General features: G+C 37.0%; 4 protein-coding genes, 3 long non-coding RNA genes, 1 other non-coding gene and 2 pseudogenes across 28 annotated transcripts; 5 read left to right on the forward strand and 5 right to left on the reverse strand.

Moving 5' to 3' along the window:
• Positions 1-1,444: 1,444 nt before the first annotated feature.
• On the reverse strand, positions 1,445-94,508 carry Pals1 (protein associated with LIN7 1, MAGUK p55 family member). Of its 4 annotated transcripts, none has more exons than XM_074067746.1 (15): positions 94,369-94,508; positions 51,816-51,899; positions 45,189-45,476; positions 32,164-32,372; positions 23,814-23,891; positions 23,161-23,307; positions 21,779-21,940; positions 20,303-20,380; positions 14,188-14,371; positions 13,299-13,370; positions 12,802-12,873; positions 10,022-10,189; positions 8,957-9,159; positions 6,803-6,913; positions 1,445-1,621 (listed from the first exon to the last, which is right to left on the reverse strand). In XM_074067746.1, the coding sequence occupies exons 3-15, from the start codon at positions 45,451-45,453 to the stop codon at positions 1,445-1,447; spliced, it is 1,926 nt and encodes a 641-aa protein (XP_073923847.1). In that variant the 5' UTR covers positions 45,454-45,476; positions 51,816-51,899; positions 94,369-94,508. The 4 variants fall into 4 exon arrangements, with proteins under 4 accessions (XP_073923847.1, XP_073923846.1, XP_020039791.2 ...); XM_074067745.1 differs by having other exon boundaries at positions 45,189-45,715; XM_020184202.2 differs by lacking the exon at positions 94,369-94,508 and adding an exon at positions 93,852-94,006.
• On the forward strand, positions 1,617-19,395 carry LOC141421549 (uncharacterized). The gene is made up of 2 exons (XR_012446133.1): positions 1,617-6,374; positions 18,710-19,395. It is a non-coding gene; the product is annotated as an uncharacterized lncRNA (long non-coding RNA).
• Positions 90,474-90,565, forward strand: LOC141422084 (U6 spliceosomal RNA; annotated as a pseudogene).
• Positions 94,509-94,586: 78 nt separating the features above from the next.
• Positions 94,587-103,104, forward strand: LOC141421548 (uncharacterized). The gene is made up of 4 exons (XR_012446132.1): positions 94,587-94,791; positions 95,320-95,466; positions 98,292-98,345; positions 100,712-103,104. It is a non-coding gene; the product is annotated as an uncharacterized lncRNA (long non-coding RNA).
• Positions 103,105-120,431: 17,327 nt separating this feature from the next.
• Garin2 (golgi associated RAB2 interactor family member 2) lies at positions 120,432-128,611 on the reverse strand. The gene is made up of 5 exons (XM_074066964.1): positions 128,465-128,611; positions 124,692-124,891; positions 123,621-124,155; positions 122,690-122,698; positions 120,432-120,875 (listed from the first exon to the last, which is right to left on the reverse strand). The coding sequence occupies exons 1-5, from the start codon at positions 128,609-128,611 to the stop codon at positions 120,432-120,434; spliced, it is 1,335 nt and encodes a 444-aa protein (XP_073923065.1).
• A 647-nt stretch (positions 128,612-129,258) lies between these two features.
• LOC141421953 (small nucleolar RNA U3) lies at positions 129,259-129,472 on the reverse strand. Its single transcript, XR_012446629.1, has one exon. It is a non-coding gene; the product is annotated as a small nucleolar RNA U3 (small nucleolar RNA).
• A 17,686-nt stretch (positions 129,473-147,158) lies between these two features.
• Positions 147,159-719,079, reverse strand: Gphn (gephyrin). 18 transcript variants are annotated; one of them, XM_074067749.1, is made up of 26 exons: positions 718,610-719,078; positions 578,483-578,561; positions 471,057-471,114; positions 426,995-427,087; positions 407,031-407,069; positions 385,601-385,695; positions 361,327-361,393; positions 357,348-357,620; positions 355,922-356,029; positions 349,941-350,075; positions 332,118-332,174; positions 320,662-320,703; positions 293,702-293,744; positions 261,218-261,355; positions 236,415-236,507; positions 226,684-226,739; positions 222,686-222,805; positions 221,492-221,550; positions 220,305-220,458; positions 198,187-198,308; positions 176,304-176,391; positions 164,600-164,673; positions 160,442-160,506; positions 157,355-157,458; positions 149,484-149,580; positions 147,159-148,156 (listed from the first exon to the last, which is right to left on the reverse strand). In XM_074067749.1, the coding sequence occupies exons 1-26, from the start codon at positions 718,671-718,673 to the stop codon at positions 148,023-148,025; spliced, it is 2,457 nt and encodes an 818-aa protein (XP_073923850.1). In that variant the 5' UTR covers positions 718,674-719,078; the 3' UTR covers positions 147,159-148,022. The 18 variants fall into 18 exon arrangements, with proteins under 18 accessions (XP_073923850.1, XP_073923849.1, XP_073923865.1 ...); XM_074067748.1 differs by lacking the exon at positions 320,662-320,703 and adding an exon at positions 329,971-330,042; XM_074067764.1 differs by lacking the exons at positions 320,662-320,703; positions 355,922-356,029 and adding an exon at positions 295,776-295,838 and having other exon boundaries at positions 718,610-719,079.
• Positions 506,391-506,873, forward strand: LOC109699465 (selenoprotein F-like; annotated as a pseudogene).
• Positions 719,080-730,245: 11,166 nt separating the features above from the next.
• Positions 730,246-741,843, reverse strand: Ccdc196 (coiled-coil domain containing 196). The gene is made up of 10 exons (XM_020184183.2): positions 741,797-741,843; positions 741,549-741,701; positions 740,133-740,229; positions 739,945-739,995; positions 738,280-738,357; positions 738,006-738,089; positions 737,418-737,477; positions 736,552-736,693; positions 730,845-730,903; positions 730,246-730,596 (listed from the first exon to the last, which is right to left on the reverse strand). The coding sequence occupies exons 1-10, from the start codon at positions 741,841-741,843 to the stop codon at positions 730,510-730,512; spliced, it is 858 nt and encodes a 285-aa protein (XP_020039772.1). The 3' UTR covers positions 730,246-730,509.
• A 195,977-nt stretch (positions 741,844-937,820) lies between these two features.
• LOC141421280 (uncharacterized) lies at positions 937,821-954,459 on the forward strand. Its single transcript, XR_012445888.1, has 3 exons — positions 937,821-937,984; positions 940,109-940,163; positions 953,942-954,459. It is a non-coding gene; the product is annotated as an uncharacterized lncRNA (long non-coding RNA).
• Positions 954,460-1,153,433: the final 198,974 nt, after the last annotated feature.

Below are 1,153,433 nucleotides of genomic sequence, written 5' to 3' on the forward strand. Positions count from 1 at the left end.
TTAAGTGAAAGTCAGTATGATTCCAGTGTTCAGCTCTGGGAGCACAAAATGCTGTAGCTAAAGTCATAAAAATAAAAAAGCATTCACATTTGAGGTTGTTTGTCACGCATCACACTATTCCTTAAAAGCTTGAAAAGACTACAAATTAACTTTTCATGCCAATTACAGACATTGAATTTTAAAGCTACAGCTATAGAGACAGTACAAAATCCCATCAGCTTAAACATTTCTTTTACGATTTAGCAAACTGTTGCATTCTGGTCATGAGGTGGTCCTTGTAGGATAAAAACCTGTTTGTATATGCTTAATACTTTTCCTCCATTGTTCTTTTCCTAAAATGTTCAAATGACTTTCATTCAGGTCTTTCTTCTGATCTCAAAGTCAAATGTCGTAGTATTCCCCTAGTATATATATTTTTATTCCAATGCTGGACAAATGTTATCAATGACCATTTGTTGATCTATTAAATATTAGTATACAGTACAGCAGCTATTTCAATAGAATTCCAGTTTGTTACCTACATGGCACAATCATAGACTTAATACTGTGCTCATGTATAAAAACGCAAAAACCATCAAATGTGCTATGTCCTTCCATGTATATAAAAAACTATGTGCATCATGAAGAAACTTTTTAACAGTCAACACAGTTGTCTGAGTGCTTGCCATTCAAAAAAATAAAACTTACACATTCTACTGTACTATGAAGATCAGAGAAAGGAAGCACGGCTATCAAATCACTTGAGACAACTTAGGAAAAAATCAGAAAATTATTACAGCTTTAAAAAGATTAGCATATTTTGCTTACTTTTAACTACATAAGTCTGCTGACTGTGCAATCTGATCTATAAAGTTTGAGCTAAAAAACTGGTGCTTCTAATGGAATGTTTTTTAAAATTAAAAGATACACAAGTTGTTTCAAACCAAAGTGGCCCCATTTTTTTTCTTTTTCTTTTTTAGGAAAGTTTTTCTGATGACTAAGCCAGTCTCCTGAGCAAAATACTGTTTTGCCCAGTGCACAGAAGCAGCATTTCCCCCAAATATTCCCACAAAATCTGTGCGTGTTAAATGTTAGCATTTATAATTGCGTGAGGCATGGAGTACTGTGTACACAGACATGTTTTTCATAGAAATATGACCAAGCAGGAAAGATTTAGGTAGGTGAAAACGAAACGTTTTAACAGGATACAGGAAACAGTTCTGTTTCCATTTAAAATCTCCAAATGAGGCAAAAATCCCTAAAGCCATGTGTACAGAATAAAGAACGTAGTGCACAAATTGCCTAAGTGGCTTTCTTCTCACTGGTTTGAGGGGTCTAAGAATAGGTCTGTAGTTTACTCTGCTACCTTCCACTTTCTCTTCAACCTTGCTGAAGTATTGGGGCCATCTTCCTATTGGCAATTTACCAGATCAAGTCTAATCATGCCACAGAATGGATGTTTCCTTCACCTCAGCCAAGTGGAGGGCACCCACTGAGGTTCCGTATCAAGTTTGTTAATTAACCTAAGTAATTCCTGATAGGCTTTATCAAGATCTGAATTCACAATTGCTGTGTCAAAGTAGTGGCCATTGTTCTGCTCCATCTCTCTAGTCTTCTCAATGATTTCTCTTAATTCTTCAGGCTGCAAAGAAAAGATAAAAACCATGAGGTAATTCCTATCCTATCAAACTACAGATTGAATCAGATGCCCAAGATGCCCTTACATCACTTTCTATCTCTCAACCTCAAGAGAAGCACAAGAGCTGCTTTTCTACCCCACTATGGTTTTCTGTGGCACGTTAGGACTTAGAAATCATTTGAGACTCAATATGTCCTGTTTTATACCACTATTTAGGTTTTCATGTATTTCTGTCTTATCAAGACTATAGGCTTCAAAGTGCAAACTGTTACTCTGAATTCCTTACATTGTTTTCCAGCATAGCCTCTTGCTGAAAATAACGTCTTATGTAAGGTGGAAGCAGCTTTTTAGTCAGAGTAGGGACTCAGTGCTTCTGCTCTCAGCTCTAGTGAAGTCCACTTGCTCTTTGTATGTGCGACAGTACTAGGTAGAATACACATTGTGGGAAAGGAAAAGTGGTTATAGAAAGGGTTATCTTTTTCTAAGAAAATCTTGGGTCAACCCAAGGTCTAACAACCTAATATATATTTCTGGGGGAAACATGCAGTTTAATACTTTAAATTACTGCTGTTTTCAAAGGATTTCTTATTTTTTAGACAGGGTTTTGCTATGTATATAGCCCAAGCTGGCCTTAAACTCAGGATCCTCCTGCCTCAGCCTCCCACCTGCTGGGATTCCAGTCACAGGCTACCATGCCTGGTCCAACAAAGGACACTTTAAAGATGCAAACAATTATCTTAACAGTTTGGGAAAGTATAGAGAGCAGGTGACTTTAAAATACTGAGTAAAGGATTGTTTTCACACAGACAAGCAGATGGCGAGGCCATGTGCAAAATTTATCCAGAGCTTATCCACACCCCTCATTATTAGGCACACATGTTCAATAAAAAGAAACTGCCCCCAAAACACCTAGTCAATGAAAATAAGTAATAAAACCTAAGACTAAGTATCTCAAATATAAAAGTCACACAGCACTATACTGGACCCACAAAGCAATTTATATTATTTAGCTGAATTTCTAACAGGAAGAAAACACATTAAAAATATATCCACTGTGGCCTTTCCTGAAGCAGCTTCTTGTATAGCTATCTAATTTTATTCTGGAATGCTGTGCATCTGAATATGGTACACAGAATCCTTTGTTCCCAGCAGGGGCTCTACTTCATTGTAACCCAACACAGTGTGACATGTTTTGTTAAAACTTATGTCCATTCACAGCTTCAGATTAGGTCTTTTAAAAATTAATTTCATGACATTTCATTTTATATTACTTAACTAGTACTTTGTGTCTGATTTTCTTGTTCAAATTATAATTCATGACTAGGATGAAACAAAATGTTTTGGCTCCAAATATTTTGAACTGAAAAAATTAGCTTACAGGCAAAACTATTACTTCATACTCTCAGCTAAGCACTCTCAAGCCCCCATACTAGCAAAACAGATTCAGAAATTTGTAGAACAATTAGTTAAGTGAGTGGTTACTTTTTCATCCAGTGAGTAACACCATCACTTTTTTTAACACAATTCCAGAGTTAAAGATTTGTATTTACTCACTTCTTATATGTGAGTAATTATGTATTAGAAGCTAATGGAGGTAAAAACATAAGTGGATGGAAAAAGATATACCAACAACTGTAGAATATACATTTTTACAGGTATGGATGGAATATTCACCCAGAACAGATGACAGGCCATAAAATAAGGCTGAAGAAATTTTAAAAGATTAACATCATCTGTCAGGGTCTATTCTCTGATCATAATGGAGTTATAAATCAGTAAGATCTGTTTTTAAAATTGATTAAAAACAAAACGAGGCAGAGATCAGGAGGATTGTGGTTCAAAGCGAGCAAATAGTTTGTAAGACCCTATAAAAAAACCCTTCACAAAAAAGGGCTGGTGGAGTGGTTCAAGGTGTAGGCCCTGAGTTCAAACCCCAGTACCACAAAAACAATTAAACAACAAAAAAACACCTCTCCTGTTACTTCATTACCTCATAGTTAGACTAAGTTTGTGATAGATCATAGGCCAAAACATAAAAGCTAAAACTGGACAGCTTTAAGAAGAAAACATAAGATAAAATCTTTACAATCTTGGAGGTAAATTTTTTTAGACAGGCACAAAATCATTAACCATATGAAAAGTAAAAAGCAAAATTTATTAAAATCAAACATTTCTGCTATAAGCAGTAGTGTATGCCTTTAATGCCAGCCTAAGCTTTCAAAAAAAAAAAGAAAAAAGTAAACACTTGTGATCTTCATAGGATACTGTTTTTAATAAAAGAGAAGATATAAAGACTTGGAGAAAATAATTATAATATGTAAATCTAGTAAGGGACTTATATCTAGAATACATTAAAAAAACTCTTACAACTAAATATTAAAATCAACCCAATTTTTAAAAAATGCATTTAACAAAAGAATATGCCCAAGTAGCCACATGAAAAGATTATGATTAGTCATCACTATGAAAACCATAATGAAGCGTGAGGCCCTGAGTTCAAACCCCAGAACTGCCAAAAAAAGAAAAAAGTGAAAACCATAATAACACGTCACATCTATTAGGCAAGTGCTCTTATTACTTCCCCACCTCAACACTTCATATCTATTAGAAACCACTACAAGTTACAAAGAGACAACAGTAAATTGGTAAGGAGATGGATCAGCTGGAAACATCACACATTGTGTGTGGGGAGCATAAAATGGCAAGTCTTTCATAAGAGTTGAGAGTTTTTGGTTTTTTTTTTTTTTTTTTTAAAGTTAGGTCTCGCTATGTAGCCCAGCTGGCCTCAAACTCAAGATCTTCCTGCCTCATTCTTTTTAGCTTACATTTTTTGTTAAACTGATTTTTTGTAATTGTTGTACTGGGGCTACACTGTGACATTTGGAAAAGTTCTTACTGGATAAACAATTTTGAGTTTGTTCATTTATTTACAGGTGACTGGATTTTTTATCTATCTATCTATCTATCTGTTTAATTTGTGGTGCTGAGCCTTGCATATGCTAGGGAAGTACTCTATCATGAGCTACATCACCAGCCCTTCATAAATTTGGGTATATGTATATCATATTATATATTACACAGCATCAAGAAGGAATGAACTACTGTTAGATGCAATATAGATGAATCTTAAATTGTGTGTTGATCAAAAGCCAGATACAAACTTAAGTATACAATATGGTTCCATTTTTATAAACGTCTAGAACAGAAAAAATTGGTAGGGACAAGAAGTGGACTAGTGACTGCTCAGGGAAGGATTAAGGAGCATTAACTGCAAAGGGGCAAACAGAACTTTCTAAAGTAAAAAAATGTTCTAAATCTTGATTGGTGTGGTGGTTATACAGGTATACATTTTGCCAAAATGCACTGAATAAGTAAGCAAGTTATAAAATTAAATGCATACATATTGAGATAAAAACGTTAGGACAATGAAGCTAAAGAAGAAACAAGAAGTTCTAATTAGAAAATCAAATATACTATATATTGTTGAAGTACTTTGGTATTAAGTTTTTGCTTTAAAAACATGTATAACCAGCATCTTTCTAGATCTTGCTCAATTCAGGATAACAAATTCAATATAAAAAAGATACCACTTTCACATGGAATACTGCCAGAGACCAATTAAAAAAAATTGGTTAACATGTTTTGGAAGTGAAAGGCCCTTGGTATGACAGTGAATCCTTGCTGGAAAAAAACAGCCGTAACAAAAATGCTTATTCTAAAAATGAGGCTGAACAAGCACAATGGAGTCCACCCTGGTGGACATCCTTTTCCTTGGGCAGCCATGATGTTTCTGGTCTACCTAAGTAGTTACTGGGCACTGAGTTTTATACAGTATTAAGCTTGTTTCCTTTACTACGCAGCGATCCTCCTTTAAAAGAGCCAGTAATCATGTCTTGAATCTTTTTTTTGCATCACCCTAAGTACAAAGGACAACAGATATCCTGACACCTGCTACTGAAATTTCTAAGTAGGCTACAAAGGTGAAAAAGTGGTGAAGCACTACTTTGTGCTAGAGCACTACTAAGGTAGAACACTTAGCCTAGACAAAGCAACCAGAATTATGCTTAATATGAAGTATGGGAACACCTAAGATGTTTATAGTTTAAGACATAGAAGAATACTACCTTGTGCCAGGTGCAGTGGCTTGTGCCTATCATCCCAGCTACTAAGGAGGTAGAAATGGAGAGGATCATGGTTTAAGGCCAGCCCAAGGCAAAAAAAAAAAGTTTTCAAGACTGCAATTTCAACCAATAAAAAGCTGGGTGTGGTGGTACATGCCAGCCATCCTGCCTATTCATGAAGCATAAATAGAAGAATTGAGGTCTAGGCCAGCTTGGTATAAAATCAATACCTTATTCAAAAAATAGCTAAAGCAAAAAGAGCTGGGGGCATGGCTCAAATGGTACAATGCTTGCCTAATAAGCATAGGGCCCTGTGTTCAAACCCCAGTAACCTTAAAAAAGTACCTGGGATTACAGGCATGAACCACTGCACCTGGAAATAATGTTTTTTTGGGTGGTATTTGGGTTTTGAATTTAGGGCACTGTGTTTTACTAGGCAGGTACTCTATCACCCAAGCCACAACCTGTGCCGAAATCTAAAATAATTAAAAAAAAAATTTTTTTTTTCTGTTCCAGACCATGTAAGAAGACCAAAAGGAGGAGAAGAAAAATAGAATAAAGTTTTAATAAAAAACCCAAAAAACCAAGATTCTCATCTTTGGCACCCTGAACATGTGAAACAGCTAAAGAAAAAAGTGGGTAACCCCTAAGAGTTTTGCTGAAAATTTTGGGGCAAGGTGCAGGAGATGGGGTGGGGTTGAGGGGAGAGTGGTCCATGCAATCCCCTTGGAAATGTTACCAGGCCTATGTGAAGAAGATTGAAGGAGTTTTAAGAAACCCAGTTGTTATTGTATACTTGGGATTAATAGTATGAAATGTTTGGGGGGAACAGCCATTTGCTTTGGAGAGCTGCCACAGTCCAACCAGTGGCAACTATGGAGATTTTTGGGCAAGTGATATAATAGAAAGAATAGTTTGAAAACTGAAGCTCGTTCAAACCCAGCACTGCCAAAAGAAATACAACATAAGAAAACTGAAGCTAATGTAGCTCTGCAGCACTGATAGATTAAGTCAGGATGCTGTCATGTTTTTCAATAGTAGTACAATAATACAGTAACTTTACCTTTGGATTCTTGCCCTCTTTGGCCAATAATGCCCGCAGCCTTTCTTGGGAAGGGGGTGCAATGAATATAATATATGGTTTCAAATCTGAATTCCGGAGGGTCTTCAAAGACTGTAAAGAAAAGGTATATGGACTTCAAAAATAATTTCAATCACTGAACTACTTCTCAATAATATACATGGAATATAATGGTGTCACTGTCTATAAATGCTTCCAAACATCTTCATAACAAATTCACAATAATTTAAGATCATATTATTCACTCTTAAGAATGTAGCTACAAATTCATGTAATTATGTTACCTTGCTCTTTTATATAATGAAATATAAATGAAAGCCACTTAAAGGATCACAACTATGTGATGCCAAAATACCCTGCTAAGACTGCATACAGATTATTAGAGCCTTATGAAAAATTCAGAGAGAAACATTTCACCTACACATGCCAAAGAAAATTCTGTACACATCCAAGAAAAAGCAGACTGAATAAAGAGATTATAGTTTTCACACTGTCTTTATCACTGCCATTAGTAAATATCCTCAAACTGAATTGCTCTACCAAACTGGAAACTATAGGACATGTACTTTTCTATCTAAAAATGTTAAAATAATATGCTCAATTACTTTACTCCTGAGTTCTTTGATAAAATCTGTTAGCCTAAATATAAAGAATTTTGAAAGAATTTAGTAAAAACATCTACACTTTTCTTAAATCAAATGTTCAGAACTGAAACAGTACAGTCTTATCTACTAAAAAAGACAAACGAACAAACAAACAAAAAAAACTCCTAACTATGATTTTAGGAAGTCACTTGAGAGTCAGTTTTCTTCTATGTACATTCTTTAATGACCACTGATTATGTGGCCTGAGTTCAATACCACCACTTTAAAGACTCTTAAATCCTAGCTACTTGGAGATTGGAAGGATCAAGATTCAAAGCCAGCCGGACAAATAGTTCTTTAGATTCCACCTCCAAAATAACCAGAGAAATATTGACTGGAAGTGTGGCTCAAGCAATTGAGTGCCTGATTTGCAAACCCAAAGATCTGAGTTCAAATCCCAGTCCCACCAACAAAAAAAGAAAGTTCTCTGAAGCTGAATAGTCTAGAAAAAGTTTTCTACCATAAATACAATCTTTAAAACCCCAAATTTCCAAAATCACTTTTTGTTTTTAAATAGAAATCTAAGAGGCATTGAGTTGTAATTTTAAATATTTTTAGCCTGCCAAATAAGTGAAACTGACAGAGGTTTTATTATTTACATAAAATCAAGCATTCACTTGTGACATCTTGTTAATAATTGGAGCAATGGCATTTAAAACCCTAAGAATGATCTTTAGATTTTCTAATTTTTCTCAGTTGGAATCAGACAAGGGGAACTTTTATAGTCTCTAAAATACTTAATGAATTATCAATACCATAGTTACTGTATTTTAAGTTTCAGAAAACATATACATGTGAAAAGTGAAAGAGATTAAGCAACCTGTTAGCTTACATTGTGAGTTAAGTGGGAAAATTGAGAACTTTATTAGGTTTTGCCATTCTTGAACCAAAATACAGTTTTCACCAGATTACTTTTCTTTTTTTTTCTTTTATTATTCATATGTGCATACAAGGCTTGGTTCATTTCTCCCCCCTGCCCCCACCCCCTCCCTTACCACCCACTCCAGCCCCCTCCCTCTCCCCCCCACCCCCTCAATACCCAGCAGAAACTATTTTGCCCTTATCTCTAATTTTGTTGTAGAGAGAGTATAAGCAATAATAGGAAGGAACAAGGGGTTTTGCTGGTTGAGATAAGGATAGCTATACAGGGCATTGACTCACATTGATTTCCTGTGCGTGGGTGTTACCTTCTAGGTTAATTCTTTTTGATCTAACCTTTTCTCTAGTTCCTGGTCCCCTTTTCCTATTGGCCTCAGTTGCTTTAAGGTATCTGCTTTAGTTTCTCTGCGTTAGGGCAACAAATGCTAGCTAGTTTTTTAGGTGTCTTACCTATCCTTACCCCTCCCTTGTGTGCTCTCGCTTTTATCATGTGCTCATAGTCCAATCCCCTTGTTGTGTTTGCCCTTGATCTAATGTCCACATATGAGGGAGAACATACTTTTCAAAACATGCACTCAAAGTTCAACATCCTAAACCAAAATCCTAGCTTTACCTGTGTACGAAGACTTAAAAGACATATCTTGCCAGAGTTGATCACTTGCCGTACAGAATCTATGCTGGTTCCATACAAATTTTTCTCAAATTCACCATGCTCAATGAACTTTCCAGCTGCTATATCTGCCTCAAATGCTTGCCGTGAAACAAAGTGGTAATCTCTGCCAGCTACTTCGTGGTCTCGTCTACTCCGAGTTGTATCTAGGCAAAAAAAATCAGAAAAATAATGAGCATGGATGAGAGTAGGGAGGGGAGGATAATTCATCTAGTCAGAAAGAAATTTTAGGGCTGGCAGAGTGACTCAAATGGTAGAGCTGCCTAGCAAATGTGAGGCCCTGAGGTCAAACCCCAGTACCGCCCCCCACCTCCCCCAAAAAAGGGAAGAATTTTTATTTTGTAACACAGATTATGAAGTAATAAATTGAGGAAATGTTAAGGGCCCATGTGTTTAACACTGTTCTGATTTCTAGGTTGACTCAGGACCAAAAAATAATTCTTGGACTAGGGGAGTGGCCCAAGTGGTAGAGCAACTGCCTTGCAAGCGTGAAACCCTGACTTCAAACCCCTATACTGCCAAAAACAACAACAAAACTTCCTTATAGAAACTTTATAGTTACATTTCATTTCCTTAATCCATTTTACATTCAAACTCTAAATTACTTCATCTTGCATTTAAAGCACTACCATTCATCTTTTCCTAAAGTTTATCTCCATAAGATTAGGAACTATATAAACAGAATTTGTTTTTTAGAGATTAGATCTAAATTTCTATCTTCAGCATCAGTTTAAAGAACCAGGAGATAGATGATTCCCTATGGAACACAGAATTATAAAGGGCTCAAACTGAAAAGTATTTAGGAAATAATTAGTACCATACTACTAGGAAAAATTTAAGTTTCAAAGAACTACTTTTAATAAAAAATTGTCAAAATATTTGGCTAACCAAAGTTGTCTTTCATTGACAACACTGTTTCGATGAAATGGATGAAAAATTTCCCCACATAATTAGGTGCTGAGTGGTAAATTCAAGAGCATGGGAAAATGGGAATGTGTCCAAACTTACGAGGAACTGCAGATGCAAAGCGGTCTTTTTCTTTGTTCATAAGCCTCTGACGCAATTCATTCTGGCCACAGTTCTGTGGACCGATCAAGATGATAGGTCTTTTCCTATTTGCTGGTTGATGATAAAGTGACATTTCCTCATAAGTTAAGATCTCCTCATTGTCATAATCTTTTGGAAAGAAAAAAGTTAATACCATCAGACAGCATGCCATTTCACAAAGATATTTTCATAGACTTTTCCAAAAAATGAAAAGAAGCATAATCTATTATGCTATCCATAATCATTAAAATGCTTAACTTTTTTGCATCAAGGTAGAAATAAGTGGGTATTATTAACCATAAGCATTTTCGTATGTCATTATATCCTTGCCAGGGTACTATGAAATGAATAAGACAACAAAAATAAGTAATCCTTCAAGGGATTTTTACTGCTTATTTTGTTTCATCCTGTTTATCTAATATAATACAATTATATTGCTTCTTATATAAAACAGCTCATTTGCAGTAAATACTATGACAACAGGTGGGGTTTCCAGAAGATAAACTTATGGGAATATCTGTCATTTTTATATTCTACTTAAGAAGTTTGTTTTAAGGATCAAACATAATGCATAGGCTTAGCACAAAAGCAGGTAAACAATTACATATAGTGGCTATAAAACTAGTGGAATCAAAGACTGCTGGAATATGTTCCTGTAGTTATATAATTTGAAAACAAGTTGTACTTGTGCTAGCCATACTTTCTGCATTTATGTTTACTTTATTCTGGGGCACTAACCCGAGTCATGACTCGGGATGAAGTATAAATTATGATGGGTGGGATAACATTCCTAAAGCCCATAATCCAGATGAAAGCAGAAGTCAAGTGGTAAGAACAAAAATAGATAACTAGCAGCCTGCAATGTCCTCTCATATTTCACCTGACTGGGAAGGGGTACAGGGGGTGTAGTTACACTCTCTCAGCTATTAAGTTCCATGATGGCAGGGGACCATCTTAGTCTTGCCAGTGCTCAGCAGAGAGCCTGACACAGAGTAGAAGCTCAAATTACATTTGTTTGAATTCTAGCTTAACTGTTTATTAGCTGTGATAACTTAAGCACATCACTTTAATAGAAGAACTTGAACCTATTAATTCAACCTCAGGGAACTTATTGCATGAATGAAGCATATAGCTACTGCCATGGAACAGAATAGGTATTATAAATGGTATTACAAAATGTTAATGATACCATTATGAATAACAATTATAATTCCTTCCTTTCTCAAAATAGTTGTCTCTATTCTGAGTTCCTTCTAACACATACAACCAGACTGGTGGCATTTTGATTTACAGACCTATTATTTTATATGTTTATAGAGTTCAGATTTGTCAAGTTTTCTTCTCTCTCTCTCTCTCTCACACACACACACACACACACACACACACACACACACACACACACACACCCCCCAGTACTGAGGTTTGAACTCAGAGCTTGGTAGGCAGGCACTCCCAGTCCTTTTTTTGCTTTAGTTGTTTTTCAGGTAGGATTTTATGATTTGCCCAGGGCTGGCCTCAGACCATGATCCTTCTACCTATGGCCTACCACATAGCTGGGATCACAGGTATGAGCCACCATACTCACTTTACTGGTTTAGATGGGCTGACCTTAAACCCCAATCCTCCCAATCTCCACCTCCTGGAGTAGGTGGAATTACAGGTGTTAGCCACCATGCCCAGCCAAGTTTTTTATAGTATATAATTTTAAGACTTGGACCAGTTAATTTTAGTCTGTTTCAAGAAATGAAACAGATATTAATCACAACCATAAAGAATAAGATAAAGAAGTCAATAAATATTAGTTATATAATCTGTCAATTAGCATTAAAGGATATTTATTTTACAGAAAAATGATTAAAGTTAGTTGAATTTCAGATCTGGAATTTCAGATATGGAATATTTCAGTAATCTATGTTTTACTTTCATTAGTTTAATTTGGACTGTTATTCTTAGATAATAATCCCTATAAGTTATATAAGAATGAGAGCCTCTGATTTATTATTTGACTTGTTTTTAATATGAACCAAAGCAGAGTTAGCAAATTCAAATGCCCATGAAGACATATTAAGAAGATAATGAAATCAGAAAATCAGGTGGGGTTTATTAAAAACCAGGAGTGGTGTAGACCACTGAATTAGACAGCAGGTTATCCCTCCCCAAAAAAGGGGTAACAGTCATCATTCAGGCCTAGCAGACTGTTGCCACTTGGGAATACAAACCCAATGTTATTGATCCTAACAGGACCTGTGTACTTTAAAACTGTTAATTTTAGCAATCAATCAATCAACCAACCAATCAAAATAAAACAAATCCTTAGCCAGAAAGTACCAAGCTCTGTGGAATAAGTTTGCCTCTATGACATGAGATACTGTAGATGAACTATTCATTTTTTACTTCAAACACATCTGATTTGTAAGAATGCACTGGAAGCAAGTAATAATTTTGCAAAGAATTTAAATAGAAAAATTAGAAGAAATCATCAATCTAACACTATCTATGATAAATAGTACTTTATATTTTATTCTAGTTTTTCCCAGAATTTCAAACACTGTATTACTCATAGGAATGCAAAAGAAAGTAATTTCTAATAAGTTACTTTCTGAAGCACAATTATGTTGTATGTCTAGTCAAAACATGACTAGAAATAAAGCTCCCTGAAAATACTAGTTCAATTTCTACCTAGCAACAGACTTACACAGCTTTTAGAAATAACTCCAGCTATACCTGAGAGTAGAGCTTACCATCATTTTTACTGGCATTATATAACACCTTTTTCCTCTTCTTTTTATTCTTCTTTGCACACCAAAGTTTTCCTGTTGAGCAATCAAAAATAACTATAAATGTGGTATTTGTTTCCTTGAACAAAGCTACATAGTTTGAATTGAAGAATGTAAATTGTTTTTATTTTGTTTTGTTTGTCTTTTGAGACAGGGTCTTACTGTGTATATCCCAAGCTGGCCTCAAACTCACTTCAAATTGTTTTTAATTTAAATTTATAAATACTTATTACATCATTCATAGAACTATTTTTCAGTGAAGTATTTATAATTTTCCAATTATATAGTATAGACAGATAATCCTTAATATTTTAATCTTTCTTTACTATTCTAAGATAATCAGTTTTGCCTTTTTATCTTTCCATAAATATATATAGTATTCTAACTGATTTGCAAATTTAACATGGTTCCAGATGAAAACCCAAGAAACATCCTATTAATGTCAAAAGTAAGTGTCTAACCTGATTTTTCTGGCTCCTTGTCTTCTTCTATGGTTTGCTTCATGGCTTCTCTTTGCTGCTGAAAGCTTTTCCCTTAATAGCAGAAAGAAAAAGGGAGGTATAATATTTAAGATAAAAGGATAAAACATTTTTAAATCAAAGGGGAAACACTAGAAGTAATTCTTCATATATATTTGTCTTCCAAGTTCTGCCACCACAAGAGTAACGTCAGCTATGATACATCAGTTTCCAAATGTTTTAAGTATTAAACTTCAACCCTGCTCAATCCTATCATATGTCTTACCAAACTATACATCATTATAAAAGGATAGATCGTAAACCAGTATTAGAAAATATAATAACTCAACTTTTAAAAAGTTTTTATTGAGTACTTAACTATGTTGAAAGTACTATACTAGTTCTGGTCACTGAGAATTATCTCAAATCAAGCATATCAATTCTAGGCATTACTTTTCAAAGTAATATATGGGCACTGATCATTTTTCAACTATCAGACACCATTCAACATATTCCCTTACAATTATTATTTGCAATCCCTCCTTTTGTTTGCATGTATGTATATATGCTAATGACTTTTGATTTCCATCTTAAAGTTACTGATGATACAAATAAATTGGAAAGATGGTTTTCCTTGCAACATTAACATTTTCATATTAGAGGTGTTCAAGGTAACTGATCATCATCTTCTTTTTAGATCTCTATTTTAAATTAAATTTGTGTGTGTGTATGTATGTGTGTGTGTGTGCGTGTGTGTGTGTGTGTGTGCACGCGCTAGGGATAGATTCCAGGACCTTGCATATGCTAAGTATATGCTCTACCACTAAGCTATGTCCCCAGCTCCCTAAATATTCTTTTAATGTTATATATATTCTAGTGTATTGTCTCTTACCTGGAACAAGCCCAGCTAGAGGCTGGTTATCTTCGTCCCCCTCCCTGTAGGCCTGCCACCAGTTTGGATCTTCTTGACTGATCACATGAAGTATATCCCCTTTTTGAAAAGACAGACCTAACTCTCGACATGGAACATAAGGGTCATCTGATGGGTCATAGTCAAAATGGGCTTTCACATGGATCTAAAACATAAAAAGGGTAAAAAAAAGGAGCAACAATAATAAAATGCTAGTACAAAATATTTGGCATGAATATAATTTAAATGCTTTAAATTTTTCATCACTGCCAAGAAATGAGTTGAAAGTAGTTAAATAACAGTATTTGGGGCAGTATATACTCAAGCTCATCTGTTTGTTGTCTTCTCTCTGTTGACTGCAAACATGTATGAAAGTATCCAAACTAAGTTATTATTAACAGCTAACAAGCTGGGTTGCAAAGGTGTTTCAAAGGCTTGAGAAGCAGAAGAAAGGTAACAGAAACTGTCTGACTCATGAAAACAATGACTCCACATGCAATAAGGTATGTGAGTTTTAAACCACTGCTACCAGAAAAGGTAGCCTCTAAAACCTTATCATGTAAGTGGGTGTCAGTTCCCCACTCTTGACCCCACTGTCAATCCAACACAGCTGGATGGTCAACGCAGTTGGATGGGTGGAATGGCTCAATTGGTAGATCGCCTACCTAGCAAGTCTGAGGTCCTGAGTTCAAACCCCAGTACTTCAAAAAAAAATTAATTCCAGCTATGGTGTTTATTCTAACATTCATGAAATAAGCACACCCAAACTGCTAAGCTTTAAGACTATTAATCTATTCCTATTTATAAAGTAAGTAGGCTTAATCACCACAAGAAAGGGACTAAGGTAGAAAGGAGAAAAATAGAGGGATGAATCAATTTGGGTTATAATACATATGTATACATGGAAATGTCTAAAAGGAAACTCCCTGTATAGATATCCTAAACAAACAAAAATATCATTTTTCCCCCACAAAAACAGAGAACAGAAGGGCATAAAAGGTCCCATCTGGGGGCATGGTACAAGTGGGAGCAGAGAGGAGGTGGGGAAAACGTGTAGGAGGGTGTTTATGGTGCCAATATTGTGTACACATGTATGTAAATGGAAAAATGAGACCTGTTGAAACTATTCCAGGAATGGGAGGGGATGAATTCAACTATGATAAATAGTAAGAAAGTTTGTAAATGTCACAATGTACCCCCAGTACAATAATAAAAAACAATCTATATTAACCAATGAGAATACACTTTAAAAAAAGTAGGTTTTGAAATATTATTAGTAGTACAAGTTATCATACTTTTTTAAACAATGTGTTTTTGCATTTGAGAATAAAAGAATGTGCCATGCTATGTAGTATTAAAGGTAGTTAAGAGCTCACATGAACTTTGTAGAAATCTAAGTTATTTCCTATGCGGTTCCAATATGCCTCTGTAAAATACAACAAAGAATTCTTACTTCTAAGAGGGTAGGAAGGGATTAATATTCTCTTTAATTTTTATTGAACCTAGACATGTAGCATTTCCCAAGTCTGCAAGAAACCTACCTTCATTTAATGAAACCCAACATCTATATACAATGAGTATTTCTGCCCCACAGAAGTTAAATTGCAAGTGCAGATTCAATGAACCTAGCAACAGATTAACAGCCTAAGAATTTTATAATTTTGAGTCCATTTCTACCAAATGCTATCTGGCTTTTCTTGTCTTTTATTGTCACCATAGTTGCAGATATGTATTATAAAGATAATAATGGTCTGCTTTAAAAATCACTTTAGAGAAGACAGTATCTTTTTGCAAGTGATCTGCTATTGGGCTACAGGGTAGCCCTTTGGAGACAGGGCCTCATTATGTAGTCCAAGTTTGAGGCTGGCAAACATGCAATCCTTTTGCTTTAACCTCCCAGGTACTAGGATTACAGGCATTCTCAGTCTTAAATGAAGTTTAACAAAGCACTTTCTGATAAAGACTATTAGAAGCCAAGTGCCAGTAGCCCACAACTGTATTGTAGCTACTTGGGAGGTTGAGATTGGGAGGATGGAGTTGTAAAACCAGCTTGGGCAAACTGTGAGACCCCATTTCCAAACTCACCAGAGCAAAATGGACTGGAGGTGTGGCTCAAGTTGTAGAGCTTTGCAAGTATGAATCCCTGAGTTCAAACTCCAGTTCCAGGAAAAAGGCCCACAAAAGATTATTAGATGTATTTTCACATAGCCCCATTCTTGATGATAGCAAAATAACCTTTCAGAAATTTTTCTCTCTCTCTCTGTGTGTGTGTGTGTGTGTGTGTGTGTGTGTGTTTGTGTGTATGGGACTGGGGTTTGAATATAGGGCTTTGAACTTGCTTGAGCCGCCCCTCAGGTCCATTTTGTTCTGGTTATTTTGGGAGATGGGGTCTCAAGCTATTTCCCTGGTCTGGCCTCAAACTGTGATCTTTCTGATCTCAGTAGGATTACAGACAGATTTGAGCCCCTCGCTCCTGGCTAACAACATTTAAAATTTTTTTGAGACAGGATCTCACTACATATCCCAGGTTGGCCTCAAATTCATGCTCCTCCTGCCTTTACCTCCCCAATGCTGGGATTACAAGAACACAACACCATTCCTGGCTTAAAGAATATTAAACTCTCTATATACTAATAGTAACACTGAAGCTGTAAAAGTGATTCAGTTAAAGATGTAAAAACAGCTAAGTAGGACTCAAATGTTAGTCTTCTCTTGGGAAGTAATGTTCATTGATGTGTTTATACAAGTACAAAAAATACACATGATCCTAAATACGTAGCACAATGAATTTTCACAAACTGAACACACCTGTGTAACTAGCACCCAATTCAAGAACCAGTATATCATCAGCATCTCAGAAACCCCACCCCATGTCTCTTTCAGTTACTATTCATCTCATTCCCTCCATGGGTAGACACCATTATGATTTCTAGAAAAACTGCTTCCTTTATATTTTACTTCATATAAATAGAATTACATATAGTTTTGAATCAAATATGGTTAAGATACTTTGCTCAGCCAGGCATGGTGGCTCAAGTCTGTAATCCTAGCTATGTGGGAGGCAGAGACTGGAATGATTATGGTTGAGACCAACCTTGGTAAAAAGTTCATGAGAGCCTATTTCAGCTATGTGGAGAAACACAAAACAGGCATAAAACAAGACCGTATCTAAAAAATACCCAATATAAAAAGCGCTGGTAGAGTGGCTCAAGTGGTAGAATGCCCACCTATCAAGTGCAAGGCCCTGACTTCAAGTCCCAGTTTAAAAAAAAAATTTGCCCAATTTGACAGTGTTTTAATGCATCTAACTAGACAGTGCTCTAGAAAGTTTTATTCTTACTTTTTTTGGTGGGACTGGGATTTGCAATTAGGGCTTTGTGCTTGTAAAGCAGGTGCTCTACTGTTGGAGCCACACCCCCAGTCTATTATGCTCTGATTATTTTGGAGATAGGGTCTTGAGAATTATTGGCCTGGGCTGGCTTCTAACCACTATCCTCCTGATCTTAGCCTCCCAAGTGGCTAGGATTATAGGTGTGAGCCACTGGGGCTGGCTGGAAGCCTTAGTCTTGATGTGCAAACAGTTTTAATTAAAATCTTGAATACTTACTATCAAAACTGAATTTTAGTAAGTTATATGGGATAGGAATGAATCAAAACACAGTTGGGAGACTGGCTAAAAAGATTAGAAATAAAAATTTATGATCTTTGTAAGAGAAAAGTAATTTGTAGGGTGATCTAAAAGTATGCTTTTAAAAAAACTAAGCTTGAGTACTATCCCTGTCAATTACTAATACTTCAAAACCTGTTTTAAATTGTTACTTTTTTGCCACAACACCTTGGAAATCTAAAAATCGAATTTTAAAAGTCTCGAAGTAGTGGAGAAATAATTTTTATCAGGCTTTTCAGAGATCAAATTGAACTACTTGTCTGCCCAACTAATGGTTTTATCAAATTGCTTTCTGGAAGCAATTCCCAAATGTTTTTCAAAGTGTTTAACTACATCAGCTGCCTAATGTTTATTAAAATGCTGAATTCTTATGCCACACCTCAGACTTGCAAACTCTGTATTTTAATCATATTCCTTGTGTAGTTGCTAGGTAAAGAGATCTTGGAGAACTATTTCCCTGAGAGAAATTAAAACAAGTGAGGAGGGAGTGTCTAGGTTATGATCTTTGCCAAAGGCCAACAAAATCACCCAGAGATGCTTTTCCATTTACTCTTACCTAGGCAGTTCTCATTCCACTATACTGATTTAAATGGCTTGTGATATGGGGTACTGCTGTGAGTAAGCTGGGAAGATGAATACAGGGACATGCTTTGCTTATGTACCAAGTTCATCTAGTCCTATTTAAAATGTACTTTAAAAGTTCTTAATTTTTCTTAAGCAAAATTCATAACAGATTAACCACATGAATGAGCTAAAGTCTGTGTACTGCCTTAAAATGTTCTATGTAACTTATCTATGTATTCCACTGACCAATTCTTTTTTTTTTTTTTCTTTCAGTACTGGGGCTTGAACTCAGGGCCTACACCTTAAGCTACTCTACCAGCAGCCCTTTTTTTGTGAAGGTTTTTTTCGAGACAGGGTCTTGAGAGAACTATTTGCCTGGGCTGGCTTCAAATCATGATGATGTGTTCTACATTACTTCAATATTATGATTTTACATACATTGAGAAGCAGCAAGTATCAACATTTTTTAATAAAAAAGAATTCTAGACTCTACAGGATAACAGGAAAAATGTTGATCTGTATTTCTTAATGTCAGGCTCTCATTCTCAAAAGACAAAAGTCATTTACTCAGAAGGGCTGGATTATTATAAACATTTAAATAAGAATATATTCCAGCCCTTCTCATGTGTCTCCTTAGTTTGCAGAGCTGCTTTTGAAGCTCAGAGCTTTTCCATAGGAAAGATAAATGAGAAAGCACAGTGCACAGAGAATCAGGCTTGTTGAATTCAGAGACCAAGTCTGTTTCCTCATTTCTCTTTCTGCAAAGAATTAGAAACAGAAGGAAGGCTAGAGATGCAACATCAACGTCAATATGTTCCATAAACAATAACAGGAAAACATGGAGTGACAGACAAAATATAAAGCATACCTGTGATGAAATATTGAGGAAAATAAAACTGTTGTGGTTTGATAAAAGAATAATAGTATATGTAATAAAATGAGGCTTCCATGTTAATCCAGCACTTTAAAGTCTATCATTTTTTTAACAGTTTGAGATATAGTTCAAATGCTAGGCAGTTTATCCATGTACACAACTGGACGCTATTCAGTATATTCACAGTTACACAACTATCATCACAAACAATTTTAGAACATTTTTTCCACCCCACAAAAAGACCTGGTACTGATTAACAACTATTCCCATTCTCTCCTAACTTCCGACCCCCACATCTAAGGAACCAGTAGTCTATTTCCTGTTTCTATGTATTTACCTATTCTGAATATTTCATAAATGAGCCAACATACAGCCTTTTGACTGCTCTCTTTTATTTAGCATAATGTTGTCAAATTCATCCATGTTGCATATAGACATGCATCAGTTCTTTTTATTATCAAATAATATCTCATTGTATGTTTTCCATTTATTAGCTGGTGGCTATTTGGGTTGTTTCTGCTATTTGGCTATGAACATTCATGTACCAGCTCTTCTGTGAATGTATGTTTTCAATTCTCTTGGATATATACCTAAGAGAGGAATTGCTAGTAATCCAGGCTATCTTTTAATAGAGCTGCGTAAATGTTTAACATACAGCAATATACTGTAAAGTAAAAGTTGCACAGACTTTGTAAAAGCAACTTTTCTTGTATACTAAGTATGTCTAAATTAAATAAACCCACCTATAACTATAGCAAAAGACTAGGTACAATTTCAGAAGTCACAAAGATTCTGAAACTGAAGTATTTCCTTTTTAAGGTTCAGAGTTTGCTAAACTTGAAATGTTGATATTTTATATTTGTGTAAATAAAAATGATGAGTTTATTTCTTTTTACCTGAGTTCAAGAAATATTTACAGTGACGTGTCTGATACAGGTAAGTACATAGTAATAATGGAACAATAAATAATGAACATCAAAAAAATCACTTACTACTGTTTCCTTGGCAGGAGGAGGCTTAATTTGTTGACTTGGAATCAGAACAAATGTCAAAGTACCATGCATATCAGACTGTAATAGAAAGATAAAAGTTATTTTTTAAATCTGTATTTACAAAAATAATTCCATGGTTCTATGATCAGTATTCCAAAAACTGGACTATTCCAAAACTCCTCTATAGTCTTGTATGCAAATATTCTCAGTTCCCAGATGCATTATCTTTGCCATCCAGTCTATGTGTGGAAGTGTGTGTGAGTATATTTTGGTGGTACTGGGGTTTGAACTCAGAGCTTCCTGCTTGCAAAGCAGGTGCTCTATTGCTTGAGCCACACCTTCAGTCCAATTTGCTCTGGTTATTTTGGAGATGGGGGTGTCTGCCTCCCAAATAACTAGGATTACAGGTATGAGCCGCTGATGCTGGCTCAATTTTTTTTTAACTATATATAGTCTTACTGCCAGGTTCACTATTATTGTCCAGTACACCACTGTTTGCTTCAGTCAGATACCTCCAGCCTAAACAGTAATCATTATCCTCCCTGGTACAACAGGGAGGAGTGTTCAACTTAAAGACAGCAGCCAATAAAATGAGCTAAAATTTATAATCAATGGTACTTTGGTCTACCAAAGCAATGAACCGGGGTTGAATAGATATAGGGATATGAAGGTGTTTTCTAGATTTTACAGTGGACATCAGCAGATAGGAGAGATTCTACTGTAGCAACAGATACTAAATAATGAAGAATATAAATCTTGGTTTGCGGGTATGTACAAAATGATCATAAAATGCCTTCAAAAGATAACTACAAGGGACTTCTTGATTATATTAGCAATATCCAATAGGACTGTTCTATAATAGAAATATGCTATATCTACATCTTAATATGGTAGTCATTAGCTACATATTGAATTGCTTAAATTTAGCACTTAAAGCTAGTGTGAATGAGGAAATAAATTTTAAAATTAATTTAAATAAAAAGAGCTGCATGTAGCTAGTGGCACTCCTACTATCTTATATTAAGGAAATAATCAATTATAGATAAGAAAACACAAAGAATATAAAATCATGAGGACACGAACTTCGTTTTATTACTGTTCCCCAGTGGCTAGCATATAGCCACTTATTTCAGAGACACATAAAATATACTTGGGAAGCTGGGTGTGGTGGTGCACTCAGATAGCTGAGGCAAGAGGATCATACAGTCAAGTCTGGGCTACATAGTGAAACTCTGTCTCTAACTTAAAAAGAAAAATTGGTAGTAATAAAGTTCAAAGTAATAAAACCAGTGGTACCCACTCCCAAATAAAACTCTACTAACAAATACTATGGAGCAATTATATTATAGGAAAATTAGGCTAGAAATTGTCTTATGTTAATAGTTATTCAAAATGTTTTAAAAACATTTTATTCCGCATTTACTAACAAAAGTTTTTAAAAAGGTATTGATTATTCTTCTACCTATGTCAACTTACCAATATGTCAAAAACCTCATTGACATCTTTCCCCCGAATTTCAATACCATTAATCTCCAGAACTTCATCTCCTTCATGTAAGAGACCACTTTTCTCTGCAGCACCTCCTTTTACTATCCGGCTAATGATGACAGACTCCATTTCATTACGAACTGTAGCACCCTAAAAACAAAACAAATGAAACAAAAAAAACCAGCATCTAATTTATACATAAAATGTTGTATTTTTGTCAAGCAATTCTTCATTTTTAAATTCTTATTTTTTCCATTCAACAATACTAGCCTTCAACTACCTTGAGAAAGAATTTGCTTACACAGCTGGAGTAAGAACTATAATTAGATCTGAAAGATGACCATTTTCCTCATGTTTTCTGCTTTAGAATCACTCTATCCATTTGTCTTCTGAAGTCAAGCAAACTTTTGAAACATACAACAGCTGAAAACTGTACTTACTGAAAAACAATGTGTGAAGACCTATAATCAAATTTGTTTTCTATATGCTAGATCCTATTCAAATGGCTACAACTATATTTAGGCATGATTACTGAACATGGCTTTTAACTATAAAGAACTTTTTAAAATTCAGAATATGATGAAGGGATGAATACCAATATGGCTGGTTATTTAAATGTTAAATATTATAGCTGCATCCAATTCATACTAAAATGTATGAAATGCTAATATTTATTGTACAAATTGAAAACACAATGAAAAAATGTATGGTCAGAAGCTAGAAATGTAAAATACAGAAGAAATCTTATTTTTTGAAGGCTTTACTTAACATTTTGTCACAGATTTCTCAATTTCTATTTTTTTTCATGAGGGGAATTAGTTACAAAACTGCCTATGAAACACATTCTTTATTCCGTGTGCCATATTAGACAAGATATGATCTGGGACACAAAGAATATATATTAAGACTATTTCTCTGAAAATAAAGGAAAGAAACTTAAGTCAATGGAAGACTGAGAAAAAAAGAGATTAGAAAAGCTTTACATATAAAAACTATAAATAAGAAATATATACCCTTTCAAGCATATCTCAAGTACTGAAGTAATTACACTTCAATAAATTAAACTGAATTAGAATATCAGAATTTCTAGTTTTTTTTTTAAGTTGGGAGAATAGGGAAATATATTACTTATCCTTTCTTTGATTCTCAACAAATATTTCACAAGCTATTATTTTCATCAAATTATGGGTGAGAGAAGGTAAAGAACAAATTTTTCTCAACTAAGTGGTAGGAACAAGGCCACAGAAAAACTCCCAACAAATTAACCTCAAAAGAGAAAAGCTACTAAGATGTAATGGGTTCTTCAACTATCTGTCACACATGAAATCTTTGTGTAGAAGGAACCTCAGATCAGAGATTGGGACACTTACCAATGGAATATCACGAGCCTTTTCTATGCGAACTATCTTTACAGTTTCTCCTCCATACTGGCCAATGCTTTCATAAACTCTTTCATCTGTAATGGGCTCTAGCTGCATTTCCTGCTCAGCCACTTTATCATGGGCCAGTAAAAGTGCCTGTTTCAAAGAAACCCATAGCATTTTAATTAAAAGCATGATTTATTTACTAACTCAAGTACAGTTGCTATCCTGTATCTTTTGGAACTATTGATAACTAAAGATATGCTAAGTTTATCAATGTATAATCTTAAATGTTATTAAATCTGAATGTTTACTAAACTTTATAAAAAGAAAAACAGATTGAAGGACTAAACATCCTAGATAATTAAAATTTACAGAAAACAAATAACCAAAGAAGCAAGGAATTTGTGTCTAGTTTTAAAAGAAAAGGAAATTGTTTAAAAAATAATTTGTATAATTTAGATATGTGAATTTATAATCCAACAATAATAATTATCTTGCAGAGGGGATTGTGAACATCAAGACTAGCTAGATAATGTTTGAGGTCTCTTACAACTCTGGAAGACCTTGATTTAATGGGGAAAAAAAAGGAAAGATAAATGCTCAGAAAACTACATATATAAACCACTGTCCATTTTTTTTTTCCACTATTCATTTTCTACCTGAATATGTGGAGCATTTAGCAAGGCAGTTAGTTCTTGTCCTTCCTTCTGATGGAATGACTTCAAAACAGTTTGCACCTAAGAAGTAAAAACAAAGATCATGCTTTCTGAAATTGGGAATATCATTAGTACCTATGCTCCTATGCAGGTGGAGATTACAGCAAAAAAAAAAAAAAATACTTGTAAGAAAGAAAACTACTGAAGAAAATTATGAGAAAAAAATTAGTACTTCCCCCATAATTTTCAAACTTGTTATCATAGGCAAGAACAGTATTTCTAAATTTAAAACCAAAAACACTAGATAAGATTTTGTTATTTATGCCTATGAATGAATTACTTCCATCTTGAAAGTTTCTCCCAACAGAGCATAAAATATAGTAATAATGACTACATAAGGGAAAAAAACTGTTCTAATAGTTACTTTGTTATTGTATAGTTTTCTAATCCCATGTTTACATAATTGCATTTAAAACCAAGATGACACCTTTAAGAGTTACAGACTAACAAGGTAATTTTATAAGGGTCACCATAATGTAGTGAATTGCACTAACATGTTTTCCTGATGTTGGAAACTCTTTGTATTCCTAGGATAAACTCCCACAATTATGATGAATTTTTTTGGCCTCTGTTTCCTTATCTGTAGGATGGCCCCTACCATTTAAGGCTTTTCAAAGACTGGTAAAATTGAGATAACCTCAATCTGGGTTTGCATTCCAGCTCTTCCTAATCTTTCCTAGTGCAATTGTTTTCTTTAAATTTTTTATATTCATCTAATTTGTCAAAGGTTTTGTCTACTTTTTTGTTCTCTTCAAAGAATCAGCTTCTAATGTAAGAAATATATTGTTCTTTCCATTTAAGTAATTTAATTCCTCTATTCTACTTTAGTCCCTTTTCAGTTTCTAATTACTTAAGCTGTAAATTCAGTTCATCAATTGGCAATCTTTTCAGCTCCCATAAATGTTCAAAACTACAATTTTTCTCTGCACACTACTTTTCCCAAGGCTGATCTGTGTGCTCTTACCATCATATCTGTTTTTTTTTCTCCTTTTTAATCCCCAAACCCAATTGTACTTTGCAATATTGTGGATAACAACAACAAAAAAATCACTTTTGATGAAATTATACTAAAGTAAATCCACATACAGATTTTTTTAAAGAATAAATGATTAAAATAGGAACCTAGTAATTCTATACCCTTATGGCTACTTTATTAGTAATTCCCCAATCAAACCTAAGAAATAATCATTTTGGGATTAATTTGCCTCAAGTATATCAAAGCAATGATGGTATCAAAACCAATCCTTTCCCTGGTTTTGAACAGTGGAGATCTATACGTATAAATAGGATGGCACCACAAATGTTATCTTCTTAACTCCCCTAAAACCTTATTAATGGCCAAGAGCTGTGATTTGAAACTAAGGGTAACTGAAAGCTGAGTTTTTAGAATATTGTGTTTTCCTTTTTAAAATTTATCAAATCTGTATTAATTTAAAATGAAATATAAAATGAAATCTATAGTCCCTGACTATACAACTTTTTGGTGGTACTGGGATTTGAACTCAGGTCTTCTAGGTAGGAGCTCTACTGTTTGAGCCACTCTGCCAACCCCTGGACTTTTGATTGTTGGAAAAAGCAACTATGAGGGGGAAAGACAATTTTGGATTAAAAAATATACAAAGGGGAGCCAGGTGTAATGGTTCATGTCTGTAATCCTAAACTACTCTGGAGTTGGAATCAGGAGATCATGGTTTGAGGCCAGACAGGCAGAAACTTTTTTTTTTTTTTTTAAGTAGTACCGGGGTTTGAACTTGCTTCACACTTGCTAGGCAGAAGCTCTAACACTTCAGTCATCCCACCAGCCCTGGGCAAAAACTTTAGAGAGACTCCCATTTCAACCAAAAGCTTGGCACGGTGGTGTGGGCTTGCCTGTCATCCCAATAACAGAGGAAGCATAAATAAGAGGATTTGAATCAAGTCTGCCTGGCCATGAATGTGAAACCCTATTCGGAAAGATAACTGAAGCAAAGGTATGTGGGTCAAGTGGTAGAGCACCTGCCTAATAAGTGCACGGCCTGAGTTCATATCCTAATACTGACAACCCCCCCAAAAGTACAAAGGGTATATAACAACCACAAGTAACTCAATATTAATTTTCTGGATTAGGCAATTTTTATATTTCTACTGTTAAGTTAGCTCTTAAACATCTCTAAGATCTTCTAAAGGAATTTAGAATTCCTGTAAGTATTTACTCTATTTTCCTACTAGCCTAGGTGTTATCTATTCTAGTGTCAACACACACCAGCTACTTTTACAAAGGCCTAAGGAATTAAAAGACTTACTTTCACATGCTATTGGCTCTTTCCACTGGCCTATAAAAATGTTCTAATCACTTTAAAAATACTCTTTCCTAACACTGTACTCTTCTCTAGCTATACTATGTTTTCCTTCAGAGGCAAGCTCCCTCTATTCAAAAAAAATATAGGTATATAGATATTCATTGTGGTGCACATCTGTAATCCCAGCATGTGGAAAGCTGAGGCAGGAGGATCCCAAGTTCAAAGGGCTAAGCTACACAGTAAGACCCTGTCTGAAAAAATAATAAAAACAAAACAAAAAATATATATTATATATTTTTGTTTCCAGGAGGAGGGGTGGGAGAAAGAGAGAGAGAGAGAGAAAGAGAGAAAGAGAGAGAGAGAGAGAGAGAGAGAGAGAGAGAGAGAGAGAGAAAGAGAGAGTGTATTTGTTATTTTTTTTTTTTTGAGATAGGGTCTCATTACATAGTCTAGCCCTTTGAACTTGGAATTCTGCATCAGCCTCTCAAGTGCTGTGATTACATAACATTTTATTTATTTATTTTCATAAAAATTTTTTTTTTTTTTGCGGTACTGGGGTTTGAACTCAGGGCCTCATGCTTGCTAGGTAGGCGTTCTGCCACTTGAGCCACTCTGCCAGCCCAACATAACATTTTAAATTACAGAAATGGTACATATTAAATGTGAAAAATCAAAAAACAGAAATCAAAAGAAATAAAAGTAAAGATTTTTACTATACCTAAAATCAACTTGGCATATAGCCTTCCTGTATTTTCACCCTGGATATGTTTCTGATAAAGGACTTGTAATAGAAATATATTAAGAACTCTTACAATGGATGGAATTGGAGAACATCATTCTGAGTGAGGTTAGCCTGGCCCAAAAGACCAAAAATCATATGTTCTCCCTCATATGCGGACATTAGATCAAGGGCAAACACAACAAGGGGACTGGACTTTGAGCACATAATTAAAAAAAAAGAACTCTTACAACACATTAAGTCTAACAATCTAATTTTTACCATGAAGAAAGATCTGATCAGATATTTCACAAAAGACAGAGAAAAGGCCAATAAACATATGAACAAATGATTAAAATCAGTAATAACTGTGAAAATGCAAATTAAACTGTTTTCTATGTCATTAAATATTTTCAATTCTAAGACAGAACTATGGCCATTCTAGCTCTCAGGGGCTCACTGTCACTTACAGATCAAGTCTAAGCCCTTAGCATTCAGGGTCCTTCATCACCTGATTCTTGCTCTTTTCTTTTGTTGTTCCTTCTATATGCCACACTGTCTCTCCTCTGTAGCTGTCTCAGCTACCTTAATTGCCTTATTCTATTTGCCTACATAACATGTACTCATTAGACTGAACACATTTAAAATTGTGGAGAGCAATATGATATATTGTGAGAACTTTTTTAAGTATCACAATGTACCCCCAGCACAATAATGAAAAATAAATAAAAATAAAATCGAGGACTGTGTTGTCAGTAGACGGAATTCACTGAAGATGAAATGGTAAATTATTCAGCTTTGTATCAGTCTGTGGACACAATGCCACACGAACAGGAAGTCATCCTTAATGTCGCCTTTACCTTTATTCTCCACATCAGGACAGTATGTCCTATTAATTTTCCACTTACATATGTCTTTTTCATATCCAAATGCTACTTGAAATCTTGTATCTGAAAAACTACAATAGCTTCATATTACTCTATGCCTCTACTCTTGACCTCACACATCTTCTATAATGTTACCAGAATAATATTTTAAGTCAGAAGTTTGTTACTATCAAACTCGTTTAAAATTTTTCAATAGGTCTGCAATCACATATAAATTTACTGCTTTTAACCTTTTAGAGTGACTTTGTCCTACTGAAGAAACATATAAAAATCTAAATAGGAAAAGAAAATTACCTATTCACCCACCACTCATATATAGCCTTGTTATATCATGTTTGAAGAGGGTATGTATGTGCATGTGTACAAATTATTTAGGAGGCAACAGGTTAAATATAAAAATTAATCAAATTTTGTTTTGTTTTGTTTTCAAAGTGACAAATTCAACTCATTCAAATTGGGACTAACTTATACTTTCCCTATTCCTCTCCAGACAAATGCTGAATACTAGTGGTGATAATCTGGAGCCTATCTTATTACAGCCTTAAATGGTAATGTGTTGGCTGTTTCACCACGCAATAAGACATTATTGTTTTCTGGTATTATTTTTTTGGTCAAGTTAACAAAATCTGCCTAACTTTCCAAGAATTTTCATCACCAAGACAGAGGTGCTGAATTTTTTCAGATGCCTTTTCTGCAAATTGTTTTCTCCTTTCATCTATTTATGGAAGTTAATTTTAAAACCATTACCAAAGTGGATCCATCATAAGATAAATTAAAAATTATTAATTCAACAATTGGTCTTTAGGCTGTAGAGATTTATTTATTGATTGATTGATTGATTGATTGGAGGCTCTAGAGTTTGAACTCAGGCATTCTCATCACTTGAGCCACTCCACTAGCTCTAGTGTTTATTTTTAAAGATCACATCCTACCCTTTACTCATTGCTCAAGAAATATGCCAGGCTTTCTGAGTCACTATCACCTGTGTACACTTTGACAACAGAATGTCTTCTTCTCTTTCTTATGCTTCATGGTAAATACTCAATTATCTTATAAAACTCAGCAAATTAAATTTCCTTCTATGTTTCTTCTTTTCTGTCAGCCTCCTCCCCACCCCTCCCACATCACATTATGCTTTTGGCACCTTTCCCACACAACCACCACAGCACTTTATATTGTAATGGTTTACTCGTTCATTGTTCCTCCACAGTGACAGTCTAATTCAACTTTCACAAATTGAAGGATGCCTGGGCTGTAGCCACTTTCTGTTACCTTGATTGCTGTGAACATTTGCTCTTAAGCATTTTGTGTAGCTGTGTTTTCATTTCTCTTGAGTATAGACTTAGTGGACTTACTGTATAGGTACATTAGCTTTAACAGATATTGTCACATGTCTTTCCAAAGTGGTAGTACTAATTTATACTCCACCTGCAATGTATGAGAGTTTCTATTGCTCCATGAGTTCACCAACATTTAATATTATTGGTGTTTTTATAGTCATCCTTGTGTCTAAGCAGTGGTTACCTCATTTTGTTTTAATTTGCATCTCTCTATTGGCTAATGATGCTGAACATTTTTTCATATTTTTTGGGCATTTGGATTTCGTTTTTTTTGTAAAGTGTCTGTTCTTTGTCAATTTTTTAAAGTTTAATAGTCTTATTAATTTGCAAATTTTAAAATATATCCTTGGCAAAAATTTTTGTCATATGTATGCTTATACATTTAGCTCAATATCTGAAATTAAATATTATTTCCTGGTGTGTTACATTGTATTTTACTCTCTTAAAGATGTTTTTTGGGGTGTGTGTAAACTCCAGTACCAGCAAAAAGAAAAAGGTGTTTTGGGTAAGAAAAAGTTTGCTTAAAAGTTCAAATTCCCAAACTTTATTTAAAAAAAGCACTACACTAATCATAAATTGTGCTTATTAATAAAGATTCTAGATCAAAGATTTAATGTGAATCTTAATATTTGAATTTTCACAGGTTTTATTATCTACTATATAATACTTAATATTTAACTGATCCTCCTTCCCTCCTTTTTTCCTTCCTTTCAGCAGCTTTGAGGATTGGACCCAGGGCCTCATAAATACTAAGCAAGAACCCTAGTAACACCCACGCACAGGAAATCAATGTGAGTCAATGCCCTGTATAGCTATCCTTATCTCAACCAGCAAAAACCCTTGTTCCTTCCTATTATTGCTTATACTCTCTCTACAACAAAATTAGAAATAAGGGCAAAATAGTTTCTGCTGGGTATTGAGGGGGGAGAGGGAGGGGGCGGAGTGGGTGGTAAGGGAGGGGGTGGGGGCAGGGGGGAGAAATGAACCAAGCCTTGTATGCACATATGAATAATAAAAGCAAAATGAAAAAAAAAAAAGAACCCTAGTATTGAGTGCTACCCTCAGACCTTAACTGGTATTTTAAAAATTAGAAAACAAAGAATGCTTTCTAATGTTTCACTAAATTCCTTCAAATTTAAATTTTTCTATTTAAAAATGATATAACTGAAGCATGATGTAATTTCTTCTGTTATGTAATTTATGCTTTTTATTTGATTGAGATACATAGATATATATTTTTGGTGGTACTGCCATTTGAACTCAGGTCCTTGCATTTGCTAGACAGGCAACTCTACCACTTGAACCATGTCCCCAGCCCTATTTTTGGTTGTTTTTGAGACAGGGTCTCACTACGTAGCTTGTTCGAGGCTAGCTATGTAGACCAGCCTTTGTCTCAAACTCACTCTCAGTCCACCTGTGTGCTAGGACTACAGGTATATGCCACCATACCCCATAGGTTTCTTCTTTTAAATACTGCTTATTAAATTTGCTGGAATTATGAAGGGTAAAAAAGTAGAACATGGACATTTGAACAGCCTAGTTTATCTTGTTGGTCACAAAACCTCATTTGACTTTAATATTCAAAAATATAAACAGAGGGATTAGATTACATTATGGCTAAGATTTTTCTCCCAGTAAAATAAAGGCGATGGGTCTATTTAACATTTAGAATGTTGTTATTAAACTTAACCCTTCTCTTTGATGAGCTCTGATTATGTGCTTCTCTCACAAGTGTAGCGTATTGAAAGTCTGGGCTACCTCATAGCCATGAGCTACACAACTCCAAGGAAACCATTAAAACTGAAGTACAACCTTTTACTGCAGCTCTGATGAGGATAGTCATTTTGCATTCATTTTAAGACGAGTTTCAACCCAATGACCCTATCACTCACACCACCACCACCACAATACAATTTTCAATTATTTTCCCTGCTCTCTGTTAGCTTTTCTCAAATAGCTATTATAAACTCTCTTTTCTCATTCTCTTCTCTAACCATTGTTCTACTCAACAAAAAAAGGTCCAGTAACTAGACAAACCTTCTTCCTGCTACCTGGGGGCAAGGGAATGAATGATGACAATGATTTATTTGGTATTCCTCCCAAACCCATGAAATAAAAATTACACTAGGTTTGTAATATAAGATCGAAATAATGTTGGTATTTTTTTTATCTGTTAAAAAACTGTACTTTTCAGAAAAACTATTTAAGTAATCCTGAGTAAATCTAAATGTTTAAATACTCTCCCAGGTAGGGTCTTTGCCATCCAACTTTGGCAAATATTTCCCTTTGGAATCACTCTGTGCTAATCAGAAAAGTATCTCCAAAACTAATTTAGGAGCCTGTAGCTCTCAAGTTCTGCCCAACCTCCAGCCGATTTTTTTGTCTCACGTGTGGATTCAATGAAATACATTCATTTGATAGATTTCCAGGATTATTATTTTCAAATAAATTAAAATAACTAAAAATCTTACAATAATGACAGAATGTGCAACCCATAACCTTTTTAAATCTTCAATTTAAAAAGTGTTCTCAGACACATTAAATACTGAACATCAAGTAACATCAGAACCAAGAACTTTAAAGTTACCAGGTTAACAGAAAAAACTTTCACAGTACATTAAAAGTAATCTGGAACATCTACACAGTTTTTATAGGGAAAAAACTTCAAAACAGATAGAAATAATAAGTCTTAGGGTTACATATTTATGGTCCCTGATTAGGTCATAAGTTTATCTCATCAGTACTAATTTATCTGAGTTTACAATGTATAATTCACTTAAATAAAACCGTATTAAACAACTAAAAATTTTTCCCTCTGGCAACTGAAATATTTTTTGCTATCCCAACATATAGTTTATATGCAAAGTTAACTCTCTTTGTGAAACAGAACTGACTGGAGTAAGTATATATTTTTTCAGCAAATTTTTTCTATTATAATAAATTATTAATGTGATTACTAGTAATTAATTCAAACAAGCCTTATAGTCACATTGGTATTTTCCAATAACACTGCCTAATTACCACTAATAATTACCTTGTAGATGTCAACAAGATATTCAGAACACCTACCTCTTGTGCAAGATCTTGTGCATTGGCAGTAAGAGGAAACGGAGGACTGGCCTTGTTCATGTGTACCGTGACAGCATTGTGTATCTTAAATGCATTCTGGAAATCTTTATTTTGTACAAGTTGTAAAAGCAATGAAATATCCTCCTGGCTCTGAGAATCTACCAAAGTATGTTGGATATGTTTAAGTGAAGAAAACAAGTCTTCAACTTCTGGTAGGAGAAGAAAAGATACCGAAAATTAATTGCTTGTGTCTTAATTCAACATGTATCTTAAGATCAAATTTCTCGAACCAGTAACAATTTACAATTTTAGGAAAAAAAACAAACCTGCGTGTGTATATATATATATATATATATATATATATATATATATATATGTAATTTTTTTGGTAAGACTGGGGTTTCAATTTAGGGCTTTGAGCTTGCAAAGCAGGGCACCCTATAGCTTGAGCCACATCTCAGTTCATTTTGTTCTGGTTATTTTGGAGATGAGTTTCAAGAACTATTTGCCTGGGCTGCCTGGAAATGTGATCCTCCTGATCCTAAGCCTCCCAAGAACTAGGAGTACAGATGTGAACCACTAGCACCCACCTCTGCATATATTTTTTGAATGCCAATCCATGCTGTTTTACTGATATTTAAGTAAAACTCTAAAAATTATAGAACAGAATAACTTGGTTTTTCTTTTTGGCTATACTAGGGCCTTGTGCTTGCCAGGCAAACAGATGCCTCTAGACCAATAACTTGCCTTTTTAAAAAAAAATCTTAATTATAAAATGAATACATACTATAAAAACAAACGAGGAGAAGAATACAGAAATAAAATTAAAACCACCAATAATCCCATTACCTAGAAACATTTTTCTTCCCTTACCATTTCGGGGTATTTCTTTTCTTTTTTTTTTTTTTTTATTAACAGTATATTGTAGTTGTTTTCCCACATCACTAGTCTTTTAAAACATTGTACATAATGGCTCCATGGTATTTTACATGACTAGGCCATAACTTGTAACATCATTGCACTAAAGTTGGACATTTAGATTGCTTCTATTTTTTATTACCATAAATAACAAATACTTCAGTATGTAATAATCATTGCTGTACATAAGTTTGTCTGTGATTTTGATGTTTTCTGAGCGCTTCTTCTGTGATCCTTAAAATGCTAATGATTAGGTGTGGCTCCTAACAACGCACTGAAAGTTCTGGGCATGTGTACGTGTACTGTGCCTAACAGCGTGCATACACAGCACATGCTTTATTATGGGAAACCGTTATTCCAAAATGATAAAGAATCATTGGTTGTCTCTTCCCTGCTCCTAAGAGGGTTGTGTGGAAGAGCATTAAAAGACATTACAAAAAGTCATCATTTTTTAAGAAATTTCCTGACTTCTATAATTAGTTACAATTTTGGGGGGAGGAGACCTACATTCTATTCCTTTTTACCCATTCTTCCAAAAAGAAAAATCCTATTGTGATTCTGACTGAAATTAAAACCTATCAATTAGTCTGGGAAAAACTTAAGAGTGGATACTACCTGTCATATACATAGTCACATAGGAAAAAAGTCTCCTTATTGAAGTCTTTTTGTTAGGTTTTTTTCATATAAATTCTGCAGAGGGAGAGAGGCGGAGGTGGCCCAAACAATACATACACATGTGAGTAAATGTAAAAAAAGTAAAATTTTAAAAATAATCAGAAATAGAAAAGAAAAAAAATTCTGCAGAAAAGCTGTTGATTCTTATTCTTTTATGCTTGTATCTCATGCCCCCAGTACTCCTGGGACCGCAATCCTCCTACCTCAACTTCCCAAGTAGCTGGGAGGGATTACAGATGTGACTCACCATGTCCAGCTTGTTCTCGAAACAGGGTCTCGAAAACGTTTTGTCCAGGCTACCCTCAAACTGGGATCCTTCTCTCTCCACCTTCTGGGTAGCTGGGATTATAGACATCTACCTCTAGCCTGGCTCCTGCCTTTCAGACTTTTAAAATGCTGGTCTAACCACACTGTAAGTTTTATTCTGCAATCTAATACTTTCCAATTACTTTCTAGAATAAATTCCCAGGATAAGATTGCTCATCAGGTAATAAAAACATTTTAAACTTTGATACATATTGCCAGACTGCCTTCCAGATTTGTACCAACTCATACTCTTACCAGGAATAAATGTGAGTGCCTGTTTTCTTTTTCTTTTTTTTTTTAATTATTCATATGTGCATATAAGGCTTGAGTCATTTCTCCCCCCTACCCCCCCCCTTAGAGTGCCTGTTTTCAAACAGATTAAATTAAGGAATATCAATCTTAATTTTTTAGTGTTCTGGTGAGGCTGAACATTTATTTTTTCCTTTTTCTTTTTTTTTTTGTGGGGGCACTGAACATAGTCATTTGTATTTCTTCTTTCAGTTACTTTGTTTATCCTTAATAACTGGAATTATACTTATTAGACAGATATTACTGCAGACTTAAGCAGAACATATCAAATATAATTTCATTTTTTCTTGTTATATTAGGATGACTTTTAATCAAAGGTATTTATGAGAAGTCACAGAAAATTTAAGAGACACTTTAAGTATAAACCAGATGCTTGTTAATCATAAGCCAACAAGAAGAACTGGGGAAAGTGAGATAGGATAACCTAAAGTAGGAATTTTTATTGAGAGATAAAGCTAGAGATCAAGCTTAGTTCAGGAGATTAGCTAAGAGTTGAGATATTGCTCAGATAGGAAACAGGAAATTGGGTGGTTAGTTCAAAAGGAATGATAGCTTTAAAGTTCTAAGAAATAAGTACACTCCTTTTTTTGATAAGACTTAAGGTAAAGAGTACAGGTTCCAGAGAAAGATGAAATCTGGTCAATATGTGTTAATACTGAGGAGTTCTAAAGCTATAAAAACCATCTAGGCCAGTTTAAAATTTAAGAGGAAAAAGTGTCAAACTGGAGCTGTCTTTCACACATGAGGTCTGGGAGCAAGACAAGATCCACAGGAATAGGATATCAAAGCAGAGTAACAATACACTGAGTCCCAGTGAAGCTGATGATTTGGTACCTCCCCACATTCAGGAATAAAACTAACTAATGGTAGTGGGAGAACTTGAGAACCATGTCAATTCTACAAATACCAACAAGTTTAAAGGGGGAATAAGGCTCAAGTTTTTTAGGTAAGCATTAAAACCAATTTAAACTTGTTCCAAGTATCAATGCTCACCTCCATAAAGTTCCATTCATGTTTTTGTTCTTTAATTAGTAAAAACTGTTTTTACTAAAACTCCAGGTGCATTATGTTAATTCTGCCATACTAAATTGAGACCACTTGTACTTAAGCCCAGCTTTATAATTAGGTATCACCAACCAATACTGAAAAACTAATGGAATGTAGCTCAGTAGTAAAGCACTTGCCTAGCATGCATGAGGTGCCACAAAAACACGTGAGCATGTTTGTGCACAATCACAATATAATACACAGACTTCTGTTTTAATGTACCTTCCTCCAAGTTCTATTTTATAATATGTTTGCATTTTGCTTCTTATATTTTCACCAAGACTTATCTTTAAATACTTTCGCAGAATATTTTATCTCTAACATCACAATAGTATGCTAGGTAATACAATGGAGAAACTCAGCAACATAAACCAAAGCTGCAATTTCTGTGATCATAGAAACTATGCACCATTTTAAGAAATGTGGTGAAGGAGTTCTAATACTGTTGCACAAGCCCAGGTAGCTGAGTTGTACAGAAAAATTGACAACTATGGTTTAAATGAAGTTTTCAGATAAATTCCACAGCTTCTTTCATTACCAGTTTAACTGGGAAAGTTTCCAGATAGGAAGGAAAGCTGCCCAAAGTACTCTCATTTTTAGGCTCAAAAGTCTCCATTAAAAATGCTTAATGAGCAAGTAGAATAGACCAAACACTCAGAAGTTTTCAAAATTTCATGAAATATACACAGCTCACAAGATATGATATGATATTAAATCACATTTAGCTGAAACACATAAAAACTTAAGAAAATCTAAACTATCCAAATGACAGAAGCCCTCTTAATGGAATTAGTATGCCTCTAATGCAATTAGTATGTACTTACAAATAAGTTTATCAACTTAAAGAACATTAAAAATGCTGCTGCTTCTGCTCATAATAGTTCATGGTCACATGGAAAGTAATAAATCCCTATGGCATTAGTCTTGAAATACTGGTTATGATAATCACTGTCTTTTCTCAATTATTCATTATTAAATTTTGACAAAGGGTTTATTCTCTGATGCTAGGAATAATGCCATAATGAATAACTGTTGACAACATCACTCAGGGATTCTTGTTTTGATCCATTCTCACTCATATTTTGACTTCATATAAAAACCTTAATTTCAAAGGCTAGAATATTTTGTTAAAGATTTTTAAAAACTTTGCTCCTAAATGGTACATCTTGAAAAGTACTTCACAAATACATACTCTTCAAGACAGAGCAATTAATTTTCCACCCACTCAAAGAAGTGTTCCATTCTCTGACTGCTGTATCTGTAACTTAAAACACAAATTTACTTAAGGCATCTCTCTACTCCCACCTCCTGTATGCAGGGAGTTCTTCTCTCTCCCTTTCTATTTCTCCCTGCTTTGCCCTGCTTTACTAAAAAAAAAAAAAATCCACCTAAGTTCTTCAACATTCCACACAATTCCAGAGAATTAAAAAAAAACTAATCAGATGAAACTAAATCAGTCCTGTTAAATATCCATTTCTTCTGCAATAAAGAAGACAAGGGGCTGGGGATGTAGCACTTGCCTAGAATATGTTTATATGGGTTCAATCCCCAACACCAAAAAAAAAAAAAAAAGACACAGAGACAACAGAGATGGACTACCAAAAGAATAGATTCCCTTCTGTATCCTATACACAGACAACTGACAAAAGGAGAAAGAACCACATGTACAGAGAAATACATGAAGGGAGAAGATAGGGCTAGTGAGAAAGACTGACATAAATTCTAGGGAGTGGGTAAAGAAGGGGAGTACTGAGGCAGAGATACCCAGAGTATGGCAGGGTGGGGATATTCTGTAAAGGGGAAGCAGAGCAGGCAAAGCAAATCTGGTTTTTGTAATAAATAAATTCCAGTCTGCAGATACTTTCTTACAAGGAAGTTCTTTATGTCTAGGTCAAAATCCTTGCCCTGCAGTTTGATATATTTCTTCTTACTTGATTTTCATTAGAAATTGTTTCAAGTTCTCATCATCATCATCTCTACCATTTCATACAACACTTAAATCTTGATTATATTAAAAGACAGGATATATGATCTTAAAGAAAAAAATCAATTATGTTGGCTTTGGGATATGATTAATTAGATAAATACAAATGCACACACAAGCCTCCAAATTAGATAAATACAAACATACATAAAGGCCCCCAAAATCCACCCCCCTGAACTTTTCTTTAACCTTGGCCCTCTCCCAAGAATCTAAAATATGAGTGAAGACTCTAAAATTGGCAACAGGGAACAGTCACCAAGACTGTGTTATCTGAAAAGTATTTTCAAATATGTAAGACTCTGGACAAGGATGTGGGAGAATTTTTTTGTATGTAAGGTAAACACTAAAATTACCTAAGAAGCTAAAGAAGCTCCATCTCTAGTGATGGTTTGATGTAATGTAAACAGTCTTCTGCTTGGAATTAGCTTTACTTTCACCTATTGGTTTAATTTACTCCATAAAAAGACAGTTTCTAGATTTATTCCAGCATTAATATTTATGGGGCGTGAACCTAAGGCCCTGTGCATGCTAAGTAGGCACTCTACCACTGAGCTACATCTCCAGTCCCTTTTTTTCTCTTTTTAAATTTAAGAACATAAAATTCAGATCCTTGAACTTTTGTTTGTAGTGCACTAGATCAGTATGAATTTGTTAAAAGTAATCAAAGGCTCATGAAAGATCCTAAACTCTAATTACTCATTAACAAGCTGAGTTAACAAATAGCAAACAAAAGCCAGGAGTGGTAGCACGCATCTGTGATTTCAGCATTTGAGATTATGAAATGTTACTAGTACTTTGGAGAGTTTCAGATGTCCCTTGGTCCTTGGATTCAGTGCCTAAGATTAGGATGAAGATTAGGACACTGCTCCAGGTGCATAACAGAACAATACAGTGAAAGACCCACGAAAAGTAGAAAGATAGTAAATGGTAATTTAATTAGCAAAATGTAAGTGCACCTTGAGGTAGGCAGTTGAGTGAGAGTCGACTGCCTAAATGGGGACAATACACCTCAAAGGGGTAGAGTGGGCACTTGGGGAAGGACAAGCTAGTGTGGGAGGACTGAGTACAAGATCAGTTGGGCTACATAGGAAGACCATGTCTCAAAAACCAAATAAATAAAACAAATTATAAAAAAAATTAAAAACAAATACTAAGGCTGGAGGTTTTAGCGCAGGAATAATGGTGCTTGCCTAGTAAGCAAAGGCCTTGGATTTGATTCCCAGCATCACACACAGAAAAAAGTCTCAACTAATACTAGACAAAGTATACAAGTAAGGATAGTTGAGAGATAACAGAGCAAAAATCTAACTACAAAATGTAGTAAGACAATGGAACACTATCTTGAAATGACTTCTATTTTCAAAAGAATACAAAAGCTTCATGGTTTTTTTCTCTTGGACACAACTAAAAATACAGGCTGAAAAAGAGAAATGCTCTAAATCTGGCATCAGAATTCCTGAGTCTCAAAAATGTCTTGATTATTCTTTAGGTATATTATGTGTCATTATAACATAACCCACCTCAAGTCTCTGAACTTTCTATAAAATGACCGAGTTTGACTAGAATGGTATTTCTCAAATATTTGTTGGTGACTCATTAAAGAGATACACTTTATTTCTCAACCCAATATATACATTATCCTTTGAAGTAAAACAATTAGGAAGGAGCTGGAGTATAGCTCAGTGGTAGAACACTTGCCCAGCATACACAAGGCCCTGGGTTCATTCCCCAGCACTGGAAAATATTTATGTGTACTTATATGCAACATATTTAGTATTTTTTACTTTATAAAGATTACTGGTTATAGGATGGCTAAAATTAAAATGGCAACAAGAAGTGGTGGCAAGCATACTGTGTGAATGTCAAACAGTACAGCCACTGTGGAAAACAGTATGGCAGTTCCTCAGTAAATTAAACATAGAATTACAAGACAGCAATACACTCCTAGATATATATCCCAAAGAATTTAAAACGGATCTTCAAACAAAAAATTGTACACACACATTCCTAACAGTACTATCTATAACAGCCAAACAAGGAAATAACCTAAATGTTTTTATCAACAGATGAACTGAAAAATGAATATGATATATCTATATAATGGGATATTATTCAGCCATAAAAAAGGAGTAAGTACTGATACTATAACATGGATGAATCCTGAAAACATGATGCTAAGTTACAAAAGGGTATGTATTGTGTGATTCCATTCCTATGAAATGTCCACAACAAATGAATCCAGAGAGACAGAAAGTATATTAGTGATTATCAGTGGCTAGGAGGGAGAATAAGGGGTAAGGAATGGGTACAGGATTTCTTTTAGGGTGATGAAAACATTTTATAATTATATAGTGGTGATGATTACACAATCTTGTGGATATACTAAAAACTAATGAATTATTAAATTTAAAAGAGTGAATTTTATGGTATGTGACTTATATCTTAATAAATTATATCTTAATAAATAAGTTATTTAAAAATGAAACAAAAATTACTGGCTAAGATCCATAAGTTAATTTTATTAAATGATCTCTGATAGCTTCTGGATTTTATAAACATTAAATTTTAGGCCTGGGGTTTAGCTCAGCGGTAGAGCACTTATCTAGCCTGCACAAGGCCCTAGGTTTGATCCCTAGTACCCCAAAATAAGTTAATTTTATTTAAACTTGCAGTCTGTCACTTGCTTACATATTTTTTTTTTCATCTAATCCTCAAGAAAATCCTGAAAATCAGAAAAATTAAGCAATATGCCCAAGGTCAGTGGTTATTAAGTGATGATTAAGTATATATTTAAACACAGTTCTGTCTCTTATATTACTGCAATTGCGAATATGCAATTATGTCAAGTATTTTTAACATGCCATAAAATAATGAAGCAAGCCTTTGCTAGAGGGAAAAAGTTAAAAATTATTATTACTTAAAATTATTATTACTTATAATTACTTTATTAGTGGAATGAAGTTTTGATATATTGTGTCAAAGAATGAATGATGTAGCAGTGTCTATATATATTTAACAACAAAAATGTACATGACTACACACATATTCCAATGCACTTTTTAATATTTGCTTTAGGTTAGCTCTGATTTTTAGCAATTTGACTAAATCAGAAAATTCTCAAATGGCCCCAAAACTTTAAACATCAACCTAGTACCAACAGGTTTAATCATTTTACTTCCAAGAAAAAAAAAATAATGGCTGAAATAATGGCTAATAAAGTCTGTTTAGATCTAACTATATCAGTTAAGCAGAAATTTGATAGTGAAAATAATTTTCCCAGAAGTAGGCTAAAATGACTGTCAAGATTTACTGGCCTTGGAATTTTATTTGTTGGCTTTAAATACATTTTCTTTATTAAAAAAATTTATATGAATGCAGTGGCTTACACCTCTAATCTCAGCTACTCAGGAGGTGATGAGGAAGGTCTCGGTTCAAAGCCAGCCCCTGGCAAAAAGTTAGTCAAGACCCCATCTCAACCAATAAAAGAGGGTATGGTGCCTCGAGTCTGTCATCTCAGCTATGTGGGAAATAGGAGGATGATAGCCCAGGCCAACCCAGGCATAAACACAAGACCCTATTGGAAAAATAACTAAAAGCAAAAAGGGCTCAAGCAGTATAGCACCTGCCTAGCAAGCACAAGGCCCTGAGTTCAAACCCTAGTTACACACACACACACACAAAGTATCACAATCAGAGAAAATTCCTGTACATCCCATGGACAATCAAAAGTCAGTTAATGTCAGAAAGAAATGTGCAAGAGATGTTTCAATTTTAATTGTCAATACTCTTTTGAGTTAATAGTTTGAATATTCAGAGACATTTGGCAAAATACAAAGACACTAATTAACATCAAAACATGCTATTATTAATATTATGGAAATGTTTCATTCTTTTTATTCAGCCTAGTTTTCTTCCCATTTGTGTGTCTTATTTTTTTCACAATAAAGTATCTGGTGTAAATTAGAAGCCCCTAATCACAAATTTCAAGAGTTTCCTTATTAAACATAAAACAGCTAACCATGGGTGTGTATATCCTTTCTAGATGTCTCTTTAAAAGCATAACATTATATAATCACATACATAAAATGGACAGCAGTCCTCCTTAGCTTATTCCCTATAAACATCCTGTTTATTATATTTACTTGTCCATGTCCCTGTCCCCAAATGCTTACCTATGAGACAAAAACAGTGAAATCTAAAACCTGAAAATTACCCTATCTTTTCATCCCACTTTAATCTGCATTTTTCTTTTTTCAGGATTTCTTTTACAAAGTAGTTTGCTTTAAGTATGAAAGAGAATAAAGACAATACTTTATTTGTAATAAAGCAAGGTTTAAAACCAATGCCAATTTTAAGGAAGTCTCCTTAACATATTAAAATTTCTGTAATTTATAATTAGTATTCATTTGAAATTAAGTTCTCAAATCACTACTTTCTAATATTTGATAAGATTCTAACTGCTTTTAAACAAAATTCAGTTTACCCTAAGTATTTTCTATCAATTCCAGTTTTGTGCTTTTACAATACATATAATAATAGACAAATTTACAAATACTTTCATTAAAAACCACACACAGTTAAAGTATCTAATCTTTTCAGTCACAGTTTAAATTCTTAGAGTGCTTTACTCACAGATAAAAAAATTTACAAATACTTTCATTAAAAACCACACACAAAGTATCTAATCTTTTCAGTCACAGTTTAAATTCTTAGAATGCTTTACTCACAGATAAATGATGTATCATTTAGAAACTGAAGGCTCCCTCTCAAAGAAATAAATCAGTTGTCCCATCTTTCCATCACTTAAAGCCAGCAGCAGTTGTTGCTGCTGGCTATGAAAAAGGCTGAGAGGCTGTCTCCTGGTCATGTGTGTTAATAAAAATACTGGCAAGGAGACACTACAATTTTAAGGGAGTACTATTGTAGTTTGATGTGTTAGCAGATTATGAATAGGAAAAAATGTTTGGTAGAAGCTGTTACACTTTATTTTAAATGAAAACTTAAAACTGCATCTAAAAACAGGCTATAAATGACAATTTACAACTCATGCTAGTTTCTCATGTTTCCTATCATTAACAGACACTTGCACTGAATGCATTAACACTAAATCTTTCACTTATTTCTCTCCAAGAAATGAATTTCAGATACCTGGTACTACATTTCAAATTACTCTAAAATATGTAAAACAATCTTATGTTCAAGGACCACACAAAAATATGAGCCAGGTGCCAATGGCTCACCTGTAATCCTAGCTACTCAGGAGGCAGAGATCAGGAGGATCATGGTTCAAAGCCGGCCCTGGCAAATGGTTCGGGAGACCCTATCTGGAAAAATCCTTCACAAACAAGGGCTGGTGGAGTGGCTCAAGGTGTAGGTCCTGAGTTCAAGTCCCAGTTCCACCAAAAAAAAAACTTAGGAAAACCACAGTGGATTACAACTTGGAAGAAAATACAGCTGTCCTTTAAACTTGCAGAAAAGTCAGCAACAGACAAACAGAAGAGAAAACAGTGGGACCTGGGAATGTAGTTTAGTGGCAGAGTATTTGCCTAGCCTGTGTGAAGCCCTGGCTTTCTATCCCCAGCACAAAGAAGGAGAAAGAGGAAGAAGAGGAGGTAGTGGAGGAAGAGGAAGAAGAAAAGGAAGAAGAAAAAGGGAAAGAGGAAAAGCAGCAGAACCTAGGAGCTCACTAGAAAGGCTGGGGTAGAAAGATCACTTGAGCTCAAGAAGGAATTCGAGATTAGTCTGGGCAACACAATAAAAACCTGGTTCAAAAATTTTTTTAAAAAGCTGGATATGGTGGTATACACCTGGAATCCCAGCACTCAGGGAGCTGAGGCAAAAAGATTGTTAGTTCTAACCCAGCTTGGGCAACATAGTGAAACCCTGTATCAAAAAAAAGGAAAATTTAAAAATAAATAGGAAAAGCAAATGAATGAATGAATGATCTTGTTTATGGTGCTCCAGTAAAACTAAACCAAAACCAAATAAATAAATAAATAAATAAATAAAACAATATTTCCTCTAAGCTAAAGCTGTATTTTTTTAACTAGGTTATATAAATAATAACTATTAGGTAAACATTTATGCCTGGTTCTAAATAATACAAGTAGACAAATACATTAATCTTAAGAAATTTAAACAGAAAAACAGAAGAATTAATCCAGGCTGGATATATTATAATACAAACTTTCTTAAAGAATATTTACAGAATATTATAGGGTGGAAAGGAAAAAAAGGAAGGAAAGAGTGGTAGAAAATGAAGAGGTAGTATGAACCAATTGGGAACAAAGTATTTCTACTCTAATAAAACCCTGAGGAAAAAAGTGCATTAAAGTTTCCTCATATAAATGTATTAAATCTGTCATCTTTTGGTTTTTACTGTAATTAGAACACTTGCAGGCATCTGGCAGACTTTACTACCCTTGAGCACATTATCTATAGTTTCTTAAAACATTTGAAATGTGGGGCAGCACCTATTTATCTTAATGATGGTTATTAAAGAAACAGATTTTAAGATGAAGTTAATAATTTCACTACTATTTTACAAACCTTAAGAAAATTAGAACTAGTACAACCACTCTGGAAAAAAATTTGGAGGCTACTTAAAAAGATGGACATCGATCTACCATTTGATCCAGCAATACCACTCTTGGGGATATACCCAAAAGACTGTTACTCCAGAGGCACCTGCACATCCATGTTTATTGCGGCACTATTCACAATAGCCAAGTTATGGAAACAGCCAAGATGTCCCAGCACTGACGAATGGATTAAGAAAATGTGGTATCTATACACAATGGAATTTTATGCAGCCATGAAGAAGAACGAAATGTTATCATTCGCTGGTAAATGGATGGAATTGGAGAACATCATTCTGAGTGAGGTTAGCCTGGCTCAAAAGACCAAAAATCGTATGTTCTCCCTCATATGTGGACATTAGATCAAGGGCAAACACAACAAGGGGATTGGACTATGAGCACATGATAAAAGCGAGAGCACACAAGGGAGGGGTGAGGATAGGTAAGACACCTAAAAAACTAGCTAGCATTTGTTGCCCTTAACGCAGAGAAACTAAAGCAGATACCTTAAAGCAACTGAGGCCAATAGGAAAAGGGGACCAGAAACTAGAGAAAAGGTTAGATCAAAAAGAATTAACCTAGAAGGTAACACCCACACACAGGAAATCAATGTGAGTCAATGCCCTGTATAGCTATCCTTATCTCAACCAGCAAAACCCCTTGTTCCTTCCTATTATTGCTTATACTCTCTCTACAACAAAATTAGAGATAAGGGCAAAATAGTTTCTGCTGGGTATTGAGGGGGGGAGCGGGAGGGGGTGGAGTGGGTGGTAAGGGAGGGGGTGGGGGCAGGGGGGAGAAATGAACCAATCCTTGTATGCCTATATGAATAATAAAAGAAAAATGAAAAAAAAAAAAAAAAAAAAAGAAAATTAGAAATTCAAAATCTGACAATTATTTTCAATTAATTTTGTTATAAAATTTTTCAAATTTGATATAAAGATGAATTTCAAAACTTTCAATGTTAGGCCACATATAAAACTTTCTATACTTTAAAAACATTTTGTAGTAACTGAACAATGAAGCCACATGTTTTCATTCTTCCTGACTTAAAAGTAAACAATGATAGTTATTTGGCCTTTCCAAGAAAAGAACTGGTCTTGGTTTGGAATTTGAGTTGCTTCTACTTATATGGTCCTTTCCATACACATTTATATTAAGGCATACAAAAAATAAAGATAAGCCTTTTTTATTCCATTTTTACTTACCTAGTATTTTCACAGCATAATGAGGACTTTCTAAGACAATTCCTTCTTCTGTATCAAATATAGGGTTATCTATTCCAGTCTTTGGAGGAATTTGGGCTAGTTTCTTAAGTCTCATGGAAGAATTAAGGTCAAGTTCTTGCTTTTTCCCTTCTTCTTCTCGCCTACGTCTCATATCCTCCTGTTGCTGTCGAATACGCTCCAACTGCGCACTTCGTCGCACTGGCATCATCCTGGTGCCCAAATCTCCAGGGCAGTCAACAGCCATCTCTCGGTGCTTCTGATGTTCCTCTGGTGATGCAAGATCAACATTTTTTACTTCGATGTCTGACTCCTCTGTAACATGCCCATTCATATGGGATGTTGTCATGGTTATCTACAAAAACCTGTACCACTTTATATAAATCAATTTTTCCTATAAAGCCAATTCTCTTGATTCTGTAGTATAAAATCCATGTTACTTCAAAAAAAAAAAAAAACAACTTCTCATATCACATAAAATGCTATGAAAAAGTATCCATGAGGGAAATCTAAGGGGAAAAATGGGGGGAAAAAAATATAAGAATTACAACATAAATGCACTTTCCATAGCCCACTTCTAATCTCCACACAATACAGAAAATATCTAATAAGTATATCCGATAATTTTGCTATGCAGATTAAGTATATGTCTTTCATTTTATAGATAATGCTGAGAAAATCAAGGTATTTCAAAAACAAAAACCCGAAAGTCCCCTCTCAAGAATTTTAGGCATACTATTCAATTTTATAGCTAAGAAAAGTGATACATTAGAAAGTTTAGCCAAGTGGGAAAGTAAAAAGTTTGGGGTTCTAATTTATGGAAAACAGGTGCTTAAATTAGCTCTTTAAAACTGACAGAGCAATTGATGGCATCCATCTGGTACATAGCAAGCCATGCTGGCCGCTGACTTTGAAATACAGGAAGTATTTTAAGGGAAAATTAATTTATCTTTAGGAGGCTTTGAGATGAGTAAGATACCCAAAGAACAAAAAACTTTATCAGGAAAACATCTAAGGATAAAACTACATATGAAAAGCAATATGTAGATTATCAGTCTTTGTAATTGGTATCATCTATTTAAATAATTAAGATGTATTCTTTATAAGGATTCATTGTGACAAAATGATACTGACAAAATGTGGCACTAGGGCTTGAAATCAGGGCCTACAACCTTGAGCCACTCCACCAGCCCTTTTTTATGATGGGTTTATTCAAGATAGGGTCTTGCAAACTATTTGTCCTGGCTGACAAAAACAAACAAACATGGAGACAAGAAATCTGAAATTTCATTTTGGCTCTGCTACTTCCCTTAGCTTTATCATTTAAGACCTGTTTCTCTTTCTGAACCTCAGATTCACTTAGAAAATTTATTACTAGGGTTGTTCTGCATTTTAAGTAAAATAATGTATGCAAGTTATAAAGTGAATATATATGTACTTACTAATTTTTAGTATTAATTTGATTCTCTTAAAAATCCTCCACATTTTTTTAGAAAAATATTTTCCTGGATGGCTCTGGCTTTTCTTCAAGCTATTTCTTAGGCATAAATGGGCAGATTGTTTACATTTGCAAACCCACACACTAAATCTAATTAGTCTTCTTCTACTCATGCTTTAAAAATATTTACAATAATAAACTTATTACCTCCTTGAGTTGAGCACCATTAAGTAAATAAGGTAGTTAGAGCACAATGCTGACTAAGCAAAATCCCAATGCCAATCTTTCAAATGTAAACTCACAGTCAAAATGGGGACAGAAGACAAATGCTTCATACTAAATACAAACCTATGTAGGCTAACAGGAAAATCACTAAATACAACAATCAGAACAATAGATATAAACTGTTTTCATGGCCAGGTGTTGCAGATCAACATATAATCCTAGCTACTCGGGAGACAGAGACTGAGAGGATCATAGTTTGAGGCAATTAGGGAGGAGTTTTCAAGACCTCATCTTAACCAATGGCCTGGTGGTGCACACCTATTATCCCAGCTAGCGGGGAGGCACAAATAGGAGGATTGCAGTGCAGGCCAGCCTGGGCATATGAAGTACCCTATCTCAAAAATAATCAATGCAATAAGGGCTGGGAGTGGCTCAAGTGGTAAAGTACCTGCCTGGCAAGCATGAAATCCTTGTTCAACCCTTTTTAAAACCTGTAAAAAATTATATTTTCACAAGAATTCTGGGAGACTGTCTTCTACCCAAATTTTAGTTCATTTATAACCACATAACCTACATAAGTACCTTACTTACCAGTAGTTTGCCTTTTTTTCATTAAAATGAGAGCTATTAGATTTATGTTAAGTGATTAAGCTTTATATGTTGATTATAAACAAATGCAAATCCAGCTTATTTAATGTTTTCATTACAAGTAAGCAGAAATTTGTGTAGGAGTTACTGTAGTGTTAAAATCTAGGAAAGTACGTATTTTGAAAAAATTAACTCTCAATCTTCTTTATTTACAATTATTAGATACTAAAAAATCAAATTTAATAAAGACTAATTATTTTAAAACTTAATACATATGCTAGTCTACAAAAATTAGGACTGGAAATTAAAATAGCTTAAAAACATTTAAGAATGTGTGCATATTACTATACTAAACTATGAGAGAAAATTATATATCATGCATGTGAGACTGGGTCAGAACTCTCATGCTTGGGCTACTGTCATCATGCTTATCTATCTATCTGGATCCAGTCTTTTACCCTCTGCAACCTGTATTAATCCACTTAAAATTCCATGTTGGTTATCTCCCTTGGAGTGTTAGGTCTAGTGGAGGAGAAAGTAAAGAAAGTAAATGATTCTTCTTCTCTAGCTGATCTCTCCTCATCAGATTTCAAATGTGTTAGTGACATAGGTCATGTCTTATTTTTATACTCTCAGTACTTAGCACAATACATATCATATAGAAAATACCCGAGAAATATCTGTTCAATTAAACTTGGACTATTACATATTCAAAGATGATACACAGATGTCTAGAACTTAGTCTGTAGTAAAAAGTGACAGAAAACACTGAAAACAAGGATGTATTTTTCTGTTCTGCATTTCAAAGGGCAACGAAAAACCAGCCTCATAGAAGATGGGTCTGTTTTAGACAGATGGAATCACATGATCAATAGGAAGGAATAGTCTGAGAGAATGGCACCTTCAGAAAACAATATAATGCAGCAAAGCTGGATGGGACAATGAGAACATGTCCTACACAAATAACCACAGAACTGGGAAGGCAACAGGAGGCTAGACTGAGAAGAGTTTCCAAAGAACTTCACCCAGAAAGTAGTAAGACTCATAAAAGGACTTTAAGCAGGGACGATAGCAATCACATTCAGTTTTATAGAAATATTACTTCCGTAGAAGTATAGAGGATCGACTAAATGATGGCAATGAGACCAATTTGAAAGCACTTGTAAGAAAGGGAGTCCTGAACTAAGACAGTGAGAATGAAGAAAAGTTATCCTCAAGGAACTTGGTAGGTTACTGCTGGCAGGGTGGCTCAAGTGGTAAGAGTGCCTGCCAAGGCCCTGAGTTCAATCCCCATGATTGCCAAAAAAATGCTTTTAAAATAAATAAAAATTAATGTACATTTAAAAAGTAAATATGTAGGATCAGTGGAACTTGGTGTCTGTTTCATATATTAGGGCAAAAAGAGAAGAGTAGAAAAGAGGTAAAGGACTGCTTTATGTGCCAGACAATACAGTAGTCCTCTCCTTATTCAGCTTTGCTTTCTGCAGTTTCACTTTTTGTTTTTGTTACCTGCAGCCTGAATATATCAAAGGGAAAATTACAGAAATAATACATAAATTTTAAATGGAATGCTAGTCTGAGTAGTATGATGAAATCTTGTGCCAACTTGCTCTATTTTGCCTAGAATGTAAGTCATACTTTTGTTCAGCGTATTCATACTCTATGTACACCACTCGCCATTACCACTAGTAGATATAGGGAAAAAAACAGCACATATGGGCTTTGATACCATCCTTGGTTTCAGGCATCCACTGTGGGGTTGGAGAATGGATCCCCAGGGATAAGCAGAGACTATTGTACTGAAAGCACTTCACACAATGTTCACTCATCTAATGCTGCTGACAACTCTAAACATAGGTCAAAGTACTGCCCATTTTGTAAATGAGGAATAGGAATTGAAGTAAGCCTTGAAGACAAGATGGAAGAATAAAGCAGGGCCATTTGAACCAAGGCAGGAAGATAAAAGACAAGGAGAAAAATACAAATAAGGCTAGTTAACGAAAACAGGTAGAAGACTAGTGGAAGATATAACTAGAAAGTATGACTGGGTCCAGCTTATGAAATGTCTTAAATATAAATCCTTAATTCTGAAGGCAGGAAGAGAACCATTAAAAGTTTAGCAATGAGGACTGATTTATACATAAATTTAATTGAACATTTACCCTTGCTAGGGTTCTAGAGGCAAGATCCCTGCCCATTATGGTATCTATCAAAATTTCCATCAGGGATTTAGAAATTAACATGTCCAAAATTAAACCCGTGCTTCCCTTTACCCCACTCTCTCTTTGATCGTCTTCATTTCCAATTCTAATTGATGTCACTATACCCATCCAGTTACTCAGGATAGTATAATGCTTAGGTAAACAGCTTCCAGATTGAGATTCCTAGGATCTAGTCTTTGCCTGCTCTCCTTTTAAGTCTTAGCTCAACTATATCCTAGTGTGGAATCCTATAATCCACATCACATTCTTGGGTTAAACAGATTGCAACTATCTTTGACTTTCTGTTCTATCAGTCTAGAAGCTCCTTGAGGTCAGGAACCAAGCTGACTCATCTCTAGATCCATGACTTGCACAGTACTGGACCAAGGAAACACTAGGCTTCAGAATATGAACCCAGGCAATGTAACCCCAGTTCCATAACTCTTGACCATTACCCTTGCTTGGGTCACTAGGTAGATGCCAATATTATTAACTATGTTGGAAAAACATAAAGAGAATCAGACAGAAAGGAAGAGAAATGAAAGGGAAATATTAATTTTAGTTTCAGACATGTTAACTTCAAGGTGACTAAAGATCACACAGGTAATCAATCTAACTGACAGGGGTCTGTGTTGTTCATCTGTATAGCCATGACACCTAGTAAGGGATAAATACTTTAACAAGTATTACTTGTTAAGCATCTACTTAATACTTTAAGTAGATAAGCAAAGCATTCCTCTTTTCAGAACCTCTGATGGTTTTCAATACTATCTAGAGAAAAAAGTCCAGTCTCACATAGTGAATCCAACTTTTCTGTCTTCTACTACTCTCCTGCATGAGCCTTTTCATTTAACCTCCTTATTTGTACTTACCAATCTCTTTTTCCTTCCTGCCCAAATACTTATGAACTATCCCTCCTTCTGCCTTCAAGACCTACGTCAAGGAGCAACACATGGAGGTTCACACCTCTAATCCCAGCTACTAAGGAGGCAGTGATCAGGAGGATCATGGTTTGAGGCCAGCCTGGGCATAAAGTTAGTGAGCCCTCATCTCAACCAATAGGCTGGGCATGATGGTTCATGCCTGTCATCCCAGTTACAGAGGAGGCATAGGTAGGAAGATCATAGTCCAGGCTGGCCCAAGGAGAAATGCAAGACCATATCTGAAAATACCAAAAGCAAAAAGGGCTGGGAGCATGGATCAAGTGGTAGAGCACTTGTCTAGGAAACTCAAAGTCCTGAATTCAAACCCCAGTGTCTCTAGCTCCTTCAAATCTTTCCAGATGTCCTTGATTAAATAACAACTCACTACAGAACAATCCAAAGGACTCTATCATGTTCACAAGTTAATACATAAGGACCATGAAAGTTCTTAAAGTTCTTCCAGAATAAAAATTACATTTACATTATGCTGTGTCCCATCATTTCAGCATTAAGTTCATCATAATTTTTAAGCAGCCAATATCCGAATAGTCTAGTATATCCTAACAATAATTTTACATGTGGATGGTACATGAGTTATACCTTCTCATCAGAATGCCTGCTCCTATTTCTTCCAGAAAGCAAAAATAATAAAAATGTTAAAATCTTTACATCATTCACAAAGCAAGAAAATAAATTTTCAGTTGTCAGGCCAAAGTTGTTTCAATGCTAACCTCAAACAAAAGGGGAAGCAATGACTTTGCTTATGTGAATTGGCTACGGGAAGCAGGTAAAAAGAAGCTAAATAAACTTCAACAAGTGCAATTGAATGAGACTGGGGAAACTGAAATAACCTTTCAGGTATAGGCCCACTGAAAACAGTACCAAGAAACAGAACCATTTATGTTAAGAGTTGAGAAACAAGACAGGTTAGCAGGAAAACAATTTCCTATGTAATGTGTATCCTAAGTTTTAGGCAGAGGGAGACAATAGATACATACTTCATAGCATAAACATGTTTATAGTCTACACTAGTGTCCAGAATTCTAAAATTTTTTTCAATTCATCCTTCCTCCCTTTCTCCAGCAAGTAATGCCCTTTGACCAGCAGCTGGGAAGTCTCAATTTAAGTAATCAGCATTCCTCTGACATTCTAAGAGGTTGAACTATTTGTTTCCATAGAAACAGCTTTGTCAGCTAACACAGGATTCAGGCCAAGAATAGTGAAAAGAACTTACATTATGCAAACTGGAAAAACCTTGTCTTCTATCCTTAGTTTCTCTTGTCTGGTTTTTCACAAAATTCAAGCTAACTTTCTTACTCTGCAAAATAGAAAAATAAGATGATGATTAATCAAGTGTAAAAAGTCTAGTGTTTTTTAGGAAGGTGGGAAGGAGAGAAAGGTTACTTTAATATGATATCCAATACTTTTTTGCAGATAGCTAGGACTTCTTAGTACAAAGTTGTAAAAATGCACCACCATCAACTCATTCTCTAATGAATACCAATTAAAATCAATACTGTTGCGTATTAATGCTGTTGGAAAAGTCAAATGGTTCAGTCGCATTAAAAACAGTCTGGCAGGTCCTCAAAAGGTTAAACAGAGAAATTGTATGTGCCAGCAATTCCACTCTTAGGTACATACCAAGAGAAATTAAAACACAGACACACACAAATACTGGGCAAAAATGTCCATAGATTTTGCATATGAAATATCTAGAATAGACAAATCTGTAGAGATAAAAGGTAGATTAGTGCTTGCTTAGGGCTGGGGGTAGGTGGGTGGGCAGCAGAATTATGACTAAGGTGCACAGGTTTCTTTGGGAGATGACACAAATTCACTGTGGTGATGTTCACATAATTCTGCATATACTAAAGCCATTGAATTATACATGTGGATGGCATATGAATTATACCACACTAAAGCTTTTTTAAAAAAAAAACAATAAAATGGTTAAAATTAAAAGGCTGACAATACTAAGCAATGAAGAAGCTATGAAGAAACTGGCACCCCCATACAATATTGGTTCAAATCCCAGTACCACTATCCCCTCAAGAATATAAAATGGTAGAGCCTTTTTGGTGGTTTCTTAAAATATTAAATACGCACTTAATGTATGACCCAGTGATTCCACATAAGAGAAATAAAAATATTTTACTTGCAAAAAAATCACAAAGATTCATAAGAATGTGCATCATCATTACCAGCAGCTTAAAACTGGACACAATATGGTCTACTGGTGAACAGAAAAACAAAATGTGATTTTCTATTAATAAAAAAGAAGGAACTGCTGACATGCAACATGGATGGGCTCAAAAACCTAATGCCAGATTCCTGAGCACATATTGTAGGATTCCATTTATAAAAATTTCTAGAAAAGGCAAAACTGAGGCTTTTACAGAAATAAATGTGGTGGTTTCCTAGGCTACGATGGTAGCAAAGACTGCAAAAGGACAGATAGGTCAAAGAACAGTTCTAAAACTGGATTCGATATAAATTTACTAAAACTCAAAGTGTACCCCTGAAATATGTGAATTTTATGGAATATGAACTACACTTCAATAAGGCTGTTTTTAAAACTCATTAAATTGAATACTGAAAAATTAGTGAATTTTAATAGATATTATACCAATTCACAATTCATCTGATTTTAAAAGAAAATATAACTTCAAATTATAAACTTAATGACATCTTGTTACATGTAACTCATAACTCACAGAAAAAAATTTAAAAGACTACTGCATATTCCAAAAGTAAGACTATATACTGACATCATATAAAAGACACTATTTGCTTGCTGGAGGTGTAACCCAGCATGTACTTAGCATACACAAGCCTTGGGGTTCACTCCTAAACATACCCACATGTGTATGTACCCAATTTACTCAACATTCAATTAATGCATAAATTTCAGTTTCATAAAGAAGAAAATATAAATTTCCATTCAATAGAAGTGACCCAAAGATCACAGAAGGAACTAATCATATCCAAAACAAAGTAAATACAGGTTGAAATTGAAATATAGTTGGGCTAGTCATGTAAGACATTAAGCCAGAAATTACTACTCAGTAAAAAAAAAAATTTTAAACAAAAATAAGACTCCTTAATGTAGGGCATGGAGGCTCATACCTGCAATCCTACTCCTTGGGGGTAGAGATCAGGAGGATCAAGGTTCAAGTCAACCTGGGCAAAAAGTTCAAGAAACCCCATTTCAACCACTGGCTGGGCACTGTGGCATATACCAGTTATCCCAGCTACTTGGGGAAGCACAAATAGGAGAACTGGTGTCCAGGCCAGCACTGGCATAGAGTAAGACCCTAACTCAAAAATGACCAATATAAAAAGGCCTGGCGGAGTGGCTTAAGTGGTAGAATACCTGTTCAGCAAGTTTAAAGCCCTGAGTTCAACGCCTAGTACTGCCAAAAAAAACAAGATTTAACTGAAAAACTAGGTCCTTAAATTGTAGAACTAAGAAAACTTTCTTAAAGATTTATTTTAAGTCCAGTGCCAGTAGCTAACACCTCACTACATGGGAGGCTGAGATTGGAAGAATCGCAGTTCGCCTAGCCCAGGCAAAAAGTTCCAGCAACTCTATCTCAACCAATACCTGGACACAGTGGTGAGCACCTGTCATCCCAGCCATGTGGGAGGCTGAGATAGGGAGGAAAGGGCTGGAGGCAGGGCTCAAGCAGTAGGCACTTGCCTATAAAGTACAGCCTGGAGTTCAAAACTCAGTACTGCCCCTTCCCAAAAGAATTATTTTTAAAATTAAAAGCCATAAACTTTAAGTCAGTTGAACTTGTTTAACTCAAAAGGTACGATATAAATTAAAGGACCAGTGCAAATGTCCTGAGTTTACTTTTGAGTGGAACGCCCTCACAAGTACTATTAAGAGCATTTCTAAAACTCCACACAGTTGGTTTAAGTTTTATCATCCAGATAACTGCATTTCCAAAGCAGCCACTGCTTTTCACATAGCTTTAAACTAACTGTATTTAAAATAAACAATGCCAGATAAATTAGTAGAGGGGAAGCAAAAACCACCTTAATTAAAAAAACATCTGGCTGGGTGTGGTAGCGCATGCCAATAGTTACAGCACTCGGAAGACACAAGCAGGAGGATAAAGAGTTCGGGGCCAACCTGGAGCAAGACCTTGTGCTCACCAAAAAGAAAAAAAATTCTAAGTAAGAATTCAGTAACTAAAGATGTTAAAGAGGACCAAGGTTAACATATAACTTAATGTCACATAAATCAGCTGTCCTCATGGACAGAAATAAATGGTAAGATTCATGACAATCAGTTGGATATCAATACAGCAATGTCATAGGCCTGGTAGAGTGGCTCAAATGGTAGCGTGCCTGCCTAGCAAGCACGAGGCCCTGAGTTGAAATTCCAGCACTGCCAAAAAAACAGTATTAAAAAAACAAAAAAAGGAATATCATTAGTGTAAGACTTATCTTTCTCAGATGTAAACTCTCATAGACTTAGCACTTGCTGCATTCCTGGAGAAAAATTATATATAAAACACATCTACAACAGAAAGATTTAGTTTACAAGTTCCTATTCTCATCCTATGATTCCAGGCCACACAACTGCCTTGAGACAAAATTAAAAATAAGATAATATTGACAGAATACTGCTACGTTTACAGATTGTTAACCAGCTATGTACTGGTTTGATATAATTTACCAAATTATATCAAAGATTTATTTCCAAAATGGCTATTCATATGAGGAATGAAAGTGGACTCATCTCAAACTATATACAAAATTCAATGCAAAATGAATTAACAATTTAACTGTAAGACCAGAAACTGTAAACCAGTAGTAGAAAACATAGGGAGAAAACCATACATTAGTATAGGCATTTTTTTTTGGATTTGATCCCAAAAGCACAGACAACAAAAGCAAAAATAGACAAGTGGGATTACATCAAACAAAAAAGCTTGACATAGCAAAAGGAAACAAAAGTGTACAGAGACAACCTAAGGGTTGAAAAAAAAATTTGCAAGCCACACATTGATAAGGAGTTAATATCCAAAATAAATAAGGAGTTTAACTGACTAGACAGTGAGAAAACATAAAACTCAAAAAATGGCTAAGGGACCTGAATAGACAGACATTTCTCAAAAGAAGACACACAAAGGGGCAACAGATACATTGAAAAAAAAAAAAAAAAGCTCAACACTGCTAATCACTGGGGAAATGCACATTAAAATTACATTGAGATATTATTTCCTATCTGTCAGAATGACTTCTCAGAACAAGGAAATATACTAAGTGTTGGTAAGGATGTGGGATAAAAGGAGCTCTTGTATACTGTTGGTGGGAATATAAATTACTATAGCCATTATGGTGTCTCTGTGGAGACACCTCAAAAACTTAAAATAGAATTACCATATGATCCAGTATTCCTATTTCTGTGTATTTACCCAAAAGATTTAGTATCAGTTTGTCACAGATGTCTGCACTGTCATATATTCATCCTAGGACTATTCACAAAAGTTATAGAATCAATCCTAGTGTCCAACAAGAGATAAATCTGTAAAGAAAATACAGTATATATACACAACAGAATATCATTTGACCTTTAAAAAGAAAGACATTCTCACTTTTATAAACATGGATAGAATTAGAGAATATTATGCTGAAATAAGCCAGGCACAGAAAGAAGAGTATCACATGTTCTCACCTAGATGTGGCAGAGTGCAGAATGATAGAACCTAGAGGGTAGGTGGGAAATGATGGTCAAAATCTTAGACAGGATGAGTAGGAGAGGAATTCTGTACAGCATGGCAAATAAAGCTAATAATAGAGTATCATACATTGCAAACAATTGCTTAGAAAATAAATGTCAAATGTTTTCACCACAAAAAATGTTAAGCACTCAGGGGTTAGCTTAGCAGCAGAGTACTTGCCTAGCATGTGCAAGGACCTAGGTTGGATCCCCAGCACCATGCCAAAATAAAACAAAAAAAGGAAAATGAAAAAATGTTAACTCTTTGAGGTGATAGATATGTTAATTAGCTTGATTTAATTATCCTACATTGTATTTATATATCATAACATCCTTTTGTACCCCAGATACACAATTATAAACTGTCAATTTACATTTTAAAACAAAGAGTATTTAGTGCCTTTAAAAAATTTTATTCCCAGGACCATGTGATCAGAGAGCTGAGTGGACAGATGGCGGATTGGAAGTAAGCAGTGTCTTTCAGCTTCTCTGTGAGTGTGTTACTCAGAGAACACACTGAAGTTGACAGAGACATAGGTACTCTGGTTATCAGCCCTGAGCTCACTGCAGTCCAAGGGCATGGCAGAGGGGAGAAACAAAGGGAAAGAGGAAGAGAACTAGTGCGGGAAAACTAGCAGCAAAACACATGGGAAAACAGAAAGGCAGTCTGAGCTTAGCTGATCTGGGAGCTGCACAGCATGCTGGCACTTGAGAGATGCTCTGCAGTTCCCTATGTAAAAGCACGCTGCTGGAATGGGGAGTCATGGTGAAAAGGTTGTGCCCAAGGTTGCTGCTATGGCAAACTTAAGTCCTTACATTGTTTTCCCTTTTCTTGGAACTCACAGCAAGCACTGCCATGCTGTCCCTGCCAGCATCTATCTAGTGGCCCAGTGTGGCCCTAGTGGACCAACACTGATGCAAGCGCATTGAAAAATATATGCAATAGGATTCATCAGTGACACAGAATGGAGCAAGCTGGGCTTGCTTTCCCTTTTGGAACTGGTGGCTTGGGTGGCTGCCTAAAGAGGGTCCAGAGATTGAGCAGGCATAAGTGACTGTGGCCAGGGATTAGGCCTCAGAAAACCATAGTCATGGGTAGTGGTGAAAAGCACAGGACCTACTGTAACCCCTCCACCTTGCACAATTTGTCAACTTGCCTTCTGTGTGGGCTCACAGGGGCCTGAGATCTTGAAGTGTAGTGGAGCTCAATGTCAGGCTGGCCTTGGCCAGTAAATCAAGTTAATCTGTCAGAAGTAAACTCCAGCTGGGGGAACTTTGGTTCTGTGCTACCTTGAACTAGTGAGCAAGGAAAACTGAAAGCCATTCCAACCAGCTTAAGACCCAAACCATGGCTACTGACCAACTGGTGAGCAAAATAAACAAACAAACAAAAAGGAGCGAATATCCCTCCATCTCTGCTCTCTCCAAGGGGTGCAAAGCCTAAGAAGACACAGAAAAAAATGCAGATTGGCAGAGGTAGTATACATTAATTCTTGCCTGCATAAACATTTCAGCAGAGACAATACTCAATACCTTTTTTTTTCTCTTGTAGTACTGGGCTTTGAACTCAGGGCTTCATACTTGCTAGGCAGGCACTCTATGGCTTGAGCCACTCCACCAGCCCTGGTTTTTGTGTGTGTGTGTGTGTGTGTGTGTGTGTATGTGTTGGACATTTTCAAGACAGGGTCTCGTGAAATATTTGCCCAGGCTGGCTTCGAACTACGATCCTCCTGATTTCTGCCTCCTGAGTAGGTAGGATTACAAGTGTGATCTGTATTTTTTTTTTTTAACATTAAGATCCTTCTACACTGGGTGTGATCGTGTACACGTGTAAATTCAGCACTAAGGAAGCTGAAATAGGATGACTGAGCTTTTAAGGTCAACCTGGGCCACACAGTAAGTTGAAGGCCAGCCTGAGGTACATTAATAGCAAGGCCCTGCTCCCATCCCACCAAAAAATGATCTTTCTTTTTTCTTTCATATTTGCTGACTGGTTGACTAGTGTATGTGTGTGTATATATACAAACACACACACACATATATATACACATACACACATGCATATATTTCATGTACATTTATATATATTTTATCTACATTTTAATTTTATTTATGTAGTATTTACTATATTATAAATTATATATTTATTTTACATAAATTTAATCTATTTTATATATGTTTTAATATGTATATATGTTTTTATTATTCTGTTTTTTTGTTATCCTTTCTCTTCATTTCCTTCTAATAGTACAATTACTTTATTCATTCTAATTATGGCCTTCATTTTCCACCATCTTTTTGCTTTCTTCCTCTTCACATTTTGAATATTCTAACTTTTCTTTTGCTTTCCACTCCTCATTTTCTTCTCTTTTATTTATTATTTTTCTTTATTACATTTTAAAACTTTTTGGTTTATACAACACCACCATTCCTGTTGTTGTTGGAGTGGTGGATGCTGGAGTTGGTACTTGGTTTTACTTTATTTCCATATATAGCTCACTACTATTTGTTGCTGTTAACAGTTATTTGTTTTCCCCTTACTATGCAGTGCTGGGATCAAGCAGGACACTTCAAGCACACTGTGTAGATGCTGTGCTACTGAACTCTACTCCAAGTCCAGCTAAGAATCAGCAACATGTTGTTCTACACATAATCTACCCCTGCTCAAACTTCGGCCAATTTTTTTAATTCAAAGAATAGGGAGATAAAAGCCCAAAGATGATGACCAGGCTCCACGTAAGCAGAGCTAAGGGGTTGGAAGGCAGGGTGTGTGTGTTCTAAATACCTGTTCCTATAGCAATAGTGGAGAGAAACAAGAAGACTATGGGCACCACAATTACAAGGGATCATAACATAGGGGGTTCCCATATCCTTTCAGACTGTAAACTGTTGCTAAGACTAGAGGAGTAAACACAAAGGGCGTACCCTATATACTCTGCCTGATCACCTTGAAGTACCCCATTCTTGTGAAATCTAAAAAGAAAGCAGGACCTTTAGGTTTCAACACAATATGCACTGTGTCAAAACCCCCACAGGGAAACTATACTACAAAATACAACACTTCACAACAATCTAATACCTTAGAACACATCATTAACAGAAGGCTGCTCCCTAAAAGGGCTCTCACATAAAAGTGGAAGAGATATCCATTCCAAAAGATGTGCAAATCTCAACAGAGAAATACAATAAATATGAAAAAAAAACAAAGGCAACATGATTTCCCCAAAGATTAGTAATTCTCTAGCAAGTGACTGCAAAGATAATAAAATGGATGAAATGCTGGGTAAATAAATCAAAAAGTGTTTTTAAAAAAGATCAATGAATTCCAAGAAAATATAGAAAAACAATTGGACAAATTAAGGAAGACAAAATTCCAAGAAAATATAGAAAAACAATTGGACAAAATATGAATGAGTAGCTCAAATTTTGAAAAAACCTAACAGGAATCTTGGAAACAAAAAATTCAGTAAGTTCAAATAAAAAGCTCAATGGAAAGCCTCACCAATAGACTAGATCAAGCAGAAGAGAAAATCTAAGGGTTTGAAGATAAGTTTGATGAACTAGAACAATCAGACAGTAATAAAGAAAAAAAGAGTAAAATTCTGAACAGAACATGCAAGATTTCTGAGATGTGAGTAAAAGATCAAACCTACATTATTTTTGGCATATAAGAAAGTACAAAGGTATAGTGTAAGGCATAGAAAACCTATTCAGTGAAATAATAAAAGAAAATTTCCCAAGTCTTGTGAAAGATATGATCATCCAAGTACAAGAGGCATTTAGAACACCAAACAGACATGACAAGAAAATAACCACTCATGCCATATTACAGTTAAAATGCCAAAAGTAAAGAACAAAAAAGAATATCAAAAGTTTTGAGAAAGAAGTACCAACTCACTTATAAAGGCAAACTCATTAGACTTCTTACAGCCAGGAAATCGTAGGATGATGTATTTTATGCTCTGAAAGAAAATAACTGCCAACCTAAATTACCATATCCAGTGAAGTTATCCTTCAGAATTGAAGGAGGAAATGAAGACCTTTCAAGATAAGCATATGCATATATGGAACTATCACAACAAAACCCCTAGTACAATTAATATATAATAATAAAAACATTTTTAAAAAGTCTAAAAAAGTTAGTGTAAACTAATGCACTTCACATCTATTAAGTCAGCTTTGCAGAAGATAGTTGAAGGAATCCTACACTTATGACCACTCAGCCAGCACTGCAGGAAACACAGGGAAGAGGACAATAAACCACAAGAGCACAAGGAAGAATAAATCTCACCAGAAGAGTAGATAAACAAATAAGATCCTAGAAAAAAAATCAAACATTACAAAAACAACAAAATGACAGGAATTAGTCATTTTGGTCATTTATAACTATTATAAACCTGAATGTAAATAGTCTTAATTCTCCAATTAAAAAAGACATTGAATGGTCAATTGTATTAAAAAAAACAAGATCTGATTGTGTGCTGTCTTCAGGAAACACACCAAACTGGCAAAGACATACACAGACTGAAAGTGAAAGGATGGAAAATGATATTCCAAGCAAGTGATTCTGAAAGTAAACAGGAGTAGTTATATTCCTATCTGATAAATCAGATGTCAAGCCAAATTAGTCAGAAGAGAGGAAGACCAGTTATTACATACTTGTAAAGAAAATAATACATCAAGAAGATACAATAATAACTGTATGAACGAATGTTGGTACACTCAATTTCATAAAACAAACACTACTAAACATAAAGTGAGAGACAGGCCCTGATGCAGTTATACTGGATGACTTTAATACCTACCCCATTCTTACCAAAAGATGGATCATCCACACCCCCAAAAAACAAAGAAACTTCAAATTAAACTATGCTCTTACATACATCTATAGAATGTTCCATATAACCACTACAGAATACACATTCTTTTCAGTAGTTCATGGAAAATCTTTCTCTAAAATAGATACTTTAGAACATAAGGCAACTCTTAATAAATATAAAAAAAAACTGAAATAATTAAGTTACATCTAATCAGATCATAATAGAGTTGAAAACAGAAATCAACAACAAGAGAAACTGCAGAAACTATACAAACATAAAGAATGGACAATACACTTTTGACTGATCAGTGTGACTCACTGAAGGAATCAGGAGGAAATAAAAAAAATTCCTAGAATCAAATGAGAATGGAAACATGACATATCAGAGTCTGTGGGATACAGCAAAGGCAGTTTTAAGATGGAAGCTCATAGCTACAAGTGCTTACACTAAAAAAATCATAGAAAGCAGGGCGCTGGTGGCTCATGCCTATTATCCTAGCCACTCAGGAGGCAGAGATCAGGAGGATGGTGGTTTGAAGCCAGCCCAAGCAAACAGTTTGCCAGATCTTATCTTAAAAAAACCGTTCACAAAAAAGGACTGGGAAGTGGCTCAGGGTGTAGAACCTGGGTTCAAACCCCAGTTCTGCAAAAAAAAAAAAAAAAAAAAAATCATGGAAGCCAGGCATGGTAGTGCATGTCTATAATCCCAGCACTTGAGAGGCTGAGGCAGTAGGATCACAAGTTTGAGGCTGGCCTGGGCTACATAGTAAGTTCCAGGCCAGTCTGGGCTGCATACTCTCAATTTAAAAAAAAAAAAAAAAAGGTCCAAACAAAGAAAAGCTAAAAAAACAGATACAGATTAAATAGTCAATGGTCAGCATCAGAATTTATAGACACTCTTTGTGTGATGAACACTGCACTGTGCTATATACTTTAAATGCAGTTAATCAATCCTCAAACAAAACTAAAAGTTTAAGTCTACTGCTATCCTCAATGACAAATAAGGAAACAAGTTTAAAAAACACCTCAAAATAAACATTCAAGCCAGGTGTGATGCTTCATTCCTGCAGCCCCAGCTATTTGGAAGGCAGAGAGAGGAGGATCATGGTCTAAAGACAGTCCAGGCAAAAAAGTCAGCAAGACCCTATCTGAAAAACAATCTAGCCAGGCACTGGTGAGTCACAGCTGTAATCCTAGTAACTTGAGAGGCTGAGATCAGAATGATCATGATTCATGTCATTTGCCTAGGCAAATAGTTTGGGAGACTCCCCCATCTCCAAACTACCCACAGCAAAATGAACTGGAGGTGTGGCTCAAGTAGTAGAGTGCCGGCTTTGCAAGTGTGAAGCCCTGAGTTTAAAGCCCAGTCTCAGTCTCTCTCTCTCTCTCTCTCTCTCTCTCTCTCTCTCTCTCTCTCTCTCTCCCTCCCACCCTCCCTCTCTCTCTCTCTCTCTCTCTCTCTCTCTCTCTCACACACACACACACACACACACAGAGATACAACCTAAAGCAAAAAGGGAGTGTGGCTCAAGTGGTAAAGCACTTGCATAGCCAAGTACAAGGCCATGAGTTCAAGCGCCAGTACCACCAAAAAACAAAAAATAAAAAAATAAACATTCAACAATTTTAACAGGTACTCCTATGTTGTGTGTGTGTGTAAATATATATATATATATATATATATACATGTAGTCCGTTATATCATCTAACCCTCACAATCCTTGTTGTATGCTAATTTAAAAGGAATTTTTATACTTATTTTCTAGACCAAAAAAAGCAGGGAAATTATTTAAATAACTTAAGCAGTGATGGAGGCAGTGGTAGTAGGAAAAGTAAAAGCAGTAGCACTACTTACCAGGCACAGTGCCAAGAATTATCTATTCTCTCATTTAAATCCTTTTAACTCCTCAAAGTGAGCCTGAGATTACAGATGAGGAAAACAAGTAGAGAGAGGTTAAGGTGCTTCTCAAGTTTAGAATTCTAAGTGGCAGAGCCAAGACTCGTGTCAAGTCTGTATGAGTTCAAAATAAAGGTTCTGAACTTTTGCCACTTTTTGTTAGTCTTATTCAATGCTGCAAGAAAAGAAAGAAAAACTTCATCATTAAGATTAATTCTCAGAGTTTAGTGTTTTGGGTATCTTCCTAAGATTTTCTTTTACTTGTCCACAGACATTCTCTCTTTTAAACAAAATTCTGTAACAAAATACCTAATAGCGTTTTCTAATAGCGTTTTCTTGCTTTTTTAAGCCTAAGATTTAGCTTTGGTCTTAAGTGTTTCCAGAGAAAAATTGGGGCTGCATATAGGATCATCCCTCATCATATTCTTTGCAAATGTAGATATCCCTCTGTTACAGCAGTCACTCAATTTAAAGATGTGAGGGAATAAAAGATCATGATTCTTTTCTTTTCTTCTAGTGCTGGAGATTGAATACAGAGCCCCTTGCATACTAAAGCAAGCCTTACACCACTGAGCTACATCCTGGCCCTCATAACTTTTTTTAACCAAATAATTAGGGTCCTCATACACACACACACACACACACACATATATACTGAAGTTTTTAATGTTTTTAATCATTTAATCTATTTGCTCATATTAAACACAAAGTTCAAAGTCTTTGGAGATACTTAAGACCACATACTCATGGAAGGAATTGGTTAAGAGCCAAATGGTATTGAAGGTATCAAATGGTTGGTTACTTGAACTGCCCCATTATCACCTTAAACTCCTTAGTAATAAAAGATTAAATGTATCCAAAAGGTTAGTTACATTTTTGAAAAAGGAACTAGGAGAAAAGGTAATTTATACCATTTTCAAACTGTCTAGAAACAATTCAAACATGTAGTTTAAACTCCCTTGGAATGTGGCCTTTCTGTATATAGCTAGCAATCAAGAGCATACAAGGCATGTTTGGAGAATAAGAACAGTTAAGATAAGGAACAGAACCAATGTAAGAGATAGAAGATAAAGCCAGAGTTGACTCTGACTGCTAAGTTAAATTGCTTGAATTTTTTTCCTGTAAGCCATGAGAAGATAGGTTTCTGAGAAAACAAAACAAAACAAAACAGCTTTTTAGAAAGCTAAATCTATACTGTAACCAAAGTTGACTAGCAGAAAAATGTAAGTAGAGTAGTCAATAAAAATAATGTTGTGATACTTTATACATGGGAAGATAAAGGAAGTAGCAGAAGGAATGAAAAGGCCTAATTTCAAAGAATGGTTATTACAAAGAATGATATGAGAGGACTGGAGACAATAAGGTAAATTTAATTCTAAAGTACTGACTAATAATTGAACCTGAGAGAATTATATAATCTTAAAATAGGAAAACCCAGAGAATCAGGGTTCCCCTATACCCATCCCTGGGAAGAGTAAGGTGGGGATAAGTATTAGAAAGGAGATAAAAAATGTCATTTTTAAAGTACTGTATTTAAAGTTAGAGTTTTCTCAGACTGTAAGTTGCTAGACAGAACACTAAGAGGATGGACTAGAAATGATTGTTTCCAAGTAATTAACATATTCCTATCTTATATTTGTAAAGTGTTTTGGTCTCTACAGCAGATTTTTCAAGTATATTTCCTAGTTTGAGCTCCGCAATTTCCCAGGAAGGTAGGCAGGTCAAATATTTCCATTTTCCAAATATAAAGGCATAAAAAGCTAAGTCGCATAGCTAGTGGTAATAGGACAGAAACAAAAATCTAGGTAGGTGGATCCAATAGTGCTATGCTACATTTCTATAACATGATACCATGGTGACTCCATGCTTCCTTAAAAAGTCACACAATTACATCATTCTGTTGCTTTTAAAATGTGATCAGAGAAAATCAGCATTTTCCGCTCAACTGTTTCACATCATATATGTTAATGGACTACAAGTTTATTTTATCACTTGATTGCAGCACACCTATTGCTCCAAGTTCCTAAAAACTGAGTTAAACTAAGCAGGAAAGACAGTCAAGTGGAGAAATGTCAGACATGTGTGTGAACTTTCCTATTACATATGAAAAATGAAACCAAGCGACAAACATTCCAGTTTCCTAGTGATATTATATAAATTATATTATTCTCTATTCTGTATTGCTCCAATTTCAGTATGTGTTGCCAAAGTGAGCTACATGTCTTAACTGGGCAAACTGTTTTTAACAAATAAAATACTGACAGCTGGAAAAAGTACACCCTAAAAGTATAACAGACCAGTCCCTGTTGAATATATTAGCTATCTTCCTGTGGTAAAATTTATGTAGTTTGAAAATTATCTCTGCAATATCCCTAAATATATTTACAACTAATTATATCAATTCCCATTAATTTTATCCCATGAAATCTCACACTCCGGCTTCTCTCTTCTCACACCACTATCTTAAGTCTTATGTACATCATCTCTTGCATGGGTTTTCCTATGAGCTGCTTAATTGGGCTCTCCAACCTCAGCATGTCTCTTTGCAGATTATTTTATACAGTACTGTCAGATTAACTTTCCTCACGCACCCATTACCATGACAATGTCCTTTTAGAAGTCTTTGTTCCTTTCTCCTTTTTAAAGCTGAGGGTTTACTATGCAGCATCCATATACTGGGCATGCATTATCTCATTTAACCCTCACAACAGTCTCCTTGTTTAATTTTAAGTATCTTACTTAGCAAGGTACAAAATTTGTTCCATATCAAAGACAACACTGGGCCTGGAGCCTGGTTGACACCTGGGCACTTTAACATTCTGTAGGACACATTACAAATTCCTTAGCCTGATATACCTATGGTTCCCTGTAACTTAGTCTTAGAATACTTTTCCCACTTTATTCTCCCTTTCTGATCTCCTGAATCATACTACTTGCTTTTTCTCATACAAGATCTGCAATTTCTCACTATTGTACCTTGATTTATTGTTTCTTGTACCCAGAAAAAAAAAATCCTTTCTGCTCAATTTTTTAATCTGTTAAATTTTCCTCTTCCATTGAGTATCTTATAAAATCTTCTTTAAACCTGTCTGCTTCCACAACCTACCCTGCGATGGTACTTAACCTATGCTTCTTATGCACCATTTTTCTTTTTTGTTTTTTTAAATTATGGATATAAATTTTTTTAAACTTTTATTTTATTCATATGAGCATACAATGTTTGGGTCATTTCTCCCCCCTTCCACCCGCCCACTCCCTTACCCCCACCTCCACTCCCTCCCTTACCCCCCCTTACCCCTCGCTACCTGGCAGAAACTATTTTGCCCTTATCTCTAATTTCGTTGAAGAGAGAGTATAAGCAATAATAGGAAGGAGCAACGGTTTTTGCTAGTTGAGATAAGGATAGCTATACAGGGAGTTGACTCGCATTGATTTCCTGTGCATGTGGGTTACCTTCTAATTTAATTCTTCTTGAACTAACCTTTTCTCTAGTTCCTGGTCCCCTTCTCCTATTGGACTCAGTAGCTTTTAAGGTATCTGCTTTAGTTTCTCTGCGTTGAGGGCAACAAATGCTAGCTAGTTTTTTGGGTGTCTTAACTATCCTCATACCTCCCTTGTGTGCTCTCGCTTTTATCTTGTGATCAAAGTTCAATCCCCTTGTTGTGTTTGCCCTTGATCTAATGCCCGCATATGAGGGAGAACATACGATTTTTGGTCTTTTGGGCCAGGCTAACCTCACTCAGAATGATGTTCTCCAATTCCATCCATTTACCTGAGAATGATAACATTTCGTTCTTCTTCATGGCTGCATAAAATTCCATTGTGTATAGATACCACATTTTCTTAATCCATTCGTCAGTAGTGGGGCATCTTGGCTGTTTCCATAACATGGCTATTGTGAACAGTGCTGCAATAAACATGGGTGTGCAGGTGCCTCTGGAGTAACCTGAGTCACATTCTTTTGGGTATATCCCAAGAGTGGTATTTGAATATAGGTTCTCGAAGTAGTCTCTGATGATTTTCTGGACTTCCATGGTGTTTGTTATCTCCCCTTTTGCATTCCTGATTTTACTAATTTGAGTTTTTTCTCTCCTCATTTTAGTCAGGTTTGCCAGGAGTCTGTCGATCTTATTTTTTTAAAGAAACAACTTTTTGTTTCATTAATTCTTTGTACGGGTTTTTTGGTTTCTATTTCATTGATTTCAGCTTTTATTTTTATTATTTCTCTCCTATTTGTTTTGGGATTTGCTTGTTCTTGTTTTTCTAGGAGTTTGAGATATATCATTAGTTCATTGATTTGGCATCTTTCAGTCTTTTTAATATATGTACTCATGGCTATAAACTTTCCTCTCAGAACTGCCTTTGCTGTGTCCCACAGATTCCAATAGGTTGTGTTTTCATTTTCATTGACTTCCAAGAACTGTTTAATTTCTTTTTTTTTTTTTCATTTTTCTTTTATTATTCATATGTGCATACAAGGCTTGGTTCATTTCTCCCCCCTGCCCCCACCCCCTCCCTCTCCCCCCCCCAATAACCAGCAGAAACTATTTTGCCCTTATTTCTAATTTTGTTGTAGAGAAAGTATAAGCAATAATAGGAAGGAACAAGGGTTTTTGCTGGTTGAGATAAGGATAGCTATACAGGGCATTGACTCACATTGATTTCCTGTGCGTGGGTGTTACCTTCTAGATTAATTCTTTTTGATCTAACCTTTTCTCTAGTACCTGTTCCCCTTTTCCTATTGGCCTCAGTTGCTTTAAGGTATCTGCTTTAGTTTCTCTGTGTTAAGGGCAACAAATGCTAGCTAGTTTTTTAGGTGTCTTACCTATTCTCACCCCTCCCTTGTGTGCTCTCGCTTTTATCATGTGCTCATAGTCCAATCCCCTTGTTGTGTTTGCCCTTGATCTAATGTCCACATATGAGGGAGAACATATGATTTTTGGTTTTTTGAGCCAGGCTAACCTCACTCAGAATGATGTTCTCCAATTCCATCCATTTACCAGCGAATGATAACATTTCGTTCTTCTTCATGGCTGTATAAAATTCCATTGTGTATAGATACCACATTTTCTTAATCCATTCGTCAGTGGTGGGGCATTTTGGCTGTTTCCATAACTTGGCTATTGTGAATAGTGCCGCAATAAACATGGATGTGCAGGTGCCTCTGGATGGGTTAATTCTTTTTGATCTAACCTTTTCTCTAGTTCCTGGTCCCCTTTTCCTATTGGCCTCAGTTGCTTTTAAGATAACTGCTTTAGTTTCTCTGCGTTAAGGGCAACAAATGCTAGCTAATTTTTTAGGTGTCTTACCTATCCTCATCCCTCCCTTGTGTGCTAAATCTTTTATCATGTACTCAAAGTCCAATCCCCTTGTTGTGTTTGCCCTTGATCTCATGTCCACATATGAGGGAGAACATACGATTTTTGGTCTTTTGGGCCAGGCTAACCTCACTCAGAATGATGTTCTCCAATTCCATCCATTTACCAGCGAATGATAACATTTCGTTCTTCTTCATGGCTGCATAAAATTTCATTGTGTATAGATACCACATTTTCTTAATCCATTCATCAGTGCTGGGGCATCTTGGCTGTTTCCATAACTTGACTATTGTGAATAGTGCCGCAATAAACATGGATGTGCAGGTGCCTCTGGAGTAACAGTCTTTTGGGTATATCCCCAAGAGTGGTATTGCTGGATCAAATGGTAGATCGATGTCTAGCTTTTTAAGTAGCCTCCAAATTTATTTCCAGAGTGGTTGTACTAGTCTACATTCCCACCAACAGTGTAAGAGGGTTCCTTTTTCCCCGCATCCTCGCCAACACCTGTTGTTGGTGGTGTTGCTGATGATGGCTATTCTAACAGGGGTGAGGTGGAATCTTAGCGTGGTTTTAATTTGCATTTCCTTTATTGCTAGAGATGGTGAGCATTTTTTCATGTGTTTTCTGGCCATTTGAATTTCTTCTTTTGAGAAAGTTCTGTTTAGTTCACGTGCCCATTTCTTTATTGGTTCATTAGTTTTGGGAGAATTTAGTTTTTTAAGTTCCCTGTATATTCTGGTTATCAGTCCTTTATCTGATGTATAGTTGGCAAATATTTTCCCCCACTCTGTGGGTGAAGAAATGTTTAATTTCCTCTTTTATTTCATCGATGATCCATTGTTCATTAAGTAATGAGTTATTCAGTTTCCAGCTGTTTGCATGTTTTTTGTCTTTATTTTTGTTGTTGAGTTGTAGTTTTACCGCATTGTGATCAGACAGAATGCATGGTATAATTTCTATTTTCTTTTATTTGCTGAGGCTTGCTTTGTGCCCTAGGATATGATCTATTTTGGAGAAGGTTCCATGGGCTGCTGAGAAGAATGTCTATTGTGTAGAAGTTGGATGAAATGTTCTGTAGACATCAACTAGGTCCATTTGATCTATAGTATATTTTAGATCTAGAATTTCTTATTGATTTTTTGTTTGGATGACCTAACGCACCATTTTTCTACTTTGAAATCAAAATGTTTATTAGTCTTATTCATCCAAGTTAACTGCAAGCCCTCTGAGGCAGAATTAATATCTAATTCATATCTGATAAGCTCATACCCTGTACAATAGTCCTCCCTTAGCCAGTTTCACTTTCTACTGTTTCAGCTACCCAATGTCAAAAAGGATGAGTTCAGGATTAAAATGTGTATATATATATATAAAGAGAACATTCATCCAACTTTTATTACAGTATACTGTCATATTTACTTTATCAGTTAATATTAATCTCCTCCTGTGCCTCAATTTATAAACTAAACTTCATCACAAGTATGTATGTATATACAGGAAAAACCATAGGCTTGGTACTATCCACAGTTTTAAGCATCCACTGGGAGACACAGAAAGGGGAACTATACACATACATTCAATTATTATTTTTTTTAAAGACAATCTTTTTGCTTAAAGAACTACTCATTTCTACTATGAATATACTCACAATTTTACAAATACAGTTAAATAAATATGAATTTGCTGGGGAACGGTAAAAATGGCCATTAAACCTAAAATTCATTGTAAGGACAGAATGCCATTTGTCAGAGATACACATAGGAGGCTGGGTTATGGCCATTCTTCCATCAAGTATACACTTTCCTTTAAAGTCATGCAGAGTGATCCTCATCACCACAAAAGTAAAGTAATGAGGAGGAGTAAGTGTTTAAATACCTCTCCTAGGGACAATGTTCCCAAGGGAGGAAGAACTATAAATTCTGGAAGAATGAAGACATGAAATAAAATAGGAACCTTAAGGTCCAAAAATGTTTACAAAATACAGATACTTCTAAATTGATGTGAATTAGAAGATCATTTAATGGAGTATATTAGGACTCGAGTAGTCCACACCCCTCTTTAAAAAGTCATTATTATTTACCTTGGGCTAAAATAAAACTAAGACTATAGCAAACAGAAAGAGTATATGCATAGGTATAAGGTGTATGGCTAGGGGGGTAGCTCAATGGCAAAGAAAAGAAAAAAAAAAAGAAATAGGGTAAAAATATACACATACATTATATATACAGAGAACACCTAGCATACTATTTATGACAGTGTTAAAAGTTAAAACACCCAAACTCATTACTTACCAAAGGAAAGAATCATTAAAGTAAATGATTTAAAACAAAATAATTTAATATGATCTACTACTTTGTTATTAAAGAATTAACAATATCAAGCCAGTAATCTGAAATCACGCAAATTTATATATGGGTCTGGGCCTACTTATCCTCATCAAAATCTTTTCCATACTGTTATATACAGCTCAATCCAGAAGGACCCAGTGATACCTCAGACTTAATAATCATCTTTTCTTTTTTTTATCAGCGCATATTAATTTTACAGAACAGATTTCATTATGACATTTTCATACATGTGTATGTTTTTTATCATATTCACATCTCCATTACAAACCAGTCTTAAAGCACTTTTCTGTATTACTTATTTTAGCATTAATCTGTCCTGCCTGGCACTGTCATCTACTATTAATTTTTTATGTCTGAGTACTTTCCCAATTAGGCTGCAAATACTCTGTAGGAACTCCAATCTATTGATAGCAACTCTTCTCACCCCTGCACAGTGCCACGTATGCTCATATTAGAAACTTAATACCTGCTGCCTTAAGTTTGAATGAGCAATTAAATAGTAAATATAAGGGAAAGAGAAAAAACATTATTAACTTATTACAAAAAAATATTTAAAACCCAAGGAGAGAAGATCTCCCAAATAATTTAATGACAATTATAAGGAACTAGTTAAGTGATGCAAATAAACACTATCATAATGACAGCAATGTTTTACAATTACTTTGTATCTTGGGCCCTTGATACACAACTTTTGTGTTGTGTAAGTGGTGTTTGCATAGTTGTATTATACTACATATGCATCTGAATACAGTAATAAGATTCCATAAAACTTACTGCAAAGAATTCAATGCCTCCCCACTCTACCTAAGTTCTACCTAGAAACAACCACTTTTTGTCTTTCACCTGTTTCATTTTGAATTTACCTTATTTGTAGTAACATGTATAGAAACAGGCTATATGTACACTTCAGGTAATTCACATACATTTTATATGTATACATACATGCTACTTCTTGGGTGTTTTTTAGTCATAGATATCTGCTGGCCATCTATAGAAAATGAGAATTAACTCATATTACAATTCCCTCTACCCATGTTGTATTTCAACTTTTAATTAAATCACTGCAAATACATCCCTACATTCCCTGGTAGAAGAATCAATCTTTCTTATAAATGAACACAAACAAATCTACCTGTCATTTTCTTGTGTGTGTGGATAGAGAGGGAAATGAAGGGAAGAAAGAAGGGAGTGGAAGGGATGGAGAAAGAGAGAGAGAGCAAGAGAGCGCTAGCTTCCAGAGCTATTTATCCTCCTGCTCTTTGCAGGAAAGGTCTTTCCTTTCTGCCTAGACTCACCTTTCACCCTTCCATCTGCTCCAGGTTTCTACAAGACTGACTTTACAAACTTCATTACCTATGTTCTCTTGTCCTCTTATCTTCCAGAGGGTGTAGACAGTCGGAAGTACCCAGTGGAAAGAAACAAAGAGTGGTTGGGTTCTTTATTCTCCCAGCTACCTCATGTGGACTGGCAAGGGTTTATAATCCTCTAAGGCACAGTTCCCATCAGGTGGCCCCACTTCTACTACTTCTAGGTAAATTCCAGGAACTAGTTCTCCCTCTCCTTCAGGCTTAGGCATAATAGGCATCCTGCTGTTGCTAAGCTTAGGCTGTTTCATCATCCCTTGCTAATTCCCTTATCTTGGCCCATAGCTTTGTAAACTTCCATTAAACTCTGTCATTACTGGGGTTTTGTCCTCCATTTCCTGCATGGAACCTAACAGAACCATGCTCTAATTTAAATTCCTTCTCTAAGTGTATCATCTCTTCATCCTTATCCCAGGAAATTTGCCTCAGATCTACTCCCGTCTTGTCCAATAGTTTCTAAGGAAGGGTACGTGGGGGCAAATTTTTTGAAATCTTGACTTACTTGATACTAAAACAGATCACATCCTGGAGATGCTCTTTTCCTTCCCTGCCCCCAACCTTCTCCTAGCTTCTTCACCACTATACCTCACAAATGCTAGGCAAACACTCCACCACCAAGCTATATTCCCAGTCCCATCTCACAGCTTCTAATGACTTCTGGCCATCTTGTTCTCAAGGAAATACGGTGAGAATGACTACAATAGAAGCAAAAAGTGTGGTACTGATATGTAAAAATAGTTACTTTGGTATAAGTCTTTTGTGTATCTGTATGAGTAACCAATAATGTCCAGTGTTGGGAACTGTACAGACTTTATGTGTTGCTGATTCTATAGAACAATACAATGTTTTGGGGGGACAATTTTGTAATAGCTACCAAAATTTTAAACCAAATAATGGGTTTATTAATTTCTCTTCTAGAAATCTACCTAATATGACGCATTTCTAGAAGTTAAGTCATTGTAGAATTATTTGCAACAGATGGGAGGGGTATCTAAGTGTCCATTAATAGGAAATTGAATAAATTATAGGAAATCCATATAATAGAATACCGTGAGGCTATTAAAGCTACACTGTCAAACATGGTAGTTTCTAGCTACATGTGGATACTTAGTACAAGAAATATGGCTATATTTTGGTAAGATTCAACACCAGCTCATGATTAAAGCTCTAAGAAAACTCGGACTAGAAGGAATGTACTTCAACAATATAAAGGCTATATAGGACAAACCTACAGCCAACATCATACTTAATGGGGAAAAATTGAAACCATTCCCCCTTTACTCAGGAACGAGACAAGGGTGCCCACTCTCCCCACTCCTATTCAACATAGTCCTGGAATTCCTAGCCAAAGCAATAAGGCAAGAAGAAGAAATAAAAGGAATACAAATAGGTAAAGAAACAGTCAAAATATCCCTATTTGTAGACGACATTGTTCTATACCTCAAAAATCCAAAACACTCCACCCAAAAACTTCTAGACATCATAAACAGCTTCAGCAATGTAGCAGAATACAAAAATCAACTTACAAAAATCAGTAGCCTTTCTATATATCGATAATGAACAAATTGAGAAAGAATACAAGAAAACAATTCCATTTACAATAGCCTTAAAAAAATTAAATACTTAGGAGTAAACTTAATGAAGGACACGAGTGACCTCTTCAAGGAGAACTACAAATCACTGAAGAAAGAGATCAAGGAAGACTGCAGAAGATAGAAAGATCTCCTATGCTCATGGATTGGTAGAATCAACATAGTAAAAATGGCTATACTACCAAAAGCAATCTACATATTCAATGCAATACCCATCAAAATTCCAATGACATTCATCACAGATTGAAACATCTACCCTAAAGTTCATTTGGAAACACAAAAGACTGCAAATAGCCAAGGCAATACTGAGCAAAGAATAATGCTGGAGGTATCACAATACCTGACTTCAAACTATACTACAGAGCTATAGCAATAAAAACAGCATGGTACTGGCACAAAAACAGATATGAAGACCAGTGGAACAGAACAGAGAAGCAGGATATGAATCCACACAGCTATGCCCATCTTTTTTTGACAAAGGTGCCAAAAACATACTATGGAGAAAAGAGAGTGTCTTCAACAAATGTTGCTGGGCAAAGTGGCTATCTGCATGCAGAAAACTGAAAGTAGATCCATGCCTGTCACCCTGCACTCGTATCAACTCAAAGTGGATTAAGGACCTCAATATCAGACCCAAAACTTTGCAGCTGGTACACAAAAGAGCAGGGAATACCCTAGAAACAATAGATATAGGCAAGGACTTCCTCAGTAGAACTCCATCAGCCCAGCAACTAAGAGAAAGGATGGACAAATGGAACTATATGAAATTAAAAAGCTTCTGCACAACAGAAGAAATGGTTTCTAAATTGAAGAGACCACCCACAGAGTGGGAAAATATTTGCTAGCTATACATCAGAGAAAAGGACTGATAACTAGAATATACAGAGAGCTCAAAAACCTACACTCCCCAAAAATCAATGAATCAATAAAGAAGTGGGCAACTGAACTAAACAGAACTTTTTCTAAGGAAGAAATCCAAATGGCCAAAAAACACATGAAAAAATGCTCACCATCCCTGGCCATAAAGGAAATGCAAATCAAAACCACATTAAGAGTCCACCTCACCCCTGTTAGAATAGCTATCATCAAGCACACCGCCATGAACATATGTTGGAAAGGATGCAGGAGATAAAGGAACCTTCATATGCTGCTGGTGGCAATGTAAGCTAGTACAACCACTTTGGAAAACATTATGGAGACTCTAAACACAGATCTGCCATATGATCCAGCTATACCACTCCTAGGGATATACCTGAAGGAATGCGACTCAAGTTATTACAAAAGCACCCGCACACCCATGTTTATTGCAGCACTATTCACAATAGCCAAGCTATGGAAACAGCCAAGATGCTCCACAACTGACGAATGGATCAAGAAAATGTATTTATACACAATGGAATTTTATTCCGCCAAAGAATAAAATTTTGTCATTCGCAAGTAAATGGATGGAACTAGAGAATATCATCTTAAGCAAAGTTAGCCAAACTCATAAGGCCAAAAATCGCATGTTCTCCTTCATATGCAGATTATAGGCCCAAAATAAATGCAGTAGTATTATTGGTCATGGGTCACACACTAAGGGGAGAACACACATGGGAGAAATAGGGAAAGGAAAGGAAACCTAAACCTTGAATGTACTTGATGTGCTCCCTGTTGAGGAGGGAATAAAGTAATCTTAAATCGGCAGAGGCCACTATGGGAAGGGGACCAGGAAGTACCAAAGAGGTCTGGTAGAAATGAACCAGTGTGGGTTGTAATACACATGTGCATGGAAGCAATGCCAGGAATCTCTCTGTATAGCTATCTTTATCCCAAACTAGCAAAAATGATGTCTTTCTTATTATCTCTTATGTTTTCTCTTCAATAAATTGGGGAAGAAGAGAGCAGAACAGGTTCTGCCTGGAAGCTGGGGATTGAAGGGGTGAGGGAGGAGGTGGCACAAACAATGTATACACATGTAAGTAAATTAAAAAAAGAAAAGAAAAATACACCTATAATAACTGAAGAACTAAGTTTGAAATTTTATTTAGAATAATTTTAATTTAATAACAGATACTTGATTTAATTATCAGAAAACATTTAGATATTTTTGGAACAATCTGGTTATGTGAATCTATTTTTTCAACTGTAAATCTAATAAAATCTAAATACAGATCAATCACAGCCATGCCTCAATGAGGGGGATAGGTTCAGAAAAATGCATCATTAGGCAGTTCTGTCATGTGAAGAATGTACACACAAATTCAGATGATACAGGTTAGTTGAATGAGGTCTTCTCATGAAACCAAGATATGCAGTAAATATGAGATGTATGAGGCTGCTGCTGGTATAAAATGGCATACTGTTTTATAGTACACTTTTTTTTAACAAGTGAAAGTACACACAAATAATTCTAAAAGTACAGTATAGCTCACAGCAAATAAAGGAATTTGCACTTCACATAATTGTATTGCTATACTTCATAATATCACTAAGTAATAGGAATTTTTCAGCTCTATCATTATAATCTTCTGAGACAACTATCAAATTGACCAAGACATTGTTACACAGTGAATGAATTATTTCTAATGAAAATTTATTATTCTAATTGAGATGTGTATCAGTGTAAAATATGCACTGGATGTGAAACTCACTACAAAAAGATTTAAAATATCTCAATTATTTTTTATATTTAATAGACATCAAATGGTCATAATCTTTATTAATCACACAAAATAATGTTTCATTATGGGATTTTCATACTTCATACTATGTATTTCAATCATATTTACTCCTCCATTATCCTCTCAACCTCCCCTTCCCAACAGTTCCTTTCTGATTTTTTTATTTTTATTTTGTAATCTGGATTCCAAATATGAGAGAAAAACATATGCTTGTCTTATTTTGGCTTGTTTCACTTAACATGATGATCTCTAATTTATTTTCCTATAAATGACATAATTTTGTTCTTTACTGCTAAAAAATCTTCATTGTGTATATATACAATATTTTCTTTATCCATTCATCTGTTGATGAGCACCTAGGCTGATTCCATGACTTGGCTATTGTAAATAGTGCTGCAATAAATATGGGTGTGCAATATGCTGACTTACGTTCCTTTGGGTAGACATCCAACAGTGGTATAGCTGAATAATATGGCAGTTTCATTTTTAGTTTTTTGAGGATCCTCCATACTGATTTCTTTTACAGCTAGACTAATTTACATTCCTGTCAATAGTGTATATGGGTTTCCTTTTCCCTGAATCCTTGACAGCATTTGTTGTTTTCCCGATGATAGCCACTCTGACTGGAGTAAGATGAAATCTCAGTGTCATGTTTTATTTTGTTTGGCGGTACTGGGGTTTGAACTCAGGGCTTCATGTTTGTTAGGCAGGCACTATGTCATTTGTGTCATGCCTTCAGCCCTCAATGTCATTTTGATTTACATTCTATTTATGGCTAAGGATGCTGGAGATTTTAAAAAGGTATTTATTGGCCATTTGTACTTCTTTTGAAAACCATCTGTTCAATTCATTTGCCCCTCTATTGATTGGATTATTTGTTCTTTGTGTTTAATTTTCTGAGTTCTTTATATATTCTGGATATTAACTCCTTGACTCTTCACTTTGCTTCCTTTGCTATGCAAAAGCCTTTTAATCTGATCAAATCTTGTTATTTCTTGTCATTATTTCATGAGCTATTAAGAGTCCTATTCAAGTCGTTGGCTACACCTATACCTTAAAGTGTTTTCCCCTAGTAGTTTCAAAGATTCAAGTCTTAAATTAAGATCTTTGGTCCATTTTGAACTGATTTTGGTACAGGGTGAGAATTAGGGATCTAGTTTCAGTCTTCTAAAGATGGATGCCCAGTTTTCCCCATACCATTTTTTAAAGAGGTTGTCTTTTCCCCAAAGTATGTTTTTGGCACCTTTGTCAAGATTCAGACTGCTAAAGCTGCGTGGGTTATTTCTTGAGGCTCTACTTTTTTTTTTTATTCATATGTGCGTACAATGCTTGGGTCATTTCTCCCCCCTCCCCCCCATCCCCTCCCTTACCACCACCCCCTGCCCCCTCCCTCTCCCCGCTTACCCCCACGATATCTGGCAGAAATTATTTTGTCCTTATCTCTAATTTTGTTGAAGAGAGAGTCTAAGCAATAACAGGAAGGAACAAGGGTTTTTGCTAGTTGAGATAAGGATAGCTATACAGGGCATTGACTCACATTAATTTCCTGTGCATGTGTATTACCTTCTAGGTTAATTCTTCTTGATCTAACCTTTTCTCTAGTTCCTGGTTCCCTTCTCCTATTGGCCTCAGTTGCTTTTAAGGTATCTGCTTTAGTTTCTCTGCGTTGAGGACAACAAATGCTATCTATTTTTTTTAGGTGTTTTACCTATCCTCATATCTCCCTTGTGTGCTCTCGCTTTTATCATGTGCTCAAAGTCCAATCCCCTTGTTGTGTTTGCCCTTTATCTAATGTCCGCATATGAGGGAGAACATATGATTTTTGGTCTTTTGGGCCAGGCTAACCTCACTCAGAATGATGTTCTCCAATTCCATCCATTTACCAGCGAATGATAACATTTCGTTCTTCTTCATGGCTGCATAAAATTCCATTGTGTATAGATATTGATCCTCTATTTTAATCCATGGGTCTACACATCTGTGTTTGTGCCAGTACCTTGCTTTCAGTTACTATAGCTCTGTAATATAATATGAAGTTAGACATTATGATAGGAAATTATAATTTTGATACAAGTAATATATACTACTAAAGTTAATTTTGTTTCTAACACTAGAGTCCAAACCCAAGGCCTCATACATGCTAAGCATGTAACACATGCTCTACTACTAAGCTACTCCTCCAGCCCTTTCTCTTTTTTTTTTTTTGGTGGCACAGAGGTTTGAACTCAAGGCCTTGCACTTACTAGGCAGTGACTCTACTACTTGAGCCACGTTACTAGCTCTTTTTTGCTGTACTTGTGTTTCAGATAGGGTCTTGCTTTTTGATGGAACCAGCCTCGGACCACAATCCTCCTACCCTTGCTTCCCCAGTTGCTAGGATCATAGGTACATGCTTATTTGAGTATGGGGTCTCACTAACTTCTGGCCAGGACTGGCCTAAAACCACGATCCTCCTGATCTCTGCCTCTGAGTACCTAAGCGTACAGGCTTGCACCACTAGCCTTTTATTTTAATGTGGGTATGAAGCTCTGTATGAGCTGCTATGAAACAAAGACAAGTTAAAGAGCAAGTTTAGGATGAGTACTTGAATATTGCCTACTCTTATAAAGAGACATAAAATATATGTTTATAAAGTTATTAACAAAGAATATACACAATATTGTTTTCAATTACTATTTCTGAAAAGTGAGGATAACAGATCTCACAGTTCTTACCTTGTAACTTCTGTACTGTCTGGATACCTTACAAAATATTCACCCCCCCCACAAAAAATAAAATGTGTTGCCTTTATAATATTTTTGAGAGGGAAGGAACCACAAAGATACCAAAAGCAACATAGAAACTTAAAATACCAGGGAGGGCACCAACACTTTAAAATACAATGCCAGGGCTGGGGACATGGTTCAGTGGCAGAGTGATGGCCTAATATGTGTGAGGCCTTGGGTTTGATCCTTAGCACTGCAAAAAAAAAAAAAAAGTCAGGTTCATAATTCTGATGGCCTTAATTCTTTTACCATGTTAATAACTCACAATGACAAATACTCAAAAAAAAAAAAAATGCTAACTACCAAACTCAGACAGCCATTGCTTTGCTTTCACTATATCCCACATAGATTTTCTCCATCCCCTCTAATCAATTATTTTCCTCAATACACGTCTGAAGTTTCAAGCATCTAAAGATATTCCAGCTTCAGACCCACAGTTTACTATAGGAAAAGACAAGATCCAAAGATCAGCAAATTAGCAGATGATTATCTCTACCTAGATGGCTTATTGGTATGCAAATCAAAAACACTGGGGGAGAGAGGATATTGCTTTGTCACTTAAAAAATACCAAATAAGCACTTTATAGAATTATCAGAACAGGAATATTAATCAAAATTAAAACCAATAAAGACATATCTGGAGTTACCTGTAAATTAGACTGAAGTAGCCATACAATATTTTTTTGGCGGTATTGGAGTTTGAATTGAGGGCCTCATGCTTGCTAAGCTCTATCAGTTGAGCCACTCCACCAGCCCTGGGTATTTTCAATATTTTCCTGTTCAATGTCACTAGAACAGGAAAGGAAAATAATCTGACAACAAAGACTGATGAGAATATAAATGTCACCTAATTTAGAATCCAATGAACTTTTAGTATTGTGATATTGCTAAGGGTATGAATAACATTCAAATTTGACCAGTCTTAAAGGGGAGGAAAACATATGGGGAGATTCTAAATAACAACGGATTAGAATAAAAGGTCAATGTGGGCTACTATATGGCAAACCCTACAGTTAAGAAGGGTTAACTAAACTATATTTTTCTTCAACAGTGTAAGTTCTCATGTGAAACAAAATACTTGGACAGTCAGCGAAAAGGTTGCTAAGTCCTTCCTTATCCTTAAGAAAAAATGTGTCATGACAATACAAAGCTATTTGGTAAGTGCTATACCAGTACTGTAGAACGCGCTGAGAGTTAACTGTAGAGGAAGAGCATCCTAAGAGAATTTACATAAAGGGAAAAATACAAGGTCCAAAATAGAATGAAAACTATCCAATACACAAAAGGAAAAAAGTAAAGAATTAACACAAACACATTAACATTGATAAAATTAAACAAATGTTTAATCCAAACATATGACTTTAATCACCATAATGAAACTCAACTCTGGAAACTAGCCATTTTTAAAAATCATTTAAAAATGTGTAGGGTGGGGCAAGGCATTACACACACAACGTAATCCCAGCTACTGGGGAGATGGAAACAGGAAGACTACAGTCAGAAGCCAGCCTGGGCAAAAGTTAGCAAGCCCCATTTCAAGAAACAAGCTGAGCAAGGTGGTATATGCTTATAGTCCCACTGATTCAGAAAGTGGAGGTAGGAGGATCAGGGTTCAAGACCAACCTGGGCAAAGTTAGCATGAGACCTACATGAAAAACAAAACAGCAAAAGAGCTGAGATCATGGCTCAAGGGTAGCACTTGCACAGCAATCTCAAGACCCTCAGTTCAATTCCCAGGCCGGGGGTGGGGCCAGAGGTGTGCTGGGATGTAGCTCAGCGATATAGAACTTGGTTAGCATGCACAAGGCCCTAGGATCAATTCCCAGCACTGCAAAAAAAAAAAAAAAAAAAAAAGGAAAATCATAGTTAGAAACAATATAGTGAAAACTCAGAATAATGCTTGAGAAACTAGTAAAGCTGAATAATTTGATCTCACTACATAAGCTATTTAAAGTAGGGCAACAAACTTATTTTCCCCCACTGACTTTCACTATTATTGCAAAAATGAAAAAGTTGACCTCAATATACAATTACAATTATTCATCCCTGACTCAGACTATGACAACCAATTCACACACACCTATAAAATTCCAAATTATTGACAATCATATGCTCTATTAAAAATATACTTAAATTCACACTGGGTGTGGTGGCATGCAGCTGAAATTTCGGCACTTGGGAGGTAAAGGCAGAAAAACCATGAATTCAAGACTATCCTGAGCTACGTAGTAAGACCCTGGCTCTAAAAAAAAAAAAAAACCCCAAAAAACAAAATAATAATAATATATATCTAAATAATTCATCATTACCTACTTCAATGGCACAACTCAGGTTTCTATTTATTTACCTTGTAGTTAACATTATGGAGCCATCACGCCTTCATTCCTGATGCACTATTTCCAGTCTCAAAATAAAACCCACTGAATTAGGCACTGATACTATTCCCATACTATAGATAAGGAGTCCAGATAAATTAACTGGCCCAGAGCCACAGAGAAGTCTAAAGTATTTCAACAAAGTCTGACTTGACAGTCTATAAAAGTATAGTAAGTCAGTGTAAACACTGACTGTGCTGCACTATGACACCTCCTAGTGTGTGCCCATGGAAAAGATAAAGCCATTAGCAAATACATCTGTGTAAGTTTATGTCTTTGTACAGAAGTTTATCAAGAACATACAAAAGTTAGATTTCCTCCCAATTCTATTTATGACCAACCTAAAATAAACAGAATTGCATTTTAAATCTCCAATTTTCAACTTATCAGAGGTAACTAAGATATAACAGTCTCTGATATTAAGTTCATGATCAACATAAAGTTTAAACAAATATATTATAAAAGTACAAATTGGAACCAAGCATCTAGTATGTGCCATACTGAGTTGATTTTCATTCAATACATCTGACACCAAATGTGTACGTCTTCCCCACACCTGCAGAAGATTCCTGGAGAATCTCCAATTCTCCAGACAGCAACTGAGTAGCCTATACAATTCATCTCAATTCTGACACCATGTACCTGGAGTTTGCCTCAGATCTCACAAGACTGCCAACCCCCCTCAAATACCAATCACAAGTCCTTGGCCTCTAATACTTCCAACCAACACTATTAATCAGGGGTTTCCATGACCGCCTTCTCATGTTCAATAATTTGCTAGAATGGCTCAGGAACTAAGGAAGGCACTTTACTTAATATTACTGGCCTATTAGAAAGGGTACAACTCAAGAACATCCAAAGTCAGGCACTGGTGGCTCACTCCTGTAATACTAGCTATTCAAGAGGCAGAGATCAGGAGGATTGTGGTTTGAAGTCAGCCCAGACAAATAGTTCCGCAAGACCCTATCTTGAAAAACCCTTCACAAAAAAGGCTGGAGGAGTGGCTCAAGGTGAAGGCCCTGTGTTCAAGCTCCATTACTGCCAAAAAAAAGAACAACCAAATGGAGGAGATACATAGGACAAAGCATGGGGGACTGAGGTTGGAGCTTCCATGCCTTCTCTAGGTTCACCACCCTCCCCACACTTTAATATTTATACCAACCCAGATCTCTAAGCATCAGCATCGTCATTTAAGGTCTTTATGGAAGCTTCATTTCACAGGCATGATTAATTAAATCACTGGCCATTGGTGACTATCTCTAGCCTTTTTTTACCTGTCCAAAACAGAAGTAAGAGATGGAACTGAAAGTTCTAGCTTCTAAATCATGCCTTGATTTTTCTGGTGACCAGTCCTTAATCTGAAGCTATCTAGGGACCCAAGCAAGAAACGCCTCATTGCAACAAAAGACACCCTTATCATTCCTATCACTAAGGAAATTCCAAGGGAATTTAAAGCTCTGTCAGAAACAGTGGACAAAGACCAAATATATATTTCATATTGCATCACAGCCATATTAAGCTCTGAGATACTAAGATATAACTCCTATCCTCAAGGAGCTAATTCACAACCTATCTGCTCAAGATTCTTCACTTTGATTAAAGTATATTTAAACACTTAAGTAAAGGTGAGGATGATTTTCCTCAAAACGATTCTAGTCTTACCAAAAAGAAAATGTTGAACAAAATAAGTCTTTATTAAGGCTGGCTATAATAAAGACAAAGTAGAAAGACCAAGGCTTGAGAGTCAAATAAACTGAATTCCAATCCTTGATATCACTTACAATAGGACTCTGGATAAAATAATTTCTTTGAGTCTCAATTTCCTCATTTGTAAAAGGGAGAATACTGATAAAGACTTTGTAATATAGTTGGCAACATTACATAACACATTAAGAGATAGGGCAAGAGGTATAATTCTGTGTAAGAGTTAGGGGAAAGCAAAAGGTATCTTGATTTAGTCAAATAACTATCAATCTTGCTCTAAATGATATAAAATTATAAAGTATTACAAAGATTCCTTTTACGATGCCTACAAAAAAAAAAAAAACCCTACCAAATTTCCTTTCATTAACTGTTAAGTATCTACTGATTACCCTTAAGTGAATCATTTTGTAAAACATTTGTAGGTCACCCGTATAGTTCATAGATGAATATCTAGATCAAAGGATCATTAGCTAATTTCCATAAATCCTCCTGACAGTATCTACAGAACAGCATGTGTTTCAGAGGAAAGGGCCAAAGGACCATCAGGTTCACAATATTAGAATCTTTTATTTAATGCTGAACAGTTAAATGTTTATGTCCAGTATATATATTACAGTGGAATTTATATAGTTTTTCAATGTAAGACAATTTCTAATACTATGATAATAGAACTATTGTTTAATGCTTAACTTACTTTTTTTTATATTTTTTGGTCAGGAGACATTGTGCCTGATAATTCAGAGCTCAGTTAAATGAACACGAACAGCTCTTAATACCTTATAAACTAGCTATGATGAAAAAATATATAAATAGTTAATGCATACTTTTCTAGGGTAACATATTAAGAATTAAAATGTATTGGAAAGATCTGCCAATGACAGGGGTATGGAAATTTCTGCAGAATGGACAAGCTGAATTTACTTCTTTCTTTCTCTCTCTCCCTCTCCCTCCCCCCTCCTCCCTCTCCCTCTCTCTTTTTTGGGATGCTGGAGATTGAACCCAGGGTCTCATGCATGCCAGGCAAGCACTATACCACAAAGCCACATCACCAGCTACAAGCTGAATTTTAAGTCAAATGATGATCATAGATCCTTGGAGAAGGGTTTCTCTAGTATAGTTTTTAAGTTGCAGGATACAACTCATTTGTGAGCCATGAAATGGACTTAAAAGGATCTCAACCAACTTTAAAAAAAAAAATAGAATACAAAATCATAGTGTACCATGTATAACAAAAGATGCTGCTTCGAGAAACTTTAATGCAAAAACATATAAATGTATTGGTTCCCAGTGTAAAGTGTACTTCTTGCAATGGAGTCTAGTCAAAAGAGTTGGCATACCAAAATTTTATGTAAAGGACATGACACAAAGTCTGAGACGAAGAAACAATTACGGTCAGCTTTCCATAATCATGGGTTCACATCCATGGATTAAATCAACTGTGAATAGGAAACATTCGAAAGAAAAATATTCTGTCTTTACTGAACATGTACAGACTTTTTCCTTTTCATTATCTCCTAAACAATGCAGTATGACAACTATTTATACTGCATGTGAATAGTACTAGGTATCAAAAGTAATTTAGAAGTAATTTAAAGCACAAAAGAAAATGGGCATAGGTTATATGCAAATACTACACCATTTTACATAAAAGACCTGAGAACCTACAGATTGTGGACACCAATTCCCTGTGGATACCAAAGAATTACTGCACATGAAAAGAACAAGTAGATTAACAGGACTGCACAAATGGTCTGATAAACAAGCAACCAAAGAGATGGTGACCTGGTAGGGCATAGTTCTCTAAGTGCCCAGGTGTTAGACCAAGGCTTTGAAGCTACCACTGGGCTTTTGAATAGTGTTTAACTTAACAAAACCATGATCAAAACACACACAAAAAAAGGTTGCTTTCTATCTTATGTACTTAAGTATTCATTATGCAACACTGTGGACTGTAAAATAGTAGAAACCAACAATACATTCTTATTTATTTTAGTTCATCTTCTTTCTACAATCCTTTGAGAATCAGTTTTATTATATATTTGTTACCTTTAAATATTATGAGTTTGTATAATTCCTATTTATACAGAATTTTATAGAGATCAGTCTTATTCTAAAATTTAGACTAAAATAGTCAAAAAATATTTTTTACAGAATAAGGCTGGAGAACTCGATACCTAATTGTAAGACTTACTTAGCTCCAGTAGCCAAGACTTGCAGTATTGACAAAAGAACAGACACACAGATCAGTGGAACACAGTAGATCAGGGGACTCAAACAGTTAATGATTTCTGATAAAGAGACAAGGGCAATTCAGTGAAGAAAAGACAGTCTCTTCAACAAATGATTATGGAACTGGACAAATGGAATGAAACCAAACCCATACCTCAAACATTATGCAAAAATTTGCTCAAAATGGGTCATTAAATCAAATATAAAATATAAAACTACGAAACTTACAAGAGAAAGTGTAAGAGAAACACTTTATGACCTTGGGTTAGGCAAATAGTTCTTAGATGTAATACCAAACATAAAATTAACAAAATTAGACTTCATCAAAAGTTAAACTTCTATACCTTACTATAATATTGTCATTTCCCTATTGATTTTTGCCTTAAAACAGAGGTAAGCAAACTAAGCCCAAAGGTCAAATTAGGCACACCCTATTTTTATAAGTACAGAAATGCAGTGCATAAGGACATTTCAGTCGAGGAGACAGTGAGCCCACAAGAATCTACTAGATCACATTTATGGTGATACTGACGTAAATAAAACCTACTACATATAAAAATATATGGGCATACAACTGTGTACAGTACTTAATACTTGGTAATGACAACAAATGATACGACCAGTTTATGTATTCACTATCCTGTACTACAGTTTTATCATTATTTTAGAGTATACTCCTTATTAAAAAAAAAAGTTTACTATGAAACAGTGTGCTGTGTTAAACAGCAGCATATGCCTCACATTTTCTGCATCTCTTGACTTTCAAGAGGCCACCATCCAGTGATTGACCTATGCCATCTAGGTTCGTGTAAGCACACTATAATGTTCACACAGTGACAAAAATCATCCTAAAGATTTATCACATTTCTCAGAACATATCTGTCATTAAATGACACATGACTGTGAAGTTTTATTGGGACACAACCATGTTCATTTGTGTAGCTAGCTTTGCACTCTAACCGCAGAACTGAGCACTTGCAACAGAGAAGATACGGTCTACAAGGCTTAAAATACAGAAAGTAGTCAACTACTGTCTTAAAAGACCAAAAAGCCAAGAACCTAAGAGACCTCAAAACTTTAATGTTGAGGATTTTGAGACAATTGAAAAAAAATTAAAAATTAATTGTAAAATTATGAAACAAAAGGCCAAACAATAGAATTCTTACAATGCTAAATTATTTGATAAGCTCAAACTTACAAAAATTATAAAATTAAATAGCTTGGTCATGAAGTTACTGAAACCTTATTCTTCACAAATAATCTGATGGAGGAAAAACCTCACAATTCTTAATATACCTTAATCAGGATGCATATTTTTACCATGCACTCACATTTTTCATGATGATATTCAATTCAAAATAAAACAGAGCTTGGCCTTTTCTAATAGGCACTTTATTTTATATTTTACTTCATGAATTCTAATTTGATGCTGTCACTGGAAATCGTTGCATTCTGACCAAGTCAAACATTTATGCAATCAAGGGTCTACAGTTGATTTCCTGGTATGGAAGGAGTTTGGTTTTTGCTTTAAAAAAAAAAAAAAAAAAAACTTCTATAAATGTTCTTTCTAAATAAAAACCTCCAGATTAAATAATTTTCTCTTCATTCAAAATACAATTCACAAGCCAGGCTTGGTGGCATGAGGGAAAAGACTGAGGAATGAAGACAGTAAATTCCAGGACAGCTTGGGATACTGTCTCAAAAATAAATAAATCACTATTTAAATGGAGCGCTCAGGGCTGGTGTAGTGGCTCAAGTGGTAGAGCACCTGCCTAGTAAGCGTGAGGCCCTGAGTACCATCACATACACACACACACAAAGACAGCTCTTCATTCTGTACTTGGTCTTTAGAGAATCTCATCCTTACCCACAGACTGAATTAAGATTTCCACACCAATCCTTCTCAAATTTTATGTCTCTGCACTGCAGCCGCACTGGTCTTTCAATTCTTCAAATGCACATTTGGTCTCTCTATACTTTTGCACAAACTATCATCCTATGGAGATTAGGTTCACTCCATGAATTTTTACTCAGCTTTCAGATCTCAATTGAATTTCTTACAAGAAACTTTTCTCCGTATCATCCTAGGTCAGGTCCATTTGCTTTCCAATCACATAAAAGTCTATCAGAGCACTTAATATTCGGTTACACTTTTGTTCCATGTATTCTCTTCTTTTGGATGATTTCAACACTTCTGACCTATGATGAGGGCAGGGAAAACTGTTAAAAAAAAAAAAAAGTATCAGCTGATTTAATTGGTCCCCACTTTCTCAGTCTGAGGTCTCTTTCAGACAGAAGAGGCAACATGTATGTGGGACTATTTATATACTGACTGGATTGTAGTGTGACGAGTGGGAGAAATAAAAGTCTGCAGTATCTCCAGAAATTCTCAGGTGCAAATTCACCTAAAATTCTTCTCTCAAGGCCTCATCCCTTATAGGGAACACAATTCCTTCCAAGACATGTCACCAGATCCTCCATCTCCAAGATAAATCTAATAAACCATTATTCTGTCTTTAAGTAACTTTGTTATTTTTTCTAAATTAAACTTTTTTGAGATAATTTTAAATTCACACGTAGTTGTAACAAATAATAGAGATCCCAGTTATCATTTACAAGTTATGATATTAACTTGAAAATTAAGAGATTACAAGGAAGCTGACAGTGATAGTAAAGATAAAAGAAGATCTCCATCATCATAATGACTCCTCACATAGATATTTTATACTCACACCCACTTCCCCCTCCTCTGCTACTTCCATAACCGCTGGCAACAACTTATCTGATCATCACCTCTATAATTTTGTTACAACAAAATGTATGTAAATGGAATCACAGAGACCATTTGAGATTATTATTTCTCACTCAATATTATCTCTGGAGATTCACCCAGGTTATGGCATGTATCAATAATTTGTTTCTTTTTATTGCTCTGTATTATTTCATGGAATGGATACACCAGTTTAACCATTTGTCCATTGAAAGATATATAGGATTTGTTTATTATTATGAATGGGGCTTCTATGAACATTTGTGTAAAAATAAAAAGCAAACAAAAAAATTCATTATCCAAATCCATTTAAACTTGTCTATAAACCCAGTCTGAGGAATGTTTGATTACAGCAATACAATTAACATTTTCTTTACTCATTTAGTGATTTTTTTGGTGGTATGGGGTTTGAACTCAGGGCCTCACGCTTGCTAGAGCACTCAGGTGCTCTATCACTTGAGCTACGTCATTTGGTAATTTTAAACAACAGTCCTTTGATCTTCAACCTCTAGTATTACGTCAAGAAAATTTAAGTCAAGATATGAATGAATATCTTGACTCTTCTGATTTTTATAAAGTACTTTAGGCAGAACCTTATATTTAGTTTCCGCACTTTTTTTTGGGGGGGAGGGGTCAGTGCTGTGGGTTGAACGCAGGGCGTCACACATACTAGGCAAACACTCTATCACTGAACTACATCCTCAGCTCTGTTGCTTCTTCATTTTATTTTGGCAGTACTTGGATTTGAACTCAGGACTTTAAGCCTGCTAGGCATGTGTGCCACACGTGACCTATGACTCCAGCCCTGTTTGCTCTCATTATCTTGGAAATAAGGTTTTGCTTTTTGCCTGGGCTGGCCTTGAACCACACCCTCCCAATCTCAGTCTCCCAAGTAACTAGGATTATAGGTGTGAGCCATTGGCAGCTGGCTAAAAGACATTGTTATGAATATAAAAAGGTAAGTCACAGACTTGGCAAACCACTTATTTGGCAAAAGACAAAGGACTATAAAGAACTCTCAAAAATTAGGCTGGGGATATAACTTAGTGTCAGAGTGCCTGTCTAGCATGCACAAGGTCCTGATTAAATTCCTACACTCATGCACACACGTGTGCACACACACACACACACACACACACACACACAAATCTCTCAAAACTCAGTAAGAAGAAAACAATCTAAGCCAAGTGAGCTGGTGCATGCATATGGACTTCTGAAAGTGAGGCAGGAGGATCATTTAAGCACAGGAATTTAAGGCCAAACTACTAGGCAACACAGTAAGAAACTGTCTCTAAATAAATTATGGGCCAAAGACTTGGACACTTCACAAAAATGACATAAGGTGACAGAAGCACATGAAAAAATTCTCAACATTATTAGTCATAAGGGAACTGCAATTAAAATCCACAATGTGATACTATTATATGCCTATCAGAATGGCTAATAAGCGCTGATAAGGATGTAAAACTATTAGAACTCTCAGACATTCTTGGTGGGAATGCAAAGTCATTCAGTCATCGTCAAAACAGTTTGATACTGTATTAGTTTCCTACGCTGCTATAACAAATTACCACCAACTTAATAGCTTAAAACAATACAGATTTATGAGTTTACAAATCTGGAAGTTAGAAGTCTGACACAGATCTCTCTGGACTAAAATCAAGGTGTTGGCAGGGCTGCTTTCTTTTCTGCAGGTGCTAAAGATTAATCCATTTTCTACCACTTCCACCTTCTAGAGACCACCGACATTCCTTGGCTTGGGGCTTCCTCTCCTCTATCTTCAAAGCCACCATCCCTCCATGAATCTTTCTGATCCTGCTTCCATTGCTGCATCTTTTTTTCTGACTCTATTCTTCTGCCTTTTCTCTTTCCTTTTTAAAGACTCTGTGATACCTGTGTCTACCTAGATACGTAGGATAGTCTATTTTAAAGCCAGCTGATTAACAACTTTAATTAAATTTTGCCACATAGCTAAATATATTCACAGATTCTAGTTATTAGTATCTCTTTGAGAGTGATTATTCTGCCTACCACAAATAGGTTTCTTTTTTAAATAAAATTAATCATACACTTGGCCCATATGACCCAGCAATCCCACCTACAAGAGAAATGAAGACATGTTCACACAAAAAACTATTCATACAGATTTATAGCAGCTTTATTATAGTCATAAAAACACCTGAAACAACCCAAGTGTCCTTCAACTGGTGGTTAGATACAAAAGAATACTATATTCAGCAATAAGATCCAAGAACTGTGGGCATATTCAACATGGATGAACCTCAAACATAGCATGCTAAATGAAAAAAAGCAGACACTTCAATAGCATATACACTAAAATTGGAATGATACAGAAATTAGCATGGCAAAGATGACATGCAAACTCATGAAACATTCCACATTTAAGACCTCAATAAAACAGTGAAAGGAAGGCAAGAATGGAGTACAGAAAGTCAAGAGGACTGCAAAGGCCAATGCTGGTGCTGGCAAAAAAGGAGTAAAGATTCTGCAATACTTTTATCTGTAGTGTTTATGTGAATTTTTTACCATAGGATTAACAAACTGTAAAAAAACTTCACAGACACAAAATGCTAAATAATATATAATTCTATTTAAGTGGTATTCAAGAAAAGACAAATTACTGGAGGGACAACAGATCACTGGTTGCCAGGGGTGACAGGTGAGGGAAGGCTAACTAAAAAAGGTCAGTACAAGGGAATTTTAAGTGATAAAACTGTTCTGTATCTTGACTGTGGTAGTATACAAAGTTAAAAACTTTTTCGAAGACAGGAAATATAATTTCTCATCCAAACTGGCAGAAATTTTAAAATCTGACAATGTCAACTGTGGCAAAGATGAAACTATTGCCATTCATTCACCTGTAGAGGATAATTTGGCTATAGATGGTAAGCTGAAAACACGTATCAACCTATTATCAGCAAATTCCCCAAACAGGTGGTATGCATTCTAGGAAACCACATGTGTTCAAGAAGACAAGCACAAAGATATTTATTAAGCATTGTTTGCAAAATTGAAAAACTGGAAACTACCCTTCGGTAGAGGAGTAACTGAGGTTAGTTGTTACCATAAAATAGGGAAAAATGTGTAAAAAAAAAAGAAAAATACCCTGCCAGTTACTTATATGATTTGGAGAAAGTAACTTAGTGGTTTAACAACAAGATAGTGAGAAGCCTGGGCCTGGTGGTACACATCTGTAATCTCAGCACTCTAGAGGCTAAAGCAGGAGGATAGGAAGTTTGAGGCCAGTCTGGACTACATAGCAAGTTTAAGGTCAGCTTGGGCATGTACACATGAAGACCCTGAGTTAAGGAAAAAAAAAAAAAAAAAGTAGAGATACAATGAGAAGATCACTAAAATTATAATGAGAAAAGCTTTTTAGCTTTTATAAGTAAGTAATCTTACATAGTCTAACTTCTTCATTTGCCAGGAAAAAATGAGGTTTAGAGATGTTAAGTGGCTCATAGTCTGACTGCTAGATAGTGATGGTGTTCCACTATGGTCCACTCCACGTTTATGACGTTCACTTTCTTTTTTCCTATAAAGGGTACAGGTTAAACTACTAAGATGACGTCTAACTCAATGATTCAATAAGTATATAGTAAAAAGTTATACTCTAAAGCACATACATCAGTATATAATTTCTTCTAGGTGCCCTGAAATCAGAGAACAAGGACATCTTAGTGGACTGATACGCATAACAGACCAAATTTCTTGGAATGTCTGTGACGAGTTTTTTTTTTCCTCCCAGAAAGTTTCAACATACTTATTGTACCATTTCCACTAGTGTACATTAAGATAGAACTGAATTTTACTTGAGGACAAATTACAGAAGACAACCTAATCACTAGTTATGAATTCAATATGCAGCTGTAGTATAGAAATATTATCTTAAATATTTAAGTCTGATTATTGTGATGTATTAATTTGGCAAGACTATGGTGCCCAGTTTGGTCAAACATGAGTTTATTTTGTGGATGTGATTAACATCTATGGTCAACTGACTTTAAGTAAAAGAAGTTATCCTTAATAATGTGGGTTGTGATAAGATTTTTAATCAAGATTATAATTCAGGAAGACCATACAAACAACCACTGTTCTGAGTTTAGCCGCCCTAAGGTAGAATTTATCTAAACTCTCCCATTTTAACATTCTAAAACAAGTTAATATTATGAGTCCACCTTTACTTAGTCAAGGCTGTCTAGCCAGAAGTCTTTCAAGTAAATAATTCACGGTTAAGATCTACTTGTTTTAAACAGATAAAATAATGAATCGCTGTTCATAGTTTTGCCTATTTCATTTACAAAGCTCTTACATTTTAATAATGTCAGCCTGCTACGACAGTTTAGATAGACTATTTTTGGTGGGGCTAGGATTTGAACTCAGGGTTTTATGTTTGTAAAGGAAGTACTCTACCACTTGAGCCACACCTCCAGTCCATTTTTGCTCTGGTTATTTTGAGAATGAACTAGTTGCCTGGGCTGGCCTCCAACCCCTTTCCTCCTGATCTCTGACTCCAGAATAGCTAAGATTACAGGCGTGAGCCACCAGCGCCCAGCTCTTAGATGGCCTTTTAAAACTTGCAATATGTTATGTCCACAGGGCTCATAAAAAAAAAAATCAGCTCATATTCAAGAAAGCTTATTTAATAATTTTCATTACCACCAATACTTATACTTCAAAGACACCAATAACCATCACGTCATTTGTTCCTTTTGCAGGATTTAATAGGTTATTAACTTCAAAAGCATAATTAAAACGCTGTCATTAAAACATGATACTTTTTTTAAACTCAGAAATATGAACACCTGTCACCTTGTCAGGCAAATCAAAACTCCAAAAGTTGTTATACAGGCTTTCCAAATCTAAATTCTTAAAAGTTCTCAAGGAGTACGCAGACAAAACACACACTATTTATACTACTAAAAACCTCTTAGCTATCAGATTTTAATTTTAGCGTAAACTGCCTTGAAAAAAACCTCCGACTGAAACTTAATCTCCATTCACATTACGATGTGTCAATCAGTTAAACAGAAGGTGAGTTACCACTATGAAGTTACATAATTTACAACAAAGATCGTTGAAAGCGCTTTTCACTGTAGCTCACGACAATTTACAGGCTTCAAAGTTCAACTGGCAAACTCGGAGCAAACGATCAGAAAAAATCACCAGCGAAATAAGACTTTTTCGTTACAAGTAGTCACAAGGAAGCAAGAACTGCTTCCCTGGAACGCGAAGTAGCAGAATTCGAGGAGGTGACTCAGGCGCAGGAGCCCCGACCGCATTCCGTCTTCTAAAGGAAAGTATTTCTCCCCACCGCAGATTTTGCGACCCCGCCAACAGGGAGTCCCCGAAGTCGCGAACGCCCTGCCGCGCCCCCCACGACTCAGACCGGGCCCGCAGGAACCCGCGCCGAGATGCGTGCCTGGCCAAGGCGCGGGGAGCGGGCACAGCGCACACAACGCTCCTTCAAGGGACAAAGGTTGGGCTCGCAACCCGCCGGGCCACCGATCCAGCTGCTGGGGACAGCCCGCGGAGAGCCCGGGGTCCCGCCGCGGCCCCGCGCGCGGCGTGTGGGGGAGGGGACGCCCCCTGCCGCCCCTCCCCCGCCGCGCTCCCCTGGACCTGTTGATTAAGATCTCCACAACCCAGCCGCCACCGGTCCGTCTCTTACCTCCACGCCACGACGGCCGCCAATCCGGGGTCCCCCGCCCCAGCAGCTTCCTCAACACTGCAAAAGAAATAGCCGGCGGCCCTCAAAATACCGGATAAAGAATCCAGAAACTCCCGATTCCCCACCTCAGAATCTTTAGTCTCCGCCCCCTCCCCACCGCCAGCCTCCTCCGTCGCCGCCGTCGCCGCCGCAGCCACCGCCGCCGCCGCCGCCGCCGCCGCCGCCGCCGCCGCCGCCGCCGCCGCCAGCAACTCCACCTCGAGACCGCGCGAGACCAGCCCCCGCGGCCGCCGCGAGACCGCGCACGCGCCCCCGGGACTCTGGCGCAGCGGACGCGCCTACTCCAGTCCCTCCCCGGCGCGCCCCGCCCACTGCCAGGCTGAGAGGCTGGCGCGGCTCGTCCAATCCGGAGCCCGCGCGAAGAGAGTGCCCGCTCATTGGTCGGCTCTGTACCTCCGGGCCGTCGGGCGCGCGCGCTCGCGCGCCTCTCACTATAAAATGCGAACCTTGTACTCACCAGTAAGGTGGGATCTCTTTGGGGGCCGAGCCCGCCGGGTTCTTGATGTAGGGACGGTATGTTTCCCTGAGGCAGAGTCAAAAGCGAGCTCTATGGCTCTTGGGCCCTTCTACCTCTGGATGACTGTCATCTCCTGAGGAAAATCCTACTCCCCTTGAAGAGACTCCTCGTGTCTGGTTAGGCACGTGACGCAGTCTTGTTTAAAAACAACTATGACGCAAACACCTGGAGTGGGTCGTGTGCCACACAACTCCCTGATTCCACAGATGACTCCAAAAAGCTACCAAGGCAGGATGCCAAGGGCCACAGCTGTTTCTCTAAACCCTGCAGAGTGGGGATAGCGTCACGGAGGCCAACCGTACCTGCGCCCCCCACACCCACGCGAGACCACCGTCTGAAGACAGAGCCCACCGGGACGGCGAGGTCTGTTTGAACAGAAAGCAAGAACTTTACTTCCTGAGGCTTCCTGGCCTGTCTTTGAATAGCTCTAATGTTGGTTAATCATCCCCTCTTTATTGAGCCAAAGTCTACTGTTGAGTTTCCCCTAGAGTGCACTCTGCATAGACAGGCCTCCCTCTCAAAGCCTTCTGGTGTCATGTCTTTATTTCCTCCCACTGTGAGCTTTGTTTCTGAGGTTTTTTTAATTGTCCTTCCCAGTATCCTCCAGGTCTGTCCTTTCCAGTTTTTTCACATTCTTTCCCTCCTCTCCTCTGGACACCATATGGGTTGTTAGTGTTCCTGGTGAACTGTGGTGCTCTGAATCACATTGTTGCAGGTGGTCAGTATCTTTTGGGATACTTACCCTTCCTGGATCGTCACCTGCAAATCTGATCAGCATTCTATCCAGGTCTTTATTCAAGTTCTTTGTAAGTGTTTAGTAAGAGAGCCAAGAACAGAACTCTGCCCCATGCCATAGAGACTTTAATCCTGTTGTCAAATATTCCTCTGTAGACTTGGAGTACAGAAGGACAACCAGTTCCAACCAGATCTACATAACCAAACTGTCTTCATGGCCCACATTCCTCCATAAAGATGCCATGAAAATTTGTGAACTGCAAGTAAAAGAAACTGTTAGCCAAACACAAAAAGGAACAAAAGGTTAGTGTGTGACTTCATTTTCTAAACCCTTAATTTCAAAGTAATAAGTCAAGAAGCTTCCTCAAGCTCCCAACAATTTTTTCTGCCTCTAGCTTAGCTCCTCAACCTTGGGCCTATTGCCATTTAGACTAGATAATTCTTGCTGTGGGGACTGTCCTGTGCATTGTAGGATGCTTGGTAGCACACTCAGCTTCTGCCCACCAGATGCCAGTTAGACCTCCCTTTCCAATTATGACAATCAAAAATATCTCCAAATATTGTCTCTGAGGGGCAAAAATCTCCTCCAATTATGGATCGCTACTACAGCTGTTCAAAGAAGTGGTCTCTTTAGAGAGTATCTCTTTATCATACTTTCCAATAGCCTCGTCCAAGCAGTTTTCCAAAACACCTTCAACCAAATGGACCCCCCAGGTGCCTACCCTTGCTTCCCTAGGTGCTTAGATTCCCCTGTTGTAGGATCACATTCTAATAAAATTAGGATCACTGCTAGTGTGAAATAACAGAGCCTGTGCATAGGCTATACCACTAAGCTATATATGCCCAGCCCTATCATAGCATTCCTTATCACTCACTTCCTCAATGATTTCATCTGATCTCATGGCTTCAAATTCCACCTGTACATTGCTGAGTTTAAGTCTGTAATCCCAGCTACACAGGAAGTGAAGGTCAGGAAGATAATAGCTTGGGGACAGCCCCTGTAAAAAGTTAGCGAGACCTCATCTCAACCAATAAACCAGGTGTGGTGAGTTCCTTCTGTAACCCCAGCTATGCAGGAAACCAGAGGACGGAGGATCACAGTCCGGGCTGGCCCCAAGGAAAAATGCAAGACCCTATCTAAAGCATAAAGAGATGGAGGTGTGGCTCAAGGGAAGAGCACTTGCCTAGCAAACAGAAGCCCCGAGTTAGCACTCTAGTACTGAAAAAAAAAATCCTGATTCCCAAATACTTATCTCTTCTCCCAACCCCAGTGCTACATCATCTTTTTTCTGGATTGCTGCAACAACCTCCTTTCCACTTCTACTTTCTCTTCCTGATATAGCAGCCAGAATGGTTCTCCTAGACAAGAATGAGATTGTCACTCCTCTACTCAGTAGTCCATGGCCCAGAAGATCTTGATTTCCCTGACCTCAGCTCTTACCACTGTTTTCATTGCTCCTTTCATTTCAAATACACCACCACTATACCCCTTGCTATTACATGTTCTAACAGCTTCTGCAAAAAGCCTTTGCACTTGCTATTTCTTATGCCTGAAATACCTTTTTTTTTTTTAAAGCAACACTGGGATTTTTTTTTTTAGCTCCGGGCCTTGCACTTGCTAAGCAAGAATTACTCTAAGCCTTAGGTTATTAAGATAGACTCTCATGCATTTTGCCAGGGCTAGCCTCAGGCTTTCATCCTCCTTCCTATGCCTCCTGTATAGCTGGGACTACAGGCATGAGCCACCATACCTGATTTGTTTGTTGACATGGGAGTCTCAGTAATTTTTTTTTTTTTGACCTGGGCTGGCCCAGAACCACAGTTCTCCCAAACTCTGTATCCTAAATAGTTGGAATTACAAGCATGAGCCACTGTGCCCAGCTCCACATGGCTACCTCACTTTCTTTAGATCTCATTTCAAACATTATGCTGAGGCCTGTCCCACTCTAGATAAATAATATCTCCCACACTCTGCCTTCCAGCACTCTCATGCCTACTGCTGAGTGTTATTTTTCATTGCACATAGTGACCGACTGATTACTATGTGTTTATTATCTATCTCCCCAAACTAGAATGTAAGCTCCATAAACACAAAGACTTTGTCTATTTTATTCACCACTATTTATTTTTAGATTCCTCAGCATCTGACACAGTACTTGAAACCTAGGTATTACTCAACAAATATTTGTTGAATGAATGAATGAGATAGACATGAGTAGGTGGAACAGGGATGATGAAAGGTCAAAGACAAACTTAAGTATTGTCAAATGTTTGGCCCATGACTATCTCACTTCAGGAAAAATTCTGCCTAAGGATGGTTTCCTTCCTTCCTCCTTTCCCCCTTGCTTCTCTTGTTCAATACTAACCAGGAGTTACCCTGATTAGTTTCCAAGATCAAGCAAAACTGGCTGCATTCAGGTTGGGACAACTGTGCAGACTGCCCTCTGCTTCTGTGTGGCAGGAAGGAGATGGAAGAAACAAATGCCCAAAAACCTCCCTCCTGTGCTTCAGGCGTCACTCTAGCTACTATGATAGTTCCTTATCAATTTGATACAGCCAAGAACTAAAAAGCAAAAAGTCCCCTCAAAAAACAAAACAGATATTATCAGTTATGTGCACTTAACTTTTACTCTTGAACTTACACAAATTTCTGATAAGCTGAGATATTTCGTCTCTAACATGTAACAGACTTAAAGGCTTACGTATATGAACATGTGAATGTTTACTGGTCCTTGACAAGAGGCAGACTGGGGCAAGCCAGCCCGAGAGTGGGAATTTCAGATGGAAGTTACAGATCATGAACAAGAAGTAGTTCTAACTAGGAATTTATAGAAGCCGTCCTTGGAAAGGTCTATCATGGAGTGAGAGACTCCAACAGAGCTGGATAGGATTGGCCCTCTGCCAGGTTTTTAGTGTGTTGGTGGAGTGGGAGATCTAGAGCATCGAAGTGCATCCCTTTAGAGTCATTGAGCTAAAAAGTTTGCTTTCTTTTCCTTTTTCTAGAGTAATTTTTAGAAGAATGTTTCAAATCATATTTGGGACCATAAACTGCTTTAAATCAAGTAAATGTAAACAATGCATAATTGGTGCCAGGGCCTGACTAACCACATATTTACTAACACTTTCAGGCCTCTTGATCGCTGAGTAATATTCCAAGCCAATGCAGGAAGGCTGACCAACGAGTGAGTCTCCCAAACTTTTAAATCTCTGTCCAGGGTGCAGGAGGGCCCAAAACAACTTGGCAACAGGAATAAAAATGTATTGATTTTTTTTCCCTTTTATATTTAGGATGGATATTGGAAATGCGTATACCTAGGATCTTGGTGAAATGAGTGAATTTGCTTTAATGAGGAAACAAAGTGGCTTCAAAGGGTGTCCAAAACTTCAGTTAATATTAATTTATAAAGCAGTTGAGGTTGGTTGTGGTGGCTCATGTCTGTAATCCCAGCTACTTGGGAGGCAGAGATAAGGAGGAATATGGTTTAAGGCAAGCCAAGGCAAAATTTAGCCCATCTCAAAAAGCAAGCTGGTTGTGGTGGTTCATGCCTGTAATCTCAGCTACACAGGAAGCACAGGTAGGAGGATCACAGTCCTGGGCTGGCCCCAGGGGGAAAAGATATAAGACCCTATCTGAAATATAACCTAAAAAGGAAAAAAGGCTGTGCATATGGCTCAAGTGGTAGAGTGCTTACCCCGAGTTCAAACCCCAGGACAGCCAAAAAAAAGCAGCTGACATGCTATTCTATTAGAATTAGGATAAATGAGACTTTGTGATCCATGACTGTATGCAAATGTAAACTCATCATTTCTGTGGGTCAAGAAAAGCAGGTGGCTCTGGCTTAGGGTTTCTCTCAAGGTTATGCATTAGGGCCCTGACTTCAAACCCCAGTACCACCAAAAACAAAACATGAGGATGTCAGCTGGGCCCGTGGCTATCTGGAACTGGAGGCTCGGCTTCCTGGGAATTTGGCTTTGGGGCAAGCTCACTCACAGGACTGTTAACCAGAGGCTTCATGTCCTTGTTTTACCTCTTTGTAGGATAAGGCAGCTGACTTACCCTAGAGCAAAGGATCCAAGAGAGTAACCAAGACAGAAACTATAGGGTCTTTTTATGATTTAATCCCTAAAGCCACACATCAGCACTGCCACTTTAGAAGCAAATCGATAAATCTAGTGCACAGTCAAGGAAAGGGATGGACTCTACAATTTGAAGGGAGAAATAGCAAGTATTTGTGTGTGTGTGTGTGTGTGTGTGTGTGTGTGTGTGTGTGTGTGTGTTAGGATTGTTTTTGGTGTTTTTGTTTACAATGCTAGAGATTAAACTCAGGACCAGTACTTTTACCACTAAGCTATACCCCCATCACTGAGGAATATTATTTTATCTGTGACCTTGGAGTTTTTTATTCCCCTCCAAGCAAATGACCACTGGGACTAGATAGATAAGATCAAATAATCCAAATTATTGTCACGATTTGTTGTCTTTTTCCACATTCACACTAATAGCTATATTATAAACTTCCCTTCCAAGCCCTCTGAACCCCACCCAACTGCCTACTTCAGTTCTTGCAGAAAATCCTTACCCATTTCTTTCTTATGGGTGGTGTAGAAAATGCCACACTCCCACCTGGGGTTTTCTTCCATAGCAAAACATACAACACTGTCAAAAGGTGCCAAGAGTTCCAAAAAATTCATAATCTGAATTTCTCTACAATTGCCATTATCTCCAGACTTAGTCCTCAACAAACTGATAGATCCCAGTAGCCTGAGTTTTCCTTTCAGAAGTTGTGTTGCTTTTCCTCTAGAAAGCAGTAGAAACTCTGCCCTTCAAATTCTAAATCTGCTTGATGTGTTTAAGGGTACAAGAGCCCCCAAACAAGTGATGATTTATGGCAAAATTCTTTTTTATGGGTTTTATTATTCAATTTCCACACGTATGAAGTAGTTTGATCATATTCAACCCCCTTTACCCTCTCCTTTGCCCTCTTCCCTCCTTCTGGTTCCTACCCCCAAACCATCTCCCCATTTTATATTCGTGTCATTCATTTTTTTAGGTCTAGTTTTCACATATGTGGACAATATGTGATATTTGTCTTTCTCAGTCAGGCTTATTTCATATAACAGGATGATTTCCAGTTCTACTCATTTTCCTGCAAATGACATAATTTTATCCTTCATGACTGAATAATACTCCATTGTGTATGTATTCCACATTTTCTTCATCCATTCATTGGCTAATGGACACCTAGATTGATTTCATAGTTTTGCTATTGTAAATAATGCTGCTATTCAAAGGTATCTCTCTTGCATGCTGTCTTTTGTATATATGCCCAAGAGTGGTATAGCAGAGTGATAAAGTAATTTTTTGATGAACCTCCATACTGACTTTTGTAGTGGTCACACTAATTTACATTCCCGCCAACAACATGTGAGGGTCCCCCAACCATCCTTAATGATTGACACTCTCACTGGGATGAGATGGAATCTCAATGTTGTTTGCTTTGCTTTTTTTTCCTTTTGTTTTGAAACAGTGTCTTATTACATTCCTCAGGCTGGTCGTGAACTCCTGGACTCAAGTGATACTCCTGCCTCAGTCTCCCAAGTGCTAGGACTACAGATGTGCATCATAGCACCCAGCCTAAAGGTGATATTCTTATAACCAGTTCCAAAATAAATAATAAAGAAAGAAAGAAAAAGCCAAAGATGTATTTGATCTGTATGATAGCTCCTATAATACTTCACTAACAGTCCATTGGAAAATATGTAACCAAGTTGAATGCTCACAATGGGAATTGGTCCCTTCCTTCCTGTTCCGATGCAGCACTGGCAGCCACATTTCCAGCAGTGTGGTAGGTTAGCACAGCCTCTGCATCACAGCTCCCGTAACAGTAGCAGGGCTGAAAGAAGAGTGCGCTGTAATGTGTTAGTCGTTTACATCTCAGCACTCTTCTTTTACAGCTGGGGACTGACTATATGCAAGTCATGGAGACCTTCTATTTCCTAAGAAGATAGTACTTTGCACCCATTTGGAACAGTTTATTGGTCTTTAGTTGAATTTTTCTATAGTACTGATTTTAGTCAGACCATTCCATGTAATTTGATAGCCAGCTACACTCAACATTAATGTCTGGCATTTATTTGTATGTACCATGTGTTATAGATTCACATGGAAAAGCATCTTCATTTTATTGAGAGATTTCCAATATGTAGATTGGATTTTTGGTTTAAAGTAGAATAAGTAATGAATATATTTTCATTATAGTGTGTCCAAAGGATTACATTCTAAAGCTACGGTTTCCTATTGGACTGCACAGATATTGAGCACATTCCTAAGCATATGCACTCTGTTGGATAGCATGCTTCCAAGAAATCGATATGCTAGCCTATGGGTTGTTTTTACAACAGGCTGATGTGGAAAATAACATAAAGGAGTACTGGTACAAGCTGTAAAGGTTTAGGTAAACTTAAATGGAAAATGCAATAAACCTGTTCTGTGCAATTCAGTTATAAAGAATTATGAATATTGCAAGAAGTCAAAACAACCTAGTTATAAAGGATTTATGTTTTCTTTTATCATAAAGCTTATTTAAAAAAAAAATCCAAGGGCTGGAGGCTTGGCTCAAGTGATAGAGCGCTTGCCTAGCAAACATGAGTCTTTGAGTTCAAACGCTAGTACCACAAAAAAGACAAAAAACTCAGCACATCATTAAGAGCAGTCAGGTTTGGCATGTATCTGTATACCTTTTTTTTTTTTTTTTTTGCAGCATTGGGGTTTGAACTCAGGGCCTCACAGTTGCTAGAAAAGCCCTCTACCACTTGAGCCACTCTACTAGCTTTTTTTTTTTTTAAGTAAGGTTTTGGGAACTATTTGCATGGGGGCTGATTTCGTAACTGCCATCCTCCTGATCACTACCTCCTGAGTAACTAGGATTACAGATGTGGGCCACTGGCACCCAGCTCATTTTTTAAACCTAATAAAATTATGTTAGCCTTCTGGCATGACAAAATACCTGAGAACAACCAATTAATAAAGGTAAAGGTTTATTTTGTCTCATGGTTTCAGAAGTTTCAGTCCATGGTTGCTTGGCTCTGTTGCTCTGGATATGTGATGTACAGTACATCGTGAGAGAGCATGAGGCAAAGGTATTGTTCACCTCATAATAGCCATGAAGCAAAGAGAGAGAGGAAGATGGAGCTAGGGTCCTGATATCCCCTTCAAGAGCACACCCCCAATAACCTAATTTCCTTCTACAAGGCCCCACCATGTAAATGTTCTACAACCTACAGGTTGGGACCAAGCCTTCAAGGTTGGAACCTTTGAACACTCAAGATCCAAACTATAGAATTTCAAGGTACTATCCATAAATATATTTTCTTTTAAATATTTATTGAGGTATAATTTATATGTAATAAAATATACCCATTTTAAGTATTTAGTTTGGTAAATGTGTATACCAATGTAACCACCACCCCAATCAAGAGATAGAATGTTTCTGTCTCTACCATTTGGCAATCAATACCCTCGCACTTAATTCTACTCCAGACAGCCATTTATCTATCTATAAATTAATTTTGTCTTTATATTCATACAAATCATTTACCAACTATTTTTTCTATCTAGCTTCTTTCACTCAACATGTTTATAAGATTCAACTATGTGTTGCAGCATTTATTAGTGATTTCTTTTTGTTGCTAAGTAGTATTGTTGTATGAACATACCACAATTTGTTTAACTACTCATCTGTTGATGGACATTTGGGTTGTTTCCAGATTTTTGCTATTATGAATAAAACCCCTATGAGCATTTGTGTATGAGGCTTGTTTTGAACATATGTCTTGATATGAACATGTTTTCTTTTTTCTTGGGTAAATATGTGGGAGTAGAACTGTTTGGTCATCTTATAAGAATGTCTTAACTTTGCAGTCAAATGCTCTAACCCTGAGCTACACCCCAAAGAATATCTTAACTTTGTAAGAATCTTCCAAACTATTTTTCAAAGTGCTGCATACCAACTACCTGCAGAGATCTTTCTAAATAATAATACTCGTAATTATGACTTTTTCCCCAAAGAATCAAATTTTTTTTTTACAGATAATCTGTATCAAGAGAATTTCTGGAAGGGAACAACTCTCTTCAAATTACAAACTGTTGGTTTATGTATATTCCTGATTTTAACACGTTCCCAATAGAGGTCTGTTGTTGGTTTCATGGGAATCTTTTTACACTCCTGATTGCGGAGGTGGAAAAGAAATTCTTTCCAACTTTGACGCATCAGGGAAAGGAGGAGGAGGATCTCCCTGGGCTGTGAGCCAAGAAAATGAGTAGATTTTTCTCTAAAGCAGTGCTGTACAATGGAAATATACTATGAATCACATATAGTTATTCACATAGGTATTTTGTAACAAATTGTTTAATAGCCTCATTTTAAAAGTAAAAAAGAAACAAATGACATTAAATCTTTATTTTATTTAGCCAAATATATGGAAAATATTTAAATAAATAATACAAAGCTTATTAGTGAGGTATAACGTACATATTTTCATACAACGATTTCAAAAACCTGATGTATATTTTGTATTTAGTATATCTTAAATTGGACACTAAATTGTAGTAGATCTGGTTCTATGGATACTGCCTTTGAAGAAAAATGATGAATATTCAATATGCTTGATTCATTTTTCCAAAACACCACCCAACTTCTGCTAAAAACATGCTGCTTTTCAACAAATCTAAAATTTTCACTTTATCACTTAAATTAAGCACATTAAGTACGTGCCCATTTTGGCTTGAGAGGATTACCATAAATTTGACCTGCTTTTTTGGTCACCATTTGCTTTTTGCAGGCAGATTTTCACCAAATGAAGGGCAGGGAAACAGCACACAATAGTTGATAATGTGGGACTGACTGAGAGCTTCAAAGCACAACTGAGAAATGTGTGTGGATATTGGGAATAGTTTTTTTTTTTTTTTGACCGTAGTTGGTCAAAAACACATGGAATAAATCCACATATAAGGCAGGCTTACCATATCAACAGGTGACATGAAAAAGTACAGCCCTACTAGGATGGGGGTACAGCTCAGTGGTACAGTGCTTACCTACCATGCATGAGGCCCTCGGTTCCATTCCCAACATGGAAAGAAAAACAAAACAAAACAAAACTAGCTCTACCAAAACAATAAAGTTGTAGTTGAAGTGAGAAATATTCTACAGTTCTTCAGTTTTTAAGTTTGAATTTGAATTAAACAGATTCTAAAATTCAGTTTCTCGTCATACTAGCCACATTTCAAGTGCTCAGCTAATGGCTACCATATTGGACGGCACAGTTCTAGAAGGTTGCCTTACAGAAAAGGGCAAATGGGACTTACAACTAAGTACCAATGTTATTTCTGTGAAATGTAAGTTAAATTGATTTCTATAGCCTTTTAAGATTGTATGTACCCTCCTCTCTGTCTGCTTGAGTTCTAATGAGAATTGCATATTTGCTTTTAGCTTGGCTCTAGGGCTTGGGTTCAAATGCCATGTCCATTTTGTAGCTGTATGATCTTGAAGAAATACCATCTAAGATTCACGCTTACCATTTATAAACCAGAGAAAATAATAGTACTCTTTGGATTACCGTGGAAATCAAGAGATAGTGCATGCAAAGCAGGTGGAATGACCAGCAGCTTTTAGAAAATTAGTGGTTGGCTTTAAAAAATACAAACCACTGTGTTGGGTGTGTGGCTCAAGTGGTAGAACTCCAGGCCCTGGGTTCAATCCCTGGTACTGTAAACTAGAACAACTGTGTGTAGTTTTTTGCTTTTCTTCTTTGTTCTTACAGTGCTGGGGATTGAACCCGTGGCTTTGCACATGATACACAACTGCCTTACCACTGAGCTATATGCCCAGTCCCATAGTTTCCTTTATATCTTTAAAAAATACATGGAGTGTTTTTTAAATTCCATGTATTTTTAAAATTACATTAAAAAATAATAATAAAAAACCTGTTTGAAAATGATACTCATTACTTAATAAATATTATCCCTTACCAGCAGGTGCTCAGCTAAGTATGCAAAGATGTAAACAACACAGTCTCCACAGCACCCAGTGTTGGAAAGAACACAGTGTTGGACTAATGTTCAAATGAGAAAAATAAAACTAAACAGAAGAGCAAGTTTTTCTAACAACCCCAAATCAAAGATACCTCATAAATACTGAGTTTATGAATTGAATATCCTTCAGTTTTGCATAGTTCTCTAGCTTCCTTTAAAATAAATATCTGTACTTAAAACAGTTAAGATTTAAGAAATTTTAGGTTGACATGGATTTGAATTCTTAATGATTATTAGCCTTTATTTCTGCCAAGTGGAAGACACTGCTCTGCTTTCCTCCTGCATCAATTGTCTTTCCTGAGTGGTGCTTGTTTTTTAGCGTAGTAGTTTGTATTAATCTGACAAAAAAGAAAAGAAGATGAAGTCATTCCATTTAATTCAAAGATCTGAAATACAGAATATATTTTTTTAAATATGGAATATTTTAAAGTTATTGCTTTTAAGTATAAGACTAAAAACATACAAGTAAAATAAGTGATTAAAAAAAAATTCATGAACCAGGGATATAGCTCAGTGATAGAGTACTTGCCTAGCATGAGCAAGGCCCTAGGTTTGAGTCCCAATACTGCTAAGGAAAAAAAAGTCAAAGCAATTGGATTTACAATACAATTTTTCTTTATAATATAAAAATAAAGATCCTTTGGCCAGATTGGATTTATTTATTTATGTACTTTTATGTATTTATTTATCGTGCTGCTCATGAGTGCTAAGCAGGTGCTTTACCACTGAGCTACATATTCAGGCTTCATTTTTTAAATTTGGAGGTTGAAGCAATATTAAAAACCTCTAAAATGGAGGGGTGGGGTGCCTGTAATCTCAGGACATGAGAGGTGGAAGCAGGCAGATCTTGAGTTTGAAGTCAGCCTGAGCTACATAGTGAAACTGTCTTAAAAAACAAAATAATAACACAAAATCCATCTTAATTTCTTAAAATTTTTTTAGATTTTTTTGGGGGGGGGGGTTGGTTTAGTTTTGCTTTTGCTATGGGGTCTTGCTATGTGGCCCAGGCTGGCCTCAAACTCCTAGGCTCAAGTCATCCTTCTGCCTCAGCCACGATGCCACACTAAAAACTATTTTTACTCATGACCAGTTTGCGCATGATTTTGTATGCCTGTAATCCTAGCACTCAGGAGGCTGAGGCAGGAGGATTGTGAATTTGAGGCCAACCTGGGCTATATAACCACACAGTGTCTCAAAGCCAAAACAAAAAACCCCACACCTTACCACTTAATATACTAAGATTATAGATTTTTTTTGGAAAAAAAAAGATAGTAGGTTTTTATTACACAAATGTCACTGAATTATTTGTACATTTTTTTTTTTTTTTTTTTTTTTGAGCCAAGGTCTTACTGTGTGGCCTAAGGTGGCCCTGTCTCAGCCTTCTGAGTTCTAGAATTACAGTGTGCACCACCAGGACAGGCTTCTAGCTGCAAAATTCTTAATCTGTGAGTCCTAAAATTTGATCATGAGACTTACTGATTCTATAATTTGATCAAATAACTTTCACATTATTTGGGTCATAATAATCTGATGGTTTTCATATTATTTCATCTGTAATAATAGGACGTATTTATCAATAGCAAACTTTTTTACATAATTAAAAATTTTTTCTTGCCCCATATATTAGCAATTCACAGTTTAAGTATTGGGATTTTTTTTTCAATTCTGGGGACTGAACCCAGGGCCTTGTACAATAGTTTAAGTATTGGAAGTACCTTTTCAACTTCAGAAGTCAAGATTTAAGTATGACATGTAAATCATCATTTTGTTTGTATTTATATTCGTCAATTTCTTTTGATAAGACCCTACTACATGAACTTTCATTGTTACAGAATATACCAATCATAGGACAAAATCATTGTAAAATACTGAGTTATCTCTGATCTCTTGAAAATTTCTCTCTCCTAATTCTAAACTATTGAGCTGGAGGTGTGGCTCAAGTGGTAGAGCACCATCTGCCTAGCAAGCACAAAGCCCTGAGTTCAAACCCCAGTACCCAACCCCTTCTCCCAAAATTCTGAACTATACTGAGAGATGGCAGGTCATAGATGGACATGGGAGTTGATATACTTGACCCTGTATGCCACCCCATCTGCCACCACCAAACAAGCTACACGGAATCTTAAGAATGTTCTTAAGGGGGAAAAGAAGTGACAAAAGAACAGGCACAGACAAAGGAGTATATCTGGAGGCCAAGGGATTATTGCATGTGAGCATTTGGTGTTTTTTGACCACATTTTACCTTTTAGCTGTGGCGTGTATCTTGGTAGGGACACCTTGGTAGGGACCTAGTAATAAGGGCTCAAGTGCTAGGCTTACTTTGGTCACTAAGTGACAAGGGTAGACAGAAGGATGGGCACCTTAATTCCATCAGTGAAATCATGACAAGATGTGCAAGTAGTTCCTGCCAAGGCCATCCCTGGTTCACTAGTCTCTCCTTCAATTCTGTGAACTCAATGTTTGAGCACACACATGCCACAATCACAGCATCAGCTATCATTTAAGTTTATAGAGACATATACTTTTATAAAGTTACTTACCTTTAGGTGATCTTACATGTTTTTCCATCAATTTTGTTTTTTTGTTTTACTTTTCCTTTCCCAACATACGTTCCCCTGAGAAAGGGGGAGCACAAGGTTGAGGAAGTTAGAACAGAATTCGATGAGAGGGAAAGAACCAGAGGAGAAAAGGAAAGAGTGGGAAAAAATGGAAGAGAGACTATTAGAAAGAGAGGAAGTAAGACAGAAAGAAAGAGAGAAAGAAAGCAAGCCAAAAGCAGGAGAGAAAAAGGCACAGAAGGAGAAAGATCTTAATTTGGGTCTTAAAATTATGTTCTAACCACCTGGTCAGAATGTCTGTATTTTCTCCAGTGAAACTCATTGGTAGATTTCACAAACCGTACGCTTTAGAAAGGAGCCATCCTCTTTTTATTTTTATTTTATTTTTTTAAGCATGTGTTTCACAAACAGGGAATTAATCTGGCTACTTAGGATTCCAAAGAATTTGATTTGTAATATTTTAGAGGAAAGTGGGGAAAAAAAAACAGGTGGGTGTGGGATGGAAACTAAATATTTCTAAGTAATTTTCCTCTTCTCAAATCTTTATCTCTTGTCTCATTCCTTCCCTCTTGGAAAAATACCTTTGGATCACAAATAAGCCTATCATTTGGGCTCACTGTAAAGAAATCAGAAAATTTCATGGGAATAAAGCCTAAAAATGTAAGAAATTAAAGGTCAAGAAAAGAAAGAGATAGCTTCAGATCCAAAAAGAGAAGTTTAGTCTGTGTTCTGCCACATAGGTACATAGCCTTGTCATAAAAATAGTGCATTTCAAGCAGTGCCACTTTACCCAAAACTTACCTATGCAGAGGGGAGAAAAAGTTACTCTCTCAAACTGTGGAGAGGTGTAAAAGATGAATTTAGAGATCTTGATCTCCAGCTGGCATTACCCAGGAGCTGGGTGAATACGAATCAGACACGCTTAATAGTGCCAGCAATTTGTTTTAGTACTTTGGGGAGTGGTTATTTTCTGGTTTATGTAGACTAGAAATTGGAATTACAGACACATTTTTAGTCTATGCTTAGACTGAAGTATTAAGATTTGGCTAGTCTTTGCTTTTCTAAGGGTGAGGAGTTAAGGGTAAGAGTGTGTAAAAGGGGAAAATGATTTAGAGGAGCTTGAAAGGGGGGATAGAAATGCTGATCAGGGGGAAAACTGAAAAACTATATAAGGCTAAGTAAGAAAACAGGGGAAGACACGGGAGAGAGTAGTGGAAAGAAATGAGAAAACACGTGAAAAAAAAACAGGGAAAGTAGTTAATACTTGATGGAAAACTGCATGCCAATTTGTATATTGTACCATCCTTGTAATTTAACAAGCTTGCAGTAGAATTTTGCTACTCAGTGGCTGCATCTTAGCTCCTGATTTCCAAAGCCCCATTTTATACTGCCTGCTAGATTTCCAAAGATGGGTTGCCAGGAGCATAAAAATATCAGCTTGTAGAATCATAACTGCCCCAAAGGCCTTGAGACAGTTCACCATGTCCTCCTCATCCCAGCCCCATGCACACATGTTTTACAGCTGAGGAAATTGAAGTCCAGAGAAATTAAATGACATATTAATTAATGTAACAGAGGAAATACAGTTAGAACTCAAACCCAGGGTTTTTGATTCTAACTTCTGTGTTTAATAGCTGACTTTTTCATCTTTTTTTTTTAGTTCCTTTTCCCAGCTCATTTCATGGACTTATACCTCAGTCATGTTGCCTCCCCAGCTGTTATCCCCAGGTTTTTTCCTTTGTTCCCACAGGTAGGCTATCAATAATTCTTTTTAAAATTAACAATGTACATTGATTATGCAAAATATGTCACTAACTCTTGTTGACTGTTTATTCATGTCTTTGTTTCCATTCTTACTGCTTCTTACCTGGTTGAAGACTTTGGCACCCTCCACCTGAACTATGATAATAGCTTTCTAATTTGTCTCTCTACTTCTTAGCCTCCTGTAGCTTCTCTTAGACAAAACATCATGGTGTCATCCTACAACATGATATTAATCCTGTCATATGTCTTTCTTCCAGCAATTCCTGTTTTAGTACCTAAGAGCTGTAGCCAAACTTAGCATGATCTAAGTTTTCTGTAGCTGGCTCCTGCCTTGCTGTCCAGCTGCATCTCACTACTCCTAAATCAAAGTGACCAGTACTTTCCTGTGTAACTCACACCATTCCCTATATCAGGGAGACCCTCATTTCTACTTTCCTTTGACAATTGCCTCCTTCGCAGAATCTTCTGTGATTTACTGTCCTGAGGTAAATATACCCTTTACTTTTCTCTTAAAGTATATACAATATTCTGATTTGTGTTATTTGTGTACATGTCTTAAGGCCAGGTAACACATTTTATTTTATTTTTTTTATCTTGAACTAAGGGCCTCTTGCTTGGTAGGCAGGCACTCAACCTGAGCCACACCCCCAGCCCTTTTCACTTTAGTTATTCTTTGAAGAGGGTCTTGCAGTTATCCCCAGGACTGCAGTCCTCCTTTCTATGCCTCCTTCATAGCTGGGATGACAGGCATGTGCTTCAGTGCCCAGCTTTTTATTAGTTGAGATGAGGGTCTCCTGAACTTTTTGCCTGGGCTGGCCTTGGACCAAGATCCTCCCAACCTCTTCCTCTTGAGTAGCTAGGATTGCAGGCATAAGCTACTGTACCTGGCTTCCTTTTTTTTTCATATATCTCTTCCAGAGCCCGCCAAAGTGCCTCATGTATAATACACAGGCACCAAATGCTTGTTCAATTGAGAACAATTTCCCAGAAGACAGGGAAAGAATTAGCCACATATAGGATTAAAGACAACAGTATCAGTGTCCTAATTTCCCATTTCCATTACTGAATGAATGCCTCAGAATGTATGATGTCATAATTATAGACAACATTAATAATAAGGCTGCTAATGGATTTATCCTTTCTTTTAGCAAACCAGAAAAAAATATTTGTCTGTGTTGAATATCATCTACTTGGGGTGAATGCAAATGAGATTTTGCATTTTTCTTATAAGCGATAATAGCATTTCCCAACAGTGTTCTCAGGTTTGATGCTCTAGGTTGGGATATAACTACCACATTACGGTGAAGCTCAGCTGGCACTTTTGGACAGTAATGCCCAATGGGAAAGTCTAAAGACAAATCCCATCTGTGTAAAAACTTATCTTCTAAACATTGTTTTGTGTTTTTTTTGTAGATTGACTTTTATAAATGTGACTATAAATGCCTTCAAGTATCCTTGCTTTTTGAAGTAGTATTTTTTTCTCTTCTCTTAAGACAAGTTAAATGTCCCCTGTGTCTTTTTCATAATACTTTTATGTGCATGAGTATAACTGGGCCTATTCTATCTACTAGGTTAGAAAGTAACTTAGAGATGAGTCAGCAGCCAGTCAAGGGAGGCTTCTCCACATGTGTCTGTAAAGACAACCTCTGTGTCAGATAAAGCTAAAGATTTTTACACATGAGAATATGTAAAGAAAAAACTGTTCCTCCCTCCCAAACATTAAATAGTGTCACCTGTCAGTGAGTAAGAGGCTAAAGATGTAAGCAGGAAGAAAAGAGGAGCTAAATTATTTTAGATTTACTAAACTTTTCGTTGTGGACAAACCCTCAAGGATGCGGAGGAGGTCCTATTATTGTTGTAGTTTGGATTCTGCCTGCGGGCAGGATGAATCCACATGGAGTGCTCCATGCCTGATGAGTTAGATCTAGAGAACTGGGAAACCAAACGCTACAGGTGCAGAGAAGGAAACGTGAAGTAATGCTTGCCACCTGAAAGAGAGTGTGAGGATGGGCTTCGAGGGAGAATTTCCCAAGTTAGGACCCTCAGAGCACAGCAAACTCAAGAAAGTCTAGCTGGATCCCTTTGCTCTTAGCTGCTCTACCACTCCAAGAACCAGAGGTGACTCCTGGACACCAAGGATCACAATACAACATGCAGTGGAATTTGTGCCATACCTGAAGTATCTGCATGGGTTTTCATGTTCCTGTAAAAATAAACAGTGCATTTCAAAGAATTACCACTGTGACCACAAATATTTAGAAGAGTTACTAGGTATGAGGTAAGTAGTCATTCTCTAAATGCTTTGTGGGCAGTAAAGAATCATGTTTATCAAGCCTCGGCTGTTGCTGTCTACAATATTAGAAACTGTTTGCAGGCATCTAATCTGTAAAACCATACAAGTGAAGTGTAGGTAATAACACATAATCTATTTTTATTGTATTTTTCACCAGTTACTCAATGAGGCTCTCTAGCATCCCCAACCCTTCTGCATCTCAGCCCTTCCCTCTAGGTGGGGAGGGAGAGAAGCTGACTGCTGCTGCTCAGGGCTTAAGCAAATGAGGTTAATTGTGTTGAGAATATAGCGCTCATGGAGACTGAATAAATTCTGGAATGGGTGGATTAGGAAAAGTCACCAACCTTTACCACCATCTCTATGGCCTTGTAGGGGTAACTCCACTTGAGATAGGTTCTTTTTTTGGTGGTGCTGGGTTTTGAACTCAGGGCTTCACACTTGAGGGGCAGACACTCTACCACTTGTGCCAAAACCCCAGCCTTTTTGGGTTTAATTATTTTTTTAATAGGGTCTCACATTTATGGCCAGGCCTACCTGGACTATGGTCCTCCTATTTAATGCTTCCCACTGTAGCTGAGGTGACAGGAACATGCCACCGTGCCCAGCTTTTTTCTTCCCGGCACACTTTTTGCCTGGGTGACCTCAAGCCCTGATCTTCCAGATCTCAGCCTCCCAAGTAGCTAGGATTGCAGGTGTGAGCTGGCACACCACACCTGTGGTAATTTTATAGGCAAAGATCATACCTCACTGACTTCTATTAACATTTCTGTGACTTATTGGATAAAACAAGAGACTAGCAGTCAGTTTTTCAGGTAATTTAACCTGAAGAAATGTCTTTGGAAAAAAGCTTTCAGTACTAATTTTTTTAAAATTAACAATGATAATTAAAATATTATCTATTTAAGAAGTGGGACTGGGGTTTGAACTCAGGGCTTCAAGCTTGCAAAGCAGGTGCTCTACCACTTGAGCCACAACTTCAATCCAAAATACTTACTTTCTTAACCTTATTGGTATGCTAAAGTGTAAACCTAAGTCATTTAATTTTCACCAGATCCTTGTTTCTTGGCCACTTTTTCCATAAATACTTTTGACATATTGCTGTTTGAGTAAAATAGTGTGGGAAGAATAATTGTCCTTGGACATTATCTTCCCAGGTGATTGTGCAAAGACATACTAAAGAGTCAGGCAAAGTACATTTAGTTCAAGTTCTACAATTGATCTTTCAGGAAGCAAATTTAAAATAGCAGTTTTCTAGAGAGTTTGTAAAGAAGTGTTCATTGAGCCTGTGCCAAATAAGTCTGGTGATTTAAATGAAGGCTAAGATTAGTGATAACCTTTTTCAAGAGACTGAGTAATTGAAAGTAAATGCACTTTAAAAGATAGTTGCAAATTACAATAAAGCTTGCTTTTATCCTCTTTAAAACCAAGGGAAGAGTCATGGTAGCACTGTAGTCAGAGTAGGAGAAGGAATATAAATGTGTTGTAGACCTAATCTTTCATTTCTAAAAGACCTAAAGTGACAGTAGAGAAAAGTTAAGTACCTTCATCTCCTCTGGATTGAAATTGCTTACTTTACATTTTAAAGACTAGTGAATCTGAGGGCAGAATATTTAACGAGGTCATTGTTTCATTTTTTTTCTGTGTTCCAAAGTACACAGTTATAAAGTGACACTGAAATATATAGTCTTGAAGAAGAAAAATAGTATCTAGAACTTATTCATTATCCTGGCTAAATCCTATAGCTGTCCCTGGAATAAAGCAGTAGTGAATTCCACTCTGTTCTTAGAATCCAGCCGCATTCTCAAATTGGATTCTAGCTTGTAATTATCTTCCTAAGGCAAATAGGCAACAAAAAGGTACCCATTCAATTGAGCTTAAGTAGATTACTAATAGAACGAAATTGGTTTTCTTTTGTTTTTCATCATCTGTTTGTCCCAGCAGCCAGTAGATCAATGACACAGGAATCTAAGAGATAGAGTCTTAGAAATTTGAGATTTGCTAAGCTACAAGATCCTTTATATCTTTAAAATTCTAAGATTTTTGCTATTTACATAGGGATTCTCATTTTCTGGGGGGTGGGGTAGGATGGGACTGGGCTTTGAACTCAGGGCTTTGCTCTATTACTTGAGCCACACCTCCAGTTCATTTTGCTCTGGTTATTTTGGAGATGGAGGCTTCAGAACTATTTGCTGGAACTGGCCTTGAACCAAGATCCTCCCAATCTCAGTTTCCCAAGTAGATAGGATTATAGGTTGGAGCCATCGGTGCCCAGCTGATTTTCATTTCTAACTTATTTGCTCTCATTTTGAAAGATCTTTGTCCTTTTTTCTCTAACACATCAGACTTACCAGTAGCCCTCCAGGTCATTCATTCCACTGAAAGAATTCAGTGATTACCATTGAGAAATAATAGATCATTGCACTGGGCATGGCGGTGCACAGCTGTAATTCCAGCACTTGGGAGGCTGAGGCAGGAGGACTGCATGTTTGAGGCAATGTGGGCAACATAGTGAGACCTTATCTCAAAATAAAAAATAAAAAGGGCTGGAGAATGTAGCTCAGTAGTAACATACTTGCCTAGCAGGCACTAGGGGATTCATTTGATTTTCAGTATGTCAAAGAAAGAAGTATCAGTGGGCTGGGGGAAATTTACCTATTTCAGCTACTTCTGTGCCTTCAATACAGGAAATTTTCTGTGGGTGATAACAGCAATTCCCACATCGAGCCGTGTGTAGGTATGAGTTTATGTGTGTGCATGTCAGTGTGTGGCGTGTATGTATGCAGATTCCTAGTCATAAGGGAAATTCCAGAAGGCTCCCTGGAGTGTGAGCTGATGTGGTGATTCTTCTTAGGGTTATAAAGGGGAATCCTTATTTTGACTCTGTTCTGTACATTGGACTGGCTTCTCAATAAAGCAATGGTTCTCGAATTTGGGCATGCAGTAGAATCACTTGGCTGTCTATTAACACACAACACTATGCTCTGTCTTCAGAGTTTATGATTCAGTAAGATGGGGTGGGGCCCGAGCACTTACATGTATTTATCTATCTATCTGTCTGTCTATCCACCCATTTTTGTTCCCATAGCTAGTGAGTGAATTTACTTCTCTGCCAAGTTCCCAACTGCTGCTACTACTGAAGCTGGTCCAGCAGCCCCACTTGGAGAACCACTGGTGTGAGAACCCTTTTTTTTTTTTCATTTTTCTTTTATTATTCATATGTGCATACAAGGCTTGGTTCATTTCTCCCCCCTGCCCCCACCCCCTCCCTTACCACCCTCTCCCCCCCTCCCTCTCCCCCCCCAATACCCAGCAGAAACTATTTTGCCCTTATTTCTAATTTTGTTGTAGAGAGAGTATAAGCAATAATAGGAAGGAACAAGGGTTTTTGCTGGTTGAGATAAGGATAGCTATACAGGGCATTGACTCACATTGATTTCCTGTGCGTGGGTGTTACCTTCTAGGTTAATTCTTTTTGATCTAACCTTTTCTCTAGTACCTGTTCCCCTTTTCCTATTGGCCTCAGTTGCTTTAAGGTATCTGCTTTAGTTTCTCTGAGTTAAGGGCAACAAATGCTAGCTAGTTGTGAGAACCCTTGATAGCAAACAGTGTTTCTCCTGAGCAGACATTCAAGCTCCCACACCTTGACCGTGTTGGCACTTAGACCTGGAGCCTCTGGAATTGGGAGAAGTGTGTGCCTACCAGCTAAAACCAACATTCCTCTGATTTCAAGTCCCTGGCTCTCCTAAGGATCACTTATGTTCCTTTGCTTTCCTTGACCCCTACTTTGCTAGGAAAGAAGATTGAAAATAAACCCAGGGCTCACTTTGTCTCTTCCTACACTATGCCTATACTGTGAAATAAACCTTTTTCTGCACTTCAAAAAAAATAAATAAATAAACCCAGATTGGAGTAATTAATCTTCATTTGGTTAAGATGTTTTTAAGAAAGATTTTTTCAGGGCCTCATGCTTGCCAGGCAGGCGCTTTTATCACTTCAGCCACTCCACCTGGCCTTTTTTGTATTGGACATTTTCGAGATAGGGTCTCTCTCTTGAGCTGTTTGCCTGGGCTGGCCTCAAACTACAATCCTTCTGATCTCTGTCTCCTGAGTAGCTAGGATTACAGACATGAGCCACCAGTGCCTGGCTCATTCCAATTTTTTATTAAATTAAAATAATAAGTTTTGTTCTTCCCCCAGTTCTTCTCTAGCTTCAGTTTACTGGGTGGTATAGTGGAAAGATTACTTTAGCAGTCCTGCATGATATAGAACCATCTTTGTACTGTATTCAGTGTGAATCAAATGTAGAATCTGAACCTACCTTCCTTCCTTCCCTCCCTGCCTCTGTCCCTCTGTCCCTTCCTTCCTTCCCTTCTTCTCACCGTATATGTATATGACAGTTGTGAGCTATTTAATCTCTATGATAACTCAAATGACTGGGATTATTCCCATTTTAAAAATGAGGAAACTGAGACCTGCAGAAGTAACTTGAATAAGATCAAAGAGCTAGTAGAGGAGCCAGGATTTGAACCCAGGGATCTAACTGCAAAGCTCATCCTGTAGTTGCTATGTGAAACTCTCCCCCGGTTAATGCATCCTAACATCAAAATTTTATATGTAATCTGTTGTGTAATAAAAGTTTAATAGAAACATCTATCAATAGTTGCAACAAATATCAATTCCTTTAATCAACTATGCTCAAACTGGTTCTTAGCATCCTATTGTAGAAACAGAATATCATCACATACACATATTTGGAACTTTCCTCTTCTAGTCCTTATTGGTCACATAGACCTTGTCATTGAAATTCTGCACATTGCTGTTTCTGAGAACAGTCTCCAGTATCAATGCTACTCTTCCTCCAGGGGTCATTTAGATTACTTGCGGGTTTTAACTATGCAGCACTATGCTCAAACAAGTTACCTCCCCCTTTGTGTTATCACTCTGACATGCATTTCTACAAGCTCAGGGGAATACCATTTATAATATGAACCCCAAGTCACCCCATAGAAAACTTGCCACCAGGTACAGTGACATCATGAATGTTATGGACATCCAGTGGAAAGCCAAGTGTAATTGATTAACTTGTACTTCTTTATTATTAGTGAGGTCACTCCCTCTTCAACTATTTGTCTGTGGAATAAATTTGCTATTCTTGTCTTAAACCATTTTTTAACTGGATCTTTTACAAATTCCCACCAATGACTTAAAGCTGAATCTTCTTCTTTTCCCATTCTGTTGTTGTGCATGCATGCATGTGTGCATTAAAATCACTTATTTAGCAAATGTTTGTAACAGCTTGGAAATCTATTCCTCTAGAACGTCATACATTCTCAGTTCTCTGCTCAAATGGCCCTTTCTCAGAGAGTGTCTTGACCCCCCATGTAAAATATCTTTATCTCTTTCTGTTTCTGTCTCTCTCAGTTTTTATCACAGTACATTTTGATAGGCATAATATGTTTTGTTAATGATCTATCTTCTCCATCAGAAAATAGAAGACTTCAACAGATAGGGACTTGGTTACTTGTATGGCTATATCCTTAGTGCCATGCTTGGTAAATATTACTGAGTGAATAAATCAAACTTGGCTGTGGAAAATTATGTTTTTTGTGCTAGGCATGGTGGTATATACCTGTAATCCCAGCTATTTAGGAGGTGGAGATCAGGAGGATCAAGGTTCAAGGCCAGCCTAGGCAAAAAGTTAGTGAGATCCATGACAACCAACAAACTGGGCATGGTGAGAAGTGCCTGTGATCCCAGCTATGTAGAAGATATAGGCAGGAATATCTTCAGGCTGGCTCCAGCCCAAAACATGAGATCCTATCAGAAATATAACTAAAGTGTAGAAGGGCTGGGGGGGGTGGGTGGCTCAAGTAGAGTGCCAAGTGCAAGGCCCTAAGTTGAAACCCCAGTACCAAAAAATAAGTAAAGAAAATTGTGTTTGTTGCTTCAGTGGACAAGAAATGAACTTTCTCTGTAACTGAGACAATGACCCCATTCTGTTTTCTTCTAGCTTATTTTAGTTTTTAAAATAACTTATTCTTTTCCCATCTGACATTAATTTTTGTTGGTACAACATAAAGTTTGACTAACATTTTCTTTCTACTTTTTCTGTGCCTCTTTTGAACTGATATCAGTTTTAATACACTTTTGCTTCTTTATTTCTATATTGTAAACTTTGCATTTTCGGGGTATATTGGGGTCAAACCTGGGGCCTTGCAGATGCTAAGCTTGCACTCTGCTACTGAGCTACAGCCAACCATTAAGCTTTGTAATTCTATTTGTATATGTCTCTTATCATCCTCACTAAATAATTGATTCTGTTGCTGTTAAAAATGTATTTATATAAAAATATCTTTTGCCCAGTATACTTTTGGTTTTTTAAAAAATTTTGTGAATTTATCTTTCCTAAACTTGTTTACAAATAACATTTTGTTGATTCTCACATTTTTTAATCACAAATTGCCATTTTCCAAGAGTATTTTTAAAATTTTATTTTATTTTTTTATTTACTTATCTATTATAATTGCTAGAACTTGTTAAATTATATTACATAGGAATGTTACTTGGAACATTCTTAGTTTGTTCTAAGTTTTAAATAAAATATTTCTAGAATGTATTAAAAATAATATTGCCAAAAAAGGAAAGAATAAAGAAAACAACAACAAAAAATACTGCCATGTTTGTGGTATATGTCTGTAATCCCGGCACTTGGGAGGCTTAGGCAAGGAGTATTTAGAGTTTAAGTCTAGGCTATGGAGTGAGACCCTGCCTCAAAAAACAAGAAACAAGCCAGACACTGGTGCTCACACCTATAATACTAGATACTTGGCAAGCTGAGATCAGGAGACTCATGGTTCAAGGCCAGTCCTGGCAAAAAGTTCATAAGACTTCATTTCAATTGAAAAAACTGTGCAGTAGTGCATTCCTGTCATCCCAGGTACAGTGAAAAGTGTAAAATAGGAAAATTGCACTCCATGCCAGCCTGGGCAAAAAGTGAGACCCAATCTTCAAAATAACCAGAGCAAAAAGGGCTAGGCAAGTGACTCAAATGGTAGAGCTTCCATCTGGCAAGCATGAAACCCTGAATTCAAACCCAGTACTGCCAGAAAAACATCTTGCTCTGGTTTGCAGTGACTATTCTTTATTGTGATAGAGGGAGACTCACTACCACAAGAGTCTTTCCTGTGATCAGGAATAGAAAATCTTCAAAAGTGTCAAAAGCGTAGTGAATTTTCTGTTCTTCTATATTTGTATGATTAAATGAACAGTTTCCCTAATTTTATACTGAACTTGCAACATTTTGCCTGCTGAGATTCTAAGAAATTAGCCTTTATAGTCATAAGTAGGATTATTTTGAAATTTTCTTTCTTATATTGATTTTTTTGTCTTTATGAAAAGCAAACAAAAGAGAAAATAAAACATAATATTTTTCTAAATTTCAAATGAGACATACAAAATAGAGACAATTCTTGGAGCGTCTAAAATACTGTCCAAGAAACAGACTGTATCTGAGTCTTTAAGGGGAGCTCTGTTTCTTTTTTAAGTTCTTTAAGTTCTAATTGTGACAGTTTTGCCATTTTGCTTTATTTTTTTAATTTAAGTCATTTACTTCGAGTTTTTAAGTTTTTAAAGCAAAATTGAATATATCATTTCTCAATAAGTTTACTATTCTTTCTATTCATTGATGTATCTTTTAAGTTTTCAATTTTACTCTTTAAAAAAAAATAGCCATCCCAATAGTTTGCCAGTTTGTTGTTCTTTTTTTGAAGAATCAGCCAAGGTCTTAGCACTTCAAGTTATTTAACGATTTTCAAGTTAATTTCATTTTTAGATTAATTTTTCCAGTTTCCCCTGTTCTTACATACTCACACACACACAAGCACACATACACATGCACATGGTATGCACACACATGTACCTGTGCACACACATGCACACACATGCATGTGTACACATACACACATGTGCACACACTGTTTTTAGGAAGTGCTGAGGATGGAACACAGGGCCTTATGCATGCTAGGCAAGTGCTTACCCCTGAGCTATATTGCCAGCCTTTCTTTTTAAAATATATTTTGAAAAAGTAGACATAATTACATTCCTTATTTTAATTCTTGCTAATATTGTAAACATGGGGTCTTGCTCTGTTTCCCAGGCTGGTCTGGAATTCTCAGGCTCAAGGGATGCTCCTGCCTTTGCTTCCAGTGTAACTGAGACTACAGGTATGCACCAAACACTCAGCTGAATAGTAAGCATTTAGATATGGTTTCTATTTAGGTGTTACTCCAGAGTGATCTGATTGACTTTTATCTTTATTACACTACCATACTCACATTCAGTTTGCAATCAAATTTGCAATGAAGCTATTAAAATTGTGAAAGTAGTTTTTTCAGATTATTGGCAATATAGAGACGTATAAGGGATCTATAAAGGGTATGGAAATGAGAAAATATAGAGAAGTGTAAAAATAAAGGGAAAGTGCCCACAATCACTCTAGATCTCAGTGCGCCAACTCTAAAATACAAGCACTGTGATTCTGTTATATTTTCTAAAGTGCGCAAAATCAGCACAGGCCCACAGCCGAACACTGAGGTGTGGAATAATCTGGTGTGGAAATGAAAGCTGACCAAGGGTGAGCCGAATGTGCATAATTAGGAGTTGTCTGCATTATCTTTGGGGACAAATGCCCAAGTCCCAGGACTTCGAAGCACCTGCCTGTTTCATTTCTGCACACTAGGAATGCCCACACGCTTTCCTGCCTCACGTACCTGGGTTCTGTAGCCTTGAGAGCAGTGTTTTTAAAATCAGTCGTCTTTTCTTCACAGTTTTTATCAGACTTCTCTTTGGATAAGTTTTCCTCACTTTTCACAGGAGTCAACGTAGTCTGAAAGCATCTTTCACCTTGGAAAGTCAGTGTTACATTTGAGATGGTGAGACATTTTGGGGAATCTTTGATCTCATTCTTCATTTTTGTATCCTGTAGACACCCGTGCTTCAGAACATTTTCCTTTGAAGGTAACAAAAGCAGCAGCAAACCAGGTGTTAGAAAGCACCACACAGAAGGGTATCACTCATATTCACTGAGTGTCTGTGAGTACTGGGGAGCCAGGCACGGTGCTGCGTGGTCTTGGGGAACAGCGCAGGCTGGCCTTGGAGGCAGCAGTGTGGGAACCAAGGACTGACACCACATTCATTCACAAGATTGCCTTGTCACATAGATCAATGTCACAGCAACAAGACAACTGGCACTGATTACAGCCAACACTTCTTGTCTCTGAGTCTTCCTAGAAATGCCTCACACCTGCAGTCCAGCCTAAGGTTGCTCCTCAGTAAGAGTACCTAATGTGGCGTGGGCTCAAAATAATATGAAAGAGTTTGTTTTTCAAAATTACCTAAAGTGTAACCCCCTAAAATCTAGCCCTGTCTCCTAACTTCCTAGTATCTGTCGGTGGACCACTTCTCCCAGTCACTCACTCATCAGAACACCTCAGCCTGGAGCAGTCAGTCAGTGAGACCCAAAGCCTGAGCTTCTAACACCTCACATCTGTGCCTTCCTCCTGACACTCACTGCCGAGCCCGTTACTCCTGTCACATTTCCTTGAAAACAATACAATTGACTAGTTCTTTTAAGATAAACCTCCATTTTAAATTTTTTTGGCAATATAGGGATTTGAACTTAGGGCCTCATACTTGCCATGCAAATGCTCTGCAACTTGAGCCATACCCTAGCACCAAATTTAATTTAATTTTTTTTTTTTTTTTTGCTGTACTAGGGTTTGAATTCAGGGCCTACACCTTGATCCACTCTACCAGCCCTTTTTTTGTGATCGGTATTTCCCAGATAGGGTCTCACAAACTATTTGCCTGGGCTGGCCTCAAACCGTGATCCTCCTGATCTCTGCCTCCTGAGTAGCTAGGATTATAGGTGTGATCCACTGGCACCCAGCTACAAATTTCATTTTTTTGACAATGATATTAATTCATATTTACATAGAATATTTACAAAATTCTCTAAAAAATAAAGAAGTGAAATGTAGAAACTACTCTCGCCACTGCCCAGAAGCAACTGAGCACATTTAAGTTCCATCTTTTTTTCATTTATACCATTTGTATATATCTGTTTTGAGATCATTTTGAAGTTATCACCTACATTTTTTACCTAGCATTTTGTAATAAATAAGCATTTTCCTCTCATCATTAAATAGTGTGTAAAACTACTTGAATGTTTCCAAATTAAAAATGACTTTTTCATATGAAACAGAATTCAAAAAGGGTACATAAGACACAAATTGCCCATAATCCTACTATCTAGAAATAAGCTACTCACAACGTGGATATTTTCTTTTAGTGTATGTATGAAAATGTACTTTTACATCTAGGGATCGTATTCATGTTTCACTCAAATTTATATCATGAACATTTTTCCAGGCCAAGAAACACATTTCAACAATTTTAATAACTACAAAATAGTAAGTTATTTAGCAAAGTTTTACTCTGTGCTCACCAAATACTACGGCAGCACCTAAACAAATTAAGGGGCTCCTGCCCTTCATAGGTCTAAATTTGTTTAGCCATTTTTGGTGGATATTTTGGTTGCTTTCATTATTTCCTTATGGTAGGACTGCTACAGATATGGCATGATTGACATCTTTTATGTGTGTGTGGTGCTGGGGATTGAACCTAGGGCCTCCTGAGTGCTAAGCACATGCTCCACCCCTGAGCTAGATCTTTCTTCCTGTGAAAGGGCATAAATGTTACGGTTCTTGATTCTAATAATTTCAAGTTCTTGTCTACACTATGAACTTTTGACTGCACTTTCACTAGCCTTGACTGGTTTTACTCTATTTAACAGATACACGTATCACCTTTTTTGGGGGGCTGTGGTAGGTGGAGAAGAGGGAGATATGTCAACAGCTAGACGGGAGGAGCGTGTTCCGGTGCTGTATTGCACAATGCAGTGACCATAGATTTAAAAATACATAAAAGGATTTTAAATGTTCCTAATATTATTTATTACAGGTTTCTTCTGTGAAATGCCTATCCTCTATGGTGGACCTAGTGGAGATTTTTCAACAATTGTCTTCAAACTGATCTCTGTTTTATAATTCATCTTGTCATCAGATTAATCATTAAAACAACCCAGCTCCTTCGTCCCCTTATACAGGATCCCTTAGTTGCTAAGGTTTGCCCAAAGAGTGAAGTGCCTGCTTCTTAATTTGGCCCCCAGGTGCTCTATCACTTGAGGCACTCTACCAGCCTTTTTTGTGATGGGTTTTGTTTTGTTTTTTTTTTGAGATAGAGTCTCTCAAACTATTTGCCTGGAACTGACTTTGAATCGTGATCCTCCTGATCTCTGCCTCCTGAGTAGCTGGGATTACAGGCGTGAGCCACTGGGGCCCAGCACATCATAGCTTTCTGATACTGGGTTAAGCTTGATGGTAAGGATGGTCCCTGCCTATTTCACTAGACATTGTTATTATTATTATTATTATTGGCAGTGCTGGGGATTAAACTCAGGGACTAATGCTTGCTAGGCCGGTGCTCTACCATGTAGGCCACTCTGCCAGCCCTGTCAGGAGATGTCTTACAACTCCTTTGCACCAGGGATCAGGGCCTGGATCTCATTGCTAATATTAGGTACCTCAGATTCCATAGCGTTTTGATAATCAGCATCAGCTAACTGAGAACCATAACCTTGGTTATGGCCCCAGGGCTACATTATTAAAGAATGAAAGTCTTCCGTGTCACATACCTGTTCCTCTTGCTTGGCCCTTATTATGTCATCATTTTCAAATACCACTGTGACCCCTGAGAAGTTTGTGGCATCAGAGTTATCTGAGACTTCTGTTGCTTCTATGACTTCTGTGACTTCTGTGACAATTCTTACATCTGGGACTTCTGGGACCTCATTTTCTGGAACATCTGTGACATCAGTGATATCGGTGACATCTGTGATTTCTGAGAAGTCTATGCTTTCCATGACATGTATGTTGTCTGCGTATGTGTACCTGTGCAGGGTCTGTAGAGCTGTGAGCCCTGTAATATCCATGATGTCCCTGGAGCCTGTGATTTCTGACAGGCTTGAGATCTCTGACACTTCGGACACCTTGGCTTTCTCCTGACTCAAGAGGGAGATGAGGTCCAGCCATTGGGAAAATAAGGCATCCTGTTTATAGGCAGGGGCGCAGAGCTGTAAGTAGTAGACCCGGCCACTTACTAGCTTTACTTTGAGGCACATTTTCTTAGCATCGTGCACAGAAAGAGTCACAAACTGAAGAGGGAGAAACCTGCAAACAAACCAAATGTAATATCATCCGGCAACCTGGTTGAGATTATTAAAAACACCTTCTCTTTTACAGTTTATAGCAGCTTGAAGAATGAGACTCAGGACAACAGGCTTGTTTGTGTCCCAGGTAGGTCTGGGAAGGGGCTTCTGGCAGCCATCTCATCATAGCTATTTGTCCAAGACTCTGATGTCCCAAAAAGACATAGAAATTGCCCTAACAAGTTGAGGCTTAGAGAAGTGGAGTGATTTGCTCAAGACCATAGAGCAAGCTGGTGGCTGGGGCAAGAACAGAGCTAATTCTTGTGGAAGTGAGGATGTGGGGGGAGAGAAGGCATGCTCCTAGAAGCGGTCTGTTAGGAGCCTTCAGCTCCTGTTTGACTGGGTTTGTCCTAAACCATTTTCCTGGACTGTAAGGACACCACTTGAGAATTTGCAAGCAGGATACCCCTTTAGAGCAGTGTTCATCAGTATTTCCATGATCGGCTCCCCAGGGATAAAGATATTTTCTGAGAGACTCTTAACCTCTTTGTGACTCACCTGGTGAGCACCAGCTTCTCTGTAGAGGGAGATTCCAGCAGGCTTTTAAAGAGGGCTCCTGAACCTTTTTGAGCAGCAGGCGTTAGGTATGCCAGCAGCATCACATTGGGGATCTTGTGAGTGGGACTGGAAGAACACATGCCGACGGTCACCCAGTTGGCTCGGTTATGAAGGTAAATGGATTCACCTCTCCTGTTGACCTGAAGGCAGAGCAGGAAGGGGAGTTTTTGATAAAAGGTGTGGCCCCAGAGCAGTGTAAGGGAGGTCAGGATATAAAGGGGAAATGAACTGTGTTGCTTGTTCATGTCAGGGTTTGAACATATCACAGTCCCTGACTTATAGGGCTCCACCTCAGAGGGCAAACATTAAATGACTAAAGTATCTAATTACTCTTGTATAGTGTTACCAAGTCCAAGTTCAGGATGCTATAGGACCATAACAGGGTACTTGACCTAGTTTAGGGTGGGGCTACAGTCAGTGATGTGCAGTAAACATTTGACAGCCAGCTCTTGGACGATACTTTTACACATAAGTTTATTCAAAATATTTACTGATACAGGGCTGGAGGAGTGGCTCAAGCAGCAAGAGGCCTGCCTAGCAAGTGTGAGGTCCTGAGTTCAAACCCCAGTACTGCCAAAACAGAATGCTTATTGATAAAAAAGATGAGTAGCATACAATTTACATACAACATTCAGTATTCTTTAGCTTACATTTCACTTATGATACATTCCATAGATAATAGTATAGTTAAAAATAGGGATTTTGAGGTTTGAATATTTATTGCTTTGTTTTAGATATAATCTTAATTGTAAGCTTATATTATTATTATTAGTTATTGTTGTACTGGGGATTGAACCCAGAGCCTTGTGTGTGCAAAGCATACACTGTACCACTGAGCTACATCCCTGGCAATATAATTTAATTTTAAGCAATGGCTGTGTTAAGCTTGGTGTGGTAGTATATGCCTGTAGTCCCAGCTACTCAAGAGTCTGAGGCAGGATGATTGCTTGAGCCCAGGAGTTTGTGGCAAGCTTGGGCACAACAGAGTGAGCCCTTGTTTCTAAAATAAGAATAAGAATAAGAATAATGGCTGTGTTTCACAACCAACTTTCAAGCTTCCTGAACACTTGCCAATAGGCCTGCTAACTAATAGCCCATCCCTGAATGTGGAGTCAGGGAAGTCTCCTGGAGGAAGGGACCCTTAGCTGAGACCTGAACAAAGTGGGAGATAAAACTGGCTGGGTGGAAGACAGGTTTCTGTGCATATGAACACACAAATAAAACCCCCAAAGTCCAAGAAACTCAGGCAATACAGTCTCTACTAGTTGGCAAAAGAAGACACTGGAAAATGAGTAGACAGATGTGAAGGAAATCAGACCAGCGCTCTACTTTGGTTTCTCAGTTGTATAATAACTGGTTCAATTTAAAAACATAAGCCACCTAAGGGGTTAGGAGCATAGCTCAATGGGAAAGAGCTTGCCTAGCATGTGCAAAGTCCTAGCACTATCCCCACTCCTCCGTAAAAAACCCACCACTTAAAAGCAAATATATTCAAAAGAGGATGTGGTCCACAGTATTGATCAGATATTTTTCTTGTATTGCTAGCAGTTGTTGGTGTCCTGTTCTGATGTTATGTCCTGCTCAAGGGTGACAGAGCAAAAAGAGAGAACCTAAGTCCCTGGGAGTGAGTTGGTACCTGGAGGGCTCTCTCACTCCATTTAAGTTTTTCTTTCTCATTTGAAACTGTTGAGTCAGGAATATTTGTAGGTTGCTACCAAAGACTAACCAGGAAAGGCTGTACATCTTGAAGGGGATGACTTATCAATTACGCTATAGGGCTTTGTATGATCTGTAGACTGTTAACAAACTACCTTCCCAGTGTGTACAAAAAGATAATTTGAGAAGGACACAGGAAAAACAGTGAAAATTAAGATTACTAGCAGGAAAGAAGTATTTGGAAGGCAAAGAACATGAATTAGGACTTGTCATATGTTTTGGTCATTACCGAAGCAGGTGTTTCCTGAGGCGTCCCTTCCTGCCTATGGTGCTCTGGCGGTCATGCTGGCGCTCGGATATTAGTCAGAACGTGTTTGTGAAGGACGAGTGTCCTTACCTTTTAAGAAGTGTCTGCTTTCCCGTTACCCTCCCTGACATTCTCTGTGGAATCAGCCAAGGAGCTGCTTGAATGTGGGAGTTAGAGGCAATGACTCGGTATTCAGTGCTAGACACTGCTGTGGTGTTTCTGTGAAGTGACAGGTACGGCCCATACTAATGACATTCCCCCATTTCTTTGTCTAAATATTCAAAGACTTGGGCTTTGAATTCAGGGCTTCACACTGGCTAAGCAGGTGCTCTACCTCATGTGCTATATCCCTAGCTCTTTTTTTGCTTTATTTTTCAGGTAGGGTGTCTCATTTTGCCCAGGATTAACCTCAGATCATAAACCCCCTACCTTATAGCTGGGATCACAGACATGAGCCATTACACCTGAAATGTTTGTTGAGATGGAGTTTTGTTAACTTTTTGCCCAGATTGGCCTTGAACCATGATCCTCCTAAACTCTGCCTTCTGATCTTTGCCTGAATATTCTAATGTTGAATGTTTAAAGGGAAGTGAGTACTGTTTCTAGATGTGCTGAAATGGTTTCATTTATAATGTAGGTACATTCTTTTTTTTTTCCTTTTAACGTTTATTGTGTGGGTTTTCTTATATATATATATGTATATATGTATTATATATATTTATATATATATATATATATACATATAAATTTTAAAAATTAGGATACATTCATTATTTGGGAGGGATTCGTAGTGACAATTTTGATTAGACTTATATTGCACATTATTTACATTGCCCTCATCGTGTCTCCCCCTCAACCTCCTCCCCACCCCACTTAAAGCAATTGTAAGAGATTTCTTAGTTCTTTTTCGTATAGGTATATGGAGTCCATCAACCATATACACTTACCTTAATCTCCTTCCTTCACCCTCCCCCTCCCACTAGTACTCCCCACCATACATACACACTGTACCTATTTCACAGTCCTGGTTTTCATTATTAATTTTTAAGTTGATGTTCAAAAGGGTGTCTCAGTGTATGTCCACTGTGGGTGTACTTTACTTTAGTCCATTCAACCCCTTCCATTTCTCTCTTACCCCTTTACCTCTCACCCTCCATTTTTCAACAGCTTTCAGTGCTCATCCTTGTATTTGTAGGTACATTCTTATGAGAAGGAAGCTATTCTCCCCGATGCTGTCTGACAGTTAGGTTTTTCCCTCAGAACTAAGAGCTAAGATTCATTTTAACCTCTAGTTTGTCATGAATGCCCTCCTTCCTCCCTTCCTCCCTCTTTCCCTCCCTCCTTCCCTCCTTCCTTCCTTCCTTTCCTGTGGTACTGGGGTAGGCAGGTGATCTACCACTTAGCTATACATCCAGCCCTAGATGTTTTTCTTTAAAATGTCTTCTAGGTCAAAGAATGCTTTCCTGTGTCAGGGTGTTTTAAAATCACTTGTGTAGCTTTTGGGAAGGTTTTGTTAGAATGAGGCAGAATTCCTACCTAATATTTTTTGGAACATTTGAAATAAATGTCCCTTTAACATTGCAATTATTTTGGGTTGTATAATGTTCCAAAATTGTTCTTCTTAATGAGCTCACACAGAGATCATTTAAATGTCACTTATCACATTTAAAACAACTCTCTTCCCAGCCTTTTCAGTTGTCTTTGAGAAAGTTAAATATTGAACTTAATTCAGGCCTCTAGTATTATTTACCTGAATAAAATTGCTCTCTAGCACGGGAAGAGAAACAAAAGGGGCATACTCTCCTCCATCCAACATTGTAAGATCTTCTGATCTGTGAGACTGTGGACCGCAGAGGGCAACTTGCTTATTTATTGACTTCTGGCTCTTCTTCTTCATCGTGCTAGGTACAGACATCAGAAAATTGAGGGAATAGAAGTATAATTAATGAATACAGGGAGAATATCACAACTAAGTTGCCTCATTTATTCATTAATTTGACAACTTTTATCAACACCAAGCAGATATATCTAAACAGGACTGGTAAGACCCTGTCCTCATGCACCTTACACTCTATAGGGTCAGCAAGCAACAAAAAATGTTGGATAATAGGGACTATGACACTAAAACAGATGCCATAATAAAAAAAGCGACTGGGGTGTGTGACTGGCAACACTTACTAGGACAGTTAGGATAGATAGACCTCTACAGGAGACTTCTTAATACATGCCCTCTCCCCAGACCGTTATTTTCTATCTTCCTAATTAATGATACCACCACCCTTTATATAATGCAGGTCTCAAATCCTTTTGTGTAAGTGGGATATCAGAACTATGCTAAACTGAGAACACTTCTTCCACACTATTCACCATGACTGAGCCTTAGCTCTTGATTGGAAGATAATAGATAGTTCATCTCCGGCTGTCCAACTCTGGCTCTCTTTCTAAAGACAGCTTCAACAGACGACAATGACTCTATGTCCTTGGTTTTCATCTTTTATCTGTCAGAAATGATGATTCTTTTTTTTTTTTTTGAGGAAGAAGAAAACCACTCAGACTGTGCTCTCTCCTTCTTACTTTTCTGAAAGAGTAAGAATGATCCTCAATAGCAAGTAGCAGTTTCAGTGAAGCAACACTAAGAGCTGTCTTCACAACTCAGGAGAGAACCTGTGCCTCTTCCTCATGGTTTCTGGTACTCTACATAATCAGAGAAACTTCTCTACTAATGAACTATAGAAATAATCTCTGAAAGTATAGTCTTTAGAAATGCCAGTTGTAAGAAGGAAACAAAACCCCTAAATGTAGTGTGTTCATGCATTCAAAAGATTACCCTTTCTACTTAGATATTTCACCAAAGAATATGTACAAATGGACAATAGCCACACGAAAGATGCTAAATATCACTAATAATTAGGGAATTGCCAATCACAGCTGCAGGGATCATCTGACACCCATAGGATGGCTACTGTTTTTATAGAAGATAATAAGCGTTGGCAAGGATGTAGAGAAATTTGAATTCTTGTGTGCTCTTGTTGGTCAGAGTGTCAGTTGGTACATATGGAAAACAGTATGGTGGTCTCTCAAAAAATTAAACAGAGAAATGTCATATGACATAGCAATTCCACTTCTGGATATATACTCAAAAGAATTAAAAGCAGAGTCCTGAAGAGCTATTTGTACCCCCACAATTGTAGCAACATTATTCAGAGTAGCTAAAATGTGGAACAACCTTAATGTTCATTGATAGATGACTATATAAACAAAATGTGGTATACACATATAATGGAATATTATTTAGCCTTAAAAAGGAAGGAAATTCTGACAGAATCTTGAGGGCATTATACTAAGTGAAATAAGCTATTCACAAAAAAGACAAGTACTCTATGATCCCACTCGTAAGGTATGTGGAGTAGTGCATTCACAGAGGCAAAGCAGAATGGTCTTTTCCAGGGGCTAAGTTGATGGAAGAATGTGGAGTTAGTGTTTAATGGGTACAGAGTTTGTTTTACAAGATGAAAAAGTTCTGGAAATGAATGGCAGTATGAGTGTATTTATTATCACTTAACTATGTGCTTGAAATGGTTGAGATGGTAAATTTTAGGGTATGTGTATTTTACCGCAATAAAAATAATTGGAAAAACATTTTCTTTCTCTCCTCACAATCTGCACACCAGTTAGAGGAAAGGCACTGAACTGGCAGAAGTAGGTCTTGTGTGTACATCTCCTCCTTAGTCCTTCCTAGGAGACCCAAGCCAAGCAAAAGGGTGAGCAGTGAGCATGTCCTGTTGCATTTCCAGCCATGGCTGTGGGATGCAGATACCCCCTACCTGACATGCTATGGCCACAACAAGCTGTGGGAATTCCAACTCTGAGCACAGTTATCCCCATCAGACCTTTCACTGGTGCCAACTCAATGGTTTCCTTAATGCCATTTTATGCATGTACACAGGGAAAGTAAAATGAGTCAGGAAGAATAAGAACAAAAGAAATTGGAATAGTTCACAGAAGCTAAAATGTGGGAAGAATAAGATTTTAAAAAATTGCATTCAGGACTGGGTGCAGTGACATCACCTATTCTTGAGATGGAGCTTGGGAGGATCGAGGTTCAGTGCCTGGGCAAAAAGTTAGCAAGATCCCATCTTGACAAAGAAGCTGGTGTGATGGTTCACACTTGTAATCCCAGGTACATGGGAGGTATAGGTAGGAGGACTGTGGTGTGAGTCTAGCCCTGGGCAAAAAAGTGTGAGACCCTCTCTGAAAAATAAGTAAAGCCAAAAAGACTAAGGTGGCTCAAGTGGTAGTGCTTGCCCAGCATGTGCAAGGCATGGGGTTCAAACTCCAATACTACCAAAAAAAATAAAGTAAAATAAAACGAAGCTAATTACCAACACCTAAGACAGAATGGAAATAATAATGAAATCTAATTAGTGCTTGTTATGCGTCAGGCTTTACGCACCCTTTCTTATTCAACTTGGCTCACACTGTGAAGCAACACTAGTAAGACAGACTGAGGCGAATGAGGTTTAGATAGGGGAAAGTAACTTTTCTAAGGTTACTCAGCTCCCGAGTCACCAAGCCAGGATTCAATCTTACAGCTCACTAGAGAAGCTGAGGTTTGTTGGCCAAGGTTCAGTCCTTTGTCACATGCTTGGAAAGACGAGTGAGAGGGCTGGCAAGGGTGGGAGGCATCAGGATAGGTCAGTGATGGTGGGAAAAAAGAAAAAGGAGAGGAGCGAAATAATACAGAAAATGCCCTTCCTCCTTCTCGCTTTAGCCCAGAATGCGTTGGTAGGACAGAGAGAAGTGGGAATCTGCACTGTTGGGAATCTGCACTGGGAGAAGTGGGAAGCTGCGGCTCAGAACTCAAGAAAGACGCAACCATCTCCATCCCTTTACCCTTGTGTGCCTCTCAGCTCAGACTGTCACATCAGCTCACAGGTTTCCTCTAGGAGTCTAGAAAAGTTGCTCACTGTAGGCAGCATCTTTAGTACACTGAATCCTCAGGAGAGAGAAAGAGAGCTAGGCATGTGAAGGAAGTAGAAGAGGAAGGGAGGAGGAGAGTTCAGCAGAGTGTGTGGCTATGCCTTGCACATGGTCTCATCTTTTAGACCATGGCTCAGCTCAGGCACCAGCCACAGTCCTCTGTTGGAAATGAAGTTTGTAATTCACTTCAGTTTGAGCTTCCTCCTTTTCATGATGAAACCTTTTGTGTGAGCAATGAAAACAGAAAATAAAGTATGACACAAAGGAAGCTAATTTTAGAACCCTTTGTTCTGTTTCAAGGTCTCCATGCCTTAGTGTCTTATCATAGGTGGGTGTTATAGTTTCCCCAAAAGTGTTCATCTGTTGAAGGCTTGGTCCCCAGCTCTTGGATCCAATCACTGAGTGGTCATTGGCTCATGATCAATCAATGGATTAATCCACTGATGGACTCACTATTTTTGTGTATGTATTTTAATGGGTTTCCTTTGGACATTTTTATATGTGTATATAGTGTGCTTTGGATCACATTCCCCCCATTACCCTTCTTATCCCTCTTCCCCTTTCTCTGCTCCCCTTCTTCTTCCCAATTACTCATAATTTAATTGCATTATTGAGAGATGGTGGAAACATTTGGGGGGGGAGGTTTAGTAGGAGGAAGTAGGTCACTGGAGGTGGGTTCTGGGGGCTATGTCTTGTCCCAGGCCCCTTCCATTATGGCTTCCCAGCCACCAAATTGTGAGTCACTCTGCTCCGCTGCTGCCTTCCATTATAATGCTGCGTCTTACTGCAGGCCCCAAAACACAGAGCCAAATGACCAGGGAATGAAACCTCTTAAACTGTGAGCCCAAATAGATCTTTCCTCCTTTTAAGTTAGTTATGTCAGGTATTTTGTCACAGTGATGAAAAACTAATACAGTGAGTGAAGCATGGGGGATGGGATTGCTGTCAACATTGGAGCCCAGCCACTGTTGACAAGTCTCATTATGGTCATCTGTGAGCTGAGCCAGAGTCACGAGTCCATAGCTAACAAGCCTGAAACAGCCAGACAGTGAAATCCTGTGCTCCTGTGGCCAAGGAAGATGTGTGATAATGTGGCAAAGGAAGTAATATGGGTTGTACTGCCATTTCAAATGTGCTTCTGCAGTTACCTGGAGCTTTTTGTTGACATCTTTTGTTATGATTAAGAAAAGTCCCAGTAAAAACTAGCAGAATGCATGTCAGAGGGTTGAAAGAAAGTCCTGAATACTCCATGAGAAATGTGCAGAAAATGTCAGCATAGAGGAACAAGTAGCTGTTGTGTGGGAAAAGTCTAAGTAATGAGAGGGCATTGAGTTACACAATTAGCATTTTTCTCTCTTAGGGATTCATAAGGTAATGTTATATCAGAGGTGGGTGGTGGAGTACACTTTTTCTGCTTTTGGCAGTACTAGGGTTTGAATTTAGGGACTTGTGCTTGCTAGCCAGGAGCTCTACCACCTGAGCCACACCCCTCACCCTTTTTGCTTTAGTTCTTTTTCAAATAGGGGCTCACTTTTATGTCCAGGCTGGTCTGGACTGAGATTCTCCTATTTATGCTTCCCAAGTAGCTGGGATGACAGGTGCCTGCCACCACGTCCAGCTTTATTGGTTGAGATGGAGTCTCACAAACTTTTTGCCCAGGCTGGCCTCAAATCACAATCCTGATCTCTGTCTCCCAAGTAGCTAGGATTACAAGCATGAGCCACTGTGCCTGGCTGAAACTGCACTATTTTTAAGACAGATGAATGGCTCTAAAACAAATCCTCCTCCCCATACCACTACACACTTTGTCAATGGTTCAGAATTAAACCATGAAATTAACTTTTTACCAGGTTCAATACCTGGAGACAGAATTAAGATTTTGTTTTTTTCCAGTTTTACAATAGATTCTCCTACTTCAGTCTTCTGAGTGCTGGAACTACGAGGGAGACTACTGTGCTCAGCTTAGATCAGGTGTTTTTTTTGTGGGACTGGCATTTGAACTCAAGGCTTTGCACTTGCAAAGCAGGCACTCTACCACTTGAGCCACACCTCTAACTAATTATGCTCTAGCTATTGGAGATGGCCTCAAACCAGAAAAATCTTCCTGACTTCAGCCTCCCAAGTCACTAGGATTATAGGTATGAGATTGGTGCCCAGTTTTAAAAATAGCTTTGTGGAGAAATAATATACCATCCATTTCCCTTCATGAATGCACAGAATTTTTTGTTATAATTTGTTCTATCAGGATTATGTATTAATTTGCCGAGTCTTAGCTTATCTTTTTCCAATAATTTATGCGGTTCACTAGGGCCATCCAGTGCCTATACATTAGGTTGAGCAGGCAAGATGCAGAAAAATGGTGGACGTAACAGCTTTCAATGTAGTGTAAGGAAGCAGGAAGAACTCTGGTCCTATTTGAGATGGCCTTCCCTTGTCCTATCACAAGCAGACCCTTTACAGCCTTTGTTTTCTTTTCATCAGCTTTTCCTCCCCTCAGACATTTTCTCTGTTCTTTCGGTACCAATTGAATGGGCATTAATTCAGCAGAAAGTTGTATCAGGCTGTACTTTTTTGCAGAATTACAGTATCATTTTCATCTGAAAAAGCCGTATTGTTGGCTACTTCTAAAAGAAGAGGCAGAGAAATTCCATTTTAAATCTGATTATGATCCAGAAATTACTGTCACTCATACAACTGGGAAACCAAGCACAGAGAAGCAGCGTGCTGGGTACCATCAGGTGGAGTGCGGCAGTCTCCCCCATGTTGCCCTCAGGACAGTGTGAAGATGGGTGTGTTCACGCTGTGTTTGGGCATTTTTCTAGGAATAAATGCAATCATCTGGAACATTTGGAAATGTGACAGCTTGAATGTTAATGGAAATTGGGAAAAGGAGAGAATTTGGACCCTAGGAGCCATGGAAGTATCTCAGTTGGCTTTCTGACTGCCCAATTCAAAGGGCTGTCTGTATGTGCCCTCAGATGGGTGCTATATGTAAATGTGTGCTGTTGGCCATTCCCCCGGGGTCTTTACCCTCCAATATTTTATTATAATTTTCAAACTTATGACAGAGTAGTTGAAAGAAGTCTACAGTGAACACCCATACCCTACCACTTCAGTTCTCATGTGGGCTTCTATTTAGTGTGCTATTTCTGGTCTGTAATTATATGATAGCTTTTAAATGATGGTGTTTCCCTGTTCTTGGTAATTCTTGGTGTTTGAGGTTAATTCTTCACAGCATTTTGGAACTTAGTATTTATCTGGAGGATTTTTGCATAAGATTCTTTTGTTTTTAAAATTTAGTCAGGTCTCACTATGTTGCTTAGGGTGGCCTTGAACTCTCTATTTTCCTACCTCAGCCTCTTAGGTGGCTGAGATTATAGGCATATGGCACCACACCTGGTTTTGCTAACCTTTTATCCTTCGTTCCTTCCTGCCTTATTTTCTTCTTCTTTTTTTTGCAGTACTGGGATTGAACCCATGGCTTTGTGCTTGGTAGGCAAGCACTCTACCACTTGAGTTACACCCCCATTATTTCTAAGATTTTTAACACACTAATAAGCATATTTTTATGACTGGTCCATCACAATTCTAGGTAGCAATTCTGGTTGTGTCTTGGAGAAGATCTAACTGTGGCCTTATCTCTTTTCACAATGGTGCCCCCCCCCCACTCCAACCTTTCAGCTTTGAACAGCAGGCCCTGTGTTATAGACCTTTTCTTCCATTTGAGTAATTAAAAATGATGGTCTTTCAACTAATTTATTCAATTCTCAGTCACTGATGGAAGAAAATTATGGTAATAGTTTGAAAACTCAAAAATTAAAAGTCATCCAGAAAGCATGCTATCATTTCAAACTCAAACTGTCAGTGAAATTATTTTTAAGAAAACAAAATCCAGTCACTAGGTATCAAGTCTCTGAGTTTCCTGATGGTTCAGGTTGAGATACAAAAAATAAAATGAGAAAGAAAAGAGGAAGAAGGAAAGTAGACCCTCTGCCCTCAAATGACTGGCATTAATCCAAGTACCCACTCCCTTCTCCCTTAGTCTCATCCACAGGCTGCAGTAACCCAGCTCTCACTTGCACAGAGGTGTTGCTGAAACAAGTCTCTGGAAACCTTCTGGATGTTGCCTGGGAGAACAATCTTCAGACAGCATGTTTCCACTCTTTTCACATTTCTTTGGCAGAAGATGGTTTTGTCTACTGGACAGGCAACTAACCACTTGGCAAAAGGAGCACAGGGCAGGCTGCCTAGCATTGTTCTAATTGCACTTGCATCATAATATGCTGACATAGCCCTGAAGTAAGAGAAAAGCACCGGGAAGGGGCTGCCTGAAGAGCGATCCCCAGGGTGGTCATTGCAGCATTCCTGTGGACCCAGGCCGCTGGCCGACAGGAGTTCTGGTGGCATGTGATGTTTCCAGGATTTCCTGGGGGAGAAAAGACAACCTAGCAAAAGTATGACGGGAAAGGATCTGTTAAAGGAAAGTTGAAACTCTTCTTTACTATTCAAATGGTGATGTAGCTCTCAGTCTCCCTGTATCTTCATTGTCAGTGACAAGCAGATTTAAGGCATTAAATATGTGAAGAAAAGCTTCAAAAGAATGTTCCATTCTTAAAGGGAAACTCTGCTGAGAAACAGCCAAGGGCCAGATGTATACAGCTTGACAATATTAGCTTTGTGTCTTCATTTACTGTATTCTGGACGCAGTAGTCTGGACTCAGTAGTCGTTTTTTGGATGAATGAAAGAATATAAATAAACACACGGTATTGTTACGTGCTGGTGTGAAACACTGCAGGCCGGCTGAGGTTTCTTACCTTCACAGCCCAGAGAACTGGCTCATGAGGCAGCTGACTGACTTGTGAGCCAAGGCCGGAACACAAAGTAGGGTTTATTAGAGAGAAAGGAAAGGCTGCAGCTAGAGCAGTGCAGTGGAGCCTGGAAGCCGGTAGCTCGCTGCTCATGTGAAGTCTGGGGCTTTTATGGATGCTTTCATTCTGGGTTAGGGTAAGGGTTAGGTGGGATTTTTCTGTTGGCCGTGGATTTGTGCATGCAGTCTCTCTTAGATGAGCTGGTCTGTTTGCCCCTTATGGGGAGTGGGGAACAACCTTGAGAGCATCCTATCTGTCAGCCCTGTGGCAGGTGTATGAGACCCTGCATCTCCTCCTCGGAGTGCAGGAATGCAGATTTATGAGCTCGTTAGGGTGCAGGGCCCATAGTGCTCTCCATGGGGTATGGGGTACTGACTCACTCATCTATCCTTTAGGTCCCCAGACCCAACAGCATCGTCTTCTGAAGGCATCCCCTCTTGACAAGATTTAGGTTGTCCTTGCTGTATGTGTTAGGAGATTCTCCCTGTCCTAATCATTTGTCACTTTTTTGTTTTAGTGAAGTGCCACAGCTGTTCCGCTGTCTAGCTACCTCTGGGTGACCCCAGGCCTGAGAGGGGGCATTTCCTTGGTGAATTCACTTCACTTGGGTCACTGGGTTCTAGATTCAAGTGCTTTTGACAGGGCCCAGAGAGTGTTTGGTTTCTCAGAATAAACATGAACTATCCAAGTGATGGTGCTCCTATGACAAGAATTGTAACTGCCATTTAGGACCAGGTGTGGATGACAGGGGCCAAGGGCATCTACTCTTATAAGATCTGAATCAGGAAACTTCCCTGGAGGCAGAATCGAGGAGGATGTATAGCTTGAGTATTTAATGGCACAGGCTCTGGTAACAGCTCCACACATATAACTGGTTGTCTTCAGACAAAGGCAGCCTTTCCCTGTGTAGGCCTGAGGGGCCCCTGCTATTTTTGCCTCAGATGCTCAGTTTCCCATATTTTATGCTCTGCATCATCTTTCAGATGGACCATTTCTTCCTGTGTTCATACCTCTGGTACCACTGAGTGGATTTCTAGTCATTCATGTCTTCATCAGCATACTTACTGCATGATTGCTACTTGCTAGGGTCCTGTTCTTCCTGCCCCAGGGCTAGGAAATGTTTTTACATGAATATGATTTCATTTCTTCATTGTTGATGACATTAATTTAATTTTGAAGTTGCTCAACGAAATACTTTGGTATTACTTCCGTTTTTGAGGCTACTGATACATTAGTGAAAAAATAGAAAGAGAGGAACATAAAAGTTATGGTATATCTTCAATATTTATACCTTTAAAAATTAACGCACTTTAACATGTATAAAATATAAAACCATATTTACTGCTTCATTTGGAGATAATAAGTGTGAATTTGAAGGACTTTGCCAAAATGAGTCCCATGACCAACTAGTCTTCTACCCTGGCCCCTCTTGACATGGGCCTGCTGTTCAGGTCTGTGTGGGGTCCTCTCAGCTGTGGGTTCTATGTTCTAAGCTTGGGTACAGAGGTTTCTTTTCATGCTGTTTCTGGCTCTCTGGTGAGTGCTATGTGAGCTCAGTTCTGTTGGTCAGTTCAATAGTGAGTGCCTGCTGCTTACTTACTGGCACCATACCATGCTGGCTACACAGATGAACAGTCTGTCCCTGCTAGCAAGTAATTTACCATCAAGAAGGGGAGGGAGCATGTGAACAGATTATTTTAGTGTGATGCAGTGATAGGAGAGAGGGGTGCCCACGGGACCCTTGAGAGCAAGGATGAAGGGCATTTTGTCCAATTTGGGGATTTAGGGAGACTTCCTAGAGGAGGTAATGCCTAAACTTATTTTTTTTGTGTGGTGCTGGAGAACAAACTCAGGAGCTTTGAGCCTGCTAGGCAAGCACTCTACCACTGAACTACACTCCTATCCCCTCAGCAAAATCTTGAAAGATCAGTCAGCTTGAGCAAAGATAGAGGCATCAGATGACAGGGTTTGAGTGAGTGTGACAAATGGTCTGGTCTTACATAAAGTTGGGAGAGGAGAAAAGATGAAGTTGGAGGAGGGAGATACTAGATCATGGAGGGCTTTGAAAGCAATAACTGGGCACTGGGATCTTACCTGTGGCAGATGTTTTCTAGTAGAGTTTTAGCAGTGTAAAGGGTAGATCTGGGGAGAGTGATTCTGGATGCAATGACTAAGGTGATGGCAGCAGGAGAGGAAAGGAAGGGGTTAATTTGGGAACTGTTAGTAGAGTCAGAATTGGTGACTCACTGGAGGTGGTGGGTGAGAAGTAGGATGACTCAGAGATTTCTGTTTTGCAGAAATGGATGCATGATGGTGCCATTTACCAGGAAACAAAATCTAGGCAAAGGAACAAGTGTGGGAGGCAGAGAATGAGTTGCTTGTTGCTGAAAACCTTGTTTAGTAGGGCACCTTGCATTCCACTGGTGTTTACTAAATAACTGACTTCTGTCTTAGCTCTTCACTGGCTTCCCAGTGCTCACAGACTTTGTGACAGACACATACCATGTGGTGTGGGTGTTTGGCATTGCACTCCAAAGCCTCACACTGGTGTGGCCAGTTCCATCCAACAGCGTTCAGTCCACTTCCTCCCTCTCTCAGACGTCACACACTTGTCTCCTTCCTGAGGTTATCTTCTTTAGCCTCTCCTCTGTCTGCTCCTTTTCCAACATGTAAAGACATGTGGAGCTTGTATTCATTTTCCAGAACCGAGCTTGAATGTCACCTGTGTGGTTGTCCCTTTCTCCATCCAGACTTGACAAATGATCTCTTAGCTCCAAACCCACCATGACACTGCATTCTGATGCTGTGGCTGGAGTGCTGAGCCTCTTGGCTCTCTGCTAGATTCAGTAGGATGCATTAGACTACAGAGAGCTCAGAAAAGGGTAGGAGGTGGGGAGGGATTTATGTTCCTTCTGGATGGCTTGTTGTTTCTGTCAGTGTCACTTGGCAACAGCAACTGACTTTAGCCTGCTTTTTTTTTTTTTTTTTGCATTCTCCCAATCTGCAGTTGGGCATCTCACTCCTCAGAGGGATGAGCCCTGGCTCCAAGGGTCTGACCTCTGAGGTTCTAGGTCTGGTCATCTTAACCTCTCCCTCCCAAGCCCCAGCCCCAATTGTAATAGTTGATTTCTCTTGCTATGTATTCTCTCTCATATCTGTGTTTTCTTTGTTCTTTTCCAGGCCTCCAACATCTGTTTAACCTCTTCCTACATCAACAACTCTTTATTGGATTACTTGCGATTTCTACCTTTAAAAAATGTCTGTGCTCTGACACCACCACAGAATCTAATTTAGGACTACTCAGTCACTCTCTAACAATACAGAGTTTTCTTAGTGTATATTAAAATTTTTTTTCTCATAATCTAGCTCTTCCACTTGGAAATCAGAAATGTAGCCTCACTAATGTATCCCTCACTGCCTACTACCTAGTCTGGCATACTGTACTAACTTAATATTTGTTAATTAGGTTGATTTATTGTAACAGACTAAATGAGAAATATTGATTACTTCCCAAAAAAACAAACAATGGTCAGAATCAAGCAATTCTTTAACCTTTTGGTTTTTAGACCATGTTATCAATGAACTCTGTAACAATGTAATTCTCTTAGCAAATCAAGCAAATCCTTCTTATAAGCATGTTAGAATAAAATTCATTACTTACTCTTGACCCACTGTTATTGGAACAATAAGATACATAGTTTACTTGCTTTGAATTCTGTACTTACACAACCCATTTTCTATATTTGGGAATGATAACGACTTACCTTGTAAGGGTTTCATGAAGATCAACAATTAATTAATTAGTTATGGCTACAAAGTTTTGTTTGTTAATAATTAATTTAAAAAATAAAAGCCAGTTGCTTACAGGAGACCCATCTAATTGATAGAAATAAGCATAGGCTTAGGATGAAAGGCTGGAAGATTTACCAAGCCAATGGCCCCGAAAACATGCAGGAGTAGCAATACTTAATCTCAGACAAAGTAGACTTCAAACCCACACTGATTAAATGACATAAAGGACATTCCATACGAATAAAGGGGAAATAGACCAAAAGGAAATAACAAATATCAACCTATATGCACCCAATGTCAACGCACCCAATATCATCAAACATACTCTGAAGGACCTAAAAGCATATATTAACTCCAACACAGTGGTCGTGGGAGACTTTAACACCCCATTATCATCAATAGATAGGTTATCCAAACAAAAAATCAATAAAGAAATCCTAGATCTAAAATATACAATAGATCAAATGGACCTAGTTGATGTCCATAGAACATTTCATCCAACTTCTACACAATATACATTCTTCTCAGCAGCCCATGGAACCTTCTCCAAAATAGATCATATCCTAGGGCACAAAGCAAATCTCAGCAAATATGAGAAAGTAGAAATTATACCGTGCATACTATCTGATCACAATGCAATAAAACTAGAACTCAACAACAAAAATAAAGACAAAAAACATGCAAACAGCTGGAAACTGAATAACTCATTGCTTAATGAACAATGGGTCATTGATGAAATAAAAGAGGAAATTAAAAGGTTCCTGGAAGTCAATGAAAATGAAAACATAACCTACCGGAACCTATGGGACACAGTAAAGGCAGTCCTGAGAGGAAAGTTTATAGCCATGAGTGCATATATCAAAAAGACTGAAAGATCTCAAATCAATGACCTAATGGTACATCTCAAACTCCTAGAAAAACAAGAACAAGCAAGTCCCAAAACAAATAGAAGGAGAAAATAATAAAAATAAGAGCTGAAATCAATGAAATAGAAACCAAAAAAACCATACAAAGAATTAATGAAACAAAAAGTTGGTTCTTTGAAAAAATAAACAAGATCGATAGACTCTGGCAAACCTGACTAAAATGAGGTGAGAAAAAACCCAAATCAGTAACATCAGGAATGCAAAAGGAGAGATAACAACAAACAGCATGGATGTCCAGGAAATCATCAGAGACTACTTCGAGAACTTATATTCAACTAAATTTGAAAATCTTGAAGAAATGGACAGATTTCTAGATATTATGATCATCTAAAACTGAACCAAGAGGACATTAATCACCTGAATAGATCTATAACACAAAATGAAATTGAAGCAGCAATCAAGAGTCTCCCCAAAAAGAAAAGTCCAGGACCTGATGGATTCTCTGCTGAATTCTACCAGACCTTTAAAGAAGAACTGATACCAACCCTCCTTAAACTGTTCCACGAAATAGAAAGGGAAGGAAAACTGCTGAACACATTTTATGAAGCCAGTATTACACTTATCCCAAAACCAGGCAAAGACACCTCCAAAAAGGAGAACTATAGGCCAATCTCCTTAATGAACATTGATGCAAAAATCCTCAACAAAATAATGGCAAACTGAATTCAACAACACATTAAAAAGATCATTCATGACGACCAAGTCAGCTTCATCCCAGGAATGCAGGGGTGGTTCAACATACGAAAATCAATAAACGTAATAAACCACATTAACAGAAGCAAAGACAAAAACCACTTGATCATCTCAATAGATGCAGAAAAAGCCTTTGATAAGATCCAACATCATTTCATGATAAAAGCTCTAAGAAAACTAGGAATAGAAGGAAAGTACCTCAACATTATAAAAGCTATATATGACAAACCCACAGCCAGCATTATACTTAATGGAGAAAAACTGAAACCATTCCCTCTAAAATCAGGAACCAGACAAGGATGCCCACTATCTCCACTCCTATTCAACATAGCACTGGAATTCCTAGCCAGAGCAATTAGGCAAGAAGAAGGAATAAAAGGAATACAAATAGATAAAGAAACTGTCAAAATATCCCTATTTGCAGACGACATGATCCTATACCTTAAAGACCCAAAAAACTCTACTCAGAAGCTTCTAGACATCATCAATAGCTATAGCAAGGTAGCAGGATATAAAATCAACATAGAAAAATCATTAGCATTTCTATACACTAAAAATGAACAAACTGAGAAAGAATATATGAAAACAATTCCATTTACAATAGCCTCAAAAAAAATCAAATACCTAGGTGTAAACCTAACAAAAGATGTGAATGACCTCTACAAGGAAAACTACAAACTTCTGAAGAAAGAGATTGAGGAAGACTATAGAAAGTGGAGAGATCTGCCATGCTCATGGATTGGTAGAATCAACATAGTAAAAATGTCTATACTCCCAAAAGTAATCAACATGTTTAATGCAATTCCCATCAGAATTCCAATGACATTCATTAAAGAGATTGAAAAAATCTACCGTGAAATTTATATGGAAACACAAGAGGCCACGAATAGCCAAGGCAATACTCAGTCAAAAGAACAATGCTGGAGGTATCACGATACCTGACTTCAAACTATATTACAAAGCAATAACAATAAAAACAGCATGGTACTGGCACAAAAACAGACATGAAGACCAGTGGAACAGAATAGAGGACCCAGATATGAAGCCACACAACTATAACCAACTTGTCTTTGACAAAGGAGCTAAAAATATACGATGGAGAAATAGCAGCCTCTTCAACAAAAAATGCCGGGAAAACTGGCTAGCAGTCTGCAAAAAACTGAAACTAGATCCATGCTTATCACCCTATACCAAAATTAACTCTAAATGGATCAAGGATCTTAATATCAGACCACAAACTCTAAAGTTTGTACAGGAAAGAGTAGGAAATACTCTGGAACTAATAGGTATAGGCAAGGACTTCCTCAATGGAACCCCAGCAGCTCAGCAACTAAGAGGTAGCATAGATAAGTGGGACATCATAGAACTAAAAAGCTTCTGCTCAACAAAAGAAATGGTCTCTAAATTGAAGAGAACACCCACAGAGTGGGAGAAAATACTTGCCAGCTACACATCAGACAAAGAACTATAACCAGAATAAATAGGGAACTCAAAAAATTAAATTCTCCCAAAATTAATGAACCAATAAAGAAATGGGCAAGTGAACTAAACAGAACTTTCTCAAAAGAAGAAATTCAAATGGCCAAAAAACACATGAAAAAATGCTCACCATCTCTAGCCATAAAGGAAATACAAATTAAAACCACACTGAGATTCCACCTCACCCGTTAGAATAGCCATCATTAGTAACACCACTAACAACAGGTGTTGGCGAGGATGCGGGGGAAAAAGGAACCCTCTTACACTGTTGGTGGGAATGTAGACTAGTACAACCACTCTGGAAAACAATTTGGAGGCTACTTAAAAATCTAAACAAACATTGATTTACCATTTGATCCAGCAATACCACTCTTGGGGATATTCCCAAAAGAATGTGACTCAGGTTACTCCAGAGGCACTTGCACACCCATGTTTATTGCAGCACTATTCACAATAGCCAAGTTATGGAAACAGCCAAGATGCCCCACTACTGATGAATGGATTAAGCAAATGTGGTATTTATACACAATGGAATTTTATGCAGTCATGAAGAAGACTGAAATTTTATCATTCGCAAGTAAATGGATGGAACTGGAGAACATCATTCTGAGTGAGGTTAGCCTGGGCCAAAAGACCAAAAATCGTATGTTCTCCCTCATATGCAGACATTAGATCAAGGGCAAACACAACAAGGGGATTGGACTTTGATCACATGATAAAGCGACAGCAAAGGGAAGTATGAGGATAGGTAGGACACACAAAAAACCAGATAGCATTTGTTGCCCTCAGTATAGAGAAACTAATGCAGCTACTTTAAAGCAACTGAGTACAATAGGAGAAGGGGACCAGGAACTAGACAAAAGGTTAGATCAAGAAGAATTAACCTAGAAGGTAACACACATGCACAGGAAATCAATGTGAGTCAATGCCCTGTATAGCTATCCTTATCTCAACCAGCAAAAACCCTTGTTCCTTCCTATTATTGCTTATACTCTCTCTTCAACAAAATTAGAGATAAGGGCAAAATAGTTTCTTCCTGGTAGCGAGGGTGTAAGGGGGGAGAGGGAAGGGGTGGGGAAGGTTAGGGAGGGGGTGGGGGAAGGGGGGAGAAATGACCCAAACATTGTATGCACATATGAATAAAAGAAAAAATTAAAAAATAAAAATAAAAATAAATAAAAGCCATCCAAAGAATCCACTTGCTGTAGCAAGGAACATCACTTAACATTTACTTGGTAAACATAATCTGTTTTGTCTTTTTTTTCATTGTGTGACATGGTTTGAAACAACCAAAACAATGAGCCCAAAAATCTGGTTACCTTCTGTACAGCTATAAGTAAGAATCTGAAAACATTTTCTATAGTTTTCAAATATGAGCTATTAAGACAGAGAATATTTGTAATATGTCATATATGCTTAATTCTTAAATAAAATTTTTGTCAAATAAATGTGACTATGTAAAATGATACTGATGTTCACTGTGCCAAGTAGAATCATTTCATCAATACCTAACTTTACATTTCCTTTATATCCACCTTGAATGTCTTTTTTCTAACTGAGAAGGAAAAATGTTCTTCTCTTTCCTAGATTTATTGGGCTACTTGGGTCCTTAAATTCGGCCCTTCTTTCCTTTTCTTTCTCCATTTAGGACACTACTGTTACATTTGTTTCATCCTTTTTCAAAACCCACAAACAAAAATCTTCCTTTTACCTCATTAACAGTTTGAGACACCATCTTGTATCTTTCTTTTCTCATGTAGAAATTCCAAAGAGTTTATATTCAGTTTTTATTTTGCAATCTGGCTTTTGTTAGCAATCCACTAGTCTCTCAGCTCACAAATGATTGCACAATTAATAGATATTCTTGAGGCTTCATCCTTTTTGGTATTTCTTTTGAGTCTCTCCTCCTTGGTTTGTGGGATGTACGCTCCCATTTCTTCTCTCCTGTCTTTCTTCCCCTAGTTCCACTTACAGTTTCTTCTTCCAACACATGAAGGCTCTGTCCTCCTCTCTCGGCAAGAGTTTCCTTGATAATCTTGTTCTCTCAGCCTTACAGATAATTTATGTGAATGAACCCCAAGGTATCCAGTCAATATCTTTTTGTGAACTCCTAACCTGAACTGTCAAATTCTCCTCCACAAAATCTACTTTTCCGACTTTATTAGTGATTTAACATTTTCTCAATCAGTCAAGACTAAAGACATATTAACTTTCTGTTTCTATGGTTTAGTATTTTAAGGGTACGTACTCCATCCAGATTGCTAAACTTGAATACTTGCTCCTTCCCTAGACTAGCAGTATGACTGGACAAGCTTCTTAATCCCACTGTTCCAGTTTCCTTATCTGTAATAATCACAGCAGTGTTGTGAAAATTGAACATGGAAAGTGCCTGGCATATAGTAAGTACCACATAACGTGTTTTATTAGACAAATGTTTACTAATGCCTACCTATTTGTACATATGCCAGGAACTTTTCTAGGGACTTGGGGCAATATCAATGAACCCCTGCCTTTGTGGAGCTTACTTTCTGTAATAATAATTATTGGGACTGGATACTTAGCTCAGTGGTAGAATGCTTGCCTAGCAAGCATGAGGCCCTGCTTTCAATTCCCAGCACCAAAACAAAATAACTGATAGTCCATAATTCTGCTTTTGTAATATCCTTTTTCCTGCATCACGACCTTCAAAATCCTACCCCTCCTTCAAGACCTACTAGAATACCATCTTCCCCTTTGAAACCTTACTCTAAAGGAAACTCTCATTTAAACTTTTCCTTTCAGTTAATTATGGTACTTGTTATATTTTATATACTCTATTATGTATTACAAGGCATATGAGATATTATGGGTACTTGTTCATTTTTGTTATCTCCTGGGTGGAGTGCAATATTGCTACTGTGTCTTATTTATTTCTATAGGTAGTAGCATAATGTACTTTGTTCAAGCACATGGTAGATGCTTAATGAGTATTTCTTGAATAAATGTAGGTAAAGAACACAGTATGTACTTTCATTTGACCTCCATTAACTAATCTTTTCTTCAGTTATACAAATAAAATTTAAAAGAACATTTTATTTTCAACTCTGGAAATGTCTGATATTGGTAAAAATATTTCTTGTTTACTACTTGCCTTTGTCACTGTCATTTGGCATCTTGCTTCCTCGTAGGCCACTTTTTTTAGTTTGGTTTACTAAGTACACTTACAGCATACATGTCTCCCCGTTACCACAATGTGAAAAGTGCTCCTCGTTTTTTATTAAAAGAGCCAATGTGGATGAAGTGTATCTTATTTGCTGTATTTTCTATGGTCAGCACAAGTTTTCTTTCAAACATGATTTAAAAAAAAACAACCTTCCAGGTACTCAATTGCAATTTTCTGGTTTATTATTTATTTTTTCTTTATTTCAGAGAACTGAAGATATTTGAAATTTGCTTTTATGACATCTAAAATAAGAATTAACCTTTTAATTAACTAAATAATCAAGTAGCTAAATGTACTTACTATTCTCCAACTAGCACTGGAGACAGCAGACTAACTGGAGGTTCTTATTTTCTGGTTTGTCTCTTTGCAGTGCTGTAGAACCTGATGTCACTTTCCCAAACACCATGGCAGGGCAGATATGGACCAAACCACATTTTAAATCTCCTGCACCAAACTAGCATGACAATCTTCTCTTTTTTAATAAAAAGGCCAACACAATAGGATTTTAAATAATGATCAAGGATTTTTTTATTCATTAAGTTTCAGTATCATTACAGAAAATGTTATGGTACAGAGTTTAACATTATTTTGTCTTTGCTCTTGATTTCCACATGAATGCTGGTAACACTAATATCTGTACAAGATCAGTCTTTGATTTATTTTTTTTTGTTCTGTACAATTTTAAATGTGTTGGTTAAAAAGGCCGTCAGTACCAGTACTTAAGGAAGCATTTTTCCCCCAGTTTGTTTGTTCAAATAAAAGGTATCCAGTTACTGCCCAAGAGTACTGTGCCATGAGGCTGCTAGGGTGAGAAAGGTCCCGACGCTCTGCAGGGATGGTTCTCAAGGCAGGGCAGGGCCTCCACCCAGTCACTCTTCTTTTGGCACAGTGCACATAAACACGAGATACATGATAAGGAACAAGCAAAAGCTCTCTGTAAAGCGATTATGAAGCATACTAAGAAGGGAAATCCAAGTGTTGTCTACGCTAGTATAAATAAGCAGACAGCCTTGATTTAAGAGCATAAGTAGTTGTATTTTAAAGATGAGAAAAACACAAGTTCTGCAGGCACCTACTGCTGTCTACTAAAAGCTATCGCTATCAGACCTAGCATTGAACACACAAAGCAATTTGCAAGAAAGGAAAAATTTGCTTTGATATAATCAGAATAGAGTTGTCTGTTAAGATTTATTCTTAGGTGTTTTTTTCTTTAAAAGGTATTTAAATTCATTTGAAATATAGTTCAAGATGTTGACTATACAGATCAACTTTTTTCCAAATCAGAAAAACTAGCTGTGCCATTGCATATTACAGGATACAGTCAATGATATGTGGACATGCATCAAAGCTTTCTCTGCTGGTGACCATCATAGCCGTCCAATAACCATGACATCCACCACCTCGCCCTTGTGGAGCTCCACGTACTGCTCTGTCTTTGGAGGTAGCATCAGTAACCCATTGGCGCTGCGCATGCTCATCAGACGGCTGCTCATTTGGTTACCTGGGAAGAGACTCTCGTTACGGCAGCCAAAGCAGCATGGGGCACATTTGTAGCCCTGTGGACTTTTCCCTTTTTCTTTTCTTTTTTTTTTTGTGGCACTGGATTTGAACTCATGATCTTGCATTTTCTGGGCAGGTGCTCTACCACTTGAGCCCTGTCCCCAGCCCTTTTTGCTTTAATTATTTTCCAGGCTGGGTCTCACATTTTTTGCCTTGGCTGTTCTGGACTGTGATCTTCCTACTTAAACTTCCTGTGGAGCAGGGATGGCAGGTGTGCACCAGTAAGCCCAGCTTATTCACTGAGGTGGGGCCTTGCTATCTTTTTGCCTGGGGTTAGCCTCAAACCATGATCCTCCCAATCTCCACCTCTCAATAGCTGGGGTTACAGGTGTGAGCCACCATGCTTCGTCCACTCTCTTGTAGACTTTATTAAAGCAAAAACACAGGGCTTCGAGAGGAAGAGAGATGATCAAACTTCCCAGAATTTCAACAGAATTTCTCAATTTAGGCTTGAATGTTGTGTCTGAAAAGAGAAGCTTTAACAATTTATTAAAATAACAAAGATAATAGCAGCAGCTACCACTTTTTTTAAACTAAGTGTCAGAAATGGTACTAGGTACCTAACTCTTTTATTTGACTTTCACAAGATTCAAAAAGGTCTTAGGCAACCTGCCCAAGGTCCTGGTAACTAAGTTGGTGGCAGTTTGAACACAGGACTCTTTGATAACAAAGCCTATGTCTTAGTCACTGAATTATCACTATGGTTCCTCTGCGCCTAACAAGAACCTAAGGCAGTAGAGTCTACATAGATCACACTATAAATTGGGTGTTTGTCTCACATTTCAGGGTGACATATTCACAGTGCCTTCCTTTTCTTAAAAGGAAATACTCAAAAGTTATACTCAGAATGTTGCTTGAACTAACAGATCAAAATCTTTAATTCTAGGAAGAAGACTTTACAGAACATTGTAGGTTTTTTTTTTTTTTTGGTGGGTACTGGGGTTTGAACTTGCCTTTCCCTTTTTTTTTTTTTTTGCTTTAGTTATTTTTTAGATAGGGTCTCATACTTTTTTGCCTGGAGCCAGCCTACCATGATCCTCCTACTTCTACCTCTCGCATAGCTGGGATTACAGATATGTAACACTATGACTGGCTTGTTTGTTGAGACAGGGGCTTGCTAACTTTTTTTGCCCAGATTGGACTTGAATGGAGATTCTCCTACCTCCCATATAGCTGGGATTATATGCATATCTCACCACACCCAGCTTTTAACTTTATGTTTCAAAAGAATGATTGCACAGGGACACCTGGAGGTGTGAATGACTGACCTGTACTCTGTGCCCAAGGCAGTGGTTCTTGGTGATGCCATGTCAATATACACCGATGGTATTCTGGGCGAGGGTCTAGTTTCACATCGCATGATAACTGTGGAACAGACAGGAAAAGAAAGCAAATTTGGTCACCTGATCATTTCTCAAAATTACAGGGTAGTGAAGATTGTGCAGAGAATAATGGGCACGTAAATATTATCGGCATTCTACTGTTCCCATCACTCCCTTCTTGTTTTTAGTGCAGGATGTCCACGGGCTGAATTGCTCTGGTGAGGAGAGAAAGCGAGGCTAAGAAGCCATGTTCATGGTGGGGAAAAGGACAGGTGAAAAAGTTAAGGTCTATTTCTGAAGTCTATTTTTATGGGTTGTGAAGAGAGAGACCCTTGACCTATGAAATGAGAAATCAATGCAGTTACTTTAATATTAAAAAGTGAAGGTAGATATAAACAAATTCAGTTTTCAATTATCAGCCCATCCAGGAAATAGTGAGGACCTAATATGTGCTAGGCACTATTCAGCTACGCATTTATAGAACTCCTTTCAACATGACAAGATGGGTTCGTTCTTTTTTCTCTCTCTCTCGATGCTTATGTTTATATTTGCTGATAGGGTAACCTGCTATTATGCCTAAGTCATTTTGTGCTTCTCTCTCAATGTCTCTGTGTATGTTCTCCAGGAGTAAACTACGAGAGCTGCTCACCTGGCTGGTGTTTATGTTGTTTTTCAGAGCTAGAGATCAAATTTGGGGCCTCACGCGTGCCAGGCAAGTGTTCTACCACTGAGTTACACCTCCAGCCCTCATGTGGTTGTTTTATTTGCTGTGTTTCAGTAAGATTTTTCCCCTAGCAATGACACTTAAGAGTTGATGGTTCACCTGCACACCCATATTTATTGCAGCACTATTCACAATAGCCAAGTTATGGAAACAGCCAAGATGCCCCACCACTGACGAATGGATTAAGAAAATGTGGTATCTATATACAATGGAATTCTATGCAGCCATGAAGAAGAACAAAATGTTATCATTCGCTGGTAAATGGATGGAATTGGAGAACATCATTCTGAGTGAGGTTAGCCTGGCCCAAAAGACCAAAAATCGTATGTTCTTCCTCATATGTGGACATTAGATCAAGGGCAAACACAACAAAGGGATTGGACTATGAGCACATGATAAAAGCTTTAGCACACAAGGGAGGGGTGAGGATAGGTAAGACACCTAAAAAACTAGATAGCATTTGTTGCCCTTAATGCAGAGAAACTAAAGCAGATACCTTAAAAGCAACTGAGGCCAATAGGAAAAGGGGACCAGGAACTGGAGAAAAGGTGAGATCAAAAAGAATTAACCTAGAAGGTAACACACACGCACAGGAAATTAATGTGAGTCAACTCCCTGTATAGCTATCCTTATCTCAACTAGCAAAAACCTTTGTTCCTTCCTATTATTGCTTATACTCTCTCTTCAACAAAATTAGAGTTAAGGGCAAAATAGTTTCTGCCGGGTATTGAGGGGATGGGGGGAGAGGGAGGGGGCGGAGTAGGTGGAAAGGGAGGGGGAGGGGGTGGGGGCAGGGGGGAGAAATGACCCAAGCCTTGTATGCACATATGAATAATAAAATAAAAAAAAATGGAAAAAAAAAAAGAGTTGATGGTAAAATTTTTCCACGAAACAGAAAGGGCAGGAATGCTGCCTAACTCATTTTATGAAGCCAGCATTACACTCATCCCAAAACCAGACAAAAGACACATCCAAAAAAGGAGAACTATAGGCCAATTTCCTTAATGAATGTCGACGTAAAAATCCTCATCAGAATAATGGCAAACAAAATCCAACAACATATCAGAAAGATCATTCACCATGACCAAGTCAGCTTCAACCCAGGGATGCAGGGGTGGTTCAACATATGCAAATCAATAAATGTAATATAGCACATCAATAGAAGCAAAGTCAAAAACCATTTGATCATCTCAGTAGATACAGAAAAAGCCTTTGGTAAGATCCAACACCATTTCATGATAAAAACTCTAAGAAAACTAGGAATAGAAGGAATGGACCTTAACATTGTAAAGGCTTCATATGACAAACCTATATCAAACCTCATACTTAATGGAGAAAAACTGAAACCATTTCCCCTAATATCAGGATCGAGACAAAGGTGCCCACTATCTCCACTCCTATTCAACATAGTCCTGGAATTCCTAGCCAGAGCAATTAGCCAAGAAGAAGAAATAAAAGGAATACAAATAGGTAAAGAAACTGTCAAAATATCCCTATTTGCAGATGACATGATCCTATATCTTAAAGACCCAAAAAACTCTACCCAAAAACTCCTAGACAACATAAACAGCTACAGGAAGAAGACAGGCTACAAAATCAACTTACAAAAATTATTAGCTTCTCTATACACAAACAATGAATGAATTGAGAAAGAATATATGGAAACAATTCCATTACAATAGCCTCAAAAAAAATCAAATACCTAGGAGTAAACTTAACAAAGGATGTGAATGATCTCTACAAGGAGAACTACAAACCCCTGAAGAAGGAGATTGAGGAAGATTACAGAAGATGGAAAGATCTTCCATGCTCATGGATTGCTAGAAACAACGTAGTAAAAATGGCTACACTACCAAAAGTAATCTACATGTTCAGTGAAATTCCCATCAAAATCCCAATGACTTTGATCACAGAGATTGAAAAATCTACCTTAAAGTTCATTTGGAAACACAAAAGGACTGCGAATAGCCAAGGCGATACTCAGCAAAAAGAGCAATCCTGGAGGTATCACAATACCTAACTTTAAACTATAGTACAAAGCCATAGCAATAAAAACAGCATGGTACTGGCACAAAAACAGATATGAAGACTAGTGGAACAAAACAGAGGACCAGGATATGAACCCACACAGCTACACACCTTATTTTTGACAAAGGCACCAAAGATATATGATGGAGAAAAGACAGCCTCTTCAACAAATGTTGCTGGGAAAAGTGGTTATCTGCCTGCAGAAAACTGAAACTAGATCCATGTTTATCACCCTGTACTAGTGTCAACTCAAAATGGGTTAAGGACCTTAATATCTGACCCGAAACTCTAAAGTTAGTACAGGAAAGACCAGGGAATACTCTGGAAGCAATAGGTATAGGCAAGGAGTTCCTCAATAGAGCCCCAGCAGCCCAGCAACTAAGAGAAAGGATGGACAAATGGGACTACATGAAATTAAAAAGCTTCTGCACAACAAAAGAAACTGAAGAGAACACCCACAGAGTGGGAGAAAATATTTGCCAGCTATACATCAGACAAAGGACTGATAACCAGAATATACAGGTAACTTAAAAAAACTAAACTCTCCCAAAATCAATGAACCAATAAAGAAATGGGCAACTGAACTAAAGAGAACTTTTTCAAAAGAAGAAATTCAAATGGCCAAAAAAACACATGAAAAAATGTTCACCATCTCTGGCCATAAAGGAAATGCAAATCAAAGCCACACTAAGATTCCACCTCACACCTGTTAGAATAGCCACCATCAAAAACACCACCACCAACAGGTGTTGGCGAGGATGTGGGGAAAAAGGAACCCTCGTACACTGCTTGTGGGGATGCAAACTAGTACAACCACTCTGGAAAACAATATGGAGGCTTCTTAAAAAACTAAACATAGATCTGTCATATGATCCAGCAATCCCACTCCTAGGGATATACCCAAAGGAATGTGACACAGGTTACTCCAGAGGCACCTGCACACCCATGTTTACTGCAGCGCTATTCACAGTAGCCAAGTTATGGAAACAGCCAAGATGCCCCACTACCAATGAATGGATTAAGAAAATGTGGTACTTGTACACAATGGAATTTTACTCAGCCATGAAGACGAATGAAATGTTATCATTCACAAGTAAGCGGATGGAACTGGAGAACATCATCCTGAGCGAGGTTAGCCAGGCTCAGAAGACCAAAAATCGTACGTTCTCTCTCATATGCAGACTTTAGATCTAGGGCAAAGGCAGTAATGTTGTCGGACTTGGGTCACACGCTAAGGGGAGAGTACATACGGGAGGAATGGGGATAGGTAGGAAACCCAAAACTTGAAAGTGTTTGATGTCCCCACTGCAGAGGGGCTAATACAGAAACCTTAAAATGACAGTTCAATATAGGAAGGTGACCAGGAAGTAGTGAAGAGGTCTAGTAGAGATGAATCAATTTGGGTTGTAATACACTTGTGCATGGAAGTGATGCTAGGACTCTCTCTGTATAGCTATCCTTATCTCAACTAGCAAAAACGCTTTGTCTTTCTTATTATTGCTTATGTCTTCTTTTCAACAAAATTGGAGAAAAGGACAAAACAGATTCTGCCTGGAAGCAAGGGGGGTGGGGGAAGAGGGAGGGGGTGAGGGGTAGAGGGGAGAAATGATCCAAACAGTGTATGTATATATGAATATATTAATAAAGAGAAAAAAAAGATGAATACAGATCCAGATAGCTCTATTAAGAAATAACTTTCATAAAAATATTAGTGTAAACAAGATCATTTCAATGCTCAGAGTGTTACTGATGTTTTCAACCAGTAGCAAATTTTAATAGTTCCAAGAATAGATCCAGAGGGTATAGATAATCTGAAGGCAAATAGGTATTCAAGAATCAACTAATAAAGATAAATTATTAAAAAAAAAAGAGTTGACGGTAGTATAGTGAAACAAGCTCTGGAACGGGATGACATCAGACACCTAGGTTCTTCTCCCAGCTTTATTGTTAACTGGAGATCTATATTAGCTAAGTTATTTTGCTTTCCTATACCTGCTTGTTCATCCATAAAATGCAGTACAACAGTTGCAATATAACAGTTAAATTATCTTTAAACTTTATGGTCCTAATGTTTTTGAACTGTTACGTTTCAGCCAACCTAAAAATGTGAATTTATCTTGTTTTAAAGGAAAATAGTTATGTAAATGTAAGAAACAAATGTATCAAATTTAAGTCAATGAATTTTTTTCATAGCCTTTTGCAATTACAAATGAAACTGACTGGACTTTTTGGGGGTAATTTACTGAAATGCAGAATATTTTATTAGCTAATATACTTACTTGTAGTGACATTATTGTTGTGAGGTATTATACCACTCAATTTAAGTAAGCACTTGCTTACTATGAACTTGAATGCACTTTTTGGTGAATAAAGCATTGTAAATGGTTGATGTTTCACACTGATGTTTTCTTTTAGTCATTAAAAACTAGGCAGTACATGAAGAAGAACGAAATGTTATCATTCGCTGGTAAATGGATGGAATTGGAGAACATCATTCTGAGTGAGGTTAGCCTGGCCCAAAAGACCAAAAATCGTATGTTCTCCCTCATATGTGGACATTAGATCAAGGGCAATCACAACAAGGGGATTGGACTTTGAGCACATGATAAAAGCAAGAGCACACAAGGGAGGGGTGAGGATAGGTAAGACACCTAAAAAACTAGCTAGCATTTGTTGCCCTTAACGCAGAGAAACTAAAGCAGATACCTTAAAGCAACTGAGGCCAATAGGAAAAGGGGAACAGGTACTAGAGAAAAGGTAAGATCAAAAAGAATTAACCTAGAAGGTAACACCCACGCACAGGACATCAATGTGAGTCAATGCCCTGTATAGCTATCCTTATCTCAACCAGCAAAAACCCTTGTTCCTTCCTATTATTGCTTATACTCTCTCTATGACAAAATTAGAGATAAGGGCAAAATAGTTTCTGCTGGGTATTGGGGGGGGGAGAAGGAGGGGGCGGAGTGGGTGGTAAGGTGGGGGCAGGGGGGAGAAATGAACCAAGCCTTGTATGCACATATGAATAATAAAAGAAAAATGAAAAAAAAAAACTAGGCAGTAGACTGTGAATTCTAGGAATGTTACTTCTGGCTTCTTTGAATATTTCCTGGCATATGCTAATCACTTGAGATAAAAAATGTATTGCTTGCTACAGTATTATATGAAATAGTACATATAAATGTGAAAGAGAGAGAAGTTACATAAAGGTCTAGAGATGAGAAGACAAGTCATAGACTGAGAGAAAAATTTTGCCCAGGAAACATCTGATAAAGAACTGTTATTTAAGATAAATAGAGAACTTTTAAAATTCAACAATAAGAAAATGAATAATTCAATTTCAAATATTGGGCAAAAGACCTGAATAGATACTTTGCCAAAGAAGAGATACAGATGTCAAATATACAGAAGTAAGCATATGAAAATATGCCCAATGTCATGTCATTATGGGATTGTACATTAATACAACAATGACATACCAACACACATCTATTAGAATGGCCAACATCGAAAGTACTGATAACACCAAATGCAGACAAGGATGTGCAGAAAGACGAACGTGCATTCATATCTCGTGGAAATGCAAAATGGCAGAGTCACTTTGGAGGACTGTGTGGTGTGTCTTACAAAAATAAGCATCTTCTTACCATATGATCCAGCAATTATACTACTTGGTATTTACACAAATGAAGTGAGAACTGTGTCGACAGAAAAGTCTCCACATGGATGTTTATAACAGCTTTCCTCAAAATTGCCAAAACTTGGAAGTAACCAAGATGTCCATCAGTAAGTGAATGGATAAATAAACTATGACACAGCCAGACAATGATATATTATTCAGCACTAAAAGGAAATGAGTTATGAAGCCATGAAAAGACATGGGGGAAATTTAAATGCATATTGCTGAGTGAAAGAAATCAATCTGAAAAGGCTACATGCTGTATGGTTCCAACTATATGACATTCTGGAAAAAACAAAACTATGGAGACAAAAGAATGATCAATGGTTGACAGGGTTTGGGAGAGGGAAGGATGTGTAGGCAGAGCACAAAGTGAATACAGAATAGTGAAACTATTCTGTATGATATTGTAATGGGGATACAAACCATTATATATTTGTCAAAATTTATATAACGTATACCAAGAATGAACACTAATGTAAATTTTTGACTCTGGGTGATAGTGGTAGTCAATTTAGATTAATCAACTGTAACAAATGTACCAGACTAGTGCCAGATATTGATAGAAGGGGAGGTTGGGTGTGTGGGTGGAGAGGGAGGATAGGTGGAATTTTCTATTCTTCCTGCTCAATTTTGCTAAAAGTACTCTAAAACTAAAGTTAATAAAGAAGGGAGAATATTCTATCTTTTCTCTTTGCTTGGCTTATTTTAAAGAGAAGTGATCTCAAAGTGGCTTTGAGAAAGGCTTCTCAGGGGATGTGATGCTATTATCTGACAAGTATGGATTTGCCAAGACAAGAAAGGAGATGGTGGTAGTGAAGAGAGAACCTTCCAGGAAGGAGAAGAATCACAGCTACAGGGAGGGAACCTCTTGTTCATTCTGGAAGCTGCAAATAGCTTGGTATGGTCAGAGTGCAGAATGGAAAAAAAAAACTGGAGAGGAAAACTGAGGCCTTGGGATGGAGGGCCTCCTTCCTCCTTTGAGGAGTTTGGATTTGACCATGGCATTGTGGGAGGCAATGAAGGGTTTTAACTGGAAATAGATGATTGAGCAGAGTTGGACATAAAAGGGATTTAAGAGACACAGATTAGAATAGAAATCATTAAGTATGCTGAAAATTACAATACTTTTAACTGTTGAAGCCATCATTCAAACACAAGCTTATTTGGCACAAACCTCAGGAGATCTGGATGGGAGAGGGACTTGAGGAGAATGGTAATTATTTGGAAGACTGCAGTAAGGAATGGAAGAAATTGACTGATAGGATATAAAAGGACAGGTAAGGTGAATTTTGGTCCCTGTTGAATTTGTAGATTCCCTTTCCCATCCAGATCTTCTTAATTGTTAGCAGGCTTCCATTTTGGTTTCTGGTCATTAGAAAACATTACCCTGGCTTTGATGATGGTTGGCCGAGGATCCAAGATGCCCTGCATCTTTCTCAGTGCAGGCACAACGAAGAGATTGCAGGTGACCACAGCTGATACAGGATTCCCTGAAAGTCAACCATGCAGTTATTTATATCATACCACATAAAAATTTGCCAAACAATTACATCTGTTTAGATCTTCAGGTATCATAGACTGTGACAGAGGTAATTAACCACCAGTCCTCTTCTTCTGAATCACCTTGAATTCAATAGGATAACAGTACAGAGATATGGTTAACCACATGCCATAAAGGGTTTGAACATTTGGGTCTTCCAGGAAACAGAGAATTCTGATACTCAGAAGCTCTTCAACATTATTTATTTCTGCTTTCCCAAGAGTAATGCATTGAAAATTATTACTAACCTTGATTAAGTTTTTTTTTTGGGGGGGGTGTTGCTGGGAATCGAACCAGGGCCTTGTGCATGTGAAGCACACACTCTACCATCTTGATATGTTTTAGAGCAGTTTAAATGTTTTATGTATCTTCTTGTTATTTATTTTATCGATTAATTTTCTATCAAAATTACTATCGAAATATAAGCTTGGGCCAGGTGTGGTGGCTCATGCCTGTATTCTCAGCTGGTTTGAGACCAGCCTGGGCAAAAAGTTAGTGAGATCCTATTTCGACCAATAAAAGCTGGGTGTGATGGCATACACCTGTTACCCAAGCTACATGGGAGGCCACAGGTAGGAGTATCACAATTGAGGCAAAAATATAAGACCCTACCAGATAAATAACTATAGTGGCTATGGCTCAAGTGGTAGAGTGTCTGCCTAGCAAGTGTGGGGCCTGAGTTCAAATCCCAGTACTGAGAAAAAAAATATATACGTGAGCTTGGTACCAAAAATTTAGAAAATATTGATAGCACAAGGACATTTATCTATAATCATCTCTACCCATAAATGTCTTTAAATTAAAAAAAATAGCACCAAATGACTTAAGATGTAAAGGGCTTAAGATGAATACTGCTGTGGACTGAATTCATATGACGATGCCTTAACTTCCAATGTGGCTGGATTAGGTTAATATAGTTAAAGTTAAATGAGGACTTAGGGTTGGGCCCTAATCCAACAGAACTGGTGTCCTTATAAAGCGAGGAAGAGACACCAGAAGTGAGTGTGCACAGAGGAAAGGCCATGTGCAGGAAGAAGGAGGCTGACTGCAGGCCAGGAAGGAGGGCCTCACTAGGGACCAATGCTGTGGGCACCTTGATTTTGGACTTTCAGCCTCCAGAACTGTGAGAAAATAATTTTCTGTTGTTTTGGCTACCCAATCATTATGGCAGGTGGAGCAAACTACTTTTAAAGTTATAAGAAGAATATGAGAAATTTAATTATACTTCTCCAAGAAAAAAATCTAGGCATGTCATGTTCTTCAAAGGGAGAGGGGGCTATGAAAAAAAACTGGGCTATAATTAACACTTTGTTGCTTATGTGATATTATTAAATAATTAGCCCAGACATACAACTTTGGTAAGTTCCAAACCTCTTTATGTCTAACTTTACTCATCCACAAAATGAAGGGTTGGGGCTACCTGATTCTCAAATTCCATCTAGTTTTAAAATTCTAATTTTGTTAATTCTTTTTAGACATCAGAGTGTGTGCATATCCCTTTTCCCAAGTGCAGCTAATTATATCCTCAAAATCAAGGGCAACTGTAAATTCAGCCCACTAGATAAAACCATACCTTTATACCTTCAATTCTCTTCTACCAAAAAGTGATGAGGTGTTCAACAGAATACCAGATTTTTGTCCTCATCCTCCTCCACCTCTTCCTCCTCTCCCCTTCTCCTTCTTCTTCTATCTTCGTCTTTTTTTCTTTTTGAGGTTGGGTCTCACTATTGACTGGGCTGGTACTTGCTATATAGCCCAGGCCAGTCTTGAACTCAGATCCTCCTGCCTCAGCCTTCAGAGTGATGGGATTACAGTGGTGCACCACCATGCCTCATAGAAGAGCAGATTCTTAGTCTTAACTACTTTTCCCCTGTCTCAGAATATCTCACCAATGATTACAAAAATTCCTGTAATACCACTATTTTATACAATTACTTTTAAAGATGAATTGCTCTGTGTAAGAAAAAGAACTGAAGGACTAATACCAAAAAGTTGTAAATAGTTGCTATTTTGGATGGTGATGGGGATTATAGATAACAATTCTTTATACTTTATTTTTCTAATTTTTTATAGCAAACATGTTACTATAATAATTTTAACCAGTTAAACATATCAAGTAAGTACACAAAACTATTATTGGTTAAATTTTGTGAAGATTATTGAAAATCTTTAAGTTTCAAGGAAAGCAGAAATAGTTTAGAAATTGAAAATCCTTGTAAACGAAACCACTTGGCTGTTCCCAGAATCTGAACATGTGAGTTGTTGCTGCCCTCTTTTGGTTCATTCATGCTAAGCAGAGAAAGTTCAAATAAAAGTAGCAATTTGAAGACAGGTTTCAATTTTGTAGTCTTTTGGCTAACATTTCATTAGAAATGGTGAAATAGGTTTCCACAAAAATATTCTTTGCTATACTATAACTGATGGATTCATGTCTTCTGAAAGAGACAAAGAGTCTCTTTCAGGCAAAATGAAGCTAAGAAGAGGAGCCCATTTCTTTATATTGCATGGTTTCCATTATGTCCAGCTGTATTTTTCAATTTAATATGTTCACAGGTGACTCAAGTCCCTCTGGCCCCTGGAGCACAATAGTTCTTGTGAGAGATCGTTAGACTGCTGAATGTGACCAATTTTGTTTAAGGAAAAGACAGATTATCTAGTAACTGCTAACATTTGATTATCATCTTAGGGCTTGGAATGTGCTCTGGACATGTAGTTTGACTTCCACACTACTTTATGAAGCAGATAGTCCCATTTTCTAGGTGTAGAAAGAGCCTGAGAGAATTAAGTGATTTGTTAGTAAAGCTGGGACTTCAGTCCAGGTCTTTCAGGTTCCAAATCAAGTGATCTGATTGGTGACTGGACATCTGAGAAGCCCCTCAAAATTTTGAGTGATGTTTCCAGAAAAAGCAGAGAGCAGTTTCAATGATTCTTACCTGGTAGTGCAAAAATAATTTTTCTTACACCATCAATGTCCAAAGTTGCAAATGTTGTTGGCAAGCTAGAGGAAAATAGAGGTTACTTGTTAGTGATTGCTAAGTAACATGACAGGTAAATTATGTGCTCCAGTTTTCTTGTTATGTGGCTGTCCGTACAGATCACTAATTATATAAAAACACTTTTCTGTTGACTTGCCTTTAAACCTTTATACTCTGAAGTATTTCAGGAACATATTTAAATAATTTTGGTTTTGGTGGTACTGGGATTTGAACTCAGGACCTCACGCTTGGTAGGCAGATTCTCTATCACTTGTGCAGCTCACTTTTCCCCTCCCTCTTGCCAGTGCTATAGAAGCATACCCCAAATTCAGGAGTTTCCAAGTTTTCCCAGCCTTCTACTATGTAACAATGTCTATAATATTTTTTGCTGGAGATTTACAACAGTCATTCTTAGTATCAGACGACTTCTTGATAATATCATCTAACTGCCTCTTGTTTGAGATTAGTATTTTTTATCCTTTTAAAACTATACCCAGCCGTATTTATAAAATTTCCACCCTATCAAAGAAACATTTGAACTATCCAAATAAATAAAATACCATGATGAGAACAAAGTTAAAAACAACAGTATTATATTATCAGATCGTGACGTGAGCTCTCACAGAGAATGTGAGAGGGGTGAGTGGTGTGGATGGAGTGGGCATGAGAACGGTGATTTTTTTCCTACTAATTACTCTGAAGTAGAATTTTAGCTATAAGTCTCATATTAATGAAACTTGAGTATGCAAAATCCTTACGGAATGCTGAAACTTCTATATCGGTGAAAATTTATCCTTTTAAGCACTCTGATTATGTTTATTTTTATCATTTTTGCTGGCTGAACTTTCAAAAATGGAATCATTGCCTCTTGCAATAATGACACTGGCATTTTTGAACTATAAGTATCATTATTAATAAAATTGACTCTGCCTTAATACAGTGATGTTAGATCACAAGGGTACTATGTGTTGTTTTCATCTATAAATCATACTCCACGTTGCTGCGTTCCTAGGTTCTCAAATTGTTTTCTGCCCTCCTTTTTCTTGTGGCTTCCCTTAATGCCAGACTGCCTGCCATCAGAGAGCAGTAATAGCTGTGTTGTTAGAATGTCAATATTAATCACAATTAAAAAAATAACATCTTTGTATTACATCCATTATTTCATTTAAGTCTCAGAACAACACTAAGAGATGACAATTATCATTCCATTTAATAGGTGAGAAAACTGAAATGCAGAGATATTAAGCAATGTGGTTGAATACCACTCAGCTACTAAGTGGAGAAACAAAGATTTGAATCAAGGTTGTCTTAACTTTATGGTTCATGTTGGATAAAGCTCTTAGGATGGTATGTCTATGAAGTGTTGGTTTTTGGACTTTGTAACCTCTATTTTGGTTACTTCTGAGGCTTTTTTCCTACTTCCTGATTCTTTGGTATGTTTTAGAAAAATGAGATTAGACAGTCTTATCAATTTATGGATAGGTAATTTGGCATTGAATATTACTGTGTATTGAAAATAATTTCTAAGACACATTCTTCCTAACAGTGGTGCTCAGTATACATGAACCATACAAACAGTGATTGTAGTATTGGTTGATAATACTCCAAATGCTTTTCTAAGTATCTTTGACTATAAAATGAAAGAGGTAATTATATTTGGAGTATGCTGTATGTGGGTAAAGCATAGCTAAACTGTATTTGAGTTTTTTATATTTCCTTTTGTTCTACCAGTAAGTAGCAATTACCTCCAAGTTCTTACCTTTACACAAGTATAAAATTCTGGCCAATTAAAGGAACCCATTTAAACTTCTAAACTGCTTCATTATAGCAAACTAGCACACAGTTAATAGGAGTGAAGACTAAATGCATAATACTTTCTTCCTTTTACTGTACTTAAAGCTAATATAAATTATAAAATCACTTTATATCATCTTTTGCATCTTACAGATAGGTAATATGATTTCACTTTAAAAGATTCTATTTACAGCAAAACATTTTGTTAGCATGCATCGTTATCACAGATGTTCTACTGCTAGGCTGTGAAGTTTTTGTTTAAGCTCTGGAAAGCCATTTTCTTGGAATTCAACACCCGCTGTTCAATTCTCCTCTTGAGATCAGAATGTAATAGCATTTGTACAGTGACTGAAGTACCAAAGTGTTACGAATTTAGGGTATAAGAATATAAACATCAGGAACTAAAGAACTACTAAAATTGAAGGAAGTGGTAAATAATAAACTGAAGAGAAAAAGAGTCCAAAAAGTATCATCATAGGTGCTGTATTTTAAATAATAGATATTATACAAGTAATTCTTCCATAGAGGTCAGACCAAGTAATAACTGCTTCCTTTCTATCACAAAAGGAAAAATCAATTTAAGTTTGAGATTAGCGGGAAGCATACTGACATACTTTTGGGATGCCCTCTGTTTTCTAATTGAGTTAGTACTATCCAAAGAAACAGTGAAAAAAGATTATTATAATATTATTTGCTTATGACAAAATATTATTTTTAATAGAATGATCCAAATCCCATAGTTTCAATAACCAAAGAGCTTGTCAGAGAAGCCATAGTGGGGCACACTCAACAGGCAACTACAGAAATATACTACCAAAAATTACAAATTCTTTCAAATTGTGAAGCAAACTTTTGGGATAATCTTAACTCTATGGAGGTAGAGCCTAATCTCCATACTAGACCTGAAACCAAGTGCTCAGTAAGTCAAGGACATTAGGAGGGCTGGCTTGACACTTAAAAGGTTTTGGGAAACAGGTTGCTGTTTCCCATAGCTCATGGGGATCTATATATAACAACAGGGAAGCCCCCACTCTACTCTCTCTTAGCATTCATATGAGCATCCATCAGAGTACAATTCTGGACTGAAACATCATTACTGACAGCATGGATGTGAGCTAGAATGCTCACCCACCTATACACTGAGGTCTTTGAACAGGGAATCAAAAGTTCATTTAGCAGTAGGGGTTTGAGCAGGCAGATTACTGTTGGGAGACATGGTTATTCAATAACACCAATGGCATTCTTTGAGGATTTATAGCTAATTAGAGAACTTCCCTCCATAAGCCTTTCTTTAAGGAGTGGTTATTAGTTTTTAGGAAATATGCAAAATCTTGGTATGTGGTTATTTTTCTTTCCTCTTAGAAAATAGTAAGAAGTAGTGTTAAACCTTACTTATGAAGTAGACTTGTGAAGGAAAAAAAATTAAGTCTGGACCTAACTAAGCCTTTAGATCTAATATTTAATTTACAGAATATACTGAAGATAAATGAACATGTTAAATAATCCAAGGAAGCAATCAGTCAAATCTATTTGTCAGGACAAGTGATCCGGTTTCTCCAAGAAGTCAATGGCATAATAAATAAATAAAAAGATAAAGAAAGAAATAAAAAATTTAAAAGAGGTAAGGAAGAGTAAATATTCTCATTTAGCAGAGACGTAACAACTAAATATGATGAATGGACCTTGCCTGGTTTTTGGGTCAAACAAAACAATTGCAAAAAGGCATTCTTCTTCTTGATATTTGGGAGAACTTGAATATGATTGGGCCATTCAATGATATTAAAGTATTATTAATTTTGTTAGGTGAGACAACACAATTGTGTTTTTGTATCTTATTACTTATCAAAATGACACAATATCTGGAATTTGATGTAGATCAATCTAGCTTTCACTCTCCCCAAAGAGGCAGGGGTTGGGGATGGTGAAAATAAGTATAGATACATGTTGATAGTTACTGAAGTTGGGTAATGGGTACCTCTGCTTTTATGTGTATTTGAGAATTGTTATACCAAACTGTTTTTTAAAAGCAAGAATAAAGTAGTAAGGAGAGAAAAAAAGAAGACGAAGAAACAAGACATGGAAATTAAAAAGGAAAAAAAAAAAGGTTGGAAAGTTGCTTTGCTTTGTTTTACACCAAACTCACTGATTTTTCATAAGTAAGATGAATTTTTATTTCAAATAGGAACTGCACTTATGCAAAGGATTCTTTCTTTTATTAGAATAGTTAACCCAAACAGAAAAATGTAAAAAGAAAGCATTTAATATTTATTAGTTAAAGCAATCCAAACCAATCCCATATATGAAATAAGGTTATTTTCATACCCTGGTTTCATAAAAACCCTGCCAAAATGGATCTGTGCATGAAGATCAATGTCCAGCACCTGCTTGAGATAGTCCTGCAAACATTAAGAATAGTCACTTTACTTTCAAACATTTTACTATCACACTTCCAACATGTTAAATTAAAGATCGATAAGATAAAAAAAGAGACATTTTTCTTATCTTAGTGAGGTTGATTTGCTTAACACAAATATTACTTCATTGCTTATTCATTCATTTATTTATTTAATAACTATTTTTTGGTACCTGGTATATTGCTGTATGCCAATCTAGGTGTTAGCAGGGGAATATAGCCTTGAACAAAAGAGACAATGTTTCTGCACTCACAGAAAGTACATTCTAGAAGAAGAAGTTAGATAATAAGCAAAGTAACTATATTAATGTACAATATCCTTCCTTGATGGGTTTTTATTTCTCTTCAGACAGAATTTTATATCTGAAAAAGACTGTTAACGAATATGTCTAAAGAATTTGTGCCTACTATTCACAATAGCCAAGTTATGGAAACAGCCAAGATGCCCCACCACTGACGAATGGATTAAGAAAATGTGGTATCTATACACAATGGAATTTTATGCAGCCATGAAGAACGAAATGTTATCATTCACTGGTAAATGGATGGAATTGGAGAACATCATTCTGAGTGAGGTTAGCCTGGCCCAAAAGACCAAAAATCGTATGTTCTCCCTCATATGTGGACATTAGATCAAGGGCAAACACAACAAGGGGATTGACTATGAGCACATGATAAAAGCGAGAGCACACAAGGGAGGGGTGAGGATAGGTAAGACACCTAAAAAATTAGCTAGCATTTGTTGCCCTCAACGCAGAGAAACTAAAGCAGATACCTTAAAGCAACTGAGACCAATAGGAAAAGGGGAACAGGAACTAGAGAAAAGGTGAGATCAAAAAGAATTAACCTAGAAGGTAACACCCACGCACAGGAAATCAATGTGAGTCAACTCCCTGTATAGCTATCCTTATCTCAACCAGCAAAAACCCTTGTTCCTTCCTATTATTGCTTATACTCTCTCTACAACAAAATTAGAAATAAGGGCAAAATAGTTTCTGCTGGGTATTGAGGGGGTGGGGGGAGAGGGAGGGGGTGGAGTGGGTGGTAAGGGAGGGGGTGGGGGCAGTGGGGAGAAATGAACCAAGCCTTGTATGCACATATGAATAATAAAAGAAAAAGGAAAAAAAATAAAGAAAAAAAAAAAGAATTTGTGCCTAGATCAGGAGGATCATGAGTTTGAGGTAGCCTGAGCTACACAGCCAGATCCTGTTGCAAATAAATAAATAAATAAAGAACTAAATAAATAAATTTAAAAAAATGTTGTACCTGGTCAGGGAAGCCACATGTATGTGTCCTACACTATTCTGCTTAACGGACTTAAAGCAATATACCTTCCTTGAAGAGAGACTTGGTAAACTGAACTCCAAAACAGACATTCTGCTCATAAAAACACAATTTTTTTTAAACAGTACTGGGGTTTGAACACATGGCCTCATACTTACTAGGCAGAAGAAAGAATATTTTCAAAGAGTTGAAGCAACAGAACTTAAGGAACTAAAAGCACTATAATCTGCAAGAATTCTGTCTGAAGAGAAATAAAAAGAGAGTTGACTGGAGACGGTGTTATGAAATGGCAGAAAACACAGGATTCTTAACTAGGATATTTTAAAAATAAGGCTTTTTACTAAACCTGTGGGGTGCCAGTGGCTCACACCTGTAATCCTAGCTACTTGGGAAGCTGAGATCAGGAGGCTTGCGGTTCAAGGCCACCTTGGGCAACTCCATCTCAACTAATAGTTGGGTGCAGTGGTCAATAGCTGGGCTCTGGGGTGCACACCTATTATTTCAGCAACAGTGGAAAGCCTCAAATAAGAGGATAGTGGTCCAGGCTGCCTTGGCCAAAAACAGAGACCCTATTTCCAAAATAACCGGAGAAAACAGGGCTAGAGGTATGGCTCAAGTGGTAGAGTACTCACCTAGCAAGCTCAAGGCTCTGATTCCAAACTGCGATACTGCCCAACATCCCCACCCCCCCCCCAAAAAAAAAAAACCAACCAAACAAACCTAAACTCAAACACAGAAACAACAACAATAGGGGCTGGGACTATAGCTCAGTGATAGCCCTGAGTTCAAATCCTAGCACTGAAAAAAAATCTCCCCCCATTGCTGGAGATCAAACCCAGGGCTTCAAGCATACTAGAAGAATGCTCTACTGAACTATGATCCCCCAGCCCTCTTTTTTTGTTTTGTTTTCAACAGAAAGTTAATTTTATTTAGGGTAATTAGGCCTTCAATCTGGGAAAGCACAGATTTAAGCAACCTTGATAATGTGCTAATTTTCTCTGATAGTGATATAGTAGAGCCAGCTTTCTTTTGTTACAACTTTTTTCCTAATCTCCTACTTTCTATTGTCTGTATCCTCATATTTCAGGTGTTTCTTATGAGCAGGAAATAATTGGCTTTTTAAAAAAATCTAAAATGACAATTTTTAATCAGAGGATTCAGACTATTTATATTTAGTGTGATTACTGCTATATTCTGAGTTAAAATGATCACGGTTTGTTTTCTACTTGTCACTTCAGTTTTCTTTTCCTTTTATTTTTCCTTCCAGGCCTTCCTTATGATTCATCAAGTATTTGTTAGTTTTCTTTCCCTTCTACTAGTTTCTTAGTTAAATGAATTCTTATTATTTTAGAAGTTATTTTGGAGGTTACAACATGCATCTTTGCTTTATATGCTGACCATAATTTGGTAATTTAAAATCATTTCCCAGGCAATACAAGGATCTTAAAACATGTTAATTCCATTTATCCCTCTCTACTTTTTAATGCCATTTTATATATATAAAACATATATATATATCTTACACACTTCATGTATATATGTATGTTTTTAGGTATTATAAGTTTTAAGTATGTATGTTATAATGATATATTTTACATATTCTATGTAATTTATATATTTAACATATATATATTAAACCTCACAAGATATTTTTATTTTATGCAATCAACACTCATGTACATCTACTGGCATACTAACTCTTTCTTTAGTTCTGTTGTCCTTTCTGCATTTCTGTTTCCAGAATCCTGCTGCCTAAAAAATCTCCCTTCAGTGTAAGTATGTTCAGTTTTTGTTTGAGTGAAAATGTCTTTATTTTGTATTAGTTTTAAAGGAAATTTTTGGTGGATATGCAGTTCCGTATTCACACATGCTGTTTTGTGATTTTCTGAGTTCTTTTATGTTAAGTCACTTCTTTTAGTATTATTGCCCTTTGAAGGTAATATGTTCTGGTAAGATTTTCTCTGTACTTGGTTTTGCCATGATTTAGATGTGGTTTCTTTGTATTCATTCTGTTTCAGATCAGTAAAGCTCCTTGAATCTCTGGCTTGCTGTCTTTCACTGGTTTTGAAAAACTTGGTCAATATTTCTTAAATGTGGCTTTTGTTCACTCTCCTCTTGAACTTCAATTACACAGAGTTTTCATCATGTTCCATATGTGTTTTATGCTCTTTTCCATATTTTCTATCATGTTGCTAAAGTTTTCATTTGATTCTTATAAACAGATTCCAGTTTTCTAGTAAATTTCTCCATGTTGTTATTTTTCTTAAGTATATAACAGTCATGCAAAGTCCATGTGATGCATCAGCATCACTTTTAGGGTTGCCTTTATAAATTTTTCTTCTTTTAATTTTTAGTCATTTTGTTTTATCTGGTAATTTTAAAATCTAAGCCTAAATATGGCATATGAAAAAAAAAACAATGAGGGTCTGAATGATGATTTATTCCTACAGAAAGTACTTAATTTCTTTTGGTAGTTACCTTGCTCTAATTAGGGATTGAGGAAATTTGATACTGGATTTCAGTCCTTGTAAAGGCTGGCTTATTTCTAATTTGTCCTTCTTTCTAGAGCACAGCCCTTTAATGGTTTAACTCAGAAGTGTGACATATCTGCCAGGACCCCTCCTTCATGGCCTGAACTCCTAAGAATGATGAAAACTGCTTATTTTATTAGCTCCCCAGCTACTGTTTTAAGCTTGGCTTCTTGGTCTCTTATACCATTATACCCCTTCCTCCTGCCCTTCTCTTGTACCATTACAACCCATTCACCCCTGACCCCTGCTCCTCCCTTTATAAATTAGTAAATTCTTTTTTTTTTTTTTTGAGACAGGATCTCACTGTGTACCCCCAGCTGGCCTCAAACTCCAGGTCTTTCTGTCTTAGCCTCCCTAGTGTGGGATTACAACTGTGCACTACCACACCTGGCTTTAACAAATATTTTTTAGTACTTATAACGTATCAGGAATCCTGTGTCCTGAGGATTTAATGGTAAACAAGACAGATATAGTCCCTGAAACTAGGTCTTTTTATATTTTACAGAAAAACCATCCATAATAAGTAAACCAACAAATAAGATAATTGCCATTTTTGGTATATGCTCTGAAGAAATAGGCAGGTACTGAAATAGAGAATAATGGGGGAGGGTAGAGAATAAAAAACTCCATTTTAGAAAAGGAAGTGATGTATTAGCTAAGGCCTGAAGGATAAGAAGGATCCAGGCATGTAAAATATGTGTGTAGAGAGAGAACTCCACAGAGAGGTAAGTACTTATGAAACCTCTTAACACAGTGAGTGTGTCTGGAGTGAAAACACAATGAGAGGCAGTGAACGAGCAGGAGGGAGGTATAAACTGAGGCTGCAAAGGTAGGCAGAGGCCTTTCCTACAGGGCCCTAAAGGTTATGATACAGTTTGCAAAGCAGACACATTATTTGGAAAGCAGTGTATTAACTAAATGAATGGAGATATTCTACTTTTCTTGTAAAAAATCATTTGTTTAAAAAAAATGCCCATTGTAGTTCTTTTTGAACATGAAGAAATGCTTCATGTCCCTTGTGACAGGAAAAGCTTCTATCAGACATAGTGATAAAGGCTAAGCATCATCATTGCTCTTAAACTCTTGTCTATCAATTGAAACTGTGAGATCTTTGTCTGATAGTCAGAAACTCAGAGTCAGATACAAAGAAGAGATACAGTAGACCTTAAAGAGTTAAGGACAAATACCACTATCAGAAAAACTATGAAAGACCTTGAAATAGGCAAGAAAGATTTCTGGGTATGCACTGTAATACAACCATCGGGTTGTTTGTGTCTCTGAGCTGTTTTACCTGAATTAAGCTTTTGGAAAACTATCAGTGAATGCAATGGAGTCTCCTACCTCTTCCCAAATGCCTATGTTGAAACTGTGACCCCCATATGATGGTGGGGCTTTCCGCAGGTAATTAGATCACGAGTGTGGAGCCCTGCTGAATGGGATTACTGCCCTTAGAAGAAAGAGGCCAGAGAATCAGCTAGATCTCTTTTTGCCATGTGAAGATCCGAGGCGCAGCCTGGAGGAGAAGCCTCACCAGAACCAGTCCATGCTGTCACCATGACTGCAGAATTCCCAGGCTCCAGAGTTGTGAGGAAGGTTTGTTGTTTAAATCACTGAATTTAAGGTATTTTGATATAGCAGCCAAGCTAAGACAGTGAATATAATGTTTATTCAAAGAAATGCAACAAATTGTGTCTGATGGAGATATAACTGATTACTTCCCTGTAGGTATAGATGAGTATTTCATCTATTAGCAAATTTATTTCAGCATTCCTGATTAGCTGTGTGTGTGTGATCTTTGAATTCTCCTTTGAATCACTTGTATTAATATTTTACTGGTTCCCACATTAGTGAGTTAAATAAGAACATTTTATACATGTTCATTTATATGGTTATGATATACATGTGGCTTCATTGGGCGGCCACACTGATTTATTGGACTGAGCCAGTTAAACATCATTACCATAAGTGTACTTTATGGGTGGTTTAAACCTGGGCACATCTTTCATTGGTTCTTGTTGTGAATTCCAAGTAGCAATAAAACTGCAATTTTGGTAACTTTTGGTATTCTTGCCCCTGTGCTGATTTTGGTTGTTTTGCTTTTGCACACGACAAAGGATTCATTCCCTTTAGTGGCATCAATGATTGGGAAATCTAGTTTTATGGTCTAATCATTTGGAGTCTGTAAATAGACGACACAAATTATTATTTTTTGGGCGGTGGTACAGGAGTTTGAACTCAGGGCCTCAAGCTTGGTAGGCAGGTGCTCTACCACTTGGGCACTCAGCCCTTTTGTGCTTTAGTTTTTATTCAGGTAGGGTCTTAAAATTTTGTCTGAGGCTGGCCTCAGATCAATATCCTCCTGCCTACCACCTCTGGAGTAGCTGGGACTACAAAAATGCCCCATCAGGCCCAGCCCTTGGTCAAGATGGGGTTTTGCTAACTTTTTGCCCTAGTCAGCCTTGTACTTTGATCCCCCAGATCTCTGCCTCTCAAGTAGCTGGGATTACAGGCATGAATCACTGCACTTGGTATATATAAACCTATTCTTAAGACAAGACAGAGGCTCTGCTTTATTAGTCTTTCTTGTTTATTTCTCTTATTATACATTTTGAGGCCAAATCAAAATGCCCTTCCCTTCCCTTTAGAAGGAAAATAGCTCTCTAGTAGTAGATTGTTGAATTCATCAGTGGCTGAAGTTGTAGAACTGAAGCTATTAGGTTCCTTATATGTCTGTGTGTATCCATGTGTCTGAAATCCAGAAAAGAATTCACACTGCTTTGTGAATGTGAAATGTTTATTCATGAGCTGAATTTTTTTGTGTCTTAAAGGTGCTCTATTCTGATTGGCTTAGAGAGATTAAAAAAAAAAGGCTTATATAAACAGAATATTTCTAAATTTCCCAGATAATAAGGAAATTTATCTTATAATATTTATTTATTTTTAAGAGCTGAGGTCTCACTATGCTGCCTTGCTATGGTCTCAGACCCCACCCCAGCCTCCTGGGTATGTGAGACTTCAGACGCACCACCACGCCTGGCACTCACAGTATTATAATGAGCAGCATTAGAAAAACCTTCTTCTTGTAATTTTAAGAATCTATGTTCATATAGTTAAGGTAAATTTTTGGCCAGTGAGACTAGCATAATAATTTTATTTATTAAGGAAACCCAGCCATGTTTTTTCCTCTTATTTTTCAGTGTTAAGTATAATAAAAGTATACATTTTATTTCATGTGGGCTTTACCTCTCCAAACTTACAAAGGTTAACTTATCAAATAAGCTAACACTGTTCCTACATAGTATTTAAGATTATAAAATATAAAACTGAGATATATAATCAAATAATTATTCTGAGGAATTTTTAACTATAGCAGTAATTATATTTTATAGTATGCCACATTGAAAATAATTTTCAAGATTATTAAGCTAAAATCTTGAAGTAAGCTAAAATCTTGAACTGATTTTAAGTTAATTAGTGAATAACTATCAGAAACCATCAGATACCTAGATAATTTCTAAGTAAAATAGATTAGGTCATTGATTACTAAGTATAATTTTTAGTATAATAATATACTAAAGTATATTAACTTAAAAATTATGCTTTGCTTCTAATTTTTATATGCTACAGAGAGGATTTATCTTTGGGTTATGTTAATGGTTGTATTTATTTATTTTTGCTATATTAAGATGGTGTAAAAGGGATGTGTGTGTTTATAGAAAGCTGTATTATGGCCAGGTGTGGTGAAGCATACATGTAATCCCAGCACTTGGGAGGCAGGGGCAGGAGGAGTGTGAATTTGAGGCCAGCTTGGGCTACACAAAAACAAAAAACAGGGCTGGGAGTGGTGGTACACACTTATAATCCAAGCTACTCAGGAGATGATGGTCAGGAGGATCATGGTTCAGGGCTAGCCTGGGCAAAAAGCTGGAGACCCCCTATCTCAACAAATAAGCTGGGTGTGGTGATGCATGCCTATAATCCCAGCTAGATAGGATGCATCAATAGGAGGATCTCTGTCCGAAACCACCACCTCAACCCCAGTGGGGAAAAAAATGTGAGACCCTATCTGGAAATAATTAAAGCAAAAAGAGTTGGGGGCATGGCTCAAGTGATAGAACACTGGCCTAGCAAGCACAAAACCCTATTTTGTGTTTGAGTTTTGCCAGTCTGCTAAAAGAATTACATATGATTTATTAATTACCTATGCTCCTTAATTTTCTCCATAAAGTAGATATTAGCTTTTGCTGTTGTTTTGAGATAGGGTCTTGCTTTATAGACCAGGCCTTGATCTTCTGATCCTTCTGCCTCAGCCTCCTGAGTGTTGGGATGACAAGCATGTGCCACCTTGCCTGGGTTAGTAAAATTTTTATGAAGTTTGGCTTGCTTAGCTTGCCTGAGGTTCTGGGTTTGAGCCTCAGCACTGCAAAAACAAACAAACCCATAAAACCCTCACAACTTTTATGAATAGTTACATACTGTATCCCAATTGTTAATTTTACTGTCTTATAATATTATATATTACAGTAGTAAGTTAAACACAGTCATTAAGAATCTGTGATCTATAGAAAGTTTATGTTCTACTCTGATGCTTGTCTGAGGCTCTGTATAAACACAAACAATAACTAGGCAGGTTCAGAGCACTAGGGAAAAGGACTGTAACCTATGGCTTCAGCAGTGATATAGCTTGGATAACTTTCATCCTGTCCCAGTGCACTGAGTCAGGGATTCCAGAACTCTTTAGTTTGGAAGCAGGTAGTTTGGGGAAAGCAGAGTGCTAACCCAAGATTTAGCAGAACAAAAATATCATAGGATTGAATGAAATGATAAGGAAAACTTCTTTGTGTCTATTTATTTGGGATATTGTTGATTTATTGTAAATATGCATGTGGCTGCATGGCTCTAGATTTGCAAAACAAATTTAAGAGGGCTCATGATTAACATTCTTGTGTTCAGATTAGGACAAACCTATCTGCAATAACTTTGGTCATATGAGTGGTAGAGAAAACATCATATGAAAATGAGCAAAAGGAAAAATGAAAAATGAAAGAGATTTTGAAATAGGCAAAGATTGCTACTATTACTATGCCATTTTGTGTATCCTTCTATGTTATTGGCACTTTTCATTGTCTTTGAACTATTTTATAATTTTGTAGGTTGTGAAAAACTTAATAGAAATGCATATGATTCTTTGGTTTTCAGGACAAAATGCGGTGTTTAACTACAACTTTTAGTGTTTTTAAGATGAAAATTCTTTGAAAAAGATAGGAAGAAGTGGAGGTGTGGAGAGATCTTTAGATAAACAACTGTGGAAGAGTTATTTATCCTTGGCAGAGGAGAGAGGTCTGTGGGTCCTACAAGTGGCAGGGGTCCCTCCTTCCACTCTGCTTAGCAGGCAATACACTGTGGAGATGGCCAGACTTCCCAGGAGATACAAAGAAGCAAGCTGGCTGCCCAGACACTCCCAGCCTCCCCATAAGTCCCAGCAGCTCGTATGGTCCAAAGGAGCAAAGACCTGAAATCTAATGGTGCAACTAGAATTCTCCGGGTATAACCAGTGCAAACTAGCGACCACATGTGGCTCCTTGCTGCTTTTGTGCTGCTTAAGCCCCTCCAGGTTCCTTGGCATACTACTTGGAGGGAATAGGCCTCAGCTGTGGCTTAAATAAAATTTCCTGACTGTTTTGTAGCACAGGTGCTCAGATTATGACTTACATTGAGTCAGATAAATTTCTGGCATATCTGAGTTTTTTCACTTAAAATTCATGTCTGCTGCATAACGCCTCTGGATCTTTCCTTGATCTTCCTGTCTTTTCAATAACTATTTTTCAGGTTTAGCTCCTGGGCTTAAGCAGATATTTTATCTTTCATGCTTTTCCTTCCTTCTGCTTGTAAAGTATATGAAATTCTTTTGGGGACTATAACTGGCTGGCTGGCTGGCAGGAATTTACTGTATGTTTTACCTCTTTTTTTTTGGTGATGGTGATAGGGTTGAATCCTGGGCCTTCCACATGCCATGCAAACGCTCTGCCACTGAGCTATATCCCCAGTCCTGCCTCTTTCTTTCTGGTTACTCTATCATCTCACTCCACTGCAGAGGTAAGAAGGACAATTACTGGTTCCCAGGGAATGCTTTGGATGCTCCACATCCTAAAATCTCTTTATTAGTAAATTAAAGGTAGAGTGTAAGTATCTCTCTACCCAGAGAGTAAGATAAATAAAATCAGTATACTGAAGGATATTGGCCTTGTTTACTTGTAAGCAAACCCCTAAGATAACTGACATCTTTGTTAGCACTAATAAAGAAGTTTTGGAAATGTACTTTCCTTACCACAACTGAGCCACAACTGCCAACCTTGAGTACTGTAAGCTTGTTGCCTCTCTAGAAGTCTACCAAGTAGATATTATTCCATAATTAACTTCATTAGGAACTAAGGTTAAGTTTTACATGAAGCAATCCCTAGAAAGAATAAATGTTAAATTTGAATAGTCTTGATTTCAGGATGTGCTCTTGTGATTCTGGGAGCAATTTCATGGCAATGAAAAGAGATTTGTTGCAAACTATTTCGTATAGTTCTACCACAGTGCAGATCTCAGCCCTAGCCTTTGGATCTCAAGAGGTCTGTAGCAATTTGCTCTACCTGGGGCTAAAGTCTTCTGGGAGACTTTCAGAAAGCACTTACCTAGCTATCTGTCTGTTATAAGAATATCTATCCACATTTCAACATTATCACTCCTGGAGGTAATTTGAGATTCTTTTCCTTCTATGTTTTTTGTTAGTTTAAGTGCTATTCTCAGACACTGTAAAACTGAAGTCTGAATGGAAGGCAGGAATTCTCTGTTCAGGGTTCTGAATTCTAACATTTGTTCTTGGAGCCAATAAAGTTTACTGACCAAAAAATCAGATTACAAATTTAGGCAATTTTATATCTAGAAAGGGCAGGTACCAAGAACAATCATATATAGGTAAATGATTTAGCTTAAATAAACTTCTTGGAAAATATGAAATCTTAGTAAAACTGATATCATGAATAATATTGTTTTAATATTCTCATTAATATGAGATAAAATAAAACATGGAAATGGATTATAGGCTGGCATAACATTTTATACTTTAAAATATTTTTGAGCAAAAACATAGGGTTGATTATTGTAGCAAGGGATATTTTACCTTAATAACATTGTCTGATAGACCCAATAATCATAAACACATTTCATTAAGATGTATAAGCTTAATGATACTACAGTATTCAAATTGAAGTTTTTATAGGAGTAAGCACACACCATGCTCAAATAGACTTTGTTCTGTAAAATCATGCATCTGTGTGGATATTTTCATTGTTATTATTATTTTATTATTTACTTTTATAAAGAAGGGCAAAAGGAATGCCTGATCCTCTCTTTCTTCCCTGAGGGAAGGGTAGTTGAAAGATCTTGGTAAGCTTTGGAGTATATGGTTGGCTACGGGAGGTCACTGTTTAAGAAGGAAGGCTCTTGGTGCTTTACCTTGTGCACAAATATATAAAAAGGAAGTCCCAGTGTAGTAAAATTGAGTGAAAGACAAAACAGAAGTCTCCAGGAACACAGCAAAGAACATTCTGCAAATTGTGGGATTCTTTAACTCAGTTCCCCAAGCTGCCCACACCGCATCCTTTTTAGAGACCAATAGCTTCTGAAGCCCCAGGGTTCTCAGCTTTGTGGAGGCCTAGTTATGAATATAAGATCCCTATAGACACAGTCAACTGACCACACACAAGGACATGAGAATAGATAAATCTTCATGCGCCCCAAGTTGTCATACCTTCTCCCCCATGGATACACCCCCTGATGTGATGATGACATCAGCACGACTGATACCCTCATTCAAGGCATTGAGTAAGTCATCTGGGCTGGAAAAAATAAAGACAAATAAATTAACACACAAGGGAAATATTTTAGATATAGTACTAACTTAAATCTAAACCACCTGTTCCTCTGAGTAGACATTAACACGAGTACAGCAATATATTCTGTGTGAAGTGGGAATTAGTGGGGGTCTCTGCCCAACAGAATAGGCCTTAATGTTGAAAAAGAACCTTGTCAGTGCTATAGTGACAACTGATGCTTTCATAGGGCTCATTTGGGCTAACAACACAGTATAATGAGGGGAGGTGTTGAAGGATATTTTACCTGTCTTGGTTTGCCTAGGAATATCCTAGTTTTAGTACTGAAAGTCTCATGGCTTCAGAAATCCTAGACACACCAGGACAGTTGGTCACCCTAGGTGTTGGGAAGGTCATATAAGACTCTGTAGAGCTTATGACTTAAGTGAGAAATAGGCTGGATTTTGATAGGTGGAAAGGAGTGGGAAAGGCAAGAGGATCTGCACTAGGAAAAGTTTGATCAGTGGTTAAGCCTGTGGTGTTTTTGAATCAGTGTGGCCTGGCCTACCTAGACTGAAGGACTTGCCTAGAAATGACTGGAATAGGTAGGACAAGACATGATTTTGGAGGGCTCTCAAGTTTAAGAACATGGAATTCATCTAATAGGAAATGGATGGGAGCCCTAAAAAGATGAAGAGCCAGTAGATATTTATTGGGAAAAGAGAGGGTAGAGAAAAAAGCAGAAGAAAGGAAGAGAATATGAATTATTCTGAGAAGGTAAAAGGACAGGATTAGGGCGGGGCGTGTGACTCAAGTTGTAGAGTGCTTGCAAGCATGTGTGAGGCTCTGGGTTCAATCCCCAGTAACACAAAAGAAAACAACAAAAACAACAAGAACCCCAAACAAACAAACAAACAAAAACAACCAGAACAGGACAGAATCAATACTAGGGACTGAAACTAGGCATATTCCTGACTGTCATCAGGCCCTTTGATGGTACATATAAAAGGCCTTGGGAGAAGTGATGGAAAGAAAGAAATCAAGGGCCTCATCCTCTGGAGGTTAGAAAGGTTGCAAAGGCCTATCTTGGTATAGACTGAATGAGAATTAAACAAAAGGCCAATCATCAGAGCTTGAGAAGGTGCTGGTATCTCATGCCTGTAATCTCTCAGCTACTCAGGAGGCACAGATCAGGAGAACTGGAGTTCGAGGATAGCCTGGGTAAATAGGTTGTGAGACCCTATCTCAAAAATACCTAACAAAAAAAGGGCTGACTCAAGTAGTAGAGCCCCTGCCTAGCAAATGTGGGACCCTGAGTTGAAGCCTCAGTGCTCCCAAAAGAAAAAAGAAGAACTTGAGTAGGGACAGGATGTCAGGGAGTAGCCAAAAGGGACTATTTAGTCACTACTTTAAATCCATATAGAGTTAACTTTAAAATCCACATAAAGTTAATGATCTGCACTTGGCATTTCCCATCAATTGATGGAGTACAGAAACCGTGCTTTTGAGGAGTTTATGTCAGCCCACTTTCATGTTTTCTGAGAACTTATTACCAATGGAGGAGAAGGGTGCTTCTTTGCTTTTATATTGCCTGATTCTTCTTTTGCCCTTTTCCCTCATGGATATTAACAGGGATATCTTAAAAGGGAGTAATACTGGCTTCTGATTTTCTAGGTCCTGCTTTTAGTGCCTCTGGAGGCTCGGCTGGATTCTTGCTCTTGGTTTTGTGAGATAACCTTATATCCTCCCACAAATCCCTCTTTTGCTTCAGCAGGTGTTTGTTAAGTTGAAATCACATGCTATCTCAGTAAGACAGCATGTGTTTCTCAACTCACTCATGATTATGAAGCTGAATGCCCTTCACCTTAATGTACTACTTGACAAGAGAGGAAGGAAAGTTAGAGACTTCACATGGCAAGAATTATAGCTAGCATATAACTTTTCACTTTTTTATCTAGGCATAAGAGAAGTGAGGAGAGGAGCCTAATATCTACCAGGCTTGATAAGACAAGCTAGTTGGGAGGTGGTATAGCACAGAGTATGAACTCTAAGGGCTGGGCATGGCTCAAGTGTTAGAGTGCTTGGCTAGGAAGGCAATGTCCTGAGTTCAAACCCCATTAACCAAAAAAACAAAAACAAACAAAAAGTTCTGACCACCTGAGCTTAAATCCCGACACTACTATTTGTTAGATGTGAACTACTGACAAGTTGCTTAACTACCCCTTGCCTCAGTTTTCTATCTATAAAGTAGAGATGACAGAATTGTTATGAGGATTAAATGCCACAGTGCATATAAAACACTTGGGATAACACCCAAAACAAGCTAAGTTTTTTTTTTTTTAATAAAAGGTTAGTTGTCGTTGAGTAGTATTGCTGTAGTACTGATAGAAGTTAATCACTCAAACATAACCAACAACCTGGAAAAGTACAACTTTAGTATGCTGAGCAGTTTTTATTTTGGAAAAACATCTATGACTAGAAAGAAATCATAGATTGGGACTTAAAAACAATAAAGGGGAACATGTGAAAGATCCAAATGGTAAGACAAGCCATTTCCAGCATCAAACGTTTCATTTACTATTAGGTTCTACTATAGGATCTGGTTAAAATTTCTTTTTTCTTTAGCACTGACCTGTCCATGAGTGCACTGGGATTGTTCTAGCTCTGGGAAGCAACCTCCCAAGGAGAAGGGATTAAAGTAAAAGTTTGAAAATGGTTCACAAGGAGGTTCAGCCTATCAACACAGAGACCCTTTGGAGTTATTCAGTTATGTGGTTTGTATCACTTGTGCAGAAAGAAAAATACCCAGGTATTTATTGAAAGTAGAATCTACTTGTAAAAAAAAATTAACAAAATCTCTGAAACAGATTACAAAGCTAAACTGGTTGTGCAAACATCTAAGAGGATTTGATTATATTGAATAAGTATTGAACTAAGTATTTTGAATAGATTTCTCATCAGTCCTTTCATTTTGCTTCAGGGAAGAAGACAGAAAATTATTGTGGTGTGGAAATACTATATAATATGTATGTTGTTGGTTCCCAATGCCCAGAGTTCTGGGATCCTTGCCTTGCTGGATCATATTTTCATTAGGTTGAGCCAAATGGCTGACCTATGGAGTAAATGGGGAAAGCATCAAACAGCACCATGTAAAACATGGTTCAGGTGAATGGATGATGAATATTATTAGCAAATACAATTTTGCTATTTCGCTAATCTAACATAACATTTGTCAACTCTACAGATTATCACAGGACCATGAGAAACAAACCATCAGTGACTTTCACATCACTATGGAACTAATTATCTTTGTAGGTGGTTAAAATCTTGACCAGCTGATGACAGCAAATAAACATACTTTTCAGTGATTTTTTTTTCTTATTCGTTGTTTTCATATTATCTAGGTATTTTTTCCCATTTTGTAAAACTGTGGAATCATTAATTGTCTACATGAAAATTTCCAATTTGCTGAAATAAATTACAAGAGATTTTGTTCTATATCCTTAGTGTGATTTAACATATTTTAAAGAATATGCTCAAGGTCACCTATTACTCTGTGGCTAGTAGATTAACAAAATCACTGCATCTCAAGTTGGAAGTGTCATCTTATCCAGTAGCACAGGTGGGCCTGCTGTTTGGGTCCTTCCCTTCTCTGTCCTCTTTGCTCTGACTCTATTTTCTTACATACTTCTTGCATACTTCTGATGTCTGAGGATCTGGTCAAAGATCATGGGCTTTCTAGAGATTCAGGTATGACAATAGTCAGAGGACCTATAACTTCATTTATGTTGCATGTTAGGTCTCTATTTATTACTATATAGTAAATCTGTGAGGTAGACTGGATGGATACTATTATGTCCAAAGTGGTACATTTAAAGTCAAGACAGAGCAGTAAGTGGCAGAACTGGCCAGAATCAGAACTTCTAGCTCCTCATTAACGGTTTTTTCCACTCTTACCTAATCAGAAGTGATTGTACAGTTTAAGGCAAATACATAATCAAAGGAAGGTTCTCATGAGATTGGAACCTTGTGCAAAAGCATGAAAAATAGAGGATGCTGAGATCACAAGTTGGGATTTGTCTGAGATGACCAGCAGAAGATTGCATATGTAGATGTGTTAGTTTAGTTCTGGGAAACAAAGCAACATGATTCTGAATCCTAAATTCAGATGGAAACTAAATTTGCATTCTTTTTAGGACTCATCTTTTAAATTATAATACAGTTCTAACATAAGATAGTAGTAATAACCAGTACTCATGTATTCATCTCTCAGATTTGACCAAGGGAATATTTTTCCATATTTTCTTCATATTTCCCTCCTCCAGACTATTTTACTTTTAACAAATAAAACTGAGTTTGCTAAGACTAAGAGATTAGTTTAAATAGTGATAAAAGGTACTAATAATCATGTTTGTTATAGTAGAAAGAAAACACTAATTTTCTCAGTTTTATTAAACAAAGACAGCAAAGTATATTAATTTTCTCAAGGATAGCAGAGTTAAACTGCAAAACATAATCTGACCTTACATTTAAGAAATAATTCTATAAAAGATCAATTGACACTTAAGAAATAATTAGTGACAGTAATGCTCATGTATATGTGTAAATTTGTGTATGCCAAATACTAATGAAGGGGCAAAAAACCTGTACCACTGACATCTGAAATATTTCCTCACCATTGCTAATGGAGGGCTTGCTGGGCTAAGCAGATTAGGTTTTCTGGGTGTATAGCAGTTGTTTCCCTTTACTCAAATAACAGCATATCTTTAAGGGATATTGTAATATCATTTAAATCTTCATTAAAACTATAGTTTTAATTAAATCTGGATGGTAAGTAACCATTTCTTTAAAGATATTTCTAATACTAATATTAAACTTGATTTACTTATATTTTCTATTCATTTTACTTGAATTAAGTACCTATTTAATGTTCTTTTAGAGTTCACCTATTACCTGAAAGCATTGTACAGAAAGTTGCTTTAGAATTAAATGTTAAGAATCTAAGTGCTGGGTGATACGAAGTCAGAGCCATTAATTAAAGTCCTGAATGTCACAAAGTCTAAAGTCCAGTTTTGTCTCTTTTGGTAACTACCTATGTGAAGAGAGAAAACTAAAAAAAAGTTTTGGTGGGTTTCATTCTCTTTATCTGTAAAATGAGGACATTGGGATCAGGTCCTTTCCATCACTAACATTTACTGATTCCAAGCACTTGAGGATACTTGGGATATAGTTCAGGTGAGAAGGTATCACTTTAAAGTTTACCTGGATGTCTATTTAAATTACTAAGACTGCTCTACACCTAAAGGCTGGGGAAGTCCAGTTTTTACAATGAAATAGTCCAGGAAGCACAGAGGCCTTTTTAATAATTGCCATTGGTGCTTTGCCAATTCAGCAGTTGAAGCTTTTATGCCTTTTATCACTTGTGATCCTCTTTACAACTCTCACTCCATGCCCACTAGCTCCAAATTACCCTAGCATCTTCTTGAGCCCTGAGGGTGAATAGGACTCTCAGTAGGCAAAAGAAAATACCAAGAATATTAGAAGCAAGAAACTGGAGAGTGGAATAATAATAAATGTGAAATTTAGGACAACTCCTATTTTTAGGACAGCTCCTTGTGAGATAAAACTGCTAAAAGAAAAGATAATTTTAATGATAACAATAACTACAACAATGACAATAAGATCATACACAGAACACTGATGGATATTCAATTACAACATTAAAAGTGTATTCAAAAAAAAAAAACATGGCTGGGGGTGTAACTCAGGCTTCTCTAGCATGTACCAAACTATGCTAGGTTCGATCCCTAGCACTGAAAAGAAAAAGTAGATAAGGTGACACATGCCTATAATCTAGCACTTGGAAGGCTGAGGTAGAAGGTTTACAAGTTCAAAGCCAGCCCAGGAAAAACAGTTAGTTCCAGATAAGCCTGTACTACATACTGAGAACATATATCAAACAAAACCAGACATTTCTGGGTGGGGCAAGATGATGGATTACAAGTATCCTCTGCTTGACTCTGTGAATGAGAAGAATTAAGGTAGCAAAGGAGAGAATTTACTCTGAATAGAGAAAGCACAGCATGGGGAATCAGGAGAGGGGTGACAGGACAGCTGAAAAGCATGAAGAAACATAAAGGCAAGTTCAGTTCCTCCTCCCTGAGGGGAGGGTAGCCAGCGTAACAAGACAAGGTAAGCCAGACCACCCTGACAAAAGACTGGAAACTCTAGCTGTAGTATAAGCCCACACGTACCACAAGCCTTAAGCCAACTGTGGATATTTGCTGCTACAGTGACTCCTCCTGTATGGCAGGGTAAAGAAAGACATGATGTCACTCATCTTCCCTCAGAGAGCTAAAGCAAGATACCATCTTGAGAGATGTCTTATTGTTTGAGACTGAGCTACTCTGGGGACTTGAAAATAAGGAACAATCATGGCTCAGGGAATCTGAGGACACCCTACCACATTGTCTAGGTGGGAGAGGGCCACAAGAGAGTAGTTGTGGAGGAGATGGTCTGATGTGGACCTGCTGAGAAATTTAAGGAGTAAGGAGCCCAAACAGCAAAAGGCATGGTGGTTGGTGGCCCCAGTATTCCTTGTGAGAAGAGTCCCAGCTCCTCAGGATTAATGAGGAAACGGAGCATGAAGCCTAAGGTTGGCAGAGAGGTGAGACTTTGGAAGCTGCCTCTGGGCTATATGTGTTTGTTGTTGGGTGAGAAGGAGAGCTCTGAGAACCAGGCTCTTTAAGTCACATGATTTCCCTGTCCTTGCTCCCCCTCCGTTGGCTGGTGAAATGTTGGGTGAGGTCTGAAAACACAGAAAATAGACTGTGGGAGGTGCATCCTGGAATTCTCATGAATGCCATGAAAATATAAGCAAAAATAAGAACAACAATGCAGGATTTGAAAGAGGTATTCAATAAAGATATAGAAATTCCAAAAAATTCAAATAGAAATTCTGGAAATGAAAAGCTGAATAAGTCAAAGGCTATTGAAAAACCTTGTCAAGTTGAATCAAGTTGAAGATAGAATGCTGGGACTTGAAGAGAAGGTAAATGAATTAGAACATTCAGATAAAGAAAAAATAAAGTATGAATGGAACATACAAGACTTCTGGGACACCATCAAAAGATAAAACCTACGAATTATGGACAAAGAAGAAAATGTGGTATTTATACACAATGGAATTTTACTCAGCCATGAAGAAGAACGAAATCTTATCATTCGCAAGTAAATGGATGGAACTGGAGAACATCATCTTAAGCCAAGCTCAGAAAGCCAAAAAATCGTATGTTCTCCCTCATATGCAGACTTTAGTTCTAAAACAAATGCGGTAATATTATTAGACTTGAGTCACACGCTAAGGGGAGGACACATACAGGAGGAATAGGGAAAGGCACGAAATCCAAAACTTGAAAGTGTTTGATGTGCCCACTGCAGAGGAGCTAATACAGTAACCTTAAAACGACAGAGGTCAATATGGGATGGTGACTGGGAAGTAGTGAAGAGGTCTGGTAGAGATGAATCAATTTGGGTTGTAATACACTTGTGCATGGAAGCAATGGTAGGAATCTCTCTGTACAGCTATCCATATCTCACCTAGCAAAATCGCTTTGTCTTTCTTATTATTTCTTATATCTACTCTTAAACAAAATTGGAGAAAAGGGAATAACAGATTCCACCTGGAAGTGAGGAGATTTGGGGGGAGAAGGAGGGAGAGGGAGGGAAATGGATGCACATGTGAATAAATGAATAAAGAAAAAAATTAAAGTAATTCATGACCACTAAGCCATTACTACAGAAGATACCTAAAGGAATCCTACACAAAGAAGAAGATAAATGCAGCCTTGAAAATATGTCAAAGAATAAACTGTGATAGTAGAAAAGCAAATGAGGAGTAGGGAAGAAGAATCTAACAGAAAAAACAACAAAATTATGAGAATTACTATATAGTAGTAACTCTTAAATAATAACTCTGGATGTTCATGGTCTCAATTCTCCAACCAAAAGACACAGACTGGAGAACAGACTTAAAAAAAAGACCAACATTTGTTGTCTACAGACAGTGCAACTCACTGGCAAAGACAAACACAGACTTAAAGTGAGAGGATGGAAAGGATAGTTTAAGCTAATAGAGCCTGAGAGTAAGCAGGAGTAGTGACAAAGCAGATTTAATTAGAAGAGACAAAGAAGGTTACTTCATATTGATAAAGGGAACAGTCAATTCAGAGTATATAACAAATGCACCAAACATCAGCACACCAAATTTCATAAAGCAAACACTCTGAACATAAAAGCACAGATAGATTCCAACACAGTAATAGTGGGTGACTTTAATACCCTACTTTTACCAATAGATAGGTTATCCATACAAAAAAATAAACTTCAGAGTTAGATGAAATGATAGATCAAATGGACTTAACAAAACATCTACAGAATATTCTATTCAACATATGTATTTTCCATAGAATATACATTCTTTTCAGCAGCCCACAGAACTTCCTCCAAACTAGATCATATTTTAGCACTTAAAGCAAGTCTTAGCAAATACAAGAAAAATAAAATAACTCACTGTATTTTATCAGACCACAACAGGAAAAAAAACCTAGAAATCGACAAGATAAACTACAGAAAATATTGAAACACATGGAGACTGAACAAATACACTTTTGAATTATTATCAAAGAAATAGGGGAGAAAATGAAAAAAAATCCTAGAATCAAATGAAAACACAACTTATCAGAACCTTTGAAACATGGCAAAAGCAGTGTTAAGAGGAGTGTTTATACTATGAGAGCCTACATTAAAAAATCAGAGAGATCTCAAATAACATATTGATGCATCTCTCAAGCTCTTGGAGACACAAGAACAAGTTAAAGCCAAAATCAGGAAGTAGAAAGAAATAATAAAGAGTAGGGCAGGAAAAAAAAAAAAGAATAAGGGCAGAAATTAAGGAAACAAAGACTAAAAGCACAATACAAAGAATCAATAGAATACAGAGAAAAGATAAATATGACTGACAAATCCTTAGCTAAATTAACTAAAAGAAAGAGGGAGAAGACCTAAATTAATAAAATTAGAGATGAAAAAGGGGTATCATAAAAATACTAATGAAATTCAGATGATCTTAGGGAATACTTCAAAAACTTATAATCTAATAAACTGGAAAATCTAGAAGACATGGATAAATTTCTAGATCTATACCCATACTTTACTAAGAGGATATAAACCACTTAAGTAGATTTATAACTAACAATGAAACTGAAGCAATTATAAAGTCTCTCAAAAAAGAAAAGCCCAGGAACAGATGGATTCACTGCTGAATTCTACCAAACCTTAAAGAAGAACTAACAACAATGCTCCTCAAACTATTCAATAAAACAGAAAGGAAAGGAATGCTTCCAAACTCATTCTATGAACACAGTATTATTCTGATACCACAACCAGATAAGGACATAACAGAAAAGAAAATTATAGATTAATTTCCTTGATGAACATAGACCACAAAGATTCTCAGTAAAATACTTGCAAAGTGAATTAAAGAATACATTAAAAAAGATCATGCAGCAAGATCAAATTGGTTTCACTCAAGGAATGTAATGATAGCTTGACATATGTAAATCAATAAATGTAATAGAGCAGATAAACAGAATAAAGGACAAAAATCATATGATCATCTCAATAGATGCACAAAAAGACTTTGACAAAATACAATATCCCTTTTCATGATAAAAACCCTGAAGAAAACAGGAATAGAAGGAATGTACCTCAACATATTAAAGACTATATATGATAAACCTATGGCTAACATTGTACTGGGGAGGGAAAAAATGAAACCATTTCCTCTAAAGTCAGAAATGTCCACTCTCTCCATTTTTATTCAATATAGTGCTCAAATTCTTAGCCAGAGAATAAAGGCAAAAGAAAATAAAAGGGATAAAAATAAGAAAGGAAGAAGTCAAATTTTCCCTATACTTAAGACCTTACAGACTCTTTTTTGTTGTACAAGCCTCAAATCCTATACCCAGTCAGACATCATTCACCAATCAGGATGACCAAATAATATGTGTAAAAATGCAAACATTCAGATAACAAATTACTAAGTAATGTTCTGGAAAAGTTGGAGTAAATGAAAAAGTGAATCAGAACACAACACAAGATAGGAAAAATGGAAGAGAAAAAATAGTAGAGAAACAGAAACACACATTCACTTATAAAACTAATGACTAATGATTGAAAATATTGGGGAGTTATAATTCTGTATTAAATATGAATCCCCGAAGTTACAGACATTCACTGTAAAAGAAAATTTAATAATAGTCTAGATTTTTTTAAGCATTTAATTAAAGCATTTCTCAGCATTATCTGAATATTGAGGGGTTGGAAGGAAAACAGGGGAAGTAAAAGTATTCTAAAGATGTCATCTTATTGGTACAAGGGGTGCTTGGGAAAAATGAGAATATCTTGTAGGAGGGATATGGTTAGGGGCTTCTTTTTATATAATAGTGAATAAATATATATTTGGTTATGGGCAGCACTAATTGAAAGACAAACATTAGGTGAATGATAAGGGGATAAAAGAGAGCAAGTAGCACCTGGATCCAACCAACAATAGAGAAAGGAAAAGGAAACATAATAAAGTTGTATAAACAGTGATAATAAGTAAGATGGAATAAGTAAATAAATAAAAACCTCATGGGACTATTTATAGCAAAATTTTTGGTAAAGGAAAAAATTTATGCCAGGATCAGTGTTAGAGTAATTTAAGACAGATGTAAGATTGAGCCTTTTTGTTTTAAGCTCAAATTTCATTTTAATGTTATTTATAAGGGACTTAATTAAAGACATAAAAGGCTGAAGAAAACAGGTAGGGCAAAAAGCCACCAGGCAAATGCAAATAAGTCAAAAAAAAAAAAAAAAGCAGGAGTAACAATGTTAATGCCAAAATGGGACTTAAAAGAAAACCTGGGTAGTGAGTAGGAACTTGTCTGGCCTATAAACTAAAAAGCACTGTGTAGCCAGCCATGGCTTCCAGTACACAAAGAAGAGAAGCTTCTAAGGTGGAAGCAACACAGCAGTGGATGACTGACCCTTGACCAGCCCTGACCTCAACACACATGTAACACCATCCTATACACAAGGAAAGATAAGAGACTCTAGCTAATTCTCCTCTATCTCAGTGGTGCTTGGGGAACAGAGCTGGTGTCTTGGACATGTGGGCTAAAGCATGCCTATGAAGCTACCCTCCCACTTCCTACCATTCCCCACGTCCAGTGGTGAGAAACTACACTGCAACTTTCTACTACATGGTCCTGCCTAAACACCGAGAATACTTCTATTGCAGACCTCTGGTGATTAAAACTTCCAATCAATGAACTTGGCTTCAGATGCATAAATCTCAATGTAGAAATACAAGAAATATGGAAAAAAAACAATGAAACATGATGCCTCAAAGGTCAACAAACCTACAGTAACAAACATTAAGGATAGCTAAGTGGAAAAAAGCCCAGATAAAGAACCCAAAGGCATGATTATAACAGTGATCAATGAAATGAAAAAAGACACTTACAAAAAAGCTGAATTTAAAGAGGATAAAAATAAACAATTGACAGTAATTAGGAAAACTGCAGGAAAGAATTAAAAAAAGACATCCTTTTTTGATTCTTAAAGAAATCCTTAAGAATCAGACTTCAAGTACTATATTGAATAAGAATGGAGAAAGCGAATACCTGTGTCTCATTCCTGACATTAGAGGAAATGGTTTCAGTTTTTCCCCATTTTGTACAATGTTGGCTGTTGATTTATTGTATATAGCCATTATTATGTTGAGGTACATTCCTTTTATTCCTACTATCCTCAGCGCTTTTATCATGAAGGGAGGCTGAATTTTGTCAGAGGCTTTTTCTGCATCTGTTAACATTATCATGTGATTTTTATACTTTATTTTGTTTATGTGCTGTATTATGTGTATTGATTTGTATTTGTCAAACTATCCTTACATCCCTGGAATTAAAACAACTTTATCATGGTGTATGATCTTTTTAATGTGTTCTTGAATTCAGTTTGAAAGTATTTTATTGGTAATTTTTGCATCTGTGTTCATTGGAGAGGTTGTTCTATAATTCTTTTTTGTTGTTTCCTTGTCCAGTTTTGTAATGAGTGGAATGATGCCTTTATTGAATGAGTTTGGTAGTATTCCTTCCTTTTCTATTTGCAGGAAAAGTTTGAAGAGTATTGATGTTAGATCTTCTTTAAAGGTCTTGTAGAATCAGCAGTGAATCTATCTGGTCCTGGGCTTTTCTCTGTTGGGAGATTCATTATTCCTTCTTCAGTCTCACTGATTGTTATAGTTTTACTTAAGTGATTTATATTCTTTTGGTTCAGTTTTGGTAGATGAAAATCTAGCATAACCACTCCTGACCTTTTTGGGGATCCATTTGCTTGGAAAAATTTTTCCACCCATTCACCCTAAGCCAGTGTTTGTTTTTAATATCAGTGAGATGAGTTTCTCATAGACAACAAATGGCCATGCCTTGCTTTTTAATCCTACCTGCTATGTTTTTTGATTGGAGAATTGAGACCATTAACATTGTGTTAATAGTAAAAGATATGCAGTAATTCCTTCCATTTTGTTGTTTTTGTAGTGTTTGATTCTTTTCTGTTCTTAATTTTTGCTTATGTACTCATAAGCCAGAGTAATATGGCAAGAGGCTGAAGTAAAGGGGATACAAATAAGAAAGAAATCAAATTATCTCTATTTGCCAATTATTCTAAACTTAAAAAAATCCAAGATTTTGCCAAAAAAACTCCTAGATCTGAAAAATACTTTCAGTATTGTAGCAGTATATAAAATAAACATGCAATAATCAGTAGTGCTTCTATATACCAACAGTGAACAGGCTGAGAAAGAAATCAGGAAAACAGTACTATTTGCAATAACCTAAAAACAAATACCTAGGTATAAACTTTATCAGGGAGGTGAAAGACTTCTATAATGAAAACTATCAACTTTGAAGAAAGAAATTGAAGAAGACACCAAAAGATGGAAAGACCTGCCATGTTCATGGATTGACAGAAGTAACAGAATTAACATTGCAAAAATGGCTAACTAAAGCAAGCTAAAGTTTCAACGCAAAATGTCCATCAAAATCCCTATGTCATTCTTCACAGGAAAATCAATCCTAAAATTCAAATGGAAACATAAAAGACTGCAAATATTGAAAGCATTCCTGAGCAAAAAGAACAACACTGAGGGTATCACAATATTAGACTTCAAATTGTACCACAGAGTCACAGTAACAAAAACAGCATAGTACTGGCACAAAAACAGACATGAGGACCAATAGAACAGAAGACCCAGAAATAAAGTCACACACCTACAGCCACCTGATCTTTAACAAAGGAGCCAAATTTGTACACTATAGAAAAGCAAACCTATTCAACAAATGGTGCTTGGAAAACTGAGGATTGCAACTAGACCCCTATCTCTCACTCTGTAAAAAACTAAACTCCAAATGGACCAAAGATCTTAATGTAAGACCTGAAACATTCAAACTACAGGAAAACAATAGGGAAAGATCTGGAAGATAAGCCATAGGTAATTATTTTCTGAATAGGACTCCAATTGCCCAGGAAATAAGAACAAGAGTTGACAAATAGAACTCTATTACATTAAAAAGTTTGTGCACATCAAAAGAAACAGTACCAGAATCAAGAGCTAACAATGGAATGGAAGAAAATCTTTGCCAGCTATTTAACAGATAAGGGATTAATATCCAGAATATACAAAGAGCTAAAAAACTAAACACCAAGAGAGCAAATAATCCAAATAAATGGGCAAATAAATTGAACAGACAGTTCCCAGAAGAACTAAAAATGGATAATAAATACATCCTTAATCATAAAGGAAATGCAAATACAAACTACATTAAGATCCCATCTTACCCCAGCCAGACTGTCAATCATCAAGAAAACAAACAATAAATGCTGGTGAGGATGTGGGAGATGTCACTGTTGGTGGGAATGTAAACTAATCAGAGAACCAATGTGACTTTCTCAAACCTATATGTACTAATCAGTTTCTGTGAGAGAAGAATTATACTATCTATAGGATATGGCATCTTTTTGCTCTGCAAATCAGCAAATCTGATTGTATAGGGAGCCCACTTCATTAAGACTCTTTTGCTTTTTAAAATTTACATCTGCCTTAAATGACTACACTCCTGATTCTGGCACAAAATTCTTTTTGCTTTACCATGAATTCTGCTACACAATTTAAGACCAAGACAGAACCTTTACCCAAGTTTCAGAGAATGTAGAATGCAAACATACTTTTATTTTAAATATTTAATGCAAACAGAGGGACAACAGCTGCTAATTAGTTTTCTGTTTATATAAACTTCAAGCTGTATTCATTTTAAGATGAGTGAAGATGATAGATAGTAGAAAAATCTTTAGGAAATAATAGCAGTTAATCATAACAAAACACTAAAAGATAGCTTGGGAAATATACTAATGTCTTCAGAAGTCACAGATAAATTCCTTAATTATAAATATTTTGGGGGGGTGTCCATTTCATGTATGGAATATTTACATATTATATATAGCTATCATTCTGTCCTTCAGTACCACTGGGTGTTTGGCACTATGGAGTCATATAAGTAGAGGGGCTGGGAGCGTGGCTCAAGTGGTAGAAAGCCTGCCTAGCATTGTGAGGCCCTGAGTTGCAACCCTAGTAACCTCCCCCCGCAAAAATAGAACACAGTTGGTGAGAGAAAGGGGGGGATGGGAGAGAGAGAGAGAGAAAGATAGAGCTAGAGAGAGAAAGAGAGAGAGAGAGAGAGAGAGAGAGAGAGAAAGTATAGTCTCAGCCTGTAAGTTAACCAGCCAGTATAGATAACATTTTTAAAAAAATTAAGAAAATGAATGAAATAAGCAATGAAAATATCATTGATTGAGTTCAAATATGTTAATTAAAATGAAGGCACATATAGTAATTAAAATGAAAATTCAGAAAAATACATATAAGGAGAGTGAGATAGAATGGTAAGAGTTGGTTTGAGGGTGATTAGGAAAGGCTTTCTGAAGAAAACTACTTTTTATGAGGGTAGGGTAGGGAAATAATTTTCTAGAGGTACAATAATACCTAAAAGTTATTTTTAGAAGAAACAGAAACATCCATTGTAGCAGTAACTCTTAAGGATTAAGAAGTCAACTGTAATAGCTACTAAAGAAGTCTCTCATTAAGAGTGGGGTCATTAATGTTTAATCTCTTGTCATTAAACGTGTATTAAGATAGGTAGAATATCCTTTGTTAGTCAATTGAAAATAAGATAATTTTGCTGATAAATAATCAGAAAACAAATCTATTATATTGATTCAAAAATGAAAACTGTGCATTTTGAGCATAAAAGGATGTTTATTACATAAGGAAAGCAGGTAGTTTATAAAGAAGACAAGAACCAATTAAATTCAAATTTAAATTCTCCTTGATGATTAGAAAATTACTTCTTTAAGAACATTAGGTTAGCACTAAAAAGTTAGGATATGTTTGGTTCACAAATTGGAAGTTGTAAGATACTGGCATTGCCCAAGAATCACTATACTGTTAAGTCTATTTTGGTAATTCCTGCTAAATGTGCCAGTTTTATAAGAATCCAGTTTACTATCTCAGTGCCTGCTAATCTTCTACTTCACACTTTAATGTGAAGAGGCAGCTTCACAAATTGGCAGCATCAAGAGCAGGCAGTTCAAATCCAGAACATCAATCTATGACAGAGCCAAGCAAGCTGAGCGTGATTCCAGTGGTGCAGGCTTCTGTGATGGCTGAAGGGGTACCATTTTCTTGATTATGGGAATTTCCCAGCCCTTCAGTTCTTAAAAGGTTGCAATGTCCAAATCAGCAGACAGGAAGCTTTATTACCAAGCTGTGTTACAGCTGAGGTAGAAATACAAACAGCTCCATTAGTTTGTCCCTGTCTTTAAGGAGATTATCACTACTACCACCACCACCACCACCACCACCACCACTACTACTACTACTACTACTACTACTACTACTACTACTATTATTTTGGTGGTTAGAACTCAGGGCTCCTCACTTGCTATGTTTGAGCCACGCCTCCAGCCCTTTTTGGAAATGGGGTCTTGCTTTCTGCCTAGCCTGGACTGCCACCCTCCTATTTTATGCTCTCCACCGTTGCTAGGTGATAAGCACATGTTACCACCCCAGTTTTTTTTTGTTTTTCTTTTGCATTGAGATGAGTTTTCACAAATATTTTTGCCCAACCTGGCTTTGGAACCTTGATTCTCCAGATCTCAGCTTCCCATGTAGCTGGGATGACAAGGAAATGCTCCCACATCCAGCTATTGGTTGAGATGGAGGTCTCATGAACTTTTTCCCCAGGCTGTCCTCAAACCACAATCCCTGTAATCTCAGCCTCTCAAGTAGCTAGGATTACAGATATGACCCACTGGTGCCCACCTATGGAGCTTATAATTATCAAGTGGGAAATAACATACCTTGTTCCAATATAAACAAATCCTTTTTTCCACCCTATTTAGGCTATAAACGATGGCAATTTTTAAAAGAAATTTTACCAGGAAATCGGAAAAAAGGAAAGAAAATGCAAATGCAGGGAAGCACATATACTGATATGACCAATATCTAACTAAGTTCTGGCCACAAATGTATTAGCTGGCACATATAGCACTCTGTACTTATTAAACTATCCAAACATCCTCATTTTCCTTAGACCTTTTCCCCACAGTAGCTCATGCTGCTTAGGAACACAAACGAAGGCCAGGAGGTGACTGAATCAGCCTTGGGAAAAAGAAAACTAGGACTTCTACTGTCCCATATTAAGGTAGAAATGGTAGGGTGCTTAAAAGTGTGTAAACTCATATACATTTGTGGCTACTTTCATTTTCAGGGTGGGGACATAAGATATGGGACTCATTGGCAAAAGGAATTAGAAGGACAGAAAGCCAATGGTGAGCCATATTTAGGGAAGGAGCAAAGAAAGAAGAGCTGCAAACACCAAGAAAGCATAGATTACAAATGGAGGATAAAGATGTGGAAATAGTGAGTTACTAGAGAGGTATGTAAAATTGTGGTGATGAGGCCTAACAGCTGGGTTTTATGGCATTTTATTTGTGTTTCAATACATACAACATTTCAACAAGGTGGTGTATCAGCAGTGATACTACTCTGTTCTGTGTAAGAGCCTTCACAGTTTCTTTTAATTTAATCTCTTTTTAATTTTACTTCCAAATCTGGGTTTAAGTACTGGAACTTTCTGAATATTTTTACTACTAGGCTGTAATTCCTCAGTGGCAGGATAAGCTTTTAGAAATGCAAAACCTCAGGCCACCAGATTTACTGAATCATAATCAGCACTTTCAGTAAGATTAGGTTATTTTCATAGGTACACAATATTTCTTGGTGATTCACTAAACAATGAATAAACAAATTGTATTGTTGTTCTTATTTCCAGTCTCCATCATTAGCCCATCTGATCTATCTCAAATTATCTTTCTCTAATAATGTTTATTATATTGTTTATGTTTTTCTTTTTAAAAAAACTTCAGATCGAACTGATTTAGGTACTTCTATCTGGCTTGCAAAGCCTTTTAAAATGTGACCTCCTCAAATTTATACCATATTTACTTGCATTTTTTTTCCTTTATTCATTTATTCATATGTGCACACATTGTTTGGGCCATTTTTTACTTGCTTTTTTTTTTTAAACCTAAATCTTTTGTTCTAATCAGTCTGTCTTGGTATGAGAAACTATCCTTTTAGTCTCATTTGTTTCTACTTCTCTGTTTTTGCTCATCCCATGTTTCCTACTTGGATTAACACATCCTCTTTCCTACCTAAAACCTACTAATCCTTCAAGTTCTAGATGAAATTGTACCTTTATGAAACTGCGACCACTCCAGCCCATGTTCCTACTGTTCTTCTAACATACTATGTAATATCCTCTCTTCATGATTCTAGCAGATTCCATTTCTACTTCTGCACTACCTAGTTGGGAAATACTGCACAAGCTACTTAACATCTCTGGTTTCCAAAATTTGTCTTTAAAAGAAAAATACTAGAAACCTCAATAGTACTGTGTTCCATATGGTGTGAGAAAATATGTCTTTGGGAATATATTTTAATACAGATGTAATATTTGTGATAAGTGATTTTCAAATATGTTGTTAACTCTCAGGTATTTAAAGCACCCCTCCTGTAATATTTACTGTACTATTAAATTATTCTGTTTTAAAATAAAAGGTACAATAGCAAGGCAAACTGTCTCAACTCAATCTACATAGTGACAAAGTCTGTTTTACATTGACAGTTAAAATTAAGGTAGCTAATAAGAACAAGAGTTGAGAAGTAGAATCATAGAATTTAAAAACCAGATTTAAGTCCTCTTTTTTGTGGTACTGGGGATTGAACCCAGGGTCTGGTGCTTGCTAGGCAAACACTTTGTACTTGAGCTGAGCCCCCAGTCCTTTTGCTTTTACTTTGTTTTTCAGATAGGGCCTGATGCTTTTGCCAGGGCTATCCTTAGACTGTGATTTTCCTACCTCTGCGTCCTGAGTGGTAGAGACCACAAGTATGCACCACCACATCTGGCAGACATAAAAAACAATTTTTTTCTTTGCAGTGCTGGGGGGTTTAAACTCAGGGCCTCATACTTGCTAGGCTGGTGCTCTACCACTTGAGCTACATCCTCCTACCTACAGACTTCTGCATAGTTAGGATCATGCCACCGCAGCAGCTTCTTGATTGAGATGGGGGTCTCACTACTTTTTGTCCAGTCTGGTCTTGAATCATGATCCTTCTAATCTCTGCCTCCTGAGTAGCTGGGATTATAGGTATGACCTACCATGCCCAGCACTTAAGCCTTTTTTTTTTTGTGGGTCTGGGGGTTGAACTTAGGGCTTCACACTTGTAAAAGGCAGGTGTTCTACCACTTGAGTCACATCTACAGTCCATTTTACTCTGGTTATTTTGGAGATGTGGGGATCTCACAAACTATTTGCCTGGGCTGGTCTTGAACTGAGATCCTACCTGTCTCAGTTTCCCAAGTAGCCAGGATTATAGGTGTGAGCCACCAGCACTTGGCCACTTAAGCTTTTCTAAATAGAAAAGCTACCCTTATCTTTCATAGCTTAGTAAAGATTCTGGGCTTGAGAATATTCTTCCTGGAGAGCTTCTCACAGAGGCTTCTGTATAAAAACATCTGCTTTTATTAGCAAAGGGCTACACTGGAAGAAGAGAATGCAGAGGGAGGCAACCTGCGCAGAGCATCAATAGTCTGTACCTTGTTTCCTTTGCTAAATTCCTAGTACAGATTTCCATTAGAATACCTATAAATTCTTTCCTCCCACATTTCACCTCTGTGTTCTAAACTATTCACTCTGGGCTTCATTAATAGAGCACGCTAAGACCAAGAAAGCCTAGATTTGCATCAATCACTTAAAGACAATGTTTTCAGCTTGACAGAAGGTATTGTTATCAAATAGAAGGACACACACTAGAAATCTGCATATTTCTCTGAATTGCCTATACCTATTTATAGTTTGTTGTTCTTTATGCTGCTTACAAGATATATTTTGGAGTTAAATATAACATCAACATTAATAGGAAATGTCCATTACAAGTCAACAGGGTGGACTCCATACAATTAAACATTAGCAAGGCAACGTGAGAGCCTTTCAATAGTGTTTTGACCTTTATAATAAGATAATGTCTCTCTCTCGCTCTCTCTATCTCTCTCTCTCTCACATACACACACAATATTGTATTAAGTACCTTTAATAAAATACAAAGCTGAGCATGGTGGCAAAAGAGGTTGGGGCAGGAGGATCTTGAATTCAAGCGAATTCAGGGCAGCCTGGACTATACAGTGAGATCCTGTCTCAAAAAATCCAAACCAAAAAAAAAAAAAAAAAAAAAAGAAGGGAAGGATGGAAAAATAGGTTTTATCAAGGGGTGGGTACTAGTGGGAGGTGGGCACAAGGAAAGGGGGGAATAAGGGTGAATATGGTGGATATATTTTGCATCATATGTGAAAATAGAAGAATGAAACCTGTTGAAATTATTCTAAGAAGAGGGGAGGAAGGAAGAAAGAGAGCCATAAAGGGGGGTGAATCCAAGATATATTGTAAGCACACATGTAGATATCACAATGTATCCCCTGTACAGCTATTATATGCTAATAAAAAATTTAAAAACCCAAACCAAACAAAACCAAACACAAAAGTGTAACAATAGTCGTGAGAATGGAAAGAATTATAGTTCACAGCAGATTAAGGTAAAATGTTCCCCCCCAAAAAAAAGCTCCATTTACCTGATATGTTTTAGAGCTCATTAATGCCCTTGGAAGGCAGGGCCAGCACCATTGTAGGGTGGAAACCATTCCTACTGAATCTGGTGAGTTTGTTTCCTGGAGTTTCAGGCCTGATTGCTTGATCTCTGTGTTTTAAAAACTCTTAAATTCATCCTATTTCTTCTCAGAAGTTAATTTTAGTCTTCTTTAAAGCTGTGGCTATATCAGGATAGGTTTTAAGGTACTTAAACCTTATATGAAAGGAAGTTACTACTGTGGTCCAAATTCAAAGAACTGGATTTTTTTTCTCTTATAGTGGGTCCTTTCCTACTCTTCCTGGGACAGGGAACCCTGACACCAGGTAATGCACATGGCTTCATCACATGTGTTTTAAAATGGCTGGTTACTTAGTCACGAACTTCTCTAGAGCTAAACGTCCAGGTAGATAAAAATGGTGAAGATTTTAAAGAGATATCTGAAAATACATTAAACAACTTCTACTTGAATATCCTCAAGAAGAAAAAAATCAGGAGGAAGAAAAGAACTTTAAAACGTTATTGGAAAGATGCTGATTATGCCCAAGGATTGCACTGTGTCCACTTTGCATCTAACATGGGTTGATAACACACTGTGTCAGAGCATACCTTGTGAAATGGAGGGCAGAGCTTCTTTGAAAGCACAGTTGATCTGGGGATCCATGCATAATAAGCTTCACTCAATGACAAAGTGGTGATAAACAAGAAAGAGGTAATTATGGGTGCAGGTACATCATGTATCTATCAGTCAGGTAGATTTCCTAGTTTTGTCTCCACAAAGCTAATAAAAAATGGCTGAGCAGCAGTGTTGTGTAGTAGTGGGATGCTCAGAAAGCACAGACTTTCTTTTAATTACATGTGAGACACCACTAGAGATTCCAGAAATATTTAGGGAATGTACTGGAGGGCTGAGTTAATTTGCTACGTGGGAGCAATAAGCTCTTAAAGATGAGCATTTATAGTGAATATGCCTCCCTTTGTACTTTAAAGTGGGTGAAACGGAGGAATTTGGGTTATGCAGTGATACAAAAATCAGTATGAAAAACCTAGAAAACAATTGTACATCACCATCAAAGAATCAGGTAGTGTTAACTTTGACAAATCTCTCTGTCTCTGCTCACCTATGCTTTTCTTGAGACAAGCAGAAGTGTGAATAGGAATAACACCATCACCTTTAATTCCACTGGGGTAAAGTCAATGATATGAAAAGAGATCTCTGTAAACTTAACACACTCATAGTAAAGTAAAACATTTCTCCTGTTGTAATACCCGTTCTAAAAAAATGTCTATTTTTAAAGTATATACGCACCTGTATAATTATCTGGCTTCTGAAGAATATGATTAATTAAAATTTTGGTATAAAATTTGTCTCTCTTAGCAGCAACTTCGCCTACTTAGTATTCCAAAACTTCGTATTTGTACAATAACAACTTTTCAAAATAAAATGCCATACTTACTTGTCTCCCACAATTCCCAAGTTGATTGTGGGATAACCATGTTCCTGAATTGTTGCTAGGAGGGTTGAACGATTGCTGTCTCGAATCTTTCCTGGTAAGAGGTCATCTTCGGGATTTAGCAGCTACAAAGCCAAAAAACCACCACTAATTATTTTCTTAGGATAATGTTGCCTATTTCTAGTGGAAAAAACAGATTTCAGTTTTTCTTTCTTTCTTTTTTTGAGGTGCTGGGGCTTGAACTTTGGGCCTCACACTTGCTAGCAGGTGCTCTATAGCTTAAGCTACTCCTCCAGCAGATTTCAGTATTCTAGAGCTACAATAGTATTTGGCATATAGAAAGTATGTGCTGCAAGAATCTTTGAGTAAGTATTGCAAGTAAAGGAGGGTGAGAAAATGTTCCTACAGAATTAAAAGAGATATGAAGAAATTTCAATTATGATTGAAAAACAGGCCAAATATCACACAAGCAATGGCTATAATTTGATAATAGTGCCATGGAAATAATTGTTACTAGTCCAATGAAAGGATCTAAAAAGTATCTTTCTTTTTTGCCTCCAATTTATCTTTCAAAGAGAACATCTGGGGTAGAGACTCTGTGAAATGATATTCCCAAGTCTGAGGAGAATGATCATTTTTTTTAATTTCAAGCTTTTTGGTCCCTTTTCTGAAGTGGATCAACAGTATTAAAGAAGTTAAACATCTCTGAAGGAGAAGACAAATATTTTGTCTCTGAGACTAACAAGCTTACAGTGTTACTTAGCTACACAAACCCAAAATTCCACCATTCTGAATGGAATTGACCTTACATTTACTAATCTTATGTCTATGAGGCAAACCAAAAGGCGCTTATTCTATGTCAGGAGATTCCAATGAGGCAGTCAAAGTTTACTATAGGAAGAGTTTTGGATTCAAGTTCAAGTTATCCAAACTTTGCCTTAATTTTCTCATTTGTAAAATCCAATTATAACAACTACCCTGCAAGGTACTTATTAGCATTGAGATAATAAACATTTATTTATGTAAATAAATAATTTTTATGTAGAAATATATAAAAAATGCAATTCTCTTTATGATATTTGTTGTTGAAAGAGGACTTATTCCCCCCACCCACAATAGTTCTCATATTGTTACTCCAGGATGCTAGTATACATCACATTAGCTTACAGTGTAAACAAAGACTGTTAGATTATAAAATACTTAAGAAAGGGGATACTTAACATCCACACATTTAAAAATATAAGGTTAAGCCAGGCACCAGGTATCTCATGTCTATACTGCTAAATTAATTGGGAGGCTGAGATCAAGAGGGCTGTGGTTTGAGGCCAGATTGGTCAAAACATTTGCAAGACTCCATCTCAACCAATAGCTGGGTGCGATGGTGTGTGCCTGTCACCCAGCTATGGCTGGAAGTGTAAAATAGGAGGATTGTGGGCCAGACTGGCCTGGGCAAAAAGCAAGACCCTATCTCCAAAAATACCCAGAGCAAAAAAAGCTGGACGTGTGGCTTAGGTGACAGAGTGCCTGACTAGCAAGCACAAAGCTCTGGGTTCAAACTCTAGTACCTTCAAAATATACATATATATATATATATGCAATACATATTAAAAAATTTATACATATACACATGACTATTTCACTTATACATTAGATTTAAGACTATTATAAAGCTAAAAAGTCCATTTTTCCTTTTTGTGGTACTGAAGATCGGTAACCCAGGGCCTCACATATGCTAAGCACGTGCTTTACCATTAAGTTACACCTACAGCCCAAAAAGTACTGGTTTGAAGTGAGAAAATCTAAACATTACTTCAGGAGGTTGAAGGCAAGCCTGCACATCTCAGATGCTTAGGCTATTCATATGGTCAATACCCAGGGCTTTGTATATCTCCTCTTCTAAATAACCACCAGCCCCTTTAGTCTTCCTTCTGACTCATTAGCGATAGCATGTCATCCGAGTTTTGTCTTTAGGTTGAAAAAGCAGTAGCTTTGCAACTGACCTTTCACAATAGGTGGAGAAAAACCTCTGACCATCTTATCTTTTTCTTCAAAACTGAACCCACTATTGTGCTTAGTCACTAACAGTGCTTAGAAAATTGCTTTTGCAGTGCTAATGTAAATTAATTTTCTCTTCTTAATGCAGTCATTGAAGTCATTATTATTTTATAAAGGCCAAGGCTTACAGCTCTTTAACTTCATCAGACAAGTTGCTTTAGAATGAATACTGTGTGTTTCTGTATGTATTTTTTTTTACACCACAGTAGTGACCACCAAAAAAACAAGACTCCCTTTGAATTAGGGTGTTTTCTTTGCAATTCATGTTCCCTCTCTTTATTTTGCTGTAAACAGGTCCAGAAATAACAGAACAATTAGAGATCATTGGAGAATCAGTTATTTGTCTGGAAAACTGACATAATGAAATAATAGCTAGTTAAATGAGGGTATGGATTTTGCAGTGCATTTTAAGCATAGTCAAAGATAACATAAAATTAAAATGGAAGATTGATTATAAGGCTAAATATACAAATATAAATACTAATATAAACATACAATTTTCCTGTTATTTTCTACATTTAGTCATGTCCAGAATGATGCCTAAAAGTTAGTACAGTTCAATTACAAAAGAAAGAAAAATTACAAAGTAAAACACAACCTACCCTTCTCCAAAACGTTAAATTTCAATCTACTGGTTATGATATTATCAATGGTACCACTACTTTCTCAGCTTTAAAACATTCAATATTTTTTTAATTTTTATTTTTTTATTATTCATATGTGCATACAATGCTTGGGTCATTTCTCCCCCCTGCCCCCACCCCCTCCCTTACCACCCACTCCATCCCCTCCCTCTCCCTCCCAACCACCTCGATACCTGGCAGAAACTATTTTGAACTTATCTCTAATTTTGTTATAGAGAGAGTATAAGCAATAATAGGAAGGAACAAGGGTGTTTGCTAGTTGAGATAAGGATAGCTATACAGGGAGTTGATTCACATTAATTTCATGTGCATGTATGTTACCTTCTAGGTTAATTCTTTTTGATCTAATCTTTTCTCTAGTTCCTGGTCCCCTTCTCCTATTGGCCTCAGTTGCTTTTAAGGTATCTGCTTTAGTTTCTCTGCGTTGAGGGCAACAAATGCTAGCTAACTTTTTAGGTGTCTTACCTATCCTCACCCCTCCCCTGTGTGCTCTTGTTTTTCTCATGTGCTCAAAGTCCAATCCCCTTGTTGTGTTTGCCCTTGATCTAATGCCCGCATATGAGAGAGAACATATGATTTTTGGTCTTTTGGGCCAGGCTAACCTCACTCAGAATGATGTTCTCCAATTCCATCCATTTACCAGCGAATGATAACATTTCGTTCTTCTTCATGGCTGCATAAAATTCCATTGTGTATAGATACCACATTTTCTTAATCCATTCATCGGTGGTGGGGCATCTTGGCTGTTTCCGTAACTTGGCTATTGTGAATATGCTGCAATAAACATGGGTGTGCAGGTGCCTCTGGAGTAACCTGTGTCACAGTCTTTTGGGTATATCCCCAAGAGTGGTATTGCTGGATCAAATGGTAGAGCAATGTCTAGCTTTTTAAGTAGCCTCCAAATTTTTTTCCAGAGTGGTTGTACTAGTTTACATTACCACCAACAGTGTAAGAGGGTTCTTTTTTGCCCGAATCCTCGTCAACACCTGTCGTTGGTGGTGTTGCTAATGATGGCTATTCTAACAGGGGTGAGGTGGAATCTTAGTGTGGTTTTAATTTGCATTTCCTTTATTGCTAGAGATGGTGAGCATTTTTTCATGTGTTTTTTGGCCATTTGAATTTCTTCTTTTGAGAAAGTTCTGTTTAGTTCACTTGCCCATTTCTTTATTGGTTCATTAGTTTGGGGAGAATTTAGTTTTTTAAGTTCCCTATATATTCTGGTTATCAGTCCTTTGTCTGATGTATAGTTGGCAAATATTTTCTCCCACTCTGTGGGTGTTCTCTTCAGTTTAGAGACCATTTCTTTTGATGAACAGAAGCTTTTTAGTTTTATGAGGTCCCATTTATCTATGCTATCTCTTAGTTGCTGTGCTGCTGGGGCTTCGTTGAGAAAGTTCTTACCCATACTTACTAACTCCAGAGTAGTTCGTACTCTTTACTGTATCAACTTTAGAGTTTGTGGTCTAATATTAAGATCCTTGATCCATTTTGAGTTAATATTGGTATAGGGTGATATAAACAGATCTGGTTTCAGTTTTTTGCAGACTGCTAACCAGTTTTCCCAGCAGTTTTTCTTGAAGAGGCTGCTATTTCTCCATCGTATATTTTTAGCTCCTTTGTCAAAGACAAGTTGGTTTTAGTTGTGTGGCTTCATATCTGAGTCCTCTATTCTGTTCCACTGGTCTTCATGTCTGTTTTTGTGCCAGTACCATGCTGTTTTTATTGTTATTGCTTTGTAATATAGTTTGAAGCCAGGTATCGTGATACCTCCTGCATTGTTCTTTTGACTGAGTATTGCCTTGGCTATTCATGGCTTCCTGTGTTTCCATATAAATTTCATGGTAGATTTTTCGATCTCTTTAATGAATGTCATTGGAATTTTGATGGGAATTGCATTAAACATGTAGATTACTTTTGGGAGTATCGACATTTTTACTATGTTGATTCTACAAATCCATGAGCATGGGAGATCTCTCCACTTTCTACAGTCTTCCTCAATCTCTTTCTTCAGAAGTGTATAGTTTTCCTTGTAGAGAACTTTCACATCTTTTGTTAGGTTTACACCTAGGTATTTGATTTTTTTTGAGGCTATTGTAAATGGAATTGTTTTCATACATTCTTTTTCAGTTTGTTCATTGTTAGTGTATAGAAATGCTGATTTTTCTATGTTGATTTTATATCCTGCTACCTTGCTGTACCTATTGATGATGTCTAGAAGCTTCTGAGTACAGTTTTTTGGGTCTTTAAGGTATAGGATCATATCATCTGCAAATAGGGATATTCTGACAGTTTCTTTACCTATTTGTATTCCTTTTATTCCTTCTTCTTGCCTAATTACTTTGGCTAGGAATTCCAGTATTATGTTGAATAGGAGTGGATTTAGTGGGCATCCTTGTCTGGTTCCTGAGTTTAGAGGGAATGGTTTCAGTTTTTCTCCATTAAGTATAATGTTGGCTGTAGGTTTGTCATATATAGCTTTTATAATGTTGAGGTACTTTCCTTCTATTCCTAGTTTTCTTAGAGCTTTTATCATGAAATGATGTTGGATCTTATCAAAGGCTTTTTCTGCATCTATTGAGATGATCAAGTGGTTTTTGTCTTTGCTTCTGTTAATGTGGTTTATTACGTTTATTGATTTTCGTATGTTGAACCACCCCTGCATCCCTGGGATGAAGCCTACTTAGTCGTGGTGAATAATCTTTTTGATGTGTTGTTGAATTCGGGGTTGCCATTATTTTGTTGAGGTTTTTTGCGTCAATGTTCATTAAGGAGATTGGCCTATAGTTCTCCTTTTTGGAGGTGTCTTTGCCTGGTTTTGAGATAAGTGTAATACTGGCTTCATAAAATGTGTTTGGCAGTTTTCCTTCCCTTTCTATTTCGTGGAATACTTTAAGGAGGGTTGGTATCAGTTCTTCTTTAAAGGTCTGATAGAGTTCAGCAGAGAATCCATCAGGTCCTGGACTTTTCTTTTTTGGGACTCTTGATTGCTGCTTCAATTTCATTTTGTGTTAGAGATCTATTCAGGTGATTAATTTCCTCTTGGTTCAGTTTTGGATGGTCATATGTATCTAGAAATCTGTCCATTTCTTTAAGATTTTCAAATTTATTTGAATATAGGTTCTCAAAGTAGGCTATGATGATTTCCTTCCAGGAACTTTTTAAGTTCTTCTTTTATTTCATGAATGACCCATTGTTCATTAAGTAATGAGTTATTTAGTTTCCAGCTGTTTGCATGGTTTTTGTCTTTACTTTTGTTGTTGAGTTCTAGTTTTATTGCATTGTGATGAGATAGTATGCATGGTATAATTTCTATTTTCTTATATTTGCTGAGGCTTGCTTTGTGCCCTAGGATATGATCTATTTTGGAGAAGGTTCCATGGGCTGCTGAGAAGAATGTATATTGTGTAGAAGTTGGATGAAATGTTCTGTAGACATCAAGTCTGTCCATATTGTATATTTTAGATCTTGGATTTCTTTATTGATTTTTAATTTGGATGAACTATCTATTGATGACAATGGGGTGTTAAAGTCTTCCACAACCACTGTGTTGGAGTTAATATATACTTTTAGGTCTTTCAGGGTATGTTTGATGAAATTGGGTGTGTTGACATTGGGTGCATATAGGTCGATAATCATTATTTCCTTTTGGTCTATTTCCCCTTTTATTAGTATGGAATGTCCTTCTTTATCTCATTTGATCAATGTAGGTTTGAAGTCTACTTTGTCAGAGATAAGTATTGCTACTCCTGCCGTTTTTCGGGGGCCATTGGCTTGGTAAAGCTTCTTCCAGCCTTTCATCCTAAGGCTATGCTTATTTCTGTTGGTGAGATGGGTCTCCTGTAAGCAAGAAATTGTTGGATCTTCCTTTTTAATCCATTTCGTCAAATGGTGCCTTTTGATGGGTGAATTAAGTCTGTTAACATTAAGTGTTAGTACTGATAGATATGTGGTGATTCCTGTAATTTAGTTGTCTTAGTTGTTCGAAGGTTTGATTGTGTATACCTAAGTTGAGGTTAGTCTCTACTTACTTGCTTTTTCTTTTCTTGTAGTTTGGTGCTGCCTGTCCTTTCATGGTTATGTTGGGTTTCACTTTCTGCGTGCAGAATCCCTTGAAGAATCTTTTGTAGTGGTGGCTTTGTGGTCACATATTGTTTTAGTTTCTGGTTATCATGGAAGACTTTTATTGCTCCATCTATTTTGAATGATAGTTTTGCTGGGTAGAGTATCCTGGGGTTGAAGTTATTTTCATTCAGTGCCTGGCAGATCTCACCCCACGCTCTTCTTGCTTTTAATGTTTCTGTTGAGAAGTCTCCTGTGATTTTGATGGGTTTACCTTTGTGTGTTGTTTGTTTTTTCTCTCTTACAGCCTTCAATATTCTTTCCCTAGTTTCTGAACTTGTTGTTTTAATGATGACATGCCGTGGGGTAGTTCTGTTTTGATCTGGTCTGTTTGATGTTCTGGAGGTCTCTTGGATCTGTATGGGAATATCTTTCTCTAGATTTGGGAAATTCTTTGTTATTATTTTGTTGAATATATTACGCATTCCCTTTGCTTACACTTCTCCTTCTTTGATGCCCATGATTCTCAAGTTTGGTCTTTTGATGGAGTCAGTGAGTTCTTGCATTTTCTTTTCACAGGTCTTGAGTTGTTTAATTAATAGTTCTTCGGGTTTTCCTTTAATTACCATTTCATCTTCGAGTTCTGAGATTCTGTCTTCTGTTTGTTCTATTCTGCTGGATTGGCCTTCCGTTTTGTTTTGCATTTCTGTTTCGATCTTTTTTCTGAGGTTTTCCATATCCTGGGTTGTTTCCTCTGTAATGTTGTCTATTTTTGTCCTGAGTTCATTTATCTGTTTATTAATTGTGTCCTCTGTTTCACTTTGGTGTTTATACAGTGCTTCTATGGTTTCCTTTATTTCTTCTTTTGCTTTTTCAAATTCTCTAGCTTTGTTGTCTTGGAATTTCTTGAGTGTCTCCTGTACATTTTGGTTGATCATATCCAGTATCATCTCTATAAAATTCCCATTGAGTACCTGTAGTATGTCTTCTTTTAAATTATTCTTGTGGGCTTCATTTGGTTCTTTGGCATAGTTTATCTTCATTTTGTTGGAGTCTGGATCTGAGTATCTGTTTTTTTCATTTTCCTCTGGTTCCTGTACTAATTTTTTGCTGTGGGGAAACTGGTTTCCCTGTTTTTTCTGTCTTCCTGTCATTGCCCTTGGTGTTGTTACTGTCCCTGTACTGTGTGCAATTATTTTCTGGCTTGTAATAATAGCACTAGTGGATATTTAGAATGGAAGGGTGAGAGGGGATGGAAAGCAAAGAAGTTAAAGGAAAATGGAAAAACAAACAATCAAGTAGAAAAAACAAAACAAAGAAATAAACAAAAAAAGTTTCAAAGATATAAACAGGGAGAGATAGTGTACTAATCAACTGTAAACTTAAAAGGCATTAGAGAGACAGAGAGGATTGAAAACAAAAAATAAAAAGAATAAAGATAAGAATAAAAATAAAAAATAAGTAAATGAAAGGAAAAAAATAAATACAATAAAACAAACAAAAAAAAATAATAACCCCCCCCCCCAAAACCTCCAAGTCCAAATGCAATGAAGTTTCAGTCTTAATAATTTTGGTGTTCGTCCCTCAGCCTCCAATCCTGGAGATGGTGCCTCAGATGTTGTTCTTTAGTTGTCCTATCAAAGGGGAAACATAAAGTAGAACAAAACCGCACAAAACAAAAACAAAAACAAAAAACTCCCCACAAAGTGTCCCAAGTTCAAATGCAATACAGTTTCAGTGAGTTTTTCAGCATGCAGGTGTAGTTCGGTTGTTTTCTCATCAAAGGTAGGGAGAGAGAAAAAAAAGAGTCTGGAGACAGGTCTGTGAATGGTATCTGCGGCTGTGGCTTGCCTGCCCACTGCTGTCAGCCTGCTGTTGCTGGCGGCGTTATTCATGCAGATCTCAGGAGTGAGCTTAACACTCACCTGACCCTGCAGACTTTGTTTACTCAGAGTTCTGTGCATGAGCTGCTGCTACAAGCTTTCCCCTTTCCAAGCACACTGGGGGAGGTGACACTGCGTCCGCATTCTCAGGCCTGCGTGTTTATTTACAGCTCACGTGGGAAGTGGGTCTTCCCCCTTCTCCTGTGGAGTTTTCCTCCCTCTGCCACTCTCACAAGCTTTCCTGCTCCTGGTTGCTGGGCACGCACCTCCGCGCCCGCCTTCTTTGGCCAGGCCCAGCTTGTTTATTTACAGTTGTGGGAGGGATTCCCCTTTCCCCCTCTATGGCACTCAGGGTGCCCCACCGTCTTTGCTATGTGACTTTGTTCTTATTGCTTATTACTCAGTTTCTCTTTTTTCCCCTGGTGGGGTTGGTCTGTCCAGGGGGCTATGCTGATCTGGCCCAGGGTTGTCTGTGGAAGTACTGCATACCGCTTAGCTCACCTTGCCCATGTCTTCCCAAGCCATCTGGGGGCAGGCATCTGGCAGCGGCCCGGGGGCCCTCCTGGTTTCTCCCTTTAATGTGAAGTGGAGATGCTCTGTGCCGGCTGGAGGTGTGGAGGGGTCAAAGTTTTGCCTCTTCTCGGTGGTCTTGCCTGCAAGGTGTGTCTCCAGCGTCTCTCCAAGATTTCACTTTAGGAGGCACGCTTTCTGCTTCCTCCCTCTAGCCACCATCTTGGAATCTCCAAACATTCAATTTTTTAATCTTCCCCTCCCTTTGTAGTCCACTCTTTCCTAAAGACCTCAGTCATTAAGAGCATTCTAATTTTTTCTTCTTTTTGGTGGAACTGAAGTTTAAATTCAGGGCCTCACACTGGTTGGGCAGTTCTACCACTTGAGCCACACTCCAGCCCTTTATTGCTTTAATTATTCTTGGATAGGGTCTAGTGGTTTTTTTTTTTTTTTTTTTTTTGTTAGGGCCTGCCTTGCAGTGTGATACTCCCACCTATGACCTCCTGAGTAGCTAGGATTACCACCATACTAGGGTTAATGGTTGAGATGAGGTCTTGCTAGCTGGGATTATAGAGGTGAGCCACCATACCTGGCCCAAGAGCATTCTAATTTATCATATCCATCATCCTACATTTTTGTTCACTCTGTTAGCATCTAGCCCCACTTTTATTTATTTATTTAATTTTTATTTTATTCATATATGCATGCATACAATGTTTGGGTCATTTCTCTCCCCTTCCCCCCACCTCCTCTTTTACCCCGCCAACCTCTCGCTACCAGGCAGAAACTATTTTGCCCTTATCTCTAGTTTTGTTGAAGAAAGAGTAAAAGGAATAATAGGAAGGACCAAGGGTTTTTGCTAGGTGAGATAAGGATAGCTATACAGGGAGTTGACTTGCATTGCTTTCCTGTACATGTGTATTACCTTCTAAGTTAATTCTTCTCAAACTAACCTTTTCTCTAGTTCCTGGTCCCCTTCTCCTATTGGACTCAGTTGCTTTAAAGTATCTGCTTTAGTTTCTCTGCGTTGAGGGCAACAAATGCTAGCTAATTTTTTGGGTGTCTTACCTATCCTCATACCTTCCTTGTATTTTTTCGCTTTATCATGTGATGAAAGTCTAATCCCCTTGTGTTTGCTCTTGATCTAATGTCCACATATGAGGGAGAACATACGAATTTTGGTCTTTTGGGCCAGTTAACTCAGAATAATGTTCTCCAGTTCCATCCATGAATGATAACATTTCATTCTTCTTCATGGCTGCATAAAACTCCATTTTGTATAAATACCACATTTTCTTAATCCATTCGTCAGTGGTGGGGCATCTTGGCTGTTTCCATAACTTGGCTATTGTGAATAGTGTTTCAATAAACATGGGTGTGCAGCTGCCTCTGGAGTAAACTGTGTCACAGTCTTTTGGGTGTATCCCCAAGAGTGGTATTGCTGGATCATATGGTAGATCAATGTTTAGATATTTAAGAAGCCTCCAAATTTTTTTCCAGAGTGGTTGTACTAGTTTACATTCCCACCAACAGTGTAAGAGGGTTCCTTTTTCCCCGCATCCTCGCCAACACCTGTTGTTAGTGGTGTTGCTAATGATTAGCCCCAATTTTATATTAACAGTTTAAGTCATCAGTTCTAGGCATTCATTGTATTTGAGTTTCTGCAAAAGTCTTACAATTCACTGCTTTGCTTACAGACTCTTTCCTTCTGAGAAATTAAATGAACTTGCAAAACAATACTATTACTTCCATAACAGGTAAATAGTACCAAACCATGACTGATAATTCAAACTATCTTAAGTAAAATTGTTTTTAATGCAAGCTTATTCAGATTCATATATTCCAAGATAGGACTATGCACAAACAGATTTAACAGTAACTCCATATGAGTTTATGTGCTTCAAAGGTAAGACAACTTGTTCTATCAATTGTGAATTGATCAATTATCAATTATGAATTCTGACCAGTCTCTTCCTGGACCTTGTTTACTAACATTTACCTTAAAACAGCCCAGAACCAAAGCCAGTTTTCAAAATCCTTTAAGTACTCTCTGTAACTTTCTCCTTTTGAGACACTATTGAGACTCTGTTCAAGGGTAGCAGAAGATGCTACTTCAAAGTATACCACTTTGGTATAAGGATAATTTTTGAGCTGAGGGAAAATGGGAAGAATCAGGTACAAAAACCTCTGTCTTCCCTTTAGTTGCCTAAAAGCAGGACATAAATTCACAGACTACTCCCCCATAACCAGGAAGGACAAAACTGTAGACCCTTACCAGCCTGGAGATGGCTCCAAAGGAATCTACATAACATACTCACCATTAACTGGCTTTTATCTATAATTAGTTTCCCATAGATTTGCTTTCCCACAGATGCAACCACTGGAGACTCAAGGTTCTTTTCCCTTGTCTTGTCACAAGTTTAAGATTTTATTGATTTTTTTGGAAGATTTTATATAAGCCAGAGTCCTAACTACCTCTTTGAAAAGTGTCATACATGTTCATAAGTTCTTTCTTTTTTTATTTTTTAAAACACATATTGTTAATCTGTCTCTTGTTATAGGGGACTCCAGCTAAGAACTCAGAAGAGTAGAGGAAAAATAGTTTTTCCTCCCCTATACTGTCAAGGTTATGTTCTCCCTTGCTCAGAAATGTTAAAATATATCCAGATTGGTATGATCAACAGGTTTCCCTGGTGGTCTTAGGACTTTGATAGGTACAGAGGTGAGGTTCCATCACTAGAAGTCTTGCCATTAGAAACTCATGTTGGTTGCACTGCACTTCATGGAATTCTCGTAGCCTCTTTGGGGGATTCTTTATGATGATGTGATAAATCTGGCACTTCTTTTGAACTCTGATCCTTTTTTGTTGAGCTCATAAAGCTAGCTGATACTTATTTTGTTTGTCATAAGAATATGGTTCTCAGGACTTTTTAGTTATTTGATCAGATTTGTACTAAGTTTTGTTTTCTTGTGAAGATATGCTAAGGCAGTAATTTGATAATAACGGTTCTGTCAATTGGCTACATTGTGTGCCTTTAAGAATCTTTCTTATTTTTGCCTATATTTCAGAAATTTAGAATCTCCTTTCTACCCATTCTGGACTGTAAACTTTTAGGGTAAAATGTCAGGAGTTCAGTGTTTGGATTTAGCTAATGACTTCATGGATGTATTAAGTAATAAACCTGTGTTACCTCCTGGCATAACTCTGGCTTCTGTTTTGTTTTTCTTGCATATGTCTTTCTAAAAGAGCATAATTTCATCAAGTACAACTCAGAATTGCAGTGACCATTTTGGAATACTTTTGACATGACTAAAATTATTCACTTGGAAGTACTTTTAGAACAAAAGGGGAAACAATTCTGAATATTTAGTGATTAGCATTTTAATTATTAGGTAAAGCTTCAACATAAAATTCTGCAAAAAAGTAAAAGCTCTTTTGTTAAACCCACTGAAGAGATTTTCTGTCTTACTTGTGTAAAAGAGAAATCACTTATTTTAAGAGACCATCCTCTTCATTTCAGCTTATCAAAGATTTAATCCCATGGTCTTGATGGAATTGTCAGGTCCTAATACAGTATCTGAACTGGTTGCAATGACTCGCTTTCTCTCTTTTTCATGTATTGAAATGGAATTGTCTACTTCTAAGACTTCTTTCTTGCAAAGGGAAGGTGATTAAACTTTTATAGTGGTCAGTAACTCCATATCCATTGCAAGCAACTCTCTTAAACATATTCACTTTCCTTTCTCCTTTTTCTGGAAAATTAATTGATTGAAAACCATCTGGTCATACATACACAACCTAGTATACCCAAATTGTCTAGATAAACAGACTGAACACACAAAAAAAGGAAGAACAGTCAGTCAGTCTATAAACTCTAATGGAGCATATTCCTACTTCAAATAGCTTTTTGAAAGTTACTACTATGAAAAAGAAAGGTTAACTGAGAGTTAAGCTAATTGTCTTGGTTACTTGGTTATAACATCATGAATAAAGAGGAACATTCAGAGTTTCTAAACACAATTTAAGAAGTCTTAAAAGTTGGTTTATAAATATAGGATTTACAAATTACATTAGAAAAGACAATAATTCTCTTAAGATGACTCTTTGAATGAACTAAGACTGATTTAATAGTTTTGGTTTAAAAACTGTTCTGTGTTTTCTTTCTAATTGAATGATGATATGGAATGTCTGAAAAGAAATGAATTCTTCTTTTTTCTTTTGGTGGCACTGGAGTTTGAAGTCAGGGTCTCACACTTGCTAGGTGGGCACTCTACCACTTGAGGAGCTCCACCAGCCCATGTTTTGTTTTTTTTAATGTGGTGCTGGGGATGAACCCCAAGGCCTCATGCCTGTTAGGTAAGTGCTCTACCACTGAATTATATCCCTGTCCAGGATGAATTCTTGTAATGTTTCTAAAGTCATTGAATTTTATCATGACCCTAAGTTTTACATTTCAGATCCTTAGTTAATGCTAAGACCTTAAATGAACATTAATTTGAGAAAATGATAGATTGTCTTGGATGTGTACACAGTAGAATGTAATATTTTATATGCCAGAGCTCCTGTTAAATACATTATAAAGCAATCATTACTAAAAGGTTAAAAAGGATACACGAAGGTAGAAGAATATTTGTGCAAGGCAATAAATCTGTTTTATGTGTACTTGGAAAAAAGAGAATGATATTTTTCCTAGTGTAAAAATTGTGTGATTTGTGTCAGAATATAATAAAGGATAAATTTGAAAAGCATTGTACAATAAACAGCACTTCTGAAGGGAAATGTTGTTCATTTGCATGGGAATAATCATTTCATATAACGAATTTACAGTAAGAATAATAAATGTGCTCTGATCTGAATGTTTGTGTCCCCCTCAAATAAACGTGTTGAAATCCTAACCCTCACAGAGCTGTCAATAGAGGCAGGGTCTTCTGGGAGGTGATTATATCACGGGGGTGGAGCTCTTATGCTTGGGATTAGTGACTGCCCTTATGAAATAAGCCCCTGGAAGCTTGCTCACTCCTCATCATGTGAGGATGCAGAGAGATAGTGTCTTGATCTCAAAATTCTTAGTGTTCAGAACTGTGAGAAATAAATTTCTGTTGTTTATAAAGTACCTAGTTTATGGCAATATATTATAGCAACCTGAGTAGACTAAGATAATATGTTAAAATTATTACGAAAATTGGCTACATAAGGGAAAAAAAACCATATAAAACCTGCAAATCATTACTGGAATTTTTTTGGTTGTTGTTAAAAATGGCCAAGTTAGCCTGGTATGGTGGATCATGCCTTTAATCTCAGCACTCAGGAGGCTAAAGCAGGAGAACTGAGAGCTCGAGGTGAGCCTGGACTCTGTAGAGACCCCTGTCTTATAAAAGGGTTATCCCAGATAATAAAGGTATCTTTTCTCTCTCTGTTTTTTTTTTTTTTTAAACTCAGGGCCTTGTGCTTGCTAGACAAGTGCTCCAATACTTGAGCCATGTTCCAAGCCCCCAGCCCTTTTCTTTAGGTATTTTTCAGATAGGGTATTGTGGTTTTCTCAAGGCTGGTATGGACCAAGATCCTACTACCTAAGGACTCTGGAGTAGTTGGGATTATAGGCTTGAATTACCATGCCTAGCTTTTTTGTTAAGATGGAATCTCACCAACTTTTTTGTCTAGGTTGGCTTTGAACTGCTGTCCTCTCATATCTACCTCCCTTGCAGCTGGATCCTCTCTCTTTTTTTTTTTTTATTCTCTTTCTTTTTCTTGCCTTGTTGATTACTTAAACTTTATTCTTTAGTGTTTTTGAGTGTATCTGTTATAGACTTTTTAGTAGTTACTATAGATATTACATTATAACACATAATTATCAACTAGATTATAAACTTATTTCTATCCATTAAAAATTTCCTATATTACCCATGTGGTATAGGTAACAAATGATTGCTAAATGTTTATAGAATATTATGCCCACAGTCCAGTTCCTAGGCTGAAGAATAAAGAGAAGGAAAATCTCTTCTCAAACATCCTTAAGGGAAAGACAAGGAATTTAAAGAGGCAGGGTTTGGGGCTACACCTAGCACTGGTGGCTGGCCTCATGTTAGCACCTTGACGCACAATACACCTTCATTCCTTGGTCTGCAAATCCAGTAGTAGCATATATATTTAGTTCTAGGTAGTACATTATGGAACACTTATTGCTGTTATTATGAAGAGGCATCTGCCACCTACATACTGCAGAACAGTGCAGTAAAAATTAATGTGATAATATTAATTAGATACCATTAAATCCCTAGAATAGAAGCACTATGTACATGCATGTTGCTATTGATTTGCACATGTGACTAAAACATCTTTTTATGATCATCTTTATAAATATAATAATTTTTAGAAATAAATAAAATAAGGTATCTAAGAATGGATTAATTGAAGCTATTCTCTCATTATGACAAATCAAATACAATTTAATAGAAAACATTTATCTAATATAAAATTTAAATTCCATATCTGACTTTTTTTGGTTATAAATATAAATTTACAGACTGAACCTTGGGTTCAATCTCCAGTACCAAAAAAAAAAAAAAAAAAAAGGAAAAGAAAATATATTTAATTACTTTAATGATAAAAGCAGTTTTGGTATCTGTCTGTCTACCTATCTATCTGGATATGGATATAATATATTGGTAATTATCTGTATACATATATATATATATATGTATACAGATGATAGATAACCAGATATAGATATGGATAGATTAATATAAATATATGAGATAGGTAGCATACATGTGTTACATTTACAGCTCTAAACTAGGATTGTTAAAAATTAATAGAAACTTATTCTTGATGCACCATTGGTTGCTTAATCACCAGAAAAGGTACTATAAACTATGGAGAGCTGAAAGTGGAAAAAGAATACATTCCAGTTAGTTTATCTATCAGTTTTTTGAGTACTGGGAAGGAAAAATGGAGAACTGAGAGAAGGGTTGGAAGATGGAGGGAGAATGGTGGTGAGAAAATAGAACTCCTTGAAGTAGAGGGGTGGGAATGGAGGTAGGATTGAACAGTTGGGTAGAAAAAGACATAAGAAGGTCCCCCTTCCAAGAAACTGCCCCTCACCCCTGCAATTCTTTCAAATAGAGCAACAGGGCAACTACTCTTCTGTTGCACGTATGAGTTTTAAATCCTATAATGTAATCTTTAATGAGTCTATAAAGGAAGGAAAAGTACAGATGCTCACAAAATAGAATACTATGCAGTTAATAAAACAAATTTTAAGAAGACAAGGTAATAAAAAGCTTTCATAGAATGTTACATTTCTAAAGGATATAAAATTATACATATTATGATATTAGCCATATGATAACAAAACAATATGAACCTATACTCAGTTCTAAGTATAGAATTTCAGTTCTACAGAACTGAAGTGCTAAGATGTTTGAGTTTAGCACAGTAAATTTATGTATGATTTTCTCCTTTTGCTCTATTTTCAAAATATTTGATAACAAAAAATATTTTAAAGCTTTCCCAGGTATTCAAAACAGGAAGAGAACAATATGGTTAGTGTACTAATGGAAGGCTTCATGTAGAAAGAAAGATCTAAACTGGATTTGAAGATCGATAAATATTTTAAAGTGACTGGATTTTAGCAAGAAGAAAGCTCAGACATGGATTGATGTAGAGGACACTTTACTATGTAAAATAAGCCAATTACAAAAAACAAAACAAAACAAAAAAACCTCAAACCAAACAACAACAAATTCTGCATGATTCCACTTATATGAAGTACTTAGACTAGTCAAATTCAGAGACAGAAAGCAGAATAGTGGTTTTCAAGGGCTGGTGGGAGGGCAGATGGAGAGTTATTAAATGAGAATAGAGTTTCAGTTTTCAAGAAGAGTTCTGGTAATTGATTGAATAAGAATGTGAATATAGTTAACACTACTGAATTTATCCTTAAAATTAGGTTAGAATGGTGAATTTTATATTATGAGTATTTTTTATTTGCTGAACTCAGGGCCTTGTGCTTGCTAGTCAGATTGCTCTACTACTTGTGCCATAACCCCAGCCCTGTTTTCTGAGTATTTTACCAAAAAAAAAATTCTAAAATATTTAAAAGGCCACTGATGACATTGGCAAAAAATAGTTTCAAAGAGGCAAGTCAAGAAGGAGGTATTTTTGGGATGGTAAGAAGGGAAAGATGGTAAGATTAGATAATGGTGGAACAGCAGGTGGAAAACCCAAAAGAAGTTGAAAATGGAGGCTTGAAAAAATTCTATGTATAGAGAGAAAGTATTATCAAGGGTCAAAATTAGAAAATGAAACTGGGAAATATAAAAACTGGGGAAAGAGGATGAAGGTACAGTTGCCTTCTAAGTGTAAAACTTGCATCTCTTGTCTTCTATGTATTCCCATTTCCTAGGTGACTTTATTTACTTTCATGATCTTAAATAATGAATATGCTGAGACCTTTCATCTGTATATCTTTAGCTCAAATCTCCTAAGCTCTATGGACAACTGTGTTCAGTTGCCTCCTCAATACTTCTAGTGGAATTTCTAATAGGTGCTTCAAACTTAACATGTTCAATATAGAATCCCTGATTTCTACCACCTCCATCTTTCTCACTTCGGTAAATATCTATACTTAGATTTGTTTAGGTTAAAACCTTACAGTTCATTTTGACTCTTCACGTTCTTTCATCTTTTACTTTTAATTCCCTAGCAAGACCCGTTAGTTTTACCTTCAAAATATATCCTGGATCCTGGATCTCTCATCATCTCCACTGCTACCTCTCTGGCCCACATCTCTTTGGAGTACTGATAGCTTTCTAAGTAGTCTTCCTAGGTTTTCTCCTTGTCCCTTCTATATGCCATGCCATATAGATCCAGAGTACATTAAATATGTAAGACCTGTTATATTCCCTTATGTTCCATGCTATGTTTCCCTTCCTCACAGTTGGGCATTTAGAATAAAATGACCTTGCTTCTGCTGTTTCTCCAACCTGACCACCTTTGACTTTGCTTCCTGCCACATAGACCTTGCTATTCCTCAAACATGAGACCCATGTGTACTGCGTCAGGAATTTTCCTTTAGTTGTTCCCTCTGTCTACATTTCAACCATATGGCATACTCCCAGTGCCTTCAGATCTCCACTCAAATTTTACCTCATCATTGAGGCTCAATTACCCTACCTATAACAGAAGATTTTGTCAGGTCCAGACAGGAAAATCAACCCTTCTAGGGCAGGGGCGTCTGCCTGAAGCACTAAGTTCAACCCCTAGCACTGCCCAAATTCTTCTAGGTATTTCAAATGGAGGGAGGTGGAAGAAGGGAGTTTTACAAGTGATGTAAAGTTGAAGGAGCAAAAGGAGAAAATTGTGTTGTGAAAGATCCGTGACTGGAAGTTGCTGTTGTCTCTAAGGCTATCAGAGGAAAATGATGTTACTGAGAGTTGAGGGGCTTGTACTTCTGCTAATGCTTTTACCTTCTTTTCACCTTCTAATATCACATGAATGCATTCCAACGGCAAAACTAAAGGCCAGAAGGGGTAGTACATGACCATAATTGCAGTACTCGGGAGGCTGAGGCAGGAGGATCACAAGTTTGAGGACAGCTTTGATTCTGTAGTAAGACCATCTCAAAAAAACAAAACAAAAAATCTAGTTAGACTACAACTTGCAAGACAGCCTGAGACATCTAGTTTTTAGGCTTCCAGCCTAACTGCAGTAGGGGAGAATATAACAAGGCTGATGTGGGATAAGTTTCAACAGATAATATCTGGCATATACCTCCTCTACTGCTGATTGCTATCACTTTACCTCTCTTTATTTTTATTCATATCATTTATCGTTATTTGTTTATTGACTATCTCCAATTGGAATTTAACTTCTATATGAACTGGGAACTTGCCTCTCTTGCTTGCTGTTGATCTGTAGCATCAGAACACTGTCTGGCATCAGTAGCATACTAAATGGGGAGGAGTGGCCTGCCTCAGCGGAGAGGAATAGTTTATCACTGATATTGTTTAGAATTGCCAGTGCATGGTGATTATAAAAGCAGATGGAGTTTTAGTCAGTTTTATTACTGTTTTCTAATTTTCCACAGACAGTGCATTCTCTCTGGTTTCTAGCTCTGTTCCCCTGGAAATTTGATAAATATGAAATGTCAACTTGTTACTAGGCATCATTCCTTATGGTAAAATGATCTCCGGTATCATGCATGTGGACTAGGGTGTAATATAAATGAACTATAAATACTTAATGAGAACTCATAGCTTTGATTATGGTAACACTTATAACTGGGCATTTACTCTATGGGAACCCTAGAAGCTACCTAAGATTTTTATAAGAAATATTGATTTCTATATAGGATATGGGCTTCTAAGTTAGGGTGGCTCCCACACTTTCCTACTACAAGTCTTATTTCCTTGTACCTGAGCTGTTACTTGAAGAATAAACAGTAGCTAGGGATGGCTATAAGGACTACTAAAAGCTCTAGTTCCAGTGAAAAAACAATCCTTATGTTACCCTGCTGGATGCTAAGATTCCTGTTCAATATCTTTCTAAGTAAATTGGTTCAAGGTATTTTCTATTCACATCTTGTCACTCTGATTTTTTTTTTCCCCAGTGGTGAAAATCAAACCTAGGGTCTTGTACATGTTAGCAAATGCTCTAACACTTAGCTACATGCCCTAGCCCTCAAGACTCTATGTTTAATTAAGAGAATACCCTGGTGGGCATTCCAGTCATGTAACAGATGCTTATATACTAATTGAACAAGTTCATGAGGTTGGGAATGTTATGCCTACAATCACTTGGTATTAATCTAAATTTTAATATGTATAGTTTGCTGAAATCAACAAATATCTAAATCAGCTACTGTGTGTTAGTTTTATTTCTTTAATTTTATAAAAATTCCCTTGTCTTTTTTTTTTTTTCCTGGTTTGAACTCAGGACTTCATGGTGGCTAGGCAGCCACTCTACTGCTTGAGCCACACCTCTAGCCCTTTTTGTTCAGGTTATTTTGGAGATAGGGTCTTGCTTTTTGCCCAGGCCAGCTTGGATTGTAATCATATTTTAGGTTTCTTGCCATTGCTGGGATGATAGGCACAAGCCACCATGCCCGGATTTTTCCCTTGGGCTGGCCTGGAACTGTGATCCTCCCTATCTCAGCCTTCCAAGCAGCTACAGCCAGCCTCCCATTATCCTTAACAAAGTTATATCATCAGCAAATATTGGGCAGGTGTTAAACAGTATACAGACACATTTTATGGTATACTTTGGGTTGCTTACGGAAACTGTCCTGCTTACCAATACATTACATTGGAAGAAATGGACATATATTAATTCATTAATTGAAATCCAAATACTTAAGGGGAGCTTGTATTGTGACTGGCTAAATTATAGCCTTGCCACATTAATAAAGTGTAAATTCTTTTGGTCTAAAAAATGATTTTTTTTTTTTTTTAGTTATTGTTTCTGAGAATCTCAAGCCTTCAGAAGATACTACACTTTACTTATCTCTTTTAACACCAATTACCAGTATAGTGCCTGGCATAGAGGTACCCAATAAACATTTGCTGAATGAAACTAAACTATGTGGTCACAGAGAGTCATAACAACACCTGATTTTGGAAAGGAGTAAAGGAAGAATGTCAAGTAATATGAAACCAGAGATTATAAAATTGAGAAGTTGATTTCTTTCTTTCTCTGTTTATTTGTTTTTCAGGTGGTACTGGGTTTGAACTCAGGGCCTTATTATGCTTGCTAAGCAGGTAGTTCTACCACTTGAGTTCCAACCCCAGCCCAAAGATAATTTCTTTATGATGTTAAATATAGTATCAGTCAATGTAAGGGTATTAAAATCACCAATATACAGATCAAAATGAAAAGAATGTTTGCTTTGGGTCAATCAATAGTTTTAGGGAATGACTAGTATACATATACTGGGAAATATGCAAATCTGGGATGTCGGTTTAGTTCTTCATTAGCAAAACAAAAGATTCTATTCCTTTGTCCTAACCAAAAGAACAATAAGGGTCATAGAAAGATCCTTGAAAATTTTCATGATGAAGATTTTTAAGAAACTAAAAATAATGCTAATAATAGGATCTACTTTCATAATGAAGTGGGAGAGAAAAAAAAAGAAGTCATATTAATCTTTTCTTTAATAGTATGGTCTAAAGGAAATTACTTTTAAAATCTCAGTAGTTTCTGATTCTGCTACAAGGCATTAAATTTCTAGCAGATTTGCTACTTAGTATTTACCATATAACCTGAGAGTCCCTTATGCCATCTTGCAGGAAAAGCAGTGAGCAGGAAGTTTTTCAGGAGTTCTCAAACAAAACAAAACAAAACTAAAAAAACAACAAAAAAACCGTAAGTTCTTCTTTCTGAATTAGGCTTGAAATGACATTTAGACCCATTTTGGACAGCAAGCCCCGAGAGATGCTATCAGTAGAGACAAAAACTACGCAAAACAAAACAAAAAAAACAAATACAGATTATCAAACCCCTCTTGGTGAATAAAGTTTACATGGAACTTTTAACAAAAACAGGGACTAGCCATGGTATCCTGATTCATTGATTTATTTCCCATACAGAGGTGGTCCATCATTTCAGCAACAGGATAGTCCCAAGTCATTGTCCTAATAGACTAAATATTGTGTTTCCAAAGTTTGATACCTAAAGCTTGCAGCTAACATTTTTTATGTCACTGAGTGTATCAAAAAGTCATTGGTTATAATATTTCATGCTAATAAATGGAAGGGAACACTTCTTAATATGTGATCTCTAGTTCTTTCTTCTCATCTTCTGTACTTGAACTATCCAGAGGCCAAATTATAACTTCTCTGTTACAGAAATGTGGTCCCATTGGTAAGATTCATAATTTCTTTTCAATACCAAATAGATGTCAGAAATACCTTTATCTTGTTAGCCCTACCTACCACTTTTTAATTATTATTATTATTATTATTATTATTTTACCTCATTCCCTGTTGACATGACGGCAACCACTGGAAACTTATTAACTTCAACCTCTGTGACTCCTACAGTTGCCAGGAGACCAATCTCTGAAGGGCCCATGTGGGTTCCTTTGGCCAAAACACATTCTCCTCTTTTAATGTCATGGCCGATGGGTCTGAAAGTCAAAGCAGAACCATAAGCAGAATGACTAAGAAAAACATTTCTCTCAACTCAGAGGGAAACTTTATTTTCAGAGAAGGAAGACACTCAGGAGAAAACAGAACACAGATGAGAAAGGAGCAAAATAATGAAATTCTAAAAACTCTAAGCTTTTGTAATTTTAAGTTATATCACACTACAGAAGATGGAAACATGATTTGTATCTGTTACTGTTAAACAGGAATATGTTATGTCAATATTTGAAAATTAAAGATTTCTTTGCATTACATTATAGTTTAAAATACCAATTTCAAACTGCAAATATTTGTATAAAAATATCTAGTGGCATTAATAGAGTTTCTTAACTAGTTAGCTTTATGTTCAGGAGAATGTTTGAGTTTATTGTTGTAGAGGTAATTTCCATCTAGACCACTTAGGTTGACCCTGACCTGAGGCCATTCACTTTAGGTACATGCATCTTAGTCTGCTGCCATTGTGATGGGAGAAGCACAGATCTGTTATGAAGGGATGTTAGGCAAGTAAATATTAATAGAATCCAGGTAAACATGTCCTATTGTAAGAAAAATAATTTAAAGTATGTGTGCTGTTTATAGTAGGACAGAAGCTTCATTTGTATATAGAAAGAGTAGAAATTATTCTATTATTAAGGGTAGTTGGTTGGATATGCTATCAGCTAATTGTGTTAATATCTGAGACTGGGATCATCTGGACAATCTATAGGTTGGGGTTGAGTAATTTTGGATTATAAGGGGTAGAATTACCTGTGGGTTATATGGACTAGGATTTTACTTTATTTTCATGTTGCTTTTGACTATATTACTTACTTTTACCATTTTCACTAAAAAGTAAGCAAGACAGATATGGGATGTAAAATTCAGAAAACTGATTTTGCTTTGTGTTAAAGCTTAAAAGCAAATGGCTAATTGACATAGCTGACATAGCTGTGGATTTGTAATAGCTATGTTTTCCTGATTTTATGATCCTGTAGAAACAAAAACGGGCTATACTTCTATATGTTATGAACTTACCTGATATCTTGGCCTGGCCGAGCCTGCACCAGAATTCGTACTTCAAGTTCTTCAGTGCCCTATAAAAAGAACAGGCCACATAATTTCAAACAGAACTATCTAACAGAATTTCTGATCTGTAGTATTTAGCTTCTGTTTAGAGAAACAGGTTCCCAAATACATGCAGATTTTTCAGTGAAGGACTTACAGTGTGCCTGATAGATTTCTGTAAAGTAATGGCGATCATCTACTTTACATTTATAGGCTGTGAATAATATTGTGTCATTAGAACTGTGTATTGTCATCTGGCAGTCTAAGAATGCATGTATTCTGGATTTCAATGCGCTGTTGACTTCCCTGATGCCAATAAATCTCTGTTTGGACAGTTTTAATAGCAGGGAATGTGATCTGTATGCCAAGAGTTGAATTTTATAGGTCCTGTATGTGAGAAGGTTATTAAAAAGAAAATTTCAGATTAAGAAAAGTGACTGTCTCTCAGCATGGCCCATAATCTATGAGAATTAAGATACCTTAAACTTTTTCACTAATCATATAAAAGGATGACTTCCAGTCATTAAAATCTCAGCTGAATCTTTCCTACTTTTAGGGTGGCTAATACTTTGCTTTCAATAACTGCCATTAGTTTCAGTGAGAAAAAAAGGCATACTCAAACCCCAAGATTCCTGTGCTTTTTTAGACAGTGAAAAGAGGATTGACATACATTTACTATTTCAGGATGTTATTTAGTGGCACAGCTTTTTCCTGAGTTACAGAAAACCAGAGGTGAGAAGGTAATTTGGTTGGCTTGGCTATTTAAGAACTTCTCCAAATGTTTTTGTTTTTTGCTAAATTCTTCTTTACTAAATTCTGATTTCATTAACTCATTCACATTTTATTAGAAGCTAGTCTCAGTGACAGATTTCTCAGCTAGAAGGCATGTCAATTGTTAATACCACAGTTCTATCATGAGGTATTTTCTTTTCCTTGTTTTCATGTGAAATTTCTCATGTTAAACATGATTCAAATTCTAATAACAACAGCAAAAAACCTACTCCTATGACAAAAGATTTTCAAGCCTATGACAATTTGTTATTTACTATAGACCCCACACATTATAATGTAAGACCCAAATGTAACAACAACAACAACAAAAAGCCCTTAGGTTAATCTCATAAACACTGCAGACATTATGCAGGTGACCTGATGGTGACATACATCATCTGATTCCCTGATAAGTTCAGTATCTTCCACTTGCACTACTGCATCAGCACCGCAGGGGATTGGAGCACCTGTTGTAACACGCATGACTTGTCCTGGCATTACAGTCTGAGTTGGCTGGAAGTACAAACATGAAAGAGACAGCTGATTACCTTGCTGCTGCATCTGCAGGAGATGTACCATTCTTAGAAACAAATAATGAAGTAGTCTTAACAGTTTTACTGCTTTTGGACCAATGTAATACCAATTACTCATGAATGAGTACAATCACAACCAAGAGGTTAACTTGATTTAAGTTGACGTTAAATTTATTGTTAAGGTAATGACTATTAGATGTCCATATTTTGGAAATAGTCTTTGTGTTAAACCTCTTTAACCTCTCCTTTTCCAGATACCTTGTTCTATCATCCCAATGTCTTGACAGTGGCTGATATAAACTGGTAGTAAATAAACATCTCCAAGTGAATAAATGAATATGTATTAGTTTCCCTTATTATCACAACAATTACATGAAGCATTCATTGCTTCTTGTCTTACAACTCCAATCTTGCTGTTTTTCTTCCATATTTATTGGAGAAAGAGACTTGGGATAAGACATGGCATTAAGCTACGTGCCTTATATCCTTATATTTTGTTATCTGAATAAAAGTCATTCATAATTGTTACAGATCAATGTAATTTTCCACTAAAATAATGCATAGAATTAAAAATGTTGAGGACATGTCTTTATCTCTTAATCTATCATGCACAATCATTTTTTAGTATAGTGACTTTTTTTTTACCTTGTTGTTGTGATGGGTGGGGGCACACTGTGGCATTTGCACAGGTTCTTACAATGCATCAAATATATCATATATGAATTCACCTCCTCAACCATTCTCCTTCTTCTCTCCCTCCCTCTATTACTGGAGTAGTTTCAACACATATCATTTTTGCATTTACTTACATGTGTACACATTTTATTGCACTGTATTCATCCTTCTACCCCTTTTCCCCCACACTTACCCCCCTCCCACTGGTGCCAGCCCTCCCACCCTGGGCAGGACTTTTTCCAACCTCTTGTTCTCCGATTTTGTAGGAGAAAAAAAGAGAAAACATAAGACGAAAAACATGACATTTTAGCTTAAGATAAAGGTAGCAACACAGGGAGTTTCCTTGTGATATTTCCATGTATGTATGTATTAACCCCAATTAGTTTATCTCTTCTAATTTTCTTCATTTTATGTTTATTCTTGTATAGTGAGTATATCAACCCTATTCAAGTTCTTAGTTTCCCTATTCCTCTCATGTGTGACTTCCCCTTAGTGTGAACAGTGTTTCATAATATTGCTACATTTGCTTTATCAAAGCAGGGTTTCCTAAGTAACTCAGGCTGGTCTAGAAACTTACTATGTGGTCCAGGATGGCTTTGAACTTGCAATCCTCCTGCTTCAGTCTCCTGAGTACTGGGATTATAGGCATGTACCCCATTACTGGCTAGTGTAATCATCTTTCTAGCAATATATGAATCACCATTCTAGCAATATATGAACTAGTTTTCTTAGATTGTTAAGGTTAGCACTTATATTTTCTGTTCATTTTTTCATTGAAATTCTTTATATTAGTTACTTTTTTTTGGCAGTGCTGGTGTGTGAACTCAGGGCTTTGCACTTTATAAGCAGGGGCTCTACTGACTGAATCACGCCTCAAATTATATATACTTTATATTAGTAAAAACAGTTCAAATCTTGACTTTTCCTTAATGGAGATACTGAGCTTGATTATTTGACCTTTGTATAATTATAACAAATTATAATTATAATTATAATAAATTATATAATTTATAATTATATAATATTTTATTTGAAAGTGTCCAGTGCTAATCATTGGGACCAAACCATAAGTGATTTAAGGTCAAGGATTTAGTATACAAATACATTATTTTATAAATCACCACCTCAGTGTATACAATGGCATCTCAATGCTCAAGTGTAAGTATTTTCAGTAAGTGAGTAATTTGGCTCTTGAAAGATAGCTGAGATTGTTATAATGTATGTGTGACACATCAGTAATTTGAAGACAACTCTACTTTTCTGGTATAATTTTGATCTTTTCCTCATTAAACTTTTATAAGAACTTAGAAGAAATTAGCAACATTTAAGTTTCACAACTATTCTTGTTCTCCTAGTTCTCTAGTAGGTTGGAGGTCTTAATTGATGGTAAAGAAAGTTGAAGAGGCTCACAAACCCTTCATCTGCTTTGTTGTGGCTTCCACAAACTGTTTATAGTTCCCTTAAGTATCCCAAGTAATAATAATAAAAAAACCCCAAAAAACAAAACTTGTTGGTCTTTGACTTATCCTGTTTTCTCTATCTAGAATGAATGCCCCTTTCCCTTTCCTGTTTTTGCAAAACTCTCTAAGGCCAGTTGCAAGTTATCCCCCAAAGCCCTCAGGCTGAGATGTCAACTTCTCTTTTGTGGCCACAGCACTTGATTGATGCTCTTAGTTTAATATCTGCTATATTATATCTAGTTGTTTATATTGTCTGCTCCACTAAACTCCTCAAGAGTAGAAATTATATATTATTTTATATCCTGGAACCTAGCACCTGGTACACATGTAGGTGTGCTTGATAAAGAAATTCTGTACTCAATCAAAGAGCAGTAAGTACTCCGTGAATAATTGCTATGTTGTGGTTTTGTTATAAAAATGGATGCTTTAGATGTCCATTGCTAATGGAAATAGATAGAAAGAAGTAAATAAATTATGAGTCACAGGGTAAGTCATATATAATGAACAATCAAGACTAGCTATTCTTTTCTTCAGGAAAACAGTCATGGAGACCATAGCAGGGCTGTGTGCAACGTGGACAAAATCTTAGCTTCCTCTTCCTAGGCTAGGATACTCAACTGCTACTCCCAAGCACTCATAAACACTATATAAGAATAAAAATGGTTGGACTGGAGGCGTGGCTCAAGTGGTAGAGCACCTGCTTTGCAAGTGCAAAGACCTGAATTCAAGCTCCAATACCACCAAAAAAATGGCAATAAATAAATATTTATTTTAAAACATGGAAGTTTTGGAAAAAGCTATTCCCATGTCTTTTCTTCCTTGGTTTATCATGTACTTCCATATGTATTGACAACAGAAAGGGGTTAAGAAAATTATGTAGGAGAAGGATGATGCCAATGGTAGTGATCCTAGACTCTAGTTTCCTTATTTCAGCATCCAAGCATTGAAGAGATACATGTAGTTCTATTCAGAAAAAACAATAAATGGATATTTCTAGCTGCATTGGGGATTGAATTCACTTTTTAGGCAAGCACTCTACTATTTGAGTCATGCCCTTATACTTTTGCTTTTAGTTTGCTTTTCACATACAGCCGCATGCTTTCGCCCAAGCTGGCACCAAACCATGATCCTTCTACCTCTGCTTTGGAGGTACTGAAGTTTGAACTCATGGCCTTGTGCTTGTTAGGCAGGTGCTCTACTACTTTGAGGCACACCTCCAGCCCTTTTTGTTTCAGTTAATTTTTGAATAGGGTCTTGTGTTTAAGCCCAGACTTACCTGGACCATGATCTTCCTATTTATGGTTTCTTTGTGCACCACCATGCCCAGCTTTTATTAGATGAGATGGGGTCTAGTGAACTTTTTGCCCTCCAGTGATCCTCCTGATCTCCACTTCCTGAGTAGCTAGGATTACAAGTGTGCATCACTACTCCTGGCCAGAAAAATGAGTATTTTTATAAAAAGAAAGAATTACTCAAATGCAGGGCTTGCTTGTGAGGCACGTCTGTGGGGGGCATACCAATATGCCATATATTAATAGAAGGAGGTTCTTTAAATTAAGAAACAATTATTTTGGTTTTCATGGGAACCATCCCTTCATATCTTTAATAGCCTTCTGACTAATCTTTCTCTTAACATTTCCACAACACTAACAGAAGTTTAGAATTAGCTGCCCAAAGTCTGTGAAGCTGAAATTCTCAGTGCCTTCAGGACTATGAATCTCACCTGTTCACCAGCTTGAGATTCCCCAATGATGAAACGATCTCCTGGACCATCAGCAGCTGTAAGATGGAACAGAGCCAAGAATAAACATCAGTATGGACCTATAGCAAGGAATAAGAACCTAATAATGGAATTCTAAAATTTCACTCAAATAATTTGAAAAGGCTTCAGAAAATGGGGATATTTTCTGATATCACAGACTACACAATAACTTTGTTACTACTGGTTTGATTTGGTATCCAACAATTTCCGAGGATCAGTAGAAGTGGAACTAACTGTGCCCTTTCTTGGTGTCACTAGAGATGGATTTTCTGTCACCTTATAATTTCCACACTTGTGCTTTTTTAATAGGACGCTCTTTTAGCTTAGCCTCCTATTATATCATCTTATCTGTGTGCATGTTATTTTTGATATGTGTGTACACATTCATGGATGTATCACTATGCGTATCTATACTTCATTTTTCTGTAAAATTTTTACTGTTTATTGTCTAGACCAGTCCTACTGGCAAGATAATGCCTATCTAATAAGTTTTATGATCACAACCATTTCTTCTATAACAAAGGTTAGGGGACATATATACAAAGAAGACAACATGAATTATATTTGCAATAACACTGATAGATAATGAAAAAATTCCCCTTTTAAAGGACATATGAAATTAATCCTTTTTCCATTTTTGTGAGACAGGGTTTCATTATAGCCTAGGTCTACCCTGAACTCATGATCCTCTTGCCTCAGTCTCCCAAGTTCTGGGATTACAGAGGTATAGTACCATGCCCAGCTTTATGTAAGTAAAAGTAGTAATTATTTTCTAAAAGCTTGAATAAAATATTGTTATATAACGAGTCATTTTTTTACACAGATGGCTTTGGTTAATCTAATTTGGGTCCCTTCTATCACTACATATTGTATGTTGTACTTTTAGATATTATCTCAGTTAATAAACTCTGATTCTTTGTATTTTTTGGAAATCTATGATAGTTCCAATGTTTACTTGCTCAAATTAGAATTTTCTGGAATTGCTGTTTTTTTATTCTGCCACTTTTGTAGTTTCTTTTCTTAAAAAAACTTTTTAAAAGGAACAGTTTAAAATAGAGAAGTCATTATTTAAACAATTATGAACATTTTACAAATGTTATTTAATGTATCCCTCCAGTTCTTTTTGCAGTATTTTAAAAGCAAATGATTTTTTTCTGATTGCAGAAAACTAATACATCAATTATCTTTTAAAATTCCATACTAACTTCACCTCAAATGTGAACAAACTTATTTTTAATGATTTCTTTATTACAGAAATAAAATTATCAGATTGTCACTTCCCAAAGCAATCTAGACATTTTCTCTTTCTAATTCTTGCACAAGTACAAATTTGAACAATTTAAAGTACAGCGAAATTGAATCTGAATCATGATTCTGCTATTATTAGCATCAGGATGTTCAGTGAAATTATTAAACCTCTAACATTTAGTTTTCTTGTTGATACAATGAAGATAATCATACTATAAAATAATACCTTTCAAAGCTATTCATTTCCTTTATTTATTCAGCAAATTTCTACTAAGTGTTTTCTATGCCCTAAATGTTATTCTAGGGGCTGAGGACAGTGTAGAGAGTAAAACAAGACATTACTTCCATTCTAATGCTGTGCCAGTCTGTTGCAAGGTTTTTCAAATTCTGGAGCAAGATGGAAGTAGACTATCAAATCAACTTGTAAACACTTTTCTAGTCAAAAAGCATACAAAATATATTTCCTAGGCCAGGTAGTGCCATGAGCCTGTAGTCCCAGCTATTCCACAGGCGGAGGCAGGAAGATCACTTTGAGTCCTAGAGTTTTGAGACCAGAGACCAGCCTGCAAAACATAGTTAGACTGTCATCTTAAAAAAGTAAATATATATCTTATCATGCATGGTAAGGAGGCTGTTTTTTCATAAAATTTGTTTTTGCTTATATATGTGTGTATGCATATTTATATGTATTGTATATGTTGTGTGTGTGTGTGCATACCACTGACTTGTGATGTAAAATGAATTTAATGTATTTCTTCCCATGGGTATGGTTAAAACAATACAAAGTCACTGATGAAGTAGGGAAAATAGATATTAGCCAAATAATCACATTCATAAATATATAAATACAAATTAGGAAAACCACTCTAAAGAAAAGGAACATGAGAGGTTTTTGGTTTTGTTTTGTTTTGTAGAGACAGGGTTTCACTATGTAGCATAGGCTGGTCTCAAACTCACAACCCTCTTGCCTCTGTGTTCTGAGTGCTGAGATTACAGGTGCACACTATCACCTAGCTAAGAACATGATTTTATGAGAATATACAGTGAAAGCACCTGTACAAAAGGATTTCTGATTTGAATATGAAGGATAAGTAAGAGCTACATAAGTGTGTGTTATGAAGTGGAAATGCTCCATTATTATGTGCAAAGGCCTGTGATTATGTGTTCTACCCCTTACACTCTAGTTATTCTTAAGTTTCCAGAGAGTATCAAGATGACTCAAATTTCAGCTCCATGGCATGCCACTTCTACTACTCACAGTGTCTTTTCGTTATCACTGTCTTCTCATTAAAGACTTCTTAGCTTTTAAGACTCAGCTCTAATATCACCTTCCTTATAAAGTCAGATCAGATTCCCCTCACCTCAAGAGTCACCTACTTTCCCGGTGTAGCCTCAATTAACTCTAAGTATGGCTTCTGAATTTATTTGCAGCTATGTGTTTACTTATCTCAGAAGAATCCCTAGCCTTTGTCATATAATAGGTATTAAATAAATGTCCAATATGTGAAGTGTTCAAAATGTTGAATAAATGAGCGAATATTGTTTCTAAGAATCTTTTAGAAAGATGTATACATGAATGAACAGATGGTATTTTCCAAAATAAAATTTCATATGTATACTGTATGTGTTTTCTGCTGATCCATGCATATTTTCTTTGAAACTTGAATCAACATATACATCTTAAGAATGTTTAGAAAGACTGCTCTGATTGATTTGATATAACTTAGATTATGTCATTTTATCTATCATGGTGTCTAGATCATTGTTGATATTCAGTATTTGTAAAAAGAATAAAGAAATAAATTTGGAATTTCCACACTACTTAAGAGGGAAGTTTGTAAACTGCCTAGTACTTATTACTATTATGCCTTGCAAATTTTCTTAAAAATTCCATAAATGTATGTATTTGATCTCTTTAGCTAGAGAAGCAGGGACTACTTCCTTTATTTCTCTTTTGAAACCCTCTGTTCTTCATTCTTCTTCCCTTCTCCAGTCTTGATCCTCCGTAAACTCAAAAAGCTTACGTCAATGTTGTGTGTAAATGCTCTGTAAATGTCGTGGAATGATGAGTGGCTGGTAATCATCTAAAGCAATATAGAAGCAAGCCTGTATAGCACCTCAAAGACCTAAATATCTGAAAGAGTTCTTTTATGTGATTCTAGAAGCAAGCAAGGTCCTTTATCGTCAGGCATGGTACACCACATGGGGAGAGAATACCTTCTCACTTGATGATGTTCTCTATCTTTCCCTGACTCTATATGGTGGTAAAGGGAGGCTTAGCCAACTAACAATATAGAAAGTTCTTGGTACCAACAGAGGAGTCAGATTTATTATTTCCTTTTTACAACACTGTTTCCCAAACTTTAATGTGTATCCAAATAATCTGGAGAGTTTGTAAAATAGATTATGATTCAGTAGGTCTGGGATTGACAAGCTAATGCTGATACTGCTGGTCCTCGGACTATCTTTTCTAGGAGCAGAGCACTGTAAGATCAAATGAATACAGAAAATTCAGAATAAGAGAAAACTTACGGAATAAAAACTAGTGAACCACCTAAGATCAGATTTTACAATTTCTTACAGGCAGAAAAATAATGATCAATCAATCTAAAACTCAGTATTTATTTAAAAATCTATTTTAAAAGGTGCCATTTTTTCAAAATAAATTCTATAATCTTAGACAGGAAGAGGCAGAAGTGGAGGGAGGCATGGTGGCACATGAGCCTAAAGCTCGGAAACAAACTATGTAAGCCAAAGTATTAGAAAAGATAGATGGATTCCAAGGATTTTGGTAAAGGCTTGAATTTTCCTCTTCTTCATTCTGACATATCTGATCCTGAGCTTTCTTTTTCTCCTTTGTAACTGTAGAATTTAATTTGAAGGAATAAAAACAATGTAAACCAAACCCTAGCAGCACATGCATTATGTAAACAATTCATAGAGCTTGATGCTAGACCTCGAAACTGTTTTCTCTTCTTCCTTGTTTTCTTAATGCTCATCTGTTTATTTGAAGATTTATGGTTACAGAATTTGATATGAAATTGAAACCAGTGGATAACTATTCATTGTGGCACTGAAAATGATCATCCTCAAACCATTTGCCACAGAAGTACCCTTCATTTTCATTTCCCAGTCATCTGTGATGACTCCTTAAGCCCCTTTAAGTACTGTATGGCTATTCATTTATTTTAAATAGTAAGGAGTTTCATCATTACCAGGTCTAAATAAACTGAGGCCTATATAAATAGCATAACTTTCAGTGATCCTAGGAAATATCTTTGGCAAAGGCATAACATTGAGACATTAACAATTTGTCTACTCTACTTATAAAACTACACTAAAGCTGGATGGTAGACACAGGATAACAGTACTTAGGTGTATACTAAAACTAAGATTATAGGAAGGTTTAGGGTGGGGAGTGTGAAAAGAAAAGATAACAAGGCTGGAATAAGAGGATTAATACTTACAGCAATTATATTGAGGGGTTAAATTGCTTGGAATTTAAAATCTGCTGCCTTTTCTTATGGGCAGATAAGTGAGAAGGTCTTTTCTAGTCTTTTCCAGGGAGAATGCCCATTTATTGCTACTATTGAGAAATGGGATATTTCTTTGCTTAACTATAATATTTTAACTGTTTTGCAATTAACTAAAATTAATTATTTCAAATTATCTATCTGCTCACATGAGCATACTCTCCATATCATACGTATCCTTCATCTAAAGTATCCTACAGTGGAAGGCAATAATCACAGGCTGTCAATGAGCTGAAGAACCAGCTATGGGGGGAAGATCCATGAAGAACAGAAACTCAGAAACACTGAAAGAATAAGAACACTTGAAATCAAAATGGCTGTGGATTGTCTATATTGAATTTTAGTGCACTTCAACACACTTGATATGTATTAAACTCTATGAACTATTAATAATGGCCAGGCCATTAGTGGGTAGTTTTAAAACATTCTTTTTGATTTTCTATAAGTATTTTGAATCAGAATATAAAAAAGGAAAAAAACTTTAAAAAATCACTTTACTCCAACTGAGGCCAATAGGAGAAGGGGACCAGGAACTAGAGAAAAGGTTAGATCAAGAAGAATTAATCTAACCTTAAAAGCAACTGAGGCCAATAGGAAAAGGGGACCAGGAACTAGAGAAAAGGTTAGATCAAAAAGAATTAACCTAGAAGGTAACACACATGCACAGGAAAGTAATGTGAGTCAACTCCTTGTATAGCTATCCTTATCTCAACCAGCAAAAACCCTTGTTCCTTCCTATTATTGCTTATACTCTCTCTACAACAAAATTAGAAATAAGGGCAAAATAGTTTCTGCTGGGTATTGAGGGGGAGGGGGAGAGAGGGAGGGGGCAGAGTGGGTGGTAAGGGAGGGGGTGGGGGCAGGGGGGAGAAATGACCCAAGCCTTGTATGCACATATGAATAATAAAATAAAAAAAATAAATAAAATTTTACCCTGTTTAAAAAAAAAAAAGAAGAATTAATCTAGAAGGTAACATACATGCGCAGGAAATCAATGTGAGCCAACTCCCTCTATAGCTATCCTTATCTCAACTAGCAAAAACACTTGGTCCTTCCTATTACTGCTTATACTCTCTCTACAACAAAATTAGAGATAAGGGCAAAATAGTTTCTGCCGGGTATTGAGGGGGTGGGGGGGAGAGGGAGGGGGTTGGTGGGAGTAAAGGAGGGGGTGGGAGGTGGGAGGAGAAATGACCCAAACATTGTATGCACATATGAATAAAAAAAAAATCTCTTTACTCAAGTGGTAAGGATTTCTCTTAATATATCCTTTAAAAAATTATGTTATACATGGCTCTCAAAATAATTCCTAGCTTGTTTGAAATATTTCCTTTTTCTAAATGATTCCCGAACAAGTTTTGAAGGGACAAGTCTTTCAAATTAAACTTTTTCAGGAAAGTTGAACTTGGAATTCTGAGATATTTTTGCTTTTATTAACATCTAGGAAAAAATGGTAAAATCATGGGTGCCCATATGGTGAGAATACAACAAAAGGATAAGTAGTTTGATTTGTATGAGGGGAGAAATAAAATTTAAAAAACATGAATAAAAAATATTTTATTGATTCTTTCCCACCCTGAAGGAAGTTCTAGTTTTAGGTCTTCATGTTATTTATATCATTATCACTTGATCTCTGTATTTCTTCTATTTTATTCTTTCTTGTTTGTTTAAAAGTTGTTTCTACTTATTTTTTATTTTCTTAGTCACTTTATTACTATCTTGATTTTTCAACTCACATATCTTAAAGCAAGTGATCCTCCAACTGGTTTGGAGTTTTATCCCATATGTTTCTGAAGGATACTGGCTAATGCTTAGTGATCCAGAGCAAGTTAGCAACCTCTTTACACCTAGAAGGTTATCAATGCTCATGAGTGCCACTGGTTATTACTGGAAGGCCTAAGGCAAAGGCAGAGGAGAAGAAAAAAGGGAGAATAAAGGGAGTGGGGAGAAAGGAGCTGAGTAATGGAAGATAGGTGGGCAGAAGGGGATACATGAAGTAGAAGGTGGTAGAGAGCCACAATTGCCTCAAATATATATATATATATATATATATATATATATACTGATAGAGTTTAACTTCCTGAATTAAAGGTGATGGGGTGCAAACTGAAAAACTCAGCATGGTTCTAAGACCATGTCTTTTTGTCTACTGAGGACTTTTGCTACTTCAACTATGTTACATATCTTAGAGAACTAGCAATATTTGTAGGAGAGAAAGTGTGTGAATTAGCAGCATGCTAGAGAATCTCAAAGACTTTTTATACTGTGAGAAATCATTTGAGTTTTCTTTTGTGAAATAATAACACCATTTGAAACAAAATAATAAATAATATACTATAATTTTTGTGTAATATTATACAAAAATTTCTTGAATAGATTCTGTTGTAGCAGAAATGCTCTCTATGGCTCATATGGACTAATTTTTTGGCAATGAGAAAAACTAAGAACAATAGTTTCTTTTTATCAAACTACTGCTACCTCATGTAAAAGATCACAGAACACCATTCTCTTTGAGAGAAATTCTGCATCACATAACTTATTTTCTCTCTCCTACTTTACATCCCAAGAACATAAAAAACAGATTTTCTTGTCACTAATATTTCATCCACTGTAGCTATTTGTTTTACTCTGCAAGGATTCTTTGTCATTTTATAGAGATCCTGCATGACTACAAACTATAAGATCAAAATAAGAATTTACTTTTTAGAGTCAAGAAGAGCCAATGAGACTACCAAAATAATAAAATAATTTTCCTTCTGGACAAGGTTCATTCTCATAAACATTACAGAAGGAATCAATTTGGAAGAAAAAATACAGGAGGCATTAGGGATTTCTTTATGTTTTGGCTTTGCCAGTTTCAGAAATAGTCTAATCTTGTGAGATCATGCTAAATGAGGCACATTCAAGATACATTTCCTGAGAAATAATACACTAACAGAAATAAAAGGATGTACTAGTAGAAATTAAAACATAGTATCAATCTCTCCACTATTTTATTTACACAAGTATATAAGAATAACGATTCATTTAATGTTACTCTCTCTTTTTGTTGATTTTTTGAGACAGGGTCTTACTATGTAGCCCAGGCTGCCTTGAACCTGTGATGCTCCTTCCTCAGCCTCTGGAATACTTGGATATAGCCATGAGCCCCCACACTAAGCTCTAAGTGTTATTCTTTTATTTTCCAAGATGGTCTAAGAAAATGTGTTTACAATAATAATAATAATAATAGTGATAATAATAATTATGATCTTGAACATTTAGAAAAATGATAATTGAATTTCTTTTGTGTGTGCCAGATTCTTTATTAAGGCTTTCTATGGCCTTATAATTTTTACAACAACCTGCTGGAGTAATTATAATTATTGCCATTTTAAAGATGAGAAAACTGAGGGCATTAGTGGGAGGGGAAGGTAAATGAAGAGGGTAAAAGAGGGTGAATATGGCTGATGTACTTTCTATCCATGTATGAATATGGAACATTGAAACCTGCTGGAATTAATCTAAGAAGGGGAGTGGGTAGGAGGGAGAAAAATAGAAAGGATGAACCAAACCGGGGTATAATATATGTATATATGGAAATGTTACAATGACACTCCCTGTATAACTATTAGATATTAATAAAAATGATAAAAAAGCTTTAAGTAATGTGTTCCAAGTTATATAAGTGAAACTAGTACTAGAACCCATATCACTTGACTTTGTTCAAAGTCCACACCTATCCTTAACCATTTGCTACACTGCTAAGAGATGATAATGGAACATAGAGAAGATTAATTAATGTTTTTAATTATAAAACAAAGGCAGACTCTATAACTGATCATTAAAAAGGAATTGGCCTTTGAGGAGACATGTTTAACCTGATTTAAATATTATACAATGTATATATGTACTGAAACATTACATGGTGCTCTATTAATATGTATAATTTTACGTTTTTATATTTCAGTTAAAAAGTAAGTAAAAGCACTTGGTATTTTAAACAATCCTGATAAATTGGAAAATGATTTTTCAGACTTTTTAAAAAATATTGGCCTTCAGTTAATAACCAATACTATAATATGTTGCATTTTAAAAATTGTTAAGAGAGTAGATTTCAAAAGTTCTCACAAGAAATAAGTATGTGAAGTAATGCATATGTTAATTAGCTCAATGGAACTGTACCACAATGTATGCATATTTCAAAACAGGTTGTACATGGAAAAACTAAACCAAAAAATCCAGTAATAGTTTTAAGCAATTTAGTTGCATTTTCATCTTGGATACTTAGATTAGACTTTGGGCAGGAAAATGCTATTTAGAATTTGCTTTTAAACTTTATGGGTCTTGGGCAACTCAGTGTGTGACCTGCCTGCTCCAGGTTTTCAGAGCTTTGAATTATGGCATCTTCTAAAGAGAATTAAAGGTTTCCCTCATGCTTGCTTTTCATCAAGTCCTTCACTGATGTTTGAGCATAAGGCAAGACTGCCTCACTTAATCCCTGTGTTGGCAATCTGTTCATTTTTTAATAGGGCCATATAGATGTTTTCAACTAAAAGAAATTTGGAAGACTACCAAACAAAGACTGTATATGTCTTTGGCCATATGTAATGGTCAAAACAATAAATTAAAGTGTTGTATGCACATATGAATAATAAAACAATAAAAAATATACACAAAAAACAATAAATTATAGCAATGCTGGGCTTTTTGTAAGTAAGAATTCTCATATACCTATCATAATTTCACTGATGTATTAATCAACATTGTGCCAGCATATATAAGTATAGGTGTAGATTAGCATGATTACCTGTGAATGAAGTTATTCTGACAATCATGTGGGAAACAGATATAACAGTAATCAGGCTGAGCCAAAAATCTGAAGAGAAAAAAGTGGAGTCTGATGATATTTAAGAAAACTAAAATATTTACCTCGGACAGCATAGCCATCTTTTACTGATGCTGGGAAGGGGGGTAGATTATCTTTTGCATATACATCTTGAGCAAGGACTCGGCCCATTCCATCTGAAAGAAAAGAAGGATTTGTGAATATTGAGGGCAATGGGGTAAGAAAGTAGTCATAAGCAAAATGAGCATGAGTGCTTGTCTCCCAAGGACTAGGAGACAGAAAAAAAAGATGCATCCTGGTGCCTAAAATAAAAAATTACATACAGTCAATTTATAGTAATGCTTGCAGCAATTATCCGAATCAGTTGTTTGTTACACAGTCATCAAAGATGTGTTCACTGTGTCAATAATCCTTTAATAACCAAAATTATAATTTTCTTTAAAAGCAAAGCCAAATCTTAAACATTTGATATGCACTAACCCGGTTATTTCCTCACTAAAATCTATCCTAAGAGATCAATTATTATGTATTTCAGAGTTGCTTACATTACTAAAAAAATGGAAAGAAACCAAAAGACCAATAATATAGGTATTTAAATAAACAATTACCTATTCTTATGATGAAATATTATGCAAAGTAATATTTATGAAGAGTATTCATGGACAAGGGAAAGGCTTGAAATATACATTTTAAAACATGCAAAAATGCAATGCAGTGTCTAATCTTGACTACATTAATATGCATGTGTATATATTAATAGAAAAGATAAAAAGGACATACATGAAAATATAAAGCATTTGTTCTATCAGCTTGCTCACAGTTAACCTCCTTGAATGGCTCCTTAACTAGAACTAATCTTAACTGGGGTAGTCCATCAAAATGTAAGCTCTACACTAACTGAGATTCTAAGAGAATGACTTTGCTGGGATTTTGAAAAGCTCATTAGTAGTGGTTAATAATCAAAAACAGCACAGATAACACAAAGAATTTTTCTGGCAGCTGGCCCTTAACAGGCTCACTGACATTTACTAAACGTTTACTAACATTTCATAAATTACTAAGTAATACCACATACATAATATCATTTAATTCAATAAAATCTAGTGAAATATTATGTTCACTTTGTACATGACGAAAGGGAGGTTTAAATGAGGTACATCAATTACTCAAGATCACATGTGGATAAAGTGTAATTTGAAAACATAGTTATGCCTTGTGCCTTAATCCTAGCTACTCAGGAGGGAGAAATTGGGATGATCAAAATTTGAGGCCAGCCTGGACAAAAAGTTCACAAGACCTCATCTTGATCAGTAGAAGTTAGCTGTGGTAGCATATGTCTGTCATACAGCAACATAGAGAGCTTAAATAGGAGGACCAGACTGGCCTGGGCATAAAGTGAGATCCTATCTCAAAACTGACCAAAGCAAAAAGAGCTGGGGAGCATTGTTCAAGTTGCAGAGTGCTTGGCTAGCAAGCACAAGGCCCTAAGTTCAACCCCCAATACTGTCAAAATAAAGAAAAAAAATTGCTCTTAGAGTCATATTATCATCATAATAGCTATTACCACTCATGTCCATACTACCTACAGTTCTTCCCATATGTCCCTCACATTTCAAGGAGTTACAAGGCAGTTTTTCAAAAAATTAAATAATTACTTTATGAATCAGTAATTCCATTTGTGGGTATATATCCAACAGAACTCACAGCAGGAACTTAAATACTCATGTTCACAACAGCATCATTAACATTCATCTGGTAGAAGATTTAAGATAGATGGTCAATAAACAAAATGTGGCTTGAAATGTGTATGAATGAATGAACATAATGCTCTGAAAATAGGAGTATTTTTCAGTCTTCAAAAAGAAGGAAATTCTGAACATGTTATCCCACAGACAAACTTTGAAGATATTATGCTGAGTGAATTAAGCCAGTCATAAAAGGACAAATACTGAATGACTCCACTTATGTACAGTACCTAGAGTAATCAAATCATAGAGACAGAAAGTAGAATGGTAGTAACTACTGATTTGGAGGAAGGAACAGAAATAAAAGACTTGATTTACATGACATATTTCTTAATGTTTGTTTAATGAGTACAGAGTTTCAATTTGGGAAGACCAAAATGTTCTGGAGCTGGATGGTAGTGATAGCTATAGAATAATGTAAATATACTTAATGTCATTTTTCTGTATATTTAAAAATGAACCCCAGCAGAGCAGCCCAGCAACTAAGAGAAAGGATGGACAAATGGGACTTCATAAAATTAAAAAGCATCTGCACAACAAAAGAAATGGTCTCTAAACTGAAGAGACCACCCACAGAGTGGGAGAAAATATTTTGCCAGCTACACATCAGACAAAGGACTGATAACCAGAATATACAGGGAGCTCAAAAAACTAAACTCTCCCAAAAATCAATGAACCAATAAAGAAATGGGCAACTGAACTAAGTAGAACTTTCTCAAAAGAAGAAATTCAAACGGCAAAAAAACACATGAAAAAATGCTCACCATTTCTAGCCATAAAGGAAATGCAAATCAAAACCACACTAAGATTCCACCTCACCCCTGTTAGAATAGCCATCATCAAAAACACCACCACCAACATGTGTTGGTGAGGATCTGGGGAAAAAGAAACCCTAATCCTCTGCTGGTGGGAATGCAAGGTGGTACAACCATTCTGGAAAAAAATTTGGAGACTCCTTAAAAACCTAAACATAGACCTGCCATATAATCCAGCAATCCCACTTCTGGGGATATACCCAAAGAAATACAACACAGATTACTCCACAGGCAACTGTACACCCATGTTTATTGCAGCACTATTCACAATAGCCAAGTTATGGAAACAACCAAGATGCCCCACTACTGATGGATGGATCAAGAACACGTGGTACTTGTACACAATGGAATTTTAGTTAGCCATGAAGAATGAAATCTTATCATTTGCAGGTAAATGGATGGAACTAGAGAACATCATTTTGAGTGAGGTCAGCCAAGCTCAGAAGACCAAAAATCGTATGTTCTCCCTCATATGCGGACTTTAGATCTAGGGCAAATGCAGCAATGTGGTTGAATTTGGATCACATGATAAGGGGAGAGCACATTTCGGTGATATAGAAATAGGTAGAAAACATCAAAACATGAAAGTGTTTGATGCCTCCACTCCAGAAGAACTAATACAGAAACCTTAAAGCAACACAGGTTATCATGAGAAGGGAATCAGTAACCATGGTAAAGATCAATTAGAGATGAATCAACATGGGTCATAACACGTATACACGAAAGCAATGCTAGGAATATTTCTGTATAGCTATCCTCAACTCAACTAGCAAAAAAACTTTGCCTTCCTTATTAGGCTTGTCTCTTTTCTTCAACAAAACTAGTGATAAAGGCAGAACATGACCTGCCCGGAACAGAGCGGGGAAGTGGAGAAGAGAGTGGGGGAGGGGGGCAGGGGGAAGAAATGACTCAAATAATGTATGCACATGTGAATAAAAAAATGAAAAAAAAAAGATTAAAATGGTAAATGTATACGTTATCACTACCATCAACAAAAAAGCTACAAAGAACTGTTGGCTATAGGCATCAAGTTTGTACACAGCCATTTTTTCCACCCTAAATCCTTGTCAGTAGCCCAAAAGAAACAGCACATGCTTAGTATGGCTCTCTTGATTTCCATATTCCAAGAAGACAGGGCTGAGCACTTAGAATGCTGAGTCTGATGGACAACTGAAACAGAGAGCTGTAGATCTGCTTTTTTAAGATTTGGGTTCATGGGAGTAGAAGGAAGTTGATTAAGGTCTCACAGACAATCTAAAGAAAAGATTATTACCTGATTTGCCTTCTCTCTGTAATGCCTGAGTTCCTCATCTTATTGTGCAATTGTATTCTAAAAGGTTACTATGGTATAGAATCTAGACGCTACTCAATCAAAATTTGATAAAATGTGGCTCAGGAAAAGTAAAAACTTTTTACCCCTATCCAAACATACACATAAATACAAGAAAATAGCCCTCAAATTTCTGAGGCTGAAATAATAACTTCAGATGGAGAAAAATGTATGCATTAAAAAGAATAATGGTTATTTAACTGCTACTGAAAATTCATTAGACTGAAAAGTAAAAAACATATCCCATTATAAGAATTCTGCAGTGCTAGCCTAAAACTCATCTAGTACAATGTGGAAATGTTTATATTAAGAATGAGCTTTATTTATAATAAATGCCCAGTTTCTGAAATAAAGTATAATTTGTCAAATTATAACTAATGCTGGGCTTTTTCTTGTCTCTGTGCCCTTGCAGATTAATACTGCCTTGGACAGGAAAGTCTTTTTCTTTTTTTCTTTTCTCCTCCTCATAAATCTCATGCATCCTTCAAGGCTTGCCTCAGATGTCATCTCTTTAGTCTTCTGTCTCTTACCAAGGCAAATTAATTTATTCATTTATTTATCAAACATTGGGAAACTACCATTTACTAGACACTGAGGGCAAAAGTAACATTAAGACCTGGCTGATGTCCTCAAGGAGTTCATGTGTACAGTACATGTGAGAAAGAGGAACAGGAGAAATATTGAGAGGATTACAAGATGGGATAATATGGATAATCACAGAGATATGTATAGGGTGATATGGGAGACATACAGAGTATCACCTAATCAAGAAGTTGTAGAACATTTAGAAAAATCTTCCTAGATGAGGTAACACCTGAGTTGAATATTGAAGGATAAGTCAGCAACAGGTAGGAGGGGAGCATTTCAGACAAATGTGATGGTGCATGCTTGAAATCCCAGCATTTGGAAGGCTGAGGTCAGAAGAATGTGAGGTAGAATTCAATCTGGATTACACAGTGAGACCCATTCTCAAAAACAAAACAAAACTCAAAACACCTAAAACTTATGAAAGTACCAGAAGAAAATAGGAAAATGTTTAGGACATCCACCTTGGCAATGATTTCTTAAATATCATACTAAAAGTGCAGATCACTAAAGTAAACATAGACTAATAGGGCCATGTCAAACTTGAATATTTTGCTCATCAAAGAACTTACAGAGTGAAAAGGCAGTGAATGGAAGAAACCAACTGCAAGTCATATATATGATAAAGGACTAATATCCAGAATATATGAAGAAACTCTTACAACTCAACAAAGATAAAATAACCCAATTAAAATGTGAAAAAGACTTACAGCCATTTCTCCAAACATGATATATAAAAAGCCAATAAAGATATGAAAAGATGTTCAACATCAATAATCATCAGAGAAATGGAAATTAAAATCACAATGAGATATTATCTCATACCCAGTAGGAGTTATTTATCAATAAAACAAAACAAAACAAAATAGTTTTTGGTGAGGTGGAGTAATTAGAACTCTTGTACACTCTTGGTAGGATTATAAAATGGTGTGACCACTATGGAAAATACTATGGCAGTTCCTCAAAAAATTAGAACTAGAACTAACTACCATTTGACACAACAAGCTCACTGCTGGGTATATGTTCAAAAGAGCTGAGAGCTGAGTCTTGAAGTCAAGTCAAGAGATGGAAGCAACTCAAATATTCATCAGTGGATGAATGGATGAACAAAATATGGTATATACGTACACACACACACACATATATGGACAGAAAGAAATAGAGAATTATTTTGTTTTTTTCCCCTGTTGAGATGGAGTCTCATGAACTTTTTTTTTTTGCCCAGGTGGTCCTCTAATCACAATCCTCCTGATTTCAGCATCTTGAGTGGCTAGGATTATAGGCATGAGTCACTGGCACCCAGCTGATGCCAATTTTTTTTGGTGTGATGGTTCATATATCTGTGGATATACTAAAAACCTTTGCACCATAATATTGTTTTCCTTTCTTCATATATCCAGAATATATGAGGGCTAGGTTGGCCTCAAACTCCTGACTTTCTGCCTCGGCCAATTGAGTGCTGTGATTATAGGTATGTACCACTATGTCTGGTTGCACTATACACTTCAGTGGGTGAATTGTGTGGTATATGAATTTAGCTTCATAAAGTTATTTTTTTAAAAAAGGCAAGGATAAGAGATTCTTTTAAAAAAGATTATTTCTTTCATCTATATTTATACCAGCTGGTCTTTATCGATCTTCACATATCATAGGGAAAGACACAAAACATACATATGTGTGTGTGTGTGTGTGTGTGTGTGTGTGTGTGTGTGTGTGGCCAGCTTTTAATTTTCAACTCATGTTAAATACAGGGGTTATTAGCTTTAAAATAAATTAGATCCTTACTGGATTACTTCTGCTTTTGGATTTGATATCAAAAAAGTAGACTTTAAGTCTCTTCAAAGAGAAAAGCATGTTTTATCTCAAGTTTTGGTTTAAAAGCATACGGGAAAGAAAAAAGATCAGAAATATACAGTCTAGTTGAAAATGGTACGAGATCCCAGATGGCAGCAGATAGAAAAGAACTGAAGGAATAAATGTCACATACACCTCTCTGTTATATCTAGAATTATACCCATGTCTCTCAGTAGAGTTAGGATTAAATAACTGGAGAGCTATTATATGCAGTCAGAATTAGAGTTCATTCAATGTCTGACCAGATGATCCATTTGGGAATGTAAAAAGTATAAAGTACTGTTGCAAATTACTTCACTACAGGAGACAGTCTCTCTTGCATACATAGATACTTACATAGATGTTAAGCAATCCTTTCATTTTGCCTATCAGGAAGAGCTTAAGCATTAGTGTTTTATGAACTATGGGAATGCAATTTTATTTATTTTTACCCTTTATTCATTTTTTTTGAGACAAAGTCTTGCTATGTAACTCAGGCTGATCTTGAACTCATAATTTTCCTGTCTTGGCTTTCCAGGTTCTGATTACAGGTATAAACCACAATGCTAGACTGGGCATGTAATTTTAGGACGGTAGCCTCAATCTTTAAACCTAAGTGGAAACCAGTAACTTCATACTTGAATATCGTGACTATTTTAAGTTTAGCATTTGGTCAAAAAACAATAGTGAGCAGCTGAGGCAGTGGCAACCAAAGGACTTACAGAATGAAATTTCAGGAAAACATAAGCAAAATTTCTTTCCCCTAGTTGCTCCATCCCAATGAGAACTTCATTTATAATAAGCAAAAAACAAATTTCCCCAGTAGGTAATTAGTATAACTAATATGTGTACATAGGAACATTTGGTGGTGGAAGTTTTTAGCTCTTTCCAGAATGCAGTGAGCACTTCATTTTGGTAGACTGCATGCCAAGAAGCTATGTTTTGCTTTCAGAGTCTGAGGAGATAATGCCCATTTTGTTCCACTTTTTCCACACATTGTAGTTCCTAAGTTCTGCCAAACAATTTCTTCAATTTGATGAAAAGGAAGATCATACAATAAATATGTATATTTCTGGATTAGGCAAAGTATCAGAAATCGTAAAAGCAGGGCTATATAACACCAGGGACCCTGGGCCACATATACAGAAGGCTGACAAGAAAGGACCAATGGAAAAACTGAATGATACACTGCTTTGTGTATGCTTACTTGTGCTATAAGAAGACAGTGGCAGAGTGGTGGATCAAAACAGGGTGGTCTTTTTAGGTTGTAAACAGGACTTTCAATAAAAGTGTTAGTTTTCCACATGATAAAAGTGATGAACAAATTCCCTAGTAGCCTGAATGCTAGTGTTTTTAAACTGAGATGACTGGCCTAATTTTAGAGAGTTCTTAGAGATTCAAATGGCTAACAATGGTCATACATAAGAACAAAATCAAGAGGTTCTGACGTTAAGAACATTTGTGAGAATTGAACTCGTGTATTCTTAAGAGTAAAATTTAAACTCTTAATTTGTTTGGCTTGGCTTTTATTCTGACTCAGATAATATTTTTTTCTTGTTATTCAACTTAAGATGTTAGGAAAACTGAGTGGTTTCCCAGTGTAAGTCTGAAAAGCAATCTAATGATTCCATGGTTATAAAGTTCCCTGTGTAGTTATCTCTAAGAAGGCTTTAGGGGAAGTCAAGGGAAAGCTATAAATTTAGTGGTCTAGGAAACTGATTTCTTGTTCTCATTTTGGCTAATCAAGACTGTCATTTGTATGAATCAGGAGTACAGGAAGAGTGGTAGGTAACAGAATGTTGAAAAGATACTATTGTTGACTTACTAATATAAAGCACAATGTAAGACTGCTTGCTATTAAATATAAGCTCCTTAAAAGGTTTACTTATGTTCATTGTGATGACATTGATACTGCAACATTTTAAAAACACCTTTATAACTAATATATGTGAGAGGTTACTGAAAGATCTTTTTCACTTAATAGCTATTCACAAAAGTAGCTGAGAAATTGGTCTTGATATACTTACCTGGCCAAATGACCATTGGGAGAACAGTATTAACTAAGACCAAGGATTAAGAGGGTGACTAGGAAAGGTGAAACATACGCAGATTTGAGTCTTTAAATCATTTAAAAAACTTTTTTTGATTTTGCAGTACTGGAGTTTGAACTCAGAGCCTACATCTTGAGCCACTCTGCCAGCCCTTTTAGTGAAGGGTTTTCTTGAAATAGGGTCTTGTGAACTTTTTGTCTGCGATGGCTTCAAACTGCAACCCTCCTGATCTCTGCTTCCTGAGTAGCTAGGATAATAGGCTTGAGACACCAGCACTTGACAAAAACTTTTAAAAGGAATATAACATACTTAAAGAAAGCTTAGTAACCAAATCAATGACCTAATGATACATCTCAAATTCCTAGAAAAACAAGAACAAGCAAATCCCTAAACAAATAGGAGAGAAATAATAAAAATAACAGCTGAAATCAACGAAATAGAAACCAAAAAAAAAAAAAAATACAAAGAATTAATGAAACAAAAAGTTGGTTCTTTGAAAAAATAAACAAGAGTGACAGACCCCTGGCAAACCTGACTAAAATGAGGAGAGAAAAAACCCAAGTTAGTAGAATCAAGAATGCAAAAGGGGAGATAACAACAAACACCATCGAAGTCCAGGAAATCACCAGAGAATTTATTTTTCAAATAAATTCAAAAATCTTAAAGAAATGGACAGATTTCTAGATACATATGATATCCAAAACTGAACCAAGAGGGTATTAATCACCTGAATAGATCTATAACACAAAATGAAATTGAAGCAGCAATCAAGAGTCTCCCAAAAAAGAAAAGTCCAGGACTTGATGGATTCTCTGCTGAATTCTATCAGACTTTTAAAGAAGAACTGACACCAACCCTCCTTAAACTGTCCATGAAATAGAAAGGGAAGGAAACTGCCTAACACATTTTATGAAGCCAGTATTACACTTATCACAAAACCAGGCAAAGATACCTCCAAAAAGGAGAACTATAGGCCAATCTCCTTAATGAACATTGATGCAAAAATCCTCAATAAAATAATGGCAAACCAAATTCAACAACACATTAAAAAGATCATTCACCACACCCAAGTAGGCTTCATCCCAGGGATGCAGGGGTGGTTCAACATACGAAAATCAATATATGTAATAAACCACATTAACAGAAGCAAAGACAAAAACCACTTGATCATCTCAATAGATGCAGAAAAAGCCTTTGATAAGCTCCAACACCATTTCATGATAAAAGCTCTAAGAAAACTAGGAATAGAAGGAAAGTACCTCAACATTATAAAAGCTATATATGACAAACCTACAGCCAGCATTATACTTAACGGAGAAAAACTGAAACCATTCCCTCTAAAATCAGGAACCAGACAAGGATGCCCACTATTTCCACTCCTATTCAACACAGTACTGGAATTCCTAGCCAGACCAATTAGGCAAGAAGAAGGAATAAAAGGAATACAAATAGGTAAAGAAGCTGTCAAAATATCCCTATTTGCAGATGATATGATCCTATACCTTAAAGACCCAAAAACTCTACTCAAAAGCTCCTAGACACCATCAATAGCTATAGCAAGACAGCAGGATATAAAATCAACATAGAAAAATCGTTAGCATTTCTATACACTAACAATGAACAAACTCAGAAAGAATATATGAAAACAATTCCATTTACAATAGCCTCAAAAAAAAAATCAAATACCTAGGTGTAAACCTAACAAAGGATATGAATGACCTCTACAAGGTAAACTATAAACTTCTGAAGAAAGAGATTGAAGAAGAAAGTGGAGAGATCTCCCATGCTCATGGATTGGTAGAATCAACATAGTAAAAATGTCGATACTCCCAAAAGTAATCTACATGTTTAATGCAATTCCCATCAAAATTCCAATGACATTCATTAAAGAGATTGAAAAATCTACTGTGAAATTTATATGGAAACACATGAGGCCACTAATACCCAAGGCAATACTCAGTCAAAAGTACAATGCAGGAGGTATCACAATACCTGACTTCAAACTATATTACAAAGCAATAACGATAAAAACAGCATGGTACTGGCACAAAAACAGACATGAAGACCAGTGGAACAGAATAGAGAACCCAGATATGAAGCCACACAACTATAACCAACTTGTCTTTGACAAAGGCACTAAAAATATACATTGGAGAAAAAGGAGCCTCTTCAACAAAAACAGTTGGGAAAACTGGTTAGCAGTCTGCAAAAAACTGAAACTAGATCCATGTATATCACTCTATACCAATATTAACTCAAAATGGATCAAGGAGCTTAATATCAGACCACAAACTCTAAAGTTGATACAGGAAAGAGTAGGAAACACTCTGGAGTTAGTAGGTATAGGTAAGAACTTTCTCAACAAAACCCCAGCAGCACAGCAACTAAGACATAGCATAGATAAATGGGACCTCATAAAACTAAAAAGCTTCTGCTCAACAAAAGAAATGGTCTCTAAACTGAAGAGAATACCCACAGAGTGGGAGAAAATATTTGCCAGCTACACATCAAAGGACTGATAACCAGAATATATAGGGAACTTAAAAAACTAAATTCTCCTAAAACTAATGAACCAATAAAAATATGGGCAAGTGAACTAAAAAGAACTTTCTCAAAAGAAGAAATTCAAATGGCCAAAAAACACATGAAAGAATGCTCACCATCTCTAGTAATAAAGGAAATGCAAATTAAAACCACATTAAGATTCCACCTCACCCCTGTTAGAATAGCCATCATTAGCAACACTACCAACAACAGGTGTTGGTGAGGATGCGGGGAAAAGGAACCCTCTTACACTGCTGGTGGGAATGTAAACTAGTACAACCACTCTGGAAAAAAATTTGGAGGCTACTTAAAAAGCTAAACATTGATTTACCATTTGATCCAGCAATACCACTCTTGGGGATATACCCAAAAGACTGTGTGACACAGGTTACTCTAGACGCACCTGCAGCACACCCATGTTTATTGTGCACTATTCACAATAGCCAAGTTATGGAAACAGCCAAGATGCCCCACCACTGACGAATGGATTAAGAAAATGTGGTATCTATACACAATGGAATTTTATGTAGCCATGAAGAAGAACGAAATGTTATCATTCACTGGTAAATGGATGGAATTGGAGAACATCATTCTGAGTGAGGTTAGCCTGGCCCAAAAGACCAAAAATAGTATGTTCTCCCTCATATGTGGACATTAGATCAAGGGCAAACACAACAAGGGGATTGGACTTTGAGCTCATGATAAAAGCGAGAGCACACAAGGGAGGGGTGAGGATAGGTAAGACACCTAAAAAATGAGCTAGCATTTGTTGCCCTTAATCCAGAGAAACTAAAGCAGATACCTTAAAAGCAACTGAGGCCAATAGGAAAAGGGGACCAGGAACTAGAGAAAAGGTTAGATCAAAAAGAATTAACCTAGAAGGTAACACACACGCACAGGAAATTAATGTGAGTCAACTCCCTGTATAGCTATCCTTATCTCAACCAGCAAAAACCCTTGTTCCTTCCTATTATTGCTTATACTCTCTCTACAACAAAATTAGAAATAAGGGCAAAATAGTTTCTGCTGGGTATTGAGGGGGTGGGGGGGAGAGGGAGGGCGCGGAGTGGGTGGTAAGGGAGGGGGTGGGGGCAGGGGGGAGAAATGACCCAAGCCTTGCATGCACATATGAATAAAAAAAAATATCTAAAATGTTCTTGAGGTCATAGAAAATGCTCCAATTGAGTACTAAATGATGGAATTCTTGCTATACTCAGGTCAAATAAGTAAATGGGTATCGCTTATGTCCAAGATGGGAATTTGTCAGGCTTTAAGGCAAACAAACAAAACCCAAAAGTTCATAATTGCATAGTTTAAATAATTAAGATTCTTCTTTAATGGTAATCTCATAATCACTGTTCTATAAACTGTCTTATGCTCCACAGGGAGAGTATTTTCTTATTATAATTTCCTTAATTTTGAACCACATTGTCTAGTATTATAAAAATAGTTTCTAACTTTTCCAATCAGTGTTGGTTGGTCCAATGTTAGGATATCACCATGGCTATTGAAGAAAAAAAAAGACTTATCTAGGAAATTTTCATAATTGCAGGAGTAAGGGATTTTGATGCTATTCATTTTTAGAGAATTTCTATTTTCTTTCAATTTAACAGCTACATTTTTTCATTCATTGTGCTCTGAGTAGTAATTGTATGGTATTAATATAGTTTATGGCACTTCAAAATAGACACTGAAGAGAAAGATTGCTAAAGAAACTATTTAACTATATCAAATAAGACATGTATATTGAAAATGTGAAAATGTAATGAGAAAACTTCAAAGACTGGAAAGACTAAGAACCATTTTTTTTCTTTTTCTTTTATTATTCATATGTGCATACAAGGCTTGGTTCATTTCTCCCCCCTGCCCCCACCCCCTCCCTTACCACCCACTCTGGCCCCTCCCTCCCCCCTACCCACTCAATACCCAGCAGAAACTATTTTGCCCTTATTTCTAATTTTGTTGTAGAGAGAGTATAAGCAATAACAGGAAGGGACAAGGGTTTTTGCTGGTTGAGATAAGGATAGCTATACAGGGTATTGACTCACATTGATTTCCTGTGCGTGTGTGTTACCTTCTAGGTTAATTCTTTTTGATCTAACCTTTTCTCTAGTTCCTGGTCCCCTTCTCCTATTGGCCTCAGTTGCTTTTAAGGTATCTGCTTTAGTTTCTCTGCGTTAAGGGCAACAAATGCTAGCTAGTTTTTTAGGTGTCTTACCTATCCTCACCCCTCCCTTGTGTGCTCTCGCTTTTATCATGTGCTCATAGTCCAATCCCCTTGTTGTGCTTGCCCTTGATCTAATGTCCACAACATGAGGGAGAACATACGATTTTTGGTCTTTTGGGCCAGGCTAACCTCACTCAAATGATGTTCTCCAATTCCATCCATTTACCAGCAAATGATAACATTTCGTTCTTCTTCATGGCTGCATAAAATTCCATTGTGTATAGATACCACATTTCTAAGAACCATTTTTAAAGACTGTACATTGTTTTAGCCATAGATGTAGTCAATAAAAACTATGTATATTAACTTTGAAAAACCTATGGAAAAATTAATTCCCCCATATATATATATTTATATATATATATATTTTTTGAGACAGGGCCTCACTATGTAGCCTTGGCTTATCTCTTACTCAGTGTATAGCTGAAGCTGGCCTTGAACTCATGATCCTCCCACCTCAGCTTCCTGAGTGCTGGGATTACAGGTGTGTATCACTTCACCTAGCCTACCTTACTTTTTAGATAAAAACGAACTCTAACATATCAAAATTGTTTAAGGTGAGATACATTTAAAATATGCTTTAAGTTTTAAAAAGAGAGGATGTGTGTGTGTATGTGTGTGTGTGTATATGTATATACATCTATGTAAACATATAGTTGTATACACAGAAGGAAGTGTGAAATAGAAAGAGCAGTCTACCTGGTTGTGATATAGGGCAATTAGGCCAAAGTTATAGCTGTTTTCATATCTGAATAAATTAATTTTACTTAAAACAATCTCCCTACACAAGAGAGTTTAGGGAGTACTATGATGAAAGCATATTTTTGGTACTTTCCATAGTGGGGAAAAGCAACTGAAAGCACCTATACAGAGAGCTTATTGGAAATATAATTTTTGGATATGAAGAGTATCACAATTATTTACGGCTGTGATTATATACACACAGATCACGAACATATATACATTCATTTTCTCTTTTTTTTATTCTTTTATTCACATGTGCATACATTGTTTGGGTTTTCTCTTTTCTGCAGTTTTGCTTTTCTTTTTTTTCAGCTTCAGTTACCCCTTCCCCAATCAACTATGGGTAATATTAAATGGAAAATTCCAGAAATAAACAATTCAAAAGTTTAAAATTTTGCTTTGTTCTGAGTGAAATGATGAAATCTCACATCATTCCACTCTATGCCACCTGGGGTATCATTTATACCTGTCTGCAGAGTTTTCACACTGTATGTACTGCTTGCTCCTTATTCACTTAGCAGTCATCTTGGTAATCAGATTGGCTGTCAAGGAATTGAAGGTTTATATTCAAATAGCATTCATTTTTACTTAATAATGACCCCAAATGACAAGATGATGCAAAGGAGGCACCAGAGCATAAAACATGGAAGGCAAGTTAGCTTTGGTACTATGTGGCAATAATGAAAGACCTATATGAAAAAAAAATAGTACATAGGTTTAATACTATCAGCAGCATCCTTTGAGGGTCTTAGAACATATCTTCTGTGGACAAGAGGGAGACAAACTTAAACATTAAATTAGACATTAAAGACATTTTATGAGATGTAGACAGAAGTATAAAAATAATGCTATTAAGATGCATAAATAGAAGCATATAATAAGGTGCACATATTTTAAGAGGTATGATAATGTTTGTGGACTAAGGAGATAAGAGTACTTGAAGAGAATTATGAGTAAGTTCAAGTGGCTACACTCCATGGAAAACTGGAAAGATCTATCACAAATGCCAAAGCAGACCAATATCCCAGGAGATATACTCAAGTAGACAGGCTCATTCTACGTGAAAGCTTTACTAGACTGTAGAGATTGGAAATAGCAATTTGGGTAATAAAAATATACACTTTCACTTGAAATATCAGAACTCTTTGCTTCAATTTTGTAAAGTTCAACCAGGAATAAACAGAGAAGCAACAAAAACTGTTCGATTAAATTTTCTAATGAGACAGGAAGCACATATCCGAATAACATGGGAGGGTGGATTGTAAATTTGATTAAATCAAAATGCATACAGTATCCAAGGACTGTTAATGTGGACCAGAAAACAGAACTGAGCCAGGGAATTTTAGCTTTGATTCTGTAACTTATAAGTGCTTATCATAGTGCTACTATCTTAAAATCTCCATGTAGGAAAAAAAAGGGAAGGGACTTCTAAATTACTAAATTTCAAGCACAATAGCCTAATGAAAGCTAGATTATTCATACATATTGTCCTTCAATAGTATCCTACAATAGTCATATATTGGCTGAACATTATTTCCACTTTACATAGGAGAGAGTTAAGGCTCAGAAAGGTTACATAACTTGTCTAAATTTTCTCAGCTAAAAGGTAAAGGTGTGTCTGATGGGAAAACTTCCACTAAACCTTGCTTCCTTTTTCCTTATTCTATTAGTCCTTAGCCCTGAACAATGAGGAGGAATTAATGAACTCCCAGAATAACTTGTGAGCCACATAGGTGAGGACTTCTTACTGCTTCAAACCAGGAGCTTATGAGTTTCTTCTAGAGGAGAATCTCTGATAAAGATAACTAACTGCCCATTAGCAGCTAACAAGCTAGAAGTCAGAGAAAGGAAGATGTGTTTTTGTGTGTTGGTCAGCATTTTGGAGAGATACTTCACTTTCAAATTGAATTCCAACATGAAACCTTCAAGTTTCCACAGCTAGAACTGCTGAAGCTTTTTGCAGAAAAACAAACAACACAGGTGTTTGTTGAAGTCTTTGATCATGTGATCTTAAACAAGGAAGCTTAGTGTTTGTAATCTAAGATAAAGTTCCCAAGACAGAATTTTTTTCTTTCAACAGCTCATAGTTTCTCCATTGTGAACTGAAAAAGACTGGAAATTTCGGGGAATAATGCCAGAATATTTGTTTGCCTTACAATAGCTAGTATCATACCAAGTGTGAAGTTGTAATTTATTCATGTATGCATTTTACCAGTAAAGAAGATGAATCATAAATAGTAGTCTTATAAATATTATCATTCATTATGCTAGGTATGTTAGTCAGTTTTACATAGCTGTGACAAAATACCTAAGAGAAACAACTTAAGGGAAGAAAGATTTATTTTGGCTCCTAATTTCAGAAGTTTTAATCCATCATCAGCTGACTTCATTGTTTCTGGGTTGTTGTGAGGCAGAACATCATGGTATTAGGGCATAGCAAAAGAAAATGTTCACCTCATGAGAGCTAGCAAGCAAAGAGGAGACAGAAAGGGGCCAGGAACAAGATACAGCCCCAGGAACATGCTTCCAACTGACCTACTTCCTTCAGTAGGGCTGCACCAACTAACTTTCTATTACCTCTCCAAATAGTGTCCCCAGCCAGGGACAACACATGAGCCTATGGGAAGACATTTCACATTCAAACCATAACACTATGCATCCCTCACTCAAGAAACCAAAGGAAAGTTGTTTGTATCAATGGAAGACTTGCTCCTTAAAAGCAATACTTACAAATAGGAACTAAAAATGGTAGATAAGCTAAAGGATAGATCACAGACAATAGAAGACTCATCCATAGTTAAGATGGACTAAAACCAAACAAGTTTACATATGTATGCACATGTAGGCACTAGCTTTGGAAGAATAATTTTCAGATTTGACTTAAGAAGCAATTTTTTATATTGAAATGGACATCAGACTGGGAGTTGACAATCCTGAGTTCTAATTGTTTTAATCATAACTATTTTGCTCACAACTGTTTGGTATTAAACTTCCTGATCTTTAAAGTAAAAGAGATTATGCAATCCCCAAGTTCCCTCTTACTATTATGTTCTAAGTATTTCATGTACATATTCTAAAGTTTCTTCACAGAATTATGTCTAATGACCTTCACAACAATAACTCCCAGCATTTCTGTGTATGTTATGTCCTTAGTTTTCTGGGCTTATTGTTGAAATTTCTAAGATACACAAAAAACATTTTAGAGAAATCACACTTCCAAACTTGTCACAGATTCAGTGGTTCTGTATTTCCCTTATAAACATAGGTGTTCCTTTAAGTGCCTTTGCAATTATAAATGTCAGAGTATTTGGAGAGGCAAAATATTTGAGATTTTGGAGAATTATGAAGGCCTTTCAGTTTCCCCAAAGTACTTTTAGTACTCAGTCATTAATGGAAGAAATGAAATAGTTTAGAGATTCATCTGACTGAAATCAAAATGAAAATTTAAAGTTTGCTCATTAAAATGCAAGTAAAATGCCTGTAATCCCAGCTACTTGGGAAGCAGACATTGGGAGAATGGCAGTTTGAGGACAGCCCAAGCATAAAGTTAGTGAGATCCCACCTCAACCAATTAGCTGGAGGTGGTGGTGTGTGCTGACAGTCCCAGCTATACAGGATGCATAAACAGGAGGATCATAGTCCAGGTTGACCCAGTCAACAATACGAGACCCTGTCAAAAAAAAAAAAAAAAGCACAAAAGACTGGAGGATATGGCTCAAGTGGTAGAGTTCCTGACTAGCAAGTGAGAAGTCTTGGGTTTAAACCCCAGTACTACAAAAAAAATTACAAATATACTAGGTAAATAAAACATTTTATTAGAGTATATTAATTGTATAAAAGTGATGATTCCATAAATGTGTATAGTGTACTTTGGTCAAATTCATCCCTCTATTACTCTTTCATCCCCCTCATCCCCTACTTTTTAAAAAAAGTTTTTAATGTTTCATTATATTATTTTCATACATGCATATATTCAACCTATTTATCCCCTACCCTCTCCTTTCATATTCCTGTTGGTTCCCACTGCCAAAACAGCCCTTCTTTTACATTCATGTCAGTTTTTTAAAATTATTATTTTTAGGTCTAGATTCTGCAATATTTGTCTGAGTCTGGCTTATTTTGCTTAACATTGTAATCTCCAGACCATCTATTTTTCTTTAAAGGACATAATTTCATTCTTCTTTATAGCTATGGTTGTTGGGACTTAGGTTGGTTCCATAGCTTAGGTATTATAAATAGTGCTGCTAAACATAAGTGTGCAGGTATTGCTATTGTATGCCAACTTACATTCCTTTAGGTATATGCCCCAAAGTGACATAGGATCATATGGTAGTTCTACTTTTACTTTTTGAGGAATTTCTACACTGATTTCCATAATGGCTACACTAAGTCACATTCCTACCAACAGTGTGTAATAGCCACTCAGACTGTGTTTAGATGGAATCTCAATGTCATGTTTATTGATTTGCATTTATGTTATGGCTAAGGTTGCTGAACATTCATTCATGCAACATTTGCTATTTGTACTTCTTCTACTGAGAAATGTCTGTTCAATTCATTTGGCCATTTATTAATTGTTGTTTCGGGTTTAAGTTTTTGAGCTCTTTATATATTCTGGATCTCAATCTATTGTCTCATGAATACCTGGCAAAACTTTCTCCCATTCTGTAGGTTGTTTCTTTGTTCTGATAATTATTTCCTTTGATGTGCAGAAGTTTTTTAATTTGACAATGATGGAAGGGATGAATTCAACTACGATATATTGTAAGAACTTTTGTAAATGTTACAGTGTACCCTTAGTACAAAAATAAAAAATTAAAAATTTGATATAATCCCATTTGTCAGTTCCTACTCTTAATACCTGAGTAACTGAAGCCCTATTCAGAAAACTGTTGCCTGTGCTTACATCTTCATGTGTTCCCCCTGTTTTCTCACAGTAGTTTCAAAGTTTTGGGTCTTAGATTAAGATATTTGATTCATCCAGAATTGATTTTTATAAAGGGTGAGAGATAGGGATCTAGTTAGTTTTGAAAATGTGGATGTTCAGTTTTTGTAACATCATTTGTTGAAAAGGCTGTCTTTTCTCCAACAGATGCTTTTGGCATGTTGTCTTTAATTTTCTTGATCATTCTTCTAATCATTATTTTGAATTATTTGTCTGGGATTTCATTCACTTCTTTATCATTACTGTCTTTTATTGTGGCGCTCTTGACTTTTGGAGGACTCATATTGCCTTGTTTTTCATATTTCTTATGTTTGTGTGTTGGGATTTGCACATACGATGTCAAGTCAGTTGGAAGTTTTAATCACCTGTAGTCTTTCAGTCAATGTATTCTTAATTTTTAGGCAAAATTGTGTAGTGGTAGGATTGAGATGCAATTTCTTACCACTGGTCTGGCTACAGCTCAGTAGACAAACATTTGCCCACATGCTCCATAGGGCTCCAGGATTTATCCACAGCACCCCTGAGATAGAAGAAAACTATCTGGAGTCTCTCATAATTCCTGGTACACAGGTTCTTACTATATGTGGCCTGTGGGAGGGGTGGTTAAGACTTTCACTTAGAAGTTCCCTTTGTGTACTGGGAGACACTGCTGCTGGCTGGAAGGAGCTTTGCAACCAATCAGCCAGGCAGGTTTCTACTCGGTCCACAAGTTCCCAATTTGTGCCTCCAGTGGCAGCAAGTATCCAAGTCTAGGGATGTCCCAAGAATGCACTGGACTGTAGGGCTAGCCAACAGAGCACTGAGCAATGCACTTGTGGGGACTTAGGCACTCTGCCTTCTGGTCTCAGTAGTTTCAGACCCTATCCAGAAGTTCATCTCTTTGTGGGAGAGAGATGGCTGGGGGAAATCAAAGGATCCAGGGGCCCTAGACTCAGAGCTCTTAGTCCTGCATGGTAGCAAACGTATGTTGCTGTGATACAGCTCCCAGAGGCAAGTCTCAGCGCTTTCACTCTCTGCCCACGAGTTCACCACCTTGTGGGAGAGAGGAAGCTAGGGAAATCACATGGTTCTCAGGACCTGGGTTTAGAGTTCTTAGTTCCACCTGGCAGCAAACACATGCAGCTGGGAGGCAGATTCCAGAGGCCAGTCTCAATGCTTTCATACCCTACCTAGGAGTTCACCATATGTGAGTGGGACGAGGCTGGGGAAATTATGTGATTTGTGATACCTGGACTCAGAGCTCTTTGTCCCACCTGGCAGTAAATACTTGTAGCTAGGGGGCTGAGCACTCTGCCAGCATTGGTTTGTTGCTCTGTTTCTATAGTGACCCTCAGGTGATGGGATTCATTCTTCACTAGGGAACCCTTCACTTCTGAGTTCCCTGCTGTTTAAACTTCTTGGTGGGTCCACATCAGTACTCTCTTTCTCCACAACTACCTCTATGGCTGTCTGCCACCCAGACAATATGTCGGGTTGTAGTTCCCTGAGCCATGATTGTTTCTTTTTTCAATTGCCCAAGGTCAGTCTCAAATAATAGGCCTACTCTCAAGATAGTACTCCACTATAGTTCTCCAAACTAAAGGGAATGACAAGATGTCTTTCTTCTTTAAGCTTGCTGTATGGAAACAGTCATTATTATACCAAATCCCCACACTGCACTTAAAGCTTGTAGGAAGTGCGGCCTTATCCTGAGGTTAGAATTGCCAGTCTGTCACCAGGATCATCTGGCTTACCTTGTGGTTGTGTCTTCAGCTCCCCCACAGGAAGCTGGGGTTGGAACTTTCACCTTTCTGTTTCTTTATCCCTTTTAGCCTACCTAAAATGCCTTCATTACCTTCCTAATGCTCTTCCTCTATCTCTTTATTCAGAATATAGTCTCTCCCTCGTTACCATGACTGTTCTTATTCATGGAGTCAAACAGGATGCTTCCAATTTTCCTGCCCCATCCCCTAGTAAATACAACATTTTAAGGTATAGTGAGAATAAGTTCCTAACCCTTTTTCTGGGGAGAATTCTCTTCAGTAATAAAATCACAGGCTACATTAAACTTCTGGCAATTTAATTTATGGTAACTCACACTTATAGCACTCTACTTTTATATGCCCATGTTATTTATTATAGCATTCTCCACAGATCACAAACAAATATGTCAGTCTGTTCTATCATAAAACATAAGAACACAAGGAAAGGGTAGTTAAGCCAGCTATGGAAAGGCAGAGCAGACATGAGGAAAGTCTTCATGGAGAAGCTTCTTAAGCCTGCTTTTTAAAAAATATGTAGTAGTTACCAGGCAGAGAAATAAGATAAAGCTTCAATTAAAAGACAATATAAGTAAAGTCTCAGAGGTAAGAGAAAATAAGAGGCAAGAAACACAGCATTTCAGGTTTGTGGAGAAGCAAGTTCTGAGGATAAGGTAGTTAAGATAAGAAGCTGAAACAAAGATATGTCAAGAGTTTAGTTTTAACTTGTATTATATTCATTTTCATTGTACTGGAGAATTGTAGGAAGTGTTAATAACAAATTTGCCATGTGAATAGATTATTTTGGCATTTTGGAGAATGGATTGGAAAGATGTCAATTGGAGGGAGCTTGTTATAATAATCCAGGAAGTTGGTAACAAAGACCTAAACAAAAATAATAGCAGTGAGGACGGAGATCAAGGGATGAGTTCTAGAGGATATAGAAGAAACATGTACTTCAGAGGTAGAGAAAAAAGCTTAGCATTGTCAAGTTAAACTTATTAGCAGCAGATATGTAATCCATATGACATGTGAATTTGTCATGCAAACTCTGGGCCGTGACAGACTTCAAAATCACTTTATAAGTGGTATCTGAAACCACCAGAATGTGTAAGGTCATGTAAAGCTTGTGTACAAGATATAAAAGGGGCAAAGAAAAAACTCTAAAGCAAAATAGTTTCTGCTGGGTATTGAGGAGGTGGGGGGGAGAGGGCGCGGAGTGGGGGGAGAGTGAGGGCGCGGAGTGGGTGGTCAGGGAGGGGGTGGGGGCAGGGGGGAGAAATGACCCAAGCGTTGTATGCACATATGAATAATAAAACAATAAAAAAAGGAAAAAAAATTCACAAAGGTAGGGATGCTTGCAAAAGACACAATAAAGGAGACAAGTATCACAATGCTTACCTAACTCTCTTCTGCATTAGAGTATGAGATACATGGAATGGGAATTTTATTTCCTTCATCTTTTTATAAAAATACCTTCACATAGTAATTTAGTAGATGCTTAATCAATATTTTTTGAACAAAATAAATTATCTTTTTATATATGATGTTTCCTAAGCACTTAACTAAACTGGTTAAGAATTCTAATTCTAATACTCTTTCACATTAAAAATTGAATTTGATCCAACTCAAGGGCTTATTGCAAATCTCATCATTATTTTTCATCATTATTGGTGGAAACACTTGAGAAAAAAGTTAACCATCCATGAAGAGTTTGCTTCCTTACAAGTGACAACTGCTCTGATGAACAAATAAAGGGGAAATAACACAAGAAGGGAAAAGAGAATACACTTGACAGCAATTTTCTGCTAGAGGAAAAATGAATGGCCATTCCCAAATCTCTTTTCCTAAAAAGACTGAAATTTTTGTCTAAAAATGATTTGAAAGATCAGATTGGTTTCTCTAAGGATCAATGCTAAAGGGAAGTCTGCTGAAATTATGAGACTAGAGATGATAATTTGTTTTTATGCTAGGTGAGGTGTCATTAAATTTTTTACAACTTCTTTTTATTTTTGGCAGTACTGGGTTTGAACTTGGGGCCTAACACTTAAGAGGCAAGCCCTCTACCACTTGATCCATACCTCAATTTCAAATTTTTTAAAACTTAAATTCACATTCATATGTTCTAAAAATATCTTGGTTTAGACTGATATCCATAGATAGCTGCAACTTACATTTATTTATTTAGTATTGGGATTTGAACTCAGGACCTTGTGTGCTCTACCACTTGAGGTACACCTCCAGTCCCTGAATATTTACATTTAAAGTAGAGAAAACAAGTTAATTATAGTTGATTTCTGAGATAACAGTTAATTCCTAACAAATTTCCTACTCTAGTGATTTTTCTGAGTTTTATTTCCTTTAATAAGAAGTAAAACAGAAACAAAAGAAAAAGTTTAAGCCTAAAAGAATGTGAGTCAAAGATGTAAGATTTAGAAACTATACAACTAATTTTAGGTTTTTATCATAATTTGTTAGCTACCATTGTTTTTTAATATCTTAATGCTGGAAGAAAACTACCATGTAGAAAAAGACTATGTCTTTTTCATTTTCATCTGTTCTGAGTATCCTTACAGAAAAATTAGGGTGTTTGTTTTCATTTCAGTTTGAATATTTTAAGATTCTATGAATAAAGTGTTTTACTTATAAAACCAATTCTTTTGTGTTGCTCTATCTGCTATAACAAAAATAATTAGGAACTACATTTTATTAAGACATTTTATTAAGACTACATTTATTAAGACCACAAATGTTATTGGCTGGAAGTTCTCCTCAGGAGCCTAGTCTGCTGAGACTCAATGTCTAAATACAATCTATGGTGAATTGTTAGACATGGAAGTTGTTGATTAAAAACTAACTATAATCATGAACACTGCTGTTATAGTTTGACTGCTGAATGTTCTCCTAAGGCCTGTGTCTTAAAGGCTTAGAACCCAGAGTGGTGCTATTGGGAGACACTATGGACCTTTAGAAGGATGGGACTTGTGGAGGTTCTTAGGTCTGTGTCCTCAGAGCAGACTGTGAAACCCCAGATCCTTCCCCCCACCTCCTGGCTCATGAGGTAAGTGGTTTGCTCTGCCACGTGCTCTTGCCATGATGTGCTATCTCATCAGAGGTTCAAAGTCATGGCCTGGAAGTGCTAGAAACATGAGGCCAAACAGCCTTTCTCTTTATAAGTTAATTGTCTCTGTTATTTTGTTATATTGATAAAGAGTTGACTTAATACAACTACCTTTCAATTGTCTATCTATAAATTGCTCTCAATGTGCTACTAGACTAAAAGTGAAATAACGAAAACTAGATTAAGTAGAAAGTTTAATATCAGACGGATTGCTTAGTGATTCATGGATAAATTAGTGTGTTTCTTATAGGTTTCATTTAAATACAGATCCTCCTTAACATATGAAGGTGTTATGTCCTAATGAACCCATTGTAAGTTGAAAATATCATCAAGTCAAAGATGCATTTAAGCCAGGTGTGGTGGTATATGCCTGTAATCCCAGCACTTAGGAGTCTGAAGCAGGACAATCATGTGCTCAAGGCCAACCTGAGCTCCACAGTGAAACCCTGTTGCAAAACAAACAAACGAACAAACAAATAAACACATGCTTGATATACCCAACATACTGCACATTATAGCTCTTAACACAATACACTGTGTAGCCTGGTGACCATGTGGCCAACCAGAAGCTGCAGATTGCTGCTGTTGCCCAGCATCACCAGACAGTATCATACCACATATTGTTAGCCCAGGAAAATAACAAAGTGTACAATTAGAAAGGCAGCTTTATTAACTATGTAAATGTTTGCATTATCATAAAGTTGAAAATAATTTTTTGGGGGTGGTATTAGGGTGTGAACTCAGGGCTCTGCACTTGCTAAGCAGGTGCTCTATCACTTGAGTCATACCTCTAGCCCAAGTTGGAAAATTTTAAGTAAAACCACTGCAAATTATAGACTGTGTTTTCTACAATAGCTAAGCGTGATTATAAGACACATTAGTTACCTCCCACTTCTGATAGAAAAGTCATCAACCAGACTCAAAGTTAACTATTTCCCCACTAACTGCTGACAGCCCTCTCTTGAGGGCTTGAATTAGAAATACAGCTAGCTTTTCCTCCTTTTTTAATGGAAAAAAAAAAAAGCTTTGTGGTGTTATACTCTGTATTGTTAAGGATGATCCTATAGTTGAGTAGAAAAAAGAAACAGGATAATTATAATTGTGACAATAGCTAATTACCTTTCTCATTCAAGAAAACTGCACATTTATGTTACATGAATCTTACTTAGAAAATGAAGAAAAGAAAAGGCAATGGGCAAATAAGTACCTCGGTAATTGATGATTTCTGTCCCAAGCACCGGAGTCATCTCCAGGACTGTAATAAAGGCTTTGTCCATAGATGTCAGAGGAAAAGGAGACATACGGTGTCTTCTAGCCACCTTGGTGATATCAACAGCACTGTGACCTAAACAGGAACATAATTAACTGAGAATACGGTGTTGAAACACTGATTTACAAGTGGGAATGACTTAAAAATATCAACAACCTCCAACGTCTACTAAAATGTTATTTTTTCTGTTTCCAAAACATGCCTGCTCTGGTGGAATATTAAATCAAGTTAGTAATGTTATATCATGTGCCAAAACTTGTTAGATTTAATGATGATACTAGCCAATCTTTTTAAAATGCTTACTATGTGCCAAAGAACTGTACTAAATTAATCAACTAATTAACTGTTAATTAACTAATTAACTAACTGTGCTAAATTAACTCATAACAACCTTATGGAAAGGCACCATTATTATCCTTAGTTGCACAAGATAAATGAAAGGCTATATAGATTTGTATAAATCATACAGCTAGTAACAGAAGAGCCAGGCTACAAACCAAGGTAGTCTTGGCTTTAGTGTTCATGTCTTCAACCATTACACTAAAATTCTGAACAGTTACTGAGCTAGTTAGTAAAATGAAGTTCCCAAATGTGAATTTATTTAGAATTTCCTAGGAAATTTTCTTTCCTCTGTAAAAAGTCATGGACAAAGATTATTATTTAGCTATCCACTCCCTAAGTGATACCATCTATCCCTTGGCATTAATATCAGTTTTAATTTTACATCTCCAATCTCAATCTCTATCCTCAACTCTAGATTTGCATATCATCCAATAGCTAGTAGATAACATGTATGTATTTCCATACTTGTAGACATCCAGCATCTATTTGGATGTGTAACAGGCAACTCAAATTTACTATGTTCAAAATTAAACTCTTGATTCTCCACCCTCTTATCCTACTCATAGGATGTCTGTATGACTGTCTGTCTGTCACTGTCTCTCTCGTGCATGTTTGCACGTGGTACTGGGGTTTGAACTCAGGGCCCCACGCTTGCTAGGCATTCTATCACTTGAGCCACACCCCACCCCTCGGATGTCTTATTCTCTTGTCATTCCTATCTCAGTAAATCACAGTTCCATTCTACTAGTTGGAGACATCCTTGTGTCTTCTCTTTTTGTCAGAACTATATCTAAACTATCTTTTGAAATATATCTATCAGGTTGGAGGCATGTCTCAAGTGGTAGAGCGTCTGCTTAGCAAGCATAAGGCCTGAGTTCAAACCCCCAGTACTACCAACAAACAAAAAACTAAAACAAAACTAAAAATAGAACTACCATATGATCCTGCTATACCACTCTTGGGCATATATATGCAAAGAATAGAAGTCAACATATAACAGATACCCACATACTCAAGTTTATGACAGTGCTGTTCACAACAGAATCAGCCTAGATGCCCAACAACTAATGAATGGATAAAGAAAATGTGGTACATATACGCAATGGAGTGTTATTTAGTAATAAAGAATGAAATTATGTCTTTTGTGGGAAAAGGGATGGAACTGGTGATCATCATGTTAAGCGAGACAAGCCAAGCTCAGAAAGACAAAATATCACCATGGTTTCAATCATATGTGGAATCTAGAGCTAAAAAAATTAATCAGAACAATATGACATGATTGTAAAAGGAGGACAGTTGAGGGAAACCAGTGGGTGGGGAGAGGGAAAGAAGGAAGTGATGGGGGTTAATATGATCAAGATTATATATATGCATGAAAATAGCACAATGAAACACATTAAAAGCTGTTAAAAGAGGAGGGAGGGGCATTGAACAAGGGTAATAAAGCTGGTGCCTGTGGCTCATGCCAGTCATCCTAGTTACTCAGGAAGCAGAGATCAGGAGGATCATGGTTTGAAGCCGGCCTGGGCAAATAGTTTGTGAGGCACTATCTTGAAAATAATCAATGCTAGAAAGGGCTGGAGGAGTGGCTCATGTGATAGATTGCCTGTCTAGCAAGCCTGAGATCCTGAATTCAAACCCCAATAACAACAACAACAACAAAAAAGTAATACAGATGGGGTGAATTATATGTATGTATATAAATATCATAATTAAGTCCCTTTGTACAAATAAATTTGTAATTTATGCTGATAAAAAAATTTAAAAACAAAATTATAGGTGAATACTGAAAAAGGGAGTATGTGTGGTTTATCACTCATCTACAAGTGAAATGTAAATTTATTATAACTCACTTTCATTGAGGTCTGGGTCTAATCAATCAAATATCATAAAAACATAGTCATAACCAGTATAATTGGAAGAGAATGATAGAGATAGTTGCATCTCCTTTCTATTCAGCTATATAAGAGTACAGGTCTCAGATCTGATCATTCTGTGATATGATGTGCAAACTGTGTATAATCTTAGGAGAACTGCCCTTTTAGTTTCTGAGAAGAAAAGTGTATTTGACTATCAGTGATAACATAAATCCATCCACACCTATTTATCAAGAATACTTTATGAACTGGGCAGTTATGGAGTTGGGATACGCAGAGTAATATGTGCCATGCTACAAACATTACAGCTCAGCAGAAAGGAAAGACATGCAAGTAAGTAAGTAGCAGGAGCAAAATGATAGTAAATTATCTGATGGTTCTCTAACTATAGAGACTGGTGGTTCTCATTTTTTGTTTGTAAATTGCAGTACGGGTATCTACTAACCAGAAAAAAAATCTCTAAATACTTTTGTATCTTGTTTATTATCTTCAGGCACTCGGCCACTCTCCTTTTTATATTTAAGACATTTAAATACCTACTTTACTTTGCAGACTTGAAGACAGAGCCTGTATCTTATTAATCTTTGTATCCCTTGCCACTTTTAGAACAGTGCCTTCCTCATACTTTCAGTGAGTACTCAGTAAATAGTTGAGGTGTGAATGAATGCGAAACCTTTTAAACAAAGTCCAAAGTTGGGAAGTAAAAAAAAAACAAGTGGTGTCTTTTGCGCTAATCTTTTACTTCTCTTAGCCTTGAATGTTTACAAACTCTATATCACAAAGTGAATATATTATTGGATAAATAATTCACTTTTTAACAGATCTATAGAATTAAATTTTTATTTTAAATGTATTTTAACGATACATGGAAGCATAAAATTGTACATATTAACAGGATACCATGTGATGTTTCAATACATGTATGCACATTGTATAATACTTAAATAAAGATATCTGTCTCATTTCGTACTTCTTTGTGGTAAAAAAACACTTAGAACCCTGTCTTCTGCCTTTCTGAAATATGTAGTATATTATTGTTATGAATAGTCATCCCACTGTGCAACAGCACACCAGAACTTCTTAATCTTATCTAACTGCAACTTAGTACCCACTGATCAATCTTTCCTGGTCTTTCCCTTCCACCTATTTTTAGCAGCTTCTGGTAAGCACCATTCTACTCTCAACTTCTAAGACTGATTTTTCCAGATTCAATGTATGAGTAAGATCATGCAATACTTGTCTTACTGTGTTGTTATGGTGTGGATCTTAAGTGTTTGTCCAAAAGCTTCTATGTTGAAGGCTTGGTTATCAATGCAGCAGTGTTCAAACTTGGGGTGGGGGTGAGCGGATCATGAGGGTTCTGACTTCATGAATGGATTAATCCACCTATGTATTCATAGCTTAATAGGATATTACGAGGTGGTAGAAATTTAGAAGATGAGACCTACTTGGGGAAGCAGGTCATTGGGGACACACCTTTGAAGGGTGTATTTTGTCCCCTTTCCCCACTGCTATCTGACTGACATGAGGTGAGCATTTTTATACCACATATGCTCCCCACCATGGTGATTCTGCCTCATCACAGGCCCAGAAACAACATGGCCAAGTGACCATGTACTGAAGTCTCTGAAACTGTGAGCTAAAAAATCCTTCCTCTAAATTGATTTCTCAGGTATTTTGTCACAAGGACAAAAAACTTACTAATATAAAAAAAATCTGGCTAATTTCATACAACATAATGATCTCTAGTTCCATCCGTGTTGCTGCAAATGACAGGATTTAATTTTTATGGCTGGATAATATTCCACTTTGCATATATACTACTTTTTCTTTATTGATTTATTGTTGATGGACACTTCAGTTTACTTTCATTTCTTGGCTATTGTGAATAGGGCTGCAAAGAATATGAGGGTGCAGATTCCATTCAACAGACTGATTTAATTTCCTTTGGATATATACCCAGTTAGAGGGGTGTCTGGATCATATGATAATTGTATTCTTAATTTCTTGAGGAACCTCCATACTGTATAATGACTGCTCTAATATACATTTCCACCAGAAGGGGACAAGGTTTCTTTCTTTTTTTTTTTTTTTTCTTCACATCCTCACCAGCACCTGTTATCTTTACTTTTTTTGATAATAGCCATTTTTGTTTTATTGGACTGGGGTGTTAGAATATTTCATTGTAGTTTTAATTTGAATTTTCATGATTATTAGTGATGTTAAGCATTTTTTCACGTAAGTGTTGATTACATGTATGTCATCTTTTTAGAAATGTCCATTTATGTCTATTGCCCATTTTAAATTGGGTTGCATTTTTTATTGACACTGAGATTTTTTATTTTATTCTTAACTGATAAATAAAAATTGTACATATTTATTATGTACAATATGTTTTGAAATTTTATACATTACAGAATGGCTAAGCTGAATTCATTAACATACTCTGATGTTAATGGGTTAAATTAGTGTTTGTTCATACTATTGGCATGTTAGCACAGGCATCTTTTGCACATAAAATAAATTAACTGAAAGGAATGGCTCAAAGGAGTATTTTAATTCTCTGATCTATTTGCAGGCAGAGGGGTGTGTGTATGCTTTTGAACTCAAGGCTTTGTTTGCTAGGCAGGTACTCTACCACTTGAGCCACTCTGCTAGCCCTTTATACTTCAGTTATTTTTCAGATAGGCTTTTGCATTTTTGCGTGGGCTGATTCTCCTATTTATACTTCCTATGTAGCCATGCAGCTAGGATGACAGGCACATACCACCATGACCAGCTTACTTATTAAGATGGGGTGTTGCTGACTTTTTGTCCAGGCTGGCTTCAAACCATGATCCTGTCCATCTTCACCTCCTGTGTAGATGGCATTACAGAAGTGAGGCACATGCTTGGCCTTTACAAATTCTTAATTTTGGCAGTACTGGAGTTTGAACTCAGGACTTTGCACTTGCTAGGCAAGCACTCTAGCACTTGAGCTTTGCCTTTAGCTCTTTTTGCTTTAGTTATTTTTCAAATAAGATCTTGTATTTTTGCCTGGGTTGTCTTGGACCATGACTCTATTTATGTATACAGTGTAGCTGGGATGACAAATGTGTACCACCACACCCAGCTTTTTATTGGTTGAGATAGGGTCTATCTTTTAGCCTGGGCTGGCCTCAAAATGAAATCCTCCCAATATCTGCCTCCTTAGTAGCTCAGATTATGAATATGACCACTGTGCTTGCCCTGAAAGATTTATTTTTTAAATTACAAGTAAATGAAGAAAAGACGCTTTTACCTCACAAAATAGATGGTAGTAGAAACAAAATGTTTATGCAGGTTCTTATTGATTAAATCACAATCTCAAGAGGAAAGTTTATTCTCCACAGCAGTCAGTAAGAGCTTCCTAAGCTACCTAAGTACAAATCATTATTCATTCTTTGGACCATACTAAATATCTCAAGGAACAGCCTTCTTCTGTCCCTGTTAATACTGCTCCCTCTATTTCACATAATATTTGCAGCTGCTATCCCTTATATTTCTACTTTCTGAATCTTTCTGAACAGCAAACCACTTATGACAAGTTCCCTGGGAAACTAAAAGAGCAAAGAGGATGGTAATATCTATATATCTATATATACTTATCTTAAATAGTTCAGGCCTTTAGTAATTCAAAAAAATGTGTGGTTCAGATATAGGAAAGCATTAAGAGAAACTGGTTCCAAAGCTCAGGGAAACACTGGCAATGGTGGAGTTAACAGACTCGGGATTCCAGGGTACTTTGTATCTCTGAAAATAATTTCTCATATTTTCCATTTAATAGTTTTACAAGGTTTTCTACTTGATGATTCAAGGTGAGTCTCATAGCATTTCTGATAAAATTAGAAAGCATGAATGAAAAGATTGCTTATTTTCTAGGGCTGAATAAAAATATTAAAGTTCCAGGATTTCTGTGCAATGAGATTATAAAACAGAGCATTGTTGTCACAAAATGATAGCTCTAGAATTTATATTAATGGTTTACTATCACTTATAAGACAAAATTTCAATTCCTTAGAATATATAATACTATATAAAACTCTTCCTTGCTTCCTTTTCAGCTTCATCGCTCACTAATGTATCACTTAAATATTGACAATATTATATATTATCAGAATACATGGTATTATTTCATATTTTTCTGCCACACTATAATGATAGTCTTTCTGCCTAGAGTAACTTTTCTCTCACCACTTTGTTTCCTCAGAAATTACTACTCTTCCTTCACAACTTTTTTCATTAAGGAAGTACTCAAATAGTGAAGGGAATATGTCAAAAAGACCTTGGAAGAGCCTGAAGAGACTCCAGTTGGCCAAATCTGGTACAACCTGATCATCAAAATAAAGGATAGTAACAGACTTTAATCTATTTAATAAAATGAAAATAAGACTCCATGAACATACAGTAGTATAAAGAAGTAATTAAAAGTTCTTGTAACAGAATGCCAACTAAAGAGTGAAGAAATGTTGGAATTAGAAAGCAGCACTTTGGCAACCATCATAGTGATAACTGGTTCAGGTAAAAAAAAAATCATCAATTAATACTAAAACTAGAAGGCAAAGCCTCAACAAAAACAATATGTTTATATGGTCTCAAAGTATGCCTCCATAAGGTACTTATTAAGTAAAAAGCAAAAAAAGTATTTCTCAGTGGAAAAGCTAGCAGACACTAACTTAGCCAAGTAATCAAAGTTAATATCACCAGTGATGAAGAAATCAACACACAGGCCCCCGATTATGATGTACTGAGAGTGAGACAATACCACATCTGAGGTATTCCTGATAAATTGCATAATGAATTGAATCACTATGAAACATCAGAAAAATCTAACTTTGAGGGACATTGTACAAAATAACTGATCTATATGCTCCAAAAATATTAAGGTCATAGCTGGGTGCTGGTGGCTCACACCTGTAATCCTGACTAGTCAGGAGGCAGAGATCAGGAGGATTGCAGTTCTAAGCCAGCCTGGGCAAATAGTTCCACATGACCCTATCTAGAAAGAACCCTTTGCAAAAAAGGGCTGGAGGAGTGGCTAAAGGTGTAGGCCTGAGTTTAAGCCCCAGTACCATTAAAAAAAAGTCATGAAAAACAAAGAAAATTTTGAGGAATTGTTCTAGATTAAAGGAGTCCAAAGTGACATCATAGCTAAATGCACTGCATGATTCTGGGTTAGATCCCAATCAGAACAAAATATTTTTTCCTTTTGCAATAAAGAATATTATTAGAAAAGCTGGCAAATTTTAATTGGTATAATATTACATAATAGAATTGTGGAAATGTTCATTTCTTGATTTTCATAATTGTACTGAGGTTATATAAGAGAATATATTTTTATTTCCTCCCTACTTTACCGCTAATTCAAATATATGTTGCAAGCAGTTTAGGAAAGTATGCATTTTAATACATAGGGATAAATGATAAAGCAAATGTGTCAAAATGTTAATATTTGGGGAAGCCTGTATGAAAGGGATACAGGAATTCTTTGTTCTATTCTTGTGACACTTCTGAAGTTTGAAATTATTAACAAACTAAAACAAAAACCAAAATATTTTCTTCAGTGGTACCTTCTTTATGAAGTAATGTATGACCCTTACACTCTTGCTGCACTTAGGTACTATAAAACACTCTATCTTAGGATTTTTATTGCATATTGCATTATAACCACATATCTCAGTCTTTATACTTATTTATATATGCCTGTCCTTATACTTATTTATGTATGTCTGTTATTTTAACTAGATTCCCAACTCTTCAAGAAAAGAAAAAGTGTCTTAATGTCAAGGCACAAGGATTCTTTGCTCACAGTACAGTCTAAAATTTACTGATTGATCAAGATGGGCTGTATAGATAAACACTACATCTAACTTCAAACCTTATTCTGGTCAATAAATTCAATGCTTTTTTTACTAGACCTGCCCATTAAAAAAAATTGTGAACATTTGTTAAGAACTGAACAAATGTAGTGTGAAAGAATAAAATTTCCTAGGCAAAAGAGAAAGGAGAATAAGTGAATACAGTGATAACTTTTAGCTAAGGTCAAGTAATCAGGGAAATGGAAAGTTAGCTTTGCTCAATGTATATACTGCCTAAAGATTACATGGTAGTACTATAAGCACTATAAGCAACACTGTACTATAAGCAACACTGTATATAAATCCTTGAAGTTTACATTTATGCTCAGGAGATTTATTTCTTAGAAAAGTTCTAAAGCTAAAAGGAGGAAATAATAATTCATTTTCTCTTCTTTTGCCTTTATCTTTAATTTGTCAGATATAAGTAGCCAAAAATGTAGTATTAAAACAATTGGTAAATTAGAATGAGATATCATGGTAAAAAAGATAGTGCATAAAGAAAATGGTATTAGAAGATATGATACTAAAAATTCATCAAAATAACACTCAAAAAGGATAAAAAATTTAAATAGCTACAAATATAGGAGTTAAATGCTAATACTCCCTCAAAGGCAAGCAAAGTCTGACCTGAGGTGGCTTCAAGTGATTAACAGGAGCATTTCCTGATTGTCTTTACAGTGCTTCTCTATAAGGTGTTCTTAAGGACTTTGGGCCCTGGAACATGGACTGCAGCAGCAGTACTAGTAATACATAAACACATTAATAATTGTGGGTACTGGTTAGAGCCATGATAGCAAAAGACCAGCTGTCAGACACAATCCTCACCCTTCCTGAACCGTTTTCATGGATCTTTCTCCTCTTTGCTCCTTCTACCTTTTGCTCTGCAGTCATTCTGGTTCAAGAATACAAACCTCAAAGCTTTTATATCACCGGACTTGGAATCCCTTGGATCTAGGAGTCCCTTGGATCCTCTTGTCCTGCTGTCTGATTTCTATTTAGTGTCCCTTTTCTGGGGTGTTTTTAAGGTCTAGCTTGCTTTGTCTTGCTGCCAGGACTCCTTATTAAACCTCAGACAGCCAAAAGAATGTCTGACAATTCTCATGCTTGAAAGAAAGAAACTGCCAATATGTAATTTCAGCAACATTTACATAGATATATATTTTTTGGCTAGTCTCTATTTGGAATATTTTCATTATAAAATGCCATTGGCATTAAAATACAAAATTAGAATTTTCTTTTCTTTAGTAGACTCTTGTTCCAAACATTCTGTAAACAGGCATAGAGAAATTGTAATTTTTCAAGCGTAGAGAAATTATGTGCTTTGAATCACTAAAAGCAGAACCTGACAAGTACCCTTTAAAGTCCTTTCCAAACATTATCTAGTTTCTATAATGATTTGGGAAAAATGACCAGGAGAAGTTCAAAGTCTTCTTTATAGGTAAAGGTTATCAGCTCATGAAGTTTGCATTTATCTTAGTCAATCTTAGTTACCTCACATGGTAGTGTTTCCCATATTATTAGGTTTCCCATATTATTAGTACAAAAAGCTTCAACTTCTAAAATGTCTACTCTAAATATTAACATCAATAACTAATAAAAAGTAAATTTCAGTTAATATCTTTCACAAGATATGTTAAATATGATCTTTAGGCACATGGTAGATGCTAATTTGTATTGGAAAAGGAAATCTTAACAATAGGTGATCATAGAGAATTAGGCTTAGTCTCTTTCAAATGTGAAGACTGAGTCAGTGCCACTGGTGAAAATAGAAATTTAGTTTTTAAGGTATTTTTGGCATATAAGTGGATAGAAGCTAGATAGTTACTTTATTCTGTATTTTTTGGGCTCTGGATATAATCCAGGTCTCTCTCCAGGCCTATAAAAAATGGGGTTAATTTTACAACTGATTTTGCTGATATGATTGCTATTGCTAAATAAAGTATAAATTACAGTGTGATGATAAATGTAAAGAGAAAAACATAACACATTATGTACATACTGAAAGGAAAAACTGTATTAGCCATAGTTGTTTTCAAAGTAAAAGGGATGAGGATGACTTTTTCTCTCTACTTTTCTGTATTATTCAGATTCAACAATGACAACAAATCGCTTAAAATTTAATACATACTTTAAGATATGAAAACTTCTTTTCTTTTTTATTATTCATATGTGCATACAATGCTTGGGTCATTTCTCCCTCCTGCCCCCACCCCCTCTCTTACCACCCACTCCGCCCCATCCCTCTCCCCTCCAACCACCTCAATACCCAGCAGACACTATTTTGCCCTTATCTCTAATTTTGTTGAAGAGAGAGTATAAGCAATAATAGGAAGGAACAAGGATTTTTGCTAGTTAAGATAAGGATAGCTATACAGGGAGTTGACTCACATTAATTTCCTGTGCATGTGTGTTACCTTCTAGGTTAATTCTTCTTGATCTAAACTTTTCTCTAGTTCCTGGTCCCCTTCTCCTATTGGCCTCAGTTGCTTTTAAGATATCTGCTTTAGTTTCTCTGCATTGAGGGCAACAAATGCTAGCTAAGTTTTTAGGTGTCTTACCTATCCTCATATCTCCCTTGTGTGCTCTCGCTTTTATCTTGTGATCAAAAAACTTATTTTCTTATTCAACCCAGCCACTTTCTTCCAAAGTTGTCCAAATTTGGGGGATTCTAGGGAAATTTCTCAACCATATCTGGTTTAATTGTTTTAGCCACCAAAAGCTTCTTACTACCTAGGGATAAAGTTCAGCCTGTGTAGGGTGATACACTAGAGCTTTCATAATCTGACTTTTCTTTTCAATTTCATCTTCCTTTGATTTTATACAAACCCTTATTCGAACTAGAGCAAACTTACTAATTCCCAGGACATGGCATAATTTTTTTTCACACCTGTTTCAACTGCCCTTCTCCTTCCAGCCCAACTCACAAACACCTTTCAAGACTATGAACATAAGATATAGGTCTTAGAATAAGGTACTGCAATTCAGACAGTGCTTAAGTTAGAAACTATGGATCACTCTTAACTCTTTTTGTAGTTTTATTGTTGCTGTTACCAAATACCTGACAGAAATAACTTAGGGGAGGAAGGATTTATTTTGGCTCATGGTTTCAGAGGTGTCAGTTCATCATGGTGGGGAGGGTCACATCATCACAGTCAGGAAACAGAGAGAGGGAGACAGGAAGTGGCAAGGAACATGATACTCCCAAGGACTGCCCCATTCATCTTCACACTTCCTCCAACTAGTCCCTACCTCCTAAAGTTTTCAGAACCTCCCCAAATAGCACAACCAGCTAGGAACCCAGGTGTGTGTGTGTGTGTGTGTGTGTGTGTGTGTGTGTGTGTGTGTGTGTGTGTGTGTGTTACATTTCAAATTTAAACCAGTGGTTCTCAATCCTGGTTTCTTAATAGTTTAGAAATCTGCTTTATTTTTCTACTGCTTCAGATTCTTGCTTCTGGTCTTGTCCAGATTCAATTCCATATTCCACATAATATTAAATATTCTTTCTAAAGGTCAAATTTGATCTTGCTATTTCCATGGCACTTAGGAGGTTCATATACAAAACTATATGGTCGATTAGAGGTCAAGGTCTGGTATCTTCTCTAGCCTCTTCTTTCCCTTCATCCTCTTCCAATCACCTTAAGGCCTGGAGCGCTGTTAGCTTTCCATAAATATTTTCAATTATGAGCTTAATCTGAGATACATAGACTGTACTTAATTTTCCATATTTGCTTCTCCACATCATGTTCCACTTTTCTCCACTCTGCACTGTGCCAGAAGTGACTAGCATTTATAGATAGATAGGATCACATCACCACAGATGTGACAGGATCAAATCTCCCTCTTTCTGTGACATCTACTTGAAGGCATTGGTAGAATGGAAAGAATACAGAATTTATTCCTTTGACTCTCTGTCTGCTGGTTGGCAGTACCCATTAGCATGTGGTAGCATTTTCTTTTAAGGTCAAATAACATTCCATTTTATGTATATACCTCATTTTGCTTATCCATTCACTTTTTGGTGGAAATTTAGGTTGCTTCTACTCTTGGCTGTTGTGAATAGTACAAAGAACAGAGGTGTGCAAATATATCTTTGAGATCCTGTTTTCAGTTAGTTTGGATATACACCCAGACATAGGACTGCTGGATTATATGATAGTTCTATTTTTAATTTTTTCAGAAATCTACCTAGTATTTTCAATAGCAGCAATGCCATTTCACAATCCCACCAACAGTGTTCCAATTTCTATCCATTCTTGGCAACATTTGCTATTTTCCATTAAAAAATAGTAGCCTTCTAATAGGTGTGAAGTTTATTTTTGTTAATGCGGTATGTTACATTCCTGTTCATACATTGAATCGTCCTTCCATTCCAGGGACAAATCTCGTATGGTCATAGTATATAATTCTTTTAATGTGATATTCAACTTGGTTTGCTAGTATTTTGCTAGGGATTTTTGCACCAATATACTTTTACTTATTTACTTATTGTGGTATGGGGGTTTGAACTCAAGGCCAGTAAAGGTCTCCTGATATATTCAATGATATCCTTATGAGAGCTCGCTTGAATGTAATATGCTACTTCTCTTTTGCTCCTTTTGAAGTTTCTCATTTTTGTTGATTTTTTCACAGTTTGGTATGTCTTGGTGTGTGCCTCTATGATACATCCTAGTTGTAGTCCTTTGACCTTCATGTATTTGGATGTACATTTCTTTCTTCATATTTGGGATGCTTTTTATCATTATTTTTTCAAACAGGTTTTGTGTCCCTTTCTCCCTCTCTTCTTTGGGAACTTCCATGACATATGTGTGTGTGTGTGTGTGTATATATACACACACACACACACACATATACATATACACACACATATGTATGTATATACATACTTATGGGATAGAATCAAGTTGATTTATATACATATATGTACGATATGAGTGCATCCCGTAAGTCCTTTGGCTTTCTTTATTTGTATTTTTCCTTTTGTTTCCTTGATTCCACAAGCTGTAACACTTGAGCCACACCTCCAGCCCATTTTGCTCTTTTTTTTTTTTTTTTGTGGTGCTGGGGTTTGAACTCAGAGCCTCACATGTGCTAGGCAGGCACTCTACCACTTGAGTCACTCTACCAGCTGTTCATGCAGCATTTTCCTGATTTCATTTAGTTTTCTGTGTTCTCTTTTAGGTAACTGGGCCTCCTCTATCAGGGATCGTGGTCCTTTTAATGATCTGTGCAGCTGACTGTGCAGCTTCAGGAGGCAGGAAGGGGACACCCGCCTAGTCAGTCAGATCAGCCAAATCAACCCTTGTGATCAATGGGATGACAGAGGTTGCAATCAGATCACCCTCACATTTGATAAAACAGCCACATCTCTCAGTCTTTAAAAAAAATTTTTTTTCTTTTGCAATAGTGGGGTCTGAACTAAGGGCCTCACACTTGCTAGATAGTTACACTACCACTTGAGCCACTCTGCCAGTCCTCCTAGTCTTTATAGATTAGCTTTATATAGGGGAAGACTCTCAGCAATTAGTTTGCTAGATTCTGGGGACCCCGAGACCATTTTCTGGGGATGTGTCTTCTCTGGGCCTGTGCACAAAATTTTCCAATTAGAGAGGTTTGCAGGTTTCTCAGGAATTCGTTATTCATTGCTCCCTGTGGTGTTTGTCTTCAGTACTGCAGACTCTCCGATGTTGCAGCAAGCTGCACCTGCTCTCTGTCCTTAGTAACCCCCACAGCATCCATACTCTTTCCAGTATCTTGTCTGCACCAGTTAGGCAAGGCAGAAACCAGTCCCTTGAGCATCTCTCCAAAATGCTGGAACACTGAATGCATGCTTTATTCTTCTCCCTTCCTCCTGAGGGAAAAGCCAAGAGTTGGGTACCTTCTCCTGATTGCAATGAGAGGTGCTGGCATCCATGTGTGGCACTATAGGCCCTCTGGTACCTTAAAAAGCCACCTCCCAATCTCTCTTGTTTTCAGTAACCCCCAAGATCCAAACCATGCTTGTTCTGCCAGTGCAGTGACACAGAAAGCAGTTCATCGAAATGTCACAGGGTTGACTGCACATTCTGTATACCCCTTGCAAGGAAATTCATCAGTCTGGTGTTCTCTCCTGATCAAGCTGAGCTGTGATGGCTTGGAGATGGGTGATTATAGGTAAAATGAACCATCTCTTTTCATCCATCTCAATGTGGCAGTTCTCAGCTTTGTGCCTGTTCAGGGTAATGCAACTTCTTATCTGTTTTCTGGAGTTCTCACAAAGATATCGTCAGCCATATATCATTGTTGAGTTGGTGTCTGTGGGGGAATGAGGGAGGCAGGGACTTCCTATTCTGCCATCTAGAAACAATGTTGTTTGGTATACCAGGTACAATACTGACAATGAAAAAGGTAAAAAGATTGATTGAAAGTAATAAATGATGCAATTTTCATATAAAATAAAAATGTAGTAATCTAAGAAAATAAGACAAATGACAACAAACAAATTAAAAGCAAATACTGCTTATAGAATTATTATTTGGTTTCACAAATAAAACAATAACAAAAGTATTTGAGAACTTGGTAGATAAATAAGGATATATTAAAGAAAACTCATTAAATAAAGTCGGTTATTTAGGAAATTAAACGAGACAGTTGAGGTACAGTACTTATAAACAGTACTTCAATAAATATTTATAGAGTCAGCTGCTAATTATCTTTAGTTATATAAAAAAAGACTGCGTAAGTGATGACAATCAATTGTCTGATTCACTGAATGCCAATCGAGAAGATACGGGATTAGATTGCAGTAGGGAGAATCAGGAAAAATTTTCTAAAAATAAAAACTATAAAAATTAGCATACTTCTCCAGGCATTATTTCAAAGTTCTCTTTCCTAGGGATCATCAAAAGAGAAAGCTTCTTGTTTCTTAATAGTAAGGTGCAAGAAAATTAACTAGAAAACCTACTTATCTAGAATAGATTGAAGGGCATAGGACAAGAACCATTAAGTCTGAAAATATATTCCAAGCAAGTGGTAGTTATAGATCTTCACAGTAGGTTGCAGTGGTGAGAATAAATGAAGGGATAAGGGCCAAAGTGAAAACATTAAGTACAGTGAAGTTAAGAAAAATTGTGTTTTAAATAAACAGAATGATTTTTTTTTTATTATTCATATGTGCATATAAGGCTTGGGTCATTTCTCCCCCCTGCCCCCAACCCCTCCCTTACCACCCACTCCATCCCCTCCCTCTCCCCCCTACCCCCTCAATACCCAGCAGAAACTATTTTGCCCTTATTTCTAATTTTGTTGTAGAGAGAGTATAAGCAATAATAGGAAGGAACAAGGGTTTTTGCTGGTTGAGATAAGGATAGCTATACAGGGAGTTGACTCACATTGATTTCCTGTGCGTGGGTGTTACCTTCTAGGTTAATTCTTTTTGATCTAACCTTTTCTCTAGTTCCTGGTCCCCTTTTCCTATTGGCCTCAGTTGCTTTTAAGGTATCTGCTTTAGTTTCTCTGCGTTAGGGGCAACAAATGCTAGCTAATTTTTTAGGTGTCTTACCTATCCTCACCCCTCCCTTGTGTGCTCTCGCTTTTATCATGTGCTCAAAGTCCAATCCCACTGTTGTGTTTGCCCTTGACCTAATGTCCACATATGAGGGAGAACATACGATTTTTGGTCTTTTGGGCCAGGCTAACCTCACTCAGAATGATGTTCTCCAATTCCATCTATTTACCAGCGAATGGTAACATTTCGTTCTTCTTCATGCCTGCATAAAATTCCATTGTGTATAGATACCACATTTTCTTAATCCATTCGTCAGTGGTGGGGCATCTTGGCTGTTTCCATAACTTGGCTATTGTGAATAGTGCCGCAATAAACATGGGTAAACAGAATGATTTGATAATGCTTATTGTTTTCCTTCGCTGCTTCCATCTGGTTTCTTATTCAGCTATTCAGTTCCTTGTCTGCTCTGCCTGCCCAAGGTCTTTCTCTCGTTTATTTACTCACTCATCCATTCAATCCGTTTATCAAGACAGTCACTAATAGATTCTGGGAATAGTATCAATTAACAAGATAGTACATAGTAACAAGATGTACCATACTGTAAATAGGCTTGGAACAAATTAGGGAAACTACAGGGCATTACAGAAAAACACAAAGGGGCATTTTGCTGATATGATATAATATGACATGATATGATATGGGGAAGTGTTAGATAAGTAAGAGTTATCCAATTTTTAGACTTCTTTTCTTGGGGGGGGGGCAGTACCAGGCTTTGAACTCAGAGCCTCATGCTTGCTAGGTAGGTGCTCTACTTCTTGAGTCATTCCGCCAGCTCCCAAGTTTCAGAAGAGATAGGAAATCAACATTTTAGGAAATAGGAAACTATTCAAAAGTTGAAAGTGATATATGGCTGATGGACTAAATTCAAGGTGGGGGGAGCACTAAAGATAAAATTAGAGCTAATCTGAAGCCTGCTTATAAGCAATTTGAAGGAGTTGGGCCATTACAGGAGAACAACCAGGTTAATATAAAGGAGTATTTAGATTTTCATTTTACAAAGATAAAAATGCTTGTAGGAAGAAGGGTGAAAAACATTGTAAATATTTTTGTGTTGGAGACAACTAGGTAGTTAGTGATGTCATTCCCTGAGATATGAGAAGAAGAGCAGGTTGAAATGATAAATTTAGTTATGGTCATGTGGAATATGGGATATCTGTGGAATATCCAAGAAGAGATCTATGGTGGATGATTAGAAATAGAAGTATGAAGTTCAGAGCAAAGGTATGGTTTGGGGTAATAGATTTGGTTTACTTGAAAGTCTTGTGAGGGATGATCTTGCTAATGCAAAATACAGGGTGTGAATGGAAGGTCTAATAGACAACTCTGAATAGCACAGACATTTAATGAATGGGTCAAAAAAAGGAGCCTTTAAAGAAAGCTTAAGAAAAAGCATATAGTTTAAAAAGGAACATTAGGAGGAAGAAATGTCAAGAGAGACACAATTGTTTCAAGAAGGAGGGAGTAGTTAGAAAAGGTACCCAACTCTGACATGCTTTCCTTTAGGCTTTTCCTTCCTCTTATAACTTAATAATAGTCCTGTATGCAACCATTTTCTTAAAACTGCTCCCAGAGGTGACAGCCAGATTATCTAACAAATTTATGCAAAATTAATGGATCATTGAAGCAATAATTTTTGGAGACTTCTTTGACCCTAAAGAATGATGATATTAGATTGGCATGGTGGTATGTATCTGTAGTCCCAGCTCTTGAGAGCCTGAGGAGGAAGACTGCTTGGCCTCAGGAGTTCAAGACAGCCTAGGCAACACAGTGAAACCATGGCTCCAAAGGAAAAAAAAAAAAGAGTGACTACATTACAGTGGTTAATATTAGTAGCAGTACTAGTAGTACTAATAACAATGATAGTAGTTAACACTTATTGAATGATTATTATATATACCAAACATTACACTAATTAATACAACAACCTTATTATTCTCATTTTACAGATGAGGAGACTGAGGTACAGAGTTTCATTAGTGTTCAGGAACACTAATGAAAGTTCACACAGCTTGTAAGTAGAGAAACCAAAATTTGAGTGTTATCTTTTATAAAGTGAGCCAGTGAGGGCAGGAGTTTGAAGGATACAGATTTTTATTGTATCCCAAAATATACTACAAAGTTAGCCCCTTGCTTTGCTATGTGTAAGCTTGAATTTGGCCAATGTGTTAGATTTAGAGAGCATAAGCTTTTTATGTAACCAAGCTTGGGTAACTGAAAATTGTTTTAATGCTTCGTTAAATAACAGTGAACATTTGTGACCTGTAATATTTTAAATGCTAAGGGATTTTAATTGACTGGCTCTATCATGATTGATAGGTGATACTCATCAAACCTGGTGTTAGCAGAATGATGAACAGGTTTCCTAAAGGTATTTTAGTCCAATAACATTAAAATGTGGCTGGCAAAACCCAAATATCTGATATTTACGTATGTGAATAAGGAAAACATGCAAGATAAGTAGGGTCATTAACAGAAAAATTTCAGCATATTATAATTTTTAATCAATTCTGTTTTCTGAAACCATTGTCTGGAGTGTTAAATATCATTTCATGTGACTAGAAAAAGACTGGGAAAATCTTACAGAAGTACAAAAAGCACACAGTGTCATGGAACATTAGGAGATGTAGCTAAACTTCTACAATTGGCCCTCCATGTTCTTCCATGAGTTCAATGAAGCACAGACCAGAAATAGTTATAAGAAATACTTCTGGGCTGGGCACAATAGCTCACACCTATCATTCCAACTTATAGGAGGCAGAGATCAGGATTGTAGATCAATGCCAGTGTAGACAAAAAATTAGCAAGACTCCTATCTGAACAAACAAGCTGGGTGTGGTGGCACACTGCAATCCCAGTTATGTAGGAGACATAGGTAGGAGGATCATGGTCCAGGTTGGCCCAGGCAAAAAACCTTATCTGAAAAATAACTAAACCAAAAAAGGTCTGGGGGCTTGCTCAACTGGCAGAGTGCATGAGGCCCCGAGTCATTCTTTCCCCTTTTCTCCTCTTCCCCCTTTCTTTCTCTTGTTTTTTGAGACAGGGTCTTGCTATATAGCCTAGTCTGGCCTGGAACTCACTACGTAGCTGAGGATGGCTTCAAAACTCATGATCTTTCTGTCTCAACCTCTGGAGTGCTGGGATTAAAGGCACGCACAACCATATGTAGCCTTAATTTCTTATCCTTATTCCCTAAGCAATACAAGATAATGAATATTTAGGTATCAGTTGCATAGTATTAGATATAATTAATTTGGAGATGATTTAAAGCATATAGAAGAATGTATGGTTATAGGAAAATGTAAATTTTTTAAATAACAAAATTAATTTTTCATTTATAATTAAGTAGAATTACTTTCATTTTAAAATTACTAATGTAAACATATTAACTTAAAGCTATGAGACACCAAAGACACAATAACACTTTTTAAAAAAAATACAAAGAAAGAGTAAAAAAGTTTACTCTTTACAGTAAAAAAAAAGGGTAAATTTAATCATAATATAATTTCTTAAAAGCCTGATATAAGCCAATAAATAGCCTGCAGTGATTTCTAGTATGGCAGAGTGGCAATGTATTTTTAATCATCTTTGGGTCTTATTTTATATGCTCCTGTTGTTTTCAAGGTAGACGTGGGGTGCTTCCCTTTATTTACTGGTATTTTCCTTAATTACTCCATAACAGAAACACTATAGGTCAGTATGGGTCTAAGAATCTTGTAAGGGTGTTTGTTGGTGTGGCTGTATAATACAAACAACAGAGAATATATTCTGCTTTCCTCAGTTATTATAAAGTCATCTGTCTCTCTTCAGGTACAGCCATAACAATGCTGATATCATGAATCTAAAATTTCCAACCTGATGGCACATAAAATGTTGTTTCCTCTCAAATGAAACACTAATTCATTTAAGCATTCACAAATTTTGGTATTTGTGGAGGGCCCTGGTGCCAATCCAGAGGCAGGACAGCTGGGGTAAGGAGGCAGAAGAATTAGAAAATATATAAGAAATTAAGACAGGTTCAGGAGCTGAGACAGAACCAGAAATTAAGGCTGAAAAATCACTAGAACAGCAAGAAAGTAGATCAACTGTTCAAGAATGTACTTTCTTTCCATCACCTGCCCTTCTCTTTTAGATGTCAAATGAGGCACACTGCCCCTAGAAGAGTAGTTAGGTTCAGGAGTAGAATATGCCTGGTTTTTTGTAAATCTGTGACCAGGAAGAATACCTAAAAAAGGACCATAAAGAAGAGACATCCATGTCACAAGACCTTTTTGATTATAAGGCCAATCAGACCTTTTGTCACCATGTTTGAGTAATACTATCAACAGGGTAATTGGAAGTTGCTAGGTAACCATTCATCCAGATAACCTGTTTTGAACTGGAAACCCCCAACCCAGTTAGGAGACATAAATACCCCTGGTTCAAAGACCGCCTAGCTTCTACCTTCTGACAAGCTGTCAAGCTGTCAGAAGGTGCTGTTAACTCAATTCTCCCTCTTTCTGTGCTCCATGCTTTGTTTTCCTACAATAAATAAATTTCTGATGGCCTACTACCTTGTGTGCATGGACTACTTTAAAAATTCATTCCATTGTTATTCCAGATTCCTGGGGGAAGTGTCTCAGTGGGCTTGGAAAATTGAATACAATGTTCCTCTCCTGTATCAGGGAAATCTCCTCTTTTCTGGATAACCCCCTAGTGACAATCCTTTGCACCTATTAAGGGATGACTGTGTACCTAAAATTTTAATAATTCTAGTAAGATTTTTTAGTGAATATTTATCTAATTTATAAACCACTGAATTTTGTTCTATTATATAATGAATATCTCCAATAAAATAGTGTTATCTTCGAGTAACATGTCTATAACATAAAGTTATTTAAAAATTAAGGCTGGGCTTGGTGGTTCATGTCTTTAATCCTAGCTACTTACAAGGTGGAGCCTGAGGATCTCAGTAAAAGGCAAAAAAGTTAGTGAGACCCCCATCTCAAACAATAAACTGGGCGTAGGTAGTGGTATGTGTCTGTCATCTAGCTACACAGGAGTCTTAGGTTAGGAGGATCATTGTCCAAGGCTGGCCCAGGCAAAAAAAATTTTTGCAGGAAAGAGAACCTTGAAAAGCAGGGCAATGCTGAGTCAGCTTCAAATTATGGTCCCTTATGTCACTAGCCACTCACTACATCATTATTCCAGATTCTTGCAAGTGAAGTAGTAAAACTGCTTAATTCATTAAAAGGAGAAAGTCAGTTAGGTCTCTACATATCTAAAACCTCAAAGCTCCTATTTTACTTTACATTTATTTATCTGTTTTACTTTACATTTTGTTCAACTAAGAATCACAAATAGTAATTTTTAGCAATTAGCAGAGAACTTTACATAGAGTTGAATGAAAGACGATGCTTTTGCATCAAATCTGAGGGCTGGTAAATTTTTTAAAAATATTCTAGGGGTATTTCTTCATATATAATTAATGTTAATTATGAGACTTGAAACATGACTTTACTATTTGACTATCTTCATCAACATAATTTATTAATCCAGGAAACTCTTACTCAGGAATATAGAAGTTGTAAATACGTTTTTAAAAAAATTTATACTCATTTATTCACATGTGCACACATTGTTTGAGTCATTGCTCCCCCCACCCCCACTAGGAGTTGCAAATACCTTTATTCTTCATTTCAGAAGACTCACTAGTTCTTAAATAGAAAACATCAAAATGATGTCCTTTTTCTTCCACAAAAAGCAACCTAGCTATTAACTGCCCCTAGGAAGGTTCAATAGTTCAATTAAGAACTTATAGCAACACAATGGGGCAAAAAAGAAAACAAGTGCATAGGAAGGATTCTGTGGCTTTGGCATAGCTGAAACATCTGGAGACTGCTAAGAGCAAAGAAGGGGGAGAGCTATGTGGGTGCCATATGGTTCCCAGTGACTTCTCTGCAGGAGACATTGGCAAGTTTCACCATGGAGGAAACTTATCAACAGCTCTTGCTAGTACAGACTCCTGAAAAGGGAACTGCACCCACAAGGAGGAGTCATTTGTTGTGCTGCCCCAGATTTGCAACCCTCAATTCCACGCAAGCTCTAAATCCTGGATCTCTTAGACCACTGCTGTAGCAGGAGTACATGTGCCCAAGAGCCTCTATGGCTTTGTGCTGTGCCTGTGTTCCAGACCCCATCTCCCTTGCTGCTCTACAAACACTGCACTTCACATACCATTACTAACACTGGGCACCTGCGTCCTGTGTACCACTGCTGGTACCAACATGGACCCCAAAGCTGAGGTCTCTCCATGTGTATTTGAATTCCAGACCCTGACCTCAAGGCTACTTCATGGGCACTTGTACCACTGCCACCATGAGTACTCTCATGAGCCTAACCCAGTGTTAAGGGAGATTCCCCAAGTTGTGGCATCCTCCATGGAAGAAAAAGAGGTCAGGATGATCCCAGAAACCTTTGCCATCAAATAACCAACTGCTTTCTCTACTGTCCTAGACACCCACAGCTTTGGCTATTAAGGGCTTCTGCAATCTTTTTTAATGCTGACCTCAGCTGATGGACTATGCTGTTATACCTTCACTGGAGCTGGAGCTTCCATACTCCATCTAACCTGCATCCTCACAGTTACCCATGGGTGAAGGTCTTTCCCCTTAAAACCAGTGAGTGATATCTGGGAGAGATGATGTTTCATCAAATGTGTCATATCAATCTAAGACAAGGAAGCACAACACTACTAAAGTAACAATATTTTCTAGTAACCAACTCCTCAAAAATAGAGATCCATGAATTTCCTGAAAAATTAAAAAAATTGTGTAAAGGAGGTTTAGTGAGCTACAACACAGCTAATGAATTCAGAAAAACAATTCATTAAATGAGAAATTCAATAGGGAGAAAGAAATCATAAAAAGAATTATCCAGGAATTCAGGAGTGGAAGAATACAATGAATGGAATAAAGAATTCAGTAGAGAGCAATGACAAGTAGAATTGATCAAACAGAATTTTCACTCCTGAGGTATTAAATATGCCAACTCTATAGATCAGATCTTATACATTTCATGTATGCATTGAAATGTTACACTATACCCCATAAATGTATACAATTACTGTATATCAAGCAAAAACATGCTAATAAAAATAAAAATTTTACAAAGGAATCTTATTTTTTGTTGTGCGTGCTAAGCATGCATTCTACCACTGAGTGATATCTCCAACCCTCACAAATAACCTTGAACTTGAAGGCAGGTCATTTTAAAGCATCAAAGATGTTTGAAACCCTTGCTCCCAAACCCTTATGTTAAGGTCAATTTGGGTGGAGGTACCTCATGGAGCCCTTTCTCAGGATGTAAGACATATTATGGGCATAGGGCCTTGATCTCTGCTGCTGGTTATGGATTGGCCTACAATGACACTGTTGCTTGGCCTTGCCTGCATGACTCTGGACACTGGCTGGAGGAGTAGGTGGAGCAGCAGCTTGAGTGGAATGGCTAAAGTTTGACATAGCGATCATATTAATTCCAAGATGCCATTTTTTTGCTTCTGTGGTAAGAAAATGGAAGAGGCATTTATGTGATAAAAGTTCCTCCAGAAATAAAATACACAGATTACTTTGTGATAGGAAATAAAGCCTCCTCCAGATATTTACATGCTTTGACCTACTACATTGTAAAAATGTACCTGAGATGTAAAAGTCAAGCTCATGTTAACAGCAAATGGAAGACAGATTGGAAGACTTAATGTTAAGATGGCAGTACTACCCAAAGTACTCTGTGGGTTCATGCATTATCTATAAAATTCCCAGCTTTCCTTCTCTCGTCACTCTAGTAAGAGAAAAGCCAACTGTCATATTCACCTGGAATAACAAGGGGTCTGGACAGCCAAAGCAATATTAAAAAAGAAAATAAAATTAGAAAATGTTTACTTCACAATTTCAAAACTTACTACAAGGCTATAGTAATATGAACAGGGTGGTACTGGCATCAGGATAGATATACCATGTACCAAGTATATGTCAAAAAGAATTGAAATCAGATACTCAAATAAATATCTGTAAACACATGTTCAAACCAGCATTATTTAAAACAGTTAAGAGCTGGAAATAACCCAACTATCCACCAACTGATCAGTGGCTAAACAAAATGTGGTATAAACATAAAATGGAATTTTATGCAGCCATAACAAAGAGCAAATACATATGTATACATGCTACAATACTGATAAACCTGGAAAAAAATTAAGCAAAGTAATAGAATACAAACAGAAACCATCACAGGTTGTATGATTCTAATTTTATGGAATATCCAGAATAGAGACAGAAATCCCTAGAGATAGAATGTGTATTGGTGGATTCTAAGGGTTGATGACAGGGGAAATAAAAATGGATATGAGAAATGGAAAAGATAAGAGATTTTCTTTTGGGAAGATGAAAATATTTTGGAAGTAGATAGTGCTGATGGTAACCAACACTGTGAATTTATTAAATAACACGAATTATCCTACTTTCCCTTTCCCCATCCCATATTCCTCCAATTCTCTCTGCCCACTTCCTTTCCCTTTTGCCTGGCCAGAAACTTCTTAAAGTTACCTCTTAAACTTTTTTTGGAACAGGAAAACAAAAACAAAAAAACCCCCTTGTGATTAATTTAAGCCTGTGCTTCCTCTAATCTGACAACCCTCATCAATGACATTCCAAAGAACAGAAAGGACAGTGGGATTTAGAATCGTTTTGAAAATATATAATCTAAGATTTCTAGAACTGTAACAATTAGTTCATATGTTAGTGGAAACTTCTAATGCAAAAAAAGAAAATCCCATGGGAATGGCAGAATGGGAAGAACCTGAGGGTGACAGGAAACTTGAATTGTATAGAAAACTAGAGGGGTTAAAAAAACTGTAGATGGTGGTCAAGATTTTTTGGAGGTTATACCAAAGTCTTTCCTGAGACAGTAGATTAGATTTGGTCTGACAAGCAAAGAAAGGATGAAAGAGTTAGAGAGAGAGAGAGAGAGAGAGAGAGAGAGAGAGAGAGAGAGAAACTACAAGGTCTCTTTAATACCTTTAGAAGCATCTAGGAGTATATCTCCGAAAAAAAAAAAAAATCACTCTCTATCCCAAAACAGGTCTCTTTAATACCTTTAGAAGCATCTAGGAGTATATCTCCGAAAAAAAAAAAAATCACTCTCTATCCCAAAACAGGTCTCTTTAATACCTTTAGAAGCATCTAGGAGTACATCTCAAAAAAAAAAATCACTCTCTATCCCAAAACAGGGATTTAATATGGAGGCAAAAATGAATATGGAAAACAATTCCATTGTCAGATTTCCAACACCTCACTAAACATTTTGAGAGTCTTAGAACAGAAACAAATAAGCATCAAAATAAATTGATTGCTGAGCAACTACATGCTCCTACCAAGTCAGTAAGTCACAAAAGAGGGAATCTCTTGATGAAAATATGTATAGATACTATACATAAACAGGATACCAGAAAAAGAAATGTCCTGTGTTACCTAAGAAACGAAAGAATAAATATGAGGGGATTTACTAATGAAGATATACTTAGGGGGAATCAAGTACTCAATTATTTTGTTTTACCCTTAAACTCCCAAGGAGAAATTTCTCTAAATACTAAAGGACAATTTTATATATTGATATAAATATACAATATCAATCTTACTCTACCACTGTTATATAATATCTCACTTGTAGTTCAAAACCACTCATTGGTGGTTATCTCTAATAATCCTTTGATCCCCATGTCATTCATAACCGTCACTGTCTGATATTCAACAAAGGAACAATTTTTTCTCCTTTAGACAGTAAACCTTCTATCTTTTTCTTTTTTTGGTGATACTAATGGTTGAACTCAGGGCCTCACACTTGCTAGGCAGGTGCTCTACCACTTGAGCCATGCCCCCAACCCTTTTTGCTTTTTAGTTACTTTTGGGATAGGGTCTAACATTTCCCCCAGCTCTTATTTATGATCCTCTTATTTATACTTTCAGTGTAGCTGGGATGATAGGCACACTATCATCCCACCCTGTTGGTTGAGATGGGGTCTTGCTTTTTGCCCTGGCTGCCCTCGAACTGTGATCCTTCCAATCACCACCTCCCAAGTAGTTTAGGATTACAGCTGTGAGCCACCATACCTGTACATGCCCAATCGGCAGGGTATGATTGGAAATGGAGTTGCTAGAATTTCTCTTGGTGGTTTTTTCTTTGAAATCCCTGCAAATTTACCTATTTGTAATAATGAGATTATAAGTAATTTGGATATTGATTTACTAGTGCCCCTGTGTCTAAACAAAACCCAAATTAAAGATCTCAAGAAGATGACAGACTTTCTTTGTGGGCAAAATATAGTATGAATACAGGAAGGATTACTGGAGCTGAAATCATTAAAGTTCAAATTAATCCATCTAGGCCTTTACCCCATAGTGTAAAATATACTCTTAAATAGAAGCTAAAGAAACAAATAGAAAAAAAATTCAACATATTTTGTATTGATCCTTACAACACTCCTTCCAATCAAAGCCCAATCAGCTGGGGATGTAGGTCAGTGGTAGAGCACCTTGTGGGCGATCACTAGTAGCACACACACGCAAACACACGTGCGCACGTGCACACACAGACACATGAGCACAGTCATTCCCATTTTTATAGAGTTACTTATCCCCAAACTATTTTTATTTTCAGTGCCTCCTGAAGCAGTGTATTTGACAGTTGTAGATTTATGTCCTACTTATTTTTAAAATGACCTTTGGATCAAAATAGTCAATATTTGTTTGCTTTCTAAGAAAAATCAATTATATACTTGGGTGTTATGCTCCAGAAATTTACCAGGATGATCTTCTACCCTTTATCAGTTCTCTGAAGGACCTAATACTTTCCTGTGACTCTATTCTAATTCCCAATGTGGATAATCTTTTGTTATGGGTTAAAACAAGTTCTAAAACTGGTTCCATCTATCTACTTACTATTTTAATTCCAAAGACTAAAGTTTTCAACAAAAAGTTATAATTTTGTCTTAAGTAAAATTCATTACTCAGAACACGTTTTATCTCAAGGAAGTAAATTTCTTATTCCTGACAGACTATACACTTTGAAAATTTTTTTAATGACAGTAGGAACTAAGACATTGTTAAGAAAATTTCTTGGTCTTTCTGGCTATGGAAAGGCAATGGATTCCCAGCTTTTTTGAAATTGCCATGCCACTGTATGACTTGATCAAGCCCTTGGAAATTGGATCTCTTCTAAAACATAAACAGTCCCATGAGTAAAAATAACTTTCTACTCTGGGCCCAGCTAATTATCATAAAACCTCACCCCTAGAATATGATTCTTTGCCAGAGCCAAAATCTGCCCAGATGGTAGAACTCACTGAGCACACCAGAGTTAGTAAGAGGTAAGTGGGTTAATAAATGCATTGACAGATAGGCTCTGTGGTTAGTCCATGATTTGGAATGCTTTGGAAATAAGGAGAGGTCTTGATTTCAGCAGGAACCCCAATTAACAGTGGTTAGCACTTTAGTGAACTTTTATGTGCTCTAATGCTTCCTAAGCAAGTAGATATTATAAAAGTTGGAGCTCAAAAAACAGGGATAATATGAAGACTAAAGGAAATAACTTGACTGGTCATCATGCCAGATAGGTACCTTTCATTAAAATTCTAGCCTTTGTACTATTCTAAGACAATAAATCTTTGGTTAAAAATCAGTTCAAACTTGGTACTGTAGAATGCCAGAGATTAGCTCCAGAAACAGAAAACTTACATACTGGGAGAAATCTGGAAATAATTTGCATTGCTGGATATATATTAGCATGAAAGGACCTCAAATGGCATCTTGCATAAATTTTATCTGCCATTGTTGCTATGGTTTGAATGTTTGTGTCCCCCTGAAAATACAGGTGGAAATTTAATCCCCAATGTAACAGTATTAACAGGTAGGGCCTTGTAGGAGGTTACTAGGTCATTAGGGCTCCACTCTCCCAAATGGGATTAGGGCTTTATGAAAAGGCTTGAGAAAAGTGAGCTCTGTCATGTGAGGACACAGTATCCTCCACATCCAGAGAGTGTTCAAGATGTTATCTTGGGAAAGGAGGGAGGTGGCACAAATAATGTATACCCTTCTAAGTAAATGTAAAAATGATAAAAGGAAAAAGAAAAAAATGGGTTATCTTAATGGGGCATGGAGGTGTGGTCCTATAATCTAGCACTCAGGAGGTAGAGGCAGGAAGATTGCAAATTTGAGGCCAACTTCAGCTACATAGCAAGTTTGAGGCCAGCATGGGTGACATGGTAAGATCCTGTCTCAAAAAACACAAAGAAAACATGTTATTTTGGAAGCAGAGGTCAGGCCCTCACTAGCCACCAAACCTGTTGGTGCCTTGATTTTGGACCTTCCCATCTCCAAAACTGTGAGAAATAAATTTCTGTTTTTTTGGTAAATTACAAGGTGGTTACAGCAGAACAAACAGATTAAGGCAATTGTAAAAACAAACATAATTAGCATTAATGGGAAAGTTTTACTATGTCTTATCTATCATCAATATAGTCCTGGTAAATGTGGGACATAGAGAAGGGCACAAACCTCAGTGGCTTCAAATTGATGCCACAAAACTACAATTTATAGGGAGTTTTGAGTATCTTGATCATTGTTTGCTTCTTCTAAGGGTAGAATGAAGCCTTCCCTTGACTAACACTAGCAAAAATTACTTAACTTTGTGTTCGCAACCTTGGGAATTCTGGCTTCCTGTTCTACTAACAGAAGCACCCATTTACTTGGCCTATTCTAGTTTCGCAAAGCCTTGCTACTTACTAAGAAACTTCCCCCTCTATATCACCCCTAATATTCAGAGAAGGTAGAGAGACCAATCATAATTATGAAATTGAATTAGGAAAATTCTCTGAGACTCTGGAACTTCTGTGGTCCAAGTTATTGGTTTTAATACCAATGAGATAAAATTCTTCTGGGGTTCATTGACTCTCCCATATGAATTAATAATAGGCCAGTCTATAAGACTAGGGTTATCACTTATGATTCTTTTTTTCCCTTTGATTGGTGTTATCTTAAATTGTACTTAGTAAGGAGTTTCATTATGACATTTCCATTCATGCATATAATTTATTTAGATCATATTTACCCCTTCTATTACACTTATCCTACTCTCACCTTTGATTCTAAATTTTACATTATTGCAAGCAAATATTTATGTAATACAACCAGACTTGTCAACAGGTATGAGAAGCCTTTCCTAAACAATCTCTTGAATAACCTTGAATGATATAAAATCCAGAAACATGGTCTTTTGGAAAATACATCAAAGAAATACAGCTCTGGAACCCCATTAGAAAGGATCATAACAATAGAAAGGTACTGTTAGTGAGTATCACAATAGTACAACTACAACATTTGATCTTTGGATTCATGATCTTTGGATTCATGTTTCTCAATTAAGGAATATAATCCATTCTTAAACTTATGGAAGACCTCAAGTTGAGAAGTACAGTCTTCTGAAAGAGGTATCTTTGACCTAAGACCTTGGAGCACTTAGTATGTAGAGAGTTTCTGCCCAAGATCCACAGAATAAGACTACATTTTAATCTGCATTCTTTGGCTCTTAATTTTTGTTGCTATTTTCTGCCTGTTTGCCCCCTTGTCAAGGCTTCTTTAAACTATTCTATCTATACTTTCCTATTCTTAATATTACTCTTTACATCCTTATTCATTGGCATCTGTCCAATACCTTGTTGTTTACATGTGAACTGATTAAAGCATACAAACAAAGTTCTTTTGTATAAAATTTTGTTCACATTTTTATTTGTTCGTCACCCAGATTCTCTTGATTTAGCTTCCTTATAATGAGTAAGTTGGTTTCTTGGGTAAATAGACTGAATCACTAGGTGAATTTTCAGATGCCAATTCCATAATAGGTCAGATACATAGAAATCTAAAATCCCTTATTAGTTCAACTCTAGAAGGAGAGGTTCTTATTTCCACTGAAATAATATCCTGGAATTTTTGTGGGAAATAGCTTTTGTAATCAAATTTTAACAGAAATTGAACTAGAAAGCAATAGTGTGTTATTTGTTGGCTAGCTTACTTTTACAGATCTTATAAATAAGATATGCTACTTTTGTTTTACATTTGTATAATGATTTCAATACTATAAAATTTTCTGCTTAGCACCAAATTAGTTCTGATGAATGGCCCCAAAATGTTAGAACACATTTGACAGATTCAAGTGGTATTTGGGTGGCTCCCAGTGACCTGCATTGGATTTGCAGCACAAAAGCCTTCTAGTTACTATGTGCAAACTGGACAGGAACTTATTATCTTGGTAAACTGGTGTTTGTGCTTTCAGGAGACTTCTGGACATCATATAGGCTCCATTTTAGTCTATTAGTTTCTCTTTTAAGAAAAAAAAATCCTTACATAACTAAAAATTGCTGTTTTTTTCTTTCTTTCTTCTTTTTTTTTTTTTTTTGAGACAGAATCTCACTATGTAGATCAGGTTGGCCTTTAACTCATGATCCTCCTACCTCAGTCTCCTGAGTGCTAGGATTATACATGTGTCACCATATCTGGCAAAAATTTACCTTAAGAAAACAAAAATAAAATGAGAGCGGGAGAGAGAGAGAGAGACAGAGAGAGAGAGAGAGCCTTGATTTAAGAATCCAAATACTGACCACTCAAGGAACTTACTGGATTATTTTCTTCTCTTTTTAAGTCTTTTCAGAGACTGCTTTAAAAGAGGCCCCAAAAGTACAGAGCATTCTACATGCTGTGATTTAAGAATTAGTAGGTGAGTTAGGAGTTAGACACAGTCAACAGGACTAATGATCTTCACTTTAAAGTTTCATGAGATTAGGAAGTAGTAGTAAAGTGGCTTTTGATACAATATTGTTCTCTTAAGAAATAACATAGCTGCTTTAGGGTAAGACTTATTCTTACATCCCTGTAGACTTCTCTGAGATATCTGATATTACTAAAAAGATTCAGTAAATGGATGAAGAAACCACTGAATTAAGTAATTTGGCTAATAATCCAATATGCTATTCTATAGACTGCTCAAATTGGAGGTGAAATCTATTTTCTTGGATTAATTTGGACACTCTTGGCTAAGAGAAAGATCGTAAACTTTGATTATAATCTTTTTTGCACAGCTCAGATGCTGATGTACAAGGTGCTGTCTCATTAAATGATTCAGTTAATAATCATCCAACAATAAGAACAGAACTGAAAAATTTAACACTTTGACAGCTTCTTCTGGATACTTGATACACTATTGTGACACTCCAAGTAGGGGTGAACATGTGGACTCATCAGATTCCCAGATGTTAATGGCCTTTCAGGTCAAGCTTAAAATATCACCATGAAGGGTACCTCATACCAGAAACCATCTATAATTACATAGCTGCCTCCATTAGCATTTTAATATCTTGTTAATAAAACTTTGCTGGAAAACTTCTCTCAAAGATAAAAAATTTTATCATTGCTTATTTATTGTTCATTCTAGAAGCTTTTGGAATAAGTCACCAACTCTTAAGTACAAGGTATCAAAACACAATTTATATAGCAAGACTCTACAACTGCTTGCTTTGCTATGTCCATCAATCCTAAATGATTACATCAAGATCCTTATCCAATTCTAATCAAGCAGTCATATTAAAAGATCGCTTTAGACCACTCTTCAAAATCTCATAAATATTCTTTCTCTGCCCTTTCCTTCCTAAGACTCTGTCTCTGAGGCTAAGACTTTATTGAAGGGCCATTCTCTCTTACTATAATATGAATAAACTTAGCTTTGTTGTCAACAGGTTGCTGTGATGATTTTTTGGTGGTACAGGGGCTTGAGTTCAGGGCCTCACACTTGCTAGGCAGGTGCTCTACTGCTTGAGCCATGCTCCTAGTACCCATGCTTCCCTTCCCCGTGCCCCCATAGGGTCTCTCATTTTTGCCTAGGGCCAGCCACAGACTGCCATCTTCCTACCTACTGCCTACTGAATAGCTTGGGTTTTTAGGAGCAAATCACTATGCCTGGCTTATTTGTTGAGATGGGGGATCTTGCTAACATTTTGCTGAGTACTGGGATTACAGGCACGACCCTCCTCATCTGGTTGTTTTGATGAAATTTTTAAGGAGCCAAAGTAAAGTTAGGAATTCCTTTGGCATAGTTACCAAAGTCATCTCTTCCTTGGACAATACACTTTATTAAGTTCTATCTTTTCTTTCTCTAGGATCCACTTAGTTATACTTGTCTTTATGTTGGCTACATTTTGGAAATGTTTTCCTTGAGGATAGTTAATATAGTAAATGAAAACATAAATAAGAAGAAGGAATAGTAGGGTATACAAGAAGGATTAGTCACTTTGACTGGGGTAAACTCAGAGAAGTCACAGTGGGATCATACTTGAGCTGATTCTTCATGGATAAGCAAGAATTTTCCAGGAAAACAAGGGAGTAAGTAGTTTATACAGCAGGGAAAGGGGTTCAAAGGAATAGAGGTGGCAACCTCATTGTGTAATGGTAGCATGTCTGACTCCAAAGGAATAGAGGCATTATTTACTATTGAGAGAATGAGAAGCTAAGCTATTACTAGGTTCTATGATTGCAGTGTGGTAGTAGACATCAAGGAACGAAAAGCAAGGCAATAGAAATAAGTCTAAACAAACAATGGGAGGTATTTTACTTAAGAAGTTCAGAGGAAGAACAACTCTGTGCTGAATCCAGGCTGTTGAACTATAATTTCTAGTTCAGTAGCCTACCTGAAATGGTGAAATACTTACTTGCTCTGAGAATGTTCTCCTTGCTGCTGCACCTGGACTGGACCTGCGGAAAGAGCATAAATTCAGTAATTTAGAGCTTATAACATGTTTAGACAGATATGCATATTTCATGGGCAAGCTCCTGAGGTCTAGGAGCAAAGGTTTTATCTATGTCAGATGTCATAACATATTAGTAAAAACATTTGTTTCATATATATATTAATTCATCCTTTCCTTACATTAAAAAAAGACTGACTTCCAGACAAGATTTTCAAGTACAATATTGTAAATTGGACAGAGATAAAACCAAAAGCAATTTTTTTTATTTATTTGTTTTGAAATTAATTCAGTTGGCCCTCTATGTCTGTGGGTTTCATATCTGTGGATTCAATAAACTGTGGATCAGAAATATTTTAAAATACTGCATCTATCTTGAACATGTAGACTTTTTTACTGTTATTAGTTACTAAAGAATATAGTATAGCAATTATTTACATAGCATTTATATTGTATTAGGTATCATAAGTAGTCTATAGATGACTTAAAGTATATACAAGGATGTGCTTAAGTTGTCTGTAAATATTACACTATTTAATATAATAATCGAGTATCTGCAGATGTTGGCATCGTGGGGGTCCTGAAACCTATTTCCTGTAGATACCAAAGGATGATGGCATATGGAAAAAGACTGAATATTAAGTTGTAACTACACATTCTTAAAGTTGTGATCAAATATTCCATCATAGTCACTTTTAGTATGTATATTTCAATGAGGGGGAATAGAGAAATCCATATATACATTTACCTTTGATTCTAACAACCTTTGTGATTTACTAATCATAATAATAATTATAATATTGGAAAGATGCTTTTGTTGTACATAAATTAAGTTTAACTGATTATTTACCAATTTTTGGGTGTAAATATAACATATCAATCAGAAGCCGTGATTCTTTTATTCATATAGTTAGGTCAAAGTGGAATATTCTTTTAAAGGGTGTGAAACTATTATATTCAAGGGCCATGTTGGATGGCATTAACATTTACAAATTTCAGACATAACTATACTTAAGCTTCACACCTCTCTTTCCCACTCCACAGCAGCTTGCCCCAAATGGATATATACACAACAAATTAATTTCTATAGCTTAACACAATCTACTACTGTATGAAACAACTTATGAAAGGAATGTTATAACTTAGGGTGGGTTATGGTTGTCCTTTCCTGAAAAAAACAATTGTTAATGTTTAAAGAAACAAGAACAATAAAAATGTCACAAACATACAGACGAGGGAAACAGCAACAACAAACCAAAACCACACACACACACACACACACACACACACACACATACACACACACACACACACACACACACACACACACAAAACAGGGGAAAATAATTCCAATGTAACTTATTCTCTTTTGGTCCAGATTGTTCAGTATATAAAGTACACTAATCTGGAGTATGACATTCTTATATTCTTTTACTCTTTTCAAAGAACAATTCTGGACCAAATGGGAAAGAAACTGATGACTGCTTAAAGAAAATACGGGAAAAAAAGACACAAGACTAAGGAAAAGAAAAGGAAGAGACAGAGGTTAAGAGAGTAAATCTAGATGATCAAAAAAGAAAGCATGAACTTATAAAGGGAGTAAAATATAAATAGAATATGTTTTGCTATTTCTTATTGAAAACTCATAACAAGAAAGTAAGAATGATTACTGAAATTGTTGCAGAATAAATAAGCAAGTTGGCATACTATGAAATGAAAATAAGTGTAACTATACCACTATAACCTTAAAGGAAAAAAGAAACACACATTAACAGACAAATTAATAGAGAAGTTTAATAAAGAGGAAACTACATTTTAAAGTGACTCAAAGAACACAAGAGAAAGCTAAAAGTGTGAGAGCAAATCTGAAAGAAGGAAAAGAGGAAAATGTTGAAAGACAAAAATAGGGTTAAAAGAAGTTAAATGGAAGTCAAGAAAGTCTTCAACACGTGTGAAACAAGATGTGGAGGAGCCCAAACCCATAGCGCAAAGCAATGTTTGCGAATGGAAAGTAGCTCCTTTGATCAGTAATAGTTACTCTTAAGTCGTAGCCTCTATTCCTCCAGAGTTCATCTTTAAGCCCTTCCAATCTAGAGTGGAGCTAGTTTATGGATAGAAACAAGAGATTTACAATGAACAGAGCAGTTCAGATGAGTACTTCAAATTGTCTTATAAAAATGTTCCAACAGATTTATATGTTTATTATATACATTAAAATGTATATATATAACAGAAATGGTGAAGAACTAGCTGGATTTTATTGTTTTAAAAAAACCAAAACCAAAACAAAATATACTCTCTCCTTCCCCAAGTGGCTTAAAAATTAACAAAATAATTCATAATGTAAGTTTTAATAAAGAAACCCATGTTGCCTTATAATACCTTCGTTTAGCACTACATATTTCAAACAGCTTTGGAGGAGACATTTAGATGATAAGAACAATTTAATTCTCTGAAATATAAGCATTTATCAAGGTAGGCAAATCACCAAAGATAGAACAGCTAATGTTTTCCCATTAATGTTACAATTCGCTGTTTGAACCAGATTTGAAGGAAACCTCTTTTAAAATCAATGATTATGGAACTTTCTTTACCTTGTGATCTTGAATATGCATATTTTTAAAAACTGAGGAAAATAATTTTTAAAACTTTACTATTTAGGTATGTGCTGGATGGCCCTTTATCTTGCCCTATGAAACTGGTCATACTTACAACATTTACTTGATTTTAGAAAAATCTCAATATAAAGAAATAACTCATAATATTAATGGGATTTACTTGAAAGGATAAAGTTAAGAAACAAGTATTACTCTTTCTCACATATGTGGACTGTAAAGAAGATAATATAGGCTTATTTCGAGTTTTATGGTTTGTTGTTATTTTTGTTATTGTTTGTTATTATGGTTTTACTCAGTGGGGAAAAAAGGAAAGTATGAGAAATAATATAACCTGAGATTTTGGTTTAATATCAAATTTCTCAGGGACTAAACTGAAGGATTGAATAACTGGTATGGTACCAGATCACCTACTACTTTATTCTATTGAGTCATGTTATTTATTACAATTAACTTCTGACTGGCTTCATAGTGTTGATGAAGCCTCTTTCTACTAGAATGAAAACTAAAATAACATGTAAAAAATATATTAAATTCAGTGGAAGAATGAAAAACATAAGAGACTGAAAACATAGGTGTTCATTTACTAATCAAGATTTGAGACATTAAATAATTCATTTCAACATGTTTATATGTGTGATCTAATTTTGCTGAAGATCACAATGCTTATTAAGAAATCTTAAGATATGAAAGAGAAAACAAAAGGAGGGAGAGCACATAATAAATAGTAAGGAACAAAACTGAAAATGCCATAAAAATCTGAGAAAATTTTAACAAACAACCACAATCTTTAGATACAGTTAAAGAAAACACTTACCTTATGCTTAGGTCATAACAAGAATAGCACAGTGTTTAAAGTCAGCTCTTCATTATGGGAGGTATAATTGAAAGCCATAGGTTATAATAACATAAACTGCTACACAGAAATGAAGACTTTTTCAGCCCAACATGAAAAGCTAACTCTTATGGGAGAGCATTTTAACTTATGTTTAATGCAACATGAAGAACTGAGGGTGTAAACATCAAAACACAACAAAACATATAAATCTCACACCAAAAAGGGAGAAACGACCCAATCTCTCAGGACATAGAAGATTTAATGTAACCATAATTTGTGACATATAAGGGAAGGCACATCACTCTAAGGGTGAAAGATGCATGCATAAAATGTAATCATCCATTTCTGTCCCCAACTCCCATCCCATTCATACACACAAAATCCCACTAAGATACAGGGAAAGAATGTGGTGCCAAGCTGTTATGAAGAAAGCAGGACACACAGAAGCATAGCAGTGGTCATGTAGTTTGAGAGGTGTTCTTTCCTTAAACCATCCCATCACCATGCTTATTTTAAAGAAGCCAGGAATAGATCCCCTTTCAATGCTGCAGTAGCTACGAGCCCCCAGCTTGAAGCTAGTGTGTGGAATTTTGATCACCGTTCCCTGCGATGTCAGGGGCTCTCCAGTGGAAGCCAGATATGCAACGCCAGTTAGTGGGGGTATAAATATGTGAATAAAAAACCATCTTTTTCCTTCTGATTTCACAGAAGGGAGGAGAGAAACAAGTAAAATCAAACCTATGTTAAGGATACTTGATAACAATATAAGTATGTGTGAATATTAAAATGTAGGTTACATTTGATTACAGGTTAACACAAATCAGGTTTTTCAAAAACTGTCTGTATTTTTAGCTGAACAGGATAATTCTTAATATTTTCTTTGTAACTTCTATACAGTATAGCTCATATGGAAAAATTCTGAGCAATTGGTTAGATGGGCTCAAAGTCAAGAACAAAAGAAGTCATCTTCTTTGATGGCCATTAAGAAAACTTTACATTTTTAGCATCAATGATATTTTTAAATTAGAAATTAAGATTCTGGATATATGACTAATTTTGTAATTAGTTCTATAATTAGTTGTAGTTTGTTCTATGGTTTGGAAAGACACAACTAACAAGTTTTTTGCATTGTTAAAAGTGAAAAACAGAACAACACAACAAAGGCTACCTATTTAGAAACTAAACTTCCTGTACTTTATTTTCAATAAACTTAATAATAAGGCTGTTCCTGTCAATTAACAGGGTCATATCAACTCATAAGAAAAGTTTTAACTTTGCTTTCCTGTTGATGACAATGCTTAATATTTTTGTGAGATGAATTTTGATTCATGTGTGCATCCCAATTTAGTTAGCAGGTCTGTGATTGTTCAAAGATCATGTACTTATATTCTTTCTCCCATTTTATTCTTAGCAAGCCAGAATCACTTGACTTTTCCTGTAACATGGATTTAGCACTGTAGGCTTTAAGCCTTCTCATAATCTTATTTTCCCCATGGGAATAATAAAGGTTGTTTTAGGGTTCAAAGAAAATAACATGTGTATCACCTATCTTAAGAAAAGAGGAGAGAAACAAATGTCAATAGTTGTTAGAATCAGTGGAGCCATGACAGTTGTGAGATAATTATAATTACACACTTTCCTCATTATAATTTCCTCAAAATGGAGGCAAGCTCTTATTTTTACCCAAAGGTGAAAGGGTGGGGTGAGACAAACCCATGTACTGTTATATGTTTTTCAATAGGGATTGACCAGAACTTTTTAGAAATGTTATAGTCATGTGGCTACAAGTAGAAATGCAAGACATATAATCTAAGGCATGGAGCAAAGTCTGAACAGGCTCATTCAGAAAATGCTTTGCACTCTTGATCTTTTAGATCTTAAGTTGTTTCCTCTCTCTGGAATATACTGTTGTTCATTTTTCTGTTCCAAATTCTACTTTTTTTTTAAAAAGAGCCTAGCTTAGATTGCAGCAGTTGCAAAGAATATTTTCCAAGTTCCTTAACCAGAAATATTTTCTTTATTTCAACAGTGTTGAGATATAATTTACCTACTATAAAATTCACTCATTCACAGCATACATTTTGATGACTTTTAATAAATTCATGTGCTGTGAAACCATCACCACAATCTAGGTTTAGGTTTTCCTAAATTCTTAAAGCATCGTATTTGAATCTCTATGATAGGACTACCATAATTACTGATATTCCAATTATTGATATGCATACCTGAATAGATTTTATGTTCTTAGAGGGAGGGGACCATGACTTTAATTCTCTATATTTTTCACTATGTCAAATATTGTGCTTTGAACAAAGTAAACATTTCTATGTCTGAATGTTTGTTTATTTTGTAGTAATTATTGTTCTTTTAAATCCCAGTAACTAAAATTTATTTTTGATAGCTATGCCTGTAGTATGTAAAGCCACTTTATCAGCTTACAAAGGATTTTTACTTAAGCCTTGTAGTATTAAGAGATATAACATAAAAAGCAAGTGGATTATAGCTAAGAGATATCTGGGTACCCTACAGAATGATCTCAAGAATGTAGAAAATATGTTACTATTACTACTACTTGAGGTAAGTCAAATAGTTATGTGGAGTACCATAAAAGTTTTCTACATCTAGGATTTCAAGTCAAGTTAAGATTTCTTATTTTCTAAGAGAGCAGTATGTTCAATTACTTCATTTGGTCAGGGCACTAGAATTGCAGAGATGATACAGAGTTTTTATGCTTCATGGCCATTTTTTACTTAAGTTATCTACCTTCGTTAAGCCTATTTAAGAGTAATCTGTCTCTGAAAGAACAAACTTCTTTGAGTACCATTCACTTATAAAAATAACTCATAAAGGACAGAAAAACAAATAGGCCCTATCAGATTATCTGCCTCTTTAGCTTACCCAGAAAGAGAAAGAAAAGATTTGATTTAAATAACATTAATCTAGAAACTCTACAATCTGATAGTCTTAAATTCTATTTTTTTCTTTTCTCACTTTTACATAAGCATGGAGAATTGGTCTAGAAAAGCTTTCTCCCATGGTTCCATTAATTAATCACTTCATTGGACTAAATTAGGATTTAAGTATTTGGCTTATCTAAAACCTAACGATAATTTGTGTTGGGGATTTATGATATTGCAACACATATGCAACATTTGGCTTATGTAGGACATGAGAAACAGTATGATAAAGGGAACATCCTTTGGAGTACAGTAGTTTCCTCTTCCTAGCTGTGTGACCTTGCACATGACATTTAACATTTGGAGGTTTCATTTCCTAATCCATAAAATGGGAAAACTAAGTAGGATAATGTTTGTGAATCTGAAAGCTATTCTAAATGAAAGAGCAGTATAAATCTAAGTCATTATTATTACTCTAATGTACATTTTAAGTCCTTATATTTCAGGTAGGTACAACCTAAGGCACAATGAAAATAAAAAATTTCCTCCAGATCATGTCATGAATCAGTGACAAATACTAGACTACAATTGCTACATTTTAGATTAAAGATTCAGCAAAAGGGCAAGTAAAGATCTGAGATTAGCCATACAAGAAAAGTTCTGTGTTGTATGACTTTTATGTCAAGTTATATTCTCTTTATGGGTCCTAATTTCCTCATTTGTACAATGAGGGCGTTTCCAGAGGTTTTAACTGAATTCATTGGCCTCTTGAGATAAAGCTATGGTAAAAGCCAGGGGTCCATTCATTGGGAAAAAGAAATAAAATTACAGTCTTAATATTTAGTAACCGAATATTTATTATTTCCTTTTATTACAAGTTTAGGCAACAAACTACAAAAATATTAATAGAATCCTTTACTTCAAGTTGCCATGATATCTTAAAATATTATTGATGTTCAACATAATTTCAAGTTACAGTAGTTACTACACTGGTTTCTAGAGTTTGTTATTTCATGCATTAAAAGAGAAATCATAACACCACAATTTTTTAAAAAATTTTTTATCAGGATTTCAATTTATTTTGTTTTCTTTGTAATCCTATGAATATTATTTAATTCATTTAAAATATTTTTCTGAAGTGACATCTATAGGCTTTGAAAGAATCACAAATGAGTCCATGAAAGAATCACAAATGAGTCCATGGTAAAAACAAGGTTAAAACCCTCTGGAATAGACAATTTCTAAGTATCCTTTTGTCTGTAGGATTTTGTGGCTCTAAGAAATTGTTTCTGCCTTCATTTGGTACACTTTATCAAGTCATATATAAAAGGAATCCTCCTTTAAAATTTTTTAATACAAAATTGGTCACTGAATTATCCAGTTGCTCATTTAATAGACCAAAATGAGAAATAAAAAAGAAACATAGCTACTTTTAAATGTCATACAAACCTCAGGGTTAAAAAAATTCTGCTTAACTTGATTTTTTTCCATTCATTTAGATAATTTAGAAAATATTTTAACAGTCACCACACTTAAAACTAATCAAAGATGAATATCCATGCATAGATACGCATGCACAAATACACGTGCATATGTATCCATAACTAATTTTTCCTCAAATGATTATTCTCAATCATTTCTTGCTTATGATTGAAGCAATACCACCATCTATTATTGATGTGTAACATAAGCTTTTGCAGCAAACAGATAATATGTATAAGCAAAACAATTTTAGAAATCTTTCCCAGGGGACCATTCTTAAATGTTTTTTCACAAAATATGAATTTCATTGTCTTAAATTCTGCTGAGTTTTCAACGTCCAGAGTTAATGTGAAGAATTCTTTTTTAGTTTTAGTATTGACTTCTAAAAGAAACTGAAACTGTGGCAGGCTACACAGTGGATGAAGTAAATTATAATTACCACTGAAAACCAAAACTTACTTATATTCCTTTACAAGTAACTTAATGAGTTCCTATTTGTTCTCAAAGGGAATCCTATAGTACCTAAGAGTAGAACTGTTTGCCATCATGGCTCAAGGAAATGTTAATTTTACCATCAATTGTGAATATTCTTAACGTATTTCCTATATAAAGCTTTAATTCTAAACTGACTCACTGTCAATGACCTGCAGAAAGTGTGAATTCCAGGCTGGTCTCCTTTTGGTACCAATATTTTTGATTTTGTGTGTTTTGAGAATTGTAAAATTTATCATAAAGTATGAAGAAAAATATACTACTCAGTTATATAATGTGTTATAATGAAATTTTTTGACTTGTACAGATTCCAGAGTATTCATGACATCATTTCCCAATCTTCAGAAGAATAATTTATTATTTTGTAATTTGTCTTCATTCTAGAGGTTAGAAGGCAGGGAATATTACTGATTCTAGGTCCCATAATAAAGTAGTATTAGAACTCAGCCCCCTTGACTTCCAAACTTCAGCATCTGTACACTAGTAGTTGGCCTTTTCCAAACTTACCAAGAGCAATCCTTGCATTTTTAATCAGATCTCCTTAAATTTTCATTGCTTCTTTTGACTATTTACCTTGGCAATGTGAATAGGAATGTGTGTAAAGGAGTGAAGGAAAACTGGTATAATGAAAAAGTTTGGGGAGTAGCACCTTGGAGCCAAATTGCCTGAATATGGATCTTGGGTCTATCAATATTAGCTGTGTAACATTGTGTAAGTCATAATCGTTCTAGGTCTTTGTTTCCTTGTGTATAAAATGAATATAATAATAAGATCTATTTATACTCAAAGGATAATTGTGAAAAGTGAGATAACAAATGTAAAATGCTTGCTTAGAAGAGTATCTGTTTCAGAGTCAACAGTACATGAGTGTTAAGCTTTTTCTATGTTGTTACTATTATACTTTTGTTTGGGTAATGTTCTGGATCTGTAATAAAAATGCTGGTTAACTCTTTTATGATTTTGATAGCTTACAAGTAAGGGCAAGTAAATATTAATTTAGGTAAAGTGTTTCAATAGGAATGTTCAAAATATTCTAACTAATTTTAAGAAACAGAGCCTAAATGATAGAAACAATCAGTGATATAAAAACCTGCATTATTGAGCCCTTGTAATTATTATGCATTTTTTGGCACTTCTGGAAGAAAGTCACATTTGTCCTCACAAAACATGAACTTTAAAGTGCTGAGTTTCTAATCAAATTTGATATTCTTCTTTGTTTTCATTCTTAAATGTCATATCACTTATTCATTCATACAAAAAAGAAAAAACTAGCACCTCTACTGAGTATAATGTCCTATATAAGAGTGTAGTTGTATTGTTTTTCTTTCTAAATTAAAGGCTGCTATATATCAATATTGTTTGGAAAAGTTGTGACTTTTATTTTTGTGAATGCTTAACTAGCATTTTAAAGGCACAAGAAAGATTTCAAAGACAAAGATATGTCTGTACTGTATTAGTAAAGTAACAATGACTTGGAACATGTGTAGAAAGTTCCTTTGAGAACCAGAGATAAAAAATAAGCTTTCTGAAGCCTGTGTCACAGCAATATATAGTACACATTGTGTTGCTAATCAAGTCTCCCATGATCATACTATGTAAACAGATAACAAATATAATTTTATTGTTAGACTCTTGCTTACATTATATAGATCCTTTTTAGTTTCTCTGAATGTTTAAGTTTTGGGTATTTGTGTTAACTTAAATAGAAAGGCAGAAAACCAACTGCTGTTTAAACTGCACTTTCAGCATATAGAAAAGCATACTTGCATTAAAATCTTTTCATTATTATTATTTTTATATTGTGCTAGGTGGGGGTACTTTGTGGTATTTACAAAAATTCTTACAATATATCAAATATAGCATACTTGAATGCATCCAGCCTGCATTAAAACCTTAAAACTTAAAACTTCTGAGTTTCATACAAACATAGAATGAACATGTGCCAAAGATTTTATCTAAAGAATTAATGAGAGAACTAGTAAGATGTTCCACGTGGTTCAAAAGAGAATCAAACACAAACACACATGGGCCATCAGGAATGTTACCATGAACTTGCAGATAGATCTATTGATCCATACTAAGGCAAAAATCAACTGTAGCTCCACTGTCCACAATTTGCATTTCTATAAATTAGGATTATTTGTATTACTATTTGCATAGCACAAATATATTGCTGTATAATTGCTTAGAAAATTAAAGGAGGAGAGAAGACACAGAGGGTTCTCTTTACAGGATAAGCAGTACTCTTTTAAAATCTGTTTTAAATTCTTTTACAAATTTATCTGATACCTTTATGGCTTGGGAACACATGATAATAGAACTTATACCTGTTAATTAAATTTTACTTTGAGAGTTTGTCTCCTAGTATAAACCTTTGTTTCTAAGACTTTATACTATACAGTCACTATATAGTCACTTAAAATAAACCGAAGATTTTGTTTTTACAATATTAAAATAGTAGTTTATCATATTGAAAATTGAATGAATTTGTAAAATAAAGAATTTTCTTTAAAAGTTTTGATTTAAAATATATTTTTAAAGGTTTAATACGTAACATTTCTTTTATGGTAATGGGACTGAATCCAAGGACTTCTTCCATGTTAAGCAGGCACTCTAGCACTGAGCTACATCCCTGGCCCCACAACACATTTTTGTAGTTTTCTTTTTCACACAAGGCCAATGAAGACCCACTTTGAATATTAACCTTGTCTTGTCAAGAGTCAGTGAAGAGAAAGCCCTAAGTGAAAGAGAACAGGTCATTTCCTATGGGAAAGAGAAATAAAATAAATGATATAAGGTAAACATGACTCTTAGATTACTATGTATTTCAGGCATATTTTCTGGATGAAGTTTCATTTTAGACACCTTTTATTATAAAGGACAAAGGTAATCATATGTCAGAAAAATCTTGAAGGAGAAGAGACATTCTTTCTTAACAGCATTGTTAAATTTAGGGTTGTATATAGTTTGAGTTATTTTAGTTTTAATTCCCTCCTGGTGGTGTAAGTTCACATTCATATAACTCATTCTCAGGATGAGCAAGATAAATTAGATTATTTTAGATGTGTATAAATCTTTTTCTCAGCATAAGCTATAGAACTGTAGGTCCAGAAATACATGCTAATTCAATCTAGAGATTTAAATTTAAGTTTTTAGGAATTAGTGTCAATAATGAAAAAACCACAATAATACTATTCACTTATTGAATAAATACTTCTAGAATATTTACTCAATGCCTTATCTAGAGGCAAGGGGTAAACATGAACAAGACTGACAAGGACCTTGCTACCTTGAAACTTACATTCTAACAGGAATATAAAGACTATAAGCACTTTAGCAAACATATAAATACAATACCAATAAATGTTACAATGAAAACAAAAACATTGCAATAAAAAGTGACTAGTGATAGGGGACAGCTATTTTACATAGAGTGAACAAGGAAGAGTTCTCAGAATCAGTATGATTTCAGACCTGAGACAGTCAGATGAATATTAAAGGAAAGAATTTCCAAGACAGAGGGAATAGCTAGTGTGTAAAGACTCAAGAGCTCTGTTTTAGTTCCCATCTAATGAGATTATTGTGAGAATTAAACCAATGTAGGTAGAACATTTGGTATAATAAAGGATAAATGTTACTCTGATGATAATAATTGGGGTAACAATGATGATGGTATGGTCATGTTACCAATTCCCCCAATCTTCTCTCCTTAATCTTTTCTGGTCTAGAACTATTTGTAATTTCTTTCAAATCAGAGAGATGGTTGTAATTGGCCAGAAGAGTCAAAGATTGATAGGAAAAGGAAACACAGATATTGAGATTTAGGGTTCCAGCAAAGTGAAAGAAAAATGTCCTTTGGAAGAAAATTGGTATTTCATAAAAATCAGTGAAGGCATCTCTGATAGAAGAGCATACGGGGGCTCAGGCAAGAAACCCTGCCTTCCATCCCAGCACCAAAAAATTTACATGATTAGCAAATGGGTATTTGCTGTATTATTTCTTCTCTATCATGCATTTGAAACATTTCATTAAAAATAAGATAGGAACTGTTAAAATTATATTATATATAATTTATACCTCACTAAGTATTTACTGAACTAAAAATACTGTCAAATTTTAACTATTGTTCTGAACAGTTTAATCTCTCCTGGCCTAGAAGTGTTTGAAAGTTTTTCCAAACCAAATTGACTAATTTGTTCCTTCTACCCTTCTCAGGGTTGTCTGAAATAGCTTTGTTGTGCCTTGCACTGTTCAGGTGTTACATGAGGAATACAATCAAGTCAACCTGCATAAACTCATTCACCAGTTTTTAGCTCTTAAGACATGTCATCTGTTCTTAAATTTTTCCCACAATTCTGCAATGAAAATTCTTTCTTCTATGTATATTTCTTTATTCTCTATTTACCTTACATTCCCCCTAGAACTTCCTACATTTTCCTGTCTTTTCCAATTTCACCACCCTTATTTCTTTCTATTAAATGTTAACAGTTAATTTGGGAGGAATTCAAGGGTGGTTTTTATTTTTTCTATGCTTATCTATATTCTTTGCTGAAAAGAAAAAACTTATTTAAAATAAAGAAACTTAGAAATTGCTATTGAACATGACATTTGATTAAAAATATTTTTAGATCCAAACCTTTTATTATAATATAGACTGATATTATCTGCCCAAATCATACTTACTCAAAAGCTGATAGATTTAATTTGAATTAATCTGAGTTATCAAAACATTGCTACTTAGTTATTCCCCTGCATACACATCTGTAGTAAGATATTTGGGACCAGTTTACACTCTATCATTATGGTATGACTGTGAAGCTGCCTTCACATATCTGTAACCAAGAACTTTATCTTTTTCTTTTTTGCAGTAGTGGGGTTTGAACTCAGGGCCTACATGTTGAGCCACTCCACCAGCCCTTTTATTGTGATGGGCTGTTTTGAGATGGGGTCTCACAAACTAACTGCCCTGTCTAGCTTAGAACAGCAATCCTCCTGATCTCTGCCTCCTGAATAGCTAGGATTACAGGTATGAGCCATTGGTGCCTGGTAGACTTTATCTTTGAACTCAACTAAGCTGGAAAAGGTCTTTTGACATAGTCACAATATGACTTAGGATTTTTATAATTAGAAATGCTATATGTAATTTGTTTACTCTACTTTTAATCAGACTAGCTCTCCCAGAATCATGTGAGCTGTATGGCCTAGAATTTAGGCACAGTATATTGGAATACTAAAGCAGCCATGCATATCCAATTTTGTTCCTTTGAAGTAAACAGATGTACAAATTCACTTTAACAATACTTGTAAGGATTCATCTTCTTTCTTAATGGCTGAAATGGGTTATTGTTCACTGAAAAGAAGAAACAGCTAGAGATAAAGATGACCAGTGATTCCTAACGGGAACAACAATGACATACACAAAGAAAGGGGAAAGAAGCACAGGAAAACGAAGTATAGGAAACTATAATGACAAAATAATAAGTAATGGAATGGGGATTCTAATACAAATTATTTTCCTTTTCATGTTTCTTACTTCCTCCTTCAAAATACATGGCAGTCCTTAAGAACAAACACCATCCCTAGCTTGAAATTGTCTCTTAATGTCAAACAGGCAAAATCCAAATGGCATAGCTTATAAAATGAAAAAAGGTATGTGTGTGTTAGAGAGAAGACATTTTGATCAACATCATGACTAATCTTAAGAGCTGTAGCAAAATTTTCTTTTGTGGACAGGGTATTTTCAAAGGAAGCCAAAGTGATTTCAGACACAGTTTAAAGCAATGATATATTATTACTAGAAGATTCTGTAAAGGTGAGGTCAAGTAATTTCTCTAGCTGAGGTCCATTTTAGACCAGAGCCTTAAATGGAGCTCAGGTATATCTAAAAATGCAAGTGATAGGACAGTGGATTAAAAGAATGGTACTTCCATGCCTAAGAACACTTTACAAATGCTGGTATGAGGTCTGAGGGTGCAGCTCAGTGGTAGAATGTATATCAGGGCATGTAGTATTGTTACAGTGGCCTATAACAATAAGAATAGCTTTAGAGACTCTTGCTCTGTGGCAGCAGTTGAGGTTGAATAAATAACCTCAGATTATTTTGACCTATTCCTTGAACTCTTAAAACATGCATACAAAAACCAGTGAATTGGTAAGGTTTTGGATAAACTTGTTAGTTATAAAGGAAATTTAAATGACTGTAAGCTTCTAGTCAGTCATACAACATTTTTATGTTTATTTCATTAAAGGACAGAATTAATGACAATTATGTGGTTTGATTATCATACATCAATTTTCTCTGGAAGAATTATGATATAAATTAAATAAAATTTAGAAACTCATCCTCCAGAAAAATGATTTAGAAATATAAAGATTAAATGACCAGTTTCAGGACTATTTACTTGTTTTCTGTCTTTTCAAGATGAAACTATAGTGAAAGAGGAAAAAAAGGCAAAAGTTTTTTCCTACCCAAAAAATATTTATTTTCTAGAAACAAAAATGCACATATAAAATATGATAAATGCTTAATAGAACTCTTAAAGGGTATGAATCATCTGATCATCAAACCAGTGCTACCAACAAACATTTAAAATATTAAAAAGGCAATTTTAAAGTTTATTAAAGTTCAGAACTGTCATGGGTTGCGAGTTGTCATGTTTGAATATTTTGAGCTGGATGATTGTGTTGTGAAATTTTATGGTATCACAATTAAAACCAGTCTTAAATTGACCCAAAGTACTTTCAACTCTGAGCCAGTGTATAAATGATAGTTAACCCAACATACAATCTCTTTCAGTTCTCACTAGCATCTTTTTTTTTTTCTTTCCTATTCTCTGACCAAAATGCATTCTTTGAAGTGATGGCTACACTTCACAACTAAGGAGTACCAGTGACTAACAAAGCAGCATCTGACTATAGAAGATGATTTTTTTAAACTTCAGTTTCCACTTTTATTCTTAGAATTTTCTTCTTTGTCAAGCACTACAGAAACTCATTTATCTGTAGCTTCAATATTAAATTGAAGGGGTTAGATTAGTATAGGAATTTTTCTTTCAATACATATGCATACAACAGCATCCTCAGAGAGCCATGCATTAGTTCATGCCATGCTTTTCAAAAGAACACTTAAGCATGGTAGCCCAAACAGAATTGGATTTAATTGGTATGTGTTAGTATAGTAGCAAGTTGTTAAAGAGAGAAAAAATAACAGCAAGCTGAGTTTTTTGACTCTAGGCAATACTAAGTGCAGAATGGCATGGAAAAAATTTCAAAAATAAACCCTTCTTTTCTTATCCCAAGGCACACTTAGAAATAGGATGAGGAAAATTGCTAATATAATTGAAAACTATGGCTATAAAAAGGTTCATATAAATCTGAATTCCATTCAGGGTTTCGTGGAACATGAATTCAAAAATATCCCCAAGGACTTTCTGAATTCACCCTTGTTCTATAAGTTGCTGCTTCTGCTCCTCAACTATGTAATATGAGAAAGATTGAACAAGTGACCTATTCTTTAAATAGTGAAGTAGAAAAAAGGAACAAAAAGCTATAGCTAATTTTCTTCCTTGTTTCTATTCTCCATCCTTTCCTGCCCTCCTTTTTTTCCTTGATATTTTTCTCCTTAAAAATACAACTCCAGGTTATTTGAGTATTAGTCTTCTCAAGTACTATCTATATACAATTCTATTTATAATACAATATTATTTTATATAATAACTCTCAATGTGTTTCATAATTTGTTTTCTCTAATACAAAAATCACACATAAATTAAGTCAAAAGTACTTTAAAAGGCAGATCCATAAATAATGCCAGCACATATATTCCAAAGATTTCATGTGATTTCAATTTATCAGTCACTGTATTGATACTTAATTCATGGATATAAAATACACCATTGGAAAATTAAATGAGTCTGGATTCCCAAAATATTTAGGCTAAAGACAAGTCAGTGCAACCAAAAAAAAAAATGTATTTATGAAATATTCTGACATCATGTACCTGTAACTATACAAGTTGGACTTTTTTCAAAGCTAATGGAAAGGACAATACCATACATTTCTATTTCTAGCTTAATCTATTTCTGATGATGGAATACCATGTAGAAAAAATAACATCATTTTATAGTTTTTAATTGTGTAATTCTGATTTAAAATGAGAATAAAAATAAGATTTGTTTTAAAAAGATATTGCCAAATCTTGAATAACAGGTATAGTATACTTAGGATTATTAATTCTGTGAATATTATGAATTAAGCCACTTTGGACAACGATTACTATAATTATAAAGGGTAGCAAACATTTATTAGATAACACAGTGGCTAAAAATACATGGGAACGACTTGGTATGGTTAAGGTAGATTCCACAGGACTCAAAATATGCCTTTGAAATTAAGTGGACTTTAAAAAAAGACAAAATTCATTTTCGCAAACTAGATATCCTATGCACATATGAATAATTCTGACCTGTAATGCTTGCTGGGCTCCTTTTTTTTTTTTTTTCAGGCAGTAATCATAGATTGAACTCAGAGCCTCACATAGGCTCTCTCTACCATTTGAGCCACTTTGCGAGTGCGGCTGTCTCTTAGGTTCTCCTCTGCCACTCATATGTATTAGGTAATTCAGCAAAGCGGAAGAAAGACACAAAAGGTGAAAAGTTGCATTCTCTACAGTAAGTATTGTTTATAAAAAGTAATACCATATTTGCCTTTATCTGTCCTTTTCAAAGAGGTCTGCACTTGGCAAATCATCAAATAATCCTTAGAAAAACTGATGCCATCTCTAGTAACAAATATGTGGCCTAAAGAAATATTATGACATTTTTAAAGTTACGTAATAAAAGGCTCCAAAAACGTAAACCTATTCTAGGAAAATCTGTATTTAGCAAATTCTTTTGGTAACAATACTTTGGTGATTTTTAAATAACTCCCCCATGACTATTTTGTAAAGCACAGGGCCCAAGAATACTGATTTTTCCTATGAACTTTTTTGAATCCTAACTAAATAACTTTCATTTTCAGAGCCAAAGGTATTTACTCTATTAATAGTTCAGAACACAAACTCATGCCTGCAAGCCTAGCTACTCAGGAAGCAGGTATCAAGAGAATTGCAGTTCAAAGCCAGCCCAGGCAAATAGTTTGTAAGGTCCTATCTCGAAAAAAATCCTTCGCAAAAAAGGGCCAGTAGAGTGGTTCAAGGTGTAGGCCCTGAGTTCAAAACTCAGTACTACAAAAAAAAATTCAGAATGAAGCCTGAATACAATTATGGTTTTTTGTTTTTTCAGTACTGGGGTTTGAAATCAGGGACTCATGCCTGCTAGGCAGGTGCTCTACCACTTAAGCCATTCTGCTTACAATTATGATTTTGAAAACATTGACAATATTCTAATTTATAAAATCATTAAGTGATGTCCCACATTTAATTTTAACAACATTCTCTATATGCTTAATGACAATATCTATAGATGCTTACTACATACTTCTGACCTCCTGGTAGTGTTAGCACAATTGAAAGGGTAAACAACCAAGTAAAAAACAACAGTTATATCAATTACAATATTTATATTCACTTAGGACATCAAAATCTACTATAGACTTTTAAGTTTTTGTTGGGGCTTAGAAAATAATACAACAAAGTATAATAAGATGACGTGCTGAGCACTTGGAATTACAGCAAATTGGAAGATTTTAAATGCTGCCTTAGAATTAGGCTCTAACCTTTCTTCTCTTGTTTCCTTTACCCATGTGCAGGCAGGGGCTCTCTCTGACATTTCCTTAAGAGACACAAGGAAGGTTTTCCAAAATATATGTAATCATCTTGGACTTCCTCTCTACAATCTTATTAATCTGAGAGGATTAACTAGTAGAAAAGAAGACTAGAAGTTGTACACCTATTTATACTAAATACAACATGTGAGGACTGACCTCTGAGAGACTTTATCTGCCTGAGACAACCTTTGCTCATTAGTGTAGTTTCACCCTTCATCTTCCCAAACTTGTTACCACCTCTCCCAAGAGACCAGAGTATCTTTTTCTAAGGGTATTCTCTGTTATGGGAGGAAGGACATTTGTTTCAACTAAAAGTCATTTACTATCCTCCTAAAATTGCCTACAGCCCCTCCTCCTTATTTCCCTCTTCCATATGAAGAGGGTATTGAAGCTTCCATATCTGGCCCTTCTTTGAGTTTTCATATTTTGGGTGGCTACTGTGCACATGTACATGTTAATACATTTATATGCCATTTCTCTTAATCTTTCTGTTGTCAGTTTATTTCAGCAGACTTAAAGACTTTCAGATGGGGAGGGAGGAATTCCCTTTGCCCTTCCCCCCCATCTTGCCCTCTCATGGAATTTTCATGTAGAAAGTAAAATGCACACAGGATAATCAAGATCCAATTATTTCAAAATTATACTATTAATACTTTAACAAGTTTAAAAATTCTGTTTGATACATTCATGATGAATTGGCTTTTTCAGGAATCTCTTCCATGTTCTGCAACTTCACCAGAACATCACTTCTTAGGAACTAGTTCATTCCAATTTTAGTGATAGATAAATTGAGGGAAAGAGAATTGTAATCCATCTCACCATGTCTAACTAAATGAAGCACAGACATGGCATAGGAATTGTCACCTCTTTTGAGTCAGTCACATATTTGTTTTACTTTGCTCAGCTGGCTCAAAGACCTGGTATTTAATAGGTAGTGCTTAATAAGGAATAAAGAATTATTCAGGAAAATCAGCATGTGCTAGGAAGAGGCAGCAAGAAATGTCCTATATATAGGTCTAGACTAATACCACACTATAGAAAGGTTTGTGAACTTTATATAGACATAAAACCTCAATGCAAACACCTAGCTTTTACATTCATCCAATAAAAATTGGTTTATCATGCTGTGGGTAAATCCTTATCCCAAATTTCTAGTCTCCCTTTCTCTTAATCTACCACTACAATGACTATTCTAAGGAAGATGGAGTTATCAGAGAAAAAAAATCAGGATGTAGATTCTATTACCATTTAGAACTTGTCAGGTAAAAATACCTTGGATTAGGTTAGATTCTATCAGAAGTTAAAATGCATTTCCTCAAGAAATTGTGTTATAAATCAGAGACAGATTCCTACATCAATCCATGTATGTCTGCTTAACCCTCAATTCAGCAAAACTATATACAAACATGTCTTACTGTATGACAAATGTAACAGAAAAATGAATCTGAACAAATTTGTTTGATTTAAAAGTAACTTTACATTTGGATCTTTAATATATGAATTGATAAAAATAATATTTATTGAATAGTTTTGAATATCAGGCACAGCACCAAGCAGTATTAAGCTGTTCAATCTTCATAGTACCAAAAAAGGTGGTATCATTCCCACTTAACAGAAACAGGAGGTGCATAGAAGTTAACTTGCTTAAGGTTACAATGCTTGTAAAGGACAAGGTTGGGTTTCAAATCCAGGGCAAAGATTCAAATTTAGCCCCAAATTCAAACTTTTAAACACAATGCTAAATTAATCTTCAGCAAGTTTACTTCAAAACTGTGAGAAAACCAGTAAATCAGTAATGACTGCCAAAGTATAAACATCTTTAGAATATGGTGAGAAGCTTGATTCTTTCAGAACAATAAACAATATATTTTTTTAAAACTCTCAAATAAAAACATGACTCACACGCTCAAATCTTTAATTCACATGGCAAGTATAGCCTATTTAGATTTTAGGTATCCAAAGAAAAAGGGGATAGGGAAAATTTTCAGAGAAGATAAATGTGGCTTCAAATAATAAATGTCTTCAAGAAGTAGTGAGCTACTTAAAAGAAAGAATTAGTATTATCTGTCTTAATTCTAGGAGAGAATTAAGCCCTAATGCACTTATATTAATTATAAGAAATGAATAAACTTCTCTTTATCCCAAATCTGGAATGACACCATTTTTTTTCCAGCCACTAAAATTACTGTCAGCATTCTATGATGTAGTTGAGGAATCGTGGTTAAAGAAGAGAATGCTTTGAGAGGTTAAAAATTGACCAGAGAAAACTGATAATTCTACTTGCTGAAATAAAGGCTATACATTTCATTGTACCCAAGTGCACATACTGTGTGAAGTAAGCAAAGGAAAATTTACATTGCCGATAGTCAAGAAGACACTTATCTGAATCTTCAAAATTACACTAGCTGTAAATTTATGGGTGTGTATCACAAGATATGATTATGAGCTGCTTAGCATTCTTTAAATCTGCAATTTATAGGAAGCTGTGAAAGTGTGCATTGGCATTACGTTCTAGAGAGACGAGACAAGGGGTTTAGAAAGAAAGAAAAGGAGAAATAAAGACAAAATACTAGCCTGTGGTGCATAAAGGGATATGTCAGAAAAGAATGATGGGAATAAGTCCAGAAGAATAAAAATCTCTCTGATGTCAATTTCTGTCACTATTGGAAAGAGAGCAATTAAAAAAAGGTCCAGTAGAAATTTATATGTTGACTCCTATTTTCACTTAAATTGCCTTCCAGTCTCTTTTTGTGTTAGGATGAGCGGGTCATCCTACAATTTGAGACTCTGTTCCCTCCACAGCACAGGTCAATAAAGAATTAAGAGTTGTAGAGATAGGAATAACTATTTGATATTACTTGACCTGCACATAAGAAAGATTGGGCAGGTTATCCCTCTTATTTATTTATTTATAATGGAATATCAGAGTATACTGTAAGAACAGTGTTGAACTAAAATATTTACAAGCATTGACCTACTCTGCTATAAGGAATTAGAAAAATGCATGCAAATATTAGGGACATTTGACACTAACATAAAGGGGATATTTGAGATTGTGTTCTAACTCAAGATGTAGTCATATGTGTTTATGAAATGCTTGCTGTATGCAATGGACAGTCCCAGGATGTGGAACTTACAGTGGTAAAGTCAAGAAAGTCATACTCAAATTGGGGGAGCTGGTCACTAGAAAATAAAATTAGAAAAATGAGTGGCCAAAGTATGAAAGACTTGGAAAGAGAGGCAGAGGGCATTTATTCCTGATTCAGTAAGTAATAGGTATGCTTTATAGCTTTTTAAGTTAAAGAACTGAGGATAAGTAAAGAAGTGCTTTGGAAGATTACTTTGGCATGGGAGGAAAGATGGGACTATGTCAAGGGAAACCAATTCTTTAGCTACTTTGATAATACAAGTTTGAGGTGATTAGGGCTTAAGCATCTGTGTTAGAAAAGAGAAAGAAACTTTTGTTTACTTAATACTTACTGTTTCTCAGGTACTATACCAAATTTTACATAACTTACCAATTTTCTCTGAAACTCAGATTAAGAAACACACACCGTTTCCCAAATATATTTAAGTACTTCTAATATGACATGTCAATTTTATTACTTATCTCACTAATGCCAGGATTTGAAAATAAACCCGATTACAAAGTTCAATGCATGTATTAGAAGTAAGAGTTGAAAAGACATAATTCAAAGGGGAAATAAAATGATAAAATTTCCAATACACTGGATATCAAAGGTGAAAAAGAAGAGTAAAAGATATCCACAAAATTTCTGTGTCAGGTAAGTTTAAGAACATGACCTCTGATAGAAAAAAGGTGTTTAGAAAGCTAAGTTTGACACATTGTGTTTGAGATCATTAAAATAGCAGCTAGAAATGTAAATATGAACACAGGTGAGTTATGTTATTTTAGAAGATATTATAATGTACCATTATTTATTTGAGCTCTAATTAGCTTTACCTCTAATTAATATACTTCATTTATAAACTTTCTGTAATATTGGAAAGAAAACATAAGGTCATAATGATAAACTAATCTGTATTTATGTAAAGTTGAACTTCCATATGAGAACTTTATGGACTCTCTTTATTCCTTTCTCCATGAAGGAGAAGATATATCTGTCTTCCTTCTCTTCCATTCAGAAATACATCTTGTATATTAGTTTTAAGACACTCAACTCAAAAAGTTCCTAGATTTCCATGCATTAGATTCCATGCATGGAATATCTGGTGATTCCATGAATCTTAAAATTTTAATTTCTTACGTGTTATTTTCACATTAAATGATCATTGTATAGAAGCAACAATTCACTAGTATCAAATACAATAGCATATTTAAAATATTTTATTATAGAAATTTTAAAATGTATGCCCAAGTAGATACTAGTGTACATGATCTTGTTTTAACACTTATCAACCACTTCATTTCAGGAATGATTTAATTAAGTTTATCAAAGAGAAAATCATGTGTTTTCTCATTATCTTTATGGCTATCAGTTACTTGCAGTTCATACTTTATTTTCATATTTTGATCAGAAGAATTCATATATTATAATTCACTTCTAAAATCAAAATTAAGAATAAAGAAACTTTAATAGCAATTGTACTGTTTTTGAAAGATACCATTTCTGACAGATTTACTCATATTCTCTCCAGTTTCCTTACTATTGTATATAATTGGCATGAAAATAATACACAAGGGTGAAAAAGCAGAATATCATAAATAACTATGTTAAAGTAATTTAATAATAAATATTAAACATTTTAAAGTAAGATTTATGAAGTAGAAAATCTGAGGTGATTCCCTAACAGTATAGAATCTTTATGGCTACAGTTTCTTTTATTTTAAAGTTTGTGGTTCTATGGTGTTTTTAAAAAATGGTCTTTTTCTATTTTGAGAAAGGAAATGCTTCTCATCCTTCCTTGAACATCTACTATCTGCAATTCAATTGAACCTTTCATTTGCAAAAATTTCAAAATGTAATTTAGCCTAGGTTTCTTTAGATCAGAATTAGTGTTTTAATAAGTGTTTCAGAGTTAAAGGGACAACTGTTTTACATATTACAACTTTAAAATACTTCCTCTCTTTAGGTAGCTGAAAGTTTTTAAGCATTAAATAAAAATATGATTAAATTTCAATCTCTGCCCACCCAACAAGAAAGAAATTATTTTGCTTCAAAATTTCAAGTTATCTAAATCAACCTTACTACTAAGAAATCTAAGACACTAAAGATAAGGCTTTAAAAGGCTCAATGTAGTTTATAAAAACATGACAATTTTAATGTTTATTTTTTAGATACTGTGTTATGAAGCATAATAGATTTATGTCTATTACATATTTCAGCTTCTCAAATAGGTTAGAATAAACACTATTTCTGCCAGGAGATAATTATTTTTACAAAGGGGAAATGAATTACATGGAGTAACATTTGTGGAGCAGTATTAGCCAGATGAGATTAAAAATTATCTTATTCTTGCACAATTTAAGGATAGGTTAATTTTTTCTTTTGGTGGTACTGGGACTTGAACTCAGGGCTTGCTAGGCAGGTGCTCTACCACTTCAGCCATACATCAAGACCATAGGTTCATTTTTTATTAAGCCTTGTTTTTTTCATCATATGAATGGTACAGAAGATAGTGATATGTAACTGTTAAAGCCAATGTGCTTCATAGGGGTTGAAGACTATTTCTTCAGCAGTGGAGGTAAGTGAAGATGATGTAAATGTAAGGGAAAGAAGATATCATGCCATGAAAGTTTTGGCTACCTCCATGGTGATGCTACAAAATAAATATTACACTCTACAATAGTCTTATCAAGAGATTTCCATATGAAAAATTGAAACATGAAGACATTCCTTGAAATTTTAATTATTAAAGATTTTTAAGTAAAATTTTAGATTAAATAGGAAACAATTATAGAAAGTTATTTCAGTGCAAATGACTATCATGAGTATTAGGTTCCTTAGTTCTTCATTTTATTGGTCTTTATAAATTAAACACCACCTGTGGGGACCACAGAAATGTAACATTGAGTGGGACAAGAAATTCTATCACAAATGACAAAAGAGAGACATGCTTCATGACACATAAAGAAAGCTTACAATGAAAAGAATGTCACAATGAGAGAAACAAATCCAGATGGAGCTAGAGTTCATTGAAGAGCTGACTGCCAAGGACCATGTGCCACAGCATATACAATCCCCCCAAAAGCTAGTTCCACATTACAACCTAAGAGAGCCTTCCTGTACACATGCTGTCACAAAGATTATACCAATGGTAGACTTCTTATACACTCTCAAGGGAAATGGGGAATTGCCAGATGAAGTGGCAGAAAGAAACGTGTATATATTTTTTATACTAGGAGATACAGTCCCAGGGAATTAATAAAAGATCTATGGAAAATGTAATGATGAGATGCTATCAACCTTCTCTTTGAAAAGAGTCTATAGATATCATAAGTAGCTGTTTTTTAATACTTTGCTTCTCCATTACTGTTTCAAGAAGAAACCAACTCTTCATTTTATGGTAGTGAATGGCCAGCATCTCTAACACTGCCATCATGTTGGGAAGGGGAACATGCCTATTGTACATATTCTTTTTAAGATTATTTAGGGAGTCTAAATTGTTCATACAGATTGAAGTGACTGTTTACTTACAAAAAGACATGTTATTCTACCTATTTCAAGCATTATTTAATGCTTAAAATACCAAAATGTGAATGAAAAAATGAAATAAAAAGAACTTAGGTAGTTCCTTAAAGTTTGTTATGGGAGCATATCTCCTGCAAACTTTGAAAGTTTTCCCAAACTCCTGAAAACTTTGGGAGTTTTCAAAGCTTTGCAGTTATCTTCTTGGCACCATTCATGAATTCTTTGTAAAATTTCTTTTTCATTTTTTGTTTTGTTTTAGACATAAACATGAAAATATATTTTAATTTCTTTTCTTTTGTTTTAAAAGTATGCTTTAAACAATTTTGCAAATAAAAGAATGACTGCTTTCTTGCCTTAAAAAAGAAAAAAATTAAATCCATAAGTCAATTTTGAGAGAAAATAATCTATGAGAGTTATAATTTACAAAGAAAAAATTGCACAGGATAACTATATATATATGTATATATATATATATACATATATATATATATGTATGTATAGTTTTTTTTTGTGTGTGTGATATTGGTACTGGAACTCAGTACCAAGCTTGCTTAGGCAGGTGCCCTACCACTTGAGCCACACCAGACGCTTTTTTGCTTTAGTTATTTTTTTGAATAAAGTTTTATGTTTTTGCCAGCCCTGGGATTGGTCTTGGACCACCTACTTGGACCACCTCTCTCTTAGCTGGGATCACCACCATGCAAACCTCGTTTGTTGAGATGGGATCTTGTTAACTTTTTTGCCCATGTTGGCCTTGAAACTTCCTCATCCCAATCTGTCTTCTGAGGATCTGGGATTATAGACTCAAGTCATTGCTCCTAGTAGATGGCTTGTTCTTCCATTGACTCAATAAATTCAACTTTTTAAGGCTATGGATTTAGTTATGCTATATCTTTCAAAGCTTTTTCTTAAAATCCGAAATCTAAAGATGATTTCCTGCCTGAGGTTCTGCATAAACCACCTGATTATTTTTGACAGTCCTATCTTTCTGTTGTTTTTGGCATGGCATTCATAGTTAGTATGTCTGTGATCAGAATTAAACTGACAATACTGGCCTGCAAATGATAGCTATTATAACAGTAACTGCATAAAGTATGAGTAGAAACATGTTATAAAGTAAAAAATTGAGATCTTAAAATTCACAGGCTACTAAAGTCCTTTTATTTTAATTACATTTTTGTTGGAGGGAGCAGTATTGTGGTTTGAACTCAGGGTCTCTTGCTTACTACGCAGGCACTCTACCACTTAAGCCACTCCACCAGCCTTTTTTTGTGTTGGGTATTGTGGAGACAGGAACTTGCCTTTTGCCTGAGCTGGTCTCAAATTGGGATGCTCCTGATCTTTGCCTCCTGAGTAGCTAGCACTGCAGGCATGAGCTACAGGAACGTGACTTTTTGGTCACATTTTGAGTTACATATATGCTTTCCTTTCACCTACTCAACAGTGTCCCTTCTTTGGAAAGTAGACTTAACAGATAGGATATTCAAAGTCTGATAACAATATTTAATATATCTGCTTTAAAAAAACAGAAGTTAAACCTCTAAAAATGATGAGAATATAGATTTAGTTTCATTTCAACATTTTGTTAAAAGAACATGATTCTCACAGTTGATAAACTCATCTGGACTACAAGAATCTTATTGAAAATACAAGGAAACTAAGTAGCCTAATTAGTTGTTTTTAAAAGGAAATTTATCTTCTATTTTACATAAAACTAGAGGAATCAGAGTCTGCTTTTCCTTTTTTTTTTCATTTAATAATTCTGGATGCTTTCCTATGTCTTTGATTAATGGGAATGGATCATCACTAAGTTAATGCAAATTTTCAATTATCAGAATCAGACATATAGGTGTACAAATTGAAATATTTTTCTTCATCTAAGATGAGTTTAGTAACCTGGTTCAAAGGAATCTTTATGAAATTTAAGGTGGTGCTAACAATTAAGTTGGCTATTTGGGCATTAGCCATTTCAATGTGATACAAAGCTGAAAAGGTATTTAGAAAACAAGGCATTATAAAAAATAGAAGTTTCCCCCTAAAACAGGTGACTTTCCCCCTCTGATACCCTCATCCCTTTCAGCCAAGTGCAAGGCAAAATAAATTAAGGCAAAAGGAAAATAAAATAAAAATGGTGAGTGCGAGCATGTTGTTGATCATGTAGTAAAACACGTGCAAAATATACCTCAGATACACTATAGGTAGATGAGCACGAGGGAAGCCGAGCCTGGTTTTGCAGAGGGGAAAAGAAAACACTGTTAAAGAGGAAATGAGAGAATTGTAAGGGTCTCAGATGGTTTAGGTGGCTCCATCACCAATACATTTGCCAGATCAAATAGCCTTGCAAGCAGACACATTTTAAGGCTCAAGTTTATTTGAAGGAGAACCTTGTGATAAAACAACAACAAAACCTTGCTAAAAAGAAAAAAAATTCCATAACAGAGATGACGCCCTTGATCAAATAGACCATAAGATGACTTTGCTGATAAGATGCTCATTGATGGGAGAAAGCAGAACACTGGAAAATTTTTCCTGTCGTAGCACACTGATTTTCACTGGCATAACATTAGGAAACTACACGTGAGACTGTTTATAACAGCTACACATTTTATACTCTAAAGAGGGCATCAACACTAGATCAGTATTCTGATTTGGATTTTTGCTCTTATTATTCCATTTTCATTGTTACTGAACAAGCCTCCCCATTCTCTCTATTCACATATATGCCAAATAGCAACACCATAAAAGATATAAAAACTTAAAACTCAAAATTCTTGTCCACATTTATCTTTAACCAAGATATTTCATTGATTTGTTTCTATTTTTCTTTTTCTTCTTTTTTCATTTCTTTTGAAAAGGATCTAATTAGATAGCACAGGCTGGCATCAAGCTGACAAACCTCTTCCTTCACTCAGCCACTCACCCTCCCCAGTACTGGAATTATAGATGTATGCTATCACATCCTGCTCTTCAGTTTTTTTTGTTCGGAGATATACATATAAAACTTTTGTTCTTGTTTGTTTTGTTTTTTCAGTCAAGGTCTTCTGTTCAAGATAGCCTGGACTTCCTATTATAGCCCATGTTGGCCTTGAACTTGTGATCCTCCTGCTTTAGTCTCCTAAGTGCTGGGATTACAGTTGTGTAACACCAAGCCTGGCTAAACAACTATTTTAGCACTGATTTTTTTAAACAGTTATTTTATAAGTAAAACCCAGAAGTCTCTGTCTCTGTCTTGCCCAGTGAGTAGCAACTGTTAAGTATGCATTCTCTAGTGTCAAATTCTGCATGAAGTTTCAGAGTACAAAGTTAGAGTGGCCCACTGGAGAAGATGACAAAGTAGAGGAGTAAGAAGCAACCTTATTAATAGATTTGTTCTTCTCTGCAGTTTTCGCACCAAGCACAGCAGAATGTAGTAGGTACTCAATAAATGTTTACTGAATGAATGCATATATAAACTCTTTTTCATCTATCCTTAAAAAACTAAACTGATAAATCAGTTTTTAGAACCTTTAAAGCGTACTACCACAAAGATTTGTGTTAAAAAGTATCACTTTTACTGCACAAATTGCTTTGAAGTAGTCTCTAAAATATGCTCAAAACTGCCTATATTAAGAAATTAAACATTTTGCAACCATACACATCTTATTTTCTTTGGCAAGCAGATACTTTAATAAAACCTTGCTGTGCATGTTAATTCTGTTCAAAACAATTTGAAAATCTTGTCTTCTCTTTTCTCAGTTCTCCATTTTCTATCACTAGGAAATTTACTTGTCTGGGGGATCTTTTACCTTATTTTTATATTAAAGACAATTTTGAAAAGGGCAATACCATGTTGAGTGTTAAATATGTCACTTCCATTTCAAGTGATGTCTTATAAGAATTAGATGAGGTTTTCTTGGGGGGGGGATGTTAAAGAATAGGATATGATAGTTTCTTTTTTTTCAGTAAAACTGAAATCTCAGAATTGAATTAATTAACTTTTCACATTAAGGGAATTCTAATAAAGCCAAAGTGGAAAAACTAGCTTATTTTCCAAAGAAATAATCCTTAAACTGGTTTACTCTCACTTTTATCATTATTAGAAACTGGTCATCCTTATAAATTATCATCTACCAAGACAGTCAGACTGCTACATAATTACTATAAGTTACATAGTAACTGAATACATATTATTAGTATGAGAAAATGTCAAAAATATCAGAGAGGGAAGACTCAGAGGCTCCAACAGTGTTCACTGATATTTGCCTAAAGAAAGTAGATATAAATAAGTAGATGTTTAGTTATCTAAAGGCTGCTGATTGTTTACTTGTCTAAAGACTAATGTTACTGTTGTTCATCCCTGCTCAATAGAAAGCTGGTTGAATTAATGGAGGTAACGTTTACATTTCTAAGCACTGCATATTAAAATATGATGTTACTTGATCATGTCAGGGCATTTTTCCAAGTTGTATAAAATTGCCTACAGAGGGTATAAGATTTTAGGTGAGGTCAAATACTGAGTTTGCAGAATCCAAAAGTTGATTGTGGACTACAGGGGAACTATCTTTAGTAAGATGTAATGAAGTAATAAACAGAAAAGTGCAATGCATACTACAAAACTACTCTAAAATATTTTTTAGTTTATTTAATTTTTTGGCAGCACTGGGGCTTGAACTTAGGGCCTCAAGCTTGCTAGGCAGGTGCTCTACCACTTGAGACATTCTGCCAGCTCAAAAACATTAAAAAAAAATGTTAGAGAGGAAGAATAAAATTCACCAGTCCTCTAAATACCCACAAGGAGCCTCTACGAGAGAAGTGGAATTTATAGTCTATTTGATATACCATAGTTGAAGGCTTAGTGGTAAATCTGTAGGCTCCCTTAATGAGCATTAGTGAGTGTGCTGGGGAGGTAGCAGGTGAAGAGAGTAGAGAAAACAATATAAAAAAGAATTAAAAATAAAAAAGTAGGTCATCTAAGAGGAACAACTTCTTAAAAAGTGCTTCCATGCAGAATAATGTGAATTCATTCCCTAAAAAATAACCAGTTCTTCCTTGGCAAGTTCTAAAATGAAGAAATTTCACAGATTAAATTATAACCATTTTTCTCTCTCTCTTTTTATTTTTTTGTCAAACTGGGGTTTAAACTCAGGACCTTGTGCTTACTAGAGAGGTGCTCTATGACTTGAGCCATGCCTTCAGCTCTATTAGAACCGTTTCTTTTTTTTTAATTGTTTTATTATTCATATGTGCATACAATGATTGGGTCATTTCTCCCCCCTGCCCCCACCCCCTCCCTTACCACCCATTCCGCCCTCCCCCCCTCCCCTCCATCCCCTTGATACCCGGCAGAAACTATTTTGCCCTTAATTCTAATTTTGTTAAAGAAAGAGTATAAGCAATAATAGGAAGGAACAAGGGTTTTTGCTAGTTGAGATACGGATAGCTATACAGGGAGTTGACTCCATCACTTTCCTGTGCATGTGTGTTACTTTCTAGGTTAATTCTTCTTGATCTAACCTTTTCTCTAGTTCCTGGTCCCCTTCTCCTATTGGACTCAGTTGCTTTAAAGTATCTGCTTTAGTTTCTTTGCGTTGAGGGCAACAAATGCTAGCTAATTTTTTAGGTGTCTTACATATCCTCACCCCTCCCTTGTGTGCTCTCGCTTTTATCATGTGCTCAAAGTCCAATCCCTTTGTTGTGTTTGCCCTTGATCTAATGTCCACATATGAGGGAGAACATATGATTTTTGGTCTTTTGGGCCAGGCTAACCTCTCTTAGAATGATGTTCTGCAATTCCATCCATTTACCAGCGAATAATAACATTTTGTTCTTCTTCATGGCTGCATAAAATTCCATTGTGTACAGATACCACATTTTCTTAATCCATTCGTCAGTAGTGGGGCATCTTGGCTGTTTCCATAACTTGGCTATTGTGAATAGTGCTGCAATAAACATGGGTGTGCAGGTGCCTCTGGAGTAACCTGTGTCACAGTCTTTTGGGTATATCCCAAAGTGGTATTGCTGGATCAAATGGTAGATCAATGTTTAGCTTTTTAAGTAGCCTCCAAATTTTTTTCCAGAGTGATTGTACTAGTTTACATTCCCACCAACAGTGTAAGAGGGTTCCTTTTTCCCTGAATCCTCACCAACACCTGTTGTTGGTGGTGTTGCTAATGATTGCTATTCTACCGGGGTGAGGTGGAATCTTAGTGTGGTTTTAATTTGCATTTCCTTTATGGCTAGAGATGGTGAGCATTTTTTCATGTGTTTTTTGGCCATTTGAATTTCTTCTTTTGAGAAAGTTCTGTTTAGTTCACTTGCCCATTTCTTTATTGGTTCATTAGTTTTAGGAGAATTTAGTTTTTAAGTTCCCTATATATTCTGGTTATCAGTCCTTTGTCTGATGTGTAGCTGGCAAATATTTTCTCCCACTCTCTCTTCAGTTTAGAGACCATTTCTTTTGATGAACAGAAGATTTTTAGTTTTATGAAGTCCCATTTATCTATGCTATGTCTTAGTTGCTGTGCTGCTGGGGTTCCATTAAGAAAGTTCTTACTTATACCTACTAACTCCAGAGTATTTCCTACTCTTTCCTGTATCAACTTTAGAGTCTGTGCTCTGATATTAAGATCCTTGATCCATTTTGAGTTAATCTTGGTATAGGGTGATATACATGGATCTAGTTTCAGTTTTTTGCAGACTGCTAACCAGTTTTCCCAGCAGTTTTTGTTGAAGAGGCTGCTTTTTTTCCATCGTATACTTTTAGCGTCTTTGTCAAAGACAAGTTGGTTATAGTTGTGTGGCTTCATATCTGGGTCCTCTATTCTGTTCCACTGGTCTTCGTGTCTGTTTTTGTGCCAGTACCACGCTGTTTTTATTGTTATTGCTTTGTAATATAGTTTGAAGTCAGGTATCGTGATACCTCCAGCATTGTTCTTTTGACTTGAGTATTGCTTTGGCTATTCGTAGCCATTTGTGTTTCCACATAAATTTAATGGTAGATTTTTCAATCTAATTAATGAATGTCATTGGAATTTTGATGGGAATTGCATTAAACGTTGTGATTACTTTTAGGAGTATAGACATTTTTACTATGTTGATTCTACCAATCCATGAGCATGGGAAATCTCTCCACTTTCTATAGTCTTCCTCAATCTCTTTCTTCAGAAGTTTATAGTTTTCCTTGTAGAGGTCATTCACATCCTTTGTTAGGTTTACACCTAGGTATTTGATTTTTTTTTTGAGGCTATTGTAAATGGAATTGTTTTCATACATTCTTTTTCCGTTTGTTCATTGTTAGTGTATAGAAATGCTAATGATTTTTCTATGTTGATTTTATATCCTGCTACCTTGCTGTAGCTATTGATGGTGTCTAGAAGCTTCTGAGTAGAGTTTTTTGGGTCTTTAAGGTATAGGATCATGTCGTCTGCAAATAGGGATATTTTCACAGTTTCTTTACCTATTTGTATTCCTTTTATTCCTTCTTCTTGCCTAACTGCTCTGGCTAGGAGTTCCAGTACTTCTATGTTGAGTAGGAGTGGAGATAGTGGGTATCCTTGTCTAGTTCCTGATTTTAGAGGGAATGGTTTCAGTTTTTCTCCGTTAAGTATAATGCTGGCTGTAGAACCATTTCAATATCAATATTATCTTGACACACTAGTCAGTTATAGAAGGGCTCATCAAACATTTCTGGTGAAAGGTCAGAGAACAGATATTATAGACCTTAAGGGCCATATAATCTCTGCTTCAACTATTCAACTCTCTATTGTAGACTAAAAGCAAATGTAGAGTATATGCAAATAAATGCATCTATGTTTCAAAAATAATTTTTGGACATTGAAATTTGAATTTCCTATCTTTTCCACATGCCATAAAATGTTCTTTCTATTCCCCCTGTTCCATTTACAAATACAAAGTTCATTCTTAGCCCATGGCCCTACAAAAGAGTGGGATTTAGTTTTCAGGATACAGTTTGATAACCTCTGAGTTATAGTACTTGATTACTGAATATAAAAGTGTAACACCCCTCCTCCCAATAATAGGTACATATTAAAAACAAAATAAGAAAGGAATCCAGAACTCTGGCTGGAATGAAAGTACTGATCTTAAAAGACCTAAAAAAACCAATCATCTAATTCATTATTAATATTAGTCTTATTTTACACTAGCCCTATTTAGGTACACTTAATTGTTAGAATTAAAAATCACTCTCTGAAAGGCTTATTACTTTCTGATTTGGTTCAGGTATTTTTCTTTACACTTGTTAAAAATATAGTTTCTCCTTCATGAATTTTTCATTTTAAATAGCATCCTTCTGTTTGTGTTAGCATACCAAGTACTTATCGATAATAATTATTATTATCCTTCTATTTCATCGTCTTTCATTTCATGCCAGTGATCTGTCTTATAAGCCATATTCCCTGTTATTATTTTCCAAAACCTTTAAAAATTAATCTATTTGGTCAGTATTTACAGTTTAATGGAAATCTATTACCATATTACATAGACTATTTGGATAAAAATACAAAATTGTAGTTTATGAGACTTATTACTCTTTTCCTTTTATTTATATCTGTTTTTTATTTCTAACATATGATAGTTGTACAGGGAGTACATTGTGTCATTAACATAAGTGCTTACAATACATATTAGATTCACCCTGTCCTTTCTCATTTATCCCTATTAACCCCATTCTTAGAGCAATTTCAACAGGTTTCATTGTTTTCTTTACATACATGAATACCAAATACTTCCACCTTATTTGTCCTCCTTTACCCTTTATATCTGTTTTTATTTCATAATTATGTATCTACTTTTTCCTGAATATTTAATGTTTAGGCATTCCTTGACCCCACTGCTTTTCAAGTAAGTAATTTCTTTGTAAATTTACCTGATTTATATTATCTAAACAAGCATTAGTTTGCATTATCGTATCTTATGATTTTCTATTCTTAACACTTTCCATACTAGTTTTCAGTCTTGGGCATTACTTGTAATATTCTCCTTACTACGTTCATATATTTGATCAAATGGAAAATTAACTTTTCCTAATGTGATTTTATTCTTTGATCATTATTCTCATCACATCATCAATCTAAGGATTTATAGTACGTTTTGCAGTTATTTACATAGGCAAATTCTGGTTAGATTTTATTAATAATTTGCTTTGTACAATGCAGTGAAAAAGAATGCATTCATAAATTAGAAATTAAATCATAATACATTCTTCTTTTTCTGTGGAGTCGATGTAGAATTAAGAATAAGTTTTCATGTGACAAACAAAATTTAGTATTATTCTGTAAGTTTCAGGGCTCAGCCACCAAGAGGATGCAGAGATATTTCTTTTCTAAAAAACAATGTATTACATACATCATATCAGTGGGAAGCTCCAATGATTTAATTAAATACTCATTTCAGTCTTTTGAGCGATGTGTCACCTCCAATTATCAAATGAAATATTTAATTGGCATCATGGTTCTGAATCTTACACCTTACTGAAACATTCAGCCATTTTTCACAAAACGGAATAGTTATTATTTTCAAATTTACTTCATTTTAGAAATAAAATCTGTGTATGATCTAAACATAACCTTTTCTTTTAAGCAATAAGTTTTAAAAATAAGTAATATTTTAAGGTGCATTTAGGTAATAGGAATTAAAGGGGAAGTAAAAAAGCTGAACATTCATGTAAACATTTGATTTGCAGATTTTCTCTGAATCTGCACCTGAACTTCCACTGAACTCTCTGATAATACTGTTTTCTTTTTAATAGTTTTTCTTTGTTTTTATACATGATAGATAATAGGATCCTCAAAATGCTACATCTGATATTTAATCTTTTAAGACAAAAGGGAACCAGAACAAAGTGTTTCTGAGTGAAATGAAAAAAAAAAAGATGAAGATGCTGAGATTAGTCATTATATAGTAGCATGTGTTCAAAAGTAGAAATTAAAGTGACATGAGATAACCCAATTTTTAAAGCATCAAATTTTTCAATTTAATTCTAATTCCCTACTATATAAACCTTAGAAACTTTCAGCTTCCTACTATCAGTTTGGTTGAAAGAAAAATCTCACTTCTCATGATTGGTTACAGAAGAGTATGATATTGAAATATCAGAATTTTTTATGGTATTCTCCAATAGCATTCAGGTATGTTCACATTGGTTTAGTCATAAAATTCCTTCTAGACTTCTTAAAAATTTAAAGACAGTATAATAGATTTTAGAGACTGATTTTGGTTGATTTTTTCAAATTTATAACAACATATGTAGAAAAGAAGGACTGGATCAAAGAAAGAAGAGAAATTAGATACTTGTAATAATTTCTTTCTCCGTTTAGCTTTCAAAATTTAATGACTGACATTAATAAAAACACTTTGTATTTTAGTAATCAGTAATACAAAGATATATTTGACTACATAAGGAATATAAATAAAAACAAGCTGTGATATCTGAATAGCCATCTCCTTAACTTTTATTCTACTTTTTATAACAAAATTTTACTAATATGAATTAAATGAATGAAAATAATCTTGGGAGAAGTAAATCATGAGTTGGATTTCTAGGTACTTTCTAGAACACCTAGGAGTGGGAAATCAGGGTTAAACCATAAATTATTTAATGCAATAATTTAATTTTATTCTGTCATATTTATATCATGTATTATTTTGGCGATATTACTTCCATTTTTCTTGAAAAGATATAAACAGAAGAGGATCAAGCATCCTGAAAGCCTGAATTATCTGTAACAAAAAATATAATTGCTAGTACTGCCTATATGATATATATATATATATATATATGGATATATATATATATGGTATTGAATGGATATAAGGTTATACGGTGCTGTTCTTCAAAAGTTGTCTTCGGTATATGAGCCTTTAGCTCAAGCATTTGTAAGATGTTTTATGAAGGTGTTCCTGGTGAAGGTGCTTGCTACAAATTTTCTCATTTTTAAACAAAAAGTGACATAATTATTCCAAAAGAATCTGAGTTTTCTATTAACTTAGAATAACTGTGTCTACTTGGCAGATTAACTATGATGGCACTAGAACATTGATCATTTTTCTTGAAAACTGAAATTGGACCACCAAGGCTCTACTCCTTGGATGTATTCTATAATTTATAATCTTGCTGACTCATCCAAGAATGGGCAAAAGACATGGTAAATGGAAAAGCTCCAAATAGAAGTCTCATGAAAGGAACCTTGGAAAGTTGTATCATTATATAATAAATACTAATTTTTGAAAAGAAAGCTCTTGTTGGTATTGAAGTCAAAATGTTATAAAATCAGATGCAATATTGGGCAATATGGCCTAAGGGTCCTATATATTACCAATTTAATCTTCCATATTTTCATAAATGTGAGCATGAAGCTACAGCTAGGAAAGAAAGAAAGGGAGAAAGAGACAGAAAGTAAAAAAGATGGAGATGAGAGGACAAACCAATCAGATTTGGAATTACCAGTCAGCAGAAGTTTAGGGAAAAAAAAATCACCGAGTGTAATCGTACATTTACTCTGAGAGAGTATCCTTTCACATTGCCTTCTAGGTGATCTCTGAGCTCCTCCAGCTTTCGATGGAGCTACATATAAACATCAGAAAATGAATTGAAAAGGCAACTTGTTCTCTTTTCAGTTTTCCTTTTAAAAATAAGATCACAGCATTACACATTTCTCACTGCCTTTGGCAAACATTTCAAAACATCAAAGATCTTTATATAACATCAGAATACATGATCCACAAACTGGTGACTAGGAAGCTAACACTTTATTTAATTACAATATCGTATCTCCCCAAAGTATTAGTGAAAATAAATACTATCCTTATAATCCCCTAGAGATTCACAGTGAAATTTTGGTCGATAGAAATAGGGAGCAAAAATATTTAAAGATTTACTTTTCTTTCTGAAACACACTTTTTGATATAAGGTTGTATCCCTATTGAAATAAACTGAACTATAAAATGCATGCTTTGTCCTTAAGAATATATACGTGTATATACATAATCATATTGTATACACACTTAAGAGTAGGAAACATACATTTATAACTTTAAGTTTTATAAAAAGTTGAACTTAGAGATAGTTTTACACACATATGCTTGTATGTACAATCCAGTTTGCATCAGGTGCTACATTTATGGATGCCATTTTTATCTTATTTTACTATCAATAATTTTTTAAATGTTATGCTGAATTTTACATTCTCACTTGAATATGTGTTATAATCCATAGTCCAAACAATTATGGATTTATATTCTTTTAAAGACAAAGGTAAAATACACCTCACAGGTAGACAGTGAGGAATGCTATCATTACATTTTATGGACTGAGCAATCTTAAATCAATTAGTTTTTGAATCAGGCATACAATCAACACTCCCTATCCCCTCTGATTATCCTTAGTGGTATAACATTTTAATATAATTGCTACTCACTATAAAGCAGTGTTAAAGAACAGAGACGATGGCTTTTCTTGAATAAAAAACACAAACATAACAAACACACCTTCATCTATGTGCACTCGTGTGTACATACACACAAATAACAAAAAAGTAAAACTAAGAAAGCAGAAGAGGCAAGGTAGGGAAGAGTGTAGAAGTTTATGTTTCCTAAATTGTTCAATGTTAATAAATTAGAGGTATGTGAATTTTTGAAATGACTCAATATTAGGCCTTAAGGTAGTTACTGAATTTTAGGACACCCCAGTGCACTGAATTATCTAGCATTTTAATTTAACAGTTGCTGCAAGGACAATGGGAGTGAGATATGAAAAAGCAGTTAATTTTGTGAAAGATTATTCTGCATACTTTTAGAGTTGGGCAATTTTCTAACTTGCATTTATGGTAACAACATACAAGTAATCAGTGATTATATCTGTGTTTCTTAATGGCAATAAATTGTCTACCATTTCATAGTGATTAAAACTTAGAATACTGAGTGCTCAAGATATATTGGCCAAATGGTATTTAGCCACTAACAAATGGGATCATCAAATCAGAAATTTTTAAGTTGCGTATTAGTAGATTGCATATACAAATGGGCAAACATTTAGACATATCTGTTTCTATTGTTATGTCAAATTTTAAACTTAAAAAATAAAACAAAGGGATTAAAAGTACTTAAACACTAGTAGTTATATATGAGCCCATTATATTAGCATCATGTAAAACTCATATCCATTTCTTAAGATTACATGTATTCAATACATGTTACTAATTCATATTTTTTTCTGGACATGGATATTACTAGGAGTGGAACTAAAATAACAATTTTTTAATAAAAAAGTTAAAAGGGGAGATGACATTCTGAAATATATTAATTTTCTGTTTAAGAGGAACTTAACACACAATCAGTGACATCAATCAGAGGAACGGTTTACTCTACAACCCCAAATTATAGGCACTGGTAATGAGGCAGTTGCCTTTTTACTTGTTTGTGGTGCCATTCAAAGGTAGTTACTGGCAGCTTTCCTTCAGCTGGTTGCTCTATGTGTAGCTGAAACAAAAAAAATATGACCCAACAGCCAATAAAAATATTAAAATAAAAAATGGGATGGTGAAAAATGGAAAAAGCCCCCTTCCTCCCACCACCCTCCAAAAAGGAAGAAGTGTAGGCTATAGACGAAATCTTGCCCAAAAATGTTAGAAACATATTTACTTTGAGGGATCCAACTCTACTAGCAACTCCTTTGCTTTCATCCGGCCGTCTAATTTGCTACAATGAGGGAAGATGGGTAAAAAAGACAGAATAAAGAAAAAGTGAACTTAAAAATTTTTCTACACATTTATAAATAATACATGCAAAAACATCAATTGACTCTTTCAGGTACCTCTTAGGAGGCCAAGGAGTTAACTAACCCAGAGGCTGTATGACATGCTCTGCAAATAGATCACTACAATACAGTCTTTGTTATGGCACTATTCCTGAGATGAGGAAATTGGCACTTACTTTTGGTTATCTTGGGGACTTCTGATGAAGCAGTATCTGGAGTAGTGTTACATTTGCATTTGGCTTACAAAAAACAAAGAATTACAAATATACCTGTGCACTTTTTCTCTTTCAGTGTTTAACTGTCTATTCCATTGTAATATTAGAAAACATCAATGGTGTGACTAGAAACATTAGTGTTCTTTAAGTGGAAAGATCAGTCGTGACAAACATCATTCTTGACAGGTGACAGAGAAAAGCTCCTATGCTTGCAGAGCCAAGCATGGAGGTTGTTCAGTTGTCACTGAGATTCCCAATAAGTAATTCTGCTGCCCAACCAGAAAATTTTAATGCCAGACCAATGTTAGATATAGTTACTTCTTCAAAACTTCCTGTTTTTTTTTCAGTTGGAATTTTCCTCACAGATAAGATAAATGAGCCAGGCACCCAGTGGCTCATGCCTATAATCCTAGCTACTTGGGAGGCTGAGACTGGGAGGAATGTGGTTTGAGGCCAGTCCGGGTGAAAAGTTTGGGAGACCTCATATCAATCAATAGCTGAGCATGGCAGTCTGCGCCTATCATCCCAGCTACTTGGAACACTGAGAACAGGAGGATCGTGGTTCCAGGACAACCCAGGCAAAAAAGTTTACAAGGCCCTATCTCAATGGAAAAAACTGGCTGTGGTGGTGCATGCTTGTCATCCTAGCAATGGTGGGAAGCCTAAAATAGGAGGATGGAGATCCAGGGCAGCCTGGGCAGAAAAGAGAGACTCTCTCCAAAATAACCAGAGCAAAAAGGGCTAAAAGAATGGTTAAGTTGTAGAGCACCTGCCTTGCAAGTTCAAAGCCCTGAGTTCTAACCCCAGTTTCACCCCCCCAGAATTTTTATATATGTATATATATAGTAGTGAAGCTGTGGTGGTGTACACTGTAATCTCAGCACTCAGGAAGCAAGGCAGGAAGATTGTGAGTTTGAGGGCAGCCTGGGCTATACAGTGAGACCCTGTCTCAAACAAACCAAAACCAAAACCAAAAAAAAAAAAAAATCAAAACAAATCCCCAACCAAAAAAAAAGAACAAAAAACCAAACAAGCAAACAAACAATAATAACAATAAGAGAAAGGAAAAGTAAAATTGCTATTTTGAAACTTGTTCCACATCACTAAATAAATGAATAAAGGAAGATTCTCAATACAAAGTATCTCGTAGGTAAGATTTTTTTTTAAAACAGAGTTCTACTAAGAACTAATGTTTTGGTAAAAGAGGGAGACAAACCAAAAGCCAAAGGGAGAGAGCAAACTTCAGATCAAGTGGTTTTCTACTAGAGTTCCTGTATTTGGAGAATGATGGTCTCAGTTAAGACCAGTGCAGTCTAGTTAGCGTTAATGCTCCTATTGTTTTGGAGGTGGGAGAAGTATCAGCACAACGCCACATGCCAAACGTCAAGTCATGAGGAAAACAGGGATAGGGAAAACATGACTACACCATGAAATTTTATTCCCTAGAAGAAGGATACAGATTGTCTTTTCCTTTCAGGATCCTTCCAGTAGCATTTGGAAATTGCTGAGAGATACTGAGAAACTGAATTTTTGTTTTGAAAAAAAAAAAAGACATCTTTGTACGTAAGAACTGCATGAACTTTTGGGTTTACTTAATATAAATAGTTTTTGCTAAATCTTCAGCATTAACTAAATGTTTCTGCTAAAACATGAATTACCAATTCTCACTTTTCTTGGTGAAATAAAATTGCCAAATTTAAAACATCAACAGTCTACAAGAAAAGATCTCCCAATGGAGAGTGAATTCAGAATTAGTTCATAATATCTACTCATTCTCTTGTGCTATAGTCTTTTATCTCAGGGAACATCTTTATATAAAAGGCTGTTTGCCATCTTAAATGGAGACTCACAACATCTATATTATAATAATAGTTCTGGTAGTTTCATATATAGAGTCTAATGCCTCATACTGCTTTCTAAAAATGTTTAGAAACTGATGATTTCCAGGACTGTTATACAGTAACAAGCAATACCATTTTCTACTTTGTCTTTTATTTCTACAAGGCTTAAAATTACATGAAGTCCAGTAACATGAAATATCTTCTACACAGAAAGTTAAGGATATGTCTAAGAATAAAACCTACAGGTCATGATTTCTAGTTTAAGGCTGTATTCCTTTAGTAGGTCAAAATAAAAGAGGCTAAAAAATTTGATACTTTTAAGAGGTGATATATATCAAAGAAATGTTTTCTTTTTTTTTTTCAAATCAGTGCATTTTAATTATCATTGAGTAAATATTGTATTCCACATACAAGTTAATTACAAGAATTCCTAGGGCTGGGCCCTGGTGGCTCACTCCTATAATCCTAGCTATTTTTTTTTTTTGTTTTTTTTGATTTTGGTAACTTTTATTTTATTTTATTTCATTTTTCTTTTATTATTCATCTGTGCATACAAGGATTGGTTCATTTCTCCCCCCTGCCCCCACCCCCTCCCTTACCACCCACTCCACCTCCTCCCTCTCCCCCCCCCAATACCCAGCAGAAACTCTTTTGCCCTTTTTTCTAATTTTGTTGAAGAGAGAGTATAAGCAATAATAGGAAGGAACAAGGGTTTTTGCTGGTTGAGATAAGGATAGCTATACAGGGCATTGACTCACATTGATTTCCTGTGCGTGGGTGTTACCTCCTAGGTTAATTCTTTTTGATCTAACCTTTTCTCTAGTACCTGTTCCCCTTTTCCTATTGGCCTCAGTTGCTTTAAGGTATCTGCTTTAGTTTCTCTGCGTTAAGGGCAACAAATGCTAGCTAGTTTTTTAGGTGTCTTACCTATCCTCACCCCTCCCTTGTGTGCTCTCGCTTTTATCATGTGCTCAAAGTCCAATCCCCTTGTTGTGTTTGCCCTTGATCTAATGTCCACATATGAGGGAGAACATACGATTTTTGGTTTTTTGAGCCAGGCTAACCTCACTCAGAGTGATGTTCTCCAATTCCATCCATTTACCAGCGAATGATAACATTTCGTTCTTCTTCATGGCTGCATAAAATTCCATTGTGTATAGATACCACATTTTCTTAATCCATTCGTCAGTGCTGGGGCATCTTGGCTGTTTCCATAACTTGGCTATTGTGAATAGTGCCGCAATAAACATGGATGTGCAGGTGCCTCTGTAGTAACAGTCTTTTGGGTATATCCCCAAGAGTGGTATTGCTGGATCAAATAGTAGATCGATATCCAGCTTTTTAAGTAGCCTCCAAATTTTTTTCCAGAGTGGTTGTACTAGTCTACATTCCCACCAACAGTGTAAGAGGGTTCCTTTTTCCCCGCATCCTCGCCAACACCTGTTGGTGGTGGTGTTGCTGATGATGGCTATTCTAACAGGGGTGAGGTGGAATCTTAGTGTGGTTTTAATTTGCATTTCCTTTATTGCTAGAGATGGTGAGCATTTTTTCATGTGTTTTCTGGCCATTTGAATTTCTTCTTTTGAGAAAGTTCTGTTTACTTCACATGCCCATTTCTTTATTGGTTCATTAGTTTTGGAAGAATTTAGTTTTTTAAGTTCCCTGTATATTCTGGTTATCAGTCCTTTGTCTGATGTATAGTTGGCAAATATTTTCTCCCACTTTGTGGGTGTTCTCTTCAGTTTAGAGACCATTTCTTTTGATGAACAGAAGCTTTTTAGTTTTATGAGGTCCCATTTATCTATGCTATCTCTTAGTTGCTGTGCTGCTGGGGTTTCATTGAGAAAGTTCTTACCTGTACCTACTAACTCCAGAGTATTTCCTACTCTTTCTTGTATCAACTTAAGAGTTTGGGGTCTGATATTAAGATCCTTGATCCATTTTGAGTTAATCTTGGTATAGGGTGATATACATGGATCTAGTTTCAGTTTTTTGCAGACTGCTAACCAGTTTTGCCAGCAGTTTTTGTTGAAGAGGCTGCTATTTCTCCATCGTATATTTTTAGCTCCTTTGTCAAAGATACGTTGCTTATAGTTGTGTGGCTTCATATCTGGATCCTCTATTCTGTTCCACTGGTCTTCATGTCTGTTTTTGTGCCAGTACCATGCTGTTTTTATTGTTATTGCTTTGTAATATAGTTTGAAGTCAGGTATTGTGATACCTCCTGCATTGTTCTTTTGACTGAGTAATAGAAATGTTTTCTATTGCATTTCAGTTTGAAATACACATACGGAAAACTTAATGAATGAATTATGAGAAGACAAAAAGAGCCATCACTGTACTTTAAATATGAAAAATAGCTGATTTTAACAGACTTTTGGGAACACTGTATCAATGCTTTGCATTAATTTCCTGACCATGAGTCTGCCTCTGAAACTGTTACAGAAGACAAACTTTAGAAATGTAATGAGAGTTTTAAATTCAGAAGTTGCTGCAGTTGAAGTTTCATGCTATTTTTTGTGGCTCCTGAAACTACTAAATAATAATAATAATAATAATAACTAATACTGAAAACTTCACAAAGACATGGAAAAAGGTTTGTCTCTATAAATTAAAACAAGTAAAAATGAAACATGAAGTCAATACATTTAAAAATTATAACATTCTAATTCATTCTAGTCAACCGTTAATGGCCAATTAGAATAGAGTAGTATAAAAGAAATTTGAAGTTAATGCAAATGTCTGACTATTTGAGAATAAAACTAAATCACAAAATAAGAATGTTTGGGTAAGATGAATTAATTTGCTTTTTGTTATAATTGTAAGAGCCTCACATTATTACTTACTTTTGGCTAGTTTTTTTTTTTTTTGCAGTATGGGGCTTGAACTTAAGGGTCTCACACTTGCTAGGCAGGTGCTTTACCTCTTGAGTTACATCTCCTGCCCTATTACTTACTTTTATACTAATTTTTTATGAGGTTAATCCTTCTCTATAAGATAAGAGGTTAAACTACAAAATGTTCATACAGTTTGAATATCCCTCATCCAAAATGCTTGGGATCACAGTGTATCAGATTTTGCAGTTTTTTGGATTATGGAATACTTGCATAGATTTTATTGGTTGAACATATCTGATCCTGAAATTTAAAATGCTCTGAAATCCGACACTTTTAGAGTATTACCACTCAAAATGTTTCTGAGTTCAGAGCACTTTGGATTTCAGGTTTTTGGATTACAGATGCTCACACTTGTCTACCTGATGATTTGTTATGTGTAATTTCTACAAACAAGGTAATTGGTTAAAACAAACATTTTAACCAATTAAATGTCTCACTCTTTCTCTGTATGCTATACAAATACATAAATACATACATTTCCTTGAAATGTGTGCCCTTTGCTTGACAGGATACATAAATGTATATCCTACCTGTCTGAATAGGAATAGGAACACCCATATACCCATGTCACTGTTCTTATAGCACTGATGAGTATAATTTTAAAATAGTAATAAATTTGATTATAATATTTGTGTTCTTTTAAGTTTTTACTTATTTATTTTTATTATTGTTATACATTGTGACATTTACAAAAGTTCTTTTAGTGTATCATAGTTGAATTCATCCTCTCCATCATTCTTTTTATCTCCCCCCACCCCATTCCTGGAATACTTTCAAAAGGTCTCATTTTTCTATTTACATACATGGTACAGAGGTTTGAACTCAGGGTCTCACACTTACTAGGTAGGCGCTCTACCACTTAAGCCACTCAACCAGCCCTTAAGTTTTTAGACGATTTCTAGTGATGGTACATTATTTCATATGTCTCTGCTTAATGCATTTCGTTTATGAAATGGCTCTTCCTAAAATGGAGGGAATTAACCAATTTGGGATAAAATACATATATACATGGAAATAGCATAATGAAACACTTTGTATAAATATCTTAAACAAACAAAAATGTCTTTTTTTCCCCCTCAAAAAAGGAGGACAGGAACATAAATCAGGTCCTATCTAGGGGTTGGTACCAGTGGGAAGGAGGAGGAAGATATCAGGAAAGGATGTAAGAAGGAAAATATGGTAGAAATATTATGTACTCATATATGAAAATGGAAAAATGAGACCTGTTGAAACTGTTTGAAGAATGGGGGAGGGGATATGGAGGAGAATGATGAAAGGGGTGATTTTTTTCTTTTCTTTCAGATTTTATTTTTTTAGCACATATATCTATTCAAAATAAATAAGTATTATTGTGACATTTTCATATATGGATATTTTGATAGTTCATATAACAGTATTTTGATCATAATGACCCAGTGGTATTATACTTTCATTTCTCTCTAGATTCCACATATGAGTGAAAACATGCAAGACTTGTCTGGCTAATTTCACTTAACATGATGACTCTTAGTTTCATCCATTTTCCTGCAAATGACATGATTTCATTCTTTCTGGATGAGTAACATTAAAGTTACTTCTTCTTGTTTCTTATCTTTCTAAGATATTGACCTCTCAAATTTGACTGATGATAATTTTCTGATGTTTTAAATTGATTCTTAAAAATATTTTATTCATTCATTTAGCTTTTCTCAGTGAAGGAGTTGGTATGATACAACCCGATCAACCATAGCCAACAGCAGAAATCTAGTATAGTTATTCTTCACATGAACCATACTGCATTCACACATGTATTATTCAGCAAGAATAGCAATGTTGTGGATGATATAATTCATAACTTTTGGTTTAACTTGTAAACATATCTTTTATCAGTTTAATAAAATATTTTTCTTTTTCATTCATTTATTTATTTTATTGTTATGGTGGGTGGGGGTACATTGTGGCATTTACAAAAGTGCTTACAATATCATAAGCACTTCTGCAAATATCACAATGTACCTTCAGTACAACAATAATATAATAAAAAATAAAAAAAGAAATGGCTCTTCCTGTCCTTTAATAATACTACTATTTTTCTTCTAAGAAGAGTTCTTAGAGGCTATCAACTCTTTATCTGACAAATTTGTTGTAAATATTTTCTTTTTCTGGGGGGGTGGTATTGGAGTTTGAACTCAGGGCCTCATGTTTGCTAAGCAGGCATTCTATTGCTTGCAGCAACATTTTATTTTCCTATCAGCTTCAGTATAGCTACTTGAGTGCAGGGTTAGCAAGTCTATCCATTGCTGTATACCCATCTTGAATACAGTATTTGATTCATGATATACACTAAGGCATTCACTGAATGAATTTCTGTGTTAATTTGTTTTCTCTTTAATGAAAGTAAAATGAATAGGGAAAGCTGATAATCTTGAAAATTTGAGCCAGAAAATACCTGACTGGTTTTAGGATATGCATCATCCTCTTAAAATATGAGGATCTTAAGAATAATTTAGTTTGAGAATACGTTCTATTAAAGTCATCATTGGGACATGGACAATTAATTTATACAGATTTGAATCATTACTTTAATCAATTTTGGTGCTGAAATGATGGCAGAGAACATTTTTATTGGGCTGCTTTTGCGCAAAATATGTCTCAAATCATTAAAAAGCACTTACAGGAATAAAAGCTATTTAATTGCACTCAAAACTAGTATTTTCAATTCCTCTACTTCTTGTATTTCTATAGTTCACTTTCCTGTATTTTATAACTCAAACATTCTAGTGAATACCAAAGAAGTCAATATACCACTTAACAAACAAGCTTGACTTAAATGAGAAAGATCTTAAGTGAAGTTAGAACATTTTCAGTTCATATTCTCAAACTTTATGCATTATCATGGAATCCAAAAGATTACATAAATATAAAGTTTTGTATGTTAATCAAGGATTAATAAACTAGCACAGAAACGGTGTAAGAAGAATAAAAATATTTATGCAATTGGGATAGGAACTATTCCCAAGGAATAGGATTATAGGCTTATGAGGAATTTAAAAGGCTATTTCATTTAGTATCTTGATGCTACAGATACAGAAATTGAGCTGTAGCAGTTCTCATAAAGTTATAAAGTGACAAACGAGGACTTGTACTGAATATTTAGCACCTTACATACACAATGTTGTTAGCATTTTAAAAAACTTTGGGTCTATAATTTTTAAGTGGCTGTCAATAATGATCAGTTAAATGCAAATGCTAAGAACAGTTTCTTGCGATATATGATTGAATTGAATCCATGATGATGCCAAATGATTTATTCCTGGTTCATATAAATTATAGGAATAATGGGCCTAAAAGTTCTGCTCATAATCAAAGGTAGAATTATATAAGTTGCTTAGCTTGATTAAGAGAACATTTAGTTTAATTTTCAAGAAACTGTCTACAGTATTGTTCTTAAAACTGGAAAATAGAAAACAACTAAAATATCTGAAATAGGGCCTGGTAAAATGACTATGCTACATACATCAATTAGAAATTAAAATAATAATGAAAATAATTTTTTAAAAGATAAAACATGTATTTATGTTCATGACATAGAAACATGTTCATATTACTAAGTGAACAAGATAGGTTAAATATTATACACAGTTTAACAATAATAGCCAACACTTAGTGAATATAAATATTTTAAATATTGTGGTGCTCTATATGTATTTTTAATTTTTAAAACAATCTTGTAAGGCAAATGATATTGTTATTATGTTTCATTTTATAGATGAGATAATTAAAGTTATTGGGGTAGAATGATTTCTGAAAGCCATACATGTAGAAAGTAATAGGACTGAGATCTATCACCAGGCCTGTCAGACTCTAGAACCTGAGCTCTTAATCGTTACCTTTCATTATTACAAAATATTTGAATGTGTAGGAAAAAATAACAGAATCATATATAGCAAAATTTTAACAATAGTTTTTCTGCTGGAGGTGTGGTTCAAAGAGTAGAATGCCTGCCTAGCAAATGTGAAGCACTGAGTTCACATTCCAGTATTGCAAACAAAACAAAACAAAAACCCCCCAAAACCCTCAGTGTTTTTCTTATGAAGGATATTTTTTCTTATGGGTTACCTACATTTTCCTATACGAGTATATCTATTACTTTGTAAAATAAAAGAGAACACGCCACTTACAGTTTGTCTTAGTGAGATCCTGTCTCAGACAAAACAAAACAAAACAACTCTAAAATACAGCAGTTTTAAAAAAAGATTCCTTCCAGCTTAGCTTGCTATGGTCCTCAGCATAGTTAAGTTATACTTAGCTTAAGTGATAAACATAGCTCTGTGAACATTAAATAACTATAAAGAGATGGAGGATATTCCATTTCAATTACCATTACATATAAAAGCACAGGGGACACTAGAAGAATGAAAAAATGGACATCCATGTAAAATTCTATACCTAGCAGAATATCATAGAAAAACAGTTGAAAATAACTTGCAAACTCAAGATTAATAGCTAAAATACATTATTATTATTATCTGATTTCAGTTTTATCAAAATTTGAATCATTCTTCTATACTGGGTTAGAAAAGAAAAGAAAACCTATTTTGCTCTCAGGTCAGAATAAACGTGCTGTTATAAAGGAGGAGACACTAGACCAGACAATGAACTAGGACAGCGATCTTGATTGTTCCTAGAGGTCAGGCATTCCAGGTAAAGGTGAAAAATAGTGTGGAGGGTCTAAAGAATTTGACTGAGTACTGATATATACCAGTGATAGTCCAGACATATGCATCTGATTTTATTTTTTAGGAAATGTTGAAATTTAAAATGTTTACTTGAAATCTTGCAGTTCTTTCATTTTCTTTTTCAGTGTTAGGGATTGAAATCAGGGCACTGCCCATACTAGGTCAGTGCTCTACCACTGAGCTACATTCTCAGCCCTGTCGTTTTTCAAATTTTCAATGTGTGAAACTAATTTCAAAAATGATAATATCCTCAGTAAAATTATCTGTCAACAACTAGGTTGTCACTTAAAACAAGACTTTGTATATACCAATTAGTTTTTGGAAAACACTGGTGGTTACCCAAAGTAGAAATAACATCATGCTGAGATTGAGTGGATTTAACTAGAAATTACAATGTCAGGCCATATCTTTAAAAAGTTTCATGAAGTCTTCTCTCATTTTGAATCAGAGAGGAATAATTATTTCCTGCCCAAGAATCAGAGTTGGGATCATAGAGTTAGAATCAGTCTGATCACATAGTTTATCCTAACTATGACTATGATGATAGTACTCATAGTCATTTACATAAAGGATCAGACCTCTTGTGCTTAGAATACCACTGCAACATTGCCTTTATGTGGAAAATATGGAAAAAATAAGATTAAACATGGATCAGTTATAACCAGAATATTTTTAAGAAACCCAGGCCAGTTTGCTCATTTGATTAGAGTAGGGCTTTTTTAGGTGTGGACACATTAGGGTTCCTAAGACCCTTTCATCAGGTCAAAATTATTTTACTAATAGATTTTATTTGCCTTTTTCACTACACTGACATCCAAATAGTATAAATAGTGACTGTGCTATTCACTGCCATGTAGTTTTTTTTTAAAGCTGGTTTCATTTAATATTGTCCTCCATGAAACAGAAAATATTAATTTAATTAAACTAAATTAAAATTTGAGTGTGACAAAATGAGAACTCTGAATAAATAAAATGCTTCTAATGCATGCCAAAGTATGCTCTCAATAGAAAGTATTAGGCACCTATTTAAGTGTTAAGTGTAAAGCTGAACTAGCCAGGTTTTACACAACACCATCTTTACTTTAACTGATAAACTACGATTACTCAGATTTAGACATTTGGTAGACATTTCTTTACAAATGAACAAAGTAAGCCTATCAATTCCAGGAAATCTGACAGCATTTGTTGCTTTTTCGCCAATGATAAAATTCTAGCCTCTAGGGATAGGCATGGTGGTGTATGCTTGCAATTTCAGTTGCTTGGGAGGTAGAGGGAAGAACAAGGTGGTCTAAGGTCAGGCAAAAAAGTTAGTGAGACTCAAAAACGAACTAAAAGCAAAAAGACTGGGGGGAGGTGTGGCTCAAGTAGTAGAGTGCCTGACTACTGAGTTCAAACACCAGTTCCACACATACACACACACCAAAATAAAAAAAAAAACACAAAACAAAACAAAACAAAACAAAACAAAACCCAAAAAGCAAAAAACAAAAACCCCAAATCCAAAGAGAAACCAGCTTCTAAGCAAAAATTAGAATAGTAGAAGATGTATGTTTGCCACTAGAGCTTGAGAGCTTCTAACACTTTCAAGAAATTTTAGAATTATTAATAATTATTAATGAAAATGATTTCTTGGTATAATGAAATATATTAACATTTGGAAGTACTTACACTTTCTAAGTGATCAATATTTGTGTTCCAAAATCATGTCTGGGTTAAACATCCATTCAAAGTGCAAGACAGACCCAATGAATTTTAATGTATAAGAGATGGAACAAGGGCCTGGGGAGTGGCTCAAGTGGTAGAGTGCCTACCTAGCAAGCTGAAGCCCTGAGTTCAAACCCCAGTACTGCCATAAATAAAATAAATGAATAAATGTTACATTTCTTTAAAAAAAAAAAAAAAAGAGATGGAACAGTCCCAGACAGCATTTCAGATTTTACATTTTAACTAATCTTTAATACACTAACAACTATAAAATTTTGGTGCATAATTTAAAAATCCATAATTATCTGAAAAATGCTAATAAAATATCATACTTCCTTTTGTAACTAGATACATCTGAGGCTGGACTTGTTTCATCATATTCTTCAACCAAAATACAACATTATGACAGATTGAATACACAAGCAAATATGAATATCCACATGTCTTCTATTACACCAGCCATGAACTTTTTTGAAAAAATGTAAAACAATGTCATTCCTTTTAGATTTTTTTGATTTTGGAAAATAAACTTAGTTTTTATCATAAAACATGTTTATATTAACATATAAAGGCTTTATTATTATTTTATTTTATTTTTTATTTTAAAGCAATAAATAAATATTAAAAATTTCTTTTCTAACTTCAAGTTCAGTAAGTATTACTAGATACAACCCCCATTAACAGAAGCTATTTGGGATTCTTAGTAAGTTTTAAAAGTAGCAAGGGGTCCTGAGATCAATAAGTTTGATAACTGCTAGATTTGTCTAATAATTTAGAGAATATTATTGTTCAATATTCCCCAGATGAAGTAGTTAACTTTTCACACTTACTTGTTTGTTCAGAGGATATATTTTCGATCTCACTAATTCGGTGATTCCCAATCTTTTTGTTGTTTGATGATTTTACAGGTAGAGCTCATGAATTTCTATACTCTCATATATTAATAGCTGACCAGCTATTGATATGCAAATGTTGAAATAATTTCAAACACAAGCTAAGAAACCTGGTGCTTAGTGCAGTGTTCTATTTTTCTTAGACACCTAAAAATAGTAGAAAATAACTTTTGGGCATTAGTTTGTATCCTGATTTAGACTAGAATTACAGCAACAGAATGAGATTAGCCAGAGACCTGGGAATCTCAGATTTAGCCAACACACTAGCCATGTGTCATAATCACTCTGATATTCAAGGAAAAATAGTGACAATATGGAAGAATTTATAAAAAGTAACATTATTAGGAGCAAGTCTTAGAGTGAATATTCTGTTGAGATTGGATAATCTCATTTTTATAGGTAAAGGAAATCACACTATCTTTCAGATGCACACATTGAAAATCCTAAGTTAAAAAAAGTTTATCCAAAGAACAAAGGAAACCTACAAAGAAGTCATAATTATGCATTTTGTTTGGATATAAGATTAGATATTAATGTATTAAAGGAATATGCCCTTCATTTAAAGTTGTCTCAATAATACTTTAAAATCATTGCAATAATTGTAGTTTAGTCAGTTCAGATTTATAGTGTTCATATTTTCTCCCTAAGCAGAAAAAAACCAACTTGCTGGTTAGTCTGGGTACAAAATTGTTTTTGTTTTTCCCTCTCACGCCACAAAATTTTTTTCTAATCTTTAATGCACACTGGAATTTATGACTATAGATTATATTAATTTTTTAAAAGTTAAACTTTAGATGCTTATGAATAAAAAGATGGCATGACTGTTCTTTTAAAATATTCTCTATTTTAATAACATCCAAAGGGGATGATGAAGTGATAGAAATTTTGGATATTTTTTTTTGTTAATGTCATTATTTTTCTACCTCAAGCCTCTTGATTTGGTTTCTAAACAGAGATGCTGCTGCCCTTTATAATTCACAATTTGGCACTCATCTAAGTTGTGAATCATGCTCAATTTAAAAGAGAAGTTATCTGTTGTAGAATTGTTCTTTCAGCAAATCTTTTCTAGAAGATCTTTATCATTTTGAAACTTGAGTCCTTTAGATATTACCTACATTTCTTTAAATAGAATTGGCATACTATTTCAATTTTTTGGCTTAGACATGACTAAAAGCTCAAGCTTATTTTTTAAAAAAGATTCTTCATTGTAATACACCAAGAGGAGTAAAAACCATTCAGATTTCATTAAAAGGAAATGTCTTTTACAAAAGAAAAATGCTGTTTCCCCCATATAACAAAATATTATGTTATTTTAGCTGATAAATATTTGCTGAAGAAAATGCCATTGTTTAGAAAACATAATACATGGTTGTCTTACTACATTGTGATGAATAATAAAAAAGCAGGAGGTTTATACTGACAACTTTATCTTATTATAGTTAGAGTATCTTAAAGGATTAGAGTATATTATATTGTGGTATGCATATAAAATGTTAATCTAAAATAATGCTTAATATTATAGTTGACATAGGGAAATAGATGTATACATGCAAATCAAGTCTTTTAGCTTAAAATGATAAAAGCTACAGAGGGAAAGGTTGGAATTGCTAGTCTTGCAACATAACTTGGCTATTTATCTTATTTATTGATTTAGAGATAGACAGCCTAGAGTGGCTTTGAACTTGCAACCATCCTGACTCAGTCTCCCAAGTGCTGGGATTACAGACATGCAGCACCATGCTTGACTATTTTTTTAAGTGCTGGGGATGGAACCCAGGGCCTCACAGGTGCTAAACAAGTGCTCTACCACTGACCTATACTCTTAACTCTCCATTTTGACTTTCTACAAAGACTTAGATAAGTGCTTCTGATGATTTTTCCAATAATATTTTATATTTTTGCTGATAAATTATGATGTTTAATTACATTTTATTATAATTTGTAGTTCCCTATTTCATCTGTTAGCAAAGGCAGGAGACAGTATCTACTTCTTCACCATTGCTTTCTCACCAGTAGGCAAATATTTTTAAAATAAATTAATAAAATTGCTGGGGAAACTGGGCTTGCCAATCTTATAATAGACACAAAGCTCAAAAATGGTAAGTAACTTCCCTAACATAATGTGATTAACACCACACTTAATAATCACAGCATTTATTAAGTATAGAAGCAAGTATTGGAATACTAGTTTTCTACTACCCAATCAAGTGCTCTTTCTAATACTGATAATGAAAGATGATTTAAGATTCTACAATATTTCTGATGAAAAGAAAATTCATTTGCATATGTATTTCAGCCCATGACAGACTGTGCATGCTTAATCTGACACATGGAAAGGAGATTTCTATGGGATTGCCTAATAAGAACTAAATTATAAATATTACAAACAAGATAGAGTAAAAATAAGAACATTTTGAATATTGTGTTGAATATCATTCCTAAGACACCTCACACCTAAGACTGGACATGTTCAAAAATCAAAATCATTATGCCTTTTCTTTTACCCTGACAATTTGCTATTTCTCTTTTATTCCTATTTACTTATTTGTGGCACTGAGGTTTTGCTAGGCAGATGCTCTCCCACTTGAGTCATGGCCCTAGCCCTCTTTTATTCCTTAATACAGTTAACAATATTATCATCTACCCAATATTTTAAATTAGAAACTTGAGGATAATTTCTGACATCTATTCTGCTAAAAAAAATGAAAATAAATAATTCATCTAGAAGAGAGCTAAGTGCTAAAATCTATGGCATTGAAATTTGACTTAGCAGAGAGAAAGGAATAAAAAGCAATATTTGAAAAAGAACTGAGTTACCGAATTAACACTATTCATGTAGTAACGAAAAGATGTTGATTAGTGACAAGTGTCTTTAAAATGGTCATTACAGCTGAATACAATTCCTAAAACTTCCACCGGGCACAAAAAACTTAATTTTGTTTTGTATTGAGACTTCATGCCACTAGTGAAATGTCAGTTCTTAAGAGAGGTCTTCTTTGATCACCCAGTCTAAGTGAGGTCACCCAGTCTAAGTGAGGTTCACCTGCTATACATTTTTCTCTGATATTGCCATATATTTCAATTTATGATTATTAAATTATTATGAAATTACAATCATTAAAATTGTTGTTCTACTTATTTTAACACACCTTTGACTGAAGTGTAAACTCCATGGAGTATGAGGCTGTATCTGTGACTAATACTAGAGCATTTATGAGTACCTAGTTGGGATTCAACTAAGCAGTCATATTATTTATTAGACTTCTTTTAGAAAGATTAATTTTGACTGTGTTTTCTCCTTTTAAAATATCAGTATTCAAACTGGTTTCTTTTTATTTCATTAGTATTTTAATTCAGCATTTAAAATTCATTTTTAAAATTACAGAAAAGTAACAATTTTACCTTTAAAGTATACAAACTAGTGCTGGTAAAAATTACCTAAAAGGCACAGAATTTTATTCCTAGATAAAAATGCAGTGCTTTATTTGAATTCATTGTCAGTATGGTCATTTAAGTGTTAACTAAGAAAAAATTATAAAGAAAAGTCACTTGCTCCCTTAAAGTTTTTAAATAAGAATATTAATTTGATAGATGTTAAACTTTTACTTTTAGGATTTTACTCTTGTGAATTTAGAAGTTCAAAAATTTTAAATTGTATTTGACATCTTCTTTATACCTAAAATGTAATTACAAAGTTTTAATGTGCTCAAGAGCTACTGAATAGATTAAGTTTAGCTTAAAATATTTTCCAAAAAATATTTATAATTATAGGATATATATTATTAAGGAAAAAATACTGTATCTTAGGTAGTTCTATATTTCCAACATTTAGATCTTTTTTATTTTTGGCAGTAGTGGGGTTTGAATTCTGGGCCTCACTCTTACTAGGGAAGTGCTCTACCACATGAACCACTTCACCAGCCCTTTTTTGTGCTGGGTATTTTCCAAATATGGTCTCATAAATTATTGCCTGGGCTGGCTTCAAATCTCAATTCTCATGATGTCTGCCTCCTGAGTAGCTATGAATACAGGCATGAGCCATAGGTGCCTGGCCCAAAATTTAGATTGTAACACTTGGTGAACTAAACATCTTATAGTGGACCTAACTTTTAGTTTTAATTTAAAACCAAATCAAAAACTAACTTTATAAAAAAAATGCCTCACTTACATAGTTGGAACTTAATGCAAACTATAGGATCTTTTTGTTTTAATAAGATAAGAACACAGAAAGATTTTTCTATGCAATTCAAGTTTTGAGAATTCATTTTTATTTATTCAAAAATTCAGATAACTGGTGATCTAATGGCATTAACATATACTTGAGAATTAAAATGTTCTTATAGTTTTTCTTCATTGAAGATTTATAACTGCAATTTTTAAATGATAAAATTAATGTGTTATTTTTGATACATATCTATATTGCAACAGTAACATTGAAGATTTTGCTAAGAAGGTTGTATCATGTAAAATAAACTGTATTATACACATTAAGAACTGTCTGAGATCTCTTTCAAGTAAAATGCAATTATAACACATAAAACTGGTAGAAAATTTGAAATTGAGAAAGACAGCTATATAGGTCCTTAAATTTGATGACAGGGGAAAAAGGCCCAATTTGAAAAATTAACTGTCATAGCCTTAGGATACATTTAGTGTGTAACCTAATATCCAACACCATGACTTATTATATAAGAATGTTATTGTTAGCTTTTTGATACCAGTATTGGTTCTATCACATACGGAACTTGAAGGCACAAATGACTAACTTAACCAGAACAGGGACATTCCAGCAGGAAGTAGTCACAGCAGTAATTAAGTTTGCTCATTACTTTATCATACAAACAAAGATGTGAGGCAGAAAAATAAATGTCTACCTTTTCCTCACCATGACTCAGTGATAGATTATTACAAAAAATAAATACTAAGAAACGCCTTCCCTCCCCCAAAGGTTGGCATTAAAACTTTCTTTCTAATAAATTTAGATTTGTTTCCACATATTAGGCAGCAACATTCCAAGATGAATATGTTGTAAAAAATTTGGAATGATAATATAGCAGAGAGCTACCCCAGACTGAACAAGTTTTAAAAAACAATCCATTTTGTAACAGTACTTTGCCATTTCTTGGCCAAAAATACATTCATCCTCAGCATAAACAAATAACTTTACAACTATACTGGTGAGTATTCTCAAAAATAACAGGTTTACCACAAAATAATGGGAGTATGGTGCTGTAGGAGGAGGCATATTGCATGAAATTTCTATTGTCTTCCTCTTGCCCTAATATGACAATTTGTGAAACAATGGGTAGTAATTACCTTACATTTTGTTCATTTTTCATAGTATCCTGCATGCAACCCAACCATGACAACCAGGGGGAAATATTGGTTAGTTTTCTCAAATTTCATAGTACAGCAAGTATAAGGTGACAACTGTACCTACTTTTGGTGTTGGGCAGGAAGCTGTAGAGAGACGAGATGTAGCCTGAGCACGAGGCGATTCTGACGGAGTAGTGCTGAGGGAGGCTGTGTCTCGTGGGAGCACCTGAACACCACGAGAAATAATGGAATCTGGAATCTGAACAAGGAGAACGAGTATAGTTTAATATTATGAAATTGTTAATAGAATGTAAAATAATTATTTACTTTTATTTAAAAAATTTTTTGATTCTTTGCTGCTCACATTTCACATAGTTGGTGACGTTTATTATTATGTATTAATATATATAACAATTTGGGATAGGATAGATTTAAAATATTTTCCCTGATAAACAACATCTCAAGAAACATTTTTAAATGAGAACCAGTATAGCATCACAGTTAGGAGTAAGGTAGGATGCGGGGACCTTTTCTTTTTCCTTCCTTCCTTCCTCCCTCCCTTCCTCCTACCCTCCCTCCCTCCCTTCCTTCCCTTCTCTTCCTCCATCCCTTCCTTCCCTTCCTATTACACTTTGGAACTGGAGATTTGAACACGGGGCTGCATACATGTTAGGTATGCACCCTACTACTGAACTACATCCCCATTCCTGTGTAAAAGACTTTAAACATACATTGTAAAAGAAGAAGCAATTAACAAATATCACTAACTATATGCAAAGAAGAAACAGCCAGACTTTGTTATGAGAAAGGTACTTCTGATATTTTTGCAGTACCTCCATCTCATAAAGGACCTAAAAATATTTCCACAAAATCTCATTCATTTGGATTCTAACCAACGTCCTTAATATCCATGATATTGTACCGTTTCAGTTTGGGCAATATCATATGATACATGAGCAATATTGATATAAGCAGGATGAAAAACTAAGAATTCTGAAAAAGTCTCCATTTGCAAGTATATTGGATCACTGAGTTGGGATATTTTCAAGAAATAGAGATAGTCTAATTTAGAAGAGCTGTTTGTTGACACTTTTGTTAATAAAAGGTTATATATTCGATAAAAGCTCTAAGAAAACTAGGAATAGGAGGAAAGTACCTCAACATTATGAAAGCTATATATGACAAACCTACAGCCAGCATTATATTTAACGGAGAAAAATTAAAACCATTTCTTCTAAAATCAGGAACTAGACAAGGATGCCCACTATCTCTACTCCTATTCAACATAGTACTGGAATTCCTAGCCAGAGCAATTAGGCAAGAAGAAGGAATAAAAGGAATACAAATAGGTAAAGAAACTGTCAAAATACCCTTATTTGCAGATGACATGATCCTATACCTTAAAGACCCAAAAAACTCTACTCAGAAGCTCCTAGACACCATCAATAGCTATAGCAAGGTAGCAGGATATAAAATCAACATAGAAAAATCATTAGCATTTCTATACACTAATAATGAACAAACTGAAAAAGAATACATGAAAACAATTCCATTTACAATAGCCTCAAAAAAAATCAAATACCTAGGTGTAAACCTAACAAAGGATGTGAATGACCTCTACAAGGAAAACTATACACTTCTGAAGAAAGAGATTGAGGAAGACTATAGAAAGTGGAGAGATCTCCCATGCTCATGGATTGGTAGAATCAACATAGTAAAAATGTCTATACTCCCAAAAGTAATCTACATGTTTAATGCAATTCCCATCAAAATTCCAATGACATTCATTAAAGAGATTGAAAAATCTACCGTTAAATTTATATGGAAATACAAAAGGCCACGAATAGCCAGGCAATACTCAGTCAAAGGAACAATGCTGGAGGTATCACGATACCTGACTTCAAACTATATTACAAAGCAATAACAATAAAAACAGCATGGTACTGGCACAAAAACAGACATGAAGACCATGGAACAGAATAGAGGACCCAGATATAAAGCCACACAACTATAACCAACTTGTCTTTGACAAAGGTGCTAAAAATATACGATGGAGAAAAGACAGCCTCTTCAACAAAAACTACTGGGAAAACTGGTTAGCAGTCTGCAAAAAAACTGAAACTAGATCCATGTATATCACCCTATACCAATATTAACTCAAAATGGATCAAGGATCTTAATATCAGACCACAAACTCTAAAGTTGATACAGGAAAGAGTAGGAAATACTCTGGAATTAGTAGGTATAGGTAAGAACTTTCTCAATGGAACCTCAGCAGCACAGCAACTAAGACATAGCATAGATAAATGGGATTTCATAAAACTAAAAAGCTTCTGTTCAACAAAAGAAATGGTCTCTAAACTGAAGAGAATACCCACAGAGTGGGAGAAAATAATTTGCCAGCTACACATCAAAGGACTGATAACCAGAATATATAGGGAACTTAAAAAACTAAATTCTCCCAAACTAATGAACCAATAAAGAAATGGGCAAGTGAACTAAAAAGAACTTTCTCAAAAGAAGAAATTCAAATGGCCAAAAAACACATGAAAAAATGCTCACCATCTCTAGCAATAAAGGAAATGCAAATTAAAACCACACTAAGATTCCACCTCACTAAGATTTCACCTCACACTAAGATTTTACCTTAGAGTAGCCATCATTAGCAACACCACCAACAACAGGTGTTGGCGAGGATGCGGGGAAAAAGGAACCCTCTTACACTGTTGGTGGGAATGTAAACTAGTACAACCACTCTGGAAAAAAATTTGGAGGCTACTTAAAAAGCTAAACATTGATCTACCATTTGATCCAGCAATACTACTCTTGGGGATATACCCAAAAGACTGTGACACAGGTTACTCCAGAGGCACCTGCAGCACACCCATGTTTATTGCGGCACTATTCACAATAGCCAAGTTATGCAAAAAGCCAAGATGCCCCACCACTGACGAATGGATCAAGAAAATGTGGTATCTATACACAATGGAATTTTATGCAGCCATGAAGAAGAATGAAATGTTATCATTTGCTGGTAAATGGATGGAATTGGAGAACATCATTCTGAGTGAGGTTAGCCTGGCCCAAAAGACCAAAAATCGTATGTTCTCCCTCATATGCGGATATTAGATCGAGGGCAAACACAACAAGGGGATTGGACTTAGAGCACATGACAAAAGCGAGAGCACACAAGGGAGGTGTGAGGATAGGTAAGATACCTAAAAAATTAGCTAGCTTTTTCGCCCTTAACACAGAGAAACTAAAGCAGATACCTTAAAAGCAACTGAGGCCAATAGGAAAAGGGGACCAGGAACTAGAGAAAAGGTGAGATCAAAAAGAATTAACCTAGAAGGTAACACACACGCACAGGAAATTAATGTGAGTCAACTCCCTGTATAGCTATCCTTATCTCAACCAACAAAAACACTTGCTCCTTCCTATTACTGCTTATACTCTCTTTTCAACAAAATTAGATATAAGGGCAAAATAGTTTCTGCCAGGTATTGAGGGGGTGGTTGGAGAGAGGGAGGGGGTGGAGTAGGTGGTGAGGGAGGGGTTGGGGGCAGGGGGGAGAAATGACCCAAGCATTGTATGCACATATGAATAATAAAACAATAAAAAAATGAGTAAATGGGGCAAGGAGGAGGTTGAGGTAGAGAGACAGAGGGGTGATCTAACCAATGTACAATATAAGTCTATTTGGAATTGTCACAATGAATCGTCCCTGTATAACGAATATACCCTAATAAAAATTAAAAAAAAACTATACCCATATTTATCACTAGCTTTTTAAAAAAAAGCAATTTGTTGGCTCATGTATCAGAAAAGTCAAGAGGTATGTATAGTTTAGCAGGGGTTGAGTGAATGGTTCAAACAACATGATTAGAACCCATTATCTCTATCTTCCATTTTTTAGGATTACTTCTTTACTACTGGTTACATTGTGGTAGGACTTTTTTTCATAATTCCAAGGTGGTAATTCTTGGGGTTGTATATTTCTTCATTCATATTCAGAAAGGAACAGACAATTTGTATCTGCAATAGTTCAAATAAATTCTAAGAGATGAGACTCACTGGCTGTGTCTGGCTTGAGTCATGGGTTCCTTGAACTAATACCATGGCTAGATGAAACGGAAATGCTATTTATATTAAGCCAATCCATCTAAACTACAGGACTATGAAATGTAGCAAGGTGTTAGCAAGATAGTGTTAGCAAGAGGAAATGGGAAATGACTGCTGGAGAGATAGCTAACGAAGTTTGATAATAAGTAGTAATCAGATCACTAGCAACTGACCATTGAAGAGTTCGCATATTGATCAGGTTTCAATTTCTTGATTATAAGAAGTAGAAAACTGAGTTAGGAATAAAAGTAATAAAAAGTAATGAAAAGAGAAACTCTACCTGCATTGTAAATGCTTTATGTACTGGAACAATCTATTCACATTTTAGAAGAACCAAAATAAATCTAAGACCTTCCTTTTCTTTATTTCCTGTTACCTATTTCTTCCTTTTCATTCTTTCCTATGGATTCCAGGTACAAACACATTTGCTCTTACATTTACCAAAGAAAGTACAAAAAATGTGGGATTACTTACAAAACTGAACATCTCTTAAAATGACTGATACCACTGTTTACAAAGGATTACTAAAAATGCCAGTTAATAAATGAGAAGTTTCTGGGTGATGCCTTGAGGATATCTACTTAGGATAATTCAACAGCTCTTCTCAACTAGCTCCTCCAGAGAATTAAGCCCTAATAATTTAAGGCATCTATCATATGTGATAATTAACTTCTCTCCTATGCATCTCAAATGGTATTAGTTATGTACAATCCTTTGAGGAGCTGAAGATAAGTTTATCAAATAATTTTTGGTATAGTAATCTGAAGTTCAGAATGTGATAACTTGTAATCATGATTATGAAAATAGAAATCCAATTATATTAGCTTGACAACCCAAGATGATTATTATTACAATTATAGTTGCTTTTTGAGATAAGAGCATAAAAAAACTTCTTCAAGTTTGGTACATTTTGTAATATTTATAACAAAGCTGTATATGAAAAATTCATATACAAATTATCAATTAGAAATTCACTGACTAAGGTATGACTTGTGGATATAAGCGTTAATGTCTCCATTTGGTATTGTATTTCCTAAGACACTGCTGATGGTAAACTGTTGCATTTTTTTCCCTGCAAATTTTCAGTGTTTTTTTTTTTCTTTCTGAGTACTTAAGGTAAATTTCACTTTTTTAATGTGTTGCTTCTCATTTTATAACATTATCTAGATTCAGATTGATTTTTTTTTGTAGCCATGGTCTAAATTATCACTGCTTAATAATTTATACTTAACAATCTATTCTTTTCTAACCTAGTAATTTTTTTTTTGAGTCAGGGTTTCTTTTCATAGCTCAGGCTGGCCTTTATCTCACCACGTAGCCCTACCGAATTTAAACTTGTGATCCTTCTGCTTCAGCCTCCCAAGTGCGGTATTAAAGATATGAACCACCACGCCTGGCTTAATCTGCAATTTTTGCAAGTTATCATTCAGCCAGTGACTGAAATAACAAATACATATCTATAAAAGTTTGTGCTTAAAGATTATAAATCACATAATTCCCACCAAGATTCAACTCTGTAAATGGTCGTAATGAGAACACAGTGAAGGAAAATAAAATGAGATGCAAAATCATAAGAAAAAAATGAAAAAGCAAGATTAATACAAATTAAATATTAGCTTCACCAATCTATCTAGATTTTAAGACTCAAGTGATTTTCTTAAGCGGTTATCTTAATTAAGCCAGACAATTTATTTAAAGCTATCCAAGGAACAACAGTAACAAGAAAAAATTCTGGAATAACATATTTCTTAAAAGTCATAAATGATGAAATCTTAATGATAGCAGAGCTCTTTATACACAAGAGAAATTATTAAATTTCTTGATGGAATATGCTCAGTGGTACTTACACTTTCCCAACAAAGCACTGCTGGACACCCATCACAATAAAACAACTCATTTTCCAAGATATGGTATACCCACCTCCAAAGAGGGGAAGTAGGATGTTTATCTGCAAAATCATTAATGTTAAAGCCTTTGTCTTACCCGGTTATCTGCACTGCCTGTTGCATGATGGGAATAACTGATGAGACCAGGCAGGGGCTGCCCACCATGTGCCATGATAACAGCAGGACTGGTGTAGAATGGATGCTTCTAATGTATAACACATAACAATTGTGAATATACTGATAGGAAAACATGACACTATACAAGCAAAATGACTAAAAGGAAAAAAGTGAAAACAAATAAACAATGAAATGCCATATTTTCTAAATGGAGAATGACACAATCAGCTTTGATTATAAAAGTTATAGGCTTTTTCCTTTAAATAAAAATCAATGGTGGTTTTTACTCTTTTAACTCAAGAGTAAAAGAGAAAGAACATATAATGATTTTGAAATGCACCTATTTTATCAGTTGTGAATTAAAAAATCATATATAACTTAAATTCTTTCTAGTGTTAAGTAAGAACTCAATGGGTCACTGAATGATCTGGAGACAGAATCATTCAGTCTTCAGTAAAGGAATCATTTACTGGCTGCCTGAATGGGCACATGGAAAGGATTTCTCTATGATTCTAATGTATATGGTCTCAATAGAAGATTTACTATTCTCATAGTCAGAATATGTGGGTAATCTATAAAACACTGTAAGTTATTTCATATAGTAATTAAATTTTTAACCTATATGTTATCTATCAATGAGCAATTATTCCTCAAAGTGATATGCAACTTTCTGAAGATATTAAAACAAAGCAGGTGGTTTTTACTAGGTGTGGATTAATGTGAATCATGTTCTGTGACTTCAAGATTACCAAATTCACTTAAATATCTCATGGTACTATATTTATTTCTAGAACTGTCCAAAGAGAATTTATAATACTTTGGTATTATCCTAATAATATTTATTACTTTATTAAAGTAAAATGTAAACATATTTATTCCTTATTTATACCACTAGGGTAATTTGTGCCAAGTAATAATTTGAATCAGTGCTTAGTTAAGGAAAATTCAACAGCTACTTAAAGGACTTGTCACTGAAATTGTAAAAAAATAATCTTAACTAATTTCTTGAATTATCTAAGGCCTTTTAACTTTAGTTTTTTTGTTCCCTTAAGAATTTGTGAAGTTTTGATGTTCTGAATATATAAACATTATATATTTTATATGTCCACAAAATGTCAACTTTAAAGAGTTCTTAAATATCACATTGCTTAACATTACAGCTATAACTTCAACACGTAATAGTAGTATCTTTAGTGTCTCCAAGCACAGAACAAACTTCAGTGCTTACAAGCAATCTATATTAGGAAAGAGAACAGTGATAGAACTTCAAGGATATTCTAGTGTCTTTTTTAGGATGCCCTAAAGAGGTATTAACCTTATGGAGGAATGAAATGGAAAGAGGAATGAAATCAGTAATTCACCTGAGAGACCTCTGAGTCTTTCTCTGAGTCTCTCTACAGGCTTACCTTTGCAGCAATGGCTGCTGCAGTTATATGTGATGAAGAACTGTCTTCTGTTGAAGCAACACCACTATCTTTCTTTTCTTCTTCCTCTTCCTCACATTGAACCCCTTTGTCTTCTGTCTGTTTATGGGGGCTGGTTGTGGGAGGAGGAGAAAGAGGAGGTGGTGGTGAAGGTAAATCTTCAAGTTCATCATGCACCTCCTTTACTTTTACAATGGCATCACGTAAAAGGTCAATGGCGTGAGGTAGAGCTGGCAGTATAAACTGAAAGCATTCCTGTCCAGAAGAGGAAGAAAAGAAAATGAAGATGAAGCCTCTTTCTAGATGCATAAAATGCTGGCAATCAAACTGACTCTTGATTTTGGATCTGCACTTTCCCCTATTAATCTCAAGAATGAATCATTATTTAATGAATTACCTTTGCAATGTAAAATATGAAGCAAGCATGGCATATAATAATCTCCACAAAGAAGAGAACTAGAGCCTTATATGAGCACACACTAATGGTATTGGTGGTAATAGGGTTTGAATTCAGGGCCTCACCTCAATTGTGTTGGTAGTAATAGGGTTTGAATTCAGTGAGGCCCTGAATTACTCAAACATGTGAGCCATGCCTCCAGCCCTTTTCATGCCTTAGTTTGTTTTTTACATAGTCTTGTACTTTTGCCCAAGCAAGACTTGGTCTAAAATCCTTCTACCTGTAGGCCTTCTGAGTAGCTGATATTTTATGCATGTACCACATAACTGGCCCAACTGTTTTTTCTTTTTCTTTCTTTCTTTTCTTTTGGTGGTACCTGGGATTGAACTCAGGGCCTCACATTTGCTAGACAAGTGTGCTACTATTTAAGGCACGCTCCCAGTTCTTTTCTTTTTAGTTTGTTTTTCAGATAGTGTGTCAAACTTTTGCCTGGGCTATTGTCAAACCACTATCCTCCTGCTTCTACCTCTTGAATTGCTGGGATTACAGGTATATACCACTGCACCCATCTTGTTTTAAGGTAGGCTGGCATCAAATTGTGATCCTTCTATCTCTGCCTCCTGAAAACCTGGGATTACAGGTATGTACCACCACACCTGGTCTTTTTTTTTTTTTTTGTAAAAATTTTCCTTGTTAAAGGCTCAGCTGTATGGATAAGGGCCTATGGAAATCCTTCTGGGAGCTTAAGGGTATGCATTAAAGCAGGATATGTCAATGTCCCTCCCAGGAGTGATAGTTGGTTAGAATCACATCCAGTGTGTTTGCTTGATATGTTCACTTGGCCCATGAGATGAATGGATACTGGGGTCTGCAGCAATGTAAAAGTGGGCTGAATCTAGATATATTCATTTTGGACCCTCTGAGGCATAAAATGCTGGCAAGAACTGTTCTAATGCCAATAAGTGAGCCAGAAACTGCAGAAAGCTATGGGGCAGTTTCTGTAGGGGGAAGGCCTGCATACAGTTAGAAAATTGGATTTATGTTGGTAGCTCCTAGTACTTTCATCCTCAGAGTAAAAATCTAATAGAGAATGGAATGAGCAATTGAAATATTTGTGGTATTCAGTGGAAGGAAATACAGGTATGAAGTAATGTCTTACCTTCATGAGTGTATGATCACATTCAGTTCACAGGGTGAGTGGGAAAGGATGCTGGCACAACTGCACTTTTTGTATGAGTATACTTTTTCTTTTCCCCTATGTCATCTCACTTTCCCTTTTCCTATCTAATACCATGGCCCCACAATTGTGAATGCCAGAAGAAGAGATGATCCTTAAGTAAGAAAACTAACTACATTTTTAAACTTTTATGCTAGAATTCCTAAGAGCCTGATTTGGCCTTCATCCCATTTGGCCAAGTTAGGGTTGAAAATGCACTTATATTGCCTATAAATATAAGTTAAGATAGTCCACTAGCTCTTTACCTATGTAATCCTTTCCTATGTAAATATGAATGGACTGAGAGGGAGATGCTTGTTAGTTATTATTACTAATGGCAATTTGAACCAGCACAGTGGTAAAACCTTAACATCCATTTCAAAGACAGAAAAATTTAGGTATAAATGAAGAGGAAGATTGGAAACTGAGAATAGAAAAATGAATGAACAGGTTAAGCAACAAAGGAAATAGAATACTATATTGGTATCTCAAAAGATGCTTACACCAAGAGATGATATTATTTGTTTGCACAACTCTAACAGATGCCTGAAAGGGTGAAGTCATATGTTGTTGAGACAACTCTTACTTTTAATAAGCCTGCACACCTGAGTGGTATTACTCTGGGAGATATTTTGGTCATCTGATATGATGATGAATAATTAATGGTAATGTCAGAGGAAGACTCTGGCAATCCAGTATCTTTTGATTCTTATTTTCTAGGTTGTATTTACATCCCTGCTATGATATGTTATAAAACTACCACTGTTAGTAATATTATAGGGTTGATATTGATAGTAAATGTATTTGAAATTTGAGTTAAAGGCTCCTAAGGATATAATACTAATGGGAAATGACTGGCCTAATGAAGAATTAGAAATTAATTCAGCTAATAGCTATGCTATACAGCTCTACACAAATGTATCATACCATACAAAGAGCAATAGATCAAGGTGGGGAATAGCTAAGTTACTACAAAAAATATGAAAATGTATGTAATACCCTTACAGGATGAAATAGTTCTTTCTCTAAATATATCCATGCTCCACAATCTTCTTCCAAATCTTTGGGCATATTCATAACGATAATATTGTTATGTTGGTAATATAACTGCTATCATAAATATAGATGCCCAGACTCTCCTGAAGTAATGTTAATTGTTTTGCTACAAAAAAGCCTTAGTCAAAGACCAGGGGGTAGCTTGTGCAGTTAAGAATTAACATTACTTAGAGAGAGTCTGGTCTTTGCCCTCAGCTCCTGAGAGGTAATATTTATGTCATAAGGATATCATGCTTGATAATAGTATCTTTGTTTGTCAGGGGGATTTAGACACTAGATAATCTAAAAACATGATTTATGATGGGGACTTTGACCTACATGGGTATTGGTTTGGTCTCTGGAAGGTATTGGAGACTAAAGGGTATCAGATCAACTTTTGGGAAGGGATTAGGACTAAAGATTAGCCATGGGAGATACGTGATGAGCTCCAAAAAAATCCCTAAAAATGGACATCAAAAGCTCAGATGAGTTTCTTTGATTTGGCAATATTCCATGTGTATTTCACACACTGATGCCAGGAGAGTAATGTACTCAAGCTTCACAGGGAGAGGACCATGGTAACTCCACACTTGGCAATTTCCCTAGTCTGTCTAGTGCAGTTTTTCTCTTGGCTGATTTAACTGTATCCTTTCCCTTAATAAACTATAACTGTGACTATAACATGTTTCAGTGAGTTCTATGAGACTTTCTAGTGAATTACTTAACTGAAACTGAAGGTTCAAGGAATCTCTTGACATCGCAATTAGTGTCAGAAGTGAGCAGAATCTTGAGAGTGCTCCAACTTTTTGAGTGGCTACTCTCATAGTTGGTTAAAAGTCCTTACTCAATGAGGATAGGTAAGACACCTAAAAAATTAGCTAGCGTTTGTTGCCCTTAATGCAGAGAAACTAAAGCAGATACCTTAAATGCAACTGAGGCCAATAGGAAAAGGGGAACAGGTACTAGAGAAAAGGTTAGATCAAAAAGAATTAACCTACAAGGTAACACCCAGGCACAGGAAATCAATGTGAATCAATACCCTGTATAGCTATCCTTATCTCAACCAGCAAAAACCCTTGTCCCTTCCTGTTGTTGCTTATACTCTCTCTACAACAAAATTAGAAATAAGGGCAAAATAGTTTCTGCTGGGTATTGAGGGGGTGGAGGGGAGAGGAAGGGGGTGGAGTGGGTGGTAAGGGAGGGGGTGGGGGCAGGGGGGAGAAATGAACCAAGCCTTGTATGCACATATGAATAATAAAAGGAAAAAAAAAAAAGTCCTTACTCAAAACCATGTAAATGTCAAGAATGTTTACCTGAGATCCTTTCTTGCTACCTGGTAGGTTAATTACGAGAGTTTTCCCTCTGATTCCACATACAGGTCTGAAAAGAAAGAGAAAGTGAATAAATACTAAATGGCAATGAATGTTTGATAAATTAAACAAAGTCCAATCAGTTTACTGATTCAGGAATAAAATTGTTACAGTAAGAAATTTACCAATTGCTATACAAATTGAGAATTATAGCTGATGTTTTTGTAATAATTGTTAGTGTACTGGATTGGGAAGATACAATGGACATAGAACCAGAATAAATTAGTTACTTTTGAGTTACACGATCATGGCCAGATTACCTTTTTTGTCTAACTTTAGCTTCTTCCTATCTCATGCAAGTTCTACGACTTTAATGAGAGAATGCACAAAATGGTAAAGTATTCAAGAGTTGAGTGAGATTTAAATTTGAGCTTCTGCTTCTCAAGAAGTGTACAAGTTTTAAAGTAAAACAAGGCTTTTCAAAAATGAGGGGAGGGGAACAGGTTAGAAAGTTCAATCATTAACTGGCCCATTGATGATCACAAACATTTTAAGTTAGAAAGGTCTTTGAGGGATCATTGTTAATTTCCAGTTCACATTTAAACCAAATGGTCTGAAAAGAAACACAAAATAGTAAAAAAGCAGTAAAAGATTGAGTCAAAAAAGGCATGGATTTTCATTTGAGAGTTTAATCTGCTATTAATTGACCGTGTTACTTTGATCTGGTAACATTATCTTATTTTATCTTTTCAAAAAGATTATGCTATTTAAAAAATTTTACAACTAAAATTTTTAGTCATACAAGAATATTTTCCCAGGGCTGGAGGCATGGATCAAATGGTAGATAGAGCACTTGCCTAGGAAGTGTAAGGCCGTGAGTCCAAACCCCAGTACTGAAGGAAAAAAAAGGTAATTACCAAGAATATTTTTCCAAATGTTCTTATGATTGAATTTATTCAGCAACTCTCTAATTTTTAAAATAACCTAAAACAGCATTGTATTTCATTGTCTTTTCTTTTTGTCCTATTTATAATCTCAAAGAAAAAGGTGCCAGCACTGATTTAAAACTTTCCATAAGCTAAAAATGATTATCAAGTCATCCTTTGGACATTTTTCTCTTGAATACATTATTTCATTAAAAAAAATTAAGGTTTGTTTTCTGACTTTCAATCTTAGTGCTATTTCTTCAAAATTTGCTTTTATTTCACCAGTCAGACTGGATTAAAAAACTAAGGCGAAAATGTCATTGTGTAATTACATAGTTTTTGATATAATCCTATTTACTTAGAAATTTTGCTTATCTTTTAACTTTTGACTAAGCATTGTATCCCCTATAGAATATAATGCTAATTACTTCAGAACATTTGTAGCACCTTTCTTTGTAAATATTAGAAGTATTCCTATACCAATTATTGAATATTATGCTCTCAACATTTCTTTAGAGTACAGAAGAATTTTCTATAAAATATGGGAAAGTATTTTGAGATACAGAAAATCTGACTGATACATGCTCCTGGGATGTTTGTAATTTTACAAAGTAAGTTCAATCATCTTGTGTTTCTGTAATTTCCTTTGTAAGTATAATGTACCATGAATTTATCCTTACTAACAACAGTATTGTTTCTATGTATACTTTACTTTGATCAAATATTATGGAATTTGGATTTTATTTTCCAAGAAAGTTGTAACTCCCCATCGTAAGGTTAGCTTTAAATGAAAATGCTGTTAATTCTTTTTATTGCAACTTTTTGATTATCTAGCTCAGACCCATTATATCTTCAATTAGTTTTTTCATCTTTTTAGGTTAACACCCTATTAGCTTGTTAACATAACTGACAGTTAAATATTCTGACCACTTTTTCTCTGTGCATGTATGGACCTGTGTGTATGATATGGCAGGTTTTGCTCTATACCCAGGAGAAATATTTATTATTTCTTTTCCATTGCTTTAACTTTTATTTTGACAAGAATAAATCAGTCATTTTTTTATCCTTTGTGAATTCCACAATTTTTAAAAAATGTTTACAAATTAATTTGAAGATGTACCTTTTTCAGTGAAAGAATGTTCAGAGTCATTGCAAGAAAAAACTTTATATAATTTTATAGTTTTACAAGCACCATTCATTGAATAATTTAATTCAAGGTAATAGTGCTTGAAAAGGACCATAGTGTTACCATTTATTAAATTTCTAAAGATTTGCACTAAGCATTATGGGACAAATACAACCTAAATCCTTAAGGAGTTTATAAAAGCAATACAGAACATTAGAGCATATAAACAAATAACTACAATACAAGCTAGTGAGGATAGAATTGGCATAAAGTTACCATGAGTTCAAAATAAAAGTACTTTTGTAGGTGAGGGAGTAAGATAAGACTTTATAGAAGTAGCATTTGAATGGGTTTATAAAGGAAAGTCCTTCAACATCTTAGAAAGGGGAGAGGAAAGTACAAAAAAAGCAACATAGGTATGTGTGTGGGGCATAATACAAAAGCACAGAGGAGAGGAAAGCACTGGGAATACAATTTTGAGTGTAATAAGTCTTCCATCTTGTACTTATGGAAGATTAATGTGAAATTAAAAGTACCAGAGGAAAGATGTTGCAGTCTGATAGATCAGTATTTTATTTTATTTTATTTTTCATTTTTCTTTTATTGTTCATATGTGCATACAAGGCTTGGTTCATTTCTCCCCCCTGCCCCCACCCCCTCCCTTACCACCCACTCCGCCCCCTCCCTCTCCCCTCCCCCAATACCCAGCAGAAACTATTTTGCCCTTATTTCTAATTTTGTTGTAGAGAGAGTATAAGCAATAATAGGAAGGAACAAGGGTTTTTGCTGGTTGAGATAAGGATAGCTATACAGGGCGTTGACTCACATTGATTTCCTGTGCGTGGGTGTTACCTTCTAGGTTAGTTCTTTTTGATCTAACCTTCTCTCTAGTACCTGTTCCCCTTTTCCTATTGGCCTCAGTTGCTTTAAGGTATCTGCTTTAGTTTCTTGCGTTAAGGGCAACAAATGCTAGCTAGTTTTTTAGGTGTCTTACCTATCCTCACCCCTCCCTTGTGTGCTCTCGCTTTTATCATGTGCTCATAGTCCAATCCCCTTGTTGTGTTTGCCCTTGATCTAATGTCCACATATGAGGGAGAACATACGGTTTTTGGTTTTTTGAGCCAGGCTAACCTCACTCAGAATGATGTTCTCCAATTCCATCCATTTACCAGCGAATGATAACATTTCGTTCTTCTTCATGGCTGCACAAAATTCCATTGTGTATAGATACCACATTTTCTTAATCCATTCGTCAGTGCTGGGGCATCTTGGCTGTTTCCATAACTTGGCTATTGTGAATAGTGCCGCAATAAACATGGATGTGCAGGTGCCTCTGGAGTAACAGTCTTTTGGGTATATCCCCAAGAGTGGTATTGCTGGATCAAATGGTAGATCGATATCCAGCTTTTTAAGTAGCCTCCAAATTTTTTTCCAGAGTGGTTGTACTAGTCTACATTCCCACCAACAGTGTAAGAGGGTTCCTTTTTCCCCGCATCCTCGCCAACACCTGTTGTTGGTGGTGTTGCTGATGATGGCTATTCTAACAGGGGTGAGGTGGAATCTTAGTGTGGTTTTAATTTGCATTTCCTTTATTGCTAGAGATGGTGAGCATTTTTTCATGTGTTTTCTGGCCATTTGAATTTCTTCTTTTGAGAAAGTTCTGTTTAGTTCACGTGCCCATTTCTTTATTGGTTCATTAGTTTTGGAAGAATTTAGTTTTTTAAGTTCCCTGTATATTCTGGTTATCAGTCCTTTGTTTGATGTATAGTTGGCAAATATTTTCTCCCACTCTGTGGGTGTTCTCTTCAGTTTAGAGACCATTTCTTCTGATGAACAGAAGCTTTTTAGTTTTATGAGGTCCCATTTATCTATGCTATCTCTTAGTTGCTGTGCTGCTGGGGTTTCATTGAGAAAGTTCTTACCTATACCTACTAACTCCAGAGTAGTTCCTACTCTTTCTTGTATCAACTTAAGGGTTTGGGGTCTGATATTAAGATCCTTGATCCATTTTGAGTTAATCTTGGTATAGGGTGATATACATGGATCTAGTTTCAGTTTTTTGCAGACTGCTAACCAGTTTTCCCAGCAGTTTTTGTTGAAGAGGCTGCTATTTCTCCATCGTATATTTTTAGCTCCTTTGTCAAAGATAAGTTGCTTATAGTTGTGTGGCTTCATATCTGGATCCTCTATTCTGTTCCACTGGTCTTCATGTCTGTTTTTGTGCCAGTACCATGCTGTTTTTATTGTTATTGCTTTGTAATATAGTTTGAAGTCAGTTATTGTGATACCTCCTGCATTGTTCTTTTGACTGAGTATTGCCTTGGCTATTCGTGGCCTCTTGTGTTTCCATATAAATTTAACAGTAGATTTTTCAATCTCTTTAATGAATGTCATTGGAATTTTGATGGGAATTGCATTAAACATGTAGATTACTTTGGGGAGTATCCACATTTTTACTATGTTGATTCTACCAATCCATGAGCATGGGAGATCTCTCCACTTTCTATAGTCTTCCTCAATCTCTTTCTTCAGAAGTGTATAGTTTTCCTTGTAGAGGTCTTTCACATCTTTTGTTAGGTTTACACCTAGGTATTTGATTTTGTTTGAGGCTATTGTAAATGGAATTGTTTTCATACATTCTTTTTCCGTTTGTTCACTGTTAGTATACAGAAATGCTAATGATTTTTCTATGTTGATTTTATATCCTGCTACCTTGCTATAGCTATTGATGGTGTCTAGGAGCTTCTGAGTAGAGTTTTTTGGGTCTTTAAGGTATAGGATCATGTCGTCTGCAAATAGGGATATTGTGACAGTTTCTTTACCTATTTGTATTCCTTTTATTCCTTCTTCTTGCCTAATTGCTCTGGCTAGGAATTCCAGCACTATGTTGAATAGGAGTGGAGATAGTGGGCATCCTTGTCTGGTTCCTGATTTTAGAGGGAATGGTTTTAATTTTTCTCCGTTAAGTATAATGCTGGCTGTAGGTTTGTCATATATAGCTTTTATAATGTTGAGGAACTTTCCTTCTATTCCTAGTTTTCTTAGCGCTTTTATCATGAAATGATGTTGGATCTTATCAAAGGCTTTTTCTGCATCTATTGAGATTAGATCAGTATTTTATAATGTGTGGTCTCTGGACCAGCATCATATGTATCAGTGGGGAACTTAGAAATGCAAAATCTCCCACAGTGTTCCTATCCACTCCTCTCTGCTTCTATATACTAAGACAGACTTAGGACGGGATCTAGCAGTCTATATGCTAACAAGCACTCTAGTTCATTCTCATCCATGGTAAAGTTTGAGAACTGCTAAATAGACTGTACTTGAATTTGATATTATTTACTATTAATATCATTTTGGCTTAATTACTGGTATCTCTAATCCTTAGTTTTCAAAATCTGAATTAGTGAAAGGAGTAATACAATCTTTGAAATATAATTTATTGAAAGCATAACATATAACAGGCACTCAATAAATACTTGGCCCACCTTCTCTCAAAAAGTACATTGGGATTAGACAGTGGAAGTCATAAATTCTCTGTAAGGAGTTAGAATGTATTCTTAAGGCATTGGTTACCACTGATAGATTCTACTCATTAGCACCATGTACCATCTTAAGAATCCTTAACATTCTAAAATAAACTAAAAGGGAAAAGGCACATAATATAAAGGAAAGGAAGTCTAAAAATAGAAGACATTGAATACAAGCTAAGTGATTTTTGGTTCATGTTCTGTGATGTATCTATTTCAGCACTTTATCAGTTATCTTATTTTTTCTGGAGATACTTTTCTACTTTTCTTTTTTTTATTTTCTTTGCGGAGTAAAGGGATGGAGGAACTTTTCTTTTGCCATTAATGTTATAATAATTAGATTATGATGACATATAAATAATTTAACATCTAACATATTCCTCCTTCTTGTTACTTGCCATGTACTTTACTAACATTTTCATATTGCATTTACAATAGCCCCATGAGGTAGGTATTAGTTTGATCCCCACTTTATAGATGAGGTAAAAGAATGTTAGTGTTAATTTGACTGAGGTAATAGTTAAGGCACAGTTGTTTTTTCCCTCAGTATTGGAGATTGAGCACAGGATTGTGTACATATGAGGCAAGCATTCTACTACTAAGCTATATTCTCAGTTCCACAGCTAAGATTTGAATTTTTCTAAACTAGATTATATAAATAAAAGAATGGCAGATGCAATAACAATATTATTGCTTGTGGGACATCAAGTCTCCTAGAAATTTTCATTCTTTGTTTACTTTTTTTTAATGAGGGTGCATATAAATAAAGGCCTAAAACTTTATTCCCTTTGGCTAAACTGAACCAGAAATGAAACAGTTAAACTGTAACTTGCTGTTTTTAACTGGAGATTCACACAGGAAAACTGGTCCAAGATTTTATTACACAACCAGAGCTGAATGAATAATTGGATTTTAAAACACAAAATTCTGGACTTAATTTTTTTAAATGCAATATTTAGAAAGTGATATATAAAAATTACATACAAACCCCCACTTTAAGAAAATTATTCCACAAGTTTAGTACCTTCCAGTTTTTTGTATGTAAATATAAACTAATATCACCTTGAAAAGAGATATTACTTGGCTTTTAGCTCCAATTTTTAGATATTGCTATTTCAGATCTTTCTGATATAGAAGACAAAATAACATTTTTGTCAGCAGTATAGTTAAAATAGCAAACATTAATCAATGAAAGGTTAAAGCATATTTACCTGAGTTTATAATTATAGAACAACCTTGGAAATTAAAGAAGAAATAGAAGATATGGATTTTTGTTTATTTCCTTTGACAGAGTTTTCAGTTTACTTAACTATATCAAATCATAAGAGGCATAGGCTCTCATATTTTCAATATTAAATGCTAATGTAAAAGTTGTTTTTAAAAATAAAGGGTATGTTAAAATTAGATTAACTATGTTTGTGCAACAAGTCTGAATAACAGATTGAACTGTTGGTAATTTCATTATAAGTTCACCTAGTAGACATCTATAAGTAAACAAAAACAAAAAATAATCACCAAAATTTGAACCTATCTTCAGATTAGCTGTGGAATAATTTAATGTTTTTTTGTTATTTAAAAACACTCCCCAAAATATATAAAGCTACCAGAATGAATTAGTTTATTCATTCAGTAAATATTTGTTGAGTACTTATCATGCACATGGCAGTGTTAGGTAATGGGATTATGACTGTGAGTAAACTATCTTACCTTAGGAGAATTTACACATTTACAGAAAAACATCAGTATTAACATATTTAAATAAATATTACAGGTACGTTATATAAAAAAGCAGTGGAAACAAGAAAGACATTTTATTCTTAGGTGAGGGAGAACTGGGGTAGTTCAGGAAAGCTTCTAAAAGGAAGGAAAATCTAAACTGCTACTTGAAAAACTAGTAGATATTACAGAAGTAAAGAGAGAAAGAACATTTCAGGCAGAGGAAATGGCTTTACCAAAGGATGCAGAAGTTAACAAGAGAACTTGATGTGTGCAGTAACAGTGAATATGGGTAGGAGAGGCTGCTAAAAAAAGAGCAGAGACAAAATTACATAGGCTCCCAAAAAGTAATCTTAAAGAACTCAGTTTGTATCCACAAACTTTATCTACAGTGGACAATGAACAGTTTTGAGCAGAGGAATAGCACACCGATATTTGTGCTTTCAAGAGATTGTATTTGTATTTTCTGATTGTAATATGGAAAAGTGACTGGAGACGTGCAGTCAAGAAACAAGGAAACGAGCAGGGAACTGGTGGCTCATGCCTGGAATCCTAGCTACTCAGGAGGCAGAGATTAGGAGGATCATGGTTCGAAGCTAGTTTGTGAGACCCTATCTTGAAAATACCCATCAAAAAAAGGGTTGGTGGAGTGGCTCAAGGTGAAGGCCCTGAGTTCAAGCCTCAGTAATGAAGAAAGAAGAAGCAAGGAAACTAGTTAGAGAATGCTGAAGTAACATGAGAGATAAATTAAGGTGGTTGTAAAGGTGATGAAGAAAAGTAGATAGGTAAGTGCATTATAGGTAAGGATTGTCTGATCTACAGAAAATATAGTGATAATACCTTTTCATTATAAAATATTTTTGGAAATTTTAAAACATAAAGAGTATTTTTTTAAAAATGGGGACATGTTTGGATGACAACTGGTCCTAATCTAGATTTATACTCAAAGGTCAGTATCCCACGTAAAACTTAATTTGCAATAGGCATAGATCAAAGACCTGTGCCTTGTCCTAATCTCAAGTCCCTTCTTCTCCAAAACACTATCTTGAAATTGATAATGATAATTCTTACTTATTTCAACAGCATTATCAAGATATAATTCCATAAAATTTATGCACTTAAAAGTATACAGTTCACTTTTTATTAAAAACAAGATTATGATTAAAAATAAGAATTTGAGATAATGTAAAATTGTATTATAAAAAAGTGTACAATTCAATGGTATTTCAAGTACATAAGTAGAGTTGGCAACTATCACAATCAACTTTAGAACATTTTCTTCATTTCCTACAAAAAAATCTTTTTATGGTTTGGATAATAAATGTCCCTCATGTGTTGAAAGCTTGCATTCCAGCTAATGGCATAAATGGAAAGTGGTGGAAACCTTAAGGGTGAGGCCTTGTTGGAAGAAGTAGGACATTGAGGAAGTGCCAGTAAAGGGTGTATTTTGTTCCTGGTTGCCATGGTGTAAGCAGTTTCCTCCACTATGTGCTTTTACCATGATGTACTTCACAATAGGCCCAAAGGCAACTGAGCCAAGAGTCTCTGGATGGAAACCTCTGAAACCCTGGGCCAAAATAAACCCTTCCTTCTTTTAAACTAATTTTCCCAGGTATTTTGTTACACCATCATAAAGGTAACTAACACAGGCAAGACTGGTACTGAGAAGTGGGGATGTGACTATACCTGACCATGTGGTTCAGAAGCCTTTGGGAATGATTTGTGGGAGGAGTTTGGAAATTTGGAGGAATGGGAGAGAAAAAAAGACTATAATGCTGTAAGTGGAGCGTAATGGGCAATTCTGGTGAGAATTCAGAAGACCAGAATGCTGATAGGAATCTGGACAGTAAAGGCTGTGCTTGATTGAAGTTTCAGATGAAAAAGAGGACTCTGCTGGGAACGGGACTAGGGGCCATTCATGTAACATTCTCATAAGGAACTTGTTTGCATTTTGTCCATGCCCCCAAGACTTTGTGGAAGACCAAATTTAAAGGGAATAGATTAATTAATCTGGTGGAAGAAATTTCAAGTCAGGCCAGCATTCAGGCTTATGGCATGGCTATTGCTGGCTGTTTTTTCAGTCAGATTTACATTGAGAACTGGGAGGAAAAGTCAGAGTGGACTGATTTAATAAAAATTGCAGTTTTTCCAGAAAAGGAACTTGTTTAAAGTTGCAGCCAAGAAGGGTGCAGTTACTAAAGAGACTGGCACTGTTAAAAAGAAGCCAAGTACTTTGCATTGCAGCAACAGATAAGATGTCTTGAGGGCACCTCAGGAGTCAGCATCCATCCCAGGCTCAAGGATTTCAGTTTGAGAAGAGAGCTCTGGGGCTCTGCTCCATAGGGCTGCCTAGGGAATTGTTTCATTTCCCCATCTTTAACCCTCCAGGCTCTGGGAGACTGCTGCAGCAGTGGTATAAGCAGGATTGGTTACTGCTCAAGTCACTAGCAAATATTAGTATTGTGCCTGTGATGCAGGTTTTGTAGGTATGCAGGATGCAAGAGTTAAAGGAATATGGAGGCTTCAACTTTGATTTCAAGGAAAGTCTGGGAGGCCAGCAGTGTGTGGCAAGGTCAGAATCCCTGACAGCAGCCCCTGAGAGGGTGATATGTGAAACTGTGAGAGTGAGGCAGAAGCTGCAATGGAGACCTCAGGAATGTGGTGCCAGGAATGTGGAACCTCTGTGGAAGAAAGCCACAGGCACCAAACAGCCAGCTGGAGAGAAAGATGATGGGGGTTGCAACTAGCAAGACTGTAGGGGTAGGCTTGTCCATGCTTTTTGGAGCTCACATTATACCACTGTGTATGCTGGACATACAGCTGTAAAACTGAATGTTTTTCCTGGTGGGTTTTGGTCTTTTTTTTTGGATTGGGAACATTTATTCTGTGCCACTGTACCTTGGAAATATGTAATAAAAATATCTTTATAGGGGTTCACAGTTAAGTTTGTCTTTAGTCTCAGAGGAGACAGTAGGCTGAAACTTTTCATTAGTACTGGAATTGCTAAGACGAGGGGACTGTTGGAGATGGACTGAATGTATTTTGCACTGCGAGATGGACAGGTTATGATCTTAAAAATCTGTCCAAAACTCATGTTTTGAAAGCCTACACTCCAGCTGATGGTATTACTGGGAGGTGATAGAAACTTCGGAGTGTGGCCTAACTGGGGCAAGTAAATTGTTGGAATCATTTTCTCCAAGGTTTTATTTTGTGTTCCTGCACACGACCTCTCTCTGTCTCTCTTTCCCTCTCTCTTCCTGTTCCCGTTCTCCCTCTCTCCCTCCCTTCTTCCTGAGGAGGGCAGTTGCTGCTTACATGTGCTTCTGCCATGATGTGTTGTCTTACAATAGGCCAAAAGGCAAAAAGGCCAAGAGACTGGATTGAAACCTCTGAAACGGTAAGCCCCCTTGCTACACCCCCACACCCCCCCAAAAAAACTTTCCTCCTTTTAAGCTGTCTCAGGAATTTTGTCATAGGGACAGAAAGCTGACTAGTACAAATCCCACAGCAGTCACTCAACATTTTCTCCCAACCTCCAGGTCCAGGCAACCACCAATCTATTTCTGTCTCTATAGATTTGCCTATCCTGGAAACTTAATATAAATGGAATAATAATATATGTGACCTTTTGTGATTGCCTTTTTTTTTTCACTTACCATAATGTTTTCAAAGTTCATCCACATGGAATATATATATATATGTCATTTGCTTCCTTTTAGAAAATAGTGTTTTGGAGACAGGGTATTGCTCATATTGCCCAGGCTGGTCTTGAACTCATCTGTTCAGGAATTCTTCCTCCCTCAGCCTTTTGAGTAGCTGGGATTATAGGTGTATGCCTCCACACACATAAAAATAATTTTCTGCATTCCTTTACAAAATCATTCTGTGTATGTTATTACATAGCTTGTTTTCCTCACTGAATATTGTGTTTATGAGATTCTACCCTTTGTATCTATGGTTCATTTTCACTGCTGGGCAATAATTCCACTGTATGACAGCACCACACTTTGTTTATCCATTCTCCTGATGGACATTTTTGCTTTCATCTGACACTATTGCAAATATTGTAGCTATTAACATTACTTTACATTTATCCTGGTACTTATCCATGAGGATTTATCTAGGGAAGTACTCTTCATAATATGGGTCATAACCAATTGATAAACAGTGCTGTGGTTTGAATGAATTCTCTTAAAAGCATGTGCTAGAAATTTAAACCCAGGTGCAACAGTGTTGGGAGGTGGGACCTAATGGGAACCCTCATGAATGAATTAAGGAAATTCAGTGTTCAGTGGAAAAACTCTAGAAAAATGAATCTCCAGGCTGCATAGTTTCATTAGTGAATTCTATGAAATGTTTAAAGAAAAATTAACTTAGTCTACACCAAATCTTCTGGAGAATAGAAGAGAGTTCATTTCACACTCATTTTATAAACTGAATATTAACTTGACACTAAAATCAGATAAAAATAGTGCAAAAAAGATAATGGTGGCTCACACCTGTAATCCTAGCTACTCAAGAGGCAGAGATCAGGAGGACTGTGGTTTGAAGCCAGCACAGGCAAATAGTTTGTGAGACATATCTTGAAAAAAACCCATCACAAAAAAGGGCTGATAGAGTGGCTCAAGGTGTAGGCCCTGAGTTAAAACCTCAGTACTGAAAAAAAAACAGAGAAAACTGTAGATCAATATATCTTATGAATATAGATACCAAAATTCTTACAGAAATATTACAAAACAAGTCAGAAGTGTGTGTGTGTGTGTGTGTGTGTTTATGTGTGTATATGTGAGCATGCATATACTATCCACCATGACCAAATGGGTTTATTTAAAAATGCAAGATGGCTCAATATGTGAAAGTCAAAGAACATAATTTACCATATTAACAGGCCAAGGTACATCATGGAATTATATCAATTATTGGTGAAAAAGTTTGGATAAAACACAACACTCATTTATAATAAAAACTCATAGCAAAATTAGGAAACAAGGAGTATTTCCTGAGCTTGAAAAACAGCTTCAAGCACACCTCAAGTGTGCTTCAAGCACACTTCAAGCACACCTAATATTGTGTTTCACAGTGAAAGACTGAATGCTTTCTTGCTATGCTAAGATCATGAAAAAGGCAGGGATTCTATTCTCACTATAGCAATTCAACATAGTACTGAGTAGTATTGTCCACTACAAACAAGAGAAAGAATAAAACACACATCAGAAAGGAAGAAATCAAACCATGCATATTGGCAGATGACATGATTTTCCACACAGAAAATCTCAAAGAAAAACCAAACCCTCTTAAACAAATAAGCAAACAAAAAACAAATGAAAGAATAAACCCTCTTAGAACTAATAGTACTGCAGCTAAGCAAAGTTGTACCATTTACATTCTCATAAACAATACACAAGAGTGCCTATTTTTCCACATCTTCAACAACATTTTAATTTCTGGTTTTTCCTTTTCTTAAATAATAACATTGTAGTGTATATAAAGTGATATATCATTGTAGCTTTTATTTGCATTTCCCTAATGACGAGTGATTTTGAGCATCTTTTATCTTTCAATAACATACACCTTTCTTTGTCTCTTGGAAATTTTTTGATTTAAAGTATTTGCCCTTTTGTGATATAAAGACTATGTTATCTCACATTACTATAGCCATCCAAGCTTTCTTTTGTTTTCTGTTTGCATGACTTTTTCTGTTCTTTCACTTTCATCTTAGTTATGTCTTTGTAAATAAAATTATTCTCATATAGAGAGCAAATAAGTTGGAATATACTTTTTTTATCCATTCAACTAACACCTGTCTTTTGATCAGCAGGTTTAATTTTTTTATTGTTGTGCTTGGTAGGGGTACATTGTGACATTTACAAAAGTTCTTTCAATTTATCAAATATATCATACTTGAAGTCACCCCCTCTATCATTCTCCTTTACTGCTCACCCCTCCATTCCTGGAACAATTTCAACAGGTATCATTTTTCCATTTCCATACACGTGTGCACAGTATTTGCACCATATTCACCCTCCCATGCTCTTTCCCTACCTTCTCCATCCTTTCACTGTTACCACCCCCCTAGGCAGGATATTTTCTGCTTCCTGTTCTATGATTTTGTAAAAGAAAAAAACGATTTTTGTTTGTTTAAGATACACAGGGAGTTTCCTTGTGACATTTCCATTTATATATGTACTATAAACTGAATTGGTTCATCTCCTCTATTTTTCTTCATTCTTCCTTTGTCCCCTTCTTATGGTGGTGTCAACTGGTTTAAAAATTCTATAATCATTCTTATATGTAGAGCACAACAAAAATATTCATCTTCTTAACTTCCTTTTCAATAAGGAGGGACATCTACCATTTAAAGGTTTTCCATATGCCTTATAGCTTTTCAATTCCTCATTTTCAGCATTAATATCTCTTTTTTTGTATTTATTTTACTTTTAAAAAGTGAAACATGTAAATTCCCTACTCATTTTCTTTTTTATTGTATATTCTACAGTAATTTTTCTATGGTTACTATGGGAATTATATTTAACATACTAAAATTGTAACATTATAATTTGAATTTATATCAGGTTAACTTCAATAGCATACAAAATTCAAATTTTATCTTACTCTGTCCATCCCTCTTTCAGTTACTGATGTCACAAATTACATTTTTATATATTATGTACCCCCCAAAAGACTAATATTTTTAATACATGTCTGAAGAGCAGTTGGATATAATACTTATCTTTTTTCCTCTAAAGGTAAGGTGTTTCTTCTTTACTAGATTCTTTCAGGATTCTTTTTGTCTTTGATTCTCTCCAGTTTGAAAACAATATGCCTAGGTGGGGTTTGTGGTATTTATCCTGTTTGGTATTCTCTGAAATTCCTGGATCTGTGGTTTGGTATCTGTCATGGATTTAATACCCCCGCCAAAACTCATTTTGAAATTTAATTGCCTGTTCTCTTCTACTCTTGAGGTATTGGGGATATTTTTTTTTATTCACATGTGCATACAAGGCTTGGGTCATTTCTCCCCCCTGCCCCCACCCCCTCCCTTAACACCCACTCCGCCCCCTCCTTCTCCCCCCATCCCCTCAATACCAAGCAGAAACTATTTTGCCCTTATCTCTAATTTTGTTGTAGAGAGAGTATAAGCCATAATAGGAAGGAACAAGGGTTTTTGCTGGTTGAGATAAGAATAGTTATACAGGGAGTTGACTCACATTAATTTCCTGTGTGTGTGTGTTATCTTCTAGGTTAACTCTTTTTGATCTCACCTTCTCTCTAGTTCCTGGTCCCCTTTTCCAATTGGCCTCAGTTGCTTTTAAGGTATCTGCTTTAGTTTCTCTGCGTTAAGGGCAACAAATGCTAACTAATTTTTTAGGTGTCTTACCTAACCTCACCCTTCCCTTGTGTGCTAAAGCTTTTATCATGTGCTCATAGTCCAATCCCCTTGTTGTGTTTGCCCTTGATCTAATGTCCACATATGAGGGAGAACATACGATTTTTGGTCTTTTGGGCCAGGCTAACCTCACTCAGAATGATGTTCTCCAATTCCATCCATTTACCAGCAAATGATAACATTTCATTCTTCTTCATGGCTGCATAAAATTCCATTGTGTATAGATACCTCATTTTCTTAATCCATTCGTCAGTGCTGGGGCATCTTGGCTGTTTCCATAACTTGGCTATTGTGAATAGTGCCGAATAAACATGGGTGTACTGCAGGTGCCTCTGGAGTAACCTGTGTCACAGTCTTTTGGGTATATCCCCAAGAGTGGTATTGCTGGATCAAATGGTAGATCAATGTCTAGCTTTTTAAGTAGCCTCCAAATTTTTTTCCAGAGTGGTTGTACTAGTTTACATTCACATCAACTATGTAAGAGGGTTCCTTTTTCCCCGCATCCTCGCCAACACCTGTTGGTGGTGGTGTTGCTGATGATGGCTATTCTAACAGGGGTGAGGTGGAATCTTAGTGTGGTTTTAATTTGCATTTCCTTTATTGCCAGAGCTGGTGAGCACTTTTTCATGTGTTTTTTGACCATTTGAATTTCTTCTTTTGAGAAAATTCTGTTTAGTTCACTTGCCCATTTCTTTATTGGTTCATTAGTTTTGGGAGAATTTAGTTTTTTAAGTTCCCTATATATTCTGGATATCAGTCCTTTGTCTGATGTGTAGCTGGCAAATATTTTCTCCCACTCTGTGGGTATTCTCTTCAGTTTAGAGACCATTTCTTTTGTTGAGCAGAAGCTTTTTAGTTTTATGAGGTCCCATTTATCTATGCTTTCTCTTAGTTGCTGTGCTGCTGAGATTTCGTTGAGAAAGTTCTTACCTATACCTTCTAACTCCAGAGTATTTTCTACTCTTTCCTGTATCAACTTTAGAGTTTGTGGTCTGATATTAAGATCCTTGATCCATTTTGAGTTAATCTTGGTATAGGGTGATATACATGGATCTAGTTTCAGTTTTTTGCAGACTGCTAACCAGTTTTCCCAGCAGTTTTTGTTGAAGAGGCTGCTATTTCTCCATCATATATTTTAGCGCCATTGTCAAAGACAAGTTGGTTATAGTTGTGTGGCTTCATATCTGGGTCCTCTATTCTGTTCCACCGGTCTTCATGTCTGTTTTTGTGCCAGTACCATGCTGTTTTTATTGTTATTGCTTTGTAATATAGTTTGAAGTCAGGTATTGTGATACCTCCAGCATTGTTCTTTTGACTGAGTATTGCCTTGGCTATTCGTGGCTTCCTGTGTTTCCATATAAATTTCACGGTAGATTTTTCGATCTCTTTAATGAATGTCATTGGAATTTTGATGGGAATTGCATTAAACATGTAATTACTTTTGGGAGTATTGACATTTTTACTATGTTGAATTAAGTCCGTTAACATTAAGCGTTAGTACTGATAGGTATTTGGTGATTCCTGTCATTTAGTTGTCTTAGTTGTTTGAAGGTTTGATTGTGTGTACCTAAGTTGAGGTTACTCTCTACTGTCTTGCTTTTTCTTTTCCTGTGGTTTGGTGCTGCCTGTCTTTTCATGGTTAAGTTGGGTTTCACTTTCTGTGTATAGAATCCCATGAAAATCTTTTGTAGTGGTGGCTTTGTGGTCACATATTGTTTTAGTTTCTGCTTATCATGGAAGACTTTTGTTGCTCCATCTATTTTGAATGATAGTTTTGCAGGGTAGAGAATCCTAGGGTTGAAGTTATTTTCATTCAGTGCCCGGAAGATCTCACCCCACGCTCTTCTAGCTTTTAATGTTTCTGTGAGAAGTCTGCTGTGATTTTGATGGGTTTACCTTTGTATGTTACTTGTTTTTTCTCTCTTACAGCCTTCAATATTCTTTCCTTAGTTTCTGAACTTGTTGTTTTAATGATGATATGTCGTGGGGTAGTTCTATTTAGATCTGGTCTGTTTGGTGTCCTGGAGGCCTCTTGCATCTGTATGGGAATATCTTTCTCTAGATTTGGGAAATTTTCCGTTATTATTTTGTTAAATAGATTACGCATTCCCTTCGCTTGCACCTGTTCTCCTTCTTCGATGCCCATGATTCTCAAGTTTGGTCCTTTGATGGAGTCGGTGAGTTCTTGCATTTTCTTTTCACAGGTCTTGAGTTGTTTAATTAATAGTTCTTCGGGTTTTCCTTTAATTACCATTTCATCTTCAAGTTCTGAGATTCTGTCTTCTGTTTGTTCTATTCTGCTAGATTGGCCTTCCGTTTTGTTTTGCAGTTCTGTTTCGTTATTTTTTCTGAGGTTTTCCGTATCCTGGCTGGTTTCCTCTTTAATGTTGTCTCTTTTGTCCTGAGTTCATTTATCTGCTTATTCATCGTGTTCTCTCTTTCACTTTGGTGTTTATATAGTGCTTCTATTGTTTCCTTTATTTCTTCTTTTGCTTTTTCAAGTTCTCTATTTTTGTTTTCTTGGAATTTCTTGAGTGTCTCCTGTACATTTTGGTTGACCCTATCCAGTATCATCTCTATAAAATTCTCATTGTGTACCTGTAGTATGTTTCTTTTAAATCATTCTTGTGGCCTTCACTGGGTCCTTTGGCATAGTTTATCTTCATTTTATTGGAGTCTGGATCTGAGTTTCTGTTTTCTTCATTCCCTTCTGGTTCCTGTACTAATTTTTTGCTGTAGGGAAACTGGTTTCCCTGTTTGTTCTATCTTCCCGTCATTGTCTTTGGTGTTGTTATTGACCCTGTACTGTGTGTAATTAAGTATTTTCTAGCTTGTAATAATAACAATGGTAATATTTAGAATGGAAGGGTGAGCTAAGATGGAAAGCAAGAAGTTAAAGAAATGGGAAAAACAAGTACACAGACTGGAAGGAGAAAACAGTATCAGACAAGAAGGTTTCAAAGGTATAAACAGGGAGCTTTAGTGTACTAATCGACAGTAAGCTGAACAGACATTAGAGAGACAGAGAGAGGATTGAAAATCAAAAATAAAAAAAATAAAGAATAAAAATTAAAAAAAGTAAATGAAAGAAAAATCTATATATAAAAATGTATTAAAATAAAATGAAAAAATAGAAAATTAAAAAAACCCAAAAATCCAAAAAACCTCCAAGTTCAAATGGAATGAAGTTTCAGTCTTAATAATTTGGGTGTCCGTCTCAGTCTCCAATCCTGGAGATGGTGCCTCAGATGTTGTTCTGTAGTTGTCTCATCAAAGGGGACGCATAAAGTAGAACAAAACTACACACACACACACACACACACACACACACACACACACACACACACACAAAACCCCACGAAGTGTCCCAAGTTCAAATGCAATACAGTTTCAGTAAGTTTTTCAGCATGCAGGTGTAATTCAGTTGTTCTCTCATCAAAGGTAGGGAGACAAAGACAAAAAAGGAGTCTGGAGACAGGTCTGTGAATGGGTATCTGCAGCTGTGGCTTGCCTGCCCACTGCTGTCAGCCTGCTGTTGCTGGCAGTGTTATTTACGCAGATCTCTGGGGTAAGCTTAGCATTCACCTGGCCCCGCAGGAGTTGTTTGCTCAGAGTTCTCCTGTGTGGGAGCCTCTGCTACAAGCTTTCCCCTTTCCAAGCACACTGGGAAAAGTGACACTGCCCCCGCGTTGTCAGGTCTGTGTGTTTATTTACAGTTCATGTGGGAGGTGGGTCTTCCCCCCTCTACTGGGGAGTTTTCCTCCCACTGCCACTTTCACAAGCCTTCCTGCTCCTGATTACTGGGTGGTGCTGCTGCTCTTGCCAGCCGCTATGTTTGTTTACAGTTCACGTGGGAAGTGAGTCTTTCCCTCCTCTCCTGTGGAGTTTTCCTCCCTCCGCCACTCTCACCAGCTTTCCTGCTCCTGGTTGCTGGGCACGCCCCTGCTCCAGCCAGAGCCTCTCCTGCCCACCTGGCTTGTTTATTTACAGTCCCGGGAAGGATTCCCTTTCCGCAATCTTCAGCACTCAGGGCTCCCCACCCTCTTTCCCACGTGTCTTTATTGCTCTTATTGCTTATTACTCAGTTTCTCTTTTTTTCCCGGGTGGAGGTTGGTCTGTCCAGGGGGCTATGCTGCTCTGGCCCAGGCTTATCTGTGGGAGTACCGTGATACTGCGAAGCTCACCTGGTCCGCGTCTTCCCAAGCCGTCTGGGCGCTGGCGACTGGTGGCCCAGGGGCCCTCCTGGTTTCTCCTTTTAACGTGAAGTGGAGATTCTCTGTGCCGGCTGGAGGTGTGGAGGGGTCAAAGTTATGCCTCTTCTCAGTGATTATGCCTGCAAAGTGTGTCTCCAGCGTCTCTCCAAGATTTCACCATAGGAGGCTTGCTTTCTGCTTCCTTCCTCTAGCTGCCATCTTGGAATCTCTCCGAGGCATTGGGGATTAAACCCAGGGTTTTGCACTTACTAGGTGAGTGTTCTACCACCTGAGCCATTCCCCCAGTCCTTTTGTTTTTATTTTGTTTTTGAGACAGGGTCTTGCTAACTTTGCCTGGGCTGGCCTTGAACTTATGATTCTCACACCACCACCTTCTGAGTAGCTCGCAAGTTTAATTGCTATTTTAACAGTATTAATATAGTGGGCATTTAAGAGGTAATTGGATTATAAGAGCACTGCCTTCTGGATTTTAGAAGTGTTATTGATTTTTCAGTCTATTCAGCTTTTTACTCGTTCGGGTGGAGTGGTGACTTCTAAGTTCCTTACACATTTAACTGAAAGCTGAAAATTCAAATGAAAAGTAATTTCAATAATACTAGCTTTTCTAATTGACCATGTTTCCACTTTTGATATCTTTGAGTTACTGTTTTTTCATTTCGACCTCAAGAACTCCCATTAGCCTTTTTTTTTTTTGAAAGCATGTATAGCAGTAACAAATTTTCTCTGCTTTTGTATGTCTGAGGATGTTTTAATTTCTCATTCATTTTAGAAGGATATTTTTCCAGATATAGAATTCTTGTTGTCTATTATTTTCTTTCAACCCTCTGAATCTTTCAGTTTACTGCCTTGTAGTCTCTAATGTTTCTGATAAGAAAAGAATAGCTTATTGAGGTATTTACACTGAGATTCCATCTCACCCTAGTCAGAATGGCAATTATCAAGGGAAAAAAAAAAGCAACCATAAATACCGGTAAGGATGTAGGGGGAAAGGAACCCTCATACACTGTTGGTGGGAATATAAATAGGTACAACGATGAAGAAAATTATTAAGGAGGTTAAAAAAAAAAGTAAAATAGATCTACCCTATGTCCCTGCTATACTACTCTTAAGCATAACCCGAAAAAACATAAATCAATATATACAACTAATAGCTGCAAATCCATGTTCATTACAGCACTGTTCACAAGAGCCAACCTGTTAAAACAGCTTAGGTGCCCAATTACCAATGAGTGGATAAATAAAATGTTGTTAATCTACACATGCACTTTAAAGAAGAACAAAGTTACATACACATATACTTTAAAGAATACATTTTAAAGAAGAATAAAGAATAAAATTATTCTTCTTTAAAGAAGAACAAAATTATGTCATTTGTAGGAAAATGAATTGAAATTGAGATACTATGTTAAGCAAGATTTGCCAATCTTAAAAACCCAAATATCATATGTTTTCATTAATATGTGGAATGTAGACCTACAGTGACAATAACAAGGATAATAATAATAAAAATTCTAATTTCAATAATAATAATACTTATGTGTAAAGGGGGAACTGTCTGGGGATCAGTGGAAAGGAAGGGGGAGAGGGTACTGGGGGGATTTAAGAGGATCAAAACACTTCACAAATGTATATAAAGATAGCATAATAAAACCTGTTTGAAAAAGTGGGAGGAGGAAGGAGAGTTAAGGGAATATAATAGATGAGGTGAACTTGTTCTAAGTATACTGTGAGCATCTATGAATTATCACAATGAAATTTCATTGCAATATTAATGTGTGCTAATAGAAGATTTTAAAAGAAGTTAAGAGAGTATCTCTATGTTAAAGGTCAGACTGAGGTATAAACCAAAGGTCTATTCTGAGCTTGCATTTTCTATTGGACTCACCAGTGACTTTCTGAATTATTCCATGTATGTAATTGCTTTTGAATATCCTAATACTTAAAACACCCAGCTCCCAACAGCAGGAGAAGAGAAAAATGTAGGAGGAAAATAGGTACTGTTCTTATTAATTTCCTTAGAGACTCTACAACCAGTGGGAGTTGCAACACTGACAACCTGTGTTTGTGTCTGCACTACTATAATCCAAAACACTAATCTAGAAGCACAGTCCAGATTGCCAGTATATGGAAGACAAGGTTCTTATTGCCCACTTTGGCTTCTACAAGCTGTTTTAGGCTACCATGTGGATAGGGGGTTGGAAGATGGTTATCTAATAACACACTAGGCTGAAGTTGACCAAAATTAACCACAACTTACCAGTCAACCCTTCTGTTGGAAACTACAAGTCTTTGAGTGAATTTGTAAGTTCCACATTAGTTATTTCAGAAAGATTTTGCCATTTCAACTGTTGTCCAGGTGGAGAAACAGATTCCTGGTGCTCCCTACTCAGCCATCTTCTGTTTCCTCTCTATACCTTTTGATAAGCTAAATATATTTGGTATTGAGTTAAAAAGATTAAAAACTCTTCAAGATGGTAGTACTAGTAATGTAAATTATTTTAAATTACCCATGTTGCTTCAACACTATTTAAATAACACTAAGGTAATTTGATTCACTGATATAAAAATTTATATTATGTGATTTTTTTAATCTTTAGGAGGGCTTTAAAAAAAACAATATCAGTATGAAACTGTTTTTTACCTATTCTTCCTCAACAGTGAATGTGTTAGAGTTTTTATATTTAGTTCTTGACCAGATAAAGCACAGATACCTAATTGGTAGGTAATAGGATAAATTGTGACAAAAACTGACTGGTTCTGTTCTGTTTCATACATTAAAAGTAATGAAAGTTTTCACCTTCTATTTTATGACACAGAAATATTACAGAAGATATGCATTTCTAAAATGAACTAATATTTAAAGCAATACAAAGATGTGTTATTCAGGATTATAATGGTAAATTCCTTTGTACAATGAAAAACTAGCATTTAATTTTTATGATTAATATTAGATATATATCAGTGAATAAATCTATATAGGACCTCATAACATTTCTATAAGCTATGTGATGTCTCTAAAAAAAACAAGTAGAGTTTAGTGACAGAACTGAGAATAAAATCCAGGATAATTCATTCCACGGTGTGTAACCACAGTGGTTGCTCTATTATTGTTAATGAAGTTTGGAAAAAAAAGTCTTTGATCTTTTCAAAAAAACAAGTGAACATAATGAAGCTATAATGATTAATGAATTATTTTTATTTAATACTACTCTCTAAAGATAAAAATAGGAAGGCAAAGCATCAATTTGATCCATTACTTTACCAAGAAAAAAGATGCTATTAGAATAATGGTGAAATACTGGTTTATCAACAGTAACCCATAACAATAAAATTTTGTATTAATTTTTTATTTGGTATACTTATTATTGCCTGAATTTGTTTTGGAGACTGAGGATGTCAAAATGAATAAGCTTCTGTTCTTATGGACATTCTGCAAATTAGATAATATATATATATAATTAGTTACAATCATAGTATTAACATGCTCTGTAATAGAAGCATGTACAGAGGCCAAAGTGCATAGAAAAGGCAATGCTGTTGAAAGGAAGCACCAATCTCATCACAGCTATTATAAAAGTAATAATTTTAAGACATTGAGAAGTACAAAAAAAAAAGAACTTTTAGGGAAATATTTCACAGTTCCTTTTTCCATAGCTAATATAGACTACTATACATGTTGGAAAATTTATAAATAAAATCTGAGTTAAATCAGATTTAACTCAGTTAAGCCAGAAGAAGGTGCTACTATACTGTATATACATATTAATTTTCAAAGCTTTCAGGATAAGATAATGAATTTATTACTTAGGATCAGCACCTGCTGATTAATTTTTCTCTCATCCAGCTATTAGGCATTCAGTAATTATGAAGACACAGAGGGAGAGGACAAATTAACCCAGAAAAAAAATTCAGTAAGAAAAGTGATATTTTTATAAGGTATTTCTATTTTTATCCAATTATTATAATGTATTTCTTGATACGTCCATATTGAAAAAGCTGTCTGCATTTTGAAGAGTTACCTTAACAGTTATGAAGAATAATTTCTTCAGTTAAACTGTGGGATCCTTAAGGCAAGAACCATGTCTTACTTTTCTTTTTACCCTTAGAATCCCTAATGTTTAAAATAGGCCCTGACAAATGAATATATTATTATGTTTACTGAATTAAAATGTTATTACAAAAAGAATTAACAGAAGATGAAGTTTAATTCTTTCTTGAATACATTCTCTGTGTACCAGAAAGAGTTCCTTTTATGTTAACCCCTACTTAATATGATAGGAAGAAAAAAAGAATCAAATGTGACCCTTTACTACATATGTGTACGCAATATCAGTAAGTTTAAAAATATAGTATAAAACAAATCAACTTGAATTCCTTAAAGGCTAGCATTGACTTTAAATGTTATAATTTTATACACCACAATAAAAAGAACATAGTAACTAATGATTCATTCACATTCTACTTAATTGCGCTTCAATTGGCTGCCACTGATGGGATATAAACTTAATCCACGTAACAGAAAGAATCATTCAATACAATTAAATCGATAAATTTACTTTTATATTTTCATTGTACATGACATAAATGACTACAAATGATAACGAAATTGTAAAATTTATGCATATTTTTGGTTGCTCTGAGATTAACTATGTATTACTCAATGGTTATTAAAATCAACTGATTCTAAGTTAACATTTCTTTCTTAAGTGACATATATTGTCCTCATTTATGGTATTTTAATTTAGGAGTTGCTTAGATAGTAATAACTATGCCACCAGATTGAAGACAGATGTTAATAACTATGTTAACAAATGTATAATTTAAAATATGCTAATATTATTAATTTGATTGTTGATTTAAATATATAATGTTGCCACCAGAATATCAATATGAATCAAACATTTTTCATAGCCACATATCAATATGCCTATTTAAAAATTGGAATATAAGTTCCTGACTTGTGAGAACAAGTTGTTTTAATAAATTTTGCTATTTAATTTTATTAAACTAGAATTTGCCTAATATTAGTGAATATCAGTTGGTGATTATAAACAATTAGAAAAAAGAATAGCTTTAGATCTTCATCAACTGGACTTTTCTCTGTACTAGAATTGACAGCTTTCAGCCATGATGTAACACTCTCTAAAAGATTGACTATTATGTCAATAAATAAATAAATAAATAAATCAAAAAAGAAAACAAAGAGAGAGAATAAAATAGATTGAGAAAACAGGCCAAGATTTAGCTAGACAGGATAATAAGACTTTTCACTCTGGAAAAAAGGGTGAAGTTTTGTGGCTAAAACTTTTTGATCTGTCATTCTGTTGTATTGATCAGTGTCATTAACTTTCTTTGCAACATGCTGGTGACTTTCTTACCTAGACAGCATGCCCAGAGGTGTAACATTAAGTGATCCCATCAGCATTGCCAGGGCCATGCCTGGTGCTTCCCGTTCTATTACTTCTTTTGTGGCCTGTAATTAAAGATTAAATAGCAGACTGAGTGAATTTAGCCAAAAAAGAAGGAAGGCAGATTAGTAAATTTTACTTAAAGATAATCATAAAGCAGGCTTTTTATAACATACTTTGAAATTGCCCAAACACTTATATTTTTAAAAGCATCCAGAGTCACTTTTTCAGGATCACTGAATAAAAGCCAAGGCCAAAAAAATAAAAAATATGTATACACACACACACACACACACACACACACACACACACACAGAGAGAGAGAGAGAGAGAGAGAGAGAGAGAGAGAGAGAGAGAGAGAGAGAGAGAGAGAGAAAGAGAGAGAGAGAACATTAGCAGTCCTATCTTATTTCTTTCCTATAGTAGAAAAGTATTTGTTAGGTATCTCATCTTGTGTGATAACTTAAATTACCAAAGTAAAGCCTGACATTGCTATAAGTGAGATTGCTATAGTCTATTGCTATAGCTCAATAGGCTTTTGGAGGGTAAGAAAGCTAGGTGTTTTTCTTTGCCTGTTACTTTTTCTTGGTGATGCTGGTGATTGAACCCAGGGCTTTGTGCATGATAGGCAAACTCTTGATCACTGAGCTACATCCCCAGTCCGCCTGTTATTCTTGAAATAATTAGTCCCTGAAAAGCTGAGATCATCTTATATCCCTCCTAGCTCCATGATTTTATAGCATGATTATAAGGGACAAGAAGTCAATTTCCCCCATGTTCTTGCTATAAGCAAAACTACATTTACTGTCTTTAATGTAAATCATCTGATTTTTTTAAAAAAAAGAATGAAATGATATGCTTTAGATATAGCTAGAATATCTAGAATATGTACATATATATACATATACACATATATTCATTAGTATATATACTAATGAAGGAGACAGGAAATTTTCATTTTTTAATGATCAGTCAAACTAGTTATACAGGCATACCTTTGGAGATATCAGGTTTGGTTCTAGAACACCACAGTAAAGCATATGAATTTTTTAGTTTCCTAGTGCATAGAAAGGTATGTTTACACTATCCTGTGGTCTATTAAGTGTGCAATAGTATTGTGTCTAAAAGTTAAAAAAATAAAAATTTTTTTTGCTAAAATATTCTGATGTTCATCTGAACCTTCACTGAATCATAATTGTTTTGCTGGTGGAGGGTCTTGATGTTGATGGCTGCTAACTGACCAACACATATAAAAATAATGAAAACTTTGGAATATTGTGAGAATTGCCAAAATGTGACATAGAGACATGAAGTGAATATATGTTGGAAAAATTTAATTGATGGATTTGCTCGACACAGGCATGCTACAAACTTTACTTTGTGAAATGAAATAAATTGAAGCTCCATAAAATGACTTAAGATTGTATATTGTACTATAATAGTCAAGATAAATTTTAGGCTTAAGTTCTCTATTTCCATATATGAAGCAAATAACAATAATTAGAATATAGGAAAAAGCTTGCAAAATAAAATATGCTAGTAAATAAGAGAAAAAGCAAAGAAAATACAAAGTAAATTATGGAGAAATGAAAGGAAAGGTGATTGAATTATATTTCATTAGAAGTAGAGTTATAGACCTAAATAAGATTACAGTTCTGGCAAATTATTTTTTTTTTCTTAGCAAAAGTTAAAATGCACCAAGCTTGCATTAAATACTAATTACTAATTGATGTTATAACTTTTAGGATACATAGAAATTGTTAGTTAATCCCTTATAATTATGTAGAATACAGGATCACCATAATTGATGTAATCTACTGGCTCAGTGACTCCAAAAAATACAGTATTTAATAATGGCAAAACTTTTTAAAGGACAATAAATGAAGAACACTTCTCAATAAAGCCTGCTTTAAACAGAGGGGACCAGCAGAAATCAGAAAAGGCAATCTTAAATTCTTAAGTCTCAAAGTGAGTTACTACATTTAAGTTCACAGCTAAAAAATGTTAAGCTAGCATTTATCTTAATCTTATTCCTTATTTCCTATCTGTTATGATTTTGAGGACTGCTTAGAAGAAACATTTTATCTGTGTTTTAAATTGTTGTATTAAGGTTTACAACTTTTCCTTAGGGAACTTAAAAATTTAAAGCCCTAAAAATCAAGCAAAGGAATGTTATTGAGTATAATATTAATGAAGCTCTTTGGGTAGAATTACCACTTCATTATCTGCTTGAAAAGGTCATTTGTATAAGCAATGGTTGACATTTAATGAGTTTGAAATTGGCTATTGTTTGGATGTAGTTTGTCTCTGAAAGAGTCACATGCTGGAAGCTTGGATCCTAGTAATTTAAAGAGGTGGGGGACCTTTAAGATATGGGACCTAATCATCAAGGACATTGCCCTCAAAAGGCTTTTTTGCTTGTTTGTTTCAGTTCTGCTGGGGTCTGAACTCAGGGATTCATGCTTGTTCAGCAGGTGTTCTATCACTTGAGTCATATTCCTATCCTTTTTTGCTTTAGTTATTTATCCAATAGGTCTTGAGTTTTTGTCTGGATTGGCCTTGGACTGTGATCTTCCTACTTCTGCCTCCTACTAGCTGGGATTACAGGCACCACCACTCCTGGTTTATCGGTTGAGTTGGGGTCTTGCTAACTTTTTGCCTGGGCTGGCCTTTTTGCCTGCAATCCTTCCAATCTACAGTTCCAGAGTAGCTAGTATTACAGGTGATCACTCCCAGCCCCACTCAGAAGGTTTTAATGCTGGTCTCCTGGAATTGGTTCCTGAAAGAATGAGTTCTAAAGAGAGTGAGCCTGACTTTTGAATCACTGGCCTTCTGTCTTGCCATACTGTACACCACTTTTGCACATTGCTATTTCCTTTTCTACTCCTCTGCTATGTTGTGATGCAACCACAGAAGCCCGCACTAAAGGCTGAACAAACAGAGCCACTGAATCTTGGACTTTTGTCCTCTAAAAGTATGAAGTAAATAAATTTCTTTTCTTTTATAATAACCCAACTCAGGAATTTTCTTACAGCAACAGAAAAAATAATGAAGAAACTCACTTAAAGATGATGTACCCTGAAGTAGTGTAGCACATTTTGTTTAAGGTAAAATAGAGAAATGCCAACATATAGCTGAGAGGAAGTATTTCATTTAAAATAGATAGTTCAAGGTACAATATTTATTCACTTAAGCAACAAATATTTATTAGGTGTGCTTTATGTACTATGTAGTATTTTAGGTACTGATGGTGCAGTGGTGAATAAAATAAACTTTAAAAATGCATGCTCATTGTCAGCCAGTACATGAAAAACTTCATGAACAAATAACATGAAACTTGCAAGAAATATATTCAGTTCATTAATATTTCTAGATACTCTAAAATATACCATGGATTTTTGCCAAACCATCGAAGAAAGGTCTACCTGAAGTGCCTCATTTCACTTTTCACATAATTGCTTTATTGGACTTTGCTCCTGTGGTATGCAATTGGATACAATCAAATTGTTCAGTGAAATTCTTGTTGTATTTGAGGTCATTGTTCACATTGTAATACTGTGATCTTAAGGGGGACCTATGAGAAATTTCCTCTCAACTGCTATAACTAGAAATGGATACTCTTCTGTACTGCTAGGTTTTTTTTTTTTAATTATGATGCTGTGGATCAAGTAAACCCTGAGAACAGAGACAAATTTGTGTGCACCTTTCAGTATGAATAGTGAACATGAACTAGTTTCCTCCTATTTTTCACTTTTGTCCTTTAAAAATTCTGTTGTGTTTATGTATTTAGGTAAGCCATTTAAAATAATTTCAGGGTATAAAATACATAAATGTTTGTATTGATGAATGTATATATTCTTTACATCTTTTTCTAAACATACTTCAGGAAGGAAATGAATTCTTTCTTAAGCTGCACTACAGAATTTGGACCTATATACATAGATCTTCTATATTTTAGAACATAAAAGAAAAACACAGATTGTGTTGACGCCATTGAAAGGCACTGGTGCTGATAGTGGAGAGTTGGTAGGACTTGAGAGCAGAATGTTAGATTCTCTATGGGACCAGACACAATTCGGCCTTTCAAATAGCATATTCCTAAGTAAAGCACAATCTTTGTTACATCTTTATCAATATCCATTTTCCACAAAACATTTGAACTTTCTACTTATTTTTCTTTTCTTTTCTTCTTATGCATCTGGTGTAGCACAGAGATAACCACCTGTGAAGTCAGACAATGCTATCACATGGATAATGTCCATGAGAATAAGGGCTGGATCTGTTACAGTACCTAGTGCTGTGTTCAATACGTAGTATGCACTTGATAAATATTAGTTTAATGAATAAATGAATAAATACACGAATCTACTGGATTTGAAACCTGGCGTTAGTACTTAGTTGCTTTGTGAATTAGAAAATATTTAACTTCTCTGAGTTTCAATGTACTTATAAACAGAATATAGACAATAATGAAACATATCTCTATCTTTAAGGGGGTTATGAGAAATACATGATTTAAGCAAAATGTCCAGTATTATAGTAGATATTCAAGACAAGTCATTTTTTCCCTATGCTTCTATTTTCCATCTCAGCTTCTAATCTTGCAGTTTTGTCCATTATCAACTAGGTAACAAGAATAAGAGGAAAATCCACAAATACCTAGAAACAACAGTTGAGAAGCAAAGATGAAGAAATAGATAATGGAGAGCAAGAACCCAAATGTAAGCGCATTGGTAAGTTCAGGGCAGGAAGCAGTATACTGAAATCCTGTGGTCTACATTAGGGAGTAAGCAGTCAGATGAGGCATGGACTGAAAAGATACATAAAAGGGCAAGAGCTGAATGTAAGTATCTATATGCAATAAATGGAGAAGCACAATTAGAAAGCAAAAAGCAAGAAAATAAAAGTTCATTTAGATTAAAACGAGAGAAAAATAGCAAGCTATCAGAAAATATAAACAGAAGAATAATTTTAAGATAACATTAACACTTTCAATCATATGTGTTAACACAACATAGATAAAGGTTGTTTGTACCTAATTAATGTATAGATAACTATTCAGTATCAGTGGCAAAAGTATGCATTGAAAGGATGCCATTGAAATATTTTTCTAAATTAAGTTCTATTTCCCACTTTTGTTTATTTATTTATTTTGGAGTAGAGTTTGAATTCAGGGCAACATTCTAGTACTTGACCCATGTCCCCAGCTCACTACTTTCTTAATTACTCATTATTAATCTGATTTTCTTTTTTTGGTGAAAGACAGGAAAATTAATCTTCCTACTTCAGATACCAGTTGGGATTTTTTTTAGGGGGGCAGGGGAGACTAGTAAAGTTCAAAATAATGAGGTTTAGGATGGATCTGCTACTGTCTTTAAAATATTTATCATATATATATATTTTTTTTTTGGCAGAACTGGGGTTTGAACTCAGGGCCTCATAGTTGCTAGGTAACTTGACTCACTACGCCAAACCAGTTTTGTGTTGGGTTTTTTCAAGATAGGGTCTTGCAAGCTATTTGCCCAGGCTGGCTTTAAACCACAATCCTCCTGATCTCTTCCTCCCAAGTAGCTAGCAAGTGTCATGAGCCACTGGCGCTGGGCTTAAATATTTTTTCACTATAAATGTTTCAACTGTACATGAAAGAAAAATCACATAACTGTGATCTCTTAATTTTATCCTTATGTGATCTCATAATTTTATCCTTGACACTTTGAAGATAACATTAATGTCAGAAAGATCCTTCAAAGATTAAAAGTGTCATAAACAATGATTCCAGAGCCAAGAAATGTTGTTGATAAAATTCATTTCCATTTTTTTAACTCCATAGGAAAAATGACATTTAAAAAGTTATTGCTAACAGGAAATGATGTTCAAATACTTATAGAACACACACAAATTAGATTTAGCAAATCTAAATGTGCATAATTTCTTATATGCATGGTGACTCACTATGAAAAATCATTAGTATACTGTTTTTACTTATTTATATAGACATAACTTTTATTAAAAGAGTGGAAGAATTTGTAAATTATGCTCACATGCTTGTTATCCAATTAAGTGGATTTAACAAAATTTCCTTCCAAAAATTACTAAACTGCTGTCTGTTGATTAAATAAAATTAAAATAAAATTAAACAGTGAAGACTATTTCTGAACCACTAGCAAATGGATACTAGTATGTTTGTTATACTGTGAAGGTGACATATGATTAGAGGAGTGGTGCTCAAAATTTAGCATTCATCAGAGTCTTCTATAGGGCCTGGTGTGGTAGTGCATGTCTGTAATTACAGCTACATGGGAGGTATAGATAGGATTGTGGTCTGAGGTTGACAAAGTGAAACCTTTTCTAAAAATGGGTGGAGGGGGGTATGGCTCTGAGGTAGAGCACTTGCCTAGTAAACACAAGGCCCTTAGTAAACCTAGTACTGCCTCTCCCAAAACAGAACAAAGCAACCCAAAACAAACAAATGAAAAAAACAAAGAATCTTGAGCCTCACTCTCATATATATTGACTCATAATGTCTGGATAGAATCTCAAAAATCTGCATTTCTAGCCATGTTCCAGGTGATGCTTATGATGCTGATCTGAGGGCCACATTTTTGAAAAATACTCTTCTAATGGAATGAATGAAGTAGATTATGTATAATTCTTAGTATAATCCTCATGATCACCTTACATTCTACTTTGTAGATTGATATAAATGTGAAAATCCATCACCAGAGCCAAATATAGAGCTACTAAGGAGAACAACTAGGTAAAAATAGGCAGTTTAATGCCAGCCAGTCATATATTCCTGACTTTCTCATTGCGGCACTATTCACAATAGCCAAGTTATGGAAACAGCCAAGATGCCCCAGCACTGACGAATGGATTAAGAAAATGTGGTATCTATACACAATGGAATTTTATGCAGCCATGAAGAAGTACGAAATGTTATCATTTGCCGGTAAATGGATGGAATTGGAGAACATCATTCTGAGTGAGGTTAGCCTGGCCCAAAAGACCAAAAATCGTATGTTCTCCCTCATATGTGGACATTAGATCAAGGGCAAACGCAACAAGGGAACTGGACTTTGAGCACATGATAAAAGCGAGAGCACACAAGGGAGGGGTGAGGATAGGTAAAACACCTAAAAAACTAGCTAGCATTTGTTGCCCTTAACGCAGAGAAACTAAAGCAGATACCTTAAAAGCAACTGAGGCCAATAGGAAAAGGGGAACAGGTACTAGAGAAAAGGTTAGATCAAAAAGAATTAACCTAGCAGGTAACACACATGCACAGGAAATCAATGTGTGTCAACTCCCTGTGTAGCTATCTTTATCTCAACTAGCAAAAACACTTGTTCCTTCCTATTATTGCTTATACTCTCTCTTCAACAAAATTAGAGATAAGGGCAAAATAGTTTCTGCTGGGTATTGAGGGGGTGGGAGGGAAAGGGAGGGGGTGGAGTGGGTGGTAAGGGTGGGGGTCCTGGCAGGGGGGAGAAATGACCCAAGCGTTGTATGCACATATGAATAATAAAACAACAAAAAAATTTTATTAGACGTGGTCTATAAATTTTTCAAAGTTATTCTTAGTTTTTTTTTCCTGATATTACAGAGGAGCTCTTTTCACATTACATTTTCTAGCAGGTTGTTACTATTTAAGTAGTAATATTAGTATATATATTTTTGTCAAAAAAATACTCTTATATTCAGCCACCATGCTGGACTCTCATTGATTCAAACACTTACAAATGACTCACTTTTGTTTCTCCTGTAAGAATTTCATCTACAAATAAAGATGATTTGCTTTCTTCTAATATTTAAATGTCTTTTTTCTTTTTCTTAACTTACTATGTTGCTTAGAGACTTTCTAGAACAAACAATAGTAGTATAGTGACTGTCTTTCTTTTATTTCCAAATTTAATAAGAATTCATCCAGTACTTCAGCTTTATTATATTTGTTGGGTTTTTGATGAATACTTTTGTCTTGTTTACAATTTTTTTTCAATTATAATTCACTATGCATTTTTATCAGGAAGATGCCTTTTTTCATATTATCAAGATGATAATATCATATAATTTTCAATCATATGCCTAATAATTATGCAAATGGAATTAAAGGATGTCTAAAAATTATTGTCCAGGAATTCTTAAAATAAATCTTAATTGAGAAAAGGTACACATAAAAAAGTTAATGCTGTGTCAGACTTGCAAACATTATTTGAAGTTTCTACTATGATACGGTTTTCTGCAGGCTCCAAAGAAATTCTGTCTCCTAGTCAAATAGTTGGGAATAACTTTCACACACATACACACACTTCTGAGACTGTTGCTTTATAACATTTCATATTCACACATGATTAGGCCTACAGTGTCCTTTTCATCTTTATTTCACTTTGTTATCAAGGGTATTTTTCCCTTTCCTTGTAGAGATAAAGCTGGAATTTTGTAAAATAAGATACAATTTAAACAACAGAAATTATTTGTCCTTTAAAGTTTAGACTGAATTTACTCATGATCCTCCCATACCTTTTTCTTTCCACTTTTTCTCCTGTCTTTTCCAAATATTCTACAATAGCTAATTTATTAATTGACAGATGCTAGAGATTCAATACAGAAGTATTGAAACTTATTTTTACTTTAACTTGAAGACATATTTAATCCATAATTTCAGAACATAATACTGGCTGATCTAGAAATGTTCTAACACTTACTTGATTTAGAATTATCAACTGTTTAACCTGTACAGGGTAAAAATGAACTCCATTATACATCAATAGCAAAAAATCCCATTTTTGAAATTTGTGTTTTGATTTTGAAGGCAGGGTCTCACTTTGTAGCTCAGGCTTCCCTGGAACTGGCTATGAAGCCAAAGATGGCCTTGAACTTGTGATCATTCCGATTCTTCTTCCTGAGTGCTGGGATTACAGGCATGTACCACCACGCTGTGTTTTTTTTAAAACCAAAGAAAGCCATTAGCAAAGAACAGTTGTATGTTTCAACCCTTATAAGGACTTACATATTACACTGAATTCTCTTTATCTTACTTTTATCAAATGGCACTGTTTAATGAAAGGCCATTAGCCTAAAAGACCTTTCCATCAGTATTAGTGTTGATTGGTTATAGAGGATGCTTGCCAGAGATGATTAATAAAAAGCAGTGTTATATGTGATTGCATTTTGGATAAAAGAACACAGTTACAGGATGAAAGAATATAGGAAGTATATGAATATACAAATGGGTACCTGAGGTTTGGAATAACACAGTAATATCTTCAAAGAAAAAACTTTAAAATGCTAGGTCTTCATGCTAAGTAATAAGGATGAATCCTTATCTCACATATACAAAACTTAACTCAAAAGGGACAAAGAACTTACATACAAAAGCTAAAACTATAAAACTCTTTAGTTTGATTCTTAAATAGTTTAATTTGATTGCTTAAAATGTAAAACAGAACTGCCATATAACTCAGAACTTCTACTCTTAAGTATATAACCAATGTAACTGAAGACAAAAACTTGGATACTTGTATCCCAGTGTTCATTGCAGCATTATTACCAATAAATGAAAAGTGGAAATAAACTAAGGTTCCCTCAAGAGATAAACAAATTATGGTATATATAAACAATAAATATTATTCATCTACAAATGAATGATGTTCTGATATATGCTGGAACATGAGTAAACTAAGAAGTAATTACACAGTGAGCCAGGTACAAAAAGAGAAATACATGATTCTGCTTGCATCAAATATCTGTAACAGGGAATTTTATGGAGCTAGAAAGATTAGAGGTTATCAGGGTCATAGTTGCATATTATGAATGTAATTAATGCTAATGAAGTATACACTTAAAAACAGCCAAAACAGCAAGCTTTTGTGTTATTATTATGTAGAACATATATTACAAAAAATTAAAAATTCATGTATGATTCCCTAAATCATTGAATTGTGCATTTTTAAATGGATGAATTGTATGCTATGGGAATTACATTGCAATAAAGCTGTTAAAACAAGTATCTGATTGATATGTCATGGAAAACCTTAAAATGACTTAAAAAGTACTCTCGAAATGATAAAAAGATTGACATTAATGGTATATATTAAGAGCTGGAATAAAACCTTCTTTAAAATTTCCAGTGCAAAGATGAAATTGTCCTGAATAATATATTAATTTCTATGTGGCTTTAAATTTATATTTTAAATTAGTGAATTAAGATTTTACTATTTTATCTAAATCTGTAAAAGTAGATATGTTTAAGATGGATGATACCCCCATTTTGGATATTCTCATTGGGAAAATAGATGTTCCATGTTATAGTTGGCATCATCTTTCATTAAAACTTATACAGTAACAGTTTACAGAAAGAAAAAGGCAAATACTATTTCTCCCATTTTCCCATGACTCAGAATAAAACGGTCGAGAGCTTGGAAGTAGTGCTGAGTACTTGGACTGATTGATGGCTGGAGGGTATTAAGCTATTCCTGCATTGACTACATATTTAGGCCACAATGATTTACAATGACTTGGTGGGCCATATAATTCTTTAAATTTAATACTTATGTTTGAATTTAGGGACTAAGTCTTTGCATTAGGTAATTCAGTTTAATCTTTCTCACTTTTTTGATTTGTTATAAGGTAGTATCAAAACAACTTAAAAATCTTTTCAGCTGTTGCCAGGTCTGGTGGCTCAAGTCTGTAATCCTAGCTATTTGGGAAGCTAAGACTGGGTGGGTCATGGTTTTGAGGCCAGCCAGCCAAAAAAAAAGTTCACAAAAACCTATCTCACCAACCTGGGCATGGTAGCATATGCCTGTCATCCCAGCTATTCGGGAGGCTAAAACTGTGAGGATCAGTTACAGCCAGCCCTGGCAAAAAAGTTCCCAAGACCCTATCTTAACCAATGTTTGGGTGCGGTGGTTCATGCCTGTCTTTTCAGCTAAGGTAGGAAGAGTAAAATAGGAAGACAGCAGTCCAGGATTGAACTGGGCAAAAAGTAATACCCTATGTCAAAAATAACCAGAGCAAAAAGGGTTGGAAGTATGGCTCAAGCAGTAGACTTGATATTTTTGAATCTCTGTGGAAGTCTACTGGGCATCCTTTATTATGTTTTCCTTTTTTCCTTCAAATAAAAGTCACAACTGAGATCAGAAAAGGAATCCACATTTCTTCCTAAAAATTAAGAAAAATCAAATGTTGGGGTTATGCATTTTGTTTTCAAAATGTAAAGTTTTCCAAATAAATCACATAATGATTACCCTTACTTGATTTTAAAATGAGTATAATAAAAGAGTTAATTAAAAGCATAAAATTTAGAATTCACAAAAATTTGGACTAAATGATCCTGAAATAAAAAACAAATAACTAAATATGAAAATACGCCTATAGTCCTTATTTTGTGGAGGAAAGTCCCTTGGGCAATTATAAGGCTTTCCTGTAATTAATGCAAACAGCACTTATTATGTAAGTACAAAACATAAACTCCCACCTATGTGTACATCTTTTATATGATGCTATTGCCAGGTGACTATAGGGAACCTTCTCATTCAATCTTTATTCGCTTTAGTGATGCATGCTCAAAGATAACAACTGTGAACTCATTTAATCCTACTACAGACACTTGCCTTTTTATTCATACACATAGAATTTTTTAACTTCATTTTCTTTTCCTCCCAATTTTCTTTACACACACACACACACACACACACACACACACACACACACACACAAAACCCTCTATCTCTTCCTCATTTTTCTTTTCTGAATTGAAATCATGTAATCCTTACTAAATACACAAATATTGAAACCTGAAACAACAAAAGAGGAAGATAGATGTTTTAAGTGAAAATTAAAAAAAAAATCAGTGCTATTAACTTTTAGACTGTCACCAAGTACCCCTTCGGATTCTCCATGAAATTTTTTTATCAATTTATTCCTTTTCAAGTAATGACATCTGTTTTCCCACAAGTTCAAAATTAAAGATATATTTGGAAGTTATTTTGAATTCAACTTCATTTGCTATCATTGAATTCTATGTTTTTCTTTATTATATATTTGTATTTCAGTAACACACACAGGTTTTGAAAGTTGGCTTAGATGTTAACCTCTGCAAACCTCCATACTCAGTTAGAAATATGTCCCTTTATAATTATTATTTGCACTGCCCTCACATAAGTTCTCAGCAACTTTTAACTCAGCTCTTCCAATGACCTTCTAATTGGTGTTAAAAGTTTACTCTCATTGAACCCACTCTCTATTCTGCCAAAGTATTTTTTCCCCTTAAAATTCAAGTCTAACTATGCCCTTTCCTTGTTTAGCATCTTTTAAAAAATCTCATTTCTTATGAAAAAAAGTCAAAATGCATGATATATGACACAGATACCCTCTGTCATCTGAATCTACCTATCTCTCCAGAATCTCTCTGGTCACTTTTCTCTCAAAGTCCAGTTGAAAGTCAAAGTGACTTACTAGTCAACTTATAGGTCCACCACTGTGCTTTTGCAATAGAATGGATTAATGAACATATGTAAAGAATGAACTACGGTCGGATAATGAGAATTTACAAGTAACTGCACTAAAAGATAAATCAATTTTACAAATATAATGTTGAACAGAAAGAACCCAGACTTAAAATGTTACATACTACATGATCCCATTTATTTAAAGATTGGTAAAATATAAAACTAATCTACAATGCTAAGGTCAGACTGGTAGTTACTTGTTAAACTAAGTTCTTCAGGTAGACTTCATTTTTGTCCCTAATATATCACATATACCTTATCACAAAATCAATTATCATTTTATATTTTATTTATTTTTCTTTCTCAGCAATAATATAACTTTATTAAAATTATAACTTTTTACCTATATATTCCCAATCCTCAGCTGTGTGGCAGTTAAAGGTACTCAGTAATATTATGTAAAGGAAGGTTTCTCAATTTTTCATTGTTCCAGAAAATTTTTTGTTTCAAAACAAGTACTGTGCATTGTAGGATGCTTAGTAGCATCTCTGGTCAATAGCGCCCCTGTAACTATGAAAACCAAAATGTCTCCAGGCATTGCCAAATGTCCCTTGTGGACCAACATTGCCTCTGGTTGAGAAACACTTATACACATATATGTTACTATGGAATATATACAAGCTAAGTGTTAATTCATTTATCAAAAACTTTTGGGCTCCGAAATGAATTGCATGTTAAAGGTGACTATGAAATAGGCTATCTTGAACACTGGGGAGGAAATTGAGCTCTACATGCTAGAAAAAGTTTATGAAATGCTTTCAATGCCTAGTAATCAAATATAATTCACATTAACAGCATGTAGACTAGTATTTCTTTTGGAATTCCTATGCAGAAAAATGAGCGTGGCAAGCAAATTAGTTTGTGTTCATAAGATTATGTATTTGGAAACTTAAAAATGGTTGCTAATAGCAGTTATACATATTTAATATCCTAATTATAATTGTTTCCCAAGGTTTATATCTACAAATAGATGAGTAGTTCTAAATTATTGAGATTCAACACATTTCCATCTGTAAACTATTTAACAGTGACAATTCCACAAGAAAAGGATAATTAGAAAATAAAATGCCTCATAATGGGGGAAAGTCTCACAAAGAACAAAACGTGCTTATTAGAAAAAAATGTGTATTTTACTAACTTCATGCCTTAGATTCAGTATGTGTTTTTGAGCTTGACTTCTGTCCTTTTAAGAGTATGAGTTATAAAACAATTGAGTACTATTATGTTAATGGAATATGAAAAAAAGAACTTCATTTCTATTTATGTGTCAGAATGATTTGGCTAAAATATAAACCTGACCCAGCCAAAATTATTTCTTGACAAGCATTCCTGAAACTCCTCTTTGTGATTAGAACCAGTATTCTTTACTAGAATACTGAGCCAAAAGAAAACAGATAGTTTAAACCTAGAAAAATACAAGACAAGTATTTCAGTTCAATATTAATCTTTAATATACTAATGAAAATATACAGGGTTTTACCTACCAAATTCATGAGATAATGGGCATGAAATCTCATAAACTGGTAGTAAAAATAAATAAATTTGGACATATAAAAGGGCAATCTGACAATATGCATTATGAGACTTCACAGTTTTCAGTCGATAGTTATTCTACTTTAAGGAAATACTTCTGAAGTGATCATCAGACGTGTATATAGCAATTTATAAGGGGAATGTGATAGGAAATAAGAAAGACCTAAACGTTTAATACAGTGAAATTAAAGTATCCAGAGTTTGTTTATATTCTGCAGTGAGTGACAAATCCCAATTTTCTGCAGAACAGTTATTAAATGGAGGAAAGCTACATTATGTGAAAAGGCAGGAGAGGTTAAGAGCAAGGGGTCTGGAGTTATGACTACCTAGTTCAAAGTCTAGTTCTACTATAACATTGTCTTGATTTTTTTGTGTCTTCTGACTTGTAATTTTCTATATCTATCTACTATCTACTATCTATCACTATATCTATCTACTTGTAATTTTTTTTTGTTAATTCTGCTACATTTAATGTTGGAGAGCTCTATCCTGGAGTTTTTACTGCTTAGAAAATTTCCCTAGTCATGAAGTCCTGTTACTGATTTAAGAAGATAGTATGTTCAGTACTTTTTTCACCCTCTGCTGCCAAGCACTTCTGGCACTTCAATGGTTTTTACTAATCCATCAACAGCTAAAGTGAATGCTACAAACTGTAGCTAAGTAGAATACACATTCATCCTTCTCCTTCTGACTACTTTGGTCATCACTTATAACATCTCATAACTATAGTTTTCAAAAGTTTGAATTGGAGCTTTTCAGGTCCATTTTGGGGGCAAAGGAAGTTTTCTGAAATTTCCATGATAGCCAGCTTTTTAAATCCAAAAACTTGAACCACATTCCCTGTACATGAACATGCTTGCTTGTTTTCGTTTCCTCATTGCCTCCTTCTCCAGTAGTTACAAGCATCTGCCCATTTATTTTTTATTGTTCTAATATTCAAGAACTGCTGACTTAAAAAATGCAGATGTTGAAGGAATAATAGTATCTTGTGCTTTAATACTTCATGGCAGGATTGTACTAAAAGTAAATGAATCAAACAATTATGTAAATCATAAAAACTAAAAATGAACCAAAGTGAAAAGGATAACTTCCAGGCAGTATCCTTCTATTGTAACCTGTTATTTACGGGAATACTTAGTGCCTTCTTCTAAACAGATGTAAAACTTTTTCCAAATTATTATTCCTCAGTCCAGCCTGCCAAGAACTCATGTAACTGATATAAGTAACTCTTCCTAGGTATATTGGAAGGTATGTGTGATCTCAGAATACACAGGGAACATAGATATGACATGACAACTGGTAATGGTGGATTCATTTACATTGTTTACACTTCTATGACCAGGCTTTAAGGGAAGGTCAGTTTAAAAAAAAAAAACAAGTAGTGTCTTCCTACCTGTCTCCAAATACAATGCACTTCAGTTTTATTTTTGCTCAGAAATACAGTCAAGCAAAGTTTGTTTCCAAGTGAAAGCTGTGTAAGCATTTTTATTTCAAATAAAATATATTTGTATTATTTGTCATTCATATTATCCATCTGTACCACATACTTTCTGTATCTGGCAGTCTAATAGAAATATAACTGTTTTGTTCTAGACAAAAAACAAAAAACAAAGTCTAGTTCTATTTTTATCAGTTTTGTGATCTAGATTAATATGTTTAGTTATAAATTCATTTTAGTAACTATGGTATCATTTGGGGTGATATTACTAAGAAACCTATATATATATAATATTTCCAATTGTGCAAATTCATCAATTAATCCTAGATAATAATTGTAGGTTATCTATTTACTTCATTTTACTTTTCCATATTTTCTAGACTCTGTTTTTGGCAAAACCACATATTACTTTTATATTAAAATTAGAAGTTAAACATTATTATTAAAAAGATAACAGCTAAAAACAATATTCTCAATTTGTAAGTATAAAATATTATAAGAAATTTAAAAAGAATTCTAAGAGAAATATAAAAAGTTTGGTATTGGCTTGTATTTTATAAACATCCAAATACCTAATTAGTGAACTTTTAAATTATTGAATTTGATGTTCATGAAATTAAACACTGCTAAATATAAACAAAGGAGCTTTGCATCAAATAGTTTCACTATTTGAGGCAATTTACTATCACTCAACAATATGTTTCTTACCAACCTGACTTATTCCATAGTTTTTCACAGCAGCAAGAAAAGATTTTATAATAGGAAGGAAAATAGGAAAGGGATTAGAGAATACAGAGACTGCTAATTAGTGCCTGTGATTGTTACTGTCTGTACTGAAAACTAAAGAATGAAACTATCTCCACAAAACGTACGTGGAAAGAAGCTACAGCTATAACCACATCCTTTGCAAGACCCTAACTATGATTGAATTTTATTCAGTAGAGAGGCAGGAAAAAAAAAGATGATTTGTTTGTCAGAGGGTAGTTATAAAGAATCTCCTATTTGTAAGAAAATTTATAGGCTTTTAAAAAATTATTAATTACAGACTTGAAGCCTAATAAGGATGAGATAGATATTATACCTTCTTAGATTAACTTTTTAAAAAAATTTTTATTAGCATATATTAATTGTAAAAGGGAGTTCATTGTAATATTTCCATACATGCACATAATGTACTTTGATCAAATTCAGATCAACTTTCACACAAATGAAGTACATTACACAACTGTATTTTCAGTTTCTTTGCAATAAAAATAGAATATCAGATCATAAGAAAAAATGTATGCTATTACTCAAATGAATTTAATAAAATGTTACTCTCATGCTTTCCTTTATCCTAGTTCTTTACATATCTGCATAATCTTTTTCAAATTAATTCATAATTATTAAGAAAACAAGCTAAATCTAGATGTAAATTTTAATTTAGTACTTTTCTCGACATGGGAATATTGAATGAACTTCCCATTGCTGTGGCATTAAAACAAACAACTTTACTAGGACAATCAGGAGAGGGAAGAAAAGCAGGTTACTAAAACTTATCTTACATGCAGCTTTAAAGGAATCAATGTGAGACAGTAATAAGAATGAAAGCTAACTGTTCTCACATTTGAGTTTACACCAATATGGAAGGGACAAATAAGTCCTAAATTCAGATGGCTAGTTCATAATAAAAGCTAACATTTCTGAGCCTCCTGAGCCTCAGGAATTCAAATGGGTTTTCAGATAGAAACACATGGAAGTTCATGGAGGGTGATATACTGAAGAGTACATAGAAGCTCCATGCTACTTTTATCTGCCTCACCAAATGTATCTTTTTCTTTTTTCTTTTCCTTTTCTTTCTCCTATTTTTCCCTTTCTTTTTCCTCTCCCCTTGCCTCTCCTTCTCTCTGTTTCTTTCCTTTTGTACCAGGGTTTCAACTCAGGCCTTTGTGCTTACTAGGCAGTTGCTGTACCACTTGAGCCATACCTCCAACTCAAGTGAGTTTTAATTGATAGGATAAATGAAATTCCTGAACACTGTCAATATTAACTGGTGCAGGGAGGGTGAATGAAGAGGGTGAAGGAGGGTAATGTACTTTATATGCTTGTATGAAAATAGAACAATGAAACCTGTTGAAATAGTTTTTAAGTAGGGGGAGGGGCATGAAGTTGAATGACGGTGAGGGTAAATCTAACCAAGGTATGTTTAAAGCATACATGGAAATGTCACAATGAAACCCCCTGTACAACTAACAGATAGTAATAAAAATGTTAAAAAAATTAAGTACAACTGGAAAAAATATTGACTGGTACAAGAATGTATCTCAAGGTGAAAAATTTCTCACTGTGCTTGCAATTACATTTAATAACAACTTCTACACTAGTTGTATATTTAATTCTAATCATTCTCTATTCTTGCACTATACATCTAATGTCTTAGCTTAGGTAACAATAGAATCTTTACTCTGTCACTAAATGCACTAGACTTTAAAATTAAAGAGACTTTAACTGGTATTTAAGTTATTGCCACTATCCTACAGTTGTGATGAAGTTTTAATATGTAAAACATTTTTATTCTTCAATCACTAATACTTAGTGATGCATATAATTCTTTATATGTAACAACTCTGACTTTGGACATTTTCCTACAAGAATTAAAAGAACAAAATTTTGGGGATGATACTAGAATGGCCTTATTACTTGTGTTAGATACTCCTAGCAGACTACATGGTGTACAGCAGCATTGTGAAACAGGTTTGGAAAGAATTATTGTATGTACTGAATTAACTTCACTCTTACACATATAGAATATTAGGTTATGTACTACACTTGGAAGAACTGAGAAGACAGTTACTCAAATAACTTTATGTGTTTGATAGTTTACTGAGGAACCTCAGTTGAGAAATGGTAGATAGAGTATGCTAATATCACCCCCAAATTGAACAAATGAGTGAAAAACATCATTGAAAGTCTTTTTTCCTATATCCATTATTATTTTAAGTACTCCACTTTTAAAATTCTTGAAGACAAGGACTAATTCTTTCTAACTTTTAAATTCCTGTAGGGCCTGTAGGTCTTCTATATTCAAAACCTGCCTTTCAAATGCCTCTTTCTGCTCTTTAAATGTCCCATGACTTCATTTCAAAGACATGTTATCATTGTGTCCTAAAGTTGACATCAAAATAAAAGCTTAACCTTCTTTAGAATCATTTTTACTATCTCTCATTCTTCTTTTTATTCTTATAATATAGGATCTTGTAAGTATCTCCACTTGGCCTTTTATAGCTCTTACAAAATTTTAATTTCTTCTAGCCCTTATAAGTCCAATATCTTCGACTTATCTTTTATATTAGTTATGTAGTTGATTTCTTTGCTATTAATTTAATTTCCTCCTGAATAGACAAAAAGTATCAAAAGCTACCAAAATCAACTTCTGGTTGATATAATCAACACAGATGAAAGAAAAACAGATACTCGCATATTAATGTTCATATCCGCATTACTGAAAGGAGCCAGAAGGTGGAAAAAACCCAAGTATCCACCAACAGATGAAATGATACAAGAAACTGGTATATATACATACAATGGAATATTAGTCAGTCTTAAAAAGGAATGAAATTCCAGTACATGCTTCCAACATGGATGAGCCTTGAAAATATTATGTAAAGTGAAATAAGACAAAAATTGTGTATTTCTACTTATATGAGGACCAAGAATAGTCAAATTCACAGAGACAGATAGTAAATTAGGGTTTATCAGGGGTTAGGGGAGGAGTAATGGGGATTTTTATTTAATGAACATGGAATTTCTGTTTGGGATGATGAAAACTATTAGAAACAGTGGTGGATGATTGTACAAAATATACTAATCCCACTCAATGTCCTAACATTTCTGAATTGTACAGCTAAATAATAAATTTTAGTTATACATTTTTTACCATAATATAAAAGCCAAAAAGCTACAAAATTATTTTCTTGGCTTTCCTGATGTGACCTTGTTCTTAATACTGACTAATTTTATCTTTGTTTTTAGGATAAAATTCTTAAAAAAATCCTGTCCATACCTTTTCTTCTTATTTTCCAAATTTATCACATTTTTTGGGGTTTTTCCCTTTCCCTTTATTTTCCATAAAAACAAAATAAGATTTAATATTGATACTTAAGAATTTTTCCATTTTAGCACAATGATATTGTGGGTACACAGAACATTTCAAATCTATATATACACATGTGCATATACATGTACATACTTCAGTTTATGTTTTTCTTAGACTCTTACAAATTCTATAAAAATTCTTGTTTGCTTTTTGTGTTTGACTTTTCATTAAAATATAAGTGGATAAAAATAACAACTGTATTATGGTACAGATAATTTTACACTGTAAGTTATTTTTAGATGCCAAGTACTCTGTAAATAATGGGAAAATATAAATTTCAAAGTGTAATCACACACAAGACAGTTTAAAAGGAGGAAAAGATACTTACATGAAAAGAATCTCTAAAGAACCAATATTATGTAAGATATGGGGAGGCTAAGGAATAATATTCTCAAAGGAAAAAATGTAGCAGAGTTGAAAGGTACTTTAATCTGAACTACAAAGAGGTGTAAGGTAATTAAATGTTACTTTTAGAGATGATACTTTAAGTGTTTCAAAAAATTCTTCTGGTTTTATTGAAAAGGATAAAATTAGTAAGAGTAATCTGTCCTCATGAAACCTTAGAAAAGTTAGGGAAAACAAACTAAGAAATAAATTTTGTATATGGAAAATTATTGAAAGATCCCATATACAAGGAATAAAAGTACGTATTATATGATATAAATAGATAAGCACGGATGATGAATGATTTAGAAAAAAATGCCTAAATAAAATAAAGTTGAGCTATATAAAAAAGCCAAAATGGTGGGTGGTAATGACCGTTAAAAGTCAGTTTAGGAGTAAACTGGACTAGGCTGTTAAAGTATTTTCCTACGTCTAAGATATGCTTGGACAATATGTATCCAAAATTTTTCTTGGAAGTAAAATCTGATCAGGGTTACAAGACAACAGAAAAACAGTAGTGATTTGTTAGATGTAGAGAAATATAAAAGAGGCAATATGAGTAAATCAGCAAGTTGCAAGTTCAGAGGAGATGAATACAATGTCTCAAGTAATGTGGCAGCCATGGGCAGCAAATAGGTAAAGGAGGCAATACTCAAGCAAACTCAGTCAACAGTACAACTTAGTGGCACAAGGCAAGTGATGGTAGACAGCAGAAGTGCTAAACAATCTGTACCTACTTACAGTATTACAGGCATAGATTTGGACAGGACAAGATCAGGCAGTCAGATGGCAGAGCACTTGTTAGGCCATAGTATAGGGGAATGGTAGGAGAGAAGATTGACAATACTAAAATAGTCTAAAATGCTAGAATAGCAGATGGATATGGCAGGACAAGCCCATTTGCTAATGGATAAAGCACCAGTGACAAATGAATACAAATCGTACAGCAGATGAATGAAGTGAGGCAAAAAGTAGAGACAAAATCCAAAGGCAATCAAGCAGGAAGACAGAACAGTATAGAAGCAATGACAGAACATCAGAAGCAGTTGAAGAGGGTAATGACAAGCTGTCAGCAGGAGAACAAAACGCCAATCAGGAAAAGATGAGAATGAGAGTGAAACAGTCCCTGAATTGGGTGTCTTCCATCTAGGAAACAGAAATCTATGAACTGAATATGAGAATCCACAAGAGAACAGCACACAAATGGAAATAGCAGATGGATCTGAACTCTATTGCTCAGGGATACAGAATGACCCTAGAACATAGATACATAACAATCCACAAGGAAATCAAATAGATGGGAAAAATGTGTCCAAGCATTTTTTATGATGATAAAAGAAACCAAAGCACTAAAAATTGTTAATCTGGAAATGATTGGCTGGGATTGAAGTCTTCGCTTACCCCTTTCTGGAGCCCACAAAATGGGAATGTTGGGAATTTCTGCAGCAGAAAAACAGAAGAGAAAAGGGATTTCTGATTCCCAGTTTGAGGAAAGCAGGTCAAATTTAGGGCTGAATGAACTGGTTCAGCGAAATAAGAACCAGCCTGAACCTTTTCTCTTTCTCAGAATCAAACCACTTCTGAGGTCTGAGAAAGGTTTAGGAAGCCCTCACCCCATCATTCCCCACAACAACCTCCCCGTTCACACTTACCTCCAGTGCAAACAGTTTCCAGCAAGGAGGTACTTGGGAAAATTCACTCTATTTACATCATGGCAAAATTTGAGGATGATCAACTAAATTGGTACTTTCTGTGCAGGTCAGGTTTCTGATTCAGTAAGATTCCTTCCATTCTTTGTGAAGAGCAGAAGGGACAATTACTAGAAACTATAACTTCTTTGAAAGTAAATGAGGAAAAAAAAAAAAAAACCAGGAGCAGTAATACTAGTAATTACATGGTAATACCAGTAAATACCTTGGTGAGCTCATCAATTGTCATGAATTTTAATTCAATTTCTATGTTGATGATTCTAAAAACAATAAAATTTCTACCACAGACATTTTCTTTGAACTCTAGATGCATATCTCTAACTGAAATTCAATATCTCCATTTGGCTATCTAAAGACAGTTCAGGTTTCTTGAACAAAGTAAAACTCCTAATCTTCTCTAAACCTACTCTTCCTAGAAGTATTCTTCATTTCACTAAATGGCAACTGGGTCCTTCTAATTGCTCAAGTCAAATTCTGCACTTTTAGTTAAAAAAGTTATTCCATCTGTTACTTCTACCATCAAAATATATCAATTGGTGAGGTGTGGTGGTGGACATCTACAGTCAGGAGCATGAGAATGAAGACCACAAGTTGGACACCCTGCCTCAAAAAACCTATCTATATCAATAATATATTTCTCTTGGTCTAAGGTGGCATAAAGGTCTCCCATGATCCATGACTTCCTCTTTCCTCCTACACCACTTGCTTGATGGATGACCTTATTTAGAACTATAATGCCCTTTCCTGCCTGGCCTATCTATCATCCTTCCCTGGTTTATTTTTATACACAGAACTTATTATCTCCATTACTATACATTTTACTTGTTTTCTTATGTTTGTGTCTCCTCATTAAGAGTCAATAAAGGTGGGAACTTTTGGTAATTTTATGACAAAGTTTTGGAACTTTATGGTAAATTCCAAAAATCACTGCTCATAGCTGTATCCTCAACATCTTGAACAGTGCCTGAGTATATGTACATATTAGGATTACTACTTATAAATAAGTCTAGGAAGCATAAATTTCGTGTGGAGCTTCTCTCTTCTTGAGCTCAAATTTTCAGAGCATTCCTCTGAAGGCTCGCACACCATGAGCTTTGAGATTAGCAGAGGAAATGCTAGTGTACAAGAGGACAGAAAATGGAGATAGTCAAATGATAGCCTGTGGTTCAAATCTTGGCCAACTGCCTCTTTCATGTATGGCCTATAATCTGATAATGATAGTTTCATCTGAAATTGATTAAAAACAAAGCAAAAGGAGGATAGCATTTCATGACATCTGAATATCGTATGAAGTACAATTTCACTGTCTGAAATGCAGTTTTATTATAGAAGAGCCTGGCTTATTCATATCATCTGTGGCTGCTTTTGTGCTACAGGGCTGGCAGAGTTGGGTAGTTGTAACAGAGACCATATGAACCATAAAGTCTAAAATATTTACCATCTGGCCCTTTAAAGAATAGTTTCTAACCCCTGTCCTAAGTTATTTTCTATTTACAAGAGGAATAACTAACGTTTGAACAAAGCTATAGCTTATTGTTAATACTGTTGCCATTGTTGTCCATCATGTGACTGAGGCAAGGTACAGTTATACTAGTATTCACTTTCAATATTATGTAAAGGCAGAAGTCTCATACCTCTAAATATTATTTATTCCTGCCAGTGATACTCATTTTTTTCTCTATCCCAAAGAGCAGTTCCATCTTAATGGATAGGGTACAGTATTGGTAAGTCTTAAAAATGGCAAAAAGGGAGGAATAAAAAAGGAAATTAATCAGCACCTACAAATACAACTCAAACCAAAGTGCTATATAATTATCCAAATTTCTAAATATACTGTTAAATCATAGTGGAAACTGTACATGATGTGAATCTCTTTTGAACCGCATCAATGGGATTACTACTAAAGTGACCTCATTATAAAAGGGCTGTCTAAACAATGTGGTCTTGAATCACAGCAAGCAAGATGGTTATGACTGTTGTATTTGTACAATATTCAAAACTAACAGATAATTGGCATTGACTGCACTACTTACATTTTGTGGGAAATATTTTTAAAAACTTGTAAAACCATATTCAAAACCACATCCTAACAAAAGGTGACCTTTTTCCTCCCATAAATTTCCATCTCAAGAATTATTATGTGCAAGAATCATACATATGGAAAAGGATTAAGAAATTGAGGGGAAAGGGCTGGCAGAGTGACTCAAATGGTAAGAGAACCTGCCTAGCAAGCATGAAGCCCTGAGTTCAAACTCCGTACTGCCAAAAAAAAAAAAAAAAAAGAAAAAGAAAGAAAGAAACTGAGGGGAAGACACTTAAATGATCTCAATGACATTCATCACTATAATACTGTCTTTATTCTTTGTAGATGAGTACAGCTTATTTCCATTTTATCAACTAGATCTTCCATCATAAACAACTGTTCTTTCTATATTTTTGCTTTTGATTTGGTTACTCACATTAATGAAACAGACATTTAATTTTCAAGCTCCATGCTTCCAAAAGGTGTACTGCTTCTTTCTTCCAAGCATCCTTCAAAGAAACTTGGATCCTTTCTGAAAATTCTCATCCGTGTTATTCATTATATCTGAAATGACTACTCCCTCCAATGTTCATTTTTTAACAGTAGCCATGCTTTTTAAAAGTTCTAGCATTATTGGATTCATTCAAAATTGTTTATTTTGTCTTCTGAATCAATTTTATGATTCCCTGTTTCCTCTTATGGTAGAGAATAACTCAAAGTTACAAATATTCTGCCCTTCCAATATAGTGATATTATTCTGAAAAGTTCATAGTACTTGACAGATATAAAACCATTTGTTGTCAGCTTACTGTATTTTGTATAAAAACATTATATTCATTTATAGACAGATATCTAATAAAGATTAATTTACATTGTTGATTTCAGTTTTTAACAAAGAATATCCTGAGACTGTCTAGACAAATCTGCTTTCAGTATTTATATTTGCAAAATGTTTATTAATATTTTGTTGTCAGTGTCTTAGCATGTATTCTGCAAGAAAAAAGTACTCTGATATGTTAGCACTGTTCATTTTATGACAGGATTCTTATAAGAATGAATTGGAAAGGTAATGTCAAGCATTTATCACTATAATAAATTCAAGGCAAAATAAGCATTTAGCATGTATTCTTTGTTTCTTTTTCCTTTTCTACAACTATACTATTATGTATTTTAGGTCCTATTCTGCTTGATTTTTGTTCTTTGCAGGGAAATCTTATCAATATTTTAGTCTTGCACATATTTTACTAATTCAAAGTTTTGAATATACATGGCATTGTGCTGAATAGTATATGCTCTGGCATAAATACAGAGAGCTAGGACAGATATTAGCTCAGGCAATAGTTCTTTTTTCCCTTTCAATTTTTAAAAATGCATTGATGCTAGCTCATACCCTTATCATGAGAGAGGTTTACAACAAATATGTCCCTCTGAGAGACATTGCTGCTTCTGTATCTCTAAGATCTCCAAACTTATCTCTCTACTCTGCAAGTCATACCATATACAATTATTTTCTAACACTTGTAAAGGATTCACTACTTTCATAGAAATATGGGCCTCCTTGGAGCATTGGTTAATCTGCCTTCAAATAAATGATTGGAGAAAATTTATTCAGTTCATAAAAGCAGTATTTCTGACAAACTTTCTGGAGAATATTCCTCAAAATGTTCTAATATAGGCATGAATTTACTGCTGGCTTCACATGCAAGAGGACTTATATTTTCAATATTTATTCAATAATTATCCATTTATTTTTTAAAGTTAAGCTCTGTTTATATTGCATATAATAATAAAAGTAAGCCAGGTGTAGTAACATATGCCTATAGTCCCAGCTATTTGAGAGGCTGAAGTAGAAATATTGCTTGAGCTCAAGAGTTCTAGGCCAGCCTGGACAACATTACGAGACTCTGTCTCACCACAAACAAACAAAAACAAAGAAACAAATCCCCCAAGCAAAAAAACAAACAAAAACTCCAAAGAAAAACAACAAAACCAAACAAAAAAACTGCAAATATTTATGTAGCAAATATTATTTTTAGGACTTGCTATGGTTTGGATATAGTTCGTTCTCCCAAGGATTCATGCATTAGAGGCTAGACCCTGATTATAGTGATACAGGAAAATGTATCACTTTTAAGTGGGGTCCAGTGGGAAGGCTTTAGTTTAGTGATGGAGCTGCCCTCAGAAAGACTTAATGTAGTTCCTGTGTGATCCCTGAGTTTTTCTAAGAAAAAGCTGTTAGAAAAGTTTGAGCTGAATATGTCAATCATTCTCTGCTTCTGGTTTGGTAAAGGGATCTCTAGATCTCACTTGTGCTCGTGCCATGATGCTCTCTATCATTAGGCCCCCACTAGAGGATGAGACAATTAGGTCACCTGATTTTGGACTTTGAGCCTACCAAACTGTGGGCTAAAAATATCTTTTTTCTTTATAAGTTATCCACTTTCAGGTTTTTTGTTATAGTAACAAAAGTGACTAAAACAATTCCTTACTTACAATAATTCATTACAATGTAACTGTTCTATGAGTTCAGTACGCTTACTATCTTCATTTGCACATAAGAAAACTGAAGTATAGAAAGTTATGTAAGTTGTGTAAGGCCACACACTAGTAAGAGACTTAAACCCAGTCTGTGTTTTTAACTACTTATTACATTGGTTTATAAATGACTATGTAGGGAACATTATTTTTCTGGTTTGGAGAGAATGTACAATAATTTTAGCAATATTTATTTATGTATTTACTCAGGAGTATGATCACTCTTCCTCATAAGGGCACTAAAAAAGCTGAGAACATATTCTGGAACAGAGTAGGCATGCAATTAAGACATATATTTAAAGAAAACTGAAGACCTGCGCTTTTATGTGGGTTCTTCATATGTGAATGTTTTGGTTTTGCCTCATTCTCAAATGTACCCAATAAGCAATGTATTATTGTTGTTATGTTAAACAGGAGCCTTACAGATAGTTTTAAATACAGTCACTTATTGCCCTAACTACTTAATTTCTAAATGATCCAATTTTATACCTATAATTTTTCCACCAGAGTTTTTTACAATTGAGTTTTTCTTTTTAATGTACAGAATCCTGGTGGAAAAAATATGAGTAAGTAGGCTTCAGGAGAAAATATAATATTTCTCTTCAAATAATGTCATGTAAAAGAGGAATTCACTTTTTTTCTGCCCTTTTGAGAAAAGACAGAATAAAGATCAATGTGTCGAGGTTATTAGATGACAAATTTCAGCTTCCTATGTTTGGACTTTCACACAACTAGAACTGTCTAAGCAATGAACTCTCAGATGGAACAAGTAGTGATTGAGATATTCAAGCAAAGGCTGGAAATGAATAAAAAAGCATGCAAAGGCTTTAAATATGGTCATTGGTTTCCTCAAACTCTGATACTGTGATTTCTCTATTATTATGATGTTTGTAATTCTATATAAAATGTTAAACTAACTAGAGACACAGTATTGACAACATCTATGATCAAATATTTCTTGACTTTTCTTCTTTTGATGGGATTTTGAACTCACGGCTTTGCAGTTGCAAAGCAGGTCCTCTACCACTTGAGCCACACCGCCAATTCATTTTGCTCTGATTGATTTGGAGATAGGTCTTGTGAAATATCCTGGGCAAATATTCCTGATTTTAGCCTCCCAAGTAGCTGGGATTACAGGTGTGAGGTACTGGCACCTGGCTAACTTGACTGATTCTGAGAGAAGTACTGATTGACAGGAAAGGTTCCCAAACTACAATTCAACAAAATTATAACTTGGTGTTTCTCGACAGTTTAAAATTTGTAGTCAAATAATGTTTAGCATAGTTACTAGGTTCACAAACTAAATCAGGACTTCTTAAAAAAAATTGTGGTGCTGGAGAGCATCCTATGGGCCTTATGCATGCCAGGCAAACATTTTACCACTGAGTTAAGGACCCCAACAATCCTCACTTACCTTTTTATTGAGGAGGACATAAAAGCAATCTAAAAAAAAAAGAATGAAGTTGGTCTTTCTAGGAAATGTTTTGATATGCATTTGAAAAAATGCTGATTTTAAAAATGCTGGTTTTTGAGAGACTTGATGGTATGATTCTAGTGTCTGTATTGGGTGACGGTGGACTAAACAGTTGTGGTTTCTAAGGAATCTCTAATAATGAAACTATTTGTTATCTCTATGTGGTACCACTCTAGCTGTTTTAGGAAAGAAATAAAATAATGTAGGTCTAATTTATCCATTCTGCTGTGTAAAGGTGAATCTTCTGTTCTAGCCTGAAAGATTTAAATTTATATTCATACACATCGTGCTCACACATTTCTACTTCTTCCTTACTCCCATCAATAATATGTTCCAGTCTCTACATTTGAACCCTTTCTCTCCTTCAATTTTAGTATAAATTCTACATTTTTTAAAAATTTCATTGATACTCATTTGTCTCTTAGTACTTCCCTTTCAAATAAATCTTTTGGCTCGAATTGGCTACACATTTCTAGTACTACTATCTTTATTTGCCATGTTCCCATTTTAGGAGTACATGTACCTTAGCAATGAACTCAAAATAATGTTCATAGTGTTTCAAAAATATTTGTTAAATTGAACAAAGACAATGAATGGCATTCTTAGTGTTTGTGCTCTGATATATAATGCTTTTCAATGGGGAATGCAAAAAAAAAATAATAAGCCCCAGACATGAAGAGGGCTATTACTATTTAACCTTATTTAAACCTTATGCAATGTATACATATATTGACATATCACATGGTACACCATAAATATGTATAATTTTTGTGTTTTTATCTATCAGTTAAAAGTAAATTTAATTTAAATAAACATATTGCTAAAAAAAACCCTAACCTTTCACAATGTGAACTATTTCAAGGTAAATTCCAAGAATTTAAAGCTACAAACGAATTAAGAGATCTAAAACAAAATTAAGAGGTTCAGCTATGATACATGCATTCCTTAACTATACATCCAGAAACTTTTAGAGGTAGGCTATAAGAAGTTAGTTAACCCAAGAATACTAATAATCCATATTCTTCACATCGTGTGCATTAGAGAAATTCTTGTTCTTATTTGTCCCTTGCCTTAAAGTAGTAGCAGGGAAATGCTGATTGATAACTTCATTTGACATATTCATCAGTTATATTTGTAGTTAACAACAGCTTCCAGTACAATGCTTAGTAGCAGAAGTATTTGGAGCTAACATACCTATTTAGAGAGCATAAGTATTATTATTAAGATGAAGAAAAAATAGAAAACAAATGAACACTTACTGAATATCTACAAAAATGACAGCCATTATATTCAACCCTTTTACAAACATAATTGCTATTTATTAGCTTGGATAATCTTGGGCAAGTACACTAATCAATCTGTTTCAGCTTCTCCAACTTTAAAGAGGATATAACAATATTACTTGCCTCAAATGGCTATTTTGAAAACTAAATGAGTTAGAATATACTTAAAATAGCTTCTGGCCAAGCATGGACATGCATACCTATAATTCTTGGCACTGAGGAGGGTGAGGTGAAAGGATTATTTAAGTTCAGTTTGAGACCATCCTTAATGATATAGTAAGAACCTGTCTCAAGCAAGCAAACAAACAAAAAAATCAAACAGTTTTTGACACACAGTGTAATATATAACTGTTAATTTGTATTATTGCTATGTTTATACATATTACCATATGTTAATTATACAAAGGTAAATTATGCATGTAGGTGATATTTCTATGTATATGATAAACTTTGATCAAATTGGCCCTTCCTATATTCTTTCCTATATTTCTATCATATTTATCTCCCCCATCACCCTCCCCTTTCCTACTTCCCTCTTCCATATGTACTCATCCAATAGTCCCCCTTTTACATTTGTCATATTATTACTATTTTCTTTTGTTCTAGATTCCACACATGAGAGAAACCATGTGATATGTGTCTTTCTGAGCTTGGCTTATCTTCCTCAACATGATAATCTCCAGTTCCATCCATTTTCATACAAAAAATATAATTTCATTCTTTTTTATTGCTGAATAATACTACATTGTATATATGTAACACATTTTCTTCATATATTCATTGGTTGTTGGGCACCTAAGCTGATTCCATAGCTTGGATGTTATGAATAGTGCTGCAATATTCATAAGTATGCAGGTATCTCTATTGTCATTTACTTAACAGTTCTTCAGATATATGACCAACAGGTATAGAAGGATCATATGGCATGTCTACTTTTAGATTTTTGAGGAACTTCCATAGTGATTTTCATAGTGGCTGTGCTAATTTACATTCCAACCAAAGGTGTGTAAGGGTTCCTTTCCTCACCAATATTTGTTGTTCACTTGGTAGCCATTATAACTGGGGTAAGATGGAAACTCAATGTTATGTTGATTTGCTTTTACTTTATGGCTAAGCCTGTTGAAAATTTATTTATTATGTATTTATTTGCCATTTATACTTCTTTTGAAAATTGTTCAGTTTAATTGCCCCTTTATTGATTGGATTTTTTTGTTCGTTGGGTATTTAATCTTTTATATATTCTGGACATTATTCCTTTATCTGATGAATAACATTCAAAGTTCTCTCCTATTATGTGGGTTGTTTCTTGATTCTCATAATTTTTCTCTTGATGTGCAGCTTTTTAATTTGATGCAATCCTATGTATCAACTCTTGATCTGATTTTCTGAGCATTTGCAGACCTACATTCAGAAAGTTCTTGCCTATGCCTATACTTTCAAGTGTTTTCCTCAGGAGTATAAACGTTTTAGACATTATACTAACACCTTTAATCCATTTTGCACTGATTTCTGAAAAGGGTAAATGAGGCCTAGTTTTAGCTTTCTTTAAAGTTTTTAGTTTTCCAGGTTTCCAAATACTATTTTTTCAATAGGCAAGTTTTTTTCTCCAATGTATGTTTTTGGGTCCTTTGTTGAAAAATCACATGCTGTAGCTGCATGAGTTTATTTCTGGGTCTTCTATTCCATTGGTCTACATGTCTGTTTTTGTGTCAGTACCACGCTGTTTTGCTGCTTTTATTTTGTAGTTTAATTTGAAGTTTGAGATTGTGATACCTGTTATTGTTGGTGCACATGAAGGTTACTCATTTTAATACATTGATTTTCTATCCTGCTTATTGCCAAAAGTCTTTATTAGATGTACTATGATTTTTGGTAGAGTCTTTAGGGTCTTTTCAAGTACAAAACAGGAATATATCATTTGCAAAGAAGGATAAGTTGACTTCTTACTTTCCTGTATATATCCCTTTCATTTTTTTTTCTTGCTTTATTGGTCTGACTAGAAATTCAAGCACTATATACTATAAGAGAGGAGAGAGTGGAATCCTTATCCCATTCCTGACTTTAGCATAAATGTTTTCAGTTTTTCCCCATTTAGTATGATGATGACAATAGGTTTATTGTATATAGCCCTTATTGTGTTGGGGTATGTTCCTTCTATTCCTAGTTTCTTCAGGGATTTTATCATGAAGAGATATTAAATTTCATAAAAGACTTTTCTGCATTTATTGAGATGATTATGTGATTTGTTTTGTCCTCTATACTGCTTATGTGTTGTATTAAATTTATTGGTATATGTTGAATCATCCTTGCATCCTGGCATGAAACCAACTTGAATAGTGGATGACACTTTGAATGCAATGTTTAATTCAGTTTGTAAGTTTTTTCATTGGGAATTTTTATATCTCAGGTTATCAAGGAAATTAGTCTATAATTTTTGTTTATTTATTTACTGCTGTATTCTAATCTGGTTTTGGTATGAGGTTGATACTGGCTTCATAGAACAATTTTGATAGTGTTCTCTCCTTTTCTGTTTTGTGAAATAGTTTGAGGAGTATTAGTGTTAGTTTTTAGAGATCTGGTAGAAGTTGGAAGTGATTCAATCCAGTTCTGGACTTTCCTTTGTTGTGAGACTCTTTATTACTGTTTCTATTTCATTGCTTGTTACACATCGGGTTAAGTGAGTCATATCTTCTTTGGTCAATTTAGGTAGGTCATATATGTCTAGAAATTCATCCATTTCTTCTAGATATCCAATTGTTTTAAAAAATGTAAGTTTTTGAAGTATTCCTTATTGATACTCTGAATTTCATTGGTATTTTCTGTGACTTCTGTGATATCCCCTTTATTCTCTGTGATTTAATTAATTTGGGACTTATCCATCAATCTTTTGGTTAGCTTGGCTACAAGTTTGTCAATCTTGTTGATCTATTCAAAGAACAACTTTTTACTTTTTGTATTTTTTATGTCTCCACTTTATTAATTTCTGCTTCTCTAGCTACTAATTTTGGCTCTTATTTTTCTGAGAGCTTGAGGTGCATCATTAGGTTATTTATTTAAGATCTCTCAGGTTTTTTAACGAAGGCAGTTATAGCTTTGGACTTTCCTAATAGCACTGCCTTTGCTGTACCTAGATGTTCTGGTAAGTTGTGTTTCTATTTTCATTTGGCTCTAGAAATTTCTTATTTTTTCTCTATCTGAATATGAAAAATTTCTACCTTATCTTCAAGACCTTATATTCTGCAGTCAACCTGATTTGAGTCTATGGTTGAGGCTTTCAACTAAGTTTTTTATTTGAGCTTGTAATTACCAGAATTTCACCTTGATTTTTTTTTTGGGGGCATTTCTAAATCTTTATTGAATTCTTCTTTCATATCCTGCATTGTCTTCCCTATTTTTTCAGCTCTTCATTCGTATTCCCTTGGAATTCATTCAGGTGTCTATTTATAGCCTTTTTAAAAAAATTTTTTTTCTTTTATTATTCATATGTGCATACAAGGCTTGGTTCATTTCTCCCCCCTGCCCCCACCCCCTCCCTTACCACCCACTCCACCCCCTCCTTCTCCCCCCCCACCCCTTATTTCTAATTTTGTTGTAGACAGAGTATAAGCAATAACAGGAAGGGACAAGGGTTTTTGCTGGTTGAGATAAGGATAGCTATACAGGGTATTGACTCACATTGATTTCCTGTGCGTGGGTGTTACCTTCTAGGTTAATTCTTTTTGATCTAAACTTTTCTCTAGTACCTGTTCCCCTTTTCCTATTGGCCTCAGTTGCATTTAAGGTATCTGCTTTAAAGAAAATTAGAAATAAGGGCAAAATAGTTTCTGCTGGGTATTGGGGGGGGAGAGGGAGGGGGCGGACTGGGTGGTAAGGGCAGGGGGGAGAAATGAACCAAGCCTTGTATGCACATATGAATAATAAAAGAAAAAGGGAAAAAAAAGGTATCTGCTTTAGTTTCTCTGCGTTAAGGGCAACAAATGCTAGCTAATTTTTTTAGGTGTCTTACCTATCCTCACCCCTCCCTTGTGTGCTCTCGCTTTTATCATGTGCTCATAGTCTAATCCCATTGTTGTGTTTGCCCTTGATCTAATGTCCACATATGAGGGAGAACATATGATTTTTGGTCTTTTGGGCCAGGTTATAGCTTTTTTAATTCTACTGATCGTTCTTTTGAATTCTTTGTATGAGACTTCATTTACTTCACTCTGGTTGGTGACTTTTCTGAACTTGTTGACTTTTCAAGAAGTCATGTTGCATTTTTCCATACTTTTGTTTTTTCTGTGTTGTGATTTGCACACGTGAGGCCAAGTCATTGGTTGAAAGTTTTATTTGCAGGGTTGAGATGTAATTTCTTACTACTGGACTGGGTCTATAGATCAGTAGCCAAACATTTGTGCATGTGCTCAGTGCATCAGGCCTAATCCTTTGCATTACTAAATAGAGGAAAACTAGGTAGGGTCTCTTGAAGTTCCTGGTGCATAGGTTGGTCCTGCATGTGGGTTGTGGGCAGGGTTGGACAAGGGTCAGTTGTCTGCATTAGTGCTTCTTCTACTGTACAAGCTTCTCCTTTTTGTGTACTGGAAGCCACTTCTTTTTAAATCTTTCCCCTGGTACATTGTGATATTTACACAGGTTCTTAAATGTATCAAATATATCATACATGAATTCAACCCCAACTACTATTTTCCTTTATCCCCCTCCTCCCAATTCCTGAAGTAGTTTCAACAGGTATCATTTTTGCATTTATATACATATGTACACATTTTTTGCACCATATTCACGCTCCTACCCACTTTCCCAATGACTTCCCTCCTCCCACTGCTGCCAGTCCTCCCCCCTGGGCATGATTTGTTCTGTCCTCCTGTTCTCTGATTTTTTAGAAGAAAAAAAGTGAAATGATAAAATAAAAAAAACATGACATTTTAGTTTGTCTGAGATAAAGGCAGCTACATAGTAAGTTTCCTTGTGATATTTCCATGTACATATGTATTGTAACCCCAATAGGTTTATTACCTCTAATTTTCTTCATTCTACCTTGGTCCCTTTCATATGGTAGTTTTAGTCAGTCTAAGATTTTGATACCTGGTGGAGTGGCTCAAGTGGTAAGAACACCTGCCCAGCAAGTGTGAGGCTTTGAGTTCAAACCCCAGTGTTGACAATAAATAAATATATAAAAAACTCTATAGAATTTCTATAATCATTCTTCTATAGAGAGTATATTAACCATATTCAAGCTCTTAGTGCCTCACCTGAATTGGTGCATCTCTTTTTCTTCTTTTTACCTTAGTACCCTTCCTGTGCTTGACCTCCCCTTAGTGTGACCACTGTCTCATAATATTGATGCATTTTATTAGATCTATATTCCACATATGAGAGAGAACAGGTGGCTTTTGGCCTTCTGAGTCTGGCTAACTTCACTTAAGGTGATGTTCTCCAGTTCCACCCATTTACCTGCAAATGACAAAATTTCATTCTTCTTTGTGGCTGAGTAAAATTCCATTGTATATAAATACCACATTTTCTTAATCCATTCATCAGTAGTAGGCATCTTTGCTGTTTCCATAGCTTAGTTCTTGTGAATAGTGCTGTAATAAACATGGGTGTGTAGGCACCTTTGTTGTAAATTGACTCACAAACCATTGGGTATATGCCTAGGAGTGGTCTTCCTGAATCGTATGGCAGGTCTACTTTTAGTTTTTTGAGAAGTATCCATACTATTTTCCACAGTGGCTGTAGTAATATATAATCCCACCAGCAGTGTATGAGGGTTCCTCTTCCCCCATATTTTTGCAAATGTTTGTTGTTTGTGTTCTTAATGGTAGCCATTCTAATAGAGTGACGTGGATTTTTAATGTGGTTATTATTTTCATTTCCTTTATGGCCAGGGATGGTGAGCATTTTTTCATGTGATTTTTAGCCATTTGGACTTCTTCCTTTGAAAAAGCTCTGTTCAGTTGATTTGCCCATTTCTTCATTGGGCCATTGATATTTGGGGACTTTAGTTTTTTGAGGCCCCTGTATATTCTGGTTATCAGTCCCATGTCTGATGTATAGCTGGCAATGATTTTCTCCAATTCTGATCATGGCCTCTGCAAAGACCATTTTTTTGTTGTTGTTGTACAGAAGCTTTTTAATTTCATGAAGTCCCATTTGCCTATCCTTTCTCTTAGTTGCTGAGCCACTTGAGTTCTACTGAGGAAGTAATTTCCTGTATCTATTGTGGAAACCACTTCTGGTTGCAAGGGGCTTTGTAGTCTTGGATCAGGCCTGTTTTCACTTGTTGCACAGCTCTCCCCTACTCAACACCCCCCCCCCCCAATTTGTACCCCGAGGGACAAGTGTCCAAACCTAAAGTTGTCCTGCAAAGGCATCAAGATAGAGGGGCAAGCAAACAGTTTGAGAGATATCTCTTTACTTCCATAATGTACCAGTAATGAGAACAATTTCAAATGAGTATTACTATTACCAAATTAATTGTTTCTTGAAAATTTTGCTGTTCATTCTCTTTTTTTTGCATGAATATCTCATAATGATCAATTATATCGATACACTTTTGTTAAGAAGCCTTTGAAGAATATCAGCTTAATTTCTTTAAGAGTGAGACTTTAATAATGTGTAATGAATTAATTTTTTATTCATTTATTCACATGTGCATACAATGTTTTGGTCATTTCTCTCCCCAACACCGCCCCTTGCTTTCAGACAGAACCTGTTCTGCCCTTATCTCTAATTTTGTTCAAGAGAAGACATAAGCACAATAAGAAAAAGTGTTTTCGCTAGTTGAGTTAAGGTTAGCTATACAGAGAAAATCCTAGCATTGCTTCTATGTACAAATGTGTTACAACCCAAGTTGATTAATCTCTAACTGATCTTTACACTGGTTCCTGATCCCCTTCTCATGTTGACTTCTTTCACTTTAGGGTTTCTGCATTAGTTCCTCTGGAGTGGGGACGTCAAACGCTTTCGTGTTTTGGGTTTACTACCTATCCCTATACATCCCATATGCGCTCTCCCCTTGTCATGTGACCCAAGTCCAACAACATTGCTGTATTTGCCCTACATCTAAAGTTCACATGTGAGGAAGAACATAAGATTTTTGGTCTTCTGAGCCTGGCTAACCTCGCTCAAAATGATGTTCCATTGTGTACAAAAACCACATTATCTTATTCATCAGGAGTGGGGCATCTTGGTTGCTTCCATAACTTGGCTATTGTGAATAGTGCTGCAATAAACATGGGTGTGCAGGTGCCTCTAGAGTAATCTGTGTTGTATTTCTGAGTGTGGTTTTGATTTGCATTTCCTTTATGGCTAGAGATGGTGAGCATTCTTTACTCTGTCAGTCATTTAAAATTATAAATTTCATTCTTAGCACACAGGCTATGCAAAAAAGGTGAAAAGCTATATTTGGCTTATAGCCAACTTGTTGATACCTGTGCTAGATTGAGTTTTTTGAGTTATACTCATGTTTAACTCCTGTACCCAGCATGGCACTGGATATATATGAAGAATTAAATACAAAAAGCTTGATGAATGAATGAATGGATAAGACATAAGTTTACAATAGGCTTTTAAGTCTTTCTGATCAAAATAATATAGTAGTATGCAACTGCTAGTTCTGGGATAGCATAGAATTCTAAAAATATTCAAAGGTATTTTTTTACCTTCAATGTATTAAGTAGATTAACATTTTTCTAATTTACTATAATTATCAAACACTTTTTAATTAGTCTTTTATGCTTCTTTAATCTTTTAGTCTCGTCTAGAATTATATGTATACAACTAAACTTTTATTAAACAAATGATAAAAGATTATGTAATAACACCTTTTTAGACATATATTAAGTTTAAATGAAAATTAGAGATGAAGAGGTAATTTGTGCAGCAATGAGTTCTTACATTGTATAGAATTTTATAATTATTAGCATTTTACCAGTGCCAATGAATTTTTCAGTCTTCATGAGATCATAGAAATACTATATTCTTAAAAATAAACCTTTTCATATCAAATTAAAACTCTAAAAGTTGAGAAATGTGGATTATTATGCAATTATATGTAAGGTTTGATCTCATCTCATACTTAGAAGAAAGGAAGAGGCTAGCAGGCATTCAACTAACAGATTAATCGTATTGTATAATACAGGACCTAAACATAGAAAAATTTCATGTTTTATATAAATCAATTTTGATAGTCTTATTCCTACAACATGTGAAATAAGATAACCTTTACTAAACTTGCTATTTCATTGTCCTGAAAAGAAATTTAAATTGATTAAATTTAATTTTCTGTAGATGTTAAATGCACTTGCAATAACTTTGGGTTACTTTTTTCATTCATTAAATTTATCATTTTTCCCCTTCATTTTCTTCCCTGTCAACACAACAATCCCACAATTATTATTTGTGTTTGTAGATCAAAGTAATTATTGACTATAAAATGTAAGTAAATTAAAGAAAGAGTTCTACAGTATCTTACCTTTATCAAACTGAATTTTCTATCAATAAATTTTGGCACTAACTAAAAATATTTGCAACTCTAAGTCATATATAGGCAAACATTTCTTTCTTTTTTTTTATTCATTTATTCACATGTGCATACATTGTTCAGGTCATTTCTCCCCCCTAACCACCAACCCTTCTTTCTTCCCCCAACCCCACTTTGCTTCCAGGGAGAATCTATTCTGCCCTTATCTCTAATGTTGTTGAAGAGAAAACATAAGCAATAATAAGGAAGACAAAGCGTTTTTGCTAGTTGAGATAAGGATTGTTATACAGAGAGATTCCTAGTATTGGTTCCTTGTACAAATGTGTTATACCCCAAGTTGATTCATCTCTAACTGTCCTTTTTCCGATCCTCTTCTCATATTGACTCTGTTGCTTTAAGGTTTCTGTATTAGTTCCTCTGTAGTGCAGACATCAAATACTTTCATGTTTTGGGTTTCTTAGCTATCCCCCTATCTCCTGTGTGTACTCTCCCATTATCATGTGACCCAAGTCCTACAATAATGCTGTACTTTAGGCAAACATTTCTATAAACAGGTTCTTCTCTTTTAGGTACAAATATCAAAGATAGATAAGTTGAAGACAAATAACTACATGATTTAGGTTCAGAATTAAATTTCTAAGTTTCTATCTGACATACCAGTATTATATTTTAAATACTGTATGAACTATAATTAGAGTACAAAGGAAGTGGGAAATAGAATTATTTTTGGAAGCCCTGTATTTCTTTTCTGTTTATTTTTTAAGACTTAACAGTTCTACTTTTGATAGATACGTAAAATATGAAGTGAAATAACTGTTAAATATCCAGCTATTAACAATCAGATAAATTGCCTGTTTTAAAAAAGATGTTAAGGAAGACATATTTATGTGTATTTTAAGCTCATTTAAAAGAAAATCATAATACAACTTTACTTACGCAAGTTGCTACAGGTATATAAGAATAAGAGTACTGTGCTCTTCAAGTGATTGCAACTTTTAAGAAAAAAAGGCTGCTCAGTTTCTGATATAATGCCATATACAAGGTGTTAGCGAATACTCTTTATCAGGAAATAGTGACAAAAAAAGGAAAGAAAAACAAACAGATATTAGAGTAGCAGAAATTCAAGATCTCTGATTTATATGGAGATGGGAAAGATCAAACATAAAGCTTACTATATGAAAACTTAGAAATAACTTAACAAGAGTATGAAGATTTCATGGGCTTACTTTGAGACCAATGTAACACTGTATTTGTCTACTGGTAGATATATACAAAAAAAACAATCAATCAACTAACCAACAAACCAAACAAACAAAAACTACCAAATTTGTTAGTTACATAGCAAATAATAAAAAATATTTTACCCTTATAAGATTATAAGTAGGCATTTTTATTACTTTCATTTTAAATAAACTAAAGCACATATAACACAGAAATGTATTTGATTTTTTTGTCCCTGGTTCTTGACACAGAATTCCTAAAACCACTGGAATTTCCTGAGCAATAGAAGTGCCTTTTGGTATCTATAACAGATACCTTTAAATCACAAGAATCCCTTTATAGCCTCAGAATAGTGCTATCCACTGAGCAGCGTGGGCTGGAGACTGAACTGTATAAAAACTCTTGAACATTTACAGTTCACAAATTGGTGAACACATTCGGGTGCTAGAAGGATCTGAGAAAGGCACCGGAACGTGCAAATATTCCATACCTTGCCCTATGCCTCTCTTCTACTTGGCATTTCTTAGTTGTATCCCTATAATAAACTGGTAAAAAATTATTTTCCAGAGTTTTGTGAACCATTCTAGCTAATTATTAAGTCTGATGGGGAAGGTTATGGGAAATCCACTGACTTAATAGCAAAGTAGAACAGAGTGCAGATAACCTGAAGACCCAAGAGTTGTTAAAATAATTTTGAAACCTTTTATTTATTTATTAATTGTATTTTTTTTGGTGGCACTGTGGTTTGAACTCAGGGACTCACACTTGCTAGGCAGGTGCTCTACCTCTAGAGCCACTCTGCCAGCCTGAGACCCAAGATTTGTGAGTGTCATCTAGTGGGAAGACAGTTCTATGATATTGAGCTTTAAACTAAAGGAGTCTGACCCTACCGCCACATAGGTATGGCATCAGAATTGAATTGAAGTGCAATGAAGGGCATTTCATGTCAAGAGCTGGAGAATTGCTTGGTGAGAGAAAATTCCACACTTTTGTAAGTAAAAATAGCCCATGTATCCACACAATTAGCCAGAATACAAAGTTTGAATTTTGAGCCTAGAACTTTGGTATTGACTTGAAGTTCACAGGATACAAGATTCTTGGTGATGCAAGTAATTTCCCTACAATTAAAATAATGTTATTATTTGGTTATGAATGAAATACATGATATTTTTTCTAATTTTTTGATATAAAAATGAGTAGCAGTATAAAAATATTTAACCATCCTACAGAAACTAATTGGTATCTAAATTCGAGGTCATTTACTTCAAACATGTTAACACACAAACTCCCAAAATCAATGCTCTTACATATGTAGTCCAATTTCTTACAAACAAAGCAAAGTACATAAAAACACAAACACATCTCTGCAGCAGATGACTTCCCTTACAATTGTACTATTTTAGTTAGTCTCACAGTATAATACTAATCACAGTATTTCATTTCTGGATCAAATAATAAGGATCCAGAAACTAAATAAATTTTTGTTTATATAGTTGAAATTAAGAATCTACCAATATGACTCTTCTCATTGTTTTAAAAGTAAATCTATTTTATTTATAACCCTATTTATAATAATATCAAAATTTATAATATTTACATAGAAGAACAGTAAATATTTTACTGCTTGGTCTAGAAAGTTGCATTTTTATATCTTAGAGCAATGGTTCGCGAAGTTTAGAAGGATGGTCTAGAAATCAGAGACATCTGTATCATCTTATCAAAAACTCAAGGTCTCCAAATTCACTTCAAATAACTGAATCAGAAAATATGTAGAGGGACCTACAGTTTGTGTTTTAACAAGTCCTCTGATTGATTCTGGCATAAGCTAAAGTTTGAAAAGCAGTGTACAAGCATAAAGAAGCACAGTAATCACTCATTAAAAGCAGAGGAAAAGTAACTTGCTGAAAATAATGTAGCAGATATAAAATGTACAAATTTGAAAATGAAGAGATAGTTGACACTAGTTGAAATTAAGACAAGAAATAGTTTTTTGAGGGGGAAAGGGAATAATGTCACAAGTGGCAATATAAGTTTCCATATAATTCCAAAGTTATACCTGAAATTTTTGGCTTTCTTGAAAATTTTTTTCCCATGCAAGGTTGAAGATGATTCTTGTGGCATGAAGCTTAGATATTAATCCTTCTTTTGGGCTTATAAAAATATGCAGTTAAATGTCACTCTCATTTAAAACTATAGAAAAGATAACCTTCATCAACAGTACTATAAAATGGCTATAAATATTCTACTACAGTTATCCCAGTATACTTTGAGACAAATGACAAAGGTACCTCAAGAAAAGGGAAAGCAAACCCATTTTAAATTCTGTTGACAAAGCACAAGAGACCAGATGCCATGTTAACAGAATTTTGTGATTACCTCCTACGGTTCAACTGACATTGCAGACCACCAAGAAGTAAAGAGTTAATTCCTAGCCCAGTTCAATTTTCCAGTTTAAGTCCAAAAATAGTCAAGAAACATTTTTTCATAAGTGTTCTTCCATAACAAAATTTTTATATTCTTATAACCAAAGTATTGCTTTATTTGGTAACATTAGAAAAATAATACAAAAAGCAAAAAGAACTGAAAATAACATGATTAGTCTAGTCCTTGAATATGAGAAAGGCATGTACTATCTCACCTCTGGAGTGACATCTCGTGGTGCAAACCCTGTTCCTCCAGTTGTTAATATCAAATTAAGTTCCTTTTCATCACACCAATCTATCAGCGTTTCCTGAAAGAAAACAATAATATTGTCACATACAAAAGGACTTGCTTAAAACATCCAAGTCCTCATATACTTGATAAATAGTGAGGAAATACAGATTTACACTTTTCACTATTAATTTTACAGTAATATCTTAAAAGCCTAAGTTAGTTGGGATTTCCTTCCTTCCTTCCTTCCTTCCTTCCTTCCTTCCTTCCTTCCTTCCTTCCTTCCTTCCTTCCTTCCTGCCTTCCTCCCTTCCTTCCCCCTTCCCTCCCTCCGTCCCTCCCTCCCTCTATCCTCCCCCTTTTTTGTGCTGGGGATTGAACCCTGGGTTTTGTGCATGGTAACTTAGTGCTCTGAGTTACACCTGCAGCCCTTGAGCACTGGGATTTTAAAAATCTTCTCACGTAATTTAAAATGCAGTCACACAATTAAGAATTGAGAATTACTAAAGAGACGATGTGTATAGTTACCAGAGTAAATTTCACTAAGTCAATTGGGTAGGCTCACAAAGATATCATATAGCTTATAACTATTTGCACCACTATAAAATTATTGAAGTTTTTCTATTCCCATAAATGATAATTGGAAACACCAGATTTCTTTCACTTAAATAATATTTGATATTTTGAGCTCAATTAAGGATTGAAGTATTTGGGAAGTAATATTTTATTGTCCAATGTAGCTGTATGATATGCAGCAATGTTTCATTAAAACAAAAAAATTTAGTTAGGCTTTTAGGCTTTTAAGATAAAAAAAGTAGTTATGTCATCTTTACTTAGCTGATTACCCAAACATAAGGACTCTTCCTCACTCACCAATATAGATTACCAGTATTCCAGGTTGATAATACTCATGCACTTGTTTCATTAATTCATTTATTTAACAAGAAAATATCAGCGAATCTACTTATGCAAGCACTTCAGTGGGTAACAGGGATGTGAAGATAAATGAACCACAGTTCCTCATCTCAAGTTTTCATTCAAGGAGAGAGGTTGTGAGTATGAACTTTCCTAGAACTTTGTTACTCAAAGTGTGATCTGAATACCAACAATATTATTATCAACTGGAAGGTTGTTAGGAATGAAGAATGTCTGGATAGATACAAAATCAACTGAACCAGAATCTAAATTTTTAGAAAGATTCCTCAAGATAATACATGTATATTAAATTGATCTAAATGTATTTTCTAAAGATGTACCACTCTAGATATTGAGTCTTATTTTTGTATCATGTTAAAAATTGTCTTATTTAACCTGTAATTTCTTAGTGTAGTTGGAAAGCAATATATCACCACCATTTGTTTCTGCACCTATATGATCTTTCAGGCTGAAATAAGTCTTCATTTAGTATTTCATTCAGGATTTTTGCATGAAACAGCTTTATGAAAAATTCTGTATCTATTTCAAAACTGGGGCTGAGGACATTGTCTACTTTAGTGGTTAATTTTTCCTTATGTGGAAAGTACAACTTAAAAAATTTACAACCTTGAAATTCCAAGTTAGTACTATAGTATGACGGCATATTGAAGAATTCCTCCTTTGCTTAACAAATAACAAAATGAACAAAAGCTGGGTGCTGGCTCATGCCTGTAATTCTAGCTACTTGGGAGGTTGAGATTGGGAGGATAGCAGTTTGAGGTGAGCCTGGGCAAACAGTTTCTGAGACCCCAACTCCAAAAAATAACCAGAGCAAAAATGGACTGGAGGTATAGCTCAAGCAGTACATTGCCTGCTTTGCAAAAGTGAAACCCTTAGTTCAAAGTCTAGTCCCACCAAAAAAAAAAAAAAAAAAAAGTTAAAGACTAGAGAAAGAAATCTCTCTAGCAACCTTGAGTAAGGAAAAAGATCTAGCTTCATGTAATAAATCTCAGAAGTTGGGTGGTCAAGGGCAAAATCAAAAAATTTTTAGAACTATAGTGTTGCATTATTAGTCTCCTAGTACTGTTCTGGTACCCAAAGAAGTCATAAATGTGAATTATCAAAATCTTAAAAATTCTAAGACTCCAACTCTAGAGATATGTATACTGAAAGAGACCCCCTTATCTTTTTGTAAGCAGCTACTTGAGAAACATATACAATAGGGGACTAACAATGGTCAAGATTAAACTTCAAGGAATAAATGCACACTGAATTGGAGGAACTAATATAAAATATGATGATACTCCTTTCATAATCATGAGCTAAACTCTCACAAAAGAAGAAAAACTCTAGCACTGGGCATTTTAGATAATTTCAGGAAGAAGAGCAGCATATTCAAACAAAGACTGCATACAGTCATGGGTTTCTTGCTTCTCCTTACTTTCTCTGTGCAAGTTCCAGACTGGGTGACTTTTTATCTTTCTTTGTACATATACTTCTGCAATGGTTTTGAAATAAAGCTCTACCTTGAGCCCTGGATACTGTTTGACCAGATTATTTTTCCCCTGATACTCATATAATAAACAGAAACTTGAAGATAAGGAAAAGGAAGGTGAAAAGTAATCTAACAGTGTTAAGATTGTTATTTTTTATATTAGGGTTTAACCAATCCTGTAAAAGGTTTTAAAAGATAGTTAAAACATATGACCTATTAATGATAACTATTAGTGATTTCCCTAATTTTGTTTCTGACTTAGTGAGACCTTCATTTACCACATAGTATCTGTTATGACAAAAAAAGCTATTTCAAAGTCAGTATGCTCTTTCAGTTTTTTCTTCTTTTTAATTGTAAACAAACCATTATGTGTATCAGCTTTAGAGAATTATCCAAGATTTGTATTGCTATCCTTTTCAGTCACTTTAAACATCCATCCATTCTTCTTGTTACATAGCAGATAAAGAAAAATGTTGGAATGTTTTACAACTTAAAAGTCAATAATATTTATTTTGGAATAATTAGACTTGGAGTATATTTTATTCTTTATTAACTTTTCACTATTTTGCATTGTTTGAATTCTTTGTGACTTGCATGTATTCTTAAAAAATAAGTGGACCTTAAACAATGAATTGACTGTTATTTGTCTTTCACTCTGATAGCTAGTATTTCAATTCTTCTTTACTCACCATTTTCATCAAAAATTACAGAAATGAATTTTGTACTCAATAATTATCAATATACTATTAAGGCAACCTAAATATAGACATACATTCTTAGCAAATCCTCTAGTTCAGTGTTGAAGGTTTTATCCACAACCCATGCAACTGGGCTGGATTTGTGACATGCTTTGACTAATAAAATGGGAAGAACATTATGGTATTTGAGATTTTGAAAGGTAGATATCAAAATGCCTCACAGAGTTGTTCTTTTCTCTTTGGTAATCTTCTACTACTATTTAAGAAAATATGAGCTAGTCAGTAGTAAATAGTATGTGGGAAGAAAACCTAAGACTCAGGCCCCAGAAATCAGACTGAGGACACCTTAGATTCAACAGTTCTAGGTAAACTGACATTATTACAGCCACAGAAATGACCCCATATAAGACCAGAAGAATATATACACAGCTGAGCCCAGAAAATAGAGATTTGTGAGAAAAAAGAAACCACTGTTGTTGTAAGTCACTAAGTTTTGAGTGGTCTTCTTTTGATATTACAGGGTTTGAACGCAGGGCCTTGTGTTTGCTAAGCAAGCATTGCAGTGGTTTTCAGTACAGCAATAGAATACAGATACAACTACTTTTATAGTTAGCATTTTTACAACCTAGTGTTTTACTTGCTATTTCCAATTTGTATTTTATTAGTTATAAAATTATCTACCATTTATAATAAGCTTCAATATAGATCTGAAAGTAGCTTGATTTGAGATATATTTAAATCAACTGGAACGATGTGAGAAGAATGAGATTATATAATTTAATCTTCAGTTTAGGTAATATTTAATGTTTAGTATCTGGCCATGAAAATTAAACAAATAGAAAATCATGACAAATGGTTTGGATATGATAGAGCTCAAACGTATGAACACATTAATATAACATGGCACATCAAAGAGGTATGTCCATCTTTATAAAACTTTTTTCAGATACTACACTGACAATAATGAAAACCATTATTACTTAGATTTAAACAAAACTTTATTCTTATCTAATAGTAGAGAACAATAAAGAGGCAAATGGAGTAGTAGCTGAGCTAAGAGGGAGCAAATTTCAATAAGGGAATATTCTATGTCTACTTCAAATCTTATAGTCATCTACTATATTTTTCCTTCCTTTATGTTTATTGATGAAAACACCAATCATCAAATCCTCACCTAAGAGTAGAGAACAATAAAAAGAAAAGTTGGGTAGTACCTGAGCTAAAAGGAAGTTTAGATCAAAATGGATCAAGGATCTTAATATCAGACTGAAAACTCTGAAGTTAGTACAGGAAAGAGCAGGGAATATTCTGGAAGCAATAGGTATAGACAAGGACTTCCTCAATTGAACCCAGCAGCTCAGCAACTAAGAGAAAGGATGGACAAATGGGACTTCATAAAATTAAAAAGCTTCTGCACAACTAAACTGAAGAGACCACCCAAAGAGTGGGAGAAAATATTTGCCAGCTACACATCACACAAAGAACTGATAACCAGAATATACAGGGAGCTCAAAAAACTAAAACTCTCCTCAAATCAATGAGTCGATAAGAAATGGGCAACTGAACTAAATAGAACTTTTTCAAAAGAAGAAATTCAAATGGCCAAAAAAACACATGAAAAAATGCTCACCATCTCTGGCCATAAAGGAAATGCAAATCAAAACCACACTAAGATTCCACCTCACCCCTGTTAGACTAGCCATCATCAAAAACACCACCAACAACAGGTATTGGTGAGGATGTGGGGAAAAAGGAACCCTCGTACACTGCTAGTGTGAATGCAAACTAGTCCAACTACTTTGGAAAACAATATGGAGGCTTCGTAAAAAACTAAACATAAATCTGCCATGTGACCCAGCAATCCCACTCCTAGGGATATACCCAAAGGAAAGCGACTCAGGTTACTCCAGAGACACCTGCACACCCATGTTTATTGCAGTGCTATTCACAATAGCCAAGTTATGGAAACAACCAAGATGCCACACTCCTGACGAATGGACTAAGAAAATGTATTTATACACAATGGAATTTTACTAAGTCATGAAGAAGAATGAAATCTTATCATTTTCAAGTAAATGGATGGAATTCGAGAACATCATCCTGAGTGAGGCTAGTGAGGCTCAGAACACTAAAAATCGTATGTTCTCCCTCATACGCGGACTTTAGATCTAGGGCAAAGGCAGTAATGTTGTTGGACTTGGATCACATGCTAAAGGAGAGCACATACAGGAGGTATGGGGATAGGAAGAAAACCCAAAACTTGAAAGTGTTTGATGCCCCCACTGCAGAGGAGCTAATACAGTAACCTTAAAGCGACAGAGGTCAATATTGGGAGGTGACTGGGAAGTAGTGAAGAAGTCAGGTAGAGATAAATGAATTTCGGTTGTAATATACTTGTGCATGGAAGCAATGCTAGGAATCTCTCTGTATAGCTATCCTTATCTCAACTAGCAAAAACGCTCTGTCTTTCTTATTATTGCTTATATCTTCTCTTCAACAAAATTGGAGAAAGGGCAGAACAGGTTCTACCTGGAAGCGAGGAGGGGCTGGGGGTAGAGAAAGGGGGTGGGGGGCAGGGGGGAGAAATGACTCAAGCTATGTATGCATATATGAATATATGAATAAAAAATTGTAGTGTCAAAAAATAAATAAAAGGAAGTTTAGGTAAGCCATCATTCTCTATATATGTACTTATTCTCATATACTGTATATTTTTCTTTCCTTTGTATTTATTGATGGAAACATAAATCATTAAATTAAGCAGACCCAAATAACGTTTAAGAAATATTTTTCTCTTTTTTTTGATATATTAAAGACTCTGTATATAATCAAATAACAATTCCTTATGTATTCTTAACACACAGTTTTAGGGCAATATCCTCCATAAAGCTCAAAATAAATTATTTACATGTTTCCTCCTCTGTTAACAGTGTTCTCCAAAATTGTGATAATACACCTCTACTAGTAAAGCAAGATGTGATTGTTATCTTCATATACTACTGAACTAAACAACTCAGTATATCATAAGCAGAAATTTGAAAAACTGAAAGATAAAATAAACAGGATTTAAATAGTTTTGTGATTATCTAGTACAGCCCAGAAAGGCAAAACATACCCTGGAGAGAAACTAAATGCAAACGATATTTAAGAAGATACCAGGAGAAGATTGTGGCACAGACACATCCTTAACATCTCCGGCTAAGGGTCTAGGAACAGTTTGAAAGCAATCCCCTTTGATGTGGATATTCTCAGGAAGGTACTTAGATTTCACTAGTGTACAGATAGAACCATATTTTTAGAAAGAAGGCAGAAAATATTGGCAAGCAGATCAGAGGGAAAATCTGCTGTCCCTTTGTGCACACTCTAACATAGAACTGAGCACCTTTACCTTGCAAAGCGTATGGACTGAGACAAAAGAAAGAAGGAATGAAGAAAAGTTGCAGCAAACATGTACTGTGGCTTCTGATGTGAACAGACAGAAACTTATTTAAAAAAAAAAAAAACAAGAAAAAAACCCCAAACAAACCCGTTTTGGTGACCAGAACTTTAGCAAATAGTCTGGGTAGAAGTGGCACAGTCAGAAGGAAGGAGTAGAGAAGAAAGAATGTGAGATTCAGACTCAGAACACAATAATTAATAGTTGTGTTAATAATTAACAGTATTAAAACAGCATTTCAGTCTAGGCAGATAGGGTTCCTGAAGTCTGCATATTGCATAAGCACTAGAAAAATTGTCTCTTCTTCCTGGCAAGCTGTACTAAGTGGAACCCACTGTGTATAAACCTAAGCTGGAAGCTTTATGGGTCAGAATTCCCTTTATATTTTGTGCTCTGGGAATATACCACAAGAATTGGGTAGTATTTGATTTAGCATGTAAGTCAGAGATGTAGACAAGTCCATGTCTTGGGAAGCTGGTTGGAGTCAAAAAGGGAAGTGGAATTTACTTCCAGTCTGGTCAGAGCTGCAGGAGGAGGGGAACAGAACAGAGCTCAAAAGAGTATTTCTTTGCTGGTCAGTATCTTTGTCAATTCCTACAAAACACACCTTCTGGTGGCTAGGAAAGCAGAAGAAGCCAAAATACAAGCAGAATGTCATCACAGACTGGGTTAAAATAAAAGAAAACAAAAAACCAGGAGGAATTGGTCAAGAGTTGGTACTGTAGTCAAGTATCAACTCACTACATTTTTATTCTCATTCTGCTATCAACTAGATATGCTTTCTCTCACTCTTATGTTTTCTTCTATCATCTGCTTCTATAGTCAAGGTTGGCATCCTGAATAAAAAAAGATTGGCATCCTGGGGGGTATGGGTGCCTATGCCCCTAATCCCAGATACTTGGGAAGGTAGTGAGAGGAGGATCACTGGTACATGTCTGTAGTTCCAGCTACTTAGGAGGCACAGGATCACAGGCCAGGCCAGCTTGGGCAAAGTTAGCATGAGACCCTATATGATAAACAATCAACAAGCAAGTAGAAGAGTGCATGCCTATCAAGTGCAGGGCTGAGTTCAATTCCCTGTACTTGAAAACAAAAACTACAACAAAAAAAGCCCAGCATCTTTAGAGAACTTGAAAGACTATCTTCTTTATTTTTATCTAATTTGGCATATTTAAAAAATTCTTAATTCTCTCATCACCTTTTATTCTTTGCTCAATTTTCTTTAGAGACTTTTTAAATCACAGTGCTTGCTTTAAATACTCACATATTAATTTTCAATACTCTCCATCCTTCTTCCCTCTTCTCACTACATTTTTATTCTCATTCTGCTATCAACTAGATATGCTTTCTCTCACTCTTATGTTTTCTTCTATCATCTGCTTCTATAATTTTTCATTAATGTAATATTTTTTATTGTTTATTATTATTACTATTATCTTTTTCACTGTAACATTAGCTGGATTGTCTTTATTCCTTTATTGTTTCTTGTTTTCCCTTCTATTTAATCCTCACTTTAATGTACATTTATTGCACTATTCACTAGTATTATCCCTTCTATTTTCTTTCCATTCCTATCATTAGTAATTAGTATGATCTGAATTCAAGTAGTATTATCTTTTTCCTTTATTCTTACAAGGTTATTGGAGTTATGCCATTGTTTTTAATTTGTTATTACTGTATTCCCATAGCTGATTTACCAGTTGTGGTTGGGTCTGTAGCTAGTTTTCACCTCTAAGTGGTGTTGGGGATCAGGCCTGGTGTATTGAGCATATTGGGCAATTATCTGGCTACTAAGCCACAACCTCATTCCATTGGTAAGAAACTGTACCTAAACTTGACACAAATTACTCCTATCTAAACATTGTAAATACTTCAACTGAAAGAAGATAGGAAACTAAAAACAACAACTTGGCCTCAGACATACAAATCCTGATCAAGAAACACAGGAAATATGGAAAAACAAGGCAACATGAGTCCTCCAAAAGTCAACAATTCCACAACATATTCTAACAATAGTGAAGTGGATGAAATATGAGAAAATATTTCAAAAGAATAATTCTAATAATGACCAATGGAATCAATGAGGACATGAAAAAACACCAAAATTAATTCAAAGAAAACAGCAATAAATAGTTTAATGAAATAAGGAAGAAAATGAAGGATATGAAAGAGGAAACAGAGACAAAAATTTTGAAAAAAATCAAAGTGAAATTTTGGAAATGAAAGGCACAAGTTTAAAATAAAAACCTTACTGGAAAGTCTCACAAGTAGAGTTGATCAAGGAGAAGACAGTACCAGATAAAGAAGACAAGGTAGATGAATTAACATTTTCAGACAATAATAAAGATTAAAAATAATAAAGTATGAACAGATAATACAAGACATCTGGAACAGCATTAGAAGACCAAACCTATAATCGTGGGATAGAAGAAAAGGTACATGCCAAATATACTGAAACACACTCAAAAAAATAGTAACAGAAAATTTTTCAGATCTTCAGAGACAGGTGGACATCCAGGATTAGAAGGACTGTGGAATACCAGACAAAGCCAGAAAAGAACCTCTCCGGGGCATATTATAGCTAAAACATTCAGTATACAGAATAAGGAAATAATTTGAAAGATGTAGAAGAAAAGTGCCTAGTCATATTTAAAGGCAAACCCATCAGAATAACAGATTTCTTACCAGAAAATCTAAAAGTCAGAAAGGTATGGAATGATGTACTTCAAGTGCTGAAAGAAAATAACTATCAGTCTAGATTACTGTATCCAACAAAAGCTATCATTCATAAATGAAGGACAAATAAAAACCTTCCATAATAAAAAAAATTAGGAATTTGTGATGGTTAAGTCAGCACTGCAGACAATACAGAAATAAATCCTACACACAGAAGATAAACACAAAAGTGATAATATGGAAAGAAAAAAAAAACCACACTAGCAAAATAGATAAACAAATGAGAATTAGAAAACAATCATACATTAGAAAAAGAACACAATGACAGTAATCAATACATACCTTTCAAAAATAACTTTGAATATTAATGATCCCAATTCTCCAATTAAGAGATACAGACTGGTGTACTGGATTAAAAAAAAATGAACCATTTGGTGCCTTCACTGGCAAAGATAAACACAGATTAAGAAAAAAGATACTGTGAGCAAATGGAACCTGAAAGCAAGCAGGAGTAGCTATAGTCATATATGACTAGTACTTCAAACCAAAATTAGAAGACACAAAGAAGGTCACCTCAATTTGCTAAAGGAAAAAAAAAATCCATCAAGAGGACATAAAATTGTAGCAAATGAGAGCACACAGCATTTCATAAAAACAAAAACACTCTGGTCATTATGGTGCAGATAGACCCAACACAATTATAGTGTGTGATTTCAGATCCCACTCTCACCAAATATGTTATACAGATACACACACACAAAAAATCAACAAAGAAACCTCAGACCTAAATGTCACAATATATCAAATGTACTTAACAGACACCTATAAAGTATTCCATGCATCAACACAGGGAATTTTATCTAAAATAGATGGGACACAAAGCAGGTCTTAAAAACATAAGCAAATTGAAACAACATAATATTTTATCAGACTACTTTGGAATTAAATTATAAATCAACAACAAGAAAAATTACAGAAAACACACAAGCACATGGAGACTGAATGATACACTTCTGAGAGATCACTGGATCATTGAAGAAATTTGGGTGGAATTAAAAAATTCCTAGTAAAGTTCATTTGGAAACACAAGAGACCATGAATAGCCAAAGCAATACTCAGCAAAAAGAACAATGCTTTAGGTATCACAATACCTGACTTCAAACTATATTACAAAGCAATAGCAATAAAAACAGCATGGTACTGGCACAAAAACACACACGAAGACCAGCCTTAAGAAAACAAGAACAAGCAAATTCACAGAAGGTAAGAAATAATAAAGATGTTAGCTGAAATTAATGAAATGGAAGCTAAAGAACAATACAGATGATTAATGAAGTAGAGTTAGTTATTTCAAAGGATAAAGACAGACTTTTAGCCAATCTAATCAAAAGACAGAAAAGGCACATATTAATAAAATTAGAGATGAAAAAGGAAAAGGAAACATTACAAAGGATAACACTGAAATCCAAGGATCATCAGGAAATACTCTGAAAATTTGTATTCCATTAAATTAAGAAATCTAGAGGAAATAAATTTGACATATATGACCTACCATAAAGAAGATGCAAAAAATCTAAACAAATCAATAATTAGCAATAAGATTGGAACAATAACAATGATAATAATTTAAAAACCCCTCCCAACAAAGTAAAGCCCAGACATATTCACTGCTGAATTTTACACTTTTAAATAAGAACTCACACCAAAGTTCCTCAAACTATTATACAACAAATAATGGAAGGAATGCTCCCAAACTCATTTTACAAAGCCACTGATACCCGATACCAAAACAAGAAAAGAACATAAGAAAACTATGGGTCAATTAGCTTGATGAACATAGATGCGAAAATCCCAAATAAAATACTTGCAAGTTGAATTCAGCACCACGTGAAAAAAGATCACACATCATGATTAAGTTGGTTTCATTCTAGGGAATGCAAGGATGATTCAACAGAAGCAAATCAATACACACAATACATCACATGAATGAAATAAAAAATGAGAATCACATGATCACAAAATCTAAAAAGAAATAAGGAATAAAGAATCATAACTCAACATAATTAAGCTATATATGACAGACCTATGGCCAACATTATATATAATGTGGAAAAACTGAAAATATTTCCTCCAAAATTAGAAATGTGAAAGGGTTGTCCAGTATTGCAATGAACTACTTATTCATTATGGTGGACGAAATATTAGCAGTGGTATAAGGCAAGAGAAAGAAAAGGTATACAAATAGGAAAGAATTCAAATCACCCTGTTTGCAGATGATATGATCCTATACTTAAAAGACCTTAAAGATCTCAGTAAAGGATTCTCAGATCTGATATAAACTTTCAGCAAAGTAGCAGGATACAAAATTATGTTAAAAAAATCATTAGCTTTTCTATATATTAATGATGACTTGATGAAAAAGAAATGAGGAAAACAATCCCATTCACAATAGCCTCAAAAAATATCTATACATCAGTCTTATTAATGACCTCTACAATGAAAACTATTAAGCACCTAAAAAAAAGTAGCCAAAAATAGTAGAAGACAGATAGGGTAAGTACTGTTAAAAGTGCCAGTTATCCAAAATATTATACAAATTCAATGAAATCCCATGAAAATTCCAATGATATTTTTCACAGAAATTGAGAAACAATCCTAATATTCACATGGGAACACAAAAAACCCTAAGTAGCTAAATCAATCCTAAGTAAAACAGCAGTGCTGGAGGTATCACAATACTTGGCTTATAGTACAGAGCCATAGTAAAAAAAATACTGTATTATTGGCACAAAGATAGACATGTAGACAACTGATATAGTAGATACGGAAATAAGCCAAAGCAGGTACTACAACCTGATTCTTGACAAGGGCAGCAAAAGTATATATTGGAAAAAACAGTCTCTCCACAAATGGTACTGGAAAAACTTGATATCTACATGTAGAAGACTTAACTTTTTCCTGTATAAATACCAACTCAAAACAGATCAAAGATGTTAACATAAGTCCTAAAACTTTTGACACTTCTGAAGGTAAACATAGGGGAAATGCTACAAGATACAGGAACAGGAAATGAATTCCTAAATAGCACTCCAATTGCTCAGGAAATAAGAGCAAATGTTGACAAATGGGATTCAACAAACTAAAAAGCTTTATTTAGCTCAGCAAAAGAATCAACAGAGTAAAGAGATAGCCTGTAGAATGACAGAAATATTGCCAACAAGGAATTAATATCCAGAATATATGAAGAACTCAAGAAGAACACCAGAAAAAGCCTATTATCCAATCAGTAAATGGGCATGGAACTTAACAGGCACTTTTTAAAGGCAAATTGCCAATAAACACATGAAAAAAAATGTTCAATATCCTTAGCCATTAGGGAAATGCAAATTAAAATTTCAATGATCTGCCACCTCATCCTAGTCAGAAAGGAAATCATCAAGAAAACAAATAATAAATGCTGGAGAGGATATAGGGTGGAGGGTGGGGAAGGAATTCTTATTTACTGTTTTGGGAAATGTAAACTAGTTAAGCCACTATGAAAATCAGTATGGAAGTTCCTCAAATACTTGCATAGATCCAGTCATACAATTTCTGGACACATACCCAATAGAATCAGTCACACTACTAAAGAGACACCTATACATCCACATTTATTGTGGGACTATTCATAATAGTTAAACCATAGAATCAGTTTTGGTGCCTGTTCATCAATGGATGAATGCATAAAAAAAAATGGCACATATATATAAGTAAAGATTTACTCATCTATAAAGAAGTATAAAATAATGTTGTTTACTGGAAAATGGATGCAACTGGAGATCATCATGTTACAAGAAATAAGCCAGTGTCACAAAGACAAATATCACATTTATTTTCCCTCATTTGGGAAACCTAGGGGAAAACAAAAGAAAGTCAAAAACAAGAGAACAAGGTCAGGAAGGTAAAGGAGGGAACTATTAGAAGGTGGAAGGAGAAGTGAAAAGGTGGAGAGGGGCGGCCATAAGAAAGAGTAATAGCATGTGGCAACATGATCAAAGTACATTATATACATGTACAGAAACATCACAGTGAAACCCGTGACTTTGTATAATATCCACTAATAAAAAAAGAAAACACCAAGAAAGTGGGAAAAAATAAAATAGGTTTTCATCTTAGTTCACTAATTTTTGAGAGCAATGTGATAGAATATGTTTATTTTAAAAAATCATGGTTTGCACACTTGGGGATATACCCAAAAGACTGTGACACAGGTTACTCCAGAGGCACCTGCACACCATGTTTATTGCAGCACTATTCACAATAGCCAAGTTATGGAAGCAGCCAAGATGCCTCATTACTGATGAATGGATCAAGAAAATGTGGTATCTATACACAATGGAATTTTATGCAGCAAAGAAGAACGAAATGTTATCATTCGCTGGTAAATGGATGGAATTGGAGAACATCATTCTGAGTGAGGTTAGCCTGGTCCAAAAGACCAAAAATCGTATGTTCTCCCTCATATGTGGACATTAGATCAAGGGCAAACGCAACAAGGGAACTGGACTTTGAGCACATGATAAAAGCGAGAGCACACAAGGGAGGGGTGAGGATAGGTAAGACACCTAAAAAATTAGCTAGCATTTGTTGCCCTTAACGCAGAGAAAGTAAAGCAGATACCTTAAAAGCAACTGAGGCCAACAGGAAAAGGGGACCAGGAACTACAGAAAAGGTTAGATAAAAAAGAATTAACCTAGAAGATAACACACACGCACAGGAAATTAATGTGAGTCAACTCCCTGTTTGGCTTCCTTATCTCAACCAGCAAAAACCCTTGTTCCTTCCTATTATTTCTTATACTGTCTCTTCAACAAAATTAGAGATAAGGGCAAAATAGTTTCTGCTGGGCACTGAGAGGGTGGGGGGAGAGGGAGGGGGCGGAGTGGGTGGTAAGGGAGGGGGTGGGGGCAGGGGGGAGAAATGACCCAAGCGTTGTATGCACATATGAATAATAAAACAATAAAAAAATCATGGTTTGCCAACTTATAGTAATTTAAATACAAAACATACTTTAAAAAGCTAAATGGACTGAAATAGAAGAAGTATATTAGCTACTATTAGACCATTACAAAATGTTCATTTTCGATTTTATTAACTATATATTCAAACAACTTTTTTCAAATGGGTTTAGCAAATTTCATTTTAATTATTCTTACAAAATAATTAGAAGATATTACAATCACTTTGCTTAAATTGTCTCTTGAATTAATTTAACGTCTTATTTTTATGGGCAGATTTTTCTGCTCACAACCCATTAACCACGACTTAACCTGCATTACTGAACTAGCTGGACTAGAAAGTTCTCCCTTTTTGGATTCTTTTGACTTTGTAATGTACTTCAAACCACTTAAAAATTAGTACTGTAAAGGTATATTTTCTTAAAACCTTTAAAAATAATTTGACTAGAGAAATATTGGTAAAGTTTCTAAATATTTGTTAATGCAGTGAAGATTTCACTAAGTTCTTCAAAAAGGAAATGCTAAAAACTTTTTTATTTAAACTAGCTTTAGCTGATAAACAAAACATTGAAACTATACATAAAATGGGGTACCATGTAATGTTTCGATACATGTATGCACTGGGCTGTGCTTAAATCAGGTGAAGCATTTCCATTTTCTCAAACAATTAACATTTATTTATGCTGAAAACATTAAAAATCTTTTACTTTTGAAGATTCAATGCATTATTATTACCTATAGTCACTCTACTGTGCAGTAGCACCACAAGAACTTCATACTATTATCAAATTATTTAATTTAGTAACCTTGATCAACATCTCCCCACTTCTCCCTCCCTCATAATCTCTCCAGATTTGGTAATCACTATTCTGTTCTCAACTTCTATGAGATCACTTTTGTAAATTTTGCATATCAGTTAGCTCATGTGGCACTAGTCTTTGTTATTCACCTTATTTCACCTTAACATAATAATCTCCAGTTCCATCCATATTGTTGCAAATGACAGGATTTCATTCTATTTATTATTAGTGGATAGTATACCATTGTGTTTATGCACTATTTTTTTCTTTATCCATTCATCACTTGATGGATACTTCAATTGCTTCCATTTTGTGGCTACTGTGAATAGTGAGGCAAGGTACGTAGGCATATAAATCTCTTCAACAGTCTAATCTCTGGATATATATCTATAATTTACTGGATATAATGTAGTGGATATATATCGAGTAGTGACTGGATATAATCTACTGGATATATATCCAGTAGTGGGATTACAAGATTGTATATTAATTTTGGATGAACCTTTATATTGTGTTCCATAACGGCTATGCTAATTTTCATAGCCACCAACGGTATGCAACAATCCTTTTTTCTTTACCTACTTCCAGCATTCATTTATTCTTGTGTTTGTATGTGTTTTAGACAGATTCTTGCTAGCTTTCAACTTGTGATGTTCCTAAATTAGTCTCAAAGACCTGAGATTGCAGCAGTGATTTCTTTTGTACTTTTGATAAGTGGCATTCTCAATGGAATGAAGAGATATCTTATTTTGGTTTTGATTTGCATTTACCTGATGACTCATGATACTGAGCACTTATTTGTTCATAAAATTGTTGGTTATCTACCTAGGTCTTCTTTTGAGAGATTTCTATTTTTTTTCTTATTTTTTATTTTTTAGTTATTCAGTTTTTAATGTATGCTCATTCTAGTGTCCTGAAGTATTTTCCACTATGCTTTTGTCTAGCAGTTTCATATTTTTCTAAACTTACACTTAGGCTTTTTGAAAAAAAAATATTTTTTGTGGGAATGGGGTTTGAACTCAGGGATTTCTCTTGCAAGCAGTCAGTCAACTGCTTGAGCCATACTTCCAGATCTTTTTGGTCTACTTATTTTGGAGATAGAGCATAGTTTTAGACCAGGCCAGCCTGTACTATTATCCTTTTATTTTAAGCTCTCTATCATTGCTGGGATGACTGGCACATGCTATCACGTGCAACTGTTTTTCCATTGAGATGGGGTTTTACAAACTTATTTGCCCAGATTGGCCTAGAACTGTGAACTTCCTGATTTTCATTCTCCCCACTAGCTTAGGATGATAGACAGACATCACTGTGCCCAACTATTGGTTGAGATGGGGTCTCAACCTTTCTGCCCAGGCTAGCCTCTAACTGTGATTTCCCAATTGCAGACTCCTAAGAAGTGAGGATAACAAGTAAGAGCTACTGCTGCCTGGCTCTTACATGTAGGTTTTAAATTCATTTTGAGTGGATATTTCTAACTGGTGAGAGAGAAGAGTCTAGTTTCATTTATCTGCTTATAGATACTCAACTTTCTAAGGACGAATTATTGAAAAGACAAACTTGTCTCTACTGTATGTTTTTAGCATCTTTGTCAAATCTAGTTGGTTATAGATGCATGGGTTTACAACTAAGTACTCTATTCTACTATATTGGGTGACGTGTCTATTTTTATGCTGAAACCATAATATTTGAATGAGTACTACTTTGTAGTATTTTTTGGAGTAATACAAGCTTCCTACTTTGTTCTTTTTTACCAAATGGCTTAGCTACTTAGGTTATTATTATGGTTTCCTATGAATTGTTGGAGTCATTTTTTTTTCTGGTTCTGTGAAGAAATACACTGCTATTTTGATAGCGATTGTGCTGAATTTGTAGATCTTTTTTGGGTAGCATAGACATTTTAACAATATTGATTCTTGTAATCCATGAACATTGGATATTATTCCATTTTTTTGTGAATGCCTTTTCAACTTTGTTAACTTCCAGAAACCCTTTAATTTTCTCTTTTGTTCCATCAATGACCCATTGATCATTGAGAAATGTGTTGTTCAGCTTCCAATTGTTTGCATGTTTTCTGTTGTTATTTTTGTTGTTGAGTTCTAGTTTTAATGCATTGTGGTCAGTCAGAATGCAAGGAATTATTTCTATTTTCTTATATTTGCTGAGGCTTGCTTTGTGCCCTAAGATATGATCAATTTTGGAGAAGGTTCCATGGGCTGTTGAGAAGAATATACATTGTGCAGAAGTTAGATGACATATCCTGTAGACATCAGCTAGGTCCATTTGATCTATGGTTTGATTTAGTTCTCAGATTTCTTTATTGATTTTCTGTTTTGATGACCTATCTATTGGTGATAGGAGGGTATTAAGGTCTCCCACTACCACTGTGTTAGAGGTTATGTATGTTTTTAGGTCCTTCAGAGTATGAGTGATGAAACTGGGTGTACTGACGTTGGGTGCATATAGGTTGATAATTGTTATTTCCTTTTGGTGTATTCCCCTTTTATTAGTATGGAATGTCCTTCTTTATCTCGTTTGATCAATGTAGGACTGAAGTCTACTTTGTCTGAGAAAAGTATTGCTACCCCTGCCTGTTTTTGGGGACCATTGGCTTGGTAATCTTCTTCCAGCCTTTCACTCTCAGCAAGTGCTTATTTCTATCAATGAGGTGGGTCTCCTGTAGGCAGCAGATTGTTGGATCTTCCTTTTTAATCCAGTTTGCCAGTCGGTGCCTTTTGGTGGGGGAATTTAGTCCATTAACATTCAGTGTTAGTATTGATAGTTATGTGGTGACCCTGTCATGTGAGAGTGTCTTTGTTGATTAAGGATTTGATTGTGTGCAACTGAATCAGTGTTGCTCTTAATTTTTTGCCTTTTCTTCTCCTGTGGTTTGGTATTGCCCGCCCTTTCATGGTTTTGTTTGCTTTCATTTTCTGTGTGCAGAATTCCTTGAAGAATCTTTTGTAGTGGTGGCTTGGTGGTCATATATTGTTTTAGTTTCTGATTATCATGGAAGACTTTCATTGTTCCATCTATTCTGAATGATAGTTTTGCTGGGTAGAGCATCCTAGAATTTAAGTTATTTTCATTCAGTGCTTGGAAGACCTCACTCCATGCTCTTTTTGCTTTTAATGTTTCTGTTGAGAAGTCTGCTGTGATTTTGATGGGTTTGTCTTTGTATGTTATTTGTTTTTTCTCTCTTTCAGCCTTCAATATTCTTTATCTAGTCTCTGTACTTGTTGTTTAAATGATAATATGTTGTGGAGTAGTTCTATTTAGGTCAGGTTTGTTCAGTGTTCTGGAGGCTCCCTGCACCTGAATGGGCATAGTGTTCTCTAGATTTGGGAAATTTTCTGTTATTATTTTGGTGCATATATTACACATTCCTTTTGCTCTGACTCTTCTGCTTCTTCATTGCCCATGATTCTCAGCTTTGGTCTTTTGATGGAGTCACTGAGTTCTTGCATTTTCTTTTCACAGGTCTTGAGTTGTTTAGCAGTTCTTCCGTTTTTCCTTTAATTGCCATTTCATCTTCAAGTTCTGAGATTCTGTCTTCTGTTTGTTCCATTCTGCTGGAATGGCCTTCCATTTTGTTTTGTATTTCTGTTTCATTCTTTTTTCTGAGGTTTTCCATATCGTGGGTTACTTCCTCTTTAATATTGTCAATTTTTGCCCTTAATCCATTTATCTCTCTGTTTATGGTGGTCTCAGTTTCAGTTTGGTATTTATTTAGGGGTTCTATGATTTTGTTTATTTGTTTCTGGGTTTTCTTATAGTCTCTGTTTTTGTTTTCTTGAAACTTCTTGAGTGTCTCCTGTACATTTCGTATGACCATGTCTAGTAACATCTCTATGAAATTCTCATTGATTACTTGTAGGATTTCTTCTTTCAGAGTGTTCTTGTGGGCTTCATTGGGTTCCTTGGTACAGTTTATCTTTGTTTTGTTGGAGTCTGGATCTGGGTATCCATTTTCTTCATTTCTCTCTAAATCCTGTACTACTTTATTTTGGGGTGAGAATGGTTTTCCTCCCTTTTCCTTCTTCCCATATTTTCACTAGGTACCATTTCTATCCTTGGACTATGTGTAATTTGGTATTAGCTGGGTAACAATATTAACCAAGAAAACCAAGAGAGAAGGATAAAAAAGAGAAAAGAGATGGAAAGATAAAAGGAAGAGAAAAGAGAGGAAAAGAGAAAAAAAAGAAACAAAAAATGGGAGAGATGGTGGGTGATCAAACAGCCAACCAGGCAGCAAATCCCTTAAAGAAGCAGGGAAAAAAAATTTCACCAGTTCTTGAACAGTAGAATTGCATTCTTAGTTGTTGTGATGTTACTCCTTTAGCATATAGACCTATCTGTGTGTATCTCTTAGGCAGGTTGGGAGCCCTCTTGTGGTGGGTGGCAGGTGTGTGGGGATTCACGGGCCTACAGGTCGAGACCTTTCAAGGTGAACTAGTGGGCCTTTGGAGCATGGTCCTGGAGTGCCTGAAGGGAGGGCAGGCAGGTGGAGTGAAGATCCTGCATGTCTGTAGATTGCTGGCTTGACAGCCTTTAGGGGCACGGTCATGGGGCAGATCATGCAGGCCTGTGCAGGCATGAGGGATGCAGCCCAGTGGAGATCGTGGAGGGCTGTGCAGGCCTGAGGGTGTGGCCCAGTGGAATGGAGATGGTGTGTGGATGTCCAGCGTGGCAGGCCTTGGGGGCATAGCCCCGCAGAGCAGGGATTGTGCAGGACTGTGCAGGCCTGAGGGGCGTGGCCCGTCGGAGTGGATTATCAGTGCAGGCCTGTGCAGACCTGGGGGCGGTGCCTGGCAGGCCTTAGGGATGCAGGCTTGCTGAGTGGATATTGTGCAGGCCTGAGGGGACGTGGCCCAATGGAACAGAGATCCTGCGTGTGTGGATGCTGGCCTGGGAGGCCTTGGGGGCGTGGTCTGGCAGAGTAGGGATCATGCAGGCCTGAGGGGCATGGCCTGATGGAGTGGATATCAGTGCAGGCCTCTGTAGACCTTGGAGGCGTGGCCCAGAGGAACAGAGATTGTTCATGTGTGGAACACAGGAGTGGCAGGCCTTGGGGTCACAGCCCGCACAGCATACATCATGCAGGCCTGTGCAGGCCTGAGGGTGTGGCCCGGCAGAGATTGTGAATGTCTGTGGATCCCAGGCTTGGCAGGCCTTAAGGGTTCATTCAGAGGAGATTGTGCAGGTCTAAGGGGTGGGAGTTTGGGTTATCACTGCCCTGATGGAGCCTAAGCAGCAGGCCCAGAGGATCGGAGATCCCACATCCTGCAGAGCAGAGGCTCTTAGGGCCTATGAGGTGGGGCATGGCATGCAGCGCTGGCTATTCTTTTAGTATATTGTGGCCTTCCATGAGCTAGGGGTTCAGAGTGCTGATGTTTCAGCTCTCCCTTGTGCTTTACCTCAGTCAAGCATGTCTCCAGCCTCTCGGCAAAGTCCCTGGATCATGGAGGTCAGGAGGTCTGTGGCTGTGTCCCGGTCATCATCTTGGATCTCCTCCCAGAGATCTTTCATGTGGTCAACTTTTTCTTGAATATTTTGTTTTTGTAGGTATTGTAAATGTAATCAGCTTTCTTGATTTCTGTTTCAGATATAGCAATGCCAATGATTATTGTACCATGCAACTTTGCTGAATTCCTTCATTAGTTCTAATAGTGTTTTGATGGAGTCTTTGGGGTTTTCTATATATAAGATCATGTCATCTGCAAACCTTGACACTTTGATTTATTTTCCAATTCAGACTCCTTTTATTCCTTTCTCTTGTCTGGTTGCTCTGGCTGACTTCCAGTAGCATATTGAAGAAAAGTGGGTATCCTTGTCTTGTTCCAGATCCTAGAGAGAATGTTTTCATCTTTTCCCCATTTACTATGATGCTAGTCATTGGTTTGTTGTATATGTCCTATTATTATGTTGAGGTACATTCCAGCTTTATTTAATTTGCTTATATATGGCCTATTATTATGTTGAGGTACATCCCCTTTATATTTAATTAGTTAAGGCATAAAAGCATGAAGAGATGTTTCAATCCAAAATTATGTTTAAATTTATCAAATGCTTTTTTCTACATCAGCTGAGGTGATCATAGTTGTTTTTTCCATTATGTCCCTGCATAGCTGAACAAATGTTGAACCATCCTTGAGTTCTCCCACATGATCACAGTGAATAAAGGTTTTATTATGCTATCATATTCAGTTTGCTAATATTTTTATGTCTATATTCATGAAGGATACTTGCCTATAGTTTTCTTCTTTTATAGGTCTCTGGTATCAAATAAGTTTGGAAGAATTCTTTCCTCTTCAATTTTTTTTGAATGATTTCAGAATACTTGGTATTAGTTCTTCAAATGTTTATGAACTCAGCAGTGAAGTTATCTAGTATTCGGCTTTTCTTGGATGGGAGTCATTTTATTACATTACTTGCAATGCATCTTTCAGGTTCTCTATTCAGGCTTTGGAAAATGTATATATTTGTGAAGCTGTAATGTCTTCTAGGTTATCAAATTAGTTGGTGCATAAGTGTTCATTAATCTCTAATGATCCTTTATATATTTGTGTGGTCAGCTGTAATGTCTTCTTTGTGCCTGTGATTTCATTTATCTGTGTCTTTGTCTTCTCTAATTTTCTTAGCTAGTCTACCTAAGTTTATAAATTTATTTTATCTTTGTGACAAACCAGTTCTTCACTTATTTGGTCATTTCTAATGTTTTTAGTCACTGTATCATTTATTTATGCTTGGATCTTTATAATTTCTTTCCTTCTACTTATTTTGGGTTTGATTTGTTCTTGTTTCTCTAGCTCCTTGAGATACAGAGATAGACTGTTTATTTGTGATCTTTCTGCTTTTTAGATGTAGATGTTTTCTGTTATAGATTTTCCCAAGTACTGCTTTTGCTGTATATTATAGGTTTTGGTGTGATATGATTCCATTTTCATTCATATCAATAAATTTTTAAATAACCTTCATGATATTCTGGTTATTCAACAATAAGCTTTTAAGTTTCAATGTATTTGTATGGTTTCCAAAGTTTTCCATATTATTGATTTTGAGTTTTATTGCACTCAAAATCAGAAAATATCATAAAATACAATTTCAAGTTTTTAAAATTTGTAGGAGACTTGTTCTGGGGCTTATCATACAATCTGTTCTGGAAAAGGCTGGATGTGATGTTGAGAAGAATGTATATCCTAGGTAGGTGCTCACTTGGGCAACACCACAGCCTCTAAGAATGTGTATTCCACAGGTATTGCATGGAATGTTCAGGTTTATTAGGCATGTCGTTCAAACAAATATTTACTACACAGCGACACTTAGCAAAAGGGTTTCTAAGATTTGGTAGGAGTTTAGGAATACAACATAAGGTATCTTTCAGAAACAATCATACATTATTTTTCATAATTCAGATTTTCCATTTGCATGTACATCAGGAGTTTTATAACATATATATATATATGTATATATATATATATGTATATATATATATATATATATATATATATATATATATATATATTTTATTATTGATATGTGCATACAAGGCTTGGGTCATTTCTCCCCCCTGCCCCCACCCCCTCCCTTACCACTCACTCCGCCCCCTCCCTCTCCCCCCTACCCCCTCAATACCCAGCAGAAACTATTTTGCCCTTATTTCTAATTTTGTATAACATTTATATTTTAAAGCACCTGTGTGTGCTTGCACAATTCTTTGGCTATCTCTTCCCTTGAGAACATCCCACAATAAAGATTTTGTTGCATTTTAAAATATCATTTGTCATTATTGTACACAAGACATGTCACCACATGGAGCAATTTCAGGACAAATGCCTATTTCTTGTTCCAAGAAGTAAAGGGCTGTTTTTTTACTGCTTAATACTTGAATCAATTTCAGTTTGATCCTACTCATTTAAACACCAAATACTACAATTTAAAACTATTGCCTCCACTACTTACAATATTTTAAAGAATGCACATAATTAATTAGAGTTGTAATTATTGTTGTTCTTAATCATTATAATGTAAAACCCCAGAGAGATACGATTTCAAATGGTTCACAAAGATATTTTTCATATTTGAAATATTTTAGGAATACTAAACCTTAACTAGATAACATAGTCACATGACTATTTATCCAAATACAGTATCTTTGTGCCTAGGTTACTTCAATATATTGTTCTGAATGAATGTAATCTGGGTTCACATTATGCAATCATCTATAATAGTTTAGGAATACTGTACTGAGATGAGGGCCTCAATTCCTTCACAGAATAGTAAGTATATGTTCCCAAGGATGGAATCTCAATGACACAAGTTAAGCACAAGGTAGAGTACTTAGCACATAGGAAGCCAGGAATAAATGCTTATATTTATTATTTTTTTAACATAATTCTTCCAAAGTTATATTATCTCAGCATGTAGTTTCTCTCTATCATTAATTAGTTTAAAAGACCCAAGTAAAATCAATATTCATGGTAATCTTTTTATCATTAGATCTAAAGTCCCTCATTGAAATTCCCTTAATGAAAATGAGACAATAAACTACAGATTAATCTAGTGATTAAATGATTTAAGGGATATAACTTTTGACCTTTTTATCCTTTTTCCTAAAGCATTCTTTGAGCTCAGCAGCCAAGTCTTTTGCATATTTGTACTCTCCAGTGATCTTAATACCGGGTGATTTGAATAAATGGTGATGATTCTTTTGACAAAGTTTATTGAAAGATTAGATTTCTAAAACGGACTTTACAATAGATATTTTAAACCATATAAAATGAAATAAAACACATTATCTCAAGTTGATACACACAGGGATCCTTAGGAAACTACTGAAGGTAATACCTGGAATTTCAGGCTTTCTCCAACCATGTGTGCATTTGCTACCAAGGAAAAAGAAATGGCTGATGTGAAAACCAAACAAGCAAACAAACCAAAAGCCTCTCATCAAGTCTGCTTATTCTATGAATGTCAATAATTCCCATTTTACAGAAATACTGTACCAAAGAAGAGAAATTTATATGAACAGTCCGATGATGATCAACCATTAAGAAGCATTTTCAGAATGCTTCTGAAATAATCAATGGTAGCTAACAGATATATAAAAATAAGCTGCTCCCAATGATGTCCGTTTGGAATAACACTTAATATGATATGTGTGTATTTATTTTAGTATTTTACTTGATTTAACAAAATTATAAAATCTAAGGGAAAAAGGGATACAACTTTTTCTCTAATTTTTAGCTTTAAAATTATCAAATATCAATGGAAAACAGTTAATGCTAACTCTTCCTTCATGGAATCATAACCTAATCTTTGTCATGATTCATTAAAAATCATTACAGGTTTTATTAGATTAGTTATATGCTGTGTGTTTTTATTCCTGAAGCATACACTTCATATAATTCAGTAATATTAGAATGAACAGTTGGGATGTTTGGAAGGCAATCATGTAGTTACATTTTTGCTATCACTAATAGCACTCTCCTGATTTACTGTATCCAATTCATATGCTTTGCCAACATTTTTTCTTCTTTACAGTGATTTAGATACCTAGTTGTGGCAGTTGAGAGTAAAAAAAATTTCAGATTTCAAGCCCTTTATCTATTTTTTCCATAGGCTCAAAGGGTTCTTTTCTTACATTATTTCTCTGTGGCCATATAAGAAAATGGGTTTCAATATATTTTCAAACATGCATAGAATGTACTTTGATCATATTTTTATTTACCCCCAACACCATCTATGTTCACCTTTTACCCTCCCATTGCTCCTAAAAGCAAATAGTTCTTTTGTAATTCTTATCATTATATTTGTTTGTTTTGGGTTTAGATTTTGTCAATCAGAGAAAACATTGATATTTAACTCAGTTGGACTTCTGTTACTGAACATCATAATCTCCATTTCCATTCATTTTATGCAAATGACATTTTATTGTTATTTATGGCTAAATATGCTCCATTATGTATATATGCACCATAATTTCTTTATTCATTTATCTATATGGGAACCTAAGGCCATAACTTTATTGTATACTGCCTTGACTCCTTTGTGCCTGGGTACAGGACTGGAATAGCAAGATCTGACAATTCTGATTTTTAGTTTATTGAGGAAACTTCCTATTTCTTTCCATAGTGAGTGCACTAATTTACATTCTAACTAACAGCATGTAAGACTTCACTCTTCCCCAGCATCCTCACCAGCATTGTTGATGTTTGTTTATTTAATGAAAGATTGTGACAGGAGTGAGATAGAATCTAAAGTAATTCTGATTTGCATTTCTTTATGACTAAGGATGTTGAACATTTTTCTATGGATTTATTGGCCATTCATATTTCTTCTTTTGAGAACTGTCTGCTCAATTTATTTGCCCATTTATTGATCATATTCTTTGCTCTTTTGGTATATTAATGTTTTGAGTTCTTTATATATTATTGATATTAGTGCCTTGTCAGATGAATAGCTGATAAAGATTTTCTACCATTCTATTGGCTATTTTTGCACAATGTTAATTATTTCCTTTGCTGTGCCAAAACTTTTTAATTCAATGCAATCGTTTGTCAATTTTTGCTCGTTTCCTGAGCTATTTCAATACTACTAAGAAATTCTTTGCCTAAGACTACATCTTGACATGTTTTCCTTATGTTTACCTCTAGCAGGAACTTCCCTCATTCCCAGGACTGGGAATTAAACCCATTGCCTCAAGCATACTAGGCAAGCTCTGTACCACCAAAGCCCTGTCCACAGACCTCTTGTTTGGATTTGTTTTTGAGATAGGGCCTTGCTAACTTTGCCAGGGCTAACCAAGAACTTGTGAATCTCCTGCCTCTGCTCTTAAGTTCTTTGATCAATTTTGAATTGGTTTTTGTTTATGCAAGATGAGATATAAGAATCTAGTTTCACTGTTGAACAAGTGGGTATTCTGTCTTCTATATACCATTTTTTGAAGAGCCTGTCTTTACTCAACATATGGTTTTGGAACTTTTGTGGAGAATCAGATTGCTGTAGCTACGTGGGTTTATTTCCTGATCTTGTATTTTATTCCATTGCTCTACATGTCTATTTTGTGACAACAACATGCTGTTTTTGTAGTATAATCTGAAGTCAGAGATTGTGATACCTCCAGCATGGCTCTGTTTGCTCAGGATTGCATTGACTTTTTGGGGTCTTTCATGTTTTCATATGAACTTAACTTTTTTTTTCTATTTCTATGAAGAATGTCATTGGAATTTTGATGGGGATTACACTAAATCTATAGATTGCATTTGGAAATATAGCCATTTTCACAATATTAAGTATGCTGAACCATAAATATGGAAGGTCTTTTGATCTTGTTCTTTTTTAATTTCTCTTTTAGTCAGTGTTTTATAGGTTTCATTGTTGATTCTTTCATCTCTTTGGTTAGGTTATGTTGATTTTTTTATCCTGTTACTTTAAAAAATTTGTTATTGTTTTGTTATTCATATGTGCATAAAATGCTTGGGTCATTTCTCCCCCCTGCCCCCAACCCCTCCCTTACCACCCACTCCGCCCCCTCCCTCTTCCCTCCACTCCCTCGATACCCGGAAGAAACTATTTTGCCCTTATCTCTAATTTTTTTGAAGAAAGAGTATAAGCAATAATAGGAAGGAACAAGGGTTTTTGCTAGTTGAGATAAGGATAGCTATAGAGGGAGTTGACTCGCATTGGTTTCCTGTGCATGTGTGTTACCTTCAAAGTTAATTCTTCTTGAACTAACCTTTTCTCTAGTTTCTGGTAGGACAGGTTTTGTTTTGTTGTGATAAGCAATTACTTGTGTTTGATAATTTAGAGCTTTTGACTATTTAGGAAACTGAGCCTTAACTACATTGTTCATTTAAGTATCTGTATTTTCAGTGATCTTAATACATTTATCACCCTAAAAATGTGTGGGCTATGTGTCTAAATTTGATTAAATGCTATGCAAAGATTTAAGTGTTAATGATTTCTTCAATAGAAATCAAATGTATTTGTGGACACTGGCACTGTCTCCTTAAAGTTGTAAGAGGTCTAAAGCTTTGATATTTGTTAATGCTGCACACCTATTATCTTTCTTAGCCAAACAGTCTAAATCCTACTCCAAAGGTAAAAATCTGAATTAACATATATGACACCTGTGTAGCTGGGATGTTACTTCTTGCTATCTTTCAATGTTTAATGTACTTACATTCTTTAAGTATGTTTTCTAAAATTAAAAGCAGTGCCATTGAATTAGGATTGGACATTGGTCATTCATAAATTTCTTCTGTAATAAAACGGATATTGTAACATATTTAAAAGTCATTGGCTCTAAAGGAAAAACTAAAAAGGGGATTTATTCTATTAAGAAAATGTATATTGTATCATTTTTACACTAAAGTTATGTGTTTGTCAATAAATATTCCAATCTTCATATCTGACCCCTTGTCCTCACTCTAGTGACAACCCACTTTCAGTCTGTTGAAAGTGTATTCCTTTCCTTATAAACTTTACTATTACTTTTTACTACATGTTTTGCATTTTGCTTGAATTCTTCTGACGGATGCAAAAACTGAGGTAGTGAAAGATTGACATGACAACACATTAAAATTAGGGAATTCTATTCAACAGACACTTGAGAGTTAAACAAGGGCAACAGTGGGAGAATAAAGGGGCAAAACATGTATCAAAGGACTCATAACAAAGCATATAAGGCATACCTACTAATAAATTAGAAAAAGGACAGATAACCTAATTTTTAAAGAGTGAAAAAGACTTAAACAGTTATTTCACAAATGAGGATATTCAAATGGTCAAGAGGATGTGCAAAGATAATCAATATTATTGTCCATAGAGAAAAACTTTAAAGTCTTCTTCATGTACCAGTATTTACTTTCCAAAATGATGGCAATGAAAAGATTAGCAATATTATTAGTGAGAATGTGAAGCAAATTGGAATTGGAATTGTTGAAGGGAGTATAAAATGACCCATCTGCCAAAACTGCAGAATCTAGTATGTAGAATTCATTTGTTCTGTTACCCAATATCTGTCCTGTCCATTAGGAGTGTATCTAATGGGAATGCACAAATACGTGCACCAAATGAAATGTATAAGACTGTTAACTGCAGGATTATTAGCCATAACCCCTAAAAGGAAACAACCCAATGTCTCAACAAAAGAACTAGATTATTATATATGCACTAAAGTAAGACAGCAATCATTTCATTAATAAGAAGTTCAAAAAGGTAGAGATAATTCACAATGCTAGACAGAAGAGTAACAATTACTTTTGGAGAACAGGGAAGGTGCAATAACTTAGACGGGCCTATTGGGAGATTTCTGAGATGCTGGCAAAGTTTTATTTCTAAATCTTATTGGTGGTTATATTGATGTGTTCATTTTGTGAGAACTCACAAAGCATTACACCTAATAATGTGTTTATATTTCTATATATACAATACCTAGAGTTATAATTCAATAAAAGTTTATTTAAGGAAATATAACTTTAAATAAAAATGCAAAAAAAAAAAACCCTATAAAACTGGACGAGTTAGCAAAGGGACATGGGTATTTAAGCAACAAATACTTTCGAAAAATAGTTTTCCTGTATATAAGACTCTGTGTGTATGAATCTCTGAGTTTATCATATTTAGAGTTTACTCAGTTTCTTGGATGTGTAGATTCATGTTTGTAATCAACTCTGGCATATTTTCAGCCATTATTTCTTGTAATATTTTTCTATGCCATTCTCTCTTTTTCATACTGTCCAATACAAATTGTGGTTTTCTTAATGGTGTTTCATATTTCTCTGAAGCTCCATTCAATTTTCATCATTCTTCTCTATGTACTTTGAGTAACTTCTATTGCTGTATCCTCAAAGACAACAAATTGTTTCTTCTGTCAACTCAAATCTATTGTCAAGACCTTTTAGTGAATCTTCCATTTCAGTTATTACACTTTCAATCCCAAAACTGAACTTAGTTCTTTTAATTCAATTTTTTCTAAATCTACTGATAATGTCCTCTGTTTGTCAGAGCTCATTTTGTACAAATTAAAATTCCCAGATGGCAACACCCATTCTGCTGAATGCCCAACCAGAAAAAAAAGCAGAGAAAGGTGATCTCTCTTTCTCACCTTGTGATGGGACATCCATCTTCTCCAGTCCTTGGACATTGGTGTTCCTGATTCTTGGGGCTTTTGGACCCTGAGACTTAACACCTTCAGGACCCTGGTTCTTAATGAGCCCTTTGGCCTCAGAGTAAAAGTTGTATCATTGGCTTCCTTGGTTTGGTTAGTGGTATGTGGAGTGTTGCAGATGTTCATTGCTTCTTGGGTAAGAATATAGTAGAGTGACTTTTGTTAAGAAAGCAAAAATACACCTTAAGAAGATGGGTGGTAGGATAAGGGCCAAATGCATGTAAGCTGTCTGGGCTTGGAGTTTTATCCACAGGATGGGGTTACTAGAAATGGTACAAAAATGCAGGACCTCCCCAGGTACTTCTCCACTGAGCACAGTGTGTGAGAACGCATACACCTGTGTGTTTGGTTTGCCCTTCGCACTTGATCCTCTTTGCTCTTCCTGGTTTTGCCTTGATATGGAGAGTGGGCTCTACAAGAATATAGGGACATTATTTTAATCTTAGCCAAAAAGGGAGTGAGCCATCTGGGGATTGAAGAGTACAGTCTTATAGGCTGGAGCATTTCCAATTTCTGCTCATGCCTATCTACCTGACTACAATAACAGTTCTCAATTGTTTGGATTGAGCTGTATTTACAATACTGGCTTTCATGTTTGTCCAATTTGCTATGGTATACTACTTAACTCTTTGGCCTCCATTATCATATGAGCCAACTTTCAAAATATATTTCCTCTTAAATATCTAAATATGTCCAATTGATTCTATTTCTCTGGAGAATGCCAACTAATATATTATGAGGGAGTATCATCACAGCTCTAATTTTTCAATATGGTTTACTATAGTTTCCTCTTTTGAAAATATTTAGATAGCATGGTTTGAATCTTGTTTATTAAATTGAACCTTTAGAAACTCTCATTGGAAGTTTTGTTTCCTGTACAACTGTCACATTCTCCTATTGTTACATCTCTCATAGCTTTTGCTCAAAGTAGACATGTTATATAATATACTGAGGCAACTCTGGATACTGATTCCCCTCCCCATCTCCAAACTTGTTTTTATTTTTATTTTTTTGCTATAGTTTGCTTATTAGTTTAGTGAACTAGGAGCTAGAGCAATTTAGTAAAGTCTATTTCTACTTGGGGTAAAACCACTAATATCATTTTTCAGATATCTCAGATTTGGCAGGCACAAAGTCACCTTGGGATTGACAATCTTTGTTTTAGTAGAGTTGCTTTGTTTCTTTTCTTTTCCTGATCTCCCCCTTAAGTGAGTTTTCTTTTTTTCCCTACTATCCCACATTAATTTGCATCTAGATAACACTATTATTTTAAACAAGGCCCTAGGACAAAAATTAAGCCATGGTCTCATCCAATTAAATTTAAACACAGATAGTTTTTCAGTCCAGATTTTGAGATTTGTTTGGATTCCAGGAGGTTCTTTCTGGAAAACTAGCAAATTAGTTTAAACCCAAGATCAGCCCCCTCCTTTTTTTTTTTTTTTTTTTTTTTGCAGAGGCACTCTACCTTTTATTTAAATGTTAATAGCCACTGCCAGGTATCTCTGATTTAGTTATCTAATGCTCCTAAAGCATTAGGTAAAATTAAACCACAGCTAAGCAACCTAGAGCAACAATAATAAACATTTATAATCTTTCCCATTTTCTGTGGATCTGAGATTCAGGAAAGGTTTTAGCTGGTTGGATGCAGTTCAGACATAATTAGGAAGTTCCAGGCAGGGCTGTAGTCATGTGAAGGCTTTGCTGGGCCCAGAAGATCTGCTTCTAAGGTAGCTCATTCATAGCATTTTATTATGAAGGATAGTACGAAGGATACAGAAAAAAAAGACTTGTGGGTTGATGTACAGAAGTGGAATACAGCTGGAACCCCTGTATGTTCAGCTATCTGGGAGCTCTCAAACCCGTATAAGAAAAATGATCTTTTCTATCAAAGTATATGTCACCCTCTTAGATTACTTAAAATTCCTCAGGTCGCCATCTTAGGTGACTTGCACTGCTTAAAGGGTTCCTATTTCTTCTTCCAGATTCTTGTACATCCCCATTGCCCGCAAAAATTGACTGCCAAATTGCGTGCCCTAACCCATCCCCTAAACCTTTCAGCCAATCGAGAAAGACTGTGAACCTTTGACCTGGATAAAGCCCAGGTAAGGGACGGGTACAACTGCATCAGTGATATAAGGAGAAACAACTGTTGGCCATTTTGTGCTTGTGTGTCTGCTCAGCTGGAGTGAATAAGTGCTTTCACCATTTTGATCAAAAGAAATTGCCTTGTCAAGATTTTTTCTCTATCTCTCCTGGGAGGGTCTTTAATTCCAATACTCAGTTGTTCAGGTTTTTCCATTGACCTCTTAATTGCTTGCTTACCATTAAAATCTCCATTGCTTTTGAATGTCCCTAGACTTGAATTTCCCCACATTTGTTTTAATTGAAGTTAGTTCCTTGAGAAGACCTTTGGAACTAACTGTTATGGGATGCTTCTCTCCCTGGACAAAAAAAATCTCACACATTTTTATAAATGATGTGATCCTCTTGGCTCACCTATCCTAATGTGGATGTCCTGTCCTATGAGAAAGGTGTGTTAATAGTGACTGGGGCCCTGGTATTCTAATACTGCTGTAACTGAACTAAGGCTTTCATTCTATTAGTGGGGACTGAATGGAGCTGTTACTAGAAAAATAGTGTTGATAATTACCTTGGTTCTTGAGTCCAACAGAAGAATACAAGCAAGATGCAAAGATTATAGATTATAGTAAAAGTAATAAAGTTTATTAGGAAAGAAATATACTATCAACAGACTGAAAATGGGTCACCTCAAGGGAGAGAATGATGGGTTGGATTTTAAGGCTGGAGTATTTATTAAGAACCTTTTAGTTTGGGGTCCTTCGGGCACCTGGGATGATTTCCTGGGTTTGGGTCATTGTCTTGTTAAGAGAGACATTGAGTAATCTACTAGTACCAGTTCTAATTGATGGAGAACTTCTGCCTTAAATTCCAAACCTTTGTTCCATCTAGCTCTTAGGTTGGGGTCTTTTAGTACTTAAACTTACTTAGAAAACCTCCCTGCACCAGACATTGTAGACTACTCTTGGGTAAAGAACAGATTAAGCTTTAGGGTAGTGGCTAACTTCAAAGCATCCAGTGATAACCCCTGGCCTCTGGCTACCTGATTTTACAACAATTAGTAGAGTAGGGAAGTTGAATTACAATGATCTCTTCCTTTCTTCTTCTTGAGGCCACAGCTTATATCTAACTGTTACCTATCAGAGGAATGGAGACATTTTATAAAATGGAGCAAATTACTGTTTCCTAAAATGGAGTCACTGAGAGCAAAGCACAGCCTGAAAGCTACTGTTCTATACAATATGGAGCGGGGCAGTCTGATCTCTACAATACTCTAGGTCACATCTGCCCAGAGTAAAGTTTCTACCAAGAAGAATCAGAGTAGGGGAAGGATCAGGTTGTGGCTCAAGTGCCACAGATTTTCTTTTGCCTTATATTAGTGCATTTACTTGAACACCTTTAGTCAACTGCTACAGGCCCTTAGAATGCAGATACTTTAAAATGGTTGCTTCTTTTAATTTTCATCCGTTGTGGTTTCTTCACTGGAGAATTCTTCATATACAATTAGCAATAGCAAATTCACTAAAAAACAATTTTTCCAAAGTATTTATACTTCTATTATGTTAAAATAACATATAGAGACTATAAATGCAAAAATATATAGAAAAATATTTGTGTATATAACATTAAAATAGAGAGAAACATTGCATTTAAGGTAGGAAACCAAAAAAAGATATAATTAAAAATAGTTTTAAAAGCAACTGCAAGCCAGGCATGGCAGCACACACCTCTGTGCTCCCAGCTATTTAGGAGTCTGTGACAGGAGGATTGCAAGTATGATGCAGCCAGGACAAAAGATAGTGAGACTCTATCTCAAAAACAAAATCAAAACAAAAAGGTTAGGGGTGTACATCAGGTGGGGTCAATCCCCAGTACTGCAAATAAATAAATGAAAGAAAAACAAATTGCAAAGATTTATATGAGCAAAGCTAAATGGTATATACCTAAGACTTAAATGACATTTCTTTATGTGAACATTCATTATTGATTATTGTAAAGATATCTTTGCTTCTCAAATTAATGAATGGTCATTTAAGTTTCAGTATTAGTATTTTAAAAGAAATCTACTTTCAGACAGATACAGATTTAAATTCTCATGTAGTTATAAAAAATAAGACAGAGAAGCCACTTTTTTCCAATGGTAAGAACTTGCATGGATATAATACATAATATTGCAACCAAAGATAGACATTGATACAACCAACCAACTTTATCCAATTTGCAATGATTTTATATACATACCTGCCTTCCTATTTCCCCTCCCTAGCCCTCTGGCTCCACTACTCTATCTTCCATATCTAGAATTTTGTCATTACAAGAATTTGATACAAATGCAATAGTATAGTTTGTAATTTTTTAAATATACTTCCACCCTCCATTCAACTAGTCCTTGAGATCCATCATTATTTTCCTTCTCAATTATTCAGTAGTATTTCATAATATGGATGTAGACACATTTATTTAAAAAAAATGTTGAAGGACATTTGAGAATTTTCCTGATTTTAGCTATTTTGAATAAACTAATAATTAAAAATCATGTAGACACTGATGCATAAACATTCCTCTAGGACAAATGTTAAATAGTGCAAGTGGCTGTGTCAGTGCATAGTTAGCTTTGTAAGGACAAGATGTTTTTCAGAGTGGTTGTGCTATTTTACGTTCCACCAGGAAAGAATAAGTGTCCAGTTTCTCCACATCACAACAGCACATAGTGTTATCATTATTTTTAATTTTAGCCATTCTAAATAAGTTTGCAGTGACATCTCCTTGTGATATGGATTTCTATTTCCTGAATACCTAATGATAATGAATTTCTCCAATGCTTATTTGCCATCTGTTTATAATCATCAGTGAAATGTCTCTTTTTGTGTTTTACTCACTTTCAAATTATTATTGTTGCTGAGTTTAAGAGTTCCTTATTGAGAATCAATGTTTTATTCATTTATTCATATGCACATACATTGTTTGGGCCATTTCTCCCCCTTTCCCCCCCTCTCCCCCCCACTCCCCATCGCTTCCAGGCAGAATCTGATCTGCCCTTATCTCTCATTTTGTTGAAGAGAAAGTATAAGCAATAATAAGAAAGACAAAGCATTTTTGCTAGTTGAGATAAGGATAACTATATAGAGAGATTCCTAGCATTGCTTCCATATATAAATGTGTTACATGCCAAGTTGATTCATCTCTAACTGCCCTTTTCACTAGTTCCTGATCCCCTTCTCATATTGACCTCTGTTGCTTTAAGGTTTCTATATTAGTTCCTCTGCAGTAGGGACATCAAATACTATTATGTTTTGGTTTTCTTACCTATCCCCATACCTCCCGTGTGTGTACTCCCCTTATCATATGACCCAAGTCCAACCACATTGCTGTATTTGTCCTAGATCTAAAGTCCACATATGAGGAAGAACATACGATTTTTGGTCTTCTGAGTCTGGCTAACCTCGCTCAGAATGATGTTCTCCAGTTCCATCCATTTACTTGCGAATGATAAGATTTCATTGTTCTTCATGGCTGAGTAAAACTCCATTGTGTCCATTCGTCAGGAGTGGGGCATCTTGGTTGTTTCTATAACTTGGCTATTGTGAATAGCACTGCAATAAACACGGGTGTACAAGTGCCTCTGGAGTAACCTGTGTTGCATTCCTTTGGGTATATCCCCAGGACAGGGATTGCTGGATCATATGGCAGATCTATGTTTAGATTTTTAAGAACTTTCCAAATTTTTTTCCAGAGTGGTTGCACTAGTTTGTATTCCCACCAGCAGTGTACGGAGGGTTCCTTTTTCCCAACACCCTCGCCAACACTGTTGTTAGTGGTGTTTTTAATGATGGCAGATGGCCAATGGACCATGGAACCATGACCACTCACGATTCCAGAAAAATACTTCAGATTCCTGGTAGCAAGGTTGGTAACCTGGCTTTTTGCCAGCTAAGATATTGCCAAGACATAGGGCTGCACATAAGGTACAACGACCAACCTTTAAATCAGCTTTTATAGCAAATAACAGCTCCCAAAGCCCAGATGATGCTAACAGCCAGCCTGTTGGGAAGCTATTTTTCCCTCTTTGTTTGTTTTTGTCTCTCTCTATCTCTCTCCTTTTTTTTTTGGGGGGGGTAGCTTTTTTCCCCTCTTGTGGAACAGCAAAATACAATGCAGAGTACTGCAGAACAAATCTGCAAACATCTGGATGTCCTGGACCAGCCATAATTCACAAAGAACTTCAGACTGCTGCCTGCCTGGACAATTCTGAAGGTGACCCAGTTCCACCAAGAAAAACCACAATCCCACAAGGTGACCATGACATATCACCTTCTCTAGAGGGAACCACACAGTACAGCACAGCTGTCAGGCAGATTGCACCCCTCTTGGACAAAACTGGTGGCCAAATAAATGGAGAGGAAAATTTCACCTCTGCTGGTGGGGTGGTCATTTATTATAAGTTTCTGTTTATCATGTAAGATTTTTATTTCTCCTTCAGTTTTGAATGATAGCTTTGCTGGGTATACTATCGTAGGAATGAAATTGTTTCCTTTCAGTGCTTGAAATACCTCACTCCATGCTCTTCTTGATTTTAAGGTTCTGTTGCAAAAGCTGCTGTTATCTTGTTGGGTTTACTTTTCTATGCTATTTGATTTTTATCAGTTATAGCCTTCCATATTCTTTCCTTATTCTCTTCAAACTTTCCCACAAAATAGAAAGGGAAGGAACACTGCCAAACTCACTCTAGAAAGCCGTATCACATTCATCCCAAAAAAACAGACAAGGACAAAACAAAATAAGAGAATTATAGGCCAATTATTTTAATGAACATAAATGCAGAAATCCTCTATAAAATATTGACAAACATAATTCAACAACATATCAAAAAGATCATCCATCATGATCAAGTTGGTTTCATCCCAGGGATGCAGGGATGGCTCAACATATGCAAATCTTTAAATGTAATTCAGCATATTAACAGGAGCAAAGACAAAATACACATGATTTTTTCAATAAATGCAGAAAAAGCCTTCAATAAAATTCAACATCCTTTCATGATAATAGCTCTCATGAAACTAGGAAAATAAGTAATGTACCTCCACATAATAAAGGCTAAATATAACAAGCTTACAGCCAACTTCATACTAAATGGGGAAAAACTGAAAACCAGTCAATGAGACGACAATGTTTACTTTCTCCACTCTTATTCAACATAGTGTTGGAATTCCTAGCCAGAGCAATGAGACAGGAAGAATAAATAAAAGGAATGTAAATTTGAAAGGAAGTAGTTAAACTATCCCTATTTGTAGATGATATGATTTTATACCTAAAATACCTGAAGAACTCCACCAAAAAATTTCTAAACACCATAAGCAGCTTCAGCAAAGGAGCAGGATAAAAAATCAATTTACAAAAATCAGTAGCTTTTATATACACTGACAATGTACAGACAGAGAAAGAACATAGGGAAATAATGCCATTTATAATAGCCTCAAAAAGAAACCTAGTAATAAACACTAGATAGGATGTGAAAGATCTCTGCAAGAAAACCTATAAACAAATATAGAAAGAAATCAGAGAAGACTATTGAAAATGAAAATATCTCCTATGCTCATGGACTGGTAGAATCAATACTGTGAAAATGGCTATACTACCAAAAGCAATCTACATGTTCAATGCAATCCCCATCAAAATACCAATGACATTCATAACTGAGATTAAAAAATTCAACCCTAGTGTTCATTTGGAGGCCCAAGAGACCGTGAATAGCTAAGGCAATACTGAGCAAAAAGAGCAATGCTAGAAGGTATCACAATGACTGACTTCAAACTACTCAACAGAGCCATAGCAATAAAAACAGCATGGTACTGGCACAAAAGCAGATATGAAGACCACTGGAACAGAACAGAAGATCCAGATATGAATCCATGCAGCTACACCCACCTGATTTTTGACAAAGGCATCAAAAGCATATGATGGAGAAAAGACAGCCTCTTCAACAAATGTTGCTGGGAAAATTGGATATCTACATGTAGAAAACTGAAACTAGATCCATGTCTTTCACCCTGTATAAGTATCAACTCAAAGTAGAGTAAGGACCTTATTATAAGACCTGAAACTTTGAGGCTACGGGAGGAAAGAGCAGGGAATATACTGGAATGAACAGTCATAGGCAATGACATCCCAGATAGAACTCAAATGGCTCAGCAGCTAAGACAAAGGATTGACAAATGGTACTACATAAAATTAAAAAGCTTCTGCACAACAAAAAAAATGCTCACTAAATTGAAGACAGCCCACAGAATACGAGAAAGTCTTTGCCAGCTGTACATCTCCCAAGAGAGTAATAACTAGAATATATAGGGAGCTGAAAAAACTAAACTACCAAAGAATCAATGATCCAATGAAGAAATAGGCAAAGGAGTTGAACAGAGAGCTTTTTCAAAGGAAGAAGTCCAAACAGCTAAAAAACACATGATGAAATGCTCAACATCCCTGGCCATAAAGGAAATGAAAACTGAAACCACATTAAGAATCTACCTCACTCCTGTTTAAATGGCTACCATCAAGAACACAACAACAAATGTTGGTGAGGATATGGGGGAAGAGAAACCCTTATACACTGCTGGTGGGAATGTAAATTAATACAACTGCTATGGAAAATGGTATGGAGTTTCCTCAAAAAAACTAAAAATAGAACTGCCATATGATTCAACAATTCCACTCTTAGGGATATAGCTGAAAGAATGTGAGTCAGGTTACAATAAATGCACCTGCATACCCATGTTTATTGCAGTATTATTCACAATAGCTAAGCTATGGAAACAGCCAAGATGCCCCACCACTGATGGAAGGATTAAGAAAATGTGGTATTTATATACAATGGACTTTTATTTAGCCACAAAGAAGAATGAATTTTTGACATTCACAGGTAAATGGATGGAACTGGTGAAGTTAGCCAAGTTCATAAGACCAAAAGCCACATGTTATCTCTCATATGTGTGATATAGACCTAATATAAATACAGCAATATTATTTAAAAAAAACAAAAAACACCAAAAACCAAACAACAGCTCACAGTAAGGGGAGGTCACATACAAGAGAGGGAGGGCAAATGAAGGAAGTTAAGAAGGTGAATATGGTTGATGTACTCACTATACAAGAATGAATACAGAATTTTTAAACCTTTTGAAATCACCATAAGAAGAGGTCTGAAGTAGAAAGAAGAAAAATAGAGATGAACCAATTTGGGTTATAATACACATATACATGGAAATGTCACATGGAAACTCCCTGTGTAGATATGTTAAACAAACAAAAATATCATTTGTTTCTCTTTCACAGAATCGCAGATGAGGAGGGCTGAACAGGTACTGTCTGGGGGGTCTGGTACTAGTTTTGATGGGGGAACAGGTGAAAAGATGCGGGAGGGTAAATACATTGCACATATTGTGTACACATGTATATAAATAGAAAAAATGATACCTGTTACAACTTTTCCAGGAATGTGGAAAAGGGGGGATAAAGAAGAATGATGGAGGGGGTGAATTCAACTATGATATATTGCAAGAACTTTTGTAAATGCCACAATGTACCCCCACCCAGCACAATAGTAAAATAAAAAAAAAAGATAAACATTGTAAGTTATTGGGGAAAAAATTCCTTATCAAATCTAGATAAAGGCCTATGGTTTGCAAATAATTTTTCCCAGGAAGTAGCAGGGTTTTTTTTGCACAGCTAAAACTTAAATGTTGATCAGTTTCAATTTACGAAATTGTTGTATGGATTATAGCATTGGTGTTGAGTCTAATAACGCTGCACCTAGCCACAGGTCCACAAGATTTTCCTTTTGTCTTGTAACTTCATTGTATAGTTTTTATATCTGAGTCAATTATCTCATTTGAGTTAATATTGTGTAAAGCATAAGGTATAGTGTGTGAATTTTGTTTTGTGTTGCCTATGGATGACCAATATATCCATTCACCATTTGTTGAAAAGTCTACCATTGTTTATGATTGTATCCCAGCCACTTGGGAGGCAGTGATAAAAGATGGGGATTCAAGTCCAGGTAGGCAAGAAAGTTATTAAGACCATATTCTAAAGAACAAGCTGGGTGGGGTGGTACATACCTGTAATCTCAGCTACAAGGGAAGTGAACTAGAAGGATCTCAGTTTGAGGTGGCCTGGTAAAAAGTGGAAGATGCTATCTGAAATATAATTCAAAGCAAAAAGGGCTGGAGGTGTGGCTCAAGTGGTAGAATACTTGCCTTACAAATACAAGGCTCGAAGTTCAAGCCCTACCACTCTCACAAAAGAAAAGACCACCAGCAATTGAAAGCTTTTGCAGCTTTATTAAAACTCAACTGAACATACTTGTGTCTATTTAATAGATTCCTCCATTCTGCCCATTGGTATATCTATCTCTCTGTCAAATATAAGCTGTGAAGTACTACAGCTATGTAGTAAACATTAGAATTGAGTACAGCTAGTCTTTCCACTTTATTTTTTTTCCCAAACCTCTTTTAGGTGTTCTAGATTCTTTGCGTTTACATATAATTTTAGAATAAATTTATACAATTATATTTACATTTTAAAAACCTTGATGGGACTAATAGGAATTGTATTAATCTCATAGGCCAATTAAGGAAAGTTGATATCACTACTCAGTCAGATCTTTCAATCTCCTGACATGGTATGTCTCTCCATCTTTTTAGGTATCATTTTCAGCATACATAGGATATCTCTGGAGCAATTATAAGTTACATTATTTTAAATATCAATTTTCAAATGTATGCTAGTAGTACATAAACACTCAGGTTTGTTTTTTTATTTATCTTATATTCCACAAAGTAGCTGAACAGACTTATTAGCACTTTTTTCCCCCTCTACATATACAAATGAGTAATGTGCAAGCAGGGACAATTTTACTTAGTTTCCAAACTATATGCTTTTAATTCTTTTTCCTTGCCTTAATATGCTCAATAACATTTCTAGTATTAAGCTGAATAAAGGCAGTGAGAGTAGGAATTCTGTTTTTATTCTCGACTTTGGAGTGTAGAGGATTGTTTTGTTTTGTTTTTCAACAGCTTTCAATACACATCCTTATATCCTCTACCTTCATGTCTTATGCTATACAATATTACTAACGCTCATCATTTTCTTTTCCTCTCCTTCTTTCCTTGAGTTCCAACAGTAGTTCCACTGCTACAAACATGTTCTGCATCTGAATTTGTATATGCTCCTGCTTGTTTTTTATATAAGTTTATCTTTGGGTCTATTTTCCACATATGAGAGAAAACATGCGGCTCTTCTGTTTCTGATCCTGGCTTACTTCACTTAATATGATGTCTTCCAACTGCATCCATTTACCTTCATGCCACATGTCTTTATTCCTTATGGCTGAGTAATACTCAGTCGTGTATGTATATCACAATTTCTTGATCCATTCATCAGTTGTAGGGTGCCTGGGTTGTTTCCAAAGCTTGGCTATTGGAATAGTGCTGTGATGAACATCATTGTAGAGGTGTCTCTACTGTATCCTGTGTTATGTTCATTTGGGAGTGGTGTCACTGGCTCATATGGCAGTTCTATCTCTAGTTTTTTGAGGAATCTCCACACTGCTTTCCATAGTGGTTGTACTAATTTGCATTCCCAACATTAGTGTATGAGGGTTCCTAATTCACCACATCCTTGCCATCATTTGGTATTATTACCATTGATTAGGGCCATTCTTATTGGGGTGAGATGAAATCTAAGTGTTGTTTTGGTTTGAATCTCTTTTATAACCAGGGAAGCTGAACATTTCTTCGTGTATTTACCGGCCATTTGATTCTTTGGGGGCTGTTTTTTGGAGTTCCCTGTAGATTGTGGATATTAGTTCCTTATTGAATGATGACTAGCTGGCAAAGATTTTCTCCCATTCTGTGGGCTGTCTCTTGAGGCTGGTAACTGTTTCCTTTGCTGTGCAGCAGCTCTTTAGTTTGATACCGTCCCAGCCCATAAATTTTTAGGTTACTGGTTGAGAAAGTATTTGGAAGAATGAGGCTACTCCATCTTGGATGGAACTACAAGTCTTCTCAGTAGGAATACTTTTGAAATGAGACAAATTGGTTCTAATATTATCTGGAGTAATTCATACATAAGTCACGTAAGAACTAAATAATAATTTCTGGTGTTAGAAGAATTTTGAGTAATTATCACATTTGACAAAAACTGAGTTATGTTTTAACAGTCAATCATATCATTTTAATTGTTAAAATTCAAATATTTATTTATACATGTTCTAGTATAGAGAGTATATCAAACTCAATTGTGTAGCCTTTAGATAACTGAAGACAGCTCATATACTACTCAACTAGAATAAACAATATTATATCCATGTTTTATATCTTTGAGAGATTTATTTCACTTGACCAAATAAATCAGTATTTCTTCTAACACTTTTGAAATTCAGATTGATTCCACATTTTTATGTAGCTATATTTTAGATATCATACCAGTAACTGATAGAAAAACCATGTTAGACATTGTGTGTTTTAGTAGAATCTCCTGATATAAAACTCTTACACCTATAGAATTTTTTAAAAAAGTAATAAAAATTTGTCCTTTAGGGAAAAGTTATTATTGAAACATAGGTGGCGTGTAAGCTAATTACTTAAATAACACATAAATCCTTTGATTTCAGGGTGGGCCCTCTCAGAGTTACAACTTCAGTCTACTGTTATCAACTCTTACTGCTTTTCCATGTGATTCTATTAGTTAGTATGATCTCAACTAATAGGTGTATGACTGTAAGTCCCAATATCAATCACTGGATTCGTCTAATTTCCATACTGAAGGACCTCAAATTCAATAGATCTAAAACTTACTCTCTTTGCTCTGAGAAGTATTCCTTTTCAAATGTATACTCTTCAAGTTAACAACAACACATCTATTTAATCTCACAATCCACAAAAAAAATCACCAAGTATTATTGATTCTACTTGCTTAAATAATATTTTTTAATTCATTTTTTTCTTCATCTTCTCTGCCACTATTTTAGCTCAGGCAACAATCATTTTGTGTCTACCCTCCTATAATCTGGTCTTCTTTCTTTCTTCTTTTTTTTTTTTTATTGTGTGGGGCTTGAACTCAGGGCTTCACACTTGCTAGGCTTGCTAAGGCACTCTACCACTTGAATCACTCCACCAGCCCAGGTCTTCTTCTTCTTTCTAGCTAGAATCTTTTTTTCTTCACTAAAAACATGTTTCTCACTCATCAAAGAAGAGCTTCAAAAAATAACCAAACTGGTGTTACCCACTTTTCTAAACTCATTTAAAGGCAAACTATACTTTCAGGATGAAACCTAAACTTAACATAGGATGAAGACTCACCTCGAGCCCTGTATCTCTCCAGGCTTTATTTTATGATCTAGTGCTATACAGTCTTATACTTATGCACTCCCAAGTGCTTCTGACTCAGCACACACTCCCATTTGCAGAGTTTACTTCTTGGAAAGCTTTCCTGATTAACCTTTTCAAATGACTCAATTCCCTTCCTATGTATTTTCACAGAAGTCTTTATTTGCTCTTATCAATTACATATTTTAATTGTCATAAGACAGTATTTTATTTAATATAGATGGATTTCAAGTTTATAAGCACTATGTAAATGTCTGATTTTATTTATATAGGGAGAGATATTTACTGATTATTTAACGTTTTCAAATTTGCTGAATCACTATAAAATGTATTTCAAGAAGCAAAATATTCATTTTTCTAAACTTTTAAGAGCATGTAATTATAATTTTGAAGGTATTTACATAAATTTAAACAAAAAGTTAATTACAAGTTCATATTTATATACATTTCTAAATCTAAAAAAAGTGAGGAATAAGGTTTCTATCAGTTGATTCCTCAAACTTTATGAATTCACATTACGTTATCAGGTTGGAATGAAATTCCTGAAACTTTTGTTATGATGCTAAAATAAAATTAATTTCTGATGCTGGCCACACAATAGAATAGCTGACAATTGAAACTAATAACTTATCACCTAGTAATTATCAAAGAGCTAAAGAGACTTAAAAATAATGCAAAAATATTAGGGGATTATTTACTAAAATTTGAACTAATTGAAGTTGATATTAAGAAGTTTAATCAAATCAAATCAAACATAATGACTTGCTAAGATTTTTTACATATAATTATTAACAACCACAATCGTTGATGTTTGATACTGCTACTACTTTTAAAATTTCATTTATGAAATACATAGTCAAGTTCACCTCTCAATATATGGCAAACTGCTTTTTGACAAGGGCAATCTGTTCTTCAAAACAATTAACATTCAAGGGACTTAGTAAAAAGGCAGACAGAAAAATGTAGTATTGCTATAATTTTTGAAGAATAAGGTCAATTCTTGATTTATTGCAATATAAATTTTAGTTGAAATTGGCATTTTTGTTTCAAAAGGAGCCATGAAACATTTAATAGAAGACTGATATATTTATAGTTGGTGAAGGGAATACAGGGAGAAGAAATTATAAGAGAAAGATAATCCATTCTGCATGTTAATGCTTATACACAAGTGCTATATTAGAGTTGCAATGAATTACATATGAAAGATTCCTTTTTATTTCAAATATTTTTCTCAGAAATGCACTGCAAATAGCAAATGAGATTTGATGATGACTCTCCATTAGGGTATGTCCTAACATACCCAAATTCCCAATAATATTTATAAAGAAAAAGCAATTCTTTATCTACCTCCCACCAAGATGGTAAGCCTTTGTAGAGGTGAAAGGTGCCATACCATACCTTGATTTCTTCTATTTCGTCTGGTACTATCTTGTAGGCTGATATAGTCCCACCCAACCTGAAATTAGGAGAAGAAAATACTCTCAAAACCAGGAACAGTGTATAAAAATATGGAAGATTTATGCCATTAGTGTTAGAAGACCACCAATAATTTCCCAAAGACCACCCTAACACCAGGGTAGATGAATTTTGTGATTAAGTTTCTATTTATTAGTTTTAAAGAGATAGGTAATGCATGATTACTCAAAGAAACATTAAGCTGAACTTTCATCCATAACTAAACTCTTAAGGATTTTTTTTTGTGTCTTTGTTTAATTAATAAACTTGAGTTCTAAAAGTAGGTTTACGTTCACAAAAATTGAGCAAAAATTAGAGAGTTCACTTATCTTGCTTTGTGTCTCAATGCCCAATTTCCCATTATTATAATCTTGCACTAGTGTGGTACATTGTTATGAATGATGAACCAATATTGATTTTATTCCTTTTAAAAAATTAATTTAGGGCTGGCAGAGTAGCTCAAGTGGTAGACTGCCTGCCTGCCTACCAAGCATAGGCCCAGCGTTCAAATAAACAGGGAGTCAAAGAGACGTGTGTGCCTATGCACTGTAAATGGAAAAGAGAAAAGAATTTGGAGATTATAAATAGTTTAATCCCTAGGACATGTTTTTTGCCTTCAAACAGTGATGTCATTACATGTCATGTTTTTATATTTGAAAATTTATGTTAGAAAATGACTACGATTTATAGAACACCCATTGAAAGAAATGTCATGTTATTTAATTCTTGCAACTCTCTATGTAAAAATGTGGATATTGACACAGATATTCAGTAATTTTTAAGTAATCAAAGTAGTTAATAGAGATATACATAAATTTACAGTATATGTCAGAATTTCAATGTTTAGTTAGTATTAAGAAGAAATAATTTGAAAATAACATTCTGGACATATTAAATATTAAAGTTAATAATTACCTCTGTTTGTTTTTACTTTTTTAAATGTCTACTAGAAAATTTTTGACATACAGGGAATTGATAGTTCCCATTATATCTCTCTATCAGGTGCTCTCAGCATATCAACTCTACTTCAATGCTTACAAAGGAACCTTGAGGTTTCTTATTTGAATTTATAATTCCTCCTTATAAAAGGAAGCATATCACACATAAGCTACTCACTTATTCTGGATACTACTCACTTATTCTAGATACTTTAGTATCTCTTCTCTCACTAATAAAAATGTACAAACAACATTTTGATTTCTATTAGAAAAAAACAGCTAAATCCCACCAAATGATTTTCATTGAAAATTAATAATTTATAATCATTTATTCTTTTTATTATTCTGATCTTTTTATAATTTAGATCTTATACAGATTTTATTTTAGATTTATTCTTGAAACTATTATTCAGATCTTGACTTGTTATTTTCTAGACGAAAAGCGACATAATTGAACAGTGAAAACACTAATGAATTTTAACTTAATTCGCCTCATGTAAGGCACCAGAGTGTAGTAAACAAGACCACAGTAAGGTAACTACTACAACAGCAGTACAAGTTACTACAATGAAAAAAAAAATCTAACTTTTTATAACAGGCTTAAAACAGGCATGAAAAAGCTTTCAATGTCAATTAGTAAAGTTACTCGATAGAAATTGATACTGTCATATCAACAGACATTATGACAAATGCTGTTAAAACTCTAGAACTATAATTCATAAAGTTTGAAATTACTTCCAAATAAAAAGTTTTTAAAAATACCTATCATTATAAAATAGACTGGTTGTAATTAAAGCAGTCTACAATAACTGTTACATAAATGTAACAGTAAACTATAGACACAGTTTCAATTTGTTGGTAAAATGAATCAAAGATGCCACAGTGAAAATGTTAACAGCTGGAAGAACAATAAAAACAATGTTGCTAACACAATTTCAAAAAAAATTCATTTTTCTCTTGATTAATGTTAACAGTACCTCAAATATTGCATTTCTTGGAATCTAATCCTAGGAAGATGGGTGAAGGTAACTTTCCAGATTAGAATTCCTATATCAACTGCAAACTATTGACAATAGTACCACTTGCACTAAAAGGAGCAAATGATGTATACACACATGCATTAGGATGCTAATCAAGTAATATATAACTATATGATCAAGTGGCTAAACATGGAAGAAACCTGGAGAACTTCCACATTATACTAAACATAGAAAGAACAGAAATGAAAATTATAAAACTATGTAATATTATATGTAATATATATTATGTAATATAATAATTATGTAATATTGGGGGAAATCCAATCTAGAAAAAACCAAGGAAATGAAGGAATAATAAAGCAATTTATTTAACCCCCCCTACTTCTCAAGAATAAGTTTATTTCAGCAAATCCTTTTATTTATTCCCTGAGTATGACCCAATCATATCTTTAACAATTCTTACTTTTGTACTTTGAACTGATTTCTGAAAATGACACTGTTTTCATGCATCACTAAACACAGATTTCAAATACCTGTAAATTTAACATGTTATCAATAGTCCACAGTTACTGGACCCAGGCCTAGATCACACAATGATGAACTTCGAACTATCATACACCAAACTGTTCTTTCCACTGTACTACACTGACCATCTGATTGTTGAAGGAAGATGCCCTCTTGAGGTGCAGTTCTTGTATACTGTACTCAGTAAGTAAAAAGTATTGCAAACTGGCAGTGAGAGTGCTAGCAATATTACCAAAATTACTATCAGTAATATAGAAGATGAGTATTCTTTATCTGAGGTTCTTGGAACCAGAAGTGTCTTAGATTTCATGCTCTTTTGAATACTGCACATACAACTGGAGGTATGTTGGGGATGGGACCCCCTTTTTTTTTTTGACAGTACTGGGGTTTTCAACTCAGGACCTCAAGCACTCTACCACTTGAGCAACACCTATAGTCCTTTCTGGTTTTAGTTACATCTTTAGGCAGGAGTCATGTTTTGTGCCCTGGGAAGTCTCAGACTGCAATCCACCTATCTATACTTTCCAAGTGGCTAGGATGACAGGCATGCACCAGCATGACTAGCTTGTTCTCTGACATATGGTCTCATGGCAGGCTGGCCTCAAACCACAATCTTCCTATCTCTACCTCCCAAGCAGCTGAGATTAGACTTTAGCCACTGCATCTGGTTATGATAAACACAAAATTCATTTATGCTTTACATGTACCTTATATATACAGCCAGAAGTTAATTTTATAACATACTTTTAGTGTGCCTGCATTTTGACTCTGATTGTCATATGAAGTTGTGTGATATTTTACACTTAGTGTCACATTGATTCTCTAACATTTTCATGTTTGGGAGCATTTTAAGTTTTGGATTTTCAGAGGCTCAACCTGAATTAGATATTTACTATGTGTCAAACTTTATGTCAGGATTTCCATGTATTTTCTCAATAGACTCTTAAAACCTGCAATGACAATTACAAAAACTGAGCTAAGTAATTTTTTTGGCATTTTTATTAGCATATATTAATTATTAAAAGATACATTTCATTATGATGTTTTCATACATATATATGAGGTACTTTGATCATATTCACCTCCTTCCCCATTTTCCTCTGTTTCCTCGACTCTCTTCTGTTGGTCCCTATCTCTTTCCAAATAGTCTCCCTCCCACATTCAAGTCTTTTTATCTAGATTCCACATATGAGAGAGAACATGCAATATTTGTCTTTCTGAATCTGGCTTATTTTACTTAACATGATGCTCTCTAGTTCAAGTCTTTTTCCTGAAAATAACATAATTTGGTTCTTCTTTATGGTTGAATAATACCCTAACTATAGTTTTATATTCATACCACATTTTGTTTATCCATTCTTCTCTTGATGAGCACCTACCTGATTCTACAGATTAGCTTTTGTGAAAAATGTGGCAATAAACATGGGTATACACGTATATAGATAGGTATCTCTATTCTATACTGACTTTGATTTCTTGGGTATATAGCCATAGTGGTATAGTAGTAATATATGGTTTTTTGAGGAACTTCTGTCCTGATTTCCATAGTGGCTGGACAAAACTACATTCCTAGCAATGAAATATATGGACTCACCTTTACCTCCTTCCCAACATTTGTTTTTTCTTTTATTGATGGTGGTCATTGTGACAGGGGTGAAATGGAACCAGTATGTACTTTGATCAGCAATTTCCTCATGGCTAAAGATGTTGAACATGTTTTCATGTACTTCTTTCCTTACTGTCTGTTCAGTATGTTTGCCTACTTATTGATTGTATTAGCTCTTCTTTTGGTATTCAATATTGAGTTTTTCATATATTCTGGATATTAATTTTGCCAAATTAATAAACAGCAAAGGATTTTTCTATTATATTGACTGCCTCTTCATTTTGTCAATTATTTCCTTTACTCTGCAGAAGATTTTTAATTTGATGCAATCTCATTTGTCAGTTCTAACACAAGAATTTATAAAAGGGTTCACAATTAGGAGTGGCAGACCTAGGATGAAGAGAGCAGTTCCAAAAATTGATGAGAGAATTATAAATAAATGCAAATTAAAGAGGAGCAGAGTAGTAAAACAAAAAATTTTAAAGACATTTGAGGAGTTCCACTTCTTGGCTGAAATTACTACTATCAACACAATATGGTACTGGTGTAAGAACAGAAATAAGAGTTCAGGTGCAATGGCTAACATCTATAATCTCAGCAGCTACTCAGAAGGCAGAGATCAGAGGATCACGATTCAAGATCAGCCTGGGAAAAAAATTATCAAGACCCTGTTTCATAAAACAAGCCAGGCATAGTGGTACAAATCTGTAATCCCAGATACATGGGCAGCAGAAGTAGAAGGATCACAGTCTGAGACTGTCCCCAAGCAAAACAGCAAGACTCTGTCTGACAAATAACTAAAGCTACAATGAGTAGAAGTATGACTCAAGTGGTAGAGCACATGCATGAGGCCCTAACTTCAAACCCTAGTAACACCAAAGCAAAACAAAAAAAGAACCGAGGAAACAAAACAGACACAGAAAACAATAAAATACAAGTGAAAGTCTCAACATAAACTTCACATTCAGGAGTAATTGATTTTGTTTTCCTTTTTATTCTACTGTGGAAAATATGTTTTTAAAAGTTGCATTTTAACAAGTTTAAAGTATGCAATTCAACAGCATTAATTATATTCACAATATAGTGTCCATAATTGCTATTTATTTCCAAAACGTTTGAAATACTACAAACAGAAACTATAAGCATTAAAAAGTAGCTTCCCATTTTCCCCTAGTCCTGCCCCTGTGACCCCTAATGTACTTTCTGTCATTATGGATTTGCTTATTCTAGACATTTCTTCTAGCAAGTGGAATTATATTGTGTCTGGCTTATGTCACTAGGCATAATGTTTTCAAGGTTCATTTATGTAACATGTAGCCAAGTTTTATTCCCTTTTACATTTAATAACATTCCATTGCATGTCTATACCACATTTGTTCGCAAATTCATCTGCTGACAGAAGCTTCCATTGTTTAATTCTTTCAGCTATTTTGAATAATACTGCAATAAACACTGGCATACAAGTACCTACTTAAGGCCCTCATTTCAATTCTTTTGGATAGATATATAAGGAGAAGAACTAATGGATGTGAAGTGGTATCTCATTGTATTTTGGATTTGCTTTTCCCTAAGGACTAATAACACTGGGGATCTTTCATGTGTATACTTAAGTTTCATATATATCTTTGTAGAAATAACTATTCAAGCACTCTGCCCATTTTAATATTTTTAATGCTGTCGAGTTATAAGAGCGCTTTTTATATTCTAGATTTTAAAGCCTTACCAGATATATAACTCCAAATATTTTCTCCCATTTTCTAGGTTGTCCTTTCACTTCTTTGTTAATGTTTGGTGCACAAAAATGAAGCCCAAATTAGCTATTTTCCTTTTGTTGTCCATAGTACTAGTATCCGATATGAGAATAATCTGCCAAACCCAAGGTGATTAAAATTTATTCCTGTGTTTTCTTTGAAGACCTTTATGCTTTAAGGTCTTACACTGATTTTGATAGATGGTGTGAGGTATCAGTTTAACCTGCTTAAAATATTTCTATTGCACTTGGAAAACCAGTTGTGCTAGGACCATTTACTGAAGAGAGTATTCCTTCCACAAAGCTGCTGGCAAAGTTATACCTTGGCACCCGTGTTAAAAACAACAACAAAAAACTACAATACACGTATTGGTTCATACCTGGATCTTTAATTTTGTTCCATTAGTCTATAGGTCACTCTCTCATTTTTTGTTTTAGAGTTGACATATAAATTGTACATATTTATGGGGATACCATATGATATTTCAATACATATATACAATGTGCAATGTATACGTCTTTATGCCATACCACAGTGTTTTGATTACCATAACCTTGTACCAATTTGTGAAATATAGAAATGTGAGTCTTCGGATATTGTTTTATTTCAAGATTGCTTTGACTATTTGGAGCCGACTTGCAATTTCACAGAAGTTTCAGATTTAGATTTTCCATTTCTGTAAAAAAATGGCTTATGGAATTTTGATTAGGTTATAGCAATAGAATATATACACAGAATTGAATAAAAACAGTTTTCTTTCTTCCTTTACCATCTAGATTTCTATTTTATTTTTTCATTTCTTTTTCTTGACTGACTGTTCTGGTTAGAACTTGCAGTTCATGGCACAAAAACAGACATGAAGACCAGTGGAATGAAATAGATGACCCGGATATGAAGCCATACAACTATAACCAACTTGTCCTTGACAAAGGAGCTAAAAATATACGATGGAGAAATAGCAGCCTCTTCAACAAAAACTGCTGGGAAAATTGGTCAGCAGTCTGCAAAAACTGAAACTAGATCCATGTTTATCACCCTATACCAATATTAACTCAAAATGGACCAAGGATCTTAATATCAGACCCCAAACTCTAAAGTTGATACAGGAAAGAGTAGGAAATACTCTGGAGTTAGTAGGTATAGGCAAGAACTTTATCAATGGAACCCCAGCAGCTCAGCAACTAAGAGATAGCATAGATACATGGGACTTCATAAAACTAAAACGCTTATGCTCAACAAAAGAAATGTTCTCTAAACTGAAGAGAACAACCACAGAGTGGGAGAAAATATTTGCCAGCTACACATCAGACAAAGGACTGATAACCAGAATATATAAGGAACTTAAAAACTAAATTCTCCCAAAATTAATGAACCAATAAAGAAATGGGCAAGTGAACTAAACAGAACTTTCTCAAAAGAAGAAATTCAAATGCCCAAAAAACATGAAAAAATGCTCACCATCTCTAGCAATAAAGGAAATGCAAATTAAAACCACACTAAGATTCCACCTTACCCCTATTAGAATAGCCATCATTAGCAACACCACTAACAAACAAGTGTTGGTGAGGATGCGGGGGAAAAAGGAAACCTCTTACACTGCTGGTGGGAATGTAAACTAGTACAACCACTCTGGAAAAAAATTTGGAGGTTACTTAAAAACCTAAACATTGATCTACCATTTGATCCAGCAATACCACTCTTGGGATATACCCAAAAGAACGTGACTCAGGTTACTCCAGAGGTAACTGCACACCCATGTTTATTGCAGCACTATTCACAATAGCCAAGTTATGTAAACAGCCAAAATGCCCCACTACTGAAAAATGCATTAAGAAAATGTGGTAGTTATACACAATGTAATTTTATGCAGCCATGAAGAAGAATGAAATCTTATCATTCACAGGAAAATGGATGGAACTGGAGATTATCATTCTGAGTGAGGTTAGCCTGGCCCAAAAGACCAAAAATTCTATGTTCTCCTTCATATGCGGACATTAGATCAAGGGCAAACATAATAAGGGGATTGGACTTTGATCACATGATAAAGCGAGAACACACAAGGGAGGTATGAGGATAGGTAAGTAACTCAAAAAACTAGATAGCATTTGTTGCCCTCAATACAGAGAAACTAATGCAGATACTTTACAGCGACTGAGGCCAATAGGAGAATGGGACCAGGAGCTAGAGAAAAGTATAGTTCGAGAAGAATTAACTTAGAAGGTAACACACATGTACAGGAAAGCAATGCCAGTCAACTCCCTGTATAGCTATCCTTATCTCAACTAGCAAAAACCCTCAGTCCTTCCTATTACTGCTTATACTCTCTCTTCAACAAAATTAGAGATAAGGGAAAAATAGTTTCTGCCTGGTAGTGAGGGGTTGGGGGGCAAAGCAGGGAGTGGGGAATAAGGGAGTAAGCAGGGGGAAGGGGGGAGAAATAACCCAAACATTATATGCATATATGAATAAAAGAAAAAAAAGAACCAACTTTTATTCCCTTGATTATCTGTTTATTCATTTTCAACTTCACTCTAATCTTTATTTCTTCATTTCTTCCCTTCTGTTATTACTTTCTCTTTTATATACCTGTTTACTTTTTCATTTTTCTTTTTTTATTGTATTGAATCATTTTGAATTTTATTGAATCATTTGGAATTGTATTGAATCATTTCCTTTTGTATGCTTTTACATATTTTCTTCATAGTTATCATGGGGAAATGTATTCAATATCCTAATTTTAGAGCAATACAGACTGAGTTGATATTAAGTTAACTTTAATAGCATATAAAATTGTTTTGACACATTTGCGAGCTTGGGGTTTGTTTTGTTTGTCTAGTCATCAAAGTATAAGGTTACATTATTGATTCAGGATGCTTGTATTTTAATGTAAGCACACATGCGATAGGTATTAATTCCCTATGAATATTACTTTCACTGAAAACCATAAATTTTGATACGTTTTGTTTTTATTTCCATTCACTCCAAGCTTTCCCACTGATAAGGAATAGAAAGAAATGATATGAATTTTCCAGTTTCCCTGTTTTACTGCTTTTAATTAATTTTCAGCTTCATCTCATTATGCTCAAAGAATATACTTGTGTGTTTTCAATTTTTTAAAACTTGGTTGAGGATTCCAAGATGGCGGCGAGAGGGAGGAAGCAGAAAGCAAGCCTCCTATAGTGAAATCTTGGAGAGACGCTGGAGACACACTTTGCAGGCATAATCACTGAGAAAAGGCATAACTTTGACCCCTCCACACCTCCAGACGGCGCAGAGAATCTCCACTTCATGTTAAACGCAGAAACAAGAAGGGCCCCCGGGCTGCCAGTTGCTGGCGCCCAGACCAGGTGAGCTCTGCAGTACCATGGTACTCTTACAGACAAGCCTGGGCCACAGCAGCATAGCCCCCTGGACAGACTGACCTCCACCCAGGGAAAAAAGAGAAACTGAGTAATAAGCAATAAGAGCAATAAACACACTGGTAAAAGGGTGGAACTCACTGAGCGCTGAAGATTGGGGGAAGGGAATCCTTCCCAGGATTGTAAATAAACAAGCCAGGCGGGCTGGAGAGCCTCTGGCGGGAACGGGGTCACGTGCCCAGCAAACGGGAGCGGGAAAGACTGTGAGAGTGGTGGAGGGAGGAAAACTCCACAGGAGAGGAGGGAAGACCCACTTCCCACGTGAACTGTAAACAAACATGGCAGCTGGCAGGAGCAGCAGCAGCGCCCAGTAATCAGGAGCAGGAAAGCTTGTGAAAGCGGAGGTGGGAGGAAAACTGCACAGGAGAGGGGGGAAGACCCACCTCCCACATGAACTGTAAATAAACACACAGGCCTGACAATGCAGGTGCAGTGTCACCTTTCGCACAGAACTCTGAACAAACAAAGCCTGCGGGGCCAGGTGAGTGCTAAGCTCACCACAGAGATCTGCATAAATAACGCCTCCAGCGGCTACATAAAAAACTGGACATCGATCTACCATTTGATCCAGCAATACCACTCTTGGGGATATACCCAAAAGACTGTTACTCCAGAGGCACCTGCACATCCATGTTTATTGCTGCACTATTCACAATAGCCAAGTTATGGAAACAGCCAAGATGCCCCAGCACAGACGAATGGATTAAGAAAATGTGGTATCTATACACAATGGAATTCTATGCAGCCATGAAGAAGAACGAAATGTTATCATTCGCTGGTAAATGGATGGAACTGGAGAACATCATTCTGAGTGAGGTTAGCCTGGCCCAAAAGACCAAAAATCGTATGTTCTCCCTCATATGTGGACATTAGATCAAGGGCAAACACAACAAGGGGATTGGACTATGAGCACATGATAAAAGCGAGAGCACACAAGGGAGGGGTGAGGATAGGTAAGACACCTAAAAAATTAGCTAGCATTTGTTGCCCTTAACGCAGAGAAACTAAAGCAGATACCTTAAAGCAACTGAGGCCAATAGGAGAAGGGGACCAGGAACTAGAGAAAAGGTTAGATCAAAAAGAATTAACCTAGAAGGTAACACACACGCACAGGAAATCAATGTGAGTCAATGCCCTGTATAGCTATCCTTATCTCAACCAGCAAAACCCCTTGTTCCTTCCTATTATTGCTTATACTCTCTCTACAACAAAATTAGAGATAAGGGCAAAATAGTTTCTGCTGGGTATTGAGGGGGGGGGAGCGGGAGGGGGTGGAGTGGGTGGGGGCAGGGGGGAGAAATGAACCAAGCCTTGTATGCACATATGAATAATAAAAGAAAAATGAAAAAAAAAAAAAAGAACCTCAGACATAAAGCAAAAAAAAAAAAAAAAAACGCCTCCAGCAATAGCAGGCTCACAGCAGCAGTCAAACAAGCTACAACTGCAGATTCCATTCTCAGAACTGTCTCCAGACTCTTTTTTTTTTTTCTTTCTCTCCCTACCTTTGATGGGAGACCAACCGAATTACACCTGCAAGCTGAAAAACTTACTGAAACTATATTGCATTTGAACTTGGGAAACTTGGTGGGGTTTTTTTTTCTGTGTGTGCAGTTTTGTTCTTCTTTATGCGTCCTCTTTGATGCGACAACTACAGAACAACATCTGAGGCACGATCTCCAGGACTGGAGACTGAGACTTCATTGCATTTGAACTTGGAAGTTTTCTGCTTTTTAAAAATTTTATATTTTTTCATTTTATTTTAATACATTCTTATAGATTTTTCTTTCATTTATTTTTTATTTTTATACTTACCTTCATCGTTTTATTTTTGATTTTCAATCCTGTCTCTCTAATGTCTGCTCAGCTTACTGTCGATTAGTACACTAAAGTTCCCTGTTTATACCTTTGAAATCTTCTTGTCTGACACCTTGTTCTGTTCTCTCCCTCCAGTCTTTGTATTTGTTTTTCCCATTTCTTTAACTTCTTGCTTTCCATCTCAGCTCACCCTGCCATTCTAGATATTACCATTGTTATTACTACAAGCTAGAAAATACTTAATTGCACACAGTACAGGGACAGGAACAACACCAAAGACAATGATGGGAAGACAGAAAAAACAGGGAAACCAGTTTCACCATAGCAAAAAATTAGTACAGGAACCAGAGGGGAATGAAGAGAACAGAAGCTCAGATCCAGACTCCAACAAAATGAAGATAAACTATGCCAAAGGACCCAATGAAGCCCACAAGAATAATTTAAAAGAAGACATACTACAGGTACACAATGAGAATTTTATAGAGATGATAATGGATAGGGTCAACCAAAATGTACAGGAGACACTCAAGAAATTCCAAGACAACAATAGACAATTGGAAAAAACAAAAGAAGAAATAAAGGAAACCATAGAAGCACTGTACAAACACCAAAGTGAAAGAGAGAACACGATGAATAAACAGATAAATGAACTCAGGACAAAAACAGACAACATTAAAGACAAAAACAGCCAGGATATGGAAAACCTCAGAAGAAAGATCGAAACAGAAATGCAAAACAAAACGGAAGGCCAATCCAGCAGAATAGAAGAAACAGAAGACAGAATTTCAGAACTTGAAGATGAAATGGTAATTAAAGGAAAAACCGAAGAACTATTAATTAAAAAACTCAAGACTTGTGAAAAGCAAATGCAAGAACTCACCGACTCCATCAAAAGACCAAACTTGAGAATCATGGGCATCGAAGAAGGAGAAGTGGTACAAGTGAAGGGAATGCGTAATATATTTAACAAAATAATAACAGAAAATTTCCCAAATCTAGAGAAAGATATTCCTATACAGATGCAAGAGGCCTCCAGGACACCAAACAGACCAGATCTAAATAGAACTACCCCACGACATATCATCATTAAAACAACAAGTTCAGAAACTAAGGAAAGAATATTGAAGGCTGCAAGAGAGAAAAAACAAGTAACATACAAAGGTAAACCCATCAAAATCACAGCAGACTTCTCACAGAAAAATTAAAAGCAAGAAGAGCGTGGGGTGAGATCTTCCGGGCACTGAATGAAAATAACTTCAACCCTAGGATTCTCTACCCTGCAAAACTATCATTCAAAATAGATGGAGCAACAAAAGTCTTCCATGATAAGCAGAAACTAAAACAATATGTGACCACAAAGCCACCACTACAAAAGATTTTCATGGGATTCTATACACAGAAAGTGAAACCCAACTTAACCATGAAAAGACAGGCAGCACCAAACCACAGGAAAACAAAAGCAAGACAGTAGAGAGTAACCTCAACTTAGGTACACACAATCAAACCTTCAAACAACTAAGACAACTAAATGACAGGAATCACCAAATACCTATCAGTACTAACGCTTAATGTTAACGGACTTAATTCAACATAGTAAAAATGTCAATACTCCCAAAAGTAATTACATGTTTAATGCAATTCCCATCAAAATTCCAATGACATTCATTAAAGAGATTGAAAAATCTACCGTGAAATTTATATGGAAACACAGGAAGCCACAAATAGCCAAGGCAATACTCAGTCAAAAGAACAATGCTGGAGGTATCACAATACCTGACTTCAACTATATTACAAAGCAATAACAATAAAAACAGGATGGTACTGGCACAAAAACAGACATGAAGACCAGTGGAACAGAATAGAGGACCCAGATATGAAGCCACACAACTATAACCAACTGTCTTTGACAAAGGCTCTAAAATATATGATGGAGAAATAGCAGCCTCTTCAACAAAAACTGCTGGGAAAAGTGGTTAGCAGTCTGCAAAAAACTGAAACTAGATCCATGTATATCACCCTATACCAAGATTAACTCAAAATGGATCAAGGATCTTAATATCAGACCACAAACTCTAAAGTTGATACATGAAAGAGTAGAAAATACTCTGGAGTTAGAAGGTATAGGTAAGAACTTTCTCAACGAAATCTCAGCACCACAGCAACTAAGAGAAAGCATAGATAAATGGGACCTCATAAAACTAAAAAGCTTCTGTTCATCAAAAGAAATGGTCTCTAAACTGAAGAGAACACCCACAGAGTGGGAGAAAATATTTGCCAGCTACACATCAGACAAAGGACTGATAACCAGAATATATAGGGAACTTAAAAAACTAAATTCTCCCAAAACTAATGAACCAATAAAGAAATGGGCAAGTGAACTAAACAGAATTTTCTCAAAAGAAGAAATTCAAATGGTCAAAAAACACATGAAAAAATGCTCACCAGCTCTGGCAATAAAGGAAATGCAAATTAAAACCACACTAAGATTCCACCTCACCCCTGTTAGAACAGCCATCATCAGCAACACCACCACCAACAGGTGTTGGCGAGGATGCGGGGAAAAAGGAACCCTCTTACACAGTTGATGTGAATGTAAACTACTACAACCACTCTGGAAAAAAATTTGGAGGCTACTTAAAAAGCTAGACATTGATCTACCATTTGATCCAGCAATACCACTCTTGGGGATATACCCAAAAGACTGTGACACAGGTTACTCCAGAGGCACCTGCAGCACACCCATGTTTATTCGGCACTATTCATAATAGCCAAGTTATGGAAACAGCTAAGATGCCCCACCACTGACGAATGGATTAAGAAAATGTGCTATCTATACACAATGGAATTTTATGCAGCCATGAAGAAGAACGAAATGTTATCATTTGCTGGTAAATGGATGGAATTGGAGAACATCATTCTGAGTGAGGTTAGCCTGGCCCAAAAGACCAAAAATCATATGTTCTCCCTCATATGTGGACATTAGATCAAGGGCAAACACAACAAGGGGATTGGACTTTGAGCACATGATAAAAGCGAGAGCACACAAGGGAGGGGTGAGGATGGGTAAGACACCTAAAAAATTAGCTAGCATTTGTTGCCCTTAACGCAGAGAAACTAAAGCAGATACCTTAAAAGCAACTGAGGCCAATAGGAAAAGGGGACCAGGAACTAGAGAAAAGGTGAGATCAAAAAGAATTAACCTAGCAGGTAACACACACACACACAGGAAATTAATGTGAGTCAACTCCCTGTATAGTTATCCTTATCTCAAGCAGCAAAAACTCTTGTTTCTTCCTATTATTGCTTATAGTCTCTCTTCAACAAAATTAGAGATAAGGGCAAAATAGTTTCTGCTTGGTATTGAGGGGGTGGGGGGGAGAGGGAGGGGGCACAGTGGGTGGTAATGGAGGGGGTGGGGGGAGAGGGAGGGGGTGGAGTGGGTGGTAAGGGCGGGGGTGGTGGCAGGGGGGAGAAGTGACCCAAGCCTTGTATGCACATATGAATAATAAAACAAAACAAAAAAAAGAATATTTCCATGTGTTCTTTTGTGTATTATCAGCAATTACCAATTGAAAAATAATTGCACTTTACTCTCCTAACTTTCTGTATTAAATAATAACATTTATTTAATATAATTTCTTTTACTGTACTTCTAATTACATAGCTTCCTGAGCAAATAATGTCATTATAATAAAAAGAAATTTGTAGACAGTGGTTATGTCCATACAGAAACTACTTTTATAAAACATCTGGACTGAGTTCATTTGAAAATAGTAAAGTGTAAAGGTAATTCACAATTGATTGGAAACATTTTCTTCTACACCCTGCCTCAAATCTGCTTGTCCCATTTTTCTCAGTGTTTGTTATGATAAATATAAACTAATTCAGACGTTCATGCCAAAATGTAGAAATCAGAGCTCTACCTCAAGTGGTAGAGTGCTTGCCTATCAAGTTCAAAGCCAATAATTCAGACCCTAGTTCCAGCCCTGCTGAAAAAAGTAGGTATCTTCAAAGATGTGTTCTTTTTCAGCCTCTGCCACATTTAGTGATTGGGCAGTATTTCTAATTCCTTTAATTTATGTGGAAAATATTCCTTCATTCAATTTTACTTTAAGATTTTATAATTTCTAGCCACAATTTTACTAGTATCCTCACTGTGGCTACTCTGCTCTGATATTCTTAAAATGCAATTTTTCACCATTCCTTTCCTTTAATAACATTTAGTCAAATCAGTACATATTAATATATATATTGAATAAGTACATAGTAATACACATTAATACTTGTTTGATCTGTACATATTATCTTAAATTTGATGAGACCATTCTCTTTGTACATCTGATTCTTTCTTTCATGTCTTTTCTCACCCTTTCTCGTCTCTCTGTGTTCTAGCCATGCTCAATTATAAGTAGTTTCATAAACACATGAGGAAATCTCTTGGCTTTATGTCTTTATAGTATCCCTATTATGAATGGGCTTAATCAACTTGCAAATTTCTATTTATTCTTTAGGATTCAAGTAGAAGTTTTAGAAGACTTATTCGAGCTTTGAAAGCAGGGATGTGTACTTTCTCTACTGAGAAGTGCCTCATTCTCACTTTTACCTAATTATAGCACTTATCTCATTATTATAATTATTTACTTAGAGATCTACAACCTCTATTAAACTATGAAGTTGATTTTATTTAGTTACCTCTGTGTATGTCTAGCACATAGTAGGTATTTAAAGACTGGTAGTCAAGACATGTACGCCAACCAGTATCTCTATTTTAATAGTTTTATAAGAAACATTTGGTACTTGAAATCAGATATGTACTGACTTCCCTTGCAAAATAATTCCTAGATTTTATTTAGACAGTTTCACTCTCAAAGTTTCCACTTTGACTGAAGAAGCAAGCATTGTTTACTGATTTTCATAAGAAGCTAAAAAAAAACCCACTAAACTTTATACATTACACCTTAATGAATTAGTCTTGCTTAGAATAGAGTGCTCTAAAAGTATCTCTTAACTTGGCTTGGTTCCTGCCACTTGTAGAAGTTATTACATGTCACATTAATTAACATTAAGTGTCATCAATTCTGTTTTCCCTAGGAAGATACCATTATCTATATGAGGGCAAAGAAACATTTCAACTTGATTAGGAAGTGTCTATTAAAAATAAAACTGAAATCTCTAGCCTTACTGATGAAACACATACACTTAATAAATTCTGTAAATGTTTTTAATGCTTTCTGTGCTTAAGACAGAGTAGGAAGATTCCAAGACAGCGGCTAGAGGGAGAAAGCAGAAAGTGAGCCTCCTATAGTGAAATCTTGGAGAGACGCTGGAGACACACTTTGCAGGCAAAAACCCTTGTTCCTTCCTATTATTGCTTATACTCTCTCTACAACAAAATTATTGAAGGGGTTGGGGGGAGAGTAAGGGGGCATAGTAGGGGGTAAGGGAGGGGGTGGTGGCAGGGAGGAGAAATGACCCAAGCCTTGTATGCACATATAAATAATAAAACAATAAAAAAAAAGACAGAGTAGTACACCATAAAGCCTTGGCTTTCAGCTCTAGTTTTAAAAATTTAAAACTGTTACGGGGTTTTATATCTCCTGGTAATGTGATCTGTCAGTGGTTTATTTTAAAACAAATGGTAAAATTACCCAATCAAGAAACTGAGAGTTATGTCTTCAGTTATTTTTATGACTAATTTATTTCAATGCTTCACTCAAAAATTATTTCTTTTTCAAAATAGGTTTTTGAAATAGTAAGGGTTTATTGAACGCTATAAAATCATCAAGTGCCTCAAACAAATGAATTTGTTGAAAACGAAATTTAAACAAAAGATCTCTCATAGGCCAGACCCCTGTGATTCACACCTGCAATCCTAGTTACACAGGAGGCAGAGATCAGGAAGATTGTGGTTCAAAGCCAGCCCAGGCAAAGAAACCCATCACCAAAAAGTGCTTGTGGAGTGGTTCAATGTGTAGGTCCCAAGTTCAAATTCCAATATCGCAAAACAACAAAGAAAACCCTCCCATAAAGGAGGTCTGAACAGGTCCAGAATTGGTACCAGTGGATGGAAGGTGGGGTGGGGAGGAGGTAGAGAAAGGGTGTAGGAGGGTGAATATAGTGCAAATACTGTATACACATGTACGTAAATGGAAAAATGATACCTGTTTAAACTATTGAAGGAATGCGGGAAGAGGGAATAAAGGAGAATGATGGAGGGGGAGAATTCAAGCATGATGTATTTGATATATTGTGAGAACTTTTGTAAATGCCACAATGTACTCCCACCTAGCACAACAATAACAAATTTTTCTTAAAAAAGTAATCTTCAGGTGTTTTAAACATACTTACTCTAATGAACATTTCTGTATTTATCTAGAGTTCCTCATTACTAGTTCTCCCATATACTGACTATCTTTCATGATGTCAGATTCCCTCGAATGCTGTATAATTTTGTCAGCTTATCTGTAACCTGAATTACATTTCAGGGTGTCCTATGTCTCCCCTGTTCTGAAGGCTTTGCTATGGCTACATTTATCGTGGGATTGAATTTAGAGCCTTACAGTTTCAAGATAAGCATTCTACCACTTGAGCCATACTCTCCACATCAGAGTTTTAACAATATAAAAATAGCCTGAAAAATTGGAATCAATCCTATGTATTATGTGATTTGGGAGGCTAATTTTTTGTGTTTGACCCTATTAAATCATCGTAAAGTATAAACAACAACAACAAAAACTCTTGTAAATAGGAATTACTGGACAAGGATTAGGTCAAAACATAATCTTCGACACATAATACCTCTACTGAGTGTACAAACTGGGTTGTGGAGTAAGAGAGAGCCTGCCCAGACCTAAAGTGGCAAAGATTACCAGGGACAACAGTGTCTAAAGGAATGCAAAGGAGGAAAATTCTGAAGAAAATGTGGACCTGGGCTTTGAACAGCCAAGATCTCAAGCCACATATAACATGAAATTGACACAGTTTCACCATTATGGCAATTTTTCTCCTCTTTTTTAAGTGGTACTGGAGACTGAGTCCTCAAGAGAAAATAGCTCATTAAGTACTCCAAAGGTTCACTAACCGCTCAATAACCCAGTCCAAAAACTCTGAAGTGGCTGAAATTCCAAAGATCCTAAAGATTACTTATAAAAGTGATTGTTGACCTCAAAGAGTATTCAAACAGACAGTGGAATGTAGTAAGGAAATGAATTCAATATGTGGGTGAGAAAGTCAGCAACACAGATGAGAAATTGAGCAAGGATATTGAGATTCTGATTTTAAAAACTCAGAATTGCTAGAATTAAAAAACTCAATAAATCAAACAAATAGCACAATGGAAAGCATCATTGATAGACTAGACCAAGCAGAACAAAAAATGACAGGGACTGAAGATAAATATGAGAAAACACTACATTCAGACATCAATAAACAACAACAAAATCAGCATAATCACTACCTTTAAGAGCTCTGAGACATGATAAAGAAATCAAACCCAAAAATCCATATGGCAGAAGAAGCTGAAATACAAATCATGGTATAGAACAACTATTCCAGGAAATTATAGCATGAAATTCCATAAATCAAGAGAAAAATATGAATATCCTAATACAGAGGACATATAGAACACCAAATAGATATGACCAGAAAAGAACCTTGCCACATCCAGTTTAGTAAAAACATTAATACCACAGACAAGAAAAGAATATGAAGGCTTTAAGGGGAAAAACAAACAAAAAACCAACAACTTACTTACTTAAAAAAGGCAAACACATCAGAATTACATCTGGCCATTTAGAAGAAACCTTCTAAGTCAGGAAAGTGTGCAATGATATATTCCAAGGTGTGGAAGTAAAAAACAGTTAACCAAAATTATTTGAGTATCCAGTAAACTTATCCTGTAAAGTTGATGGAGAAATAAAAGACTTTCCAAGATAAACATAATCTGAAAGTCTAAATGTAAATAATCTCTACCCCAATGAAGACATACAGATTGGCTGATTAAAAAGCAAAAACGGGATCCAACTATTACTGTCGCCAAGAGACACACCTCACAACAAAGACACACACAGATTCCAAGTGAAAAAGATGGAAAATGATATACCAAGCAAGGGGAAGCAAAAGCACATTGGAATAGCTATACTTATATCAGACAAATTGAGGACATTTAGCCAAAATTAATCTGAAGAGGTAAAGGAGGTCAGTATATACATAAACGCACACTTGGATACATGCAGCCATACACACAGTCCCACAGACACACATACACAGAGGAAAGAAACCATGATGAACATAAAACTGTAAACATATACAACAAATGTTGATGCACACAATTTCATAAAAACAAACACTATTGGACATAAGGAACAGGTACAATCAGAGTGCAGACATTAATATCTCACTCTCATCAATCATCTAGACAAAATATCAACAAAGAAATTCAGATTCAAACTGCACCTAGACCAAACAGACATCTATAGAATATTTCATACAATGAATAAAGAAATAGCTCATCAGTCCATGGAACTTTCTCCAAAATGAACTACACTTTCAGCCATAAAGCAAATCTCAACAAACCCAAGAAAACTGCAACAGTTTCTTTTATCTAAATTTGTAAAGCAATAAAATTAAGGTATCTATAACAAAAGAAATTACAAAACCTCTACAAGAACTGGGCATTGAACAATATATTTTCATTTAAAAAGTTCTAGAATCAAAGAAACAAAAATCAACAACCCAGAAGCTTTTGGATATGGTAAAGATAATTGTATAAGGAAAGTTATTGCTAGGAGTAACTACATTAAAAAAAAATTAGAGAGAAGGCTAATAATGAATAACCCAATGATAGGCCTCAAGTTCTTAGAAACAAAAGAAAGAATAAGCCAACCTCAAACTTAATAGGTAGAAAGAAATAATAAATATCAAGGTGAAAATCAATGAAATGGAGGATAAAAGAACAATGCAAAGGGTTAACAACACAAAGATTTGGTTCTTTTTAAAAGATAAATTAGATGGACAAACCCTAGTCAAACTAAGCCTGAAAAAAATTAGAGGTGAAAAGGGGGATATTACAAGAGAAACCATTGAAATTTAGAGTACTGTCAGGGAATACTTTGAAAACTTCTATCCCAATAAATGGAGATCTAAAATAAAAGGATAAATGGCTAGACACATCTGATCTACCAAAATAAACCAAGAGGATATTAAAAAAAAAAACATTAAACACCAATCAGATTGAAGCAGTATTAGTTTTCCAACGAAAAAAAAAAAGCCAAAAATAACCTGATGACCAGAAAAATTCAAAGCTGAATTCTACCAGATCATTAAAGAAGAATTAAGTCTAATGCTCCTCAAACAATTTCATAAAACAGAAGGAGAAGAAAAGCTCCCAAATTCATTTTATGAAGCCAGTATTATGCTGATACAAAAACTGGGTAAAGGCTCAACAACAAAAAAAGAAAACTATAGACCAATTTTCTTGATGAATATAGACACAAAAATTCTCAATATGATACTTACAAACCAAATTCAACAACAAAGTAAAAAGATCATATACCATGATCAAGTTGATTTCATTCCAGGGATGAAAGGATGATTCAACATATGAATATCAATAAATATAATAAAGTACATAGGTAGAATCAGGGACAAAAATCACAATATCATTTCAATAGATAGTCTTTGACAAAATTTAACAACTTTTCATGATAAAATCCCTGAAGAAACTAGGAATACAAAGTACATATCTCAGCATAGTAAAGCCTACATAAGAAAAATCTGTAGCCAACACTGTACTAAATGGGGAAAAACTGAAAGCATTTTCTTTAAAATCAGGAAAAAGAATACGGTGCCCCTCCTCTCTACTCTTACTCAATATAGTGCTTGAATTCTTAGCCAGAGCTATAAGGCAAGAGAAAAAAAAAAATCAGAAGGGATACAAATAGGAAAGGAAAAAGTCAAATTATCCCTGTTTGCAGATGATATATCCAATACTTAAAAGATCCCAGAGAATCCATTAGAAAATTCTTACATGATAAACCCCATCAGCAAAGTAGCAGAATATGAACAAATCAACAAACAAAAAACAGTAGCTTTTCTATATACTAATAATGAACAGGCTGAGAAAGAAATCAGGGGGAAAATTCCCAATCACAACAGCCTTAAAAATATACTTTGGAATAAACTTAACTAAGGAAGTAAAAGATATGTACAATAAAAACTAGAAAACACCGACCAAGAAAAATGAACTCATTTAGAAGATGAAACGACTTCCAATGTTCATGGACTGGCAGAATGAATATTGTGAAAATAGCTGTATTTCCAAAAGTGATCTAGAGATTCAATGCAATCTTCATCAAAATTCCAAAGATATTTTTCACAGAAACAGAAAAAACAATCTAAAAATTCATACTGAAGAATGAAAGACACAGAAGAGCTAAAGGCCAAAGCAATAGAGAGCAAAAAGAGCAATGCAGAAGTATCACAATATCTGACTTCAAATTATACTACAGAACTTTAATAACAAAAGCAGCATGGCATTGGAAAAAAGACAGACATGTAGACCATTGGAAGAGAATAGAGGACACATCAATAAGCCCATGCAGCTGCAGTCATCTGATTCTCAACAATGGTCCCCCTTCTGAAAAAAAAAATGTATCAGAGAAAAGACGGTGTTGGGAAAATTAGATATCCACATTTAGAAGACCAAAACTAGATCCCCAATCTCATGCTACAGAGAAATCAACTGAAAATAGATTAAAGATCGCAATGTAAGACTTGAAACTAGTAGAGAAATACAGGAGAAGACAGTTCAATATCAAAGACTTTCTGAATAGGACAGTAATATAGCTCAGTAAATAACAGCAAGGATTTACAAATGGAACTGTATTAAATTTAAAAAGCTGGTACACAGCAAAAGAAACAATCAACAAAGTGAAGAGACAGTCTACAGACAAGAAAAAACTTTTGCCAGTTATTCAACTGATGGGATTAATATCCAGAATATATAAAGCATCCAAAAAATTAAATATAAAAAGAGCAAGTAATTCAGTCAATAAATAGGCAAGTGAACTGAACAGACAGTTCTCAAAAAATGAAGAATAAATTAATAAAAACATGAAAAAATGTTTAACATAATTCATCACCAGGGATTTGCAAATCAAAAGTACATGGAGATTTTTACCCTAGTCAAATGGCTATCATCAAGAAAACAAAAAGGAACAAATGTTACTGAGGATGCAGGGAAAAAGGAACTCTTACATACTGATGATGGAAATGAAAATTATTCCAGCTGATACAGAAATCAGTATGGCGGTTCCTCACAAAATTAAAAAACAAAAACAAATTACCATATGATCCAGCTCTACCACTTCTGGGTTTATAGCAAAAGAATCAAAGTCGGCTTCCTATAGATATACTTGTATAGCATATAACATGTTTATCATGGCACTATTCACTACAGTTAAGTCATGGAATCAGCCTAGGTGTTCATAGATAAAGGAAAACATGGTATGACTCAGCCATAAAAAACAATGAAATCATGTTGCTTGCAGAAAAATGGATGAACTGTAAAGAAAAAAAAAGACAGGAAAGGAAATGAGGACTAGAAAGGATGCAGATAAAGAAATGTGGGAAGAGGAAGAGAAGAAGAAATTGTAATAGAGTGGGCAAATGTGATCAAGGTACATTATATTCATATATTGAAATGTCATAATGAAACCCATTACTTTGTACAATTAATATACGCTAATAAAAAAAGAAAAAAAATCACCAAATAAGAGATGAATAAACAATGATCTGTGGAATATACATACAAGGGAATGTTATTTGGGCACAAGAAGAAATGAAATTCAATTGCCTATTACAACATATTAACTTTTATATTGAGTGAAATAACATTATTTTGAGGTAATAAGTCACATGAAATGACCAATGTATGATTCCACTTATATAAAATGTATACAATAGGAAAATATATATAGTCAGAAGCTGGGTTAGAGATTACTAGAGGCGGAGTGAGGGGAAAATGTAGAATTACTGCTTAGTGGTTACTGACTTTCTGTTTTAGGTGAAGAAAAATTTCTAAAAGATTTATAGTACCACTGAATTGTACCCTTAAAAATGCTTAATATGGCAATTTGCATGTTTTGTATATATTCCCACTATAAGGAAATTTTAAAATAAAATTCTTAGTCCTTCACAACCTGGGTTTTACCTATTTATACAGTCATAATTTATAATGCTATCATTACACTATACAAACTATTTTTGCATTTTCTTAAAAACATTGTGATTTTCACATAATTTCAATACTCCTTGCCTCATCAACACTCCCATCTTCCAATGTTCTTTTTTTTCCTTAGTGTGTTTTCTTTAATCTCCACTTACATTACAATCTGCCCACAATTCACCTGTACAATTGCCATCAATTCTTGCATGATTGGCTAACATATACTTCATGTACTTTTTTAGTCAAGGTTTTCTTTTTTTTTTTCCTTGATTCTTTTTTATCTTCCAAACTTCTTCCCACTACCTCTGCATGGTCTAGTAGGCAACAGTTTGGGATAGTACTTGAGTGTAAGCGCTGGAACTTAAAGAGCCTGAATATTGACTACTAGCTCTTAGGTTTAGGACCTTGGATAAATTATTTATTTTTTTAGGATAATAAAGTGGAAATTTTATTTACTTATTACTATTACTGTTGTGCTTGTTGGGGGTAAAATGGAGCATTTACAAAAGTTCTTACAATGTATCAAATATATCATACTTGAATTCACGCCCTCCATTGCTCTCTTTCATTTGGATAAATTATTTAATAGCATGCTGCTCCCCTTCTCAACATGTGTAAAATGGTGACAATCATATTACCTATGTCTCATGATTGTGTTGTGAAAATTAAATTACATATGCACAAAGATAAAACATTAACTTGGATTTTTATATATCACTAAACTTCTCTTGTTCAGAGTTTGTTTGTTTAATTAATAAACTTGAGTTCTTAGATTAGGTTTAAGTTTACAAAAATTAAGCAGAAATTAGTTTACATATCTTGCTCAGTACCTAGTATTTACTACAGATTTCTTTCATTGCACTACATTATAATTGTACTTGTCTGCATTTTCTATTTGACTGCACAACATAAAGAGTAAAAATTTAGATTTTCATGTTATTATTCTCAACATAAAGCACAGTATCGATTCCTAACATTTGTTTCATAGTTTGAAATTGTGCTTATATATAAAGTTCAAGAACTATAAATTTTAATACTGGTGCCAGAGACTCATGCCTATAATCCTAGATACTTGCAAGGCTGTGATTGGGAGTATCACAGTTCACAAAACCTCATCTCCAACAATATCTAGAGCAAAATGGACTGGATATGTGCCTCAAGTGATAGAGAACCTGCTTTGCAAGCACAAATCCCTGAGTTCACACCCCAGTCCCACATACTAGAATTACAGATTTTAGGACTATATTAATATTTTAACCTCTTAGATTCTGACATTAAAATTAGTCTTCTTATGTATTATTGATGACACTGTATATATTTTTTACTGTTTTTGAAGTCCATTTTCCTTGTTACTTCTGGGATAGATGTTGAACTACTTTGAAAATATCAAATAACTATAAAATAAAGGTATTATTTTCCACATTTGTAAGAATTTGTTTTATATTGTCTCATTTTTCTTTTCTTTCTTTTTTTTTTTTTTTTGGTGGGTCCGAGGTTTTGAACTCAGGGACTCACTGCTTGCTAGACAGGCTTTCTATCACTTGAGCCATACCTCCAGGTAAACTCTTTATATTAACTTCTTATGTTTTTCCAGAACTCTTATTATTTATTACTTATAAATATTACTTATTATTTTTGGTTTAGTTAACTTTTGTCCTTTGTTAGTTTAAATTAATCAGAAATCTTGTATTTAAATCTGTTAATCTTTTGGCAATAGAATTAACTTTATAGTCTCAAAGTTATGTTCAACCTAAAAATCATTATTAAATATTTTTAACCACTTTCGATCTTTAATATAGCAGAAGCACTGTGAGTATTAATCTATTTTTAATTTTAAAATGTTGCTCCTTATTAGACATTGGTGTTGATAGCTAGTATCAAGGATGTCACTTATTCATATATCTGGAGAAAAAAATGAGACAATGGTGTTATCTTCTTTCAACTATGGCAAAACAAACTACAGATTTGATTTTTGTTGTTGTTGTTGTTCCTATTACATTCTTATTCCTGGTCTCAGGTGGGGGAGGGAGGCATCGTGAAGAAATGACCCAAACAGTGTATGCACATGTGAATAAATGAACAAAAATTAAAATAAAATAAAACACTGTCATTGGCAGCCAAAAAAAATAGCTAGGACCATCAAAACAATTATTAATATTTAAAGAAGATACTCAATTAACCAACTATCCCCTTATATGATAGAAAAAAAGTAGTCATTTTCAAATTGAAGACAATTAAGTATCCCAGTAACAGATTTAGCACTGTTAATTAAGTTGAAGAATTTGGAAGTGCACAGAGCATACTATTTTAAGTTTGAAGTTAGGTAAGTAATGACTAACTAAATTGTTTAATAATTTGTCAAGTTAGTGACATAAATCATGCTTTAGTGAAACACATAGTTATGTAATAATATCCAATAAATGCAATAATATTCACTCAAAAATTAAATTTAAATATCCATTATCAGAGTAAGTCCAATTCACTATTATGTGACTAATGAGAAAACTGTAATATACTAATTTTAAACATATTTTTCTTATTTATAAAAAGGTAATTAAATAAATGAGCCAACAGTTTTTTTTGGACATGAATTTCAAAAAAAAAGAAAAAGAATAAAACATCTAGAAATATGAAAAAAACAAAAATAACAAAAAACTGTGACAAACATCCACTATCTACTACTCAAGTACATAAAACAATCCTAATACAGGAAAATTCTTGCCTAGCACTTTGTAATCACATAATTACACTAACCCCAATAACCAAGAGAAATATCTATTATCCTTCATTTGATACGAGAGTTTAGATCTTAAATGTCCCCCAAAGGTCCAAGTGCTAAATCCTTAGCCCTAGTGTGGCACTATTGATATGGGGAAGATCCTCGAAGAGGTAGGACCTACTGGGAGTTCTTTAGGTCATTGAGATCAATCCCTCTTGCTTCCCAGCAATAAGGTAAGTGGTTTTTAGACTGCCATGTGCTACCACAGTAAATGTACTCCCCTTCCTACTCACCATCCCCAAGTAGAGAATTCAAAGCAACATAGCCAACCAATCATGGACTAGAACCTGCAAAACTGTGAGCCAAAGTAACTGTTTCCTCTATATAAGTTTATTATTTCAGGTATATTGTTACAGTAATGGAAGCTGAGTAACACATTTGGTTTTTTTTTGTTTGTTTGTTTTCTTTTGAGGAGGAAGAAATAAGAAGCGAATGCTAAAGAGGATGATGAGGGGAGAGTAGGACGAAAATGGGATTTTTTTCTCATAAGTTTATTCTCATCCACTCATATAATACTGAAACCAGAAGATGAATAAGGTTGATGTACTTTCTATACAAGAATGAATATAGAATTTTTAAACCTGTTGAAATCACCATATGAAGGGGACTAAAATAGAAAGGAGAAAAATATGCATGCAAATGTCACAATGAAACCTCTTATATAGCTATCTTAAACAAAGAAAATTGTCTTTTTACACAAATAGAGAACAGGAAGATAAACAGGTCCAGTCTGGGGGTTGGTACCTGTTGGAGTGGGGAAGATATAAGGAAAGGGTGTAGGAGGGTAAATGTGGTGGAAATACTATGTACTCATGTATGAAAATGGAAAAATGAGACCTGTTGAAACTATTCCAGGAATGGGGGAGGGGATAAAGAAGAATGATGCAGGGGGTGAATTTAACTATGATGTACTGTAAGAAATTTTGTGAACATCACAATGTACCCCCAGTATAATATGACATAAAAAAATAAAAATAATTTACAAATTCTCAAAAGATAATTGATTATTTTGTCAATCCTAGATTTATTTTTTGATAGTAAGTTCAATATAAGAAATTTATACCTATCACTTTTAATATTGCCCCTTTGAAACTTATAAAGTATATTAGAGTAGCTAAGACTATGAGCTTCTTAAAGGTATAAAACATGGTGCATTTCATATTATACTGCTTTTAACAAAGTAAAGGAGGTATTCAATCAAGGTTTACCTTCCTGTGCTTCAAGATTTGTTGAAGACAACCAATAGATTATTACCAGTATTTCTTATATCACAGTATGTTTTTAGTATTTTTATATATATGGTAACTTACATTAATAAAGTTTTTAACTTAATTAACACATCTAAATTTTCTTTCCATTTAAATTAAACTCTTAACTATGACTGTCTTATTCTTTTAAAATGACATTTGTACTCACAGGAGGACCAAAGAGTTAAGAAGTCAAGTAACTATTTTCTTTATTATGCTTTAAATTTGGGGTATTAACACTATACAGTAAGTAATTCTGATAGTCTTATAGTTTAAATTTATGCTATTACTCCTACACAATAGATTTATTAATTCCTCTGGAAGTTACAGCAAAAAAAGCAGATCTCTACACTTTTCCTTCACTGTTTTAGAGGTCTCAGTCCACTTCATCCTTAAGCTTTTAGACCTATTTCAAATTTGTACCACGTCTCTGGATTTATTTTTGGTCATATTATGATATTGTGTAGAAATTAAGAGCACAGAATGCATAATAAGACTGTCTGTGTTAGAATCTTAATCATTCAACTTAAGAGTTTCCTGCTTTGGAAAGTTTTCTTAATCCCTCTTGCTTTAGTCTTCTCATCCATAAAATGATTAAAAAAGAAAAAAACTATCTTATATGATCAACTATATGAGCTAATCTATGTCAGGTTCATCAACTATTACTTGGTACTATTACTTGATATTATTATTACTATTATTCATCTTTTGTATTTTTTGCAATAATTGAGGGCAGAGAACATTCTGACTTATATTCTCATACAACTTATCGCTTAAAGACCAAAATAATTTTGAAAACTGAATGTAGCAGATGGCACATTCAAAGGCACTAAGGGTGGTTAGAGAAACCACCAAATAGGATAGTAGCTATAAAGTAAGGAAAAGTGAGCTTGTAAATCTAAGACTTAAGAGGCAAGGGGGTGGGGAGAACCACAGTAATTGGAACACAGGAGGATCAGCAGTATAAAGAAGGGTTGTCTGACAGAAGCCCTGGCAACCTGGCAAGGAATAGGCTGGAAAAAAATAAATGTTTTGATTTTAAACCTAAGACCCAATTCCTAGGTCAAAGCTATTCCAACAGGAGGAAGTAAGGTTCAACATAATTACGGAAACAGAGCCTGTAATTTAACCATTTTGTAAATATATTCCTTGATTTTTCAAGCCATTTATTTCTGTACATTCATACCAACAACAAAATAGAGATATACAAGACTAGACTTTACTTAAGAAAATATTCAAAATCAATAGAAAAAACAGGAAAGAAAGATTTATGAATTACAAATAGAAAACACAAAGTTTAAATATAAATGATGCTGTTTGCTGACCATGTTTTAGAACCAAGAAAAATTTATTTCAATTACTATCTTCTATATGTGGCTACTATCATTTTACATTATTTTAGCAAAGATTCTAAGAGAACAAACTGAATACATAAAATAAGTTACAATTACTTCTCCCTGATGAATTTCTAGTAGGAATATAAAATGGTAATGTTACTTTGTAAGACAGCTTTTAAGTTCCTTAAAATATTAATGAGTTATCATATGATCTAGAAATTCTATAAGTAGTTATCTAAATAAAAACATAATGCCTATACATACACATGTAAATGAGTGGTCACAGCATCATTACTGATAATCAAAAATTGGAAACAACCCAACTGTACATTAACTGATGAATAAACAAAATGTAGTATACTCACACAATAAAGTTCTATTTAAAAATAAAAGTACTGATATGTGTTAGGTAGCAATTATCCCTGAGTGACGGGTGAGGCAGAATAGATGAGGAGACAGGAAAATTATATTATCTTAATAAATATAAAAAGGATAAGACTCAGACATTAAAACTAAAAAGTAAAAACTTAAAATGCCAGAACTACTTCCAACCTCTCTAAGAATAGGGCTGTCTACATCCCAGGGCTTTCAATATCCACATTTCTTTCTTTGAGATGTTAACAAGCGCTAAGGCTCCTTGGATGAGTGGAGGGCCTAATAAATAATAATAGATATGTCTAGCAAAAGGAAGTTCTAAATCATACCTTTTTTCCCTGTGATTGGAGTAGGCCTGGATGACATCTCCTTGTTTTAACAGCCATCTCAGCCACCCAGATCCATTTTCTTCGATCATGTGTATTGCCCCAGCTCTACTGAAAGTATAAGACTGAGAGATGGGGGCACCATTTTGAATCTTTACTCCCATTTCCTGATGGGGAGCAGGAAATGTTTCTGCTATTTTTCATTTCTCTCAACTTTTATTCTGCTATAATAAATTCTTTTCTAATAAACTTTAGTATTTTTACTACATCTTCTCATCTTGCTCAAATTCCTCTCCTGCTGGACAGAAGAACCAAGGAATTTATCAGCATTAAACTTTCCAGTAACATTACATGTTTGAACAAAGCAGCACCTCAAAGATGTGATAAATAAAAAAAGCCAGACACACATACACACAGAAGAAAATGTCAAATCACTTTATTAATATGATAAGTTCATAAAAGGCAAATCTATATAGGAAGTAGATTTATGGTTACTTAGGGTAGGGAAGGAAGGTAAGTGACTATACTGGGAACTAAAGTTTATTTTGCGATAATAGTAATAGTTGCTCAAAATTGTAAATATACTAAAAATCACTAGATTGTATACTTCAAATTGGTCAATTTCATGGTATGTAAAATATATTTCAATAACTCTCATAAAATTTAGTATTAGTTTTTCTTTTTCCTTTCCAGCTGTTTCCTGTTTCATCAACAGAAATGTATCTTGGGTTTCAAAATCAAAAAACAGTATGAGAAATTATACTAGAATTGAACTCCCTTTAAAATTTTTTTTCAGAACAGACATATTTGTTTCTGTTAGCTATTTCTACCACCCTAAAATTTGGAAGCTTAAAACAACCTAGCTTATTTCTCTTAAACATGTGGAATGAAGAATATCTGTTCCAGGCTGTACTCAATTTGGCTAAGTGGCATATTTTCTGATATAGAAGGAACTTGACAGGGGTAGCTCTCCTCCAGTGTCTTAACATTCTCCTGAGATCAATGAACTGCCAAGATATATTCTCTTTGTATGGTAAATATACAAGAGAGGTTAGCAGATTCATGGGTGTAGTAAAAGCATGTTTGGTGAGAAAAATCCACAGTTACAAGGCAAAAAAGACCTCTCCACATACAAGAGGATATTCCTGAAAATATACATGTTAAAGCATTTGATGGAAGTGACTGAAAATTGAGGCCTATTTTAGAAAGGACTAGAAATTTTAATTTTTGACTTTAACATCATATTGGTATATATTTTGTGTGGGTTTAGCAGGCTCTTATGCTATGAATTCTCATACTTATATCTCATAAATCAGTCTTCCTTCTCTTTTTCCACTGTTACTGGTTCACATCAAGTACTGTTTTAGCTAGAGTAATATATTGGTCTCCTTCCTCTAATGTGTTAGGTCTTAGATTCTTCTAATCCATTATTCATGTTGTTATTAATCTTTCTAAAATTGAAATTTTTTGCCACTTCCCTTTTTAATCACAATAGTGAGCTACTCACCACAGAATAAAATCTAAACTTCTTTGTATGAGTTTATTGATCCTTTCTTTACTGATTGACCTACCCTGCATTACCCAATGTTTGCCAACACTGTGCCATACTCTTTTTTAAATTCTCCAAATGTTATGATACTCTCAAGTAAATTGAAAGGCAGTACTGAACAGAAATTGAAAGCCTGTGCTGTGGTGCAAACAAAGACCTAAATTTTATTTGTACTATTCACTACCTGTAAGACCTTAATCAAGTTACTCGTCTTCCATGATTAATTTAATTTTGCTAAAATGATTTAATGGGACAGTCCTCCCTAGAGATATCTCTTAAAACAAATACAAATAAAATATGCCTCATTTAGAGTAAATGCTGAATAAATGGTTACTTAAAATAATGTCAATCTGAATGTATATTATTAATATTACTGGTATTACAAACTAGAATATTCTTTATCATCTTACTCAACCTGAAAACCTCCCACTCTTTTTTCAATGGTCAAGTGTTACCTTCTATTGCAAACTCTCTCTGCCCACAGAAATCCTCACATATGTTTAGGTACTTTTTTTCTATAGTCTGTGCACTTTCAACATACCTCTATGTTTTGCACAGTGAATTGTAATTATGTATATCTTAATTATTAATGGAGACATAAATATAAGGAGGTTGATAAAGCTGTAATTTCTATCAGTCCTCATCTGCAATTGCTTAGTACCAGCACAGAATATCAAGTTACCTACTGTGTGGATACAGCCTGACATGACTACTTTGAATCATAATTGCCAATGATGGCTCCTGAGTAATCCTAGCTAGGGTTCCCTGCACAGTTTCCCAGAAGCTATAAAAAGATAAAACCATTAGACTCAAATGTAGCACTTTAAAATCCAACCTTGGCTCCAGGGATGTGCCTGACTCTTAAGTATTATTTTAAAATAAACCAAAATATACCAGCTATGATGATATCATGCTTATGTGAACCCATAAAACACACAATTCTCTTTGACTCAAATGAGGGGATACCAAAGATCTTGCTGTCACCCAGGACCACACTTCTGTCAGTAAATCCCCTAATAAATTGGGCTTTCTGTAACCCCAGATCTGTCTGCCTTTATTTCTTCAGTCTCAGGGAATCATGAGGAAGGTCCTCATAAATCAGGGCTGAGTTGTTCTGGAACACCAAACAAACTAAATTTACTAAATAAACTAAATTTATTTGGCATAGATGTGACAAAAAAAACCTCAATAATTTAACTTGTTCCTTTCATAATTGAGCAAAGGTATGACAAAAAGAAGCAGTTATACAATTTAAAACAAAAAGAAATAAGAAAAATCCAAATGAAGCAACACAGAGGAAATAACACATAAAAACAGACATTATTAAAACTATTCAAGGAAAGATGGGTCATTCATACAATGTTAACGCACTCAATTTGTGCATGCTGAATTCTTCCTCTAAGAAATGCTTGTGATCACATCGTAATCTTCAAAGGATAAAATGGCTCTTTTAGCTACGGATCTTTGGCAAAAATGTGTAATGGCACTTATTCATCTGCAACTTCAAACAATTTATTCTGACTAGATAATAGGGAACACTGTAAATATAAAAGTCAAGACTGCAGCCTTAATAAATGAGATACATAGTGGCTGTAGCTGAAAGATGGTAAGAAATATCAGTTCCCTTGGTTAAAGCTGGCTAATGAAATCTAAGGTATTCTTTTCACTATGTGGCATGTTAAAATCAAAAATTTTTTTCCAGCACAGGGGTCTGAATTCACACACACACACATTGAAAAAAGGAAGAAAAGACACAATAAGTAATACTAGTAATGAAAAGGGACATACTGTTGACCAAGCCAGCTTTTAAGTTTAATAAAATCACCATTTGAAGTAGATTTAAGAAGAGAGATGTCAATAGTCACACCATTAATAGTTAAAAATCTTCCAAAAGCATTAGTACCAATTCTTACAAAAACTAATTCTAATATTACACAAAATCCTTAAGAGATTTTTGTTTTAATGAAAGTATTCAAAACACAATAGAAAACAATTCAACATATTTTCAAGTATCTGTGGGCAATGCATATATTTTCTATGAAAAATGTCTGTTCAGGAAGGTCCTTTGTCTTTCTTTCTTTCTTTTTTGGCAGTTACTGGGGTTTGAACTCAGGGCCTTGGCCTTGGTAGGTAGGCAATCTATCACTCATGTTTGCTTTTGCTATTTTTTGAATAGGTTCTTGATTTTTGCCTGGGCTGGTCTGAACCACAGCATGATCCTATTCATACTTCCCATGTAGCTGGAATGACAGTTGTGCAATAAGTCACACAGCTCAGCGGTTGCTACTGAGTTTTGAACTCCTTAAACATTATGTTTATTAGCCCATTATCAGATGTATAATTTGAAGATATTTCTCCTAACCCACAGGCTGTCACTTCACTCTATTAATTGTTTTCTTTGCTAAGTAGAAGCTTTTTGGTTTAATTTAGTCCGATTTCTTTGTTTTTGCTTTTGTTGCCTTGTGCTTTTGGGAACCTACCCAAGAAACCATTGCCCAGACCAATGTGGTTGGGTTTCTCCTTATATTTCCTTCCAGTAATTTTACAGTTTCAGGCCACATGCTTAAGTCTTGAATCCATCTTGAGTTGAACTTTATAGATAATATAAAATGATGTAAGATCATCTTCTTCTGAACGTGCCTAATCAATTTCCCCAGTACCATGTAATGAACAGACTATGCTTTCCCCATTATGTACTCTTAGCACTTTTGTAAAAAATCAGTTTACCATAAATGTGTGGATTTATTTTGGTGTATCTTATCCCATTCCACTGGTTAATGTGTCTATCTTTATACCAGCAACACGCTGTTTTGATGATTAAGCTTTATAATATATTTTATAATCAGGGAGTGTGATGACTCCAGCTTTGTTCTTTTTGCCCAACATTTCTTTGGCTATTTGGATCTTTTGTGTTTCTACATGAATTTTAGGATTATATTTTCTATTTTTGGGAAGAATGATAATGTAATCTGGATAGCGATTACATTGAAGCTGTACATTGCTTGGGATAATGTTACCAAAATTCATTGTTCCAATCCAGAAACATAGGATATCACATGTATCATCATTAATGTTTTCATCATTGCTTTATACTTTTCAGTATATAGATCCTCCTTAGTTAAGTTTATTCCTAAATATTTTGTTTTGCATTTCTGTGCTATTATGGCATTACTGTCTTAGTTTTGTTTTAATAGTCTGTTACTATATAAAAAAACTACTGATGTTTGTATATTGATTTTGTACACTTCCACTTCACTTAAATGTCTTTAGGGTTTTTGATCAGCAAACAGACAATTTCACTTCTTTCCTGTTTGTATACTTTTTTTTTCATTTTCTTGCCTAACTGCACTAGCTATAGCTTCCAGTATTGTTAAGCATAAGTGGCACAAGTGGCCATCTTTATCTTGCTCCTGATTTTTTTTTTCTTTTTTGTGATACTGGGATTTGAACTCAGGGCCTTGTGCTTGCTAGGCAGGTATTCTATCACTTGAGCCACATCATTACCCTTTTTGCTTTAATTATTTTGGAGGTAGGGTGCCGCATTTTTGCTGAGGGTGGCCTGTACTATAAGCCTCCCATCTCCCATGTAGCTAGGACATAGGTGCATGCCACCAGGCCCAGCTTTTTTTTTATTTGATTGAGAGAACTTTTTCCCAAGCTGGCCTCAACAGAGATCCTCCTAATCTCTGTCGCTCAAATCACTGTGCCTGATCTTAAAAGAAAGACTTTCAACTCAACATTTCTAATCAACAAGGGAAGGCAAACTAAAACCACAATGAGTATCCATCACAATTCACTAGAATGGTTATTATAAAAAAGATGGAAGACAAAAAAAGTTAGTGAGAATATACAAAAAGAATTCTGATACAAGGTTAATGGGAATGTAATATAAATTATTACAGCCACTTTGGAAAATGATATAGGGATTCCTCAAAAAGCTAAAATTAAACTTACCCTATGATTCAACAATCAACTTACCATATGATTCAATAATCTCATTGCCGGATACATATCCAAAGGAATTAATATAAGTATGTCTGAAAAATCTATACTTCCATGCTCATTTCAACCTTACTCATAGTAGCCAAGATACGAAACAAATATTAGTATCCTCCACCAAAAAAAATTGGCAAATAAGATGTGATAAGCCGGATGAAATGTCATGAATGAGAAGGAGGAGCACAGGAGTGAAGAATTTAGTAAAGTGCCTGATTTGGGTAACTGAAAATACCTAGCGACTGCCTTTATCTGCGACCACCTGTGAGCTCTTATACTCCCTTAATTACACGTCTCTGCAAAAATAAAAGATTTATTGGCAACAGCCTTTGGTGGCCTATTTCGGTCAGGCTCTGGAATGGACGCCCCTAGCTGAGAGGTCCTCTGAACACCAAAGATTTATGGTAGATGGTAGTGACTGCGGCCAGGGAGGGCGGATGGCTTGGGCGGATGTTGGGAGTGCAGTTGCTGTTGGCTACCATGCTTCACATGGTGTCTGCTTTTGGGGAAGAGTTTTCATCCAAAGCATGTAGAGAGTTAGGCTTCTCTAGCAACTTTACCTTCTTAGACAGTTCCACCGAACTTCAGTTGTATCATGATTGTAGAGGGTGCTATCAGGAAGAAGCACAATTTGAAACCAAGAAGCTCTATGCAGGACCTCTTCTTGAAGTCTATAGATGAAAATTGGGGACATTCCCTCAAGTCCAAGCCTTTGTCAGAAGTGATAAACCCAAACTGTTTCGAGGACTACAAATCAAGTATGTTCGTGGTTCAGACCCTGAACTGAGGCTCTGAGACAACAACGGGAACATTGCTGAACAACTGAGCATCCTCAAATGGAACACATACAGTGTGGAAGAATTTCTGAGTGAAAAATTGAAACAAATATAAATCTGGCTTAAATTTTGTCCTTTTGTTGACTTATCAAATGAAATATTATACAACCTAGAATTTAGTTCTGCTTGATTCCGTTAATGAGTCTTTACTGTGAGGCATTAAGAATCTAATTAGAAGTTGAGGAGGTAGCACAGCCCATAATATCTTAAGAGTTGGCAAGTTTAACAAAACCCATTTTTTTATAAATTTCTATCCTTCTGCATTTGTTGATGCTACTAATAAAATGCTTTGAAATGAGCATGTGGTTAGTTATACAAATGATGGTTTATGATAAAAGGTCCAGTTTTATGAATAACAGATTTTTCAATTAGAGGGGTTAATGAGGGAGATACCATTCCTCCTATGCTGTGGGTTCTTTCTAAAGTAATGACAGAAAACTACAAAGTGAGTAAGATATAGCAAAGCCTCAACAGATTACCTGTGCCTCAGAGCCTCTCATAATTTTATATTCCCCAACTTTCTTTTTAGTAGAAATATTTATAGTTCATAACAAATGCACTGCATAAAAACTTGTAGCTTCATGAAACAGATTTGAGATCTTCAGTAAGAATGAGATATCACAAATGTTTGTATTAATGAATACACAGAAAACCGTTCTTGAAGATTTGTGTACATACAATATTTCACAAATTTTTGACCTTTATATTCTTACAGAAAAGTCTTATTTAAAAACAATCACTTGTTCTAAGAATTAGGGGGGGTGAAAAAAGTGGGGATGGGGGATAAAAAAGTAGTGGAGGGGGTAAATTCAAGTATGATAGATTTGATACATTGTAAGAACTTTTGCAAAAACTGCAAAAGTAGTGGAGGGGGTAAATTCAAGTATGATAGATTTGATACATTGTAAGAACTTTTGGAAAAACTCCAATGTTCCCATCCAGCACAAAAAAAAAGATTACTTGTAAGAGCAAAATATAAATAAATCCTGATCATTTGTAAGATCAAAGTATAAATACTTTCAAAACTTTTTTTGTAAAAAACAAAAAAAGAAGTATGATATGCATACAATGAAATTTTTTAGAATGAAATTTTGTCATTTATGACTATATTGATAGATCTGGAGTACATTATGCTAAGTCAAAGAAGCCAGGTACAGAAAGCCAAATATTGCATGATCTCACTTATATTCAGAACCTAAAATAGTCAAAATCATAGAAGAAGAGAGGAGGATTACCAGAGTTCCATGTAAAGTAGAGGATAGAGAAGGGTAATAATGTACAAAGACTACAAAGTTTCAGTGAGATACAAACAATACGTTTTAAAGATCTACTGGACAGCAAAAGCAATCATAGTAGAGGACCCAGATATGAAGGAACACAACTATAACCAACTTGTCTTTGACAAAGGGGCTGAAAATATACAATGGAGAAATAGCAGTCTCTTCAACAAAAACTGCTGGCAAAACTGGTTAGCAGTCTGCAAAAAACTGAAACTAGATCCATGTATATCACCCTATACCAAGATTAACTCAAAATGGATCAAGGATCTTAATATCAGACCACAAACTCTAAAGTTGATACAGGAAAGAGTAGGAAATACTCTAGAGTTAGTAGGTATACGTAAGAATTTTCTCAATGAAACCCCAGCAGCACAGCAACTAAGAGATAGCATAGACAAATGGGACCTCATAAAGCTAAAAAGCTTCTGTTCATCAAAAGAAATGGTCTATAAACTGAAGAGAACACCCACAGAGTGGGAGAAAATATTTGCCAACTATACATCAGACAAAGGACTGATAACCAGAATATATAGGGAACTTAAAAAACTAAATTCCCCCAAAACTAATGAACCAATAAAGAAATGGGCAAGTGAAGTAAACAGAACTTTCTCAAAAGAAGAAATTCAAATGGCCAGAAAACACATGAAAAAATGCTCACCATCTCTAGCAATAAAGGAAATGCAAATTAAAACCACACTAAGATTCCACCTCACCCCTGTTAGAATAGTCATCATTAACAAAACCACCAACAACAGGTGTTGGCAAGGATGCGGGGAAAAAGGAACCATCTTACACTGTTGGTGGGAATGTAAACTAGTACAACCACTCTGGAAAAAAATTTGGAGGCTACTTAAAAAGCTAGACATTGATCTACCATTTGATCCAGCAATACCACTCTTGGGGATATACCCAAAAGACTGTGACACAGGTTACTGCAGAGGCACCTGCACACCCATGTTTATTGCGGCACTATTCACAATAGCCAAGTTATGGAAGCAGCCAAGATGCCTCATTACTGATGAATGGATCAAGAAAATGTGGTATCTATACACAATGAAATTTTATGCAGCCATGAAGAAGAACGAAATGTTATCATTCGCTGGTAAATGGATGGAATTGGAGAACATCATTCTGAGTGAGGTTAGCCTGGCCCAAAAGACCAAAAATCGTATGTTCTTCCTCATATGTGGACATTAGATCAAGGGCAAACACAACAAGGGGATTGGACTTTGAGCACATGATAAAAGCGAGAGCACACAAGGGAGGGGTGAGGATAGGTAAGACACCTAAAAAATTAGCTAGCATTTGTTGCCCTTAACGCAGAGAAACTAAAGCAGATACCTTAAAAGCAACTGAGGAAAAGGGGACCAGGAACTAGAGAAAAGGTAAGATCAAAAAGAATTAACCTAGAAGGTAACACACACGCACAGGAAATTAATGTGAGTCAACTCCCTGTATAGCTATCCTTATCTCAACCAGCAAATACCCTTGTTCCTTCCTATTATTTCTTATATTCTCTCTACAACAAAATTAGAAATAAGGGCAAAATAGTTTCTGCTGAGTATTGAGGGGATGGGGGGGAGGGGAGGGGGCGGAGTGGGTGGTAAGGGAGGGGGTGGGGGCAGGGGGGAGAAATGACCCAAGCCTTGTATGCATATATGAATAATAAAATAAAATAAATGAAAGAGGAAAAAAAAAGCAATCATAGTTAATGTATATATTTCAAAACTGCTAAAAGAGTAGATTTGAAATGTTCTCACCACAAAAAAATAAGCATGTGAGGTGATGGATGTTAATAATTTGATCTAATCTTTGAACAATGTGTGTATATATATGTATATATACATACATACACATACATCTATACATACATATATACACATACATATGTATTGTATGTGTATATATGTACATATATATATGTACATATCTGACATCACATTGTACCACATAAATATATAAATTATTATTTGTTAATTAAAACTTAATAAAATCAAATGAAAACAATCTAAAACTGTTTGGCATGCATAGCTAATATATCTAATTGAATTAGGAATTTCAGAAGGAGGATGAAAATATATAGTAGATGAAAATAAACAAAAAAAACTTCAAAAAGATAAATTATCATTTTGAAATAACTTACCAAATGCTCAATGAGAAAAATAGATGTATCTTTATTCAAAGGGTTCTAATTATGTTTTCCCTCCTTCATAAAATCCTGTCATTAAATTTCTCTGTCTTTTCAATTATTCTATCGGTGCATGTTTTCATCTTTGGATTTATTCTTCCCAGAGCACCCAGTTTTTAGCTCACAGGATACTTGATTTCTAGGCCCATTATATGGCCATTATTGTGGTTTATTTTTCAATGAGAAAAAGAGACGCATCTAGGTGTAGTATTATATATAACTCTAAACTTTCAGAGAAGAAATCTCTCAAAGGTAGTAAATGAAATAATTACTGATAAAGGAATAAAAATCAGAAATTCAGCAAAACTAGTCTACAGAAGAAAATGGAAGAAAGTTTTAAGGGAAATTGATCTTGAGCCTGAAATTCTGTATCGAACAAAACTATGTTTTATACTTTTTATTCTATAGGTCTTTTATATCCTTGGTTAGGTTAATTAGTCAATTTTTTGAGGCTATTATGAATAGGGAGGTTTGCCTGATTTTGTTTTCAATGTTTCTTACTGATATATAAATTTGTATATGTATGTTGATTTTGTTGTCCTGATACTTTGTTAAAGTGTTTATTATATGTAAGAGTTTTGTCATGGAGACTTTAAGGTATTTTAAATATGGAGCTACATCATATGCAAATACAGACAATTTGTTTTCTTCCCTTTCTGTTTATGTTATTTTATTAAGTTCTCTTGAATTATTGCTCTGGCTACCAATTCAAGCACTATATTGAGTAAGTGTGAGAAACTGGACACCCTTGAATCATTCATCACTTTAGAGGGAATGCTTTCAGTTTTTCCTGTTGGCTATATCCCTGGAATGAAACAAACTTAAAGTATATTCTCATTTTAAAAGGAATTTTTTTTTAAAAGTTATATGCTCATTTTAATGTTATTGAAGTTGACTTGCAAATATATTGTTGAATTTTTGTGTCTATGTTCATTGGGCAAAAGCATCTATGATTTTCCATTTTTGTTGTATTTTTATCAATTCTTGATATCAGGTTAACATGGGTGATTTCATAGAATGAGTTTGGAAGAATCCCCTCAATTCAACTCTATTGAATATTTTGAGGAGCATTGGTGTTAGATCTTCTTTAAAGGTCTGGGAGAATTCAGTAGTGAATCCATTCTGTCCTGGGCTTTTAAATGTTGGGAGATTCTTTATTACTCCAACAACTTCATTGATTGTAATAGGTGAATTTATGTTGATTATATACTCTTGGTTCCATTTTGGTAGGCCATGTGTGTCTAGAAGTTATCCATTTCTTCTAGACTTTAGAATATCTTCAAATAAAAGTTTTGAACTATTCCATAATCCTCTGGATTTCACTGATCACTTTCAAAATAATCCCTTTTTTAAAAAGTAACCCCTGATTAATCCCTAATTTAATTTTTTTCATTGGTGAGTTTGGCTAAGGGTTTGTCAATATCATTTATCTTTTCAAACAAGTCTTTAGTCCCTTCATTTTATATACTGCTTTATTTTATCCGTACACCTGAAATATTTCTTTCTGCCCATCCACTGAATTTGGATTTGGTTTGTTCTTGTTTTTTCTAAGACCTTGAGGTGCATGAATAGGTCATTTAATTGAGATCTCTGAATTTTGAATGAACTCATTTATAGCTTTAAGCTTCCCCCGTTATAACTGCTTTTCCGGTATAGCAAAAGTATCGTAAGTTGTATTTTCATTTCAATTGATTCCAGGAATTATTAAATTTCCTCCCTGATTATTCAATGATCCATGGATCACTTAAAAGTATATTTTTCAATCACTATATTTTTGTAGATTTTCTGCAGCTGGTCTTTCCATTGATTTCTGCTTTTATTCCATTAAAGTCTAATGAGTTACAAGAAATGATATCAAATTTCTTGTAATTGATAAGATGTACTATATGACCTAAAATGTGGTGTATTTTGGAGAAAATTTCATGGGTTATAAAGAAGAATGTACATTGCACTGCTGTTGAATGAATATTTTGTAGATGTCTGCTATACTCCTGTGATCTGTGGTAAAGTTTTTTGTTGATTTTTTTCTCCAGATCACGAATGGGTTGTGAGTGGGGTATTGAAGTCATTCAGTATTTATGTATCTAGACTTATCTGTTCCTTCATGTCTACTAGTGTTTGCTTTATAAAATTGGGTTCAATATTTAATCACATATGTTTAAAATTTTTACATTTTCTTGATGGATTTATATATATACACAGTGACCTTCTTTAATACCCTTAATTTTGGCTTGAAGTCTATTTTTGTAGGTATGAGAGCATAGCTACACCTGCTTGCTTTCAGATTCTGTATTATTGGAATATTGTTTTGTACCCTTTCCCTTTGAGTCTGTATGTGTCTTTTCCAGTTAGGTGAATTTCTTGTACACAGCAGATAATTAGGCCTTGCTTTTAAATCCATTCAGTCTGCTGGTTCCAATGAATGTTGCAGCCTATTGGCCTGGCAGGTATCCACTCAAATAATTAGAGAGTTCATTGCATTTATCTTTAGAGTTGTTATTAAGAGGTATATGTCATCTTAAGAGGTTTGCTGCTTTACTGATAATATTTGATACATTTCAACTTCTTATGTACTCTGAGCTATCATGCTTGTGTATCTTTGGTTTTTTTTTTTTCATTTTTCTTTTATTATTCATATGTGCATACAAGGCTTGGTTCATTTCTCCCCCCTGCCCCCACCCCCTCCCTTACCACCCACTCCACCCCGTCCCGCTCCCACCCCTCAATACCCAGCAGAAACTGTTTTGCCCTTATCTCTAATTTTGTTGTAGAGAGAGTATAAGGAATAATAGGAAGGAACAAGGGGTTTGGTTGGTTAAGATAAGGATAGCTATACAGGGCATTGACTCACATTGATTTCTGTGCGTGGGTGTTACCTTCTAGGTTAATTCTTTTTGATCTAACCTTTTCTCTAGTTCCTGGTCCCCTTTTCCTATTGGCCTCAGTTGCTTTAAGGTATCTGCTTTAGTTTCTCTGCATTAAGGGCAACAAATGCTAGCTAGTTTTTTAGGTGTCTTACCTATCCTCACCCCTCCCTTGTGTGCTCTCGCTTTTAGCATGTGCTCATAGTCCAATCCCCTTGTTGTGTTTGCCCTTGATCTAATGTCCACATATGAGGGAGAACATACGATTTTTGGTCTTTTGGGCCAGGCTAACCTCACTCAGAATGATGTTCTCCAATTCCATCCATTTACCAGCGAATGATAACATTTCGTTCTTCTTCATGGCTGCATAGAAAAATTCCATTGTATATAGATACCACATTTTCTTAATCCATTCGTCAGTGGTGGGGCATCTGGGCTGTTTCCATAACTTGGCTATTGTGAATAGTGCCGCAATAAACATGGATGTGCAGGTGCCTCTGGAGTAACAGTCTTTTGGGTATATCCCCAAGAGTGGTATTGCTGGATCAAATGATAGAATGATGTCCAGCTTTTTAAGTAGCCTCCAAATTTTTTTCCAGAGTGGTTGTCCTAGTTTACATTCCCACCAACAGTGTAAGAGGGTTCCTTTTTCCCCGCATCCTCGCCAACACCTGTTGTTGGTGGTGTTGCTGATGATGGCTATTTTAACAGGGGTGAGGTGGAATCTTAGTGTGGTTTTAATTTGCATTTCCTTTATTGCTAGAGATGGTGAGCATTTTTTCATGTGTTTTCTGGCCATTTGAATTTCTTCTTTTGAGAAAGTTCTGTTTACTTCACATGCCCATTTCTTTATTGGTTCATTAGTTTTGGGGGAATTTAGTTTTTTAAGTTCCCTGTATATTCTGGTTATCAGTCCTTTGTCTGATGTATAATTGGCAAATATTTTCTCCCACTCTGTGGGTGTTCTCTTCAGTTTAGAGACCATTTCTTTTGATGAACAGAAGCTTTTTAGTTTTATGAGGTCCCATTTATCTATGCTATCTCTTAGTTGCTGTGCTGCTGGGGTTTCATTGAGAAAGTTCTTACCTATACCTACTAACTCCAGAGTATTTCCTACTCTTTCTTGTATCAACTTAAGAGTTTGGGGTCTGATATTAAGATCCTTGATCCATTTTGAGTTAATCTTGGTATCGGGTGATATACATGGATCTAGTTTCAGTTTTTTGCAGACTGCTAACCAGTTTTGCTAGCAGTTTTTGATGAAGAGGCTGCTATTTCTCCATCATATATTTTTAGCTCCTTTGTCAAAGATAAGTTGCTCATACTTGTGTGGCTTCATATCTGGATCCTCTATTCTGTTCCACTGGTCTTCATGTCTGTTTTTGTGCCAGTACCATGCTGTTTTTATTGTTATTGCTTTGTAATATAGTTTGAAGTCAGGTATTGTGATACCTCCTGCATTGTTCTTTTGACTGAGTATTGCCTTGGCTATTCGTGGCCTCTTGTGTTTCCATATAAATTTCATAGTAGATTTTTCAATCTCTTTAATGAATGTCATTGGAATTTTGATGGGAATTGCATTAAGCATGTAGATTACTTTGGGGAGTATCGACATTTTTACTATGTTGATTCTACCAATCCATGAGCATGGGAGATCTCTCCACTTTCTATAGTCTTCCTCAATCTCTTTCTTCAGAAGTGTATAGTTTTCCTTGTAGAGGTCTTTCACATCTTTTGTTAGGTTTACACCTAGGTATTTGATTTTTTTTGAGGCTATTGTAAATGGAATTGTTTTCATACATTCTTTTTCCGTTTGCTCATTGTTAATGTATAGAAATGCTAATGATTTTTCTATGTTGATTTTATATCCTGCTACCTTGCTATAGCTATTGATGATGTCTAGAAGCTTCTGAGTAGAGTTTTTTGGGTCTTTAAGGTATAGGATCATGTCGTCTGCAAATAGGGATATTTTGACAGTTTCTTTACCTATTTGTATTCCTTTTATTCCTTCTTCTTGCCTAATTGCTCTGGCTAGGAATTCCAGTACTATGTTGAATAGGAGTGGATAAAGTGGGCATCTTTGTCTGGTTCCTGATTGTAGAGGGGATGGTTTTAATTTTTCTCCGTTAAGTATAATGCTGGCTGTAGGTTTGTCATATATAGCTTTTATAATGTTGAGGAACTTTCCTTCTATTCCTAGTTTTCTTAGAGCTTTTATCATCAAATGATGTTGGATCTTATCAAAGGCTTTTTCTGCATCTATTGAGATGATCAAGTGGTTTTTGTCTTTGCTTCTGTTAATGTGGTTTATTACATTTATTGATTTTTGTATGTTGAACGACCCCTGCATCCCTGGGATGAAGCCTACCTGGTCATGGTGAATAATCTTTTTGATGTGTTGCTGAATTCGATTTGCCATTATTTTCTTGAGGATTTTTGCATCAATGTTCATTAAGGTGATTGGCCTATAGTTCTCCTTTTTGGAGGTGTCTTTGCCTGGTTTTGGGATAAGTGTAATACTGGCTTCCTAAAATGTGTTTGGCAGTTTTCCTTCCCTTTCTATTTCGTGGAACAGTTTAACGAGTGTTGGTATCAGTTCTTCTTTAAAGGTCTGATAGAATTCAGCAGAGAATCCATCAGGTCCTGGACTTTTCTTTTTGGGGAGACTCTTGATTGCTGCTTCAATTTCATTTTGTGTTATAGGTCTATTCAGGTGATTAATTTCCCCTTGGTTCAGTTTTGGATGATCATATGTATCTAGAAATCTGTCCATTTCTTTTAGATTTTCAAATTTATTTGAATATAGGTTCTGAAAGTAGTCTCTGATGATTTCCTGTACTTCCATGGTGTTTGTTGTTATCTCCCCTTTTGCATTCCTGATTCTACTAACTTGGGTTTTTTCTCTCCTCATTTTAGTCAGGTTTGCCAGGGGTCTATCGATCTTGTTTATTTTTTCAAAGAACCAACTTTTTGTTTCATTAATTCTTTGTATGGTTTTTTGGTTTCCATTTCGTTGATTTCATCTCTTATTTTTATTATTTCTCTCCTTCTATTTGTTTTGGGATTTGCTTGTTCTTGTTTTTCTAGGAGTTTGAGATGTATCATTAGGTCATTGATTTGGGATCTTTCAATCTTTTTAATATATGCACTCCTGGCTATAAACTTTCCTCTCAAGACTGCCTTAGCTGTGTCCCATAGGTTCCGGTAGGTTGTGTTTTCATTTTCATTGACTTCTAGGAACTTTTTAATTTACTCTTTTATTGCATCGATGATCCATTCTTCATTAATTAATGAGTTATTTAGTTTCCAGCTGTTTGCATGTTTTTTGTCTTTACTTTTGTTGTTGAGTTCTACTTTTACTGCATTGTGGTCAGATAGTATGCATGGTATTATTTCTATTTTCTTATATTTGCTGAGGCTTGCTTTGTGCCCTAGGATATGATCTATTTTGGAGAAGGTTCCATGGGCTGCTGAGAAGAATGTATATTGTGTAGAGGTTGGATGAAATGTTCTGTAGACATCTACTAGGTCCACTTGATCTATTGCATATTTTAGATCTTGGATTTCTTTATTGAGTTTTTGTTTGGATGACCTATCTATTGATGATAATGGAGTGTTAAAGTCTCCCACAACCACTGTGTTGGCGTTTATATATGCTTTTAGGTCTTTCAGGGTATGTTTGATGAAATTGGGTGCGTTGACATTGGGTGCGTACAGATTGATGATTATTATTTCCTTTTGGTATATTTCCCCTTTTATTAGTATGGAATGTCCTTCTTTATCTCGTTTGATCAATGTAGGTTTGAAGTCTACTTTGTCAGAGATAAGTATTGCTACTCCTGCTTGTTTTCGGGGGCCATTGGCTTGGTAAATCTTCTTCCAGCCTTTCATCCTAAGCATATGCTTATTTCTGTCGGTGAGATGAGTCTCCTGTAAGCAACAAATTGTTGGATCTTCTTTTTTAATCCATTTTGTCAAACGGTGTCTTTTGATGGGTGAATTAAGTCCATTAACATTAAGTGTTAGTACTGACAGGTATGTGGTGATTCCTGCCATTTAGTTATCTTAGTTGTTTGAAGGTTTGATTGTGTGTACCTAACTTGATGTTACTCTCTACTGTCTTGCTTTTTCTTATCCTGTGGTTTGGTGCTGCCTGCCTTTTCATGGTTAAGTTGGGTGTCACTTTCTGTGTGCAGGATCCCTTGCAGAATCTTTTGTAATGGTGGCTTTGTGGTCACATATTGTTTTAGTTTCTGCTTATCATGGAAGACTTTTATTGCTCCATCTATTTTGAATGATAGCTTTGCTGGGTAGAGTATCCTGGGGTTGAAGTTATTTTCATTCAGTGCCCGGAAGATCTCACCCCACGCTCTTCTTGCTTTTAATGTTTCTGTTGAGAAGTCTGCTGTGATTTTGATGGGTTTACCTTTGTATGTTACTTGTTTTTTCTCTCTTACAACCTTCAATATTCTTTCCTTAGTTTCTGAACTTGTTGTTTTAATGATGATATGTCGTGGAGTAGTTCTATTTTGATCTGGTCTGTTTGGTGTCCTGGAGGCCTCTTGCATGTGTATGGGAATATCTTTCTCTAGATTTGGGAAATTTTCCGTTATTATTTTGTTGAATATATTACGCATTCCCTTCGCTTGCACCTCTTCTCCTTCTTCGATGCCCATGATTCTCAAGTTTGGTCTTTTGATGGAGTCAGTGAGTTCTTGCATTTTCTTTTCACAGGTCTTGAGTTGTTTAATTAATAGTTCTTCGGGTTTTCCTTTAATTACCATTTCATCTTCAAGTTCTGAGATTCTGTCTTCTGTTTGTTCTATTCTGCTGGATTGGCCTTCCGTTTTGTTTTGCAGTTCTGTTTCGTTCTTTTTTCTGAGGTTTTCCATATCCTGGCTGTTTTCTTCTTCATTGTTGTCTATTTTTGTCCTGAGTTCATTTATCCATTTATTCATCGTGTTCTCTCTTTCACTTTGGTGTTTATACAGTGCTTCTATGGTTTCCTTTATTTCTTCTTTTGCTTTTTCAAATTCTCTATTTTTATTGTCTTGGAATTTCTTGAATGTCTCCTGTACATTTTGGTTGACCCTATCCAGTATCATCTCTACAAAATTCTCATTCAGTACTTGTAGTATATCTTCTTTTAAATTATTCTTGTGGGCTTCATTGGGTCCTTTGGCATAGTTTATCTTCATTTTGTTGGAGTCTGGATCTGAGCTTCTGTTCTCTTCATTCCCCTCTGTTTCCTGTACTAATTTTTTGCTGTGGGGAAACTGGTTTCCTTGTTTTTTCTGTCTTCCTGTCATTGTCCTTGGTGTTGTTACTGTCCCTGTACTGTGTGTAATTAAGTATTTTCTAGCTTGTAATAATAACAATGGTAATATTTAGAATGGCAGGGTGAGCTGAGATGGAAAGCAAGAAGTTAAAGAAAAGGGGAAAACAAATATACAGACAAGAGGGGGAAAGCAGAACAAGGTATCAGACAAGAGAGTTTCAAAGGTATAATCAAGGAGTGTTAGTGTACTAATCAACAGTAAACTGAACAGACAATAGAGAGACAGAGAGAGGGTTGAAAATCAAAGATAAAAAAATAAAAAATAAGTATATGAAAGTAATATCTATATATAAAAATGAATTAAAATAAAATGGAAAATAGAAAATTAAAAAAAAAACGAAAAAACTTCCAAGTTTATATGCAATGCAATTTCAGTCTTAATAATTTGGATGTCCGTCTCAATCTCCAGTCCTGGAGTTGGTGCCTCAGATGTTGTTCTGTAGTTGTCTCATCAAAGGGGATGCATAAAGTAGAACAAAACTACACTCACACACACACAGAAGAAAAAAAAAAAAACCCCACCAAGTGTCCCCAGTTCAAATGCAATACAGTTTCAGTAAGTTTTTCGGCTTGCAGGTGTAATTCGGTTGTTCTCTCATCAAAGGTAGGGAGAAAAAGAAAAAAAAGCGTCTGGAGGCAGTTCTGAGAGTGGTATCTGCAACTGTGGCTTGCCTGCCTGCTGCTCTCAGCCTGTAGCTGGCGGCGTTATTTATGCAGATCTCTGGGGTGAGCTAGCACTCACCTGGTCCCACAGGCTTTGTTTGCTCAGAGTTCTCCTGTGCGGGGGCCACTGCTACAGGCTTTCCCCTTTCCAAGCACTGGGAAAGGTGACACTGCCCCACGTTGTCAGGCCTGCGTGTTTATTTACAGTTCACGTGGGAAGTGGGTCTTCCCTCCTCTCACAAGCGTCCCTGCTCCTGGTTGCTGGGTGCGCCCCGCTCAAGACAGAGCCTCTCCAGCCCGCCCGGCTTGTTTATTTACAGTCCCGGGAAGGATTCCCTTCCCCCAATCTTCAGTGCTCAGGGCGCCCCACCCTCTTTCCAGCGTGTCTTAACTGTTCTTATTGCTTAGTACTCAGTTTCTCTTTTTTTCCCAGGTGGAGGTCTGTCTGTCCAGGGGGCTATGCTACTCTGGCCCAAGCTTGTCTGTGGGGCTACCGCGGTACCGCGAAGCTCACCTGGTCCGCGTCTTCCCAAGCCGTATGGGCGCCGGCCACTGCCGGCCCGGGGGCCTCCTCGGTTCTCCGTTTAACGTGAAGTGGAGATTCTCTACACTGGCTGGAGATGTGGAAGAGTCAAAGTTATGCCTTTTCTCGGTGATTATGCCTGCAAAGTGTGTCTCCAGCGTCTCTCCAAGATTTCACTATAGGAGGGTCACTTTCTGCTTCCTACCTCTAGCCGCCATCTTGGAATTCTTCCTCTTTGGTTTTTTTATATCTAGTATTCCCATAAGTACCTTGTGCAAAGCTAAGTGATCATGAATTCCTTTAGTTTATGCCTATAATGGAATCTTTTTATTTCTTTGATTTCAAATGATAACTTTACTGGAATAGGAATCTTGATTGGCAGTTATCTTCTTTCAGAACTTAAAATACATCTTTTCAAGTAAACTGGTGGTTCCCTCCTTCAGCTTTTGATGTTCTTTTTTTTTTTTTTTGCATTTTAACTATATTATGATGTGGAGAGGTTCTTTTGTGTGTTCAGGTCTGTTTGGGCTCAACTGACTTATGTATTTGTGTGTATACATCTTTAATTAGAATAAATGTTCTATGCCTTTAGTCTGAATGTTGGTCTCTTCTTTGACATCACAGATTCATACGTTTAGTCTTTAAATTGTGTCCCAGAGGTCTTGTAGATGTGATCATGAATTTTTTTTCTTAATTTCCATCTGAATGTAATTATTCCTCAAGTCTTTCTTCAATTTCTAATTCTTTTCTGGGTCTCTAGGTATCAACTGAATTTCTAATCCAATGTTGAATTTCTCATTCAAATTACTAACTTTCTCATCTAGGTCTTGAATTGACTCCATCATTCTTCTGTTGATTTGAGTCCTCTTTATGTCACTGGTCATTTTTCATTTTTTTTTTCTTTTTTTTTTTTTAAGGTTTTTTTTTTTCATTTTTCTTTTATTATTCATATGTGCATACAAGGCTTGGTTCATTTCTCCCCTCTGCCCCCACCCCCTCCCTTACCACCCACTCCACCCCCTCCCGCTCCCCCCCTCAATACCCAGCAGAAACTATCACTGGTCATTTTTCAAACTACACTTTTGAATTCTTTGTCCAGCATTTCAACCTTTTCAGTATGTTTGATTTCAGGTATTGAATAGTGGTGAACTTTAGAGAAGATGTGTTGTCATGTTTTTTTTCAAATTTCTTATATTTCTAGGTTGCAATCTGCACATCTCTTGGGATGGTTATCACTCATTTGTTTTGAGAGTTCAATCTCCAGTACCACAAGAGAAGAAAAAACAAACCAGTGTAACAGAAATATTTTTTAGGCTGATGCTATAATGAGGGCTCTGGGCAAGGCCAATCAAGGATCAATTGTCAGCATCAGGGCTACATTTACTTTGGAATCTTCTCTTTTTGTGCAGCCAGTCACTGATGGCCACAGTAAGCTTTATCACCTGTGGACCAGGCAGGTACCCAATCAATACACAGGCCTTACATTTTGTATACGAAGACGCACCAAATGTCCAATCATAGGGGTGTTCTCCAAGGACATCAGAGATTAATAGGGTAAGCAAACAGAGGATTGATATCTTCAATGGAAGCAGGAGAAGAACCAAGGGAACCTAGCACTTTGCTTGACAGTCTCAGCACTTTCAGATTTTACTCAGTAGTAAACAATCCTGTAGGAGGAAGAAAACTGGGGAAGTAGTACAATCTTCTATGCCTGGGCTGGGAGCTCTCAGTCCCACCTGGCAGCAACCCCAAGCAGCAGGGAGTCAGCAATGAAAGCTGTGCTATTATGTTAGCCATGGGTTGAAAGTTCTTAGTCTCTGCTGTCATCACAGGGAATACAGTCTGCTTTTTGACAGGTCACGACCACAAAACACTGTCCTCTTCAAAGTCTGAGCTCCAGGCTTCTAAAATTTTTTACGGCGTACACATTCAATTCTCTCCCTCTCTATGACTGCCAATCATGTCTGTCTCTGACCCAAACACTGTTGGGAGGGTTTCCCAGATTCCTTGTTTTCACATCCCCAGATTAGCTCATTTTGAAACAATAGAACCATTGTCAAGACAGTGCCTGGCTATAGTATTATGAGATATAGGCAGAGACAAAATAGATTTCACCACCTGTGCTGATGCGCCACACCAAATACCCACAGAGGTTTTAAAGTCTTCAAACTAAGGGTTTACCCTGCATCTAGAATTGCCAGGACTGCACAGCTCTCCCTGTGGTTGTAGCTTAAGCTCTTGTCTCCCCCAAAGAGCCAGGTTTGGAGATGTGGGCTGTTTCCTACTTTTCTCTAAGTGACCTTTATGTGTCTCCATGCTTTTCAGCAGTCTTGGCCCAGCCTTAATGATATCTGGGGTGGGTGTGAGGGGGTGGAAGTACTGGGTATTGAATTCAGGGCCACACACTGGCAAGGCAAGTGCTCTATCACTTGAGTCATGGCCCCAGTCCTTTTGGTTTTAGCTTGTTTTTCAGATAGGGTTTCAAAATCCATTAGATGGGATATTTTGCCAAGAATAACCTCAAATCTTGATTTTCCTACCTCTGACATGCAGGTTCTGGGTACCACAGGCATGCACAACAAAGGCCCAACTTCTCTTTGAGATAAGGTATCTGTAACTTTTGCCCAGGCTAGTCTTGAACCATAATCCAGTCTCTGACTCCCAAACTGCTGGGATTATAGGCATGTGCCAACATGCCCAGCTCAGTTTTAAATTTTTTTAAGTAATAAATACTCATGTTAAAGCAACTAGAAAATATGAGAGTCTAAAAAAAGGAAATTTCTTAAAGGAAATCTTAAAGTATCTGCAACATCAGAATTCAAAAGTATGCTCTTTATCATGTAACATTCTCTTTTAGTCTTCTTAGATGTATCAAAAGTATATTATCATTCACTGCATTTGAGATTACCCTATATATGTAAAATCCTCAAGGTAAATATTTCTGTCATGACTTTAAGTGACTATAGAAGCATCATTTGTTCATGGAAGAATAAATTGGACTCTTCCTCTGTTATTATTGGACATAATTTTTGCATTTTTCGGTCAATGGAAAACACTATCGAAGAATATAGAATTTTATTTTTATTGGAATTTTAAGGCATTTTGTGAGTGATAAATAAGGGTGTATAAAACAATGCAACTTCTTGGACTCGTTCATATTTTTTATCTTTTTTTGTCTGTGAGGCATTCTCAGTAACTATTTTTAACCTGTCTTCCACCTTATTATTTGTCTTCAATTGCATTGACTCTACTTAAAACAGTTCACTTGTTTTTTTTAATCTAGATTATAATTTTTCTCAATTCTAGAGTTTCTAATTGGCTCTTCTTCAAATCTGAACTATCGTATTTATAGTTTCATGTTCCTCAGTAGTATTTTTGAGGTTTTTTTTAGTTTCATTTTGTTAAACATAGTAAGTAGACATACATGTTTTATACTATGTGTCTAGTCATTCCAACATTTTTTGATGATACTTGGTTTGAACTAAGGGTTTCACTCATGCTAGGCAAGTGCTCTACCACTTGAGCCATACTTCCAGTTCAATCAATCTTTCCAATATAGAAAGTATATGCAGGGCTATTACTTGCTTTATATTATTTATTTATTCATTCATTTATTTCAGTACTAGGGATTGAACTCAAGGGCCTTGCACTTGCTAGGCAAGTGTTCTACCATCTGAGACATGGCCACAGTCCTATGCAGGTCTATTTTTGTTGTTTGGTGTCTCTGTTGATTCTCAATGGTTTCTCATTGCATTGTACATTGTACATTTTCATATTTGGTGGGAAATGATTTGTGATATTCCTTTGAATTGTAGGATAAAAACATTCACTAAAGACCTTGCATCTGTTTCTTCCAGGTTCAATGTAGCACTACCAAAAATGAATTAAATTCATAAATAAATATGTATATTTGAGATGATATGAACTTGAACTGCAAATTCATCCAATGGTCAGTTCATGCCCACAACCACGCAGGTACTTTTCTTAAACCCTTGTTTATAGCTTTGAGACTTCTTAATGAAATCCAGTCTTATAGGAATGGAAATGTTGGAAGAGGGATGGAGTATGGAGGAGACTAATTTCCCTACAAAAGTTCACTGGAATGCTATCCAAAAAGGAAATAATCACTCAATGAAATATTTAAACACTGAATGAAATATGTATTTAGAATAATGTCTGAAGACATGAATTGATTTCTTGGCTTTATAAAAGCTAGTTTTAAAATTATTTCACTAGGTGAGGGTAGGGTATAAACTGTTCACATTCCTACGAGAGACTTTCTTTGTAACTTAAGGCAATGATTTGTTTTTGTTTTTAAGACAGGGTCTAGCTCAGCCTGGCCTTGAACTTTCTTTTGATCTTCTTGCTTCTGAATCCCAACTGCTTAGATTTGCAATTTTTTATAAGTTAATGATTTTTAAATAATACCTACACTCATATAACAGAACTCTAAATACATACATACAGATTAGGTAAGGATATTTTTGTTTGTCTTTATTTATATAGATAATTTTAATAAAATTGCTTTCTCTAGCTAGCTCTTTCTCTAAAAGAATTAAAAACTCTCTTTTAAATGAGGCTAACAATGTTTCAGCATAGTATCAATGTAGTTCTGCTCAAAGAAAGACACGACATTAAACAGAAAATCAAGAGTCAACAATGAAATGATTTTTAAGTATTTCCATTTTCCAGATTTCAGTCTAAAATACTTATGGGTATTTAGCAGACGAGATGGTTCAAAAGGATAAATATTTGTGGCTTAACGTTTCAAATAGAAACTATACCATTTAGAATAGAGTAACTTGTAATAGGACTTCTGTGACTACAGACTTATTATGTAACTATTTTGGAGTAGCAACAATGACTGTTATAGTTTACCATATTACCACATTATGATAAAACAAGAAATATACTTTTGAGTTAACAGGGTTTTAGTTTCTAATTTGAATTTTAGGTCACACTTGTGTGTAAATGTCCAAGAATGAATATAGAAAACCTAGCAATTTATTTTGTATAAGCACTATTATCTCAGTGAGCCTTTTCAGAATATGTTACAGTCACATAAGAATTAGTTCTAATCTTCAGGGAAATCTTACTATCATAAATGTGCTCTGGAGAACTAGGATTCACTTAGACAGCCAAAGAGCTCCAATCCCATTTTGGCATAAAATAAGAGCAAAATCATTCATCATTCAGATGATTTCTCAGATTTATAACTTGCTTCTGACTGGAATCAATGCAGATTTCTGTCAGAATCTTCTAAAAAATAAAATGGATTTTTGTACTATAATGTATTCAGTTAACACCCCTACAAATATACTGCATGTAAAATTTTTGAATGACATATACATTTTAGAAACTTATTTAAACATGTGGTTGATCTGGTTGGAAACAAAGACTTATAAAATGTCATAATCAAAAAGGAAACATAAACTGAACCAAGAGGAAATTAATCACCTGAATAGACCTATAACACAAAATGAAATTGAAGCAGCAATCAAGAGTCTCCCCAAAAAGAAAAGTCCAGGACCTGATGGATTCTCTGCTGAATTCTATCAGACCTTTAAAGAAGAACTGATACCAACCATCCTTAAACTGTTCCACGAAATAGAAAGGGAAGGAAAACTGCCAAACACATTTTATGAAGCCACTATTACACTTATCCCAAAACCAGGCAAAGACACCTCCAAAAAGGAGAACTATAGGCCAATCTCCTTAATGAACATTGATGCAAAAATCCTCAACAAAATAATGGCAAATCGAATTCAGCAACACATCAAAAAGATTATTCACCACGACCAGGTAGGCTTCATCCCAGGGATGCAGGGGTGGTTCAACATACGAAAATCAATAAACGTAATAAACCACATTAACAGAAGCAAAGACAAAAACCACTTGATCATCTCAATAGATGCAGAAAAAGCCTTTGATAAGATCCAACATCATTTCATGATAAAAGCTCTAAGAAAACTAGGAATAGAAGGAAAGTTCCTCAACATTATAAAAGCTATATATGACAAACCTACAGCCAGCATTATACTTAACGGAGAAAAATTAAAACCATTCCCTCTAAAATCAGGAACCAGACAAGGATGCCCACTATCTCCACTCCTATTCAACATAGTACTGGAATTCCTAGCCAGAGCAATTAGGCAAGAAGAAGGAATAAAAGGAATACAAATAGGTAAAGAAACTGTCAAAATATCCCTATTTGCAGACGACATGATCCTATACCTTAAAGACCCAAAAAACTCTACTCAGAAGCTTCTAGACATCATCAATAGCTATAGCAAGGTAGCAGGATATAAAATCAACATAGAAAAATCATTAGCATTTCTATACACTAACAATGAGCAAACGGAAAAAGAATGTATGAAAACAATTCCATTTACAATAGCCTCAAAAAAAATCAAATACCTAGGTGTAAACCTAACAAAAGATGTGAAAGACCTCTACAAGGAAAACTATACACTTCTGAAGAAAGAGATTGAGGAAGACTATAGAAAGTGGAGAGATCTCCCATGCTCATGGATTGGTAGAATCAACATAGTAAAAATGTCTATACTCCCAAAAGTAATCTACATGTTTAATGCAATTCCCATCAAAATTCCAATGACATTCATCAAAGAGATTGAAAAATCTACTATGAAATTTATATGGAAACACAAGAGGCCACGAATAGCCAAGGCAATACTCAGTCAAAAGAACAATGCAGGAGGTATCACAATACCTGACTTCAAACTATATTACAAAGCAATAATAATAAAAACAGCATGGTACTGGCACAAAAACAGACATGAAGACCAGTGGAACAGAATAGAGGATCCAGATATGAAGCCACACAACTATAAGCAACTTATCTTTGACAAAGGAGCTAAAAATATACGATGGAGAAATAGCAGCCTCTTCAACAAAAACTGCTGGGAAAACTGGTTAGCAGTCTGCAAAAAACTGAAACTAGATCCATGTATATCACCCTATACCAAGATTAACTCAAAATGGATCAAGGATCTTAATATCAGACCCCAAACTCTTAAGTTGATACAAGAAAGAGTAGGAAATACTCTGGAGTTAGTAGGTATAGGTAAGAACTTTCTCAATGAAACCCCAGCAGCACAGCAACTAAGAGATAGCATAGATAAATGGGACCTCATAAAACTAAAAAGCTTCTGTTCATCAAAAGAAATGGTCTCTAAACTGAAGAGAACACCCACAGAGTGGGAGAAAATATTTGCCAACTATACATCAGACAAAGGACTGATAACCAGAATATAAGGGGAACTTAAAAAACTAAATTCTCCCAAAACTAATGAACCAATAAAGAAATGGGCAGGTGAACTAAACAGAACTTTCTCAAAAGAAGAAATTCAAATGGCCAGAAAACACATGAAAAAATGCTCACCATCTCTAGCAATAAAGGAAATGCAAATTAAAACCACACTAAGATTCCACCTCACCCCTGTTAGAATAGCCATCATCAGCAACACCACCAACAACAGGTGTTGGCGAGGATGCGGAGAAAAAGGAACCCTTTTACACTGTTGGTGGGAATGTAGACTAGTACAACCACTCTGGAAAAAAATTTGGAGGCTACTTAAAAAGATGGACATCGATCTACCATTTGATCCAGCAATACCACTCTTGGGGATATACCCAAAAGACTGTTACTCCAGAGGCACCTGCACATCCATGTTTATTGCGGCACTATTCACAATAGCCAAGTTATGGAAACAGCCAAGATGCCCCAGCACTGACGAATGGATAAAGAAAATGTGGTATCTATACACAATGGAATTTTATGCAGCCATGAAGAAGAACGAAATGTTATCATTCGCTGGTAAATGGATGGAATTGGAGAACATCATTCTGAGTGAGGTTAGCCTGGCTCAAAAGACCAAAAATCGTATGTTCTCCCTCATATGTGGACATTAGATCAAGGGCAAACACAACAAGGGGAATGGACTATGAGCACATGCTAAAAGCGAGAGCACACAAGGGAGGGGTGAGGATAGGTAAGACACCTAAAAAACTAGCTAGCATTTGTTGCCCTTAACACAGAGAAACTAAAGCAGATACCTTAAAGCAACTGAGGCCAATAGGAAAAGGGGAACAGGTACTAGAGAAAAGGTTAGATCAAAAAGAATTAACCTAGAAGGTAACACCCACGCACAGGAAATCAATGTGAGTCAATGCCCTGTATAGCTATCCTTATCTCAACCAGCAAAACCCCTTGTTCCTTCCTATTATTGCTTATACTCTCTCTACAACAAAATTAGAGATAAGGGCAAAATAGTTTCTGCTGGGTATTGAGGGGGGGAGCGGGAGGGGGTGGAGTGGGTGGTAAGGGAGGGGGTGGGGGCAGGGGGGAGAAATAAACCAAGCCTTGTATGCACATATGAATAATAAAAGAAAAATGAAAAAAAAAAAAAAAAAAGGAAACATAAGTCCTTCCATGATAAGAAAAAGGTTTTGAGTCCAGTATCTGTTGGACCCTGTTGTCATCTTCAGATTTTGGACTAAAGCTTGAGGTTTCAAAGGGCCCAATAAATACAGTCATGAATTTAGTGTTCCCTCTGGTTATGAAATCAGATCATATAAAATCCAGATATAGCCAACATTCTCCAAAGCATCAACTGTGAAAAACAGATAAAAATCCAAATAGGGAACAGACAGAGATACATGCCTATCTGTCTTGTATCTGTCTAGAAAAAGAAGAAAAAGAAGAAAGACAGACTAAAGCCCCCACATTTAGAACTAGTTATGACAAATCCACATTTATTCAGGTTTATGACCTCAATCTATACCATCCAAGGATTTAAAGGGGTTTCAGACTGAGAGTATACCTTGTCCCATAGGAGCACCAAATTTCCCTAAAAAGAAATAAACTCCAAAATATCCACTTTACCCAATAAAAAATTATAAGATTAAAAAAAATATATATATATATATAAAAGAACTATATGAAGAATTATCAACTATAGAACCAGAATACTGCAAGTACTGGAATTATTAAAGAATATTAAAATATTAAATATGCTTAAATAAAGTATTAAATATAAGCAAACTGAGTAGGCATATTTGAAAACAACTACTCAGAACCCCCTTGAATGAAACATAACATTTTAGAATTGGGAAAAAAACTCAAGATGTCACAAAAGATCAGATGTAGCTAAAAAGACAATCCATAAACTGGAAAACAGATCTCAAGAAGTGACATAGAATGTAGCCCCCCTCCCAAAAAAAAAAAACAACAGGCAAAAATACCCCAAAACAGAACATTAAGAGATGTGGGGAATAATTGCGATAATCTAAAATATTGTAGAAGTTCCAGAACAAAACAGCACAGAAAATGGAGAACAAGTAAAAAATGCCTTTGCATGGGATCTCAGAGTTTCTTTATGATCTAGAAAAACACTTGCAAGAACACTTTCAAAATGAAAAATTCACAATGAAAAGCTAAGCCAACAGAACTTGACTTAGCAAGTTAGACAACCAAATTATCATTTAACTATGCAAAACAATAAAAAAACTTCACTGATTCTCTTTTATGGAAAAAGTTACCAAATATACTCAAATACAATAATCTAGCAAATGATACAAAAGGTTACATTAACCTAACAAATTCTAACATAAAGTTTACTTCTATTTATAAGATCTACAACAGAGTAGGATCTTTGTTCCCTTGATCCTTCCACCTTACTCATCTTAAAAATCACCTCAGGAAGCTTTTGTTATAGCGAATCACATAAAACAAGAGAGTCACTAGTCCTCTGTAACAGGAACGTATCATGCAAGCTGTGGAACTAGATTTAAATAAGAATACCATCTGAATGGCTGGAAGAGCTTAAGCAAAGTATTTCAATTCTTTGACCTTTTGATTCCTTGTCTATGAAATAGGAGAATACCACCATTTGTTTCAGGATTGCTTAAAGCATTAGATGAGAATACAAAAACAACGCAGAAGGCACCCAGAAAATACTGCCTCCTTTCTCTGTGCTTCTATTATTATTGCTCTATTCACCTCTTATTACAAATAGAATTTTCTTCTGGCGATCTGCCAAAGGTCAAATCAACAGTAAAACATAAACACATAGTGAAATTATATTTAAAAAAAAATTTAAAGCTATGTCACAGGTTTCCGAATTTTCTCAGTTCAAGTCTCCCTGAATGTCTCAACAATTTGTTTCACGGCAACCCTAAGTCACAGTAAGTATCTCATAGTCCTAATTAATAAGGAACTTAAAGATCCTGATTGAACTCAAGACCCACCTGCAAGCTGGGTGCTCAACTACTTGAACCAAGCACCCAACCCTTTAAAAAAATAGTGTTTTAAATTTATTATTAAATAACTATGATTATTTACTAATGAGATGGATGTGTATGTTGGCCCCAGTATGTATTCTAAAACATTGGTATGTTAAAAGCATTACCCTCATGCCCTGTTCCACCATGATTTCCTTGCAATACTTCCTGTTTTATAAAACTTAACAGGTGGAAACCACTTTCACAAAAATATATCATCAAAGGTGTAATCAGTGCTGGAGCTGTGAAGTACCTTGAACTAGTACTTTGTGTGGTTTCTGATAAATGTTGCTGTTTTTCCTCAAAAAATATCTTGTGGTAGTTTTCAGGGTAAGATAGCAGAACAGAGACTTCCTACATAGGATTTTGTGAATGAGAAGAGTCAGGGTAACAAAGGACAGACTATAGCCCAAAGACAAAAAGAGAAGAAAAACGTCAAGAACGATGAAAGAGGTGACCAAAAAGGTTAAAAGCCACAGAGAAACAGAAATGCTACTTAGAGAAAAGTAGAAAATAGCCAACAGCTCCAACCCCAGATACTCAGTTGGGGAAGAAGCCAAACCCAAAACTACAAAGGATGTCCTGGTGACAAAAGATTGGTAGTTCTAACACAGGATAAGTCCACAGTTCTTGCAAGCATTAAGTCCAGTGTAGGGACTTTGAATAACAGTGTCTCCTTTGGCATGGTAAGCTAGCATTGGAGAAGAACTCCATTTTATTCCTCTGTGTATCTTGGAATATAACCAAGAGTTATGACCAGGAGCCATCTTGAAAAGGGGTCTATTGGATGAGACTGAGCTATTCTGGGGACCTGAAAATAATGAACATTTGAAAGTTAGGGAAATGTTCCCAAAGTGTCTAGGTGGGACACATCTACAAGAGAAGTACATGAATTGGGAAAATCTGATATGGACCTGCTGAGAACTCTGAGCAAGCTGGGAGCTTAACTGGAGAGGGTGTGATCAGTAGCTTCATCTTCTGTAGAAACAGTAAGCTCCACTGTCTGTGGATCACCTCAGAGAAAAGTTCCAAGCCTGCTTCTGCAGCCAGCAGGTTGCTAGGCTTTCAGAACTAATTCCTGGCTGAGCATGGTTTGCTGTTGGCTGTGGTTTATTCACAGGCATGGTTTTCTTGTGGGTGGACCAGCAGGCAGAATATTGGGTTTGCTGGGTTCTAACCAATATTGTTTACCACAGCCAGTGCAGGTCTCAGTGATCTGTTTGCTTCCCACACTCTTGAAAACACTTGGAAGATATAATTGTAGATTTATATGTTTCCAATTTCCTAAAATAAATAGTTATAGACATGAAGAAATACATAGGTCCAGATATAATAATACAGGGAGACTTCAACAACCCATTCAGGACAATGCATAGCTCACTCAGACAAAAAAATTAACAATGAAACTTCAGAGTTATACTGCACCATACAGCAAATGGACTTAAAAGAATTCTACAAAATATTCCACCCAATAGCAATTGAATACATTCTTTGTAACAGCCGATGGAACTTTTCTCCAAAATCAATCACGTTATGCCACACCATTAACAACCATAACGTGTTATGTCCTACCATTACCAAGAATGTTGAAATGATTTGTAGCATCTTATCAGACCATAATGCAATAAAATCAGGTATCAATAGCCAGATAAAGTACAGAAACTATGTAACACATGAAGATGGCAAATACACTATTGAATATCAGTAAGTCATTGAAGAAATCAGAGAGAAAATTCAAAAATTCCTAGAATCAAATAGAAACATAATTTACATAGAATATTGTGGATACATATAGAAGATTATTATTATAAATGCCTACATTAAAAATTCAAAGAAACCTTAACTAAATAACTTAATGATGCACCTGAAGGTCTTAGAAGAACCTGGGCAAAAATAAATGTCAATTTCAACCAGTCAGCTTTCTGCCACTGTGACAAAGAACCTAGAGTAACCAGCTTATAAAGAAGAAAGGTTTATTTTGGCTTATGTTTTTTTCACATGAGTCAGTCCATGGTCACTTGGTCCTGTTGCCAGACAGTACATCACGGCTTTCAGTGTGTGGCTGAGAAAGCTGCTCACCTCACCAAGAAGTCAAGAGAGTGGAAGAAGAGGCACTGAAGTCTCTATATTCCTTCTGAGGACACATCACCAATGACTTAACTTCCTCGCTCTAAGCACTACCTCTTTTACTCCCACTTCTTAAAAGTTCCACCACCTCCCAATCACACCATGAACTAAGGAACAAGCCTTTAAGTCATGGGCATTGAGAAGCATTTAAGATCTAAACTACAGTATGAAACATTGGTGGCTGATATCCTCACCAGCATTACCAGCTCTAAGGGCAGCGTGGTTTTACTGATGGTGGTGTATCTAAGTCTTTTTTGGCTATGTTTGGTAGTGAATCTGAGTCTTGAGAGAGATGTATCTTTTGTATTCTCTTTTACAAATGCCTCTTGCTTCAATGGTTGTGTCATAAAAGACAATGATTTGGGTTTGAGTAATTTATAATAGGTATCTTGGTTTTCTCAAGAAAATTAAATAAGGTCATGAAATATTTACTGTCTGTTGGGACTTACACATTATATTTGAAAGGATTAAAGAAAAAATAAAACACAGAAGCTGCACAATGATGGATCATGCCTCTAATTCTAGCCACTTAGGAGGCCAAGATCCAGGGGTTCATGTTTTGAGGCAAGCCCAAGCAAATAGCTCATGAAACCCCATCTCCAAAATAATCAGAGCAAAATGGACTGGAGGTGTGGCTCAAGTGGTATAGAGCACCTGATTTGCAAGCACAAAGCCATGAGTTCCAACCCTAGTCTCACAATCGTCATCATCATCATCATCAATGGAAAAGCTGTATGGTCAGAAGTTAGTTTAATAGGAAGTTAATATTCAAAGCCTATTAGAAACCATTTTTTAAGCACTCTCTGCTCTATTTGACCCTGCTCCTCTCATGGGAATTTTGTAAAGGAAGTTACCTTCTTAAACCCCTGCTGACTATATGTTCTACCAAATCTACCCACCTTCTTTTTAAGAATTTGCAGTTTTGCTGAGGATAATTTGGAACTCCACTGGCCTCTTTGGGAAACTTAAGATCGCTCCAAACTGGATTGTTCAATAATTTTCCCTTCCTATTATTTCTCTTTTGCCTCCATTGTTTTTCTACCTTTGATAGTCTCTTACTTCTCTTGAGTCCTTGATATGTACTCTGTCAAGTCCCTACATCCTTCATTGCTATCTACCTCTTCTAGATTTTCCCCCTTGCCACTCCAACCACTCAATCATTTCAATGTTAAGCCTCCCTGTGCTCAAGGCAGTCAGGGACCTCCAAAAGCAACTACTTTAGGCTGAAGAATAGAAACACTAATTGAAAATAGACTGAGTATTTTTTCTACTCATATAGATTCCACCTAACACCTGCTACATGTCTCCTCAGTCATTTGCCTAAAATTTATTCCATAGCTTCCATAAGATTGCTTATTGTAGCAAATGAAAATCTTACAACACTTCTCCACAAACATTAGCTAAAAAGTAATCTGAATTTATCCCATTTGCTATAAATACTACTCAGATAAAAATATTAAGCAAAGAGCAGCTAATTATTTTATATAAAAAGTGAATTAGTATTTTACTCATCACTTCAATACTGAAATTTCAGAATAAAAGCCTTAAGACCACTATATCTGTCTGCATGCATATGTACATTTACACATAAGTATGTTACAGATTTGCGATAATTTTTCTATTCCCATATGGAATTACTAAGGTAACTTATAAAATCTCATAGAACAGCTCCATTTAATCGATTTAAATAAAATAAATTTAGGAACACAATAAATTGTATCCTAAAACTCTCAGAGATATAAACTAACCCCAATTTTTAAAAATTCATCTGATGTGAGATAGTATTTGATAAATAAAACTTGTTTAAAACGGTTGAAAAAATAAAAATGGAAAATCTTCACAATTCTAAGCATCAAATATAATAAGACATAGAAAAAAACTTCTCTACACGGGTTTCCCAATTAACAATTTTATATTAACAATTTTATGTTGTGCTGGGTGTTTAGCAGGAGAACACTTGTGTAGCCTGTACAAGTCATTGGGTTCAACCTCAGCAGTGCCAAAAAAAGAGAAAACCCTTGCTATTTCTACTAAGTGTTTATGCTTATGAAACTATTAACATAACGAAAAGAAAATATACAATAAAATAACCTGCCTGACTTATTTGTAAACGGGGAGGGACCATACATTGAACTTGCAAGACTGTTTGCTTCTGTGATAATTTATGTCATCTGTCTGATTTGACATTGACTTACAGCATATCCACATCATTTCCAAATAAGATAAAACATTAATTGCTGAACATAAGATTTAAACTTACCTACTTTTGGCTTATTAGAGGAACTACGGATGTGTGAGTAGGCTAAGAATCGTGTCCTGTGCCACACACTGATAAACTGTACTCTAAGACAGCATTTGTTTCTAGAAGTTATGAAATGTTACATTCATAAATTTATTAATCTCTAGAATATTGAAACTGAGATATAAATAAGGATTAGGAATTCTAATTAACACATGTAATTAAAAGTAGTAGAACTAATAAGGAACAAATTAATACCTAGTATGCAAGGAAGATAGTTCATGTTTTTAATAAGCAAAAATAAGAAGGATGCTGTTATGGTTTGGATATGGTCTGAGTGTGCTTGCCAGAGGTTCACATATTGGAAACTTAGTCCCCAAGGTGGTGATGTTTAGAGGTGCTGGGAAAGTAATAAGGGCTCAGGGCACTCCCCTCTTTCTTTCTCAGAAAGAAGTGATGTTGCTATTCTCACGGGACCCCAGTTAGGTCTCACAAGATTGAATTATTATAAAATACCAAGCCTGGTGTGGCCCTGGTTGCGCATGCCAGCAAACAATGGTAAAGAGGATGAAGCCGGAGGATCATGAGTTTGAGACCAGCCTGGGATATAGTTTGCTGGAGATGTGACTCAAGTGGTAGAGCACCTGCCTAGGAAGCTCAAGTGCAAAGACCAATACTGCCCAAAACAAAGAAGCAAACTGAACTTAAAAAACAAAACAAAAAACACTAAGATAGTTAAATCACCAAAGTTTTGTTTGATATTAATGTATAAAATTAGATATGATCAGATACTTTTGAGAGACATAGGTTAACTTAAGGGACAAACAATTATAAAGTCCTCTTGGAAAGAATGGTCTGGTACCTGGCTTACAGGGTTCCCAGACTCACCCATGTTACTTCCTGGGAGACTCAGGAGCTTCAGAATATCTTTGGGATCTCAAGAAGAAATGCACTTAAGTCTGTAAGTGTTGAGGGAAAAAAATCTGGTAGTGAATTTCTGATTTGTTTTCTTACCCTTAAGAGGCTTTTTAAAAGTCTAGTCTGATATCTGTGTGTGTGTATGTGTGTGTGTGTGTGTGTGTGTGTGTATTATTAGGGCTTGAACTCAGGGTCTCTTGCTTGCTAGGCAGATACAAACGTGACGTGAGCCACTCCAACAGCCTTTTCTTATGTTGGGTCTCTTGGGATTTGCCTGTGCTGGCTTTGAACCTTGATCCTCCTGATACCTATCTCCTGAGTAGCTAGGATTCTGGCATGAGCTACCAGAGCCCAGTTCTTTTCTTCTTTCTCCTCTTCCTCCTTTTTTTTTTTTGGTGCTGGGATTTAATTTCAGGCCCTCATATTTGCTAAGTAGGCACTTTACCACTTGAGCCATGCCACAGGTCTTTTTTTGATTTTAGCTATTTTTCAGACAAAGTATTATAGTTTTTATCCAGGACTGTCCTTGAATAGTCTTCAATGATTTCCAGCTGGAATTAGAGTATGCACTACCACTCCTGACTTATTGGTTGAGACAGGATCTCACTCACTATTTTGACAACGCTTGTCTGAAACTGAGATTCTCCCAATCTCTGCCTTCCAAGTAGCTGAAATTATGGGTGTGTATCACCATGCATATCCACTAATCTGGTATATTTTTATGAAAGGCTCCAATGAAGCAAAGTCAAAATAACTTCATATGGTCAATCATTATTTATCTGCATTTATGTAAATAAACAAGCTAAGTTTACTGAGACTACTTCAAGTAAGTTAATCTTACTTTTATTATACTCAAAGGGTATATTGTGGTTTTTTTCATTGAAACATAATTTTTCTGTCTATACTGTCCTCTATTCGAGTATTAAGTTGTAGTCCTTTTCAATGTGTTTAAGATTTTGTCATCTACCTGCTATACTACCTGCTAACATATCATTTAGTCAAATGGTTATTCATTTATTAAAAGACACCACAGGGGATAGGACTATCTAATTTATATCTATTAGCTGTTTGGAAGTTTTTTGGTCTGTACATATACACAGCCTCTTATCTTTAATTAGTTCCTATCAGCTACCTTCATATGACAGGAGATGAGTAGGAAGCTATCATTATCCTTATTTTAATGTTCTAGTACTGTGTTGGTAATGTTCTCATCTTTGAGAGTTACAAGGGTCACTCAAATCTGTATTTAATGGACTAGAGAAGACTCAATTCTTCTAAATCTGTAAGAATGTGATTTATAGTGAAATGTGTAAAGTTTTGATTGTTTTGTTTTGTCTTGCAAGATACTATAGTACACAAAGACCTAAAAGGTGAGCCTAAAAGGAAGTTTTAGTGAGTTTAATTAATGCATTCTGAAAATAAGTTTACAACGTGTATAATTACCTCTTTTAAAAATAATCCTAAGCCAACTCATTGAAATTTGAACATGTTTTCACATATTCGTTATTATCAAATGCAAATGTGAAATGTACACATTAATATATACTCTGGTCTTTAATCTTTCTTTTTATTTCCTATAATACTGTATTATTCAAAAAAACATATGTATATTATATCATACTTTAAGTACCATGGATTGAACCCAGAATCTTGTGATGGAAAACAAGCGCTCTACTACTAACGTACAGTCCCTGCTCTATTATTACAAATTTTAATGTTTACGTAATGATCTACTGAACACAAAAGAAATAATTTAGATATCCTGGTCATCTATGATATAAAAATTTGGGAAATATTGGCTAAATTAAAATAAGCATTTAGATATTTCTTAGGAAATATGGTTAAGAATGGGATTACCTAATCAACCTGGATAAAAGTTGCATAACTTGGTAAAAATGCAAATTTGTTACCAAGGCTGTATGACAAACATGGCCACAATCTGAATGCATCAATTTTTATCACACGATTCAACTACTAATTTTTTTTCTTTTTTTTATTGTTTTGTTATTCATATGTGCATACAAGGCTTGGGTCATTTCTCCTCCCTGCCCACACCCCCTCCCTTACCACTCACTCCGCCCCTTCCCTCTCCCCCTGACCCCCTCAATACCCGGCAGAAACTATTTTGCCCTTATCTCTAATTTTATTGAAGAGAGAGTATAAAGCAATAATACAAAGGAACAAGGGTTTTTGCTAGTTGAGATAAGGATAGCTATACAGGGAGTTGACTCACATTGATTTCCTGCACATGTGTGTTACCTTCTAGATTAATTCTTCTTAACATATAAGAAAATATAACAGGAAAATATGAAGTGATTTCAATTCATAGTAGAAATTTACCAAGTCTGAGAGACTGTCAAATTCTTTTGGAATAGCTAGCTCTTAAGAGAAAGCGAAAAATGTTAATATTTTTTAGTATAAAATAAGTAGGTCTAATTAGGTAGTTTTCATTTAACAGTATAGACTGTAGATTACATGGACTTTTCCTTTTCTATTTAACTAGAATTCATTAGAAAGTATAAAAACAGAAACTCCTTACTGTTGATAGTTATGGTTTTTCTGAGAAATAGCTCCTAATGAATTTAGAATGTTTACCTTTTAAATTACTAAAAGTGGAACATGTGAAGAACTCTCAGTAATTAATTACAAGTAGGTATCAAATATAAGAGTACTATATAGTGGATCCAAAGATACTGAAAAGAACAGACTATAGTACTATAATGCTTATTGAGATTTTCTCTTTAATATGCTTATATCCTAGAAAAATAACCACACTTGTCACAATCAACTTGCACACTTATTGCTTACCAAAGGCCGAACACTTTTCATTTCCTTAATAAAGTCAAAAGACCTAATTTCTAGTTCTCCCACTTAGATAATGTGTATCAAAAATAAGTACCAAGGATTCCAAAGGGAGACTATATTACCTTTTGTCTAATTGTGAATGGCTAATAAAAAGTTATCAATATCCAGTGTCAGATGCAGAAGCACAGTTGGGGGTATGAAAAAAAAATAGGAATAATAATTTTTGAAATAATTAGTATCCAGGAGCATTAGCTATATGGAAAAAATAATGCTAGTCTACGTTGGAAAGAGATGCTTGAATGACAAAGAAAGTAAAATTTTTGAGTAGAAAAGGCTTATTTGGAGTTGTCATTTTAGGATATCCTTAACTTACATTAGTCTACATAAACTAGACTGTATCCAGAAATGCATAGAGATTATATATACAACAATATGTTCTTTACATACGGTTTCCATAAATTGCCCCATGTTACCTATACCCAATATAATACCCTAGTTATTCATATTTCACATGTTAATTGATGACAATATATTAAGTTGCTGAAACACTAAAATTGTGTTTAAAAATACAGATATACCCTAAATTACTTCAGATAATCCATCATTTGGTATTTTGTTCTGCTTTGTTTGTAAATCTCAGAATTTGTTCCAGTATGTAGAATCTGAGAAGTCACTTTTATAAAACATTGTCCGTATTATTACGACCTATGCTATAGTGCATCTAATCTTAGTCTGTGCATCATCACATTTCAGAAGTTAGGTTGCGATATGTCTTGTTAACATATGTATGAATATACAATATTGTACCTGCATAAAAATTTCTTTATGTAGTGACTGACAAGTGTTATTCCCAGTACATATTTTACATTGATTTATGTTGCTGATAAGCAGCTTAGTAAGATTTTCTTCCTTGCCTTCAGGTAGAACAGCTAAGTTAGTCACCATTCCATCACTGTGGCAAGATACCTAATGTAATCAGCGTACAAGTAGTCAAGTTTTACTTTGACTCATGGTTTCAGAGGTTTTAGTTCATGGTTCCTTGGCTCTGTTTGCTTTGGGTCTGTGGCAAGAGTCCACCATGACAGTAGAATGTTGTGAATGAAAACTGTTCACATCATGGTGGCTGGGAAGAAAAAGGGAGACTGGGCCTGAAGTCCCATTATCCCATTTCAAGGAACACCCTCCCATGACTTAACTTCCTTCCACTAGGCTATCACGGCTAAAGTTTCTACCATCTCATAATGGCACCAAAGACTTGGGACTAAGTCGTTAACACATTGGCATTTGGGGAGCATGCAAGACTCAAACTGTACCAGCATGAATTAAAGGAATGAATGTTTTATGGCAGCATGTCTGAAAAGATTTGCCATAAGAGGCAGAATTGTATTTATGAAATATAAATAATGAAAGTAACATATTGAGTAACTTATCCATTATTTCCAGTGACTCATTTGAGCTCACAGCCTGCATGGAAATTATAGTTTCCTTATAGCAAATCTACTTAGATATACAAACAGACAGATTTGTTTGTACATCTGTAAAATTATGATAATACTTCATAGGATTATTGTGAGTAATAAGTAATAAATATAAAAGTGCTGAGAACAGAGTCTGATAATTGAAAAGCTCTCAATAGATGTTAGCTAATAGTCATTTTTAAAAATGTGAGTTATATAGATAATCTGACAAAGCACCATTTATTCATTGCTAGAATAGTATTCAAACATTATGCAAATCTTATATACATGTTTAAAAATTGTCAAAAGTTATTTTCCTCAGTCAAAGCTAAGAAATTCTGATTTATTAAAATGGAAAAATTGTCGTTACTAATAAGAATCAGATTGTCTATCATAGAATACATTGAGAAATCTTCTTTGGGTCAAAAAATTTAGTAGTTGAATACAAAAATCAATAAACGTAATAAACCACATTAACAGAAGCAAAGACAAAAACGACTTGATCATCTCAATAGATGCAGAAAAAGCCTTCGATAAGATCCAACACCATTTCATGATAAAAGCTCTAAGAAAACTAGGAATAGAAGGAAAGTACCTCAACATTATAAAAGCTATATATGACAAACATACAGCCAGCATTATACTTAATGAAGAAAAACTGAAACCATTCCCTCTAAAATCATGAACCAGACAAGGATGCCCACTTTATCCACTCCTATTCAACATAGTACTGGAATTCCTAGCCAGAGCAATTAGGCAAGAAGAAGGAATAAAAGGAATACAAATAGGTAAAGAAACTGTCAAAATACCCCTATTTGCAGATGACATGATCCTATGCCTTAAAGACCCAAAAAACTCTACTCAGAAGCTTCTAGACATCAACAATAGCTATAGCAAGGTAGCAGGATATAAAATCAACATACAAAAATCATTAGCATTTCTATACACTAAAATTGAACAAACTGAAAAAGAATATATTAAAACAATTCCATTTACAATAGCCTCAAAAAAAAATCAAATACCTAGGTGTAAACCTAACAAAAGATGTGAAAGACCTCTACAAGGAAAACTATACACTTCTGAAGAAAGAGACTGAGGAAGACTATAGAAAGTGGAGAGATCACCCATGCTCACGGATTGGTAGAATCAACATAGTAAAATTGTCTATAATCCCAAAAGTAATCTACATTTTAATGAAATTCCCATCAAAATTCCAATGACATTCATTAAAGAGACTGAAAAATCTAACGTGAAATTTATATGGAAACACAAGAGGCCACGAATAGCCAAGGCAATACTCAGTCAAAAGAACAATGCAGGAGGTATCACGATACCTGACTTCAAACTATATTACAAAGCAATAACAATAAAAACAGCATGGTACTGGCACAAAAACAGACATGAAGACCAGTGGAACAGAATGGAGAACCCAGATATGAAGCCACACAACTATAACCAACTTGTCTTTGACAAAGGAGCTAAAAATATACAATGGAGAAATAGCAGCCTCTTCAACAAAAACTGCTGGGAAAACTGGTTAGCAGCCTGCCAAAAACTGAAACTAGATCCATGTATATCACCCTATATCAACATTAAATCAAAATGGATCAAGGATCTTAATATCAGACCCCAAACTCTTAAGTTGATACAGGAAAGAGTAGGAAATACTCTGGAGTTAGTAGGTATAGGTAAGAACTTTCTCAATGGAACCCCAGCAGCATAAGAATAGCATAGATAAATGGGACCTCATAAAACTAAAAAGCTTCTGTTCATCAAAAGAAATGGTCTCTAAACTGAAGAGAACACCCACAGAGTGGGAGAAAATATTTGCCAGCTACACATCAGACAAAGGACTGATAACCAGAATATATAGGGAACTTAAAAAACTAAGTTCTCCTAAAACTAATGAACCAATGAAGAAATGGGCAAGTGAACTAAACAGAACTTTCTCAAAAGAAGAAATTCAAATGGCCAAAAAACACATGAAAAAATGCTCACCATCTCTAGCCATAAAGGAAATGCAAATTAAAACCACATTAAGATTCCACCTCACCCCTGTTAGAATAGTCATCATTAGCAAAACCACCAACAACAGGTGTTCGTGAGGATGAGGGGAAGAAGGAACCCTCTTACACTGTTGGAGGAAATGTAAACTAGTACAACCACTCTGGAAAAAAATTTGGAGGCTTCTTAAAAAGCTAAACATTGATCTACCATTTGATCCAGCAATACCACTCTTGGGGATATACCCAAAAGACTGTGACATAGGTTACTCCAGAGGCACCTGCACACCCATGTTTATTCCAGCACTACTCACAATAGCCAAGTTATGGAAACAACCAAGGTGCCCCACTACTGACGAATGGATCAAGAAAATGTGGTATCTACACACAATGGAATTTTATGCAGCCAAGAAGAAGAATGAAATGTTATCATTCGCTGGTAAATGGATGGAATTGGAGAACATCATTCTGAGTGAGGTTAGCCCGGCTCAAAAGACCAAAAATCTTGTTTTCCCTCATATGCGGACATTAGATCAAGGGCAAACACAACAAGGGGATTGGACTTTGAGCACATGATAAAAGCGAGAGCACACAAGGGAGGGGTGAGGATAGGTAAGACACCTAAAAAATTAGCTAGCATTTGTTGCCCTTAACGCAGAGAAACTAAAGCAGATACCTTAAAAGCAACTGAGGACAATAGGAAAAGGGGACCAGGAACTAGAGAAAAGGTTAGATCAAAAAGAATTAACCTAGAAGGTAACACACATGCACAGGAAAGTAATGTGAGTCAACTCCCTGTATAGCTATCCTTATCTCAACTAGCAAAAATCCTTGTTCCTTTGTATTATTGCTTATACGCTCTTTAACAAAATTAGAGATAAGGGCAAAATAGTTTCTGAGGGTATCGAGGGGGTAGGGGGAGAGGGAGGGGGTGAAGTGGGTGGTAAGGGAGGGGTTGGGGACAGGGGGGAGAAATGACCCAAGCATTGTATGCACATATGAATCATTAAACTATAAAAATTTAAAAAAAAAATTCAAAACGATATACAATGTTTATTCTTAAATATTAATATTATCTCAAACACAATCTTGTTATGAATAATAAGTTACATGCTCAGCATATTGATAAACTTCCCTGATCTAATCTCACTATGCTTTAGAAATCTTTGTTTTTTTTAGATATAGTCAATAAGTAGCAATGCTTGAGACCTTGACCAATAGAAACAAACTGGCTTAAGACTGGATGAAATGTGACATTCCAAGAATCAATATTATGACCATTTTAAGATGATAACAACAAACCCTCAGATTCTGGGAAAGGGTTCACTTATTTCACTATGATCTTACCATTGGCACTTCATAAATACAGTTTGAGAATATATTCTCTGAACCACAAATCCTAATTCCAGAAAAGTCATAGTTGCATATGTGCAAACTATGACAGGAGCACAAACATTTTTATTACATTGATATCTGTGTAGGAAATGATTGAATATATCCAATGACAATAACCATAAAGGGTTGTTTAATTGACTCATGTCACATCCATACAATGAAATGCAATGCAGTTATTACAAAGCAATAGGTCTGGGTTGAGGGTGTGTGGCTCAACACCCTCAACTACTACTACAGCACCCGCCTAGTAGGCATGAGGACCTGAGTTCAAACCCCAAAAGTGTCTCCACTTCCCCCCCCACAAAAAAAACCCAATAGGTCTGCTTATGTTGATTTGGAAAGACATTTGACATACAATAACTAAAAAGAGAAACAGAAAGGACAGGGTATATTTATATAAAAAGTATGCATCTATTTTTTACTCATGTGTAGTTTCTATGTACAATTATGCAATATACACATACAAGGACATATATGTATATATGCATCCATCAGGTGTGTGTGTGTGTGTGTGTGAATGACCTCAATAACAGGGGTTACTTCTAGGGAGGAAAACTGGATGGCTGTGCAAAGTATTTGCAGAGTGTACTTTTTCTGTGTGTACCCCTTTGTAGCTCTCAGAGACATTTTACATAATTTCAACATAACCGAAATAAAAGTATTAAGAGAAACAATAAAATCTTCAATTGGGCATTTGTTGTATGCTAAGATAAATAACTGAATGCATGAGCAACAACGTACGTGCCAATTTAGAAAATGAGGTACAAAGTAGCACAAAATGCAATTTTGCATTAGATTATAAAGGAAAAATGAATTCAAAGCAGCAAGATCCAACATGCCTTCATGCATTACTGTTAGATTTCCCTGAATCTAAAGTACAAATCTGATTTGTTGAATTTTAGCTATGAAATTATTTTACTTTTGTCACTGAGTCTGGAACTCCAGTATATCTGGAAAAAAAATAATAAAATAAAATATTAGTTAAATGTTAGCTGTTACAAGTCTTTCTTTGAAAGGTACAGTCACACTCAATTAAAGCACCCCACCCTCTCACCTTCTCCAATAAAGAATGGGGGTTTACGCAGGTTTCTAATTCACTAATATCAATAACTTTTTCTTTGAATATATGTTGAAAATATTTAACACTGTCATTGCACAAAAATTCCTACAAGTAGATTTTTTACATTAGAGAATTTCAAGAGTCCACATAAGACACATAAACTTTATTTTTTCCAAAAGAGTAAGTTCTTATATGTAATCTCTCTCCTTTTATACACTCCCCTAAATCAAGACTTAAGTTTAAAACATTAGCATCTATTCAAACATATATAAACATATTTTTTTGCTTGTGTACTAATGGAATTTAAACTCAGGACTTTGTGTATGCTAAGCAGGAGCTCTACCACTTGAGCCACATCTCCAGCCATTTTGCTTGGGTTATTTTTGAAACAGGGTCTAACATTTTGCCCAGTTTGACCTGGACAGCTACCCTATTATTTTAAGCCTCCTGCTCCAGCTGGAATAACAGGTATGTGCCACCATGCTCAGCTTTTATTTTTCAGTTAATATGGGAATCTCAGGGGTTTTTTAAATAATTTTTTTGGCCTGGGATGGCTTTATCCAATTTAAACATCCCTCAACATACTATCATTATTATTTAATTTCTTATTTAGTTTTTGTTCCTTTGTTTCTATAAAGAGCCAGACTGTAAAATCAAATCATAACTTGTGTCTCCATACTTTATTTCTGTATGGTGGAAATGTTTCATTAGCTCTTACTTATTTCAGTCTTTCTCTGAATTCCACCATTTATCCAAATAGCAAAAAAGTAGAAAACAGAGACGTTGGAAAAAATCACAAAGAAATCGGGTCATTACTTTCATGCTATATGTTCTGGAACCCAGTAAATAATTGTAAATTGTGAGTTTCATAATTAGACTTGTCTTTTTTAATTGAAAGGTAAGTTGGATTTTAGTTGATCTTACCTGAAGAAAATGAAACAAAGCAAATCTGAAGAAACTGCTATATTTGATTATGTACATTCAAAAAAATGAATTTTGGTTAAAAAAAACACTTTTAAAGTTAAATATTAAAGTTAGAAAAATCTTTAAAGTATACTTACTATTTTTTTTTCCTGTTTGGCAGTATTGAGGTATAAACTCAGTCTTTGCCTTACCAGGCAGGTGATCTGCCATTAGAACCCTGCCCCAAGCCCTTTATTGCTTTATATTTCTGATAGGGTCTCATGTTTTTGCCTGGATGACCCTGGACACAAAAGTTCCTATTTATGCCTTCTCATAGCTGGGATCACAGGTACATTGCACACCATACTATATAATTTATTTCTTAATAGATATGTTTAAACTCAGAACAGCAGTTCACTGTTTCTTTAAGAAACCCCAACACCTAAATAGCAGCTACCTTCAACTTTTTTTTTTTTCAGTGTTGGGGTTCAAACCTAGGGCCTTGGGTATGGTACCTAGGCAAGTGTGCTAACATTAAGCCATATCCTTAGCCTTAACTTTAGGGTGTTTAAGTAACGGCTATCTAAAGTCTATTTTCAGATGATTCCTTTTTAAAAAAAAAAAAGAAAGAAAAACACTATCCTAAGGTTACATAACCATAAAAAGTAACAAATTATTTTCAAGGGAAAATACACACACAAATATACCTACAATTGGTAAAGGGAAGCTCTCTTGTAATTTCTTAATAATAGTTCCTCTGATATTTACAGACAGACATATTTTTTAGCATTCCCAATTCAAATTATCTTCAGTTTTCTAACCATTTTATATATTGCATGATTTTTAAATGCTCACAATCCTAATAACTAGTGTTTCAAAACAAAATTCAGCTTATCTTGTTAGTTTATCTATACTTAAACCATAGTATACAAAACTGAATGTAATATTCTAAATGTGGTTAGCTAAGTACAGACAACTGCAAAGTTAATGTATAATTTAGAAAACACAGTTCTAATAACTAGTAGTGTAAAAATTTGTTATTTTTATTCCTAATTTATTTGCATTTGCATTATCATTGACGAACCAGTACCATTGATTCACATTATGATTATTCTTAATGAACACCTACAGATCCTTTTCATGCAACTGTTTCTAAGCCAGCACATTCCCATTTTATATTTATAAGATAGTTATTTTCACTGAAACACAATAATCTCATTATGTAGGTTTTTGTTCCATACATGTCCTATGGAGATATTCTTCCAAATTGAAGATTTTCTTCCAAATTGACATGGGATTATTAAGTAATAAAATTTCTAAACAACTCTAAGGAACCACAGTTACAAGGACATGATGGAAAGCTTATGAAATTATGTATCAAAATTAAGAATATCTCACTTTAGCATTTTCCTGATTAAAACATCTAGTAGTTCAAATAATCACTCTTAATAGTAGCTTCTATTATAGTCTACTTTTAAAGTTATTTTCTTTTAAAAACTCTTGTTTAGTAAGTAGAACAATATAATCAGACTCATTTAGCAACTGAAGAAAGTGAGACTTTGAGAAGCTAAGTGATTTAGTTATCATGTTACAGTGGTTGTAACTGGGGAAACAACTGTAGGAAGGTTTACATCAACAATCTTTTAAATCACATTTCAGGATTGACTAGCTAATGATTCATATGTTGGTAGTGCAGCTACCAACTTTTTAGCTATACAACAGGACATCAGCATTTTGTAAAGCTCAGATGTTAAATATACTGAAACTACTCAACTCTGCTTTTGTTGAGTGGAAGGAGCTACAGGATATTTTTAAAGGGTTTGTTTCAATAAACTTTTCATTTATCATCATATTTCTAAGGGAAAAGGGAATATATTTCTTTAAAAAAATACGATTTTTAGGGGGAAAATAGTGGATTAAAAGGGTCCACTGTTTTAACTCTGTGAATGAGAAGAGTCAGGTAATACATATTGAAGGGAGAAAGAGAGGAAGTGCATCGGGAAGCATGAAAGAGGTAGCAGGACAGCAGAGAGGCACAGAGAAACAGAGAAAAGTAGCCAACAGTTCCAAGTCCAACCCTGACTCCACAAGGAGGATGGGAAGCTGAAGATGCCGTCACAAGGTAAGTCAGATGGAGCTGGCAACATACTGGCCACTCTAGCTGCAAAAAAGCACACCGCTCACAAGCCTGGGAATTGGTTGAGATAGTGACTACTCCAAGATGGTAAGTAAAGAAAGATATCCTATTGTTCCCCTTATCTTATAGCAAGGCACCATCTTTTGACAAGTACTATGGTTTGAGCCTGAGATACCTCTTCTTGAGGGCCTGAAACACAGAATACTTGTGGATCAGGAAATCTTGGGGTAGCCTGCTATAATCTCTGGGTCAGAAACATACATAAGAGGTAGAGAAGGCATGACATGGTCCTGCAGAGAAGTTCAAGTAGTGGGGCTTTAGATAGCAGAGAATTGAATACAGTTCACAGGCCCCATGTACCTGGTAATGAGTCAATCCCATTGCCAGAGATTCAAATGGGAACAAAGTAACTACCCTATGCCTGGCTTAGTATTTGGCCTCCAGGTCCTGCCTCCTGGCTGGGTGTGTAGACTGCTAGGTGGGTCAAAGCCCTATATCCAGACTCTCTGAATCACATGACTTCAACTGCCTCCTCCCTCCACTCCCACGAAGGTAATCTTGATAGGCGGGGTCTGAAAGTACTGAGAATGAACCATGGGAACTGCATCCCTGGCTTAGAGTTCAGACTCTGTGAATCATGAAACTTGAGCAGCCACCTCAGGGAAGTGAACTGCTGGACAATGTCTGCAAGTATCGGTAAGGCAGAAAGAGCAAGAAGGTCTCTTAGTCTTCTCCCAGTCAGTGCAGAACTTAGTGCTCGTTTGCTCCACCACTCTCTGACACATTTGGAGAAGTCCCCCCCAGGCTAAAGGCTTACTGCCCCTGAGGTCAGGAACCAGGTAGTATGTGGAACAAGTAGGGATCTTCCTAGCCCATAAGCTATCAAACTCCCCACAATCAACAGTGGGTCCTGTACACTAAGAAGGGAAGATTCTGTAGTGAAAGTAGCCCAGAAATAGATAACCCTTCTACAAGAGACTCCAGATAGTTTACATGATTCCAGCAGCTGGGGTTCAGGCCCAATACCTGAGTGTATAGGTGAGAGTTTGGCTACTGAGTCATATTCTCCAGTCCAGAAAAGAGAAATTGAACCTTAACCCACCCACTACACTCTTGTGCCTAAACATCAAGACTATTTCAACCAAAAGAATACTGGTGACTGAAACTGCCAACCAATGACTTGGCATCAGATGCATAAATCCCAAAATTGAAGCACAAGAAATATGAAAACAGAAGGAAACATGACTTCTCCAAAAGAAAACAATTTGACAATAAAGAACTTGAGCAATAGTGAACTGGATGAAATGTCAAACAATGAAATCAAAAGACCAAATAAGAATGATCAATAAAACTAAAGAGAACATGTATAAGCACCTGAAAGAATTCAAAGATGATCCAAGTAAAAAGCTGAAGAAACTCAAAGAGAATACAAATAAAACCCTGACTAAAACAAGGAAGACAATGCAGGACATGAAACAGGCATTCAATAAAGATATAGAAATCCTAGAATTTAAAAATTCAACTTAAAATCTCAGCAATCAAAATAAAAAACTCAGTTAAAACCTTTGCTAATAGAATGGACCAAGTTGAAAATAAAAATTCAGTTATCAAAGAAAGAAAAATTAGATCAATCAGACAAAGAAAGCATACTAAGCAAATATTAATAGAGCAAGCAAGACCTCTAGAACACCATCAAAAGACTAACCTTCAAATCATAGGTATAGAACAGGTACAAGCTAAAAGTATATACAATATTCTCAATAAAATATTAGCAGAAAGAAAGGGTCATGCAGGTACCAGAGTCTATCAGAGCACCAAACAGGCAAGATCACAAAAGAAACATACTTACACATTTTATAGCTAAAACAACTAAGTATATATAGCAAAGAAAGAATATTGAAAGCTACAAGAGAGAAACAAGAAGTTACATCTAAAGGCAACCCATCAGAGTAACAACAGATTTCTCAACAGAAACTAAAACCAAGGAGGGCATGGAATGAGGTACTCCAAACACTGAAAGAAAATAACTATGAAACTCAATTAATGTACCCAGAAAAGCTATCCTTTATAAATGAAGGACAAATAAAAACATTCCAAGATAAATAAAAACTAAAGGAATTCATAACCACTAAAGCAATACCACATAAAATACTTAAATATTCTATACACAGAAGAGGATGCAATCAGGAAAATATAGGAAAGAAGAAATCCCACTAAAACAGTAGATTACCAAGCGAAGATTAGACAGAGGCAAACATCACAAAAAGCACAAGATGACACAAAAATACTACATACATTCTATTATAACACTGAATATTAATGATCTTAATTCCTTAATCAAAAGACATACCATGGGGAGCTGCATTATTGAACAAGACTATACGTTTGTTCCCTATAAGAAATGCACTGATAAGCACAAACATTCGTGTAGGATGAAAGAATGGAAAAGACTTTCCAAGCAAAGGACCCCCAAATCTAGGCAAGCATAGCTATACTTACATTCAATAAAACAGAATTTGAAACAAAATTAGTCAGAAGCAATAAAGAAGGTCCCTTAATATTAATGAAGGGAACAATCCACAGGCACAGATAACAAAATTTAACATATGCACACCAGATGTTCCTGTACTCAATTTCATTAAACACTCAGTAGTGTTTGTAAGCACAGACATGGCCAATACAATAATAGTGGGAAACCTCAAGACACCACTCTCATGGATAGGTAGGTATTTCAGCAAAAAAAATCAACAAAGAAACTTCAAATTTAATGTCTGTATAGACCAAAAGGAATTAACAGATATCTACAAAATGCCACATACAGCAGTTGCACAATAGACATTCTTCTCAACATTTCAAGGAACTTTCTCTGAAACGGACTATATCTTAGGACATAAAACAAGTCCTAACAAACATGAGAAAATGGAACTAATCCTATATATTTTATGAGACCACAACAAAATAGAACTAAAAATTAGCAGCAAAGGTAAGAACATAAAATGCCAAATGCATGAACACTGAACACTACATTATTGAATAACAGTTGGGTCCCTGAAGAAATACAAGGGAATATTTTTAAAATGCTACAATATGAAAATGAAAGCACAACTTATCAGACTTCTGGGGCACAGTAAAGGCAGTGCTAAGCAGAAAGTTTGTAGCTATATGCACCTAAGTTACAAAAGCCAAGAGATCTCAAATAAATAACCTAATGGAATTTTGCTCTGGTTATTTTGGAGATGGGGTCTCCCAAACTATTTGCCTGGCTGGCCTCAAACCGTGATCCTCCCGATCTCAGTCTCCCAAGTAGCTAGTATTACAGGCTTGAGCCACAGATACCCAGCTGAAGCCTTTACTTTTGGACACTCTCGAAAATATGGCCTGATTACAGAACTGTATGAGTAACAATTCCCCTGGTTAAGAACCTCCCAGAGGGGATTCCAAGATGGTGGATAGAGGGAGGAAGCAGAAAGCAGCCTCCTATAGTGAAGAGACTCAGGAGACACACTTTGCAGGCAAAATCACTGAGAAGAGGCATAACTTTGACCCCTCCACACCTGCAGCTAGCGCAGAGAATCTCCACTGCAGGTTAAACAGAGAAACCAGGAGGGCTCCCGGGCCGCCAGTCGCCCCGCCCAGATGGCTTGGAAAGACGCAGACCAGGTGAGGTTCATGGTACCGCGGTACTCCCACAGACAAGCCTGGGCCAGAGCAGCATAGCACCCTGGGCAGACTGACCTCTACCCGGGAAAAAAAGAGAAACTGAGTAATAAGCAATAAGAACAAATAAGACACACGGGAAAGAGGGTGGGGTGCACTAGGGCCGAAGATTGGGGGAAGGGAATCCTTCCCAGGACTGTAAATAAATAAGCCAGGCGGCGTAGAGGCTCTGGTGGGAGCGGAGGCGGGGTGCCCACCCAGCAACCAGGAGCAGGGAAGCTTGTGAGAGTGGTGGAGGGAGGAAAACTCCACAGGAGAGGAGGGAAGACCCACTTCCCACGTGAACTGTAAACAAACATGGCGGCTGGCAGGAGCAGCAGCACAAACCAGTAATCAGGAGCAGGAAAGCTTGTGAAAGCGGAGGTGGGAGGAAAACTGCACAGGAGAGGGGGGAAGACCCACTTCCCACATGAACTGTAAATAAACATGCAGACCTGACAATGCAGGTGCAGTGTCACCTTTCCCACTGCTTGGAAAGGGGAAAGCTTGTAGCAGAGGCTCCCGCACAGAAGCACTCTGAACAAACAAAGCCTGCGGGGCCAGGTGAGTGCTAAGCTCACCCCAGAGATCTGCATAAGTAATGCCTCCAGCAACAGCAGGCTGACAGCAGGGGGCAGGCAAGACGCACCTGCAGATAACATTCTCAGAACTGTCTCCAGACTCTTTTTTTTTTTCTTTTTCTCCTGATCTTTGATGAGACAACAACCGAATTACACCTTCAAGTGGAAAAACTTACTGCAACTGTATTGCATTTGAACATGGGACACTTTGTGGGGTTTTTTTTGTGTGTGTGTGTGCAGCATTTGAACTTGGGACACTTGGTGTGGTTTTGTGTGTGTGTGTGTGTGTGTTCTACTTTATGCGTCCCCTTTAAAGAGACAACTACAGAACAACATCTGAGGCACCATCCCCAGGATTGGAGACTGAGACGGACACCCAAATTATTAAGACTGAAACTTCATTGCATTTGAACTTGGAGGTTTTTTGGTGTTTTTTTTTAAATTTTCTATATTCTATTTTATTTTAATTCATTTTCATATATAGATTTTTTTTCATTTACTTATTTATTGTTTTTATTCTATTTTTTTTTAGTTTTCATTTTCAATCCTCTCTCTGTCTTTCTGTCTGTTCAGCTTACTGTCAATTAGTACACTAACGCTCCCTGTTTATACCTAAAAACTTTCTTGTCTGAAACCTTGTTCTGCTTTCTTCCTCTTGTCTGTGTATTTGTTTTCCCCTTTTAACTTCTTGCTTTCCATCTCAGCTCACCCTGCCATTCTAAATATTACCATTGTTATTATTACAAGCTAGAAAATACTTAATTGCACACAGTACAGGGACAGTAACAACACCAAGGACAATGATGGGAAGACAGAAAAAACAGGGAAACCAGTTTCGCCACAGCAAAAAATTAGTACAGGAACCAGAGGGGAATGAAGAAAACAGAAACTCAGATCCAGACTCCAACAAAATGAAGATAAACTATGCCAAAGGACCCAATGAAGCCCACAAGAATGATTTAAAAGAAACATACTACAGGTAGTCAATGAGAATTTAATAGAGATGATAATGGATAGGGTCAACCAAAATATACAGGAGACACTCAAGAAATTCCAAGAAAACAAAAATAGAGAATTTGAAAAAGCAAAAGAAGAAATAAAGGAAACCATGGAAGCATTGTATAAACACAAAAGTGAAAAGAGAACACGATGAATACACAGATAAATGAACTCAGGACAAAAATAGACAACATTAAAGAGGAAAACTGCCAGGATATGGAAAACCTCAGAAAAAAGAATGAAACAGAACTGCAAAACAAAACGGAAGGCCAATCCAGCAGAATAGAACAAACAGAAGACAGAACCTCAGAACTTGAAGATGAAATGGTAATTAAAGGAAAACCCGAAGAACTATTAATTAAACAACTCAAGACCTGTGAAAAGAAAAAGCAAGAACTCACCGACTCCATCAAAAGACTAAACTTGAGAATCATGGGCATCGAAGAAGGAGAAGAGGTGCAAGTGAAGGGAATGTGTAATCTATTCAATAAAATAATAACGTAAAATTTCCCAAATCTAGAGAAAGATATTCCCATACAGATGCAAGAGGCCTCCAGGACACCAAACAGACCAGATCAAAAGCGAACTACCTCACGACATATCATCATTAAAACAAGGTCAGAAACTAAGGAAAGTATATTGAAGGCTGTAAGAGAGAAAAAAACAAGTAACATACAAAGGTAAACCCATCAAAATCACAGCAGACTTCTCAACAGAAACATTAAAAGCAAGAAGAGCGTGGGGTGAGATCTGCCAGGCACTGAATGAAAATAACTTCAACCCCAGGATACTCTACCCAGCAAAACTATCATTCAAAATAGATGGAGCAATAAAAGTCTTCCATGATAAGCAGAAACTAAAACAATATGTGACCACAAAGCCACCACTACAAAAGATTCTGCAAGGGATTCTTCATACAGAAAATGAAACCCAACTTAACCATGAAAAGACAGGCAGCACTAAACCACAGGAAAAGAAAAAGCAAGACAGTAGAGAGTAACCTCAACTTAGGTACACACAATCAAACCTTCAAACAACTAAGACAACTAAATGACAGGAATCACCACATACCTATCAGTACTAACGCTTAATGTTAATGGACTTAATTCACCCATAAAAAGGCACCGCTTGATGAAATGGATTTAAAAGCTTCCTTTAAAATTTTTTGCTTGCAGGAGACCCATCTCACTGACAGAAATAAGCATAGGCTTAGGATGAAAGGCTGGAAGAAGATTTACCAAGCCAATGGCCCCTGAAAACAGGCAGGAGCAGCAATGCTTATCTCTGACAAAGTAGACTTCAAAACTACATTGATCAAACGAGATAAAGAAGGACATTCCATACTAATAAAAGGGGAAATAGACCAAAGGGAAATAATAATCATCAATCTGTATGCACCCAATTTCATCAAACATACTCTGAAAACCCTAAAAGCATATATTAACTCCAACACAGTGGTTGTGGGAGACTTTAACACCCCATTATCACCGATAGACAGGTCATCCAAACAAAAAAATCAATAAAGAAATCCAAGATCTAAAATATGCAATAGATCAAATGGACCTACTTGATGTCTACAGAACATTTCATCCAACCTCTACACAATATACATTCTTCCCAGCAGCCCATGGAACCTTCTCCAAAATAGATCATATCCTAGGGCACAAAGCAAGCCTCAGCAAATATAAGAAAATAGAAATTATACCATGCATACTATCTGATCACAATGCAATAAAACTAGAACTCAACAACAAAACTAAAGACAAAAAACATGCAAACAGCTGGAAACTAAATAACTCATTACTTAATGAAGAAGGGATCATCAATGAAATAAAAGAGGAAATTAAAAAGTTCCTGTAAGTCAATGAAAATGAAAACACAACCTACAAGAACCTAAGGGACACAGCTAAGGCAGTCCTGAGAGGAAAGTTTATAGCCATGAGTGCATATAATAAAAAGACTGAAAGATCCCAAATCAATGACATAATGATACATCTCAAACTCCTAGAAAAAGAAGAACAAGCAAATCCCAAAACAAACAGGAGAGAAATAATAAAAATAAGAGCTGAAATCAGCAAAATAGAAACCAAAAAATCATACAAAGAATTAATGAAAGAAAAAGTTGGTTCTTTGAAAAAATAAACAAGATCAATAGACCCCTGGCAAACCTGACTAAATGAGGAGAGGAAAAAACTCAAATTAGTAGAATCAGGAATGCAAAAGGGGAGATAACAAACACCATGGAACTCCAGGAAATCATCAGAGACTATTTTGAGAACCTATATTCAAATAAATTTGAAAATCTTAAAGAAACGGACAGATTTCTAGATACATATGATCATCCAAAACTGAACCAAGAGGAAATTAATCACTTGAATAGACCTATAATACAAAATGAAATTGAAGCATCAAGAGTCTCCTCAAAAAGAAAAGTCCAGGACCTGATGGATTCTCTGCTGAATTCTATCAGACCTTTAAAAAAGAACTGATACCAACCCTCCTTAAACTGTTCCATGAAATAGAAAGGGAAGGAAAACTGCCAAACACATTTTAGGAAGCCAGTATTACACTTATCCCAAAACCAGGCAAAGATACCTCCAAAAAGGAGAACTATAGGCCAATCTCCTTAATGAACATTGACACAAAAATCCTCAATAAAATAATGTCAAACCGAATTCAAAAACACATCAGAAAGATTATTCACCATGACCACGTAGGCTTCATCCCAGGGATGCAGGGGTGGTTCAACACACGAAAATCAATAAATGTAATAAACCAAATTAATAGAAGCAAAGACAAAAACCATTTGATCATCTCAATAGATGCAGAAAAAGCCTTTGATACGATCCAATACCATTTGATGATAAAAGCCCTGAGAAAACTAGGAATAGAAGGAAAGTACCTCAACATTATAAAAGCTATATATGACAAACCTATAGCCAGCATTATACTTAACGGAGAAAAACTGAAACCATCCCCTCTAAAATCAGGAACCAGACAAGGATGCCCACTTTATCCACTCCTATTCAACATAGTACTGGAATTCCTAGCCAGAGCAATTAGGCAAGAAGAAGGAATAAAAGGAATACAAATAGGTAAAGAAACTGTCAAAATATCCCTATTTGCAGACAACATGATCCTACACCTTAAAGACCAAAAAACTCTACTCAGAGCTTCTAGACATCATCAATAGTTATAGCACGGTAGCAGGATATAAAATCAACATAGAAAAATCATTAGCATTTCTGTACACTAACAGTGAACAAACGGAAAAAGAATGTATGAAAACAATTCCATTTACAATAGCCTCAAAAGAAATCAAATACCTAGGTGTAAACCTAACAAAAGATGAGAAAGACCTCTACAAGGAAAACTATACACTTCTGAAGAAAGAGATTGAGGAAGACTATAGAAAGTGGAGAGATCTCCCATGCTCATGGATTGGTAGAATCAACATAGTAAAAATGTCTATACTCCCAAAAGTAATCTACATATTTAATGCAATTCCCATCAAAATTCCAATGACATTCATTAAAGAGATTGAAAACTCTGTTAAATTTATATGGAAACACAAGAGGCCACGAATAGCCAAGGCAATACTCAGTCAAAAGAACAATGCTGGAGGTGTCACGATACCTGACTTCAAACTATATTACAAAGCAATAGTGATAAAAACAGCATGGTACTGTCACAAAAACAGACATGAAGACCAGTGGAACAGAATAAAGGACCCAGATATGAAGCCACACAACTATAACCAACTTGTCTTTGACAAAGGAGCTAAAAATATACGATGGAGAAATAGCAGCCTCTTCAACAAAAACTGCTGGGAAAACTGGTTAGCAGTCTGCAAAAAACTGAAACTAGATCCATGTATATCACCCTATACCAAGATTAACTCAAAATGGATCAAGGATCTTAATATAGACCCCAAACTCTTAAGTTGATACAGGAAAGAGTAGGAAATACTCTGGAGTTAGTAGGTATAGGTAAGAACTTTCTCAATGAAACCCCAGCAGCACAGCAACTAAGAGATAGCATAGATAAATGGGACCTCATAAAGCTAAAAAGCTTCTGTTCATCAAAAGAAATGGTCTCTAAACTGAAGAGAACACCCACAGAGTGGGAGAAAATATTTGCCAACTATACATCTGACAAAGGACTGATAACCAGAATATATAGGGAACTTAAAAAACTAAATTCTCCCAAAACTAATGAACCAGTAAAGGAACGGGCAAGAGAACTAAACAGAAGTTTCTCAAAAGAAGAAATTCAAGTGGCCAAAAAACACATGAAAAAATGCTCACCATCTCTAGCAATAAAGGAAATGCAAATTAAAACCACATTAAGATTCCACCTCACCCCTGTTAGAATAGCCATCATCAGCAACACCACCAACAACAGGTGTTGGCGAGGATGCGGGGAAAAAGGAACCCTCTTACACTGTTGGTAGAAATGTAAACCAGTACAACCACTCTGGAAAAAAATTTGGAAGCTACTTAGAAAGCTAGACATTGATTTACCATTTGATCCAGCAATACCACTCTTGGGGATATACCCAAAAGACTGACACAGGTTACTCCAGAGGCACCTGCACACCATGTTTATTGCGGCATTATTCACAATAGCCAACTTATGGAAACAGCCAAGATGCCCCACCACTGACGAATGGATTAAGAAAATGTGGTATCTATACACAATGGAATTTTATGCAGCCATGAAGAAGAACGAAATGTTATCATTCGCTGGTAAATGGATAGAATTGGAGAACATCATTCTGAGTGAGGTTAGCCTGGCCCAAAAGATCAAAAATCATATGTTCTCCCTCATATGTGGACATTAGATCAAGGGCAAACACAACAAGGGGATTGGACTTTGAGCACATGATAAAAGCGAGAGCACACAAGGGAGGGGTGAGGATAGGTAAGACACCTAAAAAACTAGCTAGCATTTGTTGCCCTTAACGCAGAGAAACTAAAGCAGATACCTTAAAAGCAACTGAGGCCAATAGGAAAAGGGGACCAGGAACTACAGAAAAGGTTAGATGAAAAAGAATTAACCTAGCAGGTAACATACATGCATAGGAAATTAATGTGAGTCAACTCCCTGTATAGCTATCCTTATCTCATCCAGCAAAAACCCTTGTTCCTACCTTTTATTGCTCATACTGTCTCTACAAGAAAATTAGAAATAAGGGCAAAATAGTTTCTGCTGGGTATTGAGGTGGTGGGGGGAAGAGGGAAGGGGCGGAGTGGGTGGTAAGGGAGGGGGTGGGGACAGGGGGGAGAAATGACCCAAGCCTTGTATGCACATATGAATAATAAAATAAAATAAAGGAAAAAAAATAACCTAATGGTACTCTTCAAGTTCCTATAAAAACAAAAACATGTCAAACCCCAAATTAGCAAGAGTCAAGAAAATTAGGGCAGAAATTAATGACATGGAGACTAAAAAGGAATTCAAAGAATCAATAAAATAAAAAGTTGGTTCTCTGAAAAGATAAATGAGTTTGATAAACATTCACTGAACTAACCAATAGGAGGAATAGACCAATTAATAAAATTAGAAATGAAAAAGGTAATATTAAAACAAATACCAATGAAATCCAGAGCATGACAGGAAATACTTCAAGAACTTATATTCTAAAAAACTGAAAATATGTAAGATGCAAATTTCAAGATGCATTCACCTACCAAAATTGAACAAAGAGGACAAGAATTAAACCAAAAGCAATGAGACTGAAGCAGTGATAAAGAGTCACCCAACATAAAGAGCAAAGGACTCCATGGATTCACTGCCAAAATCTACCAATCTTTCAAGAACTAACACCAATGCTCCTGAAACTACTCCATAAAATAGAAAGTGAAGGAACACTACAAAACTCAATTCTATGAAGCCAGTATTACACTAATACCAAAACCCAATAGGACTCAACAAAAAAAGAAAACTAGAGCGCAATTTCCTTGATGAACATGAATGCTTAATAAAATATTGCAAACTAAATTCAATACATTAAAATCATCATACTTACGATCAAGCTGGTTTCATTTCAGGGATGCAAGGAAGGTTTTACATATGCAAATTAATAAATGTAATATAGCACATAAACGGAATCAAGGACAAAAATCACATGAGATTATCTCAATAGATGCAGAAAAAGCCTTTGACAACATTCAACAACCTTTCACAATAAAAACTATGAAGAAATTATGATTAAACAGAATGTACCTCAACATAATAAAGGCTACATATGACAGACAAACCTATAGCAAACATCATACTAAATAGGGAAAAACAGAAATCATTTCCTCTTAAGTCAAGAAAGAGACAGGGATGTTCATAATCCCCACTCATGTTAAATATAGCACAGGAATTTCTAGCCAGAGCAATAAGGCAAGAGATAGAAATAAAAGAGATTCAGGTAATGAAAGCAGAAGTCAAATTATCCCTATTTGCAAATGACATACTATATTTAAACGATTCTAAGGATTCCACCCAAGAACTCCCAGAGCTGATACTTTCAGCATGCCAATAATGAGTAGGTTGAGAAAGAAATCAGGAAAACAATTCCATTTACAAGTACCTCAAAAATATACCTAAGAACAACCTTAACTAAGGAGGTGAAAGTCTTCGAAAATGAAGACTATAAAACCTCGGTTAAGAAACTGGAGAAGATGCCACAAGATGCAAAGTATTCCCATGTTCATGGATTGGCAGAATTAATACAGTGAAAATGGCTGTAATACTGAAAACGATCTACAGATCCAATACAATTCCAATCAAAGTCCCAAATGTCATTCTTCACAGGAACAGAAATATCAATCCTAAAACTCATGTAGAAATATAAAAGACCCAAAATAAGAAAAGTAATCCTGAGCAAAAGGAGCAACGCTGAAGGTATCACAATGCCAGACCTCAAATTATACTACAGTCATAGTAACAAAAACAGCATGGTACTGGCTCAAAAGCAGACACATCATCAATGGGACAGAACTGAAGACTTAGAAAAAAACCCACAAAGCTACATCTTCATGATTTTTTCAAAAGAGCCAAAAATGTACATTAGAGAATAAACAGCCACATCCACAAAAGGTGCTTGGAAAACTGATCAGCTACATCTCAAAGACTTAAACTAAATCCCTACCTCTCACCCTGTACATAAATAAACTCAGTGAATATAGAATTCTTAAACCACCTGAAACCACCATAAAAAAGGGACCTACAGTGTAATGAAGAGAAATCAAGGTGATAGATGAATTGGGGTTATAATACATATATACATGGAAATATCACAAGGAAACTGTGTGTTTCTACCTTTATGTCAAAGAAGCAAATTTTTTTTTCTTTTATTTTCTACAAAATCAGAGAACAGGAGTGCAGAACAGGTTCTTCAGGGGGGTGTTGGTAAGTGATGAGGGAAGAGGGGAGGGTGCATACAGTACAAAAATGTGTACACATGTATGTAAATGCAAAAATGATACCTGTTGAAACCATTCCAAGAATGGGGAGAGAAGAGGATAAAGAAGAGCTATGGAGGGGGTGAATTCAAGTATGATATTTTTAATACATTGCAAGAACTTATATATATACCACAATGTACCCCCACCCAGGGCAACAATAAAAAACAAAAAAAGAAAACAATTCTCAAAAAATTAGAAAGGTGCAAATATGCACCATTGAAAGAAGGATAACTGTTATCCACTACTGACTGACAGCTTCATTTTAATGCGCCAATAAAGCAAACAAAACATAACACAGTTTGAAGCCAGCTCCTAATGAACATTTATCATAGTTTAGAAATTTAAATGAAGGCATCTACTCAATGCTTCCTTTTCCTATTTCTATTTTATTTTTATTACATATCTCTACTCACTGCTCTCTTTTCCTATTTCTATTCTTAATTTTTTTACATATCTCTCAGCCATTTACTGTCCTTTATGCTGTTTTCCTTTTTTAAATGAAAAGGGTCCTTTAAAGTCTGATATAACACAAATGTATGCAACTCTCTTTTGGTGAAGTCAGCCATTATTAACAAGGGAGTAAAACAATTTAGCTTGGTTTACAGACTTCAAGGTTACTTTATGGTACATCAATAATAATCTCTGTGACTTTCACATTAATAAATATTTCACAAAATATATCAATCATTTTGAAACTTGGGAAATGTCTCAGGGATTTCTTAAGAAATAAGGTTTTTTATTTAAAAAATAAAGCAAAAAAATCATACTGCTTGAAAAAATAAACTCAAAATGGATCAAAGATCTTAATGTAAAACCTAAAACGTTAAAATGAATACAGAAAAACATAGCAAAACTGTTGAAGATGAAGGCATAAGGAAGTATTTTCTGAACAGGATTGTAAGCACACAGAAAATAAGAACTGATAAATGGGAGTCCATCAAATTATAAAGTTTCTGTGTGGCAAAGGAAACAATTCCCAGAATCAAGAGGCAACCCACAGAATGAGAGAAAAATTTTGCCAGCTATTCAAGAGATAAAGGATTAATAACCAGAATAACACAGGGCTCAAAAAGTTAAACACCAAAAGAACAAATAATCCAATTAATAAATTGGCAAATGAATTAAACAGGCATTTCCCAGAAGAAGAAGTACAAATGACTAATATATACATGAAGATATTTCAACATCCTTAGCCATAACGGAATTGTGAATTAAAAATGGCAATTATCAAGAATACAAGTAATAACAAATGCTGTGAACTATCCTATACTGTTGGTGGGAATGTAAATTGGTACAGAGTTTAATTAAAATCTAAAAATGTACCTACCTTATTACCCCAAAGGAGCGTAAACCACCATAAAAGAGACACCTGTATACCCAGGCTTATCTCAGCACTAGCCACAATAGTCCAGTTACAGAGTCAACTTAGGTGTTCAACAATCAATGAGTGGAGAAAGAAAACGTGGTATATGCACACAATGAAGTATAATTCGGGCAAAAAGAAGAATGACATTATGTTGTTGGAGGGAAAACCAATGGAACTGAGTAAGATAGACCAAGTCCAAAAAGCCAATACTGCATGTTTTTGTTGATAAATGAAATATAGACCTACAATGATGATGGTGATGATGATAAAGAAATGTGAGTATAAAAGTGGGACGTCTCAAGGGAATCAGAAGATGGGGAAAGGTGTAAAGCAGAGAGTACTAGGGAGTAAAGAGTATCAAAGTACACTGTGTGTGTGTGTGTGTGTGTGTGTGTGTGTGTGTGTGTGTATGAAGATAGCATAATGAAACCCACCAATACTGTTCGAAAAAGAAGTGAGGACACAGAAGAGGATTAAGGGAATATAATAGAGGGAGTTAACTTCTTCGAAGTACAGTGTATCCCTTACTCTATTAATGTATGTTAATAAAAAAAGTCTACCTACAAAAATTACTCTTATAAAGAACATTGGATTCCTCTGACTCCTAATAAATCCTGGTAATAATTACTATATAGTATCCATTCAGTTTTTTAAAACAATACAACATTACTACTGTAATAGGAGTTTACACTCACTGGTGATTTTCTCCAAAATATCTGCACATGCTATAGTTTCAAACAGATTTAAGATTATCTATATAATGGGAGTTCAAACATCAAGTCTCATGCAGCAAATAGCTAAACATTTTTCTATTTAAAACAGCTCAAGTGTAAAATGATTCAATCCTTAAAAAATATCACTAGCAAATGTTATCACATCACTTGAAAGATTGTTTTATACTCATGGTGAAATCTCAAACCAAATCCATACATTTTCTTCATAATTAGGCTACAAATAAATATTTATAGTTCAAAGTATTTAAGAAACAGTTTTGTTTCATAAATTCCATAACAGTTTTATAATAGGTCACATTATCAAATTGAATTTGACAAAATGGAAAAAATGTAAAAGCAGGCAGCAGGCCATCACACTTCTAATACTCCCTATCTACCTAATACAAAAATGAAAGCTCACATGACAGGAAGAATATAGAGTAAATGGCTATATGAACATCTTACATTCTACCTGCTCCCAATTCTGTTAATGACTATGCTCTTTAACTCTATACTTCATTTTCTGCTATAAGTAGAGAACATTTCTATACACCAGAATTATCCAAAATTCCAAGAGATAACAAATTACACATTTCACATCTTAGGAAGAATACTGCATAAATTCCACAGATGTTCATAAAACTTAATGGTACTGTGAAGTCACACAATATGCTATTTTAAGTATAATAGCAGCCACTCAAAATAGTTTGTTTAATGAAACTTGTCATTGATAATATTATTTCAGTAAACTTTTTAGTCTAAATTCAACTGATATATAGGCAGACTAATTCAAAATGTCTCAATCTCCAGAAAAATATACTAATGCTCATTAAGGGATAAAGTGAAGATAAGAGATTCCTGTAAAAAAATATATACAGGATTAAAGAAAACTAAGCATGCATTCTGGTACGAAATGGAAATATATAAAAATTTTCTATTTATGAAACAACAGCAATGAAACCATTACATTATTAATTGACTAGTAAGTTATCACAACGAAAAAATAAATTTACAACTATTCTTCTTATTATTATTTAGTTTATACAGTAAAATAAATGCACGTAGATTTCTTTCAAGAGAAAAACAAAAGAAATCCATAGAGTCTTTAGGAAGTGCAAAATTTAACCTGGTACAGTAGGAAAGCTTAAACTACTTGCTTTCAAAATGTGGTCTGAGAATCCCTGAGGCCCGGAGACCCTTTCAAGGGTTTGTGAGGTCAAACTACGTTCATAACAACAAAACGGTATTATTTCACTTTTTCACAGTGTTGGGATATGCACAGATAATACCTAAGTACTGTGGGATAAACTACTGTATGTACATGAATCAAGCAAGAGAGAAGCCTTTTACCATTATACTCATTATTAAACCCATTATGAACCCCACCTTATTAGAAAAGTATTTTTAAAGGAAAAAAGGGCACTTTTCCATAAAAACAATAATTTTATTAAATCACACCCCTCAGAAGGTGTCTTTTTTAAATTCTGTGAACAGAAAGCATTTTTGCTTCATTCTGAAAGTGCTGTGGTGTACTGCACCTATAACACTTATGAAACTGGCTAAACTGAAAGCAAATCTACCTGCTTTTTTTGGTGGCACTGGGGATTGAATTCAGGGCCTATTGCTTGCTAAGCAGGCACTTTTAACCACTTGAGCCACTCTAACAAACTAAAATCAAACTGCTTTTCAACGTTTAGTTGAAAGAACAACTAAATATAATCATTTTGGTTTGACATTTAGCAAACGTTTTCTTGAGAATTAATAAAATGAGTTTATCATTTGCAGAAACACTGTCAGTATTTTTTGCATTAATACAATTTGAAAGTATAAATGAAATCAGGTTTTTAGATAAATTGTGTCATTATAATGATGATTTTAACAATAAAATTGTACAAATGAATTTTTATTATTGCATAATGAAATGTGTCAACATCTGAAAGAACTGCATACTTTCAGTGAGTCAGCGACCAAAATCATGCAGACAAAAAGGATTCACTCAAGGCAAAAAAGATGAAATTTTTAAATTAGCATTTCCAATCAGTACATATAGGTCACTTGTAAAATCTGGGAAAATCTCAAGGTATTATTTTCTTAAGTTGTTTTCTTACTTCTGTCCTCTTTTTCTTTAGTACTTCTAAAACATTAATGTTTGATTGGTTGTGAGGTCTTTCCCCCCTTCAGTCTATTCTGTGGCACAGTTTTTCCCCTGTATATTTTCTCTCTGTTATTCAGATTGGGCAATTTGTATTTTTCTACCTTATAGTTCATTAATGCCTTCTTCCCCTGCTCAATTCTGCTACATAAACCACCCAAATTGGTTTTATTCTTGTGTTTTATGTATTTTTGGTTCAAAAACTATCAACTGGAACTTCTTTGTATCTTTTATTTCATTGTTGGGACTCTATTTTTTCTTTTTCTAAGAATTTTCATGCTTGTTGAGGCATTTTTAATAATAGTTGTTTTTAAATCTGGTAATTCTATCATCTCTGTCATCTCAGTGTTGACATTGATTAATGACATTTTCTTTATGCTTGAAATCTCCCTGGTTCTTGGTATCACAAGTGGTTTTCAAATTAAGCTTAAACATTTTGGGTATTATTATGAGACTATACAACTTATTTAAAGTTTCTGCTTTAGATGGCTTACTCTCACACTGCTTTATTAGAAGAACAAGGGACAAGTTTTTCAATCATTTAAATATGTTAGGAAGTATTCTTAGGTCATGAATATACAAACAGGCAATGGCAGATGTTTGGTATGGAAACCAAAATTTTCCAACTTCTACTCCACAACAGCATTGGTATATTCCAAGGCACAGAAAATCCATGGGAAGATTTTACACTGTATATGTACATTTTAATAATATCAGAGTGCCCTTTTCTGATATCTACTACTAGTTCTGAACATTAATGCTTATTATTTTACATTTTATGTATAACTCTTTTACTCAAAAAAGAATTATTAACCATTTTCTATTTATATTTGTATTACCTGGATCCTTCTCAAAAGGATTCAAACTATCTTTATTTCTTACATATTTTTAAAATTATAAATAACTTTAATTATTCATTTAGGTTTACATGAGTGTTAGACCTTCAATATTAAATATGGACTTTTAAATTTGCAATGGAATATCCATGATGGTCTAGTGGTTAGAAACAGGATTATGGTAGTGGACAGAGAATAATACTGTGGGGTGAAGAAGATCAAAGTATTACATACACACACACACACACACACACACACACACACACACACACACACACACAGAGAAAGATAGGATAATGAAACCCACCAAACACTGTTTGAAAAATGGGGTAGGAGTGAGGGGGAAATGAAAAGTAATGGGGGAGGTAAACTTGTTCAAAGGACACAGTGGACATGTATGGAATCATCACAATGAAACCCCTTCACATTATTAAGGTATGCTTATACAAAAATAAAATAAAATTTAAAAAATTTTTCACTTAAATAAATGGTTCAGAGTATAAGAGCTGGAGTCACACAGATGTAAGTTTAAATACTTATATTTAACTGTATAATGTGGATATTATTTATATGTTTGAAAATCCATATCAAATATTTAAAGTGGAAAATATTAACAACCTTGTAGACTTATTAATTAGAAAGATAATCACACAGATAAAAATGATGATTTCCCATTGTTATGTTAACTGTAGCCTTACTTCCAAATTCATATGTTGATAACCTAACCCCAGTACTTTAAAATATGATTATTTGGAAATAGGGTCTTCAAAGAGGCAATTAAGTTAAAATGTTATCTGAGTGTTGATGAATTAAGTCTTTAGACTCATCTTCCTAATCTTGCTTTGTTGGTGCCTTTCTTTCCAGAAAGCCTATGAAGGTTGCCTATTATCTCTGAGTCTGTCATCACTTCTACAATATAGCACTGGATGAAGCACAGATCCAGATTTAACAGTTCACCCTTGGTGCGATGAAACTATTTCAATACTAAAGTACAACCAAGCCTAGGTTTGTCTCAAATACACTCTGGTTCGCTGTCCGGAAAGAACCAGGAGAGTACCTTTAAAAAGTAGTAATGTCTCCACAAGCTCTCTCTGGAGTTGGGGGATGCCCAGAAATCTTATACACAGTTGCCAGCCTGTGGTCAGGCACTACAGGATTCTACCCACTATAGGATTCTACCTAGCACCAGGCTCCTATATCACAAATTAGACCTAACCTTACAAAAACAACACAACATCAGATTGGGTCAAGGCCCACACTGGATGGACTCCCTATTGTTTTGGCAAGGCCAAAAACCCCTGCAATTGGCCCTGCTCTTTCCTGCATTAGCTTCAATGTTTCAGGTCTTATATTAAGGTACTTATTTCACTTTGAGTTGATACTTGTACAGGGTGAAAGACATGGATCTAGTTTCAGTTTTTTGCATGTGGATATCTAGTTTTCTTAGCATCATTTGTTGAAGAGGATGTCTTCTCTTCATTGTATGTTTTCGGCACCATTATCAAATACCAGGTGGGTGTAGCTGCGCGAATTCATATCTGAATCTTCTATTCTGTTCCACGAGTCTTCATATCTGTTTTTGTGCTAGTGCCATGCTGTTTTTATTGCTATGGCTCTATAGTATGGTTTGAAGTTGGGTATTATGATACCTCTAATGTTGCTCTTTTGGCTCAGTTTTGCCTTGGTTATTCAAGGTCTTTTGTGTTTCCAAATGAATATTAGGGTTATATTTCAATCTCTGTGATGAATGTCATTGGAATTTTGATGGGAATTGCATTGAACATGTAGATTGCTTTTGGTAATATAGCCATTTTCATTATGTTGATTGTACCAATCCAAGAGCATAGGAGATCTTTCCATCTTCTGTAGTCTTCAATTTTTTTCTTCAATGATTTATAGTTTTCCATGTAGAGGCCTTTTACATCCTTCGTTAAGTTTATACTTAGGTATTTTATTTTCTTGAAGCTTATGTAAATGGAATAATTTTCCTTTATTGTTTCTCGATATGTTCATTGTTGGTGTACAGAAAAGCTACTGATTTTTTGTAAGTTGATTTTGTTTCCTGTGAATTTGCTAAAGCTTTTCATGGTGTCTAGAAGTTGTTTGGGTTTTTAGGTATAAAATCATGTCATCTGCATATAGGGATAGTTTTTACTAATTCCTTTGCAATTTACATTCTTTTTATTTATTCTTAAGGTCTTATTGCTCTGGATAGGAATTCTAAGACTATGTTGACTATGAGTAGAGAGAATGGAGACACTTGTCCCATTTCTAACTTTAGAGGAAATGGTTTCAATTTTTCCCATGTACTACGACAGCTATAGGCTTGTAATATATACCCGTATTATGCTGTGGTACATTCCTTCTATTCCTAGTTTCATCAGAGTTTTTATCAGGAAAGTATGCTGAATTTTATCAGAAGATTTTTCTGCATCTATTGAGATAATCATATGGGTTTTTTTGTCTTTGCTTATATTAATATGCTGTATTACATTTAATCATTTGCAAATGTTGAAACATCCATGCATCCCTGGGATGAAACCAACTTGATCATGGTGTATGATCATTTTGATATCCTGTTGAATTTGGTTTGTTGATATTTTATAGAGGATTTTTGTATCTATGTTCCTTACAGATTGGCCTGTAATTCTCTTCTTTTGTTGTTTCCTTATCTGGTTTTTGGGATGAGTGTAATATTGGTTTCACAAAATGAGTTTGGCAGTGTTCTTCCCCTTTCTATTTTGTGAGAAGTTTGAGGAGTGTTGGTATTATCCATAAATGGTATTTATCCATTTCTCCTAGATTTTCCAGTTTATTTGAATATAGGTTTTTCAAAGTAGCCACTGATGGTTCCCTGGACTCTCTTAGTGTTTGTTATTATCTGCCCTTTTTCATATCCAATTTTACTAATTTGTGTCTGTTCCCTCCTCATTTTAGTCAGAAGTTTGCCAATCTTGTTTGTCTTTTCAAAGAATCAGCTTTTTGTTACATTGATTCTTTGTATGGTTTTTTTGGTCTCTATTTTACTGACTTGGGGCCTTATTTTTATTTCTGTTCTTTTGCCAATTTGGGGGTTACCTTGTTCTTGCTTTACTAGGAGTTTGAGATGCAACATTAGGTCATTTGCTTGAGATCCTTCTGTACTTTTAATATATGCATTCATGGTTTTAAACTTTCCCCTTAGTACTGTCTTTGCTATGTCCCATAGATTCTGAGAGGTTGTGCTTTCGTTCTCATTAAATTCCAGGAACTTTTTAATTTCCTCCCTTAATTTGTTCAATGACCCACTGATCATGGAGCAATGTGTTGTTTAGCCTCCAGTTGTTTAAGTATTTCTTACTGTTTCTTTTGTTGTTGAATTCTGGTTTTACACTATGCAGGGAGTTACTTCAATTTTGTTATATTTGTTAAGACATGCTCTGTGACCTAAAATAGGATCTATTTTGGAGAAAGTTTCATAAGCTGCTGAGAAGAATGTATATTGTGTTGTTGCAGGATGGAATACTCTGCAGATGTCTCTCAGGTCTATTTGATCTATGGTGTCATTCAATTCTAGAGTTTCTTGGTTGATACTTTGTCTGGATGACTTATCTATTGGTGCTAGAGAAGTACTGAAGTCTCCTCCACCACTGTGTTGTGGGGTGGTCTATGTTTTTAAATCTGGTAATGTTTGTTTAATGAAGTTGGATAGGCCAACACTGGGTGCATACAAGTTAACAAATTTTATTTCCTTTTGATGTAATGCTCCTCTTTTTAGAATGAAGTGACCTTCTTGGTCTCTTCTAACTAATTTAGATTTGAAGTCTACTTCATCTGATATAAGTATTGCTACTACTGCCTGTTTTCAGGAGCCATTAGCTTGGTAAATCTTCCACCCTTTCAAACTAAGGCAATATTTGTTTCTGTCTGTAAGGTGGGTTTCTTGTAAACAACAGATTATCAGGTCTCCCTTTTTAATCCAGTTTGCTAATTGGTGTCTTCTGATGGGGGAGTTGAAGCCATTAACATTCAGTATTAATATTGAGAGGGATGTAGTGATTCATGCCATTTAGTTGTTTTTGTTGTGTATGGGTTTGTGTGTGCATAACTAATTCTAAGGTACTCTCTGATTACTGGTTTACTCTTCTCTTGAGGTTTAATAATTCCCATCCTTTCATGGCTATGTTTGTTTTCATATTCTGTGTGTAGGATTCCTTTTAGAATCTTCTGTACCTGTGGTATAGCGGGCATGTATTATTTTAGTTTCTGTTTATCCTTCAATTCTGAATGATAGTTTTGTTGGGCAGACTATGCTAGGAATGAAATTGTTTTCTTTCCATGCTTGAAATACCTCACTCCATGCTCTTCTTGTTTTTAGGGTTTTTGTTGAGAAAGCTGCTGCTATCTTGAAGGGTTTACCTTTCTATGCCACTTGATTTTTATCACTTACAGCCTTCAGTATTCTTTCCTTATTCTCTGTGCTAATCGTTTTAATTATAATATGTCGTGGAAAGGTGCGATTTTGCTCATGTCTGTTTGGTATCCTGGAGGCTTCTTGTACATGAATGGGCATCTTCTTCACAAGATTTTGGGACTTTTTCACTACTGTTTTTTTAAAAATATATTACATATACCTTTGGTTTGTACCTCTTCTCCTTCTTCAATGCCCATGATTCACAGGTTTAGTCTTTTGATGGAGTAGCAGCCTTCTTGTAAAGTCCTTTTGCAAGTCTTGAGTCTTTTGTCTAAGAATTCTTCTGTTTTTTCTTTAATATCTATTTTTTTGTTTGAGCCCTGAATTTCATTTCAGTCTTTCACTTGTTCCTGTCTGTTGGAGTGGCTTTCAACTGAATTTTTTAATCTGATTTAAGGAATTTTTTATTTCCAGGATTTTTATAATCTCCTTAGTTCTGTTTTGAAGTTTGTTGCAATCCTCTTTGAGTTCATTTAGTTGTTACTGTGTCTTCTCAGGTATTTTTTTATCTGTGTTCTCCTGTTAATTCATTTAGTTGTTTTTGGATATCCTAAGTTCTACTTTATGCTCATTGAACATTCTTCTCATTCTTCTCACATAGGCTCCATCCCCTTCACTTTCCACCAAATCCTCTATTATGTTATTTTTAGTCTTTTTAGGAGTCATATTCCCTCGTCTTCTTTTTCTTCCTGTGTTTCTGTTTTGTGCTTCACTTGTGTGTTGTAAAACTCTTCTCTCATATCTTGTGCTGTCTTCTTTATTTCATTTATCTCTATATTTATAATCTTAGTTGAAATCCTTTCTAAGTTCCTTTAGGTGTTTCTGTGTCTTCTTGAGTTTCTTTTATCCATGTTCTCTTGATATTCATTGAGTTGTTATTGTATATTCTCTTTAAGCTCCTCTCTAAGCTCAATGAACATTCTTATCATCATTCTTCTGAGGTCAGCAACTGGGGATTCATCCCTTCATTTTCCACCAAATTCTTTGTTATTGTTAAGTCTTTTGAAGAGTTGTATTCCCCTGCCATCTTTTCTTCTCCATGTTTCCATTTTCTGTTTTGTGCAAGTGTTGTTAATTATTTGGGGGTTTTAATCACCTGTTATCTTTCCCTTGACTTAATTTCTATGCTCTGACTAGCTAGTTGTCAGCTAGGTTTTTGAAGTATGCCTGTTCCCTGACGTGGAGGTATAACTTAGCAATAACAAATTCACAGATTCAATAACAAACTAATTATTTACATAATATGTAAAAAACCCTTTGGTGATATTATCTATAAACAGTGGGTACTGAGGAGATAACAGTTGTTCGGTAGAGATAGATACTTAGATAATTTAAAAGATGGCCCTAGAAGAGGGGGCAGGGGAGTGAATGGGGTGGAGGAAAGAAGAGGTGTGAGGTGTGGGGGCTGTAGGGTAATAAGGCCCTAATATGTAATGGTGCAGTTTAGTCATGGTAGTTGGAGGGTGCTATTGTCAAGGATTGCACAGGGATAAGAGTGAGGGTAATGTGTAAAGTTGGTATAACAGACTATTCAGTGAGTGGTGAGTATGGAGGAGGGACAGTGGGTGAAAAGGGAGGGGGAGGGGAGGAAGGTAAGGAGAAGAAATGGAGAAAAGAAGAAAAAAGAACAACTGGGGGATAGAAAGGAAAGTGGAGCAAGAAAGGGACAAGAACATTGATATCTGGACAGAATGTAAGATGGAGATTAGTGACAAAGGTGTCTGGAGATTAGTGAAATTGAAACAAAATGAAAAAAATAAAAATGAATTATAAGTAATATATATACTAAACCAAAAAATGAAAACAGTTCAATGAATGTCCTGGACTCTTTCCTCTGATTTCAAATCCAGGTGCTGACACTTTTGGCAGGGGGGTTCTCTGTCTCTATCCCTTCTTCAGGTTGGTATGCTGGGCTGTGTGACAATGGATGTTGCCTCTCCCTAAGGGACAGCTATTGGGGTGATTGTCTCAGGGTATGTGAACAAAGTCTTTCCTTTGTGAGATGGGCCATCATGTGTAGGTGGGTTCCCTGAGTGGTCCCACAGGAGATGGTTTGTGAGCAGTCCCCAGCCCCATCTGCCCACAGGGAAAGCCTGGGAGCTAGGATTGAAGTTTTTTAGTGGATGGTTTTAATCTGGAAATTCTGTCCCTTTCTGATCACTATCAGTTTGTCCAAGGTGGTTGAATGTTATGTTGTTTCACCAGACTGCAGCTGGTCCACTCCACCTCCAAACAGGCTGGGTCAGCTCAGTGTTCCGCCCCACCGCCACCAGGCAGACATGAAATAGTCCCTCAGTTTATTTTGCCACCAGTTTGGTGGGGGGTGTGGGGGGTGGGCCTGCAATCTGCCCATTAACTGTGCTGGATTATGTCATTCCCTCCAGAGCAGATGACTGGTTGTGGTCACCCTGCAGGGTGGCAGATTTACTTGGGAGTAATAAGGTCAGCTCTAGGATGCTGGCAGTCAGGTGTCTGAGGTTCTGTGTCTGCATATTATGGAAGGTCCAGGGTGTCCCAGATGCTTGCAGAACTTGTTCTGTAATTCTCTGTGTTCTACTTTTGCTTTTCCAAGACAGAAGAAAAGAAGCCAAAAAAAAAAGAAAGGAAAACAGCTTTTGGTTGGGTGGGCCAAGGATTACTCTGGCTATTATGTGCTATAAAGAGCTAATTTAAGGGTTGCTCATTGAACATTATGGCAGTAGTACTTTGACAACTAAGTCAAAAAAAAAAAACGAAAGAAAAGAAAAGAAAGCAGGGTTACCCAATCCTTGTTACCACACATCTTCCGAAGTTTTCTTCTGAAATCCTGGCGCTCAGGTCTGTCAACTATCTGCCGTGTTGGTCTTCCATGTTAGTTATTTTTGAAATAGGATCTCATAAACTATTTGCCTGGGCTGGCTTCAAATCATGATCGTCCTGATCTCTGCCTCCTGAGTAGCTAGGAGTATAGACTGTCACCAGCACCCAGCCTAACGTATTTCCTCATTTGTGGAAGCCAGGGGTTGGGAGTGGCATGGACAAGACCAGAAAAGTAAAAACAAAACAAACAAAAATCAATGTCATGAATACTGGGGAAGTGAAAGTAGGGAAAAAGGGGAAAAGAACTAGAAAAAGTAATAGGGAAAATGTGATTAAAGTACATTAACCGCATGTGTGCAAATATCACAATGAAACCCCTTACTTTGTACAATTAAAACATGCTAAAATTTTAAATATATGCTACAATTTTAAATATATACTGCCAGGAGTATGGAAATAAAGGTCTTCTGAAAGTATAGTTATGTCTTTTGGTTTGGAATTCTAACATCGAATACAGTACAGTGATACCAGCCTAGATTAAATTATATTGTCCCAATATATACATTATAAATCAGCAAATATATAATCCATCAAAGAAGAAAAAAGAGAAACTGATTAAAAATGATAAAAGCTTACTCTTAGAGGTACTATTTATAAATGAGACACCTTTGGTAGCTGTTTTACATTTAAAGAACCATTGATAGCAGAGCAAAATGAACAATTGGTAATGTTTAAAGTGCTGCTAATGGAAAAATAAAAATCTATAGCTGATAAAATTTATCTATAGGGAAACAAAGAATAACATTACAAAAAGTCTTCTGTTTTGCTTAATGAATAGTAAAGAACTCAAAGATATTCTAAAACTGAAACTTTATTGCCCATGAAAAAATAAATTCATCTACCCACAAATGTAGTATGAGAATGTAAAGCTTTATGAAAATAAGCACTTCAGAAACCATTGTTTATCCTCCAATGACTGGCATTTTTAAGAAATTCAATTTGCCATAGCAACCTGTCTTAACATCAGCAGATAAGTACAGACTATATTTAGAGATGACTGCTTTCCAGACACCTATCCTGCCTTTCCTTCATGTCATGAACCAAGGGACAAAAATATCATTTAATCAGTTAGACTGTAGTGTGATGACAAGTATACTCAGGAGAATGACGCTGTATTTCAGAACCACCACAATAATAACGTTTATACCCAACATGGTAAAATTTATACAGAACATAAAAGTATATATAATTTTCATGGCTAAAAATTTTACAAGCTGATATAATTATTTGTCTACTTTTATCTTTGTTCTTCAACATAAAATGTCATTAATCACTAATGATTTGTAACATAAAAATATGTTTCAATTACTAGGTGTTACTGTTGTTTTTAATCACTATGTTGAATTTCCAAGCTGGTATATGTGAGATATAACACATAAGGTATATACACTTTACATATCAGGTATAATAAAAGCAATAGTAATATAAGACAAGTCAAGCAATACAAAATATAAACAATGCCAAGCACTGGTGGCTTATGCCTGTAATCCTAGTTACTTCAGAGGATGAGACTGGAGGATTATGATTCCAGGCCAGACCAGGCAAATAGTTTGAGAGATCTCCATTTCCAAAACAATTAGAGCAAAATAGACTGGAGATGTGGCTCAAGCAGTATAGTGCCTACTTTACAAACATGAAACCCTGAGTTTAAATGCCAAACCTACAAAAAATAAAAAATGAGATTAAATAAAATGTTATTTTACAAAATTACTATGACTAATTTATGCTTTTAAACTTGTTTGTAATGACAGCAAAGAGAATTTCTGTTTCAAAACAGTTTAGTTTACTTTATAACATACCACAGTGTTATAATAGTCAAAAATAGAAAACTTTCTTTTTGCCCTCTAGATCAAAGTCATTATTAAAGACAAGATGTGAATAATGAAGTTCAACTGAAAATATCAGGAACACTCATTAGGATGTAAGCTCATCACCTCATATCCATTGGTATAATTATTATCAAACACAAAATAATAATGTGTCAGTGAAGATATGGAAAAATTGGAACCCTTACACATTGCTAATATACATTCAAATGTGTGCAACTGTTATGGAAAACAGCACGATGGTCTTCAAAAACTTCAAAACAGAATTACAATATGAACTGGCAATTCCATTCCTAGATATATATAACAAAATGATATATATGTATACCCATGTTCATAACAGTATTATTCACAATGTCCCAAAGGTGGAGACTACCCAAGGATCTATTGATGGATGATTGGATAAACAAAATGTGGTGTGTGTATGTGTGTGTGTGTATGTGTGCAAAATTTTTCCTATTTGATATAAGGAAAATTAGCAATACCTTACATTCTAAATTATACTAGCATTCGTAGGTGGCCAATTCTTATCCTATTAAATAAGCAATTCTTCCCCTTTCATATACAACATCTATGACAGCCCTAAATTTTAAGAGCCTTTGCAAATTAAATGAGACATAGCCACATACCCAATAAACAACCAGACATCCCACATACAAAAAGCATCAACACCGTTAATACAACAAACTACTCTAGTTCTTTTCATTTATGTTTTCTCTTCTGATTCTTAAACTGTTTTTAATATCTATAAATGAGTCTGTATTCAAATCATTATAGCATTTAGAAATAAGTAGTAAGAACGATAAAGAACAAACATGGCAATATATTTTGTGTCTTACCATAGCATATACTCAAGAGGGATTTAAGAGTATTGCAAATAATCTCAATATAGAATATAACTGAATATAATTTAAGATAAAGTACTTTACATATGCTATCTCCTTTTCATATAATTTTCTCTCCAGAACAAAGTGTATAAATGATTTTATTCTTCTCCATTGAAAGAGAAAAAATTAAATATATCATGCAATCATAACATCTTGTATGGATAAATATTATGCAGCACATTACATATGTTTTTAATGCAATAATAACTTGTCTCGTGTTTGCAATCCTAGCTACTCAGGAGGCAGAAATCAGGAGGATTATAGTTCAAAGCCAGCCCCAGCTAATAGTTTGGGAGACCCTATCTCAAAAATAACCAACACAAAAAAGGCCTGGCTCAAGTGGTAGAAAGCCTGCCTAGCAAGCCTGAGGCTCTAAGTTCAAACCCCAGTACCACCAAAATAAATAAATAAATAAATAAATAAATAAATAAATAAATACCATCAAGCTAAACTTGATTGATAACACTTTTCAATGTACTATTGAGAGATTACAACAGCAAAAGGAAAAATAAAACAACAGAAAGTGACAAATTATACATACAGTGGAGGAAAACAACCTTAAAACATATATTACCACAAACAGAAGATAAGCGATTAAAACAATTATTTCAAAATTATGCGTGTATGCAAATCAATAACTAAAAACAATTAGGCACATTAATCAGCTAAAATGAGTGTCAATTTCATTTAACACCTAAAAGATTGTGATAAAAACAACCACCCAGTGAAAAAAGCTTGCCACGTATACCCTTCCCCTCAACCTGTCATAAGGCATATACTCTGTTCCCATTATTACAAAAGTTTCATTAGAGATGTGCAACTTTCTCATATTATTTCTTATCTCCCCTGGCATCCCACCTTTATCATGTTCATACAATAGCTCACTCAGTTCACTCAAGCCCAATAATTTGTTTTGTTGCAATAGAAGCAAAATCTTCGGACATGTATTATACAGTCTAGGTAAATTACAGAGAACCTATTACATTAGCTTTTTACAGATTTACAGTATGGATTAATCAATTTATGTTCTGCCTTTGTGATCTCTTTCCAGGCAATAAGTCCTTCATCTTCCTCTGACTACTTGTGATTTAAATATCAATACCTATGTATCTATATCCATATACATGTTTAATTTGGTTTTATTTCTGTACTTCGTCCACAAAAATTCTGAACATAATTATTTCTCTCATTCAGACACACTACACCCTACTCTGAATGTCACTATTGCTCAGAAAAGCCCAGGTTTTTCTCAGCCCACTTTTTCCTCCTGAGTTATTCTGTCTTCCCTTCTAATAGTATCAATGCTTAAAATATTTAATCCTTATTTAAAATCAACTTCTCTCAGTAACACCAGCTCAGGTGAGTGAGTCACAATACAAACTTACAAGGCACATTAACATATAAAGCATTCATTTAACACATATCTTATTTAGCACTCTGTTTTATTTAAAACACTGAAATAGTATGTATATAATTTTAATAACCATTTCACTAGTCTGGAGTATTCATCAAATGATTTTTTAAGGAGGATATTTCTGTAAAAATGGTATTTCCACATATATTCTAGTCAACACAACCTCAGATAAAACCATCTATACAGAACATGAATCAATGGTAAGTGGTAAAGATTTATGTCAAGAGGATGGGATAGAAACACACAACTTTTAAAACAATTTCCCACATATTAAACATGCTTTAAATGAATATTGCTACCAAAGTAACTCAGAATAAAATATTTTTCATTACAACAAAGAAAAAATTGGTTTTCCATACTGGACACGTATTTCTCCAAAAGTTTTATCAATAACACATGGGTGTCAAACATTAATAATACATTCTAACAATGTTTAATAAAGTAAAACTTCTTTCCAAATCCAAGTGGGCATGAGTGAAAATAAATTCTTTCTCCTTGAATTCCACCATTCTTATGTACCAGACTAATGCCAAAAAGGCTAATGCCAAATTAAGTGAATGATACTAAATTAAGGTATCTGCTGTTCTAAAACAAAGATTCTGAGAATTATTTTGTCAACACAAAAAAGTAGTCTAAGATGAATTTTTTAGACTACCATAATAAAAAAATTAGAATTTAGTCATGGGTTAAATGATGCATATTATTCCATATTCTAGAAAAAAAGTACCAAATTCTCTCAAAAGGCTATAATTAATTATTATACACCATTACTCAAATGTAATTGTCCATACCTTTCTATCATTGAAGATCTTCTAAGCGTATTTTTCATTATAATACTGCATTAAACAGATATATAATCTTATTATATTAAGATGTTCCTTACAATTAATAATAACAATAATTATTTTATTCAATCAAATGGGTAAAATCCTCTGAAGAAATTATGTTTTCTCCTACATCCATAAGGAAAACAGAACTCTTCATGGAAAGAAACATTACTCAATTCACTATGTATATCCACATAGACTAATTATACTCTGTTAAATTATTATAGGATTGAAAAGACAACTGTCAACCTTCAAATGAATGAATATCATTGAGAAAACATATTGACAATCCTTCTGAATAAGTAAAAGAGAGACTAAGAAAAGGAAAAAATGGAGAAAGTGCATTGGGAAACATTCTGAAATACATTTTCAGCTTTTTCTCTCTCTCTCTCTCTCACAGTTTTGTAAATAACTAATCAATCAGTAATGAATCAATAACCTTTGGTTTCAAGACATTGTTGTGTTTTATTCCTCACAAAACCCTCAGTGATTTATGAGTGAAAGTTATAGGAGAACAGAGGACACGTGATCTGGAAGACTGATTTTCTATTTTAATATAATTTATTACATACATGTATGATGCTTCATTGAGGAAAACATGCCAACACTCAATTTTCGTTTCCTATTGGCTAGGTTTACCTAGCTTGATTGTTGTTACTTTATTTTTTTGGTTGTTGTTTTGTTTTTAAAGATAAAGAGTGATTTTACTAAGACAGTATAATTCATATGGAAGACAGTCAGTAAATATAAAACTGCAAAAGAAGTAATTCATAAAACAGAAAGTAATACTATTTTAGACTACATGCTGATAATCAACAGAATTGAATGATAAGCAAAATAGAAAAAAATTATCAAACTCCAAATTTCCTGTGTCATGTACATTTAATATGGAACATTAGAAATATAAAGTCAAAGGGCTGGAGGTGTGGCTCAAGTGGCAGAGGGTTTGCCTTGTAAGCTCAAGACCCTGGTTCAAAACCCAGAACTGTCCCTCCCCACAAAAATACAGAGAAGTATTCAAGTATATATTGCTACTACAAATAACTTTTATATTTATAATTCTAATTACAAGTAAAATATTCAAAGAAGCTTAAAATTGATGTGAACAAATTTAATATGACCTGCCCAAGCAAATCAACTACTAAGAATTTTCCCTGCCTACTACCTACTGCCACATGGCAAGATATCATCAGCTGGCAATCTTTTATAATGACCTCATCCCTTCTAAATTCTCTTCTATTCCTAAAAAGTAACTGTTCCATCAAGTATCATGGAACATACAACAATATAGAAATTGCTCTACCATAAATCATCTTTCAGCTATAATGCTTTTCAAAAGTAATGCCAATAATGAAGTTTTCAATTATACTTAGTACTGAAACCAAATACTCACAGAGAAGGATCTTGCACAAGATCTTTGAGATTTATCCCACTGCGGTCTTCTGCAAGATTCCTGAAGCAACTATCACTCACTAAACAAGAAAAAGGGGGAAAGAAAAGAAAATTAATTTGTTTATATTTCAAAAGATACTGTTGACCAAAAGGAATTTTGAAATGAAAATTGGCTTGAACTTTTTTTCCTGGTAAATTTAGCAACAAATGTCAATATTCAATAAGAAAAACAAAGTTTCAATGACAAGTCACTAATTTAAGCACACAAACTTAATATATAAAATAATAAGCATGTAACAAGTCACTGCTCCCACAATAGAAAAAAGAAGACAAACTACCCCCTACCCAAAATCACATTTTTTAAAATACTAGAGAGCAATGAAAACAAAAAAGGATCAACTAAATTTTCAGAATGGTAATATAACTTCTGAGGTAATCTGAGCCATCTGATTATTTTGACTTGTGGGAAATTCAGAGATTTAGATGAAAAAGAAGTATCAAAAAGAGAGACTCTATAATAGAAAAGAAAAACTACTCTGAGATTGGAGGTATGGCTGTAAGAAAAATGAACTTTTCTATCAAAGTATATGTCACACTCTTAGATTACTTAAAATTCCTCAGGTTGCCATCTTAGGTGACTTGCATTGTTTAAAGGGTTTCTGTTTCTTCTTTCGGATTCTTGTACATCCCCATTGCCTGCAAAAGTTGCCCACCAACTTGCATGCCCTAACCCATTCCCCAAGCCTTTTAGCCAATATGGAAAGATTGTGAACCTTTAACCTGGACAAATCCCCAGGTGAGGGGCAGGTAAAACTGCATCAGAGATATAAGGGGAAGCCACTGCCCACCATTTTGTGCTCACATATCCGCTCAGCTGGAGTGAGTACATACTTGCCCCCTTCTGATCAAAATAAATTGCCTTGTCAAGATTTTCTCTGCCTCTAAAGTGTCTGTTTTCAGCACTGGAGGGGCTTTAATTCCAACATGGCTCAAGAGGAAGAGTGCCTGCCTAGCAAGTGGAAGGCCCTAAGTTCAAACCCCAGTATAAGAAGCAAAAGGAGGAGAAGGAGGAGGAGGAGGAGGAAGCAGTAGCACTACTACCAATATAGCTCTGAATATTTGCAGGTTAGCATGACAGACTAGAAACAAGTGGAGGCCAAAATAACAGAAGTTTTGGAGAATAACTAGCACTTCCTCATAAGTTTTTAATATTGAAATAAAAAGAATATATATGTCCAATGCTACTGTTCTACGTTGAACAATAATTATATGCAATAAAAATTAAAAATATAAAAAGGAGCACAAAGTGTGAACAATAATCAAGAGAAAAAAGAATAAGTATAACGTGACAAAGAGATGGCATACAGTTAGAAGACAAGGATTTCATGAAATCTACTCAATATGAGGGGGAAAAAATACAGTGATAAAAAAGGGAAAATGTCAACACAGAATTAAAATCTATAAAATGAGAAATAAATAATAACTTCAGAATGGAAAGTAAAATATATGAAAATATATTAAACACACAAAAAAAGGATTAGTGAACTTGAAGAAAGATTAGCTGAAAATGTTCAAACTGAAATAGGGGGAAAATTGAAAAGAACAAAGCATAAGTCATATGGGAATGAAACAGTGAAAGGTACATGTAATTGCAAGTTATAATAAATAGAGAAAATGGAGGAGAAATAATACTATGAGAAAGAATTAAAAATTGCTGAGAATATCAGAAAATGGATCCAATATATTAAATACACATATGAAATACAGGAAATACCACACTAAAAAAAGTGAAAGCAAACTACAACCAGAAGTCAAAATGTTGAAAATAACAGATTAACAAAATTATCTTAAAAGTAGCCGTAAGGAAACAAGGACATATCACCTTCAAAGGAAAACAATAAGGCTAAAAGATGGATTTTCAAATATAAATTATGGAATCCAGAAAACAAAGAAACAATGTGTTTAAAATGTTAGGAAAAAACTGAAAATATGAAAGTCTCATTTTGAAAAAATATCCATCCAAAACTCAAGATAAAAGCAAAATGAATTTACTCATATAATACGTCTTCCGTTTTCTAACAAAGATTAAGTGATATGTTACTTGCTATTTCAATTAAATAGTTTTATGTCTTAGCCATTTGTAATCTATGTAAGCCAGAAGACTATAACATTTGACTTGTTCCTTTCAAAGTTCTATTACTTAATGTTATTTAAATTTTATATTTCCTTTTATTATAGACTCTTAAAATTACAAGTAGTAAGCATTAAACATACATATATGTTTTTGAGCAAAATGATTAACAAATTTAAAGAATTTTGCTTGAGAAACATTTAAAGTTGGGAAAGGGTAAATTCATTTTTCATAAATACCAATAAGAAATTCATCCCACTGTTTTGTAATCAAAGGAGTAATCTGAGTTAACATATAAAATCTTCAAAACATATTTAATAAACAATAATCCCAACCACTTGATTTATAACAAATCTGCTTTTTATAATTTTAAAATAAATGTTCTCTTACACCATTTCTTAAATACGGCCAAAAAATAAAATGTTGACATTCTGTAAGAAAAGCTGGTTTCCAGTTGGGCTAAAGGAGAACTGAAGGTATATGAGCCATAAAATTTGTTTTTAGGCTGGGCTTATTGCTCATAACTGCAATCCCAGCTACTCAGTAGTCAGTAATCGGAAGGATCACAACTTCAGGCCAATCCCTACAAAAGGTTGATGAGACTCCATGTCAACCAATAAAACTGGGTGTGGTGGCCTGGGCATGTCATTATAGCTACAAAGGAGGCTAAAATAGGAGAACTGTGTCTGCCTGGGCAAAAAGTGTAAGACACTTTTCCAAAAATAACTAAACCAAGCAAACAAACAAAGAAACAAAAATAAAGGACAGTGATTTGGCTCAAATGGTAGGGCACTTGCCTAGCGAACACAAGGCCCTGAGTTCAAAACCCCAATACCACAAAGAACAATTTGTTTTCATAACATTTCTTGCCCATTTTGGCAAGAAGAACTTAGCTGTAAGAACTTCAAGAGCCTAAGAATTTGGAAGTATTAATTTAAATGAAATGAACCTTTGCACATTTAAAGACTTGCTAGTTAGCTACATGAAACAACTTTTGCTTTGAAAGATACATTTCTAGGATACACATCACATTCAAATTTTAAGTTAAAGATTAAGAAATCTCAGCACAACAATTTATTGCTTACAGGAGACCCATGTCACCAAAAGAAATAAGCATAGGCTTAGGATGAAAGGCTGGAAGAAGATTTATCAAGCCAATGGCCCCCGAAAACAGGCAGGAGTAGCAATACTTATCTCTGACAAAGTAGACTTCAAACCTACATTGATCAAATGAGATAAAGAAGGACATTCCATTCTAATAAAAGGGGAAATACACCAAAAGGAAATAATAATTATCAACCTATATGCACCCAATTTCATCAAACATACTCTGAAAACCCTAAAAGCATATATTAACTCCAACACAGTGGTTGTGGGAGACTTTAACACCCCATTATCACCGATAGACAGGTCATCCAAACAAAAAATCAATAAAGAAATCCAAGAACTAAAATATACAATAGATCAAATGGACCTACTTGATGTCTACAGAACATTTCATCCAACTTCTACACAATCACTACATTCTTCTCAGCAGCCCATGGAACCTTCTCCAAAATAGATCATATCCTAGGGCACAAAACAAGCCTCACCAAATATAAGAAAATAGAAATTATACCATACATACTATCTGATCACAATGCAATAAAACTAGAACGCACAAACAAAAGTAAAGACAAAAAACAAGCAAACAGCTAGAAACTGAATAACTCATTACTTAATGAACAAAGGGTCACTGATGAAATAAAAGAGGAAATTAAAAAGATCCAGGAAGTAAACGAAAATGAAAATACAACCTACCAGAAACTATGGGACACAGCAAAGGCAATCCTGAGAGGAAAGTTTATAGCCATGAGTGCATATATTAAAAAGACTGAGAGATCCCAAATCAATGACCTAATGATATATCTCAAACTCCAAGAAAAACAACAACAAGCAAATCCCAAAACAAATAGGAGAGAAATAATAAAAATAAGAGCTGAAATCAATGATATAGGAACCAAAAAAACCATACAAAGAATTAATGAAACAAAAAGTTGGTTCTTTGAAAAAATAAACAAGATTTAAAGACCCCTGGCAAACCTAACTAAAATGAAGAGAGAAAAAACCCAAATTAGTAGAATCAGGAATGCAAAAGGGGAGATAACAACAAACACCACGGAAGTCCAGGAAATAACTAGAGACTACTTTGAGAACCTATATTCAAAAAAATTTGAAAATCTTAAAGAAATGGACAGATTTCTAGATACATACGATCATCCAAACCTGAACCAAGAGGAAATTAATCACCTGAAAAGATCTATAACACAAAATGAAATTGAAGCAGCAATCAAGTCTCCCTAAAAAGAAAAGTCCAGGACCTGATGGATTCTCTGCTGAATTCTATCAGACCTTTAAAGAAGAACTGATACCAACACTCCTTAAACTGTTCCACGAAATAGAAAGGAAAGGAAACCTGCCTAACACATTTTATGAAGCCAGTATTACACTTATCCCAAAACCAGGCAAAGACACCTCCACAAAGGAGAACTATAGGCCAATCTCCTTAATGAACATTGATGCAAAAATCCTTAACAAAATAATGGCAAACTGAATTCAACAAAACATCAAAAAGATTATTCACCACGACCAAGTAGGCTTCATCCCAGGGATGCAGGCGTGGTTCAACATACGAAAATCAATAAACGTAATAAGCCACATTAACAGAAACAAAGACAAAAACCACTTGATCATCTCAATAGATGCAGAAAAAGCTTTAGATAAGATCCAACACCATTTCATGATAAAAGCTCTAAGAAAACTAGGAATAGAAGGAAAGTTCCTCAACATTATAAAAGCTATATATGACAAACTTATAGCCAGCATTATACTTAATGGAGAAAAACTGAAACCATTCCCTCTAAAATCAGGAACCAGACAAGGATGCCCACTATATCCACTCCTATTCAACATAGTACTGGAATTCCTAGCCAGAGCAATTAGGCAAGAAGAAGGAATAAAGGAATACAAATAGGTAAAGAAACTGTCAAAATACACCTATTTGCAGATGACATGATCCTATACCTTAAAGACCCAAAAAACTCTACTCAGAAGCTCTTACACATCATCAATAGCTACAGCAAGGTAGCAGGATATAAAATCAACATAGAAAAATCATTAGCATTTCTATACACTAAAAATGAACAAACTGAGAAAGAATACATGAAAACAATTACATTTACAATAGCCTCAAAAAAAATCAAATACCTAGGTGTAAACCTAACAAAAGATGTGAAAGACCTCTACAAGGAAAACTATACACTTCTGAAGAAAGAGATTGAGGTAGACTATAGAAAGTGGAGAGATCTCCCCTGCTCACGGGTTGGTAGAATCAACATAGTAAAAATGTCGATACTCCCAAACGTAATCTACATTTTAATGCAATTCCCATCAAAATTTCAATGACATTCATTAAAGAGACTGAAAAATCTACCGTGAAATTTATATGGAAACACAAGAGGCCACAAATAGTCAAGGCAATACTCAGTCAAAAGAAAAATGCACAGGCATCACGATCCTGACTTCAAACTATATTACAAAGCAATAACAATAAAAACAGCATGGTACTGGCACAAAAACAGACATGAAAACCAGTGGAACAGAATAGAGGACCCAAATATGAAACCACACAATTATAACCAACTTGTGTTTGACAAAGTGCTAAAAATATACGATGGAGAAAAAGCAGCCTCTTCAACAAAAACTGCTGGCAAAACTGGTTAGCAGTCTGCAAAAAACTGAAACTAGATCCATGCTTATCACCCTATACCAAGATTAACTAAAAATGGATCAAGGATCTTAATATCAGACCACAAACTCTAAAGCTGATACAGGAAAGAGTAGGAAATACTCTGCAGTTAGTAGGTATAGGTAAGAACTTTCTCAACGAAACCCCAGCAGCACAGCAACTAAGAGATAGCATAGATAAATGGGACCTCATAAAGCTAAAAAGCTTCTGTTCATCAAAAGAAATGGTCTCTAAACTGAAGAGAACACCCACAGAGTGGGAGAAAATATTTGCCAACTATACATCTGACAAAGGACTGATAACCAGAATATATAGGGAACTTAAAAAACTAAATTCTCCCAAAACTAATGAACCAATAAAGAAACGGGCAAGTGAACTAAACAGAACTTTCTCAAAAGAAGAAATTCAAATGGCCAAAAAAACACATGAAAAAATGCTCACCATCTCTAGCCATAAAGGAAATGCAAATTAAAACCACACTAAGATTCAACCTCACTCCTGTTAGAATAGCCATCATCAGCAACACCACCAACAACAGGTGTTGGTGAGGATGTGGGGAAAAAGGAACCCTCTTACACTGTTGGTAGAAATGTAAACTAGTACAACCACTCTGGAAAAAAATTTGGAAGCCACTTAAAAAGCTAGACATTGATCTACCATTTGATCCAGCAATACCACTCTTGGGGATATACCCAAAAGACTGTGACACAGGTTACTCCAGAGGCACCTGCACATCCATGTTTATTGCGGCACTATTCACAATAGCCAAGTTATGGAAACAGCCAAGATGCCCCAGCACTGATGAATGGATCAAGAAAATGTATCTATACACAATGGAATTTTATGCAGCCATGAAGAAGAACGAAATGTTATCATTCGCTGATAAATGGATGGAATTGGAGAACATCATTCTGAGTGAGGTTAGCCTGGCCCAAAAGACCAAACATTGTATGTTTTCCATCATATGCGGACATCAGATCAAGGGCAAACACAACAAGGGGATTGAACTCTGATCACAGGATAAAAGCGAGAGCCCACTAGAGAGATATGAGGATGGGTAAGACACCTAAAAATTTAGCTAGCATTTGTTGCCCTCAACACAGAGAAACTAAAGCAGATACCTTAAAAACAACTTCGGCCAATAGGAGAAGGGGACCAGGAACGAGAGAATAGGTTAGATCAAGAAGAATTAACCTAGCAGGTAACCCACATGCACAGGAAATTAATGTGAGTCAACTCCCTGTATAGCTATCCTTATCTCAACTAGCAAAAACCCTTCTTCCTTCCTATTATTGCTTATACTCTCTCTTCAACAAAATTAGGGATAAGGGCAAAATAGTTTCTGCCAGGTATCGAGGGTGGGGGGAGAGGGAGGGGTGGGTGGTAAAGGAGGGGTTGGGGGCAGGGGGGAGAAATGAACCAAGCATTGTATGCACATATGAATAATAAAAAAATTTTAAAAAGAAAAAAAAACAGAAATCTCAGCCAAAATATTGAAATTTTGGCTGCCTGGTAAAGTACACAGTTTTTAGTTATTTTTATCAATGCAACAAATTTTAATTTTGAACTATAAATTATAACCACAGTTTAAAAAGCTAGTGACTACTTTCTCATATGTAAATCATATCAAAATCAAACATTTGGGGGCATCTCAGTTTTCTATTTTTTCTTTCTTTAAGTGTTTGACTTCTAAAAAAAATTACTACGGTCTTTGCTTCACTGAAAAGTGAAAATGCATTAATATATCATCACAAAAGTTAAATAAAATAGGAGAAGTTATAACAGAAACATGTAGTCAAACTGCATAGGACTAACATGAAAATTATAAACTGGCTTGTCAATGCAGTTTATGTTAATATAATAATTAGTTTTGAGAGGAAGAAAAGAAATTACTTGAAGTATTGTAAAACAACCTCTTAACAGAAACTTAACATGTTATACCTATGTTCTGTAAATGTTCGTCTTTCTTGATCTATAATCAAGAGTTCGTGGGGAGACTAGATATTCTGCTAAGAGATTATACAGTTAATCAATAGCAGTACTAGGTGATCCCTGTCGCTATTACACCAGTGTCTACAATTTGAACCACTATGTTATACAGACCATGGTTCTTAGGTATTTCTCATTTCAGACCCGCATCATTATTTCAGACATAGATTTCTAAAACCATCTAACAAATAAAAGTTATACAATTAGTGTATGTGATAATCAAAGCAATTTCAAACTATTATTAAAGAAATACAGACTTTTAAAGTTGAGGTCTTCTACTTAAGTGGTTAGATACTGTCCATCATGGCATCTCACGGATTCTATAGAGGATCAATAGTATTCTTTTCTCCTTCATGTCAAAGAGCCTGGGTTTTGTTTGTTTGTTTGTTTGTTTGTTTGTTTTATATACTAGACAGCTTTCAAAGATTTTATTTTAAAAGGTATTCCTAAAGAAATTTGATATAAGCTGAAATACAAACACATATACCTAAAATCATGGCTTGCCTAAGATCATCAAGAATTAGTATTCAAACTCTGCACATACTTAGAAATATTTGTAATATAGACTCTTTAGGAGGCTTCTTAAGTAATAATAGTATGAACTATGAATATGGGTATATTCATAGTTCTGATCTAGAATAAATGTAATAGTGTATATTCATTATGTACTAGTCACTTCTTGTTAATTTTGTCACATATAGTATGATACAGTATTAAGTATAATCCATGTGATCTTTGATAAAAATCTTTATAATGTATTTTAAAGGTTCAAATAAGGATTATCCCATCAGATTATTAGAAAGTATATCAAACCCAGGGTCTTATGCACGCTAGGCAAGCAAGCTACCACTGAGAAAACTTAGTAGCTCCTTTTTCTTATTTCTTGAATGACATCAATATCTTATTTTTCTCAAGTCAGTAATGATTTTCCTGTAATAAGAACATCACTGTCTATAAAATTTTATGCTTAAAATATAGTACAAACAGAATTCAGTATAGTATGAACAATATTGATTACACTGTCTCATGTTTAAGAACATGAAAACAAGAACTTAACCAGTTGAAAGTTATTCAGAAGACAGTAAAAATAGATGCAATTTAACTCTTTTGTTGTAGTTTCTTAATATCCAGTGAAAAGGAATGACTCTGCAAAAACAACGGACAACTTTTAAATGTAAATTTATACCACAGATTCCAGGAGATTTATTCAAAGTTAAATTGGACAAGTGAGAAAATACTTACAATCCTTAAAAGAAAAAGATGAATGACACTGATATAAGTGTATTAAAAGATAAATGTCTGAATATCAAAAATTGAAGACCCTGTTTTTGGGAACATTACATAGTTTTCTAAAATAGTCCTTCTCTATCGTCACATTGTCAAAGTTACATATTTAGTGAAAATACAGTATGCTATAGTTTTTAAATTACTTCAAAAACCTTCAGCATTTAATTTATTTCATTCCGTTATGAAAATATATCAAGTATTGCAATTAATACCTGATTAAAAACAAATTAGACTGACTCCATAATTTTTGGTTTCACTTTTCAAGATATTCTCTACTATTTAGTTTCTTTTTGTGTTACTGAAGTTAAATTCACATAACGTAAAACTGCCGTTTTTAAGTGTGCAATTCTGTGACATTTAATACATTCATGTTATGTAACCACTACCTCTATTTAGTTTCAAAATATTTTCATTATTCAAAGAGAAATGCTAGTACTTATTAACTAGCCTCTCTTCCACAGCCTCTGATAAACACCAATCTGCTCGGTGGACTATGGAAACTATTCCAGATAGTTCGCACAAATCAAAGCATATGCGATGTAATTTTTGTGTGTCTGGATTCTTTCCTTCACATAACATCTCCATGTGACAATTCTTCTCCCATTCTATGAAATATCTTCACAACTCTCTTGAAAGTGCTTTTTAACACAAAACAACTAATTTTGATGTTCAATTTCTTCATTTTTTCTTTGATAGTCTGTCCTTTTGATGTCATATTTAAGAAACCACTGTTAAATTCAAGGTAATAGGATTTTCAACTATATTTGCTTCTAAGAGTCTTGTAGTTCTAGCTTAGAGTCTCTGGCCTGGTTTGAAATGATTTTTGTGTATGGTGTGAGAGTAAGATTCCAACTTTATTCTTTAAAAAATGATATCCCAGTACTGCCTAAGTAAATAAATAAATGTGGATATCCAATTGCCCCAGCACCATTTCCTACCTTCAGGTTTTGAACACGTATATGACATAAAAATTAATTTCATTTTTACATTTGGATCACATCCCCAAGATATTTTACTATGTGTGTGAATGTATTCCAAAGTTAAGACAAACAACAAAATGAAATCCAAAACACTTTGAGTCCCAAGCATTTTAGAAAAGGGATACTCAACCTATATTTCTTTTGTGTATCTAAGTCCTACCATTTTCAATCTGTTAGAAATTCCCTCAACTTTTGAAATAAATGATGTAAACTAAATATGAAAATTTACTACTGAACTGAACATGGTACATAAAAAATAAAAGGCTTTTCAGTTTCTGTAACCATGAAAGTCAACATTCAGTTCTAGCCACAAGTAAGTAGCAAAACAAGCTGAAAGATCAACAATTCCTCTTAGATCCATAAAAGCAGTGAGGCTGCATTAGCAAAACTGAAGATACAGACAGTTAAACCACTCAACATTACAGAAACTCAGGAGAGAATCTGTTCAGGTAGTAAAAGTTGGAACTATACTTGGTAACCTGTTGGAAATATGGTGTGATGAGTCTGTCAAAAATTCTGTATGGGTCAGACACAAAAAGTTACAACTGGTGAATTTTATTTCCAGGAACACAACCAAATTCTCCTTATAAATCAGAGAAAAATCCTTCTATGTTTCCAGCAGGGGTAAAAGGGAAGAAAAAGGAACTTTTTGAAATAAAGCAGAGTATAATGTTCTTAACAAGGCAGGCCTTCAGGAAAATGTATATAAGAAAAGCCTAATCTGCTGGGGTTTCATAATACTATAAATAACCTGTGGGGAAGAAAAATATACAACTAAAACCAGCAATAACCATCCTACCCCATGTAAACTGTGATGAGCTGAAGTGCACTCACAAATTTTCAAGGCCAGTGGAAAGGCTCTATAAAAAACAGACCTAATCATATCATTATAAAATGCCTCCCCTCCTAACACCTACAGTAGTTTCCATTTCTCAGTTTGATTATCAAGAAAAAAAATAGAACAAATATCAAAACCAGACATAATAGGAATGGTGAATTATCAGACTGGGAATTTTAAATGACTGTTGCTAATATGCTAAAGTCTCCAATGCATAAAGTAGTCAACATGCAAGAACAGAAGGACAATGTAAGCTGAGAGTGGAACTTATAAGAATCAACAAGAGATTAAAACACTAGCAGAAAGGAAGAATGTCTATGATGGGCTTATTAGTATCCTGGACATAGTTAAAGAAATAATCTCTGAGCTTGAAGATACACTAGCAAAAACCTTCAAAACTAAAAGGCAAATAGAACACAGAGAGGTAAAAAAAAAAAAAATGGGGGCAATTACCAAAAGTAGACTATACATAGAATACCAGAGGGGTAGGGAGAAAGGAACAAAAGCAATATTTGAAATAATAATTACTTGTGATTTCACCCAAACTAATGTGAGGCTCAAAGAATACCAGCAGGATAAATATAACAACAGAAGGGTTAATCCACCAGGAGACATAGAAAAATAAGTGAAGCAAAACAACGATGGAACTGAAAAAGACCAAAGGTAAATTCACAATTAGGGATGTCAACAAGCCTCTCCTAATAACTGAAAATACTAGATATAAAATCAACAAAGATATAGGAGAACTCAAAACATCCTATCAGGATGTAACCAACATTTAAACAAAACAGCAAATATGTACCTTCACAACCTTGGCAATATGGGCTATATTCTGAACTAAAAACAAATACTAACAAATTTAAAAGAATTATAATAATAGAAAAGCAACCATAAATTCTCAAATATTTGAAATACTTGAAACTAAATAACACACTTCTAAATAATCTAAGAAACACAGAGGACTTCTCAAAGGAAATTAAAATACCCCTCCACACACAGAAATAGTAGATGAGTAACAGTATTAATAAGACATATCAAAATTTGGATAATAGAGGAAAAGTAGTGCTGGAAGGAAATTTTATAGCAATAAATGTTTTTTAAAAACAGAGTATGGTGGATTCATACTTCCAATTTCAAAACTTATTACAATGTTACAATAATCAAGATACCATGGTACGGTCATAAATACAGATACAGATGAATGGAACTAAATTGAGAGTCCAGAAATAAATCCTCACATTTATAAGCCAGTTGATTTTCTAAAAGAGTGCAAACACATTTCAATGGGGAAAACAACAGTCTTTTGAGCAAACAATACAGTAAAACTAGCTATCAACATAAAAAAATGAAGGATCTCTATGGTATAAAAAATATAATTCAAAATTTATCAATAACCTAAATATATGGTTAAAATTACAAAACTCTTAAATGACAATAAAGAGTAAATCATTATGATCTACAATTAATGTCTTGAATATGACACCATAAGCACAAGCCACAAAAGAATAAAAAATGGACATCAACAAACTTAAAAATTTCTGTGTTTCAAAAGATATCATCAAGATAGTGAAAATTCAGACCTACAAAATGAGAGCTATTATTTTTAAATTACATATATGAATAAAGTAGTATACAGAATATATGAAGAATTCTTGCAATTTAGCCATAAAAGGACAAATAAACCAATTAAACAATTACTAAAAGGTAATGAGCCAATCCCAGAAAAACGTTCAACATCATTAGTCACTGCAAAAATGCAAATAAAACCACAACAAGAAAGCACTTGTCACCCACATATATCGAAAACACAGATAACAGTGTTACCTAGATGTAGAGAATTTAGAACTCTCATGCACTGTTGATAGAAATATGAGTATAATCACTTTAAAAAACAATTTAGTAGTTCCTCAAAAAGCTAGAGTATATACTCAAAAGAAATAAAAAACACATATGCAAACAAAAATTTGTATGCAAATATTTGTAGCAATAGCCAAAAAGTAGAAACAACTCCAGCATTCATCACCTGATTAATTATTAAGTCCACTGCATATAAGAAAATATACCCTAATTGGTTGGATTTAATAAATACAAATTATATCTTAGTAAAGCTGTGAAAAAAATTCATGAGCAAATTCCTTTATAAGCTGGGTCTCAGGAAAAGTTTTAGAAAAGATGACTGAAAATCTATAGGTATTAAAAGACTAATATTTTCAACCCTCTCAAGGCTGAGGGGGAATAAAAGAAGGAAGAAGGGAAGAAGAAACTTTTTCAACACCAGAGCACTCTAGAAACCCATTCAAAAGACAAACAACAAATGAGGAGAAAAATTTATAACACTTATTGCACTTATGAGATAACATCCCTAATGTACAAATTATTCTTCAATCCCAAAGGAAAAAAAAGACTAAAAACATGCCCAGAATATCAAGGTATTCAAATAGCACTTAAATATATGAAATGGCATTTTAACTTCACATATAAAAGAGAAATGTAAATTAAAATTAATTGATACATCAAAGTGGCAAAAACATCTAATGGTTGGCAAAATTACTTTGCTTCCTTTTAGGGGAAGCTGTAGAGAAACAGGCACTCTCATACAGTGTTGGTAATCATACAAAATGTTACAACTTCAGTGGTTGGGGATTTAACCATATATAACAAGATAAAGTATATATGTATTATCAATATGACTCAAAAATCTCATTGCTAGGAATTTACTCAAGACATTTTTTTTTTGCATCCCTATCCTTTGGAGGTTTTTTCCCTTTGTTGTTGTGCTTTGTGGGGGTACACTGTGGCATTTACAAAGGTTCTTATAATGTATCAATTATATCATAATTGAATTCACCCCCTCTACCACTTCTCTTTATCCCTCTTCCCCAAACATTGTCAACAATATAGAAAACATGCACATAATACTACTTACATGCAAAAACAAAACAATACCACACTGGAAGTAGAAAACACTAAATGCTCATTCATTAATATTTTGCTTGGACATAAAGAAATGCTCATACTTAAAAGACTGGTTACATTAACTATATACCTCCACACAACAGACTATTAAGGAACTATATAAAGTACATAGAAGATCTGTATAAAGTGATTTGGAGCTACTTCCAGGATATATTAACAGATAAAAAACAAAAAAGCAAAAATGATTATTGATGCTATTTTCAAGTAAGAAAGAACATGCCAGAAACTATATAAATAATATATAAATATATTTCCTTATTTCTGCAAAAAAAGTACAGAAAGGATAAACCAAAAGTGAAGATGGTTACTTTCAGAGTGGGTGGGGAAAAAATAGAATGCTTCTGAGTATATTTTCTGACACAGTTTTGATATTTGTACAATGTTAACATTCAAAATATTTTAAGATATTTAAGAAAAATGGAATACAAACAGACCAAAATTAAAAATTATCCCAGCTGTGTATCAAATTTATAACCTAATAATAGAGAACAAAGAATTGAGCCAAATATTTCTCTTTTTTTGCACACAGTACTGAGGAGTGAACCAAGGGCCTTAAGCTTGCTAGACAAGTGCTCTACTACTTGGTTATGTCCCCAGCTCTTTCGTTTTCACTTTGTATTTGAGGTAGGGTCTCCTTAACTTTGCCTGGCACTGGCCTCAAACTGGTAATGCTCCTGCCTTCACTTCCCTAGTAGCTGGGATCACACTGGATTTCCAACTAATTCTTGAACATATTATCTCAACTTTGTACCTTTGGTAGCATATATTCTAAAGACAGAAAGGACTGCAAAGAACTCCTGAACTTCACTTGTTAAATTTGTAAAAAAAAGAAAAGAGTAACAATAAAAGTATTTTATTAAACGTTTTGTAAAATTGACAAAATTAGTAGCTACACCGATATTGCTGAGAGTCAGGGTTTTCTCTGTGGAGAAGAAAGGAGGGGAGGGGAAAGGAGGGGAAGGGAGGGGAAGGGAGAGAAGGGAGAAAAAGGCCTATGCTATTGGACTGTAATTTAAGGGTCCAGTATGAATTTATTATTTTATATCCCTTTTAATTATTCCTTTTTAGCTGTGTCTTCTGAAAAAGCCAAGAGTCTGTGATACCTAGTAGCAAAGAGAATATCTAGTACCTTGAAGAAATGTCTAATTCCAGGGCTGAAGTAGAAACACAAAGACAAATAAAATGGCAATATCATCTTGTGATAAAATGATCAAAAGTACTCAAATAGTGATGGAAAACATGTCAAATACAGGAGTCAACTTGAAGCAGTATCTTCTGCTTGACTGGGAATAACTTAAACATCAGAACAAACAATGACAGCAATATATTATAAAATATGTGATTTAAAAATTCATGTCTAGACAGCACTAACTTTTTAAAGGGGGAGGAGGGAGAAACAAAAATCCCTCCCTTATAAAAGAATACTAATAATTACTGGAGAAACAATAATAAAATTAGCAAATTTCTTGTTTGCAACCTCCAAAGTAATAACTGATACAGGAAAGAATTTTCAATAGATATTAAAATTTTGGGTTATGGGTTCTAAAGGAAAAACGTTCTTCGAAGTGTTACTACAGAAAATATTTATGAACTACAATGACAGAAAGGTGTAACTTTATATTGGAGAAATCAGGTGGAGGCCATCTTAAAGAAGAGAACAAATTTAAAAACACCAGTTGACGGAGAAAAACTATTAACATGTGATAACATGCCCTCCATAATTGCTTAACCTGAATCTACCACAAGAGAAGAGATAAACTACAAATCCAAAATGTGAAATCCCATAGAAGTAACCTACACTCCTCATAAACGTCAGTATCTTGAAATATATTAAAAAGACAAAAAAGATAAGGAATGATCTATATTACAGGAGACTAAAAAGTCATGATAACTATTCTTAATTAGCTATTGGATAAAAGATGATAATGATAGGTCATAGGTCTAAACATATTCTTTGTAACTTTGGGAGAGGCAAAGATTTTCTACTCTGGACATAGAAAACTATAGTCATAAAAGAAAAAGTTAAATTATACTTCATTGAAAACAAATACCTCTAATTGTCAAAAAGATGCAATTAAAAAAATTAGTAGTCAAGTCAAAAATTGAGAAAAAATATTTTTTAAACATATCTACAAAGGTGTAGCATTCAGAATATAGGAACTCCTAAAAATCAATAACAAATAGCTCAACCAAAAATTGGTAAACTATATGATCAGACACTTCACAAAATAATCTATATGCAACCAACAAGCTCATTTCCAGAAAAGAAAGGAGTTGGGGTGGGAAGGTGTCAATATCATTAGTCATCAAGGAAATGCAAATTAAAACTGTAACTCCATATTTCTACAAATCCCACAGAACTGCTAAAACTAGTAGGACTGTTAAAATCAAATGTTACAAACTGTGGAACAACTAAAATACTCACACATTGTTGGTAGGAGAAGAAAGTAAAACCACTTTGAGGAAAAAAAACATTATATAACTCTAAGCATACACTTACTTTGTGATCCAAAAATCCCACTCCTAAGTATCCAAGAGAAATCAAAGCATATATCCACAAAAGATTTGTATAAAAATGTTTATAGTAGTTTTATTCATGCTGGAGGCTGGGAAGTCCAAGAACATGGCACTGGCATCTAGTGAAAGCTTCATGTTTCATCATAACATGGCAGAAGGGCAAGAAAATATGTAAAACACAGAGAAGGGTGAGATCTGAACTTACCCTTTTAAAGAGCATTCATCTCATGATCTAATCACCTCTCAATATTGTCAAAATGGCAACTAAATTTCAACATTACTTATGGAGAGGATATTCACATCATAGAACTCATACAATGGAAATACTACTCAACCATAAAAAGTAATGATATATAAAACAACATGGATGAATTTCAAACAAAATAAAGCTGAGTAAGTAAAGACTTATTCAAAGGGCACATATTGTAAGACTTCATTTATATGATGTGCTAGAGAAGGTATAACTCATCAAAGGTGAAAATGGGCTGCCTCTGAAGATAGGGACAGGAACTGAGGTGGAAAAGGAATGAAGGAAATGTTCTGAGGTGAATATGTTAGTTAAAACGGACAGATGAATACATTTGGCAAATTTAGGTAGGCTTAAATTTTTATATTTCATTCTTTATGAAATGTGCTTCTAAAAGAAGAACCTTAAACAAACTGCTATGCATGTTTAATTGTTTAGGACTAAAGTATTCTGTTATCTACAACTTACTAGAAATAGATAAAAATTAAAATGAACTGGTAGATATTGGGAAGGACTTATGGGCAGATATATGATATAGGAATACAGTATACTCATTGGAGAATTTGAGTGGTGAGCCTATGGATATTCACTGTATAATTCTTTCAACTTTGAAGTTTTGCTTGAAATTTTCATAAAATGGTACAAGACGATTAATAGCAATAGTGATAAAATCAGCTCTAAAGGATATTATTGGGCAAAGTGGGGAGATCTGAATTTGAACTGTGTGTTAGAAAAGAGTATTGTACACAGTGGTGGGGTACTAGTTGAGAGGGGGAAGGTGAAGAAAGGTGATTAAGGTGATGGTATATGGTAGATAGACTTCATATACCTATATGAAACAGAACTAAGAAACCACTTGAAATTTCTTTAAGTAAGGTGGGGAGGAGGTTAAGGGGGAGAAACAATGGAGGCAATGTAAATAATGTACAATGTAAGTCTAAACAGAATTGTCACTATGAATTCCCCCGTGTATAATGAATATATCCTAATAAAGATTTATTTTAAAAACAGTATCGTTAAATTCTGTATAAATGATCAGTCTCTTGCAGTCACTGTTCTTAGGAGATCTCTGTTGAAGTACTTATGGGTGATGTATCATGACAGCTGCAAACTAGTTTTACAAATGGTTCCACCAAAAAAATATTGTGTATGTTTGAATCTGTATGCAAAGATGGGGATAAGGGAGGGAGAGAGAGATATGGCAAGATATGGCAAAACATGGCAAAATGTTAACATTTGGTGAATCTAGGTGAAAGAAATAAAAGCATTAAAAATATTATTTTTCTATAGATGTGAAAAGTTTCCATTATTTTCCTAATTAAAATGTAGATTTAAAAAAAAGTACTTTTAGGAGTATTAGTAAATATGGACTGGCGAACTTAACATAAAATAAACTCTCGTATAGTCATATAATGCATAACTATACCGAAAAAAACATGAATGAATCTGAAAATAAAAGGTTGGGTTAAAGGGGCCAGACAGAAGAATGCATGCTCTGAGTCCATTTACATGCCATTTAAAAACAAGGAAAACAAAACTATTGTACTAAAAGTCAGTGTAGGGATCTCCTTTGGAAAGGGGGCAGTGATTGGGAGAGGAATAAGATGGCATTTGAAGCTAACATTCAATTTCCTGAGCTAAAGCACTAATTAGCTATATTAGTTGTGAAACTTCCTTAAGTAGTATATTCATAATTTGTATATTGTATTTTGTTATAATTCAGTAAGTTTACTTTTCTGGGCAAATTGTCTAAATTTAACATTTTTTAGATTCCACATATAAGCAAGAGCATGTCATACTTGTCCTTCTGTGTCTAGCTAATTTCATTTAACATGAAGTACTTCAGTTACATCCAGTTTGCTACAAATTACAAACTTTCATCCTTTTTTATGGCTGAATAATACTCCATTGTATGTATATACCACGTTCCTTTTATGCACTTCAGGGATAATAAGTATGTGCCTCTGAGACACGGCTATTTGTTTTATAATATTCATTCATGTGGGGTGAAATGATATTTCATTTTAGTTTTGATTTGCATTTCCTGATGACTCATGAGCATTCTTCATATATTTTTTGGCCATCTGTATTTCTTCTTTTGAGGAATGTTTATTCAGATCATTTGCCTATTTGTAAATTGGATTTTTGGGGGGTTTTACTATGAAGTTTTTTTTTTTAACTCCATATATATTCTAGAAACTAACCATCTGCCAGATGAATAGTTGGGAAATGTTTTTTCCCATTCTGTATGTTGTTTCTTCACTCTGTTGTTTTCCTGGCTGTAGAGAAGGTTTTTTAGATTTATGTTATCCCATTTGTCTATTTTTTCTTTGTTTCCTGTGCTTTTGGGGTCCTATCTGGAAAATTATTGCCTGTACCAATGTCTTAAGTGTTTTCCCTATGCTTTCTTCTAGCAATTTCAGCACTTTAGGTATTATATGCAACCCTTTGGTCCATTTTGAGTTGACATCTATACAAGATGAGAGACAGGGGCCGAGTTTTAATCTTCTGCATGTAGAAGGCCAGTTCTTCAAAGTACCATTTATTGAAGAAGCTATTCTTTCTCCAGTGCATGTTTTTGGTGCCTTTGTCGAGAATCAGTCGGTTGTAGATGTAGAGTTTTATTTTTGGGGATTTCTGTTCTATTCCACTAGCCCAGCTGTCTCTTGTTTTCAGCTGGAGAAAGTTCTCTCCAAAGAACATTTTAAGGGCTCATATGATTACATTGGGCCTACCAGATAGCCAATAATCATCTCCCTATCTTAACTATTGTCTATAACCCTAATTACATTTGCAAGGTTCCTCTGCTATGTATTGTGACATATTCACAGGTGCCAGCGATTAGGGTTGAACTTTTTTGTAGGCCATTATTATGCCTATTATACTGAATATTCTGCTCCAAATACCACTGTCTTAACAACTCCAGTATTGTGTCATAGAAAGTGGTGAAATGTGGTAATCTAACTTTTCTAATAATTTTGTTAGTCTTTAAGATTGCCTTGATTATCCTTGATCCTTTGAATTTCCAAACAAATTTTAGAAGTGAACAGCAATTTTTCACAAAAACAATACAAAACTCTTATCTGATATTTTGATTGGAAATGCACTAAATTTTCATCACTGTTGCACTATGGCATGTGGTCAATTTTGGTTAATGTTCCATATGAACTTCAAAAGAATTCATACGTTATCATCTTCAAGGAAAATATTCTATAGTTGTCAATAAGGTCATTTTATTACTCTTGCCATTAACAGTTTCTATCCCACACCCCACTTTTGGTTTTGATCAACTGCTTTTTCTAACAGCTATTAACAGATGTGTCATACATGCTCCCAGCATGATTAGAAATTTGTTCAAATATCCTTTTGTTCTTAACAACTTTTGTTTCATGTATTTAAAAACCATATACTATATGCATGCAGATTTAAGTTTGTAATAACTTCCTGGCATTCTGATCCTTTTATTATTATAAAACATACATCTTTTATATCTAGTCTTTATCTTAATGTCTGCCTTGTTGGACATTAGTGAAGCTACACCAGTTTTCATTTAAGAGTTTATATGGCATATCTTTTTCCATCCTCCTTTGTCTTTATATTTAAGATATGGCTCTTAAATGGAGCATAACGAGATTTTGTTTTGTTTTATATTATCTGATAAGCTTAGTGACTCAATTGGAATATTAGTCCATTTGTATTTAATGTAATTACCAACATGATTAGGACAAAAAAAGATACAACTAAGATTTGAAATATGCTCCCTAGATCAAAGAATGGTGCTACATATATTTTATTTTGCTTTTCTAATTATACTAGGCAAAAGTACTAATTAGCCACCAGCTATTCTGTTCCACTCAAAATCAAAGTTCTGACTTGTAGCTTTTCACATCATTAAGTACTTACTTAAAAGTGTACATTACATCCAAGGTGATATTCAAGGTAAACTTTGTCTCAGAATAATCTTGGCCTTGAACACAAGAACAAATATCACTTTTGCCATTTTACAGTATAAGATAGTGTAAACTTTTAAAATTCTAAAGGATAAAAATATTTTAATTCATATCATTTTACATTTGTTTTTGACGTGACTTGGGAAAACAACTATTATAAATTCCTTCCCCCATTTTCTTGTGTCACAAAAGATTATCATACAGACATGTCAACTGAAAAATAAGCAAAATAGTATGATCCATAATACTTAAATGTTTCATCTTCTTTATTGTCAGTGCCTTTTCCAGTCTATGTATTCCTTGATGCCTCATTAAATCTTTTCATCTAAAGAGCCCTTGCCTAACCACCAGTAATGACCCATGGTTACCTTTCTAAGCACATAAGGATGCATATTACTCTTACATATAAAATCTCCATAATGCCAAATTTTGATTTTAGATAAAAATTATACATATTTAAATAAAGTATATATATGGTTACATATAAGAATTATATGTTATTAAATATATAATACTTTATGAATAATCAATCTTCTAAATATTGGTTCCAAATGCTAAATACATCCCTAATTGGAACTAATTTATCATTATTACTGGGATCGCTTGAATATTTCTCATGCAAATTCAAGAATTTCTTAAGGAAGTTTTTAAAAACTGCACAGGTCATAGTTTTGTTGGAGAGAGAATGGTCATCCATTTTATTCCATAGTTGCAAAACTGGTGGATTTTTTTTAAACCTCTGTGTTTTCCATTTCCTTCCAATTATCTTTACATACATACTTACCTTTAGTATTTGCCCACTTAGCAATCATATCAAGCTAATCGAAATACAAAATCATAAAAGATTAAATATATGAAAAATCCTTTTAGCAAAATTGATGTTCAAGGTTCTTAGTGGAAAATACTATATGATCAACTCCTGTGCTGAATGACTGTGTGAAAATATTCTTATTTGCCTTTTAGTCTCAGAAATACATTGTTTACCTATTGACTGCTGTCAGAGAAAATTCAAATAAAATAGTGTCATCTGAAGATTTATAATATCTATGCCATCACATAAAGGAAAAAAAAAACACTCTGGGAAAAAATAAGAAATAAAAAAATTCCAGCCAGTCACAGTGCTGCACATAGTCCCAGATACTCGGGAAACTAAGGAAAGATGATTCCTTGATCCCTAGAGTTGGAAGACACCCAGGGTAACATAGCAAGACCATGTATGTCTCAAAAGAAAAAACTCTAAATAAGAAAACTAAAGGATATAGTAATATTGATGATTTATTCAAATTTTATATCACTTTTCTAGGGTTTTTTTTATTATTTTAGTCTTTTAAGGACTGTTGGATGTAGCTGATAAATAATGGTGAAAGAATAAATTCTAAGAAAAACAAAATTAAGAATATATTCTAAATTTAAAAGCGCCCAATAAATCCTTATGATAATCATAAAATCAGGAAGATTTTTATGCTAAAAAAAAGTAGTCAAAAAATGATAACCAACATTTCTCTTTGCTGTTTAGAAGACCTCTAAAACAAGTTTAAAAGTCATAAAATATCAATTGTTACAAATTCTTAAAATTGCTCAAGGGAAAAACTCTATACTCAATGTCCAATGGACCCTGGTGATATTCTATGGTTAAAGGCAACAAACTTTCTGTTGTTTTCTCAGAGTATCATAAACAAAATTAACTACAAACATGTCAGATTTCTCACTATATTTTAATCATGTCTTCATTATTCCACCCCAGAGTTTATTATACACATTCATGTTTGTTTCTCTTGGTAGACTATACATCTAGAACTTAGGAAAATGCCTTAAACATGGTAGTCCTTCAAACATTTGTGGAATCAGTACTTGCTCATAAACTACTAGATAGAAGGAACCAATTCAACTTCCTGAAACTCAAAGAATGAAGAGAAAGTCTACTATGGGTTGGATTTAATACAGCAAGCATGACTTAACTATATTCTAATTTATTACTTATCTGTAATTTGGCTGTTACTACTATAAAATTGTATTTTCTGATGAGATAAAATTTTAATCTTATCTTCCTAAAGGTTTAATTCCTCCAACTTATTAATGTTGCATGATTGTTATATTAAGGTGGAAAGGTGACAATTTGGAGATTAATCTGCAAGTTAAAGCTATGTTACATAATAACAAGAATATTGTACTTTATCTTAAGTACAATAGTATATCATTAGCAAGTTATGTCTATGTATAACTATTAATAAGTCAGATGATACCCTATCCTCTTAAGGCAAAAGTCTTTTTTTTTTTTAGTAAAGATGTAAAATAGAATAACACTGCGCACACAAAGGAACTTAATCTGTCAAAGATTTTCAGTTATGTGCTTTCTCTAGGAGATTTTTGAAATGCCATAAACTTGTATTTGTTTTTTTCATCTAACTGGACACATTTTCTTTTGAGACTAACTCCCCACAGCTACACAATCCATTTAAAGAACTAATATGGATGTTATTATTCCTGACTAAGTCTTTAAATAAGTAGTCCTGGAAAATGCTTCAAACAGGGGCATCCATAGCTTCTGCCTTTCTCTCTCATGTGGTTACTCATCCTGACTCCCCACACAGGCCCAATCACTAGCAAGACAAGGTGGGTCTTTGCTATGAACTCTCTGACATTTGTCAAACTGATTAGCCCTCCCACACTTCTATTTCTGAATTTGGCTCGACAGTCAAAGAAACACAGGCAAAACCATCCAAATATGGACTTCTTTTCATCCTTTCAGTTTAGAAGCATGCATTCTTCAGGTGAGGAATTCCAAGGCAAATTCTAAATTCACTCTATTATTATATTCTTGCAGATGTACAGGTAAAGTTATACTTCATTTGGAAGTTTCCACTTATCTCTTATAAACAGCTTTTCCAAAATCCAAACCAGGTAACAACATCAACATTTACTAATTGGGAAAAATATGCACAGAGCAAGAAAATTTAACAGTTAACTGAAATTATAATAAAATTATTCTACACCAATGATTATGGCATCAACTCTCAGACTATCACAGGAGGAATTACATTCAAATAAGCCAGTTGGATGTGAGGGTCATCTGGCTGCCATATCTGTAGGCAGTGGGTAGAAGATGAAGGCAAAAGTCTTAATGTAAATATTCAATGAATTGAAAAAAAAAACTAGATAAAGGCAGTATTATTAAACATTAGTTTTCAATTCTTTGAAAACCAGGCACACCAAGGGTTGCAGCAATAAAGCAATTAAGACAAATGTAGTTATATCTAACAAAGAAAAGAAGTTCCAGGTGCTCATCCAAGAGCATCTTGTGTACTATTCTAAACCACTGTTCTGAAAACTTAATTTGACAAAGTCTTAATTAGAGTCAAAACAGCTAAAGTCAGGATAATAGAAAATTTAGATTATTTACTCTATGGATATCAGCATGCCGTGTAAAGGTCCAACTATCTTCTTAGAACTTTATTATAAATCGTACAAAACAGGCTACTTTTTAATTATTTTTCAGGTACTCTACTGAAATCTATATTGCAAGAATCTTGGTTTCTGCAGAAACCTTACTAATTTAACTTTTTTAAATGATCTGTTTCTGTGTTATCTGGGATACTCTCATATCATATGAGCACTTATAACAGAGCTGAGTGCATAGCATTAAACAAAGATGTTCAGATGGAAATGGAGTAAATTTTTAAAATCTTGGCTGATATGAAACTTCCATAATAAAGTATCATTATAGTTAAGTACAGGTTTACTTTTATGATTTTGTTTTTTATGTTTGCGATACATCCAAATAAACAAATCTACTGACTGAGTGTAAATTACTTATTATTGTATTTAAATTAATTCTTTCAGATCATATGGAAGAGCTTCATGACAAGGTTGAGAAAATTCTATCTGCCCTATATTTTCAGTATTTTCATGTGTGCCAATAAAATGGAAAATTAAAAGACACCAAAAATTCATGGTGGGGCAGAGGATAAAGATTAAGAGTAACAGAGGGTGAGAATTTGATCAAAATATTATATGCATGTATGGAAACATTACAATGAAACTCCTTTGTACAATTAATGTATGCTAGTAAAACTATCATAGCAGGCTTCTTTAGGTAGGTAACATAAAAAGAAGCAGGTAAGTAGTCAACTCTTATATAACCAACAATGGGACCTGCACTTCATGGAGTAATTAATAATTAATGGATATCCAGGGAACACTTTCTATTATAAGAAGAACTCACAAATTATGAAGTACATTTAAAAATAAACTATGAACAGATACATATTAAGACTAAATACATATAAAATAGATCTTAGAAAAAAACCTAAATCCTGTTTTTCTTAAGAGTATAAATAAGATGGGTGCTGGTGGCTCATGCTTGTAATCCTATCTACTCAGGAAGCAGAGATCAGGAGGATTGCAGTTCAAAACCAACCTGGGCAAATAGTTCCTGAGACCCTATTTCAAAAAAACCCTTCACAAAAAAGGGCTAGTGGAGTGGCCCAAGGTGTAAGCCCTGAGTTCAAACCCCAGTATGGCAAAAAAAAAAAAAAAGAGTATAAATAAGTCATGCATGGTGCCGCACAGCTGTAACACCAGCTACTTGGGAGACAGTAGAGACAGGAAGCTCACGAGTATGAGGACAACCCAAGCAAAAAGGTAGTGAGGCTGTCTCAAAAGCAAAACAAAATTAAACGAGAATAACAATGTCTTAAAAGACAAAACCAATTACTTAAATAAATGCAAATGTCTTAGAACCAAGTTTATTTTCGCCTCAAATAAAATGTGTCAAAATTTGGAAGAAATCTAACATGAATACAAAGGAGAAAGTTAAATACAGTAACCTTTACACATTTATATATTATTTTTCAGGATAGATTCAATTCTCCTATTTACAAGCTAGAATATAAATTTCAGTCCTTGCCAATTAAGAGGCTAAACATGTTTTGGGTGTTCTATAGCTATCCAAGGACAGAACAGGCATGTATGAAAACCAACAGTCTTAATTGAAAGTAAACATAGTAAGTGGTGAGAATCCTAGCACCTTCTACCACACACTTAAAAGAATATTGACCAAAAACATTAAAAGCAAGAAGAGCTTGGGGTGAGATCTTCCGGGCACTGAATGAAAATAACTTCAACCCTAGATACTCTACCGAGCAAAACTACACTTCAAACCTACATTGATCAAATGAGATAAAGAAGGACATTCCATACTAATAAAAGGGGAAATACACCAAAAGGAAATAACAATCATCAACCTATATGCACCCAATTTCAATGCACCCAATTTCATCAAACATACACTGAAGGACCTAAAAGCATATATTAATTCCAATAGATATTGATCATCAATAGATAGGTCATCCAAACAAAAACTCAATAAACAAATCCTAGATCTAAAATTTACCATACATCAAATTGACCTAGTTGATGTCTAGAGAACATTCCATCCAACTTCTACACAACATACATTCTTCTCAGCAGAACATGGAAACCTGCTCCAAAACAGATCATATCCTAGGGCACAAAGCAAGCCTCAGCAAATATAAAAAAATAGAAACTATACCAAGCATTCTATCTGATCACAATGCAATAAAACTAGAAATCAACAACAAAAATAAAGACAAAAAACATGCAAACAGCTGAAAACTGAATAACTCATTGCTGAATGAACAATGCATTAGAGGCAATAAAAGAAGAAATTTAAAAGTTCCTGGAAGTCAATGAAAATGAAAATACAACCTACGGAACATATGGGACACAGCAAAGACAGTCCTGAGAGGAAAGTTAATAGCCATGAGTGCATATATTAAAAATACTGAAAGATCTCAAATCAATGATCTAATGATACATCTCAAATTCCTAGAAAAACAAGAACAGGCAAATCCCAAAACAAGTAGAAGGAGAGAAATAAAAATAAGAGCTGAAATCAATGAAATAGAAACCAAAAAAACCATACAAAGAATTAATGAAACAAAAAGTTGGTTCTTTGAAAAAATAAACAAGATCGACAGACCCCTGGCAAACCTGACTAAAATGAGGAGAGAAAAAACCAAATTAGTAGAATTAGGAATGCCTAAAGGGAGATAACAACAAACACCATGGAAGTCCAGGAAATCATCAGAGACTACTTCGAGAACTTATATTCAAATAAATTTGAAAATCTTAAAGAAATGGACAGATTTCTAGATACATACGATCATCCAAAACTGAACCAAGAGGAAATTAATCATCTGAAAAGATCTATAACACAAAATGAAATTGAAGCAGCAATCAAGAGACTCCCTAAAAAGAAAAGTCAGGACCTGATGGATTCTCTGCTGAATTATATCAGACCTTTAAAGAAGATATCAACCCTCCTTAAACTGTTCCACGAAATAGAAAGGGAAGGAAAACTGCCTAACACATTTTATGAAGCCAGTATTACACTTATCTCAAAACCAGGCAAAGACACCTCCAAAAAAGAGAACTATAGGCCAATCTCCTTAATGAACATTGATGCAAAAATCCTCAATAAAATAATGGCAAACCGAATTCAACAACACATAAAAAGATCATTCACCACGACCAAGTAGGCTTCATCCCAGGAATGCAGGGGTGGATCAACATACAAAAATCAATAAACGTAATAAACCACATTAACAGAAACAAAGACAAAAACCACTTGATCATCTCAATAGATGAAGAAAAAGCCTTTGATAAGATCCAACACCATTTCATGATAAAAGCTCTAAGAAAACTAGCAATGGAAGGAAAGTACCTCAACATTATAAAAGCTATATATGACAAACCTACAGCCAGCATTATACTTAATGGAGAAAAACTGAAACCATTCCCTCTAAAATCAGGAACTAGACAAGGATGTCCACGATCTCCACTCCTATTCAACACAGTACTGGAATTCCTAGCCAGAGCAATTAGGCAAGAAGAAGGAATAAAAGGAATACAAATAGGTAAAGAAACTGTCAAAATATCCCTATTTGCAGACGACATGATCCTATACCTTAAAGACCCAAAAAACTCTACCTAAAAGCTCCTAGATACCATCAATAGCTATAGCAAGATAGCAGGATGTAAAATCAACATAGAAACATCATTAGCATTTCTATACACTAACAATGAACAAACTGAGAAAGAATATAAGAAAACAATTACATTTACAATAGCCTCAAAAAAAATTAAATACCTAGGTGTAAACCTAACAAAGGATGTGAAAGACCTCTACAAGGAAAACTATACACTTCTGAAGGAAGAGATTGAGGAAGACTATAGAAAGTGGAGAGATCTGCCATGCTCATGGATTGGTAGAATTAACATAGTAAAAATGTCGATACTCCCAAAAGTAATCTACATGTTTAATGCAATTCCCATCAAAATTCCAATGACATTCATCAAAGAGATTGAAAAATCTACCGTTAAATTTATATGGAAATACAAGAGGCCACGAAAAGCCAAGGTAATACTCAGTAAAAACAACAACACTGGAGGTATCACGATACCCAACTTCAAGCTATATTACAAAGCAATAACAATAAAAACAGCATGGTACTGGCACAAAAACAGACATGAAGACCAGTGGAACAGAATAGAGAACCCAGATATGAAGCCACACAACTATAACCAACTTGTCTTTGACAAAGTGCTAAAAATATACGATGGAGACAAGACAGCCTCTTCAACAAAAATTGCTGGGACAATTGGTTAGCAGTCTGCAAAAAACTGAAACCAGATCCATGTTTATCACCCTATACCAGTATTAACTCAAAATGGATTAAGGACATTAATATCAGACCCCAAACTCTAAAGTTGGTACAGGAAAGAGTAGGAAATACTCTGGAACTAATAGGTATAGGCAAGAACTTTCTCAATGGAACCCCAGCAGCTCAGCAACTAAGAGATAGCATAGATAAATGGGACTTCATAAAACTAAAAAGCTTCTATTCATCAAAAGAAATGGTCTCTAAACTGAAGAGAACACCCACAGAGTGGGAGAAAATAATTGCCAGCTACACATCAGACAAAGGACTGATAACCAGAATATACAGGGAACTTAAAAAACTAAATTCTCCCAAAACTAATGAACCAATAAAGAAATGGGCAAGTGAACTAAACAGAACTTTCTCAAAAGAAGAAATTCAAATGGCCAAAAAACACATGAAAAAATGCTCACCATCTCTAGCCATAAAGGAAATACAAATTAAAACCACACTAAGATTCCACCTCACCCCTGTTAGAATAGCCATCATTAGCAACACCACTAACAACAGGTGTTGGCGAGGATGCAGGGGGGAAAAAGGAACCCTCTTATACTGTTGGTGGGAATGTAAACTAGTACAACCACTCTGGAAATAAATTTGGAGGCTACTTAAAAGTCTAAACATTGATCTACCATATGATCCAGCAATACCACTCTTGGGGATATACCCAAAAGACTATGACACAGGTAACTCAAGAGGCACCTGCATACCCATGTTTATTGCAGCACTATTTACAATAGCCAAGTTATGGAAACAACCATGATGCCCCACTACTGACGAATGGATTAAGAAAATGTGGTATTTATACACAATGGAATTTTATGCAGCCATGAAGAAGAACGAAATGTTATTATTCGCTGGTAAATGGATGAAATTGGAAAACATCATTCTGAGTGAGGTTAGCCTGGCCCAAAAGACCAAAAATAATATGTTCTCCCTCATACACACACAAACAACAAACACAACAAGGGGATTGGACTTTGATTACATGATAAAGCAAGAACACACAAGGAAGATATGAGGATTGGTAAGACACCCAAAAAACTAGATAGCATTTGTTGCCCTCAACACAGAGAAACTAAAGCAGTTACTTTAAAGCAACTGAGACCAATAGGAGAAGGGGACCAGGAACTAGAGAAAAGGTTAGTTCGAGAACAATTAACTTAGAAGGTAACACACATGTAGAAGAAATCAATGCATGTCAACTCCCTGTATAGCTATTCTTATCTCAACTAGCAAAAACCCTTGGTCATTCCTATTACAGCTTGTACTCTCTCTTCATCAAAATTAGATATAAGGGCAGAATAGTTTCTGCCTGGTAGTGAGAGGTAAGAGGAGGGTAAGGGAGGGAATGGGGGAAGGTAAGGGAGGGGGTGGGGGAAAGGGGGGAGAAATGACCCAAACAATGTATGCACATATGAATAAAATAAAAATTTTAAAAATGAATAAATAGAATAAAATAAAGTCAGATTGTCAGGAAGTTTTTTAAGGACCTGGAAAAAAAAGAATATTGGCAGAACAGTATATACCTTCTTAGCAGGAGATTAAAGAATGTTCATAAAAAGGAACTAAATGGCCTATGTGAAAATACCCTGAAATGGTGTGAATATCTCAAAAAAAAAGGCTAGATACCTAACTAATAACTGTATAAATGAAGTCAGCTGCATTCTTAGGTCTACCCAATTAAATATAAAAGGCAAGTCATTTTATTGCCTCCCTATCAAAAACAAATCTATACAGAAAGTATGAGTCATGAACAAACAAATTAACAAACAAAAAAAGTACCCAGTACCAGGCAATGCAAGAAACAGAATAATCTTTCAAAACAAACTGTTCTTTTATTAAAGGGAAACTGAGATGTTGTATGCTTGAAAGAACAGGAAATTACTTTTAAATGGGCGTTCAAATATACTTACAAGAAAACAGAGCAATGAAACTCTTGAAATTGTTTTAAGTGGGGGAAGTGGGATGAGGAAGAGTGATGGTGGGGGTAAACCTAACCAAGGTATGTTATAAGCATATGTGTAAATGTCACAATGAAACCACCCTGTACAAACAATATATACTAATAAAATGTTAAAGAAAAAATAAATAAATAAATGGGCATTCAAGAAACTAGCATTCTCGGAATTTTAAAAATGTAAGTTAAATATAAAATGATTTCAAAACAAAGTATGAGAAATCATAATAAAACAGCAAAAAGACGGATAATATGAGAGAAAAGCTAAGGGAATTGGAGAGTATTAACATCTAACTAAGGAGGGAGGGAGGGAAGAAAGGAAGGAAGGAAGGAAGGGGAGAAAGAAAGAAAGAGAAAGGAGGGAGGAAGGGAGGAAAGAGGGAAGGGAAGGGAAGGGAAGGAGAGGGAAGGGAAGGGAAGGGAAGGCAGCAATAATAAGAACAGAGAAGGGAGGGCCTGATTGAGGGAATATGAAAATTTCCTAACTGAAATATCAGTTTCCAGATTGAAAGGAACAAGTGCCTAGCAGAGAAAATTTTAAAAGATCCCCACTAAGAAACATGTTCAAGAAGGTATCCAGAGAATGAAAGAATAAATTAACAATATATATTGTTAGATATATATATACATATAACACTATTACAATAGATATATATGTATATATTTAGATATATAAGACTAACAATCCCAATGTCATAACATAATTTTTAGCTCTGACTTGTTAAGAATTTAAAGGTTGTCACTATGGAAAGCAGTATGGAGATTCCTCAAAAAACTAACAATAGAAACACCATATGATCCAGCAATACCACTCCTGGGTATATATCTGAAGAAATGTAAGTCAGGATACCATAGAGACACTTGCACACCCATGTTTACTGCATCACCATTCACAATTGCCAAGCTATGGAAACAGTCTAAATGACCTACAAATAATGAATGGATTAATAAAATGTGGTATACATACCACATTATTCAGCAATAAAGAATGAAATTATATTGTTTGCAGGAAAATGGATGAAGCTGGAAATGTTAAGCAAAGGAAGCTGGGTTCAGAAAGACAAGGGTCACATGTGTTCTCTTTTATGTGGAAGACAGATCTGAAAGATAAATGTTAACACAAATATAAACATGATCATATATATACGTTATATGTGTGTGTGTAACATGTTTGCATTAGTTGGGATGTTTGAGGGAACTAGAGGAAGGAGGGAGAGGAAAAGAGAACGACAGTGAATAATACTGAAATACATTGCATCTGTGTAGAAAGATGGCATAAAGAAATGCCTCAGAAGCTTTTGGTTAATAGGGGGTAGGGGAGAAAGGGTAAGGGATAATAAAAGAGGAGGTTAATCCGATTTAAGTATAATATATTTACAGATGAAATATTGAGCAAGTAGGTTAGGCAGTTGGCTGAAAATAGACAGTATAGCTAGGACAGAAGTCCCCGTGGAAACCTCCCTCATGACTTTCCTATGACCTTAAAGGGTAAAAAGATGGACCAGAATAAGGACAGTATGAGAAGTAGGGCACAACCAATCTGAAGGTTGCAGGCACTATCAACCAGAATGCTGCTATCTGCATACCTAATTAGCAACACCCTAGAGAAAATGGATAAAAACCTCAGACCATGTCACTTTTCTGGCAACTCACTTAGGACCCTTCTCTTCCTGCGGGAGCTCTTATTCTTTCCCTTAATAAACTTTCCTACCTCTGCACTCACCCTTCATTGTCTATGAAGCTCATTCTTCATCTTATGAGACAAGAAATCAGAATACCAACCTTCCCTCTGGCTAAACACCTAAGCCAGCAAGGTTGAGTGGAGGTTTTCAGTCTTACACAAATCTCCCGTTATAATACTATAGCAAAACACCTTTGAATAATGAATATATACTTAAAAAATGAAGGATAGCAATACAAACCAGATCCTGTTAGGGAGTTGGGGGGGGAAGTTGGATGGAGAGGGTAAAGAAAGGTGAATATAGCTGATGTACTTTATATACTTGTATGAAAACAGAACAATGAAACCTGTTGAAATCATTTCAAGTGGGGGGAGGGGGATGAGGGACAATGATGGAGGGAATGAACTTAACAAAGGTACATTGTAAGCATATATAGAAATGACACAAAGAAACTCCCATGGGCAACTAATACATGCTAATAAAAATGTTAAAAGATAAAAACAAGAATGTAAAGGTTGTTATTCTAATCCTTACAACAGGAACATGCTGGGTAAATTAGAATTCTTTCCCTAATCAGAGAATTGAGGTCACAGGTCAAATGCCACACTAAGATCTTGAAAGTCAGGTACATCCAGAGAGATACAAGCTACTGCAACTCATGTGTCACAGAACATTTAAACACTAATTTAGAAGGACTTATGGAATGTGAGCACATAAGAGTAAAATGTTTCTATGGGCTGCTGTCAAAACAAGTTCCCCCTTCTTTTGCAGCACTTTTTTTTTATTGGAGCATACAAGTTTCTAACAAAGGAAGACCTAAGAAAGCTTACATGTGGCCCCAGCAACAAACAGGGAACAGTAACCATCCAGACTCTGTGTCTAATACTCTGTGCCTAAGAAAGTCCTAAACTCCAGGGGAACAATTTCCCCAAAGGGCAGTTCTAAAACATTATCCCAACTGAGGTAAAATGATTACTGATAGTCTTTCTATTGTACAATAGAACATCAAAACCTCTTAGTCCTACCTAACTATAACTTAGTACCCATTAACCAAACTCTCCCTATCTCTTCCTCCCTCCTACTCTCACAGGCCTCTGGAAGCCCCCATGCTTCATAGTTTTCACTTTAGGAGACAGGGAAGTGAAAATAACTGTGATAAATACAGTAAAGATTTAATAGAAAAAGTAGGACTATATCAAAGATTAGATAATGTCAGTAGATATATATGAAAAAATCAGAAAAAAAATGCTACAACTTAAAAATATTATTATAGAAATGAAAAAATGATTTGAATATATTTATCAACATATTAAACCCAGATGAGGCAGAAATGAACTTGAAACATCACCAACTTAAAAACAAAAAGAATGAAAAAATAAAAATAGAACAGACACTACAAGAACTACAGGACATTTTAAAATGTAATGTACGTATGACTGCAATAGAAGAAAAAGAATGCAGAGAAGTAAGACATACAGCTGCAAACTTTGCAAAATTAATGACATACCAAATCATAGACTGAAGATCAGAGAACACCAAAAAGGATATAGAGGAATCCAAAACAGAACCCATATGTAGACATATTCAAATTGCAGAAAACAAAAAGCAAAAAATTCTGAACAAGGGTAGGAATTGAACCTACCTACAAAGGATCAGTGATTAGAATTATACGAAAGCTATTCAAGAACCATATAAGCAAAAAGAGAGTAGAAAGAAAACTTTAACATACCAAAGGAATCAAAAGATCAACCAAGAATTCTAAATCCAGAAGTTATCTTTTAAAAGTAAGGGAAAATGAAAGTGTTTATCGGATGAACAAAAACTGAAGGAATTCATTGTCACAGACCTGCTTTTTAAGAAATATTAAAAGTTCTTCTTACAGAACATAGACAAATATAAGTCAGAAAATGAATCTACACTAAAAAGAGCATCTGAAAATGAATTAGTAAAGATCAAATAAATTGTTATGCTCTTTCTTTCTTTTTTATTTAAAACAGGTTCTTGCTACAGCGTATGTTTTTGGCCTCAAAGTCATTTTGAAGCCCAGGCTGGAATCGAACTCACGACATACCTGTCCCAGTCTTCCAAGTGCTAGGATTACAGTGTGCACTACCATGCCCAGCTTTTATTTTGCTAATTCTTAACTAGCCAAAGACATTAGCTATTTATGTCAATATTAACAATTTATTTAGTGTTTACACCAATATGGATAACTGAAACAATAACTGCAATGTTACAAGGGATGGATGAGACAAAGAAACTGGGAACATTCTGTTACCTGAAATACACATGAAACAATACCATCAATTGAAGGTGGTCTTATATTTTTTTTAAATGTGTATTTGTAAACTCTAGGGGCAACAACTATATTTTTTCTATGTATCATTTATATATTCTTTTAAAGTGTAAGTAATATATAAAAATAGGAAGTAAAATGGAATCACATAGAATGTTTAAAGCTAGAAAAAAGAAAAAGAAAACAAATACAAACTAGTTATAATGACAGATTTAATCCAACTATATGCATGATCTTTTTGATGTGAATAGTCTAGGCACAAGACTTAAAAAACAGATTTGTCAGATGGAATCCTAAGAAGAAAGACTCGCTATATGCTTTCCTCATAAAAGCCATGTTGAGAGGATTCAAGATGGCGACTAGGGTACAGAAGCAGACAGTGTGAGCTTGGTGACTCCAAAACCTCTCTGACACTGCAGCCACATTGGCAGAAATAAAGCAGCAAGGTTAATCAAAACTTAGACACCCTGAACTCCTAGCCCATGGAAAGTTTCTCCACGCCACATTACACTGAGAAAACAGGAGGGCTCTCACCACTACCAGACCCCAGCTCCAAACCTGCTTGGGAAACATTCGGCACACCAAACAGGTGAGCACCAGCAGTATTCCCCCAGCCACCCCTGGGATAAATGAGCATAGCCCCCTGGGCAGACTGAACCCCTAACCCCCTTAAAAAAAAAAAAGAACAATAAACAAGAAACTGAAAACTGGCACACAGCAAAAGGGGGGAGTTGCTGAAAGTGCACCAGACAAGGGGAGAGGAGCAAGGAGCTGATCTCCACTGGAACTTTCAGTAAACAAAGCTGAAAAAGCAGAAGGGGCAAGAGCAGCATGTGATAAGCTGCTGCCTGAAATAAGGCAGGTAGTAGTCCACAAAGCTCATCTCCTAAGCCAGTAAGCAACATCCAAAGTCAAACAAAACTGAAAAATTGAAAAATAATCAGCAAACCATCACAACACGCTGATAGCAGGGGGCCAGCTGATGGATCACTGACCTTGCCACAGAGAAAGGGGGCAAGGCAAAGAACCAGCCCCCAGTAAACAAGCACACTGAAAACCCAACTCCAAAGCAGGACAGCCAGTGGGCTACAGAGCTGATTCTAGAACCTGAGGACCACATACAAACTTAAATTGCCACTTGACACTGAGGGAGGAGCTGACCAAGCAGCTGCCTCTGAAAGACAGAAGAAAACAAAAACAAAAACAAAAACACTACCCAACCACCTGGCAAGACTACAACAGAGCTTCTGCTTAAATGCCAATACCAGGATTGGATGCTTGAGGTGTAACACAAGAAATTAAAGACTGAAATTCTATTGTTCCTGAACCTGGAATTTTTTATTTATTTGTTTGTTTGTCTGTATGTTCTGATTCCTGTTTGGTTGTTTTTTCATCTCCATGTTGATTTCTTTGGGTTTTTTTTTTTTTTTTTGGTTAGTTTTACTATTGTGAACTAGCAAATGCTAAATTACACCCAGACCAGGGACAGAAATAGCACACACACTTAGCTACAAACCCAATAAAGCCACAAAACAAAATTAAACTAAGGGAAAGAAAACAAGTGACAGAAACCACCAATTAGACAACCAACAACATAGTTGCACAAACAAAGTGGAGCGAATTGAAGACAAAAAATGGATAGAAAGCATTCACCCCCCAAAAATAATTTAATATAGGATTCAGAGGGAAATGAAGAAAACAGATACCCAGTTTCGAACACCAAAAAAAAACACCAAAGTGAAACAGAGAACACTATAAATAGAGAGGTACATGAATTAAAGACGAAAATACATACTATTAAGGAGGAAGAAACCCATGATATGGAAAACCTCAGAAAAAAAAATGGAGCAGAATCACAAAACACAAGGGAAGGCAACTCCAGCAAACTAGAACAAGCAGAAGACAAAATCTCAGAACTTGAAGATAAAATGGAAATTAAAGGAAAAACTGAAGAGTTATTAATCAAACAACTCAAGACCTGCGACAGTATGCAAGAACTCACTGCCTCCATCAAAAGACCAAACCTGAGAATCATGAGCATTGAAGAAGGAGAAGAGGTGCAAGCAAAAGGGATTCATATATATTCATCAAAATAATGACAGAAAATTTCCCAAATCCAGAGAAAGCTATGCTCATTCAGATACAGGAAGCCTCCAGGACACCAAACAGACTTGACCAAAATAAAACTACCCCATGAAATATTATCATTAAAACAAGGACAAAGAACAAAGAAAGAATATTGGAAACTGTAAGAGAAAAATAACAACTAACATACAAAAGTAAACCCAGCAAAATCACAGCAGATTTCTCAATGGAGATCTTAAAAGCAAGAAGGGCATGGAGTGAGGTATTCCGGGCGCTGAATGAAAATACTTCAGCCCTAGGATACTCTACCCAGCAAAACTATCATTCAAAATAGATGGACCAATAAAAATCTTCTACAATAAACAGAAACTAAAACAACATATGACCATCAAACCACCACTACAAAAGATTCCAAGGAATTCTGCACACAGAAAATGAAACCAAACAAAACCATGAGAGGACAGGCAACACCAAACCACAGGAAAAGAAAAGTCAAGGAATCAGAGAGTAACATTGATTCAGCTGCACACAATCAAACCCTTAAACAACAAAAACAACTAAATGACAGGAATCACCATATACCTATCAATATTAGCACTGAATGTTAATGGACTTAACTTCCCGTCAAAAGACACCATTGGCAAACTGGACTAAAAAGGAAGATCCAACAATCTATTGTTTACAAGGAGAACCATCTCATTCACAGAAACAAGGACTGGCTTAGGGTGAAAGGCTAGGAGAAGATTTTTCAAAACAATGGCCCCTCAAAACAGGCAGGAGTACCAATATTTATCTCAGGCAAAGTAGACTTCAAACTTACATTGATAAAAGGAGACAAAGAAGGACACTCCATACTAATAAAAGGAGAAATACATCAAAAGGAAATAATAATTATCAACCTATATATACCCAATGTCAGCACACCCAATTTCATCATACTCTGAAGGACCTCAAAGCATATATAGACTCCAAAACAGTGGTAGTGGGAGATTTAATACCCCCCTATACCAACAGATAGGTCATCCAAACAAAAAATCAATAAAGAAATTCTAGAACTAAATCACACCATAGATCAGATGGACCTAGCTGATGGCTACAAAATATTTCAACCAACTTCCGCACAATATACATTCTTCTCAGCAGCCCGTGAAACTTTCTCCAAAACTGATCATATCTTATAGCACAAAGCAAGCCTTAGCAAATATAAGAAAATATAAATAATCCCATGCATTCTATCTGATCACAATACATTAGAACTAGAACTCAACAAAAAAAAAAACACCAGTAGAAAACATGCAAATAATTGGAAGCTGAACAACACACTGCTCAATGATCAGTGGGTCACTGATGAAATAAAAAAGGAAATTAAAAGGTTCCTGGAAGTTAATGAAAATGAAAACATGATGTACCAGAACCTATGGAACACAGCAAAGGCAGTCCTAACGGGAAAGTTTATAGCCATGAGTGCATATGTTAAAAGGACAGAAAGATCTCAAATCAATGACCTAATACTACATCTCAAACTCCTAAAAAAAAAAGAACAAGCAAAACACAAAACATGCAGGAGAGAAATAATGAAAATAAGGGCCGAAATTAATGACATACAAACAAACAAACAAAAAAACATACAAAAAAATCAACGAAACAAAAATCTAGTTCTTTGAAAAAATGAACAAGACTGAAAGACCCCTATCAAATCTGACTAAAATGAGGAGAGAAAAAACCCAAATCAATTAAATCAGAAATGGAAAAGGGAAGATAACAACAAACACAATGGAAATCCAGGGAATCATCAGAGACTACTTTAAGAAACTATATTGCAATAAATTTGAAAATCATGAAGAAATGGACAAATTTCAAGATACTTATAACCACCCAGAATTGAACCAAGAAGACACTAATCACCTGAATAGATCTGTAACACAAAATGAAATAGAAGCAACAATAAAGAGTCTCCCACAAAAGAAAAGTCCAGGACCTGATGGATTCTCAGCTGAATTCTATCAGACCTTTAAAGAAGAACTAATGTCAACTCTCCTTAAACTTGTCCATGAAACAGAAAGAAAAGGAACACTGTCTAACTCATTCTATGAAGCCAGTATTACACTCATCTCAAAACCAGACAAAGACACCTCCAAAAAGGAAAACTATAGGCCAATCTCCTTAATGAACATCGACATAAAAGTACTCAATAAAATAATGGCAAACTGAATCCAAGAACCTATCAAAAAGATCATTCACCATGACCAAGTTGGCTTCATCCCAGGGATGCAAGAGTGGTTCATCATATGCAAATCTATAAATGTAATATAGCACATTAATAGAAGCAAAGACAAAAAACACTTGATCATCTCAACAGATGCAGAAAAAGCCTATGATAAGATCCAACACCACTTCATGATAAAAGCTCTAAGAAAACTAGGAATAGAAGGAAGGTACCTCAACATTGTAAAGACTACATATGACAAACTTATAGCCAACATCATACTTAATGGAGAAAAACTAAAACCATTTCCCCTTAAACCAGGAACAAGCCAAGGGTACCCACTATCCCCACTCCTATTCAGCATAGTCATAGAAGTCCTAGCCAGAGCAATTAGGCAAGAAGAAGAAATAAAAGGAATACAAATATGTAAAGAAACTGTCAAAATATCCCCATTTGCAGATGACACGATCCTATACCTTAAAGACTCAAAAAACGCTACCCAAAAACTCCTATATACCATATAAAGCTACAGCAAGGTGGTAGGATTCAGTATCAACTTACAAAAATCATTAGCTTTTTTATATACCAACAATGAACAAACTGAGAAAGAATATATGAAAACAATTCCATTTACAATAGCCTCAAAAAAAATCAAATACCTAGGAGTAAACTGAACAAAGGATGTGAATGATCTCTACAAGGAGAACTACAAACCCTTAAGAGATCAAGGAAGACAACAGAAGGTGGAAAGATCTCCCATGCTCATGGATTGGTAGACTCAACATAGTAAAAATGACTATACTACAAAAGCAATCTATATATTTACTGCAATTCCCATCAAAATCCCAATGACATTGATCACAAAGATTGAAAAATCTACCCTAAAGTTCATTTGGAAAAACAAGAGACTGCAAATAGCCAAGGCAATATTCAGCAAAAAGAGCAATCCTGGAGGTATCACAATACCCGACTTCAAACGATATTACAAAGCAATAGCAATAAAAGTAGCATGGTACTGGCACAAAAACAGATACGAAGAGAACAGAGGACATGGATATGAATCCACATAGCTATGCCCACCTAATTTTTGACAAAGGCACCAAAGACATATGATGGAGAAAAGACAGCCTCTTCAACAAATGTTGCTGGGAAAAGTGGTTATCTGCCTGCAAAAAACTGAAACTAGATATGTGTTTATCACCCTGTACTAGTATCAATTCAAAATGGATCAAGGACCTTAATATCACACCCGAAACTCTGAAGTTAGTACAGGAAAGACCAGGGAATACGCTGGAAGCAATAGGTATAGGCAAGGGCTTCCTCAATAGAACCCCAGAAGCTCAGCAACTAAGAGAATGGATGGACAAATGGGACTACATAAAGTTAAAAAGCTTCTGCACAACAAAAGAAATGGTCTCTAAACTGAAGAGACCACCCACAGGGTAGGAGAAAACATTTGCAGTTATACATCAGACAAAGGAATGATAACTAGAATATACAGGGAGCTCAAAAAACTAAAATCCCTCAAAATCAGTGAACCAGTAAAGAAATGGGCAACTGAACTAAACAGAACTTTTCAAAAGAAGAAATTCAAATGGCCAAAAAACATGCAGAAGTGCTCACCATCTCTGGCCATAAAGGAAATGCAAGTCAAAACCACACTAAGATTCCACCTCACCCGTTAGAAAGCTATCATCAAAAACACCAACAACAGGTGTTGGCGAGGGTGTAGGGGAAAAAGGAACCCTCGTACACTGCTGGTGGGAATGCAAGCTAGTGCAATATGGAGGCTTCTTTAAAAACTAAACAGAGATCTGCCATATGATCTAGCAATCCCACTCCTAGGGGCATACCCAAAGGAAAGCGACTCAGTTTACTCCAGAGACACCTGCACACCCATGTTTATTTCAGTGCTATTCACAGTAGCCAAGTTATGGAAACAGCCAAGATGCCCCACTACTGATGAATGGATTAAGAAAATGCGGTATTTATACACAATGGAGTTTTACTCAGCCATGAAGAAGAATGAAATCTTATCATTCACAAGTAAATGGATGGATCTGGAGAACATCATCCTCAGCGAGGTCAGCCAGGCTCAGAAGACCAAAAATCATATGTTCTCCCTCATATGTGGACTTTAGATCTAGGGCAAAGGCAGTAATGTTGTTGGACTTGGGTCATACACTAAGGGGAGAGTACCTACGGGAGGAATGGGGATAGGCAGGAAACCCAAAACTTGAAAAGTGTTTGATGTCCCTGCTGCAGAGGAGCTAATACAGTAACCTTAAAGCGACAGAGGTGAATATGGGAAGGTGACCAGGAAGTAGTGAGAGGTCAGGTAGAGATGAATCAATTTGGGTTGTAATACACTTGTGCATGGAAGCAATGCTAGGAATCTCTCTGTATAGCTACCCTTATCCCAACTAGCAAAAACACTTTGTCTTTCTTATTATTGCATATGTCTTTTCTTCAACAAATTGGAGAAAATGGCAGAAAAGGTTCTGCCTGGAAGCGAGTGGGTGGTGGGGAGAGGGAAGTGGGCAGGGGGGAAGGGGGGAGAAATGACCCAAACAATGCATACACATATGAATATGTGAATAAAGAAAAAAAACCATGTTAAAAGGGTTGGTGATATGTGTTATGTGGTAGAGCACCTGCCTAGCAAGGGTGAGGCTTTGAGTTCAAGTCCAAGTACCACCAAAAAAAAAAAAGGAAGAAAAGGAAATCCTGCTTAAATATAGACTCTGATAAGTTAAAAACACAGAAATGGAGAGAAAGTTATACTGTGCTAACACTAATCAAAAGATAGCTAGCATTACCATATTAATGTCAGACAAAGTAAACTTTAGAATAAGGAAAATTATCAAGATTAAAGGACATTCCACAAATATATAGGACTTAATTCTCAAAGTAGATATAGCAATTGCAAACGTGTTCATCTTACAGTAATGTGAAAATGTATAAGGTAAAATCTAACACAGGCAGAAAAAGAAAAATCTGTCACTATAATTTGAGAATCAGCACCTGTCTCAGCAATTGCAGGACACTTGAGTTAAAAAAAACAAAAAAGCAGCATACATGACTTATAGTACCAATCAACGTCATCTTAACATTTGCCTACCACTCTATCCAACAAAAACAGAATATATGTTCTTATGCTCACATGGAATATCCACCAAAATAGACCACATTCTGGGCCACAAAACATACCTCAATAAAATTAAAACAACCGTAATTATGCAAAGTACGTCCTCAGACCTCAATGGAATTAAACTAGAAAACAGAAAGACATACGTGATACAACCTACAAATACAATATATTATTAGTACATACTAATAACATATAGTATTAAATATTTATATAGTACTATATTATATATTATAGTAAATATTCTCAAAGTATTTAAAATATGCTTCTAAATATCACAGAGACTGAGAAATTTTAAAATATCCCAAACTAAATGAAAATGCTAATACAACTTGACAAAACTTGTACATAGCTGAAGCATTACCTGTAGGAAATGCATATATTAAATGCATTAAAATGCATGTATTAGAAAAGAATAATGATTTATAATCATTAACCCAGCTTTCCAAATAGGAAATTAGAGAGAAAAGATGAAGTTAAACCAAAAGCAAGCATTAGGAAGCAAATAAAATTAGAAGTCAAATTAAATTAAAAATAAGAACAATCAGCCAGTTCAATTAGCCAGGCGCTGGTGACTCAGACCTGTAATCCCACTCAGGAGGCAGAGATCAGGATTGCGTTGTTCAAAGCCAGCCTGAGCAAACAGTTCTTCAAGACCCTATCTCAAAAAAACCCTTCACAAAAATACAGCTGGTTGAGTGGTTCAAGATGTAGGCCCTGAGTTTAAGCCCTAGTACCACAAAAAAAAAAAAAAAAAAAAAAAAAGAGAAAAATCAATGAAAACAAAAACTGCTTTTTTGAAAATATCAATAAAATTAATAAACTTTTAGTGATGGTAACTCAGGAAGAAAAAAATTAACAGCACAAATGAAAGAAGGGCTATCACAATGACCTGGTGGGCACTAAAAGGATAATAAAGGAATATTATGAACAACAAACACTAAGCTCATATATTTGATGGCACTGATGAAATAGACCAATTTCTTGGAAAACATAATCTTCTAAAACTCACATCAGTAGAAATATATAACCTGAAGAAGCTTGTATTCATTAAAGAAATTAAATCAATAATCTACAACTTTCCAGATGTTTCTTAAGTATCTTAAGCATGAGTAAGTCAATATTCTGGATGTGGTGGTGCAGGTCCTATAATTTCAGCATTTGAGAGACTGAATCAGGAGGAATGCAAACTAGAGGCTAGCCTAAGCTACACAGCAAGACCCTGTCTCAGAAAAAAACAAACAAAAAAATTAAGTCAATAGATAATGATTTTTTTATTTTAAGCAAGTCGGAGAGGAAACTCCATTAATCTAAAGTATCAAAACTTTTAAAAAGAAAAACACTGTAAAGAAGATAAAACCATAAATAAGTTCCAAAGTGGTTTACGTATATTTGATATACACATGGGTAATAACCAAATAGGTTAGCATGAGTTAAGAAAATATTTTAGAAAAAAATCCATACAAATATCACACACACAATGATCAAAGTTCTGGTCTGATGTATTCCCAGAGAATTAACTCTATTATGCTGGCATTTCATATGAAATCCTATTTTTCTGATTATGACTTTCTTCCCATAATATCACAGCCAAGTGATATGCTGATTTCTAGTCTATCATGTTACCTGGTACAATATTAAGAAGTTGTCACATATTACCAATAGTTACAATGCATCAAGGAGGGATTTGTGTTGTTATCCTCCTTGGTGGTGGTGGTGGTGGCGGTGTTTTAGTCTCACGATATAGCAGAGGTTAGTCTCAACTCACTATGTAACACAAACTGCCCCTGAACTCACAATCCTCTTGCCTCAGCCTCCCAAGTATTGAATTAAGAGATATGCATCATTATGCCGAACTGTAGTACACTTTAAGAAAAAAAATGTGAGTCATTTTTACTTTGAATCTTTCTGATAAAGTTTTCTTTCCATCCTTCTTGATTAAAAAGATAAAGTACAAAAAATATTCATATTCTAATCTGATTTTAAGTATTTGTTTATTTTCTGCATTTGATTTTAAATATCTGGAAAATGGTTGCCTGCTTCTGCCTAGTTACAATGTTCGGACACAAAAGGAATCAAAACAAATGAAATCTCACTGCATAATGTATTCTTTGAGATAAGAATAACACAAGTAATGACAGTAGTAATGACAAATTTATTGAGTGCTTCCTATGTGTCTCACTGAATTGATATCTATGCTTTATGTCACTGGCCATTATTTCTTGGTCATTGCCAAGAGGGCAAAGAAAGATGGCAAAATAGAAATGATCTCCAGTGGTCATTAACCCACAGAAACATCAATTTGAACAACTATGTCCATGCAAAAATACCTTCAAAAGAGCTAAAAAAGCAAATAAAAATAATAACAATATCTGGTAATAGCATAATAAGGAAAGATGCATTGAAGAGGGCAGGAAGGACATGTTACTGTGTCCCCTAACTCTCAAACACAGGCAGCAAGTACAACCTGGAAAGATGACCACTAGGGGAAAGAAAAGGAAGTAAGCATAGAACTTTGCAATAGCCCCAGCACTGGGCCCCCCCAGACGAAAACCTAGCATCAGACCTTCACATTCTCTGATCCTACATCAGTACCGGTTGACTGAGCAAGGAACTTGAATTCCCACCCACATTACAGCTGACCAACTGCAGTTCTCCAAAAAAGACGGTATCTTAGGCCACAAAACAAGTCTTAACCAATTTAAGAAGACTAAAATTGTATCAAGTAACTTTTTAACCACAATGGTAAAGGAACTATATTAATTACAGAAGGAACTTCAGAAATGTTACAAATACATGGAAATTAAACACATTTCTGTAAAATCCGTGGGACATTGAGGAAATTAAAACAGAAGTTTAAAATTTTTTGAGGAAGCCAGGTACAGTGGTATGCACCTATACTCCCAGCTACTCAGGAAGCTGTAATGGGAGGATCACTTGACCCCTAGAGTTCAAGACCAGGGAACATAGGGAGACCCTGTATCTAAAAACAAAGACAAATTTAAAAAAAAAAATGTTTTTTGAGGGAACCACAATATACCAAACCCTACAAGATACAGCAGAATCAGTTCTAAGAGAAAACTTTATACTAATAAACACCTACATGAGAAGTAAGAAAAATCTCAAGTGAACAACCTGATGTTACATCTCAAGGAATTAAAAGAAAAAAAAGAACAACAACAAAAAAAAACCCCTCAACCCATACAGCATACTCCATGATAGACCACGTTAGGTCAAAAAACAATTTTTCTGTAGAAAAAGAGAACAATAATGATCAGAGCAGAAATAAACAAAATAGAGACAAGGGAAAAAAGGTCAGTGAAACAAAGGGTTGATTTTTTTAAAAAGATAAAATTGACAAACCTTATACTAGAGTAAAAGAAATAGAGGACTCAAATATACAAAAACCAGATGAAATTACAACTGATACCACAGAAATACAAAAGATCATGAGGCTATTATGAGCAATTATATATACATATCAACAAATTGGATAATCTAGAAGAAATTGATAAATTCCTAGATACTTACCACATACTAAGACTGAATAATGGAATAGAAAATCTGAACAGATTAATAATGAACAATGAAATTTGATCAGTAAAAAGTCTCCATCAAAGAAAAGCACAGGACTTGGTATCTTCCATTGTTGAGTTTTACTAAACATGTAAAGAAGAATTAATATTAACTCTTCTCAAACTATTAAAAAAATAGTAGAGTAGTAAATACTTCCAATTATTCTACAAGGCAAGCATTATCCTAACACCAAGATCAATGAAAGTCACAATCACAAAACAAATAACTATAGGCCAATATCCCCGATGAACATAGATGCAAAAATTTTCAAAAAAATACTGGGAAACCTAATTAAATAGCACATTAAAAACTATTCATATTCAAGCAAGATTCTTCCTAGATGCAAGGAGGGTTCAACATAAATGAAGCAATAAATGTGATATATTACATTAGCAGAATGAAGGATGAAAATTACATGATTATTTAAAAGATATGAAAAATCACTGGACAAAATTTATCCCTTTAATATAAAAAAATTCTCAGCAAATTAAGTATATAAGAAATGTACCTCAATAAAACAAAGTAATATATTACGAACTGACAGCTAACACCATACTAAATGGGGAAAAGTTGAAAGCTTTTTTACTAAGATCTGGAACAAAAAAATGTCCATTTTTGCCATTTCTGTTCAACGTAATATTGGAAGGCCTAGCCAGAAAATAAGGCAAGAGAAAGAAAAAGGTCAGCCAAATTCAAAAGAGTAAAATAGTCTGTTTACAGATGACACAATCTCATATATAGAAAACTCTAATGACTCCACTCCAAAATGGTTAGGAGTAATCAACAAATTCAGTGAAAACACAAAATAAGAAATAAATATACAATTCTCAGTAGCATTTCTATACACTAAAAAGGAACTATGTGGAAAAGAAATCAATAAAACAATACCATTTACAATAGCTATAAAATATATAGTATTTGTATTATTTTATTAAATACTAATTTTTTATTTCTATGGAATAAATTTATCCAAGGAGATGAAGATGTCTGTACTGGAAACTATAAAACACTGATGAAAGAAATTGACAACAATACAAAAAGAATGATGTCCCATGTTCCTGGATTGGAAAAACAAATACTGCTAAAATATTATACTAGACAAAGCAATACGCAAAGCCAGTGCATCTCTATCAAAATTCCAATGACATTCTTATATAAAACTACACAAGACTCCAAGTAGCCAAAGCCATCTTGATTTTTCAGAAAGAACAAAGTTGGAGGTATCAGAGTATCTGACTTCAAAACCAAATCAACATTATTCGTACATAAAAACACATAGACCAATGGAACAGAAAGCCCAGAAATAAATCTATGCATTTACAGCCAACTGATTTTCAGCAAAAAAACCAAATAAACCAATTAATAAATGAAAGTGAGAAGAAATTTCTCTAAAGAAAACATACCAAATGGTTAACTGGTTTTTGAAAAAATGTCCACTCTCACTCTTCATTAGAGAAATGCAAATCAAAACCAAGTGAGATATCACTTCACACCTAATGGAATGGCTATTATCAAAATGACAAAAGGTAAGTGCTGATAAGGATGTGGAGAAAATGGAACCCTTACACACTGTTGGTGGGAATGCAAAGTAGTAGAACTATTATGGACTTCAGTATAGAGGTTCAAAGAATGAAAAACTGAACTACCATATGATCCAGCAATCCCAATACTACGTACATATACAAAGAAAATCAAATCAGTTAGTCAGAAATATCTGCACTCCCATGTTTACTGCAGCACTATTCACAGTAGCCAGGATATGGAAACAACTTAAGTGTCCACTAACAGACGAATAAATAAAGGAAATGTGATACATATAAACATAAAAGAATACTATTCAGTCATAAAACAACAGCACAATCTTCTCATTTGCAACAACATAGATGAACCTGAAGGATATTATATTATGTGAAATAAGCTATACCTAAGTACAGGAAGACAAACATTGCATTACCTCACTCGTGTACGGAATCTTTAAAAAAAAAAAGATTGATCTCATATACGTAGAGAGTAGAATGGTGGTTACCAGCTATGATAGTTAGAGACAGATGGAGAAGTGCTGGCAATTGTAAATTCAAGGAATATAGTAACTAAACAGATTACTATAGCATAGAATAGTGTACTATAGTGTAGTCCTGCATAATTATATATGGTATGGTATGGTATAGTATTGTAGTTATATTCTTGAAAAGTGCAGAGAGTAGATGTTAAATGATCTCACCACAAAAGTATAAGTAAGCTAGGTGTTTGTTAATTACCTAGATTTAGCCATTCTACATATATTTCAAAATATATTAAACCCAACAAATATGTACAATCTGAATATCAATTTAAATTTAAAAAAAATAATTTTTTAAAAAAGCATTCCCTAGACACTTGTCTCTGCATAAGACAAAATCACAGCAGAATGTCACTTTCACTCTAAAATCAAGAATATACTCTTTGACATGGTGGTATACACCTGTAAACCCGGCACTTGAGAGGCTGAAGCAGAATTGCAAGTTCAAGGCCAGCCTGATGTACACAGTGAGATCTATCTCTGAAAGCAAAAAACAAACCAATCAAAAGAAAAGCTGAATTAGCAACAACAACAAAAATCATTACAATTTAAAAATCCAAAACATGAAAGAAAAGAAAAGCTGCTTTCATTCTCAATGGAGTAACAGTGGTAGGAGAAAGTCACCATAAATGTGATAGGAAACTATAAAGATTTTTTGATTATAAAATCTCTAGAAACCTAGTCACAAGAAAGTCTACAGTCCTTAGCCTCTTTTGACTAAGTTGTCACTCAGAGAGTATACCATCCAGTTGGGCTAGGGCTTCTACTAGGAGAAAGAAGTATGTGCAGGAATGGTCAGGGTAAAAATCCTGAATTTTCAAAACAGATCTACGTAATCTACTACTCTTTTAGTCCTGGTCATTAGCAATGAAACAATCAAGTGCATATGGTTCCTTTCTGAGGAACATGTGTACCAGGAGAAGATAAAGCAGTTCAGAGTCAGAAGCTTTTTTTGATCTGTTATTTGAGGAGGTCAAATCACTGCTCAACAACCCAGATGACTGGAATGGTATGAAATACAGAATCTCCATCAAATACTTTGACTACTGGCCACTAAGGTTGGCCTTTGTGACTACAGGCATACCACCATCAGATTGTAAATAATTCAAAAAGTTAAAAATTTGACATATTAGTTTCAAGACCCACAATGGTATGGCCAGAGTCAGTTGATACAGCTGGACATCCCACTTTCAGGACATAACCTGAAAAGATGTAAATAAAAGTGAAGCACAAACAGTAGAACCAAGACAGGATCAAATGTCCTTTGCCATGAAGATACAAGTTTGATACATAGTAATGCCTTTTGCATGTGGAACTATGCAGTCCTTTATTTTTGGCCAAATCCGTTATATTAGATATGTTGCTACACCAGGTACCAGGATGGAGCCAGGTGCCAGGTGGCCCTGTAGTGATCTGGGCAGTACAAGTTTGGTGGGCAGCTTGATTCTCATCAGTCTCATCAGGAAACAGGCCCTAGGCATCAACATAAATGACCCAGGCCTTCCTACTGGCTGGTATAATTTGTTTCTACAGCTTATGGTCTCATAGAGGGGTGTGTCTATAATCTGCTATTCTTACTCAAGTAAGGCCAATTAGCCACAGTATAAAATTTAAGGAAAAGTATAACATACTTAATCTTCAGGAAAATAGTCTAAGCCAGAAGCTGGCAAATGTTTTGTTTTTTTTTTTAAATAGGGCAGATAATAAATTTTTTATTCTCCCTCACTTTCCCTGGTACTTTAAAAATGTAAAAAATCATTCGAAGCTCAAGGACAGCACAGAAACAAGATGCAGCCAGATTTGGCAAACAAGCTAAAGTCAGTCAATCCCTGGAGTAAGGTAAAGAAAATGGCTTTTAGTTCAGCCCACTGTGCTGATCAGCTGCTACCAGGGTTAGTCTTTCATAGTTGTCCTTGGAGCTGGAAGGTGACTGCCACCCAGTGGACACCAACAGCTTTTCATTTAGCTGAACCATCAGCAAACCAAGCTCAAACATTTACAATAAACACTGTCACACACACTATATGGCATTAGTCCAAGGGCTTCACCCACAAGGTGAATTTAATACCACTGCTCGCTGCAAACTTTATTCAAATCTTATCAGTTGAATTAATGTACTTTTCCCTACACAAAAACATGGACCAAGGCAACTAGCAAGCACACAACAGAAGTCATAGTAACAGCCACTAAATAACCTATTATAGTCCAAGGTTAAAAATGTTAGAATAGAGAATAGCATTAAAGCAAAGGATTGGTGGCAACACCAGGAGTGCTGTGTAGGTTTTTTCTCTCTTTTGGCTACTTTCTTCAGGGTTGGTTACAAGCCTCAGAGTTGCTTCCTTCCCCATGTAGTTTCTGATATTTGGAAAGCACCATAGCTCAGGGGACCAACATACTACTGTAGCTCTTACCCTCATCTTCAGCATTTTAGACAACCTTGTGCCCGGTACCCCCCTCCACCATGAGATCAGGAAGGATAGAGACATCAGCAACTATATTTAACAAAGCCATATATATTGAAGCCCTACCTTTCTGTCAAAGTTTCCCATATATACTTACTTTTTACCTGGAAGCAGCTGAAGTCAGGGTACATGGAGATAGTAGGATGAGGGAAATACAGACAGAAAACGCCATAGACAAAGAGACATGCCTTCACATTTACTTTCAGCTTTTGAGTAGCCAGTCACATGGTTCAACCAAATTTACTTCTAATGTTCACTCAAAGTTCATACCCTAGTACTGACACAATTTATTTCAGCTTTGGGGAGTCTCTGAGCAGCCCCCACATACTGACTTTTAACGAGGGCCATAGGACTTGGTACCACAATGTCAGGATTCTCAAATGCACAAGAGTAAATAACAAAGTATCATTTTGGGTAGCTTAACTTCTAAGTACTCATTGATAGGTAGAGCAGTGGAAGAATTCCCCAACTGCTCTTCATACCCAGTCCTTAGGCTAAAGCATCAACTACTGAGTCTTCAGGAATTTCCTCACATTTCCTAACCTGGCCACAGGTGTCCTTGTACTTCTCTACCAGCAATCTATCCATTCATCAAAACTACATAAAAACTACTAGAACAAGTAAATTTAGCAAGGTTGTACAGCACAACCTTTACAACATACAAAAAAAACTACTGTATTTCTACATATTAGCAATAAACAATTCTAATATAAAATTAAATGAAAAATGTAAAAGCACCAATAATATCAACTATGAAAAGTTTAGGAAGAAATCTGAAAATAGATGTTAATGGTTCTATTCACTGAAACTACAGAACTGCTGAGAAAACTTACAGATATATACTTATTTATTTATGTAGGTATATATTTGTATTATATGTATTTATATCATATAACATACTTCATATAATATATAATAAATATATAATACACTTTTTGTATGTTACATTTACATATATTTACACATATATAAAATTTCATAGTGAAAACTCTTGTATTTAGTTGATGGGTACCTGGGAGTTCATCGTACTATCAACATCATTATGTTTACTTTGTATATGCCTTAAATTTTCAAAAAGATTAAAAATAATAAGAGGAATAGAAAGTAATGTAGGGGAACTATGGGGGAAGGAAAGTTTTAAAGAGAGAAACAAATGATAACTTGTTTTTACAGGTGATAAATTTGTTTGAAGGTATTCATTGAAAAGTCTGTAACTGAGCACATGTGGTAGATATGGTAAATGTAAAAGTAAAGAAAAGACATTTTAGAAAAACAAAGCAGTATAAACAAAATGACAAACTACTATCAGTTTTGGGATTTTAGAGAAAAATTTGGCTCAAGTATAAAGTCAAGAAAAAAGAATAATGGAAGATAAACTTGTCATGGTTTGAGGTGAGAGTAGGCTTTGCCACACGTTCCTGCACCATGATGTTTTCTGCCTTGCCATGGGCCCAGAATCAATGGAGGCAAGAACTATGGGCTAAAGCCTCAGAAACTATGAGCCAAAATAAATCCTTCCTCCCAAATTAGTTATCACAGCTATGCTCTCACAGCAACAATAAAGCTAATTTATTTTTTTATTTTTTTTTCATTTTTCTTTTATTATTCATATGTGCATACAAGGCTTGGTTCATTTCTCCCCCCTGCCCCCACCCCCTCCCTTACCACCCACTCCACCCCCTCCCACTCCCCCCCCTCAATACCCAGCAGAAACTATTTTGCCCTTATCTCTAATTTTGTTTAGAGAGAGTATAAGCAATAATAGGAAAGAACAAGCAATAAAGCTAATTTAAAAAAACAAACTTAAAAATTAGATGGAGGAGAGAGATCACAGGAAAAAAAATCCAGAAATGGTAGGCCACAGAAAACACACTAGGCAGTAGAAAATTATTCTATACATTTAAGTGTGGGAATGACAGGCTAACAACTAATCTTTAGAAATTTTAAACTAGCAGTAATTGAGGATAGTATGGAAGCAGTACAACATCCCTGTAACCAAAAATATTGGTCTAACAGAGCAGTGACAGGAATGATGGGGAGTCAAAGACACAGACATTTCAGTTGGTATTTGATAGCTAAGATTTCAAAAAAGCAAGTATCGAATTATATAGTTTGAAGATATTAAAACATTGAGATCCTTTTTCTTACCACAATATAATACTGAGCAAACAAACGTAATAAAAACAGAGTATGTCTGATGCCAATTTGACGTCCAGTGCCAATTTCCTCAAGATATATGCCTGGCAATGTTAATTTACATCTAGAAGTGCCAATCCAATTAATGTTGGAATTTCAGTTTAGGATGATATTTTAAAAATATACTTGTTATGGAACTACATAAAAGCATAAGCAAGGATTCCAGAATTGCCACATACTACTCCAAATAACAATAAGTATCTTTTCTGTTTTGTTGACATTACAGAAATGTTGTTAAAACAAAAAGGATTTATATTGATGTAAGAGCATTTTATTCAATAAATTTCCTCTTTAGCCCTTCCCCCACTACCACCAATAGCTTTCAACATTGACAGAAGCCATAGATGCCCTAATGTAATTTCAAAAGAACAAAAAGGGGATGAGATACATAACTATAACTAGTAAAAATCACCCTGCATATTCTTGATATTCTGTATGAGCTTCTTATCTGGAAAGGTTCCATTAAAGATTAGATTCACAATTATTAAAGCTGCTTTCATTATCTGAAAGGCTTTCTAACTGACAAAGATTCTTCACTTGACCAAGAAGTCAGGCTATCTTTAGCAAGAATGCTGAAGGTTAGTTTAGGATGGATTAGGTACAATCCCTCTTACCCTGACAGTTCTTCTTAATTTTCCATACACTGACCCTCGATTTATTCAGGGGTTATAAAATTTCTACTTGTCAATTCTGTATTCAGAGTAGATCCCAATCTCTCTCCTCTACTACAAAAATCCCATTGCTATGGACTCTATACCCAGGGCAATGGTCCTGAATAGTCATCCTTACCATGCTTAGCAAGTGCATTGAATTTTTTTTAACATAAGGTCAATCAACTATCATCCATAATGATGACAATAACAAAAACACAGCTTAAAGAATAATCTTAGGTGATCTTATAGCACTTCTGAGTATAAATACCAAGTACATATTGGAATTCTCTTAAGTGTAAAATATTTTTAAAAAGAGAAACATCTTTATATATATTTTTTCATTATATTCCAACTACAGCCAGAAACCATATTTCATTCACTGGTTTTTATTCCATAACCTAGTGTCTACAAAGTAACTCTTTTAATTTTTTGGTGTGGATGTGGTGGGGGGAGGGTTCATGATTTTATTTATTTAGTACTCTTAAAATTTCTTCCTTTGAACTCAGAATGCCCCTTACTCAGTAGCAGTCAGATATGGCGATGGATCAAAACACCCTACTTCATAGGGAAGCGTCATCCTGGCCACTGATTTAGATCACATAACCCATTCATTTATCAGAAGAAGTATCAGCTGCAACTTCTACAGTCAGCCACTTCCCATAAAAAGTACAAAGTTTACGTCCACTTCAATGAGTTTCTGGCATCCAATGCTGGAAAGGAAATAGCTCCATCCTTACGCAGCTGATTGCCTATACAGTTATCACAAGAAAGACCTATTTTAATATTACTTCTAATTTTAATATTAAAATTCTAATATTCAATTGAGTTCATGGGTGCATATTCATACCTGAATACAGACATGTTCATATACACAGAAATATATGAAAATATATTCCATGTAGCAATTTTTTCAACTTTTTCACTAACAGAAATAATCCAGAAGAGGAGATAAACTTTAGGAACAAAAATTTATATGAACAGAAATATTAAATCAAATACATTTGTGGTTTTGGAGTATTCATTTAGTTAGTAACTTTTCCTGGGGGCTTTCTTTTCTCTTTCTTTCAATTTTTCAGAGGAGGGTGGTTGTGGGATTTAACCAGAACCTCATGCTTGCTAGGTAGGTACTCTACCACTTGGACCATGCTCACAGTCCTTCCTGGGGGCTTTCTATGTGACAGGAACTTTGCTAGGCTTATCACAATCTTGCCTAATAAAATTAGAATATTTGATTTGCAACGGAACCTAAAAAATTCTCTTTTTGATTTCCTAGTTCTAACGATGTAATTAAAAGATAAAGTTAATGAGAGGTAATTAAAAAAGATAAAGAATATATTACCAAAGTACTATATGAGAAGACATGGCTTTTGTACTTTAGGAATTTTTAATAATTCCTTAAAATTTTTATTCTGCCATAAAATATCCAACCCTTAGCAGTTCTATCACAGAAACGCCAATATGATTTCAGTTGGCGTTTCTTCTTCTTCCATAAGAAGTTCGTACATTACACTAAAACACTACCATGTTTACATTAAAACACTACCATGTTCTTCTTTAATGCTTCCAATTAACAGTGCTATTACTAACTTCCTGATATTATAAGAACAGAAAAATAAAACAATAATAGAAAAATGGTCACAGAGAGATTAGATGAAACCTGAAAACTCAAAACTAAAGTGGTTTTCCTTCTGTTATCACTTCCCTATTCAAAAACATTTGAACCAACAATTATGTAAAAAAGGAATACCTTCTGAATCACTTGCCCTCTTCCTCACATGCCCACTTAATGAAATCTGATTCGAAAAGACTCAGATTAAATATCACATACACCTCTTCCATGGTCTCCAAAATGATCCTTCCTCTGATTATTGTATTTTGGTGGCACTACCTCTATGTGACTTATCACAACTTACTTTGAATTTAGTTATTTGAGCAAAACACCTTATTAATCCTATTAAACAGAAATGGCTCCTGAGAGCAAACACCATGTCTTGGTATCAGATTGCTGAATAGTTTCCTACTTCTACCATGCACTGATTTGGGCAACAGTACGCAAAATCTTTAACAGTACCCACCTTACAGGATTGTTGTAATGAATAAATGAATATGTTTTAAGTGTCTAGAAGTGTAACAATCCTCATTTTTGATAGATTCTATATTTGTTAATTCATCTACATATAAAATTATTTGTAACCCTAACATCAGTACTAGGCAGCGCTTTTGCAATCATTTGTGGGCATGCCCAGAATGGGAAAAAATCTCAGTCATCTGATTAGCTTGTTGTCAGCTAAAGTTTAACAACACGAGATTTCATGGTTCAGCTCTCACATTGTAAAGGAGTATTCTTTTTACACTGCAACTGTTCTCATTTTTGTGTGTGTGGGGGTGATTTTGCTGTGTGGAATGAAGAGCTGTATAGTATTCCTTAGTAAAAGATGACCATGATCTACATTAAGCATAAAATACGTGAATTAACAAAAGACTCCTTCTGGCATGAACCATGATGTCACTGACATGAATTCAATGCTATTGAATTAATAATATATGCTAAATAAGGTGTCCTTCAATAGAAACACACATAAAACGTTATGTATTGGTAAGCTGACAAAAGTGCAGTGACTAGAGGTTTGCGGTACTGAACCCTGTAATTCCCTTAAGAGCAATAGTTCAGAATCTGCTAATGCAACATTCACATAAACACAGAACAAAGCTACCTCAAGTAACAAGAATCAACTCTACTTAGAATACTACCAAATACATAGTAATAGCTAAGTAATGATTAATTACCATTACTATTTTACTGTATGTAGCAAACAGGAGGTACTCAAATATCCACTGAAATAACTGCCTTTAAAAAAAAGCCAAATTTTAAAAAAGAGAAAATTTCCAAATCATTTTTATAAAACATCACAAAAATGACACAAAATATACCTTACAGATAAATCACAATTATGAATAATGATGCAAAAATATTAAATGAGATAATATGCAAAAAAATCCAAAAAAAAAAAGTAGAATTTAAGTCATAAATGCAGAGGGTTTCAATGTTTTAACATTCATTAATAAAATACATATTGACAATTAAGAGGAAAAATTATATATTCATCTACATAACCACTGAAAGCTCAAGTGACAAATTAAACACCATTCTTTTTTAACAAAAAAGTCAAAATAAAAGATGTTTAAAATAGAAACTAGGAAAATACTTCCTTATCCTGAGAAAAAATATGTATCTATATATACATATGTGCACACTCAATTAGCCAGCATTTAACTTAATGGAAAACACTAGACACTTTCTCATTAAAATAAGAAACAAGGCAAGAATATCAACTGTCACTTTTATTATTTAATACCTATTAGTGGTATTAAACAACATGAGAACAGAAAATACTAGAGGCAAAAAAATGGAAAAAAAGTAAGTAAAGCAATCTATTTGTAAACAATAAAGTTTTTACATTAGAAAGAACAAAAAGAACTTTTAAAATTTACATCAATTCAGGGCTGGCAGAATGGGTCAAGTGGTACAGAAAGCACGAGGCTTTGAGTTCAGCCCTGGGTTTTAAAAAACATTACAATTCACTAAATAAGCCATATGTAAAATTAACACATAGGAAGCAGAAGATTTAATGTATCCTTCTCCCATGGCATCAAAAAGAAGCAGCTAGAAATTAAACAAAAATAAAATATAGTATCAAAGCATGCACATAGCAAAGAATTGTGTGAAATCATAGTAAGGGAGTGGAGAGAGGATTACAAAAAACATAAGACATACTTTTGGGTAAAACTGACATGATCAATAAATATCCCTCAAAAACTTTACCTTAGATTGAAATAAAGATGAACCCAACATTTATGTTTTTCTTTTCAAAAATGTATCCACTGAAAAGGCTTTAAAACAATGAGAAAAAAAATGAATACTCCTAACCAAAACATACTTCCTAATACTACTTTCCACTAAAAGAAGTTTCTTCCAGTAATGGAAAGAAAATTCACAAAATTAATTAGGATGTGTTTGTTACACAGCCCACATATAAGTGAGATCATGCTTATTTGTCTTCTCCTGCTTAAATGGTATTACTATAATGTCAGCAAGGTCCATGTTATCACAAATGACAGGATTTCCTTCACATTTTAAGAGCTGAATGGTATTCCACTCTGTACATACAGCACATTTTTGTTATCCATTCACACACTGACAGACATATAGACTTACTCCATTTCTAATCTATTACAATACTGCAAATGAACATGAGAGTGCAGATAGCTCTTTGACATACCAATTTCATTTCCTCTGGATATTAAAAGCATATAAATGAAATTGCTGGATCATATTATGTTTCTATTTTTAGTTTTGAATTAAAATTATTAATTTTTACTTCTTTGAGGAATCTCCATACTGTTTTCCATAATAGCTGTACTAATTTCCACCAATGTGCAAGGGTCTCCTTTTTTCCATATCCTTCTCAAACACTTGTTATCTTGTCTTTTTGTTACTAGCCATCCTAAAAGGCATGAGTTGATACTCATTGGGGTTTTAATTTGCATTTCCTAGATGGTTAGTGATAGTAAAAAAAATTTTTTTTTTCAGAAACCTGGTTATTTGTGGTTTGTTTTTTGGTTCTGCTGGTCATTTATATGTCTTCTTTTGAGAAATGTCTATTCGGGTCCTTACTTGACCCAGTTTTTAATCAAGTTGTTTGCTTTCTTGCTATTTAGTTTTTGAATTCCTCATGTATTTTGGATATTAACCCTCTATCACATGTAGGGTTTGAAATATTTTCTCCCATTCCATATGCTGCCTCTTGACTCTGTTTATTGTTTCCTTTGCAGTAGAGAAGCTCCTTAGTTTGATGTAATCTTGTTTACCAATTTTTGTTTTGTGGTCTGTACTTTTGGGGTCATATCCAAAATGTCTTTATCGTAGAACTTTTCTCCCTATGATTTTTTTTTCCTGCTAATTCTATAGTTTCAGGTATTACATTAAAGTCTTTAATTCATTTGAACTGATTTTTATATATGACATGACATTAGCATTACTATGGTTTGGGTCTCCCCGATGTGTCCACTGTGATTGGAGGCTTGGTCTTCAGAGTATTGGGAGATGCTATGGAATCTGTGACAAGCGGGGCTTAGTGGGAGGTCCTTAGGTTCTGGAAGTGTGCTCTCAAACAGTAATTCTCATGATCTATTAAGCTTTCATAAGGGCAACCCCTGCAGCTCTGTCTGCTGATTCTAGACATAATCACTTACTTGCTCCTACATGCACTCTTCATATTGCTATCCACACTACGAGGAAATGCAGGCAAGCAAGGGGCAGCAGCCTATGCTGAGACTGCACTATACTGTTTGGACTTTTAGCCTCAAAATTGTGAACTAAACAAACCTCTTTTTCTTCATAGGTAGCCTGTACCAGGTATTTCAGTAAAGTGACAAAGAGCTGGGGAATATATGGGTCTAATGTCATTTTGCATGTGAATATTCAGTTCCCCCAGCACCATTTACTAAAGAGACTAAACATTGCAACAATGTTAATTAATCTAATACATTAATGAGGGTTATCTTTCCATTTGTATCTTCTTAAATTTCTTTTATCACTTTTACAGTTTATAGAGTACAGATCTTTCACCTCCTTGGATAGATTTATACATCAGTTTGTTTCAGTTTGGGGAATCTTTTCTTGATTTCTTTAATTTTTTTAGATAGTTCATTACTAGTTTATGCAATTGTATCTTATAAATTTACTTAATTTGTTGATTGGTTCTGGCAGTTTGAGCCTTTAAAATGTTTTATATCATCTGCAAAAACAGACTACTTAAATTAAGTCTTTCTGATTTGGATGCCTCTTATTTCCTTCTCTTCTCTAATTGCTCAGATGAGGACTTCTAGAACTATGAAGAACAAAGGTGGCAAGAGTGTACATCCTGATTTTGTTACTGATAGCAGAGGAAAAGTTTCAACATTTCACCACTGAGTATAATGTTAACTATAGGTTTCATTGTGTGGAGGTACATTTCATCTCCACCTAATTTGTTCAGAGTTTTTATCATGAAGGATGGTCAATTTTTTAATGACTTTTCTGCATTTATCATGTCTTTTGGCTTTTATTTTCTTAATGTCTTACATTGCAGTTATTGATTTGCATATGTTGAACCATCCTTACAAACTAGGGATTTATCCCACTTTTAATGTGCTCTTGAATTTGCTAATACACTCTGGTAGATTTTTATATCTGTGTTCATTAGGATGGTTGGCATCTAATTTTCTTTTTTATAGCGTCTTTAATGTGGCTTTGGTATCAGGTAATGATGTCCTTCTAAAATGCAATTAAAAATTCAATTCTTTATTTTTATAGAAAAGTTATTAACAGATTAGTATTAGCTCGTCTTTAAATGTTTGCTAGAATCAGGCAGTGAAGCCATTTGGCCCTAGGCTTTTGTTTGATTTGGGGTTTTTTTGCTTGTTTGTTTTTTGGTGGGGTTTGAACTCAGAGCCTCAAACTTGCTAGGCAAGAACTCCAGTTAGAGCTCTTTGAGCCATTCTGCCTAGGCTTTTGTTTGATAAGAAACTTTATTACTAACTCAATCTCATTGCTCATTATTGTCCTGTTCATATTTTCTATTTCTGTTTGGGTCAGTCTTGCTAGGTTGTATGGTACTAGGAATTTACACATTTCTTTTGGGTTATCCAATTTGTTGCATATAAATGTTCACAGTAGTCTTTTATAATCCTTTGTACTTCTGTGGTATCAGTTGTAATGTCTCCTCTTTTATTTCTGATATTATTTACATAAGTTTTATCTCATTTTTCTTAAGAGAGTCTAAGTATTTTATCATTTTCAAAAAATGCTTTATCTTTTTCAAAAGACATACTCATAGATTTATTATATATCATTTTTATAGTCTTTGTTTCATTTACTTCTGTTCTGATTTTTATTATCTCCTTCCTTCTCCTAACTTTTGTTTTAGTTTGCTTTTTTCTTCTAGTTCCTTGAGGTATAAATAACGTTAGGTTATTTTATTCAAAATCGTTCCTATTTTTGATGTAGACATTCAATTTTCTATACTTCTCTTTTACAATTGATTTTGACGCATAATTTTAGCTATGGTACATTTCCATTTTCTTTTATCTGAAAATATTTTTAATTTCTCTTTTTAATTCCTTCTTTGACCAATTGTTTCTTTAGGATCCAGTTGTTTGATTTACAAAATTTGAAAATTTCTGAAATTTCTTCTGTAGTGATTTCTACATTTATAATACATGGTTAGAAAAGATACTTGGTATGATTATAATCTGTCCAAAGCATTAAGACTTGCTTTGTGCACTAATAAGTGATCAATCATAGAAAGTGTTTCACAGATGATGTAGAAGAATGTGCATTCTCCTGCTGCTGGATGGACATTCTATATAAGATATTAAAACTATTTGGTCAAGAGTGCAATTCAAGTACAATGTTTCTGTATTTTCCATATGAATGATCTGTCCATTGTTGAAAATAGGGTGTTAAACAAGATAAAAGCGAGAGCACACAAGGGAGATATGAGGATAGGTAAGACACCTAAAAAATTAGTTAGCATTTGTTGCCCTTAACGCAGAGAAACTAAAGCAGATACCTTAAAAGCAACTGAGGCCAATCGGAAAAGGGGACCAGGAACTAGAGAAAAGGTGAGATCAAAAAGAATTAACCTAGAAGGTAACACACACGCACAGGAAATTAATGTGAGTCAACTCCCTGTAGAGCTATCCTTATCTCAACTAGCAAAAACCCTTGTACCTTCCTATTATTTCTTATACTCTCTCTACAACAAAATTAGAGATAAGGGCAAAATAGTTTCTGCCGGGTATCGAGGGGGTGGGAGGGAGAGGGAGGGAGCGGAGTGGGTGGTAAGGGAGGTGTTGGGGGCGGGGGTGGGGAGAAATGACCCAAGTATTGTATGCACATATGAATAATAAAATAAAAAGAAAATAGGGTGTTAAAACCACAAATATTATTGTATTACAAACTATCCCTTTATTCTATCAATATCTGCTTTATATATTTAGCTCTAATATTGGGAGCATATAAATTTTCATCATATTCATGAATGACCCTTTTATCATTATATAAAAGACTTAGTTTGTTTTTTATATAACTTTTTTAAAGTGCATTCTATATGGTATAAGTTTATCTGCCCCTAGTGTCAACTGGTTTCCATTTTCATGGAATATCTTTTCCCATCCTTTATCCTTGATCTATATACCCTTTAAGGTGAAATAAATTTCTTATAAACTTGGGTCATTTTTTTCCAAAATAAAATGCCCATTCAACCATTTTGTAGCTTATGGTTGAAGAACTAGTTCATTTACATTCCAGCTAATTATTGATAGGAAAGGACTTACTTCTGCATTCCTTATTCATTGTTTTCTCATTTCTTTTTAGATTCTTTGTTCTTTTCTTCTTTCGGCTGTCTTCCTTTATAATTAAAGACAAGTTTCTCTAGTGATATGTTTTGTTCCTTTTTTTTTTAATGTTTTGTGTATCTGGTATAGGTTTATTTGTATATATGTATGTGTGTGTGTGTGTGTGTGTGTGTATGTGTATCTACCATGAGACTTGCATAACACATGCGATAGCTGTAATAGACTTTTAAGTTAATAATAATTTTGATTGCATGAAATAACTATACACTTTTAGTATACCCTCCTACTATATTTTATTATGTGGATATCATAATTTATATTTCAGATCACATATCCCTTAAAAATTATTGTAGTTATTATTTTTAATACTTTTGTATCTAACTTCCATGATACAGCTACAGGTGATTTTGGTGTATTATATTACTAAAGTATTCTGAATTTGACATTGTATTTACATTTACCAGAGAATTTTATACTTTATATTTTTCAGCTACTAATTAGCATCCTTTTCTTTCAACTTGAAAAACTCACTTTAGCACTTAAGATACTCTGGTAGTGATAAGCATACTCTGCTTTTGTTTATCTGGAAACTTTTTACCTCCCCTTCATTCCTGAAGGACAGCTTTGTCAAGTACAATATTCTTGAGTGTTTAGGTTTTTTTTTTTTAAACACATTAAGTACATCACCCCATTATCTCCTGACTTGTAAGGTTTCTGCAGTGAAATCTACTGCTAGCCTATTGAAGCTATCTTTTATGTGATATGTTTCTTTTCTATTGCTGCATTCAAGAACCTCTATCTTTAATTTTGACACTTTGTAATATGTCCTGGTATAGTCTTGTTTGGATTGAGTCTGATTAGACATTTTTGACCTTATTCTATCTGGGTATTTATATCTTTCTCCAGTCTTGGGAACTTACCTACTTTTATTTCTTTAAATAAGATCTCTACCCTTTTCTTGTCTTGTTGAATTCAGTTAACTTGAACATTTACTCTTTTGATGCTTCACCATAATTAATCCTGTTCATTCTATCCATATATTGTCAAAACTTGACTTTTATTTCAGAGATTCTTCTGTTTGGTCAATTCTGCTGCTAATGATCTCTATTCTACTTTTCTTTCTACTCAGTCCATTTAAAGCTCTAAAACTTCTACTGGTTTTTCTGTTGTTTGCTTTGGTCTTGGTTTTTTGTTTTTATAATTTTGATTTCTGTTAAATCTGTAATTTGATCATTTATTGCTTTCTTCATCTCATGGAATTTTTCTTTTCATTTCTTTTTGTTTGAAGTTCTTATTCTTTAAAACACTTACGTTCAATACTTTGTCAGGCAGTTTTTATTTTCATTTCTTTGAAATCACCTAGATTATTAAGTTCTTTTGGTTATCTTATATGTCTCTGGGTTTTCATTTTTCTTATTGCCCTACATTGAAATATCTATGCAGTTGATGCAAGAGTCACCTCCTGCAGACTCCAGATTAGTTTCATTGTGAAAGGACCACCTGTTGGAGAGTGAATAAGCACTTGCTTAAAATGGGGTACTGGTTCAGCACCAGAAAGAGTACCAGCTGGGTAGTCACTTTGCAGTGCATTCTGCTGAGGTCAGTGCTGACAAAAACTGCAGGGATCAGATCCTTGGTGGCCGATGCAGTAGATGTCTGTAGTATCAGCAAGGGTTATTGGGGTATTTTAGTAGCCGTCCAATCTTTTTCTTCCACCAAGGAAACTGTAGCTGACAGGATTGATCCTCCTCAGCACGGGGTCTTGCTTATGGGCTCATTTGCAGTGGCTGTCTAACCAGAGTCCCAGACCAAAGGCCCAACTCCAAGGGTTCCAACATGTCAGACCTAGTCATTTGCCCCAAAGAAAGCAAGTAAAAGTAATGATGAAAAGACAGGAAAGTATTTTAATCAAAATGGCCATTTTGGAAAGATAGAAATTAAGCATTTCAGTCCACCTTTGGAGTACTGATGTGACCTTTAGGTTTAAATAAAGGAGAGATTGTAATGAGGATGAGATGCATGCATAAATAAGCAGTTTGGTCAAACTGTGGTCTGGCTGATCATGATCTCGGTTCTGATTCTGCAAGATGGCCTTAGAAAAGTCTTTACTGTTCAGAAAACAATTGGTTCCCTGGATATAACAGCTCCTGCTTGGGGGTGATCTCATCAAAGGATGATCTGTAAGCAAGACCCTACTGTTTCTGGAATCCAAGGTAGCTACAGTTTAAGAAAATAACTGAACAATTTCAGGCACCATTTTAGGGGTCTGGAACAAGACATTGTAAACACTGACAGTAAGATACCTCAATAAAGTAGGATGAGACAGGTTATGTATCACCAGTTTTGAGACAGACATTCCTTATGATTAATAAGCTTATATGCAGAGTTAAGTAGGTTTCTGACCTAAAGTAAAGGAGACAGACACAAAGTGAAGACAAGAGATTCTAGGCTTTTATCATACTTTTAGTTGCCTTGTGGGCCCAAGTGAAGAGTCAGTGCTTTTTAACAAAAGCAGTTTCTATATACCTATCATAGTGGTGGCACTAGTATTTGTTAACCAGCACATGTGGAATAGCCACAAAACTGAAGCCTGAACATACATGGAAGGATTGTAATTCTGGAATCCACAGCAGTGGTGTCATTGGTGCCTAGAATGCAAGCATCATCATTGCCATATTGGCAATACTGCAAGATGCAGATGCTTGTGAAGTAGACAGGGAGCCATGGAAAGCACAGGCATGCTCAGAGTTGGTGTGGCTCCATGGTCAGAGTGGGTTCTAGCTCTCTCTGGTGGCATAGCCAGTTCCTTGGAGCTTGTAAACAGGCACCAAGGCTTTGCCAGTGGGGTCCAGAACTAGTTCACTATGGTGATGGCTCCAGTGTCTGAGACATAGGCAGGCCCAATGGAGTCACAGAGCCTGAATCTACAGAGTAGGTACTTACAGAGTGGCCACAGCTCCAGGATTACAGTACATGGAGTTCAAAAAGGGGATAGTTCTTTTCCAAAAGCAGCACTCACTACTTGGGGAAAGAAGATGTGCAGTCCTGTCTTCCTTTATGGTTTTCTAAGGTTTATGGCTGCTGGTTACCTCAGTGACAAGAGATGTCCACATCGTCTACAGAACAAGCCACAGGGGACAATGTTGGCTCCAACTCAGGGATAGTGCCAACAGCTTTCAACTATTTTTGTTCCCAGCCATCTCTTAGCATCTCAGTTAAGCCAATCTCACCAGAGATCCTTTCTGAGTGGATTTTCTCCTTTTATTCTTTTCCCTGTTCCTCTATATTACTAAAGGTTCTTTAATGGGCTCTTAAGTACAACTTGGGCTATTTTAACTTGTGGATAGCTATCTACATTTGGTTTTAGGGGAGGGTAAAGGTTGGTAACTACACTACCATCTTGGTGACAGCATGCCTCCATTCTCTCATATGTAATATATGGCAATTTTAAGTATCAGGCAAACTACTTAGCGCAGTAACTGGCATGATAGTTGACTAGAACAAATGAAAAAGCAATAGCACTAAGAAAGAATGTGCAGAGTGTTCTACATTAGACCAAGAACATGAATCTGCAAATATAGGATGAAGGAATATGACTTGAAAACCAGAAACCATACCCATATTTATTTTACTGAAACTATTGCATAGTAAAAGACTTTTTGAAGAGCCCAAGGAGGAAAAAAAGAGTGGTATATTACAATTCAAAAGCAATTAAATTGATTGGAAAACACTAAGTAGTCCAAATGAAGTCAGAGGAGAATAAAATAAGACGAAAATGTTAAGGGAAAATAACCATCAATCTAAAATGATAATGGTATACCATGAAGGGGTTGAGGGAATCTCATCCCAAGAGCAAAGCCAAAACAAAGACATTTAAAATAAACAATAAATTAGTTTATAAAACTGTTAAAGAATTTTTCAAAAATAATATGCTTACAAGAGGGAGTATGTCCTCAAAAAGAAGGTATCTCATAAGATACAAGTAGAAATGCTAGACAAAAAAAAAAAAATCCACTTGGTTAATATGTACGAAAAGCCAAACATAGTATAAAACAACAATACTGACTAATACAGAGTATATATTGAAAAACTAAAAAACTGGGCAAAAATTAATGAACTCAAACTTATGACTTGCCTGTTTATTAATGATCAAAAAAAATTTTTTTTGCAGAGCAGGCATGGTAGTCTACACCTATAATCCCAGGTATTTGGGAGGAGGAGACTGGAAAGATCATGGTTCAAAACCAGCCTGGACAAAAAGTTATTGAGACACCCATCTCAATCAAAAAACTGGGCATGGTGGGTGTCTACCTGTGATACCAGCTACATGAAAGGCATAGGTAGAAAGACAGTGGTCAAGGATGGCCCTGGGCAAAAAGTGAGACCCTATTTGAAAAATAACCACTTCTGCCTAGCAAGCATGAGGCCCTGAGCTCAAACTCCAGTACTGCCAAAAACATTTTTTTCAAATGTATGAATGAAACATATCAGAAAACTGAAATTGAAAGGGATAAAGAAATATAGCCAAAATAAAATCAGATCTAACAAATCTAATAAAACACATCAATAGGAGTGAAGAAAAAAAATCTCATGATCATCACAATTAACAGAAAAAAAATATGATACAACTTAAATATCTCATGATTTAAATTTTTAAAAGAAGCACTCAATAAACAAGGCCTTGAAGGGGACTTTTACAGTATAAGAAATGTTACCTATGAAAACAAGCCACAGTTAATTTAAGGGTGAAAGAATGAAAGCTTTTCCATTTAAGATCAGGAAAATGAAAAAGGATGCATGTTTTCACTACTTATATTAAGAAGAGAAATAAAAAGTGTCCATATTGGGAAAGATGAACTAATACTACTTATGTTTCCTGAAATGTGGTCTTTTACATAGAAAATTCTAAAGAATCCACAATAAAATTATTGAAACTATTAAATTTAGCAAGATCACAGTATACAACATCAACATATAAAAATCAATTATATTTCTATACACTAGCAATGAATAGAATTAATAGTGAATAAACCAAAATGAAATTCAGTTACCAACAGAACTAAAAAGAAACAAATACCAAGGAAATTTTTTAAATAAGTATAAGAGTAGAAACCAGGCACAGTGGTGTAGTTGTAATTTCAGCTACATGGGAGGTAGAGGTAGGAAGATCATGGTCCAAGGCCAGCCCTAGGCAAAAAGTATGACCCTATCTGAAAAATGAAAGCAAAAAGAGCTCAAGGCATGGCTCAAGTGGTAGAGCACTACTTCATTAGCAAATGCAAGGCCTGAGTTCAAGCCCCAATACTACCAAAAAAAAAAAAAAAAGCATAAAACTAGTATGCTGAAAATTATAAAACATATTTGAAAGAAATTAAAAATCTAAATAAATGTAAAGATATTACATGTTTAAGAACTGAAAGACTTGATAGAAGTACAATCCAAAGTTATCTAAGATTCAAAACAATCCACATCAAAATCCTGATGGTATTTTCACAGAAGTGTAAATGCTTATCCTGAAATTCATATGGAATCACAGAAGATCCTGAGTAGCTAAAACAACCTTGTAAAAGATGAACAAAGTTGGAGGATGTGCATTTTATGATTTCCAAACTTACCAGGAAAGATACAGCTACCAAAACTGTGTAACTGACATTAAAATCTATGAAACAAAATTCAGAGTCTTAAAATAAGCCCAGATATACATTGACAGATGATTTTTTAATAATAGTGTCAAACCATCCAGTAGAAAAAGGTCTCTTCAACACCTGAATATATACATGCAAAAGAAGTGAGACCCCTACCTAACTCCATTTACAAAAATTAACTGAAGTGGATCAAAGACCTAAAAATAAGAGTAAAACCTATGATACTCTTACAAGAAAATAAAAAGGTCATAAATCTTCAAGACCTTAGATTTAGTAGTGGTTTCTTAGGTATGACACCAAAAGCAAAAGCAACAAAATGAGAAACAAACTGGGCTTCATCAAAATTAAAACTTTTACTCCACAAAAAGGCCCATTAAAACTAATAGTTGAATTCAGTGAAAATGCAGCATACAAAATTTATGACACAAATCGTTTGCCTATTTCTACACTAATAAATACTCCAAAGAGGAAATAAAAAAAAACAATTCCACTTAAAATAGCATCTAAAAGAATAAATTGCTTAGGAATCAACTAATGGTGCTAAAGCTTTGTATCTTGAAAAACTACAAAATGTTTCTGAAAGAAATTAAAGAAAAACATGTTTGAAGGTTGGGCGGTTCACTATTGTCACAATGTCAATAGAAATCAGGAAGGTAAAACAGGTCCTGTCTAGGGGTTGGTACCAGTGGGAGGAGGGAATAAGGATAGGATGTAGGAGGGTAAATATGGTGGAAATATTACATACTCATGTATGAAAACAGAAAAATGAGACCTGCTGAAACTATTCTAAGAATGGAGGGAGAAGGGATAAAGGAGAATGACAGAGGAGGTAAATTTAACTAAGGTAATATTGTAGGCAATTTCATAAATGTCACAATGTATCTCCAGTAAAATAATAAAAGAAAAATAGATTTAATAAAATCCCTATTAAATGCCAAGAGCACTTTTTAAAAAATGGAATAATTCAGCCTAAAAATTCGTATGGGTTCTCAAAGAACCCCAAATAGCCAAGCAATCTTGAAAATAGGAGTATAATCGGGTTGCTGGGGTTGCTATTTATTTATTTATTTATTTATTTATTGGTGGGACTGGAATTTGAACTCAGAGCTTCAGGCTTGCAAAGCAGCCTGAAGTTCATCAAAAGATACCATTTTTAAAATAAATGTGCAATTCCGGGAGTGATGGTGAATACCTGTAATCTTAAAACTTTTGAGACTGAAGCAGGAGGATTCTGTGAGTTTGAGACCAGCCTGGAATACATAGCAAGATCCTATCTCATTTAAAAATAATAATAATAAGCAAGAAAATTATTTGTGAAAAATATATCTGAGAAACAATTAATATTCCAGGATATAAGCAAGACTCTCACCAATCAAGTATAAATGCAACTAATTTTGTTAAATGGTCGAGTATTTATTTAAGCACACACTTCATAAAACAAGATGCATGAATGTCTAATGAATATATTAAAATGAAGTCATAAAGGAAATGCATATAATCACTGTAACAAAATGTGACAAAATACCCACCAGAAGATTAAAATTATAAAGACTGACACTGATAAATGTCAGATTATGGAGCAAAACAGGAACTTTTATCCATTTTTGGTGGGAACTGCACAATCATTTGCCCCAGAAATTCCTCCCAGATATGTACCAAAGAGAAATGAAAGCATACACATCTTCATAAAATGTCTTGTACATGGTTGTTCATATAGGTACAATCAGAAACAGCCTAGGTGTTAACTGATAGGAGAACAGGAAAACTGTGGTATCTTATTCAATGAAATACTATGCTGCAGAAGAAAAAAAATGATTGATATATACAACATGGGCAAATCCCAAAACATTATGCTCACTGAAAAGCTTCATACACGAGTATTCTGTGTAACTCTATGTTAGTGATTCTTGGGCAAACTAATCTACAAGCAAAAATATTCAGAATAATGGTTATCTTTTGGGGGGGACACAGTACTTTGATTTTGTTGGCAATAATGGTGCCGACAGGTTTCAGTTCTTACTGCACCCTTAAGCTTCTGTTTTCCAGGGTCAATGTCCTGCCTCCCAGGGTCACAGTCCTGCCTCAAGTCCCGCTTGAATCCTCCTTCTGCCCCAACCTCCAATCAGCATGAACCATAAGATCCTAACCAATCAGATCATGCTGAGTCCCACTGAGGGGTATTTAAGCCCCTGCCCCTCTCTCTCTCCCTCTCTTGACTCTCTGCTCTCTCCCTCTCCCACCCAGCAATAAAGAATCTCTTGGCCAGATCACTCCTCTCCACGTGGTCACATTTTGAGACCAACTTTACTTTATAGATTTAAACTTTATTAAATCAAAAACTAAAATTTATTTATTTTCTTGCCCAATTTCTCTGACTAGGAATTCCAGCACTATGTCCAATAGAAGTAGTGGGAATGGATATTCTTGTGTTGTTTCTGATGTTAAAGGAAACACTTTCAACTTTCATTGTTGAGTATGATGTTAGGTGTATACTTGTCACATTATTATGTTGAGGTACATTCCCCCATACAAAACTTGCTCAGAGTTTTTATCATGAATAGATACTCAATTGTACTGAGTATCTTTTCTTAATCTACTGAGATGATCATATGGTTGTCATTTATTCTGTTAATATGCCATATTATATATACTGATATACATATGTTGAAAGACCCTTTCATCCAGGGATAAATCCTGCTTGTCTATGGTGTATATTTTTAATGTGCTGCTGAATTCAGGTAGTTAGAATTTTGAGAATTTTTGCAACTACATTCACCAGACATATTGGCCTACAATTGTCTTTTCTTATAGCATTCCTGTCTGGCTTTGACATGAGATTAATATCATCCTTGTAAAATGAGTTTGGTCATATTCTCTCTTCAATTTTTTTAAAGGGTTTGAGATTTAAAATTCTTTAAATCTTTGATAAAATTACCAGTGAAGCCATCAGGTTTTTGTTTCTTGGAAGGTTTCTGATTACTGATTCAATCTCCTTACTCATTATTGTTAACACAGACTGTCTGCTTCTTCATGATTCAATCTTTATCTGTTATATGCTTCTAGGAATTCATTTCTTCCAGGCTACCCAATTTATTGGCATACATAATTGTTCATATTAGATTTGGGGGTTGAGGAGTAATGGGGTTTGAACTTAGGGCCTTGTGCTTACTAGGCAGCACTCTACCACTTGAGCCACAACCCCAGTCCTCACAGTAGATTCCTATTGTCATTGTTTGGGTATAGGTGATACCCAAAGATTCATGTGCTGGAAGTGTGGTCCCCAGTACGGTGTGGGGAGAGGTAATACTAAAAGGTAAATCATCAGGCTTCTCCCTCATGAATAGATTTAATGGTGTCTCAAGGGAATGGGTCAATTCTGGTGTAACTGGATTAGTTCTCCTGACAGCTGGTTGTTATAAAGCAAGGCCATCCCATACCTGTGACGAGGTCCCTTTCTACTTCTGTACCATGGTGTTATACAGCCAGGGGGTCCACACACAGCACCATGATGTTTGGATCCTCCAGGTACTTGAATTGTGTAACAAATAAACCTTATTTACTTTATGAGGTTCCCAGTTCCATGTATTTTGTATGGCAACAAAAAAGGACTAAGACACTTATGTACTTTGTATTACTATTATATAATTGTAAGGTCTCCTTTTTATTTCTGATTGTATTTATTTAAACCTTCACTCTATTTTTATTTAGTCTATGTAAAAGTTTATCAATTTAATATATCTTTTCAAAAAAATATCAGCTCCTTCATTTTATGAAATCTTTCCTAGAGTTTTTTATAGTCTATGTCCTTCATTTCTCCTCTGATCTTTATTATTTCCTGCCTTCTACTACCTTTGGCTTAGTTTGCTGTACATTTTCTAGTTTCTTGATGTGTAACATTGGGTTATTGTTTTTATTTTTTCTGTTAGATAGATATACATATATATAGAGAGAGAGAGCTATAAATGTCCCTCTTCAGAATTACTTGTGCTACATCCTGTAAGTACCCATACATTGAGTGTTCATTTTCATTAGTCTAAAGATACCATTTAATTTCTCTTTTAATTCCCTCTGTGACTCACTGGTTATTCAGGAGCATTATTTTTAATTTCCATATATTTGTGAATTTTCTAAAATGTAACCTGCTACTGATTTTCTAGTTTCAAACCATCGTGGTCACAAAATATATGTGGTATGATTCGAATCCTCTTAAATATAGTAAGGTATGCTTTGTGAGCAAACATATACTCTATCCCAGAAAAAATGTTCAGTATATGCTTCAGAAGAATGTATATTCTGATGCTGTTGGATGAGCTGTTCTAATTTGTTTCTGCTCGGTGCATTTGATCTCATATGTGATTTAAGTCCAACATTTCCTTCCTGATTTTCTAACCAAACTGTCACTTGTTGACAGTAGTGTATTGAAGTCTTCTATTTATTGTAGTCTCATTTCTCCCTTCATATCTCCCACTATTTGCTTTATAAATTTATATGCTATGATGTGTGTGTATGTGTGTGTGATATTTACTAGATGAACTGATTCCCTTATTATATAATGAACATCTTTGTCTCTTTTTATAGTTTCTGATTCAAACTATATTTTATCTGTTATGAGTACAGCTATCCTGTTCTCTTTTGGTTTCCATTTGCATGGAATATCTTTTTTCTTCCCTTCACTTTCAACCTGTTTATGTCCTGAAAAACAAAGTGAATGTCTTATAGACATGATACAGTTACCTCTTGTTTTTCTTTTTGTTAAATCAGTTCAGCTACTCAGAATTTAACCCATTTATATTCATGATACTTATTGATAGGAAAAAATATTCTACTATTGATAAGCAAAAACATGTTATTGTCTTCTGGTAGTTTTGTAGATCCTTTGTTTCTTTACTCTGACTGTCTTATTTTAGTGTGATGGTTTTCTGTAATGCTATGCTTTGATTTCTTACTTTGAAATCTACCAAAAGTTTTTGTTGAGGTTACCATGAGACTTATATAAAACATATTATGATTGTAATACACTGTGTTAAGCTGCAACATCAATCAAAAAAACTATACACTTCCACTGTTCCCTCCAAAGTTGTTACTGATGTCACTATTGATATACTGTTTACTCCTTAGCAAATTATTGTAACTGTAATTATTTAAGTTATATTTATAAGTTGTATTTTAGGTTCATACTAAAGATATAATTCCTAAACCATCACTATGGTGTTACAGTATTCGAAATTAGACTATATTTTTACTTTTTTTATAGTATATCATGTGTTCTATACTTTTATACATATTCCCATTACTAATTATCATCCTTTCTTTCAGCTTGGAAAACAACCTTCAGCATTTTTTGTAAAGCAGGTCTAGTGAAGTTTCTCAGCTTTTATTTTTCTGGGATAGTTTATTTTTTTCCTTTTTACCTTGAGTTCTTTCACTGCATCAGTATATTCTATCCTAGCCTGCAAGGTTTCTGCTAAGAAATCTGTTGGTAGCTATATTAGAGTTCCTGCTCATGTGATAGTCTTCTTTTGCCTGACTGCATTTGGGATCTGTTTTCTGTCTTTCGTTTTCAAAACTTGATTATATGTCTTCTTGTAATCTGATTTAGATTGAACCTCACTGGAGAACTTTCAGCTTCCTGTACCTTTCCACAGATTTATGTCTTCCTCCAAATTTGAGACCTTTTTATTATTATGCTCTTAAATTTGTACTCAGGTCCTTGTGCTTGCTAGGCAGGTGCTCTACCACTTAAGCCATGCTTCCAACCCTTTTTGCTTTAGTTATATTTCAGATAGTCTCATGTTTTTTGCCCAGCCTGGTCTGCCTCAGACTGTGATCCTCCTATCTCTATCTCCAAGTACCTGGGATGACAGACATTCACTAACAGCCACAGCTTATTTTTTCTTTAAATATGCTTGCTGCCCCATTCTCTTTCTCTGCTTCATAATAAGTATACTGGTTTGCTTAGTGGTCCCATAACTCCTTGGTCTTTCTCACTCTCTTTTCGATCTATTTTTTTTTCTTTTTGTTTCTCTAACTACATACTTTCTAATGACTTGTCTTTAAGCCTACTGAATCTGTCTTCTGATAGATTGAGTCTTCTATTGAAGTTCTCTACGGAAATATTCAGTTCAGACATTGTGTTTTTCAGTTTTCAAATTTCTGTTTGGTTCTTTTTTTGCTTTCTATCTCTTTATTGAACTCATTTTGATCATGCATTATTCTCTTGACTTTGTCCATATATGTCTCTTGCAGCTCACTGAGTATCTTTAAAATAATTTTTCTGAATTCTCTGTTAGAAATTCACAAATCTAGATTTCTTTAGGATTGGTTACTCATGATTTACTTTCTTCCTTCATAGTATCACATTTCTCTGATTATTCACAATCTCTGTGAGTGTGTAGTAGTGTCCACACACTTGAAGGAGTACTTAATCCAGTCTTTGCAGACTGGTTTCAGCTAGGAAAACCTTTCACCAGTCAGCCCAACTAAAAAATTAAGGGGAAGAACATCTGGTATTGTCTATAGGTAGACTTGCTGATAGAATCTTCAAACAAGCTGCACCTAGTCATTAAGTGGGCAGGCCTGGTGTCTGGGTTCAGGGGTTGTGCCTATAGCCTAAATACACTAATACAAACCAAACTTTGGTTCTTCTGAGGTGGACCTGGATCCTAGGCTTACAGGGGCCAGCCTGGCAATGGAAGGGGAGCAGGGTTTCCACTGGTGAGGACTTGTAGCAGGCCTTGAGCCTGAGTCTAGAAAGGGTCTGCCAGCACTGGGATTAGCATCATATCTGGGTTCATGAGGTGGGCCTGGAGCTTCAATCTGAGGGGATATCCCTGAGTTCCCAGTCACAAAGTTGGTACTGAAGCCTGGGTATGCAGGTTCTGGAGTCTGAGGCTAGGCATTAAGATCTAATGCAGTGCATCTGAATCCTGTGTCTGTTGGAGTGGGTGGCCACAGGCCTGGTCTGGCACTGCTCAGGCCTCCAACCTGTGTTCACAGAGACAACTAGAGATTAGGTCTATAGGTGCTGGCCTGAAAAGTGTAGCTTCTGGAGTTGGACAAGCACTGGGTAAGGCCCAACCCTGGGACCAACCTGGTATTGAAGAAAGTCTGCAAGTTGTGTGCAGGTGCCAGTCTGGAGTGTAAGGATACAGAGGCCAGCCCTGTGTGGGGTGGGTCAGGAGGAAGCCTAGTACTGGGGAGTAGAGGCTTGGTCCACAGCTCTCAGCCTAGAGTCTAGAGATGTGAGGATGTTCTGATGCTGGGGCTTGTGGGTTCCCACTTGTAGTCTTGGGCTATAGGTACAAGCCTAGAGCCTATAGCCTGAGGCTGAAGGGACCAGCATGGAGCTGGAGTGAGCACGGTGGCTGACTCCATGGGATATAGCCCAGTGATGGGGACATTCTGGAACTGGGGCTAACCTAGAAGTGGGACAGGTCTGGCAGATCTGGAGCCTGAGTCTATAGGGACTAGTGTAGCACCACAGTGGGACAAACCTGGCTCAGAAGATGGCTCAAAGCCTGGGGCCACAGGGACCATCCTAGAAACGGGATGAGCCCAAAGACTAAAACCACTGAGCCACTCCAAAGCCTGGTGCTGCACAGATAGCCTGTAGGCATGTAGATTAACAGCCTAAAGTCTGGGTTTGGAGGGCTATATTTTACTAAAGCGGGGTTTTACTCGGGTGAGTCCAGTGTTGGGGCCCAAGGCAAAGTCCAGTTCTCCCTTTCCTCTCCTTCCCCAGGAAGAAGGATATCTTTTTTTGTACTGTGCTGCCTAGCATTGAGGGAGGGGTGATGCAGGAAATGTAAAATTGTCCATCCTCTATTCACCAGTATTTCCTTTTACTTCTATGCTACACCCAAGTGCTTTAATCTCACCTGGTTTCCTAGGTGAAGGTTTTTTTGAGTGTAGAGAGTTGTTCAAATTGATACTTCTGGGAGTGTTCAAATGTCCTATTCTGATACCTTGCTGAATTTCTCTCCTGTGGGCTTTTGGTGAGGATACCAAACACCATAGTCTACCCTTGGTGACAAAGGTTGAAATCAATACAATACACCAGGTATATTACTATTAGCTATAGTAATATATCTATAGTTTGGCAGGTGTTCTATGCCAAAAATCACCACTATATGATATGGATAGAGAGGTCATCTGTCTTTAGTCAAGGAGAATGAAATTTACTTACAGAGGAGCAGAGACAAACAGCAATAGATGCAGAGAAAATCCTAATGGTGTGGTTCTAGTTACCCATGTCTCTGAAGTGGCCTTCAGTCTATCCAGCTTTTTTGAATACTCTGATATGACAAGATAACTTCTAACTACCTTATTCCACTACCCCCATTTTAAACACTTAAGTTATATTGCTTGCATACATGTAGCAATGTTGCCAGTCCATCTTTTAAACTCATCAGCTTAAAAGTAAACAAAACTCTACTTTTGTCCTCAAGTTTAAACATTTTTCGCTGTTGTAGAAAAGCTATTAAATTTTACCATTAAGTCATGAATTTAGAGACAAAAACTTCAGTTCAAGAATTACATGTGTTTAATATTTTTATTGTCACTCTTCTTGCAAACTTCTAGTCAGCTTAGGAATGAGGGCATAGAGCTGGAGGAAAAGAAACAGTTGCTATTATGTCCCACAAAGGCCCATCCATGTGCTGAAGGTGTGGTCTTAGCCCACTGTGCTATTGAGAAGTGGTGGAACCATTGGGAAGTGGCTTTTGGGGGTTGGGGAGAGGGTCTTCAAATCACTGGGGACATGCCTTTGAAGGGGATAATGGAACCCCCTCTTTTTCCCCTTTTCTCAGTTCCTAGCCATGAGATGAGTATTTTGCCATGCCATGTGCTCCCACCATGTTGTACTACTCTACCAAACACCCAAAATCAATGAGTAAACTGATCATAGATTAAACCTCTAAAACTGTGAGCCAAAATAAACTTTTTCCCTTTATAAGTTGATCATCTCAGGTATATATTATAGAAACAGAAAGCTGACTGACACACTAGTGAAGTCAACAATTGTTTGAGATTTCAGGTAAGATTGCTAATTTTGCAGTGATAAAAGAAATTTAGAAAATTCTAACTCAGGCAGGTTCAAGGCCCAGAAACTTAACTGTCTCTCTCTATCCTTTCATCTGGGAGAATCTTAAAAATGTGAGTTCAAGTCTGCCTGGGTACCTTTGCCAGACTAATTTTACTCTTTCTAGTTCTTCAGAAGTATTTGGGGCAGGTTTTCTCTCTGAAGATATATTGATCTTCCTTTCTCTCTCCTTACCAATTTATTGTCTTTCCAAATAATCCTAAATAAAATGTCAAGATTCACTTTCTTTAAGCCATTCATGTGACAACTGCCTTCTCCGTTAATCAGCTGTCAGACTGATTAACTAATAAATCCCAGTGTCACTGAAAACAAGTCTGAATATTAGTATAGTCATCTTTGATCTTTAATTTAATTTCAGTCTTTTCAACTCTATGAATTGAATTTAAAAGTTAAATTTAAAATAAATCACCTGATTTAATAACTTAGCTTTTCAATTCATATCATGAAGTGATACATACCAGTTACTGGATAAGGTACTATAAGGAAGTAAGTTTCATTTCCTGTTCGTACAGTTTTACACATTTGTGGGAATTATCCAGAGAGAAATACAAATAAAGAAACACCATGATGTGGTATACTGTACTTGGGATGATGTTAGAGAATACAAGAACAAAGCATTAAGTATCACCAAATCACATGGAAAGCTTTCCGCTTTTTAATTCTCTTTGAATTCTTTTTATTATATCTATAAACATATGCCATTAATATCTCTTTAAATGTTTGTTGGTTCTGGTGGGAATTGAACCCAGGGCTTCAGGCATGCTAGCCAACTGCTCTACCACAGACCAACATCCCAGCCCATTTTTATTTTAATTTCAGACAGGGTCTCTGTGTTAGAATTTTTCGCCACTGTAACAAACACCTGAGAGAAATAACTTAAAGAAGGAATGGTTTATTTTGGCTTATAGTTTCAGAGGTTTTCACTTCATGGCAGCCAAATGCAGCAAGAAAGGGAGGGACTTGGGACAAGATATAGAATTCATCTCCAGTGACCTACTTCCTCCAACAAGGGCCCACCTCCAAAGATTTCCACCCCTTCCCAATAATGGCATCAAACTATGAGTCCATCAATGAATTAATCCACTGATGAAGACAGAGCTTCCATAATCCAATCACTTCCCAAAAGCCCCATCTCTGAACAAGGCTTGCATAGAAAACAAACCTTTTGGGAAATAATTTATATTCAGATCACAACAGTCAAACTTGCCATCCTTCTTCCTTAGGCCTTGGAGTAGCTGGAATTACAATTGTGTGCTACCACCCCTGGCTTGTTCTCCATTTTCAGCAAAAAGAGTTTTAGGTTTGGAATACTTCATAATTAATACTCTCTAATAGAATTTAATATGTACTTACTATTAACTTATTTATGGAAATACTATTTTCTTGTGATAATGATATAAAGGCATTGAGTTTTTTGTTTTAGAAGGAAACTGATTAAAAATAGCTAACATTAGAGTTGGTTTATACTATTTTAAGATCTAACAAAATTAATGATGCTTTCTTTCTCTTATCCAGATTAATTTAATTTTTAAAATCACAATAAATTTGAGATGGATCAAAAAATATTCATTCTTCCTTTATTTCTTATCAAAAGCAATATTATATGCTGTATTTTTAGTTCTCTAAAAGTGTGACATTTCACTTGCATAAAGGGTCTTGGTTCCAAATATGGTATTGTTACTTTAGTGATTAGGGACAGAGTAGTACAGAAGGAATGCACATAACCTTTACTGGAACAGATACTGTGGATCACATGATAAAATTTACTCATTGCCCATTGTGAAATCCCAATAGACTTATCACCACACAAAATATCTTATGTTCTTACTTTTGCTTGATTTAGTAATCAACTGGACAAGTCTCTCTGTAAAACATCAGGGAGTGATTTCTCAACAGGAGAAAGTAAAATTTTTGAAGTTCTTACAGACTTGCTTTTATGTTACTCATTTCCCTTTAGTGTAGATATAAAGATATCACCAAGATCTTGGTTGGCAAACCTTGCCATAATTTAACACTACCTTAGGTTACTTGAAGAAGGAACAACTGTAACACAGGACATTCCAGGGATTTCAGGCTTCCTATATAGATTTATCTGAAAAGCACCCATAATGTATATAAATGAAGTTTGAGTGGAAAATACATAAAATTTATAGTTAGATAAATTGAATTTTGCATGGGTCTACCACTAGCTTTAGTGACTTGTCCAAAAAACTTAAAATTGGGGGGATTTAGTGCCTCATCCTCAAACAAATGAATTATCAATTGTGTCAAATTCCTTCCACTTCTAAAATTTTGTGGCACCTTATTCACTATCCTATTTTAAGTCTCATACTATTTTAAGTGTGGCCAACAAAGTAGTAACAGCACTATCTGGGAATTAGTTACAAATGCAAAATCCTTTGACCTATTGAGTCAGACTTTGCAGTTCAACAAGATTCCTATGCAATTACCAAGAAATAATAATTTGAGAAGCACTGCTATAGACTATTTTAAATTTCAGTTATTAATGTCCAAATGTTCAACAAAAGAAAAGTAAAAATACATTATAGACATAGAGTTAATTTGAGAAAAGGGAAATATGGCAATCCATGCCCCTTAAGAGATAGATTACAATAACTGAAGAATAATTAGACTGAATAATGCTATTTCAAATTATAAATTATTTTATAGTTAAAATTAATTTTAGAGAAAAAAAGAGGATTTTATAGGTTTATCCCTTTAAATAAATACAAAAGAGAGAGATGAGAGCCAGCATTTATTAAGAATACATTAGTCTTAATTGCATAAACATATTATTCTGTTGGCAGCACTAAGGAATTGACAAGGCTATTTTCTTCCTATTATATCCACGAAAAATCTCCACCCCACCAAATCCCTCAAATAAACTGTAAGTAGAAACTATGCTTGCCATGAAAATTTAAGGTAAGTTTTTATAATCTTCCAGGCACATTACTATTCCTGGCATCATTACACATGTTTTCAAGATAAGAAAACAGGTGAAAGAGACTTAAACTGACTAAAATCTTTCAACTAAAGTGGCTAAGACAAAATTTCATATCTTAGGCCAACTCTGAGTCCATTAATCCTTTCATTATACCATACTGCTTCTCTCAAAAACTGAAAATTCCAGATTTACTTCAAAATACCCAAAAGAGCTCAACATTTACTTTACAAATAATTATGCTTCCTAAAACAATAATAATAATAATAATAATAATAAAATACAAGGCCCTGTGATCTCCGGCTCTGTGCTATCCCCAAAAGATTCAGTATCAGGGTCCAACCCCAAGGAATAAGGCTCCGGGCTAGCCACAAATGCCAAAGTATCAAGTCAAATCCAAGAGTCCAGGCTCCAAATCAGCCCCTGCAGCCCCAGTACCAGGCCAATCCTGTACTGCAGTCAGGTCCCTGAGGTTCAGCAGACCTAGAGTCCATGACCACCTAGTAAATCCCAGAACTGACTCAAATCTAGAAGGCCCAGTCTCTGGGACCTCTTTTGTGGACTCAGATTTCAGGCTGGTTCCCTAAGATCCCTCATGCTCACTCCTACAGCTAAAATTCCAAGGTAGCATACTATGGTTTGAATATGTTCCCAAGAGTCATGGGTTGGAAACTTGATTCCCCATACAACGGTATTTGTGAAGCGGGGCCTTTAAGAATTATTTAAGTCATGAGGGTCCCACTGTCACGAATGGATTAAGGCTGTTATGACAAGAGTGGGTTTGTTATTGCTGGAGTGGTTAGTTCAAGCCCAGTCTGTCTCTCTTACCATTTGATTCCTTCTGCCATGTTATTATGCAGCCTGAAGACCCTAACCAGATGCCAGACCCTTAATCTTGGAACTTTACCTTCAGAAATGTGATGCAATAAATTTCTGTTCACTACTAACTGTCTAGTCTGTGATATTCTGCTATAATAGTACAAAGTAGACTAAGATACCAACCCAGTGCCAGACCATACTCTAAGGGGTCAGACTCCAGACCCACACCTATATCTAGGTTCCAACACCATGATCCCAGGCTCTAGAACCACTACTGTGGATTCAGGCACCAGATTTATGTCCTCATGACAGACTACCCTCTTTAGACTCAAGATCTAGGCGTACCCTGTTAGACCTAACCTCCAAGCCTGACTCCACAGATCCAGGCATCAGGCAGATCCCTGTGGACCTGAGCAAAGCCTTCACAAGTGCTGCTGACCCAGGTATCAGAATAGTCCCTGATATTCTGATTTCAGAAGACCCAGGGCCCATGACTCAATAGTAAACACTGGCTCTGAACTTGCTCCAGAAGACCAAGGATTCCAGTAGCAAGACCACTGAGAAGTATGTGATAGGCTGAATGGTGAAGGGCTTTAACTGCCAAAGCTATTCTATAAAGATGGGCAGAGATGCCTACTTCTTCAAATGTGCAGATGTCAATCCAAGGCCACAAGAACTGCAAATAATAAAAGAAGCAGAACACCACGGGAACAAAACCAAGCACCAGTAAATGATCCTATGACTGGGGATGTAATATAGCTCAGTGGTAGAGTACAAGACTCTAGGTTCAATCCCCAGTCTCTCTCTCTCTCTCTCTCTCTCTCTCTCTCTCTCTCTCTCTCTCTCTCTCTCTCTCTCTCTCTTTCTCATACACACACACCCCTCACAGCAAAAAAGAAATCCATATTTGCAAACTGCCTGACAAAGAATTGAAAATAATTGAGATACATTATAAACAAATTCTCAAACATCAAAGAAAAAAATTTTTTTGAAAACTGTAAGAGAAAAGTAGTATATCACATGCAGTAGAACCATCATAAGACTATCATTGGATTTCTCAACAGAAGCTTTGCAGGTCAGGAGAGAGAACAATGACAGATTCAAAGTGTTGGAAGAAAAACAAACTGCCAACTAAGAAATTATACCTGTAAAGACCATCCTTCAGAAATGAAGGAAAGAAAAGTACTTTCCAGACAAACAAAAGCTCTGAGAGTTTATCACCAGCAGACCAGTCTCACAAGAAATGTAAAGGAGGGCAAGAGAAGTAACTCAAGTGGTAGAGCTACTGCCCAGCAAGTACACAGCCCTGAGTTCAAATCCCAGTAACATCCTTCCCCCTCAAAAATAAAAGAAATACAAAAGAAGTTCTGGATGAAATTAAAGGAGATTAGACAATAAGATGAAAATATGTCAAAATATAAAACTATGGTAAGGTAAGGATACAGTCAAATTCAGAGTAGTTCAATACTGTTATGACAATATATAAATTGCTCTGAATTTTAATATGCAAATTAAAAGAAAAGTATAAAAAAGCTATAGCTACAATAATTTATTAAGGGATAAACAATTTATCAAAGATGTAAATTGGGACAACAACATAAAATGTGGGCAAAGGAGAAGTTAAAGTATACAGGTTTAGTATACAGTTGAACTTAATGGTTATCAGCTTAAAATATTCTACAATGATTAGATATTTTATTTAAGCATCATGGTAACTACAAAAAACAACAGTAGAAATAATAGGATAAAAAGACCAATGCATACTACTACAGAAAACCATTAAACCATTAAAGAAAATAGTCAAAGTGGAAGAAAGAAACAAAGGACCCATAAAATTAACATAAAACAATTAACAAAATGGCAATAGAAAGTCTTTGCCCATTAATAAATGCCATGAATGTAAATGGATTAAATTATCCAATCAAAAGCCACAGAATAACATGGAGTGTGATAGTGCACACCTGTAATCCTTTCCCTCTAGGAGTCTGAAAGGGGAGAGTCACTTCAATTCAGGAGTTCAAGACCAGCTTGGGAAAGCAAGAACCAGTCTCAAAAAAAGACAAGTGATTTAATAGATTAAAAAAAAAACCCCACACACTGTATGCTGCCTATAAGAAATGCATGTCACCTTTAAGGACAAAAATACGGTGAAAACAAAGGGTTGCAAAATCATATTCCATACAAATGGAAACCCAAGAGAGTAGAGATAACTATACAATAATAGTAGGGAACATCAATGCCTCATTTTCAGCAATAGGGAAATCATCCAGACAGAATTCCAGCAGAATTCAACAGCACATACAGATGAAGCAGATATATAGATGGTCCCCAACTTAGGATAGTTCCACCTATGATTTTTCAATTTTACAATGTTGCAAAAGTGATACGCATGTAGTAGAAACTAAATTCAAAATGCAAAATTTGAATATGCAGTGCAATACTTGCTCATAAAGTTGGACAGCAGCAAAAAGCCATGGCTCCCAGTCAGCCACACAACCACAAGGATAACCACCAATACCATGATGTTTGGTACATTAGGTGTATCATATGTGTTTTTACTTGCAACATTTTCAACTTAAAATAGGTTTACTGGGACATAGCCTCATCTTAGTTAAAGAAGTATCTATAAACACAGCATTCCATCCAACAGCAGCAGAATACACATTCTTTTCAAGTACACACCAAAGATTCTCCAGAAAAGATTATATATTAGCACACAAAACAAGTCTTAACAACAGAGTCAAATTGTATCAAGTATCTTCTCCAACCACAACAATATGAAACTAGAAATCATTACAAAAGAAATTTTGGAAAATGCACAAATATGTAAAAATTAAACAACACGCTCCTGAACAACTAATAAGTCAAGGAAGAAATTAAAAGCAAAATAAAATAATCAGTTATAGAATGGCATGTCAAAGTACAATAAAGGTCATATATGACAAACCCACATAATCAATAGCAGAAAGTTTAAAGCTTTTCTTCTACGATCAGAAAAAAGACAAGGATGTCTACTGGCACCACTTCTATTCAGCACAGTACTAGAAGTCCTTGCAAGGCAAGAAAAACCAAAGCATCCAAATCAGAAAGCAAGAAGTTAAACTACCTGCAGATGACATGGTCTTCTATATACAAAACTCTAAAGACTCCACCAAAAACTTTTAGATCTCATCAACAAATTCAGTAAAGTTACAGGATGAAAAGTCAATGTATAAAGATCATCAGTAGCATCTAAAATAGTAACAATAATCTGCCTGAAAAAGAATGAAGAAAATCTGATTTATAATTGCTATAAAAAATAAATAAAACACTTAGGAATAAATTTAACCAAGGAGGTAAAAGATATATACACTGAAAAGTAGGAAACACTGATAAAAAAAAATTAAGAAAGTACAAATAGAAAACTATCCCATGGATTGGGTTCATTAACACTGTTAAATATCTTTACTACTCAAAGTAATGTACAGATTCAATATAATTTCAAAACCCCACTGACATTTTTCATAGGAATAGAATAGACAATCCTAAAATTAATACGGAGCCACACAAGACTCTAAACAGCCAAAGCAATGTTAAGTAAAAAAGCACAAAGCTAGACGCAGGACATTACTCGAATTGAACATCTATTACAAAGCTATAGTAATCAAAACAGCATGGTACTGGCATAAAAACAGATAAATTGACCAACGGAACACAACAGAGAGCCCAGAAATAAATCCATATATCTATGACCAATTGAATCTCAACAAAAATGCCAAGAACACACAATAAGGAAAGGACAGTCTCTCAATAATAGTACTGGGGCTGAGCCAAGTAGCTCACATCTGTAATCTCAGCTACTCAAGAGGTGAAGATTGTGAGGATGGCAGTTCAAGGCCAGCCTGGACAAAAATTGCAAGGCTGCATCTCAGCCAGAAGCCAGGTATGGTGGCACACACACACCTGTGATTCCAGCTATAAGGGCTGGAAGATCATGGTCTGAGGCTGACCCCCACACAAAAAATGCAAGACCCTACCTGAAAAATAACTACAGCAAAAAGGCTGGGGACATGGCTTGAGTGATACAGTGTCTACCTAGCAAGCACTAGGCACTGAGTTCAAACCCCAGTACCATAAAAAAAAAAAAAGGTACTGGATATCCATATGCGGAAGAATGAAACTAGACTCATCTCACACCATATACAAAAAAACACTGACAAGTAAAAATGGTTTAAAGACTTAAATGTAAGATCTGAAACTATAAAATCCACTAGAAGAAAGCATAATGAAATAGAATGATAATTGTTTGGGCCGCAACTTTTTGGATATGATCCCCAAAGCCAAAGGCAAAAAAAAAAAAAAAAAACATAATAGACAAGTGGGATTGTATCCAAATAAAAAGCTTGTACACAACAAAGATCATGCTCAACCAAATGAACAGAAAAACAAACAGAATGGGAGAAATGGTTGTAAACCATACGTTTGATCAGAGTTGAATCCAAAATATACAAACAACTCAAACAACTGAGAAGAAAACAAATTACCCAATTAAAAAAATGGGCAAAAGACCTGAACAGACATTTCTCAAAAGAAGACATCCAAGTGACCAATAGGTTCATGAAAACATGTTGAACTGATCACTGATCACAACAGGTTTTTTTTAATGCATTTTTTAAAAGCACAATAGTGAATGTGTTAGGACAAAGGGGGTCTGTTAAATGGGAAAAGTTGATGCTACAATGGCAGTTATCAGAAGTTGGCAAGTATAAACAAGGATGTAGAGAAAAGGGAATCCTTTCACACTATTGGTGAGAATGTAAATCAGTATAACCACTATAGAAAACACTAAGGAGGCTTCTCAAAAATAAATAAACAAATTACCATATTATCCAGAGATCCTGCTTCTGGGCATAAGTCCAATGTTAAAGAGGTATCTTTATGCACATGTTCATTTCAGCATTGTTCATGATAGTAAAGACATGGAATTAACAGAGGAAGTGGTTAAAGAAAAGTGATAGATATACAAAATGCAGTATTATTCAGCCTTTAAATAAAGAAGGAAATTACATCTTTAGTGACAACATGGATGAATTGGGGGTCATTATGTTACGTGAAATAAGGCAGGCACAGAAAGACAAATGTCATGTGTATATGTATATATAATCTATAAATATATTTACAAATATTCATATGGAATTGAAAACAGACTCATTGAAGCAGGGAACAGAATGTTGTTTTCCCAGAGCCTAGGGAGGAGGATGAGATTGATGAGATGTTGGTGAGTACCAAATTTCTGTTAAAAGGAAGACTAAGTTCAAGAGATCTGTTTATTATGATGAAATACTGACAATATATTGTATATTGGTAAGAGAGTAGATTTTAAGTGTTCTTACCACAAAATAAGTATGCTAATTAGCTCAATTTAATCTACAATGTATATATATTTCAAAACAGCATTTTGTACACTATAAATACATAAAGTTTTAATTTTCAATTTAAAATTTTAATTTTTAAAAAGCACAATGATGAGTATGCTAGGAGGAAGGGTATCTGTTAAATGGAAATAGTTGCTGGACAAAGAAAAACAGTATTTATTGTATTTTAATTTAATGTCATAATGATAGTAATAGTTTTACTTTCAATTGTATACAACCAACTCCATAGGATTTATTGGTGTGTGGAGGAACAGACTAGCTCAATTCTTAAGAAAGAACAATGCTTTTATTGGTCAGGTTTTTAACTATTAACATAGGCTATCAGTCAGTGTAAGTAAATTTAAAAACTAGGACTGGAAGTGTGGCTTAAGTGGTAGAGCACCTACTTTGCAAACTCAAAGCCCTGAGTTCAAACCCCAGTCTTTCAAAAAATAACATTATATAATAATAATAAATTTTAAAAGTACAAGTACAAAAATAAATTGCATATTATTTAATGTAATAAATATAATTTTAATTTCATTACAGTATACAGCACAATATATTATAGTCAGAAAATTTTTATCAGAAATATAATTTTTCTATAATATCTTCTTAGGGCAAAATGCAACCATATGTTTATAAATATACTATGATCTTAAGTACTAATTATAGAATATCAACATAATTTTTACAATTCACTTAATTATTTCACTAAGTTGAAAAAGACAAGAATTCGATCCATTATTCAAAATTCTTTGACCTGGGAGGCAAAAAAGATACACTTTAGAAACAGGAAAAATAAAAGTAGGAAAACACAGGATTATAATAGATAAAGTGAAATAGTCTATAAGTAGTGCAAGTAGGCTTTTGATAGAATTCAATCTGTTTAATGTACTAGAAAGAGAATGTATTTAAAGTTCAAATTCTATTTCCAACCAGGGAAATTTTTAGAATCAAAGCACCTGCTTACTCATATTCTTTCATTAAAATTTCCTTTGAAACCAAATAAAGAAGCAATTAAATTTAAAAATAAGAAATAAAAATAACTGAATAAACATACTTTCCCCTTTTTCCTCTGGAAATAACAGGTGGTATATCATGTTGGTGACTCAGTAGATGACACTATTCCCATTAAATCAAAATGGATCTAATAATCTGCCTTGAGATGCCATAACGAGAAAATAGGGCACACAGGATTAGCCAGAGACACTAATGTGCTTTTACCAAAAACAAACGATATTCTGAAAAATTTTAATAATGTTCTGAACCAATCAAATCTTAAATACAATGAATGATGTTTTTATAGAACATCTATTTTCTTCTTACTGTAGCTTCACTGTAATTCTATAAATTTTCTTTTGGAAATATTAATGAAAATAAATTTGTTATATTATCTCCTAATTAAAATGTGGAATAATAGTACTTCCTATTTTTTTATTAGTGCTCTCTTAAAAACAGAAAAGTATGAGAGAATGTTTTCAAATGCTAGCCAGAATGCCATCATTCAGTTTTGAATGTGTACTTGCAAATATTTTCTTCTTAACCACCTTATGCTCTTCATTTTCTGACTAGCATAGTAACCTAATTTTCTCTGCATTAACTACCCTAACTTAAGCTCCTTATAATTACAGTGAGTTCATCTTATGCTTTTTCATAGAACCCACCATACTTTTTTAGGTTCTATAGTACATAAGTAATCTATAATACCCTCAAAAAAAAAAAACCTACTTAACAATGGCACAAATTAAGGTTTAATCACTGTACATTATATTCAATAACAAAATATATTCAATAATTATCTACAGTGCAGAAATACAAGTTAGTGAACAAAAGCAGCAAAAGTAATGCCAATAAAGTTTATTATCTCATATGGTAATTTAACCTACAGATTTTATATTTGAGTTCTGAAGTCAGATTATTTTCATAAAGGAAATAATTTTAATAATAAAACCAAAATTGGATAGTATTAATGGCCATATGTAAGCTGAGTGGCCATCTTCATTTATTCATTCATTCAAAGTATTTACTAAGAACCTACAATGTTCTACGTGACTTCATAGTCCCAGATCTAAACAATTCCATAATTCTCTGGAGATTTTAAATGAAATCAAGACAATCCTAGATATGTATCCCAGCAGTCTTTCTTACTTTCTTATTCATTAGTCTACACAGAATGATCAGGCCCCTGGAAGAGTCCAGTTGATAAATGAATATTAAATAGCCATATCTACTCCTCTTTTAGGGCTTAAGTCACTCTTCCAAACTAAGTAATGACACAGATCCACTCCTGCCAAAGCCAAACTACCATTTCCAAATTCCCTAGGCTGCTAAAAAGATACAAAAGAGATACCACAAGGGTCTAACGTTGCTCTCGAGTCTCAGCTTTCTCTAACCTTATATGCTCAAGATTCCAAAATTCACTGGTCCCAGTTGCATACACCTGTAATTCCAGCTACTCAGAAGGAAGTCAGAGAATAAGGGCTGGAAACATAGTTTAAGTGGTAGAGTGTGTGCCTAGCAAACGCAAGGCCCTGTTTTCAATCACTGATTCCAAAAGCAAAATCTTACAGCAAAATCTTACCAGTCCTGTATCTGGGCACGATGTTCCATGAAATCTGTTACATGACACAATTCTGCAACAATTATATCTCTTCAGAAGATCACCCACATTTAATTCCCTGATATGCCCTGTCTACCTGTTAGGTACTAGATCCATTTGAAAATTTAATGCTAATCACACTGTTTTAAAGACTGCCTAGCCTTGACAACTTTTGGCTACATATAATCTGCAAAATCAGCATCTACAGCCAAATGTATACTCCAAAGCTGCAATCATTCCAAAGAAGTCAAAGTCCCAAGCTCTTTAATAATTGTCATCAGCCTTGTCATTTGCCCTAAACTGTGATGTGTTCTGCTTTACTATGGAAAATATTTAGAAGTCTATAAATACTCTTAAACCCTGTAAGGGTCAAAACATCTCCAGTTCAGAAAACAAATCAACAAAGGAAAACTAACTAGTTACCCTTCCTAGTGGGAGAACTGTCCAAAAACAGATAAAGAAGATAAAAACCCTTCCCTTAGTTTAGTGGTTTTAACACATTAAGTCAACAAGGTACAGGTAAGAATACAACTTAGACTAGGAAAAATATAAACAATAAAAAAACTTTTCCAGCTGCCCATATGTATGAGATATACAGATAATACAATTCTTAGCATTTTTATTCCTTCATAAAACAGTCAAACTATCTTCTCAAGTAAACTGAGAATTTTTGTTAAAGAAAACAACACCACCACCCTGGAGCTGAGGATTTGTGTCTCTTATGTGCCTACTGACTTGACTGAAAAGAAATATCTCTTCAATGTGGACTATAAAGCAGCTGAATGGATTATAGTAAGATGGTAAAATCTTTTTCTACAAAATTTTAAAAGTAGGCTGTAAGACACTCAAAAGTCAAAGATGCTTCAAGTTTAAAGTTCTTTAAGGCAAGAAGATGAATTAACTAAAGTCCTAATAATGTAAAAGGTAAATGTAGAGAAATGAAAAGAGTTTGTGAAAAATGATACAAAATATGAGTTTGATAGGTGATAAAATTATCACAAGCACTTAGAAAACTATTTAGAATTGATAGATTGATGATATAAAAGAAACAGAAAAACCTAAAATAAATATATTAAAAATTAAAATGATGAGTTTTCTTTCTGCTTTGGCTTTATTCTTATAATTTTTTTCTTCCTGAAGTCTTGAAAGAATTTTTAAAATACAAAATCATCTTTCCGATTCATGTCTTCAGTATGTCTTTCCTTATTTTAAATACTAGAACGTTTATGTTAACAATGTAGTAAAATAATAAAGATAAAAGTTTAAACACAAAAGTAAGTTAATATCTGCTAGTTCACACATACTATATCTTTTGCTGCTTTTTTATTTTTAAAAATTGGAATAGTAGTAACATTGATTAAATAGTAATAATCATTAATATTTTATGTCTTCCATTTATATTAGTTACCTTAACCCTATCATGTAAGATTAACAAGCTGGTATTCAAATTACATTCAAATATAAACCAAGGCTTAAAATGTTTAATCATATATCCAAAGATCAAAATCTGAAAAAAGGAGTTGGAACTCATAACCTCTAAAAGCCCTTATGAGTCCTAACAGTCTATGATTATATTGTCTGTTTCAAGCACTTGTTTCTTAGTCTTGGTACCAGCAATATCATACCAGAGTTCATTATATATTATTTTTCTTACAATGCAAATTCTCTTTGTGACATTTAACATAGGTAAATTTGCACGTGGACCAAGAAGGTGAACTGTAAGCAACTGATGAAAAAGATCAGAAACTAGCACAAAACCATTGCCTCTCTGACCTATTTCAAAAATAAAAGCAAAAAAAAAAAAAAAAACCAATTTGATTCTTATTTCCTACAGTCAAATGTAACTCTTTATAATTAAAATAGGAAAGAACATGGCACTGTTGCAAAAGTAAAAACCTTCACATTATACTTTGAAATATAAGACACACTCTGGTTTTAACTGTAAAACTGTTAGTCATAAAATTATTTAACAGCTCATCTCAGTACTGTGTCCCTATCAGACTATATAGTTGGAGAAAACATTTTAATCAAAAGTTACATAATTTCAGCCAGGTACTGGTGGCTCATGGCTCATGCCTGTAATCCTAGCTACTTGGGGGGCTGAGATGGGGCAAATAGTTCACAAGACTCCATCTCCAAAATAACCACACCAAAATAGACTGGAGGTGTGGCTCAAGTGGTAGAGTACCTGCTTTGCAAGTGTGAAGCCCTGAGTTCAAACCCCAGTCTCACTAAAAAAAAAAAAAAAACCCCAACAAATTACATAATTTCAACTGCATATTTAAAAGAACATTTCCTAATTCCTAATAATTTCTCATTAATCAAATGAACTGTAGGAAACAACTTAAAAATATTTTAGCCCTCTGTATTAATTAAAAATGACATTTATGCCCTATTCATTCTTGGACAGGTGACATCTGTTCATTTACTATGACCTCTGAATTGTCCTGAAAATAATGTTTTATAGGTTTTGAAACTTTAATAATTTTAACTATATCTTTAAACATAAATTTATATTCTATACTATCAGATTGCTTATATATTTTTCCAAATAAACTATTAAATTCATTTTTAAACTAAACTTTCTGGTAGGTGTATCATCTCTCAATTTTGCTGAGGAAACTAAGACTGAAGATACATGTTTTTTTTTTAATCATTTGAATCCTGAAGTTAAATCCAGGTAAATGGTACCAAATCCAATATTTAACCCTATATTCCATAATAATTACCAACCATATACATATATAAAATGAGATCATATACCTAAGCAGTTACATTATTAGTTTCCAACTAACTTTGCTATAGATAACACCTCTGCCATTTGGGTTGCCCAGGATGCTTTTCAGGGACTTATAGGCTACTTTTGCTGAAAACACTGACTCCTCTCTTGAGTATACAGATACCCAATGGATGACTGGAACAACAAGATAAGGCTTGGCATCTCTATCTTCATATTGCATCCCTCCACTTTGCTGCCCTAACCTTTGGATCAGTTCTGTATATAAACATGTTAACAACTGAGAATGCGTTTGTCCAGAACTATAATACAGGGCTAACTTGTCCTAGAGTTGCCTTGTGTCTGTCTGTCTGTTTCTGTCTCTCTCTCTCTCTCTCTCTCTCTTTCTCTCTCTCTCTCTCTCTTTCAACTAAAAGACATACCAGCCACCATGACTGGTAAACATACGGCATCTGAGTTCCTGGAAAATCTCTGCCTGTACCCAGAAAAGATATGAATTTTCTGCCCGTAGGAGACTTCATTATCCCTATCTGATGTCTGCAGCCTGTCAACCCCCTGGGTTAAAAGAGAAACTGATTTCCAAGCAAAGTTCCCTCTTCCCCATTCTGAAGCCACTTTGTCCCCAACACTCACGCTCAGACATTGTGTTTATCATGGGATGAGCTTCTCAACCTGGGTCTGTTAACATCAGGAGCCACCTCACAGAACCAAAACTGAAAATACGATCAACCAGACCACAGTTTAAAAAAGAGACTGCTTAATTATGCCTATCCTCCCGATTATTCCTGTATTTAAATCAAAAGCTTCAGTACCCCTGAAGACAGGACTATTATGTTTGATTCCCTCCTTGTCCTCCTGATTTAGTTTTGTTTATTAAACTTCTTTCCTGTCTTTTACCGTTACTTTTTCCATTTGAATTCTAGACCTAAGTTGTTGAAACTTCCTGAAGGCAAGCACCCTATGGATTTTTAGGATTCTGGTTATAATTTCAGAAACCTTGGTACAGATTATGAATGAGTTCTCAGGTTTTGTAGGACTGAGTTTCTAATGATTTCAAAACACTCTATGGGAATTTATATCTAAACATGCTATTTGTAATATCTGCTGAGTTTGTTGTTGCTGCTATTTTGCAGAGCTGGGAATTGAACCTAAGATCTTGTGCATGCTAGGCAAGTGCTCTACCACTGAGCAATGCCCTCTGCCTTATTTTCTTATTTTGATTGTTTGTTTGTTTTATCTTTGGGGGGATTTTTATTTGGTTGGTTGTTTGGATTTTTGGTTATGGTTTGCTTTTTTCCTCAACACAATAACTACTCCCTCTTTTTTGATAAACTCTGACCCTTGTATGGTCCCTTTCTTATTTCCCTTAATCCAATTTGGCTGTTCCTTTCACTTTTATTTTCTTGACTTTCTTAAGTTCTCTTATGTGAACACAGTTGAAGGTGCCATTCTAATTAATTACATTTCTCTATATAAAGCCCTTATAACAGGTTTTTATTTGCTACAATGCACTAACTTTATAAATACAACAAAGTAATAAGTATGGTAATCCTACTTTCAGAAAGTTAAGAAAGGTTGGGTGCTGGTAGCTCATGCCTATAATCCTAGCTACTCAGGAGACAGAGATCAGGAGGACTGTAGTTCAAAGCCAGTCCCAAATAGTTCATAAGACCATATCCCAAAAACAAAAACAAAACAAACAAAAAAAACTAAAATAAAAAAGGGCTGGTGGTGTGGCTCATGTGGTAAGAGCAACCTGCCTAGCAAGGGTGAGACCCTGAATTCAAACTCCAATGTGGCCAAAAAATAAAAAAAGAATGAAAGTGAAAAAACTTCAGCATTTTTTCTTTTATTGGTTCTGGAGTTTGAACTCAGGGCCTTGTACTTGCTAGGTAGGCACTTTACCGCTTGGACCATGTCCCCAGCCCTTTCTGCTTTATTTTTCAGATAGGATCTCACACCTTTTGCTCAGGCCAGCCTGGACCCCATCTTCCTACTTAAGCTTCCAGGATAGCTGGAATGACAGGTACCTGCCACTATCCCCAGGTAAATAAATTTTAAAAATAAAGATGGCTTCATACTCAAGGACTATATTTGTCACTAATTGTATACCAGGTTATTTTAGTTTCTGTCATATATAAAGTATAAAGTGTTTTAATGTAGGTTTTTATCTTTGCACTCATGCTATTGATTGTTAAATGTGTCTGGTCATGACACTGAATAAATGTATCTTTTCTTTAAAAAAAAGACTGTGTAATTAATTTACAATTTTAATGTAGAAACTAAAACACCATGAAGTTATCCTTTTTCCTAACTGACATTCTTTTTAATAAAATAAAAATGTATTTTGTGGTTTTCATCATAACTCAGGGAATATGCAGGAGACTTACAAGAAAGCTCCTCATTGCTAACTAAGGGAAAAGAATAGTAGCTATGGTTGAAAAGCCACCCAGAACTATCTAGCACACTTTCCCCTATGAAACAAAACTCCTTCTTGCAAATCTGTACACGAAGGCATTGGTGCAATCCCATTCAAACTAGGTGAGAAATTCTGCCAAGATCCATCTAGTATATGTCTAAACAACAACACTCTTAATCTTTAGGGGAAATGACATCAAAATCAAAGCCCACAGCCAGGCACTAATGGCTCACGCCTGTAATCCTAGCTACTGGGGAGGCTGATTTCAGGAGAATCCTAGAGATCCCATCTTAAGGGGAAAAAAAAAAACAAACTACATATAGTGATGTGTACCTGTCATCTCAGTGACAATGGAAAGTTTAAAATAGGAGGATCACAGTCCAGGCCAGTCTGGGCAAAAAGTAAGACCCTATCTCCAAAATAACCAGAACAAAAAGGACTGGAGATATAGCTCAAGCAACTGAGTTCCTGTCTACCAAGTATGAAACCCTGCGGTCAAACCCCAGCACAACCCCTCCCCTAAAAAAAAAATAGCCTGGTGGGAACTCACTAAAGCCAGGAATGGGGAACATGGAACTAAAGGGTAGCTCTACTTCTGGAGATAAAACAGAAATGCATGCTACTCCTAGCATTACAACTTTCGGATGAGGGATAAGAACACTTGTAAAAGCTTATAAAACTGACTTTTAATGATAACATCATTTAACAGTAGAAGAGTGTGTTCACACACTTACACAGAGAGACATATTTATACATTTATACATACTACCTGCTACAGTTTGGATCTAGAATGACCCACGTATTAGACTTGTTCCCCAACCTGTGGTGCTACTGGGAAGTGGTATAATCTTTTGGAGGCAGAGCCTAGTAATGAAATTAGGTCATTGCAGATGTGCCCTTGAAGGGATACCAGAAGGAATACTGGAAGCAAGGGATACTGGCCCTTTCCTTTCTCTCATCTGCTTTCTGGAAGCCATGAAGTGAACAGACTCCTTCACCACACACTCCTGCCATGAGGTATTGTGCCGCCAAAGACTTGAAGCAGCAGGACCAAGCCACCATGAACTGAAACTTCTGAAACCACAAGCCAAAATTAACATTTCCCTTTTAAGATGACTGTTTCAGGTATTTTGTGATGGTAACAGAAAGCTAACGTACTATCTCACAAACTTCCTGTGTCATCCTTATACTAGTCTAGAACAATTTAATTCCTTGATTTGATCACACAGTGTGGTCAGCAAAAGGATTATTAACAACATTGTATCTCAACTTGTATCCTCTCAGTTTCTGAAACCTTAATGGCATTTATATATAGTCATGCACTGCATAACGTTTCAGTCAATCATGGACTAACTATGTGATGGTGGTCCTGTAAGATTACAATGGAGCTAAGTTTTTCTGTTGTCTAGTGACATCATAGCTGTTTTAATGTCAAAGCACAACACATTACATTGTGATGATGCTGGTGTAAATAATCCTACTGCACTGCCAGTCATATAAAAGCACAGGACATACAACAACTGATAATGGTGATAAAAGACTAAATTACTCATTTGTATACTTATTATATTATATTTTTTATCTTAGCATATACTCCTTATTTTTTAAACCTTACTGTAAAACAATATTCAATGTCATAATGGTAGCAGTATCATACATCTCATGTTCATCTCATCTCTCAATTGTATCAAAAAGTCATATCAAGTCATTGACCTGTAGTATGTTCTATGATATCCTCACAACCACGAAACCACCTAACAATGTATTTGGCAGAATGTATCTCCGTCTTTAAGTAACACATGACTATACAGAAAAAGACAAGTTAAATAGGACTCAAAACTATTATGAGCTGAGGGGAGAAAACCAGAAAGAATCAAAAAATGTTTGCAATTGTGTTGCAGCAGTGAATGAGACTTCATAAATAAACCAGAAATTTAACACTACTTTTTAAAAGGTGAAGACAATCCATTAGGGATTTTCCCAAGGTAATATGTAATGGCAGAGTCAGGGCTGAAACCCATGTTTACTGTTCTCAGGTGAAAAGTACAATCATCTAATTTGCTAGTCCATTAACTTTTTTCAAAAAAGTTTAAAATCAAAACTAAAACTAGTATTAAGTTCTATTCTCTGACAATAAAGTAATACTAGTTTCTCATACCCTAAAACCAAAAATTCCTTGCCTGACTTTAAATGCTGTAAATTCAAGGTATGTGACACTTTAATCAATATACACTAGTAATCATTACAATCACAATCTCAACAGTGATTTTGGTATACAGACAAACTAGTTTCATAAGACAAAAGTAATTTAACAAGAAGTAGTCAATCTGCATAAACTTAACAAATATATTTATATTTGTAGTTACATGTTTATATACAAAGTACATCAGGCAATACCCAAGAGTAATAGTTCAGCAACTTTGTGAACCACAACATACAGCTCAAATTATTTGTGTTTTGTAAGCACTTAAGTTTATGGGAAATTATCTAATCATTCAAGATTATCTGGTTACCAATAGGTAAAGTTTTTCCTTACACAGCTAAAGTTACTTAATTTCAAAAGGCCAAACACAGAGCATTAGATCTCATTAGTTGCTTTTATTCTAAGAAGTGATTTTCTTCTTGCAAATGGCATGCCTAAGGTTAAAAAAAAAAAAGGTGTAGTAGATTTCTTTTATGAAGGTACCAAATTCAAATTCATTGATTAAAAAACCCTCCAGGGCCTGAAAGGTCTGACATGGTGGTACATGCCAGTAATTCCAGTGCTAGGAAGACAAGGCAGAAGTATCAGGAGTTGAAAACTACATTTTTATGAATAGATGTGATTGTTCGCATATAACACAGCATCCTTTTGTGATAATTAATTTTAATTCCTTCCTACATAAACAAAACTCTGGTGTACAAACACATGTACCCTTTCCATTTTCCTCCCTATTTTCTAGATGACTCACCCAACACAAAAAATAACTAGAAACAACATGTATACAACTTTGCTATAGAGTTTGGGGAAAAGATTTAGGCCAGGCATGGTGGCTCATGCCTATAATTCCAGCAACTTGAGAGGGAGTGATCAAGAGGATCTTGATTTGAGGCCAGCCCTGGGGAAAAGTTAGCAAGACCCCATCTCACCAAAATAAGCTAGGCATACAATGTCATCCCAGCAAACTGGGAGGTATAGGTAGGAAGATAACCATCTCAGACCTACCCCAGGCAAAAAGTGAGACCCTACCTGAAAAATCACCTAAAATCAAAAAGGGCTGGAAAGGCAGCTCAAGTGGTAGAATGCTTATGGGCCCTGAGTTCAAACCCTAAATTGCCCAAAGAAAGACTATAAAAAATCTTTTCATTATATATACTATAATTGACACATTAATTGTTATATATCACATGATAGTACTATATAAATTATATATGTATACAAAGAAATAATGTTTTGTTTTAATTTAATGTAAAAATTCCTGGTTTACAATTATATTAGCATTTGAAAAGAAGCAATTAAATTAATTATGGAGCTAGATTTAATTGTAGCATACTAAAAATTTAACAAGGTACTATTTATTTGTATTCTTACTTGTACCAAGAAGAATTTCAAATACATTTTTAAAATGTAGTAAGAGAACATTAAACATGAACCCTTTAGTACAGAAAAACAAGGGAAGACTAAAAGTAAAACAAAGTTTACCATTTAAGTAAATCCACTGTCTATGTTTTAATAGATGCATACATTAGAAGTCATATTTAAATACAGCCAGCTACTGTTATATGCATAAATGGTTTATGTAAAGATTATGCTAGAAACTATAGCTACTAGAATTATAATTCTCTCTCTTTAGGGAGAAGGACTAAGGATTGAGGTTGGAAAATAATAAGCTACAGGTAAACTTATATTTCAGTTTGTACATTTCTGTATTATATTGAATATATCATGCATATATATTTTAATTATTTAAATATAAATAAAGTACTAAGCAAACTGTCAAAAACAAAACAAAAAAAGCATTAGATCGCCCCACAATAACAAAATAAAGGCTCAATAAGCACAGAAAGCACAAAGAATAGAGACTATTGAATACCCTGGAAGAAGGAAAATGTGGTATTTTTTGTAAGCAATGGAAAGTAATAGTGAAGGCAGACAGGATAAGCTGCTACATACTGTACTAAAATGTTGGGTTTGTTTTCCAAGGAACCACCATAAGAAAAAAAAAGACCACCTCTAAATTCTTCCTATTCTTTGTATTCAATCATTGGTTAGTTTTAGTATTCAGGAAATGCACATATTTCTGAATCTCAGGTCCTACTTAAATAAAAGGAAGGCTATATTAGAGTTAATCACAATATTTTTTTAAAACAAGTTTTAATCTTTCTCTGTAACATAGGAAAACCTAAGATAATGTATTCAGTTTTTCTATAAAGCTGTATTTATTGAATTTATAGGACTTGCTTATTCAGTAACTTTGTCCTTCCACTTTTTTGAAGTCTAAATGTTCATTTATAACAGTCATATATGATAACAGTTGGATCCTTTTATATGCCTACTTAATATGCCTCATTGTCCATTCTCAAAATTTTTCAATAGTAGTCCATGAAATCAAAAAGTCTAAGAACCACTAGGGTAGATGCCAAGGACATTTAAATCTCCTTATAATTTAACAAGAAATTGCATTCCTTCTTACACAGCTATCAATTTCATGAGGGTCACAAAGATGAATAGGAACTTTAGAAATCATTAGGAATTCATTGAAGAATACATGTTCATACCCTCTAAACACTTCAATTGGAACATACAATTCATTTTTTCAAGTACTTACTGTGTAACATCCATAACAATATAAAAACATTACTATACTATAAAAAAAAACTTACTATGGTCTCATTTAAACTCTAATATCAGAAGAAAGGGTTTGTCAGTAAGCAAGAAAAGCCAGACTAAAAATCACCCACACTTAAGAAAGGTAGAAACAAGCATCATGAATGGAAATGCAGGCAATTAGAATTACCAAGATTAAGTTGGCCAAAAAAATAAAAATAACAGTCAAGGAGGTCTAGGTTTTAGGAGAAGTCCTTTCTACACAAAGGGAGAGTTGTAAATCAGACAGTATGCCTAATACTGAAACCAAATTAGTAAAAAAGGTTTGGTTATAAGAAACCAAGAATGACATTAGAACAGGACAGGATGTCAAACGAGAATATAACAACCAGCTTAGGTACTAGCTTAGCATTGCTTACATTTATCTTTTTAAAAAAAAAAAAAAAGAAGGAAAGAAAAGAAAAAAAAGGACTAGTCCTATGTTATATTCTGGCTGAATGACAATTTGAATGTTCAAATGAGTATGGCATAGGCATGGATGACAATGTCAGAGACCCAAAAGGAAAAGGGATGAAGACATTAAAATCAAATCTAGTATTCAGAAAAAATACAGAATGATCTCTTAATTCCTGCCTTTGTAACAGAAATAGAAATATCAACAAAGAATTAGGTACATATATTGAAAACTTAGCATGTAGCAAAACTCTATACATGCAACATGAGCCTGAAGGAACTCTGGCATTATATCTCAAAATATAATTCTCTGGTATGCTGACTATTTTTAATTAAAGGCCTTGGAGACCAGCAGACCCCAGAAAAGGCTTCACTTTGATATTCCCTTTACTTGCTTAAAGACAGACAGTCAAAAAGGAAAACAACTGTCTTCTGTCCACTCTCTAAGTTTTTATTATCTAAACTCATATCCCAGGAAGAAAACTGAAGACTATAACTACAACTTCACAGGTTCTGTCACAAGCTATTGTTCATCTCCTGGGTCCGTTCATTCTTTCAAAGAAATCATTTATAAATTACATCTTTCCTCTTTACCTATTCATCCTTCCTAAAAAATCATTTACTACCTTTCAAAATTGTCTACCTTTCCCCCCTACCTTCCTTCTCCCTTATAAAGAAGAGTATGTAAGCATATGACCTCACTAGATTACTAGATTTCTTATGATTACTATTTCCCATGCACATTAACAACTTTGTATGCATTTTTCCCAATTAATCTGTCTACTGTCAGTTTATTCCAGTGACTCTTCAGATGTTTAAATTACACCTTAATATATTATGTGAACAAATAGCCATACTAGTGTTATATCCTATATTATTCTTTAAAATTGTATTTCTAGCACTCAAGAAGCTAAGTTCATTAGTTTTATAATTAAAAGCTATTCTTTAAAAGATCTAGAACTTTGATGTTTATTTAATAAATTCCTCAAATTACATATTTATGTCATTAAAATCCCTTAGGGGAAAAATTAATCTTATATGCACTTTTTATAGGCAAAATAATGCCTCCCCACCAAAGCTGTCAATCGCCAGGCATCAGAGTATGCCACCACAAAATATGCCACTTAGACCTAAGGATTATTTTGACTTTGAGACAACTGGTTAAAAAAGGGTGGACACATGCATATGCATACTCATGCATGTGTATAGACACATACACATTCTCTCCACCTTCTCCCTTTTACCAGGAGGAGTACAATTCTTAAATGCTTCTTAATCACCAGAAACAACTCTAGACCTTTATTAACTCAGAGAAGACAGCACCATAGGAACCTACATAATAAGCCTTACTAATTAACCCTATTAACTTCCCTTACAAATTAACCTTCCCACAATTTGCTACCCCCAGAAACTTGGTGTATGAAATCCTAGTATATACACCAAGAAAAGAAAATGAAGAAAATGAAGTTGTCAGGCTCATTTCTAAAAATTTTTAAGTACTAAAAACTATCATTCCTGGCTATATAACTAACATTATAAAAACAAAAGAGGTAAAACACAATAACCTACTACAAATTGTACCCAATGTAAGACTACATACATTAAAGCTGTAGTCCCATTTGTTGCGTGAACCTAATCTTAATCTCATTTCTGTATCTTTCTCTGCCCTTGATCACACATCTATCATGACACTAAGTAATTTTTAAACCTAAAAACCCATAGAACTTTTGGGGGGAAAAAAATCCCAAAATGTAAACACAAATACATAGCCAAATATTTTTAATTAAAACTAAATTATGTCTAGCACACTTTACAATCAAGTTGAAATGAAATAAGAATATTTTCTCATGAAACAAAAGATAAACAAGTCAAGAAATTTTTACGTTTATAATCAACAGTTTAACTGAAAAGTTAACAAAATGGAGATCATAAAACAGAACAAAATGGAAATTCAGTAATTTACAAGTATAATATTTGAATTAAAACTTTAATGGAGGGGCTTTAACAACATGCTGGAAATAGTAGAATACAGTGACGTTGAAGACTAATCAATCAAAATTCTTCAAACTTACAGAGAGAAAAAGGACTAAAGAAAAACAGTACAAGCAAGAGACCCGTAGGACAATTTCAGAGGATCTAAAATATGCATAATTGTGATCCCAGAGGATAAAAGAGTAAGACTGAGGTGGAAGAAATATTTGAAAAATAATGGCCAAAAAGTTCTCAAGTATAATGAAAAACACCACAAGTTAAGCCAATTCGAAGCAGGATGAATATAAAGATAACCACATGTAGTTAAGTACATCATAATGAAACTAATAAAAAGAAAAAATCTTGACAGCAGCCAGGAAAAAAAAACGGTGCAGGGAGACATGAAATACAAGAGAAACAAAAATAAAAATGACTACCAACTTCTTGTTGGAGGTCAAAAACAAAAGAATGACATCTTTAAGCTATTAAGGGGTAAATTTCAACCTAGAATTCTATGTTCAGCAACGATATCCTTAAAAAATGAGGGGGAAATAAAGGTATTTTCAGCTATACAAAAGCTGAGAGAATGGTACTCAGATAAAAATAGACACATACATCAATAAAACAGAATAGAGAATATAGAAATTAAAACTATATAGGTAGAGCTAACAGGTTTTCAACAAAGGCACCAAGAACATACACCAGAGAAAGAACAGTCTCTTCAATAATTAATGCTGGCAAAACTATAAAACCATATCCAGAAGAATGAAATGTGACAACTATCTCTCACCACATACAAAAGACAATTTGAAATGAATCAAAGATTCAAATGTAAGGTTCAGAACTATGAATCTACTAGAAGAAAACAGGAAAACACCTCAGGATTGGCCTGGGCAAAGTTTTTTTGGTTATGTCCCTAAAAGCACAGGTAACAAAACAAAAACTGACAAATGGAACTATATCATACTATATTGAGAAGGAAACAACCCTCTGAATTAAGAGAAAATCTACAGAATGGAAAAATTGCAAATTAATTTATCCAATAAGGGATTAATATATCCAGAATATTTAAAGAACTCAAACAATTCAACAGCAAAAATAAAAACAATCCAATTAAAAATGAGTATACAACCAAATAAACATTTCTCCAAAAAAGGTAAACAAGAGGCCAACAAATATATATTTAAAAAAATGACCATCACTAATGATTATGAAAACCACAATGAGCTATCTTATCACAACAGTTAAAAGGACTACTACAAAAAGATAAAAAAATAACAAATGCTGGCAAGTATGCAGAAAAGGGGAAATTCTCAATACATTCTTGGTAGGCATATAAATTAGTACAGCAATTATGGAAAACAGCATGAAGAATATGAGAAATTCTGTAAATCCACCTATTTTCCGTGTTTCTTTCCATATAAACACCATAATAACCAAATCAAGAACATTTCCATCCCTTCAGAAAAATCAGCTCACATTTCATATCTGACACTTTATCACTTTGTCTCCATCTCATTTTCTAACCCATCCCATAGAAGTAGAGTCATCATATAATCCAGCAGTTTCACTACTGGGTATATATCCAAAGGAAATGAAATGAGTATGCTGAAGAGAAATCTACACTCCTGCATTTATTGCACCACACTATCCACAATAGCCAAGATATGGAATCAACCTAGGTGTCCATAAACACCTAAATAAATATGTTAAAAAATAAGATATAACTTTAAAGTGACAGAGGCCAATAGGAGAAGGGGACCAGGAGCTAGAGAAAAGGTTAGTTCGAGAAGAATTAATTTAGAATGTAACACATATGTACAAGAAAGCAAGCAAGTAAACTCTCTGAATAGCTATCCTTATCTCAACAAACAAAAACCCTTGGTCCTTCCTATTATTGCTTATACTCTCTCTTCAATAAAATTAGAGATAAGGGCAAAATAGTTTCTGCCTAGTAGCGAGGGGGTAGGGAGGGAGAGGGAGAGGACAGGGGAAAAGGAGGAGGTAGGGGGGAAGAGGGGAGAAATGACCCAAACATTGTATGCACATATGAATAAAAGAAATAATTTTTAAAAAGATATAAAAGATATATATAATGGAATATTCTTAAAAATGAATGGAATCCAGTCATTTGTGGCAACATGGATGAAATAGGGGAACTTTATGTTAAATTAAATAAGTCACACAAAGATAAATACTCTGTTCTCGATTCTATAAAGATGCTAAAAAAGTTGATCTCATAGAGGTAGAGAATAGAATAGCATTTTCCAGAGGCTGGAAAGGGTAAAAAGGAGGAAGATGAGAGAGGCTGTTTAACAGGTACAGGGGTGCAGTTGGATAGGAATAATTCTAATGTTCTACAGCACAGTAGTATAACTATGGCTAACAACATTTAATTGTATATTTCAAGCATCTAGTAGAGATTTTGAATATCCCCAACAAAAAGAAACAATAAATGATCAAGCTGATATACATATATAATTCCCTGATCTAATCATTACAAACACATTATTCACATATATACACAATTTTCTTTTAAAAACTAAAAGTTGAGAGTGCTTTGCATTGGATCTTCACCAATAAAAAAAATGCTAAAGGATGACCCTCAAGCCAAAGAGAAATTATAGTAAATGGATACTTAGACTTATAGGAAGAAATAAATATCAGAAATGGTAAACAAACTGACATATATAAAGATTACATTTTCTTTCTCAATATTCACTTGAAAATCAAATAACTGTTTAAAGTAAAATATAACAACACCAGAAAGTCAGGTTTATAACACGTATAGAAGTAAAAGATCACAAAATCACACAAAGGAGGGGTAAGTAAATGGAAGTGTATTGCTGTATGGTCTGACATTGGAAAGTGGAAGCAGGATGAGTCAGATAGAAAATGAGATGGAGACAAAGTGATATGTGTCAGATGTGAAATGTGAGGGTAACTGTCTGATGACATGAAAATGTTCTTATATTGCTTATGGTGGTGTTTACATGGAAAGAAACTAGGAAATTAAGTACATTTCCAGAAATACTAGAGAGTCAAACATCAGTAAGTAAAAACAATGAAAAGGAGATATCTACACTGACTTAAGTTTCCTAGATTTAAGGCGCTAGTGCCCACCACCCCCGTCTTAGCCACACTGGGACCTGCAGTTAAAAGGTTTCAAGGAGAAGGACTGAGTTCTATTTTGGGCATGGAGACTTGCTTAAAGGATAACCAAATGGAAAACTAAATAGGAAATGGATCAAAGTATTTGAAGGACAAGAACTCTTTAGTTAAAGACTTAAACATAAAAGGTGGAAATATGAAAGTAGTCAAAGTAACTACTGGAAAGGTTATCTAAAAAATGAGATACAGGGTAAGATGGACTAAGGACCAGGGATAGGAAAGGTTACCTAAAAAATGGGATCCAGGGTAAGATGGGACAGCACTACATAAATGCAGATATTTAAGACAAAGAATAAGTGATCATAAAAATAAGTAATAAACAAAGAGACAATGTCACTGAAAGAGAAAGTAAAGATCTACATTTGTTTTATGAGCATATGTTAATTGTATAAAATAATGGGTTTCATTGTGATATTTTCATTCTTGCATATAATGGACTTTTACTATATTCATCCCCCCATTCTAGATATATTCTCCCCCCCACACCTCTATCCCTTTTGAGAGGGTAAAAAAGTTTTAAGGAAGATAAATCCTATCAAGAAAAAAAAAACTGATAAATGTTAAGTGTAAGAAAAGGAAATATCTAGGTGCCAGAAGCAAAACTAGAAATCAAACCAATAGTAGTAAGCAGGGCTTATACTAAACAGCCTCTACAGATATAAATCTCAGATATACATCTTAGGGGCTACAGTTTTAATGCTAACCTCCAATGGAAATGCAGTTGGCATCAAGGACAGCTGGAACTAGCCTTCTTATACAAAGCCAAAAGTTAGAAAAAAGCTATCACATTCATTCAAAAAATCTAGAAAAACATTGCTCATTTTGGCTGTCACACAGGACCATGGGAGCAGAGAACAAAAGAGATATCCTAAAAGTGGTAGAGATGGAGAATGGAATCAGGGAGAATTTTAACATGATTAGAAAGACTCAAGTAATTGTCATCTTTGCTACAAAATAAACCACTCTAAAACTCAAAGGCCTAAAAAACAATTATTTAACTCATAATTCTGCAGAACAAACAGTTAAGGTAAAAACTGCAGGAAAAAATTACCTACCTAGCTTAGTTAATCTCAGCTGCACTTACTCTTGCATCACTGGTATGTGGCCTCAATGGCATGTTTGTGAGCCTGGGAGAGGCAATAGGGGTGATTAGGTCACCTGTATCTCTCAGCATCCTGGAGGCTATTCCAGACTTCTATACATAATGAGAATGGAGGAGTTCTTAAAAGCAAGAGAATAGGCTACAAGCCTCCTGGTGTGTAGGTTCAGGACTTTTCAGAAAACAGCCCATTCTCTTTGTCACATTCTCTTTGTCAAATCAAGAAAACAAGAGAAGCCCAGGTTCAGGGTGGGATAATAGACCCTACTTCACCAATGAGAAGAGATACCAAAAAGCATGACCCTTTTTGCAATGTACTACACCATGTTTAATAATGAAACACTACAGAAGAGAAAAGCAGTTTACTTAACAGTGAAGCCAAAGAACTGATGGTCACTGGAACACAAAGTAAACTGAATGTAGAGAAAATACTGTAAATTAGGTAGCAAATAATCAAACAAACTTAGAAGAACCTGAGACTTGGTGGGATGCTTTCTTTAAAAGAAATAAGTAAAGCCACGGAAACAGTATACCATCTATCCTTACCGAGGCAACCACCATAGAAAAACTCAAATGAGGTTGCCTGAATTGCTATTTTTATAGTAAAATCTAGCTTCTTTTAACTAAGTTAACTCAAACACTTCACAAAATGGAGCCAAAGTTGACCAGATGACTTAATAACTGCATGTTTGAAATCATCTTAACTTAGCTTTATGCTAATATGTTTTTGTGATACTTCATTTACATTAATTCATATTGATAGCACCTGCTTTAAAAAAGAAGGGTGAACAACTTAAGGGGTTCACTAATTATATGGTCAGGAGAATTTCATAGCTACTTCTCTCTTCTATTAAATTAGGGACTAATTTCATCTTTGCTCATTCTGAAATTATTTCTTCCTCTAATGTCTCATTTCTTCTCATTCATTTTAATATTTAGTGATTTTATTCAAATTCACCAGCCCATTTTTTTCTATTTGCCTCTGGTAATATTCTCTTAAGGGTTTAATACACTTATATTCTCACCTGCCTCTATTGAGTCATGTCATTTCCTATAATCTGGCTAGTCACTGTCAGCCACCTGTGATGGAATGATAACTGCAACACAACATTTTATAGCACTTTTACATTCATTTTCTCATTTAAGTCTCATAACCATCACCCTGTGAAAAATTATCAGGCTCAGAGAAAGAATGGTTATATTAGTCAGACTTTTCATTTCTGTGACTAATTACCTGAGAAAACAACTATGGGAGAAAAGAATTAATTTGGCTTATGGCTACAGAGGTTTCAGTCCATGGTCACTTGACCCAGTTTCTTCCCAGTCCATGCATAGTGAGGCAAAACATTAGTAAACAGAGACAGGGAAGGAGGAAAAGGCTGAGGATGAGATATACCTCCACAGGCGCTCCCCTAACGACCTATTTCCTCTAACTAGGCCCCACTACTGAAAGTTTCTGCCACCTCCCAATAATGCTGTCAAATTATAAATACATCAAATGCATTAATCCACCAGTAAAGTCAGAGCCCTCAGGATCCAATCTTTTCCCAAAAGCCCAATTCTGAACATGTTGTGTTAGAGATTTAACACAGGAAACTTTTAGGAGGACACTTCATATGCAAAGCTTTAACAAATGGGATCTGACCTGTAACAAGAAGCCAAAATATGAACTCAGGATAAATGCTTCAGACCACTGTTTTTTGTGTTATTCCTTACTGTTTGTCTTACTAAGATAAATACGAAATCAGTTATCAAGAGGAACTAGGTTTGCACACCAATGCTAATGCTTACTGTTTAACCTTTTACATGATATATCACCATCCTGAATCTAGGTTTCCAGATTTATAATACTGGCACAATACAAAGTTTTGTAAAAATGAAACCAAAAAAATGAGAGGATTATGAGTTCAAGGCTACCCTGGGCTAATAATAAGACCCTAGCTAAATAAATAAATAAACAAACAATTTTTAAAACAAAAAAAAAATGCTTTCAGAAAATGTAAGGGGCTATACTTTTTTGTAATACTTTGTTCTTGCCAAAATGCATTTCTGATTCCCTACATAACAATGTTTTTTCCATTCATCACAGAGCAGTATACAGCTTTTACTCAACATTCTGAGTTAATTCCTTAGTTCTTGGACTCTTTGGCTTCTTGCAATCCACAGAAAAGAGTTTCTGCGTCTGGAAAGATTTATTTGACTGAACAGAAAAATAGTCATTCAGAAATTTGTTGAACATCAGCTATATTCCAGGAATTATAAACGAGAAAATAACAATGAGGAGAAAGACACCTATTAAAATGGAGAAAGATCATTACAAGTAGAAATCTAACCAGTTCTTTCGCCTATGACAAGAAGCTGAAAGATTTCTTTTTCTTCCTTTTTCTTTAATTCTAACTCATTCCACCTCCCCTGTTGGGTAGAGGAAGAGAGCAAAAAAGAATGACAGAAAGCTGAGTTCAGTTGCAAAGGCTACTAGGAGCATGCGATCAAACAAGGTATCTAGAAATTTAAAGCACTCCCAGTACTTCCAAATATCCTAAGTAACTAAGAAAAAAGAGGTTGAATAAAGAGTAAAATTACTGAGTATTTACAAAATGTTACATTTAATGTCTATACAACCTGGAGAAGTAGACTTTCCTTCTTTCACTGAGCACAAATTAAGTGGTAGCCACTGTTTTGGGTACTTAGAACACCATTAAACAAACAAAAAATAGATATGAAGATCTTTGTACTATGGAACTTATTTTAACAAGAATAAAGACAAGTTTTAACATAATACATGAACTAAGAATTACATTAAAGGCCACTAAATAGTACAGAAAAAACAAAACAGGTGAATGGATTAGGAAGATCTACAGGAGGCACATGTGTGAAAAAGAGAAGAAGTTGCAATTTTAATTACAATGGTTTGAGAAGATGACATTTGAGTAGTTTCTGGATGAAGAGTATTCTAGGCAGAAGGAACCATCAGTACAAAACTTCTAAGGCAAAAGCCCATCTTCATGTACCAGGAATAGCAATGAAGCAAGTGATGCTGAAGCTGAAACAGTTAGCAAAGGAATAAAAATAGGAAGTTAACAAATCTAACAGGCCCTTTTGAGCCTGTTGGGTTTTACACTGAATGAAACAGGAAGCCACTAGAGAATTATGGGCAAAGAAGTGTGTATTTCACTTTTTGCAGGAATCATTCAGGATACTGGGTTGGAGAAGATTGTAAGAGAGCAACTGAGAGTCAAGTTAGGAAGATACTACAGTAATCCAGGTGAGAGATAATGGTGGTTTAGACCAGGGTAAGCAGTAGAGTTAAGATTTTGATGGCTAGAAGAAAAAAAAAAAAATCAAGGCTGGCTCCTTCTGTAGTTTACATCTTGAATGTCCTCCAAAAGCTCATGTGTTGAAGGCTTGGTCCCCAGATTGGTGCTTCTGAAAAGTGGTGGAACATTTGAGAGGTGGGGTTTGTGGGAAGTCTTTAAGTCACTGGGAAATTATGGAAGTCTTTAAGTCCCATCAAAGGGGATTTTGGGAGCCTGGCCCACTTCTCACTCTCTTTGCTCTCTGGCTCATAATGTAAACAGTTTTGCTTTACCATATGCTCACATCATGATGTGCTGCCACACTATAGGCCCAAAACCATGGGGTCAATAATCACAACCCAAAACCTCCAGAAGTATAAGCCAAAATTAATCCTTTCTCTTTATAAGTTAATTATCTCAGGTATTTTGTTACAGTTACAGAAAGCTAAAACAGTTCCATTTTGAAAAACAGAGCCAACATTTTCTAAGCTGACAAATACTTGGGAAGAGCAAGTTTTAGGCAGAGAACTGGTAATTTGGTTTGGGGCACTATAATAATAAGATACCTAAATGGTATTGTTAAATAGGTACAAATACAGGTGTTTGTGTGTTTAATTCAGGAGAGGGGTATTTAATTGAGGAACTGTCAGTACACAGGTGATATTTAGAGCCATGATCATCAGGAGTAAATGTGCATAAAGAAAAGAACCAAAGTTAAATATTCCAGTTTTTACGAGACTGGGGTAAAGAAAGGACAAATGAAAGATTTTCAAAAGTATAATGTTCTAGAAACCAAATGAAAAAGTTATACGGAAGAAAGAATGATGAGCTATATCAAATGTTATTGTTAGAAAGATGTTGAGTACTGAGAAATTAGTTTCAGATTTAGCAATATGAAGGTCACTGGTGACCTAATCAAGAATAGTTTCAATGCAGAGATAATGGCAAAAGCCTAATTGTACTGAATTTTAAAAGAAATAAGAAAAAAGGAACTGGAGACTGTAAGCATAGACAACCCTTTTGAGGAATTTGTTGCAACTGGGAAGCAAGTAATGTTATCTGGTATGAGAAGTAGAATCAAAAGATTTCTGAAAGACAGAAACAGTAGTAGGTTTGTCTTATGACAGTGATGTGTAGTAGGGAGAAAATTTTATGACATGGGAATAAGAGTGAAGAACTGCAGGAGCAAAGTTCTTAAGTAGGTATAAGGATATATAATCTGATCAACAAATGGAGTGGTTGTCTTCAGAAAGGTAGAAAGTAGTAGGACAGAATACAGGATATATGGATAGATAAACTGGTAGGTAGATATGTGATCAAAAGAGTCAATGCAAATTTGGATCTGATTGCTTTAATTTTCTCAGTAAGGTCAGAAGCAAAATTATCAACTGATGGAAAGATTGGGGATGAGATGCTAGGAGGTATAATAAGAGAAATATGTCATCTAAAAAAATGACCTAGGAAAATATAATATTAATAACAGATAAAAGTATGCCACAGATAATAAAAGACTGGAATTTAAGTTGAATACAAAAGGAACTGATGGTTCAAGACACAGAAGAACAATTAAAGAGATGGCAGTTAATTATTATATGAACTTCAAAAACAAGACTCAAATAAATTGCCCAAATTACACAGCTTTTAAGTAACACAAAGGAGGATTTGAATCTTAATCCAGATATGCCTCACTGAAATCTTTCTGTCCATGGTAACAACAGCCCCAAGATGCCTTGCAAATACAATTTTCGTTGTCATACCAACCTTCAAAAGGATGACTTAAGACAAAATTATAAATTAGACAATTCTTCCCAGGCTTCTTTCATCTTTCTCTCCCTCAGTGTCCCAATGCTCACAGCCCTTCAATATCCAAACTCCCAATGATACTAAGTCTTGCCCTCACAAGATATGTATATAGTTATGTTTACTTTTCCCTACAGAATGACCTCCATTAGAACTTGAGAATTGCTCTAAGTAGAAAAATATACATACATAAAAATGATGAAATAAATTTAGCTCTCCTAATGGGTATTTTCATCTTAACAGAAAGTCTGGGTAACACACTTTAATCTCTACTGTGAAATATATATTAGGTAGAAATAATTGATGGGTCGAGAACTTTTTGTTCTTGACTCTCATTATCTCTAGCACCTTGCCCTTAAAAAATATATCCATTACAAAATACTAGGATTCTGATTTTTATCTTCTCTCAAAGACTGAGAAGGTAATGACAATGATATTCCATGGGTCAGAACCAAACTTGTGTAAAAGACATTTTATATGTAGAACTATAAACTGAACATTATACTAAGTCTAGGACTACCTGGCAAAGCAAGTACTAAATGTAGCCAATGTGAGGACTCTACTACTCTTATCAGTAAATGGTTGAAGAAACAAAAGACTTATGCATAATTTAAGTCAAGATTTTATTTTTTTAAAGAAATTATCGAATTAACACAAAGGTTTCAATCTTGGACATACACCAAAATATATATTCATTGTTGGTTATCCTCGAAGGCAAGAGGTGGAATTCTATAAACACTATACATCTGTTTAATTCAGTTTCAGTCAGTATGTATGGGGGATTTTATTATAATTTGCAATTATTCAATTCACCTTCCTTCAAAAGGATAATCATTTCCACCTGTTCCTATGCAACTTGCTGTACTCCTTTAGGAATAAACATCTTGGCTCTGCTGACTTTGGCCTTGGCCTCTGATTTGCTTTAGCCAATGGCACATAAACAAACATCCAAGCAGAAGTTTTAAGAGCCACTGTGTATTTCTGCCAAATCTTTTTTTTCCCCCTCTGTTACAAGAACAGCATGGCCCAAACAGGAGTTGTTCTCCAGCCTGGAATTCAGAATTAAAAGATTTCTAGAGCAAGAGCAGAGTCAATGCCAACTTTCAGCTAACATGTAGCAAGAGCAGATAATAAGCTATTGTTCTAAACTGCTGAAATATTAAGGTCATATGTTATGCAGCACAATCTAGCAAAAGTTAATACAGTGTGCATTACTTTATAATCAGAAAAAAACAGATATTACTACTTTAACCTTTAAAGGCAGCAGTTAAATTACAATGCTTCAACAACTAGAAAAAAATGAGTTATTTTTAAGACATCACAGTGTTTATGCAGTAACATGAAGTAGATGAACTAAAATTCTAGAAAGAAAAGCTCTTCTTAGGTAATGCTTACTAGGAGCATTTTAAAAGATTCTGGGTATAGACTGAGAATTGTGTTTGGGTCAGGCAGACGGACTTTACTAGCGCAAATGGAAAGCAATAGAGCTTTTTAGTATAGTAATCTGCAAACTAGAAAGCCCAAATGTAAGGGTAAACAGAACACTTTCTGGATTCTAAGTCATATAAGACTGCAAGACTTAACTAGCAGCATGAAAGACATGGCAGAGTGAAGTCTCTCTGTTACATGGTGCTTAGGAGAAAAAGTCTTGCTAGAAAAAGGTGACTAATACAAGCAGCAGGACAGACAGGTCTCCAACATTAGTCTGAATTTGAAACAGTCTGAGAAAAGATCAAAGGGCTAACCTCAAAACCTCCAAAATGCACAAAGAAAATTCCTGCAGTCTTTCAGGACTGTGGAGAAGAAACTGACAGTCTCTGAATCAAAACCCCAGTAGGTCAAGTGATAGACTAAATCTTACTGAATCTGCAATTCAGACCCTAGTAAAATCCAACTCAATTCCTGATTAAATTGAAATGTAAATATTTCACCCAATTGGTGTAACAGTTTAAAGAGGGAATCATCTCTGGTAGAAATTATCATCTTTGGACTCTCTCTATATATATGCAATCTTTAGTATGTAATTTAAAATTACAACATATGTGACAAGACAAGAAAAGTGATCCATAATCAAGACAAAAAGCAGAAAACAGAAGTAAAGCTAGAAATGATACAGATAGAAATGGGAAACAAGGACTTTAAATTAGGAATTATCATGCTAATGAAAAAGAAAAAAGTAGATACAATTTATGATTTCTTTAAGGATAAAGCTAGTCAACAAAATAGGAGCCAACTATTTCAGTGACGGAACTGAAAAAATAAGATATTAAAGTAAACTCATTGGGAGGATTTACTATTAGGTTAGCACAACAGAAGACAGAACTAGCAAGTTTAAAGAACATAAAATACCCAACTGAATAAAAAGAAAAGAGTAGAGAAAGCAAGGAACCAAATACCCAACTAAACCACAGAGGGAAAAAAATAAAACACCCCAAGAGACATGTGGGACACAGCCAAAACAGCTAACACAATTGAGTAATAGAGAAAGAGATGGGGATAAAGTAAAATTTAAAGATATAAAAGAAAAATTTTTCCAAAGTTGATGTGGAGGCTGGCAGATTGGCTCAAGTGGTAGAGTACCTGCCTAAGAAGTGTGAAGCCCTGAGTTCAAACCCCAGTACTATCAAAAAAAGGTGGGGGGCGGTTTGAAGTTCTTCTCAAAGTTGATAAAAAACACCAATTCAGCAAACCCAAACAGAATAAATGCAAAAAGAAATAATTTATAGGCACTACACAAACAATTCTAAACTCGAAACATAAAGAAAATCTTAAAAGCAGCAAAAAAAATATACTCCTTTAAAGGAACAACAATAAATCCAATGTCTGACTTTTTTCGACAAAAATTATGGCAGCCAAAAAACAGGAATTACATATTTAAAGTACTGACAGAATGAGAGCCACCGACCCAGAATAGTATACCAGGAGGTTTTCTCGTCAAAAAGAAAATCAAAATAAAAACATTTTCAGACAAACAAAAGTTGAGAAGATTTGCCTGTAGCAGACTGACACCACAAGAAATATTAAAGGAATTTTCTCAGGTTAAAGGAAAATTATCCATATGATATCAAAGAACATAAAATAAGTGTGCTATAAAGGGTATATATGTAGATAAATATAAAAGAGTATTATTCTGTGGTTTATATCATATACCAAAGTAAAATTCATGAAAAAAATAGCACAATGGACAGGAGTGAATAAAAGGAAGTTAAAGTGTTTGGGGCTATGCATTGCTTGGGAAATTGTAAAAGTACTGATTTAAAATACACTAATAAGTCAAGGATGTTTATCAAAATCTCTAGGATGACTAACAATTATAGAAGAATATATAAGTGAAAAAGCTAGTGTGTAAAATGGAACTTAGAAAACTTGTGAAATAAGAATAGGAAAGGAGAAATTTTTTAAAAGAACAGATGAGAAATAGTGAGATGACAGATTTATACCTAATTATATTAGTAATTACATTAAATGTAAACAATAAACATTCCAAATAAAACAGATTGTCAAGTTAGATAATATAAACATGACCCAACTATATGCTATTTACAAGAGATATGCCTTGAGTACAGGAATACATATGAGTTGAAATAAAATGAAGGAAAAAAATATGCTATTGGAAATATTGATGAAAAGAAAGGTTCAGTGTTTGTATTATTAGAAGTTCAAAGTAGATGTCAAAGCAAGAAGTACTACTATAAAGAAGTTCATTTCATAATGGCAAAAAGGGTCAGTTGAACTATGTTATTCAGTCCCAAGTTTTTGTACACCTAATAAGAACTTTGAAACACATGAAAGAAAAGTTGAAAGAAGTAAAAGAAAAAACAACCTAAAATCATACTTGATGACTTTAATACATTTCTCTCATAACTGATAAAACATATATATACATGGAAATGTCACAACAAAACCCCCTCTATTACTGTCATATGCTAATAAAAACGTTTATAAAAAAATAAAATGCTAGAATACCAAAAGTTTTGAGTGAACCAACCTAATAAAAGGTTTTTTCTCAAGTTAAAAAAAAAGAATAAACCCACAACCATCATTTGAACATTTAAACAATACAGACCATTAACATCAACAACTGCAGAATAAACAATTTGTTCACATAAATATGAAATGGAATGACCTTACACTATCAGAGAATTAAAAGGAGGAAAAACCTTCCCAACTCTTTTTAGGAGGCTAATAAACCTTGATACCAAAATTTGACAAAAATACTGTAAGAAAGGAAATCTTCAAATCAACATTTCTCATGAGTAGATGTAAAAATCCTTAACAAAATATCAATAAACTAAATTAAATTATAGATAAAGTGAAGTTTAACCTAGGTGTGCAAGGTTGGTTTAGCATTTGAAAATTTAACACATTACAGAATTAAGGATACAACCATATGGTATATCTCAATAAATGAAGAAAAAAATTGAAAAAATTTAACAGCTATTCATGATTTAGAAAACTGCCAGAATACTACAGATAGGAATTTCTTTAATCTGATAAAGAGCACTGACAAAAACCTACAGGTAACATCATAATTAATCATAAAATATTGAACTTTTTCCCTGAATTCAAGAATAAGATTATCATTATTTCTATTAATGAAAATTAATATTAATTGTTCTGGAAGTCTTAGCCATTGAAAATAATTAAAATCAAAGCAATAATTTTAAACACTGGAAAAGAATATGATAGTCATTATCCTCAGATTAAAAAGAATCTATAAACTATTAAATATTAAAAATAGGTAAATTTAGCAAGCTTGCCATTTATCAAATCAAAATATTAAAAATGCATTTCTATGTATTAGTGTGAAACAATTTAAAAATGAAATTTAAATACACAGTATCATTTATAAAAACATGTTTAAAACATCAAATACCTAGCCATAACTCTAACAAGTAGTGCAAAACCTCTACAACCATAGAACACTGTTGACAGAATTTAAAGATAGAAGTAAATGAAGAGATAATCCATGCTATGAACTAGAAGACTGTATTTGTTAAGATGTCAATTCTCTTCACAATGATCTATGATTTCAATGCAACTCCCCCTTATAATAACCACTTGAATTGCTTGCTGTTATAGAAAATTTAAAATTTGAGATATAACATACATGCAGTAAAAGGTACAAACTGTATAGCATGATGAATTTTTCATATGTGTAGAAGCTTGTAAGTACCACTCAAATGAAGATGTTGAACATTTGCAGCACTCTGGAAGCCTCCCTATGCCTTTTACTAGTCACTATCTACTTCCTTTGCCACCCCCAAGTAATCACTATTCTGACTTTTATCATCATAGGTTAGTTTTTCCTTTTCCTGAGTTTCTTTAATTTAGGAGTATGTGTGTTACATTCATCCATGATGTTGATGTACATTGTTTTTAATGCTGTGTAATATTTCATTGAATGGATGGATTATTATTTATTCTTTTAATGGACATTTGAATTACTTCGTTTTTGTTTTTTACTACAAATAAAGCTGCTGTGGGTATTCTTGTATATGCCATTTGATGAACATATTGTATTGTATTGGTTGTTTTCCAAAGTGGTTATACCAGTTTTGCATCCTCAGCAATGTAGGACAGTTTGAGCTACTCTACATTCTTGTCAGTTTGGCATTGTCACTGTTTTCAATTTTAGCCATTCTAGTCAGTGTGCGGTAGCTTTCATGTTCATTTCTCAGGTGAGTAATGATAGCACTTTTTAATGCATTAATTTTTGATATATTTTAAAATTAGGCTGTCTTTGTTTTCTGGATTTGTTGGAGTTCTTCATATATTCTGAGTATGAGGCCCTTAAATGGCAAATATCTCCTCTGAGTCTGTGGCTAAATCTCTTTATAATATCTCATAATAAATGAAAATTTGTAGTTTTAGCAAAGGTCAGTTTATCAAGTTTGCTTTTTATTGTTAGCTTTTTTTTAATGTCTTGTTTAAGAAATCTATAGGGTAATGAAAATACTCTCCAAAGTTTTCTTCTAGAACTTTCATTGTTTTTTTGTTTTACTTGAAGCTCTATGATATATTTCAAATGAATTTGTATGAATGAAGTAATGAAGTAGAGATAGATTTCAGATTAACTTGTTTTAATCACGTGAGGTAGAGATCAATTTTTTTTTGTTGCAGGTGAGTCTGTTCCTAGTGTATATATTCTTTTCATAGGTTTATTTGTTTATTTGCCAATACTGTTCTGTCCTCTTGTGGTAGTCACATGCTGTAACATTGAGTATACCCCCAGCTTCTGCACTGTCTTAATTACTGTAGCTTCATAAAAAACAAGTCTTAAGGTTCAATATTATAAGTTCCCCCAATATTTTCATCTTCAAAATTTTGGGGTGCTGTACTCCATCCCTTCTGTTTCTATACACATTTAGAATCAAGTAGTCTTATTACACTATATAATTCTTTGAAAATACCAAGACAGTAGTGTGGCCTAGGTAGTCCCGACTCTATCATTTAGATATTGTCTTAGCTCATTTGGTGTTGTTATAACAAAATACTTGACACTGGGTGATTTATAAAGGAAAGATTATTTGGTTCATAATTCTGGTTATCTGGGAAATCCATGTAGGCCAACTGTGGGTCCCCTGCTGTGTCACAACATAGCAGAGAAGGAGAAAGGAAAAGAGCCTCATGCCCCCTTCTGTACGATGACGCAAGAATACAAGAGGGGCCAGGTTCACTCTCATAGCAATCAGCTCTCATAGGGAACTAACCTACTGCTGCAAGAGCTAAATCCTCTCAAAGGACCAGCAATATTCCCTTCCCAAGGGCAGTCATGAGTCAATCACATAGCACAAGGCCAACTCTTAAAAGGTACCATCACCTTTCAGTACTTTTACATTAGAGATCAAACTTACAGCACATGAACCTTTGGAGGACAAACCATACACAAAGATCACAGGTATTTAATCTTCAATAAGTAACTTAACTGGGTCTTAGTTTCTATAGCTCCTACAGTAGGTTAGTGTAGATAATTCTTACAATTCTCAGTCCAAAACTCTGTCTTCAAAATAAACTGTTTAACGCAAAAACTGAATTCTCAGACTTCAAACTACCATATATAATATAGTCAGCCACCTAAGGCTTAACTGCAACAAAATTCTAACTCAAGAAGGTTAAAATCACATAACTGCCTGCTGCTGTTTATCCTGAATTCCCTATACCTATATTTAAGTTCATCTACTTTAGCCTAGACACACTGGTGCCACCCCTTCAGCAGCCAAGAAACTTGACAACTAGATTACCTTTCCTTTCTTTTCTAAGGATGGGTTATTCATTCTTGTAGACCTTGCTCAAACACTACCTTCTTTAAAATGTCATCCCTCCTACAGCCATTCAGTCAAAATTAATTGTTCCTTCCTCTGTGCACCCACGGCACATTACTTGTCCTCTATTAAAGCACTTCTTTCATTCTGTATTCTAGTTACAATATTTGCTTTCATGTATGCAAGTTGAGTCCTTTCCAAAGGAAGGTTATACTTACTCAGCCAGCCAAGTCAGTCAAATCTATCCTGGAAATCAGTACAGTAAGATCACCTTCATATTTGACTCTAAGTTAACAGTGACAAAGTGCAATACTAGATACCAAAAGCATTGTCCCTTACTCAAAACAGGAAAGATAATGAAGAATATTCAAAATAATGAACTAGTTCCATTCTTACTTTAGCTTACTCTCTAGCAGAATGAAACAGTCAAGAGCAAACAGATGAATAGAGAAGTAAATTAGGCCTGTAATAGAGAAAGAAATTATTAAAATAATTTTAAAATTATGTCAATAACTAGCCAGTTAGAGAGGATACATTCAGCAACCCTTTTCTGTTGACTGACCCAGCTTCTGTCCACATGGTTGTTATAATACAAATGTCCCAGCTGATTGACCTAGGACCATCAGAATTCTTTTCCAAAAATGTCAGAAAAAATTAGTCAGTCCTCTGAATGGCTAAAATGGTAAGATGTAAATAATTGGACATCTGTTGATGACATGGCTTTTCCCAATGTGAAAAACGCAGATCTGTAATAAGAGAAAATGAAGCTTACTTACAGCATAATGCAAAGATGAGAAACAATCCTTACAACCTTCAACCCTAAGTCCAATATTTCAAGGGCCTCATCCTATATTTCTGTTTTATTAGAAAGAAACCCCAATTCTGAAGTCAGGCATGGTGGGGTACACCTGTTATTCCAGCACTAAGGAGGCTAAAGCTAGAAGACAGTGAGTTCAAGGCCAGCCTAGACTACATGGCAAGTTGCAGATCAGCCTGAGCTACATACTACATTGTCTGAAGAAAGGAAGGAAGGAAGGAAGGGAGGAAGGGAAGGAGGGAGGGAGGGAGGAAGGGAGGAAGGGAAGGAGGGAGGGAGGGAGGGAGGGAGGGAGGGAAGGAAAAGGAAAGGGAGGAGGAGAGGGATCCCCAATACTCTTATAATAAATGTTCCTTTTTGAAAAAGTAGGAAACACCCTGGAAGTAATAGGTATAGGCAAGGACTTCCTTAATAGAACCCCAGCAGCTCAGCACCGAAGAGAAAGTATGGACAAATGGGACTTCATAAAACTAAAAAGCTTCTGCACAAGAAAAGAAATGGTCTCTAAACTGAAGAGACCACCCACAGAGTGGGAGAAAATATTTGCCAACTACACATCAGACAAAGGACTGATAACCAGAATTACAAGGAACTCAAAAAAACTAAACTCTTCCAAAATCAATGAACCAATAAAGAAATAGGCAACTGAACTTAACAGACCTTTCTCAAAAGAAGAAATTCGAATGACCGAAAAACACAGGAAAAAATGTTCACCATCTCTAGCCATAAAGGAAATGCAAATCAAAACCACACTAAGATTCCACCTCACCCCTGTTAGAATAGCGATTATCAAAAATACCACTAACAACAGGTGTTGGCAAGGATGTGGGGAAAAAGGAACCCTCTGTACACTGCTGGTAGGAGTGCAAGCAAGTGCAACCACTCTGGAAAAATATTTGGAGGCTTCTTAAAAATCTAAACATAGATCTGCCATATGATCCAGCAATCCCACTCTTGGGGATATACCCAAAGGAATGCAACACAGTTTACTCCAGAGGCACCTGTACACCCGTGTTTATTGCAGCACTATTCACAATAGCTAAGATAGGGAAAGCCAAGATGCCCCACTACTGATGAATGGATTAAGAAAATGTGGTATTTATACACAATGGAATTTTATTTAGCCATGAAGAAGAATGAAATCTTATCATTCGCAAGTAAATGGATGGAACTGGAGAACATCATTCTAAGCAAGGTTAGCCAGGCTCAGAAGACCAAAAATTGTATGTTCTCCCTCATATGTGGACTTTAGATCTAGAGCAAGTGCAGCAATGTACTTGGACTTGGGTCACATGATAAGGGGTGAGCACTCATGGGAAGTATGGGGATAGGTAAGAAACCCAAAACATGAAAAGTATTTGATGTCCCTACTATAGAGGAACTAATACAGGAAACTTAAAGTGACAGAGCTCAACATGAAAAGGGGATCAGGAATTAGTGAAAAGGTCAGTAAGAGATGAATTAACCTGGGATGTAACACACTGGTACATGGAAGCAATGCTACGAATCTCTTGGTATAGCTATCCTTACCTCAACAAGCAAAAACGCTTTGTCCCTCTTATTATTGCTTTTGTTTTCTCTCCAACAAAATTAGAGATAGGGGCAGAACAGATTCTGCCTAGAAGCGAGAGGAGGGTGAGGGGGAGAGGGAGGGGGCAGGGATAGGGAGGAGCAATGACCCAAACAATGCATGCCCATGTAAATAAACAAATAAAAAAAAAAGTTCTTTTTTACTGAAGCTTGTTCAATTTGCAACCAGAAGCAACCATTTGCAACCAAAGCAATCCTATATAGATTGTTAATTTGATGATGCACTCAACTAGTAATGTTTGCTAGTGTTCACACTCTTCCCCCAATAACTATGGGCTAAGTTTGTGTCTAATTTGACCAAGAGAATAATGGCAAAAGTAAAGCTGTACAATTTCCAGGGCTAAGCCTTAATTGGCCTGGCAATTAAGGGAATTGCTCTTGGAAAACTTTAGAAAACAGCTATCACATGATAAGACTAATGAATCAGCAATCATGTAGAAAGACCCACATGTAAAAGAACCAAAACCTTGGCCAATAGTCCAGAACACTAACCAGTACCATTTGAAGCAGAAGCACAAAGTAATTCACAGAAATATGAGAGCTATTAAATTGCAGTTTTAAGTAACTAAGTTTTATGATATTTTGAAATGCAAATTTTAACTAATATAAAAATTCAACTAACATGCAGGTAACTTGGAATTATATTTTCCTAAAATAGACTATGTCTTTGAAAGGGGGTTGGCAAACTACAGCCATTATACCAAAGCTGGCCTGCCATCTATTTCTATAAATAAAGTTTAACTGGACCAAAATTATGCTCATTCATTTATATATTGTCTATGGCTGCTTTCATCCTACAAGAGCAAAGCTAAGTAACTGTGACAGGAATAGTGTATGTAGCCCACAAAGCCTAAAAAATTTACTATCTAGCTTTTTAGAGAAAAAGTTTGGTAAACCCTATCATATGGTACTTGGCAAGTGTTCAATGTAAAAATGAATACACAAGGTGTTGACAGCACATGTGTATAGCACAGCAGAGAGGAGGCTGAGGCAGGAGGATCTTAAGTTTGAGGGTAGCCTGGGCTACACAGTAAGACCCTTTCTTTTAAAAAAAAAAATGCAAGCTGTAAATTAACTTTACAATCAACTTGTCCTACTTAAAATATAACATTATAAACATTTATGAGTTTTAATCTAAGACAATGCAAATCTTATCATATTGTATATACTAAACTGAGTTGTACTGTTAATGTTAACAAATGAGGCTATGGTCAGGCTAATATATTACTCATGGACAGAAAAACAATAGAATAATAAAATTGGATCCAATATTATTTAAATTCTTAAAAGTTTCTACTACAGAGATACAGATTCTCCATTATTCATCTTTGAGTCTTTCATGTATTATAAATGACCCACTTTCAGACAGCAATAAGAATCAGAAAAGAATGAATGTTTTATGATGATGCATAATTGACAATTTTTTAAATTAATACTTCACAATCCCATTTACAGAAGAAAACTGGAAAATCCAACTCCCATATTAACCTCAGTTAATGATTACCAAACTTTTCCTACCAAAAATATCTGTGGTGATGTTCTAAATTCTACATTTTCTCTTTTGAAATCTGACATGTCATAAAGCACACCTCCCCATTATACAAAAGGTTCTTTTTCCTTATGTCCAAGGCCATTATTTATTTAACCCTACACACATACAGGTCCTTACTGATGGGATTTACTTTCATTGTCTACCAATTAAAAATTCCTCTATTATAAATCAATAATCATCTATACAAATATCACTTGGCTACCACCTTACCACCCTGCATTACAGTACCATTTTTATAAAACTTAAAACTTTTAAAACACTGTCCTAAGTGTAATATATATGCACACACTGCACACACATGCTTGCAGGCAGTTTTCTCTACATAAGTTACTTTAAAATCTCAATGTTTTGCCTTAAGTGACTACATTGCAAATAACATCTGACACTAACTAGCCAAAATTTATGGTGGAAAATAAGAATTCACAACCCCAGTACAGTATTGATCCTTAATTATGTTCCTGACATAAAATAAAATAGTGGAGCCAGGCACTGGTGGCTCACACCTGTAATCCAAACTACTCAGGAGGATCACAGTTCAAAGCCAGCCCAGGCAAATAGTTTGCGAATCCCTAGCTTGAAAATCCCTTCACAAAAACAGGGCTGATGGAGTGGCTCAAGGTGCAGGCCCTAAGATCAAACCCCAGTACTGCATAAATAAATAAATAAATAAATAAATAAATAAAATGAAGATAAACTGAGATTGAGGCCAGATATCCAAAAGTTGTATTGGTTATGTTCTACTTACCATGTTTGTAAAGGTATTTATATTCAAACTTATAATGTACAACAAACATTTATGAGTACTTACTTATGTGGGCACATTCATTAAGTACTTACATTAATTATCTTACTTATCACAACACTGTATTAGTGTTATTTCCCATTTTTCAAATAAGAAAACTAAAACTTAGAGAATCAACTCAAAACATTTTACTTCACTTATCATACACAGAAACTCAGGAGGTCCAATTTAGGCTCTAGATTAGACACTATTCTGAGTCTCTGTGTGAACCAAAAACTTAATATTGCTCTTAGAGGATATATCCTGTTTTATACAATGGTTTTATTTTAAATATATAATAGCAAAATAATCATAACTTTTTGGGGAGAATCACTAATTCTTGCTCTCAAGTTTCTTCTAAATACATTTTAAAATAAAAAGAAAAAATAATATCTTTAATACTTCTAACTTACTATTATTCTTCTAAGCTTGATTGTGGGAACACTTATATTCATGTAATGTTTATTCTAAGCCTTAAGCACGTTGCAATTTGAACTCTCTCTAGCATGTAACACTACTTAATAAAATAAAATTGCACATATTATGTAGTGGAAGGAACAGACCCATATTTCTATTTATGCTTGGTATGAATGTCAATGTCTTTTTCAGCAATATTTCCTGTTTGAAGAAAAAAAAATCAGATCAATAATTTTGCCAGCAGTAACAGATTATATATGGTAACATGAATAAAAGCAATAACAAAAACATACCTATGTTTACCATAGGTATGTGCTATGGTTGGGATTAATAAGATTTTTAACTCCTATTCAACATAGTACTGGAATTCCTAGCCAGAGCAATTAGGCAAGAAGAAGGAATAAAAGGAATACAAATAGGTAAAGAAACTGTCAAAATATCCCTATTTGCAGATGACATGATCCTATACCTTAAAGATCCAAAAAACTCTATACTCAGAAGCTTCTAGACATCATCAATAGCTATAGCAAGGTAGCAGGATATAAAATCAACACAGAAACATCATTAGCATTTCTATACACTAATAATGAACAAACTGATAAAGAATGTATGAAAACAATTCCATTTATTATGGCCTCAAAAAAAATCAAATACCTAGGTGAAAACCTAACAAAACATGTGAACGACCTCTACAAGGAAAACTATTAACTTCTAAAGAAAGAGACTGAGGAAGACTATAGAAAGTGGAGAGATCTCCCATGCTCATGGATTGGTAGAATCAACATAGTAAAAATGTCTATACTCCCCAAAGTAATCTACATGTTTAATGCAATTCCCATCAAAATTCCAATGACATTCATTAAAAAGATTGAAAAATCTACCGTGAAATTTATATGGAAACACAAGAGGCCACGAATAGCCAAGGCAATACTCAGTCAAAAGAACAATGCTGGAGGCGTCACGATACCTGACTTCAAACTATATTACAAAGCAATAACAATAAAAACAGCATGGTACTGGTACAAAAACAGACATGAAGACCAGTGGAACAGAATAGAGGACCCAGATATGAAGCCACACAACTATAACCAACTTGTCTTTGACAAAGGCGCTAAAAATATACAATAGAGAAAAAGCAGCCTCTTTAACAAAAACTGCTGGGAAAACTGGTTAGCAGTCTGCAAAAAACTGAAACTACATCCATGTATATCACCCTATACCAATAGTAACTCAAAATGGATCAAGGATCTTAATATCAGACCACAAACTCTAAAGTTGATACAGGAAAGAGTAGGAAATACTCTGGAGTTAGTAGGTATAGGTAAGAACTTTCTCAACGGAACCCCAGCAGCACAGCAACTAAGAGATAGCATAGATAAATGGGACTTCATAAAACTAAAAAGCTTCTGTTCATCAAAAGAAATGGTCTCTAAACTGAAGAGAACAACCACAGAGTGGGAGAAAATATTTGCCAGCTACACATCAGACAAAGGACTGATAACCAGAATATATAGGGAACTTAAAAAACTAAATTCTCCCCAAACTAAAAAACCAATAAAGAAATGGGCAAGTGAACTAAACAGAACTTTCTCAAAAGAAGAAATTCAAATGGCCAAAAAACACATGAAAAAATGCTCACCATCTCTAGCCATAAAGGAAATGCAAATTAAAACCACACTAAGATTCTACCTCACCCCTGTTAGAATAGCCATCATCAGCAACACCACCACCAACAGGTGTTGGCGAGGATGCGGGGAAAAAGAAACCCTCTTACAATGTTGGTGGGAATGTAAACTAGTACAACCACTCTGCAAAAAAATTTGGAGGCTTCTTAAAAAGCTAAACATTGTTCTACCATTTGATCCAGCAATACCACTCTTGGGGATATACCCAAAAGACTGTGACACAGGTTACTCCAGAGGCACCTGCACACCCATGTTTTGCGGCACTATTCACAATAGCCAAGTTATGGAAACAGCCAAGATGCCCCACCACTGATGAATGGATCAAGAAAATGTGGTATCTATACACAATGGAATTTTATGCAGCCATGAAGAAGAACGAAATGTTATCATTCGCTGGTAAATGGATGGAATTGGAGAACATCATTCTGAGTGAGGTTAGCCTGGCCCAAAAGACCAAAAATCGTATGTTCTCCCTCATATGTGAACATTAGATCAAGGGCAAACACAAGGGGATTAGACTTTCATCACATGATAAAAGCGAGAGCACACAAGGGAGGGGTGAGGATAGGTAAGACACCTAAAATATTAGCTAGCATTTGTTGCCCTTAAGGCAGAGAAACTAAAGCAGATACCTTAAAAGCAACTGAGGCCAATAAGAGAAGGGGACCAGGAACTAGAGAAAAGGTTAGATCAAGAAGAATTAACCTAGAAGGTAACACACATGCACAGGAAAGTAATGTGAGTCAACTCCCTGAATAGCTATCCTTACCTCAACTAGCAAAAACCCTTGTTCCTTCCTATTATTTCTTATACTCGCTCTTCAACAAAATTAGAGATAAGGGCAAAATAGTTTCTGCCGGGTATTGAGGGGGTAGGGGGAGAGGGAGGGGGTGGAGTGGGTGGTAAGGGAGGGGTTGGGGGCAGGGGGGAGAAACGACCCAAGCATTGTATGCACATATGAATAATAAAATAAAAATTAAGAAAAAAGATTTTTAGAGCAGGAGCACCTTACAAATGATATTAAATGATCTCTGAACAAAAAAATCCAAAAACAAATTTCATCCAATGTTCTTGTAACAGAATCAAGATTGGTCAATTTCTAGCCTTTGCCATCGCAGATTTTCTGAATAAAATAAGAATGTATTCAGTCAACATGTTAATATGAAAACAATTTCAAAATGAGAGGTGGCAATTATGCACAGATTTATTTCCAAGATAAATCCAGGATAAAATAATCTTCACAGTAGAGATTATTATAAGTACTCACTTTATCTACAGCAAAAAAATTAAAAGAATAAAAACAGAATTTACATGGACTTCCAAAAGATCATTTGCAGGGTAAAAACAATCAATTCTAAAGAGGTGCTGAACAGAACTGTGGTGTTCGTTGAAAAATTATTGATTTCAGATAAGGTTTGGATACACTAGACTAAATAAAATTTAAAAGGATCCACATCTTAAATGTGTTAATATGTTTTAACTAATATAAGCCTCCAAAAAGAGGATATATTATGTACTGTATTTCAAATTTGACCACATAAAAGCCTTTTCTTACCATACCTATTATAACATCTCCCAGGCAGGTGTGTGTTGGAAACAAAATTTAGGAAAAGACTAAAAGGAACTGATCGTGAATTCAAAATAAAGCAATCTTACTCTCTATTACATGTTATACTACTGTTCAAAAATATACTTAGATACATTCCTTACGTAGAGTATGAAAAAGTGGAAATCATCCCTGCGAGTACTACTGATATATAAACTAACCATCCTTGATGTTAGGGGGCGCTAAGTTTAAGTTACTAATTATCACACCCTAACTTGCTATGCTTCTAATTGAAAACTAACTGCCAGAGGAACATGTTTGTGGCAAAAAACAGGAAAGGTAGCAGATATAATAAACTATATTCTTAGGGAAAAAGAAAACAGAAGAAAGCAAAAACATACAAGACTAGAAAAGAATTTGTCCAGCACATTTTTCCCCTTCTGGTGGCTGAAATGATGCTTCTTTTGAAACTCCTCCTCTTTCCCCCCTACTATGGTCAGAATGCATGTGTATTCCAAAATTCATATATTGAAACCTAACCCTCAAGGTGATTATAGATAAGAAATGGAACCTTTGAGGGGTGATTACATCACAGGATCTCTTTCCTCATGAGTGAGATTAGTCTCCTCCTAAAAGAGACTTGAGAAAAATCTTTACTCTTTTGCCATGAGGATACAGCAAGAAGGTACTACTCATGAGGAACAGGCCCTCATCAGACACTAAATCTGCTAGCACCTTGATTTCAACTTCCTAGCCTCCAGAACTATATAAAATAAGTTTCTGCTCTTTATAAATTACTCACTCTAAGGTATTTTGTTATTACCTCCCAAGAAGACTAAGATACTCTTCTCTACATGATTCTGGTAAAGCTACTTTAATGTCCCACTGCTAAAGACTGACATAGGATGCTGGCTTGGCCAAAGTCCTCACCCCTCTTACTCAAATGATTAGTCTAAACACAGACATATGAATCAAGCCAGGTGAAGGAGCATTCTGAAATTATATATAAAATGTCATTGAGAAGAAAGTATTTCCTCTGGACTCACTACTTGGAAAGAGAAAAGCCTGAAATTGTCCATTCCTCTAATTTCCCAAACTGCCCCTTCCCTCCCAATTATCACTATAAGAAGGAAGACAGCCTGCAACATACTAAGAAAACAGCACTGAAATGGAGAATAAGGTCCCATGATTACAGTAATTCCCTGTTCACTTTAAGTTCCTAAAGTCAGCTCCTCCTCTACGCTCTGTAGTTACATAAATTAATAAGTTCCTCTTTTCACTTAAGTTCATTTTTTAATTCAGTGTCTTTCATTTGCAATAAAAGGGTTTTAATCCATCTATACAATTCAAGAAAGAGATATACCTCAAAATAACATATAAATATTAAAAATCTAATAATAAAAGTAGGAATATTAATTGTTACATCCTGTTTAGAAGACAAGTTAGCAATTACTATCAAAATTTTAAAATTCATATACCCTCATTCCAAAAATTCTACTTACAGTAATTAATTATACATTTTTAAAAAACTCAAACACATGTAATATTAAATGTATATTACCATCTACAACATTTATCATAAAAAAAATTAGAAACCTCAATGTCCATCAATTAGGGACTGATTAAATATAAAATAACCTATGATGTAATAAAATAGCATCATTCAAAAGACAGCTGTATATGAACTTCTTTAAAGATCTATATGAAAAAAAATACATGCCAAGAAGAGTATAATATAGTGTAAGAGCTTACACTCTAGGGATGGACTACATGATTCAATTTGTAGCTTAGTTTCTTATTGCAGTAACTTGAGTAAGTTACTTATCAATCTTGGCTACACTTTCCTCAACTGTAAAATGGTGATAGGGCTAAGATGATCATGATGATTAAATGAATTTATTGGCTCTGTAACAGCCTTAAGAAAGTATTTTACACTTAGTAAGCTCCCAATGACGTTAACTATTATTATTTTCATAAACTTGAAAAGATGTCCAAAAAAATGTCATAGGAGCAGGGAGGAAGGAAGAGAGGAACAAAATACTATGTATTCTCAAACTCCAATGTTTACAAGGGTAATGCAAACGATATACATAGGTTAAGTGGGAAATATGGGAAATGATAAATGCATGCCCTAACTCAAGGAGACAGTCACTCTAACCAACTATTGTCAAGTGAGAAAACAGTGGTAATGTTGCTGAATCTTTAGAGTTTCATATGAAATGTGTGGGGGTGTTTTTAATGTTAGAAACTAACACTTTTTCTAAAAGCACAGTATGGGCCTAACAAAACATGTGTACTTGTCAATTATGGCAGTGGTCCATCAATTTGCAAACTCTGATGTGTTGTATGATTGTTCATACTCATATACAAATATACATAAAAAAGAATAAACAAAAACAAAAACTTTAAAAGGGGTAACACTAGAGAGAGAGATTGGAGAAGAAAGGTGATGTGCAATAATTTAATAGTTTACCATTCTGTATTATTACTTTTTTTTTACAACACACAAATATACTTTAGTAAGTTTTTTAAACTAATTAAGAACATGACATAAGAATTTAGGAAATTTCTCATTTGCAATTTAATTCAAATGAAACTTCTACCATGTGGATATTAATTTTACTAAAGCATAATTTTTTAGGTTTCCATTAGAATCCAAATGTTCAGTACTAACTTTTAATTGGTTAGAGGAAGGGCTCATATCATTGAAATGTTTCATTTTTTTGATGTCTGAAAATAGGATTTACTGTACTCAGTACAGTACAATACTATTGAGTATTTACAAGATACTCAATAGTTCTTACCTATTAAAATTAGACTCTAAAGATCATCCATTTAAGTGTAATTTTTTCTTAATGTTTAAAAAAAGTATATAGAGAAACTTTCTTAAACTTACTTTCTACTTAGCACCTAGATTACATTGTACTTGTTTTCTCCCTTTAACAAATTTCTTCATTTTTTATTAACATTTCAACACCAAGCAAACACAATTAGTCACGATCCTGAAATCACAAGTACAAAGAAATACATAAAACCATTTATTATAGCAGTTTTCATACTCTGAGTCCCTAAGCCCAAAAGTGAAAATACTTATTTTTTAGATGCTTACTTCAGGTCTAACTGAATGTAATATCATATATAATTCTTAGCAAGGATTTAATATATGCTTCCTAAGGAAATGGTAGATTTGAAACAAAAAGAGCAAAATCAAGTGTGTAAAGTCCTAACTGAAAAGCAAATACATTAGTACATTTATAGAATTTGCCATCACACCCCACAGTAACAAGTATTTTAAAAAGAATACAGAAATATAATGAAATATAACTGCTAAAAGACTAGTCACACTCGTGCTTGAATCCTGGCACTACCACTGGTATAATTCTAAACAAATTACTTAACCTATCTACTCCTCAGGCAGTATAAAATAAGATAGTACTTTATGAAAGTTGTAAGGATTAAATAACATAATCAAAGCACTTAACATAAATAGAACATATAAGTGCCCAATAAATGTTAATTATAGTTAGTTAAATCATATTAAACAAAAAATAATGTTCAATATCTATCTTAGACAGAAGGAAATGTATAGCAATCTAAAAATTTGTATCAAAAATGACTTGATGTGAAAACAAATCAAGCTTTGAAGTTTATAGTTATTTATTTAAAAAGAAAATATAACTACTTTATTCCTTAAAATGCAACATAAATGAAGCACGAGTTTGCTGCTTTCCAACTTGACTGAGTATTTTCATGCTAAGCTCCGAGAAAGTAAGGACTAAGTCCACCTTGTTGATTACTGTACCCCTCACTTAGCAGAAGGCCTACCATATAATAGGCATTGAATGTTGAATGCATTATGTCATTTGTTCCTCATGTTAATCTAACAAGGTAAGCATAATTATACCCATTTAAAGCTAAGGACACTACAATAAAATGTGACTGAATGTCTTTTAAGTGGTAGAGGTGCTATTTTGATCAGCAGAATTAAACTTCAACATAACAGAATTTCATAATGTATGGTATAATTCAAATGTAAAATTTTTTTTAATTTTAAACAGAATTTCAGATTTTCTTTACCTTTAATTTCAGCTGGTCAGTTTTTAAGATGATATCAAAGTCTATTGCTCTAAAATAATCCTCATGTAAATTATGCCCACCAACTAAAGCAATCTATGAATTTTGAAATTATAAAACATTGCAAAAAACACAGCTTTATTAATATCATCCTGTTACCAGGAATATTGAGCTTTTAAAATACACTCAACTCTATTCCATTTACCCTAAACTGTCATTTTAGTATAACAGCTAAGTTTTGGTTTATGTGAATGTTACTGGGTAGCTGCTTTCTAAAATGCTACATAAATTCTATACCACTCATTTTTTATTAAACACTTTCTATGCAATTACTACATTAGTAAGTGATATGACAAAAGAAAATAGTGCATAAAACAAAGAACAGAATCACCTGTTTTAAGAACTTTAAAATCTACTTTGAAAAGGATATGTACACATGAAACTGCTAGCAAATTGCTCTGAAGCAATATACAAAGGAAAGGAACTAAAGATTACTGAATATCTATTTTGAGTTAGGCATACATTATACATGTTAGGCATTTTCACATTGTCTCAGTTCTTAAAACTGTAAAATACCATCCTGATTTTGGAGAAGGAAATTGAAATTCAGAGAGGTTAAATGACTATGCAGTCTCCCAAACATACAGACAATATTTATAAACACTGTAGTAAAATAAGAAAGACATCACTGAAGAGAGTAATTCCTAGGAAAGATTTTTATTTAGGAGGCTGAGTTGATTCTGAAACTAAGTATAAAACTGAAACTATTAGTAACAAAAATATTCTAAACAAAAAAAATCTAAAAATTTCCCTTTGGTTTATAATTATAGAAAAAAATCTCAGAAAATTTATCTTTCTTTCCATTTCTTATTCTCTTGCATTTTCATGTATAATCTCCCTTCTCATAATTACTCTCATTATAACAGAAAAAACTTAGTCTAACATCCTGTATTTCTTTTTTTCAGCTGTTCATAATGCTAAAGGCTCTCTTGAGAGCCTCCTATAAATCTTACAGAAAGATTCCTTCCTTGTAGTGGAGAGAAAAACTAAGAGAAACGTTTAAATTATACGCACAAGGGTATAAGATTTAACCAGATTAAATGTGGGTCTTCCAACATCCTATGACTCTATACTCCTTAAATTCTTTTTTAATCAAGGTACCAATAAAAGAAAAGAATTACAAGGTCTGGAGTCATAATTGGTTCACCTGAAATTTCTTTGAAGTTTCCAATTTTATTTTAAGTGCTCATGTGAATTCTACTCTCTATTTCCTAATTTACTTAAGGCCTAATTTTCTTACCTTGATATAAAAGAAATTTAAATTGCACATTCTAAAGTAAAATTGATACTTGAAAAAGTATGACTTGTTCTCACAGCTTACAGTTGAAGCCTTAAGAGTATCCCCTGATGCAACACCATGTACCCCAGTTTTAAAAGAAAGGGCAAATAATATGGTAATACTTTTTTCACAACTCATTTCCTTGTTATATTACTTTTCAAACTAAGAATTTTTTTAAGTACAGTAGATTGAATCCTACTCTTTCAAAATGCAAAAATACTAGCAAAACTACTGTGAAAGTTGTTAATTTCTTTTCAGACAGCTCTTGGGTTTGAATTTAGGGCCTCACACTTCTTAGGCAGGTTCTTTACCACTTATGCCATGCCCAGACCTGGTTTTTCTCCACTTTACTTTTCATATAGGGTCTCATGTTTTTGCCCTGGGGAAGCCTTGGACCTGGATCTAAAACCTCCCTGGGTGGGTGGGGGAGAGTCTTACTAACTTTTTGCCCCGGCTGGCCTCCAATATAATCCTCCCAATTTCTGCCTCCCAAGTACCTGAAAATATCAGCATAAGCCACTGCGCAAGCTCCTAGAGTTGTCCATGTTAATTATGACAATTTTCCAGTTCTACTTAGTTAAAATTAATCAATTAAATAAATCAATTTGTGAATTCTTTAAACAATCTGGATAGAATTTCTATTTGGCAATATTAGACATTTTTGTTTTTTGAAAAATCATTCAAAAATTTGGTTTAATAAATATAGGAGTGCATGCTATTTATATTCACTACAATTCCAATTACTTTTATCCAGGTTAAGTAATCTTTCGTTAGTCCTTGGTATTTTGTTCTCTGTCCAGATGCAAAGGAAGAAATTACCTGTGGTTACATTACTTTTGTTTTCAAGATTTCTTTTTTTAACATCTCAAATTCCAAATATACTTCATTGTTCTCCAATCCTATTTACAGAAGCAAAGTATAGATTTTATCTGTTTTACTGACTTCCAAAAAAGCACACCGTTCAACTTATCCAGGAATCTATCACCAGTAAGAGTAAAAATAGACTCTTATTCATCACTTCCTCCCCAATAGCATACTGCTGGATCTCCACTACATACTCATTCTGAAGTCAAATTATGAAATATGTGTTTTTAATATAGTTAAAACTCTTACTATGTAACAACCAATAAAGTCTTTGGCCAATATTGATAGTATTAAGTATATTAGAAATTAAGCATTTTCCTACTCTAAATAAACATGTAATTCTCTAATACATTACTTCTAACCAAAAATTTATTTTAAAAAATCTAGATGATAAGTAGCCTTCTTTTTAAGAATAGTAATAGTATTGCCAGGTGCCATGGCTGCTACCTATAATCCCAGCTACTTGAGAGGCAGAGATAGGAGCAAGGCAGTTTGAGGCCAGCCCAGGCAAAAAGTTACAGACCCTATCTCAAAGAACAAGCAGGACATGGTGTTACAAGTTGTGCAAGTGGTAAATGACTGTAATACCAGCTACACAGGAGAGAGAAGTGGGAGAACTGCAGTACAAGGACCAGCCTTGGCCAAGACTGAAAAATAACTAAAGAAAAATGGGTTAGGAGTATGGCTCAAGTGGTAGAGAGCTTGCCTAGCAAGCACAAGGCCCTGAGTTCAAACTCCAGTATAGCCAATAAAACAAACAAAAAAAAGGTAAATGCCAAAACACACAATCCCGTTTGGTAGGATTTAGGTTTTGTTTGCAATAGTGATTTGCTTATTAATGACAACATTTGTTCTCAAAACAAAGATATACTGATTTATCTTTATATAAATGGATTTTCAGAAAATAATATTGGGAGCTGAACATGCTGGCTCAATTCTAGCTACTTGGAAGGCTGAGATTGGGAGGATCACGGTTCAAAGCCAACCCGGGTGAAATGTTCATGAGACCCCCATCTCAAACAATATCTGAGTGCAGTGACATATGCTTATTATCCTAGCTATACAGGAAAACATAAATAGGAGGATCACAGTCCAAGCCAGCCTGGGCATAAAGTGAGACCTTATCTCAAAAATAACCAGTGCAAAAAGGATTGAGAGAGTGGCCCAAATGGCAGAGCACCTGCTTAGCAAATGTAAGGCCCTGAGTACAAACCCCAATACTGCAAAAATAATAATAATGATAAAGGGGTTGGGTATAGTTCAATGGGAATAGCTTGCCTAGCATGTGCAAGGCTCCAGAAAGACACAAAAAATGAAGAAAAGAAAAATAAAAGTATATTGGCACATGATGTACCAGGATAAATTTGAGAAATAAAATACATTCTTGAACATTTCCAGAGTTATAAGGAAATAAATACTTAAACACATTCAGAGTTGTAACAGTAGCATCTCCTTGGATTAGAACTTGGTTTTTGAATATTCTGAATCACCATTTATGAATGACTGAGATATTATCTACATGTAATTAATATTTTTGAAGTTCTAATTTGCAATTAGTCTTTGATCTTCCCTATCAGGTTTAAATGTGTTCCAATATCTCTTTCTGATTTCACATCTACAGCCTAGTACATTAAAAGTGTATATTACAATGCCCTTTCCTAGCGGGGCATGGTGGTACATATGTGTAATCCCAGCACTGAAGAGGCTCAGGCAGGAGGATCACAACTTCAAAGTCAGCCTAGGCTACATAAGCGCCCCTACTCAAAAACAAAAGCTCTTTCTTAAAAATGTGCATCTTTTGCAGAAAAAGCCTTTGATAAGATCCAACATCATTTCATGATAAAAGCTCTAAGAAAACTAGGAATAGAAGGAAAGTTCCTCAACATTATGAAAGCTATATATGACAAACCTACAGCCAGCAATATACTTAACGGAGAAAAACTGAAACCATTCCCTCTAAAATCAGGAACCAGACAAGGATACCCACTATCTCCACTCCTATTCAACATAGTACTGGAATTCCTAGCCAGAGCAATTAGGCAAGAAGAAGGAATAAAAGGAATACAAATAGGTAAAGAAACTGTCAAAATATCCCTATTTGCAGACGACATGATCCTATACCTTAAAGACCCAAAAAACTCTACTCAGAAGCTTCTAGACATCATCAATAGCTATAGCAAGGTAGCAGGATATAAAATCAACATAGAAAAATCATTAGCATTTCTATACACTAACAATGAACAAACGGAAAAAGAATGTATGAAAACAATTCCATTTACAATAGCCTCAAAAAAAATCAAATACCTAGGTGAAAACCTAACAAAAGATGTGAAAGACCTCTACAAGGAAAACTATACACTTCTGAAGAAAGAGATTGAGGAAGACTATAGAAAGTGGAGAGATCTCCCATGCTCATGGATTGGTAGAATCAACATAGTAAAAATGTCGATACTCCCAAAAGTAATCTACATGTTTAATGCAATTCCCATCAAAATTCCAATGACATTCATTAAAGAGATTGAAAAATCTACCGTGAAATTTATATGGAAACACAAGAGGCCACGAATAGCCAAGGCAATACTCAGTCAAAAGAACAATGCAGGAGGTATCACAATACCTGACTTCAAACTATATTACAAAGCAATAACAATAAAAACAGCATGGTACTGGTACAAAAACAGACATGAAGACCAGTGGAACAGAATAGAGGACCCAGATATGAAGCCACACAACTATAAGCAACTTATCTTTGACAAAGGAGCTAAAAATATACGATGGAGAAATAGCAGCCTCTTCAACAAAAACTGCTGGGAAAACTGGTTAGCAGTCTGCAAAAAACTGAAACTAGATCCATGTATATCACCCTATACCAAGATTAACTCAAAATGGATCAAGGATCTTAATACCAGACCCCAAACTCTTAAGTTGATACAGGAAAGAGTAGGAAATACTCTGGAGTTAGTAGGTATAGGTAAGAACTTTCTCAGTGAAACCCCAGCAGCACAGCAACTAAGAGATAGCATAGATAAATGGGACCTCATAAAGCTAAAAAGCTTCTGTTCATCAGAAGAAAGGGTCTCTAAACTGAAGAGAACACCCACAGAGTGGGAGAAAATATTTGCCAACTATACATCTGACAAAGGACTGATAACCAGAATATATAGGGAACTCAAAAAACTAAATTCTCCCAAAACTAATGAACCAATAAAGAAATGGGCAAGTGAACAGAACTTTCTCAAAAGAAGAAATTCAAATGGCCAGAAAACACATGAAAAATTGCTCACCATCTCTAGCCATAAAGGAAATGCAAATTAAAACCACGCTAAGATTCCACCTAACCCCTGTTAGAATAGCCATCATCAGCAACACCACCACCAACAGGTGTTGGCGAGGATGCGGGGAAAAAGGAACCCTCTTACACTGTTGGTGGGAATGTAGACTAGTACAACCACTCTGGAAATAAATTTGGAGGCTACTTAAAAAGCTAGACATCAATCTACCATTTGATACAGTAATACCACTCTTGAGGATATACCCAAAAGACTTACTCCAGAGGCACCTGCACATCCATGTTTATTGCGGCACTATTCACAATAGCCAAGTTATGCAAACAGCCAAGATGCCCCACCACTGACGAATGGATCAAGAAAATGTGGTATCTATATACAATGGAATTCTATGCAGCCATGAAGAAGAACGAAATGTTATCATTCACTGGTAAATGGATGGAATTGGAGAACATCATTCTGAGTGAGGTTAGCCTGGCCCAAAAGACCAAAAATCGTATGTTCTCCCTCATATGTGGACATTAGATCAAGGGCAAACACAACAAGGGGACTGGACTATGAGCACATGATAAAAGCGAGAGCACACAAGGGAGGGGTGAGGATAGGTAAGACACCTAAAAAATTAGCTAGCATTTGTTGCCCTCAACACAGAGAAACTAAAGCAGATACCTTAAAGCAACTGAGGCCAATAGGAAAAGGGGACCAGGAACTAGAGAAAAGGTTAGATCAAAAAGAATTAACCTAGAAGGTAACACCCACGCACAGGAAATCAATGTGAGTCAATGCCCTGTATCTCAACCAGCAAAACCCCTTGTTCCTTCCTATTATTGCTTATACTCTATCTACAACAAAATTAGAGATAAGGGCAAAATAGTTTCTGCTGGGTATTGAGGGGGGGAGTGGGAGGGGGTGGAGTGGGTGGTAAGGGAGGGGGTGGGGGCAGGGGGGAGAAATGAACCAAGCCTTGTATGCACATATGAATAATAAAAGAAAAATGAAAAAAAAAAAAAAGAAGAATTAACCTAGAAGATAACACCCATGCACAGGAAATCAATGTGAGTCAATGCCCTGTATAGCTATCTTTATCTCAACCAGCAAAAACCCTTGTTCCTTCCTATTATTGCTTATACTCTCTCTACAACAAAATTAGAAATAAGGGCAAAATAGTTTCTGCTGGGTATTGAGGGGGGGAGAAGGAGGGGGTAGAGTGGGTGGTAAGGGAGGGGGTGGGGGCAGGGGGGAGAAATGACCCAAGCTTTGTATGCACATATGAATAATAAAAGAAAAAAAAATGCGCATCTTTTTCTTACTCATACCACTCCTAGTGAAAATTTAGGTAAGAGATTATCATTTAGCTAAGTATCTTGGTACCAAACATTAGCAGTGGCTTCCAAAGATATGGAATACCTGATGGAACATAAAATATATGATTCTATATTATACAGAACTTTTTATTATATTATATTCATTATTTTCCTGATAATATTTCTATAGAGCTTTTATAATGATAGGACTACTCTGCTGCCTTGATAAAGAACTTCTTTCAAAATAGAAAAAAATACATGTAAAGAAACATTCAAAATATAGTAAGCGTGCTATGTAATTGTCAAATGTGTATGTGAAAAGACCATACTTTTTTCCTCACCTTTGTAAAATATTTAGATAAAATGTTTAACTGACAATAATTACTACTGAAGCTGTTAAAAAAAAATTCTACATCTGTCCTACATCTTGTCTTTAGTTTTGAAGCAGCAGATACTTGTTTTTTGCCCTGCATTATTCATTATCAAATTATCTGTAGAGTCTTCTACAAATAGTAATGCAAGTAAAGAGCATTAAAAACAGAAATTTTAAAAACTAGACCTTAGGTAACCAAAAACCATATAACCTTCACCTCTGGGAAATTAATATAAGATGCCTACTAATAAAAATATTGTTCTTAGAAATGAATAATAATCTTAAACATATACAACCTATTTTCATATACATACATGTCTTCATTTTCCTAATTAAATATGAGTATAAGTTAAACATGTATGTTTCATTAATTAACATAACCTGCTAAGTCCTAAATTATTCAAGATAGTCAAGCAAAAACAAAATGCCTTTGCTAAGTATTTCCCTTTCTTTCAAATTTTTAAGACAATTAATTCACATGTTGAGGAGTTTCATAGACTACTATAACTGCCAAATTTGTAACTGAAATGAAGATAATAAAAATATCTACAGGATAAAAAGTTTCAAAGAACAAATACTACCTCTTGACAGGTAATCAAAAACATCACAAACAAGTCAATTAAGGATTTAAGAAAATGACAATACAATTACATGGAAATATTATCAAACACATTGTCAAATGTGTATGTGAAAAGACCATACTTTTTTCCATCACCTTTGTAAAATAGTTAGATAAAATGTTTAAAGTAACTATTGTGAAGCATGCCAGGAGAATTTTTTTTCTTTTGAACAGGGTCTTCCCTATGTAAGCCAAGCTGGCCTGTACTAACATGGCCAGCACCAAGAAGATTTTATAAAACCAGCACTCCACCTTTAAGAAAGATGCAAAATAGCCAGTTTTCGTGGCATGTACCTGTAATCCCAGCACTCCAGATGCTGAGGCAGGAGGGTATCAAGTTCAAGGACAGCCTAGGCTACAAAATGAGACCATGTCTCAAAAAAAAGAAGTGGGCACCCACACACTATAATTTGTAACACTCACAGTTCAAGTGTGACCTCTTTATTTTCTGAAGTTTGGAACTTAAGTTCAGTAAAGAATAATTTTACATATAAAATTGTAACACATGACATTCTAAAACTACACAAAAAACTTCACTATTGTAGGGTTTTTTCAAAATGTAAAAAAAATGAAAAATTTCATTTCACATGAAATGTCAAGACCATAGAAATTAAGTTGTTTATAATAAAATCCACTATTCACAAACTGACAGCTAGTGCTCTTTTCCTGATTCTTCTCCAAGCTTTTAAGCTCCATTGTAGTAAATAAAACTATATTTTTGTCAGTAACTTTTCAAGAAAAAAATCCTCAGCACTATTTGCCTTAAATACCTATTTTTTCATGAACTGCTATTGCCCTCTGGTACCACTTCCAAATTTGCAGGTTCCTTTTTATTCTTTATTCAATTACATCCTTATTCCTGGTTCTATACCCCCCGGCCCCCACAACTGTACTTTATTCTCACGCAAGCTTCTCTAAATTGTCTTTAATTCCACTGCCAAAGTTGTCTTTTCTCCTTGACATTATGCCACCTACCTCTTCCACCTGGGCTTTTTGAAAAGCCTTTCCATTGCATTTTTATTCTGCTCAAGAGCCTGATCCTCAACTACATATTTATTTATAAGGTTGCCACTGACTTTCAACTCCCCATAACAATGCCAGTTTCTTCTTGACCCTATTAAATGTACAAAATTCTCCCTTCAGGTAGTCATATTTGCTATCAATCCATGTAAGTACAGAATTCCTTTTGCATTTAGGCCCCAAATGCAGAAGTAACATATTTTGACAACTTTTGTACAATAATTATTTCTTCAGTTATTTGCTTATCAATGTTATCCCTATTGGACTGTAGTTACACCAGGTAAGGGCTGTATCTTTCAAAGTACTCTGTACAACGTGTACTATGTCACTTGACCAAGGTAAAATGATTCTGTAAATTATTAGGGAATGCTTAAATAAGTAATAAATGTTCTCTTTAAAAAATCTCTATAGCTTAACTTTTAAACACTTATGGCCTTTCCTCTCCATAGACAGCTGACATATTTTGGTTTCCATAAAACTTCACTTTTGCTATTCTATTTTCAAGAGATGGCTAGAATTTAAAGTGCAAGTTAAGGGCTAATATAAGGTATACACTTTTACATCCCATGCTCAGATTCTTTGAAAATCAGCAATGTCAACTTCAACAATTTGGAGATACAACTAAATCTTCACACAAGGAAACAGTTTCAGCACCAAAATTCTGCATCTGATTGGGGGGGGGGGTAGTTTCTCTTCCATGCATTTGGTTTACTAGTTTCTGTATCTCAGGGGCTTTCAATAGGAAAAATCCAATAAATTGCTGTAAATATCTGCAAAGAATACCACAGAAAGGCAATCTAGTTGAGAGAGGGAGAAGGAGAGAAAGGGGATAGTGGGTATCCTCTTTTCATAAAACCCAACAGCTTAATTAAGCATTGTATTCCCTATCTACTAGCAATCTCGGAGGTTTTTTTTGTTTTGTTTTCCTACCTGGTAATACAAGCAAGTCTCATTCAATTTAGTCCCTTTTCGGGTACAGTCTCAACCTGTCAGAATTTGACAAGGAAAAAAATTTAAAGAAAAAGTAAGAGGGACACTAGGATTCCCATCTACACTGCTTCTTTTTCCGAAATCACATCAGTGAGTCTTGGATTTCCTTCACTCCAAACTAAGCCCTCAGCTTCCAAATAAAATTCTTTAACCCCCGCCTCGCCACTCCATTACACACAAACGTTGGCAACTACAGAACCACAGCAAGAAACCTCTACAAACCGGCCTGCTATTCATCTTGCAAGTCGTGCCCTGCAGCAGCTACTTATAGCCAGCCAAACTCGGGGATATTACACAAACACAACGCAAGGGAATCAGACAAGCAGAGCACACACGACTTTGGCGAGGGAGGGAAACGCGACCCGGGAAAGTGCGCTCCTCGCCAGCCTGGGGCCCATCGAGGGGTAGGGGTGGAAGGGGGGAGGGGGGGTCCTGGGAGGGCGGGGGCGACAGGAGCCCGAGTAGGGAAATCCTTTCCTCTCAAGTGACAAGGGCTGCAGCTGGTCCTCGCCCAGGAAAGGAAGAGCAGGCAGAGGGCCCTTTGCTGGGAAAGGCGGAGGGCAGACACTTTCGGGGTCCGGATGCAATCCCAAGCCCCAGCTCCCGGGGGAGCGAGGGGTGGCCCTTGGGTGGCTGAGGGGGATACCCGGCCCGCCAAGGGGCGGCAGGAGGTGGAGTAGAGTTTCGGCCGGCGAACACCCGAGTCGTGTCCGGCCCGAGCCCGGGGCAAGCGCGACTCGAGCAGCGTGGGGCGCCGGGAGGGGCAGGGGAGAAGAAGGGGTGGCGCTGGGATCCCCCCGTCTCCAGAGCGTTAGCGGAGGATGCGCCCAGCAACCCGCAGTGGCGAGCTTCCGACTGCGGAGCCGGGATCCCGCCGCCCGCACCGGCCGCGCGGAGCCCCGCAGCGCCCGCCGCACCGGCCCCTCAGTCCCCGGGGGACAGGGACTTCGGCTGCGAAGTCGCTGCGGCCTGACACCGCACGGGGCCTGCCCCAGCTCCCGGGGGAACACGCGGGAACACCCCAACCTCCAGCAGCTCTCAACGGTTGTAAAATGCATTCCCCTCTGGTCCCCCCTCCTCAGCCTTCCCTCTTCCCGAGAGCCGCAAAGAAGGGCCACCTCACAGGCGTCAAGCAAGTCAGGCACAGTGGCCACAGCGGTCCCGGACCTCGTCCCCTCCGGTTACCTGTGAGGACTCCGACGCGGATTTGATGGTCGTGGTTCGTGAGGATCATTCCTTCGGTCGCCATGTTTCCCAGCGCAGTCACCGCACTGACAGGAGCCGGGAGAAGTCGGAGCCCGGAGCGCGCGGGCCGGGAGCGCGCTCGCCTCAGAGAGCGCGAGAGCGAGGGCGGCCGGGGAGCGCGAGGCGAGCAGGCCGGGGGGCGGGAGTTTGGGGGGGGGGGCGGCGGAGCGCCGGGTGGCCTGCGTGGGGGAGAGGCCACTCCAGGAGAGCGCGGGTCCGCGGAGGGGGCGGAGTCGGGGCGCGCGAGCCCGCGTTCCGCCTGGGAAAGGCAAGCCGGAGAGAGGTTGCGGGGATGAAACGCGGTGGCCGCACCGGGAGAGCGCGCGGAGGCGTCGGAGCGAGGCCACAGAGAGCCGGCGGCTCTGCGCGGCCCGAGACCCAAGACGCCCAGATGGCAAGGGCCTGAGAGGAAGAGGGGAGCACACGCTCTGGAGGTTGCGGGGGCGGAGTCAGGGACGGGGGCGGGGCTACACCCCGAGGCCTGCAACTCGTGGAGAGTGAGGGGAGGAGTGAGAGCTCGGTGGCGAAGTACTGGGAGCGGGAAGGAGCCAGCCCAGGCTGAGGCGGGCCGGGAACGTTCCTGGGCGCGGGAGTAGCGCCCGATTGGCTGAGCGAGCGCGGAGCGGGTGCGCGCGAGGCACGAATCGCCGCCTCGGTGGGCCCCAGGCAGAAGAAATCTCCTGCCGAGCCTGGTACCGCGTCGCTCCTCCGCCGCCTCCCGCGAGCCGACTCTGCACCGCGCGCGGGGTAGCGAGGTGGCGGGCGCTAAGCACGCCTGGCCACCCCACTGTAGGCGCGGGAGAACCTAGAGGTGGCTCGGAAAGCTGCGTGGGTGGCCGAGCCCGCCGTGGGGAAGAGGGAGGGGTCCTGTCCCACCTCTGCCGCTGGCCTCCGCTCCTTGGTCAGCGGGTGCTGAGGAAGGGTGGCTGTCTGCCTCACGTCGCCTTAGCATCCCTTCTCCCAAGACACGATGCTCACGAATGAGGCTTAGGAGTTGGGACAGGGCATCACGAGTGGAGATGGCTGCCTTCCCTCTTCCTCCCGCTGTCCCGTGATTGTGGACTGCGAGCTTCCTCGCCATCACCTCTGCCTTGCCATGAAGCGCATCCATCTACTTAGAGAAGGACATGTTTGTCCCACCTGAACAACCATCAGTTGCCATGACAATTGAATTTCATTTTAATATTTGTGGTGATAAGAGATTATCCGTAAAAATACCTTTTGCGGACATTTATTTCCATGTTCCTTTCATGAAATGTTATCGATCACCTGTGGCTACTTTGTATAGGTTTCTTACCCTTTTCTGACCCTTTTCAACTTAAGACTTTTTAAATACATGTATGTACATATGCATGTATACACATATGTGTGGTTTTTTTCCTTTTTCTAAGTCATGGGAATACCCGAAAGCATAAATTGAAAAGTAATGTGAAGTATCAAAAAAATGTAATTCTCAGCATTTGGACGCAATTAAAATCGATTTTATGGTTAAGAGTGTTGTATTGTTCCAGTTGGAACATGAAGTTACTCATCCTATTCTTTGAAGAATCACATTGTGTACTTCATGTTAAAGTGGAGAGTACAAAGGAGATGATAGATGGAATTGAGGTGGGATAAAATAAATCCGTGGTTTTTCTTGAGAACTTGTAACTACTAGTATGTAAGCCAGTTCCTGAACTCGCTTCGGTAATTATCAACATACATCTTAGTAGTCGATGGCGTCTTAACTGGTTTCAAATGAGGGATATAGATAAGAGGGAATTCCAAAAGAATGGTTTCCTTTATCTCAGACTAATGATAAAGATCAAGTAGTTGATTAGCTGTAAACTTTCCAGACTATCCTTATTCTCTACAACACACTGAAATTTTAAGTATTTAGAAAATATCTCAGACTTTTAGAAGTAAGTTCTAAGCCTGCCCGCTAACAGGGTCTATGGTCTTAAATAAGTTTGGACTTCTTCATCCTTTAAATTAGGTGATAGACTAATTGCCCTTTAAATAAAAGGGTATACTCAATAACCACCCCTTCAACTTAGAATATTCTAATAATTATTCATGGGAAAGAAACTAGACCTTTTGTTTCACAAATCAATAACAGAGGACAGGGAACTTTCTGCATCTATAAAAATACTAACGGTGAAATTCATTAAAGGGTAATTGGGAAGGGTGAATTTGAATTAAGTCTTCCACATTACATAGCAATTTGTTAACATTTGTTGTATTTTGCTAAATACCAGTACCGAATTGCTAAAAAAAATAAACAGAAAATTGCAATTGGTGCTTGTCTTTCTAATGTATTCCTCTCCCAAATTTAAGCAAGTTGTAACAAACATAGGAAAAAGAGACTTTACTGTCTAGTGTGATCTTTTCTTTTGCTCATGATTATTGAATGAATACAGTAGTCCTCCATTATCCAGGATTTCACTTTCTGCGATTTCAGTTCCCCACATTGCAGGCCAAAAATATTAAAAAGTCCAGAAGTAAAACAGTCAAAAGTTTTAAATTGTGTACTATTCTGAGTAGTTTAATTGAAGTCACTTGTAGTCCCACTTGGTCCTGCATGGGATGTGAATCATCCCCTTGTCTAGCACTTCTACCCTATACAAACTGCCTACCTTTTAGTCATTTAACAGTCATCTGGGTTATCAGACCAATTGTCACAGTATCACAGAGCTTGTATTCAAGTAACTCTTATTTTACCAAATGATGGCCCCAAAGCACAAGAGTAGTGATGCTGGCAATTCAGATATTCCAAAGAGAAGCTGTAAAGTACTTCCTTGTGGAAATTATATGGTGAGGTTGCTAAGATCTATAATAAGAACAACAGTATCTATAGGGAAAACAGTATATATAGGGTTGTACTATTTGAGATTTCAGGTATCCACTGGGGGGTCCTGAATGTCAAGGGAGGGGTTACTGTATTATACTAGGTACACTTTTACCAAGTGATGGTTTTTTTTGAAAACTCATCCTAGAGTCAGGTGTTAAGGAAAACTTTCTCAAAAGTAGGAGGAGAGTAACATTTCCAAATTCTGACAAATGTCTCAGGAAACATACAGGGCTGAGGGAAGAGGGATCAAGAAACAGAAAGGTTGAATTGGTAAAGAATTAGAAGTGCCCAGGCTTTATTCTGTCCTATGGTTTTAGTAATTACAACTACAAGCGTTTGCATTAACCACCTGAGACAGTATAAAAGATAGGGAAACATCTGGCTTCCATAATGAGTCTCAGACACCTGTACTTATCAGTAAAAATGAAGTTTGAGACCTTTTTTCTAATAGTGATGCAATTACTTTTAGCCTTCCAGTTAACTCTTATTTTTCCTGTGGTTAATCATGATTTCAATATAGACAAGGCAAATCTTACTGAGTTTTTCTGGGATCAGAAAATGCTCCCCATTAGCACAAGATGCTGTCAAGAATTAATTTGAGAATGAGTTATGTTTCCTCTTAGCCTTTGTCAACTCTTGTCTCTTTCCTGACTGGCAAATTCTCACAACTAAAACTGAATTCACTAAAAATGGGTGGAAACAACCATTTGAATATGCTTAATGTCACTAATTGTATACTTTCAAATGATGAAATTTATTTATGTGTATTTTACCACAATTTTTTCTGGTTTTATTAGCATATATTTGTTATACAGGGAAAATTAATTGGGACAGTTTGAATAGCCTTACATTGTACATTGCTTAGATTGCCCCCGCCATCCCCCACAACCCCTCCCTGCCCCACTTAAAGCAATTATAAGAGATTTCATTATTCTATTTCATATATGTAAATGAAGCCCCATCAACTACATTCCCTCACCTTCATCTCCTCCTTTCATCCTCCCTCCTCTCACAAGTACCCCCATATACACTGTACCTATTTTACAGTCCTGACTCTCATTATTAACTCCCTAGTGCTCAACCTCCTCTGTTACTCTCCCTTACCCCTTCCCTCCCACCCCAGCCCCCATTATTCAGTAGCTTTCAGTACATATCATTATGTCCTCTACCTACAGAGATGCAATGTAGTTCAATGTTGTTGACTCTGTCATTAACTTTTCTTTTCCTTCCTCCCCTGAGTTCCACAGTGTAGTTTCACTGTTACAAACATGTTCTACATGTAAATGTGTATATGATCATGTTTGTTTTTGTGTATCTTTTTTACCACTTTTTTTTAAAGATGGGTACAAAACAAAGCTTTGGTTGCTTTTAGGAAATTTTTTTCCCAAAGAAATCTAGATTATAGCCAAGATAAACTTTAGATTAACCAAATTAGACATTTAATAACTTTCCTAGGTTTGCCATAACCCCAAACTGTGTGGCCTAAAACAACAAATTTATTCTCTCCTGGTTCTAGAGCCTAGAAATCCAAAATCAAGATGTTATTAGAGCTGTATTTCCTCTGAAGGCTCTAGGGAAGAACCTTCCATTGCCCCTTTTAGTCATATACTTGCCCAAGAAGATAGGAATCTAACTTTACCAAGTGGACTGAGATTGGAGAGAGATGCAGCTGGGAGTGTCCTATAAAGCTTGTTTCTTGATAGTTTAACATTTCCACTCTTCTTACAGACGCCACATCTTTCTCTACAATACAATAGAATTCTTTTCTGAGAGCTCCATAATTTAATACCACCTCCCACATTGTCTCATATTAATATTCAGAAGATTGATAATGTAGATAGTCTCATGCAAGTGAGAAGTGCTGAGTTCAAAGCCCATACTGCCAAATACATATATATGTTATATAATGATCAATAAAAATGATTAGCATATCTATCACTTCAAACATTTACCATTTCTTTATGCTAAGAACATTCAAAATCCACTCTTCCAGGCATACATTATTGTTAACTATAGTCACCCTATATGCAATAGAACATGGAATAAATGGGGTCTCACTAACTTTTTGCTCAAGCTAGTCTCAAACTGCAATTCTTGCCATCTCCACCTCCTACATGGCTAGGATTACAGATATGAACCATCACAATTAGCCCAATATGTCTTTTTTCCCCTTGTTTAGTCTATCTAAAGGTTTGCCAATTTTGTTTATCTCTTCCCAAAAAAAGAGCTGTTTCATGGCTCTTTTGTGGTTTTTTATGTTTTTTATTTCTGTCGTGATCTTTATTATTACCTTCCTTTTACCAGTTTTGGTTTGAGTCTGTTCTTGTTTTTCTAGTTTCTTAAGGTTCAACATTAGGTTATATAATTATGATCTTTTTATTTTTTGGATGAAAGCTATTGTTGCTATGAACTTCCTTCTTAGAACTGTTTTTGTTATATATAATAGGTTTTGGTGTATTGTATTTCCCTGTTCTTTTCAAGAAATTATTAAATTCCCTTTTAATTTCTTCTTTGACCATTGGTTGTTCATGGGCAAACAAATACTTAAAAGTATTTATGAAGTTTCTGAAGTTTCTTCTGTTTTTCTGGTTTTATAACATTGTGGTCAGAAAAGATATTTGAAATTATTTCAGTATTCTTACTTTGTTGAAGCTTGTTTTGTAGGCTTACATATGATCTAGTCTAGAAAATGTTCCATATTTGTTGAGGAAGAATGTGTATATTGCAGCAGTAGGGTGGCATGTACTGTAAATATCTGTTAGGTCCATTTGGTTTAGAGAGTAGTTTAAATCCAATATTTCTTTATTTCTGTGTGGGTGACCTGACCATCACTTACAGTGGAGTGTTGAAATCTCTCATTATTATTGTATCACAGTCTATCTCTCCTTTATTTATTTATTTATTTACTTACTTATTTTGTGGTACTGGGGCTTGAACTCAGGATCTACACCTTGAACCACCCCACTGCCCTTTTTTTTGGTGATGAGTTTTTTTCAAGATAGGGTCTCATAGACTATTTGCCCATGCTGGCTTCAAACCATGATCCCCTTGATCTCTGCCTCCTGAGTAGCTAGGATTACAGGTATGAGCCACTGGCTCCTGGCTCTTCTTTAGATCTAATAGTAATTGCTTTATACATTAAGGTGCTCCAGTGTTAGATACATGTATATTTACAAATGTTATATTCTGTTGAGTCAATCCCTTAATCATTATATAATCACTTTTTCTCTTTTTGTAGTTTTTGACTTAAAGTTTATTGTATCTGATATAAGTATACTACTCTTGCTCTCTTTTCATTTCCATTTTTGTGGAATGTCATTGTTCATGCACTTTCAATCTATGTCCTTATAGGTGAAATGAGTTTCTTGTAGATAGCACATTGTTGATTTCTGTATTTTTATCCAATTGATCATTCTGTATCTTTCCATTGAAGAATTTATTTCATTTACATTCAGAGTTGTCATTGACAGGTAAGAATTCACTCCTACCATTTTTTAAATTGTTCTCTGTTTTCTAGATCCTTTATTCCTTTGTCTTCTCTTAGTTTTGTCCTTTGAGGTTTGGTGGTTTTCTGTAGTGATAATCTTTGATATTTTTCTTTTTTATTTTTGTACTCTTGACTTTCTCTTAAAATGTTATAATGGGTTGGGAATGTAGTGGTACAGCACTTGCCTAGCATATGCAAGGCCCAGGGTTAAACCCTATGTACCACACAAAAAGTTATAGCTATTATAGGCTATTTATAATTATGACCACTTAATTTTGGTCACATATAAATACATTAAATGCCACACACCCAATTTATAATTTTATTGCCTTAATTTAGAACTACTCATTTCATGTGTTCATTAATGACTTGTAGATTACGTTTTTGTTGACCATTTTGACTTTTAACCTCCATACTGGAGATTTTAAAGGTTATATTCCACTATGACAGTAATTCAGTATTCTGAATTTATGAATTTACCTCTACTAGTGAGTTTTATACTTTCACATGTTTTTGTGTTAATAATTATCATACTTTTGTTTCTGTTTGAAGCACCTCAAGAATTTCTTGAAAGGCTGGACCCTTAACTTTTGCTTATCTCAGGAAGATTTTTTTCTTTTATTTTGAAGAATAGTTTTTCTGGATATAGTATTCTTGGCTGACATTTTTTTCTTTCATCATTGTGAATATATAATCCTATTCTCTCTAGCCTATAAGATTTCTGCTGAGAAATCTGCTAGTGGAAATTCCTTTATATATAACTTGATTCTCTCTTCTGCTTTTAGAACTCTGTCTTTGACTTTTGATATTTTTATTATATTATGCCTCAGAGAGGACCTATGGGTTGAATCTATATTGAATCCTTTGAGCTTCAAGAATCTGAATGTCTAAATCTCTCCGCAAAACTAAGGAATTTTTTAGATTTTATTTCATTAAATAAGCTTTCTGTCTTTTCTCCAACTGGAACTTCCATAACACAAATGTTTTTGTTCAGTTATATTCCATCAATCCTGTAGGTTTTTCTCTTTTTTTTCTGATAGTTTTGTCATATTATGGGTGGGACTAGGGTTTGAACTCAGGGCTTTGTGTTTGCCAAGCAGGCACTATATCTCTTGAACCACACCTCCAGATCCCCTCTTGAGCCACACCGCCAGTCCCAGAAGACATGTCTTAAAGTTCAGAACTTCTTCTATTTGATATGGTTTTCTATCAATGCTTATATGTCTTATTTCATTAATTGAGTTCTTCAGTTCCAAGATTTCAGTTTGGTTCTCTTTTATGATATGTCTTTGTTGAATTTCCCATTCAGATATGACTTGTTTTTCTAATGTCATTGACTTGTTTGTATTTGCTTATATTTCTCTGATTTTTCCTTGTGAGAATTCATTTTCAGGCAATTAATAAATTCCCATTTCTTTGGAGTCATTTACTGGAGAATTTTATGTTTATTTGGTGGTGTCATGTTACCTTGTTTTTTCATCTGTGACATTGGGTTCATGAATGTACATCTGGTAGAATGACCACCTCTTCCAATTTTACGGAGTGGTAATTATATGGAAAGACTTTGATCTGTAGATATGTCTTAGAGTATAAGCTGGGTAGAATATATATTGGTTTTGGCTCCAAGTGGGCACAGTAGTGCAGTATTTGTGCAGTTTTTTTTCCAGCCATAGTAAATATCAGCTATGCCTGCAAATAAAATCATGGCCTAGACTGTGGGAATTTGTAAGAGTGATATTTCCAGCTCTTGGTTGGACTCCCCTGGGAGTAGGTATGTCCACTTTGTATGTAACCAATCTGGACTTCAGGGACTGCCTGTTCCTTTAGTGGCAGGATACTATGTGAGTAAGTGCTGAGTCACTAGACCTAGGCTCCAAAAGGCCACATTGGAATGTGGAAAGGTGGAGTGCCTCCAAAGCTATTTGTTTCCTAGAGCACAACACTGTCTACTAGTGGCTCCATGTCAAGAGGTGTCATATAGCTACAGCTTGGGTTGGGAGGGGAGAGTGGTAGCAGGGATGGTGGAGCACAACAGGGCTCCTTCTCTGAGGTAGTATAGATGTATGAGCTCCATTTATCTCTCTAAATGGGTCTCAGAACCTATAGGAGCTGCAAGATTCTACAGCAGTGAAGACTGTAGTTGTCCATTGTGTTAACGGGGACTGCTGTGGTAAGCTTCCTGCTTACTTTGTCTGCAGAGGAAGTGTCTACTTATTACAAACTGATCCCAATTGGGAAGACAACGTGGCAGATACAGGGTATATCATTCTATTCTCTATGGGATCATCCTTAATCTCTCTACTCCACTAGGTATCTCCCACTTCCCTGCTATATGCCAACACTCTAAGATATTCCAGTCCAAATGTAGTTGCTTATACATTGTCTTGGTCCTTTTTTAGCGGGGAGTATAGGCATTATAGGCCGCTGGTCAACCTTCTTGCTGATGTCTCAATTGGTATTTCTGTTTGATTTCTTAAAACGGCCCTGTCTACAATGCATTCAGTTTTTAGGATTCAATACATATAAGTCAAGAAAACATAGTCCCAGGTATAAAAACTCACATGAATTGAGTTTAAGTTAACTTTGTTATAAATCAAAAACATCATGCTTTTCTTAAATTATTAATTGGTTTCCATGTAACCAACACTTAGCTTAAAGTCCAGCTTTCCAAGAAAAATATCTTCTCTGTAAAAGCAACGTGCAAAAAGAAATTTTATCTTAAGTAATTTCATTTTCCACCACATTGACAAATAGCAGGAAGTATGATATATAGGAATGTTTATAGGGAGTATATGTGAACTTCTGAAAGAAGCAGAGAAAATAGATTTTTCAGTTTTTTTGAAAATTCTTACTATTCCCTAGGGTCTCACTTTTTGCCTGGGGCCTGACTCAGACCAAGATTCTCCTGAGAATGATTTCAGTAGCTTGTGATAGTTAATCTTAACTGTCAACTTGATTAGATTAAGTAGTATCGTGGGGATACTTTGGACATATCTGTGAAAATGTTTCCTGAGAGGATTAACCAAGGGGGGAAGACCTGCCCTGATATGTGGGCTACATTATCCCATAGGCTGGGACCAGAAGAAATAAAAGGAGAAAAAAAGAGAATGTCAGTTAGCACAGTCATTCTCTGTTTTCCTGGCCACCATGCAGTGAGCTTCTCTGCTATACCATGCCTTCCCCATGAAAAAACTAACACACTAAGTAACAATTATATTTCATACTTTGCTGCTTGAGTATCTGCTGCTGTGGGATTGATTAGCTGCAGACTAAGTCTCCCGTTCCAACACAGAATCTTGTTCTCTTCATGTTTCCTAATGTGAGATGACAAATGTGGAACATGTGAAGCAGTGCAGGATCCTCCCAAGGTACCAGTGGGGCTATAAAAAGTTGTCTGGGCATGCAACAGATTACAGAAGTCTATGTATAAAGTGAGACACTTTCTAATTTGGCCATAATTCATACAAACAATACTAAAAGTGGACTTTATGCCCAGATTAAAGAGTGTAAGGCAGAAATGTTACACATTGGTACTTTCCCTCTGATAATTGCAGTTCTAGACTAAAGATGAAAGTATCAGGCTATTGTTGGCCTTGTTTCATTTAGGAACGAACATGTGACAAGCATTAATAATCACTTTGTAGTCATTGCAAAAAAAAAGCAACTTTGGAGTAAAATGTTAGCAAATATCCTCTGAATAGTAGGAAAGTCAAGATAATGGAGATAAGCCATAAAAATAGTACACATCCAATGGTTTAGTTTATAAATGTATTGCTGGTAGGATAGCGTTTTTCCTCAGTTGGCATTGATATTAAAAAGTATCTCCCAAGTACAGTCAAGGATATCATGGGTTTTCTTCTTAGAGAAGCATAATTGGTATATTAAAAGTACAAATATAACTAATCATGTTTCAACCCAAAACCCTTTCCGCTTACTCTGTCCCCTATAACCTGATTGAGAAAGAGGAATAACCTAGATATAGACATATTCTAACCAAATTGGAAGCTATAGCTCTCTCTGTAATCCAAGATTTGGTTTATCAGTTAATCTCCTGAGATTCTGAGTAACTTGAATGAGTGCCTATAAAGCTGAGCTCTGTAATCCTTGATTTACCAAACCCTTGACACCATTTGATAAGTAGCCAGCTATCTTACAGATAACTTTGCATTCCCATAAGTGAAAGTCAGAGCCCACTGTGAAATCTTAAAAACAAAATAGGATACAATATTTCAGTTTTTGTGTTTTGAAGAAATGTCTGAAGCATTTGTGGGAAAGACAATAATAAGTCTGGGTGATAATGATTTATAATTTCATACTTTAGGGATAACATGATTCATTTTTAAAGAAATTATATACCTCTGCTAGCAAGCAAATTTGCTTATTTTATGCCTTAATAAACAAAAACAAAAAGTGTGTGTGTGTGATCATATACTAATCTGAATCCAGTGCAGTGGTAAAAAATAAAATCAAAAAATTTGAAAATATTAAAATGATGCTCTTTTAATCCAGTATTAAAATTGGGAATCTAAGGCCCTTGGGTTAAATGACTGATTCAAGCTAGTAGTACAGTTAGATTTTATATTCCTGTCTTTTGTAAATTTCTCAGGGTCTAAATATAGAGATGGCTTTCTTGAAGCAGAATATGGATTACATACTCAGCTAACTTAGTTGGCAGAACATGAAACTAATCATCTCAGGGCTTTACAGATTGTTATTTTTGTAGTCAGGAGGGGAACTATACAAGTTAGACTGGAATATGAGCTGACTGGAATAATGCTTAGGTTCTGGCTTGAATTTCTGTGAGATTTTGGACACATTTTCAATGTATCTGAACTCCAGTTTGTTCTTTTGTAAAGTGAAGGATCATTTATGGTCTGTGAAGGAGTTTGGACTTTATAAGAAAAGTCAGTGAGAAATCAGTAGGGGAATGACATGATCTTGTTTCTCTTTCAGGAAAGATAGCTTTAGTGGTACTATGAAAGATGGATTAGAGATCCTGGAAACGGGAACCGAAGCAGTGGCAATCCAAGCAGGAAAGGGTCTGCACTAAAACAGTGGTACTGGGAGGATAGAAGATAATCAAGAAATAGACAAGGAGACAGAATCAATAAGGAAATTGGAAAGTAAGAGCAGTCTAGGGAATATAATTTTCTTTATTTTGTACCTAATGCTCATTTTCCAATAGAAGATCTGCCCAGAATTAAATAGCTAAAAGGTAAAGAGTTCCTTTCTATGGATTTAACTACATACAGTGTTTTCAATCTAGTCATTTTCAAATCCAAAAGTGATCAAAATAATCAGAAGCTGTTCACAATCCCTAACTGATTAAATTACTGATATGCTTAAAACCAAGCATCTAACATTTCCACCCAGATTGGTGGAGGGGAAAGAGGGAAAACAGCTCTAAAAAAAAGGTTTGAGAGATTTTAATTAACACAAATGGCTGTGCCTAGTCTTTAAATCTGTCCAAAGCAAATGGAGTGAAAGCCTTCTAATCCTTCAGTGCTTCATCTGGCAGTGACCTCAGAAAAAAGAGCCTCTCTCTACATCATCAGACTGACTTTCTGTAGCTCCTTGTTGTTCTGCGTAGGTCTTTGATTCCAGATTTCTCTAAAATAGGAAAGGGAAAAAAAAAAGAGCTAAAAAAATTAAGTGTCAGGACACTCATTTTGCAAATCCCCTAAAAATACATTAAAATGCATGTTAACACATTACAGGGATGGGTATGAGGTGGTAGCTCAGTGGTAGAGTGCTTACCTAGCATGCATGAGGCCCTAGGTTCAATCCCTAACATTAAATGAATGATGAATGAATTAATGAAGAAAGAAAGAATTTTTTAAAAAGAAAGTCATTCTCACCATATTGGGTTCATTTCTGCTGCTAGTTGCTCTGGCCATAGTTGTAGTACCTATAATACCTGATGGGAAACATTTAGAAATTGAGAGTTTCTTTTAAGGAAAAAAAAAACAACTAATTTTATTTTGGGTCACAAGACTATTACCATTCATCACAGTATTGTAGAATTGTATTATTTTAGAACTGACTAATAGTAACATTGATATGAATTTTCTAATTGTTTTAGAAAATAACTATCAAACAATATTTTAAAGTTGTAGTGAGTAGTGGACTTTTTTGAAAGCTTATGTCCTATAGAGAGAAAAATCATTTGTGATTACAAGTAAGTAAAAACAACTGAGAATCTATAAAGTGTTCTAATATAATATTTAACATTTCTAGAAGTGGAATAATAAATCATGTGTTTACACACACACATACACACTCAGATATCTCAAATATTCCACAAAATGGTCAATTATGAATAGTAGAAAACAAAAGATAAAGGGGAGGAGGCAGGGAGAATGAAAGGTACAGGATAAGAGGGGGAAGACTAAAAGGGAAAAAATATTACAGGTTGCTCTGTAGGCGAGGTAGTGAGCCTGTCCTAAAACATAGGAACCCACTTAAATTTGAATGTTAATAAACAGCAATAATTTTTAGTATAAATATGTCTAATGCAAAATTTGGAACATGCTGATACTAAAAATTATTCATTGTTTATCCAAAATTCATATTTAACTGGGTATCCTTTTATTTTTATTTTCTAAATATGAGAATCCTTTAGTAGACATCCTGTTCCTCTCCAGAGTATGATGCACACAGTTGAATCTATTGTCACACATTAAAATAATGATATTAATAGGGGTAGAGTTTACATTAATTTAAAATTTATATTTTTAGGGGGAAAGGGAATTATTTTCCTGGACTTCTGCGAGGTTTTATGGGAAGCAAAAGAATGACCTAGTTTAGAAATTGGCTTCATAACCTACTAACACCATGACTCTAACTTTCAAATTCAAAAGGTTCAGGTTACCTCAAAGCTTAAAAAAGCCTATACTTGAGAGCAATACTACTTATCAGGTACCCAGATTTGAGCTGTCAGTGGATTTCCACCCCTGCTTTTTAGCATTTTAGCTCAACACTAGTATTTTCCCTTCGGCAGCATCTGCTAAAGTGTATTTCAGCCATCAGGAGGACTACACTAAAGTGAAGTAAAGGTTAAAGGCAAGAGGAATGACTTGCTTTCAAAACATAGGGCTATTGGGTAAATAAGGTCTCAAGAGTATACATTTCTCATTTCACTGGGCTTTCATCTGAATTTATAAGTGTAGCACAATATCCACCTCCAACCTTCAGTTTCTTCTCAAAGGAGAACCTTCCATTTCTTCTCAAAGAGATCAAGGAAATGCTGAGTGGGGGATGGGGGAGAAAAAAGTAAGGCTGTCAAAATCAAATTTTTATCACGATTTATATTATTACTGAAGATAAGTCTCTTCTTTAAACAGCAGGAGATATAATGGGAAATTCAACTGAATTTAGAGTTTGTGTAGTGCCTGTGTTCTCTAAGGTAGGTAACTGCCAAAGACCACAAACTGTTCTCTTGATGCTATAAAAGCCAAGGAGGACTCCCATACACCCTGGGTCAAATAATAATTTTGTACTGGTTGGGACAATAAATCCCTTCAAATGTGACCTGTCTCTGGAAACATGTAAAGATTTCACTCAAGGTGTAACAACAGAAAAAAAAAAAAAAAATCCTACATCCTGAGTCTCAAGGGAATTGTGAGTAGGAATTGCTTGAAGTGTAACAAAGTCACTAATGTTTGCCAATCAAATGATCACACCACTGCAACTCAGCCAACCAGCACACTGGACCAGGAGGAGGGATTCTTGGCCAAAAGCCCTGGAGTAAAAACCTCCCTCCACTTGGAACTGCCTAGGAACAGAAAGACCTGCACAATGATTTGCTAGGAGGTGCATCCAAAATGACATCCCACTCTTTCTCTAAGATTGATTTGTGAAATCCAAATCCTTTGAAACTAGAGGAAAAGGAACACCATCCTGGAGCACTAGTAAGAAGTTAAACTTCAAATAGTCTTTGTGCAATTGCCCAATCCATTTTTTACTTCAGTGTTCTGGTGGTCTGACTTATCACTGACGTATCAGTGGCAGAGGGAAACAGTATTGAACAAGAATTGTGGAGGAAGTGGGCAGTAACTGGTTTTTATTTTTTGTTTTTGTTTTGGAATTGAAAGAACTGTAACTCAGGGAGTAGAATAATAGGTTAGAATTGCGCAACAGAATACTGGGTTTAATCAAGGCTGCCAGTAATACATCTTGGTGCCACAGGATATGACACAAAACATACATAGGTTGTTTTTCCTTTTTTCATTTGGTATAAAATGTAGCACAGTTTGTTCTAAGGGTAATAAGAAAGCCAGTCTCTTCTACAGCATTTCCTGAATTACCACTATGTGTGCTGGACTTGAAGCCTGGATGTGGTTGTTGCCACCTACTGGACTAAATGCAAAATTACAAATCTCACTCCGTAATCCTGTTTTCTCTATTACAGAAGAAATTAACCTTATCAAGTATGATTCGTCATTGGAAGGATAATACTTTAAATAGTTGCTAACTTTGAATTAAAACCAAAGCTTTTAAAGACTGAAGAGGCATGAAAAAAATCTCACTTAACACTGCCATTTGATTGCACATTTTAGGAACTAAGCTTTGACTGTGGACCCAGAAGCCTGGATTTTTTAAATTTATTTCTTGTTCTATAATTCCTATCTCACAGAGTCATTATAAGGGTTACACAATGTACTCTATAATATTTTGTGGTTGTTTTAGAGAAACAAAAAACTGGCTTGCCCAAGTTATGTTAACTGCTAGATTCTAAACTCTAGACCAGTAAGGTCTTCAACTCATGTATATGACTCTATCTAGTGCTTTTTCCCGTTAAATTACAACTTCTCAGGACTGGAGGCATGGCTCAAGTGGTACAGTGCCTGCCTTGCAAACCCAAAATCCTGAGTTCAAACCCCAATACCACAAAAAAAAAAATGCAATTTCTCAAAATGTAATGGTGAGATTATTTTAGGTGGCAACTGGGATAAATTTAGGAGGTGTTAGAACACAGTATTAAATACTATAAGTCACATGAGAGAAGTATTCTTTTTACAGTGCTTTGAAACTTGATATCACTAAGGAGTAAGTTCTAAGTTGGTGAGATTTTTTTAATTACTTATGTCTTATTAATCTTTCTTTCTAATTAAGATAAAACAGGCCTCAAACTGAGACTCTTATAAGAAAATAAAATTTCAGTTTTGTGTACTTACTAAGCTTACTTGTCTTATGGAAAACTTTACTGTTTTTTCATTTACTAATATATGTTTTATTTTCACGAAATGTATTTATAAAAAAGGTCATAAATTTTATGAAAATACCAAAACTTGAATAAATAATAGTCTAAGTGATACACAAAATTGGGAAACACTGAGCACCACCAAACTATTTTCCTACCATATCGCTGTTGATAAAAATTTCATTATGATTACTTTAAAAATTCTTCCATTTAGCATCTCTTTTACTTTCTTTTTAATAATCAAACACTAGGTCAACATAACCAAAATCTGGGACTCATTAGATTTCAGATCCACTTGGACTCAAACAAACCTAAAGATACGTATATTTAAAAAAAGATATGTGTATTAAAATATGTGTAATAGACAATGCAACTGGCCTACAATCAGTGCTCAGTGAATTCACAATCAATAAGACATAGGAAGAATGGGTCACTCATGACTGTGGCTGTATTAATGAGTAGTAACTGAGCTGTATAATACCCTATTGCTTAATTCTCTCCAGGAGTTTAAGAGTACAGAATAGAGAGAGGAGGTTGATTAGTAGATTGCCCTAGTTCAAATTGATTCACTGTTCTGCAAGTGAGAAAAAAAAAATCTGCTGAGCAATCAAATTGAATGGAATCTTTCACTATTTACTAATCTGGGCTTGACTTGAATCTGGAGTCAAGGCACCAGTGGCTCAGGCCTATAACTCTAGCTTTTTGGGAAGCTGAGACTGGGAGGTTCATGTTTTGATGTCAGCCTGGGCAAATAGTTCATGAGACCCCCCCCCATCGCCAAAATAATTAGAGCAAAATGGACTGGAGGTGTGGCTCAAACAGTAGAACACCTGGTTTGTAAGCAAGAATCTCTGAGCCCCACCAAAAAAACTCAGCTGCACAAAAAAAAAAAAAAAAAAACCACTTTTGGATCCTTATTCTGTGTATCCCTTGAGATGACCTTTGGCTGATTTTGAAAGGTCAAACAGGGACCTGTCTGTCCTCTTCATAACCCTCTGTCCTCTGTCTTTTAAATTTGCATCTTAATGACTTTATACTGCTTTTGGTTGCATTCCAAGTTCTCTCTTTCCAGCTTTCTGCTGTCCAATTCTTGTCAAAACATAAGTTGAAAGAAATATATGTATGGAACTATGCTTAAAGAATAAGAAGACAGTTCTCTGGATTTTCTAAATTTTACCTTTGGATCAGAGGCAGAATGCTAGGTACTTGGGCCAGATCATCTTGAGTTGATGTATCCCTTTAAACTTTTTTCAGATTAATAATTTGCCATCATTATTGTGCCAAGGAACAGATAACAAACAGCCTAGGAAATTTTAATTCTTCAATTTCAAAATCTTCAGCTTTAGAAGTATTATTGAGGACATTAATTTATCACACGTATAGGATCAGACACTAATTTATCATCACATATATAGGATCATATCCCTATTATGAGGTCCTGGGGAGAACTTTCAGGTCTCAGTACCAGGAAGAGATATGTTTCTTCAGAGTAGTAGTTTATTGTTAGGTTGTGAACCTACAAATTCATGTCTCATTTTGCTGAGGAATTCAGAATCAAATTTATAACCTATTCTACCAAGAAAATAGTACTTTTATCATGAATTGTCATGTATTTATCTAATTTCAATTCATTTTCACTTTCCTTTGATTTACTCATCTATTTATTTAATCCTATGGTGTGATTTTTATAAACCATTCAAGCCTTTTATGGAATAAGACTGCAAAGAAATTAGAATCATACATATTGAAACACACTGATATAGAACACTGTCATCCTTTGGCTCTGATTTCCCAAGCATATCTCTTTTTAAAAATGGAGTTCCAATTCATAGATACTTGAAATTTTGAGAATCATTTCCCTTTCCTTTGATCCATTACTTAAAACTACATGATTTCCTGTAATAGTGCCATGAAGTCTTTATGGGAAATCACTGAAATTCCCAGAGGAATATCTGAATTAGTGCAACTTACAACCATTGTCAAATGTGTCTTCTCAACTTTCATCTCTGAAATAGCAGAGTCTATTCCAATGAAATTCATTATATCGAACAACTCTAATGTCTAGGAAAGGTGAAAGTCGGAAAAGCTAATACTTTTTGAGCACCAACTATATTATCATCTACATATACTAAGTACATATTACTCTGTCTTCACAAAGGAAAATTTTATTTCATCAGAGAGAATCCTTACCTTGGTACAACAGCTTCTGAGTAGTATTAATAATGATGATAGTGAAAAATTAATTATTATACCACTAACATTCAACTTACTGTATGCCAGGCATTGTGATGTTCACTTTACAAGTAACGGGATCGCCAATACTAAGAAGATCTCAAACTGTGTACCTTTAATATTCTACCTACCTTGGGACATTGGAAGATTTAAAAATGCTTGCTTTGGCTCAAAATTCTGCTGTAAGTACAGTGATAGTTTCAGGTCATTGGCCTTCTGGTAGTTCTTCAAGGCTTCAATTCTCAGCTCAATCACTTTGCCATGAAAGTCATTCTGAAAGGGGACATTTTTCAAAACTACTCATATAATATTGACTTTTCTAAATCCACTGTTACCTAAATGTTCTTTACCCAGAAATTTAAAACTAATTCCTTCATGCTCAGTCTTTCAAAATTGGACAGCAAGTATTTGTTATTTTTCCCCCATTTCAATTACAAGAAAATCAAGAACACAGGAAAAAATAATATTCATTCCAAGTTACTCAATGTATAACTAGAAATAGGTCACATCAGCCATCTTCTCATGATACATTTCTTTTCTTATGGTTTACAAAATTTTATTTTTGGTTAAATAAGAAAATAATAGTTGGCTCTGCTTTGTTCATCTCTTTAGCAATTTTTTAAAATATTTCTTATTAGCGCAAATTATACAAAAGGAGTTTTATTGTGATATTTTCATACATGCATATAAATGTGCTTTGATCAAATTCACCCCTTTTTGCTTTTTCTTAACCCCTTTTTCCTCCTTTCCCCTTTTAAACAGTTTTAGTGGTTTCATTATGCTATTTTCTTTCATACACACACATATAAAATGTACTTCAATCATATTTACACCATCACCCTCTTTCCTTCCTCCTCCCCCATTGCCATGATACATTTCTTTTAGCAGGACAATTGGTAACCCAGGATCAAGGGATTGGGCTTAACCCTGAGAAGCTAAAGGCTTTATATTGTAGGAACGAAATGCATCCATGTCCAGCCTTGGAAGACCTTAGTACCTGAGGAATGTTGGCTTGTTCCTGATACTTGACCCATTCCATTTTCCTCTGTTGCTTTTCCTGGTGGAAGAAAGAGCCTCTGAGTGACAAAGTAAATTGAGATCAAAAATCAGTTTTCTCAATATGTAGCATGACCTTATAGCAAAATTATGGTGCCATAGATTCACTATTAAGTTGATTTCAACTGCACAGTCCTCTTAATTGATCTCCCCTGTAGAATCCACTCTCTAAATGTTAGAATATAATTGAAATGGTCATTTTTTGTGAATGAGTTGGTTATGGGAAGATGAGATGCAAATGTAATATCTCTAAATAAATTTTCCAAGACAAATTAACAAATGTTCTGACATCACCTAGGTATTGTGGAGTTGTCACTATTAATAAAACTTTTCTCACTTTGTCCTAGGTAACATGATTTCCCAGAAATGTGTGACATCACTCTGACTTGAATACCCCCAAGGTACCACATTGCTTATAAAATCTGCCTTGTGTTCAGTGGCACACCATAGCTTGGGCAGATTATTCCTACATTAAAGATATCTTAATTTATCAGATCCAAATCCATTACTGTTCAGAATGATTGTATACCTTCCTTATCTCCTTCACTTTCTCTGCAACTGGTATCTCCATTTCACTCTTGGTCTTCACAGGTGATGAGGGGGATTTGGGAGCCTGGGATGAAAGAAGAGAGCCAAAGTAATAGGAAGTCCCAGGAAAAGAGTACAATGTCTTGGCTGAACATAAATCCAATATACCCTAAAAGCTCAGATTCTACCTATCTGCCTATTCAAGTTAGCCTTGATTATCAACAGGTTGTTTCCAGCTACGTGGCATTGATAATCATAAAATTCTAAGCACTTGCCTTTCTGTCCTGCAAGTCTGCCTTGGGTTTTATCTGTGGTGCTTTTTGTTGATCACGAAGCTCTTCTGTCTCAAATGTCTGTGGAGAGACATTTTGGCAAAGCTTTTAGTTAGTGGAAATTAATGAGGAGAGAAGCGGAAAACCAATATGAGTCGAAGCTTTTGGCTCCTGTCACTCAGCAGCTTCTCAGGGCCCCAAATAGCAATTGTGCTACCTACCAAAGGGGATTCAGAATATAATGAACCCTTCGATTATGTCTCTTGAGTGTATCTTGTAATAATTTTTAAAAACCATTAATTGAACTGATATCAAATGCCAAGCACTAACTAACCATTTTGTAGGTGAGAAATTAAGACTTGGAGTCATTTGTTTAGCATTACACATCTAGGAAAGTACAGAGCTAGAGGTAGAACCAGATCTTTCTGACTCTGAAGCCTATGTTCTTAGCCACAAGTCATGCTGCTCTTCTCCATTTCTCCTTGTCTAAAGAATAGCTAGGGAAAGTTGATTATGAGCTAACTTGTTTGGATATCTCTTATAAAAAGTATTTTGGGAGCTCTGGAGCAGTTGGATTTTGACAGAGGAATTGTGCTAGCACATTTCCTATCACCTGGCACATTTCCTATCACAAGGACTCAAGAACCTGGGAACTAAAACTTCTCATAATCCATAGAACTAATTTACAGCTGTTACTAAGAACTAGTTTCAGATCTCAGTACAAGGAACAGGGCTTGGAAGTATCCTGATTATTTGTGGAAAAGTGAGATGAAAAAAAGCAGTCAGAATTCACTACCACACACTTGTTTATATCACAAACACAGTCTGGTTTTTCAGTTGCATACTCTGGGCAAAAGCACTTGAGTTTCAAGGGCTAATCCACAAAAGAATTTCTCCTCCTGGTTTCCCAGCAAAAGGCTATTGTTATCTTAAACAATGCAATGATTGTTGTAAAAGGATAGGGGTATTAAAGTTAGATATTCATTTGTTCATTCATTCAACTTACATTGATTGATTCTCTATTATGTTTCAACAAGCACTGTGATAGGTGTTAGGAATTCAGACAAAGCAGTCAAGACACTGGTAAAACTTGTATCCCAGAAGGGGGAAAAGGGATAGAAACAAGTTTAAAAAAATACAATAAAATTATAAGTTTATATTATGAAAAGTGATGTGGAAGATCTGAACAGAGTTGTATAGTAGAAAGTAGGAAGAGGGTGCCGTATTTTAGATGGAGTAAACAAGGAGGACTTTTCTGAATAGGTGATATTTGAGCTGAGACCTGAAGGATAAGAATGAGTCAACCTCTATCAAATAGCATTACAGGCAGGGGCTAAATAAAGAGCAAAGGTCTAGAGTTACCACAAGGAATCCAATGTGGTTGGTGCATAGAAAGCAAGGTAAGGACTTCTATGAGAGATTGGAGAGGTGGGCACAAACCAGATTATGCCACAATAAGGAGTTCTGCAACTGTTTTCAGAAGAAAAGTGATATGCTTTTATTATTTTTTTAAAGATCACTTTGGCTGTTGTGCAAAGAATGTATTGGAATGAAGTTATCAGTGGAAGCAGAAACATGAGAAAATGATGATGTGGGATGAGAGGAATGGTAGATTCTTTCCATTATTATCTGCAGGACAATACTTTCAATAGGTCCTTAGAGGCACACCTTGTTCCATAGCATCTCCATTTCCTTCCGAAGCATCTTGTTTTTCCTTTCCTGTTGGTGGAGGGGGGAAAGCCAAACAAACAGAGACATGTGTTTGTTCAGTCATTAAAGTGAGGTTGAAAGAAATTACTAAGTTAATGGTGGCCTGTTCAGTAGGCTGCTCCCTGAAGTACCCACCAACATCTTACCAAGTTCTGTTTCATCTCCTCTGCTTCCTTAATGAGCTCCATGACTGAGGATTCATCATACCCCTTCCCTGCCATGATCTGTTGCATGATCTGCAGACTAGAAGAAGAGAAACATCATAAAACATACATGCCTCCTAAAAGGTAATATTAATATCCTGCAACCAGCCAGGAAGTACTCTGCTACAGAAGTCAGATGGGGGCTGAAATCCCAGAAGTTATGAAAGTTCTTCCAGACAGAGAAAGTCTCTATAACTAGAATGATTCCATTCCTAACTGTCATTTTTCTTAGTTATGTGCTCAGTAATAAATTCAGTGCTCTTTAAGGTTAAAAAGTTATGTTTCCAACAGTCAGTGAGATTGATTTATGCCCCCTCAAAAGAATGTTTTGGTGTATGAATTTTGGATGAGGAGGAAGTGGTTCTGCCCTTGTAAAGAAGGGAGTTGAAAAACCTTATGCTTTCTTGATAAATCTCAGAGTTGTGTCTGATAACCCATCCCTATCTTATCTCTGTCCACATCCACCTTGGGTCTCCAAATGTCTTTAGACATTTGACGTTTGGGTAAACAACTTACGTCCTTAGCAGGCCCTAAGAAGGCATGCCATTGGGAAGTTCCTAACAAAACCTGAATTAGTATCAAGTCTTTGAATGTGAGAGAGGATATTCTTTGAAGACATTAATTAATTAATATTTGTGTCCTTTGTCCTTTTTCCTCCCAGGTTTAAGAAAACCAGACTTTCATGTTCTCTTGCCTTAATAGAAGTCTGTGTTGTTGGGTTGTGTAAACAGCTGGTGCTTGACCACAGCTTGTTCTCACAAAGTCTGAGATCCTTATAAGGGTATAGAAAGAAGGTAGACCAACTGAGGTGAGATTTTCTGAGACTAGAAAGGAAAGAGAGAATTGGGTTGGTAGGTCCCAAGAACAGCAAGTGTTCTAAAGCAGAGTTAAGACCTCAGCTTCTGAGCATTTTACAGAGGTTGGACCCTACTTCAAAGGGCTCTTAGGCTTAGAAATAGATCACTACTCTACTACTTGGTATAAAAAGAACAGAGTCATTTATCCTAAAATGATTCTGCAACCATGAATAAGGAAATTATCAATGTGACCACGATAGACCCAAGTTATTAAAGGCTTTTACCTGTTTCTTGGATGGGCATCCTAAGGAGGAAGAGTGACAACTGTAACTTCATGGGATGAGAGTTGAGTCATATTTAATTTTACTAAAAAAGGGGAGGGGTTCTCTTTACCGTGATACAAATTCTTTGCATTCTATTAGAGCTGAATATTTCAAATTTAAAAACAAAAAAAAAAATGCAAAATCAAAACCAAGAACAAAACAGTGTAAATAACTATTGCTAAATACTATGGAGATTAAATTCTCCAGTCTTTCTAAGATTAGGAATAGGAAGCCCTTACCTTCTTTGTTTTTCCTCCAAGTTAGACATTAACTTTTGGAATAAGAGGTTGTTCTTATCTTCTAGAGGTTTTAGCATGTCTAGCAGTTCCTGCTTCCTTTGTTTTAAGTCCTCATTCAATTCCTTCAAGTAGTTGTCATCTATCTTAGAACTTCTGTGGAAAGCGATATCATAATATCTATCTTTAGCTTGGGTTAGTGAAGACCCTCCTGGATGGTTGCCATTTGGCTTTTTCCATCAAAGACTCACCTTTTTGAGGACAAGCAAGATCCTGAAGGGTTTGTACCACTGGTCATCTTGAAGAGAAACTTCCACTCTAATTATAAAGAGGCCTTCTTGAAAATATGTCTTCTTTTCCCATCCAGTTAAGACATCATTTTTTGTGCTGCTGTTGTTGAAACTCCTGTTGCATTGGACTGATTTCAGCTACAGATTGAGGTCACAATAGCCCTAAGACCACAAAATCAGCAGGTCTTTTAAATAGCACCAATGGCAGCTTGTTGACTGAAAACACTTAGTTACATCTGATCTATTCTTGTCTTAACTTTAGTCAAATGCCAAAAGTCTTATTCTGATGCCTTTGAATGAATAAGATAGGATGGTAGCATATTTACATTATGGAATTCCTATTGGGTTAGAAAATGGTGACCTACCAAAAACCTCATCAATGCCAAGACAACAAACCTCTGTGGAATGCCTAGCTATTCAAACTGCTGGTCCTGTGAGTGAGGAAATGATGAAAAGACAAAGCACCCATTTATGGGAGCATTAGCAAGAGGAAGAGACACTTCTGAGAGATGTTTTAAAAATAATAGGGCACAAACTGATAAAAAAAAAGTGTGAATGTAATTGACCCTAAGGTCTCCTGTTTTTATCTATGTCATTTAATGTATGGAAGATGATCCAAAAGGTTAAACATTTGTTTTTTCATATTCTTTAAATACAGTTTTAGGTCAGTATTTTTAGGGCAAGTCTTAAATGGGAAATAAGACATGCTAATTTTAAGCATTGACTAAGCTTTTCCAGTCATTTTTCTAGGAGTGCTCTCTAAAGTAAATAAAACCCATTATCTTTGGGAAGAAACTTAAAGGCAAAGTATTGTAGTGGAAAAACACAAAATTAAGTTTGTGGGAACTTGGTTTGGATCTCAGCACCACTGTAAACTGTGGGCTACCTTTGAGCAAGTTTCTAAATTCTCTGAGCCTCAGTTTTCACTTCTATAAAAATAAAAATGGCAATATTGATCTGATAAGTTTGTTTGTAATATGTAATGTGCCTGGCTTATGGTAGGTGTTCACATATAGTGAAATTTTGTTTGGTTTAGGTTTAATGCCCCAATTATGTGATTGAATGCAAAAAAAAAGAAGAAAAAACCTGATTTATGTGAAGCTAAGCTAATGGAGCTTAAGTTTCAGAGCCTTTCATTTTAAAGATCTTATCCAAAGTCTCTGAAATTAATTTTTTGTTCATGATTTGTATCCCTTTTTGGGAAGAAAGACTTCTCCAAATTATAGGTGATCAGAGTCCCACAAAATCTGGATCTGCCAGATCTGGTTAAATACATACCTCCCATAAGTGTCCTCTATATCAAAGCTTCTTCAAGTCAGTCTCTAGAAATATATTTGCTAAAGCATACATGTGCCACTTGAAAGTTTCATGTGATACTTAGCATAATATGACTTTAAATTAGAAAAACCATAACTGGTCAATCATAACTCACATTAGTTTTCCTAGGAATATCCATGAAAAGTTTGGATGGAATAAAGGTGAACAAAGTCCTAAGGGAACTACTTGGTAGACTAATTACTATTAATAGCATCTTAGACTGAACATGTAGCAAGTGGTAGCAAACAATAGAGGACAAAAATGGCATTGATCACTAAAGCGTAGCCTCTTTAAATTTCATGTTGTGACATTTGGCTGGCAGAACTATTATAGAATTTTAAAACATTTAATGGGCAGGCAGCATCCCAACTCACCTTCCTTTCTGTCCTTGCTTGTGAATGATTCCAAGAAGAGAACATTTGCTATTCTGATGTGATCTTTTCTGTGGCCAATCAGCAATGTTTATTTCTTAACATTCCAATGTCCACTTCCAAGGACAGAGTTTGCCTTAAAATAATGTACCTAGATGTTGTAGTTAACAGTTTAAAAACAACAAAAACAAAGACAATCAAAAAATTCAAAACCTAATAGTATTGAGAGGGGGTAATGCACAAGATTAGCTTCTGGGACAAGGAAAAGGAAAGGTAAAGTTACAGATGGCCACTAGAAGTGGTAGGGAGGAAAGTTGAACACTAAATTTTCCTACATAGAAAGTTGGGTCTTCTGCTGATTGGGAAGGTAGAAAACCTCAGAAAAGTGATTATTTGAACATTTCACCTGAGCATGGAAAAGGAAACCAGCTAAGAGTAAAAGGATTCATGTAGTGCTATGGGTCATGTGAGTTTGGAAATCAAAAATTTATCAGGCTATGAGTCTGCAGTTGCACAATTTTCTTCAACAGTAGTTGGGAAACTAGAAGCTATAGTTGAGAGAAAAGATGGTTGGTTGACTATGGGTTGGAACTTGGCAGAAGAAATAAGCATAAGTTCAAGGGAGTAAGGGGGCTGAGAGTACCAGTGAGAATACCCATCAAAAGGTCAATCCTAGTGCTCAGGCTGTGCAGTGATGAAAATGAAGATGGAGGGGAAAAACCAGAAAAGAGTTGATTGAGTGTGTGGGTAAAGGACAGATTATGGTCAGTGAACATACTTCTTAAGAAATAACTTGTGGAATTCATCAGTATTTAGATAAATTATAGTAGCAATTCATAATTTTTCTTCAGTAAACTATGTATCTGTTGGTACCTGTCACTGCATAATATTAAGTGAAATTCATGTGGTACCTCAAAATAGGCCTTATAACAAGTTCTTCACAATGACTTCATCCAACATTATAACATTTGGCTTTAGTATCTGTTAAGAAAAGGTGTGATTACGCTATAATTAGAGTCAGTTTTTAAATTTTTTTATTAGAATGAATTAATTGTACAAAGGGGCATCATTGTGATATTTACAACATGCTTACAGTCACTTTGATCAAATTTACCTCATATATATTACTCCCTCTTAACTACCCTCCCTCCCCCTCCTTGGTAACAGTATCTGTATACATTTATAATAGTCACCATCTCCTTTTCCTCTCCCCCACCCTTTGGTTCTCCCCTCCGAACAGTCCCACTTTTACAATGATGTCTTATTATTTTTTAGGTCTAGATTCTGCATGTTAGTGAAAATGTGATATTTGTCCTTCTGAGATTGGCTTATCTCACTTAACATGATGATCTTCAGTTCCATCCATTTTCCTGCAAATGACACAATTTCATTATTTCTTTTATAAATACTCCATACATATATAAATCATGTATAAATACATTATTTCTATAGTGACTGGATCAACAGTGTGTAAGGGTTCCTTTTCTCCCCACATTAGTTAATTTTGCCAGTGGAAAATCAGAGTAGTCTAATTAAGCCAGGTATTCAAGAGTAGAGTCAATTATTTTCAAATTAAAGCAGAGAGAAAAAGAGTTTCCTTCCCCGCTTTCCTCAACTTTGGTTTAGCAACAAAATTATAGAATTTCTCACAGAGAAAACATGAGAACTTTCTGGTCCTTTCTGACCAATAGTAGGGTCAACCCATAAGAGGATTATAAGAATTCCATTAGCTGAAATAAAAAGAAATGCTGGCAAAATCATAATAACAAAAACTCATTAAATGTTAAGATCACTCACATCTCCCTGTGCTGCTTATTATGAACATTCTGTTGACTCTTTCCTCTTTTTTTTTTTTTGGGGGGGGAGTGCAATGGTCATTTACTTTATTTACTTATTTTTCTTTTTTTAAATTGTTTTATTATTCATATGTGCATACAAGGCTTGGGTCATTTCTCCCCCATGCCCCCACCCCCTCCCTTACCACCCACTCCACCCCCCCTCCCCCTCACCCCCTCAATACCCAGCAGAAACTATTTTGCCCTTATCTCTAATTTTGTTGAAGAGAGAATATAAGCAATAATAGGAAGGAACAAGTGTTTTCGCTGGTTGAGATAAGGATAGCTATACAGGGAGTTGACTCACATTAATTTCCTGTGCATGTGTGTTCCCTTCTAGGTTAATTCTTTTTAATCTAACCTTTTCTGTAGTTCCTGGTCCCTTTTCCTATTAGCCTCAGTTGCTTTTAAGGTATCTGCTTTTAGTTTCTCTGCGTTAAGGGCAACAAATGCTAGCTAATTTTTTAGGTGTCTTACCTAACCTCACCCCTCCCTTGTGTGCTCTCGCTTTTATCATGTGCTCAAAGTCCAATCCCCTTGTTGTGTTTGCCCTTGATCTAATGTCCACATATGAGGGAGAACATACGATTTTTGGTCTTTTGGGCCAGGCTAACCTCACTCAGAATGATGTTCTCCAATTCCATCCATTTACTGGCGAATGGTAAAATTTCATTCTTCTTCATGGTTGCGTAGAATTCCACTGTGTATAGATACCACATTTTCTTGATCCATTCGTCAGTGGTGGGGCATCTTGGCTGTTTCCATAACTTGGCTATTGTGAATAGTGCCGCAATAAACATGGGTATGCAGGTGCCTCTAGAGTAACCTGTGTCACAGTCTTTTGGGTATATCCCCAAGAGTGGTATTGCTGGATCAAATGTTAGATCAATGTTTAGCTTTTTAAGTAGCCTCCAAATTTTTTTCCAGAGTGGTTGTACTAGTTTACATTCCCACCAACAGTGTAAGAGGGTTCCTTTTTCCCCACATCCTTGCCAACACCTGTTGTTGGTGGTGTTGCTGATGATGGCTATTCTAACAGGGGTGAGGTGGAATCTTAGTGTGGTTTTTAATTTGCATTTCCTTTATTGCTAGAGATGGTGAGCATTTTTTCATGTGTTTTTTTGGACATTTGAATTTCTTCTTTTGAAAAAGTTCTGTTTAGTTCACTTGCCCATTTCTTTATTGGTACATTACTTTTGGGAGAATTTAGTTTTTTAAGTTCCCTGTATATTTTGGTTATCAGTCCTTTGTCTGATATGTAGATGGCAAATATTTTCTCCCACTCTGTGGGTGTTCTCTTCAGTTTAGAGACCATTTCTTTTGATGAACAGAAGCTTTTTAGTTTTATGAGGTCCCATTTGTCTATGCTATCTCTTAGTTGCTGTGCTGCTGGGGTTTCGTTGAGAAAGTTCTTACCTATACCTACTAACTCCAGAGTATTTCCTACTCTTTCTGTATCAACTTTAGAGTTTGTGGTCTGATATTAAGATCCTTGATCCATTTTGAGTTAATCTTGGTATAGGGTGATATACATGGATCTAGTTTCAGTTTTTTGCAGACTGCTAACCAGTTTTCCCAGCAGTTTTTGTTAAAGAGGCTGCTATTTCTCCATCGCATATTTTTAGCTCCTTTGTCAAAAATAGTTTGGTTATAGTTTTGTGGCTTCATATCTGGGTCCTCTGTTCTGTTCCACTGGTCTTCATGTCTGTTTTTGTGCCAGTACCATGCTGTTTTTATCACTATTGCTTTGTAATATAGTTTGAAGTCAGGTATTGTGATACCTCCAGCATTGTTCTTTTGACTGAGTATTGCCTTGGCTATTCGTGGCCTCTTGTGTTTCCATATAAATTTCATAGTAGATTTTTCAATCTCTTTAATGAATGTCATTGGAATTTTGATGGGAATTGCATTAAACATGTAGATTACTTTTGGGAGTATCGACATTTTTACTATGTTGATTCTACCAATCCATGAGCATGGGAGATCTCTCCACTTTCTATAGTCTTCCTCAATCTCTTTCTTCAGAAGTTTATAGTTTTCCTTGTAGAGGTCTTTCACATCTTTTGTTAGGTTTACACCTAGGTATTTGATTTTTTTTTGAGGCTATTATAAATGGAATTATTTCCATATATTCTTTCTCAGTTTGTTCATTATTAGTGTATAGAAATGCTAATGATTTTTCTATGTTGATTTTATATCCTGCTACCTTGCTGTAGCTTCTGAGTAGAGTTTTTTGGGTCTTTAAGGTATAGGATCATGTCGTCTGCAAATAGGGATATTTTGACAGTTTCTTTACCTATTTGTATTCCTTTTATCCCTTCTTTTTGCCTAATTGCTTTGGCGAGGAATTCCAGTACTATGTTGAATAGGAGTGGAGATAGTGGGCATCCTTGTCTGGTTCCTGATTTTAGAGGGAATGGTTTCAGTTTTTCTCCATTAAGTATAATGCTGGCTGTAGGTTTGTCATATATAGCTTTTATAATGTTGAGGAACTTTCCTTCTATTCCTAGTTTTCTTAGAGCTTTTATCATGAAATGGTGTTGGATCTTATCAAAGGCTTTTTCTGCATCTATTGAGATGATCAAGTGGTTTTTGTCTTTGCTTCTGTTAAAGTGGTTTATTACGTTTATTGATTTTCATATGTTGAACACCCCCTGCATACCTGGGATGAAGCCTACTTGGTCATGGTGAATAATCTTTTTGATGTGTTGTTGAATTCGGTTTGCCATTATTTTGTTGAAGATTTTTGCATCAATGTTCATTAAGGAGATTGGCCTATAGTTCTCCTTTTTGGAGGTGTCTTTGTCTGGTTTTGAGATAAGTGTAATACTGGCTTCATAAAAGGTGTTGGCAGTTTTCTTTCCTTTTCTATTTCATGGAACAGTTTAAGGAGGGTTGGTATCAGTTCTTGTTTAAAGGTCTGATAGAATTCAGCAGAGAATCCATCAGGTCCTGGACTTTTCTTTTTGGGGAGACTCTTGATTGCTGCTTCAATTTCATTTTGTGTTATAGATCTATTCAGGTGATTAATTTCCTCTTGGTTCAGTTTTGGATGATCATATGTATCTAGAAATCTGTCCATTTCGTTAAGATTTTCAAATTTATTTGAATATAGGTTCTCAAAGTAGTCTCTGATGATTTCCTGGACTTCCATGGTGTTTGTTGTTATCTCCCCTTTTGCATTCCTGATTCTACTAACTTGGGTTTTTTCTCTCCTCATTTCAGTCAGGTTTGCCAGGGGTCTATCGATCTTGTTTATTTTTTTAAAGAACCAACTTTTTGTTTCATTAATTCTTTGTATGGTTTTTTTGGTTTCTATTTTGCTGATTTCAGCTTTTATTTTTATTATTTCTCTCCTTCTATTTGTTTTGGGATTAGCTTGTTCTTGTTTTTCTAGGAGTTTGAGATGTATCATTAGGTCATTGATTTGGGATCTTTCAGTCTTTTTAATATATGCACTCATAGCTATAAACTTTCCTCTCAGGACTGCCTTTGCTGTGTCCCATAGGTTCCGGTAGGTTGTGTTTTTATTTTCATTGACTTCCAGGAACATTTTAATTTCCTCTTTTATTTCATCGATGAGCCATTGTCATTAAGTAGTGAGTTATTTAATTTCCAGCTGTTTGCATGTTTTTTTGTCTTTACTTTTGTTGTTGAGTTCTACTTTTACTGCATTGTGATCAGATAGTATGCACGGTATAATTTCTATTTTCTTATATTTGCTGAGGCTTGCTTTGTGCCCTTGGATATGATCTATTTTGGAGCAGGTTCCATGTGCTGCTGAGAAGAATGTATATTGTGTAGAAGTTGGATGAAATGTTCTGTAGACATCAAGTAGGTTCATTTGATCTATTGTATATTTTAGATCTTGGATATTTTTATTGATTTTTTGTTTGGATGGTCTATCTATTGATGATAATGGGGTGTTAAAGTCTCCCACAACCACTGTGTTGGCGTTAATATATGCTTTTAGGTTTTTCAGGGTATGTTTGATGAAATTGGGTGCATTGACATTGGGTACATACAGATTGATGATTATTATTTCCTTTTGGTCTATTTCCCCTTTTATTAGTATGGAATGTCCTTCTTTATCTCGTTTGATCAATGTAGGTTTGAAGTCTACTTTGTCAGAGATAAGTATTGCTACTCCTGCCTGTTTTCGGGGGCCATTGGCTTGGTAAATCTTCTTCCAGCCTTTCATCCTAAGCCTATGCTTATTTCTGTCAGTGAGATGGGTCTCCTGTAAACAACAAATTGTTGGATCTTCCTTTTTAATCCATTTTGTCAAGCAGTGCCTTTTGATGGGTGAATTAAGTCCGTTAACATTGTGTTAGCACTGCTAGGTATGTGGTGATTCCTGTCATTTAGTTGTGTCAGTTGTTTGAAGGTTTGATTGTGTGTACCTAAGTTGAGGTTACTCTCTACTTTCTTGCTTTTTCTTTTCCTGTGGTTTGGTGCTGCCTGTCTTTTCATGGTTAAGTTGGGTTTCACTTTCTGTGTGCAGAATCCCTTGAAGAATCTTTTGTAATGGTGGCTTTGTGGTCACATATTGTTTTAGTTTCTGGTTATCATGGAAGACTTTTATTGCTCCATCTATTTTGAATGATAGTTTTGCTGGGTAGAGTATCTTAAGGTTGAAGTCATTTTCATTCAGTGCCCGGAAGATCTCACCCCACGCTCTTCTTGCTTTCAACATTTCTGTTGAGAAATCTGCTGTGATTTTGATGGGTTTACCTTTGTATGTTGCTTGTTTTTTCTCTCTTACAGCCTTCAATATTCTTTCCCTAGTTTCTGAACTTGTTATTTTAATGATGATATGTTGTGGGGTAGTTCTATTTTGATCTGGTCTGTTTGGTGTCCTGGAGGCCTCTTGCATCTGTATGGGAATATCTTTCTCTAGATTTGGGAAATTTTCCATTATTTTGTTAAATATATTACACATTCCCTTCACTTGCACCTCTTCTCCTTCTTCGATGCCCATGATTCTCAAGTTTGGTCTTTCGATGGAGTCGGTGAGTTCTTGCATTTTCTTTTCACAAGTCTTGAGTTGTTTAATTAATAGTTCTTCAGTTTTTCCTTTAATTACCATGTCATCTTCAAGTTCTGAGATTCTGTCTTCTGTTTGTTCTATTCTGCTGGATTGGCCTTCCGTTTTGTTTTGCAGTTCTGTTTCATTCTTTTTTCTGAAGTTTTCCATATCCTGGCAGTTTTCCTCTTTAATGTTGTCTATTTTTGTCCTGAGTTCATTTATCTGTTTATTAATCATGTTCTCTGTTTCACTTTGGTGTTTATACAGTGCTTCTATGGTTTCCTTTATTTCTTCTTTTGCTTTTTCACATTCTCTATTTTTTTGTCTTGGAATTTCTTGAGTGTCTCCTGTACATTTTGGTTGACCCTATCCAGTATCATCTCTATAAAATTCTCATTGAGTACCTGTAGTATGTCTTCTTTTAAATTATTCTTGTGGGCTTCATTGGGTTCTTTGGCATAGTTTATCTTCATTTTGTTGGAGTCTGGATCTGAGTATCTGTTTTCTTCATTCCCCTCTGGTTCCTGTACTAATTTTTTGCTGTGGGGAAACTGGTTTCCCTGTTTTTTGTGTCTTCCCGTCATTGTCCTTGGTGTTGTTACTGTCTTTGTACTGTGCAATTAAGTATTTTCTAGCTTGTAATAATAACAATGGTAATATTTAGAATGGAAGGGTGAGAGGAAATGGAAAGCAAGAAGTTAAAGAAAAGGGAAAAACAAAAGGTAGGAAAAAATAAAACAAGAAAGTTTCAAAGGTATAAACAGGGAGCGTTAGTGTACTAATCGACAGTAAGCTGAGCAGGCCTTAGAGAGACAGAGAGAGGATTGAAAATAGAAAATAAAAAGAAGAAAGATAAGAATAAAAATAAAAAATAAGTAAATGAAAGTAATATATATATATATATATATATATATATATATATATATATATAAATAAAATAAAATGAAAAATAGGAAAAAAAAAACCCTCCAAGTTCAAATGCAATGAAGTTTCAGTCTTAATAATTTTGGTGTCTGTCTCAGTCTCCAGTCCTGGAGATGGTGCCTCAGATGTTGTTCTGTAGTTGTCTCATCAAAGGGGATGCATAAAGTAGAACAAAACTGCACACACACACACACACACACACACACACACACAAACCCACAAAGTGTCCCACGTTCAAATGCAATACAGTTTCAGTAAGTTTTTCAGCATGCAGGTGTAGTTAGGTTGTTTTCTCATCAAAGGTAGGGAGAGAGAAAAAAAAAAAGAGTCTGGAGACAGTTCTGTGAATGTTATCTGCGGCTGCGTCTTGCCTGCCCACTGCTGTCAGCCTGCTGTTGCTGGAGGCGTTATTTATGCAGATCTCAGGGGTGAGCTTAGCACTCACCTGGCCCTGCAGGCTTTGTTTACTCAGAGTTCTCCGGTGCTCGAGCCTCTGCTACAAGCTTTCCCCTTTCCAAGCACACTGGGGGAGGTGACACTGCACCTGCTTTCTCAGGCCTGCGTGTTTGTTTATAGTTCGCATGGGAAGTGGGTCTTCCCCCCTATCCTGTGGAGTTTTCCTCCCACTGCCACTTTTACAAGCTTTCCCTCTCATGATTACTGGGCGGTGCAGCTGCTCCTACCAGCTGCCATGTTTGTTTACAGCTCACGTGGGAAGTGGGTCTTCCCTCCTCTCCTGTGGAGTTTTCCTCCCTCCACCACTCTCACAAACTTTCCCGCTCCTGGTTGGTGGGCGCACGCCCCCGCTCCTGCCAGAGCCTCTTCGGCCTGCCCGGCTTGTTTATTTACAGTCCTGGGAAGGATTCCCTTCCTCCAATTTCGGCTTTAGTGTGCCCCACCCTCTTTCCAGCGTGTCTTTATTGTTCTTATTGCTTATTACTCAGTTTCTCTTTTTTCCCTGGGTGGAGGTTGGTCTGTCCAGGGGGCTATGCTGCTCTGGCCCATGGTTGTCTGTGGGAGTACCACGGTACTGCTAAGCTTACCTTGTCCGGGTCTTCCCAAGTCGTCTGGGTGTGGGCAGCTGGTGGCTGGCGGCCGGATGCTGGCAGCCTAGGGGCCCTCCTGATTTTTCCATTTAATGTGAAGTGGAGATGCTCTGTGCCGGCTAGAGGTGTGGGCAGGTCAAAGTTTTGCCTCTTCTCAGTGGTTTTGCCTGCAAGGTGTGTCTCCAGCATCTCTCCAAGATTTCACTATAGGAGGCATGCTATCTGCTTCCTCCCTCTAGCTGCCATCTTGGACTCTCTGACTCTTTCCTCTTAACCCTTGTTATGGCTGTCCAACCTAGTTTGCACCTATATTTGTAGGGAACCCAGGGACTTAAGAAGGTTGAGATAAATTTTGGGTCTTTTTGATTCTGTAACTGTTGAAGTTTTGTTTTGTTTTTTTAAGAAATGCATTCTGTTAATGTGTCCAGATACTTACTACAGTGGTCTTCAAATGGAGGTATGTGAACTTCCATGAAGACTTCTTAAGAAACATGAAAGCAAAGATAGTTTTTAGAGAATCTTTACCTGGATTTTCAGTTTCCACAAGTGCTCTTCACTAGAGTGCCCCTTTGTCTATTTTCAACCTCTCATTTACCACTCATTTATTAAAAAGAATGGAATACATTTCAACCATCTGGAATCTTCAGTGATTTGCTTTGTGGGTATATAAAATCTTTAAGGGTATTAAAGTAATTATAATTGAGCTTGATGTGGTAATATCAATCTGTCTATTTTATAGAGAGATATATATAAAATGGCAGTACTAGAGTTTGAACTCAGGGCCTTGTGCTTGCTAGGCAGGCATTCTATCACTTGAGCCACATCCCCCTAAGCTAATTACAACTGAAAATAGTATTGGCCTTAAAGAGAGTAAAGGATTGGTCATTAATGATTGGATTACAAATTATTTTGCAGTTTGGGTAGTCCAATTCTTTGCTCTCAACAAAATTGAAGGAATACCTCATCAAATTGTTAGCATAAATTTATTAAAATTAAATTGTGATAAACTACTATTTGATTTTTGGTTTATAATTCAAAAGAGTTTCAAACATTTCAATGACACTGCTATAACAAACATCTCTCATTTCTATCTAATTATTTGTGTAAACCAGTTTTTCCAGAGAATTATATGTAATACAAAAAATATAAATAAAACTGATTCTGAAAGCTTGTCTTGTTCTATCAGTGAGTAATATTCACCCATGATTACATGGACTGACTAGAGGAAAAATATACCAGCCATCAAATTAACAGAAGTATTTCCAAAAATATTGTTCTAAAATTTGTTTATGAGCTGGGCATGGTGGCTCACATCTGTAATCATAGCTACTTGGGAAATGGAGATCAGGAGGATTGTGGTTTGAGGCCAGCTTCAGCAAAAAGTTAGTGAGACCTCCATCTCAGTCAGTAAAAAGCTGGGTGTTGTGAATGCTTGTCATCCCAGCTATGAGGGAGGCATAAATAGGAGGATGGAGGTTTAAGCCAGCCCAGGCAAAAACACAAAACCCTTTTCAGTAAATAACTAAAGCAAAAAAAGGTGTGGCTCAAGTGCAAGCACAAAGCTCTGAGTTCAAACTTCAGCACCACCAAAAAATTGTTTATGAAAAGTATAATATATACATGCTTTTGTCAATTGTGTACTGCTAAGTAATTATAAAACTAACTCAATTCTGAAAAAAATTGAACACTTAGCACTTAAAGATCACATGAAATAAAATGAAATTTACATGCATTTTGCAGAGAAATATGCTAAGGTGTTAAACAAGACTTTCAAGCATAAAGTACATTGAATTAGAATAAAATTCTGTGGGTGAAGTGATGGAAACAGGAGTTCAAGGAGAAAAAAAGAAATGTAGACATTTTAAAGGCTGAAGAGCTTGTTCATATATTTTGATTTTGTTAGATATGAGCTAAAGATTGATTGGCTCGGTTTTAAAGTGATGTAAAAGATTTATTTGAAGATGTAATATTATGAAATAAAAAATTATATTTTTCATGCCCATTTAAAATTAGAAAGAAAAATTTAGGTGTCAACTTAAAAACATGTGAAATGGTACCTACTTTTTCAAAATTCTTTCAGAACACATAAGCAAAATGACTGGAGACTACGACTCTAGGGCAAAAGTTCTCAGGTTCTTAAAGAAAATTTGTGAAAGCTGCAGGTTTTCAGGCTTATCCTCTAGCGATTCCTACTCTGTAGATCTGGGGAATGTGTGGTTTTAACAAACACTCCCTGATGTGGAATGTGTGGACCTGTCTTCAAGAACTTCTGTTTCCAGGTTTCTTGTTTGACCACAATGCATGAGCAAAAAGCTGCTTACTTAACTTGCTTTTTTTCTGGGTCATAACTCTCACTTAGGATGCCTGAGAAGTTTTGTGAATGAGATCATAGCCATTCCTGCATTTGTAAAGAAAATTATCCATGACATGATTCCATGACCAATTCTCCCTGCCCACTACAACTGTCCATAGCTGGCCACACTCATACATTTCTTTCAGAATTAGGTAGTACAGAAAATATTGCTTTGGGGGGGAGAAATACAGGCATGTATTTTTCAGGGACAAATTAGTAAATTAGTTTTGCTTTTAGTTTTAGTTTTTCTTCTGATTTACTAGGAATTTCGAAAGTACTTTTGTAACTGTTAACATTTGAGTCCTAACACCTGCTTATGACATAATCTAATTAATATTTTTCTTGGTCTTGGGTTTTTAAATTAGTTTTTTTCTTATTTTCTATAAACCCTTATCTTTTATAGATAAGTAAATGAATGAGCAAAAATTATTTTCTCTGTATATATTTTTAAAATATCATACCATAGATTGAAACCAAAAGCATTTTATTCTCTTCTCTCTCTCTCTCTCTCTCTCCCTCTTTGTGTGTGTGTGTAAAGAAAATTTGTTTTGCTTGTGGAAGTAAGGAATGAGTTGATAGAATTTACTGCTATATTTTGGGTATATTCAGCTGTAAGGCATATTGCGATTTCAAGAGCACAGCCAGGTAAAGGGAAGTAAGACCGACCAAGTGGGTTTGGGGTTGGAAGGAACTAGATGCCCAGGTTTCAGTCCCCTAGGGAATTGTAGTACATAGTAAATGGGAAAAAGAAGGGGATCTTTCAATATGGAATAAGCCAATTAGTGAATAAGAGTTTACAAGTCCACAGAATTCATCTTAAAGGTCTAGATCTTATAGGATAGAAACTATAAGGTGACAATATTTCTCCAAAAGCACCTTAAATATTTTATAAACCTTTGAAAATAATTTTTGGTAGAAGCTAGAAATGTAGTCAAGAATTATTAATTTTTTCCTAAGGACTGGCAGAGTGGCTCAAGCAGTGGAGCACCTACCTAGCAAGCATGAGGCCCTGAGTTCAAACCCCAGTACCACCAAGCAAAACAAAACAAAAAAACCACAACAATAATTTGTTCTGTAGTTTTTTGAATCCTACCTTCCTAGACTTGCCTAGACTCAAGATTATAAAGTCAAATGAGACATATAAGAGAAAATTCTCCCTCTTAGGACTTTCCAGGCTTAGAAAATAATTATGCAAAGGCTGTTAGTTTCCTTTTGTGATTTAGAAAAGATCCCTCCTCTAGGCTATAAGGCCCCTTAGGTGCAAGGCCTGGCAAAGGGCGGGGATGAGGGCAGTACCTACTTGTCTCTTTAGTGAGAGTGTTCTTATCAGGGAACCACATACACAAATGCTATGCAAGTTAGGCACCTTAAGTGTGAGAAGTTAGCAGAGTGGCAGTGTGGGGATGGGGATGGGGAGTCCACTCCAGATGCAAATATAAACTCAATCCTGCCAGCTCTTAATGATTTTCAAGAGAAGATAGTGTTCTAGATTTTTGGTGTGTGTGACCTCTTGTCTTTTAAATACTGTGTGGACCAAACATATATTTGTGGGTTGAATTTGGCCTGTACCCTGTCATTTGGGAAACTCAATTCAAGACCAATCAATTTTGTGTGTGTGTGTGTGTGTGTGTGTGTGCGCTAAGCTTTTTCTTTTTTTATTGGAATATTCAGTTGTTTAAAAGAAACAGTTTAAATCCAGAAAATGAATTAAAGTAGTTTTTGCTTAAATTATATGAAATATCAATTTGATCTCATTTAACTTGATAGATTTAGATTCAGTATGTCAGAGAGTAAATGACAGAGGTAATCCTTTCAAAACAAAACAGAATAAAAACCCAAAGCAACATATATTTCTTGACACTCATTATTAGGCATTATAGGGGGGACATAAAAAAGAATTAAGCATATAAAATACAAAATTGGTCAAGTCTTTGGGGTATATAATCCATCTCAAATTCAACAATCTAGTCATATTATTCACTCAAAATAAAAAGTAGGCTCAATAGTCTAAACTGAGCAAACAATTCTCTAGATCCATTTTAGTTATTCCCATATATTCATTTGCCACCTTGACCAAAATAATTGGACACCTTAAAGTATTTCACTAATGTAATAATATTAATTTAGTAAAGATCACCTATAATTTAAAAATAAAAATAAAAACTTAATTATGTACTCCTGCCTCCTATACTGCTTCAATGATCAAATGCTGAAAATAAGAGATGACATTTGTCATATCATTAAGATTTTCTTTTGTATGGTAACATTTTCCTGGGCTTTTTCATTTGCATCTTCAAGTGAATAATTAGAGGAGTATAAATAATAATTAGTAATATATACAGAAGCAGAGTCAAAGAAGAGATTGTACCTTTTAAAGACTTTGTAGTCCTGGGTGACAAACTTGAGACTTGTTTGACTTTATATGCTACTTTTCCATGCAAAAAAATATTCAGAGGCTTTTTTAATACACTAAGTTGTACTTTCTTTCCAATTTTAGTTGCATTATAGCAAACTTTCTGAATATTACAAAATGAGCTATCAAGTAAAACATTTATGAAATACCAAAACATTTTAAATAAATTTTATTACTTGGGCACATGTATTGTAAGCCAATCTATAATCCAAAAAGCATTTAATAATAAATAAAATGAAGCACTTTACATAGTAACATATCATGATTTTAAAAAAAGACCTGATAAGGACAGTAACTCTTAATTTTTAAATTTATTAAGAACTATTTACTCCTGTGTCCAAATGGTCACAAAGTTTGATTTAAGGGGATCATGTTAATTAAAATTTCTTTTGGAAGTTATAACATGAATTGACATTTTAAAATGACCGACTGGGAAGAAGTATGAAAAGATTAAGTGTGTTAATGACTGCCGGGAAGTCTCCTATAAAGCCATTCTTGGACATGTGATCATGATTAGAGACCAATACATTCTTTTTGTTTTGCCTGTTGAAGAGATCACTAATTACCAAATTGAATTGAAGTTAAGAGTTGAAACCATCAGCATTTTTCAAGCTGAAACTTTTCTATGTGTAGTAGACAATGTCAGTTGTGTGCTTCATTGCTACCTCCTTATGTCCAGTCCCCGGGTTAGAATCACAACTGTTCTGAGTCAGTTGAGGCAATTCGGATCCTCTTTGTCAGTGATAAAGTAGGCCTAAGAATACACAAGTGATTCAGTGGTGGGGTTTCTGGGCAAAAGTTTTCCTAATAAAACGAGGGGGGGAAGGTAAGGAAAAAGTACATTTACTCTCTTCTTTCCTTTCTTAGAGCTACTGCAGCCATTTTGAAACAATGAGGTTGGAAGGCCAAGAGAATTATATAGAAACTGACCCAACACCTTGAGGTAGTGAAACTGTTGAAATAACCTTTGACCTACTACCTCTAGACTTCTTATTGATGACATAATTAAATGCTTTTATTGTTTCAGCCACAAATAGCTGGATTTTCTGTTATTTGTAGCTGAATGTATTCCAGTATATAAATGCAGGTCTGGTGTTGTGCCACAGCCAGCCCACACTAACCTGTGAAATGACTGTGCCCATTTCCTTCCAGTGCCACATTCAGTGACCTCAAGTTGATACCTTTAAGTCATTTACGGTGGGAGCATTTACTGGGTCCAAGATAATTATCAGATTTTTTTTTTAATTCAGAGAGATGATTGTTAAACATTTATCAGCAGTACCTACTAAGTGACTTACCTTACTCCTACAGATAATATAATAACAACTACTATGCCAGCTATCAACTTTTAAAGTGCATTTTAATAGCAAATGGGTACTGAATTATGTTAAGACATTTTAAAGTTGTACAATTTTAGAACTAGAAGAGACTAGTAAATTTAAGAAAAGCAAAATTAAATCCTAAGTCATTTTAAAACTAATCCAACATTATATAAATTGTTAATAGTGTCAAGTCTACAATTTGACATTTTTAAAAAAAGATTTTCATTTTTTGTGGTACTAGGGATTAGAACTTTGGGCCCCCGGCATGTTAGGCAAGTGCTCTGCCACTGAGCTATACCTATAGCCCCTATGATTTTATTGTTTATCTCCATTTTATTGATCTTTATGGTATGCCATATATAATTTATGTAATAATAACAATATCTAGACTCAAATCAAAATAGTAAACTAGTTGGATACACCAACCTAGTTTTGATTAATGCATATAATAAATCATGTTCAATTACATATTCTAAATTTTGCTTTATTCAAAAATACAGACCTTGAAGAAGTCTGGCATATGGAAACTATTAGTATGAGATTATAAACTGCCAACAACCTTTAATCATCATTAACAGTGAATCCTAATAATTAACCTATGATCAGAATTAGACTTCAGCTCCCTGAGTACAGTGAGGATACTCTCACAGAGGGGGTTCAGCTGCCCACATCCCTTCTCCAAAGGGTGAAGAAATATCAGTTGAAGTCTGAGGTAAAGATAAGCAATCGTGAAAGATAGAAACTGCATTGTTATTTAATATGAATTCTTAAAGGATTTGGGATGAACTCATGGGACAATGGAAAGACAGATTCTCTAACAAGTTAGGTTTGAAATAGATGGCCAAATTTGCCAACAGAGATCAGATACTACAAATATTCAGTACTGGTTAAAGTACTTGTAGGAGCTTCCCAGTGGTGATGAAAGTGAAAATAAGTACATTTCAGGAAAACAATTAATTTTCTATCTGTATATCAACAACCTTAAAAATAAAGATGTGAAATTTTTGTATGTTGATTGTGGGGTGATATGTATGAGAGAATTTGGTATATTGATCTCTATTTGGGGATACAGTTGAAATTTTTCACAACATTTAAAAAAATGTTTATAGTGTTTAGCTCAGGAATTCTAATTTTTTGTAATCTATATTAAGGAAATATGGATGTAAAAGATTAATGAACATTAATTATAGACTTGTGAAAATTGGAAATAATCTAAATTTCTAACAACAGGGGAATAAGTGAAAAAATTGTTATTATTCATAAAATGACATATAATGGAGCCATTAGAGTACTATTTTTAGAGATATTTAATAAAAAGAGAAAATACTCAAAATACAATAGCAAATAAAAAAAGAGCACAGGACAGTATAGTGTGCATATGTGTATGCTTATATGACTGGAAGAAAATGAATTAAAATCAAGCTCTTAATGATTATATTTTTTCCCTATTTTTCTGAATTTGTCAAATTTTCTCCAATGAGCATATTGTTTTAAAATAAAAATAACTTTTTAATACAATCAATACATACTAATTTTATAAATAGAAAACATAACAAAAAAAAGAAAATATTCAATTATCTATATTTTGAAAAATGACATAAAATTAAAAGACAGAAACAAAAAATCCTTCAGGTTGTTTGGAGGAAATTCTGTCAATAAAAGATATCTGTCTTCACCAGTGCTAAAGTCTAGAAAGGAAAGCCATGTGCCCATAGCAAATCCCTTCTGAGACAAAGTAGATTGACAGTACATCAGGGAGGTTGGGGAAGAAAAGAGATACATCTCCTGGCTGGATGTGGGATTATGTTTTAAAGGAGTTAAGAATTGAGAGGGAATGTTTTCAGGAACAGCTGCCATCTGTTGAAGCTATAGGGACAGCAATGGGAAAAGGAGTCTCAGTTTGCATTCAGAATGCTCTCTCTTCTTTGGAGATATCAAGAAGTTAAGTAAAAAAAAAAAGAGTGAAGAGAGTGCTAATAATTACTTTGTGACTTACCATCTGTGTGACTTTGAATATGAGATTGAGCCAAGTGAGGCTCAACTCAATTTACCTGAGTTATATCATCATCCCCAAACTTAAGACCTTAGTTGTCCCAGATCTGTAGTTATGTGGCTACTGAAATATGAACAGTTTTCTCACATGACCTTAAAAGCCCTAGTCTAGACCATGGTTGGCAACATTTTTCTCCCTGTTGGCAACACAAAGGACAGATGACACTCTTATATGCAATATATACTCATGGCACATTTGGGACTGAGACATTTCTCTAACTCCAATTCTTTCTCTCCAAATTAAGAAAATAATACTAGTAAGTGTAAAGTATTATAAAGAAACCCTTGGCAGTACTTTGATCTATATTTGAAAATGGTGATTCATTCATAAACTTTAGCTGTCTTTAACAGGTTCAGCCTTTAATAGGGCAACTATGGTAACTGCCCTGAGACTCAAAGTAGAAGGTAGGGCTATGTAGGTGTTGTAACTTATTGCTCTTGTCTGAATATAATTAAAATCACTTCCAAAATTTCTGTCTATAACGATACCCAGAGACTTACGATATTGCTGATAGTGTAGTCATCTTTTTTTTTGGGCGGGGGGTGCTGGAGCTTGAATCCAGGGCTCTACCACTTGAGTCACACCCCTAGCCCTTTTTGTTTGTTTTTTGATTTTGAGATAAGGACCTTCCTAACTTTGCCCAGGCTGGCCTTGAATTCAAGATCCCCCAGCCTCTGTTTCCCAAGTAGCTGGGATTATAGGTATGAACCACTATGCCTGGCTAGTGCAGCCTTCTTTCAAGTAAGATTAGATATCTTGGGCAGGCAACATAGGTTGAATTGCCAGGGTCCCAAATCCAAGTCAGGGTGGCCTTAGATCTTTAACTTTTCTCCAGATCAAATTACAAATAATCTCATTTCAAAGAACACTGCACTTTTATCTTAAATAAGCCCTTTTACCTTGAAATTAGAACTATGGGTCAGAGGGAAGAATGATGGCTGGCAATATTTAGTCAATAAATTATTTAATAATCAATAAATTATTTAAACATCTACTATGTGCAGGCACTGCTCTAGGCTCCAAGGATTCAGCAATGAATGAAGACAGACAAGATTGATCTCTGGGCTATGGCTATAGCTCAGTGGCAGAGCACTTTCCTACCATGTGGGAAACCTTGGGTTCAATCTGACCACTGCAACAAAAACAAAGCAACAACAACCAAAAAAGATCAATTTCTACTTTCATGAGGCTCTCATTCTAATGATATCTGACAGGAAGCAAAACTAAAGTACTGTTGACTTTTTTTTTATTGTTTTATTATTCATATGTGCATACAATGCTTGGGTCATTTCTCCCCCCTGCCCCCACCCCCTCCCTTACCACCCACTCCGCCCCTTCCCTCCCCCCCACCCCCTCAATACCCAGCAGAAACTATTTTGCCCTTATCTCTAATTTTGTTGTAGAGAGAGTATAAGCAATAATAGGAAGGAACAAGGGTTTTTGCTAGTTGAGATAAGGATAGCTATACAGGGAGTTGACTCACATTAATTTCCTGTGCGTGTGTGTTACCTTCTAGGTTAATTCTTTTTGATCTAACCTTTTCTGTAGTTCCTGGTCCCCTTTTCCTTTTGGCCTCAGTTGCTTTTAAGGTATCTGCTTTAGTTTCTCTGGATTAAGGGCAACAAATGCTAGCTATTTTTTTAGATGTCTTACCTATCCTCACCCCTCCCTGTGTGCTCTCTTTTTTACCATGAGCTAAAAGTCCAATCCCCTTGTTGTGTTTGCCCTTGATCTAATGTCCACATATGAGGGAGAACATACGATTTTTGGTCTTTTGGGCCAGGCTAACCTCACTCAGAATGATGTTCTCCAATTCCAAGTACTGTTGACTTATTTGCTCCCTCATTTAATTAACACGTACTAATTGCCTAATGTTTTCCAGGTATTCCAGGTGCTGTCACATAAATTATTCCATTTACTTTTTGCAATATTATTATCTATTTTTATAAGTCCATAAATAACACAATTCATTGTAATAGTAAAAAAAATTAGTAAGCAATTGATATGTTCAACACTGAAAATTAGTTAAGTAAATTATGGTTACCCATACAATAAAATAATATATTATGAAGCTATTATGAAAACCTCCATGTGCTAATATGGAAAGCTGCCTAAGAAAAAGTGTTAACTTTAAAAAAAAAAGGCAGAACAAGGTTTAAGATAATTTTTGTTTTTTTAAAAAGATATAAACATATGTTTGTATTTGAAAAGTATGTGAAAAGCTACAAAATAATTCAATAATGGTCACTTCTGGGGAGGGTGACTGGTAATTTAGGATGGGAGGAATATCTAATTGTAATTATTTCCCCATCCTTTTGAAAGTCTGAAATGTTAACCACATACATTGCTTTTATTGTTAAAATTCTTATTAATGATGTTTTTAAAAAGAATGTCCTTTTGAGAGCTTTAGGGATTTCCCCACACAGGAAATGGGAGCAGAGACGCCAAAAAACATATTTAGTTGTAATGTTTATAGGTTAAGTGAGGGGTGGGTGGGTGTTGAAGGTCAGGTAGAATCCTTAGTCAAAACTTAGGGGCACAAGGTGAACTGAAAAGATGCTAATGTTTCATTCTTTGTATTCATAGTGCCTAGTGCAGTGCTTGGCACTGGTAATGTTTGTGAAAGGCATGCAAGATTATCTAAAGATATTAGAAGAATGCAAGGCCGGTGATTTGAATGAAATTAAAATCTATTTCTTAGATTTATAATATGGTTTGATAATCCTGGTTGGATGAAGAAGCAGGAGAAAATACTGCCCAGAATATAAATTACTCAGTTCTTTTGTATCCCCAATGGGAAGGCGTATCCCACAAGTCTGCCGATTTGGAAAATCCTTATTTTTGCAAGGACTGAATTCCCTTGCTTGCTACTTATCAGCATTCTGCTGACAAGTCTTGTTTCTTTTTTGTCCTTCGTCCCTTCTTTGGTTTTTCTTATTAAAATATCTATTTTTCAAAAAGCAGTTCAATAGCCCAACTATTTCAAAGTTTCATTTCATCTCATTTGTTACTTATTAATGGGCTTATTTTTCTTCCCAGTCCTTCTTATTCTGCAGACATATTTGAGGAAATTCTTTGAAATCCCTAAGGCTATTATTACATCACTAACTCTTTTTATTGCCTTAAAAAATCAGTCTCAAGCTTTAATCACTCTATGTATTACCCCTCCCCACCTCTACTTTTTTATTTCAAGTACTTTTTTTCCCTTCGAAATCTAGTACTCTGAAAAATCCCCAGTGAATCCAAACTGCATGTATTTTTGTCTTAAGAAATGTATTAGATGAGTTACAACTTATATACTGGTCACCTCTAGGTAATTTGAAGATACTCTGGTTTTTTTCTTCAAGCTAACAGTTTCTGATATCTTCTATCACTAGGCTACACAAAGATGTTTTGTGGGTATTTCATATTTCTCCCTAATTTTGACTTGCTATTCATTTCTTAATCTTAAAAAATAGGCTTATTTGGAACCCACTTAAAATAAATCCTGTCTTCTAAATGTGTCACTTGCTTGCAACCAATTCTAAGGGGCATTTTAATGTTCATTTGATTTTCAATATTCACTCGGTTCCACTGAATAGCAGCCTCAAGAAAAGAAACAAAAATCTTTTGTTATCAGAAGGATAGTGGAAAGAACATTAGGTTTAGAGTCAGAAGTTCACCATTAAGTTTTCTTCCTCATACTTTACTTTTTATTTTTTGGGAGTCAAGCTTTGCCTATCCCTGTTTCCCAACCTAGAATCAATCATCTCTTCTCTCTTCTTATCTAATATTGAGAAAATGGTAAGAAACTCTGCAAAGCACAGTGAATGCCTGTGAAAAGGGGCATTGTGTAAATGTCCAGTATTGTTATGCTGGAATTTTGCCATTACCCTCTATGCAAAAGGATGAGATTTAGGATAATATTAGCTCCTTTCAACTTCAAATCCAAAGGAGATTCAGTTACTAGGAGAATGGGTCTTATATAGCAGGCCACAAAAAAGCTCCAAGACACTAGATTTATGCCATTATTTTTTAAATGATGATTACTGTCATTATTAATACATGTACCCTCTTGGGAGAATCATGACAGTGGAGGAAGGTGAGAACAGGACATTCTGCCTTTGCTTATTTTGATGAAGGAGAAGGTAGCACAGAGTGAGTCCTGGCTAAGATCCAAATGGTTCAAATAGTTTAGTTTATGTAAGGGAGAGGGGACATACAATGTTGAATAATGCAAATGAAATCTGCCTAAATAACAGGATACAGGATAGTAAGGATACACACTGCCTCCAGAGTCACTAGGAGGTACAGGTAGTACTAGGTATTCCTATATTTAAGGGGGTCAGCATCCTACATTGAACTGTTTAAGGGCATGGGAAAGCCCAGACAGACTCAAAATACCTCTTGCTTCCTTAGTAGCACAGTCCAAAATCTCCACCCTGAGACCCACTCTGTTGAATTGCATTTGCAGCCAAATATTCTCTAAGACAGTTGCATAAAACTGGGGAGCCCCTGCATAAACACTAGGTGTTTACCTTTAATGCAACTAGCAACTAACTGGCTATATATATGCAGAGGATTGGCTCTCAAACCTTTGTAGGAAAGATGACTTCTAGATGGAATCTTGAAGGATGAGCAGGGACCACAAACTCAAGGGCCCTGTGCAATTAACAAATATATGAAGTAGACTAGATACAACACAATAAGTGCTTAATTGCTTTTTTTGCTTGGTAAGAATATCTACCTCATTACTCATTACAGGCCCAATGGCATGCCAAGATAAAACATATTCAGGGTCCTTTAGAAATCTTTGGCCACCAGGTGAGACCCCTGTTTTAAGCAGATGGAGGAAAATTGGTGAAGTATTACTGACTGAAGGAGTAATGGGGAGAGAGAAAGAGGGGGAAGTCACCATGACTTGCACGCTATCTAAAAGAATCCTATTGGCATTGATTAATTTACCACAAGGATTGGCAGTATTTTAGAAGAGGTATAGGAAATGACCTCTAGTCTTTTGAAGATAGAAAGTGGTAGAACAAGATCTGGTAGTCTACGGAGTGAGCATAGGGCATTTTAGTAGTCCTAAGGTTTAGAAATATTTCCTAAAAAATACTTCACTATTTATGCTAACAAAGTCTTCCGTAAAATCCAAATGTCAATCAGAAAAATTCAAATCATATCACTTTATATAACCTGAGATTAACCCCAAAAAGGGAATAGAACATTATATGGGGAAGAGAAAGGGGGAAAGTTTAGGTCTTGAAGCTTGGGTAGAAGTCAAAGTTGTAGGTGGGTGTGAGCGCTCTGGCAGGTTGAAGGCTGTTGAGGGAGCCTACAGGTAGAGGGGGTGGGAACTTCAGGAGAGGGAGGAGGCAAGCTTTGCTTACTGTGCAGTTTTGCCTAGGGCAGCTAATTGCTTGTGCCCAGAAAATTGCCTCTGGAAGCTTTGGGCAATATGCAGTAGGTTTTCCCTGATGCCTAGTTTATCAAGTTAAGTTGAAATTTGGTGGGGAGGATGCAGGGAATGATGAGGCGAAAGAATTCCGGAGCCAAAAGAAACCTCAAATGCCACCAACTTTCTCAGCAACACATCTCTTGAGAGGGGGAACTTGAACTCTCAGGAATCTGGGGCTTTTTTTTTTTTTAGATATGGATTTTAAATTGCTCATCAATCTTAAATTGTCTAAGGCCTTATCCCTGACACGTCAAAAGGCATGACCAAGTTGTACAGCTAGAGGTTAAAGGGCTAGAGATTAGGGCTAGAGACAGAACAAAAAATTCAGGTCTGACCACCCTGCCCTGTTCAGCAGTTTACCAACAGAGAAGAGAGTTAACAATGCAAGGTGGTGAAGACAGGGAGTGACTGGGGAGGAGGGTATTAAAAGGGAACGTGGAAGGGGACTTCACTTTGTATTTTTTTCTAGTAGTCACTCTGGTAGGAAAAATGTGTAAAATAAAGAAAGGGACCTAACATTCATTGAATCTCTGTTGTATGCCCACACTTTTCACCAGACATACTATATTTATTCTCTGAATTTTCATAGCAACTGTGGAAAAAATAATCACCATCATACAATACTAGCTGAAAAAAAATCCTGAGATTAACAAATTTTCCTATGGCTGCTCAGCTGGTTAAGGATAGAATTAGAATGTAAAACCAGGGGTATCTGACTAGGTCACACTCCCTCTTTTCCAAAGACATTTATTAAATGTCTGCTATAAGCAAGGTACTATGCTAGGTACTTTAAGTATATTAAAAATGAGCTGATTAGGGATATAAGTAAGGAATTCTTAATTAACTTGTTCTTGGAGTTTATATTCTGAAGAAGGAACTCCTTAATTAATTAATGAATCATCTTAGCTTTCTCTTTAATATCCCAATCTGATAAAGAAGTATGTGAGATCACTCACAGCCACATAAATTGGAAGATATTCTCAGTGTTCATAAAATCTGTTTTAAAAAAAGTGATGTACCATACATGTCTGAAATCCTTTTTATTAATTCTTTACAGCTTTGCATGGTATATAGAACAATGCTCCCAAACTGATCTAAGATATTTATAGATTCAACAAAAGCAAAACAAAAATCTAATGTCAGCAGTATTTTCTTCAAAAGCACATAAAAAAGATTCTAAACATATTTCTCCTATTCTTATTACAAATGTCTATCTTTAAGAAATGATGGGCAATCCTAAGATCAAAAAGTGTTACATTCATTACCTGAAGGATAAATGATGTTCAATTTGATAGTCAATGCAGAGTCAGGTTTTCCCATTTTATCAACTTACTCTAAACATGTATGTATGTCCACTAGTCTATGATCTTCAGCCTCTGTTATGCATATTTTTGGTATAGATCAAAATTTGATTATGTTTTACAGCACCTACATTTCCCTTCAGACCATTTTTATTGCCCACTTTATCCAAAGGCATATTATATTTCATGAGCTCATGTTGATCTTTCATAACCACATTATAATGTGTTTTGCGATCAAGCATGTTTAGGAAATACTGATCTAGACCTTGATGCCAAATTGTTACCATGCTCTGATTGCCAGTTTCAAAAGATATGGTGATTTTCTTGATTTGGCCTCCTGCTTTTTGAACTTTTTGTACATCAATAGACAGATTGACTGTCACCAATGCACAAACATTTACAATGTTAAATGCATATATTCTTAATATTTTTCTTACATACTCGTTTTAAGAAATATATAACCAAAATGGTAAAGAAGGAAATTTTATGCTATATAGTACTACAATAAAAATGTAATAGCATGATAATGTCACATAGAGAAGACATAAATGTATACATTGCATAACATAATTGTTGGGGTATAAGTAATTTACAAAAAATAACAAATAATAATGTTTCATTATTGTAAGAAGAAAACATAAACAGGAGCTAAGTATCCCCTAGGACCCAAATAAGAAATACAGTCATAAAACTATTTATATGGAATTAAGTAAAAACCTGAGTCATAATTTGCATGAGGAAATTATTCATTGATGTCTTCTCAGCACCTGACACAATGTCTGTCACATAGTATGTGTTCAAGAAGCAATTTTGGAATGGGTAATAGATTGTTTCAGCTCTCTGGTTCTTTCCCTAGTTGTCCATTTAGCCTGTTTACTTCCTGCAGCAAATAACATAACTTATTACCTTAGAACACAGCGGGGTGTTAAATCAGTCCAATTATAAGACTCTTAATAAATATCAGACTAAAAAAACAAACTGTTGAATGTAATAGATTTATCTGGGTAAAAATTTTTAGGAAATTTTATTTAAAAATAATTTATATACTTGTATTATATCATTAGGATGAGCCATATGAAATTGCCAATTTTTGTAGATTGAAACTTGGCAATTTCATTTGATTTGATCTTAGTTTATAAATTCTTGGCTAGGGAGTGTCTCTAGCTTTAAGTGATGGAAACACTAAAACTTGGAGAAAATGTACTTTAATGTTCATTAAAAGGGCTCTTTTTTGCTTCTAAATGCCAGAGACTGAAATGTGATCTCAGAAATCAGAACAAATATTATAGCACCTTCATTAAAATTTGTGAATCTGGCACCTTTACTACCAGCTTTTATGGTTAATCACAAATCTCCTACCAGAGACCATGGAATGCCATCTGAATGTATTGTAAGAAGACTTAATGGTCTTAAATATTGATTACCTTAACACACAGCAGTCCTTTCCATTTCTGACATTAAAACAAGCACTCCTAATTACTACAGTTAAAAATATAATAATAAGTGATTCTGTAATGTTCTATAATTTATTTTCAAAAATACTGCCAATAATGATAAGAGGCAGGGAAATTAATTTTGATCATTCACTATTTGAATAATTTAAAATCCCTAAATGATCATAATCACTTGAATGGCGCCCAAAGTCACAGCAGTGACCAGGGGCAAAGTCCAGACAGGAAATATAAATCTTTGCTTCTGTCATCATCCATGACAGCGTTAACTACTTGTGACATTGTCATAAGAGAGACTTCAGGGAAAAAAATCTTAAAAATGAGAAGTATAAGGGGGAGAATTAAAGAGGCACAGGTGACTGCTACCCTTCCCTTCTATCTTGTAACCAGTGTGTCCACAATCTTTTCTCAGTCTCTGCTTAACAAAAGAGAGTTTTGGCTGAGATTACACAAGAGTGCCCAGTTACCTAGACTTACTAGTAGACCACCCTAGAATTAATGAGAAGGAGGGAGAAGAAGGTGATGTATTACATTTTGATAACTTTAAACCTTCCAGACATTTTCTGTGCTTATGTTTACATATGTATTAAAAATAGTATCATATGGATATGGCAATCCCACATTGTAGTCTGCTTTTTAAATTTTCAAAAATATATATTATGAACTTCCTTTTTCATCATTATTTTTATAGAGCGTTCTTTTTAGAGTTTCTTAAAATTTTATTTACATGTAATATTACTCAATTTATCCAATTCTCTATTGCTGGTCACTGTTTTTCTTAATTCATTTATTCACTATTATTAATGATATTGCAGCTAAAATCTGAGCAGCATTCCTTAGTATTTTCTGTAGAAGTGGAATTTGCTGGTTAACAATGGGGGTTTTGACTATTTCTTGGAGGAAACACTTAGCTCTGAAGTGCATAGATACAGACACAATCAGAAACAGTAGGGTGGACCCTTTCATACTGGCAGAGCTTCTAATGAGAAGCTAGCCTTGGCAGTTTAGAAATATGTAAATAGATTTGCTACTTTGTAATTAGACAATTATTTCAAACTAAAACTGGAAAGACAGATAGGGTGAGAAAATCTGAAAATGGTTAACATCTTTTTAAGTGTTTGTTATGTGTCAAGCAGTGCTTTAACTTTTTATGTATTATCTCATTTTAGTCCTATCCATAACTGTAACAAGCAGGCAAGGAATGCAGATAAAATAAAGCTAAACAACTTTTCTATAGTCTGCAGGTAGTATGTGGAGGAACACAGAGCTGTCCATGCTCTTAACACCTGTGCATTGCTGCCTCCCATCTAGCATATAAGACTGCTTAGGTGAGAAGGCTGGGAACACTCCAAAATAAAAGTCTATAGTATACATGATATCTTTCTGAAACTGCCTACTTTTCAAAAATTTTAATTTCCTACCCATGCCATATTCTGTCTTGGTAATAGAAATGGTAACTACAACCTTAAAAATTTTACTGTTTGCCACTAGGCATGGATAAGTATTTTTAACAAATTGATCTATATCAATTTTTTAAAAAATTGACATAATTGATTTATGTCAGTTATAAGGTATTGTGTTAGTTACTTTAGCTTTATCTGACATAAACAACTTAAAGGAAGAAAGGGCTTATTTTGGCTCATAGTTTTGTGAGGGGAGCAAATAACAGAAGAATGTAAAGGGAGCAAATGGCAGAAGTAACTGTGTCTTAGATAAGAGAGACAGGAAGGCATCCTTAAAAATAAACATCTAAGAAGACTAAAGAGCAGGACTCTCACCAAGATAATAGATATAGAGGTCTTTCTCCTAGATAAGGGAGATAAGGAACTATTTTTGAAAAAAAAATCCAAAGGACTATGAAATAGGCTCCTCAAGGAAAGTAAAACAGCAAACCTCCCACTAAGATAGCAAAAGGGAGTTATAAAACATAAAACATAAATGGCTTCAAGTCTAGGATGAGGTGACCAGACCCTTATGGAATGTCCAGTTTGTTAGGGATGGGGGGGAGGATTACCAAATGGTCAGGTTCAGTGAAAAGTCAACTAAATGACATCTAATCACAAATGTAGTTTTAAGGTAGAATTAGGGACAGCCTAAATCAGAAAAAGCTCTATATTATCCCCTAGACTTCAGCTATTCTATGGCTTAGCTCCTTTCATTAAGTCCCACCCATCATGGTACTTTGCTATCCTTTCAATAAACTTTTTGTTTACTTTATTCTTAACTTCTGGTCCAATATCTTCAATCACTGACTTTGCCAGGACACAAACTCCGTATCAACTATCCAATTTCAGATTCAGAAGTTTCAGTGCATGGTCCCTTGGCTGTGCTTGGTGGTGGGACCATGAGATGGAGGAAAGCTGTTCATGTAATGGAAGACAAGAAGCAGAGAGAGAAAGAAAAAAGGGGCCAGGGATAAAATATTCCTAAGACCTGCCCCCAGTAACCTACTTCCTCTAGCTAGTCTCACCTCCTAAAGTTTTCATAACCTCCCAAAATGGCATCACCATCTGGAAATGAAGCATTCAACACTTGAGCCTGTGGTGAACATCTTATATTCAAATCATAGCATTCTGCCCTTGGGGAACCTTTGGGAAAGGTTCATGGCCATCTCAGTAATGTAAAATGGAGTTAGGCCATCTTCAAGATTCCCAAAATCTCAACAGTTCCAACATTGTTCCAAAGCCCAAGTTCAAAGTTTCCTATGAGACTCAAGGCAACTGTTAGTAGTGATTCTTCTATTTCCTCACTCTCACATGCAACCCACCATCCCCTGTGCCTCTGAAACAAATCTTGAATCTTCCCACTTCCATCAGTGCTGCATTATCTAAGCCAGTCATTTCATGCCCCGGCAAGCATTACTTTCCTGCTCTTTGTTCTACTCTTTTCTAAAACCCAATGTAACATTGGAAGGGTTCAGAAAGTTTGATCCAGACTCTTGATGATCTTCTCCCTCTCTATCACAGAGAGCCGTCTCAGCATTTCTGTGTTGTCTGCAGTGACCAAAACCCCAGGCCTGAGTGACAAAGCTGCTCTGGTAGAGGCAAGGTTGCCTCTTACCAGTGAGGTTCTGGACAGAGGCAAGAAAGAAGCAGGTGGGTGGTAGCACACGATAGTTGGAATGTTTTTTTTTTTTTTTTTTTTTTTTTGGCAGCTCTGGAGTTTAAATTCAGGGCCCTCTGTTTGCTAGGCAGGTACTCTACCACTTGAGCCATATCTCCAGCCCTTTTTGCTTTAGTTGTTTTTTGGATAAGATCTTGTACTTTTTGTCATAGCTGGTCTCAAACCACAGTTCTCCTAATCTCTGCCTCCCAAGTAGCTGGGATTGTAGACATGAGCTACTGTACATTGCAACATTTGTAATCTTGATGAACAGGGCCCACTTTTAGATCCACCAATGTTGAGTCCTTTGATTATGGCCAAAATAATGATAAAACAAGAATGTCCTGTTTTGGGATTTCTCTGCACAGTCAATTTTCAGAAAGTATGCTACTCTGTTAAAAGTCAGTATTTGTTCATAGAATTCACCATATTTCCCTTGTTTTATGTGTTTTTCTGCCTCAAATAGAAGAAGACAACGAGGAGACCACAGCCAAGGAGGAATAAATGAGAAAAAGAAAGGTGGTACAAAATATGGCAGAAAGAAACATTTGTGAGGATCCCAGATAGGCCTAGGAATCAAGATCTCCCTGTTTATGAGTGGGAAAGAAATTTCATACTCCAATTTGGATGAAAAACCAAAGTTTAAGCCATGTTTAATGAAAATCAATGATTAAAGACAAGAATCCCCCCCTCCCAAAAAAAAGATCTCCCTGTTTATAAAGGGGAATGTGGTTAATACGTATTTAGATGGATAATATTTAAAGACACAGACAAAAGGCATAAAACATAACAAAAATGTGCTTCCCATAAAATCAGATGTCAGTCCCTCCTGTGTGCAATCCAAAGGATTTCCTTTTTTTCTCCTTTGAACAATGAAGGAGTGTCTGGTTTTGCTAAGAGAGAGGAGTTGGGATGGAGGTACTTAGAGAAGAAAAAATAGAGGAGGAAAAGGAACAGGCAAATGCTTCTGCTGAGGATGCTGCCCAGGAGTCTCCTTAGATGTTTAGAAAGTTGGAGAACTGAGCCTGTGTCTTGATGTGGCTCCTCTCTTAGACTTGACAATTCCTTGAGCTCTGAGCAGAGCCTGTAGCCTCATAGAGTCCACTTTACTCCTATGGTTTTTTTTGCTTCTTATTTATTGCTCCTCCTCTTTTCCTTCTCAATTCACTTTAGGATGTATAGAGAGGCAAATTTTGGTATCAGTAATCATCTTGTTTCCTTCTGTCTTTAACCTACAGTTTCTTAACCCAGAAAAAGCTTTGAGGACCCCACAGGACTCCTGCCCCTATTTCATCTTCACCAGGCACTAACCATGCCTGAAAATTAAAGGAAGGAAAAGGAGTAATGATTTACTTTACTGACTCTTATTTAACTCAAGCCTAAGTCAAAACTAGATAAGAAGACAGTGAAGAAATAAAGGTTGGGCATATAAACAACAGTTCTGTTTTTTGGGCAAGTAGCATTAGCACTGTATATCAAATAAGCCATCTGTCACTGCAAGTTTAGTAAATCAAAGAGTAGATCTAAAAATCTCTAAGTGATATTTTTTGTATAAATAATAAGACAGTATTTGTGATTTAGATGTTGCAGAAATTGTAAGTATGGAATCAGAAGAGCCAATATCCTCTGGTTTAGTTGCTGAACCCTAAAATCTAGTCAATATGCCACTACAAGACAAACATCCCTTAAACCTCTTTTTATCACATCAGTTTTCTACTCTAGATGTTTCAGCCTCTCCCTGTTTCAAATATTTTCTGTCTTCCTACACACTTTTTTCTAAACTGATATCCCGGCAAATTTTTAATTGGCTTTCAAAGTATACCTCTAGTTTCTCACCATCCATCTATAAGACGTCTGTTCCAGTGACAGCATGTCTGTAAATACACTATGATCATTAGTTATACTCTTTGCCTTCTTTGAGTCTGATCCTTTCTTCCAGAATGTGATGTTATCTATCCAACTTCATCTATTCCACAATAGCTCAACATCTTGGCTCAAATACTTTTACCTCAATGCAGCCATCCTTGAATACAGCCTGATATTTCTATCCTCCAACCTTATATAGATTTTAAAAGTTTATATAGCCTCGCCTTTAATTATATACACTTGTTCACTCTTAAATACTATAACATGAAAGATCTTTAGTTTAAAAGGTCTAAGTTTTTGTTATACAGTAGTCACCCAATAGATATTCATTCATTTGTTCTTCATTATTATTGCCTACTGATTGTTTTTCTCCAAAAAGGTGGCAACTAATTGAAGAAAGTATCATTTTATTTCCTGTTCTATATGTTTCCAACAGGGTATAGCACCCTGAACAACACTCAGTAGATAATCAATAAGTTTGTATTTGGATTCCAAGTAAAGAAGCCCTTGAGGATGCCCTGATTTTTCTCCAAATGATTTTAAATTAATACCTCTAATACATAGTGGAGCATTCTTCACTGATCTTTTGCAGATAGGAAAGTTGAAATACAAAGAGAGGATTAAAATACTCCCAAGGTCAAGTTGGGAATTAGTGATAACTACAAACTGGAATTCAAGGCCAAACATTCTGACTTCCACTTCCTTGAATTTAAAGTCATTGAACTGTGGTTTTTTTTTTCCGACATAGGTAGCTTTTTACTCTGTTAATCTCTGATGTATAAACTATAGCACATTGCTGTGAGCCTTCTCTTTTTTGTTTTGTTTTATATTGTTATTTTTTAGTGACTCATGTCAAAATGTATCAGATTTATGTCTAATTATCTGTCTCATAATTGATTTTTGTTTCTTAATTGACTTTCTAGGGTCAGGAACTGCACTTTACTTGTCCTTACCTTTCTGGTGTAATGTAAGACACAGCATTTAGTACATCATAGATGCTTAACAAATATTGCTGAATGGATGGATATTTTCAGATAAAATGATCTTTATTACTTCCTTTTCCCCCCCAGTGGTGCTGGCAATCAAATTCAGGGGACTTGAATATGCTAAACACATGCTGTACCTGAGCTACATCCCTAGCCTATCACCTTTTTGGAATACTGAACAATTAACATTCTTAAAACCTCTTTAAAGTATGGAGGAGAATTAAACGTATAAACTGCTTTGTTTAATTCATAGCAACCTATTCTTATGTCAAATCATAATTCCTTTATGTAGTTACTATCCTTTAGGGATTAAATAAGAAATTGAGCCCACTATAGCATCATTTTTGGTTTGATTCCTAAACTATAGGCTAAACTAGGCTTCAATTTCCATAGGTAAGAAGGTAACACTTACATATTTAAGAAAGAAAATAACTTCTTCCAATTGAAATAAGAGGTAATTTAAGGAGACAGAATTATTGGCCCCAAGTTAGCAAAGAAACATTTTAAACCTGACTCATCTGTGCCTTATGGATTTCATAACTGATGATTAGCGTTCTTAATCAGTTGAACATCCATTTAAGGGACAAATTGATTAGCTCCTTGTATAGCTAACAGAACATTAAGTACCATCACTTCGAGTTGAAAAAAATGTTTTGATTAATAGCAAACATGAACAGTTTAACTTAAAACACTGCATAGTGTTATATCATTATTAATTTGTTTTCCTCCCAAATGTTGAGTTGTTTGCATCTAGTTCAGTGGCCAATGTTTACAATTCCCAAAGTATTTTTTACTTTTTTCTGGCTGGCACTCAATTTAATATACATTTTCCACAGAGGATGAGAGTGTAATATATTGCATAAATAACAACTGACTATGTGATCTAACTTTCAATCTGTACTAACTCGTAGTGGGATGGTAAACAATAGCTCTGAAGCACAGAACAAGGAAAATAACTAAATATTAAACCTTTGCAAATAATTTAGTAAAGAATCCATGAGGAATTGGAGGAGGATTGACAAGAATATTAAAATGGAGAGAATGGTTATCAAAACAGTCAAGACCTGTAAAAGACAAAGATTCATGAAGAAGTAGAAATTAGAGAGTTGAAAAATGTGTAAATATAAAGAATACAAACAAACAAGACATTAGAGAAATGAATGATGCAAAAGGCTTTTCTTGCAGAAGCCAAGTCCAAGGAGATATTCAAATGGAGATAAGCAACTGCTCTAACAATCCACAAGGGTCAGCAAAGTAATTTAAAGATGTGCTATGTCAGTAGTCCATAGAAAATTGCATCAAATTACACAAACACATAATTAAAGTTAAACATTCAAATGGTAGGCAGCACCATCCTGAGCCAGATGGTAGTTGATTTTGACTACATTTGGGGCACTGAGGACCTAATTAGTCTTTGCAAAAAGTGTGCAGGTGTCAGTCAATTTTGGAGTTTGTGCTGAGCAGGACAGGTTAATGGAGACACTGAAATATTTGAAACTGATGAGGCCTGAGGCAAGTTTCAAACGGTATGTACAGAAACTTAGAAATGTAAAGAACATGCGGGAAACTTGACCTGTTTCTGAGTCTTCAAGTATGTGTGATATGTTCATTTTTTAAAATTCTTCATTGCAAATCACCAGCTCCAGTAAGGATTAGTCTAGAAAAGACTTTTGTATGATCATGTCATTTTAATATTATTATATCCTACCCACTCACTAAGGTATGTGTGGGTGTGACAATGTGAATATTACCTGAATGGCTATAGACCAACTTCTCAAAAGTCTTTGTAGTGTTGCTTGGTTAATAAATTGAAATTACCTGGATGGCCTGCAATAATTCTGATTCAGTAAGCTTACTGGGATTCTGATTCCCAGTGGAGTAGGAGTTAAGAATCTACCCCAATTACTAATAGGAGATCCATGGGCCACATTTTGAAAATCACTATCCAGATTTCCTTGATAGTAAGAACAATTATTATTTATTTATTTTTATAATTGCTTCAGAACCTAATGTGCTGGGGCCTGGTAATAACTAGCAATGATTTGTCTAGTGAATAAATTAGTACGTGAACTTTACATCTCATGATTATTTTTCACTCTTGTTTTGTTCTCACTTAATATCAAAGATTTTCAGGTTCTGCCATGTTTGCCTAGAAATTGTAATCTTAAGGCTGGGGTTAGCTCTGTGATTCAGCTCTTGCCTAGCATATATCAGCATCTCAGTGCTGATCCCCAGTGCTGGGAGGGGAGGAAGGAGAGTGAGAGAGGGAAGGGAGAGGAGAAAGAGAGAAGGAGAGAGGGAGAGGGAGAGGGGAAGATGGAGAGAGAGAAAAATATTCTAGTCTTAAATTTTTCATATGTTTTGTAGTTGGGGTTCTTGTGCATTCAATCATTGAACACTCAAAAAAATATTCATTGAACTCATTCTATACACCAGGGACTGTTCTAAATACTTAAGATATATCAATGAAATAGACAAAGATGTTTCCTTTGTGGAGTTTACATACTAGAAGAATGCATGCATCATACTTCTAAGTCTGAGGTTTTACATTATTTTCTGGGAATATAATTGTATGTTATAAGTTCTTCACATCAAACAGAGTCTTGAATTAAGTAAAAAATTCATTTTGGAAACTTTAAAAACTCACTGAGAAGTAGAGAGATTGGCTTAAAGCACTAGGGAGTTTTATTTTTGCCCATAAATATTTATGTGTGTAAAGGGGTGTTTGGTAATCATAAGCGACGGGAGGAGAATAGCAGATGCTTAGATCCTCTGTCCCCTTGGAGAGCTAGACCTTGCTTGTCGTGTAGTGGTACATCATGTGGTCTGTGTACTGAATCACCGATTTAAATATTGCAGCAGCTGGAGAGCAAAGTATATCAGCAAATACTACAGGAGGAGGAGTGCGTGTGTCTTGAATACAAAGTAAGATGAAATAGGTTTGCACCATCACACTGAGCAAGGCTGTGGATGGGTCTTTTCCTTTTATACTTTAGTTTCAGAGCAGAAGTAGAGAAGGGCAACTGGGAAGTCTAGGGAACACAGATAGGTAAATAAGTTAGGGAGTCTGATGTTTCCCTAAGTCTTAAATTTCTGAGAGAGAGAGAAGGAGAGAGAGAGAAATAACTCATTCTTCCATGGAAAACTTACTCAGGTAATTTACTTCCATAATGAAAATACTAAACAAAATAAATACAGTTCATACTTCAGTGCTCATGGAGAAAATGAGGAGAAACTGTGGCTTTCTTAAGTCACTTTCATTTTGTTGCTTCTACTTTTGGTGTGATCTGAAGTTCAAAATCTTTTTCTAAACTTTCCTTTAGCAGATAATAACAGATAAAAGGCCTTTCTAGATTACACATATCCCATTTACTATTATTTATAGATTAAGAATCTGAGGTACAGTGTTCAAGTGATGTCACATCACTCATTTAGTTTGTAGCAGAACAAAGACAAAATTCAGGTTCTCTGATTATAAGATCTGTTTCCATCAGCATGCTGCCCTTCTCACACTAACTCCTCTTTTTGGTTGTTGTTGTTGTTGTCATCTCTTTTTCCCCTTTATAGTTTCCAAAGTCAGAAATGACAGAAAAGCTGGAGGAGTGAGGCTGGGGGTGGAAGGTGAAGAAAATGGTTAATGCTGATGGGTAGAACATTTCTACTTACAGACATGGTGTTGAAAAGGAGTAGGAAAAATAAAAAGCAGCTTTAAAAGTATGAATTTAGATAGTAAATGAACAGATTTCATACATGGAACAATGAAATAGCCAAAAATGCAAACTCCTTTTCTCAATAATCTAGAACTCTATGACTTGTACTGAAGATTTCATATCACCTGGTGATCTGCTTGTAGAGACCATCTGACTAAAAATATTCCCCAAAGTTCCATATCAAATGGAGAGCCACCTCAATCTCAATCTGATCTGTGACCATCATCAGAAATTATAGCCTGAGGTCACTTAAAATGATAATTCCTCCTGAGTCTGAGTCACAGCTCACCATCTATGTTGATGCCAGTGAGCTTTGCAATGCTCATGTGGAAACAGCAAGGAACAGTGAGCTGGATTCCATTCTGCCTCATGCCTCATCAACCAGATGGTTGGCTGTACCAAAGCCAGTAATGCTGATGTCAGAGGCGAGAGAACACAGCTGGATTTTCAAGTTCAAGGGGAAAGAGGGAATCAATAATGCTAAAGTTTGGGAGGAAATTGCCTTTGGACTAGGAGATAGAGCCAACTAGAACTGATGGAAAGTTTTTAATGTTAAGTCCTACAGCAACATTTCTATGTAATTGCTTTTGGGGCCATGGTAGGATTTGCCTCCTCTTTTGCTTGCACCTGCTAACAGGCCTATCGGTGCCAGTTAGCTATCCTGTACCAGTTCTAAAGGAGATCTCAGCACTGACATATTAGACTCCCACCAACTCTTGGCTACTACTGTGTATCTTCTGGTACTTCTGGGATTTGGCGACTTGCTTGAAACCAAAAAATTCAATGATGGGAAATAGCTTAGAAGACCAACTCCTAGGGATGTGTTGAAGATGATTTTATTTTTATAATTGTATCAGTATAAATTTGCACTTTGGCTAGGATGTGAGAGACATATTACATGTCTTTGTTTGCTAGCTTGGTCATGCTAGGGCTATCAGGAAATGTCATTGCAGACATATGGGACAGGAGAGAGGCCATTGCCAGGGCTTACACAATGTAGGAAACTTGATGTTCATAGTCCAAGTCTACCTACTCCATTTAAATATGAACAGTCTCTTGCACCAAATTTGTGCATGGCGCCAAAGTCCATGGCACTTGCTATCCAAGTATTGCCATATTGGAGGTCTTACCCCTTCTGGGTCACTGCAGAGAATGAGCTCCAAGTATTCCATACCCAAAACATATTCCTGAAAATTCCTCCCATTCAATGTGAGTTCTTTCTCTCTCTCTCTCTCTCTCTCTCTCTCTCTCTCTCTGTCTCTCTGTCTCTGTCTCTCCAGAGTTCAGGCCATTAATCCCTTGTTTTCCAAGATCCAGTTTCTTGTCAAACAAAGATCTGGAGGTGAGGTTTTAGGTAATGGGAAGTGTGTTGCCTTCAGGGTCTGTCCTGAAAAACAAGCTACTGCAATAATTTCCACAAAACAGGGAGGCTGATCACAGGGGCATTGGTTATTCTTCTTGGAAGAGAACTAGAATGAGGAAAATTTCCCATGTGTTCTTCTACAGCAGCAAGAACAAGGTGAAATTAATATCTCAGTGAATCATCCTGCCACAGAGAAGTAAGTGGCTTGTACGTTATTGAGGTTCAGTGAAGACTTGTGGGATATGCACACACTATCTATGATTGAATCAAGTTTGGAAATTTAGGACCAGAGAATGATTGAGCAATGATTTGCAGATGAGGGCATGATCCAGGAAGATTCAGGCAATTCTTCACTGGGACAATAAATATGACACTTGGTGTCAGGAGAGTAACATATCCAGGGGTGGAGGTCTATTCAGACCTAAATATACAGGAGCAATAAAATAGTATTTCTGCTGTCAAGAGTGCCCATATATAGGTATGCATAAAATGCTTAAGCAGTAATCCCTCTGTGATGCTGCAGAAAAGGCTCCCATAGCTGCTGCAGCAAACTGGGTGCCATGGATTTTAACCCCTAGGAATTAACCTATGTAAATGACTTCTGGGTAGCCGGGAAGAGTTTTTCAAAAAGCACTCAGCCCAGAAGTAGTTCTTTTCTTGCCAACATTCTGGGTGATTTATACAAGTGTTCCTGCTGAAGAGTGCAGAGAGAAGGAATTTTGCAGCAGAACTTAATTGTAGACAGGAGGCAAAAGATATCCCCTTAAGTTGTAACAAGTGCACAGAGCAGAGTGAAAAGATCAACTGGACCAAGATGAAGACATTTATTTAAGCTATAAAGTGCACAGAGTAAATAGGTAACACCTCAGCTGCATGATTCTTATTACTGAATTTTGTTTATAAATAGTAACAACTGCATGCTTGCTGTACTTATGACCTACTACAAGAAAAATAGAGAAAAGTTACAAAGATGCATTAAATATGAACAGTTTTGCTAATATGTTGGAGATGGAAGATGGCAAGAATATATACACATTTTTTTCTTTTTGTCAGTACTGGGGTTTGAACTCAGGACCTTGCACTTGCTAGGCAGTCATTTTATGACTTGATCCATACCTCCAGCTCTTTTTGCTGTAGCTTTTTTTCAAATAGGGTCTTGTCATTTATGTCTGGGCCAGCTTGGACTACAATTCTCCTGTTCATACTTTCTGTGTAGCTAGAATGACAGGCACATGTCAACTCACCTAACTTTTATTGGTTGAGATGGCAAGGGCATATAGTGGGAACATTTTGCCCTTGCTGGCCTTGAACTGCAATCCTCCTGATCTCTGCTTCCTAAGTAGCTAGGATTACAGGCATGATTGACTTTGCCTGACCAAGAATATGTACAAATTTGGCCCCTCACTATATCCACAACACTGCTGTGTCCCTCCTACACTGACTCTGGGTTCTTTGACTTGTACTGGTAAAAGGGAAAATAGCAAATGTGAAACAGACAGACTTGAAAAAGTGCTTTGGTGATGCAGTCATGCTGTTGCTGCTCTTAGAACCCTGAGCTGTTATGTGAACAAGTCCAGGCTACCTATGGGGGGATGAGGAACACATGGTTCACTTACCCCCATCATCAGAATCCACAATGACCTGAATTCCAGGAGGATGAGTTAGATGATCAACCACTGATTATAGATGTGTGAGTAAGCTGCACCGAGACCAGTGGAAGAGCTTCCCAAAGAAGCCCACCCAAAATTGTGACCTACAAAATAGTGAGCTAAATAAATGATTCTCCTTTTATGCCACTAACTTAGAATAATTTGTTATGCAGGTTTGTTATGCAGCAATAGATAATGGCTATTGTTCTTACACTATGGCTCTTTTAATGCTCACCACAACCCTATAAGATAGGCATTATTATCATTCTCATTTTATAAATGAGGAGGCAGAGGCCTTTAGGGAATGAAAACATGGACCAAGCTCACACAGCTTGTAGATGGTAAAAGAGAGATGAGATGACCTGAATTCAGCACCCACCCACTTAACTGATATGTATGATCAAACATTAACTTGGGTCTTAGATAGTAAAACAAAACGAAACACTTGATCACAAAATTGGTTTTTTTTTAAATAACACTTTATTGTTCATTGAGTGATTATTATGTAAGTATGACATAAAAAACTGTACATACTTAGTCTATTCAACTTAGTGAGTTTAGAGGTAAGTGTATACCTGTGAATCCATCACCCAGTATGCACCATAAAAAAGTCCATCACCTTTAAAAAGTTTCCTCCTGCCCTCTTTATCATCATCATCATCATCATCATCATAATCATTATTATTTTGTGATGAGAACACTCAACATAAGATCTACCCTTTTAGCAAGAGTTTATTTAGCACAGTACTGTTAACTACAGGCACTATACTTTACAGTAGCTCTCTAGAGCTTATTTGTCTTATGTAATTGAAATTTTGTGCCCTTTGATTCATACTTTCTAATTTTCTCCTCCCTTCAGCCCCCTGGTAACTGTTATTCTATTCTTTGCTTCTATGAGTTTTACTGTTAGGTTCATCACATAGTGGTATCAAGAAGTATTTGTCCTGTATTTGATTTATTTTATTTAGCATAATGTCCTCCAACTTCACCTATGTTGTTGTGAGTGTCATCATTTCCTTCCCTTTTTAAAGATTGAACAAAATTCTATTGTATGTATATGCCATTTTCAATTAATCCTTTTAATTGTCTCAATAATGTCTTGCATTATTACCTTTGGGGTACATCTGGCCATGGTGAAGTAAAAAAGGAGCATATTCACTCACCTTTCTTAAACAACTATAAAACTAGACAAAATAGATGAAACAGTAGGTTTCAGGCATTGGACAATAGGTGGCACAGGGCCATGATCCCCAAGATGAGGAAAACAAATGAGGTGAACCCTATTATTACAAGATCTTATTACCTAAACAGGCTGCAGCATAGGGAAGGGGATCCCAAAGTTATGCTCAATTGTATAATCAGAGCTTGGAGTTTAGGGAGACCAAGGTGGTAAGAATTTTCAGGACAAAATATGAGAGAGGTGAGAGCTATGCAGGCAGAGGGAGAGAGAGAGAGAGAGATAAAGAGAGGATGGAGGAGGGAGGAGAGAAGAGAAGAGAGAAATGTAGCTATCTTTGATCATCACTTACTGTAGAAGGAACCTTTGAGTCCATGACTGAATAATTATCTGCTAATGCATATAAAAAAATACCTAAGGTCATAAAAATAACTCTGGAAAGAAGTAGGAAGATTGCATAGGCCTGTGAATAATTGGTATTGTCACCAGCCAAAGTAGTAAGACCTCCTAATACAAAGAATCTAAAGTAAAATCCTCACAGAGGTATTACTTTAACAGTGGGACCAAATTAATCATAGATTAAAGATTACTTGTAATCCAAAGTAACAAAACTCAAACGCAAAAGTTGAAGTTACCAAACTGATTCCAATAATAAAACTGTGTACCAGAACAAAGATTAATAGTAGTTAAAAGAATGTGACAAATCTAATATCCAACAACATAAAATTTAATATATCTCACATACAGAAAAAATTACCAGGCACCTGAAGAAGTAGAAAAGTATGACCCACAATCAGAAAAATCAATTAGAAACCCAGAAACAACAGAGATGGTAGAATTATCTGACAAAGACATTAAAGTCACATTTCTGCATGTTTGAGAAGGGACAGGAAGGCATAAAATGTTGACATATAAAAATGATATAAAAAAGAGTCCAGTTGAACTTCTGTAAATGGCAAACACAATATCAGAAATGAAAAACAAATTGGACCTAATGGATAATTATAATTTTGCAGAATAAACTTCTGGGGATGTGAGGACATCACAGTATCAAATATTCAAAATGAAACATACAGAGAAAAAAATGTCAGTAACAAGAAAATCAACAATCCATGGAACACTATCAGGTGGTTTGCTGTACATATAATTGGAATTCCAGAAGGAGAGAATAAAAGAAGGTACAGATACACATTGAAATATTAGTAAGAAATTCTCCAAATGTGAAAAGCCCTATAAATCTACAGATCCAAAAAGTTCCATATATCCCAAGGAGATGAAACAGACAAAAACCACACAAAGCACCGATGAAGCCCAGATACAAAGATAAATATCCTAAAACAACTAGAGTTGAAAGACATACTACTTGAAGAGGAACAAAGATATGAATGATAACATTCTTCTTGATTAAAACTATGTAAACCAGAAGATAACATGATATCTGTAGAATACAGGTATTATTAAAGATAAATCTGTCAACCTAGAATTTTTTGCCCAACACAAATATCTTTAAAAGTAAAAGCAAGTATCATTTTCTTAAAAGCCAAAGAAGAACAAATTCACTACCAGCAGACTACCAAATGTAAAACTAAGTTCCTTAAGCAGAAGAAAAATGGTAGTAGATAGAAATATGGATCTATTTGGAGAAATAAAGAAGACTGGAGATGACAAGTATATGAGTAAATATAAAACACATTTTTCAATGGACAGGGGAGAAATGGAAGTATGCTGTATTAAGATTGTTATGATAGCTATTGTAGTGTGCCAACCAATCTTACAGGTGGTGTCAATCTTATTATACTTCTCAAAGTCCATCACTAATTAAGCTCCACACGTTCCTCAAACAAATATAAAATCAGTTGTTTGCTCTGCTGATAGATACTGTGCCTGATCACCACAGCTCTTCCTTTCTATTATCTGTTTGTTTTCCTCTTTTTGAGATAAGGTCTTACTATGTAGGATAGATTGGCCTTGAACCTCCTGCCTTGGCCTATTAAGTGCTGGGATTACAAGTGTGAACCACCATGACCAGGTTCCATTATCTTTTTATTTGAGCTATTGAGTGATGGTGGACTTTACAAGTCCTCTTAGAGCAATAGTTTGAAAAAAAAAAAAGAGGTGTAGCTAATAAGCCCACAATGAACATAAACTACAATCACCTAAAATATTCAGTTACTATAGAAGAAGGCAGGAAATGAGAAGAAAGGAACAAAAAAGATGAAACAAATAGAAAATGGCACATTGGTAGATATATAAAGCCGTTTACATTAACATTTATTTTAAATATAAATGATTTAAATAATCTGACTAAAAGGAAGAGATTGTCAGATTGAATTAAAATAAGTCCCAACTATATGCTGTTTATTAGCAACTAGTTTTAACTCTAAAATAGATAAATTGAAAGTAAAAGCACAGATAAAAATATAACATAAACACAATTTTTTAAAGGGTGGACTTAGTATTAATACCAGGTAAAATAAATTTCAATTGCTCAATTCATAAAGAGGACATAATTCCAAGTATGTATGTGCAAAATAACAGACTCACTGATAGACTGGAAATAAGAAATAGAAATCTATAATTATAGCTGCAGATTTCAACATTCCTCTCAGTAATTGAGAGTAGAAGCATACAGAAAATCAGTAAGAGTATAGGAAATTTTGTAGACTAAATGATCGATGTGGAAAATTCTAAGGCATCTCCAAATAAACTACTAAAACGTGTAAGTGAATTTAGAACAGTCACAGGATACAAGGTCAATAACAACTGTGATATAATTTGAAAAATCAATTATATTTATAATACAATCAATCCTCCTTAGTCACAGCTTTTATGCTTTGGATTATCCTATTCACTAACATTTATTTATAAGCCCAAAGTACTCATGGCACTCTTACAATCATTTGTAGATATGTGCAGAACAGTAAAAAATTTGAGTCATCTGAAGCTCACATTCTCTGTTGAGGTTGAAAAAAGGTAATGCTTTCTTTGTTTTCTTGTTTCAGTTGTCATGCTGTCATCAACTCTTCTTTTTGTGGTCTATTTAATATCACATTTTTGGCATTATTGTTATTTTGTTGGCAAATTTTCTATTTTAAATGAACCCTAATCATAGTGCCGAATGATGTCTAGTGTTCTTGAGTGCAATACAGCTATGATGTGCTTTACAAAGAAAATATCTTGTTAGATAAGCTTAGTTCAGACAGAACTTACAATAGTGTTAACTGTGAGTTCAATGTTAATGAACCAATAATATATATTAAATAAACTGTTTTTAAACAAGTACACAAGGTTATGTGTTGATCAGATGGTGAAATGTAATGACAAGCTTGTAGGAACTTTACTCTGTATTTTCTCTAAGAGTAGTGGTTCAGTATTTTCTAATTAAGTTTTTGCAGATATTTTATAGAACATAACTACTATGAATAATACGAAGTGACTATACTTTCAATCAATAATTAGAAATTTCAGTTAAAAATAATAATGTTTATAATAGCATTTAAAACTATGTAATATTTAGTAATATATTTAGCAAAATATATACTAGATCTGTATACTGACAACTACAAAATATTGCTGCAAGAAATTAAAGAAGACCCAAATAAATAGAGAGATACACCATGTTCATGAATTGGATGGATAAAGAAGTCAAAATCCTAGCAGAATCCTGATAGAAGTTGACAAGTTGATTCTAAAATTTATGTAGAAGCATAAAAGATCTAGAATAGACAAATCAATTTTGAAAATATCTTACAATATCTGAGTTTCAGACTTACTATAAAGCTAAAGACTTACAGATCAATAGAACAGAAATAGACATTCTAAAGCTAGATCTTTGTGCATATCATCAATTGATTGTTTTTTAAGTTTAGCAAGGATTTATTTTAGTAAAACAAGATAAAGTAGAAATAGGACAAGGAAGGAGAACCATCTCTTGCTTTACATGTAGGAGATGGGAGTGAAAAAGACTGGTCAACTGATTCTTGACAAAAATCCCAAAGCAATTCAATGGGAAAACATAATTTTTCAACAAATGTGCTGGACAGTTGGAAATCTATATGTAAAAAGAACCCCTCAGGTGCAGTTTAGGAAAGACTTACTGCAGGAATGGACAGTTGGAAGTGTGGTTTGGGGATTTTGGACCTTTATGTAATGGTGCCTGCAAGAGGTCTCTCCTGGTGTATTTCAACTTGGAGATGCAATTTTTGTACCTCAGATTTTAAGATGACTTATATTTCTGAAGATTAGCATTATTAAGTACATAGTGTGGGTTGGAATTAAAGAGCTTCCCCTTCTCTGTTACTTAAGCAGTTATCTCACACTATGTCTATGGTACTCGCAATAGAGACTATAGAAGAGATTGCCAGCTATATTTTGAAAATGCTTACCTTTGACAAGAGACTCATGTATAGAAAAAGGATTTATGTTGAAGGCAAAGTACAGAGATTCCTTTCATATTTCACTAGGTATAAGTCTGCCTTTCTCATATCTAGCTTTTTAAATAGTCTACTAGTACACTAGCCATAAACTTCAAATAGTTTGCCTGCATTTTCCTTCTTGACTTTTTTTTAGTCTTCAGACATGACATTTTGGTATGTTTTTTATTGTGATTAAAATATGGAACATAAAATTGACTATTTAAACTATTTTTAAGGTGTGCAATTCATTAATTACATTCACAATGCTGTGTAACCATCACTAGTATTTCCAAAACTTTTTCATTATCCTAGAAAGAAAACTCGTAACAAGTAGGCAGTAATTTCCCACTCCCCCTCCTGCAAGTCCCTGGTAAACCCTAGTTTACTTATATGTCTGTGAATTTGTTTATTCTAGAGATTTCATTTAAATGGAATCAAACATTTGTCCCTTTGATCTGGCATCTTTCACTTAGCATAATGTCTTCAAGGTTTATCCATTGTGTAGCATGTATCACACTTTCCTTCTTTTTATGACAAGATAATATTCCACTACATATATATACCACATTTTGTTTATTCACTCATCTGTTGATGGACAGAAATTGTTGCCACCTTTTGACTATTGTGAGTAATACTCCACTGAATGCCCTTGTACAAATATCTGTTCAAGTTCCTGATTTCCATTCTTTTGGGTCTGTATCTAAGAGTGAAATTGCTGGATCACATGATGACACGTGTGGGGAGCAGATTATGAAAAGCCTATGAGAACTGGAGGAAAGCAAGGAGAAATGCGGCTTAACTGCTTTTACCTGTAGGTTGAGAAAGGCACAGCCCTGGAAACAGAAAAAGCAGAACAGCTGCGCCTCCAGTTCAGAGAAGCAGGAAGTCAGGTTTCTTCTGTTACAATGTCATGCCCCTTTGAGGGCCTCTGCTCCACCTATTTGCCACTGTTTATAAATAAAGGCCCACTGAAGGAGGGCTGGAGGCTTTTGCTTTTTGTCTGAAGCCTTTTGCTTTTTGCCTTGGGCATTTTGGGCTTGGATTTTGGGGGGCTTTGGTTTGGGCTTTGGCTTGATTCTTTTGCTTTGGGCTTTTTGGGGTGGGAAGCTTTTGGAAGGGAAAAGAATTACTGAAGGGAAAAGAATTGCTAAAGGGAAATTGCGGAAGGGAAAAGTACGGCTAAAGAGGGGTTGATAGAAAGTCTGCACTTTAACATAGGCCTTAGAAAAGAAAAGCCAAAGAGAACAATGGGACAGCACAAGATAGAGGACCAAGACTTTGCAGGTCTGAGCACCAAGGCTTTAAGAAAGCTAAAGAGAGAATGCTAAAGAAAAGCTGCAAGCCTAGGGGCAAAAGACTTTAGAACAATTAAGCTAAAGATAAGCTAAGAGCAAACATGGGACAGTGTCTCAGGAAAGAGGTTTTAAGCAAGGTTTTATTTATTTATTTTTTATTTTTTCATTTTTCTTTTATTATTCATATGTGCATACAAGGCTTGGTTCATTTCTCCCCCCTGCCCCGCCCCCTCCCTTACCACCCGCTCCGCCCCCTCCCGCTCCCCCCCCTCAATACCCAGCAGAAACTATTTTGCCCTTATCTCTAATTTTGTTGTAGAGAGAGTATAAGCAATAATAGGAAGGAACAAGGGGTTTTCGTGGTTGAGATAAGGATAGCTATACAGGGCATTGACTCACATTGATTTCCTGTGCGTGGGTGTTACCTTCTAGGTTAATTCTTTTTGATCTAACCTTTTCTCTAGTACCTGTTCCCCTTTTCCTATTGGCCTCAGTTGCTTTAAGGTATCTGCTTTAGTTTCTCTGCATTAAGGGCAACAAATGCTAGCTAGTTTTTTAGGTGTCTTACCTATCCTCACCCCTCCCTTGTGTGCTCTCGCTTTTAGCATGTGCTCATAGTACAATCCCCTTGTTGTGTTTGCCCTTGATCTAATGTCCACATATGAGGGAGAACATACGATTTTTGGTTTTTTGAGCCAGGCTAACCTCACTCAGAATGATGTTCTCCAATTCCATCCATTTACCAGCGAATGATAACATTTCGTTCTTCTTCATGGCTGCATAAAATTCCATTGTGTATAGATACCACATTTTCTTAATCCATTCGTCAGTGCTGGGGCATCTTGGCTGTTTCCATAACTTGGCTATTGTGAATAGTGCCGCAATAAACATGGATGTGCAGGTGCCTCTGGAGTAACAGTCTTTTGGGTATATCCCCAAGAGTGGTATTGCTGGATCAAATGGTAGATCGATGTCCAGCTTTTTAAGTAGCCTCCAAATTTTTTTCCAGAGTGGTTGTACTAGTCTACATTCCCACCAACATTGTAAGAGGGTTTCTTTTTCCCCGCATCCTCCCCAACACCTGTTGGTGGTGGTGTTGCTGATGATGGCTATTCTAACAGGGGTGAGGTGGAATCTTAGTATGGTTTTAATTTGCATTTCCTTTATTGTTAGAGATGGTGAGCATTTTTTCATGTGTTTTCTGACCATTTGAATTTCTTCTTTTGAGAAAGTTCTGTTTAGTTCACTTGCCCATTTCTTTATTGGTTCATTAGTTTGGGGAGAATTTAGTTTTTTAAGTTCCCTGTATATTCTGGTTATCAGTCCTTTGTCTGATGTATAATTGGCAAATATTTTCTCCCACTCTGTGGGTGTTCTCTTCAGTTTAGAGACCATTTCTTTTGATGAACAGAAACTTCTTAGTTTTATGAGGTCCCATTTATCTATGCTATCTCTTAGTTGCTGTGCTGCTGGGGTTTCGTTGAGAAAGTTCTTACCTATACCTACTAACTCCAGAGTATTTCCTACTCTTTCCTGTATCAACTTAAGAGTTTGGGGTCTGATATTAAGATCCTTGATCCATTTTGAGTTACTATTGGTATAGGGTGATATACATGGATCTAGTTTCAGTTTTTTGCAGACTGCTAACCAGTTTTCCCAGCAGTTTTTGTTGAAGAGGCTGCTATTTCTCCATCGTATATTTTTAGCTCCTTTGTCAAAGATAAGTTGCTCATAGTTGTGTGGCTTCATATCTGGATCCTCTATTTTGTTCCACTGGTCTTCATGTCTGTTTTTGTGCCAGTACCATGCTGTTTTTATTGTTATTGCTTTGTAATATAGTTTGAAGTTAGGTATTGTGATACCTCCAGCATTGTTCTTTTGACTGAGTATTGCCTTGGCTATTCGTGGCCTCTTGTGTTTCCATATAAATTTAACAGTAGATTTTTCAATCTCTTTAATGAATGTCATTGGAATTTTGATGGGAATTGCATTAAACATGTAGATTACTTTGGGGAGTATCGACATTTTTACTATGTTGATTCTACCAATCCATGAGCATGGGAGATTTCTCCACTTTCTATAGTCTCCCTCAGTCTCTTTCTTCAGAAGTGTATAGTTTTCCTTGTAGAGGTCTTTCACATCTTTTGTTAGGTTTACACCTAGGTATTTGATTTTGTTTGAGGCTATTGTAAATGGAATTGTTTTCATACATTCTTTTTCCGTTTGCTCATTGTTAGTGTATAGAAATGCTAATGATTTTTCTGTGTTGATTTTATATCCTGCTACCTTGCTATAGCTATTGATGATGTCTAGAAGCTTCTGAGTAGAGTTTTTTGGGTCTTTAAGGTATAGGATCATGTCGTCTGCAAATAGGGATATTTTGACAGTTTCTTTACCTATTTGTATTCCTTTTATTCCTTCTTCTTGCCTAATTGCTCTGGCTAGGAATTCCAGTACTATGTTGAATAGGAGTAGAGATAGTGGGCATCCTTGTCTGGTTCCTGATTTTAGAGGGAATGGTTTTAATTTTTCTCCATTAAGTATAATGCTGGCTGTAGGTTTGTCATATATAGCTTTTATAATGTTGAGGAACTTTCCTTCTATTCCTAGTTTTCTTAGAGTTAAGCAAGGTTTTAAAGAACTGTAAGGAGTAAGGCCTACGGAGCACCCAACACACCTGACCCCACTTTCTGTCTGTCTGTCTATCCTGTGTCTTTTCTGAATCTCCGGTCTCCCCCAGTTAAGCCCAGTTAGGTTCAGTAATAACCAGGAGCAAGAGAGAAAAACCTCGCTCTAACGAGAGAGGGAGCAAGAAAGCAGCACGCCTTCCAGACAGGATTATTTTTTTTAAAGCATAAATAATGGGTGGCTATTACAAAAGCATTAAGATATAGGGATAAGCTTGAAGAAAGAAACAAAATAGTAATAAATTATTTTTCAGTCTTGCTCTGTGCTTTCTATCTGGCACAATATAATATTTAAATATGGAGTTGGGTACATATGGTATCTGAGAGTAGTCTCATGATCACCTTCTCATTATGGTTTATACCCCTTGCTGTATGCTCAAATGTGAGAAGGAAATGATAACTAAAATAGCTTCAAAATAAGATAAATAGCTCCTGATTTACTTAGGGATTTCTGTGTTTAGCAGCAAAAGTAGCATATTCTGGGAAACCTCTCATTCTTAGGGAAACTACGACCATAAATCACCCTACTTTAGGGTCTACCAATAACATATAGTTGGTGCTTTTTGTGGGCAGTGGTGGAGTTTGAACTCAGGACCTGAAGCTTGCTAAGACTCATGCTCTACCACTTGAGTCATGCCCCCAGACTTTTTTGCTTTAGTTTATATTTCAGATAGGTGTCCCTCCCCACTCCTCTTCCCCTGCCAGCCCTGGACCGCTGTCCTTCAGACTGCCATCCTTCCAAGCTCTGCTTCTTACATAGCTGGAATCACAGGCATGAGCCAGCACCCTGCTAATATATATTCTTTTACAGAAAGCCATTTTTGTTACTGTTGATGTTGACCATGGTAGTTAGAAAACTGCACTGGTGCCTCAGTTTTCTCATTTGAAAAAATGGATATAATGTTTTCTGTAAGTACTACATAGGCGCTTTGGGGAAAATAGTGTGTGGATTTTTTTTTTTTTTGAAAAGTAAAGGCATTAGCAAAATGTCTGGTGACAATGGTTTTAGAGGGATATATGTATAGAATCTCCTCATAGGCTTAAATCTTATTTTTCACCAATACTCTTCATACATTTGTGTGTGTGTGTGTGTGTGTGTGTGGTACTGGCGTTTGAAGTCAAGGCCTCATGCTCACTAGGCAGGTCCTCTACCACTTGACTCATACCACTAACTCTCAATAGAATCTTAATCAAACTTTTCCCCCCAAGCATCTGATAATTAGACAAACTTACTAATTTAATTTTGGTTCTTTTCTCCTTCCCATCTTTAATTTTGGGAAGTCAAATGACTAGAACCTAGATTTCAGGAAGAATTGCAAGGAAGAAACATATGTCACAGAACCTAATCAGTTATATGGGGAAGGTTGCCTTCGGAAAGGTACTGAGCTGAGCTTTCTGTAGAAAAAGAACTGATGACAGACCAAATCTTAGGATTACAGATACAAAGCAGGTTTACAATATCTGCAGGTCACTGCAAGGGAAATATATAATCTGTGTATATTATACACAATATCAGGGTCTATGGCCAGTAATCAAATGCATGTGAAATATGATATGTACTATAAATAGCTTCCCAGACATTCAGATTGGGTTTGAGGACAAGAGAGACTTGAACACCTTTCAGTTTTAAGAATTTTGTGTTTTGTAATTGTAGATAATGGTATTAGCATAGTTTTATGTGAATCATGCTAGTATCTTTTGGGTTGAAATCATTGAATATTAAAAAATAGAAGTGAATTAAGGGGGCATTTTATCTGAGATGTTCACTATTTTGCAGGAAATAACAATATTAGATAAACATTATGACAACCTTGTATTATCTCATTTAATCCTGCTTTACTATTACTTTAAGAATGTCAGTACTGTCTTCTAATAAAGGACCAGACTTAGACTCAGATAATACTTGGTTAAGTCAAAGCGGTTACTTACTCACAAAATGACACTGCAGAAAACCAGCATGGTGAAAGAGTTCTCTTATGAGACAGAAAGCTAAGCTTTCAGGCTTTTCTCCTAAATGCCCCATGCACATGAGTGGAAAGACAGCAGTTAGCTGTTTAGTCTGAGTGACAGCACCACAGGGACATTTCATGGAAGGAGGTCTTCCTGAATAGTCCATTTAAAGACAATTTTTCACTTTTCTACTAGAAACTGATCATAATAGCTAGCCCTTATTAAGTGCCCACTATGTGCAAGGAACATTATCATTTTTAATCCTTACAAACACTCAAGTTGGATTCTTTCACAGCTGTTAACAGGAAAGGAAACTAATATTATGACAAGTTAAGCACCATGCCTAAGATATACTGAGAAGGATTACTACAATTATTAGGATTTTAATATGGACTTGTTTTCTTTTATGACATAGCCTTGAGGTTCTACTTTAAGAAAAGTGCTCTGAAGAAACCCAAATATGAACCTTGATAAATGAAAAACCTGTTATTCACATTACAAAATAATGCATGTTCTACAAACACATTTATTAAATAGCAGGATTTTTAAAAATTACATTTTCTTTAGCACATTTCACTTGTTGGTTATTAGTTACTTGATGGAGAGTCTGGGGAACTACTGCCAATGTCAGTCAATCAGAAATGAAGATAAAAATTTTCTGAAATAAAATGAATCATTCAGAAAGTACAACTAAATATATTGTATCCTAGAAGTGGATTGATTTGGGCTGAAAAGATATTCTTTCTAGGTAGTTGGAGATGAATTTTAGAAGTCCTGCATTAAAAAGAACCCTATCAGATGACATAAAGAGACTCACTGAGCTGAACTGCAAAGTGGAGAAGAGATTTTTATTCACAAAATGGGCAGACCAGCATTTATCCCAAACTCTGCAAGTAAAGAGATATTGCTAAAACCCAGTCAAAACAGTTGCAACAGTTATGTTTAGACTATCAGGATCTTCAAACTTAAAGATCCCTGCCCTCCTTTTTAATCATTTTTATTTTAGAGAGTATACATAGAATACTCAAGTACTACTCAAGGGGCACAGTGATTAGAATCATAGAAAGTGATTTAACATTATAAAACAAGAGTAAGAGATTAGTGGAGAAAATATGGCAGAGTCCATATAAGCATATTTTGCGTAAATAAAAATTAGCTTTCTTGAAGAGGATTCTAGAGAATGAGAAAGCAACAAAAAGAGATGAAAATGATGTGAAGGGAAATTGAAAAATAGAACTTCTGCTTTAATAAGTCCCTATAATTAGATAACAAGATATTTGCATGATTAAACAGGACCCAACCACTATGACATTATACTGATTCAAGAAAGCAGTTCTTCCTGAATACTCCATTTAAAATAATTTCTGGCTTCTTCAGCTTCATCAATCTCTTATTTTGTATTGTGTCATTACTTTTCAAACTAAGCATTTGATTTTACCTTCAGATTTACCTTAAGCACATCTCTTTCCTCCTTTTTTGCAGCGTTCTCTACATTTTGATTGCTCTGCCTTTGTAAGATACTTCAGTTTCTTTTACAACAATAATAATAGCACCTGCCATTTGTTGGCTTAAGTTTTGCTAGAGAGTGTGCTACATGCAACCTAATGAAGAAACTAAGATTTAGAGAGATTGTATAATTTGTTTAAGATTATGGTGGGGCCATGGACCTGAAACCATGAGATCCCATTTAGTTGGGGAAGGTGGGCTCTCTAGAAGACTTCAGTCTCTGTCATTTGATAACTGGGCAGTAACTAGCTATTTGGTCTCTTTATTTTCTTATGTATGACTTTTAAATTCCTGATTATTCTCAGAAAATCTTTGGAAGAGCAAGTAGACAGCTATTATTTTAATTCTCAAAAGTTAGGTCAAGAAAGAGAACAAGTCAAAGATTAAATGACTTGCCAGGGGAATGGAATTGAAGACATTGAGCAAGTTCCTCTGGGGTAGGCTCTGTAGGAGAGAAAAAAGTAAGCCAGATGGGGTAATTGCTCTCACCCTGGGGTTTCTGGTCTAACCCAGAACTAGAGCTCTTAGTTCCCCCTCCCCTCATGCAATGGTTTGTTTCTCCATCTCTAATCGTTGGCCCAGCAGAGTTACCTGGTTTATCTTAGAGTACCTTGGAATTATCCCTAGAAGGATGCTATAAAAACCTACAGGTAATAGTAAGTGGAGGTTCATGTTGTGGTAGTGGATGGAAAGAAAGACAACAAAGCAACTCATTATGTTAGATGTGATTTTAATTCTCCTTAAAAAAATAAAGCAAATGGTGCCGTAGTTTGGCAGTTTTTGACAGCACCCACATTTGATGTGATGAGATGTGTGCTCTTATTTGAGTTGTATCCAAAAGAGGGCAGACAGATGGAAGGCTTTTACAAAGAGGAAAAAAATCCTGGTTAGCTGGTTAGTGTGAGCCTGGAATTCCTAATTTACTTTTAATTTTTTTCTCTTAAAAAGCAATAAATAGGTCTTAACAGATGGGCTAGCACTTGAGTTAAAAGCATCCTTTGAAAAATTACAAGCAATAAGTGCCTTGTACAGATGTAGAGAGTTCAAAAACATGCAAATCATAGCAAACCACACAGAGTGAGACAAAAGACACAGAGGCTTTCTGAGAAAGGAGGTTTAGAGAAACAAGTAGAGACTCCGTCAGCATAGCTTTTCAAGCTGTGAGATGTGACCCATTAGTAGCTCATGAAATCAATTTAATTGGTTGTGACCAGAATTTTAAAAAAAAGGTGGTGATGATGGTGGTGTGGTGGTGGTAGTAGTAGAGACAGGAACAGGAACTATCCAGAGTGTACTATGTATAGTAAGAATACAGGCTGTTTCACGATGGTTTGTTTCTGCCACACACTCAATACTGGGTCATAGTGTATTTCTTTTATATGGGTCATGGTTTTAAAATTATATATATAATATATGTTTATATATATATAAAAAAAAAAATATATATATATATATCTCCATTTAAAGATGCTGGTTTAGCAGATGACTAATTAAGCTGTATTGCAACAAGACTTCATTCATGAATAATCATGCTTTATTACATAGTATTAACACCTGAGTTGTGCTTCTGAATATGTTTAGTCAAGGAAACTCTAGCTGACTTGAGAGGGGTTGGTCTATGAAAATGTCCTATTTGCCAGATTCCCTGGCAAGGATGTCTGGCTCAGAAGCCTTGTGTCTATTGGCATGAAATGAACACCCAGAGAGCAGGTGATCAAGTGCCTTTGTATTATGGGCCCAACTCAAAGAGACACTACTTTCAAATCTAGAAGAATGACATAATTAGACAAATAATAAGAAGCAAGAGTTCCAGAAGTCGAACATGGTAAAGAACAAAAAAGTAACAGTTTGTTTCCTTGTAAACAATTCTTAATGAAAATAACAGTAGTAGTCTAGTATTTACTGAACAATTACTATATACTACTACTGTGTTAAAGCATATTACATGAATTATTTGTTATAATCCCAGGTGATAGGCACTACTATCACCATTTTATAGATGAGGAAATGTATACTCAGAGATGTAGGAAAATTTGCCCAATGATACAGAGTGATTAGTGGTGGAGCCAGAACTTAAATTTTGGCTCATCACCAAAGCCTGAATCCATCCTATTTCTGTATACTGTCTTGGTTGCTTTAATTTACTGCATCCCTTGCCTGGGCTTAAAGGTGTTATCTCTCACCAGGACAGACAGGACTTAGCTCTATGAATTATTCTTGAGTTCCTTTTTTCTGCCACACTCCATATCTAGTCCTTCAGCTCTCTGCCCAATATATGGGATATGCCATATCCATCTGCTTGTTCCCATTTCCACTGCTTTCACCCTAATCTAGGCCACTACTGTGTCTCATTTTAAGCTGTAAAATGCTCTCCTAACTGTTCTTCCAGATGTCTTTGGTGCTGAAGTTCATTCTCCATGTCACAATGAAAGAAATCTTTTGAAACATAAATCAAAACCCATCACTCTTCTGCCTAAAATCCTGCACTGGTTTTCCTTTAAACTTAGAATAAAATGCTAAGAGGTTTCTCTTAGCATGCTAAGTTTATGTAGATTCTCTTCAGCTTCCTCTTCTGCTGTCTTTCCACAGACTTGGCTCATCCTCAGAGGTTTGTGTCTGACCTTCTCTTTGCCTAGGAAGTGTTTTGTACAAATCTTAGCAAAGCTGATTCTTTCCCACAGGAGACTTCATTCCTGTGTTATGTCAATGAAGGTGTGGCTGATGCCTCTCACATTCTCTGCATCATTTGCCTCAGATTTACCTTCTGTGTAGCACTTAATCACTGTGCAAAAGTTTCTTTTTTGTTGACTCGTTTATGATTGGTCTCTTCCATTAAGCGCCAAAACACTGTGACCTTGTTTGTGTTCTCCTTGGCCATAACCCCAGCCTTTAGAACAGAACCATCCTGACAATACTTTGTACACAAAATGTGTGTGTATAACTGAATGAATTTGTTTTAGGGATTTTCAAAGGTCCACGTTTTTTTCTACAAATTGTAATTTTTAATTGACAGTCATATATTTATAGAGTACAATGTTACGATTTAATATATGGTGGAAGGATTATATCAAGCTAATTAACATATGCATCACCCCACATTTTTTTTGTAGTGGGAACATTTAAAATATTTAATGATTTTGAAATATAGTGTATTATTATTAGATTCCACATGTAAGTTAGATCATGCAGTATTTATCTTCTTGTCCCTGGCTATTTCACTAAGTATAATGTGTTCTAAGCTTATCCATGTTCTTACAAATGACAATTCCTTCTTTTGAAAGACTGAATAGTATTCCATTGTGTATATATATATATATATATATATATATATATATATATACCACATATCCTTTATCCATTCATTCATTTGTTGATGGACACTTAGGTTGTTTCCATATCTGGCCAAAATCCCACATTCTGAAGGTATCAAAGTATGAAATTAGGATGTTCTCTTTCTTATGCCAATTGGATCGGCATTTGGAAGCCACAGATCCTGGTTGGACTGTAGACCAGAGCTCCTCTTACTGTCATATTTGGTTCTCCTTACCCACCATACCTGTTGCCATAACCCTGACAGATTTGAAAATATTCCTAAAATAGTGTCAGAAAATCAGAGTTATGTGATCAATGTGAATGTTGATTCCTTTATCTGTAAAGATAAAAATAAATTTACCTTGTAGGAATGTTTTGAGACTTAAATAAGAAAGTGGATATGGAAAACAGATATTTGCTATTGAGATTATCAGTTTTAGGTATGATAATCCTAAAGGATTATCCTCAATCCTGGAGGAATGAGAGATGGACATGGATGTGCTTTTTGTTAATTCCAAGTTTAGGAAAAGGCCTCCATCCCTTGAATTGCTCATCAAAAATTGGAGCACCATCCTTGACGCTTCATTTCCCTTTATCCTTTTGTCCTATCACCTACCAACTTTTATTAGTGCTTCTTCCCCTCCACAAGGTGAGGGAACCTCCCTTTTAACCCATTTATCATTTGAGATTGGATGTGAGGTCTAGTAACTTGATTTGATGAATCGGTATGCTTGGAGCACAGAGATTTTTGTCTATTTTGGTGGTACTGGGGGTTTGAATTCAGGCCTTCACACTTACAAGGCAGATACTCTACTGCTTGAGCTGCACCTCCAGTCCATAGAGAAAATTTTTAAATACTAATTTCTTTCCTTTTTTTGAGGAAAACTCATCAGTACCTTTTCCCAGATACCCCTGTTTTTCAGTGCCATGCACGGCTCTCCTGTGCTGTGTAGACCAGGCTTCTTTCTTGAGTTTGTCAACATTTAATTGTTAGGTTACTGCATCATTGTACAGATACAGATTGAAGGGCAAATCCTCCTACATTTTCCCCTTCTCTTCCTCATCTGACTAAAGAAGTTGCTAAACCTTCCTGGGATCCCCCTATGCAATTCTCCTTCCCTTCTACCCTCTAGATGGCTGAAGTGATCACATACCTTCCCCCAAAGCAGCTTCACAGGCCTAGAGTTCTTTATGCTTTTATCTGGGAAGGCACTTATATTTTCACTTTTGTTGGTAATAAACTACCTTAGTTTATATGATTTTTTAATAAACTTAATTTCCCCATTCTTTTTTCCTTTCTCATCTAATTATTTACCAGCTGGACTACTGTAATGGCCACTAAGTGGTTTTCCTGCCTTTAATCTCACACCCCTCCAATCTAACTTGCTGTTATTGTTATTATCTCATCCCCTCAGGACCATCTCCCCACGTTTACAGTGACAATTAGACAGTCTGGGAAACAAATTAAAGCCAGAGCCAATGGAGCTGGTGAGGCATAGCTCCTACCTTTCTTATCCATCTCAAAGGAGCTACTCTTAAGTGTGCTAACTGCAGACCAAATAAGAGGGCAGCGCCCCAGCAGACAAATTCCAGGTCTGACTGTGTACTAAATTGCTGGTTAACCCAAGTCGTCACATTGTGTCTCTGAACCATTTTTGTCATCTGAAAAATGACAACAGTAATCGTCAAAATTTCTTTTACATTTATTCTGTTAGAAACGGCTTTAAGTTCATTATACAGATTTACTTATCTTTTTATATAGCCTTTTGAGCCAAATTGTCTGCATTTTACATAACAGGAGAAAATGAGGCAAAGATAGGTTAAGAAAATGAGGCAAAGATAGGTTAAGAAAATGAGGCAAAGATAGGTTAAGAAAATGGTCAAAAGGCACACAGCTAGAAAATGTTGGGACTATGATTCAAACTCAGGCTCCAAAGTCTGTACTTGTATGTTACAAAAAAGGAGAATTAGTCTTTCTACTTAAGTTCATGTGCCAGAGAAAACTGTTGGTTCCCCCCACCCCAAAACATAAAGGGTAGGAAGAAAGCTATGTAAGGTGTGACACCGCAGCCAGTTCAGTTCATCCTCAGGCAGGGAACACTGTCTAAATATAGAACCTGCCTTACCATTGGAAGGTCTGACTAAAGTGGGTTAGTTGCCGGGTGAGGTGCTGGAGGCAGAGCAGGCAGAAAGGTGTGCCAGCTGCACAGAAGCACTGCATAACAATGTAGGGCAAGATTCCTCCCTGAGCTCTGCCCTGCTTGCATCTCAGCTTTCACTGAGAGTCCTTTAGCAGGATTACATAATGCTGATTAAGGTAGATTACTCTATGGGTCAATCTGCCTCTTAGAGAAGCTGGGGCATTTTGCCAAACTCTTTCCCACCAGGGTGACAATTTCATGCCTTTAAGTTGATTCTCTTTCTGTTTGCTTTCAGATGTAAGGGAAACTCTGGCATGTGTCTGATCCATGCACAGCTGGACTGTCTTTGGACATGTATACCTTCTAGCCGTATTACCTTCCTCTTCTGACTTGCTCTTCAGAAGATGTTTCCAGATCCTTCAGATATTGTCATGAATTGAATTGTGTCCCTCCCCGCCCCCCAAATAGGGTCTTTGTAGCTATAATCAAGTTATAATGAGGTTATACTGGATTATGGTGGGCCCTGATGCAGTAGCTTAGGACTTTATAAGAAGAGGCAATGTGGATACAAATACTGACACTGACACGTTGGGAGAATGCCACATTATGATGGAGGCAGAATTTGGAGGGATGCATCTATAAGTCAAGGAAGGCCAAAGATTGTGAGCAAACTCTAGAAGCTAGAAAGAGGCAAGGGAAGATTTTTTTCCTGGAACCTTCAGAGGGAGCATGGCCCTGCTGACACCTTGATTTTAGACTTCTAGCCAGCAGAACTGTGAGAGAAGTGATGATGTAGAAGTTGAGGGAAGATGCTGTTTCAAGAATGCTTCAAAACTTATTACACTGAAGAGAGAGGGACAATTGCTAAAGCAATAAACTCAGTTCACATAGTGCTGACTGGAGGAGTTAGGTGAGGACTGAGTTGCTATCATTTAGGATGGCAATTTGGTGGTGATTAATAAGTAACCTTGACGAAAGCAGTTCAAGTGTAGTGGGACAAAATCCTGAGTGCAGAGGATTCAAGCGAAAATGTAAGGAGGCAAAGTGGAGATGCAACACAAAATCTTTGGAGGAAATTTTTTTTTCTGCAAAGGGGGCAGAAAAATATTGTGTTTATAGCTGCAGGGTAATTTGATGTCAAGGAAGAAAGGGGTTTGTTTATTTACTTACTAAGAAGGGAAATATTAAAGCATGTTAATGGTAACAATCTCTAGAAAGATGAAAATTATGTAGGGGATAAGGAGAGAATTTCTGTGGTAATGTCCTTGAGTGAGCCAGGGAGACAGTAAACAAGGGGAGGGGCTAGCCTAAGAAAGGAGCACGGAGCAGATTCATTGTCAGGGGAAAGAAGGGAGGATATATGTGTATAGACACCGCTAAGTTGTTTGTTACACAAGTGAGAGCTCATGGGATTTTTCTCTGATTGCTATTTTCTCTTTTTTCTCAGCAGTGTGGGAAGCAAGGTCATCAACAAGAGTGAGGAGGGGAAAGAGGTGTGACATCCGAGAGAATGAGTAGACTAAACAAATGTAGTAGTAGAATTTCTGGACAGTTTTGTATAAAAATGTAAGAGATTATTTTGATGAGTAGAAAACAAAGACTAAGAATTTCATACATTTGTTGACAGCCCATAGAAGCTATATTATAGGTTTTGGGATACAAAAGAGAATTCTGACCTCAAAGAGTTTAAAACCATGTGTAAGCAACAAATAATAAAGCCATGAAAGGTTTGAATAGTAATTTAAGACAATAGAAGAGATCTATGTGACAGGGAAGCATAAAAAACTGCTGAATATGTTTAAAGAGTTCAGAGGAAGGAGAAAGGAGATCTAAAAATGATATGATGGTTAAGCCAGAAAGAAAAGATAAATTCAGAGAGGGACAAGGGTGGATAAAAGAAATAATAGGAATAAAGTTCAAACCCTTAGGAGGAAGAGACAGAGATATATCATCACCAAGTAGGTTTGCTAGAGAAAATTCAGGACATCCAGTTAAATTTGAATTTCAGATAAATGACAAATAATTTTTAGCATGAATTCACCCCATGCATATTTATCTAAAATAAATATAACTGGCAACCATACCACCAAAGTTAAGGGAAACCAAAAGAATGTTCTCTTTTCCCAAGAGAAGAGAGAACAGAAAAAATGAAAAAGGTATTCAGTAGTGGAAGATGCTTCAACAAAGTTGTGGAAATGAGGTTTCATCATCAGAACATCAATAGTAGCATTTGAAGTACCAATAGAAGCAATGAAGGCAGAAGTCCAAGGCAGATTGGTACCATTAACATGCTTTAATATTTCCCTTCTTAATAAGTAAATAAACAAACCACTTTCTTCCTTGACATCCAATTACCCTGCATAAGAAAGGAGAGAAATACATAGTCTAAAGCCAAGTGAGGGGACAGTTCCTAGGCCCTTCTCTCACAGCCACTGAGATACTGCATATATTTAGAAAGTGTTGGGGTGGTGGAGTGGCTTAAGGGGTAGAGCATCTGCTTAGCAAGTGTGAGGCCTTGAGTTCAAACCCCAGTATCGCAAAAAAAAAAAAAAAAAAAAAAAAAAAAAGGAAAGAAAACGGCATGAGCAGCAAAGATCCCATCTTTAAGACACTGTAAAGGACAGAGATTGACTAAACAATGAGGTTATCAGTTTAGCTGGGTTGATAATCCAGAGCTCAAGTATTCCTTGTTGAGGAGCAAGTAAGAGAAGGAGAAATGTTATTGCAAATGAAATACAAAATAAAAATGACAGAAATCTGACTGTGGTCAAAAATGTTTATTTTTATTCAATAGTGGACTAAATTCAGATACTTTCAGATGGAAATCAGGTTGTGAATTTCAGATAACAAATCATTTAAAAGAACGCATTTATTTTTGCCCAAGGAAGCCTGCCCTATATTGTATTTTATTTCCTTGCAACTGGGTAGATGACAGTGTCAAAGAGATTCCATGAGAGCCAAGCAAGGCTGTGAAAAAAGGCAATGGCAGAATTTTTCCTGCCTAGTTGCTAGAGTTAGAGGCCTTGTCACTGAGGATGGCAAGTCCAGGGGCTGTGAACTATCAGTGGGTAGAAGTATTAGAATGACAGCAACACATGCTTCTTTGAGCAATGTTTTATCCTTAGGTGCCTCAAGTTTCTATAGTATCATTATAGAATATTTATTGATGAAATATCTGCCTCTAGGAAGAAAGGGTGACAGCTTTTGCCAGGGATTTTTTTTTTTTTTAAATAAGGGTTAACAGAGTGAACTTTGACAATAACTGCTAATGGATTAGGGTCAGGGACAGCTCAGTGATCACAGATCTTTAAAATATTGTCATTTATCTCTCTCCCTGAATGGAATGTTCATCCTGCCAGTTCTTATAGTTAATTAGATTGTTAACTCTATCTATTTATAGCAGCAAACACTTCACTGGCATGTAGCAAATGCTGATTATCAATCAGAGGACTCAACTGACTCAGGGTTGAACGAAATGTAATTATTCAAATTAGGTTTAGGCCAAGGTCTAATGACCTCACAGGCACCATCCTGATTTTGCAAGCACATAGGCTACATCTCTGGAAGATACAGAGATTCCAATCTTTGGGAGCCTTGGGGTGAATAGTTAGGCTGAGTTTAAGCACCCTCCCTGTATCCTTAAAAGGATTGTACTCTCTTCTATAAATGTACCTACGCACCTGCCAGCTCATGACTCAAAATCAGCATCACCAAGTAAGTCATTATACAAAGCAGTTATGGATATGGAATTTTAATAGCAAATCAATGAAAGTTAATTTTCTTGGATGCTATTAGGGAGAGTGTTCACCAAGTCTGTCCCTATCATGTATCACATTACTCTATACTTTGAAAGAAAAGCTAAGATTTCATGAGGAGATTTTAACAAAAGATAGACATTAGAATAGCCAAAAGTTTTCTACTAGATTTGGCTAAGTGTCCTCCCCAACATTTAACCATTTAGGCCTGAAGTAAGAAATAAGGATTCCCTCAGGGTAGAGGTAGGAGGAAGAAGGAAATTTAAGAGGAACTCTCTGAAAGGGGTCTTTCCTCAAACACTGATCAAGAAATTCGGGGAGACCAGTATGTCTTCTGTGCCCACTATCCCATGGGTTGGACCTGTGTTACTCTGAGCTCCTGCCATATTCGGACCCCAGAGATTTTCAAGTGAAAATGTGCTGACCAAGTGAAAGTGAGCTTTTTCTTTTTCTTTTGTACAATCAGGTATTTTGGCATGTTAGCCCTTTTTGTTTTCATTTGATGTTTTGAGAAACCTAGAAAATGCTTTTAGCAATTGAGGCCAATAGGAAAAGGGGACCAGGAACTAGAGAAAAGGTTAGATCAAAAAGAATTAACCTAGAAGGTAACACACATGCACAGGAAATTAATGTGAGTCAACTCCCTGTATAGCTATCCTTATCTCAACCAGCAAAAACCCTTGTTCCTTCCTCTTATTGCTTATACTCTCTCTACAACAAAATTAGAGATAAGGGCAAAATAGTTTCTGCCGGGTATTGAGGGGGTGGGGGGGCAGAGGGAGGGGGCGGAGTGGGTGGTAAGGGAGGGGGTGGGGGCAGGGGGGAGAAATGACCCAAGCGTTGTATGCACATATGAATAATAAAACAATAAAAAAAAAAAGAAAATGCTTTTAACTTCTTGGTGATGTAGGGAGGGAAATAAGTGCTGCTATTACTATTTATCCAGTGTTTGTCTTAGGGATTGTTTGGTTCTAAGTAACAGAGCTCATCTCAAGCCATCTTAATTCAAAAGGAAGGAGTTATTAAGTAGGTACAGCAGTATCTGCAGTCAGAATATTTAGCTGGGACTCGCAAAGATCCTTACTGGGGATAGCTTCCCACTCCTTGGGACTGTGAGTTTTCTTGTTTCTGCTAATCTCTTGACTATTTTCTCCTGCTCTGTTTCTTGGACAGCTATCTTTGCACAGGTTGTGTATAGTTCATGGTGGATGCCCTTAAATGGTACCTTTCAGTCTTAGTTTTAAGATGTTCATCTTCTAGATCTCATAGCTTCTTGACCTAATCCTTTTTCTTTTTTGGCAGTACTGGGGTTTGAACTCAGGGGTTTATATTTGCCAGGCAGGTGTTCTACAGCTTGAGCCATGCCTCCAGCCCTTTTGCTCTGGTTGTTTTGGAGATAGGGTCTCGCTTTTTGCCCAAGCAGGACTGGACTGTGATCCTCTTATTTTATGCTTCCCGTTATCCCTGACAGGCACATGTCACCATGTCCATTTCCTTTGAGATGGGGGTCTCACAAACTTTTTCGCCCACTTGACCTACAACTGTGGTCTTCCTGATCTCAGCCTCCCACATAGCTTGGAATATCCTTTTTTTTTTTAAATCGCTTAAAATTTTAGTTATACTTCATATAAGGATCACTGTTTCAAAATGCAGACTTCAGTGGTTTGTGTCATATTTATTATGTTCTCTAGCCTTCACCACAACCTAGTTTCAAAATATTTCTATCATCCTCTAGAGAAACCACCGTACTAATAGCATTTAGTCTCTAATTACTCCCTGTCCCCATATCTGTGCAACCACTAATCTACTTTGTCTCTATGAATTTGCTTAGTCTAGACATTTCATATAAATGGCATGATACAATTTATGACATTTTGTGTCTCACTTCTTTCACGTAGCATAATGATTTCAAGGTTTATCCATTTTGTAGCACACAACAGTGCTTCATTACTTTTTATTTTTGACAATAGTGGGGTTTTGAACTTGGGGCCTTTGCTTGCTAGACAGGCACTCTATCACTTGAGACACACTTTCAACCCTTTTTGTTTTGGTTATTTTAGAGAAAAGGTCTCACTTTTTGCCCAGGCCAACCTGAAAAGTAATCTTCCTATTTTTCCCTTCCCACCCCATTGCTGGGATGACAGGTGTGTGCCACCACACCTAGCTTTTTTCCAATGAGATGGGGGGAGAGTCTCACTTTTTTGTCTGAACTGGTCCCAGTCTCAACCTCCCAAACAGCTAGAATTACAGGCATGAACCACAGGTGCCAGTGCTTCATCACTTTTTATGAATAAATAATATTTCATTTACTACAAAAGTATACCACATTTTGTTTATTCACCAGCTAATGGGCATTTGAGTTGTTTCTATTATTTGGCTATTAGTAATGCTGCTATAAACATTTGTTTAATATTTGAATATTTATTGTTGACAGATAATAAAGTGTATATATTTATTTGTGCAATGTGATGTCTTAATACGTGCATACATCATGAAATGATTAAATCAAACTAATTATCATGTCCATTACTTCACATGTTTATCATCTTTGTGACAAGAACACTTACTATCTACCCTTAGCAATTTTCAAGTACACTTCTTATTATTAATTATAGTCAGTCACCATGTTGGATATTAGGTCTCCAGGACTTATTCTTCTGGTTTAACTGAAACTTCTGTGTACTTCAGCTAATATCTTCCATCCCTACCTCTTCTCTCTCCCCAGCTCCTGGTAATCACCATTCTACTCTGCTTCTATGAGTTCAAATTCTTCAGTAAATCTCACATGTAAGTGAGATCGTGCTGTTTGTCTTGCTGTGCCTGGCTTATTTCACTTAACATGATGTCCTCTAGGTATCCATGTTTTCATAAATGAAAGAATTTCCTTTTGGTGGCTGAATCATATTCTATTAAATATATAATCCTTCTTTCTTTTCTTTTTTTGTGGTATTAGAGATTAAACCCAGGGTCTTACACATGATAGGCAAGTACTCTACCACTTGAGTCATGCTCCCAGCATTTTTGTTTTTTAGAGAGGGTCTTTCAAACTTTGCCCAGACTAGCCTTGAACTCTCCATCCTCCTGCTTCCACCTTCTGAGAGCTGGGATTAAATGTATGTATCACCATGCCTTGAGCTATATGCCACATTTATGTAAGTCTGTTCATCTGTTCATGGACACTTAGATTGTCTCTATATTATGACTATTGTAAATAATGCTGCAGCAAACATGGGAGTGTAGACATCTTTTTGGAGCACTGATCTCAATTCCTTTGGGTGGATATTCAGTAGTGGAACTGCTGTTTTATATAGTAATTCTATTTTTAGTTTTGTGAGAAAACTCCATACTATTTTCCAAAATGACTGTATAATTTATAATACCATCAACAGTTTATAAGGGTTCATTTTTTTCCACATCCTTGACAACACTTGTTATCTTTCTTCTTTTTGATAGCAGCTAATCTAACAGGTGTGAGGTAGTATTTCATTGATGTTTTATTTTTATATCTGATGATTCAAATGTTAAACATTTTCTTCATATACTTGTTGGCCACTTTTGAGAAATGTCCATTCAAGTCCTTTATCTGTTTTAATGTGATGTATATTTATTCGATTTGCTTATGGTGAAGCATTGTTACATCTCAGGATAAATCCACTTGGTCATGATGAATGATCATTTTGATGTGCTGTTCAATTTAGTTTGGAAGTATTTTATTGAGAATTTTTGCACCTATGTTCATCAAGGATATTGGCCTGTAATTTTCTTTTCTCATAGTATTCTTATTTGGCTTTGGTAGAGAAGTTTTGATGAAAGCACATGCTTTTAGTTCTTCTGGACATATACTTAGGAATGGAATTGCTGGGTCATATGTCTCTGTTCAACTTTATAAGGAACTTCCATATTAGTTTTCACAGTGACTGTACCTTTTTTTTATATATATATTACTTTGAGCAATCTGTGATTAGTCCCACTGCTAATTTTAAGACACAGAGTCAGGTTGTCCTATTGCAAATCACAGGATGGTTCCTCTTTGGGTAAGGTAGATGCTCTGTTCAATCCAGAACAGGATAAGGATGGGCATGTATGCAAAGGCTCAGTTCTCAGAAAAGAAGGGGCAGTCTGGCATTTTGTATTTCTCCCAGTTTAACTTCCACCTCATCCTCAGCATATCACCTTTAATATAGTCCTGAATCATAGAAGTGGTCACTTGGTGATAATTTATTATTTTAAAATTGAACTTATCCTTGAACTTTTCTTTAGGACAAGGCATGAATCTCTCTAGTGACTAGTGAAAAGTAATATGTTCTCTTTGAATAGACATTTCTTACATCAAACCTGTGAGGCAAATGAAAATTCCAACCCAATTTGGAGCTGTTAACGGACATGTGTAAGATCATAAAGCGAGTTGGTGACTATCCTAGAATTAGCATTTGGAACCTCAGTGCTACTGATTAGATTCTCAGATCACTTGTTGGATGGAACCTTAAATTATTGCCTTTCTTTGTTATTTTGGGACTCAAATTCCCATTCTTTACTCATTCCTTTATAGAATTTGTAGACAAAACCCTACTTACATTTTCCAAAATGAGTTGCTTTATAAAAATCCCAGAATACAGTCAAGCCCATCTGTTTCCTCTTCTACATTAACTTATTTGTTGCAATAAAGCCCCAGACAGTTCTCAGAGAAATGCAGTTATAGGAAAGAAAACTGATTATGAGGGAAAGATTTTAGGGTCATTGAGATTTATTCCCCCATATGCAAAGTCTGCTGTGTAATGTGTGCAGTAGCCTGCGAGCACCTTGGCATAAAGCACTGCTCATGTTTGAGAAGCCCATCATGCAGTCTGCACATGAGGAGAATAGTAAGCAAAGGATTCCCACTACAGAAGGTTTAACAATTGGGAGCTTAAGATATTGCAATGGAAATGAGGCTAGTTGTGCAGCATTTTAACTGAGCATTACTCTGGAGCTTGTCTCCTAGTATTAAGACTCTCAAAAATTATAGATTTGAATACAAATGTAGAGAAAGGTTTAACATTTGCCTTGATTTCTGTGAAAGTCAAGATAAACATACACAGGTAGACCTGAACCTGAGTTGGAGACTCTCTCTCTTTTGCTCTTTCTCGTTCTTTCTGTGTATGTGTGTGTGTGTAAGAGAGAGAGAGATTGAGATTAAGTAATAGATGGAGAGATCTAGGTGTGGAAGCTTAAATAATGATGAGTAATAAATCTTAGATAATTTTTATTTACTCCATATTATTTTTTAACAATTTTTATTTATTCCATATTTAATATAATAATTTACAACCATTCAAGGCTATCAAGCTGAGTCCCCATGAAATAGCATTTCAAATGTTGTGAGTCTGCTTCTCAGCTTATGGATTGTGGACCGTGTTGTTTCTTCCCCACTCATGTTTCTAAGACAGTCTCCAGACACAGCAGGTGACACTGATGGATGGTCCCTACCTGGCTCTTTATTGAAACCCCACATTGTACACAGAAAGGGTAAGATAGCTGATGCCTCAGTCAGGAGTAGACAGCTAACAGGTCAATAGAAACTCAACCTGAAATGGCTGTCACCGCAGCTTGTTATAGCTTTTGGCTTTGATGTACAGCTATACGACTTTGTAATTCAGAAAATGTGGTGCTTAGGGACTGCTCCATTAGGTGCAGCTGTAACCAGAAGGCAGGTGATCTGGAGCTTAGCTCCAGCTAGAGCTCTGCTAGAGCTCCAGCTAGAGCTCTGCGTCCTTGGAAAGATTTCTCAATGCCTCTCAGATTATTTCTTCTTCTGCCAGAACAGTGGGGTGAATGCCAGGCTTTCTTACCCAGGGTTAACTAGGATAATGAGAGAAAGAAAAGAAAAGGCATTATCAATATAATAAAGCTGAACAGATCAGAGTTCCCTCAGGGACATTTCTCATAGGGTAGGGAAAGTGTGAAACAAGAACTAATGTATTTCTGAAGCAGGTATCACATATTTGGACTCATTTGGCACCAGGAAGTATGTGGTATTATTCCCATTTTGCAAGTGAGTTAATCGTGACTCAAAAAAGATAAGTGACTTGTTCAAAGTTGCCCTGTTGGTTGGTATTCAGCAGAGGCAAGGCTGGAAGAAGTGTGTCCGACTCTACTCTCAAGCTGTGTCTAAGGTAGGTGATTCTTACCCTCTTGTTAAGTTCAATATTTACATCTACATGAGTAATCCCTTCTCCCTTATTTTTGTCACCTCTCTAATACATGACCTTGGCCAAGGTCCCTTTGGGACGTGTTCTCATCTATAAAAACAGTACTAATACCACTGTCTCTGCAGGCTTCTGTAATGATTAAGTTAGTCTATGCCCAATGCCTGGTCAGGTGTGGGCTCAGAAATGGTGCCTCATGTCTCCCCACATCCAGGTTGTCTGCCTCATCTAGGCTGCCAACTCCCCAGTGTTCCCTAAGTTCAAGCTGAGCCTGGAGGTTTCCCCTCTCCCTTTAGCAGGAAGAATGAGGAAATGTCACTGCAAATTATCTTTCCATTTTTACTGACATTAAAACATTTTTGAGAAATACCCTTAAATATCTTCTAAGCTGAGCACCTAAGCAAGTTCTCTGGGGGAGGATTCTTCCTCACTGGAGGGGAAAAATGTACCTTGAGCTGATGCTCAATGACAGATGACTCAAGGCAGAGATTTTTGACAACATTGGTCATTTTATTTACATTTCTTTCATAGCTGAAAGCCATGGTACCATTATTTTCTTCTAGTGCTCATTATTGACTCCACTTAATATATATCAGTGAGATGTTAATAAATTCTGTGTGATAATATTATTGTACTTTATGAGAGTGATTTGAATCTATACACTTTGCTCCCCTTCCTTCGTTTAAAATGGTCAAAGAAACACTGGACACATTTGTAGCAGAGCTAAAGAACAGAAGATGATACCACCTTCAGGGCAGAATCTTTAAGAACTTTTGTATAAGATAAAGTTTATGTAAAACTAGATCTAGGGTCTTATTGTATAGTTATGAGACTCTTATTTTATGAAATTTTAATTTAAACTTTGTTGTAGGATGAATTGTGTCATCCAAAAAGATATATCCAAGTCTTCACTTGCAGTATCTATGAATGTAGTGTTATATGGTAATAAGGTCTTTACAGATGCAATGGAGTTGAAAGTCACACTGGATTAGGGTAGACTCTAACAAAATGATTGGTACCCTTATGAGAAGTAGGAAATTTGGACCCAGGCATACAGGAAAGAAAGTCATGTAATGACAGAGGTAGAGATTAGAACAATGCAGTTACAAGCCAAAGAATAACAATTGTTGGCAACCACAAGAAGTTACAGAGTAGCAAGGAAAGATTCTTCCTTAGAAGAAGGGAGTATGATCCTGCTTGATTTTGAAAAATCCTTGACTTCTGACTTGTAGCCCACAGAACTATGAGAATACACATATTCATTTTAAGTCATCCAGTTTGTGGTAATTTGTTATGATAGCCCTAGGAAATTAATATAAGCTTGACTGAAAAATTTAAAAAGTGGATGCAGGGAAGTATTGAGAAAACTGCAATTAAACACATATGAAGGAAAGATTCACCTGGTAAAAAGTGGATGGAGCTCCTTAGCAGAGCCCTAGATAATTTCCAAGTTCTAGTAACAGGGGCTCGAGCAAATGTGGAACAAATCTGAACCCTACAAATGACAGTAGAAAGTTGGATCTGGACTCTACACAGACCAGCTGGCCACAACCTGCTATGTCAAGTAAAATGGAAACACCATTACAACAAGTTCCCATTTAGCCCAGCAGAGAAGGGGCTGGACTGGTGCTAGGAGCCACAACACACACAGGAAACCATCCTTGAGCACAGGAGTAAACTTTATTGTGAATGCTTTCTCTTAACTTCAGGGTATAAACTAAACTGGCAATGACATAAAAATAAAACCATGAAAATATGAAAAAATTCATTTTTCCTTTGGCTGAAGCTAAACAGTTTGAATAAAAACCATACAGTTTCTGAAAAGCCACCTTTCAAAACCCAAAACAGGAAAAAGGTAGACATTCATTCATTAAACTCACACTTTTGTTGGGCACTTACTGTGTGGTGGGTATCATACTAGGATGAAGGGTTCCCTCATATGCAAAGATCTGAGTAACATCATATGCAAATATCTGAAGCCAACACAGAAAGAGCACATGGAAGAACAGGAGCTGCAAGGATGGGTAAATAGGGGAAAGCCACTGGGCCTAGAAAAAATTTCAGTAAATATTCAAATTATTCAAATAAAGGAGGCCAGTCAGAACACTCAGAAGAGATGACCTCTGAGATGGACTTATTCCAAAAAATCAGAATAAAAAGAAAAATTAGGTGAATTACTAATTCTTTTTAAATTCTTTAATACAAGCTTAGAGAGGACATTGTATTTATGAAAAAAGAACAATCTAAGGCTAGGAAATAGTTCCCTAACATGAGAAATATAATCCTTAAATTAAAAACTTAAATAAATCAGAGAGAAAATTGAAATCTGCAGTGAACTGAATTAGTGAACTAGATGATTATGTTGAGAAAATCTCCCAGAACACAGAGGGAAATTTTTAAACATAGCCATATGCGTGTAAAGGAAAGATGGACAGAGGACAAATCCAACAGATCCATACAGGTACAGTAAACATACCAAAAGGAGGGAGCAGCTAGAGAGAAGGTAACAATAAAGAATAGAAAGGAAAAAGAAAAGATCCTAAACATCAAGAAACACTTGAGTCTTCAGATACTTCCTAGATATCAAGTAAAATTAGTTCAGACTCCCACTCTGAGATGCAGCCTAATGCACTTTCCTTCCTGTACTCAGGCAAAACAAACCAACCAACACAACACAGCATTATCTAGAAAGAGGAACAAATAAGTATTTCAGCATACTGCTTTTCTATCATACTATGTGCTAGAAAATAGAGAATAAATAGAGAACATTTTGAGAGAAAAGATTGTTACTCAAAGCCTTTCTTATATAGTTTATACTTAACGGTAATAGAACATCTATTCTCAGAAAATCGAGAACCCATAATGTTCTGGAGAAAAATTCCCTAAAGAAGGCTCATAACAATTAAGAAAGAAAGAAAAGTAAATAATTCAAATTGTAGGAAGTCACATAATTATAGAACTTTTTGCAAGGAATAAACAAGTAAAATTTGGAATTTGTGTGTAGATAATTAGGGCTAACATTATGACATTTATCAAAAGATGTTAAAAATGACCAGGTGGAGCTGTAGCATCATTTTTAATATTTTTTGCTAAATTGTAGTTACCATGAATGAATCCTAGGAATTGATGATAAAAAGATAATCTAATATCAGCTAACAGGAAAATGGTACAAAGACATAGTTTGTAGACAATGTGAAGAAAAGTCAAACATCACCCCCAAAAAAGAAAGAGAAAGAAAAGCAAAAGAAAGAAAGAAAAAGAAGTAAGATGCTCAACCTAACTAGTAATCATAAAAATAGAAATTAAAGTAACAGGACTGGATGTGTGGCTTAACTAGTATAGCATTTGTCTAGCAAACACGAGGCCCTGAGTTCAAATATCAGTACCACCAAAGCCAAAAAATAACAGATATACCAATCCCATTTACCAATATGATTGCTAAAGATCAATATATCTGGTGACTGGGTAAATGGGAACTCAGTTCCATTTTATTGGTGGAACTTTAGTACTAACACTGGAGAATTTGGAAATATAAGCAAAGTTGAAGAATCCCAATTCTAGATATATATCCTAAAGATACTTGCAAATGCACTCCACAAGAACTTCTCCAACAAAGCTGATTAGGCATTATTTATGCTAGTGAAAAGTTGGAAACAACTTAAATTTCCAACCAAAAGGGCATAGAAAAATAAACAGTGGTTAAGTCACACAATTGAATAATCAGTTAAAATTAGTGGATTACATTCAAGTTTCAACTGAATATCAAAAACATAATGTTTAGTAGGAGGCAGCAAGTTCTAGAATGGTATGTATACCATGCTAGCTAGCACTGTGGATAGTTAACAAACTCTCAAAGCCAAATACATATTACTGTGGACTACATATGCCTATATAGATAGTTAATAACACTAAGAAACCAAAGCTAAAAACTGATATACCAAATTTCTAATAGTGATTTCCTCTGGGAAGGAAGGGCTGGAGAGTTTTGAGAATGCTTCGCTTTCATAAGGTTTTACTTTCTTTGTTAAAATAAAATCTAAATCAAAGAGATGGAATGCAAACTTTAATTCTGAATAGTGGATACATAGCTGTTGGTTTTATTAGTCTTCTACTTTATTTTTAAAACTTTCACACTCCCCCAAGGTATAATAAATATCTAACTTTATGTTCTTATCACAGTGATTCTATTGGAAGAAGAATTAATCGGTTTCTAGAGGGGAGGCAGTAAGTACATGTAACTTCTGAAATAATATTAACAACAAAACTTAAATGTGTGCTGTGTGTTTTGGTTTTTGTAAAGGGTACAATTCTATCTCTTTTGAAGGTATTTGGGAAAGATTTTTATTTGCTCAGTAGCTGAATGGTCCTACTGGGACAGAGGTGGTAGATACCCTGCAATTTGCAGGTCTATCCCCACACAATAAATAATTGACCAGCTCCAAATGTCAATTATATCCTTTTGAGAAACTTAGAGTTAGGAATTGCATTCTACTGAGAATAACAGAAAAACTTGCCATTAGTTGTTTTAATACATAAATATTTCTTTTTCTATCTAACAGGAAGTCTGGAGATTGCTAACATTAGTTCAGTGATTTGGGATGGTGGAGTGGCTCAAGTGGTAAAGAGCCTGCCTAGCAAGCATGAGACCTTGAGTACAGTGCTGCTAAAAAAAAAAAAAAAAAAAAAAAAAAAATCCCTCTGTGACTCAAGGATGTCAAGGCTCAATTCACTTGTTCCTGTTTGCCTTTCTCTCACAGTTTCCCAAGGGTTGCTGAAGCTGTAGGCATCAAGTCCAGTATCCAAACAAGAAGAAAGAAGGACTGAAGGAGGAATGGGTAACCTTGCTTTAGTCTTGCATTTGGAAAGCAAGACTTTTCTAGAAACCCTAGGTAGACTTCTTAGAGTCTCACTGAACCATGTGGCCTTGATTGATGCAAGAGTTTGGTTTGGGGCTTTGTAACCTTTATATTAGAAGAAGGAAAGGAAAAAGGGTGCTGGAATGGGTGTTGAGTAAACCACCTCACAGTATTTGCCACAAAAATGAATGTTACATTTTCATACTAAAATTTTAAAAAAGAGTAGATGTATCAAAGTTCACTAAGGAAGATGGAAACTGTTCTGAATATTTTTTAAAAGGGAATTTAATGCAGGACATTGATTACTAGGGGATAGAATACTAGAGAAGCTAAATTAGGAGCAGTGAGGCAGCCCAGAGATCATAACTTCTGTTTGATACTAGAAAGACAGGGAGAAGGCAGAATTACCAGGGTTATTTGGCAGAAGCTGGAAACAGGATAGGCCTTTGCATGAGGAGCTGGAGCCAGAGAAGGCTGCAGCTATTACAGAAAGCAACACATCAGAGGCAGGGGAGAGAAACAGCCGGTCTTCTCCCTTTCTCCCACTGGTCTCTTCTATTGGCTAAACCCAACTGGAAACCAGCTAACTCAGTCTGTAGTTCAGATCCTAGGACTACCTATTGTGATACAGAACCCAGCAAGAGAAGGACAAGGAATAAATAGGAGGGGAAGCAGATCTAGGACCATGTACAGTGGGTCAAAAGACAAAACATACTATTATGTAAAGATAAGGAAGGTATGGACAATAAAAGTAAGCCAGGAGTGACAAAATTAATATCAGATGATAATGTACAGTTCAAGGTGCAGACCATTAAACAAGATGAAAAAGGGGTTTTTCCTTCTTCCTTCCTCTCTTCTTTCCTCCTTTCCTTCCTTCCTTCCTTCCTTCCTATTTTATTGCTATCAGGTACAATTCATAACAAAGAATTAAAAACCTCTTGGATATATAACTAGAAATCCACAAATACCATAATCACAGAGGGTGACTTTAATAGGTCAAGCCAGCAAAAGTAAATACAGATATTCAGCAATAGTTCATACTAAGACACATGGCAGCATCCAAAGCTAAAAATCAGAGCTATTCATGGCCTTAAGTGCTTTTATTAGTACACAAGAAAAATGAGAACAAATGGATTCAATTATGGCCTCAATTCAAGAGGTCATTAAAAAACCAATATAACTTTAAGAAAATAAAAGAAGGGAATCAATAAAAGTAAAAACAGAAAACAATACATTTAAAGTAAAAGTGGAATGAAAAATTTACTAACAGCCTGTTTCAAAAAGATCAATAAAAAACAAATGTTCAGAAAACCTTGTCACACAAAAAAGTGATAAAATATCTAAATTCATAGCATTAAGAAAAAAGAATAGAATGGAAATATAGCAACAGATATTAAGATCAAACATATTAAAAGAGTCATACTATGTATGACTTAATACACTAGGAAACCTCAATGATAAGGATGATTTTATAGTGAAATAGAAAAACTGCAAAACTGAAAGAGTCCTTCTTATGTATGGTCATGAGGCCTAGCAGTTATACTCTGTTATGGACCCAAGCATTTTCTCCTGGATAACATCTATCACAACCTATCAGCAAATTGAATTCACTGATCTATCTCTACCATTAAAACATAAGCTTTCTGAGGGCAAGGACCTGTTGGTCTCACCTGATTTCACAATTCCAGAAGGTAGCTAAAGGATACACTGGATACTCAGGAGGTGTCTATTGGAAAAAACTTCTTCCCTTCCTCCTTTCCATTTTTCTTTTCCTTCTCAATATCCCATAGAATAATCAAGAAACAAGATCCACTTAGCTTAAAATAAAAAGTGCCCTATTGTCATTCTTTTCTTTTCTTTTCTTTTTTTTTTTTGGTACCTGGGTTTGAACTCAGGCCCTCATAGGCAAGTGAAGGTTTCTACCACTTGAGACATGCATCCAGTCCTTTTTTGTTTAGTTACAGCAAACCCACCTTATTCATGGATTTATTACACGTAGTTTTGACCAAGTGTGGTCAAAAACCAAAAATTTTAAATTCTTTTACATGCATTGCGCAGCTCAGTTGGCGCAGAGAAGCTCTTAGTCCAGCATTATTGTCAGTTATGTTTATTGTGTGATCTGCTGAATGTTTCCCTGAATTTTTGTGAAAAATCTGACTCCCAAAGCAAATGGTGCACAAAAAGCAAGGTAAAAGTAAATGTGCTTAATTTAAGTGGTAAAGTAAAAATTTTAGGCTGCATGTCTTTAGTTGAAGTTGGGCAGAATTATGGGAAAAATGAGTCAAGCATCCACTGTATTCAAGATAAGAGCATGAAATAAGATATAGTTTTGGGTGAACAGAATTAATGTGGACAACAATAATTTTTGTAACATTAATATAGACTATTCCATGCAGTTTCAAGTTACGTCTGCTCAGACCTACTGTATGTATCATATAGTTAAATTTGAGTGATTGTAGAGTAGTGAACTCTATGCATTCTGAGCATTCAGTTTTTTATCTATGGCATAACAGTGGTCTCCCTGAAACCACATAATAAAGGTCTACTGTATTTTTCAGGTAGGGTCTCTCGTGGCTTTTGCTCAGGGCTGGCCTTGGGTCACGATCCTACTATACCTCCTGCATAGCTGGAACCTTAAGTATGTGCCACAAAGTCCAGTTTGATTTATGAGATAGGGTCTCACTGACTTTTTTTTTTTTGCCTGTTCTGGCCTCAAACCACAATCCTCCCATCTCCGCCTCCTGAACAGCTGGAATTGTAGGTGTGCCCCACCATGCCCAGCTCCTGTTGTTATTCTTTATATCATATCAATGATCTATTCTCCACAAATGCTGTCAACTTACAGGAGACCTGGACATGCAGGCTGCGGTACAGGGTCCACAGAGGGTTTTCCTGCAAGCCATGCTGCTTATCAAGAGCTGCCCAGAGCTGGTGATTCACAGAGTGGCCTAGCAGACTTGGGTTGTTGCTAGGAAACTGTGGTTCCCTTGTGGAACCCAGCACAACACTTGCAGGTTGTCCCTGATAACTTAGAGGAAGTGCAGAGCTGTCAGAAAAAGGTAGAAGGAAAAACAAAAACTAAAGAAAAGGAACAATTTTCCTTGCCCAGCACTAAATGACATGTATCTACAGGGATTAGAGACAAGAATAGTGAAAAGATATGTTGGTATCATTAACAAAAAACACTTTTGCACTTGTTACATTTCATGTTGTAAAAACGTGGTGTGAACAAGGGGACTGGACTCTGATCACACGATATAGTGAGAGCACACAAGGGAGGTGTGAGGATAGGTAAGACACCTAAAAAACTAGATAGCATTTGTTACCCTCAACGCAGAGAAACTAAAGCAGATACTTTATTTTTTTATTTTATTTTCATTTTTCTTTTATTATTCATATGTGCATACAAGGCTTGGTACATTTCTCCCCCCTGCCCCCACCCCCTCCCTTACCACCCACTCCGCCCCCTCCCTCTCCCCGCCCCTCAATACCCAGCAGAAACTATTTTGCCTTTATCTCTAATTTTGTTGTAGAGAGAGTATAAGCAATAATAGGAAGGAACAAGGGTTTTTGCTGGTTGAGATAAGGATAGCTATACAGGGCATTGACTCACATTGATTTCCTGTGCGTGGGTGTTACCTTCTAGGTTAATTCTTTTTGATCTCACCTTTTCTCTAGTACCTGCTCCCCTTTTCCTATTGGCCTCAGTTGTAAAGCAGATACTTTAAAGCAACTGAGACCAATAGGAGAAGGAGCGATCAGGAACTAGAGAAAAGGTTAGTTCAAGAAGAATTAACTTAGAAGGTAACACACACGCACAGGAAATTAATGTGAGTCAACTCCCTGTATAGCTATCCTTATCTCAACCAGCAAAAACCCTTGTTCCTTCCTATTATTGCTTATACTCTCTCTTCAACAAAATTAGAGATAAGGGCAAAATAGTTTCTGCTGGGTAGCGAGGGGGGTGGCAGGGGGGAAGGGAGGACAAGGGGGGAAGGGGGGAAAAATGACCCAAACATTGTATGCACATATGAATAAAAGGAAAAAAAAAACGTGGTATGAGAATATGGTCAGGAAGGTGTCTGTTTGGTAGACAGTCTCAGGGCTTTCTGGAACTTTGGCCACAGGAGGGCCTTGAGAAGTGACAGAATGTTCTCCCTCAGGATCCCTGTCTACACTCTGATTTGGATCTTTCTGGCTTCCTGACTTTTGCCAGTGAGTGTCTGCCTTGACCTTCAGCACACCTTTGACCTATTGCAAATCAGTGTTGTCCAGATACACTGAGAGAGGAAACGGCAGTCGGAGAATAAAACCTTCCAGCAGTGGTTCTCAAGCTTGTTGGTGTATCTAAGTTAGCTGGAGAGTTTAAACAGATGGCAGGCCTCTACCCTCAGAATTTCTGCTTCATGAAGCCTATGTGGAGGTGAGAATATACTTTTCTCTTAAGTGCCTAGCTGATATTGATGCTGCTGGTCCAGTGACCACACTTTAGGAACCTCTGCCTTAGACTATTACAACTTGTAGAGAATTGCCAAATCACTTAACTGGTGAAGAAACCGAGGTCCCATGGAAAGGTAGTGGGTCCCCTAAGGTCACCTAAGTACTGATGGTGGGCTCAAATCCAGGCTTCCTGAATTGTACAGCAGTACTTTCTCTACTACAAAACTGCTCTCCAAGCAGTGCCTTTAAAAATCCTCCCAGGGGCTCCAGATGGCTGCCAATAGGGGTGGTCCTGCCAAGCGAATGCCAACTTGCTAAATCCAACCCTGATAGCGACAGCTTTGAAAATGAAGCCAGAGACAGTTTGCAAAAGCCTTTGTGTTCTTTGCAGCCTCGTCTCTCATATTTCTAAATACTGTAGACGGAAAAGGAAGCATGTTGAGAAGGAGCAGACACAGCTAAGCAGGGCTCTGCCACATTTCCAAAGAGGCAGGCCTCCAGGGCCATGCCGCCAAGCTAGATGTTGGCAGAAAGCCCCATTTGCTTTGGACTGAGAACACAAAGCAGATCCCCTCTTGCCTACCCCCCACTCCCACCCTCTCTGTATGCTGAGATGGCTTTGCAGATACATTCAAAATTGAAGACATATACATTTCTTCCACTTTTGGCTGAATAGGGGCTTCATAAGCCACCCAGGCTGCATTGATACAAAATGAATTAAAAACCATGTATGGTGCTTCACGTCTGTAATCCCAGCAATTGGAAGGCAGAGGCAGGAGAATCATGAGTTTGAAGCCAGCCTGGGCTGCAGAGCAGAACTTGTCCTAAAAAAATAAAATTAGAGTCAGCCCACCAACATTTTATCCATGAGGCCTGACTAGTGCAAAACCAGAGAGAATACGGAGTTTGTCTTTGGCTCCACTGGTTTCCTCTTTGACCCTCTCATGATTCTCCAAGGCTCTCTACTCTTCCCTTCCCTCCTTGATTTCTATTCCTGCAAGAATTTGCTCTTTATTTACTTTCAGCTAAACTCAACTAAGCTATGAGATGAAAAAGATTTAAGGGTGTGTTTGCCCAGGAGTCTTTTAATTTTAATAAAAAATGTTAGAATATTAAAAATCCTGCAATGCTTGAGAAAAATGAGGCTCTGTTGAGGAAATTTGGGGGCAAGATGGGGGAGATGGACAGAATCACTAAAAACTAGGACCTTTCCCAGAATTCTTTATGTTGTACCTCATCAATGGCCATAATTTGTCTCCTGCTAAGGCTAGAGTTTGCCTGTGTGTTGATAATACATACAGAACATGACATTTTATGAACCCTCACTTATTTCTAGTAGTTCTGTCCTCACAAGAGCTTTGTGTCTACTAGATGGTACTCAGATAGAGCCAGGGGACAAATTCTTATTTCTTTAGCTTAATTAGTGCAAGAGAAAGGAACTCGTGGGCTCCCCTTCCTACCAGGGTTTTAATTTTGTTCCTATCGTCTTTGTCTTATGAAATATGTTTGTCACTGCTATAGCGTGAGTGCAAAAATATGTGACATTTTACTTGTGCATGCTACTTTGTCATTTTTAATATGCTTCACACACATTATCCTCTTTGAGCTCAATTCTTGAATTTGTAGGAATTTTCATTTCCATTCACTTGTGGGGAAACAGATTCAAATACATCAGCTAGAAAGTAGCTTAGGTAGAACTTGAATCTAAAGCTTTTGATTTCTGATTCCAAATAGGCCATATTTTCATCCAACAACAGCAAATCAAATACAGGAGATAGAAGTTGGCTGACAGAGTGGGTAGAGAGGCCCTTGGAGGACTAACTGGAGTTGGGAGGTGAGTCTGGCCAGTCTATGAAAGTACAGAGAAGTATACCATGGTGGCAGCCCTGGCAATACCAGTGGATGCTGAGATCTTTGTGCTTTAGCTCCAGAGAAGAGAGCAGACAGTAACATCAGGTATCATGCAACTTCCAGGAAGGCAGAAAATTAGACAATATAGTCTGGGCTGGCAGAGAGGAAAGATGGTGCTTTAAATGCAACTGAGGATTTTCCCAGTTACCTCTGAGATTACACTCATGCAGTCAAAACAAGTTCTGAGAAGGTACAGAAGCTGCTTCTAAATCACATTCCAGTTGAGAATGCAAAAATGACTGTGGGCTCACAGCAGGGCATGTACTGACCAAGGTCCCCCAGGAATTATCTGTAAGCTGTCTACTTATTTAATGTTCAATGTAAGTGTTATACAGTGGTGTATTTCATTAATATTTGTCTTGTTGTAGCATGTCTGTCCTAAATTTCAGATGTTCCCAGGGAAGCTAGGAGATAAGGTTATGTTAACCAACAATGTTCCATTCATTTAGTTACCGCTTGGAAATTAATATAGTAATAGCTTTGAATAAAGAGTTAAGAAAAGGGCATTTCAGGTGTGTGGATTAGCAGGCACAAAGGTACTAGATGGGAACGAAATTTATCTATGGGGAAGATTAAAATCCCTTGCCCTGTCAAAGAGGAGAATCTGGGGATAATAAAAAATAAGATTAAACAGATGACTTGAGACTGGATTATAGGGCCTGGTGTGTCATGCTGCAGAGGTTTTGGGCATTTGGGAATAATATTCTAGAAAGATTATTCTGGTGATAAACAGGATGGCTTGAGGTGGGAAAAAAGACATAGGATACTGGAATAATTTTTCTATGAAGTCTAAAGGGCTGACCTTGTGTGGAAATGGAGAGATTCTAAGATGAGTCCCTTTTAATTGTCAGTGGGAAACTCATTTGTTTGTTCAACATACTGTTCCCACTGTGATCTTGTGGGTATGAAGCAAGTTTTCCTGCTATTCTCTTAACCTCACATTCTTGCTGCTTGCTTTTTCAATATGGTCTCCTGTTGTCTTGGTAGAGCAGTAGAGCCCTGCTCATTAAAACTGTGTAGCACATTACAAGTATCAGTCATTTTAAGTAACTGATTTTATAACATTTCAAACCTGCCAAGTTGATAAATTAGGCACTGTACTATTTTACACAATCTGGGATCTCAGGCTTAGGGAATTTTGAAAATTAGCAAATCCTGTGGCAAATGGCAGCACCTGCTGGTAAATATGATATTACAGGCTAACTCTGAAGTGCAGACAATGTAATGGTTCAGATAAAGATAAACAAAGAGAACAAAACTGCAGGGGCTGGAAGGTTCAGGAGGGGAAGCTGTAGGCTTGTGACAAATTAACGCATTATAGGGAAAGATGGAAAAATAGTGGAAGTAAGAAAATACCAAACTTGAGCAAATTAATACAGAGAACTTTTTTTTTTTTTTGTGGCTGCACTGGGGGGGTTGAACTTGGGCCTTGTGCTTGTAAGGCAGGTGCTCTACCACTTGAGTCATGATCCTAGCCCTTTTTTTGCTTTGGTTATTTTTGAGATCCGATCTTGCTATAAGCAAGATCTTGGGTCAGCCTGGACTAAGATCCTCCTATTTTTACTTCCAGCATAGCTGGGATGGCATGTATGGATCACCATGTCTAGCTTTTATTGGTTGAGACAGGGTCTTGTGACCTTTTTGCCCAAGCTGGCCTCAAATCACAATCCTCCTAAACTCTGCCTTCTGAGTAGTGAGGATTACATACTTGAGCTTCCGTGCTGTTTTTGGTCATGCTGGGGATTGAACTCAGGGCCTTACGCTTGCTAGGCAGGTGCTCTTCCTTTTGAGCCACTCCACCAGCCCTTTCTGTGTTGGTTATTTTTGAGATAGGGCCTCACTTTATGTCTGGACTGGCCTGGACAGTGATCCTCTCGATCTTTGCCTCCCAAGTAGCTAGGATTACAGGCTTGAGCCACAGTACCAGATCTAGAGATGTGTCTGTCACTATGTGGATTGTTTTGAACAAAACTAATGTGATATAAGAGTTTCTGAGCTCATAGGTCATTATATGTTTAGGATGATACATTTTAAAGATTTAAGTGTTGCAAAAAGTACTTTTAGGATAATGTTGCAACAAGCATTTCAAGTCTGATACCTTTCCCCAAACCTTCCTCAATGATAATTTTGAAATTAATGCATATGCAAATTATTTTTTGGAATTATTTTCCCTGTGAAAACCATTTTAAATACACTAAAAATTGGTGTGGAGAGCATGAAATCACTTTACAGTGCTTGCTACTAGAATTCATACATTCTGTGAAGTCAGATTTTCTAGACTATGATTCAAGGAAGATGACAAAAGTCTTTAGAAGATCTAGTTATAGATTTTTCAGAAAGATTAGTTTGCAAGAAACCTCCAAAATGTTTTTTTTTTCTACTTGTAATCATTTAAGGCAACTTTAATGCACTCATGGTTAGCAAACCATAAAGAACTAACCAGTGCAAAACTTTATACTAGTTATAGGAAGGGATATATGATGTATGAGGGGTAGTGATTACCCATAAAGGTCTTTTTTTTTTTTAATTTTTATTTTTTTATTATTCATATGTGCATACAATGCTTGGGTCATTTCTCCCCCCTGCCCCCACCCCCTCCCTTACCACCCACCCCACTCCCTCCCTCTCCCCCCCACCCCCTCGCTACCCGGCAGAAACTATTTTGCCCTTATCTCTAATTTTGTTGTAGAGAGAGTATAAGCAATAATAGGAAGGAACAAGGGTTTTTGCTGGTTGAGATAAGGATAGCTATACAGGGCATTGACTCACATTAATTTCCTGTGTGTGTGTGTTACCTTCTAGGTTAATTCTTCTTGATTTAACCTTTTCTCTAGTTCCTGGTCCCCTTTTCCTATTGGCCTCAGTTGCTTTAAGGTATCTGCTTTAGTTTCTCTGCGTTGAGGGCAACAAATGCTAGCTAATTTTTTAGGTGTCTTACCTATCCTCATATCTCCCTTGTGTGCACTCGCTTTTATCTTGTGATCAAAGTTCAATCCCTTTGTTGTGTTTGCCCTTGATCTAATGTCCACATATGAGGGAGAACATACGATTTTTGGTTTTTTTGAGCCAGGCTAACCTCACTCAGAATGATGTTCTCCAATTCCATCCATTTACCAGCGAATGATATCATTTCGTTCTTCTTCATGGCTGCATAGAATTCCATTGTGTATAGATACCACATTTTCTTAATCCATTTGTCAGTGCTGGGGCATCTTGGCTGTTTCCATAACTTGGCTATTGTGAATAGCGCTGCAATAAACAACCCATAAAGATCTTTTGGGGGACTTTGGGGCATGGATCAAGTGGTAGAGTACATGCTTAGCAAGTGCAAGGTTCATGCCTACCAAGTTCCAACTCCAGTAGTGCTAAAACAAAAAAGCTTGTTGGGAAGATAGGAGTAGACATAAATAATAAAAGATTACCAAAAATGTAATATGTTAGGGAGTACAGTTTCTGATACGGACTGGGTCAAAGTCCTGGTTATAGTTTTCTAGCTGGGCAACTTAGGACAAGTTACATAACAGTGTCTGATCTTTCACAAGGAAATAATGATAGGTACCTGCTTCCTAGGGTTGCTGTGAGTTTAAAAATAGTTTAATCCACAAAAGCTGTGTATGGAGCCTGGCATATAGTAAGCACTGTATGTGTCAGCTACTATTATGACAAGAAGTAAATGAATGCCATATTAGGGAATCTCTTAGTATGCTATGTAGCTATATATTCTCTTTGGAAATAGTGACGTAAAGAAATATTATTTATTTATTTATGCTGGAGATTGAACCCAGGGCCCAGCACATATTGGCACATGCTTTGCAATTGAGATACACCTTCCACTCCAAGAAACAGTATTTAGAAGAAAAAGATGCAGACGGATAAACCAGGGAGACTTACTGGGAAAGCAGTGGTGGTTCATGTAAGCTGAATTTTTGAAAAGGAGTAGGATTTGTCTCAGAGAAGAGACTGGCAGAACAACCTGAATAATAATGCCGAGGAAGACATGCATGTGGCCTGTTGCAGAGATAAGGAAGAGAGGCTGGTCTGGTTGGAGCAGTGTTAGCACAGTAGGGCTACACTGGAATGATCATGGAAGGCCTTGAATACCAGGCTGAGAAGTCAGAACGTGACTCTAAAGACTTGGGAGCTACAGTTTAAAAGGGATGGTACATTAGGAAAACTAATCTGTGCCAAAAGGATGAAGGGCAACAAGGCCAGGACACTGGCTAGGGGTCAAGTCAATGTGAGACCAGAAATGCAACAAGGTGAGGACATGGACAATGGGAAAGGCAAATGGAAGGACAATTAGGTTGACCTCACTAAGGAAGACCTGATGACATTGAATGCAAAGGCCAAGGGAGGGGGTAGGCTCATAGGAGGGGGTGAGGGAGATCCTACTGTATAAAGCTGGAAACATTAGAATGACTGAGGTATCATCAAGTGAGCTAAGGAGGATGTGACTGGGCAAGCCGCAGATGCTAAGTTGTGGTCTCTACATCCTGAAGTGGAGATGATAGGAAAACATTCACACATAATAATGTGGCAGTTGCCATTGAGAGATGGCAGTTGCTCAGACAGATGTCCTCAGTTCTGGGTAGAGGGGCCACTTGAGTATGGAATATATCCCTAGACAAAAATCTTAACATGTATCTCAACTTTTCATTTTTAGTATATATGATGTCATTGTATAATTAATGATTTCACTTCTATTTGACGGAGTGTGGGTAGTGTTCATCTGAGCTCCACCAAGAAGCTCTTGAGAAATGTACAGCTCTCATCTTTAGCACTTTAGCACTCATCTGGCCCATCCATCCTGGCTGATTCACAGTCAGCCTTTTGTGCTGACTTTCTGCCTGAGGACCCCAATGTCTCACCTTCCAATTTAGCATTAATATTAATGATGACTGCTGGAGCAGAAAATGAGATCGGCATGCAAAGTCATGATCTGCTCCCTGAAGAGTTTCTGGTTTACACAAATGCAAAGGTCTGGCGAGAGGAAGAGTTTGTCCTTCAGGTGAAGCTTTGTAAGCAATGAGAACAACTTTCCTCGAGTAAAAAGCTAATGTCATTAGAGATGGTTCGCTTTTTGCAACTTCATTTAGCAGCATGCTAAACAGTGGCTCATTAAGCTGTAAGCAGCTGTGTAGTGGCACCAGAGACTTTTGAGGGCACTGGGCTGAGATGGTGGCATCACTGTTTAACTTCTGAGTCTAAGGCCATTTAGAACTCCATAAGAAAAACAGAGTAGGGAGTGTAGTGAAATTGAACATGGCCAGATTTGCCCTAACATTGAATTAAAGCTACAGGCTCTGAGATCCAGAAATAGAAACATTACACATAAAACAAGATGGGGTAAATTTTGCAAGGGATCATTTGTTTTTCCATTTCAAGGCTTGAGTGGCCAGATGTAATGGGGATAGGAAGTAAAGTAGAAATAAAAATTCTAATATATAACTTGGTCCTGTTGCCAAATTGTGGTTAAATGCATTTCTGTATGTATTAAGTTTTTACCTGTTTATTTTTTTATGTGGCATCATAGATGGGTTCAAAATTATCTTTAGGTTATGGAATTTCTCTAGTGTGCAATCTGTTTACTGTTCTCCTTCCACTTACAAGTCAGCAATGCCCCCAGTGGCAGTTAGCACAAATAGCTCAGTATGCTTTGAGTCATACTTTCCATTTTTATAACTTTTCGTGTTTTATGGTCTAATTTTAGGCCTGATTTAGTTTTTTTCTAAGTGATATATTAATAAAATTCACAATGCCTTAGCTATAGCAAAGAGTCAAAAATTCATTAGTTGACTGTTTCACAATCCTAGTAGATAGGAAAGCACTCAGGAAGAAAGCTGCCCCATGGTTTTGGTGATGCATTTGTGCAAGCAGTGTAAGCATGAGTAAGGCAATTCAGGTTCCAATCTTATGTGACTATGTGCAATTACTTAACCTATCTGCTGCATGAGGGCATATGACTTTCATAGAATCATTGTGAAGAATGAAGAGATAGCATGTAAAAAGTGCCTATCAGAATACCTAGCATGTATTAGTAGGCCCTTGGAAAGTTTTTGCTGAAGAAATGACTAACTCCAAAGGGAAATTTTCAGAAGACAAGGACTATCTTCCAAATACAGCAGAGTCTCTGAGGGTCATGCTGATGATACAATGTGGTGCTAGCTATGTATTATAAAAATCTTATATCCTTCTTCTTTCCATATACATTTTTAATTGTGAGATTTGTGATGAAAAGGAACTTGGATATCTCTTAAAATGATGTGAAATTTTTCTAAAGGTGATTTAAAGACTTTACTCTCTGCTTTTTAAACCAAAAGCAAAAATGGGCTCTGTAAGCTATGTCCCAACTTTGTATGAGAATTTAAGATTGCTTAAAATGATGAACAGACAAAAAAGAACAAACGTGAAGTGAACTGTATGAAAGAGCATTTGCAAACAATACCATGGTATTTTAGCCTAAAGTATGGACTGCCTTCTGAGAGTCCATTCTCTCATGGACTTCCCAGACTGTTTGTGGTTATTAGCATCTCTAGCCATTATGAAGAAAGATAGGGAACTGTTTTTGTTTTAGGGCTTAGTTGATTTTTCTTCACAAAACAGTAAAGGAAAATTATTTTAGGGAAAGAAGTAGAGCTTTGTGCTGAGAGTACTGGTACAAAATCTGGCCTTTCCTGTCAACTAGCCATAATTCAAGCAATCAGAGAAGATAGGCTCAAAAGTTACACACAAATTAGCCACTAAACAAATCAGGTAAAAATGGAAGTCCACAGGTTCCTTTTAATCAAATATTCTCTAAACTTAATGGTGACCATAAAAATTGAGCATGTAGTCTTCAGGGAGACTAATTCAGTGGGCTTCAGATTCAGCAGGTGCATCCAGAATGTTATAAATTGAACCCCTATCCTCCACTATTTTTTAAAGCCATGGCACTCTTCTCAATCATGTCTTTTTTGGACCCTAAATTTTAACTCAGTTCATATTGGCTCTCAAAGGTAGAAGCTTACCATTTTATAATATTACACACACACACACACACACACACATTCTCTCTCTCTCTCTCCCTCTCTCTCTCTCTCAAAGTTGCCTTACAAGGGCAATGGTCTTAGGCCTTTAGGATAAATTACTTTCCTCATAGTAGTCATTTTTGTATCTATTTTCTAGCTGTTTCTGAATTCCTGGAAAGGGTTATGAGGCTGTATCCATCTTCCTTGTAACTTTATTCAGCTATGACAGTGGAGAACTCCTGAAGATGGCAGCAGCACTTTAAATTTCACCAGCTTGGGAAGGGCCTGTGGTTAACACAACCAGAAATCAAGTGAGGCCAAGCAGGCACTTATTTGTCCCCCACACCAACATTTTCAGCCACTATATCAGATTTCAACTTTACCTCTTTGAACCTTGCACAGCATAGAACAGAGAAAAAATTAAAGCTCAAGAACTATGTGTTGAATCCTTTCTTTATTATCAAAGAAGGCAAGAAAATTTTAAATCTTTTAACACCACTGGCCCTCCATTTTCCTCCTAAACGTGCATTTTCTCCCCACGTTTCCAAAGGCACGGAAATGGAGAATATAGATCATACACTGAGTTTTAAAATGATATTGCTCTCCACTGGCTGGTTATACTATTACACAAAGAATGAACAAATTATTCTTTCTTTTTTTCATTGCCAGAAATGCCCACTAAAGAAAATTAATGTTTATTCTATAATTGCTAAAAACTATAAATTTCAATGTCTGTATATAAGAGGTCTCCACGAATATAAGTGAATCTTTCACATTTGATTTGAAAAGCTATGTTATTCACATAATTTTTATGTGGAACTAAAAGTCTAGACATTTTCTAGGCTTATTATTACACTTACATTTGTGATTTTTTAAACTCAATTAGACATTTAAATTGTAAAGGCAGTGCATACTTGTGTAAAGATAAAACAAATAATCTCCTTTGCTCCATCCTATTTCCTCAGGTCACTGTTAAATATGATCTAAAAGTTTGCAAAATAAAAAAATGTGGGACCATACTTTACACATTATTATGACTTTCTCTAGATCAATAGATATAGATTGAGTCTTTATGTGAATAGCTGTATATTATTCCAGACAGTGAATGTAACACAATTTATTCAACTGTAGCTCATTTGATAGACATTTGTTCTATTCCAATTTTGTTATCACTACAAACAATCCTGCAATTTCATGTATAATCTTATATAATGGTGCTTTTATTCCTGTAGGCCAGAGTCCCCAAGGTGGAATATAGTACAGAGGTTTTGTGTACTATAAATTTTAGTGAATACTGCTGAGTTGTCATCTAAAAAGATTGCAAAAATACATAGGTGTTTTTCTGCCCACATCCTTACTAGTGCTTGATGTTACCAGCTTTCAAATTTTTTTCCAACTTCAGGAATAGAAATGACATTTTGTTTGAATCTTCATTTCCCTTGTCAGACTGCATGACTTGGCATGTAAGAGCATGGCCCTAAAGCTCAACTGCTTGGCTGTGCAGCCTCTTAGCTGTGTGCTCTTAGCAAGTTACTGAAGTTCTCTGACTCAGTGTCACCATTCCTACTGAAAACAGGAAAAATAATAGTACCGCCACATAGGCTTATTATTCGAATTAATATTTATAAAGACTTGGAATGGTGTCTCCTTCCTGACCCATATGAACTAAATAAATGCATTCTAGTGATAGTGAACATCTCTTTATATGTTTAGTAACCTTTGCATTTCTTTTGATAAATATGAATGTCAAACATCTAATTTTTAGTGTAAAAAACTGAAAGGCTATTTCCTTCACTTTTGAAATTAGATCACTCCTATGAAAAGCAGTGCAGTTCCTGATCCTCACCTCCCTTCTTGAGAAATTCTCCATTGCTTGGAAATGCCAGATGTGGAAAACTTTGCTGAAATGTTTGAAAGAGAAGGAAAATGGAAATATTTTGGAAAGCAGATATATAATTTTCTAAATGAAAGAACATTCCAGGATGAACCCCTCCTCATATAAAAAAATTACTTGAACTTTTCTTCTTAAATAGTAGGACCTCAGTTAACCTGGTAGGCTTTTCAAAGGAAGAGGGAGTGGGGGAGAGGGAGAGGGAGAGGGAAGGTGGTTGGAAAGCAATTTAATTGCCAAGGGTGTAGTATTACAGGTGAAAATAGTGATTTGGCATCTTGGATTTCAGGATAGCTCAGCCTTTTCTATTGAGATTACTAACCACATACCTCTCTCCTCAATTGGTTATTTTTCACTTGGATTTGTCCTCTACAGGGAATCTTGTATTATTTATCAGTCACATAAATCTGAAAACACCCAGTATCAGGCTTACTTAAATGTCAGAGACAACTATTTCTTGTGTTCTTCCTCTTAGCTTCTATCAGCAACATGCTCTTTTTATGTTTTTTTCCACATCTTTGGCATGAATGGAAGAGAGATGCTCTTTCATCAGAAATTGGTTTTCATCTGTTTCAGCTAAATTCTAATTTGAGCAGCTATATTCCATTTCAGAATTATGGAATGGGGGCAAGGAATTATTTGTGGAAAGGTAGGAGAGAAAAAAGGGGAAGGAAAAGAAAAGGAGGGAGGGGGGACTTTCTGATCTATACTCACTGACATTTGTGCAGTATTCTTAGGCAGCATCCAACTGATTTTTATTGAACCATAGACTATGACAAGTAATGGGAATGCTTATGGAAATGTACCCTTTGCACAATCTCAAATTCTAAACATCCCCATCTCCTACCATGATCTCCTACTTTTCCAGCTCATTCCCTCTAGTATTCAGACTCCAACGGCTCTTCTCTGTCACTCAGGATCCTTTGACCTCCTCTTATATCTTTACTTCCCTCCTTAACAGGTTATCTTAGTCCAACTGGGATGTTATAACAAAATGCTTTAGACTGAGTAATTTGTAGATGATGAAAATTTATTGCTCACAATTCTGGAGTCTTGGAAGTCCAGAAATGAAGATGCCAGAAGACTTGGTATATGCTGAGGATTCACTCTACTTCAGAGTTGGCACCTTCCGTCTGTGTCCTCATGTGGTGGAAGATGCAAACAAACTTCCTCAGGTGTCTTTTGTAGCAGTACTAATCCCATTCACAAGAGCTCTGCCTTAATAGCATGGCCACTAAGGCCAACCTCTTAATCGTAGCACATTGGTGGTTAGGTATCACACAAATTCTGGAGAGAGGGAAACATTCAGACCGTAGCACAGGCTTAGAGTCTGTGGCCTACTACAAGAATAATTTTCCTTCATACATCTTCAATTCCATTGTTCCTTTCTTTTTCCATTGTCTGACTCTGAATTATTACCACCAACCTCAAGTGAATCATGTAGTTAGTCAATCTTATAGCAATTCCCCAGTCAATTCATCCTCTCCCTCCCTCCTACACAATCATTTCGTACTCTCCTGTCCAACCTCCAACATGCTTCCCTACTCTCAGCTCAAGACCTAATTTCTTATTTCAGTGAGAAGATACAGCAATCAGAAGAAAAATTCCACATGCTCTCACCACCAGAACTCACAAGTTAACTACATCTGTACCCACAAACCAGCTTGACTGAGTGAAACAGTCTGTACCTCCAAAGCAGCATCCTTTTGCTTGATGCCTCCCCAACCTTGCTTACTTAAGAACAGCATTTCTGAAATTTTATGTTCTCTCTTCTGCATGATCAGTTTCTTTCTCTTTCCTTGATCATCATCATCAGCATACAAGCATGTTGTAATATCCTACCTTGAAAACTTTTCAATACGGGTGTTGGTCATAAGCTTTATAAACACAGAGTTGTTAGAGGAAATATGTGCACAAGTACAAAACATGATTCTGGTTCCCTTCCTTTAGTGAAGTATAAAACGTTTGTTCAAAGCTTAAATTAGTGACACAGTAAACAGACATTCCATAGAACATGCTAAAACAAATCTTATAGTTAGCACTGGACAGACTCTAATACAAAGCAGAAATAGGAGCTATTACCATATTTCTGTGGAAGAATTAATAAAACAGACATTGATGGAACACCATCTTCTAGTAAGCTCAGGAAATCATTTACCTTTGTTACAGAAAATGTTAGATTAGGAATAGTATATCTTAGGTTCTCTCACTCCCAAAAAAGTATCAGAAAGGTAATATACAAGTTTTTAAATGTAAAACTGAATGCTTCTGTTTTCAAGTTGAACTTGGGGGGAGGCGGTTGAAATTGGGGCTTAATGTTTGTGAGGTAAGCACTCTGCTACTTGAGATATACTTCCAACCCTTTTTGGTATGGTTGTTTTGGAGATAGAGTCTCACTTTTTGCCTAGTCTTGGCTGGCCTGGACCGGGCTCCTTCTATTTTAAGTTTCTCCCTATAGCTGGGATAACAGGCATGCCACCCACACCCAGATTTTTTCAGTTGAGATGAGGTTTTGACAACTTTTTTTGCCTGGGCAGAACTTGAACCTTGATTTTCCCAATCTCAGCCTCCCAAGCAGCTAGCATTATAGGCATGAGCCACTGAAGCCTGACTTGTTTCTTTAAATTCTTTAATTATATTTTTTTGCCACTGTTAGAATCTTGTCCAGGAGGATACAGGGAGCAGGTGCATTGTGCCACATTTGCTCTGTCAGTCCAAGTTACTACACTCATTGGTGCCTCTGATCTCAAACTGCCAGTTTCTGGTCCCATGATTCATAGAGGTACCTGGCTGCCAGCCCTGCTGCTGATTTCAGGTGACCTCATCACCCCCACTGTCTCCCTTGTTCCCATTGCTCCAGGCACACTGACCTTTTGGCTCTTCCTAGAACACTACATTTCCCCTCACCCAGACTCCAGGAATTTGCTTGGAACATGCTGCTCCCCCTAGATCTGAATGACTTGCTACCTCACCCTGTTTAAGCCTCAGCTGACATGATACCCATGTCATGGGCCCAACAACTATGCATCTCAATTGGCCCACCTCTATCCTGCTGTGCTCCTAAGCCTGCTTTCTTTTTCTTCATACTACTTAGTACTGCATGACATACTTGTTTCCAATCCTCCCCTACTCCATGAATTTTTGAATTCTAGATATCTGGGGACATGGACATCTAGATTCTGGGAACTGAAATTCGAACCCAAGCAGCCTGATTCCAGAGGGGGTGGCCCTTTCACCATGCTGCACAACCTTACCCATGTCTCAGGAATGGCTGGTTGATCAATCAGTTGTTTAGTAGCTGATGTGAGCTAGAGAACAAAGCTGTGTGTGTGTGTGTGTGTGTGTGTGTGTGTGTGTGTGTATAGGCAACAGTATGATATAAGGAAATAAATACTTGGAGTTACTTGGGGATATACCTAGAAGACTGTGACACAGGCTACTCCAGAGGCACCTGCACACCCATGTTTATTGCGGCACTATTCACAATAGCCAAGTTATGGAAACAGCCAAGATGCCCCAGCACTGACGAATGGATTAAGAAAATGTGGTATCTATACACAATGGAATTTTATGCAGCCATGAAGAAGAACGAAATGTTATCATTCACTGGTAAATGGATGGAATTGGAGAACATCATTCTGAGTGAGATTAGCCTGGCTCAAAAGACCAAAAATTGTATGTTCTCCCTCATATTCGGACATTAGATCAAGGGCAAACACAACAAGGGGATTGGACTTTGATCACATGATAAAGCGAGAACATGGAAGGTATGAGGATAGGTAAGACACCCAAAAAACTAGATAGCATTTGTTGCCCTCAACAGAGAAACTAAAGCAGATACATTAAAGCAACTGAGGCTAATAGGAGAAGGGGACCAGGAACTAGAGAAAAGATTAATTCGAGAAGAATTAACTTTGAAGGTAACACACATGCACAGGAAATCAATGCGAGTCAACTCCCTGTATAGCTATCCTTATCTCAACTAGCAAAAACCCTTGTTCCTTCCTATTATTGCTTATACTCTCTCTTCAACAAAATTAGAGATAAGAGCAAAATAGTTTCTGCCTGGTAGCGAGGGGCTGGGGGTGGTGGTAAGGGAGGGAGTAGGGGGAATGGGGAGAAATGACTCAAACATTGTATGCACATATGAATAAAATAAAAAAAAATACTTGGAGTTAGTGATGGGATAGATGTTGCACCAGAAAGAAGGGCCTCAGAATAGGCTGAAGGTCCTCTTTGCTGCCAATCTTGGACAATGTGGGTTGTCTGTACAGATGTTCATAGGAACAGAATAAAGAAAGAAACCAGACATAGCTATTTACAATCTAGTTTTTTCTCTAGGCTTGAGGAACATGAGTTAGTACATATTTTCATGATTGCTACAAAATTTCAGTTAGGAAGTCTTTAATGAGTTATAATCTGAGTTCAAAATGTTCACATTTTATACCTGGCTAAAATCACTACAGGTTAGTGGATGTTCTGATTCTAAAAAAAAACCAGATGTTTTTAGTGTACTTTGCTTGAAAAAAGAACAAGTTAGTCCCTGGTCATTTGCAGTTAGATTTCATGACATTCTGAATCTTTCTACCATTTCATAAGTTCCCAAATCAAAGAATGGGTAAGTGACTGAGCTCCTGTCACTCCAATAAATTTTATGTTCTGTGGTCAGCACAGTCAAGAACTTGTATGTCCAGACCAGTCAGCCAGCTAGTCATATTGTACCTCTAACATTTCCAAAACCAGTTTGGGATTAGTCAAGGCTGATTGTCTATGTGACTGGAAGAAAGGACCAGAAGTGAGGCTTGGTGCTTCCCTGTGGATATAACAGTGGTCTCATCATCACTTTTGCCATCAATACCAATAAACATTTTTTTAAAATTCATTTATTCACATGTGCATACATTGTTTGGGTCATTTCTCCCCTCCGTCCCCCCACCCTCTTTGCCCCCTACCCCCCCCCCGTCACTTCCAGGCAGAACCTATTCTACCCTTATCTCTAATTTTGTTGAAGAGGAGCATTAATGAGAAAGACAAAGCGTTTTTGCGAGTTGAGTTAAGGATAAAACATTTATTTCTTTACAGTTTATCAACTGTAAATTTTCTAGTTGAAAAATGATGGCACATGATGTTGAGTTTGCTTTTCTTTTTCTTTATTTTTTTATTTTCCATTAAAGGCTAATACTAAATTATTAAAAGTTGCAATTTCTCCTTTGTTTCTAAACTGTGTGACAGCTTTAAATTACTAACTCTTATCTAAAATAATTAGGCAATGGCTCAAAATATGAAATCATAATTAGGTCAGTTGACTTGGAAAATCAAGATCTAGATATGGAGAATGGAGGGCTGGGGTTATAGCTTAGTGGTGAAATGCATGACTAATGTATACAAGGCTCTGCGTTCCATTACCAGCACCAAAAACCAGAACAACCCCCTCCCCCCCAAAAAACCACCACCACCACAACAAAAGACTTGTATATGGTCTTTGACTGTTAAAATAAACAAACAACAAAACCAGGCTTTGTAAGGCCAATATATAAGAGGATAATCCCAAGAACGTAGTCTCCTTATATTAATGTTATTCCATATAGTTGTTAGTTTGGCTCTGAAGATTTTTCTAATAAACATGAGCTAAATGATTGTATCAACTTGTGTTGAGAATATGATGCTATATAACTTATTTTCAGTTCTTGCTTAAGAAGTAAGTCCTCATGTATTGTTTCTTGATTTGAGATGCAGGGCCAATAACTTGACCTCTCTGTGGTTCATTTGCAATGTGGCATTCTCTGTCCTGATCTCTAAAGAAGGTTACTTCTGAAGCCAGCTGATAGGAATGCCTATAAAGTGCAGTGCTATGTAAATGTCAAAGCCAATGACAGTGATGCAAAGTGGGAGGAAAGGTAAGCTACCTCCTTTGCCTAACAAAGCTGTGTGCAGTTTGACCTCCAGGAAAATCCTTTTGTGTGTGGATGTCTGAGCATGTGTGCATACATTAAAATTCTCATAGAAGATAGATTTAATAACTTTTCAAGTCAGGTTTTTATTTTTCATCTCAATGTCTTCAAGAGTTTAGAGCTGTCAAGTCAGTAACATATTCACATTTGTTAAATGATGGTTCTTTTCTGCACAAACTTTCCCCTCCTGTATCTGAGTTTAGATATATAGATAGATGGAAGCATAGAGTTTTCCTTGTCATTAACCAACATTAAAGGCAACTTCAGTTTAATAGGCTGTAGCTGAGTGCTCCCAGCCCAGTCAGCCTCTCTCTGCTTGAGCACAGGCAAGAGTAATTCACTCTCAGTGGGAAGCAGAAAGGGCATGTACTATTTTCCTAAGAAACCAGAGTAAAAGCTGTGTGTCTGACAGTCAGTGACATCCCCTTTCTCCACCCCTAGTGGCAGCTTCGTAGCTAAGTCTGTTGAGAACATTTCTCAATTGTTGTAACTGAGTGTGTGGATTTATTTCCTGGAGGGATCGCACTTGGAACAGTCTTCCTGGTGTGATCGTCTTCTCAATAAGATCTCATCTTAATTTTGCATTCAAGTGTTACTTCCTGAAAGAGGGTCTAAAACCAATTAGGAAGCACAAAGCTAATTGTAGCCCAGTCCCAAACAGTTTAAGAAATGAGGATCTGCTTTCCTAATGAAAAGACTTCTTTGGAGAGAACTCAGTTCTCACTTGAGAATTTAACTGGACTGTATCATTTTTGGTTCTTTCAAATTCTGCATCATTTGATTTTGTTCTATGAAAAATACTGGGGAACTGTACTGCAGAGAAGCATCTCATTTCACAATTGCTTTTAAAATTAATATTTCTCTGCAAAGGTATCACAATGTTGGCAATGCTCAAAGCTACCTTCTATTTTACTGTCCTTATTGGAAAATCCATCTGAGCTCATAACTGAGTCTATAAAAGTCTTCATCTATTGTCTCACCAAGTTCTGTTTCAGAGGAACATTTCATTCCTTGTTTCGTTCTACTTGGTTCTTGGCCTTGGCAGCCATGTTGGGGGAAATGATTAAGTGAATAAATCTTAATTACAATGTCAAGTCTTCCATGAATCTGGTTTTATTTGTTTGTTTGTTTTGGTTTTGGTTTCTTTCAAGCCAGAGTCTCACTATATAGTCCAGGCTGGTCTCCAACTTGCAATTGTCCTGTCTTAGCCTCCCAAGGGCTGTGATTGCAAGTGTGCCCCCTCCCCCCACCATGCCCAGCTGTGAATCTGTATTCAACTAGATCCTTCATAGTGTGCATTCTGTCTCTAAAGAAAATGCAGTGGGAAGTTTGTCTGCAAGTCATGATTTTGTCCTTCATGATGCTTCTTTTCTGCCTATCTGCCTCTGATCTGTGTTCATTTGGCATTCAAAAGTAGGTAAAACAAAGTTAAACTGCTCTTCACTACTCCACTTCTTAGAGTGCCTACCACCCTCAAGGCAGTTTTGGGGTACAAGCTCACTACTCTCTTGCAATTCAGTGGGAGAAAGCATTCTACAAGAAAACATATGTGAAATGACTGGCACGTGCTCATTCCTGGGGCCTTCCTGTCTTTTCTTTCATTTATATCTCAGTGGTTCATCACTTCTGAATGTGAGCCCACGGAATAGAGATCAGATCTAATTATACATTTTATAATATCATTGCTGGCATTCAATGTGTTCCCTTTTATAAAGAGTAAGAACTGTGAACCTATTTTTGGTGCTAGCCAGAGTCTTCCTAGGAAATGAAGGAAGAAGGAGGCAGAGATTTTTCTTGAGTCTCAAAAAGCCATAAAGATCTCAGAGACCTTGGTTTTCCTTTCATTTATCCTTTTCTCCTCTCCCTCCTTTGGGTGGTATTTGATGTACACCAACAAGCAGGGTTGAAGTCTGTCTCCACCTGTGGGCAATCTCTTGCGTATAGACAGAGGACGTGACTTCTAGCAGGGACTACATGGAGTTCTAGCTTTATGAATGGTCCTTTGATGCATTCCTTGATCTTGCTCAACTGTTAGGAGTTTGTTTCCAGATGCCTGACAATAAACACACTCAGCAGAAACAGCCTTCAGTCTTTACTTCTCTCCCACCCATGGAAGCCATCAACCATGCCCTTTCATCCCTTCCACAAAAATCAAATTGTGTCTCTGGCTTGAACTTGATGAATTGACATTGGGGCTCGAAAATTGCTCACTCTTTGCTTTTTTTTACTCAAATGAAGCAGCTATTGCTGAACTTCTGATGAAGATGAATGAAACCAGACCCAAATTCAGTAACTCTTTAGGCACTATGGTGCCTAGGGAGGTGTGAAAGGGGAGAATTGTGCAGTATTTCTCAGAGAACCTGACTCCTCATTCCACCTTCTTCTGTGCTTCTCCTAGGTTAACAAATCCCAATGCTGAGCACAACTGAAATGTGGAGGATGATACACACAACCAGGACAAAGACTGCTAGGCTATGGATGGTGGAGGCAGGAAAAGAGAAGGGATTAACTACATAGTAGAGAAGTAGTGTTCATTTCAAGGTTCACAATAAAAAGCATGGTGGAATGAAAACATGTTTGGGTTAAGTTGCAAAGGTAAAAGCACAGATTTGAATTTTTAGGGTATTTTTTTTAACTCAAAATGACTTTTTTACTCAAAATGACTCTTAAACATCTTACTCATGCTGCTAAGTGATAAGACTTAATGATGATGGAGACGTTTTCTTAGCAGAGCATTTCTTAGAAAAAGGAGTACACCAGGCCGCATATTGTCAAAAAAATTTTTTTTGGTGTGTGTGTGTGTGTGTGTGTGTGTATGTGTATGTGTGATGCTAGGGATTGAACCCAGGACCTTGCACATGCTAGACAAGCACTGTACCACTGAGCTACATCCCCCATTTCTCTAATAGATTTTAACAGTACATTTGTGAAGATTTTTTGATAAATATTAGAACAACGGTAACATTTTAGCAATCCAGAGCTATTAATGACCATCTAAATGATATAATTTACACCAAAGATTTGGTGAGAAAGGAGAGTATTGTGAAAAGGGATGGCTGGGAAAGTATTTGGGGAGAAAAATTGATATTAGCTATCACATACTTATGTGGGTATTTCTTTCTATATAAACTATATCACAGGCTTCTTGAAAGGAAGGCATGGCTATCCCTATTTTACAGATCGTAAAACAAACACCAGAGAGGTAATTTGCCCAAGACTTTCCCATTCATCAGTGGTAGAACTGAGATTTGAACAAAGGTAATTAGATCCTTTCCTCTATGCTACATTGCTTTACATGGGTTGGCCCTGAAAGATGAATGGGATTTATCTATGAGTGAGAACAGCTTGGGAAGAGCATTGGCCCTAGGGGTGGAGAGTGGCTAAGAAGAGGGAAAGATGGCCGACACTGCTCCTCACCATGCATGCCACCCTGTGGTAATGGAGTGTGAGAAGACCAGTGTAGAGATGAGTGTCCAGCCTATATTTGTGAACCCAAGTCTCCTGACACCAAATTAAATGCTCTTTTCACTAGGCTTTAGCAATAAAATATTTTATTCCACATTTGGAATAAAAGATAATAGGTCTTAAAATGTGAAAGCATAACACATTGTGAATCAGTTTGTAATGTATAAAAGAACAGTGAGGGAGGAGAGTTTGAAGGCCAAGTCCTTGAAATGAGATAGGGAGAAACTAAACCTAATAGTGTTTATTCCCTAGTTTTACACCAGGATTCTGTGTGTGTGTGTGTGTGTGTGTGTGTATGTGTGTGTGCGTGTATTGGGACACAACTGGGAGCTTCAAAGGATACTTCCTGCCCTATTCAGTGATGGGCCCACCTAGCAAGACTTACTGGTGGTTTACATTATCCAATTCTCTCTCTCTCTCTTTCTCTCTCTGTCTCTCTCAGACTGGCTAAACCGGGTTGTGGATGTGCCCCCACCATAGTAGAACTAGTTATAATGGTCTAGCTAAAATGAAATTTTATCACGCTGTTTAGGCTTGATATCACTGGTTCAACTGTGAACTGTGAATGTCTGGTTTCTGAGTTTCTCTCATTCCTGAGCACTTAACTTGCTTGCACAGAGTCTCTTCCAGCTCTGAATAGCCTCTAGGTCTCAGGAACTTCCCAGATGTAGTATCTAGAAGGCACAAGATCTTCCCCTATTGTAGAAAACCTGGTCTGGGGTTCTGTAGTAGACACCCTCTGCGTTTATCTGCCCTTACTACTTTCTTCCTGCTGGTGACAACTATTCCTACTATATTGCATGCAACTCTTGGTGGTGAGAGTTCCAATTGAAGTCTCATGTCCTCTCTTAGTGTGTGCATGTGCGTATGTACTCATGTGTTCATATGTGCATATACACAGCACATGAAAAGCCAGGCCAATTAGATACTCTCTTCAAGAATGAAAATCTTACAGTGATTGACCCAAGGATGGGAAGTGGTTGGAGGAGTGACCTGACATGACTATCCATTAGTTCTGCTATTGAGATTGCTCAAGCTGCACTGGTTTCCAATTGCTTTGAGGACAAGGACTCAGATTTTCTTCAATAGTTGTGAACTGCCTATGTCTTCCCCAAAGTTTCTCTTTTACTGTTGTTCAAATTAGCTATAGTAAGTTTCTGTTGTTTGTAGCTAAAGAACTTCATCAATACAAATCCTTACTTTCTTGAAATCACAAGGGCTCAGGGCTCAAGAATAGTTATTAAGGTGATGAAATCTGTTCTGTTTGAGTTCTAGGACTGCTCATGGGATGCTGGGATGAAATTGTTCTTTTTATGATCACTTGAGCCTGAACTGGCAGCCTTTCCAATGCCCTGCCCTCTTGGTTTGACTTTGAGTTGGCCTTCTTCAGGAATCCTATGCCCAGGCCAACTTCCTCAAGCTACATCTGTTTTGCCACCTCCTTTGGTACCAAAAGTCTTGTTTTCTGTCTCTGATAGTTACTCCATAAATTCTGTGGCATGTCCAGGCAGGGTTTCCAGCTTCCCTTCCCAAGAATTCACCATTTTAGGGATTCTTTCCTCCCTGGTCCACAGCCCCCAAGCCAGCACAGTAGTTGTAAGGGCTGAATTTGGGATAGGAATATACCTGGGTTAGCATTTCACCTCTACTATTTATGGCTGACTTTGGATTACTAAATCTCTCTGTGCCTGCTTTGTGCAGAAATAAATGCACAGAAAAGAAATGGCTTTGGAACTTTAGACTTCTATTCCTCTATCGATATGGGTGTATACTCAAGACAAAGGTTTCTGGGCAAACAAGTGTGATAACCCAATGAAAATCCATTAGTCTTTTTTTGGGAAATGTCTATGTATGAGCTCTAGAGATGATAAATTTATTTCTGTCATCTTTATATATGAGATGTCACAAATAAGGAGACACAGGCTCAGAGAAGTTCAGTTACTTGACCCTGGACAGAGCTTAATTTGTTACAAAACCGTATCTGAAATTCAGTCCAGCTAAGTCCCAATGCAGTGCTTTGAAAAGCAGATTCATTATCAAAGATTCCCAGGGTGCCCTGTCTGCATAGGGTTTTGATCTGTTAACTTCAGTGCTGAGTTCTGTTACTGGAGAGATTCTGCCACTTGTGATAGGATGCTGGTAAAGGACTGCATGCAGAAAGGCAGAGAGGGCTTTTCCCAACATCAGGAATAAGATGAGACTGGTTTAGATTATAGAAGCAGGAAAGCACAGGGTCTTTGTAGCTCAGAGTCTGAGACCCTCAGTGTCTGAACCTCTCTATATAACAAATGTGTTTAAGGGTACTTATGTCACAGGCCAAAGAGCAAACCCCTCTTCCTTTGGATGAAGCTCCCTGCTAGAAGTTAATCTATATTGCCCCCAAGTGTCTGAAGTCTCTTGAGTAATTTTTGAGGATACTGTTGGTGTTAGGTCTTCCAACCCCAGCCAGCAGGGATAGTTTCTATGGATCACTAGTGTCTGAGCAGGGAACAGACATCAACAAGAATGATCTGGTCATCCTGGCCCTGTACAATCGACTTGGCCAAAAGGCACAAATAGCCCCTCAAAGAGCCGGCTGAAATTCTCTGCCAACTTCTTGTCACTTACCAGTCCAGGCATGGGGAAGACTGCTGAGTAACATCAGACATGAATGAATCAATACAAACCAATTCCTTCACAAAAGAAAACCTAATTAGTCACACTGCTGGCTAGATAAATGACTTCTCTCTCCTAGCAGTGAACATATTCCACTTCCTGCATACAACTGCATTCTGACATCTATTAATGAAAAATACATATCAATTTTGTTATTGTCAACTTTCTAAGCCTTGCCAAGTTTGTTTTCTAAAGTACAACAAATAATAGAAACTTTACTATGGTCTTAGAAGGGTTTTTACAGTTTAGAGAAAAGTCAGTATGTTAAGAAACAGAGTTACGTTCATAGGAAGTGATGGTCTGATCAGAGGTGAATTCTTGGCTACCTTTGCAAAAGTGAGATGCAGAAACAGGGGATGAAAGCAAGGGGTGTGACTCCATGGTACCCACGAAGTACCATGGCTTCCAGCAGGAGCCACTATTACTGTCCAGGAAGCCTAGGCGCTTCCTACATGCCTTTCCTACTCACAGGTACCTTGTATCACTGCAGGAGACCAAATGACATAAAGACCCCCTATTAAAAGAAATGCGTTTCATTCATTCATTACTCTTTCCAGTGACTCCAGTAATCAGAGACTGCTTGCTGCCCTCTAGAACCACTGTGGAGTATTCATTTCCATGCTGGCAACACTGATGCTATGACCAGGGATTACCGATGACAGGAGGGTGTGCAGATAGTTGAGTACTCAGGTTTACAGTTAAACTGCCTGGGCTCAAATTCTGGTTCTGCCACACATGAGATGTATAAGTAACCTTGGAAAGGTTACTTCTTTAAGTTTCAGTTTCCTTACCTGCAAGAATGCAGTTGATGCTGTATTTCCTTGGATCTAGGTTGTCACCATTATGTTATAAACAACTAAGGAAGAAAAATTGCTGCCAATAAAATTATGATACAACATTGACTGTAAAACTCATAAATTTTAAAGATGCTAAAATGTAAATAAAAATCATATTACAGTTGAGAAACTAGGATAGTGCTATATCATGATCTGATGTGAAACTTTGTCTGCCACATAGTAAACCCTAATAAGTGATTGCTACTACTTTAACTACCAGAAGGTGGTGATTTGGGTAATTCCAGCAAATCATTTAACCCTCTGTGCTTTATTCTCTTCATCTTTAAAATGAATGGGTAACCATATGGTCCTGCCACCCAGAATTAGAAAGAAAAACTAATTAAAGAACATTTTTAGGGCCTTAGCAGCTCAAAATGTGAATTGCTATTCATCTTCTGTATCTAAGAACTAAGAAGGAAATACTCTCTGGCTTTTTAAAAATGTATTAATTTAGTGGAGATTCAAGGCAAATTAAAAATTTTAACTTTAAGTATTTATATTTCTATTGTAAATGTTGAAAAAGAGCCTTTGATTTTTGCTCTCTCCTCATCAATGTAACTCTGATGTTTCATAAATTGCTTTGCTTTCTATTGAGAGGTGAAAATTTATCTTAATTCAATACTGTTCATATTGGGCAAGCTTAAAGAAATAATAGCTGATTGCAAAAGTTTGCAGATATGTGAACTCCTACAAATTTTAGAGAACTGGTGGAGTTAATCTCTGTTATATTGGTTGGATGCTAAAGGGAAATAGATGCCAAGTTATTTCAAATGATTGTTAAACACATGGGGGATTCATTTAAAGCAAGTCCAAGATACTAGACATATAGAGCTCCGCTGTTGGATGTCTAGTTTCTAGAAAGGAACTAGACCAACAGAGCCAGCTGGCCTGTGAGAGTTCAACTTAATTCAACTGTCAGTTACTGAACATTTTGTATGAAGCAGACATTTTGTATGAAGCTATAGAGATGCAAAGAAATTTAAGACCAAAGTTCTTGCCCCCCAAGCATTTATATTTTGACAAGAAATGGAAGAAAAATTGCTCATAATTTACTCTTTGGAGATTTGCAAGGCAATAAGCCCTTTGAGTTCATCACTCCTTCCTGTCTTTTGCTGCCATCAGCATGGGTTTGCATTCTTTGCAGAGAGCCAGTGTCTTAAGAGGTTCCAAGAATTTTGTGATAAATACTTTATAAGTGACATCAGAATACCTAGAAAGCAACAACTGATTCTGCCTAGGCAAGCAAAGGAAGGCTTTAAAGACTGTGTAGGAATTTATAAAACAGAGAGATTGAGAGAGTATTGCCAGCAAAGAACAGTGTTTGCAAAATCACTTTATGTTTTATGAAGAAACATGACTGTAATGCAGTGTACATGGTGTGTGGGTATTTATATAAATGAATAGCATCAGTCGCAAATTAAGAGCTTATGTGTTTGTTATCATCATCATCATCACTATTATTGTTATTTTAATTTTTAAATCGTAAACTGAGAATGGGGTACTCCGTGGCTCTCTCAGAAGCAGTTGCTTTTCCATGTCATTGACTTTTTTCAGTCCCCAAAAGAGTTTTGGATTCAATGGGGTCACACTTAATGCGTTCCACGGGCCAGTGAAGCCGTGGGCCGTGGCTAGCCTCTGAAATGGTGCCTCTGTATTAAATGGAATATCTTTCTCCCCCAGATTCTGTGTGGGAGGCTTATACATTTGGTTTGGTAATGAGTTTGCTTTTTGAGCCAAAGAAGAGAAGAGAATAAAAGAAGAGAGAAGGCGTGAGAGGCAATCATAGAAACCTGGAGGCTCAGATCCTCCTAAATGAAAAAGGAGCCTGCATTTCTACAGAAACAAGAGAGAAACAAGTAACAATCTCAAAGCTCATTATGATTTAACTTTGAGATAGCACAAAATAACAGTAATGTAACTACTGAGGCCTGTTTTAGCCATAAGGAGGACAAAGGGGTGGAAATGGAGTATGATAGCAGCAGAACAAAGATAACCTCCTCACTTACAGGCTGTGCATACATTAGTGCAGAATGTACGGCTAAATGCTGCCCAATCTTGCTAAAGTGGCTATTTCCCTTTCTTTTGGCAAGTGATTGAAAAATCTTTGTTGTGTATTTACTTGAACAAAATTCTTGGAACCTTTTAAGACATTGGCTTTCTGTTAGAAGAATGCAAACTGATGCTGATGGCCGCAACAGACAGGAAAAAAATGATGAACTCAAAGGGTTCATTGCCTTGCAAAGCCCCCAAAAGTAAAGTAGGAGCTCATTCAATTCTTTTTTCCTGAAAAGGAGCATTTCTTTTTGTGTCAGAGTGTTGTAAAAGATTGAAGAATCTGGTGTCCTATTTTCCCATTGACTAATGGTGTCAGTTCTTTTGCATCGCCATGTGTCCATTATTACTAAAATGATTGCTATTATCATCTTTCTTTGACTATTTCCATCTGAGAAGCAAAAATTATCCTCAGTCTCATATTGTGAGACAAAAGTCTGAGGGATGCTGTAGACATTGGTGTTTGTTTAAGTAATTGCTTAAGTTGGGAACTTTGTGGTTTGATATTGGGTGTTAAAGGACGTTGGTGTCCATAATTATTTTAATTTAACTCTTATAATATACAATATCCTAGGAGAGGTTTTAAAGACATTAATAGATCTGAAGAATTTTTAAAATTTCAAGCCAATTGAATTGGCTCACTAAAATGCACTTCAAAATGATATTGAGAGGCAACTATACAATTGCAGAGCAGAGCTGCAAGTCTATAAGCAAAATTCAGTCACTATCATTGTTGAATTCAAATGAGGGTGTTGAGGCCTACAGGACAATGCAAAAGAAAGAAGAGTCTATTTTTTTTAACCCATAGATACTTAATCCATCTTTTGGTATCATGACTTTACACGTATGTAAAGTAGAAGATGTTTTGAATCAGATATCCAGGGTCAGTGCCTCTCCCTGCTTCCTTACAACCTTGAGAAAATCACTTTAAATCCTGTGGGCTGAAGTTTCTTCATTTGCAAAATGAGCAAGCGATAAAAGATATTTTCTGTTATTTCTTTCAGCTCTAAAGTGTATGATTCAGAGTGAATGCAAATTAACTGTGTGAACAAGATGCTTTGTTCACTTACTCAGCAACACTGAGAGTATAGTAGGAGCAAAGCACTCTAATGGGACTGTGGATGTGAAAGACAGGAACACTTGGTCCTATGTTCAAGAGGCTGGCAAAAGAGAGAAGCAAGACTGACCGGCTAGCAATTACAATGCAGTGTGCTCAGTGTGGGTGGACTTGAGCTTGAGGGCTCAGAAAAGGGAAGGGTAGCTCTGTAATTGGGCAGGGCAGTCTTTTAGGCTGTGGTGGTGATATTTGTCATAGGCCTCCAAACACTAGCAAAGGGTCATCAGGTAGAGAAGAGGGGAGCTCTTACTGCTGGCTATTAATAGGAACAGCATTAACAAGATGTAGAAATGTAAGCATTTATCATGTGCTTGAAGGGTTAAATCAAACATAGATATATCAATAGTGGAAAGTGAAGGCTGTCCGAGACTTGGTTATAAAGAGCCTTGAATGTTATACTAAGAGCTTTTGACTTTATCTCAAAGGTACTAAGGAATCACAGAGAATAGAACAGGTGATCAATTTTCTTTCAGAAAGTTTACTGAGATGGCACCGTGGAGCCTGAACAGAGGGAGGACAAATAGAGGAGAGGAAGCTCTTAGGAGACTTTTGATGGTTCATTAGAGGAATGATGAGAATATTATCTGAAGTTGTGATTAGGAACAGGGAGGAAGGGGCATAGAGATGGCTCAGAGACTGAATTCAAAGAATTTATTTATTTCTTTATTTATCACTCAACAAATATTTATTCAGTGCCCATAATATATAGGCCAGTGTGAACCTGGCACTACATGAAGACAATAGAAACTCTGCTGAAATGCTGAGGGTAAGTGCCAGAATGGAATGAGTGAAATGGTGCTAGTTTGGGTAGGCTTCCTGGAAGAGGTGAGGTCTGACCCAGGTTTTCAAGGAAGGAAAAGATAAATGGATTTGTAGAAAGAGGAAGGGGAACATTTTATGCTTGGCTATAAAAAAGAAAGAATGAGGACATGACCAACAGGTATGCTGGACTAGCAAAGAGAAGATAGTTAATGCTAAACAAGATGGAGACACAAGGAGGGTGGAAAGACTGAGCAGAAACATTTTAATTTATGTACTAAGCCATAGGGAGCTATTGTGGGGTTTAGAAAGAGATGGGTTATCTGTTACAATAGAAAAAGAGATTGCATTAATGCTTGAAGACCTGGGTGATGTCACTATCTAGCTGGGTCAATGTTCAAGTTACTTAATATCTCCAGGGCTCAGATTTGTGGAGTTTGGATGGAAGCAAAAAGATGTTGAGATGGAAACCCAGCCAAGATTTAATTACACGAATCCATTTGAAAATGCATGTAAAGTGCATTTTCTACTGTACAAACCACTGGCCAGATGTTATACAGAGTGTGCAAATCACAGAGCACCCATTATACAGACAACAGAAAAAATAGGAATGAGAAGCGGGAGGGAAAATGCAATCACCATGCTGGGCATAGTGGTTGACACCTATCATGCCAGTTACTTGTAAGGCAGAGGCAAGCGGATAGTGAGTCTGAAGCCAGCCTGGGCAAAGGTAACAAGGTCCTGTTTTAAAAACCAACGTAAAAGCCAAAGGACTGGGGGCAGAGAGTTGTAGAGCTCTTGCCTAGCATGCTCAGTCCAGTCCTTAGTGCTGTTAAAAAAAAAAAATTAGAATTAGGAGCCTTCTGCACCTCACAGCAGAGATACGATCCAGATACTATCCAGGAACAGCTGGGTACCTGCTTCTGCTTCTGCTCTTCAACCTCATCAGGCTTCTTCCTCTGGATGGGGCCTTGCCAATGCTAAGAACCAAAAGACCCGAAAAGGTGATGGCTTTCTGGAAGTATTTTCTATCAAAGGCATGGGTTGTATGCACATATTTCTGAATAATGATGCAAGTCCCAGGGGTGAAGGGATTGGGCTATGGCAGCATCATATGCCTGGCTCCTCCATGTGCTCTGGATACCAAAGGAAACTGCCCAGGACAGCTTCCTCTGCTGCTGCTTCAGGCATTCTCAGCTACGTAAATAAACCAGGCACGCGCTATTACAGCTTAAGTTCATGTGGTTTCTCTCTGCCAACTTGAACCTTCCTAAATGCTTTGTCTTTCCCCGGGATGTAATATAGTCTAAAAGGAAGATAGACATGTAAAGAATTAGAGTACAACGTGATAAGTGCCCTTCAGTCCTGTGACTGGAAAGGTGGTGTTAGGGACTCAAAGTACAATTGTGCTGCTGAGTTTGCTGTATTCTAACTTAAGGATTCTAACAGTTTGATTTATTTCTGTTTCTAAAATATTGCACTGAGTCCCAATAAGTGCAGGTGCTCTAGTCACTCAGTAGGGAATGTTCTCTCAGGGGCTGGAGTCAAGGAAAATGTGATTCTACTTGCCTCCTCCACATGTAAGCCTGGATTTCCTGCCGAGGCTATCCTACCTAGTCTGCCCATTGCCTCCCCATCTAGCTCTGTGCTGGGCTTTTATTAGCTGCTGATCTGAGGGAAATTATTGAGGAAAATACCTTTCTTTGTCTTCTGTAGAGTTCACCAGAGGTCAAGCACTAAGCTGGAGAGGCTGGAAACTTGGGCTGCAGAGAATCACTGGAAGGGATCCAAAGGTCCCTGACTCCATTCTCCACAAGAAATTTAAACCTGCTCTGTCATTCTTTAGGCCTGAAAACTAAGGCAATTCACTCACCCTTTTGGATATAATTTGCTCATCAGTTTAAAAAGAGACTATTTGTCCTTCTTATTCAAAAGGCTAAGATGAGGATTAAATACCATCTGGGAAGACATTTTTGCAAAATAGAGAATCACTAACTACGAAGCAGTATTTAATTATCCATCCTCTCTATGACTTCTTCTAGCCTCCAGTCTCTATTAGCAATTTTTAGTTTCATCAGCTGTCTTCAAGCTTAAATTCTTTCAATTTCGGTCAAACTACTGATTCAAATTCTTGCAGAGGGACACCTGAAGTCAGATTTTTCCTCTTAACCAAGTATCTAAAGCCAGATTTTTATTTCTTTTATAAAGAGGGAAATGAAAGCCTCAATAGAAAGGTTGTCTGGCAACCAGATAAAGGAAGGAATTTCTTTCAGGCTTTCCAAGAAGACAGAATAGAAGTCTTGAAATATAAATTACTTTTTAATGTGTCTTGCAAAAGGTATTATTCTTCACTATCTGCTTCTCTTTCCCCATTCCTGAATGTAGCCCATGCAAGCAATTAAATCATTGTGTATCTTTAAATGAATAAAAGTGGAGATATTTTAGGAGATAGAAGGAACCTTAGAGTTATTCTGTTTTATCCTTCTATTTTCTGAAGTAGGGAAGTAGGATTTAGAATAGGCAAAAGATTTCCTACTTTTTAGTGCTGATCCAAGACCAGGGTTTCTACCTCTCAGTCCAGAGTCCTAACCACTAGGAAAAAGGTAAGATATGAACATAATTAAACTGCAGGCAGAGAATGGTATTCTAAGACTACAACCAAGCATCAGTGTCCAAACAGGTTGGTAAGAGTGGCAGAAACAAAGACCTCAGGCCAGCAGGACATCTGCATTTGGGACCAAAATCATCAGTGACACTTCACAGGTTTTCCTTGAAGGTAAAACATTTGCTATATTGAATTTCAATTGTTCATATTTCACAGAGGAGGGAGAATTGGTTAGTTTCTTTTCTCCTAGCTCAGAATTGTTCCAGCTATCCTGGTCTTTCTGCTGTGGTTTGGGTCCCATTCTGGAGCTCTGCCCCAGTGGTAAATCTGGTAACTTTCTTGGAATGTTACATTATGGAGTGAGGGTTCCCAGGGAAAAAGAGAACATCCTTCTGGCAAATTCATGACGGTGAACTTCCCACAACTGTCTAAACTCCCTTGGCATCACACAAATCAACCTCAGTGGAGTTGTGAAGGCCAATGCTTGTCACATGATCTCGTTGTGCCAAATATTCTCTCTCCCAGTCCCCATCTTTCTCATAGGCATGAGTTTATTTTAAGCTCAGTGTCTACCTGGGGAGGGTGGGCCTGACTTCTCCATCTACCTTTGCCTCTCTGTCTTGCTGGGTGACACAGTGCATGGTTATCAGTCCTTTGCAGTGTAGGTGGTAACTCATTTTGTTGCCTTCTGGGGACTCTTCCTTCCAGGGGCTTGTCTCTGATGGACTTGATTGCTGGTGGAGTCTTCCCTGCATCCCTGAGGGTCTTGCCTTTACTGAAGTGGGTGGGAAGTATTTACAAGATTATTTACAGTTCCATAACTTCAAGGAAGAGTAGGGAAGTGGCTTCTAAGCTGATGCAATTGAAGGGTTAAGCACTAAGTGTAGGAGATTCTGGTCAGATGGCACAACAGAGTGCTGCAGCTGGAAGAAGTTTAGGATTATCTATATGAATGGAGATAAATTTGGGTGTGACTTACTTTGGGGTGTGGCTGCAGCACAAGACCAATAGGGGGGCAAAGACTTAGCAGAGAAAAGCATGTTTGCTTATGAGGGTCTTTAGCCCTTAACGAATCAAGAGGACACACGTTCCTGATGCAGGAACAGGGGAAGAAAATATTTTCACTATACCTCCATCTCTTTCTCAGTAGAACCTTTGTGCCATCAATCTAAGTCCTCACTTATGTCTCGTTTTGTGTCTCCTTCCAGCTCACACAATGCTGAACCCAGAATGGGGTTCTTAGCAGATACTTTTTCAGATCTTGGCTTACATCTCAGTGAAACCAAATCAGCATGTGGTTGTTCCTGGTAGGGTGCTGTCTGAGACAAGGGTTTGAGTACCAGTAGTTTATTGGGAAGTGATGCCAAGGAACACCAGCAGAGAAGGAGGGAATGAGACAGAGGTGGGAAATGAGTCACCATTTGGGAAGTGGAGCTTATGTCCTGGGGAACTCTATGCCAAGGTAGAAAAGATGCCTAAAGTTATCCCAGTCTGAGTCAGGGAGCTGGGGTGTTTATTTACCACCTTCTATCAGTCAAGCAGTTTGGGGCTGCTTTTCTAGTACTTCTGGCCTGCAGTGCACAAGATACTTCAGTTTTGCTCTATGAAGTTTGCCCTTATCTAGCTGTTAGATGTAAGACACTCACCAGTTCCCAGTGATTTGTCTCTGTGCTTTTTTTTATGCTTTACCATGAGAGATTTTCTAAGCCCTGTTCTCAGATGAAATGCCCTGTAGCAGTCTCCAAACCTTCAACCTCTCCATGGTGCTGACAAATACACCCTCTGAATATCTGGGAGCCTTTGATATGTACTAAGAAAACAAGCCATGCAAGTCTCCATGACCAGCCCTATCTGGACAGGGTCTTACAGAACCCACCAAGAGAGAGTGGCAGGTACTATAGCCCTGTGCAAATTCACGAAAAGCCTCCTGCTGCTGAATTGCTGACCTCACATTAGATATTTACTAGTTGAGAGCAAATTTGGTCTGACAAGTGTCTTCCTCTCTGCCTGCTTCCTACTTTTTCATTCAAAATGCTGGAATGGACACTAGTCTAACCCCTGGGGCTGGCATCTGGAGATCATCCCTTGAGGCCACTGTCTGGTTCTTCCTGGGATGAATGGGAAAATGATTCATGAATAGGTGATGGGTCCTGGGAAGGCAGCATCACAAATAGATCTGTCTCCTAAGCTTCTTGGCTTCTGTTCTACTCCTTGTGCTCAGGAATCTACATTCTGCACAGGCACTTTGGGAGGCCTCCTTAGCTGGTTTTAGGTTTCTTCTCTGATATTTCTGCTATGCAGGAACCACCACATAGTAATTTGCCCGAATGCCTCTTTGATGGACTTGGTGGCCAGTGGGGTCTTTCTTGAAGCATTGAGGGTCTTGTCTCCATAACCAGGCAGTGAATTTCAAGGGATGATTTGCAAATTCTAATAAATTTAGAGACAAAGCTGTATAAAAGTCGTATTCTAGACTATGCGTCAAGCACTGTTGTAGGCAATCTTCAAGTACATACCTCTCTATTACTTTTCCTATTTCTTGATGCAAGTGAAGTATTATTGCAGGCACACATTTTAGTCCATATAATTCAGGTGAGCAAAAAGTAGAACTCCCCCCTTCCATCTTTTACCTTATTTCTTTTTAATCAAACTTAACATTTGTTATGGATTAAATTTTGACCCTCCCAAAAGATATATTGGAGTTCTAACCCCTAGTACCTCAGTATATAATCTTATTTGAAGATGGGGTCTTTCCAGAAGTAATCAAGTTAAAATGAGGTCACCAGGGTGGCCCTTACCCAATATAACTTACAAAAGGGTAAAATGTGGACACAGATATGGACACAGAGAGAAAGAACATCATGAAAGATGAAGATAGGGATTGGGGTTGTTTCTGCAAGCCAACTAATGTTGAAGATTACTCTCAAATTATCAGAAACTAGAGGCAAGGCATAGAAGATGCTGTCCCTTTGCCCTCAGAAGGATTCAACCCTATTGACACCTTGATCTCTAACTTCTAGCCTCCAGAACTCTCAGATAATAAATCTCAGTTGTATAAATGTTGTGTATGGTGTCCAAGCAAGCTAATACAACACTCAATTTTTCCTTTTCATTGATGGTAATAAAGTTGATCTTGTCAATTCAAAGCAAATTTGTGAGTTCTCAGTTGAACTCAGTCTTTTTTTTGAATAAACTCAGGCAATTCAGACGTTCCTCTCCTTCTTTCCCCTTCTATCCTCTGTGGCCCTAGGCAGAGGTGTCTGTTCACTTTGAATTCTGTTGATATGCCTCTGTTTCTCTGTTGTGCCATCTCTACATGCTCTATGTATATTGATAAAGTGTCTACTTGTCAGGTTGCTGGGTCTAACCATTTTACTCAGCTTCAACATTTTCATTTTAACTGTGAGACATCACTGGTCTGCCAGCTCATTCTTAGCCTCCTCAGTATTTGTCTTGAGTGATGATGTGAGGTTGAACAGGACTAAGCAGGGGTGAGGAAAACTTTCAGCTGTTGTCCTGAACTTGTCTCTGGGGTCATGGGCTACCAGGTGGGCAGGAGATTGACCCAGCACATGCCCCTGCCATCCAAGACCTGTTCTATCACTATTTTGCCTCTCCTCTGGCTGCTCATGCATCAAGAGACTGTCGGTGAGGTTAAGGTGTATGAACTGAGGCACTACTGTAGCAACTGGAAACTGGGAACATTCTGAAAGCCCATCAGATGATTCATCAAATGATTAAAGAGGTGAAAAATATCCATATCGTGGAATATATGCAGCTGTTAAAAGTACATTCTATCCTTTATCCCAGAATAGAATGATCTCTAAGGTCTCTAAGACATATTAAATATTACAACAATATCAATTGAAGTGAGCTTTCTCTTGCTCCTGTCACTACTGAAACTAACTGGGGGTGATGGGAGATACAGAAAGGGTAAAGGATAGATAAACAGACACGCAGGAATTTGGGGAAAGGTGTGTTGGGTGCTTGGATGGAGACGCATAACAGGCTGGTTGCTTTTTTCTCTATTACTCTCTTCATTTACTCTGCTTCTTTTCTCTATCTTTATTCCTTAAGGCCTTACTCCTTTACAGTTCTTTAAAACATTGCTTCTAAAGTCTCTCCTTAAAACCTTGCTTTTAAAATCTTTCCTTAATAATACTCTGGAGTTAGTAGGTATAGGTAAGAACTTTCTCAACAAAACCCCAGCAGCACAGCAACTAAGAGATAGCATAGATAAATGGGACCTCATAAAGCTAAAAAGCTTCTGTTCATCAAAAGAAATGGTCTCTAAACTGAAAACACCCACAAAGTGGGAGAAAATATTTGCTAACTATACATCAGACAAAGGACTGATAACCAGAATATATAGGGAACTTAAAAAACTAAATTCTCCCAAACTAATGAACCAATAAAGAAATGAGCAAGTGAACTAAACAGAACTTTCTCAAAAGAAGAAATTCAAATGGCCAAAAAACACATGAAAAAATGCTCACCATCTCTAGCAATAAAGGAAATACAAATTAAAACCACACTAAGATTCCACCTCACCCCTGTTAGAATAGCCATTATTAGCAACACCACCAACAACAGGTGTTGGCAAGGATGTGGGGAAAAAGGAACCCTCTTACACTGTTGGTGGGAATGTAAACTAGTACAACCACTCTGGAAAAAAATTTGGAGGCTACTTAAAAAGCTAGACATTGATCTACCATTTGATCCAGTAATACCACTCTTGGGGATATACCCAAAAGACTGTGACACAGGTTACTCTAGAGGCACCTGCACACCCATGTTTATTGCAGCACTATTCACAATAGCCAAGTTATGGAAACAGCCAAGATGCCCCACCGCTGACAAATGGATTAAGAAAATGTGGTATCTATACACAATGGAATTTTATGCAGCCATGAAGAAGAATGAAATGTTACCATTTGCTGGTAAATGGATGGAATTGGAGAACATCATTCTGAGTGAGGTTAGCCTGGCCCAAAAGACCAAAAATCGTATGTTCTCCCTCATATGTGGACATTAGATCAAGGGCAAACACAACAATGGGATTGGACTTTGAGCACATGATAAAAGCGAGAGCACACAAGGGAGGGGTGAGGATAGGTAAGACACCTAAAATATTAGCTAGCATTTGTTGCCCTTAAGGCAGAGAAACTAAAGCAGATACCTTAAAAGCAACTGAGGCCAATAGGAAAAGGAGACCAGGAACTAGAGAAAAGGTGAGATCAAAAAGAATTAACCTAGAAGGTAACACACACGCACAGGAAATTAATGTGAGTCAACTCCCTGTATAGCTATCCTTATCTCAACCAGCAAAAACCCTTGTTCCTTCCTATTATGGCTTATACTCTCTCTACAACAAAATTAGAAATAAGGGCAAAATAGTTTCCGCTGGGTATTGGGTGGGGGGTGGGGGGCAGAGGGAGGGGGCGGAGTGGATGGTAAGGGAGGGGGTGGGGGCAGGGGGGAGAAATGACCCAAGCCTTGTATGCACATATGAATAATAAAAAAAAAATGGGAAAAAAAATAAAATCTTTCCTTAAAACTTTGCTTTTAAAGTCTTCTTTTCTGTTCTTTAAAGTCCCTTTCTTTAGACTTGCTCTGTCCCATGTTTTCTCTTAGCTGTTCTTTAACATAATCTCTCTTAAGGTCTTGGTCCCCAGACTTGCACTGTTCCATGTTCTCTCTTTAGCTTTCCTTTAAGCCTCGGTGCTCAGACTTGCACTGCCTCATGTTCTCTGTAGCTTTCTTTTAGCTTAGCTTTTCTAAAGCCTATGTATAAAGTTCTCAGTGCAGACTTGCACTGTCCCATGTTCTCTTTAGTTTCTTAAAATCTCAGCCCTCAGACTTTCTAGCAACTCCCATTTAGCAATTCTCCTTCAGCAATTCTTTTCTCTCCAGAAATCCTTCCTTCCAAAAGCCTCCTACATCCAAAAACCAAAAGCCAAAAGCCTCGCATCCTCCTTCAGCGAGTCTTTTATATCTAGTGGTAAATAGGGTGGAGCAGCAGTTCTTAGGGAGGGGCGTGACATTGTAACAAGAGGAACCTGCGTTAAACTTAGGAAAAGCAGCTGAGCTGCATCTTGCCTTCTTGCTCCTTTCTGTGACTGGGGCTGTGCCAAATCTCAGCCTACAGAATATTTAACATAAACATCTTAGGAAAAGCAGCTGCTCTGCATCTTATTCTCGCCTTATTCTGTGGCTGGGGATGTGCCAAACTCAGCCTGTGGAACACTGGGCACAGCTGTGCTTATGTCCAGTTCTTCTAGGCTTCTCATAATCTGCTTCCCACAATGAATGGTCTTGTTATGGCTTGGATCTTAAATGCCCCTCAAAGACTCTTATGCTAAAGGCTTGGTTGCTGGTCTGTGGCAGTGGAACCTTTATGAGGTGGGACCTAGAGGAAGGAAATTAGGTTATTGGGGATATTCTCTCAAAGGAAATATTGGCACCTGGCCACTTCCTGTTCTTTTCTTCACTTCCTCATGGTCATGAGTTAAGCAACTTTGATCACCATGCATTCCTTTCCATTATGTTTTGCCCATCATAGGCTGAAAGTAACAGGGCCAAGTCACCACAGACTGAAACCTCTGAAACTTGGGTATTTTGTCACAGTAACAGAAAGCTGACTAAAAAGGTCTGGTTCCATTTTTGTAAAAATAAAACTATATATGTGTATATGGATGCAAAGGCATAGAAAATCCTAGACATACATGTGTGTGTTGTTAGTATGCTAGCAAGAGAGGACATGTGAATCAGGAGAGGCAGCTATGTGAAAGAGGATATTCTATTTTCTCTCAAAATCCTTCTGCACTAAACAAAATATGAATAGGACTATATTAATGAATTTTGAAATTTTAACAAGTACAAAGAATAAGTCAAACCACAACAAATAGCATGAATCCTATTGACAATGGTCTGTTTACTCTTTATCAAGTGTGAAAAGGATCAGGCATACTTAAGGGCTTTCACCGAATTCTCTTTTTTTCACTGAGCTATTGTTAGCTCAAAACTATAATGAATAAATAAGAGGCCAGAAAATACAGCTCCCAATTGCCCTCCAGACCACAGTCTATGTTGTCACAGAGGCCTTTGGCAATCCAAAATGAATGAAGCTGAATCAAGTAACAAGAAAGAATCAATGCCTTATTCATGTTAAACCTGTCCTAATGCCTGCCATTGTGTCATTCACCATGCAGAATCGATCTGTGTCTTTGCTGGTGGAACATGGGGGCTTAAAATTTTTCATTTATATATATTAATTTTTAAGAAGAGAACTTCACTTCATGGAACTATTTCCTCTCTCTGTAAAACTAGTGGATTAATAGCAGAGTTTCAGAGCCCCTCATGTTGGAGCTCAGTTCTGCACACTAAGTAAGAAATCTGGAAGGAATAGTCCTTGGGTCAGGACAAGGGTAATAATGGCCATTAATAACCATCACTCATTACAAGGTTGTTCCCCCTGACCTCTTCTAACCTACCATTTATAGATGCTTTTTAATATACCAACTGTAGCCCAATCCCTCTTCCCTTCCTAGGCAGATATACACTTGGAGGGAGGTTAATTGATGCTGTCTTATGAGCCCTGACCTGTGTAGATGGCATTCTTGGATGACTTCTCCCACCTCTGGGGTAGAGGTTAACGGTCACCGTGCAAGACTGATTGGGACAGGGAGTAGTAGAATCTAATTACTGGCTCCTGTGGATGGGCCCATGAGTGTGTCTTTATGAGCACAATGAGCTGAAGTAACCTCCAAGTCCACGTGCTAACTACCTTCTGGAAGTTATTGTTATTTTGAAGGCCCTAAGGAAATTATATCTTAATTATCAGTCTAAAATGTCCCCTACTACCTCTCTCTGTTCCCTTACCTGATTCTTATTGCTCTGAAATCTGCTAGATCTAGATGCAACCCAGTTACTTTCTCATTTAAACCAAGAGAACCTAGATTATTTCTGTTTGTGTAACCACCATCTCCAGTGTGGGTCCCTATCCTTGTTTGTTTCTTGCCTTCTCTTCTTAATGGTCCCCTCTCCAACGGGAAGACGTCCCATGGGTATAGTGCATCATTCTCTCTTTCTAAACAAGTTGGAACATTTTGTTTTCTGCTTTTTGAAGTGACTGGACACCTTAAAACACAGATTCTTGCATCTTTGTTTTCTTGAGTCTTTTAGTAGGTATCTGAGTCATCAGAAGAGAGAACAAGCAGGATTGATGGTGAACACTGTAATCATAGTTGAAATAGTATTTGTGAGGCTTGTTAGTATGATTTTATTCCTCTGATTTGTATATGTTGTTCCAGTAATGTACCTCAACATTTATTTTGTCAGCAGGTAAATTATTTACTCCCTGGAAACCCTGAAAAATAACATTGCTCTGTTGTTAGCACGCAGGTGACTACACTGCACATATATACATCCCTCTGTTGTGAATCTTTCAGGCAGACATTTTTTTCTGTGAGAAGAGGAACTAAAATTCAAAAACACCTCACCTGACAAATGATTAGGGAATTATTCTTCTTAAACCAAAGGAATGCCAAAACAAATCACTTCCCTAACGTACTGTGAGATCTCTTCAAGCTGTGCCTGGGAATATTAATAAATGAAGACACGCCTCTGCCCACAGCATGTCATTTCAGTGTACCCCGATCCTGCAAGCAGCTGACTGGAAGCATTTGGGCTCCTTTAGGAAGTTAAAGCCTGCCATCTTGCGGCGACTCCCTGGAATTAAACTGTTTTGTAAAGTTTAAGAATAGCATCTGTCGGAATTTACCAAAGGTATTATGCACTCACGAATGGCATCTGAATTTGGGTGTGCTTATTCCCTGAAAGGTACAAAGAGCTCTAAATCTTGAAAACACTCACCAGGACATCTTTGACATCTTGCCTTCAGGTTACAAATGAGAAGAGCGATGCTGGGGTGAGAACTTCATTGTATCAAGTTTTTCTCTAGAAATTGTAATGCTGAAAAGTGGGTCCATCTGGGATGGCAGTGACTGTAGCTGCCTCTAGTTATAGACAAATGGGCAATTTCTTAAGGAGTTCTTCTGGTGAGCAGAAACACTTCAGGCTTGTTAGCTAAAGTGTCATTTTTGGGCACGCCTGGAAAGATCATAGCAGGTGGTACAGTGGAGCACCCAATTCAAAAGGCTGATTCATCCATTGGGTGCTCAGCAAATGAAAACTAATGATGTCTGTTGCTGGCTGGGAGGTTTTCCTTCAACTTGGACAAATGAGGATGAAAAAAAGAGAGCATTTTTAAGCAATTCCCTCTGGCTTACGCTTTTTTTAAGGTTTGAGAACATCTGGAGGTTTGCTTTTCAAAAACTGTTGGTTGGATTTTGATGTTTTTTTCCACATGCTGCCCCTGACTTCTACAGGTTCTGGGAGTTGGAAAATGACAGTAGAAGAGGACATCTACCTCTAATCTATCTGGAGGTCAGAGCATGGGGACAAAAAGGGAAATTAGGCTTGTTGAGACAACAAACTAGCTTAAGAAGCAAAAGCAAGTTTGAGGGGGTGGGTAATTTACACATTTTCAGATACAGCTGCATACTTCTTTTCAGTTTCCATCTATGAACTGGAAGTGACAGGAATGATCCAACTGATTGTCTTCAAAGATGTTAATGTAGTGGGACAATCTCTAAGGATGTTAGTGTAGCAGGGTATATATACTCTGTTAAATGGGTGCACAGACAAATTAAATTTGAGGGTTTTTTCCCTTGGCCTTTTTTTTTTTAAAGGCTATCTGATTCATAGTCAAGTTGGGAACAGAAAATCACCTTGAAGTTTAGCTTCCTTGTTCTTCAAAGAACGCTTGAATAGGCTCCCTCTGTTATGTAAATGTCAGACCCAGTCCCCAGGGAAGGGTATAACAAGATGCTCTGTGCTTTGAGTGGTTTAGAAAAGGTTGCCTCTTGTCTTGTGGGAGGAACTGGTGGTACAGAGCAATAGGGAGGGCTGTGTGTGGTCAAGTAAAATGAAAATTAATTAAATGCCTTTTGGAAAATGCCCTTTTCCCAAACTCCTGTCTTACCTTGATGTTTGCACCCAAACACTCCAGCTTCTTTCCCTGCTTCACTGTGTGCTTCTGTCTCATCCCTGTTGTAAGATCCTGCTCCTCTGACTACTCTGTCAGCCTTCCTCTAGGGCTTAGTCCTGTTGAGGTATAATTTTCCAAAAGGTCATATTAGGACGTTTACACAAACATAAAATGAACACACCAAAGATTATAACTCATTAATTAGGTGATAAACCAGTAAGATGTTAAAAATCAGGTCAAAGGAAAGTTTGAGACATATAGATACTCAGGAATGATTTAGTGAATTTGGTAGTATATGCAAAATTATTAATATCCTATAGAACAATAAGATATAATGCTTGGGATCACCATTTCTACAAGGTAAAAACCACTTCTACCTTTATGGGGATAAAATTCATTCAGTGTGCTACAGACAACAATCACTTGCATTTCTGTCAGTTTTTTTTTACAAATACTTTTACCCTTAGAGAGTTCTAAAAAACATAGCCAGTAGAAAGACAGCCAATGGTGTACAACTTGACAGAATCAGATTAAGTTCCAGAGAGTCCACTAGACAGTGCCCAGAACTCTCAGTAATATACTGTCCTCATCTAAAAGTAATTTTTAAATCAGAACTTGGAATTGAACCCAGGACCTCACATGTGGCAAGTCCTCCACCACTGAGCTACATCCCCAGTCCCTTATCCAAGTTCTTGACAGGTTTTTCTGATAGTCCTGAGCTCTCAAGCCACTTGGTACTCTTTCTGGTGAATCTCATGTAAGTCATAGCTTCAATTAATTCCAACAACAGCTGAATCTTAACTTTTTATCTTTCTCCTCTCAACTACAAACCCATGTGTATACTTGATGACTTCTCTTAGATGTTTCTGAGCCAGAGAGAAGGCAACTGCTCAAGGTCTTTTAGCTTGTTAGAAGAGAATCAGTTTCAATTCAACATTATCCAATTTCAGAACTGGAAACAAAACCCTGCAATAGTAAAAGGGGGTAGTTTGAGAGGTGCCCAAAGTTAAGGGACTGAAGCCTGTGTGACAGATCTCTTATATTTCTGTCTTGTGGAGAGAGGGGTTCTCTGGGGATGAGGAGGCTGGAGGAATGGACCTCATCATTTTTTTTAGCTGAGCTACAGATAAAAGACTGTGCTTCTGGCTGTGAGAGTTGCTACTCCCTGTTGATGAGGCAGGAGTAGATGAAAATGCTATTCCTGGGTTTGAGAGACTGGGGAATTCTGCTATGGTGCCTATTTTTCTTATACAAATAGACCTCTGGCCTGTGCTTTGGGTGATGGTAGAATAGGGGGTTGGAGATTTTCCCAGGTGCCTGCTTTCTAGGTTTTCCACATCTGTTATTTGTATCCTGCTGACCATGTTTTCTCCTATCCTCTTCCTTTAACTCAAACCTCCTTCAGTGTCCTTACTTCCTTTCAGAAAGAGTGAAGCCTCAAGCCCTATCAGCCCTGATTGGTCTCACAAGGTTAGCACCAATTTTGTCCTCTGCTGGTGATGATTTCTTCCTGGGTGGTCTCTACTTAGTCTAGCTTCCCAGGCTTGACCCTATTCAATCAGCTGGTGATCGGATGAAAACAAATGGCAGAGAGGTGGGATAGCCACTAGTCACAACCCTTGCTCAATAGAGAGGTTGATTTTTGCCTGGTGGAAAGTATGTGGGAGTATTCTTGAGTCAAGGGAGTCCCGCTGCCAGTCAACTTGCCTGGTTATTCATCCTTTCCCCTGTCATGGTGCCATCATTTGTGCAGCCCTGTGTTGGCAAACATCATCTCAGTGGGGACCTATTTATTAGGAGGGCAAGTGGAGGTCAGGTTGCTTGGCCTGAGCACTGACACAGGCACGGGAAAAATGCATTTTGTTAAACATCATCTTCCCTCAATTGTAAATGTTCTTAAATGCAGTGCTCTGCTGTTAACAAATCCTGGTGAAAAGAGAACCACAAATGAGGGGGTTGAGATAGAGAATTAGGCTGAGGAACATTTACTCCCCTCCCTATTTGCTGGAGCTGCCAACCCCATCTCAGAAATTGGGGTCTGCACAGAGTCAACAAGTTGCTCATGTGGCCTGCAGCATCCTTGAATCAATTGCCAGTCTCACTTCAGCTCCTGAAGGCCAGTGAGGAGGGGGCAGTCACAGCAGCCTTTGCGCAGGAAATGCCTCTTCCCAGATCTCATGTCCTGGCTAGACCTGTGCCCCTACCCATGTTGCAGAGGTGATGGCCCCAAGTATACTCTCAGCCTGCTCTTTCTGAGCACATCCCTAGCCTTAGGAGATGGAAGGCTTTTCTGCAGCCAGAGACTCCTACACATAACCTGCTTTGAACTCCTGCCACTCTGGAAAAAAAGAAAGAAAGAAAGAAATAGCAAAGTTTTTTCAAAGTGTTTTTCCCTTTCTTTTCAATCAGAACTGTCTGAAACCACTTTCTACCTTAAATGACATTGCTGTTTATATTGGTGTAGTACATCAAACATGAATGCCTGGGAAACTGCCTATAATTTCTCTCTCTCTCTCTCTGGTACTGGGAGATGAATTCAGGGCCTCACACTTGCTAGGCAGGTGCTTTACCATTTGAGCAACTCTAGCAGCCCCACCCCCTGTTTTTTGCATTGCTTAGTTTTGAGATAGGGTCTGGCTTTATAGCTGGGCTGGCCTTGAACTGTGATCCTGATATCTGTCTCCTAAGTAGCTAGGATTACAGGCTTGAGCCACCATACCCAGCCTGCTGCCTATAGTTCTCTTGAATTTAAAGCAGAAACAAAAACATTCTTTTGTTTTAATGGTTTCTCTGTAGGAATTAGCTGAACTTATCCTCTGCAGACTATCTCCCTCCCTTTCTAGGGTCACTTTCCTCTGGTTGTATTTGGTGAAAAGAGGTATAATTCACATTCACTTGTGCCACTAAGTAGTTTTTAGTATATTCTCAAAAGTTGTGCAACTAGCACCATGATCAAATTCCAGAACATTTTTATCATCCCTCCACAAAAGAAACTCTGTGACCATTGGTAGTCACTTCCCAAACCCTTCTTTCCCCAGTCCCTGACAACCACCATTCTACTTTCTGTAAGTTTGCCTGCTCTGGATGTTTTATATAAATGAACTAATAATGCTTTGTGGCCTTTTGAGTCTGGGCTCCTTTCACAGCATAATGTTTTCCAGGTTCATCCATTTGTAGCCTTCATCAGTACTTTATTCCTTTTCATTGATGAATAGTATTTCATTATGTGGATAAATGACCTATCTTCAAGTTGGATGGTTCTCTCCTCTGCTTGAATATATCTACTGTTGAAGCCCTCTAGTGAAAATTTCACTTATTTATTATTCTTCAGCTGCAACATTTCTGCTTGGCTATGTTTTATATTTTCTATGTCTTTGTTGATATCTAATTTTGTTTGTTCATTGTTTTATTGAACTCACAAAGCAGCTATGACAAGAATTTTGAATTCTTTGTCAGGTAATTAATTTACATACATTTCTTTAGTATTGGCTTCTTAGTCATTTCCTGTTGCTATGATGAAATACCTGAATCTGAGTAGACTATAAAGAAGAGAGGTTTATTTGGCTCAGAGTTCTAGAGGCTAGGATGTCTAAAAACATTGTGCTATATGTTCTTAGCATCTGGTGACAGCCTTCTTATATCATAATATGGCAGAGGGAATCACATAATGACACAGAGAAAGCATGCTAGCTCATGTCTCTTTTATTCTTCTTATAAAGTCATTAATCCAATCCATGGGGGCCCTATTCTCATGACTTTATCTTATCCTAATTACTTCCTAGACCCATAAAAAGATATTAGCATATAAAGTTGAGGATTAGGTTTTTACACATGAGCTTTTGGAAGATACATTCAAGCCATACCAATGTTTCTAGAAATTTATTTTATTCCTTTATTTTGATCATGTTTCATTATTTCTTCATAAGTCTTATGATAACTTTGTGTTTGGATCTGTGCATTTGAAAACAGCCACCACTCCATCTTTACAGAGTGACTTTGTGCAAGGGAAGACTCTCACCAATTAGAGATGTGAGACCTCTAAAACCTCATGTGGGAGTACATAACTTCTTTGGGTTTATGTATACAACTTCTTAATTATAGAATCCCACTCTTTTCTTTTCCAGGAGCTTGTAATCTCTTGCTTTCTCTTATGTCTGCCTATGGTGCTGGGTGTTCTATGGTTCTAGAGCAGCAAGTCAATCCATTCTTCCTTGTTCTCAGGGGCTACCAGACATCCCAAGTGTATCAGTTCTCCATGAGTGCACTGAGTCATGCAAGAGAGATCCCAGGCCTAAAGGCAGTCCTCTGAAGATTTAGAATGCTGGATACATGCTCTAATCCTCTCCTGCTTTCCTGAAGGAGAAATCTCATTGTGCACTAACTTTTCCTGATCACACTAAGCCATGTCGGCCACAGCAAATTGTCCTTCTGCTCTTCTTTTGTTTTAAACAGTCCCTTGGCATCCAAACCATACATGTTCCATCAGTACTCCAAGTAAAAACAGATAGAAACAAGTCTTTCCTGCAACCATGAAAAAACCTGGAATATTTGACACATGCTACACTCTTTTCTTTCCTTCAAGACATATACTACCAGCTGGGGCCTTCCATCTGGGTACTTGGAGAAGAAGCTGATGCAGCTGAAGGGAAAATGTTCTTACCCATTTCAGTGCAGCTAACCTTGGCTTTGTGCTCAGCAGGGGTTCTGCAAATTTTTAATTGGATTCTGAAATTCCCACAAAGGTATTTTAGTGCATATATGATGTGTAGTTTCCATTGTATAGGTCTTGTACTTTTTTTGTTAAATTTATTCCTAAGAATATTACTTACTTTGATGTTTTAGAAGTGGAATTACTAATTTTACTTTTGGAACATTCATTGATAGTGTATAAATTTATAAAAATTTTTGTATATTGATCTTATAGCTTATAACCATGTAGAACTTGTTTATTAGTTCTAATAGTTTTATTGTGGACTCCTTAGGATTTTCTATGGATGAGATTGTATCATTTGTGAATAGAAATAGTTTTACTTCTTCTTTTCCTATTTTGATGATGCATTTTATTAGGAGGCTGTTTTTGTAACTATACTTGTTCCCACTATACTCACCCCTCCCAACCTTTGTCCTTAGAACTGCTGTCCTTTCCCAGGATCACACAGCACAGCAAAGAATCACATTCTCCATGGTCATTGACCATCCCCATGAAGGAAATTTCTTCCTAGTCAATTTTCTCTTTTTATGCCCCACTGCCTAGACATCATCTTGGGCCCCCATCCCTTTCTCTATGTTATTGTTGTGGACTAAATTGTGTTCTCCCACAAATTGTGATGTTAAAGCCTTATTCTCTGATGTGACTGTATTTATCATAGAGTGGAGTCCTAATTTGAAAGGATTATTAGAGAAGAAGAGAGAGATTGAGCTTTCTCTCTATATTTATGTGCATACACCAAGCAAAAGCCATGTGAGAACACAGCGAAAAGGCAGTTTTCTGCAAGCTAGGAAGACAGACTTTACCCAGAGCCTAACCCTGCTGGACCTTGATCTTGGAGCCTCCAGAAATATAAGAAAATAAATGTCTGTTGTTTAAAACACCCAATATATGGCATTTTTATGGCAGCCTGAGCTGACAAATACAGTTGTACTAATACCTCTTCTGTTTTCAATCATTCCAAGCCCCTTATCTTCTCTTTTTAGGATGCCCTCAAGTTTTTCTTCACCTTATTACTCAGAGAAGGTCAATCTCATTGTCACATATTCACATCCATTTTTGCTCAGGAACTTTTCACAATAAAACAAAAAATTTAAAAAAATATCCCAAACTCATCCCTAAATAAAAAAATATTCTGATAAGACTCATCAAAATATTTTCCTAAGCTAAAGAATTGTCATGCTTGGAGGGAATTTTTACCTTTCTCCTGAAATTCAGAAGTAGCTGCCATTAATTTTGCTAAAAGATAATACTCCCTACCCACTTTACTTTCCCCACTGCAGGGCAGTTAAAGTACCCTTTTCTTTTGTAAGGAGCTCTAGTCTGATAGGGCTAGAAAGGGGCCAGACAGTAAATATTTTAGGCTTTATTGCAGTTACTTAGCTCTGCTTTTGGAGGGTGAAGGCTGATATACATAATATGTAAACAGATGGGCATGGTTGGGTTCCAATAAAACTTTATTCACAAAAACAGAATGTGAGCTTGATTGGCCTATGGGCCAGCCTCCATACTAGAACAAAGTGAGGAGCAAATAAAGGAACATCAGTAGGACTGTGACAGCTGGAGAAGAAGCAACTTGTACAGAATTCTTTTTTTTTTTTCATTTTTCTTTTATTATTCATATGTGCATACAAGGCTTGGTTCATTTCTCCCCCCTGCCCCCACCCCCTCCCCAGAATTCTTTTTGAGAAAAGATAGTGGCTACTGCAATATACTGGAGTGCCCTTCTCATTTTTTTTTTTTTTTTGGTGGGACTGGGGCTTGAACTCATTGCTTTGTGCGGGCAAAGCAGGTTCTCTACCACTTGAACCATAACTCCAGTCCATTTTTCTCTGGCTATCTTGGAGATGGAAGTTTTGTGAAATATTTCCCAGGTTGGCCTCAAACTGCAATCCTCCCATCTCAGCCTTCCAAGTAGCTAGGATTACAGGTATGAGCAACTGGTGTCTGACTAGGGTACCCTTCTCTTGACATATGCAAAGCTTGATGTGGCTTACATGTAGCAAATATGAAGAAGAGAGGAGAAAATGATCACAAGAAGTTATGTAATGTCACAACATTTGTGATAAGAAAAGGATACTTTAGTTGAGGTAAAACTCACTTTTTATATTTAAAGTAGAGAGGGTAGAAATCTAAAGCAGAGACTTCTTAAGTTTTTTTCTGTTATATGTAGAATGGATTTTTAAAAAAAAAATCCATATATTATAGGGGAGACTATATTAAAGGGGAGACTTACATGGGAATTTGCAGAATTCAAGCATAAAATTGAAACCATGCCCTGAAAACATTATGTCCAGTCTTCTCCATGCTGTAGAGATGCTTCAACCTTGCCTCAAACTGGGATGGGACTTAAGATGAATGTGATTCATTGGTAGTTTAGAAATGCTGCCTCTCCCAATTACTACTGGAGAACACATGACCTATAAACCAATCCGGAAACTGCCTTCTTGTTCCTGAGCAAGGTTTTCTCTGTTCCATTCCTGTCTGGGGAAGAATGGAGCAAGATGAGTAAACTATCTTATGGAGGCAAATTCTCATTTTCTTTTAACTCCATTCCACTGATTGCCCTATGGATCTTCACGGGAAGTAGCAGAGAATATTTTGTTTTAGCTCTAATGAGTTAGTTCTAGCATTAATTTCCTAGCCATTGGAGCTTTCAATGTTATTGTTAGGTTGGCTGAGTCACTGAAGAAATATACCTTCAGCCTGTTGTATAATTATCTAAGGAATTATAAAGGCAATAAATGCATGACTTTTATGAATACATTAAAGTAGAGATGTTGTAATTGGCACTTTAGTGATCTCATGGTAGAAAATTAAATATTAATGCGATTACAAAATGATAAGTACTTTGGCAATTAATTGGTGTCACCTTTCAGCAGCCCTTTCCAATATATTGTTGGGGATTGTCACTGCTGATGAGAAAAGGATCATACTAAGGCTGAATAGAAGCTGTGGGGAACTATATGTTAATTACCTAACAAAATAAGTGGTTGATCTTTATATTCTCAATCAATGAGTCTTTGGGGTTTAATAACAGCAGTAATTTAGTATAACTTTTTTTCCCTGAATGATGCCCAAACGATGTATAAACTTTTTGTAATGTAATTACCACCCATAAATCACTTCATTTCTAAAATATGGTAGCTTCTGAGGAGATGAGATTGCTTTTCACAATCTCATTAGTTTAAAAAGGAAAGAGAAGAAAAACCTCTTTGGAAAGACAGGTAAGGATGGAAAGGTGGTTACATGTTACATGCAAACTAGCTGAGAAAGAAACAATGCCATCATGTGAATACTGATAGGCACAACCAGAGCACTTTCACATATTACAGCTAAATGTAATCCTTATAACACTGTGTTTTGGTAACAGTGGCCTTATGAAAATTATTCTAGAAAAGTTTCCAAAACATACGTTTAAATATTTTTTTCTTCTGTTTCTTGGTGGTTCTGGGGATTGAATCATCTCATATACTCTGAACTTTACCCCTAGCCCCAAAACATAATTTTAATGGTTTATGTCAACAACCCATGACCCAACCAAAGGAGATTTCTGTAGCCTTTCTATATTTGATGAAGAAATTGACCTGTTTTTCATAGATTAAAAATGTTAATAATCAACATACAAAATAGATATTCTTACAATGTTTTGAACTCAGGGCTTCATGCTTGTTGCTAGGCAGGTACTCTACCTCTTGAGCCACTCTACCAGCCCTCTTACAATGTTTTGATTAGAGCCATAATTATTGATTGGCAAACTTATGTTGAAACTGGTAACTGAAACAGAACCCTATGTGTTGCTAACTCATCCTCCCATGTATTGCCACACATACTGTCTATATTGACTTTCACCACATGCCTCCCGTTCTTTCCTGAAACTGAATAATGAGATTAAGCATCTCTCAATAATGAGAGCAGACTCCATATTGATGAATTCCTAACTGCTCAGCTATATCTTTGATTTTTTCTTTTGTATGTAACTCAGAGTCTCTAAACAGTTCTTTTGGCATTTTAATATAAGCAACAGAGAAAACTGCCAGAGTGAGAGCTGAAGTTGGGCCACCTCACTGGACTCTTAAATCACTTATTTGAAAGAGCCACCTTGTGGGTCTAGAGAGATGGTTAATTGATAGCCATTGGGTGCAAACCAGGGGGTACGCATATGTGGAATTCTGAGTCCAAGCACTAAGAGTTAATGCATAAAAGCAGTCCTCTAGGTTTTTTATTCTTAGTTATACAGTGAATATTTATGACTCCAGAGATAGGCAGCACTCATTCATTTATTCATTTGCACATCCAACAATTATTTATTAAATGCCTATGATGTTTCAGACACTATGTTAGCTACTGGGCATACAGAAGTGAGCAAAGCAGACAAGGTTTTTACTTTCATAAGGAATCTGTGGAAAAGAGATAGTCCCATGTTGTTCTCTGTAAGGGAACTCTTCCAGGTGGACTTGGTTGGTTTTCTGTTATGTCTTCCCTTCCTTTTCCTCTTCTCTCCTCTCCTCCCTTCCATTCTTCTTCCTGCTCCTTTCCTGCCTCTCTTCTCATCCCTCTCTTCCTTTCCATCTCTTTCCCATGAGGTTCTAAATATTGCTGTCAGTGTAGTACAGGGTTGATATTACTTGGTTTATTAGATGATGCTAATTTGGGAATGTCAGAGAGAGTCCTGGGGACCAGACATATATCTTTCTAGCTCATTTCTTTTTTTGATGATTTTTAGGTTTCCTGGCAGTATTAAACATTCCCAGGAGGAGCGTTTGTATTTATAAAAACTTTGCACTTATTTTTATGAAAGAGGAATAAAAAGAAAGGCTAATATCTATTCCACTGGATAACTACTATTTATTGAGGAGGCCCTACTGTGTGTCTGTAGACAATTTCTAATTTCTCACAGGAAGCTCTTGAGGTGGTACTGTTATCATCTCTCTGTAGACGTAGTAATAAAAATGAGCAAGATTTGGTAACTTACCTAGGGTCTCACAGCTTACATGTGACAGAACTGGGATGTGAGTTCAGGACCCTGACAGGACAAAGTCTTGGTTGCCCTGCTCAGTTCTTATTGCTTCTAGAGTCCTTAAGTGTCCTTCATATATACTGCCTGATATTTCTTTGGACTCTTGTCTTTTCCAAGTAAGGATACATATAGTGGATGCTATTGCTTCTCTGACTACAAGACTGCTTTAACTACTTTTTGGTTTATTATTTGGATTTTAGTTTAATCTTAGAGAGAGCTTAGCTTTGACCTGGTTCCAATCACAGTACAAAATCTGGCCAATAAAGAGAAATGCAAATTTTATTTTCTCTCTTTCTGAGACAATGAGGGAGTTGGCCCCATCATAAAAGTATATTAAAATCATGGAGTCTCTACAGATTCTATTTTCACATAGCAGTAGCAGGTAGAAAAGGTGAGGCATAAAGGTATAGCCAAATTCATTTTATAATGCTCTGTAGTTAGAGATTAGTTGCAGGAATAATAAAGTTAATTTTCTTAGGGTCATCACATGACGATAATCTTTTTTAACAGAAAGATTGTGTTAGTTGTGCTGGTGCCTCTTAAAATTCTCCAATCACTTAGCATTTCTTAGAAGGTGGTCATAGAGCATTTGTAAATAAATATCACTGACTGTACATTTTCTTTAAGGGACATTATTTGCTTACCACAAAAATGGAGGTTTTAACCTGACTTTGAAGTCTGCTCAGCTAGAAAACTGTATTTCTAACAGAATACAAGCTTTTGACTCTTGATACATTGCCTTTGGTTGTTTTCATGCCCAGTTACAATAATGTCCCATAAGGTCCAGGTGCAACCAACACTACTGTCAGTAGATAAGGTTTTCTAGGAGTTAGAATTAATTGCAGGGGCTAAGTGAAATACAGTGTTCATTTTCTAGGCTTTAAAGTTTGTCTGGAAGTTCAATGTTGTATGCCTGAAACTGTTTATGGTTATAGTTACTAGCAATGGCAGTTTAAAATACGCAGCTGGAAGCTGTGCACATTTTTTGAATACTTGGTATACATGAAACATTCAATCATTCATTATTTCAATGATGAGTTATTGAATGTTCACTGTGTATCCTAGAATAGAAAAAATAAAACAGACAGTCATGACATTATTTGTTCTTGAACTATTTTATAGAATTCATAGTAAAGTCATCTGGACTTACAGCTTTCTTTATAGAAAGGTTTTAAACAATTTTAAAATTAATTTAAATTTTATTAAGTTGTGTATATACTTTCTATGCACGTACTGCATGCATAAATGGTACTGGGGTTTGAACTCAGGGCCTTCCTCTTGCTAAGCAGGAACTCTACCACTTGAGCCACTCTACCATGTTTATGAGATCTACATGATGTTACCTTTTTCATTCCTGACCTTAATTATCTTTGCCTTTTCTTGAAGGAGTTTATCACCATATTAGCTTTTTTAATAACCCTACTGATGCGCTGTGAGCGTGATTCAAGTAGTAGATTCAAGTATCTGCCTAGCAAGCATGAGGCCCTCAGTTCAAACCCCAGTGCCAACCAATAGATAAATAAATCTACTGTTTTCTTTGATGGTCTTCTCTATTATATGCCTACTTTATTCATTTATATATGCTCTTATCTTTATTATTTCCTTCTTTCTATCTCTTTGGGCTCAATTTTCTGTTCTTTTTCTAATTACTTAAAGCAGACGTTTAATGTACTGGCTTTCAGCCTTCCTTCTTTTCTACTGTGTTCATTTAGGGATTATAAATTTCCAGATAAATGTGATATATACATATTTGGGTTAGTATTATTTATTTTATGTCTTCTTCATTAGTATTTAAGCATTTGCTTAAATTACTATGTCTTCATTAGTATTTAAGCATTTGCTTGTTAATATTTAGACATAGTGATTTGATTTTTTTAGTTACCCAGCTTAATACCACCAAAGCCAAAGAACATACTCTGATACGATTTGATTTTTCAAAAGTATGTTGAGACTTCCTCTATAGCTCCAAATATTACAATTTTGGTTAATGTTCTCTGTGAAAGAATGTGCACCCTGCAGTCATTAAGTACAGTGTTCTCTGTATATGTTAGTCATGGTAAATTTGTTACCTGTGTTGTTTAGATCCTCTCTGCCCCTATCAACTTTTTTGACTGCTTGTTCTAGCTCTGAGAGAGGTATAGTGAAGTTTCCCATTAAGCTTGTGGATTTGAATAATTCTCTTTCTGTATTTTCTGTAGCTATATTTCAAGATGCAAGCAAATTTAGAATAGTTATATCTTCCTGGTGTATTGAAACTTTTATTGTTATACAATGTTCTTCCTTAACTTAATAATGTTCTTACTCTAAAGTCTTATTTCTCTGATAACAATAAAACTACTTATTGATTAGTGTTTTCTTTTTTTAATTGCATAATTTCATTTGTATGAAATGTACAGAATAACCAAATCCATAGATTAAGAATGCAGATTAATGTTCAGACAGGAAGGAGTCTATTGTTTTCCAGTGGGGCAGAGAGAAGGTTATGAAAATGTTTGAGGATGAGATAGTTGATTAGTGTTTTCATAGTTTATCTTTACTTATTACTTTCAACCTTTCTGTATTATATTTTAATATATTTCTTTAAGTAGTATACATACATAAATAGACATAAATTTAAAAATCCAAATTGACAGTGTTTATTTTAATCAAAATATTTTATTCATTTGCACTGAAGGAAACTGCTGATAAATTTGGGCCTACATATACCATCTTACTATTTGCTTTTTATTTATCTCACATATTCTTTATTCTATTAAAATCTGTCCTTTCTTTGTCTTTGGATTATTTTCTATTATCCCAAGTTAAACATTGTCTTTGTATTCTATTGCTTACCTTAAGGATTACATTATGCATCTTGAACTGATCAATCTAATACATATTAGTACTTTGTCCTCATTCCAAATAATGCAGGAATCTTAGAATAGTGCTACTCAAAACATGGTTCTGAGATCAACAGCTGTTTTTAGCCAATGAGCTAAGAAGCTTGAACCAGAATGCAAATCAACTATATCACTAACTCACAGTTTTCAAAAATCGTATTTCCTTTTTTTTTTTGGTTCTGAGGATTGAGCCCAGGATCTCATGTATGTTAAACAAGTACTGTGCTATTGAGATACACTCCCAGCCCAAATGGTAAAATGGTAGTTTCTTTTTCTTTCTCTTTCTTCCTTCCTTCCTTCCTTCCTTCCTTCCTTCCTTCCTTCCTTCCTTCCTTCCTTCCTTCCTTCCTTCCTTTCTTTCTTTCTTTCTTCCTTCCTTCCTTCCTTCTTTCTCTCTTTCTTTCCCTTCCTTCCTTCCTTCCTTCTTTCTCTCTCTCTTCCTTCCTTCCTTCCTCTTTCTTTCTTTTTTTCTTCTTAAAAATATGCTTCCCAAGAAGCAAGTGGTACCCCTAAAAACAAGGTAAATTTAATGTGCCTAATTTAAGTGATAAAGTGAAGTTTTTAGATCTGTTGTAGGGCAGCATGATTTTAGTGGCAGTTGAGTGGTGTTATGGGAAAAATGAATCAAGTACCCACAGTATAATACTGAACTCTATGCATCCTGAGCATTTATGGGTTTTCCTCAATGGCGGTGATATCTTTGGAGCCATATTCCTGTAGATACCAAGGGTCTACTATATCTCTTATATGGTCCCAAAGCAAAGCTTAGGAATCTACTAGGATTCTTTCCCTTGGCTGGCATCTAACTAATTTTTGTCCCCTTGTTCTATAAGTTTATTGAAAACTCTGCTCTGTTTCTCAGCTTCTCAGTCACTTCTACATGAACTGGAAATTTCTCTAGGGAGGAAGTGCTCCCAGATGCTGGGCTCATCAATCTGCATTGCCTTCTTTTCTTAGGTCTTGGTTTCATAAGAATTCAACTGCCATGTTATTTCTTTGATGTCATCAAGCACATTTTGAACCATTTTCCCCAGCTTTTCTAGTTGTTCTCTGTGAGATACTTCATCTGATTCATCTAATCTATCATTTCTAGAAGTGATTCCCTAGAATAAGAGAGCATCTGTCCTTGAATAAAATATTTGCAGGAAAGCAGATGAAAATTTCAGATTTGCTTTTGTTAAGTTCAGTAGTCTTTGAGACAACTAACACTCTCCTGTTACGATAATAGGAAAGTGCTTGGATAAACAAATCTAGAGCTTGGTAAAAAGATCTCTACAGGGAAAACTTTGGTATCATTAAGTATACTGATAATATAAAATGAGGAAAATGAATGAGATCACCTAAGGAGAAAGTCTAAATCAAGGCAAAAATTAGGGGCTGCAGGACTCTTTTAGGAATTCCAACATTTAGACATTAGTTAGAGAAGGAGGTTTGAGTGAAATGTTGAAGAGAATGGTCAGAATGAGAAAATAGTGTCATAGAAGTAGAGTATTAAAAAAAGAGGATTTAAAGAAGTAGAGAATGATCAAATATGATTTATGTGATGAAAAGTCTGACAAAATAGGGCCTAAAAAGTTTCTGAGTATTTGAGCCTCACAGATGTACCACAGACACTTGATAGATGGCCATACTTGTGTAATAGCGTGGGTGGACAGCCTCAGGAAGAGTGATTCAGAGATGTGGGAGGCCTGCCCAGCAGCAATCACCCTGGTGGCTTTCAATCTCTAATCTGATAATGAGTTCTGCGCTACCTCAACCTGAAAGACTTATTTGAAACCTCTGCTCTGTCCTTTTGGCAAATGATTTGGGTAATGCCTGTCAAGAGCAAAGAAGGATGGTTGTATTCTACCTCTTCCTAATACTTACCAGCTCTTCAGGGAGCAAACCTGTACTTCTTCACTGTGCTAAACTTGGACACAGCTGCACCTCCTGAGGTGAGCTTTCATTGCTCACCCCCACAGAATTCAAATCGAAGCCTCACCAGAAGCAGGAGGCAGTGGAAATGCTGATCTCTCATTATCTTGTCATGTGCTTTTCCATAGCAGGCGTTGACTATTTTCAGCTTGCCGTGTTGCTTTCTTTAGTCTTTGGTCCAGAGGAAAATTTAGACTAAAGTAAAACCTGGTGCTTCTAGTTGTCAGTATTTCAAAAGAAGTCCAGTCTAGAGATTGAAAAAGGGGGCAGTAATATGCTGTGAATATGATCCTTGTTTTCCTAGAAAACATTCAAGAATGGTTGCTTCCCTGTGGCAATGTGTTTGTATATTTATGAGAGTTTGGGAACTGGACATATTCATGGTACCTCTGCAGTGAAAGGGCATCTGGGTAACAAGGAAAACAGTTATCCCAAACTCTATTGCCTTTGTGGGGTAAATGTGGATTAAAAGAGGTCCTCACTCTGATCCCATTGACTTGGAACCATGTGTAAAATGAATTTACTTATTTCTTTAATTTATCTTATTCCTACCTGATGAGGCAAGCAGATTCCATGAGTCAGGCATGAAATTATAGTGAACTGGTTCACTCCAAGAGTGCTTAAGAGAGACACCATTCTACTGCTTTGGGGAAAAACTATTTGGACATAGTTTAAGGCCCCATTAAATCTGGTCTCTAATCAATGCAATCCCAGATAAGCTGTCTAACTCTTCTCATTTGGTGAACCTTGATGGTTGTTAAAGAAGCTCCAGGTATATATGGTAATATATTCATGAGTGAGATTAAATAATGTCTTGAGTGATTGGCACAATGATACAACTCTGAAATATGTTCATTCTGTGTAACTGAGTCGCTTAGTCTCTCTGATTTTTGATCCTTAGATTTAAAGTGAGAACAACAGAATTCTTGTCCTTCCTACATCACAAGGTTATGAAGAAGATCAAGCAGGATAATGTATGGAAGGCTCTAGATAAATACAGGACTTTGTTTTCTGTAAGGTATTCACCTTTTTGAAAATTGTGGCCATGGCTTTACCTCTTGTCAGTCACTGAGTGTTGGGACGGCTCTCAAAATAATATCCAGGGCTCATAACCACTCAGGACTATTGCAAACCCTTGGGAAATTTTAAGAAGACTAGCATAAGCCCTGAGGAAAACAGCCAAGGGCTTAAATTGCAAAGGTCATAGACAATGCCTTATGATTGGTCAGTTGTCATTCCAGAAGGAAAGATACATTTGCACTTGCTGGTGATAGTTATAGTAGACAACTCTGCTAGCACCAAAACTGTGAAGCATAGAAGAGAGAGCATAGGAGAACAGATGTGTGTGTGAAAGAAAGTATATGGTGTTTAGATTTGGAAGTGTTCAGAGGTCATTCAGTCCAAGGATGGCAAATACACAGGTGATGGGGGAGAATTTCCAATTTGTGACCATGGCAGATGATGCTGATCAATTATTGTATTTTTCCTTCTCAGTCAAGACATCTGATCATCAAGGCAAAGAGTGACCCAAAGCTGAAGTGATTGCCCTGTGGGAACGTGAGAAGCCTGACCTTCAGCTCATTGAAATAGTGTGCAAAAGAGATCAATAGAACTCATTAAATTGTTTGATTCTTACCTGATGAGGTAAGCAGAGCCAGAAGGTCAGGCACAGAGCTGTGGAGATCAGGACCACCTAGAGGGGTCAAGGTAAGACTCTAGGTGGACACTGTGAACCAATTAGAATAGACATAAGAGGTGAATTTTATTCAACACCCCCATATTACAGTCAGGAAACTATGACACAGAGATGTGAAATAATGTCAAGGTGATACAAATGAACCAGCTAGGACTGAAACCCCTGTTTATCTTTTTCAGTTGGAAACTCAAGTCTCATCTCCATTTGGAGCTATATTAAAGAAGACTGATTCCTAAAGTGCTGGAGCAAAAGTAGAGAACTATTTTTAGATATTAGGATTTAAACCAATGGACACTGAGCCACGACTTCGAAAGTGAGAATATTAGTTTTCTGAGACTCCTGTAATAATGTACCACAAACTGAGTGGCCTAAGCAACCCTTTAATGGTAATGTCTTACAGTTTTGGAGGCTAGAAGTTTGAGATCAAGGTGTTGGCAGGGTTGGTTTCTTCTGAGAGCTATAAGAAAGAATCTGTTCCATGCCTCTTCCTCGTTTCTGGTGATTTGCTGGCAATTTTCAATGTTCGTTGGCTTGTAGACAAATCATTAGGCTCTCTGCCTTCATGTTTGTGTGGTATTCTCCTTGTTTGCATGTGTGTATTTTTCCTTCATATAAGGACACAGAATAGGGCTCACAGGAATAGGGCCTATCCTAATGACATCATTGTAATATGCTCATCTGCAAAGACCATATTTTCAAGTAAGGTCATAGTTTGTGATACTAGGGGTTAGGCCTTTAACACAATTTAAGGCATTACAGGGAGGTTTATTTGTTTCTAAGTGTCAAGTCTCTGGCTTTGGGAGCCAGCTAAAATCTAGTCTAATAGCATTAGGGTTGATTATTCAAGAAGTTACCAATAATAGACATGCAAATTAATTCACCCATTATGAATTCTATGTTTATTGTATAATGTGCAAGGTGCATGTTACAGTGGTTTTGAGACAGGCAGAGTCCAGATCCACCTCCAGGTGATCTCCTGCTGCAGAGAATGAGTTCTGTGGAAAGATCATGTGGTTCTATGCATCAGGAAATGCCAGAAAACCACCATATTCCCTGCCACTGGACAGAGTACATAAGCATATGAGGTGGTCAAAGTTCTCTATTGCCTGAGAACCCCAATCCCCAAGCAAAAGTGAAATTTGACTTTGGTGCTGATTCTGTGCCTCTTTTCTATCCAGTTACTTTGCCTTAAAGTAGCCCCTCCTTTTCAATTCCCTTAAATAGTTGGCACTAAGCTCTGTCCCTCTCCTCCTCAAGAAAGCTATTCTTAAGGGGTGATGTAAAATATATTAATTCACGTTTAGGTCTAAATGACTGATAAGAGTTTAAAGTGGGCTCTAACGGTTTACAAGTAATTGTCAAGGCCTTATATTAGAGGAGTGAAGCTCTAAGACTATGTATGGGATCCTTCAGCTCTAAATGGCACCTCTTTTATTAGCTAATCAGCCCCTAAATTAAAATGCCATGTTATTAATTTATCCTCTGTAATTGTCAGTGAGCCAGAGATTTGCTGATTATATTAGCAATATTTCTTTAGTTCTAGGAAAATGCAAAATAGAGAGTTGTGAGGATATAAACCTAAACTTGTTTGCAGCACTTAACTCACCTGCATTTGTGCTGCCAATCTCCATTTGACTTATCTAGAATCTGACAGCATAGGGCTTGCTCTTCAGTACTTACTCCAATGCCTTCTCAGCTGGCTTGGAGGTATAAAATGCAGTCCTGCTCATTGCTAAGCATTATTCTTTCCATGTGGTGCCCAATAATGCAGAACCACTTTAAGAAAAGGACCCCTACTTCTTTTAAGAATGAAGTTCACCAGCCTTCCCTTTCCCATGACTATCCTCAATCTCCCTCAGCTGTTTGACTAAGTCAAAGAAAAGGGAATATAGATCTTGGTGCAGGTATAAGTGAAAGGACTGGCAGAATCTATGAGAGGAAAGGATGGCTCTGGACTGGACCTTTCTTGGAACCTGACTTAACTTCCAGCTGTCCCTCAGGACTCTGAAACATGGCTCAGTCAGCCTCTAAAGGTGATCATCAGTGGCCATGGGGGGCCCCCTAGCAAAGAACCGACATTCTCAGCCCTTAGAGGAGTTCACAGGACCCTTAAAAGGGCAGAAAGGATTACTCCAGAAGGCTAATACAAAAACAGAAAAGCCCTACTCATCTTCCCTCTCTAGCAATTAACCTAATAGCCTCATAGGACACAAGAGATGGATACAGGCAACAGGATGAGCAGATAATAAATAATTCAGTGAGAAATACATTCCAGAAAACCAAGTTGCTGTAATTGGTGGGTTCTTGACAAAGAAAACATGTTTACAAACACTTATTACTTTGTATTGTTTACAACAAAAGCTAATTTTGTAATATTTGTAAATAATTCTAGTTTAAAAATTATCATGAAAAGAATAGCTGAGGGAGCTAAAAGTTCTTGAAGACCTACCCCAAGATTACATTTAAAGAGCTTCTCTGGAACAAATGCGTTTTTAAGTTGATTATCAGCTCATTGAGTTTCTTTGGCCTTGGGATGCAGTGGGTGCCATTATGCGCTTTGAGGTTTCACTTTCACAGAGACTGGAAGGGTGAAGATTCAATTCCTATGAAATAAGTTTTATGTTCTCAGTAGATACCCCAGGGCATGAAATTCTTGTTTGGTTGGGTGGATTCTTTTCAGAGCATGCTAAAATAGATTGATGGTTTGCTTCACTATCTGACTGCCTCTCCATCCACACTCTTTCTTTCCTTTAATATATCATTATGCTTACTTAAGTTTTGAATAAAAAGCTCAAACCCACCAAGTCTTCCTAACGCTATAGGTTTTCATACCAAAAAATGCCTAAAAAAAGTAGTCTTCTCCCACTAAACCCCTTCTCCCACTATTGACCAATTTTCCTGATTCTCTTCCCCATAGGCAGCCACAGTTAAAAGTTTCTTACACATATTTTCAGACATTTACGAAGATTAAATAATATGTCTATCATTCATACATCTATCATCTATCTACATGTCTATCTAGCTATCTACCAGTAAACTAATTCTTTGTAATGGTTTCATAGCATTTATTTTATGAATATCTCATAATTTATTTAATCAGTTCCCTATTGGTGTTTGTGTGGTGTAGTTGCTGCCTGAAGTGATTTCTAAGGTGGAGTTAGGGAAGGAGGCAGCAACTCTGGGCTTTGTTTTGATGGAGGCACATGGCCTCCTAGATAGGTGGAACAATTGAGGGGCAGTTGTGAAGGCTGGGTGGGAGAAGGAGAGGAGTTAGATCAGAGAACAGATGTCTAAGGGGAGACTGGGTGAAGTCTTGCTATATGATATAATTTTATTCTTTCTTCAATCTTCCTAGGAAATTCTCAGTAAGACAGAAATTACTGGTAAATGCAATTTGGGCTCATGTATCTGTTGAGCAATTTATCTGTTCAGTTATTGTGTACCTTCTATGTGCTGGACAGTGTTCCAAGTGCTGGGGAGACAGCAGTGAACAAAACAAAGTTCTTACCACAATATTCACTTCCAGTAGAAGGAAATAAAATTAAAAGCAAAGAAATACATAATTTTTCCCAAAGACAAGTAAAGAAGGGCAGGGATGTTGAGAGTAATTGTTTTCCTTGGGAGTCAATGTGGTATTCCTCATAGCAAGGTTCAAAGTGGCTCAGAGTGGATGCCTCATAGCAAGGCTCAGAGTGGGTGCTGAGACTGCTGGGCAGGACCACACTATCTAGACCTCTTGGAATTCTGGGGGCTCCCCTACATTCCCATCTACATCCCCACCCTGTGAGGTCCCATTTCTGCCCCTGTAGCCAGAAATGAAGTGTCATCTTGTTTCCAGGAATGTAAAGGAACTTAGTGGGGAGGGAGAAGTGGGAAGGTAGACAACTAGAGCAAGGGGATGGTGGCCTTGGGGGAAAATGTGGATATTCAACCAACAGATTAATTCAACATCCTTGCATTTCCTAAGGGCTCCTCATCATTCACTGTTTGGTAGGGGGCAGGGAAAAATTACTCATTATTCAACATGAGCCGAAAGGAAAACACCACACTTTGTAAAACATGCAAGGTTACCTACTATGGTAACTGCTTGCAGAGTTTTAATGTGTCTGCAGCACGGCTAATTAATTTGCTCTGAGCTTCATCGGAATTCTTATTTGAGATGATTGTCTTGGTAACTGAATGCACCAAAGAGAGCAAGAACAGTAGAAATGCCATTCGGGGCTGCTGAAATAATTGGAGCCTTTCTCAGGGCTTTCTCAGCCACCAGCAGCCAGGACAGTCCCAGGCCTCTGTCTAGCTCCTCCAGCCTTGCAGAGTGAGCAGGGTTTACTAGAAATTGCACAGCCTATATACCAGATAGGGCTGTGATTTAGAATCCAGGCTGTGAAGTCAGAGCGGCCTGGGATCTCACATATACTAGCACCCACTTACTGTGTGGTCTCAGACATTTAACATCACTGTTTCCTCACCTATAAAGTTAGAATAATTTTAGTACCTCCTCAGAAAAATGCTTCAAAGATTACAGTAGATGTGAAAGCACTGGGTCCATCTCACTAAATAGAGATGTTTTCTTCTTCTAGTCTCCTTTTCCTCCTCCTCTTTCTTCTCCTTTATCACCATTACCATCACAATCATCATCTTTTCCTTTCCAGAGAGACTGAAATTATTGATGGTGCAGGTCCTATCCTACTCTGAAGAAAATGATGGCTAACTGACCACTGCTGGGTCAGTTACATTGTATTTGGCAGCAAGTAGCAAAGTAACCAATTAATGGTGGCTTCAGCAAATGGTATAGACTCGAAAAAAATTCTAAACAAATTTTAGTAAACCAAATTGAGAACTATATAAGAAATTGTAACCAAGCTGGAGTAATTTGTCTTTGTATTCTCTGAATACAGCTCGTTCAACAACTCACTTATGTGTAGTGTCCTTTACTACATTGGACATTTCCCAAGGACAGAAGTGGTATCTTATAAATCATTGTCTTTCCCAGAGTTAATAGCTTGGTATTTTGCTAAGTAAGTATCTGTCAATGTAAATGAGAAACTTAAAACAATAAGAAATACTGGGTAATCATCACATTGCCCTCTACTGTATCTACTACCTTCATGTCTTAGATCTATCAACAACTTATAAATCAGTAGATCGTTTTTAGTCTAATGGTTTGCATGTATAATTTCTTGGAAGCTCTTAACACATCACAAGAATATTATTAAATAACAATTACCTTGTGAACAAAAGACAAGTCACAATCATTATTTACTACTTTGCCAGTTTCAATAAAGATCTAATGTGCTAATAGGTTTCATGGAGACAGCTACCATCAGTTAACTGAAAACATCATTAAGTTGCAGTCATAAGTGTCAACAGAGGGAGAAGCTACTAGATTCTGATTGCTGACAGGCGTTCCCTTAGCTCTCTGTTGTATTATATTATTTTATGGCTGTTAAATACATCCACATCCATACACATTTATTGAATGTTACTTGAGAGGCACTCTAACAATCTCTCACCCAATATTTTTCAAATTGTTGCCAATGATTTCTTAGGAGTTTCTGGGAGTCTCTTAAGGGACTTTCTGGGTATTGGAAGGTCAGGGACAGTGAATGGTTCTCTGGGTGAAACAGGAGGGCACTTTGACTTGGCTTTCTAAATACAAGGTTCATCTTGGCTCAGTCATTTGGATGCAGTTTTGTCATGTCACAGCTGCACAAACTGTTCTTGTAAAGTCATAAAATCACTGGTCCTTATCAGCATAATGTGTGCAATAGCTACCCTTCTTCCTTACTCTGTCCCAACCCCTACTCCTGTTATGGTGATTTTCATTTTCTATTTAATTCACATACGTATTGTTTGAATTTTTATGCATATTTATTACTTTTACTATGGAAACATTTTAAAGGCTTTTCTTAGAAGTCTTTTTAAACAGACTATGTTCTTGGGAGCATCATGCTTATCTCCCCAAGCCAGCGCTACCTAGGAATATTATGACATGAAAATGTATATTACCAAAAGTTCTCAGAGAACTGCTAGAAATGTAATTGGCAATTTCCTATGCATTCTTGGGCTGAGAATAAGAATGTAAATATCTGTACCCAGAGTGTCTTTAACTGTGATGGATGAATGAGAGAATCTGAGACTTGGAGGAGCCAAGGCAGAGAATTCCTGGGCGTCACTCTGAACCTCATCCCACATTCACTGTATCCATCAACTTGACCTCAATCCTTCACCCTGGAATGGTGTTGCAGTGCAGTATGGGTTTATATTATTTATTTATTTATTTTTAACTTGGTATTTAAGGCTTTTGTAGCTGCCTTAACAAGCACACACTTGGTAGCTTACATGACAGAAACTTACTCTACCATGCTTTTGGAGGCCCTAAATCAAAACTGAAGTGCCAGCAGGACCTAACTTCCTCTGAAGGATGTAGGGGAGACTCTTTCCTCATCTAGTTTTTGGTGGCTCCAGGTGTTCCTTGGCTTATGACTACACAGCTCTAATTTCTGCCTCTATTTTCACATGGTCTTTTACTGTGTCTTCTCTTTTATGTCTTATAGGGACACTTGTCATTGAATTTAGGGCGTAGCCAGAGAGCCCAGGATCTTTTCCTCATTGCAAATTCTGTAGCTTGGTTATATTTACAAATACCCTTTTTCTAAAGAAGGTAACATTTGTCTTTTTTTGCATCAGTAATATTTATAGGTTCTATGGCTTAGGAGGTGGGCATGAGAGGGGGGGTACCATTTAGCCTACTACATTTGATAATTAAAAGAATAATTAAAAGAAAATTGATAATTTTTTTAAATGGCAAATGTTTAATGGATTGCATTTTCTCCTGAGTCAAAATGTTCTTTGGCCAAAACAGCTGCCAGTGTCAAAATGTCACTTATCTGACTCTAGCGATCACATCTCCTTTAGTTAGAGCTACTTACCTGATTTTGTCTTTTCCTTGTGAGCTTTGACTAGAATAAAGCTTCCACAACTAAAAACAAGTTTGGAAACATCTACTTCTTGTCAAATAACTTCATTTTTCTGTGAGGCAACAGAGACCCAGACATTAAGAAGAATAACATAGATTTTTATTGTTGAATATGACTTAAGAGCCATATTCTAAGGGCTGCAGAATTCATCTTATCTCTATCCCAGTAGTTCTGGGATCAAGTGTATGTCTTCTTTACTTTTTAGTTGTTTGTCGATAAAGAGATGAAAATAATACTTTTATTATTAATCTGTTAGAATTATCTTGTCCTGAGTATAAAATATCTTTAAAGTATGTATAAAGTTCCATTTATGATGGCATAGTGATATTTCAGCATAAATTTGAAAGTGCCCCTGAAATGTGTTTATTCCTCTACATTAAAAGTGAATAGGAAAAACAAGTAATTATAAACCCTAAGCTAGAAAAGACTTACTCCTGCATTATAACCTCCAGCTACCTAGGGAACTATTGCTAGTACAAATAAAAAATATAAGTTAAAGATTTAGAAAGGGAAGGAGGCAGCTATGAATAATAGGATCAGTTTAGAGCAGATTTGGCAGTCTTACAAACTTACAGAGGCTGGCAGGTAAATAAACAAATAAAGCAGGTGAGAGGAAGAAAAATAGGAGCAGCAACACAATGGAAAATGGCAACTGATACAATAATAAGGCAATGAGAAGAAGTAGCAAGGTTTATAAGGAACTGGAAGCTCCCTACAGGAGCTCTAAGGGTTCACTCTAAGAACAACTGAGGCTCTTCAGTTACCTATTGATGGTTTGTATGCAGAGATGAAATTCCTTCAGGCTAGATCATCCAAGGAATGAATACCCAGAATAAATTCATACCTGGTATTTACATAAAATATTTTTGTATTATTATGTGGTGAGGCTATCCTATGCTGCAATAACAAATAGCTCTCTAAGTCCCAGTGGCTTAGCAAAATTTATTTCATTGGAAATGTGGTATCTATACACAATGGAATTTTATGCAGCCATGAAGAAGAATGAAATGTTATCATTTGCTGGTAAATGGATGGAATTGGAGAACATCATTCTTAGGTTAGCCTGGCCCAAAAGACCAAAAATCATATGTTCTCCCTCATATGCGGACATTAGATCAAGGGCAAACACAACAAGGGGATTGGACTATGAGCACATGGTAAAAGCGAGAGCACACACGGGAGGTGTGAGGATAGGTAAGACACCTAAAAAATTATCTAGCATTTGTTGCCCTTAACGCAGAGAAACTAAAGCAGATATTAAAAGCAACAGAGGCCAATAGGAGAAGGGGACCAGGAACTAAAGAAAAGGTGAGATCAAAAAGAATTAACCTAGAAGGTAACACACACACACAAGAAATTAATGTGAGTCAACTCCCTGTATAGCTATCCTTATCTCAACTAGCAAAAACCCTTGTTTCCTTCCTATTATTGCTTATACTCTCTCTTCAACAAAATTAGAGATAAGGCAAAATAGTTTCTGCTGGGTATTGAGGGGGTGAGGGGGAGAGGAGGAGGTGGAGTGGGTGGTAAGGGAGGGGGTGGGGGCAGGGGGGAGAAATGACCCAAGCCTTGTATGCACATATGAATAATAAAACAATAAAATAAAATAAAATAAAATAAAAAAATTTAAAAAAGAGAAAAAAAAGTTTATTTCATTGGAAGTGCTCCTGGAGTCCAGGCAACTTCCTTCTATATATGGACTCAGCCATTCTACATTCTGCCTTCTAAACACCAGGTTTCCATGTTCTCAGTAGCCAAGTGCTAGAGTTAAACTGTATTCTCCAAAAAAAGAAAATTATGCTGGATACTTAACCCCCAGTACCTTGGAATGTGACCTTACGTAGAAACAGGGTCTTTACAGAGGTTATCAGGTTAAAATGTGATCAGTAAGTGGGCTTACATTAGTCTGTTTTCTGTTGCCAAAAACAGCACACCACAGACTGAATAAATTATGAAGAAAATAGGTTTATTGCACCTAAGGGTTCTAGGTCCAATGTTGAAGGGCCATATCAGGTGATGGGCTTCTTGCTAGCAGAGTCCTAAACTGGTGCAGGACATCACATGGCGGGAGACAGGGAATGTGTATGCGTGTCTTCCAGTCTCCCTCCCTCCTGTTACAAAGCCACCAGAATTCAATTATGGGATCTCCACTCTGATGACCTTTCAAATCCTAATCAACTCTATGGTCCAAACTCTAAACAGATTGTTTCTACCCTCTTAATACCTCACAATGGAGATTAAATTCAACACATGAACCTCAAGGGATTCACTAGCACCATATTCTACTATGGCAGAACCCTAATCCAATATGACCGCTTTCCTTATAAAAAGGGGAAATTTTAGATACAGAGAGAAAGACACAGACAGGAAGAATATCACGTGACGATTAGAGGAATGTTGCAATAAGTTGAAGAACTATCAGAAGAACCAGGACAGAGTCCTGGAACAGATCTGTCTTTAGTACCTACAGAAGAAATATGACCCTCTGATCAACACCCCAATCTCAACCTTCTAAACTCCAAACTTTGAGGCAGTAAGTTTCTGAGCTACTCAGTTTGTGGTACTTTGTTACAGCAGCCCTAGAAAAACCAATATACCAAGAAACAGGAAGACTGGGTAATCACAACAGGTGCATTCTCCTACCACATCCTCAAAGACACATTTTGCACAAAGGCCATTTCTGCACAGTCTGTTGGCCAGAAACAGTCATGCTGCCCCACCTTCCACTAAGGGACTGGGAAGCATGCCCAGAGAGGAGAAGTGAATGTTGGTGAGTACTCATAATATCTGCTCTACTCCTGATTTTAGAATGTTGGCAACTAAATCAGTTTGGAAAGAAGAAAAGAAAAGAAACTGAGCAAGCCCACACTGAATGATCCAAACAAGCTCTCCCTTGGTCTACATCTCACCATTGTGTTCCAGCCAGGGACCTACTCCTGAGGGCAAGCCCATGAGTGGTGCTGGTCTGTTCATAGAGTGAGATTTGTGTTTCTGAGGGAATGTGGATTTCAGTTACCGACAAGAGATGAGCACAGTTGGTGCCTGGAGCCTTTGTATCAAGTGGAAATCTGGGGTTGGAGGAAGGAATCTAGAACATGAGATTTAGGGCAGTGATGGGGATCTTGGAAAGGGGAGAAAGCATAGATTAGTTCTCATAGCTTTTAACTGAAGCTGCTTTTATCCCCCTTTCTGCTCCCTCTTCCTCCTCTTTTTCTTCCCTTTTGAAGACATCCCACACTGTCCCTGGGAACCAGACAAATATTACCTAGATCATCTGAATTATAGGTGATGTTAGGTTTTAGAGATGACCCTGGGAAGCTGTCCATCACTTATGCATTATTCCTGGAAACATACTGTCTAAATTTCAAACAACCAGCTTGAAAAATAATTTTCACAAAACAGTGAATTAGGGTCCTTGTATATGTGCAGGCATGAACGTATTTATAACCTTGATTTATATTCAACCTAGCAACAGCACTTTAAAATTATTTGTATGCAATATACTTTACTCGTGTGCATATAATTTAAAAATAATATATCTGGGTTCTTTCAACTGAATTTGTCTTGGAATATATATCATAATAACCTGGGTATGGATCATGCTCAAAATTATTCTTAAAGAACACGCTTGGTTGGTTTCACTCAGCTAAAAATTTTTTGAATATTCTAAAAAGTAAGGAAAAGAAATGAGACAAATTGTACTTTTTATGTAGTGTGACACAAACTAGAAAAATATAATTGGGCTTCAGGCCAAATTCTGAAGGCAATTGGAGCTGCTCGTGTCAATTGGGTATAATTATTCCTCAGCTCCTGTTGACAGAAAGAAAAATTGGTAGTGATCTGCTTCCCCATGCTAAGGATTTAGAGAGAATATTTGAGCTCCGATCACGGCAGATGGGTGCATATAGAAGCTACTGATTTGTCATTTGTAGGGAGTAGGGAATCCTCCAGTTTGGAAGAGACTTCATGTATCAGTTGCCTTGGGCCATCTGTTCTGTAGCTGAAGGCAGCACCATACGTTCTGTAAATGTTTGTGGAATGAATAATGAATCTTTCCTAGAGAGCTTCTGTGTAAGTGTGTCTGCCTTTTCTTTTTACCTGACTACCATATGGTCCATTTGTGGGTGTCTATGGAAGGTGCAAAGTTTACACTGCACAAACTAAGGCACTGCCCTTAGATTGAATCTACTAGGTGTTAGGGACTGTGTGCTATGTCCCAGATGTCTAGATAATATAGCCTACCCTGAAAAAATGTGTTTGTTCCTCCCAAATAGGGAGAAGTCTGAGCAGGACAAAGGCTTACAGTAATGCAAAGGACATAAGCATAACGCGAAGAATTTAATTTCAGACTTGTGCAGACGGGGGAGGGAGAAGTGAAACCTAGGCATTCTGACTTCCTGTTTTGATTTTGCATGACATAAGCTGTCAATGCAAAAGGGAAGATTGTGGACTAGACAGACCCTGATTGCTGATTCTTTGGGATCTGCAGGTGATCAAGTTTCTTATATTTTATTATATTTTCAAACTACCTATTAACTGGCATGTGTTACTCGGCATATAAATGTACTGAAGTGTTTTACCTGAGCAAAACCACACCTTTAATTTTCTTATCAGTTCTCCTTTAATTTCCATTCTTTTCTTGCTATTTCCTTCCCAGCAAATTGGAAGGGTTAGTTTACTCAATGTCTTCTCTTCCTCATTCTTTTTGTCATACCATCAGCAGTACGGTTTTGGTCTGTCTCTTTGGCTATGCTGCAAATGTTCCTCTGGAGGTTACTCATAATAGCTGTGTGCATTTTAAAATCTACATTGCTAATGCTTTATTTGACATTTGACCCAACCAGGCCTTTCCTCAAATCCTTACTTCCCATCTAGTGACCTCAAATTATCTTGAGTTTTTAATTTCCTTCTTAGTCTTTTTCTCAAATACCTTCACTAGTAATTCTTCTTTCATCTACTCTTTAAATGGTATTTCCTGAAGTTTGGATTTGGGCCACCTCTTCTTTTTACTCCACTTATTTTTCATGTCCTTAGCTAGTTCCTTACATGCTGATAATTCCCTAATCTGTCTTTCCAACCTAAATTTCTTTCCTGAGTCAGGCCATATACCTATTCCTACCAGATTTTTGTCAGACACTTCCTCTTTTCTTCACCCTTGCTCCTACTCACTGAGTGTAGGTCACACAGTATTTTGCTTGGATTGTAACAGTTTTCTCCTCTCTTGATTGCCTGTTACTGAACTTCCCACTATTATTGACTGAATTGTCCTTTCCCACCAAATTCCTATGCTGAAGCCCTAACCTCCAGTGTGACTGTGTCTGGATATGGGCCCTTATGGGAACTAAGAGAGGAGCCCTAATCCAATATGACCAGTATAACCTTATAAAAAGAGGAAGAGATGCCAGGACTGTGTGTGCAGAGAGGAAAGGCCATGTTAGGAAACAGAAGAGACAGCTATCTGCAAGCCAAGGAGAGGGGACTTGATCTTTGTTACCACTTTACTCTTAGACTTCCAGCCCCTGGAACTGTGAGAAATTAAATCTCAGTTGTTTAAGCCACCCAATCTGTGGCTATTTTGCTATGGCAGCCTTAGTGGATTACAACCTACTTATGTAGATTCTTTCAAAAGTAAATCTGAAATGACATAACCTATTTTCTTTAACATATAGAATTCAATTATTTAATAAGTTAGGTGGGGCATAATAGCATCAGTTTTAATATACTTGCATTGACGGTCAACTCAAAGACATTCTTTAAGCTAAATAAAATCTATGGGGAAAACCCTTAACTTTGATCATGTCACTGTCCTGCTTAAACTTCTGCTTTGTATAGAAGGCCCCTCCACTCCCATTTCCTGCCCCTCTCCCTCTGCTCTGTGCTCTGATCTTGCTAAATAGTGGAATGTACCAAGCTCTTTTCATACTTTTGCAAAGGGTCCTTCATTGGATGGGTGGTTCTCCCTTGTCTAGACTACCCTTTTCCCTGATAACTTCCATTTGTCCTGTGGTCACCATTTCTTCCATGAAGACTTTTGTGAATCTTCCTTCTCCAGTGTGTTGGGTGCCATCCCAGAGTTCCCCTAGGCTCCCTAGCCCCAGACTGTGAACTCTTGATAGGACTGACATCTTTTTCATCTTTCCAATTAAGCCCCCTAAATAATGCTTAGAACATAGTAGGTATCCAAAAATGATTTTGGACGAATGAACAAAGAGAAACACTACTTTTTTTTTCAAATAAAAAAGACATTTTGATAAATCTCTCTATTATCACAATGAAAAAAATGCAGTGACGGGGAAGTTTCTGCTTGGATCTACTTTGCCTTCTGATCTATTGGACCTACTCAGACTGGTTGCCCAGGAAAAAGAACAACACATTATCATTATTGTCAGCATTGTAGTAACAACAGTAGTTGTTATACTATTTGCTTGAAGCACTCCATATATAAAACATTTCATTTAATGTTCACCACTGCTCTATGGAGTAACTATTATTATTGTCATTTTACAGGTAAATAAATGGAGGTGTAGAGAAGTTAATTTATCCAGATTGTACATTGGGAAGCTGGAATTAAAACTCAGCTAATATTCTACTTGCTCTCCTACATCTGCTAGTCATGTTTGGTGTTATTTCTAGTGTAGATGGGGCCATATGACTATTTCTGTTCTCTGGACCATGAGCAGAAGTGACTTGCATCAGTTCTAGGCTGAGGCCCACTTTTCTAGCATTTCTTCTCTCCTGAGGTGAACCCTGAAGCTTCAACATGAGATGGCAGAGTATGGACCTGCTGGGGTTCCTGGATGACTGGAGGGAGCAGAATCCCCTGTTACTCTGCAATGAAGATATAGTGTGGGTGAGCAGTAAAATCTTGTCGTTTTAAAGCCACTGGGATTTGGGATTGTTATCACCACAGCATGTTCAGTTCTATCCTGACTTCAGCATCCTTATTTCCCTTTCCACGTGGCAGCTGTGGGGTCCATTGCAGCAGTCCCAACCCTGTACAAAAAGAACGTGGGAAGCAAAAGGGAGATTGCTATGGTTTGAATCTGTCCCCTGAAAGTTCATGTTTTAGAAATTTAATTCCCCAGTTCACATATGGATAGTGATTAGAGGCTGGGTCTTTGGGAAGTGATTAGGAATAGATGAGGTCATAAAGGTGGAGCAGCAAGATGGGATTAATGACTATAAAAAGAGGATGAGAGACCTGAGTTTGCATAATTCTGCTCCCTTGCCATGTGATGCCTTCTTCCACGTTATGGCACAGTAAGAAGGTCATCTCCAGATATGGCCCCTTGATCTTGGACTTCCCAGCTTCCAGAGCTGTGATAAATAAATTCCTTTTATTTATAAGTCACCCAGTCTTAGACATTCTGTTGGAGCAACACAAACTAACAAACTTAGTACTTCTTGGCAATCTAAATGATCTCTGTCAACACAGAATAAGATGGCCAGGTGTCAATTGCTTAACCAAATTTCATTGGGCTTCTAAGTATGTATTGAAGGTACTTTATTTACTTAAAGACCTTAAATATCTAAGTTGGATAGATCAGAAAGATGAACCTGTAATCAACAAAAATACATACAAATGCATGCAGTAATTATGTGAGTGCATTGCGTAGGTGGTTATCAACTGAATAATATTAATCAGAAAAGAGGAATGTAGACTTTGAACTGTCATTTCCATGTTGGAAGGGGTTTTTGCAAAGTTCTCAAGCTCAGTACTTTGAGCATTTGGGGCTGGAGCATTTTGTCGTGAGGTTATCTTGGGCAAGATAGGATGCTTCAGATGTTAACAGCATCCCTGGCCTCTATTTACAGCTGCCAGGAATATCACCATTCACTTTAACGTGAAGACCAAAAATGTCTCCAGAAGTTACTCTCAGTTTTCTGGGGACAAAATTGCCCCACTTCACTGGTCTACTGAATAGACCTATGATGATGGCTTCTCTTTTGTATTTCTATTAGGAACTAGACAAATTTCACTTTGGAAAAGTGGCAAGGGCTTACATGATAAGTTTAAGAAACCTTCAGAACTGTCAAGGCACAAATGTCTCCCTCTCTAAAAATACATTCCTGGAGACCCTGATTAGGGATTTCTTGTTATGTCAAATCATAGAAGCCTTCTTTTTTTCCCTTCCTATGTCCAATAATCTTAGGGGGTATTTGCACATCATCAAAGGGAGGTTCTGCAATCAAGAAATGGGCAACTGAACTAAACAGAACTTTCTCAGAAGAAGAAATTCAAATGGCCAAAAAACACATGAAAAAATGCTCACCATCTCTAGCAATAAAGGAAATGCAAATCAAAACCACATTAAGATTCCACCTCACCCCTGTTAGAATAGCCACCATCAAAAACACCACCAACAACAGGTGTTGGCGAGGATGTGGTGAAAAAGGAACCCTCGTACGCTGCTGGTGGGAATGGAAGCTGGTGCAACCACTCTGGAAAAAAATTTGGAGGCTTCTTAAAAATCTAAATATAGATCTGCCATATGATCCAGCAATACCACTCCTGGGGATATACCCAAAGACATGTGACACAGGTTATTCCAGAGGTACCTGTACACCCATGTTTATTGCAGCACTATTCACAATAGCCAAGTTATGGAAACAGCCAAGATGCCCCACTACTGATGAATGGATCATGAAAATGTGGTATTTATACACAATGGAGTTTTATGCAGCCATGAAGAAGAATGAAATGTTATCATTCGCAGGTAAATGGATGGAACTGGAGAACATCATCCTGAGTGAGGTTAGCCTGGCCCGAAAGACCAAAAATCGTATGTTCTCCCTCATATGCACAGGTGGGGGAGGGGGCCGAGGGGAGAAATGACCCAGACAATGTACGCACATGTGAATAAATGAATAAAAAAAAAGGGAGGCTCTGAGAGTAAATTTGAACCAAGAAGGAAAAAAGTAGCAAGACCCTTCATAGTGAAACAGCAGCAGAGCAGAGCCAAGGAGGCAGAGGTGACAGCAGGAAGGGACAGAAGTTTGAGAATAGTGTTGTTGCAGGCTAGCCCAGGAGGAGGAAGGAGGAGTGAGAGAGGATTTTAAAGTGCATGAGGAAATGTGCAAAGCTGAGTCAGATGCAAGCTTGGGGGAGGCTCTGAGAACACTAGATTCTGGAGTGAGGAGATTAAGAAAATCCTCACGGGACTGGGATGTGTATAAGGACCTGCTGATAGAGCTGTGTCCTCCTTTTGTGGTCTCATCTCACTCCACTCCTTGTGCTTGGGGCTCAGCCATCCTGGCTATCTTCTAGTTCTTAAACTGCTCTGTGTGTCTTTCTGCTTTTCCTAATGCTGATCTACCTCCTTGGAACAAGTTCCCTTACCCCACTCCAGTTCTTCTCTAACTGTCTCTGCCTAGTTGACTGTTACTCATGCTTCAGACCTCAGCTCAATTTGTTCTCTCCACTGGGATGCATCTGGCTCTTCATAGCATGTTTCTTATAATTGGATATTGATTTGTGGGATTATTCTATTGCTGATCATTTTCCTCCCAAACTTAAAATCCTAATGATGATAGAAAGTATGTCAATTTTTTTCATCATGATCCCCAAAGGACTTCAATGTCAGTATTAGAATACAGTGTGTGTTCAATAAACATTTTAAATGACCTCACAAAGGTCTGGATTTTCCCTGCCTCATAATTGTTCCTAGTTGGGTAGAGGCAGAATCCAGAATGGAAGAAAAATAGTAGGAGGAGTAAAGAAAAAAAATCACAACAAAAGGCACAAACTCATCATACCAGTAGTTGTATCTTTGTTATTCAAAAAATCTTTTTCTTCTTGATCAAACTTTAGGCCACTAAAAAATGGCAATCCTGGCCTATATAATCAATTATCCTGAGAATGTGTCAAATGACTAAGCTATGGGACTGTTTGAACCAGACCCTAAGTTTTTGTTTAATTTAAAGTTGAGCTACATTGGTTAAGGAAACTTGGGGGTAACTGAGCTCAGTAAGTCCTAACCTTAGTTGGGAGAAAGGCACTTCTGCTTCCAGGTTTATTTTCTGGAGCTAAGCCAATGGTGCAGAAGCAATCCCAGAACCTCTTAGGTTGCTCAGAGAATCCTGGGTATCCTGAACATTTTACTTCATAATAGTCTCCAAAGGGAGTTGAACTTGGGTTTGAAGAACTGTGGATGGACCACATTTAGGGTTAGGTTAGCTGGCAACACTGAAGTTTTCTGTTGGCAGACAGCAATCTTTTCTACTTTAAGGTCATCTATACCATGAAAGTCAGTTCCAAATTCAATTTCTTCTAAATGTGCCCTTATTTAAGAAAAGAAAAGAAAAGAAGAGAGAATTCTCTGTGAATTATTCCTTATCAAGTAAGCTTTAATAAGGACCAAGGTCAGGACAAACTATTCAAAGTGCTAATTACATGCCTAATGTTGTGTTAGGGACTGAGGCAACATGGAGTTTACAGATTAGCTTTCTAAGATCTTGAAATAGTAAAATCTATCTATCTATCTGTCTATCTATCTATTCCAGTAAGGAAGATACTCAGAAATGAAATAATTAAAGAAAACTCCAATTACAGTTTAAATAAAAGTACTTAAATTCGTAATGATTAAGAACTCATTCAAAAGAAATTTTTGCCTGAAAACAGACAGGAGAAGAAAGGTTTAATTTAGTCATTTTATTTCTTCAAGAATGGAGATTTTTTTTTGACAGGTAATGATTAAAAATACAAAATGTCTTATTTATTTAATTAAGTTTTTTTTTTTTTGGGTGGGACTGAGGTTTGGTTTCAAGGCTTTATGCTTGCAAAGCAGGTGCTCTATGACTTGAGTCACTCCTCCAGTCCATTTTGTTCTGGTTATTTTGGAGATGGGGGTCTCACAAACTATTTGCCTGGGTTGGCCTTAAACTGTAATCCTCCAGATTCTCAGCCTCCCAAGTACCTACGATTACAGGTGTGAACCACCAGGCCCAGCTATTTTATTTATTTTTGTGAGACAGGTTCTCACTATGTAGGCCAGGATGGCCTCAAATTCCAGATCCTCTGGCCTCAACCTCCAAATTCCAGGATTGTAAGCACATACCACCATGCTCAGCACAAAAATGCCCTTCTTTTAATAGTTGTTGCTCTTGTATAAACTAAACGACCCCCCCCCCCACATACATACTATACATAGCTGTGTATATATGTGTACACATTGTGATGTGTAGGCAATGAGGTGAATTTTGTTCTTCTGTATCTGATGTGAATGTGTTTTACAAACACAAAAGCATACTCAAAGTCTGGCTGTGAGCTAGAATATTTGAACTGGAACAATTCTGGAATCTCAAGGTCATAGAGTTGTCATGTTTATCCCTTCCTGGTTCTTCTCTATTTTTTTCCTCTCTAAAGAATGAAGCTGCTCTCTTGCTAGGTATAAAATGCATAAAACATGGTTCCATTGCCATTATGAAACTGGATAGTCCCATAATAATGCTTGTATCCCCACCTGTTTTCTGTCCCCTTTCCCATCCTATTGACATACTTGGGACTGGAACATTAAAGACTAGCCATAGGCTCACATCAGCATGACTTATGTTTTAGTCGAGGTCCTCCAGGAAGTGGATTTTATTAGGGGAGATGCCTGAAAAAATGGGAAGGGAACTGAGGGAGGTTTGGGAGAGCCATCAGATCACAACGCAAATCTGATGGTGAGTGAAGAAGAGAGGTAAGAAAAGTTAGGTGAAAGCATTCTAAACTGCTAATCAAGTTAAGAGAAGTTTGTAAGGCTCTTGGGGAGTTCCTGACACAAATCAGAGAAGTACTCTGTCTCCCAGGAAAGGGCCTGCCTTAGAGTCCCTGCCGTGGTCAGTCATGACCTAGGAGCAGTTTTGGGAAGAGCAGCCTTGGAGTCATAGCACTGATGGATTTCAGTGGAGGTCAGAGCTATGCAGCAGCTTGGAGTCCTTGGTCATTACAGTCCCTGCAGTTGGAAGTCTGCAAGGTTCATTTTCATGCTGCCATAGTTCTCATGTTAATTCAGAAGTTGGTCTAGAAACCATGCCTCCTCTGTGCGACAGATGGGAAAGTTTTCAAGATTCCACGGAAACATTTGGTAGGACAGACACTCTGAATTGATGTAATTTCTTTCCAGATTGCTGGTCGTATTCTCTATGGGTGAAGTCACAGAAGGAACAATATTTGGGGGTGGGATAAATTTTGTTCTGAGGATAGCAAGTTTTACCAACTAACAAAAGTACATGAAATTTATTCATGGACTTGAATATCTGAAATTAGAAAAATCTTAGAGAATCAAGACCACAGAATGGTCATGTTTATCTCTTCCTCTCATCCCTTCTTTGCCCCATCTCTCTTTTTGCCCTATGCTCTCTCATGGCTGAAGCCTGTTCTTTTGTCAGATTGAAAGAAAATTTGCCACATGGATTAGTTCTTTTGGCCTTCATTCTACCCTCTTTCTAGTTTGGTATGTTAAAAAACTATAAAAACTAAATGTTTTATACTCATGGATGGAAATTTTATTTTGCCAATTTGGTACACTCAGGTCAAGATTTAGAAGAAAGGAGGCAGATACCATTTTCCTATACTAGTCTTTTTCATCAGTAGTTCTCTGTACTGCTGCCTTTGCCCTCCTCTCAACCTCACTCTGTTGATTTTTGCTGGCAAACTGGGTTATGACATGACATGTGAGTGGTGGAAGTGATGCAGTGATGGGACCAACTCACCAGCTTTATGAATATGAAAGCAAATGTGGTCATGGCCAAAGCAGCAGCTTCCTGATTCATACACCACTAAGTGCACAAATAAGCATTTGTTAAGTGAATGAATATATAAATGAATAAAAGAACAAGTGGAATAATGGACAACCACCTCCCTTTTTGGAGAGCCAGGCTGGGGTAACCCTGAAGTCTGTAGCTGAATGGCAGCTCTCTCACTGGTGCTCTTCTCAATGTCTTTTTAAGCTCCTCATATCCATAATTAAACTCTCTGCTGGAGGAGATTCTGTTTTCTGCTCTCAACCCTGGTCTTATGTATAAATAAACTCCCTCAAAAGGAAGGCTGTTCTTTCACTAATTCATTTATTTATCCATCCATCCATGCATTCTTCATTCAATAGATGTTTGTTTTTCCATTTAGTTATTGAATATTGGCCTTTTGTTAGACACTGTGTGAGGCACTGGATTTTCTGGTGAACCAGGCACAGGTTCTGACATTAAAGAGTTTCTAACTGAAAGCCAACGTTTGAGGCTGGGGGAGAGGGTGAAGTTGACAGTTCAGAGAATTATTCATGATTAAAAAGTTTAATGTAAGCCTGGCACTGGTAGCTCAGGTCTGGAATTCTAGCTACATGGGAGGATGACATGGAAAGGATCATAGTTTCAGGCCAGCCTGGGTAAAAAGTTAGCAAGACCCCATCTCAACCAATAGCTGGGTGTGTTCGTGTGTACCTGTCATCCTAGCTACATAAGAGGCTGAAATCAGGAGGATGGTGGTGGCAGGCCAGCCAGAGGAAAAGTGTTTGCGAGATCTGTCTCAATGAAAAAAAGCTGAGCATGGTGGTGTGCACCTGTTATCCCAGCAATGGTGGGAAGCATAAAATATGAGGAGCACAGTCCAGGCTGGCCTGGGCAAAAAGCAAGACCTTATGTCTAAAAATAACCCAAACCAAAAAGTGCTGGCAGTGTGGCTCAAGTTGTAGAGTGTTGTGTAGCAAGTGCAAAGTCTTGAGTTCAAATCAACCCCAGTATAGCCAAAAATGGCTAATGTTGAATGCCAAATTTGAGGAAAGAGGGAAAATTAACATTTATTAGCATCTATTATGTATCAGGTGCTGTGCTGAGGTTTTATATTTTTTTCAAATTTAGTCATACATCAATCCACTGAATCAGATTGTTATCCCCAGTTAAAAGATAACACAAAGTAAAACTTGAGAGATTAAGTGTCTTGCCCAAGGATTTGAATCAGAGTCTGCCTCACCTGGACTCCACGTGTTTGGGAGGCAATGTTCGTAAGTTTAGAGAGTGCATTGCAATCTTTGCACCCCCTGGACACTTGCATGGAGCACAGGGCCTCAGTGTCTCATCAGCTTCTCAGGGTCTCTACAACCCTGCTGTATTCTTCATTCATTTCTACTTTCCCCTTCATTTGGTTCTTATTTTCTTTGCTTTTTGTTTCCTTTGGACTGCCCATCAAATGCCTTCTTGACCTTTCATTCTTCTGTTGATGTTCCCTTATTACTTCATTCCTTCCCCTTGCTCTGGGTCTCTTGCATGTTTGAGTCTCATCTCTTTTTCTCCTTCATCTCCCCTGTATCATATCCTCTCTGTCTCACTTCTCTCTCTGGCTCTCTGGCTCTCTGCCTCTCTTCCTCTGTATCATTCATTTTCTGCCTGCCCATTACATATCCTAAAGAGTGTCCTGGCTTAGAGCACTTGGATGTCTGTATTTCTGGTTCCATGTTTAGTCTGAGAGGACAGATAACTTTACCTGCTCTATTTATTCTGCCTTTGATGAGTTGAAGAATTCTTACTTACCTCCCAGTTATCAGTGAAAATGCTCCCTCACTTATACATCCTTGTCATCATCTGAAACCCGATCTATTTTTGCCACATTGCTTTTGCTTTCACAAAACTCAGCCCGAGAAAGCCCCTCCTTCTTTTTCTGCCTGACTCTGTAGAGAAAGGCATGGCTTTGCAAATGTGTTAGATGCAAAACAGTGTACACATACAGCATTGCATGGAGTACAGAAATCCCTGTCAGATTTTTTTAAAGTTTGAACGGGGGTATGAATCAAATGAGGCATAGAAAACTCTGAAGGAGTCTTGTTCCCATTCCATCTTCTCCTGTGCAGTAATTGTGGGACTTTTTGCTGAACTCCCTTTCTACTGATGCTTGTGCATCTTCATGGAGGAGGCATGGTTTAAAGGCCAAAAGCTCAGTGCTCTAAAAAAAAAAAATTATCTTTAGAAAAAGAAAGGAATCTTATCATGTTTTCATTTTTAATGGCATGTTTTAGCTTTTGAAAAGACCTATATTTTCTTTTGAACTGGAAAGGAGAAATCAGTGAAGTTATGGGTTGATTTTACTCTTTCTGTTTATTTGCTTTGATTGTCAGACTTCATCCCAACACTAGGTTTTTCTCTCAAGACTTAACAGAATGGTTGCCTTCCATAATTTCCAATCTCCTTCCCAAAATTTCAGCAGTAAAGATATAGATTACTGTTTTATATTTTGTAGTAAGTGCCTTAACCTTTTAAAAAAAAGTCATAATCACAAATGAATTATAAAATTCAAGATCTCATTTCCTCTTCATTTAATAAAAACTTAAATGGGTGAAGTTAGGAGGTTTCTTCCAAATAAATCACCCTTTCTTGGCCCTTGGGCTAGAAGGGCCCTTTCTATCCCCATGTGGAATGGCTGCTAAAAAGTTAATGGGATTCAGGACTGAATTTATGAACAGGTGTCCAGTTTAGAGGAAATAAAATTTCCATTGTACTTTGTCACGATGAGCTTGATGTTCAGATTTGGAAGCCACACTTTTTGAAAATAACCTAAAAGCTAGAATTTGTGGACAATGAGGTGATGAGGTAGATAAAGCCTGCATTGTATAAGGATTAGTAAGCAAATAGGCTGGCAAAAAGAAGACAGCTGGAGTAAGAAATGGCAAAGACAACTATGCTCGCTGTATTTATCACAGTGTGGAATTCATCGTTTGATTTAAATCACAGCATATTGAGATATCACAGTAATAAGAATAAGGTTTTAATAAGTATTATACTTAGTGTGTTATATTAATTTCATTTTAATATTATAACAACCTCAGAGGTAGACATTATTGTTTCCATGTAATAGGTGAGAAACCTGAGGCTCAGAGAAGTTAAAAATGTGGCCTATGGCTAGGCAGTTAATAAAGGCCATAGCCAGAATTCAAATGCAGGTTCCTCTGACTCTAAAGATGCCCTTAAAGATGGCACAGTGTGTCTCAAGAGGAAAAGCTGCTTGGATGGGGAGAAAAAGAAAGTCATTTGTTTTATGCAAGGTTGCCTCTTTATACCTTTCCTCTAGCTGGGTGAGAATCTGCATTTACTCTTATTTCCATACATTAGCAAGGTGAATGTATCCCACTCATCTCAATTTACAGAGCAAATGCCATGGCACAGGTTCAATGAAAATTTTCTCCCTTGTGTTCCAATCTATTGCTGATGTGACAAGGACAGAATTGTCAGAGCGGCTCCTAATTAAATAGTTCAGAGCTTCATTAGGAAGATGTGACTAGATGCAGGACTCAGCAGGCAGTTGTTGACATCACAGTTGACACTAATTGGTCCCTTGGCTGGCAGCCTTGTACAACATGGTAACTGGACACTGAAAAGAGTGGAAGGGGACCCAGACTTACTGAAACTATTTTCTAGGCAGACTCAGAGGTCATCACTATTAGTCAGGAGGGGAATTCCCATGGGTACAAGTTTTGGACAGGGTCAAGATTGTCACCTTGGCTTTCTCTACTTCAGAGTCAGTAGCCTTCTAGACCCAGGCATTTTTATTGTGGCTGACGTGCTTCCAGTGCATGTGTGCATGAACATTCAAGCATGCACACGTGTGCACATAGACATACAGGTGCGTGTGTATGTGGACACTCAGAGACTGCAGAGAAATGGAACACAACAGAGTATTGGTGTTTCTATTCTAGAACCAGGACTAACCTGTTTGATTAATCTTCCTCCTTTGGGAATGTGGTAAGTTTTCAGGAGGCCAAGCCAAATTAGGAGGCTTCCTGTATAAAAATAAAATGAATTCTTGCCCCTGTGCCTTTTAACAGTCAGAGCAGGTGAAGGACATTTGGGCCCCAAAGTGACCACGTGGAGAGGAGTGATCTGGCCAAGAGATTCTTTATTGCCGGGTGGGAGAGGGAGAGAGCCGAGAAAGAGAGAGAGAGAGAGAGAGAGAGAGAGAGAGAGACAGGGAGACAGGTGCTTAAATACCCCTCAGTGGGACTCAGCATGATCTGATTGGTTAGGATTTTATGGTTCATGCCGATTGGAGGTTGGGGCAGAAGGAGAATTCAAGCTAGACTTGAGGCAGAACCGTGACCCTGGGAAACAGAAGCTTAATTGACTTTGAGTATTTGTTTATCTATAACCTCACTACTGAGCAATGCATTTTGAAAGTATTTACTTTTTTTTTTAATTGGCTTGTACCTCTGCATTCATATCTCTCTCCCAGCCCAATGGAATTCTATCAAAGCACAGGAAACTTTTTTCTTTCATTTTTTTGGGTGGAACTTGAAGCAGTACTTTAAAAATCTGAAATCATAAGCAGTGGTTTAAAAAAGATTATTGTATGAAGCTCTTTCTTCTCTGGACTTTGCATGCTGATGTATTTCTGAGGAGGGTGTTTTCACTCTCCCTAAATCTAGTCTGGGTTGTTTGAATTCTGGAATTCAGAATATTCTAATTTCCTAATCTGTTCCGGGTAGTTTAACCCTCTTCTCTTGAGTACTTTTTTATGGCAAGATCTTTTGCCCTTTTGTCTCTGGGACAGCTGGCTTTGTCACAGTTCCTCAGGAAACTCTCCAATGGATTGAGCTGGGGCCACTCTCATTCTTTTCAGTGTGAACTCCTCTCTGGGGGAAGTCCTCAAGGCACATGCCCTCTACTTTGGACTTGGCCTTCTGAGTAAATGAACACTAATTGGGTGAGATCTTGCTATCTTCTGACTCTGAAAGAAGAGTATTGGTAGATTTGCTTTGAGAACAAAAAGGAATCACTCAGTGAGTTCACTGACATGTTGACATTATTTCAGCCAGGTACCAGGACCTTCTGTATTGCAGCCTTCTCTTTGTTTCATCCTTAAGCAATGCCACCTTCTTTAAATGAGACATTTGGTCTTTGCTTTCAGGAAGAGCAGTGACTTTGGCTCTCTGGACTGTCATCTTGGATGAATAAGGACATCTTTCCATGACCTTCCTGGAATTCACTAACCAGTATAGTTGGCTGAAGAAGTAGTTCAGAGTTTCTGCTTTCAACACGGATACAAAAGGGTAGTTAAAAATGAGAATTTCTAGGTCTGGGAAAGGAAAGGAAAATACTTTCTGTTTTTAAAGAAAAGATAATATACCTTATTATTTGAATAGCAGTGAAATGTTACTTGAGATTTCTGTCCTTTTTTGGCCTCAATCAATAGTTATTTTTAAAAGGTTCTTTTTATACACTAATTCAAAAGATACTTAATATGATCTTTCTATTTGTAAATGATAGTAACAAAATTATTAAGCTTTTCCTTTTGCCAGAATATGCTAAGTACATTTACAAGCAGTATTTTATTTGAGCCTCTCAGAAATTCTATTAATAAAAGTGTTATCAATCCTATTTAATAAATGAGAAAAGAGGCTCTTAGGTTAAAGAAAGAAAGGGCTGGGGATGTAGCTCAGTGGTAAAGAGCTTGCCTAGCACACCTACAGAAGCCCCTAGGTTTGATCCCCAGCACCACAATAAAACAAAGAGGTTAAAGAAAAGTAAAGACAAATAGCTAAGTGTTATGGGCAAATTAAAAAGAAGCAATTCTTGCCTTTGAAGTGTAGTATGTCAAAATTAGAAGGAACTTTAGAGATTGCCTTTTATAGTGTTTCATTTTGTAGAATAAAGCCCTGAGAAGTTCAATTACTTGCTCAAGGACCTACAGTAATTAAAGGCAGAGACTGGATAGGAGCTGAGAACTCTCATCCTGTAAACATACCACTATATGCTGCCTTCTTCCAGAGTTTAGAATATTTTTAGGGGTGCCACCCCACCATCCAACCTCTGGCATTGTAATTAGAAGTGGGCATGTATGAATGAAGGAGACAGATGAAACGTTCCAAGGTTCTGAGAAGAAATCTTAGAGGTTGCTGGTGTCCTAGGAAGGCCTGGTAGAAAAGACAGCACTTTAGCTCAACCCCAAAGAGGGTGAAAAATCTGAACCTACAGAGGGAGAAGAGAACAGGCATTCCAAGGAACACCCTGAACAAAAGCTTTGAGTTTCAGGGGATCTGCTTGGCTGGCAGAGGATTCATGTAAGGGAAAAACAGGAGACAAGGAGGCAGATTAATCTGAGCTTTGCATACTAGATATACGAGGGACAGGTGGAGGCTGAGAGACAGCAGTTACTGGAAATAATCTAGATATAAAATGATGAGGTTCTGGGCAAAAGTGGAGACCAAGGAGGAAGGGAAATTTTCATGTGGTGGCATATTTAAGGCATTTCAGAGTTCAAATATACATTTGGTCAAGTAGGCAGATGCTGGAGGGAGGAGAGTAGGGTGGGGCAAAGAGCAGTCTTTGGGAAGTAGGAATGAGGGAGTTCAACTCTGGGGTCAGAATGGTACAAGACTACAGGGCTTGAATGCAGCTGATTTGCACCCTATTGATTTTCCTGAGCAAACCATTTTCACCCCTTTGATTTTCTCAGTTGATTGGGCTGAGTTTTCTTGTTGGTTAGAGGTCACTTTGCTCCTTTTAGATTCATTTTTGGCCTTTTGCTACTACTTCTTGTTAGTGTGTATGCTCCAATCATGACTGCCAGCTATTGACCAAATGTATTATATTCACTTGATAGTTTTACTGTTCAGTGACAACTCAAGGGTGCAAACAAGTTGAACTTACAAAGGAGTTTGGGCTTAGCTCAGTCATCTGGAAAGAGGTGTCACCAAGTCTAGCATAAGTGAGATCACAGAAAGTTACACTGTCCACATGTGGCTAGATTCTTGGTTGGACCATAAGGAGCAGGTCAGAAAGTGACTAGAGTTGTCTGCTCATGCTTCCCTATCACAGTTGAGCCAAGCTTGTGGAAAGTAGACTTGAAATAACCCTGGAAAAATTCCTTCATTATTTTAGGCTCAGTTTCTTTTCCTTCTCCACAAGTTAAAGTTTGTAATGGTGCCCAGTGGTTTCATTGAAAAAAAAAAAAAAAGGATTTAGGACCAGAAGACCTAGAATTTGAGCCTTGGCTCTATGCTTTCATCTCTCTTGTTGTATCTTATTTGTAAACTAAGAATGCTGATATCTGCCCCACCTACTTTACCCAGTGAGGTGTGCCTGACAATGTCTGACACACTTTTAAAACTCAGTTCCACCCCATCAGATACTCAGCAGCAGGACTACCCCAAAGAAATCCATACTCTTTCCAGCAATTTAAGGGGTTAGTGACCTGAGGAGAACCAGTCTAGGCTTGTGTTAGTAGAATCTTGGAGGGGATAAACATTGCCCTCAACCAACAGCCATGAAATAGAAAAGATTGAAGCAAAAGTCTAGCCTGGCCTGGGAAACTTCGTATTTCCTTGTTTTGCTTACAAAACTCATTGGCAAACACTAAGGAAAATAAATCGATTTCCATTTTTACTGATGTGTTAAAACTGCTGCAACACCTCATATTACCAAATAGATTTACCGTATAAATTGGAACATAATTGGTACTTCAGGCAGGTCACAAATCTACTTTGGTAGGAGCATATCACTCACAGTACACTGATTACAAAAATTAGTTAATTCAAGACAAACATTGGATTCTCTGATGCCTGACACATCAGTTAAAAGATATCTATCAGGTCACTTGATTCTCTGCAGTCCTGATTTAGATGGTACTTATGCTAGTGCATCCACCAAGAAGAGATAGATCTCATTTATTAAATCTGTCAGGCAGGAGTTCAAATGATGAGATTTAGTAATATTGCACTAATCTGTTGCTTTTTATTTACTGCTTCCTGTCTTACTGGTGTAAATCTTCCCAGGGAAGAATGTCTCCTAATTCATTCAATTTGACTTTCCTCATGAGGAACATGGGTGAGGTACATTCTCATGAGAAATGGCAATTTTTTAGTGCTTTTGTGTAGAAGTTGCTCCATCCATATCCCCTTCAATAACTCTGTAATGGTGTGTGGGGTGGGCAGTGGGGACACCACCTGGACTTTGGTTTGCTTTCACTTTTGACTGCAACACTGGCAGCTCCTTTTTGACACACAACACAGGCCAGCCACTTCAGGTAGCTGGAGCCTGCTTTGCCATGCAGGAGGCATAGGTGCCTGAGCATTTATGCTTCCCCCCAGGTGGTCCTTAACCAATGACTGGTTTCAGGAGCCTGAAAGACCAATTCCCTTCCTGCAGGTGTAACTTGCACTCCAGAATTCTCCTGTAGGAGCAAGCTGAAGCCAATGTTTATGAATTTGACCTGAAATAGCATCTTTGTGTGACTTTTGTCCTTTCAATGCCTGTTTTCCTCACACCTTTAGTGGGTCCCCCTGAGGGCAGTTCCTTAAGAAATCATGCATATGGGCTGGTAGAGTGGCTCAAGTGTTAGAACGCTTGTTAGCAGGTGTGAGGCCCTGAGTTCAAACCCCAGTACTGCCAAACAAAAAGCATGCATACATGAATCCTTGTTTCCTTGTTTCAAGGTTGGCTTCGGGGGCATGTGATCTGACACTCTGAGAGCTGTGCACTGCAAATTTAGTGTCTCATTTAATCCACGTGATAAACTCTGTGGGTGAAGTTCATGTTCACTACCTCATTTAACCTTTGTGATAAAACTTATGTTACTGTCACTCTCATTTTATAATCGAGGATAGGCAGCTCAAAGAGGTTAAGGAACTTCACCACTAGTGTTCCAGGTATCTGTTGCTACATAAAAAACTATTCCAAAACTTACTGGCTTGAAACAACAGCATTTATTCTGCTCATAAATTGGGAATTTGGGCAGGGCTTGGTGGGATCAGCTCATTTAAGTGTCATTTGGAGCAGCTATACTGGAATTGGGTGATCTACTTCCTAATTTACCACCACAGTGTTGGCAAGTAGGTGCTAGCTCATTCTTTCTTTCCACGTGGGCTCTGTATGGGGTGGCTCAGGCTTCTGTATAGCATGGTAGCTGGGATCCAAGATGAACTATCTTAAGAAAAATGAAAATGAAAAAGAAGATGACAGTTTCTCACAGCTTCTCCTGGAAACTGGAACAGCCTCACTTCTGTTATATTCTACTGATCTAGTAGTCATGGAAAGCAGAATGTAGACCTACCTCAGTATGGGAGTGGTGTCAAAGAGTTTGGGGCCATATTTTTATTTGTTTCAAAAACTGCTCATATTTGATGTATATCATTTTATAAGTTTGAACATATCCATTTACCTGTGAAACTACTCCTCTATTCAAAGTCATAAACATATCTACCACATCCAAAAGTTTTCTCGTGCCCCTTTGTGTTTTTTATATTGTTTATTTCCCTTATGATGAGAACACTTAAATGAGATGTACCCTCTTAACAAAACTTTAAAATATATAACTATATATATTTAAATATATATAGTTATAAATATATATATATATATATTAGCTAAAGGCAGGAGTGTGTACAAAAGATCTCTGGAATTATTCATTTTATATAAATGAAATTCTATGCTCATTGTGCAAGTCAGCTTTCCATTGCTATAATAAATACTGAGAGAAGTAAACTTCTAAGGAGAAAATATTTAGTTTGGCTCATGATTTCAGAGGTTTTAGTCCATGATTGCTTGGCCCTATTGCCTTTGAACCTATGGTGAGGCAGCACCTCATGACTGGGAGTGTATGGCAGAAGAAGCTGCTCATCTCATTGAGGAAGAAGGGAGAGACAGAGAGAGAGAGAGAGAGAGAGAGAGAGAGAGAAAGGAAAGGAGCTGGGGTCTTTACATCTCTGTCAAGAGAATACCCATTGGGGGAGGGGGGCAGGGGGGAGAAATGACCCAAACAATGTATGCACATGTGAATAAATGAATAATAAATAATTTAAAAAGAAGGAGAATACCCATAATGACCTAATTTGCTTTCCTTAGGCCTCATCTCCTAAAGGTTCCACCACCTCCCAATAGTCCCACCCTTAGATTAGCAACTAGCAAAAATGGAGGCAATAATAGCTATTTTGCAATATTGCTGAAAATATTATCAATAATGTATTAAGTTCTTGGTACATTGCAGGTGATCATATAAAGTAGCTATTATGTATAGTCAAGGATAGAGGGGTGATTTTCTTGGGAGTGGAATGGGTGGAAAAAAATTGAAGTTTGGCATCTGTGTTCAAAGAAATCAAGCTGAGAACCAAGCTTTTAACATATGGGCCTTTGGGAAGGCATTCAATATCCAAACTATAACATCCATTGAACAACTCCCCATTTTTCCCTCCTCTGAGTTCCTGGAAATCACCATTCTATCCTCTGCTTCTATGAGTGCAATCATTTCAGATAGTTCATATAACTGAAACCATGTAATCTTTGTCTGTCTGTGTCTTCCAGATTCATCCATGTTGTCACAATTATCAGGATTTCCTTCTTTTTAAAAGCTGTAAAATATCTATATTTTATATCTATATCTATATGTATAAATGTCTATATATATACATATAGATATATATAAATATCTGTATATATACATATAGATATATATACATATAGATATATATAAATATCTATATATATACATATAGATATATATACATATATAAATATCTATCTATCTATCTATATATACATATATATAGATCACATTTTTATCCATTCATCTGTCTATAGATATTTAGGTTGTTTTCCTATCTTAGTTATTATGAATGGTGCTATAATGAACAAGATTTTGAATAGATATCAAGATCCTGATTTCAATATTTTGGATATATACTCAGAAGTGGGGGAGGGGCAAGAGTGATGTTTTTAGACTGCATACTGGTTGACTAGTAAGAGGAAAAGATGGGATACAAACCTACACTTGCCTAAATCCATAGCCAATCCTTTGGCTTCTAAATGCTTTCAGTATTTGTCATTTCTTCCTTCTACTTACTGGTTTAGTTCTCTGATGTAATGCTCTGCCCTTTCCGAACATACACTTTGAGTCATCTGGCACCTTTTAAGTTGAATAGTCTACCCTGGTGTGCAGGATTCAATAAACCACATCTTGTCTATGGCTGGAAAAGGGGATACATAAGTTTTTAATTAGAAATTGTATTCCAATTTGGGATATTAAAAGAATTTCAATGGTAAAGATTCACTTTTTCAATTTGTTTTAAGTAATCAATAATCAGAAGTGCTTAGGTGGCAGACAGGAATGTGTGAAATGGAATATGATTGGATTCTGGAGAGGACTAAGCTTGAAACCTGGGGCTAGCTGATACTAGGGCTCAGTAAATAAGTGAAAACGTGGAGAAAGAAGCAATGGAGTGTGGGGTTAGTTAAGGGCAGACATCTGGAAGCTGGCAGCCATTTGTGGAAAGAAGATAAAAGGGATGCTTTTGAGCACTGTTATACTTGGGCTCCTGAACAGAAGATACAGGGCTTGTCCTGAGATTGGGGTACCAGGCAGGTGTCGGTAGCAAGGTAAGAGATAAATAGATAAAATCAGGATACATGGTCAGAAAGAGACCAGAGATTAAATTGGCCTGATTCTGGGCCATTAAGCATTTGTCTTTAAGACTTCCTGAATTCACCAGGTCCTGGAACAGCATTAGTTTTGGAATGCTGTGGGACTGAATCTATATGTGAAGGCTCACCTAAGTCAGCTGGAAAGACAGTGAAAGAAAGGAGGATTGTGTAAGTCATTATTTCAAGGGTTCTAAGGAGAGAAGCTCTAGCTGACACCTAGGGGCTGTGACAGAATTTGGGCTTCAGAGAAAAATAAATATTATTCTAAAATCAGCCCTATGACTGTTGCTGTGTGATCTTAGGAATCTTATTTTAAAATTTGCATTCTTAAAACCTGTTGAAATCACTATAAGAAGAGAATTAAGGTAGAAAGGAGAAAAATGGAGGGCATGAACCAATCCAGGATATAATAATACATCATGGAAATGCCATAATGAAACTTTCCGTATAGCTATCTTAAACAAACCTTTTTTTAAGAAAATGGAGGAAAGGAAGGTAAAACAGGACCTGTCTGGGGTTGGTACCAGCAGGAGGGGGGAAGACATAAGGAAAGGGTATAGGAGGGTGAACATGGTGGGAATATTATGTACTCATGTACAAAAATGGAAAAATAAGACCTGTTGAAACTATTCTAAGAATGGGTGGTGGGGGAAAAAGGCAAATTTAACCAAGATATACTGTAAGCACTTTTATAAACATCACAATAAACCCCAGTACAACAATACTGATAATGAAAAAAAATTTTCATCCTTAGTTTAGCAATCAGCAAAGTGGGGACAATAATAGCTATTTTGAAATACTGTTGAAAATATTATCAATAATGCATGCCAAATTTTTGGTACACTGCAGGTGCTCATATATAACAGCTCTTCTCAAAGCAAATCTCAACAAATACAAAAAACCCTGAAATAATCCATATGTACCTTTTCAGACTATAATGGAATAAAATTGAAAATCAATGGCAAGGAAAAGCACAAAACCCATTCAAACTCATGAAGATTGACCAATAACTTTTGAATGGCCAATGGGTCATTGAAGAAGTTAGGAAAGAAATTAAGAAATTCCTATATTCCAATGAACATGAGGACACAGTTTACCAGAATCCGTAGGGATGGCAAAGACAGTCTTAAGAAGGAACTATATAGTTATGAGTGCTCACTTTAGAAAATCAGAGAGATCTGAAATACACAATTTGTACTTCAAACACTTAGACAAACAAAAACAGGCAATCCCAAAAGTAGCAGATGTAAAGAAATTTAAAAATTAGGGCAGAAGTCAATGAATTGAAGACCAAAAGAATGATACAATGAATCAATGGAACAAAAAGTTGGTACTTTGAAAAAATAAGTAGGATAGACAAAACTTTAGCTAAATTAACCAAAAGAAGAAAGGAGAAGATTCAAATTAATAAAATTGGAGATGAAAAAGGGGATATTACAACAGACACCAATAAAATTCAGAAGAATTTATGAGAATGTTTCAAAAACCTATACTCCAGCAAATCAATAGAAAATCAAGAGAAATAGATAAATTTCTTGACAAATATGACCCACAAAAATTTTACCAAGAGGAGATTAACAATTTAAACAGATCTGTAACAAGTAATGAGATCGAGACAGTAATTAAAAAGAAAAACACCTCCCAACAAAGAAAAGCCCATATATGGATGGATTCACTGCTGAATTCTACCAGACCTTTAAAGAAGAACTAACACCAATGCTCCTCAAACTAGTCCCATAAAATACCAAAAGAAGGACTACTACCAAACTCATTCTTTGAAGCCAGTATTACCCTAATGCCAAAACTAGGAAAAGATTCTTTAAAATAGAAAGGTTATAGGTCAATATCCCTGATGAACATAGATGCAAAAATCCTCCATAAATTACTTGGTAACAGAATCTAACAACATAGTAAAAAAGATCATACACCATGATCAAGTAGAGTTCATCCCGGGAGTGCAAGGATGGTTTAATATATGCAAACCAGTAAATGTGATAAAACACATGAACAGAATCAAGCACAAAACCACATCATCATCTCAATAAGATACAGAAAAAGCCTTTGACAAAGTTCAATAGCCTTTCATGATTAAAGCTCTGAAGAAACTAGGAATTGAAAGAACATGCTTAACATTATAAAGGCTATATGTGACAAACCTACAGCCAACATCATAATAAATCGGGAGAAACTGAAACAATTTCCTCTAAAATTAGGAATAAGACGAGGGTGTCCACTCCCCCACTCTAATTCCATATAGTACTGGAATTCCTAGTCAGAGTAACAACACAGGAGAAGGAAACAAAAGGGATTCAAATAGGGAAGGAAGACATCAAATTATCCCTAGTTGCAGATAATATGATCTTATACCTGAAAGACCCTAAAAACTCCACCAAAAATACTCTTAGCTCTCATAAACATGTTCAGCAAAGTAGCATGATACAAAATCAATTTGCAAAAATCAGTAACATTTCTAACAAAACAATGAACAGTCTGAGAAAGAAATCAGGAAAACAATACCACTCATAATAGCATAAAAAAACACCTAGGAATAAATTGAACAAAGGAAGTAAAAGACATATACAACAAAACTATAAATCACTGAAGAAAGATTTCAAGGAAAGAAATCACTGAAGAATGAAATGGAAGGACAGCCCATACTCATGTGTTGGCAGAATCAATATTGTGAAATGACTATACTACTGAAAGAAATTCCCATCAAAATTCCAATGACATTCTTCACAGAGATAGAAAAATCATCCCTAAAGTTCATATGGAAGCACAAAAGACCTTGACTAGCCCAAGCAGTCCTGAGCAAAAAGAGCAATGCTGGAAGTATCACAACATCTGACTTCAAACTATACTACAGAGTCATCGTAATAAAAACAGAATAAAAACTAGAATTTCCAGGTAGCTCAAGAAGCTAAACTTCCAAAGAATCAATGACCCATGAAAAAATGGGCAAGTGAACTGAGTAGAGATTTTTCAAAGGAAGAAGTACAAGTGCCAATAATACATGAGGAAATACTCAACATCACTGGCTATAAAGGAAATACAAATCAAAACAACATTGAGATTTCACTTCACTACAGTCAGAATGGGTATCATCAATAAAATACACAACAAATGCTGGTGAAGATGCAGGGGGAAAGGGAACACTTAAATACTGTTGGGAATGTAAATTAATGCAACCACTTTGAAAAGCAATATGGAAGTTCCTCAAAAAACTAAAAACAGAACCACCATATGATCCAGTGATACACTCCTGGGCATATATCCAAAGGAATATGCAATGGGATACAATACAGTCACTTATACGCCCAGGTTTATTGTAGTACTATTCACAATAGCCAAGTTTTTTTTCAATTTTTTTTTATTCATATGTGCATACAATGCTTGGGTCATTTCTCCCTCCTGCCCCTACCCCCTCCCTTACTACCCACCCCACCCCTCCTCCTTTCCCCCACCCCCTTGATACCTGGCAGAAACTATTCTGTCCTTATCTCTAATTTTGTTGAAGAGAGAGTATAAGCAATAATAGGAAGGAACAGGGGTTTTTGCTAGTTGAGATAAGGATAGCTATACAGGGAGATGACTTGCATTGCTTTCCTGTGCATGTGTGTTACCTTCTAGGTTAATTCTTCTTGATCTAACCTTTTCTCTAGTTCCTGGTCCCCTTCTCCTATTGGCCTCAGTTGCTTTTAAGGTATCTGCTTTAGTTCCTCTGAATTGAGGGCAACAAATGCTAGCTAAATTTTTAGGTGTCTTACCTATCTTCATATCTCCCTTGTGTGCTCTCGCTTTTATCTTGTGACCAAAGTTCAATCCCCTTGTTGTGTTTGCCCTTGATCTAATGTCCGCATATGAGGGAGAACATATGATTTTTGGTCTTTTGGGCCAGGCTAACCTCACTCAGAATGATGTTCTCCAATTCCATCCATTTACCAGCAAATGGTAACATTTCTTTCTTCTTCATGGCTGCATAAAATTCCATTGTGTATAGATACCACATTTTCTTGATCCATTCGTCAGTAGTGGGGCATCTTGGCTGTTTCCATATCTTAATAACCAAGTTTGGTAACAGCCCAGAAGTCTACAACTGATAATGCATTAAGAAAATGTGGTATATATACATAATGTAATATTATTCAGCCTTAAAGAAAAATGAAATTATGTTGTTTTTAGGAAATGGATGGAACTGGAGATTATCATGTTAGGTGAAGTAAACCAGACTCAGAGGGACAAAAGTCACGTGTTTTCTCTCACATGTGGAAGCTAGACCTATAAGATAAATGTACTCATAAATACATATGATCTTATATACATATATACATAAATATACACATTTGTATATAAATCTATAAATCTATCTATCTATCTATCTATCTATCTATCTATATACACAAAGAGAGAGAGAGAGAACATGATTATATCAGTGGGTCTGAGGGAACTACAAGGAGGTGGGAGAGAAAAAGAATGATAGAGAGCGAATAGTACTGAAATGCAATGCATCCGTGTATGAAGATAGTATAACACAATACACTGTAAGCTGTCAAATGATAGGGGACAGGCCAGTAGAGAAAGAGTAAGTAATAGAGGGAGTTAATCTGATTAAAGCATGGTATATACATGTCTAAAATGCCAAGGCAAAACTTCCTGGAACAATCAACATACCCTTAACAAAATGGACAGGAAGGCAAAATAGGTCCTGTCCGGGGTTGGGTATTAATGTGAAGGGGGGAGGTAACAGAAAGGGTGAAGGAGGGCACATATGGTGAATGTATTTTGTATTTGTGCATGAGTTGAACAATGAAACTTGTTGAAATTGTTCTAAGAAGGGGGTAAGAGGGTAAGGGAGAATGATGGAGGGGGTGAATCTAATTAAGATAAATTGTAAGCACATATGTAAATGGCACGATGAATCCTCCCCTCCCTCCATGTGCAACTATTATATAGTAATAAATAGGAAAAAAAATCAAAGGAAGGGGGGGTATTTTCCTGGGAGTAGAATGAGTGGAGCAAAAATTGAAGTTGGATATCTATGTTAAAAGGAACCAAGCTGAGCCTTGCACCTAAGGAGGGTGCCCAGTTTATCTCCAGGACTAGATTCTGTTCTCTGAGATTTTTGTAGGCGACTAGTCCTTGCTCTACAGTCAATTGATTAGTAAGAGACAGATAACTGAGTGTGGATAAATGGTTCAAAAGAAACATTGGGGGTTAAATTTTAGGGCTATAATTATAGAATTTTAGAACTAAAAGGAATCTGATAGAATACCATCGTGGATAGTTGAGGCCTGAGAAGGAAAAATGACTTATTCAAATCCACCTAGCTAGTCAGTGGAAGAGGAAGAATTGTAACCTGATTTCAGTCTCCTTTCAGTTAGTACCACTGATGCCAAATCTACTTTAAGTTTCAAAAGTAATAACAAAAACTATTGTAATATTAATGGTTATTATTCACAATATTTGTTGGATATTTATTATGAACCAGATGCTGTTTAAAGTATCTATATTTCATTAAATCCTCACAGTTCTATGAGGTAGGTACTATGATTATTTCCATTCACTGGTGAGGAAATTGAGGATACCTTGTCCAAGATCATGGAGCTAGGAGTGGAAACCAGCTGTGGCTCCAGATTCCCTGCTGTTGATGCGGAGGCCACACTTCCTATGCATGTCAGTGGCCGGGAAGAGAATGGTGACTTTAGAGAGCAGATGACTAGTGTGTGGCCATTTATGGTGTGATCTTGCTCTCCTTTGTTTTTGTTTCTGATTCCCGTCTGACCTGCATGGTCACCTCCTCTACTCTTTAAAAAAATGTGACAATCTTTTCATTGTTACTTATCTGAGGATCAAGTTGCAGTTTATATCCTCTGGCTTGTGTATTACTACAATTTTTTCCATCAACACAGGTTTATTTTATTTCGCCTAGGGTTATTGCAGCTAAAGCTGCTGCTGTCATTCAGGGCTTACCAATATCTCCCAATAAAGAGGAAAGTTGAGTGACAACTCAGAAACTAAGAATCAGCAGTGCAAATTTTTCCTCTGGGTCTTATATTCAAGGAAACTATCATGAAATATTTCTGAGGAGAGCTGAAAGAGTGACTTTCTGAACAGGTAAAAAGAGATTGTTCTAGGCAGGAAGAAAAAAAAGAACTTCAGAACAAGAACAGCAGGAAGAGAGAGCAACCAGACACGGATTAAAAAAAAAGAAACAGTTGATTTCCCAACATGGCTTAGTCTATGAGCATGTGGACTAATTCTGGCCAAGAAGGTAAAAGAGTAAGTCCAGGGGTAGCTGGTAAAAGATAAGGCAGGAGAAGAGAACTTACCTATCTCCTTCTCTCCGTACACTTGTTCAGGATGCCTGGCATTTGGCTGTTACCTTATGACCATAAGGGAGCCAGCACGGAGACAAAAAGGTAATATGCTGATGGAACAAAAGCAAAAGGAAACGAAGTCCTTGATAACACTTGAGTAGCTAAAGCAATGCTGAAAATAGCCTATCTCTCACTTTCTTGTCACATGAGAAAAACAAAGTATTTTGATATTTCTTAAGTCAAAAGTTAATAAGCTTCTAAGAAATTGATAAAAATTAGGGAAACAATGAGTACCCATGAGGGTAATCAGAATCTGATTAAAAGGGCAGCGTTGAGCCAGTGGGAGAGCCTGAAGAATGCAGTCTGCTGGTCTGGTGGGTTTCATGTTGAACTTGCTTTTGTTTCTGCAACCCCAAATTTTAAGTCTTAAACAAGCCATTGCTTACCCTTCCAGGGAACAGTAAAAAAAAATTCAGCAACATGAACAGTGAGCATTATCTGTGGATTTTCTGCAGTGCACAGTGGGAGCTCTCTACTGCTTTGCTGAGAGGTGGATCCCAACTTAAATTTTAGAAAATGACATTAAGGAGTACTACCCTGTGCACAGCTTCCATGCTGCACACACTAGCCTGCATTAGAATTTGCTGTTATGTACCTGTCACTTTTTACAATATAGAGTCCTAGAGGACCTGTATCTAATCTGTATTTGGAGCCCCAGAAGCTCACATAGTGCCTGGTATGTGGGTGGCACTTTAACCAGTATGGCCCTGGCAGACAGCAGATGGTGTACTCAACAATTTAGTTTACTAAAATGACTGTTTAAAAGGTATGATCAGGATGAAGGGAACCAGAAGGTATGGTGCAACACTCTGAGTTAGCGACATTGGGGAGTCATTATTATCCCAAGTCTGAAGGGTGAGTAGGGGAGAGATTGTGTCCCCCAAAACAGAGAGCTGCATGGACAAGTCCACTTTAATTAGGGCTCTCAGCAACTCTTTGAGAGAAAGCTGGGGGAGTCAGCTTTCTGTTCTCCTTTTCCTCCCTCCTCTGATCTCCTGCTGGTGCTTTCCAATGACTGAATCTAACTGGATGGCAGGGGACAAGAGTGCCCCGTTGATGGAGTCCATACAATTCAGTCTCCTGAGGGACAGAGATGGGTGGACAAGGGTAAAGAGTGGCTATTTAGAGGTAAAAGAAAGATCTCCAGCCACCACTCAAAAAGTATCTGCTGAGAGACTAGCATTTTCCTGAGGAGTAAGTCTTATGCTACACATGGTTCTCTCTTCCTCATTCACTGTCACTCACTCAGTAACTCACTAAGCATTTATTACTTGCTGTGTCCCATATGCCAAACTCTGTGCTAAGCACCAAGGATACAAGAACACAATTGTTAGAAAGAACGCTTTGAGATAAGGTTGTTACAGTGTTGTGATGACATTTGGTGAGGAGCACAGAAATACCCATTCTTTGTGCTGCCCCAGCCACTTCCCTGCACAATTCCTGAGGGAAATACATGTGAGGAGAATGGAGTGATGCAAAACAAGTGTCATTGTCATCTGAGACCGGGAAGTTGTGCTGGACCATGCAGAAGGCATCCTCTTGCCTCATCAGGAGGGCAAGCTTAAGTCAGAGTAGGCCAAAGGCTTTTCCTTTCTTCCTTAACTTCAACCCCAAATGTTGGATATAATCATTCTGACTAGAATGAAAGCTACAATTACCTTTATTCTCCCTATCCTGGTATTCAGCCTGTTCCTTGTTTAGGGATTGTTCTCTCTGTATCCCCAAGAAGATTCAGTGCTGCTTCTAGGCCATCTTGTTTCTTTTGATAAGTCCATCTGTAGGAAGAAAAGAAGAGTGTCTGTATTTACTGATTTTAAGAGGGACAGCAAGACCTTCTGATCCCAGCTATCAAAATTTCCCTTGCCTATTGGCTGATACCTGAAATTCCACCTTCCTTCCTCATTTCTGAGGCTTGGATCTGTTACTAAGGTAATGTCATCCAGGATAAAGAGAATGAGAAACTGAGAAATGACAAGATTACACCAAGAGCACAGAGGAGAACCTTATGCCAAACCAGTTTGCCTGGAATTGGCCCTACTTCTGCTCTGGCTGAGAGTCTGTCCAGTGACCCTGCTAATTCAAGAGTTCACCCTTGACTCCCTTTTTTTCTTTTCTTTCTTTTTTTTTTTTTATAATTCTATGACTTTAAAAACAGGTGTAGATTTGTATAGCCACCACTACAATCAAGATATAGGCCAATTTCATCACCCCTCAAAACTCCTTTGCATTACACCAATGTAGTTACTCTGGGGTAGAGACCCCTACTGCTGGGAACCACTGATCTATTTTCCATCACTATCATCTTGTCATTTCAAAATGACCTATAAATGGACCCATATAGTATGACATTTTGAGACTGGCTTCTTTCAATCAACATAATGCCTTTGATAGTCATCCAAGTTGATGTGTATTAAACCATCTGGCTTTGATCACTCAAGTATTGGATCCTCTCTCATTCAGCAACACAATGCCTGCCATATAGAAACTAGATCATTGTACTGTCTGTTGTTCAACACTAATTAAAAGCTTGTGTTTTAGTCAGGCTCAATTGTTTATAAGGAATGCTCACTCAACTTCACTCAAGAAAACAATGGGAATTTATTATAAGAATCTTGGGTTCTCCTAGGAATCCAAAAAAGAAGGTTCTCATCATAGTCAGTCATAGAATTGGGATGTGGCTTTGGCTGCAAGGCAGCTTTCGGGGAGAGTGTGTGTTCGTTATCTTTCCTTTGTTCTCACACGCTTTCTCTCCCTGCATTTATGCACTTTGTTCTCACTCTTCTAATTACATATGGTATTTCCTTCCCTCTTTCTTAAATTCAGCACATGGCACATACTTGCCCTATGATTGTTCAACAGGGATCTCCACTTCTATCTGTGGCTTTAGATGAACATTTTGGGGGAACAATCTTATTGGCTCTGCTCATCTTTCAAATAGGCATCACATGTCATCTGATTGTTTCTGATGTTCCATGTTCTAACTACCTGTGTCCAGTGCGGTGGAGTTATGGGGGCTTAGTAGAGTAGATTTCTTAGAAAGGGTGAGTTGGAGGGTTGGGCTAGCAATGGTTCACAGTTCTGGTATGTTTCACTAAGAAAATATCTTTGGTGCATTTTGAAAGGTCTGTTTATTTCTTCAGATATTATGTTCTTTATTCTTTGATTAAGCCAGATCATAAGAAAAGTGTGTTTGGCCATCTTTCTTGGCTTTACCAGGCTACACTGAACTGTGTTTTGTTATCCTATTGGCTCTTATCGAGAGAAATTATAGGAAAGAGCCCTGCTGAAACTGTGACTTCATTTTCTGTTGTTGAGGACATTATCCATGTAGTGCTTCCAATAAAAAGCTCTATGTGAGAAATTTTTTAATAGGTTCAATGAATTCGAGGATACAGTACTTTCCCTAGGGAATTTATACATTTCCTTCCTCTTGAACAAAGAAAACCATATAATATATCCAGCCTTCTTCTGTGTTGGTGCTCAGAAAACTTGGTTCCCAATAAATCAAATTTCAGCTATAGCAGCTACCCAGCCTTTTATGGTATGCATATCTTGATCACTTTTCTTGATCTTAAATTTAAATGTACATTTGTTCCCTGTGACCCATCTCATAATATTTTAAAGAAGGAGGACAGATAAGAACAGAGAGATCAGTGGACTATGGAGTCCAGTTCCTGGACCCAGGATGCCATCTTGACTGTCTCTTTAGGACTCTTCCAATGATAAATGTCTACTAAGCTAACAATAACAGTCACAGACTTTTCAAGGTGGAGAAAAGTCTGTGCTATCATTAAATACATATTGGGGATTGTGTTAGTTAGCTTTTGTTTCTGTGATAAAAATTTAAGCGAGTGTGAAATAATTTAAGGGACTAAGAATTGATTTTAGCACATAGTTTCAGAGGTGCTGGTCCATCGTGGTAGGGAGTATGTGGTGGGACAGAGCAGTTCACACTGTGGTGGCCAGGGAGCAGGGAAAGGGAATACAGAATAGTACCAGGGCAACACATAACTTCCAAGGACATGCCCCTAGTGAACTATGTCCTCCAACTGGGGTCCATCTTTCACTACCTCTCAATAATGTCATCATATTATGAATCCATTTAGGGATTGATCCATACCTTAAATCAGAGTTCTCATGATATAATTGTCTCTGGAAAAGTCTCACAGATATACCTGAAGGTGTGCTTTACTAATCTCCTGGGCATTTTTGTTTTTGTTGATTTTGAGACAGGGTCTTGATATGTAGCTCAGGCTGACTTCAAACTCATGCCTCCACCTCTTGAGTACTAGGATTACAGGCATTTATCACCATGCCTGGTCCCTAGACATTTATTAATCTAATCAAGTTGGCAATTAAGATTAATCATTACAGGAATTATATTAAGAGTTCCAAGAACTTACTTGCGTCATCTCATTTAATCTTCACAACATTTGTAGGGGATAGATATTACAGTATGTCACTAGGCATTATCTTTCTCCCAAAGGCTGTTAAAAAGCTTAAATGAGAAAATATACACAACAACTAACAAAGTATGTGTTACATTACACCATTTCTTTCTCTGTCCAAATGTGTTTTGCCAGTAGCCTCTCCTGTCATCTTTGGTGGACATTCCATATTTTAAGTTTCAAGTTTAATCAGCTGAGATTGGAGTTCCAAGGGACTGAACAGAGTTCCATGACCCTGGACCTTTAGGACTTCTAGGCAGATTTCTAACTGTTGTCTTCCTTTAATCCTTTTGGGTACAAAACTTCTGACTTTCTGTATAATTAATAGTTTGAAGTCAAGGTCATTGACATAAAATGAAGCCTTCTGGTATCAGATTCTCTGTCATTCAAAGTCTGAGATGAAGGTTTGTAACAAAAAAAATTTGACTGAAACCTTTAATTCTAAATCATCTGGGCGGAAACTCAAGATGTAGCATCCTAATTCTTCCTATCAGTCTGGTCTCAGGACAACTTGGTTTGGAATAATGTCCAGGAAATTATTAATAATGAGAAAACATTGTTCTGAGCAGCCACACTCTATTAAAGTGATGGGAAATGTTAAGTGCAATCGCATGGGTTCTGCATAAATATTCTCTTTTGTTCCCTCAATGACAAAACTTGTGTCTCCTTGAAGAGGTTGCAGGTAGAGGTGAGATGAGGGCAGTCCCCCAGGTTCTAATTGGCTCCCTGCACTGAGCTCTGTGCAAAGAGGATCACAGTGTCCATTTCAGATCTGCCTGGCAATATGCCCCGTGAAGTACTACTGTGTTAAGCAGCCCCTGGTGGCTTTATAAAACAGTTGACCTGCTATTGACCTGCTCTGTGTCACTGGTACTCAGGGGCAGTCTCTCTGGCTAAGTACTTATGAGTCCCATGGTAGATTATAATAAAGATTATAAAGGCACAGCCAAAGCCTAATGGCTCCCAACTGTCCCACAGTATAAGAGCAGTTCCTATTAGAGGAGCATCAGTGACTTCTTCCATGGATGTCTGCAGGTCAAGTCAGTAACAAAGATTCAGAGTCACTCCACCAAGCACAGCCCCCTTTCCAAGTTCTGTCTTCTCAAAAGAAAGGTAAGTGGTCCATCAGAATCAGCCCAATATTTTGACAGAAAACAAACCATTCCTTAATTAACACCTGGCTCTAAAAAATGGGCACAAATTTCTACAGGTAAAATCTCATCTTTATTATTCAAAACTGATTTATGAGGAATTATCTTTCTATGGTTGCAAATGGGCAAAGGAAGTAGGCACCCATTTCTACCCTGGCCATAGCCAAATAATTTAAGCACTTGTAGATAAGAGAACCAATGCACTAAAGAGATACTTAGTTTAGATAAAATCAACTGGAGGGGACAACCCTTCTTTGGTGACAGTGATTTTGAGCAACTGGCTGGAAGTCCTATTCTTCAATCTCTTCCCTAAACTTTCTTATATGATTTTAGACAATTTCTCCTGGATGGTGTAGGGAAGTTAACTACCACTTTCACTTCCTTCTAAATAGGGCCCTTCTGACAGATCCTTATTTAGAGACTTGGGACACATTTATGTTAGTCATATCCCTATAAGGAGAGGGTAGAAAAGCTAGAGATATAATTGTAACCCTGTCCCTTCTAGACAATGACACTATTGTCCAGAATTTCAGGGGCCTTCAGTATCATCCCAACTAGGTTTCCAACATCCTTTGTGTTTTCCCTTTCAGAAAATCAGATGTCACAAACTTAACATGCCTTGCAATTCTGTCCAACACCTTGCTTGACACCTTCTCTTCATTCAGAGTTCCTCTCTGTGGAAGCTACCAGGAGCCTCCCCAGGGACAGCTGATGCTGAAAAAATGAGCAAGGGAAGGAGGGGATGAACGCTCTTGACTTAAGGAAACAGATGCTAATGGGGAAAGAGAAAGCTGAACCACAACCAAAACAAATGAAAAGCAGAAAATATTTGAGGACTATATAGTAAAAGTGTTATAATGTGCCATGTAAGGCTATAATTTAAATCTGGGTTTTGATCATGTTTGATCATACCCCATGTAAGGAAAAATTTTATATTTGTAATAAATTTTATATTATTATAAAGGAAAAATTTTATACATATATGCTTTTACAAAACAGTGCTCACCCTTATCACATGGATGAATGCTGACATTTGTTTCTATTCCATTTTATTCTACCTTATTTTACCTTTATCTTTTCAAATCTTTCCTGTTCTATTTCCCTGAGAGAGAGAGAGAGAGAGAAAATGGTATGGTAGCTACTTACTAAATTAATTTCAGGATCCACTAATAGATCATAACTGGCAATTTAAAAAATAGTAGTTTGTTAAAATTCATGGTTACTTCTGGATTCATAGACATTTAGAATTGTAGATCATCCATTTCTAATGTGACCTCATTTTCTAAGTGAAAACACTGAGCCTTAAAGAGGTTGTAATTTATCCTCAACATATAGCTGGTCGATGGCTGAGACTTTTTTTCCTGAACTCATGTGGTGATGAAAAAGAGAATGTGGTGTGGGGCACAGAGCCTGAGTGGGAATTTGTAGGCATGTTCTGGCTAGAACTCCATGAACTTAACCACGTCACTTACACCATTTGACCTCAGTTTCCTGAAAAATGGACTGCTGGAAAGAACAGTTAGGCAAGACAAAGAAAAGGCTGTGAAAGTGGTAAAGCCCAAAGGTAAAGAACAATTCTTTTTCTTGTCACTCTTGTGATTGCCTTTCGTGTAGGTATTATCTGTGTTCCCTGTCACAGGGCTATAGCAGAGACCCCCTGCCTTTGGAACAGGGAGGAAGAATGTGTGGTAATCAGCCTCCTCTTCCTTATCTAAAGATGCCCCAATGATAAGCCCTGGTTTGGATCCATTCCTGAGGTCCAGCAACATCCCTGGCCGTGGCTTCCCTGCATCCGAGAGTTTAAAGCCAGGCCTTCGATAACTCATAACCAACTAGCCTTCCAATTCACAAAGAGACGGTGAATATTGCCACGTGTTGCCAGGTTCAGGTATCTGCCCCTTAACCGGATGAGCTGTAGTGCCTTTCCTGAAAGCAAGGCAGACCTTCCTCTCCAGGTGACTTCCACCCTGCCCTCCTTTGCCAGATCATCTTCACAGCGGGTCTGCCTGTGTGCTGCCACCTTCTGGACAGCAGTGGGCTGGCAGGGATGCCTGTGTTAATCCCGTGCTCAGAACCGGGGGAAGGAGAGGGACTGTGTGGGTGGTACATCCGGACAACTCCTAGAGGAGGGACTGTTTTCCCTCCCGGCTCCAGCACCTGGCACAGGCAGGAAGTTTGGCACTGAATAAATTAATGAAAGAAATAATAAATAAATAAATAAATAAATAAAGATGCCCCAAATTCCCTTTTGTTACTCTCTCCTTTTTTCTGATTTGTTTTTTACTCCTTGGTTTAGCTTATCATTTCCTGCCATTTCATAAAAGAGATATTTATCAATGTGTATTGATTTTTGGATCTTTTTCAATTAGTCAAGGTCAATGTATGGTCACAAATAAGCAGCCCATATAGAGATGATAGACATAACTCAAAACTGTCTGTGCGAGTCTATTACAACCTGTAGACCAGTCTCTGTCAGTGTAGAAAAGGGGCATATTGTGCAATTGGAAAGTTATCTAAGATGTTTCACTGGGTCTTGAAGAGGATGATGATACTTTACAAACAAAATCTTTAGGCATAAGTAAGATACATGGGTCCTGTTCTCAGGTGGTGCCCAGGGAGCACCATGTTATCCCTAAGGGTGTTCTGAGGAATGAGATTTTCTCTGATCTGAATGTCAGCACATGTGAATGGTCCCATGTCAGAAGAGCCCATTCTTTCATGTGAGAGCTTCGGATGGCATCTGGAAGACTGTCTTGCTGATGGGTAGCTTTGTCTAGCAGGAGTTCAGTTGGCGTCAACCACCTGTAGAGGCTCTACTTGAATGTTTGGCTTCCTAAGGGGTGAGTATCCGAGGGCCTTAGGGCATGTAATGGGCTTTCCTGGAAGGGGCATGTTGTGGGATGGCCTCATACTCAGTTTACCCTGGTTAAGTGCTTTCGGAAGGATATGTGAGCTTGATGTGGTCATTTAGTCACCCGGGGACCAGTTCTCTGCTCTGCCTTGGAAGGAATTCAAGGAACTAGGGTCTACCTCTCCATGGACTTTCATATGTTTTAGAACCATAGGAAAACCTTACCTGGAAAACATTGAAGTAAACCCATCTGTTTATCCCTCTGTTTCATATTTGAAAGATACAGCAAGGGGAAGGCTCATTTTGTCTTTTCTCTTATCAACATAAATTCTGCACATATATCTGGTTCTGTTTCCTTAGTAATTTATGCATTCTCAGCTCAGTGGTTTTTTGCAGAACCAGCCTTTTATGAGAAACTAGAATTTTCCCTGGGAGAAAATTGCTTTCTCTGTCACCGTACTCTATATTTAGAGCATAACCACCTGTGTGACATGACCTGAGTTTTCACATTCAAAATGAAGAAGCTGTACCTTGAGAGGATATCTTTTTATGGTGGTTAAGAGTGCAGATTTGGGAGCCAGTCTGCTTACACTTGATCCCTACTTTGCCACTTACAAGTAGTATTGAAGAGGAAGATAGCCTTGAAACAGGGTTGTAAAACATGGTAAACTGTCAATTAAAAGCTGTAACCTCAGACAGAGCTGTGAGGAATTGCCCATTAGAGCCATGCAAAAGTTCAGGATCCAGGTGAAGGGCACCATGCAGAGATAAGCACCCATTCCTGCATTCCTTTGTCTCCACTTGTAAATAAACTTTCCAAAGCAGGACTCCCCTGCTGTTCTTATCTAAACCTTAGGTCTCTAATCCACTACTATCCCCTAATTTATGGGAGAGCACATTCCTTGTAACCTGATGCCCTGCACTGCCTTTTAAATATCCTGTGAATCCTTTGTTCAGCGCTCAGACACAGGTACACGTCTGGGTCCGCTAGCGTAAAAATTAAAATCTGAGTTCTCCACTCCTCCAAGTGTCGCTTGGTTTCTCCTCTGACTATATTGCCACAACACTATGACCTTGGAAAAATTACTTAACCCACCTGTGTCTCAATTTTTTCATTTATAAATTGATGGTACTAATATTATCTATATCATGAAAATTATATGAGGTAATGTAGTGTCCAGTTTTAGTAACTGCTACGTGAGATTTAGTGTTTTTCTCACCAAAATGATCTGTAAGGTCCCCTACAGTTTTAAAAGTGGATTATAAGACTATAATGACATTTCACATTAGAAGAGCTATTTATTGCTTATAAGACTTATTCTGTATATTATCCTCCAGATGAGAAATTAAAGACAGAAAGTGAAATGAATTGTTTAAGGATATATTTTTTAAGGAGAGTCACTAGGTGCAGAGTTGAGCCTTGACTCCCAATCTCTGCGATGATGCCATTCAATTGAGTATTGATATTTCCGTCTTAAGTGCTCCTCCTCTTGTCTTTCATTTTATTAAAATAATGCCACCATTCTCTAACGTGCTGAATGCCATCATAGACTCAAAAGTATCCATGACTTTTACTAACCCTTTCTGTTTTAATTAAGATGGCACTAGCTGCTCTAATAGACATACACAAAATCTCAGTGGCTTAACACAATAGCAGTTTATGTCTTACTCTTGTAAACTATAATGTCAGTGTTCATAGTTGGTAGGTGGCCTTTCAAGGACACAGGCTTCTTCCTCTTTCAGGACCCTAGAGTTCTTTCTTTTTAGGTTGTAGATGGGTCAAAATATCATGGATATTTTTCACTCATTTTAAAATCACATCGATCTGGAAGCAACATCCATCATTTCTTTTTCACATTCAATAGCAAAAGCTAGTTGTGTGGCCTCATATAAGTACAAAGCAATGGTGTGTGGGGGGTGGCGGGAGGTGGGAAAGGTAGTTGGGAAATGTCCCAGTTGGACAGTCACTTCTTGTCAGTAATACTTTAGAGGAGCATGAATTTTTGGTCATTGGCTCGTCCACTGCCTAGACGATTGTATGGTTTGGTGGATTAATAAAATGCATTAATATAAACTTAAACTTGGAGGGAGGTATGGAGAATATGTTCCAGGAATATGTTGTTATCCCCCCAACTCCTGCCCTTTAAAAAAGTTAATGTTTTTGTGGGACTAGATTATCAAGTTTATGGTTGATGTGAATTTGGGAGCCAAGTTAAGTTGAGATAGTGAATTCTTTTTTTTTTTTGGCAGTACTGGGCCTGAACTCAGGGTCTTGCACTTGCTAGGCAGGAGCTCTACCTCTTGAGCAACACCCCAGCCATTTTTGCTTGAGTTATTTTTCAATAAGGGCCTCACATTTATACCCAGGCTAGACCAGACTACAATCCTCCTATTTATGCTTTCCACATAATGACAGGGGTGTGCCACCACACCCAGCTTTTTATTGGTTGAGATGGGGTCTCACAAACATTTTGCCTGGGCTGGCATTGAATTGTGATCCCCATTTCAGCCTCTTGAGTAGCTAGGATTATAGGCATGACCAACCATGAATTCTTAAATTTCTCCAGGTGATTTTCTAAACTGAGGCTAGAACTAAAAAGACAAATTAGATATTGGATTATGTATGATCATTTCCTTCTGTATATGTTTATCCCCTTTTGAAAAGATACAAGCTAAGGAATTTCTTTGGTGGGATTGAAGTTTAGAACTCAGTTTTCCATGCTTGCAAAACAGGTGCTCTACCACTTAAGCCATGCCTCCAGTCCAGGAATTTCAAATAATGTTTTGGTTCAATAGTGATCCTGTCAGGCATGATTTCTGATGCTAAAAGTTAAATTTCTTTAGCTGGGGGCATAGCTGACGTGGTAGAGCTCTTGCCTACCAAGTGTGAGGCCCTGGGTTCAATCCCCAGAACTACCAAAGAAAGGTTAAATTTCTTAACAATTATGAATGCAGTTATTAACAAGATTTCTTAACAATTAAAAGTTAACTTTGTGTCAGACAGCATGACTAAGCCAGAGTGGTGTTCTTGCTTATTAAATTAAAAAAAAATGTAAAACAGAAGTTAGGCACTGAGTTCTTGTCTGAGTTTTCAGAAGGGAGGAAGTCAATGAAGGACTGGCACTTCCTCACCCTGTATCCTGCTCCATATTTCTGAACTAATAGCCTTAGGGAACAGAATTACTCGGAAGCGGGCTGTTCTGATAAACAGAAGTTTGGAAATTCAGCATGAATGTTTGAGCTCTGGGTGACAATTGGAAGTGCTATGGTTGGCAGTAATGCCTGAAGGCTACGCTCTACTCCCCTGGGCACTACAAAATGAAAAGCCAGGAGGCTTGCTAAGCTGAACCATGGTTTAGATAGAGTGATTCAAATCGTGCCCCCATAAGCCAACTCCACCCCAAGGGGAAGGGCCCTGTATTGTGAACATCTTCTGCTCTTGGGTCAGGGGTTGGGCAATATGGGATGGTTCTATGCTCCTAACAAATGGAATTCTTTCCCTTTGTAAGTGCCTAATGCTGAAGATGCTTACTTCAGTTGAGTCATGAGTCAGATTGGTTGGCAAGGAACCGTATTTGGGAACATTAAGGCAAAAGGTACAGCTCAGCATGGTGGCGCATGCTTGTAATCTCAGCACTTGGCAGGCTGAGGAAGGAGGAAAACAAGTTCAAGGCCAGCATGGGTTCCATAGTGAGACCTTGTTTCAAAAAAAACCAAGCAAATAAACAAACAAGAAGGTATATGGCCTGCTATACCTTCATGGGCCAGTGATGCTGTAGGAAGATCTTAAGCTGAGCAGGGGACAACAAGGCATTAGGAGAAGTGGCCTTTGAACATCCCTTTGGACACCAAAAAGTTCCAACCCCCTGACTTGCCATTTATCACCTCTACTGTTTGCTTAAAATCTTGGACTTCAGTGTTAGAAATGAAGGGGCTTTAATCCCAGCCTGGCCATTTAATTTAGAATCATTGAACACATTAGTTCACCTCTCTGTGCCTTAGTTTCCTAGGCTGTAAAATGTGGATATAATATTGATATATAAACAGTTGACTACTCCAAAAGTGACTAAAAAAATCCTATTGATCAAGAACAGCTAATTTAATTAGATTTACAGCAATATAAGAGAGATCCCCATTTGCCATAGTCTTTATAGTGACTCAGAAGAGGGAAGCCAAGAGATGACATTTATAGTCATTCTTAAACTTCTTCAGAAACTAGAACAGGATATATATCCAAACTCTTTTCCTAGGCCAGCATCACCTCAGATACCAAAGTCAGAAAGACACTACAAGAGAAAAAACAAAGACAGAAACCGAAAAACTATAAGCTAGTATCTCTGATGAGCATGTAAGCAAAAATTCTTGGCAAAATGTTAGAAAACTACAGGGATTGTGTACCTGTGATCCCATTCAGCAAGCATAAGAAGCAAGCTAGAAAGACCACAGTCTAGGCCAATCTAGGAAAAGAAATGTGAGACCCTATATCAAAAATGACCAAAGCAAAAAGGGTGGGGTTGTAGCTTCAAGTGGTAGAGTGCCTGCTTAGCAAGAATGCACTCAAACCCCAGTACTGTTAAAACAATGAATAAACAAATAACCATGAAGAAACCATCACCACAATCTGTGTCATAAACTAATTCATCTTCTCCAAGTTTCCTCTCATACTTATTTGCTACTATTGCTTTTGCAGTAAGAACTCTTGATGTAAAATCCAGCCTCTTAGCGTGTTTTTAAATATACAATATTGTTAAACATATGTACTATGCTTTTTATAGTAGATCTCTAGGACTTACATTCATCTTGTATTACCAAAACTTTGTACTCTTTGATTAATACCTCCCTGTCTTACCTCCCCAGAGCCCCTGGAAACCACCAGTCCACTCTCTACTTCTATGAGTTTGGCAATTTTAACTCATCATATAAGTGGTATCATGTAGTATTCATTTATCTGTATCTGGTTTATTTTAGTTAGCATAACATCATCCTTTTTATTGGTTGAGATGGGGTCTTGCAAACTATTTGTCTGAGCTGGCCTTGAACCATGATTCTCCTGATAGTCTCCCAAGTAGGTGGGATTACAGGCATGAGCCACCAGTACCCAGCAAAGATTTGAAGTTTATGACTTCATTTACTTACATCAACTTACAAGTAGAAAGTGAGCACAGGGATCTCAGATCCTTCAATGGACCTAGAATTGGTGTTTGAATTTTTTTTTTTCAGTTTTATTTTTTCTACCAAGAAACCACACATAGCCAATATGTTCACAGAGTAACAGCAAAGTGGCCCAGGCTGACAAAACTAACCACTGAATTGTATTTAACCTTCAAGGAGGATAATGTCTGTCTTTTCAAATGGTTCTCCTCTCCCTGACATCATAAAATAGAGTCCTTTCCTCATCTCTTATGGTTACTGTTAGGACTGTGCCCTGGAACTGGTACTATATAGGCATCATATTTGAGTGATATTTCTGATGTTTCCTGTACTTTCTTTCTTTTTTTTAACAGGGTCAGAGGAGGCACCTGTTTTGGGCCATCACTCTGACTGCATCCTGGGATGTGTTACTCATAGCCCTGTCCTACTTTTTGGTCTTCAGTAGATCAAATTGAATCACTCAACTATCAATTATGTGTGATCCAGCCCTACTTTCCCCAGGTGGTTCATTTCACAGAATTTTAGAACAGGGTGAGAACTTCAAGATCATGTGGTTCCCTTTTTCATTTGATCAGTTTGGAACCTGAGGCCCAGGTAGGCACAATGGTTCCCAAAGTGCGGCCCTTGAGTCAGCAGCATCGACTTCCCTTGGGAGCTTACCAGAAATCATGTACTTAGGTTCTAACTCTTCACTTACAGAATCTGAAACACTGGGTATGGGGCCCAGAAATCTATATTCCAACAATCCCTGCAGAGGGTTCTGAATCGTGCTACTGTTTGAAAAGCACAGGGTCAAACCACCTGCTTAAAGCTGTGCAGCTGCTGGCAGGACACAAACCCAGGCTTCATGACACCCAATTCAAGCCCTCTGTGCTCCATCACTTCCCACCTGCCCATCCTGAGCTCACATACTGCCAGAGCTTTTCTCTTTTTGTCATGCTTTGGAAGCTGGCATTTATTCATTTAGTTTTAATGAGGTCAATGTTGATGCCTTTCTTTTTCCTCTCAGCTTGCTGAGAGATGTGAGTACAGAGGATATTACCTAATTATATTAATTTCATGTCTGGAGATTTTAACACTTCCTTCATACTGAAGTGTTAATTTGATCATAAGTCCTAGCCCTGAGCAGAGGTACAGTTAGTTTTCCTTGTTTGAAGATTTTTCTTTGCTTTTCAAGCAAAGTTTAGCAGCTGAGCAGATGCATTTTCTTTTACTCTTCTGGGTAGACAAGAAAGGCTGATGCCCTTTCATAAGCAATTTTCCTTTTCTACTGACAGTTTTCATTCTATTCTGACAAAACCACATACCAGGATTACCCCCTTTCAACTTCCTTCTCAAAGCGCCAGCTTTGGTGTCACTTATCGACACCCCTGTTGAAAGAACGTGGCCCTTAGAAACTTCTGAGGCTCTTCCTTTGCCTCAGTAGACCCCAGGCAAGACAGAAAGCCTTGTCTGATCGTTCTCAACTGTTCTTCAGTGACAGACTCCACGTAGCTGAGCTTCCAACAGGCCTCCTCCTTTTAATCTTTTTCTCTATCTGCATTTCCTTTGGGCTTCGATTCTCAGGTTAGGAGCCTGTTGTCATCTCACAAGGTCCTGGCAGGATGCTGTGGGATTGATGGCTTTTTCCTTCCATGAAAGAAGTTTGAATGAGGGCTGAAACTTTTGAGCTCCACTACCTTGTTTTAAGGCCCATTTGGGCCTAGGAAACTCTAAGAGCATTGGGAGTTGATGTTTCCTTTCCTTACTCTCTGCTCCTCCTCCTCATCCCAGGAATATTCTGTTTAGAACTTTTCCTGGAGGTCTAGTCCATGCCATACCCCAACGTGGAGAGCTCATAGGAGGCTGGGGGGTTCTGGGGCTGAATTCCGAAATGAAGTGTACTCAAGGGAGGCCCTAGACCAACAAACACTCAAGTTATCCTGAATGGGCCCAGTGTAGACCAACACTCAAACCACCCCAGAGGGCTTTGGAGTTGGCCTGTTTCTCAAGATTCATAAGCCATAAAGAGAGACAGGTGGAGATTTTAGGCAATTTCTCCTAGATACTTTAATCCATCACATTTGTCTACTTGAGGTCAGATTTTCAATATTGAAAACTGTAAATATTAATATTTATTTCGTGTCTGTGGGCTTGTGTTTAAAAGAATCCATCTTTGCATGGTGATTACATATGAAGTTGTGGAGTTCCTCTTGATCTCTAGAGAAGGCGGAGATAATAATAACTATTATTTTCGAGTACATGTACAGGTTCCCTTAGTAGGCATGATATAGCCATTGCCACAAATCCTATGCAACTGCAAAGCAGATACTCTTATCCTCCTTGTTCAGGGAACAGAGACCTGTCCAGGGGAGGAGACAGAGACTCCTCAGAGACTGATATCAGCAATCACTCAAAACTCTAAGCGAAGAAATTTAGTGTCACTTTTCTCCTTTTGTGAGGATTGGACATAGAGGTTAAACATACTGGCTCTGAAGTCCATCTGCCAAGTTCAAGCCCTACTTCCACCACACAGTATAATAAGATCTAGTTATTCTTAATCTCCTGTACCTCAGTTTCCCTATCTATAAAGTAGGTATAATAATAGCATTCATTTCATAAGGGTGATATAAAGATTTAAGATACATTAAGTACTAAAAACTGCCCCTGGCATAAAATAATCCATTAGGTGAATGCTGACTATTAAGAAAATGCAAGACTGAAAAAAGGCGCCGTCTCAAATTATTTGCCAAATGAACTAATCCTTTATAGTAGCTTTCCAAATACCTAATACTCATTTTCTGCCTCTTTTCAGGGTTGGTAATAAAATAATTCAGTAGTTAGTAAAAAGTCCTGGAGGGAATAAGTAATTCTTACTTAGAACAAATAAACCATTTGTCACTCCTCTCCTCCCTTTGCCCACCTTTCAGAGTGCTCTCTGGGTGCCTTGCACCTTTGTAACTCATTGGCTGCAAATCACACAGCAGCCAGTGCTGAATCCCATTTGCAGTACAAAGAGGCTGGCAGGGAGAAATGGGCTTAATTAGTAAGAGATGTTCAAGGTAAAGCCATACAAAAGAGCTAACTGTGCTGTGTTAAAGGGAAGAAATACGATGAAAGCCACCATTACTGGAGCCTGGTTGATGCATAGATTTCCTTAGCCTTTGCTTTCCATATCACATCTGCTTAGATGTCTCAGCTCCAATTTCAGGGGTAGTTCAAAGCTGAGGTTTCTGTCTATAAAACCACAGAACTATGCAAGTGCCTTAAAGCCTATGCCATCAGATATATAACCATTCTGGCCAATTAGCACACCGACTTGGGGAAGATGAAGGTGAAAGAAGCAAGGAGTTATCTCCCAGAGTTATGGGTGAGAAACAGACATGGAAATAGTAAAAACAAGTGCAGTGAGAGATTTCTAAGCCTGAGACTGTGGGGCCAGCATTGTCAGGCAAATGAGTGTGGATGGTGAGACAGGAGCAACTAAACAGAGGCCGCTCAATAGAGCTGGGACTGATAAGGCTACCAGGTAAAAGAGAGAGAGAACCTGAGCAAAGCAACTCAAGGTCTCACTTCTAATGTTGGCATTGTCATCTTCCAGACTGGGCGTGTTGGGTGTATCTCTGCAGCTGTGGGGAGAGGTCCTTAAGGTCTTACATATTATTCTTAATAACTCCACAGATGAGTTCGTTCTCATACAAGAGCTAATGGAAGGGACAGAAAATCTTCTCCAACAAATTGTTAAAGGAGGCTTGTTGGAGATAGGACCTATAGTTCTAGGATTGAAATGGAATCTTTGCTCCGCTTTAATTCACATATCCTTCCCAGGATTGGGTGGTCATGTTAGAATTCCTAGATATTACAGAAAAAATAATTCAAAACACAATCTGGTGGTTAACATTTTAGCTTTATTTGTGGTCATGTTGTTCCAGAATTAATCATCCGGGGGTTTAGGGAAAACTTTTGACCATGCTCAATGTATAGACTCTGTTTTGAGCATTCTAGGGTTAGAACAATGTTGTTAGGATTCTTGAGGGTGATATTTGGGACACTATGTAAACTGAGCAATCCTGATCATTCATTCATTCATTTAACAATATTTAAGAAGCCCTGGCTATGTTCCAAGCACTCTACTAGGTCTGAAGTAGATGGCAGTGACTAAGGCAGTCCCTGCTATGACAGACTTGAAAATCTACCTGTGGGACAACAACTAGTTACACATGTATTTGCAACAGAACACTATAGGCTTCATGATATGAGAAATGTCGGAAGCCTGCAGACTGTTGGTACTTACTTATCTGTTTCCCCTCATTTCTCAGCCCCTTTGCCTTTAGTAATGCATGATTAATTTTCACCAATGCCATGTGAGTGAAAGTGAGGTGTCACTTTCATCTATGGTATACCTTCTTTATGCTCACTCATGCCTTACCTTGATGACTTGGGAGACCACATATTCCAGAAAAGATCTCTATAAAATCGAGGAGGGCTCTCTACTCTATCCTAGACTGTGATGTGGAAGATAAGCTTTACATGTCAATGTCATAAAAGACAAAGATTGTGACAATGTTCCAGGTTAAAGGAGGCTAAAGAGACATGACAACTAAATGCAATATCTTCCCTTAGACTGATTCTGCACTGGAAGAGGACATAATGAGATCTGCTGACATAATTGGAGTATGGATGTCAGAGTAGTTTTTTAAAAAAAATTATTGGTTATGTTAACCCATGAAGATGACAATGTAAAAGACTTGCTTAGTCTTAGGAAACACACTGAAGTGTTTAGGGCAAAGGGCCATAATTTATATAATTTTCTCTTCAATACTAAGGCACATGTGCTAAAATATTAACTATAGGCAAATATACATAAAGAACATTTGGGTTTTCCTTGTATTATTTTTAGTTTTGCAGCTTTTTCTAAGAATGAAATTATTTCCAAATTAAATGTTAAAAAAATAAAATGCTGTAGTGTTAAGTCACTAAGTTTTGGGGTTTATTGTTGCCACAGCCCATCCTGTGCTGTCTTGACTAGTAGAGAGAGGGTGGGAAAGGCATTACAGGGTAAACAAGCTTCATTTAATGGGTCAGAGGAGAAGTTCTTGAAGAAAATGGTCTGAAAAAATAAGTAGAAACTAGCCGCGTGAAGAGGAAGTAGAATTTCAAGCAGAGGAACCGAATTTTTGAAGGCACAGTAGAGAGTGTATAGTGCATTAATAGAACAGAAAGAATTCAAGATGACTGAGACACAGGGTTCGAGGAGGGAAGAGATGAGAGAAAAGCTGGAGATGTAGATAGGGCCAGATCCCGAAGGGCTGTGTAAGCTGTTAAGACATTTGGAGTTTATACTAAGGGCAATGGAAAACCAGGTAGGGTTTTAATCAAGACTGACATGATAAGATTTACATTTAAAAACTTATTCTGGTTACAGAATGGATAGGAAAGGAAGATGACAACTATATTAGGAACAGGTCAATGAAGTGGTGGTGGCAGGAATGGAAAGGGATAGGAGATTTGAGAGTTAGGAGATGGAGTCCTTTGGCCTGGGTGACTAATGGGTAAGAAATGGGAGGAGTGAATGGTAACTCCCAGTTCCCACTAGGGAAAACGTAGATGGTGCCCCTCCCTTGAACTAAGAAACCCAGGAATAGGGTCAGGTTTGCTGAGGGTAAACAATGATTTTGGTTTAAACATTTCAGTTGGGACATCCAAGGGAGATCTGCTCAGGAGACAGGTGGATGGATGGTCCAGTACTACAGAGGAAAAGAGATGGGGTCTCTAAGCACCTTTATGGGAGATGCGAAGTGACCAGGAAAGAGCAGCAGAGCTCTAAGGGACACCAGGAGAACAGATGAGTAGAGGATTTGCTAAAGAGCCTGGGCTTCATTCAGTATACTGCAGATAGCTATTGTCACTCTTGGAATGCAGTTTCTCCCCATGAAAATATGTCTTACCTCATTAGGATACAAATCTCTGCTAACTGATATTTAGAAGAGGGCTTAGAATAGATTTTGAAGCTTAAAATAGCACATGTTCACATTGAGAAGGTATCTTTGCATTGTTTAGTGATTTCTACCAGTACTGGGTAATATTTTGACATTCTATTTCACAGGCAGGGGTCATAAGGTTCAAAGGTCTCTATATCACTCTTTGGCATATATCAGAAGAAATATAAGTCAATATGCAACAGAGCTACCTGCACACCCCTATTTATTGCAGCGCCATTCACGATAACCAAGCTGTGGACTTAGCCAAGGTGCTCAACAATCGATTAATAAAGAAAATGTGACATATAGACACAAGGCAGTACTATTTGGCTGTAAAGAAGAATGAAATTATGCCATTTGCAGGAAAATGGATGGAACTAGAAATCATCCCATTGAGTGAGATAAGCCAAACTCAGAGAGACAAGTATCTCATGTTTTCTTGCATATGAGGAGTCAGACTTAACATTGTGATAATAATGATAATGCTGGGAATTGAGTATAAAAGGACTGTTTGGGAGGATCAGTGGGAAGGGGAGAAAGGAGAGGCGACTAGGGGGTGAAGAGGACTGAAGTACCCACCCCTGCCACACTTACACACTCACATGAAGATAGGATAATGAAACCCACCAAACACTGAAAAAGGGAGGGAGGAGGGGCAGGGGTTAAGGAAATATAATAGAAGGGTGGACCAGTATGCAGCTATGGAATTAGCACAATGAAGCCCTACTATGCTATCAATGTACGCTAATAAAAAGTTTTAAAAAAGAAAGACAAATATCACGTTCTCTCTTGTATGCAAAATCTAGACTTAAATGATAATAATAATAAGACATGATAATAAGACATGAATGTAAAGGGGGACTGTTGGGGGAACAGTAGGAGGGGGGAGGAGGAAAGGAGAATATGGTAAGGGTGAGTATGGCCAAAGTACACTATGTGTTGTGAAAATAGCATAATGAAACCAAATAAAAGCAAAATGAAGGGGGGAGGGGGAATAAAAAAAGTAACAGGGGGTGACTTTGATCAAAGTGCAACATATACATATGTGGAAATATAACAATGACACACCCTTTGTACAATTAACATATGCTAATAAAATATAAAAAGAAAGTAAAAATGTAAAAAAAAGAAGTTTTAAATATTTTACTTCTTGTTTCTCAGGGATTTGGCTGACAGGTCAGGAACAGAGTGTGGGATTTTGAGTTTTAGACTTAGTACAAGTTTCAAATTTCTCTGGTTAATCAGCCACTGCTCTTTTCCCTGATGTGTTTTTTGGAAGGCTATGTGGAAACACAAGTTTTCAGTCAATTAAAACTGATCACTACCCTTAAACTCCTACTCATGCTTCATGACCCAGTTTATGTGTGTCCTAGAAGCACAGCTCATTCTTCCACTCTAGGCAAGGCAAACTTTTAGCATTCTGCAGACAGGGTCCCTTCCCTGAGCTGTGAGCACTGTGAGGCCAGGACTGGGTTTGACGTGCTCATCTGCGGATTGCCAGCACTGTGAGCAGGGCTCATTGAATATGCTCAACCTCAGGGTTTGCTAGAGGATATTAATGAGACCTAGGGTGTAGGTGTGGTTCCTCTGCGGGTCTGTCATTGGCTATCTCAAAGCTGCACATCTGTCCTCTTCTTATGCAATTCTTGACTTTCAGAGTTGGTCATTGACCACCAAGCTCTCTTTTTCTGTCCAGTTCTCTTTTCTACACCCTTAACACTGCATATGGTACTTAGCTTTTGGCACAGAGTCATTTGGCCTTGACAGCAATTTATTGGGCCTTATCTTATAGGAGACAGGTGGCTAGTCATCTTTTATAAAACCAGCACACAGCAGGCACCTAATTAGTAACGATGATGGTGCTAACACAGTGACACCTGCACTGGACACCTTGTGTTAGTGTCATAGCCTGGGGGGCTGCTGTCTGCCTTCATTTGGATCGATGTCTTTGTGCTAGTGCTTAAAAGATGAGTGTGTGTGTTGGAGTTGAATATCCAGGAAGAGGGAAGGCAGCAGACCTGAGCGGCTGATTAGCCACGTGGCTGGAAATCAGTGCTTTGTAAGAAGATAGGAGGGGAAGGAGAGAAAGAGCCAGAAAGGGGGTGGGTGTAAGAATTGAGAGATTTGGAAGGTTTGAGTGTCTGGGAATGATGGTTTTTTGTTTTTTTGTTTTTTTTTTGGCAGTGCTAGAGTTTGAACTCAGGGCCTCACACTTGCTAGGCAGGCACTCTATTACTTGATCCACTTTGCCAGGCCTTTTTGTTGTTGGGTATTTTCAAGACAGGGTCTCATGAACTATTTGTTTGGGCTGGCTTTGAACTGTGATCCTCCTGATCTCTGCCTCCTGACTAGCTAGGATTACAGGCATGAGCCATCAGCACCTGGCATATGGTTCTCTTTTGACTTTATAATTAATCATTTCATTCTCAAAAGCACCACCAACGTAAATATTGTCCTCGTTTTGCAAGTGAGAAAACCGAAGCCCGGAGAGGTTAAGTAACTTGCCCAAAACCATGCACTTGGTAAGTTATAGAACTAGGATTCAAACACAGTGACTAAAACCTATGCTCTGTCCTAGCCCCTCCCCAATCCCTCGGGACACAGTAATTTTGAATATTTAGTTTGAACACATAGGGAGCCCTGGAGAGATACTTGTGAACTTTTCTTTCCACCTGAAATCAGAAATACTAGAACATGGTGCCCCATGTGATACCTTTTGGCCACTGAGGAGTTAAAGGCAGAGTCTGACTAAGACTTGTCCAAGATTTACCGAGGCTTTGGTACAGCTGCTCCAGGTGTAGCCATAGCCAGCTCCTTTCAGAATGTTCTTTCTTGCTTAGAAACATTGAGCATGGCTCTACTTGAATTACTAAAGTTACAGCAGTTGGTATTTTGTGTGCATTTTCTCTGAAATTAATAAAAAGTTTACCCCTGCAGCAAAGTCTTTTCTCTCTCTGCACTCCCTCTCCCCCTTTTTAATTTTAAAGCATCTCTTTGGCACCCTCTCCTCTGTTCAGTGTGTCCACCTTGATGGAATTCAGGCTTCAAGAGCATCTGCCCTGGTTCCAGCAGGAATTTGAGGACTTTTAAATGTATCTGCCAGTCCCTTTAAGCAATGGATCACCCTTTCCATAATTAAAGGGAAAAAAACCCCACAAATCTGCAGCTACTAACAACCTGCCCTTCTCCTTTTTTTCACACTGGCTCCAGCATTTTTGGTTAACATTTCTACCAGATAAATTAGAGAACAAAATCTCTGTGGGTGACCAGGCAAAACTTATTAGTCGTCTAACCCTAACAGATGACACAGCCCTAATACAAATATTTGTGCTGCTGTCACCAGCACTCATCTGATCGCTGCCAAATAGTGACAGATTTTAAAGACAATCACATTAAGTATTAACCAGGCTTGAAAGATGCAGTCCCGCAGAGGCATGCCAACAAGTAGGCATTTCCTGCCTGCTTTCTTCAAGAACAGCAGCCGACTCCCTGCATTATGGAAACTGTTCTTTTCCTTCACAAAACATCACTTTCAGCATGCCTAAAAGTCTGCACTGGCATCAGCTGACTAGTTAACCTTGAGCTAATGACACAGCTCCTACTGGATTATGCCCTGGGCGCTGGGCTGCCCTGACGATACTCACCTTCCTTGTGCTACTTCTCTCTCATTGGTGCCAGTGGAAGGTGTTCAGGATGGGAATTAATAAGAACTCCTGAGTGCTAGGAAAGGAAGCTATTCCATGGAGAAGACAGCATGGAGTCAGGGAGGCTCAGGCTGAGCCTGGAAGGAAGGGAATGGATGCTGTTGGACAAGGAAACACATAATGGTGTGCACCTGGCATTGCCCTGTCTGCTTGACTGTGGTTGGAGAATAGCAAGGGATGGTGTTCACTAAGTCAGGTGAGGTTAAGAAAGACAGTAATTTTTTCAGGACAAGAAATTAAGACAGCAATTCACGCTGTTTAGTAAAAGCTTCTATTGGCCCCTCAAAGATAGAAAGCACCTGGAGGGCAGAGTTGCCAGGTTCTGTACGCTGGGAGGCAGTTCCAGAGAGAAGGGTACAGCTACTCAGCTACTCACATGGGCCATCACAGTGGTGCTTGAAGGACCTAAAGAGGAGAAATCAGAACTCCAGTACCACCGCAGGTCCTCCTTGAGTTGCCTAGTCCTTACCCACAGCAGAGGCTCTTCTCCCTAGAGAATCCAGAGCTATTCAGAGTTCCTAGGTATTAATGACAAAGAAAGAATGGACTGAGTTGCCAAAAAGAGAAGTGGGCTGGCTGCTCACTCAGGGTTCCATGGGGTCTTACTCCACTGGGGTCAGGTTTTCAGCTCTGTGGTTTCCAAAAGAATGATTGTTACGTTTGTTCTGAGACTCAGAGAACTGACTCACATTGACAAAACTCATGTGAGACTGATATATAAGTAGAAAAGTCCCAGATCTTGATAATGAGAAAATATTATTACTGCAGTGGGACAGGGATGACTGTGTATCTGGCGTGTGTGTGATAGTGAAATTGCCTGGTTAGTGCCTTCTCTCTTCATTGGTGAATGTACGTACACGTTGTAATTTTAAAAGTTGTTTATTAAGTAAAAACTCCTAAAAAGGACATACTGTCTTTTGGACAGTGCTGCAAAAATATCATCAAATTCTTGTTACTTGGTTTGTATTTTTTCTAGAATCCTTAAAGGCCACTTCCTTTCATTGTATTTTCACAAACATTTCTGTACATTTAATTAGGTTCTTTCTGAGTTATTTCTTGGAGATTAGAGCTTCTCCAGTCAGGACTTTCTTAATATTAGAGAAGGGGTTAGAGCCCACAGGTGAAATACTAGGTAGAGAAAAGAAACACTCTGGCAACCTTTTGACAAGCAACCAAACCATTTAATCTCCTAACAGTCTACTCTTCCCTTACGTTTAGGGAAAACCATAATGTCACAGAATTATCAAAGGTGGAAGAGACCTCAGGAATGAGCTAACCTAGCTTTCTGGAATCTGTCTTGGGAAGAAGTGTGTGAGAGATGGAATGAAGGGCAGAAGTTCTTTCCTCCTGGTGTCCCCCAATGGCAGATGTTTCTTTTGGGGTTCAAGGTAAGAACTGAGAGAGAGAAAATAGTTTCTTTTAAGCAGCTTTGTGAGTCTGCCTCTTCCCCCTCCACTCCCTCCTGCCCCTGACTTCTATCTCTATCCATGACCTCTCTGATGTTCTTCATCCTCACTCCCCTTCCTCAGGGCTGAACCTGGCCTTCACCTCCCCCCTCTTTTCTGCAATGCTTCTTCTCTTTCCCTCCAGGGCACATACTCTCCTGAGCCCTGTGGCACTAGCCTGGGAACACAGGGATCACCCCACTCATCCCTGTTTGCCCTCGTAGATAGCAGAGAGCCCAGCCTAGGGTGACAGCCCAATAAATATTCATTAACTAGAATTAAAATATGGGGTTTTAATTTGGGGTTCTGTGTGCATCTCTCTCTTCTTTATTCTTCTCCAGGAAGAATGAGTATTTTCAGTATTGTCATCTCTCTATCTGGAGGAAGAAACAACTAAAGTTCTTTGAGAACCATCCGTTCACACAGAAGGAGTCAAATTTTCATTCACATGTTAAACTCCCAAATTCAGTGCCTCACAGGAGAGAAAGTGCAAAGGTGCAGGAGTACTGGGGCCCTGATTTCAGAGCCTGGAGAAATAAGAAATTATATTCCAGTGTCTCTTGGTTTTGGAGTTTTAGCACCTCTTGTCTTAAAGGTTATGTGTTGTACAAAAAGTCTGTGGATCTACTGAGATATCCACTGTCTACTAAGGTATTCATGGGAGCTGCCAATGATTGGGTTGCTGGTGTTGATGGAGGCTGGTTCAACCTTGGGGGTGTGGTAAGAGATATGTTTCCTGAGATTTAAGCTTGTCTAAGAGTCAACTCTTGGAATTTGTCTATCAGGATGGCTGGAACCACTTCCCAAGCCCTTTTTCTAATCTTAAGTCAAAAATCTCCAAAGGTCCAAGAAGAATTGAGTTCCTTTCCCCTGAATTACTTCATGCTTATTATTTTTTATTATTGGCAGTACTAGAGTTTGAATTCAGCGCTTTGCACTGCTAGGGTGCTGTACCACTTGAGCCACACCTCCAGTCCTTTTTGGCTTTAGTTATTTTTCTGGTACAATCTCACATATTTGCCCAGGGCTGACCTCAGACTGAGATCCTCCTAATTATGCCTGCCTCATAGCTTGAATTACAGATGTGCACCGCCACACCCAGCTTGTTATATGTGATAGGGTCTCACTAACTTTTTTCCCTGTGCTGGCTTCAAACAGCAATCTCCCAATCTCTGCCTCCCAAGTAGTTGGTATTACAGATGTGAGCCACCATGCCTGGCCTTGTTCATTATTTTAATGTCATCCTCATATTAGCTTCTCACACACAGCCTGACTAGCAGTGAGGAATAAAATACTAATCATTCCCCAGGATGCTGCTCCAAATCTCTCTTGAGGACATCAAACACTCTGCTTTTTGGGTAGGACCAGTAGTTCAGGAATCTCTTCAGCCTTCTCAATATTTTGTTGCATAGAATCTTCTGTCTTATAGCCTGAAAAAGATTGCACGTCTTTTACTCACTGGCAGATTCAGATCCAGCACCTACCATGTACCAGGCACAGGACCACTCTTGGCCCTTTTTTTACCCTAATTGTGGGCTTCTCCCCCTGCTTTGATTCACCTCTGCTCCCATCAGCTGCCCCCGCCTCCCTGCTCTAGAGAACTGCCCCCTAGCCACTAGAGCCCCTCTGCCCAGACACACAGCCGTCAGTGCCTGGGAGTTTATGGTACCCTGGACAGCCTTAGCAACAACTGACAGATGTGGAGTATGAAGGGCCAGCTATGCTGCCCTGGGGACAGTCAGTCATAATTTAAACTCTAGAATCTCCCTGTGGGATTAGGCAGGGGTAACTCTCCATGAGGCTTTCCCTGAAATTACACCTTCCTTTTTCTGTTTCTCTACTTCCTTACCTGTTTCTCTTGGAACTTCTTCTTTCGTAGTCTGAGGTATCAAACCCAAGGCCTTGTGCATCAGCCTCAGAGTACTTCATCAATTCCTTGTCCACGAGTCCTTGTCTCAGGCTCTGCTTCTGGGGAACCTTAACCAGACAATGTTATCCATTGAATTCTCAGTCACCCTGTGGGAAATGAGTTAAATTACATTTGTTATTTGTTATTCTCATTTACAGATGAAGAAACCAAGACGCCTAGAACTTAAGAGGTTTTCTCTGGACCGAATGACTAGTAAGTAAGGTGCAGAGCTGAGGTTTAAATCCAGAACTTCTATCTCTAAATCCTGGCCCTTGTTAATTGATCATTCTCTACATAGAATTCCCTTCTATCCTGTGTGAAGGATGGTTGTTTAACTCATGAATATTCAAAAAATATCCACTTTGTATCATATGGGGAAAATAGTAAACAAAATAGTCATTAATGAATGAACTTACATACAGTTAGGAACAAACCATGACAAAAGCTATGAAGTTCTGCTACGCCATATTCATGTTGCGTAGTGTGTGTGTGTGTGTATGTGTGTGTGTGTGTGTGTGTGTGTGTGTGTGTGTGTGTGTGTGTGTGTTTGCATATCAAGAAGAAATTTTGTTTTGGAAGAACACAGGCTTACATGAAAAACTAACAAATGAATTTGATCACTCCTCTCTGCCTTAAATGCAGTGGCATACAGCTGAATGAAATTAAGTTTAATTTTGTATTTTCTATTGCGATAAGTTTAATTTTGCAAGCTTCATGTGGCTTGGAGCTACATTTGTGTAGCTTTCTCTCACTAGCTGTCAACATGTAAGAAGAGTATCTGCACGTAGCTCACTGCTCTCTTGCATTATACCCCAAGACCTTGGCAAACCCTGGTAATGTGGAAAGTGGTGGCAGCCATGGCTTTCCATCGCAGAGTCCCTCATTAAAATCTGTGCTCAGCAGAGCAGTTGGTCCCACATCACAGATTCTGGCTTGTGGTGGGGAGCTGAGAGGATGGAGACAATGATGGCACATAGCTTGTTAATAACCCTATCAGAAGTTGGGGCTCCCTTCTAGTTATTTTTAGAGAAATTTGGGCCATTTATCACATGCACAGACATTTATTCACATATACCTAAGTTCTCATATTTTCTCTCCATAGGAAAACTACTAATAAGCAAAACTTTTCAAAGTTTTTGTTTTTCTACTTGGTAACTATTAGGCTTTTTGTTGCTATGACCAAACACCTAAGAGAAAAATTTAAATGAGGAAGGATTTATTTTGGCTCACAGTTTCAGGGGTTTTAGGTCCATCATCAGCTGACTCCATTGCTGTGGATTTCAGGTAAGATAGATTATCATGGTGGCAGGAGCCTGGTGGAGCAGAGCTGCTCCCTCCATGGTGGCCAGGAAGCAGAGAAAAGGATAGGAAGGGGCTAGGGCCAACACATACCCTTGAAAGCATGCCCTGCCCCGCCACCCGCAGTGGCCCACTTCCTCCACCCAAACTCCATCTTTTACAGTTCCACCACCTCCCAAGTCTATTCAGATTTTGAACCCATTAAACCTTTGATTAAGTTAGAGCCCTCATGATCTAACCATCTCTGGAAATACCCTCACAGACACACCCACACTTTACTAATCTCCTAGTCATCTCTCAATCCAATCAAGTTGACAATCAAGAATAACCATCACAGCAACTAAAAAAGAAAGAGGTGCTAGCATCAGAGCTATCATTGTATCAACCCAGTTTAGGAGGTAGGGGAGAATTTAGGAGCAGGAAGATTATTCCCTGCTTTTATGAGAATCACTGGGAGTTAGTTATTATCAGGGGTTACAACAGTGGTAGTGACAATTGTAACCTCAACCATGAGCTAGTATTTTCCAGTTGACAAAGTATTTTACCATTATTAATTCATTGTTCCTGTGAGCTTTTTCCTTGAGTAGAATCTTGGCAGTTTTTCCCCACTTTGATTCATGATCAATAAAGAGAAAAGCTGGCTCTGCAATTGCTGATCCAATCAAGGGTTCCAGGGCTGTCAAGTGAGAATGAGCCTACTGTGTGAATTTCCTGGGGAGATGCAAAAGAATTATGCTCCATGGAATTGGGACAGCAGATAGCCCAAAGAATGACTGACAAAGAGGGCAGATTGCAGTAATCATGCCCCTGTTCCTGGAAGGAAAGCTAATAGTCTCAGTGTCCATTATGCCATGGGTTTGATATATAGTTTTGTTTTTTTGAGACAGGATCTTACTATGTTGCCCAGGTTGGCCTGGAACTGCCCATCCTCCTGCCTCACCCCCTCCCACCAAGTGCTGGAATTACAGGTGTGCACCCGCACAGAGGGCTTCTAATGTATAGTTTTGTTTGGTCTTGTCACCACTGTTTGGTCATCATGGTGCCTTCTGTCCCCAAATGGTGATGGTCTTGTCAAACCTGGAGAACCAGTTTTCCTACAGACCCACATTCCAAAGAACGTTATAAAAATCAATCTATCTGTCTGTCTGTCTTCAGGTACATGAAGTTGGAAGCAGAAGAATTCAAAGCAATGTATTTGGGTACAATTTATCCCAAGGTCTCCTTTAAGAAATTTCTGTTAGAATCATATTTCTGGCTTCAGTCATGTCCACTCATATCAGAACCTCAAAAATGAGTATAGGAAAAAGTTTTGCTAACTATATGCTAGATAGTGTAAGATGATTTAAAAATCATGTGGCCTAACTAAATTCTGATAACAATAGCTTGGAACTGAGTTCCTACTATGCACTGCTGGGATCTTTCCTAAAGATTAGGGAGTCAAAGAAATATAGGGAGCAGTTCATGAATTTATATTCACATTGTGAAAACCCACCTAGGCTATGGTTGATAATTAGTATGGAGAAAAATTTAGTGGAAAAACATATTGCCAGAGTCTGGTGCAGTTAGGGATGACTTAAAGAGGAGATAGGTAGATTTAATGACCTTAAATGAGAAATCATATTTAGATATATGGATGGGGCATGGGAAGAAAGCTGTAGGTAGGGATAACAGAAAGAACTAGCATTTCGAGTTGGCAATGTGTATGTTATATTTAGAAGACAATGGACAGAAGATAATTGGAGTGGAGTGTTGTAAGAGAAGGCAGAAACATAAACCTGGACATCCAGGAAAAGCTTGAATACCAAACTTGGATCACTGGTGTTAGTTACCATATATTGTGTGGCAATAAGTATGGCAACTATAACAGTAAAAGTGACTGATGCCAGTATTAAATGTCCTGCATTTCCTTGGTCCTTCAGAAGGTATTTAATGTTCTCATTGAATCACTCTTTAAATCAGTAACTATTCATTTCTCAGCCTATAATCCTCACAACTATTCAATAGGGTACTTGTCATTACTTCCTTTTTTTGTTTTTTGGGTGGTACTGGGGTTTGAACTCAGGACCTTTTGCTTGTTAGGCAGGTGCCCTACCACTTGAGCTATGGCCCCAGCTCTTTTTTGTTTTGAGAAAGTGGAGAGATCTCCCATGCTCATGGATTGCTAGAATCAACATAGTAAAAATGTCTATACTCCCAAAAGTAATCTACATGTTTGATGCAATTCCCATCAAAATTCCAATGACATTCATTAAAGAGATTGAAAACTCTACCCTTAAATTTATATGGAGACACAAGAGGCCACGAATAGCCAAGGCAATACTTAGTCAAAAGAACAATGCTGGAGGTGTCACGATACCTGACTTCAAACTATATTACAAAGCAATAACAATAAAAACAGCATGGTACTGGCACAAAAACAGACACGAAGACCAGTGGACAGAATAGAGGACCCAGATATGAAGCCAAACAACTATAACCAACTTATCTTTGACAAAGGTGCTAAAAATATATGATGGAGAAAAAGCAGCCTCTTCAACAAAAACTGCTGGGAAAACTGGTTAGCAGTCTGCAAAAAACTGAAACTAGATCCATGTATATCACCCTATAGCAATATTAACTCAAAATGGATCAAGGATCTTAATATCAGACCACAAACTCTAAAGTTGATACAGGAAAGAGTAGGAAATACTCTGGAGTTAATAGGTATAGGCAAGAACTTCCTCAATGGAACCCAGCAGCACAGCAACTAAGAGAAAGCATAGATAAATGGGACTTCATAAAACTAAAAAGCTTCTGTTCATCAAAAGAAATGGTCTCTAAACTGAAGGGACCACCCACAGAGTGGGAGAAAATATTTGCCAGCTACACATCAGACAAAGGACTGATAACCAGAATATATAAGGAACTTAAAAAACTAAATTCTCTCAAAACTAATGAACCAATAAAGAAACGGGCAAGTGAACTAAATAGAACTTTCTCCAAAGAAGAAATTCAAATGGCCAAAAAACACATGAAAAAATGCTCACCATCTCTAGCAATAAAGGAAATGCAAATTAAAACCACACTAAGATTCCACCTCACCCCTGTTAGAATAGCCATCATCAGCAACACCACGAACAACAGGTGTTGGCGAGGATGCGGGGAAAAAGGAACCCTCTTACACTGTTGGTGGGAATGTAAACTAGTACAACCACTCTGGAAAAAAATTTGGAAGCTACTTAAAAAGCTAGACATTGATCTACCATTTGATCCAGCAATACCACTCTTGGGGATATACCCAAAAGACTGTGACACAGGTTACTCCAGAGGCACCTGCACACCCATGTTTATTGCAGCACTATTCACAATAGCCAAGTTATGGAAACAGCCAAGATGCCCCACTACTGATGAATGGATTAAGAAAATGTGGTATTTATACACAATGGAATTTTATGCAGCCATGAAGAAGAATGAAATGTTATCATTCGCTGGTAAATGGATGGAATTGGAGAACATCATTCTGAGTGAGGTTAGCCTGGCCCAAAAGATCAAAAATCATATGTTCTCCCTCATATGTGGACATTAGATCAAGGGCAAACACAACAAGGGGATTGGACTATGAGCACATGATAAAAGCGAGAGCACACAAGGGAGGGGTGAGGATAGGTAAGACACCTAAAAAACTAGCTAGCATTTGTTGCCCTCAACGCAGAGAAACTAAAGCAGATACCTTAAAAGCAACTGAGGCCAATAGGAAAAGGGGACCAGGAACTACAGAAAAGGTTAGATGAAAAAGAATTAACCTAGCAGGTAACATACATGCATAGGAAATTAATGTGAGTCAACTCCCTGTATAGCTATCCTTATCTCAACCAGCAAAAACCCTTGTTCCTTCCTATTATTGCTTATACTCTCTCTTCAACAAAACTAGAAATAAGGGCAAAATAGTTTCTGCTGGGTATTGAGGGGGTTGGGGGGAGATGGAGGGAGTGGGGTGGGTGGTAAGGGAGGGGGTGGGGGCAGGGGGGAGAAATGACCCAAGCCTTGCATGCACATATGAATAATAAAAAAAAAGATAAAAATTGCATTTTTGGTGGGATTGGTGAGGGGCTGGGACCACAGACACATGCCACCATGCTCAGATTATTGGGTCTCACTAACTTTTTGCCCAGGCTGACCTTGAACTGCTCTTCTCCTGATACAGGTATGAGCCACCTCGTCAGCCTTATTACTTCCATCTTAAAGATGAGAAAACTGAGGCTTGATAGGACTAAGTAACTTATGCAAAGTCACATAGCTAATTAACGGCACACAGCTATGATTTGGCCACATGCCTGTCTGACAAAGCCTGTGTTTTTTCCATGTACTGCCTTGCAGGCCTCTGACTCTCCATAGAGGCAGACATACTGGAAAGTGTTTGGGGAAGTAAGAACACCATAGCAGAGAGAATCTGAATTAGGGCAACTATTCCAATAGATCAGTGATGTGGTGACTTGTGATGTGAGGAGAAAAATGAGAAAGGGGTTTGTGGGGAAAGCCAAGGTGAATAGAAAGGAAAAGATGCATTCCAAAGATATAATGAGGGAATAAGACCATTAAGGACTTTGTATTTGAGTAGAGGTGGTAAAAAAGGAGACGTCAGAGAAGTTTCCACACTTCCCTGATTAAGTGAGGTACGATAATGAAGACTCCATGTCTTTCAGAACATCTGGGTTGTGTGCATCTAAACAACACAGGCTGTCAAAGTAGTTACCTTGGGAGACTTTGACCTTGTTCTGACGATGCTGCTATTGCTCAAAAGCTTGGAGACTCTTCCTTCAGGACTGTCTTCAACCATGCAGGAAAAGATCTCCTGACTTCAGCCACAGATATCATTTCTTAGCCTGACCACCCACCTGATTTTTCAAACGTGCCTCCAAACCACTTGTTTTTTAAAAACAAAAACAAAAACTGTTAAAGGATGAATCTTGGTCACTCTCTTTGTTGTCATTGTTTATGGTGTTGGGGGATTGAACTCAGGGCCTTGAGCTTTCTAGGCAGGTGCTCTACCACTTGAGCCACTCTGCCAGCCCTTCTTGGCCACTCTTGAGGGATGCTCAGACTCCTCTCACTTCCAGGGGGGATGTTTTAGGTGACAAGGTCCCTAGGCAGTCCTGGGTTTGAATCCTGACTCAATCAGTTCCTTGACCAAGTATTTAACCGTCTGTGCTTCAGGTTCTTGAGTTATAAAATGAATATTGCAATTCCTTTGCAGGGTGTTACAGTTTTAATCAGAATACTTTCAGCACCAAATAACAGAGAAGACAACTCAAATTGACTTAAACTATGTAGAAATTTATTTGCTCACACGGGGAGAAGTCCAGAGATAAAGAAGTTTCCAGAAAGAACATAGCCGGGGCTCAAGCTTTAGTTCTATACAGTTCTCTTAGCTTTTCCCTCTTCTGATTTCCAGCTTTACTATAAGACTGGTTTTCCTTGCATTTACAAGAAGCTCATTAGTAGCAACTAGGGCAACATGCATTCTTCCTCATGTCTAGTCTGTCAGAGAGAAAAGTCTTTCTCCAGACTCGAATATGTACACTTTCCTTCCATCTGTTTGGACCGCCTTAGGACATAGGCCCACCATGGGTCAATTTCAGCAGTGACATACTGTGCATAGACTGGCTTAGATGGAGTGGACCCACTATCAGGCAGATTAAGCAGCATAACTTATGGGTATTATCTGACCCATAGTCAGCAATCAATAAAAGTTGGTTATTTTTCTTAATAAAGATAGAGTTCTTTGGATCAATTACACATACTTGTCTGGCTATATATGGGATGTCCTTTACCTTTAATGTTTATCTTCATTCCCTCCTTTGGTCCAGGACCACATTCTTAGTTCCTATCAGAATGGACCACAGGGCAGTGCATGGCTGGGAAGGTAGTCCTGGGCTTATTTACAACATTAAAAAACAACAACAACAAAAAAAACCAGTTCTAGTTTTCAATAGAATCAGAACTTGGAACATGAGACCAGGAAGGGAATTCTGAGTGGGGCTGGGGAAGAGGAGGGGTCAGGAGTCAGGAAAGAAGCCACCAAATCTTGCTGCTTTTGCTTTTGCTCCATTCCTTCCAGTTGCTGTCTATGTTCACATGGAGTCACTGGTGCTGAGAGGCTGGTGGCTCTTACCAGCATTGGAGGGAAGTTTTAAACAGCTCATCCATCCAGGCATACTTAGGGCCTCATTTCATCTTTATGTCTTTGGCAACTAGCTGGAAAAGACCAGAACTGAGGCTTCCACACCTATTTAGCACCTGGTTAAGCATCTCTTGGCACCTGCCAAATGGGTCTCTACCATTTAGGGGGAATTTGCACTGATTACTGTACTAATTAAGCAGAAGTCATTGCTATTCACAATCATTAGGCTAAATCGGTTTCTGGGGAAAAGACTTGATATGCAGCTGCCCAGCTGAAGTGGATTTGAAGGCGCCCCACGCACAGGCACACGGCTCGTGCACCGGCACTTGCTCTCCTGCTATCAGCCAGCACAACCTGGATTCTACAGCCATGAATAATTGACAATCTCAAAGCTAGGTGACATGGTTGGGAATCTTTAAAGGTGAGATGTTCAAACTTAATTGAGGTGAAGTACACTAAGTACCAAGCACGGGGGCGCGTTCAGCAGTGAGTAGATATTTCACACGTGGTTTCGCCTGTTAATTGTCTTCCCTGTTATTTTATTCTCTGCCCCAGAGACCTTCAGCGTTACCTTTTAGGTTGCTGAGAGTATTTTATGGACTTTTTGTGTGTGTGTGTGTGACTTGGGTGTGGTAAGCTCTCTGAACGCTGATTCGGAGGATTTATGTGTACTTGTTTGGGGACATCATGTGTGTGGTAGGGAGGGCATATAGCAATAGCTTTGATATCCCTGATGAGCTTCTGAGGACTTTTCTGCGGGCAACAGACTCTCATAAGGGACCAACAGCCCCTGAAATATCATCAGATACTATGCCTGGAGACAAGTACTTTTGAAGCAGGCATAAACTGCCTCTGAAGACATGAAGACATGTTCTTTTTTTTTTTTATAACATGGGTACTGACTTTTATAGAGTGTTGTGCTGGCGGTTAGAGACATACTGAACTGGGTGACATTGTGAACAACGTAACATGGAGTAGAGCGTGGCCTATATCTATTTGGGTACAACATTTACTGCTTTGAGATAAACTTGAGATATTGAGTTGGATACTTTTGAGATGCTAATGTGCAGAGTGAGGTCAGTAAATTTTCCTAATGTTGTGTATGTCAGGTACATTTCTGTCTTTGTGAGATTTTCCTGGAACCCTGAGGGAGAGCATTTCTTTTGGGGGAGGAGGTGGACAACTCCATATTATTGAAAATTGTAGTGATGTTTTGGGGCAATTGCATCTCACTTTCTGGAAGGTTGGAGAAAAAGAATTCAATTTGAAGCCAATGGAAAATTTCAAACATGGGTGCAATCCTATATAGCAAATGCCACTATAATGAAAAGCTCCACATCTCAGTGATTCCCTGTGGCCTATTTGTATCAGGCAGTATTCAATGAGGAGAAATTTTGCCCTAAATAAAAACATAAACAATTCCCCAAAGTTTATTGTAATAGGGAACTATTGCCCAAAATCTTGAGGGGACAGGGTTGAGAGTGATGAAGAGATAGTGCTTTGAAGAGCAGCTTCTGTAAGATTCTCTCAGAGGTGTTATTTAAGAGTTTAATGGGGAAGGAAAGCCAGATAGAGAGATGACCACAAGGACATGAACCATTTCAGACAGAAACCTGGGAATTTAATGGAGGAAGAGAAGGTCTACATATCTTCTTTTTCAAACTGAAGGGAAGAGTGATTTTGGAAAGCCGGGGAATCGGGGGTGCACAGGTATGATATCTGGGTGACATTTGCTGGGTTTCCCATCCACTTAGTGCAGTACTTGGTGCTGCTAGGTGTGTATTAAATTTTGAGCAGATAGCATGAAAATGGACCCCAAGGTAAAGTGCTACACAAAAGTGAGATACCACGACTAGTCATGTTAAAACTTAAAACGTGCATTTCCAGGGAGAAGATGGGATGGGATGCAGATGAGAGATGACGCTGAGAACAATGGAGGAGTTCAGAGGTGGGGGAGTAGGCAGGGAAGCTGCTCAATTCTCTCCTTATTGTTGACACTGCTGCCTCCTGATTTTGAAAAGAGGAACGTTTTCTTTTTTGAGTAATTCTTCATTTGAAGTCTGGTAGTGCCTGTGTCCAGTCCAAGGAGTGACACATCCCTGGAGGTCTTTTTTTTTTTTTTTCTCTGATGTGATGTCTAGGAACTCATTTTCTCCTGCTTCTGGAAACTTTGCAGAGCTCTGGCTCAGTTCTGAGTCAGTTCAGTGGAGAAACAGGCCACTGGGATATGAAAGTCCATAACAAGGTCACCTGGACCTCAGGAAGCTACCACTGTTCTGCAGTCCCAAAGCTGTTTTCTGTTGCTGTAAGCATGTGGAGATCTCCAAGGGTGCTCCTTCAATGGGAACCTTGCTTTAGAGCATCCACACTTGGCCCAAGCTATGGGATGATGAAAGGTCTGCAAGTCACCCAACTGTTTCTCTGCTAAGTTTCTCTCTATGAATCCTATTGATACCTGTCCTGCACAATCCTTTTGATTCTTGGGAATCTGGGTTTTTTTGGAAGTGATGTTCATGTTTTCCAGGGACTTGGATTAGTAGAGAAACAATTCCCCGACCATGAGGAATTAATAAAGTTAGAACTTTTCCTCTGAAGCAGATAGACATGGTCTGTCAGCAGAAGGGGAGTGAGGAAAAGTAGACAAATATTTCTTTCTTTCTTTTTTGGGGCCTTGAACTTACTAAGCAAGTGCTCTACCACTTGAGCCATATTCTGGTCCTTTTTTGATTTTTAGTTTGAGATAGGGTCTCATAATTTTGCCCAGGGAAGGCCTCTGCCTGTGATTCTCTTACCTCTGCCTCCTGAGTTGGCTAGGATTACAGGTATATGCCGCCACACCCAGCCCAATTAATATCTTTATGCTGTAGAGAAGCCCCTTCCCAGCCTGTCCTTTGACAGGGATGCAGTCAATTGTATCTGATACATTCCATTCCCACTTCTAGAACCTTCCTAGAGCTGCTGAGTTGCTTGAAACTGGCTAATTTTCTGTCAGGGAAATCAGAGATGGGTTGTTGAGGGAAGGAAGGTTCTATCTGGTTCTTTCTTGAATGAGGACGTGATAAACGATGTCTCTGGTATGGAAAGGCAAGCCAGGGTTGAGGTTTGTTGAGAAGCACGGGAAGACAAACAACATAGCTGTGGGCACAGAGGCTGTTGCATCTCCAGGGTTTGTCTACCTTCCATTCAATCATCTATTTCTTTCAAAAAGTACCCCAGAGAGCCTTCCTGAGGCCCGTGGGCCTTCTTCCTGCTGGAGGAAGCTCCTTAACCTGGGAAGATGCTGCTGCCCCATTCTCCCAGGAAAATGATCTAAAGTAACTACGGATGAAATTGATTTATTTTACTGCTGAACTGCAGCCTTCCTGCACATAGAAGGTGGCAGCTCTTGAGCCAATACTGTTGATTTGCTGCAGCTAGTCTGCTCAAGTTGTAGAAAAACTTCACACAATTGGTTACCTAAGGAAGCACAGAGGTGGCTCGGTCAGCCCAGGCAGGCCCAAGTGAGGACTGGGTGAGGCATGGGTTGAGCCAGGAGTTGTCCAGTGAAGGGACCCTTCTCCTTGGGCTTGGCTCAGTTCCTGTCTGCAAAGCACTGTGGTTCAGATCTCAGCCTGGGAGTCAGACAGCCCTGGCTTCAAGTTTCCCTCCTTCATTTACTAGCTGTATGCACTCGATTGAGTCCTTAACCTCTTCTCACTCATTTTTGTATTAAAGTTTTCACTGAGCATCAGGGAAATATCTGCATTTTTACATACCTGTGAAGTAGGATGGGCTCCATTTATGTCCTGGTTATGGGAAAAGAGCCAACAGTACAGCTGGGAGGGAGGCTGCCTAGTTTTTCACTTGGGGAAAAAACTTGGACCCAAGATGGTCCCCAGTGTTCTGTGGAAAATGCTGTTTCTGTCTTTCTGAAAGCAGCCAGACATTCTGCCTATAGAACAACAGGGCAACTGTAACCTGAACAAGGCCTTAGAATAAATCATAGAGAGCCAGGAAAGGAGATCAGGTCTAGTCAGAACATTAGGGCACTCTTGGCTCTTACCAACTGATGAGCTACCAGGGATCTGGATTGGGTTTCCTTTGCCTTGGACTCAGCTTACTCTGTAACTCTCTCTTCATCCATGCCTGCCTTTCCAGGGCAGCTGTTTGCTGAGGTGTTTGCTTGTTTGCACAGGTCTCTTGCTGTGTCCCCTCCTGGGCAGCCTGGTGACCGGGTTATACCGCGCTGAGATGGCAGGCACACTCCAAAGCCACAGTTACAGTCCTGTGCTTTATCACAACATTTTGACCAAATGACATAACCTTATGGCACCCCAACCTTTTGATGGGGGTCCTACAAGGTTATATCACCTAGCTGAGTTAGTGTGTGTAAGTACATTCTATGAGGTACAATAATGAACTCAACTAATGATACATCATAAGTGAGGCATGGTAGATAAACCCAGATAGTCTGCTTTTCTTCCTCTTGCAGCCTCATGAAAATGACTGTCAAGAAATAAAATGTTGTGAAGCCACAAAGATAGAGGAAACACAGAAAACCATGACAGAGGTCAACAGACTTTTAGAGGATGGGAAGCAGGTGAAGTAGTGGCTCCTGACTCACCATGGAGGGAGAAGTTGTGACTTCAGCGCTTTCAGAGAAGGGCAACAATGAGAAGCAATCTGATTGCTCCTGAGGCCCAGAGTGTGAGTCTGACACATGGGCTCAGGCTAGGGTGTGGTTGGAAATCTACCCATGTCCTTCCAAGGCCCCTGTAGAGGTGGTAACTGTCTCCTTCCCTCTATACAGAAACTGAACCTGGAGAGGTTAGGCTTAGAGCATGCAGACCCTATCCACCAGAGCTGATAGAGGGAGTGCACAGGCTGATACGGGGCAGTTGTGGGGCCCTCTACCTGCCCCCCTCTATTCTGCCCTTCAAATGCTGACAACCAGGGCCTAACCCCTGGAGAAGAAAGCACCTTTTTTCTAGGGAGGCTGAATAGAAAATGCTTATCAATCTTGGTGTTTGAGGACACCCTTAAGCCTTAGAAGCTGATAAGCCATGCATTCAGAATTTCTCATATTTTTTTTAATTTAAAAAATAGGAAGTTAACTTGTCTGAACTCAACTCAAAGTGCAAACTCCATTTCTCCTGTGGTGCTCAGTGGCTGAAATCTTGGTTCTCTTTTTCAGCACTAGTTAAGCTGCCTAGAGATTGCCCTGCTCGCACCTTGTTCAGGACGACCAGAGATCAGGTGGGAGTTTATTCATAGAACATGGGACTTCCCTTTTCTAGCAACCTCCTTTCTGGATAAAGTAACTGACATGTTTGCTGTCATCCAGTTCTCTAAGTATTCAAGCTAGTAAGCCTATAGGTATCGATTGGGAATTTTTGACTCTGCTTGGTGTGGAATGGGACTTGTTTTCAGACTAGAAGATACAAAGGAAGAACAACCCAGTGCTTCCAAATACAAATTCTTCCCAGTCTTTAAATACTTTTGGCCACCCTTCAGTGCCCTCAGGAAGTTGTTGATTTTTTTTTTTCCTTTTAGTTCAGGATTATATTTGTCTTCTGGGGGAGGGTTGGTCTGATAGGATGTGATCCAAACTCATTTTTAGTAGCCATTACTTTTCAGCAACTTCTATTCTCCATCAATTTTCTTCTATGAACGAACATTCGGGGATAAGTAAAAGTTTGAAGAAGCATCTGATATAGAAGAAAGAGAAATAAAACAAAATTTAAAAATGGGGGAAAGTTTGGGGAGTGGGTGGGGTGCTCAAAGGAAGCAGAGATATTACCAGGGCAGAGCAAAGTGCAAAGATCAACCCTCCACAAGAACATCCATGGGAAGACAAAAAATATTTCACCTGCACAACACAAGGAGGCTACTGGGTTTTTTTTTTTTTTTTGATGTTGTTTCATCTTGTTTTTTCCAAAGCAGGCACTCTACCACTTGAGCCACACCTCCACTCCATTTTTCTCTGGTTATTTTGGAGATGAGGTCTCTTGAACTATTTGCCCAGGCTGGCCTCAAACTGCGAACTTCTTGATCTCAGCCTTCTATAAGTAGGATTATAGGCATAAGCTACTGGTGCCCAGCCCAGCTACTGCATGGAGGACAAGAAAGGTCTTAGAAATTAGAAAACTATACAAAACAAAACAACAGGATGTGAAAATATTTAATAGTGAAAGAAGTCTACTATAGGGTGAAACAAAAATAAAAGAAAATTAAGAATCAATCTAAGAGGATCAGCATCTGATTAACTGGAAATCTAGAGAGAATAGAGACACAGAAGAGGAGAATGTAACCAAAGAAATAACACAAGGACGTATCCCTGACTGAACACCATGAGTATCTAGAATCTAGATCAGGGATTAGTAATGTTTGGCCTATGGGCCTGTTTTGTAAATAAAATTTTATTGGAACACTACCATGCTCATTTGTTCTGTACTGTCCATGGCTATTTTGCTACAGTGATAGAGTTGAGAAGTGAAGACAGAGACTGTCTGACCCAGAAAGCCTAAAATACTTACTATTTATTTTTTTACAGAACCAGTTGGCTGATTCCTGGCCTGAATGACAAGCTCCCTCCATTGGACAGCACCATGAAGACAAGGAGTCCTAGACCAACTGCACTGCTGTGAGTTTTCAGAACACCAAGGATAAGGAGAAAGTACTGCGCTTATCAAGAGAAAAGAAGGTCACATAGAAAGGATCAGAAATCAGAATGGGACTAAACTTCTCAAAATCAATAACAGGTGTCGTACGAGAGTGGAACAATGATTCCAAGATTCTGTACAAAACAAAGCAAAAATAAACAACAAAAAGTAAAACCAACAAAAGAAAAACCTTTTGATCTGGAACTTAATCCAGTATAACATTAGAATAAAGGTGCTTGCAGATGGCCATATCTCAAAATTGTACTCTTAGTCTTCAGCACAAGAAGGGAATAACCAAGGAAGAAGAAGATGTGGAGGGCTGTGTGCAGTATGTGAGAGGAGGTCCTGAGATTTTCTCTGTTCCAGGCCCAGAGAACAGTGGGCCCCGGCTGTATCAGATGCAGGGAGAGCTGGGGGATGGGAGTTACCAGGAAAAGATCTATGGAACTGATGCTTGTTCATGTGCTAAACCAAATGGAGAAGATCACTAATTACTAAATGTTTGGAACCCTTGGCACTGGTCATACAATAAACTAAGCAAATCACCACAAAAGCAATTATTTCAGGGAAAAAAATCACATGGGAGAGAAAATGCAATTGCAGTGGTGAGCAATGTTTGTATAACCTGCTAGGTGACTGCAGAAGTTCCCCCTCCTGCTGGATGATCTCTCCAGTACTGGGAGAGACAGGATCTGGAGTGACTGATCTCTGGTTTTTCAGCAAGTCTAACACTTTCTAACTAAAACCCTTTATGAAATTTCCCTCTATTGAATTATCTGGCATGTGTTTGTAGAGTGTGACTAGTATAAAAGTCAGTTAATGTCTAGAACTTGAAAAATCAAGAAAAAGCAATGTAATCATCACATGGAAATATGAAAGTAAATACCCAATAGTTTAAAAAAAAAAAAAAGATAGCAATGAGAGTTAAAAGGACACCTCTGAGGAGAGGCACCTGGGGTGAGGTGGAAGGTGAGGATTTATTAGGGGAGTACTGTTTTTGTTAAGTCTTTTATAGTATTTTTTATTTTAAACCAGGTGCATATATAACTTTGAGAAAATTACCCCCCCTACACACACACCAATCACTGGCATATTTGTCAACCTCAAGACTGGGCCAAGAAGGGCACTGGTGGCTTACCCTTGTAATCCTAACTACTTGGCTGAGATTGGTTCAAGGCCAGTCTGGGCATATAGTTCCTGAGACCTCATCTCCAAAATGATCAGAGTAAAATGGACTGGAGTTATGGCTCAAGCAAGACTGCCTGCTTTGAAAGTGCAAAGCCCTGAGTTCAAAACCCCAGTCCCACCAAAATCAAAACAAAACACTCTCTCTCTCTCTCTCTCTCTCTCTCTCTCTCTCTCACACACACACACACACACACACACACACACACACACACACACACGTAAGGTACTGCCGAATTAAGACCACGCCATGTGTGAAAAGGAAAGATTTATTAAGATCCAGACTACATGGCTGCCCCCCTCTATCTTCCCGAAGGTCAGGGAGCAGCGACTTGGGTGAATTGGGTAGTGGGCTTTATAGGAGGGGCCAAGCCATGGGGGAGGGAGAGAGTCTCTGGTCTCTGATTATCTGTGATCACCAGATGGAACAGGTCAACATGCCTGGCTAGTTGAGTAACTGGAAGTTCCTGAGTTGTTCTGCAAGCTGAGAAACAATCAGGCAGGGAGAAACAAGCAGTCATAAATCAGGAGGTCTGGTTTTAAGGTGTAGCCTCGGGTCCTTCTGCCTGCCCCAAGAATGCCAAGGACCTAACATTCCAGCCTTTTTGGTATTAACTAACTACTTCATGCTGAGTGGGGGAGTTGTTAAAGGGGGTTCAGCTGGAATTTGGAAATTTGTGAGGTCCCCAGGAGTGGAGGCTGAGGGTTTGTCCCAGGCTTCATTTGCAGACAAGGCCAGTTGTTGGGAGAAGGTTGTAGTAGCATCTGGTGGGAAGTCTGTCTGCTGAGTTCCCTGAATGATCCTGGAGGCATCTAGGGTTAAAGGGCATTTTCCTGATTTAAGGGTTTGTATTTCCATAGCATCATTTAGGTTTAGGCCCACTGCCCCCACTGGTGTTTTAAATCCACCTATGGCAGAAAACCATCTGTCCCTGTGTACAGTGAAATTTACAGGGTTGCAGGTGCCTTGACTGCAGTTAGGGGGAGTAGTGCCTTTTTGAAGGAGGGCTAAGTGTGTAGCCCCGTGCGTGCCGTGTGGCCCATGAAACACAACTCCAATAAGGGCAAAAATGATAACCCTCATTATTACACGGCCAGGAGTTGTCTCCCCAGCACATGTATTTTTCATTTGATGTATAAGTCTTTTCCCAACCCAGGCCCCCACAGCCACAGCCTGTACTTCCGCATAGTTTGTCTATGGCCGCACATGCATCAGACAATAATGACACTGGCTTTTCAGGATGGAACACCTGGATGTGAGTAACAATGTTCCCAGTGAGGTGGCCACTACTGAGTTCTAACCATTGCTCCACAGGGCGGTAAGTGGGGTTGAAGCAGGTAAATTGATTATCACGGGAACACACTTGATAGACGGTGTGATTGTGAGTGCATGGCCTGATAACAGAGCCTGCACAGAAATAGTAAGTGTGGAACAGTAAAGTCTTAGTAACAATACTTCCTGCCCGTGCAATGCGCTTGCATGGGTCACAGGAGGAGGATTTCTGGGCTGCGAAGGGAAGGCAGATGGAGAGCCAAATGAGGACTAAGAACTTATGCAGGAGTGGAAGAGGGAGAGAGTTTGCAGGGGAGGCGTAGCTGCGTGGGGCCCAGTGGTATGCAAGAGTACTCATCCTTTCTTGTAGTGGAAGAGTCTGAAGTTGGTGGGCAATGTTTTATCCTTGAGAGATGCTGTCACTGGGGGGTCCCGTTGAGCTTGACAGCAGTGGGCATTGTGAGGATGACCAGATGAGGGCTGGTCCACTGAGGTCCCAGTGGAGAGGGTTGAAGATCCTTGAGGAAGTTGAAATTGTGATAGGGCCCTCTGTGGGGTGGAGCAGGACCTGGTTTGCTTGCTGTTTGAGAAGTTCCCAGAGGAGGTTAAGATAGTCAGAGGAGCAGAGTCTGTTGGAGGCAAGTTTTTTAAAGAGAAATGTGTAGCCATACATTATTTAAAATCCAAATAGGAATATTAGAGAGGAGCATAAAAAGGTGTCTGTTGAAGGCTGCATAGTTTTAGGGATCCAGATTCTATGAAATCCTGTAACTCCCAAGAAAGCTTTAAGCTGCTTTTATGGTATGGGGGAGTGCGAAACAGAGGATTGGGTTGATTTACTCATGACTCAGGGAGTGAGTCTGTCCCTTTAAGATCACATCTAGGTAGGTGACCTGAGGGAGATATAATTGAACCTTCTCTTTAGAGACTTTGTATCTCCAGAGGTCAGAAAGTTTTAAAAAGGACTTAGTTGTCCTGCAGATAAGGGGCTTTGTGGCTCTGCATTGAAGAAGGGTGGTCTCTGGGTAGTGCCAATCTAATAAGCCTCTGGTTAGGGCCTGTCCACAAAGATGAGGTCTGTCTTTAAATTCTTGAAGCAAAACTGACCAGGTTAGTTGCTATGAAGTGTTTGTGGGACCTTTAAGGGCAAATAGAGGCTGACTGTAAGAATGCAGGTTAAATGTAGCACTTTTGGATAAAAGAGAGCTTTAGCTCATTATTTTATATAAATTGACACTCTTTTGTATCATATTTAGATAAAGTATAGACACAGAACACAGTTACAAGATGGTCATTTAAGAGGCCTGAGCAGATATGTAAATGAACTCTGATTTAGTAGTACTTAAAGCTTGACAAGGTTAACAGAAAAAACAATTTTTTTTTTGATAAAATGTTTCCCTATAATAGTTTTTTGTAGATGTTACTCAGAGCAGAACAATATTAAGATAACGTTGTTATGTTATAGACATAGACAACTTTGTTATTTTATAGATATAGAGAATTTGATTTTAGTTTGACATGACCTTAAAAATCTTTTTAGGCAGCTCTTAGATTATAGTTAACTTTAACTTTATCACACATTGAAGTTTATCTATCTATATCCTTTTCAGTAGTTTACTTTGCAACTTGCACTTCAAAATTCCACAAGAACTTTAATTTTAAATAAAACTGTCTTTTCCTTTTTGGCTGGTAGATGAGATGGTCCACCCCCACCACAGAGATCTGTGAAGGATAAAGCTTACCTGAGAAGTCAGGTAGTACCAAGTAGGTGGTTGAGGCCTACCGGCTACTTGGATGGTTACCCTGGGCTCCTCTGAGCTGATCTTGAAGGGGGCCAAGTTCCCAGGGTCACATTAGTCTTCTGCTGCCAGGCCCAAGAGGTCTGTGAGGCCTTTACTCTGTTGAGAGTGGGAGTGGGAGACTGACCTACCTTGCAGAGACAAAGATGGGCAGTCATCCTTTCAGTGTCCATTCTGGCCACATCATGGACAGGGTCCTGGCGGCGGGTGAGGTGAAGGGCAGTGTTTTGCCCAATGTCTTGTCTGGTTGCACTTGAAGCAGGCCCCTGGAGGTGTGTGTTGTTGTCCACCCATCTGGAAGTTGGAGGAGGTAGCCTCAGGGCAGCTGCCAAGAGCTGGGCCTTTCATTGGTCTCTGGCCTCATCTTGGTTATTAAATATCTTAAATGTCATTTTCACAAAATCTCCCTAGGGGGTTTGAAGGCCATTCCCCACCTGTTTAAGTTTTCTTTGAATATTAGGGAAAGATTGGAAAATGAAATGAGAGTTGAGAATAATTGGGTTAGGTCTTTGAATTCTTTAATATAGGAGGCTGAGTCATTAAAGAAGGAGCCAAGTCTCTTCAGTTTGGGAGAGGTCAGTCATGGGAAAGGGCACGTGAACTCTGATAGTGCTGTCAGCTCCTGCCACCTCCCAGAGTGGGTAGAGATGGGCTGGGTGTGCTTGGAAGGAGGTATGGGAGTGGGTATGGGATGCAGGTGGGGAAGAGAATGGTGAGGGTGTAGCAGTGGCTGAGGGCAAGGCTGGCAGTGTTGGTTCCTGAGGAGCTGATGGCTCAGGGTCAATTGTGACTACTGTAGAAGAATAGGGTGGCAGCTGTTTGGGAGAGCCAGCTGGAGTGGAAGGAGGGGGGGTCTGAGTCATGGGAGGATGGGGTGTGAGAAGAGATTGATGTAGAGGACTGGGAGGTGGGCAGACAGAGCCCGTGAGGTCACAAGTAAGAGAGTTCAGTGGGAGGGAGAGACACAGACTTTGAAGGGGTTTTGTTGCTGGCAAGGAGGATTTGAACAGCATTACAAGATTGGAGCAGGGAGGGTTGAGAGCAGAGAGAAAGGAAAGCTTGGATGAATGGAAGTTTGGATCACTTGCCATTGCGATGGCAGAAATTGTCAAGACCTAGAAGTGAAAATCAGAAGTGAATGATTATCTACCTTGTACTGAGGCCAAACGGTGTTGCAGTCATAGATCAGTTGCTTAGGTGATGTATTTTGGAGACCAAGGGGGAGGGTGCGGAGAAGGCATCCCAGTGGACGAGTCTAATGTAGAGTGGGAGGTCTCCATAATGTAGAAGGAGAGAGAGACAGAGATAGAGAGAGCGAGACAGGTGCCTTGGTGAGTTTACTCTTCAGGCCAATATAGATCTAGGTCAAGATCTAGCCTCCCTTGCGTGACTCAGGCAAGGAGAGCAGAATCGTCCGGTTGCCGTTTGGTCATAGTAAGATGGAGGGGCTACCGAGCTCTCACCTTGGGCGGAGTAAAGGAAAACGGAGAGGGAGAGCAAGAGAGTGAGAGAGAGAGGGAAGGGGAGTGTGGGTGTCACCCGAATGGGTTCCCAAGGGCAGGCGTCCCCGGCCTGGGTTGCTGTCCTACAGAGAATGCCTCAACTCGTTAGCCAGGTGTCCCCGTGCTAAGCGGTGGGCGCCCCAAATGGGGGTAGGAGGCGTGCCTGGCGCGGTGCCTGTGACTTCCGAAACCAGAGAGAGAGAGAGGGAACAGGCAGCCCTGAGGGAGGGTGACACTTACTGAGTCTGAGGAATAGGTCAGGTGGAGAGCAGTGGAAGAGAGAGGCTAATGATGGATAGGAAAGCCAGCAAGGCAGTAAGATCTGAAATCCACAGTCCGGAGGCACATGGAGTCAATTCAGCAGTCTGGGTTCTGGAGAGGGCAGGACACAACGGCCAAGGGTGCAGCCCCAGGCCAGAGCATCCTGTTAAACTCTCCTGGGTTTTGGCACCAGATGTAAGATACTGCTGAATTAAGACCACGCCACATGTGGAAAGGAAACATTTATTAAGATCCAGACTGCATGGCTGCCCCCCTCCCAGGTCAGGGAGCAGCGACTTGGGTCAATTGGGTGGTGGGCTTTATAGGAGGGGCCAAGCCATGGGGGAGGGAGAGAGAGTCTGGTCTCTGATTATCTGCAAGCACCAGATGGAACAGGTCGACATGCCTGGCTAGTTGAGTAACTGGAAGTTCCTGAGTTGTTCTGCAAGCCAAGAAACAATCAGGCAGGGAGAAACAAGCAGTCATAAATCAGGGGTCTGGTTTTAAGGTGTAGCCTCAGGTCCTTCTGCCTGCCCCAAGAATGCCAGGGACCTAACAACAACAACAACAACAACAACAACAACACACACACACACACACACACAAATACTGGCTAATCACTGGGCCCCCTGTTCCTACAGATGGGAACTATGACCAAGGTAGAGTATGGGATCCTCCTCTGAGCCCATCATGAGGACACTGAAGAGGAAGGCAAAATTGCCCATCTGGTTTAAGGACTTAGAAATATTGTTTCTGTGGAGTGTTTGACTTAGATCTCATGAAAGAAATATATCATATTTCCCTTCTCTAGCACATCTAGCAGAGAGCATAGAGCTCAGATATTTTTCAGTTCTCATAGGTGAAGAGATAGACTAGGGAGCAGACATTCCACTTTTCTGCCTTCAGTTTGAGCGGAAGAATTCTGTGTGATGACTCCTGGACGGCCCATCTAGCCAGAGTACAGCAAACACCACCATAAGCACACCTTAGACCAAGTAGCAGGTTTGGAATGGTTGGCTCCTTCCTGAGCCCCTCCTCAGAATGGGTCACTGATACTGAAGTTCACGGGCCATCCTAGTTATGGCTACAGACAGAACCACTCAAAGCTGAGAGACTCCCATTAGAGGCAGTCTGGATCTTGTTTCATCTCTCAAGTCCAACTTTTCCTGTGTAGGACCAGAGGGATCTTTTACAAGTGTAATCATTCCAGGCAAACATCTTTAACCTTCTCTTCTTTCTCTCTCCCTTCTTTCATTTTCCTCTAGCTCCAGACTCTCTGCTTTCTCCTATATTCTACTTTTGGAACAAGTTCTAGGGAGTTCCAAATGGAGACCAACCCCAATGGTTCTATTTCTAGCCAATTTTTAGTAAAACTCCAAGGTGATGCCATTAGTGAACCCTATACCTTTGTTTTTCATATAGAGGATGCAGTAGGGGAAGATCAGGACTTTAATGTCAAACACACACATAGCAGTTGATCCATGGATAGTTCCTTTCTGTACCTCTATAGGGACCCAGCTTCTATAGTATGTAAATGACCTCTTTATATCTGGGGAAAGGATAAAGTGTGAAAAACTACTACAAATCTGCTTAACTTTCTGGGGGGCAAGTGTTTGCGCATCTCCAAGAATAAATTACAATTCTGAAAAAAGAAGTTACATTCCTAGGGCATTTAATCAGTGAAAAAAAGAGAAAAAAAAAGACAAATAAACCCAGAGAGGATATTAGGGATAGTGAGTCTGTCTGTACCTAAAATAAAAAAGGAGCTCAGAAAGTTCTTGGGGGCTAACTGGTTACTGCTGGTAATGGGTTGACTCATATGCTCAAAAGACAAAGGCTTTATATCTCAAGCTGTTAGAAGAAGAGCCGAACACATTAATATGGACTCCAAAGGAAATTCAGATAATGAAGGAGCTAAAATGAACTCTCATTTCCTCCCCAGTCTTAGCCCTACCATCCTTGGAGAAACCATTCCACGTGTGTGTATAACAGAGTAGCACTTGGGGTGCTCACCCAGACCTGGAGGGTGGGCAGGGGGGCATGTAGAGAAGACAACCTGTGGTTTTTATTCCCAAACTTCTTGACCCTGTTTTCCGAGTGTGGCCTGAATGTGTATAGCCATGGTAGCCAGTGCCTTACTGGTAGAGGAGAGCAGGAAATTAGCTTTCAGAGTAGCCCTCACAGGAAGCACTCCCCATCAGATCAGGAGTATACTAAATCAAAGAGCCGGGAGATATGAGGTCATATTAGAAAGGGATGATTTGGTTCTGACTACTGATGCCTGCCTGAATCCTGCCAGCTCTCTATGGAAGGTAGAGGAGAACCAGGGAGCATCTGAACATAGCTGCCTAGACATCATAGAATACCAAACTAAGGCCAGGCCAGATCTAAGGGAAGTCCCACTGCATGATGGGGCCAAGCTGTTCATTGATGTATCATCCCGGGTGATAGAGGGAAAGAGACATAATGGCTATGCCATTATTGATGGAACCAAACATTCCTTGTATGAGGAAGGTAGACTACCTAATAACTGGTTGGCCCAGACCTTTGAGTTTTATGCTCTTAACCAGCCTTAAAATTGCTCAAAGGCCACAAAAACACTGTAGACACTGGCTCTAAACATGCTTATGGAGTAATGCATACTTTTGGAAAAATTTGAACAGAATGGGGTCTCATAAATTGCAAGGAAAAGGAACTGGTCCATGGAGAATTAGTCAAGCAAGCCTTAGAAAGTCTTTTACTCCCAACAGAAGTGGCTATTGTCCATGTGAATGGACACCAGAAGGAAAGCCCTATGGAGGCTGTAGGTAACAGATTCACAGATGAGGCTGCCAAAGGAAGCTCTTTGGAGGAAAGAATCACCCTCTTTAGCTTGATCCCAAGTATTCCAAGGTAACATTAAGGCCCCAGTTCACCAAAGAAAAAGAAAAGAAATTAGATAAAATAGGAGCAACTAAAACAGGAGATAAAACACAAGTGTTCCCTGATGGGAGAGAAATGATAAGCCCATGATGAGACAGCTGATGTCCATACTGCATAGGGGGAGTCATTGGGGTGCCAAAGCTCTGTGTGATACAATACTTACGAATTATGGATATGTAGGTATTTATACAAGTATAAATACCTAAACAGGTGTGTGAGGGATGTGTGACTTGCCAAAAAATAAACAAAAAAGGTGGTAAGTAGACAGATGAAAGGGAAAAGCATACCTGGGTTAACACCATTTCAGAGCATTTAGGTAGACTTCACAGAGATGACAGAGATACCTACTGGTAATAGTGGATCACTTCACTGGCTGGGTGGAAGCCTTCCCTCCTCTTGACTGACACAACAGGGAGCGTCATCAAAGTAGTCTTAGAGCAGATTGTACCTGTGTGTGGTCTGGTAGAAAATGTTGATTCAGACAATGGGAGTCACAGTACCTCAAAAGTGTTAAAGGAAATAAGGGAGAGTTTGGATATTAATTGGACTATCACACTCCCTGGCAACCCCCTTCCTTAGGAAAGAATGAATCAAACTCTTAAGAAACAAATTACCAACTGATGCTAGAAACCAAATGGTCCTGAACCAAATGTCCCCACATATCTCTCAGGATTAAGAAGGTTTCAAGGGAAGATGTGGAACTATCCCCTTAGGAAGTATTATGTGGGCTCCTGAACCTAGGCAGGAACTGTATATTGGCCATATCTTCTACCCTATCACCCCTTAGGATAAAAGGATTCCTTGCCCATACCCACCCCTTGAAATCACAGTTCCTCACTTCCAGCCTGGTGACCTGGTGCTGATGAAGACTTGGAAGGAGGACAAGATCCAATCTAGCCGAGAAGGCCCCTATCAAGTGCTCCTGACCACTGAGATGGCTATATGAACAGCTGAAAAAGGTGGACTCATTATACTCAAGGTAAAAGGACTGGTAAAAGAGGCCCAGAAAAAAGGGGCTGCTGACCAGGGTCAGCAGTATATGGGTCATTAATGGAGCCCCTAAAGGCTATTCTAAAAAAAAATAGCCATACCCATTTCTTAACTCCAACCATGGGCTGGCTCTTTCTCTATATAAGTAGCTCTGGCTTGGATGGGTTCTTATACAAAACATAAGCTTTGAATACCCAGTTAAGTTAGTAATTAATGTAACCAAGACCCCCCCCCCAAACCCCAAACTATAAAATTTGATATTTTCTAAGTCTTATTTTGTAGAAATTTAGAAAATCAAAGGCAACTCTCAGAAGAGAATAAATACCTCTGTCCTGAATCTATGTGGGGAAAGAGTAGGGGAGGCATAGACAGGCTCCTCTGCTCTAATTAGAATGATGTCTGGTGGACAGTCCAGTATCAGGGTTGGACTGCCCCTGACCAAAGGGTCAATCCCAAATTGGTCCTCATACAAGCTAAACTATACTTATCTAAACAATTCACCAAACAGTTGCCAGAATTTACAACATAATCCCATATGTTTGACCACAGACAACCCAGCCACCCTAGACCAAGAGCCTAAAGAAGAACCATAGGTATATAGATTAGGAGCAGATGTCTCAGGAAGGGACCCTCTAGGATAACTAACCCTACAGTTGGTCATAAATACAACCTCACACCCATTTGGTACCAGAATAACCTTAGATAGGGACTTTGATGTACCAAATAATGACCCCAAGATAGTTGAAATAAAAGACTTACAACAAACTCTAGAAATAGAAACTGTGGTGATATGAATGACTGGGTTGAATGGGCCAAATTTACAGTACAGGCTTTTAACAAGAGCAGTTGCTATGCCTGTGCTGCTGGATGGCCACAGGCACAGGTGGTTCCATTTCCCCTTGGATGGACTACTGATCCCAGAGGAATGCATTGCATGCTGGTTCTATACCAAGACAAGGATTCATGGAGAAACGAGACCTGTAAGAATCTGTCTTTGTGCTTTCTTGCTTTGTGAAGATCAGACTCTAGGGCAATCACCTCTTTCTCTATAAGGAATGTGAATTATTCCTCTTGCCTCTCTAGGCAGGAGGCAGAATTCATTGGGAAAATTGACAACTTGTACCAATGTCTAAAATGTCACAAATGAGTTACCAATGTCTTAAATGTCACAAATGAGTTAAGCATTGACAATTACTCCACTTACCCCAGGCTGATGTCTTGGTGGTATTGTGAGAAAAGAAACCTCCACAACATATTACCATCCAACTGGACTAGTTCAATTGGCTACTCCATTCACCCTGGCATTCCACCAGGTACCCAGATAGGATAAAGGTAAACACAGACAGCAACAACAGTGTCTTTTGACATATATATATATATATATGAACTCAATAGAGGTCTCCAGAAGGGTCTCCAGTGAATTTAAGTCCCACAACCAGATAGCCGCTGGATTTGAGTCTACACTCTTCTGGTGGTCCACTATTAATAAAAATGTGGATTGGATTAGCTATATCTATTATCATCAACAGAGGTTTATTAATTATACCTGGGATGCTCTTCAGGGGTAGCTAGTCAGTTGGATACCACTAATAGAATGGCTCGGGAAAATAGGATAGGGCTGGACATGATTCTGGCAGAGAAAAGGGGAGTTTGTGTTATGTTGGGAGGAAAATGTACTTTTACTTCCAATAACACAGCTCCTGATGGCACAATCACAAAGGCACTCCAGGGACTAATGACTTTGGTTAATGAACTGGTCAAAAATGCTGGCACTGATGGTCCCTTCACTGGATGGTTAAAAAGATGGTTTGGAAAATGAAAAGACTTCATGTCCTCAATTCTTACATCTCTCATCATTGTATCTGAAGTCTTGACAATGATAGGGTGTGCTATTCCCTGTGTAAGAGGATTAACACAGAGACTAACTGAGGCAGCAATGAACAAACAGATGCCCATGACCTATCAGCAAAATAATTTTCTATTATTAGAAACCAGATTAGATATATTCTACTGTAAGAGTAAAGTCAACACATTTTAGAACAATTTGAAAAACAAAAAACACAAGAGTGAAAATAAGACCAGTAAAAGTGAAAAAGAGAGAGAGAGAGAGAAGAGGAGGAAATTTATTAGAAATAAAGTCAATGGTGGTCCATTTTCAAGACAAGGCATTTAACCCTGAGTAGAAAATTACTGACTGCTTACTTGCATATCAGCTTGTGAACATGACAAAACTCATGCACCAAAAAAACCCACAAACAGCATGTTGGATGGGGGCAGGCAATTGACAGGGGAACTTAAACTGAGAGGGATGAAACATGATAAAATGAGAAAATGGGCAAAAACTATGTATGTGTCAGAAAGCACATATCATGCGGACATTAGATCAAGGGCAAACACAACAAGGGGATTGAACTTTGATCACATGATAAAAGCGAGAGCTCACAAGGGAGGGGTGAAGATAGGTAAGACACCTAAAAAACTGGATAGCATTTGTTGCCCTCAACGCAGAGAAACTAAAGCAGATACCTTAAAAGCAACTGAGGCCAATAGGAAAAGGGGACCAGGAACTAGAGAAAAGGTTAGATTAAAAAGAATTAACCTAGAAGGTAACACACACGCACAGGAAATTAATGTGAGTCAACTCCCTGTATAGCTATCCTTATCTCAACTAGCAAAAACCCTTGTTCCTTCCTATTATTGCTTATACTCTCTCTACAACAAAATTAGAGATAAGGGCAAAATAGTTTCTGCTGGGTATTGAGGGGGTAAAGGGGAGAGGGAGGGGGTGGGGGCAGGGGGGAGAAATGACCCAAGCATTGTATGCACATATGAATAATAAAAATTAAAAAAAAAAAAGAAAGCACATATCACAGGCAAGTCTTTCCGCCATAAAGAAAGAAAGGGAAGTAGAGAGGCTGAAGCCCACTTCTAAAATTTGACCAATCCCAAGAGAGGCATATTTTAAAATAATGCAATAGGAAATAATAAAACTTAGGTGATGTAAGGAAAGACTGTACACCCCATAGTACTCAGCCAGTGAGGAACTGGGGGAGGGACCTGCACTCTAGGAATAAAATGCCTATTGTAATTGCTCTGGGTGTGCCTGCATACCAGATCCCTGATCTTGCAAGACCGACATTAAAGTCTCGCTTTTGCTGTACTTCATATGTCTCTGAGTCCATTCTTTGCATTTGGACAGGTGAGTATATTTCTCACATAAGCCAGACTTTTAAACCATTACTTTGAGTTACTTTTCTACTGCATGATGTGCACTGCACATGTTAATAAACTTGCTTGTTTTTCTCTTGTTAATTTCTTTTGTTGCAGGAGTCTGCTCCAACTATGAACTTATGAATGTTAAGAAAAAAAATACCAGGTGCCAGTGGTTCACACCTGGAATCCTAGCTACTCTGGAGGCTAAAATCAGGAGGATTGAAGTTTGAGGCTAGCCTGGGCAAAATAGTTCATGAGACTCCAAGTCCAAAATAACCAGAGCAAAATGAATTGAAGATATGTTTCAAGCGGTAGAGTGTCTGAGTTAAAAAAAAATGTTTCTTTCCTTCCCTTCACACAAGAGTTAATAAGACAAAGTCCTTGCACTAATTTTATTTTTTTCTTAAATTGATTACAAGTTTTTTGTCTTAGTAGTCTTAGCAGCCATTTTTTAAGAATTCCTTTCATCTCATTCATCCCATGGGCTAAATTCAGGTGAACAATCCTCAAACCTGAGGTTTTATAGGCTAGCTAGACTGCCATCATCATCGATAATGACTGTTTATTGGGTGCTTCATGCCAGACATTCTGTCAAGCTCCATGTTTAATTTAATGTGACAATGTAGGGGAACAAAAATATCTGTGTCCCTCAACCTTCAGAAGTTCTTAATTGGAATAGATCCATACCAAAAGACAGATTAACAAGAGGATGTAAACAGATGTTCTCAACATGTGTTTTTGATATATACATGGGAAAGATCTGGGAATGAGTAGTTCCTAAAAAGATGGCTTTGAATTCTAGCTTAAACAGCATCTTCTAAAAGATTAGTAAATTTTTCAAGAAGTGACTAAGGAAAAGGACTTTGAGCCTCTTGAGGCATCAACTTGTGGGAAGGCAAATAAATGGCAGATAAAGACTAGTGAGTAAACCAACTTCAGGTTTATAATGGTCTAAAGTTTTCTACAGTGGTTAACCTTTGTTCTCCCTGGTAGAAAGGGGGTCAGGATACCTCTTGTCTTTGTAAATCTGTCCTGCTTCTAGGCAAATAGGAGGGCAGAGAGCTCTTCTGCATCTGCGTCTTCTCCATTGTCTTCAGCTCAACAGTTCTTCATGTTTTGGGGTCATATCTGGTCCCCCACAACACTATTCCTGTTTTACTCCAAAGCCCTGTCCTGGACCATTTTACCATCACTTAGACATACACATCTTAAAAGTTTACTTATTTTCTCCAATTAAAGTACTTTTGACCCAATTAATAGAGGAACATTTTATTTTTATTTTTTTTTTTCATTTTTCTTTTATTATTCATATGTGCATACAAGGCTTGGTTCATTTCTCCCCCCTGCCCCCACCCACTCCCTTACCACCCACTCCACCCCCTCCCGCTCCCCCCCTCAATACCCAGCAGAAACTATTTTGCCCTTATCTCTAATTTTGTTGTAGAGAGAGAATAAGCAATAATAGGAAGGAACAAGGGGTTTTGCTGGTTGAGATAAGGATAGCTATACAGGGCATTGACTCACATTGATTTCCTGTGCGTGGGTGTTACCTTCTAGGTTAATTCTTTTTAATCTAACCTTTTCTCTAGTTCCTGGTCTCCTTTTCCTATTGGCCTCAGTTGCTTTAAGGTATCTGCTTTAGTTTCTCTGCATTAAGGGCAACAAGAGGAACATTTTAGAATCCACATCTTTGGGGGTAAGGACCATTTAAAAAATATATATATCCTTTCTCCCAAGGAAGTTCTTTGATTATCTTTTAGATCAAACATGTATAGGCTCAATTAGCATCTTGCTAAAATACTCAATTTCAAATGTTAAAACACACCCTTTCAAACTGTAATTTCTAGTTTAAGAATCTCTAGAAAGTACTTTCTGTACTGGCACTGACCTCTAATATGTTAATACACAAGTGAGTACATCTTCAAACACAGGCAATGGATTTCCATTCCTCACAAAGCCTGCTGAAGGTCAATGGGGGTTAGGTGGAATATGATGTGGTTTAATAGTCTCATGAAAACTGTCCCCATGGTTATTAGGACATGACTTAGGCCATCTCTAGGGACTGTTTCAGAGAAATCCCTGGGAGAAAGAAAAATGCTAATTTCTTATTTCAATTACCAGTATACTCTTTAATTCAACTGAAATGCTCCTGGTGTGCTGGATGCTTTATGAGATCCATCGAAAGACATGCCCCAGCCCTCAAGGGACTTCCAGCAAGAAAAGATATGAATATGCTGGGGCTATAGAGGGCCAGACAAATAATACACAGGGAAAAGAGAAGGACACTTGTACTTTTTTCCTATAGCAGAGACCAAAGAGACTAACCCCTAATTAACCTTTCTTTTTCCTTTATGGAGTCTCTTGCTGGGGGTAGAAAAATAGAGTAAGTGGGATAGGAATAATGCTTTCTGAACTTTTAGGGTGCCCAAGCTCACCCTGAAATCAAACCTTGAATTTTCAGTATCTATAAGATAAACTGTACTTATCCCTCATAGGTTCAAGATTTTTTAATAGCTACTTCCTTTGATACCAAAGTATCTCATAAATTTGTGAGAAAAGTCAACTCCTTCGAATAACTTCTCCTGGTCATTCTCTGCTATGGCATGTGTGTCAGGGGGATGATGAATAGGGAGAAAGTAATGTGTTCTAATTCCAGATGATGCTAGTTTGGTCAGAGTTTGCTGGAATGAGTTGTTTTACTTGCTGTGATTTTCTGTGGTGCTGGCTTTGGCTCTTGTCTAGGTACTAAGTAGTAGAGTTCAAGACACCCCCAAGATATGGCATCTTGACATACTGAATATTTTAAGCTAAAGGGATTTAAGAAATGGCAGGTGCATGAAGGACTCCCCAATCTTTTACTGAACAGATCATAAGAACCTAATCCAAGGAACCCTCCTTCTACCTCACAGACAGTACCCTTATCCCCAAAGATGGAAGGATGCCAAGAGGATCTGAAGGGACAGGACTTTCAGAGTTTCCTCTAGTTCCCATTCCCTTATATTTCTTTGTCTCATTGTCAGGTAGATGGGTGGCAAGTACTTGGTTTCACCAAGGAAAGAATTCAAGAGAAGCCACACAGGATAGTCCCTTTTGAGGCGTTGCTAGGGACTGCTGGCTGCTGTACCAAGAAGTAGTTTCAACCATAGTCAACTGTTACTCCAGGGCAATGGTGGAGCAGTATATACTACATCCATTCCCTGGCTCCTTTGTGTTTTTGTTATTATCTTTCTACCTGTCTATCCAATATCAGGACAACTGATAAAACGCCATCAGAAGGCAAAAAATTCTTGTTACTGGTAGATGTTGTGTCCCAGATGTTCCTTGATTCTTTTGATACAATATCTAAGGTTAAGATGCTGCCCCAGGTGCAGCAAAAGAACCACAAAGAGTAGAAAGATAGTAAGGAGTGATTTAATAGTAAAGCAGAAATACACATTGAGGCACAAGGCAGAACATTCTCATAAGGGATGACTGTCCAAAATATCCCTATTTGCAGACAACATGATCCTATACCTTAAAGACCCAAAAAACTCTACTCAGAAGCTTCTAGACATCATCAATAGATACAGCAAGGTAGCAGAATATAAAATCAACATAGAAAAATCATTAGCATTTCTATACACTAATAATGAACAAACTGAGAAAGAATATATGAAAACAATTCCATTTACAATAGCCTCAAAAAAAAAAAAATCAAATACCTAGGTGTAAACCTAACAAAAGATGTGAAAGACCTCTACAAGGAAAACTATACACTTCTGAAGAAAGAGATTGAGGAAGACTATAGAAAGTGGAGAGATCTGCCATGCTCATGGATTGGTAGAATCAACATAGTAAAAATGTCTATACTCCCAAAAGTAATCTACATGTTTAATGCAATTCCCATCAAAATTCCAATGACATTCATTAAAGAGATCGAAAAATCTACTGTGAAATTTATATGGAAACACAAGAGGTCACAAATAGCCAAGGCAATACTCAGTCAAAAGAACAATGCTGGAGGTATCACAATACCTGACTTCAAACTATATTACAAAGCAATAATGATAAAAACAGCATGGTACTGGCACAAAAACAGACATGAAGACCAGTGGAACAGAATAGAGGACCCAGACATGAAGCCACACAACTATAACCAACTTGTCTTTGACAAAGGAGCTAAAAATATATGATGGAGAAATAGCAGCCTCTTCAACAAAAACTGCTGGGAAAACTGGCTAGCAGTCTGCAAAAAACTGAAACTAGATCCACGTATATCACCCTATACCAAGATTAACTCAAAATGGATCAAGGATCTTAATATCAGACCACAAACTCTAAAGTTGATAAAGGAAAGAGTAGGAAATACTCTGGAGTTAGTAGGTATAGGTAAGAACTTTCTCAACGAAACCCCAGCAGCACAGCAACTAAGAGATAGCATAGATAAATGGGACCTCATAAAACTAAAAAGCTTCTGTTCATCAAAAGAAATGGTCTCTAAACTGAAGAGAACACCCACAGAGTGGGAGAAAATATTTGCCAGCTACACAACAGACAAAGGACTGATATCCAGAATATATAGGGAACTTAAAAAACTAAATTCTCCCAAAATTAATGAACCAATAAAGAAATGGGCAAGTGAACTTAACAGAACTTTCTCAAAAGAAGAAATTCAAATGGCCAAAAAACACATGAAAAAATGCTCACCATCTCTAGCCATAAAGGAAATGCAAATTAAAACCACACTAAGATTCCACCTCACCCCTGTTAGAATAGCCATCAACAACACCACGAACAACAGGTGTTGGCGAGGATGCGGGGAAAAAGGAACCCTCTTACACTGTTGGTGGGAATGTAAACTAGTACAACCACTCTGGAAAAAAATTTGGAGGCTACTTAAAAAGCTAAACATTGATCTACCATTTGATCCAGCAATACCACTCTTGGGGATATACCCAAAAGACTGTGACACAGGTTACTCCAGAGGCACCTGCACACCCGTGTTTATTGCAGCACTATTCACAATAGCCAAGTTATGGAAACAGCCAAGATGCCCCACCACTGACGAATGGATTAAGAAAATGTGGTAGCTATACACAATGGAATTTTATGCAGCCATGAAGAAGAACGAAATGTTATCATTCGCTGATAAATGGATGGAATTGGAGAACATCATTCTGAGTGAGGTTAGCCTGGCCCAAAAGACCAAAAATCATATGTTCTCCCTCATATGTGGACATTAGATCAAGGGCAATCACAACAAGGGGATTGGACTTTGAGCACATGATAAAAGCGAGAGCACACAAGGCAGGGGTGAGGATAGGTAAGACACCTAAAAAACTAGCTAGCATTTGTTGCCCTTAACGCAGAGAAACTAAAGCAGATACCTTAAAAGCACCTGAGGCCAATAGGGAAAGGGGACCAGGAACTACGGAAAAGGTTAGATGAAAAAGAATTAACCTAGAAGGTAACACACACGCACAGGAAATCAATGTGAGTCAACTCCCTGTATAGCTATCCTTATCTCAACCAGCAAAAACCCTTGCTCCTTCCTATTATTGCTTATACTCTCTCTTCAACAAAATTAGAGATAAGGGCAAAATAGTTTCTGCTAGGTATTGAGGGGGTAGGGGGGAGAAGAAGGGGGTGGAGTGGGTGGTAAGGAAGGGGGTGGGAGCAGGAGGGAGAAATGACCCAAGCCTTGTATGCACATATGAATAATAAAACAATTAAAAAAAAGTAAGGGATGACTGTCTTAAAGCTGTTCATTCTTGGGTTTTACTATTCAATAGGGTAGGGGGTACTAGGCTTTGTGAAACTGAAGCCCTCCCCTTGTGACCTCTCTGCAAATGGTTTGATGATTGTGTAATGCCTTCCCAGGTATGGAAGTGGGAAGTTATATGCCTGCACTTTGGAAAAGGTAAGGGCATTTCTGTTCATTTGATCCTCTTTACCTTTCCCATTTGATCCTCTTTGCCCTTTTTGGTTTAACACCACCAGTAGAAGGTCATTAGCTTTCAAGGTACACAACTAGGTGAACTTAGTATGGGAAGTTTGCTCCATAAGAGAGATATAGAGCTATTATCTTAATTGTTGGTCTAAGGTATGGGCAATCTAGGAGTTTAGAATGGAATCTGTAGCCTGAAGTATTCCCTCATTCTTACTCATGTCTACCTACCAGCCTATGCTAACATTCTTACCACGTCAATTTCTTGGATCTTTGTAGTGCCAGGTTGAGAAAGGAAAGTAAAAATTTCCCTCTATCCCTTCCTTTTCAAATTTAGATCATTAGGAGGAAAACCTTGGAAAGAATTAGTTCTTTGCATTGCAACTCTATAAACTTAGTTTTGGTTACCCATTGGTTATTGATGAAAGTTTTTTCTCCTTTCTATCAGTTTACTTAAATTCAGCCATGCTAGGTATGTGCAAGAATTAGGATTATGTATTTTAGTAAGGTTAGCAGAAAATCCCAATTAAAGGAAACAGTTTTTTCAAAGAGGTAAAATAATGACTTTCATACAAATAGAGAATGAACACATGCCAAAGATTTTATTTAACTCATTAATTAAAGAGAGAACCAGTAAGATATTACAATCAATTCAAAAGACAATCCAAAGAGCAGAGACATATATAGGTAATTAGGAATACTAAAATGAATTTGCTTAGTAGAGCAAAACTGTGGGAGAGCAGTTGAACCTCTGCCAGACAGAATTCATTTGCATGTTTATGGACAAGAATCATTTGCATTGCTGGTAGTTACATATAATTTACAGAGTTGTAAAATAGCACAACAGCACTGAAAGGTGCAGGAACCCCAGGGATCCAGATAACCTGGAAGATGTATGAGACAATACTTAGTTTTCTGTTGAAGACAATTGGTTATTTTAAAGTTTTCAAAAAGCTTTCCTTCACCCTAAGTGGCTTAAACCAATCATTTTATTTTTCTCATGTACCAAAAGTCCAGAGATAGGCAAGTGATTGTAATAAGATGTATGTATTTGGCATTCATCCCACTTTCCTTACACACAGCTCCTAATACTCTTGTAATCTCCAAAAAGATAAGTGTCTTTTTGTATGTTGATAAGATGACTGGTGCCTGAATCTCCTGGATAGCCTCAGGATGGAGCTGGTTGCCAGGGGAGCTAAACATGTGATTAGAGGACTGGAACTTTCAGCAGCATCTCCCTCTCTGACTTCTGACTTTTGGGAAGCAGTGAAGCTGAAGGTTGGGTTCATCACCAGTGGTTGATCAACTTATGTAGGTCAATTCTGCCTACATAAGGGCTCTATAAAACCCTAGAAGGACAGTGTTTAGACAAATTTTGGACAGCCAAATATATGCAGATGCCTAGAGAGTGGTATCCCTGGAGAGGGCATAGAAGATCTGTCCTCTTCCTGCATGTTTTGCTTTGTGCATCTATCCATTAGGCTGTTCGTATATATATAATTTGTGATATTGTTGGGTCTGGAGACCTAAAGGCAGATAAGTGAGCATCCCATCCCCCCATGGAGAGCACTATGATTCTAACGTCCTGAGAAGGAGTTGTAAACCTGCATTCCTGCATCCTGAAGATGGGATATAGGGTCTGATAGATCTGCCACAGGGTTGATGAGCAGAATGATCTTAGGATTGTTTCCCTTCCCCCAATAAGGGGCAAAACAAACCAGTTTACCTAAGAAAGCCCGAAAATCCATGGCCAATGAAAAGAACCCACCTAACCCAGAGTTAAAATGTCCATAAAACCCCTGGATTTCACCTGAGCAGTGAGCCACCAGTTTCCAGGCTCTGCTACATTGTTCTAGCTGTAGCCTTTCCTTTCTCTCTAATAAATCCTACTTTATATATTGGCTTTGACTCATCAATCAACTGCCTTACAAGCCAGTTCTCTGGCCTGTAAAGGCAAGGACCCTCGACAACCTTCAAACCAGCATGTAACATTTTTGGCGACCACGAAGGGACTTTTCTTCTGGACCCAGGTCGGTATGATTTGAGTGCCAAACCAACAGGGGCATGCCTAATGTGCAACCATGAGTGTCCAGTGCCCTGCTGGATGCTCCTGCTGGGGGAAACCCCCTGCTGAGGACTAGCCAAAAGCAGACTTCCTTGTGCTGCTTGACCTGTCTTTCTCTCTTTGTTCCTGTCTTCCTGAGGGACTTTCCCATCATGGTATCAAACCAACAGCTTCCAGCCAACTTTGGCCTCATGGTGATTCTGGCTCTGGGGGTGCTTTTGCTCCCTCCCTGCAGGCTGAGACTGAGCCCAGCATTTATTCGTGTATGCCTTACGCTATGTTGGAGGATCCCTGATTGATTGTGGTACCTGACAACTTTTTGTCTTTTTCCATCTGTTAAATATCCCTTCTGCCTGAGGCAGTGACCCAAGAGTGGAGATTTCATGTTGCTGACAGTGTTCCAGTACCACCTAGTGGGAGCGACCTGGAAGCACACCTAATCATTAATCCCTCAGGTGTGCATCCTGCCTCCAGGCTCTGCCTTTGCCCCCATTACCTAAGATGCCAGGACACCCTTTCTGCCCCCTCCCTGGTCTTGCTGCCTTGTCCTTCATCTCTGTCTGCCTTCCCCTCCCTGAGTTTACTGGGACCCTGGCTTCCCATGGAAAACTCATACCATGGTACCTTATAGTCATATAAGGTTCCCACACCTAGTTTGTCAGGCCCCTCAGTCCAAAGCAGCTTTAAATCAGATGTAGGTGCTAGCAGAGGCAAAGGTGCATACAAAAAACTGCAGCATGCCACACATGCCCTAACTTGGCCCCCACAAGGGGAGGAAGGAAAACAAACAGGCACATGCGTGCACAGGGATGCTGGCCCCTGGATGCAGTGGTAGTGCCCGCCATAACTAAGGCAATGCAATATGAGGGCCCAGAGCACATCCAAAGCCACCAGCCATACATGGCAGGCTGCAAAGTCGGGCCTGGGCAGACAGAGTTGCTCGTCCCAGGCTTGGGGGAGGGTGGCAGCACTTTGTGTAGGCCCTGTTCCCAGCCCCACTTCATGCCTCGGGCCTGACTGACTAAGCCCTTGGAGCCAATTCTTATCTCAAGGTTATGGTTCCCCCCCTAAAAAAAGCAGCACTAATGTAACCTTCCAGGAACAGCAAAAAAAAATGGGCATTGCTATGCTTCTCATTAAAAATTTCCAATACTTTTGGCCTCAGAATAAAAATTTTTATCCTCCAAATATTAACACTAGTCATCTCTTGTGGCACTGTGATTGCCCTGGGACCCCCTCTGAATGCCCTTCTCTAACCTTATAGGCACCTCTCTAGGCAATTCATCCCTTTGTTAAAGAGGCTGCCTGCAGTTAGCTAAAAGGCAGGATCCTAGATTTTTTTTTCTCTCACTGTGTTGAGAGAAACCAACCAGTCACTTCCTTTGGTCCTGGTCACAGATGACGTGAAGGAAGTCACAAGATAGGGACACCTGATCTCATTAGTTAGGTCTGATCCCCAGTTGGGATGCTGATAAAAGGGGAGTCTGACAAGTTCATGTAGATGGGATCTGCCCCTTCCAATCTTCTGGCCTCAGTACCCAAGTGGTCTCTACTGGCCTGTTGGAAGGACCTTGACCCTATTAATCTCAAGAAAGAAAAAAAACCCCTCATCTTTCTTTGTACTGAGGCCTGGCCTCAGTAGCCCTTGGGTGACCAAGAGAAGTGGTCTTCACAGGGTTCCTTAAATTATAATACTACACTCCAATTAGACCTTTTCTGTAAAAGGGAGGAAAAGTGGACTGAGATCCCCTATATACAGCTTTTCTTTTATTTCTAAGACCACCCAGAATGGCTCCATAATTGCTATGTATATACTCAAACACTGGCCATTCTTTGTAAGCCACAGGATAAACATGGGGAAGGAGGACCAAAAAAACCCCTTACCAATAACAAGGCACCCGTCTCTACTGCTCCACCCTCTGCCCTACCTTCTAAGCCACCCCAATATTCAGAACCTCCTAAGTGATGTTTCTCCCTTCAACAAGCAATTGTAGGAAGAGGGTGACTCTATGTCCCCTTCTGGTTATCAGATCTAAGGGAGATTTTAAAATATCTGGGTAGCTATACTGATGCCCCAGACCAATACATCCAAGCCTTTATCTCTGTGATCCAAACCTTTGAATTGGCATGGAAGGGTATTATGCTTCTACTAGACCAGACTCTTTCCTCATTGGAAAAGCAATGGTTCCTGGCCCAAGCCACTAAGGTTGGGGATGATTTTCATCTACAATGAGCCCCAGCACCCATGGCACCTGAAAATGAGGGAATAAATGTGCCTACACCCACAGGGGCACAGGCAGTCCCCTTGGCAGATCCACATTGGGATCAAAATGATGAGGGGGATGAACAGCATTGACGGCACTTCATCCATCTTATAATAGGGCTAAAAAGGGCCAAAGTCAAACCTCCAAGCTAGTCCCAGGTAGCTGTAGTACAAGATCCTGAAGATCATCTTAAGAACACTATCAGAAAGCATACCACAGTGGACCCAGAGTCAAAGGTGGGAGAGGTTCTCCTCAAAGATAAATTTCTAACTCAGTCAGCTCCAGATATCTATAGAAAACTCCAAAGTCTGTGGTGAAGGATAAAAATCATTGGACTAATTAATGCAGCTAGCCATGTCTGTATACTATAACCAGGACGTTATTAAAAAGAAAGAAAAGGATAAAAGACAACATGACCTCATTGCAGCTCTCAGGGAGTGCCCCACCTGACTGGAGCCCACATCCCTTGCCTGCTACCTTGTGGACAGGAGGGGCACTTCCACAGAGAATGCCCAAAAGGGGGACAACCTGGTAAGCAGCCCTGGCCCCCACTGGGACCCTGCCCTCTCTGCAAAGGTAACCACTGGAGGTCTAAGTACCCCCGTCTCCAGATGGAAGGTGGGGTGCCACCTCCTATGGATTGATGGGTCCCAGGGCCTCCTGTCCAGGCTCCATTTCTTATCATCAATGTTGAGGAGCCTTGGGTAACCATAATGGTAGAGAAGTGAAAGTCATTTTCCTCCTAAAAAGTGGAGCCTGTTTCTCTGTCTTACCATTCTCTCCCGGTCCCTGGTCCAATGACAAAGTTATTGTTTGGGACATATGTGGCCAGCCCCTAGAACACTATTTTACCTGGCCTCTGGCCTGAACTTGTGGAGACCTCTACTTCTGTCCTCTTTCCTCATAGTCCCTGAAACTCCAGTGCCCCTTCTGGGACAAGATTTACTATCTCAATTAAAGGCTCAAATTCTACTCCCCCAGGTGACTATCTCTGCTGCCCCCTTCTTCAGGAACAAGTAGAACCCACAGTGTGGACTGATGAAATGACTGTAGGGTGAGCCAGAACAGTACCCCCAATTAAAATAAAACTCAAAGATCCACAGTATCTACTCAAGCCTGAGGAATGATGAGGCCTCTTACTTATCATAAATTCCTTAAAAAAACAAGGGCTACTAATTAGTTGCTCCAGATCCTACAATACCCCTATTCTTGCTGTCTGCAAGGGGTCAAACAAATGGATATTTGTTCAAGACCTCCGGCTCATTAATGAAGCAGTCATTCCCCTCCACCCAATTGTTCCCAATCCCTGTACTCTATTGGCTCAAATACCCTCAAAAGCCCAATATCACTCTGTACTAGATTTAAAGGATGCTTTCTTTTGCATTCCTCTGCATCCTGACAGTCAGCCTCTGTTCGCCTTTGAAGATCCCACTAACCCTTCACAACAACTAACATGCACAGTTTTGCCACAAGGGTTTAAAGACAGCCCTCATCTTTTTGGACAGGCTGTAACCAGAGACTTATTAGATTGGCACTACCCAGAGGCCACCCTTCTTCAATATGTTGATGATTTACTTCTGAGTGGAGCTACAGAGCCCCTAATCTCCAGGATGACTGGATCCCTTTTAAACTTTCTGGCCTCTCAGGGATAAAGTCTCTAAGGAAAAGGCTCAATTATGCCTCCCCAGGGTCACATACTTAGGCATGGTCTGAAAGGGACAGACTCACTTCTTGAGTCATGAGTGAATCGACCCAATCCTCCATTTCCCACTCCCCCAGACCATAAAGCAGCTTAGAACTTTCTTGGGAGTTACAGGATTTTGCAGAATTTGGGTCCATAGATGTGAAGCCCTTGCCAGACCCCCTTTTATGCTCCTACTAATATTCCTATTTAGGCCTTACATAAAAAATGCTCTCTCCAGATTCATATCTCAGCAGGTTCAATGGATCAAACCTTGGCTCTTAGTCAAGGAATACTCACCTCTGCCTATGTGTGAGCCTTCCATCCTGTTCTATTGGGGGACCCTGGAGACTACATGGGTCAACCCCTGAGACAAGTACCACCTCCTCTACCCCCCACCCCCATCACACCATTGTCAGCACTAAGTCACTAGGTGAGTCATTGGCCCTCTCCCCAACAGCAGTTTGGTACTTGTCTCAGAGGGAGGACTTGTTGGGTATGGAGACCTAAGGCAGATGAGTGAGTGTCCCATACCCCATGGAGAGCACTGTGAATCCTGCTTCCTGAGAAGGAGTTGTAAACCTGCATCCTGTAGATGGGATAGAGGGTCTGATAGATCTGCCACAGGGCTGATGAGCAAAATGCTCTTAGGATTATTTCCCTTCCCCCAATAAGGGGCAAAACAAACCAGTTTACCTAGGAAAGCCCGTGAATCCATGGCCAATGAAAAGAACCCACTTAACCCACAGTTAAAACATCCATAAAAACTCCAGACTTCACCTGAGCAGCGAGCTACTGGTTTCTGGGCTCTGCTACACTGTTCTAGTTGTAGCCTTTCCTTTTTCTCTAATAAATCCTACTTTATATTCTGGCTTTAACTCATCAATCAATTGCCTTATAAGCCAGTTCTCTGGCCTGTAAAGGCAAGGACCCTTGACACTGGCCCACAACACTTCAAACCAGCATGTAATGATATTTTTACAGTAAATTGGTAAACATAAGTAAAATGTTTCCCCGAGTACTTCGAATTGCTCTAACAAATTGGAATCCAAGGTAAGCAAAGGGGTAGGTGGTCAGGGGAACCCAGCCTCTCAGTCAGAAGTATAGGTCACAACTGGAACTTGTGGTTAGTACCTGAAGTAGGGGACAGTTTTGTGAAACTGACTCTTTAACCTGTGGATCTGATGCTATCTTCAGGTAAATAGGTCAGAATTGCATTTAATTATAGTGTTACTGAACCCAACTCCGTCTGTTCACCACTTACAAGTCAATACTCAACAGATCAGTGTTGGTGGGAAGGAAATCAGGTTTATTCAAGAGCTGGCACCCTGAGTAGATGGAGGAGAGCTGTTTCTCCCTAAAGAACATTATCTTGGGGAACTTGGTTACACGAAAGTACTTCTAGAGGAAGGGAAAGGAGGTACAGTGGGAAAATGGGTAAAGGCTATGTGCTAAGCCCAGACTCTGTCATTCAGAATGTGACTTTTGTCTTTTGTCAGAACCTTGACCTCCTGGGACTAGTTCTTGTAATTCTTTAAAGAAACACATTACTTTTCTGCAAGTTAAGCATCAATTTACACATTCTGATGTAATCTGAAGGTCACCAGATGTTGTGAGTTCTGTAAACCTAAAAAACGATAATTTAGCAGTTCACATTCTAGTCATTTACATAGAGCATTTCTTTGGAATTTAGAACATTGGGCAAAGGAAGAGGAAATAATTCTGCAAAGGATACCTAGACGGAGAGACTACTGATATAACAGGACAACTTGCTGGCATCCACTGGGGAATCTGGTGTCAGAAGAGCTGTTTAGAGAAGACTAGGAAAAACATTTTGGCTTTTCCTATATCTTCAAAGCAGACCAAGGCTGGTGTAGTAGCCATAGGTGCATCAGATTTAGTCTTTCTATCTCCTACTTTTCATCCTCAGTTTCATTCCCATGACTGCAAGATAACCACTCTGCCTGCAGAAAGCTCTTTCTGAATCTCAGGCAGGAAGGAAGAGAAGAGATATGCTCTAATTGCTTCTTTTTGAGATTTTCTCTTTATATTAAAAAGGGAAAACCTCAGAGATCATATGGCTACCTCTAGCAGCAAGGGAGAATAGGGTGAACATTCTGGTTGTTTGTCCCCTGAAGCAGAAGAAAACATGGGGAAAGAGGGCATCAGTAATTTCACATTGCCAGTCTATGCAAAGTATACTACTCCCTTATTTTAACATGGCATTCCTAAAGAGCTTCTGCACTTTGGTCTATAGATAAACCTGTACATAAGATTTTAAAGACCTTTGAATTAAGTGTGTGCAGCCAATTACATTCATCATAATCAGGCTACAGAATGCTTAGGTTGAGTATAAAAACTCAACCTGTAACTGGAAAGATTAGGAACTAAAGCTCCAAGTTCAGGAAATTCCTCAGGCATGCATAGTTGTTTGGAAAGTGGTCCAAGAAGTTGAGTTGATGCATGGAGGAAATTTTTTCCTACATTTAAAATTTTTTAGTAGTAAAAATTGGATCTGAAAATCTAACAGCTAGAGGCTTTTGTGAATGTAGGTGAAATTTGTAGCAATGGAATAGTTGAAGTGTTGTGTTTGATCCAGGAGGGTTATTCTCATGTGGTTTTTCTCTTAGATTTTCTATTCTTTTTGATAGGGAAGCAGGCCAGACATGTGAGCTCTATGTTCTATGAAATGCTCAGGAAAGCCTTACCTGCCATCTGGAGGAGTCTCCTCCCCAAAACCCCCCACCACATACACACATTTTGGGAACAGAAGGACTCCCTCTCATTTACATGTGTCACTGCAACCTTCCACTTCCAAATTTTTGTTCCACCTTCCTTGCATATACTTTCTATGAGGGAGTCAGGGGTATGGACAGTGCCTTCTTGAGAACTGGTCACAAAGGGGATATTGTCCCAAGACTATGTCCTAAATGACATTTGACATTTGTAAGCGGAATATAACTATGATTTATAGAGTGCTAATAGTTAGGTATCCAGAATCAATCCCACATGTCTTGTACCAATCCATCCCTTCTCACTCAGGGTCATGCTGGAAGGTCACAGATGTGATATGGGTCATAGAGCTCAGCTCTGGGTCCAAACACTTACTGACATTAAAAGAAAAAGGCTAAAATATACATGGAAAACGAATTAACTTATAGCTTCTTAATCTGTCTCCACCCTGTCCATAGCAGTGCCTCAAATCACAGAAAAGATGAGATGAAAGTGAGGAAATATGCATATGGAAGTGGTTTTCATCAGGCCTCAGGGACCCTGTGTTGGCCCGTCCTCATTCCCAGCATGGAATTCCTAGAAGAATCCTAATTCCTAGAGCCTCCTTACAGAGAGAAGCTCCTTTCTGTCTGGAAGGATATCCTTGTCCAGAGTGACCCATAATGCTGCAGATGGTCTTTTCTGTGAGACTGCTGTCATTTTTCATAGCTCTTTGTCCTTTTTGCTTTTTCTGCTATGTGAATCACTTCAGCTACAATTCTACTTTTCAGTTTTCTTATTTCCCCATTTCTATACAGCAGTTTTCTCTCCTTATGGAAGAAAAAAGGAATCCAAATTTTTCTTTCTGTTGTTCTATGTTCTTGGCTGGGTCTCTAACAAAAGATGGATTAACAAGAGAAAAGAAAATAAGTTTACTAACATATATGTTTCATATATGTTGTCAAATTTCAACAAAGGAAAAGGAGTTTTGAGGCTTTTGGGTGGGGGAGGCAAGTTATGAGAAGGTAACCAAGAAAAGTCTGGTAAACAAGGAAAATTTTGTAATGTACAGTCTTTTCACATTTATAGGAGTCTTCAGGTACTGAGGGAGGAACCTAAAGAATAGAGATTACCTTTCAAAAATGTAAATTTGGACTGGAGGTGTGGCTCAAGCAGTAGAGCACCTGCTTTGCAAGCTTGAAGCCCTAAGTTCAAACCCAGTCCCACCAAAAATAAATAAAGAAATAAAATGTAAAGGGAAACTTACGCTCTGCCACCAGAGCTTTTCCCGTTTCTGTTGTTTCTCAAAATATCCACATGCCCAATATCCACACTGTAGCACGTTCTGGTTTCCCACATTTCTGTGCCCTATTCTGGGTTAGTACTTCTAAGTTGTTTTTCTTTAAAGCCCCTCTCCCTGTTTTGGCTTCCCTCTTCTTGCTCTCAAGAAGTCTTGAGAGGTCTCTAATGTGAAATCAGGAGACAGTCTTCTCAGGAAACAGACTCCTCATTTCTTGGAATTTCTGCTTTTTAGAAGTCAAACTGTAAGAGGTGATTAAACTGCTTTTGATGAAAAGCACTGACTCCTTACCTGGGCCCAAGAATTAACTAAAAACAAGAGAAAAGCTTGTTTTGTCTTCGTTTTGTACCTGCTGTTTTTTGCTCTGAGCCATTTTCTCCTGAAGCCACCTTGGAATCAAGGAAGGACAGGGATGATCAATAATATCTCTATAATAAGGGACTGAAACTATCTCTAAGGAACAGAGAAGGCTTGCAAAACAAATCACCCCTCCAAATGAGGACAAATACCTATAATGATGAGGCTTCACCCTGGAGAAGGAGGAATCATGTCTTGGCAACCAGATTGCTCCCTTCAGATGATGACAGAGATAACAACTTCTCTTGAACCTTCAAAGAACAAGGACTGAGATAATGGTCAACCAGCATTGGTCCCACTGGGCCATTGGAGCACACCTGTGACAGAGACCGTTTAACTATGCACACCTTTTATCCCTGTCCTAATTCTTTGCCTACTTAAACCTATAGCTCATGTCTGTGCCCCAAAGATGACTGAGGATGGGCTGAGTGCTTACTTTCCCTCTTCCCAGGGCATGTCCTGAGCTGTGGAATAAATCTTCTTTTTCTGCCCTTCACCATGTCTCTTTATTTGGTATATAGGGGCAAGGAAATGGAACTGACATGTGGGAACCCAGGAGTTTGGGCCTGGAGTCCAAAACTCCTGTTTTGGCTTCGTTTATAACAATACTAACTATAGGGCAATTATCAAGGGCAAATGAGGAAAGTGCTAAACCCTCTGGGTCCACACTAAATTTTGACTAGTAATTATATTATTGCTAGTTTTATCTGGGACTGAAGCACTATATGGATCATATTTTCATCTATTCTCTGTTCCAATAAGTCTACAATCATAATGAGAGTCCCTCTCCCTCCACTGATCCTTTTGTTCATTGACCTTTCCCTCCACTGGCGTGTATCATGGGCGTATTTACACCTGATGGTCTAAGATCTCTGTTTCAGTCACATGTCTGCTGTCTCACTGTCAAGTCAAGCTTCTGCTTTTTCATTTTGGCGTGGGATGGATAAAAGATAGAAGATAAAGTCCCTATGCTGTCTTATATCCTTTGAAGTTTCTTTTCTGAAGTTGTTTAAGCTCTCTGAATCCATCACTCCAAGGACTCGGGAGAAATAGTATAGGGTGTTCTAGTCTGACTTAATAAAAGCCTTTTTTTTTTTTTTGAGGCTAGGTCCAAAGCATTTCTACTCCTTAATGGAGTATCTACTCAGCATTTTCAATGACTATCCTGCTCAATGTACCTTATGAGCACCAGTCTTCAAAAAACATCCCTTCTCTTCAGTGGGGTTCTGTTGGTGTAATTCACTGAGAATTAAAACCTCAGGACATTATAGACTCTTGTGTTTGGAACTAGCAACAATCTTGAAGATCACAAATTTAATAGTTTTTTAAAAAGTAAAGCCCAGAGAGGTGACAGAAAGATCTGTATATCTAATCAGAGACAAAGCCAAGGCTAGAACCAAATATCCTCATTTTGGGGTCAGGGATCATTCCCCTATCCACATTCAGATAGAGAATGAACAGGGTTTCCTACTCTCACAGAACAATTATTTGCTCCCTGTTTGCTTATGGGTGTCTTGAAACAACCTCAACCATAACTGTGTTCACTGTGGCTGAGATGCTGGAGGAACCCAGCAACTTCTCCAGCCAGCTCCTCTTCTGTCATTTTTAACATCAGCACTGACATTCTCTAGAGAACTAAGGGTTCTGCAGCTCCATTACTTGTCAAAATGTAAATGGACAATTTGGATTATGGTCCCCTGAATGGAGGCCTGAGGTATTTTCCTGGACTCTTTAGGGTGCTAATCAGCACACAATCTTGGAATAGGAGCAGTTCTCTCCTTGTAGGCTTCTGCCACTAGCTGTGACTATAGTTATTTTTAAGTAAAGAAAAGTTACCTTGTTTTAAAACCAGAGTTTTGGACCCCACACCCAAACTCCTGGGCTTCCAAATGTCAGGTCTGGCCACTTGCCCCTAGACACCAAATAAAGAGAAATGGTAAAGGGGAGAGAAAGGAGATTTATTATGTGGCTTGGAACCTGCTGTGGGAAGAGGCAAAGTAAGCACTCAGCCTATCCTCAGCCATCTTTTGAGTACAGACATGAGCTTTAGCTTTAAGTAGACAAAGATTTAGGGCACAGGACAAAAGGTATGCATAGTTAAACAGTCCTTGTCACAGGTGTGTTCCAGTGGTCAAGTGGGGCCTGGTTGACCATTATCTCAGTTCTTGTTCTTCAAGAGTTCACTATCATCACCTGAAGAGCAAGATCTGGTTCCCAAGATACTCATGCTCCTTGTCATGATAGGTAATCGTTCTCAGTTGGAGTGTGGTCTGGGTTGCAAGACTCCCCTGTTCCTTAGGGGTAGTTTCAGTCCCTTGTCATAAAGATGTGTTGATCATTCCTGTCCTTCCTTGGTTTCAAGGTGGTGTTGCTCTGTCTGAGCTCAAAGTCTTTGTCTCAAAATTTTGAGGCATAATAATCATGGACAAAGAGAGTGAGTAAAGCGGGGAGGAAAATTGAGATAGAAAAATAGCAAAGAATTGAGCCCCCAGATCTGGGAGGGATTCCATGAGAGGGCTGCCAGAGAAGTGATAGTGGTCTAAGGTTTTTTCCATCTACCGCAGAATATTACTCCATCTCTGTGCTGATTAGGTGTGCAGAAAGCAGCATTCTGGTTGGTTATGCTCACAATGTTTTGGTTGGTTGTACCCTTTAAACCATGGGGGTTTGAAATTCCTACTAATTCTCACAGTGTCCTCATTCTGGTCCATCCTGCTTTTCCTTCTTTCCTCACTGTAAGATCACAGGGAGGTCATAATGGAGTCTTCCAGGGGCCCTTCTGTTCTAGCTGTACTAATTTTAGCCAAATGCTTAGCCTACTTGCTCAGTGGCTACAGGAGAGAATGGCTCAGAGCAAAGGATTACAGGTACAAAATGGAGGCAGCGATGCCAAGATTTTCTCCTGTTTTTAGCTAATTTATGGGTCTAAGTAAAGAGTCAGCACTTTTCAGCAAAAGCAGTTTAAGTTCCTCTTTCTTATAAAACCAAGGCTCAGAGAAGTTTTTTTCCCAAGTTCTCAAAAGTGAGTGAGAATATCAGGATTTGCATTCATATCCATAGGTGGAATCTGAGGCAATGGAATAATTGAAGTGCTGCAACTTACCCCGAAGGCTTATTCTTTTGCGTCTTATCTCTCTCTGGAGGTTATGCTTTCAGCTGCTGTGCTCTGGTGGTCCTATGCATGTCAGGGGGCTACAGCATCATTCAGCACAGCTGCTGTCATTGTGTAACTCTCTGTCCTCTCCCATTTGCTAAAAATAAGACACAAATTTATAAAGACAAAGGCATTCCTCTTCTCCCTCTCTACCAGGAACAAAGGTTGACCCCTAAAGACAACTTTTGACTCCTATTAGCCTGAAGTAGCACCAGAGGAATTGTAACTAGCACAGCTGCTTTTGCTGAAAAGCACTGACTTCTTACTTGGACCCATGAAAGCAGGATAAAAGCTTGGCAACCCTACCTCCATTTTGTATCTTTGTCCTTTAAGCTGAGTCTCCTCTCCCTCTCCCTTTACTTCCTTTCCTTCTCCCTCTTTCTTTCTCTCTCCCTCTCCCTCCTCGCCTCTCCTCTCCCTTTTCCTTCTCTTCTCTTCTCTTTCTTCTTGTTCTCCTGTAATCATCTTGGGCTCTAGGAAGGACAGGACTAATTGCTACCATCTTCAGGACAGAAACTTCCCTCAAGGAAGAGTATCTGCAGGATAGACCACCCACCAGGCAGCAATGTCTCTCTTATTGTAACAAGGCCCTGCCTTACTAATGCTGAGACACTGAGCAACAGGACCATCTGTGACCACCACCTCTGATCACCTGAACTTGTGACCCTGTGACTGTTGAATAATTATGCATACCTCTCTCCCCCTACTCCCATTTCTTTCTGTTTTTAAACCTAAAGCAATTCTTCTGTGTAAGCCTAAAGCAATGCTGTCTGTGGCAGGAAGATGGGACAAAATTCATACTTTACCTCTTCCTGAGATGTGTTACGTAATGTTAATGAAATATCTTCTCACTGACCTTCACCATTACTCTTCTCTTTATTAGACATATTGGCACAAGTGGCCTGACGTGACATGTGGAATCCCAGAGCTGGGTTTATGACCTAAAACTCCTATTTTAGATTCTGTATAATAAATCCTCACTTATTTGTCTTTCCACAATTTGCTATTTAGAGAGATTGAAAGTCCTTTTCCTTTGTCTCATTTCTCTAGAAATTTTTGGGTCTTTGTTAAAAATTCTATATAAGCTGCATTTCTATGTCATCTCTTTGAGATGTGCCTATTCCTTGGGCATCTTCCAAGTATACATGGGTATGCCTGTCAATAAACTTCAGTTTGTTTTCCTCTGTCTTTTGTTGAAAGGATACATCTGAGCTAAGGCAGAGAGAAAATGACTTCTAGTGCAGCATTTTCCAAACATCTCCTCTAGAACCCTGGTTGTTGTGGTTGTGTAAGAGGTGCTCAAGTTGCTTGTGCTGAAAAGCACTGACACAAATTTACTAAAAACAGGAAAAGCTTGGCATCGTTGTCTTCATTTTGTATCTGTCTTTGCTCTAGCCATTCTCTTACAGTCACTTTACAATCACCTTGGATTTCAGAAAGGACAAAACTGTAGCAGTCCCATAACATAAATCAGCCCCATGACATCTTAGGAATGCGGAAGCCCCCGTGACCTGGGAGAAGCAGAGGAACCAGCTTGGCCAGAGGACCAGGAGGTACAGGAGGCCTGTGTGCACCAAGAATGGACCCATAGCATTCCACTAGGAACTGTTCTTTAGGTTAAGGTGAAAGCTTTACACATATGTATATCTCCCACTCCAATGCTCAGGAGCACCCAGTTTCCAGACCACACTGTGCACCTCTCCACTCAGCCTTTCTCTATCAATAAAGTTTCTTTCCTGCCTGTAACTCTGGTGCCCCAGCCTCTTAATCTTAAGAGTGTTTGAGAACAAGAGCCCTCTGCTGCATTCGTGTACCCCATGACAAAACTGATAATATATTTTTTTATTGTTTTATTTATTTATTTTCTTTTTTTTTTTAAATTTTATTATTCATATGTGCATACAAGGCTTGGGTCATTTCTCCCCCCTGCCCCCACCCCCTCCCTTACCACCCACTCTGCCCCCTCCCTCTCCCCCCCACCCCCTCAATACCCAGCAGAAACTATTTTGCCCTTATCTCTAATTTTGTTGAAGAGAGAGTATAAGCAATAATAGGAAGGAACAAGGGTATTTGCTGGTTGAGATAAGGATAGCTATACAGGGAGTTAACTCACATTAATTTCCTGTGCGTGTGTGTTACCTTCTAGGTTAATTCTTTTTCATCTAACCTTTTCCGTAGTTCCTGGTCCCCTTTCCCTATTGGCCTCAGGTGCTTTTAAGGTATCTGCTTTTAGTTTCTCTGCGTTAAGGGCAACAAATGCTAGCTAATTTTTTAGGTGTCTTACCTATCCTCACCCCTCCCTTGTGTGCTCTCGCTTTTATCATGTGCTCAAAGTCCAATCCCCTTGTTGTCATTGCCCTTGATCTAATGTCCACATATGAGGGAGAACATACGATTTTTGGTCTTTTGGGCCAGGCTAACCTCACTCAGAATGATGTTCTCCAATTCCATCCATTTACCAGCGAATGATAACATTTCGTTCTTCTTCATGGCTGCATAAAATTCCATTGTGTATAGCTACCACATTTTCTTAATCCATTCGTCAGTAGTGGGGCATCTTGGCTGTTTCCATAACTTGGCTATTGTGAATAGTGCTGCAATAAACATGGGTGTGCAGGTGCCTCTGGAGTAACCTGTGTCACAGTCTTTTGGGTATATCCCCAAGAGTGGTATTGCTGGATCATATGGTAGATCAATGTTTAGCTTTTTAAGTAGCCTCCAAATTTTTTTCCAGAGTGGTTGTACTAGTTTACATTCCCACCAACAGTGTAAGAGGGTTCCTTTTTCCCCGCATCCTCGCCAACACCTGTTGTTCGTGGTGTTGCTAATGATGGCTATTCTAACAGGGGTGAGGTGGAATCTTAGTGTGGTTTTAGTTTGCATTTCCTTTATTGCTAGAGATGGTGAGCATTTTTTCATGTGTTTTTTGGCCATTTGAATTTCTTCTTTTGAGAAAGTTCTGTTTAGTTCACTTGCCCATTTCTTTATTGGTTCATTAGTTTGGGGAGAATTTAGTTTTTTAAGTTCCCTATATATTCTGGTTATCAGTCCTTTGTCTGATGTATAGTTGGCAAATATTTTCTCCCACTCTGTGGGTGGTCTTTTCAGTTTAGAGACCATTTCTTTTGATGAACAGAAGCTTTTTAGTTTTATGAGGTCCCATTTATCTATGCTGTCTCTTAGTTACTGTGCTGCTGGGGTTTTGTTGAGAAAGTTCTTGCCTATACCTACTAACTCCAGAGTATTTCCTACTCTTTCCTGTATCAGCTTTAGAGTTTGTGGTCTGATATTAAGATCCTTGATCCATTTTGAGTTAATATTGGTATAAGGTGATATACATGGATCTAGTTTCAGTTTTTTGCAGACTGCTAACCAAAAACTGATAATATTTTTATGATAATAAACTGGAGCCAACAGTAGCTGCCACCCTCCTAATGAGGACAATTATCCTAAGAATCCCCTCAAATAGAAACCAGATTACTTCCTCCAGGTGATAACTTCCAAAACTGGACAAGATCATTTGCCTGACTGAGATTGTGGGCTCTGCCAGTCAGGAACCCACCAAACCACCTACCTGACCAAGACTGTTGGCCCCACCAGTCATGAGACCAACCAGACCACACCTATGACTGTACTGTTTAACTATGCATTCCTTTGTCCTCTGCCCCCAGTTCTTTTGTCTCTTTAAACCTATAGCTCATGTCTGAACCCTGAAGATGGCTAAGGATGAGACTCTGCCTCTTTCCATGGCACGTCCCAAGCCATGTAATAAGTCGCCTTTCTCTGCCTTCATGATGCCTCTTTTTTTTTTTTTTTCGCCATGCCTCTTTATTTAGCATTTAGGGGCAGGTGGCCAGACCTGGCATATGGAATCTCAGGAGTTTGGGCCTTGGGTTCAAAATTCTGGTTTCAGCTTGAGTCTGAAATGTCCCCCTGAGTCTCATGTGTTGAAGACTTGCTCCCCAAGCAGCAGTGTTCAGAGGTAGGACTTTTGGGAAGTGATTGAATCAAGAAGGCTCTGATCTCATAATTGAATGGACTATTGGGAGACAGTGGAAACTATAAGAAGTGGGACCTAGTTGGAGGATATATGTCACTCAGGGCATGCCCTTGACAGGTGTATCTTGTCTGCCCCTTCTCTTTGTCTTTGCCTCCTGGCTGCCATGAGGTGAACAGCCTCCTCTGCCACATGTTCCCTTGCCTCAGGTCCAAAGTAGCAGAGTCAGCTAATCACAAACCAAAACCTCTGAAATTAGGAGCCAAAATAAACCTTTCTTCCTTTAAGTATTTTTCTTGGGTATTTTGTCAGAGCAATGTAAAACTAACACACAGGGTTTGCATAGAAATTAATAGGGTTCTGTGAGAGTCACTTTTCAAGTAGACATGGCCTTTAGCTGCTCTGTGAAGACACTGTCTTCCTCCAGACTTCATTTTAAGTTTTGAATAGTTTATTTTTTTCCAGAATTTGTCTTTTTTTCCTTTTCTTCTCCAAATTGTATCCTCATCTTTATTTCTAATGCAATCCAGAATGTGTTTCAGAAAGCTAAATCCGAATGTGTTCCTGGCTAAAGCAGAAAATTCATTATATTTGTTTCATTTTGTAGCAGTCCCATAACACAAATCAGCCCCATGACATCTTAGGAATGCGGAAGACCCTGTGACCTGGGAGAAGTGGAGGAACAAGCTAGGCCAGGAGGTACAGGAGGCCTGTGTGGGCCAGGAATGGACCTGTAGGATTCCACTATGAACTGTTCTTTAGGTTAGGGTGGAAGCCTTACATATATATATATATCCCCCCACTCCAGCACTCAGGGGCCACCCATTTCTGCACCCTGCCCTGTGTCTCTTTGCTCAGCCTTTATCAATAAAGTTTCTTTCCTGTCTGTAACTCTGGTGCTCCAGTTTCTTATTCTTGAGAGTGTTCTGAGAGCAAGAACCCTTTAGCATGTCTGTGGATTCCTGCCCCCCCACCCCCCACACCATCTCGGGCCCATGACAATTTTAATGCAAATAGAAAATAACATGAAGATGAGGTTTTTATTATTATTCCCATTCAACCTACACCACTAATCCCATTGCCCTGTTTTTCCACTTAACACTTTGTGATTATTCTAAGGTCCCTCAGGAGGGGTTAGAGAGGGCAGGAGGAAGAGTCTAGTGTGATTACTGAGGTGTGCTTAGGCATCCATGGCTCTTCAGTCATGGCTCCTCTAAAACACTGTCCTTAATTTGTGAAGTGGAAGTTTTCTAATAGTTTTCATGTGGTTTCTTCCTTTTTGAACTGAAAATTTGTAGCCACAAAAGCAGGAGAAACACACTCTTCTCAGACTCTTAGAGCTATGTTTTGAATTTGAGTGTGCAAGATGTGGTGTGTATGAACCAGAATCTCAAAGTCAAGAGTTTTAGACTCAAAGGCATGTAAGGAACTATTGAGTGACATAACCTACTTAAAGAGAGAACTGTGGAAGGCATGTATGTGCCCCTTCTTAGGGGCTGCCCCTACTTAGTCCCAGATGGTTGTTTCCTTCTGATATTGGAGGTTCAACATTACCATGTCTTTCAATTTTTCAAGAGGATAAAGAAATACAGAAATTTACCTGAAACCTCAAGTTTTGAATGCTGACAAGTAAATTTTAAAAAGTGTAAAACACTATTAAAACAAACAAAACACATAATTGGTACTATAGGCTTCCATTTTGCAACCTACACTGAGGGAAAGTAGAACAAGAAGAAAGCATTAGACTGTTTGAAATTTTAGGGGACATTTGGTGGTGAAACTTTACAGGGTCTCTGGAGAGTCTGACTTCCTTCACAGTTCACTGTAGGAGGACAGAATTAAATGCCTGAAGGGATCTTGAGTACAGGCTGAAAGGACACATGCCGTGAGTGTTCTGACCTTTGGCTTTCTTCCAGTTCTGTGATTTTATGCAACCTAGAAAAGGTGTTATGAGAGTTAAATGGAGGGACAAGTTACTTCCACTTGTGTGAATCAAGGCTCATCATTGCTGGCACAACTCCTCCTTAAAATGGTTTTAAAAGGAAGGCACAACTCCTCCTTAAAATGGTTTTAAAAGGAAGGAGTAGTATAGACTAGACTATTTGAGCTCTGGTTTCTAAGAGGAAACTAACCAGAGCAAGAGAAACAACCCAAAGGACATAATGATAAGGCATTTCCAACTGAGACATAAAACATAGGAAGGATTTAGACAGAAAAAAAGCTTGGGTAGGAAAAAGCCAGTAATCTTGGAGGAAAAAGCACTGTGAGTAAAGTCACAGAGATGGCATATACATACCAAGTTTGAGCAGCCCCTTAGTTGTTGGATTTCACTATTTCTTTTCTGCAATTTATTTAACAAACACTGGTATAGTTTCTCAGAGCTTTACAAATATTTACTCATTTAATTCTTGTATCATTACTATGAGGCAGTTACAATCAAAGACGCTAATTATACTCATTTTATAGATAAGAAAATTGACTGTTTTGTATTGTGCCAATACTTATTAGAGTCTCACAATGGTGGAATAGAACATAATGACCCCTGGATAGATGACAGACAGAACAAATTATTACTTACAGCTCCCAAAGAAAGAAAAGTCCCTTGCTGAGCCCCACAGGATGCTGCACCAAAGGAAAGGTGATAGCAAACTGGCTTGTGGATGGCAAGGAGGGTAGAACTGGCTAGGCTTTGCAGACTTTTTGTGGATTGGATATTTCTTAATAACCCTGCAAACTCAAATTAGAAGGTGTCCTATTCTTAAATGTTTTGCATCTGGCACTTGGGTATGTATGTTGTAATTCAGGTGTATTAGAACCCAATAAGGGAAATAGTTGGGGTTTAGGTTTAGCAAACTGTCTGCAAAGGGGAATTGAGGGATTTTTAGACATAATTCCCAAACTGGGTCAAGACAGCACCCATGAAATGCTGCTTAGAGGCACAGAAAGACCCAGTAATGTGCCTCACACACTGGTACATGGCAAATGCAGAATTCACCTGAGAATTATTTGGTTTCAGAGTCAGTGGGAGAAAAGGCTAGAAAAGAAAGCACAAAGTCAGACTAAGGAGGCACTTGGAAGCCCAACTCAGGCACTTGGGCTTTCTTTGATCAAACGAAACATTAGTGATCGAGAAATACAGCTAGAAGACAATGACAAACTTGTAGGAGAAAGCTATATGTTATGAGGAAGGGGTCTTGGTGGCAAACAAGATGTCATCCTTGCCAAATATCTGTTATCTTTTATATTCTCTCTCTCTCTCTCTCGGTGATGCTGGGGACTGAACCTAGGGCCTCACACATGCTAAACATGTGCTCTACTACTGAGCTACACCCCTAGTCCATAAGCTCCATTCTTTATATCCCTCTAAGAATTAATTTCAGCACTGTTTGATAAAACTTACTGATTATTTACACAATTATAAAATTATGTCAAAGTTAGAAACAAAGTATGATTACTTTTGATATGTAGTCCAAGTTTTATGTTGTCATTTACATTTAAAGTATAAAAAGAAAGAACAAACTGACTTGGGAGGACCACTATGGCATTTTCTCCATAGTGGGAGTGAGACCCACATTCTTACAGTGAACTGGAACTGGGGTGTTAAATCACCAATCTTGCTCTATGTAGTATAAAGTCTGTAGGACAGTATGTGATTGTAAGGTGGGGGACAGAAAATTAAGGCTGTGGACCAAGTCTGTACTACTGATTGGTTTTATAAATATGTTTACTATTGCATAGGGCTAATTTAGCCCTAAAATACAGCAGTAAATAGTCATGAATATCACTATGGCTTGTACAGTCTGACATAGTTACTATCTGGCCCTTTAAGAAAAAGGTGATGGACAAGGATCTTGTATGGCATTTGGGAGTGAAAATTTGTGCTGTGTTCAGGGCAGGACAATAGCAACCAACACCAGGAGCCCTGCTATGTGGAACTTATGCCTATTATCATATAGATTCCCTTTGAAACCCTGACCATTCCTACCTGTCCTCTGGCTTCCCCTCCCCTTTCTGAATGGGCAGCACAAACAGAAACTCCTTCATTTTGGAGGATCAGTGAAGACAAGGGTAGTTGCCTTATACCTGAGTCCCATCATGTCTTCAGGGACCTGTAGAGGAAGGCCCCCCCTACTTACTGCTTCCTCTGCCTTGGTATAAATTGCATTACAGAAGAACACAAAAGACAGACTGGGTGTGATATCTGCCAGTTCAAAATTTTGCTAGTTTGACACTGAAGACTTCCCAGAGCTATCACACTAGAAGTATAATAGGAGACAAGGTTTCTCCCATGATATAAGCACAACATTTTGTAACGAAATGAAAGTTAGGGATTATCTGGTTGCATTGACATCTTCTGCATGCACTACATGTTCCTTGGTTCTAAGATGGGGCCCTAGTAATTAAGATCCTTTCTGGAAATGCCACTCTGGGAGTGAAAATGGGCCACGGTCAGAACCCTGACCAAGCCCTGAGGGAGCAAGGCTCCCTCTATCCCCACACTTCCTGCCTTTTCTTTCATTTTTTCCTACAAATTGGAGCACTGCTATAGGCAAGGCAGAGACAGCCTGAGAATTTCTCTCTCCCCAGTTCTGGCCAAAACTGTAAATAATTTCACTTTTCCATTTCTTTATAAATTATGTCATTTTTTTCTTAATGTAGGTGAATGTTCAAATTCATAGTCAGGCTTTGTGGCCAGGGCTCTGGTGACAATTTCAGTTTGTATCACTACAGACATATCAGGAAAGAGCCTTCCTGAGTTCAGAATGACCTGGACCTGGTGGGAAGACGTGCTGAGACAACAGTTAAGGTCAAACTGGAGTGGCTTTGTCAGTTAATACAGTAAGAAATTGATTTTTATAACTAATTTAAGGTTCAATTATTTTCTAGAGGGCCCACAAGATAGTTTTTCTGGTTTTTTTTTTTTTTGATTGTACTATTGTTGGAACTCAAAGCCTTATACTTGCCAGGCAAATGCTTTACCACGTGAGCCACAACCCCAGCTCTGGTTTCTTGATATACCATTTTCTGCCTTTTATTCTCTCTCTCTCTCACTCGCTAGCTCTTACTTTTTTCCTCTGGTGCTAGGGTTTGAATCCAAGGCATTGTGCTAGGCAAGTGCTCTGCCACAAACTATATTCCCAGATCTCCTACTCTTTTTCTTAAGAACTACTTTTCTTCTTATGTACTCTAAAATAAACATTTATTTTTAAGAATCTGGAAAAGCCAGAAAAGTAGAAAAAACTCTTCTTATATACATTTGGGTATAATTCTTTCTAATCTTTTTGAGTGCATACGTTTTAGTGTTGCTGTGATCATACGGATATTCAAAATGGTCTATGTACCTCTTTTGGGGAAAATATCTGGTTTTAAATGCATAAAAGTAAAACACATCATTTGTAGAAAATATGAAGATGCAGGAAATGTAAGAAAGTTCATATTCTAGCAATATGGTGGAATCAATGTTAAGAGACTCCTCTTCTGATGTAGCAATGTATTTAAAATGCTAGGTAAGAGGAAACCTTTTGTTTTTAATGCACAGGTGAATTAGAGGAAACCAAGGGCATACATCTGAGGCAAAAACCACAGAAGGGTTTGAAACTAGAGAGAATCAAGGTCTGGGGCTAGTGTTTATACTGGGAAGATTGGCTGATCCCTTTGAACTAGAGTCTGGGTTTTAAAGAGATAAGATAGGCATATAAACAGATGGAAGGTCAAAGAACATTTCCCTTTAGTAAATCTGAAGTTCCCCAAAAGGTAGTCTGCTCAGGACGGGGCAAAACCAGGAAAAAAGAAAAGAAAGCTGCTCTGTTGATGGACCAGGTTTGAGAACAAAGAAAAAAATCTCTCTTAGAAATCCTAAGTCATAGCTGGTTATGGAAGTGCAGGCCTGTAATCCCTGCATTGGGGAGGCTGAAGGAGAATTGTGAGTTTGAGGCCAGCTTGTACTACCTAATGAGATCCTGTATCAAACAAATAAACAACAAAAATAATTCCTAAGCCATAGGTTTATACAGGTGTCCCTAATTTATGATGGTTCAACTTGTAATTTTTTAATGTTAAGATGGTATGAAAGTGATACACATTCACTTTGGTTCTTGAATTTTGATCTTTTTTCTGAGCAAGCAACATGTGGCAGGCTCCTCTCTCGTGATGCCGGGCAGCTGCAGGGAGGCACGTGATCAGGAGCGTGAACAATGGCACTCTATGTTGTGTATGTTGCAAAGATGTGTTCAGTAGGTTATTCTTGACTTTTGATGTTTTTAACTTGCGATGGGTTTATTGAGTTGTAATTTCATCACCACTTAAAGAGCATCTGCCCATCTGAAAAGGTTTGGGAGTAGAAATCATGCTATTATTTAGCCTAAAATAATGTAAGTAGAAAGTTTAAATTTAAAAGGTCCTGGATTGGTTGTATCTTCAGATTCTTGGCAGGAGCAAATACCAGTGATCTCTGAAGAGACTCACTGTAAGCTCAGGCCTCAAAGAAATTCTGCAGATACGTTCCCAGGACTTGCAAGTAGGAGGCACAGGATGTGTGAAGCTGTGATAGAGAGTTAGCAGAAAGCAATAACCACAGAATTAGACCAACTATGACTGGTTGGGGAAATTACCAGGGATAAAAAATATCCAATGTCTAAAGAAATTAAATCGAGGTTACTGATAGTTACAAAAGATAATATAGTTTCAGATTTGAAAAAGATTTTGAATAGAATTCGAAATGAAAAAATAGCAATGAAGACTGTGGATTGGCTATGATTTGACACAGTTGAGACTTAGTAAGCTGGAAGAAAGACATAAATTTTCCAGAATGCATTATAGGGAGAAGTTAGGGGACATGGATGGACAGAAAGGGAAGCTCCAGTGTGTGTCTAATCATAGTTTCAGAAGGAGGAAGCTGAGGGAATGGAGAACAGAATGTATAATACCTTAGGGTATTTCAGAATTAATAAGAAATGTCAATCCCAGACCTATTATATTCAGAGTTCCAATGTTATTGTATAATACCTATATGTAACTGCCATTGTGAAACGGCGGAACACAATAGTCAAGGAAAAGATCTTAAAAGCAGTAAAAGATCAATTTCCTGCAAGGAAGGCACGCCTGACCTTGAACAGCTATAGAAGAAGCCTGAAGGCGGTGAGTAAGCATTCAAAATGTACACTCTGTATTTAAAAAAGAAAGCTTACCACCTTAAATTTTAAAAAAATCTACCCAATGGCATCTTACTTGAGACACAGCTAAAACAAAATAAACCAAACAAAGCAAAAAAATTGACAGCAAAGCATGGGGAAAATATATGCAGAAAAATAGTAACCAAAAGGAAATTGGCATAGCTATATATGTTATCACATGAAATAGACTTTAAGGCAAAAAGCTTCACTGGGGAAACAGAGAGTATCTAAATAGTAAAGATTAAATCCACCAGGAAAATGTAACATTTTAATCCTGGATGCCCATAATTAAAGTTTTCAGTTGATGAAACATCAAGGAAGAATACACAAAACTATAACCGAACTAGGAGATTTTAACAGACATCTCTCAATAATTGATAGATAAAGCAGACAAAAAAATCAATAATAACATAGAAGATTTGAACAATACAAATAGCAAGCCTATTTTAATGGCCATATATTATCCATCAAAAGAATAATAAGCATTTATGTCAAGCAATCATGGGACATTTATAAAACTTGTTTCAAAGCAAGGAAGCAAGTTTTCATGAATTTCAATGGCTTGGTAGTATTAAGACCATATTCTATGACTGCAGTGCTAACAAATTAAAAGTAAAAATGGAAAAGAAAACTTGCATATTTGTAAGTTTTATTACTGCTAAAAATTCATGTGTCAGAAATAATGGGGGTTAAATGTATGCATTAAAGCAAAAAACATAGTGACTGAATTGAGCATTAGACAGATTTTTATTAAGAATTTATAGGGATTCCAAGATGGCGGCTAGAGGGAGGAAGCAGAAAGCGTGCCTCCTAAAGTAAAATCTTGGAGAGATGCTGGAGATATACCTTACATGCAAAACCACTGAGAAGAGGCAAAATTTTGACCCCTCCACACCTCCAGCCTGCACAGAGCATCTCCACTCCACATTAAACAGTGAAACCAGGAGGGCCCCCGGCCGCCGCCAGATGCCCACGCCCAGATGGCTTGGAAAGACATGGACCACAAGGTGAGCTAAGTGGTACATGGTACTTCCACAGACAACCCTGGGCCAGATCAGCATAGCCCCCTGGACAGACCGACCCCCACCCAGGGAAAAAAAGAGAAACTGAGTAATAAGCAATAACAACAATAAAGACATGTAGCAAAGAGGGTGGGGCACCCTGAGCGCTGAAGGGGGTGAGGGGAATCCCTCACAGAGCTGTAAATAAACAAGCCAGGCCTGGCTGGAGAAGGCAAGAGTGGTGGCACAGGCCCAGCAACCAGGAGCGGGAAAGCTCCATCTGTAAAAGTGGCAGAGGGAGGAAAACTCCACAGGAGAGGGGAGAAGGCCCACTTTCCATGTGAGCTGTAAACAAACAGGCAGGCCAGAGAAAATGGGTGCAGTGTCACCTCCCCCAGCTTGTTTGGAAAGGGGAAAGCTTGTAGCAGTGGCTCTCACACAGGAGAACTCTGAGTAAACAAAGCCTGAGGGGCCAGGTGAGTGTTAAGCTCACCCCAGAGATCTGCATAAATAACGCCTTCAGCAACAGCAGGCTGACAGCAGTGGGCAGGTGAGCCACAGCCGCAGATACCATTCACTGACCTGTCTGCAGACTTTTTTTTCTCTCTCCCTACCTTTGATGAGAAAACAACTGAACTACACCTGCATGCTGAAAGACTTACTGAAACTGTATTGCATTTGAACTTGGAACACTTCATGGGCTTTTTTTTGTTCTGTGTGGTTTTGTTTTATTTTATTTCTCCCCTTTGATGAGACAACTACAGAACAACATCTGAGGCACCATCTCCAGGATTGGAGGCTGAGGGATGAACACCAAAATTATTAAGACTGAAACTTTATTACATTTGAACTTGGAGTTTTTTTTTATTTATATATATATATTTTTTTTTCATGTATTTATTATTTTTATTTTTATTTTCAATCCTCTCTCTGTCTCTCTAATGCCTTTTCAGCTTACAGTTGATTAGAACACTGTCTCTCCCTGTTTATATCTTTGAAACATTTTTTGTTTGTTTCTTTGTTTTGTTTTCTTCTACTTGTTTATTTTTTTCCCTTTTCCTTTAACTTCTTTGCTCTCCATCTCCTCTCACCCTTCCATTCTAAATATCACTAGTGCTATTATTACAAGCCAGAAAATACTTAATTGCACACAGTACAGGGACAATAACAACACCAAATGCAATGATGGGAAGACAGAAAAAACAAGGAAACCAGTTTCCCCACAGCAAAAAATTAGTACAGGAAACCAAGGGAAATGAGGAAAAAAGATACTCAGACCCAGACTCCAACAAAATGAAGATAAACTATGCCAAAGAACCCAATAAAGCCCACAAAAATAATTTAAAAGTAGACATACTACAGGTACTCAATGTGAATTTTATAGAGATGATACTGGATATGGTCAACCAAAATGTACAGGAGACATTCAAGAAATTCCAAGACAACAAAAATAGAGAATTTGAAAAACCAAAGAAGAAATAAAGGAAACCATAGAAGCACTGTATAAACACCAAAGTGAAACAGAGAACATGATTAATAAAGAGTTAAATGAACTCAGGACAAAAATAGACATTAAAGAGGAAACGACCCTGGATATGGAAAACCTCAGAAAAAAGAACGAAACCGAATTGTAAAACAAAACGGAAGGCCAATCAAGCAGAATAGAACAAACAGAAGACAGAATCTCAGAACTTGAAGATGAAATGGTAATTAAAGGAAAAACTGAAGAACTATTAGTTAAACAACTCAAGACCTGTGAAAAGAAAATGCAAGAACTCACTGACTCCATCAAAAGACCAAACCTGAGAATCATGGGCATCGAAGAAGGAGAAGAGGTGCAAGCAAAGGGAATGTGTAATATATTCAGCAAAATAACAACAGAAAATTTCCCAAATCTAGAGAAAGTTATTCCCATACAGATGCACGAGGCCTCCAGAACACCAAACAGAACTATCATCATTAAAACAACAAATTCAGAAACTAGGGAAAGAATATTGAAGGCTGTAAGAGAGAAAAAACAAATAACATACAAAGGTAAACCCATCAAAATCTCAGCAGACTTCTCAACAGAAACATTAAAAACAAGAAGAGCTTGGGGAGAGATCTTCTGGGCACTGAATGAAAATAACTTCAACCCCAGGATACTCTACCCAGCAAAACTATCATTCAAAATAGATGGAGCAGTAAGTCTTCCATGATAAGCAGAAACTAAAACAATATGTGACCACAAAGCCAGCATTACAAAAGATCCTGCAAGGGATCCTGCACACAGAAAGTGACACCCAACTTAACCATGAAAAGGCAGGCAGCACCAAACCACAGGAAAAGAAAAAGCAAGACAGTAGAGAGTAACATCAAGTTAGGTACACACAATCAAACCTTCAAACAACTAAGACAACTAAATGGCAGGAATCACCACATACCTATCAGTACTAACGCTTAATGTTAATGGACTTAATTCACCCATCAAAAGACACCGTTTGACAAAATGGATTAAAAAAGAAGATCCAACAATTTGTTGCTTACAGGAGACTCATCTCACCGACAGAAATAAGCATATGCTTTAGGATGAAAGGCTGGAAGAAGATTTACCAAGCCAATGGCCCCCGAAAACAAGCAGGAGTAGCAATACTTATCTCTGACAAAGTAAACTTCAAACCTACATTGATCAAACGAGGTAAAGAAGGACATTCCATACTAATAAAAGGGGAAGTAGACCAAAAGGAAATAACAATTATCAACCTATATGCACCCAATGTCAACGCACTCAATTTCATCAAACATACCCTGAAGGACCTAAAAGCATATATTAACTCCAACACAGTGGTTATGGGAGACTTTAATACCCCATTATCATCAATAGATAGGTCATCCAAACAAAAAATCAGTAAAGAAATTCAAGATCTAAAATATACAATAGATCAAACGGACAGACTTGATGTTTACAGAACATTTCATCCAACTTCTACACAATATACATTCTTCTCAGCAGCCCATGGAACCTTCTCCAAAATAGATCATATCCTAGGGCACAAAGCAAGCCTCAGCAAATATAAGAAAATAGAAATTATACCATGCATACTATCTGATCACAATGCAATAAAACTAGAACTCAACAACAGAAGTAAAGACAAAAAACATGCAAACAACTGGAAACTGAATAACTCATTAGTTAATGAACAATGGGTCATTGATGAAATAAAAGAGGAAATTAAAAAGTTCCTGGAAGTCAATGAAAATGAAAACACAACCTACTGGAACCTATGGGACACAGCAAAGACAGTCCTGAGAGGAAAGTTAATAGCCATGAGTGCATATATTAAAAAGAATGAAAGATCCCAAATCAACCACCTAATGATACATCTCAAACTCCTAGAAAAACAAGAACAAGCAAATCCCAAAACAAATGCTCTCCCTCATATGTGGACATTAGATCAAGGGCAAACACAACAAGGGGATTGAACTCTGATCACAAGATAAAAGCGAGAGCACACAAGGGAGGGGTGAGGATAGGTAAGACACCTAAAAAACTAGTTAGCATTTGTTGCCCTTAACGTAGAGAAACTAAAGCAGATACCTTAAAGCAACTGAGGCCAATAGGAGAAGGGGACCAGGAACTAGAGAAAAGGTTAGATCAAGAAGAATTAACCTGGAAGGTAACACCCATGCACAGGAAATCAATGTGAGTCAACTCTCTGTATAGCTATCCTTATCTCAACCAGCAAAACCCCTTGTTCCTTCCTATTATTGCTTATACTCTCTCTACAACAAAATTAGAGATAAGGGCAAAATAGTTTCTGCCGGGTATTGAGGGGATGGAGGGAGAGGGAGGGAGCGGGGTGGGTGGTAAGGGAGGGGGTGGGGGCAGGGGGGAGAAATGAACCAAGCCTTGTATGCACATATGAATAATTAATAAATAAAAGAATTTATATACTTCAATATACATGTATTCGTGAGATACAGTCAATAAATTGATTATTCAAGGATTTTGGAAATAATTTTTATTCTAGATAAAAAAACAAGATGAGGTTGTTTATCAAATTAATGGATGGGCGACTTTGTTGAAAATAAATGGTGTGCTGTCTTAGCTGCTGGGCCACCGTCTTTGCATTCAGGTCCTAAAACCAAGTGTAGTGCTATTAGCACTAATTAGTTCTCCATGGCTCTTTGTTTTGGAATGATTGAAAAGTTTAAATAAGATAGAACTGTAGCAGATTGTGTTTGTGCAAACTGTTAGCAGTGTGCAGACCGTGAGGATTGCTTTCAGGATTCTTTTGTATATAGAGGTGCTCAACAAAAAACGGTAATAAAACTTGTGGTAACACGGTATCAAGGATGAGATTGGACAAAACTGCTGCAGACAAGTTTAAGATTATCACAGGCTGGGTGCAGTGGCTCCTGCCCAGCTCACTCAGGAGGCAGAGTTGGGGGAATGGGTTCAAAGCCAGCCTGGGGAAAAAAAAATTAGTAAGACCCCTCCACTTGAAAAAATAATCCAGGCATAATGGTACACATCTGTAAAGCCTTAGGTAGGAGGATCAAAGTCTGAGGCTGTCCTCTGGCAAAAAACATGAGATCCTATCTGAAAAATAACCAAGTCAAAAAAAGACTGGAGGCATGGCTCAAGAGGTAGAGTGTTTGCCTAGTAAGTGTGAGGCCCTGAGCTCAAATACCAGCAACACCAGCAAATAAAAAAGGATTATTACAAAAGATAGTATGAATAACAGTGGCAAAGCAAGAGCCTGAGAAACATGCAAATTGGTAGAAAGTATAAATATAAATTATCATACAACATAAAATAGACACAAACCAGCCAAGCTTCTATCACTGTTTCTTGTCTATCCTGCACATTGCTTTGTTGCCAGCACCTGTCACATAGTAGGGTCACTACTGTGTTTAAAGGGTCTCAAAGTTCGTGTGCTGGACAGGTCATCCCCCCTGCAGCAGTGTTGGGAGGTGGAGCCTATCACAGGTGATGAGGTCAAGAGGGCAGAAAGGACTAAAGCTGCTCTCTCGGGAGTGGGTTAGTTATCCTGGGAGGGGCTGCAGATGAAAGAAAAATTCAGCCCCTTCACTTCCTCTTTTGTTCTCCCTTGCCCTTCTGTTCTCTGTCCCTGGGACGACATGGAAGGAAGGCCCTCACCACATATGGGGCCCTTGGTCTTGAACTTTTTAGCTTCCAGAACTATAACAAATATATCTCTGTTCTTTATAAATTACTCAGTCTCAGGAATTCTGTTACAGTGGCACAAAATGGACTAAGACAGTCACATAAATAAATTCAGATACAGCAGCTGTGAATATTTTAGCAAATTTATATTTATTTTAAAACATAGTTCATCTCTTTATAAATTTTAGACATCAATAACACAGATACCTTCACAGACACTAGATGAAAATTATAAAGAATGGAATGCAATGACAGACAGAATCTGCTTTGTTATTCTTTAATGCTTAAAAAAATCTGTGTGAGTTTTAAAGCAGTTAATCTTATTTAAATCTCCCTGGCTCTGAAATAAAGAATATGTTCTTCCTACAACTGTGCTAATCTGAGGAAAGGAGGAGAGTTTCCCAGCAATTCTCCAGGCGGGTATCCTAGCTGCATGGGTTTGATCATTATTAGCAAGGACTAGAACGGCATTATTTTTATTTTATGATGTTGCTAAGCAAAACCAGCAGCTGCTGGCAAATGGCTTATGATACCAGTTCCCTAGCACACTGAAAAGTGTGGGAACAAAAAGGGAAAATAGCATGAAACACTATAAAGAAAGATTTAGATGGAACACTGAAACCTGTCCAAGTCATTTTAAGAAGGGGGAGGGGAAAAGGGAGGATAATGGAGGGGATGAACCAAACTGGGACTCACTATACACATACATGGAAATGTCACAACAAAACCCCCTGTACAACTACTATAAATTAATAAAAACTTTCTTAAAAAAGAAAGATTTCAGACTGGTGGAATGGCTCAAGTGGTAGGGTGCCTGCCTAGCAAGTTTGTGAGGTCCTGAGTTCAAGCCCCAGTACTGCAGAAAAGCAAGCAAGCAAGCAACATTTTCTCCAACCACACACTTCATCTGAAAACACCACTACAACTCTGGAGTTTAAATGAGTGGCGATAACCCATGAGTTCTTTGTCATCTTTTAAAAAAATCTTTACTTTCATGAAATTATTTTTCAAAATTTTTTTTGTTTTTTTCAGGCTGAGTGTGGTGGTGCACATCTGTAATCCCAACTACTCAGGTTCAAGGCCAGCCTGGGCAAGAAGTTATGAAGTCCCTATCTCATCTAACAAGCTGGGCCTGAAATCCAAGTTATTCTGGAGGTAAAAGTAAGAGGATCTCATCCAATTCTCCCAAACTAGTATTAAATAATTTTCTAGGTACATGTGTACATTTGTAAATGTATAGAGGAAATTCTGAGAGAATATATAACCAAATTTTTGACAGTGATTAAAGGGTATTTTGAGTGTGTCTGTGCGCTTGTGTATGTGGTGTTGGAGTAGGTAGTTGTAAAAGACCCCATTAATGTGTTTTAATGTAATGTGATGTATTTTAATTTTTAAAAAATTATGCAAGGAAGGAGTGAAACATTGTCACTTTGTGAAATTAAAATTTAAACAATCTCCTGAGTTGTAATATTTTTTATTGGGGATGTTATAGACATTATATTACTGTCTTGCGCCCTCAGGTCAGTACATTTCTTGAAGCATTTTTTAATGCCAACTGTGTGTCCTTGTGCAGGGGAGAGAATGATGAATGAAAAATGAATTTCATAGAGCTTACAACAAACTTGAAAAGAGGGAGACTAATCAACAACTATACAAATAAAAACAAAAAACAACAGGGGAAGTGCTTTGAAAGAGCTCTGTCTTGCTGGGGGAATGCCCTCTGCCATGTATGGTACAGCGTGGAGACACCCCCACTCCATGCCCCTGCCATGGACTTCCCAGCCTCCAGAGCTATGAGCCAAACAGACCTCTGTTGTGTATAGTTTACCCAGACTGCTGCATTCTGTTATAGCTATGCAAAACAGATTAGGACACCTGCCAAGAAATTACCTGGTTTTGCAAGTTAAAAATCAAAGTTAAGGAAGAAAAATATTTTTCTTTTTAAATTAGTGTATATTATTTGTACAAAAGAATGAGTTTCACTGTGACATAGATAAAATAATTTTCAAGAGGGAGTTTTTTTTCTGGCATAAAAATAAAACAATGTAAGCAAATTTCAAATATGATTTTGTTATCATCCAATCTTTTTTTCATTTTTATTAGCATTTATTCATTGTATAGGGGGATTTATTGTGCCAATTCCCAATAGCTTTACATTGTACATTGCCCTTACCAGCCTCCCCGTCCACCTCTACTCTGCCCTATTAAAGCAATTGCAAGAGGTTTCATTGTTCTGTTATCATCCAATCTTAATGCATATGAACAACCAACATGCTTATGAGTGATTAAAATCTTTGAATTAAAAGGCATTTTCAGCAAGTTAAAATGCTAATTTAGTGCCTCTAATAGACTCCTTATTTTAAATGTTAAGAATGAGGTTTACAATTTTAAAATTGAATATCAATTATTTTCTTCTTAATCTAAACAAATGTGGGTCAAATACTTAAGAAATATTTGTCTGAAGAGTCATCAAAATATTAAACTCCCTGGTCAGGCACCAATGGCTCATGCCTATAATCCTAGCTACTCAGGAGGCAGGGATCAGGGCTGGTGGAGTGGCTCAGGTGGTACATTGCCTGCCTAGCAAGCACGAAGCTTGCAAATACATATTCAGCTTCCTGTAGGAAAGATGGGGGACAGAGGAGCAGCCTCGTGCAGAAATAACTGCTCATGTTTCTGGTTGGCACAGAACCTGGGTCCTGGAGTCAGGATGCAAAAGGTGGAGGAAGAAACTATATTTTTCCAGAGGCTTAGTTGCCAGAAGAGAGAAATGAAGCATGATGTAGTCTTCTCAGTTCAGCCTTCTGTAGTTAGTAAAGTTCCTCCTGTGTTTTGACGATTTTATTGGCTGTTTTTATTGTCACTGGAAGGTCTAGTTTATGTACTTGAGTTAGAAATTTGGGAGAGATTGCATAGGGACTGCTGTCTGATGTGATTGACATTGGAAGCCCCCATCTGTCTCGCATAAGAATCAATTCGTTACTCACAAGTGTAATTTTGGCTATGGGCTACACATGATGCTGGCTGCAGGGAACCTGAGATGTCAGTGATTCAATGTGCAGAAGTGAAAAAAATAAGACAGTTAAGGAATTAAGGAAAATGGAAGCCCTTGGCAACTCCAGGGTATGGGGACCACAAGCAGGGCATTAAACCACCCATGGTGACACAAATAGGTCAGAGCCAAGGGGACTGATGTGGATTGGAATGCAGTCCTAGCTCTGGTGTCAAGCCTTGGCTCACATGGACGGAAACATTGTTACTCGGCTCCCCAGACGAGGTGACTTTGTTAATTTACGCAAAGGCACCTTACAGGCCAGTAGAGAGTCTGGCGTACACTTTGTGTGCATGTGTGTTTATGACTCCATATGGGAATGTATGCAGCTCTAGATGATGACTGTGGAGTAGAGGAAGGTGAGTTCTCAAAGTCTGTGGTTACTTTCTAAAAGATGTGTTGAGAAGTTTGGACTTGCTTAAGCTGCCATCGCTGGGTTTCTGTTACATTCAGCTGTTATTGCTGATCACATACTTCCTGTTCCTTTTTGCCTTGACACTAGCTTCAAGTTCCCTTGATCTCTCCTCCCTGCTCCGCTTATGACAGCCATGCCTGGGACATACTCTGTGTTCTATAAATTATAACTATTACTAGTTTAGAAACAAGGTCAAGGACATACAGTGGGTTTTTGCTTTCTTTTTTAAAGTATGCTACTGTGAGGGTGAGGATGTTTATCTTTTGTTATTGCTATTTCGATTCAACAACTATAACCTTGAGTTGTCAGCACTTCTTAAATGCAAAAAATGTGTGCTGTACTTTGCTATGCCAACACAGGAATACTTTATCCAAAGGAAATGAGCTCCTTCTTCTAATGAGCCAAGTTTAATGAAAGAGAACTGAGTCTGAAAAACGTCTTGGGCATAGCAGATAGGTATTGTTCCCTTGGGATCCATCTAAGTCTGGATTGATCCCTCTGGCCAGCAGCAGTCAGAAACAACCACCCTGAATATAGTCTTAATACTTAATATACGAACAATATTGTGAAAGACAGGTCATGGTAAGGGAAGTCACATATGAGAGAGGGAGGGTAAAAGAAGGAAGTTAAGAAGATGAATACAGTTGATGTACTTGCTACAAGAATAGAATATAGAATTTTTAAGTCTGTTGAAACCACCACAAGAAGGGGACTGAGGTAGAAAGAAGAAAAACAGAGGAGATGAATCACAGGGAAACTCTCTGTATAGCTATGTTAAACAAACAAAAATGTCTTTTTTTTTTTTTTTACAAAATCGGAGAACAGGAGGGCAGAACAGGTCCTGTCTGGGGGCAGGGAGGACTAGTGGGAAGTGGAGGAGGTGAGGAAAAGGCGTGGAAGGGTGAATATGGTGCAAATACTGTGTACATATGTGTGTAAATGGAAAAATGATACCTGTTGAAACTGTTCTAGGAATGGGGGGAGGAGGGGATAAAGGAGAGTGGGGGAGGGAGTGAATTGAAGTATAATATAAAAACTTTTGTAAATGCCACAATATACCCCCACCTGGCACAACAATTAAAAAAAAAAGGTGTATATATATATATATATATATATAAAACCTCACCTCACTCCTGGGACAGGGGAACCCACGGGCCCATGCCAGAAGGGGAGGTGTGTACTTGGACCATTCTTGTTATCTATAGTGCTACAAAAATGAATAGGCTCTTGCATAGGATGCTTGAATTTGATTGAAGGCACATAGGATTAGACAGGCCACAGAACAAGGTTCTCTATTGCTGGGGGCAGTTAGGCCAAATTGTTAGCACAGTCCCAGGTATGAATCAGTGGTGAGGGGCCCTGGGAGGCTGAAGAATTGTTGAGTCAGTGGATGATGAAACCCTAGAAGTTTTAGAGTCATACTCGGACTAGTCTGAAGATGGGTGGGAATCAGAAATCAGAAAGCCTCCTAGAATAAGTGTCACCACACTATTTCCACAAAGAATATCCCTGTCTGCTTTTGATGTCTCCTCAACCAGTAGACATCTGTTCTCTTCTGTTAGGGAAACAAACCAGGCCCATCTAGAGCAGGAACCAGTCCTTTGTGGGCCACTTTCCTTTGCTCTGCTCCTTTATTCCCCCATCTGTATTGCTGACATCATTTTGAAAATGCATTGCTTTTGTTGGAGATGGGGCCAACCACTAGAAAAGGATCGCTTGAATAACTGTCTGGGAAACTAGGGAAGGTGACTCAGACAAAGTATGGGGGAGGATGGGTGCTTTACAAGACCACGCAGACTAGAGTTGCTTCTAAGTTGCTGTCCTAAATCTTTCACGAGGACTCAGAGTCCAGGAGTTCCTGGATTCTTCAGGGAGGAGAAAGAATCATCTAAAGTCCTGCTAGTTCGTGACTTATCATCTGTAGTGAAGGTTCTAATCATCGGGAGACAGTGAGCATGACTTTGGCAGGCTCCTCTGTGTCCTGTGGGCCAGAACCAACTTCTCCGAGAACTCTCCATGGATGGCAGAGGCGACAGTATTCATAACTGCCTGTGTGCCCAGTGGCATCTTGCTTAGTACCAACAAATGCTCTCTCTTAAGAGCCTGGAGAATCCAGCTGCTGAATGAACTTTTAACAACACAAGACATGGGCTCTGCATGGTAACGAATGCTGACAGGAGTCAACACTCATTTCTTACCTCAATTAGATCCTCCCTCTTCTTTGGGCTCCAGCTGCCCTAGGTGCCTGTGAGATTGTCATTAGCTGGAGGCTGACAGGCCCCTGGAACTGAGCTTATTAAGAATAAATGAACCTTGGGTTCAGACCCCTTAGGGGTTTGGCTTTCTGAAGCTTGGCTCAAATAAAAACTCAGCTGTGGAGAGTTTGCATGATTATATTTTCTAGGTTATATTGATCTCCAGGGAATCTGTTTTATGCATCTCTGTGTCGTTTGTTTTGTTTTTAATAGAGGAGATCAGATTTTAAACAATCCTCAATGATCAGAGCTGCCCCATTTAAAATAGAAATGTAACTATTTTTAAAATGTCCTTTTCTTGGTCAATACATTGGTTCCCTGAGCTCTGGTCTTGGCTGCTGACTTAACCATGTGCTCTAGTTAGCTTTTGTTGAATTCTACACATCTATAGACTGGAAAAATGGTTTCTAATTTTTCTACTGCCTCACCAGCAAAATTGACAGCTCAATTCCAGTTGCTGAGCCTTTATTACTTCTGAAGATGTAAGAGGCAGAAAAGAGCACAACTGGGTCCCTCACCCCAGGTGGAGTTTGCAGGATGGATGGACAGAAAGATCAACTTTTGGCTGTGTGTGAGCTGAGGACAATGTAGTTGGAGGTGATGATGAGGAAATGATTTGAAACTCCTTGCTGCTGGTTTCTGTGAATAACTACACTTTGGGGAGACCCTCTCAGGGTTCAGCACTTCCTCACTCGGGTATTATCGAAAAGGCCAACAGAAAAAACATGTTAAGAAGGCCAGCTGCTTCAATGAGGCAGAGGGGGTGGGTTGTGTGGTCGGATAGTGCACCCACCAGTGTTTTTGCATGTCTCTCATTTTTTTGGAAATGCCACAGTCAAGAGGGGCTCACAGCTCAGCCTGAGGAAAGGGTGGATGAGACACAGTGGAACCACGGTGAGGGTTCTCCTTCTGTGTGATTCTGTGGCCAGAGGAAGGACCAAAAAGCTTTCTAGGTCAGGGTCTTTGTTGAATCTTTAGGTAATTATGTTTTGGTCACGTATTCACAGGTTCCCATTCCTGTGAAAGATCACTACCAGATGAGGATTGGTATGTAATTGGTGTGTTAGGGAAATGCTTGACATCTCAAAGTAGGCCAGGTGTGAGTATACAGTCAAGAGACTGATATTTCAATTTTTATATAGATGTACAGAACAAAACCACTACTTGTGAACCCTGACTTCCCTCTTCCCCAGCTTCACTTAGCATAACTGAAGGCACAATCCTGGACACTTACTGCGAGAGCATTGCTTCCTCTTGTTTTGTTTTGCAAACTCTACTTGAGGGACCTTTTTTTATTTTAACTTATAGTTGATGCATAATAATGGTACATATTTCTGGAGCTCAACATGATGTTTTGGTATAGGTGTACTTTATATAATGATCAAATCAGAGTAACTAAAACATTTATCATTTATTTGTAATGAGAATATCCAAAAATCTCTCTTCTTGCTACTTTGAGATAGACATTAGTGTTTACTGTGCAAAAGAACACCACAACTTATTCTTTATAACTGTAACTTTGTACCCATTGACCAGTCTTGCTTCATAGTCTCCTTTTCCCTCCTCCCCAGACTCTGGTAATCACTATTATACTCTGTATTTCTATGAAACAACTTTTTAAGGTACCATATGTGAGCAAAACCATCTGGTACTTGTTTTTATGTGCTTGGCTTATTTTCTTAACACAATAATCCTCAATTCCAACTGTGTTGCTGTAAATTATAGGATTTCATTCCTTTTCATGGCTGAATACTATTCTAATGTATATATACATTTCCTTTAACCATTCATCCATCAGTGAATATGTAGGTTAATTCCCTATCTTTACTATTATGAATGGTACTAAAATGAACATGGTAGTACAGCTACCTCTTTGACATACTGACTGCATTCCTTTGGGCATGCTCCTAGTAGTGGAATTGCTAGATCACATGGTAGTTTTCCTTTTAACTTTTGGGGGAAACTCCTTACTGTTTTCCATAATGGTTCTAACTTACATTCCTACCAAGAGTGTATAAAGGTTTCCCTTTCTGCACATCCTCACCAACACTTATCTTTTGATTTTTTTTTGACATTACATTACCCATTTTTTAACTGGAGTGAGGTGATATCTCATTGTAGTTTTGTATTTCTCTGATACTTTGTGATGTTGAATATTTTTCATCTACTTCTTGGCCATTTGTATATCTTCTTTTGATATCAGGTCTTTTACCTGTTCTTAATTGTTGTTGTTGTTGTTGAGTTGAGTTCCTTATATATTTTGGGTATTATCTGATGTACTGTGACTTGGATATGAAGTATTCTCCCAGAAGGTTCATGTGTTGAAGGCTTGGTCCCAGATGGTGATACTATTGAGTGGTGATTAGATAATGAAGGCACAATCTTCATCCCTGGATTAACCCACTGGTGAGTCCATAGCTGAATGGCTAGTAGGAGGTGGGACCTAGTTGGAAGAAGTAGGTCACTGGGGCTATGCCTTTGATGGGTATATATTTTCTATGATTTTATCCACAAACATTCCCCCCCACCATTTAAAAAATAAAACAATATATCCTGAGGCTGGTTTCTGAACAAGTTGCTAGTTTGGACCTAAAATCTTCCAAGTTTCTTAGTAGAAACTTAAGGCTTTGAAGTTAACTTGGACATTTTGCAACATAGGCACTTCTACCATGTGAGTTACACATACATTTTGAAAACTATTATTTCTCTTCAAACTAGTCACCTTAGGACTCCATGAACTTATTCCAACAATGATGGCATTGCTCAAAATGCCTACTCATCTCTTCTTCTGAAATTGTCCCCCATGCTGGTTGGCAAATCATATGGGAAAACCTCTCTTTACAACTGTGCCTCATAAAGTAACACATGGTCTCACTTTTGCTTTCTGACCCAAGCCAGCATTGCACAGATGGGTCACCTACATTTAACTTTTATCTCTCAAAATGAGCTCCAAACAACCTCTATTTCTCAAAATCAAACACATCTTCAAAGGAGGAATATTTACCAGTCACCATTAATAAAATTCTAGAGAAAATGCCACAGGCTGTGAAAGCAATTCCTAAAATGAAGCTCCATGAATTTTTCAATGGCTGCAGCCTTTGACTGGAGTAGGAACTCCCAAGGAGACTTCACTGGAACAAATAATACTTGCTCAGATGTGCAACTTCTGAAAGTTGGTCAAAAAGAGAATCTCATTTAGTGTGGGAAATGGGATGAGTTAATTTAAAAAGACTGTCTTGCTGAATCTGAGATATGAGATTAATGGGTCCCAGCCCTGCCAGTGAACATGGATAAAGTGCTTAGTATCCCTAGCTTTCTGATCCATCACATTTAAAATGAAAGGTTTAGATTATAGGATCTCCAAGGACTGTTTTAGCTTCAATACACTATGATCAAAACTTTATTGGGTAATTACTGTAAGTAGTTACTGTACTGTAAATAGTTACCCAATAAAAACACTGCTGTTTTTTTTTTTTAAGTGGTATCGAATCCTCTTTTCTGATGCTAGCCAGGCAGATGGATGATATATAATTTTTAAATCATCAATATCACCATGTGCTCTACTTGTATATTTTACAACATACCGTAATACTTGTTGCCATGTAAACCGGCTACCTGTTCACCAAATATTTTTCTTTTCTTTCTGGGTTCACAAATTGGCCTCTTTTTCTAAGACTTCCTTGTAATTAATTAGGAGTGGTCAAGTGGCTAGAGTATGGCTAGTCAGATGTGGGCAAAAGAGACACATTCTGCTTCTGGACTACGTGAAGTCCTCCCATGTGTGACCCATCTGTCATTCTTTGCCTATCGAAAAGAGAAAACTCCATGGAATGAGAGTAGTAAGGAACCAAGGGGAAGGATCTGGGCCCCTGAGTGACTGTGGGGAACATGGGACTCCTCCATCCTAACCACCTGCATTGGACTGAGATATGAGGGAGAAACAACATTGTGTTAAAGCACTCCAATTTGGAGGTTCATTGTCACAACGTTTAGATCACACTACCTAATATTTTTACCTTAAAAAAGAAGAGACCTCAGTAGGGTGCAGTGGTTCATATCTGTAATCCCAACTACTCTGAAGGCAAAGATCAGAAAGGTCTCGATCTGAGGCCAGTCGTTACCCAGTACAAAAACTTAGTAAGACCCCATTTCAACAACACAAAAAAATCTGGTAGTATGAACCTGTAATCCCAGATACACAGGAGGCATAAGTAGGAGGATCACACACAAAACCCGATCTGAAAAATAACTAAAGCAAAAAAGGGATGGGAATATCACTCAAGTGGTAGAGTGCCTGCCTAGTAAACTTGAGGCCCTGAGTTCAAACTTCACACCAACCAAGCAAACAAACAAAAAAGCTAGAAGAGGGCTCAAGTTCTCAGACAGCATTAGCAAAACCAGGCAGCCAATATAAGGCTGATGAAGGGTTAAAGGAAGCCCTGGGAAGGAATGGGGTGCATGTAGAAAAAGGATGATGAGGATGGACCAGTGTGAAACAGACAATTGCATAATTATTATAGCAGTTGATGGCATAACTTTAGGATATGTGTTTTAAAAAAATTACTTGAAAAAAAAGGGATATCCTGTGCTTTTAGAAAAAATGGAGAGGTAATGGCCAAATGATCCTTATTTTATTTCTCCAGCACTTGAAAGACAATATAAATTCTTATGGAAACTATTCAGTCAGAAGGGAAGCCTAGGTAACTGGAGAGAATGTTATCTGAAATGATGACTCTTAGATGGGCTTGTCTTATTTTCTTACAGGTTCAGAATCTGATGTGGAGCTGCCATATGTAAGGAGTTAGGACTATGCCAATAATATTAAAGGGAAAGTCTAAATGGATGCACAAATCCAATGTATTTGACTACTTTTTGTTAAAATAGAGAATGGAACTGAATTCCAATTGGTATTATATTGTGGTAGATAGAATAGTGGACCCCCAAAGTCCATGTGGTAATCTCTGACATTTGTGACTATGTTACCTTACATGACAACAGGGATTTTGCCAATGTGTTTTAAGTTAAGATCTTCAGATGAGGATTTTATCCTATATTATCTGGGTGAGCCCAACTTAATCACAAGGAGCCTAACAAGAGAGAGGTAGAAATGTCAGGGTCAGGGAAGGAGATGTGACACCAGAAGCAGAGATGAGAATGAGGTAGGGCCATACACCAAGGAATGGAGGTGGCTTCTAAAAGGCAAATGACCTGTGGGAGAGAACAAGTCTATAAAAAGCCCACACATAAATATTTACCTAATTTATAAAAAATTGCTACCAAAATTTGGGGGGAAATGATTGTTATTTTAATAAGTGATACTGATGAAATTATATATCCATATAGAAAAATATGAATTTTTACCCCTACTGTAAGTAAAAATTCCAGGTGGATTATAGTTCTTAATATGAAAGGTATAAAAACAAGGCTTCTGGAATTTAACATAGGATGACATCTTTATGACCTTAAAGCAGGCAAATATTTTTTAAAAAGTGTTAACTATAAAGAAAAAGAATGGCAAATTGGATTACATAAAAATTAATAACTCCCTTCATTTTAAGATACCACTAAGAGTGAAAAAGCAATTCACAGAATATGAAACTATTTTTGTAATACATGATAGCCAGCCAAGTTCTTGTATCTAAAATACAGGAAGAGGGTTGTAGACGTAGCTCAGTTGTAGGGCACTTTATTTAGCCTGTGGGAGGCCTAGGTTCCATCCCCAGCACCTCAAAAAAAAAAAAAAAGTAAATAAAGAAATTATAGGAAGAATTCTTACAAATCAACAAGACAAAGACAAATTCAAATAAAAAAATGGAAAAACAAAAAATTTGAAGGAGTACATTATAAAAGAGATTTCCAATTTTTATGTCCAATAAGGATACAAAAAGGTGTTTTAATTAACTGTATCTTTTTCTTTTCTTTTAAAAACATTTTTATTAGCATATATTAGTTGTACAGGGGGTTTCATTGCGACATTTCCATAAGTACTTACAATGCAACTTGATTAGATTCATCCCCTCCATCATCCACTCTCATTCCCCTCCCCCTTCTTAAAACAATTTCAACAAGCTTCATTATTCTATTTTCATAAGAGTACATGAAGTACATTGACCATATTCACCATATCTTTTTATTTTCTATATTCTTATCTATATTCTATATTTGACATCTTGGGCCTTGTTGACCATGGAGGGACTGTATTGCTAGAGATAGATAAACAATTTTTGTTGAGCATATCTTTTCAATATATAGATAGACCAATTAATTCAGAGTTCACTCCTAATCTCTTTTTTTTTTTTTTTAGGTACTGGGCCTTCACCTTGAGCCACTCCACTAGCTCTATTTTTGTGAAGGGTTTTTTGAGAGAGGGTCTTGCAAACTATTTGCCCAGGCTGGTTTTGAACTGCGATCCTCTTGATCTCTGCCTCCCTAGTAGCTAGGATTACAGTAGTGAGCCACCAGTGCCCAGCCCTTAATCTCCTTCTTTATTGGTCTCTCACATTCTGGGCCACTGTCACCACAGGGCCAAGTACTAGACAACTAGGGTCAGCATTTACACTAAATAAATAAACCACTAAAATTATCCACAGGCCACTGATATTATTTGAGCTAGCCAATCAGAAAGCTCACTCTGTCTTGCCAGTTCCTTTCCATGAAGACTACAATAATGTCCCTTGCCTCTGTTTTCCTCTTGCTCTCTCTGTCTCCTGACAACGTTGGTGCTTCCCCTGGTGCCCTGCCTTCCCTGCATGGTATGCTGTGCCTGCTGTTTCTAGGGAACCGTGAGTATAAAAGCCATGTCTCTGTGTCTTTTGATACCTGATTAAAACAAATCCCAGGAGAATTCCAAGATGGCGGCTAGAGGTAGGAAGCAGAAAGCGAGCCTCCTATAGTGAAATCTTGGAGAGACGCTGGAGACACACTTTGCAGGCATAATCACTGAGAAAAGGCATAACTTTGACCCCTCCACATCTCCAGCCGGCGCAGAGAATCTCCACTTCACGTTAAACGGAGAACCGAGGAGGCCCCCCGGGGCCGCCAGTGGCCGGCGCCCATACGGCTTGGGAAGACGCGGACCAGGTGAGCTTCGCGGTACCGCGGTAGCCCCACAGACAAGCCTGGGCCAGAGCAGCATAGCCCCCTGGACAGACTGACCTCCACCCGGGAAAAAAAGAGAAACTGAGTACTAAGCAATAAGAACAGTTAAGACACGCTGGAAAGAGGGTGGGGCACCGTGAGCGCTGAAGATTGGGGGAAGGGAATCCTTCCCGGGACTGTAAATAAACGAGCCGGGCAGGCCGGAGAGGCTCTGGCGGGAGCGGGGCGCGCCCAGCAACCAGGAGCAGGGACGCTTGTGAGAGGAGGGAAGACCCACTTCCCACGTGAACTGTAAATAAACACGCAGGCCTGACAACGCGGGGCAGTGGCACCTTTCCCAGTGCTTGGAAAGGGGAAAGGCTGTAGCAGAGGCCGCCGCACAGGAGAACTCTGAGCAAACAAAGCCTGTGGGACCAGGTGAGTGCTAAGCTCACCCCAGAGATCTGCATAAATAACGCCTCCAGCTACAGGCTGAGAGCAGCAGGCAGGCAAACCACAGTTGCAGATACCACTCTCAGAACTGTCTCCAGATGCTTTTTTTTCTTTTTCTCCCTACCTTTGATGAGAGAACAACCGAATTACACCTGCAAGCCGAAAAACTTACTGAAACTGTATTGCATTTGAACTGGGGACACTTGGTGGGGCTTTTTTTTTTTTTTCTTCTGTGTGTGTGTGAGTGTAGTTTTGTTCTACTTTATGCATCCCCTTTGATGAGACAACTACAGAACAACATCTGAGGCACCAACTCCAGGACTGGAGATTGAGACGGACATCCAAATTATTAAGACTGAAATTGCATTGCATATAAACTTGGAAGTTTTTTGGTTTTTTTTTTTTTTAATTTCCTATTTTCCATTTTATTTTAATTCATTTTTATAAATAGATATTACTTTCATATACTTATTTTTTATTTTTTTTATCTTTGATTTTCAATCCTCTCTCTGTCTCTCTATTGTCTGTTCAGCTTACTGTCGATTAGTACACTAACACTCCCTGTTTATACCTTTGAAACTCTCTTGTCTGATACCTTGTTCTGCTTTCTCCCTCTTGTCTGTATATTTGTTTTCCCCTTTTCTTTAACTTCTTGCTTTCCATCTCAGCTCACTCTTCCATTCTCAATATTACCATTGTTATTATTACAAGCTAGAAAATACTTAATTACACACAGTACAGGGACAGTAACAACACCAAGGACAATGACAGGAAGACAGAAAAAACAAGGAAACCAGTTTCCCCACAGCAAAAAATTAGTACAGGAACCAGAGGGGAATGAAGAGAACAGAAACTCAGAGCCAGACTCCAACAAAATGAAGATAAACTATGCCAAAGGACCCAATGAAGCCTACAAGAATAATTTAAAAGAAGACATACTACAAGTACTCAATGAGAATTTTATAGAGATGATACTGGATAGGGTCAACCAAAATGTACAGGAGACACTCAAGAAATTCCAAGACAATAAAAATAGAGAATTTGAAAAAGCAAAAGAAGAAATAAAGGAAACCATAGAAGCACTGTATAAACACCAAAGTGAAAGAGAGAACACAATGAATAAATGGATAAATGAACTCAGGACAAAAATAGACAACAATAAAGAAGAAAACAGCCAGGATATGGAAAACCTCAGAAAAAAGAACGAAACAGAACTGCAAAACAAAACGGAAGGCCAATCCAGCAGAATAGAACAAACAGAAGACAGAATCTCAGAACTTGAAGATGAAATGGTAATTAAAGGAAAAACCAAAGAACTATTAATTAAACAACTCAAGACCTGTGAAAAGAAAATGCAAGAACTCACCGACTCCATCAAAAGACCAAACTTGAGAATCATGGGCATCGAAGAAGGAGAAGAGGTGCAAGCGAAGGGAATGCGTAATATATTCAACAAAATAATAACGGAAAATTTCCCAAATCTAGAGAAAGATATTCCCATACAAATGCAAGAGGCCTCCAGGACACCAAACAGACCAGATCAAAATAGAACTACTCCACGACATATCATCATTAAAACAACAAGTTCAGAAACTAAGGAAAGAATATTGAAGGCTGCAAGAGAGAAAAAACAAGTAACATACAAAGGTAAACCCATCAAAATCACAGCAGACTTCTCAACAGAAACATTAAAAGCAAGAAGAGTGTGGGGTGAGATCTTCCGGGCACTGAATGAAAATAACTTCAACCCCAGGATACTCTACCCAGCAAAGCTATCATTCAAAATAGATGGAGCAATAAAAGTCTTCCATGATAAGCAGAAACTAAAACAATATGTGACCACAAAGCCACCATTACAAAAGATTCTGCAAGGGATCCTGCACACAGAAAGTGACACCCAACTTAACCATGAAAAGGCAGGCAGCACCAAACCACAGGATAAGAAAAAGCAAGACAGTAGAGAGTAACATCAAGTTAGGTACACACAATCAAACCTTCAAACAACTAAGATAACTAAATGGCAGGAATCACCACATACCTATCAGTACTAACACTTAATGTTAATGGACTTAATTCACCCATCAAAAGACACCGATTGACAAAATGGATTAAAAAAGAAGATCCAACAATTTGTTGCTTACAGGAGACTCATCTCACCGACAGAAATAAGCATATGCTTAGGATGAAAGGCTGGAAGAAGATTTACCAAGCTAATGGCCCCCGAAAACAAGCAGGAGTAGCAATACTTATCTCTGACAAAGTAGACTTCAAACCTACATTGATCAAACGAGACAAAAAGGACATTCCATACTAATAAAAGGGGAAATAGACCAAAAGGAAATAATAATCATCAATCTGTACGCACCCAATGTCAACGCACCCAATTTCATCAAACATACCCTAAAAGACCTAAAAGCATATATAAACGCCAACACAGTGGTTGTGGGAGACTTTAACACTCCATTATCATCAATAGATAGGTCATCCAAACAAAAACTCAATAAAGAAATCCAAGATCTAAAATATGCAATAGATCAAGTGGACCTAGTAGATGTCTATAGAACATTTCATCCAACCTCTACACAATATACATTCTTCTCAGCAGCCCATGGAACCTTCTCCAAAATAGATCATATCCTAGGGCACAAAGCAAGCCTCAGCAAATATAAGAAAATAGAAATAATACCGTGCATACTATCTGACCACAATGCAGTAAAAGTAGAACTCAACAACAAAAGTAAAGACAAAAAACATGCAAACAGCTGGAAACTAAATAACTCATTACTTAATGAAGAATGGATCATCGATGCAATAAAAGAGGAAATTAAAAAGTTCCTAGAAGTCAATGAAAATGAAAACACAACCTACCAAACCTATGGGACACAGCTAAGGCAGTCTTGAGAGGAAAGTTTATAGCCATGAGTGCATATATTAAAAAGATTGAAAGATCCCAAATCAATGACCTAATGATACATCTCAAACTCCTAGAAAAACAAGAACAAGCAAATCCCAAAACAAATAGAAGGAGAGAAATAATAAAAATAAGAGCTGAAATCAACGAAATAGAAACCAAAAAAACCATACAAAGAATTAATGAAACAAAAAGTTGGTTCTTTGAAAAAATAAACAAGATCGATAGACCCCTGGCAAACCTGACTAAAATGAGGAGAGAAAAAACCCAAATTAGTAGAATCAGGAATGCAAAAGGGGAGATAACAACAAACACCATGGAAGTCCAGGAAATCATCAGAGACTACTTTGAGAACCTATATTCAAATAAATTTGAAAATCTAAAAGAAATGGACAGATTTCTAGATACATATGATCATCCAAAACTGAACCAAGAGGAAATTAATCACCTGAATAGACCTATAACACAAAATGAAATTGAAGCAGCAATCAAGAGTCTCCCCAAAAAGAAAAGTCCAGGACCTGATGGATTCTCTGCTGAATTCTATCAGACCTTTAAAGAAGAACTGATACCAACCCTCCTTAAACTGTTCCATGAAATAGAAAGGGAAGGAAAACTGCCAAACACATTTTATGAAGCCAGTATTACACTTATCCCAAAACCAGGCAAAGACACCTCCAAAAAGGAGAACTATAGGCCAATCTCCTTAATGAACATTGATGCAAAAATCCTCAACAAAATAATGGCAAATCGAATTCAGCAACACATCAAAAAGATTATCCACCACGACCAGGTAGGCTTCATCCCAGGGATGCAGGGGTGGTTCAACATACGAAAATCAATAAACGTAATAAACCACATTAACAGAAGCAAAGACAAAAACCACTTGATCATCTCAATAGATGCAGAAAAAGCCTTTGATAAGATCCAACATCATTTCATGATAAAAGCTCTAAGAAAACTAGGAATAGAAGGAAAGTTCCTCAACATTATAAAAGCTATATATGACAAACCTACAGCCAGCATTATACTTAACGGAGAAAAATTAAAACCGTTCCCTCTAAAATCAGGAACCAGACAAGGATGCCCACTATCTCCACTCCTATTCAACATAGTACTGGAATTCCTAGCCAGAGCAATTAGGCAAGAAGAAGGAATAAAAGGAATACAAATAGGTAAAGAAACTGTCAAAATATCCCTATTTGCAGACGACATGATCCTATACCTTAAAGACCCAAAAAACTCTACTCAGAAGCTTCTAGACATCATCAATAGCTATAGCAAAGTAGCAGGATATAAAATCAACATAGAAAAATCATTAGCATTTCTATACACTAACAATGAGCAAACGGAAAAAGAATGTATGAAAACAATTCCATTTACAATAGCCTCAAAAAAAATCAAATACCTAGGTGTAAACCTAACAAAAGATGTGAAAGACCTCTACAAGGAAAACTATACACTTCTGAAGAAAGAGATTGAGGAAGACTATAGAAAGTGGAGAGATCTCCCATGCTCATGGATTGGTAGAATCAACATAGTAAAAATGTCGATACTCCCCAAAGTAATCTACATGTTTAATGCAATTCCCATCAAAATTCCAATGACATTCATTAAAGAGATTGAAAAATCTACTGTGAAATTTATATGGAAATACAAGAGGCCACGAATAGCCAAGGCAATACTCAGTCAAAAGAACAATGCAGGAGGTATCACAATACCTGACTTCAAACTATATTACAAAGCAATAACAATAAAAACAGCATGGTACTGGCACAAAAACAGACATGAAGACCAGTGGAACAGAATAGAGGATCCAGATATGAAGCCACACAACTATGAGCAACTTATCTTTGACAAAGGAGCTAAAAATATACGATGGAGAAATAGCAGCCTCTTAAACAAAAACTGCTGGGAAAACTGGTTAGCAGTCTGCAAAAAACTGAAACTAGATCCATGTATATCACCCTATACCAAGATTAACTCAAAATGGATCAAGGATCTTAATATCAGACCCCAAACTCTTAAGTTGATACAAGAAAGAGTAGGAAATACTCTGGAGTTAGTAGGTATAGGTAAGAACTTTCTCAATGAAACCCCAGCAGCACAGCAACTAAGAGATAGCATAGATAAATGGGACCTCATAAAACTAAAAAGCTTCTGTTCATCAAAAGAAATGGTCTCTAAACTGAAGAGAACACCCACAGAGTGGGAGAAAATATTTGCCAATTATACATCAGACAAAGGACTGATAACCAGAATATACAGGGAACTTAAAAAACTAAATTCTCCCAAAACTAATGAACCAATAAAGAAATGGGCATGTGAACTAAACAGAACTTTCTCAAAACAAGAAATTCAAATGGCCAGAAAGCACATGAAAAAATGCTCACCATCTCTAGCAATAAAGGAAATGCAAATTAAAACCACACTAAGATTCCACCTCACCCCTGTTAGAATAGCCATCATCAGCAACACCACCAACAACAGGTGTTGGCGAGGATGCGGGGAAAAAGGAACCCTTTTACACTGTTGGTGGGAATGTAGACTAGTACAACCACTCTGGAAAAAAATTTGGAGGCTACTTAAAAAGCTGGACATCGATCTACCATTTGATCCAGCAATACCACTCTTGGGGATATACCCAAAAGACTGTTACTCCAGAGGCACCTGCACATCCATGTTTATTGCGGCACTATTCACAATAGCCAAGTTATGGAAACAGCCAAGATGTCCCAGCACTGACGAATGGATTAAGAAAATGTGGTATCTATACACAATGGAATTTTATGCAGCCATGAAGAAGAACGAAATGTTATCATTCGCTGGTAAATGGATGGAATTGGAGAACATCATTCTGAGTGAGGTTAGCCTGGCTCAAAAGACCAAAAATCGTATGTTCTCCCTCATATGTGGACATTAGATCAAGGGCAAACACAACAAGGGGATTGGACTATGAGCACATGATAAAAGCGAGAGCACACAAGGGAGGGGTGAGGATAGGTAAGACACCTAAAAAACTAGCTAGCATTTGTTGCCCTTAATGCAGAGAAACTAAAGCAGATACCTTAAAGCAACTGAGGCCAATAGGAAAAGGGGACCAGGAACTAGAGAAAAGGTTAGATCAAAAAGAATTAACCTAGAAGGTAACACACATGCACAGGAAATCAATGTGAGTCAATGCCCTGTATAGCTATCCTTATCTCAACCAGCAAAACCCCTTGTTCCTTCCTATTATTGCTTATACTCTCTCTACAACAAAATTAGAGATAAGGGCAAAATAGTTTCTGCTGGGTATTGAGGGGATGGGGGGGGAGAGGGAGGGGGGTGGAGTGGGTGGTATGGGAGGGGGTGGGGGCAGGGGGGAGAAATGAACCAAGCCTTGTATGCACATATGAATAATAAAAGAAAAATGAAAAAAAAAAAAAAAAAAAAAAACAAATCCCAGGTATCCTTAAAACAATGTTTAACTCCACTAAACAAACAACAACAATAACACACAATTATGTTCCACACCTTCCCTACCAGAAATAGCTAGAATTGAAAATGCCAAGTATTTGCAAAATAGTTTCTGCTGGGTATTGAGGGGGTGGGGGGGGGACAGGGAGGGGGCAGAGTGGGTGGTAAGGGAGCGGGTGGGGGCAGGGGGGAGAAATGACCCAAGCCTTGTATGCACATATGAATAATAAAACAAAAAAAATAAAATACAATAAATTTTAAAAAACTCATAAAAAAAAAGAAAATGCCAAGTATTTGTAAGAATAATTGACACAACTATTTTTAGATAATAATTTGGCATCATTTATTAAAGTTGTAGATGTACATGCCCTATTTCTACTCCTCGATACATACTCAACAGAAATGCATAAAACATGCACCAAAATATATGTGTAAGAATACCATGGCACCATAATAATAATCCAAAATTAGAAACAACTCCAATGTTCACCAAGAGTAGAACAAATAAGTATATAATAAACAAGTATATATGCTTGAATATTAAGATGGAATATTTTTAGGCAATGAAAATGAATGTCCTATAATTATGCACAGTGAACCTTGAGTAAAAGAAACCGGTATGTAAGTCATACATTACAGTATGTAATTTTGACTCTACTTACATGCAGATCAAAACCAGGCAAAACTTATCTACTTAGAGGGGATTATCTCTTTCCTTTTAGATGAGGGTTATGACTGGGAGGCTTGAACGAAGGGGCCACTTCTGAATTAACAACGTTCTGTTTCCTGATGTCAGTGATGGTTACATGGGTGTGTTCACCTTGTGAAAATCCACAGAGCTGCACATTTGAGGACTTGTGAGCTTTCTGTGTGAACTTATACTTCAACAAAAAATGTTAAAATAATTTAAAGAGCATTCTCGTGTACAGCATAATCATAACAAGCATCTAAATTGTATTATAAATGTTTGCAAAAAATTGCTTCTCAGCTTTGGGCTAAGATTAAGTGTAAATGCTAGTGATAATTTATGAGCAAAGCTTGTTCTAGTAAGAGATCACATTGCTGGAACACTTGTGAAGTGGGCGAGAAGCTCAATTTTATTTTATAAGACTGCTTACATCAAATGCTGTCCTGGTTGATTATTGGGCATGAAACTGTGTTGGTTATTACTGAAATAAAAGGAAATCGTGTTTGGGAGACTCCCCTCGGAGAGTCAGTTGTTTGTTTAGGGTTGTGTTTTAGTCTGGGTCCTTGACCAGCTGCCACTTACTGAGGTTACTTGATCTTGTTGAATCTCTATTTTCTTATCAGTGGGATGGGGATAATTATGGTCATTGGCTCACAGAGTTGTTGTGAGAATCAATTAAACAATACATCTGAACGACTCAGCATAGTTCCTAGCACTCAGAAAGTGATCAGTATATAGTTACTATTATTCTTTTCATTGTTTGTATTTTGACATGTTTTCAAGATGTATAATTCAACTGTGTTTCTGTGATGTGTGGGCAGGAAGAGGAGGAGGGATGTGATAAAGAGAAGTTTGGGCAACTTTATCTCCCCTCCCTCTCCAGGTTAACATATTGAACCTGAGAGCTTTAACGATCCTGGGTCAGATTAAATTTAGTGATAGTCCATGGGGGATGATTCTTTGAGTAGAGAGGTCTTGGGATTATAATAAGATTAAGAAACGCTATTTCTACCAGAGGTTTTTGATCTAAGTCTGCATGAGGAGTAGTTAGCACCAGACCCAGAGAACTCAAGGCCACAGAGAATAAAAGAGCAAATTAACAAGGTTGGGCCCCAGAATTGTAGTACTGTGTTTATTTGCTTGTCTGAAAAATAAACTACTATTCAAAAGATAATTGTGAATTTAGGGAAGATTTCCTAGGTCTAAGGTCAGAGCTATATCAAAGTATACACGTGGGGATGTTTGCTGTTCGTAGAGCACAATAAAAGATCAAATAAATGTGCTTATAAAAAGTGTCTATAAATCCAGATGGGCTGAGTTACCCCGGTACCTCTATTATTGACCCCCAAGCCTTCAGCTTGTCACTCTAAATGCCTCTGTCAACAGGACTCTGAGGCTGGCCTCTCATACTTCACCATCCCACCCCAGGGATTCACCAGTAGCCAACCTCATAAGCCAGAAGTTATTACAGTCTGCTTTACAAGATATTCAAAGGTCAGCTGTGAGTTTGTTTCCTATAACTCAGAAAAGGCCAATGGAATCACCAACATGAAATCTCTGGGCAACACATGAAATCCCACACTCAACATATGCAGCATTTGCCTGAGATGTGGACCAGGTGGAGGAGGCAGGATTGGGGTCTGGCTAACCTGCCCTCTCCGGTTCCCATTCTTTCCTTACTTCTTACATCTTAACAGGATCCAAATGTTAAAGTTCAAGGAGAAACCAGCTCAACAAAACTTGGCCATGTAAATACATACCCAAGTTAGGGGTGTACTTTTCTGACTCTTCAGATCTGATCCAAAGGACTTTTTTTTTAATTAGAAAGAAGACTGTCTTTGTAACATATTCTTGTAAATGAGCTACTTGGAAACTTGTACAAAAAAAGTGTGCCTTTTTAATTTTCTTAATTGATTAAAACCTTGTTAACTGGACGTGCAGAGGAAGGAAGACAAGAAAGTCTCTTGTTCCATGTCTCCTCTTTCTTAATCCTTTTTGATTCCTTCAGATTGACTTTGTATACAATTAGAAAGGAAGCAAAAACAAGCATATTGAGAGGGCTTATGAGGAAGGCAGAGATTGGAAGTCAGATACACTTCAACTCCTGCTCTGCCACTTACTACCTGTATGCAAAATCTTCATCTATGAAAGGGAGATAAGACATGGACAGACAGATGTCTTCAAAGATGCAACCCAGGTCTTGCTCTCTTTCCTCTTTCTACCTGCTTCCTCTCTCCAGATGAGTTCAGACACTTCTCACCTTCCTGCCTCACCCAACAGCTCTACTTAGAGCTCTCAAAGAGAACTCAAACCACATTTAGATTCAAACTCTTGATTTTCTCCCAAACTTGGTCCTCTTTCAGTCTTTCTTTCCTGAGAGGTCTCCTCCATCCAGTAGTGAAACCAAAACCTGGAAACCCCTTTCACTTCCTCATCCTTTCTCCTCACCATCCTCTCTCATTCCCAATGCAGTCCAAACTTGTAAATGGTACCTCCTACCGGGCTCTTAAATCCACAGAGCTCTTCTACCTGGGTCCACTGTCACCACAGTTTTGTGTTACCATGACACATCCCCATCTAACCGATCTCCTAAGCTATAGTTAGTTGGTCTGGATCTTCTCTGCCCTGTAGTCAGAATGATCTTTTCAGAATGCCTGTGTCTTTTGGTGGCTTCCCATTGCTTCCAGGATAAAGACCAGAATCTTTAATGTAACCCACAGGGACAGCATGGTTTGGTGTTTCCCTCTAAGTTCAGCCTCTTGTCTCACATTCTCCTTTGATTTCTGAGCTCCACTCTTAGGAGTCTTCTTTCACATCTTATTGTTATTTTGACCTTTTATCTTGAAGTAGTTTCAAACTTTTATTTTTTGGTGGTACTGGGGTTTGAACTCAGAGCCTCACTTGCCAGGCTTGTGCCCTACCTCTTGAGCCACACCCACCAACCCAGTAATTTCGAATCTTTAGAAATGTTGTAAAAATAGTAAAAAAAATTCTTGTACACTTTTAACACATATTACTCAAATTCTAAAGTTTACATTTGCTTAATCATTTTCTCTTCTCTGAACTTTTTGAAAATACTATAATAAATAAATTAGCAAGAAATACATTATCATTTTCTTATATGGTTTCTACGTTTTTTTGAAAACAGTTTTTTCAAATTTTACTGTCTCTTAATGTCTTTCATAGCAAAAGTTTTAAGAAACTGTCACTCTAGGCATAGATTCTACTCAGTTGCCAAATTCTTTCAACTCTTTAATCTGAAGCAATTTCTCAATCCTCTTGTCTTTTATGACCTTAACATTTTTTAAGAGCCTTGGTAATTCTTTTGTAGAACATCTCTCATTTGGGGTTTGTCTGATGGTTCCTCATGATTACAGACAGGTTATAAATTTTTGCCTGGATCAATGCGGAAGGTGATTTTGTGTCTTTTTAGCACACGATACCAGAAGACACATGATATCCATTTATCCCACTACTGCTGATGCTAACTTTGATCATGTAATTAAACTGATGTCTGTCAGAATTCTCCACTTTAAAGTCACCAGTTTTCCTTTGTAATAAAAAGTATCTTGTGTGTGGGGGAGAGATACTCTGGGACCATGTAATGAACTTGTATCTTCTAATATTAGAATCTATTGACGTCTCTTAGGAAATGATTACTCAGGTGGTTTCCAAGTGATGATTCTTACTCCATTTAAAAAATGCCATGCTCTCTCTTGCTCCAGGACCTTTGCACATATGATATCTTTTGCCTGGAATATTCTTCCCCCTTCTTCTCAACTTAATTGAAAACTTCTCAGACCAAATGTTGTTTTCTGAGAGATATCTTCTTGGCCTTTCCCCCATACTAGGCAAGATTCCCACTTTTATACATTTTTGTGTCATCATACACTATTTTGCAGTACTCATAATTATAATTTTATGCATATTTGTGTGATTAGTCTTCCTCCTTTAGTAGACTATAAATACAAAGGGTGTTTGATTACAATGCCTAGCACAGCTCCTGATATACATAAGCTGCTTGTTAAATGTAATTGATTGAAGGAAGGATTGAATGGATCTCATGGAGTTTTTGTTAGGATTAAGCAAAATGAGATATATAAATTCCTATCATGTAGTGGAGTCAATAAATACTGGTGCCTTCCATATCCTCCTGCCCCCTAAGTTTTCTGTAACATGCACAAGTTTTGTACCAAGTAAAAATTTATTCCTGGAGGTGACTTTCTAGGCTCTACAGATTGATTTCCATTTGAACTTTACTAATACTCCATGGAAGCAAATTTCTAAAGAACAACTTCAACTACAATATAAGGTTATACTTCCTTTCTTATTTGCAACATATATTGAAATGAACTTCTGTTGACTATTTTTAGAACTTAACTGTCTCTCTTCCACTCTCTTCCAAAGTGACCCAGTTATTGATGGAAGTTCTGCAGACAAGTCCCTCTTATAAGACAGAAGCTTGTCACCCAGGGTCTTCTAACATGGACCTTTGCACTGCTGCCGTCTGGCTCATGCCTCTTGTGAGGGAGTCATTTCTACTGGGCAAAACTGTCCTTTACAGGTGTCCTCCATTGATGTCCTCTCTCTGCCCTAGGGGAGAGGCAACACTGCCCTCCTTTTGTCCAAACATCTCAAAACAAGTGCTGGGGGTTTCTGACTCGAGACACAAAAGCTGTGCTCATTCACAGACTTCCCTATCCCGAGATCCCTTGAAGCTTCAAGACTTAGAGTAACATGAAAAGGAATAAGCTCATAACAACAAGAAGTTTGGAAGGGGAGTTTAGAGGAAGAGATCAATACAACAGTTCATGAAATTCCCACAAGAAGGCAAATTAAAGCTTGTTGATAAGTGAGCAAAACTGGAAGGGAGAGGTAGGTGGGGCCGGCAGGGCAGGTAGGAGCTGATCTTAACTGTGAAACTGAAGAGGATCTGGGCTCTGGGCCCACAGGTATAGTAGGTGTAGTAAGAAGGGGTTGAAGAGAAGGACTGATTTGAAGATAAGAGCTGTAGAATCAGCTCCATACTTCCCACTCTCCTCAGTCTCTGTTTAAAGAACAGCTAGTAACTCAGATTTGCTCCTAGACTAAAACACAAACAAGTAAAAGCCCAAAACAGAACAGAATGAAACAAAATTAAAAAGTAGGCACTTACCTAAAGAAAGAGAACAATGTTCAGAGACACTTCTAGGTGAATGTTGCTGCCTCAGAATAAACCATTTTTATTTTATTTTAATTTTTTTTCTTTCTTTTTAAAATTTTTATTGTTTTATTATTCATATGTGCATATGATGCTTGGGTCATTTCTCCCCCCTGCCCCCACCCCCTCCCTTACCACCCACTCCGCCCCTTCCTCTCCTTCCCACCCCCTCGATACCCGGCAGAAACTATTTTGCCCTTATCTCTAATTTTGTTGAAGAGAGAGTATAAGCAATAATAGGAAGGAATAAGGGTTTTTGCTGGTTGAAATAAGGATAGCTATACAGGGAGTTGACTCACATTAATTTCCTGTGCATGTGTGTTACCTTCTAGGTTAATTCTTTTTGATCTAACCTTTTCTCTGGTACCTGGTCCCCTTCTCCTATTGGCCTCAGTTGCTTTTAAGGTATCTCCTTTAGTTTCTCTGTGTTAAGGGAACAAATGCTAGCTAATTTTTTAGGTGTCTTACCTATCCTCACCCCTCCCTTGTGTGCTCTCGCTTTTATCATGTGCTCAAAGTCCAATCCCATTGTTGTGTTTGCCCTTGATCTAATGTCCGCATATGAGGGAGAACATAAGATTTTTGATCTTTTGGGCCAGACTAACCTCACTCAGAATGATGTTCTCCAATTCCATCCATTTACTGGTGAATGATAACATTTCGTTCTTCTTCATGGCTGCATAAAATTCCATTGTGTATAGATACCACATTTTCTTAATCCATTTGTCAGTGGTGGGGCATCTTGGCTGTTTCCATAACTTGGCTATTGTGAATAGTGCTGCAATAAACATGGGTGTGCAGGTGCCTCTGGAGTAACCTGTGTCACAGTCTTTTGGGTATATCCCCAAGAGTAGTATTGCTGGATCAAATGGTAGATCAATTAAACATTGTTTAATTCTGGAATTTGGGCATTTGTTCCCACAGTAAAGACTGCCATTTATATATATATATATATATATATATATATATATATCCCATGCAGATAAGCAAAGTTTACAATCAGCTTTCCATTCAGGGCAAAGGTCTGTGGGGGAAAATAATCATACTAAAGCAGGAGAAAGAAACCATACCAGCTACTTAGAATACTCAGCCTTGTCCTGCCTTTTTGAATATACATGAACAGTATCTGAGGAAGAACAATATATAAAACAAGAACCAAAAGAACTATAACTGATCCTGGAGGAGGCAGAGCTACTTAAGAAAACAGGATAACTTTTAAAAATCTGATTATATCCTCAGAGAGAATTAGGAAGACATTGTATTCAAGCCAAGAATGGAATGACCTAGTAAAGGAACAAAGAATTAAAGAGGAAATATATTCTGCCGAAAACTTAAAACTCAAAGGAAAGTCTTGATTATAAAGTCAAAGCAATCTTCAAAAATAGAGAAAAAATAAATAGAAAACATGAGAAAAACAAGCAAAAGATCAATCTAGGGGTTGGAGTTCCAGGATTGAGGCTATGTGTATAGGTTTGAATTTTTTGTAGCTGTGATAAAAGGCACAAGTCTTCAGTTTGACAGTGCTCATCAAATGCTGAGCAGTATGAAAGGGAAAAGATCCATACATAAGAATAATTTCATCAAACTCAGACGGGCCAAATAAAGGGAAGATCCTCAAAATTTTCAGAGCAAAACAAACTAGCAAGTCAAATAGCCTTCATTATAAGAATAACAACAAAAATAGCTGCATCAGCAGTACTGGAGGCTACAAGTTATGGAGCAATGTAGTGAAATTCTAAGGAAAATTTTTTTGACCTCGATGTGATTTGACCTAGAATTCTGAATCCTGCCAAACTGTCAATCAAGTTGGAGGATAAAATGCATTTTTAGATGCACAGGAACTCAGAATATTGGCCTGGTAAAATAAGGAAGAGATTGCAGCAAAATAGGAGGAAAGAAAGCCATGATTAAGAAAAGAGAGGTTGTTATTGTTCAAAACCCCAATCCCAGACAGCTTCCAGGCCTTTGACCCTTACCCAGTTGCAAATTGTCCATCTCACTCCTTTGAGGTATACTGTCCTTGTTTAGGTGGTTGGCCTTTTCCAACTTGCCTGTGTCATTCCTTAAAGTGTATTTATGCTCTCATAATAAATCACCATTTACCCTGCACATCCATGTTTATTGCAGCATTATTCATAATAGCTAAGCTATGGAAACAGCCAAGATGAATGGATTAAGAAAATGTGGTATTTATGTACAATGGAATTTTATTTAGCCATACAGAAAAATGAAGTTTTGGCATTTGCAGGTAAATGGATGAAACTGGAGAACATCATCTTAAGTGAAATTAGCCTGGTTCAGAAAGCCAAAAATCCACGTGTTTTTTCCTCATATGTGGAATATAGACCTAATACAAATACAAGCAATATTATGAAAAACAGGTCACGCTAAGGGGATGTCACTAATGAGAAAGGGATGGGAAAATAAGGAAGTTAAGAAGGTGAATATGGTTGAAATACTTCTTATATAAGAAGGAATATAGAATTTTTAAGCCTACTGAAATCACCATAAGAAGGGGACTAAGGTAGAAAGGAGAAAATAGAGAAGATGAACCTATTTGGGTTATAATACATTTATACATGGACATGTCACAAGGACACTCCCTGTATAGCTATCTTAAACAAACAAAAATGTCATTTTTTTGTTACAAAAATGGAGAACAAGAGAGCAGAAATGGTCCTGCCTGGGGGATTGGTACCAGTGGGAGGGGGAGGAGGTGGGGAGAGGGTATAGGAGGGTGAATATGGTGCAAATACTGTGTACACATGTATGCAAATAGAAAAATGAAACCTGTTGAAACTATTCCAGGAATGGAGTGAGGGGAAATAAAGAAGAATGGAAGAAAAAAGAAAAATAAATAAGTTATCCTTTACTATCTTTCAAAAGGGAGGAAGGAAGGAAGGAAGGAAAGAAAGAGGGAAGGAAGGAAAGAGGGAAGGAAAGAAGGAGGAAGGAGGAGGAGTGGCTATAGCCTAGTAATGTGGTGAAGAAGTGCTCCAGTGTGGCGATGGTGTGTCTGGCCTGGAGGACAATTGGTCCCCAGAGGGAGAAGAATGAAAGAGCCTTTGAAGCTGTCTCTGGGTAAAAATGGAGATTCTATGCAGTCCTATTGAGAGAAAGGAAAAAAATTAAGGACTTTAGAAATTTATTAATCTTCTTTCAACAAGAAAAAAAAAGGCAACTAAAAACCTCTGACAAAGCCAAATAGAACAGTCATGGGTCACACAGAAACTTCACTATAGTATTACACGATTGGAGCACGGCTTGAGTGTGAGGATGGAGAATCTATTTGAACTTGACACTAAAGGCTTTCTTTGCAAATGTCCCAAGAACTATGACATTTTACCTGTAGAGATGAATAATTAATTGTATGATAACATTTGGCTCTGTGGTGAATAATATTCATATAGCAGTTACAATTTAAGGAGTATTTATTGGCTTGTTAGTGTTTAGGCTTAGCCCATAAAGAAAGTATGGAAGACTTAATTAAGGTTGTGAAAGAGTATTAAAGACTATTATTCCCAATTATGTAAAGGAAAAGAACAGAAGTATGGATAAGAAAAGAAGATAGGGGTAGTAGTTCTTCAACTTACAGTGGTAGATGGCAGTCAAAAACCATTACTAAATGTTGGTGAAACAGAAAATACAGGAGTGTATGTATATTATTCCAAAAAGGCAAAAGCTTTATAGAATCTGAGGAAAAATGAGAGCATGTGTATTATTTAAAATTATGTTAGCAGCTGATAGATATTGTGAATAATTGAGTGCTACTATTCTTTCCTGCTACAAAACAGAAGGTGGTAGAAAAAAGACTGCTGTCATTTATTCAGCACATTACTAAGCATAAGTAATCACATTCATTGCTAAGAATAGTGACTGGGGAATATTTTTAAATTAATGAGAATAGGCATACAGTGCCTTTCAATTATTAAACATTTTCTCTAAAGAGGATGAGCCTTTTAGGGCACTGATGTAATGTTTTTGGTGCTTGAGGCCCAAACAGAGTGGAGGGTACGAATATTCCAGGTTTCCAACTGCCCTAATTGTCTTTGGTAATCATAAAACTGCTGGAGAAGTGTCCTGTTAAAGTCAGAGAGAGCCAATTTCCAGCTGCACCACTGAGCCCAAGTGTGCTCATTCTGCCGGCTTGTTTGATTGTAGCAGACTTCTCAGACCCAACTCAAGTGGCACTTGCTGGGCAGATGAGCTGGAGGTAGCAGTTCCCCTCCAGAGGTCCAGGAGGTCACAAAGGCATTGTCTGAGCCTTGACTGAGCAAGGCAAACAATCGCCTGAGATGAGGATGCTGGGTGATGCATCAGCTTTAGACTCTTGTTGTTGCTCAGCATGCTGACCTAGAAGTCAGTGGAACTAAACATGCAGTGAAGACAGCCCTTCTTCAGCAGGTTTTCTTCTGAATCATTCTAGAAGCAAGAGCCTCTCCTTACAAAGAAAAGAGAGGCTTCCCTATTGGGGTAGGGCAGGGGGTGGGGTGGGGGGAATTGCTGTGCTCTTCTGCTGACAATGAGAAGACTGCTAAGCCTGAAGCCTTAATGAGAGGCTCCTTGACCTCTTCACAGGCACCCAAGTCCACTTTGCTGCTCCGTGATGTCTTCCACATTGACGTGGAAACTGGCTCCAATACCTGTAGTTCTCATCATTCTTAAAATGGACAGAAAAAAGTGTCTATAAAATAATGTGCTGTTTTAAAAAATGATTTAGTATGACCCAAGGGATATGCAAAAGTTGCTCAGGTAATTGACAACTGATTTTTGACTCTCTAATTGATCCAGATATATAGGCTAAGTTTTGAAAAGTCTGCCTGATCACAGCCTTGTACTAAAGGATTCTCATGCACTGGTTTCTAGTGACATAAGTTATCACCTGCCAAAGTTAAACCAATTAGACCAGCAGACTGATGTATAAATGAGCAAATCCATACTCTGGGTAATAGTAGGCAGCTTATGTCACATGGCACGAAACTTCCTCAAAAATTTGAGCTGGATCAGTTTGTAGGAGGAACAGAAGTGAAGTAGCACACTGAAGGAAGGTAGAATACAGATATGACCTGGAAGAATCCAGAGATATGTTAACCGTGAATATGCAAGTCACTAGAGTAGGGTCAGCCACCGTTAGTGGAGACAGGAAGCAAGCCAGAGAGGACCAGAGTCAGCGTCAATGGCGGAGCTCAGAGTCAGGATTAATGGAGTTCTATGACTAAGAGAATATCTGATCTAGGTCCTGATTCCCTTGGTCCCTGGTATATGTAATTGATGTAGGCGTCACAGTATCCCATTGCTTTCATGTGTATCTTCATGACAGGCTTCCATAGTGTGAACTTACTTGAATGGGTTAAATATACCCACCTGCATATGCTGTCTGTCTAGTTGGACATGCTCTTTTTTTTTTTAAATTATTCAAGGCCCAGGCTGACCTTGAACTCAAGATACTCCTGCCTCAGCCTCTGGAGGGCTACACTTACAGGTGTGTGCTGCCACCATACACCTGGCTCTGAACATGCTCTTTTGAGACTGGTTTACTAAGGAGAAGATAAAGTAATGGAAGCAATGATAACATGGTCCAATGCAAACCAGCGCTGCCCCCTAAAGCCTGAAAGCAGGGCACCATGGTGAATTCTTTTCTGATAATCCAGGAAAAAGAGGCTGAAGCAAAGTGCTAAATACTTGATGTTTATGACAAAAACTCAATTTCCCAATATTGTCACTACAAAAGGCTCTCATCACTTACCATCAACCACTTTGATTTTTCTCCATGGACCCTAAATTTTGAAAAGATTTAATGTAGTAAACCAATTGTATTTATTTAGGTAATAAATCATTTTCCCATTGGAATAGACAAGAAATTTACCCCTAAACTCAGAGTGCATAAATATTACTTTTATACTCTCTAACTCTACCTAATTTGACCCCAGTTCTCATAGCATTGAGAAAGGAAGAAACTTAACCTCAGTCAGTCTATGTCCTACATGGGATAGGGTATGGAAGATGGCACCGGTCATCTGTCCTTGTGAATAGTTAATTCTGAGGCCTCTCTGGTGCCTTCGGGCCCATCCACCACAACTTCCACACCACAGTTGGGGCATCAGAATCCTCACTGTGGCCAGAAATTTAATACTAGGGTTCCTTCCCCTGAATATGGTCCGAAGCCACCCCCTCTGAAGTCTGGCTCTTGAGGACCTTGTCTTAAAAAAGAACAGAGGTTCAAAATTTTTCTTTTCCTCTTCTGGGCCAGTTGGGAAATTTTTGATTTTTTCAGTTGGGTAGAACCTTCTCCTGTAAAAATCAATCCATATGATAAGAAGTTGAACAGAAAGCTCTGGTCAACTCATGGATGTGGCAAATCCATAATCATAACTTGAGCCCTAAGACACACATTCACAAATGGGAATGTGTGCATGCATACATGTGTCCTTCAGTGGGCTAAATTTGCCTCTAAGATGATGTTTTCTTTCTCAGAATTGAACAGTAATTATATTGATGGAATGCACTCCATGTCTGAAGCAACATGGCAAGTATAAATAAGCTGGTGGAGTTTCTGGAGTTGAGTCCCAAAGCAGAGAGACACTTAGATTAGAGACACTCATAAAATAATTTCTGCAAAGCAAGTCAATGAACTGTCAGCTTGGTCTCATTAATTTTAGGGAGACCCCAGATGAGGCTTTATTTCTAATATATCTAGTTTCAGGAAAAGTAAAAACCTCCAAACGTCTCCTTACTGTCTCTTATGGCCACTCAGTTGCTGCCCACATCACCCCAACTGAGCCTCTGCAGAGGGAACAGAGTCTCCCTGGGCTTTGGGGATTCACCGACTTTTACTGAGTTTCTCTTTCAGTGCTTTCCTGCTTGTAGAGTGGCAGATAGTCCTCCTCTGTGTTTCTCTCCATTGTTTGTGCCAATAACCTTGAATTCCTGTCCCCTCTCATTGGAAGGTGCTGGCTCACCAGTTCTAAGGTTTTTTAAAACATGTCTTTGGCAGTCTATGGGGCAGAAACACTCTCCCTTTGTACAGTGTTTCATGCTTAGTGTACATAGGACTTCTGTGCACAGTATCTCATCTGACCTCACACAGCCCCATGGAGGGCGATGCTATTCTCTTCTCATGAATGTAAAGAGAGGTGGAGGGACTTAACTCAGGGTCATAGTGCAAAACTGGAACTGGAAGCCAGCTCTTCTGTTTCCTACCTCTGTGCTATCTGATAACCCAGCTCCTTCTCAATGGAAAGACTAGTTGGGAGGGAGGCATTTAGCAAACCTTTAATGTGAACTGAGCACTCATCCAACCCCCTGAAAATAACAAGATAAGTATGGGACACATTACTTGCCCACAAATTACATACAGTTCAGTTGGGTATTTATGCCTGCCTGTGTGTGGCACTCTGCTAGGGTAAGAAAAGAATGTAATCATTGCTCCTAGGAGCTTCAGCCTAAAAAGCAGTCAGTATCAGCGCTTGGCTTCCTTGTAAGTACCCAGCTAGCTGTGTTTCTTTCTTCAGCAGATCTTTTTTTTCCTTTTTCTTCTTCTTTCTTGGTAGTACTGGAGATTAAACCCAGGGCCTCATGCTTGCTAGGCAGGTACTCTATTTCTTAAGCCATGCCTCCAGTCCTTTTTGTGTTGGTTATTTTGGAGATAGGGTCTCACTTTATGCTGGGCTGGCCTGGACTGCAATCCTCCTGTTTGTGTTTTCTCTGGAGATGACAAATGTGTGACACTGAGCCATTGGTTGAGATGGGGATCTTGAGAACTATTTGCCTGGGCTGGCCTCCAACTGTGATCCTCCTGATCTCTGTCTCCCAAGTAGCTAGTATTACAGGCTTGAGCCACAGCACCCAGCTTTACCAGGTTTAAATAAAAAATCCTAGGAGAGAGCTTAAAGACAATTGTGAGGTAGTCTCCATCAGCCAGCTACTGCCTTCCCCTTTGTTCTCTGACTGTGATTAAGTTCCTGTGGTTTATCTACCTTACCCTTGGTTAGCCAGGGAGATTACAGAAGAAGTAGTTTGGGTCTTATCTGGGGCACAGATATTGTTAGCACAAGAACACCTCTACTTCTTCCCCAACTGCTAGCAGCTTTGATTTCAATGGGAAACAAAGGAGGGATTTGGGCTGGGAGCAGGTGATTAGAAGCAAGAGGGAGAGACAGTGGCCTGGTAGAGTACCCACTCCTGGTCCAATCCTTGGAACTGGGCTTGACTCCTCTGAGATCCAAAGTGGACAAAACTGTTCTTGTGGGAGACCAGGATGGGGTGAGCCCAGAGGTTTACAGAAAGTTCATGAACACTGAGGTCTGAGCATCAAGAGGCTGTTTAGGCTCAGGTAATGGAAGGTCCTAGGCTGGGGATTAAGATATTCTCCCTGACTGCACTGCCTGCTCCTACCGGCTACCCCAGGATAGGCAGGGAAGTCAGCTCTTTGGCACAGACAGAGCTTCCTAAGCTGAACGCAAGCAGCAGTGGCTGTGGTGAGGGATGACACTCTTGTGGCTCTAAGTAGGTGGGGACATGAATCTGAAAAGAAAAAAGCAGAAGTCAAGGGACTCCACAGCTGACAGACTGCTCCAAGGGCCTCTGTGTGCATCCAACCATAAAATATTCCTGGCCGTCAAGTGTTAGCATGATGTGGAGGCCTTGGAACAATTGCCACATGGTCCAGGTAACATTTGGGGCATGAGCACCAAGAGGCTCCTTCACAGCACATGAATTCACTGTGCACAAACTTTATACAAGTAGATAAAACCAAGTCTAAAATCTTATTCCTATTAGAATTTTCTTGCTTTTCCTCCAGTTTTACTCATTTTTTCTGTGAACCTCTAGCCTAGTTAATACAGATTGCCTCTTATCTCTGCTGTTCATAAAACAAGCTCTATTTCTTCCCTGACTTCTCTAAGCTTTATCAGCCGGGCAGCCCTGACTTACTCTAGGTGATCTCCAGATGTTCTAAGTAGGTGTCATCCCACATTCTCTTTCTGAAGTTGGTCTCAGAGACCTTACTTCCCATCTGATCCTCTACTGGGTGACCTAAGGCCAAGATCTCTTTGAGATGTTGTTTCTTTGCATGTGAAATAAGGCTCACTCACTGAGAGACTCCAGTGAGGTGATGAAGGTGTTTCTCTCTGTAGACCATCCAGTACTGCATTTGTGTTACCTGTGGTTGTTACTGTTTTCACAGGACATGCACACACTCCTGATGCAGCCTCCCTGCTGCCCTCTATGTGAATCCATTCTGCTCCTCTTCCCTGGATTTTCCCTGCCCCTGAGCCTATTCTGTCATTTATTTTGAAAGGAATCCCCACTCTCTGCTAGGTCATTCCCTCCACATCAGACACAATACTACAACCAGCACCCAGCTTAAACAAAATCACCCTCTCTTGACCCTGCTGCAGTCTCATTTCTCTGTTTTTCTTTGCAATAAAGCTCCTTTAAAAAAAATGTCTTTACTCATTGTCTTCACTTCCTCTTCTTCATTTCCTCTGGAGATCACCCAAACAGGCTTTTATCCTACCACTCCAGCCTTTTTTAGCTCACCAGGGACCTCCCTGCTGAAAACCCAATGTTAAGTCTTGGCCCTCCTCTCACTTGGCCTCCTAACAGCATTTGACACTGTTCACTCCTTGTTCCTTGCATCCTTTCTTCCTTGGCCTCCGGGACATGGCTTTTCTAGTATTCCTCAGATCTCATCACCAAGCCCCACCTCTTCTAGATCTCTAAATATTGCCTGACTCAGAGCACTCCCCAGGAAATCTCCTTTGGTCTTCTACTTTAAATAACATGGAAATGCTGTCAGTTCCTATAAACTCCAGCCTTGCACTTTCAGCTACTTACTCAACATCTCCACATCTTGCTGTCTTTTACATGCCACATTCCCATCCATTAGCAAATCTTGTTGCTTCTTCAAAATATATACAGTATTCAGCTTCTCAGTTCTCTTCACCCATCCGTACTGTGCCAGTCACAAAGATCTCTCTACTGGGCTTCTATAATAGGTTACTAACTGTTCGCACATCTATACTTGCTTCCCCATGGTGAATTACTACACAATGGCAGATTTATCCCTTTAAAATGTAAATCTTATTACATCATCCTCCTGATCAAAACTCAATAGCTTCCTCTAAAATTCTAAAGGCCTGCAAGAGCCTACTTAATCTGACCTCTAATTCTGTTTTTGACCTCTTTTCCTAACACTGTTCTAATCTCACTGGCTGACTCGCTATTCATACAGGTACTAACTCAGGGCCTCTATTCTGATATCCCTTGTGCCAGATCCTTTCTCTGAGAGAGAGACACAATGGCCCCTTGAAATAGCTTTCTGTGCTTAAGTAATTAACAGATTGCCACAAATTTAGTGCATAAAAACAACACCCATTCATATCTCACAGCTCTGGAGGTCAGAAGTCTAGCATTATATGACTGGCACTTTCTACTTCTACCTGATGGGATATATACCAATGAGCACCAAGAAATGAGTACAAGAAGGTTCAGAGAGCAGCATTACTGATGATAACCTCATATTGCAAAGAGTCAGCAGTAGAAAATGCACAAATTATAGCTACACAAAAACATGGATATGTCTAAACATTATAATGTCGAATGAATAAAAAGCTAAAAAAAATTTAATGTGTGACCCTGGGCTCAGTGGTAGACTGCTTCCTTAGCATGAGCAAGTCCTGCGATCAATCCCCAGAACAACAAAAAGTTAAGTTAGTTCAAAACAAATTCCAACCATGATATTTTGTGATGAAGTTTATGTGACAAAATGGTAAAGGAACAAAGGGAATGAATACAATACAAATCAAGAAGGAATGGGTAGGGACTGGGAAATGTTCTGAATGTGGTCACACAGGGCTTCACTCCATGGAAAATCCCTGAGTAACCCACTTTTGATTTTTGAGCTTTTTTTGTTTATATTACCAACAAAAAAAATGACATTGGAAATATTGACTTAGAAGGGACTTTGGTGTCTGGAATGCTAGGTTGGTCTAGATTTTATTCTGTAGGATAGGGAATCATTTGTTAGGTAGAAAAGTGACCTTTTACCATAGCAGTAATAGAAATACATGTAAAAGGGAAGTTTTCTCATAATATTACTATTTTTACTTTTGAGTACTTAAAAAATCATCTTTGCTAGATAAGTGTATAAGATATAGTTTTAATTTTCAATACTTAAAAGCAATAGACCATAAGAATGTTCCATTTCACTAGCTAGGCTTTATCATAATTTTTATTGGCTTTGTAGTATTCATTTGAGTGGATGTACTTTAATTTACTTAACCATTCTCCTATTACTGCTTTAAGCCCATCTGACACTTCATTATTATAGGCAATACCTCATAAACATCATTTCCTCACTGAAAGATTGCCTCAGAATATGGTCTCAGAAATATCGTTTTAAACTCAAAGATTATGACTATTTTAATGAATATTGATACTGACAAATTACCTTCCAGAGGAATTTCTTACTAGTTCGGATTGCCAGTCAGTAGTATGAGAAGGTCCATTCATAGTCATTCAGCAAATACTTAATGAGTATCTATTATATGCCAGCATTGTCTCTGCTGTCAGAGAATTTAATATCAAATGAGGAAGATACAGAAGCAAAAGTGAGCCATAATTAGGAGACCTAGGAAGAGTCCCCAGAAGGCCTGCTCACGCTTTTAGGTAAAAAGTGAGGGTTCCGAAACTAAAGAGGAGAAAGAGAAACGAGAGCAGGAGAGAGATATAAGTGTAATGCTGTTTAGCAAGTTAAGAATAATGTATAAGTCACAAAAAAGTCATAGTATAAACACACAAAGTAAAATAGACCATTAGTGTTGACAATTCCACACTGCAGATGGCTGATTGACTTTGGATCTAATTGTGACACCCGTCAGCCTTGCTCAATGCCATATACTACCCGATGGTTAGATAAGCATGTGACCCAATTAGTATGGCTGTAGGACTCTAATGTCTATATTCCTCATTTTCTGTCTACTTAAAAATATGCCCTAAGTGATGCTTGAAGGTAGTCTTGTGCATCCTGTGTATGTAGTGATTTTCCCAGGATGCTGCTGGCCTTACACCATAACAGATTCTGACTATCTGATACATTTGCTCTTACAATACTGTCACAATTTACTGCTGAAAATGAACACAAGTGACATAAAAATGCTTCCACATAGCTTTTACCAGTTCCCTTCATAAAGCAAGAAGGCCATAAATCAGGTGGTTGTTAAACACCTGAGTGGAAGCTGTGACTCTCAGGCTGAGCCCAAAGTCTCTGGGCTGGCTTATACCTGGCTTCCGTCATAGCACATGGGAGCACCGAGAACTACACACTCAGGGTCCTGAGAGCCCACAGAATCAATGAGCTGCAGTGTTTTTACAGAAATGGGGGGGAATAGAATAATTTAGGAAAATGGTTGGTTTTAGCAACTCTTAAACTACTGTGTGACTGTTCTGCTTCTTTTTATGTGCAGTGGGTGTTGAGGCCAATATTTAGATACCACTGCCCCAGTGCTGCAGGGTTGTGCATGTCGTTGTTAACAGTATTCAAACTAACGAAATGAGATTTTTGAATATTCAAAAGATTTGACTTGACTTAAATAATTTAATGTCTTGTAATACCAGGAGCAAGTCCTGAGAGACAGAAGCCTAATAAGAGAAACTTTGCTGTCCGTATTTTCCTGTATCTCTGTTGGCTGTTCTTTAATATCTCTGCTCTCTTCCTCACCTACTTGTATGTAATTCATGATTTCCCTGCTCTTTTCAGTGGTTTTTCTTTCCAATCTGTAAAGCCAACACTTACTTTCTCTCTTGAGTGCCTCCTGGAACATTGTGAACTCTCAACATTCTTCTAGAACAATACATTGATCATTTGTTGATACCTTCCTATATTCCAGGCACTGTGTTGGTTCTTCACATATGTTATTTCTATAAGGTTATCTCTCTCTTTTACTTGAGACAGTAGAAACTCAGGCTGGTTAAATATTGGAATCTCTATCTGATTCCAAAACTTATTTTCCTTTCCATCTCGGCCATTACCTTCTATCTAAAACACAGCAAAATAATGTAAACCTAGCTTTTCTCCCTCAAGAATTTTTCAATATTTGATGTTTGATCACATTTAATTGCACATTGAGCATCATTACAGGCTCCTGCCTCCAGGAACGGTAAATGTCTTACTGGCTTCAGGCCGTGAGTCTCCTAGACCCAGGGGTCTGGCTGCAATTTTGTAGACAGTAAGAAAACTCCCATTTGCCACCAGCTGCAGACTTTGAGCAGCTTTGCCTCTGAGCCTGGGTCCTGTCCTAGAGGCTGAAAAACCTCACTAACCATGTCCCTGTCTGGCAGATAAATCTTGCTGCCAACATGCCTGTCATGGGCCACATCTCACATGCCCTGGGCTGTCCTCCGAAGAAGGATTGCCTCTCCAGGTGACTGGTAGGCCTGAATCACTGCACATTCATCACCCAGGCAAATCAGACCAGGCCAAGAACGAATGCGTGCATTGAGCAGCAATCCTAATGGATAAAACGCATAAAGTGTGTCGCAGTTGATCTAGCACTCGCCACAGCAACCTTGCTGAGAGTGGTCTGGTTGCTTATTAGGAAAAGGGAGGACTTGGGAGAGGAGTTAGGGAACCGCCACACAGTCACTAGCAACTCCACAGCAAGGCGACATCCTAAGGCAATGCTGCATTTTCTTAGGTTTGCACTAAGAATGAGAGGAAATACGAAAATGAAAATTTTCAAATGCCATTAAAATCGATTCAACAATTGTTAAGATTTATTTCATTTATTCCTAAAACCCACTTTTGGGGGGCTGAGATGTGATTCAAGTGGTAGAGCACCTGCCTAGCAAGTGCAAGGCCCTGAGTTCAAACCCCCGTACTGCTAAACAAACAATCCCAAACCAAAACAAAACCACTTTTTTTTTTTTTTGCCGGACTTGAGGGGGAGGGGAATGTCAAAAGTAGGACACCAGCTTTAGGTCGTCCAGAGAAGAGGAATACCAAGATCAGACTCAAAGTCCTTCTGCTTTTACTCAGCAAATAGATATCCATTTATTTGATTGTCTTTACCCATATACCCTACTACATGCAAGGCAAAGACACTAACAATGACAGAGAGAGAGAGAATAAGATAGTGTGGTGTATCAGAAAGAGCATTGGCTTTGCCACATATTAGGTGCTCAACTAAATGATCTTGAACAATGTTCATAATAATTGAACTATAATTATGGTAATACTATCAAGATAAGGTCTGCCTAGTCTCCTTGGGTGAGACAGACATTCAAAATAGTAGGTGCAGCTAGGTTATAAATACTGGGATAGAATTCTTTATGGGGGACAGTGGGGAAAATAAAGATGGTGCCATTATATTTAGGATGGGTGGTAATGCACCTGACCCTGGGAGACATAGCAGCTCTCCTCCAAGAAGGGATTGGCACAAGTGTTGGTGACAGAATAACCACACAGAGGGAGGGAAGAGTCTGAACAAAGGCACAGAGATGTAAACCCCATGAGAGCTCATGACACTTGAAAAAAGCGCCATGACTGAGGTGGTGGTTAGACAGGGGCCATAACAGAACTATTTATGCCTTTCAACTTTGTCCTATAAGCAGTGAGAAGCCAGTGAAGAACTTCAAATAAAGGCTTATATCTGGATGCTGTGGGTAATGAGTGATTGATAGTTTCCCTTCCTTGGAGGCAGAGAAAATAGTTGGTAGGCATCAGTCTACAAGAGAGACGATAAGGCTCTACCTTAGTCAGTGGCACGTGAGCACTAAGAAAGAGCTCAGATGTAAGAAACATTTAGATGATGAGACCAATGGGACTTGATTCAAGAGATCTTTGATGGGTATGGAACCATAGGTACGTGCGGAATGGAGATGAACTCCAGGGGCCCAGGTTTGGTGGCGGAAGTGGGAGATCATGGCAGACTTCATGGACATAAGGAAATCAGAAGGGAGAGCAAATACTAACCTCTAACTCCTCAAGTTTGATCAGAGAGCCTTGCTCACGCACAGTTACGTGCACTGCCTTTGTGATTCTCATTGCTATTAGAGTTCAGCCTCTACAACTGGTGTCTCTGGAACTGTATGGGCATTAATATTTATATAACAATTTTTTAATAATTACTGTGTTCTGCTGTTCTAGGCACTATGGATACTAATGATCCTTATTAGTAATGATCCAATCTCAAAAAAGGAACATGATAAAAAAAATAGTCTATCAGCTAAAAATAAATTTTCAAATAACCAAGTTTTTTTTTTCATTGCTATTCTTGGCTTCTTCTTCTTCTTTTTTTTTTTTACTTATTCTGAGACCGGGTCTCACAATGTAGCCCAAAGTTGGCCCCGAACTCACTATGCAGTCCTGGATGATCCTCCTGCCTCAGCCTCCTGAGTACTGAGATTATAGGCATATATCACCACACCCAGCAATCTTGGGCATTATTTAAAGGATTCAGCTCCAAGAAATTGATCTTTTTACAACCGTTTTCTCTTTCATTCATTTTCCTCATCCGTTGTATATCTTCCACTGCTCTTAGACCACCCCCTCACTAAGCCAACTCACAGTCCTTCTTGTTCTTCTGTCCTTCCTCCTCATCTAGATAGTGTGCTACAAAAGGCCAAAGGACCGGAGGGCAAGAGCAGGCAGAAATTGGTCAGATGAAGCCAGATTGCTCTTTAGTGAAGGGGGAGACAGAACAGGCTGGAAATTTATACAGTTATAATCTTGGTTTCATTACACAGAAATGAATAGGCCATCTGTGGTGATGGACACCTCATTCCCCAGTGGTGTGTATATCATAACCGTTTTATGTTTATTTTTGTTGTAGGCAACTTTCATCTTGTGGATGGCACTGCCAACAGTCTAGTGAGCCAGGAAAGCTTGCTTCCTGGAAGAGGGGCTAAGGGCAGCTTGTGTTAGGGGAACTGCCTCTGCCAGGAAGCTAGGACTGTCTGTTTCTTGCATTCACACTTCAGGCTGCCTTTGGCTTGGATTTTAGGGTGGTGTTTGGGGCCTGGCTCTCATGAGTGCAAGAGAGTAGTAAGGCAGCTAACTAAGTAGCTGAGCCAGCAGACGGCTCAGGCTTGGGGGGGTTCTCCTTGCTGTTGGTGGTATGTGCCTGTTCTCTGGCCTACTGGTCACTCATGCCCAGCCCCAACAGCATTTGTGATTTCTGACTTTGCCTGGTCCCTTGCCTAGCTACTTACTCTAGTTGCTTCCAGGGCCTTCTAGTAGATCTTGATTTTATGTTCGCTTCTCCAGCTTTCAACCCCCCTGCTGCTATGACCCTATATTTTGAAGGGCCTTGCTTTTCTGGGACCTGCTGCCTTCTGTTTCGGGCCTGACTGCTTGGGGCTAGAGAGAAGTTAGCAGTAGGATGTGATGAGACAATTACAGTCATGCCAAGGGATGGGATTAAATCAACAAAGTTGGGCTGAAGAGAAGGTATCAAGAGAACCTGTACAAAATCTGGGTTGTTAATCTCAGTGATTCACTGGAGTTTCCTAGAGAGGTTTAAAATTGAAAACAAAACAAATCCAAACAAAATGTGTGGGCTTTATGCCAGCTAAATTGAAATCTTTGGGACTGGGGCCTGGAGAGGCCAGCCTCCAAGATGGTCCTTAATGATCCCACCCCCCCAAGTGTGGGTGGATCTTATAACTTGTTTCTAATGAATAGAATAAGGTAGAAGTGAAGGTTTGTAAGTTGAAGACTAGTTCATAAGAGTAGCATTGCTTTGGGAGAGCCAAATGTCAAGTCACGAGCAGCCCAGCAGACAGGTCCACATGGTGAGGAATTCTGACCAAAGCTACACAAGTGAACTTGGAAGTAAATCCTTCTGACCCAGTGAAGGTGACTGCAGCCTCAGCTGACATTTGATGGCAGCATCATGAAGAACTCTAAGTCACAACTACCTGGCTAGACTGCTACCAGCTTCCCCATCTACAGAAACTGTGAGATGATATTTGTATGTTTCTTAAGCCATGTAAGCTTTGGGGTGTTTAAGCTACATAAACTTGAGGGTGATTTGTTACATAGCAGTAGATAATAGAGGGCTTGAGCATCTGTTTTCCCAGGTGATTCTAAAGTATAGCCAGATTTGAGAACAACTGGTATCAAAGATTGAATGAGAGGACAAGCCAGGGAACTGAGGAAGGGAACAAATCCCATGCGAGTACCTGTGCAATATATATATATATATGTACCATTTATAGATATCACAGTACCCTCTACAAGTCACATGGTCACATGATATATCTTTATTTTACAGATGAACAAACTGAGGCTTTATAAAGTTGTTTTGTGAAGTTAGGAAGACTTCAACACCAAATCTAGCCTTATTCAGAAGCCTGTTTATGATGCAGCCTCTCTGATCCTATGAGAGAGAGAGCGCTTGGACCACCAAGAGAGTTCTGGCTCCTGCAAAGCCGGGAGCTGTAATTTGCCTGTGTCAGTTTGTATCTGGATTTGCCTTCTGCTCCAGTGGCTGCTAAGTACTTGCCAGAAGGATTGCTGATTACATGCTCACCAGGGATGTTATGTGCATCAGCATCTAGCATGCCATAAACTTTGTAGGGGAAGCCTGAGGCAAGAGTGGTTTGGGAGAGAAGCACTCAGGCCAGGCTGCTGTGCATCCTGCCAGCCTGTCTCAAGTGGGGTTTCTCCCTTCATCCCTTGGGGAAGATCTGAGGTTTCAGGGTCTTGACCTCAGGTCTCTCTCTGACCATTTTATGCCACCATTTATGATAATTAAACTCAAAGCCCTTTCTAACTTGTCCCATAATATACTAAGATGGTCCAGGGTGCTAGGTGTGCCTAGGCTCCAAGTCACTACACACATCCTGCCTAACTCTGTATCTATTCCTAACTCTAGGGAGAAAATCTGCCCTTGAATTAGAGATCATTCTGGAATGAAGTTTAGAGAATAGCAAGCCATGGAAAAAATGAGAAAGCACATCTCCTTCAGTTGGAACTTTCCAGATCATTTTTCCCCAAAATCATTATCACTGGGGTTAGGGGCATATTTTGCTCAGCTGTAGAGTGCTTGCCTAGCATGTGCAAGGCCCAGGGTTCCAACCAGCACTGCAAAATAAATAAATATGTAAATAAATAAATGAATAAAATAAAATCATTGTCATCATTCAGGCTGCATTAAGTTTATCAGACTTCAGTTACAAAACCATTCCTAAAAGAAACACATTATCATAATTGAATAATCTTTAATTATAGATTCCAAAACGAAGAACAGCAAAACAAAACCCAAACCCAGCTCTTCATTTATGTTTAGTGAGGATTACTTAAAGTTAATATCTTGTGGAAATAGCTCAGTAAATTTAATTACTCAGCATCAGTGTCCCATAAATCTGGAAGTAAGTAGCAAGTCAATTAGCTGCTCCAGCCTGCTCACATTAACTTCACCTTCTATAAAGGGTCTTTAGTGACCCAAAACTGTTCTGTCTTAGTGCTCAAGTACATGGAGATACTTTGAAAGGTAGTGACAGAGGCAAACATCACACTCCTTCAATGACCATCCTTCACTGAAGGATGGAGGCTAATGAGGCACAACACACCTGAGCAACCCAGGGCCACAGGACGCCATGAGAAATGGAAGTAAGTAAGGTACAAATAGTATGCCCATGAGGTCAAGGCCATGTGCGCTCCCTTCTCTCTCCATCTCTGCCTTCAAGTATGTATACCATTTAAAAATGTGTATTTGCAACAATGGTAATAGTATGGCATATACCAACAAAAATGTTTATTTTTTATTGTTGTTCTAGATAGGGGTACATTGTGACATTTACAAAAGTTCTTATAATGTTACAATGTCTCAAATGTATCATACTTGGATTCACCCTCTCCCCTGCTCTCCTTTGGCCTCCCCCCATTCCTAGAATAATTTCAACAGGTATGCATTTACATACATGTGTACACAGTATTTGCACTGCATTCACCCTCCTGCCCCCTTTCCCAGCCACTTCCCCCCTCAAACTGGTACCAACCTGCCCACCCCAAAAGGACCTGTTCCGCCTTAACAAAAATGTTTTTTTTACATGGAAAAGTATAGGGCTGAAGGAATGGTTCAAGTGTACAGCGCCTGCCTAGCAAGTCTGAGGCCCTGAGTTCAAACCCCACTACTTCCCCCCACAAAAAAAATAAAGTTGAAAAGTATAAAGAACAAAATTAAAATTACCTATCATTCCACTACTCATAGGTAACTACTTTTGATGTTTACACATAGAAGTTAAGAATCTTCATGGATTCCTTTTGTGATTTCTGTTTGTTTTTACTTTTAATTTTTTTATTAAAAGGGTCTTGCTTTGTAGTCTTTGAATTCATTATCCTCCTGCTTTGACCTCCCAAATTCTGGGATTACAGGCATGTACCACCATGCCTGGCTTCTTTCTTACTTATTCATTTAATCATTACATCTTGAACATTTCTTCTTGCCATTTAAAATTCATTTTGGGCCCTGGCACCAGTGGCTCACGCCTACAATCCTAGCTACTCAAGAGGCAGAGATCAAGAGGATCATGGTTCAGAGCCAGCCCAGGCAGATAGTCCAAGAGAACCTATCTTGAAAAAAATCCCATCACAAAAAAGGGCTGGTGGAGTGGCTCAAGGTAGGCCCTGAATTCAAGCCCCAGTACTGCCAAAAACAAAAGAAGAAAGAAAAAAAATTCATTTTGGGAAGGGGAAGTGTGAAGCTAGGGATAAAACCCAGGGCTTTGAACATGCTAGGCAAGTGCTCTACCACTGAGCTACATCCCGAGCTAAAATCATTCGCTGGATTGTCAGCATTTTGTTGCAAGCTGAATCACAGTTTTCTATTGTGGGAATACAGGTTGTTTTCTATTTTTTACTATATATATACTATGTATATAACTTGTACAATGTTGGCAATAATGGCGCTGATAGGTTTCAGTTCTTACTGCACCCTTAAGGTTCTGTTTTCCTGGGTCACTGTCCCGCCTCCCAGGGTCACAGTGCTTGAACCCTCCTTCTGCCCCAACCTCCAATCAGCATGAACCATAAGATCCTAACCAATCAGATCATGCTGAGTCCCACTGAGGGGTATTTAAGCCCCTGACCCTCTCTCTCTCTCTCTCTTGGCTCCCTCTGCTCTCTCCCTCTCCCACCCGGCAATAAAGAATCTCTTGGCCAGATCACTCCTCTCCACGTGGTCATTTTGGGGCCTATATTTCCTTACATACAAGTTTTGTTCTACATAAATCTTTGTCCTTTTCATTGATAACATTCTTAGGATAGATTCCAAGAAGTGAACTTTCTGGGTCAGAGAATTGCACATTTCTAAATCTCTTTAGGCAAATGGGACTACCTTGTTTGGTTGAGCAAATTAAACAGGGCACAAAGGTGCCTAACAGAGAGGAGGAAATGGGGCTGACATTCACTCTGCATTTCCCTTGCTCAGCCTTGCTCCCTGCAAGTGCGATGTCACCTAGGGAGAAAGGAATTCTTTCTACTTTGCCACAAATCTTGACCAGATTGTCATACATACTCACCTGGTGTGTGTGTGGGGGTGGGGTGGGGTGGTGGATAATGGAGAGGGTCTGTATGTACAGAGGAGACTTTTCTTTCCCCTTTGTCTACCTACACAAGTGTATTTTTGTAGCTGTGTAGATTGCACATATCTCCTGTATTTGGGGGCTGGCATAACAACATAATTTTTTTAAGTTGACAAATTGGTATCTCATTGTGTGTCTTTTCTGTGGTTTGGATTGCTAAAGGCCTCTCTCCCAACCACCTCCTCTGTTGTCTTGTGTTTTCTTATCTACAGATCTTCCAATAATTTCTCTGAGCCACAGAGTTCTCTCAATTGGGCTTTTGGTCTCATCACTGTCACTGCACCCAAGGTAGGGTTTCTAGCAACCTCCTCTCTGAGTCTGAGAGCCACTCAGGCAGAGCCAGTTTTGCTGGGAAGCTGATGTAGCTTCTGCTTCAGAGCCCCTCCCAAGACCTTGCATATACTTTTGATATTAGCTCTTTTTTTTAAGGAAGGTCACCCAAATTATATAACCTTTAAATCCTGTAAAACACAGACTCCCCCATGCCTAGGAGCTGCCTCTCTCAGTGGTTTCCAGTCCTGAATTTCATTGACGTTTCTTGTAGAAGGAACTTAGGTCTTTGGAAGCCATGCATAAAGGAAGCTGCTATTTTAAAATATCTTCTTCAGAGTGCTTAGTCCTTTCAGTACCTACTTTATGCTTTTTTTCAGTTATTGCCTCAAGATTACAATAATCAGTCCACCACAGTTTTAAGTACATATATGTACATAATTGTAAAAGGTATTTTATTAAAACTTTTGGCTTCTTTGTGCCCTGACTGCCAGCTCACCTCCAGTTATCCTCAGTCTCACATTCCCACTCATGTGTAGCATTCTCTTTTGGCAGGATCATCAATTCAATCTCTGATTAACGAAGTCATCAGTGCCTCCTGATTATATTCGGACTGACTTTGAACCTCTTGGCAACCACAGATAACCCCCAGGGCTACTCACATGGATGCACATTGCTAGACTAATTTTTTTGTGAGACATCTGTTCACATTTCAGTGGTGCTGAAGGGTTTAAGTTTGCTTTGTGACTATTAGCAGGGATATTGAATTAAAGGCATTTTAGCCAAATTGTCTGGTGTTGCATCTTGTCTTTGTCACTTTCTAGTTTGGATAAATTACTTGGACTTTTTGACTTTTCCTATTTGTAAAATAAAGATAGTGTTTATACCTACCTTGAGTTTTCTAAAAAATAATGACAATGCATATTAAATATTTAGAACAGATCTAGAACTTATATAGTTATTCCAATAATTGTTATTATGGTTTTTAAAGCAACAATAATTAGAATTGCCATTTTGGAAGAGAATAAATTAAGTTGAGGTCTGTTTTGTTCCTTGCTATATCCCTGATACATAAGAGAGTGACTGTCACTTAATAGATGCTCAATAGCTGTTAGTGATTAAGTGAGTAAAGAATGAAGCATGTAGTTCCAGGACTTGCTGCGTTTGAGTTGAAGGGCCCCAAAAGAAATTGAGGTTTTGTTCAAGAGACTGAAGCAGCAGATGGAGGATGCAGTGGTTTATGATTTAATCAGGGATTATGAAAATCTTCAAGTGGGGAAAAATCAATAACGAAGACAGGATTTGCTTCAGGGAATTTAGCTGTTTCCTCTAGACCCAGAACTGAGCAGTCCACAGTGCCAATTTAGCTGGCAAGCAATCATGTGCTGAAAACTGGCCAGCTGGAGAAAGTGGGAAGGAGTGGGGGAAGAGGGGATAATGGCCCAGGGCAATGATCTCCAAGGGCGTTGGCAACTGGAACCTGCTGGGAAACAGAGCTTCTGACCATGAATCCAGACAATCTTAGTCCACAAACTCAGGGGGAAAGGGGAGCATTGTCTGTCACCCCTTTAAAATTATATACAGGGTTGAAGGGATATCTGACTATAGACATATGAACATTAATGCTGCGAATCTCAGTACTTTGGACAATTCTCAAATAGTTCCAAGATCCAGAAAGGATTAAAAATCATCTGAGTTTCTGCTTAAAATCAGGAAGTTAAGGGGAGATGGTGGAGATCCAGAATATAAAGGATGAAGCAGCAGCATTCTGTATGACCCCTTCCATACTCTGCCTCTCAAGTAGGGAGACACAGCTGGTTTTCAGACCACATGGTGCCATTTTCTCCAGCATTGCTCTTCAGCATTCTCACTGAATGTTAGCAAATCTTTTTATTTTTCCTGGACCATCAATGTGATGCTCAGTTTCTGCACAGGATTTAGACTAGGCTGGGAGCCATGCCCTAAAGGCATGTAGCTAAAAGACAGGAGAAACAGAGTAAGCATCTGGGACTGGAGGAAAAGACAGATCAATGTGCACATTTATGTCATGTCTTAGTGAGAGCCACATGCCTTCTTCCTTTCTTTAGTTGTCTCACCATAGGAGAGCTGGGAAGAAAAGCTCTCTGCAAAGACATTGAATTCAAGGAAGAGAGTTTCAGGATGAATAGCTCCTGCCTTTGTCATGAGAATTGTAAACTCTTCCCTGGTTATCAGGAGAAACTGGAGTATTTCTGATTTTCCCAGTCAGGGACTGGGTTTTGAGGAGATGAAGCAGTTACTTTAGGACTAACATAAAATTCAGCTTTTAAAAGCTATAAATAGAAAGAGTGTCTTTACAGAATTTGCTCCTGTAGTTGCAGGGTCCTTTACATCTGATAGTCTCATCCTTTTGGTATTGTCTTGGAAGCTCTCTGTGGATTGTTAAAGCAAAAGTAAGATGCGAGCCCAGCAAGTGTGGTCTGCCTCCATGACCTGCCACCTTCTACCGTGGCCTACCTTATCTCACCCTCTACAATGTAGCAAGGTGGGGACTTACTTTGAGATTGAAAATGAACAATTGTTTTGAGACAGGGTCTTGCTATATTACCCAGGCTATCCTGGAACTCACTATGTCGTCCAAGCTGGCCTTGAAGTCATGATTTCACTGTCGTAGCCTCCCTAGTGATTACATGAGGTACGCCACCAAGCCCAGCTCTCATTTGATTTTGAGAATTTGGAATACTTTTTGAAATAACTGCCATTCTCCCCACAGATGCCTTTTATAAAGTTATGTATTATTATTTATTTGTTGTTTTTATGCTGGGATTAAACTCAGAAACTTGTGACTGCTAGGCAAGTTCTCCACCACTGAGTTGTACCTCCAGTTCAGTTGATCATTTCCTTTGTAAACGCTTCATCTGAGGAGGCTATCTCACACTTATATTGGTATTTGATGTAATGAGCCTCATTTTAAATCCTCTTCTTCATCTACCTGTCCTCCTGGGTCAGGTCATCATCCTTGAGCTCTTAAAAAACTGAGAAAGTGAGTACAGTAGTCCCATGTCAGAAGCACTTAGAATCTGTGCTAACCAATATGGTAGCCACTGACCTCCTGTGGCTAAATTTAAATTTAAATTCAATTAAAGTAAATAAAACATAGTTCCTTAGTTGCACCAGACACATTTCAAGGGCTCAATAGCCCTATTTGACTGTGGCTTCTTATTGTCAGACATGAATGACTATGCTACATATCAGGAGGATTATGCTGAGGGCCATCGTGTTGCTTTCACTGTAATACAACCCTCATCTTTCAAGTGCACATTATTTATGTAATAAATATCATTCTTTGTTTCTCAATAAAGAACAAGATTTCAATGATCCATGGTGGTGTTGATTCTTTCTTTTTTTTTTTATTCATATGTGCATACAATGTTTGGGTCACATCTCCCCCCTCCCCCCACCCTTGGCAGAAACTATTTTGCCCTTATCTCTAATTTTGTTGAAGAGAGAGTATAAGCAATAATAGAAAGGGTTTTTGCTAGTTGAGATAAGGATAGCTATACAGGGAGTTGACTTGCATTGATTTCCTGTGCATGTGTGTTACCTTCTAGGTTAATTCTTCTTGATCTAACCTTTTCTCTAGTTCCTGGTTCCCTTCTCCTATTGGTCTCAGTTGCTTTAAAGTATCTGCTTTAGTTTCTCTGCATTGAGGGCAAAATGCTATGTGGTTTTTTGGGTGTCTTACCTATCCTCATACCTTCCTTGTGTGCTCTCACTTTCTCATGTGATCAAAGTCCAGTCACCTTGTTGTGTTTGCCCTTGATCTAATGTCTGCATGTGAGGGCGAACATACGATTTTTGGTCTTTTGGGCCAGGCTAACCTCACGCAGAATGATGTTCTCCAATTCCATCCATTTACCAGCGAATGATAACATTTTGTTCTTCTTCATGGCTGCATGAAATTCTGTTGTGTATAAATACCACATTTTCTTGATCCATTTGTCAGTAGTGAGGCATCTTGGCACATTGTGAATAGTGCTGCAATAAACATGGGTGTGCAGGTGCCTCTGGAGTAACATGAGTCGCATTCTTTTCGGTATATCCCCAAGAGTGGTATTGCTGGATCAAATGGTAGATCAATGTTTAGCTTTTTAAGTAGCCTCCAAATTTTTTTCCAGAGTGGTTGTACTAGTTTACATTCCCACCAGCAGTGTAAGAGGGTTCCTTTTTCCCCGCATCCTCGCCAACACCTGTTGTTAGTGGTGTTGCTAATGATGGCTATTCTAACAGGGGTGAGGTGGAATCTTAGTGTGGTTTTAATTTGCATTTCTTTTATTGCTAGAGATGGTGAGCATTTTTTCATGTGTTTTTTGGCCATTTGAATTTCTTCTTTTGAGAAAGTTCTGTTTAGTTCACTTGCCCATTTTTTATTGGTTCATTAATTTTGGGAGAATTTAGTTTTTTGAGTTCCCTATATATTCTGGTTATCAGTCCTTTGTCTGTTGTGTAGCTGACAAATATTTTCTCCCACTCTGTGGGTGGTCTCTTCAGTTTAGAGACCATTTCTTTTGATGAACAGAAGCTTTTTAGTTTTATGAGGTCCCATTTATTTATACTATCTCTTAGTTGCTGTGCTGATGGGGTTCCATTGAGAAAGTTCTTACCTAGACCTACTAATTCTAGAGAATTTCCTACTCTTTCTTGTATCAACTTTAGAGTTTTGGGTCTGATATTAAGATGCTTGATCCATTCTGAGTTAATATGATATAGGGTGGTATACATGGATCTAGTTTCAGTTTATTTTGAAGACAGCTAACCAGTTTTCCCAGCAGTTTTTGTTGAAGAGGCTGTCTTTTCTCCTTTGTATATTTTTAGCTCCTTTGTCAAATACAAATTGGTTATAGTTGTGTGGTCTCATATCTGGGTCCTCTATTCTGTTCCACTGGTCTTCATGTCTTTTTTTGTGCCAGTACCATGCTGTTTTTATTGTTACTGCTTTGTAATAGAGTTTGAAGTCAGGTGTCGTTATACCTCCAGCATTGTTCTTTTGACTGAGTATTGCCTTGGCTATTTGCGGCCTCTTGTGTTTCCATATGAATTTAATGGTAGATTTTTCAGTCTCTTTAATGAATGTCATTGGAATTTTGATGGGAATTGCATTAAACATGTTGATTACTTTTGGGAGTATAGACATTTTTACTATGTTGATTCTAGCAATCCATGAGCATGGGAGATCTCTCCACTTTCTATAGTCTTCCTCAATCTCTTTCTTCAGAAGTTTATAGAGATTCCAAGATGGCGGCTAGAAGGAGCAAGCAGAAAGCATGCTTCCTAAAGTAAAATCTTGGAGAGACGCTGGATATACACCTTACAGGAAAAACCACCAAGAAGAGGCAAAACATTGACCCCTCCACATCTCCAGCCTGTGCAGAGCATCTCCACTTCATGTTAAATGGAGAAACTAGGAGGGCCCCTGGGCCGCCACCAGACCCCTGTGACCAGACAGCTTGGGAAGACGTGGGCCACAGGTGAGGTAAGCGATTTGTGGTATTCTCACAGACAACCCTGGGCCAGATCAGCATAGCCCCCTGGACAGACTGACCCCCACCCAGGGAAAAAAAGAGAAACTGAGTAATAAGCAATAAGAACTATAAAGACACGTAGCAAAGAGGGTGGGATGCCTTGAGCGCCGAGGAGGGGGAGGGGCTGGAGAAGGCAGTAGCAGTGGCACATGCCCAGTAACCAGGCACGGGAAAGCTTGTAAAAGTGGCATAGGGAGGAAAACTCCACAGGATAGGGGGGAAGACCCACTTCCCACGTGAACTGTAAACAAACACGCAGGCCTGAGAAAGCGGGTGCAGTGTCACCTCCCCCAATGTGTTTGGAAAGGGGAAAGCTTGTAGCAGTGGCTCTCACACAGGAGAACTCTGAGTAAACAAAGCCTGCAGGGCCAGGTGAGTGCTAAGCTCACGCCTCAGATCTGCATAAATAACACCTCCAGCAACAGCAGGCTGACAGCAGCAGGCAGGCAAGCCACAGCTGCAGATACCATTCTCAGAACTGTCTCCAGACTCTTTTTTATTTTTTCTCTTTTCACTCTCCCTACCTTTGATGAGACAACAATCAGACTATGCCTGTATGCTGAAAAACTTATTGAAACTGTATTGCATTTGAACTTGGGACACTTTGTGGGTTTTTGTTTGTTTGTTTGTTTTGTGTGGTTTTAGTTTATTTTATTTTTCCCCTTTAATGAGACAACTACAGAACAACATCTGAGGCACCATCTCCAGGACTGGAGGCTGAGGGATGAACACCAAAATTGCATTTGAACTTGGAGATTTTTTTAATTTTTTACTTTATTTTTTATATATATTTTTTCATTTATTTATTTTTTATTTTTATTTTTATTTTTTATTTTCAATCTTCTCTCTGTCTCTCTAATGCCTTTTCAGCTTATGGTTGAACAGTACACTGTCTCTCCCTGTTTATATCTTTGAAACTTTGTTTCTTTGTTTTGTTTTTTTCCTACATGTTTAATGTTGTCTATATTTGTCCTGAGTTCATTTATCTTTTTATTAATCATGTTCTTTGTTTCACTTTGGTGTTTATACAGTGATTCTGTGGTTTCCTTTATTTCTTCTTTTGCTTTTTCAAATTCTCTATTTTTGTTGTCTTGGAATTTCTTGAGTGTCTCCTGTACATTTTGGCTGACCCTATCCAGTATCATCTCTATAAAATTCTCATTGAGTACTTGTAGTATGTCTTCTTTTAAATTATTTTTGTGGGCTTCATTGGGTTCTTTGGCATAGTTTATCTTCATTTTGTTGGAGTCTAGATCTGAGTATCTGTTTTCTTCATTTCCTTCTGGTTCCTCTACTAATTTTTTGCTGTGGGGAAACTGGTTTCCCTGTTTTTTCTGTCTTCCCGTCATTGTCCTTGGTGTTGTTACTGTCCCTGTATTGTGTGCAATTAAGTATTTTCTAGCTTGTAATAGTAGCACTAGTGATATTTAGAATGGAAGGGTGAGAGGAGATGGAAAGCAAAGAAGTTAAAGAAAAAGGGAAAAACAAATAAGTAGAAAAAAACAAAACAAAGAAACAAACAAAAAAGTTTCAAAGGTATAAACAGGGAGAGATAGTGTACTAATCAACAGTTAAGCTGAACAGGCATTAGTGTGACAGAGAGAGGATTGAAAATAAAAAATAAAAAAATAAAATAAAAATAATAAATAAATAAATAAGTATATAAAAAAATCTCCAATTTCAAATGCAATAAAATTTCAGTCTTAATAATTTTGGTGTCCTTCCCTCAGCCTCCAATCCTTGATATGGTGTCTCAGAAGTAGTTCTGTCATTGTCTCATCAAAGGGGAAAAAAAACTGAAAAAAAGAAAACAGCACAAAACAAAAAAAAAAACCCCACAAAGTGTTCCAAGTTCAAGTGCAATACAGTTTCAGTAAGTTTTTCAGCATGCAGGTGTAGTTTGGTTGTTGTCTCATCAAAGGAAGGGAGAGTGAAAAGAGAAAAAAAAAAAGAGTCTGGAGACAGTTCTGTGAATGGCTATCTGCGGCTGTGGCTTGCCTGCCTCCTGCTGTCAGCTTGCTGTTGCTGGAGGCTTTATTTATGCAGATCTCAGGAGTGAGCTTAACACTCACCTGACCCCGCAGGCTTTGTTTCCTGAGAGTTCTCCTGGGTGTGACCACCACTACTACAAGCTTTCCCCTTACCAAGCACACTGGGGGAGGTGACACTGTACCAGCTTTCTCAGGCTTGCATGTTTATTTACAGTTCATGTGGAAAGTGGGCCTTCTCTCCTCTCCTGTGGAGTTTTCCTCCCACCACCACTTTTACAAGCTTTCCCGCTCCTGATTGCTGGGCATGTGCCACCGCTCCTGCCTTCTCTGGCCGGCTTGTTTATTTACAGTTCTAGGAGGGATTTCCCCTCCCCTCATCTTTGGCACTCAGGGTGCCCTGCCTCTTTGCTTTGTGTCTGTTTTGTTGTTATTGCTTATTATTCAGTTTTTTTTTCTTTTTTCCCTGGGTGGGGGGTCAGTCTGTCCAGGGGGCTATGCTGATCTGGCCCAGGGTTGTCTGTGGGAGTACCATGTACTGCTTAGCTCACCTTGTGGTCCACATCTTCCCAAGCCGTCTGGGTGCTGCCATCTGATGGCGGTGTGGGAGCCCTCCTGGTTTCTCCATTTAACATGAAGTGGAGATGCTCTGTGCAGGCTGGAGGTGTGGAGGAGTCAAAGTTTTGCCTCTTCTCGGTGGTTTTTCCTGTAAAGTTTATCTCTAGTGTCTCTCCAAGATTTTACTTTAGGAGGCAAGCTTTCTGCTTCCTCCATCTAGCTGCCATCTTGGAATTCGGTGTTGATTCTTATATTAATAACAAGATACATTGTGGGAATGAAGGTAGGGAAGAAGGGAAACTCAAGTCCCTATGCATATTATTGAATATGCATAGCTCATGGTATAATAAAAGCTCAACGTTATCATTATTAGTTTTTGACTCCCACTATCCCTGCTACCAGAATATTAGGTGGCCAATAGAAAGTCTCAATACACAATCTTAACTCAGTGACTGGAATCAATCCAGTCTGTGATGTTAATCAATGTCTCCATCTTTATTCTGAGAGGAGATATCTCCTCTTTCCTGGACTAAAGCCAGCAGTTGGCAGCTGCCTGCTTTAAGGTTCTGCTCTTTCTGTCAATCGCCTTCTTACAGTCTCCTATACTACTATTTCATATCCTACAAGGGCTGAAGGGGCAGAGAGAGGGGAATAGGGTTATGGGGAAGAAAGCTCTTAGATTGTACATGGTTAAAGCTGATTCTTTCTCTTTTGTGATCTGCAGATACACCCATCTCTGGGTAGCTCTCACATGCAAGTCTTGGACAGTCACATCTGTCTTTCATTCCCTAAGCCAGCTGCTTCCTTTGCAGCCTTGGCTCACAGTGGTGTGGGTAGATTGTGCCTACTCACACAAGCTGATTTTGCAAATCCATTCTCAGTTCCATATTCAGGGACTTCAAACCTGAAATTGGCCATGGTAGGAATATTTATAACCAGAAAATTGGCAAAAAGGAAAACATCAGTGCTGTTTTTCTCCAGAGAGTTGGGTCTTAAACATTTACTAGTACACAAGTATATCCACCTGCCCAGGCTCATGTTATAGTCCCCTTAAAGGTAGTCTTCTTGAGTGGGACTTAGCCAGCTCTGGCCTGGGTCTCTTTCTCCTGTGTACAGAATATCATCTTTGTCCTACCAAACTCTGGGAGGGATACAAGCAGCAGCAGCCACTTTCTCAAAAGAATCTTTTCATTATATTCTCTTCCCTTTTCACATTTTCATTCCTTTTTGAATCCTTTTATCTTGCTGGGGAGTGGTGCGAGAATCTTGGAACCAGTTCAACTGATCATTTCCTTTGTAAACGCTTCATCTGAGGAGGATATCTCACATTTATATAGGTATTTGATGTATATGAGCCTCATTTTAAATCCTCTTCTTCATCTACTTGTCCTCCTGGGTCAGGTCATTATCCTTGAGCTCTTGAAAACTGAGAAAGTGAGTGCAGTAGTCCCATGTCAGAAGCACTTAGAATCTGTGCTAACCAATATGATAGCCACTGACCTCCTGTGGCTAAATTTAAATTTAAATTCAATTAAAGTAAAAAAAAAACCCTTATTTCCTCAGTTGCACCAGACACATTTCAAGGGCTCAATAGCCACATTTGACTGTGGCTTCTTATTGGACAGAACATTTGTAAGACTGCAAAGAGTTGTTTAGGTCCAGAGTTGATTTACATGGACATTATCATAAGAAGTTTAAACTGGCCAAAATGTGATATGATAATAAAAGAGAGCTCTAATTCAAAATAAATGCCAGTATATATTAAATTAAGACCCTTAGAATCTAGCCTGTACCCAGTACACAGCATTTAACAATTAAGATCCCACCAAAGAGGGACAGGAGCCTGAGCTGGCCCCATCTTGTAGCCTTTGGCTGTAGCTCCACAGAAAAATTTGTTGGCCAGTGTTCTCGGCAAACGCCATGAGTGCTTGTGAATTTTGATGTCTATACTTGCAACTTTGCCACTTGCTTTTGAAACATCATTGTTTGACAGTGCCATCCTTCAGCTTCTGCTTGTCTGCCTAGCTGTGGAATTTTGGATTTAGGAGTGAGAAGAGGGAGCTGAGGGGTATTGGCCAAGGGCAATTGTGAGTTGGTAGTCTGAGCACAGCCCAGATTTTATGGGATCCTGGAAAAAAATGTCTCTACCACTGGCTCCAGAGAATTTTCTTGTCGTATGATAATTTTCAGGATGATTAAACTTGACTTGGGGATTTTGACTTAAACCATACTTTCCAGTTCATCATAAACCTCATGAGTGGATTCTTGCAGTATAAGTTGTACATCCACCAGTAAGAAGAGTTGACATTCATGTTTCAGTGTATATATATGAATGAGCATATGTTGTGAGGTAGTTGAGCTAGATCTGATCACTAGTTTCGAAATCTAAGCAATGGACCATGCCTGGGTAATACCTCAGAGCTATCACCATCGAAATTGCTGTGCAGTACTTTGAGGCCCCTGTAGACAGAGAGCTTGAGTGAAAAATGGCTTTGCTCTTGGAAGTGGCCTTCTGAGGGCAACCCATCAAGTCCAGTGTTTGAGGGACCTGTGTGAGCTGTGAGAAATCTTTATAACCTGGAGCGGAGACAGCAGTGAGGCAGTTTTGCTGAAGTATATAGGTTTAATGGTCTCTATATTGTCATCCTGAGTTATGAGACTTTTCCAAGGCTGATGGTGGTACAATTCCTGATGGTAGAAATGGAAATCAAGGTGGGGAAAGCTCCAGTGGCAAATCAGAGGCCCACCCCAAACACAAGAAAGCTGGGCTTGGCCTGGGAAGTCATGTTACCCTTCAGTAATAAGAAGTCTTTCATAAAAGATAATCAAACCACTGAAAGCAAGAAGGAAATGACCTAAAGATCACTTAGAGGTTGATGGGTGAATGGTAGATGGTTATATTTTTTTCCTCTGGAATGCTATGTGAGATGTTCAATTTGACTGAGTTTTAGACCCCATGTAACAGCAGTATCCCCCTCTCTCCATGTTTATGCTTTAGAAATTCATACTTCTCATAGTCTTTTTGTGGGGGGTGGGGGCAGTTATAGAAAGAGCACGATTGCTCTTAGAGAAGTCCAAAAACAAATCAGGTTTTATGCCTTGAAGTTTTTTTTTTCTTGTTTAGTTTTTAAGAGAAAATGTGTACCTGTGTTTGCCTGGAGGAAGCTTTGGAAGGCTACCTCAACCAGGTGCTTCTGGGGTCTCACTTAACCTGGGGTGGTCAGATCTGAATCGATGCCTGACTCTACAGATAATAAATCAGAAGACCTTGTTTTGTTATGAAATCATTCTTATCACTGGTCTTTGATACCTGAACCTATTCTTCTGGTTCCTTTATGGGGTCTTTCATCTACACTCTTTCCATTTTTATTGGGAAGTGGAAAGATGCCTATTCCATGTTTCAATTTTTGCTATGTTTTTATTATTTCAATAGAATCTGTCCCTAGATTCTTAAAATCTGGATGTCTGTGTTCTAGATCTTCAACTGGAATCCATGATCATCTGTTTCTAGGACTATTAGAAAATGCACACCGACTTTGCCATGGGCATAAATTTAAGCTTGCTCTCCTTATGTTAGTGTGTGGGAATACCAAGGAAAGGAAATGGCCTTACTTCAAATGTTACCTTAGTCCTGAGTTACAGATATTTTTGCCAGCACTTATTGTGGGCATTAATTATGAAGAATATAAAAATTGAAGCGACTAACTCTATCCTTAAGTTGCTTAATCTTTAGATATACAAAATAGTATCATGTGAAATTAAATGATTTATTAATAGCCAGTGTACTAAATGTCTATTGTGTGCCAGGTGATTTACATATATTATTTTAATCTTCAAAATTGCCCTACCGAGAGTAACAGATGAGGACCCCAAGTCTTTGACGTGAGGAACTTTACAAAGTTCACTTGGCTATCAAATGGTAGAACCAAGTTCTATCTTCAAAATCATCTCTTTCTTCCATATATATTACCTTTAAATCTGTTCATTTAAACAAGGGCACAGGTTATCTCCATGCACAGTGTTGATGCTTAGGAAAGAAGGGTTGTAAGGAATTCTCCAAAGGGAAAGTATTCTATGGTCTGAGGTGGCCAGGGAGGACTTTAAGTAGAAGTGGATTAATTTGAGATAATGTCCAAAGAATGAGTAGGACTTGCAGGGTGACTGGTTTGAGACACAGAATCCTAGAGTGAAATTGAGATATAGCTTAGTTTTATCTCAGTTCTAATAAGAGGCTCGTCAGGGCTCAGAAGTGCTGGGGATTGAATAAAGTTATGACTCATTCCCATGATTTGGTTACCTCTCAACACCCAAGTCTTCTCCTGGAAGAATCTTCTCAGTTTTTTGTTTTCTATGGTCATATTTTAGATGGGTACTGGGAAAGCAGATTTTGAGAGTGTCAAACAGTGTTGGTGGTCCAGTTCCTGTCGATGTAAGCTCTGAAGCCTAAGAGTTACATTAAAGGTTGGATAATTAGTAGACTTAGGCTTTCTTTGGTTTTATAGTTCCCTTAAACACCCTTTGGGCTTTGGTCTATGTTTTGCATCTGATTGAGAGCTAAAGATTCCCAACTATACAGAGTTATATTGTTAGAATATTCCATTCTTAGGCTCAAAATAAGTAAGGACCAGTCCAGGGCCTGTGCTCTGATGTCTCCCAAGTTGACAGCTTACTACCTTTAGGCACTGCCTATAATCCTACCTACCCCTAACGCAGTGCTTCCCACCTTCATCTTCGCAACCACCTCAAGAAGAAGGCGTTATTATCCTGACTATACAGATGATGAGACCAATTCTTAAAGCAGTTAAAACACTAAACCAAAAGGAGTAGAGGTCTTCAGGATTCTCCCTCCTGTCTAATGGGCCAAGTCCTGGTATAAAAGTTCTCTAGGGTGTCCTCCCACCCCCAGTTCTGATCTATCTTTCTCAGAAAATTGTTCCCTATGGAACTCAAGGGCGATCTTCCTCTGCCCTTGAGCTAAGAAACTATGGAAGCCAAGCCTCTGGCCTCATGGATCCTCCTTTTTGGATCCTCCTTTTTGGAAGTGGTCAGCAGTGTGTGAAGCTCACGGAGTGCACCTGGCCCCCTGTGCCTGTCAGAATCACAGGAAATAAATTCCCTCTCAGCCCAGCAGTAATAAGCTCATGCCTTGGAGCGTGAAATTTGATTAGCCCTTTTATCTCAGCTGCATCACTTGGAATTGTTCTTATGAGTTGGGAAATTTACAAGCCCGCAGCTGGCCTATCCCTCTGTCAGTGTAACCCTGCTGTAGGACTCAGTGACCTCCAGGGAACAGGTGCAGGGCTGGCTGCCTACCATGTGAGGAGTTTTTCTCTTTTACATATTATTATTTTGCATGTACAGACCAAAGTAATACTTACAGAAAAGGTGATTTACTTCTCAGGGGAGCAGTAGGGGTTAATGGTAGTATACCACTGATAGAGCAGGGATATGGCATAGATATGTGCAAGAAAACATGCTTTTTGTATTTGCAATGCAAATTCTGTTCCAAATTATAAAAAGAGTCACATTTAAATTCTTAGAAATGAGTGGAGGGTCTGTTTCTGAAAATAGTAGCTTATGTGATTTCTGAAACTGATTTGCAAATACGAATAGTCTAGGGAGCTGTTAAAAGCACATATTCCCAGCCACTGTCATATACCATTTATATTTGAACCTATATTCTGAGAATTAAGCTCAGGAGTCTGTATTGATTACTTTGGACCAGTGTTTGGGATACACTGGTGTGCCCCATCTGAATGCCCCATATCAGGGCCTGGGGGCTTTGGTCTAAGAATACCTTTTCCATGAACAGAGATCTCCTCAAACTTGAGTAAAAGAAAGGCTGGTATTTTAAGAATTCAGCTGGGCACCGGTGGCTCATGCCTGTAATACTAGCTACTCAGTAAGCAGAGATCAGAAGGCTGGTGGTTTGAAGCCAGCCTAAGCAAATAGTTCCATGAGACCCTATCTCGAAAAACCCCTCACAAAAATAAGGCTGGTGAACTGGCTTAAGGTGAAGGCCCTTAGTTCAAGCCCCAGTACTGCAAAAAAAAAAGAAAAGAAAAAAAAAGAAGAATTCATCAGGGCATCAAGGCCATGACAGAGAAAGTTCTGGACCATCTGGGAACAGAGACTCTAAATGGGATTGAGACTCAGGACAGAAGTTGCCCTCTTGTTCTTCAAAGGTCATGGGTTTCTACCTGGATGCTTCGTGCACTTCACTCTCTACCTGTGCATGACCCAACCTATTCAGGTCAGGTGTCTGCCATACTGGCTGGTTTCTGTGTTCATGATCTAAATCCTAGAGCAATAATGCCTGCTCATGGTGTGGTTTTTCCTGTGTCTTGAGTTCACTCTCAGCCAAGTCCATTAGGCTCCCAGATTTTCCCCTGCCCAATCTCTGAAGATATTTCTCAGTAAAATATACAGGAAGATGAGAATAAATAAGCACAAACATGTTGCTCATACCACAAAAGCCTGACAAATGCCATTTTACCAACAAGCATGATCTTACACATTGCAGAAGAAACTATGGTGGTATTGCCAGCATGTTCTCTTCCTGTTAGTCCATTGATTCATTAAAACAGGTATTTATTGGCACATTGTGATATGCTAGGTGCCTTGAGACCTTGGCGCTGTGTAGGTGGTTGGAATATTTTTATGGAGAAAATAGACAAAAATATATACTTTCGTGGAGCTTGCATTTTAGAGGAGAGGTAGAGGGAAGATAGACAATAACCAGTAAACAATAAAAACAATAAATAATAAAATGAATAAATTATGCAGTGTATTAGGAAGTAATTAGTTCTTTGAGAGAGAATATATCAGGGTAAAAGGGATCAATAATGTCAGGGAGGTGAATTACAATTTTAAGTAGGGTGGTCAGTATTCATTGAGACTATGATGTCTCAGTGAGCTATCAGACACCTTTGGGAGGTTGGGAGAGCACTGTAAGCACTGTACTGTCTGAGCAAAGGCCCTCAAGAGGGAGAATGCTGGTGCAACTGGAATGAGCAAGGAAGGAAGCAGAGGCTACAAGGGCACAGCACTTGGGGCTTTGTAACCATTGTAAAGACTTTGGCCTTTATATGGAATGAGGTAGCAGTCAAGGCAAGGTTGTAAACATAGGCATGACATGATCTGACTTATTTTTCATTACATTTTTGTTTGTTTTAAGCTTTGGATTATGGTTGCTTTAAACAGAAAAGCAGACAGAATGGTATAATAAACTCCCCTGAGCTCATGATCCAATTTTATAATTATCAACTCATCAATCTTTTATAAATATGCAACCAATTCACTTCCCCTCCTCCCTGAATTCCAGATAGAATATAATTTAATCAGTTCACACTTCAGTTATATAATGTTTTTATTGAGGTACAATTTATCATAAATATAGATTTTTGAATATTTCCATATACATCCTTGTAACATCCTCCCTGATGTCCTAAGGGGATATTTCCCCATTGTTGGTTTACAAGACCAGAGTAATAGTTTATACTATGAGGACTCTTCATTTAAGTATTTTGTTTTCAATTAGGCTAGCGGTGGGTATGAGAACGAGGATGATGAGAAAGTATAGGATCGATGCTATTTGACCGATGATGATAAATGGGGGTTCAACAGGTTGTCCGCCAATTCATGTTAGGGTGAGGAGGTCTGCGGTTAGTGCTCAGAATAGGCATTGGCTGATTGGGTGGAATATTAGGCTTCGTTGTTTTGATGTGTGGAGGAGAGGGAAGGCCGCTAAGATTAGGATTGACAGTACTAGGGCTACGACTCTGCCGAGTTTGTTGGGGATGGATTGTAGGATTGCATATGCAAATAGGAAATATCATTCTGGTTTAATGTGTGGTGGTGTGTTTAAGGGGTTGGCTGGTGTGTAGTTGTCTGGGTCTCCTAATAGGTCTGGTGAGAATAGTACTAGGATCAGGAGAAGGGAAAATAAGAGTAGAAATCCAAAGGAGTCTTTGATAGTAAAGTATGGGTGGAATGGGATTTTGTCGGAATCTGAATTGATTCCTGATGGGTTGTTTGATCCTGTTTCGTGTAGGAATAGGACATGGACTATTGCTAGTGCTGCAATAATAAAGGGTAGGATAAAGTGGAATGCGAAGAATCGGGTTAGGGTGGCTTTGTCTACAGAGAATCCACCTCAGATTCATTCTACTAGATTGGATCCAATGTACGGGATTGCTGAGAGCAGGTTGGTAATTACTGTGGCTCCTCAGAATGATATTTGTCCTCATGGGAGAACATATCCTATGAAGGCAGTAGCTATGACTGTGAATAGTAAGATAATACCGATGTTTCATGTTTCTATGAAGGCGTATGATCTGTAGTAAATTCCTCGTCCTATGTGTATGAATAGGCAAATAAAGAATATGGAAGCTCCGTTGGCATGGAGATATCGGATAATTCAACCATAGTTTACATCTCGGCAGATATGTGCAACTGAAGAGAATGCTGTTGTGGTGTCTGCATTGCTAGAAATAATCCTGTTGCGATTTGTAGGATTAAGCAAATTCCTAGTAGGGAGCTGAAGTTTCATCATGCTGAGATATTGGATGGCGTTGGGAGGTCAATGAATGAGTGGTTAATAATTTTTATTAATGGGCGTGTTTTTCGGATGTTTGTCATTAAGAGTTTCTGTAGTTGAATTACAACGATGATTTTTCATGTCATTAGTCTTGGTTTGAGTCCATGTGGAAATTATGACTTATTCTATGTATTTATTGAGTGTTATGTTTATGTTGGGCTTTGTAGGATTTTCTTCTAAGCCTTCTCCTATTTATGGTGGTTTTGGGTTGGTTGTCAGTGGTGGGGTTGGTTGTGGGTTGATTTTAAGTTTTGGTGGTTTTTTTGGGTTTAATGGTGTTCTTAGTTTATTTAGGTGGGATGATAGTGGTGTTTGGTTATACTACGGCGATGGCTATTGAAGATTATCCTGAGACGTGGGGTTCTAATGTGGTTATTTGAGGTGCTTTGGTGTTTGATTTGTTTGTTGAGTTGATTTTTTTGGTCTTATTGGTGAAGAATGATGAGGTGGATGTGTTGGGGGGTGTTTATAACACAAGTGATTGGGTTATTTATAGTGGTGAGGGGGTGGAGTATGTTAATAAAGATGTTATGTGTGTTGCGGCTGTTTATAGTTATGGAAGTTGATTAATGCTGTTAGCTGGTTGGTCTTTGTAAGCATTTTTATTGTTCTTGAGATTACTCGTGGTAGTTAGATAATAATTGTTAGTGCTAAGGCTATTGATAGTAGGAAGGATAGGAAGTACAGCTTGATTATTCCTTTTTGGTTGGATACGATGATAGAGGCTTTAATTTGTATGTTGGCTATTAATTTGGGTGTGGTTTTTTCTATTCAGATTATGTCTAGGAGGGTTGATGCTGCTTTTTGGCTGAGTATTAGTGTGTTTTTGGGTGAAGTGCGGTGTATAATAGTTGGGAAAAATCCAAGTATTGTAGAAAATGATTTGGTGTTGGAGTTTAGGTTTAGTTTTAGGTTGTAGGTTATGTTGTTGAGTTCTATTGCGATAGTGAAACCTAGGATAGTGACTCCTAAGGCTATTAGGAGTATTATCATTTAAAAAATTTTAGCCATTCTGGTGGGTATAAGAATTTGTACATTTCTAATGAATAATGTTACTAAGCATCTTTTGCTTACTGATCATTTGAATTAATGTTTTATAAAATACCTACTTAAGCATTTTTCTCATTTAAAAAGTTTTGTCTCTTTTATTGTTTTGTAGATTTCTTTAAATATTTTGGATATAAGGTCTTTGTCAGATATTTGTATTGTTAATATTTCCTTACAGTCTATAGCTTGTCTATTATCTTTCTCAATGTTAGGTTTTGATCAACAGATATTCTTAATTTGATGAAGTCCAATTTATTATGTTCCACTTTCATGATCATGGTGTGACTTTTACATTTAGGTATATGATGATCTACCTTGAATTATTGTATATGCATTGTGTAAGGTGAATGTCAGTTAAATTTTTTCACAGGTTATCTGATTACTCCAGCATTATTTTTTGAAAAAATGATTCCTTTTTCCTCTCTCCCTCCTTCCTTCTCCTTTTCATAAATTAAGTGATCACATATGTATAGATCTCTTCTAGTTTCTCAGTTCTGTTCCACTGATCTTTTTGTCTACATTTGTACCATATCATGCTACCCTAATTCCTGTAGCTTTACATTAAGTCTTGAAATCTGGTAGTGTGAAGTCATCCAACCTGGTTATTCCTCATCAACATTGTTTTAATTATGAAATTTTCCCTATGCATTCATAATATTTTAGAACCACCCTATCAATTGCCAGAAAACAATATTGCTGCAATTTTGATTAGGAAGGAATTGAATCTATAGATCAATTTGGCAAAAATTGACATATTAATATTAAATCCTCTGTTCAATGTATATATTTCTGCATTTATTTAGGTCTTTAATTTCTTTCAGCAATATTTTGCCAATTTTAAAGTACAGAACATCTACTTTTATTAGGCATTTGATAATTTTTATGCTATTGTGAATGGTATTTTTCATTTAATTTGTAATTTTTTGCAAGTACATATAAATAGAAAATTGTTTCTTGTACATTCACATTGTATTCAGCAACTTTGTATAATTTACCTGTTATAATAGTTTGTAGATTCTTTGGGGGATTTCAGCATATACTATGAAGAAAAGAGTTTTACATATTCTTTTCTAATCTTTAAGCTTTGTATTTTTATTAATGCCTCATTGCATTGCTAGGAGCTCCAGCACAATGTTGAAAGGAATGATGACAATGCGTGTCCTTATCTTGTTCTTGACTTTAGTTACAGGAGAAAGATTGCAAAATTTCATCATTGAATATGATGCTAGATACCATTTTTTAAATTTCTTTGTTTTTGAAGATATCCTTCATTTTGCAGATATTTTAAGGACATCTCTTTCTGTTTTTAGTCTAATGAGAGATTTTTTAAGATCAAGAATTGGTTTTAAATTTTATCAGATAGGTTTTTCAGCATCTATTGAGGAGATTATGTGGTTTGTATTAGTCTATTAATATGATGAATTGAATTGATAGATTTTCAAATATTAAACTATTTTCTCATACTTATAAAGGGATTGTTCTGATTATTGTGTTATTATGTTGAAAATAGGGAAGAGAAGCCCAGACAGGAATAGGAAGAAGTGTTGTTAGGAGGCTGTAAGAGCCATTCAAGACAGAAAAATGATGGTGGTTCAAACCAGTGTGATGATGATGAAGGAGGAAAGGAGAAATCAAATTATGATTATGTTTTGAAATGTAGAATTTCTACGTATGGCACGTGGGGGTGAGAGAAAAACACTACAGTCAATAATGAATTCAAAGTTTTTGACTTGGGCCACTGGAAAGAGAATTATCATAAACTGAGAGAAGAAATGATGCACTTGAAACAAGTTTCGGGATCAGGAGTTAGGTTTTGGGCATGTTAAGTGACAATGTGCAGACGTCCAGCAGGCTGTTGGACTATTGGATCTAGATGTACAAAGAAAGGTCTGGGCTGCAGACATAAACATAAGAGTCATCAAGGACTGCAGAGAATTAAAACAATGAGACTGGATTAGATCGTCAAAGGAGTGAGTATAGCTAGAGAAGGGGATGGGAAGAAAAGAAAGAACTAAGGAAGTTCAAAGGGAATCACTGGGATAGGAGGTGACACAAAGAGAGCAAGCTAGCTAGGAAGCCAGTGGAGAACAATGAATTGAGGAGGAAGACATGACAAGTTGTGCCAAATGCTGCTGGTAGAACAAATTAGATCAAAACTAATACTTAATGATTGGACTTAGGAACATACAGGTAACTGGTAACACTTATATATGACCAACTTGGGGAGCAAAAACTTGATTGGCACATTTAAGAGATCAAGGGCTACTACACATTGTATTTTTGAAGAGTTTTATATAAAAGAGTGCAGAGAGATGGGGCCAGAGCTAGAAGGAAAGTGGAGTAAGAATGTTTGTGGGCTTTAAAGATGGGAGAAATGACACCATGCTTGTATACTCATGGTAATGATTCATTGGAAAAAGAAAAACTTAGGTTGGCAGAGTGGCTCAAGTGGTAGAGCTCCTGTCTAGCAAGCATGAGGCCCTGAGTTCAAACCCCAGTACCACCAAAAAAAAAAAAAAGAAAGAAAAACTAATGATACAAGAAGAAAGAGAAGAGAATTGCTGGAGCTAAATCCTCAGGTAAGTAAAAAGGTCGGAATCTAGAGCATAAGTGAAAGGATTAACTTTAGACAGGGAAGATAAATCAACAAGGCAGGAGAAACCAATGCCTTGCAACTAAAACTCTTTTGGGGGCAAGATTCGTAAGTGTGTACATCCCAGGTATCTCTGGGATTTTCAGATTGATACTAAAGATGTAGACCCAATAAAAAACCCCGTCTTGCTGGCAGGAGCCTTTCTTGCTGCTGGCATCTGAGCTGTTCCAGACTTATGTTCTTCCAGTAAGTTCAGAGCTGCAGGGTGATGCTAGACTTGTACATCCATGGACGTTGTTTATTAATAGCTATCCCAGCGAGATGAACTTAGATCTCACACACTCAAGCCCTGACAGTTCTACAAGGCTTAAGGCCAAAGATCCCTCACCCCTGCTCTAAATGAATAGCTCTTAGTTAAGCAAAGGTCCCATAGCAATGTTACTTGTGTGGTCTCTTTCTGACATGCCTCTTGTGGAGGTGGAGCGGGATAAAGTCTAGTGGCAGTTGCTGTGTAATACCGAGAACCACCATCCCCTTCCAATGTCAGGTCTTAGTATTGGAGTTGACTCATCAAACTCAAGTCTCCTTTCCTGATGGTGAATTAGTTCTCAACACTCCCATTATTGTTTCTTTTATTTTTTTATTTATTTATTTATTTTTTTAATAGATGTTTTTAATTTTCTGATATGTACATTTTTTGTGGTACTGGGATTTGAACTCGGGGCCTCATGCTTGCTAGGCGGGTGCTCTACACCTTGAGCCACTCTGCCAGCCATTATTGTTTCTTTTAAACTGGCTTTCACTGGTCTCCCTGTATGCCAAACTGGTCCTTGGCAACGATGGGACAAGAAGAAGAGGAAGATATTTGTCTTCAGGCACTAGCCTAAGTGGGCACCAGAAACTCCCTAACTGCAAATTTCCATGCTGTGAGAACAGAGAATAGGGATGAAAGGCACAAGTTCATCACTTTGTCTCAGGGCATCCTATACTCTCTTCTTGACACTACAGCAAGTACCAACATCTGATATGTCCACCAGCTGTGTTGTTAATGAACCCCAGGATTTGAGACTTTACCTCAGTGACTTCTCAGACTTTATATAAATCAGGGGTAATAGAAAATATATGGGTGGTGGCATTACCTAACTCCTCCAGTTCCTACTCACTCTGTACATATGGGATCAGAACAAGAAATGTTTGGTTAAGTATGCAATGGTGTTAGGCTAAGATAGTTATAAGGACCTTTTGACAAGGACATCTGGATTACTTGCACCCCCTCCTTCTAGGACACTGTTGTCTTGGGCACTGCTAGTGGTTGCCTTTATGATTTTTTCCTAAGTGTCATGACTGATGAGCTCACATTTACATGGCTCACTTTTCCTTTACTCATGTTAATTAAATTGAAGATGCAAGAGCCAACTTTTGCCAGTCAAAGTGTCAGAATTTTAGAAAGGATTTAACTTCATGCATTGTAGAATTAAATTAATAACTCAAATGAAAGTATTTTGCTGGACAGAAATTGATGAAGCTTGTAGAAACCACCAGGGAAGGGAATCCAGTGCTCCTTGATACCCCTTGTACATCTTCTGGATGAGTCATGAATCTGTCAATGGAATTCAATGGATTTGCTTTAAATGAAGTTGTCAATCTTCCCTTTTCAATCTTCCCTTTTCTGGATCCCACGTATATTACTATATTGTAACATAAATTACAGGGTTGCGACATCATAACACTATTGTTACTTGTCAAGATTCTTGTCAATCTGGCATTGTTTGCCATATGTCTCCCACTTCATGGTCTCAGGGTTGGTTCTGCTGGTCTGTGAAGTACCCCCTGACACAAAGCTTACTTAGAGAGACTGAGTTTGGAGAGCTGCTCTATTCTTGAAGCCTTGGTGGGTTATGGCAAAATCTGGGCTCCAAGTAGCCATAGAGTGTAACATCCATCATTATTGCTCCTTCTGATCAGGAATCATCCATTGTACCTTGTGTCCAGATCCTGCTGGTTCAGCCAAGGTAGTCCTACAATAGAAGGACTGCAGGTCACCACAATGGCCATTTACCTGTAATTCCCCAAATGAGGAATTCTGATAGGAGAGCAGCACATCCTATCAGAGCACCCTATTTGTTATCCACACCTCTGGAAAAGATGGTCTGAGAAGAGCATACAACTTCCTACTAGTGTCATTTTCAAATACATCTTCATTTGCATGGTATGGTAACAAAAGGTTTTGGAGTGAAACCAATGTGGATTCAAATTCTAGTTTTGCTACTTACCCTGTGAAAATTATTTTATTCTTTATAAGCTTCAATGTCCTCATCAGTATAAATGAGATAAGAACACATTTTTCACAGCCTTAAGTGAACCTAAGCAGAGAAGCTGGCACATGGTACAGACTCAATAAATGTTCATATCCTTTCCTCTGAGGGATTTGAAAGGCTAAGTTAAAATCTCTGTGAAATTGTAATCACACTGAGCAATGTACCTAAATGGGACCTTACAACTCAATTTTTATCTTTCTTGGGTGTTGTGAACATGAAGGGCTGATTTTTTCCAGTGCTGTCCAGGGTGGCAAAATAGCAGAGGGCACATCTACCTGAACTTAGGCCCTTGAGGTAGAAATTGACCCTGATCCATCCCTCTGTCTCTGTGGAGCTCTGCTTGGTGCCTTGCACAGAAAATCCACAATGAATATTTGTGAAGTGTATTAATTTCACAATCATCCAGGTTTGAAATCTTTGATTCTGATGTGACAATCTTTTGATATGAATTTATTTGTCCATGCAAAAGCACAATGCAGTAAAGAAATAGTCCTCTGAGTGTTTAAAGTAATACTTTACATTGGAATGATGATTCAAGTGGGTTCATAAAACAGCTTGGTTAATCCCCACCACAATCCTGAGAGGCTTTCCAACAGGAGAGGCAGCCTGAGCAAGGAAAAGAAGGCCCAAGGTCTCATGTACAGAGCAGTGACATTGGGTCTTGGCCCAGGCCTTATGAAGAGAATGTCAAAGATCTGTTATTTTTTTTCCTATATGTTTTGTAAGACCTCACTTAGTGTTGTTTCTGAAATCCTGATGGATTAGTGGTTCTCCACTAGGGTGGTTTTTGTTCCTCAGGGGAGGAAAGATGGAAGGGTAAAGATGCAAGCAGGGACCAACCAGGAGGCCACAAGGCACAGGCAAAAGCCAGAAGGGCACCAATCAACAAGAGGGGTTTTCTCAGGCAGAACAGGAAGGATGACTGCTGACCTGATACAGGAGCTGAGGGAAGAGGAATCCTGGATGGGATTCTACCCAACAGCAGAGTTAGATGTGGGTGGTGCCTTCCTGAGATGGGAACAGTAGAGGAGAAGCAGGTTCTATATGAGGTGGACATTAAGGTGAAGTTGCCTAGGAAACAGGTGGAAGTTCAAATACTGGCAAAGCCACTCTTGCTCAGGAATGCGGAGGAAGAAGATGAGATGACTGAGCTCCAGGAGGCCCTCACAGGAAAGATGAGAAAAAGATGTCAGAAGAACAGCCAGTGGGTGAGGAAATGAGGGCAGGGCATGAGTGGACATGGCTCCAAAGCAAGAAAATGGCCCCCAATGCCAACACCCTAGAGAAGCCAAGTAATATGGGACCAAATAGGTTTCCATTAGGTTTTTCAGCAGATGGCATTGATAACCTCGGTGACAGTATTTTAGGTGATGAGACCAGTGGCCAGATTTCAGAGGGTGACAAGGTTAAGCAGGACAGGGACTCTTTGAAATCTGATTGTCTGATTGTAAAGAGAAACTACTGCCTTTTGAATTGACTTTTTTCTTTTTTAGTATTGAGGTTTGAACTCAAGTTCATGTGTACCACTTGAGCACTTTTTGATTTAGTTGTGTTTTTGCCTAGGGCAGTCTCAGAGTATGATCCTACTATCTCTGCCTCCTATGTAGCTAGGAATACAGAAGCACACTGCCATGCCCAATTTGTCACTTAAGGTAGTGTCTCACTAACCTTTTGCCCAGGCTGGCCTCAAACCAAGATCCTTCTTGATCTCTACTTCCCAAGTACCTGTGATTACAGGGATGAGTCACTGTGCCCAATCTATGAAATGAACTTTTAAGAGAGATCTATGAATCCAAGATGCCCCCAAGGGAAATCTCTGAACCAGCTTGCTGTAATAAAGAACAGAGTCCCAACAACTTGTTGGAAGTTTTGGGTATGACAATTTCAAAAGTGAACCTGTATCAAGTTCATAAAACAAAAAACATTTTGTAAGCAATTTTATAAAGGAAAAGAATGTTAGAATTTGTTTACGTATTTTATAAGCTCTGTAAGTATGACCTACTATAAGACTTACTATTTCTAAGACCTTATTTGTATGTTAGATTTCCCTGGAACATAGCTTATGGTTTTTTGGTAGGCAAATCCTCTAATAAATGTATTTTTCAGTAGGTACTATAGTTTATGGACATCTGGCAGCAAAATCCCCAAGTGTCAAACCTGAAACCCTTGTAGTATCAGATCTTCTTACATTTTATATCTTGTTTTGAGATTCATAGGTTCACATAAATTTGCTTCTTTCAGCTCACAAGAGTAAGGTTCATTTTTTGCATGGCATATTTGGAGTTCTATCTTAATCCTAAATTCCTATAAAAATCCCAAAGGCAATACTTTATTTAGATCAGGGATGTACATTGATTTTTCTGGGTAGCAGTAGTTGAAATAACTTTCTAAAAACCATAGTCTATGAGTGTAGCTCAGTGGTAGGTAGAGTGCAGCTTAGTATGTGCAAGGACCTAGGTTCAATCCCCAGCATCAATAAAATAAAAAAATTAAAATAAGCAATAGCTTATGGGGGGTGGGGGAAGACAAGTAAAGAAATCTCATTCTGGGAAGCTACTTAAATGAGCTTGAGTCTAACACCACAATCCTAATACAGATGCTGTCAACCATTTCCCACAGAGGTAGCCAAAAGAGTTTCTATGAGGAAGTTTGCTTTTTCACTAACATTTGAAAAGTGAGATTTTGTTGGAGAAAGAACCACCCAAGTGAAGGGAATGGTGCAAACCATAGCCCAGAGTCTGAGCTTGAAGCATAAAAACTTAAAATCTAGTGCTTATGAAGAAAGATTTTGTGAAGAAAAGTAGTGGGAGATAAGACTAGAAAGGGTGATTAAAATCAGAGTTTTGAGAACAAGATTAGGGGGTTGGAATTTAGGGAGCCAGAATCATATAATTACTTTAGTGGGATGGGATCAGTTTCCCTAAAACTATTTTTGCAAGTCTTGACCAAATTGTGAGGTCTAAGCTCCCACAGCTTGATGAAGCAGAGGCAAAAAGGCAGAATCCAAAAACTGTGGTTAAATCCTGGTTAGCAGACGATAGGAGATAGGGCGATGGGATGATGGTGAGCGAGGGAGCCACAGTCTGTGATAGCTTCAATGTCCTAATAGAGGGAAGGGCTGGATTCCAGGGAGGTGTAGTCGCCTGGCTGTGAAAGGAAGAAACACACTTGGATTAGTTGGTGTGGTGTTGTCAGCAGCATTCACCTCCAGCCTGCCTGACTTGGGTGGGCCAATCTCTCTTCCACCTACCCTGTCCCTGGAGGAAGTGAGCTTTCCTGTGGCACAAATCACCTCTGACTTGGACGTGGTTCCTTCCTGAAAACAAAGATTTCTTTGTGTGGGACTGTTGACTGGTAGATATTAGAGCATTTTCTGGGCCTCTCCTCACTTTTCTGTCTATCTGAATAAATGAATATAGACAAACTCTCTTTTTCATCTTTATGAAACCGGGCAAAACTGTTAAGAGGTTAAGAATAAGTGGAGGAAAACCAGAAAGTGAAATTTCAAGATAGGTATTTATTGTTTTATCTTTCTGGTTCCCTTCTATCCTTCTCTGGCACTATCTTTCCTCAGAGAAATGTCCATTTTTCTATTCCATATAGTACTGGCAGGATTGTCACTTTTGGGGCTCTGCTCCACTAAGCCAGACCAGAGCCTGGCCAATCATGATGCTCCATCCTCCTGGTCACAGTGATTGGATGAAGGCATAGAAATATGACTGAAGCAGGACCAATCAGAGTCCTCCTTTGGGGTTTTCTGGATCTGTAGGATGCCTAGAAATTTCTTCACATTGAAAGAAGAAGAGCTTTAAAAGAGAGAGAGAGCTCTGGTAACTTCTGTGAGCGCCTAGATTTTAGTATGTTAGAACTACTCCCCCTTTATCCCTCCCCCTTTATTCTTTTCTTTTTTACTTGAGTTTGTTTGAGTTATTTTGGTTATTTCAACTTAAAAACAAGTCATAAATTAGTCTAAAAATCATTTTTTGGTTATTTGCCTTACTATTGAATTCACCTTTATAACTTTATTTAACCCAGACAACTAGCCAAAACTTTCTGATGGTGGGACCTTCCATAGTATTAATTTAAGCTTAGCCCGAGTGGTGTCTTTACAGATATGACACCTTTTCAATATCTGATAGCTCTGCATTCTCATGGAGTCATACATCTCTAAAGAAATCTTAAAATGCTTGTTCACAACATACAGAGGGATCCCTGCTCTTTGTGTTTATTTTCACATACCAAAAATAGATCTGGCAAAGTATTTCTGAAAAACAGATGAAAATTTGATAACACACATTACATACTAAAAAGAAAAGTGGTTCAGAGAAAAGTCATTATTTCTAAGAGCATCATTAAGGTGTTTCATTATATCGTACATAAGATGCAGTTTCGCACCCTGTTAGCTTATGTTTAAGATACTGTGTGTGTGTCTGTAGTCTCTGTAAAACTTTGCTACAGAAAATAGTCAATTTGAAACCATTACAAAGCCTCAAGTCTTTGCACTAGAAAAAGATTGTCTCTGTGTGTGTATGTGTCCTTTTATTAACAAAGACTTCTCAAAGTGTTCTAGTCACACATTTCCTGTACAGAAATGTTGCTGTCTAAATCCAAGCATGCTCAGCTGTGAGTGAATTGGTGCCAATGGAAGAACGGAGCCAGGAAAGGGTCCCTGAAATGAGATCATCTAAGCCAACCTCACCACCGAAGGTGAGTGACTCTGGGGGGCCAAGTGTGGCATCAGGAGTGACCAGGCAGCTGAGATGGTGGTTTGAGTGGAGCATGGCACCCAGGTGGTGGCCTGCTGAGTTTCTACCTGTGCAAATCTGGGTAGTGCAGGAACTGTAGAAAGGTGGGCCAGGAAGAAGTAAGGTGGGATGCAAGATGCAGTCCTCCCTCTACTGCTCAGACCTAATAATGTCCCCACAAGTCAAGTTTGTCACAGTGACTTTAAAGTGTTAACCAGCCACGTTGTAGAACAATGGCCTGGAAAGGCCTTGTCCCCTTGCAGAGGAAGGTCTAGGTCATCGTATTGGTTAGCATCCTTGACCCACTGAGGGGCTCTCTGTGCTGAGGGAAATGTAGATGTCTCGATGGAGGGAGTAGACAATGAATCTTGATTGAGGTCTTGGGATCAGACCACAGACCATGGCATGTGCTACTCACCCTTACATCTCAAGGCTTTTGTAGAGATGGAAACTGAGAGCACAAGTTCATGGATGCTGAGCAACTGAGAAGGCTGGGAGGAGAAGGCCTGTTCTCCTAAGCTCTGTCATTCAATTCTCATCACAATCTTTGAGGTAGAGTTTATTATTCCCATTTCACATATGAGAATGCTGAGTCACAGGGAGATTAAATAACTCATCCAATGTGACACAGCGAACAGTGTTACATGCTAGGACTTTGTCTTCTTTTCACATTGGAATTCCCCAGTGTGTAACATTGTGCCAGTCACATAGCAGGCCACAGTGAAATGGTTTCCATGTTTGTGCTCGCTCAGGAGAGCCAGATCAAGTCTGATTTAAGCATAAAGCAAGTATGCTTCCTGATACAGAAGCAGGATGTGTTTTGTGAACTCTGGGCCTTTCAAGCTCTCCCCACCTCTTCTCTTTCTGATCTTTCTGTTTCTTTCTTTCTTTTCTGAATGAAGAACATAAAGGTGAAATTCCAAGGAAGAAGAGGTTTGTTTAGAGAAGGTTGGCTTTTACTAAGTTAGGTGTTTGTGAACTCCTTGGCTTCTTAATCTTCTTTAGGGTTGAACAAATGAGAATTGGCTTCAGGCAGAGGTGGAAGAGACGGGTGGTACCACCAGAATACCTGGTGATAAATTGAATTCAGAGAGGGAAATGAAGGGGAATATGTTCCTTTCACTCCCATTGATCTTCCTTTCCATCAGGCGTCTCCTGCAGGCTTCATTTAAAGATATAGAATTATAGGAATTAGATATGTTACCCTATCTACGGCAAAGGAAGGTTCATTTGTCAATGGAAAAAAATTGAATTGTAGAGTTTCTGGAACACTCTTTATGCCTGACTTGTTTTTGAGCTCTTTTTAATTGGACTTGAGTTTCTTTTTTTTTTGGATGAAGTCATTAAGCCTGTTTCACTGGACTGAACAAAGAAATGAAAGGCAGTTTTGACTGTAAAAAAATCTTCTAGGCTTGCTCTGGGCAGTGAGTACCCACACCTGCTCCCTTCTATTTGCCTCAGCACTGCTGGGGGAAGAGGATAATGTGGTTCTCTGTGACTCATTCTTCCTAGAAGTTGTCTGGAAAATGGCAGCATCAAAATCAAAGGCCACACGATGGGAGTTGGGAATGTGCTTGTCCAGTGGCAGAATCACAGGTGGAGAAATAGGTCTTCTCTCTAGTTCTGACTCTGTTACTGAACTATAGGATTGGGAGAAGTCATTGAGGGTGCTGAAAATGTTTCCTTGTTGAAAAGGAAATGAATAAAAAGTGTTCTAGCTACAGAACTTTGGAATGCCAGGCCTAAAGTCAAATATAGGTACAGATTTTTTCCTTACTCCTCATTCCTTCCTTAACACCTCCCTTAGTCTTTACTCCATTCCCTCCTTAACCTTTCTTCTGTGAGTTATGTCCTTAGAACGTGGCACAGATGAAGATGATAGTGATCAGGATGACGGTAATATTAATGTTAGATGGGAGTTAAAAAGTCTAATATATATTAGATACTTAAAAAACATTTAATGCTGAAAACAGTTTTGAGAAATAAATACAACCATCCCTATGTTAGAGATGGAAAAACTGAGACACAGAGAAGACAAGTGTTTTGTGCAAGATCACAATGAGTAATGGTTGAGTCAAGATGGGCTTCCAAAATTTTTTCTACTCCAAGCCCATGCTCTTCACTGGTTTTTTACATTTAATAGAGGATGTGCTTACCAACAATACCCAGGTACAGAATCCAATGGACTTTTACATCATTGTCCTTGACCTCTCAGATATTGCTCATTTTGGATCACCATCATCTGTCTTGAAATCTTATCCATGTTCTGCTTGAGAACATATCTTCATCCTCTGTGGTGGTTAATTTTATTTGCCAACTTGGCAGAGCCAGTGCCCATGCATTTGGCATCATTCTTGATATTTCTGGAACAGTGTTTTTTTTTTTCCTTTTCCTTCAATGAGACTAACATTTAAATTGGGGGACTCAGTAGGGGTGGGCCTCATCTAATCAGCCGAAGGCCATAATAGAACAAAGACAGACCTCCCCTGAGCAAGGGGAGATTTTTGCAGCAGATGACCTTCCCTAGGTCTCCAGATTTGGGGCTTGCCATCCTCCATACTTGTATAAGCCAATTCCTTAAAATAAATCTTTCTTTAAATATTCACAGGTCCTACTGGTTGTGTTTCTCTAGAGAAGTCTAACTAGTACTTTTCCTTCTCCTTCTCATCCCTCCTTCTACCCTATCAAGGGGTTGTCTCAGTTTTGAATGGCAACTTCAGGTTCTTTTCTCTTGACACACTTTCGCTGGAAGAACACACACATTCTCACAACTTGACAATGGATGTGAGTCACTCCAGGATATGAATTTCCTGCCCTGACTGTTTTCTGTAGCTCTAGGCCCTACGTGCTTGCTGCTGACTGGATCTGTACAGGTCAATGTCATCAGATTCAGCCCATGATCATTTAACTCCCACATCACCAAGCTCCACCCAGGTTTAAAGCTTTGGGTTTCTCCCCCATATCCTGTTTGTTTCACATTGTCTTTCATCAGGCCTTTTCTTCCACTTTCCCTGTTGGCAGCAATGGGGCAGGCCTGTCTGTCTCCTTTCTGGAAAGGTCTCCTCATCTTCAGGCCCACTCTTTTTGGTCCACCTCTGCGGAATGGCAGACTGTGTTCCTCGAGCATGATTACCTTCATCTCTCTTCCTACCTTGGCAGGACCAAGAGGCCAAATCCTGTCTTGAACCAATGCTAAAACTGGACCTGAAACTGATCCTTTATTTGAGAACAAGGCCTAGTTCAACTTCTTTCCACATGCTTTCAATCCCCTGGGTGCCAAGGCCATGAAGAATCTTTCCCTCACTTAGAAACTTTCCTGCATCAATAACTGTCAAGTCCTGCAGACATCCAACATGGACTTGGGATAGTAAGGAGGAGCACACCAGAGTCCAGGACTAATAAATACCCTGCAAGATTCTTCTAGCACATGCGGGTTCTTTCCTACAAACCACTGGTGCTTGGCCTGTCAGGGCAAAATCCCCCTTTCTTTGTGCTGTCACACTGAGCTTGTATCCCTGGAGTCTAAATACAGATATAGATGTCAGAGAGAGGGAAGAGCTGAGGAAGCAGCTCCACAGAAAGTGAAGAGTTCATGTACTTCTGCATGATTTCATGACCTCCAGAATTCTCATTGAACTATGAAGACAACAGCTGCTGAGGAAGCAGTTGATAAAAATAGCTTACCTGTAAGTGTCCATACTGGAAAGAGACTGTGGTAATTTGGGTGGGGTTCAGGTGATTTTTTTCTATTGCCTTTCAAAGATAAAATAAGTATTCTGACAGCACTTTGAGATGAAGGTATTTTACTAAATTGGACTAAAGTTATATAATAATAATAATAACAACAATAACAACAGCTATCATTTATTGAGTGCTTAATGATGCTACATGTTGTGCTAAGCACTTTTATTTCTCACAATTACCCTTGGAATTAAAAGCTGTGTTTATTTTCATTTTTCAGATATGGAAACTAAGACATAGAAAGGTTTGCCAGGGTGACAGCTACTAAGTAGCAGAGTCAGGATCTGAACACATCTTCTGGCTCCATAGCTCATATATATAACTATTTAAAATTCTAAGACATAGGGAAGGACAGATATTTGATGAATTCTTCTATTTGGTAGGTAAGAATTCACTCTAGGGCTGGCAGAATGGCTCAAGTGGTAGAGTGCCTGCCTAGCAAGCCTAAGGCCTGAGTTCAAACCCCAGTACCACACCCCCCAAAAATTCACCCTAAAGAGAGTTGTTCATGTCACATCTTTATGTCACAGAGAAACAATTTTCACTAAGGAGGGACTGATTTACATCTTTAGCAAAGGCCTTGGCAGGAGGACAGACTCGTTAATTACAAATATGAAAACCATGTTATATAGTCTAAATTTTGACATTGTAATTTGATTCTGTGTTGACTGCTCATTTGTTTTGGTTCATTGCTGTAACCCAGAAACACTTATCAAGCATTTACTATATATTGGGGACTATGCAAAGGAATGGAGTCAAAAGAATGACTAAGACAGACCTTTCTCCTATTCCCATGGAGGAGTTTACTGTTAGAAAAAAAGCTTTCAGCTGTAGTTTAATAAGACAGAACTCCAAAAGTAATCTTCTGTTTGACTGAACAAATCACCTGAAGAATTGCACAGGAGTCCTTTGAAGAGTAAAAGGGGAAAAAGAAGATGTCAAACCTCAGAGTGAGTAAACTCTGATAGCACTCAGGACAAGGCTGGTTTGTGACTGCTCATTTGCTCTTTAGTAGAATACTAGAGGGTGGGATTTCTGTGCAGATTATTCTCAAAAAAGTGTCAAGTACTCTTAAGGCACTTTCAAAACTATCTCTTGTGCTGATACTGGTAGTCTCCAGGCCCATGAAAGTCTTCATGTGAGTGGGACAACTTGGGGAAATCTCAGGGGAAGATTCCTTGGGCATACACAAAAGAAAGCCAGAAAAAAAGTCCTTGAACTTTTGCTAAATTGAGTGGACTTCTCAACACTCAGGCATTTTGCTTAAATGGGTGAAAATGATGAGCTAAAATTAGTTCTATATGGGGGCAATCAAATAAATAGACGCTGGCCCAATGGCAAGGATTTTATCTGAACTAAGGAAAGAGTAATTTCTCCACAGTGGGACTCTAACTTTGAGGCTTTCAGGAGGTGGCTCAGAATTTGCTAAGATACCAAAGAACTCTCAAACACTGAGTGAAGTGCAAGATAATACATATCGCTGATGACTGGTGGGATTGTAGAGAGGCATGGGCCTTGAGGTCGTTCTCCATCAGGCTCTCCTTCCATTTGGGAAGGAGAGTGGCAAGAAAAATTGAATAGATAGAAAATTTTATAACCACTAGGTGGAATTGAGAAGGCTTTTTGTTCCTTTCAGTGATGGCAGTTGCTAGGGAGAGATACAAAGAGCAGAGGCATCTCAGATGTTGAGTCTAACTTTGCTGGGTGTTCTACATCACACCATTAAGAGAAAGATTCTGGAGCTGTCCAGTGGGAGTAACACACATTTCACAATCCTGTACACTTCCTATGGCAATAGGAACTGCTGGGGATGTGACTCGAAGGATTTCCTTCCAGATAAGATGGGGGTGACAGGAGCCTTTGAAATTGCAACCTGTGCTTCTCCAGGCCATACCAGGAAGAAGTGGGCCAAACTAAGCCATACTCGGATGTCCTCAAGAAGAACATCCAAAGAGGGTGAGGAACAATTAGAACAAAAACAGAACATGTGTTTGACAATGAGTCCCCACACAATGGAACTGCTGGGACCCCAAGTTTCTCTCTTCCCTAATATAGTCTCTGGTGGCTTCTGTGTTCCATTTGGCAACATTGACATTTTCCTGCAGCCACCAGTGCATAATTTGGCCTACATGGGCTCTGGAGTCACATTCTAGCCTTTAGGGAGAGCAAAACCTCTACTGCTGGCCCCAAGAGCCAAGGCTTGACTGTTCTGAAGACCACTGATTTGGCTGTAAGAGATAGTGGGATTTCAAGAGAGGGGAGAAGGAAAGAAGATAAAATTTCTTGTTTCCTAGGTGAATATCCATTTTTTGCCATCCCTTAGTTGCATTGTTGTTTTCCCTTCCTCCAACTGTCATCTTTCTCCTCTTCATTGCATTAATGTAGAAGAAAGTCCATCTGGCTTCCTTTCCAGAACTATGGTAACATTGACCTGGGGTAGCCTCTTGCTGAGAAAGAGGCTTCCCTTGCTGGTGTCCTGCAAGCCAAGGTTGAAACGGAGCAGAAGAAAGGCATGGGGGATTAGTTTGGGCCAGCTGCTTGAGGTCTGAGAGAGAAATCCCCTTTATTCTAGGTATGCCGCTTCTTAACAGCAGAGCAGTCAGAACAGGATTTACATTAGGATGTCAGCCTTGGGAAAGAAGCCACCTGACCTGCTCAGGGACAGCTCTCCAGCTGAGGACTGGGTTAGGCCATTGTGAGTGTTGGTCATTTTGTGATTTGGAGCACAAAGGTGCTGGGCTGAAGGGGCAAAATATGGAGACTGGATCCAGTAGATGCTTATTTAATTAGTCTGAGTCTACCCAGAGGAAGGGCCACAGCAACACTTCAAGTCTGGGACCATCTGTCTGGTGGGGGAAGAGAGGTTCTAATTTTTCTAACTTGCACAAAAGTGTTACATGACTGCCCTATAAAGTCCTTCCTAAGGATAATAGTGTGTGACTTTTAGAGGTGTCCACCGTGCTGTCGACAGCCCTCAGGGCCCTGCAGCTGCTGGAGAGCTGAGGGGTCACCATCATAGCTCTCTTTCTCCCTTTCCTTCCAACTCTCACATACAGTTGCTGTTTTTTTTCCCTGAGTGTCAGTCTTGGCCTTTCCATAGGGGACTGACTGTTGGAAAATTTGACACTTTCTGGGATTCTTTCTTTATGTGTGTGATGGGGGTTCTAGGCAGCCTTTCATTTGGGAATGTGTGGATTTAGAGAATTAATTCCTGAAGGCTGTAGGACAGCATTCTCAGGAGAAAATCTAGGTAAACAAGGGAATAGAGGCAAATCTGAATGGGGTTGAGTATAGAGGGCTTTCTTCTTTGGACCTTGCACATGTCATGAGAACTTTTGTACGATCCATACCTTATAGAATATCTGTTAGAAGACAGGGGTCATCCACTTCTTGGAGTCCCATACTATAAAGAAAAAGTTTCTATTGTATGACATTTCTGTTAGATGTCATTGGGTATAAATGAAAAAGGCACATCAAGGAGGGTAAGCAGTGAACAGGGGGAACCAATGGATCTTATCCTTAAACCTCTTTCATTCAGCCTCCCAAAACGAGTAGAAGGCAGGCCTCAAATCTCTACTCTTTTTGGTGGGACTGGGGTTCGAACTCAGGGCTTCGTGCTCGCAAAGCAGGCTTGAGCCATACCTCCAATGTAAATCTGTACTCTTGGCTTGTGATACCATTCATGTAGACATCTCATTAAGGAAAAGCTTTGAGAAACTAATTGAAGTATTATCTGATTATAACTTAACATTATCTTGAGTAGAAAATGGCAACATTTTGTTGAAAAACACCTTTGGAATGACTTGTCTCTCTAGTTCTGAACATTTCTGTCTCTGTCTTATAAAAAGAATTTTATTGATTTGAGGCTTGTCAAAGAGAAACGGGCTACTCCTCAGCCAAAGATTGCCTTATAAAGAGGATGTGACTTTTTTTTTAAATCTTTTCAGAAACTTTGTATCTTCTTTTCTCTCCAGTATTCTAAAATTTCATGATGATATGCCTTGGTCTTTTCCATGTAATGCACTGAGTGTTTGGTAGGCCTTTTAATCTGAGGGCTTCTGTCCTATAGTCTGGGTCATTTTCTCTTGGGACATTGTTTTTTTCTCTTTTTATACTTCTTTGATAATCTTGTTCCCCATTGTGAATTCTGTTATTCTTTTTGAATCTTATAGTATTCAAATATTGGATTTCCTGGACTAAACCCCTAAATTGTTCTTTTATGATTTCAATGTCCTTATGTTTTATTAATTAATTAAAAATTTAAAACAAATCCAAACTTACAGAAAAGTTGTAGATACAATACAAAGAACTTTTCTCTCCTAAACCATTTGAAAGTAAGTGTGGACATGACATACCATGATATCTAAATGCTTTAGTGTGTATTTCCCAAAAAAACAAAGACTTACTACAAAAACACAATAAAACCATAAAATAAAAATTAACACATATTTTCAAATTCCTCAGGTTTTTCCATTTTCCTCCATAGCAAAAAGATCCAGTTCAAAATCGCGTGTTGCAGTTAGATATTTCTTCTTTGATCTAGTCTTTCCTTTAAGAAAGACAATTTTGAAGAATACAAGTTAGTTATTTTGCAGACTTTCCCTTGTGTTGGGTTTTCCTGATTCTCTGATTCTCTCTCTCTCTCTTGTTTTTTTGAGGGGGGAGCTTACCATGTGCCCAGGTTGGCCTTGAACTTATGATCTTCCTCCCTCAGCCTCCTGAGTGTTGGTAGTGTGCACCACCACACCTGACTGATGTCTTTTATTGATTAGATTCAGACCATGCATCTCTGCAAATCTAGAATATCACAGAAGGACTGTGATACTGCATCCTATCTACTGACACATGAGTTTGAGTTTTTCTCTATTACTGATGATCTCTTTGATAATTTGACTAAGGAAGTACCTTTCTCACCCTTCTTGTGCACAGACACCCTGCAGAGATGCTTTCTCAGGTGCTAACTCTCAGCCAGGTAGCCCTTCTGAAGTAGGGCACTCTGGCCCTGTACCAGGCCACCACACTCCACCTATCTAGATCAAGCTCCAGTCCCTACTCTGAGTCACCATAGATCCCCTCCCCCAAGCCTTCACCCAGTGAGGGCCCTTTCTTTTCTCAGCTTCACCTGCTAGCTCTAACATTGAATTGTTCAGGAAGGGAAAAAGACATTCTTTTGATCTTTTTATTCTGCTTTCTGCGGTCTCTCCTCTGCTTTACTGTTTCTATTAAATTTTGTAAATTTTACAACATGTTTTCAATAGCGCTTTCTTATTCTCTGTTGTGCCTTTTAGATAGCATCCTGCTCTTATTTAATGGGGCTATTTCTTCTTATGTGGGTAAGGGTATTGCTTTTTGCCCCTCCTGTTCTCTACATCATTTTTGATATTTCTAAGGTTGTTTTTTTTTTTCAATCTTTATCATGGTTTTTGCCTTTCAATGTAGAAGACTCCCTCAAATATCTGTTGGTAATGGCCTATGAAAAGCCAAATGTAGGCACTGTGTACATGGATAACTGACTTCACCATTACAAAGACCCATCTGGCCCCATGCCTCCCTGGTTCCCTTGTATCATAAAACATCCTACACTCAAGTTTCCCATGTCACAGTGACATCTGATCATTAAAAATATAGTTATGGGGAAGAAATCCATGATAACTTGTTCACGTTACTAACCTGTTTCTGTATATTTGTTTCATGTACAGGAATATGAAAGCCCAGCTACAACTTCAAAGCATTGTGAAGGTTGGAGAGTTGAGCCATTGTTGTACTTGGCTTCTCCATTTCAGCCTCTTCTAAGCAGATTTTAGTAAATGTCAATTTTAATCTTAAACTTGAGTCTCCATTTTTAAAATATGCACATATAATATATGTGCATATATGTACATATACATTTATCATCTAGTTTTGCTTGCTGATATCCTGGTAGCTAAGAGCACAGCTAAGAGCACACCTAGAACAGTACTGTTTTTTAAATATCATGCTTGGGTAAAAACAATGGGGGCTTCTTGAGGAAACATATCATTCTAGGCTAGGATAAGAAAAGTACAAATTGAGCTTAGAATATCTTATGGTACCAGAAAGAAGGAAGTACTCAAAAAACGATGGGGCCAACAACAAAAGGAAAGAGAAGTCTACTTTAAAAAGCTTTCACGGGGGTAACTTGAGCCACAAAATAATAAGTGTAATGGAATAAAATCTATAGAATAAGTTAAATATCCAGGAGTCTAAGAAGTAAGGGGAGAGAAAAGTGCTTTCATAGAATTTTAATTGAAAATGTAGAAGGAATGTTAGAGAAAAATATCACCTTTTGTCAATCATCATAGTAATAGTTGCTATGAGGCCAGAAGCATCAAGGGTGCTAAAATTAATGAGTCAAAATTTGTTGAGAAACAGGATATTTTGCTCCCCATAATATAGATTAATTCAAAAAAATGTTAGAGTGGAGAAGCATGGTGGATGCCATCTTACCCAGTGATCAAAGTTAACCTCACTACCAGTGAGAGACATGGACTTCACGTGCTTCCTGATGCAGTATGCTGAGAAGGGACATTCTCCAGGGCAACTGACCAGTACTCTCAAAAGTGTGAAAGTTCAGATCCGTTCTAAATTGGAAGAAACTAAGAAGACATGATAAATGCAATGTGTGGACCATGGTGAAGTCCTGAACCAGAGAAAGAAAATTGGTGATTTTAGTAAGGACTATAAATTAATTAATAGTACAGTAGCAATGTTAGTATTCTGATTTTGGTCATTGTACTCTAGCTATGTAAAATATGAATGTTTGGGGAATCTGGGTGAAGGGTATATGGTAACCCTATGTACTGTATTTGCAACTTTTTTGTCAAGTGAAATAATTTCAAAATGAAAATTAAAAAAAAAAAGCTTTTAATAAAATAATATAATCAGAGCTGTGACTTTCTCTTAAGCAGCCCCAAATGTCTTCATATATAAGTCTTCTTGTGGTGATGTTCATTTTCTCCCAAGAACCTGTCAGTCTTCTAGAACAGGGTGGAGGAAGGAGTTTGAAATTTCTTTTTTCATTCAGTGTATAGACTTTCATATAATTCTCTCATTTTCATTTAGTACATCACCCTTTATCAAACACATGTCTCCAGGCATGAAAACTTTTTGGTTCAGGTTCCCAAGGAAATACACTTCTTTTCCAGTAGTGGGTACAGGAGGGCTGGCCAAGTGGTTGCTCAGTGTAGGAGAAAGAACAGGACTGGGTGAAATGCTTCTCTTTAACTCTTAGCCAAGCAGTTTATTTTCAGTCCCACGCCTCATCTTTGTCTTCAGAGGTACCTGGTACTTCCAAACTCAAAGCCTTTTAGGGACCTGCAGGGCACAGATCAACTTGCTTCTCATTGGCTCTTCCTCTCAAGACAGTTAGGTCTTGACTTTCTAGAATGAGCAATCCTTCATTCATTTGCTTTCTGCTGTCTCCCCTCCCAGTCTCTCCATCCATATGTTTAGTCCTTTAGAGTTCCATGCCATCATTTTAGAGTCACTTCAGTGGAAAGCAAAGACAGATGCTTACTTTTAATTTCCAAGATTTATTGGAAGCCTTCAAAATGTTTTGTACCATTTCTCTGAGCAGGTCCATCTGATACTCATGCAAAATGAATTTAGTCTGACACTAGCATTCAGAATTCCTGAGGTATATATGAAGATGAACACCTTCAGGCTCTTGCAACCCTCATTCTTTTTTTTTTTAATTGTTGTGCTGGGCGGGGGTACATTGTGGCATTTACAAAAGTTCTTACAATGTATCAAATATATCATGCTTGAATTCACCCCCACCACTGCTCTCCTTTACTCTTCCTCCCCTCATTTCTGGAATAGTTTCAACGGGTATCATTTTTGCATTACATACATGTGTGCACATTTTTGTACCATTTTCACTCTCCTACCCCCCTCTCACTGGTACCCACCACCTCCCCCCCCCCACCGTAGGACTTGTTCCACCCTCTTGTTCTCTGATTTTATAGAAGAAAAAAGAAAAAAATTGACATTTTTGCTTGTTTAAGATAAAGGTAGCTACCCAGGGAGTTTTCTTGTGATGTTTCCATGTATAGATGGATTGTAACTGCAATTGGTTCATCTATGGTGAGACTTTGGTTCTTAAAAAGGCTCTCTATTCATGTGATTTAGACTAGCGTAAGTTTCATACCAGCCAGCAATACCTGTAAATTATTCATTCAGGCACTAAATCGCAAGGTGTGTCATAGAGGTTTTTTTCTTCTGGAGCTTTGGCATCCACGGGGTCACTTGACGGAGATGAAAGATGCAGCTACTCTGGGAAGCCAGGGGAAGCAGAAATTGGAGAGGGAAGATAACCTGGTTCAGACCATGAATTTCAGAGATAGACTGACTGGGGTTCAATTCCCCACTCAGAAATTTGCTTTCTGTATATTCCTCAGTAAGTTATTTATCCCTTAATAGCTTCAAGTTATTCACATATTAAGTGGAAATAATAAAACTCACCCCATTGGTCCATTATGAGGATTAAATAATATAAGGTGTATAAAACATAAATGGGACCTAATTTTATTACTACAGCCTATTAAAATGTTTTACTTACTGGTTCTTCCAAGGATAACAGAAGCAAATAGTAGCTGGGGTGAGCTATGATAATCTTGCCCTTTGGAACTGTGCTGCACTCCCCCAAACGCTCTGAATGCACTTTAAGTGTCTGAGCTATTCCAGCTGAGGAGCCATGTTCCCCCTCTGAGCTCCTCCTTGGGGGTGATGCTGCTGTTTCCTTTGCAAACCAGAGGCCTGTCAGGTGAGGCTTCGCCAAGGTCTGTTTCTGTTCGCCTTTGGAGTCTGTTTAGCAAATAATCCCTGCTCCATTCCTTTGGGGTTAAAACCTATGTGGATCCTTAGTGTAAAGTTCTGACATTTGGCCCAAGGCCTTCTCTGTATTCCAGAAGGGAAGGCAAGCCTGCAGGAAGCAGCAGTATGTCTGGCATGGGTAGCTGCCTGAGTGGTGCTGTTGCACAGATATATAGGATATTGCCGGGACCTTGGGGCATTCTCCCTCTCTCTCCCTCCCTTCTTTCCTGCTTTACCTGTGTGGGTCCTAGAGGAAGGGGTTTATCAGCACCATCCTGCAGGCTTAGCAGGTGCCTGTCAGGGGCTCTTCTGGATCACACAGCAGGCAGGACTTGGTGGACTCTGCTCTTGGATTTTAGAAGGCTCCCTCCAGGGCCATTTTGATGCTGCCAAGAAAGTTTCTGTAGCAATAAGAAAGAGCAGCTGTTGCCTCCAGGACTGTTGTTCTAGAAACTCATAACAGCACCAGCCTCAATTTTAATATTCTTTTATAGAGGGGCTTGGAGAAGACATTTTACAGCTGGCAAATATTTTAAAACATATCAGGATTTCTGTTAACCAAGGGGCACTGCAGAAACCCAGGGAAATACCTAGCAACTTCTCTAGAGAACAAAGTGGGTGGGGAAGAGAAGTGAGGTTGTCTTAGAAGGCAGCAGAAGAGTGCAAATATCTTCTTTTAAGAGCATATTTGGGGAAATAAAATCATTTTACTCGTATACAAATCTTTCAAAGCACATAGTCTTCTCTTTAACCCACAGGTGAAAAACTTCCTTTGGGGGCAGGGGCGGGGTGGGGTGGGGGTGGGGGTGTGGGACTGAGACTTGCTCTGTGTACATGGGTGAGAGGCATCTCCTTTAATGTTGCTTTTCTAATTATAGCTAAAAATTTTGCAGGGCTGTTTTCAAGCCATAGAAAATGATTTTGATACAAGTGGACACTTTTTCTTTTCCATGCAAAGATTTGAGCTCAGGTTTTAAAATGCAAATGTATCTTGCCACAGTTATTTCATTGTATGAAGCCACTGGGCAGGGGCCACAAAGTAGTTCATTGCATTTAAGAAAGAACCACTCCTTTTGTTTCTATATAAAGTTGAAAAATCAGACACAACTAGAGGAAGATCTGGCTAAGTCAGATGAATTCATCTTCACTGATTGTAATTTCCAAAAAGATGAATCTAAGAAGCACCTTAAGTTAGATAGGGGAACTTGCAGACTTTAACATGTAGGATATTATTTTTATAACTAAACCCAGGATTGCTGTGAGGAAGCATTAAAAGTGTCCACTGGCTTCCCAAGCAGGCAGCCCCTAGTGGGATACTCTTGTCTAGTATCTGATTTTCCAGCCTGTACACTTGCATCAGCACATCAGGTGTGCCCCAGCTCTGGGGTATGGAGGAACATTTTCTAAACTCATAGTACACTGATTTATAAACATATTCACTTAGGACTTCTACAATGAGAACCTCTGCTTTGCAATAATCAGATTTGCATGCCCACCTGTCTGGATCACCTCCTTCTAGTGTCTTCCCTGGAATCGGTAAGTCCTTCGTTGAACTTAAGGTTCACACAGTGATAGATTGGAAGAGTTGCTCCAGTTCCACTGGAAAGGACTCTCTTCTAGCAACCAGAAAGCATCAGTTGGACAATCTCCTATACTGAGACCTACTTTAAAAACGTTGACCAGGACATCTTTATTTTCCTCCTGTTTGTCTCTAGGCTCCATGTAGAAACTTCTATTTGCATTTGTCCCTAACATGTTACAATATTCAACACTGTACCTTACCTCAATAAGCTAAAATCCATTGATTTGAGATTAGTAGTTTCTTTTGATGGTATAGAAGTATGCCCCATGGCCCGGGGGGTGGGGGGTGGGCTTGACAGGATTAGGATTTGGGAGACTCTAGTCTTATCTGTTATATGTTTGCCAAACATCTCAGGGTGGGTGACTTATAGGGTATGAATAGTTGGGCATGGTTGGGGGAGGCATGTTATTTTTTGTCATTTTCAGTTTTCAAAGATGTCATTTTCTGACCTTACTACTAAATTCTAGTGCTAAATTTAGGGATTATTGAGAAGAATTACTTTTTGTAGTGTATTTCCTAGGTCATTGGGGAAATAGCTTGTTATAATTCTACTTACATACACCCAAAATCAATAAGAAGAAATAAAACGATTCTATGGCTTGCCCCCATCAGATTGATTCATAGAAGTGCAAGCTCTCAAGATTCTTCTCTTTCACTTGAAGTGGGGACCAGAGGAATCTTCAAGACACTTCACTAACTAGTCTGTCACCCAGGAATCTCAGGGTATTTGGTCAGTCTGTGAACCTCTGTCTGGAGGCTACGTGGCTTCTCTGCAAAGCTCCCTTGGGCCTGTCCCTGCTCAAGTACTGAGATGGACTAGGGCCTGATGAAAACATGGCAGATGGAGTTCTAAACAATGCGCTTTGCAGACTCACAAAAGAGGAGCTGAGATGTGGAGAACAGCAAGAGTCTAGGGAAGGGATCCTAAGCCTTCTTCAGCACCCCCCTTTCAGGGTTTTGTCTGCCTCTGATGTTTTGGGAAAATCTTTCTGTGTCCTGGATCAAGTCCAAGAACTTTGACCTTAAGCCCTGTGTAAGAATTTGATGCAGGATATTGGAAAACCTTTAAGGAAAAGTTTGATTTTCAAAGCTTTTACTGCCTCTCTGTATTGTTAAAGGTTGTGATAAAAATTCACTTTGATTCTTTTGCTTAGGGAAATTCTTCTTTGGGAACCTTAAAAAAAAAAAAGACAGAAAAAATACCAAAAATCAAAGCTTTGGGCTGGGGATGTAACTCAGTAATGGTAGAGTACTTGCTTAGCATGCATGAGGCCCTGGTGTAGCTCCCCAGTAAAAAAAACCAAGATTTTATTATTTGGAATTTTTTTTGATTAATTAAACTATGTCTCCTCAGGCTTCTCTTAGCTGTGACAGTGTGTTGACCTGTCCCTGTTGTTGATGCCCTTGGCATTTTTTGAGGAGCACTGGCAGGCATTTTGCAGTATTCTCATTTACAGGAATTTGTCTGATATTTTCTTATGATTACTCAGAGGTTATGAATTTCGAAGAGGAAGATCATAGAGGTAAAGTGTGATTTTCATCACTTCATATCAAGGTTACATAATATCAACATCATTTATGATTATGCTTGTTGATCTTGATTACAAGACTAAGATTATTTGGCAGAGTTCTCCACTGTAAAGCTACTCTTTTTCACCTCTTCTTTACTTCATGCTGTATCACTGAGCACAGATGCTTAAGGAGGGGAGCATTAGGCTCCTTGAGGGGGGGAGTATGCACCTAAACTATTTGGAATTTTTCTGCATAGGAGATTTATCTCTCTCCTCTCCTCAGCATTTATGAATTTACTCAGCCATTTATTTTATCAGTATGACTCATCAATATTCATCTCACATTTGGATTATCATCCAGTATGATCTTATTTTAGCATTCACGTTGTTCTAGTATTGGCCAGTGGGAGCTGTGTCCCCTGGCTTCTGGGCTTCTTTGACATACTTCCATCCAGATGAATGTTTTTATTATAGTCACGAACTACATAACAACACTTCGGTGAGTGATCACATATATTATGGGGGGTCCCCTAAAATTATAAAGGATTTGAGAAATTCCTATTACCTAGTGATACTGTAGACATTGTGATGTTGTAGCACAACACATCACCCAAGGGCTTTTGTGAAGATGCAGATGTAAACAAACCTACTGTGCTGCCAGTTGTATAAAAGTATAAAATATATAATTGTGTACATATATAATGCTTAATAATGATAACTACTATTATCAGATTATGGTGTTTACTACGCCATGATTTTATGGTTATTCAAATGCATTTCTTCTACTTATAAAAATGTTTACTGTAAAACAGGATGCTGTATTATGCGACAGCAGCCTCATACATTGATGGTAACTGCATCTCTTAACTGCATAAAAGGCCACATTGAGTGATTGACCTGTACCATCTAGGTTTTTGTAAGTATATTCTATAATGTTTACAAAATAACAAAGTTGCCTAATAACACATTTCTCAGATTTGTCCCCATCATTAAGTAACATATGACTGTACTTGCTTACTTTCTGGCATTACAAGATGATCTGAGCTTAACTTGTGCATTTCTTGCCCCAGTCTTAGAATCAGTCATTTCTCTAAGGAATCCTGCTTCCTTTTACTGAAGAGTATTATTACAAATAAAGACCTAGCTTTTGTGTAGTACTTAGTTTATTCATGTTCATTGCATGTAGTGTACTCTTGCAAAATATTCCACAATTTATTTGTCCATTCTTCTGTTTGTGGACATTTGTTTTCAGTTGGAGTTATTACAAATGCTGCTACCATGAATATTCCTATGTACATATTACTATATATGTATTTCCTGTTGGATATGTATGTAGGTATTGCTGTGTCATATTTTGCATAGTTAAAATAAATATTTCCAAATTCTTAAGAAAAAAAAAGGAATGAAGGCAGGAAGAAAAAAAGAAGGAAGGAAGGAAAGAAGATCAACAGATAATGGATAGATCTGGGTGCTATACGCACTTCTTGCTATGGGAATGTCATTTCTTCCAGGATCTCAAATGTGTGTGTGTGTGTGTGTGTGTGTGTGTGTGTGTGTGTGTGCGTGTGTGTGTATCAACCCATGAGTACACATAGGTCTATAAATATTTCAATATGGAACCATCTGTATCTATATAAGCTACACATGAGTAAGAACTGATATCTCCAACTCTTAATTCATTACCATATGGCTCATTCTAGCCTCCTCCCCCTGCTTAGCTGTAAATTTCCACTCCAACAGGGAGAAATCTGGCTCTGTGGAAACCTTATTTGCAGATGAAGCTGAAATATCAGCCAATGCTGATACTTTACTACAAATTTTTCAGACAACTCTGCCTTTATCCCTGTCCATGTTCCCAGCTTTCTTCCAATATTTTTCTAAATATATGCATATATGTGCTTATGTATGCATACATTTATGTTTATACATATATATTTCCTTATTTTTACATAAATGGTACATATTCTTGCATATTGCATTGTAGTGTGCTTTTTCCCATGTAGCTATATGTCAGAAGAATCTCTTTCATGTTAGTAAATTCTGATGTGCATCTTTGTTTTTAATCATATATATTCCACACATTAACCAGTCCCTTGTTAATGAGTGTTTTGGTTGACCCCACATTTGACACTATTACAAACAATGCCACAGTACAAAATCCTTCTGCACATTATCTCTGTAGAAAATATTGCTAAAAGTAGGATTTATTGTATGGAAACAAAAGCCTTTAAATTTTTTAGAGCACATCCAGGAGTCAAGAAAAGTCAGAGGGTTTGTTTGGAAGGGGGCAAGTAGGGGTCCAGCTGACTTTGTCTTGGTACCCCAGTGGAAAAGGGCTGTCACAGAGGTTCCGGATTTGTTTTAGCCTCCACTACAAGACTGATACCTTCACCCCTACTGGCTGCCTTGTGTCACTGTCCTTTGGTCAGCACTTGGGATCTCCCCCAAAGTCAGGGTCTGGTCATTGTTCCTGATTATTCTTGGCCTAGTCTCACCCCATTCAGGAGACAGCTGCTCCAATCATCTATGAGCCCTGTGCTCCTTTTTCCCCCAAGTTCCTCTCCCCTTGAATTTCTAGGTCAATTCAACCCTGACCTAATTGATTACTGAATGCTCCATCTGTAGCAGCCTCTGCTTTATCCCTGGAGCATCATTAACACATTTCTTTAAGTACCTGGGATGGGTGAGCCAATTTTCAGATTAAGCAAGAAAGAGTAGAAATTAGATGAAATCTTCACTCAAAGCTTGGAACTGAACCCAGGGCAAGACTTACTGGAAAATGGGCAGATAGAGGCTTTGTTTTTGACATCTCGGTGTGCTAATTCCACTAATCCCTGCCCCACTGTCAACTGCTAAGCACTTTCTGAAAAGGACCTAGAGACCTTTCTTACAGGTTTTTTCTTTAAAGAAAAAAAAAAAAAAAAAAGACCCAAACAATTAGAAGTCTTCTTGATTTAAGGGAGTGAAGTTATGATGAAATGGCCAAATAACAGGCAGTTGGCCCTCTGAAACATGTACTTCCTGGGGGACATTTATTTTCCTCATGCAGTTGTTGTGAGGGTTCAAAAAGAAAATGTACAGCATTTAGCATGTAGTAGATATTTAGTAACTAGCAATAGACCCAAATAGCTAATATTTATTGAGTGCTTATTAAACCTAAGACACTATGCTATGTATTTTGCATGTGTTAACTTGTTTTATCTCCACAATGATACTGTGAATCAGTGAATTAGGTGCTACACATTTCCCCAATTTTACAGATGAGGAAACTGAGGCACACAAAGATTAAAGCAACTGGCCTCAGGTCACAAAGGAAGTAAGAGGAGGGCCACCATTCAACACAGTCATTCTTCAGGACTTGGACCTGTATCCCACTTCACCAGCTCTTACGAGCAGTTTCCCTGATGACATGATGGTTGGTCTTCCTCCTTCCTTCTTACTAATTGAACCTAGTGAGTTTTTTCCCCAGGGTGTTAATATGCTCAACTAAAAACAAAAACCTCCCCAGACTCCCTTGTAGCTAGGGTGGGCATATGACCCAGTTCTAGTCATATCCATTTTCTCCTCTTCCCTCTCCCCTGTCCAATTGCGGTTGTGAAACCTGCAGGTGCAGGAGCCTTCTGTGAAAAAGAAAATGAAAGCCACGTGCCAAGGATGGAGGAATAGAACAGCAGAGGGAGGCTAAGATCTGGACAGCATTGGAAAGCAACTCGGCAGTCCTGGGGTACTTACACCTGACATTTTGAGAGGGAGAAAAATTATTTCCTTTGAATTCACTTTGAATCTGGTTTATGTTATCTGCAGCCAATAGAAGTTGTAATTAAAACAAAATCCCAGTTGTCCTATAGGTCCCTCCAGTGAAGGGTGTGTGCACACATGTATATTTTACTTCAGTAAGCTGAGCCTCGGTTTACTTTTATACTAATATTTCTCATGGTTTACCTCAAAATATCTGGAAAGGCAAGTATGTAGTTCATTATCAATAAGAAGGCAAGGAAGAGAAAAAATGAGGGGAGAAAGGGAGTAAGGAAATTACTACAAGCTGGTCACGCACACCCATTGTCCAGAGAATGGTTCAGAACACAACTTGTCTTTTACCACTAGCCACACAGAGGCAGTCTTGGATGGATGTCCCCTGCCCTTGTCTCGGCTTCTTTTTTTCTAGCCCTAGAGGCTAGGAATGCTTAAGCATCCTATGATGCACAAGATAGCCCCACAACAAAGAATTATCCAGTCCCAAATGTCAGCAGTGTCAAGGTTAAGAATCCCTGATTTAAAACAATGTCTTGGATAGTACTATATCCATTATAAGCTATATAAATTAATATAACTGATGTTTTATGATAAGCGTTCCCTTTCCACTCAGGGGAAGATAGAAGAGAATAAAAGGGAGGAAAGGGACCAACATTTCTGCTCTGCCATGTCATGGGGTAGGGGAGGAGCTCTGAGGAGAATTTTAAGATTGCATGTATTTGAGATGTGTCTTTAGCACATTCAGCACGATGTTGTAGCACATAGAGATTTTTAAGACTATTGCATCTTTATAATTAGTCTCAGTGAAAGTTATCAATCGTTTCGTGAGTTGGAGTTGCTTCCTTTTTTTTCTGAAGGCTTTTGATAATAGGATATGAGGTGCAGGGTACAGGGGAGAGAGTACTGAATTCTCATGGGGAAGGGTGTCACGCGTGGCTGTTTCCTATTCCACTGGAAATGCTGTAGCTCCAGAAGGGATACTTGACTTGCTTGGCCTTAAGTGGGTTGTTGGGGTGGGGGCCTTGGGGGACAGGAAGACTAAAGCATCCTGAAACTGTTTAGAGAAGTAGTTGGCAAAGATTCTGCAAAGGGCCACATAGTTAATAATTTAAGCTTTTGGGACCAAGAAGAAAAATTAAACATATTATGAAAACAATTTCTATACATTTTCAATTGAAAACATTTAAAACTATGAACTGTAAATTTGAATTTGACATAATTTTCATATATCATGAAATACTATTATTCTTCTGATTTTTTTCAACTATTGACAATGTAAAATCCATTCTTGGTTCCTATGGCATACAGGTGTGGGCTGGGTTTGACTGATGGGCTATAGTTTGCTGATCCCTGGCTGACAGCCTCATCCCTTCAGCCTGTGGCTGGCTCCTTGTCACCAGGTCATGTTTCCTGTAATGTGTTTTCCACCATTCCTATACCATTTTTTGTGTCCCACCCCCCAGCAGTGTTGAGGAGTTCCAATTCTTTGACTTTCTAAAGATCTTATGCATCTAAATTCCTAATGGTGAGACCTTTCCTGTAGGGTCTGTGAAAACACAGCCAATTAGCTGGTAACAGAGTCAGAATCTAAAATCTGGATGGGGAAAACAGCTTCGGGCTGAAAATGAGCTGATCCCCGATTCCCCCACAATGTGCTCCTGGCAGCCATTGGTGCAGCTCAGAATCACAGGCTCACCCCAAACCCTGTCTCCTAGATCTGGTAGGTGAGAATGCCCATACTGTTTATAAGTGGCATCACTGCTTTCTCCCACTTATAAACCACATGAGTTAAAAAATGAGTCCAGATCTCATTCACAAGGAGAAGAAACAGGCCAGATTCCAGGAAGCCATTTTATTAATCAGAAATTAGGGTTTCCTATCTGACATGGCGGCTCTTGTCTGTAATCCTGTTTACTGAGGAGGCAGAGATCAGGAGGATCACAGTTCCAGACCAACCTAGGCAAAAAGTTTACAAGACCCTATCTCAACCAATAAAAAGCTGGGTATGGTGACAGGCACCTGTCATCTCAGCTAAGTAAGAAACATTAAATAGAGGAGATTCTTGGTCCAGGAATAAATGTGAGACCCTATTTGAAAAATAACTAAAACAAAAATGCTAGGGGCATGGCTCATGTGGTTGAGTGTCTGCCCTTCTAGCATAAGGCCCTGAATTCAAACCTGAGTGCTTCACCTCCTGAAAAAACAAAAAGAAAAAGAAATTAGGGTTTCTTTCTGTAGGTGCCAAAGGGCTAGAGACTTTCCGGTGGTAAAGTAGGTAGAATAGCAGGGACAGGAAGGCTGAGTGCTAGGCAGGTAAAGAGCAGGTTAGGCTCAGACTGGGGTTAGGTGACATGCAGGGGTGTGGGCAGTTGGGAGGTCTGAAACCGCAATGGCAGCATGACCTCAGAGCATGTATCCATGGAGAAGGACTAGGCAGATGAATGTCAGACAAGAACAATGCAGTCTTGGCAGGCTCAGAGGCCTTCACTCTCAGCTTGGCCTGCTAGTCCAGCCTCTAGTCTTCCACCCCACCCCCCCAAAGTAAATGCTAGCAATAAAAAAGAACCTTAGCTCTAGGTCCATGAGCATGGTATGTCCTCTTACTGCATCTTCCTATAATTTGTGCATACTGTTTTCAGCAGCCTGAAAATTTATACCTTCTATCCCCCATCTCTAGAAAACCTTAACTTATTCTTTAGGTCCCAGCTCAAGCATTATACCTCCAGGAAGCTCTCCCCTTGCTCTTGCCCTGTGGCACTGTACCCAGGATGGTCTTCATCTTATTCTCTTCCCCACTGGGTGGTGAGCAAGGCTAGGGTAGGGACACGACTTTCTCACATCTGTAGTCCCCATCTGTGGCACAAGGTGCCTAGTGCCTAAGATAAGAGGCTATCTTCCAGTAAATCCTGGGGAACTGGATAGGAATTCAATGACTAAGTCTGGGGTCCCAATGAAAGCTTTTCCAAACTAGCTGCTTCTTCAAAAGTGGAGGATCCTCAAAAATGGGGCTTCTTAAAAAAATGTTAAGTATTTGGTCCAGCAATTTCAACCCTAGCCATATACCCAACAGAAATGAAAACTTGCTCACATAAAGGTTGTGTCCACATGTCCCTAAATGTCTATCAGCTGATGTTGGGTAAACAAATGTGGTACACCATACAACGGTATTATTAATCAGCCATAAAAGCGAATGAAGATCTGGTACATGCAATAACACAGGTGAATCTTGAAAACATTATATTAAGGGAATGACGCCAGACATGAAAGACCACATATTATGTGCATCCATCTATATGAAATAATCATAAAATGCAAAACCATAGAAACGGTAGGTAGATTTGTGGTTACCAGGAGCTGGAAGGAGAAGGTAGTGGGGAGTGACTACTTAATGAGTACAAGATTTCCTTTTGGAGTAAGCATGTTCTGGAATGACATAGCAGTGATGACTGCACACATTGTGAACATACTAGAAGCCACTGAACTGTATATGTACTTAATGTGAATTTTACCTCAATCAATAAATTTTTTTAAAAGAGAGTGATGTCAGTGCTTCCTGTGCCAACAGTCTCGTATAGTAATGACATGTCTGATATCCTCATCTCCTGGCTCTCTCTGATTCTCAAGCCTGGTGGGCTTGAGTCCAGGTAGGGCCTCTCTCCAAAAGAAGATAAAATGCAGAACTGGTATTACTCCAATCCCAGGAGCAGGCAATAACTTTTGTCCCATGACACCACTGAGACATTTATATTTTTACAGTTCATTTGTTATTCTGATGGATTTTGGTGTTGATTTTCAGTTTGTCTTCTTGATCTGCAGGCCCAAGACTTGTTTAGGCAGGGGCTCCAGCCTCTAAGGAGAAATATCTTTCTTCTTCCCCTTACCAAGTCCCACCAGCTATCTGCAAGTTCTCTTCACAGGCTCTCTCAGCCTGGAATAAGGGTCATAGCTTCAGGCTTTTATCCCAGGCACTGTCCTAGGCCCTGAGGATCAAGGATGAATAAGACACTCTCCCTGCTCTCCAGGACCAGGTGGGGAAGGCAGAAAAGAGTGTGCAAATGAAACACTTGTGTGATAGAGAAAATGCATGAATCAGATGGCAGAAGGGCAGAGAAAGGGACAAATGAGCTGAGGCTAGAGAGACAAGAGCTCATTGGAGAGACAAGGACAAGAGAGACCTTTTAAAGCCACAGGTGTGGCAAATAGCCTGGAACTTTGAGGGAAAGAGTGAGAATGGTGGGTGGGAGTGGTAATTGGATGGACAAATGCTCATCAAAAGTTAGCTAAGTAGAAGCAAGGCTTGCAATGCCTTGTTGACCAGCCTGAGTTTAGACTTTATCTTGATAGTGGAGGGAAACTACTTAAGGATTTTAGGAAGGGGAGTTCATCATAAGATGTGTTGTGTGGGCAGGGTGAGAACATCTGGGAGCAAAACAGTCTGGATTAGAGAGAGAGTTGGAGTGGAGGTCAGTCAGGAGGCTACTGCAAAAGGTAATTAGAGCTGGGTGAAGGTCAGTGGCAGTAGGGATGGGCTAGGATGCTGAGGATTTGTAGTTGGTAGAGCAGGATGAGGGATGAAGAGAAGAGACCAGCTATGGGAGGCTCCAGATTTCCTGCTTCGGTAGGAACCATTAGGAGAGAAGAGGAGCAGATTTGGAAGAAAGATGACAGGCTGAGGAAGGATGAACTGAGAGTCTGAGGCAAGTTCTAGTGCAAAGGTCAAGCAAGCTATCAGAGATTGGGGCTGGGATTTAGGATAGAAGTCTAGACATAATGGGGTCCTTGTGCACACATCCCATTTCTCCCAGGACTTTGGTTTTGGGAACCATAGCCTGGAAGCTTCTGGTACCTGTCCCTGTCAAGGTTATTCCGGTTGAAGCCCTTTCTCCCTGTTGGCATGCAATTTCATGCTGTTCAATTCTCCCTTTAAATGGAAATGCATAAAATGATCTTCGCCCTGCAGTGGGGATTGAATTGTTTCCTCTTTCAGTTCTGACACCTGCTACTGTTTCACCTGCTATTAAAGGTCTGTGTGACCAGGTGGCATGCCTCCGGCAGTGCTAAACAGGGTGCAGGAGGGCCTGTAGAAATGTTAGGACAGAGGAGATAAAGAGCGACACACAGCAGCAGGGAGCAAGTAAAGATACATGGCATGTGGCCTGATGTCTTTGCAGTGCCTCAGAATAAAGGTGCCACCTCTGTCTCTGAAATATAAGGCTCTGCAGCTCTCACATCCACCCCCTTTCCAGGTCTTTTTCCTACCATTCAATACCCCAGTCCAACTCCGGCCATGTCTTAGTTCGAGGGTCACTGCCTTTGCTGGGTTCCTCCCTCAGGAAAGCTACCCTTATCTTGCCTGCTGAAATCCTCTCCACCTGTTAGTTCCTCTGCTGCTGTAACAAAAAGCCACAAACATAAGCTAGGCAACACAAATTTATCGTCTTATACTTCTCAAGGTCAGAAATCTGACACGAGTCTGAATGAACTAAAATTAAGGGGTTAACAGGCTGTGTTCCTCTCAAAGGCGATATCTGTTTTCTTGCCTTTTCTAGCTTCTAGAAGCTGCCATCATTCCTTGGCTCTCGTAGCTTCCTTCCATCTTTGAAGTCAGTAACAATGTGTTGAGTCCTTCTCACACGGCATCACTCTGACCTCCTCTTCTACCTTCCTCTTCCACTTCTAAGGGCCCGTGTGTCTTAGTCTGGTTTGTGTTACAATAACAGAATACCCAAGACTGAGCTATTTATAATAAACAGAAATTTATTTGGCTCATGATTTTCAAGGCTGGGAAGTCAAACATTAAGGGGACCTCACTTGATGAGGTTCTATCATAACATAGCTGAAGCCATCAGCTGGTGAGAAAGTGTACGAGAAAGAGAATACAGAAGGCCAAACTCACTCTCAGAACAAACCCCCTCCCTGAATAAACATCAACATGAATGCATTTATGAGGGCAGAATCATCATGGCCTACTGACCTTTTAAAGGTCCCACACCAGCACTGTTGCACTGGGGATGAAGTTTCCAACACATGAACTCTGGGGACACATTCACATCATAGCACCATGTGATTGCATTGTGCCACCTAGAAAACCCCAGCTGATCTAATTTAAGGTCAGCTAATTAGCAATTTAAATTATGTCTGCGAATTTAATTATGCTTTGCCATGTAACAGGTTCCAGGAATTACGATGTAGACGTCTTCGGGGACACCATTCTGTCCATCACACTATCTTCAAGGCATGGCTGAGATATGTATCCTTCCAGGAGCCTTCCTCTAATAAGTGTGGACACATCAGACACATAAGGCATCACTTTGATAAAAACCCAGTAGGGCATTCTTAGTATCCTTGTTCTTTTCCTTGTTTTATTGTTATGGTTTGGATCTTAAATGTGTCCCCAAAGGTCCATATGCTAAAGGCCTGGCCACCAGCCTGTGGCACAACTGGGAGATAATGGAAGCTTTGGGAGGTGGGGCCTCATGGAAGGAAGTTAGGTTATTGGGGGCATTAAGTCAAAGGGGTATTGGGACTCTGGCCCCTTCCTCTTTTTCTTTGCTTCCTGAGCACAATGAGATGAACAGACCTCCTCCACCATGCCTCCCACCATTACGTATGATGCCACCTCAGGCCCAAAGCCACAGAACCAAATGACCATGACTAGAACGTCTGCAACCACAAGCCAAAATAAAACTTCCCTCCTTCTGTCTTGGGTATTTTGTGCGAGCAATGGAAAGCTGACTAAAATACCTATCTTCCCTGCTCTATTGAAGCTTCCTGAGGTCAGGGATGGGGTTATGCACATTCTGTATTATTCATAGGAATGGGACACAGGAGGAATGGTGAATTATATAGACTTCTCCTACATTACATCTTTATTCCATGCAGAAAACCAGAAGAACTGACCCGAATGATAAAAAATAATGTTTCATGCACATCCAAAACACCCTAAGAATCTTTCTAAAAACACTTGTAAGACACCTAGGAATAACTAGCAAAGATGTAAAGTGATTAGGACTGTGTTGGCCAATATAGTAGCCACTAGGTATATGTGGCAATGCATATTTAGATTTAAGGAAATTAAAATTATTCATTAGCCACATTACAAGTGCTCAAAAGCTGTGTGTGACAGGTGACAAACACATTAGACAGTGCAGTATTATGTACCACATTTCCATGGCTGCTACGAGTTCTATTGCAGAGTGCTGGCTTAGAACTAAGGAAAAGTTCTGCAGGCTCTACCTGAACAGGGCATGTTTAGGTTGTGAAAGAAGTGGAGGTAGAGTAGAAGATGTAGGGGGAGGGTTATAAGTACCTTCAAGTCTTTGAAGAACCTTCATGTGTAATAGTTTTTCTCTGTTTGACCAGTGAGTAAAATGCAAGCATTTTCTTACAGGTGAAGTTAGCTGCTTCTAGAGATAGCTTACCACACCTGGTCACATTCAAATATAGACCTTATTATTATCTTGTATTTCTTTCTACTTTTTTATTTTAATTAACAGATAAAACTTGTACATTTATGGTGTTAACATGATGTTTTGATTTATGCATACATTGTAGAATGGCTAAATCAAGCTGATTTGCATATGTATTTGCATATGTGGTGAGACTATTTAAAATCTACTCTCAATGATTTTCAAAAATACAATATATATGGTTCTTGATTCCTCTTGTCTAACTTAAATGCTTTGTCCCTTGACCAAAGTTGGATCCTTACTTAATATGAACATTGTAGTCAAAGCATTGAATAGGTTAGAACTTTGATGTACTGTATTATTAAGCTTTGGCTGCCATAACAGAATGCTACAGACTGAGTGGCTTTCACAACATAAATTTCATTTTCTCACAGGTCTCAAGATTGGAAATCCAAGATGAAAGTGTCAATAGAGTTGGTTTCTGGCATGGCTTCTCTTGTTGGCTTGCAGACAGCCACCTTCTCTCTGTGTCCTCACATGGCCTTCCCTCTGTGTATACACAAGGGTGAGGTAGGGATTTCCTCCTCTTATGAGGACATCAGTCCTACTGTTTTATGGGATTAGAGTAACTTCATTTAACCCTAACTACCTCCTAACTGGCCCTATCTCCAAATACAATCACATTGAGGGGTTAGGGCTTCAACATATGAGTTTGGTGAGGAGGGAGGGGGTGCACAACTCAGTCTATATCATATACTTTGTGGTATTATTGAGTCTAAAATGAATATTGGCTGAATGAAGGGGAATTGGACTGAACTGAGTAAAAGCTGTATAAATTGAGGTATAGCCACGTTTTAGGCAGTACAGAACTTTCTGTGGAAAGTTCATCAATTCACCGATACCTTCAATAAAACTTTGAATGAGGCTGATATTATGTAAGTCTCTGAGGAATACAAGAACAAATAAGACAATTTGATATAAAAACAATACCAAGAACATTTTGGGATGGTTGTGTTAGTTTATCTTTTAGGGAAGATATTTATGTTTGAGCAAGATGGTTTTTGTTAAGTGATCTCAATTATAATAGTAATAGGTACCATTTATTAAGCACTTAACCTGTGTGCTACCATCATGCTGAGCGGTTTACATATATTTCCTAATTTAATTCTTAGAATTACCTTCCAGATAAATAATATTAGTATACCCATTTTATGGATAAAGGCTTTTGAGGATTGCGGTGGTGTATAAGTTTGTCCAAAGCCACATAATATGTAAGTCTTGGAACCAGACTTCAAAAGTGGGTACCGAAGGCACTCTGTGCTCTTTATGTCTCTTCTGTGTCATCTCTGTCATGAGAAATGGTCTCAGGAGGGCCAACCTGACCCTACCTGCCTCTAGCCACAAATGACTTAAAAGGTGGTTCCATTTTAAGACCAGCCAGGAGGACAGAGCAATTGAAGCAGAGGTAGGGCAGGGGCAGTCCATGCACCGCCTTGTCCTGACTTCCCTTGGGGCCTGCCACCACCTTGGTTGCCTTGTTCCCTTTAGCCTTCCTCAGGCTGTAGAATACAGCAGATCCATCTTTTAGCCCCAGCTTGTTTGCCAGTTTATTATCGTGCAAACAAATCCTGCTTTGTGGTATTGCTGCTTTAATAAAAAAGAAAAGTTCATCTTATTTCCAATTCTGCAATGTGGACAGACTTCTAAAGGGTCTGTTTTCCATTCACATATTAATATGCTTCCTGCCACAGTTCCACATAGCTTCTGCTCCTAAACGAAGGCCCTTTCACTTGGGTCAGGAAGTGCGATAGTATTTTGTTTGTGTCCTTTTCCAAATGAGACAAAGATAAGGGGCTAAACCTTGTCCTGTCTCCAGACAGTACCTGAAAGAACCTAGGAAAGATGAAAACCCAAACCCTTTGTCCAAGAAAACTCTTTGCTCAACAGAGCTGATAAGAAATATGTTCTGTGCAGCATGGTAAAGTTGTTGAGGTCTCAGGGCCTTCTTGGGTCAGCAGTGACCCTACTGGAGAAGTCTCATGGCTTCCTTTCTATTTGGGGACACCGCAGGTCTTAAAAGGACCTAATCCAGAGTAGGCAGTCCTTCCCTGTGCTCTAGAGGCTGGACAGGGGCACAATTTTTACTATCTCCTACCTGTTTCCTCCAAACAGCTCTAGGCTAAGCCCCTGCCAATTAGCCATCCTATACCACAAGGCTTTGGCTGGCATTTATTTCCCTAATCCACGTGATGCCATGGTATTCGCGCATGCCTAACTAATGGGGAAAACACAACTTCTTGGCCTCTGTGAGCAGACCTAGCTAAAGTTAAGCTGCTGGGAGGCCAGGGAATGAAATCTTAGGGTGACTCCAGCTCTGCAGCCATACCCCTCCCCGTATGGGTATGCTGTCCTGACTACTGCTCCTCTGGTGCCAGTTTCCTCTGACTCTAAGAATTTGGAGTTCCAACCCCAGGAAGATTTTTAATGTCCTTATTCTCTGCCCTGAAACATTGTTCATTAAAACCCTAATGTTTTAATCCTTTTTAAAGTTGCATTTCTTGATTTATCTTCCCCCTCCTCATATGGGAACCTAGTGACTTTCAATTACCATTATCTGAGAGGAGATGTGTTTGTGTACATAGCCAGGGGCTTAGACGTGGGGATTATTTGTAGAGCGTTTTTCATCTCTCTCAGGTTTTTCCTTGCCTATGTGACACTACTGAAAATCTACTGAGTAATCTTCACACTCTAGGTCCCATTTGCTTTCAGACTTCTGGGCCTTCAGATCCATGGGTTGTGTGTGGAGCTATGCGCAGTTCATAGACACGCCTGTTCTTTTTTTTTTATTGTTTTATTATTCATATGTACATACAAGGCTTGGGTCATTTCTCCCCCCTGCCCCCACCCCCCCTTACCACCCACTCCACCTCCTCCCTCTCCCCCCCCACCCCCTCAATACCCAGCGGAAACTATTTTGCCCTTATCTCTAATTTTGTTGAAGAGAGAATATAAGCAATAATAGGAAGGAACAAGTGTTTTTGCTGGTTGAGATAAGGATAGCTATACAGAGAGCTGATTCACATTAATTTCCTGTGCGTGTGTGTTACCTTCTAGGTTAACTCTTTTTGATCTAACTTTTCTTTAGTTCCTGTTCCCCTTTTCCTATTGGCCTCAGTTGCTTTTAAGGTATCTGCTTTAGTTTCTCTGCGTTAAGGGAACAAATGCTAGCTAATTTTTTAGGTGTCTTACCTATCCTCACCCCTCCCTTGTGTGCTCTCGCTTTTATCATAACACTCCTGTTCTTAAGTAAAAAACAAATAGAGGTTCATTCATTTTTTTAATTGGGGGCGTTGTGTAGTGGGAGGGTGGGAAATCATTGTTCTAATTTACAAAACTGCTGGCCTGTCTACTCACAAGAGACTCCAGAAACATCCCTGGAAAGCCTGCTTCCCCACAGCAAGAGGAGACCTGCTTCTTCTCCAAAGGGGACCCAGAGCCCACCTGGGAACCAATCTCTATGATCTCTGATGTGGCTTAATTGTGTTGTCTTTGTCTGGCAGGAAAGGGTCAGCAGCGAGGGCAGGCTACTTCATTGGGATGCATTTCATGTTGCTATAGGAAATTTCCAGAATTTGGATGATAGAACAAATTGTATCCTGAAATCTTGCAAGACTTAAATTATTGTTGGACTTTAACCTTTAATATTATCAATTAGTTTTGTTCCTAAAATTTATTTTAAAAATATTTGAAGCTGCCTTGTTGTTGAGTATTATTCCTAAACTCTTCGCTGTTCAGTGTGTTTTGTCTTTGACCTTCTTGGTTGCACTGGGGCCTGAATAACACCTCATCCTGTGGTAAATTTTTCTTCTAGAATGGACCAGCTGCTATTTTGATTCAGAGTAATGTGGCAAATGCCTACAGCATGAGCGGCAGGAGAACCCAGAAAAACTTCTGACCGGAAGTAGATATTTCAAAGTTAACAAGACTACAGAGATGTCAATGACTTTGTAATATAGTTTAAGTGATTTAAAGTATGGGCTCTGGGGTTAAGAAAAACCCTACCATATATCAGTTAATTAACCTTGGACAGGCTACTTAATATCTCTAAGTCTAAGTAACCTCATATGGAGGGAAGGGATAAGGAGGGAGAGAGAGAGAGAGAGAGAGAGAGAGAGACAGAGAGAGAGAGAGACAGAGAGAGAGGGATAGAGCTTTTAAGTGAGGTATTATATTTTAACATTGGCCACCCTCAATAAGTATTATTACTATTGACTCTGTGAACCAAGACTTACAAATATGACACTGAGTGGGAAGTGGTTTGAAATGTGACATGTGTAGATTGATGCACAGGATGGTTTGTGTTGAAGGCAGCCATCTCCATGACAACCACAGTACCCTCTACTTAGCAGGCCCCTGATGAATCACCAAAGGCTCCATTTTACTTCAGCTTAGTGATTCCCAGGCCATTGCAGGGGCTTTAATAAAGATGAAGAAAGGTTTTCTTCTTTTTAATGCAAAAGTAGCTTTTATTAATTTTAATTACGCACATAATACATGAATACATTCTTTTTATAAAAAATATTCAGCATTATAGATAAGGCTGAAATCCCCTTTGACCAGCATCTCCAATCTTCATTTCTGCCTCAGAGGTAATTCTCACCACCAGTTTAATGAGTCCTGTGCATTTTACCACTAAAGACTCATATTATCTTTAACTGTAGAAAAATATGATACTATGTTATATGCATGGATTGTTTAAATATATAAGCTGTCATAGTGTGTGTCATTCTCTAGCTTGATTTTCGTTTACTCAACAATAGGCCTTGGAGCTATTTCTATGTCAGTACATACAGTACATTAAAAAAACCCTACTGTATGGAATTGAGAGTATAGCTCAGTGCTAGAGTGCTAGTCTAGCATGTATAAGGCTCCCATCCCACAACAAACAAACAATATAAAAACATATATATATATTTCAGCTAGTTAACCTTGGACAGGCTATATATATACATATATTTATATATGCTTGTGGTATGGATGAGCCAGTTTATTCAGCCAACCCCATTGGGGTGGTTATTTCACATTTCAATAGATACTGCCAAATTGCTCTGCAAAGTGATTGTCCCAGCTTACAACCTTACTAATAAGACTGTTGAAATATCTTTTTGTAGTGCCTTTAATTTTTTCCAATTTAGTAGATGGAAAAAAAGATCTTTTCAGTTCCATTTTTCTAATTACTAGTGAACCTGACATTTTTGTTTATATTTATGGGGTATTTATTTTTTCTTTTCTGTGAATTGCCAGTTTATATCTTTTGAATATTTTTCTATTGGATCACTTTTCTTTTTTTTTAATCTATAGAGGTTCTTTATATATTCTAGATACTGATCCTTTGTTGCAAGTATTTTCTCCTTATGTCTTTTAATTTGTTTATGGTGCTTTCAGTCATACAGAAATTCTTATTTTTGATGTAGTCAAATTTATCAGTCTTTTTCATGTGTTTTGCTTTTTGTGCCTTATTTAGAAATTCTTTTCTACATCAAGTTATGAAAAAAAACTTCCTACTTCATATCCTGGATTTTTTTCATCTAGGTTGTTGAGGAGAGACGTGTTTCAGTTAAAGAGCCCCGGTCTATGTTGCAGGTGCATCCACAACCCAGGAAGTACTGTCACCCTGAGAGCTCAGAGCTGGCCAAGCCCTCAAGGAAGATTGAGCGGTCCCAGCAGTTCCCAGCAGAGGGCAGTGTCTGAGCAGGTCTGCTTTTATAAGAGCCCTGAGGGGTTCCCTGCCTCACCAAAGGGAATGTTTTAACTGCTCAGAAATTAGCTGGTTCCAATGTGAGGGTCATGTATCTGAGACAGGGGAGAGACCAGGAGCAAAGTCTGTTTCCGTGTGTGCTCCACAGTGGGGATAAAACCAGGCCAAGGGGAAAGTGTCCTGGCAGCCTGCACATGTTCTTACTTCATCTGGGAAGGGAGCAGATCAAAGTAAGACAAGATCACAGAGGGTTTTCTCCAAGGGAGGCTTCCCTGTCTGCTGGAGTCTGGTCCACACCCCTGAGATGAAAGCTCCAGTTTTACAGAGGAAATGTTATTTACTGGACAAACAACAGGCAGGATGGAGACATGCAATCCTCAAATTTATCTTGATTTCATCAATAATTAAAGCCCTGTCTTCCCTTGGAGGGGATTTTTTTTTTTTAAAGAGGCCAGTGGCCAGAGGCACAGCTGACTTCAGAGGGGAAATCAACAGACATTGCTGTGAATTCAGCGCAGTTCCCCCTGCCTCACCCAGGCACATCTTGGGCTAGCAGATCTGTTTGCTGTTGTTGCTTTGTTAAATACTGTTGATGAAACCAAAGGGACATTGGTAATGAAATCCATACATCTGCATAAATATATTGATCTACATAAATGTGCATGTCTGAGCCAGTCTCTGGGGTCATGGGCTGGGTTTTCCCTGCTTACCTCTGCAAGTCCACTCTACACCCTCCTCTGCCCATGCTTTGTGCTTGGGAGGCTGCCAGTGTGGATTAAGGCAATGGGCCCAGTTTGTAAATGGGCTCCTTGCTCATTGGTTTCCATTTCCCTTGGACCAGTGGGAGGTACCTTTGCGAAGAGGAGTCTGGGTATTTATCTTCCATTTTCCCTCCCTGCTGGACCATAGTAGTCCCTGGCTCCATTCCTTTGAAGATTGAGAGCAGCCCTCTGCAACAGGAAGCTAGTTCTTCTCTCCTTTCCCCCCGTCATGCTGTGGAGTGTCAGTGGTTTTGCCATTGCCTAGTGCTTCACTATCCCTGTTTGGCTTCCTTTAACTCTGCTCACACCCCTAGAAAACAGTCCATTTATTATCTTTAACCATCTCTTCAGAGAGTACTCTTTGGTCTCTGCCAAGCCCTGACTATTACAGAAACCTAAATGTATCTTAATCCTGAAAAGGTCAAGTGCACAATCAAAATTTTAGTTTTGGACTCCCTTTTCCACACAAATAATTTCCAAGCCCAGTGGTGGCTGCATCATTCCAAGAGACAGATCAGCAAGACATTGGCAAAAACCGAAACAACAAAGACACCCACCAAGCCAGAGGGTGGGAGAACAGAAAACTTGTAGCTCAGCATAGAGCATTTGCTTAGCATGCGTAAGGTCCTGGGTTCAATCCCCTAACACTGTCCCCAGGAACTATAACCAAGTGCTGATGGTTGAGGTGGGAGAATCCCTAGTGAGGAGAAACTTGGATGACATCACAGTCCTAGGATGTATCTTGGACATGGATAAGAAAACAACAACAAACCTCTGCCTGCTGTGCCACTTTCTGCAATGCTCTACTGTTAATTTCTCAAAGATCTCTTCCCCAGGCTCACAAAAGTGTCCCATTGCTATACATTCTTTCCAATTCAGTTATAAACTTTGAAGGCAAACAACCTGGAAAATGAAAGGATCACAGGAACCAATTTGGATACCATAATGGTTTGACTAATTCATTAAGGGATGGATGAAAGGTGCCAGACATGTAAATTGCATTTATATGCACCACTCCTCCCCTTTTTGGAGACAGTATTTCTGTTCTGTAAGCTAAATAGTCACAATAAACTGCCACTCCAAGTAGGTGAGGTCATTTAGTTTTCATATCTCTACCAGACATAGATGAACAGGTGAGCTGGTTGCCCTGGCCTGCTTCCCTTCCACCTGCTGCTTGAAGGTGTATTGACACCAAGTCCAGAGAATGCAATTGAATCCTGTTGCAGAACCCAAATCAAGGTATGAGATCACCCTAATAACTGAGAGCTATTTGGACACCTGCTTTAATTAAACACTAAGAGAATGTGGTTTTGTTTTATTTGTTTGTTTGTTGTTTTTTCAGTAGAGGATTGAATCTACAGCCTTATGCATACCAGGCAGGTGCTCTACCACTGAGCTACACCCCAGCTTTTTGGATTTTATTTCTCACTGTGTAACCCAGGCTAGCCTCAAACTTGCCAACCTCTTGCATCAGTTTCTCAAGTAGCTGAGATCACAGCCTTGCACCATGGCATACAGTGCCTGAGTGAGTCTTATCCCCCAAAGACTGTCCCAGTTTTCACCATGTGTCCCTTCTGGGAGCACCTCTTCTATTCTTGTACATATTCAACTGTCTCTTTCCCAGTTTTAACCCTTGTCTAGTGACCTTAGAGATGCCCTGAGCACCATTCTCTCTCTTTAACCATATCCAATCCACATCCTAGGACTGTGATGTCATCCAATTCTCTCCCCACTAGGCATTCTCCCACCTCAACTGCCAGCACTTGGTTAGAGTCCCTGGGCCACTGTCATGGCTTCATAATGTGCCCATCCTCCTGGCACTGCCAGAGTGGTTTTACAGCACGTAAACCTGTCCCTGATGCTCTTCTGCTCAAACCCCTTTCAAAGCTCCCATTGCTTTTTAGGATAAAGACCCAAAGCTTTATAAAGCTGCACAGCCTGGTACTGCCCACCACTTCTGTGTCATCCAATGCCATGCCTCCCTCTGTCTGGGTCTCTTGTTTCTTCCTTGTGGTCCTTTAACCTGCCATGTTCTAACTCCATTCGCTTGTTTGTTTGTTTGCTGTACTGGGGTTTGAACTCAGGGTGCTCTACCACTTAAGCCATGCCCCAGCCCTATATTTGCTTTAGTTTTAGTTTTTAGATAGGGTCTCACACTTTTGTCTGGGTCATCTTCAAACTGTCATTTTCATACCACTGCCTCCTGAGTATCTGGAATTATAAGTGTGCCACCATGTGTGGCCTCCACTCATGTCTTTTTTTCTTTGCCCGTGATGTTCTACAAACCACCAATACTTGCCTTTGCCTAGTTAACTTCTGTGCATCCTTCAGAACCCCAACTCAAATGCTCCCTTAGGGTTCCTCAGGGGACCCTTCCCTGATTTCCTGTTCTGAGAGTAGGACATTTCCCATTACACACTCCCCTAATGTGGCCACAGGGTCTAATTATACACTTAATTGAGAGTCTCTTTCACTAGAATGTACACTTTGTGAGGTTGGGAGTAGTGACTTGATGGCACTGTGCCAGGCATTTGGACAATCTCAACAAAGAGGTTTTTTTGTGGTACTGGGGTTTGGACTCAGGGCCTACATCATGTGCCACTCCAACAGCCCTTTTTTGTGAAGGGTTTTTCAAGATAGGGTCTCACGGAACTTTTTGCCTGGCTTGGCTTTGAACCATGATCCTCCTGATCTCTGCCTCCTGAGTAGCTAGGATTACAGGCGTGAACCACTGGCACCTCGCAACAAAGAATTATTGACTGAACAAGTGAATGAATGAATGAACAAACACTGTCATGTGGTAGCTGGTGGAACTACCACAGAGTGAAGGAGTGAAGGTCCTCCGTCTGGAACAAGGAAGGAGAGTGGTACTGATCAGAGTAGGGGGAGATCTAGGTTGTTTTTTGACAGCCAGAGATTCTGTGATTCTATTTCCTCTCTCGAAATCTCTCTGCAATCTGGCTCTATCTTGTGCCAGCGATGTGCATGCCCCCCACCTGTGACCTGGCAGAGCCCCTCTCCCCCATGGCCTCCTGCCCTAATTGATTTTTGGGACAATAACTGGGAAACCTTATCTTTTGCTCCCAGGTGTGCTTCTGGTCAGAAATAGCACAGCACTTGAAAGCCAGTGAATCTCCTGGGACTCCCCCCCTCCCAATAATTATCGGCAATGCAAATGAAGCATTAAATTATAGGCTAGAGAGATTTTTGTTCAGAAGCCTGGGTTTTAAGAACTATTCTCAGGGAAATCAAATGCAAAGAGGAAAACCGAGTACAGGAGCCCTTCTTTCCATTCCCCAGAGTGTGGCCAAGATGGCGGCCTGAGTGCTGTGTCAGAAGCAGGGGAGCCAGGCTCTAAGAGGTAGCTGTCTCGGGGGGCTTCTCAAACCTTTCCAAGAATAGGATCACCTGGAGGGCTTATTAAGCCAGGTAGTCAAGACCTCTCTGTTGCAAGAATTTCAGATTCTGGGTTTGCTTTGGTTCAAGGATTTGCATTTCTAACAAGTTCCCAGGTGTTGTTGCTGCTGTTCTCCGGGAACCACACTTGGAGAAGCCCAGAGCTGTTAAGTCCCACCCCATGTACTCTCACTCAGTGCCTCTCATGCTTTAAGGCTCATCCCACTCCCCTGGAGATCTCGTTACAGTCAGATTTTGATGGACAGTGCTGGAGTGGAGCTCGGGGTATCCACATTACTCAGCAGCAACCAGGACCACACGCTGAGAAGCAAGACTGTGAGCCCCTATCTTCTGGAGCCCTGCATCTTTCCAACAGACATATCCTCCTCTCTTTATGCCCTCCTGGGATATCAGGAAATTTTGGAAGACCTCTGAAAGAGTAAAGGGCGAGGGGATATCACTAATCTGCATTTTCCCAGGTCTCGTAGCCTGGCAAACAGGAATCCAATGTCTATGTGCCAGAAGAGACTTTTGTCTACACTTCAGAAGGAAACTTGGACTTCCTTTATCCCCTTTGGCTAGAGAGCCCCTTGCCCAGGATGCTGACAGGTGTGAAGAAGAAATACATGGATATGCTCTATGGGCAGAATTGTACTGCCAGTTCAGACAAATGAAAGTGTCTCTACTAAACAGTTTTCATTAGACTGCAAAAGGGTGGGGATTTAGTGTAGGAAAAGCAAAGTTTTCCTCTTTTATAAAAGATCTGTTGTGTTAGGTTGGGCATGGTGGTCCATGCTTGTAATCTTAGCTACTCTGGAGCCAGAGATCAAGATATTTGTGGTTCGATGACAGCTCAGGCAAAAACTTAGTAAGACTCCATCTCAACCAACAAGCCAGGCATAGTGGTTCACATTCTAATCCAAGCTACAGAGAGGCATAAGTAGATGAATTGCCTTTCAAGACTGACCCTGGGCAAAAATATAAGAGCCAATTTGAAAAATAACTAAAGCAAAAAAGAGCTGGGGTGTGGCTCAAGCAGTAAAGTACACACCTAGGCCCTGAGTTCAAACTCCAATACTGTCCCCCAAAGAAACATCTGTGGTGTTGCAGCATATGATTTAAGAGCTTGAGTTCTGGGATTAAGAGGACTCCAAGTTTTAAAGAGAAGCCATGCATTAACGGTTTACTAGGGTGCTTGACACGTTGTGAGTGCTTACTGAACAGTAACTATTCTCACACGCTTTCTCAAGCTCTTTCCTACTGAACCTAACTGGGGCAACTGGAGATGCAAAAAAGGAAAAACGATAGAAGACAGACATGCAGAAAGTTGGGATCAGGAGTACTGGGTGCTTGGATGGAGATGCACAAGAGCTTCCTTGCTTCTTTTCTCTATTATTCTCTTCTTTTACTTTGCTTCTTTTGTCTTTCTTTAAAACCTTGCTTCTAAAGTCTTTCTTCTTTTCTATTCTTTAAAGTCTCTTTCCTTAGACTTGCACTGTCCCATGTTTCCTCTAATCTCTAGCATAACTCAGCAGCAGGCTGTTTCCTTGCAAGCTGCCCCAATAGCTTCTGCTTCTCACAACCAGCCAACCAATCAATCCTCCTTCAATCAACGCCCCCATCATCCTTCAATGAGTCTTTTATATACAGTAGTAAACAAGGAGGTGGAGCAACAGTTCTTGGGGAGGGGGTTGTGACATTGTAACAAGAGAAACCTGGTTCCTACTTCTCTGAACATAAACAACTTAGGAAAAACAGCTGTGCAGCATTTTGCCTTTGCCCTCTTGTGGCTGGGGCGGTGCCAAACTCAGCCAGTAGATCATTGAGCACAACTGTGCTTATGTCAAGTTCTCAGAGGCTTCTCATAATCCACTCCCCACAAACTATTGTCATTTTTAAAGAGGAAGTGCTGATTATAGTAGAATCAGAATTCATATAAGAGGAAATTTGGCAGCTTGGTAGCCTATATAAAAACAGAGTGTTAGTTTTGGCCAGTGGAATTTGCCATTCTCCACCTGGTTCAGTCCTTGGCTCATGGAGGTGTTCAATGCACACTGGTTGAGTGGAAGGAAGGAGCTACACAGGTTTGGGTAAAATGGCAAGTGGGAATATTCAAGTTCATAGAAATTGTCCAAAAGGAAGAAATTGTGCAAATACCTCAATTCTTGTAAGTGAAGACTTCCAGGACTTGTGTAACCTTGCTTGGTTTATTTATAAAATCAGTCACTACTCTTACTTTAGGGTTATTGTGAAAAAATGTTTGACAATGTATACAAAAACACAGAAATCAAATGTTAGTTATTTTAATGAAGTGGAACACTCATCTCTCATCATTTGAGCTTTGATAACTTCAACGACAAACCTGAGAGTGAAAGTGTCTGGTCCTCAGGTTACCTGTTGGATTTACCCTGTAGGGTGGCTCTTGTCTGTTAGAAAAATCTTTGAGCTTCTAAATATTCCTTACCAAATGGAATGTGAGCATCTTGAGAAGGCCTGAGTACAGGAGGGCCCACCTTGACTGACCAGACAGGGAGCCTGTGAGTCTGGTTAACAAGGAAGAAGGCTCAGCCCTCCTCGTGGCCTCCTCAGTCTAGTGCATCTCATTTATTGTTAATGCTGTTTCCGGTGGCTCATTTGCAAATCGCCTGAATAAAACATCAGAGCAGAGTGGGAGGGGAGGCCTTCTCTGGCTTCCTCTACTGCTTCTGCCACATTCCTGCCCTCCTTCCTCCTTTCCTGTGGACCCTTCATTACTCTGATTAATAATCTTTATCTAATTGGCTTGTCATGAAGCAGCCAAATAGGACTCCAGGGCTCTTGCAGGGATAGTGTGGAAAACAACTTCAACAGGCCCAGTGTTTGGTTTTGTTTTTTGATTTCCTGGATGGAGATAAACAACAACATAAAAAGCAAACACTGAATTTTCCCATGACCTTAGAGAGAGAGAGACGAGAATAAGATGGCTGCTCAGCTCACCCTGGGAAACTTTTTTCAGCGTAGGATATCAAAGGGTTAGCCCAGAACAAACCATTCTATTCACATGAAGCCCTTTGGGGTCTGAAGTCCAATGGTTGCTACAGCAGGAGATTCAAATCTGCCTAGTGGGGCAAACCTATGCATAATGCTAAAATAAGGCAGATTAGAAAAAGCACTGCTGTAAAGACATGGAGGATGGACATGACTTTCAATCCACATGATTGCTCAGGAAATAGTTTTTTTGTTGTTTTCTCTAGTTTAATTTAATTACTGAATATCCTGATTCTTATAGCAATCACTTCCTTGTGTTTCTTTATAGCTTTGCCAAAAAAATGGTCATCTCTAAGATTTAATTTAGCCTTGCCAGTTTTTAAAAATGTGCTGTGTCTTAAATTTTTAATTTTTTTAAAATTTACAAGTTCTGTCTAGACTCCCTTTTATTCTTACAAATTTTCTCTTTAAGAACCTGGGCCTTTTAACCTGTAAAGTTTCCCACAGTCTGGATTTTACTGATTGCATATTTAAGGAACAGTTTGATATGATCCTTTGAGCTCTGTATTTCCTGAAAATTGGTAGCTAGATACACAGGCTTGATTAGACTTAAATTTGATCCCTTTGGCAGGATTATAGATGGTGTAGTGCTTTTCACCAGGAGGTAAATAACGTCTGCATGTCTCCCTTTTTGTATGTTACCAGCTATTCATGTTCAATCCCTAGATCCATTAATTCATGGGGTGGAGGGGCTGCAAAATGGTAATGTTCTAATTCTATCAGTTCTTTTTATTAGTTGGAACACTTCCATAAAGAGATGTTTTCACTCATCTATGATTTGGTTACCTAGTGGTACAGTTCACAAAGGAAATGCAGAACAAACATTAGATTCTTGTCTTTATTCTCCAGTTTTCAAGATCATGAATACGTACCTTTCATCCTCTAAAGTGGTCAGGTTGTTTTTTCTAAATATCATTAGCAGCCCATGGATTTAAACATATTAATGGATTGTAATACATGTATACAATTTCGATCCCTGTTGAAATACAAATGACCCATCTTTAGCACTAGAAGCTCCTTCAGTTGGCTCCTCAGGACATGACCCTAGCAGTCTTTGAGGGCTTCCCTGCTACCTGGAACAAGATGCTTCACCTACCCTGGACCTGAAAGCAGCCATGAAACTCTCATTTTCTTTAGTGGATATGGTATTTCCAGGCTTTGATCCTGTGCTAGGGATGCTCAGTGTTCCAGAACTGTGAGCTTGGCCATTGTTTTCAGTTCTTTCTGCTGGACAGAGCTGGTGGGGGTGGGGAGGAGAATCTGTACACAGCCAGTTCTGCTATAATGCTTATTTTGAAAGTTGTAAATTGTTCAAACATGATATATTAGGGAGCAAGTAAAGCATAACACAAATTTTTCATTTGGCTGTGGGTGATTTTATACAGAAGAAATACCAAATGCATGCAGAAAAGTGTACCAAGCCAAATCAAGAATACATAAAATAGTGAAAAATCAGGAATAACTTTTTTTCAAAATCAAAGAGAAAGTGTAGCCTTCATGTGAAGGCCTTAAACAGGAATTGTCAAATCCTGCAGAAGTGGCAATCGCTACTTTTATGAGTGGCTGGTTGGGTTACTTCACATATCTTTACAATTTCCAGAGCTTTAGCTGTCAGATAAAGCTGAAGCTCAGAAAAGAAAGAAGCAATGACAGATTTCCAGCAATGGCAGACATTAGCTGAAGAAACAGGGGGGACATTAGATAAAACTTGCAATTTTGATGAAGCAAGTCTGCACTGAAAATGCATGCCTCCATCTTAAAGGCAAAACGTGACCCAGGATTAAAAGCTATGAATGATCATGTAACCCTGGGCAGTGCCAAAGCCCATCAGAGGACCATGAGGTGGTCCACTGGGGTGGTGACCTTCCATCCAGTTTCCACCATTTCACCATAACCAACAAGCTGCAACCCTCCTGATGCCCATCTCCACAAGCAGACCTCCTGTCTTTTTCAAGGCAAGGCACCATGTTCATTGTAGTATTTACACATTTCTTAACCATTGAATATGTATAAAACTGTGTAACATTTCTCCCTAGATTTCTATGTTTTAAAAATTTATATCAATAAAGTTTTTGAGTGTTGTACCTATACCTTCATTTTTACCATGAGTCCAGTGGTTTTTATTGTGCAATTCTGCACACTGTGATGATTTTTTAGGAATGCATATGTCAAATTGCATAGTCCTCAGGCACAGTCCTCATGAGTTCACATTAATACTTTCAATTCAGTTTCAGGACTATCCAGTTTTTACCTAGCCTCAACTATAGTACATCTGCACCTCCTTACTTTCATGTCAAAATATCCTGGTTCTCAAGGACATGGGAGATAATAGAATACTTTATAATTACCCATTTGCTTTATCCCAGCCTATACACACAGAATAGCAAATACTACTACATTCTATATAATTACTTAGATAAAATGCCACACTGCTCACTTTCAGTAGTTGGCAGGGCAAGATAAAACTCCTCTAGCCCCTTCAGACCCCATCACAGAACCCCTTGTACTCACTCACCACTGTTGGATTTTCTGTGATGGGCACTTTTCTGTGTCAGCTTGACTGTGCTAAAGGATGCCCAGACAGCCAGTGAAACATTATTTCTGGATGCGCATGTGTGGGTGTTCTCAGAAGAGATTAGCATTTGAACCTGTGGACTGACTATGCAGATCTGTTCTCATGAAAGTAGGTGGGCACCATTCAGTCTGTTGAGGGCCCAGGCAAATAGAATGAAAACATAAAGGTAAGGCTAATTCTCTTTTTCTCTTCTTAAGCTGGGACTTTCATCTTCTGCTACGCTTGAACACCAGAGTCCCTGGTTCTCAGGCCTTTGGCTTTGCACTGGGAGTTACACTGTCAACTCTCTGGATCTATAGCTTGCGGATGGCATATCATGGGACTTCTCAGCCTCCACAGTCACGTGAGCTAATGCCAATAATAAATTATGTATCTATATGTCCAGTAGTTCTTTGGTATCCATGAGGGTTTGGTTCCAGAAACACCCCATACCAAAATCCAAATGAAGTTACTCATGTAAAGGATGGAGCATTTGCATATACATTACTTTTAGTACCTAATGCAATGTATGATGTGCAAATAGTTGTTATACTGTGTTGTTTAGGGAATAATGACAAGAAGAAAAGTCTGTACATGTTCAGTATAGACGCAGTTTTTTCCCTAAATCTTGTTGAATCTGTGGATGCAGATTTGCAGACATGACTGTTGGTTCTGTTTCTCTGGAGACCCTGACTAATACAATTGGGTAAAATCTCCCCAGGTTCAACTGCTGTTCTCATGGTGGCTTCCATCAGGGATTGTCCTGTTCTCACACCTGTCAGCTTCCCCCTCCCTTGCTCAGCTGCCTCTGGCACATGGGTGCTGATACTTTGCAGGTCTAGAAGCTATTGGTGGTTAGCCCCAAAGAGTTCATGGGGATTCCTTGACATTTAACCTTGCTGTAAATGTTGTCCTTGGGTTTTTAATCTTTTGTTATCTAGTTCTCTGTCTGAGTTTATGAGAATTCTAGATGAATGAAAAACTATGCCACTCTTATTGCTGCCTTCCCTGATTCTTGAATATGAATATTGATTCTTTTCAATAAAGATGTTTAATTTTTAATCTATTTCTGTGATTGTAAAATTTTTTTTAGCAGTACTGGGGATTGAACCCAGGGCTTTGAGCTTGCTGGGAAGTGCTCTACCACTTAAGGTATGCCCTCAGTCCTGTAATTGTAAATTGTTATTAGACAAATCTATTTGCTCTTTCCCTCATTGCTTTATGTTTAAAATGTTCTTTTTCATAAAGGTGTTCAATAAGAGTCCTTCTGCAATTTCTTGTAATATTTTAAGCTTCATTTTGTACATAGTCATCTCTTATCCATTTTGGCCATCTGAAAATTATATGCAAAATGCTGTGGGAGGAATATCTAAGTAAACTCTTTTTTTCCCTCTAATACTAAAATTTTCCAACTCCATTTATTGAATTTGTGATTCTTCCTTTATTATAAATATCAAAGTCTGAACCTAGGCTATCTCTCTTTTATAGTCTGTTTTTATAATTGTACACGGTGCTTATTTATTTAAACCTAGCATATTTTGACTCCTAGGGCATGTCCCTTCTGTTTTTCTAGAAGCTTAGTTGTTTTTGCCCACATTATTTCTTAATGAATTCCAGCAAAAGAAAAAGTTTGAAGTCAATTTTTTAGGTAACCATTTGTTTCCCTAATTTAAAATATTATTTGTTGGTCTGGATGTGATGGCACATGACTGTAATCCCAGTCACTTAGGGGGTAGAGACAGGAGGATTGTGGTTTGAAGCCAGCCTGAGTCAAAAAAAAAAAAAGTTAGCAAGACCCCATCTCAAAAACAAGCTAGGACTGGTGGCTCATGCCAGTAATCCAAGCTACTTGGTAGATAAATGTAAGAGGATCATGATCTGAGGTCAGCCCAGGCAAAATTATGAGACCCTATCTGAAATAGGGGCATGGCTCTAGTGGGAGAGCAGTTGCTTAGCAATCACAAGGTCCTGAGTTCAAGTTTTAGCACTGCCCCCTATATATCTGTATTTAACATTCGTTACATTGAAAATGATACAATGCCCCCAGAAGGTACTGTCTATGGTTATATCTCAGGATGGGCTGGCAAGACACATTACAGCTTATGCAGAGCTGGGAAAACAAGTTTGATTAGGGCCTGACATTAGACCTGCTCGGTAGGAAGATGGGAGAGCCACTGAGCTGGGAATACCATCTGAAAAGGCAAGGTTCAACCAGGTAGACAAGACTTCTTATGTCAAGAGACTTGCTTTTCCAATTATGTCTTGGAAACTGCTCAGCATCTATAGGTCCAAGATGGACAAGGAGGACCACCCACAGGTATCAGGAACCTAGCATCGAGCTTCTGTTCAGAGGAAATGCTCCTGAAAGAACAGCCATTATCATGCCCTACAAGATGGCTGGTTGGAGCTAGGACTGTGATACCAGGCCACGGGACAGAAGCAAACTAATGGAATTGCATGAATGCAAATCCATGATCTTGATCTCTTGAGGTTTCTGAAACCAACTGACTTGCACAATCCCACAATCCCAGCGACTTTCAGCCCATGACCTTGTCCTCCCAAGACAAAAACAAGAACAATTAATATGTGCAATAAATAGAATATAAATGCTCCCATCTTGGAAAATAATCTGCACTATCTCCTAAAGCATCAGCCAAGAGCCTCATCTGAGATTCAGTAGATTTTATTTTATGCACAGCCTGTTGTTAAGAGGGATAAAAGAAGTCAAATAGTAAAACTCAGCCTTCAGGAAGATGCAGAGATACTAAACAGGAGGAAAGCTCATGTCTTTCGGCAGTGAATCCTCCAGAGCCTCCAACCCATTAATCTTTCTCTGGCTTTTCTTTTTTCAGCAGTCAGAATCTTCAATGCACCTGCAAGGAAACTTACTCACTGATTTCATTAACTCATTAAAATTTAGAGCAATGAAAACTCTCCAGGATGACCACTTGCAGCCTCTGCATGTGTCTAGACAGGAGGCTACAGGCTGGGAGAAGTGAGCAGACTCATTTGCAGAAAAACCAGAACCTACCAGATCATTGCTGTAAAATGGCAGTTGTGTTCCCAGATTTCAGGAGCTTCTCATCTTTCAGATGGGTCAAATGAAGCCAGCAACAGGGAGGGAGACTGTGTGAACAGATTACCAAAGCTGTACTGGGAATTCTACTGGTCAGAACAGCATCAGGCTGCAAAGGTCAGAGCCCACATGTGGTTGTATTTGTATAAACTGCCACAACGCTCTCTCTCAGTGGGTGCAGTCCTAGAAACAGCCACAAATAGAACAAGTAAACAGTGTGCTTTAATTACCTAAAGAACATAATAAGGAACGATTTTAAGCTAGGAGGGCTGCCCATAATACCATAAGAAAAGTCAATACATTGCTTAGTACATGAATTAATTAGTATTTAAGTAATAGAAATGACTATCAATTATAAAACATTACCACAAATTATTTGCTGCACAACTTCTTTTGCTATTATTAATAATTACAGCTACTGATTTTCTGTAATTGTAAGTCAAGTCACAAGTTTGGATGAACAGCCAAGCAAGGTTACAATGCAAAGTCGCCTTCCCACTCATAGTGATAAAAGGGATGCTGGGAGCCCCTTTCCCCTCCTGAGACTCTTCAGAGCTAGTTTCCTTCCCAGCCTCCATGCTCTGCTATCGGAGAAACCTAAGAGACCCAATTGCTTCGTATTTGCCCATTATGGCTATAACTAGCCTTGATATTAAAATCAAACACCCAGGAAAACACCTGAGGCGACATTTTCTGAGTCTGTTTCTGAACATGACTAGCTCTGATGAAATCATGCTCCCTTGGATGACCAGCTCAGGGATGATGGGGGGTGGGGTGGATCTCTCTGGTTAGTAATGACAGGAAGGAAGGTGATTTATTAGGAGACCTGGGTCTCTTAGTTTGAAAATAAAAGCTCATGCCCCTACTCTTCAATAATCTCAGTGTGGGATTTGGGGCAAGTTGTTTAACCAATTTGGGATTTTGTTCTTCCAGTTGTAAAAGATAGACTGAGCTCCTAGCCGTTTATTTCATGAGGAGATGAATGAGTGGGGGTTTCAGTGACTGTTGGAACCTTAAATAGGACAGATGAGAGATGAGGAAAAACTTTATTCTCTTCTTCATATTTAAAAAAGTAAGTTGTCTGTTAATTCATGGGCTGATTATAATGGGACCAGCCATCTGTCCTGAGGGGACAGAGCAACGGTACAGGCCCTAGTGTTCTTTACTCTTCTGTCCCCTCAGGAAGCCACACACAAAGGCAGGTCCTGCCCCATTATCAGAGCTGGCATTTATGGAACACTCTTGGTATGTCTACTTGTCCTTAGACTTGACATGAATTTTCCCTTTCAGTCATCTCAGCAGCTCTATGAATAAGCCATTTATGTCAATACTCTTTTGGACAATTAAAGGGAAAGACTACTGAGCTACAGTATATCAACCAGAAGATTCTTAACCATGCTGCTAACTTGTCAAATGTGCAATTGTCATTCTTGGAATTGGCTTCTGACCTGAACCAACCTCTGCCTCCTTTTCTGTCTCAGTAGCCTGGGTCTAATGATGTAGAAGACAACTATCTCACAACTAAAGGGTCTTCCAAGCAGAAGCCAGCTCAGACTCCACTTCCTCCAGGAAGCCTACAGAGTGCACTCATAGCACTCCAGGCTTGCCTGGCTGTCAGTGACCCCACCAGACCAGGAGCCTCTGGAGGGCAGGTACAATTCATTATTGGATCCCTAGTTCCTTACCCAGAGTCTGCCACTCCTAGGTAAATGTTTGCATAACAAATAAAGTTTCTTTCTCTCACACATTCACACCCAGTGACTAATGAGTTTCAGCCCCCAAAGTTCCAGAACTTCGGGTTTATGAGCTCTTCCTTCTGACCGAGGGCCCTTTCTATACCTGTCCTCAGAGATAACTGCAGGGGACAGGTGCAGTAGAGAATGGTTCCTCCTCCCTCCTCTCTGTTTCTCCCGGCTTTGCCTCAAACATGGTGTGAGATTTCTGGTGTTTCTTTACCCACTGCCCTCTGCACCTTTGTCCCCCAGGACACTAGACATCCTTCCCAGGACTGTTCCTCTAGGGGGCTGGAGGGATAGGCAACAGAGAGAATCTATGAGCGCCCCAGGACCCTCGTCTTCACTCAGCTACACCCCTACCCCCCCACCCCCACCCTGCAAACCACACCCACCCCGTTTTAAAAGGTGACTGCAATAAAACAGGAAATAAAAGAGTAGAAAGCCCATAATCTTTGGCTGATCAGTTCTTGTAATAAATGCTATAAGGTGGAACAGAAATAAATTTATGCACTATCTGAGCTGCAATTTCTTGATTTCAAAGTAATCCAATCGTGGGGGAAATGTCAGTTCCAATTGAAGAGGAAAACAAACTTCAGGTGTCTGGCATTCCCCAATCTGAGCAATCGTTGAGGTAATAATTGTGGCAATTGTTTGAGAGCTCTGGCAGGTCCTGTGCTGGGCTCAGTGGCCCTGTTTGTGTGCTTACCAATGTGGGCGAGCTTGGCACTCTTCAACAGCCCCTGTTCTCACCTTTCCTCCAGTACCACAACCTGCCCAGTATAGAAGGAGTCTTGGCATTTCTGTCACACTGGTCTACAAATTTCAGACTCCAGAACAGTAGGGGAAAGAGGCTGCTATTCTGTGAAACAAGAGCCACCATGGATCCCAATGGTAGAAGCCAGGCTGGATGGAACAGACTGCCAGGATATTCAAAAAGTTCATCCAGTTCAGTGAGAAATGAGTCATAGGGACCACAGCCAGCCCAGGCACCTGACAGATGCTGCTTCTCATGGACCTGTTAGGGGGCCAAGGCCTTTGGGTAGGGTGGTATGGATGACGTGGTAACCTGCTGCAGGAAAAGCAAAGTTCTGCTCCAAGGCCCTGCTCACCAGAGGCAGGACAATAGCTCAAAATGCCCCTGGATCTTGCTTTTATTTGCTTTCTGGACAGCTCAGGAAACCACAGCATCTGATCCTGTGGCTAAGGCTTTATTGGTTCATCTATCTGGGAATTGTCTGAATTTTCTTGGGTAAAGATCTCTTTCTTTGATCATAAGTTAGGTAAATTCTTTATGGTTCCTCATAATTGTTTTGCCTCTTTCCTCACCAGCTTCCCGCAAAATTGACCATACCCTCCTTTTTAGAACACTCCCATTCTTTGCTGCTGGATACTGCTCTTCTGGGCTTTTGTTCTTCCCTTGGTTGGCTCTCTGTAGTCTCCTTTGAGGGCTCCTTTGAGGGCTCCTCATTTGTCCTAGAATGCTGGCCTCTTTAAAATTCTCTCCTCCACATTTTTCTAGCTCCATGCTCTCTTCCTGGGTGTTCTTATCCAGGCCCACTACTTTAGCATCCACCTATGTGTTTATTGGGGATCCAGCTGTTACCTCCCTCCCTGATTCTATGTCTACTGGAATCTTCACTTGGATGTCTCACAGACCTCAGATCCAATGTAACTAAGCACATCATTTTCCCCTTTGTGTTCCTCATCTCAATGGATAGCTATCCAAGGAAGAACTCCAGTAGATATTCTTAACCAACTTTTCTATTAGCGTCTATGTCCTGACAATTCTGTTTTCTAAGTGTCTTCAGAATCTGTCTGTCCACTACAGGGGTGTCCTACCACATCACTGTTTCTACTGAGAGCTCTCTCTGAGAGCTCTCTGTTAGCTATGGACACAATAATGCCACATGCTGAAGAATCTCTCCATCTCAGTGACATACGAACAAAAACATTGATTTCTCCCTTCTGAGTTGTGGGAGCAGCTGGGCCGGCTATGCTTCAGGCTGCAGCAGCTGGAGTGGCTCTGTTCCATTTGTATCCCATCTTTCCACTAGGCCCAGTAGGTTGGCCAGGCATGTTATTCTCATGGCAAAGGCAGAAGTACAAGAGAGGAAACTGAAACACCCAAAGTCTCTTAAGCCTAGCCTTAGAGTGGCACATAGTCACTTCTACCCACATGCCAATGACCAAAACAAGCTGCGTGGCCTGTCCCAAAATCAAGAGCTAGAGAAGCACACTCAGCTTACTATGAGGACATGGAAAGGGTGTGGATGCAGGGTACAAGGGGCCATGGGGCCAATGCATCAATCTACCACCTGCCCTGATTTCTATCATGCAAATCTAACTGTGTCAATCTCTGTTTCCTTGAGACAGAGTCTAAATTCATGATCTGACCCCAGCCCATCTGTCTTCTTATACTACCAGTCGTGTGCCACTCTTGCCATACTGAACTACATTTATTTTTCACAATTTGCCTGAGCTTTCTGATCTTCAAGACTTTGTACAGCTAGTTTTTTGCCTGGAGTACTTCAGCCTCTTCCCAGCCCCAACCTAGTCCCTCATTTCATGTGTTATCTGACTAACTAACTTCATTTGTCCTCCAGATCTCTCTTTCAGCAGTCACACCCTCCAAAACTTCTCCCTGATCCCAAGGTGAGGCTAAGCTACCTTCCTATCATAAGTAGGACTCCCTTGTTCCTTGTTCTTGTCTCTCTGTCAGAATTCTTAATTTTCCATATTGTAATTAGCCAAAAGGAGGGACAGCGTCTTCATTCTAGTGCTTAGTCACTGTGCCAGGGTCATTGTAGATTGTTGTAGGTCCTCAATAAATAATTAGTAATGGATGGATTCCCACATGGGAATCTGTTCATAAACACAAAAAGTAAATGACAACTAATGTTTTCGTGGCAGACACTATTAATTGCCTACTCAATAGCCATTCCTTTCTCTTTTAACAGGACCTTAATCCTGTTTGGGATGCCATTGTGCCCACCCCAGATGACGGATCCTGATTGGACAGAGACTACCTTAAGGTTTCTTCCCCCTTTCCAGGATGTGACCTGCCCAAGCAAAGAGATCTGAAATGAAGAGCACGGGCTACTCCTGGGAAATGTCCTCTCTGATAAGACGGAACAGTAGAAGGAGAAAGGGTCCTCCTCTGCATGCCCTTCTTTTGTGTTTAGAAAGATGCTTAGTAAGTATATGATTTTTGGAACTATGGAATCATCTTATCACTATGAGGAGAGTCATTACTGACCTACCAAGAAAGAACAGATCAGTCAAGAAAGCCTGGGTCCTTGTTCCTCCAAGCCACTGCCCCCATGCTGGAGCCACCTGGCTCTGAGCTTTCTGTTGTAGGAAATAAGTAAATGCCTTTGTTGTTTAAGCTGTTGTTTGTGGTTGTTCCGTTATTTGTAGCTGAAATAATTCCTGACACAAATAGCTTTGAAATTAACCTCTGAATACCCCAAATTTCTTAATAATAAATATCAGAAACTTTACTTCACTGCAGTCTATTATTTAACATAGTTTTCTCAGGGCTTGACATGTTTTCACAGCTGGCTTTTATTGACTGTTGGGCTGATAAACTGGAGAATGGGATTCATTGGCAAGAGGACTCTGCTGCTTGCTTCTTTGTTTATTAATCGGTGTTCTAATTCTTACTTATTATATTCCCTGGCTTCCTCAGAGGAAAGGGCAGAGGTGGAACTAAGACCTCTTCACCTGTTTTTTGAGACTTGTCCTGGGAACAATTCACCAATGTGGTAGGGAGAGTAAAGCCCCCTCCCACCCCACCCCCCCGCCTAAAGATATCCATATCCTAACTAAAGGACCTTGAGATTCAGAGATTATTCTGGATTATCTGGGAGGGCCAAATATAATCACAAGGATCCTTAAAAGTGGAAGGAGGAACAGAAGATGATCATGAAAAGGATGCTGCTATGGAGGAATTGTCAGAGATGGAACACTGTTGGCTTTGAAGAAGGAGGAAGCAGATAAGAACTAAGAAGTGGAGAAGCCTCTGGAACCCAGAAAAGGCAAGGAGAGGAGTTTTCCCTAAAGCAAGCTTCCTTCCTTCCTTCCTTTCTTCCTTCCTTCCTTCCTTCCTTCCCTCCTCTCCCTCCCTCATTCTTTTTCAGTACTGAGGATTGGACCCAGGGGCTTACACATTCTAGGCAAGTGTTCTTTTTATTTTGAGACAGTCTCACAAGTTGCGAAGGCTGGCCTCAAACTTTCTCAGTCTCCCAAGTAGCTGGTATTACAAGTGTGAACCATCATGCCCAACTGCCCTAAAACTTCTAGAAAGGAACCTAGCTCTGCCAATACCTAGATTTTAGCCTGGTGAGACCCATTTCAGATTTCAACTCCCCCAGAACTCTAAGATACCAACTTCATATTGTTTGAGCTATTGAATCTGTGATAATTTGTTATAGCAGCATAGGAAATTAATACAATGAGCTTGCCTTACTGTTTACAAAACTGGGCACTCCTCTGATGCAGTGTCGGAGTGCCGCCTGCCTCAGGGAGCAACCACAAGCACAAAGCTTGAGGATCTGGGCTCAGTACTGGAGCACACTTAGTTTGGAGATTATCAATAAATAGATATTTCTCTTCAAAGAAGCAGAAAACACCCATAATATGAAAGACTCAGCATGAGCCCAGGCTGGTTGTGAGTTCTGAAGATTTCCCTTCAGATGTGAGGAACCAGAGCAAACCACTCTGCGGATTTCTCACCACATTCCTCCTCCTCCCTCTTTCTCCCTTGCTGATACTGAGACCGATGCTATGCTGGCAGGCATCCAGTGTCTCTCTCATAGCCTGTGAGCAGTGCTGTTCATCGTCAGAGAGAACCTCAGTCCAGGTTGCAGGGTGCACAATGTGCTTTGATCCTGGCCCACTGGAAAGATGTCATCTTTTTCCTTTATCAACAGTCGCAAATGATGGGTGAGTAATTCAACAAGTATGAATTAAGTGCCAACTTACTGCATGGTGTGAGATTCTGGAGATACAGACATCCCAATCTCCCCAGACATTCTTTAAGAACTTTTTTGGTGGGATTGGGGTTTTAACTCAAGGCCCTGTGCTTGCTAGGCAAGCACTCTACCATTTGAGCCATGCCTCCAGCCCCATCCCTGTAAACTCTGGGGAAGTCATTGAACTACAAGACAAATAAACATATAACAGCACATATTGTGTTAGAAGAGAATAGGCTACTGACTAGAGTAGAGGGCCAAGGCAAATATTTCTTAAGAAATGAGATATAAATTGAGACCTGAATGATAAATAGTAATTCACCAAGGAACAGCTGGGAAGAGAGATCCAGTCCAAAGGAACAGAATGTACAAAGGCCCTGAGACAGGAGGGTAGGGGACAGGTTGCTGTAGCAAGTGTACAGTGGATAAGGGGAAACAGAGCAAAACCTAAGGTTTTGATTTTCTTTTGCCAAGCTTTCTATGGCATTAATTACAGAGCCCATTTATTAAAAACAAAAAACAGCATAAACCAAGACTTGGGCCTCCAAGTTCCATGCTCCATGGTCCCAAACAACCTATAGCCTGATCTTGCTAGGGAACAATGAGGCAGGGAAGCAAACATCACTCAAGTAATTTCTATCCATTTTTTCTTTCTGGACCAACTTCTTTGCTGTAACCTCCAGAACATTTCCAAATTAGAATCATTACCTATATGAGGAGCCTGCAATGCAAATCAAATGAGAGGTGCAGCAGGCTAATGAAGGCCAGAGATCTAGCAATTTAATGAAAGTAAACAGCTCTGTTACAGTAGAGGATGGCACCACATCATGGGCTGTGTGGAGCAGGAACAAAGGTAAACTCAAGGCCTTTACTGTGCTCCACCAAGGAAGTGAAGCTTAAATATGTGTCTGTAGCTCCACATCCATTCTTCCATCCATCCATCCATCCACCCATCCACCCGTCCTTCCATCCATCTGTGCATCCACCCATCCGTCCATCCATCCATCCATTCACCCATCCATCCATCCACCCATCCATCCATCCATCCATCCATTCACCCATCCATCCATCCACCCATCTGTCCATCCATCCATCCATTCACCCATCCATCCATCCATCCATCCATTCATCCACCCATCATCCATCCAAGTGGCAGGGGAGATACTAATATTTAGATGCCTTGGATAGGCAAAGTGCTCTTCTTATGTGGCCAAGTGAATCCAATTCTTGGTCAAGCTTCAGTCAATGAGCCCATTAAAGGGTCAGAAGGTGAGCTTCCAAAGGCAAATGGCAGAGTGCACTTTGGAGTGGCCGGGCAAAGTATGGATATCCAAACTGGGTGAAAACATTCAGCAGATAATGCAGAACAAAAACCAATTTTGTCCTTTTGTGTGTAATAAAATACTAAACACAGTATATGTATATACTTGAAAGCTTTGCTTCTCATACGAATATGGAAGGCTAACTTATTCACTTAAAAATCATTTCTTAAAAGCCTGATATGTGCCAGGAACTATTCTACAAATAGACCTGATTTTTCTCAATCTTGGATGTTTGGAAAACATAGGCTGTTTCTGAATTTCACTTGACTCCAAATTTTGTGACAGTTTTGCAAAGTCCTTGTCAATATAATTGGTTGATTCTCATCCTTACAGTCTGTTTTAATGGGTTTTTCAATTAGGGAACTCAATGAGATCCAATGCCAGTAGGCTCTGTTTATGTGTTTCCCCATGTATGCTGGGAGGATATAGGAGTTCAGTTTTCTGGAATGTCATTCATCCAAGAAATGCTAACAAGTACAAGGATGAGAGGCCAGGATACCATGGTGAAGACAGCAATCAACCTCACAGCTCTCAGTGAGCCGGCAATCAACTGAGAAGCAGCAATCAATTGTCAACATTAAACAATATCAAGAAACCCTTGTAGGCTCAGAACCGGGAAACATTTGCTTGGAAACCACTGACTGACTCGGGATAAATCCATTAAGCTAGTATATTCTCAGCTCATCCAGTTTTGATGGTAGCTTTTGTTGGTTCATTTTCATGAAAATTCAGCCCCTACTTTTATTCTCAATAAGCTAATAGACTTTATTTTTATATCTTTTTATCTTGGCATATAATTCTTTATGTTCATAGATCAATATTAGGGAAAATTTCTTTGCCAAGTAATGATCCATGTAGTCATAATGGAAGGGAAAGTTTCCAAAGGTTTTCCCAGCCAAAAAGAATTACTGCAGATTCATATGGCTCTATAACTGTGTTGTCCAAATGTCCTACCAAATTTATTAGCCATTTTCAGCACTGTCATGTTTGAGAATGAACCTCTTGCTAACTGAAAACAGAAAATAATCTGTTGAAATTTTGAGCTAGAAGACATCTCGGAGATTAAATAATCTAATTCGAGCACTTCAAAATGAGGAGACTGACACCAGACTGTTGATGGTTCCTGTCCCCTCAAAATCTTCTAGGTCATGGTCATTGATGTCACACATTACAAGCTGGATATCTTCTAAACTGCTTCCTTGAACCTTTCTACCAATCTTACATATCTTTTTGAGAAAGATGATGCTGATATCTTTTTGAAAGATGATTCAGAAAATGCAGTCATTGTAGAACTAAGACTAGAATCCAAATCTCCCCTACAGTCTGTCCAGGACTAATTCCCCATAACAAAATGCATCTGTACAATGATCTGAATAGCACCCACATTGGTTGGCATAAGGATTAAACAGGACAATTTGTGTGTTATCATGATGGTTACCTAGAAGTTGTTTTTCAGCAGGTAACTCATCTGATCAAAAAAGGTGAATTGCTCCAAGCAGGCAAGTTCACCTAGCCCTTAGAAAAGTAACATAATCATGGACCAGACTCATCAGAGCCCTCTCGCCATCTCTCTTCTCTGGTCATTTGATTCTTCATATTGTTTGATCTTTCTTTATTGCCAGACAAATCTCTTTTGATTCTTTGATCCGTAGGTCATCCAATTCATGTGTAGGAGAGATTGATTCAGTTCCCACTGAGCATCTCAGGAAGACATGCCTACAAAGTGAAGAATGGACCAAGTGTCTGGGTATGTTGGAGAGCAAGGGGAGTGGGGCAGCTGTAGGATTATATGAGTTTGGAAAATGTCAATGAATAGGCAATTCTCTTCAAGGGAGAAGAAAACTCCCACGATAGGAAGGACTCAGATGCATAGATTGACTTGGAATTCAAAAGATTTTCTTTCAGGCCAGGCACTGTGACTCATGCTTGTTATCACAGATACTCAGGAAACAGACATCAGGAAGATCAAGATCAAAGTCAGCCCAGGCAAAAAGTTAGTGAGACCTCATCTCAATAAATAAGCCAGGCATGATAGTGTACACCTGTGGTTCCAACTGTGCAGGAGGCAGAAGAAGAAGGATCATGGTTTGGTCTGTTGTCCGAGGCCAGGTTTGGGCCTGGGCAAAAACTCAAGACCCTATCTGAAAAATAACTAAAGCAAAAAGGGCTGGGAGGGTAGCTCAAGTGATAGAGCACCTGCCTAGCAAGCACAAGATCCTGAGTTCAAACCTCTGAACCACCAAAAAAAAAAGAAAAGAAAAAAAAAAAAGGAAGATTTCCTTTCACACTTTGGAGACCAGGACATCTTATTTTGTGGACTTTGCAGATATTAAACCAAAACCTAAGAAGTAAATATGTAACACTACTAAGAGAATTACAGAGAGGACTGATTTAGATTAGAGAGGCAAGGGAGTATTTCTTAGGAAATGAGATATAAATTGATATGTGAAAAGGAAGTAGGGATGGTACTGGGGGATGAGAAATTTAGTCTCAGGAAACGGTATATACAAAGGTTCTGAGGCAAGAAAGGAGGGTTTTGGTCTCTCTTTGAGTTCTTAGCATACATGAAGTACTAGAAGTAGGAAAGAATAGTACTCTGAAAAAAGAGGACTGGACAAATAGCCCCGAGTGTCTTGTCTGAAACTTAGTTATTGTGTACGTGAGAGTTTTATTAGGACCTATCCTCACATAGGCAGTTTAAGGTTTGCATTTAACAATCTGACCACGGGACTTGGGTAAACTACGGATATAACAAATGCTATGAGAGAGAAAAGGGACAGTCAGTGGCTACTGTGGGGTCTCTGCTGTGGTGGAAGAAGGTGGTAGAGTTGGGCATGGTGGTACCACACCTGCAATCCCAGCACTCAGGAGGCAGAGCCAGCAGGATCATGAGTTTGAGACCAGCCTGGGCTACATATCAAGACTCTGTCTAAAAAAAAGGAAGAGAGAGGAGGGAGGGAAGGAAGGAAGGAAAGAAGAAAGGAAGGAAGGAAGAAAGGAACTATCCACCCTGTGACCAATGTAACCTGATCTGATTCTCTTATTTTCCAAATAATTACACCAAGCTCACAGAGGTCACATGACCTGCCTGGTCAATCAGCTAGTCTACCTGACTCTGCTGTCGTGGTCTCTCTCCATACTCATAGAGCCACCTGCACCAAACTGCTGCACCTCTTGGTTCTAACTGCCATTTTGGATGCTCATAAGGAATTCTAGATCTTCCTTACTTGGGAGGCACAGGAGCTAATGGCACACAGCCTGCCTTTGGATGGTCAGAGAGTTGCCTGGATCACTAAAACTCAGGCCCATTCACTCTTAACAGCTGAAAAGAAGAGATTGGCATGCATTCAGGGGCTGTATGCCTGGGACCAGGTGTGGTAGTTGGGCCAGACTAGTGTGGACCATTACACATTTGCTTCACTGCTCTCTAGACCCCTCACACGTGTCTGCGAACATGGATCAGCTTCCCAAACAGGGCTGATGGATCTGAATAAATAATTTCAAGTGCCCTGAACCCCTGCCATCTGAATGCAGTCAAGTCAAGTAATTCTGGAGCTTGTATTCAGCACATGTCACTCATACCTTCTTATCTGCCACTGTCAGCAGCATGTCAGCATCTGGAAGTGCTTAATCCACAGTTTTCAGTCTCTCCCATTTCCTCTTGGGGCCAGGAGGGATTAGACAAACTCCTAAATAGGCCTGGCTAGCTTGCATGAGGTTAGGCCCTGTCAGAGCATCTGCCTGTGGTCGACTGTACTTTCTGTTCCCTAAAAAACAAATTGCAAGATGGAGTCTTGGGGGTGGTCTGATTCTCTCCTGGAAGCATCTGATCAGAAGTCTTGTGAGTCCAGCTTTGGGGCAGCCTTGTAACTCAAAGCCATCACCACTGTCTCCTGACACTACTCTTGTTCCCCTTCACCAAGGAGACGGTGGCTCTGAATATTTGTTCCAGCCCCCAAATAGCCCCAGCCCTTTCGAATTCCCAGCTGTTTCTTGGTCCTTTTATACTTCATGGTCCTTCTTGTCAAGTAATTTAGCAAGCTCCCAAAGGCTGGATTAGAGGGCGTTTTAGCCTGAGCACCTATCTTGGCCTGCCCTAAACCACATGCCCAAAAGGCGACAGCATGTGCTGACTCTCCTTTACCTCCGTGTGAGTCCACTGCCTCATTTCTCTTTAGGGCTGCCCCTTTTCTGCTCCATAACACACCCACTTTGGAGATTGGAGCAATCTTTGTGCAAAAGGCCTTAGACACCATTAAGCCCCAAGCTATACTCCACCACAATTCCTACAAGCCCTGAAGCCTTCATGCAAAGAGGACTTCTAAAAAAGTTTGCCTAGGATTGGGCACAGTGATGTGTGTCTGTAATTCCAGTTACATGGGAGGGATAAGCAGGAGGATCACAGTCCAGGCCTGCCCCAGGCAAAAAGCCTGAGGTGAAAAATAACTAAAGCACAAAGGACTGGGTGCATGGCTCAAGTGATACAGCACCTGCTTAGCAAGCATGAGGCAGTGAGTTCAAACCCCAGTATTGTATCCTTTATCCTCAATGGAGCTATGGTTGGAGCATTGGCATAATATTAGACTTTTTTCAGACACTGCTTCAATAATAGAAATCCAGACAGAGCACACACACTGGGAGTAACACCATCCCCATACTCTCTCTCACTGTTCAACATGGTCCTCAGACTTTTACCACCTCCTTCCCCGTCCTTGCTCTAGACAGATGATCTTGTTTCTAATTCTCTGGAAAAAATGAAGCAAGCAGACATTTTCCACAGTGCCTCACCACCACCTCTACTCCCACCAGCACCTGTACCACACACTCTCTGTGTACATTAGCTTAGATGAATCTCCATGCCCTTCTATCTTTTCAAGGGCACCCTCCCAGCGATTTATCTTTCTCTCCCCTACATTGTCAGTTTTCTCTCTATTGATACATTTCCATGAAGCTATTTATCTCATCTAAAAAATTAAAAGTAAAAAAATGACAAAAAAATCTTTTCCCCATTCTGTTTTCCCCTACCAACTACCTACCACTCCTATTTCTTTGCTGTAGTTTGCACCAAAACTGCTTGGAAGAGATGTAGGTACCAGCTGTCTTCAATTCCTTTCCTCTCATCTCTGCTAATTCTTATAACATCAAACTTGTATCAAAAATCCCCGGTGACCTCCATGGGTTAAATCCAAAGATAATCCACAGTCCTCCCTTCCTGACCTATCATCATCAGTTAGCACAGTTTAGCCCTTCATCTTCCTTAATGCTCTCTGCACTAGGCTTCCAGGAACCCATGCTCTCATGGCTTTCTTCTTATCTCAATCTCTTTTCATTAATTCTTTTCTTTGTACCTTGTAGTGTTGGAATGTCCTAGGACTCAGTCCTTGGATCTCTTCTCTTCTTTGTTTGAGTTTACCTCCTTGATGATCTCGTATATTCATTCCCACCCCATGCCTTACTCTGGAGCTCTGGACTAGTCTATGCAACTGCTTGTTTGACATCTCTACTTAGATATTCCTGTTGCTATAGCAAAATATCTTAAGTTGGGTCATTTTTTTTGGACATTCTCACCATGTAGTCCAGGCTGGCCACAAACTCAAGATCCTCCTGCTTCAGCCTCCCAAGTACTGGGATTAGAGGGTATGTTTTACCCCACCTGGTTGATTGGACAATTTTTAAATAACAGAAATTTATTCTTCTTGTTCTGGAAACTGGAAGATTCAAGATTAAGGTGTCAGCAAATTGAGTGTCTGTAAAGGCTCATTTTCTGCTTCAAAGGTAACTCCACTTGTTGTGTCCTCACTTGGCAGAAGAGGGAGAGGCAGCTCCCTTCAATCTCTTCTCTAATGGCATGAATTCCATTAACGAGAGTGGATATCTTATGACTTAATCATTTCCCCAAAGTCTCCACCTCTTAATATCATCACATCAAATATTAGTTTCCAACATAATTTTGAGAGTTCACCAATATTCAGAAAATAGCAATGTCTAACTGACACCTCAATCTTGGTCCAAATGATCAGTTTTCTTCTTTGAACCTGCTCCACCAGCAACCCTATCCTTCCCAATTGAAGACAACTCCATTTTTTCTAGTTATTCAAGTCCCAAACTTTGGAGTCACTCTTGACTGTTGTCTTTCTAATCTTTTTGTAGATGCTGTTGGTTCTACTTCAAATATACTCAGAATTTGACCATTTCTTATATCTCTACTGCCTGAGCCATCAGCATGTCTCACCTAGATCATTAGAAAAGCCCTTCTGCTGTTATGTTCTTCTTGCTTCTCTATTTTCTTCACTATCAAGGGGATCCTTTCATCCCTTTAAAAAATAATTCAGATCACATTTGCTCAAAACCCTAGAGTGGTCCCTGTGGTAGACTAAAAAAACAGCCCCATATCCCTGTCCTATTCTAGGAATCCGTGTTGGCTTTTATGGCTAAAAGAGAGGTCTTCATTGAGATAATTAGGTTAAGGATCTTGAGACTGAAAGATCATCCTGAAACATCTGGGTAGGCCATAAACACAATTGCACATATCCATGTGAGAGGGAGGAAGAGGGAGACTCAGCCAAAAGACAGAAGAGAAGATGGCAGTGTATGCAGCCACAAACCAAGGAGTGTTGCTGGCCACCATATTCTGGAAGAGGAAGGAGCAGATTCTTTCTTAGAATTCTGAGGGGTGAGCCCTGTTCACACCTTGATTTCAGCCTGGTGAAACAGAGTTTAGACTTTGAACACAAGAACTGTGGAAGAATTCATTTTATTGTTTTATGACATCAAGTTTTAAGTAATTTGTTACAACAGCCACAGAAAACTAATACTTCTCCCCATTCATTCAGAATAAAACCCTGTAAAACTCTATGTGATCCATCCCCATAAAAATTTTCTGATTCCATTCCTACTCTTCCCTTTCCCACTTCCAGATTCTAGACACCTTGCCTTTTCCTTGTCTCTGTCCTTCACCAACCGTGGCTCCGCCCCACGCCACTATCTAGTTGTTTCCTCAACTTCACCGTCAGGTACCTCTATCACTTCCTCCAATTCTTGCTCAAATGAGGTCTATCTTGACTACACAAATACTTCTACCTATTCTGCTCCTTGCTACCCACTTCCAATTCTCTTTATCCAGGTTTTCTTTTTCTAACCTGCAATGTAATTGACTTGTTTATTATTTATTTATAATTTATTGTTCTAACCCTCTGTTTGATTAGAAGATTCTCCAGGGCAGAACTGGAGAATTGTAGGTGCTGCTTCCCAAGCACCTAGAATAGACCTGACACACACAATCATTCATTTTATGTTTTGAGAGCATAAATGGTTGTCCTTAGAGTTCCTGTGACAAAGATACAAATTAAGGACACCCCCCCATTTGACTCCCTTCTCTACATGGCAAAGCAAATAAATATAGTAAGACACAGCAAAAGTTTCAACCTCTGCTTTCTCCCTCCACCCTGAACTATTGAACACACTAATATATGAGGTCCATAACCTAACAAAACATTGATGGTCAGCCTGTGGAATCATTTATGTGGCAAATAAAATGATTTCAGGCCACAGTTACTCAGTTGTCTAAAATATGTAAGTTTTGTAATTTCTCTTTAACTCTTTTGCATTCCATTCTGCATGGGAGCAGAAAATACAATCTTGCCAACTCAGGGTCAACTTGGTCACTTCAGGACTACCCACTTTCCCTGGTCTGAATTATTGCTAAGGAGCTAACATAGTATTGTGAATCAGAAACCTGGCCATAGAAGTGCCTGGCCAAGGTACTGCCTGTCATTTCCTAAAATGCTCACATTTTTGGTCATACTAGATCCACTGAGGGCATCTTTCATCCCAGTCAAGAGACCAGATCCAAGTATCATATCTATGCCACTCTTAACCACAAGAAAGAAAAGCAGACTGTCTCAGCTTAGCTGTCTGAGCACCAAGGTGATTTGAAAATATTTATAGAGCACCACTAAGTTCCAGGCAATGAGGATAGCAGTGCACGAGTCAGAGACTCTCTGCCCTCAGGGCTATGTTCTAGAGAAAGGATTCAGGCATAGACACAAAAGCAAACAAAAGAGGTGATGTGGAATACTGAGGAGGGAGCCAGATGTGGGGAAGGTCTTTCTGAGGCACAACGTTTGAGCTAAAATAGAGTGAGAAGGAAGCAACCATGCTTCCTCCATTATTTTGGAGGAGTGGATTTCCAAGGGGAAGAAACAGAAGTGGGCTCTGAAACAGGGATGAGTGGTCTATTGCATGGACTGAAAGATGATTGCATAGGTGGAGAGAAGGAAAGAGTGGAGACAGCTACAGACACTGAGCAGGGCATAGCCAGCTCAAGCAGAGCCTCAAAGTTTACTTTATTCTACTTGTAAAGAGAGCCCATGAAGCACCTTACCTTGTCTCTGTGTTTCTCTTGCCACAGTCTATGGGAAAACATAGGACTTTTCCTCTTCCAAGAAAGCCGAAGGGAAGATGGAAACATATGCTGTTTGCGCCTCTGGTCCTCAAATCTTCTGGTGTTTATGTTGACCCACCTTGGTTTAGTTGGGTATAGGATTGGAACCAGAGTCCTCCCTTAGGGATGCCCATAATTCCTAACTACCTTGAGAGGAAAAATTGTGAAAGACTTTGCAAATAGGCAAAATTGGTTAATGGATATACTATATAGAGTACCATTCTGGATCATCTTTTATGATTTATCAACTATTCTACAACTTGGTCAAAATGTAGAATTCTAGTAGTAATGCAAGTCATTCTTGTCCATAGAATTATAAACCGTGTCCAGTGGAAGAAGTTGATTATTACCCTGTAGTATTGACCAATTTCACGTCTGTCTGTATATAGTTCAGCTTCTTGGTGACCTACATCTGTGTGTGAGTGTGAATCATCCTTTGAAATAGTTGTAACATCTTACTGGTTTCCTCATTATTAAGGATATATATTCATTTTACTTTATATATGTTTATGTATTTGTTCATTATTTTTTGGTCATACTGGGGTTTGAACTCAGAGCCTCTCACTTGCAGGTCACATGCTCTACCATTTGAGCCACTCCCTCAGCCCTCAATGCTCATTCTAAAAGGTAAAAAAAGATTTTTCCTTTTATAAGGAATTTTCCTTTGGTAACCTTAAGGACCTCTTTATTCTTCCTTCCCTGCCCTCTTTTGCTTGTTCTGTTGTTCTGCACAATCACAAGTCCTTGAGGGAAGTCAGGAGTAGATGGCATTCTCCCATGTACAGAGGAGACAAGTGGGGTTTGGAGAAATGGAGAAAACCTGTGGTTTGCCAGCTCCCATTCAGGTGCCCCATGGTACATGGGCAGAGCAACAGCAGGGAAACTTTTGGAAGTGAATTGAACTATTTTGCGGAAAGTGGAGGAGTCTATTCTTGGGGATGTAAATTGTCCTGCAGTGTACAATAAAGTCTCCCAAAATAGTGCTTCAAATGCCAGAAGCATCCCCAGGGAGAAACACTGAAGTTGAACAACTTTGATCTACAGAATTTTGCTCTTGGATATGGGAACCTTAAAGACTGCCCCCCAAGAATCTGCTGGGACCCAGACAAACATTCCATTCACTTACCAAGACCTAGGTTTATATTCAGATCCCACCTCCACCTCCTAGCATGCAAAAAAGGGTTTACGGCCTTCAGTAAGGACTTGTTTAGATGGAGAATTGAGTTAGGTACATATTGTTTTAAACCCCAACACCCTCCAGTAAGATTTAGATTCTTGTTTTGCTTAAGATTCACATTTAATGTGAATCTTAAAATAAAATGTGCTAATAAAAATAAGTGAGATGGTCTCATTGCAAGGGATCCTATTTAATTATCAGCCCCATGCTGCAAATCACTGCATTGAGTTTCTTTTATACCCAGAGAAGGCTGCTATTTCCTCTTCCTCTAACAGGAGCCACAGGAGCCTGAGAGCCATATTGGATTGAGCCAAGCTGAGGCAGAGGTAGAGGGGAGGAGAGAGCAGGATAGATGTAACTTCCCTATGTCATGCAACCCTGAAAGCCCACAGTGAAGGTCCATCCAGGGGGCATCATGAAAAATGGACAGTGTCCAGATTCTGGAGGCAGACCTTGAATTCTGCCTCTGCTATTTCCCAGCTCTGTGACCTTAAGCACATTATTTAACATCTCTGAATCAGTAACTGCCAGCCTCCCACCTCCCCAAATAGACAATGATGCTGCTTTGACCTCCTGGCTTTATTTTGAAAATTAAATTAGATAATGGATTTAAAGTAGCTGGCACCAAAAAACAGGCAATAAGTGTTGGCTCTTCCCCAGTAGAGGCTGACAACCTTGAGGAACATTCCACACAATGTGTCTGATGCTTGCCAGAGTTCACAGTCAAGTCGTCATGTGACTAGGAATAGAGAAGTAGGTATGGGGGTAGAGGGAGGGATTCAGCAAGAGTCTGAGCAGTGTGAAAAATCAAAACCCAAGTGGATCAGGGCTAAATGAGGTCAGAAGCAACAGAGAGAAGAGAAGAGAAACACAAAAGTGAGGAACAAGAGTGGCTTTGTTAATAACCATGTAAGGATCTAGGGTATTTCTAAACCAAGACCGGGAAATCCAGAGACTGCAGGTAGAGGACAACAGTTTCCACCACTTGAGAAGAAAAGTGGGATAGATCGGGTTGAGGGCTACATCAGAAATGAGCCAAATAAATCCCTCTGCAGGGCCCTTCAGCAGAAAGCATGGTCTGCCCCTAAGTGACCTTGGCTTTCATTGTTCTCCACCTTCTGTGCAGATGGATAGTGCTGAAGGGAGTCCCAGCAATCCAGGAGAACGGCTGCTATACACCAATGATTCAAACATCAGTTCAGGGGGGCATTTATGCCCTAGCAATTATTTGGATACCCTTGAGGGTTTTATGCAGATGTCAACTCTAAACAATTGGCAGTGGCTGTCTTCAGAGATACTTTGAAGGCCACATTGGAAAAGAGTGTTGAGATTGATTATTCGTGTCTGATGAGTGAAGGTATAGTTGCTATCTTCTCACTTGAAGCAGTGCAGCCAGTTCCTCCTAACTGTGAGGCCATTCATATATTCATTTACTCAGCATCCTTGGGATACCCCTATCTGCAGCAGTACCACACTAGAAGAAGTGAAACTATGCTGTAGGAAGGTGTTCCAGGTATTCTCAAAGCTCTTTTCCAGACTCAAGCATACTTTACACTTCATTTAGTTTCAACATCAACAAATAACCCTAGGAAATACAAATTATTATTATCAACCAACCTGATTTTTCAGGCCAGAAAACTGAGTTTCATCTCGGTTTTGGAAACAATGAGTGAAATAATTCCCACTGTAATAATTTTCGTGTCCTCAAATGCATCATTGGCATCTTTCATTGAAGGCTCCAAAGAGAAAGAGGCCATGCTTGTGTTATTTGTCCTCTGTGTTACGTAAGAGCAGCCTTGCTGACACATTGACCAGCCTTCAGCCAACCTCTGAGCATTCCCTAAACCGGGGAATGTGTCTGCAGTGAATCGGTCCATATTTTATCTCCCTACAAAATAGCTATTTAAATATCCCTTGAGTATGCACTTTCTGAATCATTAAGGCTTCAGGGTGCATCAATTACACTAATTTGGGAAAATGATCAAATTCATGCAGGGCTGTTATTTTTAAAGAAAAGACATTTCAGTTTATTGATGGGGAATTGGTGTCCGGAGTATATAGATTTCCAGTTATGTCCTGTCATGGCAAGAGTCCATCAGTTTCCTTTAAGAGATGGAGAGCACATTATGCCTGGTATTAACAAAGATCAATTGCAGTAAAGGAAGACATTCAACACAAGGGAATTGAGCTGAGCTGGGAATAAATGACGTAATGTTTGAAGCGATAAGGTCTAAGTCATACTGGGACTCCAAGTTCTTGTATAAATGATGATTAAATGAAATTTTTGTCCCCACTTTTTTGCTAGAGGTGATTTTTCTTTACTGTAAAGTATAATGCATCTATTTTGGCATTGTCAGTGAAGTGTACAGTTCATAATCAGGCTTCTTAAAGATTTCAGATTTCTTTGGTCCTAACGTGAAGGGAGGGTCTTATCTTTACTGCAACTTATTCCTACTCTTCAAACCAAAGTGACAGCCTTTATAAGAATTTCACTTTCAGTGTTATCTTTCAAGAAAACTGTATTCCAAACTTCAATACAGTGAATAGTTACACAGACACCATGAGGATAATATGGAAGATGTTGGAAGTAGAGTAAAGATAAGCTCTCTGCTGAGATGTGAGATGCTATGAAAAAAAAATGAGATGAATAGAAACTGGCACAGGATTTCTATCCATGTCTCTAAGGAAAGAAAGCCAAACCAAATGAGTTTTTCTCTCTATGTATGAATAGATTTCTTTAGGTTCCATAAAAGCTATTGAGTTATTTAAGTATATTCATATCAATATTTGGAACTGGTAGAGGCCTAGGTATCTAAGCAAATAAGCAAAGTAAGGCTTTGGGAGACAACATGGCTTACCCAGGACTTGCAGTTGCCCTCCCTTCTGGTATGTCCATATTTCTTGATAGCTAATTTAGAAATTTTAATTTTTTAAAGGAACATTGTTTTAATACTTTCAATTTTGTTTTTGATGATAGTGACTTTTTAATGTGTACGAAAAGCTGGCATTATGATTGTATGACAGAAATGCTAACTTAGAACTAAATTGAAAGCTAAGCTTTGGATTCTGTGTTTCTTAGGATGACGTGACAAGGATACAAAAAGCACATTTTCCCAAAGCAACATTGGAAGGCCAGGTTAAACAAATGAGGAAAATTATATAAGGAAAGTAGTTTGAGCCCCTTAACTAATAGTTTATCCTTAACCAGCACCCTCCTTAGACAGAGAGTGGAGAGGTAAGAAGAGAGAAGGGTTGAATTACCTGAGGGTTGGCACCTATGACATCTCCACCTCAGAGGCAGAGTCACGATCTTAAAGCCAAGATCTAAAGTGAAGAAAAAAACCATGGACCTCGCTCTTATTTTAATTTTTGTTCATGTCATCATTTTTTTCCATGCTGTCTTAAAGGCACTTTTAGGGGTTTGCTCAAGAGTGAAGAGGTTAATTAGAAGCCAGGATTCCAACCTCAGAGAGAGACCCATCTGAGTTTTCTTGAACAGAGATGGAGCTGCCATCTTGACACCTAAAATAAGAACTCTAAGGTGAGGTTTCCTGATGCTTTCTTCTTTGTGAACTGCTCCTAGCCTGGTTGTTAGCAGGAAGGGCAGGCACTGCTTATGAATGAGGAAGTTAGAAAGTATGGAAGCCCAGAGGCCTGGAGTCCAATCAGAACATGCTGGTCACCAACTCCATACTCTGGGGTGAAATTTTTTTCTGCCATATTTTAACTGACCTCCTGGACCATAAAGACAAGGCATCCAACAGCCAGTCCAGACCCCTCACCCTCTCATCCCCTCTGCTTTGTCCACCAATTGCCATAGCCACACACTGAACCATGCCTTGCCCCTCTTTTTCCCTTTGTACTGCTTTAAATTTGGAATCTCCCTATTGCTCTTACTATCTAGCCCTACCATCCTTCAAGGTCTCTAGTTCCCTGGCTCTATGGGGGCCTTCCAGTCTGCTCCCGGTCTTTCTGGCTTTCCTCCTTTTCTAACATTGTGTTCTTCATAGGTAGACACGTCAATGATACTCTTCCCAACAGTCTTCCCTGCCTCCTGAGCTGCCCTTCCATATACTGACTACATACTGACCATCTAAACACAGGACAGATTCAAGCATCCACTGCCTCAGGTCTCACTGCTGAATGGTACCTATGAAAATCCATGATGGTGCCACCCTAACAAGTTGTAGGTGCCAACCAGTTGGCTCTTGATATTTCTTGGTCTGTTTCCTCATAACTGCTTTAAAACTTTACTATTCTCCTCAAGCCCCCTATTTTATCCCATTCCCAGTTTACACCCCCACCATGTATAGTTGATGACTTGACTTTCTATTCCCTGAGAAGATGATAGAGTTTCATGGAGTCTGAATGCCCTGATCTGGGAAGCCAGAGAGCTGTTCACATAAGAGGAGCATAAGCTAGAAGGAAGAAGATCCTCTAGCCATCACAGAAGACAAGAAACCAACTGAGTAGTCTAGGTAGTTTCCAATGCAGGAGCTGGTAAGGCAAAGACAGCAGGATTCATTTAGATACCTACAACAGGAATGTATGTATACCTCATTGAATCTCTAGTTTATTTCAAATCTCAACTGAAGGCTTTTAGTTTCCCCTCTACCTGAAACTCATATATTGTCCAAATCAAAAATAAATTTCTCTGAAAAGCAATTTTGGATACAGATGAAAGAAAAGATGCTATATAATAAAGTTGTATTTTTTATATTGAGTTAGGCGAAGGGAGCCTTTCTCTGAAATTTTGAAACTCAAATAGAGTTCTAGACCAATATTTCCCTTTGTTTTCAAAGGCTTCTCAGCAGCTATAGCATTTTAGCCTGAAGAAAGATTGGTTAGGTATTGTGCTCAAATGGAGCTATGAAGAAGATTCTGACAAATCAGCAGTATGCTGGTGGGTTGAGTGGTCTTTTGTGGTTAGCTTCTCTGCCTGACTTACTTATATTCTTCTTGGGATTTTTTTGTTTGTTTGGTGATTTACAGAATCCTTAAAATGAAAGAAAGTAATGGCCTATAGCAATGAGTAACTAGTTATTTTACTTCTTTAGCTTATAAGATTTTGATATCTTTTGGTTCTTCTCCTGTGCAGGTGAAGTTCTTGAGAATCAATTTCTTATTGTGGAAATCAGTAGCTCTGTGCACAAATAGGCCTCAGGAACCTCCACAGTCCATGAAAAGGACTTTATCCTGAATGAAAGTTCCTGGGCAAGGTATAGCTGTGGAGTCTTTCTCTAGACAGTAGTGAAGGCAAGTATAGCAAGAGAGAGATTATGAAGTGGACAAGAGAAATCTACCCTGCCTAGTAATTCAGTCGGCAACCCTACAACTACAATTGGATGATTGGCCCTCCTTTCTTAAAAGCTGAATGAGAGCTAAGGAGGAGGATAGCACTGGACAATGGTCACTGAGCAGATGGATTCACCACTAAAGGCAAGAGCTTTTGGTCAGTGGGTGATGGACCAAGAGCAGGAATATTGGTCAGTGATACAGCTGTGGGGGCATCTCTTTAGATGTATTTATTGAACCATTGACATGTTGAAGTTTTGGAAAAGGAAGGAAGGAAGGAAGGAAGGAAGGAAGGAAGGAAGGAAGGAAGGAAGGAAGGAAGGAAGGAGGGAGGGAGGGAGGAAGGAAGGGAGGGAAAGAAAATTCCTGTTCTTTAATAGGCCAGAATGTTTGTTATTTTTTAAAGCCTACACAAGTTATTCTGGAATAAAAGTTACTAAACTTTGTTTTGTCAGTAAATATAGTGGTTTATTAGATTATTTATGATAGATTCTCTTATCTACTTCTAAAAGGGGGATTAGGGGATAGGGAGTTGTCAGCCTGTATTTAGCAAAGGAAAGAGCTCTCTTTTAATTATTTTGTGTATATTTCTCTTTTTCTCTGAATTGCTCTCTGCCTCTGTTTCCTTGTTTCTTTCTGTGTGTTCCTTTTTCTTTCTTTTCTTTATTCTTTCCTTCCAAAAAGGGTCTTGTGGGACAGACTGACAGACAGTCCTTTGTATATCAAGGTATCCATAAACCACCAACTTTGGAAAACCACTACTTCCCCCAGGCCCTGTTAGAGTCGAGGTCATGGAGACAGAGTTGCTCAGCCCCTGCCAGAAGGAAGGTATTGAAGCAGGGAGGGAACAAGCAAGAAATACTCTGGTGTTCTCTCTCTCTCTCTCTCTCCCCTATTTTCTGATCTCTGTTAGTGTTTTCCATTGGTCCAAACCAACTGTAAGGCAAAGGGCAAGGGAACTTGGATGCCATCTGTGGGGTAGCTTTTGTGGAAACAGTAGAAAAGGGGATAGAAAGTGGATGGCTGCGATGGCAGGAAGGAGATTGGGAACAAAAAGAGACTAGCTAAGAGGATGACACCTCTTATTGACCACAGTGAGACTGGATAGTGGGGTGAATGAAAGTTGTTTTAACTCATTACTTTAGCCCTCCCTGCCCCATCAAATGGACATGTTGGTTCCTTTCTTTGAGTTTTAGCAGAAGGAAGTCCCCAGAGCCAGTCTGAACATTTGTTTTCCTCTCTTCTCCTGTGCCTTGTGCTCTGCTGGCCAGGGCAGTCTAATGATGCATTTCCTTTTTGTACTCCAGTCAAATTGGAAGTTGTGTCTCTTGCTTCCTCCTGCATTCTTCTCCTTTACTGAATGCTAAAAAGGAAGACCAGTTTCTATGGATAGTCTTCCAAACAAGCCATTGAGGATTGTCTACTTATATGGCAACCACATGTAGGACACCCTTTTTCCATTTGTCTGCCTGTCACTGCAGGAGACACTCTTACCATGAAGCTAATGACAGTCTTCAACATCCCTTGCCTCATTTGCATAGTAGCAAGAGCTTAGAAATTCCATATTCATGGTTTTTATTCTTTTTCTTAAAGAAGGCCCTCAAAATAGTATAAACTTCAGGCCCTACAAAACCTGGCCCTGACTTTTCCTCTATGTCTTTATCCATGAAGACACCTTTTGTGCCCCTGCCTGGCTGGCAGTGCTTACAGTACTACAAAGCAGAGGTAATTAATAGATGAAGGATCTATTGGCTGAGACTCCTTAGACATTGACTCCAGTCAATGGGCCCAAACAAAGGAGCAACTGCAAGGTGTTACCACATCCTAATAAAGCTGTGGAGCGAAGCCCAGTTGGTGATGTGGATGACAAAGGCAAGTTGTTGGAGTCTGGCTAATTCCAAAGCTTTGGCACTCTGCAGTTCATTAATAAACCTCATGTGTGACACCATGGGATAGTCATCTCGTCTGCTGGCTGACCAACATGAACACCTGGTTTTGGGGGAAATGGGATAAGGACTGTCCTGGGAAGACTTGGCCTGCTGGTCCTTCCAAAATGGAGCCTTCCAGGCCATGGGCAAACCAGCAGGGGCCGTGCACCTAGGTGTATTTGGAAATGTAAGCCTTATAACACTACAGCTGGTGTTGGGACACAAAGATGACACTGTGGCTCATTAGTTCCAGCCCTGGCTCACTAACCCTGTCAAGGCCTGGGTTAGTCAGGGTTTTGTTTCTCCACATAGTGCCTTCAATGCCTCATGCCATTGACTTTAAGAGTGATTGGCTTAAGATGTGGGTCTCTTCATTATAACCCTTCCTCTAACAGAAGAATAAGTCAAAGGCTTAGACTGAGAACTTACTTATAATTGCACTGGGAATTAAAGAAAATAAACTATTTACCTTTTGAAATATTTATTTAGTATTTCAGAACCAACCAGACCCTTATTTAGAGACAGAAGGAGAGGGAGGAAGGAAGAAGAAGGGAATAAGAAAGAAGGGAGAAATAATTATATTCACAAAAGAGATTCGGAACAAAGACCCTGGAAGGTTTGAACCCAGCCACTTTTCCAGCTCCATGACCTTAGACAAAAACTTAACCCCTTATGGTCTTGGTTTTCCAATTGGTAGAATGGGAATAAAGTAGTATCTATTCATTAGGGTTGTTGTGAGGTTTAAATATGTTAACTGTCCACAGAAAGAGGTCAGTAGGTAGTAACCAATGCTACGTTATATGTTCTGGTATAGCAGCTCAGGCTATGAGCACCACCATGTTGAATGAAGCTCTGTCTTTGCGTTTAAAAACAAGATTCAGGCTCTGTGGCCCTTGGTCCCGTGACTTCTCCCTCAGTGGCTTCCATCTATGGAGGGAGGATGCAGATAATCTCTGACTCATCAAGTTGTTGTAAGGAGCAAATGAGGCAGGCATAATGCCTGAGCTTTTATTCTCTGTGAAGGACAATGGAATGGCTGTATTAATTGAAAATCATAAATTACTCAGATACTTTGGGTTTACCTGTCTTGCTTGCTCATGCTTGAACCTCTGTCAGCACCTTTCCTCCAACCCAAGATAAAGGTTGCCTTCATGGATGGTCACAAGCCCACAGAAAAGCCAAGCCAACCCCAGAGTCCCCATGAAGCTGAAAGATTCCACTTTGGAGCAGATTTATTTCAGGACCACCACTCTTGCCCAGGATGAGGTACTGGGGATCACTCAGAGCTCTGTTTTCATAGGACACTTGGCAAACTGGTCACGCTGGGCCATGAGGAAGGCAGGAAAGAATGTCCTGTGCTCATGGCCTAGAGGACAGGCCCACCCTGGCACTCTCTGACTGCTCCTTTCCAGCAGGCAGTTCTGCTTAATGAGCTGTGCTCAGAGCCACAGTGAAAGAGGCTTTTTGACGGGCAGAGTTATCAGCACTTCATTTTAATTATGCCTCCTGGTGCTTTCCCCATGGCTTTTCTTTCACTTTACCTGACAGTGGCTCCCAAATACCAAGTGGTAACAAGTAAATTGAACTACTGTAAATTGGGATGAGTTATCAGCTTGGTTGGAAAACAAAGGACATTAGTCTCCTCTTTCTTGTGTCAACTGAGCAGGTCTTGTCTCCCTGGGAGTCCAGAAAGCACCCCCATAGCTGAGATTCACTTGTGTCTGGATGGAGTCTAAGTTCTAACATCAGAGGCAGACAACCCATTTTGGAAATGCAAAGAACAATTTGTTGGTAGCTCCTTATACCATTTCTGCAATGGGGTAAGAGAAGGAAGGGAAGAAGTACCTGCCATGCAGGGAGCACTGAGAACAGAGAAACTCACGGTAGGAAGGAAGCCGGAGGGAGAAGAAGAGGCAGGACTGTCTTCTCTTGTTGAAATTACTCCTACATCTCATGACTGGTGTAGTGATTGGAGCTGTCTGAGAAGGGGAAAGACCTCCCAAGAGAAGCTCACGTAGGGGGTTCTGTTGGAACTTTCCTGATACTTCTCTGAAAACTTGTTTTTTCATTTCCTGTTTTCCCAAAAGATCTTTTCATTGTGTGCACCATTCTTCACGGGCAGTTATTTTTCCCTCAGCCTTAGGAGACAGTCTCCCTCCGTCTGCTTGCATCCATTGTTCCTGCTGAGGAAGTTAGTGGAAGTCAATTACTATTGCTATGACCTAAGTTTCTTCTCTGGTTGTTTTTAAGATCTTCTCTTTGCCTTTGGCATTAAAGATGTTTCACTAGAATATGGCGAAGTATGGGTTTCTTTCATTTTCTTTTTTTGGTGGTAGTAGTGTTTGAACTCAGGCCCTCCTGCTTGTTAGGCAGGCACCCTACCAGTTGAGCCATATCCCCACCCTTTTGTATTCATCGTTTTTGAGATAGGGTCTCACTTTATTTTCAGGGCCAGCCTGGATGTGCTCCTCCTATTTGTGCTTCCCCTGGTGCCATGTCCAGCTTTCTATAGGTTGAGTCAAGGTCTAGAGAACTATTTTCCCTGGCTGGCCTCCAACTTCAATCTTCCTGATCTCCACCTCCTGAGTAGATAGGATTACAGGCTTGAGACACTATGCCAGGCTGGATTTCTTTTTAGCATCCTGGCTGAGCTGTGTTACAATTGCAAATTCAGAAAATTCTCAGTCTTTGTTCTTCGAATGAAATATTGCTTCTCCAGTTTTTTATATCAACTTTCCCTGGAACTGTGTTTAGACTTGTGTTTGACTTCTCTGTTCTTCATGGTTGCTGTTTCTCAGGTCTTTCTCTGTGGAAATCCCGGGAGACTGGGAGTGAAGTATGTTCCTCCAGAGAAGATTTGCATTTGTTTCTGATATATGCCAGGAATGCTTCCAACACTGGACTGCTTTGACTAATTTCTAATTAATTAATAGCAGTGTTTTGTTTTGGTACATACAGGCAGAGTGAATTCAAGTCTCAAACTTGTGTGGGCATAGGAGAGAGTCTTCATCTTCCTAGAGACAAAGCAAAGATAGACATAGTTCCTTGTTTTGTGTGTTGGGTGAAGCAGAATTTTTTCTTAGTTTATCTTTTCACTGAGGGTTAGCGTGTAGGCACACCTGCCATTCCTGTTTCCCACTTGTTGGGATCCAATGCTTAGACACCTACCCCAACATGGCTGTGAAACCCCAAGACTCCAGAATATGTGATCAGGGTCAAGAAGCCAGTTGAGGATAGCTGCTGTCTCCCATGACCACTTTCTCTTCACATTTTGAGGCTTTCTCTGGTGTCTCAAGGTTTCTGAGTTTCTTAAACATTTTGTTCACCCTTTTTAAGTTGTTTGCTTATTTTGGGAAGCAAGGGGCTTGGGGGATTTCTAGGCCACTGTATTGCCAGAAATGGAAGACTGCATTTCCGTATTTGTAAATCCTTTCTTTGAACAACTCACCAGCATCTCTCTCTCCTGATATTCCTTTTGCTTTTTGCATGCCTGTTGATGAGTAGCTGAAGCCCTCTCTGCCCTGATCTGGGACCTGCCCTCACAGCAGGAAGCCTGGAAAGCAGTTTTCTACCTTACACAGAAATATTTCTACCTTCTGTATTAGACCCTCTGCTTATTTGTTTTAGATCATATATCACTTGCTTCTATTTTTATGTATGCATCCTCATGTGCACATTACGTTAATTACAATGTGTTAAGGAATAAACACTATTTTTTGCATTTTTGAGAACTGAACCTTGTGCTTGGTAAGCAAGTGCTCTCTATTTGAGCTATGCCCCCAGTCCTCCCTCTTTTTTTAAATCTCGTTTTTGAGATAGGGTCTGTTTAACTCTGCCTGGGCTGGCCTAATTGACAAGGGCACATAATCATGAATTTGGAGGTGCTGCTGTCTTTTAAAGCCATTAGAAACCCCTTGTCTATGTTCCTATGATTTTCATGGCTGGAAAGAATGTCCAGGACTTTGTTCATATGGAACTGTTTCTTCAGATGAAACTGAAGGCCCAGCAGGGTTATGAAGACAGGTGCTGAACCCCAGGATGGAAGAGGGTGGGGAACGTTCTTGCAGGGTAAGGGATTAGGAGGCTGGTTGCCCTCTAATGAGCCTTTTCTCTCAGACTCATTTCTGCTTCTCTGCTGTAGCCCACGCTTTCTCATTTCAGTTTCTCTCTGCTGCATAATACGCTTTTCCAGTTTTTGATTCATCCTATTGACACTGCAATAATTTACTTTTTCAGTTTAAAGAAAAATAATACAACTGCTGTTAAAAAAAATATCAGAACCTGCAAAAGTGATGGATAGCTCATAGCCCCCAAACCACCAGCTGGAGCTTACCTGGATTGTCCTCCAGGGCTCTTGTCTGGGGTTCTGTCTGATGGGAGACCCTCAGTGCCCTTTCAGCTCTGTCTGATGCCATCTTCCTCTGCCTGGCTGTCTGGCTTATGTTTTTAAGCCTCTGAGAACACATTTCATCCTGGTGTTGGATGTAGTAATCAGTATTCAAGAAAGCTACCAGGCTGAATGAACACAGTTCAAGAACTCTACAAATAGGGACTGGGCCTAGTGGATCAGGACTATAATCCCAGCTACTTGGGAGGAAGAGATAAGAGGATCAAGATTTGAGGACAGCCTGGGCTAAAAGTTAGTGGGACCCTTTCTCAAAGCACAAGCTGGGTGTAATAGTTCACATCTGTGATTCTAGCTATGTGAGAGGTAGTGTAGAAGAATTGCAGCCCAAGGTTGGCCCTGGGCAGAAGTGAGACCCTATCTGAAAAATAACTAAAGCAAAAAGGGATGGCAGCATGGCTTAAGTGGCAGAGTGCTTGCTCTCCCTGAGTTCAAATCCCAGTACAAGAATGAAAGGAGAGAAAGGGAAAGAGAGAGAGAGAGAGAGAGAGAGAGAGAGAGAGAGAGAGAGAGAGAGAGAGAGAGAGAGAGAAAGCCTACAAAAAGAAGTTAAGGGGTTAGAGCCTTCCTCCCTATTTTGAAGCTGAATTCCAGCTTCAGTTCTTTTCTGATTATGATTCCATGTGGGATTCTGCCTCAGTTCCCCTGTAGGAATCCCCCAGATGGGGATTAGGAAAATTTTCAGTCTATAGCTATTTCCTCTTTGCAAAATCTTAGAAAATAGTAAGTAGAAGCTCAGATAGTAAGTGTGTGTATATTGATGTAATCCTGTGGTAGCAACAGCAGATTTCATGAAGTAATGCTTTAGATGTAGACTTGTGACATTGTGGTTTATTAGTATTGAGGAAACCTGGTACCAATGAGCAAGACATTTCATGCTACAATGCTGTGTACACCATTGCTTCCATCACACACACACATGAATTGTGCCTGTGTCATAGTTGAGTCACTCCCAAAGACATTCAAAACTGAAGCTGGAGTC

Source organism: Castor canadensis, chromosome 3, assembly GCF_047511655.1.
Source record: "Castor canadensis chromosome 3, mCasCan1.hap1v2, whole genome shotgun sequence".
Classification (NCBI taxonomy): Eukaryota; Metazoa; Chordata; class Mammalia; order Rodentia; family Castoridae; genus Castor; species Castor canadensis.

Coding starts and splice junctions, on each gene's coding strand:
- Pals1 (XM_074067745.1), bottom strand. CDS start 45,555: ATGACAACATCCCATATGAATGGGCATGTTACAGAGGAGTCAGACATC. Junction 23,892..32,163: donor CACAAGATCTTGCACAAGAG/GTAGGTGTTCTG, acceptor TTTACTTCTTAG/GTGCAAACTGTTTTGAAGTC. Junction 6,914..8,956: donor TTTTAAGTCTTCGTACACAG/GTAAAGCTAGGA, acceptor TTTTCTTTACAG/TCTTTGAAGACCCTCCGGAA.
- Garin2 (XM_074066964.1), bottom strand. CDS start 128,611: ATGAAGAAGAAGAGCCAGAAGTCAATAAATAAGCAAGTTGCCCTCTGC. Junction 124,892..128,464: donor TAGAGAGCAATTTTATTCAG/GTAAATAATACT, acceptor CTCTGCCTTCAG/GTCAACAGGAGAGGTGAATC. Junction 124,156..124,691: donor GAGAAGCTGGTGCTCACCAG/GTGAGTCACAAA, acceptor GTTTGTTTGCAG/GTTTCTCCCTCTTCAGTTTG.
- Gphn (XM_074067748.1), bottom strand. CDS start 718,673: ATGGCGACCGAAGGAATGATCCTCACGAACCACGACCATCAAATCCGC. Junction 261,356..293,701: donor GGAGAACATTCTCAGAGCAA/GTAAGTATTTCA, acceptor GTTCCTGTTTAG/GTCACAGTGCTGTTGATATC. Junction 176,392..198,186: donor TTGGGAATTGTGGGAGACAA/GTAAGTATGGCA, acceptor TATTTTTTCCAG/CCCAGATGACTTACTCAATG.
- Ccdc196 (XM_020184183.2), bottom strand. CDS start 741,843: ATGACCAGTGGTACAAACCCTTCAGGATCTTGCTTGTCCTCAAAAAG. Junction 739,996..740,132: donor AGGAGATGAAACAGAACTTG/GTAAGATGTTGG, acceptor CTCCACCAACAG/GAAAGGAAAAACAAGATGCT. Junction 738,090..738,279: donor CAGACTTGCAGGACAGAAAG/GCAAGTGCTTAG, acceptor CTTTCATCCCAG/GCTCCCAAATCCCCCTCATC.